At 42.1% G+C, this 1127436-nt stretch overlaps 6 protein-coding genes, 1 long non-coding RNA gene, 1 other non-coding gene and 1 pseudogene across 22 annotated transcripts; 5 read left to right on the top strand and 4 right to left on the bottom strand.

Annotated features, from left to right (window-relative positions):
* Positions 1 to 9644: 9644 nt before the first annotated feature.
* Positions 9645 to 65748, bottom strand: LANCL2 (LanC like glutathione S-transferase 2). Its single transcript, XM_073332810.1, has 9 exons — positions 64729 to 65748; positions 41740 to 41857; positions 38350 to 38557; positions 35915 to 36062; positions 33950 to 34096; positions 21970 to 22152; positions 19833 to 20009; positions 15220 to 15292; positions 9645 to 11406 (listed from the first exon to the last, which is right to left on the bottom strand). Exons 1-9 carry the CDS (start codon positions 65482 to 65484, stop codon positions 11291 to 11293), a joined length of 1926 nt encoding a protein of 641 aa, XP_073188911.1. The 5' UTR covers positions 65485 to 65748; the 3' UTR covers positions 9645 to 11290.
* A 50106-nt stretch (positions 65749 to 115854) lies between these two features.
* On the bottom strand, positions 115855 to 342017 carry EGFR (epidermal growth factor receptor). 2 transcript variants are annotated; one of them, XM_073332807.1, is made up of 28 exons: positions 341518 to 342017; positions 188004 to 188155; positions 186215 to 186407; positions 185363 to 185497; positions 181144 to 181212; positions 176836 to 176954; positions 175353 to 175494; positions 174171 to 174287; positions 170380 to 170506; positions 170184 to 170257; positions 168931 to 169021; positions 167386 to 167585; positions 165379 to 165511; positions 163603 to 163702; positions 158542 to 158699; positions 152960 to 152995; positions 151737 to 151878; positions 148556 to 148678; positions 147088 to 147186; positions 140827 to 141012; positions 135111 to 135266; positions 134226 to 134301; positions 132533 to 132679; positions 127539 to 127636; positions 126345 to 126512; positions 126181 to 126228; positions 125838 to 125940; positions 115855 to 124761 (listed from the first exon to the last, which is right to left on the bottom strand). In XM_073332807.1, exons 1-28 carry the CDS (start codon positions 341639 to 341641, stop codon positions 124385 to 124387), a joined length of 3693 nt encoding a protein of 1230 aa, XP_073188908.1. In that variant the 5' UTR covers positions 341642 to 342017; the 3' UTR covers positions 115855 to 124384. The 2 variants fall into 2 exon arrangements, with proteins under 2 accessions (XP_073188908.1, XP_073188909.1); XM_073332808.1 differs by lacking the exons at positions 115855 to 124761; positions 125838 to 125940; positions 126181 to 126228; ... (8 more) ...; positions 151737 to 151878; positions 152960 to 152995 and adding an exon at positions 157991 to 158233.
* LOC140907983 (U6 spliceosomal RNA) lies at positions 192382 to 192485 on the top strand. The gene has a single exon (XR_012157694.1). It is a non-coding gene; the product is annotated as a U6 spliceosomal RNA (small nuclear RNA).
* Positions 341048 to 354106, top strand: LOC140907269 (uncharacterized). 2 transcript variants are annotated; one of them, XR_012157432.1, is made up of 5 exons: positions 341048 to 341130; positions 342531 to 342598; positions 345954 to 346138; positions 352703 to 353737; positions 353855 to 354106. It is a non-coding gene; the product is annotated as an uncharacterized lncRNA (long non-coding RNA). The 2 variants fall into 2 exon arrangements; XR_012157431.1 differs by having other exon boundaries at positions 352703 to 354106.
* A 195638-nt stretch (positions 354107 to 549744) lies between these two features.
* Positions 549745 to 554025, bottom strand: LOC140905996 (uncharacterized). Its single transcript, XM_073329483.1, has 2 exons — positions 550465 to 554025; positions 549745 to 550431 (listed from the first exon to the last, which is right to left on the bottom strand). The coding sequence occupies exons 1-2, from the start codon at positions 554023 to 554025 to the stop codon at positions 549745 to 549747; spliced, it is 4248 nt and encodes a 1415-aa protein (XP_073185584.1).
* A 24427-nt stretch (positions 554026 to 578452) lies between these two features.
* SEC61G (SEC61 translocon subunit gamma) lies at positions 578453 to 582197 on the top strand. Its single transcript, XM_073332806.1, has 4 exons — positions 578453 to 578571; positions 579470 to 579569; positions 580370 to 580472; positions 582047 to 582197. The coding sequence occupies exons 2-4, from the start codon at positions 579476 to 579478 to the stop codon at positions 582054 to 582056; spliced, it is 207 nt and encodes a 68-aa protein (XP_073188907.1). The 5' UTR covers positions 578453 to 578571; positions 579470 to 579475; the 3' UTR covers positions 582057 to 582197.
* Positions 581415 to 1062399, bottom strand: TPK1 (thiamin pyrophosphokinase 1). Of its 13 annotated transcripts, none has more exons than XM_073332797.1 (11): positions 1061993 to 1062394; positions 1061191 to 1061247; positions 972771 to 972845; positions 873125 to 873194; positions 818395 to 818467; positions 758795 to 758890; positions 737021 to 737167; positions 722035 to 722136; positions 680429 to 680540; positions 585397 to 585493; positions 583959 to 584045 (listed from the first exon to the last, which is right to left on the bottom strand). In XM_073332797.1, exons 2-11 carry the CDS (start codon positions 1061231 to 1061233, stop codon positions 584042 to 584044), a joined length of 819 nt encoding a protein of 272 aa, XP_073188898.1. In that variant the 5' UTR covers positions 1061234 to 1061247; positions 1061993 to 1062394; the 3' UTR covers positions 583959 to 584041. The 13 variants fall into 13 exon arrangements, 11 of the variants coding, with proteins under 11 accessions (XP_073188897.1, XP_073188902.1, XP_073188906.1 ...); XR_012157429.1 differs by lacking the exon at positions 585397 to 585493 and adding an exon at positions 633338 to 633417 and having other exon boundaries at positions 583964 to 584045; positions 1061993 to 1062392; XR_012157430.1 differs by lacking the exon at positions 585397 to 585493 and adding an exon at positions 672416 to 672500 and having other exon boundaries at positions 583968 to 584045; positions 1061993 to 1062393.
* On the top strand, positions 925356 to 925800 carry LOC140907933 (small ribosomal subunit protein eS17-like; annotated as a pseudogene).
* Positions 1062400 to 1087163: 24764 nt separating the features above from the next.
* MMP24OS (MMP24 opposite strand) lies at positions 1087164 to 1094698 on the top strand. Its single transcript, XM_073332793.1, has 3 exons — positions 1087164 to 1087296; positions 1089670 to 1089732; positions 1092428 to 1094698. The coding sequence occupies exons 1-3, from the start codon at positions 1087164 to 1087166 to the stop codon at positions 1093270 to 1093272; spliced, it is 1041 nt and encodes a 346-aa protein (XP_073188894.1). The 3' UTR covers positions 1093273 to 1094698.
* Positions 1094699 to 1127436: the final 32738 nt, after the last annotated feature.

Here is a 1127436-nt window from a genome sequence, read left to right as displayed (position 1 = left end):
CCTATTTCCAACCTCTCCCCCTCTGCTTAAGACTCTGCATATTGGTTAAATAGAAATAAAGGGCTGTGAGCCTCGTTCTCCTTTGCCTTGGACATTCTGCAGTTGTTTATCCCACATTAAAGGGAGAGAGCGTTTTACTTCCATTTTGCATCAACATAATTGACAGAAGTAGTGAAGAATCAGGGCCTCCAGGGAGTTACATGATAAAAGCCAAAGGGCCTGAGTAGCTGCTCTGCTTCATGAATTCTATGCTTCTGTAATTCCACTGCAGTGAAAGAAGTCTGCCCGTCAGGCCCTACAGCTTTGTGAAAGGATGTAAAGAAGTGACGAAGTTTGCTCCAAGGAGGTATAATAAGGACCGCGGGGATGAAATTAAGGTAAATAATGAGGTAATGCTGAATAGGGAATGCTCCCTGACAGTGAGCAGCTGTAGACTAGTTTCCTAGGTGAAGAGGTGAATACTCCATCTATGCACAAAACCTTGAAAGCACGGGCCAGTGCTGGCCGAGAAATAAACCTACATTTGCCTGGAAGACCTTTTCCATGTCTGGCTCCTGTGATTCACTGAAATGACCACAGTTCAATGCAAGTGTGAAAGCCAAAGCTTACTGCTGACCAATAATAAAGCCAAAATGCTCTGGTTTTAGGCCTCTAGCTGAAAAATGAGCAGGAGCAGGGCTGTGCTTTGATGGTGGGAGCAGCAGCTCCTCCTGCATCACAGGAAAAGAAACGTTATGAGTCGACACTTAGGGCTAGATGCACAAGGGCCATTTGGGCATAGCACTGCTCAGGCGTGAGCCCGGTGTCTGGACTTAGGTATCTTGGTTCATGCCCACAATGAGAAATGGAGGAGCCATAGAATACTTATGGGTTGGGTAAGGCAGCACCGAAACCCCAGTGTGACTGTAACCTGCAGTGGGATTTACAAAAACTGCTTAATGTGGTCACTGAAATCAATGGGAATTAAGCACCTAACTGGATTAGCAGATTGTTTGCATCCTTAGGAGCGTAAGTACCTTTGAAAAATGCATCCCTTACATGTGTAGCTTGGCACGGGGTGGGTGGGACCATACATGTGCTTATAGTCTAACAAACAGCTAAAGAGTGTAAACAGCAATGACAAAGTGGACTTGATCAGGGAATAACTAGAAATAGCAGGCTGAAAATTAAATTTTAGATTGAAAAGCAGAGGGATCTAGCCTTCCCTAAGGAAAGCAAAAGTGATAGAAATGAGGCAAACCTATGGCACTCCTTCCCAGTCAGCTACCCCGCCTAAACACATTTGTCAAACTTGCATTTTTCTACCAAGCAAGGCCTCTGCCTTCAGCCACCCAACCAATGGTGCAGCTACATCAGAGCTCGGAGATGTGCTCCCCAGCTAGGAGTGGCAATTTGGGTGGGCAACGACAGACTGTGCTAGCTCATCACGTGAGTGGGGACAGATGCTAAGGGCTGGAGTTGGCGGGGGCAGGACCAAGGGAAGCGCAGGACCCGGGTGAAGCAACAGAACTGGGGAGCAGAGCCTGAAGCTGGGGTTCAGGGCAGGACTGGGGCCCAGTTGGAGCTGGGACCCTGCGGTGGGGGGGGGCACCAACCCTTACCACTCAGCAGGCACCAGATGACAAGGCTCAATGGGCACACAGGCTGGGGAACCCTGACAGGGCTCGTGAGCTGCCTGGCCTGCCCAACCCTCTCTTGGTGTCCATCTGCCCAGCGGGCTGTGACCCTCTCTGTCCATCCTGCACCGCGTGCTGTTGCCCAGGTCGTGGAGAGGGGGGTCTGGGTGGGGTGAGCCTAGGGCCAGAGTAGGGCCAGGCACCTAGGCATATGACTGGGCAACACTACCCCCCACACCGCCCCCCAAGAGTTGGGTAGGTCTAGGTGCGAGGTGAGTGCTGCCCAGCTTGACATAGTTGAGCTAGCATGTAAATATAGCAGTGTGAGCATGAATGCATGGCTAGCAGCCAGGGCGAGCCACCCAAGAGAGGCAGACGGGTCTGTAGTCCGGCATATAGCCTGTCCTATCACAGCTATACTGCTATTTTTAGGCAGTAGGTACGCAGTCCTATCACCTGTAGGTCTACCCAAGCTGAGCGGCCCACCAGCTGTGCAGTGCCCTGTTACCCCACAATCCAGCTAATGCGCCATGTGAAGCAATAGTGGCTCAGGTCTCAAGAGCCTATCACATTCTGAGGGCGCAAGGCAGATTCCTTCACCACAGCAAGAATGGCAGGACTGGGGTTGACAAGCCCAAACTGGGTTATGGGAGTGGGTGAGCACAGAGCCAACGTGTGGTACCTGCCTCATGAGAAAGCCTTGGCTCTCTGGTTCCTCTTCTCTAGTCCTGGATTTGAAGCATTCAGCTGGGGGAGTCAGTGCCAGGAAGGAGAGGGCTTTGGGAAGGCAGCGATGGGAATCTGAAGTTTGGGTGTGAGGCCAACTTGGGAAGCGGCAGAATTTGACAAGAGGTTGTGAGGGAAATTAGAACTTGGGGGGGGGTGCAGGGGGTTATTCGAGGTGGGTAACAATGGGTGTGACAGAGCCTTTTTTGACAAGCTAAAGCCTGTAGAGGTGGGGAACTGAGCCACCCCCTTTTTGTTGGTCATGCACAGCCCACCCCCCCCCCTTTTTTTAATGCGACAGCCTTACCAGATCTCACAGCTACTGACTAGTCAGGCACAAAGGCATCTTTAAGAATGGCAGCTCAGCGGTATTGACCACATTTGGCTACAGTTCAGGTGATGGAGAGGGGGTGTGTGTGTATTTTATATAGATAGATAGATAGATAGATATAAAAGCATATGTGTGCAAATGAAAGGGGGGGGGGAATGATGACAGGAGCAACGTCGTTGTAGCTCTTCCCTCTCCCCTACTAGCCACTGGTGGAAGCACTGTCAGGGGTTTTTTTAGCCAAAGGACACCTTGGGCATCTCTGTCCAGCCTCTCTGCTCTTTGTAAAACATGCTTATTTAGAAGATTAAAATGTCTTCATAGTTGGGCTCAAGGCAAGTGCTACTCAGACTACAAATCCCCAGGGTCACCCCACTGAGGTGGAAATAGCCCCCTCTGGCTTTAAAGGCTTCACCCAGTCATTTTTTTTAGACCTTTGACTGAGCCACGCTAGGCCTTCATGTTCTAGCTGCAAACCCGGGAGGCAAATGACATATGTAGGAATCGTCAGAAAACCAGTAGGGAACAGCTTGTCAAAGGCACTGTAAGCTTTGAACTGCATAAAAACTCTTGCTCCTGTTTTGGACAGAAAATCCATTTCAACCCCTGAGCCCCGCCATCTCCTACTTCCCCACATTCTATGACTGGAAGGAAAGAAGCTTTGGGCTCACTGAAGCACAAAAGCAATCACCATAAGGCATGTTCATCGTTAATGGTCCTGACTTCTCATTACAAGCAGGAACCATCTGATGCCTTGGCCTCATTTCTTCTCTTTGGGTCTCAGAGTTTGTCAGTTGAATTGTGGGGGGGGGGGGGGGGGGCGGCGGGAGGGGAAAGGGTGACCTAACTGCAGTTCACCAGTATGAATGACCTTGATTCTAGCACCAAGGTAATAAACTTGTGTAACCCTAACATTCCCCACTGTGATCAGAGACAGTAGGTAAAGTTCTACGTGTGTGGCTGAGTGTAAAGTGATATGTAAGTGTGCTATTCTGCTGTAGCCTACAGGCACTGTTTGCCAAACTGGACTGGTATGTCGTCTCGACAACTAGAGAAGAGAAAGTTCTTTAATCACATTTTTCAGAGTAACAGCCCTGTTAGTCTGTATTCGCAAAAGGAAAAGGAGTACCTGTGGCACCTTAGGAGACTAACCAATTTATTTGTAGCTCATGAAAGCTCATGCTCAAATAAATTGGTTAGTCTCTAAGGTGCCACAGGTACTCCTTTTCTTTCTTTAATCACACTATGCATCTGGGATAAACTTTCTTGGGCCTGTGTTGGATTCCTACTCCCCCTTTGTCCTCACCCCTTCACATCCCCAACTGGGCCCTGTGGCTACCACCCCGCGCTTCCCCCACCCCTTCTGTTGCTCTTTGGTCCACACCACACTTTCATAACCTGGAGCAGGGCCACTAACCATCCCGGTGAAGTACACTCCTTATCTTAATGTCCCCAAACACTATGGCCAGGCCTTATGCAGCAGAAGAGGTGAATAGGCTTTGGAGCACATTGTGTGAGCTCATTCCATATGCTGCTTGCACACTAAGCCCATCATCTTCAGGGCACCATAATAGGAGAAATAGTTTTAGTCCTTGTTGCAATAACCTTCCCCTTTCCCTCTCACAGGTAGACTGCAGTTTAGGAGGTCAGCAAGAATGTGTGTGTGCGCACACACATACGAACACCCCCCCACACACACACACACAAAGTTGGAAGGAGGGGGAAATGGGTGCAAGAGCTAAGCACTCTTCCAGCACTAAGCGAAAATAAAAATGGTGCTTCTGTCACACTTTCTATCCGAAGTTCTCAAAGCTCCTTGCATGTTAATTAGGAAAGCTATGGAGAGGGTAGTCAAGTTCATCAGAGATGGGAGCTTTATAATGTTTTGCTTTGTTTTCTGCTTGTGCTGACCAGCATCTTCGCGCTTGAATGCACAGTTAACATACCTTGGCCAAGGAGGAGAAGAGGAAAGCCCTTTCAGGGCCCTGCTGCTAATGGGATTGTGAGTGCCAGCTGGCAGGAATGCCCCTATGACTACCAATGAGACTTGCCTGAGCTCACCCTTCCCTCACTTCCCTCCTCTGAACTATGATCTCCAACTTTTAGGATTGATTTCAATTGAATTATTGCTAATTCACATCAGTGCGAGTGAAAGGAGAATCAGAACAGGTGTTCATCTGGCTCCTGCTTTAGGAAGGGGAGGCAGGAGTTTCTTGCCAAGGTCAAAGGAAAAGAACCCTGTGCTCAATTGCTTTGTATAGTCCGTTTACCACCTACAGGGACATATGTTACATCCCCCCCCTCATATTTTTAATTATATATCTCGTGCACAGTACACTGAGCCCTTGAAGACATCATCTTCTTACCTGGCAGGATGATACTGATCTTACACACACTTGCCTTTTCACTCTCCCATCCGCTCTACCCCAAAGTCTAGAACAGGCATGGCCACATTTAACCGTGGTGTAACTCCACTGACTTCAGTCATCTTTTATCAGGGCTCCATTTGTCCTGTTAAGAAGTAGATCTAACATTACTTACTTATTCTTCTAATTAAAATTCCTATTTAAGTCCATGACAGGGAAAAGACAGTGACAGCCATGCCTGTTCTCGTTGGAATTCCCCCAGTAGCAGGCTCACCAACTCTACCAGTTCATTATCACTTGAGGAACAAACAGTGCAGGGACAGGTGAATTTTCAAGCCCCACTGCTTGTTATGCTAGTGTGGAAAAACTTTGGAGGTGGAACTATATATTGTTCAGAAAGCAAATAAAAAAATATGAAACACAAAAAAAACCTCGTGGTGCTGTTTTAACTAGAACCTCCTTTACAGAGCATGGACTGCTGGGGTGGGGGCTGGCAAAAGAGCTTTAAAAATTGTTTGCTAATCTCGTCCTTGCAAACAAACAGTCTATAAACTAAGGGCTGGTCTTCACTGCAAACTTACACGGGCATAGCAACTGCTCTCAAAGATGTGAAAAATCCACACCCCAAAAGACATAGCTATACTGCTCTACCTGCCGGTGTAGACAGTGCTGCTCTGCCTCCTGCCACTCGGGGAGGTTGATTTCTTACACTGACAGGAGAACCTCTCCGGCTGTAGCATTTCAAGTGTAGACGAGCCCAAATGGGTCCATTTTCAAAACACTATATATGGATTTAACTTTGTGATTCCAGTTATAAACAATGGAATTTGTGCAGCTGAAACTCCACATAATACTATCAGTATTCAGAAAAACTATCAGTAGGCTTAGTAGTTATTTCTAGTCAGGGCTTCAGCTACAGTGGGAAAAAAGACCATGCATAGTCAACCTGTGGATCTTCACACAGCACACAGTCAACTTGTGGAACTCTTTGCCAGAGGATGTTGTGAAGGCCAAGACTATAACAGGGTTCAAAAAAGAACTAGATAAGTTCATGGAGGATAGGTCCATCACTGGCTATTAGCCAGGATGGACAGGGATGGTGTCCCTAGCCTCTGTTTGCCAAAGGCTGGGAGTGGGCCACAGGAAATGGATCACTTGATGATTACCTGTTCTGTTCATTCCCTCTTGGGCACCTGGCATTGTCGTCTGTCAGAAGACAGGATACTGGACGAGATGGACCTTTGGTCTGATTCAGTATGGCCGTTCTTATTTTGTGAGGCTTACGTTGGAGTATTTGTATACTGGCAGGGAACATACGCTGCCCTTGATCCAAGCATGCAACTCTTATTGATTCCAACAAGAGTTTTTCACACCACCTGAAGGTAGTATATGGAATACAATAATACCTGGCTCTTACATAGCTAGCGCTTTTCATCAGTAAGCCTCAAAGCATTTTATAAAGGAACTAAGTATCATCAGGGCCCCTGAGAACAGTTCTTAGGCTATGGCAGTTATTGTTCCACCCACATAAGCATGATTTTATACCCTAGCCTCAAATCAGGCTACGGTGAAAGGCATTTCGGATTAGAGAGTTTTGTTAAAAAAACAACGTGATTTTTACAATTAATCTTTCCCTGAAGAATCTATAGATTTGACATACAGAACGAGGAGATATGGAAAGTAGGTTAAGGCAAAAGTGCTCTGGGATGATTTACAGTCGATAAAGGTTTATACTGCTTAGGACTCTAAACAGACTCAGCAATGCTGAGATCTCCCATGTCATTATAGGGCAGGTTATGAAAGTCAGTCACAGCCTTATCACTCTTGGGGAGTTCCTATTCCATTCAATACAATTACAACCCCCTGGAGCAGTTCAGCAAACTGATTAGCTGGTATGGATAGTAAACCACTCCCATAGACTGAACAGCGTGTGCGTGCAGGAGAGAGGTTTTTACAAGTTAAACACCAGACTAATGGGCTTTTACTACCACCGACGAACAAAACAACTAGCCCTTCCTCCCACCCTGTCTACACAATGACCTTCTCGGATTTTAACATCACTGCTGTTTCTTTGCAACAAATGGATCATTAAATGTGGACAAAGCAAACTAAACAATGTAAAGACATTTTAAAGTTTTAGCTCCACATGGTTTCTGGAAACACAAGTCTAGAATTTGCTGTTTAAAAAAAAAAAGCACCCCTACGCACCATATGCCCCTTCCTATTGGCCCACTGCATTCCCTGGAGCTCGCATGAACGATGACAAGGGTCCATGATAAACGACTTGGGGGGGGCAGAAGAGGCAAGCCCAGCATTCAGTAGTGTGTTTCCTACCTTATCCAGCATGTTGCCAGTTTAGCTAGTGTGCAAGAAGCCAAGGCCGCAAAACATGCTGTTGACTTCACTCAGCAGCATCGGGCCAACCAAGCCACAGGCTGGCTGCTCTCTTGTTCGTTTTTTGACTAGTGAATTGGAGGTTTGGCAATCAGTTGTTATTAAACAGCTCTAAAGTGTATTTTTTAAACTATCCAGTGACTATTTTGTTATACAGTAACTCCTCACTTAACGTTGTAGTTATGTTCCTGAAAAATGCATCTTTAAGCTAAACAATGTTCAACGAATCCAATTTTCCCATAAGGACATCTTTGGGGGGCAGACAAAAGGCATTATATACTGTACAGTACTGTACTGTCCTGTAGTTGGGAAGTGCTCCTGTCTTACCCCTCACAGGCACAGCCCGCTGCAGGCAAGGACGCTAGGAAGCGCCTTCGCAGTGGCAGTGGCAGCTTACCCAGAGAAGAACGGTCGCCGACTTTGCTGGGGGATGCTCCAGGCCCGCCTCTTCCTGTCCCTGCTCCACTCCAGGCCCACCTCTTCCCACCCCTACTCCACCTCCTCTCCGGAGCATGTCACATCGCCGCTCCTTCCTCCCTCTACCCCAGCACCGCCAAACAGCTGTTTGGCAGCGGGGGAAGAGGTGGAGAAGAGGAACTTGTGCAGGGCTCCCTGGTAAAGTCACTGCTCTTCCACAAAATCTCACAAGCAGTGGACAGAGCAGGCAGCCAAATGACGTTTTTCGGGAGCATTCCACAACTTTAAACGAGCCTGTTCCCTAATTGAGCAGCGTCGTTTTAACTTTGAAACAACGTTAAGTGAGGAGTTACTGTAATGCACATTAGGCTCCATCCAGCCAAAGTTATCTCCCAGAACTGCCAAACCGTACATAGTAGCCAATGAGGCTTACAATCAAAGTGAAAATCCCTTGTGGAACACCTCATTATCTGTTCCACGCCACCCTCGTCTGAGGACGACGTTTGCTCCGCCGTCATAATGGGCGTGAGATGAAAGAACTAAGCAGCACGACCCACAAGAGGTGCCGGGCTCATCAGGCAGCTTTGCATCCTGCATCCGCAGACCTGTTTGCTGTGATTATTCTGATGGGCTTCCATTTCCACATTGGACATGGCCTCCAGTGGTACACTTTGCAGACACTATCCCTTCCTCTGCTCTCCGATCTCCTCACTGCCCCCTCTTCCCCTTCTCTCCTCTACGCTCACAGTTCTGCCTCTTCCCTTCCATTCTTTACTCACTCTGCCGCCTGCCTGGATCCCTGTTGTGCCCAAAATCCTTCCTCACGTTCTTCCTCTCTACCCATACAGCCAGCCAGCCAGCCGCATGAGCCTCCTGACACTTACAAAAAAAACTGAATCGGGGGCATAATCCCCCCAATGATTCGGCAACAGATGGCGTAATGGGCCATGCTGGTCACTGTTCTGACATTTGCACAGGATGGAAAGCCAGTGTTTTTCAGTTGTGAAGATAGTCCTAGGATCTTATTGTGGGGTGCACTGATCATTCGTATTTATATCAACATATGCCCGGAAGGCCAGTCGAGTCTTGACAAGATCACAGTTACACCATGCTGATATTAAATGTGAACTAAATTACTGTTAGCAAGAAAAGTGGAGGGTGGAGAGAGGCTGGAGGAGAGAGAGAAAAGATGATGACAAATCTGCAGCACCTTCTCTTTTGAAGGATTTCAATGCTCTCTTTAAACTAGGGGCTGCAAGTTTGTCCTCAGTACTGAATTACCCCTGGGCTCACAAGGCCAGAACTGGGCTCCATGTTAGCCCTAGGGAGGGCTGTGCACATTGCATAGCAACACTGCAGGATAGCTTTGGGAAAGAAGTAGAGAAATAAACCTTGTATCCAAATGAAACTGCGGGAGTGTGGGGAGGTACTGCTTAAAGCAGGCAATCTGGGGTTATGCAAGTTGGGATTTGGCTGATATACTTTAACTGCAGAAATCTTAATAAAACATAAAGGAACCTTCACTTCCAATAAGCCCCTTTTTGCAGATGAAGACACTTATGTAATAAACATTGTAAAACACTAGAGTGTAGAACATCCAGTTTAGTTCTATTCCTCGGGAATCCCGATGCAACACCACTTCCCCCTGAATGAAACAGAAAAATATTATTAGGTAACAGATTCTCAACGGTACATGCAGCGGCACTGTTTTCAGTGGGCCTATGCTGATTCATATCTGCTGAAGAGCTGGTCCCATAAGACTGTTTGTCCTTTTATTGAAACTACTGGAGAGGGAGGTTGCTCAACACAAATCTGCATTTTATTTTATTTTTTGCATAACAAGTTTCAACCACAGGTCACTGTGATAGTTTAACTTTTGTTTATTAATGCTTTTGTACCTCCCCAACTGGCTAACATTTACAGCTCCTATTATACGGGATGGGCTATCAGGCTTGTTGAAATTCAGAAAAATGAGAGGAAATGAGTTGCTCTCCTCTCATTTCAGAAGTGGTGCGCCTTCCTAATTACCAATAACCAGACACTTCTATTCTTCCAGCCCTGCTCTCCCCACGTTTACTTATATGTTGTAAACTGTATGCTCTTCAGATTCCTTCAAAGGATGGGCTTGTTATAACCAAAGAGCACTAGCAGGAAAAGTGTAACTGCTGTCACAGTTTCACACTTTGCTATCGCATGAAACGTTGAGAAATGCTGGTATGAGTAACACACTCATGGTGTCTACTGGTATGTGTTTAAGGAACTAAGAAATACTTTGCTTTTGTTACTGCTGTAGGAAGGGGACTCCAAGCAGCTCTGTAGGGCAGGAAGACCTATAGTCTCAAAAATTATTAATTATTTTGAATGCCTCAATTTTCAGGGCCCAACTGAAAACATCTTAAAGGGGCTTCTCTTTCTGAAAGTGCTGAGTCCCTGTGTCTGACAAATCAGGTCCCTTTAAGCCTTCTCAAACTGAAAACTGAGCCACCACACATCACTTCTGAAAATTTAGGCCAGTTTCTTTAAACATAACTTCTAGATCAGTGGTGGGCAACCTGCGGCCCATCAGGGTAATCTGACTGGGGGCCGTAACACATTTTGCCAACTTTGACCGTCCGCAGGCATGGACCCCCACAGCTCCCAGTGGCCGTGGTTCACCATTCTCGGTCGATGCGAGCTGAGGGAAGCAGCGGGCTGCAGGGATATAGTGACGGGTGCTTCCTGCAGCTCCCATTGGCCGGGAACAGTGAACTGCAGCCACTGGGAGCTCCGGGGGCCTGTGCCTGCAAATGGTCACCATCAGCAAAATGTTTCATGGCCTGCAATCAGATTACCCTAATGCGCTAATGGGCCACAGGTTGCCCACCACTGTTCTAGAGGATGGGGAGAAAAATGTTTCTTATGAAGAAACAGAGAAGTACAGCACAGAAAAGCTTTATGTTTTGTTTGAAAATTATCAGCTCATTTAAGATACAACTATGTATTAACCTGGTCACTATACTACACCGGACTCTCTCATTTGTCAGGTCAAGTGGAACCTTATCCATAGTCACACTGCAGAAATAGCGATGCTCTTGCTGTTTCTCATGCACAAAAGCTACAAGACTGGGACTCACACAAGAAAACAGCTTTTGGCTTACAACAAAATACTCACATCTATGGACAACACCAAGAAACATGCAAACACTTGATGAAAGACCTGAAGAGAACAACTGCAAAAGAAGAGTTCAAAACTTAATCTCTCTTTTCCCACCACCGAAGGCATCACTTAAATAAAACCTGGGCATGGCTTCTGATTCATGCTTTAATGACTTGTGGTCCTTTGGAGAAAGAGGTGTGAAGAGGGATTTCCTTGTCCCTTGTTTAGGCTTTAAAGTTGGTTCGGTATCAGAGGCACTAGACAGTCTTGTCAGTCTTGACATCGAGTTTCCATTGCAACAGACCTCTTAGCTGTCCTGTTCCACTTTGTTTTCTCTCCTCTGAGGTCCAAGTTCAAATGCTGGAAACTGGGAAGTCTCTGGTACCAATATGTCCGACAGGAAATGAATAGCTCCCGCCATGCCTGAAACATACAAACTGATTTCTTATTACAATAGCTTAAGAATTTAAAAAGTCAGTCAGCCAGAGTTCAAATCAGATATATCAGAACCCATTTTAAAACCTCCATCCATCAGTCTGCTCTGAGCGGGGGGAATCCTTATGTCCACATGGAGACCCAAAGCCACTGGGATTTTGCAAGGGTGCAAGTTTTCACCTTTATGGATCCAATTGCAGGACTGAGGCCTTAAATTATGCACACTACAGGGCACTCTGAATCTGCAGAGTCTGGCACATTTTGGACACCACCTCAACCTATAACAATAATCAAAGAGCCTATTCTCCTAATTTAGATTGTGTCTGTGATACTGCACCTCATATTCTTCATGTGCTATTATACGATTGTATCATAATGATGTATTTTATGCAAGATGGGACTTGTAAGGTGTCATTGGAAAAGTTATGATTTGCTGAGTATGATTATCCTATTTGTATGCATGTATCATTTTTGTATCTGAAGTTATAAATATTGACTATGTATCTGTGCTTCAAATATAGTTACATCTGGGTAATGCCCACTAGACAAGATGCTTCCAGTCTAGATAGCTGGTTGGGAGGCATATTCAGGGCAATGAGCCATTAGGGAAAACAACAGGCCCTAGGAAAAGCTTCTCTCTCACCTGGTAAGCCTTCCTGAGAACACAGCCTGTAAGTAATGGCTGCTATGACTCTGCAAGAACATGTGACCAGGCCACATGATTCTGGACTCTATCTTGGGATGTCAGTATTTCTCCACAAACCGGTCCGGGAACCAAGTTTTAAAACAAAGGGTTCCTGCCATATGCAAAAGCTATATAAGGCAGGGAGTGATCTCATCTGTGTTTCTTCCCTCCCCACACAAGAAGTTTCCTGGAAACACCCGAAGAAAAAGACTGAACTCGGGGAAGTGCTGGACCCAGGCGAAAGGGATTTCTAGCCTGTGTATGAAGACCTGAGAATTCCAAGCTGTGAAGCTAATGCAGCTTATGCCTTAAGAATCTACAAGTCTTCCTGTACCATCAGTTAAGGTGAGAATCTGCTATCCATATCCAATCTGTCTAGTATATTCAGCTTAAGTTGCATTTTTATTTGCTAGGTAATCTGCTTTGATCTATTTGCTATCACTTACAATCACTTAAAATCTATCCTTTTGTAGTTAATAATTTTATTTTATGTTTTAATCTAAACAGTGAGTTTGGAGTGAAGTGTGTGGATACCTTAGCACAGAGGGGCTCTTGCATATTCCTCTCCACATTGTGTGTGTGTAGGGTAGGGGGAACACTATGAGCTTGCGCTGTACAGTTCCATGTGCAGCGCGAGATGGTATAATTTTGGGTTTATGCCCCAGAGGGGGTGTGTGCCTGGGGAGTTGAGAGTTACGCTGGCTTTAGCCTTTCTACTGCTGGTACATGCAGTGGCTAGTCAGAAAGCCTGCATGCAACTGCAGCTGGGTGTGTCCCTACCTATGTGTATGCTGGTGAAAGTGTAAGACCGGGAGCGTGTGTGCAGCTTGTCACAGCAGCACAATGTGATAGGCTGGTAGGTCAGAGGGCTCAGCGGTACCCCAGTTCCAGGTGGCACCCCCAGGGGAACCTGTCACAGTGTCTCCAAAGGGGAAATTCTTGATTAAAATTAAAAAAATTAAAAAGTCACTCTTCTTTTCTGAAGCCTTGTTTATCGTAATGTCACCAATTCCGTGCCACTGGATAAGCAAAGTATTAATATATTTATGGTTATCAGGAAGGTAGTGCCCAGAGGCCCTAATCAACCTCACAGCCCAATTGTGCAAGGTGCCACACATATACAGGATATTAATATAAGTAAAATTCGGATTCCATGAATGATAAAAGAATCTCAGCATTTTAGAGTGACTACCACTATTCTACAAAGACATGTGCAATGTTTTCTAAGTGGAGTTCTGCCATTATTGATGTATGGTATGTAATCTTGGTAATGTTACAGCTTAACCACTTCTTAAAACAATTTTTAAATGACCACCGTAAAAACAAAACAAAAAAAATTCTGAATTCAAACCTGTTGCATTTCGATTTTTTTAAACTTGAAACTCTTTCTTTACCTTTTCCAGAAAAGAATGATACGTTAGAGGCTGCTGCAGAGTTCTAACAAGGAAGGAGCTCAAAGGATGTAAGAGGTAAGTCGCTCAAAGTGTGCTACAATGGATCAGAAAGCCTATGGCTGTCAGAGGAGTTTATACATATGGAGTATATGCTTATTTATTGTCATAGCATCAGCCTATATAATCTTCAGTTACTGTACGGTAGTTCTTTATTGAAGTATCTCCTAATGTGGAACATAATCTATGATTCAATCTGAATGCCCAACATGAAACATAATGGGCATGTAGGTATTAGACAATTTTTAAAAAACCACCCCCAAAAATTCTATAGCTTTTCTCCCCGTTCCCCACAAGAAAGAATCAGTCAGCATCTCCACACACGGTTCCAACATCTAACACTAACCACCCAGTTCCAGGCCCCAGCAGAACTTTAGCATATGCTTAAAGACATGCTTAAATGTTCCCCTGAATAGGAAAGTTCTCCTGATTCAGAGTCTCGGATGGTCAATACAAAAATAATATATTAAAAACTCTTCTCTTCCTACTAGGCCCAATTATCACCCTACAATGTGCACATGCAAACTCCTAGTGACTTTAGCAGAAATTGCTCATGTGTGAGAGAGAGAGAGCACGCATGTGCGCACAGGAGGGGCAATTTGACTCAGACTTGAAAAAATTGGGTTAGAGAGAAAAACAAAAAAGAAAAATTGCAAAATTCCTTCAAATTGTAACAATTTTTTTGTAGCTGTGGGTCACATTAACCTCTAGACAGCCCTGAGTGGCTTTCTTTCTGCATCACGTTTTCAGTGAGTTTCTAAGCTTCTATTCTACAAATAACTCCAAGGGTGACTTTGCTTCCACCACATATAGACACAGTCACGATTACTGCAGAAAGCAGCAGTTAATTCAGGGCACCATATCAGAAATACAAACACTATAATCATATTCTTTACCCCAACTGCATTTGGAAGAGGTGCATGCAACTGCTGCTCACACAAAAGCCCTTAGCTTGCATTACTATTCTAAAATACATCCCATTAAATCCTCTGTAATTCCCCATACTTGTGATAGGTGGTGCATTAGGTTCACTTTCAAAGGCAAAGATTTTTAAGGGCGAAGATTATTGTTCTGAGTTTACAGAAGATAAGGGATTTACACGAGAGTGTCAGAAAAATATAATCTCTACTTTTTTGCTTGTTCGTTCTAGATATATTTAAGTGACACCAAGAAGACCTTTCATCAAAACACGGCATTTCTTTTCTTTAGCCGTGTGGATGAATTTGGTTAATATTGGTGCTCAAGAAAGGACTAACAGAACTAAGTCTGGCCCTCGGCAAGCCTAACAGACAAGTTTTCTTACATGCCTCTGTCAAAGAAACAAACTACTAATCTGCAACACTGTTACTGTGGTCTGCTGCTCGCTCAATAATTAAGATTTATAGGGTAGTTCTGTGATGCACAACAACTACCCAACTGCCCAGACTCATGCTTGCTTATGACCCAAGAGGGTTCCAAACACAGGAGAGGTTAATGAATAAACTAGTGCCCCATCAAATACCCAGTGGCGCCAGTTTTATACTAAAAATTTGTAGAATGTAGCTTTTAAAAGGTTTCTCCCCAATAAAGGAAAACGTCTCAGCTTTTCTGACTCCCAGTCACATGCCTTACCACAAGATTGTCCTTCTTCCTAATACAACCCAGCCTGCAACAACAATACTTTACCTTCAAACAGAGAGTAGGGTCGGTCAGGAATCCGACATCCATGTGCACCGTACTCTAAACACCACTCCGCAAACTGGGAGAGAGGGAAAAAGAAAAAAGGAAAACAGAGTGGCTTAAGTGTATATGTGTACAGCTGCAAGCTTGGACAGCAGCACATAAAGACAACTTTTAATATATAGAAAACGCAATGAGGCTCAAGTAGAGAAACAAACTGGAATCATTATCCAAGATTAAATTGTCCTGCCTCATCCAGGATAGGACTTCAGTTAGTTTTCAGGAAACTGAAAATGCAGATTAACTGAAATCCACTACATAGTGATACAGTTTAATTAGTGGGGCAGATTTTACTTACCCTTTTCACTGAACAACTTGGGGGCGGAAGGAGGAAAGAAAAATGCTGCAAGAATATATTTGTATGTCAATTTCAAGGGCAAGCAGAGGATGCACCATAATGGCACCAATTTCTGCCTCTCCCTGCTAATGTATCTTTGTGGTCATGAGTAATGTCAATTAATCACATTTCTGTGTCCTTACACTGCTCACACTTCAATTTAGAATATTTAATATTCAACTGCTATTACATTACGAACCTTATTTTGTCCACCCTGAGCATTATGGTAAATCGTTATAAATACAGTTGGATCATTAAGGTTGTCAATCTTTTGTTTTCAAGAACTTTCCATTTTCTGCCACAACTGGGCAGAGGGTGCCAATGAAAATTGTATCATTTTCCCATATGCTTAACAGTAGTTGGTATACTTCGTATAGAGAATGCTACAAGTACTGGGCTAACATTAATTACTCGCAAATTGCATTTGGAACAATTTTAACAGCAACATCAGTTTAAAAGCTTTTATGGGCCTCTCAGAAGCAATATGTGGATCCCGCCTATTCCCCTGATGTCTCCATGCACTTTGCTTTTCTAAAATGTTTCAGCTCCGAGTCCTCTATTACTGGACCAGTCTTGCAGTGCACCTATCTTTTTAAAAAATTTCCCCTGTAATTTGAACAGGCTTGCAAAGAATAGCTTTTCCTTCACAGCAGAGGTCGCCATTGCTCCACTTGTACGAGAGTCTAGCTATAGGATACTTTTTTTGTCATTTGATTCTACTGCACTCAACGACAACAGTCACGAGACCAGACCAAGAATCAATTAATCAGAAGCAAAAGGAAAGTCTCACCCCTATTCCTCCCACATATTCCTGAAAAATAACTTCTTCATTTAATGAGAGGCGGGTGATGCTTTTAGGAAAGACTAAGTATTAGTACTCATCTCAAATAATTTTTAGACCCATTTCTGCCCTCAGTTATGCAGGTGTGACTCCCACTGAAATCTACAAATTACTCCCCCTGTAATGGAGAGCAGAACTGGACTTTTGTCTGCAAAGTGTTTCTACCCTTAATGACTTCTCATGGCATCCATGAAAGGTAAAGTATCATTATTATTCCGGGAATGGAAGTAGAGGATAAGTGACTTTCTGAAAGCCTCTGAGGGGAATTGGTATCAGAGCTGGATTATAATTCAAAAGTTCCTAGCTCCAAGTCAGGGGTGGGGGGAGAGAAGGAAGAGGGCGTGGAGAGAGAAAGCCAGGCAGGCATGTTAATCAAGAAAGCATCTTAGGCTGCCATCTACCCAGATGGACTGTTCTAAAGAAATTCCTTTCTGACTTCAAAAGTCCTGTTTGTGTTAAAAATGCTTTTACCTTCACTGAGATTCTGTTTCACGCTGCTAATTAGGTGACTGAAGGGGTGGAGGATCTACCTCTGATCACTACTTAGCCTTTCCATTTTATATCGTTACAATGTTATTAACCAGAAAAAAAATTTCAACAATCTCAGATATACAAGGCCCAGAAGATCAGAGGTACCTACAGCCACTAGCAGACAAGTTTATTCAACTAATGGGACAATCTGTTGCAAGCCCAACAAAAAACACATTAAATAACTAACTGTGTTATTGAAAGATTGAAGCATTCAGGCAAGTGATCTCTCTCTGACTCAGTAACCCCCTGCTGTCTTCCAAGTCCCTCTTATTGATGCACGAAATAGCCAACAAGCAACTGTGCAGTTATCAGATTCTTGGGTGGATTCTCTATCTTCAGCCTCATGCTTTCAGTGTGATCAGATACTGTGGTGACAGAAGCCATACAATTATTTAAATAGATGGCTGTAGGTAACCAGTGTGACTGGACATCTTGTTGCACACTGCTGCATACAGGAGAGATTTTACAAACTGCCTTAGCACTTTTGAAAGCCTATCCCTTAAATGTTTAAGACTGCTTCAGATCCTTGGAGACTCCAGGATGCAAAGTGGCTGTAATATATTACCAGACATTACAATCCTTCTGTCCTCCCACAAAGGGCATACGACAAAACGCTGATTAGAAGAGGAGGAGGATGGTCCAGGGGTAAGGGCACTAGCCTGGGAGTGGAAGAACTTGGGTTTGACATCTTGTATGGCCTTTGGCAAGTCAGTCTCCCTGTGCCTCAGTTCCCCATCTGTAACATGGGATTAATAGCACTTCCTAACTCACAGGTGTGTTGTGAGGATAAAGATAAATTAGAATTCAAAACAGTACAGAAAAGGGCAACAAAAATGATTAAGGGTATGGAACAATTTGCATATGAGGAGAGATTAAAAAGACTGGGACTATTCATCTTAAATCTATAAAATTGTGAATGAGGAAGAGCACTGGTTCTCAATCAGGGGTACATGTACCCCTGGGGGCATGCAGTGGTCTTCCTGGGGGTACATCAATTCATCTAGATGTTTGCCTAGCTTTACAACAGGCAACATAAAAAGCACTAAAGAAGTCAGTTACTAACATTTCATACAGACAATGACTTGTTTATACTGCTCTATATACTATACACTGAAATGCAAGTACAATATAGTCAACTGATTTATTTTATAATTATATCGTAAAAACGAGAAAGTAAGCAATTGTTCAGTAATAGCGTGCTGTGACACTTGTGTTTTTATGTCTGATTTTGTAAGAAAGTAGATTTTAAGTGAGGTGAAGCTTGGGGGTACGTAAGACGAATCAGACTACTGAAAGGGGTACAGTAGTAGTAGTCTGGAAAGGTTGAAGGCCACTGGTGTAGAGAAAGTGAATAAGGAAGCGTTATTTACCCCTTTATGTAACACAAGAACCAGAGGTCACCCAGTGAAATCAACAGGCAGCAGGTTTAAAATAAACATAAGGAAGTTCTTTACACAATGCACAATCAACCTGTGGAATTCATTGCCAGGGGATGTTGTGAAGGCTAAAACTATAACTGGGCTCAAAAAAGAATTAGGTAAGTTCATGGAGGATAGGGTCCACCAATGGCTATTAGCCTAGATGGTCAGGGATGCAACGCCACGCTCTGAGTGTCCCTAAGCCAGTGACTGCCAGAAATTGGGTCTGGATGACAGGGGAATGGATCACTCAATAATTGCCCTGTTTTGTTCACTCCCTCGGAAGCATCAGGCTCTGGCCACGGGTGGAAATCAGGATACTGGGCTAGATGGACCATTGATCTGACCCAATATGGTCATTCTTATGTTCTTAAAAACATTGAAGGATTGTGAGGCACTCAGACATTATAGTGATGGAGGCCATATAAAAGTACTTAAAATACATCGCGTTAGACCTGGTCAAGACAGATTGACCTACAGACATTACACATTCTACGTGACTGCTAGTGATTTATAAAATAGTTTAGATCTACATCTCTAATGCCACTGCCCTTCAAACCATGCTGCCTCCTGGGACGAATCCAGAGCCGGAAGACAGGAAATCCTGAGGTCTGATACCAGCCAGGCCTCTGGTTTGCTGGCGTTACAGTAAATATCAGAGGATACAAGCAAACAGAGCACCAATAGTTTTAAAACTTCCAACTGTTCCACAATGAAATTAATTGGAATCTACACACAGCCTCTGTACAGATGGCCACTGCTGATTTGAAGACAGTTGGGAGACTATTTTTCAAGTTTCCTCCTGAAGTATTTTAAACAGATTCAGACTGTCTAATCAACTTCAGTGAGTTAAGGCTCATAACACCCTTGTGAGATAAGAAAACAGAGGCACAGAGCACAGATGACTTTCCCAAGATCACAAAGGGAAACAATATGTCAGAGCAGGGATTAGAACTCAGCAGCTCTCAGAGCAGTATTTACACCATGGGGCTCTCAAACCCAGCAAAAAAATAATCAATTCATTTTATATACATTGAAATCTAATCCACGCAATTCAGAGTTCTAGAACCCCAAGGTAACAATTAGTGTGAAAGTCAATGAACCAAAGTATATTCATTACAGACCACTGAACAGTCACTGCTAGATCAGATGTCTCCTGTAGCGGATATCACAAGGGAATACCTATAGAATATTTTTAATACCACAATAGAACACTGGTTAGCTTTGTTTAGAGCAGGTATCATCTTTTCAGGCCACTCCTGTTTCTGATTCTAAACACTCCATACATTTTGAGAATTAAACAAAAGTTACAGGTAGCATAGAAATATTATTCCTTTTTATTCTATTAGGGTATGTGACGTTTGCAATTAATCACACAGAAATTCATACATGACTGTAGCCAGCAGAGAAGCAGCGATGCAGTAAATCCCACCTTGCAAGCCCGGTAGAGATACTTTTTGTCTTCAGTTAGGTGATAGAGAGATAAGAAGGAGTAGCCATTGCCAGCGGTCCCATGGCAGATTCCATACCCTTTCCTCAGCAAACCTCTCTGCCAGATGACATCACTGCAGTCCATGGCATCCTTCAAATATTTATCCTCTTTAAAGGTCTATGGAATAAGAAAAACACTCAATTTCAACCAACCTACCCACCAACAGAGAAAGGGAGTGGAGAATGGGGCACGTTTCATCCATTCTCTAGCTATTTATAATCCACCCATCACGGCAATAATTTTCCTCTCTCTTACCAGACTGCTTCCCCTCCTGTGCAGGATAAAAGAAAATGAAGAGGACTTTATGAATCTGAAAGCATGACCACCTGAAAATACAAGATTGGGATCTTCAATTCTAGATTCTCTCTATAGATGATGAATGTGGACCATCTCAAGAGTTCTCACTCTCTCTTTTTTACTACTCCCCCCCCCCCTTCAAGTTGTGACTGCATTTGATTTAAACTTGAAATACAAAAGGGTTATTCTAATTAGATTCGTGTAACAGATGGGGGCACAAGGGGTTTCAGCCCCAACCCTTCTGGTTGGTGTCATGGGAACTGCTGGCCAAGGGCAGGTGCTTTACATTTCATATTACCCAGTATGGCATTTGCCTCTTTACCAGAAGCACACCAAAGAGCAATAAATTGCCTTGACTGGAGATTACTGTTTGCATTGTAGTAGCTCTGCGAGGCACTAGCCCCATTGTGCTCGGGACCATACAAGCAGTCCTCCCAGCCTGACCTTCAGTTGTGTTTCAGACACCAAGAACCCTCCCTTGCAGACTTTACTCACACCCAAAACTCCACCTGCTGTTAGGTTATGTAGTCCATCAGGAAAGCAGGGATTGAAACAGATGGTTTTCACTGAGACACCAGAGACCTGTAGTCTTAAGCAGCCAGTTTCTGCTCCTTCTCTATCTGATCTCACTCAGATCAGCAGCAACACAAAAAAGGGATGGTTGACACACTTAGTTTTAAAAAGCCTTGATCTGTCAGTGGCTGTCATAAAGCAAGTGCACAGTACCATCAATATGAGGTGTTTGGTTTTTTGTTGTTGTTTTTTTAAATAGTTTCAGGAGCTTTGTAAAATACGACCAGCAAGGCAGAGAAAACATCTCACTATCTGAACAGCTTTTCTATACCACACAAGGACAGTCCAGATACATGACTTAACTTGAAGGTTGGGTGCTGGTTCTAATTTCCAAGGAGCTACTGTCCATTACCTAAATCCCTCTTACTTTACAGTATGGAGTACGATCTGTTGACTCTCTCTTCAATTACTTTTTATATTGCTCTTTAAGAAAGGAGACTGAGAAGTAAAAAGAAGCTGATTATGTGACCTGAACAAGACAAGGTAGGGCCAAAGAAGTGTCTGCCAACTGAAAACATTCCTGATCCTCTCAACTCCTCAAGATATACAGCATTTTGGGCTGAGAAAGCATCACATCGGGAAGGGAAAAATGGATTTCTGCAGTGTCCAGTCACTGTTCCTCTCACACTCCAGAGCACGTGCTCCTGTGGCTTCTGTTGCATTCAGCAGCACTTTAAGAGGTTTACAGTTCAAATTTCAGGTAGCAGTGCATGTAATTATACAGATAACCATGAACGCTTTTCATCAGCCCTCTCAGAGACCAAGCAGAGAACCTGCCAAGGCGGCTTGTCAAAAACAGGAATCAATTTGCATAAATTTAATTAACCTGTTTGCTTACTAATGTTCTGTGACTCAGAGCTCCGGAACCTGAAAACAACAGCAGAACCAGTGAGGATACATAGGAACAAAGACTACGCTAGTGCTAAATTAATGTGATAGGATACATGTTATATTTGTTAGGCATCTGCGGTCTTTGTAATCTGACATCAGCAATAAGTGCTACATCTTAATAATACTACAATCCTAAAGTAAAAGGTGGTTTAGAGATATTGATTTTTAAAATCAAAGGCACCTTTAACATTCCGAATAAAGACTCAAAGATTACAGACCAAGATTTCAAAACTAGGAGCCTAAAGATCAAGAATCACCTCTGTAGACATACAGATGCGTGAGGATGTGTGCACACATGTATAAGAGAAAGATTTACCTTATAAGCTTGCATTAGCATATGGATGACTCCCGGGGCACCATGGCACCAGTGGACTAGTCTATCAGTTTCATTGCTTAATGATGATGGATAGTTCCCAGATCTGAATTTTTTATGACGTACATAGTCAATGCTCGGTTTCACCAGCTCCGTCAAAGTCTCCTGATCCACATTTGAAACTGGCTAAGAACAAAAAAATCACACATTAAAATGCAGTTCTTTACTCTGTCCATTCGATTTTGCATACACAAACACTCATACGTAGAAACTTCCATGTACAAATCTCAAAGCTTTTTATAAGCATTTCATTAATTTATCCTCACAATACCCTTACAAAAAGCAGTATTATCCCCTTTCTACAGATGGATGAATTGAGGCACGTTGGGTGACTTACATCAAGGGGACCCAGAATGACTGTGGCAGAACTGGAATAGAACACAAGTTTCAAGACTCCTAGACCTCTATCAATGCCTTAACATAAAAAGAGAGCACTTAAGGAGGAAGGCGGTTTGGTTATTTATAACACACACACTTTAAGACAAAAGATATATAAGCCCAGTGTGATTTTAAAACAATAGCCTAACTACGTGCAATACATGCTTCCCCGAGGTGAGGTGTCCCTCATAAGGCAGCTGTCAGAGTACTGTTGTGGTCAATGACCCATCTTTCTAAATGTTTATGAAGGTGAAGTATTTTCATCATAAATAAAGCTTCCTAAACCTATGGACAGCTGAAGAAAGTAAACAAACTGAGTGGCAGGATGTAACACAGTCAGCCCAACAGTCGGTTGGGAAGAATCACATCCACAAAACAGGTTTCAGAGTAACAGCTGTGTTAGTCTGTATTCGCAAAAAGAAAAGGAGTACTTGTGGCACCTTAGAGACTAACCAATTTATTAGAGCATAAGCTTTCGTGAGCTACAGCTCACTTCATCAGATGCATATCGTGGAAACTGCAGCAGACTTTATATATACACAGAGAATATGAAACAATACCTCCTCCCACCCCACTGTCCTGCTGGTAATAGCTTATCTAAAGTGATCATCAGGTGGGTCATTTCCAGCACAAATCCAGGTTTTCTCACCCTCCACCCCCACACACAAATTCACTCTCCTGCTGGTGATAGCCCATCCAAAGTGACAACTCTTTACACAATGTGCATGACAATCAAGTTGGGCTATTTCCTGCACAAATCCAGGTTTTCTCACATCCCCCCCACCCCCATACACACACAAACTCACTCTCCTGCTGGTAATAGCTCATCCAAACTGACCACTCTTCAAGTTTAAATCCAAGTTAAACCAGAACATCTGGGGGGGGGGGGGTAGGAAAAAACAAGAGGAAACAGGCTACCTTGCATAATGACTTAGCCACTCCAAGTCTCTATTTAAGCCTAAATTAATAGTATCCAATTTGCAAATGAATTCCAATTCAGCAGTTTCTCGCTGGAGTCTGGATTTGAAGTTTTTTTGTTTTAAGATAGCGACCTTCATGTCTGTGATTGCGTGACCAGAGAGATTGAAGTGTTCTCCGACTGGTTTATGAATGTTATAATTCTTGACATCTGATTTGTGTCCATTTATTCTTTTACGTAGAGACTGTCCAGTTTGACCAATGTACATGGCAGAGGGGCATTGCTGGCACATGATGGCATAGATCACATTGGTGGATGTGCAGGTGAACGAGCCTCTGATAGTGTGGCTGATGTTATTAGGCCCTGTGATGGTGTCCCCTGAATAGATATGTGGGCACAATTGGCAACGGGCTTTGTTGCAAGGGTAAGTTCCTGGGTTAGTGGTTCTGTTGTGTGGTATGTGGTTGTTGGTGAGTATTTGCTTCAGGTTGCGGGGCTGTCTGTAGGCAAGGACTGGCCTGTCTCCCAAGATTTGTGAGAGTGTTGGGTCATCCTTTAGGATAGGTTGTAGATCCTTAATAATGCGTTGGAGGGGTTTTAGTTGGGGGCTGAAGGTGACGGCTAGTGGCGTTCTGTTATTTTCTTTGTTAGGCCTGTCCTGTAGTAGGTAACTTCTGGGAACTCTTCTGGCTCTATCAATCTGTTTCTTTACTTCTGCAGGTGGGTATTGTAGTTGTAAGAAAGCTTGACAGAGATCTTGTAGGTGTTTGTCTCTGTCTGAGGGGTTGGAGCAAATGCAGTTGTATCGCAGAGCTTGGCTGTAGACGATGGATCGTGTGGTGTGGTCAGGGTGAAAGCTGGAGGCATGCAGGTAGGAATAGCGGTCAGTAGGTTTCCGGTATAGGGTGGTGTTTATGTGACCATTGTTTATTAGCACTGTAGTGTCCAGGAAGTGGATCTCTTGTGTGGACTGGACCAGGCTGAGGTTGGTGGTGGGATGGAAAACAAAACAGACATCAAGGACCAGATTTACAATATTTATTTAGGTGCCCAGCGTTGCAGGTAAGTGCTTTTGAAAATCCTAGTAGGTGCATTTGCAAATCTTTAGGCACCTAAATATCTTTGATAAATCTGGCCCGAAGTATGCTATTCTTCCCCTAGATACTCCCCATGACTTTGCATTAATGTTAATAGGATTTACATTCTTGCCATAGAGGAGAACATACCCACTGAGTTGAATGCCCACTTCAAGGTGAAGTGCTGATACCAGTACCTTTATACTTAATTAGTAAGTACAGTACATTGTGGGGTTTGCAGGTGTTCCTAATTAACGTTCCCCTCCCCTCCCACCTGCTTTATGGGATTTTTCACAATAAGGCTCCACTCTTTTCCAAGCCCACATGATCTCTGAAATTCCTGAAAGCCTTGGGAGTAGCAGGGACCCAGTAATTGAGTCAGTGACAGGGACCTCATCATTCTTTTTAAATTATTGCCCACTGTGCTCAATTTTATTACAGTGCTTCTGCAGATCTGCATTTAATAGGACCCTGCTGCAATTCACATTCCTAGAGCCAAAGGAGAAGACTTTAAACATCTACAGCTTTCAAATATGTTCACCTTGAAACTGCAATATCTATTTACTTTGTTTTTTTCTCATGTCAGACAAGGAATGTTTACTTTGCTGGCCTAGTTAGTTATAAATACCAAAGTCAGCTACTATGCTATCAGTGCGGGGCATTATTGTTTCACCGGTAATCACAGGTACTTACATAAATCCATCAGCTCTCCATACAAGCACAGAAATGTAGGGCTGGAAGGGACCTCGAGAGGTCATCTAGACCAGCCCCCTGCACTGAGGCAGGATTAAATATCTCTAGACCAGTGGATCTCAACTTGTGGCCTAATCAGCACACAGCTGTGGCCCATGCAATATCCTCAGGGCTGTAACTATGGTCGGATGTGAGGGGCACCTGCCCAGGCACTAAGCCGTCGAGTGGGTGCAAACACGGGCCCCACACTTGGACCACAACAGCAGGTGAGCAGGGCGGGCAGCACAGCTGAGCTTCCTGCAGTGGAGGTAAGGTAGTGGGCATGTGGGGGGAGGTCAGGGGCTAGGACCGCAGGAGGGGGCTGCAGCTGATGCATAGGGGACTGGTGGCTGGGGGAAGTCCCTGGATGGGGGGCTAGATAGTAAGGCATAGTCCCTAGGTGGGGAGCTAGGTGCATGGGAGGCAGTCCCTGGGTGCGGGGCTGGGTGCTGGAGAAGACAGTCCCTAGACAAGCTGTTCTGCCCCAATAGGGCACCCGGTCTCTGCAGAGCAGGCATGTGTGCCAGCACGCTGTTGGGGGGGGTCTAGATACTGGGGAGGCACTCCACACCACGCAAGGCTCCCCATCTTTACAGGCAGGTTCCACAGCTGTGCTCTCCGGGTGCTCAGCTCAGCAGCAGCGCAGAAGTGAGGGGGGCAATACACCCAGCCATGCCAACCTTACAATACATTAATTGATTTTTAACAGTTAATGTTTTGACTTCTTTTGCTAATTTAAAATGCTCTTAGTAGACATTTGCCAGTGTTGAAATGAAAGGCACCGTATCAATTTGAATCATAGTGCTGTCAGATAACAAATACTAAACCTAATTTTTTGTAGCTGTAGAGATAGTATATATATATATATATATATATATATATTGTGTTGATGCAACCCACATAACACAGAGACCTGCATATGCAGCCCACAATGGTAAACCAGTTAAGAACCAATGCTCTAGATCATGCCTGACAGGTGTCTCTCTAACCTGTTCTTTAAACTCTTCAAATGACCAGGATTCCATGATGAATTCCTGGAGAGAAAAGAAACTTCTGAGTGAGTGGTGATTCACACCTAGATCTAGATGGTGCTGCAGTGTCACAGAAATGACTCTCCAGTCAAGAATCTTAGGGCTAATCAGTGCCTGTGATAGAAGGCAGGAGTTCTGGTAGCTAGTGTGCCTTCGGCCCAGTCTACACTACACAGTTAGATCCATGCAAGGCAGGTTACATCAACCTAGCTGTGCCTGTGTCTACACTTAAATTAGGTTCCCACAGATGTAAGTGCCCTTGCACGCCAACTTAAGACCACCACCTCCCTGAGTAGAATAGAGCCACAGTCAATGTACTTAGGTCAATACAGTCTGAGTGTAGACACCAAGTTACTTAAGGCAACCCTAACTATCCTCCAGCAGCTTTCCCACAATGCCCCACACTGCCCTCTCTGGTCACCATTGTGAACTCTGCTGTTGGGGTCACTGAGAACGGAAATGCATTCCTTCCCCTTTAAAGCCCTATGAATTTTTGAAATTCCTTTTTTGTGATTGCCCAGCTTGGCAAGCACACCTAGCAGCTCTCCGTTGTTATATGCAACTGCCCAGCTGACCATGCTGGCTACACACACCAGACACACACCTGGCTGGAGTAGACAGGAGATACTGGATCTCCTGGGCCTGTGGGGTGAGGGGGCTGTGCAGGCAGTTCCAAACCAGGTGCAGAAATGTCAGCGTCTACAAGCAGGTTGCATGGGGGAATGCAGGAGAAGGCGTCTAACAGCAGCAGTGCCGCATGAAAGCCAAGGAACTGTGGCAGGCATACCAGAAGGCCAGGGAGGCCAAGTCACAGATCTGCTGCATTTACAAAGAGCTGCATGGTCATACTCAGCAGAGACCCCACCACCCACAACAGCACTGTGGATACCGCCAATGAGCCAGAGTCACAAGCCCCTGCTGTGAACAGCGAGGAGGAGGAGATGGTGGCGGATGAAGAAGAGGAGGAGAGAGTATGTGGGACAGGCAACCTGGGGGGATCCAGCTGTGCAGCAAGCCGGGACCTGTTTTTGACTCCACCTCAGCCCAGCCAGTCGAGCGTGGATGAACCCGAAGCAGAGGAAGGAACCCTGGGAAGCGTGTAGATATTCAGTTACAGGGAGGGCACCCCCAAAGTAGCAGGACACATCTTTGGACCTTTCATTAATTTACTCATGCTGGAAGAGACAGTGGTATAACCGAGAGAGGTGGAGTTGCTATCTGCTTTTCATTCCTTCTAGTTAGGCAGGGGGCAGGCAGAGCAGATTGTTTACGTGCACAGGGATGTCCCATGAATCCCCCAGAGAGATCTCAATGAAACTTTCATGGGGGTATTCTGCAATCCTCTGCCAAAAGTTTCTAGGGAAGGCTGCATTCCTATGCTACTCAGTGAAAACTTCAGCAAGCACCACTGCAGTACACGGGCTAGCAGCATACACAGGCCCAAGCAGCTTCAGGATGCCAGCCGCAGTTGTGCTCTCTCTATCTTTGCTACCCTCAGGAGTGAGGCATAGCTAAAATCATCACGACCCTGTGCAAAACGGTGCCAGTATCCAGTGCCCCTGCCCTATGCTACTAGAATCATTCAACTGAGCAATTCCCTCATTTCCCCAGCCCTCAGTGGGCCACACTCACCATGGCTAGGGCTGTGACTGGTGCCACGCATAAGCAATCCCAAGCAGAACCACAGGCGCTGACTCTGTGGGTGCTCCAGTGCTGGAGCACCGAGAAGGAAAAATTAGTGGGTGCTCTGCATCCACCGGCAGCCAAGCTCCCCTCCCCTCCCCGCCCCACCTCACCTCCACCTCTGTTGCCGCCTCCTCCCGAGCGCGCCGCATCTCTGCTCCTCCACCAACCTCCCAGCGCTTGCCGATGCCACACAGCTGTAGCAAGCTCCGGGAGGGAGGGGGGAGGAGTGGGAACATGGCACGCCCGGGGAGGGGGCGGGGCCAGGCATTTCGGGAAGGAATAGGAATAGGGGCAGGAAGGGGGCGGAGTTGGGTTGGGGACTTTGGAGAAAGGGGCAGGGCTGGGGGCAGCAGGAGGTTGAGCACCCACCGGCGCCAGTACAAGTCGGTGCCTATCAGCAGAAGTGAAAATCTAGTGCTTAAAACTAAAGGGGAGCGGAAGGCGGGGAGGGTGATTTCAGCCTCTTAAGTTTCATTTTCATAGCAAATACACTGACAATAAATACCTCTGTGTGTTTTGTCTGCAGCTACTGCCATTGCAGCCTTCACAGTTTCCCCCTCCACAGAATGCCTGGGCCAGATAAGGTGGAGAAAGGAGAGGACTCAAGGTGACATGTTCAATGAGATCCCACAGGCCAGTGCTACATCAGACAGCAAGCACAGGGCCTGGAGGATGAACACTGCGGACAGCCTTGAGGAGGACAGGGTAGAGAGGAGAAAGGCACAGGAAAAGGAGAGGGAGATGCACCAGGAAATAATGGGATATCTCAAGCAGCAAAATACAGATGCTGTAGACCAGTAGTCACCGACCCATCGATCGCGATTGACTGGTCGATCCTGGAGACTCTCCCAGTTGATCATGATCTCCAGTGGTGCAGCGGAGCTGCTGCTAAGGCAGACTCTCTGCCTACCCCGGCGCCAAGCTGCTCCCAGAAGCGGCCAGTGCGGCCCCCGGAGGGGGAGGAAGGGGTCTCCGTGCACTGTTCCTGCCTGCAAACACTGCCCCCACAGCTCCTATTGGGCGGGAATAGGGAACTGTGGCCAATGGGAGCTGCGGGGCGGTGCCTGCAGAGAGGTGTAGCGCGCAGAGCCACATTGGTCCCTTCCAGGAGTGGCATGGGGCCGGGGCCACCCGAGGTAAGTACCACCCCCTTCAGTGGGCAGGTTCTGAATGGCTCTGCAACATTAAGACCAGGTATAGCATGAGTACAGCAGGCCCAGTTATTCTGGCCCAGCATTTCTCTTCGATCACCCAACCTGCAGCCTCTTGGAGCCAGCACCCCCATACCACCTCCTACACCCAAGCCCCTGCCCCAGCCCTGAGTCCCCTCCCAGAGCCAGCACCCCATACCCCCTCCTGCACCCCAACACTCTGCCCCAGCCTGGAGCCCCCTCCTGCACCCAAACTCCCTCCCAGAGCTTGCACCCCCTGCCCCAGGCTCAGCCCAGAGCCCCCTCCCACACTATGAACCCCTCAGGCCTCAGCCCAGAGCCCACTCCCCGTCCCGAACCCCAACCCCCTGCCCCAGCCCGGTGAAAGTGAGTGAGGGTGAGCAATGGAGATGGGGGGGATGGAGTGAGGGGGGTGGGGCCTTGGGGAAGGGGCAGGGTAGATCCTGGGTTGCCCTTAAATTCAAAAAGTGGCCTTGGGCGTAAAAAGGTTGGAGACCACTGCTGTAAACTCTGGTGGACCTGCATGTTCCACAATCCCGTGCTCGCCTCCTCTGCAGCCCATTGAGAACTCAGTATCGGGACCTCCCTAAAAACCCCCAACATTCTGCGTGGCCTTACAGGTCTCAGCACTACCCTTACCACTCCACCCTGGAGGACATTAGAAGAATCACGGCTTCACATACGCTGACCTGAGAAAGCCATGGTTGGTATATGTGTAGCTGGAATGGATGGGAATGTTATTTCCCCTTCATAAGTTCTGTTCTCTAAATTTATTAAGTTTTACTATGTTTTTAACATATTTGTTTTTAAATTGCCTGGGATGTTTTTGCACTGATTTTGTTACAGAATAATTCTATTATTTAGAACATAATTCATCTTTATTAGGTCACAACATATGCTGGACGGTGCTCATCAGTTCGGAAAGCGACCAGTTACCTGTTGCTGCACAGTGTCACTTACCGCATAAGATCATTCACACACAAAAACTAGTAGGTGCACGGATAATGTTATATCTCTACATGTACAGCTATCACCACCCAACACATACCGTGCCAAAAAAGAGCAGGGCCAGGTACAGCACACTACCACCACACCCACCACTCTGGCTCACTATTAAAATGGTCTTTCAAAGCCTCCCTGAGCCGTATAAGCTCAACATTGAGCTCTTCTAATAGCCCTTGTATCTGGCTGTTCAAATTCAGCAGGGAGCTGCTCCACCTCTGCCCTCCACCCCTGTGGAAACTTTCCCCCTTTCCTTCACAGATCTGATGCAGGACACAGCAGGCAGCTGTAACCATTGGGATATTTTTCTTATTGGAGGTTCCATCTTGTGAGTAAATAATGCCAGTGTCCCTTCAAACAACCAAAGGCACATTCAGCTGTCATTCTGCACCTGCTGAGCCAATAGTGGAAGCTTTTCTTGGTGGTGTCGAGGTGGCCGATGTACAGCTTGATGAGCCAGGGCAGCAAGGGGTAGGCTGGGTTACCCAGGATCACTATAGGCATTTCAACATTGCCAGTGGTAATCCACCAATCGGAGGTGGGGGGGTGCGATAGTTTTCTGAACAGTCCTGTATTCCTAACAATGCGAGCATTGTGCACCTTCCCTGACCAGCCAGAGTCAGAGAAGCATCCCTGGTGACCCACCAGCAATTGCATAACAATAGAAAAGTAGCCCTTTCTGTTGATGTACTCTGTGGCAAGGTGGTCTGGTGTCAAAATAGTGATATGTATTGTTTATCGCTCTATTGCAGTTCGAGAACCCCACCGCTGCAAATCCATCCACTATGTCCTGCACATTGCCAAGAGTCACAGTCCTGCGTAGCAGCAGACAATTAAGAGCCCTGCACACCTGCAGGACCACGGCCTCCATGATGGATTTCCCAACTCCAAATTGATTCCCAACTGACCAATAGCAATCTGGCGTTTTAAGTTTCCACTGTGCAATCACCACCCGTTTCTCCACTCTCAGTGCAGCTCTCATTTTGGTGTTGCTGAGCTGGAGGGCAGGGGCCGGGGGGATGCAAACTCTGTACACACATCCAGGAATATGGCTTTGCCTATCCGAAAGTTCTGTGCCTCTGCTCATCATCCCAAACCTGTATTATGATGCGATTCCACTAGCCAGTGCTTGTTTCTCAGGCCCAGAAGCGGTGTTCCACCGTGAATCCCACTAACAACCTGGAGTTGGTTCTTGCCATTTCCCATAGCAATATGTCCTCCAAAAATCGTCATGTTCCCCACGGCTCTGCAAATACTGTGGGATTGTGCGCCCTGTGCTTTCAATGCTCATGAAAATACTGCAGAGCTGAGCAGGCTCCATGTTTTTGTCAGAGATAATGGACGTCGAGGACAACCATGCCGATTTGTGGGATTTTGAAAAAAAAAACAAACAAATAAAAAAAGTGCGAAAAATATGGCGATACAGATGACGTTATGGGATGGAAACAGCTGCAAACTGGGAAGTTGACCCCATGCTCCCAGTCACCCTGGCACAACTTGTTTCAGCCCCATCATGCATTGCGAAAGCTTCCCAAAAGACAGTGCACTGTATGGTGAAGAGTTACACACTGAGATACTCATGGTGCACTGCACTCTGCATAGATACAAGCTCTCTTGGTGAGTACACAGCACGCTGACATAAGGAGCCAACCATGCACAAGCGATGTGCTTACTGCGGCGGCTGTAAGTTGCTAGTACAGACATGGCCTTAGACACACAGTCTCAAGCTGTGCACAGGAGTGTAGCCACTGGACCACCTTTTGATTGTGCCAGCAGTGTGTAGTCCTTGTGCCACCTGAGTGCAATTGTATTCAGTACTCATGCAGGGATAGACCTGCAGAGTGAGACTTTTTACACCTTTCTTTCCTTGCTTGTGCTCCCATTTAGGTCTGTGCAAAATCAAGTCCTTTAATTTAAGTTGACCTTTGTTTTAAAGTTAAGAGCCAGTGATAGGGACATGTGTTTCTATTGAATGTTGTTTCACTCAGACCACAATAACGGCAGCAAGCTAATAACTGGAAAGAACTACTGTCCTTTAGTACAGATACAGCAGGAACTAAAAAATGTACCAGCAGAGCCCTCTATGGTAGACACAACATATGCTGACAGGAGTTTCCCTGTTGGCATAGTAACACCACCTCACCAAACAACATTTGCTATTCCAACTGAAGCACTCTTCTGTTGGCACAGTTGTGTCTGTACGGGGGGCTTCACTGGCACAGCAATGTTGGCTACAGGGCATTGTCTTTCCAGGCCTCTAAACGACACAGCTATGCTGACAGAACTTTGTAGTTTAGACCCAGCCTGAGATCATAAGCTCTTTGGGAGAGGGATTGTCTTTTTGTTCTGTATTTGGACAGGACCAAGCAAAATGGGTCAATAAAAATAACAAATAGAGTAGTTATTAAAGACACAAACTTACAAATTAGCTAAGAACTGTTAGATGGAGGGAAAGAGGTTTATTTAAATGATTAGAGGAGGAGACTTGGCCTTGAGATTCCTGGCTCAGATGTGCCCTGGCTCACTGTTACTTAACACTGCTGTGCCTTGGTTCATCCAGCTATAAGGAGGTATAATAATACTTACTAACCTCACAGTGGTGTTGCAAGGAACAGTTTGTAAGGGCTAGAGATCTTCAGATCACAGGCAGTATGTACAAAGTAGGATTATAATTAAAGAAATAAAAAACTCCTAAGTTCTTTGCCAAAAAGTTCTTTGCCAAAAAGTTCTCCTTCTCTTCTCAAAAGCCCACATATCTTGTTCCCGCTGCAGGAAATGACTCAACTCTGAGCCAGTCACGACGTTTAGTGGACAATGAAAAGCCATAAACCTAATAATGTATAAGTAAGTTTTGTGGTCACTGTCAAAAGCAGCAATCTTTCAGAGAAAGAAATTATAATTCTGCCTAGATTTATGATCAGAGTGGTTGCCACTTATAACCAGCATTATTTGACAGAATTATTTCTGTTAATTAGCCCCCTGAAACAGCAAAGAAAGAGGAAAGGGTTGGAAAGAGGTAGTGATTTTCCTAAGGGAGGGGATGTTATCAGGAGGGTCAATGGGGGACAGGGGAAGAAAAGGGGAGCAAGAAAAGATGAGGATTCTCAAGGAGGTAAAGTGGGAGGTCAAGGAGAGGGCACAGTAAATTATGGCACTCAGACTGAAAGGCAGCAAATTCCTTGCACCTGGCGGGGAAAAGGGTGCTCTTCATGAGCAGATAAGAAACTTGATATTACCTGAGGCAGAACAAAGACTGCCAGCACCTTTGGAAAGTAGAACGTGGGGGATACATTAGACTTTGCAGCCCAACAGCCACAATGTTGTACAATGACATTTGCTGAAATTATTTCCAGATCTCATCACTAATATGAAGATGAGGCATATGCTGCCTATCTTCAAATGTCAGCTTCGCCTTTGAGAGTCACTGTGGGACCTGGGAGGGATGGCATTTGAGGTGCAGGAAAGCAGTGAAAGTACAGAGGACTGCAAGTTGGTTAAGAACAACAGGCAGGGCAGAGTTGTGGGCAACAACCCAAGGGAGTGGGGAACATCAGAATAAACCAGGCTAGACATCAATAGGATGAAGGTGCTTGAGACAATGTAGTTTTCTGGAGCTGGGAGATGGTGAAAAATACACTCAAAGTGGAGGCTGGTGTAGGCGAGATCAGGGAAAGGGGAACAGAGCCATTTCTGATGGCAAGATCAATGCTGTGAACAGGAAAACAGGTGAGAGAAATGATAACTGAAGATTAAGAGCCAAGAGACAAGTTGGAAGAGCGATGGTCAAGGGGGTCCTTTAACATGCACAATGAAACCCTCAATAAGGTTCAGACTTTACTAAGTTTTAGGGGCCATTATGCTAAGTGAATGAAACTAACCACTTTTTTCATACAACAGAACCTTACCTTGGAACACTAGTTTACCTACCTGCATTAGCATGTAATAGATCCCAGCCACGCCATGAGCTGCTCCAATGTACTGCTTCCTGTGCCATTGGTACAACAGAGGGCAGCGTTCGGTCTTACGTTCCTCCTTTGAAAAGTTTTTACCTGACTCAATAATGGCATCTACCACCTAATGTTGAAATAGAACACACACTTGCCATTAATATCGCTTTCATTTATTCAGAGAGGAGTATTTTACAAAGAATTGTAAGACAACACTAGAGAAATGTATTCAAGAATATGAGGCATTATACAGGTCTACCTCTGCACTACAAAATATCCTATTTCCTTATCCCATCAAGACTTAAGTGTCAGGAAAACTGCAATTTTTCTGTACAATAAAAAGCTCTAACCTTAATTTGCGCTCCCTCCCTTGTGCATGTGTATTATAATACAGTCTTTAATTACACAGTCACATACTATTTTTGCCAAAGGATCCCTGCCTCATTTGGTGCACAGGACAAACCTGCGCTGAGATCAACAGGATTGTGTAATGAAGGAGGCTGTTGTGTGTAGGTCACCTGCCTCATTGGTTGCCGAAGTTGGAAGGTGTGTAGTGAATGAGGCAGGGGATGCAGGATCAGAAAGGATGGGCTCAAGATTAAGACAGTTGAATGCAGTCCTGAAGGATTGTCTTCTAACCCTTAACTAAGACAGACAACCTTAATTCTGGCATTTCCTAACTTTTGAGTGCCTGAATTTGAAACCGCGATGATGTTCTTTTAACATAGCTTTTGTGTGTGTAATTTCCTAGGCTTTTTTTGTTTTTTAAATAAAACTGGGGGTAGGGAGGGGATTCCATCATGTGGCATCATACTGATACCCACGTGGTTCATCAACAGGGTTGGAATCTTTAGAGCCAACACATAGACCTCCGCCACTTGAGCGAAGGGAGTAACTGATAGTAGCAGTAGATGTGAGGGATAAGACTCTTTTGCCAGTGGGTTTCAGACACATTTCCTGACAACAAAGGAATGGGGAGACTCAAGAATACTCAGTTCAATTCCAGACTTTGGAGGGGTATGTTCTGTAGTAGGCACAAACTTTTCTAGTAATTCCCCACCCTGACCCCAGCATGTCCCCTTCTGCTCAGTCCCCTCCAACCAGTCCCACCCTGGCTCCTTATTCAGTCCCAGATTTCTCGCCAGTGAGTCCCAGTTCCCCCCTTCTGTTTCCTTGCCTGATCAGTCTCTCCCCCTCACTGTGGCCTCTAGTCCTCCCGCCCGCTCCCACTGGGCTCTTCACCCAATCTCAGTGTCTCAGCATCTCCACCCAGGTCATCGCCAGCTAGTCCTAGTTCTCCCCCCACACCCCAGTTCCTCAGCACGTCTTCCCTCCACCCACCCTTTCTTTCCCACTGGTTCTCAGTCCCAGCTCCTCCCCAATCTCAGTCTCTCCCCAACATATACTGGGCTCCAAATTTTCACAGGGACTACAAAAGGCACACCCCTGAAACAAAGGCCACTCCACCTGCCAAATTTCAAGTCCCTGCTCCAAAGCATGGAAGCACTAGAGCTTTTCAAAGAATTAACCTTACAATTAAGGTTTCATTTAAAAGTATAAAATTTTAAAAGTTGAGTTGTATATTTAAGTATTGTTTTTGCTGTAGAAGAATTCACATATTCTGTATCCTCTTTCCTTTCATTGCATCTAGTTTTACTACTGTTTACATGGATTACTAAAGAAACAAGTTAGACTGACAAGTGAAGTCCTTCATGGGTAAGAGCTAGGACCTGTTTCTGACCTCATGTTGGTACAAGTTAGGAGTAACTTTACTGAAGTTATAATCAGGTCCCAAGTGTTTCTCCTCACTAAACTACTTTGTGAACTCTATTTTGCAGGTTAGGTGGAAGTTTACTTCATATTTTTTTCCTATATTTGAAGTGAAGACACAGATATGATTCTGCCTCAAAGACACCATAGTACCTGGCAATATGAAGTTTCCTACCTCTTTGATAACAGACTGAGGTACAGTGTCTGGACCAATTTCTGTATTCAAATAGAGCAAAGCATATAGGTAACCTGCTCTGCCATAAAGAAGCTCATCTGGAAGTTCAGAGTCTGTGCTTGTGACCGTTCTCTGGAGCTGCAAAAGCCTGGGTCAAAAAACAAAAAGAAAAGAAAAACTGTACCTTCTCCTTAGGACATACTAGAGTTCTCCTTCTGTGTACAGTATGCTACCCAATCCAATCAAGAGGTAATGAGAGCTTGCTAAAAATACCTCACACATTTTGTTTTTGGCTCAGGGAATGTAATCAGGTTTTTTTAAACTTTTCTCCTGTGGTAGTTTTTGATTACTTAATAATGCTTTGTGCAATTATAGCATTTTTCATCTGCAGGTCCCAAACTGAAGGTGGGGGAAGTATTATATCCCCATTTCAGATGGGGAAACTGAGGCTCAGAACCATTAAACGACTTGCCCAAGGTCACAACACAAGACAGTGGCAGGTTCAGAAACAGAACGCAAAATCTCCAGACTTTCAGCTTTGTGCTCAATCCACTAGCCCTCAGTGGCCCCTAAAATCATCTGCAGTTTACCAAGCTGCTGCACTTTAAAAAGTTTCATACAATACAAAAACATTGCATTTTGACAACCCTTTCAGCAATGGATCTCGAATCTCTTGACAAAGAATAATTCACCTTACAGCACCTTTGGGAGGTAGGCAAGTACTAGATGGCAAACTGCGGCTCTGAGTGCAACTTGCCGGAGGTCACATGGCAAATAAGTGGCAGAGGTCGGAATACAACCCAGGAGATTTTACTGGCTCTGACTTGGGAATAAAATTTGCAGTTACCAGACAACTAGACCATCTTGGGCCTTTGACACTCTAAAATCCCAACTTCAATGTTCCTGATGACTGAAATAATTTACAAAAGGATTGCTTAAAATTTCAAATAGCCACCAACTGAAGGGCCAAACTGTGAAATTCTAATAAAAAATGTCTCTGGGAATTTTGCCTGAATAAGAATCTCAGGATTTGGCTCATCACTTGTAGGTTAAAAAAACGTAGCATCAAATGCTTGACAAGGACTTGCTATTTAATGGAAGTGCTTTGTTTGACTTGAGGGATTTTTTTTATGGGGCCAGATTGACAGCCCCGGGGAGCGAAACCCTCAATCCACACACAAAAAAAGGTACAAGATGGGGAGACAGCAGCAGCACACCATGCCTCAACCCTGAAATGGGAGAGGGACAATCAGTTTCTGTGCCAGCTCAATCCAGTCTTCTCTGTAGAATTGCTCAGTTGAAACTGTGCATGTGTGTGTTTAATTTGAATAGGACCATCTGTCCCCGGATTTAGACCAAAACCTCAATTCGTATAGCCAACAACCACCTTTGATAACTATTAGCCTGTGCTGGATGTGAACCAGTGATTTGATCTTGCTTTGGTCTCACTACGAACACTACAAACTATCCATTTGCAAAAAAGGGCTTTAATTATTAACACTCTTTGATATATCATTGACATATCAGACTTAAGACTCATATTAAACTGTTTTCTTTTTAAAAGAAATATTGCAAATATTAAATTTGAGCATGAAAATGTGTTCAGATCACACCACCGCGTGACCAGCTGCAAGGAAAAAACTGAAGACGAAAGGCAAAACAAAAATCATAGATCGTTGCACTATTCATACGATACCAATCACCTGGATATCTGAGTGTATATAAACACATACCCTTAAAAAAAAGGGAACACCTAAAACTAATTACATTTTCATGTTTCCTCCTGAAGATAATTTTGAAGCAAAGGCTAATTAGAAAAGCTACTGCTCTTAATCTTATTTCACAGAGACTTTATTTTCATGCTTTGTGAAAACAGTGTTACTACAATTGCATCCAGAAGGGTATCTGACAATAAGATTTACTCTAACATAAGAGCTGTGTTTTAAACAAGCAAACGGATATTCATATCAAAGTGGCAGCAGAGATTAATCTCGCTAGGATCCTGGATAAGAGAGAGACGGATTAAACTTCTAAATATAAAACTGTATTGGAAATACCAAAGTGGAGCCAGTCCTCAAGAGTTAATCTGCAAACTCTAGTACAGTAAGGTATACAGGCAGAATGCTAACAGGTGCAGTTGTGTGCAGAATGGAAATTGCACCACACACCGGTTCTTATAATCCCCAATGGGACATCAAGGATTGGAAAGCCTCCAAAAAGGCTTTGGATCAAAATTTCCCAGGACACAGGTATAAAAGTAAGACATCTGTTTGATAAAAAGCAAGAGCACATTTCCCAAGCCAGCCTTTTAAATTTTAAGGCGCTATTGAAATATGAAACCTCTTGCAGTCACTTATTAAAATACTGGTCTTTGATCATATATAAAGGGATCCTTAGTAAATTTACAGCCTTTTCCACTATCACCAGACACTTACTTTGTGATACACTCCTTAGACTCACTGTCAATCTTTAGTTTGTGGTACACTACTGCCCCGACTGCCAAGGGTCCAGCATCACCACAGAGAAAAGTAACCCTTCGTCCATTCAGATTACGAAGTATTCTCTTCGCATAATCCAGGGATCGCTGCAAGAACTTCTGGTCTTTTGTGACGCGGTATAGTTGTAGGTATAAAAGGGCTATGCCTAGAACAACCATCGACAAACAAAAACAGAACAAGAAGATATTTCCTTTTCTTTCCACTTAAATGGCATTTTTCAATTACCTATTTCTCCTTCCCTCTGAATCAGTTCCCCAAAATGCTAGCAGATACCTGTGCTGTTAACAAGATGTAAAATCAAGGCTCTGACCACTAGTATCTGTTACAGATCCCAGGGAGAGAGCAAAAGGTATCCTGATGTTTCAATTTGGACAACTACAATGGCCTAAAATTTATTTATTGTTTGAAAGACTAGAACTCAACTAGTCACCCCATTTCCAGAGCGTGAATGATCAGCACTTTTGAGGAATTTAGGCTCAATATGCCTGTGTATAAACAAATACAGTACACACATTATATGATAAAATGAATCCTTCACTGCATGTGTAATTTGTTTTAAAGAGAGCCCTCTGATGCACTCTTTGGCTGTTATGAAATGTCAAGTGTTCAGCTGTCAACGCTGTATAAGACTTACATATATTCCACAGTCAGACAAATTAAAAGAACTATCATTAAGGTGCTTTAAAGGTAATTACAGATTTTTTCATCCTGCTCCGAAGAAGACTTGTACTGGAATAGCAACATAAAGGCGTTGGGCTGCACTGCTGTTTGAACTTAGAAAAGAAAGCATTTATATGAGCAAAAATATGACCATGGGTGAAATTCAGTGCAAGGCCCACTTAAACCCCATACAGAGGCTGTACTGGGGGGATACCGGTGGAATGGCTGTGCAGGGGTGCCTGCACATCCCCTATCCACCATGGAAAGGTTCTCCGTAACATCCCTGAATAAGCTGGCACAGAAGTACCACAATGAAGGTGGGCTTCAGAGCCACATTTACACTGATTCAGTGGCCCCAGTACCGCCAAGCAATTGGAGCAGAGGGCCTGTGGCTACTATCCCAGTCCATGGGCTAGAATAGTAGCATCAGGAGTAGGGGGGCACTGCACTGCATCCCTGCACTGTGGCCCAGTGTTGTGGGGACTGATTGGATTTCTACAGTCAACCACTCTTCTCTTCATACATAGAGCCCAAATACTTGGGCTTTATGAAGAGGGAGTGGATTTTAAATCACAGGGCCCAGGTCTGCAAACCCTTACTTGTTTATTAGCCCTTACAATGGATTCACTGAGATTACCTGAATAATTAAGTACAACTCACAGGAACAAGGGTGTGCAGGATCTGGCCCTAATAGGTTGCCAACTCTTACATGAGTTTCATGTTACTTGCATGTCTTCGTTATTAGGCACCAACATCACACCCTATTCATCACAAGATTTTAAACAAGCTTTTATGAAGTATATTGCAAGGTGCATTTACTGTTCACCATTTATGCTATTTGTTTACTCTTGGCACTTGTCTCAGCTTGGGCAGAGAAACCAGAATAGTCATTTTCAGTGTTGGTGTCACTTTTTGGTTTTCATACGCTGGCACAATGCTGCAGGAAAATGGTTACATTTGGGAAAAATCGTTTTTGCTGTAGTATTTAAAAACAAAGTAATGGGAAACATTCCTTCTCAGATTAGATTTTGTAAAAGCTTAAAATAAATAAATAACTAAATCTACATTTTGGGTTACCGCAGTTGACAGGCCCTTTCAGAATGGCAAAAAATACCTTCCATTACATCGCAATACCCAACTATCTTGTCGTTCCAGCTCATGAGGAGTTTGTTTCTTTTATTCTAGGACTCATTTTATTACACTTGAGTTGTTTAGTCATAACACCTCTCTCGTCAATCACTGAATGTCAGAACACTGTTCTGCTAGATTTCTTTTAAAATGTCAGTGTGAAAATTGTCTGCTTTCACTCAAGCGACACAAAATTACTCCCATTTTTAGACTTTAAAATAAACTCATACAAGCTGCCAGTTGTCTACAACTTCTCCACACAGGCACCCACAGCACCATCTGTACAAAACATTCAGCTTCCCTCCCAGGACCATTGGGAAGAAAGCGAAGTAAAGTGCTGCACCTCCATGTCCTGAATGTGGGCAAATCCTCTCCCAAATTTACCATGGAGAGGTTTTCCCAATCCAACCTTTCATGTACCCACATGACATGAAGGTAACAGAATGAATCCTCACAGGAAAAACTGCAAACATGCTGTACTAAAAGCATTACTGTCTGCAGATTGATCTGGGCAGGGCACGAAGAGTGATCCCACTGCAGAAAGAACTGGTTGCACTTATGGATATGTCTACACAGCATTTTGGCTTGAGCCTCCCAACTGGGATCGACGGGAGGGCTAGCAGGGCTCGCGCTAGTGCTCTAAAACTAGCTGTGTAGACAGCACTTTGAAGTTGCAGCTCAGGCTGGAGATGGGGCTCTGAAGCCTAGGGCAGGGTGTAAATGCACAGCCTGAGCTCCAGCTTGAGCCGCGACTTCAAAGCTGTCTACATGGCAATTTTTAGAGCAATAGCGTGAGCCCTGCTCCCACTCGCTCCAAAACACCATACAGACATACCCAAAGAGGCCAAGACGGAGAACTCTTCTGGCAACTAAAAGAGCTATATCTGGGTTAACTAGAACAATCAACCCTGATGACTGCGTTCTTTGCCACGAGGATCAGGCTGGCTAATTCACATTTGGTCCTTGCACTTGCATAGCACTTTTCATTTTCAAAGCACTTCACAACATTCATTTATCAATCCCCATGACACTCATTCAGCCATTTGTCCAGCTCCACACAGAAAAGTGTGGAAGACAGAGCAAGAATTCCAGAGTCCGGGTTGCAAAAACACGCCACTCTCTCACCCTCCTGGTTTTAGAGTTGTTTTGCCATCAGCCGAGTCATGAAACACAATTCAACTTAGTGGACGAAGGTGAAAATATTCTGTGTCAGTAAAATATTTTTTAAAACAAAAAAATGTGAACTCATCTTCGAAGATGCACTGCGTTTGCAGTCAGACTCTTCAAGTACAGAAACCAATTTTTTCTCTTAGGGCCAGATCCAACAGCCATTAAATTCAACGGGCACCCTTCCACTAACATTGACAGACACGGGACCCAGACCCTCATAGAATATGCCTTGCACAGACCTACCATAAGATTATGATGCAATTGCCATTTCTGCCAGAACACAAAACCCTCACACCGGAATGGAAACCATCAGGGGCCCCAATAAGTCAATTAATTGGAAGTGTTCTATTCAGATCCCAGACTTCTCACCTGTCCAGCCAGTATATGCAGAGCAGTCATGTGGGTCTGCTGTCTTTAGCCCCTCTTCCATTTGCTGCAGCAGGTCTTTGATTTTACTCTGGATCCGTCTTGTGAACTGAGAACGGATCTGAAACCAGGACAGAGAAATTTAAGGAGAGGGGGGTGAAAAGAATTCAAACTGACTTGGAAAAATCAAGCCTGCTGCTGGCGAAATTTTTCTTATGCTTTAGCCAGTTAGACTGTACATAACACATAAGCAGTGGGAGCTGGTCCTTAGTGTCCTCATGCAGTTTATAGGCCTTAGCCTAAGAGGAAAAACATTTTTATCTAGTCACGCTTGCATCCGAATATTAAAATAAAGTCCTTTCAGATGCCCTTCATGTAAATGTAAAGAATTATATGGATGCCATGGTATTAATAGCATTTGTTTTTAATAATAACCCTATGAACTTATATGCTGCCTTTCATCTGAGGCCAGGTCTACACTATAAACTTACATCGGTAGAACTACATTGCTCCAGGGTGTGAAAAAGCCACACCCTTGAGCAATGCAGTTCTACCAACCTAGCCCCTGGTGTAGACAGCGCTATGTCAACAGGAGGGTTTCTCTCATCGATATAGATACGGTCTCTCGCAGAGGTGGATTAACTATGCCAATAGGAGAAGCTCTGCTGTTGGCATAGTAGCACCTTCACTGAAGAGGTGCGGCTGTGCCGCTACAATGTTTTAAGTGTAGACCTGCCCTGAGGATCTTAAAGCACTAAACAAATCTAACGCTACTCCTGTGAGGTAGGTAAAAAGTATATTCAGTTTAAAAGTGGGTAAATAAAATCAAACAGAGATTAAGAGAATTTGCTCCCAGCACCCAAGAAGCCAGTACTTTGCTCCAGGTCTGTGCCCATCATCAGCTAGCGTAGCAGAGTGAACTCAAATATGAACAGAACCCCTGATTACCAGGTCCCTGCTCTAATCATTAGGTAATACTGCCTTCATGGATTGAACTAGTGTGCCAGAAATGGTTGACTGGGAAGAATAAAGGTGCATAATGGAAGAGATGAGAGTGAAGGCTTCAGTTAAATGTTCTATTTTAATGAGATGCTCAAATAGCTCAGAAATTGTCCCCATTCCCATTCCTGTTAATAACAAACCCCACACACAACAACAATTAAAAAAACCTCCTCTCCTGGTCTAAAATCCTGATTATTCCATGAAAGATAAATCCGTAGGAGATGCAATTCATATTTTTCTTCACTCCTACCTTAACAAAATTTGATTTTATATATATCAATCATGTATGGGGGTGTTGTTAAAGGCAACTTCAATAAAATATGAAAAGGTTGAAACAAATTAATAAAAAAAGCAAAGAAGTTGTGTGAAAGCAGCCATTACAACTCATCTTACACTATCATGGCTAAGTGAAAGGTCAATAGATAGGATTTTCAGTTTCTGAAGTTTATTTTTAGGCAGATTGCAAATCATTAAATGTAATACAACTTCTCGGGTGAGTACAGCTGCTCATGTGTTTGCACGACCAAATCGTGTGTGCTCAAAGCATGTAGAGTGGTAGTTTTCCTGCAAGGGGTATAGTCTTCTGTACGAATCCCTGTGTAGTATGTTCATTACAATTGCTTTATCATAACATTACAGGCACTTAGTGCATGACTGGTTTTATTTTTGATTAGGGAAGCTACGTGCAGATGTGATTCAGTATAATCTGGGATCCTGCATTATCACCACCATTTACTCTGTCACTAACGGCATACAAGAAGATACATTATGGAGTACTGCAATAGTTCACAGTTAATGGAATAATCAATTATCTATAAAGTACTACCCTATTGACTTCCATGGGGACTACTTCTGTAAGTAAAGTTATTCATAGTTTCCACATTCAAAAGGTGAACACTAAGCATCCTATAAAAATGTACTTTTATAATACAAATTCTTTTGGCCATTTTTTTCGTCATCGAAACATTAACCCCCTCCCACAAATGTTACAATGGGTTTGTAATATGTGTCCCACATAGGTTTGGATCTTTAAATAATATAAAGTACAATTGTCCATTTTCGAGGGGGGGGAAAAGAAATTGATAATCCTTCCAATCTTTGATTATGGACAATTTATTTCACCGACAAGTCTTTATTGAGTTCTTACCAGACAATCTGGTAGATCAGTACTTCACTGCAATGATTCAGACAGTATGTCACTCAAAAAAATTTGAGAAGGGGCTTTCATTTTCTTTTCTGATAATCCTTTGATGATAAATATGATGACCCCAATAATTTCTTATTAGACATTCAGATGTACACCTCCAGGGTGAGGGTTCAAATCCACCAGCCCAAGCTGGTAGTCACCCAAAGCTATTCGCAACTGACAGCTGTTCAGTGACCTAGGTTTGGTGGTCACAGCCATTTCCCATTAGACAACAGTAGTGCAGCCCCAACACAAAGGGTGGGCAAAGATTAAAACCAACATTTTCACGATATAAGGAGACTAAACTGTTCTCTCTCTCCTTGAGGTGGCCACTCCAAGGACCAAGGCATACTGGGGGAAGAGCGAGGAAAGGTGGTACTGATGCAATCCTCTATACCTCTTCTGTGGAATAAACAGAGTGAAATGGAGGACTTCAGTCTCAAAGGCTATTAAAATACTGAATGCTAAATGGACAATAAATAAAAATAAGAGAATTTAAATGGTCTTTAAATTACTGAGCACATTCCAAGACAAGGTGGGTGAGGTAATATCATTTATTGGTCCAACTTCTGTTGATGAAAGAGACAAGCCTTCAAGCTACACAGAGCTCCTTGTCTCTCTAATACCCTGGAACACAATGACTTCAACAAAAATGAGAATATTCCAGTCATATATTACTAAATCATGCTGTCTTGCATGGCAGGTCCCTCCAATGGAGGTCAAATTGTTTAGGGGAGGGACTAGGAAGTAAGGACACCTGGGTTCTATTCTGGACCCTCTCACCTGGGTAAATAATTCAACCTCTTTATGCTTAAATTTTCCCTGGCTTTAAAATGGGGATAATACCTACCACACACCTTGATAAAATGCTTTGAGAAGCGAAGATGAAAGGTACTATGGGCTTTACTCTGATTTCACTTAAACTGGGTTTACACCAGTGTAACACCATTGACCCCTGTGGAGCTACTCCAGATTTACACCAGCCTAAGTGAGAACAGAATGAGTACCAATTGCTAGTACTATTCAAAGCCCTGCCCAAATACTTACTACATTTTTCTTTTTTTGGTTGCTCTGAAGGTTTAACAACTGAGCAGGTACATTATTTGTTTGATAATATTTTACCCCAAGTTTTAGGAACACATTCGTTTAAGAATTCCATTCCTTCAATCCCAATCATTTATTTTGGTGCATGTCACTGAACTTAAAAGTGCGTGGATTTTCTGCAGAAAAATTTAAATTTGTTTAGAAACAATCCTGCTTTAAAAAAAAAAAAAATCTATTCTCGGTTTTACTTGCCTGCCTTTAAAGACCTACCCAACATGAAGAAACACTCAGAAGCTCCACTCCTGCAAGCTGAGCCATGCGGTCTAGCCCTGTGGCCGCATTAACCCCATTCACTTTTGCACTGATCCGCTTAATGAAAGATACTGGGATGGGCAAGTGTGGGGAAATATGGATTTTATATACATTTCATTTAGAAAATGTGAAAAAAACCCAAAGATTCTCATGGTAGATTTACAGCTGAGAAGAACGTGTACTATTTTGTACATAGCATAAACAACATATTCATTTTTATGACTATTATTCCAGCTGGTGTTCATCCTTTCATGCTGGCTTCCTACCATGCCTATTTCTGGTAATAGAATGCACAAGTGGGGGGTGGGAAATCTAACTTCTAATAGCAAGGTATTAACTTTATTCCTGGTTTCCCCCGAACTGTGCTGCATAAGGGGATGATAAAGTATCAGAGCAGAAACGGCTCTCTTCAGAAATACAGTTTCTGTTTTACACCTCCTCTGCTGCTGGTGAAATAAACCCATGCTATCTTCCCAACTGCTACTCTGTTCTTTATATATAGAAAAAACAATTCAAATCCACCATGACCTGTGATTTTTACTGTCAGTTATGTGGGAACTGAAAAAGCTCTTTTCAACCTGAAACAATAGAAGGCCAGGAAACATAAATACATAATTCTGCAGATTAAATGCTGCATAATGGATTCATAAACCTGAACAGTTTTCCACTGCTGGTGGTGACCTGTGTGCGCACGTGTGTATGTATCTATAAATAATGTATAGTGTGCATACACACAGGACCTAACCCAAACCCTCTGAAGTCAATGTGAGTCTCAGGTCCGTAGACAGTAAACAACATACAATTTAACTGAATTTTGGCATATATGAGAACCATAGCTTGTATGTCCTTTCATGTCTACATGTTCCACACCTACTTTTGTTAGCCCAAAGACTTCAAAGTCAATCTAAGGTCAAGTTCAACAACAAATCTCATTAAAAAAAGCTAAGGTACGGTCAGTTTAAAAAACAAAGTGAATGGGAGGTTACCAGTCATACAATTATTTGTTCAGTTTTCTTATATTTGTAGAGCTGAAGTCTAAAAATTTCATATGGCTTGGAAGAAAGTCTCCCTCTTGCTTAAATAAAAGAAAGGAAAAAGAAATAAAGAGCTTGATGTTATTTCATGGAATTCAAACTAAACAGCAGGAAACTCTTTGAACGACAGGTAGGACTGGCTCCATCCTGTACTTTATGTACAATATTACTGGCAACTCATTAGTTTACTCCTTGGTACAGGACCAAATCCTGCATATTAATTTCAGCTTTTTTTATGTTTTAAAAAACCCCCAAACCATGGCAAATTATCTAGTATAACAATATAAGAGTAAGAGGGCTAATCCATCACTGCATTCTATGTCCAGCTATGCTATCTGAGGTTACAGTAACATAGATCAATACTTGCTGAATTATCCTCATATTGCAACCGTAGCTGATTTTGCATTTGTGATTTTTATGTCAAGCCAGCCGCCCGACTGGATCACGCAATAGTCAACTTCTCCTTTCCTTGAAATGTCATAGGTCATAAATACAGCCACTGGAAAGTCTGATGGTTTGAAGGAATACTGTCAATTTAAAATCCAGTAAATTTAAAGGAGCAAGTAAGTTAGCTTCAGGTGCCACACTGTCTATTTTAGGTGCTCATTTGGCCCCATCACCACAGCATGTGAACACCTCAATCTTTAGTATATTTATCTTGACAATGCCCCTCTGTGGAAGTGAAGTACTATTTATTTATTTTTATATTTTACAGATGGCAAATGGAGGCAGAAAGAGACTAGGGGCAAGGTATTTAGGTGCTTTTGAAAAACCCATTAGGCATCTATCTGCATTTTTAGGCGCCTAACTCCCACTGAGAAACCAAGTGCCTAGGTGCTTCTGAAAACCCCACTAGGTGTATATCTGCATGTTTAGGCACCTAAATATCTTTGTTAACCTAAAGATATTTGGCCCTAAATGGACTTCCCCAAGGTTACACAGGCAGAGCAGGGAACTCAACCCAGGTCTCCAGATTTGCCAGCTAATTCTCTAACCACTGGACCGCCTTTCCTTTGGATTATCAGCCCCTCAAGCTCTCTGCAAAGTTTTGTGGTTTTACAATCACATTTCATCTTTTACGTTTTTCTCTCCCCTGATGATGTGTGACAAAAGCAAAACCTCACAAACAAAAGGAGAAACTTACTGACGATACAGGGGAAAACAATGAAACTGACTATGCACAAGGTCCTCTACAGCAAACAGGGAAAGATTAAGAATGAGCTCTCAAAAATGGATACTCTCATAAAGAACCAACCTTCCACACAAACTTCCTCGTGGCTGGATTTTACTAAAACTAGACAAGCCATTTACAACGCACACTTTGCTTCTCTACAAAAGAAAAAAGACACTAAACTTTCTAAACTACTACATGCTACAAGGGGCCACAGCAATGGTTCCCTCACCCCACCTAGCAATATTGTTAACCTATCCAACTATACTCTCAGCCCAGCAGAAGCAGCTGTTCTATCTCGGGGCCTCTCCTTCTGCCCCTCCACCCCCACGAACATGATACAGTTCTGTGGTGACCTAGAATCCTATTTTCGACGTCTCCGTCTCAAGGAATATTTCCAAAATACCTCTGAACAACATACTAATCCACAGAGGTCTCCCTGCCAACACTACAGAAAGAGGGATTCTAGATGGACTCCTCCTGAAGGTCGAAACAGCAGACTGGACTTCTACATAGAGTGCTTCCGCCGACGTGCACGGGCTGAAATTGTGGAAAAGCAGCATCACTTGCCCCATAACCTCAGCCATGCGGAACGCAATGCCATCCACAGCCTCAGAAACAACTCTGACATCATAATCAAAAAGGCTGACAAAGGAGGTGCTGTTGTCATCATGAATAGGTCGGAATATGAACAAGAGGCTGCTCGGCAGCTCCCCAACACGAGTTTCTACAAGCCATTACCCTATGATCCCACTGAGAGTTACCAAAAGCAACTACAGCATTTGCTCAAGAAACTTCCTGAAAAAGCACAAGATCAAATCCGCACAGACACACCCCTGGAACCCCGACCTGGGATATTCTATCTACTACCCAAGATCCATAAACCTGGAAATCCTGGGCGCCCCATCATCTCAGGCATTGGCACCCTGACAGCAGGATTGTCTGGCTATGTAGACTCCCTCCTCAGGCCCTACGCTACCAGCACTCCCAGCTACCTTCGAGACACCACTGACTTCCTGAGGAAACTTCAATCCATCGGTGATCTTCCTGATAACACCATCCTGGCTACTATGGATGTAGAAGCCCTCTACACCAACATTCCACACAAAGATGGACTACAAGCCGTCAAGAACACTATCCCCGATAATGTCATGGCTAACCTGGTGGCTGAACTTTGTGACTTTGTCCTTACCCATAACTATTTCACATTTGGGGACAATGTATACCTTCAGATCAGCGGCACTGCTATGGGTACCCGCATGGCCCCACAGTATGCCAACATTTTTATGGCTGATTTAGAACAACGCTTCCTCAGCTCTCGTCCCCTAAAGCCCCTACTCTACTTGCGCTATATTGATGACATCTTCATCATCTGGACCCATGGAAAAGAAGCCCTTGAGGAATTCCACCATGATTTCAACAATTTCCATCCCACCACCAACCTCAGCCTGGTCCAGTCCACACAAGAGATCCACTTCCTGGACACTACAGTGCTAATAAACAATGGCCACATAAACACCACCCTATACCGTAAACCTACTGACCGCTATTCCTACCTGCATGCCTCCAGCTTTCACCCTGACCACACCACACGATCCATCGTCTACAGCCAAGCTCTGCGATACAACCGCATTTGCTCCAACCCCTCAGACAGAGACAAACACCTACAAGATCTCTGTCAAGCTTTCTTACAACTACAATACCCACCTGCAGAAGTAAAGAAACAGATTGATAGAGCCAGAAGAGTTCCCAGAAGTTACCTACTACAGGACAGGCCTAACAAAGAAAATAACAGAACGCCACTAGCCGTCACCTTCAGCCCCCAACTAAAACCCCTCCAACGCATTATTAAGGATCTACAACCTATCCTAAAGGATGACCCAACACTCTCACAAGTCTTGGGAGACAGGCCAGTCCTTGCCTACAGACAGCCCCGCAACCTGAAGCAAATACTCACCAACAACCACATACCACACAACAGAACCACTAACCCAGGAACTTATCCTTGCAACAAAGCCCGTTGCCAATTGTGCCCACATATCTATTCAGGGGACACCATCACAGGGCCTAATTACATCAGCCACACTATCAGAGGCTCGTTCACCTGCACATCCACCAATGTGATCTATGCCATCATGTGCCAGCAATGCCCCTCTGCCATGTACATTGGTCAAACTGGACAGTCTCTACGTAAAAGAATAAATGGACACAAATCAGATGTCAAGAATTATAACATTCATAAACCAGTCGGAGAACACTTCAATCTCTCTGGTCACGCAATCACAGACATGAAGGTCGCTATCTTAAAACAAAAAAACTTCAAATCCAGACTCCAGCGAGAAACTGCTGAATTGGAATTCATTTGCAAATTGGATACTATTAATTTAGGCTTAAATAGAGACTGGGAGTGGCTAAGTCATTATGCAAGGTAGCCTGTTTCCTCTTGCTTTTTCCTACCCCCCCCCCCCCCAGATGTTCTGGTTTAACTTGGATTTAAACCTGGAGAATGGTCAGTTTAGATGAGCTATTACCAGCAGGAGAGTGAGTTTGTGTGTGTATGGGGGTGGGGGGGATGTGAGAAAACCTTGATCTATGCAGGAAATAGCCCGACTTGATTATGTAAAGAGTTGTCACTTTGGATGGGCTATCACCAGCAGGAGAGTGAATTTGTGTGGGGGGGTGGAGGGTGAGAAAACCTGGATTTGTGCTGGAAATGGCCCACCTGTTGATCACTTTAGATAAGCTATTACCAGCAGGACAGTGGGGTGGGAGGAGGTATTGTTTCATGATTTCTGTGTGTATATAAAGTCTGCTGCAGTTTCCACGGTAAACATCTGATGAAGTGAGCTGTAGCTCACGAAAGCTCATGCTCAAATAAATTGGTTAGTCTCTAAGGTGCCACAAGTACTCCTTTTCTTTTTAAGGTCCTGTCAAGTGAACAAACAGAAACATGTATTTCCTTCTCATCTCACTCAGTCATTTTACATCAAAAGATTTCAGTCAGAAGTATGATTTTTAAGTTGATGACTTCTTTTTAAACACACATACTTTCTATGGCTAGGGCCAGGCTATCCTGCAACAGACCACTTTGGAAAAGTGAACTTCCAATAAGCACCTGATTAGAGACAAAAGGCAAGCAAGGGTAGAAAAATAAGAGAGGGGATGGGAGGGGAGCAATGCTAGCAAGGAAGAAGAGAGAACATACACACTCTGGGTGAAATTCTAGCCTCACTGATGTCAATGGGAGTTTTGCCACCAACTTCTATGGGGTCAGGATTTTACACTTTATGCTCAGGACCCCATGGTTATCTGAACAAGTGAGATCCCAGGTCCTCTTTCAGCCCCATACAGCCTTCTTGGAGTCTCCTCTTCTCACCTCCATGGAGCTCCTGCAGGAGCAGAAGTAGGGTCCCAAAGGGTTCTGGAGGACTTAAGGGGGAGCACTGCTCCCCGCAATACCAACACAGCAATCTCAGCAGAGAAGGTGATATCTTTGCCCCAGTGCGCCCTTGTCTCACCTGGGTGGATTAGTTTCAGTTTTGAAATGTCAGCCAAGTTCAGTCTCAATGGACTATGCTGCAACAGTCATGTTATAAGTCACTCATTCACAGAAGTCCTACGCTCACGGCCTCCCCCAGCATCCCTGTTGTACTGTATCCATGCACAGTTAGATAACTGGTATGCTGTCCCTTTAAGACAGGCACCGGAAGTGACCCTGAGACACAGGCTTTGTGTGTGTGTATGTGCACTAAACTGTGCTGCTGATAGAGTGTGTACTGGAAAAAACTCCTCCATAAAAGGTCTGCTTAGTTTACCCTGTCTGGGCGGATCCCCATTCCTGTGAGCAGTCTAAATGAAGACAATATACAGGCGTGGCAGCATTCAAATTCATTGTATTTTTTAAATATAATTTTGACCGAGAATATTGATGCTGATTTTTAAGTATTTTCTCCAATTTTTAATCACTTTACAAGTTCACAGTTGCAGGAAGTTATTGGCATTTAGGGCAATGCTTATTTAATGACAGTAGACATTGAGGTTCAAAAAATTAAAGCTTTATTACTGTTAAACTGTCAACTACATATGTTAAAAATACATAAAGTAAATATCCTTAGCAAACTGTAGTTCTCAAACAGCATTTTTCCTACTTTGTCAATCTGTAAATTTTGATTATTAATGGTGCAAATTTTTTTTAAATCGGTTTGAATGTCTACAGTGAAATTGATGCTTACCCAAAAAAAAAAAATCTAATCTTTCCATGTCTAACACTACACTTGTGGAGCAGAGTGAGCGCTTGTCTACGCACAGTTTGAGCACCTTGAAATTTTTGTGTTTGGATAAGCCCTTGAACTCTGCTTCTGGACATGGAGAAGAGGTGAGCTGTGAATGAGGCAGTGTCTAGGCTAGGAAAGGGAGAGATGTTTGCTAACATGTGCTAATTAGCATAACACCACTTAGCAATGTTGATCGCAATCATAGTTGCCAAGAGGTTTTTAACTGGAGGAAAAGCCTCAGAAGCAGACCTACTTTGCCAAGGCAATCGTTGCCAGTTTTGGGTTAAAATTCTCTTAAACCTTGGATGCAGGCGTAATGAAATGTTATCCTTGTTGTATGATTAAAGGGCAGCAGAATTGTAGTTAATATGCCCTAATCCAGGGCATATTATATGTGAATGTAACTCTCATTCCCTAAGCATGCGACAGCAAGCAAAATTCAAGTGATGGACAGAGGGTGGGGTGGGAGGATAGGTGTTTCTATTTGGGGATGATGACCTTGTTTCAAGGTCCTAACTGCCATTTGACCCTCCTTCTCCAGTGTTTACAGAGAGAGCTAATTAAAACTCAATTGAGAGTCCTTGTTTCTTTGCAGCAATCACTAAGAGCTGAAAACACTAAATGGAACTGCAGCTAAATGCTGTGTGATAAGAGATGCAACAGCAGCGAAGTCACCCCCCTACCTAGCAAATCCTAGAATTGTGATTACTTTGGTCATGGTGCTGTAGGATCAGACTAAGGACACAGCAGAGCAGTGGTGGTGGTGGTGGCAGCATCATTTGTCCCTCACGCAGTGAGTGGAGGTAAGCCACATGAACGAACCTCTGGACACCCAGGATTGACTGACCTCAGACAAGAAATTGTAAGCGGGGTGTGGTGGAGGGACAGGGGGAGTTAAATGGACCTTGGATTTTCATACTGCACGTTGGGAAACTACAGCAAAGAAACTGCTCAAGAGATTGTGGGGTGTTTTACTTATTGTTACCATACTTCTGAGTCACTGTTGCTGTCCTTTTCCCCAAATCAAGCGGAGTTCCCTCTCCCCTCGAAAGTCTCCTTTTGTTATGCACAAACTCAGTGCTTGCGAATGGGGGCATACAGCCTTACTGGAGGTGCCCCATGCTGTATTCAGTTTTCCCAGGTTTCTGGGTGGGGCTGGAGCCATTTTGTTTTGTAATGCTAAAAGTAACCCCCCCAGACACTGAACCTGGCCTTTGTTGCTGCCAACACTACCTAGAAGAAGGGTTACACCAGCTAACACATTTGGTAAACACACCTCGTTTTTCTCCTCTAGACAGGGCTATACATGCCACATCGCTGCCTTGGAAGGCAGGGAGCGCCATCCTCAGAGCACAAATAGGCCTCAGCACCTGCAGAATCCAGCTAGGTGATATATCTCTTCTGAGTTCTGGTACCTCTGTGACTCATCATTTAGCAAAATCCTTTTTTTCTGTTTTTTATTAACTTACTATTCATTTTTGCATCTTTGACTACAGCTGCTTTTCTGAAGAAAAAAGGACAGACTGACATTTGGCATTGTCATCATACAGCAAATGAAGTTTAAGGGAGATCTAACAACCCTGCTGCAGTTCACTCCAATCCCTATGGAAACAAACTCCAGTTCTGCAAAAGCAGTCCTTATTGAACGTTCTGAAACACTGACTACAGAACACCTTATCCTGTTTTCACTGATCTAACATTCATTTTCATGCAAGCCGCATAGTTAGAACTTATGTAAACATCAACAGCTATAAGAAAAACAACTCTATGCTGTTTTTAGAACAAGTTCTTACATTCATAAATCTTATCTTTGGGGAGAAAAAAAGGGCCCCGTCAACACTGGTTCTCCACTTGTGAGGTAACTCCCTTCTCTTCACGTGTCAGTATATTTATGTCTGCATCTGTAATTTTCACTCCATGCATCTGAAGAAGTGGCGGTTTTACCCAAGAAAGCTGCTGCTCAAATAATCTGTTAGTCTTTAAGCTGCCACCGGACTCCTTGTTGTTTTTTTAGTTACTTTGGGTGTCTAACTCAAGATGCCTTAAAAGGACCTGATTTTCAGAGAGTGGGTGCTCAACAATTTCTGTAAATCAGGCCTCTAATGCACCTTAAGTTGGGCACCAAGAAGTCACTATTCACTTAAATTCCCAATATTTTCAGAACTGTATAAAACACCAACAACTTCTAAAGGAAGTACTGGAGTATGAAGAATAAATCTAAGGTACTTGGGTATCCAAAACGGCCACTTGCCTCATAGTATATTTTCGTTAGCATGTATTATTACAATAAAACCGAGATTATCCAAATACAATTACTCAAGCTTACAGATAATGGAGGGAATTATAAATGTAATGACTAGATTCTGGGTGACATAACCCCAAGTTTTTAAAAACAGAGGTGGAGATAACTGGAGGTTACACTCTAATTCTTCTCAAACACTGTGAACATAAACATATATACAGTATGCATACAGCCAAAAAGTTCTCTTACAGCCCAAAATATCTTGCATCTTGGAAGTCCATTTATTTTCACCACCAATAATTCACATAATTGAGTTTGTTTAACCAACCAGTCAGAACAAGATTTTTCTATCAGCTCTAAATTCAAACTGGGATCTGATGAAGAGCAGGTAGAAATCAAGCCATGCTCTGTCTTTAACCATTACTACCAGTAAACATTCTGAAATCAAAATTTAGGGTTTCATCCACGACAGGTACACGGGCCAGTCTTTAAGCACATGTGTAAGTCCCAAAAAGGAGACAAACCATATGCTTAAGTATTTTCCTGAATAAGGATAGACGGAAACACATGCATACATGTTTTCCTGAGTTGGAAGCCTTAACTTGTGATGATGGACAAGGAAGAAAAGAACACAACTGTTGTTTTTCTAAGCCTGAGTGGGCTTTCTAGTCACATTTTTTTGTTTTTAGTTAACATTATCTGGAAGAGCCACAGGGAGCAAATACATGTTCTGCACTGCTTGACTATATTAAGCAGCACTGGGCTTGAATGCAGTATCACAGAAATGTTTAACCAGGCCAGCCCAGGAAATGGCCTTTTGTCCTGATTAAGCAATATTATTACAATCCCATCAAACCACTGGACCATCCCATACATTTAGGAAGACGCACACATGTACACTAGAGGCCTGAGCCTGCCTCCAGTGAAGTCAGTGGTAAGATTCCATTTAAATTCAATGAGAGTAGGATTGAGCCCTAGGAAAAGACAGAGCCTGCTGCCCGAAAAGACACAGCTGTGAGATGCCCAACATAGCTGACACTGAAGGAGTAAACAGCCAGGCAATGATGGTGATGCACTTCACAGACTTTTTGCATGTCAAGGAAGGATTGAAAAACCATTTAAAGGAACAAATAGAACTAGCATTATACAGAGACACAGCCAAGGAACTAAACGCCCCTAAAAATCACATGAAGATGTCCCCATTAAAACGTCGCATCCCCATTAAGCAGCAATCTTTGCAGTTAAGTATCATTAATGTCCTACTTAAAAATCATCCTAATTAAATACAGTGTCTAGTATATGGGTTGTGAGGACACATGCAACATTTTATTACGATATTTTTAAATCTAATGACATAGATCAGCTAAACCAACTCTTAGTTATTGAGTGGATTTTAAAAAGCAGCTACCGCATATGCTCACTGGTCACTTGTCATAACTTTTGTTCAGCACTGTCACAATATTATTTAAACTTCATCATGGAATCATGAGGGGACAGAGACATGGTGATGACCTGAAGTTAAAAAAAAGATTTTATTGCAGGATGAAGCGGAGCACAAGAATTGATACCACTGAGCACTGGAACCCTGTCCATAGGGTAGATCTACAAGTCTGGTGGCATGCAGAGTACAGACAGCGCATGCCCTGCTAGTATGGGTATAAACAGCAGTGGAGAGAGTGAGGCACATCTTAGACACGCAGAATAGAGTGCCCTACACATCTGAATCTCAATGTATGAGCCCTACGTGGCTCCCTACACACCCATGCAGTGCCTTCCTGCCAAGTCTACACTGCTATTTTTTGCTGTGTAGCGTCCCACTACCTCCCCAATGCGGCAGCTGTTCCACACTGCAGTGAAAGGCTTTGAGAGGGAGAGCTGCCAGAGCTTTTCCCTGTCACAGAGAAAGGCTCAGTCAGAAGGGAGATAGCAGGGAAAGGTTCCAGAAGTGGGGAAAGACTCAGGCAGTGGGGAGATGCTTTCCCCACTTCCTCTCTTTGCCAGTCTTTCACTGTGGCATGTAGCTACGTTTACCCTACACACTGCTGCAAATGGAGGCAAGGTCTTAATGTGCTTCTTCTATCACTAACATATAGACAAAACTGTTAATAGGTGAATCTAAATATATATATACATGTATAGCTAAAAAAAAATGTGGAACCTTCAAGTTTAATTTCTAACACTTTTGTTGCTAAAGAGACAGTTAAGTGAAATGAATGAAAATTAAATGAATGGAATATTGCATGTTGGTCCCAGGTTATTAGACATTTCCCAGAACTGAAGAAGAGCCCTGTGTAAGCCTGAAAGCTTTCCTCTCTCACCAAAAGAAGTTGGTCCAATAAAATGTATTACCCTGCCCACCTTGTCTCTGAAATATTGCAGGCTGATTATTCCTGAGGGAATTCTGCACCAAAAAATTAAGAATTCTGAGCACATTTTAAAATTCTGCAAAATTCTGCATATTTTATTTGTCAGAACACCACAATATAGTCACACTCCTCCTGATAGCCCTGGCGGCCAGGGCTCCTGCTGTCAGTGTGAGACCCAGCTGCCCACGGCTGACAGCAGGCAGGAGTGCTGGGGGAAAGTCACAAATTCTGCAAGAAAAAAATAAAATTCTGCAGGGAACATTGATTCTGTGCAAATTGTGCATTGCACAGTGGCACAGAATTCCAGCAGGAGTAGCAGATGCATTTTGCTATGAATTAGAGAAGACCCTTTGTTTGGACTCTGTAGCCCTTTGATTCACTTCCCCTGTGCCCCTTATAACTTCCAACAGGTTTCCACTTCCAATATTTTTGGATCTTTTGATAGTTGAAATAATAGCTGTAAATTCCTTTGAATGTTAAGCCAGTCCTATGCAGGGTGGATGGATTTAAGTCAGCAAATAGGAAATCTTGATTTACAATAATCAGTTTTAATCTAGTTTTGCATATGTACCTTTTAGTTAAAGAAAGGTTGATTCTTATTTGTTGGTAGCCATTCAAGCATGTTGGTTTGCAACCAAATATAGTCATTACAGACTAAATTTGGTACTTTTATTTGCTAACCAGGAGGATATACACTATATCTATCTCTATTTGTTCAAGCAATTACATGGCTTAATCTGCCTTAAAATTCTTAGTACATTTTTATTAGAAAATTGTGAATAATGTATTTCTTATTTACTAGAAGATTAATTTTATTTTTGTTTGGGCCAGGCTCTGTTTGGATGGAAATTCAAATTCAATTAAACAAGCACAAAACCCAGCATTTAATTTTTTTTTGTATTAATTAAATAAAACTACTACAAAAATACATGTGCTGGGTACACAAGAAAAACAATTTATCAAAACAAGTTTTGCATTTAAAACTAACAGGTTTCTAATTAACAATAATTATTTTGTCTCCAATAATTACATGGCAGTGATTTGACGACCTGTTAGTTAAAAACTAACTGGTTTACTAAACAAACGAAGCAGTGCTGTGACTGGGCAGTTAGTCACGCTTCATTGTTGGGGGAGAACTCTCCCGGTGATAAAAAATAACCACCCCGAATGAGGGGTGGTAGCTTTATCACCGGGAGCCGTAAAGCACTGTCTAGACTGGCACTTTTCAGTTTGTTTACATTTACGGGAGATACTGCTGACTGCTTCTTATTTACAACATCACCTGAAAGTGAGAAAAGGCGTTCACATGGCACTTTTGTAGCCAGCATTGCAAGGTATTTACATGCCAGATATGCTAAACATTCATATGCCCCTTCATGCTTCAGCCACATTCCAAAGGACATGCTTCCATGCTGATGATTCTCGTTAAAAAAAATAATGTGTTAATTAAATTTGTGACTGAACTCCTTGGGGGAGAATTGTATGTCTCCTGTTCTGTTTTACCTGCATTCTGCCATATATTTCATATTATGGCAGTCTCGGATGATGACCCAGCACATGCATATTTTAAGAATACTTTCAAAGCAGATTTGACAAAATGCAAAGTAGGTACCGATGTGAGATTTCTAAGGATAGGTACAGCACTCGACCCAAGGTTAAGAATCTGAAGTGCCGTCCAAAATCTGAGAGGGACGAAGTGTGGAGAATGCTTTTAGAAGTCTTAAAAGAGCAACACTCCGATGCAGAAACTACAGAACCCGAACCACCAAAAAAGAAAATCAGCCTTCTGCTGGTGGCATCTGACTCAGATGATGAAAATGAACATGCGCTCTGCTTTGGACTGTTATAGAGCAGAACCCATCATCAGCATGGACGCATGTCTTCTGGAATGGTGGTTAAAGCATGAAGGGACATATGAATCTTTAGCGTATTTGGCATATAAATATCTTGCGATGCCGGCTACAACAGTGCCCTGCAAAAGCCTGTTCTCACTTTCAGGTGACACTGTAAACAAGACACAGGCAGCATTATCTCCTGCAAATTGAAACCAAACTTGTTGGTCTGAGCGATTGGCTGAAGTAGGACTGAGTGGACCTGTAGGTTCTAAAGTTTTACATTGTTTTATTTTTGAATGCAGTTATTTTTTGTATATAAATCTACATTTGTAAGTTCAACTTGCATTATAAAGAGATTGCACTATAGTACTTGTATTAGGTGAATTGAAATATACTATTTCTTTTGTTTTTTACAGTGCAAATATTTGTAATAAAAATAACTATAAAGTGAGCACTGTACACTTTGTATTCTGTGTTGTAACTGAAATCAATATACTTGAAAATGTACACAATATCCAAAACATTTTAATCAAATGGTATTCTATTCGTTTAACAGTGCAATTAATTTTATTAATCGCTCGACAGCCCTACTATATATATCTCACACACACACCCCTACCTTAACTCCCCACCCCACAATCCATACAAGCATAGATTAAGTTTATCATCACTTTTCTAAAACTTTTACATATAGTTTAAATCCAAATCACTTCCAATGTAAAAAGAACACTTCAGCTATGTAAATGACTGACCTATAAATCTATAAAAAGAAAAGGAGTACTTGTGGCACCTTAGAGACTAACAAATTTATTTGAGCATAAGCTTTCGTGAGCTACAGCTCACTTCATCGGATGCATAAATCTATGACATCTGAAAAGGTTAGCTGTTTAAGTGATTAAGTTAACCAGATAATTTGAAATAGCTTTGTTTTCACATCCCAAATTCAGAATTCCAATGTATAGATTTATAAAACAAAGTTTTTATGCAGAAGTTAGCCCTAACTGTCTCACATTTAACATGACCATTTGAAGAGCTGGCCCTTCTCTAAAGTGGATGAGTTTTATATGGCTAACTTGACAATTTATGAAGTCAAATGGATTGCTTGATAATACAGTGCCTTCTATGGCAACTGAAGTACCCCATATATTTGCAGCTGTCATTATGTGAGTCACATAGTTCTTACTCACCATTCCACTTGTGTTGTACAGATGGGGATCATGCAAAACACTGAGGTTTTCTTCATATATTTTGATTTTTACAAGCCTTGTTTTTTTTTATTTTTTTACAAGCTTTTGATATTTACTATAATCCTGCAAGTCACTCTATATAAGCACACCCCTGAACCTCTGTAAAGACCCACAGTCTTCAAAGTGGGGTCTGTCTATGTTACAGGCTAGATTCCTATATCACTACCTCCACGCTCAAAAATAATGACATGAGATCCCAGATATAATGCTGAGGCCAAATGATATTCCAGGAGGGCCCAATAAAGTCAGAGATTGATTTCCTCCATCCCCAAAATCTAAAACACACACACACACACACACAGAATTCCCCAAAATCTCATGAGGAAAAGTATACTCACATAATCTTCTGACAAGACCAATTTACGAATGAAAAACAGAAACAGTCGGGGGGATTGGGGGGGGAGCAAAGTAACTCCATTGACTTTAAAGCAGCTTAAATCCATTTAATGGGACTACAAATCTGACTCCGTCTTTTTCCAAAGGAGGAAAATAAGACAGTTTTTGACTTTTAATTCTTTAAAAATGGAACACCTGCTTTGTAGTAAATAATAAGGTACACAGGTGACTCAAAATACTTACAAATTAAGCTGCGCACTTAGCTACCAACTGCCTCGCTAATTTACAGTGAATGCCATGTGTGACAGATAAAAATACACAGGCACTGCAATTTAGCATGCTCCATTATAGCGAGACTGGCAAAATGAAACAAATTCCTAGTGTAAATCTAGAGCTAGAAATTCCTGAAGCATGAAACTGCAGTGGGAGAATTTCACTGAGTTAAGGATTCATAAAATTCTCAAATGAATCAGAATTTAAAATGTTCTATGATACAGTTAATATTTTCTTCCCACATGCGTTTTATAAATGTAGCTTTCAGAGTAGCAGCCATGTTAGTCTGTATTCGCAAAAAGAAAAGGAGTACTTGTGGCACCTTAGAGACTAACAAATTTAGTGATCTGATGAAGTGAGCTGTAGCTTACGCTTAAATAAATTTGTTAGTCTCTAAGGTGCCAGAAGTACTCCTTTTCTTTTTATAAATGTAATTATTTTAAAACAAAACAGAAGCAAAAATCTTCCTTCATCACATTTTCCAAGTCACGTTCTCACTTTTGTGATGCTCTCAGCTTGTTCAACTGAATAAGCAGGTATGAATGCACATTTTCTCTAAAACCTGGACAGAACGTGTAGAATATAAAGTAGGGCTGGTGTGAAAAGATGGATCTCCTGTCCTGCAGATGATCTACTTAACACAGAAACACTTGGAAAGTTTTCCCTAATGCAATAAAGATATTTAGATAAACCAATTCCTCCTCCCCCATATTGAACACATTTAGTATGTGGTCCTACTTGCAAAATTCATAAATTAGAATTTATAACCTTGGTTTTATGAAGATTTTTGATTTATACTTACAAAAGTCTCTGGGGACATCCAGTTTTAATTCTAATCTCAATAACATTACATCCCCAAGACACATTTTCCTTCTCTTTTCAAAGAAGAAATTATGCCTTTGAATATACACACACAAATTCCACTCACAGTAGAGACTCAGAGAAGGATCAGAATTTGGCCATTAAAGTTAAGGCACTGATCCTGCAAATCACTCTATGCACATAGCCCTACAGTGGTACTGTGGATGCAGTGATATAGGAGCAATTTGCAGAATCGGGACCTAATTGACTTTGGTGCTAGTGACTGAAAAAAAGATGACACACTAAAGAATCGAGAGTTCTATTTATCTACAAATTCTGCATGTGCAGCCACAGTGCAAACTTCCTCTCAGTAGGTCTTCATTGTGTCTTAATCCCGACCTGAAGGCACTATTACTATAGACAAGAGAGTACTCCAATCTGTGAGTCCATTCTCATTGCTGACAAGATGCCCAACACAGATGCCAATTAGCATTTGATTGTTTTGGCAGGTGTTCTGATGCCAAAGGTTTCTTTTTTGGTTAAAGAAGGAATCCTAGCCATAGGAGCACTACCACTATCCTATATTTAAAATAAAGCTACATTAAAGTGTCAAGATGATTATTGAATATCACAGAAATTCAGAGTAAGTCACCATGTTATCCTTTACTCACCCACGCAGGTCTTGCATGATTCTCAAAACGGCAAGCTGTTACTCTTACATCCTACATGAGCTGTTACCAGTTTTAAAATTCAGTAATTCGCAGTAAGAGCAGAGGTAGAACCGTCCAGTGGTATTGAGAAGAAAGTATTCAGTGATTAGAGTGGGTGCCTGGGACTCCCTCAAAAGCTCAATTCTTTGCCCACTACAGACTTCCTGTGTGATCCTGGACAGTCATTCAGCTTTTCTGTTTCTTCTGTAAAAAGGAGACTAGTACTTCCCTATCTCACTGGGGTGCTGGAGGGATTTATACATAGTAGACTGTGAGGTGCTCAGATACTAATGTGACGGTGGCCATATCAGTATCTAGAGATCTTCTCCTGATTAAATATTTTGGCAAATGTGCATCATTTGATGTAATCACAAGGCAAGAGACTCATAGAACCAATTAAAAATTACAAAAAGAAATTGTCCTTCATGTGTACATGGAAATAGCCATAGATTAAAAGGGGGAAGGAATGGCTCAGCAATATCTAAAGAGTGAGTGCGAACTCCATCAAAGACAGAGAAATCCATCTTTTCTAAAAATAGCATAGACTAAAGGCTTGGCTACACTGTCAATGTGCGGCAAACCAGGGACACTGCCACAGCACAGTGAAAGTCCCACTGCACCATAGCAATGCTCATAGAGGACATTACTGCACGGCAAGCGAGCGAGCTGTAGAGTCATACTGTGGCTTGCCGCATAGTAAGTCACTATGTAAACAAGCCCTGAGAATATACTGTGGGGAAAACTGGGCATTTGAAAGGGAAGTGACCCAACAGAGGCTCTCTCTCTCTTCCATTCTCTGCATAACTTTATTAATGAAATTTTGATAATTTCTGAGCTGTAACATATACAGTAAAAGCTGTTTTATCCAGCATGTTGGGGAAATGGGGGTGCTGGTAAGTGAAAAATGCTGGTTAACCAAGAGAAGTAGTTTGAGTGCAGGAAGGGTGCGGGGCTTGGGCTCAGGGAGGGGGCTCAGGGCAGTGGATTGGGGCATGGGAGGGGATGCCGGGTGCTCAATCTGCGGGGTGTTCACCTCGGGCGGCTCCTCGCACTCGGAGACCTGTCCTGGTTACTCCTAGACAGAGTCACGGCAGCCTCCACCCGCACGTGCTGCCCCCACAGCTCCCATTGGCTGCGTTTCCCAGCCAATGGGAGCTGTGGAGCTAGCGCTCGGGGCGGGGACAGCGCACAGAGCTGCCTGCTGCACCTCCACCTCGGAGAAGCCAGGACAGGTCGCTGCTTGCGGGGAGCTGCCCGAGGTGAGCGCTCGCCATATCTTGCACCCTGCATCACCTCCCACACCCCAACCTCTACCCCAAGTCCCCTCCTGCACCCAAACTCGTTCCCAGAGCCCGCGCTCCGCACCCCCTCCTGCGCTCTAACCCCCCAGTGGCCCCACACCAACTGGACTATAAACTGGAATTTCAATGAAGATCATAAATGCCGGTTTATAAAGCTTTCCAGATGGTGAAGTGCTAGATAAAACAGCTTCTACTGTACATACATTGAGCGTTGCAGATAAGGCTAGTGTTTTCAGTCTTACTCTGAGGCCTTGCCTTCACTGCAAATAAAAGTATGTTCCTACCTTAAGAGTACACCTTTTTTTCTTCAGTGAAGACAAGAACTGAGTATTCTTATTTTTGTGGGTTTAAACTAGAATCCAAGGCTTTGTCCACACGAGCGGTGGGATATAGGGTACATGAAATGCCAGTGAAAAGCAGACTGCATCCACACTGTGGTGTGTAGCTACACACGGCATGGAAAGGCTCCGGCATGGTGGAGGAAATGGGGAAAGGCTCTGGCAGTGCGGTGGAGAAAAGAACTGGCAGCTCCCTGTGGCACGGAAAGCATCCAGCAGTGCGGGAGGCAGCAGGATACTACACTGCTGAAAATAGCAGTGTAGATGGGGCAGACACTGCTTGGCTGTGTAGAGGGCAGTGTAGGATATACCCTAAGGCTCTGATGTATCTTTACTCTCCTAAGCAGTGCTTCACTGTCTACACTGCTATGTATAGCTATGCTAGATGGGGTGCAGTGCATGCATACTACATGCCACTATAAGCACTGACATAGCCTGAATGGGCTGGGAGGGCGGGCGAAGCGCTGTGTAAGGCATGTGGTCAGAAACAAGCAGGTCATTCATCCAGTTTGAAACCCGAAAGTCTTCCTTTTGGGTGGTTTGTGCGCCGGCTGGTACTGAGACAAAAGCGAATGTCTTTTCATTTTCATTGGTTTTATCCAGCACTGGACAGGGAGAGGGTACCATTTTGAAAAATGCACCCGCCACCCCCAGTCTGAGCCGCACGCAAGGTCTGTCAGTGGGGGTGGGGGCAGCGGAGCAACGTTCTCTTAAAAATGGCATCCTCTGTGCGGTGTGATCTCACATGCACATATGCGCGGGGTCACACCAGCGGGATGGGCTCACACCATTTCTGGAAATATTGGAACGTCCGGTATTCTGGGGATGTGTGAATGGCGACCCTAGTAGGAAATGGCTAATGCAGGTAAGGTGGGGGTATAAGGGCGAGGGCCTATGGGGGGCTGCGGGCACTGCTGTGAAATACAGCTCAATGCCAGTGGGCAGGGAGCAGACGGGTGCAATGTGCTGCGTGGGGGCGGAGAGAGGAGTCGGTGCCCTGTGAGTGTGGCAGGGCGGGAGGGAGGCATGATGGGGTAGAGGAGGTAAGCGCGGGGCTGGAGGACGGTGGCAGGTGGCTGTGGGGTTGTGCAGGGTACAGAGGGGCACAGGAGTGGCATGCAATGGAGCCAAAGGGAGGGGAGCCCCTAGCGCTGCGGGAGGAGGCCCTGGCAAGGCAGGGGGATGAAAGCCCAGCGCTGTGGCTGGTGGGCGTGGGGGGAGCCACACGAACCTTTGTCAATAACCCCCCCCCCCCTCCTCCCCACGTGGCCACGCGCCTTCCCTCCCGGCCAGCGCGGCCCCCTCCGGGCGCTGCCCCGTCCCACCCTCCCTCAGCCCGGCCACCAGGGGCGACGAGCAGCGCCCCCCGCCGGGCCACCAGGCGCGGGCGGCAGCTGAACGTTCCAGAGCCCGGCGGGGTTCTAGAACACTGGAAGGCAGCCGGGGCGTTCTCGAATGCTGGGAGGGAGGGAAGCAGGCGCCTCCCGGGGCCCAGCGCGCGGGCGCGCTCCCTCGCTCACCTTCCCGTCCGGGCCGAAGGGGAGGGACTCAGGCTCTTCCCCGACTGGGGGGGGCGCGGGGCCCCGCTGGGTCTCCGCGGCCTCGCTCGGGCTCGAGGCGGCGGCGGCGGCGGCTCCGTGGAGCTGGTAGTCCGGGTAGGGGTTGCTGAACGCCCGCTCCTCCATCTCCGCCTCGCCCCCCAGCTGCAGCTTGAGTCGCTTGGACATGCTCTCTCCCATGGCAGCCTGCCCCCGGCCCGCCCCCTGCTGCACGGCGAGCCGCTGGGGACACGCGCCCGCCCCGAGAGCAGCAACGCGCTCCCTGCTGCAGCGCCAGCGCCGCGCCAAGGGCTGGGGCAAAAGCCGGTACTGGCGCCGGGGAAAACGCGCCCTTGCCTTGATAATAACGCGCGGGTGGGGCCGACTTGCCCAGCACTTAACGCGGCTGCTGGCACAGCGGGAAGGTATCAGGCTAGCTGTGCCCCCCACCTCTGAGAGGCAGAAAACACCAACTTTAAAAATAAGGAAGCAGGCTGCCGCTGCTGCCGCCTGCCACAGTACAGGGCTGGGAGAAGAGGCGCGCCCCGCCCCGCGGAACATTAAGACATGATGGGCACAGTTTCCTCCCCTTTCTGCACAAAACGGCACGATCGAGAGGAAGCAAGGGCAGGCACAGTAAAAAAAGCCTCCCGCCCATCGATCGTTGCCAGGAAAGCTCTTCTGCGAGAGAGCCACTTTAAATCCACCGAGCCTTGCTCGCACGTCCAAAAAACCCATCGGAGTTCTTCATCTTCTCCCTCTCTGCTCCCCAACCCTTCCGAAAAATAAATCAGGCTGTTGCTGCGAACACCACCTAAGACTGCAAAACTGAGCTCCTTCCTGCTGCCTCTGTCTCTCTGCAATAGGGAGAAATCCTCTCCCAAATTATTTTACATAATAACCAGAACCACCGAGGGGAAAGAAAATCCAAAGTATAGGCAGTAAATGATCAGTTCCTTCATCAGTGTCATCCGAACCCTCCAGCTTGCTGCAACCATTCGGAGAGAATGAGAAACACCCTATAGAACTAATCCCTGACCCTGATAAACATGTACGTAAATGGTAAAGGCTCTACCCTTCCTTTACTCAATGCATTGATATTCAGCTTTCATTCATAGCCCATCCACCAAACTGATGACAGCAGCAGCCTTTCTCCAATCCATAGTCACAAATCCACACTTATCGAATCAATTTTATAAATATGACAAAGAACTCCTGGACAGAGGGGGATGAGGAAAAGCAGCCTTTAATCTTCTTCCCCTTCAGATTCTAATTTCCTCCTTGCAGTTTATTCTTCCTGTGAAATGTGTGTCCCCCTTGCCTTGGATGAAGGAGGAATACATTTTGCATGACAAGATCAGGGTGGAGGGCTGCCTGCACACTCAACTATTTCTAACGGTCAGTTGAGCTGCCAGCTTTCACCAGGCTGTCACACACCCAAACCAAAAAGGAAAAAAGGACCTACAGCATCTACACATATACACATGTGTGAAACAGTCACACATGTATGAACAGATGGTGGTGCTGGCATTTTCCTAATTCATTGTATGCTTCTTAATTTAATAGTCTTAGCTGAGCATTTTTGCCTACCCCAATCTCCATTTTATGTTCCTCTTGGCTCACTGTTTAGTTTCACATATATGTTTCTTTTTTATAGACAATCAGCAGCAGCCCATAACAGGTTTCAGATAATATATTCTGGTTTGTTTATTTATTATATTCAAACTGTGTTAAAGCTTTGTGTGGAAAAAGAGACTGCCTGCCAAATCCCAGTTGCTTAGTATTGGAAATAGAAAACAGATATCTTGGAGACAGTGTGTCAGCTTAACTGTATAAAATAGTGCAGATCAGCAAGATTCTACTTGTGTGTGAATATATTTATGCACATATAAACATTATGTAACCTCAACAATTTTAAGTAATGACAGGGTTACCTATTATGAAAAACTGATTGAATTTTGCAAATGAGCAATTAATGGCTTGACCCTGCAAGGTGACGAGTGCCCTCAATCCCACAGAAGTGCATGGAAGATTAGTACACTCAGCACTTCTGAAGAGGAGTTCACCACCTCAGAGGTTTGAGCCTAAAGGCCCTGGTATACTTAAGCATGTGACTAAATCAGTATCTATTCAGGCAAGCACTTAAGTACATGCTTAAAATTAAGAGGTGTAAATGAATAAACAATAAAAAAAATTGAGTGTATCACAAAATGTACTCTATATTTATTTTGACATTGTTGATTTTATAACACTTCATAATATACAAATATTATTTATGTTGTGATAGTCCCAAGGGATCCCAGTCATGGATCAGGGGCCCCATTCTGGTTGGCACTGAACAAACACATTACAGAAAGACAGTCTTTGCCCTACGGCGCTTACGCTCTATGTAAAGGTACTGTAGAATATCTTGTAAAAATCTGGACATCTAGATCTCATTACAGCAGTCTCCTGTTAAATATTTACTAATAAGTGGATAAACCAGCAGTTTTGGTAGTAAATATGAAGTATGCAGTTTATCAAGGTTCTAGTCCATGACCCCAGTCCTGCATAGATTTACTGCCTTCAGTGGGAATATTCAGAGTGCATAAAATTAAGAATGAATGTAAGTCTATGCAGGCTAGGGGTGCTAGTTTGTATGTATTTGTACACATGCATGTGTAACACCAATAGACCCTGTTCATCTGCGGGCAGGACTGAATCTAGACCTCTGAAGCTTAGTGTATGCGCCTCTACTGCATGAGCTAAAAAACTAGCTGGCTCTTAGGGTAAGCATAGATGCTGGAACTAGGGGTGATGTCGCACCCCCTGGGCTTGAAGTGGTTTTCATCATATACAGGCTCTCAGTGCCCCCACTATACAAATTGTTCCAGCACCCCTGTAGCTAAGGGTGTAGCAGATTCATTGATCTCTAGCTAAGCTAGGTGCCACTAGAGGGGAACAGAGCACCGCACCAAGAAGGCAGAGGTTACACATGCACATACCTATGTATATATAGGTATGTTTGTGCACATAGCCATTATCTTGTGGTATAATAATAGATTTTAGAAAACATTTTTCCCTTTATTTTTTAAAAGTTGAATTTATGACAAAGTGGAATTCCAAACGTATTGTGTGTGTCATAAGAAAATATCATCTGTTACCGCATATGATCTCTGGAAAATAAATTAGCCATCAAAATCTGTAAGTTATATAATTGAATATGGTTATCTATATTCAGAGAACAAAATCTGGACCAAAGAACTAGTCTTGTTTACAGAAAGGCCTGTTTTCTCATTTATTTTAGAAGTGTTATATAACAAAGGTCTAAAACTATTTCAAATCTTATCATAATATCTTCAGTAAGTTAAAACATCTTTGCACATGCACAGTGCCCTTGGAAATTTATTCAACACCCGCTAGTGTGGAAAACCATTTTTTAAAATACAAATCTTCTTTTCATAGAAAAAGTGATTTTTCTCACACACCTTCTCTTGCCGTTGCTGTTGTACCTATGCATTCTGGGACTTCTGAAGAACTTTTCCCATAATCCTCACCACTCTTGTTGGAAATAGGATTGGGGGTAATTCTTAAATCTGAGGCAGTACATTTGTACAGCTTTCATGCTTGCTACTTCCTGTCCACACTGGGGAGAAATCATTCTACAGTGCACCAGATCAGCCTCAGCTGAGCTAAAGATTTATTTTCTGCTATCAGCTGATATAACCAATGTTTGTAAAACACTTGGGACAACTGTTGAAAAGGTATTATGGACTCAAAAATGTTTCAAGCAGAAGGTTTTCTTTGCATTCCAGTGGTTTCTTGCAGCATTTTTCATGTAATGTTGACAGGGTCTGTGAGGAAATAGCAACTCTCTCCTTCCTCCTTTCTTTTGTACCCAAACAGCTGGATATACTTTGAAGGCTTTTAAAACATTCTTCAGTTGACAATTTTTCTTTTTACACTAACAGGAAAAGTGGACACAACACATACTTGAATATTCTCCCTTTGATGCCAGTGCACACAATTTCTGAAGCATTAATGGAAGTTACGGATAAAGGGGGCAGGGACAATATGTATCCCATTTTTTCCCTCATTGGACAGGGGAAGGGAGTTGTTCCCAAAACAAGCACCCAACTTAAATCACACTCCTGGGCTTTCCATGCATCTTGTCTCTTCTGTGTCTGTCTTTTAGATTGTAAGCTCTTCAGGGCAGGGATGTCTTTATGTTTTATATAATTCAGAACAAATAATAAATAGGGATAATGGGTCGTTTCATGTCATTTAAAAAAAACCAGAACTCCCCACTGTATTTTGCTTAGAAATTAGTTACCTAACATAACTCAATGAATGCATTTCCACTGAATGCATCCGATGAAGTGAGATGTAGCTCACAAAAGATAATGCTCAAATAAATTTGTTCATCTCTAAGGTGCCACAAGTACTCCTTTTCTTTTTGCAAATACAGACTGACACGGCTGCCACTCTGAAATAACTCAATGAGGAGTTCGGCTTAAGAAAAGAAAAATTGATGGGATGATATGGGCTGATCATCTTCTGATAATTTTTGCCAAATGATTAATACATAAAGTCTTCACATTTCCTTCCTCTAGCCTTGCACCTACTACTTTTGTTTTTGTCTTCCTTGCTGCATTGTCTGATCTAGCTTTTTAGGGAAAGTGCCATGTCCTTTCAAAATGTATAATAAAGTGTCTCATTTGTTTTGGATAATGTATAAATAAGAATAGTAAATTAATAAATCAGTAATGACACTACAGTTTCCCATATATTTTGCTTGTTGATCCCATTGTGTTTAACACATGATCATAACTGACAGGGATGGAAAGGGCCTTTTGCATCATACAGTTCACCCCCACGGGCTAGTACACAATTGTGGTCAGTACTAAACCCACGAGTGTTTCATTGTACTGAAATCCGATGTGATTTTTGTTATCAATATGAACAACCATCAAGAGCCTCCCAAAGAACTGGCAGCAATGTTTCTGTTTTTAATGATTCCTTCACTAGTAGTTTTCATTCTTGCTGCTCCATATTTTCTCCCAGTCTTTGTGTGACACCTTCTCACATATACAAGCAACAAACCTCTCTGTGTTTTCTTCAGCAGGGACAGGATGATGAGTATGTGGGCTTCAGCATCTAAAGTAAATTACTTTGCAAATTCTCGGAAACTAAAGATGAGATTAATGTCCGCTCCTGCATAACTCTAAATATAGCTTTGATGAGCTTCATCTGACAGCCGTTGGCAGTGGTCAGTAGGGTGGGGAGGAGTTAGACCCCATCAAACACCCTCCCCCTCAGTTTCAGAGTCACTGACTTTAATTATGTTGACCATCCCCTTCCCGACTCGTGAAGAGAAGTTTGCATTTTTATGATCTTTACCAGCTCAATGCAGTACTTCAAAGCAACGTGGTTGCAGGGACAAATAGCACTGCATGATTCAGGGATTATTCCTTCATGGATTGTATTCATTGAAGGACATGTGATTCATCTGTAGCTGGAATGGATGGGCAGCGGGTATAATAGGCCAGGGGAGGCTAAGCCTCCCCTAACCCAGGCCCTGACCCATCCTCTCCCCCAGGCTGGCAGGAGCTCAGCTCTAGCTGGAGACCAGCAGGCAACCTGGCACTGGGGGTGGCCAGCAATCCAGGGCGGTTTGGCTGGGGCTTCTCCAGCCGCAAGCTGGGGGGGAAGGTTCTAGGGGCTCTGGCGGATGGGAGCAGAGAGGAATTAGTGGGGCATGAGGTGGGGAGGGGGCAGGGAGGAGTGAGCAGCAGACAGGGCCTCAGGGGGAAGAGGCCAAGCAGGTAGAGGGGCCTCAGGGCAGAGTGCAGGTGGAAGGGCGGCGGAGGGGAGGGGCAGGGCCTCAGTCCAGGCACCAGGTCCCCTTCTGAGTGTGGGCTCAGTGTCATTGGTGCCATTGTGAACCTGATACTGTTGAAAAGTTAGAGTGAAATAATACAGGTTCCTTGACCAGCCATTTTTTTAGTACCTGGAAGGCCTTGCTGCAGGCCTCAGTCCACTGGATCTTCCTTAATGAGGCATCCTTTCCTAGATCTGTTAACAGTACAGCTATTGTGGCAAAGTCGGGTATGAACTGCCTGGAGAAACTTGCTAGCCCCAGGAAGCAGCATACTTGTTTCTTCAAAGAGGGGATTGGGCATGCTGACAAGGCCTTTACTTTTCCTACTAATAGGCGTAACTGTCCCCCACCCACAGTGTATCCCAGGTAAGTGAAATCGCGAAGGAACCGCTGAGGCAAATCACTTCCCAGTTGGCTAATTGACATTTAGCCAGGTTAGCTGTCAGCCAGCCTTTTGGACCGCCATTAGGACCACTGCGAGGTGTTTGATGTGTTTGTCCTAGATTCCACTGTAGATGATGATATTGTCAATATAAGTGGCCACATACTGACTTTGTGTGTGGAATACCTTATCCGTTAATCTCTGGAATGTAGCTGCAACCCCATGCAGACCAAATGACATGGTTCTAAACAGGAATAAGCCTAGGTGTATATAGAAGGCTGTCTTCCCCCTGGATTTGAGGGCAAGAGGGATCTGTCAGGACCCCCTAGTTAGGATGAGGGTTGATATATACCTGGCAGCCTCCCAGACTTCCAAGCAATTTGTTGACCTAAGGCTTGGGATAGGTGTCGAATTTGGATACCGTATTCACTTTGTGAAAGTCTGTGCAGAACTGTGTTGAGCTGTCCTGTTTGAACACGGGCATTATTGGACTTTGCCATTCACTGCATGACTCGTTGTCAACCCCCATGGTCAACATGTTCTGTAGTTCTTGTTGCACAGTTGCCCACATTTTTCTGGGTAATGGTTGAACACTTTCTTGCAGTTTCTGGCTATACAATGGAATACTAGGTGTCGCTAGGTACGATGGAACCCGATGGTGCCAAAAACAGGGAGGAAAATGTACTGATGAGCTTGTGTATCTACTGACAGGTTTCAGAGTAGCAGCCATGTTGGTCTGTATTTGCAAAAAGAAAAGGAGTACTTGTGGCACCTTTGAGACTAACCAATTTATTTGAGCATAAGCTTTCATGAGCTACAGCTCACTTCATTGGATACATATCTACTGTTCCTGTTTGGGTTTTAAGTCTTCCCTAACTGATAGGGACCCCAGCTGGGAAATGTCATGGCATGGGGGCTGAGTTTGGGCTCCAGAGGGAACAGAGTGATGAAGAGTCCCTCTTATTCTTTCCACATCTTCAGTAAGTTGACATGATATATTTGGGTGGCCTTCTTCTTTCTAGGCTGGCAAACTTCATAATCTACAGTCCTGACCCATCTCATTATATCAAAGACCACTTGTCACAAGGCCAACAGCTTGGATTCTGACACAAGTAGCACGTCCCCAGTTGGAATTCTTGGATATGAGTTCCCTTGTTAGAGTTCTTCTGGTCATATTGTGTCTTCAACAAGTTCTGCTTTGTGAACTCATCCAGGGATTTTAGCTTCTTTTTTAATTGTAATACATATTGTACTGAGTTGGTTGACCTTGACTTCTGTCCCTCCCTTGCTTCACAAATCAGATATAATAGTCCCCAGAGTTGTCTCCCATACGGTAACTGAAATGCGGAAAATCCTGCAGAATCTTGGGGAATTTCCCATATGGAGAACAGAAGGGAGGGTAGGAGCTGATCCAAGCAATGAAAATTGGAGGCCACAAACTTCTTTAGTATCCCTTTCAAAGTTTTATTAAACTCATCAGTTTGTGGTTGATAAATTGAAGTTCTTGGGACTTTCACTTTGCATAGTTCCTTCGTTAGCTGTGACATAAAATTAGTTCTCTGGCCAGTGATGATCTCTTAAGGAATCCCTACCTGGGCTAATAGTTTCATCAGATCAGTGGCAATGACTGCTGCCTTTGTGGAGAGGAGTAATGCCTCAGGGAGGTTAGCCTGCAGTGATCACAAAAATATTGCTGCCCTGTCATGCTTTCTTCAGCAGGCCTATTAAATCCATCCCCACTCTTTCAAATAGGGTCCCTACCATGGACAGGGGTACTAGAATGGCCTTAGGGGGCCTTCCTCAGGCTTGTCCACTGATATTTGGGCATGAAGCCCAATAGTCCCACACTTCCTTGTGGACATCAGGCCAACAGAATCTCTGGGTCACCCTTTCCAGTGTTTTTTCCCCGCCTGATATGTCCTCCAGAGGGTACTGCATGGGCCAGCTTTAACACTTCCTTTCAAAACTTTTTGAGAACAAGGAGTTGCATCCTGACTTCCCCAGTCTGTGGGTCTTTCACTGCCCAGTATATTTTTTCCCTTTGCAATCTGAAGTGTGGCCACTGTTTCAGTAGTCATGGTTCTTGTACTTCATCGTCGACCTGGGCCGAGCTGTTCATAGGGCCAGCTCAATGTCAAATCAATCCACTGCTCAGAGATGAAGTCTTCTTGGCAGGTCTGCATCAGGAGATGGAGTATGCTGGTCCTTAGCTCAAGCCCCCGTGGGACCTGGATTGGGCCATTAACTGTGGATGTGGAGGTCCCTTCCTGTGGTGGTTCCTTCCTGTGGTTGTTGGGTGGTCCCTTCCTGTGGTCCTGTGATGGGGTTGGGACCATTATCTGGGTATGTTGATGTTCCTTCCCCTGGGTCATTGTCTCCACCAAACCTGACCAACTCATGGGTGTCTTTTTTGTTGTGTTTTCCTCTTTTCCCACTAGGGACCCCCCTCATCCTAATCCTATTAGTTCCTGGAAGAACTTCCATCTCACCCAGTTATCATGAGGTAGGCTAAATTTGGGGCCACCCCATGTGGGAGGAGGTATTGTTTCATGGTCTCTGTGTATATAATGTCTTCTGCAGTTTCCACAGTATGCATCCGATGAAGTGAGCTGTAGCTCATGAAAGCTTATGCTCAAATAAATTGGTTAGTCTCTAATGTGCCACAAGTACTCCTTTTCTTTTTGCGAATACAGACAAACACGGCTGTTACTCTGAAACCTGTCATTATGCAAGGTGCTGCATTTAGCCGTATGGAGTGGAAATCTATCAACTGCATGAAAAAACTTGTACAGATACAGACAGACATCATCTTCCTTTCCAAATGCAAACAGATGGACATCGTACCAAAAGGACTGAAGGTAAAAAATCCATTACAATCTACATACCACACAGACTATGCTGACAGCTTGTGCCACACGCTCTCAAAGAAACTGCGGAATCACCTGATCAACATCCTCTACAGCAAACAGGGAAAGATTAAGAATGAGCTCTCAAAAATGGATACTCTCATAAAAAAACAACCTTCCACACAAACTTCCTCGTGGCTGGAATTTACTAAAACTAGACAAGCCATTTATAACGCACACTTTGCTTCTCTACAAAAGAAAAAGGACACTAAACTTTCTAAACTACTACATGCTACAAGGGGCCACAGCAATGGTTCCCTCAACCCACCCAGCAATATTGTTAACCTATCCAACTATACTCTCAGCCCAGCAGAAGCAGCTGTCCTATCTCGGGGCCTCTCCTTCTGCCCCTCCACCCCCACGAACATGATACAGTTCTGTGATGACCTAGAATCCTATTTTCGACGTCTCCGACTCAAGGAATATTTCCAAAATACCTCTGAACAACATACTAATCCACAGAGGCCTCCCTACCAACATTACAAAAAGAAGGATTCTAGGTGGACTCCTCCTGAAGGTAGAAACAGCAGATTGGACTTCTACATAGAGTGCTTCCGCCGACGTGCACGGGCTGAAATTGTGGAAAAGCAGCATCACTTGCCCCATAACCTCAGCCGTGCAGAACACAATGCCATCCACAGCCTCAGAAACAACTCTGACATCATAATCAAAAAGGCTGACAAAGGAGGTGCTGTTGTCATCATGAATAGGTCGGAATATGAACAAGAGGCTGCTCGGCAGCTCTCCAACACCACTTTCTACAAGCCATTACCCTATGATCCCACTGAGAGTTACCAAAAGCAACTACAGCATTTGCTCAAGAAACTTCCTGAAAAAGCACAAGATCAAATCCGCACAGACACACCCCTGGAATCCCGACCTGGGATATTCTATCTACTACACAAGATCCATAAACCTGGAAATCCTGGGCGCCCCATCATCTCAGGCATTGGCACCCTGACAGCAGGATTGTCTGGCTATGTAGACTCCCTCCTCAGGCCCTACGCTACCAGCACTCCCAGCTACCTTCGAGACACCACTGACTTCCTGAGGAAACTACAATCCATCGGTGATCTTCCTGATAACACCATCCTGACCACTATGGATGTAGAAGCCCTCTACACCAACATTCCACACAAAGATGGACTACAAGCCGTCAAGAACACTATCCCCGATAATGTCACGGCTAACCTGGTGGCTGAACTTTGTGACTTTGTCCTTACCCATAACTATTTTACATTTGGGGACAATGTAGACCTTCAGATCAGCGGCACTGCTATGGGTACCCGCATGGCCCCACAGTATGCCAACATTTTTATGGCTGATTTAGAACAACGCTTCCTCAGCTCTCATCCCCTAACGCCCCTACTCTACTTGCGCTATATTGATGACATCTTCATCATCTGGACCCATGGAAAAGAAGCCCTTGAGGAATTCCACCATGATTTCAACAATTTCCATCCCACCATCAACCTCAGCCTGGTCCAGTCCACACAAGGGATCCACTTCCTGGACACTACAGTGCTAATAAACAATGGTCACATAAACACCACCCTAAACCGGAAACCTACTGACCGCTATTCCTACCTACATGCCTCCAGCTTTCACCCTGACCACACCACACGATCCATCATCTACAGCCAAGCTCTGAGATACAACCGCATTTGCTCCAACCCCTCAGACAGAGACAAACACCTACAAGATCTCCATCAAGCATTCTTACAACTACAATACCCACCTGCGGAAGTGAAGAAACAGATTGATAGAGCCAGAAGAGTTCCCAGAAGTCACCTACTACAGGACAGGCCTAACAAAGAAAATAACAGAACGCCACTAGCCGTCACCTTCAGCCCCCAACTAAAACCCCTCCAACGCATTATTAAGGATCTACAACCTATCCTGAAGGATGACCCAACACTCTCACAAATCTTGGGAGACAGGTCAGTCCTTGCCTACAGATAGCTCCCCAACCTGAAGCAAATACTCACCAACAACCACATACCACACAACAGAACCACTAACCCAGGAACCTATCCTTGCAACAAAGCCCGTTGCCAACATATCTATTCAGGGGACACCATCACAGGGCCTAATAACATCAGCCACACTATCAGAGGCTCGTTCACCTGCACATCCACCAATGTGATATATGCCATCATGTGCCAGCAATGCCCCTCTGCCATGTACATTGGTCAAACTGGACAGTCTCTACGTAAAAGAATAAATGGACACAAATCAGATGTCAAGAATTATAACATTCATAAACCAGTTGGAGAACACTTCAATCTCTCTGGTCACACAATTACAGACATGAAGGTCGCTATCTTAAAACAAAAAAACTTCAAATCCAGACTCCAGCGAGAAACTGCTGAATTGGAATTCATTTGCAAATTGGATACTATTAATTTAGGCTTAAATAGAGACTGGGAGTGGCTAAGTCATTATGCAAGGTAGCCTATTTCCCCTTGTTTTTTCCTACCCCCCCCAGACGTTCTGGTTAAACTTGAATTTATGCTGGAAATGGCCCACCTTGATTATCATACACATTGTAAGGAGAGTGGTCAGTTTGGATGAGCTATCACCAGCAGGAGAGTGAGTTTGTGTGTGTGTGTGGGGGGGGGTGTGTGTGAGAAAACCTGGATTTGTGCTGGAAATGGCCCACCTTGATTTTCATACACATTGTAAGGAGAGTGGTCAGTTTGGATAAGCTATTACCAGCAGGAGAGTGAGTTTGTGTGTGTGGTTTTTGGAACGGGGGGGGTGAGAAAACCTGGATTTGCGCTGGAAATGGCCCACCTTGATTATCATACACATTGTAAAGAGAGTGGTCACTTTGGATGGGCTATTACCAGCAGAAGAGTGAGTTTGTGTTGGGGGGCGGAGCGTGAGAAAACCTGGATTTGTGCTGGAAATGGCCCAACTTGATAATCATACACATTGTAAGGAGAGTGATCACTTTAGATAAGCTATTACCAGCAGGAGAGTGGGGTGGGAGGAGGTATTGTTTCATGGTCTCTGTGTATATAATGTCTTCTGCAGTTTCCACAGTATGCATCCGATGAAGTGAGCTGTAGCTCACGAAAGCTTATGCTCAAATAAATTGGTTAGTCTCTAAGGTGCCACAAGTACTCCTTTTCTTTTTGCGAATACAGACTAACACGGCTATTACTCTGAAACCCCATGTGACTAGTATCTGTGCAGTTCTGGAGTGTTAATCGGACTTGCTTCATGGGACTTGCATCTCTATCGATATGTAAACAGACCTCTCAGAGTAGGGTTATTGTGTTATAATTTGAAATGAATCTGAGGGTCACCCCATGCCAAAACCACTGACCAAGATTTAGCAATGTCCATCACAGTGGTGGTATAATTTACCTGGCAGGTGAGAGCTGGGAGAGTGGGGGTGTTACACCATGATAAAAGATTATCTAATGGTAGCCAAGATAATACAACTGGTTTTAAATATATATAAGATGGGGATTTTATTTAAACTGGAACAAACTGAACTGGATTCCACCTACCTACAATAACATCAAATAGATGAAGGATGTACATAATAAAACAATTTATAACGACTCATATATGTCTATACACACACACATATATATAATACACACACACTAACTTATTACTTACTTATTAAATACACTTAGTAACAAAATATAATGCTCTAAAGAAATATCTATCTCTGTATGCACAGGCTATTACCTTATAAGTTATTTATTAATTATTATTATTATTTTATTACAAAGTTCAAGTTTCCCCATTCCCCAAATATCTCACTGGGTACTGTCTAATGCCCAAGTCCATCTTTGAGCCTTAAGCACCTCTTTACCTTCTTTGAGCGATGCCTCAGTATGTAAAAACTCATACTGGCCATTGGCATTGTAAGATTCAGGAGGTTCCTGATCCTGGCATACACTCACTTGCTTAGCCAACTCTCCAGAAGAACACCACACATATACAAATTTAGGACCTACTTCACAGGCTTTTACAACTCCTTCCCATCATTCACAATTTGGATCCCCCAAAGATTTAGTGGGTGCCATATAGTACCTTGAATAAAAATTGACCGATTGAGATCATTTCTGACCTCCATCACACACTAGTTTGATCTCTAGTTCTGTACAAAAAGCAAACAGACAAAAAAAACAACCTAGGAACTTTTTGAAAGACAGTATTTTCAGTTAGTATTTTAACATTCCGCTACTAGACAAATCAGAGCTGCTGCTGCCTAAATAAGGCATGGAAAAACAACACGGACCAGATCTTCAGTTGGTGCAAGTCAGCACAGTTCTTTAATAGAGAGTTAGGACAATTTACAGCTGGGAATATGAGACCATATATTTTTTCATTATGCAGAAAACATGGTCTGCGAGACAGATCTTCTCTCTCTCAAATGCATTCCTGCTCGGCTAGCACTAATCTCGTCTCCATCCCTTCACACAATCTTGCCATCCTTTGTACAAAAGCCTACTCATCTGACACTACTTCTAGCTAGAATACCGATCTCATATTTCTCCCCCTCAGTGACTCTCCACCTGTACTGATACTTCAATTCATGTGAAAACATCTCTCTTTTCCCTTGTCTGATTTCATCTAATATTGGAAAGAAATGTAGGGATACAGTTTGTCTGAAAGCCATCATGCCAAAAAAGGGCCTGAAGACAATGGGACTACTCATGGTAGTAAGCATCTGTGCTCAATAGTAAGTATTTGCAGAATCAGGTCCTACATTTTCATTATATTGTACTTACAGACTTTGGACCAAATCCAGCCCTTTGTAAGTGGATTCAGCTTCAGCTGGTGTTGAGCCTACTTATGCAAGAGTTAATCTGGCCCATATAATATACTGTGTTGCGTTTTCATAAACAGCACATTCTTTGGCTTCTATGAGTAATTGGTTTTTATTATGGTTCGATCTTGCTACTTGAGAGCGTGTATGTCTCATTGTATGGCTTGTAAATCACTGTGATATTCAATCACTGTATAGATGCTTTTAATAACAATTCCATTTAGCGTGCTGTTGCTTGGGAACCCAGATATATTTTTTTTTGCACATCTTTGAACTTCTAAGACAGAGCAGTGTCATCAAATGCTGGTACTGTATTGCTTTGTTTTGATGAGTGTACACTAATATGAAATGATAAGACTGAGCAGCAGTTGTTGAACTTCAGTCTATTTTTAAAGAATAAATTTGTTATAGTCACCCATTTCATCTCCTTGTCATCTCACCCTTAATATGTCTTGATTTCACATTCAGAGGAATACAATTAATAATGTAGTCACCTGAAGATACCCTTACATATTCTCCTGGTGTCTTGTTAATTATAGCTATGTTGAAAATGAAACAATTATTCAATGGTTTCAGAGTAACAGCCGTGTTAGTCTGTATTCGCAAAAAGAAAAGGAGTACTTGTGACACCTTAGAGACTAACCAATTTATTTGAGCATGAGCCTTCATGAGCTACAGCTCACTTGTCCAATGAAGTGAGCTGTAGCTCATGAAAGCTTATGCTCAAATAAATTGGTTAGTCTCTAAGGTACCACAAGTACTCCTTTTCTTTTTGCAATTATTCAATGTTATTAAAAATGACCACTTGAATATCATTAGTTTAGCAATATATTTTTCAGGAGGGTTATTTCCAGCCACATCAAGTTTTGTAACGAGGTTGAAAGTACAAATCAACTATTAGAAAATAAATATCACATGCTCAATGCCATGTAGCTGGTGGAAAGGGCAGTCTTCTATATATTTATGCACATCTACTTACTGCACAATATCTAAAATAGGGGTTCTCAAACTTCATTGCCCCGTGATCCCTTTCTGACAACAAAAATTACTACCATGACCCCAAGAGGGGGGGACTGAAACCCTAGGCCGCCCGAGCCCCATAGCCCCAGGTGTGGTGGCCAAAGCCCGAGTGCGGGGGGGGCCAAAGCCAAAACCCAAGGCTTCAGGGCTTTCATTTCGTCCCTGGGCAGTGGGGCTTGGGCTTCAGCCCCAGACTCCAGTAAATCATCAGCCCCGGCGACCCCATTAAAATGGCCCACTTTGGGGTCCCGACCCATAGTTTGAGAACCGCTGATCTAAAACAAGCTCAGGATTACAGAGGCTTTACAGAAGTTCTCTTTGCGTCAAGAATCTACCTGTGAGTAGGGCTTTCAAACTTCTGGTGTTACCTCATGGGTTTCATTTTTTTGTTTTCTCTTCCATCTCTTGAATCTTCTTAGCATATGCATAATGCTCCTCAGGTGCCATGTGACCAGGATTCATCACCAAATTTGGTCTGCTGGTTGGATCATCAGCTTCCCCGGGCTGGGTACTGATGGGGAGTGCGACATGAATGCTGACCCACGCCTCCTATCCCGTGAGTGAAATAATATTAATGTGGCTTAAGAACCAACCTCAACCACTGCCTTGAGTTAGGGATAGAAATAAGACCTGGGCCTGACAGTCATCAGAAATAATGGTCTTGATCCTGGGAGGCACAGAACATTCTTAACTCCCATATACTCTGATGGGAGTTGAGTGTCCTCTGCATTTTGGAAGAGGTGCTTACCACTTTACAGAATTGTGCCCAATGTTCAGTCACTTTTTCTCACACAGGAACAGAGTGTGGGATGAGACAGAAGAGTTTTTAATATGATAAACAATCCAAATGTAAGCAGTCTTAAGCAAAGAAATTTAACATGATTTGCAAGTGAAGGAAGCAGTAGGGTGAGAGAGAGAGAGAGAGAGAGAGAACACATTGTGAAGGAAAATGGGGAGAATCTGTACTGGGAACAGTTGAGGTAGGATTAAAAGAGTGGCAGGGGGGGGCAGTACCAGTGGATATCAAAGGACCATCCTGTTCCTATTCAAGATGGTGAGAAAACTCTCACTGATTTCATTGATGCAAGATCAAGAAAGTTATGAAAGAAATGCTTACCTCTCTTGGTGAAGGTGAAAGTGCATAGCAGGGCTCTGCAGATAACAGGTTTGGCACTGAGGATGAAATAGACTGATAGGTCACATATTTAATTAGAAATCTGTATCAGGAAAGGGACAACTTATAGTCTGCAAGTGGCTAAGGTAAACCAAAAGCTAAACCTCCTTGTACATCTGAATTGATTACTGCTAATTGCATTGGGAGCCATGGGAATTGCATGTATTGTGACTGAAAACAATAAATAAATTTTCTAACATATGTTATGGATTTGTCTCTGCAACATGCTGAGTGTCTCTTTCCATGGGAATTGCAGTTTCATGAATCTTGATGAGAAATGAGGTTGCTGCAGACCTTGCTGAGACACTTGGCAGGATTACACACATAATGTTTACGCTGCTTTCCCCATTTTACCTGATATTTGTAAGTCACAATAGAACCTCATTCATTCCCATGAATAGAAATGCATTACACAGTAGCTTATTCTGAGAATTAACACAAGCACATTTCATTCCTCACTAGTGGTCTGATGCTGCAGTCTTTATTCACATGAAAAGAGGCTGCATGATCAGGCATTTAAAGCCAAATCTTCACAGAACCCAGCATGAGAAACTGATCTGCGCCCTGCAGAGAGGCACAGGGGGAAAGTGGTGAGAGGAAAGACATCTTCCCTCCCAATCCTGCCGGGAGCCACTCCACAGAATATTCTTCAGCCTTATGGATAAAGTATTCTTGCTTGTCCCTAACACAGCCCTGGTATAGGAGGACCACAGGATCCATAGACAAGACACCAGTCTCCTGGCCTAATTATGCAAAGCCCCCACCTGCCCTTGCTCTGTGGGAGCCATGCAGTGGGTGCATGCTCTACATCATCACCCCAAATCAGCCCTCTCCCTTCTTCATGGGTTCTGCTGCCTTAGGATGGGAGGATATTTATGACAGCAGAAGTTGGGGCGGGATTTTTCTCTTAATGATTGCAATTTATAGTGACATTCTTAACAGCGTGAAGGATTTTTCTGGATCTTCCCGAATCTTGTTTTTTTGATTGCTTCTTATAATCCTTCTTGTAATTACAAGTATATGTGCCAAGCTATCATTGGTGATAGCTAATGCAGTGTGAAGTAGAAAAAAGATGTATATAAAAACCTTTCATTTCATTTTATAACTTGGAGGGAGATTTTGGTTTGAAGTGAATTCCCTGTTCAGATAGTTTCCCGATTGGTGTTTTATTCCTCTACCTTTTTTCCTGGTATTTGACTTGTACAAATGCTTCAATCATTCTGAATTGAGCTTCCAGGTCTGAACAATGAAGGAGAAAACATACAACAGAAATTTAAAAGCAGTGCTCTGCTGGAAGCCATTTAAATTCTGTCAGTTTGACATAAAATAAAATATTAATAACAGATTTGAAACAGTTTTCCTAAACCATGTATGGTTAGACAATATCATTATGAACAGGGTAGCTATGCATTATACACCTGGTGCTGCTGAAGGCTTAATGCAGGCTCTGAGAACACATAATACAGTTCAAAAGTTTATACACTGGGACACTAACAACAAATATTCCTCATATGTTGAAGAATTTGGGCCAAATCACTGCTGAGGTAACTCCACTGATTTGGATTCCTTTATCTATGAAGTCAAGTTAATAACTCCCACAGTAAAAGGTTATTCATATTTGTGTCATAGTTTCCACTAGGGGAAACCAGGTTCACCCTCTACTATACATTAAAAACTTAAATATACTAATATAAAACTTCTGTCTTTAGCAAATCAAATTGTGTTTTACTTGTACCTGCAGCAGGCAAATAGATCAGAATAACTTCGCTGTGTGAACTGCAATTGAATCTCCTTGTTATATTAGTGCTAGCATCATGTCTGCAAATGTCAGAAATAATGTAAACCTTTATTAATGATAAGGGCCTACTCAATTTCTATGAAATTCTCCCATTGATTTCAATGGAAGTTGGATCAGGCCCTGAACTTGCAACTGAGCACTTCAGCTGTGTTGAAAAGTAAATAAAACTGTATCCAGTGTGACTCAGGTGTTCAACATTCATTCTTAATTTATTAACCAGGATACAGATTATAAAGTTTTCCAAAGCTGCAGTGTACTTAGGGTTGCCAACTTTCTATTTGCAGAAAACCGAATACCCTTTCCCCGCCCCGCCCCTTTCCCTAGGCCATGTCCCTGCTCACTGCATCCCTCTCCCTATGTCGCTCACTCTCCCGCACCCTCACTCACTTGTTCATTTTCACCAGGCTGGGGAAGGGGGTTGGGGTGTGGGGGAAGTGGCAGTGAGGGCTCCAGCTGTGCGTACAGGCTCTGGGGTAGGTCCATAGATGAGGGGCTTGGGGTGCAGGAGAGGACTCCAGGCTGGGGCAGGGCTGCGGGAGGGGTGAGGGACACCTGGCAACCCTAAGTGTACTCAATATTCTAGAATCATGGGGCCTAGAGAGACAGTTCTGGCACTGGATCACTAGTACACTGCTCCACTGACAAAAATAAGATCAGAGTATATTGAATGTACCTTCATTCTAATTCCTTGCACCATTTGTGAATGCTAATATATGAGAATACTCTAGCTCCTCCAGATGAAGGATCCATGTAAAAGCAGCTGTTCCTGTGTTTTAGTCTGTATGTATGCAAATTCCAGTAGGGGCTCCAGAAGAGCAGAGAAGGATTTTGTTGACTAGCCTGGCATCCACAGCAGAGTGTTGAGGGTTGCTCAATGAGCATACATGCAGCTACAGCAAATTTCAGCACCCCACCTGAAAGCTGCCAAGGATGGAGTCCAGTGCTGCCCTCTGCTGCACTGTGCATGGGGAAGCAATAAAGCAGAAATCCTTGCAGAAAGGAAGACTACATCATGAAAGAGGAAAGGAGTTGTATTGTGCTCTCTTTTTTCTGGGAGCCCAAAGATTCCCTTCTGTGTAAACACTATGCACCCGGGGTTCTGCAGATTTTAAGGGAGAGATGTAGGTGCCCAATAGGTGGACGGAGACTAGTGGTAGCTAATCACATGCACCTCTGTGCAATGTTCTGTCCTTAAGAACTAGTGGATTTCCCAGAAGACAGAAGTAATTCCGAGAAGGATTGATTTGACAGAAGGATGTGCTCCTCCAGGCAAGGAAATCTTTCCCCACAGTTCCTCCCATCTTCACCTTAATATTAACATTTGGGGGTATTTGTGAAAACTTGCAAATTTTTTTGTTAATTATAGTGATAATTTTACATATGCCATCACACTTTCCTTCTAGATAAGAACTATAATTGCAATGCAGTTTGTATTATGGGAGGTTACTGGGTAGCACATGCCAAAGAGGGCTAGGTCTTTGAAAAGATTATGGTAATGATATAGTCGTACCGAAGGTAGAAGCTATGGAAAAGGGGACTTCCAGAATGGTGTTCCTTTCACAGCAGCAAATGGCTGTGTTTGTGCACATGTGAATTTGGAAAGCAGCTATGGAGAATTATTTCACCAGGAAGAAATAGCTTTTGTAATGCATTTAATGGAAAGTCCTGTTTTGTTATGTAAGGAAACACAAGATTTAATGATATAGTTCTTCCTTTACATACATACTATGTCCATATTCATTATTTCAGTGGTTCTCATGCTTATAAATTGTAGTTACTATAAAGGTTGATTAATCATTATCATTAGAAGCCCTTGATTATAACTAGTCTTTAAAAAAGTACACTCCTAGCTACAATTTGGCACCATGTAGTCTCACACTACTGGGGAAAATAGCTAGAATTATCTTTTTAAAAATATAAAAATTACAGTCAAGGATAATTTTGGTTTTATTGTGCTCTCATGTACCTCTTAAATGATTTTATTAAAAAGAAACAATTCTGGATGAGAGATTACTGTCGAAAATGCTTTTAGTATTCTGAAAATAAGAAAAAACTGGTGTCTCAGCATGTATTATAAAATTTTCATTAGGATTTTGAATACCTTTAGCACATATCATTAATCCTGTACAAAGGCACATGACAGGCCAGCACAGCTGCAGGTCAAAGCTGTTCCAACTTCTCGCATAGTTCTTCAGATTGTTTTTAACATATTGCCACTGTTTTCAGTCAGTCAGAACATTCTGAAACTTTAGACTGCTAGGCTGAAATTTCCAAGTCTTCATCTTTGACCATTGGCACTTTTCTTTTTTAAAGGAAAGTATGCACAGAAACAGTTCAGCATTTTCTGAGTATGAGAAAGGTGGCAGAGAAAAATATTTCCTATAAAAATTGTTTTTGCAACTTTTTTTTCCCAACAGCTCCATAGCCAGACTGGCAGTGGAAGCTATTTTAAAATGTTTAGTTGGAAATAGCCCTCAATAGCCTTGTTTACAATAGGATTTCCTAAAGCTTTGGGATCAGTCAGACTCATCACTGCTAGCAATGGTGGGAGTGCTTGCACAGATTGGCCATGGGCATTTTTATCTTCATGTTCTTCAAAGCTTAACTCTTCCCAAATGCTTGCCCAAAGACATAGGTTTCACAGTGTGCCTGAAAGATCAACAAATTTGGGTTATTTCAGCCTTTCTGTGGAAGTGAATCCTACAGTTAACAGGCCCTCATGTGGTTTGCCCTACCAATAATCACCTCTCTTTCAAACTAAGGGACTTCTACCTTGAGGGTCTCTGCTAACCACAGCTGCATCACATCGGAAGAAAAGCCAGCCGTTCAAGTTGTGAGGTCCCAAATCATTTCAGGCTTTATAGGTCAGAATCAACACATTAAACCACACCTTCAAATCAACAGGTGTTGGTGTTGTGTACTCACACTGAGATACATTGCTTAACAAACAGGCTTCTGAATTCTGCACAAACTTCAGTTTGTGAGTTGATTTAAGATGTGCAGCCTTAACAGTGTTACAGAGAATTAATCTTAGCAAGGAGAGGAATCAGAAAAGCCTGTAGAAGGGAGAGATTGCTAAGACTGGTGTTAGGGTGCAGAGTGGATCAGAAGCTGAGGTGACCATGTTTATTACTATGGGCATAGGCATATAGAATTCTGAGGGCAATAGCCAGTCAGAGCAGAACTTATACAAATTGGGCCAGATTCTTGGTCCTTTGTGTCCTATATGTCATGTGTATACCACTCCCAGCCCTTAGCACAGTTGGAAGACTTGCGTGGCCTCTACACTGGCACACTCTGGTTATCTCCAACTACTAAACTGTCCCTTGGGCCCATGGGACAATGAGGCTACCCTAAATTGCGTCAAGGGTCAAACCACTGTTTGTTCCTATCTCTGGTCCATTGCTGATAGGGTTGCCAACTTTCTAATCTCACAAAAACAAACACCCTAGCCCCGCCCCTTCCCCGAGGCCCTGACTCCCACTCACCACATTCCCCCCTCCCTCAGTGGCTTGCTCTCCCCCACCCTCGCTCCACTTTCACTGGACTGGGGCAGGGCCACTTCCAGTGTGGGAGGGCATAAGGGCTCTAACTGAGGGTGCAGGCTTTGGGGTGGAGCCAGGGATGAGGGGTTTGGGGTGAAGAAGGGGGCTCTAGGCTGGCAGGTGGGGCCGAGGGATTCGAAGTGCGGGAGGGAGCTGCGGGTTGAGGCAGGCAGTTGGGATGGAGGAAGGGGCTCTGGGTTGGGGTGCAGGCTTTCTTCAGGCAGCTCCCCGTCAGTGGCGCAGTGGGGCTAAGGCAGGCTCTCTCCCTGTCCTGGTGCTGGGCTGCACCCTGGAAGCGGCCAGCAGGTCCGGCTCCAAGATGTGGGGGCCAGGAGGCTCCGTGCACTGCTCCTATCCACAGGCACTGCCCCCCAACTCCCATTGGCCATGGTTCCCAGCCAGTGGGCGTGCAGAGCCGGTGCTTGGGGCAGGGGCAGCACGCGGAGCCCCGTGGCCCTCCCCCCCAGGAGCCAGACCTTCTGGCCACTTCCGGGGCACAGTCTGGGGCCAGGACAGGTAGGGACTAGCCTGCCTTCGACCCACAGCACCGCTGACCGACCAGGCTTTTAACGGCCAGGCATTCCAGTCGAAAATCGGAAGTCTGGCAACTCTAATTGCTGAGCACAGCTCAACCAGAACCATGAACTGGACCCTCAGTGCAGAACTGGATCCTGAGTGAGAGGGCTGAGAAAACAAATACATCTGAGTATAACAACAGCTGCAACTTGTTTCCTGTTAATTCAGTAGTAGCCATTTCCTGGGCTAACAAACTTTTTAACCTTCAGTCTCAGAGTTTACTTGCTATAAATACCTTGCCCTTTTACTTCAGTGTTTATTCAGAACAGGATATAGTTATAACTTCGTTGGATTTGTTGGATAAATATGACTCAGCACGCTCATTTTTCTGAGGAACACTAAAACTTTCAGCTTCCTGTAGGGACTTGTTATTAGTTCCATGCAGAATCTTGATGGTTGATGGCAAAGCCTTATAATGATAAGGTCTCTTGGCTTCAGCAAAACTCTTTCTGTTACTGAATAAAGCTGGGGTTTAACACTTGACAGGGGGAATCTACTCAAACATCTTGAAATTATGTTTTCCATCCAGACACGGTTATTTTAATGACTGTATTTCCTCTTGGATAACTTCAGATAACTACAATAAATTGTAGGAGTTTCTGATCAAATATATTGCATTAAGCTTAGAGGGATTATTATTTCTCAACAGTAGCCAAGAGATACCCATACCAACTAACCAGAGGTGGCTGATTGCTGCAGGTAGTTACAGTAAATGGCACAGTACCTCTCTTTCCTTCAAGCTCAGAGTCCTCTTCATCCTATTTTGATTTTACTAGCAAAAAGGAGCCTGTCAAAGAGGCAACGTTTCTGCATGTGATCTCCCAGTTTGTCAGTGTTGGTTTTTACTCGAGAGAGCATTAAGTTAGCATTGCTAAAATGACTTCGCTTTGTCCTTTGTTCTAGTTGAAAAATAAATGTTTCTCCCTTTTCTGGCAGATCAAGCCTTGGAAATCCATTGCCTCAGGTATTTTGAATCTTTTTTTTAATTCAACCTTGTTTGTCAGGATTTTTGCCAAGAGCCTAAGGGTGCAAAAGGATCTCAAGCACGTCAGCTGGGAATAGATTTTAAGTTCAAAACCAGACTGAACTGATTACGTAGGTATGAGGGAGTTACACAAATTAGTACATTTCACTTCCAGACAGGAGTTGACATCATTATAGGAGCAACCCTGACAGCTTACACTTAACACAATTGCTAGATATATGCTGTTTGCCAGTTTTATACATACAGAATTTGTGTGGATTCTGCCTAATGTTTTCTAATGCCAGCAAATGAATGCCAGTATAGGTTACTCAAGCTAATAGCAGGTACCTGATCAGAAAAACTAGCTTTTAGCGTAGCAGTGTGTCAGATACACACTGATCATTTCTTCTCAGAGAGATGATCATATTTTAGATCAAGTCCCTATTCATGCAGGGCTCAATTGTGTCATTCGGGCACAGCCCATAGTAAGGGGGGGCAAGGAGCCACATTATTCCCAGGGAGCACTGGGAAGCATTCTGCCTCCGGGAGGTTAAATGTCTTCTGTAGTTAATGGACATGCAGATGATGCACACCTGCTACCCTGGCCTTTTGTGAGGTGAAGCTGTACAGTTTTCCTTAACTCCCTTCGACACCCATTTTTCACATGCTCGAAGCTTGCCTGTCTATCTCACCTGTCATTGTGGTATTTGAGCTCGCTAGCCATAGTACCAGAATACCTGATTTTCTTATCATAAATACCACTATGTCACCACCCCTTGCACAACTTAAAAAGGTAAACTGCGTGTGTGTGTGTGTGGGGGAGCATTGAGAGGGGTGGAGGGTGGGAGAAACCAGGGAATTGGAATCTTGGGACAATTGTTAGGGAGAGCTTGTGCCTGAGGCACCAATGGTTTGGGCCATGGGTGAAACATCCTCTGGGGATGTCAGGACTGAAGTGTTGGTAGAGCAGGGGTTAAGGCATATGGTAGGAAAGTTTACAGAGTCAGAGCCACAGGTGGGTGGTATGGGGAGCTGGGGCCTGTCAGAGCATCAGGAAGTAGTTTTTGGGGGACCTGCACAACACATTTGGGATAACCTGATAATGCACTGACAGGCCAATAAAACCTTTATACTGTGGCAACCCACCATGGCTCCTCCCCATGTACCTGGTCTTTCAGAGGGGGGCACAGGGTCTGGGGAGATGAAATGCTCCTGTCACCCTTCCTCCCCTCCCTGGGGCACTCATGCAAGGGTGGTACAATCTAGTCTATAGAAATCCACTAAATAAGGACCCTTACATTCTCCCAGAAGACCATCCTGAATCTACCTTAGGAAGCTTTCCCAATTTAAAATGTTCAATAGCTTCTAATACTACTTTACCAGAAACATGCTGACCCACACTGTCACTTTGTATTTCAGGCAATTCTGAAAGCTGCCATCTGCTCTTGCATCACCTCAGACTTATACCACTTTATGAGTATGTAACTCATTAGGGTTAGGGTACCCAGGCTGCAAAGCACTTAAGCATGCAGTTAAGTGCTTAGCTGAATTGGGGCCTGCCATTCCTATTTCTGCTCTTAGTTACACCAGGGCCACCCCACTTGAAATTCATTCAATGCCTCTAGACTGCAACAAACAAAGTCATTTGTTCTGAGGGAGAAATTCGTCCCTGTGCAGAGAACTCACCTACAGCATCACTGAAGCTTTATTTTGGACTTTGCATTTGCAATGTACACTGGGGCCTTCCCTAAACCCCTGCACACCTTATGAAACACCAGGAGCCCTTCCTCAACTTTTAAGGCGTGGAGTTCTTTCCCCCGCCTGAGTGTCTCTACTGTAAAATATTCAACTAGACTTTGTGCCCCATACTGGTGCAGTGGATTCTTCCTTAGGTGCACAGTTTATTAGCTCAGTAAAAGTATCTACCATAATTGCTCAGTATGCTATTTCCAAAGGCTTAAAATTAAACTCAAAACCAATGTCCTTTGGAACAAAGGAAGACACTGCTCCTCAGAGAGGCCTATGTCCATGCTGAATTACCAACCTTAGTTTCAGGGCTGTTCACAAAAAGGGATGAGATTTTTTTATAACCAGAAGAGCACCATTGCAGCCCCATTTCTCACCAGGAAATCTTTGTGCTCCAAACAGACGAACCATTTTGGCTCAGACTTTCCAACATAATGCATTTTTGGCAGAGACCAAGAATGGAAAATTTAATCCAGAAAGGGGACGGTTCAGAAATGTACGAACAACAACTGGATGCAGAAGGTAATTATCAAGTAACCTTAACTATAAGTGTCACTGCGGCTCTTGCTCTAATTAGTGTTACTCATCGAGAGTTCAATATTTCAGACAAGAGTAACCAGTGCAGAATTAAACTATTCAGGAAGTAGAATAAATCACAGTCTTCAGGCTGCAGATTACCTCATTAAGGAAATAGACTAGCCGATTTCAATAAATGAAGTACAAAACCCTGTAGTGAGAACATAATTGTCAGAGTTACCAACAATTGCTGGAAGCAGGCCTAGGGTTTAGTTATATTACCCTCCCTGTTCACCAAGCCTCACAAGCACAGTGACTGCCTCTTTCCTTGTGAGATACTGCCACAACAGAGATCAGTGGAAATGTTTGAGCTAGAGCCCTGCTGGTATAAAAGGGCCTTCTCCCTTAAGGCTTCTTGCCTTTGAAATTGACTCCCCCTGGGCTTCCATACCATTGGTCTGACATAGACTGTTTGCTGACTTTCAGGGTTCACTGCAAGTCCCATCTTTTCTCCCTGGCCTTTAGGGAAGGGGAGCTTTGTCAGGGTCAGGATTGGGGGAAGATTGAATTTGGTGCTCATGGAAAGGTGTTGGATTGGCAGCTCCGAAGACTGAAATCCTTCATCTATAGTTACAGCTCACGCAGCAGCAGTAAAAGTTTCCCTGTGGTACACCGCCATGGAAAATCTCCTCAACCCTGGTGTAAAGGAACCACTTCCAAAGATGAAAGGATAGATCAGTCTCCATACCCATTAAATCCTTGGTCTCTCTGTTGAAACTTTCTGGGTCATCTCTGTCCATTGGGAACTGGAATGAAATGACTGACTAGTTTCACACAGGTCAAACATCAGTCTTCAGCCTTCAGCAACTACTGATTCAAGGAACACTTATACCAGTGATCTCGAGGTGAAATACTAATACAACATACAATGGAATACATGTAGCCTGTAGTTGCATCTAGAAATACATTTCAAAGATAGCTTGCTTATGAATCAAAGAATATTAGAAAAAAACAAGTCGTGCTAATTCTGAAAAATAAAGATTCACTTGTGGGAGACAAAGGTAGATAAGCCTCTTAAAAGCTTAGTTTTGTAATCCATTAAGGTCAGTTTACCATGGTAACACAGTTACCAACAGCATACAATCACATGGTATTCCTTTTAATTCCCAGCTGTTTACATTCACAAATCAAAATAAGAGAAATATATTGAGAGAGGGACTTTAAAATGCAACTGAAGGAATCTGGGTGACTCATAGGATTGGTAGCAGGATATGAAGCCTTCTGAGAACTAAAACTCATTTTCACAAAAATAAAACACTAAAAGAGGAAAGATTCAAAAATCAAGGAGTGATTTAAAAAAGGGATAAAGCTCAGTCCTGATTGTATGCATGACACAGGCAATGCAGGAAATGTATAATTCTTGTGCCCACATATGGCTGACTTTATAAAATGCTTGGCAATAAAAATCATCTTTTTAGGAAGCTGGACCTGAACTTTGCATAATTGAAATGTGGATCCAAATTTGGCAGTTCGAGTCCATCTCTATGGATGTGTAATGGAAATTAGTAGGCCATAACTTTTACTTACGAACAAGGGGAACATACAGGCAAGAGCTTGTCAAAAAATTTCTATTGAAACTGTTTATTGACAGAAAAGTAAGTTTTCAGGGTATACCACATGATGCTCCCCAGCGGCTCCATCAGTGGGGAGATAGTGGTGCATTATGAGAGATGTAGTCTACTCAGGAAGCTTAACCAATAGAGGCACCTGAACTGCAACTCCCATAAGGTGTATCACAAGAGAAAATTTGGGGTTCGGGTGAACATTTTCAGGTTTGATTTTTTGCTGAAAAATGGAAATTTTCCATGGAAATTTTTCTCCTGACTTGCTCTAATACAAACCTGTCAAGTCAGAAATATCTGTAATAAAAATTGAGGCTCATGTATGTGTCAACTCATACTGTGGAAATGAAAATTAACTTGACAACAATGGGTTGTCTTTCTTTCTTTTATTGTTGTTGCAATCATGCATTCATTATGGCCACTTAATGCAAGTTGGCTATAGACATTCTCCTCATGTTTTAACTTGGCTGGCAAAATGTGAAACCACAAGCAGCGTAAATTTTCAATTCCACCTAATATATCACAGACATATTATAGCAAGTGAAGGGAGGGGGAGTAAACAGGGCAAAGAGAAAGATTTTGGGAATATCATAATTCTAGGCAACATTTGTTGCAGGCACTTTCTGTTTGAGATGGGACAAATGAGATGATCTTAGTACCATACTCTGGGAGCTGTGTTAAATTAGAGTCATGTGTGACGCTGGACTTAAAAAAACATTTCTTTTTATACTTCAGCTGAGAATGTTGGATTTTTAATTGTATATCTTTTGTAGTTTTCTACTCTATTGTATGTAGAAATCTATGTAATCAACTGTGTTATATACACCGACTTTCTGTAATAATAGCCCTACAATTTTGAAAGGTCAATAAAAAAAATAATCTGTTGATCTACCAGTATATGGACTCAATCTTTCAAGACTATTGTGTGAAGTACATTTAGTATAGGAGTTAATATTTAGATAGTCCCAGAACCCCATATGTAAACTGGTGATGCTCCATTGAGGATCTGTCTCACTCTATCTAATTATTAGCTCCTACACTGAACCTTCACATCGTACAAAAGAAAAGGAGGACTTGTGGCACCTTAGAGACTAACCAATTTATTTGAGCATAAGCTTTCGTGAGCTACAGCTCACTTCATCGGATGCATACTGTGGAAACTGCAGAAGACATTATATACACAGAGACCATGAAACACCCCACCCCACTCTCCTGCTGGTAATAGCTTATCTAAAGTGATCACTCTCCTTACAATGGAAAAGAAGCCCTTGAGGAATTCCACCATGATTTCAACAATTTCCATCCCACCATCAACCTCAGCCTGGTCCAGTACACACAAGAGATCCACTTCCTGGACACTACAGTGCTAATAAACAATGGTCACATAAACACCACCCTATACCGGAAACCTACTGACCGCTATTCCTACCTACATGCCTCCAGCTTTCACCCTGACCACACCCTACGATCCATCGTCTACAGCCAAGCTCTGAGATACAACCGCATTTGCTCCAACCCCTCAGACAGAGACAAACACCTACAAGATCTCTATCAAGCATTCTTACAACTACAATACCCACCTGCGGAAGTGAAGAAACAGATTGATAGAGCCAGAAGAGTTCCCAGAAGTCACCTACTACAGGACAGGCCTAACAAAGAAAATAACAGAACGCCACTAGCCGTCACCTTCAGCCCCCAACTAAAACCCCTCCAGTGCATTATTAAGGATCTACAACCTATCCTGAAGGATGACCCAACACTCTCACAAATCTTTGGAGACAGGCCAGTCCTTGCCTACAGACAGCCCCCCAACCTGAAGCAAATACTCACCAACAACCACATACCACACAACAGAACCACTAACCCAGGAACCTATCCTTGCAACAAAGCCCGTTGCCAACATATCTATTCAGGGGACACCATCACAGGGCCTAATAACATCAGCCACACTATCAGAGGCTCGTTCACCTGCACATCCACCAATGTGATATATGCCATCATGTGCCAGCAATGCCCCTCTGCCATGTACATTGGTCAAACTGGACAGTCTCTACGTAAAAGAATAAATGGACACAAATCAGATGTCAAGAATTATAACATTCATAAACCAGTTGGAGAACACTTCAATCTCTCTGGTCACACAATTACAGACATGAAGGTCGCTATCTTACAACAAAAAAACTTCAAATCCAGACTTCAGCGAGAAACTGCTGAATTGGAATTCATTTGCAAATTGGATACTATTAATTTAGGCTTAAATAGAGACTGGGAGTGGCTAAGTCATTATGCAAGGTAGCCTATTTCCCCTTGTTTTTTCCTACCCCCCCTCCCCCTGACGTTCTGGTTAAACTTGGATTTATGCTGGAAATGGCCCACCTTGATTATCATACACATTGTAAGGAGAGTGGTCAGTTTGGATGAGCTATTACCAGCAGGAGAGTGAGTTTGTGTGTGTATGGGGGTGGGGGGGGGTGAGAAAACCTGGATTTGTGCTGGAAATGGCCCACCTTGATTATCTTGCACATTGTAGGGAGAGTGGTCACCTTGGATAAGCTATTACCAGCAGGAGAGTGAGTGTGTGTGTTTGTTTTTTTTGGGGGGATTGGGGGGTGAGACGACCTGGATTTGTGCTGGAAATGGCCCACCTTGATTATCATACACATTGTAAAGAGAGTGGTCACTTTGGATGGGCTATTACCAGCAGGAGAGTGGGATGGGAGGAAGTATTGTTTCATGGTCTCTGTGTATATAATGTCTTCTGCAGTTTCCACAGTATGCATCTGATGAAGTGAGCTGTAGCTCACGAAAGCTTATGCTCAAATAAATTGGTTAGTCTCTAAGGTGCCACAAGTACTCCTTTTCTTTTTGTGAATACAGACTAACACGGCTGTTACTCTGAAATCGTACAAAAGGTTTCCTCATTGTTATGGAAAATCTCTAACACAAGAAGGTTGACACAGAGCATTTTGGATGGTCTAATGGAACTGTGCTGATTTACACCATCTGAGGATCTGGCCCCAAATGGCTGGTTCTTGAACCTGGAAGAAACTGCCACAGTAAGAACGTCAGAAGGTGAGTGGGTGCTCTCATGCTCTGTTTAAATTTTCCCATGTTAAAAGTTTCCCTTAAAGATGAGGAAACCTTTTGTATGATTCAAAAAAGTGATAGTTACACTCACAGAGACAAACCATATGAATGCAGCACTGCTTGAATTTGAGATGGAAGGCTCAGTGGATTCTGCTTGGAGGTCAACGATAATGAGGACTGAGGTCCCTCCACAGGAACTTTCTCCTGTGCCAACACTTTCTTTCTTCTTGCAAGGGAAGGTGAGAGGTGAAAATTCCATTCATGATAACTGTCCTAGCACTTTATTTTCTTATCTTGTCTTGCAACAGGCCTCATCTCGGTTTCTTTTTTGCAGCAAATAAGAAAAGAAAGATCATGGTGCATACTGATAACACTGCTTTGGTTCCAGCAACATCAGCAACCCATTATATTTGAACAGAAGTTGCTACCTATTTAAGGCTGTGTCTATACTACAGACCTTACCGCAGCACAGCTGAACCGCTGCAGCTGTGCCCATGTAAGGTCTCCCATACAGCTGCTCTATGCCGATTGGAGAGAGCTCTCCGGCAGCATAATTAAACCACCTCCAACAAGTGGCAGTAGCTATGTCGGCGGGAGAGCGTCTCCCACACCGGCACTTCTGTCGGTGAAACTTATGTCACTCAGGGGTGTGTTTTTTTCACATTCCTGGCCAACAAAAGTTTTACCTACAAAAGTGCTAGTGTATATATAGCCTAAGTCATCAAACAGGAAAGAAGCATTGATATATATAAAAAGCTGGCTTCCTAACGGAGGTGTTTGATCTGGTCCACGAAGAAGGCCCATTGAAACCAAATGAGCCATTGTGGAACATCAACGAACAAAGGCTTTGTTAATTGCATTCCTCCCCCCTGCAGTGGAGAGGAGATGTGGGCTCATCCCATCAGCTTGAACTCTGATGAGAAGGGAATAAAAATCCCAAACAGGAAGAAACTGTATCTCTGTGCTGCTTGGACTTTGGGAGAACAAGATTTCTGTGCAGAAGCAAGGGATCGCCAGCTGCCTAACCTGGGTTAGCCCTAAAGGACTTGAGAGTTTTTCTTATTGTAGACACTTCTATTACCTTTTGGAACCTAAGACTGTAACTCATTTGTCTGTGTATGTTTATCTGCTTTAACCTTGTATATAATTCTATTATTTCCTTATCCCAGTTAATAAATCTTTAGGTAGTTTATTATAGGACTGGCCACAAGCCTTGTCTTTGGTGTGAAATCTAAGGTGCAATTGACCTGGGGTAAGTGACCAGTTCTTTGGGATTGGGAATAACCTGAATATTGTTGTGATTCTTGTTGTAAATTATTATTGTTGTGATTCTGTTACAAAAGCAAGCTTGCCTAGGTGACAAGATACATCGGTGTACCCAAGGGGACTGCCTGTGCCTCCATGGTTTGGGTGTTATACTGCCTGAGGAGTTTACACTTGATACTTGGTTGATGAAGTCTAAGTATGGAGCTCACAGCCACTTTGGGGTTTGTGTCCTGATTTTAACAGTCTGCCCCAAGGTTGGTACTCATGCTCTTGAGCCACTACAGGGCAGCATGACACCAGGATTACTGAGAACATCCACAATTACATTAAATGAGATAATATGTTTATTTTAAAAAGTCACAAACCAACCATAACTAACATGGGCTAGGAAGAAACTTTCCCTATGGGCAGATTATTCCATGGGGACCACCATGGGGTTCCTTGCATGTCATTTTTGCCAGAGATAGGAAACTAGACTAAATGACCACTGGTCTGATCCAGTTTGACAGGTCCTATAAGATGATGGGTAGGCACTTTCAAAAGTGCCTAAGGGACAGATTTTTAAAGGGATTTAGGAACCTAAAGATGCAGATAGGCACCTTGTGGGAAAACATTGAGACTAGACTTGGGGTGTGGGGAGAGAACTGGTATTTGGATGGGGAGTCCCAACAGTGAGGCTAGGACTGGCTAGGTAGCAAGACCGGGATGAGGAGCCAGGGTTGGTGAAGAGATGGAACTGGGCCCAGGATAGGTTTGAGGGGATGGGGCAGAAGGGATCATCCTTGAGGGGAACAGACAGAAAGACTTGTGCCCACTAAAGAACACTCCCCTCAAGAGCTGGGAATAGAACCCAAAGTTCTTCAGTTTCGACATTCCTCTGCTATCAGCAAATATCTGAGAAACCCACTGCCAAAGTGTGTGCCTCATCTCCCTCCAGTACTGGTTGTTGGGATTCCCTCTGAGACCTTTTCCAGTTGGCCTATCTGGAACACCTCGTCCAGTTCTGGGAGAACACTTCATCCAGTTCTCTGGGATCCAAAACACTCAGTTTGACTCCAGATTTCATCACTCAGGTTCCTTTATTTGGCATACAGCAAAGCTATTCTGAGTTGTTCAGACTCAAGCATGGGGGTGGGTACAGGGGGTGTGAACTGAAGTTCAATTAATGGAATTGTTTTACTATAAGTCTGTAATACTAAATTGTTCTTTGGATTTGTTTTGTTAGAATGTTATGGAAGCTAGATTAGTAATAGTAGGATTATTTTATTTAGCCTCATTTTGCTATAGTAGAGGCCTGCTTTTAATAGTGTTTTGCTGTTCTTTGTGTGAATGAGATATGTGTGGTATGTGAGCAAATAAGAGAAAAGACACCAGCAACAGATGGGCCTAACTGCAAAAAAGGGAGTAAAGAGATGGAGACGCCAGTTTCACCTTGTCCTGATGGCCGAAGAAGTGTAGATTAACAACCGTAATGTGCAAAGTCATCCGCTTTAAATCAAGAACAAAGGAGATGGAGAATGAACTGAAAACAACGAGTTTTGATCATAAATGATTACAGCATAACACAGCAGGATCCATAGACTAACATGAGAATCAACTCCTATAAAAGATGGGCAAGAGCCAGAAGGCTTTGGGTTTGTTCTGCAAAAACAATGGAGCATTGATACGCGTGTCCGACAGAGGCCCAACTCCCATTCATGTTCAGTCTAGCTGGCCACTAGACTGACTCAAGCAATGATTAGGACTGGTAACTATAACACCAGCTGCAGAACCTTTTGTGTGTGTGTGTGTATGCATATCCTTACTGATTTTAATACTTGTTCAGCATTTTAAATAAAGGCGGTGTATTGCCTTGTCCCCTGAAAAAGATTCCATGAGTTTTCATAAGCATAACAGGTGTACCACACTTCCAAAGCTATACAGAAAACCTCTTCCTTTAGGTACATTTACACACTACATTGCATCACGTGTTTTTGGCTTGGCTTGGTTACTTTGTACAAACCAATTCCTGTGTAGCATGCTCTGTCCATGCGTGACCTACTCTGTACCTCACCTCTACAGTTCTAACTTATATTGTTCGTAGTCAATGGTTCCCTGAGTGTTCTCTCTCTTATTTTAGCTGGCTCAGACATTCTGTCTGTTTAGCCTACTGACCTATTTACTTATTTAGCACAAACATTCTGTTTTCAGCCTAGTGGTCTGTTTACTTCCTTAATTCTACCCTCCACGAAATGAGGCATCCCTCCCATGTGTTAATTATGTCATGTCAGGCCAGGCCTCAGCTACACTGAGCCATGTAGTAGATGACAACCTACTACCGATATCAATTAGTCTCTTCGCTCCAGTGACAGAGGTCTGGGCACTAGATATGAAGGTTCCAACTCTGATGATGAAGCATGTGGGTGTCGGAATGAGACAATAGCCTTTTTCTCTAAACAGCCCTGATTCAACCCCAGAGCAGGTACATCTTGCACGCTGGCGTTCTGTGAGCAAAATAAGGTAATCAAGTAATTAAGGACTGTTTCATAAGACATACGCACAAGGGGGCTGAATTAAAGTTGCTCAGGCAGCCTTAATTCTGGCATTTCCTAACATAGGAGTGCTTGACTTTGAAGCCTTCATATTCTTTTAGCGTAGCTGTTCTGTGAGTAATATCTATAAAAGATAGAAGGAAGCTCTTTCAATGGCAAAGCTTGAACTGACCCCCTTGTCCTATCTGGTAAATATCGGATATATTATTCTGATCAGATTCTTAACTGTAAATCAGAAGTTCAGTATGGCCTTGATCCTGCATCATTGAAGTCAATGGGAGTTTTGCCATTGAATACAATGAGTATAAAATCAAGCCCTTTAACAGTGGGCTAGGGCTTAATGGCATATTGAAACACGCTAATAGTTTCTGTGTCAATAGGCCACATTGTGAGCTAGCTCCTTACTCAACTGGTGAGCACTTACTCATATGAGACACCCCCTTTAAATCAAGGGACAATTCATGTAATTGGACTACTTATGTGAGTAAGAGCTCACTAATGTGAGTGAGTGGTTCACAATCTTGCTCAGTGTGTTTTTTGGTGGTGATGTTTGGTTTGGTGGTGCAGTGGACCCAGACTCCTCCTGTACTGCCGTGTACTTGTGTCTGTGCAATTCCACTAGAGGGCACTTAGCCCACAAAACCACTTCACTGCACCACTGCACTGCACAGTGCAAAGAAACTGCCAAAAATTCGACCTTCCTATTACTAAAAATAATAATAATGATACGGGATGGAGCTTTCACCCTCAAAATCCTTTACAGACATTAACTAATTAACCTCTCATGTTTGAACATTCCTGCTATAGTTGGAAGATCCTGGGGGAATTCTGCAGTAAAGATTCTAACTCATCCCATTAAAATGTAGGGCAAACCATAGAATGCAGTCACCTTTATTCACCACTGAGTGTTAAAACATTGCTTTAAATACTTTAGATAGCACTTATTAACAAACAGGAGTGAAATTTACCTCTGTGCAGATGGCCAGCACAAGTCCTTTATATTATTTATGTCCTACTTAAGCCCCCAAAATAGGACTTAAGTGGTACATAGGCCTTTTACATAGGAGAGAATTTCATCATAAGGTCCTGATCCTGCAAAGACTTTTACATATGCTTAACTTTATGCAGTGTGAGTCCAATAGGAGCACTCACTGTGTGTAAAGTTAAGTCCATGCATAAATCTTTGCAGGATCAGCTTCTAAATAGATACATATTAACAAATGCTCAACTTCTATTCACTTCAATGGGAGCAGCGGGAGACCATTGCTGAGCACTTTTCAAAATCTCATCCCTAATTTTTTTTTTTTAAATTTCTTCTTTGGTTATATTTTGATTAGATGTGATTTTTATTTGATTGAATATACCAGCTGTAACTAGCACAGCCATTCCTCTGAAGGATGGGTATAGTGAGTATGAAACAAACATTTTCGTAGTTGAGTTCTACTGATTAAGTTTATCCTCCTCAATTAGCAAAACTGTAACAAATCTATTTTTGTATTTTTTGTATTTTGTATTTTTGTATTTTTGTTATTGTATGTGTGCAATACTGGAAAATCCTAAGTCTCATAGAAAAAAGATTATATCAATACAAATACATTTTGTGTGTATGTATATCTGCATGTGTGTGTATATTTGTATATTTTAGGGGAGCTGCCTCAAGAAGGAAGACATGTCAATCACTGGTCCTGAGTTCTATTCTCATTCTGTCACTGATCTACTGTGCTCCCTGGAGCAAGTCACTTCATTTCTCTGCCTCAGTTTCCCCATCTGTAAAATGTGGATAATGATACTTCCTTGTAAAGCACTTTGAGATCTTAGACTGAAAATTGCTATAAGCAGTAGTATTATTGAAACACTTTGTATTGAGATGAGGCAATTCATCCTGTGCCAGAATAGAGTATTAACAAGCAGGCATTTATGTGATTTCTGAAGTATAGTGAAGTAAGATGACCTTTGCTCCATCTTAGTTATTGTTCTATTAATGTGCTCATTGATCTCGAGACTTTTTTTCCAGAGATTATATTTTAAAAATAATATTGTTTTGCTACAGGTACTGCTTTCCAGTATAGAAATGCTGCCCTAGGTATCCTTGTGTTTTTGCTATACTAGTATCCTGTTTCACAGCATTCACTCCTCCGTGAAAACAGAAAGTACGTGAGTTTGGGCTTTATTTATTCAACTGTTCGCTAGACCCAGGTCCATTTTATGTTGTGCTGCAGTGTTTCATACGCTTGCCTTTGGGGCAAGGTACAAACATCCTTCACAGCAAAGCAAGTTCACAGCTGAGACTCCTTTTTAAATCCAACCAGTGTTTAAATATTCATTGTAGAGTAATATAGGTTTGGAGGAAAAGTGTTTGTACCACATAAATAATTCTCACTGCTTCTTCTGAAGTATATTACAATATAGTACTGTATGTTGATTTCACGCTAGCTTCTCGCAGTCTGCGGGGCTCAACGTTTTTACATATTATTTATTCTTTCAATAGATAGTGTCCCTATCACATATCTCTACGTGAAGTTACACTAACCATTTAAAAACACGCTGTAACCTAGCCCAATTGACACAATGAGCCAGTTTTTCTGCTGCTGTATAAGTCAATGTGGCTCCAAAAGAACTACCCTGACTTATGCCAGCTGAGGATGTGATACACGATCAATACTAATAACTCTCCTGCTTGGTGCAAGGGGGTGAACTATCCTGAGGGTTTAAATGGAGGCCTAGCCCTAGTGCTAGCCCTCTGTACAGGGATGAATTTCATACAGTAAGATTAGTGTTTACAGTTTGCAATAAACCAATCTATTTATCTCCTGATGTCCTGATTTTTGTGGGGGGAAGAAAGTACTAATTTAATCCTGCAATTTAAAATTTGACACTTAGGTCTTAAGTACTGTAAAATACTCTAAATTGATATTAGCTGAACAACCTCCTTTCCAAAACCTCTTTTTGGAACAGGGCATTTTAAATTGTTATAACTCAACCCACACTAATGATAAACTCACCCTATGCAGGAATCCACTATAAAGGGTTGTACAGCAGTTAAGTCTCATTTAAGCATTAAATTAAGGTTTCAAATTGTACTCCTAAATTTCAGTGCAACTATTTAAAAAAGGAAAACAATGCAATCATTTCTAAATATACCTTAAAGTGGAATTAATTTACAACTTACCCTTTAAAGCAGAGACTGAAGTCTGATGTGAGTTACTTCAGAAGGCGACTAGCTGATGCTGGAGCGTATTCATGGAGGGGCCACATCGTGCTTCCCACAAACAGAAGGGCCCTTATATACACAGATCAGGGGTTCATCTGTCTCCATATTACCATCCCCCTTCCAAACGATTCTCCATATTTTAGTGGGAGGTTCATATTGGGGAAGTGGGTGGAGACTGGCCAGTGCGCGGTATAGAAGAGTGAGCTGGATCGGGGGCAGAAGGATGCACATCGTCCTCCTTCTAGCACCACAGAAAGTGAGTATAACATATAATACAGCTCCATCCTTTATTAGCTTTTCTGCTAGCCATCCCACTACCATTGCTGTCCTACCATTGCCCTGACTTCCCATGGATCTGAAGAGATCCACACCAATCCTGCGGGACCTACCCGGTTTAGAGATAGGCCTTTTCTGAGATGGAGCTTCCCTCTCTCACAGCTCCCACAGGTTTTTTTGATGGGTGGGGAAGCTCTGGGCTTACTTTACTGCAACTACTGATATTGTCTGGCTCCATAGCTAGAGTTTTCTAGAATATAAAACACTTGAAGAGTGAGGTAATGCTGTTGCATTGTCTAGTTTACAGTGTTTGCACAACAGGGGTTTTTGGTAGGGGAGATCTAACAATTCCCCTGTGACCATTGGAGATCTCCTGTTTTGGAAGAGGGGAGGTACGCTGTGGGAAAGCCACACTTTGCCATGAGGATAGCAAATTGTTATTATAGGTCCAAACATTCCCTGCTACTGCAAAATCCCACGGTGGTAGTGGGGGAAATAATCCAAAAACTGCATGAAGAGACACTTTCAGAGGCTCTGCCTGATGGTTTTCTTAAAGAGGAAGAGTTCATGGAACCCTATGGTGAGTGCATGTTACAGGTGCAGTTCTGTCCTGATCTACAGAGGATATGAATTGTTACAGCCTCCATCCAGAGAGGCTTCGCTCATAAACTCAAACTGTAGCAGCTCTAGAGTTCCTGGTCCAATTCCTATGTGTTGGCCAAGATCGTGGCTATCACATGGGAGGGGTACAATAAATCCCATGGATCCCAGTAAATCCTAGGTGATGGCCTCCCTCACTTTCTGGAAACTGTTCTTGGTTGCCCTTAGGAGCTATGCTGACACTGGCTACTTCCCTTGTGGTTATTCATTAGGTAGACCTACATTTAGCATCACAAACCATCATATGGGTTTCTGCTTGAAAATTTCCCCACAAGGGGCAACTGATTTCTGGCTTTGCCCCATCAGACTATTCCCAATGTTGCAGAGCCCTGATTGCATAAAGTAATTTAGAGGGGCTTTGGTATACTCCTGGGAAGGGTGGGGGCAGTATGCAGCAAATCTGCTGATCTGCTGCAGTGCTGTGACCCAATCTTCATCACATGTGTGTCTTTTCCTGTTTTCCGCCTTGTTAGAAGAGAGAGTATCCATCCCCCATTTTAACATCCACTGCAGTAATTGTCACAAATAATACTTTGGTAACAATCTCTAGTTCCTTAGGGTGTTTTGTTCCTCCGTGAGAAATTGTGGGTTGGAGTTGCATGTTGTTTTCTTATTGATCGATGTACCTCTAAAGTTCTGGTGTTTTAGTTCAGCTCAAGTTCCAGGTTTTTGGGCTTTTTTTTAAACTAATTGGTGCAGGTCAGAGAACTTTCACTTCCTTTCATCAATCACCAGAGGTCAGAAGTTCATTTTTCTGCCTTCAGGAACCAACTGTAATATATTATCCCCCAAATCAAAGACCCTCACACTTCTTTCTTCATACAGTTCCTAAGACCCAAGCTTTTCTTTCTGTCCCTAAAGATCTTGTTCACATGATATCCTGTTTTGGAAGAGGGGAGATATGCTTTAGGGAATTATGATACAAGATGAATGGATGACCTTGTAAATAGAAATGGGATGAAATTTAATAGTACAGAGTTCAAGGTCATGCATTTAGGGACTAATAACACATTTTTTTGCTATAAGATGGGATGTATCAGCTAGAAGTGACAGAGGAGGAGAAAGACCTGGGTGTATTGTTGATCATAGGATGACTATGAGTCAATGTGGACAATATTGTCCCACCTCACAGAGCTGTGGTTGGGATAAATCCATTCAAGATTATAGGGTGTTCAGATACATTAGTAATGGGGTCCATAGAAGTACCTAAGATATTGAATGTCTCCCCTCCACTTTTGAGTACTTCCCCGTGGTCCTTGTTTCCCCCACTGTAACAAATTGAATTGAAATTCAAGGTGAAAGCCTAGGGCTGAGCACAATCAATTAGCACACTTTAAAGGTCTAATACCCTCTACATTGGGTGCTACAAGGTGTTTTAAAACACATTTGCTAAAACTTTTAAACTCCCATCACCACATTTTTCCTAGTAGATAGGAATTAGGGTTATTGGTCTAATCTAGCCTCCACTGAAGTGAATGGGAATCTTCCCATTGATTCCAGTGGGCAGTAGATCAAACCCTAATATACCAGGAACAGTGGATTCTAATGCAGTTAGCATTCTGACAAAGATGTTATAAAGATGTGATTGGGATAATTGTTGCCTACAATGCCTATTTTATATTCAAGTTTTATTCAATTATGTGTGGATCCTGGTTTCTCTGAGCAAACTGGCTGGTTTCTTCTCCCTTCTCATGCTAATTTCTAATGCTCCTTTGAACTTAACTGGCAAATAACTGTCAAGATGTAAGTTCTCTTTGCTTACATCTTGAAGAAAATAATGTTCCTTTGCACAGTAAAGACCCTCTTCTGTTAGGGGTTTCTCAGCTGTCTTTCCCCTTGCAGTGTTAGAACAAAAATCTCTCTCCTCTTTTCAGTCAGTCTCAAATAAATGATGACCACATTTTCACCATAATTCCAGTATAGCAATATGTCAGTGAAAACACAATCCCAACTATACATATAAAATGATGGAGTCTAAATTAGCTGTTACCACTCAAGAAAGAGATCTTGGAGTCATTGTGGATAGTTCTCGGAAAATATCCACTCAATGTGCAGCAGCAGTCAAAAAAAGCGAACATGATGTTGAGAATCATTAAGAAAAGGACAGAAAATAAGACAGAAAATGTCATATTGCCTCTATATAAATCCATGGTATGCCCACATCTTCACTACTGTGTGCCAGTGTGGTCGCCCCACCTCAAAAAAGATATATTGGAATTGGAAAAGGTTCAGAAAAGGGCAACAAAAATTATTAGGGGTATGGAGCGGCTTCCATATGAGGGGAGATTAATAAGACTGGGATTTTTCATCTTGGAAAAGAGACGATTAAGGGGGGATATGATCAGAGGTCTATAAAATAATGTTGTGTTGAGAAAATAAATAAGGAAGTGTCATTTACTCCTTCTCATAACACAAGAACTAGGGATCACCAAATGAAATTAATAGGCAGCAGGTTTAAAACAAACAAAAGGAAGTATTCTTTCACACAATGCACAGCGGAACTCCTTGCCAGAGGATATTGTGAAGGCCAAGACTTAACAGGATTCAAAAAAAGAACTAGATATCCTCCATGAACCTAAGGCCATCGATGGCTATTAGCCAGGATGGGGAGGGATGGTTTCCCTAGCCTCTGTTTGCCAGAAGCTGGGAATGGGTGACAGGGGATGGGTCACTTGATGATTACCTGTTCTGCTCATTCCCTTTGGGGCACCTGGCATTGGCCACTGTCGGAAGACAGGATACTGGGCTAGATGGACCTTTGGTCTGACCCAGTATGGACGCTCTTATATTCCTATATATAATTTGATTTCTGGAGCGATGGTATTCCTTTATCACCGTGTGTGTGTGTGTTTCCGGGGGGGGTGTGAGAAAGCCTGGATTTGTGCTGGAAATGGCCCACCTTGATTACCATGCACATTTTAGGGAGAGTGGTCACTTTGGATGAGCTATTACCAGCAGGAGAGTGAGTTTGTGTGTGTGGTTTTTGGAGGGGGGAGTGAGAGAACCTGGATTTGTGCAGGAAATGGCCCACCTTGATTATCATACACATTGTGAAGAGAGTGGTCACTTTGGATGGGCTCTTACCAGCAGGAGAGTGAGTTTGTGTGGGGGGGGGCGGAGGGTGAGAAAACCTGGATTTGTGCTGGAAATGGCCCAACTTGATGATCAGTTTAGATAAGTTATTACCAGCAGGACAGTGGGGTGGGAGGAGGTATTGTTTCATGGTCTCTGTGTGTATATAATGTCTTCTGCAGTTTCCACGGTATGCATCCGATGAAGTGAGCTGTAGCTCACAAAAGCTCATGCTCAAATAAATTGGTTAGTCTCTAAGGTGCCACAAGTACTCCTTTTTTTTTTTGCGAAGACAGACTAACACGGCTGTTACTCTGAAACCATTTCAGTGTGTGCACAAATCATGAGTTAGGATTAAATCTATGTTCTAGCTCATACTGCAAAGACCTTGAACCACATTTCAAAAGATATTTCATGCTGTAACCAGGCGTAGTGCAGAGGGCCAGCACAAGACCTGTGTACTGCTTACATTTTCACCTGGTGGAGTGGCAGTCAACGGGCAACTAATCTGTCATCATTTTATGCTGCTATCTGATATTGGAGTACTACAACAGTCCTTCCATATGTCTGAATAAAAAGATGTGTCTTTCTCAAAGAATCTCTGTACATAAAGAGGTAGATGAATAAAAATTTTCAGGCCCCAATTCAACTAAGCATGTGTCTAATTTTAAGCCTGTGTGAGTAGTCCCACTGAAGTCAATAGGAAAAATGTCCAAGGTGCTTAAGTGACTTTCAGTTGAACTTAGGCTCCTCAATCACTTTTTATAGTATTATTATTTATATTATGGTAGTGTCCAGGAGCCCCAACCATGGACCGAGACCCTATTGTGCTAGGTGCTGTACAAACGCAGAACAAAAAGACAGTGTCTACCCCAAAGAATTTACAATCTAAGTACTTAAACATTTTGCAAAATGTGCCCAATGGAACTACTCACATGTGCTTAAAGTTAGGCATGTGCTTAAGTACGTTGCTGCAAAAATGCACCCACCACAAACACCCATCGACTTTTTTGTTGGTAACAAAACATGAAACACTCAAAATCTTAGCATATCTGTATCATAATAATTGCCAAACAGTTTTGAGGGGAAAAAATAATGTTTCATAGGCAAACCGTGGGGGAAACAAACTAACACACATTGTTTGCAATAGGAGACAACATGGGTCTTTTATACAAGCTGTCATTAATGAAAAATAACTTCTGTTTTTAGTGATACCATGATCCTGAGATGGATCTTTCTTCTATGAAAAAAGAAAAGACAGACCTGGTTATTTGCTAAAAAAAACCCCAAAAACCTAGAACATCCAGCAGGTTATGAATATAAAACAAAAATATATGTGTAGGTCAATGCAAACACTTTGAGGCTATTGAACTTTCATGAGATTTGATTGTGTTTGGGAGACAAAGTGGAAATCTACTGAAATTGTTTGGTTAGCTTTAACATTTTGCAACATAATCAGACATAGTACATATTGCTATATTTTAACATTTTTGCTACAACACTCAACTATATTTTAATATTTAATAAAGACACTAATAAGTTTATCCAATCCCCAAAAATTAATTTTATGACATTTTGTGAATATTACCTTTGCATTAATGTTGAGGTTTTCCCCCTCGAGTTTTTTTTCTTTGAACAAAAAGCCTTTTAAAAGAAAACCCCTTTTTTTGCAAGTGCATTATTTGTTGAGGCAGAAATATATGTTCAAATATTTATAACTGAGGCCTTTTTGAGCTTTGCAACATATTAATTGGCATTATGAGGCTATAACCCAACTACTGTAGAACATTAAAATAGTGTGATAGCCTTTATATCAGAAAAGTATTATATAGTTATGAATATCAAATTGGCTTTTGTGACAACAAAATAAAAAATTAGTCACGTGGCACACAACATAGGACAACATACATGACAAACTTACAAGTAAAGACAAATGGTACCAGAATTTGTACCAGTAAGGCCATGCATTTTGGAAAATGAAAAGGTCAAGCACAGGGTTAAACATTTAGTTAAGCAAGATATTACTTTTTTGTTTAAAACTTTTAATAAGGCTTGATTAAAAATTCCTGTTAGGTTATTTGCCCACTTTGTTGTATTAATTTAGTTAAGTTAATGTAGTTTCCATTACTTTATGTTACCTTTACATTTAAGGATATTACTATAAGGGAACAAGGAAAACCCAAGTTTCACATATCAGTGGCTAGGATTAGAAGCAGAGTTAACATTTCCGTTGCTTGGCAACCATATCGTCAAGAAAGTTAAAAGTACCATTAGCTATTGCATCCCTGAAGGGTTAAAATAATTAATCAGATTTATTTAAAGTTACCACCTCAAGCATTTTGATGATTTCTATGTTTTTTTCCTGTTTCTCCATTTCTTCCTGTGACTGGGGTTTCTGGAACAACTGTAACGTCCAAGTTTTAAAACAAAGAGGGCGGAAGTGGGGAGAAAGCAAGGTAGGATGGGAGAGAGATCTGAGCCAAAGGAGATTCATTAACTCTAGGAGTGTTCATTCTAAAGTCCGAGCAGCAGCAGCAGCACGTTTAGCAAGCCGGCAGAGGACGTAAAGGGAAAACTTGGCCTGTGTGGAAAATATTTGTGAAAGAAGATTGTATTATTAGCTCTGAGAAGGAAGTGGGGTTCTGCGGGTTAGAGCAGGGGGTCTGGAAACTCACTCCTCTGGTTTCTATCCTAGATTCGGGAGGAGAGTGAGAGTTACTACCGCTCCCGCAAAACCTGACTTTGTTCCCCCAGTGTCTGCGCGCCCAATGGATTACAGGTGTACCCTTCCCTTCTGCAGTTAACTATTTATGGGCAACTCCACGTATTAATGGATCAAGTCTAGGTGTCAACCTGCTCACTCTCGGTTTAGTATTTCCATACCATCTTTCTTCCAACCCCCACGAACAAATCACAGCCTCTCTCAAGATGCTCTGTTAACCGTACCATTTCCTCATCCATCTTATCTACCAATCTAGTCAAATCATTGGATAATTCTTCTCCCTCTGCGCTTACTTCTCCCATTCTTACAGGCCTCACTCTAAGTTTCTGCTTACAGTTTGCCAGAACCTGGTTCTCATCTCATACGGCGGTGGTTGCCTCGCCCATGGACTGTCTGGTGACTGTTGCTTTGGGTCATTCCATTTTGCCAGAGCCACCTGTTTCCATTTCTGTCCCCATCCTTCAGGCACTATATAAGTATCCAAAGCCTGTTGTTGCCCATCAAGATTTATAGTGGGGACAACACTTCTCTTTTTTTGCAGATTCTCTACAGCTGTTTCCAATTTATATCCTGTTCCTGCTGTCACATATCATGCATCTGGCCTGCTTGCTGTCCTGCTAGCAGAACTTGCATTTTCCAGTGCTCTGTTGCTTCTTCTGATTCTTGTTTTGTTTCTGTTACTTGCCCCACCAATTTTGTGGTGTGTTGTCTTAGCTATACAACAACCATGGCTGTAGTTTGCAATAGTCTACATTTCTGACCCTTATTCTTCTTCAAGACTGCCTCTTCCATGCCCTCACAGATTCCAGTCCATGTTTTCCCACTTTCTTTTTTGACCTCATATGGACCGCGCATGCATCTATACCCTCTCAAATTCTGCAGGGATTTGTAGGGTGGAGGGATTTCCTAGCTCCACGTTTTCTGCCATCTACAGTTGTGACTGAAGAGCGGGCAGCTCGCCACTTACCAAATCAGCAGTCAGGGTCACCAGTGTTGCTAGTGCTGTCAGGGGTGTCTGTTCTTTGGTCCTCTGCTGTTCGTGGAGCTCTGGCGTTAGCTGCACCAGAATAGCTTGCAGCTCATTGATTCAGCAGGCCTCAATGTTAATCATGAAGGAAGACCACAGGTTTGGTTGCGAAGGCGCTTGTCCAGGTTTGTTGTTGACAAGGTACAATATCGGTGCCCCAGCTCAATGGTACACGCACACTATGTCCATGACAAGGTACCAGCTCAGTCAGCATGATGCTGTCCCCTAGGCCAATACAAAGATGCCCCTCTTCTACTCTTCTTTTATACATTGATACAAACAAGTACATTGATACAAACATTATACATTGATACATATAACATTTCAGATGCTTTTCTTTACCATCCTGTACCTTGCACCTTCTAGCTCGAACAAAACATCCTCATCCATTATCCTGTCATTCCATCCTTATTTTACAAAGGGTCGGGGTGTTGTTGTCCCCCCATCTCGGGAATGTGTTTACACAGTTTCTTAAGAGAGCTGTGTGCTTTTGTACCATCCCCTCTGGTCAGGAATGTGCTTACTTGGTTAGCCCACTTGGCTCACAGCCTACTTTGGTTCATACTGTTAGCCATGCCTAGGGCTCCAGCAAGGCCTACACTATGTAAAACCAGCTATCCTGACATTGGAAATGATAGTTGCATTTTTTAAATTTTAAATGCCTCACCACATTATATATAATTTTTTATGCTTTTCTTGAAAGGAATGAAGAAAACTAACAATGTTATTTTACAGTGAAGTATTTTAAAGCAATTTACAATATTTCTTACCAATGCAATCTAAATAGTTCTGAGTAGGCTGGAAATATAATCACCTCTACACACCATCCTTTTCTCCTGTGTACTCTGGGTGAAATCCTGGCCCCATTTAAGTCAATGCAAGTTTTTCCATGGCCTTCAATGGGAGCAGGATTTCCTCCTTTGTATCTATATTAATGTAGTCAAAGGTTCTATTTTGAACATACTAATTATATATGTATTCCTCCAAGAGAGGGCACTATTAGCCTTTCTATTAACGTTCTCCAAAAACTCTCCTACAAAAAATTATCTAAAATTTTTAAAGCTATGTTATCAATAAGTACTGTAATATATGTATTACACACATATTAGACCATATATAGAACTCTATAGGTTGCCCAGCTCTTTGTGATGAATCACTTGGCTGGACCTTACTAATTGCTACTCCCCTTCCATTCAGGTGCTGCCTGCAGGAGATCTGTTTGTCTGAAAGATGTTGTCAATCACACTGGTAAGAACTGTTTCCTAGTTACATCCTCTAGATTCAACTTGCTTGATTCCACTGGGTATTTTTGGTCTCCAAGATCAATGTGGGATGTCACATACCACAGTACTTGCTGTGCTATCGTCCACAGGGACATGAGAGAACTCGGAATTCCACGGCATTTGACAGTTAAATTATTAAGACACATAGGCCTAGATCACCACCTTTGGTGTAGCTCCAAAGAAGTCAATGGGACCAGGCCAGTTTGCAGCTTATTCAGTACGTTAAGTGTAGTTTATGCATTTACATGGTGGTATTTTACTTCGAGCATCATTATTTTTTAAATGTTAGCTGTGAAACAAGAATGAAAGTCACCCATATAATCATCAGCACTCATCTAAGTGTGCCAGAGACAAAGAAGTCCATTCTTACTGTTGTGGAACTTTAATGCACATATCACTGTCAAAATTACTCCAAAATTACAGTATAAAAATAATGTTATATGGTCTGCTTACTATATTAAGCAAACGTAGGAGAACTGCAACTTATGAGACTGATTCATCACTGCATTGATCCAGCTTTACATTGATGTAACTCCATTGAAGTCAATGGCATTACACTTATTATTAGTGTTACCACAGCACCTGGGAGCGCTAGTCATAGACACTTGACTTATATAAGTACACCAGCATTAAACTAGAGTAACACAGTAGGGAATCAGGGCCTAAAGGCTAACAGGAATTACATGTTACTGTGTATATAGAAACAGTTTTTAAAGCCTTTATTTCACCTTTTGTGCAGAACATGAGCAAAGACCCTGCTCTGCATTATGGGCCATCAGTATGCAACGTTTTATATATTTTTTAAAATCATACCATGTTAAGATGTGCTAAAACCCTACAAGTTGCTTTCATTTTTTAAACTAGCTAAACTGCTTTGAGCAATCAATAATACTTTACGCTCCCATTTAAAAATTAGTTTTAAAGCACAGGGCTTTCTGCTTTGAGAGCATGTGTGCTAAGCGTCATGTAAGATGAATCTTTAAAGCTGGATTCTAGCCTCCTGAAGACTGGTCTAAACCAAAACCCAAGAGCCAATCTTCTCCCCTGCCCCAACATTGGGAAAGTTCAGATCCACAACTGGGGTGCAGTCGGTGGAAGGCGGGGTACCTCACTGCCTGGGTCCAGGGAGGGCCAGTCCACCTCATTCAGTCTCTGGACCTTGCTTGCTGTGGAAATCATTGATGAGATGTCAAAGTATGGCTCAAGCCTGCACTCAGGTGGAGCTGTAAATAGCCATTCAGCCTACACTCTGGTACAGAGCGGGGCAGTAAACAAAGTTTCTCAGCTCCAACCTGTATTCAGGTGGGGCTGCAAATAGTTAAGGAGCCCAGGCTCTGGTTCAGAGCTGGACTGGAAACAAAGTCATTCAGCCTGGACCTGCAACCAAAGTCTGTTAACTCAGGCTTTCCTGAGGGAGCAGGAGACTTGGGTGGCAGGGGGGACACAGGCCCTCCCACTCCACTGCATCCAGCCCAGGGCCCTAAGGGTGGCGGAGGGATCTGCCACTGCGTCAGCAGGGATCCAAGCTGCAACACGCTGACTCACCCTCTGCCAGCATTGCAGCCAAACAGGGGTCTACTACCCCTGGGCCACTTCCACCCACCACCCTCCCTGGTCCAGTGAGGTAAGGTGATCGTCTGGAGCCGCAGTTGCCAGCAGAAGCTCTGCTGGGATTGGGCCAGCCAATGGTCCGGGCCAGCCATCTGTCTCCTGCAGGGTTGGATCATCCCCGAGTCCGGGTCAGTCATCTGCTTCCTGCGGGGCTGGGTCTTCCGGGAGTCCGGGTGGTCCAGGCCAGTTGTCTGCTTCCCCTGGGGTCTGGTCAGTCCAGGGTCCAGGCCAGTTGTCTGCACGCTGCGGGCCTGCTGCCACCTCCCAGCGAGAAAGCTCAGGGGAAGCACCTGTCCTCTCTAGTGGCTGGGCCTCCACTGAGCTGCCGGGTCCTGTCTTTATACTTCTGGCCCTGCCCCTTGGCTTCTGGGGGCAGAGCTAGAGGGTAGGGCTCCACCCATGAGGGGGTGGAGCCACCCTCTTCCTCTGGGTTGGGGGTGGGGGGATGCGGGGAAGAGACAGTCCACCTCACTACATGGGTTCTGTGGCATCAGTCCCAAAATTGCATGGAGGGCCGGTTAGGGGAGGCTGTGTCTCCCCAAACAGCCAGGTGTGGCCCGGCCCCTGCCTCCTATCCAACCTCCCGCCACCCACTTCTTGCCCCCTGATGGCTCCCCCGGGACCCCTGCCCCATCCAACCCCCCTGTTCCCTGCCTTCTGACTCCCCCCGACCCCTATCCACACCCCTGACCCATGACCACACCCCTGAACTCCCCTGCCCTCTATCCAACCCCCCCCCCCACCCCCTTACCATGCTGCCTGGAGCACCAGGTCAGGCCGCGGCTCTGCAACTGCGCTGCCCGGCTGCCCAGAGCATGGCATGGCACAATGAGGCTGCGGGGGAGGGGGAACAGCAGGGGAGAGGCTGAGGGTTAGCCTTCTGGGCCAGGAGCTCAGGGGCCGGGCAGGAGGGTCCTGTGGGCTGGATGTGGCCTGCGGGACATAGTTTGCCCACCTCTGCCCTAAATGGTATGTACTTTTGTATATTTTGTGGGAAAGATTTAAGGCCTTAGCACAAGCATGTACCTAACTGGCCACCATTACGTTAATGCGGTTGCTAACAGGGCTAATGTAATTGTACAGTTGGCTAAAAGGAGAGATGGTTCAGACCCAAATGCCTGACGTGAACACCCCCAAATTTTGGTACCATCAAGATCAGAAGAGCCAAATTTGATAGTGTAGTCAGTCAATAACAAAACTATACACGTGTACGATGTTTATAAATAATCATACATATGCTATTTATCAACTCATTGCAGGTTCTTGCCCAAAGTGGGCTACACAGAAGTTTCCCTGATGAATACGTCTCTTTCATTAGGGGGTTGGTGTGATTTGTGAGTGAGACAGATATATTCAATTATCCCCTTACATTAAAATAACCCCAATATAATGCTACGTCCAATAACAGAGCACCAAGATATAAATTCAGCTAGAGCTTTAAGCCAAGAAGGTCTCATCGCATATGTTCAACACTTAGAAGACAAAGCGAGGAATGCAATGTTAGGGGAGTGCCTCAGAAAGCCACAGACCCAGCTGAGACCTGAGAGCACACAAAAACTAGGAAACAGTGATGAGGATTTTATACCCCACTTTTATGTAACTTTTTGGATACCTAGCCATATTTGACCAGGTTCCATGACCAAAACAAGATTGCTACTTGTCTATCATCCATATGTGGCATTCCAGGTCTCCATAATCACACCTATACTTATTCATATTAATAACCTACATCACTTATGTCTTAATGCCTATATTTTATTGCAGTCTAACCGCCTAGTTACCAGCTTGCTAAAGCCATCCCCAGAGAATCCTGCAGTGCACTGTATCCTTTGTGATCCCTCGTTTGTGTCTCAGACTGAAAGTGCAGAATTTATGATCTTGAGTTAGCTTTTGGGGCCTGCAATCCTTTTAGCTAAAACCAGCCTTTAGCAGGACTATCTCCACAAGGCCTCACGCTAATACAATAGGCCTTTAATCATAGCAGAGCCTAATAACCCAATCATAGGAATTGCCTACTTGCCCTTTTGTGTTTCAGCTTAAGCAGCACTACACACCAATCAGTATTATATGCCAGTGGTGTCATTCGACTTATGGCAAGCTTAAAATAATACATAAGGCAAAGTCACAGCTCTACAATAGGTTGGGCCTAAAGTTGGAACAGGCTATTTCGATCATGTAGGGTGACCAAGTGCTGGATCAGCCTCTATACTATCGGCCAGTGTTTTATCAGGTCTGCTTTGAACTTTGTAGTGTGTTCTCTCAGTGGCCTCCCTTGGCAAATTCATATTTTCTAACAGAATAATTAACTTTCAGAAATATTTTCCTATAAGCTAACTTCAATTTTCCCTTGTTTCATTTCAGTCATTACTCTGGGATGCTGGGCACATACTCGGGGCAGCTAGTCCCACCCTCCGCTCACCCTCTCCCCTCCCCCCCATGGTTATGCTCTATTTTTAGCATGCTAGCTTGATTAGAGCTAGCACAGGTATGACTTCTTGAGCTGGGGATTACACACCCCACTCAAAGTGTAGACATATCCTTCTGTGGCCATAAACAAACCCTCTCCTTTTATATTTTTATTCTCAAGTATTTGTAACTCAGTCACATACCCCTTTGCAACCTTTACATATTAACTTCCTTTGCCCTCTCTTCATAAATCAGACCCTCTGATCCCCTTACAATAAAGGGAGTGCTCATATCACTCTTTAGACTGTCATTGATGTTGCTATCACTGAGGTCAGTAGAAACCTATGGATGCTCAGAACATTTGAGTATCAGGCCTTTTACTTAGTTGCACTATTATGGATTGGAGCCTAACTTTAGGCTTCTGTGTTTGAAGATCTTGGCTGTGGGTTGTATTCCCAGCTTTCCTATAGTCTTTCTGTTGGATTTCGGGCAAATTATGAAACTTCTCTGTGCCTGGGTTTTCCCTCTTGGATAATAATGCTATTTTCTGCCTTATAGGGAAGTTGTGAGCCTAAATTAGTGTTTAGAGAGACAAGGTGGGTGAGGTAATATCTTTTGTTGGACCAACTTCTGTTGGTGAAAGAGAGAAGTTTTTGAGCTTACACAGAACACTTTATTGAAGTGAACTGAAGAAGAGCTCTGTGTCTTTCACCAAGAGAAGTTGGTCCAATAAAAGACATGTCCTCACCCACTTTGTCTCTCTGATACCCTAGGACAAACATGGCTATTACAGTACTGCAGATTGTTTGTAAATTGTGTGGTGATCCTTGTATGAAAGGTGCTATAGAAGTGCAAAGCATTATTATAACCTGGGAGGGAAACCTCCCCCAGGCTCGACTTACAAATTTTGTATCCATGCAGGGCTCTAGAGATGAGCATCTGCAGCCAATCCACAAACATGGTTTGCAGATATCTGCAGATTTGCAGGGCTCTACTAATCTCTAGAAAGAACAAAATACTACAAAATAGCAAAGTCATATTTCATTACTTTTATTAAAATAAAAAGATCATGCATTACTATACACTAGACATTTCTGAGAACCAGTTATATGAATTTTAAGACTACATAATTTTCTGCATAAAATAAGTCAAGGTGGTTCAGCATACAGCTTATGTAATGGAAGGGGCTGGGCGAAAGGTGCTGGAATGGCTTTTTCTCTGTGTACAAAGTTCATCTTTAAAGAAAAAAATTACTAATTTACAAATAAGTATAATGGGGACTTATCCAGGCTGATCTTGTGCTTCATGTATCCAGTTCCAACTCCTCTGACCTTTTACCATCTCAGCTACACAATGTATTTTTCTCCTAGAGGAAGCCTAGGCTAACTTTTCTCTCCCTTCTACATACCCCATAGAAATCTCCATTACATTTAGGACTATGTGCTTCCCTTGACCCTTGTATGCAACTCCCTTTTAATTCAACGGGGAGTTCCACCATTTGGGTTAATACCCTACATCGGTATGACCCTCACTGATATGGTTTTCCCTTCTCTGCAACCCTACTCATTCATGCTCCCATGTTGTTCGTCTGAGAAACTCCTTCCTATAATGTATTAAAACTAGATTTCATTGTTTGCTTTTTTCATAGGATTATTTACTCTGTTGCCTTGAGTCGGGGGGTTATAAGTCTGATTTATTTATTTTTCCAGGCATTTTTGTGGTGTTATTTCCCCCCCTTACATACTGAAGTCTTTCGTGGGTTTTAGTTTAGTTTTATGTTATGTATCTATACCTACTTACCATGGATTCTTGCTCTGTTAATGCTGGTGGAGTGAGAAGCTTAAGAAGGGACTTTTTTTTTTAAATAGCATACAGTTTATAAATGGGCAATAGCATGGGCCTCAAAAGCAAAATATCCTGTGGATTTGAGCTTGAGGGTTTGCTTTGATTTTGCTTTAATTGCTATATTTGTGGTAAAAATTAAGGAGAGACATTGCTGTGCATTTCAAAGAGTGCATTCTCCTAGCACCTTGGTAAACAACAGCTGCAATGGCCAAAACTGTTTGTTGTATCATACTGCACTATGAAACTCAAAGAGTGAACACTGGGCATGAGGGTATCATAAATGTGCTAGAGAGAGGAAAGGTGCCTCATTATTAAGATCAGTAAGCTCTGGTTAAATCCCCATAGTGACACCTTTTCAAAATCTCTCAATAAAAGACTTTTAACATTAGCTCTTCCATGACTATTAACCCTACAAACCAGCCAACCTGACTTATTCCCCCCCAAACACGATACAGTATATTACAATAAATGTTCTCCAAAAATTAAAAACAAGAATAATATACACCTTATTTTTATCACTCAATATACAAACAATCTTTGATCAATAGTATAAATCATTAAACTGTATAAAAGACAGCATTTCTTATTTGTACAAATAGTGCTTTCATAGTTGATTAACTTTACAATGCTAAAAGGTACTCTTTATATGGATATATTGCTTGATAGTTTACTATAACCAAGACATTACTCCCAGTTGATTGCATCATTACAAAGCAGCCTAAAATGGGCACCAGATCCGTTGGATCCCTATGCATAATGAGAGGGATTTTCAAAAGCACTCAATATTAGCCTCACTCTGCTCCCACTGAAATCAATGATGAAACTCCCAGTGACCAGAGTAGGAGCAGAATTTGGCCAACAATGGCTTTTCAAAACCCCCAGCCTTCACATAGATTCTAAGATATTAGAAGGATGTTTTGGAAAAAAGCTCCAGGACCACTGGGACGGCTAAGAACATGTACCGTATCACCTACGTATGGACAAATCCCTCATAAAGCTATTGGTTAGGTTCAGGGCTGGGGTTTTTGATTTTTCAGCTTGTTCGTAAGGAGGATGAATTACTCTGAGGTAACAATGAGGTGTGGGCCACATACATATATTTGTATATATACAGCAGAACATAAAGGACCAAAATCCTGGCTTCAGGCATTTTGCCACTGACTTTGTTGGGATCAGGGTTTGGCTCAATGCTTCATGTGGTTTCTGACAGCAATGTTCCAGATTGTTTCATTCACTCTCAAAGAATCCCTTTCTTTGACTTTGACACTACTGAATGTTTGCTATGCATTCACTCTTACCTGAATACCCTAAGAATATTACATCCTTCTCTCAAAGTCACCTTAATTCCCATTAACATTAATTGGAAATTAGAACCGTAATTCCCAGTCCATACGTTTAAGGACATACCGGTGCCCTGGAAATCTGTGCAAGTGTCCAAAGCAGGCAGAATGTATGGCAGGGAGACAAAAGTGTGTCATGAAAATTTCACGCTCTCAGTTCACACCCCATGTTGAAAGAAATAATGTAATCAGAAACGTGCTTGCTACAACCTTCCCCAGATGAAAAGCAGGGATCCAATCACTTCAGTATTTGCCACTCAATTTTTTTTTCCTGACACTGATCCAAAACTTGAAGTCCTTGTTCAGTTTTCAGTCAGTCCCTATTTGGCCCAAAGTCCCCTTAATTTAACGAGTGTTTTGACTGAGCAGACCATGAGTCATAATTGAATAAAGACATCAGATTTGGCCCACATGCTATGCATGGCTCCAGTTGAATCACTGTGCACAGCAGATGCTTGTTCTCAGGAAAAGCCCCATTGACGTCAGTGGGGCTCAGTGCAGATCCTTTTGCAGGATTGGGGGCGGCGATTCCCTCCCCAATAAAAAGCTATGGAAGTGATGATCAATTGGCATTTTGATTAATTACTTTAAAGCAAGAAAATAAGACACATTCTCTTTGGTCCTAATGCAACCCATTTAAAAAGCTACGTAAAGGGGTCTTGTTTTTCTTTTATATAAATACTTTTTTTCCTTTTTCCTTTTTTTTTAAAAAGACTTTTAAAAGGCATATGTTAGAGCAGAGAAGAAACAAAACTCACTGGGAAAGCAAAGCTAAAAAAATGGGATTTCAATATAAAAATCCGGTTTAGTGGTGGTTTAACAACAACATTATCAAAGCACTCTGGTGAAGGGTCCCGCTTGGCAGTATAACTATACAGAGTTTAAAATTTCATTACTATACATTTTCTTCAGGAAGGGGGATACAAACAGATACATTTTCTCACTTTGTCCTGACGAAAGTGTTTTCTCACAGAGAAATGTGTTTAAAAAAAAAAAAAAAAAGAGAGACTAGGGCAATTTTACCAGCGGACAGTGAAGAGGTAGTGGCTTGTGTGCTATAGGTGATGTTAAACTTCTAACCTGAAAAATGAATGCTTGTCAGGAAATGCAAAGTGTCTTTGTCTTATTGACATTCAGTTATTCATTACCAAACAGAGGGAGGACACCTCCCGCACTTCTATGTGAAGTGCTTGAATCATTTGGAGTCTTGTGGTCCTGTTAAATTGGATCCGGAATACACATACTTGATCTTCTATGCATAGGATAAAATTCACATTTGTAGCACAAAGCCTGAGTAAATGGGTTTTGCACCAACACAAAAAAACACAACCCGCTCCCCCTCCCCCGACTTACTTAAGTTGAGGGGATTTTCCTCCCAATCAGCAGGTAGGGCATTGGGCACCTGCTTAGCCACTCAATTGCTGCTATCATCCTGAGCTGAAGTAGTAAGCAATGACTGCTATGGCTTCCCCTGTAAGAAAATTTTGGGCCAGCGGATCTGTATTGTGTGTAGATTCCCTGGCTATGGTCCCTCTATATAATTCTGCCTATAGCCACCCCATCCCATGCAGGCCTGTTTCCTTTTCAGAGGAAATGCAACGCTATCTATCACTTCAGGGCCCTAAAGATCGGCTGAATGGAACAGGAAGGAGCAGCAAATCAACCTTAAAGATTGAAAAAACGTGAGGAGCGCCATGTAGTCCAAAGTACTCTGACCAAAGAAATTCATCAGGTTATTTCACTTCACTTGGAAGTGAGACAAGGGCATGGGACCCTGTAGAAAGTTTACTTCTTACGATATATTGAAACATTTTCAGACTTTCCCAAGCCAACTCCTTCCCAGTACAAAACAATTTACAGCCAAGTTTGCTATAGTACACTGCACTGTACACAGAACACTGAAAAACAGCAAATGAACTTGAAAATTCTGACTTAAACCTTGAATTTCCTGGTATTTTGCAGTTTACCTTTATGATGTTGAAATGTGGTGTTTAAAAATAGCAGTTTAACATTAGTTTCATATTAGTTGCCAAGCTAGTGATTGTGGTATGGTAAGTACACACGATGCTGTTCAGTGTCATTCCTCTTTATGCGAGAAATTAGAGGCAGTATTTTAAAACTCCCTCCCATGTGAGAGTCTATGAGCCTTTAAAAGCTGGTGTGGTCTGGTAGGTCTCTCTCTATCCAGGCATATTTTTTTAAAGAGACATTTTATGCCCACAACTCCTGATAGAGCACCCTTTAAAATGGTTCTGGTCTATCATGTATTAGTATTTAGGGAAACTCTTTTATAATGGACCTGACGACAGACTCTTAATCATAATGGCATAATTGATGCTGCCTTCTTATTAATCAGCTTGCAATTTTAATTTCCTTACAAACTGCTCAAAATTAGAATCTGTGTTTTGCTCAGATATTGCAAGAACATTCTCCTTCAGCTACTCTCCTAGTTTTAAACTGGAGGAGCTCTGATCACTTTATAATGGAGACCACTCTGAATGCCCAGGAAAAATGCAAAAAAAAAAAAAAAAAGATACAGTCTACGTTATAATTAGGTTCTACTCTAATGTTGCAATAATTTATATAACAATACATCTGCAATCACACTTTAAATATAATTAAAAACCTTTTCTTGTTCTACAGACCTTCTCTATAATACAATAATCATGAAATCCCATTCCAACACAGCAACTAATACCCTCATTTGACAAAAACAAGTGAGCAACTTGGGTACCAGGGAAAGATTGCTCAATTATACCTACAGTCTATTTCATATCAGTTGGACTAGATTCATAAGTCTTCTAGCAAACTGGTTATGGACAAATAAAGCTATGTGGGCTTTGTGATACTTCACTGGCCACTTAGGTTTGTTTGATTGTTTTATTGTAGATCACTGAGTGGTGACACACTGCTGTTTGATAATCATATGAAACTGTACAATTTACTCTGAAATCTAGCACACTAGGGGAGCTGATCTGCAGGAGATCTTGAAGTATAGTTTATCATTGCCTTTATGACTGTGTACAAGCGCATATGCTCACTGTTGCCCTCTAGTGACTTTCCCACAGAAAGGATAAGGGACTTTAGACTGCTACCAGCTGAGATGGTTCACCTTCATCTCAGCTATAGAGAGGCCTGACTAAATGGCCTGAGATGCAGAAGAAGGGTTTTAGTCCTGAACTCAGTATAACAGCAGTTTATCGGGATTCCACAAGGTGAACGTGCCGCATAACTCCCATTGATTTGTTTAGATCTCTACAATACAAAGTGGAATCTTTGCTGCTGCACAATTCATGTGCCCCAGAAAAAAAAAAATCAGATAATTTAAACCACATATTTACTTATTTTAAATAGCACTGAAATGGTTTGCTACAATGAAGCTGAGCTGATATGCTAATATGCTCATTGCTCTTTATTTCTGCTGGTCTTTGAATAACTTAGGGCTGCATATTAGGAAATCATGACACATTTATCAGATTTAAAAATATTGTTAGTTCATAAACCTAGAGTCTGTACCACATAAATTAGGATAGGTCATAAATTACAGACAATCTTGCATCAGAAGCTGGCTCCTATATTCTCTCTGCTATGTTTTCCATTAAACAATAAATAAATTAAAAAAAAAGAGAACTCAACCTTAGATTTCTTAAACACTCTTAAAGTATATAGCTGCATGACTCTCATTGGCTTTCATGGTGGTCATGTTACAAAGTCCTCCAGGAACCATTTAAAAAATGTAGAGAGGTTAATCTGTATTAAATAGTTTCCATGCTACATAATGCTGGTAACTTAGCGCTACTGTTTTTTTTTTTTTTTAAAAACCATTTTTAAAGCTAAAAATGTTACTGAATCATTTTGGGAATGGCGTTGGAAAGGCTGTAGGAAAAGATGTAGTATTGTACCATACTGTATTGCTTTGAGTAGTAAACTATCCATGATTTCTGTTAAAAAGTCGTTTGACAAACATACAATCCCCTTGTGAGTTTGTTAATGGGGGAAAAAAATAAAAAAAAGATTGTTAAAACGACAGTGTGTGTCGATGTGAGCGTGTGTGTGTCTGGCGCATTCTGAACATGGCATTGGGACAACATTTTGCTCTCAGGTACACCAGTGTAGATCTGGGGTAAACTGTACTTGAGAGCAGAATTTTTTTCAATGTTTTAACTACAAGGAAATAATACAAGTTGTTACCTATTCTCTGTAAGGCTGCGGCTGGGCTCCAATCATTGTGAGTGAGATGTGCCCAAAGAGGATGACAATAAATGTGTTTTGATCAAATTTGGTCTCCGGCTCTAGACTCTGTACTGTTCGCGACACATTATTATACGTGTCCTGGTTTTCAATGGCAGCCTGCATTGCATTGATCTAACATGAGATATTTTACACTGCCAGTCTTCATTTCCCCTCCTCAAACAAACCTGCCATGACAACATTTTAAGGGCTTTGGTCCTGATCCTGGATACAAATGCAATATTTCAGCTGGAATTTACATTGAGGTATTCCAAACATAGTGGAGGAGAAGTGAAATTTGACCATTCCCTGATGCTATAGGTTGCATTGATGTCTCAAGTATAAATGTTACATATTTTCTGTTACAGTTTTTATGTCATCTCAAGTAATTTTCCAATGATTAACTATTAATTATGGATCTTAGCATGCAAATTGCTTGATTCAAATCTGGCTTCAGATCCAACTATTTGGCTAAAATATTCTTTCCATCAAGGTAGTGGAGGGATGGCTCCATATTACTATTACTCTTTGAATCAATGCTTTAACTATTTTTTTCCTACTCCTTTCAAAGAAGACAGCAAAAATGTTATCAAAAGGTATTAAAAGAACTTCAGGAGTTTTAAAAACTACACACAACTTAAAGAGAACCAATCTCTAACTTTTTGTGCTACAATGGTTTTATATACAATAGATATATTGTATATTTATTATTAAACCAAATATTGATTTGGATTATTCCACAGTGACAATTAGACAACCAGGCTTGGACTTCAAAGAGGCCTGTGGCATTCCCAGCCCCCAATTTCAGAATAGCAAACTAAGCAATTGCATTCAAACACTTCAGACTATTCTTTTTCCTCTTTGATGCATTATTACTGTATTTTCTTTGTACCTAGCATAAAAGAAGACCACCCTAACACAGCAGCTGTAGTCATGTAAGAGACAACAGATTCCTGCACAGTGATACAGCAATTGGCAATATTCTGCCACAAGTTTAACAGAGTATAGTGGTGTATTTCCCCCCCTTTTCTTTGCAATTTTTATACAGGGAAAAATTTTTTTTTACTGAGCCACTTAAACAAACAAAACAAAAACAAACAATCTCATTTCCTTTGGTTGCATTTTTTGCATTTTTGTCTGAGCCAAGTTTAATTTTGTGCAGTTGCATTCGGATCACCAGCTCTCACAAATAACCCAATTAACACCTTTTGCATTTCCTTGCCCTTTAGGGAAAGTTTGTCCCAATGCGATTGAGACAAAGGGAATTGACACTTCATTTTTCAGTCATAGCAACATCTTTAAAAATTTTGTTAAAAATGTAATTTGACAAATCTACAGCTAACCAATGGAATGGAAAAAAGAAAGGCTTGCATTCAACATACAGAAAACAGACTTGTGAGTACTTTATAAACATTTACAAACAACTCTTCTGTATGCTGTGTTCTTCCTGTTGGACTCCAAGAGTAGTGGTCAGTAAAGTAATGTGTGCTGCCATCCAGTCCTTGTGCTAAATACACTGTGGGTTATAAAATTTCACCAATTCACCAATAAAAACCACTTCATCAGCAGAATCTCCACACTTCTCTCTGACTCATTTTTTTCCTGTTTGTACCAGTACAGTAAATGAAGTCAATATTTAAGATCCAATCATTTGGAACAGCTATCCATCTTTCAAGAGTTTGAAAAGGATTTAATAATGTATTGCTTTTTTTTTCCCCTTGTGATCCGAGAGTCACACAACAGTACAACAAGCAAGTGTCTCATCTTGTAAAAGATCCAAAAATTCCATTAGAAATGTTTATAAAAATAGGCATTGTAGAAAGGAATTCTTACAGTTAATTCCAAATTGGTTTTTATAATGCTACCATTTGAAAACAGAAGGAATGCATCTGCAATTTCTTATCTGCAGGAAGTTCTTGCTCTAGTCCAACATGCGTGCATGTGTATGGTATGTGCCTAAGTTATGTATGTGAATGGCCAAGGAAAAGCCCAAAATATATAGTAAAATCAGCTTGGTGAATTCAGTCCACCAGCTTGAAAGGAAAAGCGTGTCTGTCAGTGAATTGTGATTACTCGTCTGTCAGTTCATAGCTTGATCCTGCAGCAGCCAGGTTGTTCATCTGGATTTTAGTTTGTATTACTGCAAGAAGAGAGAATTTTTCTGTGGTCATGCTGAGGCTTCAATGTATTCAGTTTTTGGTGCTGCTACCCTTAAGTATTCAGGATTTTCTGCTGCAGGAACTTTAAAGATGCCATTAGGCTTAGTTTCCTTAGGAAAGTAGTCCTGTTGGTAGTCAGGATTGTCCAGATTTATTTGGTGATTGGCTGTTTGGTCCCAGTAGGGGGAGCTTTCAAAAACCGTTTTGACAAAAGGAGACTGGTTTGTGTTGAGATACTCTGGGTTGTCCACTGCTGTGCTGTGGGAATTCTGATAGCTTGAAGCTGGAGCGGGATTTGGGTTTACTGGGAGGGAGACGTTGTTGTAGATTGGATTCTGTACTACAAATGCTGATGGTTTTTTGGGGATTGACTGATTGACATATTCTGAGATAAAAAAAAAAGAAAGAAAGAAATTAAGATATGTAACTAATGCAGTCCTTTAAATGATCTGATGTGTATTTTTAATATATGTGGAAACAATCTTTTCCCACATCAGCCCACAAGTCATTTGGATCTTTCTCAGGATTCCAAGACTTAACCAAAGGCAGGAAGTTCCATTGAACAAAGGTTCCAGGAGTCAGATTTTCAAAGCAGCCAAGGGAATTAAGCCACACATTTTCCATTGCTTTTAGTGAAGTGTGTTTCCCTAACTCCCCATGGAGTGTTTTGAAATCTTATCCAGGGAGTTTAGCTGAGGGCAACCATATATCTGGAGAAGTACTTAAAGATAATGGAAATGCCTTAAAAAAAAAAAAGACCAACAGTAACTGAGACCCCATGTCCCAATACAATGCTCAATGCTGGCTCTTTCCCTTACTCAGCTGCAGTACTAGTTGAGGACAAAGCATTGCGAGTGTATCATTTTATTAAAACATCCTTGTAACAGTCTTACTGATCTTTTAAGTCAATGAATTCTGGTTCTAGTGAACTACTATACAAGTACATGTCAGACTGTGGTTAGCAACACTGCATATTTCATTGTGCCATCCATTCTGCTTGAGTATATTTCTGTTTGGAAAGCAGTAAAAGACCAACAACAAGAAACAGAGTTTCTACAATAAAAACAATGAAGAGGTCTAAAGAGTTCTTAGAAGAGACTGTCTGATTAGTAGAAAAAAGAAAAAATCCTTGATAAGGCACCTACAACAAAAAGTAGAAATCGGACTGGTGGTGATGGTGGATGACATGTGGTCAAGAAGCTGTCAGAAAAGATCTAGGAAAAAAATGAAAAGAAAAATTCTGCACAATTTCTCCGCCCCCATTTATTGACCAGTGAAGAAAAATTGTGGGGATCTTAAGGGATGTGAAGGACTCCTCCTTTGCTGAGGGAGGGGAAGGAAAATGATTACCCAGAGATCACCAAGAAACCTCAAAGATCTAAGAGAGAAGCAAATGGCATTCCAAGTTGCTGATCAATGAATGAACTTGAGGATCAGATGATACCTAGCAGATGTACTCACCTGGAGCAGGCAGGAAGCCATCATCTATGCTGTCTTCCAAGAAGATGCCAGTTGGATCTGAACTGTAGCGCTGGACAAAGCTGTCGTCCCTCACGGGGTATCCCTGCTAGGTTAAAGGTACAGGTTAAGAAACAGAGTATAGAACAGACTATTTCATAGAAGCTGGTGTGTACAGGTAAATGTGTGTGCAGAAAAAAAGGGGTGGGGAGGAAGAGAAAGCCAACATCTGGTGATGAAATTGAGACACCATCTCTGCTAAATCAAGACTTGATTCTTTAATTCAGTTCACAACATTAACACAGTGATAAGATACTTTTAACGCTAGCTGATCACACTTACTTACCCCATTTCTATCAATGCAGGTTGTGGTTGAATTGTTGCTAGTAGCACTCTTCAAAAGAGAGAAAGAGAGAAAAAAGATATTTTAAAAAGAGAAAAATATTGTCTGACCTGGGAAATGACTAATTCCAAACTGTTAGGTCTGTGAACATGGATGAAATATCATACCAATGAACTCAAGAGGGGAGTCCGGGATGTGGAGGGGCTGTTGAAAAATCCCTGGTGTGGAATGAGGTACTCGTCTGCATCAACAATGTCTTCCATGTCCTCCTCTTCCATCAAGGTCCGATAAAACTTGGAGTCTGTAGGGCTTGGCAAATGCATTCTTTCATCTCCCTGTCAACCAAACCACAGTAAGAGCGGATTGCTGGACACCGTCCTGCCTGCACTACAGCAAAGCAGCTTTCTCTCTCGAGAAAAACAAATGTTCTGGAGATAGGCATACACTGCAAAATTTAGACTTGGATGTAAATTCAGGGGGGAACTGGACCTGGCGTTTGGTTAGGCCTATGTCTAGAGTATCTGCTTTTTAAAGTATTCAGAATCTAACCTCCTTTCTGGATTGAAACAGGAATGATGATAATCCTGAACCAGGACACATGCATGGAAAAATTTACTGGTCCTGAAAGTGTTTGTATGGGCCCAACTATGTGTTTCTAGCCCTGGCAGGTTGCAGTATATCAGACTTTAAATGGGAGCATGATCTAAATTCAATAAAATACATTTTTCAGTCTTGTTATGATGTTATTGAATGTTCCCTTTGTGAAATCTCTCAATAATTCCACAACGCACACTAACAGCTTTCCTGTGCTTTCTTTTTCCACCATAAACTGAGAGGCTATTTGAGATTTCTGCTGTTACTGCTGTTGTACTCCTAAGTAGCTCTTCTTTCCACATTAAATGTTAGCAAATGTTCTGAAGGGCACAATCCTGCCTTGGCAGAGAAATGGACTCAATGGTCTAACAGGTCTTTCCCATGAATTTCTTTGCTTCTATGAAAGACGAAGTAACCTGGCATTCTTAGTTACATTTCTGTTCCTCATATCCACATTTATTATTTGTTCTATTCTTTATTTTAAAGCAAATGGTAATATGCTAAAGTATTTACTGCAACAACGTGGAAATGGACTAGAACAATCAGCATTACAGTTTTCTTTAACTGAAAGTAGCAGCATGAGACTATATTGTCGATGTTCAAGTGGTCCGGTTTCTTTCGACATTTGGTCATGGAATCATTGAACTCCTTAGCTTGCTCATCTGTGAGCATACCGTGTGTATTATTTCGTATTTGCTGTAATTTCCCCCTTTCTAAGTGACCGTTTGAGATCTTGGTTTCCTGGTAAAACAAGCTCTGATCAATACCTGTATAACAAGATAGCGCTGAGGGTCTCGAGCCATTTTGGAGAATTCTGATATCAGCTCACGAAACTTGGGGCGACTGTCTGCATCTATCATCCAGCCTGAAGGGACAGTATGGAAAACAAAAGCACAAATCAAATGATCTTAGCCATTAAACCTGAAGAGAATTTTAAAATAAGATGTAAAGGATAGGAACTTGGTACATGTGAAGCTGTTGCATCAAACCATAACAATGAGAAATCCAGTCACATCAGCTTTTCGTCAGACTTTATTCTTTGTTTCTTTTTGACATTTAAGAACACCACTCTCTGCTCTTCTTGGAAGACCAATAAATAAATAAATAAATAAAAAGATATAGTAGAAAGATTCTTGCTTAGCATCAACATGCAGGGAGTACCCTCCTTTAACTCCTTCTGGCATAGTCCTCCTAAAAGGTCGGGATCCCTGCTCCACACAAGCTCACTACATAGCAGCCCACAGGATGGGGAAGGGAGTGCTGGACCAGGAGATGGGCAGCGGATCCAATGCTATGCAAGCACTGACATACCCCCACTCCACCTGGCAGATCTGTGAAGGCTACTTCAGCTTCAGAGCCACTCCACAACGGTGTAGGGAGGATTTCTCTCCCCCATTTTCTTTATATCTGACCAGTACCTGGCCTGGTGATGGTATCTGGATTTGCCTCTAGTGCGCCAATTTTGTTCTCATTTACATGGGTGCACCTCTCATGGAAATCACCTGGGTAACCGAGACCAGAACAGGGCCCCACGAGTAATTGTTGATTTTTAATCATCTCCTATGCACAGCACCTTACAGATAGGCTAACAGAACTGGGCAGACTTTCTGGGTCAAAAAGTTGATTTGTTGAAAAATGAAGTTTCGGCTGACCTGACACTATCTGTGAATTTGACAAGATTCATTTTGGCCAGGAACCAGCTTTGGAGGTGGGGGGGGGGGGAAGAGTGAGTGAGAGAGAGAGAAAGAGGGAGGGGGAGAAATATGCAAGTCGCCTTATAACCTTTAGCCTATGGGGTGGGTAGGGTACCTGCTTGAAAGGCGAGACACCCAGCTTTGAATCCCCACTCTGGAGTAGTGACAAACTCAGATCTTCCTCTCCCGGTGAGCATCCTAACCACTAGACGATTGACTATTCTAGGGTGGGTTGCGCTCAGTCTCTCCTGTTGAAGCTATTCCACTTTGTATAAATCCTTAAATATTCACTGAAGTAGAGAGTTACATGTACATCTCCCTGTAGTTTATTTAATTCCTTTTGCTGCAATAATGGCTTCCACTTTGTTCAGATACTCCAGCCTATGCAGGAAATTCATGTCACTGTTGGAGCAAATGGGGAATCTGAGATATGGTTGCTGTTGTAAAGTAACGTCAATTCATTTTTAAAACAGGTTGGTTAATTGAGCTGCGGGTTGAATATTGTCACGTACCTTTAAAACCAATAAACTTTGCATTATAACAACTTTGAAAGAAAACCCAATTTACAGTTGGCTCTAGTGGTGAGATGAGTTTCCTGTGCCCTAACTTCTGTACAGAGAGGCAGCATCGTTCTTCATTGCTAATTATTCTAAATGAAGTCAGCAGATCTATAGTGATTTACACTAGGGCAGAAACTGGCCCATTTAGATTGAAAACAGGTTTTAAAAAATAATATTAAGTTAATTTTATACATATTTTAATATTTAATTTTTATTGGTTTAGATTTTTATTTATAATTTGATGTAGTGATTATTTTGCACATTTTATTAGTTTTTTCTTTCTAAGTTGACGTGATGATTTTTTTATATATATATATTTCAGTTAGGGTTTACTTTAAATGTTTCCATAGTCTTCATTTACTAAATACAATATTGGGCCTGATCCCATTAGAGTTGGTAAAACTCCCACTGGCTTCAATGAGAACAGAATCGGGCCCTTTGGTAGAAACTCAGGTTTAGATTTCTTTCCAGATTAGAAGTGTATGGCTTTATTTGGCTGATCGTTTACCAGTAAAATTGTATTTCAGTTCTCATAGAATCATCGGACTGGAAGGGACCTCGAGAGGTCATCTAGTCCAGTCCCCTCTAGTCCAGTCCCCTGCACTGATGGCATGACTAGGTATTATCTGGACCATCCCTGACAGGTGTTTGTCTAACCTGCTCTTTAAAATCTCCAATGATGGAGATTCCACAACCTCCCTAGGCAATTTATTCCAGTGCTTAACTACCCTGACAGTTAGGAAGTTTTTCCTAATGTCCAACATAAACCGCCCTTGCTGCAATTTAAGTCCATTGCTTCTTGTCTTATCCTCAGAGGTTAAGAAGAATAATTTTTCTCTATCCTCCTTGTAACAATCTTTTATGTACTTGAAAACTGTTATTTCCCCTCTCAATCTTCTCTTTTCCAGATTAAACAAACCTAATGTTTTTAATCTTCCCTCATTGGTCATGTTTCTAGACCTTTAATAATTTTTGTTGCTCTTCTCTAGAATTTCTCCAATTTGTCCACACAGAACTGGACACAATATTCCAGTTGAGGCCTAATCACCGAGGAGTAGAGCGAAGAATTACTTCTCATCTCTTGCTTACAATACTCCTGCTAGTACATCCCAGAATGTTGTTCACTTTTTTTGCAACAGCATTACACTGTTGACTCATATTTAGCTTATGGTCTACTATGTCCCCCAGATCCATTTCCACAGTACTCCTTCTTAGGCAGTTATTTCCCATTTTGTATGCGTGCACCTGATTGTTCCTTCCTAAATGGAGTACTTTGCATTTATTCTTATTGAATTTACTTACTTATTGAATCCTATTTACTTTAGTCCATTTCTCCAGTTTGTCCAGATCATTTTGAACTTTAATCCTATCCTCCACAGCATTTGCAACCCCTTCCAGTTTGGTATCATGCACAAACTTTATAGATGTACTCTCTATGCCATTATCTAAATCACTCATGAACATATCTAACTATCTTCTTACTAATCATTATTTGCAGTGTTGTTGTAGCCATGCTGGTCCCAGGTTTTGAAAGAGAGAAGCAGGGTGAGGTAATATCTTTTATTGAACCAACTTCTGTTGGAAGGGACAAGTTTTCAAGTTTACACAGTGCTCTTCTTTTAAATCATTGATGAAGATATTGAACAGAACCGGACCCAGAACTGATTCCTGTGGGACCCCACTTGTTATACCCTTCCAGTATGACTGTGAACCACTGATAACTACTCTCTGGGAATGGTTTTCTAACCAGTTTTGTACCCACCTTATGGTAACTCCATCCCTAGTTTGTTTATGAGAAGCTCATGCAAGATAGTATCAAAAGCTTTATTAAAGTCAAGATATACCACCTCTACCGCTTCCCCCCATCCACAAGGCTTGTTATCCTGTCAAAGAAAGATATCAGGTTGGTTTGACATGATTTGTTCTTGACAAATCCATGCTGACTGTTACTTATCACCTTATTATCTTCTAGATGTTTGCAAATTGATTGCTTAATTATTTGCTCCATTATCTTTCTGGGTACAGAAGTTAAGCAGGCTGATCTGTAATTCCCCAGGTTGTCCTTATTTCCCTTTTTATAGATGGGCAATATATTTGCCCTTTTCCAGTGGTCTGGAATCTCTCCTGTCTTCCATGACTTTTCAAAGATAATCGCTAATGGCTCAGATAGCTCCTTGAGTATTCTAGGATGCATTTCATCAGGTGCTGGTGACTTGAAGACATCTAACTTGTCAAAGTAATTTTTAAACTTATTCTTTTCCTTTTTTAGCCTCTGATCCTACCTCATTTTCACTGACATTCACTATGTTAGACGTTCAATCGCCGTCAACCTTCTTGGTGGAAACCGAAACAAAGAAGTCATTAAGCACTTCTGCTCTTTCCACATTTTCTGTTATTATTGCCTTCCTCTCTCCCCCCCCCATACTGAGTAGAATCTCTGTCAGTATTCAACCACAGACCTGTCTTAACTTGCTGCTTATTATTTCTAGAACTACACTAAATCAGGAAATATTGTGAATTCCAGTGAAGTATCATGGTCAGTGCTTTGTCTGCATGGCAGGTGTATAAATGCTTCATTGCCATACACGAAGGGAGGTTGTGAAATCAGCTAGCTATTTGTGAAATCAGCTGGTTTGTCCATTAGATCTGTCGATATCTCATTTTAGCAGGCGGACCCTTTTTGGATGAGTGATTTATTGTTATTATTAGTAGTACGAAGTATGTATTCAGAGACTCCTAAAACCATAGCATTAGTAGAAGTAAATTCTTTGAGTCAAAGAAAAGTTTAACCTCTTTGAGGACTTAGTACATTTTATCAAAGAAAGTGTTTAAATGCCACCTAGTGGGCTGCTTGTGAATGTCCTCTAATGTACTTACAGTAATAAGGACATGGAACCAATGCCACAGAAACTTGCTTTACCAAATCTGCTAGCTCCTGTTCATTTATTATAATGACTGTGTCTAAGTCAAAAAATTGGGGGTCAGACCAGTTATGAAGCTCAGGATCCTGGCTCAAAGTCTTCATGTGCAGCCACTAATACTGTGATTGCATTCTCAGACATTTTTTCCTATTGTGTATGTTTGTTATTTAATTAAAATGAAATGAAAACACAAGAAGAGAAGTCAGGACTGATGATTCAGTGTGCAAAATTGGAAACCTGGGGCTATATTCTGACCTCAGCAACACTGGAGTAATTCTGGAGTAACTCCATTGTTAGTCTGGATTTACATTGGTGTAATTTAGGTTTTTATACCATACTCACCGCCACAATGATGAGAAATGAGAATTTGGACTCTGAACTGTAGTTAAAGAAAAACCTGCTGTCTTGTCTGAAGCATGAGATGTCTGAACCATACCATAGTGATGTTACTCTTCTCATATAGCACATAGGCATGTTTTCCTGTGAATCTCAGGAATACAGCATAGCATACAAATGTTCCATAACTAGAACCATTTTCCTTCTTACTAATATGAACTACATGGACATGTACAAGAACTGAACTCACATTTGACCATGATCATATAGACATCAATAGTACAGATAGGAGGCTGAGGCAAACGCTCGCCCTTCTCCAAGACAGATGAAATCTCACTGGCTGGGATCCCATCATACGGTTTTGATCCAAATGTCATTAATTCCCAAACTGTGACACCTGAAGAGTAGGACAAAGGGACAATGTTAGAGTCTCATCAGGTCAGCAAGGATTCATGATGTTCCCAAAGCACAGCAAACCTGGTCTGTTTCGCTTAGGAACAGCATGTATAAGAGATAGAGTGGAGGCATTAACCTTTGTTTTAGAGCTGCTAAGGCTCACTAAAGGGGTCATCATTGTTTATTCACTTGCCAACTGTTCACGGAGGAAGAAAATGTTCCATCTTACAGATGTAGCTATTTTAATGAGGTCCGAGTTAACAAAACAAATTGAAATAATCAGGCCTCTTCCTAGGGTTTTACAGAAGGTAAAACCTCAATGTTCAACTCTACTTCATGACTTCACCTCCTCACAACAGAAAGGCATTAGGTTGCTAATTACGGATTCCAACCCACAAAGTGGGTTGTTGTTGTTTTTAATTAAAGTTTTGTTATCGTTTTAAATAATCTCTCTGGAGGTAAAATATTATCTCCTCTCTTTGAAGGCTTTCTAAATTAACTTCAGCACATCACCTATTCCAGGCTGTAGCTGTTAAATCATGCTGTCCATTTGCATGGGCCCTAAAATAGGATTTTGGAGGTGAAGAAAATGTATTTAAGTGGATTAATAGGAACATAGGAATTTTCCATACGTGATCAGACCCACGGTCTTTTTAGTCTATTTCCAGTAACTTCACAGAAAGGTGAAAGAAACAGTGCAAAAGCAATTATGAAATTACCTGCTCCCAAGGAAAATTTCTTCCTAACTCTCCTAAATTAGAGGTTGTCTTACTCTAGGAAGCGTGTATACAATGAATTCTCTGGTATGATCTCAGTAAAACAACAAATTAGTGTATATTCCTACATAAAGGAGATTGGTGTCCTAACAACTTGACTTTATGGAGTTTTAAATGACCATATTACACAATTTCCTTTTGAATCAAATGTTGATTCAAACACCTATGGGCCAATGTAATGGGCATTCAAGCCCAACCTTCAGCCTACCTTAAACTTGCTATTTTCCGGGAAATGAATCTTTTACCTATTCAATTGCAATTGTATATGTTTTAGTTCAAAGGCTATGAGTCTTTCTACCTTTTAAATGTATTCCCTATGGAATACTGTGAACTCTACTTAGGGCTTGTCTGCACTTACATTTTATAGCGCTCTAACTGGCTGGCTAAGGAGGTGAAAAATCACACCCCCTGAGCGCAGCAAGTCTGAGCGCTTTAAAGCGCTAGTGTGGACAGGCTCCCAGCGCTCGGAGCTAATCCCCTGGTGGAGGTGGATTACCAGGAGCGCTGGGAGAGCTCTCTCCCAGCGCTTGCGCGCGACCACACTCCCATTCACCACTCAAGTCTATGGGAATTTTGCTTCATTAAGAAGCTCAAGATTTGGCCCATCATAAATATTTATTCTCCCCATCAGTTTGGTATTAAGAACCTGTTATAAGTATCACAAAAGGATGACTGAATTTCTGGAGAATAATTGGCTGTGTAGTGTCCGTAACAAATCTTACACTTGTTCTCACCCATCTAAAATCATTACGATCATATTTTTAGACTCACCATAACTCCAGACATCACTTTGATGGGTGTAGATTCGGTGTAAAATGGACTCCAAAGCCATCCATTTGATAGGAACCTGGGAAGATTCAGTTAAGCCATAAGACACCTACCTCAAATCTAGAAGCAATACTGTTAGAACAACAGTGTTGTTTATACCAATACTTTGACTGTAGGCAGAAAATCTGAGATGTACAGCAAGCAACTTGAGATTTGCTGGGATCAATTATCATTGTTTTGATTTGTCACTGAGTCTGGGAACTTGGATAATATTTTGTTTTTTAGTACAAATATCTCTGATAATTTGGTTTTACAAAATTCTTAAGAGTTGAACTTTTGAGATTTTTTGTTTAAACATCTCATATCAGACTGATTGGAAATCAGATGGTTTCCATTTATGCTCTCTGCAATATTCACAAGCAGCTTCTCTTGAATTTCTCATTAGAGCATAGTCCCTCAAACAGGAGGAGTGTTGAATGAGATCTGTAAATACATAATATTCCATTTCTTCATATGTAAATATATAGTATTCCCTTTCTGTTCATAAACTATACATTATTTGGTGTTGTCTACATGACAATTCAGACTTGCCTTTTTTTTTTTTTTTTAAAGTTCATCTTGGCTTTTTCCAGACATTATGGGTGGAGATTTTCAAAAGGGCTCATCATCGGCCTACCTCTGTTCTCACTGAAGTTACACAGGGCTAACTCTGCTTGCATTAGAGTCAGTGGACTCCCACTGGCTACAATGGGAACAGAATTAAGCCAATGCCGAGTACTTTTGAAAATTCCACCCTATTTGTCTCATTTTTAAAATGAAGATTCATACGCAAGTGCAAATATCTACATCCAGTGAAACACATAAAGATGGTTCTCTGACACTTCTTACTTTGCCTCCTTCTGCATGGTACTCTTTTTCCTCAGCACCAAGCAGTTTTGCCAGTCCAAAGTCAGTGATCTTCACATGTTGAGGAGTCTTCACAAGGACATTCCGGGCAGCCAGATCACGGTGCACCAAGCGACGTTCTTCTAAGTAGCTCATTCCCTACAATAGATGTATGACATGCAATTGGCATACCTCTCTCTCTACCACCCACACTCACTCTATAAAGGAGAGGGGAAAATAAAGGGTCAGCTCTGCAGCTTGGGTAAATAGGCACAGCTTGACTGGGATCAAGCCCAAGAAATCTACATACAGGATGTTACTTTCTAACAGTGGGGCAAATGCTGCTCTGTGCAACCCGACTGACTTCAGTGTGACTTGGCGTAGAATTTGGCCACCATGTTAATACACATATGTCGATATACCTACAGGTTAACTTCACATACACTATAAATACATCATTAGACTCTTCTTACAATTCAATCAAAAACAAGTTATACCACTAAGCAGTTGATTCTCTGCCTCATTGTGGCAGACACTGTTTTGTAACTGGTAATACTCAGGCATACAGAGATGATGGAAAACAAACTAAACAAAAAAACCCCTATATTTTCATGGCTGAGTTCAATGACAGCTTTTTTTCAGGTTCCCCTTGAAACAGTTTCAGTAACCCCTGTGCTTAGATAACTCTTGACATACTATGTATGCTCTTTTTATATAATTTTGGGAAGAATAGGACATCTTTCTCCATGTTGATTGTACAGCTCTTTCAGGCAGATAAAAGGGTTAATTGGGCTGGTTTACTTTTGTTATGCCATGAACCTAACATCTATTTCTGACCATGGAGTTTCCCACCCCCCCACCCCTTTGTGTGTGAACTGCATTAAAAGAGAGAAACATTCAGGTTGTTAGGCTTCTTTCAAGATCCTTTTTAGGAACTACAATCATTCCCTGTTGTTCTGGTTTTTGTTTGAACAGCTAATACAGACAGCACTTTCAGGCTACACACACAGCATGAAAAGGATCATACTAATATGATGACAAAGCACCTGGGGAGTCATTCACTCCCCAGCTCCCACTCCCATTCTTGCTCTACCATTAAGCTGGACCACCCTCAAATCTTACGTGAAGCTTCTAAGCAAAACTTCCTCAATGTACTAAGGGCGGTTAATGTTGCCAAAATAAACCACCCCAGCAAACTGGCATAATGCCACTATGTAAGTTAATGTAATTGAATAAATTTCAATTTTAATGAACTGAGCATTTGAAACAAAAAGTCTTGAGCTATCAATAAAAAAAAAGCCTACATTGGAAAAATCATTTGATCTAGTCAGGAAGAAGAGAATTATCCTGCTAAATCAGTTTTGGTAAAGAGGTTCAAAACAGCTGAGAGGCAAGGAATCAGTCTTAAATTAATTTACTTAAGACCCTGATCCTTCAAATACTTATGCACAGAAGGCAATGGGCTGCTCATACAAACACATTCTTAACTTTGTGCCGGATCAGGATTTACAGAGTTTATTATAAACCAGGGGACTATAATACACTCTCAGGGCCACTCAACAACTTTTCTTCATACAGAATCATAAAAATGTGGGGCAGGAAGGGACCTTGAGAGGTCATCTAGTCCAGCCCCCTACACTGAGGCAGGGCCAAGTAAACCTAGACCATCCTTGAGAAGCTGTTTGTCTAACCCTGTTCTTAAAAACATCCAATGATGGGGATTCCACAACCTAGTTAGTGCAGTGCTTAACTATTCTTATAGTTAGAAGGTTTTCCTTAATATCTAACCTACATCTCCCTTGCTTCAGATTAAACCCATTACTTCTTGTCCTGCCTTCAGTGCACATGAAGAACAACTGATGATCGAACTCTTTATAACAGTCCTTAATATATCTGAAGACTATCATCAGGTCCCCCCCATCAGTCTTTCTCCTCAAGACTAAACATGCCCAGTTTTTTTTTTTTTTAACCTTTTCTCATAGGTCACGTTTTCCAAACCTTTTATAATTTTTGTTGTTCTCCTCTGGACTCTTTCCAATTTATCCACATCTTTCCTAAAGTGCGGCATCCAGAACTGGACACAGTATTCAAGCTGAGGCCTCACCATGCCAAGTAGAGTCGGACAATTACCTCCTATATGACACTCCTATTAACACATCCCAGGAATGGTATTCATCTTTTTCACAGCTGCATCACATTGCTAACTAATATTCAATTTGTGAACCGCTGTAACCCCCTGATCCTTTTTCAGCATACCACCACCTACCCAGTTATTCCCCATTTTGTGTTTATTGAGTTTAAAAGGTGTCTTCAAAACCCTTTTATCTGAAAGCTAGTCATTCTGTACACTAATGAAATATATTAGCAGTAATGTATATTAAAAAATGATTTTAAAAGCACAGGAAGAGAAACAAAAATAAACCGTGAAAGGGTCCATAAGGGAGCTTGTTTCCTGCTTGTTAGTTAAGAGAGATGAATAGATTTGCTATGATTTACAGAAAAAACAACAGTGTGGGTTTTTAAAGAAGCAGATCATGTCCAAAAATTGGACAAGATTTGTGGATGTAGTAACGAAGAAAATGTTAATAGGAGAAATTAGCAGCATTATTTATGCGGATTTTAAGAAGAGCATTTAGTAAAGAACCACTCAAAAGACAATGGTAGATAGTCAGTTAGTAGCTGTGAAGATGGGAGTTGTTCTGAGTTGGAGGGTGAACTGGCATGAAAATCAAACAGAAGCTAACAATTATGAATGGTAACAGTTCAGATGCGCAGAAGAGTGTAACTAATGAGATGTCACAATTTTAGGACCAATTTTGTCCCCTGAGAAATTAATGATGGGGAAGATGGGAAATGTAGTCAGGAGATAAAATCTCCAAAAATAGCAAAATCAGGAAGGTGCTGTAATCAGTTTAAAATTAGACAGACTAGAAACAGGGGCGCTTTGCATGATACACTGAATAAAGTTTATTTACTGTATTGTGTGCAGTACACTACAAAACTCAGAAAGAAAAGGAGCTACGTAGTTTGTGGATTCATCTCTGAAGTCTTCAGTATGTTTATCAAAAGCAAACCATAGCAGGCGTACAAGGTCTCCAGGGATTAATAATAAGTGTGCCATGTGTGTTCAGGTTAATTTAAAAATAGGTATTACAGAAATGAATATAATGCAACCAGGGGGGTTACAGGGACCTGAGCATCTTAGAGATTGTTAGTCTCATTAAGAAAGATAATAAAAACTACATCTATCGTTCCCTCCCCTTAGCTCCCCCCCCACCAACCTCTTCCTAATGACCCCTGTTGCAATGAGGTTTTTCATCCTCTTGCACCTTAAAATGGCGAAAGGGATTTTGCTCCAGCTTTCCAAAAAAGTCACCTTGGAACTGGCCCGAACATAGAAATAGTCAGTCCACAAGGGGGATGCTTCACATAGTGACTGAAAATGGGATGTTATAATAGGAACTATTCACCACCTTAACAATGGGCATATGTAGTAACTGCTGTAACACAAGGATTTAGAAAAAGAAGATGGAAAGGTTATGTGCTTCCCAAGCTTCCTATCTTTCTGCTCCCCTCTACCCCACTCTAGACATTCAACCACTATTTTCCTCCCAGGACAAATCCTTCTATAAAAAAAGGAAAATGCTAACTTAGATTCCAACAAAATTACTCACAGCTAACTCAAGACAAGACCTGTTTTACCCCTCATTTTCTTCTTTTGCGTGAGCTACAGTAGCTTAGTTTTATTTACTTAGTTATTTAATCAGGTCTGTAAATCTGCATTACAAGAGACAGAATAATTTATGAAGATAACTCTACTTAAAGAACATCCCAGCACTGACTGTAAGATCATGACTTAGCATATGCCATCAATAAATGATAACATTGAGCCAATCACTGTTGTTGGCTAATGATTTTCCTTGTAAACAACATTACTTTAATTGCTAGTGATCCATTGCGTGCTCTGTGCAGTCCCAATTCATGCTTATACCACCCTGAAATATTTGAAACTCAAATATGAGTTGCTCTACTACGTACCGATTTTATATTAACTGTAACTGCAGCTATTTTCTCAACATTCTTTGGAATAACTGGGTTAACAATATACAAATGCACGATAAATGGGTATGTGAATATACAGTCGGTGCTGTAAATGACCCACTATGAAATATTAACACAGCAGATGCAAGCTTCTACTGGCTAGAGAGATATTACTCGTGCTGCTGGTATTCTCCTTTGTAAGCACAGGGAATCTCCAAGTAATTGTTTTTCCTTCTGCTAATTTGGGCAGCCCTTCCTGCTTTTATCCATAGACATCTCTCTTGTCCCTCCCGTGCTAATTACACTTTTCAAGGAGTACACCAAAGCTAGAGAGGCAGCATATTGACATCGTACACTTTAAATGAAAATGTCAGAGCACCAGGCTTTCAATCAAATTACAGAAATGTCAATAAAAGGAGTACTAGTGGCACCTTAGAGACTAACCAATTTATGTGAGCATAAGCTTTCGTGAGCTACAGCTCACTTCATCGGATGCATTCAGTGGAAAATAAATCCCCTCACTGTATTTTCCACTGAATGCATCCGATGAAGCTAGCTGTAGCTCATGAAAGCTTATGCTCAAATAAATTGGTTAGTCTCTAAGGTGCCACAAGTACTCCTTTTCTTTTTGCGAATACAGACTAACACGGCTGCTACTCGGAGAAATGTCAATGTAAACAAAGTTGAACAGGTTGTTCAAATGCGACACCTTGCAAATGGCTATGATCACTGAACATCAAAAAATTTTAAGCAACCTCATGCTTGTGAGAGGTGTAGGAAAGACCACGGACTGTGCAGGAAAAGGACCTCTGTTTATACAAAGAAAAGGGAGAGCATAGGTACGAGCCATGCAATATCTCCTACACTGCTCTGCCATGGTGGCACAGCCCTAATATGGAGGATTACTTCTAAGGACTAGAGAGTATCATTTAGTCTCCATTCTGCCTTTCCTCCTTTGTCTCTGTGCTGAATCTGACAACGTGTCAATTTGTGCCAGATGTGATAGTGATTTTGTTATATGGATATACATCCACTGAAACTGGGCTAAGTAGACCAACTTATTGCACACAAGCTACAGAAGAACCACCTAGTGGCACTGTCTTTCGGTCATAAACAACCAGCATCAGAATGCGCTGTTGTTTTAATAGCAAAAGGCTCTGCATTTGATCACTATTCCTGTGCCGTCAGCAAAATCAGGGCATTAATCCCCAACACAGAAGAGATTTTACCATCACATTTGCCCTTGTGACATAGCATGACAGAAATAGCGTTTTGGAATGGACCGTTTATGGATTATTGGCAGAGTAGCAGGGTATTGCATAGGACTGACAGTCAAAAACTGCCACGTTCTAATCCCTCCTGCTGCCACTGATTCACTGTATACCTTTGGGCAAGTCATTCAATCGCAATCTGTGCAAGTTTCATCTCTTGTCCAGTGGTGATAACCCTGCATTGTGCAGGAATGTTCTGAGGATCAGTTAATATTTGCACAGTGGTTTGAAAATCTAAAGCACTACACAAACAAAAAGTGTGGTTACCTTTAGTATCAAGTATAACAAGTCTTTCTATCCTTGGGTAAAATACAAAGACCTACCAGACAGCTAGATTACATACTTTCAGATCTCTTGGTTCTGGATATAATCAGAGTTTTGGATGGACTGTGCTGCCATTCATTTACCTTTGCAATCTGCACACACCAGTTGAGAAGGTACTGGGAGCCAATGTTGTCCTTGTGCTCTCGGATGTAGTCAAGGAGGCAGCCAAAAGGCATAAGCTGTGTGATAAGCTGGACAGTAGAAGTAAGGCAGATTCCCAGCAAGCGGCACACATGGGGATTGTCAACGCTAGCCATCACGTAAGCTTCCTGATCACAAAAAGAAAAGACATCCTGAAACAGTCCCTCATGTATGACAGAACTATTAGGATGCAAGAGGCAGTAGTAAAAAACAAAACAAAGAAACATCTGGCATTTTTCTGATTACTGAACCTTTTTGTAAAACGTTGGGTCTCTAATGCATATTTCCCATTGCACTGAGAGGTCCTGAATCTGAATGCTGAGACATCATTTAAAATGGCACCAGGGAACTCATTTTCCTGGTTCTTGTATACCAAGCAGTGAGTTCAGTGCAAACTTCCAGAGACAAAAACAGTACTTGATCATTTCAAATTTAATGCGAGCGGCTAGGTGCCTGGCATTTTTGAAGATCAGGAAACATATTTAGCAGCCTAAATGAGGATTTAGGAGCCTAATTTTAAGGCAACCATTTTTGAAAGTCTTGGCCCTGATTGGTAAAGCTTGTGTGTGTGTTATGGCAACATGAGCAATATATGAAGGTGTTTATAATGTATTTTTATACAGTTGGGAACCAGGATGAAATCAGCCTTCCATCAGCACAGCCTTGTAATGAGATTGAACTTTAGGGCCTGATTTTCGAAAATGTGTGAGCGATTGCTCACCTACCAGGTGCATTCATTAACACGACCATGCCAAAAATAAATATCTATCAAGGTTTTATGCATGCAGTAGCCAATTATAGCGTTCAATTATTAACTTCCAGTATAGGTTTCTCCCCCCTCTTCACTCCTGACTTTAGAGCATCTGTGGGCCTGTTTTTTAAACAGTGATTTCCATTTTTTGCAGGCTAGTTTTCACACCCAGTATGAACTGCGAGCATAAAGTTGTGCCCTCAAAAATGGAGGCCCTATGGAAAAATCAGGTTTAATGGTTCCCGATCATCTTTTTTCTTGTTTTCATTCCTGATCGACAGGATATTGCTTTTGGTTATTCTTTTTCTGACGCAAAGTTAATACAGAACTAAGTGGAAAATTTTCCACGCTAGTGAACTTTTAGGTCAGCATTTAAATCAGCATCTGGAATGACAGACACCAGCTAATCATCCCTTGACAGATAGCAGCCCAAAATAAGCAAGCAAGCAAAGTCAAGACACTTCTGTGGTGGAGGTAGAAAGAGTTCTGCTCTTTAGAAAGGTTTAAGAAATGCAGTATGATAGCAGTTTAATCATCATCTAACAGGCTTTTAACAGATGTCACCTAGTTGTGAGGCTGGCAGGGGGCTATTGTTAAAAGCACATTTAAGCAAAGACGTTAAAAAAATCTGAAATCCATGAGCAATATTTTCCTCTGCCACCGCACTGTTATTTCACATTGCCAGCCTAAGGATGATAAGTGTTACTGACACATGATATTTATTACATGATACTGAGGTGACAATGTTGAGAGGTCTGCTTTGAGGGATTTTGTTTGACATATAACCCACCCTCATGCTGCCCTTTACAAAGGGTTCCTGGACAGAAGGATCACAGAAGATTACTACAGAACTGGATAAAGAATGACCACCTTACTACAAAATGCTGAAACTAACCTATAGACTTCTAGATGGCTGCCAATTAAATTCTACCTGGTTTAAAAATTCTAGGAAAAGCATGTCATTCTCTACTAAATTATACAGGTTTTCAGATTAATTTATATAATACCTCTTGGTTCAATGCCTCACGCATTCTATAAGATGTTTCCACATGAATAGAGGCTCAATTATGTTCATCCCAATGGGCTTAAAAACCATGTAAACCCAGCAATAAAGAAAGTCTGTTTCTTGTACTGTTTCCTGTTTAGTCTCAGATCCATACTGAATTCATTTTAACTGAATGAAAAATCTGCAAACTCAGAGCTGTTCTCACTCCCCAGCTGCTTCACAGCCTACAAGGAGCAGACCAAGACTGGGAAATTGGGAATTGAATGTGTGGAGTGGGTGTATGGGCCACACGGAGTATGGCATTCTTCCAGGATTTGACACTGCCTATTAAATCTGATACTGCAAAGTAAAATAGGCCATAGCCTCTTTGAAGAACCATTGAACTTATAATGGAACCATTGTGCAGTCACAGGTCTCTTTAAATATTTTACTAAATTAAAGCAAGTCTTTGTTTCAATTATTTATCTTGGAAATCTCTGAGGTACGCTCTGACCCGCTCCAACTATGCTTGGTATTTCGTAACAAATCTCCTGAACTAGCCCTGCACTAATAAAGCCAATGGGAGTTGTGGCTGGAGAATAAACTGGATCATATGAACAAATGCTTTTTTACATGCTGAATACCTAGCCATTCTTCTTACGGAAAGTGGCTAATTAATTAGCCACCATCTCCAAGGGATCAGTGACCTTGGAGAGCTGTTCAGTAAAATCTTTTTGAAGTTCTGTTTATTTCTCTCTCTCTCTGCTTCCATCGCTTTGTATCTTTTCTTTTCTTGTGAAATGTGGAATGAATTCCATCAACTAAGTCATCTAAGAAGTAAACAGTGCTAAAAATGGCAAGAGCTGCTTGCTAAGAGGTCCTACTTCAATGGGAAAAAGAAAAAAAGATCATGTGGAGATATCTGAACTTTGTTTAAAAAACAGTACTTTGATATTTCAGAAGAGCACACATGCCACAATCTGTTACTGTCCTGTCATGGGAATAGCTTGATCTGCTGAATGCAGAAACTGTAATTTTGGCTTATTAATTAACCCTTCCTTCACTCTACATGAATTTAGTACAATTAGGTCCAAGTCAACTTTTGTCAAGTTTGTGTTATTTTCTCCATAATAGTTTCAATCAGCTTTTTAATGTCCTTTTAATTTCTGTTATTAAATAAGGCTAAAAATATTCCATGAGGGGGAATATCAGTGAGTTTTCCTTTTGCCATAGGTTTTCCTACAGCAGGGGGTGATAGTATGGTTGCATCCTTTGTTTGTGTCTGCCTGTCAGAGTGCAAATACATGGACGGTATTTGTGAATACATAGCCAGCTTTTAGTAAAGCAACTTAAATCAGCGGGCATTTTGTTGGACACATTGGTCCTGAAAGTAACCACCTTTTCTTTTGTATTTCAAAAGTAGATGTATAAAATGATGTGCCATATCTATACACTAAAATATATGTGAAATAGAAAGTTTTTCTAGGATGAAATGAGGATTCAAAAGTGCTTTATTGTAGGCCCATAGCTAAGGTTGCCCAATACCTCCCCATTGTGAGACCATGTTTTCAGTTGCTTATCATTTTGCCAAACTTTAACCATTTAGGCTGAAATTTTCCTGGCCGGGAGTCAGTCTCAGGCTGATTTTTTTTTGTTCTTGTTGTTGAAAGTTTCAGCTAAAATAGTTCAGTCACTTCTGAGACTAAGGGCTTTTACTATGTTATTAATCAATTAAGTTATCAACTTGCACTGAACTTATTTGCTGTGAGATATATAAACTAAATACTTCCCCGGTCTTTTGGGTAAAGTTGATTGCTAATTTGGCTCCTGAACCACTGAGGTTTGAGTATCACTGATGTAATTAAAGACGGTACCATAAGATGGTACCATAAACCAAGATCCAGGGATCCTCGAGCTGTTTGAGCCTAACTTGTGTTTATATATAAACACGTAACTTTTCTTGGATGAAATAAAGTGTGTGTGTATATATAGTTAGGCTCTAACAGCAAAGTTCAGATTTGCCTCCATACCAGATTGTTCCCTAAGCTAGAGGATCCCTGGATCTGGGTTTATGGTTCATCCGTTGTAAATATATGTATATTTTATCACTCACGGATTTTTACAGCATATATATACATATTTTTTTCTAAAATATATATGCCATGATCTCCAAGCAAGGGGCAGTACAGTGTTGTGCGGCCCTCGGAGCAGCCCTGGGAGGCAGACTGTGACTCAGAATCACACTCCATCCCCTGCTCAGTGCGGGAGGTACCCTGTACCAGATCTAAACCTTGTACAATGTACCTTCCCTTCCAGGCTGGCGTAGATAGCTCCTGGGGCTTTGGAGGGGGTCCAGACATAGACCAGCTCTACCTGTGAGTCACTGAGTGTGTCTGACCTGTCCAAGCACATTAGAAGTAGAATTCATATGAGTTTCCCCCCCCCACCCCCTTTCTAATTATGAGCTAGATCCAAGAAAGAAAATAAAATCCAACTGGTTTCTGTGGTACTTGGATTTGTCAAGAGGCCAGAGGATTTTTTACAGTTTCCGTGGCACATGAGCCAGCCAGACAGATTTTTTTAACATTTCATTTAGTCCCATGTAACTATGCATTTAACCCTATGATACTCTGAAATATCAGAGTTCAAAGAGTATTAGTGATAATTATTATTTTTATAGGTTTCAGAGTAACAGCCGTGTTAGTCTGTATTCGCAAAAAGAAAAGGAGTACTTGTGGCACCTTAGAGACTAACCAATTTATTTGAGCATGAGCTTTCGTGAGCTACAGCTCACTTCATCGGATGCATACTGTGGAAACTGCAGCAGACTTTATATATACACAGAGAATATGAAACAATACCTCCTCCCACCCCACTGTCCTGCTGGTAATAGCTTATCTAAAGTGATCATCAGGTGGGCCATTTCCAGCACAAATCCAGGTTTTCTCACCCTCCACCCCCCCCACACAAATTCACTCTCCTGCTGGTGATAGCCCATCCAAAGTGACAACTCTTTACACAATGTGCATGATAATCAAGTTGGGCTATTTCCTGCACAAATCCTGTCACTTTGGATGGGCTATCACCAGCAGGAGAGTGAATTTGTGTGGGGGGAAAACCTGGATTTGTGCTGGAAATGGCCCACCTGATGATCACTTTAGATAAGCTATTACCAGCAGGACAGTGGGGTGGGAGGAGGTATTGTTTCATATTCTCTGTGTATATATAAAGTCTGCTGCAGTTTCCACAGTATGCATCCGATTAAGTGAGCTGTAGCTCACGAAAGCTCATGCTCAAATAAATTGGTTAGTCTCTAAGGTGCCACAAGTACTCCTTTTCTTATTATTTTTATAATTTGTATTACCATAGCACATAGGAGCCCCCGTCACATACCAGGACCCCATTGTGCTAGGTGCTGTACAAATACAGAACAAAGAGATGGTCTCTGCCTTAAGCTCACTGTTTAACATGCCCCTTAGCACCAAATCAAGGTACCTGTACACAGTGCTAGTGAATGACCTATGCACAAAGGGGTCCATGGGAGATAAAGGGAATGCAATGGTACCCACAGACCAACCCCACAGAGTGGCTGCAGGATAGAGGGTTTGGCTGGCCTGTTTAAGCATGCACCAGTTGTCAACAGATGTTGATCTTTTAATGATGACTGCAGTAACTCAAAACCACACTTTTCAGGGGATGCACAGAAGGCACAGAGTGGAATTATTAGCCTAAAATACGATCATCTTCATTCCATTTTAAAATATCATCAACTATTCTGCTGCTAGTAAAATAGCTTAACATTGCTTAGAGCTAGATCCTGTAATTTCTGTAAAGCCTTGAGGTGCTGGGAGAGCAATCGTAGAGATTGTGTCACACTATTATCTTTATCCAGTCTTACTTGAAACATCTCAAGTGATTGGGCTTCTACACTTTCTCTTGGCAGATTGTTCCATTGTCTAATAGATATCACTGTTAGAATGTTTTAATGGATAATCAATCAGTCTTAATTTGACGTTTTAAAATTTCATGCCTTTATTGCTTGTAAGGTAGGATTTTCAAAAAGCGCTCTGCTGTTGGTGTAACTCTGCCCCCATTAAAGTCAACGGTAAACACCCCACTGACTACAATGAGCGTTGATGGGTCTCCTATTGAGTTCAGTGGGAGCAGGGCCAGAGGGCTCTGCAACTTCTCACCATTTACCTACATGTATACACCCTTCAAGTATTTATATATAATTATCTTGGTCTTTTCTCCACCCCAGCTCACTATATCTGTCAATAGGAAACCCTGAATACGAAAAACCAGTCCTTCAAAGGCTAAAGATGCCTTGTGCACTTGATATAAATGCAAAGCAAACGTCATCAATGCTACAGGTATTTACGGGACACTCTCCCCCTCTCATTTTTCCTCCCATTAAGACTACCACCAGCAAAGATTTAATAGTACCAGACAAAGATGAAAACTCACATCAAGTATTTCCTTGTTGGCTTTTGGGGAGGTAGCCTCTCTCAATTCCTTAATAGCAACAGGAATTTTAACCTTCTCTCCTTCTGGAATCCAGAGACCCTATAAAATAAGAAGAAAGGTTACCTAGGTCCTTCGCCAATGATTCACTATCACTGAGGTAATTGCAAATGCATGTTTTTACATTTATGTATATGGTGTTTTCAGACCAGACTGAAACATTCTAAGCAATAATTAGTGGAGGCTAAGCAGGCCGCGAAGGAGGTATATAGCAGTCACTCTCTGGATAGTCTCTTGTTAATGGAGTGGCATCCATCTCAATCTCTTGGGCCTGATTTTCAAAAACATGCATGTGCAATTACCTTGAGTCATATGTGCAAAGAGCCCAGAAGATGCATAAATGGCAATATGTGTGCACCAATATCTAATTAGTACTAACAATCACGGCAGTTGTACATGCAAGTTGGACACAACTGGACATTACTAGTCTCTGCTGAACTCGTTTTTCACTATGTTGATTACTATGTCACTTCTAATTTATAGGCTGCTGAATGATGGGAATCAGGATTTTCTCACATGAAACTAAATTTCAGCCAGCCTGTTCCAAGGGTTATACAATAATCCAATCCTTAATATAATATTATAAGAAGTAAATTCATGTCAGAATGGTTTCTTGTTCACCGCCTATTGCATTAGTTAGTCATGTAGGCAGAGGAGTATATGAGGTCAAAAGGGGAAATCTTCAAAAGCACACAAGGGACTTAGGAGTACAAGTGCTATTGAAAAACAATGGGACTTGCACTCCTAAATTTTTTAGGCACATTTGAAAATCTGCCCCCAAGTATCTAAACTTAATTTGATAAGTAAATCTATATTTTACATTTCAGTATCAAATGGTATAAAACAACCCTGAAGCTTCCTCACTGAGAAATCTTTTAGAAAGAGATACTCTCTAGAGAAGGAAAAATAATGGGTGTGTGGAGGGAAATCATTCTGCACAATGATAGAACAGAAAGGGTCCAGTTGCTTTTCTGTAACCCTGTGTGGTTCTTTTGACCCAATGAAAGTGATCCACAAATAAAAAGAGACGATCAAAAAACAAACGAACGAACAAACAAAAAACCGAACAAAATTCTGCTTAGCACAGTAGACTGAGTTGGCCATACTTTGATTTCTCTTCTTAACATTTTAACATCCTTAAGAAAGTATTTCTGGCAGTGGTACTTTTTAAATAGACACATTGGTTCCATTTTCAGCTGCATGGCTCTCATAAGATCTTATGAAAAACTTCTTGTGTGTTCTCTCTCTCTCTCACACACACGCACAGACTTTACCTGGCCCAAGCTAAAGATGATTTGAATATAACTCAATTAAAAAAGAAAAAAAAAAGACTGTTTTCAGCTTCCAATGCACACACTGTTTAGATGGCTTTGTGTGCATGTGTGTGGTGAGAAAAACATGGTGGTCTTACCTTATAAACCGTACCAAAAGCTCCAGAGCCTAGAACTTTGACCTTTTTAAATTCTGTTTCCTTTAGAATCCTCAGAAGAGCTTGGTTTGGCGCCTCGCCACTGGGTGTTAGAGGTTCAACAAGCTATTGTGTGCAAAGGAATTGGACTTTAGAAAGATATACTGTAGAGGAGGAAATCAAGCAGCACACACTATTGAAACTGAGCAAAAACTGTTGGTAATAATGAAAATTTTGTCCCACATGAAGTATACATGGTGCAAATTCTGTTCTGACTTACAAGCTATGAAAATCTAGAGTATCTCCGGAGTTCATGACTTCAGTGGAGTTACTCCAGATTTACACCTGTGTAAATAAGACAAGAATGAACTCCATGGAATTATTACACCAGCTTTATGTAGCATAAGTGAGAGCAGAATGTGATCTTGGCATGGCAACTAAAATTTTAGAAGGAAGTGGAGAGATGTTATTGTTCATTTTAGGATGTAAAATGTATACCCTTAAAACATGCACATAATGCTGACCAGTTTAATTAAAGATTCATTTCTAAAACTAAGTCAGAAGTTAACGATCTACATTTTAAAAGGTTACACTGTGGTCACCCTGAAACTTTGCAGCTTTGCCTTGCTTAACTAGATGCATTTCTTTTGGTATTAGAGGTAGCTTCTATTCTTAGTATAGGGAATATGCACATGCTAAAGTAAGATTATCTAGTTATCCAGGCAAAAAAGGGGGTTTTAAGTTGACTAATAGATTTTATTTATTTGATCCAAATTTTGTTGCAGTATTTTTTCTAAGGAAACAAATTAGTTCCTTCAAATGACAGAAACTAGGCGTTTTCCTAATATTTAAAGTCCCCTTTTACTACCGTCTTGTGTCCTCCTGAATAGCTTTCCTAACTGGAAGTCCACATTTAGTCTGATACAGATCTGTTTTCTGCATGCCAGCCATTTTCCTGTTTCAGTTAATGATTCTCGTATTAAGGAGTACAAAATATATAATGTGAACCAAACACAATATGTGCTATTACATTACAACTGTCAAATATGAAGGCTCTTAAAAGGTTGCTAGGTAATGTAGCAAAAAGTAGGGCAGCTTCAGGACTTTTATCACTTGACTTTGCAAAGCTAGCGAGGGAAGCAGGGTCCTTCAGCAGAACTGTGAATACAATTTGCTAGTAGCCTATTAAAACTGAATGGGAAGGAGAAAGGGAAGAGTCGGACCTGATTTGTTTTGATCCTGGATATGCATTTTGGTGTTTCACATGTAAAATACCCAGAGGATAATACTATAACCCTTATGAAGTCTATACCATGCAGTGTATAAAGTTTAGTACAAGAAACATGAAAGCCCAGTTCTCATCCAGCATGGTGAACACATTGTCTTGCAACAGCTTTAAGGGAGATTTCTGTGTTCAGGATTCAGAGTAACAGCCGTGTTAGTCTGTATTCGCAAAAAGAAAAGGAGTACTTGTGGCACCTTAGAGACTAACCAATTATTTGAGCATGAGCTTTCGTGAGCTACAGCTCACTTCATCGGATGCATACTGTGGAAAGTACAGAAGATGTTTTTATACACAGACCATGAAAAAATGGGTATTTATCACTACAAAAGGTTTTCTCTCCCCCCACCCCACTCTCCTGCTTGTAATAGCTTATCTAAAGTGATCACTCTCCTTACAATGTGTATGATAATCAAGGTGGGCCATTTCCAGCAGAAATCCAGGGTTTAACAAGAACGTCTGAGGAACAGTTTGGGGGGGCGGGGGAGAGGAGGATAAACAATGGGAAATAGGTTACTTTTTATAATGAATCAACCATTCCCAGTCTCTATTCAAGCCTAAGTTAATTGTATCCAATTTGCAAATTAATTCAATTCAGCAATCTCTCTTTGGAGTCTGTTTCTCAAATTTTTCTGTTGTAATATCGCAACTTTCATGTCTGTAATCGCATGACCAGGGAGATTGAAGTGTTCTCCGACTGGTTTATGAATGTTATAATTCTTGATATTTGATTTGTGTCCATTTATTCTTTTACATAGAGACTGTCCAGTTTGATCAATATACAAGGCAAAGGGGCATTGCTGGCACATGATAGCATATATCACATTGGCAGATGTGCAGGTGAAAGAGCCTCTGATAGTGTGGCTGATGTTATTAGGCCCTGCGATGGTGTCCCCGAATAGATATGTGGACACAGTTGGCAACGGGCTTTGTTGCAAGGATAGGTTCCTGAGTTAGTGGTTCTATTGTGTGGTATGTGGCTGCTGGTGAGTATTCGCTTCAGGTTGGGGGACTGTCTGTAGACAAGGACTGGTCTGTCTCCCAAAATTTGTGAGAGTGTTGGGTCATCCTTCAGGATAGGTTGTAGATCTTTGATAATGCGTTGGAGGGGTTTTAGTTGGGGGCTGAAGGTGACGGCTAGTGGCGTTCTGTTATTTTCTTTGTTAGGCCTGTCCTGTAGTAGGTTGACATTGTTGTCCATATGGAGTGGTTGGTACGAGTAACCTCTCAGGTTATCACTCCCTGCTCTGAACATAGTGTAGCCAATAGTACAATAAAAAAGATATCTGTTTTCACTATTGTTAAACTCAAGTTCAGTGAGCAATAGTATTCCAAAAAAAAAAGACATGAGTGGAACAGGGGCAACTGAAGGCAATGTTGGCTTTGCAACTGAAACTCGGTCCATAAAGTTCTGTAATGATGTGTGCCCCAGAACAGAATCCAGCTTAGTGTCCCAGAGCTGTGTTGGCTCAGCACCACTAACAGGAGTAACGAGTAGTAAAAACAGCCAAAAAAAAAAATCCCTTATTTTTGTCATTAGAATAAACAGATCAGACATAACAGGTGCTTTTGAAAATACTACTGTAAGTGACTCAGCAGCCTAATTCCCAATGACTTTCAGTGAAAATTAGGCACCTAACTAACCTATGAGCTATTGCAATTTTTACCCACAGAGATAAGATCTGAGATTAAGTAATATGGTGTCATATTTACATAGTCCCTTTTACACATAGAACTGCAGATAACATGCTATCCAAACACCTGATAACATTGTACTTTATGTTTGTGCTAGGGTGAAGTCAGGGCCACTGTATTTTGACCTAATAAAACAGCTTTCTCTGAGATGCTCTGGCACACCAATAAAGTTAGTCAATATATTTAGAAATTGTTTACAATACATACCTCCCTTTCCTGAAGCAGCCTGCGCAATGTACGCTTTCTAACAATGTGACGTCTGCGCATATAAAGCCCTATGACCAAGGCTATCACAACCAAACAAAGGATACTTCCAACAACACCAGCTGCAATGGATGGGATTTTGGAGCTAGAAGACAAAAAGGGGAAAGAGGTCTGTTTTGATATAAGAAATAACAAATGGTGTACTTTTAATACAGCATTCCATGTTAGAAATATGACCAATTGAAGGCTTCAGATCAGTTTAATCATTCAAGCAACATGGGTGTCAATATTCTGAAGCTTTTCATTCAGTGTTTGTGGGGTTTTATTCATTCAGGGTTTGTGGTTGGTTGTTTTTTTAGACTTCAAAATGGCTTCAGTTGCAGGTTTGAAATAGAACAGGTTATATTTTCTCCAAACGCTTCCACTAAACCATTATGGAAACCATTTTTGAACATTTTCATTGACTGAAAACAGGGGTTCAAGAACATTTTTAATACAAATTTAGAGTAAATGTGGTGAAAAATGAGAAATTTTGAAAAAAAAAAAAGCCAAACAATTTTGCATTAAATTTTTTATTAAAAAGAAAGGCCATTCTTCAATGAAAAAACTTCATTAGACATTTTTTGACCTTGTCTCCTGGAGGTATATATGTATTTAATCTCTTGATTCCTTTCTTCCAGCCTTTTATTGTTCAGGATTTTATAAGTAATTGAGACCCTAAAGTATGCTTTGATCTTAATCAGCCAAATTCATGTATTTCTCATGTTAATCTCGGATTTGTGAACCATTGTCTCAGTCTCTGTACCTGCTCAAATAGTTTTAAAAGCATTTTGAAGAGACACTGTATGTAAGCACTACATTGGATGGTGATTTACTTACTCTTTCTATTTGTCTTGATGATTTTAAAGCAGTTATTTCAATACAGAATAAGAACAGAATTTTGCTTTCAGATCCTCACAAAGGATCTTACCTCAGAAACTATGCAGTTGAAGTACACAGATCTCTCACTGACAGCAACAAGAGTCCCATACATCTAGGCCCTGAGCTAGCGAAGCAGTAAAGCACTCGAGTAGTGTCATTGGCTTCAACAGGACTATTCACATGCTTAAAGTTAAGGACATGCTTCACTGAATCAGGGCACTACTGTGCAGTGTCCAGCACAGAAATGTAAACATGGATATGTTCTTCCCAACTATATCATTAATTGTGATGAATGCAATAATTACCCCAATGGACAGCCTTCAAGACCTGGTCCTTTGCACCTGTAAAAAATGATAATTACAAATATATATTAGCACTCGCACCTACTCTGGAATAACTGTATTGTCATTCACAATTTACTGTTTTTAAAAGCTGTCTGAATATTAACTTTCTGATTTATAATTATTAAGCTTTTTGGAAGTATTATTTTGAAAGCTTTACTGCAGAATCAGGGTCCACAGGCTAAGGAGTGCTGTATATTCACTTGAAAGGACAATTTATGAATGTCTGCCTATGAACGTGGAAGAATACAGTCAAGGCATATATGCACATTATTTGAATGCACCATGGATCCCCAGCTTCTTTCCCCTCCCCACCCCCCAATACCTCTGCAGTCTCTACAAGTGCTGCCTTATTCAACAGCTTCAAAAGAGCTGACTTGTTCATCCCTACCCTGGGGGTGCACAAAACAACTGATCACAAAGAGTTGTTTGGTGGCCTGTGTGAAAGGAACTAGTGATCTTGCTCTGAGTGGGCAAATGTTCACTGCAACAGGCTGGCCCTTTTAAGGGGGCAGCAAGGACTGAATACGTCTGGAGACAGAACTAACCTCTCACTAGGGGAGGTCCTTCATACAAGGCATGGGGCTATGAGGAAAAGCTTGCATTGCTGCTTACCACACTGTACGGTAGCTGTTTTATGGATCAGTAAAGGATGTCAGTGTCCAGGTCTTCTAGTCGAATGAAAAATATCACTAGCAGACATATACCCTATCATTCGCTGACTAGGAGATTTGGTTGCACTATTCTACCACTGTGTGCACTATTCGTATAAGAATCTATGATATTTTTCATTGAGGGTCTAACATCTGGCTTTACTGACACCGAGTAGATTTGTGCTAGAATGTATATGCCAAGGTACCATATTATGTAGAATCCTCTCAGGAATCAGTTATTTCACCCTCTGTATTAGTTTAAATGCACACCACCTTCCAGATGCCTTAAATTCATTTTGAAAGACAGCATATAATGCACACCCCAGCTACAATTTGAAGATGAAAATACAGTGACTGCATATTCCAACTGCAAGTGCCAAAGTATGAGATAAACAGAACATTCCCAAGTACTGCTGAGCGGTAAGATGTGTGCGCCTCCTGGGAATTGTGGTCTTTGTGGTATCTACCAAGGAGAGGACAGCACTGCTGAAACAATTACCTCATTTCTGAAAAATGGAGCTGAGCAAGGAGAAGAGTCCAGTCTGGGGCTTCTGCCTCCTTTTCTTACCGAAAATACATCACCTCAAAGCAGACACAGAGTAGGTCAAGCAGGGGATAAGGAGTAAGCCAGGGCCAGGAATGCAGTTCTGAATTCCATTAGTAGGAAAAAGGAGTCAGAGCTGTTTTAAAATGGTAGGTGGAGATGGAGAATTTATTCCATAAATTATTCTAGGTCCTTGGGGGGCCTACTGCTCATTTTCTTGGGTCTTTTTTGTTATTCTAATCTTTCCTTATGTTTTCAGTGCCAACACAGTGCAACAGGGCCAAGAGTATGAAAGGTTCAGTGAGTGCATTGAGCTTCCATAGAAGAATTTGCATCTTGGTGTCTGGAACACACTTCAGGTATTTTGCACGTTGGTTCCTGAAGCCTGAGTGTGCAACTCTGCCCCTGTCCTTCATCTGGTTATGGTTTTCTTTGTTTGTTCAGAACATTTGCCTAGGATGCAAGCTCTAGTCCCATCACCCTCTAACACTGCTAAATGAAAGTTTAAGGGAAAAGGTGTACAACACCCTCTTCTGGCATAGCTGTGCAAATAAAACATTTCAGGCCACCAGTATAACCTCTTCAAGGGCATTTCTTTTACAAAATTCCAATTTCCATGCTCCCTTCATTCTGAGCAATTCTCCAAATGGTTTCCATCTCAAATGAAGCTGCATGGTGCAGATATATTATTCTCAACAAAGGAAATGCTCCCTTAATGCCCATAGTCTGAAAGATTAGATTAGAAACTGGAGGCTCAAAGAGGGGCGTAGATTTTCTTCTGTGTCCTTTAGTATGAATCTCCATACAAATCCATCAATGTGAAGGGTTCCAAGATAAAGTTAAGATGTTTGGGGAGAAAAATGATGGATCAGATTGTGCTTTTCAAATCCCATGTGATATTCTGATTCATTTCACAAGCCAAAGGAGAAGCAAAGTACATATCCACCCAAGGCTAAATATAACCATCTTTCTTAATGTGGAATTTTACGAGGACACCTAACATAAGTAAGCTATGTTTTATGGAATCTAAAATATCACTTTTTCATTCTTGAATTATTTTTCCTCTACTTCTTCCAGAAACTAACATGAGAAATGTGACCTTGTATTATAAACTGTCTGGGGATCTTAAGTATACATTAGCCTGAACCTAATGGTGAGTGTAGCCCGAAATCTCTCTCTGCTATTCACTTATTGTAAAATTAGTGCAGCATACAGTCCCTGAAACGATTCTATCCTGGTGCTATCTGGAACTTTTTCATCTGTCTACATAAATATTAATTATCTCGGTGCAGATACAACTAATTATTTCCCAGTTCCATCAAGATTTTAAACACCTTTCTCCTCAACCCACTGTTTCTAATTTGATGTAATATAGCCAGGTTGTTGTGATTTATGGCCTTTCAGAGGAGACTCAGACTGTAACAACACAGGTTACCTCACAGTCATAAATGAAATGGGAAACCATCGGGCTTTTTTTAAAGCCTTAAAAGCCCTTTCCTCTGTCCTTTCTTTTTCATCAACCTTCTAAAAGACAGGCAAATATGTCTCACACATCCAATGGCTGCAAAAATTCTTCCTGGGCATTTAACAATATATAAATCAGTGGTAACTAAGTTTGTAGGAGGCTCTCTCAGTGATAAGGCCCAGCACTATTAATCACACTTCTGCCTCTCTGTAGTTCTTGCTGCACTACCACACCAGTTGGACTGAAATTTACTTGTAGCACCCTGGGAAAATAACGAGGGAAATTCAGATCACTCATGTTTGAGAGATTAATCATGGTAATGTGTTTCATTAGTTGCTGGAAGTATGACCTGGGTAATTCCAGGGCTTTGGAGTAGTTACTCTCTCTTTAAATGGACTATACTTTCTCAGCTGTTCTTGGAGGGAGAGAGAGAGAGAGTTAGTGCAGAAAAATTCAAGCTATTAGAGAGGAAGGGGGAAGAGAAAGAGCCATTTGGACTGAATAAATGATGGATGCATTTTTCTGTTTGCCTTATGAAACGTTGAACAAAGAGGTGAAATCCTCAACAGCAAGTATAAAGAAAGAGAACCTGTAAATACACAAATCCAGAGCAAAATGGGGAACTTATGCCAAAGCCTGGACGAATGGACTGCCTCTTGCTACGTATCTGGGCAGCTATTGCATCCTGATCTCAATTGGGACCTCTAGAGGCTACTGTAATACAAAACAAACAACTGAAAATTTACCCCACCTCACTCAAATCAGAGATTAATTTGAATATTAGTCTTCATTCACTGCCTTAATATGTCATATGGTGGAAAACATTGAATTTTTTTGATATTAGAATAATCTTTCTTTTCTATCTTTCTAGCAGAACCACATAGTTAAAAGCTTTGTTTAGACATGGTTAGCCATTGTTCTGCTAAAGCTATCAGCTAAAGTGGGCTGTAATACTTTTGTCTAACTTTGGTTGTTGGGTTTAGTGTGCGCGTCTGAGTGGTGTTGGTGGCCTGTGACATACAGGAGGTCAGCCTAGCTGATAGAATGGCTCTCTGACTCTATGCTTTCACATGGCCAATCATGTGACAATGACATTGGTTTACTATGGCCAAGTTTCTATCAATGGCAACGAATGGAAATGTTTACCTGGAGTGTCATTTTTCAATGAAGATTATTCATTGTATGATTGAAAAGCACAAACAACCTTTGTCTGCAATCATGATAAAACACAGGGAAATCATCAATCCATATTACTGTCATTGACGTAAGCTGAAAAACACTGCACTGAATTTCATGAAGACTTGAAACACACCAGGTGATTTAGGGCAGTGTTTCTCAGTGACCAATCCATGGACTGGCGGCAGTTCCTGAGATCTCCCGGCCACAGTTTAAGAAGGCAATAAACTGATCCCCGATATCAAAAAGGTTGAGAAACACTGGCTTCAGGCGTGTCTATATGGGGGAAAGCCCACAGTACCTGGCGCACAGTAACTCCCCATGTGGACACTCGTACTGTGCATTAAGAGTGCTTTGTGTGCCTGAACTTATAGCATTTTGAAAGTATATGAAGCTACATGGAGAGCTGGTATGGAATAGCTAGTGCACTTTACTTGCACACCCTAGCTCACTGTGCACTAACTTCTCCTTGTAGACAAGCCCTTAGCTTCCAGTCATCTACGAAGTGATACTGTAGCCTATTTAACCCCTTCCTTTCTTTCTCTCCGTGAATGTATGGGTTCGTGCTTGTCAAAAGCAGGCTCTGTTTTTCAAGGGCTTGGCAGGGAGGTAGTTGAATACATGAGGAGGACATGAGACTTGGGCCAAATGGCAATCTGAGCCTGTGAAGTGCAGTGTATAAATCTTCTCTTAGCTAATTAAGATGAGCATTTGAGGTAAGATTTCCACTACTATTGAGGAGAAGCCCCTTGGGGAAAAACCACCAATGAGAGAGCATTCTTTGAAACCAATGCAGGACAAAAATCAATTTTCAAACCCTGTCCCCTTTCTGTGCCTCTAATGTAGGCACACAAATGCAAATGTATGCGGGGACCCCATTAGAGTTGAGTACTTAACTGTGTCTCTGAACTATGCTAAAGCCTTGGACAGTCCATGACTGTACCACAAAATGGAACTGTGTTTGCAGCCAGGCCCTGTCACATAGTTGTACTGATGGGGCAAACAGGCCCTAAATTCCAACCCAGGTAGAACTGCCCTGTTCTGTACACTCTCCCTGAAGCTCAGGTATGGGCCACTGATGGAGACAGGATACTGGGCCTGATGGACCACACTCTGACTCAGTATAGATAGCAGCTCTGATGTTCTTAGCATATGAAAAGAGAGGAAACCTCTGGGAAGCATTACAATGCAGTGTATGCTTGAGACAATCTGTTGGTGTTTTGCTCCAAAAAAATCAAAGTCACAATGAGATACATGAGCAGCCACTCATACTATTACATTCATCTTAAAGGCATGGGACATACTTACTACTCTTGTGAGAAACACATGTTTATAAATGATCTCACGGTCCACCAGATGTCACTATTGCTCCAGACAAATACAGCTGACAAAGCATTCAACTGGTGGTGAAAAAAGTGAATCATAACATAGGAAACTTGTAAAATTCCAGAAAGTCTAATTTTAAAAATAATCTTGTTTTAAGTCTGCTAAAACCATTTTCTCCACTTTTTTGCCTTTTCTGCTGACTAGAAGCACTACAGAACTTTACCTATTTCAAACTCAGCAGCACTTTGCTTACATTACCTGGAAATTCATAACCTCTTTAGTTTTCTATTTTTTTTCAAATAGATGACTTTACAGTGAGAAAAATCACAAGGAAGATATACTTTACTCCTTCCACTTCTGTGTAAGCAAGTATTTTACCTACCCACGGGTACAATTCGGATGACAGAGCTGACACACTGAGTTTTCATCTGCGTATTTCCAGACTAAGGTATCATTTTCACCCAAAACTCCAGCAGGGCAGGATTTAACACAGTGAGGGCCATCTATATAATGGGCACACTTTATGCAGTTGTCCGGACCCTGGATAAAGAGCAAGAAATTGTCTGTAATAGATTTGCCCAAGTCATATGTTGGCATATGCAAGAAGAGACTCTCCGAAGATAAATAAATGCATGTTTGATCATTTGAAATTCTAAACATGATTCAATGTTTTATCCTAGTTTATCTTATTATTGTACTACATAAAATGCTTGCAAAGTTTTAATCCTCTTGTATAATATGCTGTGTGAGATACAGCACCTGATGTTCAATTAAATAACTCTCTCTCTGGGTATCAATGCTGACGTATGATTCCTATTATTCTGTAATTTTCCTATTTTATGTCCTAATAAAAACTTACATTTTTGGTTTAATACTGTGAATAAAGATGCTTTGATAGCAAATAAGTTTAAAATCAAAGGGCCTGATTCTCATTTAATGTAAACCACCATTGCTCTATTGAAATCAGTGGAGCTCTACCAATTTATACCAGATGAGGATCTAGGTCATAAAGCTTTTTCATTCTTTGTATAATCTAAAGCAGTGGTTCTTAAAGCCAGTCCGCCGCTTGTTCAGGGAAAGCCCCTGGTGGGCTGGACCGGTTTGTTTACCTGCCGCGTCCGCAGGTTCGGCCTATCGTGGCTCCTACTGGCTGCGGTTCGCCGCTCCAGGCCAATGGGGGGTATGGGAAGGGCAGCCAGCATGTCCCTTGGCCCGCACCGCTTCCTGCAGCCCCCATTGGCCTGGAGCGGCGAAACACGGCCAATGGAAGCCCCGATCGGCCGGACCCGCGGATGCGGAAGGTAAACAAACCAGTCCGGCCCGCCAAGGGCTTTCCCTGAACAAGCAGTGGACTGGCTTTGAGAACCACTGATCTAAGGGTATGTCTACACTATGAAATTAGGTCGATTTTATAGAAGTCGATTTTTAGAATTGGATTTTATACAGTCGATTGCGTATGTCCACACTAAGCGCATTAAGTCGGCGGAGTACGTCCTCACTACCATGGCTAGCATTGACTTATGGAGCGGTGCACTGTGGGTAGCTATCCCACAGTTCCCACAGTCTCTGCCACCCATTGGAATTCTGGGTTAAGCTCCCAATGCCTGATGGGGCAAAAATATTGTTGCGGGTGGTTTTGGGTACGTCGTCAGTCGCCCCTCCCTCTGTGAAAGCAACGGCAGACAATCATTTCGCGCCTTTTTTCCTGGGTTACCCATGCAGATGCCATGGCTAGCATGGAGCCCGCTCAGCTCACCATCACCACTGCTGTTGTGGGCAAGTCTACTGTGGGTCCTGCTGTGATCCAGGTAGCCAATGCAATCATTGACGTTCCGTTATCAAGGGTAGTGACTCTGGGAAATGTGTGGGCCTTTTTAGATTTTAGGTGCATCATATTCCTGTCCTTTGTCACTGGTGAAGAAGTCTTGCGGCCTTACATTCAAGTCCGGTTGGCGCTGTAACACCCCATAGCACTTCTGTGGTTGACACATGTAACAGCTCCAGGACTCTTGCTCTTTTGCCTTGGCTGAGGTACCTTGCCCTACCAGGACCTCCAAGCACTCGACACGGAAACACCTGCAGCAGCTCCTGGGTGCCTTCACAGCAGATGGTGCAGTAGGACTGCTAGCCGTCCTCGTACATGGTGTACGGCTCCACCGCTTACGCTGAAACTCTGCTCTCCTGCAACTCTGCAGCAGGCAGTGCAGTAGGACTGGTAGCCATCCTTGTCGGACATGTAGCTTGGCCAGGGGTTCTGGGAATGTCTTTCCTGCCCGGCTCCTACAACCTCCAGGACATGGTGTATGGCTCCACTACTTCTGCTGCAACTCTGCTCTCCTGCGAGCTGGAGGATTCTGCCTCAGGCTGCTCTCCCAGCCGGCAGCACCACGCAGTCGCACCTACCCCAGCCTACCCCTGGCTCCCATGGCTCATGAAGCCTGGACAGTAGTAAGGAGCAGTTCAACTATAGGCTGAGCAAGTGCAGAATGGTGGTAGAATGTGCCTTTGGAGGTTTAAAAGCGTACTGGCGCTGTTGGTCAGACCTCCGTGCAACCAACATTCCCATTGTTATTGCTGCTTGCTGTGTGCTCCATAATATCTGTGAGAGTAGGGGGGAGACGTTTATGGTGCGGTGGGAGATTGAGGCAAATCGCCTGGCATCCGATTTTGAGCAGCCAGACACCAGAGCGATTAGAAGAGCACAGCAAGGCGCGCTGCGCATCAGAGAGGCTTTGAAAACCAGTTTCATGACGGGCCAGGCTATGGTGTGACAGTTGTGTGTGTTTCTCCTTGATGCATACCTGCCTCCTTTATTGATTTTAATTCCCTGTAAGCAAACCACCCTCCCCGCTTCGAAATAAAGCCTTCTGTTGCTGGGGCCATCCTCTGGAGTGGAATGGCTGGGTGCTCGGAGCCTCCCCTTGCTTTCTTGGGCATCTGGGTGAGGAGGCTATGGAACATGGGGAGGAAGGTAGGCGGTTATACAGTGGATGCAGCGGGGGTCTGTGCTCTTGTTGGCTTTCCTGCAGCTCCAACAGACGCTTCATCATGTCTTTTTGCTTCCCCATTAGCCTCAGCATCACGTCCTGCCTCCGCTCTTCACGCTCACTTAATTCTTTCCTGGCCTCTGCCACTGAATGCCTCCATGCATTAAGCTGTGCCCTTTCAGTGCGGGAGGACTGCATGAGCTCAGAAAACATGTCATTGCAAGTGTGGTTTTTTTACCTTCTAATCTGCAATAACCTCAGGGATGGAGATGATAGGGGGAGCATAGAAACATTCTATGCTCTACGATTCAGGGGGGACTGCATGGTCACCTGTGCTGCGGAGTTCACTACGCTGACCAAACAGGAAATGAAATTCAAAAGTTCCCAGGGCTTTTCCTGTGTACCTGGCTAGTGCATCGGCGTTCAAAGTGCTGTCCAGAGCGGTCACAATGGAGCACTCTGGGATAGCTCCCGGAGGCCAATACTGCCAATTTGCGTCCGCACTACCCCAAATTTGACCCAGCAAAGTCGATTTTAGTGCTACTCCCCTCGAGGGGGAGGAGTACAGAAGTCACTGTTAAGAGCCCTTTCGGTCGACAGAACGGGGTTGGTTGTGTGGACGCAGTCATTTTTAAATTGACCAAATGTGGCTAAATTCGATCTACCCCCGTAGTGTAGACCAAGGCTAAGAAAACATTTCTTTCTTCCACTCTGAAGCAGAAAGGGAAACTGGGTTAAAATAGAAAAGCCCATCAAATTTCTTATCTGAAGTGCTTTTAGCTAAAGTTTACATGAATTTTCTGAAATGTTGTTGTTTTTACTGAGATTGTGGCAGGATCCAAAATGATCTGGGTACTCTCTAAACAGAGTAACAAGTAGTCCCAGGTAAAATTGCCTTTTCAGAAAGAAAAGCTGCAAGTGTTGCGTTCATGACAATCAGAAGGAAGGCTGTTGTATGTCAGCAGAATATAGCTTTTTAGTTTTATGATGCCAGTAAGCAATTAATCGCAAACATGAAGAGACTATTCTAACTTTAAAAGAGAAGCTTCCTTGATGGCCTAGTTCATTGCTAGACAGGAGCCCCAGGTATGCTCCAGAAAGTAGTAGACTAGATCCCTAGCACCGACTGCAGTGGAGCAACGTGGATGTATTTATGTATTATTTGTAGTGTCTAGCAGCCCCACTCATTGACCGGGGCTCTACTGTACGACCTGCTGTATGAACAAGCAACAGGATGATGGCCCCTACCCAGCAGCTGTGCATCTGGCCCAAGGTTCTAAGTCAGGGGTTCGGAACCTTTTTCTTTCTGAGGTGCCCCCAACAGGCTACAAAAACTCCATGGCCCAGCTGTGCCACAACAACTGGTTTTCTGCATATAAAAGCCAGGGCTGGCGTTAGGGGGTAGCCAGCTAGCCAATGGCCCCATGCCACAGCTTCGGATTTCTGCCATCAGTTCCAGCAAGTTTAATACTGGCCTTGCTTGGCAGACCGCCTGAAACCTGCTCATGAACCTGGGAGCTGAGGGCACCCGGTTGAGAGCTACAGTTCTAAGCCATAACGGAATGAAGCAAGTGCCCTGCATTATTGAACAGTGACTTTCTGCCAGATGAAGGATGGACAGTCATCCTGTGTCAGGATAGTGGCTGCAACAGAGGGTTCAGGGGGTTTCCAAGAGTGGGGCTGTAAGGTGCAGGGTAGGAAGCCAACTGGATCCTTGACACTTTGTCAGGGAATAGAAAATTCCCGCCCACCCCTTCACTAAAAAAAGATATTATTGAGCTAATGGCTTCACTGGAACTGAAATATCCTGCAAAGTAAAACTAAGGGACTAAATTGAACCGTGAATGTAAAGAAGTACAACTCTCCATTGACTCTTACCCTCAAGGCTGAATTTGGTACAACGTGTAAAAAGAAAGATGGGAGTCTATTTTCCATTCGGGCCAAGCTATAGATTTCATAAAATAACAGAGTATTTTAAAAATCTGAGAAGGATAAAACTGAGGAGGATTTTGCCATTGGATATTGGGAAAGACCAAGGTATTTTAACTTTTATAAAAGGGGCCTTTATATAAACTCAGAAAGTTCCAGTAACTTTGGAAAAGTTGACTATCGTTTTTACAAACATCTAATACTTTGCACTTACATTAACAGAGATGCATTACTTTTAATTGTTTTGGGCTATAGAGTTTGGTTTTAAATAAAAACTGCTTTCTTAATATTTTACAACAAACATCTGCTGTTGATTAAAATCTGATCTTTGGTGTTCAGAGGCAAAAAGTTACTGAATTAATTCACTATTAGCTATAGTTGCCTCAGATCAGCAAAAATTAGCCTCCATTTTGGGAAGTGTCATAATTTATGATGATTTGGTTGTTCAATATCTAAGTATTTTGATATGTTCACCATGTTACAGGGTCTCTACATGTACAAGTTTGTTAGGTCAAATCTGCTCTTACAGGTCCTCTGCAGGTTGCATTGTACGCAGTTGAATTTTGCACCAGGCATTCTGGGTGACACTGAAGACATTCAGATTTTCTTTCAAATTCTCTTGGCTCCCTGAAAAATAAAAAAAGGAATAGAAAGAATACTTGACAAGATGTCAACTTCAAATTTACATTTCAGAGCTTCCACTACTTTTCCAGTTTGCCTATATTAGGATGAGTATAATGAGATGGGAGGAGATGTAGGAAGAAATTCTTGACTAGTCCTAGCATATCAATATAACTTGCTGAGCATAAAACAGGAAAAAGGTAAGAGTGAGGAAAATTTGGCTGACAGTGCCACACAGGGCAATCCAGATTGTAAACTACAAATTAGTCTTTCTATTTTAATGAAGATGAATATTCTCAAAAATCTCCAAAACATTTTTTCTATCACTACTGATCAGCAAAAATATTTCTAGTGATTCTGAGCCACTAAACAACAACTTGGGAAATTAAACAAATTAGCTGATAATTAGATTCTTGCCCTCCCTATAACACACAATGAATCATTAAAATATGAACGCTGAGAACAGATGGTTTTGATAGCAATAAAGCTGTTCCACTTCAAGTAATTGTGTTATTAATTAAACCAAATCTACCCATCATTTGACACAAAATGCCCAGATCTGCCCTGTAGGTCATAATATCTGCTGGAGGGAATTCTCTTGAAAAGACAACAGCTGCTGAATTGGAAATTGCTAGACAAATATAAACATTATGGACTCCAGCATTCTGTAAAATTTGTGTCATAATATTAATTATTTTTTAAAAGTTAAACAGACTTTAAAGAATTAGTAAAAAGGAAATAGGAAAAATATGTCCATTGGTAGTTCTATGGATAAGTAAACATTTTGTGCTCTGTAAACACAGTGTATTCAAAATCCTTCAGTTTTGGGATCAACGTAACTCATGTTAGCTGTTTAACATATATATTACAGGTTTAAACAACTCTGAGAATGCTCCTTTTCAAGACCCAGGGAATCTTATAAATGTTGCTAAACATAAGCCAACCTGATGGGATTATTTTGCCTGAAATTATTGGTCCTGGTGTGCTGTGGCCAGTGTATTTAGGTTCATCATGCCTTCACTGCAGCTCAGCAATAAAAGGGAGTAAAAATTGTAAGGACAAACTATTGAATTGGACCAGGCTCCCAATAATTTAGATGGGAGCCTGGGAATCTGAGGGCAGAGTTTGACCTTAAGATGTTTAGGCCACAAGCCAGCAAAATAACTGCAGCATGTGCATAAATTTAACCCCATTGAGTTGCCCCATTGAAGTAAATTAGGCTAATCAATGGGTGAAATCCTGGTCCCAGTGAAGTCAGTATCAAAATCCCGTTGGTTACAATAGGGTGAAGATTTCACCTAATATGCTTAAAGGCTGAGATTTTCAAAAGAGCCCAAGGGAGGTAGGCCGCTTGATTTTCAATGGTAGTTGGGTGCTTAGTTCCCTTAAGCCCCTTTGAAATTTCAGTCTTCTCCCAGTAGGTCTTAGGGGAGTTATCCATGTACACCCCCCAACTGATGTTGGAGGAACAGACTGCTAAGTATTCCTAGACAGAGAAGGGTATTTCTTCCCCCTTTTCTGTATTTAGGTACCACACAAACCAACATTTTTGCAAAAGTATAAATTTTTGTTACTATTAGAATTCCTGGTTTTTATTTTCCCCTAGTAATGTTAATATTTTTCTTCCTATGCTAATCCTCCCCCAGCTCCAGCCCCCCCCCCCCAAAAAAAACCCTTCTTACCCTTGCATAACATTGCATTTTTTCACACATTCCCTTTGGCGACTGAAATGATGACAGGAAAAGCAATGGAATGGCCCTGGACCCCAGCAGCCTACTTCTGAGCACAAGGGGTCACAAACGTGTTCCTCAGCGGCTGAGAGAAACAGAGACAAAGACAAACAATAGCCGGGAATTTCAGAGAGAGTAATTAGAGCACCACAAATGACTCATTTTTGAGAGCCAGTTTTTCCAAATTAACCCAGAGTAGATCTGAAGGATCCTGACAGCATTACAGAGCAGGAGGAGAAACATACATGCTTTTCTCTAGTTTCCAAAGCTTGAAATTAAATGGGACTTTTAGTTTTGCCATATAAAAACACATGCTCCTCTGTAGCGATTTATTAATCAGATACAGATTATTCTGTTGTAAAGAAATCTACTCCTAATATGGACATTAACATAAAACAAATCAATATGCTGCAGACAGACACAATAAGGGCCTGATACGTCGTCCACGGAAATCAATGGGAAGCTCAAATTGGGCCCTGACTGAATGGGTCAAACGTCTGAATGGAGTTGGAACTTTCACCCTTGTCCTTCAGCTCCAAAACCGGAAGCCTCTACTAGCTGCGCCATAGCAAAGCAGATCTTGCCTAGCTGTCAGTCATTGTTAATCCTTTATCCTCTGTGTAGGCCAGCTGCTAGAGCACATCATCATGCAAATGCAAACACACACACACACCTACAGTGCAAGTGAATGTGTTCAGAGGAGAACACCTGACTCCAGAGTTTTATCTTTTTATATTGCTCCCCATTTGGCATGTATAAATTGAGCCTCTGCCTATGTGTGAGTGGGAAGGGTAGTTTGGACCAAAACTAGGTTCTGCATGGCTAATGCTTCAAAATTTTGGGCTCATGAATCTCAGTGAGGCTTTGAGGGTGCTGAGTTGGGACAGCCTAAGGAAGCAATTTAGTCTACAGTCTCAAGGGTAAACCCCCTCCCTCCCCCCAGGTTGACGTTAGTACAGCATCATCCACAGCCTTTGACAGGCAACAAGTTAAATTTTGGGTCTGACCTTCCTTGCCTCTGCCATGCAAGTGGACAGAAATTGCAACCAACACTCCAGGAGGTCACCATTGAAGCAGACATTCACATCAGCTGCAACACACATGCCTTACTATATTCACAGCATCATACCCATATGCATTCTCAATCACCTCAGGTGAAATCCTGGTCCCATTAGAGTCAGTGGCAAAGCTCTCATTCACTTCAGTGGAGCCAGGATTTCCCCCCTGCCTTCCACAACAAACTCTCTTTCAGTTTCACTATATAACCAAACACAATGAAGACATCCACTTCCTCAGAATCACATTCAAATGCACCACCTCAACTCTTACCTCCCACTTTCTCCTTGAGAAACACCACATTACTGGGGGAGGGATAGCTCAGTGGTTTGAGCATTGGTCTGCTAAACCCATGGTTGTGAGTTCAATCCTTGAGGGGGCCATTTGGAATCTGGGGCAAAAATTGGGGATTGGTCCTGCTTTGAGCAGGGGGTTGGACTAGATGACCTCCTGAGGTCCTTTCCAACCCTGGGATTTTATGATGATTCATTATGAGCTTTGCCACTACACGCAGGTCACTTATCTCAATCTGAGGGTGGAGTTAAGACTGAGTGTTTGAGGAGCATTGTGAGGGACTGGGAGTTGTACTTGGTTATATGTTGGCATTGATGGGAGCTGGCTATGGAGCAGAGGAGTGCTTGGTTATTGTTGTGTTTGGTTGGCAAGACATGTGAATTGAGGTTGAGGGGGATGTGACTATCAGTTTAACTGATGCCTGGAATTTTAGTAATTGTGTTGATAGAAAAGGAGGGTTGAACATCATCAATTGCAGCTTAATAAAGATTTTTGTTTGTGGTAATATACAAGGAGGAAGAAAGGTTTGCTTAAATTACTGGTCACAATCTCTTTTTCTGCACCCCGCAATGGCATTCCAAGAGGGACAAACGGACGGTATTAACTTACTGCATTCATCTTTATTTCTGTTGGATACGATTTTTGTTTTCTGAGTTTCTGTCACAAAGAGTTTATTCCAGTTCATTGTCTCAGCATAGCAGAGGTTCTGGTTTTTCATAATGGCGACATCACCATCACTTATTTCCTTGAGGGAGCGCAATCCCAGAGAGTGTATCTTTAGGTTAACAATGGCAAGAGAATACTGACCACTAAAATGGTGTGGGGCAAAAAGAACAGATGGAAACGGATTACTGAGTACATTTTCTTTTTGAATTTCAAAGGCCCATCTGGGTTACTGTACACTGAATGTTTTACAAGGAAATATACTGCTTGGTCCACCAAACTTAATTTGTGTGACATTACAGATGTTTTTATGACATATCTATTGTTAAGGTACTATATTCACATCTGATTTTCTGTAGGGACTGAAAGTTAAGTCCTCTGACACACTGCATCGTGTATGCACTAATACGATATAGAGGTAAAGCTAAAGTTATTATTTTTCACTTGAGTCTGCCATACTACTCAGCATGTTAGTTTAGCACCAAGTACAATGGGGCTTTGATTCATATTAGGACTTTTGGGCACTGCTGTAATTCATTAGTTATATCACAGTTGTGCCTAAAGGTACCAATTGAGATCAGGGCCCTATTGTGTTAGGCACTGTACATGCATTGAATAAGAGAAAAATCACTGTACCAAAGAGCTAACAATCTACATAAAAGATGGACAAGGAGTGGAAGCAATGAAATATTGGGATTGTCTACATGGTGGGGCAATGTGCTCTCTGGGGCTGTGATTTCTAAAGCCCACTAACGTGTTGAGCATTAATTGGTCCATATAGACCCTGCTGATGCGCACTACTGTTTCAGATAGTACTATGTTAAAGCGTACTAGGAAACCTTTAGCCTGTATCAGCAGGGTCTACCCAGACCAATTAATGTGCAGTTCATTAGTGAGCTTTTGACATCACAGTCCTGTAGAGTGTATTGCCCCAGCGTATAGACAAGCTCTTATCACCATTTTACAGCTATGGAACTGAAGCCCAAAGGCCCAGATTTTTGGAGTATTTAGGCATTGCTCTGCTCAGTGTTACAGGCCTTACTGACAGGAGCCTAAATCTAGTTTTCAAAAAGTGACTTAGGCTCCTAAGTCAGGTAGGTGTTGCAATGTTGAGCAGAGCAACACCCAGATATCTTTAAAAATCTTAGCCAGAGAGATTTTGTGACTTGAGCAAGATCACAGAGGAAGACTGCCTCAGAACCAATAATTGAAGCCATATCTCCCAGGGTCCATTCCGGCACTCTAATCCCAAATCCATCTTTCCTTTCAGATATAAATAGGGACAATGTCTTGACAGTCACTTGGACACATAGGACCAAACTGGTATAAAACGGATATAAAATGGTGCAGTTCCATTGACTTCAATAGGACTACACAAATTTATACCATCAGAGAATTTGGCCCAAGTTTTGCAAAACCTTTTATTATTTAGAGAAACCTGGCTGTAAACACAGTTTCTCACCCCCTCATTCTGGCACATGGGTTACTTACTGTTGCTTTGTTCTGCCTCGTATAATCTCCAGATTTTCAAAAGCATAGAGATCTGTGGCATTTTCAGGCCAGGCTTGAATCAACAAAAATCCTGAAACAGGAAAAAAAACAAAACCCCCAAAACCTCAGCAGCTTGAAAATAGGATTTTTATTGTGAATTCCTGTTGAGCTGGGGAAGGCACTTTTATCTTCTTCACATCTTTATGGGACTTGCAAAATGAAAGAATTACATTTTAGGGAGTCTGCAGATATTTTTAATGCTGCTTTGTAAACAGTTTACTTTCAGGTCACCAAGAGGGCTTAACATTGTACAAGTCTAGTGTGTTATTGAGCTGTACATCCTGCAGCACTTAAGAGCAGAAACTCCTGTGGTCTCTCATCAGGAAATGCTGCAGTAAGTGTCCCTGGATTTCACTGAAACATGAGGACATCACTGGAGCTTTCTAGTAGTGGAAGCATTTAGGAAATGGGAAAAAAAATGAGTGGGGAAAAGCACAGCAGAGTTTAACTGCTAAAGACATCGATTTTCCTGCTTGGACATTCAATGGGGAAAGAATTTGGGGAACAGTATTATATATAAGTTTTCTAAATGTAGTGACAATTACACTAAAGTAACTGGACATGTTTAAAATGAGAGAAAAAAGGGGAGACCATGGGTCTAATTCAGATTTTACACTGCTTTTACAATGGTGTGAAGTCCTTTGACTTCACCAGAAGTACTCTGTTTTTGTTGGTGTGAGATCAAAATCAGGCCCAGGCGACTCAGTGCATGCATGGATCCAAGGAAAAGGCATTCAGATTCGTGACTCTCATTGGTGCGATGGAAGCAATGGAGTACAATTTCCCAAAGAACCTTTGAAAAGTTTTCCACCAATAGAAATACAGCCATTATTTCAGGGTGGGTTAGCAGTGAGCGCCATTTCCTGTGCATCTGCTTCATCATACTTCTTGGGTATCTGAAAGTGTTCTGGTTTTGCTCTTTAATATGTCTGACAATTCAGCAGAAGGAATGGGTTGGTAAAACCATACACCTTACACCAGATTCTGATCTGAGTTACATGGGTGTAAATCCAGAGTGACTCCACTGACTGCAGGTGAAAGGTGTTACTCTGGATTTATAGTGGCACTAACTCAGATGATTTAGTTTGTTGTGTCTTTCTTAACAAAAACTGTTTTTATTCCTTTTCCCATCTTTGTTTGTGTTTTCTGGGACTACAAGATCAGACAAAATTTTAAGCCAAACATATCGCTACCTGATATTTCTTTTACGGTTTTGAAGATATCCAGTTTCTTTGGGTCCAGTGGTTGTGTTTTGGTGAAGAGATCACTAAAAATCAAAACAGATCATGCAATTTGAAAAAGAACACATTAACTTTAATGGCTGCTTCTGGTAAAAGACCAACTGTGACCCCTTCTCCTCAACCACATACGAATCAGCTGATGACTTACCCTAGAAATGCTACTGGCAGAATGCTGACATCCCCGTTGATCTTGGTACAATTTTTGAAAGAGTCAATGTTTGTAGCATTTATGGAGAGAATCCCTTTCAGTTCACCTATTCCAATCCCATTGCAGACTGTTAAAATGAAAGCACAAAAGCTGCAGGTTTCTTAGGTATTTTAGGAATTAATGCATTTAAGGAAATAAATATCAATGTAACATTATTCTGGATAGAGTCTATTGTAGCAGTTTTATCTCTAGATCTGTAGCTATAAAATTAATTACAGAAATACCCAAGGTGTGAAAGCTGGCAAGACCTGGTAATAATTTGAGAAAACAGGAGTACACAGGCATTATGGAACTTACACAACAAGGCCCCTTTACACTGCTCTGGTCTTGTAGGTTTAATAATTCAAAAAATAAAATAAATAAATAAATCAGTATTAAGGCCAAAACCAGAGGGGAGAGAAATTAACAGTTATAAGAAAGGGTGATTGTTTGTTTTCAGGTGAGTTTTTTTAAAACGGGTCAGAAGGCCAGATTCTCATCTCACTTATACTACTTTCCCATCAGGATATTTCCTGTGGTTTTAATGGAGTTTCTCCTCATTTACACTGGTGAGAGAGGAGAATCAGGTCCACAGAGTGAATGAAGGGGAGAGATACACGGCAGTAGCTGCAGATGTAAAAGCCTTTTGCACCAAGTGGCAGGATTGGGGAAGAGACAGAGAAGATGAGCTGGGAGGAGAGAGACACATAAGATCTACGAGATAGATAGTAGCAAGTGTACTAAGAGGAGCGGGAACTGGATGGGGAACCAATAGGGTTGTGTAAAGATGGGGAGAATGTAGATGTGCTGTTTGGTAGGAGAGGGCAGGCAGCGACATTCTGTACATGATGGGCCTCGACAACTAGGATTTGTGGAGGCTATAGAGCTTGGACTCTTAATAGTCAAGGTGAGAAGAGATGCAAGCACACATGCATATCTTCAGCAGAGGGAAAGTCAAGGCTGTGATGTGAATTACTAATATTGCCTTAAAAGCACATAGAAGATCTGGACGTCATCCTAATAAACGCTGCACAAACCACAAAGCAGTCTGAACTAAGGAGTGATGGTGGTGGTGGTGAACAGACATTTATAATGATAAATATGATGTTGCAGTTGCTGGACATGCTCCTTGCAACACTAGGATATGAGTAGGGCTCCAAGTTCTACTCAAGTGCAAGAGGTTTAGGCAATAGACACTGCCATACTGGATCAGACCCACAGTTCATCTAGTCTACCATCCTCTCTCTGACGGAGGCAAGTGCCAGATGCTTCAGAAGAAGGTACAAGAACCTTGCAATAGGCAGATGTGGGATAATCTGCTCCCAAGATAGGTCTCATCTTTGTTTATATATTCAATGTCCTTTCTGTGAAAATAATAATAATAAAAAATTATTGTATGGGGCCTCTTACACTTGACATAGCTTAGGGCTTCCAGAACGTCAGAATCCAGCCCTGCAAGTTTGTTCAGCCCAGGATCTAGTGTAAGCCCATAAAGGTGCACGCACACTTCTCCAAACACACCTGTTTTTGTGTTACTCCCAGGGCCAGATTCTGACATTCTGGAGGCCCTAAGCTATGTCAAGTGTAAGAGGCCCCATATAATAATTTTTTTTTATTATTATTTTCACAGAAAGGACATTGAATATATAAACATGAAAGCTTTATATTTGCATATATACAAAGGCGAAGCTGTAAAAATAGAATAATCTAACTGAATCACATCTTGCATTATGCCCGTTTGCATTACAAAATAGTTTCAAATTAATATATTTTGTCTATGATTTCTTAATTAGTAGATATGAAAACTTTATATCTACAGCAACATAAAAGCAGTTACACTTACACAGACCAGCTTACTTAATCGAAGCAGTATAACCTGCAGTATGTCTGTTTGCACATCACATTAATTTTAACACTGAAATTTAAAACATTTTCTTTCGTGATTTTTGGAGAGCAAACTCATTGATGATGTTCTCAAATGATAAGCTACGGAGTTTGTCACTTCCTATGCACAGACTGCTTAGGGCAGATAGCTTTTCTTGAAACATTTACTAGGCAGACATCTCTCTTTGTGTTAGCTTCTCTATCCTCTGTCTCTCCCAGGACCATTAATTAATCTTGAGTAAACACCTCGGCCACACTGCTATATGTGAGAAAGAGAAAAAGAATTTACCAGAAAAAAGACTGGTAATCTCTAGACAGGCATTGAGAAAGTGAGAAAAGCTAGTCTATATTCAAACAAATATAATGAATATTATAGGCTTTAATAGCCTATAAATCATATGCATATAGTTTGAAATAACTTGCTCACCAAGTACTCAGAATATTTTGATATATATGTATATCTTCCTTCCTTCCTCTCAAAACCCTCTATTTATCCTTTTGTCTGCACGCTGATATTTACTGTGAAGGTTCCTGAAACTGACGGAGGGAAGCCAACACAAATTTATCCTCCTCAAGATCCACTCAACCCAGGTCCACAAGACAATCACTGCAAACTCAATCATGTGAAACATGGATAGCGCATGAAGCAGAAAGCGGCGTGCGCACTAAAATACACAATTGTACGTATGTACAGATCAAAAGAAGAACGAACCCACTAACACTTAAGAAAAACAAGAGCGAAGGCACTATACGACTGAGCGTGCTGGACCGTAAACAAAAGATGGTGGCCTTCCGGCTATTACCAGCCAAGTTGGACGCTGTACATGACGTCACTCCTAGGATGAGACCCATACAAGTATGAGCTTGGTAGGATTGCTTCGTGACACTGCTGTCTCAGACCTCAAATTTTTCCTGATTTTATTACAGTGAGATTTATTTAAATATGAAGGCATGGTCAGAATTTTACCAGTAGCAGCTTGCCAACAAAGCGTTGCCTTAGGACAGGGGTTCTCCACCTTTTTGTCTCTGAGGCACCTCTCAACATGCTCTAAAAACTCCAGGGCCCAGCGGGGGTGGAGAGCCTCAGGGAAGGGGCCTTGGGCATAGGCATAGTTTGACTTCTATTTCGGGGGAGCAGGGGTCAGTGGGGCTCAAACCAGCTCTGCATGGCAGGGTCCAGGGAGGTATCACAACCTCCACTCCGACTCACCTCAGCTGGCCACCTAGCCTGTCTGGTTTGGGGAAGGGAGATGCAACCAAATTTATAACTCAAAGTTAGGGCTTAGCTCATAAAGTTTGAAAACAGCTTAGGGTGCAGGGAGGGGGATAGCTGGGGCTGTGTACACACAGGGGGTGGCTGTGGGTGCAGGAGGGGGTGGCTAGGGGCTGTGTGCGGACAGGGGGTAGCTCAGGGTGCAGGGAGAGAGGTAGTTGGGGCTGTGTGCAGGCAGATGGGTAGCTTGGGGTGCGGGGACAGGGGTGGCTAGGAGCTGAGTGCAGGCAGGGGGGTAGCTCGGGGTGCAGGGAGGGTGTAGCTCAGGATGTAGGGAGAGGGGTATTAGGGACTGTGTGCCGGGAGGACGACCCTGCGGTCCCTGTTCCCGGAAGGGTCTGACAGCGACAGAGCCGGGTCTCCCCACCCCGGGGGCTCTTACGGCTGCCTCTGCGGGAGCAAAGGGGACCAGGAGCTGAGGAGCAGGTTGAAGCTGCTAAACTACTTGCTTAGGCCTCCATATTATTAGATATTTATATTGCAGTAGCACCCTGAGGCTCTAATTAGGATCAGGGTCCCATTTGGTTGGATGCTTTGTCGTCAAGTAAATTCTCCTCACACTAAAAATATTAATATCTTGCCGCACTTTCCGTACCTTTGCTACACACCCCGTCACATTTTTTACATTTCCGAACACCGTTTTCTTCCACTTCATAGGTATCGACATTACACGAGCGAACACAGGAGCCATGGTCTGTCACCACGTAGTTATCTGCAAAGACAGGAAGGGAAATGCAATATGGGCAATGAAACAAAGGAGAGATGCTTTGGGATTTGTATTTATGCTGTAAACAGGCATTTAATTGATCAAAAGTTAAAAGGTATTTCAGCATTTTGTAATAGAGAAGGGGTGAATTAAAACACACATTAGCGTACTTAGAAGTTGCTACGCTCAAAGCACTAACCAACCAAATTACAGACATTAACAAATTATCCCGGAGGAGTGGGGTGGATGACTATTATTATCATCATCATATTATTATTTGAGACAGTAAGTTGGCCTTTCTTAAAGCCAACTAGCGAATCAGTAGCATAATCAGGAATAGAGCTCAACACCTCCTGATTCCCAACCCCATCCTCAGTCTTTATAATATAACACCATCTTTATAATAGGCTATGGTGACCTTCAGATACAGGTCCTAATTCTGTGACTTGGGTCCTTCTCTACCTTTAAATAAATGTTTTTAAAAGACCATGGACAGAGAATAGAGAGAAAAAACAAAACACAACACACATGGCAATGAATACAGGAGCGAAGAAGAACTCGTATGCTTTGTGATGTGATACCCTAGGTGTTAAAAACAGATTTCTGTAAGCCCCACTAAGAACCAGCCCCACTTTATTTATGGGCTTGCCCCCGTGCCATTGAAGTCATTGGGAGTTTTGCCACTGACTTCAGTGGGAACGTGATCAGGTCTTATGAGAGAGTTTGATGGATTTTATAAAGTGTTTCTTTTTGGCATTCACCAGTAAAGACTAAGCTAAAATCTTCAAAATTAAAACAAAAACAGCCCTGAAAAACCAATAAAAATAACTGATAAAATACAAATGGCTTAAAATTTTTGTATCAGCTACATCTCATTTCTGATATTCTGCTGCTGGTTTCCATAGCAAAAGCAGCTGAGGAGAGTGAGGAAATTCCTTGGTCTAAAAGGGGGCCACTAAGTTGAGGGGGCCTGAATTGGGTGGGAGAGAACCAATATCAACCTCTGCCCACCGCGTCCTTCACCCTCTATCTTCCCTGGTCTGACCAGATTGCAAGCTTAAGTGAGCTTACGTGGACATTCTTTCACGCAAGTGGCTCCAAAGCTATATTTTCCATCTGGATTGACATCCATCTGATAGGTGGTCGGGTTGTACAGCACTAATGGTGGACAAGTATCCTTGCACGTTGCTTCATCCCGAAACTTGCGGCATGCCTGCCATTGAAGAATGTGACAAAGTAAACTACAGTCTATTTTTATAGCAAAAGGGAAGATACAATAAACGTATAATTCCTGTTTTATAAGGCTGCGACTGCCAGATCTACCAGGTTCTTAGCACTAACTGAGGCACGGAGCACTTTCCAGGATTGGACTCTTGTGCCATTGAGGTGAGAGAGTCCAAGGGCGAAGGGCAATTGTGTCTGACATTTACAAAAATAGCGTATGAGGGTTCTTAATCTTAACGGACTCATGCAAATAACTTCTACATTACCAAGTCCTTATGAACCCAGGCTCCAACACTAGACCAGACCCCTGAGAGGTAGACCCTTCTACTTTTATGGCGTGCCCATGAGTTCCACCTAGAAACAGGGCTCTGCCTGCATGTATTGGATAGTAAGAACAAAGCTAAGAAATCAGAAACCAGATCAAGATAAATGGCTGTTTTCTTTATTGGCAACTTTTTAATAACATTAATGAAATAAGTCCCTGCAGTCAATTACTGACCTGGACAGTTAAATATTAAAGTAATGCCATTAGGCTTGGCTACAGGTGATGAGCAATTTAATGGGCATTTATGAAGTGCAAGTCATTTCTACAAGGCTAACTCTACATTCAAGTTGACAATCTTTCTTCCTCCCTTGGTTCTTCCCTAGGATTTCTGAGGAGAGAGAACTAATGTTTCCTTCCATGAATCAATAAGAACATAATTAATGTGATTTGTTTACATCTTTAATGGACACACAAATATATCCGAAGAAACAAAGATAAACTGGACCGTTTCCATAGAAGTTGCTTGAATTCCACTTAATTTAGAGTTAAGCCCAAACTAAATGGAATCCCTTGTTTTAAAAGGGGGACAGGTTCACAAAACAGATCAACGGAAACACTGCAACAGTTTAAAAAAAAACCAACCAAACAACTAATGTAAACAGGTTTTTCTGGATTCCATCCCCTTGAGTCCTGTGAACCCTAGCAGAGTTGTTCTAGTAAATGAAAGACAGAAAAAGGAAATTGCATAATCTATTCTCATGGTCTAAACTAAATGAAATGCACAAAGGGTATTAAAAATGATGAAAAGTAAGTTTCATTTTAAAATTCTTTGTTTTAAAATTCTAAGCTGTTGCTAAGTATAAGAAATACATGGGCCAGATCACCAGCTGGTATAGACTGGCTATACTGATTTACATGGGTGGAGAATCTGTCCCATACATATTTTAATAAGACAGCTGGTGCTCAGCGTCACTTTCAAGGCTCCTAAGATAAAAAAGTTACAGTGCATTCAGCCCAAAGCTTGGCTGCTGCTGCTGAACTTTAACCATGTTGCTGTAGTATTACCAGGCAGTCACTCTCACGAGGCCCTGTACACCCAGCAGCACACTGGTTATGACAACAGTCACTGGGCACCCTTCCTCTGCATCGGCCTGAACATTGCTGGGCACAGATGACTTTTGTTACTGAAAGAAAGGGAAAAAAAAATTAAAATGCATATTTGCTAAACCAAGATTGACAAGTAAGGAGAAAACTCCAGATAAAGAACATCTGGGTAAAGCCTGTCATGAGACACCGGTTTCCACTCTCATCATCAAGTGAAATTTGTGGGATGGAGAGGCCAGAAGGGAGTTTGAGCTTTTCCTCACCAGCATATTAGAGCCAAATTCAAATCTCAATCACGCTGCAGTAAGGCATCAATTCTGCAAGGCACTGAGCATTCTGGCCCTGATCCAGAAAAGCACAGTTAAGGATAGGCTTACATGCTTTGTGGGAAAGGGGCCATTGCTCAGCACCTTGCTAAATCAGGAATAACTTCACTGGCATCAGTGGAGTCACTCCCAATTTACAATGGCATAAGACAGCAGAATTTGACCTTTGTATCTAATAGTTTTACTGAGATAAAAAATATCAGTTGGTGCAACCTTTGAGATATCAGCTTGCTGGGAAGACCAGCTTTATATTAACAGGTTAAAGTACATACTCTGTGTGTCATTAAGGTTCCTGTTAAGTCAGGGGTGGGCAATAATTTTCACAGGGGGGGCACCCCATGAATTTTGGTAAGTCGTCATGGGCCACACGTTTCTACTATATTAATGGAGGGATGTGGGATCTGGGAGGGAGTGTGGGTGCAGGAGGGAGCTCTTGGCTGGTCCACAATGTTGGGGTGCAGGACAGGGTGAGGAGTGTGGACTCTGGGAGGGAGTTTGGGTGCAGCAGTTTGGGTTCTGACCAGGGGAAGGCGCTTACCACAGGCGACTCCTGGCCAGTGATGCAGCAGGGCTCAGGCAGGCTGCCTGCATGCTGTGGTCCCACACCGCTCCCGGAAGCAGCTGCGGCTGGCTGCTGCTGGCACATCTCTGTGTGCCCCTTGGTGGGGAGGGGGACAGCAGGTCTCTGTGCACTGCCTGCGCCCACAAGCACTGCCCCCGCAGCTCCCATTGGCCGGTTTCCGTGAGGATGGTGCTTGGGCTGGGGGCAGCAAGTGGAGCACAGAGATTTGCCAGCAGCAGCTAGCCACTTCCAGGAGCAGTGTGGGGCCATGGTAGGCAGGCAGCTTGTCTGAGACCTGCTGTGCCATGGGACTTTTAGTGGCCTGGACTCGGAGAGCGTGAGGGGGCCAGACAGAAATGTTAGACAGGCTGAATCCAGCCTGCGAGCCGTATTTTGCCAACCTCTGTGTTAAGTATACTAAACACATTCCTGACGTTGGCAGAGGAACCCTTCTCCCGCAAATTATTTCATATGCCTTCTACACTATTTTTTTAAACTTCAATACTTGGACTAAGTTTTCCTCTCTGTTGTTATGCAACTCTCACCGGGTTTGAGCCAATATAAGCGAGAGGAAAATTTTGGACAAGAAGCTGTTTCTAATACCAAAGTAAATCACCTGCAACAATTTTTTAGTATCAAAATCATCCTGACTAGAATAATGGGGAAAAAAATATATCAATCATTGACTAATGTGGGTTTGCACCACTGCCCTGGGCAGGACAGAACCAGGAGAGAACCAGAACTGGGCAGGACAGAACCAGAACCACTCAACTATGTATCCTTCATGGCTAATTGATTTTCCTTAGATTCAACAGGGAGGTGCTTTTTAAGCAGGAGGATTTGATTCCTAACCCACTGAGTGGTGGTTACGGTGTACAGCAGGGGTTCTCAATTTTTTTCTTTCTGAGGCCCATCCCAACATGCTTTAAAAACGCCACAGCCCACCTGTGTCATGACAACTGGTATTCTGCATGTAAAAGCCAGGGCTGGAGTTAGGGGATAGCAAGCAGGGCAATCGCCTGGGGCCTCATGCTGCAGGGGCCTCCGCAGAGCTACATTGCTCAGGCTTCAGCTTCGGCCTTGGGTGGCGGGGCTCAGGGTCCAGGCTTCAGCCCCAGGTGGCAGGGCTTTGGCTTTCTGCCATGGGCCCCAGTGAGTCTAATGCTGGCCCTGCTTGGCGGCCCCCCTGAAACCTGCTCGTGCCCCCTGAGGAGGCCTTGGACCCCTGTGGAGAACGACTGGTGTACAGCATGGTGTCAGCCATGAAGTTCCCTAATGGGCACAGAGAAGTTAAAATATTTTAAAAATTCTTGTAACTCAGAAATAGTCACACTGCAGTTCAATCACAGTTAACATTTAAATCATCCGAGAATGGTACTCTGCTACAGGGTAATCAACCAGTATAGGCTTGTTTCTTTCTTCTTCTATTTTTTTGTTTTATTATTATTTACTTTTTCTTTCTGTTAAACTTTTGCACCTAAGCTTTATTATTTTGTGATCTCATATTTGTAACCAAATACTACATTTTCAAGGAAACATTATCTCCAAAATACACATAATTGGTCTAGCAGCAACTCCTCCACACAACCAGAACAGTGAGATAAAAGACACATTGTTTTACAACAGAGTTTTCATATCATTTTCGTAAGCATCAGCAGGGGTGTAAAACGGCTCATCATTCTGAGAACAATTGACAAAAACGTCCCACTGGAAGTATAGCATAGCAAATGTTTATATTTTGTGCAGTACATTCCACATATGTTCAAGGATGGAAAGAAATATAACATAAAGATGTCCCACCTATGGGATGAATTTCTGATAGGCCAGATTCATAAACAGCTTAACAAAATGAGTGTTAATTGCTAACTAAACCCCATCCTGGAAACACATGTGTACATGCTTAACTTTATGCCCATACATAAATGTTTGCAGGATTAGGATCTCAATTTCTTAAGCCTAAAGCTTAGTATTGCCTCTGGACACCATGTTAACAGTGGACACGATCCTGCAAGTACTTTGCACGTAGAACCACTATTTACATCAATGTGTATAGAGTAACTGCAGAATTAGTCCCACAATATCCAGTATAGGGTGTTTTATGAGCAGCTGTGAAGGACTGACTATGGCTGAAAAGTTTTGAAACTGATGAAAAATAGAGGGTGGGGGAGAAAGAGAGGAATATTGGAGTGATTTTTTTCAACCTGCTCTTGAAGCTACGTAGATCTGGCCTGATACCTGAATTGTGAGCAAGATGCTCAGATTTAAATACATTTGTAGGGCTGGATTCTGTCGTCACTTTTAAATCAGAAGTACTGAACTCAGTGGAATTATGCTAGTGTAAAGCTGGTACGAGAAAAGAACAAGAACCCATAGCATTTCCCTGCATGCAGACTACACATTATAAAGCAGTGAAATAATAAACTATCAAAAGAAACAAAAAGTATTCAAAGTACATTCCCCATCAGTCATTATATACTGAAAAGTAAAATCCTCACAAGACCTTTAAGTGTCTCTAAACATCTTGTGTTTCTTGTTCTCTTGATGCCCAGGGTAAGCATCCAAAATGCAAAATTACAGGGTAAAGCGTGTTCAGCCTATGAGTGACTGGAGCGCCTAAGGATTCCAAAGTGCTCTATAAATAATTAGGACACCTCTCCTGTGCTGTGAATCCCCTGGGCCCTGCACCCTTTAAAGGCCATCACTTCATTTTCTGAGTGGTCAGGACTTGCTTTATATGCCTGCAGCATATATCTGGTATTCAGGTTGGAAGGAATTCTACAAAGGGGATTTAAAAAAAACAAAAACAAAAAAACCCCACCACCAGTAGTGGTGAGTTATTCCCATTCTCAGCCTAAAAAATTCTGTAAGAGTTTGTATGTTAATACACAGTCATTCTACTTGAAACAAAAGATGTGGAGAAAATTCACATTACAGCTTCTAAAACTGAAAGTGTCACACAAAGGCTGAGCATTCATGGAGAAATCTTGGTCCATTCCAAATTATTCTGGGGTTTCTGTGCTGTTCACCAGGCCTCCTTTCTCTCCACAAATGTGTCCACTCAGTGAGGAGCTGCAATGGCTTTTGTTTGCTATACAAGAAGAGGGGGGGGGGGCGTTCATATGCAAAAACACAGTGCAAGTTACCACCGCAAGGATCATCATTAACTATCACTCAGAGACCTGACTGATTGCTAGGGGAGCAAGCACCCAGGTCCACAGTGTGCTTATGGGTCCTCAGGGCAGTGGAGGGGAGCACAGTGTTCTCTGTAAAACACTTGTCATCACATCAGGATGTGACAGGGACAGTATTCAGTGAATAATAAACAAACAAATACCTAAGGGCATACAGTCAAGGATATTTTAAATTAATCTGTGGACTTACATGTCTGGCAGTTCTCTATGCCGGCACCCCAACAGTGGTCTTCTGTACAATTTGCATGACACTTAGAACCTAAAATGTAAATGTTAAATTGATAGGAAAACCTTTATGATGTAACAGACAATTGTTAGATAACACACCAAGGCTGTTAGGAGCTGAATCTTAGTCTTTAAGTCACAACTTATCCCCCACGTGCCTGTTACTAGAGCTACAGGAGAGCTTCTGTGCCACACACTGAATGATGAGGATAAAAATAAACATGAAATAGATAGCCATTCAGTAAGCACTGTCCATCCTGTGTACTGAATGAGGCAGGGGTCCTGTGGAAAAAACAGTATATGATCCTGTAATTAATTGCATCTTAATGCATATGCATATATGGGTAGAGGGGCAGCAGGAAGGGTGGAGCACGAGGGAGATGGAGCAACATCTTAAGTCTAGCATTTCCTAATGTTTGATTGCTTGACTTTACCACCGTAACTTTCTTCTAGCGTACTCTTCTTGTATGTGATACCCTACGTTTTTAAAGAAGCAAATTGAAAAACCAGAAATTCTATCATATGGAACCAGATTGACCCCAGCATAGGACATTGGCAGGGCTGGGATATTCAATCCAGAGCAGATACCTCTCTATTGCTTGAGCTAATGGTGTAATGGTACTAGTAGGCAGTTATCCAATTGGATCAGCCACTAGAGAAAGAGGAGACACATACTTTGCCAGTGGATTTCATAACTATTTTGCTGACAGCAGAGAAATGTTGAGACTGGATTCTATTCCAGGCTTTGGAGGGGAGTGTAATTTACTGGTTACAAACCCTTCTTTCCCTGTCCCCAACTGCCTGTCTGTCCTTCTCTGCTCCTCTCCATCCCCAGCTCCTAACTTTGTCCCTTTCTGTTCATATCCACTCTCTCCAACTTCTGTCCCTCTCCACACCACCAGCTCCTGTATCAGTCTCCCTCTATTCTTATTCTCCCTGGTCCTCTGTGCCTGTTCTGCCTGCTTTTGGTTTCAGTGCTAGGCACCATAGTGGCTCACAGCACCGGAGAGAAGCACTTGAAAGGAAACTTCTGCTTAGCCCCTGAAGCTCTAGGATGGAGAATACTCAGGGCTCATCTACACTTACAGTGCTGTAGTACTTAGCGAAGACACTACCTATGCCGACAGGAGAGCTTCTCCCTAGAATACTGACAGACCAGCTCAGGTCAGAGACATAGGCCAATTCACTTGTGTGTGAATATCAAAGGAGTTAAATGTATTAGTATATATTCAGGCCAATTCACTTGTGCTTTAATGGAGATCAAAGGAGATGTTAACTGCATTGCTTTTGCCTATCTATATCCTGTTTACTATTACATTAAGCATGCCCTATAATTAAATAGATCAAAGTGTGTGTTAATGTAAGAGCGTAGTCAGGTGTTAGAACTTCATGAAAACTAATGGAATGTTACTTGTACTGTTTTCACTTATCTATTCCTATTATAATGTAATGGCAGGCATTTACATTGTGTATATCCCTGTAACTAAATAACTCATCAAATGCAAATGAAGAGGAGTGCTAAATTCAAAGCAACCGACCATTGTGTGGGTTCAGATACTTGTCAGATGGTTGTCTGTGAAAAGACGCTATCAGTACTGATTCAAAGGATCTTTCTAGACTGTTTGGATTCTAACAGGGCAGAATAACTGAATGAGTAGACGGAGACCTCCAGAATTATTCTGGGTAGCCCTGGAAAAGGCTTTTGGGAAACTGGCAGATTACTACATCTCTGCTATCATTTTGGACTTACAAACTTGGACTCACCTGTTATTATATTTTACCTGCTTTAACCTCCCAATAACTCTTTTTTCTTAGCTAATAAACCTATAGTTAGTTTACTATAGAATTGGCTGCCAGCAATGTCTTTGGTGTAAGATCCAGCGTACCAACTGATCTGGGAGTAAGTGGCCATTTGGGACTGGGAGAAACCTGATGGGGTGTGATTTTTGGTTTATGTGACCATCATCACTAAGTTCAGTTTGTCTGGGTGACAAGACAGGCTGGAGAGGCTAAGCGGACTGCCTGTGACTCCATGGTAAGACTGGTATAGTGATCCAAGAGTTCACACTTGTTATAACAGAATATACCATCAGTCTGGGGTGTCTGCCCTTGTTTTCTGACAGTCTGCCCTGAGACAGGCACTCACACTTGTGAACCACTCCAGACAGTGTGACACTCCTATCACTGTAGGTACTCCACCTCTCCGAGAGGCGGTAGCTGTGTTGACAGGAGAAGCTCTCCCAGAGCTGTCTACATCTGGAGTTTGGTCGATATAAATGCGTCACTCAGGGGTGTGGATTTTCTGCACCCTGGAGAAACAGTTTTACTCACATAAGTTTGTACTGTAGACCAGGGCTCAGTTATTTTATGGGGATGGCACATGCACAGCCTAGTTGGCACATAGGAGTTGTAAGGAGAGCATGTCCAATACAGAGAATATGGCTGTCATACTATATCAAGCCTCTTCTGAGCATGTGTGAACTGTGATTTTTCAGAGGCTTATAAATAACTTGGCTAAATGTGGACGAAAGTTCAGAGGGATGGCAAAAGGCACATTCCTGACACCAGGGCAACGCCCCACCCCCTGACAAATTTCAAATGCCTGCTCCAAAGCATGGAGTTTCTCAACAAAATGGTTGAAAGAATTATTTTAATACAAGCAAAATTACTTATTTTCTCCTAATCATATTCTCAGAAGTAGCTCAACCTTTTAATCTGAAATTTTTCAGCCACATGTATATGTTATTGGACTATTACTTCAGTTAAGAATGCTGTATATAATTTCTTAATTACTTAATTTCTTTTGTCTCCACAGCTCTGACAAAACTAGTTCTCAGCACTGAACTATGCAGCACACATACAATTAATGAAAATAAGTAAGGGTGAACAAAACTAACTAATCTGTAGAGTTAGTACAGGCCTGCCAGTCCTTTCCCCTCCCCCCTTACTTTTTTATTATTGTTTTTGTTGCTTTGTTTTGCTTTTTATTTTTGTTTGTTTTCTAATGTTTTGTAATGTTTTCTAAAATCCCAGGGACACAATTATCTTGCATGCTCATTATTTAAAAAGAAAAATGGCTGCCTGAACAGATTATCTGAAACTTACTACTATATTTAAGGAGTATTTCTTTCTAGGACAGTTTTGTCCAGCTAATAACACATGGCTCTTTCCAACGCCCTCACTGCCAAAATAGCTGAACAAGTGCCAATATTTGTCTAATAACTGACTGATTTACTGTTGAACCAAAGGGATTCAAGTTTAAAAGTTAAAGGTTAAAATTTCCATAGTACTCACGGCCAAACTCTGCGCCGATTTACACCTCCTGCAATCCCATTGACTGCAATGGGGTTCCAGGGTGTATGTCAACAGAGTGTGTCTGTTAGTACTTAGTCAATTTCTCACGGAAGTAGATCAGAAAATAAACATTGTGCCAATCTGTAGTGCCAAAAATGCTCAAGAATTTAAAAAAAAAAACCAAAAAAAACAAAAACAAAAAACCCCACATCTCTTTTCTCCCCTCTTAAAATTTTCTGAGCTGAATTTAGATCTTACAAAGGATTAACAGTACTGGCTTGGGTCAGATATAAGCATGGATACATGTCATGTAAGCTTTCAAATCTACATGCTACATACTCTATACTGATCTGAAGTATCGCTATTTATCCATTTCTGGTCTTCATTTTTGCAAAGATTTCCTAATACTGTCAAACCATGTGTAGAGTTCATGATATTCACAAATAGGAATTAGGGCCTCAACCCAGCAATGCATTTAAGCACCTTGGGAGTACCCACATGCTTAAAGTTAAGCATATGCTTAAGAGCTTTGCTGAATCAGGGTCTCACGCTGTAAATTTAAAATCATTGGAAAGAAAATATGTATGCATTACATTGGTGTATCATTTTCACTGAAGAAGCACATATTTAAGACCCAACCCAAAGCCCACTGATATCAATGGGAGCCAATCCATTGACTTCAGTGTGCTTTGTATCAGTCTCTTAGGTCCAAATCTTGGTCCTCGTAAATTTGATTACAAAATATAATTGGTTTCTACGTGAACAGGATTTGAAGTCAATGCATTTACATAAAAGTGTTTGCAGAAATGGAGCTCTATAATGCAATAAGTAGGTTGATGGTACTGCTGTCTTTAATGGAGTGACTACTGTTTTGTTAAATATATACTTACAATCAGTCAGATTATTTTGATAATCCAACAGCATTGCAGGTGTTTTGTTCAAATCAATAATGTCGTCCCACAGAACTGTTTGCATGTTGCACAGTTGTGGATTGTTGCTGATTTTAACTCCTCCATTAAGAATTTCTGTAAAAGAAAAACAGGACAAAAATGAAGCAATTGCATGATTGCTCTCTTCCTTCCTTCTTGAAAAGGAGATAAACACGATCAGATGTCATGTTAATGGAAAAGGACAATCTACAATATATTATTACACTTGAAAGAAAGCATAACTAGCTGTCGAATAAGGGTCCAGTGCTGCAGCCTTTCCATATACAACCCTCTGCCCCTTCCCCCCGCAACCCAGTGAAGCCAATAGAAATTATGGATGTGCACAAAATGCAAAACTCGGTGTCAAAACTGAGTGGCTGAAATTTTCAAGAGTGAGTTGTGATTCTGGGTGTCTCCATTTTTGGATGCTCAGATTGAAGCACTTTGAGGTTCTCAACACTTTCTGAAAATCGTGCCCCCTCTAAGGCATCTCAAATTGGCACCAAAAACCTCTCTCAGTTTTGGGCCAACACTCATTACTCTGCAATTCTATAGCGCCTAAGTTGATTAACCCCCGGATGTCCTGGGCTGATGCATTGTAAAACAAGGAACTTTCCATCACTACCAGTAAACTGGATAGTTATAAAGTGGGCAGGTATTTGGATAAACTACATTTAACTTCATTCAGAGTATCTCCTTCGGAATAGGACTCTGCAGGTCAATGCTTCTTAAATGAAGCTTTTCATAAAGATCTGGGAGTTTGCTTCAAATAAAGTAACAGTTCAGAATCACATTGTCTGCCCCACTACTTACCTGATAACCGTTTCATTGGTAGCTCCCTGAGTCCACTGGTTTTATTTATATTTGTCTGATAATTGGATAAAATTGCTAGTGCGTAAAAGTTGTCATAAAGCACGTTTCCTCGGATGATCTGGAGATTGTCCAGTGGAATGCTATCCACATTGTTGAGTGCTATTAACACGTAGCCTGCAACTTCCTGTATGGTCTGAGGAAAATTAGAAGGAACAAAAACATTTAGTGTCATTGTGTCAAGCTGTTTGCTGAGAGGAAAACAAGATTCATTTGAAAAAATCACCACCTCAGAACTCAGATCAGTGACCCACCCATAAATCTCTGGTAACCCACAGCTCTATTTTTTTACACACAGGTGAGCTATATTTGATATAATTAATCCCATAATCTCTCTGCATTCAAAAATATTGTAACCTGATAACCAAGCACGAAATAAACTGAGTATTGAAAACACTATTTCAAAAACACAAATCTGAGGAAGCATGATCTATTGCAGTGTTTCTCAAACTTCATTGCACCGCGACCCCCTTCTAACAACAGAAGTTACTACACGACCCCAGGAGAAGGGACTGAAGTCTTAACCCATCTGAGCCCCGATGCTCTAGGCTGAGGGGCCAAAGCCCGAGCCCCATCATCCTCGGCAGCCCCAAAGCAAAGTCCAAGGGCTTCATCCCCAGGTAGGGGGTCTGTAACCTGAGCCCTGCAGCCCAGGGCTGAAGCTGAAGCCTGAGCCCCGAGCAGTGGGGCTCAGGCTTCGGCCACAGCCAGTCTAACACCAGCCCTGGCAGCCCCATTAAAATGGGGTCCCGACCCACTTTGGGGTCCCGACTTACAGTTTGAGAACTGCTGATCTAATGCGTAAGGTATCAAACTGGCAGTCAGAAGAGCTGAGTTCTACTCCCAGCTGTTCCACAACCTTCCTGTGCTATCTGGTTGTGCCGTGCCAGAAAGCACTTTTTTCAATACATGCAGTAAAATATTTATGTCCCTTTCTTTTCGAATTCCCTCCCAACAATAGTTCATTCACTTGTGCGTGGACATGAGCATGAGACAAATGTAGAAATGGAAAGTAGTTCATGAATTACTGTCTATGATTATCCTTGAAGGTCACTCAAAATTATTGTCTGGACAGAACGCAGCTGGTTTACTTGGTGCAGGAACATATTACACAAGTAATGATGGATGCTGATGTTACACGTCTTGATTTCTAGTTATTAGGGAGATTACATCTTTTGCCAGGTATCATCAAGGCAATAGAATGATCAAGCTAATGATCATTTTCAGTGAAAAGCCATCAACACTGCAGTTTGCTTCACTGGTCTCACAACTCCTCAAATCTGGTTATCTTTAGGGCACAGTGCAGAGCTTTTCCATTTCCCCTGGGAGCATGGGGGGAGGGGGGAGAGAAGGGGAATAGGAGTGCAATACTTCTCATTTAAAATAATTACTTTTGAGCAGTGGGTGATGAGCATGAGAAAAACTGCTTGTTAGGTGCTGTGAAATCATTGATACAAGTACAGTGTATCCTAGATAGACAGGTATTTTAGAATTCCATTCTGTGATGCCTCTAACTGACAATCAGCAACTATGTGTTTGAACAGGGTTTACATTTGCCACTGCATTTTATATATATTTGACCCTTCCCCTTCAAAAAACAATTCAATTCCTTAAACAGGTAACTCAGACTAGAAAAATATCTCGATTAGGAGTTAAACTCTCTTGAGGTTGTGTGGATCTCACCAATGTACATTGAATGCTGGATCAGAGCAATGTGATTAGCTACACTAACCTTCAGGAACGAAAGATCATGATTGCGTGTCACATACGTGATCTCCAGATTGCCAAGCACCACCTCACAATTGTTATACATCCTTTGCAGGCTAGTGAAATGGTCTTCCACGTTCCCCAGCTGGGTCAGCTTGTTACTTGTTCCTTGGCAAACTGTGGGGAGAAAGAAAGCAGCATGAAGCAAGGATGAACACGTACAGAATGGGCAGCTACTGTCCAGCCACCTTTATAAGCATTAAATCAATATAAATGAAGTGTAAGCACAGATTGTCATGAAAAGCGATACCACTTCTATATTGTGTTTCCCGCTATCTAATAACTGTAATTAGTTAGGAATGTGCAACATTCCTCAGGATTAGAGGTAGGTCAGAACGAATATCCCTCCATCATCTACTTTTTGTCATGGAGAGAGCCCAGTGGGTGGCTTCTGATTTTGGGACCCAAAATCTAAGCAGCCCCAGGAGTTTCGTACCTGGAACAAAATTAAAATCCATGGTGAATGGCCATGGATTTAATGTCACACTCTATTAAAATGGAACCTTGCTCCGAAGGTGACTAAAAAGGATGGTGTAGATTTTTATGGCATATTAATTGTCTCAAAATGACGACCGTATTGGAATTTGCTCCAATTGCTAGGGGTGGGGAGTGCCTTTTCCTCTAAACTCCCAATGCTACAAACTTATCAGACTGTGTCCTTCTCATGCATCATCTTCAGAAAAAAAATACTGCAGTTCAAATTAGGCCCTCGTTTATACCTGTGCAACCTCACAAGGCAATCTAATAATGCTTCACAAATGTAATTCGGGGCATAATTTGGCCTAGGCAATGTATTACTGCTGATGAAGAGGCAATATACTGATGATGATGCAAAATAAAGACCCAGCATTACTTTCAGATCCCAGCTTTATGACTGGAAGTTTAAAAACTAAATTTTTTTTCTCTTGTGAATTAAACACATTTGTATTGAATTTACTGAGCCATGGAACCCCCAAATGCTATGCCTATGGTCACTCTTCATATTAGAGCACATGAAGTCACGAATTTAGAGCCATCAAGCTCTTCCATTCCACTGAACAGAAGGGAGTGCTGACTATTAGCTGTTTAGGCTTACTACTGCCAGCCTCACATTCTGCTCAGCTGAGGCTGACAGAAACCCCATAATGCCTAGTGCATTAGATTGGGAGCCCTAGGCATTTCCAAACAACTGTGCCCTGTAAGACCATTAAAGGAAATATAGGGCTTCCTTCAGTTCCAGCTCAATACGGCGGGCATCTGTAGTAGAAGCTGCAGGCTTAGGACTCCATGCCACACCATGGGGGTCAAAGAAGGTCCTGTCCCTCAGAAGAGCCTTTATGGATTGGGGAAAAGGCATATTCTGAATGGCCTGAAGCTCCTTTCTGGGCTGCTTAGGCAAAGCAAGTGACCACCTGACACATGCTCAAAAAGCCAGAGGTGAGAGACGCAAGGGTACACAGTGAGGGCAGTGGAACATATTGAGTTTATTGAACCCAATTCTCCATGCAAGCCGACAGGGGTTGTTTTGCTGCCTGCCCCTGCCAATCAAAGCTGCAGGATTCAGCTTGAGAACCTCAAACAAACTGAGTCCTGCAGGGTTCACACAGCTCTAGCCATGATAAACATTTGGATGCCTGATTGAGGTGAGCGCTGTACTGACATACTTTTGCCTTGGAGCACAAATGTACTTAATGATGCTTAAGTCTACAGTTTCAGTGGGGAGGCAAGTGGCTCCACACAGAGCACTGCTGAGATTATGTAAGTTTAGGATGGGGGGACAGAAAAATTAGTACTCGCTTGGCATTCTATTATCCCCTCTTTAGCAAACTAGCGGAACTGTCAAAAATTTGCCCCAGTGCATTTAACCATAACAAAAGAATGGCACTTCAAGTACTTTTGTGTGAAATGCTTGTTATAACACAGCTCATCAAACTGTTCAATTCAGTATTACATAACAGAAACCTCTCTGATCACCCCCTTCCTCCACCCCCCATTCATCCCATCATTCCCCAGGTTATTTTTCCATAGCTAAAATTAACACCTCTCTCCGTGTCACACCAACAAAAGTGAGAGAAGTGGAACGGTGCATGAAACAATACACATTCAAACACTGAACACTTCGGTGGCAGCCACCTTACAAATGCAGATCCAGGGCCAATTCTGAGCTCACCAATACTGGTGCGAAGCAGGAGCGACTTCATGTACTTCAGCAGGAGCAGAACTGGGCCCTTGTTTTGCAGTCACCATGACTGCAATCAAAAGCGGACGCCAAATCTTTCAGTGCTACACTGGAAGGATGAGCTTTTTTGTGCTTAGGGAAGACACAACACAAGCTAAGGAAACAACCAGGATGTTAGAGCCAGGGATGCAGAAATTACGCCTGTACAAGATTCACTATACAATGGATGTTTTTGTAGTAGAAAGAATAGCCTAATAAAGCAGAGCTAACAATGAACATTTTTATTTCTCAGTACAGTGATCACCATTAAGGAGTTATCCTTCTCCCACAGTCACCACAAAATGGTATCAGATACCACACTACTTTGCCTATACTTAAAATAGGTGATTGGCTCAAGTATCACAGTGATAAGTATAAGATAATATGGTGGTATGTGATATTGTTGTGTGGCAACTGTTAGCAAAGGGGATCTTTTTAATATGGTCCACTGTAATTACATAATGTAAGCCTTGTGTCACTGAACTGCGTTATATGTTTAAGGTTACTTACTGTCTTTGAGCCACACACACAATTCTCTGATGTCTGCACAGCGTGTGAGAGGATCAAGAGTACTATGCAGCCCTTCATATTTGCTTCAGAACTAGATTGTTTCATTGATTGAAACATCCCTTAATCAGACAAGATATTTGAACTCTGATTTCAAACTTCAGCAGCCCCAACTTTTACATATTTAAGAAGTTGCCTTGAGTCCTTTTGACTCAAGCCTGAGAACTGTGAATCATCACAGGAGTCTTATTAGAAAGGCAGAAAGATGGAAACACTATTTAGTACTGAAATACATTGCAGAATGTGTCATTAATAGGAATTCTGCATATGTCAGGGAGAGGAGTGCCGGAGTTGAGATTTGCTATGGAGATGTACAAGCAGAATTTTGTCCTTTTGTTTTCCTCGGCCAACTGAAATGTTATCTCTTCAAACTTCATAATAAAGACCCTGATTCTCAGCTGGCATAAGTGGGTGTAGGTGGAAGATCTGACCCTAAAATGGTGTGCATTTAAAATGATCTCTTTGTACCCAATCCAATACAAATGATCAGTAGCAAACAAAACTTAGGTTAGTCTTGGAGCCAAAGTAGCCTATCAACCTACACTGATCTTCAGAACTGGACACACAATAAGCAGGACTCTCTCCCAGAGGAGCACTCATTCATGGCACCCGGCCTCTGTGCACTGACCAACAAAGTATTAAAGAATTTTAAATCAGCCACTGAAATCACAAGTATTACTGAGTTAGTAGATCACCTTTCAGAGATTTACATTAACAATCTGTGAATAAGTAAATGTATGTCTTTTTCTACCTTAAAGGTAGTTTGGAGCGATATTAGACCTGACAAAATTGGCTCCAAATCCCATTGTACAATTTTACCAAGATACCTGCTGCGTGTCTGCCAACGCATTATTGTCAGGGCTTGACAAATCCTACCTGTGGCAAATAAGGAGACCTAACCCATCAATTTCTGCAGAATCAACTCTTTAATTTAAAAAAGTACATTTCTAGTTCTTATGGTTGCAACGAAAGCCTTGCAAGAGGGAACCAATGGAGTGCGGTTTTCCTGAATCTGCAGCAAAACAGCTCTGTGCATCTGCTGCTGCTGAGTGGGGGTGCAGAATTTAACAAAAACCCGGTTGGTTTCATTGGTGCTGCATAGGCCCCTATGGAGAGGAGTAATGCTGACAAGAACCTTCTGATTTCCCTCTTTTGATGCCTCTTGTGAAAGCTACAGGGAACCTCAGACACTGGAGCTGGTCAATGGGAAGACCCAAAACACAGAGGCTGGAGAGTGGCAGATATCCCTCTAATAGTCTCAGGGGATGGAAAAAGAGGGCGAGAGCGCTCCTTTTTCCCTTCCAGCAGCAGTCCCTGGGCAGTATGGACGTGTATGAGCACAGGTGTGATGCAAACGATGAAGCTTCAAAACAGGGTCCAGAGACAGCATTCCGATAGGCAACCCAGCACCCACTTCCTTCCCAGCATTTTGGAGGTAGGGAGGGGTTTGACAACTTTCAACTCAGATGGTCATAAGCCATGGATCAAAACAAGAACACAGTCAGCCTCGGAGGAGCACAGAACGACACAATACTGCAATAAAGATTTTCCCCCAAGCAAGGGTATGTGACTAGTCACCTGCTGTTTGGCAGCACATATACTAAAAATTGGAATGATACAGAGAAGATTAGAATGGCCCTGCGCAAGGATGACATGCAAATTTGTAAGGTAGGGAACTGTTTGACACTCTTTGGGAGGCCTCAGCCACCAGTGTTCCTAGTGATAGTAAGAAGTTTAGGGCCATCTTATAGCAACTCTTCCTTGACTTCTGTTTGCACAGAAGATACAGGGCAAGATCCTCAGTTGATGTAAGTAGATCTAGTTCTACTGAGTCGTTGAACCTCTTTATGCCAATTTACACCAGCTGAGGATCTGGCTCATCATTTTTGTGCTGAATAAATTAGGTAAGAATAATTTAAAACAAAACAACCCCAACAAAACAACCGCCAAACCCACTAAATTACTAATTTATAAAGAAGCACTTGAAAAATTTCCCAAATACAATGTTTTGAAAGAGAAGGAAATGGTGTAACTTTTTATGAATAGTGCCATTGATCTCCAATACTTTTCTTACAAAAGCTATACTCTCAGAAGACAAACCCTATCATTTTCTGAATGTGATGCTGTCATTTTAACTCTGTTCTAAAACATCAGTTTTGGCCAGAGAGGGGGGGTGGGGTGGGAAAGAGTTTTTATTATAATAAATTTGGGAAGACTAAATACATCTTGATACTCTACATCTGTTGAATTATAATGGAGTCTAGTCCACAAAAGCCTGGATTGGCAAAGGACATATACACAGACAATGCAGGATTCATGTCTCTAAACAGAGATTTCAGCAGGATGCATGTGTGTGTGTGAGAGAGAAATAACCTCTTGAAAGCTGGATGTATTCACTCTCTCTTGCACTCAGAGGGACAAATTTTGATCCCACATACACCCTTTTAAAGAATTAAGGGAACAACACTGATGCTAACATATTTCAAACATCAGTGACAGTACTGATCTCTCTTGGGATACCTTATGTACTGTGCTAGATACACTTCCATACACAGCCCGCATGTGTAAACTTTCACTTATCCTAAATAGTTGCAGCATTCTGTATTTATAAAGGGCTGCAAAGAAAAAAAAAAGCCAAAACAACAACAACAACAGATATTTCCACATCAGACCCCTGAGTCAGAGTGTTCCTCCAAACATTAAGAAAGCTGAGATCCAGATCTGAACTTTGAGGCATGGGTTAATCTTTAAAAGAAAGAGACTTTGCTTTTTTCTGAATGTGAATACAACACAAATATGGCCAGCCTGAATATTTTAGATACACCCGTGTGCAGCTGTGATCTGCTGGACTGAGAACAGGGTTGCAAGTCAGGAGGTCTGGGTTCTGTTCCTAACTGCCACAGACTAGCTGCGTGACTCTGGGCAAGTCACTTAACTTGGCTGAGCCCAGTCACCCCATCTGTAAAACAACGATGAGGCTATCAGTCTTTGTAAGGTGTCTTGAGACCTCCTCAAGGATGAACAATGCCACATAAAATTAAAGTATGAAATTCTTTTATGATTTTTTTTCTCAGAACACTCTGTACTTTATAAGTGCCAAGATTTTGTGGGTATCTTATAAGGCAATTACAAAATTATACACTAAAGTATACAAAAAATATGAATTGTCAATAAAACTTAGTAAGTGGAGGCCAATGTAAACACTGAACAACCCCAGCTCTCGTACGCAGCAGCATAGACATGTACAAATAGGGTTGAAATGATCAGGTAAACAGCTTTTCAAAATGCCAGGTGCAGAATAATGTTTAACCCTTGTGCAGGAGACCCAAGCATGGTGAGCCAAATTAGCATTGCATAGGCTGAAATTAACACTGCCCCAAGCAAGCAAAGATGAAACAGTCACAAGACACCATACAAAGGTGTCTATTTTCTTTAAAATATAAAGCAATTGAATTTTAGTCCTTGTGACAGGTACGGGGCTGACAGTCCTGGAGACTAAATTCCTCTGTTTATCCACAGAAATAAATGTCAGTTTCTCCTCATTTTCCCACCAAGGTGTCGCAACCTTGACCTTAAGAAAAGAGCTCAGTCTTCATGGCCCTCTTAATCCTCTGTAAGACTGTCAGCAAGGGTGCCAATTACTGACACCTGTGGTGATGTTCAAAGAAGTGGAGTGAGACCAAATAATTTCATGAATACATTTTCTGAAGCCTCCATATACAGGGGGCTTTAGTGATGCAAAATCCAACCACTCAATTAAGAGGCTGTCATCTGTAAATTGCTATTTGACTCAAGAGTAATATCCCCATGTGCATTAAAACTCAGAGTTAAAAACTGGTCCCTAGTCCTAATACAAATGGAAACATTTTTTAAAATTTCTCAGAAAGCCTCCAATTACCGCAGTACAAATCCTATTGTACATGCTTTCCTAAGACCTCAAATGACCCTTGGGAATGCTATGAAACCAAATTACCATCATTCTCCATCATCTGTTTCAGTCTACACACTTCCCCCCCCCATCTTTGACACATGCCAAAATAAATAATCTAACAAGATGATTTCAGAGACACTTGGGTCAATTTCCTCACTTCATGTGTTACTTATAATACTACATTACTAGTCCTCTTTAATTCATTTATTTTCTCTACAGCGTTTTCAGCCTTTATTGAAAGTAACTCAAAACTTGGAGGACAACAGAAGCACATTTCTGTATTCTGCCATCTACACCTGCCAATCTATTTACACATTTTCCTCTCTCTACTCCACCTTGCAGAATTTTGCTTCTCACAGATTTTAGGATTCCATGGAAGAATAGTATCTTCCAAGGCTACTGTTCCAGACATAGCTGCCTGTGAAGGACAGTAGAGATAATAGTACTTTATGTCTTAATATCTGTGTTGTTTGCAACGGATTCTACTTCTTTAAGAGGGGTGTGGGGGAAAAAAATTCAATGAAAATAAATAGTTTTTCATTAAATGCTGCTCAATGTGTGTGCACAGTCTCAGACATGTATATAATACTGTGACAGTATTTATGTGCGTGTGTGTGTCTGTATCACCACATGATTACACACAAGCACAAAAACACACTTTCTGCTTTCTCAGCTCCTCACTAGGGTTGCCAACCTTCTAATCGCACAAACCCGAACACCCTAGCCCCACCCCTTCTCCGAGGCCACGCCCCTTCCCTGAAGCCCCTCCCCCTGCTCACTGCATTCCCTTTCCCTTGGTGGCTCACTCTCCCCCACCCTCACTCACTTTCACTGAGCTGAGGCAGAGGTGCAGGAAGGGGTGAAGGCTCTAACTGAGGATGCGGTCACTAGGGTGGGACCAGAAATGAGGGGTTCAGGGTGAAGGAGGGGGCTCCGGGCTGGGGCAAGGAGATAGGGTGCAGGAGGGGGTAAAGACTCTGGGGTGGGGCTGGGGATGAGGGTTTTGGGGTGAAGGATGGGGCTCCAGGCTGGGGCCAAGGGATTCGGAGTGCAGGAGGGGGCTGCAATTCAGGAGGGCGTAGGGGCTTTGGGCTGGGGGTGCAGGCTCTGGGGTGGGGCTGTGGATGAGGGGCTTGGGGTGCAGGAGGCAGCTCAGGTCTGGGGCAGGGGTTGGGGCACGGGTTTATCTCGGGCGGCTCCCAGTCAGTGGCGCAGTGGAGCTAAGGCAGGCTCCCTACCTGTCCTGGCTCTGTACTACATCCCGGAAGTGGCCATCAGGTCTGGCTCCTAGGCGGGGGCAGAAGGCTCTGTGCGCTGCTCTCTCCTGCAGGCACCGCTCCCCCCCCCCACAGCTCCCACTGGCCGCAGTTCCTAGCCAATGGGAGTGCGGAGCCAGTGCTCCGCGCAGGGGCAGCATGCAGAGCCCTATGGCCCTCCTGCTCAGGAGCCAGACCTGCTGGCTGCTTCCATAGCACAGCATGGTGCCAGGACAGGTAGGGACTAGTGTGCCTTAGCCCCACAGGACTGCTGACCAGACTTTTAACAGCTCGCTTGGCGGTGCTGACCAGAGCTGCCAGCCAGGGTCCCCTTTCCACCAAGGCGTTCCAGTCAAAAACCGGACGCCTAGTAACCCTACTCCTCAAAAATGCACAGGAGTAAAGGTGAGTCCAGAAATGGCAAGAAAATCATTTTTTCAAGGATCTGTTAGTATACAACTTGTAGATATTGAATGTAGGGCCCACATCGCATGTAGCTAGCCATGCAAATCACATAATTTGTGGTCACAAATATCTGTGGCTCCAAAACTGTGGGTGTTAAATGGGAAGCCAAACTGAGAGACCCCTTTCAAAATCAGGTCCATAATTAAAAAAATATATATACTGGATGTGTTCTTTTGTTTAAGTCTGAACACATATTGGTCCAAAACCTGGTTCTTATTGGAAATTAAATATTTTGCATACTTTAAATACCATATGTGTAAAACTCCAAACTGGATGTAAGAACCTGGCCCCATTAAAAACAATGACAATATTCCCACTGGTTTTCATGGGACTATGATTTCACCCCAAGGACCTGACCCAAAGCCCACTGGGTCAATGGCATAACTTCAATAGGTTTTTGATCAGGCCCATAAATCAAGTTACAGCAGTGTCTTTAAAACTGTATGGAAAGAATAGTCTTTACCCTTGTATAACTCAAACAGCTGAACAGATTAAATTATAACTGCAAAAAATATCTTTAGTCTAAGACCAAACCTGGAGAATCTCAATAGCAAAAGAGAATTTCTTAAAGTTATGAGCAACTGAAAACAGGGAGTCAAATGGAAACACACTCTCTTGCTTTATCTGAGCAAGTGGACAAAACAAAAACATTTTTGAAGTTCTGTTTCTGATTAAAGCTATACAAGGCCACACAGATGCTTTCAGCCTGCAACCTGACCTCTGCACACAGTGCTTTACTTTTATGATGCAGAAGTTCCCGTAACAGAAATGAGTGTTTTCATTGTTTGCTCTTGGCTGTAAAGAAGTTATGTGAAAGCAGCCACTTCAGCAGGCATTGTGGGGCCTGAGGAGGTTCCCAGGGAAGTAGCCCAGTTGGAGACAGGTATATGTGACAGCTTTCCAAGTTTTCTTTTTTTTTAAAGGCACTGTACTGAAGCTAGGATACAAGCTGTTTATTTTAACAGATCAATGGAGATGTAGTAAAGCAAGATATCCAGGGAGGAGGATACATCCCCAAAAGCAGTAAATGGGTTTAAAAGGAGGGTCCCCTAAATTGTTTTTTTACCTTCATGGCAAAGGCCCTCAACTGTTGTTTAGGAGTTTGTAAGAGAAGGTTATATATCACATTACCTGGATAAAGAATAGCAAAGGCCAATGAATAGTGTCCAGTCATGCTGTTTATCTGGTTAGTAAGCTATAATGTCACAATGTATTTCCATATACTGCATGCTTGTGAAATGCCATTTCAGACAGAAGGTCCACAAGACCATCCCTTCACCCTGTTCATCACATGGACTGGACAGAAGCATTGAAATTTGAAATGAAAAAGATCTTAGGTGATTTGATCTATTTACTGTTATTTGATCAAGCCTCAATTTAAAAATGTCCCACATAACGAGACTTCATCCATTTTCCATTTAACAAAAAATCTTAGTCTAAAAGCAACAGCAACAACAAAAACCCTCCTTTAACATCTGTGGGGTTGTTTTTTCTTATGTAAAAAAAAGGACCATTTTCACTGAAACATACGTCATTCATCCAGTCGGATAAAGGGAAGGTATGTGCTTTCTGGAGCCTTTTAAAGAAGCAAAGCTTCAGTTTTTGTAAGTGGAGGATCTGTTGTCCTTGGGTTACCTAGGGAGGTGGTAGAATCTCCTTCCTTAGGAGTTTTTAAGGTCAGGCTTGACAAAGCCCTGGCTAGGATGATTTAGTTGGGGATGGTCCTGCTTTGACAGGGGGTTGGACTAGATGACCTCCTGAGGTCCCTTCCAACCTTGATACTCTATGATTCTATGTCACAGTGTTTACTTGTGCTGTAGTAACATTTGCATTGCTACACTGCTTGGACAGGCCAGTTCATTGACCAATTCCAAGGTCTAGGCTGGGTTATTTAGGCATGCACTAAGTAGGGCAGGAGTCTGCAACCACACTGCCTCAGGAAGAGTTTGGAGAGGAAATCTGGGATCGCTGGTGTGCACACATGAAAAGCCAGCTCATATTAGCGTGTACCCTCCTGGACTGCCCTGTGTGCACCAGTGCAGAAGAAAGGATGGAGTCCTGACCATGCCTCTGCTCCATACCTTGCAGCCCCACTCACCCCGGCTACCTAGATGACGTATGTGCCCACACTAGTGCTTGGATGTAGCTGTTCCGGTGCTCCTCCAAAAACAGGGACTGCAACTGACTACAACCCACCTGGGCACTCAAAGGCTGAGTGAAGATTCCTTGCAGCCTCATGCCCCAGCCCTGTGCACCTGCATGTGAGCCATGGACAATGAGTCTCTAATATGGGCTTGTAAAGATTCGGACTCACCCAGCGGCATCAGGAATTAGCTCATCCAGACACCAGAGTGCCCTCTGCAGGCCGGTGATCCGCCTTACTGCTGGCCCCCATATCCCTCCCAGGACCTGGTACCCCTTTCTCTGGGATGCTGCCCTCTGGCAACACCCCCACAGTCTCAGGTTCTGGGTCTCCCCACCCAGGGGAACCCCCACCCTCTAACCCCACTTTGCCTTAGTCTGGGCTACTGCCAGGCCCCACTTAGCCCCTTGTATAGGGGGCAGACTGCAGTGTATACGTCACTCATCACCAGCAAGGTGGTTTTGGACCTGCTGCCTCCTCCTACCTTTGGGCTGCCCCTCTGCAACCCTGCACCTATTCAGCCTGCGGCTTTCCAGGCCGGAGCTCCCAGCTCCTCCGGCCCTTCCCCAGCCCTGCTCCAATCTAGCCGTCCTGCTTGGCACCTTGCAGCCAGGCCCTTCTCCCTTTACAAACAGAGAGAGACTAACCAGGCTTCTGGCTCACAGCCTCTTATAGGGGCCAGCTGTGCCTGATTGGGCTGGCCACAGTTGCGGCTGCTCCCTTAATCCGGCTGGGCTTTTCCCCACAGCCCTAGCCCTCTCCCTGGGCTGGCTTCAGCCCTGTTAGGGCTGATGCGGGTAACCACCCCGCTACAGGGCTATTTTTAAAACATCCTGAAAGCTGGTCTTATGTAATATGGGACAGATCCATGTAAAATACAATCCCTCCAGGATTGGCAGTACTTTCTTGTGGATACCGGGAAAGCACAATTTCAAGCTCTTTTCAGTACACTGATCAAAGTAATAGTGTTAATGTTACAAAGAAAGACCCACGGCAGATATGTGGTTTGTCAACATGAATAACATTCTGCCTGACCAGAAAAAGAGCTACCCATGATGCTACAAAGAAGATGGGCATAGAATTTCAGAGGCTTGCAGTAAAAGCGGACTGGGAACACTGAAGTTTTGTTATATATAATTAACCATGTAAGTAAACCTTTGTTAAGTATCTTGTTTTATTTGTACACTGGAGGGAAGGGGGAATGTTGTTTCTGTTTTTTCTGACTTAAATTACAGACTGTATCTCAGTGTAAGATTTCCAAGGAAAAAATAAATAAAAGGCTGCACAATATCAAAAAACAAAAGAAAAAACACATGCAAACCCTAAACCAAAAAATCTGCTATAATTTGTTCTCAAAAGTTTCAGAAAGGAAAAAAGAAGTAGGAAAAAGCCCCCAAAATACATATAATGATCAGAGAATGGGGGATGTTCTCCTCTGAAAAAAAGTGGTTGCAAATACAAACCCCACCTAAAAAACATCAGTTTTCATTTAATAGAACTATAAAGACAACAGCATTTTGGCACTGAAAACACAGCCAGAGCAGCACTTCTAACAATTATCTTTGCATGTATTCAAATCCTATAATTTAGAACATCGCTGTAAACACACACACACAAAGCAAAAAAATACTACATCAAAGCCAAAAAAACCCCTCTGAACATCCTAATATGATTTTTGTGTCTGTATCCAAGGGGTGTGGTTTGGAACACTAAAACTACGCACGTTGATTCACACTCCCAGACACACTAGTAAAAACAATGACATAGCTCTTCATTCCATTCTAGATAGATATTATGTTGCAAAAGAAACCAGCCCCAAAACCAAATGGACCATGTTGGAGACAAAGAACATGCTTTGGGGACAACCCAGCCATTTGTTTTGATGGAAGTAGTTTTTTTTTCCAGATATAGCTAATTTTGTTTCCCTTTGTGGTTTCAAACAAAATCTCTGGGATACAGTTGTGTAGAACCAGGAGGAAATTAATAGGGTTTATTCTATTTTAAAAAATGTCTCTCTCCTAAATGAAGGACTTGCCAAAGCAAGAAAGAACAGTTCTTGTAGTAATGAAGTAAGCCTTACTCTTCTTGTAGTACTGAAGTCAGCCTCTGCCTCAGTGATTCCCCATTTCTTTTCAAATACCATCTAATAAGATTTTTTCTCTTGCTTATACCTCATGTTTTATGTAGTGCTGCTGTTGCTTAACTCTGTGGACTAAGAGCTGGATCTGAAGTTCACTGAAGTCAGTGGCAGCCTGTCCATTGACTTCAGTGCAAATTTGATCAGGGCTTGAATTCTGCTCTTTTACACTTGGGTAAATTTGGAGTAATTCCACTGAAGTCCATAAATTTGGAATTTGGTCATGTAAATGTTGTGGGATAGCTTTGTTATAAACTATACAAATTAGAGTTGTGCTGTTATTTTTAAATACAAGCAGAGTTTCAAACGAATGATGATAATCCACACTCAAGAGTTTTCTACAGTTAACAGATCCCCAAAAGCAATCATATGTGGGGAATCCCGATCCTTTGGGTGGGGTTTCTAGTGGGGTCTCACAGGGATCTGCTCTTGACCCAATGATATTCAATATCTCTATCAGTGATCTGGAAGCAAACATAATCGCTGGTAAAATATGAAGATGACACAAAAATTGATCGAGTGGTAAGTAATGATGGGGGCAGGTCATATACTGACCAATCACTTGGTGAGGTGAGTTCATTCGTTTAAAAATAGCAAAATGCAAGGTAATACCTCTAAGAACATGGAACAGAGGTCACACTTAGAAGATCCTGGAATGAGGGGATACTGTAAAGGACTTAGAGAGATCATAGTAGATAACCAACTATGTGTATATTGAAGAGATAAATTAACTAAATATGACAGGTTTCAGAGTAACAGCCGTGTTAGTCTGCATTTGCAAAAAGAAAAGGAGTACTTGTGGCACCTTAGAGACTAACCAATTTATCTGAGCATAAGCTTTCGTGAGCTACAGCTCACTAACCAATTTATTTGAGCATAAGCTTTCGTGAGCTACAGCTCACTTCATCCGATGAAGTGAGCTGTAGCTCACGAAAGCTTATGCTCAAATAAATTGGTTAGTCTCTAAGGTGCCACAAGTATTCCTTTTCTTTTAACTAAATATGAGCTCCCAGTGCAATCCTATAGCTAAGAGGATGAATAAGATCCTTGGATGTATAAGCAGAGGATTATCAAGTAGGACTTAGGGAGGTAGTATTACCTCTGTATCCAGCATTAGTGAGACCATTACAGAAGTACTGTATCCAGTTCTTGTGTCCACGTTTTTAAAAGGATGTTGAACAACTGGAAAAGCTTCAGAAAAGTTCTAAAAGAATGACTGAAAGTTTTGAAAACATGCCTTATGGTGAGAAAGTAAAGAAGCACAGTCTATTTCGTTTACCCAAGAGACGCTTAGGATGTAACTCGATCATTGACAAAAATACCTATATGGGGAAGAGATTTCTGATAGTAGACAGCTCTTAAATCTAGCACCAAAAGTCATATTGAAATCCAGTGGTTGGAAGCTGAAAATAGACCAATACAGACTAGAAATAAGGTGCATATTTGTAACAATTAAGATAGCGAACCATTGGAATAACTTACCTAGGGATCAGATTTCAGAGGAACAGCCGTGTTAGTCTGTATTCGCAAAAAGAAAAGGAGTACTTGTGGCACCTTAGAGACTAACCAATTTATTTGAGCATGAGCTTTCGTGAGCTACAGCTCACTTCATCAGATGTTTACCGTGGAAACTGCAGCAGACTTTATATACACACAGAAATCATGAAACAATACCTCCTCCCACCCCACTGTCCTGCTGGTAATAGCTTATCTAAAGTGATCAACAGGTGGGCCATTTCCAGCACAAATCCAGGTTTTCTCACCCTCCACCTAGGGATGTGGCACATTCTTAATCAAGACTGGATGTCTTTCTAAAAGATATACCAAAGTTCAAACAGAAGTTATGGACTTGATGCAGAAATTACTGGGTGAGTTTATATGAACTATGCTATGCAGGAGCGCAGACCAGATGATTATAATAGTCCATTTTGGCCCTAAAAACCCAGGAATTTTTGCAATTTTGGAAATGTGTTGCATTTGAGTTTGTGCTCGTGTAACATAAAGGAGAACTTTCATATTTTTAAAATGAATTTTGCAGGCTATTTATCTGTAATATTGACTAGAATATTGACCTTCTCTGAGTCATTATAATCAACACCATGAATTAGGCTCAAGCCCAATGTCCACAATAAAGGAGTAGCTTTCAGAACTGCCATATCCCCATGGCTGTGTTTCATCTGTTGCTATAAATTTAATGGCAATGCTATTTGAATAATCCAGGCTGCCCAAAGTGCGGTCTGAGAGTCAAATGTAACCAACTGGGCTTTACTCTACAGCCCACAATTTCCTTTACTGTGTAACTGTAGGGAGCAGACAACCCTAATCTACTGCAAATTTTATTGCCAGTGAATTCAAACAAGCCATTTCCATTATGGATTCATAGACTTAGAAGGGACCATCATGATCATGTCACCTGACCTCCTGCACATTGCAGGCCACAGTACCTCACCCACCCACTCCTGTAATAAACCCCTAACCTCTGTCTGAGTTACCAAAGTCCTCACATCAGGATTTAGAGACATTACTTATTAGTGAAGATACATATAACCATAATGTTTACCTATGCCTCTATTTGTTTTTAATTTGAAGCATTTATATACACATTAAGACCCCTTGCAGGACAGCACTCTACAAATTCAATGTCCACCGAAGTCCATTGAATGAAGTCACATTAGTGTAAATCTGGTGCAACAATGCGGAGTGTGGCTTTATGAGTGTATTGGGACCCTGATGTGCAAATGATGAGTCAGTAAAAAATTTTAGGTCATGGGTCCAATATGCCCAGAAGAGCAATAACAGGTGTATACGCTAAGGCTCAGCCAGGGGCAGCTCATCTACCCAGGCAAGTGAGAATTCCCTAAAGCTACCCAAGAATTCCCAAACGCTACAAAATACATTATGCAAATTATTTTTTACTGAATTGATGAATACATGCGGGTTTATGGATAAATTGTGATTTTATTTAAAATGAAGGATGGCCACTCCATGCATTCCCAGAATACTGGACATTCCAGTACTTCCAGGAATGGCGTGGCCCTCCCCCACCTGCATGACTTTGCCACAGTGTTGCATGGAAGTTCATGCCGGCTGGGGTGGAGCAGTACACTCTTTCAAATGGCTTCTCCTGTCCAATACTGGACAAAACAATATCAAGTTTTATCTATGTTAGAAAAGTAGATCCATCTGGTTTAAAACCAGATGAATGACCTGCCTATTGAAATGTCACAACTCACTCTCCCCAGGAGTGAAACGCAATACCAGGAAGTTCAAAGAACATAGTGCTGTGCGAGGCCCAAATCCTGATATAGCTCATAGAGCCTCAAGAAGCTGCCTTGTGACCCCGGCAATTTACCATGCCCAGGAGAAGCCACGTTGCTGTGGTAACCACAGCTTGATAAGGCCACGGCAGGATTGTATCTGTTAAGCCTGGACTGCTGGGAGCTTGCAGGGAGCAGGACCTGCACCTCCCCAGCCTTCTCCCACATGGGGCAGGGCCCCCCCCCGTGTGTGTGCAAGGTGCCACCACTGATCTCCTGGCTCATCTCGTGCTCCACGCCCCCCCCCAATCCCCTCCAGCAGCAGCAGTGGTGGCTCTAGGTCCGCCTGCTGCTGCTTCGCTCTAAACAAGATGAGCTTTTAATAACAATTAAATTATATATATTAATCGTATGCTTTGAATGTTGTTTGATTTTAGCCAAAATGTTTTACTTAAATTGTCTCAACTAGTATGATTCACCAACTTTTCTTTTATTTAAATGTGATAATGGGGAGTTATTTATTTTGCTATTCTCAGTTTTGTATTTTTCTTGTAATTTTTTTAAAATTAAATTATATATTGGGTGGGAATGGAAATAATTATTTTGTGATTTGTGCCTCACCTGTCAAAAGAGTCACAAGCTACCACTGCGCTCAGTGCACACTTACTCAAGTTAAAAAACTTCGAGGCAGTACTTTACGCACCTATCAGCATGCTGTTCTAATAAATAATAGCGGTGGAAAGGAGACATAAAAAACCTGCTGTACAGAAAATCAACTAAGCACTGTAGTGGCAGGGGTACCCGGTACTAATGCACCTAGAGAGACAGCTCACTTCCCCTCCCTTCTTATTTAACTGGCACCTCAGAGGAAACTGTACAGTTAGTCTCTGCTACGATCCTGGTCCAACCTTGTCTGTCTATGTGCCCCACTCACCCTTGCAACACTAACAGAGATAGAGCTGTTATTGGCAACAAGCATTTTGTGCACTCCTGCAAGGCCAGTGTTGTGTAAAGTCTTTTCTATGGACCCAAGTGATTGAGAGGTCAAGTACAACTGTCATATGTCAACAAGTCTGTATTTATGGGAGAGATGTATGACTGGGGTTTGATGTTTTAAGATCACCACCTTGTTATTTGGGAAAATAACTGGATAGTAACAGATGCAAGCTTATGCCCTGTGAGCTAAAAAAGTTCATCCTTTATACTGTTTGTTCTGGCACCCAGTCAGCATCAGTAAGATATTACAGCTTAATACAGGGGTGGGCAAACTTTTTTGGCCCGAGGGCCACATTGGGGTTGCAAAACTATATGGAGGACTGGGTAGGGAAGGCTGTGCCTCCCCAAACAGCCTGGTCCCCACCCTCTATCCGCACCCTCCCACTTCCCACCCCCTGACTGCCCCCCTCAGAACTCCCGACCCATCTAACCCCCTTTGCTCCTTGTCCCCTGACTGGCCCTAACCACCCGCCATCCAACCACCCCTTCTCCCTGTCCCCTGACTGTCCCGACCCCTATCCACACCTCCGCCCCGACAGGCCCCCTGGGACTCCCACACCTATCCAACACCCCCGTTCCCTGTCCCCTGACTGTCCTGCCCCCTGTCCACACCCCCACCCCCTAACAGGCCCCCGAAGGACTCCCACTCCTATCCAGCCCCCCCGTTCCCTGACCGACCACCCCCCCAGAACCTCTGCCCCACCCAACTGCCCCCTGCTCCCTGTCCCCTGACTGACCCCCGGGACTCCCACTCCCCGCCCCTTTGCCATGCCGGAGCCAGCCACGCCGCCACGCTGTCCGGCAGGAACACCGGGCCAGAGTGCTGGCAGTGCAGCGCGCTGAGGCTGCGGGGCAAGGGGGACAGCAGGGGAGGGGCAGTGGACTAGCCTCCCCAGCCAGGAGCTCAAGGGCCAGGCAGGATGGTCCCGTGGGCTGGATGTGGCCCATGGGTCTCAGTTTGCCCACCTCTGGCTTAAAAGAAAGAAACTAAAGACATGTACCTAGGAATATATGGGATTATGTTCCAGTAACATCAGCTATGGATTGCTTAGGACAGATTCGTAATAGTTTAAAATTTGCTAAATGAAATTTTGAAACATGAGATTGTATCATACATATATTGTAATCTATGGAATTTTATTAATACACTGCAGCTGTATATATCTGTTTGCTCTTTGCCATGAAGACAGACTGCATGTTTTTCTCTCCTACACTGATTTCTATTATCCAGCACCTACCACTGATCAGATCATTTACATCTGTGAAATTAATATTGAAACAGTGAGCTATTGTGATCTCACATGCTTTTCTAAAAGTTTCGCAAATCCCTGAAAGTGTAAATTCTACTTAAACACTCACATGCAGACCCAGAAAGGGTGAAAGATACAGTCTGTAATTGATTCCGAGTACCAGTCTATATTAGCACACTCTTACAAATGCAATACGTTCTCCTTTTTAATTAAAAAAGAGAGTTAATTTTTAGTGATCAAAGCTACCAGACGGACAACGCTGAAGATTGAAATTTGCCATATATTTGGAAAACACTGCAACAGCACAAGCTCTGACAGTGTCTTGGAATTAGACAGACCACCTCATGATTGTTCATCTCTATGCCTAATCTATTGTTCACGGAAGTCAAAGTAAATACTCCCACTGATTTCAGTGGGTGTTGGATACAATCCTTCACCTCTCTGCAGACACTGCCAGCAATGGCAAGAATACAATTAGCTCATTTCATGAAGATCACCAAACAGCCATTTTATAGTTACTAATGTTATTAATTTAAACAGCATATGGATTCAAACCAGAGATCTGGAGATGAAAGGATCCATTTCACTTGGGAGTCCCCTGAAGCCATATTGTCTCTCAGGAATGGATTAGGACTTTCTGAACTAGGCTGGGCTCAAATGAGCCCTGTGAAAAAAATGTGTAAGTTACACAGTGTTTGCTGCTTGACATAATAAAGATCAGGTTAACCCAACAATATTTTTAATAACCAAAGAGAACAAATAAAAGCTGTTTCTTTTGAAAGATTCTATCTAGCAAATGCACTTTAATGAGAATGAGTGTTGCCATTAACAGTACACAGTTATTAGGGCTTCCAGCAGAAATCTGAATTTATATTTAGATAGTTGCAGATTTTGAAAAGATAACAAGTAAATACATGCCTGCATGGGTTTGACATGCTCGCAAGAGGTTTTTCAAAACTTCAGTAATGTGCAGCTTTAAAAGAAATAGCTGAAAAGTACAGTAAATGTATATGGAAATACTCCCACTGACTTCAATGGGATTTGAATCAAGCATATATTATACTTAAATTAATAGCGTGAAATTCAATGAATGAGACAAAGTGACCGATTCACAATGTTTCATTATTTGTTTTTGGTAGGACAGCTGAAAAGCCACTCGGTGGTTTCACAGTATCTGGATAGCTTTTGAAAATGACACACCAATTTATCTCCAAAAGGCTAGGGAAAAAATATTAGGTTTGACACTTGGTGCTATCAAGTATGTATGTTAAAACAAGTCTCCTGCTCTTATCAATATTCCTGTTCAGCAATATGGAATCTCAGCTATACTTTGAGTTAGATTTCAGGCCTGTGGAGAAACTTGAACAAGTTTGAACATTTTAAAATTTACTGACGCTTAACATATGGTGAGTTATAAAAAGTTCAAAATTTGGAGAAAATTCTCTCCTGCAGCCCACTATCACTGATTCACACTACCAAACTCTGTTGTGTATTCTGCACTTGAATGGTATTTGACTTCAATAGGCTCTCTCAATATCGTACAAACCATTTAATTAAAGGTAATGCCTTGTTACTCATCGTAAGGAATACACAGCCTGAACTTCAGAAATAAATTGTTGCACCAGATAAATATTTGCTCAAATTCACAGAGTTATACTTTCCTAGTGTATATTTATATCGGCAAATGGTATGATGGGTATTAAAAAATATTTTGAATCAGAGGACAGGGCATTGGACTAAGTCTCATCTTAGTTCTCTGTGACCTTGTAGACATAATTTCAGCCCTCTGTGCTTTATTTTTTCCCATCTCTAAACTGGGGACAATTATTGATCTTTATAAGTCACTTAGAGGTCTATGCATGAAAAGGGATACATAAAAGTACGGTAAGTATTATTAATACTGAAGACTCCTTAATGGACTTGTTATTTTGTATATTATCCCTGGGAACACTAATAAAAGAGAGAGGTTAAAGTATTTATTTTCTTTTCTAAGAAGAATAAAAAATACACACATCAAAAGCAGAGATAAATCCTGGGCCGTGGTTTTTAGACCTGTATACAAAATCAAACTTACTCAAATTTGTATCTGTTTAAATTTGGTATGATATAGACTCAAGTTGTCAAATTCGGGTTCTGGAACTTGAATCTCCCGATAGTTTGGGGGATTCTATATTTTGGTGTTACAATTTAGATGAATTCTAATCAAAAGAGATAGTTGAGGGAAGGACAGAGGGAGTTAAAGAAGGGAAATCTCCACTTCCTTTACTCAGAGACAAAAGCTGAAATGTCAAAGATGAAAATTCAAAAGATCAACTGCAAATTAGAAAAATAAAAATAAAATAATAAATCGCATATTCCTCAAACCCACGTAAATATTCCCCATTCCATGGAGAAAAAGTTGCTGGAAATTAACTGTGTCACATCCATTCAATGCATTTTGTACAAAAAGTTGACAAACTATGCAGAAAATAAAGTTAGTGTTGAATGTAAAATGTTATCTGTAAAAGTCAGTCGGTTGCACTGTGCTTGTCTTTGCCAAAAATGTCTTGGAAAAAATGCACTTTTTGCTTGTAACAGCAAAGTTCATGTAGAGACATGAAAGTTTTATTGTTAAACTGATCTAATTCATTTCTGTTCCCATCTGCTATTCTATCCCCCAACGTTTGTTAAAAAATAGACTGTTTTAAAGTATTTGACAGCTACAGTTTTGTGAAATCCATTGGGGTGTTTTTTTCCACTGTCTGGTTGTAATAAATAAGGATATACAAAAATAAATCTTGTACTGGAAGCATAGGGAACTAAAAATCATCTTAAATTTAAGGTTATGTCTACACTACCAAAATAAATCGACCTACGCTACGTAGCTGGTGTCGAAGTACCTTAGGTTGAGTTACCTAAGGGTCTACTGTTGACTTACCTTACTCTTCTTGTCGAGGGTAGAGTACAGGGGTCGACTGGAGAGCAATCTGCAGTCAATTTGGCAGGTCTTTACTGGACCCACTAAACCGACCGCCGGTGGATCGATCTCAGAGCGTCGATCCGGGCTGTAGTGTAGACCTGCCCTAAGTCTGGTAATTCTTCAGTGCCTACGTAGTCATTTGTATGTGTGCAGAATGAATGTAAAGTGGATGTGAAATACTACCATTCTGATCAGGCCGATATTATTCTCACTCTGCTCAGGTGTTAATGAGTCTACAGGATGTATGGCAATGGAGAATTAGGCCAATGGGCGTGAAATTCACTCCATCCCTCCATAAAGCCAAAATAAATATGCTTTACACCAGGAGCCAAACAGTGATTAAGGGGGAGAGACTGAATCCAGTGTATAGGCCAACCATGAGGCCATTGTGCAGCATCTCCAAAACCATTATTTCCTCTGCTTGGCTTGAATGGCACCTGCTTCCTCTTCCAGACCCCTGTGGTAGGATTCTCTGCCACTGTGAACACATACATGCATATTCTATCGGGCCCCCTTCCCTTACCTGCCTACAGAATTTAACTGAAAGACAGACTTACTTGTGTGAGCTGTAAAACATGAAAGCTTCTGGCATATTTATTAATTATTGTAAGAGCATGTAAATGGAAGCAAAGCAGCTATTACCCAGTGAAAAACTGCTAGGTATATAATATTTCAAATATACAGCCAAATCTGTCTTAAGTAACCATCCAATGGTCCAGAGAAAATTGGTCACCTGCGTATTCTGTATAGACTTGAACCAAAGATTGAGACAAAACCATACTGGTAACTGCAGAAGGATGATTCTCCAACTGTGGTTTGCAGACCACTGATGATCCAGAGATTACTCCTATCAGTGAAGCTCCTGTCACTCTTAAAATATTGATGCTTCTTGCTAGTAATAGCCCAATCCAGGACTCTTATGTGCCCAATATTCTTTTGATTTCAAAGGAGTTTTGCCTGATTTACACTGCTGCAAGATCAGAATCAGACCCTTTGTATTCTGAGAGGCCTTTTTTTAAATCAGCAAAAAATACACACATACACTTTTTATACTATGTGCAGCTGCTTCTTTTTTGGGGTGGAAGGGAGATGTGAGTTCAAACCCTGATCCAAAATGTACATGACACCAAAACGAGTAGAGTAGCAAGCTGCACGGTGACCTAGATTAGAGTACCTGATCTCCTATTTGAACACTTCCTGTAACTTTGTATGCTGACAAATGTCGAATCGTAAAAGGGCTTAACGATTTGTGTCTTCCAATGTCCTTTCAATAACGTCAGAAAATAAAGCATACAATTAAATGTTTACTCACACGAGTGGAGGGTATAATTATGAACTGCAGTTTGGAAGTTATATATACTTTCCCTCATGGTGTAATATTAGTGTTTGAAATACTTGGCTTTGTCCACTATATTTTCAGGAAATTTCCAAAATTGCAACACAGTCATTCGTTAACTAGAAGTGTATAATCTACTCTCTGATCCCTCCCATTCCACTGCAATCAGTTCATTTCAACAGAGCCATCTTATCTTGCAGAAATGACATCTAGCAAGTTTTTAAAGACACAGGGCAGTTTGGCTGTCATTGATTCATTTGCCACTCTTCCCTCAACATCTCTTCTTGGAAGCACTGTAGCTGCTATTGTAATTGCCAGTAGAGAATCTTATCACCTGAAATAATGATCTATACAGCCTTGATGAACAAAACAGTTTGTGTTTAAGAGAGGTAACAGGGTTCCCAGTATATTATGTGAGCTGAACAAAGTATTCTTTCTTAATCAATTAACTGATTTAAGAGTGATTGAGTAGGAGAGGGGTAGCATGTTAAGGCCAGTTTCTCCTCCCTGGATCTCTATGGCATGGCGACCACGCCAATTTCATTTGCAGAATTTCTACTGATGGACCAAATGCAATGGGTAATAGATCTGCAGTGGGGACTGAATAGGAGAATTTTAACCTCAACACTCTACTCTTCATCTGTGTAACTATTGGCTTCCATGGAGTTATTTTTGATCTAAATCAGTGTAAGAAAGAAAGAGGAGAATCAACCCTTTTTAGTTCTATTAGCCAAAATTATTAGCATCCCGTGGGATTACTGCCCTGTAATATTTGGCTCTCATTTCTTTCCTCATTGGCTTGTTACAACAGCAAAAGCTAGGGTGAAATCAATGGGAGTTTTGCCACTGACTTAAGTAGGGCCAGGATGTCAACCCTAATCTTTTCAATTTAACTTTCCCTCAATAAATTCATTGTAGAGAAAAATAGAGTTTATCTTCCCTTCCTGGCTCCCTCCCTCCCCACACAAGCACATTGAAACAAATAAAAACCTTGAACTAGTCGAGCCATTTCTTGTATAGGCTGGGAAAGTAGTAAGAGATACAGATTGTTATTCTGGAATGTTAGACCATGATGCTTACAAATGCTGCTCTGCACAGTACTTCGCACACATTCCTGCAAATAACCACTATGTTGCCCAGTAGTAAGGGTTTGTATGATCAAGCATTTAGGGAGAGTTTTTCAAAGGCAAAAATGGGAATTGTGCACCCCAACTTAAACTGAAAGTCAATAGGAGTTGAACATCTTATTGTCCTCTGTGCCTTCAAAATTCTCCCTCTTTTATTTAAGATCAGACACTACTATTGCTATTCAAGCAGAGGTGAGGAGGATGGCAACACCAACAAATAAGATTTCATATCTGCTATGCCACCTAGAAAGGAACATTGTGTATTGAAGTAATAAGAGTGTGAAGTCTCCCTACAGCACGAATGACGCTGGGGCTTTGATTTGATTGCTGTATCTAGGCATTACAAGTTTCTGTATCACATGGGGATTTTGAAATGCTCTCAATCCCATTTGCAAGTAAAATGCAATGGAACCTTAACAAATACAACAGTGCAAAAAGGTAAGAAGACTTGGAGTCAATAGAAAATAATTGCTGGGAGATACTTTACGTTTTTATTCAGCTTACAATGACCCCAAAGGTTCCAGTACAAGAGTTAAGAATACCCAGGGGAAAGTCTAGCTTGTGTTCTGAATATTTTATATAGTGATATGATGTTTCTACTGTCACAAGGGCTTGTTTTCAGAAGGCTGCCTCTGATAAAAGGATTTTGTACTCTGGCTCCTAACTCCTTGTTAAACAGAGTATAGGAAACTTGAGCACTTGAAAGCTTTACCAAATATATTTCTGCAGTAAATCTTAAAATGGTCTAGGGACAGTTTCTGTATAGTCTACTTACCGTACTCCACTGAACTCTTCCAATAAATGGCAATACAGTTTATCCTTGGGTGGTGATGGGGGTTGGAGTGGGGGTATCTGGCATTTTGAGGATACAGCAGATAATTTGCTACCAATACCACACTAAAAATAAAATGCATCTCCAATATGATATATTCAAGTGTTATTTGAGAGATCTCCTTTCTTCCAAACTTCGTAAGCTGATGATCACATATAATAATGGAGCTTTTCAATTTTGTTACACCATTTTACATGATGTGACTTGAGCACCACAATTAGGTGTAATGAGACAGAACAACAGACTTCTAAAAGCTAACGTTTGAAAAGCTATGGTTCCATGGGGAAGTGTCTTTACCCAAAACTATGTGGATAACCAGTGGATTTAATTGCTTACAAACAACAAATATAAAATATTCTTTACTCCTGGGGGAATTCTGCGCTACTGTGTACGTGCATAATTAATGAGCTGCCCATATTTTTAATTTTTTTGCACAGAAAAAAGCTTCTGCTGAAATGTTGCTGCAGTTCCAGAGGGCGGTGTGGCACAAGAACAGCAGCAGCAGCTCCCAGCAGAAAACAACTTCTGCAGTTCTGCCTTTTGCCCACCAGAGTGCACTGTGGCAATAGAACACAGCAGCAGCTCCCGGCCAGCTAGGGAAGAGAAAGAGCTTGCCTTCTTCGCAGTGCCTGTCAGGCCAGGTCAGGAGACAGAGGCTATGGGGAGACAGACAGCATGGGGTGCAGGGGATCATAAGGGCTAGTGCGGGAGGGCAGACTGGGGCAGGGGTTGAATGGGAGTGGAGGCACAGGGCCACAGGAGGGAGGGAGGTGCAGGGCCAAATGGTGATGGGGTGGGGGTGCAGGGCTACATAGGGACAGAGGGTGGCTGAGTGGGGGCACAGAGACACATGGGGACAGGGGGAGGGAGTACAGAGCCACATGGGGATGGGGGGGGAGCTGCAGGGCCACATTGGGGTGGGGGGAGTGGGTGTCGGGAGGGTGGAAGGACATGTGGACAAGGGGTGCAAGCACACATGGGAGTGCCACACATGGGGACAGGGGCAGATGTGCCTGTCTGAATGGGAGAGGCTAAGGGTCCGCCAGGGTCTGCATGGGGGAAGCCCCCTAACAATCCCTTCCCACCTGCCCAAAAAAACCTGTTCCATATTTTTCCCACCCATACCCAACAACCCTCCAAGTTCACACCCAGGCTCCTTCCCAGCAATTTACTTCCATTTCCCTGAGCTCCTCTGTTGCCCCTGACTCTCCCAAGCCTTTGCACTGTTTCTGAGGGGTGTGGGAAATACGGTTCTGTATTGTAGTTTAAATGAATTATTACTCAAGAGTTCTGTATTAATACACCTAGTAAGGAATCTATGTGTCAAAAAACATTTCCTGAATCTTTTCTGTTGTCTGTATTGTTACAGACATTTTCAGACAGGTATTTTGAAATAAATGACCAAAATAATTGAAACTGGTGTGATTATATTGTGTTATTTTGACAAATAAAATATGCAGAATTTTGCAGAATTTTAAAATATTGTGCGCAGAATTTTTTATTTTTTGGTGCAGAATTCCCACAGGAGTAATTCTTGTCCACGATTACTAATATGTACACCTCATTCAAACAGAATTGCTTTCATCTCATTTTCAGTTTATTCACATTTAACTAAGATGTTTTAAATTTCTGGTGGAAATGAAGCATGTTTTATTCTTCTCAAACTCTTAAGGTGAGATTTCAAACTAACTGTGCTCTCAGTAAAGTCAATGGTAAAGATTTTATTGACTTCAGTGGGAGCAGTTAGTTCAATGCAGAGTATTTTTGAAAATCCCATCCTAAATATCCCAGGTCCTGCTTTTTGTGAGCTCCTTTTCAGAACAAAACTTAGCCCTGTTCTACACTGGAAAATTAGCAGAAAAATCCTCACCCCTGAGCGGCATAGTTAAGTCTTACCTAAGTCCCTGTGTAGACAACACTAGGGTCAACAGAAGAATTCTTCTGTAGACCTAGCTACTGCCTCTAGAGGAGGTGGATTATCTACGCCAACAGGAGAATCCCTCCCATTGGCATAGGTAGCGTCTACACTAAAGCGCTATAGTAGTGCAGCTCAACAGTGCCACCGTAATATTTTAAGTGCAGACCAGCCCTAAGACCCCTTCACCACACAGATGAAGGACCAGCAGCTTTAGTGATCATAGTATTTAGCCCTATGCTTCCAGAGGAATTCTAAAGGAGTAAGTCAGTTAAACACACCCCACAGTCTTACATCTCCTCACGTCTTTAATGGAGCTTTGGCACTTTAACTGCTGTTTTTTCTATTTTGCCTGCACTTTAATAATGGAGTGGTTATAACTCCTGTGGTCAATCAAGGGACATGCATTATCCTGTGCACTTTAAAGGCTGTGGGCCATTTAAAGCACTTTTTCACCACTTATCATACACATAATCACACCCTAAATGCACTGTGAGCTTAATTTAAAAACAGCATAGTGTTAATTTTCATGGCAACACCTTTTCCCCACTGCACTAAGTACTGCACTGACAGGTAAACACAGGAGGCTCTGTGAAAACAAGTAGGTTTTCTCATTGGCTGTTCTGCATTAATTTTTTTTTTTTTTAAAGAAATCATTTTGGAGAAAGGTGCCAGACTGACAACCCTAGAGAATGGAATCTATCAAGAAAGCATGGGCTGTGATGGTGCAAGATCCCTGCCTGTGAAGTTTACTTCTGTCCTAGAGGGACCTCTTCTAGGGAATGGGAGGATAGTTCAGTTCCTAAAAACATTTTGTCCCCTTTGCCTGTGTATTGAGACTTGTGCAAGGCTGTCTCTGTGCTATACAATGCAAATGGGTGGTGATCTTGTACTATAGACACCTGTCCACCAACCCCTCGGCTTACTAATTTCATACCCCAGATATGAAGAAGACCTCTGTGTAGCTCGAAAGCATCTCTCTTTCACCAACAGAAGTTGGTCCAATAAAAGATATTATCACACCCACCTTGTCTCTCTTATTTCACACAGGCAAACCGAAGCACTGACAGCAGGTAATCGCTTTCAGTCACTACTGATCTAGGCTAGATTTCAACTGGTAAAATTCAGGTGTTAGGCTCTGCATTCCATTACCAATCCTCTGGACTATCCAGTCGGTTAGCTGGATATATTTTAAAATACATTTTGGTGAATCCTGACTGGTGCATAATTAATTTGAAAATTACACGCACATGTGGCATAGATAGATGCTTTTCCTGAAACTTGGCAAAAATGTGAATTACACAGGTGCTTAAGGCTGGATCAAAGATCAGTGATCATATATACCATAAGCATATGAACATATGGCTAGAGGTCTATAATGTGCCCGGAGAAAAATCATCATCTGTTCACAGCAAAATTCACAGAGGAAGAAATAATTTCTAGATGGAACACTCTTATAGGAATGTCCCAAAGACAGCACTGTCTCACTGATCTTCTTGTCATCCATAAGCCCTCATCTCCTTCACACTTGGAGCCCAGAATGGCAAGAAACCATCCACACATGGAACTCTCTTTGGAATCAGTGGACGTTTAGTGAATGGAGGGCTTGTAGGGATCAGACCCATCATTTGACAGCCTATCACTTATTTGCCAAACGTGCATTGATTGCAGAAAAGTGTTTAGCAAACTTTTTTTTTTACATCATCATAAACAGAATGGTAAAAAATGTTTGCTAAAATCTCTCTGTTCTTGAAACAACTAAACATTACACAGAAAACTATACATTCTCTGAACATAAAGGTTCGTATTTCAAAAGGAGCCACACACAAACATATCTGAGAGGGTGTAGAGGTTGCTCCAGTATAGAAGATATTTTTTTCTTTCATGGAATAAGCAAATAATTCACCATTTCCAATGGCTTGAACATTGTGATTGGCAGTCACTACTCACTGAGTAATTAAAAAAAAAAACAGGAGAAGGAAAACTCAGAGAACAGCGCAATTCATGAAGAGTATGTCAGAACAGTGATTAAATAAGAGTACAGTCCAGAGGTGAAGATCAAGTTAGGAAGAGGGAACAAGAGGAAGAGAGAGAGAGAAAGACAGATGTCAAACTGAGAGAGGAAGGAAGGTGAGGGGCAAGGAGGTGATAAATGACAACTATGTGTATTCCCACACTGCCTTATTCTTCACCTGGAAGTACTACCTCTAGGAGAGAGAAGGTAACGACAACCTAGTGTACAATTAAAAGTTTTGCTGGTGTAGCTATACTGGTAAAACCCTCCCAGGACAGGTGCACTTACAGTGGCAAAAAAGTACTTTTGCTGGTACAATGTGTTCAGCGAGCGAAATGCCCTATACCAGCAAAAGCATTTTTATGCTGGTATAACTGCATCTACATTAGGGCTTTTAATGGAAAAGTTGCAGAAAAATCACATCCCTAACAGACCTATGCTGGCAAAATTCTCTAGTGTAGACCTACTCTAATTCCCCTGCACATTCAGCTGCTGGCACCTATGCTGGGATTGCCAATAAACATACTATTAAAGGTGTTCTAGTGATGTGGATACTGGTCTAATCAGGACTAGAGTGGACACTACCGGCTTATTTTGCAGAATCAACCAAATAGCCAGCAGAGGTTATTGATACTTAGCTCTTTTTAGGAGCTTACTATTGTAGCCTGGCCATTATATTACATACACAGTATATAAATACACACACACACGTCTGCGTTATACACGAAAAGCCAATGTTGAACAAACATTACTAAGATTGCAAAGTCAAGCACTAGGAAATGCCAGAATTAAAATTATCCATGCAAACTTAAGATACTGTCTTTAATTCCATATTCTTTTCACGTGTAATTTCCTAGGTTTTTAAAAGAGTAAACAGAAAACACAGAAAATTCCATCATATGGCATCATATTGACATCCACTTGGCTCATCAGCAGGCCTGGAACCTTTAGATTCACTTCACAGATCTCTGTCACTTGAGCTAATGGAATTACTAATAGCAGTAGTAGGCTCTCATTCACTGTGTGGACTAGTATTATTGGGGAATGTGACACACACACTTTATCAGTGGGTTTTACAGATATTTGCTGACAGCAGAGGAATGGTGAGATTCAGGAATCTTTGGTTCCATTCAAGGCTCTGAAGGGGAGTGTGCTTTAACAGGCATAGGCATCTCTACCCATTTCCCCATATATTTAACCCCTTCTGCCCTCTCCCCTCCAACCTGAGCTAAAATTAACAGGCGAGTCCCTCTCACCCCCAAGATGGAGTATGCCCAGGGGAGATGGATTCTGGGAATTTAATTGCTAAAATCTAACAAGTCTATATTGAGCATATGCACACTATTCTCAGCCTTTTGGGAAAAAAATCACTTAGCCAAATTTGAGCAGAGTTTCAGGGATAGTAAAAAAGCATATCCCTGACACCACGGCCACCAATCTGCCATGTTTCAATTTCAAGTCCCTGCTCCAAAAGCATGGGGATGACAGAGCTTTTCAAAAGGTTGTCAGAATATTTTAACATGGGCAAGACAATATATTTTCCCTCTAGCCTCATTCTCAGAAACGGTTAAACCATTTTGGTCGAAATTTTCCAGGCAGAAATTTTGGCAGAAATTTTGAGGCAGACACCCAGCACAGAAAATATCAGCCTAAATGGTTACATTTTGACAAAGTTATAAGCAACTGAAAACAGGCTCTTATAATGGGAAGGGTCAAGCAATCTTAATAATAAGCAGTGATAACAGCCCTGCGTGTAATATATGCGTGCGCACGCACGCACACGCACACACAAACACACACGGGGGTAAACAGTTTAAATACTTACAGGAGCACAAATGTGCTTCTCAGACTGACAAGAAAATAACTGTAAATTCTCATTTTACAGATAAAGAGAATGCTTGTTCCCAATTAAAAATGAAAGTAGAATACCGCACTTGAGATTTTCTTAAGCAGTAAGCCACACAGTTATTAGAAAGTAGATTCTACTCCATTTAACTGTCAAAAACCTCTGGAACCCCTGGTGACTGATCCCATTAATACTTCACTGAATATGTGCAGGTGGCTACAATTGTCACTGTGACAGACCCACTACAACCCTTGCTGAGTGCTGTTGGGCCCAGAAAATTAATGCTTTATTGTCACCAAGACAGAGTGAGACACTTTCTCTGTGTCAGACTGCTGTGAATGCTCTTTAGAACTTTTTAATACATCACTCATTTGGGCAATACAGATGTGTTGTGGAGACAAGGTGACTCTACAATTTGCTGTGATGAAAATCAGCAATTGGTGAAGAGGCTATTTATACCGTTTTGAGTTAATCTGTCTCAAATACTCTGTGGAAATATGTCTGACAGCTCCCCAATAATGGAGCTTAATTTGTTTTGCAGTGTGTTGCTGAGAATGTGAGAATGCACCACTTTTTTTTCTTGGCTTATCGTTATATATTTTATGTGGTAGCATATTCCATAGGAATGTAACATAAACCAGCACTTTCATGGAAAAGTCATTTTTTACTGCTCATCAAAAGAGTTTGAAACAATTGCCAGTCTGTCATATGTCATACATCTTTTGACTTTCACAAAGCAGAAAGTTGCTTTAGAGTTGAGAGATGCTCAAAGCATAAAAAGCATAAAATAATACGGTAGAGATGGGTGTAGATATCAGTCAAAACCCCCACTGACATTATACAGAGGCAAAGTACGGCCACAGTTATATCGGGGAAACCTCACTGACTTTGTGGGGTTTTGTTTTCTTTAGATTCACCTTTAGGCCCTTAGGCAGAGGGGGGTGGATTCTATGGTATTGATTACCATTTTTACAGGGTCTCAAAAATCTCTTCCTGAAATAAACTGCTCAGAATCAGATTATTATAATGTTCCCTCTTTGATGCGAGATGACTAACAGATGATAAAAAGGGGACTGGTGTTTGCACTTTTTGTATTTATGTCTTTTTATTTTCAAGAGCTGGTAGAAAAGCAGGATTTTTATTGGTGAAAAATGTGTTCATTTTCTTCACTGAAAAACGTTGAAATTTGAAAATGTTCTATCTGCTGTAATCTTTTTTTGAAATCTTCTTACTGTGTTTTTTTAACATTTTGAGTTTCTTTTTTTCTGTGAGGGGGACAAAGCATTCAGAAAGTCCCTATAATTCTGCTTCTTAAAGAAAGAGACTGCTTTTGATGCTAGCACATTCCAATTTAATTATCCAAGTTTTCTGTCACGGCTTCTCCTAAGGGTGACTGCACTACCCAAAGGGTGGGGGGTGTTCAGATCAATAAAATAACCCAGTGCTGCGCATAGCAGGGTCAGGGCTGGCCCACAACATTTTGGCACCTGAAGCAGGGAGCTCAAATGACGCCCTCATGCCCCCTCACCTGGGCCAAAACTTTGAAAGGTCTCAATTCTGCCTTCTTCCTGTTCTACTCCTCTCATGGTACTGCTCTGCTACCTACCCCAATAAAGAACTAACAACTTAAAATGCCTTGTTCAAAAATTTTAACACTTAACTTTCAAACGCCTGAACAGCAAATGTAACTTTCCTTGTCTGCATAGTAAACACTGGCATTTTTATCTGTTTGAATAATCAAAGTGATGCTTTCCATGCCTTCTTGGTTGCAAAGATTTGAACTGCTTCCTGAAGGTCCACAGTCTGGGCCAGCTCATGCTCTATTGAGATGGTTGCAAGGCCGACCAGCCTCTCCTGTGTCATTGTGGAGCGTAGATGTGTTTTTATTAACTTCAACTTGGAGAAGCTGTGTTCTCCACTGGCAACTGTTATAGGAATTGTTAGAAGTATGCGCAGAGCAACAAAAGCATTTGGAAAGAGGGTGGTCATCTTATTTGTGCACATATATTCCAGAACAGCTTTTGGAGTTGATCCTGATGAAATGTATCTTGAAAGGGCTTTCAATTCATCACCTAAATCACTTGCATCAATATCGCGCATGTCATCATGTGTCAACACTGTCTCTAGTGCCCTGCATTGCTGGTGTAGGTCTTCTTCGGGTATAGTGAGGAGTTTTGGAATATCATACAACGTCCTAAATATACTGCTGTGTTCCTTGAGCTGCATGAAACGTTCTTCAGCTGACTGTATTGCACAATCTAGCACCTGGTTAAAGAATTCAATTTTGAATTGTTGTTTGGGGTCTCTCATGGGATTATCCTGTGCCTTGTAATCAAAATGTCTTCTTTTTCGGTGACTCTTGTATTCTTGAATGGGTGGGAAAATAGCTTCAGTGTGAAGTTCCTCTGCCAACTTCTGTGCACTCTTCAGAACGTTTTGAAACCCCTCATCTGACCGGTAAGACTGTAGGTATAACTTTGCTTTGTCCAGTTGTTCCATTGCTCCAGATATATCAAAGTCAACACTTTGGAGTCTCTTGCTTACAACATTTATTTCAAACAGTATGTCATGCCACAACACTAAGCCACACAGAAATTTGAAGTTATGTAAGTTTCTGGTGATTCCATTTCCCTCTGCCACTGTTCTTCCATGAACAGTTCCTGTCATAGCATTATCCTCCATAATGGCAACTATGGCATCATCTATCTTCCCAATCTGGTGTTTGATAGGCTTTATCGCCTCCACTCGACTTTCCCATTGTGTGGCACTCAGTGGTTTCAGTGTCAGAGAGGATGTTCCAAGATGTTGCTTCAAAATTTGCCATTGATGAGTTGATGCAGAAAAAAATACATAGATGCTTTGAATTACATTAAAAAATTCAACAGCCTCACTAGAAACTGATGCTGCATCACTGATCACCAAGTTCAATGAATGAGAACTGCATGGGACAAAAAAAGCTCGAGGGTTTAACTCTTGGATCCGTGTCTGCACTCCTCTATTCTTTCCTCTCATGTTGGCACCATTATTGTAGCCCTGACCTCTCATGTCAGCTATCGCAATTCCCGTATCTTCCAGCTTTTTAAGAAGCACATTTGTCATACCAGCTCCTGAAGTATCATCAATGTCAATAAATTCTAGAAAATGCTCTCTGACAGTCACCATTGTAGGGACATTTTCACTAGGTTCTGTTATTGTTACAAAATGCACCATTAAAGTCATTTGTTCCGTATGGCTGATGTCAGGTGTGCAGTCCAGAATAACAGAGTAATATCTTGCTGACTTCAGATCTGCCACAATCTTCTGTTTGACTTTTGTTGCCCGTAACTGTATGATCTCATTTTGAATTGTTTTTCCAAGGTAGTGGTGTGTGTACATTTCTTTGGTGGTGACTTTTCTTAGATGTTCCTGTAGCACAGCACCAAACTTAGCCATCAGCTCCACAATTTTAAGGAAGTTTCCATTGTTTGGCACATACAGCTCATCTGAAGTGCCACGCGGTGCTAGGTTTTGGGTAGCAAGCATTTTCACAATGGCAATGAGCTTTTCAGAACATTTTGCCAGTAAAGAGACTCTGATGCAATCTTATCTCGATGCTGATCATCTATGGTGGCCTTTAACCTTAGTCTCATCTCAATCTCTTTCCACCTATGGGAATGCTCTCTGGTGATTTGCTGCCTTCTCGTGGCATGGCAGATTTCTAGCCAGATTTTTCCAGTCCTTTGTTCCTGTAGAACCCAATGTGGCTGGAACATTAGAATGGAAGAGTCTGCAACAAAAATAGTATGCAGTGTTCTGGGATTTTGAGTACATAAGCCATGGCCTCTCCACTTTGTCACCATTGGGGATTTCACACCAGTAATGTGCTGGACGGAAACTTCTATTTTCATTGTCTTTGGAGAACATGAAGTTTTTCACTTGCTGTGGCCTGTGCAGTCCCTCAGGCTACTGCTCAAGTGGGTCCACAGTCCTGGATCATCTAGACCAGTGGTTCTTAACCTGGAGTGCACTTTCTGGGGGTGCGAGACATGCCAGATTTTTTTAGAAGGTAAATCATCGAAAACACAAATTAAGCACAGGCACGTAAGTACAACTACTTTGTTTAATCAAACCTATGTATTTATTAACATTATACACTTTTTAATGATTACTGTAATATACAAACAAAAAATATATCTCGGTTTAAAGAACTGACCTACTTCAATTATTTTTGATAAGGGGTGCAAGAACATATTTTGAGAACCAAAGGGGTGCAGGCTGCAGTAAAGGTTAAGAACCACTGATCTAGACTTAAGGAACTAAACTCAGCAGCAGCTGTTTCTTGCGCCTCTACCACACTCTTCTCTGATCTACACTTTTCTTCAGGAATGTGCATGGTTACATCCATTTGAGATGGAGATATGGATGCTGCAGTAGCTGCCAGGTCACCTGCACTCTGACTAACTGGAAGATCAGGCATCTCCTCACCACTCACATCCTCACTGGGGCTGGAAGGCTCACCATGAACATTAGTGTTTATAAAAAAACGAGAAGTACTTGTGGCACCTTAGAGACTAACAAATTTATTTGGGCATAAGCTTTCGTGGGCTAAAACCCTGATGAAGTGGGTTTTAGCCCACGAAAGCTTATGCCAAAATAAATTTGTTAGTCTCTAAGGTGCCACAAGTACTCCTCAGTTTTTTTGCTGATACAGACTAACACGGCTACCACTCTGAAATTTGTTTCTATGTATCTCAGGAGAGCTCCTTCCTGCTTAGATAGAAAAGCTTCCTTTGCTTTCTTTCTTCTTCTGAATGCTGCCCCAGAGGGGCATTTTCTTCTTTCACTCATGACTGCTGTTCTGCACCAGCTATAGTGGGTCTCAACACTCAGTTGAAAGGGACAAATAAGCAGGCTGGTAGCAGGGCCTGAGTGAGGGAAGATATCAGTGTCTTAAAGGCCTAACTGGCTCCTACTACTTCAGTCAACTGCCTGGTTTCCTCAAGTGGGTTCAGGGAAGCAGCAGGAAACAGGAAGCTCCCTGAGAAGCTGCTGTTAATCAGTCCAGGCTCTTGGGGGTGCCAGAGAGGGATATAAGAGGCTTCTCCTCCTCTCTCTCCCTGCAGCTTCTGCTGCTTTCTGTTATTCCCTCTCACCTTTTCTCCTGCCTGTCTGTTATGTCTCTTGTGCCCTCCTTCCTCCGGCACAGCACTCCACCATCTCTGTGCATCTAGAGCAGAGAGAATACATATGCACCAGCAGCAGACACAATTTTCTACACTCTGAGTCCTAGTGGTACCCCCCCCGAGTCTGGCACCTGAGGCGGCCGCCTCAGTTAGCCTCATGGTAAGGCCAGCCCTGGCAAGGGCCATAAACTAATCCTGATTCTTCATCTCTTGCTGTGAAGACTCATTTTGATACTTCACAAAGCAACATCACCACAGAACAGGGAGCCCAATTCAAAACTCACTGAAGTCAGTGGGAGCCTTGCCCTTGGGTACATCCAAAGATCTTTGGATCAGTCCACAGGTTTGTCTGTAAATAGGCTGCATGTTCCCTTTGCACTGTTTTTTGGGCTGCAAGTCACCCATACAGGGGTACTGACTACTTGCTTTCATCTGGAGTCCTTAAGTCTTAATACACAAATCCCTATAACAAGTAATACTCCTTACCACACATGGGTTTGCAAGAGTCTCCCATACTGTCAGTGTCATTTATCCCTCCCTTATTTTCAATTAAAACATTTAATCAACTATAATTTATATAAACAACTTCATTAAAGTTACAGATCAACTGCATGACATTATTCTAATTGCATTAAGAAAATCCTGACTCTGAAAATACAATGTACCAATAATTGGTTTGGAACTATTTCAGAACTGAGAATCCACTAGATATGTCTACAAACAAACACCAACACTGTATCATCATTCACATCAGTATACTATCCCCTAAATCCAACCATGGTAAATGTTTACTTTGTTTGACAGCAAACACTTCTTTCACTGAGTAACGATTAAAAAAAAGAGTTGTATTTTTATATTCCTCTAGCACAGCTGTCTGAATTAGAATTTGCAATAATTATTTATTAGTATTTAAATATAACAGCATATTCATAAATAATTTTCAACACATGGCCTCGTATTCTAAGTAATTTGTAATATGTACTTCATCCATTGCAACACTATAAATCATGATGCTATTTAGATTGTAAATTTTTTCAGAACATGGACTGCATCTTCCCATATGTTTAATGGAGCTTATCACAATGAATCCACCACCCTGATTGGCAGAAATAAAGAGAAATTTTGAGAAAAGCATGAAGTATTTTAAGTCGGGAATTAATGGAGTTATTTACTGTTAAATTGTGCCATATATGTGTACAGCACTTTACAGACTGATAAAAGACAATATCATTGCCCTCAAAGATCTTTCAGTCTCATTTAAGAGATATCTAAAGATTATTACAGACATTAGGTGGGTAGGAAGATAGGGAGACAAGAGTTACAGTAAGAAACTGAAATTGATTTAACTAGTAACATAGGCATCTTAAGCGTCTCAGTATATTTTATTATGAAGAAATATGGTGATTTTTTGTTGCTGCAAACTCTGAACTCTTCTTCTAAATGATTAACGCTCACAGGTTTTTTAAAAATGTGTCCATCAAAATTGAAACATCAACCGACCACATCACATCAGCAGAGGTCTCCTTAATGAGTAGCTCCTTAATCGAAAAATATGAAATCTTAAACTTAATTTTTCATTCGGTATCACATTATTTACATGAATAACTAATAAACAGGACATTCTCTTTTACAAACTATAAATATCAGTATTGGGTGAAGTGTTCAAAGACTGAGGAAGAGATAAACTGCTATTATATAGATCTAATGACAAAAACGTGTTAGGCCAAATTACGTCCTTGTGTACATGCATGTGATTCCACCATCTTGGTCCATTTTATGCAGTAGGGTCTGAGCCAAAGCATACTGACATCAATATAAAAACTGGCATTGACTTCAACACACTTTGGATAAAATGTGTTGAATGGGGCATAAAATAAATAAAAGGAGAATAAAACCTAAAGGACAGTCGTTTATCTAGAGTTGTATGAATTATTTGAATATTAATTTGACATGCTCCATGTACCTTATTCTCCAAGCATTCAGGTTAGGAAAATGTCTTCCCCATCAGACAATGTTGCTTACATTTTGCACATAGCAAAGAAGTTCAGTATCGGAGACAAAATATCAATAATATTTCATTACAAAAATCGGGGTCACACTTTATCTTAAGGTTGTACTTGTAAATTGTTTAGACAGGGTTAACAAATGAATAATAGGTGTTATAAGCAAGATACAGAGGGGTATAATGTGTTATTGATACTTACAAGCTCATCATGATAGAGGTCTATAAAATTATGAATGGCGTGCAGAAAGTAAATATTATTTACCCCTTCACATAACATAAGAACCAGGGTCACGTAAAGAAATTAATAGGCAGTAACATAAGGAAGTACTTCTTCACACAATGCACAGTCCACCTGTAGAACTCATTGCCAGAGGATGTTGTGAAGGTCACAAATATAACTGGATTAAAAAAAGAATTAGATAAATTAATGGAGGATTAGCCAAGATGGTTAGGGATGCAACCCCATGCTCCAGGTGTTCATAAACCTCTGACTGTCAGAAGCTGGAACTGGACAACAGAGGATGGATCCCTCAAAAAACTGTCCAGTTCTGTTCATTCCCTGTGAAGTATCTGGCACCGACGATTGTCAGAAGACAGAATACTGGGTTAGATGGACCATTGGTCTGACGCGTATGGTCACTGCCCTGTTCTTATCAATAGACAATGTTATAGATGGCTATAAGTCATGGTTATAAGCAACATATTGTACTCTCACAATCTACGACAATTGATTAACCATTTAATAAAACCTATATTAATAATTTATTAATCTTTTATAAACTATTTATAAATGAAGTCTCAATATAAAAGTGTGATCCAAAAATTCTGACACTGTAAATCAAAAAATTGTGGTATGTTTTAGTGAGGGATACCCATCAGAAAACCCAGAAATTGTATATGCAGTGGTAAATTTCCAATATAAGCAATTAAACACATGAAATTCCATTAATAATTAGGAATTGTACCCCTACTTCCCTTTAGTTGCTAGCCTGTTTACCAGTAAAATCAAAATTGCTCTGAAATACAAACAGTTCTGACACAACACAGGAAGTTAAATGCAGGGCCAATACAAGAAGGTATAATTGTGTGTTCTTGGGTAACACAATGATGCATGTCTCCAGTGTCACACATGTTCTACATGATTAAAAGTGGTGAAATTAAGACTGACAGACTACAGGGTCCATCTGTGATTCATTTCCTACTTGCTCAGAAATAGGGATCCTTAAACAATCCAATTTCCTGTTGAACCATCACCTGATCACACCCCTTTAGAGAAGAATGGGAGATTAGTCTCTTAAAACTGAGTTAATTTTCAAGTGCAAACATGATAAAAAGCCTAACTGTCATATCTGTATCAGTGAGACATTGTGAGCAATTACCTGTGCTGTTCTTTATGATAGTATTCAACAGTGCCTTCTGCACACCTTGTCTGTAAAGCTCTGCTTACTTACCTGTCACTACTTGGCTGTTAACCACAAATTAACCTGATGGGCTTTTTCGAAACAAACCAAATATTTATCAGAAAAACATAACTTATTTAGTAGGCCAATGCAAATATTGACTCAGGCAAGTAGGTCGGGGGAGCCGGGGAAAGAAGCATGCACTACTGTTTGTACATACAATAATATATAATATACTACTGGAAGAGTTCTTATCTGTTGCCTGCCTTCTCAGAATATCACAATCACTGTAATTTGCCATTCATTCATTATGTACATTCACCTCTGTACAGCACTGAGAAGAGTTTTAAAGGCTCAGACTGTTGACAAACATAGTTAAATTCATGGCACAGCTGCCAAGCCATTTCTGATTTTTTGTTGTACTTTCTGCTCCTTTGTCAGAGTCTATGGGAGTTTTCAGCATGCAAGGAAAGTAGGATCCTGCTCATAAATTTTAGCCTGTCATTGACATTTGTCTAGGCTTGTTTTCATGCTGAACATTATGGTTTCAGTCTTGTATTCCTGGGAGGTACTGAGCACCCCCAACTCTGCGACAGTGGGAGGTTGAGAGCACCTTGTATAACCGAGCTTATGTAAGTCACTGTGTTTCCACACTATATGGTAATAATGTTATTGTGTACAATAAACACCACCACCCTCCTCTACAAAGTCTGCTTTCCAAAGTGGTTGAAACAATGAGGAAGTAAAACTGTCTTTCATACTCAAAGCTTCAGAGTTGGGTCAGCCCGGACTCAGGATAGAACTTTAAAGAGGGACTTTAAAATAAAGTCAGAATTAAATGTAAATCAATTTTACTCTCGTCTTTGCTAGTTTATCAGAGATCCTTGTGCCTGGATTGCAGCTGAGGAATTTGTAATGAAATCATGATTTTTTTTTTTTCTCTCCAAGCCCATATTTTCCTACTTAAAGATGTTTGGACAAGTGTGTGACATCACAGATTTGCAAAGGGAACAAAATAATCCCATCTGCTAAATTTAGTAATCATGCAGAGAAACATGGAAAAATGCAAGCAAAGTGCATTTGGAGTGATTTCTTCCTGTAGATTTTGCAAGGACTTGTGTATGCTAATAAAGTTAAGCACATGCAGGTTAAGCGAGTTTTTGCAGGACTGGGGCCTGCATTTTGTCCTTTCTGAGAGTGCCTCTAAAATTCAGTGCTTGAAAAAAATTCATCAATTTATGAAAGTCCATTTTTCTCAAACTAATTGAATTAGCCCCACCTTATCACTTGGTCAAATATAATTTTAAGGTCTGCATAACAAAGTGGAATGCCTCTAACAAAAGAACCTTTATGATAATATTCTCTGCAATGTAGCTATAGCTGTCAATAGCAGGGCCAGATGCTGCTCTCAATTACATCTATGTCAAATCACGAACAACTCCATTGATTTTGGCGGCATTGCTCCAAATTTACATCTGCAAAAATGAGGTTAGCATATGGCCCTGAGAGGATATAACCCATTTAATTAAACCCATCTTGGTTGTATTTTGTCAATTACAACCAAAAAGAGGGGGGAAATTAATCCTTTTCCCACCTAGCAGTATAAAAAAAGCTAGACTCAACATGTGAATATACTTTATACTTGTGAAATTATGATGAAAAGGAGAATAAACCTCCCTCTTCCAAGTTAAATAATAAAGGTCTGTCTGGAATTTTGACTAAGCTATCCTTCAAGTGAAAAAAAAGTTACTCTGTAAGAGGATACTATTTCTGAATTTTCCGTTCTGCTTCCTTAATGACTTTCACATTAGCTTTGTTCTGCTTTAGTCAAAACAAGTTCTTTGGCAGTTATGTTTCTGTTCTTTCTGTATCTGTCACTGCCATTATCACTACTCGTAGGATTTAGGACCAAATTCTGCTCTGAAATACATGTGCACAACTATCTTTGCTGTCAAAGTGAGCTGCATGTTCTTATCATAGCATGGATTTACAGCATCAACAGCTGTTAAAAGGATAGCACAGTCAGAACTTGCTTTCTAGTCCTTTTTATCCCTCACTGGAGAGGGTGAGAGCAGCAAAAAAGAAAAAAAGCCATATATAGGGAGCCATGGTGGCTCCCCTCCGAACCAGAGGGTAAAGAGCCACCCTTTGAGCCTGAGTGGGAGGGGCCAGGCCAAGCTTCCGCCAATCCCTGGAAGGGGAAGGGTGGGACAGGAAGTACAAAGGGTGGGGCCCTCTGCCCAGTGAAGAGAGCACCAGGGAGGGAGACAGGCACAGGCTGCTCCCTCGTGATCCTGCTGCTGACCCAGGCGAAGCCCTGGGCAAGGAGGAGCCTGACTGGGGGGAAGGCCTGTGGCAACCAGGGCTGCTGGCCGCTGAATACCCAGAGGACCTGGAGGGGCCTGACTGCAGCCCGGGTCAGTGTGAGTCCGATACCGAGGGGGAGCGGGAGTGGCCCGCCGCTGAATACCCGGAGCAGATGGAGGAACCGGAGCGACCCGCCTGAGAGAGACCGAGTAGGAAGTAGCCCAGGGGCCCAACTACACCGTGGGTGGGTGTGTTTGGTCAGCGGGCGCGGACTGCCCCGCTGACCCAGCGGTGGGACCTTCGCCTCCCGCCACTGTCAGAGCCCTGGGCTGGAACGCAGTGGAGTTGGGTGGGCCTGCGTTCCCCTACCCCGGCGCTCCCCTGCCCGAGGGGTGCGCCACTTACTCTGGCCGGCGCTCCCCTGCCCGAGGGGTGCGCCACTTACTCTGGCCGGCGCTCCCCTGCCCGAGGGGTGCGCCACTTACTCTGGCCGGCGCTCCCCTGCCCGAGGGGCGCGCCACTGACTCTGGCCAGCACACCTTCCCGCTAATTCCCCAATGCCCGGGATGTGGGGCCAAGGCCTGCCACGGAGACCATTGCTCTCCATCGCCCCTAGGGGCTCGGAGGACCGACCGACGCCTGTCACACCATATAAATAAAAAGTATAAAAAAGTGTATAAAATAATTAAATATTATTAGTAAATATTTATATTGTGGTAGTGTCAAAATGCCACAACCATGCAGGGCCCTGTTGTGCTAGGCTATAGAGATAAAGACAATGAAGCCAAATGGTGGGAGAGAAAGAGACTTGCTCCAGATCAGACAGCGAGTCAGTCAGTGGCAGTCTGCGGAATGGAACTAATGTCTCCTCCCCTCTGGTTTGCAGGGATAGGCTGCTTTGTACTATACTGTATGCTCATTCTCTCTTTACTCCTCAATATCTCCAGATAGATGTATATTTTCAAAAGAGAGAGTTTCCTAATCTCTTTTTACGATATGAGCTATTCAGAGGAGTCAAGGAAAATGAACATACAATATGTTGCTTGCTGACTACTCATTCCAAATGCAGTCAAAAATAAATAAATAAAAAGATGAACCACAGTCTGATGAACAAATTAAATAAGGACGCTCCTATTGAGAAGACACAAAGGGAAATTCTTGGAAATGTTGGAATCAGCTACCAAGAGGTTTACCACTGAGAAATTGACACTTGATGACAATAACAGTGTATTTGTCTATGCAAACTTGTGGCTCTTCATCTAATGTCAAAATGTGTCCTAGTTTGAGTTTTTTGCATTTGAAACAACACAAGGAAAAGTAAGATTCACAACCCCCGCCCCTGTGCTGTTTGTTCCTTACATACTTTTGAGATCACAGTTGTTCTTCCTAGGAAGAGTTATTGACTGTAGGTTTAAATGACAACTGATTTAGGCCTTGTGCAAATATTCTGTTTCTACACGTTTTCCAATACAGGATACTTCTGTCCACACCCTCTCACTGAGGCGCAGTTTGTAACTGCAGTATATGTAGCATTGCAACATCATCTAGAAGTATGAGAGAGCACATACAGAGACAGCATAGGCTAGCAGCTGGCGACTGAGGAGACCTGGATTCTATTCCCAGGTCTACCATGGACCTGCTATACCACCTTGGAGACTTTGTCTCTCCCTGCCTCTGTTTTCTCTTGCAGCATTTGATATCATTATCTAGAAAACTGAAAAAAATAAGGCTCTTTTTTACACTTCTATTGCCCATTGACTATGAGCCATTTGTGATCTAGAAATTCGGTGTTTAGTATACCAAAGATTTATGGTTGCAAATTAGGCAACTAATGGCAGAGAGAACCTTTCAGTGCACTTTATTACTATGTAGTGCCTTGTGTCCCATTGCTTTTTTACTTTTTCTTCAATTAACTGCTCATTGGAGATACCAAACCTCAGACATGAAACATGGAGCGGTCACATGGGGTCATGTGCCCCCCCCCCATTTTTTCGTTATACCCCCACCCCCAACCCAGACAGGCTGGGTGGCCTGCTAGGGTGAGTCAGGGGGTGGAGGTGGCGTGCCCTCTCCAGCCCTGTTGCACAGGGCCAGCCCAAACTGCCTAGCATCGCCAGCCCAAAACACCTGGTGTTGCCGCACCCTCCCTCCCCCCAAAAAACATTCATCCATGCCCCCCTTAGGGTGGCATCCCACAGATTGAAAACCTCTCTGGAGTCGTCACTGCTCCCCCAGAACCTTTAAATTATGCCCCCTCTCTCTCAAGTGTTATGTGTTGCCTCTGCCTAACCTCCTCAGCAACCAGCATCAGCTCCACAGCCAGCCCCTGCCTAGATTCCATGCTACAAAATATAGGCTAGGTGCTAGTGTTGTGCTAAACAAAAAATTAGTGCATGAACACCAAACAGTTAAACTCAAAATAAACAAAAGTAAAAGCGACTGTTCTATTTCATTTCCCGAGCTGAGTGACAATCAAAAAGTAAAGTATATGGACCGCAAGTATAGGAAAAGGTGAACTTCTGTGTTAATATTTGATGGTTTTATTAGGAACAGCGATAAGGAAACAATGAGCCAGACTCAGTCTTGCGGGCAAAGAGGTGAAAATACTGCCTCTCTGCACCAGTTCCACTGCAGTCCATCAGGAATCCTTCGGGAGAGCAAATAGCAATACTGGTGGAAGAGAGCAGTTTAAGACTCTGACCCTGTAAATGACTCTGTGCAGATGAACCTCTTTGTGCAGACAGAGTCACTTCATTTTCCATGATGGGTTCCATTAGCTAGCAGAGGCCCCCACGCAAAGCAGCACATCTTCCAGACCCCTTAGCAACACCACTATCTCTAAACAAGGCCACACACTTTTCAGGTTGTGCTGTCTGTCAGCAGGGCACTGGACACTAGTAATTGCCCTGGAATGAGTCAGAGTCATTATTGTAGTGCCAACAGTTTACTTATAGTAGGTTTATTTTTAAAAAATAAAGATTAATTATTGCAATTATACACCAATAGATAGGGGGAAACCCTAGAGTTTATACAATTACTATCTGTTGTTCAGTTTGTCTTCATCAGTACAGTCCTCAGCTTGTTAAATTGCTCTCATTTACTTGCAATTGAATCAAATCAAAATTTATAAATGCAGATCAACTCAAGGGACTCTGTTTGAATGAATTTCATTCAGTCTTTACTGAACGAACTACCAGCTTTATGGACATTTTCCCCCAATCACTCCTGTGGTTTTGAGAGATACATTCCTTCTTGTACATTAGTTTGGCAGTCCCCCAATGCATCACATTGGTTAAATTAGATTGCATGACAACCACATGATAGGATGCTTGAAGCCTTACCCTAACTGAAAAGGTGTGAGGTAAGCCAAGACAAGATGAAGCCTGCCTGGGTTTGACAGCTGTCTGAAACCAGAGTTACCATGGATTATAACAAACCATATCCTCCCAGTCTGAGTCCAAAACCACAGAATTACTGAGCAGTGAAGGCAAAATGTTCCATTCCAATATGAATTGCCCTGAGAAGTTAGAAAATTGAAGTTGATAAACTGATATAAAATGGAGTGGTAAGGGGTGCGGGGGAAGCAGTAGTTGGCATGAGTTTCCGTGTGGAGGCCAGTCAGCTGTCCACTAGTGTTCAATAGCTCAAAATCAAATTTGTATGGCTATTGAATCAGTTTCTTGGGTGTAAACAGAAAAATTAAAACTACCAGCAGCAAAACTATTATACGTTTGGAGGACTCCAGCCACCCACTCATTGGATGGACTCTTCATTGTACATTGCATCCCCTCTATAACTCTGATTTTTACATTTTGGTAAATGAGAAAGGTACGATCACATAACTGGCTTAAAATTATAGCAGAGCTCATTTTTCCACCTGTATTTACCATTGCACTCTGGGATCACTGGCCAGTGTCCAAGGCAGTGGTGAGGATTTGGTAGCTGAGGTCCAAAAAGGGGCAAAGGAATAAAGGGAACGAATTGTGCTGAATGAATAAATTATATCTATTTGAATAAATTATATCTATTCGTTAATCAAATGTTAAGAATTAACTGAGCAAGGGACGGGTGATTTACATTCCAGGTATTGCCCAAGATCTCATTGATATTGCTAGAATTAATGTACATATTACAGGAAATCTATGTAAGGTTGAATTGGCATTAGGTACATGAATCAGATTTTCCTTCACTATCAAGCGGCATGTGTGACTTTTTAGTTTACTTGGAGCCAAATTCAGAGCTGAGTCTAAAGGGAGTACAAGTTGGGTATAATTTATACCTTCTTCTGGCCTCTCCAATGCATATGTAATATCAATTTAGATTTCCTCTAGGCTTACATGCATTTCAGTGTGTAACTTACATCTCCATCCTCTTTACATCTCCTTCCACTATACTGCCATCCCTTGATTTACACATCACCTCTGAATCTTAGTGTAAAGGAATCATTCAGTCTAAATGTACAATTGTAGCAACTCACACGCTGAGAGCTCAGAAGAGAGGACTATACAAAGAAAATAATCTAACAGCAGGGTGTAAGAAATTGAATGTTACAGTAGTCCCCATCCAGCTTTAACTTACATCTTCGTCCTTATCTCTCTGTAAATGATAGCAAACTGGACTGCCTTATTCATCAGTTAATGGGTATAAGTCAGCTAAGAAAGTCCTCATGTAAGGAAGCATAGCTTACACTATCCCTTATAAAGGAATTGCTTGTGTAGAACAGAATATAATCTGTAGTATATAGTGGCAAGAACAATGAAGTCATTTCTCTAAGCCCTGAGGCCTCCATTTTAACAGCCTATTGGCATAGTATTTATTCTATGGTTTAATGTAGCATTCTTCTCTGTGGTAAGTTACTAAGACTTACTGTATGATGTTCCCTCAAAATGTCCTCCTGTACATGGAAAGTTGACCCAACTGGCAGGTATTATCTTATGACTTCCAGCCCTGGCTTGTAAACAATCCAGTTGACCCTGGTGAGTAAAAAAAAAAAAAAACTTGCCCAGGTGTGCATGTTTGGGCCGTAAAAAACATCAATTTCTTCAACATTTTAGCTTTCATTGAAACGAAAAGATGAATCGGATGCCTCGGAATCAAAGGATGGAATGAAAGAACCCCTAAGCAAGTACAGAGTCAACATACCACTCTACAGTCCAGAACACGTGTATTTCCCAGTGGGATGCTGCTTGAGTGCTCACGAGGTATTGTCAATGAACATGGTTAGGGGGCCTGAATCCCTTCCTTGGCTGCTGGGAGGTACATTTAATCCTCCGCCTAGCACATGCCAAACATGTTTTTTTAAGTCCCCGTTCCAGGAAGGCATTTTTTTAACTAATTAATTTAAAAAAAAAAGCTGAGTTAGCTTTCACGTTGTAAGCAAACCAGTGTCAGGGAAGATAAGAAAGGCAATATGAAGCAACATTCAAGGTAATAATAGTAGATAATGTGTAGACCTAACAAATAATAATAATAATTAATAGTAGATTAATGTGTAGACCTAACAAATCTGACTGTATCCCTTTAAGTTTTACAGTGGATTTCTGGTTATTTGAATATATGGCAAGAGTATCACTCTAAGACTGAGTCACCTGGGAAAAAGAAACAGCCTTAAATTTGTCTTCTAGTACCTGTCCCTTCTTGCTTTACAGATCATTACTTGCAATGGGGAGAATCATTATTAACCAATAACTAATATGCATGTATTACCCAACCTTTCATTTGAAAGCAATTTGAGATCCCCTGCTTTTTTTTTCTTTCTTTTTTCCTTCCTGAAAAGGACTACACCCTTCTCTGCACAAAGAGGGGGCCATTTTATGTAGTTCTGTGTGAACTAGGGCAAAATTAATCTTCATTCACTGTTAGTATGGGTCTGAACATTGCATACTTTTTGATTTGGTAAAGAGTTCTTTAAGGTTTCCAGGATGGATGGAAAGTTGATGTAAGCCTAAATTCTGAAATTTGTTCTTTTCACGGGAGAAAAAACAAACAAGCAAGCAAAAACCTAAATATTCAATAGTTTCCTTCTACCCATGAAGTGGGCACAAATGTATGAGAGTGTGCATGAGGGTGTATTAAGGAACATAAAAAGGCAAATTGTTCAGGAACTGACCATTTATGTGGTCAGACTCTTTAGGAAATCATGTGAAGAGATTGGTTCAGCTCTTGCTTCACAGCATAAAGGTCTGAACTATATGTCTGTAATGTGAACTACCGCTGCACTGAAGAACACCTTTCAGAAGCTCTGCCATCTCTTACAGAACATAGACTTTTGGTTTAATTCAAATGCGTAGGGCTAAATCCTGCCATCACGTATACAGGTGTGACTCCAATGGCAGTCAAAATCCTAACATAAATGGGAGCTGAACCCATTCTAGCTAAGAGCAGGATTTGGTCCTTAGAGACTGCAATTCAACAGAAGACTAGATGGGCAAGCTATTACCAGTGTCTGTTCTTTATACAGCACAGACAGATGCCTCATGTAGCTTGCTATGGAGTCAGCTGAGAGTTAGCATCTATTTACCGTGGGTCTTCTGCATTTATGTTCTGTTTATTTACATAGTCTTTAAATATTTTTTTTAGCTCGCAAACAGTTCATCCTGTAAGCCTGTCACAATAAGGTTCTATTGGTGGCTTGTTTCAGATCATCTGAGGAGATTTAGTATATTTTTTTTCTTTTTTAAGAAGGTGCGTTTCTCTAGGAAGGTTTTGCTACTACAACTAACAAAAATGCCTATGCTAGATATATGCAAACAAAAATATGAACTCATCGGGAAAGGACAGCATAAAACTAGTATATACCTCTTTTCTCTTCTCCTTTCCTTTGCTTTTTCTACGAGTTGCGGAATTGTACATAAACTAAGCATTACGCAACCACCTGAAATAACAGGATTTTTAGATTGCACAAATCTATCTTAGATCGATATATTTCCAGATTGATATAGTTTCATACTTTAAAAAGTAAAACACGTTTGAATGAAAGACACTCTTCTAACTTGGCTATCAATGCTTGCTGTATATGAAGTGTATATATATTACTGGTGAATGAAGGTGCCAAATCCCACATGAAGAATTAGTATGTCTTCTTCACTTTTTTAATCTTAGATGAGGTCCAATTTGGGGACCAGAAACATTAAACATGCTAACAGGACTGAACTGTGCCAAATGGGAAGGCAACATCATTTGAACTATGAAGAGAATGTGGCTCAAAAGACACACATATTAAACCTGATAAAGCTTTCTATTCCTCAGGAATCAAGTTCAAAGTACAACTGTGGACAAAAGATAGCTCTCTTGAGTAAAATGACAATTACTTTTTTTTTCAGTGGGCTAACAAGGAGGCAAGCCTCCCTGATGGTGGTTTGAGGAAATATTGATTTTTCCAATAGCAAAATACTGGAGATTCATTTATGGTTTGACTGGCAGGTTCTCTTTATTAAAGGAGAAAGGGAGAAATCTGGCTTCAAAGCATTGTAAGGAGCTTGCACCGGTCAGCCAAAGAGACGTATAACTCTGGAAGAAGTAAACAACTAAGCACTATTTTTTTTTTTTAACCTCTGCTCTTGCATAAGTCAACCTTTCAGTTTTTCCACTAACTGGCTAATACATTTCAGTTTACAAACAGAGTCTCTCCAAATTTTGGCTGATTTGCATCCTCTTGCCTCAACTTTTAGTGAAAGAAAATCTCTAAAATATAACGAACAAAAAGTAACCCCTCTCCCCCTGCCTTTTTTTTTTTTTTTAAGCAAAAGAGAGTATTTAGTAACCCAAGAAAATCTAGGTATGTAAACAGCCAAATTCTTCCTCATTATCATGCTCAGCATATTTTTCACCTGATATATGTGAATTCAGAAGTTGGGCTTAAATCCTACAGTCAAATATCTGAGTTTACTATTTTTCAGTAAAAATGAGACCTTCTTTGTTACTATCCTTCTCTCCTGCATACCCCCTGCAACATGAGAATCTAAGACAGTGACCGAACGAATCTCTCATGATCAGATGCAAGAAAAAACACATGGTGTCACACTACAAACTCAGAACCATCTTTGAAGCAATCGGTCCATGCAGTTTTTCTATCCTGTTCCAGTAGGATGGCTTGAGGTTTTCAAGCCATCCCATGCCAGATATATTTATGCTTCAAGACTTTCACATTGGTGCCCTCCGACTAACATAAATAACAAAGTCAGAACCCTAAGACCTATCTATAAACAGAAGAGGTACACTCAGTGGCATACTGTTATGTATGATAAAGGGATAGGCTCTATAACAGCTTATTTTTCTTTAAAATGCAATTGTGTGATAGCACTGGCAACGCTATTGTAAGCTCAGTCACTCCAACCCTGCTAAAAGGTACAGAATCCTATGCCCTGTTTATAATCCGCAACTCATACAGTTATAGTTAGCACCATAAGCCCACTTTTAGGGACAAATTCATACAGCGGGTGCACCAAGACATATTTCTGAATTTGGCCTTGAAGGTGGAGCTGTGCATGAGGCTACACTGCCTCACATCAAAGCCTTGGAAGGGGAAGATGTATACTTATATTACATGTCTATCCATTGAAAAATCCTGGAAATGTGGCTGTTATATCTATTTTCTCATGTGCATTTTTCTTTATGGTCACCAGTTGGTGAATGTCAGCAGTTATAAAATGAACATTATTAGCTGACACGCAGCCAAAACCTCTAAATCTCAATAAGAAAATCAAACTCAGTATCCCCTCTCAGCATCCCAGCCAGCAAAATCCTTTGTGAATAGACAGATTTTTACCCTGAAGGTCAACAAACTCTGGCTCCTGCTAGAGCAGACAGAGAAGCAAATTCCAGAGCTGAGGACCCTCCACTGAACATCCCACTTTTGGCCTCCAAGTGTTTGACTCTTGAGACTATCAGTGAGAGTGTCATAGCTCCCAGCAGATCTCTGCTTTTGGAATGAAGCATATCATCAGAATGAGCAGGCTTGCCTAGTGCACGAACCAAGTGGTCACCATTTCAGCTCAAGCTGTAACTAATCAGAATATCTGTTTGAAGTTTCCGTACTTCAGGCAGAGGAGCAACTTTCCAGAAATAGATCCTCTCAGACACAGTACTTCGAACCGGGTCACAGTGGCACCATACTTTCTTGTGAACCAGAGACATAAACTCTTCTTCCACTAGTCATCTTACTATGCACAGACTGTTTTTTAAACACTATTAAAAATATATACTTGGAAAGAAAATTAAATCCCATCACAACAAAGAAGTTGGCTACCATTAAACTGCAGATTCCCAGATGTTGACAAAATTGAAAGCTTCCACATATCCCAGTGGACCTAGGACTGAGAAGCAGGCAATTATTTATTTTTCCAAAGAATTTCAAAACTGATGTAGGGGCTAGTTCCTCTGAAAGGAAAAACAGAAGTTTGCCTACACTATTATTTTGCTTTCCAATTGATTCTATGGCACCCAGAGGAAGCTCATGGTGTTCTCTTTCTCCTTATATATCAAACATTCAGTTGCAGTCTTTTCCACCTAATCTTAATGAAAAATACAGGAATAGAAGATAAAATCCTCTCTCTCAAGAATAACTTTATGGCAGTCACAAGAATCAACAAGGAACAAACCAGGTTTTCCAGGGATATTCAGCTTCTTAAATTTGATTGGGGGGTTTTATGATTACAGCTTTTCCATTAAACCCTTCTGGATAAAAACTATGGATTAGGGTAGCCAGCACTTATGCTGATAGTGTGAAGGCTCAGTCCCTGTGCTGGCAGAGGGCAGCAAGAGTCAATGGAACTGGGTAGGAGGCACAAAGTGTGTTGGGGCGGGGGGCACAGAAGGCTCCCATGTCAGCTGCTCTGTAAGCATACTGTGGGATTGGGGCTACAAAAGTTGAGAGGGAACAACTGGACCTTATGTTTAATTATTACATACAGCAGATATTCAGCTGGGGTAAGTTCAGGTAGTTCCATTGAAGTCAGCTAAGGATTTGTCCCATAGTGACAAATTAAAACTTGTGTAACACTATTGCCAACAGCAGACCTACATGAGGGATGAATTTGGCCTATATAGCCTAACTTTGTCCTCCAAAATTCTGGTACAAACTCCCAGTTGCTTCAGTGGGAGATGTTCCGCTGTGTCTGAGAACAGAATTGGGCCTTAAAATGTCATTATAATCAGGAAATGTTACAGCCAACAGACTTGATTAAATTAACAACTATTGCTCTTTCAGGATTGATCCAACAGTTTGGATTAAATAAAAAACTACAGAGACACAAACTTTTGCCAGGTTCCAGTCAAAAACAGAGTAAGAAGTGCTACAAGCCCTGCTATCTAACCCAGCTGAGAATTTGGCCTTGCATGTATTGGGAGTTCCTTCTTCACTCAGCACATCTTGTTTCTTGGTCTTTTCTAATTTGATAGCATTACTGAAAAGCAAATCTAATCCACAGGAAAAATATAGTTCTCTTACACACACACTAGCCTTTCTATAGCCTTTTTTCCTTTAATCAGAAGTTCCCCTGAAAAAAACAAATTTCACCATTACTAGACCTTTTGAATTTCATGATTGGAATTTTTAAAAGGCACTGTTCATAAATACTGTAATTTCAGCAAGAACTAATCTTTAAATATTTTAATTTTAAGAAGTTAATAAAAACCCCTCCAAATAATTCCTTTTATTGTTTTTAATGTCCTTTCCTGACATCTGAGTTACACAAGTGAAAATGAAAAGCTATAAAAGCCATTGTGACAATTTGAAACCTACAGTAACGTATATGATAAAGGAAATCAATCTTCTTCTGCCCTGTTAACATTAATTGCAGACCAGATTGATTTGCTATTATATTCTGTATGCTTCTTTGAGTTAATTGTAATCTGGAACCCAGCAAGCAACTGCAAATGGAAGAGTTTCCGAAACATCTCAGGTTTTATGGACAGCAACATTACTTGGAATTCTGCCTTGTGAAGTGGTCTCATGCTAAAATCACAAATGCTAGAACCAACTTCCAGGACTCCTACCACAGGAATATTTAAACATATGCACTAACAGCAAAATTCTGAACTAGGGCTTGATTCTGTACCTATTAAAGTTGATGGTAAAGTTCCCATTCACTTCAGCGGTGCCGGATCAGGCACCTAGTGTAAGCCTGAAGATAAGGGAGTGATGCCAATTTATACTAGCTGAGCATCTAATATTATTAAGCCAGGTTGTCACAATAAATGAATTTTTGTAGTAACTTATAAATTGGCTGTTTGCAACGAGTGTAGTAAATGGTCACTACTGTATTATGAGATAAGGCCTTCAAAAATAGTTATCCTAAACTTCTTTCCCTATAATTGCTTAGCACAGGGCTGTGGATGTAAATAGTTGTTCCTGGGCTGGTTACTCTAAAGTTGAATTAAAAACAGAAAGTAAAAGGTAAGTAATTTTAGGGAGAGGAATATTCATGAAATGTTGTATAAACACATTTGGTAGCATTTTCTGTTTTAAATAATGCTGCTGGTAAGGGATCAGAAACAAATATATTCTACTATTCAGAGAAACTTCATACCTTCAGACGAAAGATCTTTGCACTTTCAGAACACTTTTCATCCAGAGATCTTTTTCAAACATTAATGAACTGAGCCTCACTCCTATCCTGGGAGACAAGTATTCTCATTTAACAGATAAAGACTCTGAAAGAGAGAGGTCCACTGATTTTTCCAAGGTTATACAGTCAAGTAGCAGAGAACCCAAATCTTCTGACTTGTGATTGCATTTTTTAACCCATTATGCTTCTTCTCTGAGACTGGAATAGGGTATGTCTATCCTGCAAGCACAGGGTGTAACTACAGCTCATGTAGACATACCCCACCTAGCTTTAATTCAGTTGGCTTGGGTACTGGTGCAATGAAGCTGTGGCAGACGACAATATGGGCTTCAGTGCAGGCTAGACACCTGAGTAATTACCCAAGGTTCCAGGCAAGCTTGTACAGACTTCACTGCTCCAGGGCCCAAGCTATTTAGGTTAAAGCTAGCTTGCGTATGTCTACCCTTAGCGATTTCATTAAACAACTGAGAACTTAAGATATTTGCAGGCATCTCTGTCTTTTACGTACATGCAGAATTACACATGGTTCTTTGCTGGACCAAAAATAATAGTAATAATTAATAATAATAATAATAAACCTAACCAAAAACTACAACTCTGCTTAGAAGATGTGACTGAGACAACAGTTTGCTGAAAACATCTGTACAATCATACACAGTCACTGTGTGCAAGAAACAGCTGTGATTGGACAGTCTCACGACTATGATCTCATGATTTACAAACAGAAGTTGCCATCTATACAAACTTCTTGAAATGATCAAAATTTGATTTATAGCTGAGGAACTTCTGGCTAGATTGATCTTAGGATTTATTATGCAAGAAGGCTGCTATACTGTCTGGGGTTTGCTGCTTGGGAAAACTTTTATTTAATTGCCTGCACCAAAGATTCAGCAAGCAGGGAATTTACACAATAACCATTTTTAAACTAGTGAGTTTTCTGGTATAAAATTGCCTTGCAAGGGAATTTATGTTTGAAAGGTGGTGGCAGTGACAGCAAAACCAGAAAGTAGTGTCTCATTCAACTCTTCTCTACCATCTAGCAGACAACCCCAATAGGCATCCAAGCAACTGCCCCCTACCCTGCAGGCCTTTTCTCAGTAAAGTGGCCCAACCATAGTTAACTATGTGGTGGTTTGGCATTGGTAGAAATAAGGTAGGCCCACCATGTTCAATCTTTAACAAGTCCCATTTGAAACAGTTAACTAATATTGATGGATAGGATGACGGTGTAGTGAGTTAATGTAAGGTGCCTATCACCTCGGCACCTGATCTAGAAAAGGGCTTAAGCACATGTATAACTTTAGGCACAAAGCCCAGATCTTTACAGGTATTTAGGCGTTAAATTATTGCACTCAGCATTGCAATGCATAACTGATTTAGACGTCTAAAACTAATTTTCAAAAGGAACATAGGCACTTAGGAGTCAAAATTCCATTGAAGTCATCAGGATTTAGGCTTCTTAAATCCATTTTGAAAATGTGATCTGGGCTCCTAAATCACATAGGCATTGCAGTGCTGAGCACAGCAATGCCTCAAATGCCTTTAAAAATGTTGGCCAAAACGAATATTATGTGACATGACTCCTTACCTTCACTGGAAAGACCTACACGCTTAAAGTTACACAAGTGCTTAAGTTCTTTGCTGCACTAGGGTCTGAGCTCCAATGCCAACCCCTTCTTATTCAAACATTACACCAAAGCCTAAAAAATATTTCTACCATATATTGGCTTTTCAAATAAGCCTTACCTTCCAAAAACAAATGGATGGTATTATTTACTAGATCAGCACTAACAATGCGCTCAGTGCCATACAAAGCATGAAAGAGAAGGCCTCATATAGACAATTAAAGGACATCTTCAACATTGGTATAGGAAAGCCCTCTCCCTTCTCCTTGGATATCAAAGAATAGCACAAGTACACTAGAGGCGCTCTGAACTCAGAAGAAAAGCCCAGTTTTATTTTTTTTCTGACAGTTACTATGGGTAACTGTGGAATTTATATTTCAGTTTCTTACGCATTTAACACCTTGACAATGTGCCATAGAGCTGTGGAGAAGCCTGGTGAACATAAGTCTTTCTTCACCAGCCGTTTGATTGTTGACCGACATCAAGCCATATGACTCAATCACATCAGGATGGTTCTAAACCTTTCAAAGTTTCCATTAAATTCCTTCTTCTCTATTACTGTAGTTAAGTAACTCAGTTTGGTGGATATTTGGCACAAAATTTGACATACATCAGCAAACACAGTGATTTTCTTACAGCTGCTCCTAGGTTCCCCCACAAAAATTCAGAGTAAAATGTTGCAGGCTTTCCCTCTGCTGTGGTGCCCATACTCTGGATAGCTTTGAAATAACTGTCACACAGCTGCTGTTCGACCACAACATTAACAGTGTACATACCAACCAAAAGAGGACTGATGAATTCAGTTGGCAGGGGTGAGGTTTTTAAAATTGCAGGGGGGGGGGGAGGCGCGAGGGAAAGAAACCAAAGGAAAAAGTTACACACACAAAACCTTTTCCTCACCCTCTCAGTCCTCCTCTTCCAAATAATGCTGTAGTAAACCAGCTGTTGGTTATTGTCTCTTCGTGGGGGAAATTACGATCACATTACAGGATTCCACTTCTCACAAAACAAACCCAGAGGAAGTGGAGATTTCACATAAGCGTTTCTCTCAACAGTGGAAGAAAGAGATGCTTGAAAACATAAAAGCCAGTTTGTGATGGGCACAAAGAATGTGTCTGATGCCAGGAAAAAGTACATGTATATTTCAAGGAAGGTTATCTTAGGACTGCTTTTATTTCACTCTGTTGCCCCCTAATAGATGGGAGGGATTCACTTTCTTGAAATTACTCTTCCAAGACAAAAAGAGAACAGACTAATGTATGTTATTAAAATAAAACAACTGAGACAATGTAACTGACCAAATATATTCACAGAAAAGCAGTGGAAACAGGGAAGTTGTCTTGCGTGATGGAGTTGCACAGATAATGGAGAGGCTGCACAGGAAGATCCAGAGTAGCTCTCTCCACAAAATGGAAGCAGGGGAGGAGTTCAAGGGCAGGCCAGGGCCCACCTGTACAAAAAGTAACTGGTTCCACTCACCATACTCTGCTTGTAGGGTAAAATTAATTTCAATGCAGCACAAGATCTATGCATCATTTAAGTCCCAATTAAACCCTATTTTGAGGATTTAAGTAGGACTTTAGTGATACATAGACTTTGTTCAGAATCTCTGCACAGCTCAGAATTTTATCCTTAGAGAACTGCAGTGGTGATTGTGAAGTGGCTGCTCAGTTCCTATTCACTGAGGCTTAGAGTTGCGATTCAAATCACCTGGTGATTACCAAGGTTTGTGGGTGGCATAAGAACCTGGCTCTTTGCCTGAAATCAGACCAATAGCACTGCTCCAAGACTTGAAAAGGAAAAGAAAAGAACTTTCCAAAAAAAAAAAAAAAAGTCAGAATGTACTCTAAAACATGTTCATAATGCTGCTATTGTACCCAATGTGTAATCATCTCAGGAGCTTGGGCAATAACCAGATCTAAAAGTTCATTCAAAAAGTTAATCAATGATCCTGAATTTGCTGGATTGAACAATTGCAGCAGCATGTACCCACACTCACCAATGGTTATACTGCTCTGTAAAGTGTTCTTTCTTCTCATCCTTTCTGTCTTTTTGAAGCCACTGCCAAACAAAGACCTAGGGTATCCATTAACCTTTCTGAAAAAGCTTTTACCAAGCGATTAAGTCAGGTGACATTTTACTAGCAATGAGTTTTCAGTAATGTTTCCATACTCATTAGTAACATACTCGGATAAAAGTTCAGTGTTGTTTCTAGGATTTAACACTTGAAGTACAAAAGAACACACTGTAGTTATGAGGGCAGGGAAATGAACAAGTCAGTCCAGAGAACAGCACTAATTCATCCACTACTCCCTATAGACATTTTTAATAAAAAGGACTTAAAATGAGGCAGCTTTGTGTATTTGTAGATTTTTTTAAAATGCTCCTTATTTATTGCTCCCTCTAAATTTTGGGCCAAATCCTCCAAATCATGACAACTTTAATCAGTGTTTACTCAGAACTAGTCTACCCCGGCAACGCTAAAGCGCTGCTGCACCAGCACCGTAAGGTGCCTGGTGTGGTTGTGGCGCAGCGTGTCTACACTAAACAACCCACCTCCACGAGGGGCGCGGCTCCCAGCGCTGGGGCACTGTCAGGGGGGTGTTTTTTCATGCCCCTGAGCCAGAAAGTTGCAGCGCTGTAAAGTGCCAGCGTAGACAAGCCCTGAGTGTTCAAGCATAAAGAGAGAAAGCGAGCCAAGACAGTGCAATATTCAGGCTTTATTCCTTGCGCCACATAGCCTGTCCTCTCACATCAAGCTTTCCCTAAAATCAGAGTTCTCTAAGTTCCTAGACATCAGTGTAGTATCATACTACAACGCCCCCTCTTGGGAAGCTGTCTACCATACCGCTGAGGCAAAAATCCCACGACACCCTTGTGGGAACACCTCTGTAAGAGTGGGATATCAAACCTGTCTTCAGCTGGATAAAAAATCTCATAATAGATCTCAGCAGTCTTGTAGAATTTTCATCAACATTTTCCCGCTCACAAATTTTGAGGTTTGTATTTACCCAGAACATGCAATGATGATACATGGGACAGGGAGACGAAGAGATGGGTAATCTAAATAATCTTTTGGTCCTAGTGAACCATCCATAATTTTTCACACTGCAATTTTCTTCTTTACCAGAGGTAAAGACACAGGGGAAGTTTATATTATGCATGCTTCAATGAGATATTTACAAACGCTCTAATGCAATTGTCCAAATTGTCTGTCATGCTGAACACAGCAAAACTACACTCCAACTACAAGACCATCCTTCTTCACAAAACAAAGATGTATTTAGAAATAGGCTAATAGGGCTAATACACAGAGTGCTTCAGACTAAAGAGTGAGGATTTAGTTTTTCTAAACATGTCCCATAAATATTGTTAGAGAGGAGCAACACCAAACACACACCATCCAGTACACACATTTGGCATATATTTTGTGTATTCTCTCTCTCTCTCTCACATACACACACACACTACCCCATGAGCAGTCTGATTTCAAAACATGGCTCCTTGGAAAGTTACCCTACTTACATTTTCTATAATGAGGCCATTCTAATTTGTATCATCATATTATTCTCTTAATTCACACAACGGAGGAGCTTTATTATAATTAAGCTTTCTGCCTTTTCAGAGCCCTCTTTGGTTAACTATTCTTTCTTTCTTGTAAACAACAGCTCCTCCGCTGGTGTAAATCAGTGCAGCGTCATTGAAAGAAAATTTGTAGTGTAGTGGCAGAGTTTTTAGCAAAAATTGTATGACTTGCCAGCTATAAATAGGGGTTGATGGGAGAAGAAACAGTAAAACTTTACAGAAGGTTTGATTGTGAATCTGTGCCATTTCACACTAGCTGAGGGTCTGGTCAATACCTCCCAAACGTTTATGTTCTTCCTTAGCTCCTGCGTGCATTAAATACGAGATAGATTACAGCAGGATGCTAGCCTCACTAAGTATCTGTATGACTGCATGAGGAATAAGCCCAAACATTAGGATACAGCCTTAAAGTGGGATTTTCAAAAGTACCTAAGTAATTTTGGAGCACATGTCCCATTGAATAGGTAAGTTTATAAATATAGAATTATTTCTGGTGAATTTTCCCTCTCTATTTTTGTAATTTAAAAGTCATTCCATAATTATTAAAAACTCAGCCACTATGCTTAGAACCCTCAGCGTGTTTGTTTAGGGTTCCTGTGCTGATTCCTGTGAAAGTGTAAGAGACAGTGAACTTGTCTCTGTCTTAGACGTCAGCAATGGCCATGACAAGGATGCTCTGACTAAGAATCCCTGAGTCACCCAGTTATTTATCAGTCACACTAGAATAAATATTGACTGTTCTTTGCACTGTCCTCTCCTAATGCAAACACATTAAAAAAGCTAAAGAAAATCAAAGTTCCTGGATAAATATGAAAAAGAGCTGGCTATTTGCTAATGGATTTTCTTGCTACATTTCAGATTTCCAGTATATATCTCAAACCCATGGTATTTGGAGAATAACCTTAAATAAAGAATACTCTGTATTAGCAACTGGTGTATTTATTAGCAAAAGTTTTGTGATCGTTATTGTTATTTTTTAAAAGTTTCTGAATTAAAGAACAAAACCCAAAGGAGGTTTTTGGGTTTTTTAAGCCATCATGAAGTTTACTTTTAGGGAAGACATTAAATACCGACATTCTTTCTGATCCTAATTATTCCACAGCACTTCCCTTAAGATTAGAACAGTGCCCTGGAATTCTTGACCAAAACTTTCCCCATCCCTCTCTCCTCTCTGTTGGACAATGTGATATGCACCACAGCCCAAATTTTCAAAAGCAAATCATTCTTTGGAATATCTTAGTATTTGGATGTCCAAGCTGAGGCACCTTGAGCCTGATTTTCCAAGGATCTGAGCACCCACAATAGAAGTAACTAGGTGGATACTGTGCATATCTGAAAACAGGGTCCTCAGTGTGACTGGTTGGATACTCAAGCACTGAGGCATCCAAAACTAGAGAACATTTGAAAACATGGAGCCATTGTCTATCTGGCTACCTTCCTACAAGTGGCTGCATTGCAATGGAGGGTGAAACAATTCCTGTATATATGTAGACATGCATGCATGTAGGCTCTGATTCTGCAAAGGTAACCACTCACACAGACCTTTACGCTTGTGCAACAGTGACTTGAATGAGATCTCACATAAATGTAAGGACACACTGTAGGTTCAGGGCCATAACCTGAAAACACAATCTTTCAGCATGATGTTGCTACATAAAATAAAGGTAGAGACACTGGGGAAGTTTATAACATGCATGCTTCAATGAGATATTTACAAACTCTCTAACGCAAGTCATCCCAATTGCCTGTCATGCTGAACAGAGCAGAACTACTACTGACTTTTGGTGTATGTATGGGGGCACAATTCTCCTCTCAGTTACACAAGTTCAACTCCTTGGCCCATGGAATTAAAAAAAAAATGTATCTGGAAAGTGTAATAAGATTCAACTCACTAGAAATGCTCCTGTGCTAGCAAACGCCATTAAGAAATGTTTTTATTTATTCTTTTTATTAAGCAAACATAAAAAAGTCAACTTGGGTTTAAATCTGATAACTTATTTTTTTACATTCCAATGTTTTATTTAAAAAAGTAAATAGATTAAAAAAAACTGAACAGATGGGCAATAAGTAAACATTTGTCAATTCTTTTCCTACTTAATCAGCTATGAAGTAAACCCATAGAGCAAATTCTCTGTTAAAGAGCAGGAACATGCAATTTACACATCTACCTTGTAAATGTTATATCTTTGTCAGCTCACCCTAGCACAGGGAACTAAGCTGGTTATATACCAGGCTTTTTACCACACACAAATGATTATGTGTTGTTTGGCCCTGGCTAAATTAAAAACTTTAGCTGATATATATATTCTTTAAACAGTGAGTTCATAATTAATACTCTGAAGACAGCCCCGGTTAGTATCAGTTTAAGTGAAGCAAAATATTACATGAATTTTATATTAGTTTATCACTACATCTGTTTCAGTGAAAATAATCAGAGCCTGCTCTGAATTCTGAAGCCTGTCTTTTACAGAAGGCACCTCAGATACGATACGATACTCTTGTACAGTAGGATGAATGAGTTATGGCCTAAGTAGGTGTTTACTTCGATATTGTACCAATATGTGTTTTTCACTCAGTCAACAGAAATTGTATTTTGTACAGAAACAAGTTCCAAATAAATAAATATTATTACCAGATGTCATCCTGTGGGATATACCCTCAGGAGTTATATTTTCCCCTTGTAATGTGGAAAGTTGTTCAAAGCATGGTGGCTCTGTAAGTATTGTGGGAAGTATGTTCTTTCTTTTTAATGTGAAAGACAAAAAAATTCAATACATGATAGTATTTAGGTGCTTGACTGATAAAATCTCCCTCTCGTGTCCTTCTTACACACACACATGGGGGTTTACCATATGCCTGAGTAAGAAATTTGTTTACGAAAACAAAAGGATACAGTGTAAAGGTCTCATGAAATGCATTTTAAAAAACAGATCAGTTCTAAGAAAAATATGTTGCATTTTTAAAGGTTTTAAATGTATTCATGATTGTATGAACTATATTCTAACTGGTTCAAAAGCACTTTCACACTAAAGAGTTTCAGAAATATTAGTCAACCCTCATAATAACTCTTTACGGGAAAGAGTGAAGCTGAGAAATTAAGTGGTTTGCCCAAAGCACAGCCAGGATTAGACTCAGGCTTTCAGGGCTTGGGACCATGCTGCCTTTTATAGGTGTATGATTTATAAATTTGGTCTGCTTGATGCAAATTCAGGATCATACCGCTTTTGTCATTGTTGCCATGGAAAACCATTTTGAAGGCTAGTCCACCCAGGAAGAGCATGGTGAGTTTAACTGAACATCAAACTGCATGAAAAATGTGGGCCTTGAGTTGAATGTTCCAAGCAATTACTCATGTTCTCACAGTGAATGAGACGATGTCAATCTAGAAATAAATACTGCTTATACAGAAGGCCAATCTCAGCAAATATTTACCAAATGAATGGAACGGTGATGCCAATTCCAAGCTTTCCTTCCCAAAAAACTGTTAAAAGATGTTATCTTCAACTTCTCTAGGCACAATTACACTCTTATTATATGGTAAACGATGCTTTCCACTAAAGGTGTTAGGACTGGTCTACACTACAGACCCTATATTGGTATAACTACATCACTCAAGGCTGTGAAAAATCCATATCTCTGAGTGATGTAGTTATACAGACCTAACCCCCCATGTAGACAGTGCTATGTCGGCAAGAGAGCTTTTCCCATTGACATAGCTACTGCCTGTTGGGGAGGTGGATTGACTACGCCGATGGGAGAGCTGTCTCCCGTCGACTCAGAGCATCTTCATTAAAGTGCTACAGTAGCACAGCTGCACCGATGTAGACTTGCCCTTAATTTCCAGGACCATAAAGTACAAAAGAATTGTTGAATAACCTGGTTACTTGCAGCTGGCAAATAGAAGAGGGCTGTTCCTCAAACCCCCAACCTCACTTAGACTCATCCAACCTTCACAAAACCCAAACAGATTTTCAGCATGAACTGGGCTAATTAACAGCAGGTTTAACAGATTTCTTAATTATGTCTGCAGACCATTTGTCAGAAAAAAGCCCTCACTTGGTAAAATATCTTCAAGAAGGCAGTCTTAACAGTGAACTTCTGTATGAAAGAGCCGGGAACTGAGTAAAGGGGAATTACTCCCAACACCCAGTGATATACTCTGAATGCATATGAATGAAGCATTCATTATTCTTGATCAAAAAATACCAAACTAAAAAGTGTGTAAAATCATAATTCACTTCTTGAGAACTGGTATTATACAACCTTGAGAGCCACAAAGCTTTTCTACGATATTGCAAATTTTGACGAAAGATGAATTAACATCCGTTAGGCATTGGGGCCTTTCAGACATACAAAAGGTGTTAAAAGCCAAGGAAGATGCTCTCTGAATGCTCATTCCAAATGCTCATTCATGAGCTCAGGACACATGAACCAGACTTATGACTGCTGGAGACCCTAGTCTTCCAACTCACAAAATTCCTCTCTTTTACCCACTAGTCTGTTTGGTGTCATAAAATGGAGAACTCCACCCACCCTCTTTTCTAAAAATGCTGCATAGCTTTGCTAGTAAATAATGGTTGCTGTGATTCACCCCAGATGTAGCTATATTTCAGTATGCTAGTGGTGGGTGAGTAATGCATACTTAAATACAGCCAGAGAATACATGACTGCGTGGTAGAAACATTTTATGGGATGAGTTCCAGATCACATGCATTACCTGAGTGGCAAAGTCACAAATGCAGGTCACCCCAAACAAGTCCTGATAAAATCTTCATACCATACCCTATGTCATGTATTTTCAAGAAATACCATTTTAAATATGTTATGGGGACTAGTTTTCATATCCTTCCACATCTAAAGCCTTAGTACAAAATCCAACTGAATCCTTGAAGGGAGAAAATTATTGTAATTTACCAGTATGAGACATCTCTGAAGCAGTTTTTCAGTGAACAATAATATTGCTATTTTAGGTTCTGCTATTTATGCCTTAACTATGGAAAATGGAGAAGGGAGAGGAAAAAGTCTTAATTTTAAAGATTTGGTCCCCATAGTTCAGAAATTGAACATCAAGCCCCTCCACTCCTCTGTTTGCTGTAGATTGTAATGTCTTTATGTTTACTGCTGTACAAATATATAGGAAAAGACAATCACTGCCCCATTGGGAAACAATGGGTCCTGACTGGGGCCCTGGAGTGATACTACAGTACAAATAATACATCATAATAAGTAACAAACAAAAACAGCTGTATGAAAACTGCTCAGAGGTTTGGAATGTTAGACATAGTCCGAGTGAGTGGGATTAGTGGGCAGAGTGCAGGTGTGGCAGTCACATGACAAGTTCAGTTTCTCATGGGGCTCTGCAATTTATAAACATAACTATCTCCACTACGTGCACACAGAGTCTATAAAGAGCTCTAAGTTCCATCAGGAGTTGCCAGTACATAACTGCACATTATTATGCCACTGTATACATTATTGAAACCTTCCTTTTAAACCTTGCTGCTTATTTAGGAAACACATCCGCATACTTTGCTACACATTGGCAATGACTTTGTATTAAAACATATGTAACAGAGGTAGATTCCCCCCCTAAAGGCACAAAAACTTCCTTCGTAATCTCCACACATACATAGGTAGAAATCTGGGGGGGGCTGAAAATGAACTCTGGACAGGTGAGGCAACTTCCACTGGGAGGTGGCATTAAAGAATCTAAACTGTCTGCACACTTAGATATTGTGCTTTCCAACTCTGTCCCCACCAAATATGCACGCTTGACACCCAGGGCCAGATTCTCAGTTGGTGTAAATTGTCAATCAAGTTATAACAATTTACATCGTCTGAGGATCTGGCTACCTATTGTCCTCAGTGGGAATTACATAGGTATATTTGAAGGCACACTTGCATTTTTTTATACACTTACCACTCTATAACTTGATCAGTACCACAGACTGGATATTGCCTTTCAGGAAACTATAAAAAAATATAATTCCATGCATTTTTTTAAAATAGCCTTAGAGGCAGAGTTTCAAATCCAAAATAACCCACCACCTTCCAGAGAGAAAAAGGAAGTTAAAACTTGATAATGTTTGAACTGTCAAGGAGTCCTTTTATGTGACAAAACCAAACAGAACAACATGCCAGTATTTAAGAAGATGAGCTGAAATTTAGCATCACAAAGACCTTCATTTAGAATAAAGGAGTAGACTGGATTCTATCTTTCACATGTGCAGATGTTGTGGAAGATTTATTTTAAGTGCCAATTCATTTGATAATCACAGGGATAACCTTGAGCATAATGTACTCACTTGTTATTACTATAAATGTCACATGCCCATAGGTGTTCCACTGTACTGTAATTTGTACTGAAATGTACCATTACCGTAACAAAATAATACACATAGTTTTTCATTTCAATGTGCAAATGCTTGGCAATTGACTTTGAAATGACATGGAAAGTATCTGCATGTAATGTGAGTGTCCACAAGTTAGTCTGTTCCAGGAACTGTCCGAATGTTGGGCGGGCTACAATTTATTTATTTATTTGTTCATATTTAGCACAGCAAACTGAGAATTAGGCACACAAATCCTGTTACTGGAAATAAGAGATGCACAGTTACTTTCTTGGGCATTATCCTGGAAATGTAGTAGCCCAGTAAGGGAAGCCACAGCAATCTGTGTATCATATCCTGGCAAAGACCCTTCTCTATGCTGGTTGAAGATACACTAGCAGTGACAGATGAAATTTTCAAAGGCACCGAAGTGACGTAGGATCGTAAGTCTCATTGACTTTTAATGAGACTCGAGCTCCAAAGTGCATAAGTCCCTCTTACAAATGGGACTTAGGTGCTTTTGAAAATTCGACCTGATATATCTTCAAGTTGTGGGGCCTGAGCCTACTACTGTGTGGTCTGTGGTTACAGTAGAGTGTGGGAGTCAGGACCACTGCGTTCCATTCTAATAACTACTACTGACTTCCCCTGTGATAAGCTATTTAAATGCACGGCGCTTCAGTTTATCCATCTATTAAATGGGCTTAACCCATACCCAGTGGGGGAGCTGTGAACTCTATTTAAATGTCTATGAAGATGCTTTAAATTTTCAGATGAAAGAAGCTATGTCAGTTCAAAGTGTCAGTGTAGGTGGCATGCATCACTGTGCAGCATGTTCAAAATTCACTATTGTGTGTAAGTGTGTAACGCCAACAGACCCTGGTTAGTGGCGGGCAGGATCGAACCTGGGACCTTTGAAGCTTAGACTCATTAATCTCTAAGTGGTCTTGGTGCCACTAGATGGAACAGAACACCACACCCAGGAAGCATGTGGCTTACAAATGCAGTGGCAGATTTTTTTCTAGTACGCTATTAATTATATAACACCATAAATACTTGCATGATACTTCATAAATATAGACACAAAGTCCACGGCATTAGCATCTTAGACTCTTCAGTGTTATTTCAATATATCATGCTGTAGCCAATACATATCAAAGCATAAGGACGAGAAAGAGATGAGACTTTCCTCAAAGATTAATGAAGTGCTCTTTTCTAGCTTTCTTCTTTGTAAAACTTTATCCTAATAAAATATTCATTTAATATTAGCTGCTTTAAAATAACCCTTCTGATTAGCTCTTTCTGAATCTGCATCATAGAGAATCACCACCATATTCAAACATCTGAATTAACCCATCAGCAAATCTGAATGGATGAGCCCTGGTGGCAGGCACACTTGCGTTTGTAAGAAGGCAGGCAGAAAGGGTCATTATGATGTCTGTGCTTGACTTCCAGATGGGAAAAAATGTGCTACTGCAGTGGAAATCACTTTCAGGGGGACACAACCTTCTTTTTCACTTGGCCGTCAACTCTGAATTGGACTACAGCAGCAACACAGGGAACTATTCTTTCTTTCTTTTTCTTTCTGGGTGTTTCAAGTGGGCAGCAGAAACAGTGAAAGCCTAAGTAAACTCTGACCATTAGATAACAGGGTCATTACTACACTGTAGGACTTCCTGAATGGCCTAGAAAAACAGACACCGCTCTTGTTCTCATCTGAAGGAAAGGAAACACAGAATGAGGGCTAACTAGTATGTAGGCAGCTAGCTCTTTGGCCGTGTGGTGGGTGAGGGTTTGTTGGTTTGTTTGTGGGCGGGCGTAGGAACTCTCTATGCAGCCAAAGCCAGGAAAAAAAAAGTAAGTTTCTATTGTGGGGCATGAAACCCACACATTTCACACATCATTCCTGCTCAGCACACCAGCTGCTTCAACATTCCCCAGCTGCACTGGAATGCATTCCAGCCAGAGTGTTGCCAGCAGAGTGCTCCTAGTGCTGTGAAAGCAAAGAAAGGAAACCAACCACAACTGAGAGGCAGCTTTCATGCATTTGTGTGGAGGGAAGAACATAGTAATAACAACAGCAGCAAGAACAGACAACATTAGCACAGGAACATCTCTGGTTATAAAATTAACTGGGACAGAGGAACAGAGGGGGGAAGGAAAATGGCTCTTGCTTAAGTGAACCTAAGATATTTCACATCAGATATTTAAACAACAAAACAAACAAACAACAACAAAAACTCTTTGATGCAATTTCTTTTGTCCCAAAAGTTTTACAAGGAAACAACTAACTGATCAATACAAATGCTTTTTACATATTTCTGTCTTCCAATTTTTCAGTGGCAAATAGGCTGTCTGCACAATGACATCACATTCATCTGGAACTTATAAAATGAGCCATCCCTGAGAAGTATATACTGTGTTAACAATTTGTGGGCACTTTTGATTGTATATACAAGTTTCTTTATTAGATCTGTTAGGCTCATTGGGGGAAAGCCGAGAGCAGTGGTGCACAATTACAATTGCCAGGGCTTCCGTAGTATGATTCCTGTCATGCTCTCTGAAAGGCTCTCATGAAAACACCAGCTATTCTTTTTTTAAAGGAAAAAGCATTCCTTTCCTCCCAGGGTTAACTCAACTCCACATAAGTGTCTGTGTGTGTGTGTATTTTAGGGTCTGAACCTATCCACGTTTCTCTCCCAAACCTTTCAAACCTGTCCTTTCCTCTCAATTTCCTCCTGGTCCATTTCTCACCCTGTCTGCTGTAATCTCCACCTCTTTGGTCTCTCAGCATCTCATCTCAAGTCCCTCAAGTCGACACAAAAAGCTACTGATGCTGCTAAAATTATCTTATTCTTTACTCTTACATCTTACTCAGACTAAATTATTTGCCTTTCCAAATACCTCCAATGGCTTCCTTGTCAAATTTGAACTTTACTCCCCTCCCCCGCACCACACCTGATTTCTCTCTTATTTTCTCCTACTCACTGTCTTCTTTTCTAAGCCACTCACCTAAGAAACTTTTGATATCCTTCTCCCACTCTTGTATCCTTTGAGCCCTCTTCCTTGATACCTCTTGCATTTGAGCTCCCTCTTCTCTTGCCTACTATGCCAAACAACAACCCCTTCATCACTCATATCCTCTCTTAAACACACCCTTCTCTCCATGGGAGTGTCGTCAATAATCCACCAGTGCAAGAAACATCTTCTCCTCTGTGACATTAGTTTGTTAGTAAGGGGTTATTTGGTGAATTATGCACATGAACTGTATTATTGGTCTAATCATGACTCCTTGAGGCAGGGACCTTGCCACTTCCTCTTTAGTTGTGTCCAGTGCTGAGAGTGACCACCACCATTTTGGCTGTCACCAAGAATTGAACCATGAACCCCCAGAGCTGAAGAGGCTGGCTGTCTAGAGAGAGGCTGTAACAAACTCACATGCTCTCTGGATCACGCTCGAGGGACATACTGGCCACTGCTTCCTGCAGCCCCCATTGGCCTGGAGCGGTGAACCGCGGCCAGTGGGAGCCACGACTGGCCAAACCTGAAGACGCGGCAGGTAAACAAACCAGCCTGGCCCCCCAGGGGCTTTCCCTGAACAAGCGGCGTTCCAAGTTTGGGAAACACTGCCCTAGAAGATTCAAAGGAAGTGAATACAAAAGGATATCAAATACAAGTGAAAGCAAATTCAGTGCTTTTGTTTCAGGAAACATTCAACACAGAATATTCACCTAGTTCTAATTCATCAATAAACTTATATTTCAATGGCAAAACAATCACTGCTAAATAAAACAAAACATTTCTAAACTTGAAAATGTACACTACAGGGTCAGCTGTATATATGGGCTATGTATATATGTACCCTGTACATATTCAATGCTCACTACCTCTTCCTTTGAAAAGAATTCTGCAGCATTTATCACCATCTTAAAATCTACTTAAAGTAAATTAGCATAATTTCTTCCAGAGTCTAAGCTGTTTCCCCAAATTCCAGAATTCCCCCAAGGATTAAAAAGAAGTAAATTCAGGAGCCCTTGTGACCACAGAATTAGTCCCATTAATGACTGTTTAATCTTTTAGAAAGACTGTCATTAAATAAACACGAAAAGTTCATGTATAAAAAGTCAGACACAGTTCATGCTTATGTAAGCAGAGTCAGGATGAGCTCTACCCTGACATCTGGTGGCGAGTCATGGTGGGTTGTGGAAAAGAACTTCAGGGGCTGATCTCATTTGCATAGGCACACCCACCCTGCCTAGACAGTCACTTTGGCTGCTGTGGAGCCCCAGTTTTTCTGTTACTGGGGCAGAAATAAACTGTTATTATCCTGATTATGTGAATCAAGGACAGTGGAACTGTTCTTGGCCTTTTGTTATGATGGAGGGACTCACCATCAACTAAGCAGCACTCGCTAGGCAAGAGTCATGGGTTCCAAAACCCAGTGAATAGAGAGAGGCTGGGGACAGGTATTAATACTTGGTGGCATTGGCCCCCTGGTGAGGGCCTTACATGCTAATTTCATTTCCTCCTCTCTTTACTGTGGAATATCAGAGCTAATTTTGATTCCATTAGGAGTCTAGTTACAGGCTGCTGAGCTGAATTCACTTTTGGCTAATGGTGCACCAGCACTGAAGCTCCCCTACTACAAGCTGAAATCACAAAAGAGCCAAACTTACTAAGAGCTGAAATCACTGAGTGTTGTGTTAAGTAGTGGGGGAGCCTGAAGATATACTGCGGAGCAGTTTGCGGGACGGCTGGTGGAGCACAGCAGTTTGTCGGATGCCTGTAGCAGCTCATGGGGGCGGCTGGCAGAGCAGAGCCCCATTGAGAGGTGGGGCAATCGGCTTTGGACCACGTAAGGTGCCCCTTAACCCCCCCATCTCCACCCAGGTTGGGAGGTAAAACTCTGCAGATAAACTTTTGAACTCTGGGGCTGCCCTGACCAGGAACAGAGACTTTTGGGTTGTTGGACTTTTGGGACTTTGGGTGATTTTGGGTTGCTGGACTCAAGAACCAAAGGGAAAGGGCACACTCCAATTTGCTTGGGGTGGGTTTTTTGCTCATGGGTTGTGTTATGAATCCTGTTGGTGGTGTTTCCCCAACATAATGCCACATTGTTTCTCTCTGTTATTAAAAGGAAAAACAATTCTGAAAGCCTCTATAATGACAGACTGTAAGAAACATCAGGATGGCAATAGAAGTGACTTAAGGCCTGCCGCGATCCTTCCGGGCTTTCTTAGACAATTAAATAAATCATTCCTGCTAGTCAAAACGTTGGGGGCTGGGGACGAATAGAACCTTATCAATGGGAAGCCCTAAGGGACTTTCAATCTCAGTAAATTTTGGATCAGGCCCTTGATATGGATGGATTAAGAATCTGCAGTTTAAGGCTTTGTACAATATCTTCAATGAAACAGACGATAGGGCATGGAATTGGGGAGGAAGAAAACAACAACCCTAGGGTACCGGTGAAAATGCAATCTGAAGAATGCCACACCCCACTGTGCTAAATTACAGAGGGACATTCTTCCCCCAGGCAGTTAAGTACTTGTACCCTGGTCATATGTACCATCTGTTAAACTGCTTCTTTAAAGATACTGCTGTCACAGAGGCAAATCCAAGGCTTATGCAGCACTTCAATCCCTGCTTTGAGTGCACTGTGCTTGCCCTCTGGACAGGAATTTCACCCTAGGAGCTTATTTATCAAGTAAACTTTTCAAAAAGATAATTTTAATTAGCTGGATGTCCTCATTGAACTTATTGCTCTCCTAACTCTAGTGCACGCCTAATGTCCACTGAGCCTAAAGCAATGGTTCTGGCAGGATATTATAAAGGAACATAAGAATGGCCATACTGAGTCAGACCAATGGTCCATCTAGCCCAGTTTCCTGTCTCCATCAGTACCAGAGATTCAGGAGGAGTATACAGAACAGAGCAATTCTGGAGAGATCCACTCTTCCTCTCTTGGCTTTTGGCATTCAGAGAGTTATGTCCCTGACCATCTTGGCCAACAGCCAGAGATGAACCTATCCTCAATGAATGTATCTAGCTCTTTTTTGAACCTAGGATGTTGTGATGGCCAAAAGTATAACTATGGCAATGAGTTCCATCGGTTAACTGTGTGTGTGTGTGTGTGTGTGTGTGTGTGTGAAAAGTAATTCTTCCTGTTTGTAGCAAACAAGCTGCCTATTAATTTCATTGGGTGATTCCTGGTATTTGTATTGTGGAAAATGGTAAATAACACCTCTGTATTCACTTTTTCCACACCATTCATTATTTTATAGACTTCTATAATATGCCCCCTTAATTGTCCCTTTTCTAAGTTTAACAGCTCTTACCTTTTTAGGTTATGTTTGCATTACCACTTAATGTCGGCAAAACTTATGTTGTTCAGGGGTGTAACTATTCCACCTTCCAAGTGACATAAGTTACACCAGCATAAGCGCTAGTGAGTGTGCACAGCGCTATGTTGATGGGAAAGCTTCTCTCACCGACATAGCTACTGTCACTCATTGGGGGTGGATTATGTCAACGGGAGAGCTCTCTCTTGTTGGCACAGAGTGGCTACATGAGAGATCGTACAGCGGCGCAGCTGCATTGGTACAGCTGTGCTGCCGTATGCTCTCTAGTGTAGACATAGCCCTAGTCTCTCTTCATATGGAAGTTGTTCCATTATACCTTTGATCATCTTTGTTGCCCTTCTCTGAATCTTTTCTGGTTTAGGGGCACCCAGAAATGAATACAGTATTCAAGGTGGTATTATGAAATTATGTCTTATTTTCTTTTGTCTAATAGTTCCTAACATTCTGTTAGCCTTTTAGACGACTGCTGTATGTTGAGTGGATATTTTCAGAGAACTATCCATGATAACTTTCTTGAATGGTAATAGCTGGTGTAGAAGCCATCACTATATGCACTTGGGATTATGTTTTCTAGTGTGCACTACTTTGCATGGACTGACTAAAGCCTTAGGTGTTCTGAATTAATATATGGTGTTATCACGGAAAGAAGGCATAACCAAGTACAGAGTAACTTCAGAAAGAGGCCTTGGATCTGATGGATAAAGTTGCCTGTTTAGGACGGTGAGAGGATGAGAGAGAGGATGTCAACAAGTTGGGTGAGACTCTGATTATACCAACCCAATCCAGGTATGCTACCCCCTGATTTCGAAAAACGACTCATAGTCAATGTGGGAGTCTCTTTGATACGATTTTTTTTTTTAAATTAGCTGCTAGTAGGAGTGCAGATAACACTAAACAGTTGGGGTGAAGTAACTTTAGGAAGGAAGCTGTTAAAGGGGAAGCAGATGGAAATTTGCCAGTAATGCAGTTTTCCTGACTATCAAATGAATCTATCTGTACACTTATTTAAATGAACACATTGTGACCCATGGTGACCTGTAATCTGTCTAACTCACTCCAGAGTTTGGAGAAAAAAAACAACATACCCACAACCACACATTCCTGATGTCTTACTGCATCTTCTAGTTGTTTTCAAGCTCAATTTCTGTTAGACACCCTGCCCTCTCCAATGCTCCCTCCTCCCTGTAAGACATCAGCCAGATGTTCTATTTCACAAGATAAACAACACTCCACCTGGAGAATTCTAGAATATGAAGTTGGAACCTTTTTCCCCCCAGCAAGTGGTATTACTTCTCCACTGTGGGTTAGTAACGAAATGTATGAAACATGAGTGGTAGTTATGTAAAACCTGGGGTCCATCAATATACATCTTGTTGCCAAATCTTAAATTACAATTGGAAGGGCTGTGGTTGGTTGCGATGGTTCTTGTCTAATAACCTACACTGGGTTTCTCATCATCATACACTATGAATAGAGGAAAATGCTGATGAACTAGTAAAAGTATGGATTGTAATGTAGCAACAAAGTGCTTCACTCTGTTGTATTCAATTTAAAAGGCAATTATTAATTATCTCTATTAGTGCAGGTCGGAGCTAAAAAGGAGCTTGAAAGCCTGCCTTGTTCATTTATTTAATCAAAATTGCATAACCCATTCTAAAGACGAAAAAAGGCATTTACGGTAAGGGATTATTTATTAAATAATACAGAGCCAAATCCTGAGAAGTACTGAGCACCTGCATACCCTACTGATTTCACTGAGAGCTGTAAGGGCTCAGCATCCCTTAGGATTTGGCTCATACCTTGTAAAGCTGGGTAAAATACACACATATTTGTCTTGAGTTACCAAGGGTAACTAATAAAAATCTATCTGTCTGTGCCAGCCCAAGGCTCTTGTTTAACTTTGCAAGAAAATGAGGAATGAGTGCTATGGGGTCAGGTTATTTCTTTCTGAGTGACAATTCATATTGCAAAATTGCTGCACATTTAATCATATTAGAAATCTCTGATCATAAGCCTCTCAGAAACATAGAAGTTGCAATACTTTCTTCAACCCAACGTCACCGCTCTTGCAGGTGAGTGAAGAAGATGCTGTAGTTTAGCATCATAGTAAGACCTCTAGCCATCTATGTAGAAGTGCAGCAGGTCCAGTATACCATAAAGGCAGCCTGATGGGATTTATGTGCATAAGATGAAACCTAATTCCCTTTTTTGGGGGATAGGGGAGGTAGGGAGAGAAAAATCACCCTTCACACAAACTTCCATGATACGAAATTGTTCACCTTTCCTTTGCAAAGGGAGAGTTCTGTTTTACAGGTCCCATAAAGGAGTATCTCAAACTATGTAACACTACCCAGAATATAATGGCTTGTTGACAATGGACTTTTGTGAAAAGATTGTTTTTATGACTGCTAGTATGCTAGTTTGACAGTATGATATGTTATATACTTGTCCTCGCTCTGATTGTTTTGAATCAAGAGACCAAGTCTGGGCTGGCTTCCCCCCTTTTCCCCCAAGAGAGTCAGAACTCACGGGATGAGATTTGATTGTTTCGAACAGGTAAGTTGGTCTCAGGGACTCAACTCTCAGTCTAACTACAGCCTGTCAGCTTCTCCATCTCTCTTACTTACAAACCCAAGTAAGGACATGGACGTTGAGGGTCAAGACTATATATTATTTATTTTTGAGAGCACATCACAGAGGAGCTGAGATAAGATTCATTAATATTTGTAAAGCACTTCTAGATCTGGTAGGAAGCATTATTAGTATTGGCCTCCAGTACAGCTGCACAAAAACTTTACCATTCCTCCACAGTTACAAAAATCATCTCAGGCCAGGTCTATAGTACAGAGTTAGGTCAGCTTATGTTGACCCAACTCTGAAAGTGTCTACACGACAGGGTTGCTCTCCTCCAGTGTAAGCCGCCCACTATGCTGACCTAATAACTCCACTTCCACAAGAGGCATAGTGCTTAGGTCAATGTAGTTAAGGTGACGCAGTATCTGTGTAGACACTGCATTACTTACATTGCCTATGAGCTCCGCTGCTGTGTGCTCACAGCCTGGGCTCTTGGCTCCATGAGGAGCCGACAGCTCAGGCTGGGGGTGCTGAATGGAGCCAACAGCCAGAGCTGTGGGCACCAGGGAGCGGGGCTCCAGCTGTGAGCCCTGTGCAGGGCTGACAGCTCAGGCTGTCAATGCCCCTTCCATCACCACTGCCCCACTTAAGTCAGTGCAAGCGCTCCTGGTGAGGACGCGCAGTGCCGGCAGAAGGAGGGTAGTGTGGACATGAAATACCACAGTAATTACTGCGGTGGCTCTATGTTGACCTAACATAGGTTGACTTAATTGTGTAGTGTAGAGAAGGCCTCAGTGATGTGCCCAAGTTACTGGCCTGGAAACCATCAACCTGCTGCTGGTGCTTTGACAAAATGGAACTACGACAAAAGCCTAATTCCGTCTTGTTTTTAAGCACACTCAGCCAAAAAAGTTATACGTTGAAGGTGCACCACACAAAAAGCGTAAGCATAGTTTACCAATGAATTATAGCAATAGAAAAATGTAAACTGCAAACAAACTAAAAGACCTGAAAGGGATGGGAACAAATCAAACCATGGATCCTACTTAACAAAGCAGAACTTGTGTGGGTGAGTTTGCATCATTACCCCAGCTTTTCTTAGTTTAAAAAAAAAAAAAAAAAAAAAGAACGCTGCAATAAGGTGGCTGGATCAAATCAAACACATTTGAATTATGTGTTCCAGTTATCAACTGTATTACGACAAAAGCATTATTTGTTTAAAAAATGGTTGTATTTAACTATAGCTCTGCAGTGTTTGAAGTATTAATAGCTATCTGGGTTGCTTGTTCCTACATGCTTACATGCTTTTCAAAATGCATTTGGTAAAGCCATGTTCCATCTGTTTTCCCACACTCCATCAACACATGCAACAAAATTAGCAGGCACTGCCTACCATATGGTTGTATTTTGTTCAGAACTTTCTGTTTGCATACCAGGAATTCAATGCTAATTCAACATGGTTGATGGGCATTAAAGCTACACCGGACAGATCACAGAAGGAAGAAAGGGCATCTACACCAACTGTTACCATGCAGCAGTGGAGGAACAAGTGTACACACACACACACACACAAAAGGATTTCTTTGAAACTTTTCTGACAGAAAACAATTTTAAAAACACATTGGGGCAAAATACATAGTTATCTCACAACTGTGTTTGCTAATGTATTTAACCTAAAATATTTATTACCTTTCCTACATATTAATATAGATGAGCTTCTGAACATGTAACTTTAGAGACAAGCATGTATATTCAAAAGATACTTCAAAATACACCCACATACATAGATATGTTTCTGTCGATCCAACTCAGGCTGATATATACATTCATTATTAAACACATATTCAGTAGGCACCTGTATGATAAGTTCTGTCCCCCATCAAATTATCACCAGCAAACTCTTTAAACTTCTTTGAGGGCAACCAATTCCTCCATTCAATACACAGGAGGAGTTCAAAACTTTAATTCATGAGTAGAAGCTAGATCTAAATAAAACATTTTCCAATCTAAATTTGCACCACAATTAGGGGGAACATCTTTTCAAAATGCAAAAATGGAACACATGCAGGAGCCCTACCCCACTTCCGTGGCCCTGCCCCCTGGCCAAGCCAGAAGCAGAAGCCAGGCAGTGGTAAGAGCCGCCCAACGAGCCTGGGCCGCTGTGGGGAACTCCAGTCTCTCCACCTGCTCTCGGCAGAGGTGCCCAAGAGCAGCCCCAGACCCATGTTCCCACCGCCTGGGCTGCGCCACCTGGGACAGATCGAGGGTCTGGGACTCCGCACAGTGGCCCGGGCTCCCTGGGCAGTTCTTAATACTGCACAGCTCTCGCTTGTGGACTGGCCAGGTGCAGGGCCTCAGTGGGAAGAGGAGAAGCAGAGGGCTGGGCCTCGTGGTGAGGAGGAGCTAAGGCCCACCTGAGCCCCTCTCACCAGGAAGAGTCTGGCGCCACCTCTGAGCCTCGAGCAGGTGCAGAGCAGCACCACAGGGAATCCGGGACAAATGCCGTCCTGGAGTCATTCAGGACCAGAACTTGAAATGCACTTTTCAGGACTGTTCTGCCCATTAGGGACAGGTGGTCACCATAACCACAATATCTGGAAGCTTCTGGGCCATAACATACTAAATTCTAACTTGAACAACTTTTTGTACTTAAGGAGTGGAGGTTATTTTTTAAAACATTGGTCCCAATTCTCTATTATTCTAGTTTTATGCTCATGTTACTACATTGACTTCAAGGGAGCTACACTGATGCAATACTGGAACAGCAGCAACAATCTTGAGATCCTTACTCAGTTTTTATTTGGGCCTTACTAAGGGAAATTTCCATTGATTATTAAAACAGAAAATATGTGCTAAGATTTCAATATCTGGCTCCAAGGGTGAAACCCTGGCCCCACTGAAGTCCATGACAAGTCCCATGGACTTCAGTATTTCACCCAAAGACTTTATGAAGATTAACAACAAACAGAGCTAGCTAGCCATTAGCCAACCAAATGCATCAAACTAAAAATGGTGTTCATTCAATATTTTTATGTATAAATGGCATCTACTCAAGGGGTTTTGTAAGTTATTGTCTCATAAGTGCAACATTTCCTTAAAACTATTTTTAGAAACAAGCAATACTGCATGCAGTTGAAGGTTCAATGTTATGGGGATTTTTGGTTGATCTTGTTCTGGGTTTTGTTTTTTTTTATTTTGTTTTGTTTTTTAGGAGAGCTCTTCCTTACATGACAACGTTTATGGAGCTCTTAATAGCTTCAAATACCACAGGAAGAGCTCTAGAGAGGGGAAGCTGCATGAAAATAAAACTCAGAATTCAAGTAAACACGGACTACTGCAAAAAGTGAAAGCAACCACCAGACCCACTGTAGTGTATGTGCTTAGCAGCACAGAAGTGCCTACTCAACCATCAGCGTTTATATGGTGTCGCTATGATTTTTTAATTAATTTTTATGCATTCTAAGTCATTACCATAAAAAAGTTCTCTGTGTACACTCATAAAAAGTGAGAGTGTGGGAAAGCTACATAAACATGGAAGACTGTTAGAGCTCTTTGTGCAGCTAGTCTACTGCTCCCCATCAGCTCATGGGCTGGAGTGAAGCAAGTACCTTTCAGTACTGTGGTTCACGTTCACAAAGGAAGTTTTAACCATCTCTAAATTTCTGGAATAGAGTAACTTACTGACTAAAATCTGGTCTGTCACCCATCTATGACCACCTTGACAAATAACATTGAACACTAGCCTGGTGTAGCTTGCTTCTTGCTTGCACAGTGTTGCAGTTTCATTTTGCTTTTCAAATTACTGGGGAGTTTAGTTCTCATTTAGAAAAAGCCATGACTTATCCGCAATGTGGAATAGATTTGTGCTCAAGCCCTTTCTCCTTTCAATATATTTTCAGTTGTGAATTAATTTTATTTCAAACACCTCAGCAGAGTGAAACAGATCCTGAAGAAATAGCTTTCTGGACTAGATCCTCAGCTGGTGTAAATTAGCAAAACTCCACTGAACTCAATAGAACTATGCTGATTTACCACAGCTAAGGATCTAGCCACCAATCCTTTAAAGGATTTGGAAGGTGACCTTATACAATTGTATGTTCAAAGATTTTAATCTGAGTTTTGGGGAAACATTTTGCTGTCTGACATTTGCCTCTTCAAGAAAAGAAAGAAAGAAAAAGCCCAGTAGTACTGAAAGGACACTGCACATAAGCAGGTATCAGTAACACACACAATATGGTAAAAGTGCAAGGCAATTGGAAAGAATAAAAATATTGCTCGGCCTAAACAACATTCCTTCATACCAGAGGCATGAATAATGTGAAATAATACAAGCAAGAAAAATATGCACATCATCCTCGTCATTTGTTCATTTTCCTCCTCTAGCCTCTTCCGAGCCACCATGGAAGTCAAACATGAAGCTATTTTGGTGTTTTAAGAAAGAATTTTGGGTCTAAAATGAGGAGCATCCCGCGTAAAAATGACACTTGAGCCATATGAATAAAATATGCCAAAGTGGTCCCATGGAGTCTGGGCTATAGAACAATCTGCCATAAACATGCCATCCTATATATAGCAGACACCTTTTTAAAGTGTGTAATTTGCCTTTAACTAACTTAACGGCTGTGTTCCCTAGCTAGTGTCTATGCTAAATACAGGGATTACTGAAGATACCACAGTAATCATGTTATCAAATGCAAATGAAGTGTTTTCAGGCAACCATGACAAATAGGACTAACAAAAATATCCCAATTATAAAGGATGTTCCTAATAAGAAGACTTTTCCCCAGGCCAGCCATTTAACATCGAAAGCTGCTGCAATGCATGTTTTTTAAAATGTTTTTAATTTGCACAGATGTAGGTGTATCTATCTTTCAGTTTACACTCCCTGATTAAGCTTTTAAAGGGCATCCACAGTCTAATTCCTAGGACATATCTTATGTTTATGCAGGACCATCATGGTGCAGATGCATTTGGTGTACTGTAAATGTAAGCAACTGCTAGTATGCAATTACATTGCAGTGGTCATAATTTCTTATAGCATGCTCTTCTGGGTATAAAAAAAATCTCTTTGTAATTAATTGGAACTTTAAGCTACTCTTTTTCTGTAAGTAGGTCATAGAATACCAGGAAACTCAAATCCCTCCATCCAGCAATAGTGTAAATGTAGCACTTCTGCCAAAGACAGCACTGAGAAAAAAATATAATTTCTCATATCCTGCTCCGCTTGTTTTGTTGGTTTGCTCCACTTTGTAATCTGATGCTCCATGCATGTACAGAGAGAGAAGGAAAAAAAGAGAAAGACAAAGACAAAGAGAAAAAGAAAAAAATGTGTGCATGCATACACACACATGCATGGGGGGAAAGGCAGTGTTTACAAATTGAATTAACAAGTCCAGCTACTTCTAGCAATCCTTTACTGCATACTAGTTTTGCACCCTATCATTAATGGCCTGATCCTGAAAGGTGCCAAATGCTATCAACGCCTGCTGATTTCAGGTGGAATTGACTGTTTTTAACTCCCCACAGAAGTCACTCAGCACACAGAAGGACTGGGCACTCACTCTTTAAAACAGTTATTTTTCTAAATAATGGTTTACAATAAAATATATAGGCTTCTCATTTACTGTTTCTATTTCCTCTTCTATTCACTCTCAGTGTGTCATACACTGTAGTCTGTAAATATTTAAAATAAAGGGCAAGGTACTTCAACTCACTAAACCACCATCCCTTCTCACAGATACTACAAGAAATATTCTCCTCTGAATGAGCATGCAAAGCTCCCACTAAAGCTAATGGACTTATACATAGCTCAGAGGACAGCAGACTCCCTGAATATGCTTTTATAAATTTTTCACTCGGGATATATACGTCCGTCTCCCTGTTTAGGATAGGGAAACTCACTGGCTTAAAGGAGGAAAAACCCCAATACTTAACTTTTGCAATTCATCAGATCTCTGTAATTAAACCAAATGGGAAATCTTCCAACTCCCTAGCAGCTTTTTGTTAGTCCATGAAAGAACAGTTTTCTTGAATGTGCCTTTAGCTTTTCCTAAGAAGATCTCAGTTTTTTAGTATGAACAGCTGCTGCAAGGTTACCTCAGGTCAGCTTGGGTAGGAAGCAAACATTTCCCCCATCATTTAATTAGAAACCGCATAGCCACACTCAGCAAAATGTGAAAGAGAAAAAAGCTGCTATGCTAATCAATATGTTTTCACTTATAAAAGTTACAATTCTACGTCTCAGGTATGTCTTCTCCTTGTGAATGACACGGCAAAGAACATTGAAGAGAGGAGAAAAATCTCCCTGAGAACAGTGTACAAAACTCTTGGTTGCATACCTTTTAAAATATTAGGCAACATCAAGACGATCAAATACATTGCTTTTATGATCCTTATTTACAGTCTGTAAGCAGTTAGCACTGGCACATCCAAAATATTATCTAGTTTAAGAACACTGCATTTCTTTTTAAACCATCCCCTTGATCATAAAAACCTGCCTTTCCCCACGTCTGCCCAACCCATACAGACCCCTCAATCCAAAATGAAGTATGAATTACAGACACAGACTATTCTACTGAGTCATTAACAATTCAAAGCACTGGGTTGCTCTGAGATCCTAGGTACATGTTTACACCTGATAATGTACAGCACTCATGCCCTATATTTCCCTTTTATTCTCTTCCTTGTAAGGAGGCAGTGGAAAAAAATATATAGTGAAACCTGTCCTAAGTGACTCTCCAAGGGAATACCAAACACTAGTCACGTAGTACAGGTGCTCTTTAGAGGTTAAAGTAAATAGTATTATAGCACTGGCAAGTGGTTGACTTAGAAAGGAGTGTCTTTATTAAGTTTCACTCTGTGCAAGAATCCAGCTCTCCAAAGTTTAAAAAAACAATAACACAAGGTTGTTAATGTTTCAACTTCCTTCCTGCTTACAAGAACAAAACAGACAGAGTGGAGGTACTGTGTCAAGTGCACACACACGCCCACAAATGAAAGTAAGGCTGGTAGGTCTAATTTTAGAGCTGTTGATCTGTACAGCATCCATTTCTGTGCCTCAAAACCTTGACTCTAACCGCATAAGAGCTTATTTTCTTGGGTAAAGTTTGCAACACCAATTAATATCACTGGGATAGCTGTACATATAGTATGAAGGTGGGAACAGACTCTGCAAGCAAACAACTTAAAACAATACTTATTCTGACTATTCACCATACTCAGCATGCCAGTTGTGATGGTGGCAATGTCCACTAGAAGTTAGGCTGAAGCCACCAAGCAGCCATCAAATGGTAATAATTTTTGATCACTGTTGAACTGGGCCTGGTTTGAATCAATGGCTAAGAAGTGAAAGGCTTTGGTCTAAATTCTGTCTCAACTCAGTATGAACAGACAAATTCTATTGAAGTCAATAGGATTTGGGCTTGGTATTTGGGGGCAGAATCTGATCCTTTATATCCTATGAGTTCCCACCACTTCTTTTCTCTCAAAGAACCAGTCTATTGCATACATACAAGCAAATCACACACGCCGAAGTAAATATTGTTTTTGCAGACTATTTGAACAAGTCATAGATCTTACTCGCTATATTTTTGTCACATTAATTATGTTTGTTTTCTTTGCATTACCACACTGGGAAAACACACACTGTAAAATTTCATTATTTGCTTCATCCTGACATTAATGGCTTGAAATGATTTTTGAAATCTCTTGCTTCAGACAACACAGATAATGTACAGGAATAGTAGATCCCTGTTGTCAAACCAAAGCAATACTATCTCAATGTGCTTTTCATGCATAATCCAATAGGGACAAGAGAATTATTCAGTTACAGTTCCATTAAGGATGAAAAGGACAACGTAACAAAGGTAACACACGTGGACATTTTGAGTTTCATTGGGATTAGCATGTACTGTGTTGACCAGTCTTTTGAAGAGGATTGTGCAGAGGCATGTTAGAGTATAGCCATTCGAAAGTGACAGTGCCTAATTTAGTGGTCTTTTCAGATCAGCAAGCACTGCTTTAGAAAGTTGCTTTGCATGGATTTTAGCACAATTCTATTTCCTCATGCTCAACCATCTGGAAAAAAATAAGTTTTCCATTCCAAAGTACGTTTGTACCATTCAGAGTTCCAGGGGGGATACAGCTGTAGTGTTTCACATCAACTCCACAAGCACAGCATGTAGTGTTCTCCTTAATACAGTTTTAATTTGGATGGCAGGCATGGTACTTTGTATATAACGGAAAACTAGCCTTTGAGAGGACCACAAAAAGGAAACAAAGATGAATTATCTATCCTAGGTAACATGCTGTATGTAACTGACAAATTCAGATGGAAGGCATCTGTCAGAATGCTAACTGGATAGGAGGTGTAATCTAATCAAACACAATGCAAGTTTGGATCAGTGTTACTGTATTTTAAAAGGAGAGCTCAATTAACATTTTCATTTGCAGAACCAAACGAAAATGTTAATTGATCACTCCTTTAATGCTTATTTAATACTGTGACAACAGCTTTGCAATATAAAATCTCTGACATAGTGTTTACATTACTAAATAGATTTTGTGAAGCAGAAATTCATTACACAACGTTTGCCAAAGGACCCAATAAAAGATAATGGTCATTTTGCATGATTTCTTTTGTTAGTGCAGGGGGCACAAAGGCTGAAAAGGCTGTTAACTAATGGGGATAGAGACTGAAAGCTGTAGGATCAAAGATTAAATTATTCACATTTAATATGACTACAGCTACCTGTGGTGGTATCTTAAACAGCTAGGTCAGAGGTGAGCAAACTATGGCCCACAGGCCACATCTGGGCCATGGTCCTGTCCTGCCCTGCCCCTGAGCTCCTGGCTGGGGAGGTTAGCCCCTGGCCCCTCCCCCACAGCCACACCGCCCCACAGGCAGCGGGGCTGCAAGCTCCTGCCGCTCTGAGCGGCATGGGAAGGAGGCAGCGCGCGCGGAGTGATGGAGGGGGTTGGGTAGCAGGCCCCGGGGGGCAGTCAGGGGACAGAGGGCGGTTAGGGGCGGGGGCTCCCAGGGGGCAGACAGGGGACAGGGAGCGGTTGGAAGGGGGGGAGGTTCTGGGGTGGTCAGGGGTCGGGAAACAGGGGAGGTTGGATAGGGTGTGGGAGTCCCGAGGGGCCTGTCAACGGGCGGGGATGTGGATAGGTCAGGGCAGTCAGGGTACAGGGAGCAGGGGGGGTTGGATAGGGGGTGGGATTCGGGGGGGGGGCAAAGTTTGGGGTGGGAGGTCCCAGTAGAGGGCAGCCAGGGGATGGGAAGTGGGAGGAGGCGAATAGGGGGCGGGAGCCAGGCTTTGCGGGGGGACGACACCGCCTTCCCTACCTGGCCCTCCATACAGTTTGGCACCCCAATGTGGCCCTCGGGCCAAAAAGTTTGTCCACCCCTGAGCTAGGTGCAAATTTTCAAACTATATTGATTGACATTTGATACAAAAAAACCCATATTTAGGCCTATCTGGCTGAGTTGGAAGTGTTTTTCCCTGTGCTCCTGCTATAACTTGCCATATTACCTAGTTCGCTGTGAATTCAATCATAGATCATAGTAAAAAGGCTGACACAGATGAGTAAGAGCATGGCTAATATATTTCAGAGGTCCTTTGTTCTACTCCATTACATGACTAGTGAGCGGTGCAAAGAAGCAGGAATTATGACACAAAGGACTCTAATCCTTTTAGAAGAGGTCTGGAGGGAAAGAACCAAAGCAACATACTTTTCTGATTACTCCCAAGCCACCGGAATCCTTCTGTGACGATTTCAGATTTTGAGGGCTGCATGGGTTTTCAAGAGGTGCCAGCAGGAATAAGGTTTGAAGCTGGGCAGGCTGCTTGCCCAGGGCAGCCCATTGCATGCTCACCTCAGAACCCCACAGAATTTCAGGAGGGAGTTAATGCTACTAAAAGCTATGGCTTTTCCTGCAGTCTCTCTCAGGAGGAGGGCATCCAGTGGCAGCATGCCTTCCTGAGATAGCTGTGCACCATGGGAGAGTGGGAGTCTTTTATGCAGAAAAAAAGAGTTCTTTGTGGGGTTAGCCCAGGGCATGGTTGCCAATCCTCCAGGATTGTCCTGGAGTCTCCAGGAATTAAAAATTAACCTTTAATCAAAGATTATGTCATGTGAAGAAATCTCCGGGAATTCATCCAACCAAAGTTGGCAACCGTAGCCCAGAATCCACTCTCCACCATTAATGTTACACAGATAAAAATACACAGGATCGTTTCAGGGGACAAGACAAGATGTCGTGTTTATTATAATAACACAATTTGATTTAAGACCAATAACTAATATCTAATACCTATGTACACACACACACACATATCAAATGTTCTGCAGCTGCTAGATAGTTACCAGTCCTGAATGCAGCTTGAGTTTGTGGCTTGGTTTCACAGCTTGGGATCGTAGCTCGTGGTGGCTAACTGGCCAGGAAAGCCAGGCACGAGGGAGGGCTGGGTCTCTGTCGGGCGCGCATCGATGCCCCTTGATGCTGGAAGCAGAATGTTACCCAAAGTCTTCACTCTCACCCATCTTTTTTATAGGTTTTTAGTTTGAATCCAAAGTCTATAGGTTTTGCTGTGTCACACTGCCTCTGGGTTCGGTGTGATTGATCATCAATTGCAGACATGACTTTCAGCCTGGAACCTGACTTTGATCTTCCTTCCATTGTACTTTTGTTATTCTTCTCTTTTTAGGGTGGACACTTCTTACTTGGTTAGGGCTGTTGTCTGCATCTTCAGCCATTGGTGTTTTGAACTTTATTTCATCAGGACAGGCTGGGGCTAGAGGTTGATTCCATCATCCATACATACCTCATTCACATGTTTAAACTAAACTAATAAGATTACAGCAGGGTTTTGCAAAAAAGAAGGTTGCAGGAAGCTTTTACAAAATGGAGTGAACATTTCAAAATGGAGTTTGGGACAAGTTAAAATGGAGTTTGGGTTACAATATGGACAAGTGTAAGGAATGGCAAACAGAGAACAGAAGTTACAGGTTCAGCGATTTAAGCAGGAATTGTATTGAAAGTGAAACTCAATTAGCCGGTTATTGGGGTACCTGGTTTTATGAATGAATATAGTTTCATTCATTTTACTTATGAAGTTATATTAATAAAGTGAACAATTAAAAACAATTTCATTGATCAGTTCTACATACATCAGCGTTCTCTGAGCTCCAAGATGTTCAGGATTCATCAAGTTCAACAGCTGCATCCTTGTCCCTGTCCCACATTGCTAAGGGGAGGAGCAGAAGTGAACTTAGTGGATTTCAAAGGACAGTTTCCTGAGCAAGTTCCCCTATTGGGTCAGTTAATCTATAGGAGGATAGCATATAACCCTAAACACACACAGGGTAGGTAAAGGAAGGAGGGTTGGTTGGCTTGTTTTACTGCTATTTTTTTGTTCTTCAATCACTTATATTTGAATAGCTTATAAGAAGCCTAACACTTTGGCATCTAATTTGAATCCAACTTCAAAGAGGAATATGTGATTGTTTTTCCGTACTCTTAATCGATTTTCTTCCTTTGTACTTTTTGTTTCCATTGTGCCCCTGATCACTTAGCAGTGATAGTGGGAATAGGTTGTATGTGTTAATTCTTCAAGTGCAGAGCTTTGTTTGTATGGGGGTGGGCATGGAGGGGAATGCTGTTTTATTACAAATCCACTTTATTTTAAAGATAGCCGCTACTTGTATTTGTGTGAAGAAAGACTCATGAGGTCATCCTTTTAAGTACTAGCTTCTGATTTTATTACACCTCTACCCCGATATAATTCTGTCCTCGGGAGCCAAAAAATCTTAACGTGTTTTAGGTGAAACCGCGTTATATCAAACATGCTTTGATCCACCGGAGCACGCAGCCCCGCCTCCCCGGAGTGCTGCTTTACCATGTTATATCCGAATTCGTGTTATATCGGGTCACGTTATATCGGGGTAGAGGTGTATTTGTCTTTCAGTAGATCTGAGAAACCCCAATTAGGGGCCCATTGTGCTAGGTGCCATACAGTCATGTAATAAAGACAGTCCCTGCTCCAAAGACTTACAATAATTCTCCTTCTGCCAACTAGCTTACTAAATAGATACCCACGAGCCACATTATGTGCTGACCTACAGCTGGTTCAACCTCGCTGATATCAAAGGGATTACAATAGATGTAAATCAGGAGAGAATGTGACCCCTTACCTTTATTTGAAGAAGGTTACAGAAAAGGCTGACAACAGAGTCTGTACAGCAAAAGATAAACAAGATAAAGACAACTTCAAGAGAAGAAGCTTCTGCTTAGATTGAGCACCAGAGGGATTCAGGATGAAACCCCAGAAACCAGACAGTACTTTGCTAACCTGGAAAGTGTTTAGTGGGTTTCCATGCTGAGTGGAATCACATGATGTCTTACCGACTAATGTCACATAAAGGAATTGAGCTGTAAAACAGTGTAATTCACCAATGTCACTGCAGTGGTAAATACAGAGTGGAAAGCAAGAAAAACAACATCAAAGGGGTTTTAGGCTTACTATGTAATTGGCAACACAGTCAGGACCAAAATGTGGCTCACTGGCTAAACACAGCCTTCCAGCACTCCTGAGGTGGTCTGGACACAGAATTCAACACTGTAGCATAATTCTGCACGTGTCCTACATTCCTCCAGAATCCAGGAGTGTTAGCATGCTCTTAGAAAAGGAGTACTTGTAGCACTTTAGAGACTAACCAATTTAGTCTCTAAGGTGCCACAAGTACTCCTTTTCTTTTTGCGAATACAGACTAACACGGCTGCTACTCTGAAACCTGTCAGCAAGCGCTAAGATTCTTCTACCTGTTGTCACAAGATTAACAGTGACAGAAAGAGCAGATGAGCCTAGCACAAAGAGACATAATTGAGAGTTTTTGTTTACGCCAAAATAGAATATAAGATAAGAATAACCATGGGCAAGAGAAAGTCTCATTCTGCAGCCCTTACACTAGATAGCTCTTACTTCACTCCCAAGATGCTCTAAGTCAGTGTTTCTCAACCTTTTAAATACCGACTTGCTGCCTTCATAAACTGTGTCAGGGAGATCGCCAGGACCGCCATCAGTCCATGGACCCGTCATTGAGAAACACTGCTCTAAACCATCCCATGGTTAGAACTGGAAAAATAAATAAATAAATAAATAAATTAAATAAATAATCATGCTAATGTTCTCCTTCCTCTCGTATGTTCAGTTTCTTTTGGGAGTAAAAGAGAACCTGGGCCTATATCTTACATTAATACATTATGCTTTAGTTTTAGAAGGAACAGTCAAAAGGACTCCAGAAGACATCAAGAGAATCTGAATACAGGTGATATTTAAATGAATTATTAGCAATACCACTAATTATTAGTTACACTGAGGCTATCTTTCAGGATCTCCAGTGAGACAATAGAGGAATGCACTAAGCCTATAACAATTCAGCGAACAGATTTAGAGCCTGAATTTGGGGTTCGCCACTTGTCTGCTTGGTACTACCAGCAGGAATGACAAAAATTTTGCCTCCAATGGTGCTCCACAGCACACCCGTCTATTCCTAATCCAGCTATAATTAAATATATTTAACATGGGAAAATTTCAACTCAAGCTAGCTTATTAAAAGAAACTTTCACCTACTGTATGAATTAGAGAAATGTTCTGAAAGCATACATAGACATTATTAACACAGAGCTGGGTGAAAGCTATAGAAAAGTATTGCATTTTTGTTTAAATAAAAACTGCAGGACTGCCAACCCCATATGTTTAAAAACCGGAGGGGGGAGCACCCAGAAATGATGACGTGTATGTATACCAAATATCATGAGCTACCAACACTGAAATTGGCAATGAACTTAAACAGTATTCACAGCCTCTTTTATTCAGCTTTTACAAATATTTGTATGAGAAAATTTTAGCTCACAGGAAAGACGCTGTGGGAAAAATTGTCATGAATACTTGTGCAAATATATATATTTACATGAGTACTTATGCTAAAAGTGTTTGTGCTACCATCTTATGAAAATTCCTGTGGACTGGGAGCCATCCAATTAGGGAACAGAGACATAGCATGTGATTAGCATGGAACTAATCACATTGCATGAAGATAATATACTCCGTGAGAAAAGCATGGAGAATAGCTCTTAATCAATCCATATTACTTTCAATTGTGAAACAACCAGTAAAATTCACTCCAAAAGCACAAACAAAAGAAAAAAATGAGAATAGTGAAAAATCAATCACATTGTTTCTTAAATGTGCTCTAATGATTCCCCCTTTCATGTCACTCATATAGTGAGGTAACATTCCTAGGCCTGAATAATACACCAGCACTGGTGCAAATTCACCTGCTGTTATCTGGCATGGATATGCTCTTTATGATTCCACTAATTGGAAGAACTACTGACAGGACAGGGTTGATAGTATTCTCTGTACATTGCACTAATGTTAGCAATAATCCTTCATTGCCGATTCAGTGGCTAAGTCAGCACCACTGCTCTCACTTTCTTCCCTAATGCTGAGTCACTGTTGAATTCTTGCCTCTCTCCTTTTGATTCCTATGGGTGAAAGATTGGTTTGGCTGGAATTTGATGTGCACAGATGGAACCAGCAGCTGCAAGTGACAGCTTTCTTTTCATGAAGACTAGCTCATGCCTTTTTTTTTTTTTTTAATTCATTGTTAAGACTAAGAGGAAGAAGAAGTAACCATTCCATTTTCTCATGGTAAATAGTATTGCTAATTTTCTCAGTTTGAAATTCAGCTCTGATACCTGCCTGTTACTCAGGAGATGCTGGACAGCTCCCCAGTCACACAGAACATTTCAGAACAACAGTAGCAGAGATGGTAGCACACCTTTCAGGTTTGCTGGATATTACAAAAACCTGTGAAATATTAAATGTAGTGGTTGAGGTCAATACTATCTTTTGAGATTATTCTGGGTATCTATAATGGAAGTCGGCAGAACGTCCAGAGTAACTGGCCTGAACTCAAAAGGATATAGAGACAAAGGGGTTGCTCTAGATTTGCACATGTATAATCAAGAGCAGAACATGGTTATTGGCATAGGTCTTCCAAAACGGTGCACAACATTTTAGATTGGCTACATAGTAATCCTACTGAAAATCTGCAGTACAGTGGGATGATTGTCTCCCAACAACTCTTATTCCAACTGTAAACTTACCTTACTCTCTCCCAGATGGAAATTAGTCTGATGACAAAATAAAACACATCTTTAAAAAGAGGATGCACCTCAGCCATGAAGAATGAGCCCTCACAGGAAAATAGCAGAAAGGGCCTTGCTGAGCCTGAATTGCCCACCGAAGCTGACCCCAAAATATACAAACAGAACATGAAACTTGTGTTAACAAGACAGCCCTTTCACTGACCTTAGAAAAACATCACATTTGACGAGCACGGTTAACGTGGCTTCATTAAGGAGATGAGCAACTGGCCTGTCACAAGAATAAAGAGATAACACCAAAAGTCCAAGTATACTTGACCAAATATCGATTAGACACTCACTCACTTCTGGAACCTGGGGAGGGTGTCCTGACCTAGTCCATTCCCCCCTCTGACCACAGTCTCCATTGCTCTGTTTACTTACATGTGTAAAGCATTCCTTAATAGCTAACCGCTGCCTTGATCTTTCTGTTGTCACAGGTACTAAATGTTATAAGAGTCGCATCTCTCATAGGCTGACCATCTTCAGTACGTTTCTGTGATTGAAGGGCCATACCCTGATCGGGTTAAATTATATTGTACTGAAATAAAAAACAAAGGAACTTGGGCAAATAAAACTACTTTCCACTTTGATTCTGTCGGTTTGCTCTGCAAAATTTATATTCCTCAATTAATTTGCACCATCCAGAAGAAGGGATGGGGCAGGATCGGAAAGCAGAAGTAATTCACAGTGCCAGAATAGCTCCTCTGCTTTCTTTTGGGGCAAACAATTCATTAATTTACTGAGGTTTGTCAAGTTCTTATACTAATTTTAATATTATTCCTGTGGGGACTTTGCAAGAGACAGTTATGCTGGTGACCTGATGAAAGACTTCTGAGTGCAGCTCATGACCATCTGTCTTTCTATTTCCAGGTCTGTCATGGTAAATGATAGAACTACAAATAGAAGTGCAAAAAGGGAAGAGAGTGGAAAAATATCAGGCAGCCCAAAAATACTGTTTTTTTCCTAAGAAGCGTAAACAGAGGTTAAAGTAGGGGAACACAGTTCGCTTCCTATTCTAATAAGAGACCTTTTCCTCGCCTCCCAGTTTGGGTAAGCAGTGCTTCCCTGCCCCCCCATCTGGGCCCACTCTCTGCTTCTTGGCTAGTGTGGGGAGAGCTCCCTCTCCTGGTTTCTAATCTACCATCATCACTGAGCACAAGTACTTTGATGCAGATCCAGGGGGTCATCTCCCTGTTCAAAAACTAAACCCCCACATAGATCACACAGAAGGGCTCCAACTGGTATTTCAGCCATTTAAGACCAAGCCATTGGAATGGAGGGTTTATTTATTTTCCCAAAAACTTTTTAAAGATGCTGAGCAGTGAGTCTGACACAGCATCTGGCCATAAAAGAGGAGCATGCTTCCCTCACCCATCCCAACTGCATGTTAAATCTGAAACATAATGTTGACTATCTGAATGTCCACATTGCTAACATACACTCATTTTTTGTGTCTTGTCATAAAATAGAATGCAAGCTCTTTGGGGTAGAATGTATGTCTGCCTATCTACTTGTAAAGCATCCTTGCATAATGAGTCCCCAATCCTGACTGAGATTTAGGACGCTACTGTAATCCAACCAATAAATAAACAAACACTAGATAGCCACAGTTTCAAATGGCAGATGCCCTCACTTTATTTAAACTGAATTTCACAGGCCAGGTTCTCCTCTCAGTTTTACTAATCTAATATTGGCTTCATGGAAAGGAGAATTTTCCCACTTTTGAGTTCATATGCATTCTTTAGCACCAGGGAGCACAACTGATGTTTTATATTAAGCACTGAAGGAAACTATTTTGAGAAGAGATGTCAGTTCATTTTTTGATTCCCACACTCGACTACAAAACTGAACAAAAAGACAATTTGTCATTAATCTGCCAAGTCAGACAGACCCACTGGGCTAAGATAATAGAACTTACTGAGTATATATGCTGGAGAATTACGCTGAGATGAGAATGAACTGAACTGCCATGAGAAAGTAGTGGTCTCTCAGCATGATCTCGTGCTGTAACTTATATTCAGGGGACAGCCTGTCAATCACAAAGCATTAAAGTTGTTCAAAGACTTCTGGAGCTGCTTGAAATGTCTCTTAGGCTCTGGACCTATGGGAATTCTTCAGTTTGATTACTGGCACAATGGGCATCACCAGTTACTGACTGCAGTTCTAAGCACTATCATAATATAAACAAACAACTTGGAAGAACAGACTACGTGTAGGACAAGTCCAGCAACAAAAGCCCAAATTGCATGAGAAATCTGCTGCACATCTCCTCAACAGCTAGCCAACATACAGTCACCATCTAATAACACACCCATTGAGTACATATGGCAGGTCAAGGGAAGCAACCGAAGCACAGGTGCAATTACTAAGATTTCTAGCACCGGGTTATCACTGAGATGTCGAGAAATATAAGTCTCCATTTCCAAAAAGCATTATATCTTTAATACATTGTTATAAAGCCTTTTAAAGTAAGTGCCAATGGCTGTGCAAATAGCTATATATTAGAGCTCAATATTGCTTTAAAAAAATTAAATGGATTCTCCAAAGCACGATTAATGGAAACCTGTGACCCAGGCCAAAACCCGTTTGTTCCACAGTTACGCCTGCTGCTAACATACAGCAAACAGAGTCACACATATCCGCCGGTTTCATCAAGCTTCCCCATCTCTCTCATTTTTGGCACGGGGATTACCTGCCCAATGTTATTCAAATGGCATGTTTAATCTGTGTACCCAGGTTGCCATGGAATAGAGCAAAACTTTGTAAATCTCCACATTAAAACACATTCTCTCAAGATGTGTCATTTCGGTGCATTTTCTCATTCTCCCTTTATATTCCTTCCCCCTCCTCCCTTCCTCAAGAGCAGTGCAAGGAGCGTGAAGTGGAAATGCAGCAGCTGCTCACTTGTTAAAATATTTACATTTGTCATTTATGCATTACAGATTGAGCCAATTATGCACTCTGAATCAATGTGAAAAAGTAGCTATATGTTTTATTTAATCTTAATAAACCTGCACACAGTGACTGGCATTTGAAAGACAAAAACAGGAGAGGCTGGAAAGAAAAGAGTGTGCTTTTTTTTTTTTTTTAAATAAAATATAATCATGCCTTCCTCTCCTTTCTTGGAAATGTTTATTTTTACATTAGCAACTAAACTTATTTCCATCAAATTGTCCAATATTGCTATGGTTGTAATTTCCCAGCTTAGTTTAAATTTCAGTATTCTAAATATGGAAAAAATATTTTTTTAATCATCACTGAGGTACAAATAATTTTGCTGGGAAGCTGAAATGCTCATAGTTGGCTCTAACCCCTACTTCACTTAGAATTTCAATAGCTCTCAGCTGCAGTTACAGTAATCCCTTTCAAAATAGCACAGACATACTGCACTAACATGTCATTAATGTGTATACATATGGAGGTGCATTTTCTATAGTGGACAGAAAGGGAATTTATGTCTGCTTAGGCTTCAGTCAATTTAATGTTATGTGAGCAAAAAAATTCAATCCAGAAGGAAAATATTAGGTAACACAGGGCCTACTTCTGCAATCTCTGACCAGGCAAAACTCTCACTAACGACCACGAGAGCTTTGCTTTCATTAAGACTGCGGAATCAGGCCTAAAGTTTGCAATACTGTACTGTCATATAAAGATATAGGAGTCCTGACAAATAGCTATTGGGTGTATGCAGTCTGGAGAAAGCTATAAACTAGAGACAATGGCCACGTCCTGCTCATCTTTACTCATGAAAATAGTCTCTTTGGCTATACAAAGACTCCTTATGTGAGTAAAAGCAAGGAGGACTGGGCCCAGTGAATGTAACTGCTAAAGCCAAAAGCAGTTTTATCGCATTTAACCTACAAACAGTGTTACCTTGTGAAAGCTTACTATGGAATACCCTTTTTTTTTTTTTTTTGCTGATTACTGAGAGCTCTTACAACTTCTGAGGAGATTTAAATAAAATACTTAACAGGATTTCAATGTTTTTAAAAAGTCTCTTTGAGTGAACTTACTTTTTGTCCTCTCAGATAGAAAATGTATACAGTCTATTAATCCACTTGGAAAAGAGGGAAGAGTATATTACCCCCATCAGAAATTATTATTTATTGTTTGTATTACAGTGCGTAGAAGCTTGGGACACTCTAGTTATTTTCTTTGACAGAATCCCTGGTATTTCCAGCGGCTTGGCCTTATAGGAATGAGGTAAGTATCAGTTCCTCTGCTGTCCTACAGTCATGTGCGTGTACAGCAACAAATCAATGCTATAAGTCTCCTCCTCATCTCAATCTTTACTTTTTTTTTCCTTTCTTTTAACACATTTATATTTGTCTTTCATGACACCAGACTTACCTGAAAATGGAATATGGTTGGCTACATGTGACTTTGACCTGCATCTACCCTATCATCTTCTTCTCTTTCAGGATTTCCTGTCTCTTCCAAGACATCATTTCTGGTGGCAGATGTGAAAGGAGCACTTCTTTCTCCCTGATCTTTGCCAGATCATAGTAAAACAGGTTTCTCTTTTCTCCATCTTCAGCCTTTTTAAGAGCTTGTCACAATAATTCTCCGACAGAAAACATGGCTGATGCTAATTGCTTACCATGGTCGTCTACCTTCTAGGGGTTACCCAAAGCTGTGTTCCTGCTATAACATCAGTAGACAGAGCCCTGTCAGAAAACTCCAAAAAGATTCATTGACTTCGCTGAACAACAGAAGGGAAAAAAGATGCTCCTAGAGACAGTTTATTTAGAACTGAGCTAAATTAAATACATTTTGATTAATCAATCTTCCAAGACATTTCACCAAGCTTTGGAAAACCATGTGGAAGAGACAGAGGTTTGCAGAGCTACTGCTGACATCAGAATTATTTCTCAAGTAACCCTCTATCTATCCAGCTAGTCCCAAGGGAGAAAGATTCCCTTCTTGGTACAATGGCTATATCTTTGATTAAAGATTCAACAGCAGAATCCACTGGAGGTATCTGAATGTAATAAAATTATCTTTCTGGCATTCATAACATTTAATTACCTGTCTATTCCGGCACCGATCTTTGGAAAACAGTTGGATAATCGTCCCTATTACAGGGATTTATTTGTCGTTATAAATAACTCCATAAAATCCTGAAGGAAAATAATTTTCAGATTTTTTGTCTTTTATTGCTCCCATTAGCTTGTCCTCTAATCTCAATGTTGTAACAACATTTTCTCATTGCTTTGAAGTATTCTGATGAGGGAGGGAGGGAGAAGTCTTTCTAAATAGTCATCATACTTGTATTAAAGCTATTGTTTCAAGCTTTCTGCAGACTCAGGCAGACATCAGTTTACACTTCCTTCATACTTGGAAAGTTAGCTTTACAGCACCACAGGAGATTGAGACAATTTTTCCCCATGAAAGCTTAGATTCTGAAGACCAATTATGTAGTAACTCTTTCAAAAGCCAAAATGACATGATCATTTATGTTGCCATATAATCGTAATAAAAACAGGGATCTAACTACAGGTATAAGGACGTATAAGGAAGTATGCTTTTTCTATGTGGTTTTCCATCTGTCTGACTTTTTTTTCTCACTACTGGTGATAGATTTTCAGGTATAATACTTGTTTATCCTCCTTTGATACAGAGCTGAAAGCATAGTTCAGCACCCAGATTTTGAAAGTACTTTCTCTGAAAGCCCATACTGATTCAGATAAAATGCTACAGACAGGAGTGCAGAGGCCAAACATGTTACAGGCAGAGAAATGGATGTGTCTTTTACCAAGGGCTTGCCTGAAAAGGTAGTTTTACAATCATCCACATCTATACAGAAGATCAGTGGACATGCCTTTAAAAAAAAGAATAGCCATTAAGAGATTTGTAATCTTGGAGTCAGAACAGAGGATCTTTATTTTTGACTAAAGCCAAGTAATGTACACCATAATCAGTATGCTATGTCATGTCCTGACTTGGTATGACTTATTTTTTTAAAAACTTCACCGCCATGATGTCCATACCAATTGTACGTACTATTTTTCACATAACGCCCAAGACACTGTAAAGAACTTCTGAATCTCTTTTATTGTTTGAGGGCTTCACAACCCCCACAAGTATCTGCAAAGTAGTTAGAGCTTCACAAACCACTAGTATTAAAATTATAAGTCAAAGAGAAAAGAATAACCAGACCCAAGTTATTATGTAGTATTAGTGCAAGGTCTTTCACCAAGTTATTCTAGATTACAGTTACTGAAATATTGTCTGGGTTCCCAAATTTTTTTCCCCTCAAAATGCCACTACATATCTATCTTCAATATATGCTTTATTTTATTTATATTTTTAAATAAAGAAAGGAAAATTGCTAAAGACAGCCTCAAAGCAGAGGTCAGTCAAGGTGCTGATGCCATTGAAAAGATGCATTGTTATCCGTTACAACAAACGCACTGTAGCCACACACTATATGATCTGTATTACGGTAGCCCCTAGAAGCCCAGGCCTGGTTAGGGCCCCATTGTGCTAGGCAGTATAAAAACACAAGGTAAAGTACAGTCCCTGTCCAAAGAACTTACTTTTGAGGATTTTGCTGTTGAACTACATTTAATTATTTCCTGTTTGAATTCAGTTCCAAGGCACCAGTCATTTATTGTGTTAGATTTATGTGCCTTATTTTGCTGTTGCTTTTAATTAAGAATAATAAATATGGTAATAATTAAAAGACACAGAGTACAAAATACATACTGAATTTGCCTACCATTAATAACCCCACATCTGACCACCTGTATGCTTCAAAACACATCTCCTCCACAAAAGCCTGAAAGGAAAATTTAGCTTTGCAGCATGCCTGAAATAGTAAGAAATCCAGGCTGGGGGCAGCAGGAAAGTTCCAAGTTGAGCACCCATTATAGAAGTTTCCCTGGTCAGCAGCCCCTATCCTTTTAGTGGAAGGGCCTGCCAACTCAGTGGTTCTCAGACTAGGGCCGCCGCATGTTCAGGGAAAGCCCCTGGCGGGCCGGGCTGGTTTGTTTACCAGCCGCATCCGCAGGTTCGGCTGATTGCAGCTCCCACTGGCTGTGGTTCGCTGCTCCAGGCCAATGGGGGCTGCAGGAAGGGCGGCCAGCACATCCCTCAGCCCACGCCGCTTCCCACAGCCCCCGTTGGCCTGGAGCAGTGAACCGTGGCCAGGGGGAGCCGTGATCAGCCGAACCTGCAGACTCGGCAGGTAAACAAACCGGCCCGGCCCACCAGGGGCTTTCTCTGAACAAGAGGCAGCCCTAGTTTGAGAACCACTGTGCTAACTCAAGCACTTAGTCCAGTGATTGCAACTATGCTAGTACCACACAAGAAGAAAGGCATTCTCTCAGGTGGTATGCACTTCCCGCATTAGAGTTGTATCATAACAGAGCATGTTCCTGCTTTGAGGAATAGGGCTGTGCAGAACCACCATTGCTCCACCAAAATTTTCCATGCTGCTCCTGCATGGACATATTTAGAAGCTTGGCTTCAATAATCCATAACAATTTTCAAGGTATTCAGGAAAATAAACCAATATGCCAAAACATCTTGCTAAAAAGGTGTAACTGTCTTGACCACCTGGCCCAAAAGCTCTTGGGAACTTTCTAAACTAGGTGGTATGATAAAAGCATTCACATTCCCTAAAGCTGTTAAAAGGGTAATCCTCAATTAATATACCAGTCCCCAGTAATTCCGATACTGATATGCCACAAACCCAAGGAACAATATTTAAATAGATCATCTTCATTCTTCCTTTCCACAGTCACCATGACTTTGTCTGGGCTACCTAAAATAAAGGCATCTAACCTTAAGAAAAAATGGAGGTGGACATTTTATATGGGTAGGTGTTTGGAGTTTACTGGGGGTGGGGGGTGGAAGTCTCTTAAATTGTCCTCACTGTACAATAATGCCTGAAGCTGCAAGAGGACAGAATTACAGCCAAAGATTTCAACTCATAGGAAGGTTTGTTTGTATTAGTGATGGACATGAGCTGTAAAGTTTGTATCCTGATCCAGGATTTTGGTCCCAGTCCACCTTTATACTACAAATTGAAATACACAAACAAATATACACCACATTTATAAGCCAATAATATCTGCAAAATATCTTGTCTTCTATGAAAGCATCTTCTGTCTTTACAACAAATGTCCTCCAACTAAGTTATGTAACCTATAAATAAAACATCAGCTGGGACTTGATTCCCCCTTTTCCCTTCTTGAAATTCTGATTCAGATTGTAAAGAGATCTAATGTTTTATCTTCAAGAACTAAACTTTGGGCTAAATTGTATAGACTGTTTAAGAAACCTGGCTGCTCCTCTCATCTGTAAAGTAGTGTTGAAAAAAATATTTTTAAAAAGTATCACTAAAATGATTTTTGGGTTAAAATTCATCCCAGTGCAGATGGCCTGCACAGAAGATCCTGTGCAACACTAAAGGCCCACTTAAAAATCCTGCAGTAAGTGCTTAAATGGTTAATTGGGTTTTGTGCAGATCATCTTCAATGGGATGAGTTGATCCAGTGCTTCTGGATACTCAGCATTCCTCAAGCCCAATCAAAGAATATGTAGGCTGCAGGAGCTCAGCACCCTCAGAAGAAAAAATTAATCAGATTAGATCTTTGCGGAGTAAGTGCTCTAGGAGGGAATACGGTTAAAATAAGGTTAAAAGAGAGCAAGTAATAGTACAGATAACCCAAAGCTGGATTCTCTGGAATAGCTGCATGGTTAGTAGTATATTGGCAGATGTTAACTAGAAGAGAATGCTAGAATAGAGCTTAAAACCATTTCAAGATGTGAACTCTACATGTAGAAAAATCAGGACTTACGAATAAAGAACTTTTTTGAACTTGTTATTTCTTTCCCACTGTTTAAACGGGATATGCTATTTTTTGCTTCCTTTCCACCAATGTGTTATGCAGTGTTGCTGGCTACCATGTCATGCTCCCCAGAGGTGGCAGCATTTCAGCGGTGGATGAATGATCCACATATGAACTGACCAGAAAGTCCTTTGGGATAAGTAAATTTCAAGGGCTATTTTTAAAATAATCTTCCTTCCCTCCCTGCTCCCATCATATTTCCCTCCCTCTTCTTGTATAGCTTGGCCATAACACCTTGCCTACCGTTTTGCTAAGGAAGTTAGCTCTGTTTACACATGGTTCTGTCTATAGCTACTCATATAAAGTTAACGACTTCAACAGAATGAAGACTTTAAAGACAGATCCAGGACTATGGGGGAGGGGAGTAAAGGCAGGGGAAAACGGAAATGAGAATAGCAAGAGCCACTATGAGTTCAGTGGTTATTTCCTGTTGATTTTTTTGTTAATTTTTTATTCATGTGTAAATTGACCCATCTGTTTTTTTTCATTCAGTCCCTGGATGGAGTATATGTTTATATGGAGCACAGTTTAGCAGCTAAATTCCCATAAGATTTGAGTACTGAAAGAAGTTATAATACTTTGTGCAATGTTAGAGGCAGAAGGCACAGCACGAAATTAAAGTACCATTACAACAGTATCACAAGACAAGTTACAGCTGTTTCTGAAGGAACATGGAAGAAAGTTAATTGATGGCAAAAGTGAAGGCAGACCAAAAGAGATAAAAACAAACACTGAAGTAAAAACTTAGTCTGAAGGCTAGTTCTGGCAAACTTTGGAACAGAAAGGCGGCTTTTTCCATTACTATTGTTATCATAAGTTTGATATACATGACAAAGTATAATAGGACAAGCACGGATCATTTACAAGTTTATTAGCCATGCATTAAAAATAATATATTTTTTGAACAAAAGTTTCTGATATAAATCCGGGGGTGGGAGGCGGGGAAGACAAGAAGAAATCCAAGCTAAAAGGTTGTAAAAGATAATCCGAACGTGTTCATTTTATTAATATGTTAAGCAAGGATGTTACACTTCAGTTGCCAATGAGCAAAAATAACAAAATCTCCCAAAACTTGAGCTTAGAGATACTCTAATAGACTTTGGGGTGGTTGCATTCTTTATTTGACTGCCAAAGAGCTGATGAGTATTCAGTTCTTCACAGCCAATCGAGGGAATCCATTTGAAAGTCTCTTTTCATCTTGATAAACTTCAGGCACAGACTATTATGATTACACATATCAGGGGGTAGCCGTGTTAGTCTGTATCCACAAAAACAACAAGGAGTCTGGTGGCACCTTACAGACTAACAGATTTATTTGAGCATAAGGTTTTGTGGGTAAAAATCCCACTTCGAAAGCTTATGCTCAAATAAATCTGTTAGTCTTTAAGGTGCCACCGGACTTCTTATTGGTCTTATGATTACAGGCAGTCTATGGGTCAGAGCTAACAAAGGTTATATATATATATAGAGAGAGAGAGAGATCAAGACCTTCCATATGGTGTATAGCCACTTAGCTCCACTGACTCCTTTGGAATGTGTTTTTCAAATATGGACTTGAAAAATTCTGACTCATTTTGACCATGAGAGGGAATGAATGCTAGTTACTGTGCAGAAGGTGGACTTTTCACTGCTTTCAGCCATAAAATAGCATCTACCAGGAACAGCTAATGCACAGAAACTTCCTCACCAGTCTACCTATGTTCAGTCCAAAAGTTGACATTTCTCATGTCTAGAACGGCATCATTTCTCTTTTTCCTGTATACTCTTTGCAGTTGAGAAAATAAGCTCTGCAAGTTGCTCCCATACCATATTCTGGAACTAGACCCGTAAGATGATGAAGCAATCTATTGACCTGGGATACTATCAGAAGTGTATAGAGAACTGAAAACACAACTGGCAAGTGAGGGTTTCCTCATCTTGTCCATAATAAAAATGTTTGAGGAGTTGGTCAAGAGCACTAAGTGAAAGTAAGATCCTAGTAAACATTAAAGAAGTCACTGAGATTTAGATGACATACAGCATTAGTGCTGCTTATAGAAGTGAAAGCTTGCTGTTGGCTCTTCTAACTTAGACACACACACACACACACACATTATTTCTCCAAGCTCCCTAAAAGTTTGAGAAGAGACTATATCCTGCTTGCTACTTAAAGACCTGATTCTGACTGCGATGGAAATAAGGGTTCAAGACCTCACAGCACCAGGCTTTTAGGAAAGCTGATCTAATATTTTACTTTATCCACCTCCTTGTGAGATATGACCACCTCTCCTGCCCCCTTCTCGATACATGCAGACACAAATACTATTTTCTCCTGACAAGTTTTACAAGAAGAAGTCTAATATTTAGGAAGGAAAATACTGAATTTGTAACAAACAAGTCAGACTGTAAGCTATAATTTTATTAAATTACAAACCCAAAATTCTAGTGTCAGCAAATTGAAAGCAAGTCAATCAGTATCTACTATGCAGACAAGTATCTTCAGAGGACTCTTTTCAATCCTGAGGTTAATGGCAGTGATTCATGAACCTCTTCCCAATATTACCAGGCATTGCTTCCCTGGCCATCTTAACTACCTACATGACATAATTTTTAAGCAAAACTCCCCATTGATTTCAATGTGGAGTTGAAGGCCATGGCAAGTTCTCCTTAAAAACCAAGAGCAGAATATAGCCCTTTTGTTTTTCAGAAAAGAAAATAAAATCCTCAAAAGTCGCAATAATTGCAGAAAATGAAAAAATATGAAACGCCAGTATTTTCTTAGTCTGTGATAGGAATATTCGTGGCATGTAATGGAGACACTAAGAAAACACCAAACACAATGGAAGTTTGAAAGAAATTTCTTGATGCATTGGATTTGTATTGGAAACACGTAGAATAGAATGGCTTACTAAAGTGGGGCAGAGGGGACAATTAGACAATCAAGGAGATAAAAAAAATACAGAACTATAAGGAAAGATATGAAGGTATCCAAATGAGTCACCTAAATTCCTTCCATTCAAAAAAACTTACTATGGATCAAATCCTGCTTTGCCTACTCCCATGAACCATTCCCACTAATGTCTATCAGAACAGTCAAATACAGGAGACAAGAAAGAAGAAAATTTTGTCATTCTATTCACTGACACAGCTAACATTTAAAAATATGTGAAAGTAAGGATATTACTTAAACAAAAAAAAACACAACACTTTCCCAATGCCTGTGTTTTCTCATCATAAATTTATTATTCCAGTAATTAACAAGTTATTTTTAACCTATAGATTCTGCAGGGGCACATACACATTTTCTGTAGCATATGACAGCTAAAAAGATACAACGGGTCTGTAAGCTTCATTTCAAATTCTACAGTAACTGAACTTTTGAACAAAATCACCTTGTATACGTTGGTAACTTGTTTTCCACTTGCAAGTGTTTAAAAAACAAAACAAAACAGAGTAAGATCATTGTCTTAAAAGTGCACAAGAATGTTACATTACACAACTCACCTGAAACAAAAGAGAGGTTGTTTTATATAAAAGGAAGTTTATATGAGGATTAATTTCAAGCCACTATGAGAATAATTTCTTTTGTCACAGTTGGTTGTCATTTTCTTTGCATCCTCACCAGGGTCTCACTGTGGCCCTGAATTGTAACATCTATTACAAGCAACATATGCTGAATGACATGCACAATAATCATCCATGCCAAAGCTTTATATATAGATTTAAGGAAACTGTCAGTGAATGGACTATTAAAAGCGGATATACCTAAATGATTCTCCCTTGAGCAGTTTAGGCAGCATTGTTTGTTCAATATTTTTAAAACAAAAATTGCTGGTATTTATCTTGTTGGCAAGGACAAAACACATCAGTGCATTAGGACTGGGATTTTTGCTTTGTTTAAATAGCACTAACAACTTCTCCATTGTATATATAGCTGAACTTGTTCATGTACTGGTGTACTGATACTTTAAAAGACTAAGATATGGAAATGAAGACAAACACTTTAAAGGAAAACTGAATACAAAATACTGGAGCTTTCTAAAGGGAATAATACACAACACAAGTGCATTTCCATAACCTGCTGTTCTTCAGTATTTTGTATAATTATCCCATATGAATCCCTCCCTCACAATGATAGATCTTTCCTAATAAGCCTCAGTAGCTCACTTCCACAGAAACAGAAAGACAATTAATGGTAAACAATGCATTAATTGTATATGCAAAAGCTCTAATTTATTTACTCCTAGAGGTTTAATAGATTTCATCAAGACAAATCTCTTCATCTAAGGCACTTTATTTCTTGTTTCCACATATTATTAATTCATTGTATATCATATTAATCACAAATTAGTTACTGAACTCGTAGCAAAGAGTATGACACACAGGCTGGAAGGAAACACAGTCCAGCCAGTGAGTATGGGGAGCATCCTATCAATATGGTCATGACCCTGGCTTGACTGACTAAAGGTTAGGCTTTTCAGGAGTGTTACTCAATTCCTAGAGCCCACTAGAGCTCCCCCTGCTCAGGTGTAGCCTCCCACATTGACTGCCTTAGTCCCCTTAGACAAGGCTTATCTTTCCCCAGGCCAGGCACATCCTGGCTGCAGCCTTGAAGGGACAAGTTTAGTATGATGCAAGAAATACAGAATACCCAGAAAGAAGCAGAGGGTCCACTGAGAATTTCCAAAACTGGCACCAAGAGTTTAAGTTGCAAGCTGAAGGGTGCAGATAGTGTATTTGTAGTTATTATATAATAAAAATTAAGGTTGACCATAGCATATACCACTGGGTCTTCCGTACACACTTTGGACCAAAACCTTTCATGATTTCAGTATAGTTCCACATACACAGAATATTGGGCCTCTTGATTTCCTAATGCCATTTTGTAATAATCTAGAAGTCACCTTCTGCCTACATAATCAGACACAGATACAAATATCAGCTACTTTCAGTCACACAATAAGATACAAGACACTATAAATTATTTATATTATTTTTGTGTAACGATAGCACTGAATAGAGCATGCTGATCACTGTATCAACATCCCCAGATGACTGCTAATACAGGTCAGTCCAACTACAGGTTTGGCCATCATGACATTGTGTCACCATGTAATGCCACAGCATCACATCCTGATCCTGACCTGCCTTTCCCCTGCTGATCCAGTTCTAAGCCTAAATCTCTCACTCTCTCAGGTATTTCTATAGCACTCATCACCATAATTATCTAAGCCTCCCTGGAATTTAGGCAGCCAATTGTGTTGCACTATTATAAATTATAAGGTGGCTTTATGAGATGGATACCCTGTCAGTGACTAGGCTGGGAAAATTTTTGAACTTGGGGAACCAAATGCAATAGTGTCCTCTATTAACTCACTGGACTGCCTAGCCATCAATTACTTTGTTCTCATTGTGAAGAACAAATAGCAGCTAAAATGGTCAAATGTCATTAGTAAGTTAAAATTGTTGTCTGTGGAGTTCTCTGGTCAGATATAATATGATTTAACAGCATCTCCTCAACCTGAAACTATTGTACTCCCTTTGATAGTTTATGGGAAGATATTTCTGGAAAGCATACAGCTATGGATGATCATATGAGACTAGGAAAAAATGATGACAACAAGTATTACAGAAACCATGAATTCCAATAATATAATAGCAAACTTCTCTTTCAATATTATTTTGCTGACACTTGCCAGTCTGGGTGAAAGGGCCACGTTGTGGGCAGCCTGTGGGCATGGGGTGAGCTGTTCAATATCTGGGCCAAAGATAGGCCCAGGTCATAACCACAGAGTCCATTACTAAATTGAGAGCATGAGACAAGAATCAGGTTCAGGCTAGGCTGGGTCTTTCACCAGGGTCAGCAATGGTCCTAAGCCAAAAACAGTAAACCAAGATCAGGGTCAAGAGCCAGGAATCCAGGCAAGTCACAGCAAAGAGTGGCATGCAGGGTCTGGGGCAGAAGCATACCGGAGATCTGCATTGCTCAGACAACTCCCAGAAATGGCTGGTTTATATGGAGACTGCCAGCTAATCAGGGAATCACAGAGGGCTGTTGCTCATACCCCTTAGGGTATTCTGCAGGGCTTAGATTCTCAGCACTTCTCAATGACAACCCTACCTAGGCCCTTGGTGCAGATGGAGAAGTGGCACCTGTCTTAGACCCTGTAGTTGCTGGTTCTAGTCCTGGGGCGGGGGAGGGGGGGTTCCTACATTGAGGCTCAATGAGACCTGCATAATTGTCTTCTGCCCATGTACTGGAAAAAGCGAGTTGATCTTTTTGGGGCATTTTTGTCACACTGAAAGATCACATATATCATCCCATATAGTTTGAGGAATGTCGACAAAGTGTAATTGGCATGTACTTGTGTTTGGAATCTGGACATAGTTTAGAACAAGAAAATTCCCGCAGCTGTCTTTTATGCAATAAGTTCAGACTGCTAATTGCTTGAGCAATACCTGTCAGCAATGAAACTTTCCCACTGCAATAATAAAACAGCTATTTTCATTACCAATCACATGCATATATGACTATACCAATCTCTTGAAGACAGGGACTATAGCTTCAGACATGTTTGTACAGCACTTAGCACTCGAGAGACTCCTTACTGTGGCCTCTAGATACTACTGTAATATTAATTAAATAATAATACATCAGCTAATGCACCCAGGAAAGTAAAAGAAAAATGGGACTATCTGCCACTTATATGCTATATTAGGCAAGTCACATTTTTCAGTTACGTTCATTAAGCATGTCTGCAGAAACATACTTTCTTGCTATTACTGTCATCTATTAGTCACGCATATTGCCAAGCCCTGATCCTGCAAACCTCATGCATATGCATAGTCGTGTTGTCTTCAAGGATAAGCTCTATGCAGCAGATGTATTGTCTAATCTTCAATAGGCTTTAAGTACACACAGGATAGGCAAAAGCTGGTCCAGGATTATATTATTTGTAAATAAACAGATAATACTTCCATGATGCATTCTAATTTCTACACTGTCTATAGAATTAAATTTTCCCGTTACAGTTTTGTTTAAATGGATCCATCTCTTACATGATTGCTTAGTTCCCAATGAAGTCAATAGAAATTGCAACAACAGGTGAACACAAGGACATAATTTGGCCCTTATTACTACTATAGTAGAATTTTAACTAATCTTTGCTTCACTATCCCCATATATCTTATAATTCCCAAAATACTGATATCTCCCCATTTCTCAGGTCTGGTCTCTGATTTAAAGCCCAGAGAAGGTCCGATTGACCTCAGGGGGTTTGGACTCAGAACCTAAGTGAAGAGTCACCATAATGAACTTTCATATTAGATTAAGATTCATTATTTTTATAAAATATTCTAAACTACATACATCTGACAAAGTGGGTAGTCACCCACAAAAGCTTATGCTCCAATACATCTGTTAGTCTATAAGGTGCCACCGGACTCTTTGCCGCTCTTACACTACATTTGTGCATTATAAAGTATTATCATAAAAACCCTACAACTGTCATAAGTGAACAGGGTACATTTTTGATGCAGTAATGTTGGTTCTCTGTTGAGTTTACTGAATTTTGCAAATTAGAAAGAGGGCAGTTTGCCACGCTTCTTCCACTGATTGCACAGAGATACAAAGTCAATGGTAAGCAATATGACAGATATTGTAACTGCATGCAGCATCTTTGGGGGAAATTATTGCATTAAGCTTAGGTATCACTGTTGGCCATGGATTGCGTTCTACTCCACAGCTCTTTCAGGTTCTAAAACAGTGGGGTGTGAGAAAGGTGATGGTGAATCACTCACATTGTAAATACTTCCAGAGAGGTACCACCACCTGAGGAGGTTAACATATACTGGTTCAAATTGGTTTTCCAGAGACTAGGAAAATAAAGAAAGGGCATGTGGCTTAAAAAGGCTGCATTTAAACCAGATCAGGGCCTTTGTTCTGATCCAGCAAATGGACAGGATCTATCGTACAGTGGCCTTCAACACTTCCAGATGGGTTGGAAGGACTTTGGCCTACTAGGACCCATAAGACCGATGGGTTACCTCTGGTAAGCTTTTAATATGCATATAGGAACTTACATTGTTTTGTATGTGTTTTCTCTGTAATGCTTTTATCATAAGAATAAATGCAGACTGCTGTACAAAGGTGGTTGTTAACTCATGTACACTGTTGTAGCCCCTGGAGAGAGGTTAACCACAGATGACGGACCCTGGGCAGACTTGCTAGGGAAACTACAGTGAGGCAAAGAGGGACTGCAAGTCTAAAGCCCCAATCTGGAAGGAGAGAGTGATAGAGGTCTCTGCCTAAGAGAGGTGACAGCTGGGACTCAGAAACCTTAAGAAGGTGCCCTCGAGGAAGATGAAGAGGGGAGAATAAAAGGTGCAATTAACCCTGAATGCGACAAGCAAATGAACACTTGAAGGGCAGAGGATCGATATTTTCTTTAAGGAAGAGAAGCTACACTGGCTGAACGTACAGAATGATTACCTTACGGGGGATCAGTTTGGTCATCCCAAGTGAAGGATAAATACAGGTGTATGTCCTCCTTTTAGATACTCAAGATTATTGAAACAGAAGTAGTCAAGCCAGAAGGGAAAAAGCACAAACAATGACAAGAACAAGTTGTTCTTCTGCCTTTCTGAATACGCCTGTCAAGATGAGACAACAACTTGTATAGGCATATTTTTCCCTAAGGAAAGATGGTAACTTAAGTCGAATTGCTCCACAAATCTATTTATGGCAGCTATGAGAACTATCTAAGGGCTAGAACATTGCATTAGGCCATTCCATCAGATCAACATGAATCACATCAATCTAATTGAATGACTGTCAGTTAATAGCCTGTAGCCCAATTCAGCTATGCCCTTGTTAACCATAAAACATCTAAAAACCTGCTAATTGTTTGAAAGGTTTCACCAAGTGGGGGTGGGGGTGGGGTTGGGTGGGAGACAGGGCAGGACAATATTGTGTGTTGATATTTACCAGTCCAGTAAGAGGAAACAGACAGAGATTGAGGTTCTTTTTAAAAAAGAAAACATCCTTGGAATTAAAGAAGTGAGAGTACTACACAGGGCTTTACAGTAGGGAGAACACAGACCAGTTTTTGTCAGGATTGGCTGAATGACCAAACAATAATATCTGCAATTTCTCCAGGAGCGATTACATTTTGGTGTTACATCACCCTCCTTTTGTCAGTCCCCAAAGTTAATGTTCTGATCACCAACTTCCTGCTCTGAGATTTCCCTGTTGTAAACTGACCCCATGTCAGTAACATCAGTGTGTTTTCCACTGAATGCATCCGATGAAGTGAGCTGCAGCTCACGAAAGCTTATGTTCAAATACATTTGTTAGTCTCTAAGGTGCCACAAGTCCTCCTTTTCTTTTTGCGAATACAGACTAACATTGCTGCTACTCTGAAATCTATCACTTATCAGTGCAACACATGTTTGTACTGCACAAAGGGGCATCATTATCGGTTGACTCCCTAGACACAACTGTAATAAAAATGTATAATAAATGTGGTGGGAAATGCAAGCCTGATTTTATTCAATGCTAAGCTCACCTGGCAGGGTACTTCTATTATTCGTTATTGCCAGTGAAACATAAAATATTGAAGCGGCACAGCATTGAAGAGAATCAAAATTTAGCATTTTTCCCCTCCACAAGCAGAACTTATGCCCCAGCTCTGATCCGTAACAAAAGTTGTCACCGGCCCAGCATATGCAGCAATGGACTGATGGGGAAGTTGGTGATTATGAAACTGCAAATTTGGGACCTTCAAAAGGAAGAAACTAAACATACCTTGTAAAATAGATGAAGTAGATTTCGTTCTCAAACCCCTCAGACCTCAGGGAATAGTCTGGAGGCTGGGACCATGCCTAAAGAGGTGATTAAAGCCCCAGTCCTACCAACATTTACACAGGTGCTTAACTTCAATGGGATTCCTCAAATGCTTAAAGCAAAGTATGTGTGTAAATGTTTGCAGGATTGGGGCCTAAGTGTTTAACTTTATACTACTCAGAAAATGTAAAACGCTACATGAGTACAAAGGATTATTATTGCTTTGGCATGACTCTGACAGCTCTGTTAAATTCTGCTTTACTGTGAGACACTTTTTAGTGTCATCTGGATCACACAGCAAAGTAAATGGCATCAAAGAAAAGGTCAAAAAGAACAACTCTGTGAATGAAATACTCCTTGAAGGCTAGAATTCAAACCATTTACTGCCCTGGCTCAGGGCATTGTCACCTGAGCCTAACTGCCTTTGCATAGGACAATAGCTTCCTTTGATAGGCTTGTGTTTTTTGGAGGCACAACTCAGCACATTGAGTAACCACTAGGATTTCTGAGGGGTTTTTTAAGCCTTCTAAAATATGTTGCTTCCAGAACCCTGTATCTGTAACAATTAAAAATAATGTGACTTTAACAGCTCTGAGATAAAAGTATTTCAAAAATCCCTTGAAGACTTGAAAGCAGAAACCTACATCTTCTCAGCCTCATTTACATATCTGGATTTTAGTCCCAGGGTTACATATTCAGTGCACCTCACCAGGATATTTGTGAAGACAGCAGTTAGCAACATCGGTAGTTGTGTGTATGTGAGAACTGTTTAGCTACCTGCAGCACAGTTCTGGGGGGAGGGGTTGGAAACAGTCTCCCAAGTTTCAGAGTAGCAGCCGGGTTAGTCTGTATCTGCAAAAAGGAGGACTTGTGGCACCTTAGAGACTAACAAATTTATTTGAGCATAAGCTTTCATGAACTACAGCTCACTTCATCGAATGCATTAAGTGGAAAATACGGTAGGAAGATTTTATATACACAGAGAACATGAAACAATGGGTGTTACCATACACACTGTAACGAGAGTGATCAGATAAGGTGAGCTATTACCAGCAGGATAGAGAGAGAGAGAGAGAGAGAGAACCACACCTTTTGTAGTGATAATGAAGGTGGGCCATTTCCAGCAGTTGACAAGAACTTCTGAGGAACAGTGGGGGGGGGGGAATAAACATGGGGAAATAGTTGTACTTTGTGTAATGACCCATCCACTCCCAGTCTATTCAAGCCTAATTTAATGGTGTCCAGTTTGCAAATTAATTCCAATTCAGCAGTCTCTCGTTGGAGTCTGTTTTTGAAGTTTTTTTGTTGTAATATTGCGACTTTTAGGTCTGTAATCGAGTGACCAAAGAGACTGAAGTGTCCTCTGACTGGTTTTTGAATGTTATAATCCTTGACGTCTGATTTGTGTCCATTTATTCTTTTACGTAGAGACTGTCCAGTTTGGCCAATGTACATGGCAGAGGGGCATTGCTGGCACATGATGGCATATATCACATTGGCAGACGAGGTGAATGAGCCTCTGATAGTGTGGCTGACATGATTAGGCCCTATGATGGTGTGCCCTGAATAGATATGTGGGCACAGCTGGCAGCGGGCTTTGTTGCAAGGGGAGGTTCCTGGGTGAGTGTCCATGCTGAACAGTACTACAGACACAAAGGCATAAATTACTCCTAGAAGGCTCCTAGAGATTCAGGTGCTGTGGAACAAGTCAAATGAATTATGCAACATGAAAAACAATCTCAATATAAGAGTGTTACTGAGAGAACAATACGGTGTCTAATTTCACTCCATTGCAACTGAGCATGCCGTTGCTTGACATAGTTAAAATCTTCCCTGTCCACAGATTTTTGGAATATTAAGACTTAGGTCTTGTCTTCACAGCAAAGTTAACTCAAGTTATAACTCAAATGTTGTCCTTAACTGGCTAACTCAAGTCTCACCCACACATACATCCCTTAACTCAAATGTGGTGGTGCTTTTAACTTGATATGACTGGTGCGTTGGGGGGACAGGCTAAAGCTTGAATTCGTGTAACCTATCAGCAGCTAAAAAGACCACTCTGCAGTGTGGACACAGGCTAACCCACTCAAATGCCACTCTGATAGCATCACAAACACTCTTGTGTGCCCAGAAAGGACAGACAAGTTCTTCCACTATTCACTGAGAAAGAATTCATAGAACAGCTCAGCTTCCTGTAGTGCAAAGGACCCTGGGACATGTCCCTAGAAGTCTCAGCACCACTTGATGAGTGTAGCACCAGTATGGATAACAGCAGCTGCAGTGTTACCTCACACTGTGGCTGCTCTCAGTTGAGATACGCTAACTGAAGAGGAGTAACTAGAGTGTAGATAACTTGTGTTAACTCTACAGTGAAGACAACCCATAGTGTTCCAGGTAGAGGGTGGAGCATCACCTTAGCTATGAAGTACTTTATTTTGAGTCACAATTTTAATTTTTAGTAAAACCTACAGCAGTTTTTCATGAGCGTTTATGGAGAGTATGTGTGTCCTGTTTCTTTAAATCTGTAACACAAAGCCAGGCAGGAGGTGAGCTGAAGAATGTTCTAAGCAGTTGTTCTTTGGTGAAACAGAAAGAGAAGCAAGCTTTAGGATAATACTGTTTCCCTTAGCTTAATAAGTTTCCTTATGTGGCATTAGAAGATAATGACTCTTTACTATTGTTACATGACAATTGTTAAGAACAATTTTTATTTATATAGCACTTCTTACCCTGAGAAATCCAAAAGGGCTTTACAAAGTATGGGCCAGATTTTCAAATTTAGGGATATGCATGTACACATCTGACATTTGCAAGTGCACATAGCCATTTAGGTGTCCAAAGAAGTAATATGCTTTGGTGCTTACATTGTGCAATGTTTAGAAAAATCTTAGGGCTTGATAAGAAAGATATACTACAAAGGCTTGGCCTAGGCTTGAAAGTTACATCAATTGGGTGACTGAAAAATCCACCCTTTGAATGACATAACTAAGCTGACATAACCCCCAGTGTAGACACAGCAATGTCACTGGAAGAGTCAATATAACTAATGTCATTTGGGAGGTGGTGTTACTACACCTCTTCTGTTGGCTTAGGCTGCATCTACAGTACAGGGTGATGCCCTCATAGCTATGCTGGTATAGTCTTCATAGTGTAGACAAATCCTAAAATTGAAGATTCCAAGTTTTGTTCTATAGCAGATTCCACATGTTGTTTTGTGTCAGAGAGCCTAATACAATGTGGTCCTGGTCCACAACTAGGGGTCCTACAAATTGGTAATACAAATAATAATAATAAATTAATTACACACATTCATATGTATACACTTCACTTAAATGGGACATGCTTAATTATCACTTTTACAAGGACATCTCTCCAGGAACTCACTTCATCCAGTGAGTGGGAATGACTGCTGACTCATCAGGACAATAATTAGCTTAAATTTTGCTTAATGTCAAAGTGCTTCACCCAGTGGCAAGGAGTAAAGTGGGGTTTCACCAGACAGTAAACAGGTGTGAAATTCCAAATCCTGGTCTTTTAATATTCATTTGGTGAATTCTTCCAAATTTAAAGGAAGAAATAAATATCAGATAAAGATAAAATGTAGTGTGGCTCATTCCTAAAACGCTTTCTAAATGAAAATGGTCCTCTTGGCCAATACAGTTCCCCAGTGCCAGCCCAAGGAGTGAACATTCATAAGGGTGGTTGGGAGAGGCAATAGGAAGGAATCCTCCACTCAGACTGCTGAGAAGCTATGGAACTCCTTTAAGTGTAATGGCTGAAGCAGCCTTCTTTGGCCTTAAAGCACCCGATATACAGGAGACTTGGGGAAACTTGTTGCCTCTCGCATACTCTCTGTCACATCATCGTAAGTAAACTGGAAGAAAACTTAGCTTCCAGCAAATCTGACTGACAGCTAGTACAAAGAGAGACAAGGTGGGTGAGGTAATATCTTTTATTGCAGTGGTTCTCAACCAGGGGTATGCATCAAGTCATCTAGATCAGTGCTACTCAAAGTGGTGGTCTGCGGACCGCTGCCAGTCCACGAGCCATCGGCTGCCGGTCTGCGCGCACATCGGGAAAAAAAATTGCCGGTCCCCCACATCAGATAGCTTGAGAAGCACTGATCTAGATATTTGCCCATTTTTACAACAGCCACATAAAATGCAGTAGCGAAGTCAGTACAAACTAATATTTCACACAATGACTTATTTATACTGCTCTATATACTATGCATTGAAATATAAGTACAATATTTATATTCCAATTAATTTATTTCATAATTATATGGTAACCATGAGAAAGTAAGCAATTGTTCAGTAACTGTGTACTGCATTTTGTACTTTTGTATTTTTATGTGGAATTTTATAAGCAAGTAGTTTTTAAGTGAGGTGTAACTTGGGGGTACACAAGACAAATCAGACTCCTGAAAGGGGGACAGTAGTCTGGAAAGGTTGAGAGCCACTGTTTTATTAGAACAGCTTTTGTTGGTGAGAAAGACAAGTTTTCGAGCGACTAATACACAGCATACAGCTAGTACAAACACATCCTGCAATCTCTACTCAGCTGAAATTCCCCGTGAAGTCAATAGGAGCAGGTAAGAATGGCAGGATCTGGCCCTATTAAATCAGGTTTTGGACCCACCTAGGCTACTCTCTCTTGCAGTCTGTGCATAATAGAAAATTTAGAGTGAAATAATTAATAATAAGCCTGCAAGGCCACTACTACTTCATTTATACTACTCTAACCAGTGGTGCTGGAGCAATTTTTAGAGTGGGGGTGCTGAAGGTGGAAACCATATAGTTGGGTTATTATTACTACTTAAAGCCAGCGGTGCAGCAGCAACCCAGAAACCCTAGTTCCAGTACCAATAACTAAACAGGCATATAAACTCAGATACCATACTCAGTAAAATAAAGCCTGAAGGCGCATGCAGAGCTATTTCACATTCTGTATGACACCCTGTTTTTAGTTTAAAAATGAGATCTTTGGATGTATCTTCAATAATTAAGGGAAACCAAAATCAGAACATTTGAACTTGACCAGAATCCAAACAACCCTGCCTCATTCTTTGTGAGCTCTTTTGATCGGTTCCAATTGCCATCTTAGAACCAGCAAGTCAATCAAACTATTGTTTTCAGTGTAGGTTATACTGCTATTGTAAAAGACATGAAAAATAATCAGATAAAGGTGGTAATTCATTCTGACAAATCTAAACCTCCCAGAGTTCACAGTCGTGATTTATTATTGGAGCAGAAACCTTAAGTGAATTGCTCCTATATGTTCTGTTCGACTTGCATTTATCTGATATGCTAAGTATGAGTTACCGTAACAAAGAAGTGGTAAACCTCTGCAAGTGCAGAAGTGTCCAGAAGCCAGGAACAGAAGAATGCAATCTACTCTCATCTAAAATAAATTAGCTAATTTCTACAACTAACTTACATTTTCAAAGTCTCAATATCAGACATTTTCCTCCAGTATCATTCTAGAATTTATTGAGGACATATTGAATCACTGCAACAAAATGATTAACTTTGCCATTTTTTGTTAAAAATTTTAAATATATGGATTTCTTAAGCCCTCCAGGAAAATGAGAAGTTGGGGTCATACAATTACACTGAAATTTATTTTTTACCTATTAACTTTCAAAACCACAAGTTTCCAGCAGACATGCCACCACATACCACATTTAACAGTCATGCAGGACACATGTGTGTATACATTGCTGGTGTATTAGTAATGTGTCTGTGCAATGGTTTCCATTTTGTGTTCCAGAAAAACATTTTGAGGGACAGGTGTGTTCCTAAAGGAGAACAAAGCAATTATATGTTTTAATTTCTGGATATCACTTGTATCTAAACGCCTTGCCCACAGTGAGGACAGAACTAAAAAAAAAAGACATTCTTTTATGCCAGAATAAGTGACCACATGGGGTTGGGTTAAATTCAGTATATTTAGTTTATACCAGTAGAACTTTCCTGTGTAGACAAGTGCTTAATAGCAAGATTCAGCTGTAATTACTGAAGCTCTGTGGGTAGGTAGGTCTACAGCGACTGCATGAACTTGAAGCTCATGACATAGAGCAGTGAGTAGTTTCACAAACCAACAAATTCACAATAAAGGAAAAATAAGCAAAAAATGTGTTTGTTTTAGATCGGGGTTCCCAAACTTGGTTCACAGCTTGTTCAGGCTAAGCCACTGGCGGGCCGCGAGATACTTTGTTTACCTGAGCATCAGCAGGTACAGCCCCTTGCAGCTCCCAATGGCCACGGTTCGTCATTCCTGACCAATGGGAGCTGTGGGAAGCAGTGGCCTGCCCCGCGCCGCTTCCCGTAGCTCCCATTGGCTGGGAAAGATGAACCGCAGCCACTGGGAGCTGGGAGCGGCTGTACCTGCGGACGCTCAGGTAAACAAAGTGTCTTGTGGCCCGCCAGGGACTTACCCTGAACTAGCTGTGAACCAAGTTTGGGAACCCCTGTTATAGATTTTCATGTAAGCATTAGTGGTTCTATTTAGTTAACTTGCATTTTTTGTTTCCTTTGTAAACCTTACAGAGGTGTTCCACACGGCAGAACAGAACAACACTGTTTAGTACTCAAGGCAAACAACAAATGTTTATTAACAAAAAGAAAACAATTCTTGCTCAGATATGGTCTTGCCTGCACAAATATGATGAAAGTCACCACTCTAAACTTCTATATTAATCAGATTGAATTCTTCATTAGAAAGAAAGAGCCCTCTCTCACCAACTCCATCACAGCTTTTTCTTTAATCAATCTGTCATTTATACCTTTAGCCATTTATTAGTTATGCCACAGCCTTCATGAAAAAGGGCCTGTTTTCATTATTAAACATATGGCTTCCTAATCACGTTGTGCACTCAATTTGCATTCCTTCTTCTAGCTGTTTAAACGCCTGAAAATACAATATCCTCCTATCTTAAGGGTATCCTTAAAAGGTGAATTTAAAATGTTTTTCAAAAAACAAATATATTAAACAAAACTGAGAACTATTTAAGATCCCAAAGCTTTAACAAAGCACAGGTGTAAAATTAGCATGTGATTTGGATTTACTCCATATGTGAAACCAGCCTAAATTTCAGGATACAGCACAGCTGCAGAAACAAGTCTTTGAAACTGCAAATAGTATCATTTTTAAAATGAGCTGAAAGACTGTCTGCCAAAGCCCAAGTTTCAGGTTCTAAGTTACCACGCTCCCTGTTTAACAAATTGTAATATAACACGCAGTCTTTTATCTGGGACAAGCAGTTACACATTCCAGAGGGAGATAAATATCTAGGGCCCCAATTCAGCAAGGTACATGAGCACGAACATAACATATTGAACACACACATAATGTACTAAGTATGAGAAGTCATGCTAAAGTCAATGAGACTATGTACGTACTTCAGTACTTGCTGAACTAGGCCCTAACTGCATTACCATACATCACACTCTCGGATGCAAGCAGGTGTTTCTATGAAACTCTCTCTCTGCCCTGTGTGCAAAATAAAAGGGATCTATAATGAGAGAAAAGTAGAGGGAGAAGGCAGTGTCAACTTCTATATTTTAGTTTAAAATTATTAAGACTTCTCCAAAATGCACCTGCTGCCATAGCTCTACCACAACTCTGGATGCTTTAACCACTGGCTAAAGCAGGGGCTATTGTATCATCATCATCCATTAACTGGCAACAAAACAGTCTCTAAAGCAGGGGTTCTCAACCTTTTCCTTTCTGAGCCCCCCGCCCCATGCTATAAAAACTCCACGGCCCAGCTGTGCCACAACTGTTTTTCTGCATATCAAAGCCAGGGCCATTATTAGGGGCTAGCAAGGAGGGCAACTGCCTAGGGACCCAAGCCATAGGGGGCACCACAAAGCTAAGTTGCTCAGGCTTCAGCTTCAGCCTCAGGTGGCGGGACTTGGGTCCCTGGGCTGCAGTCCCACATGGTGGCCCTTTGGCTTTATGCCCTGGTCCCTAGCGAGTCTAATGCCAGCCATACTTGGCAGACCCCCTAAAACCTGCTCGTGGCCCCCCCAAGGATCCACATCTCCATCCAACAAAACCACTGCTTAAGAGGCTCTAAAGTTCAGTTTCCCTCCTACCGTGGATCATGCAGGAGCTCCCTGGGGGTTGCTGTGCTGCTGATCTCAGCTATTGCTGCACCACATCTGCACTCTTCATGGACAGTTGCCTCTTCCCCCAACCATAACAAACCCCCTTCATTTCCAATATATGGTTTTACTAGTATCTCTTTCTGTTGGCTTTAAACTTTTTTTAACAAAACAAGTTTGGGAAAATTATTGTTCCAGTGGGGGCACAGAGCCAAGCTTACTTAAGTGTTCAGATCAGTCCCATACACTCTGAGAGAGAGAGAGAGTTTCTGGGGAGGATAAAAAATAATTAAGTCCTTTTTTGTAGCAGTATCTCTAATTCATATTTTCTCTTGTCCACTCCACCCCACTTTTGTGGCAGAGAAGCAGCAGCCTCAGTTTTAAATGGTGCAAGTACAGATGTGCAATGTCTCTCATAGATAAAGCACAACCAGAGCATTAGGGTGGAGCACAAGTGGCTGTACTGTGCTGGCTGCATCCAGATGTTCACCCTGAGACCTACTACCTGCAGAAACAGCTTAAGCTGCTTCTGGCCCTGACCATAAGCCTGACACAGTTGGACTAGAAGGCCATGAAGACAAAGCCTTGAGTAAGCCAACACATGTGTCTGTGATTTTCCACAACCAGAGTCTATGCCTGTTTGGTAGTACTGACACGGAACTCTGTCAGAGCTTAAATGGATGGGGAGCAGGAGGACGGGCAGGACACTTAATAGAAGATTCAGTGCAGATATAAAGCATTTCACAATTAAACAGAACAAAATTATAGAGAACCCACACCCTCACCAGTTATGCTGACAATCTTTATTACAGGATATTTATTTACCTATCAGAAGTGCAATCCTTGGCACAAAAAGCCAGATCACTCTTTTAATTAACTATATTTGTTCAGGGACAAGAGAGAAAAGCCAGTAACTCTCCCAGAGAAAAGGGATTCCTCCTGACTTCCCCCTCTCCCCTGTTAATTAAGAAAATGATTACAGTATTTCCTTGCACAGTGGACTTTAGAAGGAGTCCATTACTCCAGGGCAGGTATTTTGAAAAACCTAAAGATGACGCTTTCTGCTGATAGAGTAGCTGTGTTATCGTGAGGGATGTTTGGCAGATTCACACATCACAGCAGCAGTCCATAAAGGAACATAAAGAATACTTTTTGGTTTTTACAGATGCTGCTGGCAAGACTGGCAGAACACATGGTTTGGCTCTCACATCCACCATCTTCCAAAAATAGGATTTTTTACCAGTCCACAATGCTGATTATTGGCTGCCAGTCCTACATAGGTAAGTACCAATCTGCAATGTGGAAGAAGGCCCATAAATCTGTCAATTCTCTGTCCAAAGATATATGGATATAAATCAAACATGTTCTCTACAAGAGCTCGGAGACATACCAACAACACGTTAGGACAGCCTTTGATGTATCTGATGTTTGAGCAAGAGCAGCTGCCTCTGGGAAAGACGCATGCCAACTTGCTCAGCTGCAAGCATCCAGACTTCATTATGGAAGTGCAGCAGTATGGAAGTGCAGCAGAAGCTCAAGGACTTGCCAAGACAGTGAGAAACCATTATGGGAAAGGTTAATTTCACCAAAGCCAAGATAATGGAAGACACCTTTCATTTCCCAAGGTCGGTCTGGCAGCCCTCTCTCTTATCCAACAGTGGGAGACGGGAAAGGCACTAGTCAAGAAGACTGTATATGTTTTTAGGTCAGACTACAAGGTTGCTCAGTATCGCTAGAGAGTCAGGGTGCTCAACTTCCCTTCTAAAAGAACTGAAGGGAACTACTTCCTTCCAAGCCCCTTCATGTTTTTAAAGGGCTCTGACAGAAACAGCTACTTGGCCAGCAATTGCTTTTAAGAGGACTTTTCTGTGAAAGGGAGACTAGAGACCCTTTACTGGCAGACCCATCTTGGACATATGAGTCCTCAGCATTGTCAAGTGAAGCTACAGGATTTTACAGATTTTTCCAAAGTGCTCCCCATGGAGGATCACATGAGACAACTTCAGTGGACCCTCCGTAATGTCAGTGGTCACATGCATAACCACCTCTCACAGATGACAAATGATGTCTGACACTGCAGTGGTGGCTGTTCAGGAGCAATCTGAACTTCAGAAGGGACACCCAAATTCCTCCTATCCAAAATACAGGAATCACAGATATATTCTGCCTGAAAAATTGAGCCCACATTAAAGGGACCACACCCAAGATACTGATTTGCTCTGTTTAGGAACAGCACACGTGCATGTACATTTTCTGGAGATGAGAGAGGTCCTAGATGCTCTAAGAGGAGTCAAACGTGGTATTACAAACCGAGGCCCTGATTCAAATGACAGACAATTATGTTTTACATCAGCAAGCAGGAAGGTAACAAGATCATTCATCCTGTGTGGGAAAGCCTGCAGGTGTGGAACTGGGCAGTGCCCCACTAGATGACATCTTTGTTGCCACATAGCTGTCAGGAAAGGATAACACTCTCACAGACAGGCCAAGCAAATTAATAGCATTCCTTGAATCAAGTTATGTTGGCCCTGATCTCTCCAAAGAGTTCCCTCTTTCTGGAGGCAAACATAATTCTCACTGCTGTCCCAGTGCAATCCCATCAGACGAAGCACTTGACTCATGATCCTTGCCAATATGGCTTCTATCTAGAATAGAAGAACAGCCATTCTGGGTCAAACCAACAATCCCTCTACCCCAGTGTCCTGTTTAGGACACTGTCCAGAGTCACTTCAGGGGGAGTGTACAGAACAGGGCAGTTGGAGTGAGCCACCTCTGTCTTCCACACCTGGCTTCTGGCAGTCAGAGGTTTAGAGCTGCCCTAAGCATGGGGCTGCATCCCTGAACATTTGGCTAATAGCCAGTGATTAACTTATCCTCCATGAACTCATCTAGTTCTTTTTGAACCCAGTTATACTTTTGGCCTTCACAACATCCCCTAGCAATGAGTTCCACAGATTAATTATGCATTGCATTAAATCGTACTATTTCTTGTTTGTATTAAACCTACTGCCTATTAATTTCATCGGGTGACCCCTAGATTTTGTATTGTGGAAAAAGGTAAATAACACTCCTCTATTCATTTTTCCCCACACCATTCATGATTTTATGTACCTCTATCACAGCTCCCCTTTGTTGTCTCTTTTCTAAGATGAACAGCCCTATTCTTTTTAATCTCTCCTCATAAGGAAGCCATTCCATACCCTGGATCATCTTTGTTGCCCTTCTCTGAACCTTCTGAAAATCCAAATACACTATATTCACTTGATCACCCTTATTTATATGCTTGTTGACACACCCAGAATTCTAATAGATTGAGGCATGACTTACCTTTACCAAAGCCTTGTTGACTCTTCCTCAACACATGGGGGTTATCTATGTGTTTGATAATTCTGTTCTTTACTATAATTTTTACAAATTTGCCTGGTGCTGAAGTTAGGCTTACTGGCCTTTAATTGCCAGGATTGCCTCTGGAGCTCTTTTTAAAAAATCAGCATTACATTAGCTACCTTCAAGTCATCTGGCATAGAGGCTTGTTTCAGCAATAGGTACATACCACAGTTAATAGTTCTGCAATTTCATATTGGAGCTCCTTCAGAACTCTTGGGTGAATACCATGTGGTCCTGGTGTCTTATTGATGTTTAATCCATCAATTTGTTCTAAAACCTCTCCTCTTCTACTGATGCCTCAGAAGACTGAGGTTGAAAGATTTGGTGTCTTCAGGCAACTACCTGAGGTCCTCACAAATGCTAGGAAGGAGTATACCAGACAGGCACACCAAAAGAAAAAACTTGGATGCCTGGTGTGAAAAGTCCATCATTGACCATTTCAAATGTGCCCCACAAAAATCACTTCAAGGCCTGCTTCAGCTGTCAGAGTCTTGCTTACATATGGCAGATATTTTTCATGAGTTTATCTGCAGCTCCTAGTCAATGGTACAGGAGGTACTTATTGTATTATAATCTCTATTTAAGAAACCCCCTTTGTCAAGGTCTAGTGTGGCCTTCATTGCCTGCAAGTTGAAGTTCTCCCATGGAAGGTAATTTACTAGTAGCAGTGACTTCATCCCAGAGAGTGAGAAAGCTTCAGTCCTTAGTAACTGATCCATCTTACTCTAAATAAAGTTGTGCAATAGATACATCTGCAATTCCTCTGAAAGGTGGTGTCAGAATTCCATTTTAATTCATCAATCATCCTTCCAATATTTTCCTGATACTCATATGTCTACTCTAGTCAGGCTCCTCTCCACTAACCAGTGTGAAAAAGTCCCTAGAATTTTATCCAAGACGGACTAAAGCTTTGTTTCTTTTCACACCTGTACAGTAAAAGAGAACTATGTCTAAATGACTGCTTGTCACATTTGTTACATTTTGGCAGCTTTGTAACTTCAAGGTCATATCAAGGCATAATTGGTCTGAGTGATGTTTCTGTAGCAAACCTCTGTACAATTTCTATCCTGAATATTTATAGGGAAGCCACATGGTCTTTTCTGCACAACTTTCAAGAGCATTACCACGTGCTCTCAGTCTCACAAGAAGAAATACGTTTTGGCTCTCTGGTGTTACAGAATCCATTTTTAGGTTTACAAGGGCCATCTCTTCCAATACTAGAACTCTGAGGACATCTCTAGAATTGTACCATTTATTTACTTGTGTGAGAGAAGGTCTCTCAAGAAAAACACATTATTTCTGCCTATCCCACAAAAACATATTGAAAGCTCATAAGAAAGTTGCATTAAACTCACAAATTCTTCCTGCTTGACCAAATTTTTCGTACTTGGATGCCAAAAGTTAGGCTTCTAAGGCCATATCTAGGATTTTCAGCAGTGCAGAACACCCACAAGTCCCAACGATTTCTATGAAAATCAGGACATATACTCCAGGGCCTAACTTTAAAATCCAAGTTCAGAGAGAAACAGACAAACGAACTATTTCTTTCAGGCCAATCCAAAATGACACCCACTCATGGAACTCCCACTGATTTCAAATAACCTTCCCTGTGTGTAGAGGCTTACAGGGCTGGATCCTTTCCAGTGTATACTTCTTTGTTCTCTTCATTATACTATCAGTCTATGCAGTAACTATCAACACAGTTAAGTCAGCTCGCCCAACAATACCAACTGCTTCAAATTCACTTGGCATACTTACAGTAATTTTAAAGAGTTGTATTCAACATAAATATTAAAAAGCTTTCTGGGATAAAAATGTTTTCCTAGACTTGCTGGGCTTTCTTATTTGATCTCAATTATTCTTGATTTGGAGTCACTTCTGATGCTTGTTTCTTTGTTACATTATTTGGTTTATGAAGCTTAAAAGAAATTCATGTAAAACAAAAAGTGAATGGGAAACACAGGATCTCTAGAACTTTCCCAAAACTCTTCCTCCTTTTCAGCCTATGACTGTGCACATGCAGGTAGATCTCTGTTACCCCCATAAATTCAAGGGGTCTCTACACAGGTGCAGGTTAGCTTGTGTGGAGCCAATTGCAGGATCAGGGCCTAAAGCAGCTATTCTCTAGCACCTGAAAAGTTCAGGTTCCATAAAGCACTTCCACAGGCAGAGAAAAATACATGGATTCATCACCAGAAAAAAGAAGAGAGCATTTTTATGAGCAAGTTGTTACTTTTTCCATAGAACCTTTTAAACATTATTCAGAAGACTTGATGGGTCTTCTCACTGGTATCACCACTACCTCTGGGAGCTGCTTAACTAACCTCCTTACAACAGCTTAAAGTGGCTGGAAGAAATGTTTGCTCTGTCATTGCCTAGATTTTCATTAGTTCACAGGAGACGTTCAGGAGTCAGCTAGGTTGTTTAAAAAACTGGAAGGGGGCAGAGAGTGAGGAAAATTGTTGCTACTTTCCTGGTATTCCACCTGAGAAATGTCTCTCCCTCCTGAACAGTGATCGTCCTGCCTCAGACCCACCTCAGTTTCTGATCATCTTTATTTGCACCCCGGGTAACCAGCCCACTGTAAGCGTTTGTGATATCCTAAATTATGTAGCTCTAGCTACTAGTTTTCTCTTCATCTTGAGATCCTCTGTCCTTTGGGAGGTATGGGCAAGTGTAACTGACGTCAGCATATAAGTCATACGCAACACTGGGGTGATGCTCAGGTCACTTAATTTTCTCTCCTTAGAAGTAGTGAGACGTGCTCCCTCCAACGCAAGTGTATGTAGTTCAAGGTGTGTTTTACCCAGATATGGCATATGGAAAATACCATTTTTTCCCCTCAATGAACAGGTAACCCAACTGGTCACATGACTGTTCCAAAAGAAGTTTTTAAAACAATGAAAGCTCCAGATGTAATGATCATTCAGTTTTTTTAAATCTATGGTCTTGTTCTTTGCTTACGTATAAAGTCCTTGGATTTACTCATTGGACACTTTCTGTTCTTGTTTCTAAGGGCACATCTACCCTGTGCCTCAGTTTGGCTACAGGGATGTGTGAACAGTAGTGCACATCAGAGTACTTCACTGTAACTCTCCGGGATGGATACTGAGAGCAAAAACCATAAGACTTCTAGTTCAGGACTACATTAATGTGAACTAGAAACCTTTTAGTTCTTGCCCACAGAATCCATACAGGCGAGTTACAGCACAGCACTTCGGTGTGCACTGCTATTCACACCCCCTAAGTCCAAACTGCGGGGCACATAGACATAGCCTAAGACAGTAGTTCTCAACCTGTGGGTCGGGACCCCAAAGTGGGTCGCAACCCCGTTTTAATGGGATCACCAGGGCTGGTGTTAGGCTTGCTGGGGCCAAAGCCCAAGCCCCACCTAGGGTGACCAGATGTCCTGATTTTATAGCGACAGTCCTGATTTTGGGGTCTTTTTCTTAAATAGGCTCCTATTACCCTGTCCCAATTTTTCACACTTGCTGTCTGGTCACCCTAGCCCCACCGCCTGGGGCCAAAGCCAAAGCCTGAGGACTTTAGCCCTGGCTGGTGGGGCTCAGGTTACAGGTCCCCTGCCTGGAGCTGAAGCCCCAGGACTTCGGCTTTGCACCTCCTCCTCCCCACAACCAGGCCTGGGGCACAAGGCTCAGGCTTTGGCTTTGTTCCTCCTGCCTGGGCTTGGGCAGGCTCAGGCGTCAGCTCCCCTTCTGGGATTGTGTAATAATTTTTTTTGTCAGGAGGAGGTCGCGGTGCAATGAAGTTTGAGAATCCCAGGCCTAAGATATTGCTGAGGATTACACTTCAACTATTACACTCCTGAAAAGGTGTTTACTTTTTATTCCTCATTATACAATGAATATAAAATGAAAATCAGTTTTAGAAGTCCACCTATAAGGCCATCAGAAATTAGTCTCTTAATAGATGCTGTTATTTATAACACATTTGGAATGGAAACCCTAGACACCACAGATGTTTTTAATGTTTTAAAAAAAAAACCCTTCCTTATTCAGCTAGATCTTTTCCTTCTACCAGAGAAACCACAGAACAAAAATGAAATTAATATTATTTTCTAGTGACACTCAAAGATCGATAAATACAATTCTCTAAACTCCCTCCCCCACCTCATGCTCACCGTCACACACGCATGGATTTAACTTAATCAGATGAGGTACTTGTGCTCCTTTTAAACACACACGGCATAAGAGATCCCCATGAACATACACACAAATGTTTTGCATTTATTCAAAATTATCTATCTTGTGGTGGTTGGCTCTTAATCTTCTGTGCTGAAGAGAAGAAGCAAGGCAGATCCAATTAGCCTCTTTTATTCTCTCATGTAAACCCTTGGGGAAAATGAAGTCTCATCCCTATTCTTCAGATATGCACACACTAAAAGTCACTAACACACTTCATTAGAATGGATGAAGTTTCTTATGCTGCTGATAGCATTGAAGAGGATTTTAATTGACAATATGGCAAAGTAAGAACTGGTGGGTGTAGACAAATAAAGCAAGCAATTAATAAAAACTGAATGCAATAAGTACATTCATTGTAATTCATAAGTAATTAATATATATTAATTAATATGTAACACACACACACACTTCCCCACCACCCTTGCCCAGTGGAAATCCAATTTTTTTTAAACCCGGGAGCTTTTCTAGTCCCCTGGAAATTTAGCAACTCATATGAGAAACAAGCCTAGGATGTAAGCCTCTAGAACTTATTTTCATTTCTCAGTGCAAACTGTTATGCAAGCAAGAGGGAGTAACTCCCTGCAAGTCTTTACTTATTGTTAACGTTTGATAAATTGCTAACATTTGATAAAGAACACTGTATGAAAAAAATGTTGCTTCCCCCTTACTAGACATGGCATAATATTCTATTCTTTTCACAAAGATTCAGGGAGCAGTATATTTAAAGCTTTCCAAGTTTCCTGGAACTGTTGCAGTGCCATGAAATTTAAAAAAAAAAAAAACCACCCTAATGTTTGCCATATGCTAAATTTATGATGTTTCTACAGTGCAAAGGAGCCAGCTTTCTTAGTTAGTTGGACCCCTGAAATTCCTTTATAAACAAAGGTTTGATGGGAAGGTACAATTAAGAATTCATAAAATTTCCCTTGCTTTCACTTGGAAAGCTTTCAGGTTGAATGATCTACTGTAGGTGTGGCCCAAAATGCTGGCAGGTGAAAGAGAGCAAGAGAGAAGCAATCACCTACAGCATTTTTGTACAGAGAAATGTACTTTGCCATATAATACAACTATAAAAAGTTAAAATATGGTCCCAGAAATGACATGCATTATGCAATTATACAGTTGTGATTGACTCAATAGGCATAATATAATGCACACACATTGGCAAAACTTATCAAAACCACAGTGAAGTGCTAAGTATAATAGAAAAATCACGAGATTCTTTCTTTAGGCACACACAAAATAATTCTGTTTCTCACCCTGACACAAAGGGAACTCTTCATGCAGTCATGTTTCCATACTGTACTTTAGATTAAGGCCTGGTATAAATGAGAAATGCTGATTTGTGGATTGTTCAGTTTGTTATAATTTTCCAAGAGTAATAACCTGCAGGGAACAGCCATGTTAATACAACATTTCATCTCAGAAATTGGCCTGAATGCAGCCGATGGGGTATATTTAATGAGAGTCTGCCTGCTGATAAAATGGTTATTGCAGGACACAGAGGCTAAGGAGCCCCTCTTATTTTCCATCCTAAAATGTAACTTTAGACTAATGAAATTTGGGCTAATAGTTCTCTGGAATTGTAATACACTGTATGTTTTACTCTATTTTAAAAAATGTGCTCTATTTAAAAAAAACCTGTCATTCAGTCATTAGGCAACCATATGGATAGCATTTTGTCTAGTTTATTCTCAAAGGTAAAGGCCTGTGATCTGCCAGAAGATGCAAGTCCCTCCAGTTAAGCTTAAACTCACTGTGCAATAAAACTGTATACTGCTCATCTTTATGCAGAATGGAAGCATAATTTATGCCAGCTAATGATTTCAGACAAATGTATTTGTCTATCTTCTTTGCATACTCACAGAATATTCAGTGTAACTACACTTTTCTCCAAAGTTCCCTACTTCAGACCAAGCAAATAAATGATATTGAAATGTGAAAACAATGATAACGAATAAGACAAATATTTGTTGAGCAACTGAACTGAAAAATCTAAAGTGTTAAAGAAACTGCTGCTCTGTTCCAAGAACTACAAGAGAACAGCAGATGTGTGCTCCTGAAGCGATCCTCCCCTCCTCCCTTTCCCAAACCGTTCAGCAAACACCTTTAACACTCAGCAGTCCCTTCTCTTCTATCAGCTCACATAAGGCTGATGTTTATAGAAACTAAGGTGAAGTCTGAGATAAACAGGAATCCACGGTGAAAAATAATGGTCAAAGTCTTGATATCTTTATTCAGACAAAACTCCATCTGAAGTCAATGGCAGTTGTGGCCCACTGTGTTTTATGCTAAATTTAAAATATCCCAATCAAGCAAATACACTGCCAGTAATTTATTATTGCACGGAACTGGTGTTACTTGTGTGGCAACCACCATCTTGGTTGACATTAGGGATTAAACTGGGGACATCAAGAGGTCGAAGTATGAGTGTCCGCAGTTTGAGTTTAAGAACCAGGTTCTTAAACTGAGAGCTGTAAAAGACCCACATACTCTGTGGACTGGGCACAGAGAAGGGCATAATACACGCTAATGAGTAGATTATACTTGCACCTGTAGGCCCTCCGGAATTTACCAATATGCAGATACATGTTACAAGAGTTGTACCTTTACCTGGATATATAAATGTGATACTGCATTCACAACAGAACTATCTGACATCCAATATAACACAGGAGGTTTCAAAACTTATTCACAGTGATAAATCAACACGGACTTTGATTCTGGGATAGTTTTCTGGCTTATTACTAAACTGTGCATTGGAAGACATTTTAAAAAATTACACACATGCATACACACAGTACAGGCAATCCACTAATGCATATTTTGCTGCCTCTTCATAATTTTGCTCTATAAACAATCATTAAACAGCACTTAAAAAAAAAAAACCTAGAAGTTACTCTCTAATTTAGGATTTTTAACAAAACAGTCTAAGCAACCTATTATACAGGAATAGGATTGAGCATTTGATCACAAAGTCATACTGTATATTTCCAAAGAGGACATTTAACAAGGTGAGTGATTTCTTGACAAGAGTTCCACACAAATTGAAAATCAGAGGCTTTGGAAAAGTGAGAATATGATTTCAGAGGCCTAGGTGACAATAATCACAAATATGACTATCCTGTTTCCCCCCATCCTCTTTTTTCTGTAAATACTTGACAAAAAGGCTTTCCATTCCTGCTCCGTCAAATGAATAGATATGAAACTGGTAACTGAATATTAGCTAGGGTAATGGAAAAGAAAGATCTCTCAGGGCCATGTATTGCACTGCTCTTGATCCAAACACACAGCTTCCATCGACATCAATAGAAATGAACAAACAAGAAAAAGAGGGAGATTATGCAGGAGAGGTCCACTGTTTACAAAGGAGCCTGTTTGCCTCTTGATATGCATATGTAACTCCAATTGGTGCATACCAGTTGCTGAAGAAATATAACCACAAATCCGTGGAAAGTAAACTGACTTCTGTTTAAATAATGTCCCTTCAGTTTACTGTGCATATACTCATTTTAAGGGCCTTTTCTAAAATCCTGAATTGATCCCATGAATAAAATTTGGACTCGATTTCCCCATTAGGCAATTCGCTTTTGTTTGGGGGGTGTTTGGTTGGAGGACAGCTATCAAGGCCCTTTCTTTTTTTCCCTTTACTTGTCCCCCCACACTCAAAAAAGATTCTGTGTCGCAACAATCTCGCCTCTGGCAAAGGAGGCTTATTGTGGTTCCTGCAGCTGTTTTGAGCATTGGCCAGAGGAACTTGCTCAAGACCAACAGGAGGAGCTTCCTCCCATGTTCAAGTCTCTTTTGCATGGATCTTAAACTTTGATGAGAAGACTAGTGCCAAGTCTAGTACATTCTGTCTTTACCAGCTGTTCCATTTTATCATTATTAACTTTTCTGCTAGTGAAGTTAGTGCTGGGGAAAGTCACTGGGTTGGGAGCACAAGTAGCAATAGTGAAATCTTCCCCCACCTACCTTGTTGAAATGTCTCAACCATAAACTCAAGGGATCCACTCTAAGACCAGAACTGCTAACAAGGACACCAATTAGTGTTAGTTTGTGATGTGGACACTCGTTTACCAGGAGCAGGACTAATAGCACAACCACCCATCATAAGGAAATGACTTTTGGTAACAACTGACCTGGACTAGATTCACCTGCACTAGATTCAGACTGGTGACCTAGAAGTGAAAGGTTCCATTCCACTGCCAATCCCACAACAAAATTCCACTAACAATCTGTTCCACTACCAAACCTCAAGTCATTTACTATTGTTACTTCTGTTTTATAACTGTTATGTTGATTTTTGATTTTTAATTTTGCCATAGCTATAAAAACCTTGTAAGCTATGGAAACAGATTTCCCCTGGTTTCTGCCCTCTGTCCCCCCCCAGGAAAAAAAAATCCACTCAAATAAAATTTTAACCAGTGAATTCAACACACAGTCCATATTACCAATAATAATTATTATTATGCATTGAATTCCCTACACAGTGTACTAAAAGTGGACCTATTTATGACTTAGCTTACCAAAGAAATATTCAAAACTATGTTGAGAGATTTTCTTTTGCATCATATAAATTTCTGATTTAAGTGGCAGGTTTTCTTCTTGCCGCAATGATCAGGGAAGCAATTACTGAGCACATTAACCCAGCATATGTCACATTTCACTAAAATTGTAGTAAGACTGTATAAAGTTGTTACATTCTGAATGGAACATGACCATGTTTGTAGTCCATCCAAATATATCTAGCGACAATTTGGAAACTGGAGCAGTCTAACAATTACAACAATTTGAGGCATTGGGTTGTAGATCTGTATGGATGAGAGTAAGTTGCACTCCCAACACAATTTTGTCAATATATACTAAAAATAAAGCACTTAAATTTCAAAGGGGCCATTAAGCTGTTAACTGTCCACTTAACACTAAAGCAACTAGCAATGCTGGTCAAATAAATGTTTGTACATGACTACACTTCACATTTGGATGAGAAGCTATTGTCTGTTACATAATCTGTGCAGATGTGTTTTTTAATTAATTTAAATCTCTGATAAGAGAAAGGGTCACTCTCCAAGATTAGGAAGGCAACAAAAAAAGCATAAAGCACAAATAAGTTTCTTCCATCTACTTTCCAGCTGCCATGAACATTAAGCTCTTTTTATGTTTATTTGTGCACCAGAAAAATACAGTTAGAATAATAGAATGTCAATAAAAATCGAAATACTGTTCTTTTCAGGTTCTTACACCACATTTATCACCCTGGTTCTGAGCACCTTCCAGAGGTAAAAATAAACAGTGACTAATATTTGTCAAGGTATGTTCCTCTTCATTCCTCACCCCAAAGGGAAAGATTGCACATGTATAACGTATACCTGTGTGTGAGGGGGAGTTAATCTGATATGTTATGTGCAAGGAAGCAAGTTTGAAAAATAATGTGCTTTGCACTGGGACTGGAAAATTCTAAGATTTGTGGTTGTTCTTTGATTCTATGGATGTTAAGGATGGTCTACAAATTTATCTTAGCACAGCTATGTCTCTAACGGATGTGAAAAATCTTCGTCCCTGCGAGAGGTAACTAGGCAGACCTAACTCCCTGTGTAGACAATGCTAGGCTGACAGAAGACTTCTTTCATCAACCTCGCTACTGCCCCTGGGGGCACTGAATTAAATACAGTGATGGGAGAACCTCTCCCGTCGCTGTAGTGAGAGTCTAAACTGAAGCGAAGCAATGGAGTAGCTGTTCACCATCACTTCACAATGAAAATTCCTTGCAAAGACAAATCTGTGGGCAAGTACAAAGGTGCAGCAATGTGAAGGGTTAAATATAACTTAGCTGAAAAAAGACAAAATAATAATACAACCCATGACTGGCTAAGTTTTTCTTTGTTACTGAATAGTTTCCATCTCCCTTAGGGCTCAATCTTGCAAATTGCTAAGTGCCCTCATAACCCCTTGATTTCAACAGGAGTTTGCTCTGCCCCTTTCAGCTCTCAGAACCTTTCAGGTCAGGTTCCCAGTAAACAAAACTTCAGGTTTTTGCATCAGATCATCATCATTTTCTAAACGTTTACAAGAACCTTAAACAAAACATTACACTGTGATCTTTATATTTCTCAGCTAAAAAGGGGCCAGATCTTCTGCTGGAATAAATAAGCTTAGCTCCATTGCGCATATACAGATTAACCACTTTTTTTTAAAGACATGAAATAAATTTTAATACCTATCAGTTATCCTGATAGAGTGACAACTGAAATCAAAAATAACAATAAAATTAATTGCAGGTGCATCAGGAATACCACATTTGATTTTGGCCTACAGCAAAAAATCCAGTTTGTTTTCAGCAGCAAGGTCAATGTTATGATGCAATATTATGATGGATGTTCATTTTCAATATTAATTGAAACAGAAAAAATCCCGATGTGAACTATTAAAATACATTTTTGTTATTGGATTGGAGAGGGGCAGATTGTAGTTAATCCGTGTGTTGTTCAACAGTTCATTTTTGTACCTTTAATTACTCCATTGCATATACAGGTTGCCAGACTTTATTAAGCTATGGTGTAGGGAGATAAATTAGAATGAATTTAATAAACTACAGATTACATAACCACATACCCATATTTTAACACAGTGAACCATGTCTAATCCAAACAGAACCTTGAAGTTTATCAACAGAGGATTAACTTCACCAGACACAGAACAACTAAGCTTCAACTAGTAAGATTTCTGGGGCTATTAAAATGGAGGATAATTGTGAATCTATGAGATTTCTTATGTAGTGTTAGGGCCTGATTCTGAGAAGTGCTGTGCATCCTTAACTTCAGAGGGAGTGGAGGTTTCTCACAGCCTATCTCTTCGAATCAGGCCTTTAAAAAGAAAGGTAAAAAAAAATCCACATTTTCTGTGAAACAAACAAATGAGGTCTAGATCATGGAGTTAAGTGGATTTAAGCCAGCTGAGGGTCTGGCCCTGAAAAAAATAAAATTATAGACACTAGGAATGTAAATATTGGTTTAAAAAGTTAACCAAATGATTAAAATTATATTGTTTAACCAGTTAACGGTTAACTGAGGTTGCTCTGGCTGGCCCAGCATGGCCGGGGTCCCTCCGGCCTTCACGGGGTCGCCGAGGTTAACGATTAAGGTCGGTTAACAGTAAGCCTAATGCTTACTGGTTAACCAGTTAACCTTTTACATCCCTAATTGACACTGGACATGTAAGGCTAGATGATGGTATAAGAAGTGGCACTGCCCTCAGGAACAGACATGGGAATGAGTTGCAACTTCAAGAGCCACCATTTGCGTTGTTCTTCCCCCATTATGCCAGAATGGAAGTCATCTGGTACTGGTCTGTACCAGCAACACCACCAGAAATAAAATAATGGTCTAGACCAGCAGCAGGAACAAGAAGCAGAGAACAAATTACTTCCCCCTCCAGGATGGCTCAGCTCCATGGAACAGTGCATTAGAGGGCAAAGCCAGGCTTGGCTCATTTCTCACCTCTGTCCGCCCACACCTTGCCCATCTGAAAGGGAAATGGAGGAGTGGCCTTCCTACACTGGGATCTGCAACATAGATAGCCCACACTATGCTGTAAGGTCACACCTTATGCCCTCTTGCCCTTATGAGCCCACTTAGAAGAGTGAGAGACAATATTAGCTTTATTATTGTAAAATTGAAGTTCCCAGAAAAGAGGAATATTACAATAATATTTTCTTTTTACACCACTTAATTAAACCACTTAATTGTGTGTCTACGCACACATGCATGCACACATACAGACACACACCCTTTTTCAAGTCACACGCAAAAAAATAATAATAAAAACCAAAGGTGTTTTCCTTAGTCTTTTATCATACTTACATCTTACCATGAATTTTTTCCTCCTCCTTTCATACAGAAAAGTTAAAAAGAGATTAATCCCTTTAGTCCATGCATTTTGTACTCAGGAATATGATTTCTATTTTATTTACAATTTCTAATGTTTCTTTTAAGGCTTATCGAAAATATGTAATTGTGCAGGTAGTCACAGGAAATACACAGATACTGCCCTTATAATCCTCTTTTGGCAATCTCATGGGAAATCCATTATTCTGATCCCTATATGGTCAAAAATCAGAGCATGTAGTGGATTTCATGCTTGAATTCAAGCCGTCTTTCACAATAGACTCTTCTCAAACCAACTTTTCTTGCTGTATTTTTTTCCATATGCCCACAGCTAACTGGAATATTATTTGACACACTAAACCAAAATTCCCTGCAGTTAAACAAAACAAAAAAATCCAAACAATACATTTCTGATAAAACTAAAATTAATAAAAGTAGCACTTCATATAGTGCAGAAACATTTTCTCCTAATGTTATACTGAACTCAATTAATATGCAACTATTTGGGCTTTACACAGAGTTAAAGGTTATGCTAAAATACTTCACAGACAATCCTAAAGGCTTCACAGCACATCGGCATGACAATTTGAGTCAGAACACGTGTTTCGTTACTCCACTGTCACACTACATCTTTGCAAAAGAGCAAGGAAACAAGGAAGCTGTTAAGCTAACTGCTTTGAGATGAAAGGTGCTACAGAAATAAATTTATGTTACTCTGCACTTTACCAATGAGAATCTAGTTTTTCTTCAATGAGCACGAATGATTGCTGTCTATATAAATGTACTGTTTGAGACCAATGCATATTAATCTGTAAGCATCTCACATAACCAGTTTAGGGCCAGGACTGAAGAAAAGCAGAGCAATACAATTCCTGCTCACTTCAGTGCACAATGGGCATGCAGCATATATTGTTAGGAAACTACAACTGAAGTCTTCCATTTCATAGCAAAGAATATTATCATGTAGGTGAAAGTGCAGTCCTCCTAGCTCAAGTGAACTGATTCACCCCATTAAACAGCCCTAAAGCTTGTTAAATGCTTCTTCCCTGTTTTATTCCTTTCATTTATCCTCTCATCAACTCTATGCCAAAAACAGAAAAGGGACAGGTACTTCCTGGCTTTGAATGTTTCCTTATGGAAAAATATTTTAGAATGTAATAGGATTAAGCAAATAGGGTTCTACAGAAATTATTCAATATAATCTACAGAATTTAAAAGAGATCAAATAGCCTCTCGATAATTTTTGTGAATCATCATACAGAATTTTATAGCAGGATCATAATTCTCTATTCAATTCTACAGTAGTCCAAAAAACAAAAACAGAAGTTATTCTCTATTGAATTCTACAGGATTAATCCACAAGAGCTGGTAGGGTTGAATACAGTTCATAAAGGTAAAAACTGGGGCTTTGTCACAAATTCTATGTATAGGGCAGCACAGTATACAGGAAAGAAGGTAGATTTTTGCCTTTGTTTTTCTGGATATTTTGGCCAAAATTCTATCTTTAATTACACTTATGTAACCTCATTATTTCATTTGGGCTACATCGGTTTAACTGAGGGCAGTACTTGGCCCTTCATTTACATAACATCATGCTACCAATTACGTAAAATCTTGAGTTCCATACCTGTACACACTGTGGTACTGCTATCTAAATCTAACAGCTGCCCATACATCTGGTAACTGCACAAGTAAATGTTTGCTATTCCTCCCTATAAAAGAAACCTCCCTCTATCAAACCAAAATAATCTTTCATTTTTTATTTGTCTTGCAGCAGCCTTTAGTTCATATACATAACTAAGGGTACGTCTACACTGCAAAACAAAACAAAACACGAGGCAGCAAATTTCAGAGCCCAGGTCAACTGACTCAGGCTCACGGGGCTCAGGCTATATTTAGCAGTGTAGACATTCCCAGTTGGGTTGGAGCCATAGAATCATAGAATAGAATCATAGAATATCAGGGTTGGAAGGGACCTCAGGAGATCATCTAGTCCACCCCCCTGCTCAAAAGCAGGACCCATACCCAATTAAATCATCCCAGCCAGGGCTTTATCAAGCCTGACTTTAAAAACTTCTAAGGAAGGAGATTCCACCGCCTCCCTAGGCAACGCATTCCAGTGTTTCACCACCCTCCTAGTGAAAAAGTTTTTCCTAATATCCAACCTAAACCTCCCCCACTGCAACTTGAGACCATTACTCCTTGTCCTGTCCTCTTCCACCACTGAGAATAGTCTAGAACCATCCTCTCTGGAACTACCTCTCAGGTAGTTGAAAGCAGCTATCAAATCCCCCCTCATTCTTCTCTTCTGCAGACTAAACAATCCCAGTTCCCTCAGCCTCTCCTCATAACTCATGTGTTCCAGACCCCTAATCATTTTTGTTGCCCTTCGCTGGACTCTCTCCAATTTATCCACATCCTTCTTGTAGTGTGGGGCCCAAAACTGGACGCAGTACTCCAGATGAGGCCTCACCAATGTCGAATAGAGGGGGACGATCACGTCCCTCGATCTGCTTGCTATGCCCCTACTTATACATCCCAAAATGCCATTGGCCTTCTTGGCAACAAGGGCACACTGCTGGCTCATATCCAGCTTCTCGTCCACTGTCACCCCTAGGTCCTTTTCCACAGAACTGCTGCCTAGCCATTCGGTCCCTAGTCTGTAGCTATGCATTGGGTTCTTCCGTCCTAAGTGCAGGACCCTGCACTTATCCTTATTGAACCTCATCAGATTTCTTTTGGCCCAATCCTCCAATTTGTCTAGGTCCCTCTGTATCCTATCCCTGCCCTCCAGTGTATCTACCACTCCTCCCAGTTTAGTATCATCCGCAAATTTGCTGAGAGTGCAATCCACACCATCCTCCAGATCATTTATGAAGATATTGAACAAAACCGGCCCCAGGACCGACCCCTGGGGCACTCCACTTGACACCGGCTGCCAACTAGACATGGAGCCATTGATCACTACCCGTTGAGCCCGACAATCTAGCCAACTTTCTACCCACCTTATGGTGCATTCATCCAGCCCATACTTCCTTAACTTGCTGACAAGAATACTGTGGGAGACCGTGTCAAAAGCTTTGCTAAAGTCAAGATACAATACATCCACTGCTTTCCCTTCATCCACAGAACCAGTAATCTCATCATAGAAGGCGATTAGATTAGTCAGGCATGACCTTCCCTTGGTGAATCCATGCTGACTGTTCCTGATCACTTTCCTCTCATGTAAGTGCTTCAGGATTGATTCTTTGAAGACCTGCTCCATGATTTTTCCGGGGACTGAAGTGAGGCTTACTGGCCTGTAGTTCCCAGGATCCTCCTTCTTCCCTTTTTTAAAGATTGGCACTACATTAGCCTTTTTCCAGTCATCCGGGACTTCCCCCGTTCGCCACGAGTTTTCAAAGATAATGGCCAATGGCTCTGCAATCACAGCCGCCAGTTCCTTTAGCACTCTCGGATGCAACTCATCCGGCCCCATGGACTTGTGCACATCCAGTTTTTCTAAATAGTCCCTAACCACCTCTTTCTCCACAGAGGGCTGGCCATCTATTCCCCATGTTGTGAGGCCCAGCACAGCAGTCTGGGAGCTGACCTTGTTCGTGAAGACAGAGGCAAAAAAAGCATTGAGTACATTAGCTTTTTCCACATCCTCCGTCACTAGGTTGCCTCCCTCATTCATTAAGGGGCCCACACTTTCCTTGGCTTTCTTCTTGTTGCCAACATACCTGAAGAAACCCTTCTTGTTACTCTTAACATCTCTCGCATGACCCATCCCCCTTGCCAGGCTCCACAGCTGAGGCTCTAGCCCAAATGGGAACATTTATGCTGCTATTTTTAGCCATGTAGCATGAACCAGTTGATCTGTGCCCTGAGACTCACTACCACAGGGCTCTGGGGCGTTATTTTGCAGTGTAGACATAGCCCTTAGTTATGGACATGAACTAAAGGCTAAGAGGCTAACCCCTAAACCAACAAGCTTAATCTGTTTTCGAATGCACCACATGGTATATAATCAGGAAATGCAGCTACAACATACATATGTTTTAACAGGGTGGGCCAGACACTATTGCTGAACTTGGAACAACAAAACACAAAGCCTATCAAACAATCATCTAATCCCTGAGAAATCTCTCTTTAATTCTAACTTCTAACACACTTTTAACTGCTACTTTTACAGCAAGTTCAAAAAACAACAAAAAACTTTCCCTCATTTTTAAAGCCTTGCTATTTATGGCCCCCACTCAGCATGGCAATTAAGCACATGCCTAACTTTAAGTATGACAATAGTCCCATTGTCTTTAATGGGACTACTCATAAATTTAAAGTTAAGCATGTTGCTTAGGTACCTTGCCAAAATGGGGTCCAAGATCATAGGGCACGATAGTGCAAATCTTTACTACTAAGAATAGCTTACTATCTTTGGTAACTGCTTGGAGGATCAGACCAATAGTTAGAACTGCAATGGACCTAGTAGATCATGGGGTTTAACCCCAGCAAATGCAGGACAGAATCCCTCAGATAGAAGATTATTTCATAACCTGGATGGTGTCCATTCCTCTCTTTTCCAGGAAAACATACTCAGGTTTGATGGATTCAAGTTTCATTACACCACATTTGTGTTATTAGAAACTTAAAGAAATCAAAGTGCAGACAACTAAACAGAAATGGACGTCACCTCATCCCTCAACCTATTTGTACACAGAATACCAAATAAATCCTCTCACTGTTTAAACCATGTGGGCCACTAGGAACATCTTTCAGACAAATTAGCATCAAACTTCTGAGCTTTTCTATTTTTGGTATTTCAAACTCCAAAAGCATTTTTTTAAATTTACATATAAAACAGCTTTTAGAGGAAAGTATACCTCATACAATGCCAGTTTCATCACCATGAGTACAGTAACTTAATTGGAAAGGTGGGGAGTTGTGCTTTCAAAAGTATGCGCATTTTCTCAAAATAAATTACAACTGTCAATGGGCTGTAATTTATTCAAATCATTATGTGCAAACACAGAAACATGACTTCTCATTTTCAAATCATGATGCTTGACTATCTCTTCACTTACTATCAAAAATTGCTAGGTTATGGGAAAGAAACAAACAATTCAGACTTCTGGGAGTGTTTTTTGTTTGTTTGTTTTTATAATTGTGTCTTAAGTATATGAACCGGATTTTTTTCACATTCAAGGCAAATTACCACACATGTTTAAATGCCTTCAATTAGATATATGCAACATTCACTGGCTTTTTTACAATTTTTTTTGCATAGACTATTGGGCTTTTTAGTCCCAGGCCCTGATAAGTTATTTAAATAGACTGTCTTAGTGAACTTCGCCCCACCCTACTGCTAGGTACTCTCTTGTCTTTGTAGTAGGTCCTAATTAATTCTGCCACGAACTGTACTGCCAACTGCCCAAGATTCAAGACTGGTACTGTCCTCAACCTCAATGAACTTTGTTAAAGTGCTTTGATATTTGTTCAAACAAACTTTATTGAGGTTCCAGGCAGGTTACCAATGCAAATATGCCACAGCACACCTAACTAACTAGCGACAATGAAGTGTTCTGGCCCTGTCAGTCCTGGGGTATGAAAGAGACAAGGTGGGTGAGGTAATATCTTTTATTGGACCAACTTCTGTTGATGAGAGAGACTTGCTTTTGAGCTTACCTGAAGGTGACCTGAAGAAGAGCTCTCTGTCAGCTCGAAAGCTTGTGTTTCTTACCAACAGAAGTTGGTCCAGTAGAAGATATTATTACCTCAACCACCTTCTCTCTCTAGTGACAATGAAGGCCCATATCAAGAGGGCAACTACTGAAGAGGTAAAATGAAGGACTTAACAGTTTGGGTGGTGTGGAAGAACATCAGCAGGTGCATTACAAGCTATCAGCTCCAGAGAAAAAAGTTTGAAAGGCAGAAAATTGGCTAGAAGTTACCCTGCAGAGCTGTTTGTCTCAGCTCAGCAGGGGAAGAGTAGAAAATGGGGGCTGCCTTTCAACATTGCACAATATCTATATAAAAATATGGTTTTTTACAGGATTCCCTATGATGTGTAATGTGCCCACAAAAAGGAACAAAGGCCTGATCCAAAAATCTAATGAAGTCAATACTTGCATTGACTTTATTGGGCTTTGGATAAAGCCCTAAGGGCCTTATGATAATCTCCCACTGAAAAAAATTGCAGCAGGACAACAGACGGCACAGGACACTCTGACATTCACTGCTCATCATTTCCAGATAATGCTCTTTTCAGAGAAGGAGAGATTTGAGCCCTGATTCTGCAAACACTGAGGCACGTGCTTAACTTTACTGCCAGGAGTAGTGCCTGGCTGCACCAGGGAGAAGACACCAACAGCAGGAAGAGGAGCACCTAGACTACTAGATATACTGTTCCTGCAAGGTGCTGCCCTCCAGTCCCTCACATCACATTTCCCTTAAGGTTTGCTGATTAATATTAGCAGAGGTGGACTGTAAGTTACTGCTGCAAAGAACAGCATTAACATCTGCCAGATATGCATAAGCATTTGCATAGAGCTTTTTTATCTGCTGATTTCAAAGTGTTTCAAAATGGTAGGTAAACATTAGCTCTTTTACAGATTACTATGGATGAAGATAGGGATGCCAAATGAAAATTGTTCCAAAGTCTAGCTTTTTTCCTCCTTTCATTGCAGGTGTCAAAGAAATGCATTTATGTTTTTATATTATATAGCCTGATAAAAACTAGTAGCTGGAAAAAGCAACTGCCCTCTGCACAACAGTAATAGCAGTGAACGTTTGTCTTCTTTTTGCATGAGTACTATTAACAGTGACAAATGATTCCTCCTAATCCCGACATGGTTTGTCTGGACATATGTATTCTATTAATGCAGATACCCTTGGCTTCAGTTCTTTCCTAATAGTCACTGACGATTAAACTAAACATTAAGGATATGAAGAAACCTCATAAATTAAACAATGCACAAGTCTTTGAGCTTTACCAAACTTCCTCTCCTTCTCCAGGGGTTTCACATAAACTTCAAGACAGCATATTAATCCTATAGCTGGGTTATAAGTGATAAAGTATTTTTCTAATTGAGTCTGTATTGGTTCTAAATCTTTACTACCTTATCTATGTTCTCCCTCCCCATCTCTCACCTCCCTCCACTGACAAGATTTTACTGTATTGGAAACCTTTATTGTATTAACTACAACTTTATATTTACTATAATGATGCTTTTCTGTATATACAGACATAGATATCCCTTTTGCTGTGTCAAATGAGAGAGATACAGAAACTTAAAATCTAGATAAGGTTTTATGTGACTTTTGGTGCCTCAATTTGTTTGGGTACTCAGTTTAAAATGCCTTAAAGGAGTCTGATTTTCAGAAAGTGCTAAGCACTTACCCATTGAAAATCAAGCCCCCTTTAAGTTGTCTGGAGTTGGACACCCAAAAACTGAGGCAGTCCAAGGTCACTAACCACTTCTGAAAATGTAGGCCTTTAAACCCCAGTGCAGCAAGATTCTTAAGGCTGTGTTGTAACTTTAAGCATGTGTGTAATCCCACTGAAAACAATGGGGCTACTTACGTGCTTAAAGTTCAAATACACCTTGCTGAATTGGGGCCACAGTGTGTTATTTCCACTAAGAACACTTTTTTACTTTAAATCAACTAACACATGCTACCCTTAAACAGCAGGATTTCCCCTTTGCTCCCATTGCACAAACTCAGTATGTATATTATTAAAGTTGTTGCTCTTACTTTAATTAGATATATTTTTAAAATCTGTCTGATTTTTTTAGGTGCTCTGAAAATGAGCAACAGATCATAATTGGTGGTACCGTCTGGTCTTAAACTTGACTGTGGCAGTTTAAGTACCATGTAGAGTGTTTGTTGTGTTAACACCATTTTCTTCTTAAGTGTTAAGCAGGAGTGCTAAAGGCCTGTATAAATTGACCAGCAAGTAGTTCGTAGGGGCTACACTAAATTACTCATTTCTGTAAAGGAAGTTCCCCTTTTTCATATGAACATATAAATGCCCAGTTACAGGCATTGCACCATATTCAAACCAGTGACACGCAAGTGCAACGCCACTGAATTCAATGGAGTCACACCCGCCATGTCTGAATTTCACCAGTATCTCTTTTTCATTGACATATAGAGTCAGATCTTCAGTTGGTATAAATTGGCAATGGAGCTATGCAATGTACACAAACTGAAGGTCTTACCCATATAAGGCAAAATATGAAGGATCAGTTTCTTAGGGGGAAAAAATGGAATGATGAGCACATCCAGTTATTAGACTGAAATTTTCTACCACATATCCAATCAAAAACATCATATAGGATATAAATTAGTTTCAATGTTGTAATATAGTGTAGTAGCAACATGACTGTAATCTAAGCCAGTGCTAGGCATAAGGAGACTCAGGGCTCCGAGTAGCACAAGGGGGCCCCCATTTGCTTTTTATTAGAAGAACTTGCCTGCTGCAGTATGGGGGGGAAATCCTGCTTAGGGCCCCTAATGGGCTAGGACCAGCTCTGATTATACTTCATGTTTTTACCTTTTGTTTCAGGAGAATTATATTATATTGTAGGCATCATAAAATATAATGTATGTTACATCAGTTCAATGACTAGGGCTTTGCCTTTAAACCCAGTGAGAAAAGTTGCCTGGACAAATAAACTACAACAAGCCCGATCCTGCAAGTTCGTGCATGCAAAAACAAAAACAAAAACAAACAAAAAACACACCCTCCACAGGCATCAAGGGGAGATTCATGCCAAAGGATAGCAAGATCTAACACCAATCACAGAATCATGTCCTGACTGCACAGTGCCACTGTAACTAAGAAATCAGAGTTCCAAGCTAATCTTTTTCCTCCAACTCTGCACAATTTTCTTTCCCATGAACTTCTATGGGTGTAGATGCATCACTGCAGGTTTTTCAGAAGAAGAAATGCATTGCAAAATTACAGGGCCAGATTATCCTCATCTGGAAAGATACTAGGGAGCACCAAAGAGATCCTTGAGTTCTCCATGATGACCCCAACGTCACTCCCCTGCTACCAGATATACCAGGGAGCTGGAGGCAGAGCACAAAGTTGTATTGTGACTAGTGCCTGTAATTTCATCTCTCTGTTAGTAGCACACTGGGGTTGGGGGCAAAGCATTCAGTGGGCTGGGCGGGTGGACAGGCTGTTCCCATCTCACTAAGACGACAGAACTGGAAAGTTCTGGAGTTCATTTTCAGCTCTCTGCTTTGCTTCTCATTATCAGTATTGTCCCTTTGTAGGTGTTAGTATCAGCTATCACCAATGCTCTCTGACTTTGGCTATTTCACTGCTTGTGTGAACTAATTTATACATATTGCCCTCATCACCATAGTATGCAAGTACCTTCCAGTAGTGCCTTAAGCAACCTGACAAAAATCTGTCACGTGTGGTTTGTTCTCACTCTTCCTCTCTCCAGAGGGAAGATTTCCCATTACCTATGAACAGATGTCACATGATTTTTACTTAACCAGTCATGAGGAGGGAGTAGGGGCAGCCAGGAATAGTAACCATGAGAAAAATCTAAAAGGACATTATCAACTTATGATTGACACAAAATATAAAGTTTTTTTTATATATATATATACACACACACACACACACTGTACACACAAGCTAAAATGTTTCTGTAAAATTTTAGAATGCCAATTAAAGCACATTTTAAACACACATTCCACTGCAGGGTCAGTTTCCAATATTGCATCATTAAAAGCCTGAAAATGAAACTGACAATTAAACCAAAGTAAAACTGACAATTGACTTTTTTTGTCCAAATAGAGAAAAATGTTTAAAACAAAAAATATAACTAATGACATAGCAAATTTTAAAATTCTTTCCTTCCTAATAACACAACACAGATAATGAATAGTGGCAACACAGATAATGAATAGTGTTGGTGTAAGCTAGTCAATGGAGCTTTGCCGATTTACACTAGTTGAGCATCTGGCCCATAAATTTTAAGCTGACAGTGTCATTTTTTTTTTCCAATAGAGGTATTACATCCATGGAATGAAAGTGTTATTTTGTGTAATTACAAGAACACAGCTGATGGTGTTAATTTATTAAGGGGACTGAAGAAGCTCATTGGAAACCTCCGAAAGGTGAGAATTCTTACTGACAATTTTACAAACGCCTTTATCAAAGTTTATGAGCCATAAAGTCTAACAATATGATTACCAGTGAGATAGCATCATTTTCAATAACACAATGTTGCTCCAGAACAATCTATTTTATAATCCCATCTATTCTGGCTAGTCTGTTTACTCAGATAGAAGTAACAGGCTTATTCCTTCTAAAATGACTGAGCATTTGAAACATTATTTGATAATAGTTTACAGGCAGGGTCCAATTTCCACTGTATGAAAAGAAGAAACAGTCTCAGAGTCTCTCTTGTAAATGCCAACGACTGTCTTATGTACTCTTTTCACGTAATTTAATAAATACAAAATATAGACAGTACATGAGCAGACAAGTATGGTATTTATGATCTAGAAATGCAGTTGGGGGAGAGAAGGAACAATTTATATCAGAGGGCAACAAATTTTCTCCGAGAACTTTGATAAATTTTTGATACCAGGAGCTTCTTGGATGCCCTGTGCTATCCTTAATTCATTATGTTCATAATTAGTACCAGCCAGACACAAAAGAAACAGACGCTTTGTTAATTAATAGTTAATTTTTACTCTTTTAATCCGGTTGGTAGCTTGCATTAATTGAAGCACAACGGGCTGCTGTTCAAGACTTAAAATACATTCACGTGAAGTACTAACCAACCCTTACTCTGGTGAGGGTCTATTCCCCCTTATTTGTTCACAAACAATATTCCTGGTAGTGTCAAGGGGAATCAGGTATGTGTATTGATAGAAGCAGCATATATATTGATGGAAAAAGAGACTCCAGAGAAGGTGTTGCTGGATTGCTTATTCTGGTACAGATATCTGTGACCAATGATGCTGCCTCAGAGACGGTCTCATTAAAAAGTAAAAAAGAAAGAAAAAGAGAAAGAACAAGTTTTGAAATAATAAAATCATTAAAAAGAGCAGCTTCCAGAGCTTATTAAGAAGGCAACAGACTGAAAATACACTTGTTCAAAAATAACTGAATCCCTTCTTGAAAATGGAAATGAGCATGTGGTAATCCTTTCAAAATCTGAGAAAGTGCTCAAATTGATCCAGTAATAAGATGCATATCTAAAACCTGCATATTAAAGTAACATTTAGGACGTATCAACTAGCTAAAGCAAAGAAACGAAGAGCTAAGAAGCTTTTTTCCAGCCTTAACTCTGCCCATTAGAACTAGTCAGGTTATTCGCTGCAAACAATGGGCTCTCAATTTTTAACTCAATTGATCCCACCGATTTACTCCTGATTTATACTGGTGCAATTCTGTTTTGTTTTTAATTTGCTCCCACTGACATCAACTTTTTGCCCCTGGCTTCACAGAAGCAATATTGTGAATGGTGTCTAGTTATTGCATTTACCTCAGTAAAGTGCATGATGTGATCTTTCATGTTATATATGCACATCACTCACTCTGTTGGACAAAGTGACCGCCTAAATCTAATCTAACTTTCTCCAGTCAGATCATTACATGAAATTTTAAATAAAGGTTATGTTCCTCTTTGGATTTACCCATGTCATAATGAAATTCAAAATATGTAAAGAAAACAGGCCAGAGAAAAGAAAAAAAAATTGGAAGTCCCAACAAAACCTGACCAGTCTGAATAGCCACGAAACAAAACTAACCCTTTTTTAAAAAGCAGGAGGATAAAGTTTCAGCCTTATGGGAAGCTGAGTTATAACACCAAACGAAGTTTAAAAATGGAACTAGCAACTGGCTCATGGCTAAAAGCACCAAATTCTTGTTCAGTCATTCCACGATAGTGCACTTTGCCAAAGGAACAGTCACGACTGCAACTTCATTTCATACACATTTGGGGGACTTTTCTGTTTGTTTGTTTAAAGTTCTGTGTTCACTTGCCATAATAGACCATATTAATCCAGGTGCCTCCAAAATGAAAAATGTATACTCAACTTTGCCAAGTTATATTGTATCTACTTTTTCTTTTTTTTTTACCATGGCCTCATTTTCCATATTACTGTATATGAAAATAATAAGGAGTTTAGCAGATTTATGCTTCAGGCATTCAAGTATGAGAAAGGAATCCAACTGAACTTCTATTTGTGACAGAAATATTAGCCACATATAGAAATAATATATTTTCATATGGCACTGAAAGCTTGTTTTCCTTATTTTCTTACAAGTCTACAATGTTAAACTGGAATCCTCAATGTCTTAACTGTAGATTAGCTGATATCATTTAAGTTATATTAAGGGGAAAGAAGCAGGAAGGGAGAATGAGGAAATAGAAGACATAAATCTCCAGGGATTAGGTACGCAGACAATGCTGACCCCCCACTCCCACCCCAGAGGGTCCCAAGTCCAACCTGTTACACCACAGCAAAACCACAGTATTTCTAGATGTACCCCTTAATCAACAGAACATACAATAGCCTAGTCAGCCATATATAGCATTGGATAACTAGTTACAACACTGTAGCTAGGTGACCCTAGACTGTACATGTGTAGTACTTATTTCACAGTACATCCTCTCTCAGTGCCTAGGAACTTTTACAGCACAATCCATTTACTATAAAAGACAATATTAACAATAACAACATTAGGAAACAAAAAGCAAGCTCGATCTTTATCTCAGAACATCTTGGGAAACTGTTGCTGTCACCAGAAGTCCAATCAGGACAACAGAAGTTGGAGATGAAAGAGACCTGATTGATCATGGAGCACATCCTCTTGGAAGCACTAGAGATAAATTAGTTAGTCTCTAAGGTGCCACAAGTACTCCTTTTCTTTTTGCGAATACAGACTAACACGGCTGTTCCTCTGAAACTAGAGATAATACATACCTCACATACACACATTAGAGAAAGGATGAATCTGATAATAGATTGATATTGCACTGCTTCACTTAGAGCATCATAAACAACCAAGGCAACAGAGTAAGCAGGACACCTAATGGTACAGCACTTGCAGGAAAAAAGGAGAAACTTTCCTGAGAATTGTCAAAAATTATGAAAATGTAGGTAGGAGCGGGAAAGCATTTTCCCAGTCAAAATTTTGTTTACTGAAAAGTAAAAATACAAACATAGACTTAGGATATAATGTAAGTGGCTTTGCTAAGTGGCTTTGATTCAATACGTGACAGTATTCCAGCAGCAACCCACCTAACCACATCTATTCTAAAGGACACAGTAAATAATGTGAGATGTGTAACATGCCACGTTATTTTGTGGAGGTTGTCTCCTTTACTAGCAGCCATTTACTCATCCAAATGCATTGAAATATGTATTTCAATCTGAATCATGGAAAGTAGCCACTGATTTGTGTAAGTAAACTTCTTACTTCTTTGCTGAAGGCATTGTTGAAATAACTGACCCAACTGCTAAAACAAGCTTCTTCCCCCAGCCTTGCCTCATTCCCTTTCAGTTTTACATACCTCCACATAGTGGATCAGTCTCAGGAAACCCAAATGAATTTGCTAAACAAATTCATTTAAAAGATACACTTCTACTCTCAAACATGCAGTTTAAAAAACAGAGACTTACAACTTGTTAAAACTATGTGTGCAATCAAAAAAATGTAGCATTTTCAAGACCAAAGGATCATTTAGACTGGATTTAAACATAGAACCATCAGCAGCAATAAATGGAAATAAGTGCATAGAACTTGGAAAGAAATATTAACTATTCTGCATTCAGGGCAAATTCTACTCTGAAATGTGCACACAATTGAATCTAATCAGCAGTGTGCATGCATATCGAAACTCAGAAATTGACATATCTAGTTGCTATGGTAATACAAATACTAGAGTAATATTTTGTTTAAAGCACCAAATCACGGAAGTCAGAACTACCATTAAAACTATATTGCATTTACCGTGGAAGAGTGATTTAGGAGTAAATTCAAACCTGATGTGAGTAGGCAGCTGCTTACACCAGCCCAGAATTTGGCTCTACAATTACAATTCTCTATTATTTAAGTATCCACAGGGGACTCTCTTATTGGCTCTTAAAGTGTGTTATCATAATCCCCTATCAGCAGTTGCAATGGGGATATGGAGACAGAATTTTTGCATATAATAGGATTTAATGCATTTTGGTTGTGAAGTATCAAACTTGGCATATTCCATGAGAGCTCTCCTTATGAGGTTGATTATTAGTTATACCGCAGTAGTGCTCAAAGGATCCAGTCAGGCAATGGGAACGCCTTGTGATAGAAGCTGTACAAACACGTAGAAGCACACAGGCCTTGCAAGCCCAGCAAATGCTAAAACCGCCTTTACATGTGTACACCAGTGAAAATACAGTGCTGAACGAAATGTATACTATTTCAAAGCTTGACAATAAGCATAACTGGAGAAGTGGGAGGTGGGTTACATTAAAATGACAGGCAGTGTTGATTAGTAGTTAGAGCATAGTTCTGGAGGCCAAAATCCTAAATCTCAGCTGTCCCTCTATGTCGCATCAGGTAACTCCTTAACCTCTCTCTGCCTCAGATTCCAAATCTGCCAGTAGACAAAGTAATACTTAGCTACCTAAGAGAGGAATTGTGAAGATTACATTGCCCCTTTGCCAACCAGTAGCAGATTGCCAGGGCCTTACAGGTCAGTTACCCATTTGGAGCATAAACTGATGTGGAATCAAGTATTATTATCTTCCTGTAATATGTTTACTTGAATGGACTTTGTAATTAGTGTTTCACTGAACATAACACCAGTAATTCTCTTCTTGTAGTAACCTCAAGTAAATCACCATTGCCCTGTCCACTGAGCAGCTGATTTGTGCCCTTCTCTTCCCCTCCCCAGAGCATCACAGCTTCATAGTCTCTTGTTCCTTCCCCAGCGCCCAACATTGACACCTAAAACGTCTCTAGGGGCATGTCTAAACTACAAAATTAAGTCAACCTAAGGTATGTTGATGTACAGCCACCGCGGTAATTAAATCACTTTTGCATGTCCACACTATGCTCCTTGTGTTGGCGTTATGCATCCTCACCAGGAATATTTGCACCGATTTAACTATCAGTGTGGGGCATTGTGGGATGGCTTCTGAAAGGCAGCAACAGTTGACGTAAACAACGCAGTGTCTACTGTGTGTAGACACTGTGTCAAACTAATTACATCAACCTAAGCTCTCGCGGAGGTAGAGTTAAGTCAGTGTAGACAGCGAAATATATCGGTGGGAGCTACATTTTAGTGTAAACCAGTGGTTCTCAACCTACTTACCATTGTGGGCTGCATATGCAGCTCCCTATGCATTATGTGGCCAAATCCACACAATATATATACACTACCCATATGGCCTTGATGATTTCATATGGGATGCAGCTGTGTGCTGATTGGGCCGCAAGTGGGTCACGGGTTGAAAACCACAGGTGTAGACGCTTACAGAGTTAGGTTGACATAAGCTGCCTTATGTTGACCTAACGCTGTAGTGTAGACCAAGGCTAGGCAAAGCTATGTCGGTCAGGGGTGTGATTTGTGTCTGATATCACTGTGCGGGCCAAAGCTTCCAGTGGAGAGACAGCTGTACTGGCAAAACTGTGCTTTGTCCAGTACAGCTTGTTTTGCTTAGAGGTGGGGGGGGGGACGGACGGAATACACCATATCAGCAAAAGTGCGGTTTTACCAATATAAACTGTGTTCACACTAGGAGCACTTTGCCAATATAGTAGACCAGTATAGCTATAGCAGCTGAGTGCTCCTAGGGTAGACCTGGCCTAAAGCTGCTCAAGAGACCACATGGCCTGAAAGAAGTCTGGTGTCTACCCTCCTTGTGTAGCTGCTCTGCAACACAAAGGAACTGCAAAGCCTAAACTATCAGACAAAGATGTCTGCTACAGTTTCCACGGCATGCATCCGATGAAGTGAGCTGTAGCTCACGAAAGCTCATGCTCAAATAAATTGGTTAGTCTCTAAGGTGCCACAAGTACTCCTTTTCTTTAGACAAAGATGAGTGCTTTAACCCACCTTTCTATACCCTTAGAGAGCTTTAACATACCCTTATTGACTCTTGGGATGCAGTTAACGGGTGCTTATATATCAGTGATCGCTAATGTGCAAGCCATTAGCACTTTCCACAGCAATTAATTACTTAAATGTTTGCATTATACTGAGAAGAAAAGGAGTACTTGTGGCACCTTAGAGACTAACCAATTTATTTGAGCATGAGCTTTCCTGAGCTACAGCTCACTTGATGTCACTTAAATATAAAAGCCATCTAAATACCAAGTATTCTATTTTTTTGTTAATTAAAATGGAGAAACAAGCACTTCAGATTTTTTATGCATTTGCACTTATCTTATATATTGGTATATACATATGAACACACAGATTACACATATGAAAATGAGTGACATACATAGTAACACTCCAGAGGAGTTCAGAGTAGCAGTCGTGTTACTCTGTATCCGCAAAAAGAAAAGGAGTACTGGTGGCACCTTACAGACTAACAAATGTATTTGAGCATAAGCTTTTGTGAGCTACAGCTCACTAGAGGAGGCTAGTTAAAATACCAGCTTAATAGGTGGAGGAGCCCTGCATCTGTCAGATATGGAGCTGTCAGCAGGCAAGACACATGTAGTACTAAACCCCTGCTTTAAACACACACACACCAGTTCAATTTACACAAGTTGAGCATTGTACTCTACTATCAATATTTTGTTCCTCAAATACCCTTAGGCTGTAGTGTAGACATAACCTATGTCAGCAAAATATAGTCACTCAGAGTGTAAATATTCCACACATACCCCGAGCAACATAAATTACACCGACAAAAGTGTTTGTGCGCACAGCTTCTCCCACTGACATAGCTTATTCCGCTTGTGACGGTGGTTTTTTTATCCACCTGAAGTGTCTTCATCAGACACACTGCAGCGGCACAGTTGTACTGATACTTGCAGAATGAGATTAGGCCCTAAATAAAGAAGTATTATAGTCTATTTTGACATAGTTGAAAGCCAAGAATTGCTATAACAGTTCTCTGATACTGTAAACCATTTAATATAGGCAGAAACAGTATCGGACTTCATACTGCACACAATAGCCAAATAGCACTATTGTCCTTCCTTGCAGTGAGGTGCGTGTGAAAAACAAACAAAATAAAAATGATATGAGTTAAAGAGTGAGATCATGTGTTCTAATAAGTCTAACAAAGATTGTCAACTCAACATGTCAGAGTCCAAATGAGGTATCAAAAAACAGACTCCCACAACGTGTACCATGGCCTCATGGCCATAAAGTGCAAAGTGAAACTCAACTGAATGTTTTGTGTCTGGACCAACATAAACCTGATAAAACTCTATCACCAGCCCTTAATGTCTTTATGCATTTCACTGAATCATTAAAAGGTGATAAGGATGAATGACAGCATTGCTTAAGAGGGGATGACTTTCCATGATTTGTATCTATCAAGGCTTTTATACCACCCTCATCATCAAGATGTCTAGACTGTGTTTAACCATTCTTACATGACAAGCAAGTTCTGGAGTTAAGGGCCCCCTCGCGTAATATCACATCACTGACCACAGATTATGCTAATTGCAACTATGGCACAACAGCCTGGGAAGAGAAGCAGACTTTCTGGCTGCCAGCTATAGCAGCTCACGCATCACCAGTACAACCGCTATGTGTGAAGCACTACTTAGGAGGCAGACACACTGGATTCCATGCGACCTTTAGTTTCCAAATGGTCTTTAGAAGAAACCTGAAATAGAAAACATTACTGTGGTCTAATTTTGAGGTGAGAAGGGCAGGAATAATTGTAGCAAAATCTTATTCATGGCAATAGCTACGATGTAAGTATCAAGAGGCAACTACAGATCTAACATGACTACCGTATTGCAAATCTGCGAAACAAAAAGCTGGCACACTCTTTCCAGCATGGGAGCAAATAAGATCTTTGCCATCTTTTTTAATAGCTTTCACATTATGCCAACATTCCCAGAGTCTTGGCAGGCTGAAACTCAAAAAGAAGCTGAGACTAAATTTTGATTGTTCTGGCTAGAAGGCCATTTCTACAGGGTAGAAACTTGCCTTCTAAAATGCAATTTGAGGCAAATTCCTGTAATTGTAAAACAGGAATATTCATTATGTGTATGATATAAAGGCAAACAAGATGACATACTGATTATTAATTTTGCATATTTGTGAACTTAGTACATTTCTTAAATTCAATATTCATAAATACAAGGTGATTGTACCTCTGATGCACACATGAATCACCAAGACTTGGAATAACCCAAGCACTACTGGGAATATCAGCAACTTCTATCCCAAATCATTTCATCAAGATACAAGCAATCTGATGAAAGTGAGTTAAGGCAGGCATGTACGTTCACTATGCTTGTTCTTGAAGAGTTACATAACAAAGTAAGGTTTGATCTAAAAGGGAACATGGAAGAACTGTAGCATTATGAACAAACTGGTTGGACCAGTCACTTATACTGCTGCCTAAAACTGATCTGTCACAAAGATTACAGCAAACGCAGATATCCAAATGCAAGAGCCAGCCCTCAGAAACATCATGAGATTGTCTGACACTCCATGAAGGAGTTTGTCTCCGTAAATTAATAGATGGATTACAATGGATTTAGTCTCCAGGGCAGGTACCTTTTTTCTTACATGTATGTAAAGCACTTAATATACTGTTGTTGCAATAAATAATATATTAGCATTTTTTACTCTCAGGTATGTATATACTTTATTCATTTCTATATATTTTCTACAGATAGTCTTAATTTAAGGCCCAATCTTGTTTGAGAGTAATTTTGCTCACATAAGGATTTTAATCTGACCATTTTTGCCAGAAGCATAGATTGAGGATGAAAACCAAGGGCCATATATGATTTGGCCGCACCTTTACTGCTATATGTTTCCCTCCTTACATATGAGAAATTCCCTTGAAGGTAATGAAATTTTTGCACTAAGTCTGGGGGTACAATATGGTCCTTAGTGGATGGATATACATTTTTGTTGTGTGTTTATTTTTAAACAACAGGTAAGATTAAGCCTTTCATACATAAGGCACCAGAATAAGGTCTGATCAACACACAGTTTTTGAACAATTTATATTGTTTTATGAAGATAAACTATACTAATATACACACTTGTATGCTGGCATAACCACATCTACAGCAGTGGTTGCACCAATTTAACAATATCAGTTTCTAAACCAATACAGTTAATTTGTTACAAAAAGTATGTTTGTGTAGACAAACCCATAGATGTTAAAAGTGCATGTTCCACCTTCTTTTCTTATGCAAAACTCCCATTGTAAGTCAACAGGAATTCTGTGCTAGAATGTAGTGTAATATATGGCTCTGATACAAATCTGGGACCATGTAATGTCCTTGACCCATGCATGCAATTCCCATTGGTATTTGGAAGACAGATGACAATATATGACCCAAAAAGTTGTAAAAGAAACTTTTGCCATTGGTTTAGCAGTATAAAGCAGTATTTGAACATGAGTAAAACATTTTGTTCTGTGCAGTCTACAGAATAATCTAAAAGACACCATAAACATGCATACTAATATACATTTAGTGATGTACAAATATTGCAGTGTATTGGACATGTGTTTTTTATTTCATATGAAAATGAATAAATGAAAAACCCTTAAGAAAATTAGAGATCCAAAACACCAGACACTATGGGAAACTGAAGAGAACCTCTGTAGTTAATGAGTTGCCCAATATTTTGCCTTGCACATTCCCAGTATATAACACTGTGCTCACATGAATGGTTGACCCCTGAAAATCAAAACTAAACCGATACAGAGTACGGTGGAAAGCAGGTTATCTGAATTGCAGTGCTGCCACTGGTTTGCCAGTTACGCTTCAGTTAGCTATTGATGAAGTGCACTAGTCAAAAACTTCCAGTAATAGGAGTACCAATTACTACTATTAAAACTATTACTGAGACTGGATTGATGAAAATGCATGTTCGCTTAACTGTTATGTTCATCTGGGTTTACACCAACTTGTGTGAGCCAGATTCTGATCTCAGTCAGTGTGTTTACATTTTCAATCATTCTGTTTTGTTTGGTTTTGGAATGTTCATGATTCCTTTTTTATTATTAAAACACCAACAACATTAACAATAAATTCAGTTGTCTCTAAGCTGTATTGAAATTTGTTTTTAATTCTCAAAGTTTGGAGAAAGATATAATTTTATAAAATATTGACATTAAAGTCATCTCCTTAACCAAAACCAAAACTTAAAAGCTGTACATTTTTGGCACTCTAACAAGCACTGTACGAGCATCTGATCTTTTTTTTTTAAACAAAAAAAGAAGAATCAGCTTTTTGTATGGTAAAGAAGTGACATTCAGTTGAAATTTTTAAAAAGTGAATGCTCAAAAGTACATACAATTTAAAATGTCTTAGATGCATCATTTTAGTTTACTGTAGCACTTCATCAGTTTGTATTGCTGCACAGCTTCATTACAATATGTTTGGATTTACAGTCAGGGGAGGGGTGCTGTATCAATTTTTATAGTGGGGAATCTGAAAGCAGAAACCGTGTATTTGGTTGTTATTACTACTTCAAGCCAGGGGGTGCTCCTGCACCCCCAGCATCCCTAGTTCCAGCACCCCTGAGTCAGGGCCCAGGATATGTGGTATCAAAAGGATGATCCCATGTACTTGAACCATGAGGCAGGTTCTGGACTCATGAAGATGGTCTAATCTATCATCCACCTAGTACTTTGAAAGAAATGTTAAAATTTGGAACTGCTATTTTATGATTCTCAAATGAGGATTCATCCTGTATCATTCACTTCAATGGTAATTTTACCAGTTAAGTCAATGGAAGCAGTAACACGCCACCAAAAAGCACTCTTCTGCTGCTCACCTATAGTGATCATACATTACAGTGAACAATCAGGAAACTGGTATTTTGAAGATGGCATACTGCATTCTATCTTTGCAAACAGGTCTAACTCTCCTGGTGTTAAAAGCTACTGCCAAACAATTATACTGTGGAAAAAAACATATTGGTTATCACTTCTTTACTGCTGACTATTTAATAGATTGGGGTCCTGGTCCATACCTAGGGCTCCTAGACACGACAGTAATACCGGTAAAACAATAATAATTGCTAATCTTAATACTATAACCTTTAGTATTACCCTTGCACCTAAACATTCTGCAGGAACTTTAAAACTCAGTCTGTGTTTCAAAACAATTTTATCTGAGCTACACAATCACAGCAAAGGGAGTCAACTCCCCCCAAAACCCTGCCCTCGTTACATCAACAACAGGTACGAACTTGCTCCTTGGAACCAGAGTGTCTCTTGATTTCAAGATTGTGCAATTAGCTTTTCTAAAAGGCGTGTTTCTCCTTTTCAAAGATGGTTTTATTGTCCAGAGTCACGAAATGCAAACTCACTTATGCTCAGCTCTTCTAACAGACTTTCTAAAACTATCAGGTCTTTCTTTTCTCAAGCGATTTTTTTTAACAAAAATCTGCATTGTGTTGTTGTTGGAGGATTTCCAAGATAAAGACGATTTTGCCTGGAACTGAAGTTGGCTGCCTGCTCTTGAAACTTACAAAAGGAAGAAAAAAGAAAAGAAAAAACTGTTTGACCAGCCAGAAGCTGTTTTTCTCCCAACGCTGAAACCGGTTCCTTAACGTATTAAAAACCTTGCAACAAACTAGTCTACACAATTCTCAATATGCGCAGTTCAGCGCAGGGGATAGGAAGAGAAACAGCAAGCGCAGCAGACGGTAAGAGACATGCAATTCATTCATAAAGCTTGCCAATTTGTTTAGACTGGGCACCACACGTAGAAGTGCCTCCCGTTTTTAAGAAGAGTGGGGGGAATGGACACATAATGAGCTTTTTCCTTGGTGTATTTCTGCCGGACAGATAACCAATGCTCGGGAAAAGATCAGGCGCAGGTGAGAGTGACAAGCGAAGAGACCAACATCGCTGCAGTTGTTACAAAACTTCGGCTTGCGCGGAACACGAGTTATTTGGCTCAGGCATGCACGTGAATCATTCGTTGCTCTCCCCCCACCTCCACCCCAATGCTGTATGAGTTACAGGAAGACGAGAATAAGCCTTGGGTAGTAACCCCTTAGTAGGGCAACCTAAACTCTTGTGAAACACGACACAGCAGCCTGTCACTGCCTCTCCCCTCGTGGGTTATTACCCCACCGATGCTTCCGAAAGGCACTAAAACACTTCCAAGCACGCTGACAAGATGGGCACGCCGGCAGCGATTGGGACTGCTCGACCCGGCTGCCTAGCAAACTCATCGCGGGGAAGGGGGGGGGGCAGGTGCTGCTGGGTCACACCCCGGCAGCCCCCCGGGCGGAACCAGCCCAGGGCAGAACGTGCCCCCCACCCCAGGTTAGTAAAGGGGAGAGTGGGAGCTAACAGAGGTGCCGATAAAATCCGGGACGTTTCGTCTTCAGCCAGCCTAGGAGATCGCGGCGCGGTGTGATTCCTGGGTGATGGGGAAAGGACGTGCCGAGGCTTGGCTTTCCTCCCCCCAGGGAAAGCAAGCCCCAGACTCAGGAAGTGGCACGCCGCGAAGCTGTCACTGGCGCGGCCAAGGAGTTGGGACATTGCCCCCCCCCCCCAGCCCCGGCCTTGACACCGCAGCGCTGGGGGAGCGGCGGCCGGCGCCCGGAACTCCAGCTAGGGAGCCGGGGGGGAAAGTTTAAAGCTTCCCCGCCCCAGTCCCGGGGGCAGCGGGGCTCCTTCCCCCTCCCCGCCACGGGGCGCGATCGGTACCTTTCTTCTCCTCCACCGCGGCGCTGGGGCAGAAGCGGGCCAGGAGCAGCACCAGGACAGCGGCTCTCCCAGCCCGCAGACGCCCGCTGGCTGCTGCCGGGGGCCGGCGGCTCCAGTCCCCCATCCCGGGCTGGGAAATAATCCCCGGGGCTCGGCGCGGCTCTTTCCTCGTCCCTCCGGCGGCGCTCAGCTCCTCTCCCCGGGGCCGCACCCCGCGGCTCTGCCGACCATGCCGAGCTGCTGCCCGGGCACCGGGCGGAGGCGGCGCCGCTGGGGCCAAGGGGCTCCGGGCTCCCCGGCGGCTCCCAGCCCACGTGCGTGGCGGAGGAAGCGCCCGGGGTCTGGCTGGGAGCCGGCGGCGGGTCCCGGGTCTCCTCCTCCGGCGGTGGCTGCGCGCCCGGGGCTGAGGGAGCTGCCGGCTCAGGCAGGAGGCAGCTCCGCTATCTCCCCCTCCTGCCGGCTCCGCCGCTCGCAGCACAACCTTCCCCGCCCGCAGCCAGCGAGCCGCGCACAGGGGCTCCCTCTGGGGAATCCGCCCGCCCAGGAGAGGGCGGGCATGGGGGCGGGGATGAGCGGGGGGAGGAGGCGGCCTTGGTGGCGCCTCGCCCTGCTGGGCTCCAGGTGAGGGGCCGGCCGGGGCGCTCACCTGCCCCGGGGGGGGTGGGGGGCGGGGAGGAAGCTGGGGACATTCCCTGCCCCAGCCAATAGGCCCTGGCTCCAGCAGTCCCACCCCTGCCCAGCCAGGGCATCTCTCCCCTCAGCTGGAGCCTGCCGCCTGCATTAGCATTTGCTAAAGAGAAGATCGCACCTTAGCTCTGGCGGCAGCTTTGCAGCCCTGCCCGCCACCGGTCCCCCTACCTGGGGAGGGCAGGAATAAACCTCTGCCTCAAGTCTCCCTGGTTCATCAATAGGAGGCAGAGTAAGCTAGGCACGACTGGGAAACGCTTAGAAGGGAAGCCAGGAGAGGACTGTAGCCCTGCTCGCTTGCACATTCACTCCCTCTCTTTTTTCAGCGGTTACACGAGATGTGGCCTAACTCTAACTCCGTTGACTTTGTTGGACTCTCCTGCTTTACACCCCTGTAAGTAAACTCAGGATCAGCCCTCCTCTCTGGGTGAGAGAGCGGAGGATGGCTGGCAAATCTGGTCTCCTATGTTCTTGAGGAGGCTAGAATGGAAATCAGTAACTGAGCAACTCTATCAGAAAACAAAAGGCTGATAAGGAGCAATTGTGGGTGATTGAGGTGGGAGGCTAAAACCAGTCGGTCGCTCCTTTGCTTTCAAAAGAGAGATTTGCAGATGAACTTAAAAAATGCCAACAGAGCTTTATAAAGGACCTCATAGGGAAAAGTCAGTTAATCAATAATTACCTTGCAAAGTTAATGATTAAAAAGGTTATGACATAGCACTAGATCTTGGAGTTTTGCTACTGGCTTCTATGGGATTGAAACCTGTTCCCATTGTGTGCATTTTACCCCCAAACACTTTAAGGAGAGAGAGAGAAAACAAGCTACATTATTTCTATGCATCCTTTCTTCCCCCAGTAACTCAGTCCCATTGGTACTAATCCTATATGGGACTAATGGTTTATTTTTGCTATACTGTATTCTTCTGTTCCTATTTTGGCCTGGATCTTCCAAGCTTTATACAACTCAAAAATCAACAGAAATCATTAGAAGTGTTGCTTGACTAAGGAATACTGAATTAAGCAACAACAACAAAAATCTTTGTTTTGTATTACTGTGTTTTTCCTTGTACAAACCATTACACACACACACAGAGTAAATGATGTTTTTATATGGCTAACATTATATACTGAATTTGTGCATCTGGAAATCCTGTTACACTGTCAGATGCATTCTGTGTGGATCTGCTAGCTTTCATTAGCTGAGACCCATAGGATTTTTTAATCACACAAGGCCAATATAAATAATCTTTGCAGCACTATGGGATAACCTCAGCACATATTAAAGGTTGCAAACTGCACTGTAGGGATGGATGCTGGATTAAAGCCACTGGGAGAGAAGCTTGTCACAGGAGGCATAAAAATATATATAATTTAAAGGCTAATGTAGCTACCTCCTTAAAGACAGTGCAAGAATAATTTATTTAATGCATGCTGTTAGCACTCAGAAGGCTAACTTGGTTATATATGGCAATAGGACCAGATGTTAACAGGGTTCACCAAAAACCAAATAAACCACAAATCAATTCTGCAGGTAAATATATATATATTCAGACAATATAAAGATACCATTTACAAAAAATAATTAAGGGTTATTGGCTTTTTAAAAATAAAGAACAAGAAGGAAATTAAAAAAGTGATGACTGAAAAACAGACTGAACGAAAGAAAGAGAAACCATCTCCAAAACATGAACTCAATAAAAGAGCACACAGAAGTCCTACGTGTTTAAAGTGTTTTACATTCTGGTTGTGAAACAATCTGCAATTCTGAGCTGGAGCATTTCGCATCTAGTTTATCTGTGGTCAGTCATCTTTTCTATGTGAATGTGTATGAAACTGACTGATCATGAATGAACTTCCTCCTGACCGAAACTGAAGGCCAATGGAAGCCTAAAGGCATGTCTACACTCTTTATGGTGGCATGTAGAGTACATACACTACACACACCCTTAGCATGTGTATGAATAGCAGTGGAGACAGTGAGGCACTGCTTAGGCAAGTAGAATATAGACATGCCTGAACCCTGTGGGTACGTACCTGACACAGCTCTCTTCTCTACATGCTCAAGCAATGTCTCCCCCACCTATAGTGCTATTTTTAGCAGCGCAGGCTACATCCCCACTGTTGGAATCTTTCCCATCATATGAAAGGCTCTAGCAACAAGGAAAAGGCACGGAGGAGACAGTGAAGGAAGGCTTCAGAAGTTCATCATTGCCAGAGCCTTTCCCCACCACAGCTGCCTCCCCTCTGCTGCAGCCTTTCATTGACATGTATAGCTACACACCACAGAGTGTATGTATGCAGCTTGCTTTTCATTGTAGCATGTAGATACATATACCCTATATGCCACCTGCAGTGGTGTGCAGTGTAGATGTAGCCTCAGAAAATTCTCCCTTAAGTTATCCTTTCTCCTACTGCAAATGTTCAACTCCTTTTCCATGTGGGAAAGGCTCCTTCAGCACTAACACTATGGGAGTTGTGTAGCAAGCTGCTATCACTTTTTTTCTACCCTGTCTCACTGAGTTCAAATGTATTATGTTCATGACACCTGAGCTCTACGAGTCAGGGAAGTAAGATACATAAAGACATACCAAGACCTGAAGAACCTATGCTGCAGCACAACTGGGACACTACCAAACCTGGCAGGTCTGCAGATATCTCCTGTTCACATGACCAAACAATTGCTGAAATTGTTACAGTTTACATAATATATCTGCTTCAAACACAGGGGCCCACATCCTGCGCTGGTGTAAGCTGGTGTAGCTCTACTGAGGCCAATGTGGTTATCTCAATTTTCACCAGCTGATGATCTGGTCCAGGGAATGTAATATTGCAAAACATTTATTGTAGCTGCTGCATGTCACTGCGCGATCAAAGGTCATGGAACAAAGATCAATTCTTTGACCAACATCTTTTAAATTAACATTTCTTAGTGAGATCATACTGAATGTATCAGTTTTCATCTGTATTATTCATTTATTCCCATTAAAGCATGTACCCACAATTCTAGGTGTGAGCCATACACATATGGCCAAATCTGTTACATGGAGCAAAGCCCATTTAAACTGGTTTTGCTCTGGGTAAGGACACTACAGGACTGAGGAACATAATTCTAACTTCCCACTGCTCATGTTGCCTCGGCAGTTGGGCTGTTCTCCCCTACTACAGGGCATGGGGAGAAATCATAGAATATCAGGGTTGGAAGGGACCTCAGGAGGTCATCTAGTCCAACCCCCTGCTCAAAGCAGGACCAATCCCCAATTTCTGCCTCAGATCCCTAAATGGCCCCCCTCAAGGATTGAACTCACAACCTTGGATTTAGCAGGCCAATGCTCAAACCGGGGAGCTATCCCTGCCCTGCACTAAATAACTGACATGGCCACATTCCCATCATTCCCTCAATCCCCATCAGCAGCAGAGGTGGAGTTAACCTCACTCCCCCATGCAGACTGTGTTGCAAAACAAAATGCAACTTCAGAACTCCATTCTCTGGTGGGCAGGGGGGTTGTGGAATCTTGTTGCATGGAGTCCCTGCAGCTCGGTCCTCTACTCCAACAAAGCGTGGGTGTGCCTTGCCCTCCATTGCCTTCTTGCAAGGATGGTGATAGGATTTACCCCACAGTGAGAACTTGCAAGTAACTACTCATTTATCTTAGTGTGGCTCTTTTCTGTGAGTTGGACAAGAAAGTTTATCATGAGAGAGAAAAAAATGAAAGAGTGTTGATTAGAAAATTTAATCTTTGATTTTTCAGATTTCATCTGCATTTCACTGGAGTTTGTAGAGACTGTAATTTGTATGACGTATTCTGCACCTCCCTATTGAAGTTTTAATGCAAGAATTGAGGAAATGATTTGTAACACTTCTATGGCACTTGACATGTTCAAAACAATGCACAAACATTAACTAGTTAATCTTCACAACTCCCCTGTGAAACAGGTTAGTAAATATAATCTCCACTTGTTAGAGAAGTAATTTGGCAGGGCAGAGTGTCAATGACAGAACTGGGGTTAGATCTCAGGAGGTCCTAATCTTAAATTCTGTGTACAAACCCTCAGATCATGCTGCCTCCAGAGCAGATACTCACTAATTATATATAGATCACATATATTATATATATCTACATAGACACAAATATTAGTTTAGGTTTAGAGTAGCAGCCGTGTTAGTCTGTATCCGCAAAAAGAACAGGAGTACTTGTAAAAAGAAAAAGGAGTACTAAGGTGCCACTAGTACTCCTTGCCACTAGTACTCCTTTTCTTTTCGCGAATACAGACTAACACGGCTGCTACTCTGAAAGGAGGACTTGTGGCACCATAGAGACTAACAAATTTATTAGAGCATATAACGGAATGTAGGAAGAGCTGGGCAGGTATACAGATGGGCACTGGAGTTAAGCCTTAGTTACCATAAATCCCTTAGTCAATATTTCTTTACAGAACATGTGACTGTGTCCAAATCAAGAGGTTTTTAATTTCCAAGTTTGTACTGTCACTATCTATGCTGTCCTGTTCTGTGGATAAACAGAGGGCTTCAGTCAGCAGTGTGTCAATAAAGCACCTTCCATGAGTATTCAGTCAATTTTTTTTTTAATTCTGGTATTTGCAGCAGTGGATTATTCCCAGACTTCAGATGGGCACCCATTTAAAGTCTAATGCATGGGTGTGGCATTGAGATTTGGTTTGCCCCAAAATCCTACACCACAAGTGACACAGCTAGAGCTGGTATGAATTTCTTTTCCAAAATGGTTTGATAAAAATTATGATTCTGTTGAAATCAAAATATTGTCTTAAAAAAATGCTGATTTAAACAAAATTTTGTTTAGAATAAAACTCAATGACGCAGAACAGATTCGTTTAATTTTTCATTTCACAGTGACTTTTCAAAACAAAATTCATTTTTTATATTAAAATACTTTTTCAAAGTTAAAAAAAATCAGAACAAAATGTTTTGATTTTATTAAAACAAAACATTGATCCAAAGTGAAGTTTTTTCAGAATTTTCATTTTGTAGGAAAATTCTATTTTTTGTTTGTTTTCATTCTGTTTCAGAATGGAAATTTTTTTGATACCATAGATTCTCCTAGTTCTAACTGTCAGCTATCTATTTATTCTCTGCCAGCATAGCTCCTCCTTTGGGTGTGATGAAAACAAACCCCACTTTTGTCCAATATGTAGCAACAATCCGGGTGTATTTTGGATATCACTTAAGGTGAATACATTAAATGCCAAATGTGAGGATTAAAACTTGGTCAATGTCCAATTTAAAGATTGCTAATTATTGGACTGTAACACATGAACAGAATCACTATCAAAGGCAATACATGATTGTAGCTTCCATATGCTTACTACTTACCCTTCTTCTGAAATCTCTTTAAAGCTGCCAGAGGACTTGGCATTGACACTGCTATCCACTAAAGAGATTCAGAAGAAAAGAGTGAGTAAAAAGAAGTGTTATTCATATGCCTGTGCTACTCCACATCCTTTAACATTGGGACAAATCCTGAAGTCTTTCGCCAGTCCTTACTTGAGCAAAACTTTCAGTGAAGTCACTGGGAGTTTGACTGAAAGGACCTCAGTACTCTCTGTTGGAATGATGACGAACACCCTTTATAAAATCTTTGCTACTAAGTAGTCCAGTAGCTTCCTATATAGAGCATAAGCAGTTTGCTTTACTTCAATATTTTGTTATGTTTGATATCTATATTAGTATGCTACGTAACTTCTTTTCTTGGACAAATGTCATGTATATTTATACTATAGCAATGAGATTGTAATGTGTTGTCAAAGCACCTGACTTCAATATAAATTTTGCTTATGCTATCATTACAGACTGCATAATTATACAAGTCAGCTATTATTAAAATGTCCATATTAATAAATTGCTTATTATATTATTGTCACAATGCAGACTTCTTTGATAAAGGAAGACGCTTTGTTCAATCCCTTATTCTGCCCCCTCTTTACAACTCCTGTTTACTGAGTATGCTGCCGTTTTGAATGATTTCTTAGCAAAGTAGAAAATGACAGGGCCTTGATCTTACTCTCATTGCAGTTAATAGAAGTTTTGTCTTGCATAGTACCCCAGATCAGGGATTGAGCATGTGAATCAGTGGGAGCTGGATTGGAATCACATATTGTATCTAGTCCTTTCCATCTGAAGTCAGCTTCTTCCTCTCTGCGACCACTCCCTACATCCACCCTCAGTTAAATAGCAAACTGTTGCTCCAAGTAGTGTTCCCAGAAAATGAGGTGTATGGCTAGGACAGACATAGGTAAGCTGATGTAAAATATGCCATGTCTATGGTCCTGAAGGGCAAGGCAAGTGAATTATGACCTGTTTGAAGGGATGCGTGTCCTGATGAGTTTATAACACTGAATCAGTGGTCAAAGGAAGGAATAATATGAACAGAATAACTAATGGAATTCTTTTCTTATTCATCCATCTAAGTCTGATATAAGAAAGACATAGGCAGGTACATCAAGGGATTGTGGCATTGTAACACCCCAAAATATCTGCAGCCTCCAGTCCTTATCTGCTGCTAATTAGTAATTGAAAAATTCAGATTTCCATGCATCTGAACAACATCTCATTACTTTGGATGATGGAGACCAACATGTTTGTGGGTTTGAATTGCTCACATTTTAATCTTCTTTTTCAATTTTTCACTCAAACAAAATATATTTCCCAATGTTTTGAGGCAAACAGTTCTATCCTCTCCTTCATTCCAAGACCCAGTGATCCAATAACCAGCAGTAGATGAAAGGATGATACACACAACTTGGAGATGAATATCTCTTTGAAAGCTAACATGGGACTGACAGCCCTATAAACGTAATGCATGTGCTAATGATCATACACACATCATTGCCTTTTGCAGCATTCTCATCCTCATTGATTATATCCACGATTAACTTCTCTTTGGCTATGCTTCTACAGAAAAACATTCAGTGCTCATAAACCATCTTTTTGTTTAAGATTAATATTTATGACAAAATCCTCTAGTGTGAATGCAGTTTTATCTCTATAAATATTCTGATATCTTAAGCTCAGTCCTCTGACTGGCACAAGCTATTCTAGTATAAGTATAGTTATACTGGTATAACTGCATAGCTATGTTGGGGGAAGAAAAAACCCATGCACCCTCTACTGTCGAAGCTCTGTTGGTCAACCTTTTAAAGAGTAGACCAGGCCTCAGTTGCCAGGCAGAGAGGCAGAAGATAGAGACAAGTTTAGGAACATAAATCAATACAGTTCACTACTAGAAGAATTGTGGTTGTCTTTAAATTCTTCTCATCTTTACATATTATCCTTGTTCTCTCCCCCTTTCCATGTTATTCTTTTCTCCCATCTCAATTTATTTCCCACTGAAGTATTCTCTATTCTCTCTCTTTCTTGGACAAAATAACCTTTTTCCTCTTGGGCAATTTCTCCTTGATTCTTGTTCTTTCATCTCTTCTGCCTTTCCACTTGAATTCTCTTTTCTCTCCCCCTTGCTCCTCCTTCTCAGATCTCTCATCTCCTCACTGTTTTCCTTATACTCCACATTTTGTTTCTAGAACAAACCAAAATAAAAAATTTTAGGATATTTGAAATTCTGGTCCTGAATCTTAATTTAACAAGTTTTCCCTGTCTTTATAATGGGTTGAACCAAAACTCAAAATCCAAACAACCTCAATCCTTTACTTCTACCTGGACAGCCACCAGATATGGGAACTAGCAGAACATAAGAGTGGCCATACTGGGTCAGACCAAAGGTCCATTTAGCCCAGAATCCTGTCTTCCGACAGTGGCCAATGCCAGACGCTTCAGAGGGAATGAACAGAACAGGTAATCACCAAGCAATCCATACCCTGTTGCCCATTACAGCTTCAATAGGATGACTGTAGTGATGTTTTGGGGGTCCATCCACATAAGAAGTGTATGAAAGATGCAATCTGAATGCCATGCTCATTGCCCCTCCCTATTGATGAATCCCAATCTCAGAATATCCATCCTTTCTATCTCTCTCCTTCATACCAGCTCTCTCTCTCATGTCCTTCCTGAGCTGCTAGCTCTTCAGCCTTGCCAACAAGGCTTTCCTGTTCAGAGAGGTGGACAATCTGCTTTCTCCTGGTGACCACTAAGGTTTGACCATCTATAGCTTTCTCTCACTCAAACCAAAGTTCAACAAATCAGAAGACAATCCAAAATAAACGTTACTTATTGTCAACCTGAAATTAACATAATACCAACTTCAAATGTATGCTCTTGTCCCTGCTGGCAGGCCTCCCAAGCAGGGAACGTGCATTTTTCTGTATCATTGCTAATAACCTGGTATCCTGAAATGAGCTGAAAATATGCAACAAAATAGCTTGGGGCTGGTCAACATTGTCCTCCCCTTTTATCAGGTTCAGTGGGCTATTTCAGATCCTGTTGTTTCACTATCCCTTCATCATCAACAGACAAATTGCAAAATACTCTTTATTTAATTGTATGCATTAATTTTTTTTTTCTGCGAAACCAGGGTCCCAGGTAACTTTAACCATTGAATGCATCACCAGAGCTCTGAACCCATCCAGTCTTTCTGCAGGCCCCTCCTTTTACTACCCTCCTCCCTCCACTCACACTCAATTTATTTGGTTAGAATTAAAAGAACTAATCCTGATATTTTCAAAGGGGCTATTGGCATTAGGATCCCAACTTCCACTGAAATTCAGTGGGGATGACAACTAACTCCTTTAGTCACCTTTAAAAATCCAAGTTAAGATTTTACAGGAAAGTATTTCCTTTTTCCATGATGTTGATTCTATGAAGGCAAAAAAGACTCAAGCTGCCTTGAAATTGAAGTAATCTCATTTCTCCATTAGTCTGAGCCAGATTGTGCAGCCCTTACTCACCCTAATCATGCAAGTAGATCCGCTGACTTTAATGGTCTTGTTTGTATGAGCAAATTTCCCATTCACACAAGAGTTGCCCAATCTAGCCCTTTGGCAGTGAGGGTCTTGCAGGAATTGCAAATAATCCCACAGATGGATTTAGTTGATTAAGATTTTTCCTCTTTTCTGTAGGGCCACAATTGAAAATTGTAACAACCAGGATACTAGCATCAGACTTAGTGGTCAGAGCAGGAGCTAGGAGTCAGGCCAAGCAAGTACTGGGAGGTCAGAGTGCAGGATAGACCAGAGAGAAAACCAAGAGTCAGGCATCATGCAGGGTTGGAAACCAGAATCTAGGGTCCCCTACAAGCAGGGCCTGGAGTAGAGACAAGCAGTTTATACAGCTGCTGAGACAACTCCCCTTCATGGCTTCCTGGTTTATATACTGGTATCAGCCAATCAGGGAGCTGTCTGAGGCCGCCTCTTTGGTCCTGCTGAGTGGTACTTCTTGCTGAGCCCAGCCTCAAAGGGTCCTCCTGTGGGAGCCCAGTTTAAGCCTGATGTGGTGGTGCCAGAGAACCCAAAGCCTGATAGTCTCAAGTTCTAACCCTGCAGATTCTAACAAAAAGAAGAGCAAGTAGGAAAGATGTTACAATTGCCTGCTTTAAAACACCTAGGGTCATGGGGCAGCAAGTCAGGCATAATGACCTAAATTCAGACCTGGTATAAGAGAGTACAACTCTATTGACTTCAATTGAATTGGAGTTGCTTGCACTAGGTCTGAATTTTTCCTTTTTTCCCCACCTTTTTTTTAAAGTTTAGTTTAAAGAGAATATTTTCCCTCATCAGTGCACTATAAGATTAGCAAGAAGGTTAAGGTTAATGGGAACAGCAATACATCATGCATAGCATGATACTGATGTTTGTCACTCACAGATCCCTTACTGACCTCAATTTGTTATCTCTGAAATCTCACCATAAAATCTCACCACTTGAATGAGTGCGCACAGAGGATGAGAAGCTTTTTCTGAGTTGAACAACCCATGCTAACTTGTCTTGAAAGATAGTAAAATAAAATTTGGAAACCCTGGTTAACTTTTCCAAGATACAGAATATATTAAAAATGTTTTATGCCAAATGTGTTTTAATCTTGATACAGAGATAATAGAAACTAAAGGGATTAAAACAAGAGATTTTCAAAAAGCATCTAAAGGAATTACGAGCACAGGTCATATTGGCTTTCAATGGGCCTTCTGTTTCTTATTCCCTAAGTGCTTTTGAAAAATCTACCTCGAAATAAATAAATTCTCCTAAAAGAAACAAGCACTTACTTAAGAGTCAGGTCACCCTGAGCCCTGATACTGGCTCAGTCCTGACTCAGTGTGTTGCTTTAGGCAAGTGTCTGCCTTTTCTTCTTTCAGTTTCCCCATCTGTTAACTGGGAATAACACTTTCTTACCTATCACAGTGGGGTGTTCTGAGGAATAACTAGTTAGTTTCTATACACTATTTTGGACCTGTAAAACACTATAAAAATGCTATTATTAAAATTCTGTAATTTTATCTGCGTTTTGGTTTGAGGTACCTGAGATCGTGAAAGATACATGTTTGATGTTTTAACAATGAGTCTCACTCTCTTTTCTTAGGTTTCAGAGGAGCAGCCGTGTTAGCCTGTATTCGCAGAAAGAAAAGGAGGACTTGTGGCACCTTAGAGACTAACCAATGTATTTGAGCATCAGCTTTCGTGAGCTACCGTTCCCTTCATCGGATGCATGTCTTTTCTTAATAATTTCAGAAGTGACGGGTCTCCACCTTCAGGAGATTCTCCCTGAAGCTGAAAGTTGGTAAAGCCAATCTCATGTACTGATGCTACTGCTCTGTACTCCTAATTACACATAGAGTGATGAGCACCGTATAAACCCAGCTTGCCTGGTAAACAGCCATTGCCGTGTCGTGGTTAACCACAGCATTAATATTAACATCTGACACTTCAACATCTGACACTTCATCTCTATGAGGGATTATTTTTTTAATTTATTAAAGGCTTAGGGGGGAAAACCATAGGACTGGATTCTCAGCTGGTGTAACTGGATGAAACTCCACAGAAGTCCACGGAGTTGTAACCGTTTACACCTGACGAGGATCTGGACAGGAACACTGCAAATGATTTTGAGGCATTTTGGTGAAAAATGGTCACACATGGATACAAACTATATTCAGGTTGCAAACGGACTAGGTACTTCATTACCATTGGCTGTAACATGGGTTGAAATGTTAAGTTTTAAAAATGCAGGATGAGTATTTTTAATAGCAGCATCTCTCTAGGGATGGTATTTATTTACTTTAGTGCATGTAAAATATGCCAGAATGACAGCCTGGGAAAATGAAAGCCTCTCTTCATTCACAGAACAAGTACAGGAGGAGTGTCAGCCTTCTCTCAGTGCTCCACACATATGCCTCAACTCGCAGTGGAAGAGGACCATTTCTAGAGAATAAGAGGGCTGATCAGTCTTCATGCTCATTTGGCCTTTGTCCTGTTCCCCTCCACGCATCAAAAGTGCCAACAGCATTGCTAACAAATGCAAGTTTTGATGTGGGGTTTTTGTATTGTGGACACGTCCACCTGGAAGTCAACTGGGATCACCAAATTCATTTCACACATCTAAATAGCCAACAGGATGGTAACAATTATATTCTGAATTAGAACTGGAAAGCTAGAGGTGAATGTTTTTAGATCCTGGGGTCAATTTCTTGAGTCATTCACTGATCTCATGTGTATCTTCTCTTTCATTTGTCAGAGAGAATGTGCCCCATCCTCCACAATGAGCGTCATTTCTGTATAGGGAACAGTGAACACATCAAGTGTCAACTCAGAGTTCACCTGGCATTCTTCCATTTGTGGGAGGGGAGTGGACTCGTACGTTTTCCCACTTACAGAAAAGTTTTGACCCACAGACTTCCATGGTATTATCAAGGAGGAAGGCATTATTGAACAGGAGTGAAGGTATCAGAATTTGACATTTAATATGTGATATGAAACATATGTTAGTAATATTGAATATTTAAATCCAAATTTAATATACAATATGCATATTAGTAATCAAAATACTGCATCACAATAAGTGAAATGTGGAAAGATGCCTGTGTATCCTGTTGTATATTTTACTATAAAACAATTATAATAATGAATTTATGTGTTTATTTTCATGAGCAGCATGAAAATAGAGATATGTAAGATTATACAGTTGTTTTTGAAATTCAAAAGGTTTTATTTATCATGAAGCCAAAAATTAATACAAATGAAAGTTTGCATGCTAAAACAGAACTCTGAACTGTGAAACACCTTGCCCTGTTTATATACATTTGTAAATTGTATGCATATATATGAATAAACTAATATTATTAAAATTAATGTATACTGCATTAGTGTCCCTGGGTCAAATCCTCAGCTGGTCCAAGTCAATGGAACTATGTTGATTTACCCTAGTTGAGGATTTAGCCCTACATTTTTATTTCACAATAAATTACAGGAACATGATTTTGATGATAACTAAAAATCTGCTCCCTTTTTTCCAGTAGCTAACTTATCAAATCTGTCCATGTACTAACTGATATGCCCCATACACATGTACATGGCATGAAAATGAATATGAAAAGAGATGAACCTGCATCTACTTCTCTACAGAGAGAGGATCCACATGTAATAGAAATTTTCACAGACAGTGTCACTCAAAACCATAATGTTTGCTGTCTATCGGACATTCACTCCTAGATGTAGAATCCCTGAAATGGTTTGCACTGAAGGAGAAGAAGAAAAAAAGACATAGAACAGTATTTTATCCTTTAGAGACTTTTTTTTACAAATACCACTGTGCTACAGATCTACAAAAAATATAAGGGGGCAGAAACATGATCTCAGCATTGGCTCACACTGGTTTTCAATATACACGGGGAAGTCAATCTAGATTGTACTGTTAATGAAGGGGAAAAAACCTCATCAAATTGCAGCACGGCATAGGGACATTTTTAATTGAATAATTTTTGGATTTTTTAAATTGTTTCAGGGCTTGTTATTCCTCTTTCTTCATAGAAATCAGTTTTTTTTTAAAGTTGTATTCATTTTTCTGTAGAGCAAAATTGCATTTAGCAGCTATTTATCCAAAATAAATCAGAACTGGACACAGTATTCCAGTCGTAGTAGCATCAGTGCCAAATACAGAGGTAAAATAACCTCCACACTTCTACTCAAGATTCCCCTTTTTATGCATCCAAGTATCCCATTAACCTTTCGGACACAATGTTGCACTGACTAGAAACTCATATTCAGCTGATGATTCATGACCCCCAACTCTTTTTCAGAATCACTGTTTCCTCGGGAAGAATCCCTCCTCCTGTCCTAGATGTATACATTCAACCATATTACAATGCACATTGTTCCTTTGATAAACTGGGCACAAACAATCGAGATTGCTCTGTATCAGTAACCTGTCCACTTCGTTACTTACTACTCCCCCAATTTTTATGTTATCTGCAAACGTTTTCAGTGATGATTTTATGTTTTCTTTGATAAAAGTGTTAAATAGCATAGGGTCAAGAACCGAACTTTGTGAAACCCCACTAGAAACACACCTGCTCAATGATGGTTACCCTTTACAATTACATTTTAAGACTTATCAGTTAGCCACCTTTTAATTCATTTCATGTGTGACACGTTAATTTTATATTGTTTTAGGTTTTTAGTCACTATGTCGTGTCGTACCAAGTCAAAGTCTTACAGAAGTCTATGTGTATTACATCAATGCTATTCCCTTTATCAACCAAACTTGTAATCTCATCCAAATCAGTTGGAATAGTTGGCAACGCAGTTGTTGCTTGACAGATTCCACAGATACTTTCACTTGTGCAGCGCTGTTAGTTGTTCTAATAAATTCAAATGGGAAGTTCTGCACCCAGAGGGAAGACAAAAAAAGAACGTAAAATGATTCGGGAGTTATAAAGAACCTGCTTTTTTTGTTTGTTTTTTTAATGCAACCTTCACATTCTACTACGCCATTGTGAAATTAACAATACTGAGCAAATATCAGGGTTCTTGAATGGTTTAAATTTAGTCTACAATAAGATTATTTTCTAGAGGTGAATATAGTTCAAAATTTTCTTCAAAGCATGAAGCCTCACTTACATGCACGTTTTTAGAGAAATAGTATTTACAAGTCTTGTGGCATGGAGAAAAAAGAATGGTTTTTAATAAGGGGAATAGTAATTTAGCTGAGCTTAAGTGGAATTGTACAAGGAAGCTGGAGAGAACTAACACCAGATGGTTCCACGCAATGTAATCCTCATACTTTCAGAGCCCTCCTACAGGAGATCATATTAGTTACGAGAACAAGCTCTCACTCACTGGTCATACCCAGGGAGCAAAACTAGAGCTGGATGGGAAATGGTTTTTCCATCCTGCAAAAAACTGAATTCAAACATTTTCCCATTCTGGGATGAAAGAGGCAGTAAGAGACCCACTCAATAAGATCTCAGAGTGGGCACTAATTTGGGATATGACAGACCCAGTCTGTCATATCCCAAGTCTCTGTTTTGCCCAATTCAGAGCAAACATCTCTCAATATTCACTGGACCAGGGAAAGAAACATACTCTATACCCCGGTGATTAGGGCCTCACCCAGGATGTGGGAGATTCAGGGACTTGAATCCACAACTATGCCCTAATCTCTGGGCTATAGAGTCAGTTTCTCTCTGTCTGGCCCAGGGAATATTTAATTATTTCTTCAAAGTAGAACAGCTCTAACAGGAGAGCTTGCGAGAGAGGCTGACTATAACCTGGTGGTTATTACACCTGATCTGTGGGAAACCCACATTCAAATCCCTGATCTGTCTGTATAGAGTACTTGGATACAGAGGGCTTGAACCTGGGCTTTGTATATCCCAGGTGAGCAGCCTAACCACTGGAATACTGTATTTCTTTTTCTCTCTCTCAACATAACTTTTGTTGGGAAAGGTTCTCAGAAACAGATACATTTGTGCAAAAAGTTTGCTTCAACAAATTGGTATTTTTGAATGAAAAACTGTTTTGTCGAAAAAATCCCAACCAGCTGTGGGCATGACACAGTTGCTAGCCCTTTGTGGAATCAGAAGCTTTATACAAAAGTTAATTCTTTTATGGTTCACTTACACCACCCAACCCGGCTCGTGTGTGCACTCCACAATCTAATCTAACCAACTTTTTCATGCAAATGACTACACAGTTTATATATTAAATAAACAACGTTGGTAAGATTTGCTGCTTTGGTCTGTTCTGCACTCTTTTGTTTATAGTAATGTATCTAACAATAGAAGACTAGAACAGCACTTAGATTTATCTGGTCCAAAATCAAGAGATTTCAGAGTCCCTATTCCTGATAACTCTCCCTAAATTGCAGCTTCTTCAAATCTTCTTTTTCTTCCCAGTTATTCATTCCCTCAATCAATTAGGGAACAGAAACACCACCAGGTGATTTCTAACCAGTCACAGGGAATAAATACTGTATAATTTTCCTATGTCAAGTATACAGCTATTGTGATCAGTTCAGAGTTTTAAAAAATTCCCCAAATAGTGAGATGATTACATACAATAATTAGTAAATTTGAGAATCACAACAGGCTTGCAGACACTCCAGGAACAGAAAGAGGCCAAATCAATCACCCTAAATTTTAGTTGTTACCATGTACTTAACAAGGTTACTAAGAGGTCACTTTGTATGTCACCAGGTTGGTGACAGAGAATGAACTTGTATAAAACCACTTCTTGGATCAGGTTATCCTATCATGAGCAAGCTCACCCACTGGAAAGAAACTTTATTCCTCCAGCTTGCTCCGGCTGACTATATTGCTTGGCTGATAGTACAGACAGAGTTATTCATATGATCTTTCTATTCTCCTTTTTGTACTGTAGTTCCCTTCTCAGCCACTGATTTCCACTTACATCTTCTAGTTCTTTAAGCAACCACAGTGCCAAAAATGTGACTGATCTCGCCCTTCTTTCCTATTGACTTGCCCACCAGTCAATCATGATTTTTACAGATTTGTTTTTCAGAATTGCTCACCAAACATACTTCCATTTTTACAAACAGTGTGAGGCAAACACTCCTCTATGCCTTTGGTCTCTGGAATTCTGTGTGATTGGCTACTGGTTACACATCCTATGGTTTCTATTCCCTGAATTGATGACTTACCCTCTAAATAAATAGGAGCAGTGCCCAAAGAAATCACTAAGACATGTAATTTCCCATGTAAAAAAGTAAGGAGAAATAGGTAAGCAGTAAACAGGCCTAGAAAATGTTACTGTCCCCTGTGGCAGTAGAACATATATTATATATATGTTTATGTATGTGGATCCCTGATTTTAAAATAGCTGGATTCTCAGGCAACTTAAGAAAAATACACCAGATCTATTGACTATCTTTTCTAATACACTGTACTTTCTCTTGTCACATTCCTACCGTGTAACTGCATGTATTGACCAGGTGAGCACTTTGGGCATGAAAACACTCATTTATGCATGGATATCTGGAGTTGGATGAATAAAAGATTTTCCCTCCAACGTTCATGTGAACAAATGTAATGGATATTAGTCAAGGTGCTCAGTGAGCCTCTGGAAGGTGCTCAGCTACCATGGTGATGGGCATGATATAAGGCACCTGAAAATAAAACCCATTCATACAAATGTTTGCTAAATCCAGCTCATTAGATTTCCTGAACACATTTACAATTTCCTCCCCCTGCATCCCTGCACTATTCACCCAGCCAACTCTCCTGAAACCCCCATGCTCCAAGAGAGACCACTAGAGTCTGCACCCTTCTCTTCTTTGTATAGAAACTTCCCTTCACAGGAGGATCTCAGAGGAGAAATCGGCCGAGTTAGCTACACATAGCTCACTCTTAGCGGGCATGCATGCAAGTACCTAAGGATTATTGCATTTCATGAGCACTAAAATTACACCTTAGGCCTTGTCTACACTGGCAAGCTTCTGCGCAGTAAAGCAGCTTTCTGCGGTGTAACTCCCGAGGTGCGCACGCTGCCAAGCCACTCAGGGCGCAGAAACTGCGCAGTTGCAGCACTGTAAAAAAACCACCCCGACGAGAGGCGTACGGCTTTCTGCGCTGGGGGTACAGCACCGCAGTGCCGGTGTAGATACCCTGGTCGATTACAGCGCTGAAAGTGGCCTCCGGCAGGTGTCCCACAATGCCTGTTCTCGCTCTCTGGTCATTGGTTTGAACTCTACTGCCCTGCCTTCAGATGACCAACCAGGAGCCCCACCCCTTAAATTCCCTGGGAATTTTAGAAGTCCTCTTCCTGTTTTCTCAGTGGTCTCAGCACATCTTTCCAGGTGGCCATGCCTGCTCCATGCGCCAGGCGATCCCCTACTTGGAGCAATGCCGAGCTGCTGGACCTCATCAGCATCTGGGGAGAGGAGGCTGTCCAATCCCAGCTGTGCTCCAGCCGTAGGAATTATGATACCTACGGACAGATTTCATGGTGCATGACAGAAAGGGGCCATGACTGGGACACACTGCTGTGCAGGGTCAAAGTGAAGGAGCTGCAGAACGCCTACCACAAGGTGCGGGAGGCAAACGGTCGCTCTTGTGCTGTGCCCATGAGCTGCCGATTCTACAAAACCTGGACACGATAGTCAGTGGCGACCTCATCTCCACTGCGAAAGCCACTGTGCATACTTCGGTGGTTTGCATGCCAGTTGAGAGTGGACTGAGCCAGAAGCAGGAAATCTTGGACTAGTATGTGGAGTGGGGAGGGGGACCCAGAGGCAGAGGATGACTCGGAGATCAGAGATGCATGCAGCCAGGAGCTCTTCTCTACCCTGGAGGAGGTTAGCCAATCACAGCTGTTGGATCTTGGCAAAGTGCAAACAGGAGAGGAGGCCCCTGGTATGTGGCTTTGATTTTGGGAATTACTGAAGTGAGTTATTGGGGACAGGAGGGTTGCAGAAAGCAGGCTTGCATCTGTATGATGCACGTACCACCACATGCCTAGTCTGAGCAGTGGAACAGGGTGTTGATTGACTCCTTCACTTCATGGGAATCTGCCTCAGAGATCTCCAGGAAACTCTCATAGAAATACTGTGCAGTCCGCTGCCCCAGGTTCTTTGGCAGAGCTGCTTTGTTTCTTGCCCCAGTAAGGGTAACTTTCCTGCACCACTCTGCCGTCACTGGGGGGACAGAGAGCCCATTGCTGCAGACAGGCGAACTGTATAATGACCAGGGGAGAAGCTACAGTATTGAAGAAGACCCTCCCTAGCTTCCCTGCTCACCCTCAGCAGCGAGATATCTTCCATAATGAGCACAGCCTGTGGAAAATGTGGGGACAGTAATGATTATAAGGCCCCCCCTACAGTACTGGCTCTCCCTAAGAGCCACATGCCCAGTGTACAGTATGGTCCTGGAACACTGATTTCCCCTGCCCCTGAAGTTACTCACCATTTTGGGGGTCTTGTGGCTCATGTGTGCTTGCCTGGGGTCAGCCAGTTAGTGACAGGTATGTGAATAGTGGCTGTGTTTTAAATCACTGAACCAGTGGTCTCTGTGTTGCAAACAATACTGCTTCTGTAAAATGTTGCATTTTGTCTTCACAGAGATGACCTTGGGAGCCCAACCTCCCTCTTTGTTCTTGGTGGCGGAACGGCTGCACAGAATTAGAAAGCGGCCAAGAAGAATTAAGGAGGACTTTCTGCGTGAGGTCATGATGCACTCCGCAGCCGAAAAACAAGAATTGAAGGAGTGGTGGGACAGTGAGAAGAGGGACCGAAAGGACAATACAGTGCTCCATAATGAAGCCACAGAGCGGCTCTTAGATGTTATGGAGCACCAAGCGGACATGCTCCAGGAGATCCTAGCACTGAAAACTGAGCAGCTCCGCACCCACCCTCCCCAGCAGCCACTGTTGCAAAACTCTTTCCCATGTGCCCCCCAGACACCGCCAACACACTCTTACCAACCTCCTGGCTCCAGTCTGTACCCACAGCATTCCACTCCTCCCCCGTCACAGTCCAGCATGGCGGACTCCCAGTACCCACTGCACTCAACACCCGTCCCTCTGCAGTTTAGCCCTGCTGAAGTACAGTACCCACTGCACTGTACTCCAAAGGACAAGGTTGCATATGATATCTGGACATACACAAATCTTTAACTGTCCCGGGATTCCACCTCCTCCTGGGACCCGACCCTCCCCCATCCCCCTCAGTGCTGATGTATTTTTTTGTTTGTCTCTCTCCTCCTGTTATTGTTTTTTAATAAAAGAATTGTGTTGGTTTGAAAGCAATCTGTATTCCATTAATTGAAAGCAAACAGATCCTTGCAAAGCAGCAGTCAATTTTCTTAAACCTTCACAGTGCATCATCTGCACCAATCACAATCACCTCCTAGCATTACAAGCACTGCACTCCCAAGCACAGCAACAAATATTAGTGGCTTTCTGCTTCAAATTGCTGCCACAAGGCAACCCTGATCCTTAGCTGCATCCCTCTAATAGCCCTGGTCTCTGGCTGTTCAAACTCAGCCTCCAGGAACTGAGCTGTGGTCCAGCCCTGAGTAAAGCTTTCATCCTTCTCTTCACAAATATTATGGAGCGTACAGCACGCGACTATAAGCATAGGAATATTGTCATCGGCTAGGTCCAGCCTCCCATATAGGCAGTGCCAGCGGGCCTTTAAATGGCCAAAAACATGCTCAACAGTCATTCTGCACTTGGTCGGCCTGTTGTTGAACCGCTCCTTGGTGCTGTCAAAGTTCCCAGTCTATGGCTTCATAAGCCACAGCATTAAGGTAGGTAGGGTCTCCCAGAATCACAATGGGCATTTCAACTTCCCCTACGATGATCTTCTGGTCTGGGAAGAAAGTCCCTGCTTGCAGCTTCTTGAAGAGGACAGTGTTCTGAAAGATGCGTGAGTCATGCACCTTTCCGGACCAGCCTGTGTTAATGTCTGTGAAATGCCCACGGTAATCCACAAGCACGTGGAGAACCATGGAGAAATACCCCTTGCGATTAATGTACTCGGTGTCTAGGTGGGCTGGTGCCCGAATTGAAATATGCGTTCCATCTATCGCCCCTCTGCAGTTAGTGAAGCCCATTTGTGCCAAGCCATGCACAACGTCACGCATGTTGCCCAGAGTCACAGTCTTTCAGAGCAGGATGTGATTAATGGCCCTGCAGACTTCCGTCAACATGAGTCCAGCAGTCAACTTTCCCACTCCGAACTGGTTAGTGACCAATCGGTAGCAGTCTGGAGTAGCCAGCTTCCACAGTGTAATCACCACGCGCTTCTCCAATGACAGGGCAGCTCTCATTCTCATGTCCTTGTGCTGCAGGGCTGGGGCGAGCTCATCACACAGTCCCATGAATGTGACTTTCCTCAAGCAAAAGTTCTGAAGCCACTGCTCATCATCCCAGACGTGCATGACGATGTGATCCCGCCACTCAGTGCTTGTTTCCCCAGAACAAAAGCTGAGTTCCACTGTGGTCAGCATCTTCATGAATGCCACAAGCAATCTCGTGTCGTAGCTACTATGTGTGGCAAGATCAATGTTAAACTCCTCTTGCATTTGTAATTTAAGGAATAACTCCACTGCCAGTCATGACGTGTTAGTGAGAGCAAGCAGCATACTGGTCAACAGTGCGGGATCCATTCCTGCAGACCAAAGAGGCAGAGCACACAGTACACAAACCATTGAAAGATGGTGCCAAATGCAGATGGAAGCAGAGGGATTGCTGGGATGTGAAGCAATGCATCATGGGGCATTGGGACAGGACCCAAGACGCCCCATGACTCCCTCCGCCTTCCTACAACTCTTAGCAGCAGAAGAGGAAGAGATGCTCTGTGGGATAGCTGCCCTGAGTGCACTGCTCCGAATACTGCTGCAAGTGCAGCAAGTGTGAACATGCTATTTCACAGGCAGCTGACAGTGTGAACGCACAACAGCCGTTTCCCTTCAGCACTCTCTGAGCGGCGCTGTAACTGCCAGTGATGTAACTTTGCCAGTGTAGACATACCCTCAGAAAACTTTCCAGCAGCTGACTCCAGAGGAGGAGATGATTACAAAAGTGTTGCTTTGAGACCGTAAAAAAGTGTCTGACCAACATCCCGCCTTATTTTACGCTCCAGCAGTAGGGTTTGTAGAAGTTAGAAAATGCAGTGACCATAAAACGACTTAGGCCAATATTTTCAGTACGATGCGGTTACGTTAGAAGTTGTGTGCTTAATTCTCCATGCACTGGCTTGAAAATTATCCCCTTAATATTAGCCTGCGATTTAGGTAAAAAAGACAAACCAAAGAAAAAGGAAAAGATGCCCCCTACAGTCAGAAGCCTGGGCGTTTATACTTACAGGGGCCAGGAACATTCCTATACCACCGCACTTCACTACTCCAGACGTGGTTGTACTGTGATTAGGGCACAGGGTTAGGCACCAGTATATTTGCATTCCAGTTCCACCTCTGTCACTAATTTGTTGTGTTTCAATGAGCAAGTCACTTAACCTTTCTGTTTATCCATCTCACAGGGGTTCTGTGAGCCTTACTTAGATTATTTAAGATCGTCATAGAAAAGGTGCTACTATGTAAGTTTAAAGTATTAATTCATCAAAATGCTGAGTTTTCAAAAACAAAAATAAACCTCGATTACTTGATTAGAAAAAAAATTCTGTCACAAATCCAACCATTGAGGTTTTTCATCGTGCCCCAAACGTTTTCTTATGCATTAGGCATAAGGAATTGTTATGTAAGAAATTCAGTTCTACGTATTCAGTTTCAGTGTTGGTGGTCTTGCCCTAAATTACACAACTTCTGGGAGTACAGTGTTAGTTGCCTACAGTAGTTTGTTCCAGAACTTTGAGCTGGAGCCAGGACAGTAGACAAATGAAGTTCATGGTTGTTTTGGAGCTTGATCCAGTGCCCACAAGCTCTCTGGGCATCTTTCCACTGAATCTAATGCTAGGAGGACTTGGATGTTGGAGAGACTGTCTGCCAACCTTGGTGAAGTCAAGGCGACTATGGGGCAGATCCTCAGCTGATCTAAATTGTCTTAGCTCCAGTCATGTTCATTTATAGCAGCTAAGAATCTACCCCTAAGACTCATAATGATCAGCATGCTGAATCTATGGCATATTAGAGCACAAGAGGGAGTGCCTCCTAAATGGGCTCCCACACATTGACTATGCGGGTTCCCTTTCATAAACTTGGAACTCAGAGTATTCCACTATTGCTTTCTCCTGGGTTATGTATGGTTTGAATACTTCCATTACTTCTATTTGCTTCCTGTTTGCACCTCAGATTCCATTGGCTTCTATGGGGCCTTTCAATGCCTTCTAATAAAATAGAGTCTTAAAAAAATCAATAGGCAAAAAAATTATCAGAACTTTTTTCAGGGGCTAATTCTACCCTGATTTGATTATAGTATATTTATTTAATTAATTTTGATTTATTTATTTTGATTTATACTATACTGTCTAAGATCAGAGTGTATAGTTTACTTGACCTTGATACAAATTATTATATTATCACAGCATTTCAATTAGTCCAGATTTATGGACTGAAACCAGAGCTCAGCTCCTCTACTGCCTTTGTGTCACAGAAGTAGTACAGAGGGATCGGAAAGCAGCTGGATCTCTCCAGCTGCAGATGGATTTCCCCAGCTCCTACCCCTCTTTTAGCTCCTGTTTAGAGGGCATGCCAAGAGTGTTCCCAATGGGAAGGGGTGTTGCTGGATCACTGCTACACTTCTGCAATGCCCAGAGGGGGCTGGGTGTAGTTCAGAGCTATACTAGAGATATGATATGTGGTGAAAGGGAATTATACTTTAAAATAATTGTCCCACAGTATAGTTAAGCTCTTTCTTCAGAAGCAATTGTTCGCACTAATTACCCTCTACAGATACCCTCTACAGGCTTCCATTCTTTCAGTTAAAAGTGTTTCTATGCTCTGCATTAGTGGATGCCACCCAACAGAATAAATATTACTTATAAGAGTGTTGAATTAAGGATGTGGTTGGGAAAATATGCTTTCTCTGTTACTTGCCAACTTTGTGGTAGCCTAAAGCTGAAGACAGACATCAAAACATTAGCTCTGAGAATGTAAAATATAGACTGTATAATATCTTGCTCCTACTGGAGCCTTGTTCCAGTTTGAAGCTGTAAAGATATTCACAGCTGCTTTCAAGTACGTCCAAGATGAACATGGTGATGCACAATGGCTTAGTGCTTTTGATAACTGCTCTTGAATTACAATAAACCAGCCCGATAGAGTTATAATTCAGGGCCAGATTCTGCCCCCTTTACTCATGCTTGACTACCATATTACTGCTTGCCAGAATACTGTACTAGTCAAAATGAATTAAGGTAGCAGATTCTCCTGTTCAGCCATTTAGCTTTAGTGCTTATGATTGCATCAGTGTACGCTTGATATTTAACCTAATTCCTTCACCACAGACGCCTATTTCACTTTGGGGTGCAATTGTCTTCTGCTGAGCAAAGCCCAACAAAATGACCTTTACATGAAGAACAATTATGGGGTGGGGAATGGAATCTTACCCTCCTAATCTCCTCTCCCTAAATAACTCAGAGCACAGGGCAATTGTATAACTACTCTGTGACCACTGCCACAGCACATGGGTTAAAGAAGCAGCCATGGCATCTTGCTTTATGCTGAATCAGGGAGCAGGGCCACACTTGGCCGATAACCAGAGGTGAAAGTAAGCCAGTATGCCCCGGTATGGCGTACTGACAAGAGTCGGTGCGCCGTATGGGAACCGGCTTTCCCAGATGGCAATTTAAAGCTCTGGAGTAGCAGCGGTAGGGCTCCTGTGGGGATTTAAAGGGCCGGGGCGGTAGCGGCTGCCGGAGCCCCAAGCCCTTTAAATCTCTTCCGGAGCCCTGCTGCCGAAGCCCTGGGGTAGCGGCGGGGCTCCGGAGGGGATTTAAAGGGCCAGGGCAGTAGCGGCGGCTGGAGCCCCGGTGCCCTTTAAATTCCCAATGGAGCCCAGCTGCCGCTACCCCAGGGCTTGGGCAGCAGGGCTCAGGCGGGAATTTAAGGGGTTCGGGGCTTTGGCAGCTGCTACCACAGCGGAGCCCCAGGCCCTTTAAAGCTCTGCCCCTGAGCCCCGGGGCTCCCAGCCACCTCTGCAGCTGGTAGCTCGGGGGCAATTTAAAGGGCCCAGGCTCCCAGCCACCACTACCACAGCTGGAGCCCCAGGCCCTTTAAATCAAGATTTAAAGGACCCGGGGATTTAAGGCCCTGCCTCTTCTGGTTGAGGCCACGCCCCCTGCTCAGGACTCGGTAAATCCTTTCACTTACTTTCACGCCTGCCTATAACTTCCCTTGAGATTACAGGTAACATGTCAATTTGTAGATAATTTGTCTAGATGGTTATATATTTTAGAAGTTTAAAAAGCTCTAGTTTCCATTCTAAAAGAAACCATTGTGGGTGAATTTACTGCTCCCCCAGGTCAGGAACTAATAGTGCTGGTTAGGAATGTTTAGATATGGAACTCCCTACAAACTCTAATGAAATGGCTGTACTTTGATGCAAGTAGCATAGAAATTATCCCACTGGCTACAAATATATATATATATACTTTCAAACACATGGGCATCTGTTTGTAGTGGATAGGTCATGTATTTTACTACTGAAACACAGACGTGTGCATTTTTTGTGGCAAAATGTCTGTTTTTCAAGAAGGTCCCATATCTTGCCCTCTATATTTTATTAATAAATGTTGCTCAAATTTCATCAGATATTTTTAGCCATTACTAGGTCTTTACGAACTTTAATTGTTACCACACCCCATCATGAGAAAGGTAAGTATTATCATACCTATTTTTCATACGAGACTAATAATACTTCATACCATTTTTATTAAGGCAGAAAGGTTAAGGACTAGATTTTTCCTATAAACACAGCCCTGAACAAAAGGTGCTGTGTAAGCAGCACTGTCCCAAGAAGTAGTCCCAGGAGGTGCTGTGCTTCACAGACACTCCTCTAAAGTTATAATTCCCTACCTGATTCCCCATTGCTTTGGGACAGCCCATAGTACAGTAATTTGCTGATGATCTATAACAGCTGCGTATTATGACAACTTGCAAGCTGGTCCAGCTGTGCTAATTGCTTACTGAGGGCAGAGCCAGTGCTCTGTCAACTTCCCATCTGCTCCAGGAGAGAGGAAGTAATGGACACAGGTGGCCACTTACTTCTGCACACCCACTGTATGGGTAATCTGTGAAGTCGTTCAATGGGGAGATGGTTACTCCTCCTTACGCCCCGTTTGGACATGTAGTCCATGTCATAGCCAATAGTGACTTGATGAAGGCTACAGAGGGAAATCAGTGTCAGAGCTGCGACCAGGACATTGAAATACTCTGCTGTCCATTCCCTGCTTAGTACACCAAATCCTGATGCCACTTGTGCTCTTGAGTTGCCCCTCCTATGGTCAGAGGCCAGGTTGGCTACTCAGGAGAAGAGCTGGTTCAACTGCAGGCAGCCAGCGGCCAGGAGAGAGCACTCAGGAGCCCTAGCATCGTTGGCAGCAGCCTGAGTGACATGACCCTTCCCCATACTCTCCAATTGGCCCTGAGTTACTCAAAAGTAACTCAAAAGTGTCCCACAAGTGTGGGTTTCCTGGGCCGCAAGGGCAGCCTTGCATTATTGGAGGGAGCCATAAGTAAACCATGACTTTTAAAAATCATCTTGAAAAACTTTCAACCTTAGGTATAATGTATCATTGGTATTATAGTAGCCCCTAAAGGCTCCAGCCAGCATCAGGGCCCTATTGTGGCAGACACTGAGTTCCATTTGCAGGGCTGTCTTCACAATAACAGGGGTTAGATTGTTAAGCCCCAATCTAAGGTTACAACTTCAGCCAGGGCCGCAACACAGAGCTGGATGCTGCACTAAGTTTTCACCTATGGACTTCAAATGAGTTGAAATTAATTCATATTCGATACACAGTCTTAGAGCCTTAAAATCCCACCTGTCCTACTGGAAGGTAGGGCCTTTTTAAAACAAAAATCAGGGCCAGATTCACTAGTACACTTCAGCTGTGCTATGCAGTTCTGGTGACACAAAGCAACCATTATTAACCCACTTTCACTGTCTGGTTAGACTGGATTTATAGCTGCTTTGTATTGCCAGAGCAATGCAAAGGAGACAGAACATAACAGTGAATCTGGCCCTCAGTATTGTTGTGCCTTCTTCTAACACCAGTGCCATGTTCTGAGGCCAATGTTGTCCTTCTGCCAAGTGGTAACAGGTGTCTGGGACCTTGCCAGTTGTTTTCCCAGTGGGGGAGAAGTCAGTGATGTGACGTCTGGGGTATTTTAAGTATGTCTTGCTTAATTTAAACATATAATCCAGTCCTGAAATGAGATGGTCAGACAGTGCACAATCCCTTCCTCCAGGAATCCCAGAACAACACCAGAGCTCGGATCTCAGGGAGCAATTCTGTCTGAAGAACTGACTGTAATCAGAGCCCAAGGCAAACAGTAAACTCTTGTGCTGATTGTGTAACTTCCTCTCTCCCCAAACTGCTTCCACACAAAAGCCTTGCCTAATCTAAGGGTATGTCTACACTATGAAATTAGGTCGAATTTATAGAAGTCGGTTTTTTAGAAATCGGTTTTATATATTCGAGTGTGTGTGTGTCCCCACAGAAAATGCTCTAAGTGCATTAACTCGGCGGAGCGCTTCCACAGTACCGAGGCAAGCGTCGACTTCCGGAGTGTTGCACTGTGGGTAGCTATCCCACAGTTCCCGCAGTCTCCGCTGCCCATTGGAATTCTGGGTTGAGATCCCAATGTCTGATGGGGCTAAAACATTGTCGCGGGTGGTTCTGGGTACATATCGTCAGGCCCCCGTTCCCTCCCTCCCTCCATTGAAGCAAGGGCAGACAATTGTTTCACGCCTTTTTTCCTGAGTTACCTGTGCAGATGCCATACCACAGCAAGCATGGAGCCCGCTCAGCTCACTGTCACCGTATGTCTCCTGGGTGCTGGCAGACATGGTACTGCATTGCTACACAGCAGCAGCAACTCATTGCCTTATGGCAGCAGACGGTACAGTAGGACTGGTAGCCATCATCGTCATGTCCGAAGTGCTCCTCGTCGCCACTGTGAGGTCGATCAGGAGCGCCTGGGCAGACATGGGCGCAGGGACTAAATGTGGAGTGACTTGATCAGGTCATTCTCTTTAGTCCTGCAGTCAGTCCTATTGAACCATCTTATGGTGAGCAGGCAGGTGATACGGATTGCTAGCAGTCCTATTGCATCATCTTCTGCTGGGCAGGCAAGAGATGAGGATGGCTAGCAGTCCTATTGTACCATCTTCTGCCGAGCAGCCATGAGATGTGGATGGCATGCAGTCCTTCTGCACTGTCTGCTGCCAGGCAAAGATGTAAAAGATAGATGGAGTGTATCAAAACAAGAAATAGACCAGATTTGTTTTGTACTCATTTGCAAACCCTCCCCCGCCCCCCATCTAGGGGACTCATTCCTCTAGGTCACACTGCAGTCACTCACAGAGAAGGTGCAGCGAGGTAAATCTAGTCACGTATTAATCAGAGGCCAGACTAACCTCCTTGTTCCAATCAGAACAATAATTTAGGTGCACCATTTCTTATTGGAACCCTCCGTGAAGTCTTGCCTGAAATACTCCTTGATGTAAAGCCACCCCCTTTGTTGATTTTAACTCCCTGTAAGCCAACCCTGTAAGCCGTGTTGTCAGTCACCCCACCCTGCGTCAGAGCAACGGCAAACAATTGTGCATCTGAGTTGAGAGTGCTGTCCAGAGCAGTCACAATGGAGCACTCTGGGATAGCTCCCAGAGGCCAATACCGTTGAATTGTGTCCACAGTACCCCAAATTCGACCTGGCAAGGCCGATTTAAGCGCTAATCCACTTGTCAGGGGTGGAGTAAGGAAATCGATTTTAAGAGCCCTTTAAGTCGAAATAAAGGGCTTCATCGTGTGGACGGGTGCAGGTTTACATCGATTTAACGCTGCTAAATTCGACCTAAAGTCCTAGTGTAGACCAGGGCTAACAGTGTCACAGCATGTCTCCTCAAGAGTCAAATCTTGACTCTTTCTTAGCTTGCACACTAAGAAAAAGAGCTTGCAAGACTACGTGAACAGGCCCACCTTATGACACTTACCATAAGAGTATATTACTCAAAGGTATTCACTCTGTAGGGCAAATGGAATTATAAGGCTTCAAGACTGTAGCTGTTCAATGAGAAGTTTTTTGGTTTCCATTTAGTCCATAATGTTCAGATGGCAACTAACCTGGGGAGAACTACAAGAAATGCTGAAGTCAAATTTGGTTTGTAGAACTCCCAAAGATGTGAATACTTAAGGAAAATTTATCCCAACTATCCCACAGTCTCCTGGACCTACAGCAGTAGAAGAAAATCTTGAAATTTCTGTACTTACACTTTTAGTCCAATCTAGAACCAGGCTGCGCGGAAAAGAATGAAAAATATAAGCAAAAATTGCTCTACAATGAGATCTCTCATCTTTCTCCTAGATGCAAATCCAAAACTGGCTCCCCTTTCACCACACATTTTGCTTTTGTCTAAAAATAAGATTTTCTGGTTAGAGTTGACAGGAATAATATTAATAAAAAGTTACAAAATCTTCAAATTCCCAAGAAACCTGTACTCGGTGTACAGGGTTTATGGTTACTTTGTGGTAGACAAAATACCCTTGAGATTTAGTGGGACACTTGCCCTGCCTGATGTCCACCTACCAAAGGCATAAGGTGAAGGAAGTAGCCATAAGATTCTGGGGAGTGAGACACCCAGACCTGGGGAAAGAGGCCTACAGGTCTTCCATGAAATCATTAATTGTAAGTGGAGAATCCCAGTGATGGCAGCAGAGAGCTTTTGATTATGGTGCAGAGATGTTGGCTGCCTGGCAGTAGAAGTTGATGTAGTTCTATGTTGGCAAATGTTCTTTCCATAAAAATCATAAGATATAGTAAACCTAGACCTCATGCCCAATTGCCACTGGTTCAAGGTTCCTTATGAACTACCTTACTAATAGCTTATGTCTACTGAACATAGCACCTCTTATCCCTGAAGTTCCCAAATTGCCTCTCAAACAATTATACAGACTCTACATAAGGAGCGCCACTGAAATGCAGCCAACTCTGGGATGAAAAACAGCAACTATTTAACAGCAAACAGTTACACTACCCAATAGGACAGGAAGTAAAAAAAAAGAAAAAGACACTTGTATGCAGTTGCAATTATAGGTGGAATTTTGGATTGCAGAACATAAACACCTGAGTTGGAATTTGGCCATGTTCCCCAGAGTTAGTACCCCTACCACTAAAAAATTAGAATGGGATCTTGAAAGACCAAAAGTGATCAGAACCTCATATGTATGTCATATGTAAGAAGACAGAGCCAGAAGAAACATTATACCCCCAGTACAGTATGGAGTTTTGGTTCTGTTTCAGAGTGAAGAATGCCATCTACTGAATTACCTATATCCTATAACACTCAGGTGTTTCTTGAAATCTTCTACCAGTATTGACACCACAGGAATCTGCTTAGCATAAAGAACTCTGAAGCAATCACAGCACAAAGTGATTGTGCTGCACACTTAGAACATTATTATGGGCAAATCAGGAGCATTATGTTTGGTCACTCTAGTTCATGATAGAAAAAGAGTAGACAATACTTTCTGTCATCTTCCCTTTATTTGTCTGTCTGCAGATGGAACTGTGCATATGAATGGGCACTGGTTTTTAGAGGAAATCATACTACCTTCTGTGATGGGGCGCACTTGCCCCACACTGGTACTGCGAGGGTTAATGCCACTTTCTGGGCTGAGGAGGCCATGCCCACGTGACCCTGCTGGGCATGCTCCAGCTGGAGACTAGGTATAAAAGGGAGAAGCTCAGTTCAGACAGGGCTGGCTGCCGGAGGGGAAGAACCTTGGACAGAGGCTCTAGCTGAAGAGCCGTCCCAGCGGAGATCCTGAGAGTCAGACTGGAGGTCTGTGGCCAGCAGAGTCCCAGGGAATCATCCACACTGAGGATCCTGGACACCCCGATACCCAATAGACTGCAGCTTTGGGAAACATGGTAGGAAGTGACCCAGGGAGGGTGAGCGAGTGGTATCTCCCACCCAAGTGAGGTCAGTGTGTTTCGGTAGGATTCCCCGCTGACCCAGTGGTGGACCACTCTGCCACTGTTAGGGCCCTGGGTTGAGGCCCGGTGGAGTCAGGAGGGCCTGGGGCCCCCTACCCAGGCCGCCACCTCCCACCTGGTGGTGGCCCCTTGAGTACTGGCTGCTAGGCTACACTGACCCGTGTCTGGAGGCTGTGATATTGACTCTGGCTTCTAGGCCATGATGACCTGAAAAGAAGGGCCACCGTAACTGACCCTGGCCATTGGGCCATACATCCTTGAGAGGAGAGTGGCTATATTGACTTTTTCAATCACCCCAAGACAAAGTCTGGTTGTAAGGATGTGACTGCAGGGAAGTAATTACTGCACCTCACCCCAAGAGGGGACGGGGCATACTTGCCCCACGACACCTTCCAAGTTGGGGCTTAGGTGCTGTGACAAGCATTACTACAGGAACGTATCTTCAGTTTTGTGGCTGTCAGGCAAAACTTTAGCACAGAAGTAGGGCAGCATGAAGTCCTGTAGAACTACAAAAATGTTTGCAAAAGCGTTAGCTTTTTTTCCTCTTATGAAGTCACACGGTTTTGTAGCATGTGAACTTTGCTTGAAGGCTTATCAACATTTTTATTACTCTTTAGGAATACTTACTGAAACTTTAATTAACGTATCCCTCAGTGAAAGAGCATTGTTGAGAGCAGAAGGCAGTCCCAAGAGATGAACTAAATTCTGAACACTCCCTTCCCTCAAGGTAAAGCATGGAAGAACAAAACAGTTGCTAAACTGGGTGAGCAGAAACAACTGGAAATACATCTCCTGAAGGGTGGTACGTGCTCCCTCCTCAATGTCCCAGTCAAGAGTAGCACCATCAATTCTTTGCCTTCTTCTAATCTTGGGAGGGTTTGGAGACTCACACTTCTGTTTACACGCCTGTATGTCCCCTAACAAACCACATGCACACATTATCAGATACTGCGTATGAGCTCTTGATGAGACAGAATCTCTCTGACAGGAGTATAACAGTATGTACACTGCAAGAAGACAGGATAAACTCAGCTTAGCAGGGATGGCCACTTCGTAAGGGTGTCTCCTAAAAGGAATCAGTTTAACTTAATGACAGTGAATTGTAATGACTGCTACTTAACTTGGACATTATTAACATACATTTGAGGTAATGGGAACGCATGTGCCCAGTGCTGAATGACAAGTAGGTAAGTGGGTGATTAATGACATTAACTGTTGTAATTTTCTGAAGTCTGGCATAAGTCCAGAGAAAATTCTGTGACTTCAGAGGTGCTACAGAAGATTTACAACAGCATAAACAGAGAGCAAAATCAGATCTGACATATCTAGTAACAACATAGCGCAATACAGATCTGTTCCTCATCTGTATGTTCATACAGAAAAATCACTCAAAGTATCTAAGAAGGTTTTCTCCAACAGTAGCTAGTAGGCCAAGTACTGCTTTCTGCTACACTCATGTATCCTCACTGGGTATTGTTTACAGTGCAGCTGGGACTGGGAGCATGCTTCCCAAAACAGGTAGACAGACACAGACTTGCTCTGCTTGAGTTCCCATGCTAAAAACAGCAGCATAGAATGGCAGCGCCAGCATGGATATGATGAGCTCCACCGGCAAAACAAATGTGGTACCTCTAACAACCATTGCAGCTAGTTTCATCAAGCGTTGATTTGGGAATTAAAGTAGCATGGAATAATAATATTGAGAATCCTGGACAGAGGAAAAGTGTGAACCAGTGCATCTTCATGGAAAACAGATGGGGGGAAAGCTGCCCAGCATCCCAGGCACCCTTAAGCCTGACCTCACTCGGAAAGGAAGTAAGTCTGTTTTGGGGGAATGGAGGCCAAAGCCACCTGGAGGTGGAATGAGACGCCTATGGTTTGCAATTAATAGCAATTATTTAATGCCTGGCATGTGTGAGGCTAATAGCAAAGAGCAATGTGTTCCTAAGGAAGACCACAGTACAAGTGGGAGCTGTTTCTCCCTCCACCTGCCTTTTTAAATTTATTTACTCAAGAGAGCTGTGCTCAGATGCTGCATGTGGTTTTTGGAAAGAGTTTCTGCTAAAGGTATATCAACCATCAGTCAAATAACAAGAGCTATACAGAAAGACTGCACTCTACATGTTCTGGACTGTATTAAATACACACACAAATAAGTTGCATTGTTCTTGTGATTCTAATCATAGGACAAACTGGAGTGTAGTAGTGCCCAGGCATCTGAGGGCCAATGTACAACTTCCATTATCTTGACAGGCAGGAGTGGGCCTTCAGTGTGTAGATTCCAGGTTCTCTAAGGTCTGGGGCGCAAACAGGTCAACTTTCAAAAGACAACCTCTAATTGTGGTTGTTTGCATGTTTTGTGCCTCACCCTTGGGTATGTGGTTAATACAGACCATCACCTACACGTGTAGGTAGAAGTGCAGAAATTGCATAAGCACAAGTGGAAACCAGGTAAAGGCCCAGTGAAAAATCAGGCCAAACATAGGCACCTACTCCATCGGTGTTCCAGGGCTGGAGCACCCCCAGGGAAAAAGTGGTGGGTGCTGTATTCGCTCCCACCACCACCACCCCACATCTCCTGCCTGCCGCGATCATCTGTTTTGCAGCATGCAGGAGGCTGGGGGTGATGGGGGAGGAGTGAGGACATGGTGTGCTTGAGGGCAGGAAATGAAGAGAGGGCAGGAAGAGGCAGGGCGGGGGTGGAACTTTGGGGGAAGGAGTGGAGTGGAGGTGGGGTCTGGGCCAGAGCCGGGGGTCGAGCAGCCCCCGGCACTTTGGAAAGTTGATACCTGTGAGGCCAAACCTTTGTGTATGTGCACACGCACACATATAAAGGGAAAGGGAGGACTGAATGCCTGTTATAAATAACTAGAAAGAAATATCAATGTCATTGGACCCTGTCATTGCCTTTGATTTATGCAAAGCACTAAGATGCAGAAAGAAGACAACTGAAGGGTTGCTATTCCCAGTGGAAAGTGGCAGGAGGGGAATGGTGAAGTTTAAAAAGATTTTTATCTTATATGTGGAAGTAGCACTGAATAAAAGAAGTCTGTTTCACCTGTGGCAAAACAAGATTTTTTTTTGTGGCAAGGGTCAGGTTCTTCAATGAATGAGTGGCATTCTTGTTCACTGAAATCTGAAAGCAAGCAAATAATGACACTATACCAACCATTACCTAAATTTCTGTATTTATAATAAATCAACCCCTGTGAAGATAATAGCATGAATTGTTATTTTTGATATCTTTTTTTCAATTTTATTCAAATTTGGATACAGCTTCCTGCCATGGGAGAGGGTCACTGATTTTAATGCATCTGCTTTCAAACTTTAAAGAGCAGAAATTCCATTTATTTTTTAAAGTTCAAAATATGATTAAAGCTGGTTGAAAATATTTCACTGAATATTTTTTAGACTTCACTGGGACCACTCACAACGAGTGAAGTTAAACACATGTGCAAGCCCCTTCTGGATTAGGGCCTAAAACAATAACTGAATTACAAAGGCATCCGGGGAAAAGTTATAATCAAACATACCCCATTTTAATATGCATATACACCTTTCATCTAAAGACCTTCGAGCTATTCAGGCTTCTAATTACAAAACACAAAAATCAGGGGCCACAATAAAATTAATAGGCAGCAGGTTTAAAACATACATAAGGAAGTACTTCTTAACACAGCACACAGTCAATCTATGGAACTCATTGTCAGGGAATGTTGTGAAGGCCAAAACTATAACAGGGTTCAAAAAAGAGGATAGGTCCATCAATGACTATTAGGCAAGATGGTCAGGGATGCAACTGCTTGCTATGAGCGTCCCTAGCCTCTGATTGCCAGAAGCTGGGAGTGGATGACAAGGGATGGAGCACTCAATGATTGCCTGCTCTGTTTATTCCCTCTGAAGCACCTGGATGTGGCCACCATGAGAAGACAGGATACTGGGCTAGATGAACCATTGGTCTAAGCCAGTATGGCGGTTCTTATGTTTTTATGTAACTAAGTGGCCCATTAAAGGCCAGATGCCAAATCGCAAATATAACATTTTAAATACAAATTTAATTGTATTTTTTCGATAAACATAAATGTGATGGATGGAGTCACCATCACTTATATTCTCTCAGTTTGCAATCTCCACCTTTTGGTGCATTAAAGCAATACCAATGCCTGTAGAAAATAAATACATTGTTAACATTTGTTAATGTAAAGGTGTAATATAAGCAAAAGATATGGTAGTACTGAACTTGCAATAAAGTTGCAGTAGAATTACACAAGACTCAAATACTTCAAGAATGAAGGTTTAAAATTCAGGTCAGCAGTGTTAGGTTTGGTATTTCTAGCTCAGATCAAAGGGAATTCTCTTGAAGAGAACTCCATCAGTCCTCTTGTCCCAGTCTGATGCTCCAATGATTATGTTCATTATAGTAACAGGCAAATGAAGAAAACCCATGGACTATAGGTCATTTTGACAAAAATAATAGTACAAAACTACAATTGCTTTCTCCATGATGACTACATAGTGTGACCAGTTCTGCTCGTATTAACATACCTGTGTTTCTCACTGATGTGTTACATGCCCCCTCTGTGCCTGATCCACAGGGAATGCAAGTCTGTTACAGCCCTAGTTAGAGAGCCCAGCTTTTTAGCTCAGACTGTAGAGACTCATGTTTTCCCCTCCAGAAATTCCTGGTTCTATTCCTGGTGCTGGCAGCCACCATCTGTGTATTCACATTGACTTTATGTTACTCTGGTGATGTGGCCAAAGAGTCAGATCTGCCATGTGTATTGGTGAAGATCTGCCAGCGGTGCCAAATGGATTCAGACCAGCTGGGGATATGGCCTTTAATCTGTAGTGTTGTGTGTAAGTACATTTACTTTGTACATGTAACAGATGACTGTCATAGACTCTGGGTCAGATTCTGTGCTGCACCTCCAAAACAAGGGGTGGGAGAGGGAACACAAGGACAGCTTGAAGTAACCTTCCTGCTACTGAGATAATTGTGTCCCCCCCCCAAACCATGCTGGGGATCCATCTAACAATTGAAGTTATAGCACCCTCCCCAGTGTTGCCTATGCCCTGGCAGAAAAAGCCAAAGATCTGTTGTGATTTTTGGACCTAAAATTTTACCCTAAGTAACAGTGAACATATGTGAAAGTTCATAAGATGTTACAATAACTTATGACTTTTTGCCTGCCTGAGAATTAACATGGAATATACGTTATTTTTAATAAATAAATGTTATGAACAGGTATAAGAAACCAGACAGAAAAATGGAATTAGTCCAAACAAAAATGGCCTACTGATATAAGTCAAAGACTATGGTGAGGGTCATACTTGGTAAACAAGAAAACGTGGAAACGAATTTACCCATGCCAAATTTGGCCTTAATGGAAATGGATTTAATTGGTAGACAAAATAATGAGGATAAAATATGCTAAACACTTTTACTCCTTTTTGGGGTTCTTAAAAAGACACTTTGGGAGGAAAAAAAAAGAAGAATCAACCTGTCCGCAGCTCATCCCCTCACCTGCTAGCTTTACAACTCATCTCAGCTTCCTCAACCTCGAGGCAGCAGGAGCAGACGCGGTGAAGGGACTTTCTTCCTGAGAGGAAGGCTGGCTGGTCTTGCTCTTGTTTAAGGAACATCTGTCAGTGCTGAAAGTCATCACATTATCATGCCAACAAATAATCAGTGGGGCTATCTAATTGTCTGCATGGCAGAGACTTATAAGATCCTATATAGTTTTCCCTTCCCTTGTTGCATTGCTTTCTGCCCTTCCTCTTTCCTCCTATCCTATCTCTTATTCCCACAGCTTTTCATTGAATCCTGAAATCAACTATACTGCATTCATCCAAGCCTGCCTTGCCTAAGGAGAAAGGATCCAAACAGAGGTTTCTGACCAGAACACAAACCAGGGTCTAAGCAGGTGTCATGGTGTACTTGTTGGCCAAAGCATCCACTTGTAACTAACCAGCAGTCCTGTGTTCCAAAACATCAGCAAAAGCCGTGTTTCACCTATCTTTTCTATCCTCTCTCTCCTCCACCTTGTGTCCTCAACCTCTCCTCCACCTTTGTTAAAAACAAGATAAGTGAATGCTCTGGGCACATCAGGGCTTAGAGTAAAATTAACTATTTCCTTTTAATCAAAGAAACGTTATTAATGAAAATTAGAGACTCTGATATTTTAATTCCAAAAGAAGAGTGACTTTGATAGCATCTGACTAAATTTGGTTTTCGTGATTATTCAGCTACAGTTTCAATATAAGTACTTATTTTTAATTCCTTGTTCTTTGGGTGTGTTTAATCAATGAACTTTCTGCTTGTATGAATTGGGTGTTTGCCAATTAACTGAGTCATTCCACAGTCTCTCTAGAAAATAACCCCCTACCTATCTATCACTGTTTAGTGTTGAACAGAGTTTATAAACACCTTTAACTCTTAGGCCTTTGATATCAATATTAATACAACAGGCCATAGTGACATATGCTACAGCCCTATCGCCTCCTGACCCTGGTATTCCCCCTACTCCAGGATTTACATAGGGAAGTCTCTGTAGAGCCAGTAGAGGTGACCCAGCACAGCACAAGGAGAATTTTCCCTTTGCCCTGTCAGTGCCTCCAGACCAGCTAAAACGTTGCTTGGCTTGGTTTCTCTGCAACAGAGGATTTCCAACTTTTCCTACAGTGGACATCTTCATAGACACGGATACCTCCCTACCATTCACAACTGCACTGACAATATTCTCTCCCATCCCTCCTCACCCCTGTAATTCATGGTCACATAACATTAATGTGGCAACTATGACAAAAGTTCACATGGAAAATTAACATTAAAATAGATAAAATATTTTCCCAGCATCTGCCATTGTAGTTTAGCTATTAGAAAAAAGAAGGAACCAGTACCATGTGAACTATCAAATCTCTGAACCACAGCTTGGGACTTTCTGCTGTAAAAGTTATACTGTAATTTAGAAGACCCTTCCCATTGATTCCTAGATCAAAATAAAATAAAAATAAAAATCAGTACTAGTTTACACCCTGTTTAGAATCCACTGACTTCAGTGGGTTTACAGGGTGGTAAGTCACTGGAGAATTTGTCCACTAATCTTTAATATACATCCATATTCTGAGATCGCAGCTTGAGTCACTCTCTCATTCAACAGACTGGGTCTACTCAGTGTTTGCAGAAACTCACAAGCACTGAATGCACTTCACATGAACTATATTCATTTTAAAAATTGTAAAGAATTAAACAACAACAAAAGTGGGTATGACAGAGGGCCAGATTCTCATTTATACCAAGGGTTCTTTACACTGACAGAGTGATGTAAAAGGGACCATAGTATAAACAAGCATCTGGCCCAGTGCAACCAGGGCATATTCTTTAATAGCACCCAGGTTAAGTACATTAAGTACTCTCCCTGAGCTTCAGAAGAAAGCCTAGGCTACCTGCTATCCCAGGGATAGCCACATGCTAGTTGCCAACCTTAAAACTCACATACTTATTTTAACTTCCTTTCCATGATTACCAAGAGTCTAAAACAAGGACTCTAATAGTATCCCCGACTGAAACATCTGAACAAAAAAAATCCCATAGTATTTTTCTCATGTGCAGACAGACAGACACACCCCACACTGAGACCATACGGTCTGACTTTGTCACTCCTCCTCCTCCAAACTGCTTAGTCTCTCCAGTGATTCATACACAAATCAGAGAAGCTACAGGCCTGGCAGACATGTGGTTTCCTGTCCAGGAACACTGAAGTTTTAAAGGAATAAGCAATGGCAATAGATACATAAAATTTTAGCAATAGAGTAGAAATGAGAGATTTGGGGCTGCATTTGTAATGTAAATTGAACTGTATTGAGCATCTTTAGAGGATCTGAGGAGAGAATGGGGATCAAAACCTGACCTTAGTTACACTAATGCAACTCCACTGAACTTACTAAGATTGCAACAATAAGAGCAAATTTGGATAATATATTCACTGTTGTAATAAATGGAGCCTAGCAGGCCTACTTTAATTGTTAGCCTAATTGGCAAAAAGTGAGCAATTGTCACAATGATCTGTTATATAACACTGTTTAAGAAAAGCTGCGAGAAGGAGACAGAAAGACTGAATTAGTTTAAACAGAAAGGGTCAGCTGACACCACTCAAGGACTGCGTTAAGATTACGACTGGTGAACAAGAGGAGCAGAGGATCGGAAATCAATAAACCAAAGTTGATGTGGCAGAAATTAAGCCTAATTGGTGGACAAATAATGAGAGGCATTATTCCAACTATTACCTTTTTGAAGTCCTTAAAAAAAAAAAAAAGACTTCGGGGGAGAAAAAGGGGAACTTTCTACCATCACTGCAGCTGCGGCATAAGGATTGTTGCCATGACACCCAGACACCTTGATACTCTGATGGGGTGCTTGACCATCATTGCTGCACCAGAGAGGACCCCAACAGAACATATGTGAGATCCTGCTGTGTCTTGCCTTCCCTCATGGGCTTTTTTTCTGTCCCTCCCCATGCCCATCTTCCTTCTGTCTTCTCTCTCTCGGCTTTCCACCTGCTCCTGCAATCAGTTGTACTGCATGACCAGCATGGTGAGCTGAGATGGCTCATTCAGCTCCGCTTGGCCTGAGAAGGACCAGTGAAGAAGAGGGACCTGACCAGACCAACCAAATGATTTTTCTGACCAGGCAAGTGAGCCAGGGTCCAGAGTGTGACAGTCTGTATCCTCATGTTCACCCCCTTACAGAATTATGATAAATTTTCTGCAAAGTATGCCTTGTGAGGTATGATTTGAAAAGTCATAGTTTGCTGAACATTATTATCCTGTTAAAATATGTGTGGCAACATTATATGTAAAGTTATAAGTTTCTACTACATAGGATTACTGAGACACTTCACAATTCTGGGGAACACCCACAGACCTATTCCTCAGAGATAATAATGCAAACTGATGCCTCAGACAGGTGTCAACAAAATCAAATGGACTATCACCCGGTTAAGCGGCCATTCTTTGGCAGGAAAGAGGGTGCGAGTGAGTTGACAAAGGAACAGCTTGAGGTTCCTGTTCTGTCAGACTTTCTGCCTCCTGAACCCAGCTGGAGATGATTTTTGCACAGGAAAAGAGAACTATAAGAAAGGGGAACAGATGTCCCAAAATACTGCTCCATTTCTCTCTGCTCATGGCGTCAGCACCACCTGAAGAATGGGACGAGGGGTCCTGTCTGAAAGAATTCCAGGCAGCAACACTGCTAAAGCATGTGGTGAGAGAAACCTCTTGCTTTATATTCATTTAACTTGTTAAGTCAGATATTAGTTGTGTTTTGACTTTTTAATTCTTTGTAACCAATTCTGACTTTTATGCCTCATTACTTGTAATCACTTAAAATCTACCTTTCTGTAGTTAATAAACTCATATTATTGTTTCATCTAAACCAATGTGTTTAGATTGAAGTATTTGGGAAACTGCATTTGAGATAACAGGATTTGTGCCTATCATTTTCTAGTAATGAAATGACAGACTTTATATGAGCTTGTATTGTCCTGGAGAGTGCTGGGCAGTATAAGACACATATTTTGGGGGGAAAGTTTGGGACTGGGAATTGCTGGTGTTGTTCTGCAGTGTAATTCAGGAGTGGCTGGCCGTAGTGATCATATAATACAGCTGGGAGCAATTTACATGCTGGAGTTCGTGTGTGAGCAGACCAGGAGTGGTTGCTATCATAGCAAAGCAGTGTAAAAGGCACCCCAGGTTGGAGAATTGAGGGACCACAGCTGTTCAACAGTCCAGATTGTACACTGGGTAATGTCACACAGAGCAACTGCTGTCATGGCTGATCTCCAGCCCAAGGTATCCATCTGTGACTGACCAGCCACCCTTTATCTTGAAAACATCAACAAAATCCTAGCTCTTCCTTCCTTCCGCATCTGTCTGTTTTGTCTAAAGCAGGAAAGTCCCAACTCAGAACTGAACAACAGAACAAACCCCTTTCTTTCCCATTGAGAAAAACTGTTTGACTGAAAAATAAATTTTAACCAATATTCACTGTCTCTAAAGAGGGACTCTAATAGGTTTTGATTAAATTTGTTTTGCATAAATGATCAGTTTCAGTGCTCTTCACCTCATTTAGACTCTTTGCCTTTTGTGTTTTTCTGTCAATATATTTCTAAACTTGGGCATGGATTTTATAGTGTTTGCCAAAACAGGCTAAGATCTCTGAATACCAAACCTTGTTTAAAACCGTTTAATGTTGGACAGTTTCAGGGTCATGGTAACACCTTTGGATCTTTGGACCCTTTACTCCATCTAAATAAATACACCAACACCTCGCTGGAAATATTCAGCATAAATGAAAGCAGAGCTGAGACCTATATTTATTCATGAAACAAGTAGAACATGCATTTTGCATTATCTGCCATGACGTGTGGCACACAAATAGAATAAACATTACATGTTATTGTTATAAAGTAACATTTGTCTTAAGTGACTTCTCAAGGGACCAAAAAATCTGGCTTTCTAACTGAGCTGATCTTCTAATCAACGTGGAGAAAAATTATATTCAATATGCTTGGGTGTATTCTGAAGCAGTCTTACAAAGCACAATGGGATCCTGATGTATGACCGGGCTCCTATGTGTTATTTCAATACAAATAATAAGGATAGTGCTCCACAAGGGTAACCTATTCAACAGGTTTTCACCTGCATTTACTAAATATTAATTACATTAAAAAATATAAAATACTACACATATTTTAGCAGTTTCATTGTTGAGTAACATAAGGGAAAAATTGGAGCCAAAGACACTTCATGTTCCAAATATCTGGTACAGTCTTATTGCAATTTCAATATTCTAGAGCAGTGGTTCTCAAAGCCGGTCCACTGCTTGTTCAGGGAAAGTCCCTGGCGGACTGGACTGGTTTGTTTACCTGCCGTGTCCACAGATTCGGCTGATCGCGGCTCCCACTGGCCGCAGTTTGCCGCTCCAGGCCAATGAGGGCTGTGGGAAGCGGCGCGGGCCGAGGGATGTGCTACCTGCGGTCACGGCAGGTAAATGAACAGGCCCCGCCCGCCATGGGCTTTCCCTGAACAAGTGGCAGACCAGCTTTGAGAACCACTGTTCTAGAGGAACATTAGTTCTAGATTAAACCCCTCCAAAGATCACTACCTTGGTCTATTGCAGCTAAGGCCTATAGGGGAAAGCAAGAGTAAATAATGTATGCTAACATTTTATTTAAATGTGAAATGAATGCAACAAAAATATATATGTTCAAGTGACACATTTAGGTTATAAATACAATGGGCCAGATCAACCCCTCCTCCACCCAAACTGTACAGAAAAAGTTTCAGAGGGGAAGAAAAACTCTGAAAAGTCTTCATAGAATTCCTTTCAAATTGTTCCAGGGAGGGCTCCCTTCCCTCCTTGTATTAACCAGAGAGATCTATCTACAAACATGTAGTATCACAGACATTTACTGCAAATCAATGCCACCTATATAGATGTCCACAATAGCTTCAGCCTCCAGAACCCTGCCGTCTCCTCGCTATCAGCACAGCTCTAAGCATCTTGGGTGTAGATGCCTTGATGACCCAATTTAAATGAGGTCTGGTGTTTGTATGGCACCTAGCACAGCTGGTGTGTGTCTCAGGCTCCCTTGTGTTATCACAATTACAAATAAATAAGTCTCTAGGCAATTTCACTTTCTGGTTCTCATATTCTAGCCTAACACTGCAGTGTTTGAGACTTGCAGAAATTACAAATATTTCAGGGACAGGTTTAAATCTAAGCAAAAAACCGCTCTTGTCAAAATGTAAATAAAAATCATTGAACCATTTCTATTGATAGCAGGGTGAGTGACATATTTTTTGAAAAAGAAACCCAGGCACAGGGACAAAGTCTTTGTGTAGTATTTTACTCCACAAGTAGCTCCATTGGAACCAGTGGTGACTATTCATGGAATAAAATGCTACTCAGTGTGACTAAGGGGGGCTCAACTGCCCTACATTTGGGATCCAAATTACTCATCAGAATCTTTCTCACCTATCCAAATATTAACTATGCAAACGATTTTTTAAAAATGATGCTACGCATTCAAAGGTAGGAAGATTAATGCAGTCATGTTAACCTCTTTCCTATGTTCTGTGACTAGATGAATTGTGTTGCAAAGCATTTTTCATGAGTATCAGATTAATGCATGGAAATAATGGTCAATTAAGGATATGTTGTGTTTTTACACTGAGATGTCTCTCTTGCTACAAAATGCCAGGGGGAAGACACGGCATTGCAGTCTTCACGTTGATGTAGTTAGTCAAGGAGAGCCGCAGGTCAGAGGCATACAACTGACCTAGATTAGCTACATTGCAGTAAAAACCTACCTGTGCCTTGTCTCCACTAAGATTTTACATTGAGATAGCTATATCAACGTAAATACACACCTTTTACCCAATGAAGAGAAAGCCTAAGTATGGTCCTGAACCAAAGCCTATTGAAATCAATGGAAAGACTCCTTTTAGTTTCAAAAGGCTTTGCATGAGGTTCTATGTTCCCAAGTAGTATGAATGGTAGTTTAAAGTAGCACATTTAAGCCATATGTTTCAAGGATACTGCACTACTATTTTGGCTGTATAAGAAGATTAACTAATCCTAGGGGGGGTCTGAAGGGAAGGACACAAGGAAGTACTGGATGGGAAAAGCATCAGCAGGCCAAGTATTTCTGCAGCAGTGCAATTTTGTATTTAAAGATGAGTCTTAGAACACGTTTCAGTTTTACTGCCTCTCGAACTCTTCCTACTAGGGTGCCATTCACTTCAAAGGCCATAGCTGCTGCAACATAGGAAAAGACTGAGACCAGCAGGAATAGGCAAAAGGTGGGTGAACAGTGTCAGTGGTTCAAACTTGCACAGTTGTGAACACATTATTAAACATATGAGAAAAAATGGCAAGATTTAGGACTAGTTTCCTTTTATTACAGGCTGTATGTTTTAATAGTTTCACATGATCACAGGGAAGAAAAGTACACAACTCCGGGTTTTCAATTTGAGAGCTAAACCTTCCCCTCCCCTTCTCTTCTTCCGGAGAAGGCTCTCTGGGCCATTTTCTGATTTCACATCAGCATAAATCACGGGTAACTCAATGTGTGCAAGATCAGAATCAGATACTCACTGAGCACAAGGGGCTCAGTCCTACCCGCATGGTCAGATTTTCAAAAATGCTCTATGCCCAACAGAAAAGGTGGCCAAAAGGTTTTCGACAAAACAGTTTTCCTTTGAAAAATAAAGTTTAATCAGAATCAAAATGTTTTGTGGCTGTGTCAATTTTGACACTTCTCAATGGGTATAGGGTGAAACATTTTGTTTCAACACTCTCTTTTCAATGCATTTAGTTTTGACATATTATATAATTGTAAACATCATATTAAATAAAATAAAAGTAAAAACTAAATTAACTGAAATTAACTACCAAAACAAAACCTTTAGATGATTCTGTTTTTTGGAATTTTCATTACACAGGAAATTTCAAAATTTCAGCTTCTCATTCCAAATGCAAACAATCGGTTTTAAACGTTGGAATTTTCCACAGAACAGAAATTCTAGTTCCCGGCCAGTTCTACCCAACAGCTTCTGTTGTTGCAGGCAGCCAGCAGGGGAGCTGCGGAGGAAGCAGTGGGAGTCAGCTGGTGAGGCAGCAACCAATACCACCGCCTTCCTGTAGTGTTGGGGGTGATTCAGATGCTTCACTCACCTCTACTTAAAGGCACAGGGATCAGCTCAGGAAACACATTTGCAATTCATAATCAGATACATCTTTCTTCTTTAAAACAGTTGCTCCTGAAGGCCACAATTTAGAGCTTCACGTGCCAGAGGTTAGTTGGCACAGCATCACAACAAAGTCTTTAGTTACATAGCCACAAACTTTTTTCCAAATACAATATAAAGTCATACCATATTTTCTACAGTCTTATACACAATCAGAGACCACATAAGTCCTTACTCAGTCCTTTCATGTGTTCCATGGTGACCGGAGAAGGTAAAGCAATGGTTTGTAAAGCTCTCACTTGACCTGACTGAATTTTAAGGAGTTTAGTACCTCCCCTGCACATGCATCCATGGCATCTCTTTTGCACACCTACAAAGGTGTGACAGAGGGAGCCCAGCTCTAGGACACGAGAATATCTCCATACCTGCCCATGGGGGCAGAGCCAAGGTCTTTGCTGTATGCCTTACAGAGTCTACAGGCAGTCTTCATCAATGGTTTCATATCTTACAAGGCCCAAAGGATTCTTTCTTCGGATCCTTTCGCATAGGATATGAAGCACACACTTTTTCCTGATGGATTAACATCTCTCCTTCTTGTACCTTGGTATGCTGCTCAGTTATGTCAGCACTGAGGAGGCACAATGTCATATTTAATAGTGCCCCGAGGGAACCGAACCCCCCCTATGGAACTGAATTCCCAGTAAAGAACCAATGATGGTGGACATGAGACCAGCAGCAGCTTGCTGAGCCTCAATGCAACAGCTACATCAGTAGAACATGACAGAACTTGACTTTTTAGGCCAACACAAGTAAGCAATGTAATTACAGAACTAGCATTCTGTCTACCAGAATTAAAACTAAGTAGAAGGATCAGACAAGTCTCATCTTTGAAATGCAATGACCAACATCAAATTTGAAAGGCATCCCATTTTGTATGTTAATTCCCTTTGTCTATCAGAGAAATATTACTAACATTTATGGGGTCAAATCCTGAACTAAGACACTCCTTTGAAGTCCATGTGGATATGTTTCAGAACTGAGGGAGGATCACAGGAACTAGCCCAGGAAATGGGAATTTTACCTGATGGATCACACAGGTCAATTAAATCCAACTTAATTTTGAAAGGAAGAAGTGTTCCAGCAGGTTGTGTGCATGCTTTCTAACAGTGACTGCAGAGTCCAGGAGAGCTGGCTGTATTTTAAAGAATCTTTATTGAGATTACAGGGACAAACCATGCCGATGAGTAGAAAGAATAGTAAATATGGCAGGCGACCAGCTTGGCTTAACAGTGAAATCCTTGCTGATCTTGAACACAAAAAAGAAGCTTACAAGAAGTGGAAGATCGGACAAATGACCAGGGAAGAGTATAAAAATATTGCTCGGGCTTGCAGGAGTGAAATCAGGAAGGCCAAATCACACCTGGAGTTGCAACTAGCAAGAGATGTTAAGAGTAACAAGAAGGGTTTCTTCAGGTATGTTAGCAACAAGAAGAAAGTCAAGGAAAGTGTGGGCCCCTTACTGAATGAGGGAGGCAACCTAGTGACAGAGGATGTGGAAAAAGCTAATGTACTCAATGCTTTTTTTGCCTCTGTCTTCACGAACAAGGTCAGCTCCCAGACTACTGCACTGGGCAGCATAGCATGGGGAGGAGGTGACCAGCCCTCTGTGGAGAAAGAAGTGGTTCGGGACTATTTAGAAAAGCTGGACAAGCACAAGTCCATGGGGCCGGATGCGCTGCATCCGAGAGTGCTAAAGGAGTTGGCGGATGTGATTGCAGAGCCATTGGCCATTATCTTTGAAAACTCATGGAGATCGGGGGAAGTCCCGGACGACTGGAAAAAGGCTAATGTAGTGCCCATCTTTAAAAAAGGGAAGAAGGAGGATCCTGGGAACTACAGGCCAGTCAGCCTCACCTCAGTCCCTGGAAAAAATCATGGAGCAGGTCCTCAAGGAATCAATTCTGAAGCACTTAGAGGAGACGAAAGGGATCAGGAACAGTCAACATGGATTTACCAAGGGCAAGTCATGACTAATCTAATTGCCTTCTATGATGAGATAACTGGCTCTGTGGATGAGGGGAAAGCGGTGGATGTGTTGTTCCTTGACTTTAGCAAAGCTTTTGACATGGTCTCCCACAGTATTCTTGCCAGCAAGTTAAAGAAGTATGGACTGGATGAATGGACTATAAGGTGGATAGAAAGCTGGCTAGATTGTCGGGCTCAATGGGTAGTGATCAATGGCTCCATGTCGAGTTGGCAGCCGGTATCAAGCGGAGTGCCCCAAGGGTTGATCCTGGGGCCAGTTTTGTTCAAGATCTTCATTAATGATATGGAGAATGGCATGGATTGCACCCTCAGCAAGTTTGTAGATGACACTAAACTGGGAGGAGAAGTAGATACGCTGGAGGGTAGGGCTAGGATACAGAGGGACCTAGACAAATTGGAGGATTGGGCCAAAAGAAATCTGATGAGGTTCAACAAGGACAAGTGCAGAGTCCTGCACTTAGGACAGAAGAACCCCATGCACCGCTAGAGACTAGGGACCGAATGGCTCGGCAGCAGTTCTGCAGAAAAGGACCTAGGGCTTTCAGTGGACGAGAAGCTGGATATGAGTCAACAGTGTGCCCTTGTTGCCAAGAAGGCCAATGGCATTTTGGGATGTATACGTAGGGGCATTGCCAGCAGATCGAAGGACGTGATCGTTCCTCTCTATTCGACATTGGTGAGGCCTCATCTGGAGTACTGCGTCCAGTTTTGGGCCCCACACTACAAGAAGGATGTGGAAAAATTGGAAAACGTCCAGCGGAGGGCAACAAAAATGATTAGAGGACTGGAACACATGACTTATGAGGAGAGGCTGAGGGAACTGGGATTGTTTAGACTGCGGAAGAGAAGAATGAGGGGGGATTTGATAGCTGCTTTCAACTACCTGAAAGGGGGTTCCAAAGAGGATGGATCTAGACTGTTCTCAGTGGTAGCTGATGACAGAACAAGGAGTAATGGTCTCAAGTTGCAGTGGGGAAGGTTTAGGTTGGATATTAGGAAAAACTTTTTCACTAGGAGGGTGGTGAAACACTGGAATGCGTTACCTAGGGAGGTGGTGGAATCTCCTTCCTTAGATATTTTTAAGGTCAGGCTTGACAAAGCCCTGGCTGGGATGATTTAGTTGGGGATTGGTCCTGCTTTGAGCAGGGGGTTGGACTAGATGACCTCCTGAGGTCCCTTCCAACCCTGATATTCTATGATTCTATGATCATTATTAGTTATATTACTGGAATACCAAGGCAAGCTCTTTGGGGCAAGGGCCAACTCTTTGCTCTGTGTTGCAAGTGAATATGTGATTAAATATATATTTTTAAACATGGTGACTTAAATTTTCAAAAAATGACCCGTGCTTTTGAGTGCCCACTTTGAAGGGGTTTGATTTTTAGAGGGTACTCAGGACTTGCTGAAAATCAGACTTCTATAAGGTGTTTTGAGTCAGGCACCCAAAAATCACTCAGCACTTAGTAAATTTAGGCTAATCTATTTCAGTAACCAAAAATTTTAATCATAGTCTGCTGAATTCTATGGCCAAGGCACATTTTGGAGGTCTGCTTTGCATATTAAAAGGCATGTAGCAAATTGTTTATGTAGGGGAAAGAAAAGCCAGGCACAGCTGGGTAATGGCAAATTTACTTCATTTGTAGGTATGACCTGGAAACACCCTTGCAAGAGAAAAATGTGGACAAAAACCTGAGTTTCTATTGTACGTCAAGAACTGAGGAGTGAAGTGAATACTGTTTTTTAACAAAGCGAACCATTCAAAACATTCTGTAGCCGTGTGTGACAGTGCAGCGGAATCCTGCAGTGTGCGGCAAAGTTGGGTTAAGAATTCTCACTGGGGCAGCTAAAGGTACCACCTTAAGCCATCATGCTGCTCAGCAGTCCCCAAACGGAGACTCCTCTTGGTTTATTAAATCTTCAGTATTTGTCAACAGGCCTTGGATCCCCTAAAGGATGAGACTATAAACCCAGAGCTGGGTGGGAGGAGGGGAGGACACTGTACTGAAAGGTTGATGAGTTCCCTTACTACCTCCCATCCTACAACTGATTCTGGGCTGCAAGAAGCATGACTTTTTATTTTAACCCTTGCAGACTGAAGTCTTATATTAATCCTGGCTATAAGAAGTCTTCAGTTTACACCAACACTCAGAATTGCGTTATGGAATTGTTGCCCTTAGTTTAACTAGCTGACACACCAACTGGCCCAAAATATTATATTTTTACCCCTTTTGACCCATGCTGACCTCATTTCCCTTGAGTCATTTAGCATTCTCAGCTGTTGGTCTAATAATAATACTACAATTTGGATTTAAATCTCTTGGGCTAGAAACAGGGCTTTAGTCCAAACAACTAGGTTTTTTCCACATAGCAGTTCCAACCAGAATATTAAATGTCTATAAAGAGAGAAATAGTTTGTGTCAGAGACATGGAACGTGCTAATAGAGGATCATCACCTTTTGTTATTTATTCTGCAGGGCAAGTATTCTGCATTGAGATGCCTTGATCAAAGAGAGTCACAACTTGATGCTAACACAATTATGCACAGGTATCAACCCAATGTGCAGCTGAAAACTTTACCCATTCTTTGAACATATCACAAACAAAATTGTATGCTTCAAAAAAATATTCTGGTTTACATTTTTGGTTTGGATCAGCAGTGGGAATATAGAAACACAGTCAGAAAGGCTAATCTACAATATTTCCAGGACAGCTGGCCCCTCACTAGCTGCAACAATTTTTTCCAAGGTCATCAGATAGTCACAATGTTAGTAAAATTTGTGATTAGTCAATGAAAAAATTCAGCCCCCCACACACTTGCTACTAAAAACACTTTGCAGAATTAGTACAAAGCCCATTCCTTATACCCATCCTACATGCTTCATTTATATCCATCTGTGCATAAATTTATAAGTCTATTTGGGCCTTGATCCAACTCCCAATGACTTTAATGAGAGTTGAAGGCCTTTTCACACACTGCTGTAGCCCCTTTCCTGTTTCAAGAAAAATCAATGAAATCTGTATTAGAAGAAAGAAATGGTTCACAGTATAAAAGAGCATGTACATTGTGCCTGCCAATTAGCCTAATTTTGGGCCTAAATCTGAGAAGCGCTGTGCAGTCTCAATTTTCATTGTAGTCAAAGGGGAGTTAAGGAGATTTAGCACCTCCTGTGAGTCACTCAACACTTTGCAGGATCTGGCTACCAGCTAGAAACTAGATTATGCCCCCAGTCCAAACCTCATGTTCTGTACTTCTTTTTCACCTTCTATTTACATTCTTGTAAATATAATACCCTTAATATTGCCATGCTTTTACCCCCGCAGAGCATTTAAACTCATCAAGAACTAATAAAACCCTGCTTTGAGATTTAACTATTTACCAATTAGCTGTTTTGATTTTTTTGTCATTTTATAGCATTTTTAATAAGCTTCATTTGCCGGATAGCACATTTGAAAACTACATCATCTCACTTTGACTACTAAAAATGATGTTTGACTCGCATCCTGGCAGCAATAAGTATCTGATATGAAACTTTGAAGTGCTCTTATCACCAGTTAGTCTGTGCCGTACACACCTTCATGTGTCTCTGTGGATTAATATTTGTGTGGGACTGAAGTCCCAGGCACATGTAAAGCGGAGTGATATAAACCGATTAAGTGCACCTTCATCGTTTAGTTGAATTCTCTTTGGTTAAGAAGCCCAGTTATTGGCCCCACATGGAAAGAATGAATTTGAGTTACTTACATTCTTTATTTCAATTTGTTTACATTGGGTTGCCTTGCACTGTAAGAATTTTAAGTCACTGTAGTCTGTGTTTATCAGCAGCCAAACACCAATTATTTTTGTACTCTTCTCCAAATAAAACTACTTTCTTTAAATCCAAACCTATTAAAAATATACAGCTGTAAGGTTACACCCATTTCCTTCAAATTACAAATATTAAATCATTCTGTCAGGGCTTCCCCTGTAGAAACATACAATGAGACCAAAAAGCAGGAGGGAAATGCTGATAATGCACTAAATTTCATTTTGGAGCCTATCGCCAGGCCATTGCAAAGAAAACATTTCTTATTTAAAATTGTTGCACTGAGTCAACTGAGACAAAAACCAAGGGCCTGGCCATATGTGGTGCCTAAGGATCTCATGACCATTTTCATAACAGTAAAGGCATTAGGCTCCGTGCTCTGACCAAATTCCAATTTGGGATCTTATAATCTGCTTCCCAAAACATGCCCTTCAGGTTCAGTTCAATGAGGTTTTTATCATTTCCTGTCCTGAGTTATTGTGTAGTGTCCCTGTGTGCGGCTGAACATAAGTTATGTTTCCCTAGGACATCATTCACATACTTAACAGAGATGTTGTAATGCTTAATTTTCAGGCATTACTAATTGGGCCCAGACACTCTGCACCATGCCACACAGAACAAAGAGGAGTCAGTGGCCCTGTACCAAGGAGTTTACATTCTTGTTTGTAACATAGCTGGAGCAGTGATGTGCTGAAGAGGACTCCCAGGAAATACTATGAGCCCCCTGAAATGGAGGGATGGGGCAGTTTCCCAGCCTGTGGGAATTCACCCTCTTTGGATGCTGTTGAATCATCCCCGCCAGAAAGGACTTCTCTCCAAAGCTCATTAAAACAAATTGTTTGATTTTGAAATTCATCAGTGTGCCAAATGTCACATATTTTTAAAAAAATAATAAGGGAGGACAGCCTGGACTTCCTGCACTAGATACCAGCCTCTCACTGCAATGTCACACATGCATACACACAGCTCACGTTTCACGATACAAACTGAGCACTACTATTAATATACTCCATATATTTTTCATGAAGTATAAACATTTCTAGCCAGTGTACTTAATACAAGTTTGTTTGCCAAGATACATTTCATCTTTCCTTGCTTATGACTACAAGCTAGCGTGTTTAAATGGGAGAACAAATGAGTGGATTCTCCGGTCTTTGGAATTTCTTTTTTGAGGGGTTGATCCTGCAGAAGGGTTGCACATTCTAGCCCCAATCCAGCAAAACAGTTAAGTGCATGCTTAACTAGAGACACATCTAATTGAAATGGATTTTCTTTCCTCATTGGAACTGCCATACTGGGTCAGACCAATGGTCCATCTAGACCAGTATCCTGTCTCAGACAGTAGCCAGTACCAGAGCTTCAGAGGGAGTGTACAGAAAAGGGCAATTTTGGAGAAATCTCCCACATCTTCTCTTCCTGGCTCTGGTAGTAAAAGGTTTAGGAGCGTCCCAAGCATGGGGTTGCAACCCTGACCATCCTGGCTAATAGTCATTGATGGACCTTGAATGTATCTCGTTCTTTTCTGAACCCAGTTGTACTTTCAGCCATCACAATGTCCCATAGCAATGAATTCCACAGGCTAATTGTGCATTGTGAGAAAAGATATTTCCTTTTGCTTGTGTCAAACCAGTTGCCTGTTAACTTCATCAGGTTATGCTCATTTTTGTATTGTTGGAAAGGATAAATAACATTTCTCTATCCACTTTTTCCACACCATTCATGATTTTATAGACCTCTATCATATCCTCCCTTAGTCCTCTCTTTTCCAAGCTGAACACTCACAGTCTTTTTAATCTCTCCTCAGATAGAAGCGGTTCCATACCTTTGGTCATCTTTGTTGCTCTTCGCTGAACCTTTTCCAGTTCCACTATCTCCTTTTCGAGATGGTGCAACCAGAACTGGACACAGTATTCAAGGTGTGGGTGCAACATGGATTTATAGATTGCATTATGATCAGGGCTTAAATTCAGCCAGAGCCCACTGGTAAATATTTTCAGTCCCACGGGAGGCTCCGGAGCTTGGGGCTTCAGCCCCAGGGGAGGCTCTGGGCCTCGGGGCTTCTGCCCAGGCCACAGGGCTTTAGCTCCGAGCCCTGCAATACACCCCTGCCCCTAGGCAGGGCTAAAGCCTGGACCCCTGAATGGGGAGAGGGCTCTGGGAAATAATCTTTGAGAACTGAAGACCTGATTATGATACTTTCTGTCTTATTTTCTATCCCTTTCCTAATAGTTCCCAACATGGTTAGCCTTCTTGACTGCTGTTCTTGTTGAATGGATGTTTTCAGAGAACTGTCCACAATGACTCCAAGAGCTCTTTCTTGAGTGGTAACAGCCAATTTAGAACCCATCATTATACATGTGTAGTTAGGATTACTTTTTCCAATGTGCATTACTTTGCACTTACCAATGTTGAATTTCACCTATAGCATATATAGAACATACTAGAGAATGACTATGTGCTCTGAGCACAAAATAAAATATACAAGTTGTGTTCCATTCAACTTCACCCTGTAGAGTCAGCAGGGGTTGCAAAGTTGATCAGGAGGTCAGCAGCTACCTCTAGCTCATATAATGGCAAGGCTTCAACTGAATCATATTCAGTGGATTTAGCTGCCAAATAAGAGGTGCCTTCAAGGAAGATGTGTGGGGTGAAAGAGCAATAAAATAAGGCAGTAAACAGATCATTTCCAGATGGTAAACATGCAGTTTGGAAAAAAGTTTGAACAATTTAAAGAGAAGAGAAAAAGCACTCAGCTGGCTTTCCCTGTTACTAGAGGGAGGCCTGGACAACATGTAACGAGAGCTGTCCAAACAAGGGAATTTCTATTTCATGGGAAATTCTGGATTGGCAATGTTTCATTTCATTCTGGCTTGCATGAGGGAGGGAGGACTGGCAGAAAACCAGGCAGGTTGGTAGGGAGGCTGGCCAGTTGGCCAAGTTTCCATCAAAAATTTGGGCAGAATCAACATGTTTCTGTGGAACTCTTTGATTCTGTAGAATCAGCATTTTCTCACTGAAAACTGTTCCCTTTGAACATTTTCAGACAGCTCTAAAAGACCATATTTTAAAGGCATAAAGAAAAGGGAGCTGCGTTCATGTCAAGACCCCAGCTACTATGTGTCACTTTTTGGACCTAAATTATATAGTTCTATCTTCCAGTTGGTGTTTCAGAGCTCGGGGGTGATTTTCAAAGGCACAAATGGCAGTTCGGCACCTCACTGCTATCTGTACTTTAGAAAATCTCTTCTATGGTGAATTCTCCTGGAAAATGAGAATTACACAGCAATGTTAGTTAATTATGAAATTGTATAACTCTCAGTTTTAGTGAAATAACTGCAAAAATATACCACAAAATGAAAACAGCCAACATGCATATTTTTCATTTGAAAGTACTACAGGAATACCATGGCAACTGGTCAGAAAAGAGTCAATAATCCCCCCGCCTCCCCTCTTTTTTTTTGGAAAACGGTTTTCAGTTTTTAATTTAACAAAACGGACAAGAGAAAAAAATCTAAACTTCTCATTTTAAAAAGAAAGGCTTTTTTTTGTTGAAAATGTAAAATACAATTCCTGTGTGCTTTATAGCTCTGGAGAAAGGGAGCATTACTGGACTCTATGGCTGGCTAGGAAAAGGAGGACCAGGGACATGCAGCAGCTTGAGGGACAAAAGGGGAAAAACCGGCTATTTGTGGGAATCACAGGATGTAGCTGCCATCTAGGATTTATAAACTCTGCTGGGTGGTTACCTCTCCAACTCTGTGCATCTCTGACACCACACGGGACCGAAGCATTGCATTATAGTCAAATTCCCCAAAAGAGAGATCTGATCCTCTGAAATCTCTTTTGGGGGTTTTGGGGGAAGAGTACAAGGGAGAAGGAACACAAAACAGTAGATGCGCAAGGTGAGAATCTGGAAGATGACAGGAAAAGAGACTTGGATGCAGATTTATGGAATGCAAATAGATTTATGCAATATCTTGGCATGAAAGGTAAACTGTATGGTCTTTTATGGAACAACATAATGCATTATACATGAGGCCCAGGTTAAGATTGAGCTTTCATTTTTAAAATCTGCATTCCTGGACTTTTGAATGGTTGATTTGTCAAACCTCAACACTGCTATGTTTTGCATGGAACCCGTAGGGATGTTTGGTGTATTTTGTGTTTCATTTACACCGGCAAAATGGAAAAGAACTGAATTTGCTTTGGGGCATTGCCTCCATTCACAAACTGCATTCGCAGACACATTCTCTGTATTCTGAGTCATAGCAATGAATAATGAACTACATCAGTGAAGACTCTTGAGTGACTATATAAGCAACCTGGTATTCTGTCACTATTCACAGGCTTTCTAATGAATTCTCTTGAAGCAGGTGTGTACTCTGTCTGATCTCCACAATCTTCTATATATGAACATTCTTCCTTAACTTCAGCTTGCACCAAAACACTCCAGCCTACTCACTTTACATCTGGAGCTATCCTCAAACTAGAAGTGATGTGTGTGTGGGGGGGGGGAGAAAGGGGGTGTCATCCCCCCCCCAATTTGCTGCTTGGCTTGGACGGAGCATGCTCATATGGACTGAGCATGCTCAGTAACATCTGCTGAAGCCACTGCCCTCACTCTGCCGCTCCCACTATCGGCAGGTACGGGTTGTCTCTGCCTCATACAAACTTTAAGACAGGGTTAAGATTGGAAATATAAATAGCTTAAGCAAATAGAAACTCATTAAAAGATTGTAGTCTAAAGAAACCAAACAGCTGAATGCTGGAGTTTCAGAGCTAAGCTTTCACAAAACAATGAGCCAGGCAGGACTTAATATTTTTTTCAAGCCCTGTGAAATATTATGCCACCACCCTTCTCATCTTTCTCCCCAATTTCCAATTGCACCTACCCACAAATAATTAGATGCCTAACGTCATGCTCCTCAGATTCTGCTCTCAGTTACACCTATGCAACGTTCATTGCTTTCAGGACTGATGAATAGGAAAACCAGCTCATACTATGAAGACAATGGGGTTACTCAGGTGATCCTGAACTGGAATTCGGATAATTCTGCTGACATAGTAGCACCAAATGATCCAACTTAACCATCCCAGAACTGTGTCACCCCTGAGAGGCTGACAATAGTAAAAAAGGAGGAGAAAAGGGAGACAAAACATCCTTAAAGTAGGCAGCTATGAATCTAGATATACAGGGCAGATTTGTTGATAAAAAGGAATTATAACTCATTTTTCAGCATAGTACCACCCTAAATCTGTCCCATACTCTACCTCTATAATGGAGAAAGAGACAAAACCATAATTTTCTAGTTTTGAAATACGTGTTACTACTTATACAAAATCCCAGCTTTTGAAATAAAGCACTTTATAGTTATCAAGACAATTTCCAGAGGTACATATTGATGAATTCTCATTTCCCACCACTTGGGTGAGGATTCCTGCAAAGAAAATCAATGAGTAGGAAGCTTTGAAATTCCATATGCTACTGTTAGCTGGTCTTCACAAAACAGAACACAGAACTGCAGCTGTGCTGGTATGTACCCTAGGATCTGTAACACCTAGTCTGACCCCATCATGCTTGGCATAGCTAAAATTACTAGCTCTCCTTAGACCAACAGGCAAAAAAATATGGAATTTTGTTACATAGACTTTGGAAGAGGTAATTATATTTTGGTCTATAACCATTTTAATAACATTTATTCTACCCAGCAAAGTAAGAAGTAGCCTCATTCATCTATAAAGACTTTTGATGGGGGTTTTAACAGTTTATCATAGATCAAGATGTACATTGGCTTTAGAGTTCTTTCAATTGAATACCTACATGTCACACAAGTTCAGTAACAATTCTTGCTTGGATTCTTCCAGTGCTGGGGGCTTCTGAACCAGATCCTTGGCTGGTATAAATCAGCATAGCTCTACAAAAATCAGTGGAGCTATATCAACTGACGTTAATGGAACTATGCTAGTTTACATCAGTCAAGGCTCTAGTTCAGATACTATTTTGCGTCAATTAGTGTTGTGCAGAAGTGACCCTCCCTGCTCCAAAATGGAAATTTTATGAAAAAGTATTTGCAATGTAATCTCAGAAAATGTCATGGCCCATAAGTTTCACTTTTCATAAAGTGCCTCTTTTTTGCATTGAAATATGAAAAAAAAAATCTTCACATGCTTCAGGCAAAAAAAACCTCTAATTTTTCCCTAAACAAAATTCAAATGAGGGCAAAATTTAAACTAATAAGGCTTAAGGGTGCATGCTTTGGAGGAAAAAAAAAAAGAGCACTCTCTCTAAGTGAAAGTCTAATTTTCACTCAAATGGTCTTAAGCGCATGAAAACAGAAGTGTTTCAGATTTCCACATATTCAAAAAGGTCATGAACATATTCATGTTCTTCATCAGAGCAGTTTGAAATAAACACACACCAAATCATCACTGATTTCTCTCCCTACCCGAAATATCCAAGCTTTCAGAATTTTCAGAACACATCTGTTCTCCGTGACGATATGCGGTAAAACAACAGATCATCCACAAAATGAACCGTTAACTACAGAAGTATCCAGGACAACTGGGAGAAATCCTGGCCCTATTTAAGTCAATGCCAAAACTCCCATTTAGCTTCAATGGGACCAGAATTTCAGCTTTGGTGTGTAGCTTATCTAAACTTTACTAAAAGTGGCTCAACTATTAAAGCTAGAAAACATGGGAAGAAAAGCAGACACCCTTTTCTTATGCCATATGCCAGTAGGATCTGCTTTATAATATTCTTAAGATGCTCTTAGAATCCTTGCATAGAATTTTTATTCAGTGGATTAAAGTTACTGAGCAATCCCTTTTCTTTCATTTCTGTGGCCCCAATTCCATAAAGTACCGAAGCACACGTGTAACTTGAAACATTCGAGTAGCCCCATTAACTTCAAATGACCATGTATGTGTTTTTTTCTGGAGCCTGCATATACACCCACTCAAGGGACCTGAAACATTTTCTATAGCTATGGCCAAAACTTGCCCCCAACCCCCAATTTCTTAGTAACAGAGAATATTCTCTAAATTACAAATTGTGGCTTTCATTAGCCAAATTATTGCTCTAAGATTATTGATAAAAACATTTCTACTCATGGGATTCAAATTTAAGCAATTCTCTCCTCCTATCCCCTTGAGCGTAATAAACTTTTTAAAGATTCACATAGTTCTCAGCAGTGTCCTGATTTAATACAGAACCATAATGCAGAGACAACTTGAAGGCATTATTAGGTAGTTCCTCTTATTACAAGAAATAGCCATATGATATTTGGAAGTCTACAAATTATTAGATCAACTGGCAGTCCATTGGGATTTGGTGGGATTGAATGTTTTGACTGAATCTACCACAATATTTTCTCTGAGGTAGTTTGTTTTTCACAGCAGGCAGTTTGTTATGGGCTAAACCTTGTTGTTTGGACTTATTCAAAGAAATATATGAAAGCATTATTGTCAGCCTGGGCTCTGGAGCTACATAAATAATGCATTTCATATTGACAGGTTTATGGAGGAGGCCATTTCTTGTTTCTGTTTGGTAGATGGCATATCCACTTTCTTGCTTTCTGACCAACCACACCAAAGATTGCCTTGCTGTTTCATTCCATCGTGTTGAGTCCTAAAATTAAATTTTCCTGTTACAGTTGTGACATGGATGAGTAGTTTATTATGAATCACACTGAAGTTTGCTTGCCTTTGGGCAGGCTGTTAATGGTATTCCTGCTCAATATAATTTATTCTGTTTTTCTAAATCAGAGATTATATTTTTATGCCAATTCCTGTGATGGGATATGTGGAAATCTGATCTCAGATTCTAACTTTGTAGGCATCTTGCTGTTGGTGCTTTTTCTTTTCTAATGTTGAAAAATAACCTTGAATTTTTGTCAAAAACTGTATATAATTTATTGAGGAACTTAAAAAATTAGTATATATATATATAGGGTACTCCTCAGTAGTACTCCTCATCTTTATGATATAAAGATAACATAAAGATGAGGAGTGCTACTGATATTTATTTGCATATAAATATATGCAATCCTTTAGGTGCCTTAGAGCTTGTATTATACTATGGGAGTTGTATATATTGCAGTACATTGAGGAAGTTCCACTCCTACTTTTCTTACTTTGGAATGGGGCTAGTTTTAGAGCTGTCTAAAGAAATACCTAGTGGATAATTAAAATAACTCCCTAAACCTTACAAAATCCTGTGGTAGTAGAAACATGATAATACCTAATTAATTAATCGTGATTAATCACACTGTTAAACAATAATAGAATACAACTTATTTAAATATTTTTGGATGTTTCCCACATTTTCAAATATATTGATTTCAATTACAACACAGAATACAAAGTGTACAGTGCTCACTTTATATTTATTCTTGATTACAAGTATTGGCACGGTAAAAAACCAAAAGAAATAGTATTTTTCAATACACCTAATACAAGTACTGTAGTGCAATCTCTATTACGAAAGTTGAACTTACATATGTAGAATTATGTACAAAAAAACTGCATTCAAAAACAAAACCATGTAAAATTTTAGTGCCTGCAAGCCCACTCAGTCCTACTTCTTGTTCAGCCAATCAAGTTTGTTTACATTTGCAGGAGATAATGCTGCCCACTTCTTGTTCACAATGGCACTTGAAAGTGAGAACAGGCATTCTCATGGCACTGCTGTAGCCGGTGTCACAAGATATTTATGTGCCTGGTGCGCTAAAGATTCATATGTCCCTTCTTACTTCAACCACCATTCCAGGGGACATGCATCCATGATGATGATGGGTTTTGCTTGATAACAATCCAAAGCAGTGCAGACCGATGCATGTTCATTTTCATTATCTGAGTCAGATGCCACCAGAAGAAGGCTAAATTTTTTATTTTGGTGGTTCGGGTTCTGTAGTTTCTGCATCGGAGTGTTGCTCTTTTAAGACTTCTGAAAGCATGCTCCACACCTTGTTCCTCTCAGATTTTGGAAGGCACTTCAGATTCTTAAACCTTCGGTCAAGTGCTATAGCTATCTTTAGAAATCTCACATTGGTACCTTCTTTGCGTTTTGTGAAATCTGCAGTGAAAGTATTCTTAAAATGAACAACATGTGCTGGGTCATCAACCGAGACTGCTATAACATGAAGTATATGGCAGAAAGTGGGTAAAACAGAGCAGGGGACATACAATTCTCCCCCAAGGAGTTCAGTCACAAATTTAACTAACACATTTTTTAATGAGCGTCATCAGCATGGAAGCATGTCCTCTGGAATGGTGGCCAAAGCATGAAGGGGCATATGAATGTATAACATATTTGGCACATAAATACCTTGCAATGCCAGCTACCAAAGTGCCATGCAAATGCCTGTTCTCACTTTCTGGTGACATGGTAAATAAGAAGAGGGCAGCATTATCTCTTGTAAATGTAAACAAACTTGTTTGCCTTAGTGATCAACTGAAAAAGAAGTAGGACTGAGTGGACTTGTAGGCTCTGAAGTTTTACATTGTTTTGTTTTTGAGTGCAGTTTTGTAACAAAAAATATTCTACATTTGTAAGTTGCACTTTCACAACAAAGATTGCACTTCAGTACTTGTCTGAGGTGAACTGAAAAATACTATTTCTTTATCATTTTTACAGTGCAAATATTTTTAATAAAAAATATACACTTTGATTTCAATTGCAACACAGAATAAAATATATAGGAAAATGTATAAAAACATCCAAAATATTTAATACATTTCAATTGGTACTCTATTGTTTACAGTGCAATTAAAACTGTGATTAATCGCGATTAATTTTTGTAATCATGATTAAACTTTTTGAGTTAGTTGCATGAGTTAACTGTGATTAATTGACAGCTCTACTATTTAGGTTAAAAAAGGGGCTGTCATTCACACATCTGGCATGGCGTGATCTTATTTTACCTATATGGGGCCCTTAATAAACCATTAGTACCTGCTTTTTTCTGAGCTATAATTTTTTATTAATTTTTCCAAATACAACAAATATGGCAAAATACCAAATTCATCATAGTACACAAAGTAAATAGGATTAGAATAAATCTATCTTCAGGGTCTACATTATTCATAGACCTGTAAAAAAAAATCAGTACAAATCACTTTGAATTTTTTTGGGCATGCCCCTTCTGTGGAATGCCAGTCATTCATTAGCTGTGAGGTCAGCCATATCACCGAGCCAGGGATCAATGTTTGGCGGGGATCGGCTTTTCCATTTTTTCCAGGATAAATTTTTAGGCGACCAAAGCTGCATGTTAGAACCACTCTGTCTGGTTACCACTGTGTGTGGTACAAGTCTCCCCTTTTTTCTGAAGCATCTACTATATACATGATGTAGCGCAACAGGATTATTTTGTGTTTGAAGCAACTTTGCAGTATGCTCTGTTTTCCTAAGGTGAACAACATGGTTAAGAATGAAACTTAAGGGGCAGACTCCAACTTACCATCGAATTTCAATTTGGGTCCTTGACCCACCTCCTACCAGAAATTCATGATACAAGGACACCCCCAAAATATCTGAGCTAACGTAGCAGCAAGGAAGCTACATTTCCAACAGTGGCCAGCATTTATGAGGCCCATTACCATTAGTTGATGCAGGAACATTACATGTGAAAAAGTGTCATTTGGTGAATAAGCCGGTGGGTCTCAAGTCTATAGCTGCTTTTTTAACATTAGATACAATTGTCTTCCATTGTGTTGGGGATAGTTATGTATCCAAATCTCTATTCCAAGCAACTCTCAAATTATCAATTTTTGGCAGAGTTTTTTGGGCCAGAAAATTGTGAAATGAAACTGATGGCTGAGTAAATTCAGGAAGTTTCCTCAAAAATAATAAAAGTTCTTGAGGTTTTGGAGCTCCCAATGCATGCAGTTAAGAACATAAGAATGGCCATATTGGATCAGACCAAAGGTCCATCTAACCCAATATCCTGTCTTCCATCAGTGGCCAATGCCAGGTGCTCCAGATGGTACCCTTCCTTTGTGAGACTGACTTCCTGATCCAGAGGATCAGGGAAGCCAGTTCTATTCTGTAATAGCTCTATATGCCATCTATATAATAAATAACAAAACCTAGCTCTTATATAAACCTTTTCATCCATAGATCTCGAAGCATTTTACAAATGAGGTGGGTATTATTATCCCCATTTTATAGATGGAGAAACTAAGGCATGGAAAGGTGAGGTGACTTGCCCCAAGTCACCAGCAGGCCAGTAGCAGAGCCCAGGTTTCTTTGATCCTAGTCCTGTGCTTTATCCACTAGGCTACACTAAACAGTTCCATCTTTCCCCTTTTTTTCCTCTCGAGGCCAGCAAATCTGGCCTCAAGATGCTGTACCTGGGATCTGAGAACCATGAGCTACTCATGCTTACTTAAGAGGTAACCCAGTTGTAAAGTCAATGTAAATCCTACAGGAACTCTAACACAGCTGAAAGTACCTATGCAGGTGCATATTCTTAGAACTTAATACTTTCAAAAAACAATATATAGTAATAATGCCTTACATTTACATAGCACCTGTCATCCAGAAGGACTATACAGTCTCAACCCCATGGCGTATTTGTGTGCGTGCATGTGTGTGTATGTTGACATTGCCAAAAACTGTACCATTTCCACATGCTGCCAGTTTATACACCTAGTAAATCTATCTTTCTACCTCCAACTACTGGAGCTCACATTTGCGGTATTCTCCTCAAAGAGGCAGCAAATCTCCTATCCTTTCATACCCTGCTGAAACACAGCCACATGCCAGTGTGTAGATGGCAGGATTGGGATTCAGAGCTCTGCACTAACTCCCTGGACAAGTAACTGAACCTCCCTGTGTCTCCATCTCCCCCTCTGCAAAATGGAGATCCCAGTGCTGAAGAGATTCTAAGTGCCACATGTGTGTTCAGTACCAGCCCATGGTGTTTCATGGCAGCCATTGGCTGCCAACTATAATTAATAACTATCCTTTTAGAAGAGGAAGCTAGTAATGGTTTTAATAAATGAAGCTACAGCCAAATTTTTAGAAAAGCAAGAATGGGTTTGTTGACCTTGCAAGAATGTAGTCTACTGTGAGGTTATCAATATTGCTTGTAGCATATGTACCTACGTAAGTTGTGGTTCTTTTTCTGCATCCTTACATTTTATGGGTCTTAGCCTCATGGTCTTCAGAAGGCAACTGTTATTTGACACAGACTGTCACTGAGGAGACATGCAGGTCCTGGTTCTTCACTGTCCTGCATGCTGGGTCATCATTTACACCTCTTCACAGTTGGCGCAAGTGCTGTTATTTTGAGCTGGTAGTATTTTACACCCATTTTGCACAAGTGTAAATGATGACACAGGGTACAGGGCAGCAGAGAGTTATGAAAGAGCAAACAGTATTGGCCTAACGACCTTGCTTCTGTTCTTTGTCTTGTTGTTCACTGACACTAAAACTGCTACTGGAAGAACATGGTTATTCTTTTATATGGAAAATATAACACTACTTCCTTCCTTCCTTCCAAACAAGGCAGACTAAGAGGTCAGACTAGAAACTAGGTGATCACAATGGTTCCTTCTTGCCTTGGAATCTATGAAAAATATTGGCTCGTATGATTTCAGCATTTCTGCTTCTTGTCCAGTCTGGAACCTTGACTTTCAGAAGGGAATAAAAATAATGGAAAAAGTTAAATGAACATTTCTGTCTTTTTGGATTCAAATTCAAAGATTCAAATTCTGTTCTTTACTTTTTTCCAAACCAGGTCACCCATCTCTCGTACTCAGAGACCCGGTCCCGCAGCTCTTACTCACTTCCACTGGGCTCAAAATTAGACATGGATTGTGTGCATGGGGCAGCTACTGATTTTATAGCAGCTAAATCCCTCTGAAGGCAAAAACATTCTTCTTGTCAGCATGACTTTCATCTACTTTGATGCAGCTGCTAAATGAGCTTTGATGCACTTGGAGCTGGGGGATGAGATTCCCAGGTTGCATATACATACTTGCATGAGTGAGCTAAAAATAACAGTGTAGCTGGGGTAGCATGGGCAGTGGTGAGCAGTAGCACAAGCGAGCTGTACCGAGTACAATCCCACCTGAACCCCCTGTGTACATACTCAGAGAGGCCCACTCTACCCCAGCTACACTACTATTTTTAGTGCCCTGACTAGGGTGACCATATTTCCCAAAGGGAAAATGGGACACCGCATGGGGCTAGCCTGAGCACCCCCCAGCCCCATGTTATGTTGGATCATATTAAAGAAGTTCTGTATTAAAATCACAAATGAGTTTGATTCCCCATAGTTCAAATTCCAGGGTATTACTAATTAAGAGGTCTCTTGGTTTTTGGTGCTGTTTCTCTCCCTCTATGTGTGAAACTTGCAAGCTGCTAACTGTGTTAGTACATTCTAAGACAGAGTCTGTTCTCAAAGCAGTTCACAGAGAGAGAGACTCAAAGCAGTACTCTAACAACAGAAACAGCACCCAGAGACTCCCCACCCTTTTGTTGTATTAACAATTGTCATTAAAATAGAGATAGAGGATGTATGTGGATGGATGCTTGGTGTGGATAATAACTGAATGATCAGGGAGGTGCCAGCCTAAGAATCCAGTGTCCATCGGCTGAAGAAGGCGTCAAGTGGAAATAACCAGAGGACCCCACCCGGAGGGCAGACTGGAATCCACCCAACAGCCTCAAGAATGGGAGAACCAAAGAACAAGATAACATCTTGGAGCCGTCAGGAATGTGCTATCTGCTGATTGATTCAGCAACAGCATGATGAAGCAATTCCCATAGACTGGCATAGGAAGAAATTCCTATAAAAATAGACTCTAAAAAGTGAGAACTTTGGGGTCTGATTCTGCAAACCAACTTCCAGGAGCATCAGATGAGCATCTGACAAGGCCCTGCTCCCTCCTCATGTCCAGGCCACCTGGCCAGTGACTTGGCATGAGCAACTCTAAGGCTGGTAACTATGATAACAACCTTGCAGAACCTGTGTGTGTGTGTGTGTGTGTGTGTTTGTATGAATGAATGTGAGAATAAATATGAGATTGAATGGAATGTTATAGCTATAACTAACTGCTTACTATGATTCTTTCTGTATTCACAGTAAATGTGGTATTTTGCCTTTTTCCCTTTAATAAGATCCTGCTGGTTTTTATTTTATTGGTACAACAATGCAGGGCTGACCCAAGCCATTCGCCGGAGGCCTGCCCCCCACTTCCCACAGGGAGCTGGTGTTGCTGCTCACCCGAACCCTGCCTGGCCCCCAATCGAGTTGTGCCTCCCCCCTGCATGGGCTGGTGTAAGCTTTCATGGGCTAAAACCCACTTCATCAGATGCATGGAGTGAAAAATACAATAAGCAGAATATATATTATAGCACATGAAAAGATGGGAGTTGCCTTACCAAGTGTGTGTGGGGGGGTCAATGTTAATGAGCCAATTCAATTAAGGTGGAAGTGGCCTATTCTCAATAGTTGACAAGAAGGGGTGAATACCAAGGGAGGGAAAATTACTTTTGTAGTGCTAACGAGGCCAATGCAATCAAGGTGGCCCGTTGCCAACTCTGTCTGCATATCTATTCAAGGGACACCATCATAGGACCTAACCACATCAGACATACCATAAGGGGCTCATTCACCTGCACATCTACCAATGTGATATACGCCATCATGTGACAGCAATGCCCCTCTGCAATGTACATTGGCCAAACCAGACAGTCTCTACGCAAAAGAATAAATGGACACAAATCAGACATCAAGAATTGTAACATTCAAACACCAGTAGGAGAACACTTCAATCTCTCTGGACACTCTAAAACAGACTTAAAAGTGGCAATTCTTCAAGAAAAAAAACTTCAAAAACAGACTCCAATGAGAAAGCTTCAGCACTGGAATTAATTTGCAAACTGGACACCGAAAAATTAGGCCTGAATAAAGACTGGAAGTGGATGGGTCACTACAAAAAGTATTTTCCCCCTCTGCTGATACTCACACCTTCTTGTCAACTGTTGGAAATGGGCCACCTTGATTGCATAGGCCTCGTTAGCAATACAAAAGTAATTTTCCCTCCCTTGGTATTCACCCCTTCTTGTCAACTATTGAGAATAGGCCACTTCCACCTTAACTGAATTGGCTCATTGGCACTGACCCCCCCACTTGGTAAGGCAACTCCCATCTTTTCATGTGCTATAATATATATTCTGCTTATTGTATTTTTCACTCCATGCATCTGATGAAGTGGGTTTTAGCCCACAAAAGCTTATGCCCAAATAAATTTGTTAGTCTCTAAGGTGCCACAAGTACGCCTCATTTTTGTGAGCTGGTAATCGCAGCCCTAGCTCCAAGTGTAGGCAGAGCCTTAAACAGAGATTTGATGTAAGAAATCAGTTCAAAAGAAATACACGAGTACCAAATTCATGCTTGATGTAAACTTACTGAATGAACCTGTGTTTGGGAAATCACACTGGTACAATAGGTAGAGACATTAACTGATACCGATAGAGGAAATTAACCAAAAAAGGAAGAGCTCTGGCAGGATATTGGCAAAGCTAACTAGTCATTTCTTGTTGTGCAGAAAGGGATATAGATTATGACAGCTTAAAATAAAAATAATTGATTTGTTTGTGTCTATTCTGCACTAAAGATGCATAACCTTCAAGACTTTGAAACAACATGAATTGCACTGGATTGCATGGAGCTTTAACTGTAATGACCAGGACAAATACTGACAACTTAAAGTTTTGAATCCAAGAGGGCTAGGTTAGAATCTATCCCCCATTGGGCTATCAGAGATCAAGGTTTTGTTCAAAAGATAAAACGCCTGATGCTGCAACCAATACTTCACAAAGGTAGTCCTAGTGAAGTCAATGAGCCTGTTCATGTGAATAAGGATTGCAGGACTGGGCAGAAATGACTTTTCTGAAAGGCCAATCAACAGCTTTACCAGGCATATAAGTTAATCTATTTGCTGTCTGAATGCACGCTTGCATATAACCCTTCAAAAGTGATAACTTAAAAAGTTGAAACTCTTCTGAGATTCCCAAGGGCATAAGAAGGGATTCATTTAGAGCTTGTCTGAATTACGTGCAAATTCAAACAGAGCTTCAGTCCAGGAGCACAGGCTCTAGACTCAGCACCGGTGAAACTGTGGTTAGATATCTGTGGTTCGATCTGGCTAATACGGAAGCCGTGAAACTTGAGTCACAAAGTCTATTATTTGAGTAGTTCATTTTTAATGAAAGATCTCTGTGTTTTACCTAGATTTTCACTCTTGTGGTTTTCTTGATTTTGGACATCATCTGTTCCTCTACTTTGACTGACACTGATTTGAACTGAGGAAGGATCACTGCTTGATATATGAACAAGTTTCTGTGGATGAGAAAATGAAGAAATTCCGACTTTATAGCAGAATGGCTTTGGGGTCAGTTCAGTAAATTGTGTCAGCCAGTGCCTAAGAGAGCAGAAGTCAGCTTTCCATTGTCCTCCCTTGGGGCCTTTCCAGTTATTCTGAAAATTCCTGATTGGATAACGGCCCCAGCATGGTCCTGGTTTCCATTTTGTTCAGCAAAGAGCAAGCAAATCTGGTGATTAAACAGCTTTTCTCTTAAGCAAAAATAGAAGCTGTAATTGATGCACGTGATACCTGGAGTTCAAAGGTGAAAGTAAGTGTCCACGCTGCTTCACAGAGTTTCTCTCTGCATATTACCCATGTGATCAGCAGCATTCCTAGTCAGAACCGACGGGTGAGGAAGGAATGAAAGACATGAGCAAATCCTCTAAAAAGGAATAAAGCCAGAGAAGGAATAGATATCAGGCCAAATTCTGCTCTCAGATGTGACACAGAACTCCTATCGATTTTACTAGAATACACACTTCCCAGGGCAGAATCCGGCCATTGAAATTACCCAAGTGAAAAATGCTTATTTTAAATTGTACCTTTCCATTTTATTATTTTATTAGAAAAATATATCAGAAACTGTCCTATGTCACTAGATAAAACATATTACTTATATTACTGCAGTACCCATGGTGTGCTAGGCCCTGTGTGATCATATACAGACAGATTCGTTCACTGTTACTCATAGTCTGCAGTGCTTTATTCCACATGCAGTCCCACAGAAATAAGAGTGAAACCAGGCATAGGCGCCTACTCTGTGCATGCTCCGGGGCTGGAGCACCCACAGGAGAAAAAAAAATAGTGGGTGCTCAGCTCCACCCCCTCCCCCAGCACCTCCCGCCTGCCGAGGATCAGCTGTTCAGTGGTGTGCAAGAGGTGCTGGAGAGGCAGGGGTGGAGTGAGGAAGGGGTATAGTTGGGGAAAGGGGGTGGAATGGGGGTGGGAAGAGGCAGGGTGGAGGCAGGAAGATGCAGGGCACGGGTGGGGCCTTGGGGGATGGGGTGAAGTGGGGGCAGGGCCTGAGGTGGAACGGAATTCAAGCACCCCCAGCAAATCAGAAACTCGGCGCCTCTGAAACCAGGGATTCAGATACTAAGTAAATGAAAGATGATAAAAGAACCTAAATAGAACTATGCATGGCAGAATCTGGCCTACCAGAAGGCACAGTTGCTGCTGCAAAGAACTTTTTTTTTTTAAAACTCAGTCAGGGGATGTGGTAATGGATTTATTACTAAGTCAGAGGCCATTAATATCATCCTTTCATCCGAAGCATTATAAAGATTTTGTCAACAGCAACCAACCCTTTGGTACTGCTGGATGCTATATTGGTACAATGGTCTTCTCCATTGGACTTTATTCATTATTTTAACCCTTTAAAAAAATTAAAGACAATATTAGAGCGGAAACCTGTAATTTCTTCTTTAACATTTTTTATTCTAAGAAAATCACTTACAAGTCAGAAACAAAATGACCTTTAAGCTCCATAAATCAACATGACAGGCGATTCAATCAGCCACATGCCTTCTCTGATTTAAACAGCTGCTAACTCATAGAGCAAGCCGAGTTCAGGTCCCAGTGGCTCTGCAAATGGGGAAGAAAGCAGCAGGTTTGCACTTTTGAAACCACTGAAGCCTGGCTGAGGAAATCACTGACACAAGTGAAATAAAAGGTACTGAATATTTAATTGACATGAGCTACTGGTACTGCACACCTTCCCATTCCATTTTCTCTCCCCTACATATACTGGCAAAAGTGCCATAGAAAATCTGCTCTCTGAGGATGGAGTTATGTTCCTACTGTGAGATAGAAATCAAGCTTGGTTTGAAATTTCAGTGCATTTTACAGGCATGTACTTAATGAACTTTAAAGCAAGAACTATAACTATTGTAGCAGTCGCATAACTATTAGCACCAATATGGAGGAAGTAGAGTTGAATAGACTCAGAGTGCCAAGTTCTGTTCTGACATACACCTAGTGGTCCTGATTCCCCTTGCACTGGTGTTACACCAGGGCAACTCAACTGGCTTCAGTGGTGTCACTTCTGATGTACACTGGTGTAAGTAAAAGGAGAATCAGGCCCATAGAGTTCAATGGAGTTTCACAAAATTTGTCACAGAATCTACAGGGCATGAACCCCCACAGATTTATTTGGATTCAGTTCACACAGTCCATATTTTTTCCATTCCAACTATGTATTTGTATATGCTATATAAAATACTGCAGATTCAATAGCTTACATCTCTCAACTTTAGGAAGCAAGCCACAGAAAGAATCATAAATAACTGATCAGAGCAAAAGATTCATAGCCTTCTTTATAAAAGTTATAAAAGTCAATCTTTCCGTGTAAATTGCTAATGTATTCTCAGCTTCATGATGAAGTCTGCTTAGGAATATTGTTTAACCTGCCTTCAGGATCAGTGGGCTTGATGTTTAGCAATTACTTAGAATAAGGTGTTCAAGTCTCTGTCCTGTTTTATTAATGAAGGTTAGATTATAGATTAATTCACTGAAAGAAGGGAACAAAAAAGTGAAAAAACAACAGAAGATGGTCTCTGTTGGTCTTTGCTTCATTCAATTAATAGATGCTCACCTCTTGCTCAGAAATACACACGGGGAAAAAGTTAATGCAAAAACTCTGAAAGAACTATGGAGATGGCACAGTCCATCCCTTGTATGCTGTATCAGTGGGGGTGTGAAGTAGGCAGATTCTCAAAAATAAGGACAACAACGTCCCAACTCCATGGAACCCAGCCAGATGCACACACATGTCTCCTTCTTTTACACCCTCCAGCCTCAACATGGACCATGCTACCATTATTTGACTGGCCCATTACCAGGCTCTCTTATTGCCCTAGATTATGGAGTGTGAGTTTAGGTATTCGCTTTTTGCAACTTTAACTACATAAAGTATACAGCTTATTGCAATCTCATATCTTCTTTTTCCAGAAGTTATTTTGGCCACACAGATCTGTTGCAGAGAAGAGGTAAATGGTTCTTCAGAAAATAAGGCTATTCTTTCCCATCTGAACGGCCTTGCCGCCCTTCATACTGTACCATCACTACTTTTCTCCACGGGTCTGCTCCCATCCACATTGCTTAGGTCTTAGATCCTTCAGGCACATATTTCTGCTATGTCTCCAGATTCAAGTTAACCCATCATGCTTTTTTAGTGAACCGGTTGAGAGCAATAAGAAAACAAAGCCTCAAAATTAAGTGAATTAATAAAGCAGATTCTTATTCACAAGCTACATCCAGCCTCACTTCATTGCTGGATTCCATCTCTAATTCCAGCTGTAACAGCTACTATCAAACACATCTTTTAAACTCTGCCTCACAGAATGTTCCAAAACCTTAGTGGTACAGTAACACCACATTTCTTAAAGCTCCTTGTATCACAGGTCATCTCTTGCTCACAGCAACAGGAGATTCAAGAGCAAAACATTGAAGTCAAGAGCAGCCCCATGGTTAGGCAGCAGAATTTTGCCTGAAGTGTGTCATCTAGATGAGAGAAGTATGAAGTTCAGGAGTTCTGGTACCCACAGATCAAACAAAAGGCCATTCCTAGAGGATACTCCACACAAGTTTTAGTCATTTATTATAAGTCACACCAATCTTACCTGAAGCATTCATTGCCCTTTTTGAGAAAAAAAAATGGAAAATATTTAAGAGCACGGACTCTACCCTCCAACTGGAAGATTCACTTCCTCGCCAACCACAATCCACCAACACAAAATGAGTTTAAACCTTGGAGAAACACAGTATTGCCGACTGGATCTTGGTGGACAAATGATTAAGTGCAAATGCAGCATCAGTCTACCCGAAGCCCCACCAATAAATAATTCTTGATCTATTACTCCATTTTAGTAGTTGGAAGAAAGACTAGAGAGCTAAATCCTCAGCTGGAGTACATCTGTGTCATTGTATTGATCTCAGTGAGGCTACCCAGACTTACCAGTCGTGGACATACCCCTATATTTTTCCTAGCTGCTTAATTTATTTTCTTTTTAAACCAAAGAATGAAATATTTTGGGGACCAGTTTATTATAAATGGATTAAAGGAAAGATGTGGGTCGGTAGCATGTTCCAATAGTACATGCTCCTTCGAAGTTCCTCAGGCAGAAGCCACAGTGAAATATTTTCAGCCCATTACTTCATCTGCTCAAGAATTCCTAAATAATAATAATAAAAAAAAAATGCACCGACAGTCCAAAACTCAGTCATTTATCCTGCATTGCTTCATTTCTTGGAATCTGCTTGAAATCTCTCTCTAAATATATATATAGGGAGAGAGGAAATTAATAGCTGAAAAAGTAACTGCTTGGAAACAGCTTTTCGTCATTCATAGTCACTATTAGTGTCCCTGGGACGAGAAAGGGTTTGTTTTTGCCACAAGTTCTGTGAAATATTAAATGCAAAAACCCCACTTAGAATGACATGTCTGATGAAATATCCAGGGCTAGACCGTGCTTTGAGGCACAACCCTGAGTCAGGGGCGATGCATAGATAGACTATCCAGAGGGAGCAACTTGTGTCTCAGAGATTCCTGCTGTCTACAGTATTTATATGGCCCCCACTACCTTAACATCCTAGAACAGAGGTGGGCAAACTATGGTCCGTGGGCCACATCCAGCCTACGGGAAAGTCCTGCCCAGGCCCCGAGCTTCTGGCCTGGGAGGCTTGCCCCCGGCCTCTCCCATGCTGTTCCCCCTCCCATGCTGCCGCACGGCAGCAGCTGTGAACTTCTGCCGCTCTGAGCGGCATGGTAAGGGGGCAGCACAGGTGGAGTGGGGGGGTTGGGTAGCGGGCTCCTGGAGGGCAGACAGGGGAGGTTGGATGGGGTGGAGGTTCTCGGGCAGTCAGGGGTCAGGGAACAGGGGGAGTTGGATAGGACGTGGGAGTCCCAGGGGGCCTCTCAGGGGGTGGGGAGGGTGGGGATAGGTCAGGGCAGTCAGGGAATGAGGGGTTGGACAGGGGGTGGACTCCTGGGGGGTGGTTTGGGGCAGGGGTCCCAGGAGGGGGCAGTCAGGGGACAAGGAGCAGGGTCAAGAGTTCTGAGGGGGACAGTCAGGGGGTGGGAAGTGGGAGGAGGCAAATAGGGGGCGAGGGCAGGCTGTCTGGGGAGGCACAGCCTTCCCTACCCAGCCCTCCATACAGTTTTGCACCCAGATGTGGCCCTCAGGTCAAAAAGTTTGCCCACCCCTGTCCTAGAACCTCAATCTGTAACATATTTATCTTTGCAACTCTCCCTTGAGAGCAGGAACATCCTGTTGCAGATGGGAGCTAATGCACAGGAGACCAAGTAATTTGCCCAAGGTCAGACAGGTTGCACAAGGAACTGAACTCTCAGGGTAGGGCCCTAACCACTGGACCATCTTTCCTCTCAAAACCTCCTGGGAACTCCTATTGCACTGGGAAGGGGAGTTATCTGTGAAACCTTACGTAAAACAGCATACTCCCCTCCTCACAATATGATCAGCTAGCTCTCCTGGTTGCCAATTGCAGGTGGCACAGGTGGGTCCCTTGCTCCATCGCTAAACTGAGAGATTATGCATTCAGTGCATTTTCCATTCTTTAAAAGTTATTCTTCTCTCAATTTACAGAACCTTACAGCCATGTCAGGGCCCAATTGGGCTATGATCATTTTAGTAGTTTGTAAAGCCTTGTCTGTTTTCCAAACTCTCTTAAGATTCTCCAAAATTCAGCTGGGAGATTAAATTTTCCATGCTTAGTCTCTACCCAGAGCTGAATACTCTATTTGTGAAAAGTTTGAGCAAAAGCCCACTAGATTTCAGTGGGGATGAAAAAAAAAAAAGCAGTCAGTCACCTCCCAAATTAAAAATAAATCTTATCTATGATTTTTCTAGTTATTATTTCAGCAAAAACAGCTAATACTTTAAATTTGACATGGGACTGGTCCTCACTGATTCCGCCCCCCACCCCCACAATGTGGCAAGTGCAGTAAAGTATTTAATCAAGTTCTGACCATTTCATTATTACATATAGAACTAAGCTCAGTAGATAATCACTGTCTAGAGTTTCACACTTACAGGCAGCTGTTCTAATCATATATATACACAGCTTGGGAAGTATGTACCTTTATAAAAGTGTTGAGAAGCTTTACCTGACCTTGACTACTAAAACACAAGCATTCCACCCCCTGGCCAATCTGCCGAAGCCCCTATATTAACCCTACATTTTAAGCACTTATTCTGCCTTAACTTCTTAAGTTACTTCACCTTAAGGACTTAAAGAAGCTTAAAAGTGTAAAGACTTACGATAGTTGAAAAATTCATGCAGTTTACATTTTCCCCATTTATTCCCCTCTTCACTCCCCCCCCCCCCACTGTTTTCTTTTAAAGAATTTAGGAAATGAGATGCAAAACAACATTAATGCACTAGTAAGGTGTCATAAATATAAAGGGAAGGGTAAACACCTTTAAAATCCCTCCTGGCCAGAGGAAAACCCCTTTCACCTGTAAAGAGTTAAGATGCTAGGATAACCTCAATGGCACCTGAACAAAATGACCAATGAAGAGACAAGATACTTTCAAAAGCTGGAGGGGGAGAAACAAAGGCTCTCTCTGTCTGGGTAATGCTTTTGCTGGGGACAGAACAGGAATGGAGTCTTAGAACTCAGTAAGTAATCTAGCTAGATATGCGTTAGATTCTGATTTCTTTAAATGGCTGAGAAAATACGCTGTACTGAATGGGATGTAGATTCCTGTTTTTGTGTCTTTTTGTAACTTAAGGTTTTGCCTAGAGGGATTCTCTATGTTTTGCATCTGATTACCCTGTAAGGTATTTACCATCCTGATTTTACAGAGGTGATTCTTTTTACTTCTATTAAAATTCTTCTTTTAAGAATCTGAATGCTTTTTTCATTGTTCTTAAGATCCAAGGGTTTGGGTCTGTGGTCACCTATGCAAATTGGTGAGGACTTTTATCAAACCTTCCCCAGAAAAGGGGGTGTAAGGTTTGGGAGGATTTTGGGGGGGAAAAGACGTTTCCAAACGGGCTCTTTCCCAGTTATATACCTGTTAGACGTTTGGTGGTGGCAGTGATAAAGTCCAAGGGCAAAAGGTAAAATAGTTTGTACCTTGGGGAAGTTTTAACCTAAGCTGGTAAAAGTAAGCTTAGGAGGTTTTCATGCAGGTCCCCACTTCTGTACCCTATAGTTCAGAGTGGGGAAGGAACCTTGACATAAGGTGTCAAGTATCAGAGGGGTAGCCATGTTAGTCTGGATCTGTAAAAGCGGCAAAGAGTCCACAGGACTCTTTGCCGCTAGTATGGTGGTACATTAAAACCAAACAAAAAGTCAGGAATGGAAAGACTTCATGGGTTACATTCAGACTTCTTGTGAGTAAATGCAGCTACTCATTTCAGGATAATATTTCAATAGTAATTGACGTTAGTGATTGCTGCTGAGTGCTCAACACCTTTCAAAGTCACACCACTTATTTGGGTGCCTAAATCAGGATTTAGGAGCCTAAAATTTGGTTGAAAATCTTAGCCTATATGTTCACAAGCTTGTAGGACATTTACTGGCTAATCTTCCTCACATCCATAAGAAGGGGGTGGGTAACTGTAAATTAGCCCCATTTTATAGATAGGAAAACTAAAGATAGACAGACTTCCCTCCCTCCCCGCCCACCATACACTGATTCCCTGGCAGAGCCAGGGTTAGAACTCAGTGTGATGCTGTTTAGAAAGAAAATGACCATATATATTGCTGTTGCTACCACTGCTCTACAATTGTGATCAATCTAATGCAAAGTATGCCTTGTAAGGTATCACTGGAAAAGTTGTGATCTGTTGAACAGTGTTATTCTATTTATATATGTGTATTATCGTTGTGTAGGAAGTTCTGAATCTTTGCTATAGGTTTGTATTGCAAACCTGTTGTGTTCCTGGGTAACACCCACAAGACAGATTTACATCCAGACCGGCCAACCGTGGTTGAAGCGCCATTAAGGAGAATCAACTCTTCCAGTGGGCCCTCCCAAGGACACTCAGGGAACATGTAGACAATGGATGCCTCCTGATTCAGCAAGGCACATAGAACATGTGATCCCTGACACCATGTTTGAAACAGTAACTTTCCATGCACCTGGACTAGGGGGTGTAAATTGGAAACTGAGACATCACCCCCTCGCCTCTTCCATGCTCCGTATCTCTGGATTAGGATTTCTAACAAAGAAGAGCTTTGAACAATGGACCGAGGACCCCAATATTTGGGATGAACTAGAGAGTCTTATTTCAAACTAGCAGATTTAACATCACTGCTATTTTCCTGATCTACAAATTCTGAAATCAACTGTAACGTATAGAATTCATTTTAACCTCTTAATAACACTTCCTTTTTTTATATTAATAAACCTTTAGTTTTTAGTTACTAAAGGATTGGCTACCAGCATGATTTTTGGGTAAAATCTGAAGTATATTTTGACCAGGGGTGTCTGGTCCTTTGGAACAGGAAGAACTTAATATACGGGATTTTTAGTTTTAATAATAATTTATCACAGAAGACTGCTTTGTCTGGGTGGTACATGAAGGGCTAGAGGAACTGTCTCTGGCTTCATAATAGCTAGTATAGTATTTTGGAAGCACACATTTGTTAATGGCTTGGTGAAATCTTATGACCATCAGTTTGGGGCACATGTCCTGTTTCCTGGCAGTCTGACCTGAGACTGACTCTCTTAGATGTGTCCCATAACAGGCAGCATGACACTCATGACCTCCTAACTTCAAACCCTGTGCTTTGTCTTACAGGTCACTCCTGTTTCTCACAGTCCAATAGCTCAAATTATTGTTCACTTTTTAGCACCACCCTGGAACATTCATTCATTCCCTTTTTGACTTTGTCCTTGAACAATTCATCTCAGCTTTTCCTTCTAAAGGGGAAGTTCAAAAGAGGAGCAACGGTTGCATAAAACTTACAAAATTTTAAGGAGGAGAAAAAAAATAATCTTTTTAATGTGCCAATTTACTGAATCATAATTTTCCATGTTGTAAAATAGGTACAGCATTCCTGATGTTGGTACATGTTTGTAATACATTCCTCTTGCAATTATCAAATGACTCTGCTTCCTTTCGATGTACATTCATCCATAAAAGTGTGTACTGCCTGGTCTGTGGAGAACTGGATTGAACTTTCATAACCCCAACAACCCAAGCTCACCCAGTAGTGTAGTGGTAAAAAAAAAAGTAGTGAATAAACTAAACTTAAACTAAACTCCATATTCCCCAAATGAGAAATGAGTAAACTCAGTTTAACTGCATTTATCATTGACTACATTACTGAGTTCACTGTGGTTTATGAACATAGCAAGCAAACCTGGACCAAGTTTTGAGTGATTCTAGGCAGAATTTCTTGAGATCTCACTCCCTTTCCAGGGAGTCAGAAATGGATTTACTGATCATTTTAAATCATGAGAAAAACTCAAGACTAAATAAAATTAGGTTAAAATCTTGGTGGTTTCAGCTGAGGGTTTTTCTAAGTTAGAAAATGGTTATTAATTATGTAAAAATGGTAAATAGCACCTACAATGATGTATAACATTCTAGAAACCTCATTACTAAGTAAGGCCATTATTACATAGTGAACGTTACAGCACTAATCACTGCGGTATTGGGTACTACATTTTGCCAAGATATTAAACAAGGAGAGACCTCCAGAATAGTTCAGCAGGTGGGTGGGATTGCTTACGAGAAAAGAATAAGTCAGCGGTGTCCAACAGAAATTCAATGCTAGCCACACTTGTGGTTTTGAATTTTTCTTATTAGCTACATTGTAAAAAAGCCACATGCATTAGCCACAATTCAATAGCCTATTAGCCACATGTGGCTAGTGGTGAACGTATTGGACATCGCTGCTCTAAGTGATGATGACTAAGAGGAAAATTCATACGGTAAGACAACAAACATCTGGAGGAGGACTTAAGCAAAATAAATAGGATAGAGGTAAGAGCAATGGGATAAAATTTAAAAAGGAAAATTTGGTCTGAAAATTAGATGACAGGAACTACAAGATCTATTAGGGTGTGAACCAGGAAGGCATGGTTACAGGATTAGCAAGGGGAAAGGCCTATCACTTGGTACATATAACAGTACACTAGTAGACTGAAGTGTCAATATTTACTAATAGTTACCAGAGTCACTGCTTTTCTAAGTATATGGATAGTGATCTCTTTAATACTAGAGAGGGAAATACTTTAGAATAGTATTCTGTCATAAGGGGATGCTTTAACTTCCCAGATACAGATTGGAGAATAAATACTACTAGTCCTGGGAGGTCCCAGCTATTCCTGGATGGGATAGATGATAGCTTTCATCATCAAATTGTCACTGCACCAACAAGAGGTGATACTAAAACCAAGCCTAAAATGGCAAGTAATGAGGACATCATAGAAGAGTTGGTCATACAAAATAACCTTGGGGCGAGTGATGACAAGCTGATTTAGTTTAAATTAAAAGGAAGGATACTCAAAACCTGGTCATCAGCTATGGTTTTTGATTTCAAAAGGGCAGGCTTTGGGAAATAAACTAATTCCCTTAATGAAGTAAGCTGGACTGAAGAGCTCACGGGCTTACCTGGGGAGGAGACTTCGAATTTCTTCATATCAAATTTATATATAACTACCTGAAATTTGCATCCCAAGAAAAGGGAAAAAATGTGTAGGGAAAGGCTCCAGACCCAGCTGAATGAATAACTATCTCAAAAAGCTTATTAAGAGTAAGCAGAGGGTCTACAGGGAATGGGGGAAAAGTGGTTGATCAGCAAAGAAAGCTACAACGTGGAGGTTAGAAAATGTAAGAATAAAGTGAGACTTCCTAAAAGTCAAGCTGAATTAACTCTTGCCAAGAAAAACAAAATATTAAGATTTTTTTATTTATATAAATAGAGACTAAGGAAGGATGAGGTTGGACTGCTAAGCAGTGTGGATGGGAAGGATATTGAAGATAATCTAGGTATGGCCCAAACCTGAATAGATACTTTGCCCCAGTTTTCAATAACGACGATAGTATGGAACATGGGCATGAAGGCAGTAGGGCTGATGGAACTGAGTGTCTAGAAATGGAAATGATCACATCTGAGGTGGAAGAAAAAAATTCAAGAACTTAATGTGCTCACATTGGGGAGCCCAGATAACGTCTATCCCAGAATATTGAAAGAACTGCCACATGAGATTGCTAGTCCAGTAGTAAGGATTTTACTACTGCCCCTGTAGCAAGGGGTTGCTTTGTGATGATGATGGGAAGGGCTTCACAACCCTGGGCCTCAATTCCAGTTTATGTTCCTCAAGCTCATGCTTCAAGTTTTCAGCCAGCCACAGGCAGGGGTTGGAAAGGGATTTTTTTCTCTCCCCAGTATATTGTGGGAGATTCTTTCATCTCCTTCCTCTGAAGCATCAGGAATGGCCCTGGCTGGAGATAGGACACTGGGTAGGGTGGACATGGGCTGTGAGGTGGCACTGAGCACTCTCTCTCTCTCTCAGGTGCTTGATTGGCTGATTTTTGCTCCCATACAGAAGGTCTAACTGATCTCCATATATTGGATTGGGAAGGAATTTTCCTCCAGGTCAGATTGGTAGTGACCTTGGGTTTTTTTCCTCCTTCCTCTGCAGTGAGAGAGTGCTGGTCACTTGCCAGGATTATCTGGATCTCTCTCACTTAATCATTTCCCTTTCACTGCAGGGGCCTCAGGCCCTGGTGCACCACAGTCTTTGCTATTCTCTGTCTATGGCACATGATAATCTAGTCTTCTGAGGGTCTCATTTACTTTGCAAAAAGAAAGGAGTACTTGTGGTACCTTAGAGACTAACCAATTTATTTCAGCATAAGCTTATGCTGAAATAAATTGGTTAGTCTTTAAGGTGCCACAAGTACTCCTTTTTCTTTTTGCGAATACAGACTAACACGGCTGTTACTCTGAAACCTGTCATTTACTTTGGTCCTACTTCCGTTGTTGGGTTTGTTGGTGTGCAAGTGCTAGGTGGTGTTGGTGGCCTGTGACATACAGGACGTAAGATGAGGTGTGTAGCAGGGCAGTTACCCTGATCCTGAGAGAAAAGGCTAGGTTGATTGGGGAAGCAGCCACAGCTGGGGCCATGCCCCCATCGGGCCACAGCTGGCCCTATAAAAGGGCTGTGAGCCAGGAGCTGAGTCAGTCTTTCTCTTGTTTTGGAGAGAGATGGACCTAGGTGTCTGGGAGAAAAGGCTACATGAAGCAGGCTGGGGCTCGGGAGTGGGAAGAGTCGCTCCAACCTGGCAATTCCCCAGGCTGCAGGCCTTGTTACAGGCCCAAGAAAGGTACTGGGGCAGCCCAGGGATAGGTAAAGACAGACGGTCCAAAGCCCCCCTTGCCAGCGATGAGTGGTTTACAGACTGCAGTCTGCCCCAGTGAGTGGGGGCTGATGACTGGCAGGAGCCACTGAGGCAAGGTAGGTATAGAGGGTTGGGGGTTCCCCTGGCAGGGGAGACCCAGAGTAGGGGTACTGCAGAGGGCAGAACCCCAGGGTAAGGTGCACCGGGGTCTGGGAGGGACATGGGGGGCCTCAGGCAAGTGAGATATTGGCCAGCAGAGGGTGCTCTGTATGCTGGAAAAGAGCTAATTCCCAGGATAACCAGCAGGAGGTGCTGTGCCAGTGAGTCGTCACTTCACTATAAGGTGATCTAGTGGTCCTTTCTGACCTTAAACCCTATCCTGAGTATAAGGGGAAAAGATGGTAGATAAAGGTAACAATGTTTGGTAAATATGGGCAAATGCTGTAAGTGGACACTAGGGAATAAGGACATAATGGCCCATCTAGCTAGCCCAGTATCCTGTCTTCCAACAGCAGCCAGTGCCAGATGCTTCAGAGGTAGTGAAATAGAACAGAGCCATTTATTGAGTGATCCATCCCCTGTCATCCAGTTCCAGCTTCTAGCAGTCAGAGGTTTACAGACATCCAAAGCATGGGGTTGCATCCCTGACCAACTTGGCTAATAGCCATTGATGGACCTAACTTATCTAATTCTTTTTTTGAATCCAGTTATATTTTTGGCCTTTGCAACATCCCGAAAGTGAGACCATACTGAATTAAGAGCAAGTATCTTTGGGGTCCATTGTAATTAAATGAATCATTTATATATTGTTGGGGGGCAGGACTGTATGTAACCTCTCAAAGGGAGAGATGTGACAGATATGAGACCTGGATATTCAAGGGACTATATTGAACCATGTGCTAGACAAAAATGGACTTTTGGAATGAAAGGAGTCCTCACGAAACCCACTATCTAGGGGGAAGATGATTGCAAATTCCCCACCTCCGGTTACACAAAAACCCAGCTTTTTGAATCAGCACCCTTAAGAGTGAGCCACTGTCTGCTGAACGCTTGTTACCTGAGGCCATAACCTTTTTTTAAAAAAAAGAGAGCTGGAGCTGAAGTGAGCAGAGGTGGGGGAAGAGGGGTGAAGAGTAACCTAGGAAGGTAGCGAGACCTGTACCAAGAGACTTTACCTCTATGAAGTTATCTTAAGGTACAGGCAGCAGCAGCAAGTTTAGCAAACTGAGAGAGGATATAAAGGAAAACTTAATCAGTATGTAAAAATGTTTGAGAAAGGTGGTTATACTTTTAGCCATGAGCAAGGACTGTGGCTCCAGGGGTTAAAGCAGTTGGGAACCCGCACTCCTGGTTTTTATCCTGGCTTTGAAAGGAGAGTGCGGGTCATTACCTGCTCTTGCAAAACCTGAATTTGTTCCCCCAGTATCTGTTGCTTTTGTTTGTATGCCAAATGGATTGCGGGAGTGTTCTTACATGCTTTAGTTAACTGTTTGGGGGCAATTCCATCTGTTAATGAATCAATTCTAGGTGTTAACCTGCTCAATGTTGGTTTTTCACTTTGAAGCTTTTTTTATTCACTCACCTGCAATTGGGTCACAGCTCCTGTCTCCTAAGGTGCTTTCTGAACTGTTCCATTTTTTTGCTTCATTTTGATTTAATTCAGTGAAAGTATTCTACTTTTTTCTTCTATGCACTTACTCGTCCCATTCTGACAGGCACCAGTCTAGGTCCCAGTTTAGGTTTTGCTAGAACCTGGACTTAATTATATGGTGGTGGCCACAATGCAGTGGGCCCCGTTTTATCTTTTAATTTTGCTAGAGCCACCTTTTTCCATTTCTGTTGCCATTCTTCAGGCACAGAATAGCTACCTGAAGCCTGCTGTTGACCACAAGTATTTATAACAGGGGATGGCACATGTCTCTTTTGTAGGATTTTTACAGCTGTTTTTAATGTTTTATTCTAGTTTTGTGCTTGCTGTCTTTGGGGTTTTTCAGGGAGGGAATAAGGGAGTTCCCTAGCGTGTGGTTTTCTGCCCTGGTAGATCATGAGTCCTACAGAGGACAGCTCGCTTACTTACCTGATCAGTGGTCATGGGTCATCAGTGTGGTTAGATGTTTGGATGCATGTGTGTGTTTCCCCCTGTTTGCCACCCCAGCCCTGTGCAGACAGCTGGCACAGCAGGCCTTGAGCAAACCGCCCAATGACAACAAGATTTGTTAAGGGACAAAGGCAACTGGCTAGGTTTATTGTCGACAAAGCACGGTACTATTATCCCACAGACTCTACCGGACCACAAATACATGTATGTCCGTAACAATGGACCAGCTCAGTGAGCAGTGGAACTTTCCGTTCCTACTTAGGCCAGATAAAAATATTCCCTTTTGAGATGCATCTTTATACCCCAATAGAAGCAAGTTAGTACTGCCCCCTGACATAGTTACTGCCCCCTGATGTGGCTAGTTATCACACATTACCTTGTACATGTTTCAATCAAAACATCTCTATTATGTACTATCCTCCTGACCTTATCTTTTAGGAGGGGTCAGTGTGTTCCTGTTATCCTTGGGGAATGTATTTGTACCATCCTTAATATCGGGACGCTCTGGTACCACTTAATATCGGGATGTGTTTGCGTAAGTATTCTGTGACTAGCACTTAGGAATGTATATTTCTGCAATATCAGCCCTGTTCTTGCCAGATTCTGTAAGCAGGTCTTGCCTCATACCAGGCCTCTAATACAAGGGCTTATGTCTCAGGCTCTCTTCCTACTACATTTAGATCGCACTGTGCTTGTGGTCTGGATAAACAAATGGCTGTATTTCTCAGAACTGCCAGTCCACACTTGCCAACCTTTCTGTTTCTGCTGGAAGGCCTCTGTTTTGGAGACATCCCCGTAGCCTGTATACATTGGCAAACTTCCTGGATTTCTTGGAGCCCTTCACTCATTCCAAGTCATAAAACAAGGATGGCACTCCGGGCAGCAAAAAGGGCCATTTAAAAAAAAATCACAATAGCTAGGAAATTAGAGTAGGGACCACATCAAAATACATTCTAAACACTGGAAAGGAGAGCCATCCTCAAAGAATGAAGGGGGAAAATATCTGAAGAGGTGATGCTGGTCATCAGAGAGAATATTGTCCCAGACATTTCCCGATTAGACATATGCTACAGAATATTATATCACAGCTATTGAATTCTATTGGCTGTTACAAACCCATAGAAAATATTTTTCTATTAAATTCTCCAATTTTTTTAAGAGTAATTTCTATAGCACTCTCGTGGTAGCATCCTTTTAAAACTCCACAGGATTTTTCATCAGGGCTGGTCTTTATGCCCACGGGATCAAATTTCTACCTTGGAAAAGTCTCTTTGGTGATTTGGTTACGCAGATGTATTTATGAGAGAGGGCAGGGGGGATTTTTAGATGTTAATGTCACAATATAACATTTTACCAGGCTCAAACTGCTACAGGCTAGAGCATGCTAGGGATTTGTAAAGCATGAAGCCCCAAAGCAACTGCAACAGAGATCCAGTGAAACTTCAGAGAAGCCCTGAAGAATTCCACAATTCTTTTAGGCAAGTCCTGTCCACCTTTGGCATCTGCCTCAATCATCTTGCTTCCCACAATGTTCATTTGGTTTGGATTTTTGTGACCCCCTCCCATAATCTGGTAGGCCTGGCTCTCTGCCTTTCTCCTCGCAGAGCTTACACTTGTGCGAAGCTGTTGTAAAAAGCTACTGAATGAAAATGGTAGCATCTCACACAGGCGTAAGGCACTTGATCAAGGTGAGAGGCAGTAGAAAGTCAGATTCCTTATGGCGTAAGCATTGCATGAAAATTCATCTCAAAGCTACCTTAAAGAGAGCAGCACAGGAGAGGAGTAAGCTTTGAGTGTCCCTATTTAGCTCAAGTATAGAACTCGATAGATGATGTCTGACAAACATAGGCGGTGGGTATAATAGACCAGGGGAGGCTAAGTCTCCCCTAAGCCAGGCCGTGGGACTGCCCACACACCCCGCCCTTGCGCTCTCTCTCTCGCCCGCTGGCCAGTGTGGCCAGGGTAGGCTGGCTGGCAAGCTGGAGGGGGGGCAGTACTTGGGGTGGTTCAGCTGGGGTTCCTCCAGCCATGGTGGGGGGGGGTGGGTGGAAGAGGTCGGGTAGGGGCAGGGCCTTGGGTAGAAGGGGTGGGGCCATAGCCTCCCTGAAGGGGGTGTTCACATGCTGCCCATGCTGAGAAAGAAACTTTATTGCGGAGTCATTTATCAAGCTATTAGTGCACCATGTATTATACTGACAGGTGCTCAGATATCAGGATCCCTTCAGTGGTTCCTGAGTTATTAATGTGGGGGGGGGAAGCAGAATGTGTGTTTGGGAGTGTGATGAAAGTCAGTTCCCCATGCTCCAGTAACTTAAAAAGACTAGCTATTTTTGAGATGATGGATGTAAATAGGCCTCATGTTAAGGTTCATCCACAAACAAGCTTGGGGAGGACCGGGGGCGGGGGAGTTTTAAAATAGGATTAAGATGAGAGCTGTGAGCCAGGTGGCCTCCTCCTGCATTATAACGGGGGTGGGGGCATCTGGTGAAGTTTCTACCTGATTGTTCTTTCAGTGGTGTGTGTGTGTGATCTCTCTCCCACCCCACAGGACCTTCCCCCTAATCCCATTGACCCTTGGGGATCAATGTAATTCCCCATCCTTCTGCACTGGCTTTGTGACTGTAACTTCTCTAGCTCTCCCACTCCCAACAATGCAGGTTTGACTGAACCTTGTTAATAGTGATTCTCCAGGGATTCCTTCATAGTGAATCTCAATTGCATAGCAGGCCTGTATGAAAGGCAGTACAGCCTGAACCGGTATTTCCTTTATCTGTGCTGGGAACACTGGGGAGGAGGAGGGGAAAATAAAGAGTTGGTTCCACCCACACCTCTCCCACTTTACCCTGTGCAGACCCCTGCCTCCATGCGATCTTTAGGAAGGAGGCTTTGGGTGGCAGGTAAGCCTTGTGTTTCACCCATCCTGTGCAAAAGCGGGAGCAGAAGGTCTTCTCTCCTGGATGTGGGTGGAACAATCTCTCCCTCTATCAATAGTACAATGTACATATGCAGAAAAATTTTCCCCAAGTCTGAGAATCTAAACGAATGCACTTCACACATGCAATTTTTCAGGAGTGTCACATTTTAAAGTGTACTTCTATAGGTTAGTCACTAGTCAATTTAATGACTCATTTCAACATAAATGCTTAAGCTGCTTTTAATCTTTAATGGCTTAAAGGAAGCTTTCAGCCTTTCCAATAATAATAATAATAATAATATAATAAAAAAAAAGGAAATCAAATGTGAATTTTTTTGTTAAAAGCAGCAACACAGACAGGAAATACAAAAGTTTAACAGCAACATTAGATCAGTTACATTCCAAACACAAAGCATTCTGTTTCTGTTTCTTGTTAAATGTAAAGCATGAGATATACATAAATGCAATACAGCAAAATTTACATTGCTGTGAGAAACTTACCTTTTTACATTTCCTGATTCTTCATTTTTAACTGTGCAACCTTAACACTTCATATTTTCATTTAAGATACAATGGCAGCAAAGAATATATTAACCAGGTTTTATAAAATGTCAGATTTTTGTTTTGCAAAACCAAAAACTAAAGTTGTTCCAGTCTTGGACCCATTTATCTGAATTTCTACCAAAGTTCAGTGTGTTCAAAGTATGTTTCCAGTTTTACCCCATTTATTTTACAAGATTCCTATTTCATTATGTTTTAGACTTGACTTCTTCTTTTGTAATTTTCTATACATAGAGCTCAACCACACATAGTGTCTACATATTTTTACTATAGATGGAAAAAACAACACAATAAGAAATTAAGAGTGAAATCTTCAGAAAAGCTCATATTGTATTTCTCCTCCCTAGCAGGTTGCATCAACTGAATATTAAATGGTAGATAGAAAATTCTTAGAAACCTAAAGGTGCAGAAAACAGTCTACAGTTCATAGCTACATGCCATATTATTGGTTGGGGCTTTGATTGCAAAGCCAAAACGTCAAGTGGTTCAGAGTCCCATTTATCACAACCTAAAGACTCTGAATATGAGTGGGGTGAATGGATAAATGGACTCCTTATTCTTAATGAAAATGCAAACAAAAATTAAGATGGTAATTTTATTTGTCAACTAAGCAATTCATCCACATTATAACAAACCTAACTAAGTTAGGTTGGTAATTAGCTTGCTTGAAAAATACTTAAAACTTCTCTTGAATGGAAAATGATTCTTTTTAGGTCAAAAGAATTAAATATAAAATGACTAGGACCAAGAGCGCAATCCCATTGACTAAAGTTCCAACTCATGCAATTAATGATAATTATTAAACATTTTACTGCAATGTCTAGGCGCCAACAGCACAACTCAACCATATTATTCAAATAACAAAATTATAAAAGGAGCAACACACTCTAGGGTATACACTTGTGAGATAGCTGTACTTCTGGTTGCTTGAAGGACTTGGCTACTTTCCCTGGACCTCACTACGAACCTGAGGTGCGTGAGTTGCTCTAACAGCTGCACGTTCCATCATGTATCCTCCTCTTTCTGCTAAAACTCCATTTTCTCACGGGTTTTACTCCAGTGTACCACACCAAGTTGTTATTTTAATGTGTATTGTGTTTTGAATATGCCATGAGCCAATGGGTTGCCTTGTCCATCTTTATCTCAAGCAAAGTCTTTTGTGTTGAAGTTTTCACCAGAGTTTGCTGCTTTTCCTCCATCTGTAATTTGGAGATTCTAAAACCTCATAATTATGCTACCAACAAATTTAAAAAATGTCATGATTGAGCTGTGAATAAGTGATGCTATGAAGAGTAACCTTTGAACTGCATGAAGCTGAGAGCTTAACTACTCTGTTTAATTAGAAAACCCCCAAAGGCACTATTAGCAGAATTATTCATCAGCATCACTTTCATCTGGGACTGCGTGTGTTGAAATTATCCTTGGCAGCTTGTGTGAAAGAAGGGGAGCCCTTTTATAAATTGCATTCAAGATGTAGGATACTCAGTAAACACAGATGTGTGTTTTGACAATTTCAGAGTTGCCAGATTTAACTTCAAACACTTAACGGAGAGTTAAGCAGCCAAAGCACTTCATAGAGGCCTTGGTTTATTTTCTTTTATTGTCTCATATAATGTTTATAGCAAAAGTATGTGGGGGGGGGGCGTGTGTGGGACAACAATTATTAAAATTATACAAACCCCCAAACTGACTCAAACTGTCCTGCTCTTCATAAAACCATAGCTTTTCTGAGAAACCAATGAACCAGAACAAAAACCATCACCATGACTACCAGCAACAACAAATACAGAGGAAAATTTCAGTCCAAATCCCGATTGAACAAGAAAACCTTGCAGCCGGATCCAAAGCTCAAACTCAGGGTCTGAGAGCCACGTGAGTTTCAGAGTCTTCAGCTGACAATGTCCTATTGCTCACTGTAGAATGCTGAGTGCTGTCTTCAGATGCCTAAAATGCCCCACTGGACCTCAGTTGTTGTGGTAGGCTACAGAAAGGCAATCTCTCAAATAACTGGGTCCCAAAATCAAACAGGGCTTTAAAGATTCCAAGCTCTTGAATACTACACCTGAAACTGAATTATTGGCAATGCAGCATGAGGAACACAAGTGTGAGCTATAGCTCATTATACTGGGGTGAATAACTGTGGAGTGGCTTTCATCAGAAAGGACAGGCTGCAGTCTCCCGGATAGCCGCAGATAGAAGGAGATGTGATGAACCAGCAGGACAATGAGTATGGGAACTACAGTGGTAAATGGTGGCTATGCACTCAATATAGGTGCAAGCATAGTCTTCCCCCCTCAACCTCTCAATTTAATGTATTTAGATTTAATAAACAGTACCTCTTTAGCACTCGATTTAATTTTTTTTAAACAATCAACAGCCATGAAAAGAATTGCCTGAGAACTACTCAAAAATTAATATAATTCCCATATAGCACCCATCAGTTTCACAGACTCAGAGGATGACATCCCCTTTATTCCCTATGTCATGGATAACGAAAATGTCTTTTTGCTGCCCTTATGTTTCCCCAAAGTCCATTGTCTTTGCCACAAAAACCAGGAAGACTGCCGGGGGGGTCCATCCCTCCTGTGCTCACTAAGTTGTTTTCCACTTGATTGCTCTGTTTACCTTATATGTCAAGATACCTTCTTTGTCCTCTGTATGCAGTCAAGCCACACAGACAGGCAAATCCATATTCCTTTGTCTAGGGCAGGCTGGGTTTATGCACTGGTTCCAATGCACACAGCAAGTGCTGGAGGAACCAACTAGGGGCAGAGCTCTTCTTGACCTGCTGCTCACAAACCGGGAAGAATTAGTAGCGGAAGCTAAAGTGGACGGGAACCTGGAAGGCAGTGAACATGAGATGATCGAGTTCAGGATCCTGACACAAGGAAGAAAGGAAAGCAGCAGAATACGGACCCTGGACTTCAGAGAAGCAGACTTTGACAACCTCAGAGAACTGATAGGCAAGATCCCCTGGGAGAATAACATGAAGGGGAAAGGAGTCCAGGAGAGTTGGCTGTATCTTAAAGAATCTTTATTGAGGTTACAGGGACAAACCATCCCGATGTATAGAAAGAATAGTAAATATGGCAGGCGACCAGCTTAGCTTAACAGTGAAATCCTTGCTGATCTTAAATACAAAAAAGAAGTTAACAAGAAGTGGAAGATTGGACAAATGACCAGGGAAGAGTATAAAAATATTGCTCGGGCATGCAGGAGTGAAATCAGGAAGGCCAAATCACACCTGGAGTTGCAGCTAGCAAGAAATGTTAAGAGTAACAAGAAGAGTTTCTTCTTGTTGCTAACATACTTGAAGAAAGTCAAGGAAAGTGTGGGCCCCTTACTGAATGAGGGAGGCAACCTAGTGACAGAGGATGTGGAAAAAGCTAATGTACTCAAAGCTTTTTTTTGCCCTGTCTTCACAAACAAGGTCAACTCCCAGACTGCTGCACTGGGCAGCAGAGCAGGGGGAGGAGGTGACCAGGCCTCTGTGGAGAAAGAAGTGGTTCGGGACTATTTAGAAAAGCTGGACATGCACAAGTCCATGGGGCCAAATGCGTTGCATCCGAGAGTGCTAAAGGAGTTGGTGGATGTGATTGCAGAGCCATTTGGCCATTATCGCCAAACTCATGGCGATCGAGGGAAGTCCCGGATGACTGGAAAAAGGCTAATGTAGTGTCCATCTTTGAAAAAGGGAAGAAGGAGGATCCTGGGAACTACAGGCCAGTCAGCCTCACCTCAGTCCCTGGAAAAATCATGGAGTAGGTCCTCAAGGAATCAATTCTGAAGCCCTTAGAGGAGAGGAAAGGGATCAGGAACAGTCAGCATGGATTCACCAAGGGCAAGTCATGCCTGACTAATCTAATTGCCTTCTATGATGAGATAACTGGTTCTGTGGATGAGGGGAAAGCAGTGGACGTGTTGTTCCTTGACTTTAGCAAAGCTTTTGACACTGTCTCCCACAGTATTCTTGCCAGCAAGTTAAAGTAGTATGGGCTGGATGAATGGACTATAAGGTGGATAGAAAGCTGGCTAGATTGTCGGGCTCAATGGGTAGTGATCAACGGCTCCATGTCTAGTTGGCAGCCGGTATCAAGCGGAGTGCCCCAAGGTTCGGTCCTGGGACCAGTTTTGTTCAATATCTTCATAAATGATCTGGAGGATGGTGTGGATTGCACCCTCAGCAAGTTTGCAGATGACACTAAACTGGGAGGAGAGGAAGATACGCTGGAGGGTAGGGATAGGATACAGAGGAACCTAGACAAATTGGAGGATTGGGCCAAAAGAAACCTGATGAGGTTCAACAAGGACAAGTGCAGAGTCCTGCACTTAGGACGGAAGAATCCCATGCACCGCTACAGACTAGGGACCGAATGGCTAGACAGCAGTGCTGCAGAAAAGGACCTAGGGGTTACAGTGGACGAGAAGCTGGATTTGAGTCAACAGTGTGCCCTTGTTGCCAAGAAGGCCAATGGCATTTTGGGATGTATAAGTAGGGGCATTGCCAGCAGATCAAGGGACGTGATCGTTCCCCTCTATTCGACACTGGTGAGGCCTCATCTGGAGTACTGCGTCCAGTTTTGGGCCCCACACTACAAGAAGGATGTGGAAAAATTGGAGAGAGTCCAGCGAAGGGCAACAAAAATGATTAGGGGACTGGAGCACATGACTTATGAGGAGAGGCTGAGGGAACTGGGGATGTTTAGTCTACGGAAGAGAAGAATGAGGGGGGATTTGATAGCTGCTTTCAACTACCTGAAAGGGGTTCCAAAGAGGATGGCTCTAGACTGTTCTCAGTGGTAGCAGATGACAGAACAAGGAGTAATGGTCTCAAGTTGCAGTGGGGGACATTTAGGTTGGATATTTGGAAAAACTTTCTCACTAGGAGGGAGATGAAACATTGGAATGCGTTACCTAGGGAGGTGGTGGAATCTCCTTCCTTAAAAGCTTTTTGGGTCAGGCTTGACCAAGCCCTGGCTGGGATGATTTAATTGGGGATCAGTCCTGCTTTGAGCAGGGGGTTGGATTAGATGACCTCCTGAGGTCCCTTCCAACCCTGATATTCTATGATATATAAGAATATATTTCCAGCACGTATGTATAACTCTTTGTAACCAATCCGTACATCCATCATGTTATTCCTGACCAATGCATTACTAGCTTACACACAATACTTTATAAGATACCTATTATGAGAACAGTGTATTGGGAATAGTGTGTCAGGCCTAATAGCCCACTGCACAGAAACTCCTATCTGCCAGTGGTCACTGAGGTCACAGTAAGTTTTTACTTCTCTAACTTTTAAGAGTGTAACTATTCTATTGTCTGAGCCACCTGGAGCCCACAGACCCGAATTGCCCAACTCAACTCCTATTGAAGTCTTTAGGAAGACACTGACTGATTTTAGAGGGAGTTGAACTGATAAATCACTTAGGTTAACTTCATGGTTGAGACTGGCTGGGAGTAACTCCATGCTGGTGAACTAAAAGTAAAGATTTCTGCAACACCCTAATATGTCTCATACTGATCCTGTAAAGCTGTGCACACAGCTTAATCCAGAGTTCCCATGCTCAGCGAGAGATACACAAACATGGAAAGAACTCACCTAAGTCAAAATACCCTGAACTCTAAGACAATCGGTTCTTCACTGCAGTTCAAAATGTAACACTTTATTTTACAGAGTAATTTAAAAAATTGCATTATGGGTGCGTGAGCCCCCATCACCAGTCTATCTGCACACCTCTTTCCTTCCCCAGCTATCAGGATTTGAAAGCTCCACATTTTTTCATTCTGAAGCCTTCCTACGGGTTTCCTGGGCCCCAGGTGAGTTGTTTCAAAGTGTCCTATGGTGAACTGGTCTCAAAGACAGAAAGCAAAAGAATTAGCTCCAGCCATGGATGAATCAAGGCTAAAGTATTGCCCATACTGGCCATTAACACAAAGCCACAAAACCTAGCATGGGAACACAGGGGAAAAAGGGAAGCCCTTCTTCCCACAGCCATTAGCTCTGAGGCCTCTTTAAGTGCAAAATATTGTGTGTGTGCAGGAGCTGGGGGTCGGAGGGGGGCTTAGGACATGATTTCTTTTTGGGGTATAGCGTCTGCTCTGGTTAATCCTATCTTAGCAATGGTGCTTGGCATAAAAGAATGTGCAGACTAAATATGACAGCAATAGAATTATGTTTGTTTAAACACCAGTCGTGTCAGGTCGTCATCTCTTGAGTTGGTTGCCTACCTTTTGAGGGTAACCACTCCTGCTGTCAAGTCTTTCCTCTTCTTTGCGCAACAAAGCGTGAGCCAGACATGCCATGACTACTCTCGAAAAAAGAAATGGCCTACTACAGCACCTGTATCAGAACTACAACCCTAGCTACCATTATATGGCGGGTGAGCTGCCTGCACACAACATAGGCAAATAATAATTAAGTGCAAATCTGCTTGGAAAGGCAGCTACCGTAAGAATGGTACTATTTTACTCCAATTGATCATCTCGGGGTATATTCAGTCACATGATGACTTGAGTGACAAAAATATGTTTTTACTACTTAACTTCTATTTGCCCTGCAGTGTCAACACAGCTATGAGAAAGGGAGCTGGATTCTATTCTGGCTCATGCATCATCTATACCAGTGTAAATGCAGGATAGTTCCAAAAGCCTACGTACTGCCCTCTGTTACAGCTATGCACACCCACTAAGTACAACAGAGTTACCCATTGTATTGTGGCCCACAGTCGATCTACCAGCAGCTTTGGGGAGAGCAAGAGGCTGGCGACCCCTGACCACTGCGTTGATACTGCTAGCACACAGGAGGGAACAGAATGCCTTTCCCCTCACAAGGCATGTGTCATAAATATAAAGGGAAGGGTAAACCCCTTTGAAATCCCTCCTGGCCAGGGGAAAGCTCCTCTCACCTGTAAAGGGTTAAGAAGCTAAAGGTAACCTCGCTGGCACCTGACCAAAATGACCAATGAGGAGACAAGATACTTTCAAAAGCTGGGAGGAGGGAGAGAAACAAAGGGTCTGTGTCTGTCTGTAGTGGTCTTGGCCAGGGACAGAACAGGAATGGAGTCTTAGAACTTTTAGTAAGTAATCTAGCTAGGTATGTGTTAGATTATGATTTCTTTAAATGGCTGAGAAAAGAATTGTGCTGAATAGAATAACTATTTCTGTCTGTGTATCTTTTTTGTAACTTAAGGTTTTGCCTAGAGGGGTTCTCTATGTTTTTGAATCTAACTACCCTGTAAGATATCTACCATCCTGATTTTACAGGGGGGATTTCTTTATTTCTATTTACTTCTATTTTTTATTAAAAGTCTTCTTGTAAAACACTGAATGCTTTTTCATTGTTCTCAGATCCAAGGGTTTGGGTCTGTGGTCACCTATGCAAATTGGTGAGGCTTTTTACCAAACCTTGTCCAGGAAGTGGGGTGCAAGGTTTTGGGAAGTACTTTGGGGGGAAGGACGCGTCCAAACAGCTCTTCCCCAGTAACCAGTATTAGTTTGGTGGTGGTAGCGGCCAGTCCAAGGTGTAAAATTTTGTACCTTGGGGAAGTTTTGACCTAAGCTGGTAAAGATAAGCTTAGGAGGTTTTTCATGCAGGTCCCCACATCTGTACCCTAGAGTTCAGAGTGGGGGAGGAACCTTGACATGGTGGCACAGTGGTGGGATTAACCTGAAATCATTTTGAGATCCAGTTGAGATTTTTTGAACTAGAAATACAGATTTTAAAAAGGAATTTTTAGGAAGTCCAGAAGGCAGCTTTGAAACTGAAAGCAGCTTGGTTTCTCTCTGCTTTGTGGCCAAGCAGAGACAAAAGGGGATTATCTTGTGAATTGCAGGTTTTCTTTGCCTGGAGGCAGGGTACTTAACTCCTGCAGGGAAATTCACAGTCTTCCAACCCAGAGGTTTTTTTTTTTTTCTTTTCTTCCTAAAAGTAAATAGGGGGTGTGTGCTCTACCCATTTGCCTGGAGACAAAAGTGGCAGGGGTTTTTTTTTAGGATTTTGATTTTTTTTGTTTTTGTTTTACAAGGAGCACAGGTTTGAAAAGAAATTTTTTTTTTCTTTGGGCTGGGTAAGCAGGTTTCCAAGTAGTTGGAGGTTTTTTGCTTTAATTTGGGCCCAGAGCAGAGACAAGGGCATTGTCTTTTTCTGTAGGCTGACAATCACTATCAGAGAATAGGTATTCTATTCCAGCACAGCAAAATTTTACAGCCAAGTTTTGTTTGTTTATTTCTAAACCTCGGGTGTAAAGTTAGTTAAAAACAGAGAGGTTAGAATGGCCAAATCCTCGGCTCGACTACAGCTGGAATTAGCCAAATTTCAGGCTGAGGAAAAACAAAGGGAACATGAAAGACAGATAGAACTCATGCGGCTGGAGAAGGAGGTACAGGAGGCTGCCCACAAGAGGGAAATGGAGGCAAGGAAGCATGTGGAGGAGATGGAGAGGATAAAGGCCCAGCAGAATATACCAACAAACCCTAGCAATCCTTCTCCAGGTACCACTTCCCATCCCAGAAAGTTCCCCACCTACAAGGCAGGTGATGATACTGAGGCCTTCTTAGAAAACTTCAAAAGGGCCTGCCTTGGGTACAACATCTCTACTGACCAATACATGGTAGAGCTGAGGCCGCAGCTCAGTGGACCCTTAGCTGAGGTGGCAGCTGAAATGCCTAAAGAACATATGAACAAGTATGAACTGTTTAAATCCAAGGCGAGAGTCAGAATGGGGATAACACCCGAGCAGTCTCGTCGGAGGTTCCGAGCCCTAAGGTGAAAACCAGACATGTCATTTACCCGACATGCCTACCACATTGTGAAACATTGGGATGCCTGGGTATCAGGAGCAAGTGTTGAATCTCCAGTAAATTTGCCCTTCCTAATGCAAATGGAACAATTCTTAGAGGGTGTTCCTGAGGAAATAGAAAGATACATCCTAGATGGGAAACCCAAAACTGTAATCGAGGCAGGAGAGATTGGAGCCAGATGGGTGGAGGTGGCAGAGAAGAAGAAACCTGGTCGCAGTTGGAGCGGAGACCAGAAGGGACCAACCCAGACCACACCCTATTACCGGGGGCCGCCCAAAGCCCCACCTACCTCCCAAAGAACCCTCCAGACCCCTTATCGTCCCACCACCCCGTTCTCCAGCAACCCTCCTCGCCCCAGTGACCCGTCAGCTAGACGATGTTTTAAGTGTAACGAGCTGGGGCATGTAAAGGCCAACTGCCCCAAGAACCCCAACAGATTACAGTTCATTGCACCGGAATCACAACAGAGGTCCACAGGCCCAGATACCTCCCAGATACCCTTGGAGCGGAGGGAAACTGTGAGTGTGGGCGGGAAGAAGGTCACCGCGTGGAGGGACACCGGAGCACAAGTGTCAGCTATCCATGCTTCCTTAGTGGACCCCAATTTAATCAACCCAGAGATCCAAATGACGATTCAACCCTTCAAGTCCAACTCTTTCAATTTGCCTACAGCCAAGTTGCCTGTCCAGTACAAGGGCTGGTCAGGAATGTGGACTTTTGCAGTCTATGATGATTATCCCATCCCCATGCTGTTGGGGGAAGACTTGGCCAATCATGTGAAGCAGGCCAAGAGGGTGGGAACAGTCACCCGCAGCCAGGCTAAACAAGCCGTGAGGCCTAGCTCTGTTCCGGAAACTTCTATCAGAACCTGGTCAGAGGTGATGGACCCGGACCCCAGGCCAATGTCTGCAACAGCAGTAGTGGATCCAGTCCCAGAGACCCAGACGGAACCAGTCCCAGAACCGGAACCAGCCGAACAACCAACACCAGACCCCGTGTCAGCTCTGAATCCAGTACTTGCAACCTCAACACCAGAGGGCCCCACCGAACCTAAACCGGCAGCAGCCGATAACCCTACACAAGAGGCTCAGCCGGAGCCTGAATCCCAACATAGTGCACCAGCGGAGAGCGGTTCACAGTCAACAGAAACAGCTCCATCCCCTATATCGCTTCCAGAGGGACCAAGCCTAGGTCCACAATCCCATGAGGAACTGATGTCTCCAGCATCAAGGGAACAGTTCCAGACCGAACTGGAAGCAGATGAAAGCCTCCAGAGAGCTTGGACGGCGGCACGGAGCAACCCACCGCCTCTCAGCTCTTCTAATCGATCCAGGTTTGTTGTAGAAAGAGGACTTTTATACAAGGAAACTCTTTCTGGGGGACACCAGGAAGACTGGCATCCTCAGAGACAGTTGGTAGTTCCAACTAAATACCGGGCCAAGCTCTTGAGCTTAGCCCATGATCACCCTAGTGGCCATGCTGGGGTGAACGGGACCAAAGACCGTTTGGGGGGGTCATTCCACTGGGAGGGAATGGGCAAGGATGTTTCTACCTATGTCCAGTCTTGTGAGGTGTGCCAAAGAGTGGGAAAACCCCAAGACCAGGTCAAAGCTCCTCTCCAGCCACTCCCCATCATTGAAGTTCCATTTCAGCGAGTAGCTGTGGATATTCTGGATCCTTTTCCGAAAAAGACACCCAGAGGAAAACAGTACATACTGACTTTCATGGATTTTGCCACCCGATGGCCGGAAGCAGTAGCTCTAAGCAACACCAGGGCTAAAAGTGTGTGCCAGGCACTAGCAGACATTTTTGCCAGGGTAGGTTGGCCCTCCGACATCCTCACAGATGCAGGGACTAATTTCCTGGCAGGAACTATGAAAAACCTTTGGGAAGCTCATGGGGTAAATCACTTGGTTGCCACTCCTTACCATCATCAAACAAATGGCATGGTGGAGAAGTTTAATGGAACTTTGGGGGCCATGATACGTAAATTCGTAAATGAGCACTCCAATGATTGGGACCTAGTATTGCAGCAGTTGCTCTTTGCCTACAGAGCTGTACCACATCCCAGTTTAGGGTTTTCCCCATTTGAACTTGTATATGGCCGTGAGGTTAAGGGGCCATTGCAGTTGGTGAAGCAGCAATGGGAGGGATTTACACCTTCTCCAGGAACTAACATTCTGGACTTTGTAACCAACCTACAAAACACCCTCCGAACCTCTTTAGCCCTTGCTAGAGAAAACTTACAGGATGCTCAAAAAGAGCAAAAAGCCTGGTATGATAAACATGCCAGAGAGCGTTCCTTCAAAGTAGGAGACCAGGTCATGGTCTTAAAGGCGCTCCAGGCCCATAAAATGGAAGCATCGTGGGAAGGGCCATTCGTGGTCCAGGAGCGCCTGGGAGCTGTTAATTATCTCATAGCATTCCCCACCTCCAACCGAAAGCCTAAGGTGTATCATATTAATTCTCTAAAGCCCTTTTATTCCAGAGAATTAAAGGTTTGTCAGTTTACAGCCCAGGGAGGAGACGACGCTGAGTGGCCTGAAGGTGTCTATTACGAAGGGAAATGTGCTGGTGGTGTGGAAGAGGTGAACCTCTCCATGACCCTTGGGCGTATGCAGCGACAGCAGATCCAGGAGCTGTGCACTAGCTACGCGCCAACGTTCTCAGCCACCCCAGGACTGACTGAACGGGCATACCACTCCATTGACACAGGTAATGCTCACCCAATTAGGGTCCACCCTTACCGGGTGTCTCCTCAAGCTAAAACTGCTATAGAACGGGAGATCCAGGATATGTTACAGATGGGTGTAATCCGCCCCTCTGAAAGTGCATGGGCATCTCCAGTGGTTCTAGTTCCCAAACCAGATGGGGAAATACGTTTTTGCGTGGACTACCGTAAGCTAAATGCTGTAACTCGCCCAGACAACTATCCAATGCCACGCACTGATGAACTATTAGAGAAACTGGGACGGGCCCAGTTCATCTCTACCTTGGACTTAACCAAGGGGTACTGGCAGGTACCGCTAGATGAATCGGCCAAGGAAAGGTCAGCCTTCATCACACATCTCGGGCTGTATGAATTTAATGTACTCCCTTTCGGGCTGCGAAATGCACCCGCCACTTTCCAAAGACTTGTAGATGGTCTCCTAGCGGGATTAGGAGAATATGCAGTCGCCTACCTTGACGATGTGGCCATATTTTCGGATTCCTGGGCAGACCACCTGGAACATCTACAAAAAGTCCTTGAGCGCATAAGGGAGGCAGGACTAACTGTTAAGGCTAAGAAGTGTCAAATAGGCCTAAACAGAGTGACTTACCTTGGACACCAGGTGGGTCAAGGAACTATCAGCCCCCTACAGGCCAACGTGGATGCTATCCAAAAGTGGCCTGTCCCAAAGTCAAAGAAACAGGTTCAATCCTTCTTAGGCTTGGCCGGTTATTACAGACGATTTGTACCGCACTACAGCCAAATCGCTGCCCCACTGACAGACCTAACCAAAAAGAAACAGCCAAATGCTGTTCAGTGGACCGGAAAGTGTCAGAAGGCCTTTAACTAGCTTAAAGCGACACTCATGTCTGACCCTGTACTGAGGGCCCCAGACTTTGACAAACCATTCCTAGTAACCACAGATGCATCCGAGCGTGGTGTGGGAGCAGTTTTAATGCAGAAAGGACCTGATCAAGAATTCCACCCTGTAGTGTTTCTCAGCAAAAAACTGTCTGAGAGGGAAAGCAACTGGTCAGTCACTGGAAAAGAATGTTATGCCATTGTCTACGCTCTGGAAAAGCTACGCCCATATGTTTGGGGACGGCGTTTCCACCTGCAAACCGACCATGCTGCACTAAAGTGGCTTCACACCGTCAAAGAAACTAACAAAAAACTTCTTCGGTGGAGTTTAGCTCTCCAAGATTTTGATTTCGACATCCAACACATCTCAGGAGCTTCTAACAAAGTGGCTGATGCACTCTCCCGTGAAAGTTTCCCAGAATCAACTGGTTAAAATCGTCCTTGAGATGTGGAAAATATTGTTAGTCTTTATGTACTTGGTAGTATATTTAGAGATGCATGTGTCTTATTAACTCTGTTTTCCTAGAGCTCCAGGAAGAAATCCCAGCCAGTGTTTCACCCTAGCTGAGATTTGGGGGGCGTGTCATAAATATAAAGGGAAGGGTAAACCCCTTTGAAATCCCTCCTGGCCAGGGGAAAGCTCCTCTCACCTGTAAAGGGTTAAGAAGCTAAAGGTAACCTCGCTGGCACTTGACCAAAATGACCAATGAGGAGACAAGATACTTTCAAAAGCTGGGAGGAGGGAGAGAAACAAAGGGTCTGTGTCTGTCTGTAGTCGTCTTGGCCAGGGACAGAACAGGAATGGAGTCTTAGAACTTTTAGTAAGTAATCTAGCTAGGTATGTGTTAGATTATGATTTCTTTAAATGGCTGAGAAAAGAATTGTGCTGAATAGAATAACTATTTCTGTCTGTGTATCTTTTTTGTAACTTAAGGTTTTGCCTAGAGGGGTTCTCTATGTTTTTGAATCTAACTACCCTGTAAGATATCTACCATCCTGATTTTACAGGGGGGATTTCTTTATTTCTATTTACTTCTATTTTTTATTAAGTCTTCTTGTAAAACACTGAATGCTTTTTCATTGTTCTCAGATCCAAGGGTTTGGGTCTGTGGTCACCTATGCAAATTGGTGAGGCTTTTTACCAAACCTTGTCCAGGAAGTGGGGTGCAAGGTTTTGGGAAGTACTTTGGGGGGAAGGACGCGTCCAAACAGCTCTTCCCCAGTAACCAGTATTAGTTTGGTGGTGGTAGCGGCCAGTCCAAGGTGTAAAATTTTGTACCTTGGGGAAGTTTTGACCTAAGCTGGTAAAGATAAGCTTAGGAGGTTTTTCATGCAGGTCCCCACATCTGTACCCTAGAGCATGCAAAACTCCTTAGGGGCAGGATAGGAGCTTTTGAAGCATTCCGCTGGAACAAACCAAACATGCATCAGTGACATTATGCAAGGAATGCATAATTGCCAGGAATTATGGGATAGATGCAACAAGCCACAGGGCCTGAAAGATTGGCAAGGAGAGGTATGGGTGGGTGTGTTGAAACAGTCTGGCTAGCGTGGGTTCACCATACCATCATAACGTGCACTTGGATGATCACACCAATACCCGTAGTGATGGCGTAATTAATGCTCTTCTGCAGATTTTTTGCTCATTTTGCCACTGTTTCTAAACATTTTTTAAAAGGGAATGAGGAAGGCAATTTTGATTCATAGCCTGCTCCTGCAGTCTTTCCCCTGTCAAAACTTCCATGGACTTCAATGAGACATTTGACTGGATTAGGACTGCAAGATTTGGCCCATTGTCTCTCGTTAAAAATGGTACAGATGCAGAGCCATCAGGCTCTTTCTGGTTAGGACTTTTCATCCCTGGATCCTAATGCTGCTCTGCATTGCATAACTGCAAGCAGCTTGTTTTATTTAGCTCAGATCTGGCCCCTGAGAATTGGTACTTCTTGTTGCAGTGAACGGAGATGAAGTAGAGGAAAGTAAGCCCATTGTTACTTGGGAGCATGAGACAAAGGAATTTGGAAGTGTTACATATTTGGCTTACAAAATGAGCATGCTTCCTACCCTCTCCACCCACAGGGACCAATTGAACTACAGACTTTTGCACATTTAATCCAGAAAAAATATTTCTTTCACAACTACAATGGCACTGTCAATTTCCCAACATTCCTAGTGAGCTAGCAGAACTCCTTGGCCTCCTCTTTCAAGGCAACTGCAGTCATTTTCAGATAGTTAATACATTTTGTTTTCTGGATTTTGCCAAGGTGTCTGGTTAAGACACTTGCCTGTCACAAAGACCACAAGAAAGCTGTAGGTTTCCCTCTCTCATTAGCAGTCAGCTTTGTGCTTCCTTTGGGAGAGCTGAAATGCTTGTTATCCTCTTACCCTAGAGGAAAAAGATCGTATACTGCTTGGAGAGTGTATAGCTTTGCTGGGCTGGTCTCTCTTATATTCCCCTTCAGCTCATCACAGAGGTGTTGGGTGGCTTTAATTGTTAGCCTGAATTTCTGGACAACTTGGGCCACAGTGAGGTTAAGGAAGGCTGAACTTCTGCTTCCCTTGCTGTTGTAGTAGCCAGGCAAGGTACTAATAAATTTCAACAGGACTTTATTTTTTAAAGTGGAAACCTCTTTTCCAAGCTGCTGCTGCACCCTCAGTACCTCTCCCTCAGCCTCTTCAACTCCTCCCCCCTCCTTCCTGTTTCCTGTCCTTTCAGACTCCCAACAGCCAGTGCTCCCAATTCTAATAATTACAAGCAACATCTAAACACCACATTCCCTCCTTTCTTAAGAAACTCTCCCAATTACAATAAACATTGTTGTTTAAACCACAGGAACAAATAGGAATCAAGGCACTATACTGCTGACAGAATTATTACACTAAAAACACTGTAGATACTACATAACAGTCTCTAGTCCAGACAGGTAGTCGTCTGGGTCTGACAGGCCGTCTCTCAAGCCCCAGTTCCAGTGCAATGTCTTGTTCTGTTGATACTACAGTGAAGTCATCCAATGCAGACTGGGTGTTGGCATAAACTCCTCTTGGTGCATAGGCAGGTGCAAGATAAGAAGCATTCCTTACCTGCCCATCAGAAAGTCAATAGGTGTAAGGTCCCTTCTTCTCTATGATTTTAAGAGGAGCTGTGAATTTATGGTCCCCTTTGTGTAAAATTCCAGGTTTTCATATTTTAATGAAGGAACCACCCTGAAACTTTGGTTCCTTAGCACCCCGCCGCTTGTCTGTGAAAGTCTTATACTTTGCTTGGTTCTGTTCAACTGTTTTTCTCACATTATCCTCTGTTGGGGCTCAGGTCGTGCCTTTAACAATCCAGCAATGTTCAGTTTCGTATTCATCTGTTTCCCATGCAGTAACTCTGCGGGTGATCTTTGCATTGTGGCATGTCGTGTAGTCCGGTATGCTTGCAAGAAATCAGTAGTGTAGAGTATCCACAATCGCCCTTCCAGTTTAGCCGTTTGCAAACTCTCTTTCAAACTTCTGTTAAACCGTTCCATTTCTCCGTTGGCTTGACAGTAGTATAGGGATGACCTTCTGTGTAAAATGTTCCTCTCTGCTAGAAAAGTTTCAAACTCCAGGGAAGTAAATTGACTACTGTCATAAATATAAAGGGAAGGGTAAACACCTTTAAAATCCCTCCTGGCCAGAGGAAAACCCCTTTCACCTGTAAAGAGTTAAGAATCTAGGATAACCTCACTGGCACCTGAACAAAATGACCAATGAGGAGACAAGATACTTTCAAAAGCTGGGGGGAGGGAGAAATAAAGCCTCTCTCTCTCTGTCTGTGTGATGCTTTTGCCGGGGACAGAACAGGAATGGAGTCTTAGAACTTAGTAAGTAATCTAGCTAGATATGCGTTAGATTCTGATTTCTTTAAATGGCTGAGAAAATAAGCTGTGCTGAATGGGATGTAGATTCCTGTTTGTGTGTCTTTTTGTAACTTGAAAAGGAGGACTTGTGGCACCTTAGAGACTAACCAATTTATTTGAGCATGAGCTTTCGTGAGCTACAGCTCACTTCATCAGATGTTTACCGTGGAAACTGCAGCAGACTTTATATACACACAGAAATCATGAAACAATACCTCCTCCCACCCCACTGTCCTGCTGGTAATAGCTTATCTAAAGTGATCAACAGGTGGGCCATTTCCAGCACAAATCCAGGTTTTCTCACCCTCCACCCCCCCACACAAATTCACTCTCCTGCTGGTGCTAGCCCATCCAAAGTGACAACTCTTTACATAATCAAGTCGGGCTATTTCCTGCATAGATCAAGGTTTTCTCACATCCCCCCCACCCCCATACACACACAAACTCACTCTCCTGCTGGTAATAGCTCATCTAAACTGACCATTCTCCAGGTTTAAATCCAAGTTAAACCAGAACATCTGGGGGGGGGGTAGGAAAAAACAAGAGGAAACAGGCTACCTTGCATAATGACTTAGCCACTCCCAGTCTCTATTTAAGCCTAAATTAATAGTATCCAATTTGCAAATGAATTCCAATTCAGCAGTTTCTCGCTGGAGTCTGGATTTGAAGTTTTTTTGTTTTAAGATAGCGACCTTCATGTCTGTGATTGCGTGACCAGAGAGATTGAAGTGTTCTCCGACTGGTTTATGAATGTTATAATTCTTGACATCTGATTTGTGTCCATTTATTCTTTTACGTAGAGACTGTCCAGTTTGACCAATGTACATGGCAGAGGGGCATTGCTGGCACATGATGGCATAGATCACATTGGTGGATGTGCAGGTGAACGAGCCTCTGATAGTGTGGCTGATGTTATTAGGCCCTGTGATGGTGTCCCCTGAATAGATATGTGGGCACAATTGGCAACGGGCTTTGTTGCAAGGATAAGTTCCTGGGTTAGTGGTTCTGTTGTGTGGTATGTGGTTGTTGGTGAGTATTTGCTTCAGGTTGCGGGGCTGTCTGTAGGCAAGGACTGGCCTGTCTCCCAAGACTTGTGAGAGTGTTGGGTCATCCTTTAGGATAGGTTGTAGATCCTTAATAATGCGTTGGAGGGGTTTTAGTTGGGGGCTGAAGGTGACGGCTAGTGGTGTTCTGTTATTTTCTTTGTTAGGCCTGTCCTGTAGTAGGTAACTTCTGGGAACTCTTCTGGCTCTATCAATCTGTTTCTTTACTTCTGCAGGTGGGTATTGTAGTTGTAAGAAAGCTTGACAGAGATCTTGTAGGTGTTTGTCTCTGTCTGAGGGGTTGGAGCAAATGCGGTTGTATCGCAGAGCTTGGCTGTAGACGATGGATCGTGTGGTGTGGTCAGGGTGAAAGCTGGAGGCATGCAGGTAGGAATAGCGGTCAGTAGGTTTACGGTATAGGGTGGTGTTTATGTGGCCATTGTTTATTAGCACTGTAGTGTCCAGGAAGTGGATCTCTTGTGTGGACTGGACCAGGCTGAGGTTGGTGGTGGGATGGAAATTGTTGAAATCATGGTGGAATTCCTCAAGGGCTTCTTTTCCATGGGTCCAGATGATGAAGATGTCATCAATATAGCGCAAGTAGAGTAGGGGCTTTAGGGGACGAGAGCTGAGGAAGCGTTGTTCTAAATCAGCCATAAAAATGTTGGCAAACTTAAGGTTTTGCCTAGAGGGATTCTCTGTGTTTTGAATCTGATTACCCTGTAAGGTATTTACCATCCTGATTTTACAGAGGTGATTCTTTTTACTTTTTCTTCTATTCTTCTTTTAAGAATTTGAATGCTTTTTCATTGTTCTTAAGATCCAAGGGTTTGGGTCTGTGGTTTGTACCTTGGGGAATTTTTAACCTGAGCTGGTAAAAGTAAGCTTAGGAGGTTTTCATGCAGGTCCCCACATCTGTATCCTAGAGTTCAGAGTGGGGAAGGAACCTTGACATGGTGGCAGAACGGTGGGATTAACTTGAAATCATTTTGAGATCAATTTGAGATTTTTTGAACCAGAAGCACAGATTTGAAAAGGGAAATATTTTTTTTCCTTTGGGCTGCTGGAAAGCAGGTTTTAAGCTGAAAGCAGTTAGAATTTTTTTTCTCTGCTTGGGAGCCAGAGTAGAGACACAAGGGAATTGTCTTTTGTGAGATGGAGTTTTCTCTACCTAAAGGCAGGGTAGTTAACCTCCTGCAGGGAAATTCACAAGTCTTCATAGACCTGAAGTTTTTTTACCTAAGAGCAACTAAAGGGGTTTTCTGTCTATTTGCCTGGAGACAAAGGTGTTAGGGTTTTATTTTTGTTTTGTTTTTAGGATTTTTCTGTAGGCTGACAATCACTATTAGAGAATACAGGTATCATATTACAGCACAGCAAAATTTTACAAGCCAAGTTTTTTCTTTGTTTGTTTGTTTTATTTCTAACTCTCCAACTCTTTCAATTTGCCGATGGCCAAGTTGCCTGTCCAGTACAAGGACTGGTCAGGAACATGGACTTTTGCAGTCTATGATGATTATGCCATCCCCACGCTGTTGGGGGAAGACTTGGCCAATCGTGTGAAGCTAGCCAAGAGGGTGGGAATGGTCACCCACAGCCAGGCTAAACCAGCCGTCATGCCTAGCTCTGTTCCGGAAACTTCTACCAGGACCTGGTCACAGGTGATGGACCCGGACCCCAGGCCAATGTCTGCAATAGCAGTAGTGGATCCAGTCACAGAGACTCAGACAGAGCCAGTCTCAGAACCGGAACTGGCAGAATAACTAGCACCAGACCCATTGCCAGCACTGAACCCAGTACTTGCAACCCCAACACCAGAGGGCCCCACCGAACCTAAACCGGCAGCAGCCAATAACCCTACACAAGAGGCTCAGCCGGAGCCTGAACCCCAACATAGTGCATCAGCGGAGAGCAGTTCACAGTCAATGGAAACAGCCCCATCCCCTACATCGCTTCCAGAGGGACCAAGCCTAGGTCCACAATCCCATGAGGAACTGATGTCTCTAGCATTAAGGGAACAGTTCCAGACCAAACAGGAAGCAGATGAAAGCCTCCAGAGAGCTTGGATGGAGGCATGGAGTAACCCATCACCTCTCAGCTCTTCTAATTGATCCAGGTTTGTTGTAGAAAGAGGACTTTTATACAAGGAAACTCTTTCTGGTGGACACCAGGAAAACTGGCATCCTCAAAGACAGTTGGTAGTTCCAACTGAGTATTGGGCCAAGCTCTTGAGCTTAGCCCACGATCACCCTAGTGGCCATGCTGGGGTGAACAGGACCCTAGTGGCCATGCTGGGGTGAACAGGACCAAAGACCATCCGGGGAGGCCATTCCACTGGGAGGGAATGGGCAAGGATGTTTCTACCTATGTCCGGTCTTGTGAGGTATGCCAAAGAGTGGGAAAACCCCAAGACCATGTCAAAGCCCCTCTCCAGCCACTCCCCATCATTGAAGTTCCATTTCAGCGAGTAGCTGTGGATATTCTGGGTCCTCTTCCAAAAAAGAAACCCAGAGGAAAGCAGTACATACTGACTTCCATAGATTTTGCCACCTGATGGCCGGAAGCAGTAGCTCTAAGCAACACCAAGGCTAAAAGTGTGTGCCAGGCACTAGCAGACATTTTTGCCAGGGTAGGTTGGCCCTCCGACATCCTCACAGATGCAGGAACTAATTTCCTGGCAGGAACTATGGAAAGCCTTTGGGAAGCTCATGGGGTGAATCACTTGGTTGCCACCCCTTACCACCATCAAACAAATGGCCTGGTGGAGAAGTTTAATGGAACTTTGGGGGCCATGATACATAAATTTGTAAAGGAGCACTCCAATGATTGGGACCTAGTGTTGGAGCAGTTGCTCTTTGCCTACAGAGCTGCCTAAACATACCAGTTTAGGGTTTTCCCCATTTGAACTTGTATATGGCCGTGAGGTTAAGGGGCCATTGCAGTTGGTGAAGCAGCAATGGGAGGGATTTACACCTTCTCCAGGAGCTAACATTCTGGACTTTGTAACCAACCTACAAAACACCCTCCGAACCTCTCTAGGCCTTGCTAAAGAAAACCTACAGGATGCTCAAAAAAAGCAAAAAGCCTGGTATGATAAATATGCCAGAGAATGTTCCTTCAAAGGTCATGGTCTTCAAGGCACTCCAGGCCCACAAAATGGAAGCGTCATGGGAAGGCCCATTCATGGTCCAGGAGTGCCTGGGAGCTGTTAATTGTCTCATAGCATTCCCCACCTCCAACTGAAAGCCTAAGGTATACCATATTAATTCTCTAAAGCCCTTTTATTACAGAGAATTAAAGGTTTGCCTGTTTACAGCCCAGGGAGGAGATGACGCTGAGTGGCCTGAAGGATCTACTACAAAGGGAAAAGTGCTGGTGGCATGGAAGAAGTGAACCTTTCTATGACTCTTGGGAGTATGCAGTGACAGCAGATCCAGGAGCTGTGCACTAGCTACGCGCTGATGTTGTCAGCCACCCCCGGACTGACTGAACAGGCATACCACTCCATTGACACAGGTAATGCTCACCCAATTAGGGTCCACCCTTACCGGGTGTCTCCTCAAGCTAAAACTGCTACAGAACGGGAGATCCAGGATATGTTACAGATGGGGATAATCCACCCCGTGCCAGTGCATGGGCATCTCCCAGTGGTTCTAGTTCCCAAACCAGATGGGGAGGTACGTTTTTGCATGGACTACCATAAACTAAATGCTGTAGCTCGCCCAGACAGCTATCCAATGCCACGCACAGGTGAACTATTAGAGAAACTGGGATGGGCCCAGTTCATCTCTACCTTGGACTTAACCAAGGGGTACTGGCAGGTACCGCTAGATGAATCCGCCAAGGAAAGGTCAGCCTTCACCCCTCCATGTCGGGCTGTATGAATTTAATGTACTAGCTTTTGGGCTGCAGAATTCACCCGCCACCTTCCAAAGACTTGTAGATGGTCTCCTAGCGGGATTAGGAGAATATGCAGTTGCCTACCTTGACAATGTGGCCATATTTTCGGATTCCTGGGCAGAACACCTGGAACATCTACAAAAAGTCCTTGAGCGCATAAGGGAGGCAGGACTAACTGTTAAGGCTAAGAAGTGTCAAAAAGGCCTAAACAGAGTTACTTACCTTGGAGACCAGGTGGGTCAAGGAACTATCAACCCCCTACAGGCCAAAGTGGATGCTATCCAAAAGTGGCCTGTCCCCAAGTAAAAGAAACAGGTTCAATCCTTCTTAGGCTTGGCCGGTTATTAGACTATTTGTACCGCAATACAGCCAAATCGCCGCCCCACTGACAGACCTAACCAAAAAGAAACCGCCAAATGCTGTTCAGTGGACTGAAGAGTGTCAGAAGATGTACAGAAGTACAGAGTGTTACTTTTTGTAACTTAAGGTTTTGCCTAGAGGGATTCTCTGTTTTGAATCTGATCACCCTGTAAGGTATTTACCATCCTGATTTTTAAAGAAGGGATTCTTTTTACTTTTTCTTCTATTAAAATTCTTCTTTTAAGAATCGGAATGCTTTTTCATTGTTCTGAATTCCAAGGGTTTGGGTCTGTGTTCACCTTTGGAAATTGGTGAGGAAATGGGGTGTAAGGTTTGGGGGGAAAGACATTTCCAAACGGGCTCTTTCCCAGTTATATACCTGTTAGACGTTTGGTGGTGGCAGTGATAAAGTCCAAGGGCAAAAGGTAAAATAGTTTGTACCTTGGGGAAGTTTTAACCTAAGCTGGTAAAAGTAAGCTTAGGAGGTTTTCATGCAGGTCCCCAAATCTGTACCCTAGAGTTCAGAGTGGGGAAGGAACCTTGACAACTACCATTATCTGAAACCTTCCCTGCTAAAAACTGAAAAGAGGAACTTAATTACTGTAGCAGAAGAGATTTGCGATGTAAACGCTACCTCAGGCCATTTACTGAAATAATCTATTAAGGTGATGGCATAACGACAGTCTATTGGAGCGGTATTAAAGGGTCCTACAATGTCAATCGCCACTTTTTCCCTTGCAGATTCAGGAAGAGGAACAGGCTGTAATGGAGGGGTACATGTCACTGCTGTCTTACCATGCATTTGGCAAGTGACACAGGATTTTATGAGTGCTTCAGTTTGAGACTCCATCTCTGGCCACCGATACAGATCCCATAGTTGTCGTTTGGTTCGGACAATTCCTTGATGAATATCGTATGCCAGGTGAATGAGTTTTGACTTTAATTCTTCTGGCACAAGTAGCCGGTGTGTACCTTGTAGCACACAGCCATTGAGCAAAGAAAGTTCATTCCGAACTCTAAAATAAGGCAGCAAAACTGGATCAAGGTTTTTAGGGTTACTGGGCCATCTCTTTGTCAGAAATTCCCATCGTTTTTGTTGAATTGGACACGCTGAACGAGCAGCTTGAAATTGTTCTCTTGTAACTGCAGTAAGAGTGCTTGTAATAAGTGCAACTACTACATCCTCATCCTCCGGTGGACCATCTGGTGAAGCTAAAAGCAGGCAAGAAAGGCAATCAGCTACCAAATTTTGGTTTCCAGGCTTATATTCCAGTTCACAATTGAAAGAGAGTAGTCTTGCAGACCATCTAGCACTACAATATCCTGCTCTTCCCAGTCCTTTCGTGGTGAGCAACGTTGTCAGAGGGCTGTGCTCTGTGCGCAACTTGAACATGTGGCCCCACAGGTAAGTTCTCCATTTTTCAGTAGCCCAGACACAAGCAAGTGCTTCTTTTTCGACTGTAAAATATTTTTTCTCAGCATTACTTAGTGTCCTTGAAGCAAATGCAACAGTCCTCTCTGTGTTGTCCTCATGAAGTTGTGTGAGGTCAGCCCCAAGTCCATAATCAGAAGAATCAGTAGTTGCACTAGTCAATCCTGCATTGCCCACAATTGTAAGTACTGGACCATGTACAATCAAGTCTTTCACCGTTTCAAAACTAGCTTGTGCATCCATTATCCACACTAAGGTTGAACTTCTCTGTAGTAATTCTCGTAACGGTTCAATGACAGAAGCATAATTGGGAATGAATTTTGCATACCAGGAGGTAAGACCCAAGCAGGAATGTAAGGTTTGCAAATCTGTTGGAGGAGCATTTGAAATTGCCAGGATATGAGCCAGATCAGGTTTTAGTCTAGCCTGTGAAATTGTATGCCCCAGAAAAGAGAGTTCAGTTTGTCTAAATTTGCATTTGGACCTATTGAGCTTGAGGCTTGCTTTGCTGATGCAGTTTAGTACAGACTGCAAGTTATTTTCATGCTCCTCTGAAGTATTTCCAAACACAATAATATCATCCAAATAGCACTGAACTCCACGTTGATTCTTCAAAATCAATTATATCATCTTTTGGAAGGCACATGGGGCTGATTCAAGACTGTATGGAACACATTTAAAACGGAATAGTCCCTCGTGTAATAAATGCTATGAGGTCTCTGCTATCTTCATGCAATGTAACCTGGTAGTATGCGCTATGCAAATCAAGAGTAGAAAACATCTTTGCTCCACGGAGTTCTGCAAATACTTCTTCTATGTGAGGAAGAGGATGGCTGTCAATCACAGTAGCTTTATTTGGCTCCCTTAAGTCCTCACAAAAGCAAATGCCTCCACCCTTCTTCTGCGTCACTACTATAGGTGAAACCCATTCCGAGGAGTTAGTCTCTTCAATAATGTCCTGTTGAACAAGTTTTTTAAGTTCCTCTGAAACCGCTTCCCTGACTGAAAATGGTAAGCACTGTCATACAGGCATCACATTATTCCGCATTTTAACTTTATGCAAAAACCCATAAGCACAGCCGAGTTTCTCCTCAACCTGGAGTTGGGTCCCAGCTGAAACTGGTATGTGAAGCAAGAGTGCTTTGCTGAGAAAGATCAATTAGTCCATTAACTACCCTGAGATTTAAAGTGGCCAATAAATCTCTGCCAAGGATAGGAGTGCCTTTGTGGACAATGTAGAACTCTGCAGTTAGAGCAGTCACCAAAAGTAACTATTGCTGGCAAGCAGCCACGTACTGGAATATGTTTTTTCAAATAGCACACCAAGTGAAGCTTGGGTTCAGTAAGAGGCACATCTTTAAAGTAGTGCAAATAGATGAAATCAGGTAGTATAGATACTGCTGAGCCAGTGTCCAACATTCCCTGAATAGAGTGTGATTTGCCTGAGGGTATGGCGAAAATGTTTACCATGCACTTTATTTGTTCTGGAATATGTGCAGTAGTGACTTTGTCCACGGTCAGCACAGTAACATCTGGTATTGTAATTGCATGCACCTGTTGATTGAACTGGCTGCTGCGACATACTTTAGCAAAATGCCCAATATTTTTGCAATGATTGCACTGAGCTACTTTTGCCAGACATCCTGTGTAGCTTGGTTGTGGGGGTTGTGTAGCAAGGTGTTGTGGGGATCCACAGCAAAAGCATGCTTTTACTGTATTTTGAATTTGCTGATTTGGTGTTTTTTCGTTAGTTTTCCTCTTGTAATTGTTTGTCTGTCTGCAGTGATAGTGAACTTTTCTGAAAAGGAGTCACAGTCTGGAGTGTGCCTCCTGTATCCATGTTCATTATTTTGGCTTCAGCTGTAGCTGACTCAATCTGGGTAGCAATGGTTATTGTTTATCTAGTGTAAGTTATGGTTCTAAAAGTAAATGTTCTCTTCCATGAAGCATGGTGGTTTTCTCAATGAGCTGGTCTCTAATCATCTCATCTGCCATATTCCCAAAGTCACAAGTTACAATCAGACTCCTCAGGGAAGCAATATACTGCATTATAGTCTCCCCTGGTTTCTGCTCACGCTGGTGAAATCTGTAGCGATTAGCTACTACATTCACTTTTGGCACAAAAAAGTTATTTAATGCAGTGAGGGCAGTCTCACATTTATCATATGCAAGGGGAAAAGTGTAAAATATATGCTGCCCTTCTGGTCCAAGGTAGTGGATTAGCAGAGCATGCTTTCTTCAGAAATCTCTGTAGCACTGATTGCAAGCAGATAAGTCTCAAACATATGGATACAGGCAGTAAAAGCAACTGGAGGCTCACCTGGGCTTTGTAGAAAGGATGCAGGTAGGTTCAGAGGCATAAGATCCATCCTCATCGCCAAAATGTTGTTGTAGCCAGGCAAGGTACTAATAAATTTCACCAGGACTTTATTTTTTAAAGTGGAAATGTCTTTTCCAAGCTGCTGCTGCACTCTCAGTAGCTCTCCCTCAGCCTCTTCAACTCCTCCCCCTCCTTCCTGTTTCCTGTCCTTTCAGACTCCCAACAGCCAGTGCTCCCGATTCTAATAATTACAAGCAACATCTAAACACCACACTTCCCTACTGTCTTTTTCCCCAGTGTAGCCTCACGTTATACAGCCATGGCCTGATTAGCCACTGTGCTACTAACTTTCACCAGTCTTTTCCACCACTGCTCCCTAGCTCCTCATCTTAATTTTTCTCTATTTGGTTTCCAACCAGATTTGCCCCTGGCTAGCTGAACCCCTCTCCTAGGACACTGCCCTAAGGTCCCTGAGCTACATATTTATCTTTTCTCCTTGCTTGCTACATTAACTAATCTGCCCACAAGTTGGTGTGATCCCAAAAGGTGCTGAGCAAATGTAATTCCTCCTTCAGCCCAGTGAGAACTGTGGGTGCTCACTAGACTTAACATCTCCCTTCACCACTAAAACTTTATTAAAACAGATGTGGGACCCGCTTTAACCACACAGCTTCAGTCATTTCTCCCAATCCCCATCCATTTGGGAAACTGGCATATCAAGCCTGAGCACAGAGAACTGTAACACAATTAGCACTCTGAGGAAACAAAGTGTTTGCTATTAATTCCTTGGACTATGTTAATGTAGTTATACTTAGACTGAATCAAGCCACAGAATTCAGGTTTGGTTTTAAAGCCACTCAATATCTGATGAAGTTTAATTCCAGGGTTTTGGTAGAACCTGTTATAGAAGGAGAATTTATCTGCAGATCTTGAATCTGGCTTCATGCTTTGAATAATCCCAAGGTTCGGAGGTGTTTGGAGCTCGTACTTAGAGACCCATCTCTATTTCCTATGTTACTCAAAGTACAACGCTTGATTTTAGACTATTATATTGAATTACAATAATAGTAGTGATCCAGCCATTTGGGTCCTGTGCCCCAGAAGGATAGCGTTAGGGTTTCCGCTCCAAGACAAATTTCTAGGTGCTATATTCCAATACTCTGTATATTAGCCAGATGATGATTCTTGAATAAAACATCCTGGGACAGTGAAGCAAAGAGATGTCCATATTGTTGGCTCCAGTAATGGTGAAGATGCAACAAAAGGCCTGTTTCAAGTCAAATGTTGAAATCAGCATCTAAAAAAAGATTCCTGCTCAAGAAAGCCTCATTTTATTAGCTCTGCACTATGGCAAGCAAAGAAAGTGTTAGAAATGCTGCTCAGGAAATATGTGCTGCCATGACAGTTGTAACGCGGGGATTTTGCAAAATATTCTCCTGTGCTTGGTTAATTTTGGATTTCTGACAGCTCATACATCAGGCAATTCATAGTTAAGAGGTCTGCCTTGTAAGACTTGTTTTTGTTGCCTTTTTTGGCTTCTATAACCGAGCTTCTCATATAAGATTTGTGACTTTTAAACAAACTCTTCCTTCCGAATAAGACATTTTTCATGCTGGAATTCCACAGTGCAATAGTTTTGAATGTATTACTCCATTTGACAAACATAGTGTAGCAATTCAAAACTAAGGACTGTCTACTGTCCTTGATACACACGCACAACTCTCATTGTGGTGGTATATTATCCTAACTGCATACTTTACATAGATACCTGGAAAAACAATTGTTTGCTTCTACTGTAAAAGCTTAGGTATCAATATTCTGGCATATATGATGCCAATGTAGTTCTCTAAGTTCCTTGTAGAGCCACATGGATATATGACGACCAGAGCTGGTCAGGAAGCATATCTTATTTCTCACATTTTAAAAAAAAAAATCAAAGAAAAATCAATATTTATTTGTTTTCTGCAAATTTTTAAAACTTTTTTGTGTGCAATTTTTGAAAATGAAACCCCTAAACATTTTTAATGAAAAGGGAAATTTTCATGAGAAAATTTGTATTTAGTCAAAAAGATTTTTTCTTAAAATATTTGGTGAAAAATCTCTGCTCAGCTACAATGCTGACGCAGCATTTGGTGGCTAGCATTTTTATTCAAGGACTTCCATAGGCTGGATAGGGATATAAGTTACAGTGACCAAACTCCAAAAAGAATCCTTCAATATAAATGAGTCTTAGGTTATAATTTAAAAAAATATATTAAAGTGTCTAACTTTAGGCTTTTGAATCCTTATTTAAGTATATGAGTTTGTGGACCAAATTTTAAGAATGCAGAGCACTAAACATACCCTTTGACAGGTGTAATGTCCAGCTCTATGAGACAGACCTGCAATAGCACTGATTGAGCTAGTGCACTAAAAGTAGAAATGTAGCTGCAGTGGTACAAGTGGCTAGCTGCTCAGAGTATGTACCTAGCCTCTTGGTGAGGTTCATAAATGGGGCAGCTAGCCCACCCTGCCACTGCAGGTGCACTTCCATTTTTGATCGAACTGGCAAACTCCTCAAGCTGGAAATTACACCTCCAGTTCAAAGTGAAGACATACCCGATGAGTGGCTGAGCTCTTTTGAAAATCGAGCGACTGTTTCACAATACCTAGCTTTAGGCACCCAATTTTGAAAATCCTGGCCTTAACTTCCAGATAAGTTTGTTAATTTGTATGTTTTATTCATGCAAATCAGCTGCATTTACAGTAATATTTTAACAGACAAAAGGATTTTGTTAAATGTCAGCTGAACATTAGACAAAAAGAGCATCAGTTTGACTCCCCCAGTGTAATTCCAACAAAATCAGTTACTCCCAATTTACACCAGCGTAGCTAAGAGCAGCATTTGGACTATTAGCTCTTCCTGATCTTCAAGTGCTCCTTTGTAGTATCTTCCTCTGGGCATATTCTGAATCCCTGGGACAGCCTTGGTGCTTTAATATTAAGCATATGGTCTAGCCACCCCACTGACCTCTTCTGTATGGAACACTGGTCCTGGCAGCTGTAACCCTGGTAGATGAAGCCCTGGACAGGGCATTATTGGTGACAGCTGTGTGACCAACTAACCCTTGATGATGGGCCATTTGTGATTGACAAAACTGAGGCCATGCTGGTAGCTCCGAAGGACTATGTGATAATTTCTGTACAGTGTGAATAAAACTAATTTTGTTCTCTTCCTTCTTCTTGGTCATTTTACACAGTTATAGCTATGCACTGTTGCCCTTTCTCTGTGCAATCCTTGTCTATATCCTAAGCCCTCCTAGTCCTTTCACAATTCGAATCTGGCAGGTACACAGGTATGGTCTCTGTGTTAAAAGGAAATAAAATGCTAGACTACAGTAAATCTGTAGGCCGCAGACAGACAAGCCAGAAACAACAATTAGAGCCACAATGCTGAAAAGTGACTGCAAAAATGACAATGGGATTTCATACTTATTGGATCACACTTATTTCCAGATCGGATAAGCTCATCTTACAAGCAATAAGATTTCTTCCAAATTCCAGCTCTGCAGAGTGCAAACCCAACTGGTCCAAGGAGCCAGACTGAGTTCTTTCCTTCTCATGCATTGCCACCAGTTATGAAGGGTCTACTGACCAAGTTTTGCCCTCAGTTAAATTTGTTTAAGCCCATTGCTTTCACTGGGTTTGCCCATGTAGAATTGATTGGAACTTGGTAAACAATTCTGTTGAGGCACAAGAAGGAACAGAACCCAGGTCCTTCTCCCATAGCCACATTGGCTCTGCCAACTTCAGTAAAACTTGTTTTTCCTCAATAGAGTCAGCAGATATGACAGAGTGCACATCAGTTGAGTAAGAAGGTGCTAGTTTTACATAGTCACTTTTCAAAAAATCAAACTACAATTTACACTTAGTATAAATGTGATGGAGTAATAAATTGGAGATCTTTTCTCTTTACACACCCTACACAAGATTTCTCTATGTATGGTTTCTGAATCTCCATTCATCTAACATTTGACATCTCTTTGGTTTCAGCTGCCTGCTATAGAGTTGCTTTCAGCCTCTGACCAGAAATGGGGATATAGGGCCCTTTCTAACCAGAACCATGCACCCAAGTTTGAAATTCTGCTCATCACTCTACTCCCACCTGGACCAGGTATCCACAGCTGAAAGGGCCAAAGTGGTACACACAGTAGCCTAACACAACTACACATGCTTCAACATTTTTTCTATCCAAGATCAAGCATGAGGAATCCCCTCTAGCTGCAGGCGTGTCTGGCTGACTTCTCCCACCTGACTTAAAGAAATTTTGGCAGGTGGAACTCAGGACTCAGTAGATTCCAAAAATCACTGAAAGAACTGATTCTTAAAAATGAACACAATTCAAGCCAAAAGGATTGTTTGCAAAAACATTCTGCAGTTTTGCTTCAAAGGGTTATATACATATTTTTTTATTTCATAGAATCATAGGTCTGGAAGGGACCTTGAGAGGCCATCTAGTCCAGTCCCCTGCACTCATGACAGGACTAAGTATTATTTAGACCAATGTTTCTCAAATGCGGCCACGATGGCTGCATGCAGCCACCAGGGCTTTTCGTGAGGCCACGACAGCCTCCTGGGCGGTGATGGGGTGGGGAGCAAAGCATCAGCCCCTTCCCCTCCCTCTGGAGAGAGATGGGGCACAGCGCTGCAGGAACAAGTTGAGTCTTGACCCACATTGCAGGGAGGGGGTTTGAGAGGCAGGCTCCAGCGGTGGGACTTCAGGAACCTGGCCGTGTGGCCCCAGGCTCTCACCATCGAGCAGCGGGTACTGACCGCCAAACCCTGCTCTGGCCATGTGGCCCTGGCCTCCGGCTGTGGGACTTCAGCCTCTGGCCCCTGGTTCCAGCTGCCTGGCAGCAGACGCTGGCTCCCGGCTCCAGGGCCGGGCTCTGGGCGTGCAGTGGCAGGTGCTGGCCACAGGTGCCAACCGCGAGCCCCAGCCACACGATAGGGGGCTCCAACCCCTGGCTCTGGCCATGGGGCAGCAGGTGTAAAATAGAGAGAGAGAGAGATTTTAAATGGCAATAACCAAGGATTACTGGGGTAAAAGGACTTGGACGCAAAGCACAGCCAATCTCAAGCAGTCATTGAATCCAATCTTAACCACATCATTGTAAATCTGGGGCAACTCCACTGATCTCAGTGACCCCAGATCCACCCCAGTGTGAGTCTAGGGATTAGATTTTAAGCCACATATATATAAAGTTTCCTTATCAAGTTATTTCTGGGATTTTTCAGTTCTTACCCAGCATTTCAACATGACTACAAGAATCTTGGCAAAGACATTTTTCTATTTTTACTGAATGAAATTCACCCTTGTGCCCAGGAATTAAAGTGGCTCATGGGGTGAAAAGTTCACCCACCATGAAAATGAAATAGGTGCAAAATGAATGCAGGTTACAAACTATAAATAGTCTCACTTACCCCAATGTGTGACTGACAGCTGATGTCAGGCAAATCTTTGGGACCAGATTTTTGCATACTAAGAATGTGGCACATGGAAATGATATTTACTGCATGTTATTTCAGGACTTTCAAATCTGACATTATTGGTGCCATTAAGATAGAAAAACAAGTCCATAAAGTCTCTGAGATCTGTTAGATGCTTCTCAAAACCAAAGGATGCACATGGAGGTAGTAATTGTGTCATTCCAGGAATAGAGAAAGAACAAACCCAACGAAGTTGCAGATGATGCCTTTCATTTTCCATACAAATACATGAAAAGGAAGCAACCTTCATAAGATGATGGGAAAGCAGAGTAGACAGTAGAAGGTACGGACAAAAGGGTAAGTGTTGGTTCAGACTCTATAGAATAATTAACTGAAGCAATATAAAGCTTGAATAAAAATATTAAAGTTAAGGGCCATTTCATCTCCTCCTGGTGAAAAGAACAAACTCTGCTGAATACTCAGTACATTGCCCTCAAATCATGCCATTGGGTGAGTGACACATGCTCCTGTTTCTGAATATAGTGTTTGAATGGCCTCTCTAGCTGTGATATTTGGTACACTAAATGCCAGTTGGGCTGCACACCCCGGAACCTTTAACAGGAAGTTGGGCATGTGTGTATTTGGAGGATGGAGTATACAAACTGGTAGATTGCTAGCCACATGCCTCAAGGACTATGTTCACACGTAGAAGGAAATAAATCTCATGTGTGCACAATATAACACAGCACCCAGGGGAGGCAACTGGGCAGAAGACTCAACCCCATAGACCGGTACTGTACCAAGACTGGTGCGGACATTTTAACACCCAGGGTTTCCATATAGCTTATTTCTTTTAGAAGCTATGATCTTATGTGGATCCCCTGGGTGGATGCCCTGGAACTATGGAAGGGGTTCCTATGATAGAGGCAGTCATCACAAGATGTGGCCTATTGAGCCAACATTATCTTCCATGGGGAATCCATGTAGAGTTGAGGGAAGAAAAAAGCCACAGCCCTGCTCTGTCTCCTGACAAGTGGAGCCTGAACTTGGAGAGGGTATTCCACCCATCTGGTGCCATGCTGGGAGAAGATATTACGGAGTTAACATTTCCTCCTTCCACATGGATCCAGCCTTTTTCACCAGGTCTGGCTCATATTTACCATCGTAGCAAAGAGTGAAGCATCCCGCCCACGGATACCGTAGAGGTGCGGAGTGGATTGCAATTTGTTCCCTATATAACTGACTTGATTACAGTGACATGAGGCTGTACTGATCATAAAAGGGGTAGGTAAGATTAATGACTGGTATTAAAAATATGTAGGATTTGGTGCCCTCACTCAGGTTGCCACTTTAGAAAATTAGACCCTTCTAGATTCTGGCCTCGTAAGAGTGAAGAAGAATGATAAATTGTTTGACAAAAGATATTTTTTTTAAAAGTTATTTTAATTTGCTCACAAGATCTTTGTAGACATTTCAGGAAACGCCATATCATGGCTCTCCCTTCTCTAATTGGAACAATAAGACTTCCTGGGAGCAAGGAACCCAGAGAGGTGCTATCTGCATATCATATTCCAGTGATGATTAATCAACTAAACTAGGAGCAAGTCAAGATTTCCATTTCACTTACCTCCTTCCAGTCATCGCCCTGTCCTTTCTGTATACTTGCCAAGTTCTCCTGACTCCCCTTTTGGCTGCTCCTGAAGAAGGGAAGAGACTGAGTTAGTCCTAATAACTTAAAAGCCTCCTTTGAATGTTTCATGCAGCACATTATCTTATCAGGAACTCCACATGCAGAAAAGCTCCCTTCAGGGAAGCGGATATAGTCAGTGTAAGGGGAAATACGTAGGCACGCTATTTGCAGTGTGGGGGACAAGGTGAGCTTATCTGTCACGTTCCCCAGCCAAACGTTTCAACTGAATGCCTGAAGGTAGGCATCTGAATAAGTGACCTGATCTTCAGAAGTGCTGAGTACCCACAACTCCCACAGACTTTAGAGGGAGCTTGGGGTGCTGAACACCTCAGAAGATTAGGGCACTTAAAGGGGCCTAACATTAGACACCTAAAGATTTGCAAATTTTAGCCATTATGTTTAAACTGTTTGTCCAGGCAAAGTGTGTTGCTGAGGTTCATTGGAAAAAAACAACAACCCACCACTAAAACCCTTCCAGATGTTTTGTGAGAGCAAGAAGAGTAAATAGCAGGGCTGAAGTCAGAACTGCAGTACTATTCTTGTTTGTCTTTGTTTTCAGAGCTGCTTAATGGACTAGAAAAGCTTCTAACACTACATGAACAGTGAGGTTTACACTGTGTAGATAAAGTAGCAATTTACACACAATTTGCAAGGGCCTGACTTCATCCACAAATGTTTGTAGTTTGCAAACATTATATAAATGTGTAAAGACTAATATTAATTTGTATTAGGTATGTAAGCTATCTGCAATCTGTCAATACTTGTTACCATAAACGTATGTACACACTTGAAATGGATACTAGTTTACACCACCGTCCTTGCTGACTGAACAGTGATTTACATTGCTGTGCAAGAGATGTGTACCCATAAATGGGGATTCGGAAACATGTACACATTAAGATAATTGCTGTGCCCCAATGAGACACCTACCATGCTATGTGTCAAGTTGCATATGCCATTTCTTCCAACCCAACACTTACACACGACTGTGATCTTTCTAGCACACAAATCCCAGTTCTAATACTGCAACTCCAAGTCATACCCTACGTAAGAAAGAATAGAAAAATAGCTTAATCAAGACTTTCCTGCATTAATCCCTGAATCCGCATCCTTCACTGATGTGCGCAGGTTGGGAGTGCGGGTGACCTTTGTAAACCAGATAAAGGAAGAAGACCCTGACCCTGCCTGACTACCCCTTATGATCTCTACTCCAACTCTGCTCATCACTCACCTGGCTACCATTCCCCTAGCCCCAGGAGGAAATGGCAACATGCTTTTGGGAGTGCCCATCAGCCACTCTTGCCCTCCCAGGATCATTCTCTCCTTCTGGCTGCTCATTGCCAAGTCCCTGCAGATTCAGGCTGGAGCACACAATGTGTAAATTAGAGGCTACATGACCTATACTTCACTGTTTACACATGAATAAACTTTATATTACTTTCAGTGAACTGCCCAGGCTAAGACATTGCCTTTCCCCTGCATTTAGAGGAATGCTGTGTTTCAGTAATCAGCCAAGGAGGAGAAAAGAGAGAGAGAGAGAGAGAGGAGACTGTATGCCTTTAAGTCCATACTGAGGCATCTAACTAACTTTCAAAAGCGTGGAGTACTTGACACAGCTCCCTTTGAGGTCTGTGTACACTGTTAGGGGCTCAGGACTTTTAGAGATCAGGTAGGTGCCTCAATAGACACTTAAGAGTCTAAAGTTAGGCTTCTTTTTAAAAAAACAAAATTAGCTCTTGTCTTATGGTCATTAGCACTGCCTAAAGTCAGGCTACAGCGAACTGGACCCTGATAAATTCAATTAAATCAATAGGATCTGCAGTAGCTCATCCCCTTTTGGGATCCGGCCCAGTATAAGCAGATATTTTGGTTTTTGTACATGCACTGTTTTACCAATTCACCTCATCCCTCACCAGCTATACCCCTCTACTGGGTCTTCCCTTAGCCAAAAACTGCCCATAAAATAAAGTAATAATGTACAATTGAACCTCTCTACCCTCTTCCAAGTACTAGTAGAAATACTGTTCTATGAATTAGCCACATGCCAGATTTCATTTATTGTATTTTTGTTAATCAAAGCTGGTTTGGAGTTTTAGAGAAGAATCTGGAAACATTTGTTTAAAATGCTTTTAGTTTGGATTTTGGATGGCAAGTTTCTGGCTGGAGTGAGCTTTAAGAAGAATTTACAAGAGATCTGCTGGCAGATTATTATATATAGTGCAGCTACAATTAGAGCAATATACACAAAATAATCCCAGAGTTATTTTTACTGCCTCTATTTGGAAGTTTATATTCCAGCAGGAAGCTACATCAGACTGAAGGATTTGATCCTGTTCATACTGAAAGTGGTGGAGGCTTTGCCTCTAATTTTCACAATCTTTTCACCATATGAATGCCATTCACAATACTGACACCTTCTTCTGCCCCTAAATAATTCAAGAACAAAAACCTTACCCCCAGTAGAGTTTTGACCCCAAAAAGACAGAAGTGCCACAGACTGCATGAAGTCCACTAAGGACTGTGAGGTATTGCTACCGACATTACCTGAAAGGCACTTAGATACTATAAAACCCCCAAGATAAATTTTGATGGAAGTCAAGTCAGGGCCCAAATCAATCTAATCTGTCTAGATATTTCTAAAGTGGCATCACCTTCATATCTAGATGTCAATGCAATTGTAATGCAGGAACAAAGGATAATCAATTCAGCTTCTGATAATTTTATATATGGTTCTACTGATCAATTCAAATACAGTAAATCCTATCATTTTAAACAGGAAAATAGTTACTAATATTACTACAGGTAAGGTTCAGCCTGACCTCCAATGTAAAATATTGTATCTCTTCAAATTAAAAAGAAACTAATGGAAGTTTTCTTCTCAGGCTGTTCAATTTTATGACTGTTCTGATGAAGACTCTCTCCTAACAATAACCTTCGCTTAAGACTGAAGTTGAAAGGGAACTTTTTTCAAGGATCTAAAGTTCACGATTATCAGGCTGACTGAGTGACTGGGTTTTCCTGCCAATTCTAAGTAACACTCTTTTCCCTCTGTGTATTACCCTGACTCAAGCCAGATGGTAGAGCAACACAGAGACATCCAGAGAACAGATAATACATTCAGAATATACTATCAGCTTCAGCACGCAGCACAAAAGCCAAGCTAAGTTCCTCAGAGTCAAGCCTCTTGCAATATTTTGAGATTTATTTTAAAACTGTTCCTCAAAGGAATGAAGAAAACTACAGGTAGATCTGAGTCTGATTTGTCCGGGGCCTTCAAACTCTCATTCATGTTTTGTTTGCAGTATTGCTGTATCCATGTCGGTCCCAGGACATTAGAGAGACAAGATGGGTGAGGTAATCTCTTTTACTGGACCAACATCTCTCAGTGAAAGAAACAAACCTACAAGCTACACACAGCTCTTCTTCAAGTCATTAATAAGACCTGAATGTAGTTACTCAGCAAGCACTCAGTATCTAGCTCACTTTCTTCTATACAGGAGCATAAATAACAACAGTATGCAAAAATCTGCACTAATAATGATGTAGATATTGCCACGATTTTAGATGTGCACAAAAGTCAGAAAAATTCAAAGCTAATGTTCCCATATCATGTGCAACAGACAAAAAACTGTATACGGTATTTTGTATTATTTAATATTAGAGATAGTTCTGAGGCACAATCTTTGTGAATATCTATGCTGGGGATGGTTCTTCTCATAAGATAGATGGAAGACTACTGCAAACAACAGACCTAGGTTCCGATTTTCCAGAAGTTTTGGACTGTAATGATCTACGATGTTACTTTGGGACCAACTCCATTCTATCTGGCATGTTCATGCCTGTGCCTTATGCATACAGCACTCCTTGTACATTCAATGTGGCAGAGCCTTTCATCCTGATAATTCAGAAATACTGGAATAGACTTTCCTGGAACTTGCCAAATAAATTAATTTCTGGTTGGGATAAGGCTCAGAAATATCAGCTTCAAAAGGTTATTTTAAGGAGAAGTTGTAAGCATCTGAAAATAGGAATTTGGAATGAAAGTGCCGATTTAACACGCATTTGTTGTGAAATCCACAAGTTACCTAGTGATCAGTTTAAAGGGCAGTTTAAAAAGAGTTTAAAGGGCTGCGCACCATGCAAAGCAGACAGTCTAATGGTTTTAACAATGTTTTCTGATTTTCTGAGGGTGTATACCATTGCCAGGGTCCCTGATGACAAAGTCCACCAGGGTTAAGTTAAGCTATTACAAAGCATCCTTGGCCTCCCTTCCATCAGGTACAAAGAGTCCATCACTAACCAGGAAGAGACATGGCCTCGATAACGCCAATTCACAGCATTCCTGCTGTGATGTGAGGTTTATATTTTATGAAGTTCTTATGAAAGATGCTATACCATATAAAGTTGCATTGCGTTAATCTTGGTCCCATTAAAACCAATGAGAATTTTGCCTTTGGGTCCTCAGTTGCTCCCTGGAACTAAAAGTTTGTTCCCAATAACCTCATAAGCTAGCACTTTTAATTTGACAAGCATAAGGAAATCCCGGACTAGACTGGATTCTCTGGTCATCTTAACAATGAATCATAGAATATCAGGGTTGAAAGGGACCTCAGGAGGTCATCTAGTCCAACCCCCTGCTCAAAGCAGGACTGATCCCCAATTAAATCATCCCAGCCAGGGCTTGGTCAAGCCTGACCCAAAAAGCTTCTAAGGAAGGAGATTCCACCACCTCCCTAGGTAACGCATTCCAATGTTTCATCTCCCTCCTAGTGAAAAAGTTTTTCCTAATATCCAACCTAAACCTCCCCATTGCAACTTGAGACCATTACTCCTTGTTCTGTCATCTGCTACCATGGAGAACAGTCTAGATCCATCCTCTTTGGATGCTTTCAGGTAGTTGAAAACAGCTATCAAATTTCACCTCATTCTTCTCTTCCGCAGACAACAATCCCAGTTCCTCAGCCTCTCCTCATAAATCATGTGTTCCAGCCCCCTAATCATTTTTGTTGCCCTCCACTGGACTCTATCTAATTTTTCCACATCTTCTTGTAGTTTGGGGCCCAAAACTGGACACAGTACTCCAGATGAGGCCTCACCAATGTCGAACAGAGGGGAACAATCACGTCCCTTGATCTGCTGGCAATGCCCCTACTTATACATCTCAAAATGCCATTGGCCTTCTTGGCAACAAGGGCACACTGTTGACTCATATCCAGCTTTTCGTCCACTGTAACCCCTAGGTCCTTTTCTGCAGCACTGCTGTCTAGCCATTCGGTCCCTAGTCTGTAGCGGTGCATGGGATTCTTCCGTCCTAAGTGCAGGACTCTGCACTTGTCCTTGTTGAACCTCATCAGATTTCTTTTGGCCCAATCCTCCAATTTGTCTAGGTCCCTCTGTATTCTATCCCTACTCTCCAGCATATCTTCCTCTCCTCCCAGTTTAGTGTCATCTACAAACTTGCTCAGGGTGCAAGCCACACATTCTTCCAGATCATTAATGAAGATATTGAACAAAACTGGCCCCAGGACCGACCCTTGGGGCACTCCACTTGATACTGGCTGCCAACTCGACATGGAGCCATTGATCACTACCCGCTGACCCCGATGATCTAGCCAGCTTTCTATCCACCTTATAGTCCATTCATCCAGCCCATACTTCTTTAACTTGCTGGCAAGAATACTGTGGGAGACAGTGTCAAAAGCTTTGCTAAAGTCAAGGAACAACACGTCCACTGCTTTCCCCTCATCCACAGAGCCATTTATCTCATCATAGAAGGCAATTAGATTAGTCAGGCATGACTTGCCCTTGGTGAATCCATGCTGACTGTTCCTGATCCCTTTCCTCTCCTCTAAGTGCTTCAGAATGATTCCTTGAGGACCTACTCCATGATTTTTCCAGCGACTGAGGTGAGGCTGACTGGCCTGTAGTTCCCAGAAACTTCCTTCTTCCCTCTTTTAAAGATGGGCACTACATTAGCCTTTTTCCAGTCGTCCGGGACCTCCCCCGATCGCCATGAGTTTTCAAAGATAATGGCCAATGGCTCTGCAATCACATCCGCCAACTCCTTTAGCATTCTCGGATGCAGCGCATCCAGCCCCATGGACTTGTGCACGTCCAGCTTTTCTAAATAGTCCCGAACCACTTCTTTCTCCACAGAGACCTGGTCACCTCCTCCCCATGCTGTGCTGCCCAGTGCAGTAGTCTGGGAGCTGACCTTGTTCGTGAAGACAGAGGCAAAAAAGGCACTGAGTACATTAGCTTTTTCCACGTCCTCTGTCACTAGGTTGCCTCCCTCTTTCAGTAAGGGGCCCACACTTTCCTTGACTTTCTTCTTGTTGCTAACATACCTAAAGAAACCCTTCTTGTTACTCTTAACATTTCTTGCTAGCTGCAACTCCAGGTGTGATTTGGCCTTCCTGATTTCACTCCTGCATGCCCGAGCAATATTTTTATACTCTTCCCTGGTCATTTGTCCAATCTTCCACTTCTTGTAAGCTTCTTTTTTGTGTTCAAGATCAGCAAGGATTTCACTTTTAGGCCAAGCTGGTCGCCTGCCATATTTACTATTCTTTCTACACATCGGCATGGTTTGTCCCTGTAACCTCAATAAGGATTCTTTAAAATACAGCCAGCTCTCCTGGACTCCTTTCCCCCTCATGATATTCTCCAAGGGGATCCTGCCCATCAGTTCCCTGAGGTTGTCAAAGTCTGCTTTTCTGAAGTCCAGGGTCCGTATTCTGCTGCTCTCCTTTTTCCCTTGTGTCAGGATCCTGAACTCTACCATCTCATGGTCACTGCCTCCCAGGTTCCCATCCACCTTTGCTTCCCCTACTAATTTTTCCCGGTTTGTGAACTGAAGCAATACCCCCAGTCAGAGACAATCATAAATGCCTTCCTGTGTGCAGAAAGTACTTTTTTTCGCAACTTAGTCAGCTGTTTATCTAGGTTGGCTCTAGATTGTTGTAATTGGAAGGGAAAAAATGCCCAGCATTTGTAAATTTTTACTGAAGAGAGAACAAAAAATGGTGGTGGAAATTTCATCAGCATCATTTAGATGTGTCTCACAGTGACTGAACTGAGGTTCTACACTTGAAGATACACCCACTGATACATACTCGTGTGATACTAGCGCCCTTCAGCACTGTGTGAACAGGTTTCAGAGTAGCAGCCGTGTTAGTCTGTATCCACAAAAGGAACAGGAGTACTTGTGGCACCTTAGAGACTAACAAATTTATTAGAGCATAAGCTTTCGTGGGCTACAGCTCACTTCATCGGATGCATAGAAATGCTCTAATAAATTTGTTAGTCTCTAAGGTCTCACAAGTACTCCTGTTCTTTTTGTGTGAACAGGTGGGGATTGCAATACTGGCTTCGTCTTCCAGTCTGTGCAGTGAGGAGATATGTTGTGCTATCTGAGGAATGTGCTCAACTTGGCTTTTTTCTCCAAAGCAGCAAGCAGACGTGAATTTACACTGTAAAGCTCAGTTCATCTTGTCCAAGATGATCTAATTCCTTTAGAGTGAGCCGCCTGACACTTCTGCTTTACATCTCCCAGAGCATGTCTCCCTTACAAAACACAGATAAGAGCTTCATAGCATCTGAACAGTATTTCCTTCATCTGCTCGGTAAATTTAAACACAACCCTGTCTGGTGCAAAGGAAACCAAATATAGAACTTTTTAGATCTCTCTCTCTCTCTCTCTCTCACACACACACACAGAGTTGATGAATATACACTGCTGTTTCAGACAGTTCAAAAACAGTGCACCTCCCAGATTCTAAAGCCTTGTGTAGATGGAATTCAAGAGAAAACACAGAATTCTAATATCATTCAGTAAAAATTAAACAAATTGAAATGTGTTTCTTGTGCGTGTTCTGTGTAGCCTTTCTTAGAACTGATTGACACCAAAAGGACCTTTCCCCTTACTCTTAAGCATTTGTACTGTGTGTTTTCCACTTATACCTGCACATGTATATCTATTTGATAGCACCATGATGACACTTTGGGTTTCAAGGGCAGGCGGTGACATAACCCCTAACTGGTCTGACCCCCAAAACATCACAAGCAGACCTGACTTGAGCAACTTGGAATATATGAAACAACTGGGGATGGTCTTCATTGCCTAGAATGTTGAAAATATTAGGATGCAAATTGACACAGGGAGTATTTTGGAATAGATGTGTAAAACAAGTCTGGTGTAATTCTTACTAGAAATGGGTCTGAGCCACAAAGTTCAGTTAAATCTCTCAAATCCAACCTCAAGCTCAATGGTGTTAGGATCCATGGTTTTGAGTTAGCCTATAGGTGCCAGCTGCAAAGTTCATATCTTCATCTGAAGCTAGACTAATTCAGACTGGAAATAAGGTGTGAATTTTTAACAGTGAGGGTAATTAGCCATTGGAACAATTTACTCAGGGTCATGGTGGATTCTCCATCAGTGGCAATTTTAAAATCAAGACTGAATTTTTTTTTGTTTTTTAAGATATTCTCTAAGAATTATTTCAGGGAAGTGCTGTGGCTTATGTTATACAGGAGGTCAGACTAGATGACCACAATGGTCGCTTCTGGCCTTGGAATCCGTGATCTGTGTATCTGCATTTGGATCACAAAGAGCTTCCAAATGGCTTTGCAGATCAGCTCAGGAAGGACATTTTATGTGTACAGAATGGTGTAGAAGAAACAGGAGTCAAGGATGGTGATGAGGGAGCTAGCTAACAGAAAACTTCAGTCTTCAAGGCTGTTCATCAAGATCTTTGGTCATCATTAAAGTCACTTAGATGAAAAATAAGAGAAAGAGAATTTAATTCTACTTTTTCCATTCTACGTTCTGTCCGACGGCTTCTTAATTTTAATCTCTCTTAGGCTATGTCTTCAGTAGAAACCCTGCAGCCACACAGCTGCAGCTGAGCCACTGTAGTGCTTCAGTGTAGACACTCACAACAGCAAAGGGAGGAGTTCCCCCATCAGCGTAGTTAATCCACCTCCCTGAGCGGTGGTAGCTAGGTCAATGGAAGACCTAGCACTGTCTATACCAGAGGGTAGGTCATCTTGTGGATTATGCACACCCCTGAGCGACGTAGCTGGATGGACCTAACTTTTTAGTGTAGACCTAGCCTCATTCAGTGTTATATTCTTCAACAATACCCTTCCAGTGTCTTGGACACTTCAAGATGCATGTGCTTCCACTTACAGAGGAGTCCTGCCCATGCTCACAAGGCTAAAATTTGGCCCTTCCTGTAGGTGGTTATCTCTTTATAATCAGGTATATTTCCAGCAACGGATGTAGGAAATATAGCTGTACGCTTTTCATTTACCTTAATGGGAGCCATCTAATTTAATCCTTATGCTGATGCTTTCACAAATAGCTCTTGTTTATGTGTATAGTTCCCACTGAAGTTAAGCTTTGCAGAATGGAATCCTATAATTATACTTTTAAGTGGTTAAATATTTGAGAAGTGAGTCTTTCCAACACTGGTTCCAACTGAACTGAAAGAAATTAAAATTGGTTCATACTTTCTCACTGGTCTTTATAGTACTTTCATACTCTAGTTGTGCAAAATATTTTCACACACAATGAAAAATGGTGAATTTAAAAAACAAAACCAAACCAAAAAGTGTCAAGTACTAAGATCCTCTGTTGGTCTCATTCCTGAATTAACGACTTGCCCATACTTTTCATTTCCTTTAGTAACATTAGAGCTGCAGGCATGTGAATGAATGGCTATGTAAACAGAACTTTCAGATGGTCGATGCAGGGTTGGGTACTGAGCCCAGAGAAGGAGGGGAAGAGAGATCTACAACTAAATGCCACCAACAGAAGCAGGAAGATGCAGATCAAGGGATTATATGCATGAGAAAAAGGACATCATAGTCCTACTTGTCCCTTATAAAAATTACTCACTATTCTAACGGTCCAACACATAACAGCTTACAGTAATATTACTGCAGCTATGACATAGTACAGATGACTACATTTCTATTATAGCATAGGATGATCAAGGGTGAGCAGCATGCCCTAGATATAACCTTTTGTTGTGGTATGTAGAAGATTAAATCCACTACAACACTCAAACAGAATTTCAAACTAGAAAGTATGGTTTTAACTGCTTGACTTCCATTGACTCCAACGGGAATTTGACAGCTAAAACTCAGCATGCTGCTTTGAAAATGTGCCAGTGAAGTTCTCACTAGGGCAAATTCAGCCTGTTTTAAGCAAGCACAGTGCCATTTTGGCCCATTTATTTCAATAGCATTTTTGCTTAACAACTGCAGTGTTTAACACATGGAATATTGGGCATTACATTAGAATGCATTCAGATTTATATTTGAATAAGGACTATTTCTTCCTCTGATGTGTCTAACAGCAAACCTTCAGACCCAGAACTACGCATCTTTTAATATATATTTTGATGATGTCACCAAATACTACACGGCAACTCTAGTGTCTCTGATCTGCTGATAGAAAAAAGTCTTTATCTTTAACATTTTCTTAGAGCTTTTACTTTTCCCAGACACCACATTCATCACAAAAAACTATTTCAAGTGAGGAAGAAAGACCTTTAGCATACTTTTGATGAACAGTTAATATCATATCAAGCCCTGGCAGGCAAGCTCTTTTTCCCTGTTAACTTTTAGATTATTTTTTTCCCCTCCCACTTTGACTTAGTTCCTTTAATAAATATTAACAAATTTTAGGCAAGGCCAAGAGGAAAAAAAAGTGTTTAACATTTCCTAACTATTTTGCTAGAACTGATAACCCCTCAAAGTCCAATTAAGCAAGCTGTAGACATATGATAAATAACTGGGGAGACTGAAAACAAAAGTGTCAAGAACTAAGAGAGACAGAGTGTGAGAGAGAGAGAGAGAGAGAATTTTAAAAATAGAAATATCGCTGCTTCTTTCTGTCATGGAAATTTAATTAAATATTTTCTTAATTCTTCCCTGAAAGAAGGTTAACCATACTGGCAAGAGCCCCAAAACAGACAAGCAGGAAATTAGTCTTATCCATTTTAAATGCCTGTTATGAAAGAGGTGAAAAAAAATGCTATTGATAAAAGTTTTTTTTCTGGGAACCTTCTGGCATCTTCTCTGTGATGTGTCATTTCCACTCATCCATTTGAAAAGAAACACGATGCTCTAACTTGCTTTGCATGTCTGAAATGAAGTGGTCCATGGGGCAGTGATGTAAAATATACATTGATGCCATTTCTCTTTCCTCCTCCCACTCCTCTGGAAGAGGTGGACAGACAGCATTATTTCCTGAGTTAAGGTGCTATTTAACTACTCTTAATACTTAGAGAGAAAATCTGCTCCTAACTTATCATAATACCTGCCACCACTTGATTGTAATATTTCTGCAGAGCCCAATCAGCCATTTCATGCGTTTATTATTATTTGGCCTTACTGTGCTGTGGAATGAAGTCTGGCACACAAAGTATAAAGCAGGAGGCTTTTTTATTATTATTAAATCTGGCTGTCATTTATTGAGCCAATTTTCAGTTCTACAAAAGAAGAACCATCCAACAAGGGAAGTAGTTTTGTTATTACAGGTTGTTTTTGCTGTCCTAGAACCAAATAGTTGCTTCCATTTAAACAGTATGATTCTGTATGCAATGAGCCCTTTTGACATAAAAAGCTTGTAATTGCTAAGATAATGGCCCAGATTCAGAGGCGATCTGTAACATGGTTCAAGTTTCACATCCATGCCTCACTAAAATCAATGACAAAGTTCCCATTGTCTTCGCTGGGACCAGGATTTCACCCCCAGAGTGTGCAACTTTCATGCAGAAAGTCAGGGAGAAGGGATTCAGATGAAAAATAAAGTGGAGGAAGCAAAAACTACTTCAATTTACAATCTCTTACACTTTTCTCTGGTGAAAGACTCCTATAGAATTTAATGAGAGAAACCAAAGGTTTCCAAAGATTTGGGATTCAAAAAATCTACAGAATGTTAGAGAATTATGCTTTTTTCTATAGAATGTTTAAACTAACCTGTAGAATGCAACATAGGATTCTATAGCTTGGCTTAAAATAATTATACATTTATGCCATTTTCTATTAAGTTCTGTAGGACTTTTCCATAATGGCTATTATTTGAGTCTCTGAATTTAGCCCAGTGGTGCTCAGATTCACAACCTTCCATTGAAGTTATCATTACTTTTCCCATTGAGTAAACCCTACAGAAAGGCACTGCTAATACGCATACATAGGATGCCGGTATTGTCCTTTAAATGAGACATTCCCGAAACTATCAGATGGAAATTTAGATAGCTAAGTATTTCTGATCATCGTGACCCACTGCCAAACCAAGGCAGTTACAATGATCACAGTACATAGCCCAGAGCAATGAGACCTGAATGTTATTGGGCCTCTGTGTACAACAGTAATGCAATAATAATAATACATTTTAAGATTGCCTTCCCCATTCTCACATGTGGCCAGAATAGGAGACCAGGTGCCTTATTTTTTTCATATATGAAATATTTCACTAAAAAGAAAAACGGTTGACATTTTCCAGTGATGACAGCAGCTTCACATTATGCTACCCTTCTGAGTTCAGAGGAATCGCCTGGCTACAACTCTGCTGGCTCAGGTCAGAGATCAGGTTCATAGTGAAGGTAATAGAGAAGCGATTGGTCTTTGTTACGCTGCCAGTAATCATGTACAACATGATTCCACACATACTGTTTATCTCAGAAGTACCCTGACAAGTTAAAATGTGAAACCAATCAACTGCGATATGATACAGGTGATCTACACCCTGGACTGGCTCTTTGGACTGGGTGCATGGGAGATAAAAACTACATGATGTTAAACAGCAGAGAATTAGTGTCTAAAAGGTCAGCGAGAGGATCACATGTTGGAAGTTAGGTACTTTCCTGCAATTAAATCATTATGTGGAAAGGCGCAGATTTCTGGAGTTGATCCTGGTTTAAACTGGTACAACTCCAGTGAAGTTACAGCAATTTACATCAGGTGGAAACTTGGCCCACAAACTTTTTAGTTTCCTTATTTTAGTACAAGTGTACAGTGTGGTTGAGGGACCATGACCACATACTTCAGGCCAGATTCTGATGAAAGCTAACCCAGCGTAAAGTTGAAGCAGGATTTTCTTTAAGGGAGAAGGTAAGAGACTCATAAACCACACTTGTGACCTTGCTGTATGTGTCTAGATTACTTGGGAGTGGCTTACATACTGTAGAAAGCCCCCCATGTAGGCAGAATAAAAATCACAGTGAAAATATGCTCAGAGAGGAGGACAGAGGAAAAGGGGGTAAATGACCCATATGGAAAACATATAACTATTCTTCCTGTTTAAAGTGGAATACCAGAGTTTTGGAGAGGAATTTTAACAGAGATCAAAAATGATACAATTCCCCTGAACATTTACACTCAGCATAATATGACCACATTTTCAAAAAATACTCAGCACCCAACAGCTCCTATTGAGAATAGGGAGAGTTGCCGGGTGCCAAGCACTTTTGAAAATCTGTCCAGAGCTAGAGAAGAAGGGAGTAGAGTAGTGCGAGTAACTGATCTTTCAGTTTGCTGGAAGATCTAGAAAAACAAATCATCAAAAAATGTTTGTTTTGGGTCAAGCTATTTTGAATGAAAACTGAAGGAAATTAAAAAACAAAAAGTCATTCTGAATCAAAAACTCAAAATGTTTCCTTTGAAAAATGCTGAAATGAAATGTAACAGCACCATTTTTAAAAGTGCTCCCCTTGCCCAGAACAATTTGATGAAATCAAAACAGATTTGGGAAGTGTTTTGGTCAACCCAAATCTGCACTTTTCACTGAAAAAGTCTGTCCAGCTCTAGAAGGGACCAGGGAGACCTTTCCAAACATAGCTAGCTCATGCTAACAGTTTCGTTGCTGACACTTCTTTGCCTGCTGACTTCATATCCTCTCATGCAGGTGCCATGGGAAAGTCTTGGTAGATGAGGCAGACTTTCTAAATTGGATTCTGATCTCAATTACACTGCCATAAATCCAAACTAACTATTGAAAACAATGAAGCTATTCTCAGTTTACATCAGTGTGCCCAAGGCCAGTGTGATCTGGCCCTGATGCTCCACATGCCATGTGGTAGGAAAGTTATTGGTTCAGCGCCAATCCAGTGCTCAAGAAGTGTCAAAAGTCACTTGTGTTTTAATTTTTGCTTTATGGCACAAGGGAGCTTGAAATGGCATCCAAAAAAAACCTAGAAATGCTTTGGAAAAAAAAATCCTGCTCTCTCTCACTGCCATGTCATGGCCTCCTGTAAGTATGATTGATTTGGCAGAAACAGAGCCAAAACAAGCAGTGTGTGTGATTTCCTGTAAATCGGGGACAATAAAATATATTTGCTATTAAAAGCAAACAATAAAGTTGGAAAGACATGGTGAGACAAGAAAATGGAGGATGATGAAACACATTTGCTCCTTACACACTCTTGAGAAAAGACTGAAATAATTATTCTCCCGCGAAAAATGCTAGGCTAGATTACCTGTTGCTGACAGCAAACATTGTCCCTCATTCACCTAAACTAAACCAAAATATGCCCAGTTTAAACTGAAATGAGAATGTCCATATGGACTTTTACATGATTGAATTAAATCTCTTTTAAAAAAAATAAATTCACTCTTTAGTTAAATTGGTGGAACTCGGTGTTTATAAAAGCCCTGAATGCTATGATTGTTGCATATTGTGCTCATGCCTTCTTGCAGCCTCGTGTCTGAATTTAGCACAGCATCTCAGATCACACCTTATAATGCATGGAAATAATCTTAATTATCTGCAGTACCGTAGCATCCAAAGGCCCCGCTCAGGATCATTTGTACAAACACATTAAAAGACAGAACCTACCTCAAAGAGATTGCAGTTCAAATTAAGACAAGAGGCAACAAATGAGTTTTAACAGACATTGTGAGAATTGGGAGGACAGGAGTAACAGTGATAAGAATGTGTTATTACATGTGATAACCAGAAGGTTTCGAGTCAAATTTTGTTTTAGGTAAATTACCCAGAGAAATTAGTGATGTCAATTACCCCTGCTGCCTACCTCTCTAACCACTGTTTGTTGCATTTTGTTGCATGGGTGTAATAGCATCCAGTGGTTAGCATGCTAGCCTGGGATTTGGGAGACTGGGATTTAATTCTCAGCTCTGTCACAAATTTCATGTTTGACCTTGGACAAGTCACTTTGTGTCCCAGTTCCTCTGGGAAGTGAGAATAAAACACTTTTCTACTTTGCAAGGCTGTTGTAAAGATAAATACACTAAAGACTGTGAGGCACTAGACACTATTGTAATAGGGAGATCGTAGAGAGAAATGGGGTGAGGAGTGATCTGAAGAACAGAATGGTGGCTTTACAAATTAATTTGGGGATGGCTTTCTATGGGAGTAGCATGTAGGAACAAAGGCTTTCACAAAAGATAGTTTTGTGGGTCCCCTCTTAGTTAGGATTTTTATCCGCAGATCAGTAGATCTGTACTTAAATTTGCTTATGATTGGAGGAGTCCCAGTAGGATACTCAGTGCAGGGATCTCCTGGGAAGTTTCCCTGGAATCCTGCAGTCCAATCATGAATACCAAATGTGTAATTTACACTCACAGAGAAGAATCAAATCTGCAGGATTTAAATTTAACATCTGCATCCCATCATTTTGGAGATGTGTGCTTCTGTGACCAACATCTACCTGTTTCAACCTCCCTCCCTTTACCTTTGTTCTTTATTCCAGTATTCCTCCCCTTCTCCGTGCCATATGTTAGATAAAGACCAAACATATTATCCATTTGCCAGAAAAGTTGTTAATGGCTATTTAATCAAAGAAGAGCTTTAACAAAAATTAACATGCATCTGGCCCTTTAATATTATCCTATATCAAAGTCAAGCACAGCATGTTGTAAAAGATTTTGTACACAATTGCCCATAATCTAAAGCTACCGGGCCAGAAATTGATTGAACAAGCCTTTCATTGAGATCAGCTATCCAGTTGCAATTCAGTTCTCAAATGTCCAATCCAAATTCAGTGCAGTAAGCTGAAGCAAGGAAACAGTAAGAGGCACGGAACTGAGGCAACGAATCAGGTGAGGCACTTATGAATTGTAATATTTCAGGTTTCTCTGGGCATAGCATCATTCATATGGATAATCCATAACCCACTGGTCAGAAAAATTGGGGAACAGCATGAGGAGAATATCTGCTTAGTCATGTGGCCTGAGAGCCAGAGCGATATTTTGGATTTGGCTGAAAATCACTCCTATGGGATTTTTGGCATTTGTCACAAAAATGTGTTTAAAATCAAGATGAGTTAAAGCTGAAAAGCACAGATCTAGCCTTCTCCAAAGTTCATTTGACTCCCAGGGTTTAGTTTAAGCACATGTCTAAATTGAAACAGTTGAATGTAACCCATCAAGACTTGCTCTATTTGCTACTTTGGTTCTGCTTTTGTCAGACTCAAGAATATAGGCCAAAAGTTTGAAACTTGGGTGCCCAAAGCTTGATACTTGGGCCTTGTCTACACACACAAATATGCATACCCTTGTGTGGGTTATAGAGGAGCAAAACTAACCAATTTAAGCCTGATAAGAGTGTCAGCACACAATTTGCACTGAACAACAAAAGCAGGGTTTTTTTTAAAAAAAATCACTCAGTTAACTGAGAGCACAGATGTATGTAGACACTATCTCCCCTAAGCTCCAAACCATGCAGCACATACAGCTATGCAAGACCATGAAGTCTTCCCCCACTCTCTGAAACACAAGCCAGGTTTGCCCAATTTTGCCCAAGTTTGTTGAAAGTGTCACAAATCTTGACAGTTTTGCAACAAAGCTTTGCTCCGCCCCATTACATAACCCTTGTTTTCCATGACTACACTTAAAACACTACAGTGGCATAGCTGAACCGAGGTAGCACTTGAGTGTAGACCCTACAGTGATGGAATGGGTTCTCCTGTTGTTGTAATCCACCTCCCCAAGAAGCAATACCTATGTCGACAGAAGAATTCTTCTGTCAACCTAGTGCTGTGTACCCTGGGAGTTAGGTCAGTTTGATTAGATCTCTCAGGGCCGTCAATTTTTCCTGAGAGATGTAGCTACACCAATGTAACTTTTCAGTGCTGGATAGCTGCATTATTTTCCTCCAGATCTGTTGCTTACCAGAACAGTAAGAAGTTTAGACTGTTAAGAAAGGGCTCATTCATTTGAAGTTTTTTGCTATGAGTTGGATGGTTCTCTCTCTTTTTTTGGTGAAAACAAAAATGGAGAAGTGCAGTGGAAAGTCAGCACAAGAGACAGCAGGACAAAGTAACAAGTGATAATTATGGGGACAGCTCTGATACCTTTGCACTGTAAACCTTTAAAAATGCTGCTGCTGAGATCCTGTGTTTTGGGAATCTCCAAGAACTCTTTACATTGTGAGCAAAGCTGAGCTTTCACTTCAATTTCTGAATAATTAATGGCATTGCAGAAAAAAAATCCAAACACTTTTCTTTCAATAAAGTATTATTGTGTTACTTGCCTGACTGTCCTCTTCTTTTTCACACAGATCATGCTTTGGCAAAAGCGTCCGACAAGTAAATTCTGAAAAACTATGGAACATTTAGTCAAACATTTGAAGAGCTACCTATATTTCTAAAGAATTCAGATTGAAAGAACATCTTCAACAGAGGACAAGGTGAAGTGACTGGTATAAATACTGACAAATTCCTACCAAGACGTTGTCTAAACTAAGCTTCATTCTAACACCAGTGCAGCTCCACCGACGGCAGCACTGACGTAGATAAGGCACCAATGGCATTTTTATCATCTTGTGTAAACCGAGCAGGTTTAAATGGCACCATGGTTAGGATTCTGCCTGCAGCAGCGCTCCCTCCTTTGCTATGGACCGTGAAGATGTAGTGGTGTTAGCAATGGTAGGAATTTCTCCCCGCTCTCCCATAAAAATCCCTAGGGTAGAGACAGCCTCAAGTTATCTGTTCCTGGTCTACAAATACCATGCAGAATTCTGTTTTCAACAGGTTGCCTGTCATTGACTGTCTATCACACCAGCTCTTAGAGGACGTATCCTCAGTTGAGCAGAGATTGATTTCTGCTTCAGCCTCAGTGTACATCCTGTACATGTTCCCAAATGGTCTCAGAGGCTCACCTCCCTTGTAACTCATATCAGAAGTATGGCTTGATTTAACTGTCAAGCTCACTCTGTCCCCACTACAGGAGATTATGTCAGTCACCTTTTCATTCTGGAAGTGGGTTTCAGTTATTTGACATGCACGCAAAATTATTTTTACAGCGTCCAAAAGCATGCTGGCAGTACCCTTCTCTTCATTTCCTAGAGCTGTATCCGCTGCCTCCTTCTCTCGAGGACAGAGAAAGCAACACTGACTTTTTTCCCCAGTTGAAAAAGAATTGTTAAAGTGGCATTCCGCCCCTCTCTTTCCTCCCCCACCAACATTTTGGATCATTTAACCTCCTCTCCTCTCCCCCCTTCCCCACCTCCCCCATCAGAAAAAAAGGGGGAAATAATTGAGAGAGATTTTTTTCCTATAAAAACCAAACAAAAAAATTAAGGAGTTAATTTTAAAAGATTTCAGCATCACTATGAAAGCATCCATTATTTAAGTATCACCACTAGCACTATTCCAATATCAACAGGAGTACCACTTTCAATGAAGACTCAGACTTTAAGGCCAGAAGGGACCATCATAACATCTAGTTTGACCTCCTGCTTATTGCAAGCCACAGAACCAAGAGCGAGTAGTGGACATGTTATTCCTTGACTTTAGCAAAGCTTTTGACACGGTCTCCCACAGTATTCTTGCCAGCAAGTTAAAGAAGTATGGGCTGGATGAATGAACTATAAGGTGGATAGAAAGCTGGCTAGATCATCAGGCTCAACGGGTGGTGATCAATGTCTCCATGTCTAGTTGGCAGCCGGCATCAAGCGGCGTGCCCCAAGGGTCGGTTGTGGGGCCAGTTTTGTTCAAGATCTTCATTAATGATATGGCGAATGGCATGAATTGCACCCTGAGCAAGTTTGCAGATGACACTAAACGGGGAGGAGAGGCAGATACGCTGGAGGGTAGGGATAGGATACAGAGGGACCTAGACAAATTGGAGGATTGGGCCAAAAGAAATCTGATGAGGTTCAACAAGGACAAGTGCAGAGTCCTGCACTTAGGACAGAAGAATCCCATGCACTGCTACAGACTACGGACCGAGCGGCTAGGCAGCAGTTCTGCAGAAAAGGACCTAGGGGTTACAGTGGACGAGAAGCTGGATATGAGTCAACAGTGTGCCCTTGTTGCCAAGAAGGCCAATGGCATTTTGAGATGTATAAGTAGGGGCATTGCCAGCAGATCGAGGGACATGATCGTTCCCCTCTATTCGACATTGGTGAGGCCTCATCTGCAGTACTGTGTCCAGTTTTGCGCCCCACACTACAAGAAGGATGTGGAAAAACTGGAAAGAGTCCAGCGGAGGGCAACAAAAATGATTAGGGGGCTGGAGCACATGATTTATGAGGAGACGCTGAGGGAACTGGAATTATTTAGTCTGCAGAAGAGAAGAATGAGGGGGGATTTGATAGTTGCTTTCAACTACCTGAAAGGGGGTTCCAAAGAGGATGGCTCTAGACTGTTCTCAGTGGTAGCAGATGACAGAACAAGGAGTAATGGTCTCAAGTTGCAGTGGGGGAGGTTTAAGTTGGATATTAGGAAAATCTTTTTCACTAGGAGGGTGGTGAAGCACTGGAATGTGTTACCTAGGGAGGCGGTGGAATCTCCTTCCTTAGAGGTTTTTAAGGTCAGGCTTGACAAAGTCCTGGCTGGGAAGATTTAGGTGGGGATTGGTCCTGCTTTGAGCAGGGGGTTGGACTAGATGACCTTCTGGGGTCCCTTCCACCCCTGATATTCTATAATTCTATGAAAAGATCAGAATACATTTGAAATTTACAAGAAAATTAAGAGATATACTCCAGATATTGAAAACAATCTTTCTGGTTTAGAGATTTGATATTTAGAAATGAAACAAGTGATAATTTACCTGCTGCTGCACAACAATAGTTTGGATTCAACATTCAGGTCAGTCTTTGACCACACAGCTCTCTGTTCCATTACCAACTGTTCCAGTTGAGCACTCTCTGATCGACAGCCCTGGACGTGGTATAAAAGCCTTATTAGAATAGACTGTGGAGCACATCCATCAACCTGGTATGTGAGAGCAGTTCCTTTGCACTTCCTGTTATTGCACCCATCACACTTCATCTGGGCGAGGAAACAAATACAACCCAGTTCTTCTTATGTAATTTCAGATTGTTCAGTTGTGTCTTTGTTCACTCCACCAGGGACCATCGTTAATACAACCTATGAATGAGTGGAGAGGAAACCCTCTTATCTGAGCCGTGCTGTCAGTACATTTCAGAAAACACCAACCTTACTGAAAAGGAGAACAACTTACGCTCTCCTTGTTTCTCTGAGATCTTGGGCTTCTCTGGCCTACCCTTCCTCCCTGCTTTCTCCTCTTTCCTCTCTTACCTGTTTCCAGCTGATAAACTGAATCAGCCAGTCAGCTAGTTAAATCACTTATTATTTATTATCTTGTTCATTTACCCCATGTGGGAACACTTCCAAAGTGCACAGGGTGGAAAGTCAGGCTATTCTCACGCAGTCACTGGTAGCATTTCAAACGACAATAAGCAACACAGACTGATGGTCTGGAGGACAGGCAAACTGTGCAGCACCATGTGCTGCCCATTGTTTGTGGTGCTCACTACTGCAGCCAAAACGGGGTGTAAAAGCAATAAAGGAGAAGTTGCAGTGTTTTTATGATGTTTTCACTGATCTTTTTACATCCATAGCACTATCTTAAGGACTCTCTTTTTGCAATAGTTACTTCATGGACAGAATGCAATACACACACACACACTCACACACAATTTTAAAGATTATATATATAGGGCAGAGTGTACGTTCTTATAGTGCTTGGTTTCATTTCTTGTGAATATTCTTGACCATCTGTCAACGCCGTTTTGAACAGCTGGATTCATGGATCAAAAGGCATCACTTTCAGAAGTGCTTATTCTCTGAAGACAGACAGGGGAGAGTCTCAAGCTAAACTTCCATTTGCGGAGGGAGTGACAAAGTTGAATCAGATCAACACCAAGGAGATGCAAGATTGATGTTTCCCTCTCCAGGTTAGATGGGTGGTCGCTCAATTTTCTCTTTCCATTCCAACCCATTACCTAATTCCAATTTAGATAATTACATTCCGCCTACCTAATACTCTCCCCGCAGTTAAAATTGGATATGGTATTCTTCCCTCCTCATTCCTAAGTTATTTTGAAGTGTAAGTGTTGCTGTGTACTGTTAAATAGTTGCCACAGTACATCCTATAATATGGGGGTGGAACATTTTAGTTATGGGTGAAAGGAACACATGAAAGACTAGGATTGGGATCCTCTGGGTGAAAAGAATGACAGTGTCATCAGGTCTCTTGGAGACCAGCCAGAGCCCCTACTTAGGCTTTTCTACAAATGTGGTTCCTCCTTTAGGTTGCAGTTACAGGGCAGCTGAAGTCAAGTGTGTTTCCTGTATGATGGGCATGTCTGGATGTAGCCGTATCCCATTTCGAGAGCAATTGCCCTTTCCCTGGAGCTGCTACTGGGGCAAAGATGTTCTATCATTACTTTTGTATTAATGAAATCTGCAATGCCCTTTCTATTTTGGTTAAGTTCCCACCATAGTTGTAAGTTGCTGGACATCAGATGCCTATTTTACACAACACATGGAGACCCACATGTTTGTTCAGTTCTTCAGCTTGCATAAGCAGCTTTCTAACAGCAGCCTTCAGCATTACACCAGCTGTCTATCACCGCTTGATCAAAAAGACCTGGGCCCGATCAGACACATGTCTGACTGGGATAGCAGAGTTCTCAGATGTAGGCTAAAGGGAGAAGTAGTACGTATTTTTCTTCCCCTCTTGTTGCTGTTTTGCATCCAGAAAGGGATAATTCATTGTGTGTAACCCCTCTGGTGCCCTGGCAGAAAATCACTCCTCTATTGTGACAATCAGGGTCCAGACACCTCAGGAAGAGAAGAAAGAGTCTGAACACCCCAAATAAGCAATTGAATACGGTATTACCATACCATAAAAGTATTGAGGTATGGTATAGAAACTGGTGATACTCAGATCATGAATATCATTGTATTATATATGCACAGAGGGTGTGTAAAGAGTTATGTATGTGTGCTGGAAGTATGTTTTTAAAATATGTTTTTGGAGCACATCTGATAAACATGTTTGTCCAGACAAAGGAAGGTAGCTTTGCTAGTTTGCCAGGGTAAGCCAGAGACAAAGAAAGTACATTTACATATAAGAAACAAAGCAATCAAGCTAACAAGAGACAGCTTGGTGAGCACACCAAAGTCTGTAGCCTCTGGCTCTGGAAGCATAGACAATGGATTCTGAGTAATATAAGGGGAGCAAAAAGTCATTTTAGTAATCCATCACTTAGGGGACATAGGGTACAGCACCTACAGAGCCTGAGAGAGTTTGGATGCTGTATTGAAATGATCTCTCTGTAATGGACCTTGCAGACTCTGTTGTGAAACAATGTGTTGGGTAAATTCTGAAAAGCGTAGGGGAGAACACAGCAGTTGTGACTCACACTCAGTGTGCAGCTGGAACTTGCATTAACCCAGGGTGGGTCTTAATCTAATCACTAGAGGGGCGACTATGTACAGAGGTTTATGAGTCTGCTACTGTCACTTGCCTAAGAGTCCTAGGCTTTTAACCGAAGCATTAGAAACTCAGGATTTTTTTTATCTAGAGTTCCTGGGTTCAGCCTCTGCAGATGACTCCTCCAAAGGTGGTGCAAGCAGTGAGTCACAAGCAATGCCCCATACAGGAATTAGAACTACTATGGATGGTTGAAGCTTGAGGTGTTGCTTGCTAGGATTGGGGGGGTGCCCAATACGTAACCTACATAAATCCAATGTGATCATTTGTCTCCTCTATTGGCTGGAACCTGTGTAGAAGGGGGCCACCGGTGCTGGAACTGTGGCCCTGCCCCCTACTCCTCTTCCCTTGGGGCCCCACTCCATGCTCCTGCTCTTCCCCCTGAGGCCCCACCCCTGGCCAGGCCAGAAACTGGAACTGGGCCATGGTAAGAGCCATGCAGGGAGCCCTGGACCCTCCACTTGCCCTGGGCAGAGGGGGCCCAAGAGAAACTTCCAACCTGTGTCTCGTCCTCCTGGGCAGCTCTTACCACAGCCTGGCTCCAGCTTCCATCCTGGCGGGGCGGGGCCTCCAGGGAAAAAGCAGGAGCAGAGGGGGTGGGACCTTATGCCCGCCCTCCCCCCACCCCCCTCCCACACTTCTACTGAGGTATAGGTCCTGTCCAGAGGTCCCTGGTTCATTCCCTGCATACGATCTGACCAGGGCATTGTTACACCATTATATTAAGATTAGTGTAACCAGAGAGTACACACCTGGCCTTTCCATGTATATGCCTGGGGACCAGAAAAATGGAGGAAGCAAGTGATTGCTGGAAAGGGAAATTAGAGAAAGGAAAAAAAGATAGACACTGGGCCAGATTCTGCTTTTGATCCAAACTTACTGCAGTACAACTGAGCAGTATCTGTTCCACTGTGTCCAGTGCATTCTTGTGGAGACAGATACCTGGAGATCTTCATCTTTGTAAAATTCAGGGGGCTTTTACCTTGGGCAAGAAGTTGTGGGGGTGGGGGTAGGTGTTAATTCATTGGGGTTTCCCTGCACAGGTTCAAATCCTGATGACTACTGCTTTGTGATGTTCTGCTCAGGACACTCAGAACTGTAAGCCCCTGTGCTACCACTCTGCCTCAGCAACAGTGAGCTTTGCTGGAGATTAGACTGTATCTCAGCCCCCTGCCACTGCAGCCTGTCTGCTTCATCTTAAGACTGCTAGTCTTAACCTTGTCTTGCAGGTAACAATCAGTGAACCTGAATTTCCCAGAGACGTCTCCCTGCAGTGTCCAGACCCTCTCATTGGACACTCAAGAAATTGTGTACACTGTCTCTTTGGAGATAGGAAACTTATCATCCTGTTAGGTTGGCTGAAGACTCACACTTACTTCAGTATAACAGCACTAAGATGGTTTATAGTAAAACTAAGAAAAGGTTTATTAACAAGGAGCAGAGATAAGTCACACTAAGCAAGAATAAAAACAGGATGGTGTGACAGGGTCAGGCCCGATGGCTACAGAAGAGTAATCCTATTGGGATCCAGGAAGTGGGCGGGCTTAAGGATCCCCCCCGCCTAAGAGGGGGATCCACAGAACCTGGACACCAAATAAATATGGGGGACAACTAATGAAATAACAGGAATAGGAATGCGGTCAAAGGGTCAAATGAAGGGAACTGGATGGGGGCACCGACCAGAGAACCCTGGACAGCGCCCACTGCTCCTCAAAGGCATCAAGGGAGTCAGTGGACGCCGCCCAGAGGAACTCTGCCCGGATACGTGAATGGACAGAGGATTGGAAATAGGCCCACAGTCACAGGAGACTCCACTGGCCAACCTCCTCACTCTGGTTTTATAGATGACCATTTTAGCTAGGGCCAGGAGGAGGCTGACCAGGAGATCCTGTGACTTTGTGGGGCCGTGGATAGGGAGTGTATAAATAAGAAGGTGAGGGGAAAAGTGCAACCAAAAGCGTAATAAAGTATTGGTGAGGAGCTGGAATAGGGGCTGCAACCTGGCACACTCCAAATATAGTGTGCCAGGGTTTCCCTCACGCCACAAAAGGGGCAGGTGTCTAGGGTAGGGGTGAACCACGCCAAGTACACGCCTGTGCTCACAGCTCCGTGAAGGAGCCGCCAACTGATATCCCCGGCAGGCCTTGGGACCAAGGTGGAATATAGGCTGACCCACCGGGGCTCCTCACCCTCCAAAGGTGGCAAGAGGTCCCGCCATTTTGTATCGGGGCGGGACACAAGGGTGAGGGCATGAAGGGTATGGAGTACGAGTGTGTATAGATGTTTCCTTGTCGCGGTCTGGAAGCAGACCGGCTGCAGCTTGTGCAGCCGGCTCACGGTGAAGAGGTGCGGGGGGGGTCGGTTGGGTCCACAGGGCAGGGACCCGATGAAAAGGTCCGACAGGCCTGAGGTGGAGGGTGGAAGGGGCGTGCCCTCATGCAGGCCTGACCCGGTCGAGGTAAACCCAAGCAGCGGGCATCAAAGTGGCCCTCACCTCCTGAAGTACATGCCGGGGAGTACGAGGTCTGGAGAGCCCCATGCGCTGAGCAAGCGTCAGGGGATCCAGCCAGTCTGCCCGGTCATAGTCCAGGAGGACTCCGACTCTTGTGACTTCCGCCAGGACCAACTTCTGGCGCACCGAGTGGGACTCCGCCACCTGTACGTGGAGCTGGGGGTTGTGTAGCAGGGGCTCCGCGAGGAGATCTGCCCCCTCGGTGGCCGCCACGGACCTGGTCATTGAAAACAGTTTCCAGGTCCGGAAGAGGTCCTGGTTGAAGACCGGCAGCCCGGAGAGGTCTCACGGAAGACCTCTCGGATGGAGATAAAGGAGCTGCCGGTTGTATCAGCGCCCTCAGAAACAGCGCAGGAAGTCATGCACCAGTATGCTCCACGCCGGACTACCTGCATAAAGGAGGAGCCTCTGCAGGGCCTGGAGGCGGAAGACATGGACCTGAGTGTGCAGACATTTCAGGCCCTGCCCTGCCCTCCCTCCTCCAGGGGTAGATGGAGAACCGCTGCAGGGACCCAGTGCAGTCCTGACCAAAAGAACTCCAGAATCAACGTCCGGAGGTTGGTCAGGAAATCCGGGGCCGGGGCCGGGGCCGGGGCCAGGACCAGGGTGTTGAGTCGGTACCAGAGCATGGACAGGACTAGTTGATTAAGCACCAGCGCTCTCCCTCGAAGGGAGAGGCACTGAAGTAGTCCTGTCCATTTCCAGAGCCGCTCTATCACCCCGCCCTCTAAATTTTGCCAGTTCTCCGGCAGAGAGGGATGCGTGGCAGAAAGTTAAACACAGAGATAGAGCAGGGGACCTGCGCTTCACCGGATGGCCTGTAGTGCGGGTGGGAGGGAGCTCGCCTGCCAGCCGTCCCCAACCACCAGGCCAGAGCTCTTGACCCAGTTGACCCGGGCGAAGGAGGCTGCCGAATAGATGGCCTGGCAAGCCTCCACCCGCGCCAAGTTGCCTGGATCCTGGACCACGAGGAGCATGTCATCAGCGTACGCCGACAGGACCAGCCGCAGCTCTGGCTCCCGCCGCACCAACCCTGTCAACCTCCTGCGGAGGAGACAGAGGAAGGGCTCGATCGCCCGAGCGTACAGCTGGCCCGAGAGGGGGCACCCCTGCCGTACTCCTCGCCCGAAGCTGACCAGTTCGGTCAGGGTCCAGTTGAGCCTGACCAGACACTCTGCGGAGGCGTACAGTGCCCAGAGAAAACCCACAAACTGGGGTCCAAAGCCAAACACCTGCAGAGTGTTCAGGAGATACCCATGATCCACCCTGTCAAACACCTTCTCCTGATCCAAGGACAGGAGGGCGAACGACAGACCATCCCTACACCCGAGTTCCAAAAGGTCCCATACCAAAAATAAGTTATCAAAGATACTGCGGTTCAGGACGGTGTAGGTCTGGTCTGGGTGGATCACGTCCGCCAGCAAAGACCCTAGCCACAGCGAGATTGCTTTCACTACGATTTTGTAGTCTGTGCTGAGGAGCAAGACGGGACGCCGATTTCGTAAATCGCGGAGGTCCCCCTTCTTTGGCAATAAGGCGAGCACAGCTCGCCTGCACGAAAGAGAGAGGACCCCACTCTGCAAAGACTCGGCCCAGATGGTGACTAGGTCTGGGCTGACTGTGGAGTTCTACCGCATGTTCTGGGATGTCCTCGGCCCAGACGGTGAGCACCTGGGACCTGTGGAGAGCCATCCTACAACACCGGGTGTTCAACGTTGCAATGGTGAGAGGTGTCATGGGGAGGGCCGGGGGGATCCTCACTGGCAGGGACACTCGCATCCCCCAGCGGGCCGCGTAACAGTCCTTGACCCATCCCGTAGGGGAGTAATTGGTCACGGAAGACGCGGACCCGCCAGTAGGCCATGGCATCCTGCTTCCCTGTCCCTTTACCTTCTCCCATGAGGGCCCTTGTGGCCTGGAGGATTTGAAAAAGAATCCCCCCATCGCTGGAGAGCAAGCTGTACCTTGTTGCGGGAGCCACGGACATCCTCTAAAAACTTCAGCAACTCTCCTCGCAGCTCATGGGAGGGTGGGGTTACGGTTTCCCGTTGTTCCCTGGTGGGGCCCTTGGCACAGCCCCGTGGTCCACTAATACGGACAAGAAGGGTGCGGACCCCCCACAGGGTGCCTGATGGTCTGGAGCTTCTAGGCCTGCCTCAAGCTCTGGGGCAATGGGGGCGGTGGAGGGAAGATAGCAGCTCCTAATGGGTCGGGGCAGGAAAACACAAAGGCCGCTCCCTGGGGTTCATCAGTTGGGAAAGGGAAGGAGACAGCCCCGGTGGTGGCAATGACATTGCAGGAGGTAAATTGGATAGGGGTAGGGGCAGAGGCGAGGTTCTGGGTTTTGGGAGGCAAGCAGCTGGATGGTGGTGCCTCCTGATCAGACTTGAGGGTTAAGGGGGTGGGGAGGGAGCTCTCAGGTGATACCGGGCGCGGGCTCTATGGTGGATTCAGCGGCCACAGCATCAGGAGGTGGATTATCTTCTGTTGGGCCCCCTCCCGGGAAGGAAAACAATTGCTCCGCACCAATGGGGGGGCCCCTGGCAACTCGTGTCCCGGCTACGTGGCGCCGACTGCCCCCTGAGCAGGCTCGGTAGTCGTCAACGGGGTGCCATCAGCGGCCGGGTCGATGGAGGAGTCCAGGGGCTCCTCGGCGGTGGGAGCAGAAGCAGCAGTTAGGGGGAGGGAGCATGGGGAAAAGAGGGGTGGAGTGAGGTCGCCCGAATCAAGGTTTGCTGGCGAAAGGTCATCCTCCCCCGGGCGACCGGGGTCAGATCTAGGGCCTCGATCTCCTCAAACATGGAGGAGAGGACACTTTCCATTGCACCGGTGTTCTCCCCGCTGGCACCTGCCACAACGGTTGCCTCGGGGTTCATGGGGGCTTCAGGTAGTGTCAGGATAGAAGGGGCTTCCGTGAGGGTTTCGGAGGGGAGGGTCTCCCGTGGAGGGGAGACACTACCTTCTGGTGCTACCACATCTTTCCCGGCTGACACCCGTGGATGGGACGCACTCGTGGGCAAAGCGGAAGGTTCGGCATTGGTGCCCCCCTTCCTGGTCTTCCGGGGGGCCTCCGCCTCGGGTAGATGAGGCGGAGCTCGGGCCTTCTGCTTGCCTCGCTTCCTCTGGACTAGGGCCCAGCCCTCCATGGCATCATCTGGCGGCTGGTTAGCAGGGGTCGTGTCAGGAGGTAAAGGCGATGGCGCAGGGACTTGGGGGTAGGGGAGGACGGTGGGGCGGCGTAAAGGAGGGAGGACTCTCCCTGGGGCAGGCTCTCTCCCATGCCTGACGGTATCTCTGCCACACCGTCCTCCATAGGCCCCGCCAGATTGTCAGCAGCGAGGGCGGGGCTCTCCCGCTCGTCTGGGCATTGTAGGGGAGGTGCCCCTTGGGCCTGAGCGGGAGAAGTGGTGGTCCGAAGAGGAGGGGGGGCGGATTCGGGTATCAGGCGGCCAGAGGCGTCAGCAATGATGGGGCCGATGTCCTTCCGGGTCTTGGGGATCCCAGGTGCCCCTCCTTGCCGGGCTAAGGGGCAGTCCCTCCGGACATGCCCTGACACCCGGCAGAGGTAGCACCGGGCTTCCCCCGTGGAGAAATACACCCGGTAACGGGCCTCCTGGTGGGGGACTAGGAAGGACCCCTCGACCACCTCTCCATCACATGCCGCCGACGGCAGTAGAAGCTGCACTTGCCGGCGGAAGGAAAAGATGTGACGGAGGGTGGGGTCCTTGCAGCCCAACGGGAGAGGGCTGATGACAGAGAAGTCTGCTGCTTGCCAGGGGCTAAGATTCGCGATGTGACAGAGAGACTGCCGAGACTCATCAAGCCCTCAGATCGCTACCCCTTCCTGCTTCTCCACGTGGGCACCAATGATACTGCCAGGAATGACCTTGAGCAGATCACTGCAGACTATGTGGCTCTAGGAAGAAGGATAAAGGAGTTGGAGGCGCAAGTGGTGTTCTCGTCCATCCTCCCCGTGGAAGGAAAAGGCCTAGGTAGGGACCGTCGAATCGTGGAAGTCAACGAATGGCTACGCAGGTGGTGTCGGAGAGAAGGCTTTGGATTCTTTGACCATGGGATGGTGTTCAATGAAGGAGGAATGCTGGGCAGAGACGGGCTCCATCTTACGAAGAGAGGGAAGAGCATCTTTGCCAGCAGGCTGGCTAACCTAGTGAGGAGGGCTTTAAACTAGGTTCACCGGGGGAAGCAGACCAAAGCCCTGAGGTAAGTGGGAAAGCGGGATACCGGGAGGAAGCACAGGCAGGAATGTCTGTGAGGGGAGGGCTCCTGCCTCATACTGGGAATGAGGGGCGATCTACAGGTTATCTCAAGTGCTTATATACAAATGCACAAAGCCTTGGAAACAAGCAGGGAGAACTGGAGGTCCTGGTGATGTCAAGGAACTATGACGTGATCGGAATAACAGAGACTTGGTGGGATAACTCACATGACTGGAGTACTGTCATGGATGGTTATAAACTGTTCAGGAAGGACAGGCAGGGCAGAAAAGGTGGGGGAGTAGCACTGTATGTAAGGGAGCAGTATGACTGCTCAGAGGTCCGGTACGAAACTGCAGAAAAACCTGAGTGTCTCTGGATTAAGTTTAGAAGTGTGAGCAACAAGAGTGATGTAGTGGTGGGAGTCTGCTATAGACCACCGGACCAGGGGGATGAGGTAGATGAGGCTTTCTTCCGGCAGCTCACGGAAGCTACTAGATCGCATGCCCTGATTCTCATGGGTGACTTTAATTTTCCTGATATCTGCTGGGAGAGCAATACAGCGGTGCATAGACAATCCAGGAAGTTTTTGGAAAGCGTAGGGGTCAATTTCCTGGCGCAAGTGCTAGAGGAGCCAACTAGGGGGGGCGCTTTTCTTGACCTGCTGCTCACAAACCGGGTAGAATTAGTGGGGGAAGCAAAAGTGGATGGGAATCTGGGAGGCAGTGACCATGAGTTGGTTGAGTTCAGGATCCTGATGCAGGGAAGAAAGGTAAGCAGCAGGATACGGACCCTGGATTTCAGGAAAGCAGACTTCGACTCCCTCAGGGAACGGATGGCCAGGATCCCCTGGGGGACTAACTTGAAGGGGAACGGAGTCCAGGAGAGCTTGCTGTATTTCAAGGAATCCCTGTTGAGGTTACAGGGACAAACCATCCCGATGAGTCGAAAGAATAGTAAATATGGCAGGCGACCAGCTTGGCTTAATGGTGAAATCCTAGCGGATCTTAAACATAAAAAAGAAGCTTACAAGAAGTGGAAGGTTGGACATATGACCAGGGAAGAGTATAAAAATATTGCTCGGGCATGTAGGAATGATATCAGGAGGGCCAAATCGCACCTGGAGCTGCAGCTAGCCAGAGATGTCAAGAGTAACAAGAAGGGTTTCTTCAGGTATGTTGGCAACAAGAAGAAAGCCAAGGAAAGTGTGGGCCCCTTACTGAATGAGGGAGCCAACCTAGTGACAGAGGATGTGGAAAAAGCTAATGTACTCAAAGCTTTTTTTGCCTCTGTTTTCACTAACAAGGTCAGCTCCCAGACTGCTGCGCTGGGCATCACAAAATGGGGAAGAGATGGCCAGCCCTCTGTGGAGATAGAGGTGGTTAGGGACTATTTAGAAAAGCTGGATGTGCACAAGTCCATGGGGCCGGACGAGTTGCATCCGAGAGTGCTGAAGGAAATGGCGGCTGTGATTGCAGAGCCATTGGCCATTATCTTTAAAAACTCGTGGCGAACCGGGGAAGTCCCAGATGACTGGAAAAAGGCTAATGTAGTGCCAATCTTTAAAAAAGGGAAGAAGGAGGATCCTGGGAACTACAGGCCAGTCAGCCTCACCTCAGTCCCTGGAAAAATCATGGAGCAGGTCCTCAAAGAATCAATCCTGAAGCACTTGCATGAGAGGAAAGTGATCAGGAACAGCCAGCATGGATTCACCAAGGGAAGGTCATGCCCGACTAATCTAATCGCCTTTTATGATGAGATTACTGGTTCTGTGGATGAAGGGAAAGCAGTGGATGTATTGTTTCTTGACTTTAGCAAAGCTTTTGACACGGTCTCCCACAGTATTCTTGTCAGCAAGTTAAAGAAGTATGGGCTGGATGAATGCACTATAAGGTGGGGAGAAAGCTGGCTAGATTGTCGGGCTCAACGGGTAGTGATCAATGGCTCCATGTCTAGTTGGCAGCCGGTATCAAGTGGAGTGCCCCAAGGGTCGGTCCTGGGGCCGGTTTTGTTCAATATCTTCATAAATGATCTGGAGGATGGTGTGGGTTGCACTCTCAGCAAATTTGCGGATGATACTAAACTGGGAGGAGTGGTAGATACGCTGGAGGGGAGGGATAGGATACAGAAGGACCTAGACAAATTGGAGGATTGGGCCAAAAGAAATCTGATGAGGTTCAATAAGGATAAGTGCAGGGTCCTGCACTTAGGACGGAAGAACCCAATGCACAGCTACAGACTAGGGACCAAATGGCTAGGCAGCAGTTCTGCGGAAAAGGACCTAGGGGTGACAGTGGACGAGAAGCTGGATATGAGTCAGCAGTGTGCCCTTGTTGCCAAGAAGGCCAATGGCATTTTGGGATGTATAAGTAGGGGCATAGCGAGCAGATCGAGGGACGTGATCGTTCCCCTCTATTCGACATTGGTGAGGCCTCATCTGGAGTACTGTGTCCAGTTTTGGGCCCCACACTTCAAGAAGGATGTGGATAAATTGGAGAGAGTCCAGCGAAGGGCAACAAAAATGATTAGGGGTCTAGAACACATGACTTATGAGGAGAGGCTGAGGGAGCTGGGATTGTTTAGCCTGCAGAAGAGAAGAATGAGGGGGGATTTGATAGCTGCTTTCAACTACCTGAAAGGGGGTTCCAAAGAGGATGGCTCTAGACTGTTCTCAATGGTAGCAGATGACAGAACGAGGAGTAATGGTCTCAAGTTGCAGTGGGGGAGGTTTAGATTGGATATTAGGAAAAACTTTTTCACTAAGAGGGTGGTGAAACACTGGAATGCGTTACCTAGGGAGGTGGTAGAATCTCCTTCCTTAGAGGATTTAAGGTCAGGCTTGACAAAGCCCTGGCTGGGATGATTTAACTGGGAATTGGTCCTGCTTCGAGCAGGGGGTTGGACTAGATGACCTTCTGGGGTCCCTTCCAACCCTGATATTCTATATTCTATTCTATGACAGAAACAGGTTTCCCCAAGGTGGAAATGGCGGGTAAAAGGGCAGCATTGGGGAGAAAAGGAGGGACAGAGGTCAGGACCAGGCGGACGCCCAGGTCCTCTAGCAGCTCTAGGGGGACAAACACCCCCCCCCCCACAGCCAGGCCCCTCTCCACTGCTTCCTGGGCGGCAGCCTCCCATGCTAAGAAGAAAACGACCTTCCCGGTCTTCCCGGTGACGGGTCTGCAGACAAACAGGAAGTGGCTGGGTCTAGGGGTCCTTCCACTCCCCCCCTCCAGGGAATCGGGCTGGCTAGCCCCCTCTCTCTTGGGGGGAGGGGGTTTTCAGCTGGAGTGGCAGCAGCGTCCGAGGATGGGCCCGGGGTGGGGGGGCTAACAGCCGGCAGCCAGCCAGCACTCTAACAACAGCAGAGAAAGAAAAAAAAAAAACAACAAAAAGAAAAGAAAGGGGGGAAAGCATCTGGCCCGGTCGGGGCGGGGGGAGCCGAAAGCAGGGGCAAAAAGCAAGGAAAACCCAGGCCAGAGGGCAGCAGCAGGAGAGCAGGCTAAGTAGGTCCCTTTTCCCTGGGTAAAGGAACAGGGAAGGTTTTTTTGAAAAGAAATTTATTTGTAACACTTACAAGAATTACCAAAGAAAACAAAATAACTATGCAACAAAACAACGCAAACAGAAGGTATAACACAGCAGCTTTCAGGAGGGAGAAGTGTTCAGGCTAGCCTGGGCCCAGAGCGGGGGGGCTTCCTCAACACTCGTGGTCTTGCACCCCCTCGAGTTACCTAGTGCCGTGCACAGTGTCACCGATCCTCCCTCTCCTGAGAGTGCCCGGCAAGATGGGCATGGCTGCGGGGTGGGCGGTTTAGGGGTGGGGGTGGGGTAGACACCCATGTATTACAGGACCCCTCTTAGATGACAGTAATGATGGTATCCACAGCGGCAACGGCTGGGGCTGGCATCTCTCGCTCTTCTCCTCAATCAAAGGGTCAGACGGAGGGAACCGAACGGGGTCACCGAGCAGAGAACCCCGGACAGTGCCCACTGCTCCTCGAAGGCATCAAGGGAGTCGGTGGACACCGCCCAGAGGAACTCCGCCCGGACACGTGAATGTACTGAGGATCGGAAAAAGGCCCTACAATCGCAGGACATTTCATGGGCCAACCTCCTCTCTGGTTTTATAAATGGCTGTTTTAGCCAAGGCTAGGAGGAGGTTGACCAGGAGATCCCGCGATTTTGTGGGGCCACGGATGGGAAGTGTATAGATAAAAAGGTGAGGGGAGAAATGAAGCCAGAAGCGCAATAGAATATTTGTGAGGAGCAGGAAAAGGGGCTGCAATCTGGCACACTCTAAATATACGTGCGCCAGGGTTTCCCTCACATTACAAAAAGGGCAAGTATCCGGGATGGGGGTGAACCGTGTCAGAAACACGCCCGTGCTCACAGCTCCGTGAAGGAGCCGCCAACTGATGTCCCCGACGGGCCTCGGGACCAAGGTGGAATACAGGCTGGCCCATCGAGGTTGCTCACCCTCCAAAGGTGGCAGGAGGTCCCGCCACTTTGTATCGGGGCAGGACACCAGGGTGTGGGCGTGAAGGGTGTGAAGCGTGAGTGTGTATAAATATTTCCATGATGCAATTTGAAAACTGACTGGCTGCAGTTCATGCAGCTGGCTTGCAGTGAAGGGGTGAGGGGTTTGTTGGGATCGGCAGGGTGGGGGCCTAATGGAAAGGTCCGGTGGGCTTGTGGTAGAGGATGGGCGGGGTGCGCCCTCGCACAAGGCTCGGTTGACATAAGCCCAAGCAGCGGGGGTCAAGGCGGCCTTCACCTCCTGAAGTACGCGCCGGGGGGTACGAGGGCGGGAGAGCCCCATGCACCAAGCGAGCGTCAGGGGATCCAGCCAGTCTCTCCGGTCGTAGTCCAGGAGGTCTCCGACCCTCGTGACTTCCGCCAGGACCAACCTCTGGCGCACCGAGCGGGACTCTGCCACCTGCACACGCAGTTGGGGATTGTGCAGCAGGGGTTCCGTGAGGAGATCTGCTCCCACGGTGGCCGCCACGGACCTGGTCGTTAGAAACAGTTTCCAGGTCCGGAGGAGGTCCTGGTAGAAGACCGGCAGCCCGGAGAGGTCTCGCAGAAAACCTCTCGGATGAAGATAAAAGAGCTGCCGGTAGTATCGGAGCCCTTGGAAGCGGCGCAGGAAGGCGTGTGCCAGTATGCTCCATTCCGAACTACTTGCAATATAAGAGAGTCTCTGCAGGGCCTGGAGGTGGAAAACGCGGACCTGAGTGTACAGACACTTCAGGCCCTGCCCTCCTTCCTTCAGAGGTAAATGAAGAACTCCAACAGGGGCCCAGTGCATTCCTGACCAGAAGAACTCTAGAATCAATCTCCGGAGGTGGGTCAGGAAACCCGGGGCCGGGGCCAGGGTGTTGAGCCGGTACCAGAGTGTGGACAGGACTAGTTGGTTAAGGACCAGTGCTCTCCCTCGGAGGGAGAGACATCGGAGTAGCCTCGTCCATTTCCGGATCCGCTCTATCACCCCGCCCTCTAAATTTTGCCAGTTCTCCGGCGGGGAAGGGTGCGTGGCGGAAAGGTAAACGCCGAGATAGAGCAGTGGACCCGCATTCCACCAGATGGTCTGAAGCACGGGTGGGAGGGAGGTCACCTGCCGCCAGTCCCCCACCGCCAAGCCAGAGCTCTTGACCCAGTTGACTCGGGCGGAGGAGGCTGCCGAATAGATGGCCTGGCATGCCTCCACTCGCGCCAAGTCGCCCGGGTCCTGGACCACGAGGAGTACGTCATCAGCGTATTCCGACAGGACCAGCTGCAGCTCCGGCTTCCGCAGCACCAACCCTGTCATCCTCCTGTGGAGGAGACAGAGGAAAGGCTCGATCGCCAGAGCGTACAACTGGCCCGAGAGGGGGCACCCCTGCCGCACTCGTTGCCCGAAACTGACTGGTTCGGTCAGGGTCCAGTTGAGCCTAACCAAACACTCCACGGAGGCATACAGCACCCAGAGAAAACTCACAAACTGAGCTCCGAATCCAAACGCCTGCGGAGTGCTCAGGAGGTACTCATGGTCTACTCTATCGAACGCCTTCTCCTGATCAAGAGACAGGAGGGCGAACGACAGACCATCTCTCCGCCCGAGTTCCGAAAGGTCTCGGACTAGAAAGAGGTTGTCAAAATGCTGCGACCCGGGACAGTATAGGTCTGGTCTGGGTGGATCACGTCCGCCATCACGGACCCTAGCCGCAGCGAGATTGCTTTTGCTACGATTTTGTAATCCGTGCTAAGGAGTGAGATGGGACGCCAGTTTCGTAAATCGCGGAGGTCCCCCTTCTTCGGCAGCAAGGCGAGCACCGCTCACCTGCACGACAGAGGGAGGACCCTGCTCTGCAAGGACTCAGCCCAGACAGTGACTAGGTCTGGGCTGAGGATGTCCCAGAACGCGCGGTAAAACTCCACGTTCAGCCCGTCCATGCCTGGAGATTTATTGGTGGGCATGCGACAGAGGGCTTCCGAGAACTTGGCCAGGGTGAGAGGCAGCTCTAGGTGGTCTTGGTCGCCCACGCTGACCGTGGGGAGTTCCTCCCAGAGCACCTCGCAAGCGCCAGGATCGGTCGGATCTGGGGAGAAAAGGCTTGTGTAGAAGTCACGGGCCCTCCCACACATCTCCTCTGGATCCGTGAGGGGGGTGCCGTCTTCCGCAAGAAGGCAGGTGACGTGTTTCTTGGACCCCTTGTTTTCTCCAGGGCATAGAAGAAGCGGGAGCCGTGGTCCATCTCCCGAAGGAGGCGGATGCGGGACCGAACGAAGGCACCTTGGGCCCGGCGGTCCTCGAGGGCCCGGAGCTCCTCCCGCTTCTCCCGGCACGCTCCGCAGAGGGACGGGTCCTCGGGGTTGGCGGCCAGGCGCCTCTCCATCTCTAAGACCTCCCGTTCCAACTGCTCTATTGCTGTATTTCTCCGTCGGCTGGTGCCCAGAGTGTAGTCACAGCAGAAGAGCTTGGCGCACACCTTCCCGAGATCCCACCATTGCTGCACCAAGGGAAAGGCACGCCACTGCTCTCGCCAGGCCAGCCAAAACTCCCGGAAGGACGTCACGAAGCTCTCGTCCTCCAACAGGCTGTTGTTAAAGTGCCAATAGGCCGGCCCTGGTCTCTCTGCACGGAGGGAGACCGTTATGGTGACTAAATGATGGTCGGAGAATGGGGCCGGCCGAATGGCGGAGGAGTGGGCCTGTGAAAGATGGAAACAGGATAAGTAAATACGGTCCAACCAGGAGTGGTGTGACCGATGGGCCTCCACCCAGACAAAAGTGAACGTGGAAGTGTCATCTGGGTGATGGTCACGCCAGATGTCCACTAGGGAGTGATGCTCAACTATTCCTCAGAGAATATTCGCAGCGGCCGAGCTCGGCTCGGCCCCTGAGCGGTCCCGTTCCTTGAGGGTGGTGTTAAAGTCCCCTCCCAGGACCAGGCACTCGTGCAAATCTAGGGTGCCGAGAAAGTCGGACACCCGCTGATAGAATTGTGGTCGCTTTGAGCTCATTTGCGGGGCACAGATGTTAACAAGATTGACCACAAGCCCTTGCATATGGACTCGAAGGTGCAGCAGGTGGCCCAGCACGGCCTCAGTGACCCCTAGCACCTCGGGCCGTAGGTTGGGGGAGAACAGGGTCGCCACTCCAGCTTGCCAAGTCGTGGAGTGGCTAAAGTACACCCCGTCCCCCCACTCCAGCCGCCACCTGTCCTCGGCGGTCGGGTCCATATGGGTCTCCTGCAGGAAAACTACAGAGTACCCCCCTTCCCAAAGGTAAGAGAGCACCTGGGATCTGCAGAGAGCCATCCTACAGCCCCTGGTATTCAGGGTTGCAATAATAAGAGGCATCATGCGGAGGGCTGGGGGTTTCTTGTTGGTGGGGGTGTTCGTGGCCCCCGGCAGGTTGCGCAGCAACCCGTGACCCATCCCGTGGATGAGTAGATCGTTTTGGAAGCCGCGGGCCCGCTCGTAGGCTGCAGCACCGCGCTTTCCTTGCTCCCTGCCCTCCTGTATAAGGGCCCTTGTGGCCTGGAGGATTTGGTCAAAGTCCCCCCATAGCTGAAGAGCCAGCTGTACCCTATTGCGGGTGCCACGGGTGTGTTCTAGGAACTTCTGTAGTGCATGCTGCAGCTCATGGCCGGGGGGGGTTACGATTTCCGGGGTATGCCCTGGTGGGGCTCTTAATGCAGCCTCGTGGTCCGCTAAGGCGGGTAGACAGGGTGTGGACCACCGATGGGGCGTCTGAGAGGCTGGGGTTATTAAATCCATTTCACACCTTGGGGTGGAGGGGGATGGCAGGGAAAAAATTGCAACTCCTAATGGGTCGCGACTAGAAAGTGCAAAGACTGCTCCCTGGGGGGAATCTGCACAAGGCGAGAAGGAAATAACCCCAGGGGCGGCATTAGCATTGCAGGAGGAGGGGAATTGGGCAGGGACAGGGGTAAGGCTCTGGGGTTCAGGAGGCAAGCAGCTAAAGGAAAGTGCCTCCTGAGCAGAGAGTCAAGGGCTAAGGGATAACGGAGGGGGCTCCCAATAATGCTAGGCGCTGGCTCCATGGTGGTCTTGGTGGTCATGGCATCAGGTGGTGGACCACCTTCTGCAGGGTGCTCATCGGGGAAGGCAATTAGGGGGAGGGAGCATGGGGAAAGGGTGGCTGGGATGAGGTTGCCCAGCTTGCGGCCAGCCGGCAGTAGATCATCCTCTCCCTGGGTGACCGGGGTCAAATCTAGGGCCTCAATCTCCGCATACACGGAGGAGAGGCCAGCTCCTGCTACCCCAGGGGCCTCTCCTCTAGGGCCCGCCTCAACGGTCACCTCAGGGTCCGCGGGGAGTTCGGGTGGTATCCGGGCAGAAGGGGCATCCTCAGGAGTCTCGGAGGGGAGGGTCTCCCGTGGAGTGGGGATTCTGCCCTCCAATGCCAGTCCGTCTTCCCCTCCCGACCCCAGCTGATGGATCTCACTCGTGGCCGTAGCGGGAGGCTCAATATCAGTGCCTCCTTTCCTGGTCTTCCAGAGGGCTTCCGCGTCGTATGGATGCAGCGGAGCTCGAGCCTTCCGCTTGCCTCGCTTCCCCTGGACTAGGGTCCAGCCCTCCATAGCGTCGTCTGGGGGTTGGTTAGCAGGGGTCGTGTCGGGGGGCGGAGGCGATGGTTCAGGGGGGGTAGCGGTGAGGCAGCATGAGGGGCGGGGGGTTCTCCTTGGGGCGGGCCCTCTCCTGTACCCGGTAATATCCTTGCCACACCCTCCTCCATAGGCTCTGCCGGATTGGTAATAGCAAGGGTGGAACTCCCTTGCTTGCCCGGGCGTTGTAGGGAAGGTATCTCTTGGGCCTGGATGGGAGCAGCGATGGGTCGAGTAGGAGGAGGGTTGCTTTCAGGTGCCGGGCAGCCAGGGGCATTGGCAACGATGGGGCCAATGTCCTGCCGGGTCTCGGGTGCCCCTGCCCCCAGGGCCAAAGGGCAGTCTCTGCGGACATGCCCCGCTAAGCGGCAGAGGTAGCACTGGGCCTCTCCGGTAGAGTAAAAGACCCGATAGCGGGCTCCCTGGTAGGGGACTAGGAAAGACCCCTCGAGCGCCTCTCCGTCACACGCCCCCGCCGGCGGTAGAAGCTGCACTTGCCGGCGGAATGAAAGGACGTGATGGAGGGTGGGGTCCTTGCAGCCCAACGGGTGAGGGCTGATGACAGAGACAAGTTTCCCCAGGGTGGAAAGAGCGGGTAACAGGGCAACATTAGGTAAAAAGGGAGGAATGGAGGTGAGGACGAGGCGAATGCCCAGGTCTTCTAGCGGCTCTAGGGGGACAAACACCCCCCCGCCCCACTGCCAGGCCCCTCTCCACCGCCTCCTGGGCGGCAGCCTCCGAAGCTAAGAAAAAAACGACCTTCCCATACATCTTGGAGGCCGCTACAATAGCCGTGGGTCCTACCACCTTCACCAACGCCTGCACGTATGTCTCCACGTAGGGCAAGGCGGGCACCAGGAGCCAACGGACACCATGCCTCCTGGTCAAGGTGGGGAAAGGGCCCTGGCCGCTGGTGATGGTAGTGGAGGCAGTGAGGGGGCGAGATGACGAGGTGGCAGGCAGGGGGGAGCCTGTCACCGCCCGGGCATACGTCCTGGGGGCCGGGGGAGGGACATTCGCAGAGCTGGTGGAGGGAAACGCAGGGAGGGGCGCCACGGTCGATGAAGAGGCCACAGCTGTGGGGGCAGCCCCTGCCATGGAGGGCCTAGTGGTTTTAGCGGGGCCCTTTCCTTTCTTCCCGCCCTGGCCTTTCCGGCCAGCTGGGGGGGGGGTTCCTAGAATCTGGGGGGGCGGTGGGCGCAGCAGCGGCAGTAATCACCCCGGTGCCTCCTGCTGCCGGTGCCCCAGCCGGGGGGGTGGCAAGTATTTTAACAATAGTGGTGGGGGGGACTTTGGGGGTCGGGCGGGGGGGAGGTGGGGGAGGGACAGCTGATTTTGTTAGAGGGGACTCACCCCTCTCATTCCCCGCCATTGTGAGCAGGGAGAGACGGGGAGACACCGGAAGGAGGAGGAGGAGGGAGGGGGAAAGCAAATTAACTGCTCCTCCCTGCTGGGCTGCAGGTGGGGCGGGGGGGAATGCCGAAGGGTTTGGACTGCGGGGGTGGGGGGGGGGGAAGGACAAAATCAGGGTCCGGTAATAGGGGCAAGCTGTGGGATAAGCAATCCGGGGGGGGGGTGCAGACCCACACACGTTTGTCCAAAAAGTCTCGGTTGGTCGGCTGTTATGTCCGGTCCGAAAGGCAAAGTTCAAAGTGAACAACTGGATCCGAAGGTAGATGGCAGGTTGCCAGCAGGGATGGATGGCGGGGGGGCCGTGACAGTTGTAATAATGGTGGGGGGGTGGGCACCGATGGATCGGGGGGGGGCTCCGTGCCACACCCCCTGTGCCGCCACAAACGTAATTAAGCCACAATCAAACTCCCCCCCACGAGAGTATAATTCAGAAAATCACTCAGTCTTACGGCCTTCTTCACGATGATTTGTAGCTTCCCTGGGTTATTTCTCCTGTCCTCTGAAATCTTCTTCTCCAGCTGTGTTGGCTGTGTTCCAAGGCTTCCGGCATGCTGAGAATGTTGTAAAGATAAGAAGTAAAATCCGAGCTGCCAGCAAAACGGCTGGGTCTGGGGGCTTCCACTCCCCCCTCCGGATAGCAAAATCGGCAATCTTCCCCCCCTCCTCCGGGGGTTTCAGCTGAGGCAAATAGCTGCGCCCGGGAACAGGCGTGTGTGGGGGGGTGCTGGCGGTAAGGTGGCAGCTGACCAGCACTCAGCAACGGCAAAGAAATGGCAGAAAGACGAAACGAAACAAAAAAGCGTCTGGCCCGGTCAGAGGGGAGAACTAAGACAGGTTCAAAAAGTAAGAAAAATCCAGGCCAGGGGGCTTTAGGAAAGAATAGAAAGCAGATAGCTAAGGAGCAAGCAACGGACGTTCCGTTTCCCAACAGGGAAGGCTCCAGAACAATCAGGAACCTTCTGGAGACAATTAAGACAGACAGGCTGATTAGAACACCTGCAGCCAATCAAGAAGCTGCTAGAATCAATTAAGGCAGGCTAATCAGGGCACCTGGGTTTAAAAAGGAGCTCACTTCAGTTTGTGGTGTGTGTGTGAAGAGCTGGGAGCAAGAGGTGCTAGGAACGTGTACTGTTGGAGGACTGAGGAGTACAAGCCTTATCAGACACCAGGAGGAATGTCCTATGATGAGGATAAAGAAGGTGTTGGGAGGAAGCCATTGGGAAGTAGCCCAGGGAGTTGTAGCTGTCGCACAGCTGTTCCAGGAGGCACTCCAGACAGCTGCATTCTACAGGGCCTTGGGCTGGAACCCGGAGTAGAGGGTGGACCCAGGTTCCCCTCAAACCTCCCAACTCCTGGTCAGACACAGGAGAAGTTAACCTGGACTGTGGGTTCACAAACGGGAAAACTGAGGGGCTGCCGTGAAGCTCCAAGGCGAGCAAATCTGCCAATAAGTGCAAGACCCACCAAGGTAGAGGAGGAACTTTGTCACAATGGTTAAGAAGAAAACAATTTTAGCAAGATATAACCTTTGACTAAACTGTTTTCTTACATCAAGTTACCAGCATCTAAACTCTCACATGCTCTTAAGGTGCTGTATCCTAGGTCTCCTAAGTGATGGATTACTAATGAGTGCAGATCACTTTAACAGGTGGAAGAGGCTAGGAGCAAAACCTATTGGAAATTGCTGCAGGGAAGGGAAAAGCTGAAGGAAGAAATAAGCAAGAGAAAAAACAGGGAAGGAGAGGTCATAAATACAAAGGGAAGGGTAACCACCTTTGTGTCCCCAGTGCTATAAAATCTCTCCCGGCCAGAGGAAAAACCCTTTCACCTGTGAAGGGTTAAGAAGCTAAGATAACCTCGCTGGTACCTGACCAAAATGACCAATGAGGAGACAAAGATACTTTCAAAGCTGGAGGGGTGGGGAACAAAGAGTCTGTCTGGCTGTGTGATGCTTTTGCCAGGAACAGATCAGAAATGCAATTCAGAACTCCTGTAAAAAGTTAGTAAGTAAATCTAGCTAGAAATGCGTTAGATTTCTTTTGTTTAATGGCTGGTAAAATAGCTGTGCTGAATGGAATGTATATTCCTGTTTTTCAAAAAGAAAAGGAGTACTTGTGGCACCTTAGAGACTAACCAATTTATTTGAGCATGAGCTTTCGTGAGCTACAGCTCACTTCATCGGATGCATACCATGGAAACTGCAGCAGACTTTATATATACACAGAGAATATGAAACAATACCTCCTCCCACCCCACTGTCCTGCTGGTAATAGCTTATCTAAAGTGATCATCAGGTTGGGCCTTCTCACCCTCCACCCCCCCACACAAATTCACTCTCCTGCTGGTGATAGCTGCTATCACCAGCAGGAGAGTGAATTTGTGTGGGGGGGTGGAGGATGAGAACCTGGATTTGTGCTGGAAATGGCCCAACCTGATGATCACTTTAGATAAGCTATCACCAGCAGGACAGTGGGGTGGGAGGAGGTATTGTTTCATATTCTCTGTGTATATATAAAGTCTGCTGCAGTTTCCACGGTATGCATCCGATGAAGTGATCTGTAGCTCACGAAAGCTCATGCTCAAATAAATTGGTTAGTCGCTAAGGTGCCACAAGTACTCCTTTTCTTTTTGCGAATACAGACTAACACGGCTGTTACTCTGAAACCTGTCATTCCTGTTTTTGTGTCTTTTTGTAACTTAAGGTTTTTGCCTAGAGAGATTCTCTATGTTTTGAATCAGATTACCCTGTAAGGTATTTACCATCCTGATTTTACAGAGGTGATTCTTTTACTTTTCCTTTTAATTAAAAGTCTTCTTTTAAGAACCTGATTTTCTTTTAAGATCCAAGAGTTTGGGTCTGTGTTCACCTGTACAAATTGGTCAGGATTTTTATCAAGCCTTCCCCAGGAAAGAGGGTGTAGGGCTTGGGGGGGATATTTTGGGGGGGAAGACATCTCCAAGTGGGCTCTTTCCCTGTTCTTTGTTTAAAGATGCTTGGTGGTGGCAGCAGAGGGTTCAAGGACAAGGCAAAGTTTGTACCTTGAGGAAGTTTTTAACCTAAGCTGGTAAGAATAAGCTTAGGGGAATCTTTCATGCAGGTCCCCACATCTGTACACTAGAGTTTAGAGTGGGGAAGGAACCTTGACATGATGGCAGAGCCATGGGATCATTTTGAGATTTTTTTTAATATCATTTTGAACCAGAAGCACAGCAGGATTTTAAAAGGGCTTTGTAAAAGGGGACAGCAGCAAGCATAACAAAGGGATCTTCCTTTTGTAAGCTGGAGTTTTCTCTACCTAAAAGCAGGGTAGTTAACCTCCTGCAGGGAAATTCACAAGTTTTTCACAGACCTGAAGAGGTTGTGGTTTTTTTTTTTGGTTTTTTTTTGAGCTAAGAGCAGCTAGAGGATTTTTCTGTTGGCTGAGAATAGCTATCACAGAACATAGGTATCAGGTTACAGCACAACTAAATTTTACAAGCCAGTTTTTTTTTAAACTCTTGGGTGTAAAGTTAGTTAAAAACAGAGAGGCTAAGATGACAGAACCCAAGGCAGAAAAAGCCAAAGAGGCTGCCCACAGGAGAGAAATGGAGGCAAAGGAAAAAGAGAGGAAGCATGCTGAGTAGGAAAAGGAAAAAGAGGAAGCATCACTGGCGATGGAGAAGGCAAAGGCTCAGCAGAAGATACCAACAAACCCTAGTAATCCTTCTCCAAGTACCGCCTCACATCCCAGGAAGTTCCCCGCCTACAAGGCGGGCGATGATACCAAGGCCTTCTTAGAAAACTTTGAAAGGGCCTGCCTTGGGTACAGCAGCTCTACAGACCAGTACATGCTAGAACTGAGGCCACAGCTCAGTGGACCCTTAGCAGAGGTGGCAGCTGAAATGCCTAAGGAACACATGAACAAGTCTGAACTGTTTAAAACCAAGGTGAGAGTCAGAATGGGGCTAACAGCCAAGCATTCCCATCAGCAGTTCAGAGCCCTAAGGTGGAAACCAGATGTGTCATTTACCCGACAAGCCTACCACATTGTGAAACATTGGGATGCCTGGATATTGGGAGCAAGTGTTAAATCTCCAGAAGAGTTGCCCTTCCTAATGTAAATGGAGCAGTTCTTAGAGGGTGTTCCTGAGGAAATAGAAAGATACATCCTAGATGGGAAGCCCACAACTGTAATTGAGGTGAGGGAGATTGGAGCCAAAATGGGTGGAGGTAGCAGAAAAGAAAAAATAGTAGCAGTTGGGGCGAATATCAGAAGAGGCAAACCAGAACAAAATGGGTGGAGAGAGGAACAATCCTGATCGCAGTTGGAGCGGAGACCAGAAGGGACAACCTCTAACCTCACCCTAATACCGTGGACAGCCCAAGGCCCCAACTACACACCAAGGAACACGCCAGACACCTTTCAGGGTAGCAACCATGTTAGTCTGCTAAAAGAAAGAAAAGGAGGACTTGTGGCACCTTAGAGACTAACCAATTTATTTGAGCATAAGCTTTCATGAGCTACAGCTCACTTCATCTGATGCATTCAGTGGAAAATACAGTGGGGAAATTTATATATACAGAGAACATGAAACCATGGGTGTTACCATACACACTGTAACGAGAGTGATCAGCTAAGGTGAGCTATTACCAGCAGGAGAGCGAGGGGGGGGGAAAACCGTTTGTAGTGATAATCAAGGTGGGCCATTTCCAGCAGTGAACAAGAACGTATAAGGAACAGTGGGGGGTGGGAGGGAAATAAAACTATTTTCCCCATGTTTACTTTGTGTAATGACCCATCCACTCCCAGTCTCTATTCAAGCCTAAGTTAATTGTATCCAGTTTGCAAATTAATTCCAATTCAGCAAGTCTCTCATTGGAGTCTGTTTTTGAAGTTTTTTTGGTTGAAGAATTGCCACTTTTCGGTCTGTAATTGAGTGACGGAAGAGATTGAAGTGTTCTCCAACTGGTTTTTTAATGTTCTAATTCTTGACGTCTGATTTGTGTCCATTTATTCTTTTATGTAGAGACTGTCCAGTCTGACCAATGTACATGGCAGAGGGGCATTGCTGGCACATATCACATTGGTAGATGTGCAGGTGAACGAGCCTTTGATAGTGTGGCTGATGTGATTAGGCCCTATGATGGTGTCCCCTGAATAGATATGTGGACACAGCTGGCACCAGGCTTTGTTGCAAGGATAGGTTCCTGGGTTAGTGTTTTTGGTATGTGGTTGCTAGTGAGTATTTGCTTCAGGTTGGGGGGCTGTCTGTAAGCAAGGACTGGCCTGTCTCCCAAGATCTGTGAGAGTGATGGGTCGTCCTTCAAGATAGGTTGTAGATCCTTGATGATGAGTTGGGAGAGGTTTTAGTTGGGGGCTGAAGGTGATGGCTAGTGGCGTTATTTTTTTTGTTGGGCCTGTCCTGTAGTAGGTAACTTCTGGGGACTCTTCTGGCTCTGTCAATCCGTTTCTTCAGTTCAGCATGTGGGTATTGTAGTTGTAAGAACGCTTGATAGAGATCTTGTAGGTGTGTGTCTCCGTCTGAGGGGTTGGAGCAAATGTGGTTGTATCGTAGAGCTTGGCTGTAGACAATGCATCATGTGGTGTGGTCTGGAAGAAAGCTGGAGGCATGTAGGTAGGCACAGCGGGCAGTAGGTTTCTGGTATAGGGTGGCGTATGTGACAATCGCTTATTAGCACTGTAGTGGATCTCTTGTGTGGACTGGTCCAGGCTGAGGTTGATGGTGGGATGGAAATTGTTGAAATCCATGGTGGAATTCCTCAAGGGCTTCTTTTCCATGGGTCCAGATGATGAAGATGTCATCAATATAGCGCAAGTAGAGTAGGGGCATTAGGGGACGAGAGCTGAGGAAGCATTGTTCTAAGTCAGCCATAAAAATGTTGGCATACTGTGGGGCCATGCGGGTACCCATAGCAGTGCCACTGATTTGAAGGTGTACATTGTCCCCAGATGTGAAATAGTATGGGTGAGGATAAAGTCAAAGTTCAGCCACCAGGTCTGCCATGACATTATTAGGTATGCTGTTCCTGACAGCTTGTAGTCCATCTTTGTGTGGAATGTTGGGGTAGAGGGCTTCTACATCCATAGTGGCCAGGATGGTGTTTTCAGGAAGATCACCGATGGATTGTAATTTCCTCAGGAAGTCAGTGGTGTCTCAAAGATAGCTGGGAATGCTGGTAGCATAGGGCCTGAGGAGAGAATCTACATAGCCAGACAATCTTGCTGTCAGGGTGCCAATGCCTAAGATGATGGAGCGTCCAGGATTTCCAGGTTTATGGATCTTGGGTAGCAGATAGAATATCCCTAGTCGAGTTTCCAGGGGTGTGTCTGTGCTGATTTGTTCTTGTGCTTTTTCAGGGAGTTTCCTGAGCAAATGCTGTAGTTTCCTTTGGTAACCCTCAGTGGGATCAGAGGGTAATGGCTTGTAGAAAGTGGTGTTGGAGAGCTGCCTAGCAGCCTCTTGTTCATATTCTGACCTATTCATGATGATGACGACAGCACCTCCTTTGTCAGCCTTTTTGATTATGATGTCAGAGTTGTTTCTGAGGCTGTGGATGGCATTGTGTTCTTCACGGCTGAGGTTATGAGGCAAGTGATGCGGCTTTTCCACAATTTCAGCCCGTGCACGTCGGCAGAAGCACTCTATGTAGAAGTCCAGTATGTTTCGACCTTCAGGAGGAGTCCACCCAGAATCCTTCTTTTTGTTGTCTTGGTAGGAAGGTCTCTATGGGTTAGTATGTTGTTCAGAGGTGTGTGGGAAATATTCCTTGAGTCGGAGACATCAAAAATAGGATTCTAGATCACCACAGAACTGTATCATGTTTGTGAGGTTGGAGGGGCAGAAGGAGAGGCCCCAAGGTAGGACAGATTCTTCTGCTTGGCTAAGAGTATAGTTGGATAGATTAACAATATTGCTGGGAGGGTTAAAGGAACCACTGTTGTGGCCCCTTGTGGCATGTAGTAGTTTAGATAGTTTAGTGTCCTTTTTCTTTTATAGAGAAGCAAAGTGTGTGTTTAAATGGCTTGTCTAGTTTTTTGTAAATATTCCCACTCCCTCCCCCCCACCCCCGCTGTTCCTCAGATATTCTTGTCCACTGCTGGAAGTGGCCCACCTTGATTATCCCCTCCCCCTCCCCCCAGCTCTCCTGCCGGTAATAGCTCACCTTACCTGATCACTCTTGTTACAGTGTGTATAGTAACACCCATGGATTCATGTTCTATGTATATAAATCTCCCCACTGTATTTTCCACTGAATGCATCCGATGAAGTAAGTTGTAGCTCATGAAAGCTTATGCTCAAATAAATTGGTTAGTCTCTAAGGTGCCACAAGTCTTCCTTTTTTTTTTCCAGACACCTTATCGTCCTGCCACACTGTTCTCCAGCAGCCGACCTCACCCCAGTGACGCGTCAGCTGGACGATGTTTTAAATGTAATGAGCCGGGGCATGTAAAAGCCGAGAACCCCAACAGATTACAGTTCATTACACCGGAATCACACCAGAGGTCCTCAGGCCCAGATGCCTCCCAGATACCCTCGGAGAGGAGGGAAACTGTGAGTGTGGGCGGGAAGAAGGTCACCGTGTGGAGGGACACCGGAGCACAAGTGTTGGCTATCCATGCTTCCTTAGTGGACCCCAATTTTAATCAACCCAGAGATCCAAGTGACAATTCAACCCTTCAAGTCAAACTCTTTTGACTTGCCTATAGCCAAGTTGCCGGTCCAGTACAAAGGCTGGTCAGGAATGTGGACTTTTGCAGTATATGATGATCATCCCATCCCCATGCTGTTGGGGGAAGACTTGGCCAATCATGTGAAGCTAGCCAAGCGGGTGGGAATGGTCACTCGCAGCCAGGCTAAGCAAGCTATCACACCTAGCTCTATTCCGGAAACTTCTACCAGGACCCGGTCAGAGGTGATGGAACCAGATTCCATGCCAATGTCAGCAACAGCAGTAGTGGATCCAGTCCCAGAGACTCAGTCCCAGAACTGAAACCAGCACTAAATCCAGTGCTAGCAACCCCAACACCAGAGGGCCCCACCGAACCTGAACCGGCAGCAGCCAATAACCCTACACAAGAGGCTCAGCCGGAGCCTGAACCTCAACATAGTGCACCAGCGGAGAGCGGTTCACAGTCAATGGAAACAGCCGCATCACCTGCATTGCTTCCAAGCATAGGTCCAAAATCCAATGAGGAACTGATGTCTCCAGCATCAAAGGAAGAGTTCCAGATTGAACAGGAAGCAGATGAAAGCCTCCAGAGAGCTTGGACCGAGGCACGGAGCAACCCATCACCTTTCAGCTCTTCTAATCGATCCTGGTTTGTTGTAGAAAGGGGATTCTTTCAGGTGGGCACCAGGAAAACTGGCATCCTCAGAGACAGTTGGTAGTTCCAACTAAGTACCAGGCCTAGCTCTTGAGCTTAGCCCATGATCATCCTAGTGGCCATGCTGGGGTGAACAGGACCAAAGACCGTTTGGGGAGGTCATTCCACTGGGAGATATGGGCAAGGATGTTTCTACCTATGTCCGGTCTTGTGAGGTATGCCAAAGAGTGGGGAAAACCCCAAGACCAGGTCAAAGCCTCTCTCCAGCCACTCCCCATCATTGAGGTTCCATTTCAGCGAGTAGCTGTGGATATTCTGGGTCCTTTTCCGAAAAAGAAACCCAGAGGAAAGCAGTACATACTGACTTTCATGGATTTTGCCACCCGATGGCCGGAAGCAGTAGCTCTAAGCAACACCAGGGCTAACAGTGTGTGCCAGGCACTAGCAGACATTTTTGCCAGGGTAGGTTGGCCCTCCGACATCCTCACAGATGCAGGAACTAATTTCCTGGCAGGAACTATGGAAAGCCTTTGGGAAGCTCATGGGGTGAATCACTTGGTTGCCACCTCTTATCACCATCAAACAAATGGCCTGGTGGAGAAATTTAATGAAACTTTGGGGGCCATGATACGTAAATTTGTAAAGGAGCACTCCAATGATTGGGACCTAGTGTTTCAGCAGTTGCTTTGCCTATAGAGCTGTACCACATCCCAGTTTAGGGTTTTCACCATTTGAACTTGTATATGGCCATGAGGTTAAGGAGCCATTACAGTTGGTGAAGCAGTAATGGGAGGGGTTTACACCTTCTCCAGGAGCTAACATTCTGGACTTTGTAACCAACCTACAAAACACCCTCCGAACCTTTCTAGCCCTTGCTAAAGAAAACCTACAGGAAGCTCAAAAAAAGCAAAAAGCCTGGTATGATAAACATGCCAAAGAGCGTTCCTTCAAAGTAGGGGACCAGGTCATGGTCTTAAAGGCGCTCCAGGCCCACAAAATGGAAGAGTCGTGGGAAGGGCCATTCACGGTCCAGGAGCACCTGGGAGCTGTTAATTATCTCCTAGCATTCCCCACCTCCAACCGAAAGCCTAAGGTGTACCATATTAATTCTCTAAAGCCCTTTTATTACAGAGAATTAAAGGTTTGTCAGTTTACAACCCAGGGAGGAGATGACTCTGAGTGGCCTGAAGAGATCTACTACAAAGGGAAAAGTGCTGGTGGCATGGAAGAGGTGAACTTCTCCATGACCGTTGGGCATATGCAGCGACAGCAGATTAAGGAGCTGTGCACTAGCTACATGCCGACGTTCTCAGCCACCCCAGGACTGACTGAACGGGCATACCACTCCATTGACACAGGTAATGCTCACCCATATAAAGTCCAACCTTACCGGGTGTCTCCTCAAGCTAAAACTGCTATAGAACGGGAGATCCAGGGTATGTTACAGATGGGGGTAATCCGCCCCTGTGGCAGTGCATGGGCATCTCCAGTGGTTCTGGTTCCAAAACTAGATGGGGAGATACATATTTTGCGTGGACCACCATAAGCTAAATGCTGTGACTTACCCAGACAGCTATCCAATGCCAGGCACAGATGAACTATTAAAGAAACTGGGACGGGCCCAGTTCATCTCTACCTTGGACTTAACCAAGGGGTACTGGCAGGTACCTCTAGATGAATCCGCCAAGGAAAGGTCAGCCTTCACCACATGTCGGGCTGTATGAATTTAATGTATTCCCTTTCGGGCTGTGGAATGCACCCGCCACCTTCCAAAAGACTTGTAGATGGTCTCCTAGCGGGATTAGGAGAATTATGCAGTCGCGTAACTTAACGATGTGGCCATATTTTCAGATTCCTGGGCAGAACACCTGGAACATCTATAAAAAGTCTTTGAGCGCACAAGGGAGGCAGGACTAACTGTTAAGGCTAAGAAGTGTCAAATAGGCCTAAACAGAGTTACTTACCTTGGAGACCAGGTGGGTCAAGGAACTATCAACCCCCTACAGGCCAAAGTGGATGCCTGTCCCAAAGTCAAAGAAACAGGTTCAATCCTTCTTAGGCTTGGCCAGGTATTACAGGTGATTTGTACCTCAATACAGCCAAATCGCTGCCCCATTGACAGACCTAACCAAAAAGAAACAGCCAAATGCCGTTCAGTGGACTGAAGAGTGTCAGAAAGACTTTAACCAGTTTAAAGCGACACATGTCTGACCCTGTGCTAAGGGCCCCAGACTTTGACAAACCATTCCTAGTAACCACAGATGCGTCCGAGTGTGGTGTGGGAGCAGTCTTAATGCAGGAAGGACCGAAACGAGTTCCATCCTGTCGTGTTTCTCAGCAAGAAACTGTCTGAGGGGGAAAGCAACTGGTCAATCAGCGAAAAGAAATGTTACGCCATTGTCTAAGCTCTGGAAAAGCTACGCCCATACGTTTGGGGACGGTGTTTTCACCTGCAAACCGACCATGTTGCGCTATAGTGGCTTCATACCACCACAGGAAATAACAAAAAACTGATTCGGTGGAGTTTAGCTCTCCAAGATTTTGATTTCGACATCCAACACATCTCAGGAGCTTCTAACAAAGTGGCTGATGCACTCTCCCATGAAAGTTTCCCAGAATCAACTGGTTAAGATCGTCCTTGAGATGTGGAAAATATTGTTAGTCTTCATACACTTGGTAGTATATTTAGAGGTGCATGTGTCTTATTAACTCTTTTTCCTAGAGCTCTAGGAAGAAATCACAGCCAGTGTTTCATCCTGTGATTTGGGGGGGTGGGTGTCATAAATATAAAGAGAAGGGTAACCACCTTTCTGGCCCCAGTGCTATAAAATTCCTCCCTGCCAGAGGCAAAACTCTTTCTTTCACCTGTAAAGGTGAAATAAGATAAGATAACCTTGCTGGTACCTGACCAAAATGACCAATGAGGAGACAAGATACTTTCAAAGCTGGGGGGGGGCGGGCGGGGGCGGGGAACAAAGGGTCTGTCTGTGTGATGCTTTTGCCGGGAACAGATCAGAAATGCAGTTCAGAACTCCTGTAAAAAGTCAGTAAGTAATCTAGCTAGAAATGCATTAGATTTCTTTTGTTTAATGGCTGGTAAAATAGCTGTGCCGAATGGAATGTGTATACTTGTTTGTGTGTCTTTTTGTAACTTAAGGTTTTGCCTAGAGGGATTCTCTATGTTTTGAATCTGATTACCCTGTAAGGTATTTACCATCCTGATTTTTACAGAGATGATTCTTTTACTTTAAAGTCTTCTTTTAAGAACCTGATTGCTTTTTCATTGTTCTTAAGATCCAAGGGTTTGGGTCTGTTCACCTGTACAAATTGGTGAGGATTTTTATCAAGCCTTCCCCAGAAAAGGGGATGTAAGGCTTGGGGGGAAGACATCTCCAAGTGGGCTCTTTCCCTGTTCTTTGTTTAACACGCTTGGTGGTGGCAGCATAGGGTTCAAGAACAAGGCAAAATTTGTATCTTGAGGAAGTTTAACCTAAGCTGGTAAGAATAAGCTTAGGGGGTCTTTCACGCAGGTCCCCACATCTGTACCCTAGAGTTCAGAGTGGGGAAGGAAACTTGACAGAGGGAAAAGAGAATAAGAGGAAAGTGGGAGAAATAAAGGGCAGAAAGAGACATGGTCCTGAGAAACATACGCTTCCAGTGAGGGATGTAGAATTGACTGTTGGGCCCTTAGTGTTAAGTCCCTAAAGGCCATATTCTACGCTTGATCTTTGTGCAAACCTCCCATTGACAGATGTGGGTAGCCTTCTGAGGCCTGAGCAGAGAATGCGTTCCTCATTTTATAACTGGCCCATGGACCACATCCAGCATTCTCTCTAGACTGAGTCTGACATCCCTGCTCTAGCATGCTGGGACAAGACTGCAAGTAAGATACTAAATGCCAAAATTGAGCTGTAGCTCACGAAAGCTTATGCTCTAATAAACTGGTTAGTCTCTAAGGTGCCACAAGTACGCCTTTTCTTTTTGCGAATACAGACTAACACGGCTGTTACTCTGAAAAATTGTGCTGAGATTTTGGCAAATATTGTTTTAAAAGCATTCCAAATCAAAGTCAAGAGTTAATGTATCAAATGGTAAACATATGTATGCTATTTAATTAAGCAGGGCAGCGTGCTTGACAGTGCAGTGTTGGTTGTTCACCGGCTATGGATAACACTTGAGATCATATTACCTTTCTGCTGATTACTAGTGGTTAACTTAATAATTTAAAAAAAAAATTGTTCATTTGACACAACACTATTTAGGTAATCTGGGACTTTGCCAAGCCCAGAGGCTGCACTCATCTTTCTTCAGTTATGCAAACATTTCAAAGTACGTGCATGTACACACACATGCCATTTCTCATGATGAGAGAGAAATTCTGCAGACAAAGGGCCTGATCTTGACATCAGTAAGAATTTTGGCTGATTGAAGGGAGCAGGATCTGGCCCAAACAGAAATTAAATGGAGTTTTTTATGAAAGGAGACTGAGATGAAGTTTTGTCCAGCAGTTATGGATCTAGCCTGTTCTGCCAATGAATCCCTGCTGTGATTGGGCTAGTCAGTCTCCTTATGCCTCAGTTTCCCATCTGCAAAATGGGGATAATAGCACTTCCCCACCTCACACAGGTGAGGAGACACAAAGATTTAAAGACTGAGGTGCTCAGACACTGCAGAAATGGAGGGGGCCATATAAGTACAACCATTTGTGGAGGGAAGAGACTGATAAGCTGGTCAGAGGACCTACTTAAACACTAAAAAACAGGTTCAGAATTTCATAGTAGCACTTAAAAAAAACACTATTAAATGTACCATACAACAACACTTCACTTTTCCTGATGTCAGACATTCTAATTTATTTGTTTTGGAAAGGGGAGGGAGTAATAATACTTAAGAAACCTTTATCCTTCCCACCTAAACAGGCTTTCACAAGTGATTCTTGACCTTACAACTGTGTCATCTCTCTCCCACCTAAAATAAGTAAACAAAAAAAATCAAGCCCCATTCTTAGTTGCTTAAAAAAAAAAATATTTACTGGCACTTACAGTACAGTGTATTTTAAATGGTAGTCTACTAAACACAGATGTCTGCTTACTTTTTCCACTGAAGTCTGCTATAATAGTTACATAGTAATTCATAAGTAGTCATCTGTGAAGAAGATCCACATATTACCTAATATCAAGACCCATAGGATGTTCAGGATTTCTAAGGCTTATGCCTCACTTCTGACTTACAGAAGCTCATTTTGAACTCATGGGCAAAGGTCACATTGAGTTGAACGAGTGCAAGATCAGGTTCTTAAAACAGGCCTGACACCATACATAGAACTTTAACAACCTGCCATATGATATTTTAAAAACACAATATGTAAACAAAACACAATGCTGGGTTTAATTAGCTTTTTGGTCATTTTTACAAGACCCATACATACAGGAGGGGAGATCTTGGGACCTAGCACCACTGCTCTCCATTTTGATCCCTGCACAACTTAATCCTGGTTTGACAATGTTTGGCAGGCATGAAGCATTGAATACTTGTCCTTCGTGATTGGTAGAGAAATGTAGCAGTACAGGTGGAAAGCCCTAAAAGCAAGTAGGAGCAGAAGAAGCCACAGCAGAGACCTGTGGTCCTTTGGCCATTCGGAAACCTTTCTATAGTTTTAACTGAACTTTCTTTACCCTCTGCTGATTGTCTGTTTGCACCAAACCTCCCCTTCCCTCACAATCCCTTCACCTTGGCTTCACGCCACACCTGCCCATTTTACTCTCTTTTCCTCAGCTCCTTTCCCATCACTTTTCTTTTCAGTTTGCTGATCCCCTCCTAAGTAAAACCACCCCCAAAATAATGAAGTTAGTATGAGGTTTGCAGTTATCACATCATTCACCGTGCTTGTACATTCTACCCCTTCCCACACTCTGTCTGCCTTGTCTGTTCAGATTGTCAGCTTTTTGGGGCAGGGACTGTCCGTTACTCAGTGTTTGTACAGGGCCGAGCATAATAAGGCCCCATTTTTGGTTGGCCTTGAGGCACTACTGTAATAAACAAGATGCAGAATAATAAATCAGCAGATACAGAAACCATTGAGAACATTTGGCTAGTGAGACAGAAGTGGCAGAACTTTCCAAAATATCATACAAGTGCTCATGTACTTAAACTGTTATAACATAGCAAACATTGCAACCTTGGAGCAATTTATTCCTCTGATACCTAAAGAGCTCACAATAGGAGTTCTAGCAGGTGTAAAACTCTTTCAAAACTGGGTGCATGTGTGGTGTTTTGCCATCATTGCCCTTCACACGGTGTTATATGCTACAGAAGGGGGAAGGGGGGGGGTGAAGGAGTTTACATATCAGTTAAACTTGCAGGGACTTGAAAGGAACGTTTAAAGCCAGGACCAGCCTTAAGAACCAGCAAAGCCTCTTTAAATATCATAGTTCAATTCACACTCAGTAGCTCACACTGGCCTGATTTCCCACTGGATTACCTGGGCCAGAGCTGAGGCAACAATTTATAACTAGATTCCCTTGGTCTCTGGCAACGGGATTGGATAGGTAAGCAATTTAACTAGGGAGAGAACAAGGCTTCTGGTGTCTCTGCACATACTAAAGCTGTGCATGTCAAAGGTACAGTACAAGATAGCATGTGACTGAGGTGGACAGTCACCCTCAAACATAGTAGCTGATATTTGCTGCTCACAGAGAAAATAAGTAAAGCAAAGCAGTTTGTCAGTAATCTATGAAGGCTGAAGCTTGCTTACACAACACATTCAGACTAGGATGTTCAAAGGAGTCTTAGCGAGTTAGGTCCCCACTCCAATTAAAGATCAATGTGAGCTGGGGGCTTGATTTAGGCTGCTTTGCAAATCCCTGCCTCAGCCAACTTCAACTGATGAACAAGTTCTTAACAGTCTCAAATAAAAATTGAGTAAATCTAGTTTTGACTCTTGCAAATTATTTGTCCAGCTCTAATTATTAATCTCTTTTCATGCTATTATATCTTTCCAAAACATTCACCCTTGGCACTCAGTTTTCATGGCTTTCTACCTTCAGATGAATGACATGACATCTAGATAGTACTGAAATTTCTCCCCTGCTTTCTACTAATCACTACAACATTTCATCTTTTCAGGTCTTCTCCAGAGTGGTGTAGCATATAGATCAGCTACAGTTGTAAGAGAATACGAGTGTGTCTCAATGACAGAAACCCGTCCCCCATATTGTTTAGTTTAATCTTTGTTTCCCCAGTTCATAATGGTAGGAGCTCTTACCTGAATAGGACAGTGGAGAACAGACCTCATTCTCTCTCCCCAACTAGATAGAAAAGGTAAACTAACTACTTCCAGACAAACATTAGGGCCCAACCAGCTGAAGGCAATTTAAAGATTCACAGGTGTCACAATAACCAGTCAGTAGAAAAGGAGGCAGTAAGGATATTCTGCTGAATAAAAGCCTGGAGCAGAAGAGTAGATTGCTTTAGGCAGTTTTTGAGAGATAAGGTTCCATTTTAAAACAAGTCACTGAGTGCATCTCAAGGAGGATATTGTGAGGCTTAATTAACTACTAATACGAGTACAGTCCTTGGAAAGAAGGGCCTGTTTTGGTTCTCTATTTGGACAGTAGCGAGGTCCTGAACCAGTATCTCCGGCTTTTAGGTGCTAGTGCAATCCAAATCAAATAATATATAATTTAAAGTTAAGCACATTTGTAAATGTCCTTAAGCTATTAAATAACTATGTACTGTATAAGTAACTTAGTGTGTGTCTTAGGCTATTATAGGGATATTAAACTAACCTGTGAAATGAAAAGAAAAATCTGTTTGTATAGACTGAATTTTTTTTCCTGCAAGAGACTTCAGTTCCCTGTATTTGATCTTCTCCTCATACTGTAAATCCTTGAATTTTGAGTTTTCATAATTTGCCAGTTACTTGCCTGTTAACACTGACCATGTCACCAAGAGGTTTCTTAGGAAAGGTAAGTATTAATTTAAAGTCTGGAAAAAAATGAGGTGGAAAAGGCTTTGAATTGTGTCACATAAATTCCTGTTACTCAAAATGTCTTATGCCAGTTGCCCCATCCTGCACTGGCTCCTAATTCCATGGATGAAATGCATCTTCCTCTGGTAACATCTGTTGCAGAGTTGCTTGCAGAACCACCCATTGAAGTAAATGCAATTCTTGCAAGCAATACACTTGAAATGCCCATCATAAAAGACTCAATTATTTATCCTGTATGAATGCAAAGGAACAGCAGTGCATTACACTTGCACTATGTCGGATAAAATCACCAAGACGATTATTAAACCCCAGGCTTCCAGGAATAGGTTGATATCCAGCTGCAGAGAGCTCACCGGATTAGGTGCAGCATTATGAAGACTTTAGACTGCTATTGGCAATGGGACAATGGACTAGATGGTGTCCTGGTTCAGGATAGCAAATCTGGTACATCTAATATATTTTGAACTCTGCTACTCACCTGTGGAGGCCTTGTGTTAATGTCACAAAGCAAAAGGAACCAGATGTTTGAAGAAAAAAAAATACACATTTATATAGAAATCAGATAAACTCCTTTCTCATAAGAACATAAGAATGGCCATACTGGGTCAGACCAAAGGTCCATCCAGCCCAGTATCCGGTCTGCTGACAGTGGCCAATGCCAGGTGCCCCAGAGGGAGTGAACCTAACAGGTAATGATCAAGTGATCTCTCTCCTGCCAAACAGAGCCTAGGGACAGCATTCCTTACCCATCCTGGCTAATAGCCATTAATGGACTTAACCTCCATGAATTTATCCAGTTCTCTTTTAAACCCTGTTATAGTCCTAGCCTTCACAACCTCCTCAGACAAGGAGTTCCATAGGTTGACTGTGTACTGTTAGGTATAAAGTAGTAAGAAATGTTGGTACTGTTTAATATGTTCAATTAGTTGTTTTAATAATGACAGGTTTCAGAGTAACAACTGTGTTAGTCTGTATTTGCAAAAAGAAAAGGAGTACTTGTGGCACCTTAGAGACTAACCAATTTATCTGAGCATAAGCTTTCGTGAGCTACAGCTCACTTCATCGGACGCATACTGTGGAAAGTGTAGAAGATATTTTTATATACACAAAGCATGAAAAAATACCTCCCCCACCCCACTCTCCTGCTGGTAATAGCTTATCTAAAGTGATCACTCTCCTTACAATGTGTATGATAATCAAGTTGGGCCATTTCCAGCACAAATCCAGGTTTTCTCCCTCGCCGCCCCCCACACAAACCCACTAGAGGATTTGTGCTGGAAATGGCCCAACTTGATTATCATATACATTGTAAGAAGAGTGATCACTTTAGATAAGCTATTACCAGCAGGAGAGTGGGGTGGGGGGGAGGTATTTTTTCATGCTTTGTGTGTATAAAGAGATCTACTACACTTTCCACAGTATGAGTCCGATGAAGTGAGCTGTAGCTCACGAAAGCTTACGCTCAGATAAATTGGTTAGTCTCTAAGGTGCCACAAGTACTCCTTTTCTTTTTGTTTTAATAATGCCTTTTTGAAGTGATGTTAAGTGAATCACTCGTTTTAATAGAATCTAATATGGAGTATATGAACTATGACCCCTGGACTCCATCTTTGTAAGCGAACCTGTTTACGACTTAGACACTGGAGTCTTCTGGCTCAAACTGGACCGGAGCAGCTTTTCCCGCCAGAGCCAACCCCCAACATTCTATTCCCTCAAAACTTTTCCACCCTTAGAGATTATAGAAGATCTTGCTCAGCGCCTGTGCGGTGCTGTCCATTCCAGGTGCAGCGCGTGCACGGTCGGGTCTTCCTAACACTCCAAAGCTAGAGAGAAGAGTACCATCTATCCCGCAGCGAGGTTGAGGAAGGAGAGACCTGTCATCACTATCCCCATCACAGCGAATCGAATCCATCTTACCTGTGGAGGGTCCTGTTTTCCTGGTGTCCAACATCCCAGAGGGTCTCCCCGCTTGCGATGAAGTCCAACAGTCGTCAGGATTCCCCAGTAGTCCTCCTCAGAGGCTCTCAATCAGCCGGAGAGTAGGTGGTCCTGGGCCTCGCATCTGTGCACTGTGTCCACTGCTCCTAAATCGTAGGAAAGGTTTCTGTATTGGGATTTCATTTATTGTTTTTCTGAAGGCCAAGGGAGGTTTTGTGGGCCTGGGCTTCAAGCTCCTAATGCCAGTCACTGAATCACTGTATGGTTAAGTTTGTGTTTCTTCCCCCCCCCCCTTTTTCCCAGTTTTCTGTACCTTTGCCCTTAATACACTTAACTTTGCACCATACTGCCTTGTCTTTTCTTCATTTTTATTACGTCACACAGGGAGGGAGGGACACCCTTATTGTAAGCTAAATCCACCGGTGAGAGATACAGAAGGGAGTCGAGTCTGTCCTTCTAAGAAAAGGGGATTTCCTTTTATCGCCCCTCTACCATTTCTAAAGTTTTCCTTTCTGAAGCGTTGTCTTATTCCCCTTGAGGTAACAGTGCTGTGTGAAGCAGAGCTTCCTTTTATTTGTTTTAAACCTGCTGCCCATTAATTTCATTTGATGGCCCCTAGTTCTTATATTATGGGAACAGGTAAAGAAACTTTTACTTTCTCTACACCACTCATGATTTTATAGACCTCTCTCATATCCCCCCTTAGTCTCCTCTATTCCAAGCTGAAAAGTCCTAGTCTTTTTAATCTCTCCTCACATGGGACTCGTTCCAAACCCCTAATCATTTTAGTTGCCCTTTTCTGAACGTTTTCTAATGCCAGTGTATCTTTTTTGAGATGAGGAGACCACATCTGTGTGCAGTATTCAAGATGTGGGCATACCATGGATTTATATAAGGGCAATAAGATATTCTGTCTTAATTCTCTATCCCTTTTTAAATGATTCCTAACATCCTGTTTTCTTTTTTGACTGCTGCTGCACACTATGTGGATGTCTTCAGTGAACTATCCACGATGACTCCAAGATCTCTTTCCTGATTAGCTGTAGCTAAATTAGGGCTCCCCCCCCCATCATATTGTTTGTATAGTTGGGGTTATTTTTTCCAATGTGCATTACTTTACATTTATCCACATGAAATTTCATTTGCCATTTTGTTACCCAATCACTTAGTTTTGTGAGATCTTTTTGAAGTTCTTCACAGTCTGCTTTGGTCTTGACTATCTTGAGCAGTTTAGTGTCATCTGCAGATTTTGCCACCTCACTGTTTACCCCTTTCTCCAGATCATTTATGCATAAGTCGAGTAGGACTGGTCCTAGGACTGACCCTAGGGGAACAACACTAGTTACTCCTCTCCATTCTGAAAATTTACCATTTATTCTTACCTTTTATTCCCTGTCTTGTAACCAGTTCTCAATCCATGAAAGGATGGTCCCTGTTATCCCATGACAACTTAATTTACATAAGAGCCTTTGGTGAGGGACCTTGTCAAAGGCTTTCTGGAAATCTAAGTACTCTGTGTCCACTGGATCCCTCTCGTCCAATAGTTTTGAACAACAACAAAAAAAGTCTGCCCCTCTGGATACAATAATGGTCCAAATTTCACTCAGATTAGATTCTATGCAACTCCATTGTCTGAAGGGAAATCTGGGCATACGGGTTGAGGAAATGTTGCTGCTGGTGTCACCCATATACTTAAAATATAAAAATTGGCCATATTTTTAACCTTTTAAATAGAATTTGAGATCCCATCACCTCTAGTTTAAATAGGTATATGTAAATATATATTTTCTTTATAGTATGACAGGCTCTTTGGAAGATGTGCCATGAACACACAATAGTTTGTTGGATGTGAGAAAAGTCTGCACCAGGTGGTGTTCAGATAGATTAGAAGGAACAAGTTCATTCTTGGTGTAACTTCACTGAAGCCCATGAAGTAACACCAGTGATGAATCTGGTCCCAAGACGTTGGTTTAAACCATTTAAAAGGAACAGAGCCCGAGCAGATGGAAAAGAAATAAATTTCCAGCAAATTAAGATTACTGTGAAATATTGATTTGAAATTCAGAGCCTCTGAGAAGCTTATTTAAAAAAGCTTCCTGAAATGGACAGTACATCCTTTCACAGGCAGAACAATCCTCTGTCTGATCTCTGGGCTCACCAACTCTATTCAGGTTTATTATTAATTACTTCTTAGAGATGCAGCAATAGAGGGAAACTTAAATGGGGCGATATATCTAGTAGACTTTTCCTCCATACTAATCTTTTATCTTTGAATTAAGGCCGTAGGCTATGGAAGTTAATTCCACACTGGATGTGATGGAACTGTAGTAACCTGTGAAAACTGCAACCTTGACAAAGAGAGTTAATCACTTCTTGCATGTATAGGCTTGTGAAACTGAGCAAAGATTTACATCAGTAGGAAGTGTGTTTTTCTTACACTGATTGAAGGGCATGAATCTACTTGCTAACTCCTTCTCTCAGTGTCATCCAGTAGGGCTAATAAAAAAAGAAAAAAGCTTTACATTCATTCTAGAGGAACAGTAACTGATGAAGCAATTCAAAACACAGAGCTGAAAGACTTATTTATGCAATGTTAAATAAGAGAAACAAAGTTTAAAAAAGTAAAACCTTCCTGAGATTGTGACGGAAGAAAAGATTGAGAGACTGAGCAAAAAATCATTGCAATCAGTCTGGCTGTCAAAACATACAGGTACAATTTTTGAGCCTGTCATGAGGGAGGACAGCAGGGAAATACTGGAGGGTGAGAAGATATCTTCATCTTCCCCGCTCAGTAAAAAGCAAAACTATTGCACTAGTTCCTCGAGGTCCCAAAACAACACTTGGGGAACCATTGTGCAAGGTGCATTATAAAAACATAGTAAGGACAGGTCTACGCTCTTTGAATTTACTTTCATATTTTTAAATCAAATTCATTTACAGTTTTTAAAAGGCTATAACAACAAATCCTGCATGTCACTACAAATCCTTCATCTTGGCAGGGGGTTAGATTAGGTGACCCTTGCAGTGCCTTCTAACCCTGTGGTTCTAACTAACCCTATGGGTCTACGATTCTACATTTAAAACATTGCATCGGCACAGCTGCACTGCTGCAGTGCTTGAGTGAAGATGCTCCTATGCTGACAAGAGAGCTTCTCCTGTCAGTGTAGTTAATCCACTTCCCCGAAAGGTAGTGGCTATGTCAATGGGAGAAACTCTCCTGCTGACATAGTGCTGTCTGCACCAGGGGTAGGTCAGTAGAACTGTTGCTCAAGGGTGTGGATTTTTCACACCCCTGAATGACGTAGTTATAGTGATGTAAATCTGTAGTGTAGATCTGGCCTTAGAGAGCATTCTTAATCTGAAGATCTAAATAGAAGAGAGACAAAGGAAGCATTAGCCTCCCATTTCACAGATAGAGAATTGAGGTACAGAGAGACTAAGGGTTTGGCTACACTTACATTTTATAGCACTCTAACTTGCTGGCTCAAGGGTGTGAAAAATCACCCCCCTGAGTGCAGCAAGTCAGAGCGCTTTAAAGCACTAGTGTAAACAGGCTCCCAGTGCTGGGAGCATGGCTCCCAGTGCTCGGAGCTAATCCCCTGGTGGAGGTGGATTACCAGGAGCACTGGGAGACCTCTCTCCCAGCGCTCACGCACGACCACACTCACGCTTCAAAGCGCTGCCACAGGAGCGCTCCCGCAACAGCGCTTTGAAGTTTCCGGTGTAGCCATGCCCTAAGGCCTGAATTTTTAAAGGTATTTAAACAGTGCTCCACTTAGCATTGCAACACTTGACTGAAGAGCCCAAGTAATTTTCAAAAATGGTTTAGGGCAAGTCTACACTACAAAATTAAAATGACCTAAATATGTCAACTTACAGCCACTGCAGTAATTAAACTGCTTTTGCATGTCCACACTATGCGCCTTATGTCAGCTGTACACATCCTTACCTGGAGTGCTTGCTCAGATTTAACTGTCGGTGTGGGGCACTGTGGGATAGCTTCTGAAAGGCAGCAACAGTCGATGTAAGGAATACAGTGTCTATACTGACACTGCATTGATCTAACTACATGGACGTAAGTGCTATGCCTCTCAGGTAGTGGGCGAGTTACACTGGCGGGAGCTGCATTTTAGTGTAGAACAACCTAACTTTGTCTTACATTAACTTAACTCTGTGGTGTAGAGCAGAGCTTAGACCGGGGTGGGAAGACTTTTTGGCCTGAGGGCCACATCTGAGTGGGGAAATTGCATGCAGGCCCATGAATGTAGGGCTGGGGCAGGAGGATGGGGTGCGGGAAGGGTTCAGGGTGCAGGCTCCAGCCCGGTGTCACTTACCTTGAGCAGCTCTGGGTTGGCAGCGGCGCACAGCAGAGCTAAGGCAGGCTCCCTGCCTGCCCTGGCCCCACGTCACTCCTGGAAGCAGCTGGCGCCAAGTCCCTGTGGGCGGGAGGGCAGAGCGCTCCGTGCGCTGAACCTTGTCTGCGGGTATCTCCCCCGAAACTCTCATTGGCCACAGTTCCCCATTCCCGACCAATGGGAGCTGCGGGGGAGGGGGGATGGTGCAGGCAAGGGCAGTGCACGGAACCCTCTGCCCCCCCTCTCCCTTAGGGGCTGCAGGGATGTGGTGCCAGCCACTTCCGGGAGCGGCACAGGACCAGGGCAGGCAGGGCACCTACCCTAGCCCTGTGGTGCCACAGGGGTGGCAATCCCACAGGCTGGATCCAAAGCCCTGATGGGCCAGATACAGCCCGCAAGCCGTAGTTTACCCACCCCTGGCTTACACACTTTTGAAAATGAGATTTATGGCTTCTCCACACTGGGTGATCCAGGAAAATTAATCTGAATTAAACTAACTATATGAATTTGAAGTGGATTAATTAAACCACATTAAACCATGTATTAAGACCCTTCTTCAGAATTCAAGCAGCCTTAATCTGGTTTATTTTAAGTTATTTCCAAAGTGAATTAATCTAAACCAAATTAGGGCCACTTGAATTCTGAATAATGGCATCAAAGGGGTTTAATGTACTTTAATTAATCCACTTCAAACATACACCTTTAGTTAATTCAGATTAGCTTTCCTGGATGTCCTTCAGTCTACAAGACCATTGGCTCCTAAATTAGTTACACCTTCCAACACCCAGATACCTTTAAAAAAAATCTCACCAGGTCACATAGATAGAACCCAGAACTGAATACAGAACTTCAGTCCCTGATCAGTGACTTAGCGAGAAGGCCAATATACTTCTCCAAGAAGCGTTCGTTCTAAACTCTAAATAGGATTCATACAATACACCTTCAATTGACTTTAGGTTAGAGAGCCCCATATCATTAAGCTGGGACAAGCTTTTAGCTTTGTGTACCTATGCAAGTTGGTGATATTTTTCATTATTTTCCTCTGATAATAGAAAAGATACTTTGTTTGTTTTCTCTTTATTCCCTATCTCTTCTCATTTGAGGGCTGCCAGCCATTTTCCATACTCAAGGAACAGCCACATACATTTAGTCTAGATTACTTTTATTGTTGACTAACAAAAACAGGAAGAGTGGACAAAACTTAAGTCTCTAGAAGGGACCTAAGTGTGCTTCCTTTCTAACAGGCTGCAGCAACTGCAGGAACAAAATGGCTGCTCTCTCTGCAGCCAGACAGGAGTCATAGGTATTTAAAGGCACTGTATACAGAACAGAGACTTCACAATTTCTTATCTTCATTGTAACAGCATGAAAGTCACTCCAGCACACGCCCTGTGCTCAGGCACGACTTTGCAGATGAGTCTCTGTCTCAGTTTCCCCTCCCCCAGGGTATAAACAAACCCAAGCAGGCTTTCTAGTATTAAAGAACACTCTCTTCAGAGAGTCTCATTTAACAGAAAAGGATAACATGAAAACATAAATAAAAGCTTCAGTCAGATACTTCACTGGACACTATCCACTCCTGGGTTAATCAGTCTTATGTCTCACCCCTCTAGCCCCAAAGCACTCTCAGACTGGATTTCTAGCCTGGAGCTAGGGCCTCTACTAGGCATACAGCCATATGCCAGTCTTCCCCAAACAGGGCATCACTCTTTGTTGAACCAGTCCCTAGTAACCCCACAGACAGTGCCATGCCCAGTTTGCTCTCCTGGGCTGCTCTAGTCACTGGCCCAACTTCACTTACCCTCCAAGTCTGCTCCTCTCTGTCTGGACCTCTACTCCCCAGGTAGATACCACAACAAGTAATTTCTTGCTCACTAACATCTCTCTCTTCTCCAGCAAGTCCTCTGTTCTGGTGGTTTTTGACAGAGCTGTCAGAAGCCTTTATTAGGTCCAGGTGCTCCCTATCTAATTACCTGCCACCCAGTTACTTATGCCGCCTTTTATTCACTTCCTCTTGAAAGCAAATAGCCCCATTCTTGTCATTTTCTCTTTATATGCATGGTTTTCCCTGCCTTTGTTATCATCAGTCTCTGACCACCCTTCCATTTCTCCTATTCTATTCATTAACACATTAAAAAACACCAGTGCGTGCTGAGATTAAACTAATTTAAACGTAATCAAATCGTCATACTCCTTTTGTGCAGCAATCAAAACATACATGTTAAGGCTATATTCAGGCATATCTTAGCTTTCTATATACAGTGAATGATATTACCAGCATTAAGGTGAAGGTCTGTCTAAAATCTGTTGTAATACCTATAAGTCTGGCTCCATTGGGAAGAGTATTCAGATTTCCCTTTATTCTGTAGACTTTATTTACTCTGTTTGAGCCTTGACCTTAAACAGCATTCAGCATAGTGTCTGCCCTATAAAAACAAACTATAGTGTATGCACTGTAGATCAAATACAGAATGTTATTTGAGGGATTACTGAGGAGAGTTCTTATAACAGTCACAAAGTATTTCTCAAGTGGTCACTATTTACTCAGGGATCCTGACTCTCTGGATCTAAATTTCCCTCTATCCTTCCCCACAATGGCATTATTGTTTTAGTAAGAGCTCAACTGTACTACATGAAAAGCAAATACAAAGCTTTACTTGTTATATATTCAAAACAATATTTCAGCAGAGACTTCCATGACCTTTTACTTTATATATTTACTATTATAGCAACCATTTTATTTCATGATGAATTTTATACATTATGGAGTATTTCTTTACACTTCAGGCAGGGGGCATGAAAGAAATGAGTTTGACCTTACACTGATTTAGGAAAGAAGAAGGAGTTCATTGGCTAGGGTGGTAGCCTAAGACACAAACCTCAGTTCAACTGTCTGCCCTGCAACAGACTTCCTGTGTGACCTTGGGTGAGTCACTTAGTCTCTCTGATTACAAACTGTAAAATGTTGATGATAGCAACATTTCCCTATCTCCCAGGGGTGTTGCGAGAATAAATACATTAAATTGTGTGAGGCACTAAGGTACTATGGTAATGAGGAGCTACATAAGTCAATAAGATAGAGTTAGGAGCACAGACTTAATGAGAACTGGTAATTAATATCCCATAGAAACCGTGTCACCCTCAATATCGTTGTGAGATACTTTGTTTATTCATTCTTTCTATTTACAGATGGAATTATGAGGCAAAGCCTGATTCCACTGAAATCTATGGCAAAACTCTGTCTTTATTGGAACCAGGATTTGGACCTCTGTGTTTTAAGGATTTAAGTATGGTTTGTGGTAGATTAGGAAATCTAGCCCCAGGCTTATTAACTAAGATCACTGTCCTAGCACATGTCTGGGCTTTTCCTTTCTCTAGTAGATGGAGTTGATTGCTATCAACCAGCCTGCACGCAAAGGATTAAAATGTTTGTGTTTAATCCAAATGCACAGAAACCATCCTACTTTACCCAAAAGGTTGGATCATGTGTGAGAGGAGTGTGGGAACTGCACAAAGGGGATTTTTCTCGTCCTTGTCAAGTGCAGCATGAGGTTTGATATTATATTCGTGAAGGAGGTCTGCCAGCGATCGGCATACAGGCCTGAGCTTGATCAGCTTCCATGTTTTTAACGTCTCAATAGTCTTATAAATCAAAAAGATTTTTTTAAAAACTGCGGAGACGTAAGCTTAACAGCTCACAAGAAACCCTGGAGCTCCAGTATGAGCATAGAAAAATAACTCTTTCTCCACTCTGAGCACAATACACAACCCCACTTTAAGACATGTTGTCAGAAGGATAAATAGTTATTTAAAAATTGTTTAGGGCTGGGTAGTGTTCAGCAAGTAAGCACCACTCCCCACAAATTTCCCGTTTTAGATCACCTTTGATGCAATCAAGGCACCTTCATCCTTTTGCTTCCTGTTTATTTGTGGATGCTTATTATCCAAAAGCTCCCCTATTAAATTTAGCAGCTCCTCAGAAAATTGCCTCATCACCATCTTTTGCAACCATTACATAGTCTCCCGACCTTCCTCAGACAGGTGATCTATGCTATCATCAAACTTGGGAGCCAAGAAATCCTTTGCTACATGTAGAAGCATTGGCTGCTCAGCTAGGCAATCATATTGCTCGTTCCTTTAAGCAATTGGGAGGGGCAAACATGGAGTGACAGGTGTGGAGCGAGTGGAATAATTTTCTTCTGACAGAAAGGTCAAGGCCAGGAAGACAGGTTAAGGTGATTTGCAAAGTGACTGCTACAAATATTCTGTATTAAGTGAGCATACAGGGCCTCTAATTGCTTAAACTGGCATAACTCTACCCATTTCAAGAGAAGATGGGCCCCTGAGACAGTCACTCTATTAAGATGTGGCATGCCTTAACTAAATGGTCTGAGAAGCCTTGCTCTTTGGAAGACTAAGATGTTGTAGAAAGTGTTTGTGATTCCTCCTCCCTCTGAGGCAGCACTGAACCAATGCCCCAGCTTTTTACAGGTACTCATGGTCCTGAAAGTTCTGACAGTGTTGTCAACTCTTGCTATTTTATGAGGGGTGTTGTGATAATTGGTGTTTTACTAAGAGCCCCAGCTCCTGCATCAAGTAATTCTGTGAGAATCTCAGCTTTTATTAAAAGAAGTAAATTTGTAGCCCTTTTGATTACTTAAGTAAAAAGCTGGGGAAATGTGACTCCTAAAGGCTCAAAACTGAAAATCCCAAATTTAAATTTTTTAAAATCTCATGGTTTTTGGAAGGGAGACTCATGATTTTTTTAATATTTGAGATTGGCACTACTGAAGATATAAAATCAAACTAGAGCACGTGTGGTCAAAGATCACATGCCACCTTTTGCTGGGATAAAGACATAAATCCTGGTGTCCTGGCAATATTCCATCTGGAGTAATTATATGCTGCTCCATTTAATTCCCTTCGGTTTGAAATGAGTTTTATTTTATATGCTCCTACCTCAAAAAGATTATTGTTTAGAGTTCCTGTTACAGAGTATCAGCTACCTTTTCTCCTCAGAAGTGAAGAGACCCCTTTACATATCAGGCCAAATGTTTTTTTCACTTGAAACTCCATTGTGAAGTTACACTCTGGATTCTCACTGGTGAAAGAGTAGAATTTGGCACAGAGTCTCTAAAACACTTTGAGATACTTCAGGATGAAAGGTTCTATTAAATGGAAGGAATTATTATTATTAAGTTATGAACTACAGCAGAAAATCTATGAGAACTTGGAAGGAATCCTAAAAGAAAAGTTTTATTAAGCAAGATCAAACTAGCCAATTGAGAGAAGGGGGGGTGGGGAAAGAAAGAAATGACAGAAATGTAATTCATGTGGCACAAAGCCAATGGCAATCTTGTTGGTGCATGTAAATAAATCCCCGTTTTCTTCACCTTCCAGCTAAAAAAATAAGTTTTTATAAGGCACACATTTCTTCCTTCATGATTCATCAGTTCCTTTGGGGACTGATTCTACAAATTGGGCTCCTGCAAATTATGCTCAGCATCTCACAAGATTGGGCCACTGGGTTTACTTTTTAATTTGGTCCCTAACCTATTGCTTTGCATTTACTGTGGTATGTACATATTGTTCACACTTATCTGATAAAGTGAACCGATTAAAAAAAAAAGTCAATAGGTTGTGCCCTTGAGATTTATTTTATCTTGGGCTGGAAGAGTTGGGTGGGGACAATATGCTAATATCAGAGATGCTTATCTCATACTATCCCTTTGCTGGATTTCACTCCTTCCGGCCCAGAGCTTGGAAACCATGGGTACATGCCCACATGCTGTACTGGCCCCTCTCTGAAACTACTATCTTGTTTTTCAGAATCTCAGTTATTTTTTTAATCAACAGTAGTAGTACTAGAACCCTCAACCAAGATTGGGGGCCCCATTGTGCTAGGCGCTTGTATATACACAGAGTAAGAGACAGTCCCTGCCTTAAAGAATTTACAGGATACCTACAGAGACAAGACAGACAAAGGTGTCTTAGCCAAGGTCAGTGGCGTAGCTAGATAGGCTCAGTCTCCGTTTCTCCTTCCCCTTTTAAGGCCTCCAAACAACCCATGCGTGGGGAAAACCCACAGTGAAAGCAACCGGAAACCTCATTTTCAGAGCACACGCTTCTCCCTGGAAGTGGCTCTAAAGTTTGGTAGAATGAACAAGCCTGAATCTCAAGTGAGCGAGGCTTCCCCTTCCAACAGCAGAGAGGTCTGTCTGTCTCTCAGCATCATAGAGCAGGAATGTCTCCCATAATTATGCTAGCACCAGACACTTTAAGTAGCAGCCCTTGCAGTGCTCCATAATTAATGTTCTTTCCCTCTCGCTGCCTCTGTCTCCTTCAATAATATAAATGCTAAATGCAGTGAGCTGTCCTTTTAGTTGGAGTTTCTTTTTTTAGTCATATCTTCAGCATATGAAACCTTTTGTTTGTTCAGTGAAACATCCAGCCAAATTCTCTTCACCCTTCCCTTCCCGAGAAGCATAAACAACCACTAGTCACTCAGCAGTACGGGGCTAATCCTCAGGACATGCATCTCAGAGCACAGTTAGGAAATTCTGGTATCACTTCTTTTACTCATATCATTGGACTCACGTAATATTTAGAATAAGGCTCCTCTAAGGGAGCTTAGACTCTTACCACGGAAGGTGGGTCTTTGGAGATTGGCAACTGGCCTACAGCAGGAGCTACAAAATGTGAAGTGGAAAAAAACAATTTAAAATGTTCAGCCTTACCAGGAAGGCTTCTTGCGGCAGAATTTTTGACTTGGAACAATACCATGGTTTTGTTTTACAATTCCTATCAGAGATATAAAGTTGAAAAAGTAAAAAATATTCCCCTGGATGAAATCACAATCACAGAAATCTCTTTATCCACCTGGATGATGCTCCATTATAGTACAGGGGCATTTGTTTCAAATAGAAAGGAAAGTTTCCCAAAGCTGGAAGTTTTGCTCTGATTTCTTCAGGACACAAGTCCTAGAATGGCAAAGTAAGCAGAAGAGAAGTAACAAAAGAGACCATTACTGAGAAAAGGGGAAATTGGTTCTGAGAAATGAGAAATCGCATTTAATTACTCTTCATTATATTCAGTTGTTATTCTTCAGATATAAAAAAGATGTGCACCCCTGCTGCTTGAGATGACACACACTCGTTGGCAGCTTCGGGGTGACAATGTATGGGGCACTTTTAACTGAAAGAAGTTATGGTGCTAATATGACTTTTAGGCCCATCTACACTTATGGGGGACAGCGGCATTATGCACCTGTATTGAAAACTGCATAATGCATTCTGACTATGAAAAAGTTACACTTGCTGTGGGGTGAATAGAGAAGCCAATCATGGGATATGGTAGTGAAAGGTTTACACTTCTGGGGAGTAAATAGAAGGTAGTGCATGCACTCTTGGACTGCTAGGTTTACACGTGGGTGTATGACTACATCCAGTTATTAAATGGTTTCAGCTGCAAAGAAGTGAACTGGGAAGTCACTGTGGTTGTGCTCCAGTTATGAAAGGCCCAGAGTCACTGGAGAGTGAATGAGAAGGGGCTGCATGTGCTCTGACATGGACAAGGTTACACTTTCTGGGAAACAAATGGGAAGGCGGCAGGCAGAGAAGGAACATGAATTCAGACAGGCCCTATTCCCCCCCATGGGCCATGGCTGACTGAAGAGAGGCTCATCTCCAATCCCTGGCCTTTCAGTCTCCTTTTTCTCCTCCCCACAAGTCCTCCAATTTCCCTTTCTCTATCTGCAATTTTCTCTGCCTCCTTTCTCTCCTCATTTGGCCTCTATGCTTCCATTAAATCTAATTACCAAGAGCTCTTCTGCTCGGGGACTCTTCCTTAAATGGAGTTGAGCCCAGCTGTCTGAAGTGGGCTCCAGTGAACATATGGCTGAAGGGGACTGGTGTTTGAGGCAATTTTTTGTTTTCTGCTTTTCTTGTCAGCTAATTAAGGTTGTGGAATATATTAAAAATCTTTACTTACATTTTTCGAGAAAGACCCTTTGAAAAGGATAATTTTCTAGGTTCTCTGAAGGAAGAATCTGGTTGGATGCAGAACTGGTGAGTTTTTAAGTGCATGGGGCCTACCCCCTACTTGGTGAGTCACAAATACATTTCTACCTCCAACTACTATTGAGACAGGAAAAGCGCTCTGAGGATTGGTATACCTGAGTATGAGAAAGGAAATGAATAAGTTTGAACAATTACTGTTCATAAAATGAGTTCTAATTCTCATGAAATGTAACAAAAAGACAGCCCCGGAAATTGAAATCTGCTCTCTACAGAACAGGTATAAAGCATCAGTGTAAATTTCACCACTCATCCCACATATATGCCTCAACTGTGTTCCGAAGGGGTGAACACTAACAAGATTGGATTGTCTCCAATACACACCCAATTAGTAGTCTCTCCAGGTAGATGGTCAAAATTGTAAACTGAAGTGATGTTTTTTCTGATGTAGACACCTCTCCACTAGGAACTCTGTGTTTGAACTGCCAAAGTAATTTCACATAGGCCACTGCAGCTACTAAGAAAGGGTAACAATTTTTGGTCACTACTAAGGTGAAATTCAGACTTTTGGCCAGAAGTTAAAAGGTGCCATATCCCATTATAAAGTCTCTGACCAGTCTAGTCACAAGAAAATTTATATTTAAGACATTAAAAAAAGAGAAAATGATTGGGAAACAGTTGGGTCAAGGTCTTTTCCCCCCAGTAAGACTTCATTAGACATCTAGGGCTTTGTTACCTAAATAATTGTAGACTAAGCATCCCAGATCCCCTTCAGTCTTTTGTGTTCCCTTTTATCAGTATCAAAAGACATGCTTAAGTGAGTCATACCCAATAACACACTTGATTAAAGAGTAAAATCCCTTTGGTCCAGCTAATTGACAAAACTTGTACCAGTATTTATTTACATAATTTCAGGAAGATTGAAGGATATTTTTCATCATTATGAATAACTGGGAAAAACATCATTGGAGCTTTCTTTAAAGTATGCAGCTTAATGCTATTGCACTCTACTTAATCCTGATATATAATGAATATATAACAACACAATTTAGTAATGAGATGTCTACACACACACACAGCATTATCATGCATCTTTGATTGTCTCACCTCCATTCTGCTCACTAATGCATCTCAATCAGGATTATTTCTAACATTCCAGACTCTCAGTGGCTTCAAACAGCTGCCATTTAATAAATAAATTAAATTTTAAAAGGCAACGTTTAGAGAGAGAGATTTTCTTCTTTCCCCAAAATCTGGAATTTCTTCCCTCAAAATTATACTGTTCAGGGTAAAGGATATTTAACCCTTGACCGGTGTCAGGAATTTGTTCCAGTATCATGCAAGCCACGAGATCCTGGATACTGGCCATTTGTCACTCTGTGCAGATCAAGGTGAGAGACTGGTCCCAAGGGACAACTTAGACTGGCTCTTCACTGCAAAAAAGATGTGGGTTTTTTTTTTTTACTTCAATATAGCTGTCTCAATGTAAAATCCCAGTGGAGATAGAGCACAGGTAGTTTTTACCTCAATATAGCTCATCAAAGTCAGCTCTGTCCCCCTCAACTGGCATTCATCTTGATGTGACAGAATATACCCCCTGTGTTTGCATATGATTGTAATTATGTTTGTATAAGATATGTCTTCCAAGTTATCGTCTGAAAACTCATAATTTCCTGGTCAGTATTATCCTGATAAAATGTATGTGGCAATACTGTATGCGAAGTTATAAGATTCCCCTGTATAGTGTTATTAACACATGTTCCAAACCCCACAGTCCTGCCCATACCAGAAGTTGGCAAACAGTTCTGTCCTAAATAAAGGAACATGGGTTCTGTTTAATTTGCATTTAAGCAGTAAACAGAGTCATCAGGCAGGAAGGGAAGACAAAGGAAGTTCAAATCGGTGAAAAAAATAGCAGGGAATATTTTTCCACATAGGTTCTCAGCTGGAAATGTTTTTCAATAGAGGGATGACACTAAAAAGGAGGGACAAACACCAGAAACAACCCCTCCTTCTCCCTCTGCCCACCATATTCACTGTACCTGAAGAGAAAAAGGAAACAGGCACTGGACTCTGAGGGTTGGGTCCTGACCTAAACAGTTTGGTCAGTAAGACTGCTGACAGCCTGTAGTGAGAAAACTTTGCTTTGAATCTAATGCAGTTTGTTAAATTAGGCATCAGTAAATATAGTACCTTTATTTTTCTGGCAACCATTTCTAACTTTTGTGTCTCCTTACTTGTACTCACTTAAAATCTATCTTTGTATAGTTAATAAATTTGTTTTACTGTTTTATCTAATCCAGTGTGTTCAAGTCTAAGTGTCTGTGTAACTCCATATGGGGCAACAAGTTGTGTGCGTAGTATTCCCTTAAAGGAATCAATATACATGTAATGTCCAGGAGAGGTCTGGACAGTACAAGACACATATTTTTGTGGGGGAATCTGGGACTGAGTGTGTGTTGGGGTCACCCTGCAGCATAACCAAGGCTGGGTAAAAGCCAAGGTGTGATTTATGAAGTCAGGCTTATTCTCTGTAGTTTCCATTTTAACAGAATGTATATGGTCAATAGAAGAGGAAAAGATACTTAAGACCACACACCCCTCCCCAATCCACTGGCCTTTGTTGTTCTGCAGATGAGACATTTTAAGTTCTAAAAGCAGGGAGGAGTGGGTGGTAGCCTCATGGTAGGGGAGATGGTGGGGCCATGGGAAACATAGTTCTGTTCATTTTTTGTTATTTATTTTTCTGTCACTCTTAATTTCCTGATTTAGTAAGGAGTGAAATGAAAGTACTTGAAATGCTACACAAATGTTATTTTCACAATATATCTGAACTCCATAAAACCCTAAGCAAATACTGTAAAGTTGGTCTGGTCCATAAACAAAATTATATACACCCACAACTATATGTGGGATTGAAAAGATTAAATGACACATACAAATGTTCTAATATATAAAAATGCATTTTAATACAGTAACTGATTATGCTGATACAAAACATTTCAGAGAAGTGATCAAATAGCAAGTAGTGACATGCTGCTTTTGAGTCTGCTGCTGTTGTAGATGCCTTGGGGTATTTTTGTTTAGATAACATTGGTTATATAAAAGGGATAGAGACACACTGCAAAGACTAAAATTAACGATAGGAAATAAACCCTAGGTGTGTTGAAGATTTGACATTTTCTTCTCAGGAGTCTACTAGACAGGATATGGGGTTTTCAGATTCTCACATACCCAAACTCATGAATACTACTACTAAGAGACTGTGTGTGCTAAACACTATGCCAGCCTGCAAGAGGAGCTTCAAAGCCAGTTTCCACATGGCACAGGGGGGCAAAAACCAAACAAAAACACCGGTAAGTAGTGATTGATGAAGACAATTTAGCTCTGACAGCAAATACTTATCCAATGCTTACTATTCTTGCTAGCACGAAAGAGGAGCTGTTATTATAGTATCTATATTGACACAGTCTGTTAGGACGCATTGGGACAGGACAGAGAGTCTTGGAAAGGACTAAGTCAAGCAAAACTGGCAAATGTGTTTCTGTGAGGCTTGGGCATTTAGAGGGACATAGGGTAAATAGTGACTGGCTGGAGACAGGTGGAACAGGTTTTAAAAAATGCAAATTTACTGTTTTGCGGCTTCAGTAAACTTCAAGATTTCTATCTGGTTGTACCAGATATGATCTTGACATATTCTGCTAAATAATGTTCAGACTGCTGGATTCAAGTTGCAGAACTGAATTAGTTTTTAAACTTTCCTTTGAAGGAACACTGCCATCTAGTTGTAGCTTTCCTAGTTAAGCTTGCTATTGCTAATTATTTTTAATTTAGAAGACATTGCTTATAAACCTGAATCAATTAAAACAAAATATTTTATGGACAAAATTATTCCCTCCAATACAGGTGCAAAATGAAAGTGAATGGGAGCTGTACATATATGTCCCCGAGCAAAATCTGGCCTCAAGAGTAAGCTTTTTCAGAGAATACAGTGCATCCTAAATTCCCTGAATCACATGGGTGAAGAGGGAGGGAGACTGAATATGTTTGGATACTTGAGGGTATTTTCACTGTAATTAATAGTCACTGGTGGGAAGGGGGATCCTGTTTCAGATACCAGGAAGTTGTGAGTAAATGATAGGAGAATAGAAGTTGCACTGTACTTTAAATCTTACTGGGGTATTTACATGGCCCTCATTACTATAGTATGAGTGCTTCACAATCTCTAATGTATTTATCTTCACAACACTCCTGTGAGTGTAAGTAAGGTAAGCACTACTATCCCCCGTTTTACAGATGGGGAACTGGGGCACAGACACACTAAAGGACACATACTCAAAGGTACCTAGGCTCCTAACTCCCCTTGAAATCAATGGGTAGCAGGTGCCTAAATACTTTTGAGTATCTGGGGCTCAGTTACTTGGCCACAATCACAAACAAAGCCTATAGCAGAGCACAGAACTGAACTTGTCTCTCTAAAGTAGTAGGTTAGCATCCTAACCCTTGGACCATCTAAATGAGCTCATCACAGGATATAAAGACCCCAGATGGATGAGGAAGGCATCAGAGAAGGCATGTGTTAATGGCTAGACAGGGCTGGATGGGTGGGACTATCATGTTTGGTAGGGAGGAGGCCTTTAAAATGGAAGTAACTGTAGTTAGCTGGGAAGAGAGATCACCCTGAGCAGGGGATGGCTGGAGTGACTCCTGAAACCGCAGGAGATATACTCATCCAGGATATCTCTGACTCTCTGTAAGCCTGACAGAGTGAGCCCAATTCAATAGCTCAGCGAGGACTCCTAGAAAACCGTACACAAACAGCCCCAATGTCAGAAAGTACTGTTGGCCTACTGTTGGCCTCTACCCTTTTAGTTGACTCCAGGAAGAAGTTATTCTTGGGTGCATTGGAATATTTATTTTCCTTTTGATTCCCCCTATCAGAAAAGACACAAGTCTCTCCACAAAGGGTAGGATCCTGTTGCAAGAACTAAGAAACTGGAGCCTTAATATAAGCCACCTAGTGTAAATAACTGGACACGGCCAGTGATTCCCACTGTCTGGGAGATAAAATTAGGGGAACTCTTTTACTGAGCTGTTGAATTTTTTCAGATTCTTAATTTAATGCATCCTGAGGGAATTCATGAATGGATCCAAATTAGAATTCTAAGATTTGTTACAGGTTTTTAAACACCACCACTTTGGTGGACTTGGTGAGCTAGAGGTATTGCCTTACATTGCCATACAGGAGAAAAACCATTCACATTCCAGACAGTCTTTCACTTCCTGGGAGGAGGGAATGAGTGTTTTGCATTTTTCACCCTTGAACCTATGCTTAATTACAGAGCAAATAGGAAAAGAAAACAAACCACTGGGAATGCCTACTTCTAACTCTGATTCCAACTTCCTTAATCTATGCCTCAATTTCCTCATCTGTAAAATGGGAATAACACAGTTTGAATGTGGCCATTCTAACTTGCACTTAATATAGGCAATGTTGGACTAACCCCACATAGAACCCATTAAGTGGGATTCTGCTCTGAGGAGCGTCTATGAAAGTGGTAAACTTTTGACTCTATACACTAGGTCCCTATGTATAAAATCAAAATATAACTGCCTACTTTACTGGTTTTCTGCCTTTTTACTCCTATCAGCACTGAAGAGCCAGTACATCCATGAGAGAGTTAGCTGGATTCTACTCTGCTTCACCCTGTCAACAAAACTGTTAGCTAACTTACAATTGCAGAACTTATATTTAATTTATATTGCTGGTGTGAGCCAGATAGAACCCAAATTGATTTTCAGATCCCAGGCTCACATTGACAGGAAAAAAATCATTCTTCTACCTCAGAGTTACAAACACCAGAGTTACAAACTGACTGGTGAACCTTGTTTGGAACTGAAAGTATGTAATCAGGCAGCAGAGACAAAACAAAAAAAAGCAAATAATGTACAGTACAGTACTGTGTTAAACTACTAGAAAAACAAAGGGAAAGTTTACAAAAAGATTTGACAAGGTAAGGAAACTGTCTGTGCTTGTTTCATTTAAATTAAGATGGTTAAAAGCAGCATTCTTCTTCTGCATAGTAAAATTTCAAAGCTGCATTAAGTCAATGTTCAGTTGTAAACTTTTGAAAAAACAATGTTTTGTTCAAGAGTTACAAACATTTCAGAGTTACAAACAAGCTCCATTCCTGAGGTGTTCATAACTCTAAGGTTCTACTGTATTATCTCATATCTCTTCAGTTTTTACAAAAATAGGAAGGGATGCAGACTTGAGCTCCAAGTGTTATGCTGTATTAAGTATTACAAACAAGCTGTCACTTTAAGCTATAAGTATATTGTTCAAACAAGTGGCAAAGGCAAGTCCCAGCACCGGTGGTGGTCTGGCATTTCTCTCTCCACACTTCCTGGTTCTTTTTGGTGTCAGTGGAACGTTTTGGATCTGCTCCTTGTTTTGGACTGCTGTGGTAGCTTGCTTTCCTCTGAGTTCTCCACAACTTGAATTCATTTGGCCTCAAGCAAGGTTCTATAATCTTCTAGCTCCTTTCCCCATCTGGAGACATCAAGTCAAGTTAAACATAAAAAATGTGCATTCTCTTAGTGGTTTCCAAAATGAGTACTTTTCACACAAAGAGCAAGTGGACATCTCTAGAAATTTAGTAATTTCCTTCCAGTATTTATTTGACCATATTCGGTTATTTTGGGAGAAAGCTTGTTGCCCTGTTTTTCCACTCAGCACCTCATATTGCTGAGATTTGTGATTTCAGTGCAAGTAAGGGTATCAGAATCTGCCCATATGTTTGGCTGCCTTTGGGAAATTAATCAAGAGTCTCCGTCTAATTCCTGGGGGACAAGTGTCCACATCACCTTGATTGCTACTGATTGGTCCTTTTGTTGGGGCAGTCTCAGCGGAGAGAACAAGGATTGAATATGCTACAGAAACTAAAACTGGCCCTTCCAGATCAGAGTTCAGACATGTTGGCAGGGCAGCGTGGACAAGTTTGCATTTCTCCTGCAGTGCCTGTATTTGTTCTGTGGATAAATAAGGGACTTGAGATCTAAATCTAGCACCTTCCACAAACACTGATTGAAGCAAAACATTAAAAGTTTGGGAGAATGTTTACACAGAATGGAATATACTTTATCAGGTTTTTCATGGTTTACAGAGAGAAGATATATTTTCTGTGGCACAGAACAGTTAGAAATGTGGGCCTGATTCTGATCTAACTCAGTATAACAGTGATGTAATTCTACTGAAGTTGGTAAGTTGCTCCTGATTTACACAGATGTAAATGAGATCAGATGCAAGCCCATTGGTGTCTTAACAAGGGATCACTACTATTTATGGATTTAGGTCTGATTTCTGGTCTGCCTGTCCTGGTGGTATGAGGCCTTTACTTATTTTTACCTCAATTTTGTTTTCTATTAGATCCTGCAGCAAGGTTATAATCTTGCATTGATGATCAGTTGCCATGAAAAGGGTAGTAATGTTACAAATTTTGCATTACAGTGTTGGATTTGCATACAGTATTCAACACTGAAATGCATCCTGAGACAAATTTTAGTCCCTATGACCTTGCCAAATAATCAAATAAAAGGAGCAGGCGGACTGTGAGAAAGCAAACCCTTTGGGAATTGACGGATTTCTCTGGGTAAAACCAAATGCTTAATTTAATTTGATTTTTGGTATAACTGTTATTCTCCTTTAAAGTTAATGTGAAATTATTTCTAAATGTCAATCACTTACTTTCATTGCTCTAGGGATTGTATTTCATGCAACTGGTTCTACCACTGAGTCCAATTTGCTAGGATACACTGTTTTAGACACTCCTCTTATTATAGGCTTGTCTACCTTATTTAAAAGATACCGGCTGAAGCAGGCATGTACTAAAGAGTTCTATATTTTCTGAAAGGTTGTGTTCAATTTAACAAGTTAAATATCAGTTTTAACATTTAGATAAAATAAAAGAGTGCGAAGTACCGCTGAAAGGCATTTTGCTTTTGCGATATTCACATTAAAGGGAACACATGAGATTCAATAACAGCTAATAGATAAGAGTTTTGTATAACAGGTTGTCATAAATATAAAGGGAAGGGTAAACACCTTTCTGTATACAGTGCTATAAAATCCCTCCTGGCCAGAGGCAACATCCTGTTACCTGTAAAGGGTTAAGAAGCTCAGCTAACCTGGCTGGCACCTTACCCAAAGAACCAATAATGGAACAAGATACTTTCAAATCTTGGCAGGGGAAAGGCTTTTGTTTGTGCTCTTTGTTTACGTGTTTGTTCTCTCTTGGGACTGAGAGAGGCCAGACAGAAATCCATTTTCTCCAACCCATCCTAATACAAGTCTCCAATATTGCAACCTGTATAGGTAAGCCAGGCAAGGCGGATTAGTTTATCTTTTGTTTTATGTGAATTTTCCCTGTGTTAAGAGGGAGGTTTATTCCTGTTTTCTGTAACTTTAAGGTTTTGCCCAGAAGGGGATCCTCTGTGTTTTGAATCTGAATACCCTGTAAAGTATTTTCCATCCTGGTTTTAAAGAGGTGATTCTTTTACCTTTTCTTTAATTAAAATTCTTCTTTTAAGAACCTGATTGATTTTTCACTGTTCTTAAGATCCAAGGATTTGGGTCAGTGTTCACCTGTACAAATTGGTGAGGATTTTTATCAAACCTTCCCCAGGAAAGGGGGTATAGGGCTTGGGGGGATATTTTGAGGAAAGACGTCTCCAAGTAGTCTCTTTCCCTGTTCTTTATTTAAAACACGTGGTGGTGGCAGCGTACTGTTCAAGGACAAGGCAAAGTTTGTACCTTGGGGAAGTTTTTAACCTAAGCTGGTAAGAATAAGCTTAGGGGGTCTTTCATGCGGGTTCCCACATCTGTACCCTAGAGTTCAGAGTGGGGAAGGAACCCTGACAGAGGTTGTCCTTGTCTCTGACATTTTTGCTGTATGTGAACAGCCAAATCACAGTACATATTGACAAACTGTCATGCAAGATAAGGAAATCAGCTGATGTGGCAAAAGCATTGGTCCATAACAAGAAAAGGAGTACTTGTGGCACCTTAGAGACTAACAAATTTATCTGAGCATAAGCTGCTCAAATAAAATTGTTAGTCTCTAAGGTGCCACAAGTACTCCTTTTCTTTTTTATGAATACAGACTAACACAGCTGCTACTCTGAAAACTGGTCTATAATAGAATCCCAGATAATGGGGCCAGGAAGAAATCAGTTGGGTCATCCTATCAGACTACATTATACTCAATACATCATAAGTTCTACCATCTTATCTAACCTGTTTAATATCTGTAGGGATGGTGCCTTGGCCATCTTGCCTGGTATCAATTCTGCTACTCAATTTCTCTTATCATTAAGCAATTTTGTCCTGATGTCTAGTTGAAAATATCTTGCCTGGATTACTGTAGTGAATAAAAACCCCATTGCATTTATAATTGGAGTCCTAACCCTGGTGTCCTGGCCCAATTCCATTTTGAGGAGTCACGATATTCTGCTTACCTAACACTTCCTATCTAGGTTGCATGGAATATGGTGTTTTTCACTTTCTGTCCTAACTTTTACACAGAGTTCATAGGTGCTGGAACTAAGGGTGCTAAGGGCAATACCCCCTGATTTGAAATGGTTTTCAGCATATACAGGATTTAAAATTTTGTTCAATGGCTTTCAGCCACTCCACTACAAAAATTGTCCCAGCACCTCTGACAGAGTTGCCATGTGCTGTTAAACAAATGCTGTCTTCTATACCAGAGTTGACTGCAAAGTAATCTGTATTAGCATGTAGGGTTTGTGAAGTGTTCTGAGATTAAACTGTTACCATAAATTGGTGTCATGACTATCCAGAGAATCTGTGAGATTACAATACTAAATGGACCTATAAGCCACAGTATGGGTTGTATGCTCTGCCATGACGTAATACAGATGTTTACAAACACCTATATGTGAGCGGGGGAATAGTCCCGCTATTGTGGGGAACTTTCCTGGCTTCTGCACTACCCCGGTGAAGTGGGCTAGCGAAAGGATCTGAGTCCTCGCTCCCACTTCCTTTACCCAGTGGCCTCCCTGCCCTTGCGGACTCCCCTTCCACTCTCCTGTCTGGCAGAATCCTCGTAACCCCAACAAGGCTGGGCCCAGGATTCCTGGGGGGCTTCAAACACAACCCTGATGTGGTCACCTAGGACAGGGGCTAGGGTGTCCCCACTCCGGGGTAGTCTCTCTGCAGTGGGCACTTCTCTGACCCACTGATCATTACATACAATTTGAAGCAAATGCAAGTTATTTAATCAACAATTAATTTAAAAAAAAATAAGGGAAAATGGGAAAGGTTAAAGGAAACACATCAACCTGCTCTGTGGCAGGGAACATCACAAACAGTGTCTCTGGAATGTCAGGGCAGTTCACAGTCTGTTCCTTGTAAGTCCCAGGCCTCCTTCTCAGGCTCTGGCTGTGCTGCAGGGATGCTGTGGGTTGGACACGCTCTGGTGGTAGCCACATGCTCTCAGGCTCTAGGTGGCAGGACCCTTCTTCCCAGTGTTGCCCCCGCCCTGTCAGGGTTACCAATCCCCCTCCGAGTCTGGCCTGCAGAGCCTCCTGGCTGAGGAGTCTCCCTGTGCTGGTCCCCCCTCGCTCTCCCCAGCTGCTCTCGACACCTGGCTCCGGACTGCTCCAGCTCCACTCTGTTTTAGCTCCAGCTTGACTCTGCCTCAGCAGGGCTGTTGCTCTGCCTCCAGCTCCCTGGGCTGCTTCTCTGGCCCCTCTGGCTCTGGTTGCTGCAGATCTCCTCCCAGGACAAGTCTGCTCTGCAGGCTGCTTCTGCGACTCTGCTCCCAACACTGACCTGCTTCCTGGGCTGCTTTTCTGGTCCCTCTGGATCTGGCACAGCTCTGCTCCCCAGCTCAGCTTGGGCCCCTGCTTTCTCCTTAGCTCGGCCCCACTGTGTCTGACCCAGGCAATTCCAGCTCACACCAAGGACGGGACCTCCCTGGCCTCCTGACTCCTGCCTGCCCGCCCTGCCATTCAGGCTGTCCTGGAGCATTGGCCTCTCCCCATTGTTCCTAGGGACTGTCAGTCTCAGGGTCTTGATTCCCCATCGATCCTTCCCCCTTTTTAGTACTGGGAGCTAGCAACTGAAACACCCCCACTGAATGTTAGTAAGGGAGCAACAGTCCCCTTACATATACAATGTTGACAAATTTCTCTGAAATGACAGCCTGAAACGTCTATGGTTCCACTGCTATGGGGAGAGGGGCAGACTAGAGAGAGGACTTCTCACTTCCTCCTGTTGTGGAGCTCTGGTTCACCGTGCTTCTCTGCACAGCTGCTTGGGGAAGAGGAGCAAGGCACAAGGAATGAACGGGGAGCAAGCAACCAGGTTCTCCGCAGTTAAGTGGCACCAAACTACTGGATTAGGGTTTTATGAGGGAGGCATAACTGGTTCGTAACTAGGCACTATGCCCTAGATCCTCAAAGGTATTTAGGCCTATGGTAACAAAAATAAAGAGAGAAGGATTCCTTCCACTCAACCCAAATTCTGTTATTTTGTGCATAGCAAGGGTGTTGTGGGTGAAGGATCCTGTCTTAATTTTTTGGAAAGTTCATGTTAAAAATAATTCCTGGAGCTCTACCTTTTTATCTGTTTTGTAAAACACCCCACAAGCGTTGACTCAAAAAATGCTACTTTGGACCATTTATTGGAGGCCAAGTAAACAAACATGATGGATTCATTCAAGGTTACACTGAAACTGAATATACAGTTGGATTTTGGTAACTGATTATTTTAATCTAACCCTGTTTTTATAGTCTTGTTAGAGAAAGGAAACAGCTGGTTGCAGTATAAAGACTTTCTATGACAGTCTTCTCAACTAATCTATATAATATACTGAATTTCTATTTCCCATTATAGTTCTGAGTTTTCAAGCATCTGAACCTGGTGGATTAAATTACAGCTGGTCTCAACACAGAGTAAAATGCAACCTTAAGAGAGCTTTCAAATTTACGCTTACTCTTAATCAGAAGCAGAAACTCTGAAGTTCAGACAGACAAGCATTTCAGAAGTAAACAATACTACAGATTCATGTTTGCTATTGTAGTAGGCTACAATATATCAGTAAATATACAAAGACTATTTGTATTTGGCAACTTGATGGGTTAGGGGGGTTGGAAATAGTAGAGTCACCAGCAAAACCATCAAGAGAAATTTGGGGGCCTTGTGAATCATGTTTGCTGGGGCCTTGCCCCCTCCCATTTCACTTTACGTACACAGATCTTACAGATGTTTTAGGGGGGTCCTTTAGCTCTTGGCCCCAGTACAACTGACCCCAACCCCCATCAGCCCTGTTCACCAGGTCAAATCCAACCCACCTCAGTAATGCCATAACTACTCAATTTCCTATGCTAGTAGTATTAGACTATATTTCCCACTGGTTAGTTTCCATAGCCACATCAGAAACCATCAGCACTCTTGATATTAACTATCACTGAGCCAAGAAACCAAAAATTGAATTGGTCTTTCTTCCCTCTACAAACAAGGATACCAAGTCATTGGGGGCAGTGATGAATGCATCTGCTATCTTACAAGTATTGAGGGTACACCTAATCCAGGTAGTACTGTGTTAAAATATTTTACAAATTAAGTAATTACAAGTTTCCTTCCACATCTTCTTTTCCCACAGGAAAATACAGTAGAGATGAAGTTATTCATGTTAGCAGTTCTCCTCAAAAACTGGCTCCTCTCAAAAGCTTTTCCTCTCAAAAAACTTTTCGTGACAAATCATTGACATTTATCTAAATTTTCTGCAGTATTTCCCCCCAGAAATCTTTTGTGGAATGAAAACCATGTTTTCTTATTGAAACAGATCAACAGAAGTGATGGTTAGAATGTTGATAAAAATGAAAAGTGGATCCACTTCAAACCCCGCAAAACAGAAATAACTGAAATATTCACAAAATAATTAACCCATTTTCTCCAACTGGCTCTTAAAAATATAATGTGAGGACATAAACACAAGGTTTATGCAATATGAGGGCTTTTTCTATCTCTTTATTCCTCCTCTTCCCCTTCTCCCTTTAATGTCACTCTCTCTCCACCCCACATACCCCCTCCTGTTTGTTCCCTGTCTTTCCTCATTACTTTCTCAGTAACACCCATTTCCCATCTCCCAACCCTTCTCCAACTCACTTTCCCTCCCTCTTGGTCCCACAACTCTCTGGCTCCAACACATTCATGCTCCCTTCCCTGAGTCCTCTCATTTGTACCTCCCTCTTCTCCTTCACACATAATTTGCCTTTTGTCCTTTTTTTTCCACCTGATTGTGCAGCACATGCTTCTGGACAACCTACCCTCTTTCCTACTCCATTTCAGTCTTCCTTTCACAAGGGATACTAAGGACAACAATAATAGTAGCATGGATGTGGTCCTAACTACTCTTTGGTGATTACACTTCACAGGGTGTAATGGACTGTGAAAGAATCAAGTTCACAAAGTGAATGAACTGTTTTCCACAAGGTCAGGTTAACAGCCTAAGGCCAGGTACACGTTGCGGCTGCAATTGTGATTTTGTAAGCAGTTAAGGGCACAGGCAGCTTAAATGGTTAAAAATTAAATAGTGTGGTCTGTCCACACAGCTACTTTTCTGCCATCACAACAATGTTTTTACCTCTACACCTTACACTCTGCCTAACCATGAGTGAATTCCGGGCAGCAGTCTCACAGACCCTTAGGACCAGTTGCCCCTGCCAGGAACTACAGGGAGTTTTACAGAGCCCACCCACTGTTCTGCCTAGGATAATCTCTGCCTCAGGGGTCACTATGGCCGTTTTCCATCATAGACAGTACTGACACTACAGGATGCTTGATCTGCTTAGCTTCTGCATTCTGTTGCTTAGGAGCCTGGACACAGTGAGGGTCAGAAATAGTAACAGCGCCCAGAGCACTCAGGTGTTACCTGAAAAGGAGGCAAAAGCACATGCAGTTTATGTCCAGCTACAAATTCTACCTATTGGTAGGACAATGTTATGCGTATCTAGACAGTCAGTGACTAGCTGAGACATCTGCTTTTAACCAATCCTATTTGACTCTGAGTTCAGAGCCACCAGCTGCCTCACTATGGGAAATCCACCTTTATGGAGAACTGCTGCCCCTGTTGACAAGAGTTACCATAGCCCTGGACAACACTGACTGCAAAAGCACGTCAGAGCTCTTTGATGCAGGGGAGAGGCGAGGAGGGAAAGGGTGAGACCAGAGTATTTTACAGTACTACAATAAAGCAAGTACCTGAGTGATTAATGTTCCCAACATTTGTAAAATAACAGAGGATTTGGAACCTAACTATGCTGGGGGTGACTCCCTTTCCACTTTTTACTCCTCAGTCAGGCCATGGAGTTCTCTTGCTGTATGGTCATGCAGGCTGTGGTGGGCTAACATAGGTCACTTCCTGGAAATAAACACTGACTGCTCTGGCAAGATTCATGATGCATAAACATTAAAGTAATCCTGCTTCTACAGGAAGGGACACCGTCTTCTCCACACAGCAATATCAATTGTGTTTTTGTGATAACTGTGATTCAGTCCCTTCTGATCAGGGGCTGTTATGATCACGTAGAATCATATATCATTCCTATATCTAGTTTGACAGCATCTTGTTGAACAAGGCCATATCTTTTCAAAAGACATCCCCATAGGAAGAGAACATGACCAATGAAGGAAGATTTGATCTAACACAGAAGTAACACCAGGGATGGGAGAAGAGAAATTAAGATTTGCTCAAAACGTTTTCAGAGATCCTTTTGGGGCCAGGAGCGATGAAAGGAGAATACTGTCATGTGACAGCAGTACATAAATCACAGAAAGAGTTGCTTTTTTTCCCTAACGCTGAAGGAAGAACTATATCAGAAAAAGAAAAACAATATTTGTAATAGAGGTGTGACACACAAGGGTGCTTGTAAGAGCCTGATCTTAAATTCCTGGCTCCTGAACATTTACCATATGCTGTCCTTAACTGTCCCTTATTAAGTCAACCATCATGGAGCAAGGCTTCAAAAGGTTAATACCCAAAACATGATTGAGGTCAGTAACCACAAACTAATGGTTCCCGTTACAGTATTATTCCTAAAACTACTCAGTTTCTTTCTCCTTCCTTGTAGAACTTCTACCTAGAGTTTTCTCCAACCCCTTCTGACCTTCGCTATGGACATAAAGACACTGTACATATCCAAGACAGATATTGGATACTAATCAAAGTAATGTGCCAACTGCTTATTAAGGAAGGTTTGGGGCTTACTGACCATTAGGAAGTCTCGTGTAATGAGAGGCAGCCTGTGTCAATATAGTCTGATTAAAAAAGCAGAAGGCCAGAGCCCCAGAATTTTGCTTATGATTATGTAAGAACTAATTTTTTTTCTCCATTTAAAGGTTTTGTAGCCTTTCCTCATTAACGGCTCTTTCCATAGGCCCTGAATAGCTATACCTACCACTTCCCCCTCCCCCTCCAAAAAAGATTACCCAAACTTTGTACACTGAAAAGTTGAGCTAATAAAAACCTGCTTTTTTAATAAGTGTGAAATTTTTAACAGTTATCAATTCGGTCTGAAGCAATTTTATTTCTCCATATCTCAGTGTAACTTTGCTACTATGATAAACAGATGTACTGCAGTGCCACCTAGTGTCAAAATTCGAAGAAAGAAGAAAAGGAGTACTTGTGGCACCTTAGAGACTAACCAATTTATTTGAGCATGAGCTTTTGTGAGCTACAGCTCACTTCATCGGATGCATACCGTGGAAACTGCAGCAGACTTTATATGTACACAGAGAATATGAAACAATACCTCCTCCCACCCCACTGTCCTGCTGTTTCATATTCTCTGTGTATATATAAAGTCTGCTGCAGTTTCCACAGTATGCATCCGATGAAGTGAGCTGTAGCTCACGAAAGCTCATGCTCAAATAAATTGGTTAGTCTCTAAGGTGCCTCAAGTACTCCTTTTCTTTTTGCGAATACAGACTAACACGGCTGTTACTCTGAAAATTCGGAGAGAGTCATTTCACATGCACAGCTCTACATTAAAGGTGGGCAAAAGTGAATAAACAAACATATGCATTTGCTATGGCTGTGCATGCTGAAGTATCCATTTTCACATTCAGCTGTCATAACAGTGCACAGTTTTATATCTGCCAATTTGGAAACAAATGCACAGGTAAGTGAAAAATTATCCCAACAACAACTTAGGAGTAAGTAGTGATGAAAACTTCTCTCTTATATGATATTTAAGAAAAAGAAAAATCAATCTCAGTTCTGACAGGGTCATAACTCACTAGAAAGCATAGTATACCAGATCAAATTTTTTGAAAAAAAATCATAAATACCTTCCTGTGCCTAACCTAAAACAAAATATGTAACAGGTTCTACTGGATACTGAACAGATCACAGGCCACAAATTGCTGGAGATGCAGCTATGCACCTGCCTCATGGTTTGTCAACACACAGAGTTATTCTGGAATAGCTACTGTGGAATACTATTCTGGAACAAGCGTGTCCATATGTAGAGTTATTCTGGATTAGTTTTCTGCTTTAAATTCACAAACTTTCATGTGTAGACAAACCCCCACTATCACAGCCTTTGGTCCATGAGAACCAGACACCTGGATTATTATCTGCACATGTTCCTCAAAAGCACTAAACTATACCAATATCCCTTTCTTTTAAACCGTTCCTCTTTAGCCTCGATGAAGATGGCTCTTGTTTCATACAAGAGTGAGTTTTACTCATATCCTGGACAGAACCACACCCTCCCCCAGTCTCAGAGTGGAAATCAGATTTATCATCTACCATCATAGTGAGAGGGAGGGGGAAACATCTTCCAGTAAGTCTCAATCTGGACTTGTACTTCCCCATCTTGGGAAATGTGCAAAATATTTTCATGCCAGAGAAGGCACTTTATCATAACATGTTGGTACCTTTTTCTCCTTCTGACACTACCTCTCTACTTTCCTTTCTTCTATGCATCTTCCTCAGTTTTCATTTTGCACACATCAGTAATATTAACACATTATTAAAAACTAATAAATAAGGTGTTAGCTGAATGCTGTTAATTGCTGCACTCCTACACAATGCCATACCCTTTTTATTTTGTTGCTATTTTTTTTCTTAATAATGACATATTTAGGACTAAATTGAAACTTTATAATGTTTTTCTTTGAAGTTTGCCCATCCACTGTTGTTTGCTTAGAATGAATGATCGTTTTATTTTTTTAAAGAAACCACCATGACAATAAATATTTATTAGAACTAGCTGGAAAATTAGGTTTCCCCCCCAGGGAAAGTTTTGACTAAAATGAAAGGTGTTATACATACACACACACCCCATCCACACACACACATTTGCAATGGAACAAATCAAAAATGTTTTGGGGGTTTTCTATCATTGAAATTCTATGTGGAAAGCGGATAATTTTCATGAAAAATTTCATTGAGTCAAAACCCCAATTTTCCATTAAAAACAGTTTAAATGTAAAACTGCTGGTCAACTCTAATAATTAGTGGTCACAAGATGCTAGACACTGTCTGTAGCTATATATACAGGATGACACTTTCCCTGCCCCAGAGAATTTACAATATACTTCTTCCAATTCATTTTGTCTGTAATTTTGTATGCTGTGGTCTGTTTATATTAAAATATCTATATCTATGGGGAGAAAAGCTTTCTGAATAAAGGTAGAAAGAGTTTCATAACCAATTTGCTTTTCACTATTTATTCATGATGAATGTTTACTTCTGCACGGACTCAGCCAGAACACTGAAGTTAGATTAGTCAGTTTCATTGTAGCTCATCTACAGTTCCATCCTCACTCTCACTCTCTCCTGCTTTAGCACTGTGCGGATGTGATTATGTTTACTGAACTGCCAGGGCATATTTGTGTCCTAAAACTGTTGTCAATTGTACTTTTAAAAATGTATTGCTATGTACTCTCTGCTAAGCATCTTCCACTGTCATGGACATCAGTGGGAGTGGAGTGCACTCAGCATCTCACAAGATTCACGACAGTTGCAAAGGGTGCGGGAAGGTCAAAAGACAATGCGTTTTCACCCCCTGAGGACTCCACATCTACCACCACTTCCGCAGGACTTTATTGGCAGAGGTAAGCTGCAGAGTAGTTTGTTAAGACAAAAAAAAAAAAAGTAGATGTAGGTACATCTGTAAGCTTAAGACATGTTCAAAATAGATCTTCCATCATCCATAATGGAAAGGGAAAGTATTCAGGTATGAATTCCTCCAGCCAAGTCCCAGAGTAAAATTACCAGGAGTTTCTTTTACCCAGTCACATTGGTCATTTTCTAGAAGACTGTGATGGGGCACTCTACTGTACTCACTGCAGGTGGTGCCCCCTCCTGGTTGTTCTTGAGATTTAGTTCTGCACAGCCAATACCCCTTCCTGCACACTCTGTCACACTCTCTCTCTTTTGCCAAACTCTGTCTTTTGCCATCTGTGGCCCCTCTCTTGCTCCAGGAGCCGCTGCCTCCTTTTCGTGACTCTAGCCAGGTACCTCACCACATATCCCTCTTGCAGGGTACCAAAGTCCTTTCGCATGACTGGTCTCAGGCAGTCTTATTGGGCACTACCTGATCGATGATACCACTTCCCCAGTGGCCGGTAGGGGAACCCAGGCCTGGCCACTATTCCAGGTTCCAGTCTAGGAACCCTATATCTGGCTACTGTGGTTTCACTTAGACCCTATTGCGCCTTCCCTGGACTCCTTCCTACAGCTTTTGGTTCCCCCCACTCTGGGTGTACCAGCTCAAACCTCCTCCTCACAAGGAGTAACTATAGACTACTGAACCCCACAGCCTCAACACACCTCCCTTTTCCCAGGGAGTGACTGCAGCTCGCAGCAACTCTCAGCTTTACACAGGCCATTCCTGTTCCCATGCTCTCTGGCTCCTCCTCCAGGTGCAGCCTAGGGAGTTAATTGGCCCCTTAACCCTTCCAGGGCTTGTGTTGGATGGATGCTCCTTCACAAAGCTTCAGCCCCAATACACTCCAACTTCTTCAGGCAGCAATCAGTTAGCTTCAGAAACTTTGGTCCAGCCTAAGAGCCTCCAATTCTACTTTTCCTCCAAAGCTAGCTTGGGACTACCTCCTCTTTAGTTCCTCTAGCCGTAATGAGCATAATCAGAAGGATTCTCCCTCCACAAGCAATTAGCAGCTGCAGCATTTTTGCCATGGATTCTTTTTTCCCGTTGTAGATTCTAAACCTCTGCTTTATTTGCCTTGGCCTCAGCCATGTATAATTCATGAGAATTTTCAATGTTGCCAATTGTCACAATATTTGGTGTTTTTATTTAAAGTCTCAGCTCCTGGAGTCAAGTAATTATGTTCATTAAAAAAAAGTTTCTAGCATGTAAGGTAGCAGAGAAGAGCTTGAAACCATGAGCCAAGTGGACTCTAAATCTCAGAAATCAGAACACACAGAAAAGAATAAAGGTGTTATTTTAAAAAAAAAACCTCATGATTTTTAAGCCAATCTCATGAGTTTTGAGGCCAGACTCATGATTTTTGCGCTCTTGAAGTTGGAAATACTGGATTTTACACACCCAAATTTAGATTTAATTTTAAAAAATGGTTATGTCTTGATGCTGCAAGCTGCTCCGCATGAGTGGGCCCTTGTGCCTGCAAAGATATCAGCTGACATCAAAGGGGCTCTCCCTGCCCAGAGCAGCTTGCAGAATCATGTCCCCTTTCATGAACTCATGCAACTTAAGAGTTTATCCCGATCATGTGGCCTATACATCACAAGCAATGCACCCTTTAGTCATGCTCCCACCCACAAATTCCCTCTTCCTTTCAAAGCTCCACATCAAGACCCTGGCCTCCCTCTTCAGTAATAATTCCCTCCATCACCCATTTATCTGGAGGCTCCTCACCCAGCTGGTCATGGTCAGCTCTAATTTGCTACTCAAATCCCTCCCACAGATTTTCTGTTGGCTGGATGTTCAATGTCTTCTTTCCCTCATCCCTTTTTACAGGAACAATAATCAGAAGAGGAAGATTCCAAACCCTCCTCCCCTTCATAGACCGGTCTTTGAGAAAGTACCAGGGGGATCAAATAGACGTTGGCAGAGAGACAGATGTGCGAGCTCTATTTGCAGTTTATCTATTAGTGTAGCAATATTTAGGCTGATGAAGGAAGTGTCTTTGGGTTCTCTAACCCACTCTACAGCCCAATGACTGAGTACCTGAGGCACTCATGTTCAACTGGAGACGAGTATTCCAAATAGTTAATGTATACTTGTGCATGTGTCAAAACACTGCATGAGAAGTGCTTTAATCCTTTAAAAACTGTTTAGATGGAGAAATAAAAAATGATGGAAAAATTATGTTCATATTTGTGTTTTAATTTCACTTTAATGAAAACAGCAGTTGTACACGACCTCCAAATTTACACACTGCAGTGAGCGTGCATTGATTCCTGTGTTTGTTAATGTTTGCTGGGTTCCAGGACAAACTCAGACAATGGGTCAGAATTCTGAGTCTAGCCTGATTCAAAATAGTCCCAAATGGATTTTGCGAGAGGTCTTAATGAACTTGTTGCATGCTCTGGACCTTTTTGAGCTTTCAGTTGTTCCTCCATGGCTGTTGCCTGTTCCTCTATGTCTTTCTCCTGATCTATTTCCTGTTCTATACAGACCTTTTTATGAGTTTTCTCCCATTCCTCTAAGTCTTTGTCCTGAGCTCTTTCCAGGTCTTCACAAAACGTTTTATGAGTTATTTCATGTTCTTCTTGGGCCTCTTTCTGAGCTTCCTCCTGTTCCTCTGCAACCTTTTTCTGAGCTCTCTCATGTTCCTCCAGGGCCTCCTTCTGAGCTTTTTCTGGCTCATCCAGGACCCCTTTCTGAACTCTCTCCAGCTCCTCTAGGGAGTTTTTATGAGCTCTCTCCAGTTTCTCCAGAGCTTTCTGAGCCCTCTTCTGTTCCTCCAGGGCTTTCTTCTGAGCTTTCTCTTGTTTCTCCAGGACCCCTTTCTGAACTCTCTCCAGCTCCTCTAGGGAGTTTTTCTGAGCTCTCTCCAGTTTCTCCAGAGCTTTCTGAGCCCTCTTCTGTTCCTCCAGGGCTTTCTTCTGAGCTTTCTCTTGTTTCTCCAGGACCCCTTTCTGAACTCTCTCCAGCTCCTCTAGGGAGTTTTTCTGAGCTCTCTCCAGTTCCTCCAGAGCTTTCTGAGTCTTCTTCTGTTCCTCTAAGGCTTTCTTCTGAACTTTCTCTTGTTCCTCCAGGGCTTTCTTCTGAGCTTTCTCTTGTTCCTCCACTGCCTCTTTCTGAGCTCTCTCCAGTTCCTCCAGTGCCTTTTTCTGAGCTTTCTCTAGTTCCTCCAAGCCTTTTTGAGCCCTCTCCTGTTCCTCCAGGGCTTTCTTTTGAGCTCTCTCTTGTTCCTCCAGGGCCTTTTTCTGAGCTTTCTCCAGTTCCTCCAGGCCTTTTTGAGCCCTCTCCTGTTCCTCCAGGGCTTTCTTTCGAGCTCTCTCTTGTTCCTCCAGGGCCTTTTTCTGAGCTCTCTCCAGTTCCTCCAAGGTCTTTTTCTGAGTCCTCTCCAGTTCCTCCAAGGCCTTTTTAGCCCTTTTCTGTTCCTCTGTAGCCTTCTTCTGAGCTCTCTCTTGTTCATCTAGGGCCTCTTTCTGAGCTCTCACCAGTTCTTCCAGGGTTTTCTTGGCTCTTTCCTGTTCCTCTCTGGTCTTCTTCTGAGCTCTCTCTTTTTCCTCTAGGGTCTGCTGCTGAACTCTTGCCAGTTCCTCCAGGGCTTTCTGGGCTTTTTCCTGCTCCTCTATGGCCTTCTTTTGAGCTCTCTTCTGCTCCTCTATGGCCTTTCTCTGTTCTCTTTCCAGTACCTCTAGGGCCTTCTGAGCTCTCTTCTGCTCCTCTAGGGCAGCCTTCTGCGCTCTCTCTTGCTTCTTATGAGCTTTCTCCAGTTCTTCCATAGCCATATGAGCTTTCTTTTGTTCTGCCAAGGCCTTCTGCTGGGCTCTTTCATGTTCCTCCAGGCCTTTTTTCTGAGCAATCTCCAGCTCCTTCAGGGCCATCTTATGAGCTCTTGCCAGTTCCTCCAGGGCTTTCTCAGCCCTCTCCTTTTCCTCCTGGGATTTCTTCTGAGCTCTCTCCTGTTCTTTCAGGGCTGCCTTCTGAGTTTTTTCCTGTTCCTCTAAGACCTTCTTCTGAGCTCTTTCCAGTTCCTTCAGAGCCAGCTGTTGAGCTCTTTCCAGTTCTTCCAGAGCCTTCATCTGGGTTTTCTCCTGTTTTTCCAGCACCTTCTTCTGGGTCCTCTCCTGTTCTTCCAGCAACTTCTGCAGAGCTCTCTCCTCTTCCTCCAGCTCCATCTGCTGAGTTTTCAACTGTTCTTCCAGCTCAGTCTGCAACGCTATCAACTGTTCCTCCAGATCCATCTGCTTAACTGACTCTTGTTCTTGCAACACCTTCTGCTGAGCTCTCTCTTGTTCCTCCATTCGCTCCTGTTGATTGTCCTCCTGTTCTTTCAGCACTATCTGCTCAGCTGTCTCAGGTTCCTTCATGGTTTTCTCCTGTTCCTCTAGGGCTGCTTTCTCATAGATCTCCAGTTCTTCCAGGGCTTTCTGAGCACTCTCCTGATCCTCCAAGACTTTTTTTATCCTCTCTACCATCTCCTTAAATTCGTCTTCCTTGCACTTTTGCTCATACTTCCTCCAGTGGTGGGTGATTTTCTGGGCCCTTGGCTGCACCTCATTCAGCATTGCATTGGTCTCTTCATCATAATCCAGCTGACAGGCCAAGGACAGGTCCTTGGCAGCCTCCTGCCAGTAACCCAGGAGCCGAAGTGCTTTCCCTCGCCACTTGTAGGGCTGTGCGGAGTCAGGGTTGATATTTATGGCTCTGTCACAGTCTCTAATGGCAGCATTTGGCTTCTGCAACTGCACATAGACACTGGCTCGGTTGGCATATAAAATTGTAAGCCGTGGGTTCAGTTTGATGGCATCTGTGAACAAGTCAACAGCTCTCTGAAGTTCTCCTTTACCCACCGCATCAAAAGCCTCCCTCTTCTTTTCAATGGCCTGCTTCATCATTTCGTCTGTTACCTTCAGATTCTCATCGCCCATCTCTTGGGGCTCATCCTCATCAGGTTCAATCACTCCTTCATTATCGATCTCCAACTCACTCTCGGACTCCTCACTGGACTCTTCCTCACTCTCAGCTCTCCCCTGGGCCTTCAGCTGGAATTTCTCCTTGTCCCCATGGTCCACTGGCAGAGCTCCTTCTTGTTCTCTAGAGTATTTAAGATGTGCACCCCATTGTTCCCAGGAGGCCTGAAGCCTAACTCTTTCATGTTTCTGGGTACCCTGAGGCTTAGCTCTTTCCTCTTCTTGCCAGGCCTCAAGCTCACCTCTTTCCTGTTCCTCAGGTGTTTGAAGTTGAGCTCCCTCCCTCTCCTCGATGGCTTTCTTCATTCTCTCCAGGGCCTCCTTAAATCTCTTTTCTTTTTGCTTTTGCTCATATTTTCTCCAGTGGTGGGTGATTTTCTGGGCCCTTGGCTGCACCTCATTCAGCATGGCATTGGTCTCTTCATCATAATCCAGCTGACAGGCCAAGGACAGGTCCTCGGCAGCCTCCTGCCAGTAACCCAGGAGCCGAAGCGCTTTCCCTCGCCACTTGTAGGGCTGTGCGGAATCAGGGTTGATATTTATGGCTCTGTCACAGTCTCTAATGGCAGCATTTGGCTTCTGCAACTGCACATAGACACTGGCTCGGTTGGCATATAAAATTGTAAGCTGTGGGTTCAGTTTGATGGCATCTGTGAACAAGTCAACAGCTCTCTGAAGTTCTCCTTTACCCATTGCATCAAAAGCCTCCCTCTTCTTTTCAATGGCCTGCTTCATCATTTCGTCTGTTACCTTCAGATTCTCATCGCCCATCTCTTGGGGCTCATCCTTATCGGGTTCAATCACTCCTTCATTATCGATCTCCAACTCACTCTCATCACTATCGGATTCCTCACTGGACTCCTTCTCCCTCTGAGCTTTTTCCTGATCCCATGGGGCTGTCCTATCAGCTCTGCCTTTTGCCAGAGCCTTTTTCACTCTCTCCATTGTCTTCCCGTGCTTACATTTTTGCACATTTTTGTGTTCAGAGTTCTTCTGGGTTCTCACCTGCACTTCCTTTACCACATCACTGGCATCTTCATCATAACCCAGTTTGCAAGCTAAGGCCAGGTCACAGGCTGCTTCTTCCAAGAGCCCCAGGAGCTGGAGTGCTTTTCCTCGCAACTTGTAGGGCTGTGCTAAGTTAGGGTTGAGCTCTATGGCTCTGTTACAGTCGCTAATGGCAGCGTTTGGTTTCTGTAGGTACATGAAGACATTGGCTCTATTAGTATACGAGTTGGCAAGATATGGATTCAGCTTGATGGCATCTGAAAACAAGTCAATTGCTTTCTGAAGTTCACCTTTAGACAGGACACCAAAGGCCTCCCTATTCTTTTCATTAGCCTGCATCATCATCTCATCTGTTACCTGCAAGTTTTGGTCTCCCAACTCTTGGTGATCATCTTGGTCTGGTTCAATCACCTCCTCTGCATCAGTTTCCAAATCATTCACTTTGTTCCCAGCCTCTTTCAGGAGCTTATCTGCCTCTCTGACCATCTCACCTGCAGCTGTATGGCTTGAAGTGGGAGACATGGAATTTTCCAGGCTCACTACTGATTCCCGAAGGAAGCGGCGATCTTCAGAATTTATAAAGCCCTGATTCAATTTCACCAAGTCCTGCATCTCACTGTGAACTGCCCTAGGATTCATGGTGCCCATCCCAGGAGAGAGTATGGGACACAGTTTGGTCTCAATTGAGGAGGAAGGAAGGAAAAGAAGGAAAATGACTCACTATAGACAAGGATTTGGTTAATAAGTTAACATGAGGCCTCATGGCAAACGTCTTTGTTCCTTCTTCTCCCATTGTCCTGAATCCTCATACAAGGCTAAAAGTCATCCTCAGGGTCCTACTGACTTCATAAACTGTGATATTTTTTGTGATGTCATAAATCATGTCATCATTAGAATCCTGAGATGTGTTCTTAAAGTCATGTGCTACCAATGTTTTAAAAAGGAGTTCCCACAAAAATTTATCTCCTCAGACTATAATATATTTTGTCTATCAGGGGTATGTATGCTTCAGACAGAAGTGGGTACAAGACTGGGGAATTTATTCATTTGTCATCTCATTTGAACAAAAATTCTTTTTCACAACCATAGACAGAATCTGGCAAACAATCTTCTGTTATTAAGATGTGCTTTGCTGATATGTTATATTCCATTAATGAAAATATAATAACTATGTTGATATTATATCACAATGTTCAACTTGAGTACTCTGAAGTGGGGAATGGGAATGAAAATCTCAGGGTGAATGCGAGGGATATCCTCTAGGTCATTTTCCAAACATTTGGGAGAACTCGTCTATGCCAAAATTTTAAAAATTGCTCTTCAGAAGCATTTTGAAACAAATATTTCAGGAGGGATGATTGAGCTGCATTCAGACAAGCCAAGAACTCCACCAGAGTCACAGGAAACACCCCAATTTCACTTCAAAGGGCTCCTAAAGTTTTTTCTGCATGTCACTGCGATGTAAGCACCTTTACATAACTTTTTTTCATCAATTCAGGGTTGATGAGTCAGCCTCTGTGGATCTCTATCGCCTGTGACGCTGGCAAGCCAAGTGCCAGCTTATGCCGAAGTCCTCATGCCTCACTTGGATACTGACAAATACATAGCTAGAATTAGTCTGGCTCAGCTATATATTAGTATTGATGAATAGATATTAGAGTTATAAAATGTGCTTAGTATTTAGACTTTATTGAATGTTTCTAAGTTGCTGTATGCATTAATCTCCCTTATAGCACCCATATTGTGAGGTAATATTGGAGCATTTGCATTGTGATTCTCTCTAATTGTGTAAATCACTAGACAGGAAGGAGATATGAATTAGTACGAAACACTAGCTTTTAACAGAAGGTGTTATGTCCTGCCCAACAGAGAAGGCCCATGGACACCAGATGAACTATTGTGGAACATCTAAGGATAAAATATTTTGTTGATTGCTCTTCCCATCCCCCTGCTCCCCCAATGAAGAGGACATGTGGGTTAATTCCTCCCATCAGCTGAGCTGGCTGCTCAAACAAGGGGTGGGGGGATGGGATAAAAACCCCTAACAAGAAGAAATTGTCTGTACTGCATGGACTCTTTAGTGCAAAATTTTCTAGGCATAAGCAAAAGATCTCACGTGTTTAGCCTGGGTTAGCCCTAAGGGACATATAGGGCTTGCTTATTATAGAAGTTTCTATTACCTTTTGGAGCCTAAGACAGTAACTCATTTGTCTGTGTATGTTTACCTGCTTTAACCTTGTCAATAACTCTCATATTTCCTTTTCTTAGTTAAATCTTTAGATAGTTTATTATGAGATTGGCTACAAGGGTTGCTTTGATGCCACTGACCTGGGTTAAGTGACTGGTCCTTTGGGACTGGGAGTAGCCTGAATATTTTTGTGATTTTTGGGGTAAGGGACCATCTGTCACAAAGGCAAGCTTGCCTAGGTGACAAGATACATTGGACTACCCAAGGGGACTGTCTGTGACTCCATGATTACACTGTTATACTGCCTGAGGAGTTTACACTTGATACTTGATTGATGAAATCTAAGTACAGAGCTCACAGCCAATTTGGGGTTTGTGCCCTGCTCTTAACAGTTTGCCCGGAGGTTGGTACTCAAACTTTTGAGCCACTGCAGGACAGCTTCAGTAAGTTGGCCCTCCATGGTACAGTCCATTAGATATCAGACTTTCCTAGGTATTCACTTTGTGTCATTTCTTGAATTGGGTTCTGCTCTTGAAGTTCCAACGGTCTGGACTGGCATGATGGGGTGCTAGAGCAAGGAAATTTCTCAGCTGTAAGATCATTTCTCCAAATCCCTCTATGTCCCATGGCCAGGCCAAGATGAAATCCTGCCACTTCTTCCTCCACAACATATAAGAAATCTGTCCTTTCCTATCGATCTCGATGGCTTAAACTCTTGTCCATGCTCTCAGCATCCCAATTCTCAATTACCAACTCCTTCTCCTCCCCTCTGACCTTCTGGATATCCACCTCACCTCCTTGCCCCAAAGTCTTTGAATAATGAGGTTGCCAGAACCATCCTCACCAATTATTTACCTTTGAACTCCACTCACTGCCCACTGCATCATCTGGGCGTGGGAATATCCTTTATTGGACCAGCTTGTGTTGGTGAGAAAGTGAAGCTTTTGAGCTACACAAAGCTCTTCTTTCCCAGACCTCAAGACAAGCTCTGTGTAGCTCAAAAGTTTCTCTCTCTCACCAACTGAAGCTGGTCCAATGAAATATGTTACCTCATCCGCCTTGCCTCTCTAATATCCTGGGACCGACATGGCTACAACACAGCACACTGCACTATGTATCAAGTTCATACTTCTTGGTCTTGCATTTATAGCATTACATCCACACATCTACAGTGTGTACCTCAGACCTTGTCTTTTTCCAGGTTTCCCCAATACTCCCTTCAGCCAATGATGGCCTTTGTACATGGAGCTTCCACTCAAAACTTCCTCACCAAGCGACCACCCCTCTCTTCACTTAAATTGTTTCTTAGAATTTACTTCTGCCAGATCATCTACGTAGAGTCAATACACTTAAGACAAAAACCAACCAAAAAAGAAATGCGCAGTATAGCCCGGAATCAAGAATTAGCACAGGAACAATAGAAAAATTTACTATTCTAAACTATCAGAGCGGTAGACCCTTAATAAAATAAAATAAAAAATAAAATCAATTATCCTAAATATGCTATGCTAAACATGCTAATTCTGCACAGCTCTGGTACCGAGAAAAAATGTCTAGTGATTTCACCCTCAAAAAGGGGAATGAATAGAAACAAGGGATGAAAAACTAAAACACAAATTAGAATGTAACTATTACTGTAGTAAGTCTATGGTGCCACCTAGTGGAAAAAGGTGATTACTTTAAATGTACCAAACATTTAGATTATCTACGTAAGGGGTTCTCAAACTTCATTGCACCGCGACCCCCTTCTGACAATAAAAATTTCTACATGACCCCAAGAGGGGGGATTGAAGCCTGAACCTGTCCAAACCCCGCTGCCCCAGGCAGGGGGGCCAAAGCCAAAGGGCTTCAGACCCAGGCAGGGGGTCTGTAACTTGAGACCCGACACCCATGGCGGAAGCCCATGGGCTTCGGCCCTGGGTGGTGGGGTTGGGCCTTGGGCTTTGGTCCTGGGCCCCAGAAAGTCTAAGCCAGCCCCGGCGACCCATTAAAATGGGATTGCTACCCACTTTGGGGTCCTGACCCACAGTTTGAGAACCACTGATTTACGTGTACAATACAATCTCTAAATATATTTTTCTTAAAATGGTTGCAAGAAAAATGCAGAAGGAAACACCTCTGAAAATAAAAATTTATTTCATGTTACCACTTAATATTTTAAAGCAATAATAAGTTAAACAGATCTTCGATGGCCACCCTTAAATTTTGATATTTGTTCTTTTTTCTTTACCGTTTTCCTTAATCAAAGATGATAAAAATTGTCTAGGCAGACAGACTGAATATCTATCAGTCTGGCTACTATATGGTTCTTCATTCAGGTGCTGATTTTGAAGTGGCCTTAAGAAACCTGGGGAGATGATGCTGTTTGCAAAATACACATTTAACTCTTTGTGTATATAAAACAAAACAGGTGGGATTCTCCACTATGCTACGGCTCCTTTGCACTGCTCTGGTTGTGCAAGCTTTACTGACTTTCCTAAGAGGCTATGCCAGCCTAACCAACTATGTGGGAATTTCCCATCTATGGCAGCCCCAGATCGTTGAGAGCTGGATAGCAGCACTACACCGCCAGATCTTTCATCCCCCAGACTGCAGTGCATGTCTGGGGGAAAGCAGTTTGGCTGGTGTGTTGCCATGCCTTGGAAATGCCTGGTTGTGAGAATGGCCCATTGTGGTCATAGGCAGCTTAGTATAAATTACAACAGCCCTAAGGCTGCTCCACCTTACATCACAGGCCAAATTGATACTGGGTGGCCCCAAAACCAGGGAGTGGCATTAAAATATTGTAGTCAGCAGTATAGCCACCGACTCTGTGGGTGCTCTGGGGCTGGAGAACCCACAGAAAAAAATAGTGGATGCTTAGCACCCCCAGAATACCAGCCGATCTGGGGCGGAGCAGGGGGCAGAGCAGGGGAGGGAAGAGGTGGAGTGAGGGTGGGGGAAGGGGCAGAGCCTCGGGGAACAGCGGGGGTGGAGCACCCATCTGGAAAAATTAAAGTTGGTGTCTGTGGTGAGCAGGATCTAATCTGTCTAGGGCAGTGGATCTCAAGGGGCACCGCTTGTTCAGGGAAAGCCCCTGGTGGGCCGGACCGGTTTGTTTACCTGCCGTGTCCGCAGATTCGGCCGACCGCAGCTCCCACTGGCTGCCATTTGCCGCTCCAGGCCAATGGGGGCTGCGGGAAGCGGCGTGGGCCGAGGGACGTGTTGGCCGCCCTTCCCGCGGCAGGTGAACAAACTGGCCCGTCCCACCAGGGGCTTTCCCTGAACAAGCGGCATCCTTAGTTGAGAACCACTGGTCTAGGGCATTAGTAATGCACACATTACTGAAGTAGCAGGGCAACCTTGAATGATCCCAAGTGGTCAGAACCTCTGTTTTGTATTTCATCCAAAAGTTAGCACTTCCAACCATATTATTCCTCCTCTAACACTGTGCTGGGCAATGGTTCAGTAAAGACCCAGACAGAAGAATCCCATCTACTGAGTCAGAAACACCAAGTCTTCCAATACCCTTCCTAGAGGTCTCCTATCCTTCCACTGACTCTGCTTGACCCCAGTTTAGTTTATAAGATCTGACAGGATCATAGCCTGAGTTATTATGGCTGCATATTTATTACAATATTATCAACCTGTGGATGCATTGTAATCCATGCAACAAAAAAGTGATCACAGGTGTGATGAAAAATTCCTGAATTATCAAACTTTGCCAGTCACAAAGCTTATTCAATCAGATGCTGCTTTCCACTCAGATGATTAAGGAGCAGCATAAATATGTGTTTACATCAGGATCCATGTATATATAAAATAAAAATCAGGTACATATTGAATTATGGGGCTGTTACTTTATTTTGGACTTTGGAATTTTCAGTTGTTGATCACACACAACTGCAGATGAAATTAACAAAAGCAATGAGTGCTCAGCAATTCTGAAAATCCTGGCAACTAAATAAATGATTCAAGCCTCACTATTTTAGTTTGACAAACTGTAACAAGGACCCCTTGATGGAATTATGGCAGCAAAATTCACAACTGCCTGTTATTTATGCTCTATAAAGTGTCATCAATACCTGTTATTGCAGTAAAATGTGTCTGCTAGTATTGCAATGAGATTGTAAGCTCAGATGTAAATATAATTTTGTTTTTCTCTTGACAATGGCATAAAAGGTTAGAAACAAGAGTATTTTAAAATCAAATGTGATATAAATCCATTGTGTTGTTATAGAATTTGATATCTATATAAACAATAGAACTTTCATTTTCCGATGCATGTTTGAATGTATGCTTGTACTATTAAAGGTTTTCAAGAGATTTCATATATTACATTGCTCAATCTCCTGCATCAGTTTTGCACTAGTACTTCTTGTGTTTAATACTCACCCAAAAGCCAAGCTAGCTGAAGAGAGGACTCTTAACTGCATTAGCACCCAGGTCAGTCTCAGGCTCCTCAAGATTTTGGAAATATTAAATTCACACTCATCATGCCCAGATACTTTACACAGGTACCAGCCTAGTCACTCCCATGCTAACATTATATAGTTACATTATCTCATTTGCTAAGCCACTTCCATATTCATAACTTGATAGCTATTGCTACAATAGCTGGTGTAAAACTGGTAACAGGTTGATTGCTCTAGTGGGGAGTAAAATACATACAGTCTTACAGTGGAGTCACAGATGGTCCCCTTAGGCCCTCCAGACAAATTGGACTTTGTGATAAATGGTCACTTACACCAAAAATCACACTGTACATATTCAGGTTGCTCCCAGGACCAAGAGACCCGTCACTTACCCCAGATCAATTGGTATCCTAAAATGACTTTATAGCAATGACAACACCTGTAGCCAATCCTGTAATAAACCATCTAAAGGTTTATTAACTAGGAAAAAGAAATGAGAATTATTTACAGGCTAAAGCAAGCAAACATATACACATACATATGGGTTATCATCTAAACCCTAAGAGTTGTAGTGATCTGTCAATTCAAAGTGTCCTTCAGGGTGGATCCAGGAGCAGCCCCTTGGGATTTCTGACTTCAGTTTGGTGTCTCAAACCCTGTCAAAGTTCAAACGCTCAAAACGATGGAAAATTTCCCTGTGACTTAGTTTTATTTCCTTCATTTAGCTTCCAAGTCCACAGGATTAGCTTCCGTGCACATAGCATTTCCAAGGTGAGATAGGGCCATTAACCAATCCTTTGGATTGCGATGTTCCAGCTCATTTTGATAGTCTTTCTGGACTATCTCAAGTACTTCTCAAGTATTTTGAGAAAAACTAACATACAGGTGAACTGGTCTGGTCTCCAGCCATGAGTTTGTTAGTTCTTAGCTAATGCCTGCAGTCTTGGCAAGAGCTGACATCTGGTTTGCCAGCATCACATACACTAAAATGGAATCAGATGGATCAAAGAGAAGGTGTGTGACACCTTTAATCCCTGAATCAGTGATGTGAATCCAGCCCAAATCAGTGGTGACCACAAACTATTAGCTGATGCCCATTAGTTGATGTTTGTGGTGGAGTGAGCTGGTGCTGACAGTTCATTTTTCCACTAGACTGGTGCCCATATTACAAAAATGAATCCCACAAGTCACGGCCACTGGCACTCGTCACTCTCAAAAGAGAGGCCAAAGACTGAATGAGCATAGAAGACAAACTACCCTATCACTATGGTGGTGGCCTGTCCAGCTCTTGGTGAAGCACAGTGGAATGGTGTGGGGAAGCGGGAGCTACTTCAGACCTGCTCTGGGAAGACAGGATTTCTGTTTCTGAAGCTGTCAGACTGTCACCAACTCTAATTTCACACTATTAAAATGATATTGTCAAGGTTATCAGCACAATCATTTCCTCTGCCTTGACAGCAATCCCATGTGAGACTTCTTAACTTCCATATTCCTTAAGGCAAGTTTGATTCATAGATTCCAAGGCCAGAAGGGACCACTGTGATTATCTAGTCTGACCTCCTGTATAACACAGGCCTTAGAAGTTCCCTCAAAATAATTCCTGGAGCAGATCTTTTAGAAAAAAACCCCCAATCTTGATTTTAAAATTGCCAGTGATGGATAATCCACCACAACCCCCGATAATTTGTTCCAATGGTTAATTACTCTCACTGTTAAAAATGTATACCTTATTTCCAGACTGAATTTGTCTTGCTTCAATTTCTACCCATTGGATCATGTTACACCTTTCCCTGATAGATTGAAGATAAAGTGCCATTCTTTTCCCTTCCTTTCTTTTTGTTAAGGATTGATAAGCGTTGCAGCTGCATAAGGAATGTGGGGATTTAAAGGATACCTTTGTGTAAAGCAGTTTTATTTGCCCCGTCCCTTCCTTTTCCAGCTATATAAACGAGCTCGGGGTCATGGCCCCTTCCTTCCTTTCCTGCAAACTTCTGATTAAGGAAATTTGTGGCTGCAATTATTGCAAAGAAATGTATTTTCAAAGTAAACATTATTTGTAGAATATGTTAATGCAGTAAACAGTAATCGGGGTAGGAATAATTATATTCAGTGTATAGTTATTAATCGTCATTCTATGGGCATTCATATTACTAAATAAGGGTTTTGGGGATGTTGTAGTGAAAGTAAATATTTACATATTGATTTAAATAAAAGAGCATGATGTGATTAAGTCAGTTCTTACTCGACAATTGGGTCAAGGGGAACAAGTACCGCAATAATGAAGCCCGTCTACTCAATGCGCCTCTGGGTCCTCCTGCTCATTCTTCTAACATCTGGCATCAAGAACAGGATCCCAGCCTGATCGCCATGTCTCACTATGGATTCGATGAGTAAGTTGAACGGGCCCTTTCCTGCAACCTTGGTTAAGGAGTTTATTAATAAACTGATGGGGAAATGGGGGATGCCTTATGCGGCTCATCCCCCCCCCCCCCGGGATTGTCAGGATTGACGAGCCATCCAGGGGTGGATGGAAGCTTCCCTGGCGTCCAAGTGCTCCTTTTTGTTGCAGGCTCTATGTGAGGGTCTGTCAGGTTTATGGGAGGAGGTTACCAGTCTTAAAAGCAAAGTGGAAATTCTGCAGCAAATTGCTGACTAACAGTGCATGGTAAATCATCACAGTGTGCTGGCAGTCTGAATAGCTGAAAATGTATAAACAATTTTAATCGTACCGAATCAAAGAACCTGACCCTGAAGGGTCAAGTAGATGCCTGAAAACAAAATTCTTCTTTCCCATCCCCCATTTTTCTCTGTCTCTCTCCCCCTCCCCACCATCTCCCCTCTCACACTTTTGCTCTTCTGAAGTTTTAATGGACGGTACTTCAAACTCTTAGTAAAAAGTTTGTTTGAACAAAGCAGGACAGAGTTTGCTGCATTCCACTGAAATTTTTTAGAGTAAAAGGTCCACAGGTGACCATGGAAACAAAGGTCCACAGGTGACCATGGAAACAAATACTTTGCAACACAAAAGGTACAAAATGTACCACCTTAAAAAATTTAATGCACAAGTGAATAATTTAAAGTAAGTGAAAAGTTACAAGTAGTGAAATTAATGCTACAAAGTTTTACAAAAGTTTTTTAAAAAGTAAACTATTAAAAGTCGTAAAAATGTTAAAAAAATAACAATTGTGGCATTATAAAAGAAAAGTTTGTGGCTTAAAAATAAAACCTAGTTATGTAAATATAATATATGTGCAACTCGGTACATGGGCCCTTTTCCCACAGAAATGGTTGGTAAAGGACTGCTGCAGGCAGCAAGTAGCCAAATACTCTGATCTATATTATTTAACTATTGGACAAGTTAATCAAAATCACTGAAAAAATGTAAGGGATTTCTATTAAAATTTAATTTGACTGTCTCCAGTTATACAAAATGGGAGTGTAATCGGGGTACAATTTTATAAAAAATAATAAAAGCATTGCAAGGGGTATTGGGCAAAAAGAAATTTGTGTGTAAATCTTTTTGTGTAATTATGTAATGTTTTAAGAACCTAAACCAACACTCATGGTTAGTAAAATCCTGTTTGTAAGTTGAAAATAAATTGGTTTTGTTTTGTTTTTTAAATTAAAAAAAACCAATGCCACTAAACTCTATTTAAATTTCTCATTCAAAGTTGCAACACTGACAGACCCTTGTGCTAAACACCTGCAGCTAGCGTAATGTGGCTTCGGTATTTAACATTTAACCCTTTGGGTACTTCCATGTTTTTTATAAAGTTTAATATCTTTTAAAATAAGGATTACAAAATATGTTCCTAGCTGGGGGAGCCAGAACTGGAAGAATGGGGAGAGATTCTGGATACTTTTTCGGAGGTAATAAATAGCAGCTAAAACTGAAAATGTTAAAAGACAGTGCCCCATGGAGCAACAGCAGGGGTAAAATGCACAACACTGAGCCTTAAGCTAGCTCTAAGTAATCTGTCACAATGTTAAACCTTAAAATAAATGCTAGTAAGTAATCCCATAACAATGTATAGGGTTTTATAATTTTTTTGGGGGGGAGGGGGGATTTTCAAGCATGCTAAAAATGGTAATTAAAAACAAATTTCATGTCAAAGATCTCATGGTAATACTGCCTCTCAGCTATTACCTGTGAATAAACTTAAAACTTGGCACAGCAGAAAAACCATTACAAACCTGGTCTATTGTACAAGAGGGGAAACTGAGGTACACAAGTTCATAAATTTCATAAATGAACAGTGGGATAATTCACCCTTTCCCTTTAAGGGTAAAAACCTAGCCTGCCTATAGAACAAAACAAGAAAAATATAAAGGTAATTTTTTTGTTTTTTCCTGCAGTTAGCAAAAAAAATTGTAAAAGGAAGGGGTATTTTTATGCAATAATCTGTCCCCCCACCCCCGGCCAAGGGGCTGGGAAATGTTTATTTTGTTTTTCAGACACTTTATTGGCAAGCTCGTGCCAGTGAAAGAACAACCCAGAATACCATGGATCTACTGTCGCAACAAAAATTGTGTTGTGTGTTTTGTGTTGTTTGTCTTGTTATTACCATTATTTTGGTAAATATTATACAAGGAGGGCTAACGTATATAGCAGCAAAGGTCAGTGCATGGTATAACCTGCCTGAAGAGCATGGTCTACCCAACGGAGGGAATCAAGTAATGTACCGCATTCCAGGAGAACACCATCCATTCCCAATTCCCAAATGGAGGGTTCCTTACCTAGTCTTTGACGAGTTGGGGCTCAGCCTGCTGCTATTAAAAACAAACAATTGAAGACAAAAATGTATTGCACCCAAATAAAAAGGCACAAAATAAAAATAAAAAATGGAAATAAATAAATTCTGTTGCATGCATCTTACAGGTGAACCCACAAAGGGAAAACAAGGCCTGGCCTGAAATAGAACAATCATTGCTGCTATTCTTGCTACGAAGTGAGCTGTAGCTCACGAAAGCTTATGCTCAAATAAATTTGTTAGTCTCTAAGGTGCCACAAGTCCTTCTTTTCTTCTTGCCCAGGGTTATTTTTAATCTTTATTGACACTCCTAGATGATGCTGAATACATAAATAACATTATATTTAGTGCAAAAGGTCAGCCCACAAACTATTAACTTATATGTGGCTGAAAATAAGGAAATACACTATATTGGAAGTACAGTCTTAGCCTTCAGCAGTACTAGCATCATGCTGAAATAAAACATTGCTAGTATTTTATCAGGGAAAACATTAATGAAACAGTTTCTCTTTAATCAGCTCTCATACATAAATGTGTCCTCTGTCTGACTGATATATCTATTTCAGTTAACTTCATCTTCTATTTGCCCTTTCAAAATTTTATTCTGGATTCTTCACACCCTTTGAGTTTCATTGTCTTTTTTTTTATACGATCCTTGTTTCTATCAAACTCACATTTTTAATGCCAGGCCTATTCAAAATGACCATGTTCCTCAGTTCTTCTGAATGCAACTGAATAAAAATTTTGGATTAAAAGGTCAACTTTAAAAATGCACACAATAAATTCACTGATAAAAATCTATTCAAACAGCATCCTGCACCTTCTCCACTGCCACACATTACATTATTCATGTCATCTTCACTGAATTTTAAGCAATGCAAATCAGAAGATGGGGCTTGTTGACTGCTTGAGACTAGCAAAATTTCTTTCTGTGCCCACAGTGCTGAAGGCTGGTCTAGTGGCACTTCTTAAATTAATGAAGCTGATGCAGAGAAATAGAGCACAGACACTTAATCACTTCCTTCAGAACAAAGAATCTTAGCTATCATTTTTCCTAACATTAATCCCTTAGTATGCCCTTCCTTCAAATGCACACTTCCACAGCCATTGTGGAGGGGAAATCATCATTCTTCTCATTGTAAATCACGTAGAGATGCTCAGCAAATAAACAAAGACTTATAATCACATTAAGATCCCATAGTGGAATGAAAAATAATTTTGAAACCCTCAGAAGCAAAGATATTCCAAAAGTTTCCCAGGACAAAATTAATCACAGATATTTATAATATTATAAAATTAAGAAATAAAGGCCCTATCTATTTTACGATCTTTTATAGTAGTGGTTTTCAAACTTTTTTTCTGGCGACTCAGTTGAAGAAAATTGTTGATGCCCATGACCCAATGGAGCTGGGGATGAGGGGCTTGGGGTGTGGGAGGTGCTCAGGGCTGGGGCAGAGGGTTGGAGTGTGGGGGTGAAGCTATGGGGTGGGGCTGGGAATGAGTGGTTCAGGGTGTGGGAGGGGGCTCTGGGCTGGGGCAGGAGGTTGGGGTGTGGGAGGGGGTCCGGGCTCTGGGCTGGGGGTGCAGGCTCTGGGTGGGGCTGGGAATGAGGGGTTTGGGGTGCAGGAAAGGATTTTGGGTTAGAGGGGGCTCAGGGCTGGGGCAGGGGATTGGGGCGCGGGGTTGGGACATGGGCTTATCTTGGGCGGCTCCCGGACAGTGGCGCAGCAGGGGTGCTAAGGCAGGCTTCCTGCCTGTCCTGGCACCGCGGACTGCACTGTACCCCAGAAGCGGCCCGCTTGGGATGAAGGGTTTGGAGTGCAGGAGGGGGATCCCTGGGTCTGAGGGATTTGGAGTGTGGGAGGGGGCTCCAGGCTGGGGTAGGGGGTTGAGGTATGGGAGGGGGTATGGGCTCTGGGCTGGGGGTGTGGGCACAGGGGTGGGGCCAGAAATGAGGGGTTTGGGTGCAGAGGGGGCTCTGGGCTGGGGCTGAGAGGTTCAGAGTACAGGAGGGGGCTCAGGGCTGGGGTGCGGGATGAGGGCTCCAAGCAGCGCTTACCTCAGGTGGCACCCAGAAGCAGGGACATGTCCTTCTGGCTCCTAGGCAAAGGGGTGGCCAGGGCTAGGGGACTCTGTGCACTGCTCCTGTCCACAGGCACTGCCGTGCAGCTTCCATTGGCCACAGTTCCCGGCCAATGGGAAATGTGGAACTGGCATTGGGGGCGGGCGCAGTGCACAGAACCCCCCTGGCCACACCTGTGCCTAAGAGCCAGAGGGACATGTTGCCGCTTCCGGGAGCCACGCGGAGCTGGCCGCTGCGGCCAACCAGACTCTTAATGGCCAGGTCAGCTGTGCTGACTGGAGCCGCCAGGATCCCTTTTCGACCGGGCATTCTGGCAACCCTATGTCAGCTTCATTCAATTGATTCTCCCTCTGCCCCCCTCAGTTCTTCCACTCAATTTAGCATTTGCCTCAGCTAACTGTCCCTCTATCTTTAGTACCCCCAACTGATTTTTCTGCCCCTCTTGAGTCTGTCCCCACCAAACCATGCAAATTACTGGTCCTCTGCCTCCCCCTTCCTCCCTCAGTCAATTGATCCCGTCTCTCATCCCTCCCAGGCTGCCCAAGCAACAAAACCTGTTTCTCTCTTGGTAAAATCAGCCTGTGTCTTCCCATATACACACACATCCAGCCATTTTAGACCGTGCCTCGGCCCCCACTCCAGCAAATTCACACTTTGCCTTCTATAATTTACCTATTGGCTTCTTTCCAGGCTAAGTGATTCTCAGAAGCATCGTGTGGGCTGCACTGGGTACCTGCAATGGGAAGGGGAGCTATCCTGTAGTAGGGATTCAGGAGGGTGAGTGGAATACCTAACCTGATTCCCCTGTGAGCAACAGGGAAGCAGCAAGAGCTGCTCTTTCTCCTCCCTTCCAGTCCCTGGGATGCAGCAGGCAGCCCTTGACAAGCTGCAGCTGGGGAGACAGAGGATGTTCAAATCTCTCCTGGCTTACAATAGTCTGCTAAGTACCCACGCCATGGGGCAGCAGGAAAAGCAGTCAGGAGGGGATGGGGAGGTGCTCTCTATTGCCTCCCCCTTGCTACCAGCCTGGTGTCTCCTCTGTGACAGTCTGAACTAACTGAATACAAAATATCTACCAGTCTCTGCAGACAGCAGAGGCCTTAGATATTTAAAGGTGCAATGAAAAACAAAAGTGTTAACAATTACACCACTAAGTATCACACGGATCAAAACACTGGTAATTTGATATCTATCTGGTAGCCTATGTTAAATGAGTTTTGTGGTCTTAGTCTAATTCTAGTGGATAAGTGCCCACATCTAAAAACCATCTCAGCTGACAGTGTCATCCTTGCTAGAAGTTTCAGCATAGAACACCAGGCCTGGATGGCAGTGAAAACCAATAACCCTTTGATCCAATCAAGGATGAGGCAAATCATTGGAGCAGCAATGGGAAGTTTGTGCTACAGCTCATATTATGGATAATTTGACTGCTTCACTTTTCAGTTCTGACAATCTGCCCCTTTCGACTGTACTCACCCACTCCTGCCTTCTCAAAAAAAACCCTCAACTCTCTTTTAAAGAAAAGGAGGACTTGTGGCACCTTAGAGACTAACAAATTTATTTGAGCATAAGCTTTCATGAGCTACAGCTCACTTCATCGAATGCTTGATAGAGCATTCTTACAACTACAATACCCACCTGCTGAAGTGAAGAAACAGATTGACAGAGCCAGAAGAGTAGCCAGAAGTCACCTACTACAGAACAGGCCCAACAAAGAAAATAACAGAACGCCACTAGCCATCACCTTCAGCCCCCAACTAAAACCTCTCCAACGCATCATCAAGGATCTACAACCTATCCTGAAGGACGACCCATCACTCTCACAGATCTTGGGAGACAGGCCAGTCCGTGCTTACAGACAGCCCCCCATCCTGAAGCAAATACTAACCAGCAACCACACACCACACAACAGAACCACTAACCCAGGAACCTATCCTTGCAACAAAGCCCGTTGCCAATTGTGTCCACATATCTATTCAGGGGACACCATCATAGGGCCTAATCACATCAGCCACACTATCAGAGGCTTGTTCAGCTGCACATCTACCAATGTGATATATGCCAGCAATGCCCCTCTGCCACGTACATTGGTCAAACTGGACAGTCTCTCCGTAAAAGAATAAATGGACACAAATCAGACGTCAAGAGTTATAACATTCAAAAACCAGTTGGAGAACACTTCAATCTTTCTGGTCACTCAATTACAGACCTAAAAGTGGCAATACTCCAACAAAAAAACTTCAAAAACAGACTCCAAGGAGAGACTGCTGAATTGGAATTAATTTGCAAACTGGATACAATTAACTTAGGCTTGAATAGAGACTGGGAGTGGATGGATCATTACACAAAGTAAAACTATTTCCCCATGTTTATTCCCCCCCCACCCTCCACTGTTCCTCAGACGTTCTTGACAACTGCTGGAAATGGCCCATCTTGATTATCACTACAAAAGGTTCCCCCCCAACCCTCCTGCTGGTAATAGCTCACCTTAAGTGATCACTCTGGTTACAGTGTGTATGGTAACACCCATTGTTTCATGTTCTCTATGTATATAAATCTCCCTACTGTGTTTTCTACTGCATGCATCCAATGAAGTGAGCTGTAGCTCACGAAAGCTTATGCTCAAATAAATTTGTTAGTCTCTAAAGTGCCAAAAGTACTCCTTTTATTATAGTTATTGTGTACATGGGTTTAATGCCCTACAGTTCATAACATCTTTGCAAGACCATTCTAGTCCCATCAAAGCTCTGAATGGAGTCATATATATCAGACATGGTGTTAAGATATTTATACAGCTTGCTTTCCAATGCAGTCTCTTTGGGGCTTAAAAGCATTGCCTAAAATATATAAGATAGAAGAACTGCACCATTCTATTTATTATTAATAATGATAATGTTTATTTCTGTAATACCTAGGGACCCACCAAGAATGGGGTCCTATTGTGCTAGGCACTGCACAAACACAGAATAGCAAACAGTCCCTGCCACAAAGAGCTCACTATTTAAACAGACTAAATGGATAATGGATATGGGAAAGGCGTATAACATACAAGCCTAGAAAACAATGTAATGGTGGCAAATGTTAGTTCCATGATTTGTTTCTGGTGGAGTTTAGTTAGGAGGGGATTAGCTAAACAGAAAGACAAGTGTAGGGAGAGGGGATGCTGAAGAGAAGGGGTTGGAGGGCAGGAGGGCAAGAGGTGTAGATTTATTCTCTTGGGTTTTTTTTTTAACATAATACACATCACCATATAGCAGGGTTCTGCACAAAAGCCTAAAATACCATTAATTAAAATAAGGCAAGGGTTCAAAGACCTAGCAAGAAACAGACACTGCCAAAAGAAAGCTAAAATAAAAATACTCCAGAAAGAATTTTCTCATCCTAAAAATGTATGAAGAGACATAAAATATAAGACAGGGCTGCCGCTTATAAACAATGAATATCCAGAACCAAATCGACATTAGCATATTACACTATAGGATAATAAATGTTTATCTCTGCTGAGAGTTATTATTTATTACCTATCTACTGCCACAAATTCATCCTCGTAAAACTCATGAAAATTTACAAGTACAGGCACAAAACTTACTTGCCCCATCCCCATCATGATGACAAGTAAAATTAAGAGAATTTGGGGTGGAGTAGTAATATTTTAGTCACAAAAAAGTGGTCATCCAGGGCAGGTAGAATTTTTCAAACCTGCTACAATGTTTGTAGCTGGCTCTTCATAAATACACAAACAGATAAGATCCTTGCCCTGAAAACCTTAAAGCCTAATTCATGGAATAACTGGTCAAGGACAAGAAAGGAAGGGACTGTCAATGGAAATATGCATGGAAGTGGATGGAAGGAGGAGAGAGAGAGCACTTGGTGCACACAAAGAGAATCCAGGCCTTCTAACTCCAAATTTAGTGCTCTGTCCACTGGATCGCATTGCCTCCCCTTACCTTGACCTGACTAGATAGCCTGTGCAAGCTGACAGAGATCTACCAAATTCAAAAGGCAGATTGCTGCATTCCACACGAGGGTCCGGAGACAAGAAAGCAGAAGCTTCAGTTAGGTCCTGATTCAGGAAAGCATCCTGATTTCATTTTCATGAAGCATTTTCATGAAGGGCATTCAAGCATGTGCTTAAAGTAATGCACATGCATAAGCCTCATTACTTTAAAGGGGCCTTAAGCAGATGCTTATGTGCCCTTCCTAAATACAGCTGCTTTCCTGAGTTAGCTCCTCAATAGCTCTTGCCCCAAGTAAGGCATAGTATAGAAATTCAGCCTGGAGACTATACAGGTAATTTGAACAAAGAAAAAGAAATACATCAGGTCAATAATACATTTAATTTTATAATATGTTTCAGCCACAGTATTCCAGGCTGTGAAACAACAGCAGAATCAGACCTATAAAAGAGTGAATCAGTGAGCTAAGCAGATAAAATCTCACAAGATAAGCCCACATAAAATAAAACTAAATTATTGTGTCAGGTCAAAAATGTCTTCCAAACCAAAACGGTCTTTGTAATACAAACTTGAGACCACCCACTCTGAGGTGCGGAGAACCCGCAACACTGACTCAATGGGAGTTGAATGCACTTCCAAGAGAAATCCTGGAACTGAGCATGTTCCAGGATCCAGGTCTGAATTTATGGCACTTCTCAACACCAAACAGAAGGTATTCTACAAAGCTGAGAGTGCAGAAACAAAGATAATGAGTATTCAGAATGCTTAACAGCTTTATGTGCTTTCCATCCATACATCACTATCATAGGTTTTATCATTTCCATTTATAGAAATTAAAGAAGTTAAGTGACTTGCAGCAAATCACTATTCATCTATTCTGCTCTGTAAGAACTCAGGACCTTGATTTTAGAAGGTGACATGGTACAACCCATAATTGCACATAATGATTTCAGGTTAGATGTTCAAGGGTAAAATCAAAGACTTCGAAAACAGACTTATTCATGTCATGAACACGAACTGCAAACACTTCACTGCAGACACCATTTTGTTCCTGTGCTACAAGCATGCCATCCACTCCTACTCTGAAACTAAACAGCTCCTTGAATAGTGTGGCTATATGTCCTTGAAAATCAAGAATGACCCACTTCCCAGGGCTTGACTGATTTTTACAAAAACAGTATTTTATCTAAGTTTACAAATGCCACCCCTCCCCAACTCTGGACAGCTTTCTCAGTGCAAATTTCCAGAATAAAGACTGAAGAAATATGCACCTCAAGGACAATTCCTCCCTCGGAGTTCTCTGTGATCTCCCTCATCCAGATGAGACTTTGAGTCACCTCTCTTCACAAACAGGGAGTCAGAGACTAGACCCCATCTGACTCCGGGCAGTGTTTTGAGGGGCAAGCTTATAGACAACTCAGCCACACCATCACCATATGCATCTAGCTACTCACCTGTCTGCTGGCCTCTGTACTTCTTCCATCTCCCCTGCATCAGTGCAGTAGTGAAACAAGACTGTAGGAAAGCACAAGGGGCTAGGAAGAGAGGGGGAGGGAGCATGTTTTTGTGGCATGAAGGGGAAGGAAGGAAAGGATGAAAAGTAGAAGAGTGAGTACAATTCTCTAAAGCTCAAAAACCAGAAGGCAAAAGGAAAAGGTTCCCATACAGTTTTCTTAAAATCTCATGAATTTTTAGCTAGTCTAATGATTTTGGTAGTCCCAATTACTGAATTTTGAATGTTTGCGATTGGCAATACTGATGAATCATAGAAGTGTAGGACTGGAAGGGACCTCGACAGGTCATCTAGTTCAGTCCCCTGCACTTATCACAGGACTAAGTAATAACTAGACCATTTCTGACAGGTGTTTGTCTAACTTGTTCTTAAAAACCTCAAAGGATGGAGACTTCACAACCACCCTAGGAAATTATTCCAGTGGTTAACTACCCTGACAGTTAGGACATTTTTCCTAATGCCCAGCCTAACCTTCCCTTGCTGCAATTTAAGCCAATTGCTTCTTGTCCAGTCCTCCGAGGATAAATGCCTTACTATGTGGTATATCTTACTAAAGTCAAGATATACCTGCTTCCCCTGTATCCACAAGGCCTGTTACCCAGTCAAAGAAAGCTATTAGGATTGTAAGCTGTATTTGTTTGATGTACTATTAGAACTGTTTTTATATGTTATTTTGTGATTTTATTGAAATTACCATCTTGAATTTCGTAAGCTGTAGTTGGAACTCCATATTTGTGTCATTCTTCCCCAATTAGTTTGGCGCCCTTTCTGAGGCGTAATTTCCTGATTGATTGCCTCAGAAGCTTAATCTACCTTGCAACCACAAAGGTGAGAAAGTACTACCTGACCCTAAACTAATCTGTCCAGAGACAGAAGGATATATATAAACCCAGTGAGCCAGTCACTGGTGCTGTCCACCCTGGAGGCAGCCCATGTCAGTTCTATCTGTGCAGTCTTCAAGGGGCAAGATCAACAGAGCCAAGGAGTCAGAGTTTACCTGAGTAACAGCATATCTGATCTGAGTTCCTCCTGTGAGCTTCCAACATCACAACTGAAGTTCTGGATCCTTCCCGCTGAAGCTGAGACAGACTGAGTTGACACGCTGTCTGTTTTGTGTTTCGGTGTCATCCATCTGAAAGTAACATTAATTGTTATTCACATGCCTGTAGTCTGTTATGGTAATCGGTAGGGTCTGGGCTTCAAGCCTGCCTTGGAATATAAACCACCGAGCTGTTATATATTCAGTTTGATCTGTTTTATATATGTTGCTTCCCCCTCTCCCACTACTGTATCTTACCCTTCAATAAATTACTTACCTGCTTTACACCTTTATCATGATCTATTTTATTTTAAGCAATACCAGATGATAGGATCTTTTACCCCTCCAGCATCTGTCTATGGGGTGGGGGTCCTGCTAAACAACTAAGGGCTTGTCTACACTGGCAATTTACAGTGCTGCAACTTTCTCGCTTGGGGTGTGAAAAAACATCCCCCTGAGCACAAATTTTCAGCAATGTTAACACCAGTGTAGACGGTGCACCAGTGCTGGAAGCCACACCCCTCGTGGAGGTGGGTTTTTTTAGAGCGCTGGGAGAGCAACCACACAAGCCATGTTAAAGCTTTGCCAGTGTAGACTAGCCCTGAATTAGAATAGTTATCAGCCCATCTATCTTGTTACTACACAACATCCTATAACAGGTTGGCCTGACATGATCTTGACAAATCCGTGTTGACTGTTACTTCCGGTGGGCCAGCCTGTATTCCACCTTGGTCCCGAGGCCCGTCAGGGACATTAGCTGGCGGCTCCTTCACGGAGCTGTGAGCACAGGCGTGTTTTTGACGCAGTTCACCCCCATCCCGGATACTTCCCGTTTTTGCGACGTGAGGGAAACCCTGGCACACATATATTTAGAGTGTGCCAGGCTGCAGCCCCTTTTCCGGCTCCTCACGAATATTTTATTACACTTTTGGCTGCACTTTTCCCCTCACCTTTTTATTTACACTCTCCCCATCCATGGCCCCACAAAGTCGCAGGATCTCCTGGTTAACCTCCTCCTAGCCCTAGCTAAAACAGCCATCTATAAAACCAGAGAGAGGAGGTTGGTCAATGAAGCCTCCTGCAACTGTAGGGCCGTTTTCCGATCCTCAGTACATTCACGTATCTGGGCGGAGTTCCTCTGGGCAGCGTCCACCGACTCCCTTGACGCCTTCGAGGAGCGGTGGGCGCTGTCCGAGGTTCTCTGCTCGGTGACCCTGTCCGGTTCCCTCCATCTGACCCTTTGATTGAGGGGAAGAGTGAGAGACCCCAGCCCCAGCCATTGCCGCTGTGGATACCATCATCACCATCACCTAGGAAGGGTCCTATCACACGTGGGTGTACATCCTCCCCCTCCCCCAAACTGCCCACCCCGCAGCCGTGCCCATCTTGTGGGACACTCTCAGGAGAGGAATAATTGATGACACTGGGCATGGCACTAGGTAACTCGAGGGGGTGGAAGACCCCGAGTGTCGAGGAAGCCCCCCCCCGCTCTAGACCACCAGGTAACTCAGGAGGGTGGAAGACCATGAGTGTCGAGGAAGCCCCCCTGCTCTGGGCCCAGGCTAGCCTGAACACTTCTCCCTCCTGAAGGCTGCTGTGGTATACCTTGCGTTTGCTTTTGTTTTGTTGCATAGTTTTGTTTTTTCCTTTTTGGTGATTTTTGTAAGTGTTATACAAATAAAATTCTTTTCTGCTTAAAAAAAAAAGACTTTACTTATCACCTTATAATCTTCTAGGTATTTGCAAATTGATGGATTATTTGTTCCATTATCTTTCCGTGCACTGAAATTAAGCTGACTGATCTGTAATTCCCCAGGTTGCCCTTATTCCCATTTTTTTTATAGATGGGCACTATATTTGCCCTCTTCCAGTCCTCTGGAATCTCTCCAGTCTTCCATAAGTTTTCGATGATTATCACTAATGGCTCATATCTCCTCAGACAGCTCCTTGAGTAATCTAGGACGTATTTCATCAGGCGCAGCCAACTTGAAGTCATCCAATTTGTCTAAGTAATTTTTAACTTGTCATAAATATAAAGGGAAGGGTAAACCCCTTTGAAATCCCTCCTGGCCAGGGGAAAGCTCCTCTCACCTGTAAAGGGTTAAGAAGCTAAAGGTAACCTCGCTGGCACCTGACCAAAATGACCAATGAGGAGACAAGATACTTTCAAAAGCTGGGAGGAGGGAGAGAAACAAAGGGTCTGTGTGTCTGTCTATAGTCTGACTTTGTCAGGGATAGACCAGGAATGGAGTCTTAGAACTTTTAGTAAGTAATCTAGCTAGGTATGTGTTAGATTATGATTTCTTTAAATGGCTGAGAAAAGAATTGTGCTGAATAGAATAACTATTTCTGTCTGTGTATCTTTTTTGTAACTTAAGGTTTTGCCTAGAGGGGTTCTCTATGTTTTTGAATCTAATTACCCTGTAAGATATCTACCATCCTGATTTTACAGGGGGGATTTCTTTATTTCTATTTACTTCTATTTTTATTAAAAGTCTTCTTGTAAGAAAACTGAATGCTTTTTCATTGTTCTCAGATCCAAGGGTTTGGGTCTGTGGTCACCTATGCAAATTGGTGAGGCTTTTTATCCAACATTTCCCAGGAAAGGGGGGGTGCAAGTGTTGGGAGGATTGTTCATTGTTCTTAAGATCCAAGGGTCTGGGTCTGTAGTCACCTAGGCAAATTGGTGAGGCTTTTTACCAAACCTTGTCCAGGAAGTGGGGTGCAAGGTTTTGGGAAGTATTTTGGGGGGAAAGACGCGTCCAAACAGCTCTTCCCCAGTAACCAGTATTAGTTTGGTGGTGGTAGAGGCCAATCCAAGGACGACGGGTGGAATATTTTGTACCTTGGGGAAGTTTTGACCTAAGCTGGTAAAGATAAGCTTAGGAGGTTTTTCATGCAGGTCCCCACATCTGTACCCTAGAGTTCAGAGTAGGGGAGGAACCTTGACACTTGTTCTTTCCCTATTTTAGCCTCAGATCCTACACATTTTCACTGTCGTTCCGTGTTAGATGTCCGATAGCTACTAACCTTCTTGGTGAAAACTGAAACAAAAAAGTTTGTTCCATTTCCACATTTTCTGTTATTATCTTTCCCCCATCATTGAGTAATGGGACTTCCTTGTCCTTGGTCTTCCTCCTGCTTCTAATGTATTTGTAGGATGTTTTCCTGGTCCCCTTTATGTCTCTAGCTAGTTTAATTTCATTTTGTGCTTTGGCCCTTTTAATTTTGTCCCTACATGCTTATGTTGTTTATATTCCAGGATGTTTGTATTATTTTTCATAATTTGACCTAGTTTCCACTTTTTGTAGGACTCTTTTGAGTTTCAGATCATTGAAGATCTCCTGGTTACGCCAAGGTCATCTCTTCCTATCTCTCCTATACAATGGGATAGTTTCTTCTTGTGCCTTGTCTCTTTGAAAAACTGCTCTCTTGAACTGTTTTTCCCCTTAGTCTTGCTTCCCATGGGATCATACCTACCAACTCTCTGAGTTTGATAAAATCTGCCTTCTTGAAATCCATTATCTTTATTCTGCTGTTTTCCCTCCTCCATTCCTTAGAATCATGAACTCTGTCATTTCATGCTCACTTTCACCCAAGCTGCCTTCCACTTTTAAACGCTCATCCAGTTCCACCCTATTTGTCAAAATAAGAATAAAACAGCCTCTCCCCTAGTAGCTTTCTCCACCTTCTGAAATAAAAAATCATCTCCAATGCATTCTAAGAACTTGCAGAACATCACCCTTGCTTTTTTACCCCTTGTCTCCTTACCCAAACTTTCAACAAGTGTGTAGCCTACTTCCATCTCAACCTCAGTCCAAGTGTATACATCTTTGATGCTCAAGGCATCAGCTCTTCCCTGTTTTCCCTGCCTCTCCTTCCTCAGCAAGCTGTACTCGTCTATATCAATATTCCAGTCGTGTATTATCCCACCAAGTCTCTGTGATGCCAACTATGTCATAGTTGTGTTTATTCACTAGTATTTCCAGTTCTTCCTGTTTATTCCCCATATTTCTTGCTTTAGTATACACACATGTAAGATACTGATTTCATTTCCCCCATATCCTCTTGGCTCTCCTTTGTCCCTGCTCTAATGGCCTATGCTCCCCCCAGAGTCTAACCCTTCTCCCAGGTCACCATGTGTTTGACTTACCTCTGGGCTTTTGGATCCTAGGTGTCTGAAGTTAGGCTCCTGATACATATTTGGACAGGTGCATAGAAGAGGTCTAATTTTTACCACTGCTGAGCATCCCCCTCACCCCCAGACAATCACACTGAAGCCAGTGGAAGCTGGGGTTCCTCAGCACTTTTGAAAATTCTGTCCATTTTTGTGTGGGTGCCTAATACAGATTTTGAAGCCAAGTTCAGGCAACCAGATGTGAAAATTTGAGCTCTATTAGGGCAGGGGATTTTCCTCTTGCCTAACAAATAAAAAAAATGGTGCCCCTGGGGTTGCATGTTATTTTAAAACAGCAGAAATCCCTTACACGTCAAAACAAGGAAAATAACAGCCACTGCCCCACTGGCTGCCTATAGGACTCCCCTCCACTGTATTGTCTGTTGGGAAGAGCCCACCATGGGAAACTGTAGCCCAGAGGCTCCCCAGATGGGTAATGCTTGCAAGAGGTGCATTGAGTCCCTGTGCAGAGAAGGAAGGAGAGCCCCTCTTTTTGCTCTACGTTTGTACAGCACCTTGCACAGTGCCGGGGGTCCTCATATCTGAATGGGGCTCACAGTCTCTCCTGCAATACAATTAACACAGTGTATTAACACAGTAGCTGCTGCTACTATGGGACGCTCCATTATGGCAATGTAACCAGTCAGTAAAAACGAGAACGGGGGCTGTTACGTCCCCAACAACGACGGGGACCAGCGGGGGGATGGGCCGTATTGAAACCTACACACAGAAGCGAGAGAGACGCGCGCGACCCCGCCCCCGCGCGCACCACACTCCAGCGCTCCACGCCCCCCGTCCCTTCTTCAGCGCCTGACGCTCTCCATCTGCGCAGCCGCAGATTGCAATGCCCATCCTCTCCCCACCCACGAGGGAGTGGGCGTGGCCTGCCACAAAGCGCCTCAGAGCGCATGCCTTCGGGAGGGGAGGGGGCCGGTCTCAGGCTGCCGTGGGCCCAGCGGGGAGCCTGTGACGGCGGCCTGGAGAGGGGGGCGTAAGTTCCGGGGCAAGTTTCTTCTTCCGGTTCCTCGGCCGTGGAGTCTGCAGTTGCTACGTGTCCTTAGCGCGAGCGGTTCGTTCGGTCCCGGAGCCCGAGGTGAGAGCGGGAGCGGCTCCTCCGCCAGGGGCCCGGTGCGGGAGGGGACGGCGCTTCTTGCGCGGGGAGCCAAGGCGGCCGAGCGCCGCCGCTTTCCGTGCGGGGTCCCCGGGGCAGCGCGCTGGGCGCTCGCCGCCGGCTCCCTCTCGGTAGCTCTGGGGGGGGGGGGCCCGCCGTCTCTGCCCCCCCCCCGCCCTCCCCTACGTTGCGGCCGCTCCTGGGGCTGTGACGGGCCGGCGAGCCTCGCAGCGGGCCCGGGGGTCGCTGCGCTCGTGTCTGGGGCTGGCCTGGAGGGCTGGGGCCGGCGCCCTCCGTAAGTGGAGCGGGGGTCAAGGGAAAAGAGATCGGGAGTCTGGCGGAAGCCTCGGTTGTGGGTGGTCCGCAAAATCCCGGCTATAAACCCGCCTAGCCCTGAGCCTGGGCAGCGCCCGTGGTTCCCTCCTCCCGCCCCGTTCCCTCTGCCAGCTCCCTGTCCCCCTCGACACCCCCCGTGGAGAGCTTGACGAGTCATTCCTCTTCTTCAGGGAGCAGTACCTAGTAGTGAATCACAGCAGGGTCCTGCTTCCTGACTGCGGCTCCTAGCCGGTGTGGTAATACAAATAATAAAAGCTAGTGTGAATATATCAAATGTTGGGCGATCTAATTCCACAAGAAAAAGGAAAATACCCTGCAACAAAATACGGATTTTTAACATCTTTGTTAAAAAAAACAACAACATAGAATCCTGACCTTGTGTGTGATTAAAGTGTTAACAGTTTTCACATTCAATGTTTAATGTACATTAAAGAAGACCAGCAGAGGGGCAAAGGGAGGATTTGCCTCTTTATGTAAGATGTGAAATGATTTTTCAAAATGATTCTTGCAACAATCTGTGTATTAAAATGTAACACTCTTGCAGGCAATCATGGATCAAGTAATGCAATTTGTTGAGCCCAGTCGTCAATTTGTAAAAGATTCCATCAGGCTTGTTAAAAGATGCACTAAGCCAGACAGAAAAGGTAAAGTATGCAAAAAAACTAGGGCCATAATGCTCATTTCGCTTCAGTTTTCTATCTTATGATATTGCCTGAAACACAAAGAACAGGAACTTCATGTGTTTATAGGCATACTGATGTCTATTTTTCACGTTGACTGATTCTCTTAGTTCTGCATTTATGTAGCAAGCCAGTTTTGTCTGAAAAATCATGAGATGCACTTAATTCTGCGTATAACCAAACTAATTTGAAAGTTTTTTTTTTTTTCCTGGTATACATTTTGCTGAAGTCAAACTTGTGATAGCAGTATGGTAGTGAGTTTCTGAAGCACTCTACACAGCTGAAGTGTTCTGAAATGTAAATTTCTTAATTTCAGAATCCTTTTGATGGTTTCTATGGACACTTCACATCCTGATGTTTAGTCTGCTCAAATTAATCTTTTCCATTGTCACTAACTTGATTTCGCTTATTTTCTTTTGGAAATTGAATGCTTAAGTACTTTGTTAACAGTATTGTCAGTGACTTAAAAGTTCAAGTTAGCTTATCTGGCTTTAAGTAATGCATGATTCTATATTTTGTAATCCTATAAGTATTAATCCCTGGAAACCTAGCATTAATAAAACTTGGGTTATTTTTAGAAATGAAATAACTGTCTGTCTCTGGGCATTACCATCTAAATGACACTTCTAAAGTGTCTTTTATCTTAACATTGGGAGAAACTTTCAAAGGCACAAATCTCCATGGTCATTGTAATAACCTAATCTGCATTTTAAGTGGTAGGTTTAAATTTACAGGACTAAAACCGATAATTTCTTAAATTGCAGAATTCCAGAAGATTGCCATGGCAACAGCAATAGGTTTTGCGATAATGGGATTTATTGGTTTCTTTGTGAAATTGATCCATATCCCTATCAACAACATCATTGTGTAAGTAAATCTGATAAAAGGCTAATGCTAGTATCCGAACAAGAATAACACAGTGTTCAGAATTGAACTGATAACTAAACTTAGTATTTCAATGAACATAACTTTTGGTATTCATTTATCCAATAACTTATGTACTCCCCATCACTATAGTACATGAGCACTTCAGCAACTTCATATATATCTTGTAAACAGTTAGGAGTTTTCAGTAAATCGATTTTGCTTTCAGATATTAGTGCTTCATCTTTTGTTTACTAAATAATATACTGCAAAATTTTAGTACTATCATTGCACTTGTAGATGAGAGAAGATGGCCGAAGAGGTTTAGAAGCTAAATGTTGAACATTTAAATACTCCGGGGGAATTCTGCACCACTGTGCAATGCAGAATTTGTGCAGAATTACATATTTCCCAGGCAGAATTGGGCTGCAGAGCTGCTGGCCACCACTAGGGGCCACTGGACTCAGCAGAGCACAGCTTACAGTAAGTGGTGTGCCAGGCTGCTCAGCTTGATCCTCATTCTTCTGGGGACAGGAGAGGGCCTGGGAGACCCAGCTCTGGCAGAGGGTGAGGAAGAGCAGGGTTGCACAATCCCATGGTGGGACAGTAAAGAAATTGGGGGTGCGTGCAGCTGGGCTCTGGGAGGAGGGGTGTATATGTTCCTGAGTGGGGTGCGGATGTCTGGGCTTGGAGGGAGGGGAGTGCAGGTGTCTGGGATCTGGGGACCGCACAGCCCCCTCCAATACCTCCCAACAGGAACTGGGTTGTCAGAGGGTTTCTTTAACTCCTGGGGGAATCTTTTTTTGTCATTGTGTGTATTGTTGACAGGTATTTTGAAATAAATTACCAAAATAATTGAAACTTTGAAAATAGAAGCTTTATTTGTCAAAACACAATATAAATATGCAGACTTTTTTAAAATGAGTGCATGTTTAGATAATACAGTGGATAGTTTGTTTGGATTTTGCATTCTTTAACTTTTCACGAAATTTTTAGAAATTTCACCAAGTGACCTGAACACTTGCAGAGAATGTGTATAAATGAGCCATATAGTCTTGAGGTTGTATTGGAAGAAGTCACCCAACAAAGCTAATAAATAGTATTAAAAATAACTTTATTAAAAGTAAAGCAGTGTTTCCAATTTTACATAATCATAACTTTTGTACAATATACCACAATTTGTGTATTAAGCTTTTGCATATGAACATTGAACCTTAAATCAATCTGGTAAGTAGCACTACAAAAATCACTGATATTGAAGGTTTCAAACACTTCAGTTAAGGCTTCTTAATTGGTTAAAATAGCAATTGTTTTGCCAAAAGTTGTTCTCAATCATTTCCCTAGTAGGGACGCATATTACAGCAAAAGTATCGGGACTCCTCTGACATCTGTTTACTACCCCTTTTGGAGCAAGAGTGGTATGATCCTCAAATTAAGAAACCTGTCTCAGAGAAGGAGCTGTGTAATGTCTGTGCTGTTTTTAAGGCATAGTGGGGACTTTGTTCCAGTTAGAATGGGATGATCTAACTTAAGATAGCAGTCTTACTTGACACTGATCAAATTCTCTTGTTCTACAGTGGTGGCTGAACACTCATCAAGATCTGTTACCTGAAGTTTGGAGTGATGGACAATGGGGGTCGGGTGTGGGGGGCTTTTTTGCTTACTAATATTCCATAAGTCTGTATCTTGTTTGTTTACTGCTATAAACCAGGCTAAGATTTAAAACAAGCTTGATATCTGAGTTGGTCTCATTTTGTTTTACTGACTCTTTGAACTTTCTAGGCTCAGTAAATAACTTATCACTGTGTGCTGCTAGTTGTACAAGATGAGGTAAGGTGACTGAACTGCCTTTCTTGGTTTACTGCTTTGAGCAGTAGAATAATTTTTTACATATTACTTTTGGCCCAGCATTAGGTGGTACTAAAAACCAACTCTAAATCTATTCAGGTTAAAAATACTAACCTACTTCCATTTTCCTATATTGTGTCTTGTAACCTGGGGGGTGGAGAGGGAATGTGCCTGTATAAAATACTGTTAGAAGCACAAAACAAGCTGAAAAGATTTTGCTCTAGTCTTTAAATTGATGTGATCTTTGGTTTTACTTACAAAAAGTAGTTTAGTTTTTCAGATCTTGTTCTAAACACTCTCTTTAAGAGGCAGCAACTGAAATACATATATTACAGACGTACTTACAGATCAGCTCAGGGCCCTTATCCTTCCTTACCAAACAGTTTTGGATTCCACTACTGTCTTTATAGCGCTTTTCAAGATGGTGCAACTTGACACCAACATTAGCACTAAATTTGTTATATACCATCGTGTTTAGCATCTATTCAATGATGTATGCGTTCTGTGCCACCTTAAATTAACAAACCCTTTAAAAGAAAATATACCCGTGTGTAAAATTTGAAGAGACTGCTGTGATAACCAAATTAAAATGCAACTTTATCCAGTTGTTTAAAGAACCTGCATGAACTTCTGCCTACAAAGCTCATACAGTTGTTATTAATAATAGAATATCAGGATTGGAAGGGACCTCAGGAGGTCATCTAGTCCAACCCCCTGCTCAAAGCAGGACCAATCCCCAATTTATGGCACAAATCCCTAAATGGCCCCCTCAGGGATTGAACTCACAACCCTGGGTTTAGCAGGCCAATGCTCAAACCACTGAGCTATCCCTAAGTCTGAACGTTTTAATCTATAAAAGCTTGCACACTGATAGTTTACGAGCACTTGATTAGTTGAATGCTGCTTACCTTCTGTTAATTAGAAGTTTGTAAATAGTACCTAATGCTGGAAAGTAGAAGTAAAATGGCAGCACAGACAGCAGCATTAAAAGAAATACTCAGCCTGCTATTCTGAGCTTCACTGTAGTGGTATTTATTGCTGTTTTCCTTTAAAATTTGCAATTAACTCAAGTGAAGTAGACTTAAAATCTATGTTACTAAACAGCAGGGCAGAAGATCAGCCTGTTCTAGTCACATTAAACAGCAAAAGGATTACTTACAATACTGCTGTACTAATTTTGTATAAGTCAAAAATATACATAATACATCAATTAAAATTTGACTCGAGAAGAGATTCTTTAACCACTGATTTAACAGTAGTAATAAAACCTAATCTGGACACACTCCTGCAAGGAGTAAGAGTCGGTCAGTCTATGCCCATTAGTCCCTTTCAGTGCTGCTGGTTTAGGAAGTGCATGTGTCCTATGCACGGAACTAGAATGAGTTATTCAGTCAGTTTTGTCACTACTATCTTCCTAAAGATTTTTCACTTGACTTATTAAACTCCACTATCTTTCCCTTCCCTCTGCTCTTCCGAAAAAAAAAAAAAAAAAAAAGAATTTTATTTTGATTCCTGCCACAATAATTTTCTGTTAATGAGTGAAATTTTCCAACATGTTTAAAGTCTTCAGTCAGCTGAAAAAAAGGCAGTTGTAATCTTAAGAATTTTGCTTATTTTTGATACCCATTGTCCACAGCAACGGTTTATCTGTTTCTATGGTCACAACTCCAGATTCATCGTAGGTATTTGAAGTGCTGACAAGCGTTCCAAACTTTAGCACATGGTTAGCTGTAAATAATAAAAAATAATTTAAATAAACACCAGGAAAAATCTCTTTAGAAAGGCATTTAAGGAACAAACTGCCAAATAAGCAAATGAAGTGACATGTATTTCTTCTCCGGTTAAGGAGATTTCGATTTCCTGTTGATTGCAATGAGGACAATATATTCTAAGAATATATATCCTTTTGTCCCCTAAATTTTTATATCCAAACCATTCTTGAACCAGTATGTGCCATCTTAAAGGTAATTCTGTATAAATTAAAAATAAATCCATCATCTCTACTACAGAATAACAAAGTAAAATGCAACCACTCTTAAAGGACAGGACAGTAACTGACAGTAGCGTGTGTGTTTGAAATTTATTTTTATGCATAAACTAATTGAAAATAAGAATAGGTGAGAGAGGATTCTTCATTTTCCTCTGCAGGTTAAGTTAAGAATTCAGCTGTAATTCAGTCATCAATCCACATTTTAAAAAAGGTGTTTTTGAAAGGCAGTTGAAGGAAACAACTTACATGAAGCAAGTACTTTTTTCGCCCAGAGTGATTCATAAACAAAATATAGGCGTCATCTCCTTTTGGAATGAAGAAAACCCAGGGGTAGAAGAAAGCAGCTGTTTAACAATGCACAGGAATAGTTTAGGAAGGGAACTGAATGTAGTAGCCAAGTGAAATTCCTGCAAGGGGAATTTTAGGTAGGCAGAATTGTAATTACTCAAATTGGAATCTGGCCAAGATAGCAGGGTTGATTCCTTTACACTTGCATGAAGTACCATGGGATCTTTAAAGGTCAGTATGATTAAAAAGAGAACTGTCATACTCTGTTACCACCTCCTTTCCACCAATTTAAAGGTTGGGGTGTACCTGTGCCTTTTGCCACATATTATCTCCCATGCAAGATGATGTACACCACATAATCACACTAGATATCAACATCTCTAGTCATTAAAGCTTGTTCATATTAGAATGATTATTTTTAGTTTTTAATGTAACTACAGTAGGAACTGAGATACATCAGCAAGGCTCCACATACGAAAATTTGGGAACCACTATTCTAAGCAATTTCTCTTATAGCTGAGGTGCTCAGGAAGTGAGCTTGTTCCATACACAGCCTGATAAAGAGGCAAAGGCTATTATTCACTTTTGGGTCACCTTCTACCACCAACCTGGCAATGAGCTGCCAGAAGCTGGGAATGAGCAACAGGGGATGGATCACTTGAATTATCTGTTCTGTTCATTCCCTCTAAGGCACCTGGCACTGTCCACTGTTGGGAAGACAGGAAACTGGGCTAGATGGACCTTTGGTCTGACCCAGTAGGGCCATTCTTATGTTCTTTTTTGGGAAGAACCAGATCTTACCTGCTCACAGTAGAGCTCTGGACTGGAACCCAGAGTAGAGGATGGGCCTGGGTTCCCCTTCCATACGCTGCAGAGTGGCAGTGAACGGGAAGACTGCCTAAGTCAATACAGGAGTGAAATAGTCAGGGCAGTGGGTGTGAGGACTGCCTCACCCCTGAGAGAGACTTTGAGAGCTTGAAGGGAAGGGAAAACACAGAAGAGACCCGGCAGGAGTACAGAATCATGAGAGGCTGTACGATGCCTCTGTTAGTGGAAGGAAGGGTGCAAGGCAGCATTGAACCATGCTGGGCTAATCCCCAGAATTCCCCCCCACCCCCCAGGATGCCCAAGCTGGATGCTGTGGGACAGGCACTGTCATGAGGCATGGCACTGGAGCCCAGCTGCTGCTGCTAAACATGTACCTGCCAGGTATCGGGCCTGCTGCCCCGGGGGACAGGACGGGGCCCAGGCTTGGAGCCCCTGCTGCACCTATGGGTCTGCCCTCCCTGCGGGGACCCAGCCTGAGAGGCTGGGGATGGGCTCCTGTTTCCTACTTCTCCCCTGGCTCATTTTCATCCTTCTGCTCCCCAAGCCGTCAGCCAGGCGGCCTGGCTCCTTGGTACTTCATGCTCTCTCCATCCCCTGCCAGGAGCTGACTGTCTCCCTTTTTTCCTTTTTCCCCCTTCCCCTCTCACTCTCCCTTCTTGCTGCTCCCAGCCCGCAGAGATGACTTTTTACCACTATTTAAAGCACTCCAGGTTCTGTCAGAAATTGCATTTCCTTTTCCTGGATGTGTTTCCTGGCTTCATAGCCCCAATGGTGGGGGGAAGTGGCTGCTGCTGCCGCAAATGGAGACCGGGGACCCGGCTGCACTTTATAAGCCACCCAGCAGGTGCTGGGAAGAGGCAAAGCTCCTCCAAAGTGGTTTGGGACTTGGTTAGGCAAGGCTCAGCTTGGCTCGGCCCTGTGTAAATGAGTCTCTGTCTCCACTCCAGATGCATAGAGCCCTGTGCTGTTGTATCTGCATTCGCTCCACTATCCACAAAAATGCTCCGTGGATTTGCAGGGCTCTCTATATAAAGATTATTATATCCATCCATCCGTGTATTTTAAGATCAGTAAGACCCGTACCAATTTCTGCTTAACAAGAGCATGAACTCCAAGATTATCTGCAATTTTTGCTAAGCAGTGTCACAAGGCTAAGGCCTTTGCAAGCCACATTCGAGGAAAATATTAATGAAAGGTACTTATTTTATCCATCAGTTACATTATTACTAGCTGATGGGTAAAATAAGCATATAGTTCACAAAATTGTAGCACAATCTACATGTCAGGGTACAGGGAGACCTTCAGAAACAGAGCTCAGGAGCGTGTAGAGACCAGCAAGACCCTGTCTGTGGTCTCCACCTTGTTAACTTATGCAGCAAAAATGCATCGGTTCTGCTGGATCTGAAGCTGGACCACTCTGGATTTGCAATAAAGTGGCCCAATATAAATGAAAAAGTCTTTGCTTTCTGGGAGCACAAAGCGTACAAAGTTACATTTTTCAACTAAGTAGTGGGCTGCTTTACCTGCAGCCCAAAGAAAGTAAAATTCCCATTGCAGACATGAATGTGGGTTGGGCAGTTCATGTGTATTGACTAGCTCCTTGCCTCCCACAACTCACTGTGCTGGACTGTCTCCCTCATCTTAAATCACAAACTAGGGGAGTTGCCATAAATCTAGGGCAAAGCAATCCCTCTGCATGGCCTCAAGAAGTAGGATAGACAAGAACTAGGCCTAACTTTTTAATATACTTACTTTCAAGAAATCTTTCCTCAGGTCAAACCTTCAATTGCTGCTCCAATGGGCCCTACCCTCACTTTAGTTCCTGACTTGGGACTGTCAAGGAGAGGCTTCTCTCCTCTGTCAGCATTCATTATGGTAGAGTCCAATTCACACAGTCCCTTCAAAATTCTTCCTTAAGTTGCTAAAAGTCTGGGAAACCTTTCGGATCACAGAGGCATCTGCTTTTTACTCCCCCATCCTGATGACATTCCCCCACAGCATGACTGCCATACGAGAATACAGAAATTCAACAGGAAACAGCTACAGACACCCCCTGACTTACAGAATCGTTCCGTTCCGGAAAGCCTTCCATAACTCAAATTTTGCTTAAGTTGGAAAAACATACCCATACGTTACACAACAATTTCTGCAACTCGAAAATCCTATTTCTGGTTTATGGAACTTTTTCTGTAAATGCGAAGTTGTGTACGTCGGGTCTTGTGTAAACCGGGAAGCGTCTGTACTGTGTTAGGTCAAGACCATACCCTGCCCCAAAACTGGTTACTTACCTTTCCTGTTGGTCTTCAGGATGTGTTGCTCATGTCCATTCCATTCTAGGTGTGCACGTGCCAATGTGCACGGTTGTCGGAGATTTTTGCCTTAGCGGTATCCATAGGGTTGGCAGTGGGGCCCCCTTGAGTGCTGTGCTCATGTGCCGATATATCAGGCACCACCGACCCTACACCCTCGGTTCCTTCTTGCTGGCAACTCCGACAGAGGGGCAGGAGGGCAAGTAATGGAATAGATATAAGCAACACATCTTGAAGAACAGTTATGAAAGCTAGGTAATTAGTTTTTTGTCTTCGAGTGCTTACTCATGTCGATTCCATTCTAGGTGTCTCACAAGCAGTGCCAATAGAGGTGGGCTCAAAGTTCATGGTTTTGCAGCACTGCCCTGCCGAAGCCAGTATCATCCCAAGCCTGCTGGGTCAGTGCATAATGGGATGTAAACGTGTGGACAGACCAGATAGCAGCTCTCTTGGATCGGCACCTAGGCTAAGAAAGCCGCTGATGATGCTTGCGCTCCAGTTGAGTGCGCTTCGACTATCGCCGGTGGAGGCACACTCGCTGGCTCGTAGCAGTATCGGATGCAGGCTGTGATCCAGGATTAAATCCTTTGAGCAACCTTTCATCCTGTCTGCACCACAATAAACAGCTGCGTTGACTTATGGAACGGCCGTATCCTATCGATATAGAAGGCCAGCGCCCTCCGGATGTCCAGAGCGTGTAACCTGCTCTCCTCTTCAGATTTATGGGATTTCGGAAAGAAAAAGTCCTGGCCAGTATGAAACTGGGAAACTACCTGAGGCAGGAATGCTGGGTGCAGCTGCAACTGGACCTTATCTTTGTAGAACACCATATAGGGTGGTTCTGATGTAAGCGCTCTGACCTCAGACACTCTGCGGGAGGACGTAACCACCACCAGGAACACAACCTTCAGGAGAGAAGGAGAAGAGAGAGAGTTCGAAGGGAGGCCCCATAAGCATGAAATTCAAATCCCAGGGGAGAGACAGGATCCCGGACATGACGGTAAAGATGCTCCGACCTTTCAAGAACTAGGCCGTCATGTCATGCGCGAAGACCGATCTTCCTTAGAACAGGAGGGAGAGATGTGTGGAAAGCTGAAATAGCAACCAGGTGGATCCAGATAGACGACAGGAACAAGGCCTGAAGTTTGAGGATAATCCAGAATCACCTGCAGCGAGGCCTGCTCGGCCCGGTCGCACTGATCTATAGCCCAGCATGTGAATCTTTTCCACTTCGCCCAGTAAGTCGCTCTAGTGGAGGGCTTTCTGCTACCCAGCAAGACCTGTTGCACATGGGTCAAGCATTCACACTCTTCCGCATTCAGCCATGAAGCAGCCATGTTGTCAAGTGCAACGCCTCCAGGTTTGGGTGCAGCAGACTGCCGTGGTTCTGGGACAGCAGGTCCGTGTTAGGATATAGATATTCAGGCCTGCCTGTAAAGGCCTATACTCTAAGAATTTAGGTGTATTCTTATCACTTGGCTAGTTATAGAGGTATAAAAGAAAAAATCAAAATCACTGTCTGCTGGTGTAAGGGCCTTCTCTCACTGTGACAGTCTGAGGCCCTGTTCTTAGACTAAGGCCTTTGGCTAAGCAGCAGAGGCTGCCATAAGCTGGGAAGCCAATGGTCACATCCTCACATTCCAAACTAGTCACATTGAAATAAGGTGCTATGGGGCTGTTAGGAATACAATCCTGTCCTGATAGTGCCTATCACCTCCGGAGAAAGGGAAGTGCCTAGAAAATGTAAAAGGAAACTTAGTTTGATAGCATCCTGTCTGGCAAGAACTCACTTATCAATAGCTGGGATGTGAAATTCTCACTTCTGTATTGTTTTGTCATTATAGTTCCCACTTTGCTATTGTTTGTCTGTATAATCTCTGTCTGGTTCTGTGATTGTTTCTATCTGCTGTATAATTAATTTTGCTGGGTGTAAACTAATTAAGGTGGTGGGATATAATTGGTTACATAATCATGTTATAATATGTTAGGATTGGTTAGTTAAATTTCAGGAAAATGATTGGTTAAGGCATAGCTAAGCAGAACTCAAGTTTTACTATATAGTCTGCAGTCAATCAGGAAGTGAGTGGGTGGGTGAGTGTGTGTGGGGGGGATGGGAACAGGGAATGGGGGTGGGGAAATTGGAATCATGTTTGGCTAAGGGCAGGAATGGGAACAGGGACACAGGTATAAGGCTCTGTGGTGTCAGAGCTGGGAAGGAGGATACTAAGGAAGGAAACTGGAATCATGCTTCCTGGAAGTTCACCCCAATAAACATCGAATTGTTTGCACCTTTGGACTTTGGGTATTGTTGCTCTCTGTTCATGCGAGAAGGACCAGGGAAGTAAGTGGGTGAAGGAATAAGCCCCCTAACAGTCCAGACACAGAGGGCTAGTCCAGAGGCGCGGCTACCAAAATGTCCAGCAGCATGCCAAACCAATGCTGGCGAGGCCACTCGGGGGCTATCAGGATTACCCTCACCCTGTTCCATTTGATCTTTATGAGGACTCTGTGGATCAATGGTACCAGCGGGAAGGCGTACATCAGGGCTCCCGACCATGGAAGCAGGAAAGCATCTGACAGGGAACCCCTGTCCATCTGTCAGAGTGAACAGAAGACATGGCATTTCCTGATCTGGCGGGATGCGAACAAGTCCACCTTTGAGAGTTCCCCACTTTTGGAAGATCATACTGGCTGCCTCTGGATGGAGCGACCACTTGTGGCAAGATGAGAAGGTCCTGCTGAGGTGATTTGCTAGTACAGGGGTGGGCAAACTTTTTGGCGGGAGGGCCACATTGGGGTTCCAAGACTGTATGGAAGGCCGGGTGGGGAAAGCTGTGCCTCCCCAAACAGCCTGGCCTCTGCACCCTCCCACTTCCCACCCTCTGATTGCCCCCCCTCAGAATCCCCAACCCATCCAACCCCCCTGCTCCTTGTCCCCGACTGCCCCCTCCTGGGACCCCTGACCCTTAACTGTTCCCCCGGGACCCCAACCCTATCCAACCCCCCCTGCTCAAGGTCCCTTGTCCCCGCCCCCTAGCCACACCCCTGCCCCCGACAGGCCCCCTGGGACTCCCACGCCTATCCAACCCCCCCGCTCCCCATCCCCTGACCGCCCCCACCCCCAGAACCTCTGCCCCATCCAATTGCCCTCTGCTCCCTGTCCCCTGACTGCCCCCCTGGGACTCTCTGTCCCATATCCAACCCCCCTGCTCCCCATCCTGTTACCATGCTGCTCTGAGCGGCATGTCTGGCAGCCGCGCCGTGCAGCTGGAGCCAGCCCCGCCGCTGTGCTGCCCAGCGGGAGCTCGCAGCCCCACTGCCCAGAGTGCTGGCGGCATGGCGAGCTGAGGCTGCAGCGGAGGGGCTGGGTGCTAGCCTCCCAGGCCAGGAGCTCAAAGGCTAGGCAAGACGATCCCACAGGGCTGTCGTTTGCCCACCTCTGTGCTAGCACATTCTTGGTCCCGGGCAGCCATGTGGCCTAGCAATCGCAGGCAGGTGTGAGCCATGATAAGTGGGTGGTTCTTCACATGGGAGATCAGGTCTGACATGGGAACTGGGGACACAATGTGGAGCGCTCCCACGAGGCAGGCGATCGGGACTTGTACTGAGAGGGTGACCGGCATTGGTAGTATGGAGACTGGCGTCTTCCTCTAGGCAATCCATGTCGAGTCAGCGGAGACCAGTGACTGGGGGTGAGCCCCAGAAGGTCTGGGCTGTGACTCTGGCGATCTGCAGTGCGGAGGTGGAGAGCGCTGCTTCGTCTTGGGGGATTGGCGTCACTCCACTGCTGACTGAGTGGTCTTAGGGACTCGTTTGCCCTTGTGGGGAGCCTTTGCCGGTTCCTGAGGCAGGTACTGCTGGCGAAGGCCTGTGCTCAGCGCTGGGGGAGCCTGTGAATGCGTCAGTCAAGGTTTTAGGTCCCATGCCGCTCCTGGAAGTTGGTGGTGGACCCTTCATGGGGCTAAGGGTCCTGACTGGGGAGGTACAAGCGTGCAGCTTCAGAGTGGCTGGGTGGCCCAAAGCAGGTCTGTTGTCCGATGACCCATGGCCCTTTTTGCCTTGTGCTGGGGAGCCATGCTTTTTGGTCTTCTCTTTGGGCCCCAGTGACGGGGGTGCACTGCACACCAAGGCCAATGTACTTGTCGAGTCCTGGCAGGGTGAACTCCATGAGGAGCGCCCGTGGCCGAATATCCCACTCCTTTTGCATGCGGGGCCGTAAGTTTTTACAAATTCAGCACTTATCTCTAATGTGTGGTTCCCCCAAGCACTTGAGGCATAGGCCTGTGGCAGTCTGTGCAAGGTTTATACCCTGGAGCCTGGGGCATGCCCTGCCTGGGGTGAAGTCCCCCCTGGAGCCCTAACTGCTAACTACTAATTACACTTAACACTAACTACTATAAACAAATTATTGACAAGGCCTTAAGGCTCGAAGTCAGTAGACAAAAAACCGCTAGCCCTTGCAATGCAAGGAAGGGTACTCTGACTAACTCCCATGGGCGGTAAGAAGCAACTGAGAGGGTGTTGGGTCAGCAGCGCCTGATACACTGGCACATGAGCACGGCACTCAAAGGGGCGCCACTGCCAACCCTATGGATACCGCTAAGGCAAAAATCTCTGAGGACGGCACACGTGGGCACATACACACCTAGAATGGAATCGACGTGAGCAAGCACTCGAAGAAGAATACAGGTTATAGTTCTGGGGGGGCTGTATCAGACACAAAACAACTCCTGACGGAATTCTGCACACAATACTTTAAAATTCTGCAAATGTTGTCAATGAATAAATGGGGAGGCATGACAGTAGTGGGAAGCACAGGCCACTGGCTGCATGGAGGTGGGAGATCACCTTGCAGCTCCCCCCGGGACATGGACTTGGTGGTGAGACTCCACTTGACCCTGACACAGAGCAAGGGCCAGGCCCGCCCCAGAAACACCCTGGGACCCTGCCCCTGGCACACCAGGTGTGGGCAGGCAGGCTCAGCCCAGCAGGATCCAAGTGTGGAGGGACTTAGTGTGTGGACTGAGAGGATTCTATGTGGGGCAATCTGGGTGTGTGTGTGTGTGGGGGGGGGGGGGGGGGGGGTTGGGATTCACAGGGGCTCACTGAGGGGATTCCGGGTGCAGGGGCAATGGGACTCCGCAGGGGGCTCCAGGTGAAGGTGGTTGGCGCTCAGTGGGGGGTCTGAGTATGGGGGAATGGCATTAGTTGCAGGGGTCTGGGTGTCAGGGGCTCAGCAGTGGGGTCTGAGTGCTAGGGAAGTGGGGCTTGGTGGGGTGGGGGTCTGGGTGCAACTGGTTGAGGCTCAGTGGGTGAGCGTCTGAGTGCTCATTAGGGTGGTCCAGGTACAGGGAGGTGGGGCTTGTCGGGTTGGGGGTTTGAGTGCATGGGGCTCAGCGGGGGGTGGTCTGGCTGTGGAGGTAGGGGGTTGGGGCTCAGCTGAGAGGTCTGAGTGCGGGGGGGTTGGAGCTCGGCTGGGGGATCTGGGTGCAAGGGGACTCTGGATGCAGTGGGTGAAGGTCGGCACAGTGGGGGGTTGAGTGTGGTAGGCTTGGTGAAGGGGTGCAGGGGGACGAGGCTCGGCAGGGGGTTACGGTATGAGAGGTCCAGATGCACAGGAGTTGGGTGGACAGGGGTGCAGCTCCCTGTGTAGTGACCCCTCCCTCTGTGGCTGAGGAGCGATGGGGCGTGGAGCTTCCTGCAGCCAGGGGAGGTTTCTGGGTGTGGGTCTGACCAGCCCCAGCTACTCCTTACAGGGGAATAGAAAGTCCTGTCCTCCCCCAGCCCAGCCAGGACTAGCAGCTGAGCCTGGCAAAGGGTAGGAGCCACCGGTCGTGGCTCACCCTCCCCCCACATGTTGTACGTCTCCGCCAGCTGCTCCAGGCACCCAAAATGACATGCCTGCACTGCTGGGGAGGGGCGTGTGACCGCTCTTACGGCTTCCCTGTCAGATGCCATTTTTTCTGCGGGGAAGCAAAGAAATCTGCAGTGGACATGAATTCTGTGTACATGCAGTGGTGCAGATTTACCCCAGGACTAATAAGACTCATGCTACAGTTGTTCTTAGATAAAGGTCAGAAGAATGGAAGGAGTTCATGTTGGCTGACTACATAATGGCTGGCTCGTGTTAGAGCACTGGACAGACATGTAGGCAAGACTTGGGTTTTATATCCAGCTCTGCCACTGGCCTGTTGGATGAATTTGGGCAAGCAATTCACGTCTCTGTGCCTCAGTTCCTCCATCTGTAAAATGGGGATAATCATACTGACCTTTGTAAACTGCTTTGAGACCCACTGATGAAAAGCTCTGTGTAACAGCTAGGTATTTTCATTAGACTGGAGACAATGGGAGAACTACTCCTTCATAAGAGAGAGCAGCCTCTGCAGCTGTCTAGTCATAGAGGCCTATGGAGAATGCTTTCCTCTGGAGAAGGCCTTAAAATAGTTTGCATGCTTTGTTTTGCAAGCTTTGCAGTTCACCTTATTTCTTTGAAACCAACTCTGCATATCAGAACTTTCATACTAAAAATTGATGATTAAGTTAAACAATTATAACATACAGTCAGCTTGTAGAAGCTGTTTATGATCTGAAATGTCATAAAATTTCTTTACACTGCCTCACAGACATTTGATTTTATCATCTTTGAGTATAGTACACAGATTGTACATTGCAGCTTTAGGGAAAAACACCCCCCTCCCCCAAACAACTTATCTATTGTACAGCCTGGGACATTTCCTCTATAAATCTGATGGTTTACTAGTAATATTTTTGCACCTTGCTTAAGATTATGAAAATTATTTCTATTGTTTCATCTCCAAGTATGAAAATCTCCAAAATTCAGTAACAAAGCAAGCATTAAGAACCTGTCATCTTAATAAAACAATATCAGAAGCAGTATATCTTCATGAATAAAATGTTAAAAATGAAGTGAGTTAAAAGAGGGACAAGTCTCTCTAATATCCCTGGGACCAGCACAGCGACAACAACACTACAAACATAAGTTAAAAGAAAGATTGTCAGTAATAACTCCCTTTCTATCCAATAGGGGGAGCCTTTTATCTTTATCTACATGGGATTTTCTTCTTTGCAAGGATGGAAACAGAGGTGAACATGCAAAAAGATATAAACAACAATTTATTGATTCACACAGTTCAAATGGAAAAGTTCAAATGATTTGCTTTCACACCCAGCCAACATTTCAACTCGTGTAATTAAGAAAGCACATTTTAAGCCAGCAAATGAGCAGTAATGTGTGGCAAAATAGAGTTGAGCTGGCAAAGGTAATAGAACTAATGCAGCTTCTAGGTTTAACTGTTAGTCTTGCAGGGAAAATTTATTACATCCTAATGTTTGTGTCACAACATCATGATTCTAGGTTATAATATTCGCAAAGTATCAGAAACTAGAAACAGTAAAGCTCTATTTGTTAATATCTGATCCCTTCATTCCCTGGCCAATGCAAGATTATTCACCATAGTACATATTGTTATGTTGTAGCCAATCTAGCTTGAGAACTCACAAGCAATTGCTCATCTACTCTTTGCAGGTTACAGAAAGGTTTTATGGTGAAGTGTCTGCCTCCCTTTTTCCTTCCTCCACTTTCCAGTTCTCTGTCTCAGTTACTTCCAGCAATATGTAAGGTCACACCTTGCCAGTTTCCATTATTGAAAATAGGCACCAGGGTATAAGCACAATGTCTCTGGTGGCACAGATATGTGGAATATCAGAAATAACTAATAATTAATTACAAGCCTTATTAAAATGCATGCAATCCTCTCTCTTTCCCCCCAGGCAAATGTTGCATTAAAAGTGATAGAAAAATTAAGATCAATAAGCTGAAACATACGTTAAAGTGAAATATTGAATTACAAATTTGCTATCCTATTACAATTTATCTGGAGAGGATTTCCCTGAAGTCCTGTGTAAAGAGCAAAAAATCTGCATTTAAATGGGGATATGTTAGTAATGCATGAGCTTGTGCTTTGCAGGTCAGTGTGTGCCTGCAGAAGAGCAAGGATTCACTTTACTATTTATTTTTTAAAAATTATAAGGTCCCAGCCTGATTCTTCTCTCACCTCCAATGTTTTTACTCTTGTGTAACTTGACTAACTTCGATTTATACTGGTGTAAATGAAAGGAAATATCAGGCTCTTAGTCTCGATGTGCTGAAAACTGCAAGTCCTAAATAAAATAAACCATGAACTGTGATTTTCTACAGAGCTGTATGGAGAATAGCAACTGTTTCGTGGAGAATTTCAGAATATTGTTTTATTCCTGTTTGGAATGAGTACCACGCATTCTGAAATTCTCTGCAAACTAGAATTTAAAAAATGTTCATCAAAATGGTTCATTTCAATCATTTCAAAATGAAATTCCATCAGGCAGGCTGACAGGAAGCCAGTAAGCACCAGTTCCCAAGCTCTGAGACTCCTGGCACAGCTGGGGCTTCCAGGCTCTTGACTCCCCTCATCCCGCCATGCCCTCCCAATCTCACTGTGTTGGTGATACTTTAATCTCTGTCACCGACATACACAGTTGTGTTTTTTTATTATTAGGATGAACTAAAGGGGAAAATTCAAGTTAAAAGGTGTCAAGTGCGTCTCCCTTCATTAGTGATTCACCTTTAGACAGCAGGTGGTATTTCTGTCACCATGCTCCCCTGTTGCGCAGTTCCAGTGGGGGTGAAGCAGCTTTAGTTTCTCGGGGAACACCTGCTGTTTCGAGTCTGCCCAAGGGCTGCACTGAATTACTACATCCTCCAGTAAACACTACCCAGTCTTCAATCTGTGGAGTGGGGTAGAGGTGTATGCATGGGGTGCTACATTGCCACAACTCCCTCTTCCAAGTGGATTTTCCACCACAGGGGTCCTATGCCTGCAGCCTTCATCACCCAGAGGTGAATCAAACCCAAAGTGGCAGCTTTAACTCTTCATTTCATTGGTTTCTCTGGCTTGAACCCCAGACATTTATAAGCACGGTTTTCTATCTGAATATTGGGACATGATTAGGAGTACTTGTGGCATCTTAGAGACTAACAATTTTAGTCTCTAAGGTGCCACAAGCACTCCTTTTCTTTTTGCGGATACTACTCTGCTGCTACTCTGAAACAGGACATGATTAATTATTTCTGTCCTCCTCTCTACACTACGTTCTCTGGGTTCCTGATAATTTATGTTACACACCGATTCATGCCATATTAACAAGGCCTTCGTTTTTGGTTTTTATTTTGTTTAAAATTTCCCAGGAAATTATCGATGTTTATTACAAAAATTAAAAAAGGGTGAAAATCCGTGCAAAAAGTTAATTTCACAGTTTTCCAGAGCAGGGAGTGAGGTCTGGGGGGTCCCCCAGGTCTGACTAGGTTACCAATTGACCATCTATCCTTCCAGAGCAGGTAGCCAGGTCCAGGGAGTTTCAGCACTTCTTTATTTAGGACTTGAGCACTGATATACATAAACGCATGTTCATGTGTGTATTTTCCAATAGATCGCCTTACTTTAACAGACAGTCTTGCATTTATACGTCACCTAATTTATTATTAATATAAACATCTACCTAATATAGTGTTTTGGATTTTCTTAACTTTATTGCTATTTTCATGTACTTGAGTGGTCCAAAATGTGTGTGAAAAAAAGGAACAAGAGCTTTTGTAAACCTGAGAATTTTTTGGTAAAAATTGGTTAAAACCCCCCAAAGCCTTACATATTAAGAACATAAGAACGGCCATACTGGGTCAGACCAAAGGTCCATCTAGCCATAGGTGCCGACTTCTGCTGGTGCTGGTGGGTGCTTGACTGTCCCCAGCCCTGCCCCTGTCCTGCCCCCTCCTGCCCCTGTCCCACCCCCATTCCAACCCCTTCCCCAAAGTACCCGCCCCAACTCCGCCCCCTCCCTGCCCCTATTCCAACCCCTTCCCCAAATCCCTGCCCTGGCCCTGCCTTTTCCCCGCCTCCTCCCCTGAGTGTGATGCGTTCCTGCTCCTCCCCCCTCCCTCCCAGAACTTGTTACGCTGCAAAACAGCTGTTTCGCGGTGCAAGGACTGGGAGGAGAAGCGGGGACGCTCAGGGGAGGAGGTGGAGGTGAGGTGAGCTGGGGCGAGGCAGGGAGCTTGGGTGCCGGTGGGTGCAGAGCACCCACCAATTTTTCCCCATGCTTTTCCATTCCCAGCTTCTGGCAAACAGAGGTTAGGGACACCATCCCTGTCTATCCCGGCTAATAGCCATTGATGGACCTATTCTCCATGAATTTACCTAGTTCTTTCTTGAATGCTGTTATAGTCTTGGCCTTCACAACATCCTCTGGCAAAGAGTTCCCTAGGTTGTCTGTGTGTTGTGTGAAAAAATACTTCCTTTTGTTTGTTTTAAACATGCTGCCTATTAATTGTATTTGGTAACCCCTAGTCCTTGTGTTATGGGAAGGAGTAAATAACACTTCCTTATTTACTTTCTCCACACCAGTTATGATTTTATAAACCTCTATCATATCCCACATTAGTCATCTCTTTTCCACACTGAAAAGTCCCAGTCTTATTAATCTCTCCTTATTTGGCAGCCATTCTATACCCCTAATAATTTTTGTTGCCCTTTTCTGAACCTTTTCCAATTCCAATATGTCTTTTCTGAGATGGAGCGACCACATCTGCAAGCAGTATTCAAGATGTGGGCATATCATGTATTTGTATAGAGGCAATATGATATTTTCTGTCTTATTATCTATCTCTTTCTTAATGATTCCCAACATTATGTTAGCTTTTTTGATTGCTGCTGCACATTGACTGGATGTTTTCAGAGAACTAGCTACAATGACTCCAAGCATAGGCTGGAGCACCCACAGGGTAAAATTAGTGGGTGTTCTGCACCCCCTGGCAGCCAAGGTCCCCTCACCCTCTGCCCCACCTCCTCCTCCTCTGAGCGTGCCGCGTCCCCGCTCCTCCACCTACTTCCAAGCACTTCCCGCCCAGCTGCTGCCAAACAGCTGTTTGGCAGTATTAGCACGCTCCGGGGGTGGGGTGGGGGTAGGGAGCGGGAATGTGGTGCACTCAGGGGAGGAGGCGGGGCCAAGGTGGGGATTTGGGGAAGGAATTGGCATATTACCAGGGAGGGGGCTGGGACTTTGGGGAAGGGGTTGGAAGAGGGGGGCAGGGCCTCATGGAAGGGGTGGAGTGGGGCTGGGGCTGGGGCTGGTGGACGGGGGTCAAGCACCCACGGGAAAGAGGGGAAGTCGGTGCCTATGACTCCAAGATCTCTTTCTTGAGTGGTAACAGCTAATTTAGACACCATCATTTTATATGTATAGTTGGGATTATGTTTTCCACTGTGGATTACTTTGCATTTATCATCATTGAATTTCATCTGCCACTTTGTTGCCCAGTCACCCAGTTTTGAGAGATCCTTTTGTAGCTCTTTGCAGTCTGCCTGGGACTTAACTATCTATCTTCTTTAAATTTTGCCACCTCACTATTTACCCCTTTTTCCAGGTCATTTATGAATATGTTGAATAAGACGGGACCCAGTACAGACCCCTGGGGGACACCACTATTTACCTCTCTCCAGATTCTGAAAACTGACCATTTATTCCTACCCTTTGTTTCATATCTTTTAACCAGTTACCAATCCATATGAGGACCTTCCATATTATTACTAGACTGTTCTCAGTGGTAGCAGATGACAGAACGAGGAGTAATGGTCTCAAGTTGCAGTGGGGGAGATTTAGGTTGGATATTAGGAAAAACTTTTTCACTAAGAGGGTGGTGAAACACTGGAATGCGTTACCTAGGGAGGTGGTGGAATCTCCTTCCTTAGAAGTTTTTAAGGTTAGGCTTGACAAAACTCTGGCTGGGATGATTTAGTTTGGGGATAGTGTGCAAATATGATTAATGTGTGCATTGAAAAGGCTCAGTTATGTTTCCGAGCCTGTGATGTTTTGGTGAGACAGGAGCACAGCACCCAGTGGCAGTGACTGGAGCCATTAATCGTGGGTAAAGCAAGAGGTGGCTACATGGAATATCTAGCATTACAATTGTAAGGAGTAATGCAAACAAAACCCTGTACTTAAACTGCGGATCACCAACTAAGGTGGCTTAGAAAGAAGCTATCCCTGGGAGCAGGTTATCCCATAATTGTCTACTGATTCTTCTTCAAACATCTGATACTGGCCACTGTGGAGAAAAGGATGCTGGACTAGATAGACCATTGATCTGACGCAAGATGGCAATTCCTATGTTCTTAATGCTGCCCTTGGCACTAGGAAGAGTGTAGTCAGAAGTGGCAGCTGTTGTTCCAAGCGTTAGAGTGCACCGCCCTTCTTCAAGCACTGGCCTTCCCAGCACTAGCCAAGGTGCAAAGGAAATGAACACCAGCCACATTTCCAACCCAGCCAGACATGCCCCTGTTGGGGTTTGCAATGCTGCTGGCAGTGCTAGTCATTGCACTCAAGGACTGTAGCCCATTACATTATGGTTAGTGGGCTGGAGGAGGGGGTGATAAAAGACTCCCTACGTGTTAAATTCCAGAGCAGCCACAATTTGGCTATTAGTGCTCCAATTATACATAGCAGCCTTTGATCAAACTAAACCTTACAATAAACAACTCTACGGTGCAGGTTTTAATAGCAAACTGCCATTTCCTACAAGAATTTTATAGTGTTTATGGAAATATGATATTGCATTTAAGCTTCCAATCTGTAATTATTTTTACTCCTAAAACCACTACGTTATTACTTAGAAGTTTAGATTGCTGCACTTTCTTCTTAAAAACAATTAGACACAGATAATATCACCCCAAGGATGAGGCCAAGTAAATTATTTCTGTTACAAAATATCCCCTTAGATTTGCATGTGAACTTTCAAGGTTTTTTTATTTTTAATTTTAATCAGTTGGTCTTTACATTAAACAAATTCCTTCTACTAGCAACACACTGTGTACACCTAACATCTACACTATTTCATTTATAAAGTCATTACTGAAGCTCTTTGGTTGGTTTTTTCTTTTTTTTAAGGCGGTTTTTCTGTTTTTCGAAAAACTTGCAGATGCAAAATATGGTGAACATGCACAAATTGTTGGCATTCATAGAGTAGCAGCCACTGCCAACTTGTTCTGTAGAAAATCAGCAAAGTGTCTAGGGGCATCCAGAAAATACAGCAAGGAATTTTACAAGACCCCAAAGATTAAAAAAAAAATCCCAAGCCCATGATCCTGCAATTAACTGGTTATTCCCACTGAAGTCAATAGAAATATTTGTATAAGTAAATGTTACAGGACTGGGCAATTACTGGTGTGAGTAAGGGTTGCAGGGCTGGATATCAATAAGTTTTAGCTAAATATATTTGCCTAAATCCTGAGTGGTGCTGAGCACCAGTAACGCCCATTAACTTGAATGGAAGTGATAAGCAGCTATCACCTCTCAGGATGCGCCTCACTGTAATGTACAACTTTTTTCTCGGTAAAAGATTATTCATTGGGAAGCAGGGAAGGAATGTGAGGCTTTTACAAGAGTCACAGAATTGTATGTTCCGCTCTGTTTTCATTTTGATACAGCCAACTTGATATCTTTAAGATCTGCTTTGCAAAGTTAGGGCTTCCAATGTCCAAAGTTACCAATTGTTTTCAGCATTAAACAGAGATGGCTGGTAATGGTTCCAGCATTAAGTCATCCTGTAATATCATATGTGGCAACATTGTGACAGAACATATGTGACCATATTGTGATGTTGCCATCCACCTTGCATATGGTTACACAAAACACCATTAAACTTTGTTTTAAAATAAAATGGAATTCATCTTGCTTCTTACATTTTTATTTTTTACAATGCAAAGTAGGTATGGTTTCAAGGGCCCCCTTTTGCAAGGTGCTGAGTGTCTCCTCCAATGCGTTAACTTCAGTGGAGATGGTGGGTGCTCAATTGCAGGTCAGGGCCTCAAAGCAGAAATTGGACTCAGCTGGGGAAGAGGTGTGTCCTAATGAAAAATCAAGCCAGCATGTATACAGGGAGTTGAATCTATATAAATCCATGGTGTATCCACAACTTGAATACTGCCTTGTTCTGGTCATCTCATCTAAAAAAAGAGATAGTGGAACTGGAAAAGGTTTAGATAAGTGCAACAAAAATGATCAAGAGTATGGAATAACTTCCATATGAGGAAAGACTAAAAAGATTAGGGCTGATCATCTTAGAAAAGATGACTAAGGGGGGATTTGATAGAGCACTTGTTCTCAACCAGGGGTATGCATACCCCTGGGGATATGCAGAGATCTTCCAGGGGGTACATCAACTCAGATATTTGCCTAGTTTTAGAACAGCCGACATAAAAAGCATTAGCAAAGTCAGTACAAACTAAAATTTCATACAATGACTTGTTTATGCTACTCTATATACTTTACTATACTTTGAAATGTAAGTACAATATTTATATTCCAATGGATTTATTTTATAATTATATAGTAAAAATGAGAAAATATGCAATTTTTCAGTAATAGTGTGTGTGACACTTGTATTTTTATGTCTGATGTTGTAAGCAAGTAGTTTTTAAGTGAGGTGAAACTTGGGGGTACACAAGACAAATCAGATTCCTGAAGGGTGTACAGTAGTCTGGAAAGGTTGAGAGCCACTGTGATAGAAGTCTATACAATCATGAATAGTGGAAAAAGTCACCAGAAATGTCTTATTTACCTTTCCCCACAATATAAAAACCAGGGGTCACCCAAAGAAATGAATGGGCAAAAGGTTTAAGACAAACAAGAGGAAGTACTTTTTCCACACAATGTATAATTAACCTGTGGAATTCATTGCCCTGGGATGTTGTGAAGGCCAAAAGTATAACTGGTTCAAAATAGAACTAGATAACTTCATGGAGGATAGGTCCACCAATGGCTTTTAGTCAAGATGGTCAGGGATGAAAACGTATGCTCATGATCACCACAAGTCTCTGACAGCCAGACGCCAGGAGGGAAAGCCCAGGGTGGATCTCTCCAAAATTGTCCTGTTCTGTACATTCCCTCTGAAGCTCTGGTACTGCCTATTGCCGGAGACAGGATACTGGGCTATATAGACCATTGGTCTGACCTAGTAACGTTCTTTTGTTCTTATCTCTGCAGTTGTCTCATATACATTTTTTTCAGTGTGTGCATAAGCTGTCCTGTGTGTCAATGAAGACAGCATTTTAGAGGTCTACTCAGCAATGGACGGTCCCTTGGATTCCATATCACCCTTGATAAAACTCTAGAAAAGATTCCACAAGGAACAATCCTGTATCAAATCCTGTATCAATCCTGTATCCTGGGATAGACTCTTTCTTCTCTCTTTCTAAAGTCTGTGGATTCCAATTTTTATTTATCTAACTGTACAATAGCTATTTCCAAGGCTCATACCAGGCTAATGGATTCCCTTCTCCCCCGCCCCCCAGCAAAATGTGCATGGCTTTTGATAGTTTGGGAATGTTTGCATTTGGATGTGGCAGTAAACAGTTGAACCAGTTCCACTGAGAATACTGAGAGCTGCCATGTAAGAACCTGGGCAGCAAGGGATACTAAGAAAGCAGAAATTCCCATAAATTGGGCTGGTGGTTTTTCACACAGTCATGAGATTCATGGTTCATTTTTATTGTCACTGATTCTGGAGGAGGAGAAGGCCATTATTATAGTAGAATGCCAATCTCAAGAATCAGAAGTCAGGTCCCCAAAACTATAAGAGTGGCTTAAAAATCATGTTTTGTTTTTTTTTTTAAAATATTGGGTTCTTTTTCTTTGCCTTTTGGTTTCTAAGCTTTTAGGTTACACTCACTTCAGCGTTCAAGATTTTCATGTCAACCATCGTGAGAACTAGAAACGTACAATTTTTTTCATGAATCAGCTGAGAATCTCCTGATTTCAGCAGCTGGGCATTTAAGAAAAACATAAATAACCCAAAACTTGCCTTTAAAATCACAAGAGCTAGCAACACTTGCTATTGTACAGATGAATCGGCAGTTACCAGGACAAAGGAATTTAATGAACTAAACTATTAGTTAAGTATTACTGAATTGGTTTTATTGGTTTTAAAAATAAAGGGTATTATTATCATTATGACTTTACTGAAATTATGCAACCCACCATTTTCTTTCTGTTCTCTCTCTATTTTAAACCTATAGTCAGAACTTCTGACATTATTTTCTATAAAAATATTAATAATAAAACAGCATAAGTTAGCTAGTGAGCTCTAGGTATCTTCTGCGTGACCCATTACTGTAGCAGCTGACTGCCTTACAAATTCTAGAAAGGACATAAATGAATTGTATTGGTAATGAATTTGTACTTCAGATTGCTAATGGCTCAGATATATTGGGAGATTTTTCTTAGTCTTGTTTGTGTTCATTCTTTGGCTTATTTTATCAACATACCAAGGGTTTCTATTTGATGTAAATAAGATAGGGGATTTATCAGCTTTAAGACAGAACCAAGTCCCAAGGATCTTACTCTTACACTGAGCTCAATGCAAAGTTCTTTATTCTAGCACTGAGCTCAATGTTGAGGTCTTTAACTCAGTTTTGTACTCTGGCGAATTTGCGTTGATTTCAATAGTGAGTAGAGCCCACAGTGAATGCAATTTTCAGTTAAAAAACAGTTCTCATTCTCTGTAATGTTCTTTGAAGTTCCCCCCATCGCACCCTTTTTTTTTTTTGGGGGGGAGAGGGATTCCCTTTTACAAATTGGCCTAGTAATATCTCTGAATTCAGAAATGTGTCACATACTCATGGGCCTGTTATCGTTAAGGATTCAGTGGTTCTGGATATATTTTCCTCCAGAGACTACTACCTTACCAGAGATAGAATAAGATTTCTGCCTAGGCTGAGTGAAATTAAAAGCCTCGGCATTAATCATGCAGTTTTGTATTAGATACCGACCTAGCCATGTGATGTAATCTCTTGACCCTTAAAAGCAGAGACTTAATGCACCACTAAATTAATGTACCGGTATATTCTGCAAAGACATTAACGTTTTAATAGTGCAACTGATTACATGTAGTCCAGCCTTCAAATATGTTGTTCAAGATGAATTACAACTGTCACACTGCAGTACGATGATGTATGTCAGTGGTCTCCACAATTTTAGGATATGGAGGACCTGGTGTTGGCTTTCAACTTAACCATAAACCTGAAGTAAAAAAGAAACTTCACTCTCCACCTTAAGAACTCTGGAAGAAACCAGAAGGCATAAAAATTACAAGGGCAATGCCACCAATTGGAATAAAGTGTTAAAATAAGAGACTAAATCAACTACATTATAGCTTGTCTGGATTCCCCTCAACACCAACTAATTTCCAGCACTTGGGGTTAAAAGACGATGACAATTGCAATTGAAGAGTAAGGAAATACACTCTCAAAGCGTATTTTTTCAGGACTGTTCTGAATTCTTGTCAAGTGAATCTGATTTATAGCCTGGGACGTTCCTCATCTTGCCTGAAATCTCTTTCCTTTTTCAGGCAGATATTACACAACACCAAACACTAACATTTGAGAAGCAGATAGAAAGACACATATTTGTAATTACAGAAATCACCTTTCAATGTTTTATTTTAAATTTAAAAAACATTTATAGGTGTTTGGTATTTCATTTCCACTCATTGGACATGGTGTCTCCTATTTTGGCCACTGAGTATAAACACTCCCTGATTTCAGTATCATTTAATAAAATATTTGATATTTAGATAGCACTCCCTGTTCCTTTACAGAAAACCTGACAAAACCACCAAGTAGTAATTATTAATCCATTTTACAAATAGGAAAATGGAGCCTCAGAGAGGTTAAGAATATACCTAAATCTACATAGAAATGGTGTCATAGCTGGGATTATAAATCCTCATGGGGCAGGGACTGTCTCCTATATGTTTGTACATTGCCTAGCACAGCGGTTCTCAAACTTTGGATTGGGACCCGCAAAGTAGGTCGGGACCCCATTTTAATGAGGTCATCATGGCTGGCTTAAACATGCTGGGGCCTGGGGCTGAAGCCGAAGCCAAAGCCTTCAGCCCTGGATGACAGGGCTCAGGTTACAGGCCCCAAGCCTGGGGCTGAAGCCTTGGGCTTTGGCCCCCTTGCCCGGGGCAGCGGGGCTCAGGCGGACTCATGCTTCTGTCCCCCTTCCTGTGATCGTGTAGTAATTCGTGTTGTCAGAAGGGGGTCACGGTGCAATGAAGTTTGAGAACCCCTGCCCTAGCACAATGGGCCCTCAAACCCAGTGGAGGCTGCTAGGAACTCTCATAATATAAACAACTAGAGCTGATGGAAAAATAGCTATTTTCTGTGAGAAATTTCAATTTTTTTTGTTTTCAGCAAAGTTTCCCATGAAAATATTTTGTTTGTTTTTTCAATGAAAAAACAAAACCTGAACATTTTCAGTTTTTTAAACAGTTTTTGGTAAAACTTCTTAAGATTTCATCAGTTTTCAATTTCCAGTTTTTCATTAAAAATCTCAAAAACATATTGTTGAAAATACATTTCTGTGAACATTTCTCTCAGATGTAAAGCCATTTTTTGTCAAAACTACTTTTCAATAACAAATTTCAATCAGTTCTATTGACAAATAACAATGGAGACTCCTGCACTCATTCTGCACTCAGGTCATGCCTTCCTCAAAGCATCAGAGGGATGAAAATATTACACTGTAAAAAAGCTTCTAAATCAAAGATGCCATCATGGACAGCAGACAAAGGCAGTTCCCAAAGATATGGCAGGAATATAAGAGAAGGAAACAAACCACAGACAAAAGAGATGATGTTGATGCAAAGTTGGGCAAGTATTAATACCATCTGCCACTGAAATTTCCAGGTGATGGGGAAGATAGCTAGTGTAGGTGATTAGTTCTAACTTTATTTTTGTTTGTTTGTTTCCACACATCTTTTAAGTGTACCCTTTTGCTTAAAATTAAACCTGTCCCCAAGGCACAATTGTGTATTTTCTGTCAAGTTAAACTAATGATAAGAACATTCCAACCTATTGTATCTTGAGGTTTAAAAAACACTCAGCACTAGACTGGTACTACATGGTTTCATAAGAGTAGTTTTAATGTACTTCCTACACCTCACCTGCTGTGTTTAGCAATGGTTTTATAGATATAATGTCACCCACATTTCCCCCCTATGTTCTAATCTACAACGGGAACATTCAATGAGAACACTGCAAGAATTCAGAGCCATCCTAACAGAGTAATCTGGAAAATAGCATAGGGGTGTAATCTTACTCTCCAATATCCCCATCACCACAATTTGAGTAAAATTAGTTATTGCACAAGCAGAAGTGTTTTACAAGGCATGTAGTGACGTACATATCTAAAGACTGAACCTGGCACAATGTACAGTGATTGTTGGGCATTTTCATGACAAGTCAAACCCAGCTGTTTTAAACTGAGCCAGACCTGAACATGTATTCACAATAGAGATTCGACTTTTTTGGATGCTGTAGAAATATGCATACATTCTTCCGAAGCATTTACTTGGCTAGTGGTTTGGAAAATGCCAGCATTTTATGGGTCACCTGTCATATCCTAGAGATTTCTCATGCTCAAACCTGGGACAGAATGATATATGTACAATATTCTGTGTCTACTGAAAAATAGAATCTGCTTTTGGATTAAAGGCAGGGTTTGTTCTCAACATCACATTGTTATTAAATATGCAGCACTGCTCCTCCACTGATAGTAAGCCTAGCTTCCAGATCCCACAATGTCAGTGATCAAAGAAGTTTTTACATTTTTATATATCTGTGTGTGTGTGTGTGTGTGTGTGTATACATGCACATGTATAAGTATATACAATAATAGTGCAGACTACATGGGCAGTCAAGTAGCAGTTCTTTTCCCCATGCTTGTATCACCATATTTTGGTCCCACGAAAGACAAAATCCCAGTGGGATTAAGATTTTCCTGGTGCCTTTGGTGTTTCCCCAATGCTAGCATAAAGTTTGGCTTTTGTTGTCAAGTGTAGTTTCAGCGAATCAGAGACAATTTTCATGATACCTCTAGAAAACTCCCCCATCATTCTAGACTCAGTGGTCTCGTTTCTTACACAAACAAACCATCTTTCTCTGTGTCTTTAACTGGATCATGCTTATGGATATTTCTTGAAGCTAGTCAGGAGTAAATAACCCCAATAAGAAATTCTTTTTAACAGAGTTCTTGATACTCACTTTGCAGGCATTTATTATTTGTTATTATTGTTAAAGATATCACAGATCCAGATTCAGACTTGGGCTCTGTCTGAAGAGAATTTCCTCAGGGGTTAGCTATATTGGTTATATCATGGCCAGATACAGAAGACCTGAAACTCCAGGTGTCCATGGCTATTAATATTACTATGGTATCTGATCTTATTTTCTTGATTCTCTCCTGGATTGACAGAACTGCTGGAAAAAATCATACAATACATCTGAGACAGGGCATTTGGCCTTCGAGGCCCTTTGCATGGAATATTTTGAAGTTCTGCACTGAGGAAAATATTTTGGCTATTGGGATTCTAAAGACACGTGTGAAAACTTCTGAATGAAGACTTGATTCTCTTTGATCTACCTTCTCAGCTAATTGGCTTGGTAGCTCTCCCCCACTCCCCCCCTTTATGTGCATGGCTGACTGACGATTTCTTCCTATCCAACTCTGAACCCTGATGCCTTCCTTAAACATATTGTTCCCACTTGTTGATTTACGTATTACACTGCCACAATGTGGTGAGTCATGAGCAAGATGTGCCTCTTCTTTAGGTGGTCTTCGACTTTCATTTGAGCATCACTGAGCCTGAGTTATTCTGGAAGCAATACAAGCTCCCTCGTATTGCAGATGATCACACACTTGTCTTGTTCCATCAGATTCCTCCCTTGATAGAAAATTCTTTCCTATTTCTCCTAGTAGTCCCCTTCACTACCTGTGGTCCTATTTTGTTTTCTCTAATCTTTTGCAGGGTGTCCTTGAGCAATAAGTTTGTAGCACTCTCATATAGTCTTGCCAAGGGCAAGATTTCTATACAAGAGATGTCCATCTCAAGCAGCTCAGCAGAAGTCATAGATTGGAGTAGTTGTTGACTAGGACATTTGTCATGGTGCATTGTAACTATCTGTTGTTGTCTTTCCTGAGGCTATTTCTTCTGTTTATCCATCACGTCAAAGATTAGACTTTCTGTGCTGGGCTCTTCTGATTATTATGAATCTGTTCTTTAAGTCTGGATTTGGATTCTGGTGTTTCCCATGCCTTTTGTTTTGAATTTGCCTGGATCATCCAACAAAAATATATATATGTTTTCTTGTCTTTCACATGGAGATGATTGCACACTTGATAAATTTCTTGGGGATCTTGTTATGCCAGATGGAATAGATTTATACTAATAAGTAGAGCTAGTTGAAAATTTTCTCTGGAAAACCTTTTTAATCCAAAGTGAAATTTCCATAAAACACATCTGGTTTTGTTTTGGGGGATTGGAGGTCATCAGAAAGATAAAAACTCCAAAACACGTTTTTGTAGTTTTCAAAAAAATAAATAAATCTTTTGATGAACCTCCCCACAAAATTTGAGAAAGTCTTCATTTCTGTAGACATTTTTCATGGGAAAAAAAACTCGTAATCTTTCCCCCATCATCTCTATTGCTAACAAAGCTCATATCTGTGATTGGTGGAGCTTATTTGCTTATGAAGATAGGATTTCTTTAGATCCAGAACTCTCCTGATGCAATAGCTACTAAGCTCGTCTAATGTTTCCATCCAGAAACACATTTTTTGTTGTTTTAGGCCTAGCACTGCTCAGGTACCTCTATAACCTTTGGGGACCATAAAGAAGAATAAGTGCCTGCCAAAGAACTTCTTTTTTGTTGACGCTTCACAGCCCTTGTCCCCAAGTGATGGTAAATGTGCTTCATCCTTTAACTGAGTCTCCCTGGGAATTGTTGATGCTGTTGATTGCATAAATCTTGTGGAATTCCGTGCAAATTCAGAAATTTCCTCTTTCTATATCTTTTATGTTTTCTGATTTTTTTTTCCTTTGTGGGCCTATGATTTTCACTAGATTTCTTGGAAGAGCTAGAATTGTTGGGAGATGTTCTGTATTTTCTTTCGGTTTCAGTACAAAATCCTGCCCCACCTTCATGTCCTCTTTGTTCCGATGGAAGTATAAGATCAGAGATATTTCAGATTGTGATTTAGAAATCCTTGATTAAATGCATCCCTTGTCTGATTTCCTTGATGGTTACTATGGCTTTTGGATGGTGTGTCTTATTTCCACAAGTTGGAGTCTTTAGTTTTGACTGACATGTTCAGGAGCTTGGACTTTTGCTTAGGTTTTGTCTAATTTATCGGCTGAATCTTGCCTTTGTGTCCTCATGAATTCAGTGTGATGCTCCCTTCCTTGTTTCCGAGAAAAGGGAGAGCCTTAACCAAGAGATTCTGATTCCTCTTCTAAGGGGAAAGAATGATCCTGCATAATCTTGAATTTCAGACTCATTGAGAGGAACAGCCACTTCAGCACATCAAGGTACCGAGGAACTTTGAAGAGTATTTGGGGGCATTCCCCTGAAGGTGGCTTCAGGCATTTTAGACCTAAATGGGAAATTCTAAAAAAATTATCTAGTTGGGGCTCCCTTGATATGAAGTAAGCTGAGGAAATCCCCTTGTAACAGGGCACTGCTCCTGAGACATGTGTATGACCCAGAGCACTATTTCAAGGCCTCAGCTGAAAGCCAGGGTCACGCAACAGATGGTCAGAGAAGGAAACACAGGGTCAAAGAAAGGACTTGGCAGGGGCTCTCCACACCAGCCACATGGAAGGTGTGGTAGACATACTTGTGGGGAGCATGATAAAAGCCTTAAAGGTGAGAGGCTTTAGGAGAGGTTATGCAGCAGGTCTTGAGGTTCTAGAAAGAATCACAGAGTCTAATAAAAAAATTTGTTTTGAGCTGAGAGAGAGATGTGAGCCCATGCGTGGCTAGTGATATCACTACACTGCATGAGAATGTGACCTTATATGCAAGAATGAAATCAGGTTATACATAAGCTTTATTCTAAGGAGTTCATTCAGGGCATGTAAGAGGAGAGCAATAAAGTGTAAAATTTGAAAGGGATGTGCAAAAACGTAGCAACATGACAGTTTTAATGTCAGTGGCAGCCAGGTGGATAAAACTCTGCATGCTACTTCAAATGTGTATCCATAAATAGTCAGATGATTCTTGAGCAAAGGGCAAGAACCTTTAAAGAAGGCGGGAACTCTACGTAAATTTGTTACGCAGATAACAAGTCTAGAGTCAATCAGCTTCAAAGAATGATTTACAGAAATTCAAAGTACATAATGTTGGAAATGGACCTAGGAGCTTAATGCTAATGCTGTACACGAGGACAGTCTCCTGTTTAGACAGGGAGTTGGACTGCTAGCAAAGTATTGTTAAAACCCACCATTTTGGGGAAGGAGGCAAAAGGCAGCTGTAGATTTGACAGTCAGAGGGGAAAATAACATTTGGGGAGTCTGCTCACTTGATGCAATTCACTGGCTGACCTCTTTTGCCTGAGATAACCATAGGTAAACTCCCATCAGGATTTTCATTCCCTCTCCTGAATCCCAGATATCAAGTCAGCAGAGGCTGAACACAACACGGAGATGACCTGCTTAATTTGTAGTACAGAGAATGGACAATATCATTGACATAGTGTAATGAGCCATTTCTCTTCTCCCCATTGTGATTAATGGTGTGGAGAGGAGGCCTGCTCTCAGAGCTGACAGACAGGATTCTGGCCCTAGGGGCATGCCCTATATATTGCTCTGTGTGAGCACATGCATGACAGACTGGCAGCTCAGAGCTGCATCAAGGACCTCTGCTATTGTCCAACTTACTCTTTCCCAAATGCCTCACACAATCTGTCTAGCTTCCAGGGAGGCATCTTTAGAACAGTCTTACTTGATGGAAGGAACTGCTCTTCTTAATGCACACAGTGCAAAGTAATGTGACAGTGACTGACAGCAAAAGGGGTGGGGGGAATGAGTTAAAACAGTAAGAGGTGGTCTGGGAAGAACTGAAAAAGAAAAGATTCCTCATTACAACAGCATGTGTACATTGGAAGACATAAGAGTGAGTTGCTGTTTATTCTAGACACTAAAATCAGTTAAGCTGACATAAGTGTGATAAAAATGGTTTTCGGGTGAATACTGTGGGGCTTTTTTAAACCTGATTTTCCCCAAATGGAAATTTTTAATAAGTTTAGGAATCTATCAGTGTGCTCCCCTCCCCTCAGTATTAATGGGCAATGAGAACAGAAACCTCAGTGCCTAATCCTAGCTTAACTTAGACTGGTATGGTACACTCCCAGACACCTCAGGCCCTGACTCTCCTCTCACACCAGAAATCCAATTATGATTTTTTATTACATAAAACAATTAGGCTGATAAAATACACTAGACTGAGGTGTACTGTATGGCACTGGTGTTTTTGCAGTCATGTTATGGGTTTTAAGGTCCAAGAGCAGAAATTTCTTCCACCAATCATTTTTGTATCAATAATGAAAAATACACCCTTTGTACAAAATCTGTTACTGTAAAATATGGTGCATTCAAAGCTTTGGGTTTTTGTTGTTGATTTTATTTTGCCTTTAGAAAAAAACTTGGGGAGTTGGAAAATGAGAATGAAAACAGAAAACATTACAGTAAAACTTCAGTAAATTGCAATAATCGGAACCGAGAGTGCAGCATCTTGTAGTATTTGTTTTCAAAAAGGGGGGTGGGGTGGGAGAGAAGAATGCTATTACAAAATATTGCTAATGAAAAGACCAGAGACAGTAAAAAGATGTTAATGGGAAACGGGCTTATTTGAATGTCTACTACAGCTGGATCTGATGTTCAGGGATTTCTTTTTACATAAAACACCAACTTTTAAAGTGGCAGTAGTCATATCTGAAACCTCCACCTCTGCTGCTATTTGGACTCATGAGTTCTACAAGCTTTACATCGGAACCTGCCAAGCCTGCAGTCAGCCTCGAGGAATTGCCTCGCTATTAAGGTGATAGCACTGTATGTTTCCTTCCATTGTATGTATATGTACATCTGTGTCTATTTCAACCACACAAGTTAGTGTTGGGCCCAGTCTACACTTAAAACTTATACAGTCATAGTTATGTCGGTCAGAGGTGTGGAAAAACCACACCGCCTAGCTGACCGCTATGCTGACAAACCTCCCACTGTAGATGCCGCGATGCCAACAGGAGAGGGCTTCTGTTGATGTAGCTAATGTAATTCAGGGAGGTGGTGTTTCTATACAGCAGGGGTTCTCAAACTGGGCGTTGGGACCCCTCGGGGTCATGAGGTTATTACATGGGGGTCATGAGCTGTCAGCCTCCAACCCAAACCCCACTTTGCCTCCAGCATTTATAATGGTGTTAAATATATAAAAAAAGTGATTTTAATGTATAAGGGGGGGAGTCGCACTCAGAGGCTTGCTATGTGAAAGGGGTCACCAGTACAAAAGTTTGAGAACCACTGCTATACAGGCAGGCAATCTCCTTCTGTCCGTATATGCTGCATCTACAATAGGGCCTATGCCAGCACACTGACGCATAGGCTCTGTAGTGTAAATATAGCTTTAGAAAAGGTCTTCTATGGTAACTGTCTCAATGCCAGTGCAGAAATCATTTGATCAAGAAACAAGGATTGAATTCTGGACCCTCAGATTAAAATTTTGATGCACTACCAACTCAGGTATCCAGGTGCATATAAATAAAACATTGGACAATATGCTATAGTACACTGTTTGATACATTAATACACTCTATGTTAGGAGTGCTCTCGGAGTCATCATGAGGAAATGTAGCCAGAGCACTGAACTAGGACTCAGGACATTTAGGTTTTATTCTGACCTCTGCTACTGGCCTGCTGGGTTACCTTTGACAAGTTAGGTCATATCTTTGTGCATCAATTCCCCCATCTGTAAAATGGGGATAATGATACTGACATCCTCGGTAAAGACCTTTGAGATCTATGGCAGAAAAGCACTGTATAAGAGCTAGGTATTATTATTATTATTATAAATAAAATCTCCTCCACTAACAGATTAATTTGAGATGCTCCCAAACCAAAATGCTGGATGTAACTGCCCCTAAAACTTTATAAAAGTTTGGATGCAGGTGCAAACTTTGCAAGTGGCCCCATTTCAATATCAGGGTAAAACTTTCTACAGGTTTGAAAGTTCCTGCCATTTCTATTAGTATTCCCCATGATATGTATGAGAAATCTCTTTCAACCCATAAAAACTTTAAAGCCGGTAAAATGTGACCACTGCAATGGGATGTAGCAAAACACTGAAGCGAGACAGCTCTTTGGAGTTCAGTTGCAACTCTGAAGCGCACGGGCATATCTTTAGGATCAACTCACACTCAGTTTGGACCTAGCCTAGTTGGGTCAGCTAACTGCTTTTTCCTTGAGCCCATGATTTCGCCAAGCACTTAAGTATGTGTTTAAAGCTAAGTACACGTAGAAATCCTGTTAACATTGCCAGGATAGTACATGCCCGAGTGTTTTGGTGAATTGAGGCCCCAACCAGTATAAGATCCAGGATTTGAAAAGGGATTCTGTGGTGGAGTGAAAAAAGACTGAGTTAAAAATGTTAAAAATGTGGCGCTTATGACGATTTAAGTGAAAGGTGCCAGGGGAGTGAAGACAACCTTACAGCTATAGGACTTCAGAATATCTGGAGCCACCAGTGCTGCTAATCCTTAATTATTTAAAAACCTATTTTGACTTAAGCTCTTTATTTATGCTCTAAATAATGAGGAAACAAATCAATAATGGTGGGGTATGAAAACTAGTCTCTTTTCTCCAACACCTGTTTTCCTTACAGTGATTATGGTAATTCCCCCAGCCTCCCATCTCTTGAATAAATGAAGGACACTTAGTTCACTTAGATATGCCTTGTTTGAGCCCAAAGGCTATACATTTTGACACACACAGTTAAGAAGCACATGGCTCTGAAACTGAAGGGCACTTGCTAAGAAAGGATTGGGGTTCAGAAACCCGTGAATCTGGAAACCAAGTTGTCTCTCCCATTTTGGCACAACTTTGTTCCAGAGGGCAGCAGTTGTTTTCTTTCACACATAAAATAAAATGGAGTTAATTTGACCCTAGTTATGCTATGCCAATTTGAAGGACACTATGAAGGCCTGGTATTACTTTCTGAGGAAGTTAAGGAGAGGAGGAGGGGGAAAAAAGCCCGAACCCACCAGCCTTTAACACATGAACTAGAAATGTGAACTTGGAAATACATTCCATGAAGTGATCTAGACATTCCGACAGCTGCAATTTATCAACATAAATTACTGTGCTTAGCTGCAAAGCTTCTGTCATACAAAGACAGTGCACTTCCTAAATTGCCTACTGCCCTCTTCAATAATAATCTTAGTTTTTAAGATCTAGATATCCACTGATAAGAGACACCTCAGTGCACACAGAGACAGAAAAATTCAAGTCTCATGTACATCATTGGACACATTCACACACTGCTCTATTAATCTTTAGATTAGGGCCATTTTTCTGCCTAGATGTGGCAACAGATTACTTTTAGAGAAGAAAATGGGGGAGGGACAGGGTGCTGCTGAGCAGTAAACAAGCGTGCCTGCCTCCCTTTAATTTTAATCAAAGAAAGAACCTTCTGACAAAAGTTGCTGTTAAACCCCTACTGACATCCACAGATAGACTTTGAAGAACACAATGGCATGAAAACATCAGGAGCTACGGTAGCTTTAATAAATATAACTGTAGTTTTACTAACAAAAACACCATATACTGTAGATCCGGGCACCTTATACATCTATTTTACACACTGCATCACTGAATTTTGCTTTCTCTGATCTCAGTTCATTGGGATCAAGTTACCTGGCAGTTCTAGAGGTGTTTTTCTTTTTTTAAAAAACAGTCTTGTGTCTCCTGTTTGACCCAAGCCACTCACACTCCTCCTTCACATTTTCTCCATCTCTTTTTCAGTTGTCTTCCTGGGGCCCAAACTTCACTCACACAAAACAGGTACTGAAGTCTATAGGAATTTTACAGGAGTGATGTGAGCAGGATTTGACACTAACTTTTACATCTTTGGCTACTTGTTACCACTACTGGTGGATGTTCCCTCTTCCCTCATTGTGCAATGTTTTTGAATCATATTAGTTTGCTCCTTAATTTTCATTGCTGATACTGATGCTTGTCTGTTGTACTCTAATGCTCTTTTGCTTGAGACTTTTAAAGCTAAACTAGATAACGCACCTGAAAATACACTGCAAGGAATAATCCTACATACTTAATGGGTCTTTGTTCTGCGTTGTTTAATAGATCTTCTATGCCACCTCTTCTCAGTTATACTTTTTGAAAACCATGTCCACCAGCAACTCAGTTTCAGGGCAAATGCCCAAATTTGTATTCAGGACACTTAATTCCCTGCTTACATCAGTGTAAATCAGGAGTGACTTTACTGAAGTCAATGGAGCAACACCAGTGTAAAACAGACGCAAGCGAGAGGAGAATCAGGACCAGGGGAAAAAAAAGCTACCCCTAATTCAGTTGTCATATTGCGTCCACTCTTCTTTACGGACTTCCTGCTTGTTGTTCGGCTTGACTCCTCAGAACATGCTTTCTAGAACCCACAGTGTGTCCCCACTTTCTTTATTGCCAGTCCCTTCTGATGGCATGTCAGGGTGCAGCGAGTGCATGATGCATTCTGGGAATCTCAGACCAATGGAACAGCCCATATAGAGCCTATAGCTGTAAGTTAGACCAGCACCGAGGATGCTCTAATTTATGCCAGGGGCCAAACTGGCCCCCCAGATGGTCCCAGAATTAGTATAGGAGAAGAGGGTGGAAAGATGCTCCCCCAGCCCGCAGGTGTTGTGACTTCAGCTCAGGAGTACCTGAAAACTGAGATCTTTGGATGTATTTATACAGGACCCATATATAAAGCACGGTCTTAGCAGCCCTGCTTATATATAGTATATGCACACACTTTCCAGCGTGTACCTCTAATAGTTGAGGGCTGTTTGTATTTTTATTTTATATATATCATTTTTAAGAGGTATCACCTCAAGCTGTTTTATACTACTGGCTATAAAAAGTTGTCAGCGAGCACCCCATTTTCAATTAATATGATAACCTTTTGGTTTTGTATGTTCAAAATCTGAAACAACTTCATTGCCAGTTAGAAAAGTTCACAAACAGGTGGAGTCTTATGTGGCTGCTGTCTTTTGGTATTGCGGCAGCCAAACACAGACTGGAATGCTTTGAGACAGAAGGAAGATATTGAAATCCGAGGAATAGATTGTACTATTATCAGGTAGCTGCATGCATTAACCCTGGTGTTTTGCTAATTGTTCTCTTGAAGGTTTATCATTTACTAGGCAGCCTTCAAACCCTAACTGCCATTTGTCCTGCACAAAAGAATCCTCTTCATTACAGACGCTCACTGATATTAATGACATTTGTCCTACAGCACAGGAAATCCCAAGCAAGACAGGAGAACTTTTAAGGCTTTGGAACTTAAGATGTTAACACTATTTCTGCTATATCACATCTTAGTGTAATGTGAAATGATACATCCATGCACTAGAGAAAGATCTCTCCATTTTTAGAAGGGTTTCTTGCAGAGTATGCTGGTTCTTGATGTTTCAGATGCTAAGGCTGATATTGCTGAATTCTCCTGGCTTTTCAAGCATTCAACTCCCAGGGCCAATTCATGGTTGCACTGTGGAGGTGAGGAAGGAAATTTATTCTGCCACTCGGCAGGAGACTGACTAAATGAAATACAAAGGGCAGGCTGGAAGTAGCATGCTAAAACACATGGACAAATTGCGTCCAGGGGATACGCATGTTGGTTCCATCTGGGCACTAAACCAAGGACAAAAGAGCTGGCTCGGTCCAACTGTTGGCTGCCAATAATGGCTGGGCCCTGCCACTTCATAACAGGGTGAATAGCTGTATGTCACATTGAGACTGCAAACGCTGAACCTTATTATGTTAACTAATTCAGTTTTTGCTCCCATGTCAGTGGAATGGAAGCAAAACATTAACCAATACACTTAAATGCACATGGGAGAAATGGAGGAAATATGGATAATGTTTACTTTACACAGGGATGGATTAGGGTTTTGGGGGGCCCCTCGGCTGGAGCAAATGGGAGACCCTCCCCACGCCTTGCGCTTGCAGTCCCCAACCTTCCCCAGCACTCCGGCCAGGGAAATGGAGTCAGGGTGTGGGGGCTTTCCCTTCTCCACCCACCTGGCGCTCTGGTTGGGGGGGTGGGTGGGCAGAGCGGGGCAAGCCCCCGCGTCCCATCCCCACTGCCCAGCTGGAGTGCTGGGCAGGCAGAGCGGGTCATGATGCGGGGGTGCCCATTTTCCAGGGCCCCCCAATTGGCCAGGGCCCCAGGCATGGGCCCTGTTGGCCCAGTGGCTAATCCACCACTGGCTTTACCAATGAAAAGTATTTGCTACTTTGCAGATACTTGGACATGAGTAGCTCTTAACTGAAAGGGACATCATTAATTCTGATAACAGTTTCACTAGTGTAAATCCAGAGTAACTACACTGATTTCAATGGGGTTATTCAAAATTTACACTGGTGCAACTAACAGCAGGATCTGGTCCAGACTCTGACCTTAGGGCTTGTTTACATGAATAGTTAGGCAAGTTAGGGTGTGAATCTACCCCACACTAGCCTGACATGCACTAGCTGTCCGTGTGGAGCCTGCTGATGTGCTTTAATAGTCCATTAATGAACTTTGATCTACTCCCATCCCAAAGAGGACTAGATCAAAGTGCATTAACATCAGCAGGTCCACACAGACAGTTAATGCACGTCAGGCTAGTGCAGGGCAGATTCGCAACCCCTCTTGCTGCAAATTGGGGGCACTTCTACACTTAAAATACACAATAGTACTGCACGGCTGTAGTACTTTAATGTAGATGCTCTATCCCAATGGGAGAGCTCTCTTCCACCCACATAGTTAATTCACCTCTGTCATAAATATAAAGGGAAGGGTAAACAACTTTAAAATCCCTCCTGGCCAGAGGAAAAACCCTTGCACCTGTAAAGGGTTAAGAAGCTAAAGGTAACCTCGCTGGCACCTGAACACAAAGACCAATGAGGAGACAAGATATTTTCAAAGCTGGAGGGGGGGGGGGAGGGGAGAAACAAAGGCTCTCTCTGTCTGTGTGATGCTTTTGCCGGAAACAGGAAGGAATGGAGTCTTAGAACTTAGTAAGTAATCTAGCTAGATATGTGTTAGATTCTGATTTGTTTAAATGGCTGATAAAATAAGCTGTGCTGAGTGGAATGTAGATTCCTGTTTTTGTGTCTTTTTGTAACTTAAGGTTTTGCCTAGAGGGATTCTCTATGTTTTGAATCTGATTACCCTGTAAGGTATTTACCATCCTGATTTTACAGAGGTGATTCTTTTACTTTTTCTTCTATTAAAATTCTTGTTTTAAGAACCTGATTGCTTTTTTCATTATTCTTCAGATTGAAGGATTTGGGTCTGTGTTCACCTATGCAAATTGGTGAGGATTTTTATAAAGCCTTCCCTAGAAAAGGGGGTATAGGGTTTGGGGAGTATTTTGGGGGGAAAGACGTTTCCAAGCGGGCTCTTTCCCTCTTATATATTTGTTAGACACTTGGTGGTGGCAGCAATAAAGTCCAAGGGCAAAAGGTAAAATAGTTTGTACCTTGGGGAAGTTTTAACCTAAGCTGATAAAAATAAGCTTAGGGGGTTTTCATTCAGGTCCCCACATCTGTACCCTAGAGTTCAGAGTGGGGAAGGAACCTTGACAACCTCCCTGAAAGGTGATAGCTATATTGGCGGGAAAAGCTCTCCAGCTGATGTATCACTGTCTACACAGGGGGTTAGCTCAGTATAACTACATCACTCAAAGGTATGGATTTTTCATACTCCTGAGCAAAGTAGCTATAGCAGGGGTGGGTAAACTTTTTGGCTGGAGGGCTACATCAGGGTTCCAGGACTGTATGGAGGGCCAGGTAGGGAAGGCTGTGCCTTCCCAAACAGCCTTACCCCCGCATCCTCCCACTTCCCGCCCTCTGACTGCCCCCCTCAGAACCGCTGACCCATCCAACCCCCCCTTCTCCTTGTCCCCTGACTGTCCCCTCCCGGGACCTCCCACCCCTAACTGCCCCTCCAGGGCCCCATCCCACTCCCCTGCTCACTGTCCCCTATCCACACCCCTGCCCCCTGACAGGCCCCCCCGGGATTCTCACACCTATCCAACCCCCCTGTTCCCCATCTCCTGACTGCACCCCCCCCCCGAACCTCCGCCCAATCCAACCCCCCTCCCCGCACCCTGTCTGTCCCCTGGGACTCCCTGCCTCTTATCCAACCCCCCCGCTCCCCGTCCCCTTACCATGCTGCTCAGAGCAGTGTGTCTGGCAGCTGCACCACACAGCCAGAGCCAGCCCCGCTGCTGCGCTTCCCAGCAGGAGTTTGCAGCCCCACCACCCAGAGCGCTGGCAGCACGATGAGCTGAGGCTGCGGCGGAGAGGGGAGAGCAGGGGAGAGGCCGGGGGCTAGCCTCCCCAGCTGGGAGCTCAAAGGCTGAGCAGGACAGTCACCCGCGGGCTGTAGTTTGCCCACCTCTGAGGTATACAGATATAGGTCTGTAGCATAGACCAGACCTAAATGTTTATATATACATGCTCTCAGGAACACCATGTAAATCTAGGATAATTTTACTGAAGTTAACAGAGTTACTCCAGATTTACTGAGATCAGAACATGGCCTTCTGTGAATACCCTGTACCTGAAAAGGCTCCAAATGAAGTTAATGATCTGGAAACAAAACATTCTTGAACACGGTCCTGACAGAGGCACTTGCATTGACCTAATCAGCTATAATGACTCTAAAACAACACTACAGGTTATTTAGGTCAGTTTCCTGTTAACTGAAAGTATTGGACACAGGAGACCACGGAGGTTTGTGCCAGAAATCTGCATTTTAATAATTATGCAATTGCATGTTTTTTGCAATCTGGTGACTATTACTTATTTTAAGAACATCCAAAGAGTAAAACAACCATCACTAGATATTCTGATACTGTACATTTCATAATACAGTTTGCAACAACTCAGTAATTATTGTGAATAATTCATAATAAGGGTTATAATAATGTGACATGTTTCAGTGAATCCCTTTGATTTAAGATGTTTAAGTGATTAAAATAAAACATTAAATTCAAATATAAATATTAGAAGAAATATAATTAAATTATTTTTTAAAAAATATAACAAATCCAGTCTGAGTGGAGGAATTGGTATCCAGATCATATGATTTCATTAGCCATGTTTGTTTTAAACATAAAAAATGTTAAACATCTGTTACATTAATAAAAAAGATCTGGATGCCACAAAAGCTAATGCATATGAATAACTTCATACACATACGGGGTTTTGTTGTTCAATGGGACAACTTGTGTTTAAATGTTTGCGAGACCCGCTAGACTTCACTAGACCCGCTAAACCAATCCCCGGTAAGTGTAGACATGGCCTTAGAATGGAAGTGTTAAAATAAAAGTCATCAGTCTGATTGGCTTCAGTGTAATGCCATTGATTTCATACCACTCCCCATCATCACATATGCTGATACAATTCCATTGATATCAAAGGAGTTACTGTACCATGCACACTGGAGTAATGCAGTGAGGAATTGGGCACATATTTCTTAACAGTGTTACTACCCAATGTATTAGATTATGAACATGGAATGGATTTCAGATATTCCATGGCCAAATCTTGCTCATCTTACTGAAGTAAATAGGAGGTTGGTATAACTAACGCAAACATGTTTTGGCCCCCAAATAGGCTACTCATAGTTTAACACAAGTCCCTATGATAAAGAAAATAGTTACATTATATATTTCAGGTAGCAGCACAAACTGTTTCAAATGTTCATATTTTAAAAAATAGTTTTTTAAAATAGTTATATTTTGGGACTAAAATTGTTTGACCATTGAGAATGTTACCACAAGACACCAGAGAGCCAGGAAAAAAAGATTAACATCAGTTATTTAAAAAAAAATAATTTTGTCTTTTAGTCAAGGAGTTAAACTACAAAAGGATGTGTGTCCAAATTTCACAAAGAAACACAAAGGGCCCAATTCTATCACCCTTACTTACATTGAGTAGTCCCACTGAAATAAAAATCAAGCCTTTTAACTTTCAATACCTGCACCTAGGGGATCATTTCGTTACACAATAGCCACTTATTTTCCTTTGACTACAAGAAAAATGCTTATCACAAAAGACTACACTGGGAGACTATACCAACTCCGGCTCCTTTCATTTTCCGTCTTGAAAGCCAAAGATCAGAATTTTAAGAGGATAATGAATTTTCCAGCTTCTCATTCTGTTCTAGTATGCTGGTAGGGATGGAGCAAGGCCCCCTATGATTGGACCTACGATGGTCCCGCTAGACATGGAATTGGCACACAGGTGATTTTGCATTGCTGAAAGTGGGTTTTGTGCTAGGGCTAGAATAATGCCCTTGGAAGGACTGCAGAGCTGCCCTTAACCCAAGAGGTGGATGGATTTTGCTACCAGCCATCTTGTAATTCTCTATACAAAGGAAGAGGTCATTCACTCAGACTGTGCGGGAGAGAATTTTCACCTGTAATGAACTATGCCCTAATTTCCATTGTGCTTTACAGAATGCAATGGAATATTTGTTAACCTAATTATGAAGGTTACATCAAAAATCCAAGGCAGATGAGTTTTTATCTGATGTTTTAATAATGACCTTTTAGAGAGCTCGTGGTGATATTTTTCTAATACCTATTTAGCTTCTTAATCACTCTCTTTAATAGACACAATATGTACCATAGCTTTCCTGTTTGACAATTCAATACTCAAACCACTTTGACCACATTGAGGTGCCTCAAATGTGCCCATTTTTACAAACACTAGATGGGATAATGAAGTATGCTGAACTATCAAGCTAAAATACTTAAATACTACACACTGTCCACTATTGTAGACACCCCTCTTCCCTGCCTGTGATAAGTAGGCAGCAGAGCCTATGGTGATGGGGGCTGCGATAGATAAGATAGATGCATTAGAAAAATAGAATGCCAGTGTTTCTCTGTATATATTTCTGAACCTTTCCGATGACTATGGGAGACTAAGACACCATATCTACACTATAGATGCTATGCTGGCATAGCAATGTCAGCATAGCCCCCTAAAGCAGAGGCGACACATGCTGACAAAAATGTAGCGGGAACACCACCTCCCTGAACGATGCTAGCTATGCCAACAGAAGCTCTTTTCTGTTGGCAAACCTGCAACTATACCGGGGTGGAGGGTGGGGAGGGTTTCTATCAGCATAGTTGCTAGAGGGTGTGGTTTTTACCTCCACATTCCTTATCGAGAGAGCTGCGCTGGTATAAGTTTTAAGTGTAGACTAGGCCTGACGCTTTCCCCACTTCTTTGTCAGATGGAGGAAGCAAAGTAAAGAGCTTTATTTATTAACCTTAAATATAAAATGATAGAAGGTTGAAAAACTAGTTCTTGATTGGTTGCCTATCATTCATTCTTGAGATGCTCAGTGCTACGGTGGCAGCAGCATATTCAACCTCCTGATTCTCGTGGCTGCCCAAAGGTTCCAGTGTTTTCACGGGAGGAAAATAACGTTTAATTTGACTTCTTTACTTGAGAAAAACAATTTAACAAATGGCCCCTGAAATGAGGCATTTCTTGGAGAATTGACCAGTTGAGGTTAATGGCCCTTGGCCATGCTGTGGGCTATAAAATTTCCCAGCCAGCCATTAATTTCCAGGAAATACTGTGTGCCTCAGTCATTACTGTTTAAATAAAAACACATATTGTATATGTGGCTGACTCAAATTATTACTGGAATTTTGTTAAGCACAGATAAGGGTGTAAATGTACTGTGCTTTAAAAAAAAAGGCTTTTTGGGGTGGGGGGGGGCAGACAACGATGCATTTGGCAGTTGAAGGAGCATTTAGAAGTCAAATACGTGCCCTGGGAAAGGCTCTCGTTTTGTCCTTACGTGGAATGGTCAAGTGATTAGAAACTGGAATTATTGAAGATACATCTTCATTAAATAAAAGCAGTCAATTATTTATTCTTTATTCTTCTTGCACATTCATGAAGAAATGCAGTGGTGGGTTGTTGGGTTAAACCTTGTTTAAACTGAGGCTACATGTCTATGCTGAAAACGCCAGAGCAGCGCAGCTGCTGCTGTAGCCCTTCAGGGTAGACGCCACCTATGCCAATGGGAGGGGCTCTCTATCGCTGTCGGTAATCCACCTCCCGGAGAGGCAGTAGCCAGGGCGATTGAAGGAAGAATTCTTCCATCAACCTAGCATTGTCTATGCCATGGGTTAGGTTGGCATAGCAATGTCTCTATAACGATGGGGCTTTTTCACCCTCCCCCTGCCGAGAAACAGAGCTATGCTGCTGTAAATTTCCAGTGTAGACCAGCCCGTGCTATAGCGACTAGGGGGGTTTTCAGTGCCTCAAGTCTTCTGTCGACATAATGCCATCTACACCAGGCGTTAAGTCAGCTGAACTGCATCGCCCAGGGGTGTGGGTTTTTCACTCTCCTGAGAGACGTAGTTATGGCGATGTAACTTTTCCAGTGTAGACCAGCCCTGAGTGTAACAACCACCCTTCATTCAGGTCAAAGATAAGGCCTGGTCTACACTAGGAAATTAGGTCAGTATAAGTACATCGCTCAGGGGTGTGAAAAATCTATATCTGCAGCAGCATAAGCCAACCTACCCCTTGGTGTCAACCTAGCTACCGCCTATCAGGGAGATGGAGTACCTACGCTGACAGGCGAAACCCTCCCATTGGTATAGGTAGTGTCTTCACTGAAGCAGCGTTTTAAGTGTAGACAAGCCCTATGAAATTACAGCAGTCTCCAAGACAAAGTCACACCCAAGGTCACTCAGGTGTTGTAATGGCTTGGGCAGAGGGGTTCTAGCTGGGCATTGTTTTGTGTAAGGGTGTGAGAAAGAGGGGGAAGAGTAGAAGACAGTACAGAGAGAGAGACAGAGGCCTGGTCTACATTTAAGTGTTAGGTCCACATAGCTATGGTGCTCAGGATGTGAAAAATTCATGCCCCTGAGTGCTGTACCTCTGCTGACCTAAACCCTCAGTGAAAACATAGCTAGGTTAATGGAAGAATGCTTCCATCAACATAGCTACGGTCACTCGGGGAGGTGATGTTCCTACAGCGACAGGAAAAACTCCTTCCGTTGCTGTAGGAAGCATCTACTTTATGGTGCTACAGCAGCCTAGCTATGGCACCGGAGCTGTGCCACTGCACGGCCTGTAACGCAGAGCTGGCCAGAGACACACACAGCCTGGACAAGAATGGGAGAAACCCTTCTGGGTCTGGACAAGCTAGCTTAAGAGGGTTGGGGCTGCAAGCAAAGAAGCTATCTCCTGTTGTTTGATTCCTCCATGTTCGGGGCGGGGGGAAAGGGCTTTGTATCAGGATACTGAACTTTGACTAGCTATACAAACAAGACTGGATCAAAGGTACCAGACTCCATCTTAAATTTCTCCTCCCAGCTGCAACAATCCTCATGGCTCTGATCAGCTGCTAGTGTCAAAAAGGGTAACAATACATACACCCCACCCTAAAAACCATATACTGAACGGTATATAACACCTCCTACACAAGTATATATAAAGAGGTGTGGTGTAAGATTTATTGGCATGAGTTTGGGATGCTTGTATTATATACCTGTGGCAAAGTCATCAGTGTACTTTGCAGACATCCCAAATGAGCGTCAATAAAACCTATATCTCACAACTCACGTATTCTGTATATGCCCCATGCTACAGAAACACCAATTTACAAGTGAGAGTTTAACAAAATTTTATTGAGGCTGTATTTTGCATCCCCAGACCTATAAAACCAGGTGCTTTAGTTGCCATCAGTCAGATGACACAGGGATTGGAGGAACTGAAAGATTATAACTAGTAAAATTTTAGGAGCCTCTATAAATGATCAAAAATAAATTTTCTATACAGAGTCATGACTTTAAAGTCCAACAATTCAGGTCTGGGCGTATGACAGGTTTAAGGTCCAGTATCTTGTGATTATGAAAGGCACTAATGGGAGCTTTATACCAACAGAACAAGGGGATATACCAGCTTTCCAGTGGGACACACAGTATGTGTGTCTAGCCATGGACGATCCAGAGATACCAGACTTTAAAGTCTTGAGAACTTTATCTATGGGAAATTGGTCCTACCGCATTTTTAGAGGTGCGTTACATTCATGAGCTATATTTTTTTCTCCTGCTGAAACAGAAGGAATCATGGGGTGGACTGTGCCTTTAGACTCAGATTTATTTAAAAGGTAGGACATAGCTGTATCATCCCAGGAGTAGTCTGGGAAAAGAATTGTAACTCACAGTCCTTACCAGCAGCAGACTACTTTCCATTGTGATATTGGAGGGGCAGAGCAAAAACTCTGTCCACTCCTCACCTATCTGTAAGGAGAAGAAGTGTAGTGTGTGCAACTCCTACTCTGCCCCTTGCACCTCAAGGTGACATGCGAGGAGTCTATGAGAAAGAGAGAGCGGATTTTTCAGCACTCATTTGGGAGGATCTGCGTTACTCACTCATAGCTTTGCCACTCCTCAGTAACTAGGACATCCTAAATTATAAATAAAACCTACCTACCACAACACACCACTGTGTATATCTTATTTATGCTGTATACACATATGCACATACTGTCTCTAACCTCATCTTCAACTCCTCTATCTCTTATCTCGTTCCATCTCTTTCACCCCAGAATAATCGTGCCTCCCCACACTCACTCGTCTAGTGCCACTCTGCCTTTTCAATTACTCTCTCATCTTCCCCGACAAATATGCCCTCCTTTCCTTTTCCTCTGCTCCCCAACCCTCTTTCATTCCGATCTCGTATGAATTCTCACAATTAATAAATCAAAAAGTGAATTCTCCCCTAACAAAGGAATGACCTCATTTTCAGAGTTGCCGCAAAACTTACCGTCCCCACTGACGTAAATCAGAGGCAGGGTTACACACAACCACTGAAAAATAGTCCATAATGGAAGACTTTCAGCTTTCTGAATTTATCATTTATAGCAAACAACCTTCCAAATTATTTCATCTCAAACCTGTCTTGTTTTGTAGATATCACCAAGACTTACTAAAGGTAGGTCTGAAATGTGGTGGTGCACTTAAGATTGTGAAAGAAGGTCCAGTCAGTCTCCTTAAACTGTAAAAGACTCAGCACATACAGTGTGTCTTGCTATATTTTTGGACAGGGCCTAACATATTATTGGCACTACCATAATATACCGTAATCAAAGCTATGTTTTAGTCACGGGTATTTTTAGTAAAAGTTACGGACAGGTCACAGGCAGTAAACAAAAATTCATGGCCTGTGAGCTGCCCATGACTTGTACTATTTACCTGTAGCTAAAACTTGAGCCGGGGCCCGTAGGTGCTCGGGGGGGAGGAGGAGGGAGGAGGGGCGCGGTGGTCTCAGGGCACCGTGGGTCCTGGGGTGTGGCCCAGGTCCCCGGATGGTGCTGGGGAGGCTTGCGGCGGTGTGCGGCCCAGGTTTCCCGGCTGGCGCTGCGGGAGGTGTGCAGCGACGTGCGGCCTGGGAGCCTGGCTGGCGCTTGTGGAGGGGGGTGAGGAGCAGGCGGCTGGTGGTGGCAAGGCTGGTAGGCTCCCTACGCAGCTCCGTGTATCCTTGCAGCTCCTGGGGGAGGGAAGGCCGGGGGGCTCTGCATGCTGCCCCCGTCGAGCTCTGGTACCACAGCCAATGGGAACCACAGCCAATGGGAGCTGCGGGGGCAGTGCCTGCAAGCAGGGACAGAGCACAGAGCCCTCTGGCCCCTCCACAGAGCCTAGGTCAGGAGTTGCAGTGTCATGCCAGCCGCTTCCGGGGAGCACCCCCTCCCCCAGGTAAGCGCCGCCCTGCACCCTAATCCCCTGCCCCAGCCCTGAGCTCCCTCCCACACCCAAACGGCTGCTGCTGCAAAAGTCACAGAGGTCATGGAAAGACACGGAAGCCATGACTTCCGTGACCTCCTGACAGGCATCCAGCCATAACCATAATTAAGGCTAAGATTTTGTTATGGATATTTTTAGTAAAAGTCACAGACAGGTCACGGGCAAAAGGAAAAATTGACAGAAGCCGTGACCTGTCCCTAACTTTTACTAAAAATATCCCTGACAAAATGGGGATTTACAGATCCCCACATTACTTCAAGTGGGGCGGCTGTAGGGACTAGGAGCTGCCAGTAGCAGCTGGGGGCTGTGAGGTACACCTGCCACCTGCAGCTCCAGGTGTCCCCCACGGATTCCGTGACTTCCGCAACCTCCGTGACTAAATCACAGCCTTAACCATACATCATCATCGTCGTCAATTGACAAATAACCTCTAGTAAAAGGGAGATCATATCTCAAGACAGACCAAAGGGAGCAAAGTTAAGGTTGCGTTTTCAAACTTAATTCTGCATTTCCTTGACCATATTCTCCACTGAATTGCACTTAACATAATCATTGACATCTGTGCAAACTGAATGTAAATGACACCATTCTGACTTGGGAGCATTTTACACCCACTTTGCACAGGTACTAGTGACTACAACTAATGCACAGCAGTGGGGAATTAGGCCCCCCTGATTTCAAAACCTTGATTTTTCAACCTCAACATTGTATTTCCTGACAATTACCCAGTTTACACGAGCAAACACTTGTTTGCAAATATGCAAGTTTTGCGCACATGCAGTATGGAAGCCCTTTGAAGCTTTGTCCCAAAGTGCTAGCCATTAGTCTGTTCCATGAACCCACTGAGACAATGCAACATGATTAGGAAAGTCAGCAAGTGATTCAACAGAAAATACTCTGGCTCTCTTCCATTCTACAGAAACTCAACTTATTTATGCACATATGTGAAGTCATGAAAGAATCAGGATGCAAATATTAACTTTGTGACATAAAGCTGATGAGCAGTATTGCAAATATTTGACATCTTTAACTGGTACTGCAAAAGTCACTGAGAAATGTACATCCACTTATGACAGCATGAACCCCTCACACCAGTGAATTTTAGATATTATTATTATATTTCATGCACCAAGCAAATGGTGCATAACAGATTATCATAAAATGTGAAGTTGAAGAGATGGTGAAGCAGTCTTTCTGCCTTGGCAGAATGAATCAGAATGAAATCCTACTCTGTGCCATGCCTCTAATCAGAGAATCAGCAGTGGTACTATTAATACATAACTAAGGCTTCTTATTTTAGGTTTTAAGCAATAAACACCAAAAAAAACCAAAAACACCCAACCCAATACAAAAAAAGAAATTACCGGTATGTTTATCCAATAAACACCAGAAAAACACTAGAAAATGGTTACTTGTATATAAGGACTTTTGTACACAGAACAGCAATGTAGACTATGGGGGTGGGATTTCTAATGCGCACTAATGTGTTGTACGTTAACTGGTCCATGTAGACCTCGATGGTGCGCACTCAGGGTTCCTTAATGGAGTGCTACGTGAAACAGTACTCCATTAAAGCACCTTAGTGAACAATTACAAAGAGATTACTCATTACAGTATATACTACTGTATTTACAAAGGAAACCCCAACTCACCCAATTTTGTGGGATCACTAAAAACTCAAAAATTGATAAAAATAAAACCCAAAATATGAAATAAATAAACCCAGAAAAACAGAAGCCCTATGTGTGAAAGGGAGAGAGAAAGGGTATATATAGACACATTTACATAACCATATATTTAGATTTATAGCTAATTGCATTTTGTCCTTTTCTAACATTTGAATTTCTCATTCACCTTTCATGCACATTATTAAGTGATATGCCTCTCAGAAACACTATGGTTCCAAGAGAACAAGGGCGCTTACTGTGACGACTAAGATCTGTGACAACTGATTTACGCAAATCCACCTGTCTCCACTGTTACCATGTCCTCCCCACTTTTATTGTCGGTTTATTCACAAGTTACGTATCTAAATCCTAGATGAGAGCTTCCTTGGGGAGGGACTGTATTTGTAAAGTGCCTCATAAAAGATTTGTTTACGCCTTATTGTGGTTCCCATACACTACTGCCATAGAAATAGTCAAATAATAAATAGTAAATTATAACAGCTTAAATCTGAGCCACATTTTTCCAATAGTGCAAATATCTGGAAAAAAATCCTTTCTGTATCAGGATACCCCACAGACCTTTTGAAATTTTTTGGCAAAAAATGAGATTGTGAGACCGCCCTACCACAAGACAGCCAATAGCTCAGTGATTAGGGCAGAAGTGGGCAAACTAAGGCCCGCGGGACCGTCATGCTCAGCCTCTGAGCTCCCGGCAGGGGAGGCTGTCCCCCAGCCCCTTCCCCACTGCCCCCTCCCCCGCAGCCTTGGCACGCCATGCCGCCAGCGCTCTGGCCCGCCGCTCTTGCTGGGCAGCGCGGCGGCCTGGCTGGCTCCGGCATGGTAAAGGGGCAGGGAGCGGTGGGTCCCGGGGGGCAGTCAGGGGACAGGGAGCTGGGGGCGGTTGTATAGGTCAGGGGTTCTGGAGGGGTCCAGTCAGGGAGCAGGGAGGGCGTTGGATGGGTTGGTAGTTTTTGGGGGGGGCAGTCAGGGGACAGGGCGGGTTGAATGGGCGTGGGAGTCCCTCTCTCTCTGAACAGAAAGTTGATCCTGGACCTCAAAAAACTTCCCCCACAAAAATTTAGTCCAAACTATTATGTTCGCACAAAACATTTTGGTTTTGATAAATTTGCATTTTCTGACAAAAAAGTAACGTTTTGTCGGAAATTTTCTCACTAGCTCTAGTTGGGGATGCTCAGCTCCTCTGGAAATCTGGATTTAGGTGCCTAACTTTAGACAAAACTTTGAACATTTTGGCCCTGGGTAACTGAAAAGTGAAAACTTCTGACTGTTTTCAAAATTTAGTTGGCATTGACAATAAAATAGAAAGTTGTGGGAGGATGGTTAAAATGACTGATTAGTTCTTCTCTATCATTAATTTTGATGACATCATTCACATGCTGGAGATGATTAAATGAATCATTAGTACACTGTTCTCTGGCATTTTCCACAAACAAGTTCAAATAAATATTTTCCTTCTGAACTAAATAACTACATATTTTACACTACATATTTTCCTTCTGAGCTAAATAATTACATATTTTACACCCCCCTCTCACACACACTGAAAATCTATGTTAAAAGAATGTTATTCAGATTGCAAAGTCAAGCACTCAAAAGTTAAGAAATGTCAGAATTTTTGGCAACCTTGTGCATATGCATTATTATCCATTTTTTAATTACTGGATCACACTGTTTTTTTCCACAGCTCCCTGCCTCACTGACTTCAGTGGGTTTTGGATCAGGCCCTTAACCAATAAATTTTGCAAATTATTTTGCCACTTTAATACTCTGGAGCAAAATGACCACTGCATTTATGTCTTGGGACTGAAAATATGCTGTGGAGGGTGAGGCTCAAATTATGATGGCGCTGAATGTGGCCCAGATGGCTGACTGGCACTGAAATAACATGAGATGAGTAGTAGAGTATGCCTGCCTGATCTTGATATGATTGAACATACATTGCTGGTAAGGTCTTTTGTTTGTATAAAGAATTTTGGGCCAAGACCCCACAGTGAAAAAGGGTCTCCTGAAAGGTTAACACATTCTTCAGCATACTAAAGAGAGATTGCTGCTAACAGCAGTGTGATCCACTTAGCTTATGCATACTAAAGGAATTTTCCTGCTTCATATTTTTGAATTAGTCCATCACTCTTTGTGAAGGATTGTAAGTAATGGACCATAGCCAGCACCTGGCCAGTCGCTGCCTTGTTTTTATTCTGATTTATGAACAAACAATTTCTTCCCAGTGTGATCAGGATACAAGTTACCAGATGATGGCCTTTTCAGCTGTGAGGTTTCCATAAACATTTTACCTTGTGGAAATCAATCCTTTAATGTGCTCATGGAGATGTGGGATTGAGAACAAAGAGTACCAAAGATTCTTCAGGGTTCGTGTATGGTTTACATATCTTGTAATTCCATAGAGTGTTCTCATGCACTAGTGATAAGCACATTATAAATAACCAATTAAAACTGAAAGAGAAAACATCTCTACAAGTTGGAGACAAAAACTGATATAAGCATTTCACATTATTAAGGGCTCGTCTACACCAGCATACTGTAAGGTGTGAATTTAAACCTATGTAGTTTTACTGCTATAACCCTTATCTAGATACTTATTCCACTGCAAGAGTACCATTTTTCAGTTTACCTATGCTGTTTTGGAAGGGATTTAAGCTAAACCAAAAAATGCCACTCTTATACTGGAATAAGTGTGTCCAAACGGGGAGTTATACTGATATAATTACACCAGTATAACCGATAAAGCCCTTGTAGACAAGCCCTTATGCTTGCTAAATCTCTACTCAACCTCAAATCCTTCTCTCATGAGAAACTAGCACAGAAATCAATTTCCCACAGGGCTAGCACCAGAGACATGACAAACTCCATGTATAAGATCAGGGATGGCTTCTTGGTTTCCAGTTTCTTGCTCCCCAGGCCATGGAGAATTGGGTGAATGCTGAGGAAGGTGACATAACTGGTCATCGGGGACAGGATGCATTTCACATCACTGCACAATAGCCCCACCCTGGGCCAATTAAGGAAGGATACAGGAATTTCATCCCAAATCATCCTGCAGTAGCAGAGTGGAGGCAGAAACGTGGAGCTTCAAAGCAGTGGAAAAGACCAGATCCCTTATGGCTCCTACCAGGGCCAACCAAAAAACATACATTGTCTTTAAAGTTGTGATAAGCTGTGCTACATTCCATTAGCTCTGTCACATTCTATGCTACATGCCGTCACTCTGGAAGCAAACATGATCTAATCCAGTGCATTGGAATAACAACATTTAATCTTGTCGCAGTAGAAGCTGCTCTACCCTGCACTGTCCAATTTACACTTCTGGAAGAGACAAGACCTTGTCTGATTCACTGCCCAAGTGCTGCTGACAGAACCTGGGCCACGAGCCTGTGGGAGTGGAACGTCTCCCAGGAATGGGAGCACAGCGCTGCAAGCCGCCTACAGCTCTCTCCTGAGGAGCCTGGTTGGACTGAAGGAGCACTGATTCAGCACATCTCTTGGGCAGTCACCACTGACAGAGCTTCTGGGGGTTGTTAAAGCTGGTCCCCAGGGAGAGGGGTGGGGAAATCCCCACTCTGCAAGAGAAGCCCAAGAAAGAAACCAACAGAACTCCACTGGCCATCACATACAGTGCTCAGCTAAAACCTCTCCAATGCATCATCAGTGATCTATAACCCATCCTGGACAACAATCTCTCACTTTCGGAGGCCTTGGGAGGCCACTTTCACAGGCCAGTCCTCATCCACAGACAACCCGCCAACCTGAAGCATATTCTCACCAGCAACTACACACCACACCATAGTAACTCTAAATCAGGAACCAATCTATGCAACAAACCTCGATGCCAACTCTGCCTACATATCTACACCAGCGACACCATCACAGGACCTAACCAGATCAGCCACACCATCACCGGTTCATTCACCTGCACGTCCACCAATGTAAATACGCCATCATGTGTCAGCAGTGCCCCCTGCTATGTTCATCAGCCAAACTGGACAGTCCCTACGTAAAAGGATAAAAGGACACAGATCAGATATTAGGAATGGCAATATACAAAAACCTGTAGGAATACACTTCAATCTCCCTGGACACACAATAGCAGATTTAAAGGTAGCCATCCTGCAGCAAAAAACTTCAGGACCAGACTTCAAAGAGAAACTGCGGAGCTTCACAAAAAGAAAAGGAGTACTTGTGGCACCTTAGAGACTAACCAATTTATTTGAGCATGAGCTTTCGTGAGCTACAGCTCACTTCATCGTGAAGTGAGCTGTAGCTCACGAAAGCTCATGCTCAAATAAATTGGTTAATCTCTAAGGTGCCACAAGTACTCCTTTTCTTTTTGCGAATACAGACTAACACGGCTGTTACTCTGAAACCTGGGGAGCTTCAGTTCATTTGCAAATTTGACACCATCAGCTCAGGATTAAACAAAGACTGAATGGCTAGCCAACTACAAAAGCAGTTTCTCCTCCCTTCGTGTTCACTCCTCAGCTGCTAGAAGAGGGCCTCATCCTCCCTGATTGAACTAACCTCATTATCCCTAGCCTGATTCTTCCCTGCATATTTACCTGCCTCTGGAAATTTCCACTACATGCATTCGACGAAGTGGGTATTCACCCACGAAAGCTTATGCTCCAATACATCTGTTAGTCTATGAGGTGCCACAGGACTCTTTGCCGCTTTTACAGATCCAGGCTACCCCTCTGATACTTTATGTTTCTAGTGAAAGTAGAATATTCAATCCATGTGGGGAAGCAACTGAAACTGGTGATTATCCATTCTAGCAGCCTCACACATACCTGCTGGGGAGCTAAAAATCAAGATAGTCACAGCTAGCAGAAGTTTAGAAGAGGCTTAGTGAGCTTCAACACCATGATAACAATAATATGTGCTGCTAACGCAAGTCTTTTGCTGAAAGCCTGACAGGATCAGGACCCCAGGGTCGTTTATACAATGTTCTAGCATCTACTTGACCATACAGTCCTGGGTAAACAATAGGCAATCAGGGTGACTTTGAAGTAAGTCTACTCCCTAAATTATTCACACAGATTAATGTAAGGCAGTTGCCTGTTTTTCCACCATTCGCAGATGATTTGCTATACATTTCAAAGAGAGATTAATACAGCACATCCTATGTTTACAGGTTTCAGAGTAGCAGCCCTGTTAGTCTGTATCCGCAAAAAGAAAAGGAGTACTTGTTTACAGTTCATTTAAATGTTAAGATATTCTTTTGATCTCTGAATTAATACAGCATAGACAGGGACTGTTTGATTACATTGTTGACCACTATCAATATATATGTAAATACACAAAAACACAAACATTATCTCCCCCTATGTCTTTAAGGATGCTTAACCCTTTCTGGTCATGCGTCACAAATGCTTAATTGCTTTACTGAGATAGGGCCTAAGTTAATCAGAAATATGGGTGCTCAGAACCTCTGAAAGTTAGTAGTTATTTAGGCCTTCAGCTTTTTTGCCTTGGTTTCTGAGTTGGTAAAAAGGGTAGAATACTACCTATATAACAGAGGTCTTCTAAGGCTTTTCAAATTCACATCTGACCATTTTGGGTTCTCTTTCTTTCACCTGTTTCCCCGCCTTCCCCGCCCTCCCCGCCATGTTGGCTTCTCTCTTGGCCTCCAAAATTATTTTAACAACCTTAAGTTCTGTACCCAGATACATATTGATGAGCACTGTATGAATAAAAATTAATTGATCCAAAGCTGTACAACTGTGTCACACATTCTTAAAAGGTGCTGTATACCTTGCTAGATACCACTGCAACAGACACTCTATCAAAAACCTAAGATAGATAAATGTAAAATGTCATTATCATAGTAAACATGTATACCACTACTTATGGAATCCAAGCTTCTGAGTTTACCAAGGATCTGACTGAGGAAAAAACAACAAAGAAGCTTACCATGGTTGAGAGTGATATATAAGTCCTGTACAGAGATACACAAGCCAATATTACACAGACATGCGTAACTGCTAAGGCAGGTTTTGTGCCCCAGTAAATGGTAAATAACCTGCATGAGAACCTGAAGCAAAACCTGCACCCACTCAATAGGCAATAATTAGTTGTTGACTGGGCTCAGATCCCTGTAACTTGGTGACTGGTTAAGAAATGGCTAGAGAGTAGGCAAGGAAATATTTCTCCCAAGAAATCAATTCAGCTGCCTCAGGAAAATATGATTAATGTTTTCTTGGGAGGCTGCTGCACTGGAGGGACAGCTATGTCTTTGGACATTATTAATATAGAGTGCACTCCTGCTATAAAACGCTCTCAAGTAAGGCTACCTAGGATTGAATTACTGACCTGTCAAGTCTCAAAGACTTGCCCTGTAATACCAAGTTTCTGTCCAAATCTTGTGTCCGCACAACAAATCTGTTATTTCTCTGTGTTTCCGCAATCTGATGCCATGTTTCTGCAAGTGTATGTGTAGGCTGTTTGATATGTCCCTTCCTCCCTCTTTCCCTCCCCCCTGCAACCATTTCACCATGAGATGAAAAATACGCCGTCCTTAGCTTTACAGTATAGGAAATAGTTTCTTTACAGTGTTGTCTAACTTGCTTTGGAAGTTATTGTAGGACTCAGACCTCTACTGAAAACCCATCTGAACACAGCATAATAGCATACAGTAATATTTCCTTAGCTACCAAGACACACACACACACGTGTGTGTATTATATATGTATATACACACACTCACACCTGTCTATACACATGTACATATTTAGCAGCTAGACAGACCAAAAGAAGGACACTGTGTTCGAGTTTTTTGTTTTAAATGACATGCTTACAATTTTTAATTCTCTTCTCAAGAAAAAGGACACTGCAGAGGCTTATTGGAAGGTTTCTTGTTACTGCAGAATAAGACAATTTAGTCTCATGACATCAATGTCATGATAAAGCATAAGTTACCATGAAGTAACAGGAAACTTTTCTACACTTCACTCTTTATCTGGGATATTTTTATGCATGTGCAAATGAGCTCATATATCATCTAACTTGTCATTAGCTTATCCAGAACTCGACACAGAGTATAATTGTTCATGATGTGCAAGTAATATTGCAAGTACTAAGAGCTGTCAGAAGTATTTAGCAGGGCCAAAAGTCACCAAGACAGAGTAAATGTAAAACTTTACAATGTAAATATCTTCCTCCTACAACCTTTAAGCTCATTGAATTTGACCACACCTGGTTTGAGGTGTTGGCTTCTTTCCTCTTTTCAGAGAAAAACGTGTTTATCAACGACCCGACATGTCAGGCTTAAATACCTTTTAGTCACAGACTTTAAATCATAATATCAGTGAGTACCCATGATTCTGTGCACATCACTATCACATACATTTCACATTGATTGTTGACCAGTGTGTTATTAGTTTTCAAACAATGCCGTACAAGGCATATTCTGTACAAATAACATTGCAGTGTTGTGTAGGATGAGAACACAAGAGTGCCTGCAGGCACGGGGGTAGCTGATATTAATTGCCCACCCTGTAGCTACTCTGGAAATAGACACACATGTTCAGTCTCCAGGGCTGTCAATCTGGTGCATTTTGCCAGCATTGAAGTTCAACTTAAAAAAAAAATAAAAAAATAAAGTAGCCACCTGGACTAATTTTCTGTGTCCCAAATTACTTCATTTACATAATGATCACTTGGGGAGTGTAGCTCCAGATCTCCCTAGGCAAGTGAAGCGGGACATCATGCAAATTGTGTTCATTACTCTCCTGCAATGCTGAAAATGATGAAGGAACAAACAATCATGTGGCTAAACTACAACGATCTAGTCATCTTAAATTTTCTGTTTTCGATCCTCACATCCCCTTTATATTCTGGATGGGGAAAAATGTAAACAGGCATACAACAGATGGAAGACAAGAATTAATGTGAGAACAGGAGAAACAGAAAAGAAAGACAAAGAGAATGGGGACTAAAGAGAAGTGAAGAACAGAGGGGAAATCCCAATTTTACATATAAATTATGTAACAATCCTTCAGTTTTACCCTCAGATTTCAGACCATATTATTCCTTTTAACCCAGAAATGGCTTTAACAAAAAGTTGGCAGCCTGATCAGTCATTCAACCAATACACAACACTGATTTCTGAACAGAGGGGATTCCAAACAGGCCTGCTATTAAGCATGGGCAATTAATTGGCCTTCTGTTCTAACAAATCAAAGTAGCAGAGAAAGTCCACATTATCTTGGCTTTTGCAGAAGTGACCTCCTAAATTTATAATAAACACTCAGTTGAATGTGCTGATTTACAGCCAATAAAAAAATCTAGATGTAAATGTTTTATCGTTGGTAGCATGGAAATGCCACTAGAGTGCTCATTTTTCAGTCTCAAAGTTGCACTAATTCTTAATAAAATATTTTGAAAAACTCTGATTAATTATAGTAAGAAAATGCTAGTCAACAAACACAGCACTTGTTGCCATTAGAGATTATGCAAAGGTGCCAGATGACACACTTCCTGTGCTACTGATTTCAAATGTCACATCAGATTTAATCCCTCCAAACTGCAGAGTTTAGACCATATGTCTTCAGTATGACAATATCAAAAGGTGCATGTAGGGGAGTGCGAAGGGGAGTTTGTTTTGAAAGACTGCAGAAATGGAGATGATGTAAAGTGCTAACATAATCCTTCTGACAGTTGACGAGTCGACTGGCTACATTCCACGGGCTCACAGGGAAACCAACATAGAGGCAACTCTAGAGAGTTTGCAGCTGGAGTAATGCAGCGCCACCGCTGTAAGATCTGTAACTTAACTGCTCTAAGCTGATGGGAGAAAGCTCTCCCCTCATCTTAACTACTCCAGCCCACGAGCGGCCTTAGCTATGACGGTGGGAGATGCTCTCCTGCCGACATAGTGCTGCTTACACTGGCGCTTAGGTCGGTATAACTTACATTGTTCAAGGGGGTGTTTTTTCCACAACACTGAACAACATAAGTGCTACCGCAGACCTAGCCGTGGGAGCAGACAAACAACAGTGCCTGCTGTGGAGCTCAGAGTACATACGTCTAGCAACGAAGGCCAGCCAGTCTACACCAGTTTAGCTCTCACTTGCATTAATGACAAAGGGGAGCCAAAATTGTTCTGTTATGCTACGAGGTACTGGTGACTGCATCAATCTCAAATTCTTTGAGACTGAGTGTGAACAGGCCTGTCAATGAATGGAACTGTCCCCCTCCCCTACCTAAGACAAAAGGAGTTATGAACCTGCTCAGGAGTTTTGGATTGACTAGGAGGAAGGGTTTTGCTGTTTGGGGAAGGGGAACATAGGGCAGGGCTGGAGGCAGAACACACAGAGTAAAAGATTCCGGGCCAGAGCAAGAAGGCCAAGTTGAAGCCTGTAAGCACTGGTATGGCCGTGGGAGAAGCCTACAGAGGTCAGCACTATATCCCCCATCTGGGGTTGACCTTGCCTATTTTAGAATGAGAATCTCAGCCAGTCTTCAGGCAAGTCCCTGGACATGCAACTTTCTCCCTCGTTACTACAAATATAAATGCAAAAATAAGTGTTATGCCACCAAAACATACACATCTAAACCTGTACATAGAAGAAGAATAGATTGGGCTGTGGAGATAAGGCGAAGTGTTGTAGATGGTTATAAGCATATCAGGAGATTCATAGATTCCAAGGCCAGAAGGGACCATTGTGATCATCTAGTCTGACCTCCTGTATAACAGAGGCCAAAGAACTTCCACAACATAATTCCTACAATATATCTTTTAGAAAAAATATCCAATCTGACTTAAAAATTGCCAGTGATGGAGAATCCACCAGGGTCTTTGGTAAATTTTTCCAAAGGTTAATTACCCTCACTATTAAAAACATGCCTTATTTTTAGTCTGAATTTGTCTAGCTTTAACTTTCATCCATTGGATTGTGTTATGCTTTTGTTTGCGAGAAGGAAGAGACCATTATCAAATATTTGCTCCCCATATAGGTACTTATGGACTGTAATCATGTCATCTGTAACCTTCTTTTTGTTAAGATAAATACAGTGATAGATTCACGGAGCTCAATCTCAAGCATGTTTTCTAATCCTTTAATCATTCTCATAGCTCTTTTCTGAGCCCTCTTCAGTTATTCAACATCCTTCTTGAATTTGTTGCCACCAGAACTGGACGGAGTATTCCAGCAACTCTTAATGTGTGCCATGTTAACTTTATATCTTTCTAGTCTTTTAATCAAAAGTCAAATGCCTTACAAAAGAATAAATCTATTACATCAACACTATTACCTTTATCAACCAAACTTTTAACCTCATTAAAAAAAGATATTAAGTTAGTTTGAGAGGATTTATGTTCCATTAATTCATGTTGATTAGCATTAATTATATTACACTCCTTTAATTTTTTGTTAATCAAGTTGATTATCTTGCCCAGGATCATTGTCAGACTGACAGGCCTATAATTACCATAATTACCAGGAGAATGTGTAATAAATCGTAGCAAGCAACTCACTGACCTCCTGGACTCTAACAATCTTTAATCATTGTGACCCTAAGAGTACTCCAATGCCAGAGAGAAAGGGCCTCCTGGTATCTTGCAGTGAGCCTCAGCTGGCCTGATCAGCTCAGTGTACCCCATTTCACTGTTATCACGTAAGGTATCTTATGCTAACTGTAACAAGCTGGTCATTTACATGGTGTATTTATGAGTGATATATGAGAAATTATAAATATGCACTAGAAGTATGCCCTTGAAATGTGTTTGGCAGGCAGGGCTTGAATCACCCCACCCTAGACAAATGGGGTCTCCAGTGTAAATTGAGACAATGGAAGCACATTTATATAAGAGGTAAACAAAGCCCTCGAACTTGTGAGTGGAGGAGATAGACACTCAACTATCATGATAGGGGGAGGAGACTGCAAAATTAACATGACATCAGCTCCCTGATGGACACAGAAAGCTGAGCCCTCAGGAGATTTTCCTGACTTTGAAAACAAAGAAATGTGGAGAATACAGGCAGAGAAAGCCATTTTGGCATCCTTAACCTGAAGGGACAAAGAAACCAAGTGCTAGGAGCTGCGTATTAGATCCTGGCTAAGGACTGGCCAACCATGCTGGGAGAATAACTGTGGTGAAAAAACTATTTTGAACAAAAGGCCCTAATTTGTTAAGTTTGGTTTTAGCCTTAGAAACCTATTTTTACTTTTGCATGTTTGTAACCATTTCTATCCCAATTCCTTCTGCTTGGTATCACTTAAATCTCAGTTCTTTGGTAATAAACATAATCTTGTTTTATTACACATCCATCTCAGTGCAGAGTAAACCGAAGAGTAAAATCCTGCGCCCTGACTCTTGAAAGGAGCAGTGAACTTTTGTGAGTGTTACAGTGCGAGGGGCTGCGCACTAGAGAGGAGACTTTTAGTGAGACTTAGGACTGGAGGGGCTGCTGGTGTCACCTGGCATGGAGTAACCAAGCTGGTGGAAGCCAGGGTGAGGGTGAGGAGCAAGCTGCTGGTGTCAGGGCTCTGAGCCAAAGCTGCATGGCACAAAGCACCCAGGATTACATGGCAGATGTTGATGCAATCCCTTACTGGTCTGGATAAACCCCCAAAGCATCACCACCATTTATTTAATAGATTATTAACTCTTTATGAACTATATATAAATGGAATCCTAATATAAAGGGTGACTAAGTTTCTATAGAGTCCTATTGGTTTAATCCCTGTAAGCACTGACTAGCAGTGTCTTTTCCACTTATTTCCAACTCTGCTAACACCTCCTTGCCAATACTTCCTTGTTTATCTAGAGCAATTCAAGGGCTTGTGGGAATCAGTAACAGGGAAAGGAAGGTGTAAATGCACAAACAAGCAAATTTGGTGTAGCATTAGCAGGCTCCTTGAAGTGCAACCACCATGAGTCGCAAGGCAGGTTAACAGCATAGAAATGAAAGCAGAGTTATTAAATTAAGTAGGAAGGCTGGGAAATCATGCACTAAACAAACAGAGAAGGAAGCAGAAGGCAATCCAAGCTGTTGTGCTCACTCTCACATCCACATATCTTTAACTTTCAGCAAAACAGTTTTATCATAATTCTGCAGTCACTGGCAGGAACATCTGAAAAAAAGCCCTCCCTCCACACGCACAAGTTCTTCCACAGCTGGCCAGCTGCTTTATTAGCAACACTTTGTGTTGTCTTGGAGGAGCAATGTCTATGCAGGATACATTAAAAAAATTCTGCAGCATGAACCTGAGAAGAACAGTGTGTTCTATTTACTACCGTCACTGGGGGAGGGTGAAGGGCAGATTCAGCTTCTTTTGATGAAGCACTTATCTACAAAGCAATATTTATAGAAATGTAAATATTGACTGGGAAGGCAATTCTAAGTGCTGGAAATAATTAAAATACTGAAGGGAGAAATGGGAGAACATAATGACCATTGGCTTGTTGCCATACTGCAGGTTGGAGTTATCCCAGAGATAAGGAGATATTTTTGGATTTGGATTCCCTTCCCCCAAAGAGCTGTAGCTTAACAAATTCACAGAAAGCTAGCATTTAGCGAATAGGAAACGATGCACCAGTTTTGTTAAAACATAGGTCAATTGCAATTGTTAGGGCCATTTATATTGCATGGACCCCAACTCTTGCTGCAGAACTGTAAAGAATCTCACTCTCTCAAAATAATTTTTTCTAGCTCTGATCATAAATGTAAGCCAAAGCAGTGTTACCTGTGCAGCCTGAAAAACCAACAGCTATGAGAGATTCAAAATGCTGTATTCATCACAGCACCTTGTTAACTATCAAACCTGAAGGTGACAATTTAAATATCAGTGCAACTATTTCACTGCTGATCGTTTAAGCACAAATATTGTGCTTTTGCCACAATCTCAAACTGCCTTCCAAGCAGCCTCAGGTGGAGAATTTCATATCAAAAGCCATAACAAAGAGAACCACTGTTCCAATTCCACCCTTTTAATTCTAGCATTTATTTAATTAAACACTTTTTTCTTTAAAGGACTTGTCTACCTCGGAAAGGCATACTGGTATAACTTCCCCCCTTATTTCAGTGTAAGAGGTGCCTTTTTCAGTTTGGTTTATGTCACTTGGGAAGGGGGTTAAGCTAAATCCAAAACCACACTCATACCAGAACAGAGTGTCCACATGGGGAGTTAATTGTTATAACAACAGCAGTTAACCATACTAGTATAACTGGGAGAAAACAGGACGTTGGGGCTTATTTACACTACTGATGCTACAGTGGAACACCTATGGTGCTGCAGCTTTAGCACTGTAGTGCAGACGTTTTTTTCATCACTTTAGTTAATCCACCCCTCAGATATATTCTTCAACCTAGCCGCATCTACACTGGGGATTAGGTTGACCTAGCTACAGTGTTTTGGGGTGTATGTTTTTCACAGCCCTGAGTGACACAGTTAGGTCAAGCTTATTTTTCAGTGTAGACCAGACCTTGGATATCATTAAATTGCAAGCAATGCCCAGTAGAAACTCACTAATGGGTCCCATGGAAATCACAGAGATCTCTGAATATGTATGGGACTGAGCAATGCAGTCATACCCACAGCCATACGCACATTACCCAGGGTGCATACCATTGGAAGGGCTGGATTAAGGTGCAGGCAACCTAGGCACATGTCTAGGGCCCGATTCTTTGGGGGGGGGAGAGCATCTGAGCTCTGACTGATCTGGTTCAGGTATTGATGCAGGAGCTGGCCTAACAGCAGTGGTGAGGAGGAGCAGTGCTGGCTGCCCCACTGACCACTCAGGTTTGGTCCCATGACCCTCCGTCATGATGAGGTGGGAATGGGGCCAAAATGGAGGGAGTGATGTTGAGACCTGCTGCACAGGGGATGGAATGGAGAGGCACAAGTGTAAGTGCATGGAGAACAAGTTGGAGGTATGGAACGAGCTAAGGTGAAAACAAATGAAGAGAGTGAATGGGGAGAAGAGGAATGGGAGGATAGTTTCAGTCTGGAGTTTGTTTCCCTGAAATGCAGTGGTTGGTATCAAAAAATGCCCAACTTAGGATGGTGGTGTGGTTACATCTAGATACAGTTTTCTCTGACAGGAAAGATTCTGTTTGTCAGGGGAACCATTTTAAAAATTGCTGTTACGTCACAGCTTGCTGCTTCAGAGAAAAGAGCCAACAGAAGCTGGCTGTGGTTACAAGTACAAGTGAATTTTGAGTTAAAATAGCAACAGTAGCTTTGAATCATTAAATAGGTACTTAGGAGTAGTGTGTACAATATCTGTATTATTGACAGTCCTATAATTTTTGATTAGTTCATAAAACTTGATTGGCAAATTGAGAAGAACTTATTCTGTTCTGTTAAATGATGAAAAACTTTCCAAAATAGAGCGTTTATTCCTTCCTCATTTAATGATATAGGTTGACAACTGAGTGCATCTATTACTGGATGTAGATGTGTGTATGATTAGCCCCTCCCTCTGACACACTTAAGGCCTTTTTCACACTTCCAAAAAGTGTGGTATGATTGGCACAGCAAAGGATTCTCAAAGTTCCTATACATACATTAAATGTAGCCACCCCCTGTGATTCTCTCCATGAGACAAACTCCCCTTGGCTTTAGGAGTTACATGTCTTTCAGTGTAGTCAATCTGAGTAAGATTTTCCTGTCTCCTTTCTGCTTATACAGATTATAAGTAATTTGCCTAGTTGAAAAGACAAAGCAAACACAGAATTAATGTAGTGCAAGGACACCTGTGTGTATCTTTTTTTCTAGAACACAGAAGCGTCATACAGTAATTACATAATTACTAGTTTTTCTTACGCTCCAAACTAGACGAAAGAAAGTGTCATGTAAGTCGATTAAGTTAAAAAATTAGAAACAAATAGGCTTGTGTGGGGGACAGGCGCCAAAAGCAGCAAAAGATTTACTGTTTTATGGCAACTTTATATAACTGAATATTACGAAAGAATATTTAAGACTCTTTCACATAAAAAAAAAAATTAGTACTTACAGAGCTTGCAATGTTGTCAGATCCCCAAGATTGGGATCTATACTTCTCTCCTCCCTAGCTTGAGAGTCCATCAAGAGGTAACAAAGCAAAGCAGCAAACATTTCCACCTCTCCCTCACTGAAAATATAAATGTCTTAAGTACTTTCCTCGGCCAGTGTAGATACAGTACTAGATATACTGATTACCCGAACGAAGTATTTGACATAAGGGGGAACATTACTGTTTCCCTCACGTCAATGCATAGAAACAGGGATTTGTGTGTATCTATGTGGTATCCATATATTTGTGTGTATCTATGTGGTATCCATCCAAAGCCAAGTTCTTAACCCTGAACTTCCCTGCTTCCCTTTTGTGCTTGCTTTACTTTTTATGTTATTTTTCCTAAGCATCTTTTGACTTTCAAATTTCAGAAAAGTTCAGAGTTGTCTTTGAAAGATTGTGTTCCAGCTGCTGTGTCTCACTGAATTCAAACAGGCTGGGTAGAAGCAGCTAGAAAGAATTCCTTTTTATAATGCCCTTCTACAACCCACTGATTGTGCCATCTGTCCAACACACAATGAAGAATCTCTAAACAGAGACTAGCTGTGGGGGACACAGTACACTATTTGTAGATCTATGTTTGATAAGAGATAAGAGCTTGTATTAAAATAGCAAGCTTGGCTGCTTTGAACATGTTAGATATGCAGTATGTTTCTGGCACAAAGAGGGAGGGAAAATGATGGAGCTGTCCAGATGGAAAGGGAAGCAAAGCCACAGGCTGGACAAGAAAAAGGTGCTCCTGCCTGTGTGAAAACCATGTCAGTCAATTCTGCCTAGCATGAATGCAAAGGAAGATCGCAAAATGAGCGATGTTGGAGTTTTAACAGATGACTCTCTGCAATGCAGGAAGACATGTGAGGGGGGAAAAAAATACAGCTTTAAATACCATGCAAAGGAAGTGCAAAATTGCACTAATAAAAATGGTAATGCTAAGGATTTGACAAGTATTTTATGTAATTATAATGGCAGTTCCAATAAATCTTCCACACCAAATAATTATGTAGGACTATCTCTTGTTGTGATAATAATTGCTATAAAAAGGCTCCTAACTGGATCTTCTGTCATTATTTTTTATTAGAATGGCTAGGAAACACTTATGCTTTTGACTGGCATGCCATATGATTGCAAAAGAGCTACATATGAGGCAGTACTTAGGATGCTAGTCTATACCTTGGGAGAACAGGGTTCAGTGCCCTGCTTTATCTAAGAATTCTTGAGACATCCTTGGACAAGTCACTTAGATTCTCTGTGCTTCAGTTCCTCCTCTGTGAAATGGGGATAACAGCACTGTCCTACCTCATAGTGGTGTTGTGAGGATAACCACATTGAAGATTGTGAAGTGCTTTGAGATCTACTGATGAAAAGTGCTAGATAAGAGATCAGAGGAGGTTATTTACCTGTAACTGGAGGTTCTTTGAGATGTGTGGTCCCTATTTGGATTCCAGACATGGGTGCACATGCGTGCCATATGCCAGAACGATTTGTATCAGTGTCCTTAGACCTGCATGTCTGTCATGTGTCACCCTCGTGTCTGCAGCCGAGATTATAAGAGATTGTGCGGGTTGATGCCACCCCATTATCCTTCTTACCATTCAGCAGTATAGTCCACAGCAGAGGCGACGGAGGGCGGGTATTCGAATCAAAACAGGGACCACACATCTTGAAGTACCTCCAGTTACAGGTAAGTAACGTCCTCTTCTTCTTCAAGTGATGGTCCCTATATGGATTCCAAATGTGGGTGAGCAGCAAGCAATGATCAGCATGAAGGTGGGTGTGAGGACTCATAAGAAGTCATAGTCTGTAGTATGGTGTGGCCTATACCCACATCCACTGCCGCTGCCAGGTCAATGGCATAGTGAGAAGTGAAGGTTTGGACAGAGCTCCATGTAGCTGCCTGGCAAATGTCCTGCTATGGTACGCTGGCAAGGCAGGCCAAAATGGCCACATGCGCCTACACGGAGTGAGTCGTGACTCCAGGAGGTGGGGGTACATTAGAGAGAGCGTAGCATTCATGAATGCAATGGGAGATTCATTTGGAGATGTGCTGCAAGGAGAGGGCCTGTCCCTTACAATGTTCGGCAATGGCAATGAAGATCTTGGGCAAAGCGTGGAAAGGACGGGTGCAGGGGACCATGTGTGGCAGACTAGAGGGGCTAGGCAGTGATGATGGTGCAGGCAGCGGTACTGGAGCAGTGACCAGGGCTGGTGATGGCACCGGTGGATCATGCCTGTGCTTCTCCTTGCCCTCCGTCTAGGATTTTTGGGAGCTGGAGCAGCTGGCTTAACATATGACTTCTCACCTGACCTGGCTCAGCTCAGGGAAGCAATGCTGCGTTTATGGGCAGTCTCGGATAGGGACCTACCCTTGTGCCCATGGTCATGCTTCTTATGTTCATGGTGGGGCTCGTTGGACCTCGGCGGTAGCAATTGAACCAGTGCCCAGGAGGTAGTTACAGGGGCCCTGATGGGTGTTGATGGACACCGCTCCAGCAGTTCCACCAGTCCTGAATCCAATTGCGCACGCAGGCGCATAGCCTCTCACATGAGGGACTTGCGTAGATGAAGTTCCCTAGCTTCCTGTGTGTGGGTGGGAATGAGAGGCAGATGGTGCAGCAAGTGATGACGTGGGCTTCGCTGAGGCAGTGCAAACACCAGTGGTGCTCGCTGCTCACAGAGGAGCATTTGCACATCTTTTGAAGCCAAGTTGGTGTGGCATAATCCCGGGGACAGGGGACAAACTCCGGAAGAGAGTGAACCTAATGAATTACTCTACAAAAACAAAAAGAAAAAATAATACTATCGAGAACCGTGTACAAGGAGAAAAGAACGGACAAATCACTCTCTTAGCGAGACTAAGAGCATGAAGGAACAGAAGTTCTGCCTCAGGTCATGCAGCAGTAACAGGGAACTGGAGCGGAGTTGACCCAGACAGCCCCCTATAGCCTTGAGTATGGACATGGGGACAATGCACGATGCATGTGCGGGTCAAGGGACATCGATATGAATCATTCTGGCTCTGGCGCATGGCGTGCATGCACACCCACATTCGGAATCAATATAGGAACCATCCCATGAAGAAGTAGTATTATTTGTGTAACAGCCTGGGCAGAGAGAATTTTAAGAGTTTAGAGCACCTAGGTACAATGGTAAAAAGTGCTACAGACCAGAAAAGGGCCAACCTCAAATGATTCAGAAGTTCAGTTTGGATACTTATTTGATCCCTTTGAGGTATCCCTTCTGCAATCCTGTGCACTCTTACACCACCCCTTTGATGATCTCGTTCTCCTGTAAATGAATGGGGACCCATTTTCTGCTTGGTTGCATGTGCTCTAGAGAGGAAGGCTGGGCAACCTGCTCCTTTTCATGCCCTGTTGTGACCGGTCGGTCTGTTGAATGGGTTCTTCATCTAGGTGGTGGAAGCCAGCAGCCTGTCTACCGAGTCTTACCTCTTCAGTTTTAGCTGTATTCTTGAGCTTCCTTGGTAGTCATGCCACAGAAGGGATTGCTGACATCTGAAACCCCAGAGCGGGTGAGAGTCTAATGAGTTTGGTGCTACTAATACTGAAGAGAATTGACTCCAAATTTCAAACTTGTCATGTAAACAGCTGCTAATGAGCAATATGCTCTGTGCTAAGCTTCAAACAACAGTGATGAGAATGCAGTCACTGGACCAGAGACTGGGACCCAGCTGTCCCTCCTAGGTGAGTACCCTAAACACCAGGCTATGGAGTCAGTCTCATTCTCTCCCAATGACCAGTCAAATAAATAGAACAGATTCAACAGGAGAAATTGAGAGACCTCCCCCAAACTAGCTAACAGTCTGGTGGTCTGAATGCTCAGGGGGCACGGGGAAGACCTTGGTTCAAGGTCCTGCTCCAAAGCATACATTGAAACCAGGTTCTCCCGAACCCCAGCTGAGTGCCTGATCCACTGGGCTATTGAGTATCAGGGGGAAACCGTCTGCTGTTTTATGACTCCAGCCATGTCTTTCCTTTCCTTTTAAGTTAAAAAGGCCTCAAATCAAAACGATGTTTTCAATTTGCTGAAAATTCCAAAAAATATTCAGTTTCGGTTCTAGCTGAGCCAAAGTTCTTTCCCGCCCCACCCCCTCAATTTTTCAGAACTGCCAGTGAACCAAACATCAGTTATCCATATAAGTCTAGTAAAAAATCAGGAAATTCAACTCGTTAAAGTTTCTCCTATTATACACAGCAGGACTGCTTCTATGATTGTTTACAGGACTGGGACCTTAGCAGATTTATACATTTATTACCCATCAATTTAAGTTATTATTTATTAGTGGCACAGTTCTCAGGTTAACTGCATCTCTGCTCCCTCCAGTGTTTCCTCAGTATTGCCCTGTTAGGTTGCAGGCCTCCAGCCATCATCTCCCTACAGGGCAGAGTTTTAGGGTTGCAGCCCCCTTGCAATTTACTGCGCTTAACACAGCAGGTCTGACTTGAATCCAGTTCTGCTTGCTCCCAGGGGCTCTGACTAGGGTCGCCAATTTTGGTTGGATGTATTCCTAGAGGTTTTGTCACATGACAATCTAATTCCTGGAGAGTCCAGGACAATCCTGGAAGGCTGGCAACTCTGACAGTGCTTATCAGTGAGCGTCCAACTTTCACAAAGCACAATACATTTATTTTGGACAAAGTATTACCAAGAAAAAACATTTCATAAAACAATAAACAGTCTACCCACACGCTAAGTTTTGCCAGGTGTAACCCATCTTCCATATGGAGGTTTCAAAGTCCTTCAAACCCTTCTAGCAAGGTTTTGCTCTCTTGGTCAAAGTCTCATGTCAGTTTGTCGATCAGGTGAGGGTCCATGAGTCAGTTCAGGCTGGCCCTTTATAGCAAAGCCCTGTTCTTTGTCTGCTGGGCCTCTTGAACCTGGTCAAACTCAGTATATACTTTCCCCCATCCCCCAGGGTGGCATGTCTCCAGAGTTGTTTACTTGTCTAGGAATTTGCAGTAATTACCTCTCACTGATTTTAGTTCCAGTAGGAAGCTCTGTACCCCTCCCCTATGGAATCAGAGTACAATCCCTAGCTCACAAAGGTGCATCTAACATTTATAGATATAACAGTCTCAAAGATATTGCATGTGCCCATAATATCTGTCACATCTCAATAGAATAGTCTGTGAAGTCTCCCCACTCCTAAGGTCTCGCGTCTGTCAGAATTAGTATTACAGTAGTGCCTCAAGGCCCCCATTGTGCAAGGTACTTTACAAACACATGGTAAACAACCATCCGTGTCCTGAAGGGCTTAGGATCAAAACAGAAAAGTACGTTAAAAGAAGGGAAGGGAAACAAAGACACAAAGAGATACACTGACTTGTTCAAGGTCACACACAGCAGGTTAGTGGCACAGCCAGGAATAATAATATCTAGCTCTTACAAAGCTCTTTTTTCATCAGTAGATTTACCGAGGAGGTCAGTATCATTATCCCCATTTCACAGATGGGGAAACTAAGGCACAGGGAGGGACGTGACTTGCTTAAGGTCACCCAGAGGCAGAGCTGGGTCTCAATCCAGTACCCTATCCACTGGATCACATTGCCTCTTACCTAAAGTACAGCTGAAGATTAACAAGAACATAACACACATTATGTTTCTATTATGGTGTTAAACCTCAGTGAGAGCATTCAACCACTAAGAACAGAGCACATTGGTATTCATTGTAACATGCAATTATTAATAGCAGCACTCATGAGGTGCTTTTTATATTCAAAGCACTTTGCAAACAATAGGGCCTACGCTCTCTCCCATCTGTGCAAGTCACTCCATTTGCTGCTACTGGGAGATTTCCCTGTGTGAGGGGAACTCAAGTCCAGTGTTGCAAATGGTGCTTTTTACAAATGTCATAGTTCTAAAGTTCCCGCCACCCCTTATTAATTTTCTGTGCTTGGCTTGATGAAAGTTAAGTTTACAAACAATATGAAGAACTGTCATGTCCCTTTCTGTACATGACTAAGAGCTCCTCACCTTCCAAACACCCTTGTTCATGTGTGGAACTTGCTGATCAAGCCAATGACTCATTCCTCAACTGTCAAACAGGGAGTTTTCATTTTGACAATGTTTAGCTTCTGAGGAAGAAGAAAATGCTGACCCATAAATTCTCTCTTGATCCAAAATAAAAATATATATTGAAGTCAAACATGGGTTTATATGCAAAGAGATAATATGTATGATCCACAAAAAGGACCAACTTCCCTTTCAGGCATAATTCTGCTGCTTTTTTAAAATTAATCTTATGACATGTGTGATGGATTACTCCAGCCTGTCTGATTAGGGAGTAGTTTATTTGTTTCCTCTGAAACAAAACATCTTTATGAAAGGATCAGATACTGTGTAGCTCTCGGATGTAAATAATGTGTAAAATACAAGAAACTGCAGCATCCACTGTGATCTGGGACTCAGAGCCTGGGAACCTGCTCCTTCCCCAGCAGAATCTCTGCTGGGGAAAGACCTTCACTGAAGTTCCCTCTGTGCCCACCCAAGGTGGGGACTTTCTCCAGGTGGAACTAGTCCCCAGCGGCAGCCCTGGGCTCTGCTGAGGTTAACTCCTGAGCCAGAGAGTATGCACAAACCCTTTAACAACAACTAACAGTTATCTTTCATATGCTTAACAACCTAACTTTGATACAATCTCTCCTGCTGCATATACCCAATTTTCATTTCTGTTGATCACAGACGTGTAACTTCTTAAAAAACAAACAAACAAAAAAGAAAACCAACCCAAAACCAATAAAAACTTTCTTTCCAAGTTATTGACGAACTTGTCTTCTGTTACAAAATATAAATCGTTGCTAGGCCCCAAGGCCCTGTGCCACAAAAGCTCTTAAAATCTTCTCACCAGCTGAGAAGTTGTCCTGAATACTGTACTGCATAAAGCTTATTGCATGTTGATATTGTCATACAAGTGATTGAGATTGCTCAGAGTACATGAAGACATGTAAACAATTTTACAAACACTTCTGGTTTCTCCATGAGGATCGCTAAGGAGGATTTTAAAAATGAGATTTAAACAATTTTATTTAATTCACATTAAAAGTTGTTCTAAGTCAAATGTTTTGGTTTCAAAACTTAAATATTATAAGGGAAATAATGACTACTGTTAAGAATCCAATTTATAAAAGGAGAAAATCATGGGAAAATGAGGCAAACTTTATGTGAAAATAAAATTATGGCAGAACTGCTGAAGAGCATTCCAGAGCTCAGGATATACCATGTTTTACTCAAAATTATTTAATAAAACAGGAACACCACTTTGTGCTTATAAAGTTCTTTTGCATCCTACAATCTCAACCTCCTTTATAACATTAATTATTTAAGCTTCCAAATGCTCCTGTGAGATTCAGCAGGTAAGCATTATTATACCTATTAAACACATATAAACAAAAATTACGATGCTAAATTATATGCAGAGTTGTTTCTTTTTAAATTGATTTCTCACTATAAAAGAAGATGCTGAGTATACTATTACTTTTAGAACAGGATTTTATGGGTCAAATTTTTAGTAGGCAGTTTCACTGCACATTTGCACATACAATTACCCAATTAGCAAGCAAAACCTGGGTAATAGTGCACACAAATGGATAGCAGGGCAAGCACAATCCAAACCAGAGTTGGTGATGGAATGGAGAAACTGACATGCTGATCAGTGGTTTCTGACAGTGGCCAGTTCCAGTCAGTTCAGAGTCAAGCGCAAGAAACTCTGTATTAGGCAGTTATGGGATAACTTACCTCCAAGGAAAGTTTCCTCCTAAATCCCTACAGGGTGTTTACATGCTGTGAAACATAAGTGTTTATATCCCAAAGTCTTTTTAAAATATTTACTATTTTAACTCTGGATGGTCTCATTACCCATATGAATATACAGTAATCTTGGATTCCTGCTAAGCCCTTGGCCACAATAACATCTTTCAGCAATGAATTCCAAAGGCAAATCACATATTGTATAAAATTGTTTTCTCTTATCAGTTTTCAATTTTCTACCTTTCAATTTCACTGAATGTCCCCTGCTGACTACGTAGTCTGCATTTTGTTTAAGTTCCAGAAAAAATGGTTATTTACAGCAGTAATCATTGATAAGTAGTGCCATTTTAACTAAGGTTTCAGAGGCATACACTGAATTATGAATTGATAAAATGCAGCGCATCTGTTCTTGAATGTTAGGTATATAGGGTAGGATAATTTTACTTATTGTTTTGTTACAAAAGCTAATCTTACTGTATGAGACTGCTCAAGCCAGCTATCAATACAGGAATGTCTAGGGTAATATGATTTCCTTCCTTCTGCATTCAGAAAAGCAACTGGTCCATGAAAAGAACACTTTCTTTGGTGCTGGCAGTTCTGAAGTTCACCTGTAATGATTACTGTGGTTCTTACTCCCGACCAGATTAGTGACAGTGGAGACTGAACTATTGTGTCTAGGCTGTAGCAGGAGCTATATATTTGAATCAAACTGTACCAGCACTAGCAAATCTTAATCTGACAAGGCCTAAGAACTAAAATATTAAATAATTTCATGTATTTTTTGCTTTCCCAAACAAGAAACAATGGCACATTTTTTCTTTTGCTGAAGGGAATAAGCAGTTTAGAAACCTAGACCCTCATTGCCAATAACCTACATTAACTCGTAAACCGTTAGGGATGTTGGCTTCAATGTCATCTGTTCCCACCAGGCTTTCAATTTATTACAGAGGAAAAAACCTGGATCAAATCACAGAGCCAGTTAATTGATGATTCTACACTCCTATACTCTACCAAGGGGACCTGGTTTCAGCACTTAAAGATAATGTCTTTGAACACCCTGCCAGAGTGAGGTCAATACAATGAACACCCATGGAGGTTTTGGACTGGATAAGATACTACTGTGAGAGGGCCTGTCCTGTTCATAGCTTCTCAGATGTCTGCTGTCAGTAAATGCCTTCAAAAGGCTGACTTTTGCATTCTGCTTCTTTCAGCCTGCAAAAAAGGTTATAATCATTTTATTCTGAGAGGGCGTGAACAAGCCGAAGTTAGCAGGTGCAAGTCTCAGGTACTAGAAGGTATGCAATGTCAAATTTTTAAAATAATGCAATTTTATCCCCTGATTTATAAAGATTATTTTGATTATTTTTGGATGCTTTGGTTTATCTGAATTGAATGAAGAAATTCTTCATCACCTGGATTTGTACACACTGGTTTTTGTCCACTCTCAGCTGTACCCACACTGCTCCACTGACTGGCTCTGTACTGCAGGTAGTAGAGCAGAACTGTGTACAATTTGTCCAACTACATCCAGGTATATACACAAAACTGTCAAAAATGATTCTGCTACCCTTATAAACATTCCTCGACTCTGAATACAGACACAAGGCTGCACAGGTCCCAGAGCAGAAGCCAAAACAAGATAAAGTATTGACTACTCAGATGTTTTCTCTATAATATAGTATATGAACAAGTTCCCCAGGTACTCAAGTTGTATCTGTTACAAGTTATGTGTTAGGTTTCAGAGTAGCAGCCGTGTTAGTCTGTATCCACAAAAAGAAAAGGAGGACTTGTGGCACTTAGAGACTAACAAATGTATTTGAGCATAAGCTTTCATGAGCTACAGCTCACTTCATCAGATGCATTCAGTGGAAAATACAGTGGGGAGATTTATATACATACAGAACATGAAACAATGGGGGTTACCATACACACTGTAACGAGAGTGATCAGGTAAGGTGAGCTATTACCAGCAGGAGAGCGAGGGGGGGGGGGACCTTTTGTAGTGATAATCAAGGTGGGCCATTTCCAGCAGTTGACAAGAACGTCTGAGGAACAGCGGGGGCAGGGGAGGAAATAAACATAGGGAAATAGTTTTACTTTGTGTAATGACCCATCCACTCCCAGTCTCTATTCAAGCCTAAGTTAATTGTATCCAGTTTGCAAATTAATTCCAATTCAGCAGTCTCTTGCTGGAGTCTGTTTTTGAAGTTTTTTTGTTGAAGAATTGCCACTTTTAGGTCTGTAATCGAGTGACCAAAGAGATTGAAGTGTTCTCCGACTGGTTTTTGAATGTTATAATTCTTGACATCTGATTTGTGTCCATTTATTCTTTTACATAGAGACTGTCCAGTTTGGCCAATGTACATGGCAAAGGGGCATTGCTGGCACATGATGGCATATATCACATTGGTAGATGTGCAGGTGAACGAGCCTCTGATAGTGTGGCTGATGTGATTAGGCCCTATGATGGTGTCCCCTGAATAGATATGAGGGATGTGTTATTTATTCATATTGCTTGAACTATTCCCTGCATTGAGTCAGTTATATTGCAAGATGTCCGATTGAAGAGTCAGTTAAGAGGGAAAGGGCAGACCCATTTATAGGGACGTTTGACATCCTTGGGGGGCTTCATCCAGTTGATGTCATGTAATTCTTTTGCCCTCTCCTTCCTTCATTATTTTTCATGTATCTCCATTCCCCTATAAGTAAATCAAATGATCTGTTCGAAAATCAAAAGTGAAGTGTTTTAGCTCATGGCAGAACAATTCAAGGAGTAAAAACAGATCTTGACCTTCTAATTATCCTACAATGAGCCAACTGAACACAAAAAGAATAAATCAAGTAAGAAAATACTATAGCGGCAGTCAGCAGACATATTTCTCTCCGATTATTATGTACTCTGTCAATGTCAAACTCTGTCATTAGCATGTGCAAACCCCTTTTCCTGCCATCCCTCTCCCCCATTACCCTAGTGAAAATGTTTGGTAATGGCAGAAAAGTCACAGAGAGAAAATGGCTGCAGTCAGAATTCTGACTCCTTAGGGTACTCCCAGCTGCCAGTGTGTTTCCAGGACACCAAAGAGTTTATAGAGTAACTACAATATTGAAAACAGTTTAATCTAATGAGCGAACACTACACTAGAGTTTTGCCTTTTCACTATCCGTGGTGCTATGAGCTCCTAAAGCGGGCTCATAAAAAAAAAAAAAAATCCCTAAATGCAGTATGCATTAGACCTGGGTCTTCATATATCCTGCTACTCTCACACTTCCCATACAGCCATTCTCAGAGGCCAGCAAAGAGACAATACATCAGAGGGGCTACATTCAGAGATGAGTCTAACCTGACTTAACTTATTGTAATACCTCTCTTAGGGTCCATTATTTTAGACTCCCTTATGTTTGTTTATTCCCCCATACACATCAGTTCCTAAGTAGCCCTCAATCTGTGGAAGGGAATCAGTGATCATACTGGCCCAATTTAAAAATGGGTAAATTTAGATAGAATAATCAGGCAATTCTTCCTATTAGGTTAGGCTCTGGAATAGTCTCCTAAGCACAGATGCAAATGTCTGATTGGAACATTTAAATCCAGGCTGACCAAAACACAACGGCACAGACCCTCAAGGTGGTGTGAACTCTCAATGGATTATGACAATTTACACCAGCGAAGAATGTGCCCCAGACAATATTTTGTAGAATACAATCCTTCATTGGCAGGAGAAGAGTCCAGAGATGTTAAGATTTTCTAGATGTCTTATGTCTGACTCTGTACATTCACACCCCGCATGGAAACACTGAGGATCCGTTACTGTCAGCCACAAGAGATCAAAAGTCACCAGCTGGGAAAAAAAAGTATATTGTGTCATTTTGATCTGTATTTTGATTTTTTAAACACCCGCATCCCACCCGCATTGTGTATGAAAATAAGTACTCCCCACTCCCCCAAAATTTATTGGGTAAGATCAGTTCAGCTCACTCCCCCACTCCTCCTGTGGTTCTTTACTCCCACTCCCAGGCCTGAGAGGGCTGCTGCAAGGTCTCCCTTCCCCTTCTTAGGCTGGGAGGGGCAACTCCAGGGGCTCTACACCCCTCCTCCCCCAACTGTCCTGTCCCAGGAAGCAGGGCCGTCCCTACCAATTATGGTGCCCTACATAGCCTGAGCGCCTGCTCACTCCCCCCAGTAGAGTGTCTGGGCTGCACTCAAGGTCTGCGGGGTCATAGTGAGAGGAGCTGTGGGGGCCTCTTTGGGGGGCCCCACAGGCCCAGAGTGGCCCAGACGATTAGCGGGGGGCCTGGCGCCAGCAGCAGAAAGCGGAACAACCTGGGCCCAGCCCACTCCGCTCCCCCGACAGCTGTCCCCCCCCACTCACTGGCAGCGGGAAGGGGAGTGCAGTGGGCTGGGTTGCTCTGCTTCCCACCACTGCCGGTGAGTGCGGGGGTAGGCCTGACCCCTGCTGCCATCGCCAGGCCCCTGCCCCCGCGAATCCCCTAGGCCGCATCTGTCGCTGGGGGTGGGGGCTTGGGAGAAAGGGTGGAAAGTGGGGGCAGGGGCGGACGGAGTTGTCCCAGGCCTAGGGTGACCAGATAGCAAGTGTAAAAAATCAGGACGGGGTGGGGGGCAATAGGTGCCTATATAAGAAAAATCGGGACATTTGGTCACCCTACCCAGGCCCCACACCCCTCTAGGAATGCACAGGGGGGCCAGCTGGGGGAGTGGGCTGGCCACTGGTGCTGCTGCATATGAAGCACGGAGCTGCATAGGGCACCACGAAATTTGGAGCAATTTGGTGCCCCAAATTTTGTGGTGCCCTACTCAGCTGCGTATTCTGCGTATGCCTAAGGACGGCCCTGCCAGGAGGGGTGCTGCAGTAGGCAGGAGCAGATACACTGTCCTGTGTGTCTCTCTCATGAGGGGCGAAGGGGTAGAAGAGGGAGCAGAGCTGCACTAAGCTACTGGGCTCTTTGTTCCCTCCTCCCGCCTTGTGAGAGCAGGGAGCATGGAGGGAAAGAGTGCAAGATGCACCCTCTGAAATCCTGTTGCTTTAAAAAAAATAAATCGTGAGTTGGCAATATTACAGATATTCACTTTCCAAGGCAGCTACCTCATATCCTAGTTAACTTTACTAAAAATAGCAGTTATGCTGGCAATTAAATATCAACAGGATGTTGACCCTGGGACTAATTTTATGAGACTTCGAGTTAAATTTCTACTCATGGTTACATCTATGTCACATCTAAGTGTAATGGGGAATCATAAGTGTATCAGAGCAGAATTTGACCATCTATTATAAATAAAGCGATAGTGGTAATAAAAACGCAGACATTTTCAAAATAATAAGCTGGGAAACAATCAATTTCCTTGTTCTATTTTCTTTCTTTCCACAAAAAAAAAAAAAAGATTCCTAGTTTGTCCACAAACTTCCCATGTGACTTTTAGCAAGCTAAGCCCCCTGTGCCTCAATTTCCTATTCTGTAGAATGGGAATTGTGACACAGAGCACATTTGTGGTTCACTACTCTGTCAGCAGCTCTTGTCACGCCTGACATACTCACTACACCTAACACACTTGTAATCTGTATCTAAAAGGTGGCATGTAAGATATCTTTGGAAAAGTAATAACTCACTGATCATGAATATTCTTGCACTGTGTATGCATAAGAATGTACAAAAAGTTATGAATATGCACTAGAACTATACTCTTAAAACGTCTTTGGCAAGCAATGTACAAGCACAATCTCCTGTACCTTAGATAAAGAAATGTGTATTTGATTCTCTGATCCACTATGTTGTCAGGCAGAGACAATGCAGGTCCATTTTTACATACGAGGTAAACAAAGCTATCAAGCCAACAAGCATGGGAGATGACAGCAGGGTGTCTAAACCCAGTATGAGAGAGAAGCTTAGTATAGGTTTTACTTTTCAAAGAATATATTTAAAAGGTTTACTGGTCTATAAACATGGGGGGGGGACTGTGGGGGTGCTGAACCTCAAGTGATAAGCAATTCAATCAACTGATCGTATACAATATTACTGTATTAACTGCTATTGAGCTGGGTCTTTTATAAAAGCCTCTGCTTCACCACTGATTAATATCATTGTGAACTGTATGTATTAACACTACATAAGGAATGAGGAATACTCTTTAATATTATGCTTTACAGTCTGTGACCCAAACAAAGGGAGAGAAAGGTCTCTCTCAGCCAGGAGGGAACATCACAGCTATCTACCTGTCTCCAAAGAAATTAAGCAAGGTGTGACCAAAACAAAAATGAAAGCTCATTTACATAGAAATCATACAGGGGGTTCGGAAGCCCACAGGAAGGGAAGAACAGTATGAAGTCATCCTGTCTCTTGAAGCAAGGTCATTGACCTATAAGCAAAAGACAGAAGCCATCTTTGGCATCCATCACTAGACCGACAAGGGAAGAACACTCTTGCAAACTGAGAAAGATGGGTCATTCAACCAAAGGAGGCTGAAGTCTGTGAGAGGTGAATGTCGATGAGGGGGGAGAAAAAAAGCCCATTTTGAACAAAGGGTATCTTGCTATGTTAAGTTTTACACTTTTAGATGCACATTTTCACCTTTAGTTTCTCGTAACATTTTCTAACCTTATTCCTTTTGCTTGGCATCCCTTAACCTATGTTTTTGTTAATAAATTTGGTTTTTTACTATAAACCAACCCGGTGCTTTATTTAAGGGGAAGGATATATTTACCCCAGTTAAATAAATAAGCTGTGATGTGCTTTTATGTCAGCAGAAGTACAAACTTTATTATTTCTCTGAACTGTCCAGGAGAGGGCTGGTCACTGCAGAGCACATGGTTTTCCCAAAGTTCAGGACTGGGAGTGTGTTGGGGTCACGGTCACTTTGTTGGTTGTAACCAAAGTTGGTGGAAGTCAGAGTGGGGCTGTAGCTAGGTTGCTGGGGTCAGAATAGCTAAACCAGGGCTGGCTGCATAGCATGCTGACACTCGGGGAGTAACCTGCATGCTTTCAGAATGGCTGTAAGCAATGCTCCCTCTAATTTTTGACAGGCCGTGTGCACAAAAAATTTCTTCTGTGCAAATTGTTATGCTTCTGTGCAAATTTTTGTGCACATGGTGTTTCACCGTGTGCGCGGCGTTTAGGATCTGTGTGTGTGCGCACACACGCGCAGCTTAGAGGGAACAGTGGCTGTAAGTGTCCCACACTGGGAGCTACAGCAGCAAAGCACTGTAATAGCACCCAAGGCTGCAGGGCAAGTGGCAACCTTACTGGTCTGGATTGTATCCTAAACCCTACCACACAGATGTTGTCAGGTTAACAAATATATTAACATTTGTAAAGTGGTTATAGATCATTAGATGGCAGGTGCTATTTAAGTGCAATAAATCATTTCTTTATGCATCTCCACTTCCTCCTCTGCAGAGACGCAGTAAGGAGGAAACTTGTCATTCTTCCTTTTATTAGTGAATGCAGCTGGGAGCTAAATACACTGGTGATTCCGACTAACTGATTTGCTAGTGTTTATGCACGTTGTAAGCATGGAACACTAAATCAGAGCATAAACAAATCTTGGGTTAAATGTGCAGTGAAACCCTAGCACGTAATAAAACCTATATTCTTTCAATGAACAGTTCCCAATTTTATTTTCCCCATTTAATTTTCAAATAATTCCCATACTAAAACATAACAGCAGATTGCACAGAGAGAAAATACTGAAATGGTTATTTTCCCCAAATTTAGAAACCATCTGTTTTAAAGTTTTATTTGGCTAAGCAAATCACAGGCCATCTAACTCTTAAATACATACAAAATACCTTTTTCCTAGTTTCTAAGAAGAATGTATTTAGATGAGTTATTTTGCATAATACGTCCAATTGATCCCTTTTCTATTCACTCTGCATCAGTCCATTTGGCGGCAAGCGGGATGCGTTTGGGGAAAAGGGGATGGGAAGAGGCAGAGCGAGGACAAGGTGCGCTCAGGGAGGGGGCAGAGTGAGGGCAGGAAGAGGTGGAGCGAGGGTGGGGCCTTGGAGGAAGGGGCGGAGTGGGAGCCAGGCTTCGGGGCAGAGCTGGAATAGAGAACCCACTCAGAAAAATGTAACAACCGCTTCAAGAGTGCTCACAAAGGTTAATGCAGACTATAGACTGGCAGTACTTTGAAGTGTAAGCAAACAGGGCTACCATTTCACTTGCATCTTAAAGGTCAACAAAATATAACCTAATTCACTTCTCTTATACAGACACAAGAACAGGCACATAAGATATGCACAGCAAGTTTATGTTCAGTACTGCAATGACACAGTGAAAGTAAGTTAGATTTCAGCACTGTAGATAAACTGATGTCAAGAAACAGAGCATATAGAGCAAATATGTATAGAGCTGTAACAATTCTATGGTTGTCTTTGGTAATAGTCTGTTTATTAAAGTTTCCAGTGAATAGCTTTTGTACAAAGAAAAGTTACCTTGTAATTAATAACCGAGTTATTTATCATACAATGCCAATGTTGAATCCAATCTGCTGTAATACAATCTCTTTCAATTAATCTAGTTACCAAAATATTGTTGTAGTGATTGTCAAGTAATTGGCAAGTGGCAAATCAAATGAAATTATAGTATAACCCTGATTACATGAACATCCATCATCCAAGCCTCCTTTTCTAAGGAACTGCTTGCTCATCTTGTTCCATCAGCTTCCAATTATCAAAACACACTTGGTAGCGCTCAAGTGCCTCGTATATGGGAACTCTACTGCATGCTCTCGTACGGCCCTAAGTGTTGCATTTTAAATTTCTTACAGGTCGCACCACTCTTACTGTCTGAAGTAAGTAATATACTCCAAGAAAGCAACACAAAACATTGGAAAGTAAGGAAAGAAATATAAAATATGAGAGATCACTGAAGAGTGATAAGAGATGGTTGGGTTCCCCTCTTTCTTTCCCCCTTGAATAATGGATGGGCTGGCTCCCCCAGTACACACAATTTACTGAAGTTCAGCTGGGCTTAAAGTCTCCTCATGCTATGTCAAACTTGTAATTGTTTGCTTCTGCTGAACCTACTTCCCAGCTCCTCTTGTGTCCATTGTCTGAGACTTATCTTGGTACCAGGCATGTTGACAGCAATGGCAAAGTTAATCAATCAATCATGCAACATCCCTGTGCATACCCCATATGCTGTTTAAAAATTGTGGTTTGAATTCAAATTGGTACATCAGCTCATAAGCTCTGACTCTCTGGGTACTCCAGGGTTCAAGCACCCACAGGAAAAAAAGAGTGGGTGCTCAGCAGCCACTAGTCACCCGCCAATCAGCTGTTCAGTGGCTCCCGCTGATCAGCCCATTTGGTAGCAAGCGGGATGCGCTTGGGGGAAAGGAGATGGGAAGAGGCAGAGCGAGGGCAGGGTGCGCTCAGGGAGGGGGCAGAGTGAGGGCAGGAAGAGGTGAAGGGAGGGTGGGGCCTTGGAGGAAGGGGCGGAGTGGGAGCCGGGCTTCGGGGCAGAGCCGGAATGGAGAAGCCACTCAGAAAAATGAAAGTCGATGCCGGTGCATCAGCTTGTTGCTTACAGGTTCCATCCTTGCTGTGGAGGAAACTAGTTACAAGGTTATATAATGGCAAACATATAAAGCCATCATCAATCACTCATCAGTTACAATTACCATTTGCATCCATTTATCTAATCACAGTCTGCCATAACTGCCATTCTTCAGAAGTTCAAAACCAATTTATTTAAAGATGGAAATGTTGAGCATAACGGCAACATAATTATTTTAACATTCTGTAGAGCTCTGCTAACTCATATTTCTGTCCCTTTTCAGGTTTAATATACGTTAAAGAAAATAGCATTAATTTACAGATACATATCCCCACTCTCTCACAAGCAGTGATATCCATGTGATAAACTGCACTTAGCATGAAATTTCGACCATCTCCCAGGCACTAAGCCCCCTGATCCATATCTGCGAGTACTACTACTACTATTTCAAACCTCTGTGCTACGTCTAACAGGCATCATTTAAAAAAACAAAACAACCCACCATGAAAATATTTCTCACTTTCCCTCAAATGTAGCATGCTTCCCATCCTCCTTTCCCAACTACACTGACCTGATGTGTAATACTGACTCTTGGACTAGTGACAGCTTAAGTCTGCTGCCTTGCAATCCTGGAAGGCTAGAAATAGAAGCATTTTATCTGTCCATGACTGGGACATGGGGGCAGTCACACCCATGTTAAGAGCAGGAGTCAGGCCTTGTGGTTATAGCAAGAGCCGGTAGTCAGGAAATGGAGCCCAGTGTCAGAGCTGAAATCAGAAGTCGGGACTCAGAGCCAGGAGTCAGCACTGGGCTACCTGGAGCAAGACAAGGTAGGAGCAAAGCTGGCAACAAGAAAGCACAGAAGCTATCATAGCTATGGGTGAATGCTTTAAGCAGCTGCTGAACTATGGCTGCTGCTGGGCTTAAGAACTGGTCTGCTGACTCATCCAACCAATGAAGCAACCTACTGCGCTTGTTAGATTGCTCAGAGACTGGCTGTGCTACAGGCCCTGATTCCTGACATTATCACTGGAAAGGGCGGAGTCCTACTTTTCCAACAACCATGACTCTCTTTGCTAGCTTGCAATAGGATTTTTGCTATACCAAGAAACAGTGAAACCTTGAAAGTTAAGTGGTTACTAATCTATGTATTTTTCCAGAATAAGTGGACTATGGGTGTAATTCAGCCTTCTGCCCCAGGATTTTTGTGAACAACTTCATGGGGATTTGTAGGAACCAAAATCCAACTCCCCAATCAACAGAGAGGCCTACAAGGCAGCATTGCAATTGTAGGTTGCTACACCAGCCTAGATAAGTGCCTGTATAATGCTGACAGACCCTGGTTGTTGGTGGGTGGGACTGAACCGAGGACCTTTTGAGCTAAATGCATGAGCCTCTACTGCATGAGCTAACCACCACATGGCTCTTAGCCAAGGCTGTAACTGATTCATCAATCTCTAGATGGCTAGGTGCCACTAGAGAGGGACAGAGCACCACACCAAACAGGCATGACTTACACCTGCTAATTCCTTTGTACCCCGTGCAAGGTATTTGGATAACTAGATCCATGTCTTACACTGGAAGGTGTTAACGGCTGACATCAACTGGGTCTTTGATCTTTATACAACAGACCTCATTAAAGCCAATGAGTTTCCTAAGTACTCTTCATTCAGGGCTAAATAAGAGGAGCAATTAAGCCCCTTTTACAGAATCACAGCGGGAAACAATGGAAGCCATGGCCAAGGCTTGGCAGGCCTGAGCAAGGTCAGGGAGAATAAGGGTATGTCTACACAGCAAAGAAATACCCACGGCTGGCCTGTGCCACCCAACTCAAGCTCGCGGGGCTTGGGCTCGGGGGCTGTTTCATTGCTGTGTAGACTTTCAGGACTGGGCCTGAGCTCTGGGACCCCTCCCACCTCACAGGGTTCTACAGCCTGGGACACAACCGGGCAAGGCCCTGAATATAAGCAAACTGTTCGAGCCAAAGGGGAACACACATAGGTGAAGATTTAGGGTACGTCTACACTTAAAACACTAGAGCAACTCAGCTTAGCATGGGTCTGCCTTTACAAAGGGGAAAATTTCACCCTGTAAGCAGGTACCATAGTGCATTAAAACAATGAGTGGACTTTCTTTCTGTTTCACTGCAGTATAAAAGGAGTTTCCTCAATATATTTCTGTGCACTACTTATATTCTAATTTAGCATTTATCTGCCATAGTTACGATTATGATCCATTTTCTGACTGTGCACATTCATGACATATTGTGACCACAGGTGTAATCTGTACTGTGACAAAAAAATCCAGAGAATATAAAGTACTTTCGGACTGCCTGGCCTATTCTGTAGATGGCACTGTATGTTAAACAATGATCCTTTCCCCGCCTACCCTACAGATACTGTGAAGCATTAACTAAACACAGTATCTAACATAGCACGAAAAACATGCTTACTTACATCCAAGGGATCATTCCACAATATTAACCTTTAAGCATAACCCTGGAAGGGATCTCCAATTTATAATTTAAATTACCGGATTCCCCTTGGTAGGTCACTTACATGCAGTACTGCCCTAGTGAACCTGTAGGAGGTACTGTGTAGACCGATTCCTAACTTCAAATTTTAGATATTTTTTAAAAAAAGATTATTTCCAATTATAGCAAATGTGAAATATGTACTGAACAATGGCTCACATCCGTCCTTTTGAGAATCAAATGGCTGTGCATCACACATTTAACAACAAGAGCCAGAAAGAAGTGGTGTGAAAACAAGACTGATTGGTGCAGCCGGGAATCAGAGCCATGGAAGTCGAAGACTGAGAGAGACAGGAGCAAAGGAAAAGCTGATTTTTGCAACGGGACACAATTTTTCAAGGTGAATTTAGCTGGGGAGCTGAAGTAATACTGAAGCCACTAAACCACATCCTGCACTCCTTACTCAGATCGAACACTCATTGACGTCAGTGTCAATTTTGCGTGAGTAAGAGATACAGGACTGGGACTTTGACTTACAGAACTGAGGAGGAAAGTCTTAGAACCATGGAGGAAAAGAAGTCCAAACTGTTTCAGAAGTACTCTATATAGCTCAATAGCTCTTCCACTGGCCTGCTAAGCTGGGTGACCTCAGGCAAGTCATGGCCCATCTGTGCCTCAGTTTCCCCATGGGTAAAATGGGGATAATGATACTAACCTCCATTGTAAAGTGCTTTGAGATCTACAGATGAAAAGTGCCACATAAGACCTAGGTATTATTACTATTTTATATGAAAACAGTTAACAGATAAGGTATGAGTAGGTGGCACCAAAGAATATGTAGCACACTTCTTAACTTTGGCAGAACCAAAAAACTTCTTCCTGTGCACTGTAGGTAGCTTTTTCCAGCAGTTGTTTAAATCAATTCTTAAGAAGGAAGAAAGCTCTATTTAAAAGACTTGCTCCAGATTTTTGGTATTTTATATGGTTCTATTATGAAAACTTGATATTTCATTTTAACTACCATTACAAAAATGCATTTTTGTTTTGGCTAGTTTGTCTGCAGATTAATATTTCATAGACTCCAGCATATAACATTATGTTAAAAAACTTCTTTTCCATTCCCTCTACTAGGAGTAGTTTTTACTATGTACGGTATTTGTATTAGTGGCATAAAAAGTTTCAACCTCAGTGAACAATTTTATTAGCAAATATGAAAATAATCAGTTTGGCCTGAAGGCACAACATATGGGTGTTGGAAAAAGCAATTTCAAATTTATTTTGGGTAATTCTTTAACTCAGAAGTGTTATGTTCTCTTACTTACAAATTTGCAGATTGATACTATACCCTATACTTTTGACTATTTGAGACAAAATATAATTGATTAGAAACATCTCCATATGTACCAGAGTACGTTGTCAACCAAATTGTCATAAGAGAGTTTACTTGATGCACCTGAACGGCAGCTGTATTGATAGGATCTTAAGTTGAGCTATAGGTCAACAAACTAGAGAGTTGGGATACGAACAAGCTATGAACAAAGTGTTTGACAAGCACTTGTTCACACAACCCTAGTCATGGTTTCATACTTCGCTCTGACAATCCATAGCAAAATTAGGAAGAGCTCATGTAAATTATGATTGCCATTCCAGAACACATAAGTTTTTGATTTGACAATACCACAGTGCTAATAAGTGCACAATACAGATTTCTGAGAAAAAAGCAGTTTTCTACAATTAATGAGTTTATAACATTTTTCTATAATACATCATTTTATAAAATGAACATGATTGACATTTTTCTTTAAAAAAACCCCAAAACCCATACCACCGTCACTGATGTAGCACCTCCAACTGATTTGCTTCAAAATTAAGAGCCTTATTTTTGATAAGTACTCAGATAGCTGATTAGAAAACTGTCTTACAAACACAGCCATTAAACAAGCCAATCAGAAGAGCTTCAGTGGTGCTGGAGACCAGGGTGTAAATTATAATAAAGTAATGTGTCACATTGGGGGGACCTGGTGGTGCAATTATAAGACATTTTTAATTGATCATTAGATTATAACTGCTATGTTCTGGCTTGTACCAGCAATTTATTATATACTGTGTGTATATATATATATTTTCTATACTGTATGTGCAGGATATAGAGAGGAATATGCATTTGCTATCTATTTGCTGTATGTCATTTATGTCATCAGTCTACAATTGTTATAGACGAGGATGTTTTGACTGGTTTGAAAATTTTTACTGTTTTTATCAGTATTTCCTTATAATAAGTAAATTAAATCTCTTTCCAAACAAAATATTAAGTTTGGTCATTATATACAGATATATACACACAGACACACACTCACACATTATGTGTATGTGTAGACCCTCCCCCCCACTAAATGGAAAACACCTTAAAAGAGCATTAAGGTTGCAAAAACAAGAACTCCAAAGTTGTCTCTGCAACTTTAATATTGCTCCTTTGTGTGTATGCATTATAACACAGTCTTTAATTAGATGATCTCATACTATTTTTTTCACAGGACTCCTGATTCACTCAGTGCATAGGATGGATCTGCTCTGGGGATGAATCTGAGTTATGTAGTGAATGAAGCTTTTATGTGTATGTCCCCAGCCGAATTCCATCATGTGGAGTCATAATGACCTCTACACGTGTCAGCAGCAGGGTTGGAACCTTCAGATCCACAGCACAGTACTAAAGGAATAACTGACAACAGGAGAAGACTGTCATCCTCTGTTTGGACCAGCCACAAACTGGACCAGCCACTAACAGGACTATGTTAACATGAAATAGTTACCTTTTAAAGCGTACTAACGAAGCCTACCTGGGCAATTAGAGAGCAGCACATTAGACAAGCCCATTGTTTGGGAAAAAAATGGATTTGCCACAATGCTCTATAGCCAGAATCTAGGCAGAAAACAGATAATTCCAAATCATACCCATTTTAGTCAAGATTTTTACAGGCTACAATTAAGTGTCACACTGAATCACGTATGAGCACGGACCATATCTTTTTCTGTGCCTAGTACAAAGCCAAAAGCATGCATGGTGTTTAACAGAACATCACCACCAACACCACTGTACCATCGCATGGTGATGAGGGAAAAAGCCTTTAATCTTCTATAGAAACAATTATGGGCTGATGGCATAAACCAGAAGAGACCAGAGATCCATAGGCACTAGATCTAGGTAAAATTTCACTGAAAAATGTAATCTGGGGGCACCCAAAATTAGTCACAAATTTGTGTTCAATTTAGCAAATAGTTTTGGGCCAAATAAAAAAATTAGATTTTTTTTTTGTATTTTGAAAAAGTCGGAACGGTTCATTTTGAATTGTCATTTCATTTGACCTGAAGGAAAGTTTTTTGGTATTTCATTTTAGCAAGGGGAAAAAGATCAGTTTTGGTTTGAAATTCCCCTCCTTCGGTTTCAGCCACCACACTGAAAAATCAATTATTTGCTCAGCTCTATTAGGAATCCTTTTGAGGCGAACTGTTTAATCCCACACTGAAGTTCCAGAACTCTGAAGTTTCTTTTACTGCTTGACAAAACACATATTTATCCCACTACACTGGTGGCTGGAAATTCTAACAAATGACAGAACATGGGGAATAGCTACACCAAGACACAAAATGGAAAGTGAAGGTTGGGAGTGAAAAAAGGAAAGGGCAAAAGAAGAATAAACCAACATAACCAGCACCACTTGGCACCTTTATTATGGCAACTTAGGTGAGGACAAGGGCAGAGAGAAGGTAATGTTTCTCAGCAGCACTGGGGTGAAGAGAACAATGAATTACACTGATTTCTGCAGTATACAGAATTAAAACATACATTTGCAAATATGCTAATTGGAAACAAATCAATTTTTAAGTGTACGGTCTAATATCTATCTCTATGCACAGGCAGTTTAAAAACAAATACAATAGGATAAACTACTGTATATATTTCTTTACCTTAGCTCATGAGCTAGCACAGCCCACTTTTAAGTTACAGGAACTTGAATCAGACATGATTGATTTGTCCTTCTTTCAGTCCTTGCCCTTTTGTGATTCTGCAGAGAACACTAGGAACCAGCAATAACTCACCACATGCCTCAGATCTTTTTTGTTTTTGGAAATCTCTCAGCAACATGACATCTCACATTTGTTATGGTTGACTCTGGGCATTTAAATATGCAAACAATTAAAGTATATTTGCAAGGGATATGACAAATGAGCATTTGCACATTGGCCAATTTTTCATTGACTTCCATTCAAGAACATGATTATATTTCAGCTCTGCCTCCACAGTTGTCTAAATACGTTGATTTCCTAATATTCATGTGGTCAGGTTGACTGATGAGAATGACGTTAGTATAAACTCAAGAGTCTCTCTCTGAAAAATTCCACTTCCATTATACTGTTATAAATTCAGAGTAACTGTTGAAGTCAGTGGAGTTCACTCTGGATTTAAAATGGTGTAATGAAAGCAGAATCTGACCCTTTTTCTCTTCCAACATCCCTTCCCCTGCCACACAACAAAAAGCCTGCTAAATTTTTTACACTTCCTACTTGGCCTATTTCTGTTGATTTTTAAGTGATTTTAGTATGTTAAATTAAGTCATTGATCTATATAAATGAGTCAAAGTACCAGTGCTGGGACTGGAGCTAAACTGGTCTTTGCTCCATGTCTTAAGCTCAGACTCCTAGATCACACTTCTCTCTAGAAAAAGACAGGGATTGAAAGGACATAGAGGAGATGCAAGGGGAAGAAAGAGATTTCATTCTCCTGAAATCTCTCCTACACCAAATGTCTGAAGGAATGCACCACTGTACTTAACAGTGGAACACAGCAGGATTCAAACATCTGCCAGGCTAATTCAGTCTGGTTTTACTTACAGCTACCCAAAACATATAAGGGGGGAAATTTCTCTGTTGGAAAAGAGCTGGAACCTTCCCCCAGATTTCAGTGGATGTCTGGATTTGGGGAGGAGGTCCAGACTTGAGGTTTACGCATAGACTCTGCTTTTACCAGGAAGGACCAAAAACCCAGATCCAATGCCTCCATCACACACTTGGGATCCAAATTTTGCAGCTCAGTCACAATTGTAAACCTTACTTTTAGGTTTTAAAACTTGCAGCTACCATACACTGAGCTGAGCACTGCTTTAGCGAGGAACACTTCCTAGTTTTAAAATATTTTATTCATTAGGCAGTGCCCCTGTCATTGCTTTGTTAATTGTTGCTCAGCTTTGACATCAGCCTGCCCCCACCAGGACATCAGCCTTACTGAAAGTATATTTCAGCAGGCCTTGTCTTATAATAACTCATCAGCCTCCTTGAAGGCAGACAACAAAATGCTTACAGCTGAACAGCTAATTTGCTGGGAACAGGCTAACGCTGCCCAAAGTAACTGCAGAAACAGCACTGATTCTGATGCCCAGTGCTAAACAGAATTTTAAAAATAAGGAAACTGGAAGGAAGCAAGGTACTGCCCACAGGAGCTCTGAAAATGCTTCCCAGTTACCGAACTAGAAAGATATTTATTTACTAATGGAACAGAAGGGGATTGGATGCTTCAAACTGCTGGTTGTGAAGCCTTTAACCGCTGGTCACTGGTTAAAATCCAGCCCACATTGGAAGTTGCTGCCCTCTGACAGCTGTTTGGCAGCCTGTAGAGATGAGTTTAATTTAGTTGTCTCTATCCAATTCCTAGTGTACAAGTCTCAGTATCATAAAAGCTATCATCAGAACCAGGACCAATCATTTAACACTCTGAGAAGAGGCACCAAGGATTAAAGGAGTGTGTTGATTATTTGCCCTCCCTAATTGAAAGAAGGCCCATTGGCATGGCAGCATGGGGGAAGCTTGGATTGCTGTGGACCATACTATATCCAATTTGGTGGACAAACAGCTCTTCACAGTCTCCACTGCTGTTAATTCAGAACTTTTCCTGAACAATAAACCCATAAAATAAAAGAAACTCAATTGGTTTAAGATTCCAAATCAGGCGCTCAAATGCCATCTAAAATACACTTAAAACAACAAGCCTGAAAATCAGTTTCTTCTTCTCTTTGGAGTTCCAAGTTCCATGTTTCCTCTGCAACACTTAGCCCTAAACATTTAAAACAGTGCAGTGCCTTTAAAATAAATTTGCAGCCCTAACAGTAATGGCAGCATCCCTTTTTCTTTTTTTTTTTTTGGGGGGGGGGATTCTTCAATTTCATGAGCACAACAATTAAGCAGTTTAGAAACAAACAAGGAACATAAAAATAATAAGTAATACAGCAAAAGTTTGATTTTTACTATCAATGGCAACATTTAAAAAAGTTTTGGTTGATATTAGCAAAACTATTGACTACAACAGAAGTAAGAGCTTTCTATTATTATTATTATTATTGCCTCCTTGTAGTCAAACAGTAGGGACGCTCTGTTGCATAGAAGTAGTTAACAGAGGCATAATTCCCACCCTACAAAAGCCAGTTTGCACAAAAATTACATGGAAAAAACGTATACACACTGTGCTCATTCACTTGCAGAGGTTAATAATACAGGTATCATAAGCTACAGCACATGAAAGGAAATATGCATTGAGTCATAACTTACTATTTGCTAATGAGATCACTCCGTATTAAAGAAAATTCTTAGTATGCCACTATCCTCCAGCCAGGTTCACTTATCAATTGCAGCACTGCAGCTTCTTTCTTCATTCTCAGTTAACCTCCATGAAGGGACCTCAGAGGATATATACCGGATAACACTAGCACTTGAGAATTTCTTTTCTTTCTAAATGCTATGAAGCTGTTATCAGCAAGCAGCCAGATAAGTCAAATCAGAGCTAGTATTCTCTAAATTCTCTGTTGTAAATCAGATTTTAATGGAGAAAAGATTTATATCCCTTTGAGACCAGGTAAGGAATATGTTATTAGTGTGATCCAGAATGTGTGCTTTACAATAGTAAATACAGCTAGGAGTTGTTCCCCTAAGCAATTTTCCAACTTCTCCAAATTTCTTTGCTCATAAGGTGGAAACTAAAACAAATGAATCTCCCATTTGTATCCAATATTAGTAAATGACAGTTTGTAAGGAAGCATTGATACAAAAATATGCACGTGTGTACATACACACACACATGCTCTGTAATATTCCATGTGAAATCAAGATGTAAGCTGTATTTGATTGACCATTGGAAGGAGAGGGTATGGATTTCAGTTTTATTTATTACATCATAGATGTGAGAGGTTTGGTAGCATCCCTCAGCACAGTCTCTGGCATAGGTATTTAAGCCCTTTCTATTCCTATCCAGAACCTACGAAGTCTCACAGTATTTGTGAATTGAACGTAGATCACATTTGACTAGCATTTGAGAGCTTTTTATACATTTTCATCACATTGGAATTTATATGTTCCCAGAAAGAAAACTGTGTTAAACTCATAAGTAAGGTTGATAAGTGAACAAACACTTAAATATATTGTAGTGCTAGAAAGTTAGAGAAGAAATAACAAAAGAAATTAAAAATGCTGGAAAAATGCTATTTGTATTGCAATAATGCCTGCATGCCCTAATAATGATCCAAGGCCCTATTAACACCTAAATCATCAGTTGATTTGTCCAGCTATTACAGCACAGATTCCAGATTAATTTATAGTTGAGACACTTAAAAGAATGTGAAGGTCCAGAAATCAAGTTTTTCAAACAAGCCTTTCAGGTCTTTTTCTATTAACTGATGACAAAATGAGGAAAAGCCTTTTACTTTTTGTCACGTTTAGCATGAAAAATATTGAATTTCTAATATTTATAAGCATTCTGTTCATTAAGATTTACCAGGGAGGGGTGTGTCTCAGACTTCCATGCACAAACGAACAGGAAAAGGTCTGCCATACCCAAGCCATCAGCAAAAATGACGACACTTAAGTCATACTTCATAGCGATGTGTGCCCTTCCCTTTGCTTCTTTATATTATCCTTTGTGGGTAAGCCGCCATTTTCAATTTAAGCGTAAAATCATAGGCAGAACAGAAGTCAGGAGGATCATTAGTGATAGCTAGTACCAGAGCTAAGGCATTTTCCCAGCAATTTTAATCTAGGGCTTGTCATGAGAAAGAAAGCTTGTTGCCATGGAAATTAACATGCATTCTGGATTTGGGGTATTTGTTTTTACTTTGTTTCACTGCTTTTTGTTTTACCATCATCTGAATAATAATCATATTCAGAATTTGAGTTATTAATGGTTAGGTTCAGCCACTTACTTGGGCACAGGATCAGTTTCAGGCTTTAGAGTCTCAAGTTGCTTTTGGAATACCTAGAGAATCCCAGCATGTCTTGGGTTCTATACTTTAATGATGAAGAGATTGAGGTATAAATAATAGAACTATTCAGATTCTGTGATTAAAACGTTAATAATGAGACCAACCAAGTCAGTTGGTGCAACTGATATGCAACATGAGCATTACCCAGAATGCTGTACCTCCCAGAATTCAGCAGCTAATCACAGTATTGTTGGTATCATAAGCATTGAGGACAACTGGATTCTCAGTCCAATGCCATCTATGAATTGTGTCTGACACCATTACAATCCTCCAAATCCACTCCCCTCAAACCAACCATGGAGTGATGTGTAACCCATGTCTCCATAAAAAAATAAACAACTCTTTGGCCAATAAAATAAGATTTAAACTCAGACTTCTCCATGCAGAACACGTCTAAATGGATCAACCCAATTACGTGTGTGACAGATTTTTAGTATCATTTTAGTATACATTTTTAGTACACAGTCCCAGCCTAACATATTCCAAATTGCCTGTTCCCACTTTTCCCTGAAGTAAAACATCTATTAACAAAAACTAGACTGTAAACAAAAGGTACGTGATAAGATGGAGAAGAGGTGAGAGCACCTACTAGAAGACAATTATGCACCAATTACCTGGATGTCCATTTAGCAAATTCTCTGGTCAGATGCTGCTGCTTATACTATTTATACTTTTGAAAATTATTCTGCACCGTCCTGCCCCAATGAAAAAAACAAGCAAAAGTGGCTCAGTATTTACATACACAAAAAAGCAGACAGCTACTCCATCTCCACTTTGTGAGTTTAGGCTCCTTTTTCAAATCCTAGCCGACACGAGTTTGGTGCCCCAAATCCATGGAACTTGGACTCCCAACTCTCTTAGTCGCCTTTTAAAACTCCAGACTTACGTTTTCAAACCACCACATTTTGAGGTTATATAGTGTAATAATGAAAGCACACAGTGCTCTCTTTAACAATAATGATCCACATTAGCCTTTTGTGGTGCTTATGTCATAGAAAGTTCTGTATCTCATTCACTTCAGGACGTCTGCAGTCATGAGTCATGCATGGCCCTATGCTAGGGGATTCTCCATACTTCTGCATTTTCTTGTGATTCAAGAATGCCCAACATGGAATATGCCCTACTGTTATATATGTAGTTACTCTAGCAAATGCTTAGAATAACTCTGGCCCATTGCCAAACAATATTTCTTTTTATCTGGTGAGGGTATATTTAGTTCAAGCAGGTCAAACTAGCACATTCTGGACATTCTCTTTTCTCTTTGATCAAGGGCAATAAACCTTCAATCTACCCTTTCCTTTCCCTGTTCAAATGTCACTATGGTAATAGTCTCATTGACAGACATGGCAGGCTCTTCCCATGAAAAAGAACTCTTTCGGGTTCGACATTCCCACTAGATTCTCTGACTATCTGATTCCATAGAAAGCTGGGGGTGGTAAGACAAGTTTAGAACTGACTATCTCCTAGCAATGATCTCAGGGGAAAGACCTATCGCAACATTGTCCAGACTTGAATTACAATTAGGATCTACAAATGCTGAGTTACTATGAGCTATGGAGCTTTTACCAAATTGCTATTGTGACGGGGCAAGGCCAGATGGCTATAGTAAAGTAGTGAGGAACAGGTATGTTAGTCCCAGGCTAAACAAATCCCTGGTACCATGGTAACTAAATGGCAGTTGCTCCAGGTTAATCAAGTCACCTGGGGCCAATTACGATCCTTCTAGAAAGCAGTGGAGATAGTTAGGTTGATTGGGACACCTGAAGCCAACCAAGGGCTGGCTGGAACTAGTTAAAAGCCTTGCAGTTAGTCAGTGAGGTGTGTATCAGAAGCTATGCTGTTGGAGGAACTAAGCAGTATAAATCCATATCAGGTGCAAGGAAGGAGGCCCTGAGGTAACGCTGAAGGAGATATTGAGAGGGGGCTGCTGTGGAGAAGTGGCCCAGGGTACACTTCCTATTTCCAAAAAGTCAGCTACCATAGCTGCTTCTATTAGGGTCCCTGAGCTGGAGCCTGGAGTAGAGGGTGGGCCTGGATTCCCCCATCCCTTCCCCAATTAATCACTGAGACTGGGAGACAACAGAGACTGTGTGAGTGAGGGTTGCTTCTCCTCACCTCCCTTGCTGGCTTATGATGAAAATGGTCAGTAAGCTGTGACCCTTGTCCCTAGAGAGAGAAGGGCTATGTGGTGGGTCACAGTGAGCCTCTGAGGCTAGCAAAATCCACCAGGAAACACGGGACCCATGGAGACAAGGACAGAGCTTTGTCACACATTCATTGTTCTTTGCAGATTTTCTTTCATGAAAGAGACCACAGCTTTAGAAGTAACAGAAAATTCCATGGGATATATTATATGGGGTAGCAGGCAGACTCTCCCCAAAATTACCCTGACAATCCTCTTTTTTCCTAGACAGGGACCTTGTTAAGGTGACAAAGGTTATGTCATTAAACGTGGGAAATTCTGATGCATTTGAAAAATAACTAGCATTTGAAACAAACAAAAAGTTTCCTCACAAAGTTCATCACATTTTGATACAGTGCAGTGTGTAACTTCAGTTGGCTATTTTACAAAATTATGTGAACTCCTTAGACTCTGCTTCATTAACTTAATGGTGGTTTAAGCTTCCTTCTCCTACTCTCTGTAAGTCTGGGAAATTTATTGAGACATTATGTTACTCATTTTTTATACAGCAGACACAAAATTCATTTTACAGCCTAAAGCAGATGAGTGAGGAGGATTTAGAAGAGTCTCATCCTTTCCCTATCATGGAGTACACATATCTTCAATAGTCTTTCAAATTAGAAGACATGAGTGCTTCTTTTATATGGGTACAGCCAACCCTTACAGACCAGCTGAACTGAGTTAGATCATAACTGTGCCAGCCAGACCACTCTTCACCTAGATCTCCTGTATCTGGAAACTTCCTTCCATTCTTAATTGAATGCCAAATTCAGAACCCAACTACTAGCGAGCTGTTGCTAACTAGGGATTTCAACTGTGCACACTCAAATCCGCAGTGGAATTTAAGGCTTTCCAGATCCTGAAGTGTAAGAGACCATGTAAAACTATGTTTTGCCAAAGATTAAACCCATAGTAAAAGTAGACAGCTAGATGTGAGGCAGGCAGCAATGGCACAGTAGGCCCTAGCAGAGTGGCTGGACCTCCGATTCATCATTAAGATACAGAAGGTACTCCTGTGGGGGCCATCTGTGTGGGTGGGCACAAGGGTCTACCTCTGTAGATCAGACTGCAGGATTAGGTGCCAGGTTAGAATCATGGGACTGGAAGGGACCTCGAGAGGCCATCCAGTCCCCTGCATTCATGGCAGGACTAAGTATTATCTAGACCATACCTGACAGGTGTTTGTCTAACCTGCTCTTAAAAATCTCCAATGAGGGAGATTCCACAACCTCCTTGGAAAATTTATTCCAGTGCTTAACCACCCTGACAGCTAGGAAGTTTTTCCTAATGTCCAACCTAAACTGCCCTTGCTGCAATTTAACCCATTGCTTCCTGTTCTATCCTCAGAGGTGAAGGAGAATAATTTTTCTCCCTCCTCCTTATAACAATCTTTTATGTACTTGAACACTGTTATATCTCATAGACTCAGATGTTAAGGTCAGAAGGGATCATTATGATCATCTAGTCTGACCTCCTGCACAGGCCACAGAATCTCACCCACCCACTCCTGCAATAAACCTCTCACCTACATCTGAGCTATTGAAGTCCTCAAATCATGGTTTAAAGACTTCAAGGTGCAGAGAATCCTCCAGCAAGTGACCCGTGCCCCATGCTACAGAGGAAGGCGAAAAACCCCCAGGGCCTCTTCCAATCTGCCCTGGAGGAAAATTCCTTCCCAACCCCAAATATGGTGATCAGCTGAACCCTGAGCATGTGGGCAAGAGTCACCAGCCAGATACCCAGGAAAGAATTTTCTGCAGTAACTCAGATCCCACCCCATCACAGGCCATTGGGCCTATTTACCATGAATAGTTAAAGATCAATTAATTGCCAAAATCATGTTATCCCATCATACCACCTCCTCCATAAATTTATCGAGTTTAATCTTGAAGCCAGATAGGTCTTTTGCCCCCACTGCTTCTCTTGGAAGGCTGTTCCAGAACTTCACTCCTCTGATGGTTAGAAACCTTTGTCTAATTTCAAGTCTAAACTTCCTGATGGCCAATTTATATCCGTTTGTTCTTGTGTCCACATTGGTACTGAGCTTAAATAATTCCTCTCACTCCCTGGTATTTATCCCTCTGATATATTTATAGAGAGCAATCATATCTCCCATCAACCTTCTTTTGGTTGGGCTAAACAAGCCAAGCTCCTTGAGTCTCCATTCATAAGACAGGCTTTCCATTCCTCGGATCATCCTAGTAGTCCTTCTCTGTACCTGTTCCAGTTTGAATTCATCCTCCTTAAACATGGGAGACCAGAACTGTACACAGTATTCCAGATGAGGTCTCACCAGTGCCCTGTATAATGGTACTAAAACCTCCTTATCTCTACTGGAAATACCTCGCCTGATGCATCCCAAGACCGTATTTTTTTCACAGCCATATCACATTGGCGGCCCATAGTCATCTTGTGGTCAACCAATACTCCAAGGTCCTTCTCCTCCTCCGTTACTTCTAATTGATGCGTCCCCAGCTTGTAACTAAAATTCTTATTAATCCCTAAATGCATGACCTTGCACTTTTTGCTATTAAATTTCATCCTATTACTATTACTCCAGTTTACAAGGTCATCCAGATCCTCCTGTATGATATCCCGGTCCTTCTCTGTATTGGCAATACCTCCCAGCTTTGTCTCATCCACAAACTTTATTAGCACATTCCCATTTTTTGTGTCGAGGTCAGTAATAAAAAGATTGGTCCCAAAACTGATCCCTGAGGAACTCCACTGGTAACCTCCCTCCAGTCTGACAGTTCACCTTTCAGTATGACCCACTGTAGTCTCCTTTTTAACCAATTCCTTATCCACCTTTCAATTTTCATATTCATCCCCATCTTTTCCAGTTTAACTAATAATTCCCCAGGTGGCATGGTATCAAACGACTTACTGGAATTTGGGTAAATTAGATCCACTGCTTTTCCTTTGTCTAAAAAATCTGTTACTTTTTCAAAGAAGGAGATCAGGTTGGTTTGGCACGATCTACCTTTTGTAAAACCATGCTGTATTTTGTCCCATTTACCATTGATCTCAATGTCCTAAATTACTTTCTCCTTCAAAATTTTTTCCAAGACCTTGCATGCTACAGATGTCAAACTAACAGGCCTGTAGTTACCCGGATCACATTTTTCCCCTTTCTTAAAAATAGGAACTATGTTAGCAATTCTCCAGTCATACGGTACAACCCCTGAATTTACAGATTCATTAAAAATTCTTGCTAATGGGCTTGCAATTTCATGTGCCAATTCCTTTAATATTCTTGGATGAAGATTATCTGGGCCCCCGATTTAGTCCCATTAAGCTGTTCAACTTTTGCTTCTACCTCAGATATGGTAATATATACCTCCATATCCTCATTCCCATTTGTCATGCTACCATTATCCCTCAGATCCTCATTAGTCTTATTAAAGACTGAGGCAAAGTATTTGTTTCGATATTGTGCCATGCCTAGATTATCCTTAACCTTCACTCCACCCTCAGTGTTTCGTGGTCACACGTCTTCTTTCTTTGTTTTCTTCTTATTTAAATGGCTATAGAACCTTTTACTCTTGGTTTTAATTCCCTTTGCAAGGTCCAACTCTACCTGACTTTTAGCCTTTCTCGCCTTATCCCTTTCAGTGTGCTATGCCATTATCTAAATCATTGATGAAGATATAAAACAGAACTGGACCCAGAACTGATCCCTGGAGGACCCCACTTGATATGTCCTTCCAGCTTGATTGTGAACCGCTGATAATTACTCTCTGGGAACGGTTTTCCAGCTTGTTATACACCCACCTTATCATAGCTCAATCTAGATTATATTTCCCTCATTTGATTATGAGAAGGTCATGCGAGACAGTATCAAAAGCCTTACTAAAGTCAAGATATACCACCTCTACCACTCTCTCCCTCACCCCCCAGGCTTGTTATCCTGTCAAAGAAAGCCATTAGGCTGGTTTGACAGAATTTGTCCTTGACAAATCTATGATAACTGTTACTTATCACCTGATTATCTTCTAGGTGTTTTCAAATTGATTTGCTTAATTATTTGCTCCATTATCTTTCCAGGTACTGAAGTTAAGCTGGCTGGGCTGTAATTCCCCAGGTTGTCCTTATTTCCCTTTTTATAGATGGGCACTGTATTTGCCCTCTTCCAGTCCTCCGAAATCTCTCCCATCTTCCATGACTTTTTGAAGATAATCACTAATGGCTCAGATAGCTCCTCAGTCAGCTCCTTGAGTATTCTAGGATGGACTTCATCAGGCCCTGGTGACTTGGAGACATCTAACTTATCTAAGTAATTTTTTACTTGTTCTTTCCCTATTTTAGCCTCTGATCCTACCTCATTTTCACTGACATTCACTATGTCAGATGTCCAATCACTACTAACCTTTTTGGTGAAAACTGAAATAAAAAAGTCATTTAGGACTTCTGCCATTTCCACATTTTCTATTATTCTCCCCCCCCCCCCCCCCGCAACAAGTAACAGGCCTACCTTGTCCTTGGTTTTCCTTTTGCTTCTAATGTATTTGTAGAATGTTTTCTTGTTACCCTTTTTATTGTTGTTTGTTTACATTCATCCTTTGTAATTTGGCCTATTTTCCACTTTTTGTAGGACTCTGAGTTTCAGATCATTGACAATCTCCTGGTTGAGCCCCAGTGGTCTCTAGTCATTCTTCCTATCTTTGTGGCATTGTATGCTCTTGTGCCCTTAATATCTTTTTGAAAAACTGCCAACTCTCTTGAACTGTTTTCCCCTTTAGACTTGCTTCCCATGGGATATTACCTACCAACTCCCTAAGTTTGCTAAAGTCTGCCTTCTTGAAATCCATTCTCTTTATTCTGCTGTTTTCCCTCCTACCATTCCTGTTTTCCCTCCTACCGTTCCTCTACCATTTCATGATCACTTTCTCCTAAGCTGACCTCCACTTTCAAATTCTAATCTAGTTCCTCCCTATTTGTCAAAATCAAATCTAGAACAGCCTCTCCTCTACTGGATTTCTCCACCTTCTGAAATAAAAAATGGTCTCTGGGTTAGTAGAAGATGGACTTTACGGAACATTTCAGTGCTTGTGAACCACTTCTTTGGTTCTTTCTTTTTCAATTTTAATGCATCTCTACAGACACAGACACAGACACACACACACACAAAAGTTGACTTCATCTTCTTGGGTGAAAATACCCTACACAACTCAAAGGAAAAATGTCCCCTTTCTATTTTTCTGTCAAAAGAATTTTTGTCATCTTTTCATCTTCTAACAAATACTCCTGTTTAGAGCAAAAGCACTTTACCCATTTTAAATAATAATAAAGAAAAGATATATTCATCCAGAGTTGACAAATGGACAGTATATGTCAACCAGTTCCCAGAAAGTGAGGTGGCTTTAATAATCTGTATCGCATTATTATTTCTCTCTCATAACTTTATGGCTTATAGGCAGGAGTTTAGGCACTTGCAGCCTTACCTCCCTGAAGAGTAATGTATTAGGATGGTAATGCATCATGACCACAACAAATGTTCTATTTAAACAGTATTATGATTCCCAAAAGCAAAACATATTACAGCCTGTGATGTCTTAGGTTTTAATATCATTCATGCATTTCCTTTTCTGACTTTTTTTATTGCTGTAAAAACTTGCTCCACTAAAGTTTACTATTCCTTCCTCCTCCTGCACCCCCAAAAACATATAGGACAAGATTTAAATGTGTGCTACACAGGTGTAAATCTGAAATAATGCCAATGAACCTACCCCTAATTTGAAAGCGTGTCAGCAATGAGACATCTTACTTACTGAGGTTCCATTTTAGGCCCGTCGTAGTCACGTTGTCACAAGGGTTCCCAACTGGAATGAGGCCACACCAGTTACTTTCAAGTCCTGTGTTTACATGCAGTTTGTGCTTTCCCTGCAATATAGAAAGAAGTCTTCTTTAGACAGTAGCAACCAAGGACCAGGAAGCCATTTATACAACACATTTTAAAAATACAATAGAATACATCTGAATTAGACAGGACTGATCTTAATTCTCCCAAAGTTGAGAAGTATTTGGATCTGGGATTTTAGTGTTGCTTATCATACAGAGAGGGACCAGTCAAAGATCCAGATCTGAAAGTATGGGATTTTGAATCTGCGCTTTTGGTTTGGTCCCATCTATAATCTGAATCCAATACTGTGCAATATTCCTCTGCACTAGCATTCACATCCGAAGTTAGGTTGTTTTTTCCTCCATTTTGGACGAATCCTGATCTAGTCATTAATTTTTTTAAACTGTTGACTTTCCATGTGAGCTGTGTAACTCTTTAGAAACAAAACTAGGCAAAACTTACCTAGTTTGGGGGTTCATCACAAAGCCAAAATTTTGGCCACAATTGTATGTTTCATGTACTTTCCCTCCTGGAAAAAGTTCTAAACCAGTAATAAAACAATGGGGTTCTACAAAGTTTAAAAGGGTTCTAGAGAAATAAATCTAAAACCTATGTAATTTAAGAAAATGACATTCCCATAGTTAGGTTTTTAAACACCATTCAAAATAATGAACTAAAGAAGAGTGAACAGTGCAAAGTTCAGAGGGAAAGGAAACACAGCATTTCACAGTACAGGGACAATAATTATCTGTTCTCAGATATGTAGGAAATGGTTTCCTGCAACAGGGCTAGGAGGAAACATCAAAGAAGGAAATTGTGCTAATATCTGTGGGAAAAATATCAGATTCTTCCTACATAATTTATTCTACATAACAAAAGAGATAAGATGCTTCAGAAGTACATGACTTTGGCTTTTATTCTCTTGGATGCATGGGAGCACTTAACTCCTGTAAGTGATAATCGGAGTCACAGACATAATTCTCTCTCACAGCAGTGAAAAATTTAATTTTTTTTATGGTTTATTAATTTCTCTACCAAAATGGGTATTTAAAAAAATACATTTTGGGTTTCTTGGTTTTGTATCACTTACTGAGTGTATTACAAAGACTAAGATCCTTAAAACAAGAGAAAGCTAGATGTGTAACTCAAGCAATATCTTAAGTGGCAAGTAAATAACTTTTTGCTGAAAGAAAATATTGTAAGCGTCAGCCTTGTATTTCATGTTTCCTCTCCCCCAGCAGCCTCCCGCACTGTGAAGTGACAAGTTAGACGAAAATGAAGGAGAAATACCTTACTGCCAAGATGAATTATCTGAGGTGGTTGACAAGTTCTTCTGCTTATGCCAAATATCTTATAAAAATCCTCAATATGAACCATGCTCTCAGTTAGCAAATGAACTTTAAAGCTGTCAATTAAAAACTATCAGAATTTATAGCTTTAACCTGTTTGATAGTTTGCAGAGCAAGATGGAGAACAGTTCAACATGGTCTATCTTCTCAAATCACACAACTTCATAAGGTGCTGAGCCACAAGTTTCCATGGGTATTGTGGGTGCTCCACAAATGCAGGTATTTACAAATTCATGCCTAATGCCCTTTTAGCCATGCAACATGCTTAGCTATTTCTCTACTGTGATGTTTCTCATACCCTGTGAGCATTCCCTTCCTGGGAAATTGCTCTGGGCCCTGGTCTACACTACAAACTTATGCTGGTATAACATCCCTAAGCAATGCAGTTACACCAACCTAACTGCTGGTGTAGACACTGCTATGTTGATGGGAGGGTTTCTCCCATTGACATAGGTACCGCCTCTCGGGCAGGTGGAATACCTAAAACGAAGGGAGAAGCTCTCCTATTGGCACAGATAGTCTTCACTGAGCACTGCAGTGGCATAGCTTCGCTGCTGCAGTGCTTGAAGTGTACACAAGCCCTGAGTTACTCTGCAAGAGGTGCAAGCTACACTGAAGTGTATCTCTATCCTGACATCTATCGGTAAAAGAATATGAAAAGCAGTGAAGTAAAGATGCCTCGCCAAAGAGGGACCTTGATTAATTCCTGGCTTCTCAAACTCAGTTTCTTTGGATTGGTAACCTTGAGATCATTCTTTTAGACTTTGTGGCCCTGATTCAACAATGGAGCTACTCACATGCTTGAAGTTAAGCACCTGCTTGTGGAACAGATGTCTCTAAAAGTATGTTACTGATATAAAGAACATGCAAAAAGAAAAGGAGTACTTGTGGCACCTTAGAGACTAACCAATTTATTAGAGCATAAGCTTTCGTGAGCTACAGCTCACTTCCTCAGATGCATATCATGGGAAGTGAGCTGTAGCTCACGAAAGCTTATGCTCTAATAAATTGGTTAGTCTCTAAGGTGCCACAAGTACTCCTTTTCTTTTTGCGAATACAGACTAACACGGCTGTTACTCTGAAACCTGTCATAAAGAACATGAGATCTTTAAAACAGAAATACCTCAGGTAATTATCAAAGTGTTGCCAATTCTCAGGGTTTAACCACAAGAGTTGTAATATTTCATATTTTTCTTAAAGCCCAAGCTTACACAGCCAAGTGAGTACAGAAGAATCTCATCTTTCATTTAAGAAAGAAAAGTTTCTAGCCTTCACGCTTGTGCAGAAAAGTTTGAAGACAAGCACTAAACACTTAAAACCCAAATGGCAAATAAAAAGCATTTACAAGTTACATACAAATGTATTCTCTTAAATTAAAATCTCATGATTTAAGCCACTCATGATTTTAGGGGTCTGATTCATGATTTTTGAATGCTCAGAGTTAGCAATATTTATATGCCCTTTGTTTTCAGTTTTTACCAATTTTTACTGAAATTCTGGAAGTGCTGGATTCTCCAGATATACCTCTCTCCTTCTGGAGGGGCGAGGCAGCTCTGGGGGATCCCTCTGGCACCTGAGAGATGGTTCAGAGTCCAGATCTAGCTCTGGCTCCATAAAGACAAATGGCAACCTGGTAAGCTGGATGTCCTGTCCCCCAACACTAAACCTAATATTTTCCCAGAAAACTGTGAAGTTAATGTTGGCATTGATTTTCATCTGTTGTTAAATGTTTGTAGTAAACACTGACACATTGCTAGGAAATTTTAAACAAGTAAAGCCAGAAACAAAGTGCCTTAGCAATACTGTACAAGGAATAAATTGACTTATTTAAAAAAAAATCCTACTTTCTTAGGGAGTTTATTTTCTTTTGGGAAACACGTATCTTAAAAAGTTAACAAATGAGTTCATTTGTTTGGCAAAAAGATTAAAAACAACACCACATTTGTACAAAAAGGGCTAGACAGTCGAAGTACTGTAAGCCACCCATGGGGAAAATTAGGTGCAGAATGATACTTTCAAGTTCCCATCTAGAAATCTTCCATAGACGCAACAAAAGGCTACCCACGTAAGGGAGAGTTCACAAAATCAAAAATTTGTTCTTATTTTTAAACTTTAAATAAACAAATACTACACTGGTGCTAAAAAATGAAACTGATACTGTGTTTGTAGAAACCTCTCTAGAAACCAAAGTTACAAAGTTTAAGAGTAAAAAGAAACCCAAAGATGGATTAAAATTACTTCCTTTTAAGTTTTTACCTCTGAAGTAGACAGCTGAACTGCTTTAGCATTTTAACTTACAAATCAAATATCATCATTTTCTAATGTTACTGGTGATGATAATAATGGCAAATAATATAGCTGTATTGATTTTTATCTTATAAAGTAGTTTTGAAAAAAAAACATTGATCAGTTCTGAGGATTGATTCAATTTATTTTTTCCCACTTTGTGTCTGGTGCTGGGAAATGAGATCAACTTCTAAGTTTAGCACTATGACGAAAATGTCAGAAGGCTGGTTTTTTTAGTGTGTTTCATCCGAACAGGCTTAACTTTTACTCTTGTTTCTGATGTGTTACTCATTTTAGGTGCCATTTTAATAAGAAAGCACGAACAGAATAGGGGCCAAACACAAAAAATAAAGAAAAATCTGTGAAACAATTTTCCCTCTGTTAAGTCTCCTAAATCAAATGGAACGAATGAAATAATCAGCTGAAAATTGGGAGCACCTATACTTAACTACACATCAAAGATAACAGGAATGTATAACCTTTGCTCAAAAATATGAAAGTTAAATGTGGGTAACAAGTAAAGAGTATCAAGTTGCAAGCAGTTGGGCTTCTATTTATAGTGCCTAAGTGTCGCTTCACAAAAACACAAAGGCAAGGACCCTGTCCCAAGGCACTTACAGAGTAACTAAAACAAATCCAATATAACTTGCAAACAATATAATATATAATTAAGGTGGTTCAAACACAAAAAGGTGTGCAGACATGATAGGTGCAGAGCTCAACAAAGGCTGACAGACCAATTTGAGACAGATCTAAAGGAGGAAAGGGATAGGAGTTGGCACATGGCAGTTGAAAGATTGTTCTAAATATAAAGTGGAATATGGAAAAAAGGCACAAGGTCACAAGGAGGAGGAGACAAAAGTTTAAAACAGTTAACAGAGAGGATGCTGGGAAGCATAAGAATGAGAAGGGGGTATCAGCAGAGAAATAGGAAGTGGATATTATGGAAAGTGTTGAAGGATAAGGAGTGTGAACTTTAACATGGAAGGAAAAGGAAATCAATGAAGAGACCTAAGGACAGAAGTCGTGGTCTGAGCAGGAAGGAAGATAGACCTTAGCAACAACATTTGGGGTAGATTGGAAAGAAAAAAAAGGAAGATGCGGATGGTCAGGGAGGGTTCTGAAGTAGAGGAAACAAATAATTAATGAACAGACTAGTGTTTCATTAGTGGGGATTCAGAGGGAAAGACAGATTTTAAGGTATTGGGGAGAAAAATGCCTCAGAATTTGGTGATAACCTATATATAGCGAGAGGAAGAGAGGAGCCAGACATGACAATGAAGTTTTAAGCTTGGGGTGTCTTTTTTCAGCAGTAAAGGGAAGGAGATGAGAGAGTTTATGTGGAAAGATACATTTGGTTTGGAACAATATGGAGCTTCAGGAGGTGAAGGGATATCCAGGAAGACACGCTGTGGACATATGGGAAATGTGTGACAGGACAGATGATGAAAGGTCATAGAGAGCAAGATGTGGGAGTCATCAGCATAGAGAGGAATGAGATGGGCGGCTATTCTTCTGCTTCACCAGGACTCTACTGTGGAGCCCACAAGGTTCAATATTACCCAATATTCAACACGCAACAAGTTAAGCCTCAGGGTTAACTGCAAGAAGCCACAGACGTCAGTGCCAGCAATATGCAGTTGACACGCTGTTCTATACAATATCAATACTTAGTCCTGCCATGAGTGCAGGAGACTGGACTAGATGACCTCTCGAGGTCCCTTCCAGTCCTACAGTTCTATGATTCTCTATTTTAAACACATGCAAAGCCATCATCCATCTTGCCCAGTGTTTGGGTGTGGTAGCTCTTTGATGAAGAGTGGATGGCTGAAACTAAATCGGGGTAAGATGGACACAATGGTGACAAGAGAAGGAAATCATTCTGAAGAACTGGCTGAAACCATATCATCATCCTCAAATGAAGGAATCTGTCCTCCAGTCAAAGCTTTGTATTGTGTCAGGGTTCTTCTAGTCTTCCAGCCTTCTTCTAGACTCTTTACTGCTCCTGGACACCCATATGGCATTAGTAGTCACAAATGACTTATCAACCTCTGGCTGGCCAAAACATTGCCCCCCTTGCTATTGCATGATGCCCTGGCCCCAGTAATGTACTCTCAGGCTTGAGTACTACAGCACTGTGTACCTTATATGTTAGAAGAGAATCTCCAGAAGAAGTTCCAAATGGTGCAGCCACAGGGTAGCAAGTGTTCTGAGTAAAAGAGGGTGACCAGAATACATCACCCTGGTGCTCTGCCCACTGCCCTGTCACCCTGTCCAATCCAAATTAATAAATTTGTCTCAGGAATCACCACTTTCCATGGCAGCTTGTCCTTCATCTGTGCCTACTGTGACATTAAAGTGCAGGGAATCAGGAGTTCCTGGGACCTTGCCAACTGCTGTGGAATACCCTGCCACTAGACTATGATTCTTACAATATTCTGAACAAAATTTAAGACTTAACTCATTATATTAGCTTTCCTTCAGTGACTACCCTATAGATGGCAGCACAAGAAAGTCTGAGCACAGCTGTCATTGTTTCAGAGTAACAACCGTGTTAGTCTGTATTCGCAAAAAGAAAAGGAGTACTTGTGGCACCTTAGAGACTAACCAATTTATTTGAGCATAAGCTTTCGTGAGCTACAGCTCACTTCATCGGATGCATACTGTGGAAATTTAGAAGATCTTATTATATACACACAAAGCATGAAAAAATACCTCCTCCCACCCCACTCTGCTGCTGGTAATAGCTTATCTAAAGTGATCACTCTCCTTACAACGTGTATGATAATCAAGCTGGGCCATTTCCAACAAAAATCCAGGTTTTCTCACACACACACACCCCCGACTCACTCTCCTGCTGGTAATAGCTTATCCAAAGTGACCACTCTCCTTACATTGTGTATGATAATCAAGGTGGGCCATTTCCAGCATGGGCAGAGAATACAATCTGTCTTACTGTTTTCTTTCCATACATGTTTGCACTTAGACACAATAATGCTGAGTACAAAAAGATTACCTAAATGACAAGCAGATAGTATTTGAATCCATGGGAACAAATTAAATCTCCAAAATTACAGTGTAAATGGAAAAGACGAAGGGAACAACAATTAAACCAAATAAGAATATGTTTATTTGTTTAAAACCAAATGTTTTGATAGGAATATTTTAAACAAATTCTGGATCCATTTCTATTGGTGTGAGATTTTATAAAAACTTTTTTTTTTCAACCTTGAAATGTGAGGCCAAATTTGTTGCCAGAATCTTTCTGAATATGGTAAAGCTTTCTTAAATGACTATCCTTTAAAAATGTAATATTGTAGTATTGATATAAAGAGGTGTCACAAAGCAAGCAGTTGTGTGATTTGTCAAAGGTGTCTATGATGCAGAGTACCAATTGTATCAACATTAATTACACAATGGGATTAGAGCTGGTCAAAAGTGGGAAATTTTTGTGAAAACTTTTTTTTGTTGGGGGAAAATTTTTTTTGAAAAATTCTGACCCACTCTAGATGGGATCTTATTAAATCAAAAAAGTGAAGATCACTTACATTTGCTGTAGCATCTATTTTAAATTTAATTGATTGATAGTTCTGTGTTACCCTACAATGGATGCAGCTCCTGTTGCTACTGTTTCCCTTTATGTTTCTCTCAGAATGGGAGACTCTTAAGAGCACATGCAGAACAAATACAGTGACCACCACCACAGTTACAAGTAAAGTCTTGTTTGCATTATAAGTTTTAAATGATAAAATGAACTAACTGGCTACCATTATTTGTGTTGTAGTTAACTCACATATTATATGCAACCAATGTGTGATGAATAGATAAGTAGGACAGGATTATACGTGTAGAAGATTGACAAGTATTTAGGAGTGATAGATTTGTATCAGAGAGATAAGTCAGGTAAGGCAGTAATGCACGGCCTACACTATGTTGGGAAGGCACTCATCTAAAGTGCTTGATGAAAAGTGTCATCACCAATATTACATGGTGCTGTAATCTCAGGAGAATCAATTATTTGCTCTTTGGAGAAAATTTATATTTTATATGTACAGCGGTGACCACTTAAATGTTTAACCTTGGGGGATAGTAAATCTCATTTTACTGGCATTCGCCCTAGAGGGATTCCATCCCATAGACTTGTCATAAATTGTTTGAAGCAGATGTGTTCATTGATTGGGGTCTAATAATCATTATAATTCACTCTCTCTAGTACCTGGGATTTAATTCACCGTGGAATAGTTTCTTTATTAGGTGTGCCTCTTCTAGGGTAGCACTAGAAGTGAAAAGCCCTATCCTGCAGATAATTCAAGTGACTGGCACATGCAATCCCATTAATTTCAATGCAATAGAACCATTTACAGCTGATAGGAAGAATTTGCAGGACTGGGTCCAAAGGTTGGACAGTGTTTTGAAGTGCAATAAATTTACTATTTTTCAAGTACAGTGTAGCCAATTAGTTCATCTGACCATTTAATTGTGTTGTTGTAGTAAACTCACATGTATTATGTAATCCATGTGTGATGAATAGATAAATAGGACAGGATTATAGGAGTAGTAATTGACTCTCCTGAGATTACAGAATCATGTAACATTAATGCTGACACTTTTCACCAAGCACATTAGGTGAGTCCCTTCCAAACATAGGGAATAGAGGGCAAAGTACCTTTCTACCTTTGAAACAGTAATTTTATCCTCTATGTCAAGCCCATATGATTGGGTAAGTGGTCAGCAATGGTAAGAGGGGGAAAAATGATGCATGCGTCAGGGGGAAAATATGCTTCCGACAGTTAAACTGCCAGTGGTGAAGACATTACAAATATACACACAAACTGAAATTACGACACAGTCTGAAGTGAGCAGCATGCTAGACGGGCGTATGAAATAGTTACTATCAGAGGGAGCTTGGGAAGTTCAGTTCTTGCACACAAGAGCATCTTCAGCATTCACAGGTGCCTCATAATTTAATTGTCAACGTGCTGTATGAATGTCCCCTCTGAGCACTCATTTTATTAACCCTTATCTGCCAACTAAACATGCACCTACACAAATCTTTTCAGATGATCAGAAAGGTACAGAGAGAAGATGCAAATGGGAAGTACAATAACCAAGAATAGTGTGTTTCTTCTCAAAATTTCCAACTAGTTTTTTATTGATCCATTCTGACATTTTATCCCCTTAAACCTATGAGCTTGATGTCCTATACTCAGCAGGCCTATCATTATGGGCTAAGTACAAGTATTAGCATTTTTAGTGATTTCATGCTTAAAAATCAAAACCATTCTAAAGGCCCTTATATTCTGTAATCCCAAAGTGATGAGTATTACAACGTAATTTTCCTCACAATCCATTACTTTAGGACATTTAATATTATCATTCAATCCTTTTTAGTACAATTCTATGAGGAAGAGTCCAGATAGTCTCTCATCTACATTCACTCTGTCCTTTTCCTATGATACTAGAGATCTTTGTGAGTTAATTCACATGGCAAGGATATTGTTCACATATCTGTGGCACAAATAATTTGCTATGAGAGCTGAGAGGCTCAATTGCCTCTTCACTGCACTATTAAACCGCTACCTATTGCTGCCCTATATCCAGTCAAGATCAGCTAAGCTTCAAAGCGAGTAGATGGTTTCAGTGCTTTTTTTGTAAGAACAGTGCTCTATCCCATATTAGAAGAAAGAATGCTATAGTGGTTTCAAAAACAAGTTAGCAAATCTGTCCTATTCTTCTAAGGAACTATGTCAGAGTTTGGCTACATGTGGTAAACAGTATTCAATAGCTGATCTTAAGCATGATTTAAATAGTTGTGACAGAACTGTCTTGTTTATCCAACTCATTATTAAGCACGGGTTAAACAGAGATGTGATCAAACTTATTATTATGCAGCATGGCCCGCTAGCGTAAATGCACCCAAACCATGTTATGGTGAGTTAAAAATCAGTCTTCTCTTCTCCAGACTAAACAAACCCAATTTTTTCACCCCATCTTCCCTCATAGGTCATGTTTTCTAGACCTTTAATAATTTTTGTTGCTCTTCTCTGGACTTTCTCCATTTTGTCCAGATCATTTTGAATTTTAATCCTATCCTCCAAAACACTTGCAACCCCTCCCAGCTTGGTATTGTCTGCAAACTTTATAAGTGTATTCTCTATGCCATTATCTAAATCATTGATGAAGATATTGAACAGAACCAGACCCAGAACCGATCCCTGTGGGCCCCCACTCTTTATATGTCCTTCCAGCATTGACTGTGAACCACTGATAACTACACTCTGGGAGTGATTTTCAAACTAGTTATGCGCCCACCTTATAGTAGCTCTATCTAGGTTCTATTTCTCTAGTTTGTTTATGAGAAGGTCATGCAAGACAGTATGAAAAGCCTTACTAAAGTCAAGATATACCACATCTACCACTTCCCCCCTATCCACAAGGCTTTTTACCCTGTCAAAGAAAGCTATCAGGTTGGTTTGACACTATTTGTTCTTGACAAATCCATGCGGACTATTATTTATCACCTTATCTTCTAGGTGTTTGCAAATTGATTGCTTAATATGCTCCATTATCTTTCCGGGTACAGACGTTAAGCTGCCTGGTCTTTAATTCCCCAGGTTGTCCTTATTTCCCTTTGGTCCCTTGGTCTCTTTGGTCATAATTACCTGCAGCCATAAGCCACAGGCTGTTTGCAGCATCCCAGGAAACTTCTCAGTGGGTGATTAGCATTCTAAGACCTATTGTTCTTCCTAATGGCTCTTCCTAACTGGCCATCCAGACTGATTGCATTCTGTCTAGTGGACATTCCACAGGTGTAAAAACATTTGTAATAGATGCATAGACAATATTGCTAACTTCAGATACAAAAATGATACATGCATACAAATAGGATAGTCATATTCAGTAAATCATTAACCTCTCAAATGATATCTTACATGACCCATCTTGCATAAAACATCTTAGTTATGCCATAATCATATAATAACCATATCTCTATGAGGAATATGGGGTGTAGTGTCACAACTACATGTACACCTTTCTGGTTTTACTTCTGGTTCTAGGAAGGAGTAATCTGATGCCCTTGTAGCAGTGCTCTCATTGACAGACCTTGCTTCAAAAAAACTGGGGTCTTTCCTCTCCCAGCTGAATCTGAAGAAAAGTTACATCTCAGATGACTGTGCTGAGGATGACTGATTATCCCCAAGTTCCAATCCTGCTTGTATTAAAGACCGAGATCCCCAGTTCCCTAAATCAGGATATGTTAAAGACTAGGGTGTCCTGCAGAAGCAGTTTCTTCCCTACCACCATCCCTTTCTCATGTAGCAATGGAGTCAATTGAACTTTACAGTGCATAAAACATATTCCTTTTGGCAACAAAATGTATAGTGAATGTGGAATTTCTATTAAAATATTTGTAGAGCATACGTTGGTACAACTCCCATTCATTTCAACAGGAATTGTACCCCCTAATATCAGGGGTGAATTTGATCTTTAGAATCCAGAAGAGAATCCCTATCACATTAAAATAATTTTAAATAGGGCACATTTAGTCCTAAACTATTTCACAGTGCTGTAAGTGTTACGGTCAAACTTGGACCCTTTCTCAAAGGTCTCTGAAGGTCTGAAAGCAATATTTGCATTTTCCTGGCATCCCATTTATCATCACAGCCATAATTCTGAGAGATTATCTCTACAGAATTAAATTGATACATTAGAGTACCACCAAAAGGTAAAAGAAATTGTATTGGTTTGCAGCAAGGACAACAAAAAGCCCTGACAATATTTAATTGCTTACTGCTTTCTGGACAAGGTGCTGACCTCCTGCACCTGGAAAAATTAGTATTTAAAAACCTGAATCTACGGACTGACAGCACATCTAAGTCTTAACACTGACTTACACCTCATTTACCTTTTATACACCAAACAGCATTTGCACTCTCAAAATATGTGACCAATAAAAGCAACTAGAAATAAATAATGCTGTACAAATTGCAGAGCAACATGAGGCAAAAAGAAGAACCATTACACAGAAAATATAAAACTAATGATCATTGTAACAAAAACCATGTAAGTGTTGAGAGGTTGTAACAAGTAATGTTGTTTATTCTATGCTTTTCATATGATTCTATAGTGATATATGATCAGCATATAGAAACTTTTAGCCAGTTTCAAACAGCATCAGGTTGAACAGAGAGGGTACCTTCCTGGAAAGAAACTAGACTCCAGCTCTCTTGTGTCCAAAAGCAATAAGGACTTTTGATAGGAGACAGGGGCTCTAAACACACAACCCAAAACAAAGGAACAGAGACTGATAAACAGAGACGGGTCAGATTATTCACAGCCTGTGTTTCCAAGGTAGGAAAGATAATTTTGACAAGAGCTGTCCAAGTCTAAAAATGAACAAAGCAGTTTCTTCCCGAGAGAGGTAGCCATAAAGAGAAATTCTGAATAAAACAGGATGGATGGTAGGAGCACATATGGCTGAAATGTTGAAAGCCTGAAAAGCCAAGCAATAAACTCCACATAACCTGAAGTACCAGTAACTTCTGGGAAAAACTACGTGGATGTGCCCAGCATTAAATAGCATGTAATCAAGGATCATTTATTAAATAGGATGTAACAGGGAGGGGGCACCCCTGAATTCTGTATTCCTTTGTTCTGAATCTAGTTTGGCTATAGAGGTGGCTTCCCTGTTGGAAAATAAGAGTGCTCTTTAACTCATTCTTTCAGCCCATGAAATAAGAAGCCCACTTACACTACTAGTAGAAGAGATATTAAGCAAAACATTTTGAACTGAAATGAAGATTCTATTTTCTGAGATCCCAGCCAAACACAAATTGTCAGCAGAGTAGGAGTATTCATGCAGCACTAAAGAATTCACATCTAATGTTGGCTTTAATTTGTTAAGTTCCAAAGACATTATATATTTACTTATTATTCTCCAGGTGATGGACTAATTATTTTAAACTAATAAAAAATGGCTCAGATTATCATCATAATCATTTTTAAAGAAGTAACTAACAATTTTTGGGACCTCAGTTTTTTGGAGACCAATCTGATACACCTTAGAGAGGCCTGATTTTCAGAGAAGAGATACTTAGCACTTTTTGAAAATTAAGTCACTTTATGATGTCTCAAGTTGAGTAGCCAAAATTTGAGGCACCAAAATTACTGGTCAATAGTGAAAATCTTAGCAAAAGAGCTATAGAAAGCATATAATGGTTAATTACTACATTCACTTAATTGTATATTTATTTATATTTGAACAACAACTAGTTTTATATTGGATGTGTAGGGATTGAGAATGACTACTCAGCATTCTGACACCTTGAAATTTATTACATGAAATACAGGTAAAGGGGGGTATTGTTATACCAGATGAACACGGCCCATTACTGTTTATACAAGAAACTATTTCCTACATGCAGAGTAAAAAAGATAAGAAAGCATGTCTAAAGCAATTTATAACTCAAAGAGTTAAGTACTTAAAATGACCTCCTAACATCTGAAACAGTAAGAAACTGAAAGAAAGAAATCAATTACTTGACTTATTTAAGGATTAGGCTCCTGAAGAATTTACCTTTGTTTTTAGCTATGGTTAAACCAGGAAAAAAAAGTTAATTACTTTTAAGTCATACCCGATTAGTGAATTTCAGATGAAAGGAGAAAAAACAGTTTAAAAACTACTCTATATGAGTATTTGAGGTTTGTAATAGATCTTATCTACAGATGTGGAAAAAATTAATTATGGTTTGTTATTACTACTGCTGGAGAAATAATTTGTTTTAAACCAACACTTGAAAAACAATAATTGTTTAAATAAATTCAACTTCTAACTTTAGAATAGATTTGTTTAACTGACAGCAATAAATACTAATGGGCATAACTCAGATTATCCAGAATAGGGTCTGTATTCGGGTACTGTGTGAACAAAAATGCCTTTCTAGAATTAGTTGAAGATGGATTAATAATGAGTAATATTTGGATTTCTCTGTGTTACTCTGCCACAGTTGCAATCAGTGGGCCTCTCTGAGCTGGAGCTATACTTTAAGGCAGTCTCTCCCCAACCATTCCTGATTACTGTACCCCTTAGAAATTAATAACACTAGGTACTGTTTGCATCTGCTTCTCATTCCTCTGTGCAGCTATGCAGTGGGGGTCCTGCAGAAAAGTTTGTTAATGCACACTAGGATCTCCCAGGAATCCTTCACAGAGACCTCTAGAAAACTTTCCTAAAGGTACTGTGCAATCCTCTGCCAAAGTTTCCTTGGCAGAACTGCTTTGTTTCTTCCCCTGATGTAAGAAACTTTGCCGTGCCAATCAGTAATTACTTCTGCAAGAACCAAAGCAGCACACAGGCAAGCAGTAGATGTACCCTTGCCCGCCCCCATGATGTACTGCGATCCATTCTCAGAACGCTTAGCGACAGAAGGTGGTGATTTGCCCAGTGGGATAGTTACCCAGGTTTCTCTCTGTCGGTGCTAGAGCACCAACGGTGGACGTACTCCACCGACACAAGGAACATTGTGTGAACATTCACAAGCGATGTAATTCCAGAGGTTTATGATCACTGACATAATTTAAGTTGACTTAACTCTGTAGTATAGACATGGCCTAAGAAATCCAACCTTTTCCTGATTTGTCACATCAAGCATAAGACAAAGAACTACAGCTGGCTACAGGCTGATTGACTGGGAGCATAAGGAATGCCTGAGTGCTGCTTTGGTTCCTGCAGAAGGAATTACTGATTGGCAAGGCAAAGTTTCTTACATCAGGGGAAGAAACAAAGCAGTTCTGCCAAGGAAACTTTGGCAGAGGATTGCACAGTACATTTAGATATCATGTAAAGACATCTTTTTTACTTTTATTCAAATCTAAAATCATAAATCAAATATATATCCCACAACAACCACGCTGCACTTTAGGAAGAACGCTTATATAATGAGCCATATCTATGCTGGTGGCAGAGCAGGATGGGGTGCAATTGGCTGAATGGAACCAGAGAAGGCCTTTAGAAATTAACTGACTGGGTTGGGCAAGTCATCCATTTCTTCTGCTTTTTGAAGGCTTTAGAAAGACACTATGCAGAAGGCCAATGTGCATTTCTAACCTTAGGTCAGACATACTTGTCAGTGAAATCATCCAGGATTTTTTATACATATGTTAGATCAAAACACTGTCTTCCCTCTACGAAAGGGACATACTTCATTTAAAAAAATAAAATAAAACTTGTTTTTTGGAAAAAAAACATAGGATAATCATATTTTTGTTATTAGAAAGCCAGTTCAGAAATCCAGGTTTTCTTTGGAAGAGTTTTCCAAAAAGGATTTCCTATACTGATATCTCCCTAATGAACCATGACATCATAATACATTGATTCAATTTATAGACTTAATTTCTATTCAAATGCATTAGCAGTGTTATGAAGGGTATGCTTGTGTTCATTTTAAACAAAATGTGATTTAGAAGGTACTTATGCAAAAAGAAGCATGCTGTGGCTCACTACCCTAGAAACATTCTAGAAAAGGCCAAGGGAAGGAGGGCGAGTTCAACATGTGGAGTGGAGAAGTATAAGCATGTGATGAACAAATCCATAAATAGAAAGGTTAAATATGATTGGTTTGAGGTTTGTGTTATGTAACTTGTTATGCAACTGCCATGTGCTATAAAATTGCAATGGGAAGGGCTCCTTGCTGGAGGGACTCTGGCTGATTTTTGTACCAGAGGCTCTCCCTTTGTGCACACTGAATAAAGTCTTATTGAATTGAATCGAATCGAAGACCCTTGATTCTGCCCGGCATCTGACTTGGTTACTATTGGGAACCACAAAATCCCAACAGTTTTAAACACTTTCCAATTTATAATTCCTATGTAATAAAAGCATAACTAGAGTGGTTGTAAGCTAATAAATTGTACGTGGTCACTTAACAGATTTTATTATTCTTAAGCAATAAGCAGGTGTGACACAGAGACCCCCTTCGAAGAGGGTTCCCTGTTCTTTGCAACAGCTCTCACCTCAGACCTGGCAAACTCACTACACCAAACACGTCTCACAGGATATTTATCCATGAAGACCAATATGTAAGGTATCTACAGAAAGCTCATAACTTGTCAAGACTCATAACCATTAGGAGATGCATGTACAGGTAATATTTAAGAAATAATGTATTTATATTCATGTATGCTTTATGGACTTGGAGTAGAAATTAATCACCAGGAGGTAATGTGTCTTGATGATGGCCTATTCTGGCAAGGGGGAGTTGTCACCCTGCCCTGTTTGGTGGGTGAGAAGATGCAAGGCTCACTTGTTCAGCGTCACACAATACTTAGGGCTTGGCTACACTTGCGACTTAGAGCACATTAAAGCAGCCCCAGGTGCCCTACCTCATGACATGTCTACACTGGCAAAGAACATACAGCGCACTGACTCCACGGCTAGAGCGCTCCTGGTACTCCACCTCGGCGAGTGGAATAATGTTTTGTGTGCCCCCACTGAAGTGCCGCAGCGCCAGTGTGGACGCCCTGGTCTGTTAGTGCGCTCTGATTGGCCTCCAGAAGTGTCCCACAATGCCTGTTCTAGCCACTCTGGTCATGACTTTGAACTCTACTGCCCTGCCCTCAGGTGACCAACCATCAGACCCATCCTTTAAATTCTCTGTGAATTTTGAAAATCCCCTTCCTGTTTGCTCAGCCAGGTGTGGAGTGCTCTCAGCGAATCTTTCCAGGTGACCATGCCTCCACGCACCAGGCGATCCCCAGTATGGAGCAATGGCGAGGTGTTGGACCTCATCAGCATTTGGGGGGAGAAAGCTGTCCAGTCCCAGCTGCGCTCCAGCTGTAGGAATTACAGTACCTACGGGCAGATATTAAGGGACATGATGGAAAGGGGCCATGACCAGGATGCACTGCAGTGCAGGATTAAAGTGAAGGACCTGTGGAGGAGAGAGACATCCCGGCATCCCTAGATGCATGCAGCCAGGAGCTGTTCTCAAGCCAGGAGGAAGGTAGCCAGTCACAGCGGCCGGTGTTTGGGAAAGGACAAACACCAGAGGAGGTTCCTCTTAAGCAGCTTTTATTTTGGGAATGAAGTTATTCGGTGCGGGCTCTTGGGGCGAGGATGGTTGCAGGGTTAGGGCTGCATGCATGCCTAGATGTGGAATAGGGCACTGATGTGCTCTCTCACATCGTGTTAATTGGCCTCAGTGATCTCTTCAAAGGTCTCTTCCAGAAGTTGGGCAATGCACTTGCACAGGTTTCTTGGGAGAGCCGCTGTGGTCCTTGTCCCAGTCAGGCTAACTTGTCCATGCCACTGTGCCATGAGGGGCAGGGGAACCATTGCTGCACACAGACAAGCTGCATATGAGCCAGGGTGGAAGCTGCATTGTACTAGAAGACCCTCCCTTGCTTCCCAGATCACCCTCAGCAGCAAGATATCTTCCAGGACGAACGCCTGTGGAAAATGTGGGGAGAGTGTTCAGTATAGGGGGCTCCTGCAGCTGCTGACTCTCCTCAAGGCACAGAAACCTAGAGAATAGTATGGCCATGAAACAGTCAGTCCCCCTTGACCCAGTGCTTACTCACTATTTTGGGGCTCCCGTGGGTTACGTACGCTCCCTTTGGGATGGGCAAATGATGCTATTGTGTTGACTGTGCTTGCCCTTAAGGACGGGGGAATGATTGCTCTGTCTGGTGTGAACAACGCTGCCTCTGTTAAGTGTTGCATTTTGCCTTTACAGGTGCAACCTTGAGATCTCAGCCGTCCGTGTTACCACTGGCTGAAAAACTTCAATGAATTAGGAAGAGGCCATGGAAAAGCAAAGAAGCCAGACAGCAGTCCCTTAACGAGAATAAAAAATTGCAGGAGTGGAGAGAGAGAGACAGGAGGACCCGCCAGCAGAATGAGGAGCGCCAGCACAAAAGCGCGGCATTCCGGTAGCAAAGCCCGGAACGGCTGATAAGTATCATGGAGCGCCAAGCGGACTCGATCCAGGCGCTCGCAGCCAAGCAGGCGGAGCACTACCCCGCCCGCCCCCCTGCAGCCGTTGGCCCAAAACTCTTTCCCTTGTGCCCCCATGTCACCTCCAACCCACCGTCCCCCACGCTGTTCCCTCTAAGCTGTGCGCACGCACGCAGATCCTAAACCCCACGCACACGGCGAAACCACGAGCACAAAAATTTGCACAGAAGCAATGTTTTTGCGCACACGGCCTGTCAAAAATTAGAGGGAACGTTGATCCCCAACATCCGGGTTCTTATCGCCACCAGCTGCCTCCAACACCTGTAGCTTCACCACCCAGCCCTGAAAACTACGACCCTTACCCGCTGCACTCAACCCCCATCACCATGCAGTACAGCCGTCCTGAAGTGCAGCACTCACTGCACAGCACTCCAGACAGGAAGGCTGAGTATAACAACAGGACATATGCAAATTTGTGATTGTATCGTTGCCCAGCTCACCCCCGTGTCCTTTCTGTTTCCCAGGCAGTTGTGTTTCTTTTCAATAAATGGATTTTTTGGCTTTGAAAACATTCTTTATTATTTATTGTATAAAGTAAAAGATACCTCAGCCCAGGAAAGCAACAGGCACTGCAAGTCAGCGTAGCAAACACAGATTCCTACTAAGACTGGAACCGCTGCACTTCACTCCAGGGCACCAGACATTACTGGTGGCTTTTAGCCTCAAATTGCTCCCTCAAGGCATCCCTAATCCTTGCAGCCCCATGCGGGGCCCCTCTAGTAGCCCTTCTCTCTGGCTGTTCAAGTTCAGCCTCCAGGTGTTGAACCTCCGAGTTCCATTCCTGAATGATCTTTCACCCTTCCCTTCACAAATGTTATGGAGGGTACAGCACGCGGATATAACCACGGGGATGCTGTCATAGGCCAGGTCCAGCTTCGCATACAGAGAGTGCCAGCAGCCCTTTAAATGGCCAAAAGCACTCTCCGCAGTCATTCTGCACTGACTCAGACTGTTGCTGAACTGCTCCTTGCTGCTGTCAAGGATCCCTGTGTAGGGTTTCATGAGCCATGGCATTAAAGGGTAAGCGGGGTCTCCAAGGATCACAATGGGCATTTCGACTTCCCCTACGATGATCTTCTGGTCTGGGAAAAAAGTCCCGGCTTGCAGCTTCTTGAACAGGCCAGTGTTTTGAAAGATGCGTGTGTCATGCACCTTTCTGGGCCAGCCTGTGTTAATGTCAATGAAACACCCACGGTGAGCCACAAGCGCCTGGAGAACCATGGAGAAATACCCCTTTCAATTAATGTACTCTGAGGCTAGGTGGCCTGGTGCAAGAATTGGAATATGCGTCCCATCTATTGCCCCTCTGCAGTTAAGGAAACGCAGTTGTGCAAAGCCAGCCACAATGTCATGCACGTTACCTAGAGTCACGGTTCTTCTGAGCAGGATGCGATTAATAGCCCTGCAAACTTGCATCAAGACGATTCCAACGGTTGATTTTCCCACTCCAAACCAGTTAGCAATCGATCGGTAGCTGTCTGGAGTTGTCAGCTTCCAATATGCAATAGTCACCCAATTCTCCACTGTCAGGGCAGCTCTCAATCTCATGTCCTTGCGCCGGAGGGTGGGGGCGAGCTCATCACACAGTCCCATGAGAGTGGCTTTTCTCATCCGAAAGTTCTGCAGCCACTGCTCGTCATCCCAGACTTGCATGACTATGTGATACCACCACTTGGTGCTTGTTTCCCGAGCCCAAAAGCGGCGTTCCACGGTGGTGAGCATGTCCATGAATGCCACAAGCAATCTTGTGTCGTATGCGTTACTCGAGTTGATATCATCGTTGGAGTCCTCACTGTCAGTTTGGATCTTAAGGAGTAACTCGACTGCCAAACGTGATGTGCTGGCGAGACTCGTCAGCATATTCCTCAGCAGTTTGGGCTCCATTCCCACAGACCGAAAGGGAAGACAGAGCGCACAGTACAAAAAATATTGAAAGATGGTGCCAAGTGTGGACAGAAGCACAGAGATTGCTGGGATGCGAACTGATGTATCATGGGGCATTGGGACAGGACCCAGAATGGGAAGAGGTGCTCTGTGGGATAGCTGCCCTTAATGCACCGCTCCCAATGCCGCTGCAAGTGCTGCAAATGTGGCCATGCCAGTGCACTTGTTGCTGTCAGTGTGGACAGACTGCAGCGCTTTCCCTACTGAGCTCTCCGAGGGCCGGTTTAACTCAAAGCGCTCTACATCTGCAAGTGTAGCCACACCCTTAGACTTTGAACGGGAAACCACCGAAAGCAAGGACAAATAATCAAATCCACTTACAGGTAAAAAGGAAACTTTACAACAAGCCAGGATTTCGCACCTTGTGTGAACAAAACAAAAGATTGTTTTCAGTATAATACAGGGAGGGAGAAGCACTCTGTAGCCATTCATTGAGGAAACCCCTTGAGGAAGGGAGTGCTTTCATGAAGGTTTGACTCCTAGTTCTTGAGAAATGGATGGAACTTTGGGGAAGAAATCTACTGGATTAGATAGGAAAGTTAACTATTGGTACCATTTGCTTTCACCACACCCTCGTTTCTAGTTAAATCCTCATTCTCTCTTAAATAAACCTTCTTTTGTTTTATTATAAGTGCTCCCAAGTGTTGTGTGGTTTACAAGAGCAGCGCTTTAAGGTAAAACTGGAGTACACTGCACCTCTGGGTGCGGAGGATCTGGAATTTATGAGAGTAGCCAGTTTCAGGGACTGGGATGGTACAGGGGAAGGATTCAAAGGGATTTGAGAATTGGGCTGCACCTATTGTTAACCTGCAACGTGAAGTCAGGGTTGGTAGAGCCCAGCGGAGATGCTTAAGTGGCTGACAGGCTGGTAGGGTGACTGAGCTGACACCCAGACACCATGGGTAAGATTCCTTCTTGCTGGAGGCAGGGAGTAATAAGGTGCCTCACAGTCCTAGGTACCCCAAGAACTGTCACTGCAGGATGTTACATATGTTTGTTAGACATAGCTACTTGGCTAACAAGTTACTTCAAACAACCACTGCTATAGGGTTCTGCTGGTTAGTATGAATTTACTAACTAGTTTCATTTTGATATTTGAAATTAATTAAAAATAGAACTTCCAATTAAAACAATTCTGAATTAAGTCAATCCAACCAATTAGCAGGAGACACTGTCTCTCTTTCTTTAAAATATAGAACTGCATCAAGAATTAAATTTAAAATGACAATTAGTAAGATGAAATATCTGAATGGTTATCAATTCCCTTATAAACACAACAAAGTTGCTACATTTTGGTCTTTTAAAATGTCTAAATCCAAACTCGAATTAAGATTTGGAAAGGGATCATGTATACAATGAAAGTGTATAAAATGTAACCAATTTATATTACAATTTACTCTCTTACTCCTTATTTTAGATCAAAGTTTTGGATGCTGTCAGTTGGGACACAAGATAGCAAATGTTTGCTTTCTGAATTGGTACAGTTATTTTCCCCTCCTTTCTTCTTCTAAGCCATTAAAATTTTCTGTTGATAGTTTTAGGACAGCATTTTATCAGCCTCAAGGAGCAAAAACTCCTTTGGAGTATTTCAGCTGGTTTTAAGGAAACCCTACTTCTGATAAGACAGAGATGCCACAGTCTTGTCACTATCTGTTGTTATCCTCCTGCCCAGAATTCCCCATAAAAGTTCTAAGAAGAATGAGAAGAGAGTGTTAACCTACCATACTTTCATTTTTTATCATCATGGATTCCATTTTCAGATGGTTAGAAGCTTGGACTTGTGAACTACTCTTTTGGTGTTATTACTGTGCTCATACCTCAGTGCAATGGGCAATAACATAAGAACATAGGAATTACCTTGCTCAATCTTAATTCTCTTTAAAAGACTGAAGAGGCTAGGTCTCCACTGGAGTGTTCTCTAACATACCGCTGGTTCCAAATGCACACACAGCTAGACAAGGAGAACTTGATGCATGGACAAGAATATAGTATAAAGACCCTTACTATTAAGCACTAGGGAACTTTTTGAGGAAGAGACCTGAGCGTTCCTCCACACCTATCAGCTGTCCCCCCAGCTCCTGCTTTCAATAATGCTCAAAAGCCTTTTTGGCTTAAACTACCAGTCTTCCTGATCAAGAAAAGGTTATTGAGTTTCCTGTAGTGAAGGAGATCCAATTAAATATAATACAAAGGTGTTAATAACTGATTTCAGCTACTTGCATATAAACTAGTCAGGTACCACAATGGGGTAAGATTGAGGGAAGGAATTTCTTGAAACCTTAAAATCAGTGCTGTTGCAGATAAGCTGTTCTATAATGGCCTCTGGATACTGAATGTTGACCTTCTTACTGGAAAGTTTATGATATATCAGTTTAGTTTAATAGTGGGCTGTAAGGAAAACCTGCAGGAAGGAACCAGTGGCTCCAGATAAGCCACTCACTAGTAAACACTTAAGGCTTAAGAGTCAATGCTCTATTAGCTGGGGTGGGGGTGGCAGCGAAAAACCTGGGAACTGACAAGAAAAAGGGACTCCAGCTGAGTTAAAAGGACTCTCTCTCTCTCCAGAGCAGGGGCTGTGGCTGGGGAGCTGTTGGGAAAACAGACTGTCAGACAGGCATCCATTGGAGTATCTGAAGAAGCTAGGACTGCCTTGGCCACCACTATAGGATGCAAGGGCTTTAGGTAAGAGACATACCTGTAGACTGTTGCTTTAAAATCCTCTCTCTAAATGTTTTATTATAAAATGAAAGGGCACATTATTTACTATTGTTTAAGAATCCCCAAACTCACTTTGCAATCACAATTGTAATAACCAAGTGAAATAGACAGGAGATCAAATGGGAAGAAAGAAAAACAAACTACAAACACACATTCAAGCAAACAAACCCAGAATTGTCCATGCTTCTATTCTTCCAACATGGTTTATATTGGCTACCAGAATAGAGATGCCCCTGAGCTGCATAGTTAGATAACAGAAATTAATATCTGCATTTTAAGTTTGAGGGTGTTTCAAAGCCATGGTTAAAGTTTGGCCAGTTATAGATATGAAGCAACCAGAAAGTTCACATCCCTTTCTGGATCCAAAATTTCCCCAAACTTTGTTGGCAGTAAGACTTGGGGTTATGGTAAGTCTCTCTCTATACCAGACGTTCATAAACCTGGAAAACATGTCACAGCACAGAAGCCAGGGGACAGGCTAGCAAAGGTGAAATATTGTTGGAAGAGCTATAAAGATATTTTATGAAAAACAAGGAGTTATCTTGAGAGAAAAGTTTGGGATTTTTTTAAGTGAGAAAATTTCAGAGTTTACCAAACTGTGAATTCCACATCTTTACATTAATAGTTTTGTCTCTTTTAGATATGTATTGGGTGGATAAATATTTTATGGAGACATTTTCTCCTACCTGCAATTTCTAAAGTTTGCAGCTGCTGCCACCCAAACAGGAATTATATTATATAGCCCAGTGATAGTCAGACAGAGGCTTGCAAGCGGCAAGTGGCTCATTAATGTGTCCATCTAAGTTATTAACCAATCACAATGCTTTTACTATGTTATTAACCAATTAGAGTTGATAAAAACAACAGCACTTGGTCAGTCATTTTGCTGTGAGAATGATATATAAACTAACTATTTCCCCCATCATAGTGTTTAAATACAAATATATAGTGCTATCGTAAATGAAACAATGAATTCTCACTATTGTGGCTCTTCTGGATAATGCTGATCACTAATTTGGCTCTTGAATCACTAAAGTCTGAGTATCACTGATAAAGCCAGTCCTACAATCTCCTGAGATGTTAATTTGTCTTCAGTCTAGAAAGATATCATTCATTACAGAAATTTCTCTCTCAAAGTACACTTGGGAATATTTGCTATAAGTCTACCGGTAGTTCTGTTTTGAAAAGGGCTTCATTGTGTGTGCATGGTTCTTTTGTTTTTTTAACATCAAAATTAATAGTTGCTTCAGAACAGACATCTTTTTTCCTCTTGCTGTCTTTGCAGTTTTCTTATCAATCACATAATGCTTAGCCTTTGTATTATTAGTGCTATATATTCCTTAGGCAATTTTCATCAAAGCAGCTGGCAATTCTGTCCAAAAATTTCAAACACTCAGAAAAGGTTTTTCAACTTCTAGCTAGAAAACAAGGGAAGAGAAAGACCTAACACAACATAACAAATCATAAGCTATTATCCTGACCTAGAGTTACTGAACGCATACATCAAAGGAAATTGACTGATTTCTTGAATGTCACAGTTAAAGTGCTATGTTTCCTTTCAGCATGTTAAATGTCGGCAGCTTAAGATTCTAAGTTTAAAATGCCATTTTCTTTCTTAAGACTTGTACTCTCTTAACATCCTATGGGCTGAGTCTGCCTTTTGATCCAACCTGCAGTTCTGTAGTTCTTTTGTTTTTGTTTTTAAACCCCCAAACTCTTTGGGCCAGATTTCTAAAGCCTGCCCTCTCTTTTAGTATCTGCCATTTGTAGGCAGAAATAATTGCGGACACAGTTCAGTTAATTTAGACATTTAAATACATTATTGCACTAGATCAATAATTTAAACATATAAATAGCCTAAATTGTTCCCAAAACTGCACAAACAGGGAGGCTTAGATAGAGCTGGGTGGAAAACCAGCCCTTTATACAGCTCTCTTTAGGGCCTGAGCCAAAGCCAATTGAAAGCAATGGGAGTCTTTGTGCTGACTTCAATGGATTTTGGATTAGGCCCTTGAGGAGGTGACTGCAACTTGCTCACAAAATATTTGGCCAACTAGCAGCCTCTCATCTGCTTCAAGGCCTTAGAGATATGCATTTCTTTTACACCGAGGAGAGGTTTTAACAAGATCATATTTCCATATTCCACCATCAGGAGCAGGTGCAATTTATTAGGTAATACCTCTAAACCCAGGGTGGCCTTTTCATATATACCTTCTGTATAGTGTAAGAAGTTGGCTTTTGGCAAGTTACCACACAATGAAATCAGATATTGCAGTTTTCCTCTATATTCAGAATAGGAGCTGTGAGATAAATGGAGAAGTAACTGCTGGAAAATGTTGGCTTTTTAATGGTAAATACTGTAAAAAATGCAAAACTGGCCACTTAGGAACCCTACAAAGGACATGAGATTATGCATGAAGGAAGTTTGATCCATAAACTGTTGACTGCATTACACTAATCCATGAGTACCTATATATATCCATACATCTAACATATTTCTTTAAAAACTGACCACTGTAACACGAATAATAGTCTTCATTTAAAAAAGACTGAATATAATGCAGCACAAGTAAATTAAATTACTGTGCAGTATGTAAAAATGAGAAACACGATAGATGCTGAACTGGCTGATTTATACATAATGACCCGTACCACACATGGAGCTTAAACACAGGTTATATTTGCTAGAAGCATGGATATTTACCCCCTGTGCATAACCAGATAGATTCTAAAGCACAAGAGAATCACACATGGTGTATATCACACACCCCTTAAGGAATGCAGCCATTTTTGTCTTATGTGCCTTTTGCATCTAAAAGAGCAGAAATGTACCTTCTTTTCTTTCCTTTCACAGCATAAGTCTTCTGTCTTTCACATAAAGAATAGGTCAAAGGCAGACCTCACCATAGGGACTTTTGATTTTAACAAAATAAATTTCTTGGTTAAGAGACACAAGGTGGGTGAGGCAATATCTTTTATTGGAACAACTTCTGTTGGATCAGATCCAATAAAAGTGTGTGTGTGTGTGTGTGTGTGTGGGGGGAATAAGTCAATCTTTGGCTTTGATTTGGTAGTGAAAGTTCACATCTTCCAGTCATTACCACTGTATGAAGTGCATGGCCATTACCCAGTTACCTGTTAATGTTTAAGTTCAACAATCTTCCCTGTAAACCATTTTAATGACTTCTGCAATTACTGGCACCCAGGCAGTCACAGTTTGAGTGAAACAGCATTGCACATAATTATGCAACACAACTAAAATCCAATAGGCTGCAGGCCAAATCGTTGTTCCAGTGTAATCAATGGGACTTTCATCACAGTCTTCAACGGGATGAAGATTAGATTTTGTGGCTTTAACTACCTCCCCCCAGAACCTGCAGATTTCAGCTGCTACAACATCCACTGCAGAGGCCTCAGCATGTTGAAGTGGGCTAAGATTAGCGGGTGGGTAAGTGAATGCCCCTGTTACATAAATTATGCACACACACACACTCACTCACACTCTCTCTCTCTATCTCCTTCCCATCCCTCCCAGCCCACAGTAGGGTTGCAAAGGTTTTATCATCCTCTCCAGACTCAGTTTATGGAAAATGCTGCCACTTTCCTTCCTCTCAGACACAAAGAGCTCAACCACATCACCCCCTATCTATAGCTCCAATGATTCCCCATTAATTTAAGGCATTATCCAAAGGCTGTGTACAATGAGTCTTGTTAAATAACTACCTTTAATGTTGTAATAAACTTTTTTTCTTTTTTATTGAAAAACAAGTCAGTGGAACTGGTCCCAGATCAAAATTGCCTTCCTTGTTTTAAAATACTCCATGGAATTACTCTGCTATCCTTCCTGTTCACTGCCCTCACCTAACACTGGACTGCTTTCTTTCCCTACATGTAATCTCAACACTGTTGATGTAAGATACCATCCCTTTGCAGTTTTGATGTCTGTACAGAATGGCCTTCCTGCATATCTCACAGCTCATCTACTCTCCATTTCATTTAAAAACAAAAAAATCCACTGAAAACATACCTCTTCTCCCTTGCCTATAAAATACCTCTTATTTTTTCCTTCTCTACTGCAAAGTGTGTTGGATGCAATTTGTTTGAAAGACAACGTGCAAAATAATGTTGCTCTCCATTACTCCATTACTATAAATTCTACAAGAGAGATGCAGCAATTTTGAAGAGGCAGGCTTTTACTTGACAATACTGTGTCATCACTAGGCCAGTATGACCTCTGATGCAGCTGCAACTGTTCTAATTTCTTTTTTAACTAATAAAAACAATCTTACAGAATTCATTCTATTACTTTGTTAAAATAATTAATTTGTAGTTACATAGCTGGTAAGTCAATGGCTAACCCAGAGAACAGTCCTTGGTTTAACAACTACAGTTTTTTCCGAAATAGAAGATCCTCATATAGAGATCCATGTACAATTATAAAAACAGCTATGTACAAGTGCTGTAGGTGTGAGCCATTCACGATTATCTGGTCTACTCCTCACCTCCCTGCCTTTATATTAGCTACTCATTTTTTACAAAGGCACCAAAAGATCCTCTCCCTATAGTTATCTAAACAACTCCACCGTACATGCCTTAGGGAGAGAAAAAGAACAGAATTTGAATGATTCCACTGACTTTCATATTAAAACTAAAGAAAACTGCTTCTGAATGCGAAGGATGCAAATTAACTGACGTACCTTATACTTCCTTCCAGATTGAGGGTCTACACTACTTCTGCCCTAGTGTAAATAATTTTATGATATAAAGGCCCCATCTCTGAGAAGTACAGCACTTCTGTTACTCCTATTAATTCTTAACCTCTTAAGATCAGACCCTTTGGATGTTGCACTTCAGTTCTTCATCCCATAGGTGGAAGGATGAGAGGTATAAGAATTAAACATCTTAGTTTGGGACACCGGCATCAGTTATAATTAGACTTGGAAAAATTAGCTTTATATAGGCAAATGTCAGTAGATGTCAATTTCACCATTTATAAAAAGTACACGCACACACAACCACAGCCAAAAAAATTATAGATAGGCTTGAGAATGTATTTGAGTTTAAGGATACTTTTTTTTCTCCTCATATTTTTGACATGTGAAGTTGACAATTTGTTTTTTAATGGTTATATGGTGAGATTCAAAAAGTTAAAGCCATTTACTATCATTTAATAATTATTGTCTTGCTCTCTCATCTGACCCTCCCCTCCAAAAAAAATTCCCACCACTGTGAAAATTTAAGGTAGATTAAAAAAAATTAAACAAACATTGAGATTTTTTAATTATAAAAAATAAAAACTGAATTCTGCAAAGTATAGTTCTAATTATGCTTGCAACCGACAGCTGTGTGACTGCTATGATGTGGTAATTCTGGCATCCTATTTACATTTAATTAATAGTCATTTGAGGGGTTACCAAACAAAATATTTTCATTTGAATACAAAGGGACATCTTTCAAAAGACACTTTATTAATTCTTTTCATAGTACAAGTTTCAATTCTGCCTAATATTTAAATATGAGAATGAAGGTCAAAAAGGAATGTCTTGTCAGTCAAAGTTACTGAACCAAGGCCATTACATTAATTATTATGGAATGTATACCACCATTAGGAATTAAGATTGAAATAAAAATTAACAAGGATAGGCAAATGAATGTATGAAGCATTTCTCTGAGACCAAACTCTTTTTGTAGTCTTTGCTCTGACAATCATTAGTTTCTAAGCAAGGTAAGAACTCTTGATTGTTAACTTGACATTTTAGAAAAATAGTCAGCAGCATAAAAGCCCCAGAACCTCTCATGTCAAACCTTATTTCAGTACAGCAGTTAGTGTTACAACCTGATGGATATGGTATCAGCATATACAAAATCATTTCCCTGAACAGTTTGCCTGTTTTTCTCCTATTTTCCTACAATTTCTTTTTGATGTCTAATGATATCATTTTATTAGTGCCAGAATCAATTTGTGCTTTCAAGACGTGTTTCTCAGTCCTTACCCTTCTTTTTCCCACAAAAACATGGGAAAGTGCTTAGTTAAGTAGTTACCTCTGAACTCCCAAACACTACAAGCAACTGAATTTTTAAAAAGACCAAAAAATGAAATCACGTATGTGGGGTCCCATTGGTTTCACTGGGAGCTACAAGTGTACTGAAATGTATAACCTGACCTATACTCTTTTAGGCACACATTTTCTTCTTGACACGTAGTAGGAAAATGGCCTGAAACTTAAGCCTATGTATCAAAGGCCTGGTATGAGGTCTGAGCTAAAGTAGTCAAAACTTTGCTGATATAAAGCAAAGTTAAATTGTGAGCAAGAAGCAGGCCCTGCTCACAGAATTTGGCAAGCATAGGGCTGGTACTGCAAACACACATATTCCTAAAAGGTGCTAGGCACAAAACACTAATGCAAGCACATTCCAGAAGGCTGGTACCAGAACACCCCGATAAACACATTCCCCAAAGATAACAGAAACATGCTGACCCACCTTAAGGATAAGGTCAGGATCACAACATGATGAATAGAGATGTTTTGATTGATCCGATAAGTACAAGGCAATGGGTGGTGCCGCCCTAGTACATCAGAGAGTGGCACCCTGATACGTCAAGTGTGATATGTAACTTGTTTGTATTGGTGTATAAAGATGTATCTCAGAGGGAGAGTCTTTGTCCAGCCGAGGGGGCAGTGGAAAGTCCCGCCACTGACTGAGCTGCATCCATTATGACAGGCATACATGTGCTAGTATAACTGTAGACATTGATCTGGGGAGTTAGGACTGTGCTTTGCTGACAATAAACCTGACCAAGAGCCATTGCACCTTAAGGGATTTTGTATTTATTGGGTGGTTCGCTCGAGATCTGCTGTGCCAGCTATCTGCGCAGAGCTGGGACAGCACACAGGGAGAACACACACACAGCCAAACATCTGATGACACAACATACAGCTCATCTTGAACACATAGAACACAGTTTTGTTTCAGAGCCTGGACAAAAAAATATTTTCATTTTACCAGTACTATACCACAAGTTAATCATGTGAGTGTTTTTTTCCCCTTATAAAAACCTTCTTTCAAGTGCTTATTTCTAGACCATAAAAATTTGCTTCAAGCAGAGATATACAGAAGTTAACGTTCCTAGCTTCTGTCAGAAAAATGAGGTACTTGCCCATTCTTAAGTCACTGGTGTTAGTGGGTTCAGGTTAGTTTAGTAAAATTAGATTTTATTTTAAAGTTTAACACCATTAGTATAGAGATTCATTGGTGCCCTAGGGTTCCTCTTTAAGAAAAGCAGCAAATTAGAAACAATTGCATCTGTTTAATTTATGGAAGGAATTTAATACAACAGAAATACTTGAACTGAAAAAAGAATTGCAGAGAGAATTTTTCCTCCCCATTTTTCCCTTTTCTTTTAGTTAAGTGTCCAATAATCTTTCACTCTGGGTTTTGGTCAGTTACCACAGAACATTGAACACTGTCATAAATCCATGACTCGGAACAACCTTAAAACCTTAAACTATATTGTTTCCAGCGATCAGAGCTTGCATCGGTAAATTATGCAAGATGATGATAATTTTGTAATGACAAATATCGAAGTATAAAACAGTCTCGATTATCCCAATAAGGGTGATCATTTTGGGAGCACAAAACTTATTTAGTTTAATTCAGTGAACCTTCCCATCCAACATTAACATCTTAAAAATCATTTAATGGTTCCAGGCTCAGCATGGTGTGGCTAACCGGAATCATGAACATCTTACTCTCTTAGTTTAAGTGTGCCATTCTTTAAGCACTGTTACCCTTTGATTTTACAGAGCTGTTTGAGCTCAGCATCTTCTTGCATATTAGTACCAAGATACTTGTCCTGATTTGCTTCCTGTGGCGTTGCCATTGCATGAGTACCATAAATCAGTGATTTCTTTGCCTGAATTGAACAAGTTGTCTCAGAGAACAAGCAACCTCTGGAAGACAAGAGGTACCAGTAATTCTTTGCCTCTGTAATTAGAAGGCTCTCTTTCTTAAACAGATCAGGAGACTTTTCTACTCATGAACCCTCACCAACCACAGAGACTACTGACAGGAGAAATTCAGAACAAGAACTGCAGTAGCAAATGACGTGTAGGAGAAATTCCATAGCAGTATTACTGAAAGACAGTGTGGAATTTTCAAAAGCACTCAGTGGTCGAACTCTGCTCCCACTGAAGTCAATGGCAAAATTCTCATTAACTTCAGGTGGAGCAGAGTTAGGCCAATGCTGCACACTTTTGAAACTACTACTCAGTTTTTTATAACACCATTTAAATGTTCAAGTATAATTTCTGTATTGTGAAGACTTCTCACTTTTTTCTTGATGTTACTTAAAATATATTAGCAAACTACATTACTGGGTTTTAGTTTGGTGTGGTCATTGTTTTTGATAGATACATGCACACACTATAATTAAAGCTACGATTTAATCATGCGTATTTTTAGTAAAAGTCATGGACAGGTCATGGGAAAAAATAAAAAAATCATGACCCCTGACCTGTCCATGATCTATACTAAAAATACTCATGATTAAATCCTGGGAGGGGGGAGTGTGATTGGCTGCGGGACTGCACGGAATCTGTGACTTCCACAACAGACACGGAGCCCTAACTATAATACACACACGCACTTGTTTGCACAGAGTGATTGTGTGTGTGTGTGTGTGTATACGTATATGTGTATATATCTATACACTCACACACACACACAACCAACCACTCTGTGCGTACAGATGCGTGTGTGTGTATATATATGTCTGCAAACTTTCTTCCCCCTTCCAAATTCCACCCCCAAGTCAACTTAATTAAAAACATAAAAAAGATCTCTAGCTAAACTGTGGTATGTAACCTATCATTTAAATCAGCTTCTGTACTAGATGACTGGATGATAGCTAATGCAATGCCAATTTTTAAAAAAGGCTCCAGAAGTGATCCCAGCAATTACTGGCCGATAAGCCTAACTTCAATACTTGGGAAACTAGTTGAAACTATAGGAAAGAACAGAATTATCAGACACACAGATGGACACGATTTGTTGGGGAAGAGTCAACATGGCTTTTGGAAAGGGAAATCATGCCTCACTAATCTACTAGAATTCTTTGAGGGGGTCAACAAGAATGTGGACAAGGGTTATTCAATGGATATAATGTACTTAGATTTTCAGAAAGCCTTTGACAAGATCCCTCACCAAAGGCTGTTAAGCAAAGTACGCTGTCATGGGATAAGAGGGAAGATCCTCTCATGGATCAGTAACTGGTTAAAACACAGGAAACAAAGGGTAGGAATAAATGGTCAGTTTTCAGAATGGAGGGAGGTAGATAGTGGTGTCCCCTAGGGGTCTGTACTGCGACCAGTACTGTTCAACATATTCATAAATGATCTGGAAAAAGAAGTAAACTGTGAGGTGGCAAAATTTGCAGATGATACAAAACTACTCATGATAGTGAAGTCCAAAGCAAATTGCGAAGAGTTACAAGGGGACCTCACAAAACTGGTGACTGGGCAATAAAATGACAGATGAAATTCAAAGTAATGCACATTGGAGAACATAATCCCAATTATACATATAAAATGTTGGGGTCTAAATTCGTTGTTACCACTCAAGAAAGAGACCTTGGAGTCATTGTGGACAATTCTCTGAAAACATCCACTCAATGTGCAGCAGCAGCCAAAAAACTAACAGAACTTTGGGAATCATTAGGAAAGGGATAGATAATAAGACAAAACTTATCATATTGCCTCTATATAAATCTATGGTATGCCCATATCTTGAATACTGCATGCAGAGCTGGTTGCCCCATCTCAAAAAAGATATATTGGAATTGAAAGAGAGGTACAGAAAAGGGCAACAAAAATTAGGGGTATGGAACTGATCCATATAAGGAGACATTAATAAGACTGGGACTTTTCAGCTTAGAAAATAGACAAATAAGGGGGGATGTGATAGAGGTTTATAAAATCATGACTGGTGTGGAGAAAGTAAATAGGGAAGTGTTATTTACTCCTTCTCATAACACAAGAACTGGTGGTCACCAAATGAAATTAATAGGCAGCAGGTTTAAAACAAACAAAAGGAAATATTTCTTCACACAATGCACAGTCAACCTGTGGAACTCTTTGCTAGAGGATGTTATGAAGGCCAAGATTATAAAGGGTTAAAAAAAGAACTACATAAGTTCACGAATGATAAGTCCATCAATGGCTATTAACCAGGATGGGCAGGGATGGTGTCCCTAGCCTCTGTTTGCCAGAAGCTGGGAATGGGAAACAAGGGATGGATCACTTGACGATTACCTGTTCTGTTCATTCCTGCTGAAGCACTTGGCATTGGCTACTGTCAGAAGACAGGGTATTGGGCCTTTGGTCTGACCCAGTATGGGAGTTCTTATGTTCTAAAGGCAAGCATGTGGTAATTATTAGGGACTGGACAACATTCCCAAATCCACAACATTTTGGTGCAAGTGGGTGCCTATTCACAGTATAATGCATATATAAAGCATTAAACAACCTCAGAACTACAGGTATTATTGCCAACTCATCCTAAAATATATACTGCTTATATTTTTCATTAGCTTTCTCTCCACCGCCTCCCCCCAGTTTCTCTACAATGATATTTCACTGTGGTCACTCTGCTCTACTGTTCACTATGTTTATCCCCTGGATATTTTTCTCTCTCATTTATATCAAGTTTATTACATGGAATAAAAAACAACCCAGGTTTGAGCTTAGCTATTTGCATCACAATGATCATATGAGTTAAGATTAGCCAAAATAAATGTACTTATCCACAAATAAAAGAATGGTACAGATAGGCTTGAATTGGAACCTCAAATTTGAATTCAAGAACTTGAGGAAAGTATATATGTGAGTTTGGAACTGACCTTTGTTATTCAGGCCCAGGAGTACAGGTAAAAATCCTTCAAATTTTGGTACATGAGGATAAAATGAAAAAGGTATACAATTTTGAAAAATATAGAAGGAATGAAAAAAATGAAAAGCGTAGGTTTTTAACATGGATAAAAATGTCTTGTCAAGCACTGGACTTTTTTCCTTCTTACTCTTGACATATAATGTCAGTAATGCCAATAAGAGTTGCTAAACTAAGACATGTCAAGGCACCATTTCTTAGCTTGACATAACATTTTGACAAGTCTTTTAAGCTCTCAAACTTTAATGAATATGGAACCAATAATATGAATACTCTGAATATATGTTTTGATTGCTTGCTGTCAATCAATTAGCATCTTTCTCTAGCATGATAAGCACTAATAGTACCTCTTCAAGTATGGGGCAGGGCAAGCCAATGAACTTGTGAGTGAAAAGATAATCTTTAAAATACATGTCAATAAAACTTTTACAGCACACAATTGCATATTTTATGTATGTATATACAAATAGACACACGTACCACAAACATGCATGCAATTTAAACAGACATTGGACTAAATTCTGTCCTCTGCTTCACACACAAAATCAACTTTACCAATGTAATTTAGGCCAGAATTTTGCTCATTAAACAGACATTTAGTTTTTAAATAAATATATATACACAAACATGCATGGCCCCAGAAATCCCATTATAAGAAGTTAAATTAAAAGGGTCAGGAACCAAATTTCCCTGCTTGACCCCAGGGTTCAAGAAATCATAATTTAAATGAACTTTTGCCACAACAATCATAAGTTTTCTGCAGGTACTGTATTTTGAGAGCAACACCATGAACTCGAGTTCTTTGAAGAATGTGACTTCCACTTCCACAATGACATAACTTTTTGAATAAAGCTAGAGAACTTCCATCTCTGTTAAGTTAGTAACGCATGCATTGCTTTGGTGATGCTTAAAATATCTTTAATAATTCAAATTAGATCCCGCAAATATTAAATGTCAGTTCTACTTTTACCTTGTATGGCTGGAAGCTGAACCTAAGCAAATTCAGATTAGAAATCAGCCACACATTTTTTAACAATGAGGGTGATTAACCATTGGAACAAATTACCCAGGGAAGTGGTGGATTCTCCATCTCTTGGAGTCTTCAAATGCCTTTCTGGAAGGTATGCTTTAGGCAAACACAAGTTCTTGGGTTCAGTTCAGGAGTAAAAGGGTAAAATTTAACAGCTATGACATACCCGAAGTCAGACTAGATGACCTAACGATTTCTTCTGGCCTCAAACTATAATCTGTGAAAGCAGCCCCAAGGAAGTCAGTGGAGCTACTCACAATCTTAAAATAAGGTATGTGTGTTGTTTGAAGGATGGGGACCTTCATGAGCACTGAATATATAAAATAACGTTATAACTATTACATGGTTTTAAAAGTAATTTAGGCTGGTTTATCTTTTTAAATAGGATTTACCAAGAAATACACCTTCGTTGCACTTATCTCTAGGGCTAGGGCTGTAGTTTACAGTATTGTGATGAGGCTGAGAAACCTCACAACAGCAAAGACAGAGTTCAAAAAGCTTATGGGCTCACCTAGCCCTGCCCATCTATACCTGCAGCCAAGGCCAGGCCTGGAGGGGGCAGAAAAGGTGGGAAACTGGCTCAGTTCAGGGCTGACTGATGAAGGAGCAGGAGCTAGCTGCCTCCCCTCATGAGGGGAGTATCACTAAGAGCCTGACAGTCAGAACAGCCACTGGGGAATAAGCACTGCATCCCGGACTGAGGAGACTGCTGATGAGACCAAAGAGCACCAAGCCGTGAGTGAACTGTGTGACTGAATTAGAATCATAGACTTTAAGGACAGAAGGGACCATTATGATCATCTAGTCTGACCTCCTGCACAACGCAGGCCACAGAATCTCACCCGCCCACTCCTGTAACAAACCCCTAACCTATGTCTGAGCTATTGAAGTCCTCAAATCATGGTTTAAAGACTTCAAGGTGCAGAGAATCCTCCAGCAAGTGACCCGTGCCCCATCCTACAGAGGAAGGCGAAAAACCCCCAGGGCCTCTTCCAATCTGCCCTGGAGGAAAATTCCTTTCCAACCCCAAATATGGTGATCAGCTGAACCCTGAGCATGTGGGCAAGAGTCACCAGCCAGATACCCAGGAAAGAATTTTCTGCAGTAACTCAGATCCCACCCGATCACAGGCCATTGGGCCTATTTACCATGAATAGTTAAAGATCAATTAATTGCCAAAATCATGTTATCCCATCATACCACCTCCTCCATAAATTTATCGAGTTTAATCTTGAAGCCAGATAGGACTTTTGCCCCCACTGCTTCTCTTGGAAGGCTGTTTCAGAACTTCACTCCTCTGATGGTTAGAAACCTTCGTCTGATTTCAAGTCTAAACTTCCTGATGGCCAGTTTATATCCGTTTGTTCTTGTGTCCACATTGGTACTGAGCTTAAATAATAAATAAGTATTTGTTTAGATAGTGTGCCATGCCTAGATTATTCTTAACCTCCAATCCATCCTCAGTGTTTAGTGGTCCCACATCTTCTTTCTTTGTTTTCTTCTTATTTATATGGCATTTGAACCTTTTACTATTGGTTTTCATTCCCTTTGCAAGGTCCAACTCTACATGGCTTTTCGCCTTTCTCACTTTATCCCTACATGTTCTGACCTCAATAAGGTAGCTTTCCTTGCTAATCCCTCCCATCTTCCACTCCTTGTAGGCTTTCTGATTTTTCTTAATCACCTCTCTGAGATGCTTGCTCATCCAGCTTGGTCTACAACCCCTGCCTATGAATTTTTTCTCCTTTCTTGGGATGCAGGCTTCTGATAGTTTCTGCAACTTTGACTTGAAGTAATTCCCGGCCTCCTCCACCTTTAGATTCATAAGTTCTTCAGTCCAATCCATTTTCCTAACCAATTTCCTTATTTTTTTAAAGTTAGCTCATTTGAATATAGGCCCCTCCAATCTTACTCCATCCTCCCACCCAGGGGGACCCAAAGCTCTGGCTGGACACTCCAAAAGATCCACAAGGGGGCGATACTCGAGTCAAGCCACTACAAACTATCTGAGGCTTGTCCCCTATAGGCCAAACTGAAGAAACCAAGGTAAGAAACAAGGAGCCAGAAATCAAGCCATCCCACTAGGGAGACCAGCGCTCTGAGCTCCCTATTACAGGCATATCATGACAAATGACCCAGAAATTAAATATGATAAAATGGAGCAGCCCTTTTAACCAGGGGAAGCATTGATCATCTTGGCAAGAACTATAATTCACAATGGGGTAGTATGCAAATAATTTCCAGTAGATATCATTATGTTGCTTTTCCCCAAAATAGTAATAAAACAGTGGCACAAAACAAGCCTCCCCCATGACTTATAACTACACATAAGTCATCCTTTTTATCCATTCATCTTATTCCTTTATGCACAACAGTTATAACATTATGTTTAATAACTCCCTCTTCAAAAATCATGTTCCTTTCTTGAGAACACATTATGGATGTATAAACACGATGAAATGTTCTTAGATAACACTCTTTTTTGGGGGAGGGGGGAAATTATGTACTCACTATGTATGTAAGAATATAGCTAAGGGGAAAAAGTTGAAGAATGTTGGGGTGGGGGGAAAACCTACAGCCATATTTGTCTGTAGGCTCTTACTTTTTCATAAGGCTAGTTTTAGCTTTGTGATAGATGTGAATTATGGATCTATGTGTATGTGTGTGTAATATACATCACAAACTACATATGTTAATTATGTATTACATTATATAGTCTATTTTTGTGATTCTGGTTTGCAGTCAACGTTTCAGCAACATAGAGAAAAAACTACTTTCCAGAACTATTTTCTATTGCTACTGCTGTATTTGCCCCTCACTTTTTTTGATCAGTGGAGTAATTTGGTTACCAGGATCAGATTGGGAGTAATTCCTTCATTTTCTTTGATGGTTTCTAAGGTAGGAAAGAGTTTCACACCTTTCTGATTGCCACTCAAGAAAATTAATTCAAGTTAACTAAAGGTGTGAATGTAAAGTGGATAACTGCATAAAACCCTGTGTAGAGACTTTCATTCCAAATTAAAGTAGACTTAAAGTATATTAAAGTGTATATTAAAGTAACCTGAATTAAGACAACTTTAATTCTATATGACAGTATCTATCACAGAGTTTTAATGCAATTTAACTACTTCACTTTAAGTTCACACCTTTTAGATAATTATTCAGATAGTTTAGTTAATTTTTCTGAGTGTCCCTGTGTAGAAAAGCCCTCAATTAGAGGACAGAAGGGATCATCTAGTCTGACCTCCTGCACAACGCAGGCCACAGAATCTCACCCACCCACTCCTGTAACAAACCACTAACCTATATCTGAGCTATTGAAGTCCTCAAATCATGGTTTAAAGACTTGAAGGTGCAGAGAATCCTCCAGCATCCGTGCCCCACGCTACAGAGGAAGGCAGACAGACATGCTTTGCATGATTTGTTCTAATCCTTGGAAAAGGAAAGTTTTTCTTTGTTGACTGTGGATGAAGTCGTCATTCAGACAAGATTTTTATACATATATATATATACACATACACACACACACACTTAACCTTTGCTCACATAACTCATAACAGGGAATCCTGTGTGTCTGTACCTACTCCTCCCTGAGTGGTTCCATCAGAACATGTATGATTAGTTTTGAAACTCTTAAGACCTGGCTATTCAGGTCAGGTTAGGTAGCCACAGCTAAATACCCTCACTAGGACTACTGCCATCCCCTCCTCCTTGGGACCTACACTGTGCCCCCTACACTCCAGTCATAATATGGCTAAAATTATGGATGATCTGACCACATCACGTTCATGGATCTGATTGCAGAATCATAGAAAGGTAGGGTTGGAAGGGACTTCAAAATCTGAGGCAGAACCAAGTAAATCTAGATCATCTCTGCAAGATGCTTTTCCCACCTGTTCTTAAAGATCTCCAATGAAGGGGATTCCACAACCTCCCTTGAAAGCCTATTCCAAAGCTTAACTACACTTATAAATTTGTCCTAATACTTAACCTAAATCACCCTTGTTGCAGATTAGGCCCATTACTTCTTGTCCTACTTTCAGGAGACATAGAGAACACTTGATCACAGTCCTCTTTGTAAGAGCCCTTAACATATTTGAAAACTGCTATTAGGTCCCTCTTCAATCTTCTCAGGAGTACTATGCTTGTGCTTCTCCAGTCTTCTGAGACCTCACCCATCCTCCAAGACTTCTCAAAGATAACTGCTAACAGTTACAAGATTGCATAAGCTAACTCCTTAAATTCCCTACGATGAATTTCATCAGGCTCTCCCAACTTAAAGACATCTAACTCATCTAAATATTCTTTAACCTGTTCTTTCCCTATTTTGGCATGCGTTCTTCCCCCTCGTGTCACTCTTGTCTTTGCTATTTTACTAACTAGACTTCTGCAATGCCTCTAGTGGAAATTTTTTTTCCTTGCCTTCAAGGCCATTGCATAACTGCAGCCCTGACTATATAGTTGATCTACATACTTGCCTTTCTCCCCTGGCCCCTTTTATTCTGCCAACATGTGATGCTGTATGACTGAAAAATGACCATGTATATAATTGTTGCTACCACTGTCATACAATTGAAACAAAATTTGTACAAAGTATATCACATAATGTGTCAATGGAAAAGTTATGTTTTGCTAAGTACGTTGATCCTGTGATACAGAGATGATACATGCATAAAGTTATGAATATTGACTGTGTAGCTGTATTTCAAATGTGATTGTTCCTGGAATAATACCAGCAAGATAATTTACATCCAGTATGGCCAGCACATTGTGAATGGACTATTCAAACTGACAGTTCATTAAAGAAAACTTAACTCACAATGGGCCACAGAGGAAACCTGTCCTGCCCAGCAAGTCTCTCTGTGGACATCTTAGCCTCTAAGTGGGCAATGGCTGCTCCTGAGAGTCATCAAAGCCATGTAAGGGCATGTGACTTGCTCATGTGACCCTGGACTGCATCTTGTGCCGGTAATTTTCCATGAACTGAGACAGAGCTTTGTTGACAGTAAAATTCCATCCACATGGGAGAGGGTATAAAAGATCCTGGAAACACCTCCATTTTGTCTTCATTTCTCTGGACTGGACTTCAAACAAGAATTGATGACCCTCAAGGTATCTGGGTAATTTCCAGAGAGACTTTTGCAAACTAAAGCAGTTCATTCCATTACTCCTTCAAACTTGATACAAGAACTTTACAATGATTTTATGTATATAATCTACTGACCATTTTAATTCTCTATTTCTTTTTCTTAAAAATAAACCCTTAGATCTTAGCTATTAAAGGATTTGCAACAGCGTGATTATTGGGGAAGATCTGAGTTATATATTGACCTGTCTATGTGTCTGGTCTCTTGAGATCAGAACCACGCTTTGTTTTATGAAATTAAAACAAATTTCAGGTATTCAGTAACCACTCATCATGAAGTCTAGTGTCTAGGTGGTGAAATAAGAGCTGGAATGCCTAAGGAGACTGCATTTTTGACTTCTTGTTAACCAGTGTGGTGAGACAGAAGTTTATGTTTGTTACTGGCTTGGTATATCTAATGTTAGAATAACCACCAGGGTGGGTTTGCCCTATTTCTTAGGGGTTTGTCCTGAAACTGGTATTCTCAGCTGTAACACACTGAGGCACAGTGACACAACAGTACTAGCTTTGACTCCCAATTCATCTGCTTCTACCACAACTGATTCAGTACCTTTCTTCATGCTTCCTACTATACGTCAAAATATTTTGGCTTGCCAAACCACATCTCATCTGTTTGTTTTTTTTTTATCAACATTTAGGTCAATATTTACTGAGCACACCCCATATACATTCCTTGGTTAGGAATTTATCAAACACACAGAACTGGAGATGAGGTAAATTTAGAGTATGGACATTTCCCCTGTCCTCTCATCCACAAATGTTTTTTTCTGATTAATGTTACTCTTTTAGTAAGTACTGTGCTTCAGTATTTTGTGTGGAAGACAGCTCATTGCATTGGCGACATAATGTATGAATTTTCTGTGAAAATTCTTGGAATGTGAGCAAAACTGAAGTCTAATTGTAAGCACATTTCTATGTTGTTCTATGCTTCTCTTGTTTATCCATCTATGAAAGATGGTCACATATATAATTATTTTTCTCCTTAAAAATATTTTAGGGAGGTGAAAGTTAGAAATGCTTAAAAAAAACTTTCATGAAATAAGCATGCACATAACCATCCTTTAACCTGCCACATGTGTGATCTCTGGTGACAATCGTAAAGGGTTTTGTAATATTTTGATGAGGGGGAAAAATATACTTGGATGCTAAAACATCCACTACTCAAATACAAAGAGACGAGGAGAAGGAGAACTTTGTGACGCAGGTTTTCAAAGGAGTTGAACAGTTTAGCAGAATTTGACTAGTTAGTCCTCTTCCTCCTATCTCTTTGGTGAGGTTGTTCATTGAAAAAAACAATTTATGGAATTAAATTAACAGCTGTTGATGTAAGATCGCTCGTGTTTTTTAGAATTGAGATTATTAATTTTCTATATGCATCTTATTTTCTCCTAAATGTAATGCGGTTGTAGCATCACAGAATATATTTCTGAATGCTATAATGAAGCTGTCACTGTTCAGGGCAACTGCTCCCATATTCCTCCTCTGTGGTCCAGCAAGGGCACCTACTCTTTGCCTTCCAGCTCCCCAGCGCTCTCTCTCCCTCCTGACCAGAATATTTCCAGGCTGCATAGTTCCCTGCCTATACTATGAATCCCCCAGAAAGTCAGACTGCCTTAGCAGGCCTGCTTTGCTTTTGTCCTCCGAGGCTACAAACAGCACAATTGCCCACAATTAAGTTACCGCTCAGCTTTTTCTAAGCAAGCACACTTATTCTTAAAGAGAAAGCATTTAAGAGAAAACATATTAAAATAATAAAAGAAACTACATACATGCTAAGAAGCTTACTAGAGATCAACCTCCAACTCCCAACGGCTCTGGCATGTGAACAGTCTTTCAAGTCTTTATCATTTTGGGGTGTATTAACAGGAGTGCTGTATTTGAGACATGGGAGGTAAGTCTCCCATTCAACTCAGCACTTGTGAGGCCTCAATTGCAGTATTACGTCTAGGTCTGGGTACCACACTTCAGGAAAGATGTGGACAATTTGGAGAGAGTCCACAGGAGAGCAACAAAAATGATAAAATGTTTCATAAACCTAACCTATAACAAAAGGTTAAAAAACTGGGCATTTTTAGTTTTGAGAAAAGAGAACTAAGGAGCATACCTGACAACAGCCTTCAAATATGTTAAGGGCTGTTACAATGAGGACTGTGATCAATTGTTCTCCATGTCCACTGAAGGTAGGACAAGTAGTTATGGGTTTGATCTGCAGCAAGAGAGATTTAGTTTAGATATTAGGAAAAACTTTCAAACAATAATGGTGGTTAATGGTGGAATAGGCTTCCAAGAGAGGCTGTGGAATCACTATCACTGGAAGTTTTTAAGAATAGGTTGGACGAACACCCACCATCCCTGATGATTGCATGGCTTCAGCATATCTGGAGATATATCTGTACATGGGTTGGAATAATAAAACCATGTTGGTAGTAACAGAAGAAAATTCAGATTTCAAAATCACTTTCTGTGGTGAGACTGAATAGATCTCACTAAGTCAGTAAGGACACGTGTTCATTTATCAGAGTGGTATAGCATTCTACGCTGGGCCTCAGATATTACTGAATATAATCCTTCTTTCCAGGTGGATCCTAAACTAACAATAAGACTAAATGTAGTCAATCCATATATAGCTCAATCCGCCACGACGGCAGAAACAGAATTAACACTGATATTAGAAGGCATTTGAAAAGCCTGAGCAATTTTACAATGGGATCAAATTGAAGAGATAACATTTTTCAATATAGTTATGGGACTCGAGTATGGATGAGCTCAGTACCCTGAACATTCAAAAACATTTCCAGTTTTCCTGTAAAGGAAAATATCAGTCATTAAACATTGATCAGACTGAGTATTTTGCATTCTAAATTTTCTGGTTTTCGTAGTAGATAATAATTGAACGTCATTCTCTATCTTGTCAATTTTCCAGGCATTTACATTCAATCTAGGAATACAAGTACCCATTTTTCTCTTCTACAATTTTAATAACATGTAATAAAATACTTTTTGGACATTTATTTTCCTTCCAGAAGCAACTGTTTTATAGATTACAGATCCCATGATACCTGCCAATTTCTCTACAACACTCAGTGAAAATTACATGGAGGACAGAGGTGAAGAATCTCACCTCTTATATACCCCATCTATCATGAGAGTCCTGCTAATATTAGAAGTGGGAAGCAAACCACAATATCAAGTTTCCCCTTACAGAAACTTTTAGGAGAAATTCACCTCAAATAAGGCAGTAAGATAGGGGAAAAGATGCTCTCTGGAGAGGCACTGTCGTCTATTAGGTAGAGCACTGGCAACCTGGGTTCTAGTCTCAGCTCTGCCTGATGTGCTGTGTGACATTGCACAAATCACTTCCCCTGTTTTCTTTTCTTTATTTTGCTGTCTTGTTTATTTATGCTGTAAGCCAGGTCTATTTCTTACTATATGGCTTCTAACTCAGGCTTTCTTGGCAAAATCTGGAACTGATACTGCTTCCTGTATTTGGATAAGCTAAGCAAAATGATGACCTTCCAGTATTTATTATCAATATGAATTCATTGTTACAAGCATGTATATGCATGAAAAGCAAGTGTATTCCAAAGCTGTAGTTGAGAATCTTAGAGTTGACTGAAAAGAAAAACTCTTCTGGCACTTTTGTTATGAATAAAATCTTCTAGATCAATAAAATCTGAACCGCTCACTTCAGTCTGCCTGTCTGCAGATAGCCTAAGGTATGTCTACACTGCAAAAGAAAAAAAAAGTTCTTAACTTGGGTTAACTAACCCACGTTAGTTCATTCAGCGGTGGACACATTGCAACTCTGCTTTTAACTGGGGTTAGCAGTTCACGTAAAAGCATATAGAGGAATCTGGGTTTGAATTTGAGCTGCTAATCCAAGTTAAAATCTGGTCTGCCAAGTCTTCATTGCTATTTAATCTGAGGTAGCATCATACCTTTTTTCCATGTAGACAGACCTCAAGACAAAAGATGAGAGGTATGATCTATTCCCATCCATCTCAATGGGGTGTTAACTCTGAAATCTGAAGACCACAATGTAACAGTCATATTATTTCATTGTTGACCCTTTTAGTAGAAACACCTAATTAATGTGGTTATCCTATTTTAGGTCACCTTCCCCATATCTCCTTGGCTAACAAACCCAGCTGCCAATACTTCCAGCTATTTCCCTCAACCCGTCATAACTCCTGAAGTGCAGTCAGGAACTAATCAATACAAAAGTCGGCGGCACAGTGAATAAAACCTGAAAATGTGCAGACAGTGTCAAAAAAGTCAAAATAAATATCGCAGAGGCTACTGTACTGAGTGTATTATTCTTTTTCAAATATAACTCAATGAAAATTCATTTAAAAATAAATTAAAGGAAGTTGCTGAACAATTTCCAGTCTGACATCATATATGAAGACTTGTTTGTATGGCAAAGGAAAATGTTCGTATTGCATCACACACACAAATGAATGGTATCAGAGTACTGCAAAAAGAAGTTAGTAAAAATCAAGATTACAAAGAAAGCGAAGATCAACAGTGTCAACATGAAAATCCCAGCCCTAAGAAAATTAGTCTTTTAGCAGAAAGCTTCTTTCGGCACAGTATACCCTGTTTTCATGAAACTGGAAGGATCGGTTAAAGTATTAGTAGAGTCCCGTTACAACAGCTAGGGTCAACAGCAATGGTAAGCAATCTTCCAGGAAGAACTTTATTAGATTCAGGATGCTCCAATATGCTCATGTATGAACTGTTGTGGGACCTAATTAGAAGTTTGGACAAAGATTGAACATTTGATAGCAGAACCATAGGAGAATAGTGAAATCTGGGTATTGATTCAAACAATCACACAGTCCAGATTTTAGAAATACAAAAGTATTCTAATTAGCTCATTTCTAGTTACGTCAGTATGCTCTTCGGAAGATACATTATCTCAGAGGTTAATAGGAACAACAGTCTGTGTGATTAATCTAACAGGCCACAGGATATTACCCTTATATCATAGAAAATATGGCTAAGAGGATTTGTTTAGTAATGAAAAATGTACCTCTTGTTTGTTAGTGGCGGTTTGGATATATCAAGCCCTTGTTAAAAGTTAAAGCCTAGCATCCTGCAAGCACTCTCTTCAAGTTTCCCTGCAATTTAATGCCCTATCCTGCAACCCTTACTCATCTGAACTGCTCTTACATATGCAAATTGACCTCTGAATTCAAAGCAGTCACTTGCATGAGTACGGACTATTCGTGTATGCAAGGGTTGTGTATGCAAAGCACATAAAATCTTTCATATTTTACATGTATGTCTGCATTAAATAGAAACATTTTGTAAGTATCTGTTGTCATACAATAAAAACAGTCCCTCCACTTACCGTACAAAGTGCTCTGTCAACACATTTGAATTACACCATCTCACAAAATTCAGGATTATTCTAAAACACTTCTGAAAATTGGTGCAATACTGCACTTCTCTACCGATACTAATTATGCAATTCAAAAGGATGACAGAGTTTACAAGAATATTTTTAACAATGTTTTTATTTAATATTTGTAAATTTATTTCACAGCAATCGTGTCATACTGGAATAAAACAACCAACCAAAGTATTAGTATGAGAAATTTGCCCTTAGATTTTCCTATGGAAACAACAAAAAGTAGGATAGCTCATAAATTCCGCCCACCTCTTAAAATATGAATGGTAAAAAATTAATCACAAATGGATCAACTGAATTCAGTAGATGCAGGAAACAAATGGTGACAGTTACACAGCCTTGACCAAAAGAAATGGGGGCTTTGGTAGGCCGCTTTTATTCAGTGTCATCAAAGCTACAATACTACAGTAGTGAATCCAATGACTAATGAATCTAATCAATCCACCGATATTTTCCTACAACGGTTGGGCAGGAAAGGAATTCTTTCATAATAAAAGCGTTGGAGTGCTGACTCTCATATTTCTTTTAAGGGTAGAAGCTGGGCAAAGCTATCTTCTTGTGCTATCAAATGAAGTTTCTGTTTCAGGAAGGAAACACTTCATTCCTCAGGGTGAGCTTCTTAAGAAGCAAGAGAGCAAGGGTATTGGCACTTTTAAAACTTTAATTAGGACTATATTTATCATATTACTATATATCTATTTACATAAACATCACCCTCACACCCCAGCTGAGAGGAGCGCTGTACAAATGCATATAAAGACTTGGACCCTGCAAGGAAGAACTTTCAGTATATGGAGCATCCTGTGAATAGGCAAGCAAGTACCTGGCATTGATAGGCTTAGCTACATCCAAGGACTTTGGAGGCGGCTAGACATTTGCCCAGTACTGGGATTAGAGCATCATGATTAAATCTGACTGCAGGGAAAGTTTATGTAAAATGACCCATCTTTAGGGGTGTGACGTTATTGACAAACTGTGACCACATAGATCATTGTTGCAGCCAAGGTCATATAGTGGCACCAAATCTTGTACAAAGCAGGTCCAGTAAGGTGTCTATGAAAAGGTTATGATTTGCTGGTTATGATTATGCTATCTCTATATGTGTACCATTTTTGTAGTTGAAGTTATGAATATTGGCTATGTACTTGTATCTCAATGTGTTTTATTCTAAATAGCATTAGTGAAGCATTTGGTCAGCTTCTTGAGAAAGGAATTTGCAGATTAAGTGTCCAATTAAGAAACATTTAACTGACAATGGACCTTGGGAGACTCCAATCCACATATGAGAAGTCTTCCTGGGAAATTCAAGATAGCATGTGAGCAATGCCTGCCGCCTGCAAACTGAGTCATGCATAAACATGTGACTTGCCCAGGTGGCTACAAACACCATCTTGTTGCTGTGATTTTGCACAGGAGAACAAAGGGGTTTCCACCCACAACAGAAAGAATATAAAAGGCCCTGGAAACCCCTCCATTTTGTCTTCAATCCTGCTTCTTACTTCTGAAGGAACCTTGCTGCAAACTGAAGCTCTGAACAAAGGACTGAATGACCCATCCCGGCTGAGGATGTACTCCAGAGACTTGATTTGAACCTGCAGTTTATTCCATCACTGCTACAAGCCTGAACCAAGAACTTTACCATTACTGTATGTAATTGATTCCATTTAACTAATTTTAGCTCTCATTTACATTTCTTTCTTTCTAAAAATAAACCTGTAGATTTTACACTCTAAAGGATTGGCAAAAGCGTGATTTGTGGGTAAGATCTGATTTGTATATTGACCTGAGTCTGGGGCTTGGTCCTTTGGGATCTAGAGAACCTCTCTCTTTTACTGGAGTAACCACTCGTCCCCATAACAAGTGGCCCTGGTGGTTATACTGGGAAACTGGAGAGTCTGAGGAAATTTCTAGTACTGACTTCTGGTTAGTCAGTTGGGTAAAACTGAAGTCCTCTCTGTTTGGCTAGTTTGGTGTGCAAGGAACCCCAGCCTTGGGCTATAACTGCCTTGCTCTAATCAATTTGTCCTGAATTGATACTCTCAGTTGTATCCTGCTAGAGGCTGCATCATTACAAGGGGTAAAACAAAATGGCTAGAGTTTCTGTCATGTCTTATTCTCCTAGATACTTCTGTTCTGGCATTCCTCAAGCAGAGACTCACTCCTCTGGAACCATCTTTGGTAGCCAAAAACTAGGGGAGAACTTTAAGTGATTGAGTATTGCTTCAAGTATAAATCCACCTGCTAAGCAAGCCAAATTAAAGTGTATCATAACGTTTTCTGGAAGACTAGTTGAATGCATTAGTATATCAATCTTATGAAGTCTTAGAAACACAACATATTTCACAACAATCCCAGAACCCTCAGTGAAGATTCAGACTCCAAGAGGAGGAATTCAGTCCATTTTCGCTGTTACTAGTTTTAGACATCAGGCATTCAGCTGGAAAGAAATGCCTTATTTTCTTAAATAGGTAGACACAGAAAGATCCTGCTTTCTCAGGAACAGACCATTTTATCCTTAAGAACTCCATAAAATATAAGGTCCTGAATTACACCAGCTGTACAAAGAGGGGTCTTTGGAAGTCTAAGAACAGAGATTCATTGCTTTGATTAGAGTGGTGATGTCCTCGTGCTAGAAACAGAAACTCTAAATGAGACGCAACCTCAGAGAAGGAGGAGGAAAATAAAATATTTTGATATCTCTAGAGCAGAATCTTAAAGAGCTCTTTCACTCAGGCTACCTTGGCTTAATTGTAAACTAGACTACCCTCACAAGAGTATATTCAAAATAGACATTGATATTCCAAAATTTTGTGGAGGAAGAATGAGAAGAGACTCAATAATTGAGATCTGCTGATTAGAAACTTCAGTAGGAGTGAGATCAGGATCTTAGAGACAGTGTTGTATCAGAAGAAAGGCAGTAGGGAACTAATCTGACAACAGGGCTTACTCCTCAGAGACCACTTCTCTGACTTGGCGGTGGAGGCGAGATTCCCACCTGAAATAGACGTACTTGCTCATTGAGGTAGCACACTAAAAATAGTAGGTTTCAGAGTAACAGCCGTGTTAGTCTGTATTCGCAAAAAGAAAAGGAGGACTTGTGGCACCTTAGAGACTAACCAATTTATTTGAGCATAAGCTTTCGTGAGCTACAGCTCACTTCCTCAGATGCATATCGTGAAAACTGCAGCAGGCTTTATATATACACAGAGAATATGAAACAATACCTATTCCCACCCCACTGTCCTGCTGGTAATAGCTTATCTAAAGTGATTTCCAGCACAAATCCAGGTTTTCTCACCCTCCACCCCCGCACACAAATTCACTCTCCTGCTGGTGATAGCCCATCCAAAGTGACAACTCTTTACACAATGTGCATGACAATCAAGCTGGGCTATTTCCTGCACAAATCCAGGTTCTCACATCCCCCCCACCCCCATACACACACAAACTCACTCTCCTGCTGGTAATAGCTCATCCAAACTGACCACTCTTCAAGTTAAAATCCAAGTTAAACCAGAACATCTGGGGGGGGGGGGGTAGGAAAAAACAAGAGGAAACAGGCTACCTTGCATAATGACTTAGCCACTCCAAGTCTCTATTTAAGCCTAAATTAATAGTATCCAATTTGCAAATGAATTCCAATTCAGCAGTTTCTCGCTGGAGTCTGGATTTGAAGTTTTTTTGTTTTAAGATAGCGACCTTCATGTCTGTGATCGCGTGACCAGAGAGATTGAAGTGTTCTCCGACTGGTTTATGAATGTTATAATTCTTGACATCTGATTTGTGTCCATTTATTCTTTTACGTAGAGACTGTCCAGTTTGACCAATGTACATGGCAGAGGGGCATTGCTGGCACATGATGGCATATATCACATTGGTGGATGTGCAGGTGAACGAGCCTCTGATAGTGTGGCTGATGTTATTAGGCCCTGTGATGGTGTCCCCTGAATAGATATGTGGGCACAGTTGGCAACGGGCTTTGTTGCAAGGATAAGTTCCTGGGTTAGTGGTTCTGTTGTGTGGTATGTGGTTGTTGGTGAGTATTTGCTTCAGGTTGCGGGGCTGTCTGTAGGCAAGGACTGGCCTGTCTCCCAAGATTTGTGAGAGTGTTGGGTCATCCTTTAGGATAGGTTGTAGATCCTTAATAATGCGTTGGAGGGGTTTTAGTTGGGGGCTGAAGGTGACGGCTAGTGGCGTTCTGTTATTTTCTTTGTTAGGCCTGTCCTGTAGTAGGTAACTTCTGGGAACTCTTCTGGCTCTATCAATCTGTTTCTTTACTTCTGCAGGTGGGTATTGTAGTTGTAAGAAAGCTTGACAGAGATCTTGTAGGTGTTTGTCTCTGTCTGAGGGGTTGGAGCAAATGCGGTTGTATCGCAGAGCTTGGCTGTAGACGATGGATCGTGTGGTGTGGTCAGGGTGAAAGCTGGAGGCATGCAGGTAGGAATAGCGGTCAGTAGGTTTCCGGTATAGGGTGGTGTTTATGTGACCATTGTTTATTAGCACTGTAGTGTCCAGGAAGTGGATCTCTTGTGTGGACTGGACCAGGCTGAGGTTGGTGGTGGGATGGAAATTGTTGAAATCATGGTGGAATTCCTCAAGGGCTTCTTTTCCATGGGTCCAGATGATGAAGATGTCATCAATATAGCGCAAGTAGAGTAGGGGCTTTAGGGGACGAGAGCTGAGGAAGCATTGTTCTAAATCAGCCATAAAAATGTTGGCATACTGTGGGGCCATGCGGGCACCCATAGCAGTGCCGCTGATCTGAAGGTATACATTGTCCCCAAATGTGAAGTAGTTATGGGTAAGGACAAAGTCACAAAGTTCAGCCACCAGGTTAGCCGTGACATTATCGGGGATAGTGTTCTTGACGGCTTGTAGTCCATCTTTGTGTGGAATGTTGGTGTAGAGGGCTTCTACATCCATAGTGGCCAGGATGGTGTTATCAGGAAGATCACCGATGGATTGTAGTTTCCTCAGGAAGTCAGTGGTGTCTCGAAGGTAGCTGGGAGTGCTGGTAGCGTAGGGCCTGAGGAGGGAGTCTACATAGCCAGACAATCCTGCTGTCAGGGTGCCAATGCCTGAGATGATGGGGCGCCCAGGATTTCCAGGTTTATGGATCTTGGGTAGTAGATAGAATATCCCAGGTCGGGGTTCCAGGGGTGTGTCTGTGCGGATTTGATCTTGTGCTTTTTCAGGAAGTTTCTTGAGCAAATGCTGTAGTTGCTTTTGGTAATGTCAAGAATTATAACATTCATAAACCAGTCGGAGAACACTTCAATCTCTCTGGTCACGCGATCACAGACATGAAGGTCGCTATCTTAAAACAAAAAAACTTCAAATCCAGACTCCAGCGAGAAACTGCTGAATTGGAATTCATTTGCAAATTGGATACTATTAATTTAGGCTTAAATAGAGACTTGGAGTGGCTAAGTCATTATGCAAGGTAGCCTGTTTCCTCTTGTTTTTTCCTACCCCCCCCCCCCCCCCAGATGTTCTGGTTTAACTTGGATTTTAACTTGAAGAGTGGTCAGTTTGGATGAGCTACTACCAGCAGGAGAGTGAGTTTGTGTGTGTATGGGGGTGGGGGGGATGTGAGAACCTGGATTTGTGCAGGAAATAGCCCAGCTTGATTGTCATGCACATTGTGTAAAGAGTTGTCACTTTGGATGGGCTATCACCAGCAGGAGAGTGAATTTGTGTGCGGGGGTGGAGGGTGAGAAAACCTGGATTTGTGCTGGAAATCACTTTAGATAAGCTATTACCAGCAGGACAGTGGGGTGGGAATAGGTATTGTTTCATATTCTCTGTGTATATATAAAGCCTGCTGCAGTTTCCACGATATGCATCTGAGGAAGTGAGCTGTAGCTCACGAAAGCTTATGCTCTAATAAATTGGTTAGTCTCTAAGGTGCCACAAGTCCTCCTTTTCTTTTTACTAAAAATAGTAGCACTCGCCACCGTAGTACAGGCCGTGGCAGCAGCAGCACCATTAGGGCCACCTCAAGTACAAACCTAGCCCAGGCAGCCACTGCCCGTGCTCCTGCAGCTACAGTAGTTTTAACCTGCCTGCTCAATGAGAGCTAGCACAAGTATGCCCACTCAAGCTGAGAATCACACTCCTACATCAAGTATAGACGTAGCTTAAGACACACCTGTTCTGTGAAATTCATGATACTAGACGCATGAGTGAAACTCAGAGGCTGACCACATATTATCTGGATTTTCCATCATCTTTTACCATACAAGCAGGGACATCCTGGCAACCAAAGCAAATAGATGTTGATACACCAAAATTGCAACAACAAACCACAGGAGAGCAAGTACCTAATCTTATATTTTTTCTTGTTGATGCATGCTGCACTGACTGTGTCTACTCACATAAGGAGCAAAAAAGTGAGGAGTTTTGACCCTCAGTTTTGAAATCAGTTCACAGAACTTGACATGTGTGTATGTGTGAGAGTGAGAGAAAGACAGGCAGACATTTGCCCCTGTTGAGTAGTTTGCCTACTAATTGAGAGGATGGACTTGGGCTCCAGTCCTACAAAATCCTGCACTGTGCAGAGCCCAAATGACTTCAAAGGCATATGAGTCTGCCCATGTGGAGTCACTGGCAGGATCAGAGCCTACATCTTTAGAGATGAAGAATAAATAGTACTTCTTCCCCCCCACCCCACCTTTTTCATAGGTGTAGATCTGGAAACTAATTAAAAGCCTGTTAGTTATTATTACAACTATTACCAACAGCATTATCTTGCATGTCTATAGAGCTTTTCATCTCAGGATCCCATCGTATTTTACAAGTAAGTAAACTCCACATCACCCAGTCTGGTAATTGCATTTCACTCACTTTACAGATGGGAACACTGTGGCACACAGAGGTTAAGTGACTCGTCCTAGACTATACCCTGGGTCAGCAGTAGAGCTGAGAAAACCCTCCAGAAATCCTGACCCAGACACCTTAGATTTAACCACAAGGGTTACACTCCTAATATTATCAGCATTCTGTTTCCTTCCTAATTTCTATGAGCATTATTACATTCCTCGTTATTTCTTATGGGAAGGAAAAACACAAGGAAGTACAACACAGCATGGAAGAAATAGGTCATACAGTATTTCTGGAGAGTTAGATAACTGACAAAAGTAGGCTTGTGCAACATATTTTCAAGTACAAGTAGCAATACTTCTTCCCGCAGCTCAACGGTGGTATCCTGCATGGGGAACACGGAACTCCACTCAGTATAATGAAAAGACAGGCCTCATTAACTCTTGTACATCTTCTCATTTCTTGGTCATAAATCCTATTACCTTGTATTACAAACTGCCATAAAACTCACAGACAAAAGATAATTTATGCTCAGTGTACAGAAGCTAATGTTTCTGTACTCCCGAGAAGCACAGTACCAGAAAATGAGAAAGTATGAATGTGAAACCTTAAGCCATTCGTACTGAGCATGGGTAGCATGATAAACATGACTCTAAGGGCCTAATGTTCTTCAGCCAGGGTATATCCTAATGGTAATTGACATTAGCAAAATTTCAAGCATAAAAAGTATGGACTGTTACATAAAATATCCTCCTCATAAGAAATGATTATTCCTTATTAAGGATTCTTTTTTCACCACAGAGAGAAATATGATCACTATTCAGTGCGGAGATATGTATTCTATTTTTAGTTTTTTGCTTAAATCATCACACTGGAAACTGTTTCAAAGGAAATGTCACCTGCTGGAGCATCTACTCTACCTCCCTATTTATAGGCAGAGGAATGTGACATACCAAAAGAATATAATTTCCACTATTATGCAATCTTTCCTTTGACGAAACCAAAGTGATTTACAAGTGTTCGGCCCAAAACCAAAGCTCTTAAAGGTATTATTTTAGCCGTTTTACAGACAGGTAAATAAAAAGGCACAGAGAAAGGTTAAGTGACTTACTAAGGGCACAACATGAGCCAGTGGCATTGCTGCTTTCCTGACCTAATCACGTTGTCCACTTCTACAAATTCAGCCATACACAGAATTCAATCTGTCAATTCATTCGGTTAAGATTCACAATGAATGAGGCAGCAGATCACTCTTATAAAGTATAAAAAACTGACATTAAATTGATTTGGTTATATACTTTCATATACTTAAAAACACATTGTATGAACAGGGATTATAAGTGCTTTACCAAAAACATCATCTGTCCTCTGATAGATATATTCATTTATAATACAGGTTACTGCAATGAACTCTACCTGGGGCTACATCTTAAAACAATCCAGAAATTTAAACCAATTAAGAATGTGGCAGCCTCCTTAGCAAGTGGCATATCAAAATGGGACATGACACCAGTGCTCTGGGATCAGCAGTGGCTTCCAGATCTGTTGGATTTTAGGGCACAATGAAAGGATCACCCTTTATTCAGGCTTTTGGGGAAATGAGAAAACTGATAAAGACTGGTGGTTTTGGGTGAGGCAAGATACTTTTGGGGTGTGACTATCTCTGCTGATTATTTCTGAGGGGTGGGACTAGGGAAAGCTGCTGGCTTTATGTTTATGTCACTCTGCTTCTATGTCAAAGATGTGTACAGCATGGGGTAGGTGTACTCTCTATTTTGGTTATAAATAAAAAAAACAAACAACATATAGGGAGGATACATAATATATAGAGAACTATACTATACTCTTATGCTAATAGGAAAGAGTCTAATTTTATATTGGAGCTAAAATGCTTTTTTGCTCATACTTTGCTGTCCCAGAAACCCAACAACAAAAATGGATCCTTCCTCCCAAAGAGAGAATGCTTTCCGATCTGCATGCTACACGAACGTGAAAGATTTCCTAGCAAGACGTTGTCACAGTTAAGGGCAACTGCGCTTGTGTTCTCCCTCTGTGGTCCAGCAAGGGCATCTATTTTTAGGCTTTTGGCTCCCAGCGGTCACCTCTCTTGGGCAGAAAACCCTATATTTTCCCTCCCTAACTGGGATTTTTCCAGGCTACACAGTTCCCTGCCTACATTTTATTATTCCCAGGTAGCCAAACTACCTAAACAGGCTAGTGTCAGTGCTTTCCTTTTCCTTCAGTGGCTATCCACATCATAGTTGCCCACAGTTATAAATTACCACAACTCTTTCTAAGCAAGCATATTTATTCTTAAGGTGAAAGCAAATGCCCTCCATCTGTTGTTCAAAACGGAAAACTTCGGAAGCGATGCCCTGAGGAGAGAGCCATTGTTCGCAGTTCACCTGTTCCTGAATGCTGGAGCTTAAAGGCCCAAGATGTATAAAGAAACAGGCTGATATGCACAGTTTGAGTTCTTGCTCCAAGCTGAAGCTGTTAGGAATTTGTAACCATAGGAAAACCTCTTTGTCAGGTTTAAAGGATTGACCTCCGAGCAGAGGCCTTGTTGGCGTGGAGAGCGATCTCTGGTAAGCTTATTAGTATACAAGTAGGTTCTTCTATTGTTTTAATGGTTTCTCTCTGGTGCTTTCACCTCCCCCCAAGTATTTCCAGGGAATTATACTTCACACATTCCCCCTCACCCCACCCCAAATCATTCTTATCTGCCACATTGTTCAGTATAGTCTTTTGATCATCTAGGCCCGCAATAACACGTAATCTTTGCATTTAATACAATGGACTCCAAAGACACTTAAACTTAATTCAATAGGGTTTTTCAAGGATATTGCAGGACATTGCCACATCTGTCACAGGTGTCCTTATTAATTTTAAAATTTGTCTTTGTGTATCGTGATGTCCCACTTCTTTTATTCCACAGACTTGCATTATTTCAAAAAAAGCCAGTTCATTTCTCACTGTGCTCTAATTCTCTCATACCTTGATTTTAAATTACAAAGAAAAAAGAGCTATCATTTTCTGTAGCTATTTACAAGAGAAACTATCATAATGTAAACGGAAATTAAATTGAATAGGAAGAAAGTACTTCCAATATAGGAATATTATTTATTCCTATTTATAAACTACTTATTTGATCTTATCTGGAAAAGAGAGGGTTAAAATTATTTTCCAAAAGGACCATGGCAGTGGATGGAAGATAATAGAGATGACAAGTTTAAACCAGCAATGGAATGGAATTTTGTGTCAGTTAGCTTTAAGATTGCTGTAAGATTCCTGCCCTCTGAATCTGCCCTTTATTCCTGAATACTGGAAACAGCCCGGAGTTATTAAAGTCATCAGCTGGCAATACTGTACATCAGCCAGAAACTGAGTGAAAGAAGTATTAGCCTGTGCCAATGAAAAACAGTATTAATATATTTTGTAAAAGTGTAATAAAGGGGTAAAAAATCATCAGTAAAAGAAAAAACCCCTTAACACACTGCATAGATAAGTAATAATGATACAAAGGACTTTTGGTTCAAGTTGTTAGGGGGTGAATTATTCCATCAAAAATTACATAATCTTAACTCTGACATTTTAGAAGCCGTTTATAAAAAACAAAGAATTAAAATAGCTACACGATAAAAGCATATATTTTAAATGCTAAACTGGGCATTCCTAATCTTATTGAAAAGCGTCAAAATGCTCTAGCTAGCCTTCTCAAAAGCTTCCTAACATTAATTTAGTGTCAGTACAGTATGTGCAAATCATTCACAGGTAAATTACTTCCCACTTTCAGATTTGATCACAATTATCCTTCAGTCCTGGTTTTCCCTCATTTTGTTCCGTATCTAGCCTTTTAGATCTGCAACTAATAATCACAGTCATTCCTTGTCATAGTGGCAAATGAGCTCCTGTGCCTAGCATCCCTCCTGCAGACAGAGTGCCTCATGTTGATAATGTAGAATTCGCCTCTGTGGATTTAAATCTGCAATCTCTTATAGAACCCCATTAATACCTCTCAGATTACAGTGAAGCATGCATGCATAGTGCAGGCTTGGTCATCAACCTTGCCAGTGTATAGCAAGTTTATAAGACAAACTGGATAAAAGTCTATAGCTAATTAAACTTCTAAAAATCCAGCCATCACAAAAAATATTTCCAAACAGAAGCCAGTAAGTAGCTGTTAGAAAAAAGTTTTTTTTACTCAGATTTTGCTTCTAAATTAAATCTTAAAAGTGAAAGCTTCTCAAGATATCATTTGTGTTATTTTCTGAACCAATAACTGGGTAACAACCTACACATCACAAAACCAACACATTTTTAAATAGATTCCCTCATTTCATCTGGATTTCAGTCAATGAATTGCAGCACTCGGACTATATGAGAATTCTGTTTGACATGTTTGTCAAGCCCTTGAATTTCCTCTTGAGTTTCTCATGTGTCAGTCATATATATTTCTGTTTAAAATGAAAAACAAAGGGCAGAGGGAGCTACACTTAATTCCACTGGAATTTAATTTAAAAGTTCAAAGATATTTCCATTAATAATCAAGCACAAAACTGAATAAAGTTTTAGATCTTACTAACTTTTCACTTTTTTAGTTTCCCACCCTCTATTTAAAATCTGTTTTTGGTGAGTTAATCCTAATCTCTACAGACAGAAGGTGCAAAATATACTATTCCTGCAGGGGTGAGACCATAAGTCACCTCCCAACTGCTAGAAATATATTTTAAATCTAGAATCTAATTCTACAAGTAGAAGCAAGTAGAAGCCCTGCTGAGGGAAATGGCAGTTTTGACTGTTGGAATTACACGATCACGTTTATTATGGTCTCACACTTCATTTCACTTACAGGTTGAAGCAGGTAGATGAGGGAGAAGTCGTGAATAACTATAACTGGAGTGGGAATGGTATTATTTGCATGAAAGAGAGTTTCCACTGATGCCATGACATGGTCAAAGCGTCCTCCAAGTCCACCCAAGGTCACAATCATATCAATCTAAATGAAAAAAAAAACACACCAAGATTTAAAAAGGAGAACTTTAAGAACAATTCTCTAAATACAAAACAAAATATCAGAGTTTATATGACAGGAACACAAACAATGCTTTAACTTCAGAGGCTTTTGCCCAAATGAACAGTCTTTGAACCAGGTATGTTACTCCAGGATTTGGCAATCTGTCTGCTGGTGACTTCTAAGTATCTATGGGCTATTACTGTTTGCAACTCCACTGACTTCCATTAATTTGTGCCTATGTGTTTGTGAACTCACTGGCAGCTCAAAAGTCCCAAATCTTCAGAGAGGTCCTTTAGCTCACATTATTTGCCCATGTGCTCATGAATTAAACCCAACAGCCATAGCTGAGGACACTTTTGAAGATCTATCTGTAGAGGTACTTTCTCTGTGTTCCCATAGCAAAAATAGAGTCTGATATTAATGTCGTTCTAGTACCACTGAATATGATTTTATGTGACTCCTCAGTTAATAAAACTTCATGTATTTGCCAGGGCTGTAGACTAATGCTTTATAAATTCATGGTTAGTGATGGTTAATCTAATAACTAAAGAACAGCTATTAACATCATACATGCACGTAGTATTTTTCATCCAGAGATCTCAAACTACTTTAACAAATATAAGTATTATTGCCATTTTACAAATATGGAAACCAAAGCAAATAAATGCTTATGGGCTATGTGCTGTCACTCTCTTATTGCATAGTATCTTTCTCTAGGAGCAGACCCATCAACTGATTTGGTCTACTCAATCAGTTAAGTATTAGTCAGTGTAAGGATGGCAGAATCTTGCCCTGAGTGATCTGCATTTCGCCCCATAGCAAGTTGGGCTTTCCCAACTTTTCACCCTTTCCCCTTCCCTTATGCTTGTTAAGGAGATAGAAGCGTTGCAGCTGCATGAGAAATGTGGTTGTTTGAAGGATACCCTTTGTGTGAAGAAGTGTTATTTCCCCCCTCCCTTCCTCTCCCAGCTACATAAACGAGCTTGGGGTCATGGCTCCTTCCTTCCTCCCTCCCCTGTGAACTGCTGATTAAGGGAACTTGTGGCTATAATTACTGCAAAGAAATGTATCTTTAAGGTAAAAATGTCTGTATAATATGCTTAATGCTGTAAACAACAAACAGAGTAATTATAGTCAGTATATAGCTATTAATATTCATTATATGGGTGTTCATATCATCAAATAAGGGGTTTGGGAGGGGTTGTAGTAAATGTAGGTATTTACATATTAAGTTAGATAAAAGAGCATCATGTGATTAACTCAGTGCTTACTCGACAATTGGGTTGAGGGGAACAAGTACCGCAATAAAGAAGCCCGTTTACTCAATGCGCCTCTGGGTCCTCCTGCTCATTCTTTCCATCTCTAACAAGTAGCAGTGCCAGGAATAAAAATTCAGGTCACCTGTCCAGTTGTCTAGCCAGTAGAAAACACTGCTTGGAATAGGTCACAGAGTCTGGAGACTGGTTTCTAATCCCAACTCTGTCACTCAACAAGCAAGGCACAACCTCCCCATGTTGTATCTTCCCTTCTCAGTAAAATGGGAACATTTGCCAGTCTTTGTAAAGTGTTTTCAGACCCTCAGGCAAAAGGTATCATCTACATGTAAAGTATGATTATTATTAGCACTATAACATAGGTCAGTTATGCTCAGTAATTATTTATTTTTTTAAGATGCTATTTTCATATTAGCCATGACTAGGGCCTTGCCACAACGCAGCTCTAAAACTTTTACAGTCTGCTTTGACAATGGTCATTTGGTGGAACTTCCAGTATTATAGAGTATTAGTCTACAGCCAGGATGACTACATGACATTTTACTCAACCCATGAGCCATATAATGGTACTTTGTGTATCTGGAATGATATATTAATAAACATCAGCTTCCATTTTTATTACAAGGGCTAAGACTTTATGATTGTGGCATACTTGTCTGCATAGAAATTAAGTCCCTTTCCTTTAGTCAAGAATATTGCCACCTCTCCTACCAGGGCCGCCTTAGTGACAATAGTACCCTGGGTGAACTTGTATTTTGGCGCCCCACCCACCTTCCCACCATCACTCCTGGCTCTTAAGGGCTCCTTGGGCTCCACCCCACTCCCCCATCACCTCCAGACCATTACCTATACTTCATATGATATGTCCACAGAAAAGTCCATTCAGTGTAGACGGGCATCTCCCATGGTCCACTGTGAGTTAAGTGTCCCTTGATGAGCCCCTTACTTTGACTAGTCCCTCCAAGATGTGCTAGTTAACTATCTTGTGCACATTACCCCAGGAGCAAACATTTGAAATACAGGTATAGAGCCAATACTCATAACTTCAAATACAAAAATGATACTTGCATACAAATAGCATAAACATATTCAGCAATTCATAACCTTTTCATAGACATCTTACATGCCACATTTTGTACAAGATTTGTTGCAAATATAACAGTGGTTGCAACAATGATCTACATGGTCATGTTTTAATCAGATAACATCACAGTGAGTAACTGCTACAGCTAGCAAATTCCTAGGCGACTGTCAGCAGAAGAAAGGGTGGCATGGTATATGGTGTATTGCCACACTTACTTCTGTGCTGCTGGGGTGGCTTGTGGTGCCTGGCTCTTCGTGCTGTCACATGGGGGCTGCATCTTGCCTGAGCCCACGGCCCTCTTGCAGCCCCTAGCTAATCCTGGCTCACCAAAAGCATTTTGACCGGAAGTACCAAGCAGTAATAACAACAACACAAGTGTGTGTGTATGTATAAATATGTGTGTGTGAGAGTGCGCCAGTGTGTGTGTGAGAGAGACTGTGTGTTGGGGGACTGTGAGACAGTGTGTGTTGAGGAGTGTGAGACTGGGTGTTTGTGATAATCTGTGTTGGGGGACTATGAGAGGCAGAGTCTATGTGGGTGTGAGAGCCAGTCTTGGTGTGAGAGACAATGTGTGTGCGTGACTGTGCGTTGGGGGATTGTGTGAGACACAGAGTATGTGTTAAGAAGTGTGAGACTGTGTGTATGTGTGACAATCTGTGTTGGGGGACTGTGAGAGCCTGTGTGTGTGTTAGGGAAGTTTGAGAGACAGTGAGCGCACTGTCACTTTAAGTCCCCCCTTTCCTGCTGCTCGGCCGGGCTCTCCCACCCCACTGAAGTTTTGCTCCTCCTGGCCCCGGCCCAGCCGCGCCCTGCCAGAGACCGAGCAGCGCAGGGCCACAGGCAGGGAGGGACTTGGCTCCGCTTCAGACAGCAAGTGGTGGGCCGCCCACGCTGCTCCGGAACCCTCAGCCGGCCAGCTGAGGAGCAGCAGGGGGTCGGGGAGAAGCCTGCTGGCCCAGCGGGGGGAGGGGCAGGAGAAGAGAGGAGTCCAGCCACAGCCAGCCAGGGGAAGCCCAAGCCCCTTGTGGTACCTCCCTGGCTACAGAGCCCTGGGCGTGGGCCCCGTTTGCCCGGCCCTGCTACTATCAAAAGAACCATCTCTCCCCCCCCCCCCCCCAAAAAAAAAACTCTACACTGAACTGAAGTAATAATTGGTATTAGCTGAGAAACATCCAGAGAGTCTTCCAATAGAGAAAGCACTATTTTCCTATATTGATAAAGATCACACAAATTTAAAATAGAACCAGCATACCTTGGGTTTTCCTTTACTTCCCCTGCTTGTCTTACTGGTCTTCTGTTTAATAAAGTTATACAGCCTAGATTCTCTGGCTAACTTAAGCTACATTTTTCACTGTATTGATTCTATTGTAGAAACAAACTGCTTTAGTGTGACTGGCAGCAATTCCCATTTAACAAAGCTGAATCTGATGTTATATTGTTACAAAACAAGAAGTCCTTTCAATCACTATCAGTAGAAAGGCCCCAAATCTGCAACTGACAGCATGCGAGTGGACTGTTACACCCATCTGGAGCTCCACTGACTTCAAGGAGGCTCTGCAAAGGCTCAGTGGGTGACCTGCATACAACATACGGTCAGCTATAGAATTGGGGCTCTAATTAGCCACAGTGAGCCAATTTTCAGAGAGCTGAGCAACTGCTCTTTAGTTTTATGATATAGGTTTTCTACCATATGGGAACCCGGAAGGATTGCGTTCTTTCCTTTGACTTTGATATTTTCTGTCTTTTAATAAAATGGAAGGGAACTGATAATATTGAAGTACACGCTATTTAACTTGGGGTGGGGGGGGAATTTGGATGATGAATTTTGCTCTCAGATGTATACACAAATGATACCTCTTGCCATGAACTATAGGGCCTATTGAAAATAATACTGTAAAGTCCTGACTGAATTATTTTGTGATACTGGTAAAAGATTGCTAGTTAAAAAAATATACAGTTTTTCTATTTCTATTAAAAAGTGTACTATAGTACTACCCAAAAATGGTCTAAAATATTATTCCATTTAAAATAATGGCACCAAAGTGTTTTTGGAGATTAGTGTACAATACAGTATTTTTTAAAAAAAGTTTAGTTCTACTTTAGCATTTTAAACATCACAGGAATATCCTGCTGAGCACAAGCTATAAAATATCAGGGTTAGGTGAAAAAGATGATATTCATTTTCACATGATCCTTGTATCTATTATTCAGGAACTATTTGGACTTGGAAGACACATAATAGAACTGAGTAGGCAAGTGAAGACAGCAGCAGCATCACAAAAGCAGAAAGAGAGAACTAAGATTTTTGTTTGTTTTGATTGTCGGCGTCCCTGTCTTACGAAAGAACCTTGGCTTCAGCAGTGACAAACAGGTGCAGACTATATACTGATTTATAAAGGATCTGTTTGAAGCACTAGGTGTCAATGCAAACTTCACTTACACACACGCAAAACAAAACACTCTTTCCTGCCTTGGATATGCCAATGGATATGGCTTGCAGTGTGCCCTAAAAACAGACAGACAGACAAAACAAAACAAAAAATCCCCCAGAAATCCTCCTTATTTCAGACTATGGGGCAAAAGAGGAATGAATTCCAAAGCCCAGAACCTCTCATAGATTCAGAGCAACAAAAATACAAAATATTTTTTGAAGTTTAAAAGCTTAGAAATCATTACCATTTAATAGTTGGGCATAAACAGGGTCATACTCCTCAGACACCTTCTCTAAGACTTATCCATATTGTTTAGCATTTTACAGGACAACTCACTTTAATTCTGAGACAGTTGGAGTCTAATGAACAATGTAGCTGTTTTTAAATGATGTACTTGTGAATTCACGATATGAAGGATTTCAGGAGTTACTACCATACAATAAAATAATACAGCAAGGGAGTCAAAAAACATATTACTTTGTACCCACAGCTCAAAAGAGACTGTTAGATTTCTCTCTTGCACAATAAGACTTGATTCTGAACACACGGTAACCGTGGGGAAGAAAGGCTGCTATCACATCATGATCAAGTTGCCTAGTTTTTGCTAACATTCCTATTGAGACTATTTAAATGGACAACTGGCTTTAAACAATATTCCTCCATATATATTGGTCTTGCTGACGTTCTTCTTTCTTGTGTGGACAGGTTAATTATCAAGAAATTAATTATGTAATTAAATAATGTGTATTTAAGGAACAGGTAAAAGGGAGAAGGGGAGGGAGCTAGGAAGCAGTGTGAAATGGGCGAAAAGGATTTCCTATCTATACATTTCTACTATCACCAACACTGTGGTATCTAGATGCCAAATACAAAGATAAGAATCACACAGAATACCCACTGTCCACTCTTTTGAAGCACCTTCACAGTCAGCTGTATTCTATCTAGACTCTCATATTATGCTCATCTGCACAGTACTGGATATCATTAACATGCAGATAACCAGATGGAAGTAGGCCTCTCTTACTTCTGTTGCCATCTCCATATCTGACAGTAACCTTGAGACTGCGCTGTGGCACACAGAGGGGGAAATGTCCTCCCATAGATGGTAAGGTTAATGCTCTGGGCCCATTCCTCAAAAGGCTTCACTCTTTCTACCTGGTTCAGCTTCAGCCAATTAACTTTCAAACACACGTAGCACTGGAACCTATTCCATCTTATTATCTCCCTTAGAGAAAATCTAAAGGAGATATGATTGAAGACTGATCCTTCCATGACTTCACTTGTAGGCTTTCACGGAAGAACAGCTGTTTGACCAAAAACTCTGAAATCTGTCTCAGAAGACTGGGAAAAACCAGTGTAGTGCTGCACAGTTCAGTCTTATTACAGTTTATATGCAAGTCAGCAACACCTTCTGATCAACAGTGTCAAAAACTCCCAAGAGACTGGTCATATGAGCATGGGTATTTTGTCCACTCTCTGTGACTATGGAGATCCTCCATCTCTAGTGCTATTTCTGTGCCATATCCTGGTTAGAAACTTGATTGGGCTGAAAGGGCTGAATGGTGTTTCCTTTACTCTCTCATTCCTCTACTAGTTCTCATTCAGAAAGAGATTATCCCTTTGTCCTTGACAATTTTTTTTACATTTCCCAATTGCCCATCCCTCACAGATATTGGAAAGCATTGCCCTTCATTTAATTGCTACAACACATAATAAAGGGGGTTATTTGGAGAGTTAGATACCTTAGCAATACCCAGATGCCTGCATTTACCTGCTGAAAAATGACTGTATAAATGGCACTGAGTTATATTTATTATCTCTCAGTAACACTGTAACAAGTTTGATCAGTTTAGATTCTAAACTTTAGATGAAAAAACATTTTTCTCAGTCAGCCCTGCAAACGCAGCCTGCGATCTCCATATACAGCTGTACTTTTTCTGCTTCATACATCAGCAGCAGTACTGAGGATTCTGCCGTTTGGAAAGTAGTTGACAATTCCTTTGATGATGCATGAGCCAGAATAGATTTCAGTTCACCTTCCCGCAGCTGTATTAGCTCTCTAGTGCTAGCTGGAGTGTAAAGTAGTCAATTTATTGTGATTTTACTTTGCAGCTTGTGCTATGTACATTTAGTAATCTATAAATATTTCAACATTTTTAGGCCAAATAGCTGCTAAAATCAATAATTTTTGTTTTACAATATATGTTGGCCCTTCAGTTCCTAGTAAAACAATCATATATTGACATCAGAAGTTTGCTCAGGTACAATCATCTTACCTCTTGCTCATTGCTCCAGCCATCTGACTCTCCAAGGGAAAAAGAACTCTCAGATGATGCCTGTCACTGTACCTGAGATGATAGCCCTCAATCAATTTCACTGTCACCTCACTGATTCCATTAATCTTGACATTATTTCGTTCCAGGTCAGTTGCCAGCTCCTTCACAGAGTCTCTCTCTTCTTATGTTCCTTCCCTTACATTTTTGGTACAGTACTTTTCTATTCATAGCCTTTTTTTTTAATTCTAAGAATGGAGCATTTAATTCACTGTGATAGCAGCCATAATATGCCAATGGATTGTGTTGGTCTGCTTAGACTGAGCAACATATTTGACAGTGAGATACAAAAAGGGAAAAAAATGATCAAATGGCTAGATCACAGAATTGCAAGTTAAGTGATTTTCTGTTCTCAGTTCTCTTACATAACTTTGGGCAGGTCACTTAAATTTCCATACCTCAGTTTCTCTACCCGTAAATAACTAACATATATATTTAGTTAGTTTATATAAATAAATAAACAAACAAACGCTATTTGCTTTACCTGTATAATGCCGTAAAACATAACTCAGTGTTTGACAGCCTTTGATTTAGGTTCTGTAAGTAAGGAAGGGCAGTCTGTGTTAAAGACACTGGGCTTGGAGTTAATTTTCTGACTCAGCCACAGACTGTGTGTGACCTTGGACAAGTCACTGAATCTCCTTCCATCTCAGTCTCCATCCACAGAACTGAATAACAGTATTCCCTTTCTCCCTCTTTTTGCCTGTTAGAGTGAAGCGCTATGGCCTGTGTTATGCAGGCGGCCAGACCAGGTGATCAAAATAGTTCTTTCTGGCCTTAAACTCTATGGATGAAGGGTACAATATTAATTACAGCTACTACTGTGCCTTTCCTCAATGGATAAGTGGACACTAAAACCATTATTACTACCTACTAATGGAGGCTGTGGGGGTAGGGAGGAATGTGCATGGTTGCTGCCCATGCCATACTTACTCTGTAGATAGAGGTTTTCAGAACAGTCAGGCAGGCACTTTTCACAAGTACTATATTCATTTTTTTAAAAAAATAAATCAACCAAAAATGGAGTACCTAAACTTGCAGCAGCAGATAGGCAACCCTAAACATACATATTGAAACATGGATACTAAAGAGCATTAATCACTCATCTCTTATCCAGAGCCAGCCCCTTCCACAACCATTACAACTTGACTTTACAAAGCAGTATACATCCTTGTTGCCCAGATTTACAGCGTGTATTTCCAGGTGGTTGCGTTAACATTCTCCCAGTGACCTCTATGGGGATTATGTAAAAGCTGTATCTAGCACCAGAGATGTGCTTGACATTGTGCACATAAATTAAAAGACAGTCCCTGCCCCATGGACTTTCCATCATCAATTAAGAGCTCATTGAAAAATTATCCTATTTTTTTCCCACGGTAATTTGTTCTTTGTGAGTGGTTTAAATCTCGTGTTTCATTTAAATAAACTCCCTCATTGTCTGATTATTGGTTAAAGGAAGAGAGGACCTGATCCAAATAAAAGGACTCACTTTACCTAATAAGAGTCTTTCCCATGTGTTTGACTTGGTTTGGTTCAGGCCCTACATAATTTTTTAACCAAAGCTCTAAATTTAAATCTAAAGACTTCTGTAAAATACACTGAAGCCTAATCAAGCTTTATGCCTGTTGAGCTTTTGCAGGTTTTAAAAAAATAGGAGTGCAAGAGTTCCAGTGAAATCAACCACAGCAAACCCAGCAAAGAGAATCACTGCTCTAAGGAAAGAATTTAACTGAGATGATTAAACCGCTTCCCTTTTACTTTCAAAGACCAGTCCTTCACTGCACTGAGGCCTGAACTGAATAATGCAATTCTCTGGTCTGGTGGTTTGATGCTCCAATCTGAAAACAGAGGACCCTGTGAAAGACTGGAGAGGAAAAAGCTGGATCAGTATAACTGAAAACAAATTAACTGACAAAGGCAGTAACAGTGAAGTAAGCTTTAATAAGACTACAAAATAAAATCCCAGCCACTGGTCAAAGGTATCATGATCAACAGGAGATTATACCATAGGCCTAAAGTTTTGCATTCAACCATTAATAGGAATAGCTGTAATGAAAGACAAAAAGATGCGAACTCTTCTTGACAGCTTGTGGAAACTATTCTGTCGGGATTCCCAATACCAGCCCATTTTAAAATTTTAATCCACGATCAAATGAGTCATAGCTAAATGAAAGCTGTATTAGCGACTCTGTTTTCTGATGGGAGAGAGAAGAAAAATGGGCTGTTAGAGGCTGACAACCAAGTGGAAGTTTTGGGAAATGCTGCGAACAAACACACATGCCCCTGAATTAGTGTTCTTTAATACCGTCACCTATGTTAAGTATTCATTCACTGAGATGTGATCCAAAAGAAACGGAACACCTATGACCTACCTTTAAAAAACAATACCACAGTAGTTAAAATACATAAATCATCCAAAGCAGCAGGACTTCTCCTTCTCCTATCATCTAATCACTAGTCAGCAGACCAATATGATTCAAACCCGCCACCTGACACCAAACAGAAATCCTTCCCTCCTTTCCTCAGTGCTCCACCAGGGGTTGCTCAAATCACATTTGCTTTGCAGCATATCCAGGAGGTCAACAGATTCAAGAAATGTCAATCAGAGAAGAGAGCATTCGAAAGGAAGGGCACTCTTCACTGAGAAGGCCCTGCCAGCAGCTCCCTGCTGTTTATACTGGGGAGGGGGGGCATCCATCTCAAGCACCTCTGAAGATCTCCACTGCAGCAGTAAGGCACAGACTGAGAAATAGTCTCATGTAGGATGGTCCCAGACCACTCATGGCTGGAAAGGGCAAAAGCACAGCTTTAAATTCCACCAAGTAGCTCAGAGCCAGAAAGCACAAATCCCAGGGCACCGATCAAATGAGAATATACACCTTCTCACACCTCCCTTATCCTCAGACAACTCCCCATTGATTTCATGATAGACGACCTTTTAAAGTTCCTTTCTCAAAAATTTAGCTTCAGCCTCACCTACACATCGCTGCTACAGAGACAGTATTTCATACGTTATTTTTGTCCCCAGATAAAATATTTCCATTCACTTGAAGAGCACTGTAGCAGAGTTTCTTTACAGATTTGTGGGTAGAGTGCCTCCTGTTTCAAGTTCATATGCTTACATTTATTTTTGTGCAGGTAGGGATATTTAGTTGTTTAATGTATTGTAGAAGAGAACTGTAACAGGTTCTTTAAGTGAAGTGGGGCAAAATGCCCATGTCTGCCTGTTTAACTGAGCACAGTCAACTTGAAATATAGTCAGTTTTTTCTTTTAAAGATCAGTTTAGTTTCAGAGACCACTCCTTAGCACTGCCCCATCCCCACCTCTTCTTTCAATTTTTTTCACATTCCTACTTTTAAAAATATTTCTCTCTTCCTTGCTGCTACATGAAACTCTTACAAATGGCAAGAGACATTAACTTCACTATAAACTAACTATTCACAAAATTTTGTCCAATATATATCAAGTAAACAAGCTGAAAAAATATAGTTTTTCCTCTGATCTTGTTCAATTATAACCAACTGAGGTGTTTCTTGACGATGAGTCAAAAGTTTTCTATCAGGCACATATATTTCAAGTTGACTGCATCTCTTTAACGTGAGAGGAAAGGGAAGTAATGGAAAAGGGGTAATTTTTTCTCCCATTTGCTGAGCCAACCTTCAAATATGGGGGAGGGGGGGAATCACTGGGGTATTACTTCCAATAAAGTCCTTGAGACTCCATAGTTCCGCTTAGGGTCAAATTTTTAAAGATAATTAGTTACCTAAACATGCAAATAGGTGCCTAGTGGGATTCTGATAAGCATGTAGCCCTGTTGAAATCAACGAGAATTGGTCACCTACATGCTTTTGAAAATCCCACTTAGGCACCTACCTGCATCTTTAAGTGCCTAATTACCTTTAAAAATCTTACTCTTTAAGAACCAAGAACTATGATGAAAAGCAGTGCTGAATACAAGCTGTTGAATGAATAAAACTTGAGTACTCTGATATGATTTGGCTTGATATTATTTCTCTTGCAGTAGCACCTAAGAGCACCAGTCACAGATCAGGACTCCATTATGAGCAAGTTTGGTAACTTGCTCCATGTTTAGTTTTCCCATAGTACCATCTTTTATTCTTCGGAAAAAAAATCTAGACTTTGGAAAAATTCACATTGTAAAGGTTTTTTTTTTTGTTTTAAAAGGGTAACCATTTTTATTTGTATTTCAACATCACTATATAATTACATTAATCTCCCAAAATTACTTATCATGGGAGAAAAAAAGAATTTTTCATTAGCTAATAAGTATATAAAATGGTAACATTCTAAACACCAACAGTGAGACTTCTAACATCGGTGCCTAAAGTTAGGCTCACCAAGTCTATATTAAGCCCCTCAACAAGTGGCCTGATTTTTCAAAAATGCTGAGCACCCAACAGATCACATTCACTTGGGTTTGGTAAACAAGTCTTCTTTGTGAGAGAGTCTATTCTATTTCTCCTGTGGCAAGGATGGATTAAGTATTGCAGCCCGAGGCCTCTTTTAGAACTACTGCAGTGTATTCAGAGTCATCTATGAGAATCAGGCCCATCTATTTTTCATCTTAAGTTAAATGTCTGCTATTTTCTAAAAAGGAGCAGCAGAAGCTGGGACTCTAAGTGCTTCTTTATCATGATCCTCTAGGGATATGATAAAGAATTTGACAACTTGACTGAATCAACATAACCAGTGTTCCAGCTGTGGGTCATGATGCTACACGGACACATGTATAATCTGGGTCTGATTCTCTGCTTGCATCAGTATCTCTAGTGAGTTCAGTGGAGTCACAGTGGTATAAAACCAGTGTAAGAGGTGAATCAGGTTCACATACAACAGTAGTGGAATGGTTATCAACCTGAAGCACTAAGGAACCTGAAAGCCTATATCTTTGTCCTGCTTGAATATTTAGTCCTGGTGGAAGTGTCTGACACTCTCCAGAGGGAATTCAGCCACTGAATCCCCAACTGTTTTAATCCTTCAGAGTACAAACAGAGACCAGGAACTGCCACTGTCTTATGGCCTCTGGGAGAGCTCTCAGGGTGAAGATCTTCTATCTGGCACCTCTGCCTAAGAACTGTGTCCAGGTGGCCCCCTTCTTAGCCCCGAATGCTGCCTCCTCAGACACTTCCTGTAGCTTAAACACACACTCTCTTCCAAAATCCCACCCAATTGTACAAGCCTCTGGGTTACCTCTTCACTGGGGCTGTCATAAATATAAAGGAAAGAGTAAACACCTTTAAATCCCTCCTGGCCAGAGGAAAAACCCTTTAATCTGTAAAGGGTTAGGGAGCTAAGATAACCTCGCTGACACCTGACCAAAATGACCAATGAAGAGACAAGATACTTTCAAAGCCGGGGGGGGGGGGGAGGGGGGACACAAAGGCTCTCTCTGGCTGTGTGATGCTTTTGCCGGGACCAGAGCAGGAATGCAGGTCAGAACTCCTGTAAAGAGTTAGTAAGCAATATAGTTAGATATGCGTTAGATTCTGTTTTGTTTAAACGGCTGATAAAATAAGTTGTGCTGAATGGAATGTATATTCCTGTTTTTGTGTCTTTTTGTAACTTAAGGTTTTGCCCAGAAGGATTCTCTATGTTTTGAATCTGATTACCCTGTAAGGTATTTACCATCCTGATTTTACAGAGATGATTCTTTTACTTTTTCTTTAATTAAAATTCTTCTTTTAAGAACCCTGATTGCTTTTTCATTGTTCTTAAGATCCAAGAGTTTGGGTCTATGTTCACCTGTGCAAATTGGTGAGGATTTTTATCAAGCCTTCCCCAGGAAAGGGGGTATAGTGCTTGGGGGGATATTTTTGGGGGGAGACGTTTCCAAATGGGCACTTCCCCTGTTCTTTGTGCAACACTTTGGTGGTGGCAGGTTTTAAACTAAGATGGTAAGAATAAGCTTAGGGGGTCTTTCATGCAGGTCCCCACATCTGTACCCTAGAGTTCAGAGTGGGGAAGGAACCTTGACAGGGACACATGGTGGGCATAATTTATAAAACACACAGACACACTGCACAGAAATTTATCACCATTTATCTTGAATCACATGAGATTCACAGATCCTCAGAAAAAAATCTAACACATATATCCCTGTCTCAGTTTCCTCATCACTCCAGAGAAGGGGTTCTCAAACTTCATTGCATCGCGACCCCTTTCTGACAACAAAAATTACTACATGACCTCAGGAGGAGGATTAAAGCGTGAGACCACCCAAGCCCTACCACCCCAGGTGGAAGGTCTTGTAACCTGAGCCCAATCACCCATGGCTGAAGCCCTCAGGCGGTGAGGCTCAGGCTTTGGCTTCAGCCCTGGGCCCCAGGAAGTCTAACGTCAGCCTTGGTGACTCCACTAAATTGGGGTCCCGACCCACATTGGTGTCCCAACCCACACCTAGAGTACCACTGCTCCAGAATATTCTTTGGTATGGGGTCAGGCAGCAGTGCACGACTTGTGTTCTGAAACATGGATTTTTCTCTGCCCAGTTAACCTTTTCTGATTTTGGCTAGTCCATACCTTTCGCTCCTGCCCCATGCTTCTTGCGTGTATCCTGGAGCCTTCCCAGTTAGTCCTCTTTAAACTGCTGCTTTGTCAGCTCTGTGTCTTAGTTTTGAGACTTTTCTACCTTCCCCACTCTCCCTGCCCCTGCAAATAAATTGGGGGAAGTTTTCAGCCAACCCATTGTCATTCAGATGTTTCTACCTGCATAGGCAGTTCTTGAGTTCTTATGACCCAGCACAGCTCCAGGTCTGACAAAAACATGACAGAGCCCTGCCACCTCAGGGTAGATTCCACATTTACTTAGAGGCAATACTACAGAAATATTTATAGTAACAACTTCATTATATCAACCAGAATTCATAAGCTGTAAAGACAGAAGCCCCAAATCATCACACAAAGTCCCTTCTGGAAAGGGCCAAGTGGCATGTTGTGCTAACACCCTCAACTCTCAGTGATCACAATGAGAAATGAGGGCGTTCTGCATTCCTCAGGATCAGGCACTAGGTTGACAACACTTCAGATTCCATCGTCCAATGAAGAAAGATTTACTAAGGACTTGTCTACATAAAAAGTTAAAATGAATTAACCAAAGCTATGAAGTTAAAGTGCATAAGTTAACTTATGTATGCTAACTTCACGACTTTAGGGTGTACCTACGCGGCGCACTCCTTTCCGTAGATACAGACTTACTCCCCCTAGCACGGATATGAACAGCAGCATAGACTATGAGGCACAGCTTAGGAGAGTGAAGTAAAGACAGGCCTGAAGGGCCCAGGTATACAGCCAAGTCCATATCCTACATTGCTCTCTGCTTACCCAAGTCATACCTCCCCCAGATACATGCTATTTTTAGCAACACGGTGTCCTGCTGACTCCCTGCTGCTGGAGCCCTTCCCCACTACAGGAAAGGCTCTGGAAGTGGGGAAAGGCTCTGGCAGTAGGGAGACAGTGAGGAAAGGCTCCCCCTGCTTCAGGAAGACTCCAGCAGCAGGGACAAAGCTTTGGCAGAGGCAAAAGGCTCAGCCTTTCCCTGCTGCTCCCCCGGCCTCTTTCCTCCTTGCAGTGAAAAGCTCCAGCAGCAGAGAGCAGCTCAACCTTCCCCCCCCTGCCTCCCCCAACCACAGCCTTTCATTGGCATGTGTAGCTACACACCGCAGCATGGACACAGCCTGCTTTCCACTGTGAGGTGTAAGTACATGTACACTACACGTCACCACCAGTGGTGTCTAGTGTAGACATAGCCTTGTTACCTTAACTTTCCCTAGTGTCCCTGTGTAGACAAGGCCATAAAAGGACTTAATAACTAATGAAGAGACTTCAAATATAAACAGTCCTCAAAAGCACAGGCTCAAGGAGTCAAATCAGCTTCAGTTTATTCATCCATTATTCAGATTTACAGGGAATTTTTTTATAATCCACTGATAGGTTTATCTTTGTCTGGAAAGTACAGATTGTTCTTTCTTTAACTGTTTAATCTAAAATACCATCTACTTTAAAACTGAGCTTGGAGACTTTTAATATAGCTTTATTATACTCCCTGCCTAAAACAAGGGTATAGCAGATCTTCATTTCCTTATATAGGCCAACAATATAAAAATGAATTTTATTGAAACTCCTATTGCCTTTCAAAGGTTTAATGTCAATGCTTTTAAATTAATAAAACCATCAATGTCAGTGTGGAAAACTTAAAAAAAAAAAGACATTTTTTAAGGTCACTGATAATAGATTTCAGAGTAGCAACCGTGTTAGTCTGTATTTGCAAAAAGAAAAGGAGGACTTGTGGCACCTTAGAGACTAACAAATTTATTTGAGCATAAGTTCCAGTGAAGTGAGCTGTAGCTCACGAAAACTTATGCTCAAATAAATCTGTTAGTCTCTAAGGTGCCACAAGTACTCCTTTTCTTTTTTTGATAATAGATTAGCATTTTCATTTAAAAATCTCATTTTTCAAAGATTCAGCATCTCAACCTCAGCATCAGAACCTAGCTCTTTTAAAAGTACAGTATAAATCTGAATCTGAACTTTTTCTTTTTATCATTCTATAGAAAGCAGAGTTTGCATTAGTTCAGACCCTTTTCTGTTCAAGAGAAACTATCACACACGCAGACACATTTTAGTAAAGTCAAGGGTTTATTTTGCAGTGTGAACTAATGTTGATACTGCTGGGAGACGTAACACCTTGGGAAGTGACCTGTCAAGTCTCACACAGGATGTTAAGCTGGGTCCAGCTTATACATGACACACATGGAAAACCTAGAAGGAAAACCCAGGATGCTGTGTGAAGTGGTACTAGTGATTCAATAGGTGAGGACTCATCTCTTCGAGTCAGTACTGAATCTATGGTTCACTGTGGTAATACAGGTATGAAACGACAGATTTTGACTGAATATGAAACCCAGGCTAGACCAGTAATGGTCATTCAAGAGGACATGGAATTTTTGCCAGAGCAGATGTGTTAGCCCCAGTACTTGAGTCAATTCAAACTTGGAAAATTGTACTTTACCTATTTAAAAATTAAGCAGGTAGTTTCAACGGGAGAAGTTATTCCTCATTTTCCCTCCTGGAAACTGATTTGTAAAAAAGAGGGTGCCCAAAATAACAAGGGGCGTGGGTGGTGGTTAAGTTAGCCAGCAGCAGGTTCTGACAGGGTAGGGAGGGAAACAAGCTGGCAAATACCAAAGATGGGGAGAAAGACAAGCTGGAGGCAGCAAAAGCTATGTGAGGTTTGACTGCACAACTTTTTCTGATCTTGAAATCAGAAGTGGAATCCCAAGTGGAAGTGAGAGATGGGGCAGAGTGTAAACTTAGTTAGCTTTTGTGGTGTGGGGCTCTAAACACTATATTGATGTTGACTTTTTGCATGATCTTATAAACCCATCACTAGAGGAGGAAAGAAAATGCAAGCAACATCTTTTCTAATCAAGATGTATTCTAGATAAAGTTAAGTTGTATGAAGAAAGGTTATGGGCCTAATTCTCCCCTCACCTACCTTGTTGGTAACTTTATAGGCTTCAGTGGAGTTACTGATGATTGTCACTAAGAAGTGGCGTGGCTTAATGGAGACAGCACTAAACTGGGAATCAGGAGACCTGGGTTCTACTTCTGGCTCTGCCATCTGCCTGCTGGGTGACCTTGAGCAAGTCACTTCCCCTCTTTGTGTCTCAGTTTTCCCATCTGTAAACTAGGGATAATGATACTGACCTCCTTAGTAAACCATTGAGACATATAGTGCTTTGCATCAGTAAAAACGCTAGGTATTATTGTTATAATAAGTGTGTTCAACACCTAAGTTTGAAGGATTCCTTGTAGTAATATGCACTACATGAGAGGGGAGGAGGGATGTGCTGTTTATCTAGGAAAGCCAGGTTTCATTAAACAGTAGACACAGTAATATATTACTCCAGAGAAGAATAATCCTAAATAAATTTATTGCAGATATTAAAATGAAATGAAATTGTCCAAACACTGATATGAAAGAGGACTTAATGATTAAAGTCGTAAAACAGGATGTGCACACTGAAACATCAAGTGACTCAAACTGTATAAAAAGGGCACATGCCAGAAGGACGGAGAGCTTTCCTGACATGGAACTGTATCCCATGGACCCTAAGAGAGCCATAAACTAGGAGAAAAATATAAAACAGAGAAACATCTGACAACCTTGGAAACAAGTCTAGTGTCAAATTCTGTGTTGCTTTACTTCATACCTCTAACTTATCCATTCAACCGCAATTAAAGTGAATAGGATGTACGAGGGGTAAAACAAGGCAGAATCTGGCTTTCAGAATTTAACAAGTGTAGTCTTGCTTGTATCCTTCTGCAATGTACTACAATATCTAATTATGCACACACATAATTTGATGATTCAAACATTACAGAATTATATTGTTATTTTATTGCACATTATTTGGTTATGGATACACAATGTGATACCAAATTAGGGCATGTAAAGCAAGCACAAGCACTCCGGAGATGTTAGATGCCATATTGAATCTGTACATGAGAAATTTTTTTTTGGACTGTCTAAGGAACAGTAATCATATATGATTAACAAACGATGCTATGAATCATTTTTGTTAGCGAAGAACTCCCCTTAGAGACCTGCATGTTGGATCTTGACTTACATTTAACTTTCTCTACAGACATAAAGGAAGCAATTTCCATGGTGAGTATAAGCAGCTCTCATGCCAATCTAGGAAAACCTCTGCTCAGATATCCAGGCTTCTAAATGTTGTATTTTGTTCTAAGACAGAATGTTACAGTTGATTGTGAGGATGCAATACATATTGAGTGCATCTAAGGGCTTGGCTACACTTGCACACTATACCGCAATAAAGCCGCCCAGAAAGCTCTACCTTACTCCCCATCCACACTGGCAAGGCATGTAGAGAGCTCTGACGCCCTGGCTAGAGAGCTCCACCTCGGTGAGAGGTATAACGTCTGTTGCGTATTGGGTGAGATGCTGCAGCGTCAGTGTGAACGAGGAGTTACGTTACTGCGCTCTGATTGACCTCTGGAAACGTCCCATAATCCCCTTAAGTCAAGTGGCCACTCTTCTCATTGTTTTGAAATCGGCTGCAGGAATTTCTGCAGTACCCTTTCAAAGTTCTGTTTCAGACAGCGTCTGCTTATCTGCTCCAAGACAAAGCAAACAGTAAATGTTTGCTTTGACTGAGTGAGAGAGAGGCTGGGGGCCTGAACTTACAAGACAGCATGCTGACACACTCTCAGCACCCCAAAAACCCACTCTCTCTCCCCCCATATACACACTCCCTGTCACACTCCACTCCACCCCCTACATTTGAAAAGCACGTTGCAGCCACATGAATGCTGGGATAGCTGCCCATAATGCACCGCTCCCAATGCAGCTGCAAGTGCCGCAAATGTGGCCACGCTTGCAGCTATCATTGTGGACAGACTGTGATGCTTTACCTAGTGTGCTCTCCGAAGGCTGGTTTAACCCAAAGCGCTCTACATCTGCAAGTGTAGCCAAGCCCTAATTTACTCGCTTTTTATCATTGCTTACCTGAAGAGCAAATAAGGAACACAGTGTAAATATTTTGAACAAAATATTTTGAACAAGTACCAACGATATAAAATATTTTGAACAAGTACCAACGATATAATATTTTGAACAAGTACCAACGATATAAAACAAAAAGTAACCTCAACACTGTTGCACGGAAAAAGATGTTGGGGCCTTCTTTATACTTCTACTTGACTAGTGTGATAGGCCAGCTGGGGTCGAGGCAGAGGGCAAAAATGAACCTGCACATATGGGTTTAAGTTCTGGCACCAGGAAAACATCTTTTACCGTGTAACTGTTCACATAAGGAAAAGGACTCTCTGAAGCAAAAATCCCAAAAGTACAATGAAAGGTCTTCCTACATTCCAAAAAGGAGTACAGTACAATAGCTTTCTGTTCTCCTCAAACTTTCAGACACCAGAAGCTCCTTTCACCCTCTGCTGCTTTTACTTTTTGGGGAACCAAGTGATTGTGTGGCCTCAACATTCATTTCTGGAGAGCAAGCCGGCCATCATGATAAGCCTTTGCCACAGAATCAGATGGTTGCTACCTTATCCAACGTCAGCATTGCTTGTATCTGGCTGTACTCAACAGCGTTTTAATCCTCTAGTTTTGGGGTCCATTTGACTCATCCCTTGATACTTTTAAGCCAAAATTTTCCAATTTGGGTGTCGAAGGTTAAACACAAAATCTATTAAAGGGGCCAGATTTTCAGAGGTGCTGAGTACCTGCGCTTCCAATTGAAGTCAACAACAGCTGTGAGCACTCAGCATCTCTAAATCAGGATCAAGGTTTCTCAGGCGAGGCCCCTAAAATTAGTGTCCATGCTACTCCTGACAAATGACAGTTAATGCTTGTAAGCTGAAGGAACTGTCAACAAAAACTTAAACTTCAGATTTGTGATGCAGTCTGGGATTTCATTTGTGTCATTTATGTATATCGAAGCAGCGATTGTTTCTGCCATAAGGTGGATGCAAGAAAGAGAAAGGTCAACAATAGAAAAATAAATGTATGTTTTCCATCCAACTGCATGGCTCACAACTATACAAATACCTTGCAGCTTAGGTATTTTATGCAGTAGACACCCTGAACAAGAAATAGCCAGCATTTAATAAACACAGTAGTTCTGTTTGGAGAAATCATGCCCTTTTCAGTTGATTGTATTCTCAGAAAAGCAAAAGGTTAGTACCGAATTCAAAGTCAACACCTCAGCTGCCATTACATATAGCAGCATAACAATATAGTTGAATTGAAAAGTTAGTTATTGTGCTATAGCAACTATTCCGAACAATTAATGCAATTACACTTAGGTTTGTGCTTCACAAAATATCAAGGATTTGAAGTGTGATATCCTTTATCGGTCTTAACAATATATTACACTAGTAAATGAAAGGGGGATCAAAGCAGTCAAAGATTTAAGGAAGAGGTTACTTGTTGCGGAAATGCCTTTATAGACGTCACACTCCTACTGCACTCGTTTTAACTGTGTGGTTATTATTCTTTTTTAAACTTCTCATGACATCCCTTTAAAACCCATCTGTCCACAGTAAATTAGACTGATAAGAGCATAGGGTACAGAACTCAATCAAGTTTAGGTTTACTGTATTCCCTCCTCACTCTGGGTCCAATTCTACCACCCTCATTCATAATGAGCAGCACCTGACTGGCCCAGTGGTCAAAGCAGATTCTGAAACTCACCAGTGCTGATGGCTGCTGTCACAGATCTTGGTGTTACAAAGTGAGGCAGCCTTACACTATCTTGTGCAACCAGAAGATGAGGTAGGGTACAAAAGAGTAAACATATTTGAAAGGGCTTCCTGACTCATAAGTACCAGATAAGAGCAACTGCAGCGTGTGGAGGGGAATCCCCCACCACAGTTTCTATCAGGATGGAGAATCTGTATTGATGGAAAAAGCACATAAAAAAGGTGCATGGTGGGAGATTCTTCACCAGAATCTTTAAAAATACCCCAGGGAAATGCTTCCCTATTAGAAGGTGAAGACATTTGAAAAGGGATTTTAAGCAAAACAGATGCATTATGTATTTGCACAGAGAACAAGGGAGCAGTGTGGGGGTAACATTAACACTTCCTTCTTCCGCGCTTCCACTGTATTAAGAAAGGGAGCTGGTGAGGCTGGAATCTTTACCCCCCTCTACCACTGCAGTGGAAAGAGTGAGTGAAAGGCTAGAGTCTCCTTCACCTCTCCTCTCTCAGAGAGGGAAGGCAACAGGAGTTGGTATTTCCTTTTTCTCCTTTCAGGATTTGCCTTTCGCCCTGTAGGTCATCGGTGGAAGTGAGAGCTCTTTCTTTAGAGGAGGAGTAAAAGGGGATTCCCTCTTCTTTCCCTATCAGGTGCTGTTGCTGTTCTACTGGAAGAAAAGGATGGGATCCCTAGGAACTCCTCATCATCAGCTCCCCCCAGCCAGAGAAGCGGGAGCTAAATTCCACTTCTCTCACGCTTGGCTTAACCTTTGCTTACTCTGCAAATAGTCCCTTTGATTTCAAAGGGAGTAAGCTGTTGGTCAACCTAAGGTTCTTTGTTTTCTTAACTCCTTTTCGGAGGGCAGCATCAATGTCCAGAGTGCCAAGATTTGAAGAGTTATTTACATACCCAAGTGGGACTCTTGCTTTGAACACCAGTGCCAGCAACCACCCACAAATCACTTTTCAACACGTTAGGCAGTTCATTAAAACACAAATCAATACAAGCTGTCTCAAGAAAGCTGTTTGTTTGTCCGTCTGTCTAGGGCAATTTCACTTAGCAAAAACATAAATATTTACTCTCTGTGCCGTAAATATGGTGAGGGCTCAGACTGACAGGGCTACAGTAAATAACCATTTCATTTCAGTGCAAACTTAATACAGCAGCCTAGGTTCTCTCAGGAGGAAGAGTTATAACACTACCACAGATTGAAAGATTAGGTGGCTTTACCTGGAGACCTTTTTCTTCTATCTTTTTCTGGAGTATCTGAAGGCACTTGGTGAAGTCAGTGAAATCTTGATCCAGTGTCTCTATCAACTCACACCCCTAGCAATAAAAATAGGAAAAGAAAGAACACAAAAGGTCAATTATTTCTCAATTTCAAGAACAAAAAAAAAATGGTTTCTCTCATCGTTTGCTGGTCTTACGATGTACATCAAGACTATGTACATTGGAATATATATTAGTGTATGTTGTTCTTAATTAAATGAACTGCAGCCCACTTGCCCACAAGTCTGTGCATAGAGATGCAGAATCAGAATACAAACTGTAAGGCTGAGAGATGCTGAGGACCTAAGCCCCACACCTAACTAGATACACAAGTCACCCTACTAAATTCAGAGAGAACATTTGAGACTCTGGATACTCGTGTCCTTAAGTGGTTTGTTGGATCGGTGCCTTCCCAAGCAATGAAAGTTGCAAGTACTCAGCACCTTGCAGGATCAGAGACTTTTCCAGTGGTTGCCCTGGTACCGCAATTGTTATATTTCTGCCATATGCTGAAACCCGTGTATAAATGTAAGGCCACGAAAATGTCAGCTTGCTGGAACTGGCAACGTTGTGTAAGTTCATTCTCAAGGATTTAAAAATCAAGCCTCCTTATACTACAGTAAATAATAGAGAGAACACATTAAAAATGGAACAGAGCAGGAGTTCAAATTTTTTAATTCAGAGATAAAATAATTCCTAAGCCTCTGCCAAAGAGCTGAGTAAGGAAAAAGTAATGTCTACCATAGAAAGTCACCATTCAAAGAGGTTTCAAGGATACAAAACACCCGTATGGCATCATAAATTATAATAAGAACCATACTTGCTAGATTTAGAGGTTCCCTTACCTACCACTTCAAGGTCTCCTTAAAAGCTTCCTGGCTCTATGTCTGTCTGATTCATTTTATATTTCTGCCCTACACTGTAGTGACCGATAAGAAAATTAGGTTCTCACCGCTCAAAACGTATTATAAGAGTCTAAAAAAATATTGCATACAATGTTGGTAAGGCAAATAAAACAAATCTTGTCAAGTTTCTCCCCCACCTCCCTAGTTAAAATATAGGGCCAGAAACTCAAAACAGAGGCAGAATTCATTAGTGCAGCATGCAAGCAGCGCTTAGTTATTCGCTTACAGCAAAATGACAAATCCCCAATAGGAAAACGGAGTAACCTCTTACTTTGCTCACTGAAAACGTGTTTTCTGTTTACAGCTGGAGTTCATATACAAACAAACGAAATGGTAGCAAACTGGGAAAGGGAGAAAGAGAAGGGAATCGGTGACAAGGGAATGGCACATATTTTGTTCCCAACACATGTGCGCACTGCGAAAGCCTTTGAGGTCAAACCAGTTTATTTGTGAAGAACAAAGTGGTGGCTTTTCTGGCACCTGACAGTACTCTGAAGTTTAGGAGCATTTTAGGGTTGTTCCAGTACAAGCGCCCAGGGAGTTCCTTCCCCACCCAGAAAGCTGCGCAGAAGGCAGCAATAATGCTACTGCCACCATAGAGAGATAGGGAAAACCTAGCACTGATTGTAAGGCTCCAGGAGGTGTTAAGTAGTTTGGAGTGTGGCTGCGTTCCCACTCCTGTGTCCAACAGCAAAGGCTAAGAGGCAAGCACTGTGGGGAGCTACATAGCTCCTACAGGCATAGAAAGAGCTATAATGAGCATGCTCTTGGAGGTTATAGCCACTACTATCCTACTATCCACTAATACCTGGATGAGGTATCACTCCCCTTCACTCTCCCTCCCAAGACAAATATGGAGCCTTACCTGAGCATTAATGACAGGAAAGAGAGTCCTATACTTAATCAGGTTAAGGTGACTTGTAGAAAAAAGTACAAGCAATGTTTAGAGCTGCTCAGCAGCCAGGAAAAAAACTTATCAAATGTATTTAATGTTCAGGCCCTGTGGGGAGCTGGGAAAACAAACAATGTTGGGGAAAAAAATCCAGCACTGCTCAATGCCTAGAGAAGTGTTCCAACTTAAACAGGATAGAGCTTTGTGCTGATGACCATATTAATTCTGCCTGCCACCATGACAGCACAGAAGTTGGTGGTGAATGAGTCCCTTGAAGCATCCATAATACACACAGTTTATTAACCTAATTAGTCCCAGAGGTCATTGTCATCAACGTATATTTGAAGAGTGGTTTTGGGGTTGGGTTTTTTTTTGGCAACATCTATTAATATTTTGCATAACTACATTACAGGGCAATACAGAGTGCACGAATAAACCCTGACTTTACAAAGCTTCTTCCAAATCCCACACAATTCTTGAGAGCATCTCATTAACCATGTGGGTGCAGTATCGTTTGATAAGTGAGGAAGATTTCTCTAGCAAGCCCCAAAGTTGTGGCTCCCATCTTGGAATTGCTCTCTGAATATTAAGGGAAAAAGCCACACTACTTTTCTACCATTGGGCTGTATGCTTTGCCCCTTAAAGGGGATCAGTTGCCTCCTGCAACAAAAAGCTTCCAGTTGGAAGCTCATTTCTTCAGCTGTTGCCTGCAACAGGTGGCCACACTGGAGGCTGCCCCTCCTGCCTTTGTGTACAGCCTGTAGGGCTGCATCCCAGCTGGTTCCATCCACCTCATCATACATTTCTTCAACTCCACAGAAGAAAAGTCAGATTGTTTTCTGGCGGACTTAGAATCTGTATCCAACTGTTTCTCACATAATCAACAACTTTCCTGAGGCTGATACAGCATCCATTCCTCAAAGCATCTGATCCTTGGACTTTCCTCTCTCTAAAATGAACTGAACAACTGGGAGCTTTTTTAAAAAACTGCTGGGACTTGTATGGTTTCTTTCTTGTTTGCACTCCAAAGCCCTCTCCTCTGGAAAAAACTCACCTCAGGGCTTAAGTAGTGTCATCTCAGCTCACTACCAGACACCCAAAGCAATTAGTGCCTCCGCAGTCACTTCAAAGCATCCGTGCTGATTACAACAGGGATCCAACCTGTTCAAAATACTCTACAGACAGCTTTTACCCCCAAACTCTTGGACAACAGAAAAACTGTCCACAGAGCGTTGAGAAGAGGATGGGCACTCTTTAAGGGGGAGTCCCCTGACCTCAATGAAGTCACTGGAATCCAGCCAAGACTGGTGAGATCCACCTTGGAATGCCTTCCTCTCATCTTGTGACACTTCATGTTGTACGGTCATGAAAAAAGCCCCAGAGAAGTTGTGAAGATTTGTCATATTACCCCAAACCAGAAAGGATTTTCATCCTAACCAGAAAGATGACAGAAATCAAACCCAGGGAGGTTAGAGTGTGGTAGGGTTTCCTCAGTGGAATGTTGCTAATACTGTGAGGCCCCCTTTTTGAAGATATTGAATTGGCACTGAGTTAGACAACAGCAATGCTAAATATGATTCCTTAACTGAAGCCCACTTGAGAAGAAGAGTCTTCTCACTCACTAATAGTGGGGCAGACTCATTGCTTTATGTCTCCAGTGACAGGAGAAACTAGGTTGTGAATGACTGCATGAAAAGACAAGAACCCTCCTCAAACTGTTAAGAGTTCCCTAACCTGGAAATCCCAGACTCCAATGCAAGGCTCAAGTCGTGCTGGAACACTAACTAGACCACCATTCTGGTACGTTCAGTACAATCACTTATGGGTTATAGAAGTGCTGGAACACACTTCCAGTACCCTTTTCTCCATCTTGAGGATAGCCCCCATAGCCAGTCTTATAACAAGAAAGTGAAGATGACAGGTGATGACTAAATCAATGGCAGGAATGGCTACTCCCAAGCCTGGGAAGAAAGGACAGGAGAGTTTAGGACAGTTCCTAGCTCCTAAATTCACAACAGAGAAGGAGGGTCTTATCTTTTGACAGGATCATTCCTTGACTCCAGAGTGCTGGCAGAAGTAAGCAGTTTACAGGTTAATTTAAAACCCCCTCAACACTGAAGCATCCCCTTCTGCAATCACCAGTAGAGAGTCTTATCTCCTCCCTCCAGAGTCAATTTCTGGCAATTGCAGGCAGACTATAGCTCTGCACTAAAACCCAAGAAGGCTGAACTATTCTACACTCCATTTTTCAACTGAGGGTCTATGGCAGCTTTTACCATTTTCTGCTATTAAGAAAGCCATCTTGTAAGATGCTCTTGGAAAATAAAAAATATTGAAAAGCAGCTATAAGACAGTTCTCAGAAGACTCAACTTCAAGATGATGGATGTAAGCTGCTGTAGTGAAATATCACAGTTCTTGGAGGAACCAGAAGTATGCCACACTTCAAGTGCAAGCACCAAAAATATTCTGAACAGTCTCACTAGAACTTTCAGAGCAATATTGACTGTAAAAGACCTGGAAGAAAGATTCCAGGAGTCCTGTTCTCTAAATTCAAAATGGCATTTAAAGTGCTTAATTTAGTAACAAATTAAAAAGGTTGCTGTAACCATGGTATTGCTAACAAGATTAAAAGCAAAAACTGAAGTCACAACTTGAAGAAAAGAACCCCATAAAAAGGAGGAAAAAGAAATATGTTTCTACTCAAACTCCATAGCTGGTGCAGCTTTGACAATTGCCCACATTATCCTGTGGGTCCCACTGTAAGTCATATTGGAAAGTAATGAAAAGAATGTGTAGGAAAAAAACCTGAGTGATCATGGAGGACTTCAATTTGAGTGACATATGCTGGAGGTCTCATACTGCCAGTACTAAAACATCCTTGGAATTTCTAAATATTATAGATGACCATTTCTTAATGCAGAAAGCCTTGCATCCCAACGCAGGGGAATTCTATATTAGACCTTGTCTTGACAGATAAGGAGGAACAGATCACAGATTTAAAAATTTATAGTAGCTTAGGTACAAATGATCATGATTTGACCACTTTTATACTGGGCAAACAGAATTAAAGTCCAGAGCAGAGATATGAACACTTGGTGCTTTAAAAGGGCCAATTTCACAAAGCTGAAAATAATCATCACACAAATCAGCTGGGTAGAATTCAATCAGAAAAAATGTGAATTTTAATTGGGAATTGTTTAAGAACACTTTATTAGATGCCCCCAAAGCCACAATTCTACAATTGAGGAAGAAGGCTGTATTGTTTAAAAAAAAAAAACTGATCTGGTTTAGAGGGGAAGTGAAGACAGTTATTTTTATTTTTTCTGTAGCAAATGTGGAAATTGACATTAATGAATATAAATCATTGTAACTGTAGAACATGAAGAAGGGAAGCAAAGGGATACAAAGAGAAATTTATGGCCAACAGAATTAAAATAAACCTCCTTCTGACTTTAAGTATATTAGTAACAAGAAGAATCTTAATAATGGTATTGATCCACTACTAAGTGGAAATGATAGAATGATCAATAATAAAGCAGAAAAGGTAGAAGCGTTCAATAATTATTTTTGCATTGGGGGGGGAAAGATAATGTAGTCAGATGATGAGGATGATATCACTCTTTCCATTCCACCAGTATTGAGGAGGATGTTAAACAAAAGCTACAGAAGTTGGACATTTTAAAATCACCAGGTCAAGGCAACTTACATCTAAGAGTTTTAAAAGAGCTGGCTGAGCGGCTCTCTGTGCCATTAATGTTGATCTTCAATAAGTCTTGGGAAAATGGGTAAGTTCCAGAAAACTGGAAGAAAGTGAATGTTGTATCAATTTTTAAAAAGGCTTGTTAGTCTGACTGATTCTCAGCAAGATAATGGCGTGGTTGATATGGGACTCAATTCATGAAGTATTAAAGAAGTGTAATGTAATTAATATAAATCAACACAGGATTATAGAAAATAGATCATGTCAAAATAACTTTTTTTAATGAAAATTACAAGTTTGGTTAATAAAAGTAATAATGTTGATATAACAGATTTCTTTAAGATGATACCACATTTTGATTAAAAAATGAGGATGATATAAAATTAACATAGCACACATTAAATAGATTAAAAGATGTCTAACTAATAGGTCTCAAAATGTAATTGTAAATGAGGAAATCATTATTGAATAGATGTGTTCCTAGTGCGGTCCTGCAGGGATCAGTTCGTGGCTCTACTATATTTAATATTTTTATCAATGACCTGGAAGGAAACAAGATCACCACCAATAAGGTTTGCAGATCAATATATTGGGGAGGAGTGGTAAATGATGAATAAGAAGGGTCACTGATACAAAGCGATCTAGATCGCTTGGTAAGATGGGCACAAGCAAACAACAAGCATTTTAATATAGCTATATGTAAATGAATGAATCTAGGAACACAGAATGTAGGCCATACTTATAGGATATGTGGTGGTGGGGGGGGGTGTCTCTATCCTGGGAAGCAGTGACTCTGAAAAAGATTCGGAGGTGGGAATTGACAATCAGAAAAAACATGAGCTTTCAGTGCAACATTGTGGCCAAAAGGGCTAATACAAACCTTGGTTACAAAAACAGGGGATCTATGTATTTGACACTGCTGGAATACTGTGTCCAGTCTGGTACTCACAATTCACCAAGGACATTGATAAATTGGAGAGGGTGCACATAAAAGAGTCACAGGAACAACTAAAGGATTAGAAAATATGCCTGATTGAGCTCCTTGAAGCTATCTATTTAGCGTAACAAGGAGAAGGTTAAGGAGTGTATCTTGATTACAGGCTATAAGTAACTACATTGGGAACAAATATTTGATAATGCGCTCTTTAATCTAGCAGAGAAAGGTAGAACATAATCCAGTGGAGGAGTAGTTGAAAATAAACACATTCAGACCAGAAATAAACAATTTACCAAGGGTTGTGGTGGATTCTCTATCTTTGACAATTTTTAAAATGAAGATTGAATGTTCTTCTAAAAAGATGGGGATGTTCTATGGCCTGTGTTATACAAGAGCTCTAGATAACACTAGATAATCTTAGTGGTCCCTTTCAGCCTTGGAATCTATGAATCCCCACCAAAACCACTCCTGCTACTAACTGCCTCTTCAAATTCAATTCAGATTCTGCATTCTCTTTCACAGCCACAAACAGACCATCTGTTCGGGATATGACCACCTCTTTAGGACTATTCCTGCTGCTGCAATGCTAGAGGAATTGGTGGATACCAAAGCTTGGCCAACACGTGTTGAAGAAGGCATGTCCATAGTAGTCAAATCTTTCTTAGTCTCCTTCATGTCTGAGTGACTAAACTTTCCATAGACTTGCATGTTCCCTGACTGATAGATAAATTTGTTGGTACCAACATACCAAATCTAACATTTTATGTTATGATTTCTCACTTTTCTTGATCAGCACTTCAAATCAGCTCTTGTCAAACTTCATTGCTTTATTCATGAATAATAGAAGTTCTTCCAGACACAGTTTTCCAAGGCAAGCAGAATTTAACCAAAGACACTATAATAATTGCAACGCTAAGCAATAATATCTGTAATGTTATATATACCCTCTTAAACTTAATGGCATTAACCTTTGGGAAGAAAACTAAAAGCAAAGTAAATTTTACATTAAGACAATTCAATATCACAGCAGGAAAGAAAATAGAAAATTGTGTCTGGCAACCACATCACATTACAGAGTGGTAGGATGAGGCACCATGGATTTAGGGCCTTGTTATGACATTTATAAATGGCTCATTACTAAAGAAAAAACAAGACTGAGACAAACAAATAGGATTCTTGAACTCTGAAACGGGCAAAAATGGACAGTAACTGATAATTGGATGCTGGAACATTCGCACACTACTTGACCAAAAGGAAAATCGAGCCCGTAGAAGAACCGCATTAATAGCAAAAAAGCTACACAGATATGAAAGGGATATCACTGTCTTATCTGAGATTAGACTACATGAAAGCAGTGAATTTAGAGAAAAAGAAAACACTTTCTTCTGGTCAGTTACAAGGCAAATTAAAACATCAGCCAACACAGGTTAGGTCTTGCAATAGCAAACTCCATCAATAATCAACTAGCTCAGCAACCTGTGTCAATATCAGAGCACCTAATGACGTTGAGGATACTACAGTCCCACAACAATTTTCTGACAATAATAAGTACCTATGCCCTAACACAACTTTTTCCCAAAGAAAAGAGGACTAGGTTCTACATCAGTTGAGTGACACTTTAAGAAACATACCCAACAATGACAGAATCTTATTACTGGGTGACTTCAATGCTTGCACTGGAAATTATTACATCATTTGGAATAGAGTCATGAGGAAATTCAGAAATGGATCTCTAAATACAAATGGAGAACTACTCCCTAGCAAGGTCAAACTCTGGGCAGAGTGTTATTACGAACACCTTTTTCAAGGTGCCAGAAAAGTGATTCTATTCTTGGCAGTACTCTCGGTTAAAATGATGACACCTTTTAGACTATGTCATTACTCATCATAATGCCGGAGGGATGTTTACATTACCAGGGCTAGGCGAGGCACAGAATGTTTTGTACATCACCAGCTTATCCGCACTAGACAATCTCAGGATTCACAGTCCTAGATTGAAAATTGCCCCCAAAACTAAACAGATGTGTCAAGGTCTCGAAACTTTGCACAGAAGAGGGGAGAACCCAGTTAGCAACTTCCATTAAACTGTGCCAATGCAAAAGTAAGCAGACTGTCGATGAAAGGTGGGGTGCCTTTCAAACTGCAGCACAATCAACAGCTGAAGAAGTCCTTGGTGTCCAAACTTGACAAAATGTGGACTGGTTTAATGCTAATGACAATATTCAAGCACTCTTGGTGGCCCATCAAGCCATGCACAGAGTTAAACTGAACAACCCCTCCTCCTCAAAATCTGAAGTGCAGAAAAAGCTGCAGGAGATGCAAGATGCTTGGTAGAGAAATAAAGGAACAGAACTACAAGCTCTTACTGATACTAATAACACCCGAGGTTTTTTTTCAGGAGTTAAAGTCTATTTGCGGATCATGACGAGCCAATAACTGTCCAATCCTGTCCACTGATGGCACCACCCACCTGCCTGAGCACAACAGAATGTTAGAAAGATGGAAAGAACGTTTTGTGATTCTCCTCAATTGTGAATTGAGCGCATATGATCAAATAGACTCAATCAAGCAAAGACCAGTCTGATTTGAACTCGAAGATCCACCAACTTCGGAGGAGACTAAGAATGCATTTATGGAAATGGCAAACGGAGCTGATGAAATCCCAGTTGAAGTGTTGAAACACAGTGGTCTTACACTTCTAGCTCTACTAGACTTATTTACTTTCTGCTGGGAAAATGAGGTTTTACAAGCGTAATCCATGATTGTGGCAATCATCATGGCATTTCATGCCTCTCCATCGCTGGAAAGACCATTGGTAAGCTGTTGCTGAAAAGGCTGAATTCCAGTGTGGTTTTTGTTCATCACGCAGCACTGCTGACATATTTACCCTATGCCAGTTACAGGAGAAAGCTGCTGAACAACAAATGCCCCTGTATGTTGCCTTTGTCAACCTTAGTAAGGCGTTCAACTCTGTCGGACGTTCTGCTCTTTGGTGCCTTCTTGCAAAGTTTGGCTTCCCAGACAAACTAATCAATCTTATACTCTGCTTCCATGACAAAATACAGACCCATGTATCAGTGGGTGCTAACTCATCTGATCCCTTTCCTGTAGCCCATGGGGTTAAACAGGGCTGTGTGTTTGCCCCTACATTATTTACTTTGCTCTTGGCTAGAGTACTAGAAGTTGCCGCACGTACTACCACTACAGGTGTCACTTTAACAACACGATTTGATGGCAGACTTCTCAACCCCCGCCAATTCAAGGCCAAAAGCAAATCCCAGCAAAATGAAATAAAGGATCTATTGGATGCTGACGACTCAGCATTTGTCGCACTTTCTGAGAATGACCTGCAACATTTTACTGTTGAATTCCTTTGCCCATGCTATCTCTCCTTTTGGCCTTTGTATTAATGTAAAGAAAACAGAAATCCTGTGTCAACCATCTCCTGGCAGAAGCCCATTCCTTCCATCAGCACCAGAAATAAAATTGAATGGCTGCCAATTAAATAACATTAAGTCCTTCTGCTACCTATGTAGCACAGTTACATCAGCAGCATTGATAAAGAACTTTCAGCACACTTCAAGTCAGCGGCCTCAGCTTTTGGTAGTCTACAAAAAAGTCTTTGGACAAGATAGTGGGGGAGGCGGAAGGGGAGGAGAAAAGAAGGGAAGATCAAAGTGTCCACAAAATGCCAAACTTACACAGCTATGCTCCATTGTCTTCTATACTCTTTAGAGATCTACCCCCTTTATTGTTGCCATATCCTACAACTTAATTGCCTGCAAGAATGCCACCTACACAGCATAATGGGAATCAACTGCTCTGACACTCATCAACAATGAAGTACTACAGCTAGCAGCCATGCTAGCACGGAGGCAAATGACTTGGGTCAGCGACATCATACGCATGGATAACAATCGACTAAGAGTTCTAGATGGTGAATTTGAAAAAGGCAGTAGGAAGGCCATCCCAAACTCCACTACAAGGACTGCATGAGGCAGCATATACAGTCTGCCGGGCTCGACTTAATGACCTGGGAGGATACGGCACATGACAAGCGAGCTTAGCACTCTGCTTTGAAGGAAGCAGAACATGCTATAGAACAGAGGCTCTCAACCTTTTTCCTTTCTGAGCCTCTCCCCCGACATGCTATACAAATTCTACGCCCCACCTCTGCCACAAATAATGGTTTTCAGCATATAAAAGCCAGAGCCAATGTCAGGGGAAGCAAAGCAGGGCAATTACCTGGAGTCTCATGCCACAGGGTCCTCTGCAAAGCTGCATTGCTCAGGCTTTGGCTTCAGCTCCGGACGACGGGGCTCAGGGCCCGGGCTTCAAGCCCATGTGGCACGGCTTCAGCTTTCTGCCCTGAGCCCTAACGAGTCTAATGCTGGCCCTTCTTGGCAGCCCCCCTGAAACCTGCTCACAGCCCCCAGCAGGCCTCGGATTCCTGGTTGAGAGCCACTGCAATAGAATATTGTTGCGCCACCTTGGCGGATAGTAGGAGGGAACACAGACACCAACTTGCCTTCAATGTTCCCTCTAATTTTTGACAGGCAGTGTGCGCAAAAAATTTCTTCTGTGCAAATTTTTGACAGGCCATGTGTGCAAAAAATTTCTTCTGTGCGAATTGTGCTTCTGTGCAAATTTTTGTGTGCATGGTGTTTCACCTTGTGCACGGGGTTTAGGATCTGTGTGCGCGCACACACGTGCACAGCTTAGAGGGAATAGTGCTTGCCTTGGCATGTTTCCTGAACCCTACACATGGAAAGTGATTTCCAATCATAGTCATACTTAAAGATGAGTGACAGTCATTATGGAGGCAAAGGAATTACAACTGTGCTTGCCTGCTGCACAATGGGTTACAAGAGTGAAAGTCTGAATCCTCCATCTACGAGCATCTTCGTACACTCACATTTTTCCTCCAGCCACATAACATTTTGAACAAAAAAGTTTTCATAGAAATATACATCTTTGCCACCATTTGTGTCCTCAAGGGCACCTGGCAGCATGGCTATTGAGGAATAAGGTACAAACCCATTTTTACAATCTCAGCATCTGAGTTTCCATACAGCCACTGGCCTCAACTACCAGGTCAGTGTAAAAGGGGGTAGGTTTGTGGCTTGAGAGAAAACAGTTCTCTCTAACACATCTTAGAAATGTTGAGATGCTACTCCTGGCAACATTCCCTCTCAAGTTTTTCTCAGGCTGACAGATCTTTTATCAAGTTGTGGAGTACTGCCTCATTTTATATTGTTCAAGTGCTCAGTGAGCACCCCCAGAGCCTGAAACTGATTTTCGGATGGGGACAGACTGAAATGCATCAAGAGGTTTTCACAATAGCTAGAGAAAGAGGATTTGAAGAAACAAAGTCATATTTGGCTTAAGCAGCTGTGAAGCATGAGTGATTCATACATTTTCCACAGGCCAGGCTAATTTAGGATGGACTGAGATCTAAAAACATGTAACACACTTGAGCTGATTAATTTGTTTTAATTATCAATCAGCAAGAAATTAGTGAATTAAATACTTGTTCAATTTTTGTGAAGGGACAGAGCGGGACTCACAGATTTCTTTCAGGAATCCCAAATGATGCTGAGTAGAAAAACTACTGAATGATTTCCTTTTGGATCAGAGTTATCCTAAAACCAAAAGGAAATTGTTTGACTATTTAAAGAGAACAAATCATTTAATTATTTTAGAGAACAAAACCAATTACTGCAATTGGTGAAAGGGACTTTGGATTTTTAAAGGTACAGAATAATTAAGAGAAATGCATTTCTTTCCAGTTTTTGGACTCGGCCTCTAGCTTATTGTTCAGCAGTACTACAGAGTGAATATTATGCAGACTATTTGCCTTAACTATGGGGTGGCTTCATTTCAGCCTTTAACTTTGGGGTGGGATGATCTGATTTGCTAAAACTTCACACTGCAAGTGACATTGCAACTCCAGATTAACAAAAGCAACTTATTAATCAGGTTTCAGTGCATGCAGTAAAGTCCAAGCAACCAGTACTCCTGGGGGAATTATGCGCCACTGCAAGTATGCATAATTAATGAGCCATGCATATTTTAAATTTTTGTGTGCAGAAAAAAGCTTCTGCTGGAATGTTGCTGCAGTTCCACCTTTGTCTACCAGAGGGTGCTGCGGTGCTAGAACAGAGCAGCCCTCCCAGCTAGGGAAGAGAAAGAGCCTGCCTTCTTCACAAAGCCTGCTAGGCCAGGTCAGGAGACAGGGTATATGGGGAGACAGATAGCATGGGGCTGCTGGGGGGGTCAGACAGGGGTTCATAAGGACTAGTGGGGGAGGAAAGACTGGGTTAGGGGATTAATGGGAGTGAAGGCGCAGGGCCATTGGGGGAAGGGATGCAGGGCCACATGGGAACAGGGGTATGAGTGGGAGTGGAGGGAAGATGTGCCTGACTGAATGGGAGAGGCTAGGGGTCAGCCAGAGTCTGTATGTGGGAAAGCTCCTTAACAGTCCCTTCCCACCCCCACAAAAAAAAAAAACAACTGTTCCAGACTTTTCCTACTCATACCCAACAACCCTCCAAGTTCACACCCAGACTTCTTCCCAGCAATTACTTCCCTCTCCCTCAGCGCCTCTTTTGCCCTGACTCCCCCAAGCCTTTGCACTGCTTCTAAGGGGTGTGGGAAATACGGTTCTGTATTGAAATTTGAATGAATTATTACTCAGAGTTCTGTATTAATATGCCTAATAAGGAATCTATTTGTTAAAAACATTTTTTGAATTTTTTTTGTTGTCTATATTGTTAGAGACATACTTGATGACAGGTATTTTGAAATAAATGACCAAAAATAATCAAAACTGCTGTGATTATATTGTGTTATTTTGACAAATAAAATACGCAGAATTTTGAAGCATTTGAAAATATTGTGTGCAGAATTCTCCCAGGAGTAAACCAGAATTCCTACTCAGGCAAGACTCCCTTTAGCCTTTAAAAAAAAGAAAGAAAGAAAGAAAGAAAGAAAAAACAAAAAGGACATGACTTCTCACTAAGCAAGCATAACAATTTATTAAATGAATACCACCTGCTGGCATGAAACAGAAAATATAAAACATATGTATCCCTCCACAAACCAAAATCTACATGAACTTGTCAAATCTGACAAATGCTGAAAAAAGCTCCACAGCCAAAACTTTGACTTCAACATCTGCAGCCTCCTTCCCTGGTGGTTCCTTTCTCAAAATGTTATTTTTTCTAAGTAAATAAGATGTGGGGTTGTTTTTGTTTGTTCGGTTTGTTTTATTTTAATGAAGCAGAATGTGGCTTCTTGTGGAAGATGGGTTTTTCATAACATATATTTGATGCTAAAACAGCAGCAATAAAAAAATTGTCCACCATTGGAAAAAAAAAAGAACTGCATATTGTTTTAAGAGATTTCAGCGATTTCCTACATGTGCAAAGTATGAGAGATAGTTTCCTTCTTTATCCTCCCACACTCGCAAGTGCTTAGGGCATCCATCAGTTTATGCTATTTATTCCAGTCTTATGCTGGTCTGTTTAGGCTTCTGATTGTCATGCTGATTGTTTTGGCTTCTTTCTCCGTTGTTCTGATTAATGTTTCTCTAGATTGCCCTCTTTCTCTGTTTACAGGTGGTGTCCATATTATTGCCATGAAAGTCATGATGGTGGCATCCTTAAAGCATGACCTAAATATGTCCACAATTGTCTTCTTACAATATTTGATATTTTAGACTGGTTTGCTCTACTTAGAAATTCTGATGTTGCAAGAAACTCTTTGCAATGGACTCTGAAGATCTTTCACAGACATTTAACTTTGGAATGAGCAGATCTTCTCACCAATTTCTGTTGTGGATTTCCTTGACTCTGTCCATAAAAGAGGACAGACATGATCCCTATGTTAAAAATTCATATTTTGTGTCAGTGCCAATCATACTCCTATTCCAAACATTTAAAGTTCATGTAAATTATATGCTGCTTTTGATATTTGTTACTTGACATCTAGCATGGTATCAACTCTCACTGTACATCTCCCTCCCTCAATAGGTAAAATAACTTACTTCTTCTAGTGTTTCTTTTTCCACTCTAATGATTACTTTTGTACAAGATGTACAAAGTATGTACAAGATAAATGTACACATTAATGCACAAAGTATGAAAAAGATAGTTTCATTACAGGCCAGAAACAGAGGAAGTTGGCAAAGAAGGCAATTTACTAACTATTAGAAATGCAAGATCAAAAGTAGAAATCTTTAGAAGGACCCTGGGCCTGGATTTTGCAGTCACTTACAGTAGTGTCCATCAAAGACACTGGGGTTACATGGACAGAAAAACTGTGTAAATGAGAGCTGAATCAGGGCCCATCAATTTATTTGCAGGATACAGTCCCAGAGATTAATCACATCAAAGCAAGAGGCAAGCCAAAGGCATCCAACTGCCAAGTAAAGACATCCAATGATAGTAATAGTTATCATTGTGATGGGTTCGGTCACAGAGATCCCCTTGAGACTGTCACCTGATGTGCTAAAATTACCTCTCAGCCCATTTTCCCTGCCAGCTTGGGAGTCCAGAACCCTGCCTTGTTGAGCCAGACACGCTAGCCTGCTGCAACACAGACTCAGAGTCTGGGCCACATCCCCAAAGCTGCAGACTTTAACTAAAAACAGCTCAGCAGGTTACCTGTCTCCAGCTCCCAATGGGATCCAAACCACAAATAAATCCATTTTACTCTGTATAAAGCTTATACAGGGTAAATTAGTAAATTGTTTGCCCTCTATATCACTGATAGATATGCACAGCTGTTTGCTCCCCTGTGCATTGATCACTTACTCCGGGTTTATTAATAAACAAAAGTATAAAAAGTAGGATTTAAGAGGTTTCAAGTAATAACAGCCAGAACAAAGTCAGTCACAAATCAAAATAAAACAAAAACACACAAGTCTAAGCCTAATACATTAAGAAACTGATTACAGTTAATATCTCACTCTCAGAGATGTTCCAATAAGCTTCTTTCACAGACTAGATTCCTTCCTACTCTGGGCCCAATCCTTTCACTGGTATACTCCTTATTAGTTCCAGCAGACACCTTAGGTGGTAAGCAGGGGTTTTCTCATGACTGGCAGCCACGTTTGTCCTGCTCCATCCCCTTTTGTAGCTTTGGCACAAGGTGGGAATCTTTTGTCTGTGCTTGTCCCCAACCCCGACTCATCAATGGAAAAGTACAAGGATTAAGATGGATTCCAGTATCATGTGTTATGGTCATATATCACTGTAAGACCCCTAGTCTCCAGTCTTCCTGGGTTGGCCCGTCTCCAGTCTTCCTGGGTTGGCCCACACGTACACAGGAAGGCTTGCAGGTAAATAAACCATTTATAACCAATTGTCCTAGTCAATGGGAGTCAGCAAGAATCTAAACCATCATTAATGGAGTTATACTTCTTATTTTTAGCTTCAGATACAAGAATGATAAATGCATACATATAGGAAGAATATATTCAGTAATATATTATAACCTTTGTTAGGATACCTTACAAGAGACCTTCTGCATAAAGCGTATTCCAGTTACATAATATTCACACTCATAAGCATATTTCCATAAAACATATGGAGTGCATCATAATCATAACAGTAACAAGAATAGTAACAATATCTATGAGATCTTCCATCAGTACATTTCAAACACATCATGGAGTTAAGCCTTGCGACATCTGTGAGGCAGGTATCAGTCACATTTTACAGATAGAGAAACTAAGGCTGAGGGAGGTTTACCGATTTGTTCAGAGTCACACAACACAGATTTATAACCCAGATCTCCCAACTCTCACTGCTATGGTTTACACACTGGGTCTTGCTTCACCTGCCTTTCTACTTTTGCATCGGTTCAACCATGTGTTATTTCTGCAGTTTGATGCTTAGAACTGAACACAGCACAATACACAGCTGCCTGCTATTTTTGGATCTCCTAGAAAATTCCCCTTACATGCCCGTCTTCACCTGAAAAGCAAAGAGGTTTAGAAAGAGCGGTTTAGACTCAGGTCTATCAACAATATTGTATAAATAATTTGTCTACCAAGCGGACTGGATCTTCAGATCGCAACATGGCTTGTTATATTCCCTTGTTTTATATTTTTATATAATGTTGTTTAAGCTGAAGTTATTTATAGTTATTGTAATACATGTGTACATAAGAGTATGTTCACACATTTGAACGTACATGTATAAAGAAGTGATTGGAGTAAGGGAAATCATATTTTAGGAACAGAATCATCCCTGACACAAGGAAACTGCATACCATTTTTGATCATTAAAGGCCTGATCCAAAGCCCATTGAAGTCAATGAGAGTCTTTTCATTTACTTTAATGGGCTTTGGACCAGGACCTAGAGCTAGGATTGATAAAACACGTAGATTTGTACAGCACATTAAAAACAGCACTTTATCCAGGATTTTATGCACCACCACATATTAAAAAAATGCAATAATATTAATACATAGTGTGACAAAGCTCTGTCCTTGCCTCCATGGTTCCCGTGTTTCCTGGCGGATTTCGCTAGCCTCAGAGGCTCACTGTGACCCTCCATGTAACCCTTCTTTCTCTAGAGACAAGGGTCACAATCTACTGAGCCATTTTCATCATAAGCCAGCAAGGGAGGTGAGAAGAAATTATCCTTCCTTGCACAGTCTCTGTTGTCTCCCAGTCTCAGTGATTAATCGGGGGCAAAGGTGGTGGGGGGAGCCCGGGCCCACCCTCTACTCCGGGCTCCAGCCCAGGGACCCTAATAGTATCAGCTATGGTAGCTGACCTTTTAGAAACATGACATGTACAATTCCTTGGGCTACTTCCCCCACAGCAGCCCTCACTTCCTCAAGCTCCGCTTCACCCTTACCTCAGGGCCTCCTTCCTTGTGCCTGATATGGTGTGTACTACTCAGCCTCTCCAACAGTGCAACTTCCTCCCACAGCTCCTGACATGCACACCCACCTGACTGACTGGGAGGCTTTTAACTAGTTCCAGCCAGCCCCTGATTGGCTTCAGGTGTCCCAATCAACCTAGCATTCTCCCTGCCTTCTGGAAAGTTCTTAATTGGCCCCAGGTGTCTTAATTGACCTGGAGCAGCTGCCATTTCACTTATCCTGGTACCAGGGATTTGTTTAGCGTGGAGCTAATATATCTATCTCCCACTACTTTTCTATAGCAATCTGGCCTTGCCCCGTCACAATAGGCAAAGCAAGCAACCTCCCCCAAGTAAGGTAGCAAAAAAAAATTAAAGTTACTCCAGTCATAAATCCCAGCCCTCCTCAAAAATAGAAATATATGCAATATGCAGTATCCCTTGAAGGTGAACAGATTTCGCCTACTTTGGATTGGGGGCGGGGGATGAAGGGAGGTTAGCTTGAATTCTAAAGCCTTTCATGGAGAACCACCTGCCAGCCGATTCTTCTTCTTTTTTTTTAAATTAATAGGGGCTCCAGATTGAGTGCCTCAGCTGACTTCATTTGTGGCACTATCACCACTATCACATAGGGAGAAAAGTAGATCCCAAGGCAATTAGAGCTTTAGAAGTCAAAACCAACTATTTGAACTCCATCTAAAGACCACTAAGCAACCACAGCAGATCACAAAGTGCTAGCGTCATGTGCTCACATAAGAGGAACTTAAGTTAACAAGCAGGCATTGGGAAGCGTAGCCCCATCTTGCATGTATTGAGATAGGCTAATCTCAAGGTAACAAAGGCACAGATCACAGTTGCAAATAGGGTTGCCAATTTTTGGTTGGACATATTCCTGGAGGTTTCATCACATGACATAATCTTTAATTAAAGATTAATCTTCAATTCCTGGAGACTTGGCAACCCTAGCTGCAAAGTGTGCATCAGGAAGAAGCATTTGCCCATACAAAAGATAGTCATCCTAGTCACCACAGCTAAATGAGCCTTTTACAGCAACCAGGGATCCAATAACTCCCCCAGATTGTGAATGAAAGTTTGAAATAGCAGGTACAGACCTTTACTTAGAGGTGCAGATGTACAGGCTGTTGTCATTCATTATTAAACTGAGAACTCAGAATATTAAAAAATATGGTCAATATACCACCAGAAAAAAAGCATTTTATCTGTTGCTCAGAGAAGCTTTATACTAGCCATTTTCCCCCTTAGCTAACATATAACAATGGTTATATATATATAACAATAACAGCTCTGGTCTTGGATAATCAGTCCCTTGATTCAGAAAAGGTTTTGGATGGTGTGGAGTGCATCTGCAAGTTACTTATTAGCTGTAATATAGAGGTGTCTAGAGGCACTAACTGACACCATAGCCCCATTACATGAGAACAGCTATATTGGGTCAGACCAAAGTTCCATCTAGCCCAGTATCCTGTCTTCTGACAGTGGCCAATGCCAGGTGCCTCAGAGAGAATGAGCAGGACAGGAATCATCAAGCGATCCATCCTCTGTCACCCATTCCCAGCTTCTGGCAAACAGAGGCTAGGGGGACGGACACACACACACACACTTCTCACCCAAGAGCTTATCTAAATAATCAAGACAAAGTGTGAGGGGATACAGAAAAGTGAACTGATTAATCCAAGGTCACACAGCAAGTCAGTCACAAAGCAGGAAGAGAAACCACCTGACTCATAGTCCAGGGCCTTAACCCCTGCAGCACATTGCCTCTCAGGTGCAAAGTGATTACAATACATAGTTTGAGGATTCTGAAATGTTCTATCTTTGTTTGATACACCTAGGGCATGGACAAGAGTGAGGTGGCAGCTCTCAGATATGGTCACTTCTCAGAGGTTACAAAAGCAGGGTTGCTCACATTTTGGATTTGTTGTAGCTCTTTGAAATGGCTCTGAGAACTTCTTCAGATTTCACTAAATTATAGCCCATACTCAAATACAATTAGCTTATATTAATGTTCCTTTTTTGGGGGGGAAATGGATGCTTTCTTGGTGACCTTCAAGACACTTGAGCAGTGTGTCTTATTTTCACTTTAAAAATAGAAACTAGATATATATTTAATCTCCAGCATGTCATAAATTACTGTAGTATGCTATCACCCTCCCTGCCCCACAGTGCCCCTTAGAGACGTCCCTTCCACGTCCTTCCAGGCTGATGTGTTATTTGCTTTGGCTTTTCTTCATTCTTTTAATTCAATATTGTTACTGAACAAACCAGCAAATTATTCTGCACTGCATATCTTATACCTGTATGCAGATAGGTCAGGGATCTCTTTCTCGTGTTACCTAGAAAATTGTAGGCTGTGACTTTCAAAGGGGGTCTAAGAGGAATACAGGAATCAGTATAAGAATAATTTCCTCCTGCACTTTATTTGGGGTCAGACTGTGCCAGCCTTACTCATATTAAACAGTGCGTTACTACACAAAGTAGTCCCACTGAAAGTAATGCATAGGGAAAAAGTACTCAGCATGAGTCAAAATGTCAATATCTACACCTTTGGTGGGGTTGTAACTGTTGTCACATCCCTGAGGAAACTTTTTGTAAAAGCACTCACCTGTATTCATTAGATTTCTTTAATCTATGGCCCTTGCAAATTTCTCTATTGTGAGACCTTCCAACTGTTGGGAGTCCCTCCAAGACCTCTTTCCACTCAGCTTCCCAAGAACTCAGTTTGACTCCAGACTTGGTCACTCAGCAATCTTTATTTGGCATACAGCAACAATACGCTGAGTTGATCAGATTCAAACACAGGGTGATGGGATGGATGCCGAGTACATCACAGCTCCAAAGTTACACAGAAACCGTCTCCCTTATTATAAATCTCATTGCATTTACTATACATTGTACCACGCATTTTTGGATTTTGCAGGAACCAATCCTCTGTGCAGCAGGCACTGTCCACGTAAGGTCCATGCTTTGACTTCCCCTTTACCTCATATCTACATTCCTATCTTCTTTTGTCCCATTATCTAGTTCATAGTAAATTGTTCCCTTGGACTTCTCCCTCTTATCTTAGTTGGCTCAGAAATTCTGTATTCTTCACCTACTGACCTATTAACTTATCTTATTCAGCACAAACCTTCTGTTTTCAACCTGATAATTCATTTACCTCCCTAATTCTAATCTTCCAAGAAATGAGGCTTCCTCCATGTGTTAATTGCTCATGTCAGGCCAGGCCTCAGCTAGGCTAATAATGGTATTGGTGTGAAAATGTGAAATGTAAAAATGCGTGTGTCAGGGTTCCCTCTCCACTCTGAACTCTAGGGTACAGATGTGGGGACCCACATGAAAGACCTCTAAGCTTATTTTTACCAGTTTAGGTTAAAAACTTCCCCAAGGCACAAATTCCGCCTTGTCCTTAACAGTATGCTGTCACCACCAAGTGATTTAGACAAAGAACAGGGAAAGAGCCCACTTGGAGACGTCTTTCCCAAAAGTATCCCCCCAAGCCCTACACCCCCTTTCCTGGGGAAGGCTTGATAATAATCCTCACCAATTTGTACAGGTGAACACAGACCCAAACCCTTGAATCTCAAGAACAATGAAAAATCAATCAGGTTCTTAAAAGAAGAATTTTATTTAAGGAAAAGGTAAAAGAATCACCTCTGTAAAATCAGGATGGTAAATACCTTACACGGTAATCAGATTCAAAACATAGAGAATCCCTCTAGACAAAACCTTAAGTTACAAAAAGACACAAAAACAGGACTACACATTCCCTCCAGCACAGTGAATTTCACAAGCCAAAAACAAAAGAAAATCTAACTTATTTTCTAGCTAAATTACTGACTAATTCTACAGGAGTTGAATTGCTTGTTTCCTTGGTCGGTCCGCAGGCAGAGGCATCCCACAGACCGACAAAAGCCCTTTCCCCTGCTTCAGATATGAAAGTATCTTGTCCCCTCATTGGTCATTTTGGGTCAGGTGCCAGCCAGGTTACCTGAGCTTCTTAACCCTTTACAGGTAAAAGGACTTTGCCTCTGGCCAGGAGGGATTTTATAGCACTGCATACCTTTATATTTATGACAGCGTGAAATGCAGAATTTAGAATTTCTGAAGAAAAGTGCATCTTAATTCCATCCACATTTATTTCAGCCTTATATGCATTCAGATAACCTCTTTCCTTCTCCTCCCCGAATCTGAAATGCTGTCACTAAAAATCCATGCGTCACACATCAAGTCATCCTTGTGACCATACAAACCTGATCTTTCCCTCCTTAAACAGGCAAAACTCCCGCCGACCTCAATGGCAGTTCTGCCTGCATAAGTTGAACTGAGCAGGTAAGACCTCAGTAGAAAAAAAGTTTAGCTTTCTCCTAGCTTAATAATTTTGCCAGGGTGAGCTAAGGAGCTGACTTCTCTAAAAAATCAGAATCTTTTTTCATATAATGGAGAAATAAATAAATCCAAATCATATTTAAACCTAACGACTCCTTTTTTGTCTAATGCAAGTCAGTAAATATAGCAACTTATACTATGCAAATTGTTTGTGGAGTGTAAACCAGCTCTTATTCTAGAAGCTTTTGCTTCACTTTTTAATATAATGAATCATGATTCCTCTGAGGTAAAGTCATGCCCTAAAGAAGTGAGAGAGAAACCACATCTGTATCTCAGAGACTAACCAATTTATTTGAGCATAAGCTTTCGTGAGCTACAGCTCACTTCATCTGATGAAGAGAGCTGTAGCTCACGAAAGCTTATGCTCAAATGAATTGGTTAGTCTCTAAGGTGCCACAAGTACTCCTTTTCTTTTTGCGAATACAGACTAACACGGCTGTTACTCTGAAACCTGTCACATCTGTATCACTTTCTCAAAATATATGTTGGCCCAAATAGTGCTCTAACCATGCAACTTTCATTTAATATAGACCAATAAATATATATCTTTTCAGAAAAATACTTAGATCTTTTTGGCATGGGATAAAACTCTGAATTAAGAAATGCAAAATTTCCAGCAATAGATATATCCCCCAAAATATATGTAAATTAATATAATATAGACTGTGCTATTACCCCAACAGAAGCATAGACAAGGCATACACACAACTCTATTGAACATTAGATAGCACATATATATGGAATATAAACCCCTGTGCTTCAGAGTGAAAGCTAGCTACTAGTTGATGAAAGTTACAAAGAAACTTCCCCTATGGAAGGTTATTCCATAATTATCCACTGTTTGGAATCTAGCGTTATCTCTGCAGTAACTGGTATTGGCCACTTTCAGACATAGACGGGTCATCAAACCATATGAACCATTGGTCTGATTCAGTATGCCAGTTCCTATGTTCATAATTTTAAACTGGGCACTCAACTCTCCACTAAAGAGTACTTGGCCAGGGGAAACATCATCCTTTGGTTTTGCTGTCTTATCCTTGAGTGGCACTTCTCTTACCTCTTGTGTGAATGAAGGGCTGATTTTCAACCTTTGCCTTCCATGTGTTGGTCATCAGGAATAGGGATTGCACAGCTGAACTTAACTTTTTTAATGTATTTTGTTGCTGAGGAAAGATGTCAGGCTCATAATGCTTGTTCATTTGCAAAACAGGGGAAGCATATGCAGCAGGCTTATTCCCGGCATGATCCTGTCAGAACATCTAAACACTGCTCTAGAAGGAATATTTCGAAGTGTGGGATTCTTGAGTCTGGTAATTCAGAAGAGAGTTGTTACTCCCCTCTGAAAGACTTGATTCTTTGGATTACCTGCTATAGCTACAACCAAAACAAAGCAAAGAAGAAAGGCGAACTGCTTTCCAATAAATAATTTATGTGGAAAGCTCGTATCTCATGCATAAACAGCTGATTATGTCCAAAACACTAGGGCTGTAAATGGCTGTTGAAGAAATATTACTGTTGACCACAGCCACAGTACTGACCATGAACTTTGACAAGGAAAGAATTGTACAGATTTAACAGATTTTTCAGCTTCAGTGTTTTGTTACTCTCTTGGTAGACAGATTTAAACAGGTTTTACCCGTTTAAAAGAAAGTTAAATAAATTGTTCTGTGAATAAGCCAAATACTCTGATGCAAACAACGATAAACACCAACAAAAGGATCCTTTATCAGAAGCTTTATCCTCCTCCTCTGACAAAGATCACTCAACCATCTGGTAGCTCAGTACGTGGTAACTGGAACACCGACATCTGGACAGACCCAAGGGAAACCTCAGACAAAAATTAAACCATTGGCCTGCAGAAAGGTTTTGATACTATTACTGCTGAGTAGGCCCTAGCTACCAATGAATTACAGCTGGAAATGTAAGGTGCTTGCTTGAAGTTAGAATGCCCTCACTGGCTTGATTCCAGTTACCTCAGAGGTCACCTCTCTCCTTTACAACACTGTTGTAGCTGATCAGCAGAGGTGCTCAAGTTCACTCTCTTTAAACAGGGGGATGATGAGAGACCATTTGCTATGAGGGGTCTTCAACTCTGGAAAAGTTTTTTCTTAATTGGTCCCCAAGAGACTGGATTTGTTAATCTGCTGGGCATGGTTTGAAGCCACGCTTTTATCTCAAGTGGACGATGGAGGTTTGGCAGCTTGGCAGATTTTTTCCGCATTTTTTTCCATCCTGTGTAGGAAGTGAAGACCTGTTCAGCTCAGCTGAAGAACTGATTTACTCTGTTGTGACACATTTCTGTGGCTGTGGATTTTAAATAGTTTGAGGTGCCTCATGGTTCGGAAAGATGCCAAATGCATGAAAATGAATAAAACAATGGGTAGCTGGTTAACAGCAGCAGCTCAGCAAGCAGCACAGTGCATTACTATACAGTGTGTTGGGATCCTTGTTAGGTTACCGGCACCTACATCTCATAGCAGGAATATTCCAATTCCCTAGTTTTTCCAACACTCTACAGAATCTACTATTGGCATATCCAGTGCTCCTACGGGCTGTTTCAGACATGGTGTAGGTAAGCTAATACTGTGTGTGATATTACATGCCATATTCTTTATGGAATTATGCTTATATTATGGATATGACATAACGGAGATAAATTTACTGAATGTGATTATCTAATTTTTATGCATGTATCCTTTCTGAATCTAAAGTTAGGAATATGGACTATGTAACAATTACAACTGGATGTGTATTGGGAAGACACCCACCAGACGACAGGCCATCAGATTTTGATAGGCCATAAGGAAGGAACAACAAGACCATGAAGATACTAATCTCTCTCCCTCCTGGGAGATGTCCGGGGGATGTAACTGTGACAATACTAGGTCAGGTGGTCTTGTCACCTGATACTAAACATTTTCTGGGACTTCTTGTAACTTTCCACTAAAAGGGAACGGGGGTCAAATTTGGGAAACAAAGGATTCCCGCCTCACGTAAACCTTATTTAAAGGTGGGGAGGAAGACAAATGGGACTCTTCTCCATGGCCAGTCTGCCCAAGAAGACAGATTGTTAAAAACACCTGAAGGTAAGGCAAGGGGGAAGACAGGTCCAGTCTGAAAATAAATATAACTGGAACTCTAAGCCACAGAAACTTTGCAACCTGCCTAAAATAACATTTAAGGTAAGAAATTACATTTTGTAACCGGTTTCTTAAGTATATTGAGCTTAGCTTGCATATTTTGTTTTATTTGCTCAGTAATCTGCTTTGTTCTGTCCGTTATCTCTTATATTCACTTAAAATTCACCTTTCTTAGTTAATAAATGTATTTCTCGTTTATAATATAACCCAGTTTGTGCAATTCATAATTGGGGGGTGGGGAGAGACTGTGCATACCTTCCTCCACATTGAGGAGGAGGTGGGTTTGCACTCCAAGGGAGGTGGACACCTGGGTGCTGGGGCAAGTCCCTTAAAGCTGAGTCTTCCCAGAGCTGATCTCAGTGTCTGTGTCGTTCTGCAGTTGGGTGTGTCCCTGCCTGTGTGCTGGAGGAGGCTTAATAGCCTGGCTCAGCAAAACAGGTAAAAAGCGTGCCTTGGCTGGCAGAACAGGAGAGCTCAGCGGTATCCCAGTATATCAGGTGGCATCCTAAGGGGGGCAACCCATCACACTGTGCTATACATAAACTATTTTATGCATATATCTCTGTCCCCGGGGGGAACAGTTTTTTTCAAGCATGTTTTGTGGTGGTGATTCTGACAGGGCCTGTTCAAATCTCCCTCTGTTAATTGCTCCTACTACACTAATATACTGTATCCACTGAGGTGTCCACTTTAGGTCAGATTCTGATCTCTACTACACCGGTGTAAATCCAGAATGAATTCCTCTAGCTTTGCACCAGAGTAATAGATCAACATTTCACCATATGCATGCCAGGGTAACTCAGGTCAGATTCTGACCCGACATCCCCCAGTTGATGAGGGGCAATGGACCAGTTAGTGCATCTACACATATATCAAATTGCAAGCTAACATCCTTTGTATAAAGCCTTGTAGTTATGGAAGTTTATCCTACTGTTTTTGGAACAGAATATTATAAAAGCTTTGTAAAGAGTAACAAAGTAAAGGCTATAATCATATATACTACTTACTTTAGAAACAAAAAATTTGTCTCTAAGATACAAATGCACAAATTCTACTGAAGTCAATGAGCGTTGTGTGCAAATATCCAAGGGTAAAACTTGGCCCTACATGAGTCAATGTACTGCTCCGAAAAGGTAAACCTCTGCCTTGGGGAAGTGAGATGTTTTATTTTCTGTGGCAGTGTTCATATGTAAGAATCACCTTTGGAGGTATCATACTGTGCTTTTAATTCCCTAGCAGTTGCTTCTATTTACAGGATAAGTTTATTGGTGTATGAACCTGACCTAACATGCCCTCATTCTAACACTGAAGAGAACCTGGTGCTGAAGTGCAAATTCATGTTAGTGTACTGCTATAGAGACTGACAGTAATATCTCTGGGTGAGTGCATCATAGTAGAAATCATTTACCCTGGGACCAGGAAAAGAGCATATAGAAGCTAAACAAGTCAGAAGGTGAAGTCTTCACATCCATGGTTTTGGCACATAAGACCAACTTTTAGGGATTTCTCTTTGTTCCTTACATCTTTCTAATCATATCTTAACAAAACCACACCTGTTTCTGTTTTTTAAAGAAGTAATAAGTAAAACATCAAAGCCTGCTCCTCTCTGCATTTGGATTAATGATCAAAAAAAGCCTACAACTTCAGAAACCAATCTGACAAAGTTCCTGCTCTACCTTGGTGGGTCTTGCGCTTATTGGCGGATTTGCTCGCCTTGGAGCTTCACGGCATCCCTCAGTTTGGCCATTTTTCTGAACCCACAGTCCAGGTCGACTCCTCCTATGTCTGACCAGGAGTTGGGAGGATTTGGGGGGAACCCGGGCCCGCCCTCTACTCCGGGTTCCAGCCCAGGGCTCTGTGGAACGCAGCTGTAAAGAGTGCCTCCTGGAACAGCCTTGCGACAGCTACAACTCCCTGGGCTACTTCCCCATGGCCTCCTCCCAATACCTTCTTTATCCTCAGCATAGGACCTTTCTCCTGGTGTCTGATAATGCTTGTATACCTCAGTCCTCCAACAGTCCACGTTCTCACTCTCAGCTCCTAGTGTCTCTTGCTCCCAGCTCCTCACACACACACCACAAACTGAAGTGAGCTCCTTTTTAAAACCCAGGTGCCTTAATTGATTCTAGCAGCTTCTTGATTGGCTGCAGGTGTTCTAATCAGCCTGTCTTAATTGTCTCCAGAAGGTTCCTGATTGTTCTGGAACCTTCCCTGTTACCTTACCCAGGGAAAAGGGACCTACTTATCCTGGGGCTAATATATCTGCCTTCCATTACTCTCCTATAGCCATCTAGCTCGACCCTCTCACACCAAGTTATGTGAGGAAAAAATAGGACAGCAACAAATTTGCTTGTGCACAATTTTAAGAGGTAACAATTCCCTTACCACCATGAAAACCATTTCCTGAAGAATATCTGTCAAAATAGTTTCTAAAAAATGTTTCCTTCTCAGGTCAGTGCGCAGCAGACCTGCACACACATCTCATTTGAATATGTATGCTACACACACTCTCAACATCTGCAACATTTGGGATTTTATGCACTCCTTTAGCAAGCACAGAAGGTTAAAAAAAATCAACATCCCACCCCACTCCCACAAGTGTAATGGGATTATCAAGCAGGGAGAAATTTGAGAGCATTATCCTTTAACTACTCTGTTAAATTCTTGTCAGGCATTGCTCACACGAACAGAAAATATGCTTCCACTCTAAATTTTCCAGAGCGGGGTGCCTTGTGTGACGGTGATTAATAGAATCAGATCATAGGAGCTAGAGATTAAATTGACCTATTTGGTCATCTTGTCCATCTTCCTGCCAGTGGGGACTTGTTCCATACAGTGTATTCTTAAATGCTGTGTGCAACTTAATTTTAAAATGTCTCCAGCAATGAAGTTTCGCCACTTCCCTTAGAAGATATTTCACAGCATAACAGGTCCCATCAAAAGCTTTTCCTGATATTCAGCCTAACTGTTTCTTTACTTAACTACATCCCTCTATTTGAGGGCACTATAAATTAATAAATACCCCAAAGCCTGTGTGATTCCAAAAGCTTTAATGAGACTTTGATGACTAAAATACAGCAGAACAATTCTGAAGTAAGCGTTCTGGCAGAGTTCGCTTTTGCAAATATTATCAATACCAGGTCCTCTTCCTCATCAGCGCCTTTTCTTTAAGTCACACTTTGAAATCCCTAGCAACAGGGAAAAAATTAAAAATGTAAAATGCATAAAAGAAGTGCATACAACAGACAAAACAATCTCTGTTGATGGAAGCCAGCAAAGCTCCTCCTTTCAGCTGAGTTCATGCTGCATTGACTTAGACAATGAGACTGAAGTTCCATGACTGAGTTCTGGCACATACAATTAATTTGTGGAGTGGTGTGTTTGTCGGAGAGGTTCTACTTTTAGACTGGCAAGTACTACTCTGAAAACCTCTGTATAAACCAGATGTATAGTTTGAATATACTCTGAAATCCACTGACTGTTTTTAGAAAGTGAGAACTCCATTCATGCATTATGACGAGTTGGATGCACTTGGCATCTGGAAACAATTCCATGTGGACTTTGCCCTGAATGGTTGCTGGGCAGTGAACGGCGTCGGGAATGTTCCCTTGACCGAGACTGGTACCGAGCCGGGGTGACTGCGGAGATGCCAGCTTGCCTCTGGAGCGTGGAGCCGACATCGGCGGTGCTCCTGGTACCAGCATGGATATAACATCCTGGGTCACCTTCAGGGCCTCCGGCGTGAAGGGCATCCAGACATCTGGGGAGACCTGCTCCGAATGGGCCGGGCTACTCCACTCGACTGCAGTCAGACGCCTAGAGGCTGGTGGGGATCAAGGACTGCCCGACATGGGTCTAGCCTCTGTCCCGGGTTCACTTCAGTGCTGCTGCAAAGAAGGCGTCTTTCTGGCCTTCCTGGCATGTCCCATGGACAGGGAGTAGTGCCGACTGGTCGATGGTGCCAGAGGGTCGCCGCACACGGATACCGCAGTGCCCAATGCCGACTCGGAGCGGCGCGCCGGAGTTGGGGTCAGTCCTGACTCCATTGGAATGGCCCGGAGCCTAATGTCCCTTTCTCTCTTGGTCCAAGGCTTAAACAATTTGCAAATCTTGCAACGATCGCTGATATGGGCTTCTCCCAAACAGCGCAGACAGTCCACATGCAGGTCACTCCTTGGCACAGATCACCTACAAGTGTTGCACGACTTAAAACCCGGGGCGCGGGGCATGCCCCAGCCCGGGCACTCTAACTAAGTGATTTAACTAAACAGCTAACTAACTACAGGTACCAACACTCAACGAACAAGCAGTTCTGGGGACGAGCTACAGCAAAGCTGGAGCAGAGTAGTTCCGACACACCTTCGGAGGCAAGGAACTGAGGGTGGAGGGAGCTCACAGCTCCCCTTATACCGTGCCATGGAGGTGCTACTCCAGGGGTCGCTGGGGCGCTCCCCCCTAAGGGTACTGCTAGGGGAAAAACTTCCGGCACCGGTGCACGTGGCGAGCACGCACACCTATTGTGGAATACACATAAGCAACCACTCGAAGAAGAATATACCTGTGTTCACACACTACACGCTATTATAATAATGTTTGTACAAGATATGCCTTGGGAGGTATCATTTAAAAACTCATAATTTATTGATCAATACCATGGCAAAATACACATAGCAGCATTATATTTGAAGTTATAAACATAAGCTGAAATAAGGACTAAAAGTATGTTTTCCAGATAAGTCTGGAGAGTGGCCAAACCAGTACCTCAGAGAAAAAAGGCAAGCTGATGCCTGAGCCAGGCGTAAACAAGACTAATGGACCATTGCCTGCTAAGTGGCTAATCCTTGGCAAGAAAGGTGGCCAGGACAAAAATCTACATCTTAGCAAAGAAACAGCATGGAGTTTCCTTCCACACAGACTACCTGTCACCTTGCTCCCAGCTGGAAATGTTTTCAAGAGGGGGGGACTGGAACTATAAAAAGAAAGGAACAGACACCCCAAGTCTCCCCACTCTCTCCCCCAGCCATTGGACTCTGTAGGCAGGCCTAAACAGTTTGGTCAATAAGACTGCTGAAAGCCTGTGATCAGAAAACTTTGCTTTGAATCTAATAGTGTTTTATCTTTATTTTTCTGGTAACCATTTCTGACCTTTATACCTCATTACTTGCACTCACTTAAAATCTCTTTGTAGTTAATAAACTTGTTTTTATTGTTTTATCTAATACAGTGTGTTCAAGTTGAAGTGTCTGTGTAACTTCATTTGGTGTAACAACTTGTGTGCATATTCCCTTAAAGAAATAACAGACTATTTGTACTGTCCACGAAAGGGCTGAGCAGTACAGACCATATGTTTCCAGGGGAAATCTGGGGCTGGGAACGTGTTGGCATCCCCCTGTGGTAATCTGTAAGGCTGATACGAACCAAGATGTGACTGGCTGGCTGCAGCACACACAGACAGACTTGAGAGTGACTTAAATGTTGAAGGCTGTTTGTGAGCAATCCAGGTTGGAGGCTACAGGAGCAAGGCACTGTAAAGGGCACCCCAGGTTACAGGGCAGGGGTGACACAGATACCAGGCTACAATCCAAACCAATGAGTATGTCACAGAGGGCTGTGGTGCAAAGGTAATCAGATTTGGAGAGCCACATTCGAGTTGTACAATCTTGTGCAACAAAAAGATCTGCAACAGTTTCCTGTGTGATCAGCATGCAGTGGGAATTGCAGATGCTGGAGGATTTGCTGTTATGTGGACCCTCCTGCACTCCTACCAGTTCACAGAAGGGATGCATGAAGGCCTCGGAGCCACAGCAGTAGCCCAATAATAGCTCCACAGTTGGAGGTGCAGAGAGGGATTCCTCTGCACCATTCCCTAGCTTAGCTCCTCTACTCTAAGCCCAGGTATTCAATTTCTTTCTTCGATGTCCAGCCTAGCTATGCTGGACGCTGAGCTAATGATTTGGCCACTGAAGTTGATCTAGCGTGAAATCCGCTCAATAGTAAAACTCCCAGGAGACAGGATTTCACCTCCAATCCTTTTTGCCCACAGGGATGGCTACGAACATAGCAGGGTGCAGTATACGTGTCTAATGCTCCAATAAATCTTTACTGTATATGCTCTGTAGGTATTTGCCCAATACTGTATGCACTGTTTAGTGTTATGGGCTAATTAGTCAATTTGTGTGCCGGTGTAGGGGTGCAATTACCTGCAATTATTGCCTGGAACAATGCTGTCAATTTTGCACGAAGTAGCTATGAATAGTCATCTGTGCTTTGGATAAATAATAAACTCTTAAAACAAAAAAAAATCCCAATCTTTATTGGAGGATAGATTAGAAGGCATACAAATGCATCAATTAAAATCTATTCAACAGCTCTGTTCTTAGCCCTGAGGCAAGTTTCTGCTTCCTTTTCATAGAATGAACTCTCTCAAAGGCCTAGGCTGGAAATTAAGGATTCCATCAAGTAAAAATAACAATTCCACTGCAGAGGATGGGAAATGCTCATTTTGAATACTTCATTGGGAGTTCACAGCAGAAAGGATTTTATAGCAGTCTTAAGGTTGCGCTCGCTAACAAATTATATTACTACTAAGTGAAAGATGATGTTTCTATTTAATATTTTTCCTTCACATAAACATTTAGCATCATTCTCTTACACTCCCGAATATTTTACATGACCAATAATTTTTTCATATACCGGCTTTACCTTTCCTAGCTTTATTGGTCTATGACATGAAAATGGAATACAAACTGGAGTCTTGAATGTGACAGCCAGCTACTGAAATTATGATCTAAATGCAATCTAATGGAATCATATACCATATTTGAATGGTTTTCTTGAAGTGAAAAACACTGTTCACGTATTTCAAATTAATTCAAAGCATGCAAAGGATCTGATTAGATTATTAGATTAATGAAAACAGAACAAATACAAATTTAGCTAACAATGAATGCATTCTACAAAGTACAAGGTAAGAGGTATGTACTCTGTATGTTTCTGAAACACACCATATTAGTGTGTCTTTATAGCAGAAATGTCTTCCTTCAAAGCAAGAACATCCAAAATTTTGCTAATATCATGCCTTAGAGAGCTACAATGTAGGACACTTTCATTAACTATTTATCTGTTCCCTTAAAATTTGGCTCAAGGTGTTGAAAATGAACAGCACTCCTTATAAAACAGCTAGATTATTATACACAGGAAGAAATATAGTTCTTCCTATGACAGGAATTAGAAAGACACTGTAAATAACATCTGCACTCTTACTGTACATCATTTTGGTGACAGACGGTACTGCCATGGAGTCTGATCAACGTTACCACTGAAGCAAAGCCAATTATTTTGATATGTTTGTATGACAAATTGCTATTATTAGTCAACATTAGGATGTTCGATGAAGTTCCACGAGGCAGACATTAACCCCAGACAGACTTGTTTTGTACTCTCAAAAGTATCTATGTAAAAATTTAACAGGAGTGCGGGAGGCGGGAGGAGATTTATTCACTTTCAGTCACAGCATACCATAGTTTCCAGCCACATTTTCCCCCTAACTTCTAGTCCTGCAACTCATCCTGGAATCTGAAAGAGTTAGGCTGTGTTGTTCTTTCAGCCTCTCACATTGTCATCAGTGAGAAAGGTTCTGCAATTTCAACTTAGCTGAATTTTGCTGATGCAAAACAGAATCCAGCTCCCTCTCTCGTAGCTGTACTGGCTTTACAGTAATAAGAGTAAAATCTTGTTTTATCTACATAAAATAAGCTGTTAACTCCAAATCTCTTGAGCCACTGGTGGGGAAAGCGCAGTTTCTGTAGCTACAGCCAGTAGAAAGGCTCTTGGTATTTCTGCTCAACTGCTGTCACTGCAGTTCTGTCAGCTCTGCCTGCAGGAGTATGGGAAGTAGGAAATCTTGAGCCTGCTTGAAAGACCTCTCTTAAATTTGAGGGTGCAAGCAGCCACACCTGGAAGAGAACTGATGGGTCCTGAAACTGGTGTGGGAGACGAGGGATACATGATATAGAATGACTTTTGGAGGCAGATAACCGACAACTGTCCATTAGAAGACACCGCAGAGAAGGGGGATTTTCAAATCCATGGAGGCACGGGAGGCATTGCTGAAGGGACTGCAGGCAATAAAAGGCAGCCCAAATACTTGGAGCAAAATAGCTGATTGATATTTAAGCCACTATTGAAGCTATTCAAAAATTTTTAGTCAGTGTGCACATCCCTACTCCATTTTGTTTGTGAAGTTATCACGCATTTTTGGGATAGGAAGAATTATGCGTTATTGCCCTTACATAGATTTCTTGTCTCACTTCAGCTCAGTGGGGTTGTTGTAAGAGCATGACAATCCTTCTACTGCAAGCAAGCTCTCAAAACAAGGAGAAATGGTACTTTGTGCACCTCTCATTTGAAATTTTCTTCTGCTATTTCAGAGGCCTCAGGCACTGGTGCACCTCAGTCCCTCCTATTCTCTGCCTATGGTGAATAGTCTATTCTGCTGTGGGCTGTAATACTTTGATTTAATTTGGCTGTTGGGTGGTGGTGGTGGCCTGTGAAATGCAGGAGGTCTAAGAAGATGATCTGAGGGTCCCTTTTGGCTTTAAACTTTAAGACTCTTCAAATGCAAGCCACCCGAGAGCTATCAGTCAGTACCTTCCCTTATCACACTGGAAATTTCAGATGACCCAAGCAGAAGTCTACATTGGCACAGATTGTACCTGCACTCTGTCTCACTGTGGTCTGTTCTCTCACTCATTAAACCCTGTATACATTCTAGATTTTAAATTATTTACTTCTCTGACCACAACTCCCTATTTGCTTCTGGAGGCTCCGAGCATGTTGGACATAGTAGACATAATAATAAAGTCAAGTGTAAAGATTTAAATTGAGAAAATGTATCTCCAATTGTCACCTGCATCCAGCTTACTGCTAGAAATATTCAAAGATTGTTACCTCATATTAGCCTCTAGAGGTCCTAAATCAGACTATTTAGTTTGAGGCGCTGTGCAAATGCACAGAAACACACAATGTAATTAACCATTAAGGGCCTGATCCAGCACACTTTACTCAATGTATAAAATTCTTACTGACTGCAATGGGAATTGAATGCACCAAACTACTTCCAGGAAACACTCAGCACCTTGCATGATCAGGGCCTACCAACAGCCCACACAATACAGGAGTTTCTATGCTATGAAACAGGAACACAGAAAAAGCAGGAATTGTCACACTCTGGGTTCAGTTCAGACCAGTGAGAGATTGTGTCACCACTTGTATTGCAACCCTGAGCACCCTGAAATATTTGTGGCTCCCTGCCTGGGACATTTACACAGCCAGCACCCAGCATGCACTTATTATTCTGTATGCTATACAGCTCTGATTCAACCACGCTGAATCCAACAGCCTGCCAGCAGTTGTCAAACACTTGGTTGAAGTTAGCTGGTGACCCCAACACACTCCCTATCCCGAACTTCCCCAGACCAGAATGCTCAGATATGTTCAGTCCCCTCCGGCAACATTCAGATGAATAATAAGATTTGTTTGCTCCCTTAAGACGACAAAACCCACCAGCTTATTAACTTGGGGTAAATATACCGTTCCCTTTAAACACCGCACTGAGATGCTTATGGTGAAAATGAAATAAATTACGAACAAAGTACACACAGGATTTCAAGTGAGTTCAAGCAATACTTTAAAACATAATTTCATTAAGTATCCATATTTCCTCACATAATTTTAATAGACATTTCAGTGATTTTAATCACCAGTGGGTCATTAGCTTTCAGAAACAACCTCACTCTATACACTTTTATGATTTAGTAATACTGTAAACAAGCAGTTGATTCAATTGCTTGTCACCCAAGGTTCAGCCTCTATCTTCATAGACAAGTAAACATTTGCAATGTATTATTTGAAAATTAAAACCCAGACCAAGCTTCTCTCCCAGATAGGTATAGACGCCCTGCTATCTTCTCCCCACCCTTATTAGTGTAAGGCTTGCATCCACCTTTTACTAGTTTGAGGGATCTGTTCTATGCCCAAATTCTCATGGTCTTTCAAAGTATTTTGGAAGTAGCTTCCAGCTGGGGAAAACACATTCCTTTGTTTGGGACAGACCAGATTGCTAACTCCCCTGACATACCAGGGTTGGATTAAATCATATTCCATAACTCTTAATACCAACCACATACATAACACAAGAATATTAATGATCAGTGAGTTATTAGTTTTCAAATGATATCTCAAGGCATATTTTGTACAAAAAATTATAATAGTCTGTAGGGTGTGATACAAGGATGCTAAGTGTCACAAGGCTGTTAAAGAGGAACACAGAAAAGCAGCAATTCTTGACTATGCTTAGAAAAACATTGGAAATGCATCTGGAGCTGCAGAGACAATGGAACATCTATCTAAACAGCTACTGTAAACTCACTGGTTTCATCACTCTCACAGATCTTGGGAGACAGGGCAGCCCTTGCTTACAGACAGCCCCCCAACCTGAAGCAAATACTCACCAGCAACCACACACCACACAACAGAACCACTAACCCAGGAACCTATCCTTGCAACAAAGCCCGTTGCCAACTATGTCCACATATCTTTTCAGGGGACACCATCATAGGGCCTAATCACATCAGCCACACTATCAGAGGCTCGTTCACCTGCACATCTACCAATGTGATCTATGTCATCATGTGCCAGCAATGCCCCTCTGCCATGTACATTGGCCAAACTGGACAGTCTCTACGTAAAAGAATAAATAGACACAAATCAGATGTCAAGAATTATAACATTCAAAAACCAGTCGGAGAACACTTCAATCTCTTTGGTCATTCGATTACAGACCTAAAAGCGGCAATTCTTCAACAAAAAACCTTCAAAAACAAACAGACTCCAACGAGAGACTACTGAACTGGAATTAATTTGCAAACTGGATACAATTCACTTAGGCTTGAATAAAGACTGGGAGTGGATGGGTCATTACACAAAGTAAAACTATTTCCCCATGTTTATGCCCCCCCCCACCTCCCACTGTTCCTCAGACTTTCTTGTCAACTGCTGGAAATGGCCCACCTTGATTATCACTACAAAAGGTTCCCCTCCCCCCGCTCTTCTGCTGGTAATAGCTCATCTTAAGTGATCACTCTCCTTACAGTGTGTATGGTAACACCCATTGTTTCATGTTCTCTATGTATATAAATCTCCCCACTGCATTTTCCACTGAATGCATCCGATGAAGTGAGCTGTAGCTCATGAAAGCTTATGCTCAAATAAATTTGTTAGTCTCTAAGGTGCCACAAGTCCTCCTTTTCTTTTTGTAAGCTCACTGGATTTGTACCTAAGAAAACAGATTCAAAAGAGAAAATGAGGATGTGCGTTTCAATGGAAGAATGGGATGTGATGAAGTGATGTCATAAAGACATGGAGAAATGGAAAGCGTTCAAAAATAAATGAACTTGGACCCAAGAGTTAATATATTGCTATCATGTGAAGACTAAATTATGGAACCAGAGAAGCATTGCATTCAGTAAGAAACCAAAAAAATTGGAAGTGGTCTCTCAAACAAGACCTAAATCATTAGTGATAACCCATATCACTTCATACCATTCAACCCTCTTCCACTAATAACTCACTTCCAGACATGTCATGGACCCATGGATCTACCCCTCAAGTGTATGCGCATGGGAAGCACCAACAGCAGGATCAAATCATGTATCAACTTTTAACAGAACTATCACTAAAACATTTGTCCCCCTCAATGTTTGTTTTCCTATACTTCATTGTACCACAACAGTAAACTTTCTTGCTCAGAGGTATGCTTGCAAAAATGGCTTTTACAGTTGATAAATTAATCACAGCCGACATTTATTGCTTCAGATGTCACAGTGTGATAGGGAACCACTGAAGAAGTGCTCCGTGTAAGTTCGAAAGCTTGTCTCTTTCATCATATGAAGTTGGTTCAACAAAAGATAGTACCTCCCCTACCTTGTCTCTCGAATATCCTGGGACCAATATGCCTACAACAACACTGCAAACAACAAATTACTTAAAAAAAAAAAAGTTAATTGTGAAGGACATGGGGTTGCTTTGTAATAACTTATGAATACTACATGTTTGATTGTCACATGCGGGTAAGCAGAAAAGAGTATAATGGCTTCAGACACCCACCCATCTTCCATCGCTTAAAGGACAACACAAAGAGCCACTGGCTTTGACATTTCCACCTCCAACACCCTGCTGAGGTCTCTGGACTGGTTTTGGACAGCAGAGCCAAAGGCCTGGGAAACTAAGGGCTTATCTATATTTGCAAAGCTGCACTGGTGCAGGTGGGCCACTGTAGCGTCTGGTGAAGATGCAACGTACACACGAACGGGAGAGCTACTCCCGTTGGTGTAGGTACTCCACCTGCCCAACAGGCGGTAGCTATATTGACAGGAGAAGCTCTCCCGTTGACAAAGCACTGTCTACACAGGAAGTTCGGACAGCGTAACTGTGTTATTCATACCCTTGAGTGACATGAGTTTTGCCGATAGGCTGTCGGGCAGACATAGCCTAAGACAAAAAAAATCATGTGATTCCACCCCAAGAGAGACAAGGGCTCAAGGCCCGAATCCTAAGAGAGCACACTCAGAGACCAGAGAGGGACAGAGATGCAGCTAGCCCTGTAACCATGACATTAAAAAATGTTAAAAGTTGTCTCGGTAAAAAATGCAGAGACTGGGAAATGCAAAATCTAAGATTCCAACAACGTTAACACAGGCATATTACACATGTGAGAATGTAACAGGGTAAGGAGACTACCCCTATGTGCCTCCTGTACCTTTAAGATACACCTGTGCACAGGGGAGCTCCAGAAGGCATTATTTCACATGACTTCAGCTGCAATGCCTTTTGCAGTCACACTCTGGCTGGAATACTGCATCTTCACATGCATATGAAGGCAAAGCTGTAAGGAGACTAGATCTGAGGTTTCTGTTTGGGCCTCTATATTTCAAAAAAACATAGGGCCAGAGTTTCAAAGTTAGGCATATGTAAACTATTTGTGCACACGTAGTTTAGGAATACAAATACCAGATGTATAAATGGGCATTTTGTGAGTATGGGGCCTGTGTGTGTGTGTTTACAAATAACTGATTTGTATGTGTGCATCTGGTATTTGTGCCCTTAATTTAGTTATGCATAGATATTTGCAAGGTCAATGTGTTCATCCCATTTAAATTAGGAAAGCATTAAATTCAGATTTATTAGGATGGGTTTCAGTAAGTGGAACCAGGATTTTAAAAGGTGTCCTCAATCCAGGAATGAAGAGGAGAGCCAACAGTGGGAGTGGATTCTCTCTATGCTAAACTACTAATCCAGATGAATAACTGCTACAGTAAAATTAACTTGGTCAAGTGAAAGTGGATTTCAGTCCTATAAAGCATGAAGGCCCTGCTTTTTTTAAAACCAGGAACACTTTACTCCACTAAAGCAAACCAAGCATCAGAAATTTTATACCGAAATCTCTGTACCGCATTATATGTAGTTTGATGAGTTATTAAAATTATATTATACGCCTTACTGTTGTAAATATATAGTATGCATGTTTATTAAGACAGCACTGTACATTTTCTATGTGCAGTGTATATGGTTAATTAAATGTTTAGATGGCATATGTTTGCTCTCTACAAAACTGAAGTTTTATTTAAGTATCTTTGCGTATTACTTGCAAATCATGCCAAGAATCTTGTCAAAACTTCGGAAAAGTGGATTTGTGAAAAATGATTTTAAGAAATTTTGTGCCAATAAATCACTTTAAATTTCCAAATACCAATACAGAAGTTAGCAGTGTTGTAGCAGTGCTGGTCCCCACATATGAGAGAAACTGGGTGGCTGAGGTAGCTTTTTAAAAAAAAAAAAAAAAAAAATTGGACTGAAGTGGGTCCAATAAAAGATATTACCTCACACACTAAATTCCAGAGTTAGAGAGACTAACACCCTACATTATTTGGCAATTTATCAATGTAATTGTTATTAAAATAAAACCTATGTTCTCTATATAGCTAAAGCAAAAACAAAATTAAATCATATTAAACTTACTATTAAACTGTAGTAAACAGGCTAGGTAATTTTAAAAATCCCTTTCTCAGAAGACAGGCAAAATTAGCAGTATATATTAATGTACACAGAAAGGGAATGTTGGCTAGTGGTTAGAGTTTGGGACTGAAAATCATGACTCCTGGGTTCTGTTCTTTGGTTTGACCCTGACTTTACAGGGGATTGTAGAAAAATTATCTTGGCATTTAAGTTGAGGATCCAAAAGTTAGAGGTTATATTTGAAAAGGTGGACTTAGCCTCTAAGTCTCAGCAGACCCATATGAACAATCAAATACTCACAGTGGTATTGCAAAATATTCAATTAATGGTTATGGACTGCTCTGAGATCCTTCCATGAATACATCACATAAGTATACTAGATATTACTACAGTAGGAACCCTCAGAAGTAATTGACGCACAGATTTTAAGAACTGTGTGAACCAGTTACCCAGCAACAGCAAGTATAAAAATACATGCACACAATTTGTGCTTGAAGTTACCATGACTTCATGTCTAATCACAGTAATTGCATATGCAGATGCCAGAGGGAGGTGGCCAGTTAAAAGGCATTTCTGCAAATGGTTAACTGATTACACAATTAGTTGCAATCACTACATGCACAAATGGAGTTCATACAGTGTTATATAGACAGACAATCTCAAAGCCTGGAATTCCCGTTACATTTTAACTGAACTCCTTTGGTCAAATCCTGAGATCTTTACTTGTTGGTTACTCAGGAAGCACTCTCAGGCAGCACTCTCAGGAAGTACGGATTAGACCTCTTCACTTTACATTAGAAATAGAAATCTTTTAAAGAAGTTTCGGATTGTGCTGAAAGAAGCGTCCTATAAAATGGTTACAGTTTGTGCCTCTGTTGTCCCTTAGATTTCCATGTATATGGCTGTAGCGAGGAGACTCCTTTTAGTGTATTGAATTTAATGGGAGTCACACAGCTTAAACATTTTGAACAAGTGATAGGGAGAGACTACACATCTCTTAGGGATATACATTTTTCTATATCTACCAGACAAAAATCACATTTAGCCCAACCTTCTAATGCATCTTGTAATCTTCAGGTGAAAAGCTATACATAACTGTGAAGTATTATTATTACCTAAAGGAATCTTATCTTGATCTACTGCTCCCTCTGATCATTCCACTCATCTGGCACCAGCCTCCTCTCTGTCCCATCATAGAATATCAGGGTTGGAAGGGACCTCAGGAGGTCATCTGGTCCAAAGCCCTGCTCAAAGCAGGACCAATCCCTGATTTTTGCCCTGATCCCTAAATGGCCCCCTCAGGGATTGAACTCACAACCCTGGGTTTAGCAGGCCAATGCTCAAACCACTGAGCTATCCCTCTCTCCAACCATCAACCATCTCGCTTCAGTCAGTGTGGGAATTTACAGCTGCTCTGTAGCTTGCACTATCTGACAATCACCTTCTAGTATCCATCAACCTTAAGGAATCCATCTCTGACTTATTAATTATTCAAGTATTAATTTATGTATTTTACGTTTGAAGTGCAGCTTTAATGGCTCCCACTATTACCACCTCCTTAAGTATTCTAGCATGTGAATTATAATTAGAGTTTAGATATCATTCGAAGAGCAGGTCAAAGCTCAAAGGTCATCAGTTATTTCAATCAAGACCAGGGTGAAAATCCTGGCTCCAATGAGAGTTTTGCCATTGATTTCAGTGATTTCAGTGGGGGCAAGGATTTCATTCATGGACAGTTGAATTGTGTAGCACTGTTCAGGTTTCATTGAGAAGTATGGCACTAAAAGCTATAATTAAAGGCATTATTTACAACTACCGTAACAGTTTATTACTATAAGGTGGGATATTCCTGGTTGAAATACATGCAGAAAAGCTTTCTACTGAAGAAAGAAGCTTCTTGACAGTTTGTAGCACCATTTTGATTCTCAGCCTGTCAGTCAGATTCTGAAGAGGGTTCCAACCTGTTCACAGGAATTCACTGAAGACCTCAGACAATGCTACTGGGATGTTCCGCTGTGATAGAGGAAAGGACTGGAAAGGAACTGGCACAGGTGGAGGAGGTGGTGGTGGTGGTCAGATAGTCGTTATGAGAACAAATTCCCAGTCAGACTAAATGGGCACCAAGAACTTGGAGACAGGGTTGGTATTAGTGTGCTGGATAGGTGTGCTGCCAACAGAGTTTCAGCTCTTGTCAAAAGGGAGCAGCAGACCGATGGGAGCTCTCACACTATGACCATGTCTACACTTACTGGGGATCAACACTGCTGCCATCGATGCAGTGGGGGTCGACTGAGTGGGTCTAGTGAAGACCTGCTAAATCGACAGCAGAGTGCTCTCCAGTCAACTCCGGTACTCCACCAGAACGAGAGAAGTAAGGTAAGTCGACAGGAGAGTGTCTCCCATCGACGCAGCATGATGTAGACACCGCAGTAAGTCGACGTAAGCGACGTCAACTCCAGCTACGTGAATAATGTAGCTGGAGTAGCGTAACTTGGGTCGACTTACCCCTGTGGTGTAGACAAGGCTTATGAGAGCCCAGGACTGCAGAATTCACAACTCAGATTTGCAGATCACAGGTGGACCAGTAAAATAAGGGTAATACCAGAGGATTATACACAATTTTCATAACTCACTTGAATATGACCACCAAAGAAAGTAAAATTGTTCAAATTCATGAACCATTGGGTTGTAGGACAACAGATGGTGACACTTCAGAGTATTCAGTTCCGTAATAAACTGTAAACATGTCTCACCTGCCTCTGCCCACTCATCCTCTACCAACTCCTGGGATTGTTTTAATACCACAAGCCCTTGAACATCTAAAGATGCTTTAAAAAAAAAAAGTCAACTTGCCAAAGAAATCTCCCCTCCTCTGAAATGTAGAATTTCTCCCTGAAATTACACCTGCCTGAAGCCCAGTATGGGCAAGATTCACACCAGCACCAGTAACAGCTTCTCTAGACAGAAGAATGTCACTAAAAAGTTTGTAAGTTTATTTTAACAGCTCCACAGAGACAAAAATAGGAACTTATAATATCGGACCTGGGAGATTCCCAGCTTCCCAGTAGGACACAACACATGCTTCTAGCCCCAGAAGGCCCATGATAATAATCTTTAAAACTGTAGGGTACTGAAAAGCTATTTTAGGCTGGTTAGGGGGGTTAATAGCTCCTCTTAGGCCCAACACAGTTAGATTTATGGCAATGGAGGCACCTATTTTTTTCTTTTTTTAAATAGACAACAGAATCAATAAAAATATTCCCAATAAGGTTTAAGACCTCTCTCCACACACACAGTCGTACAGTCAGCTGTCCATTCCATCGCCATGAAAGTCCAGATCAGAACATAAGAAGAGCCTTCGTGGTTACATTAGGCAGCAAAGAATATTTTTATTTCCTCAGGGAGCTTGAGAGAGCTACTGGGATCTAACCTAGTGTTCTTAGAGGAGAGGAAAATGATCAGCAACAGTCAGCATGGATTCACCAAGGGCAAGTCATGCCTGACTAACCTAATTGCCTTCTATGACGAGATAACTGGCTCTGTGGATGAGGGGAAAGCAGTGGACGTGTTATTCCTTGACTTTAACAAAGCTTTTGATACGGTCTCCCAAAGTATTCTTGCCAGCAAGTTTAAAGAAGTATGGGCTGGATGAATGGACTATAAGGTGGTTAGAAAGCTGGCTAGATCGTCAGGCTCAACGGGTAGTGATCAATGGTTCCATGTCTACTTGGCAGCTGGTATCCAGCGGAGTGCCCCAAGGGTCGGTCCTGGGGCTGGTTTTGTTAAATATCTTCATTAACGATCCGGAGGATAGTGTGGATTGTACCCTCAACAAGTTTGCAGATGACACAAAACTGGGAGGCGAGGTAGATATGCTGGAGGGTAGGGATAGGGTACAGAGGGACATAGACAAATTAGAGGATTGGGCCAAAAGAAATCTGATGAGGTTCAACAAGGACAAGTGCAGCATCCTTCACTTAGGACGGAAGAATCCCATGCACCGCTAACTAGGGACCGAATGGCTCGGCAGCAGTTCTGCAGAAAAGGACCTAGGGGTTGCAGTGGATGAGAAGCTGGATATGAGTCAACAGTGTGCCCCTGTTGCCAAGAAGGTTAACGGCATTTTGGGCTGTATAAGTAGGGGCATTGCCAGGAGATCGAGAGACGTGATCATTCCCCTCTATTCAGCATTGGTGAGGCCTCACCTGGAGTACTGTGTCCAGTTTTGGGCCCCACACTACAAGAAGGATGTGGAAAAATTGGAATGAGTCCAGCGGAGGGCAACAAAAATGACTGGGGGCTGGAGCACATGATTTATGAGGAGAGGCTGAGGGAACTGGGATTATTTAGTCTGCGGAAAGAAGAATGAGGGAGGATTTGATAGCTGCTTTCAATTATCTTAAAGGGGGTTCCAAAGAGGATGGATCTAGACTGTCCTCAGTGGTAGCAGATGACAGAATGAGGATTAATGGTCTCAAGTTGCAGTGGGGTAGGTTTAGGTTGGATATTAGGAAAAACTTTTTCACTAGGAGGGTGGTGAAGCACTGGAATGGGTTACCTAGGGAGGTGATGGAATCTCCTTCCTTAGAGGTTTTTAAGGTCAGGCTTGACAAAGCCCTGGCTGGGATGATTTAGTTGGAGATTAGGTCCTGCTTTGAGCAGGGGGTTGGACTAGACGACTTCCTGAGGTCCCTTCCAACCCTGATATTCTATGATTCTATCACATACAGTCTGTCCTGAAACTGCAGAAGAGACCGCAGAGAAGGACTGGGCAGTTTTTGGAGCTACCACTTTTTGTTCCATCTCAGGTTTTCTACCAGGACTTGATCATAGCTGGGAACTACAGGGGCTGGGCCTTTAGGGGAATGGAATTTCCAGGAACTCTTCCTGATCTTTCCTGGCCTTTAGCAGGTTGACATGGTACACTTTAGTGTCTTTCCACTTGCTGGGTTCACAAATCTCAGTTTAGTGCCTTAACTCATCTGATCACTTCAGAGGGGCCTTGCCATCTGGCCAACAATTTGGATTCCGACCTGGGAACCAGGAGTAACACCCAGGCCCCTGGTTGGAACTCCTGGATATGGTTTCCCTTGTTGTATACCTGTGCTTGCCCCTTTTATGCCTTGACTAGATTATCTCTTGCAAACTTGTCTGAGAACTTTAACTTCTCTCAGCAATAGCACATATTGTACCAAGTTTGCAGCCTTGGAACTTCATTTCTCCCATGTTACCTAAAGGAGGTTTAGTATTCCCCTTGGCTGTCTCCTGTAATTTGAATGAGGAGAACCCTCTTAATGCCTGAGTGACTTCGTGGATGGTGAACAGGAGTGGCAGAAGTATTTGTTGCCAGTAGCTAGGTTCCATGGCTACCAACTTCCATAACATACTTTTCAAGGTCTTTTTACATTTCTCTACCAGGCCATCAGACTGGGGGTGATACAACACCAATCTGATTAAAGCTTTTATCTTCAACAGGCTATGCAGTTTCTTCATGAGTTGTGACTAAGTTGGTGTTGTGATCTGTTATTTTCTGAGTAATTCCCACCCAGGCAAACACTTGCATGAGCTCCAGGGCAAGGGCTGTTGCCTTCGTGGGGTGGAGTAGAATCACCTCAACGTATTATGTGGCATAGTCCAATATATGACTTATTTGGTGGAATCCAGATGCACTCTTCTCCAAGGGGCCCATCATGTCCATGCCAATCCTTCAAATGGGGTCCCTATCAAAGGGAGGGGTATCAGTGGGGCTTGGGGTACCTTCTATTGACTTGCCCACTGCCATTCTGGGTAGGAGGTACAGTACTTTTGGTGGATACCTGGCCAATAAAATAAAAGCATCACTCGGTCTAGTGTTTTCTCCTGACCAAGGTGTCCCCTACAGGGTATGGCATATGTCAGGCCTAGTATTTCCCTGTGGTATTTCTCTGGGATGGAGGTGCTGATTCTCATCCCTCAGTGAGGGTTTAGGGATGGTGGTGTATCAACCACTTTCATCCTCCAGCCAGGAGAATCTGCATGAATTGTTCTAGCAATGTTCTCTTAGGTGTTGGGCCACCGCCCATGACTATGCCCCAGGTGTGAACCTTTCTTACAGAAACTGCTGGTGGTACATCACAGTGGAAATTTCAAAGGCGACTAGGATGGCCACTGTAAATTGTGGATAGTCTTTTGCAGCCATCACATTTGCACTGCCTGGGCCACACTGCCTAATCCATTCCTGTCAAGTAGGGTGCTAGCTCTCTGCGGGCCAGCAAGCCGCCATAGCAACCCTTGCAAAGGGTACTAGGAACACCTCAAGAGTCATCCTGCAACCCCATTTTTGTTAGCTTTAGTGGAGGTCTCAGAACAGGGACTGGGCTGTTTCCACACTCCCCAGTGGACCCTGGTCTGAAACAGCATGGCCACCTGCTGCACCACTTGCTGATCTCTTTGCTGGGAGGCTAATTCCCCGGTAAGCTGTTGCTGCTGCAAGATTTGCTGCTGTTGATGTGTGGTCAGCTGCTGGAGCAACTGAGTCTGTTGCTGCTGCTCTTCGTCCATACCCATTTCAACAGCTTGTCCACATTCCTCTTTAGTTTGCTCTCCTTTTCTAGGTTGCCCATGTTCTCCACTACTTTTTAGCAGGCTTCATTCAGGGGCCAGCAGACCTAGTGGTCAGGCCATGACCAAAGAGTCCCTCTAAGTCTGTGGACCGAGGGGTGGATGGTCAAGCCACAGTTCATCGCCTTCCCTAGAGTCTTCAGGCAGTGAGGGGTGGAGAGAGGGTAGGGAGACCTTGGCCTGCCCTCTCCACCTGGTTCCAGCCCAGGGCCCAAGTAGAGAGAGAGGCAAGGGCTGAGTCAGTCTCTTTTTGGCTTCCACTCCAGATCTGCCTCCCCTGTGCCCCTTCCTACCTTCCCTCTTTTTTCTTTCGTTTAGTGTGTGGCCCCAGCCTTTTCCTTCCAGTGTCTCAGGAATTCAGAGCATCAGCACACCCGCAAAATCAGTTGTTCCCCTTAGAGAGGGAGAACGGGGGGGAGGCCCTTGGCCTCCCACCTGAGTCTTACAGTCCCAGTCCTTCCCCTGAAGATGAGTCTGCTTCAGAAGCTGCTGCCTGTCTGCCTTCTTGCAGCCATTCTTCACTCTTCCTCCACCTGATTGCCAGACCTCCCTATTAAGTAGACCTCCATAGAGACCATGCCCAGTAGCTGCTGAGAGGCAGGGCTTTCTTGACCCACTATTGCTCAGCCACTCTAATGTCTGTAAATCACACCACTTGCCCTTAGTGCCAGTTTCAGATCTCTCATGGCATGGAAGGAAGCAGGGCTCCTAGTATGTTCCCACCACTCCAACAACCCATCCCACTGGAAGCACAGTTTGCACTCCCCCACCCGTACTGTTGAAGTGTGAGCAGGCTACTTCTCAGGCAGATACAAAACATAGAATGACTTGTCCCCAATTGTGTGGAAGAAGCCAAAACCTGGCTGTATGTTTTCTATGACTATATTCCATTCTTTGGTATCAATGGTTCACTTAAATGTCATTGTCACCTAGACAGGCATACTAACTTCTGCCACCTTCACTCAAAACTTGGATCACACTTATACCCCTTTCAAAGAACCTGGCCTGAATTCTGAGTTTGTAGCAAAACCAGGTGAGTTGGGGGGTTTGAGTCCTGCAACATAAGAGCACAGCTCTAATTACTTACAAATAACAGATACCGAATGTAAGTTCTTTGAAACGTTCTGCCCTCAGAGATAAATAGTGAGCACCTAAAAATGAAGACAATTTTCTCTTATATTTGCTCCAAGGTGAAATAGACATATAAGGCCCACCTACATCATCTATTCCAAGAGTCTTCAGCAGCTGGTGCTATATTAGAGCTGTCTTTTGCTTGAATCACAAAATAACTCTGTTCAATTTTCTTCTCTAGATTAAGCAGTCATTGTTTAATACACTCCCCCCAACAACCCTTGTATTTATTTTCTTTCTAATGAATTTCTGCTTTTCAAAGTGTTCCAATATTTTCTCCATCACAGATTGACAGACTGGGGCAATGTCTTTTTAAGAGATCACAGAATTAATTTCTTTGGAACTCTGAGAAAGAAGTATCTGTCTAAAGCAATATGGTCTAGACTATTTATCAAGGGGAGAAAACATTTTCACCTTGAATTGAGAAACAACCCTATATTTAGGGCCCTACCAAATTCTGCCATTCTGGTCAATTTCACGGCCAGAGGGTTTTCAAATTGTTCACTTTCACAATTTCAGATGTTTTCAAAAGCACCTAAGTGGCTTAGGAGCATGTTGCAATTCCTTTCAATGTGGCATTTGCTCCTCAATCACTTAGGTTTTTATGAAAATCCCACCCTGGATTAGGTTTTAGGAGTACAAATTTAAAGTCCTAATTTTGAAGACATTGCCTCAAATGTGCAGAAGTGTACTATATTGTAAGATATGTTTTTATAATATTATGGCATAAGGAAAATAAAAGGTATAATAAGACTGTCATTATAGATCATTCACCATACTTCCTGTGCGGACAGGAAGTTGCAGACTGCAGCAGTGACAGTATTCAATAGAGCACTGTTCAATGTATGCAAATGTTAAAGCCATGAGAAGTAATCTCAAGAAAGATAAATCTAACACTCCTTGTCCTGTAGTTGAAATATTTGAGGCTTGATTGGTTTTAGTTGCCCATGTACACTAAAATATTTTGGCTGTGAAATGGAGCTATCAGCAAGAGAAGTCAAAAAGCCACCCTCATGGCGGCTGATAGAGAGAAGAGCAGACATACAACCATTCACAAGGGAATTTACTCTACAAGTTGTCTCACTGAGGTCAACTGACAGTTTAACGACCTACTCAGCACCAGAAAGGCTATTGCACTCTAGCTCAGTAAGAGGAGGGAGAGGAACCAGGACAAGTATCCACAGAGGATCTTCTGCATCCAAACAGCCTCACATACAGAATAATGTAAAACCTGAAGTATCTATTGGACAGGTACAGAGTTTGCTTATGCTTTGGAGCTTATTCTATTTGTCCTTACAGCCATGTATGCAAACCTCCGGACATGGCTGTTTGTGAAGAATAGCTCATACTACCTACGTTTATTGTCATTCATTCTGGCAGAGAAAACAGAAAGGGTACAGTTCAGATTCATCAGAATCTTAGGGAACTAATAGTATTCTTATTTTAGAGTGAAACAAAGTAATTACACATTTAAAAGACAGATGTCACTTCGTTCTACTCGGGGAGCTTAAAAAAAATCATTTCAGCAAAACTTTAGCAGGCCCCTCTTGGTTTGTTTGGTTAGTCCATCCTTCACAGTCACTTGATTAATAGAGACCAATTAGTGTATGTAGTTAACCCACTTTTACAAAACTGCCTACCCAGCACAATAGCTCTTGATAAATTTATGACATTTCTGGAAGGGTACAATACTACTTCCATTAGGCTTTAGCAGAAGACCAACACAACTTAAGTCATCTTTTACCACTTGTTAGGAAACTTGATACCAGCAGGATCTGAAAAATATTGTTTCAGAATAGAAAAATATATTAGTGGCGTAAATACTACAGTTGTTAACATAGCAAACACTTTGGCTTCTGTTGAATAATTACATGGCATATAATCATCCTAGTCACAGAAATCTAAATTGTGTATACAATTTGCCCAGTGAATAATGGAATTATCTTGTCATGAAACGATTTTTTTTACTTGACAAACTAATATTATATTAATATAGTCAGGCTCCCTTAAATGAATACCTGTTGAGAGAGGGTTTTATAATAAGAATTACTTAAGGCTCGGTTACACAGGACTATGATTTTTGCTATAAAACTGATGTACTGGGTTGGCTGGGCAGCTCTCTGTGGTGAGGAAACTCTGGATACCCCTAAAGTTCAGAGGTATCCAAAGCTTAGACACACTAACCTACTATCACTGCCTAGCTCCAACCTCTGCTGTAGTAGAGCTCTGCCGTATGATCTGGCAGCAGCCATCTGCCAACCATGTCAGGCATCTCTAAAGGGAAGGGTCCACACTTTCCTCACACCCCAGGCAGCCATTTTCAGCAGCCTTCCCATCATTATTTGAGGGGAGGCTCCACAGAGTGCCATCCCCCAAAAGTAGCAGTGGTATCTTTTTGAAAGCGGTACAGAGCAAAAGCATGCCAGAGTGTCCATGAAATCAAAAAGGACATGAAACTTGAGGTTTCCCAGAAAGGCTGAGCTCTCTGGGACATAACTAGCAGGAAAACCAAAAATTAATGGTAGTGAATGGCCAGCACAGTTAGAGATTGGAGGAAGAACCAGGGAGACATTAAGAATGTTCTTCCAAACCTAAATTACATTTCAATTTGAGTCCAGCTTATGAATGGATGAAAGTTTGTAGTGCCGTGGGGTGACAGACTTAGGGCTGGTCTACACTAGAAAATCAGATAAAAAAAAATCAACAGTCCTGAGTGACATAGTTAAGCCAACCAAAGTCCTTGGGTAGACAGCGCTAGGTGATCAGAATTGTTCCGTTGACCTAGTTACCGCCTCTTAAGGGGGAGGATTTACTACAGTGGCTTTTATAGGTACATGCGTGGAAAAACCAAACCAGCTCTGTACTATTAGAGGGTCATACAATTTCTCCCTCTCAACATTCAATGCGAGCTGTACACCTGAGGGAAGAATTATGTCCTCAATGCAAACCATTTTTACTTTTAAAAATATTCTATTAAAAAATTAATTTTAATGACTCTGTTAAATTCCTTAGGATTCAGTTTTATCCTGTGCCCAGTCATATAATTTAAGATTTAGAAAAAGAAATACATGAGAATAGACACTGAGATGTTTATAACCTTTAATGTACATGTTAAAACTGATAACTGATGAAAATTAGTTAACATGGGGGGATAACTGTTCACTTATCCTGACCACAAGCATTTTCAGCCTCTAATAAACACATGTAGCACTTAGCGAGCAAACAGAAACACATTTATAGCTGAGCAAAACACCTCAGTGTAAACATACACATGTACATTACCTTAGTATTACACGTGTTACTGAGCCTAACAAATAAATTGGCAGGGAATGCTCTTTGTCAACACTGTATGAATTTAGCATTAACACAACCTTGATGAACAGTAAAAATCAGAAAATGTAACAGGAATGCCAGATGTTGAAGCAACTGAAGAGTTATTAGAAAGGAAAGTTTTGCAGTGGTAGCCTCTCTGTAAAAATAAGCAGCTCTCAAGGGCTTTTTTAAAAAAAGAAAGAATAGGGAAAACAAGCCTCTAAATTATAAATTAAAAGAGATACTGGACCTATAAATGCATATATTTATAGTGTCTGATCACAGATTTGTACTAGTGCACATAGAAAGCAATGGCAAACCTCTCCCGTTGGCTTCAAGGGGCCCCGGATTGGGCCTTCTGGTTTTAGACATAAGTGTGTATCCTGTATTATTTTAAGAACACCCCCACAACATCTTTACTTTCAAAAACTTTTTAAATTGGGCTTTGTTTGAGGCACAACAGCAGTACAAGTGGTTGTTTCGTCTTTTAAAGTAATGTTTAAAAGATCCTAATAGAAACGCTCAGCTACATTAACAAGGCGACAACACTGGTGACAGCAATATCACCACATGTCCTCTCCATGTATGGTATCTTTTCCCCTAGATATTTCAAACTATGCATGTCAATGGAAAAGATAGCTTAGGCTCTTATTATGGGATCACTCAATATGATCAAGTTAGTGCCATTTCACACAGTTTAATAATCACAGAGGGGCAGGAGTACTGAAGTAGGGTTACCATACGTCCGTATTTTCCAGGAAATGTCCAGCTTTTTAGTTCTTAAATCGCCATCCGGGAGGAATTTTTAAATATCTAAACACACCCAGGAAAACAGGGATGTATAGTAACCCTAGATGGGAGCTGCAGGAGCAGGGCTTGCAGGCGCCAGCAGCATGCAGAGAGCCCCCGCCCCCCCGCCCCTAAGAGCCAGAGGGACCTGCCGAGCGGCGAGGTGTGGAGTCATGGCGGTGTTTAGCTGGGGAGGCTCCTGGGAAGCATCCGGCAGGTGCCTCTGGCTCCTAGGGTCGGGTCGGGTCAGGTCGGGTCAGGGGGCTCTCTGCCTGCTACCAGTGCCTGCAAGCCCCCCTCACCTGACCCTAGGAGCCGTGGAAGGGGGGGAAAGAGGGCTCTCTGTGCGCTGCCGGCGCCTGCAAGCCCCGCTCCATGGCTCTGGCAGGTCCCATTGGCGCTTTTTCCCAGCCAGTGGGAGCCATGGAGCTCGCGCTTATGGCGGGCGCAGCACGTGGAGACCCCTCGGCTGCCCCTGATCCTAGGAGCCAAGGGACCTGCAGCAGAAGGGGTGAGTAGGGGAGCGGGGGGCGGGGAGGGTGAAGAGGCAAGCGGCGAGGGAGCCAGTGGCAGGTGGGGGTTCTCGGGGCGAGCATGGGGGTTTCTGGCAGGGGAGAAGGTGAGGAGGTGAGTGGCAGAAGGCGAGTGGTGGGTGGGGGACTGAGGAGGGACACAGCTAGCCAACAGCGGGCCAGGGAGTGAGGAGGGGTGTGGAGGCAGGGCCGAGCAGGGAGGAGGTGGGACCTGAGGCAGAGTGGGGGTGGAGCTTGGGAGGAATGTGGGTGGGGCCGAAAGCACCCCAATGTGGAGTGTCCTCTTTTTCTGAATGTTCAAATATGGTAACCCTAACTGAAGGATATAGTAAATTCCTGTCCCCCTCTGATATTATATTCAGAAAATCCTAATTAAAAGACAAAAGTGAGATATAGTATTCAAAAAAGAATTATTTGACAGTTGCAGGGTAATGTTGTCCAATTTTAAAGATATTGAATGCTTAAATAAGTGGGAAGGACAGGTCTGAAATCAAATTTAGGCAGCCTTCTCTTCTACTGGGCCTATTATACATGTACTGAACTAGCAAAACCAAGACTGCAGCATAGAAAAATGAAGCTCAACCTGCGCTCTTTATTCAGCAATAAATACGTTTGTTCTGTTCCTTCCCCAAAATAAAGTGCTCCTAACCCATCGTCTCTGCTTCACATTTATAATCATCCAGTACACAATTAATATCCTGTTAAACTGCACAATCCAGTGGCTTTGTTCCCACACCTCTTCATCCACTATTACATGTCACATCTAGAGAAGATAAACCAAGATAAATTGTTTTATGAACTTATTTAAATCAGGGAGCACTGACTTAAATCAAAGTGATTTACATCACTGATTTTAATGATCTAAATCAGTATGCAGGAAGTCTTGATGTAAATAATTGATTTAGTCTTCTTTGGAAAAAAAACTAAAATGTACAAATGTCAACAATTTTCCTTTGTTTGTAAACATTAAAACATGTTGATTTGCAATTACATATCGTCCATACACTAAATGTGATGTTTTTTGCTAACTAGGAAGATATAGTATATCACATTTAAGCAATTTATACAGCTTAACATACATTTATTCAAATTCTTAATTTTTTCCCCTTTTTTATTATATTAGAAAATGGTGGCTCATTTCTTATTTAGTAGATAAAGTTTAATATAAATCACAAGTAAAAAAATAATTTGGACAGAAAATGGAATTCAGTTAAAATGCACAAAATACAGCATTTTAAAATTGTTTTTCATTAGCTATATAAAGCTACCTTATATGTGATGTATACATAAGAAGAAAAGTCTAACAAAACATGTTTGTATTCAGAACTGACTGATTTATTAAACAAAGGAAGTATCATTGGTAATTAGTGAACTGAACTGATTGTTTCCAATCACCATGTCCTTCAACATTTTAAGAACTAGTAGATCTCATCTTCTCAGACCTCATTTTTATTCATAGGTTGGAAGAGGAAAACAAGCATTACTGTTTTTTCAGCTCCCAATCAGTTTCTCAATTTTGAATGAACTAATCATTGAACTGAACTGATTGAACAAACAGAAATAAAGAAAATATTCTCTCTGCACCTGCTTAAGAGGCTACTTCTGTCAAAAGCTGGTTTAGCATTTCAAACTGGTTCTCGGTATGTGGCCAGTGACTTCCACCAGCTCCGTGGTTTGACTTTCTTTAAAAATGTTTACTGCTTAAAATTTAAATTAAACTTAAAAAAAATCAATATATTATAGTAAATTTAGGCCTTCACATAGGTTGTCAAAATTAAATTTGAAGTGAATAGATTACATAAGAAAAATTTAACTGAATTTAAAATCTGTTTTAATAAATAAATTGCAACTTGATTTAAAAACATTGATTTTTTTTCCCACCCTGATTTAAATGACTGCCCTGTAACACTTGTCATAACATTGCTGAACCTGCTAAAGGAGAAAGGAAGGTGTTGCTATATAATCCTCACATAATGTTGCTTAACTAGGAGCATGACAATAAATCAACCTAAGGATTCTGAAGGAGTCTTACCTGTTCCATTTAAAACCTTTTGACTTTCTGAATATACCAAGGGATGCCATATTTCCTGTAATATTAATGTCATAATGAAGAAAATAGACCTGATTCTCTTCTTATTTACATCTGGTAAATAAGGAGTAAACTCACTGAAGTCAATGGAGTTACCTTAGTATGAAAATAGTGTGATGGGAAAATCAGGCCCATTACTGTCTCTTGCTCCTTGACAAAACTGCTTCCAGATCAGTATATTTTATATCACAACTAACTTCATACGTGGGCTTCGATACTTCCTCTTAACCAGCAGGGTGATACACCCTGTGACAACTACTTGCAAATGAGTATATTTTATAACATGATTAATTTCACATTTAAGCTTTAACAACTAACTCCTCTTATTCAGACACTTCAAAAATAATGCATTTATCTCAATCAATCAATGCTGCTTTAAATGTAGGGTTTGACACATTGACATTTTATACATGAGTGAAAATTAAATGAACTATAAAATACATTTATAAAACCAGAGAGAAATGTAGCTTTAGTTTCACAAATATGAACAAAATTACTTACTTGCTGGTGTAAATTAGCAAAATGACATGATTTGTTTTGGCCCAGTACCTTCAAATATTTGAAAACAACTTGCCCTTTATCTAGCAAGTATATCAAGAGTGTATTATATACAATTAAATATCATACAAACTTTTCCGCCATTTAGAGTCTGATGAGCGCATAGGGTGGGATTTTCCAAAGCACTCAGGTGTCGGCCTAGCTCTGCTCCACATGAACCCAAGTGCAGTTTTCCAAGGGCACATCTACCCTCAAAACGAGCACAGTGCTTGTGTAGTGCTTCAGTAAAAACATTACTATGCCAATGGCACAGCTCCCCCAGCCCCCATCAGCATAGTTAATTCACCTCCATGAGAGGCAATAACTATGCTGACACTAGCAACCCTCTTGTTGACATAGTGCTGTCTACACCAGGGGTTTAGGGCTGGTATAACAGCGTTGCTCAAGGGTGCGGATTTTTCATAATTTTATCCATCTATGCAGAGGAACAAAAGTTCCTCTGTTTTCCCATTTGCAATCATTCACTCGGTTTCCTAATAATATAAATGTTTCATTTACAATTTATCTACATGACTTGATATCTTGTTTATCCCAGTCTCCTATTCCATGCAGTAGAAGCCAAGCTCAAAGGAAGGGGAAAGTTAAAGATCAATTATTTTTGTGGCCATGAAAAAAAAAAAACATGTCACAGACTGAAATCTGGTCTCCCACCATGAAATCTGGTCTTTTGTATGCTTCTACCCTATACTATAGGGATTTCACATGAGAGACCAGCGTTTCTCAAACTGGGGGTCCTGACCAAAAGGGAGTTGCAGGGGGGTTTTAAGGTTATTTTAGGGGGACTGTCGTATTCCCACGCTTACTTCCGCGCAGCCTTCAGCGGAGGCAAGAGAGTGGCGGCTGGTGGCTGGAGAGCAGCAACTGTTGCCTGGGCGCCCAGCTCTGAAGGCAGCACCCTGCCAGCAGCAGCACAGAACTATGGTGGCAATAGCATACCACGCCACCCTTACTTCTGTACAGCTGCCTTCAGAGCCGGGCTCCTGGCCAGCAGCCAGCGCTCTCCAGCTCTGAAGGCAGAGCCATCACCAGCACCAGTGCAGAAATAAGGGTAGTACTACCGCAACCCCCCCCCCCCAATAAGTTGTGAGGAGTCGCAAGCTCCTTTTTGGGTCAGGACCCCTACAATTACAACACTGTGAAATTTCAGATTTAAATAGCTGAAATAATGAAATTTACGATTTTCAGACTCCTATATGACTGTGAAATTGACCAAAATGGACTGTGAATTTGGTAGGGCCCTCCATATAGGGAAGTAGAGCCTTAGCTGGTATAATTCAGCCTTGCTTCACTGAAATCAGATCAGTGTATCTCCACTGATTTTAAAAGGAAACTGCCAATTTACACCAGCTGAGGACCTGTCCCAACATATCTGGGTAGGCATCATCTATTTTTATGTGATTCGTAAGTGTACTGCATTTTACAGATTGTAAACAAAATGAGATGACTACAGGAACTGAGTAAACTACTGCTGGTACTTTACTAGCCCAAATGTTGCAGTAGGAGACAACAGTATAGAGTACTAGCCAAATCCTACTTTTTTGCCCCCAACTGAAGAATTTCATACATTTACTTCCATGTTTACATCTGAATTTCAGACCAAATTATTTCAGGTTAAAAAAAAAATTATTTCCTCTAGCCAAGCCACACCCCTATAGGATCTCAAGTCAAGCAGTGTCTTTTCTGGCTCAGGCACCACCACCAAGAGTACAGATTCTCCAGGTTAGATTATGCCCTCAGTTACATTCGTACAATCACATTGAACTACTTGCTATCTTTACATCACAAAGTTATAAGCTTACAGACACTCTTTTCAGAGTTGAAGGATACATAGGACCAAATTCAGAGTGGACGTAAGTCACAGAATCACAGAAATATAGGGCTCGAAGGGACCTTGAGAGGTCATCAGGTCAGCCCCCTCTGTAGTGACACAGGACCTAATACACTTAGACCATGCCTGACAAGTGTTTGTTCAACCTGTTCTTAAAAGTCTCTAATAATGGAGAGTTCACAACCTTCCTTAGAAGCCTATTCCAGAGCTTAACAACCCTTATAGTTAGAAAGTTTTTCCTAATATCTAACCTAAATCTCCCTTGCTGCAGATTAAGCCCATTACTTCTTGTCCTATATTCAGTGAACATGGAAAACAATTGATGAGTCTTCTTGATAACATCCCTGAATACATTTGTAAACTGTTAGGAGATCCTCTCTCTCTTCTTCTGCCCCGGTATTCTTTTCTCATGACTAAATATGCCAAGGTCTTTTTAAACCTTTTGTCATTTTTTGTTGCTCTCCTGTGGACTCTCTCCAATTTAGCCATATCTGTCCCAAAGTATAGCACCCAGAATTGGACACAGAAGTCCAGCTGAGGCCTCATCAGTCCCAAGTAGAACAGGACAGTTACCTCCCACGTCTTACATATGACACTCCTGTGAATACACCCCAGAATGATATTATCCTTTTTTGAAACTGCATCACATTGTTTAGCCCATGTAATTTGTGATCCACTAACCCCCAAATTGTTTTCAGCATGACCACAACCTAACCAGTTATTCCCCATTTTGTAGTTGTACATTTGATTTTTCCTTCCTTAGTGAAGTAATTTACACTTATTATTGGATTTCATCTTGTTGATTTAAGACTATTCTCCAGTTTGTCAAGGGCATTTTGAATTCTAATCCTGTCCTCCCAAGAGCTTGTACCTCCTCCCAGTTTGGTGCCATCCATACATTTTATTCTCCATGCCATTATCCAAGTCATTAATGAAAATATTGATTAGTACCAGACCCAGGACTGGTCTCTGTGGGACCCACTAGATACATCCTCCCAGTTCAACAGTGAACCATTGATATCTATTCTGAGTACAGTATTTCAACCAGATGTGCACCCACCTTACAGAAATGTCATCAAGACCACATTTTCCTAGTTTGCTTAGGAGAATGTCATGTTGGTCTATGTCAAAAACTTTACTCAAATCAAAACAGATCACATCTACTACTTCCCCCATTTTCTAGGCCAGTAACCCTGTCACGCAAGGAAATAGCTTGTCAAGAACAAATCATGCTAAACCAACCTATGTTGGCTATTCCTTATAAACCTTAATATCCTTTAAGTGCTTACAAACTGATCGTTTAATAAATTATTTCAGTATCTTTCCAGGTATTAAAGTTAGGTTCCCTGGTCTGTAATTCCACAGGTTCTCTTCATTCCCCTTTTTAAAGAGAGGTACTATTTTTGCCCTTCTACAGTCTTCTGAGACCTCACCCGTGCTTGCCAAGTTCCTGAAGATAATTACTAAGGGCTTGTATACACCACGCAGCTTTTAACGACAAGGTTGTGTCAACACAGCCTTGTCACTAAAAGTCAGCATGTGTAAACACTCTTTCCCGGTACTTTGCTGGCACTTTTGCCAACAAATACTTCCAGCCCCGCGAGCAGCGTTAGCGCTCTCCTGCCGACAAAGCCACATTCATACTGCCACTTGCGTCACCAAAACTTTTGTCTTTTTGCGAGGGCACTTTTTTAAGTACCCGTGAAAGACAAAAGTTTTGTCGACAACTTCACAGTGTAGACATACCCTAACAGCTCTGAAATTACTTCAGCTAATTCCTTGAGTACCCTGGGATGAATTTAATCAGGCGTTGTGGACTTGAATATATCTAACTTACTTAAATATTCTTTAGCCTGTTCTTTCCCTATTTTGCATTGTATTTCTTCACCCATGTTAGCATTGTGTTGAGTATCTAGTCACCATTTACCTTTTAGTGAAGCTTGAAGCAAAACAGGTCATAAACACCTCAACCTTCTTGGTGTCATTATTAGGTCTCCTTCCCCATTAAGTAGAGGACCTACATTTGCCTTTCATTGTTCCTAGTGTATTTAAAGAATCTCTTCTTTTGCCTTTTATGTCACTTGCTAGGCAAAACTCAAAATGGTGGTGTAAGTTACACATGAACAGGTGGATAAAACATTCCTTTTATCATATAAATTGTAACAGGAAAAGGAACTGGTATAAAAAGGTGCAACACCCCCTGATTTAGCATACACCTTCTAACACCCTCCTACTAGTTCTCCCTCACCAAACCCACCCCTACATTACAGCAGTCCCTTGCTTGAACCCTTTGGCATGTAGGCTACACCCACTTACCAATGTGTAATTTACAGCACCATTTGCATCCAACTATTAAGTCAAATGTTCTCTGTGGTAGCACTCTTCAAGACTGATCTCCCACTACACTTTGAAATTAACGGTTTATTTATGCAAAATGAGTCGGATAAACACTAATAATTAGAACAAAATGACATCTTTTTAAACTTCATTTTGCAAACATTAACCGATTAAGCATGCACTCTTAGGAATGAATTTAGTAGCTGAATCTGGATCAGATTCACAAACTGCTGGAAGATGGGAACTCTAGGTCTTCAGTACACAACACATGAAAACTCATGATCAGATGGGAGCTCTTATATCGGAAGACAATGCACCTTACATCCACTGTTCCTTAAGCAAAAGCTCGGGTTGGGTCTGTAGTGATAGCATATTACAGTTGAACTAGCAGAGGGGAACTGGGCCATAAGCTATTTTCTACTTTAGTCTCAGTAGGACCATCCCTGTGTATGTTCTCCTACACAGCTGAAACCCAAAGAAGAAATATCAAATCTGTGAGTTTCTGAGGCTAAGTTGTCCACCTCATGAGGAACGAGCAGTCATTTAGCATGTTTGTAACTAGTGCCTGCGGTGTTTATAACCAGAGTTCTGCAAATTCACAGATGTTACTCCAAAAGGTCCATTTTCTTGGGCCTAAGGGTAAGACTCAGAGCACCAAGTCCCAGACAGACTGCTAAAGTGTTATGTGCAGTCCAATAAAAGATTTTACCTCACTCACCATGTCTCTCTAATGTAGAGTAGTTTAAGAATAGTGATTCTAAACATGATGTGGTGACTCTAAATATGAAGGGGAGTTTAATCAATAGTCAAGGCAAAGACCTAAGAAAAGAGAAAAAGTGTTAACATTAACTGTGTTGGTGGAAAATGTGCTGGCTGCATTAGCTACAAATTAATGTAAGCAGGGATCTGTCCAGAAGTCCAATTAAAGTCTGTATTAGTCAAGTGTAGAGCTAGTCAGTGCATGACTCACTGTTTCAATATGTGATCAAGAAAGCAGCAGCAAAAAAAGTCTTTACATACTGTTTGTTGCTTGAAGGATAAAATCATATCCCATGAAAATCACATTTCTGAAAGTATCTGTAGAGCTTATGTGGGTGCCCCGCTACATATAAATCATAGGAGTTTGAGTCAGGAAGTAAAGATTAGTTAGGAAAAACAGTCTTTCAAACTCAGACTTTCAGAAAGTTTGCAATAGTTTCTTTCCAGGAAAATCTCTACCATATTGAGATGATGCTGCAAATTCCCAACTAAAAGTCAACTGCATCAAAGTTGCTTTGTTTTTTCTATACATTATTACTTATTAAATTGTATTGAGCCACTCACATATAACACAAGGCCTGGTCCAATTCCTCAGAAGCCAAAAGGAATTGAGAATGCTCAGTAGGTGCTAAGGATTTCTCACTAATGAGTTGGATCCCATGGTGCTTTAACAAAAAAACAATGCATTTTACCTTGACCTTGTAGTATTCCCTGATTTCAGACTTAATGGAATCAAAGTCACCACTGATGTAATCAGGCAAGAAGCTGAAAGAAAAGCAGTGAACAGTAAAATGAAAAATTAAGGCATTTTATTTTCTTAAATTAATAAAAAAAGATGGGGGGAGGAATATTCCTCTCTCAAAGAGAAAAGAAACAAGATTATGAAGCAGTCTACATAACAAAATTAATACTAAGTAAGCCAGCCCCTATTTTAACATGCTGCAGGACTATAATAAACTGGTGTCCTCTCTATTCTAAGGGGCAAATACTACACCTTTACATAGACACATGCAACTCCTAGATGGGAATTCAGCAAGAGCTGTGCACGCATTTTAAGACAGATTGGCTCTAAATATTTTTTTTATTTCAATACATTGCCATCAACAAAACAGCTTAAAAGCCAATTCATTATACTGTACTATCTAGTCTCTTAGGATCTTGTTCCTTTGCTAACAGCAAAAATAGTTTCAGAGTGTCAGACATTTAGCAGATTTTGTTCTTTTATCAAAGTGTTACAAGACATTATAGGCAAGTGAAATCCAACATAACATCTCTGCTCACATTGGCTAGAAAGAATAATGGATTCTTGATGGGAGAGGGGCCACCATGAAACGCCTAAGTGTGAGCTTCTATGCTGGCAAGCAGCACACAGAGAGAAAGTTTTAAAGGGATCTGAATTAGCCCTCTGCACCTTCAGATGTCATGAAGCCTTTGGAACTTTTGTGGGCTGGCAGCCACTAGAGATAATTTGTTGCCCAATTTAGCACTCAGGAATCTGTGCCATACATTGCACCTACACACATATAAAAAAAGAGCTAATCAATTAAAAGTTACGTGAAAATCCATTTAATTTGGTTTTAATTCGCCTAATGATTTAATACACTAAAAATGTGCTGAATAAAGAAAGTTTGTTTAATCTTCTTCCTGCTGTGGTATGCTCAGACCATTGCATGAGATGCTGGGTTTATTTTTTCTCTAAATACCTATGGAGAAGAGGACACACTGTATTAATATTGGCAACTGCTCATTTGTTTTTTCAGGTGGTTTGTTTTTAAGTTATTACTGATGTTCTATTTTATTATGGTTCCCTCTCCCCCTCGCCTTTAAAAAAATAACCAAAAACTTGCCCAGGATAAGTACTCCTAAAAATTATCTGTGCCTGAGGTTTTGGAAACATTATCTCCGTTAAAAAAAAAAAAAGGCTAAGATCTGTAAGAATTTAATTTAAATTCTTAAAAGCATCTCTCCCAAAGTGTCATTGTCTTTGCTGTAAACAAACATAGGAATGGAGATTTTAGGGTATATATTTTACCTTAATTGGGTTGGTTTCTCCCCAGAATAACTTTTAAGTGCATCAGACAGATTTGTAAACTCCATTATTATTTTAAAATGTATAATGAAACTTTAACTGTGCTATACAAAGTATCATTTAAGTGTTTTGAAAAAACAGTTTTCCATGTTGCTAAAATCTTGTAAATTTAGATAAGATAGCGAGAGAAATGAAAAGGAAAGATAGTATTATGAAAGTGCCGGTTACTGTCCCATAAATAAGGCTGAAGTTAGTTTTGAAATTAAGTAGGGATTGGGCCATTTTGTAACTTTCGCTTGAGGTCAGCATGATTTTTCAAAGGATTTACATGTAAATTCACTCACTGGCTTATAACTTAAAATTAATTTTAAAAAGGTTCTTAAAGAAATTTAGCAGCACATCAGGAAAATTTTCTCCCACTTATTCTGTTAAGATCAACATCTTCTTTAAAGTTCCCACATGATTAAAGCTCATAATAATCTTCTGCACTGGTTATATTAGATTTTTTTTTCTTTAAAGACTTAATAGTTATTTGCCATCATTGTTCTTAATAACTGGAAGTTTCTTTTTCAGCAGGAGCTGAAAATAATACTCTTCTACACAGCATAGAACTCCTCTCTTTCAAAACAGCCACATTGTTCCCAACAAAAGCAAAGCCAACCTGTTCTCAGGGAAAATGGCAGTTCCGTGCTGCCTGGTTTTATCCAAGACTCCTGCATACTTGAGCAGGACACTCCAAGTTTTAGGGAATGCTCCTGCGCCCACTGAAGTCAATAACAAAACACACTACACCTGACCCTCTCATTCTCATCAGTGTAGCTCTACTGACTTCAACACAAACGTAAGTGAGAAGAGAATCATTCACTTCAGTGGAAATAGGGTTGGACTCCTGGTTTGTTCTAGTCAGACAAAAAACATCTGTTCAATAAGGCTGCTAGCAATTTAGTTTGCTACTGAGTCTATGTATACTAATGTATACTAATTAGAAGATCTCAGAAGCCTAAGAAATTTCAAAGGTGAACTCCTATCCTTTGTTCTTTTCCCTGCTTTCCTACTTGCACATGCAGGGGAGGCTATTAAAACTAATGATAGGTTTCAGAGTAGCAGCCATGTTAGTTTGTATTTGCAAAAAGAAAATGAGTACTTGGGGTACCTTAGAGACTAACAAATTTATTAGTCTCTAAGGTGCCACAAGTACTCCTTTTCTTTTTACTAAAACTAAGTTTACTCTGGATGTAAAAATGGTGCCCCCACAAGTCAATTCCTGCCCTTCACCCCATCTAAGAAGGAAAAACAATTGTTATGGAAGGCATCATATGATATGTCACATTTACTTCTATGAACTTCCATAGATCATTAGTTGTTTTATAATTAATCTTGCTCAAACACCACACACATAGTCCAGAGGTTTTAATGTGGGCAAAACTGACGTTTATGATCACCTGTTTTCTTATGCTTCAATTCCTTACACTAATTACTAGCTGCAGTGTTTTTCTAACCATTAACATTTCATAACATAGATGTTTCAACAGACATATTGAGGGGCTAGGAGCAGAATTACAAGAGAAATAGAAACAAAACACATCCTCTCCAGGTAGCAATTTACCAGAGATTCTGGCTTAACCCAAATTGATACTAAGAAACTGTTGCTAGTTGAATTTACAAACAGTAAACTCAAGAAACTAGTACAAACCATAACAAGTAGCTTTGCTGTATCCCTAGAACACCCTGCTTTGGCTTCTGATCAATACAACTCCTACATAGGTCTCTCTCCTCTGGGCAAAATACATCCTTTTTAAAATGTTGACTTCAAATGGATTCAGCTTCACCTACTTATCTCAAAGATAGGCATGCCTTCCTGAGAGGCCTGTGAACTCTGGCTGAAAATTAACCCCCGCAAATCCCAGGCCACTGCCTCCCCCTAGAAACACCACTGGGGGCTAGAATAGAGCAAGGCTTCAGAATCCCCCACATGGGGCACCAAACGGCCTGTATGCCCAACCCCAAGGTTACTGTAACTTCTCCTTTCTTCTTCTCTTTCCCCAAAACATACAAAAACAAACAAAGGAGGAAAATCTTTGAAAGGGTACAGCATTCCTGAAGGACATGCTGGGAATTTTTAACTGGGAATTGGTCCTGCTTTGAGCAGGGGGTTGGACTAGATGACCTTCTGGGGTCCCTTCCAACCCTGATATTCTATGATTCTATGATTCTATGACACAAAAGACACACACCATGAGTTAGATTCACAAAGAAACTTAAATGAGCATCACCATGCCTACCTTTTAAGTGTCTGGGAAAGCACTGGGATTCACAAAGCCTGGGCTTCCTACACAATGAATGGGGAGAGAGAGGCACCTTAGAATGGGATTCACAAAAACCAGCACACTAGGTGGCTCCTTGCCTAAGGTAGCCAAGGTGAGCTGCTAAGCCCCGCTACCTCTCTCACAGAGAGGCATCTAAATCTGGCTTGCAGGAGTGAAACTCCCTGTGCCTGGGAGTCTCAGCTGTAAACCCCATGTGACAGTCGGTACCTGAAAGTATCACTCTGGAAGTATCACCCCATATTCACCACTGTCATATAATTATATGTTTTGTACAAAGTATGCCTTGTGAGGTATCATTTTAAATGTCTTGATGTGTTGAACATTAATATCCTGATGGATTGTATGTACTATAGTTATATGTGAAGTTATGAAGTATTGCTATGTGTTACTGCAATATGTTGTGAGTTTGGGAACACCCATGGCCAGCCTTTCAGTTACGACAAAGGAGTAGCCATCACTGGCCAGATGCTCATTAATGGCTTAACACACAATCTACTATCGCAGAGGCTTAGGGTGACCAGATGTCCTGATTTTATAGGGACAGTCCCAATTTTGGGGTCTTTTTCTTATATAGGCTCCTATTACCCTCCCACCCCCTCCCGATTTTTCACATTTGCTGTCTGGTCACCCTACAGAGGCTCCTTAGAGAAGGCACATATGCAATGGAAACTGCTTGACCAATGGAGACTGCCTGGCCCCCACAACACAGCAAGGATCTTTCTAACAGCTGGAAGAAAGTATAAAAGAGGGAGAATGATACCATCATGCGGCGTCTCTCCCCCTCTCCATCTCAACACCTGGAGGACCATCTGGAGGTAAAAGACTTTGAACTGTGAAAGAATGATCCCAGTCTACGTATTGAGGAACTGTAAGCTACATATGCATCTGTTAGGGTAAGACTGCTTGATTCAAATCTTGCTTAGGGCACATCTTCACTGGCAATGTTAAAGCGCTGCCAAGTGGCTTGTGTAGTCATGGCACAGAGCTGGAGAGAGCTCTCCTGGAGTTCTAAAAAAACCACCTCCACAAGGGGCATAGCTACCAGCGCTGGTGCACTGTCTATACTGGCATGTTACAGCGCTAAAACCTGCAGCGCTCAGGGGGTGTTTTTTCACACCCCCGAGCAAGTTGCAGCGCCATAAAGTGCCAGTGTAGACAAGCCCTTAGTCTGTTAAAGATAAAAATAGAAACACAGTCTAAATTCTATTTCTTAAGTAACCAACTTTGATCTCTATGCCTGCTACTTGCAATTACTTAAAATCTCTTTCTGTAGTTAATAAATTGTTTTATATTCAACCAAAACATACTGTTTTAGGGAAAAGCACTTGGGAAATCCAGCTCAAATTAACAAGGGCTCTTGCATGTCCACTACCCTTTTGTCAGAGGGGGCAAACGAGGTAATGAGCGTACACTGGCCAGGCTTCTGACCAGTGCAAGATGGTACAGTTCTGGGAATGCAAGGCTGGGGAGCTGGGGGGAAACTGACTGAAGCCTCCCTGATTAATTGTTCATGAGTGGCTGGGAGATCATTCATGTAACTCAGTTGGGTGTCACTGCCCGTGGATGTCTCTGTAACTGGAGTGCCTGTCAGAGGCTTGTAGCTTGATATCAGCATCACAGCATTAGAGGCAGCCCAGGTTGGTGGGTACAGACAGCTCAGTAGTCCCATAGCCCAGTCTGCACCCCGGGGACCCCATCACACCCTCTCTTGGGATGAGGCACCTAAATTGTTTTAGCAAAGAGCAGGAGCTCTCTCATAACTTTTAGCCCAGTGGCTAGGGTTCTCACCTGGGATGTGGGAGACTGTTGGTTCAAGTCCCCCTCCACAGGAGAAGGTATTTGAACAGGAAGAGGCCACATCTTAGGTATGTACTTTAGTCCACTGTGGGAAAATCTCAGTCTTTCCTGTTGAAGCTGTTCAACTGTGATTAAATAATGAAAGAATCATTGGTCCTGAGAAAGCAAACATGAGAATGTCTCTGTAGCCTGGTGGTTAGTGCACTGCCGTAGAAAGCGGGAAACTTAGGATCCAGTCCCTCTCCTCCACTTGCTCTTTAATAATTTATCCACTATGCACAGCTTTAACAGGAGAGACAGAGGGCTTGTCTACACTTACCCGGGGATTGACGAGCAGCAATCGATGCATTGGCAGTCAATTTAGCAGGTCTAGTGAAGACCCGCTAAATTGACCGCAGATCGCTCTCCTGTCAACCTGTACTCCACCGGATTGAGAAGAGTAGGGGGAGTTGACGGGAGAGTGTCTCCTGTTGACACTGCGTGGTGTGGACCCCGCAGGAAGTAGGTCTAAGCTACATCAATTTGAGTTACATTATTCATGTAACTCAAATTGCATAGCTTAGATCGAATTTCCCCTGTAGTGTAGACAAGGCCAGAGAAAGTCCCACGTCAGAACATCCCATAGCCCAGCCCCCAGGCTAAACATTAGGAGGAAGCTCCTCTTCCTCCCTGACATTTCATGATCAGGCCCTGCGGACAAATTAGACAGAGCAACATCTACGTTCTCCCAGTTTGTGCATTGCTCTGGGGCCCAGGCGTCTGGATGCCAGGTGTGGGGCTGCAGTGCGTATGCTCAGAGGTAGAAACATAGGCACCTAGGAAAATGTACTGGAAAAAAAATAATCAGATCTGAGTGAGTTCAGGTGCTTACAGGGTGTGGGGGCAGCTGAGCAGGGATCTTGTGAATCCCACTGAGGCCTGATTCTTGGATTTAGATGCCTAACGTGGAAGTTAGGCACCTAAGTCCTGTTGTGAAGCTAGCTCCATAAGTTGTTCTCCACTTGCACTGTATGCCTAATGGAGGAGATGAAATGATCCAGTTGAGTATTCAGAAGTTAGCTTGCTTGTAGTTCATTGCTTAGGCAAACCAATAAAGGAAAGCCAATTTTGGGTCAAAATCCTGTTTACCTTACTACAGTAACTAATCACATTGACTGCAGTGGAACTCATCACCTTAGTAAAGTGAACAGGATTTAGCCCAAGCTCTTCCCCCCACCCTTGGAAAAGACTGAATGAGTTACATTCTTTCCTAGGTGTCTGTCTGGTGGGTTCTGCTCACATGCCTAGGGTCCAAATGACTGCCCTATTTGGGGTCAGGAAGGAATTTCCCGCCAAGTGAGACTGGAAATGACCATAGGGGTATTTTGCCTTCTTCTGCAGCACAGGTCCTGGGTCACTTGCTGGTTTGAACGAGAGTAAATGATGGAGTCTCTGTAACTTGAAATCTTTAAATCAAGAGTTGAGAACTTCGGTAACTCAGCAAGACGTTAAGGGTCTATTAAAGGAGTGGGTGCTGAGGTTTTGTGGCCTGTGACATGCAGTAGGTCAGAGCAGATGATCACGATGGTCCCTCCTGACCTTCAAGTTTGATAAAAAGGGGAGCCACTGAGGCACATCCAATAAGAGAAAGGAAAAAAAAAACAAGCAATATTAGGGTAATTTGGGAACACACTGTATTCCTGGAGGAATTCTGCATCCCTGAACATTGCAGAATTTTGCAGAAATTAATGTTTTTGTGCAGAATTTCCTTTCCTCCACAGAAATGGGCTGCAGTCCTGCTGGCCGCCACACAGAGCCACTGGACCCGGCACAGCCCAGCTCACGCACTGCCAGGGGGAGGGAGCTGGAGCATTCCTGGAGCTGGCTGCAGTTCCCCGCCCTCTCTGAAGGAAGGAGGTGGTGGCGGTGGCAGCGTGCAGGAAACTCTGTGCAAGCTTGGGACCCAACATCAGGCTGTTTCTCCCTCTGGATCCCTGGGCTCTGAGGTGTGGGGGTGTGAGTATCTGGGCTGGGGGCCCCCGCGGCTGGGCTCTGGGAGGTATTGTCATTTATAAATCTTTACATCACTCTGGCAATGTGGGTTAAACTTAAAACTTTTACAGGTTTTATGCTCTTAGGGAAATTGACTGAGAATTGGAACAGTTAACTAACAATAGGAACATTAACAATGTTACTATGCAGATAGGCTGCTACATTTCTGCCTCAAGATATGAGATCAATTAACCATCAACAGCAACATTAACAAAATGTGGGTTTTTTTAACAAAAGCTATTTTCTTTAATTTAAAAACAATTTTGCAACATGATGCTAATATTTAAGTGTTTTTTTCGATTCTCAAGAAGTTACAGACATGTTACTAGGCAGGCAGGTTGCTATATTTCTGCCTTAGAGAATGAGCTCAATTAACTAGCAGGCAGGTTGCTACATTTCTGCCTTGGGGACAGAGCCTTTGTCGTGCATAATAAAAAGACCTACCACCCTCCATGCCCGGCGAGCTCCAGTAGAAAGCGACAAGGAGAGAGTCTCTGGCGCTTGTTGGCCTACCCCACCGCCTTACCGTGATCAACGTCTCCCCCACAGGTATGCACACCCAGCCCCTATCTTCCCACAGTGATTTGCGTCTCTGAGGCTGCTCCAGGCCTGCTGGAAGAGATGTGCTGCCTGGGCTGCTGGGGAGGAAACGTGTCCCGCTGCAGATTTCTTTTGCAGGGGCGCAGAATTCTGTCAGTAGTAGTATTTATTCCCACTCGGAGGTCCCACTAAGGTACCCCCATTAGGTTCCCGGCTCCTCAGCCATCACCTCTCTTGGGTGGAGACCCGCACCTCTCTCCCTCCTAACTGTGGTTTTTCCAGGCTGCACAGTTCCCTGCCTACACTGTGATATTCCCAGCAAGCCAGACTGCCTAAACAGGCAAGAGTCTGCACTTTTCTTTCTCTCTGAAAGCTATGAACAGCTGTAATTGCCAGCAGCTGCAAATTATGACAATTCTCTAAAAGCAAGCACATTTATTCTTAAGCTGAAAGTATTACAGAGAGAACATATTTAAACAGAAAACAAACCTACATGCATGATAAAAAGCTTTCCAGAGGTCACCCCAGCCTCAGGGTCTTATAGGCATCAGACCTTCAAACCCACAAGTGGGTTTTCCTGGTAGTTATTTGTAACTATCTCAGATTCAGAACAAGAACACCCAGGAATAGTTCAGTCTGTCCTTTATACAACTTGGGCCTTTGATGTAGGCCTCAGGGAACAGGTGATCCCAAGACAAAGCCCACCCCTCAGGACGTAAAGTCAAAAGCTAGTGAGCATCATGCTGAGCCTGAAGCGTTTGCAGAACTGGGACTGGGCCCCTTATGAACTCAATTTCAAACTTTAACATAAAGAGCAAAATGCCTTTTTATACAATTAAAAAAATCACTTTAGAAGTCATTCTATAATAAAACACAGTGCCATTTTCTTAAATAAATTACTCTGGCATAACTACTCAGTTGTATCATTAATTCAAAGTTACAATTTCCTCCTATGGATTTTTCTTGTGATGTAGCTCCTTTATCATATAATGGTGTGCAATGAACCTTTTTTAACCAAATGTTAACCCGGAGACATGAACATTTGAAGACAGAGTACAGTACAGCTTGCTTTCAATTACAATAGAACAAACACCTCCAGGCAGCCAGCCTGTACAAGTCCATATTTTCACTTAAGCCTAAAGTGGGCTCTTGGGCGGCTCTGTTGTGAGTTTCACCCTAAGGGAGTAAAGGTTGGTTTTTAGAGGGATGGTGTTCTGTGACCTTAGCACTTAGAGAAGAATGCAGTAGGACAGCTGTGGGGACTGATAAGTCCTGTTCATCCTACGAACAGGCACAGCAGATGTTTTTTTCTTTTTACATTCAGTTCCCATGTCTATTCAATCTATCAACTCTCTACTGAGATTATGCACAAGATTATCTGAGACACGGGAACTGGTCACTAGGGGCTGAGACAACTAACTACAGTAACTCCTCACTTAACGTCGTCCCGGTTAATGTTGTTACGTCACTGTATCAACTAGGGAACATGCTCGTTTAAAGTTGCACAATGCTCCCTTATAACGGTGTTTGGCAGCCACCTGCTTTGTCCACTGCTTGCAGAAAGAGCAGCCCCTTGGAGCTAGCTGGTGGGGGCTTGGAACCAGGGTGGACCGGCAGCCCCCCTATCAGCTCCGCTAAGTTCCCTGTGTGGCAGCCGCCCAGCAGGCTACCAATTGCCAAGCAGTTCAGCTGTCCCTCCCGCCACTGCCCTGTGCTGCTCCTGCCCTCTACCTTGGAGCTGCTCCTGGGAGCCTCCTGCTTGCTGTGCAGGGGGAGGAGGAAGAAGGTTGCTAATATCAGGGTGTCCCCCGCTCCTGTACCCCATTTCCTCAGAGTGGGTGGCGGGGGGGAATGGATGGACAGAACAGAGCTCAGGACGGAGGGAGCTTACTGGCAGCAGCTGCTGTCAACTTGCTGATCTACTTTAAAAGGCAATGTACTCAGAGTGGGGTCAGTGTACTTAAAGGGGCAATGCACGTCTCTCTCTCACAGACACAGTGTGTGTGTGTCTCTCTCTCTCTCTCTCTCTCTCTTTCTCTCTCTCTCTCACACACACATACACACGGTGTGTGTGTCTGTCTCCCCCTGCCATGCTGTCTCCCCTCCCTCCATTTGTGCTGCCTTGTAGAGTGTGAGGCTACATTAAGAACAATATATAAACTCTTGAGGGCTCAGCCGAGTGCTACTTCATCATTGAGCAGTAAGGCATTCCCTGGGAATATCTCACCCTCTTCCACCCTCTGACATCACCACCTCAATCAAGTTTCATACTGATCATTGCTGTGTACAGTATTAAATTGTTTGTTTAAAACTTATACTGTGTGTATATATAGATTAGTCTTTTGTCTGGCAAAGAAAAAAAAATTCCCTGGAACCTAACCCCCGCATTTACATAAATACGTATAGGGAAATTGGATTTGCTTAACATCGTTTCACTTAAAGTAGCATTTTTCAGGAACATAACGACAACATTAAGCAAGGAGTTTACTGTAATTTCAAACAAATCACCAAAAAAGCTACTAGATGACAGCAACCTGCAGTCACAGCACCTTCATCTGTATTAGAACTAGTCACCCAAGGTTAACACACTCCATATACCATAAATGTACTGTTATATCCTGCAGAGCAATGGCTCTCAACCTTTCCAGACTACTGTATCCCTTTCCGGAGTCTGATTTTTCTTACGTAACCCCAAGTTTCAACTCACTTAAAAACTACTTGCTTATAAAATCAGACATAAAAATACAAAAGTGTCACAACACACTATTACTGAAAAAGTACTTACTTTCTCATTTTTACAATATAATTATAAAATAAATCAATTGGAATATAAATATTGTACTTACATTTCAGTGTATAGTATACAGAGCAGTATAAACAAGTCATTGTCTGTATGAAATTGTAGTTTGGACTGACTTTGCTAGTGCTTTTTCTGTAGCCTGTTGTAAAACTGGGCAAATATCTAGATGAGTTGATGTACCCCCTGGAAGACCTCTGTGTACCCCCAGCGGTACACGTACAGTGGTTGCGAACCACTGCTGCAGAGAATAGTTTTTTAGCAAATTAAAGCATAAGTTCTCACGATTTTTCCATAGTGTGAACCACATCTTAAAATATAGATTGTGGACACTTTCACTTCTGTTCATGATCTCATAGTCTACCTCCACTTTCACTTGCAATCACAAAACTTCCCTTATTATTATTTGTATTGCAGTAGCACATGGGAGCCCTCATCATGGACCAGGACCCAATTGTGCTAGATACTGTAAAAACAGAACAACAAGATGACCCCTGCCTCCAAGAGTTTAGTAATCCTTAATGACAACGACAGTAACACCTTTACACAGAAAAGCAATATTTGGAAATTATGTAGTATACTTTTAGCTTCTTGTAGTGAGATTTAGAAATGTGGGAGAGAACCAGCACCTTGGCAAAAATTCAAGCGAAGCACTTCAGCACATACATAACTGCTTTGCTGAATCAGGACGCATATGACCAGCCAGCCTGCTGTGGACTACCAGAAAGTGTTGCACAGACCTACAGTGTTAAGCTGTTTCCTAATATTTGGCCATCTTGGAGATGAATTTCTTTCCAACACCTTTGAAAAGCCTTAACATTCAAGAACATTAAGTATTATTTAATTTGGAAATGCTATGATTTAAGAAAAATATAAAATTGTGGGAGGCTATCACTTCAATAATGTATGCTTTTATGCTTACTTCTAATGTAGTGTGCCACCCCACAAATAATAAAAATGTAGTACTTGAAATAAATTGTAGAATAGATTATCATCATCTCTAACTACTACCCAAAGCATACATCAGGGGGAAATTTTCTGCACAGGGACAGCCAAGCAACTTCCATTATCATTAATAAAAATCATGCTGCAAAATTCTCTGTTCTGAAAACCTACCCCTCAGTGACAAGAAGAAATGTTAACGACAAGTAGAACTATTGGGCTTATTTTTGCTAACTTTTGAAATGGTTCTCCCGTCACTAATGAGCTATGCAATATAAACTAAAATGCTACTCCAAGATTTCAGAACTAATAGCCTGACTTTCAAAGGTGCAGAGCACCTGCAGATCCCATTGGCTTCAATGGGAACTGGCGTTGTCCTTCTGAAAAATCAGGTAATAAAATCTTCACAGAGTTGCTGAGCACCCTTAACTCCCTTTTTATTATTTATTGCTACTGACACAGTACTTAAAAGGCAAGTATAACTGCAAGCTCCATTGCAGTCATAAGTTTACTTAATTTGGAAGCAATGTGAGCGAAGGGCATTCAGCACCTTCCAGGAAAAGTCGTAGCGGCTCACAAGCACTATACTTGGTTTTATTTGTTGGAGTCATGGTGGTTTGAAAAAGGAGGACTGGAGGTTAACAGAATCATCCATCCAAAAAAGGCCAGCTTAGCTCAGGGCTGGCCAGAGGAATTTTGTAGTGGGATACACCCTGCTGTGTCTTCAAAAAAGGAGCAGTGTAAATCCTTACCTACCATGACTACACACCACTGCACATGAGTCTGAGGGTTAGGAGGATGACCACTTGTCCACTGCTGGCAGACTATGGTCACAAAAAGCAGCTGATGCAGAGGACAGGCCACGGGTACAGAGTGATCTGGATTGCTTGGTATGCTGAGTGCAAGCAAACAATACGCATTTTAACGTGGCCAAATGTAAACATATACTGTAACCGAATGCACCCTATATTCACACCCTACCCACTATTGTAATAATCTTTGTAAAAAAATATGCCTTGTGAGGCATCATCTAAAAACTAATTACTCACTGGTCAATAATATCCTGGTGAAAAGTATGTAGCAACATTACATGCAAAGTTATGAACATAATCAGAAATTAGGACAGAAATATGTTTACCAGACAAGTCTGGGTAGGGGTAAACCTGTTCCTCAAACACAAAAGAGAAAAGCTGATGCCTCTAGCCAGGTGTCACCAATACTGATTGTCATTCATCTGTCAAGTGGCCATTCTTTGGCAAAGAAGGCGGGCAGGAACAGATTGATCGGTATTTTAGCAAGCTACCACACGTACCCTCTTTCCCCATGAGACTCCATGTCTCCGTCCTCATAGTGGGAAGTAGCTTTACTTCTAGAGGTAACCCTCAGAAAAATGCATTTCAAAGGGTGACTGGGCTATTCAAGTGAGGAGGATAAACACCGCAGGGTTACCTTTTTCCCCCTCTCCCTATCTTTCTGTCTCTCTTTCACCTAAGACGACAAAGGAAACAGCCCTTTCATTTTGGGAGGGACCCTGACAGGTTGGTTAGCAGTGTTGCTGGGAACCTGTGGTAAGGATTTTACCATGAAGCGAGTCTAGTTTGTTGAGTTGTAGTTACTGGAAAGCATTTTATCTTTGTTTCTCTTGTAACCATTTCTGACTTTAATGCCTTATACTTGTACTCACTTAAAATCTCTTGGTAATTAAATTAACTTGTTTTATTTTTTAATAAAAATGAATCCAGTGTTGTGTTTAAATTGAATTGTTTGGTAACTCCTGTTAAAAAGCAAACAGTTGAATACTGACCCCCTAACAAGGGCAATAGACCTCTAATATCTGAACTGTTAAGGAGAGGGCTGGGCAGTACAATGCAGAACACACATTTCTGGGAAAATTCAAGACTGGGAGTGTGTTGGGGTCACCCTGCAAGTGGTAACTGAGGTTGGTAGAAGCCAGAGTGTGACTGGAGTGTGCTTGGCAGGCTGCAGCTACCCACAGATACTCAGGGTGTGACCTGCATGTTGTTTGTGAGGGGCCCAGGTTAGCAAAGCACTTTGAGGCACTAAAGGTTGCAGGGCAGGTGGTGACACACCCCTCTGGATTGCACCCTGGAATCTGACATATATATATCTATGAAAAAAGAATGTAGGCCATACTTACAGGATGGTGGACTCTATCCTCAGAAGCAGCGACTCAAAAAAGATTTGGGGGGTGGGGGGGAAGGTGGACTATCATTTGAGCATCAGCTCCCAGTGCAATGCTGTGGCCAAAAGGGCCATTGTGATACCTGGATACATAAACAGGGGAACCTCAAGTTAGGAATAGAGAGGTGATTTTACCAATGTATTTGGCGCTGCCAGAATATTGTACCTAGTTCTAGTATCCACAATTCAAGAAGTATGTTGATTAATTGGAAAGACCCACAACAATGATTAAAGAGTTAGAAAACATGTCTGATAGTGATAGATTAAAGGAGCTCAATCTATTTAGTCTAACAAAGAGGAGGTTGTGAGTGACCTGATTACAGATGGTAAGGACCTACATGGGGGAGAGAAATCTGGTAACAGAGGGTTCTTCAATCTAGAAGAAAAACATGATCCAATGGCTGGAAGCTGAAGCTAGATGAATTCAGATGGGAAATATGGCATAATTTAACAACAGTGAAGGCATTTGAACAATTTACCAAATATCCTGGTGGAGTCTCCATCAGTGGCAATTGTTAAAATCAAGATCAGATGCTTTACTCAAACATATTTTCTAGTTCAAACAGGAATTAATTCAGTGAATTTCTACAGCCTGTGTTATACAGGATGTCAGGCTACATGATAACAGTTGTCCCTTCTGGCCTTGAAATCTATGAATCAACAAACTACACCTGTAACAGGATAAGGGAAAATGAATAAAGAGTGTCAGGTTTCCGAAGGGACCTAGTTCAGTGTGGCAACAGGGGGCTCAGCAATGCAAATGGAATCCCAATTGTTAGCTCTCAAACTCCAGAGCCTCAGCATATAACAATGGCATCCAGAATGCTTAATATGGATCTCTTTTCTACCACTCTAGTTGTCTGCTGCATCACCTATTGCTAACAAAATCACTGGTCAGCACATCCCTGAAACACTTGATTAAACTTTAAGCACAGGCTTTAGTCCTACTGACCGTAATGGGACTTTAATTCATGCTTAAAGTTAAGCATGTGCTGAGCTACTTTGCCAAATAGAAATGGACTTAAGAAGCTGCTCACGTGCTTTGCTGAACTGGAGTCCTAGTCCCTGATCCTACATTGAACTCCACATGGCAGAATGCCATTGAACTCAGTGGGACTCCACAAAGGTGCAGGCATCCACTCACACAGAGATTAGTGCAGGACTGTGCCCTTATGTCCTTAATGTGGGAGACAGGGCTTGCCTGTTCATTTTTCAGAGTGCTTCTTGCTTGGGAGCATATTCTCTTTATGTCCATACATAAATCACAGCAATGATTCAGTTGCCTAGGTGCACTGAGCAGAGAAGAGATGCCTTAAAATTATGGCAATACAAGAAAGAAAAGAAAAAAGCAAGAAAAACCACCAGGACAAAAACGACTTCAAATATATGTTTAACCTGAAGACAAAAAGGTTTAAAGAAAAAATAAAGTGTGTGTCTACAATGACACCATATTCTTATTGATTTGACAAGATGACTCCCCTATGGTTAGTTAAAGTATCTCCTGCTTTAGGTTCTAATCTAGTAATAAGTCAGCCACTGTGAACAAACTCCCTCCCCTCTATTAATTTAAACTCTCTCACTCCTCGGTGTCATCAAGGATGTATTTGAGCCCTGCAGATTTATTTCTATTCTTCCTTCATTCCTCACTCCAAACATGATGTAACAATGATTACTTCATTTTAAAGGAAAGCAGTGCATTGCGGGTTCTGAAATATTCCTGTTAAAAATATACATTAAAAAGAAATTGCTCCATTTCAGAAATACACGTGAACACATGGGGAGACAAAGAACGGAGGAATGTTAGAAGCTGCATAGTGTAGAACTGTTAACAGCCAAACAATTGTATTTGTCTAACTCCTGCACAGCTGATATTTGATAAATGAGTAGGATATGGAAGTCTTACGAAACCTTTTGCTGCTGTCCTCTGCTGCAGCTTCTGTGCACTGGTGGAACACAGTGATGTTCCACTGGACCACTGGCATTTTAAATACGACCACACCTCGTACACAGTGTAACATGGACGCACATAATTGCAGAGACAGAAGATAAATGTATGTTCAGAATGAGCGCTGGGTTCATGCTGGTGCCTAGTGATGTTTACAATAATTTTTCCTATTTTCAACAGTGTAACTCAGGCAAATAGTCTCCGCTTTCCCTTAATTATAACACATATATATGCCTGGACTACCAAAAATGGCATTTGGGACAAGAAATAAAGGATGGAGCAAAATGTTTAGTAGGGAGTTCCACTCTTCCGAGGTAAATACCTGGGTGAAAATTAGACAGCAAGAGGTCTGCAGAGAACGCAAGGAAATTTGGATGTCTAAGTCAGGACTTGGGCAAGACTTCTGCCTTGTCAGGTAGTAAGATTACATGAGCACGTGAGAGAGCTGGGTTTGTTTTTTCTGTTCCAACACAGGGATCTCCGTGTCAGGACAAGATTTGAAAACCTCTTATGGGAAGATGGCACATACTGCATTGCTACTTAAAACTACCAAGAAGATCAGCATGAGGGTGTGGGGCAGGAGGGGTGGCTCCCAACTTGAGTAGACACACTTGCACTAGTTCTCCTCAAGCTAGCATGCTGAAAATAGAACAGTAATCACAGTAGCACAGGTAGCAACATGCAGGAGCCCATGCTAGCTGCCCCAAGTACAAACCCATCCAGACCCCAAGGGTACATACTCAGGGGTGGCTAACCTCTCATTACACTTGAATTGACCAAATATTCTGAATAAAGGTGGGATCTGTTGTAGTTTCTAGACCCAGTGGTTATATGAATCATCTTGAACGTTAGCTAGAAGATGCTAAAGCATATTACATGTTGCTATGCTACTGTGATTGGATGCAATCTTTGAAAGTTAGAAGTTTCTGGAATGGTATGGTACTTACTGCTCCATTCTAATTTCAATAATTAACTGTAACAGCAATATATGTATAGTCGTTGTCTAATTCACATAGTTATGTATGGAAAACATAAAGTATACAATCTTGTTCTCCAGAAACCATAAACCTCCTATTCCTTAAGCAAGCAAAGATCATCTTTATGTTGTTAGCAGTAGCGGGTGTATGTCCTCTTTTTCAACTGAGCAAGACAAACACCAATCAACACTGTTGCCAGCCAGCTAAGGAGGACCATTATGAGAGTCTGTAAGGAGGCATGGGACGTGGTGCTGTCACTAGGCTGATGACGCCTAACTGTAGGTGTCACTCTCTCATCCAACTCAGATGGTGTAGTACTGCTCTTCAGTCAGTGTCTCGACAAGACTGGGGCATAGATGAGAGCAAGCTGGGTGAAACTTAACCTAGATAAGACCGAGAAGCTGGGAGAAGATGGCAGAGGCAGTATCAGTCCCTGTGATTGAGAAAGTATGCTGACAGTCAGTTACTAGGATTCTCAACTTAAGGGTTATTTTAGACTCCCAGCTGCTGTTCTATTACCATATTACAAGTAAGCCAGTCAGCTTTTCATCTGCATCAGGCTAGGAGGTTGTGACCTTTTCTTTCGGATGCGGACCTCGCTACTGTTACCCAAGCCTTAGTTTCTTCAAAATTAGAAACACTGGAATGTGCTCTACATGGGGCTTTCCCTTAAAACCATTCAGAGACTGAACCTGGTACAGAACACAGCAGTTCACTTCCTGAGTGGGGCATCTTGCTGGGAGCACAGGTCACCAGAGCTCCAGGATCTGCATTGGCTGTCCATTGGTCTCCAGGCGGAGTTTAAGGTGTTGCTTATGACCTACAAGCCCTAACTGTCCTGAGACCAGACTACTGGAGGCATCCCCTCTCTTCCCAGGCCATAGTGCCACATCTATGGTCAGCAGGGTGCCTGAGCTGGATCCCCTTCATTATAAATGAGATGGGATGGCTGGCAAGATGTTCTCTGGGAGGGCTTAGGGACTCTAGAATCTGCTCCCTAAATTTTGAAATAGCCCAAATTTGGTGACCCTTCCAGGACAAGACAACTGTTTGAGATGTGTTTTGGAGATCACTGAGAGTGGTCTTCCCACAACAAGGCAGGCCAGAGAGAAGTTTCTGGAGGTAGTTGGCTGAGTTCTGGTTGAAATGATTAGTGCTGCTGGGATTTTGTATTATTAAAGGCACCTGAGACCTTGGATACCCATCTTTTCAATTATTATTTTAAATCTAAATAAACAAACTGACCATATTAAAGCTGAAATCCCTATTGAAAGACCGATTTTGCTAGTAGGGTACAGCACAATTTTCCTGATCACTGTGGAAACTGATCCTCTCTCCCCCACCCCTCATCAAGACTATTGCTAGAAAATTTTTCTAAAAATTCTCTATATACAGAGCCTATAATAGAGTGTAGACATTGTACCCAATGCTCTGAGAAACTCTTAGCAACAACTACATTTTAATACATAGGAAAGTGTTAAACTAATCTGCACTTGGCCTGTCTCTGTTTGTTAGTTTGTGTCTTTTGGGGCTTGAGCATCGCCTGCAGGGTTAACCAGAGTAAATAGTACCCAAAAATTATTTGGGGCAGTAAAGCCAGCAGATGTGAATTTGAATACACACGAGGAGCTGGGCTCGTGAGGAAGAAGGTAGTATTTTAAATAAGTTTGGTTCTGACTATAACTGCACTTTGACCTCGCTGATCAAACCCTAGTTAAATTTCAGAAAAGAATACAAGAGTTTCTCATTCCTAATTCTCGCATTTAAAAAACAAAACAAAAAACAAAACTAAGCTGTGCTCTGTTCTGCGGAAGTAAAGATCTCTATCCTTAGGCTTTCTCTGGTCTGTTTTATTAAACGTAAGATTATTTGCATATAGAAATATTTCTTTTCTTTTTTTTTTTTCCCTAGTGGGGTCAGGGCAGGGCAGAATGGACAACATAGTGTGCATCTATTGGAACAAAATCTGCCACTGCCATCTGTAGCAGTTTACTCCTGTAAGATGTTGAAGTCACCGAAGCAGACATCCAGGTTCATGCCTACGCTCTACACCTTCATCAACAGAACAGGCCGTTTGGTTGACAGCGACTTGCTGTGGGTTTGATTTGATGTTTTTCCCCTCCTTCTTGATCCTGTTTGTTTGTGAACAAACTGAGATGTAACACATAAAATCTAATAAACACAGCTGGGGCAATTTCACACTGATCACTAATGGGCTGTCTGCTTTCCCAAAGACTGTGACCACTGAATATAAGAAGAAAAGTTAGCCTTGTTAATGTGTTGCTTTTGCTATGTTTGCAGGCACGGATTCCCTCTTGCTTAGCAGTCAGCACAGCTACTAAATGTTCTACGCAGACAAGTAAAATACTTTTAAAAGTCAGCCATCCCCGGTGCCTAAATGCCAAAGCATGCAAAAGGGACAAGGAGGATCCTGGGAACTACAGGCCAGTCAGCCTCACCTCAGTCCCTGGAAAAATCATGGAGCAGGTCCTCAAAGAATCAATCCTGAAGCACTTGCATGAGAGGAAAGTGATCAGGAACAGCCAGCATGGATTCACCAAGGGAAGGTCATGCCTGACTAATCTAATCGCCTTTTATGATGAGATTACTGGTTCTGTGGATGAAGGGAAAGCAGTGGATGTATTGTTTCTTGACTTTAGCAAAGCTTTTGACACGGTCTCCCACAGTATTCTTGTCAGCAAGTTAAGGAAGTATAGGCTGGATGAATGCACTATAAGGTGGGTAGAAAGCTGGCGAGATTGTCGGGCTCAACGGGTAGTGATCAATGGCTCCATGTCTAGTTGGCAGCCGGTGTCAAGTGGAGTGCCCCAGGGGTCGGTCCTGGGGCCGGTTTTGTTCAATATCTTCATAAATGATCTGGAGGATGGTGTAGATTGCACTCTCAGCAAATTTGCGGATGATACTAAACTGGGAGGAGTGGTAGATACGCTGGAGGGGAGGGATAGGATACAGAAGGACCTAGACAAATTGGAAGATTGGGCCAAAAGAAATCTGATGAGGTTCAATAAGGATAAGTGCAGGATCCTGCACTTAGGATGGAAGAATCCAATGCACCGCTACAGACTAGGGGCCGAATGGCTAGGCAGCAGTTCTGCGGAAAAGGACCTAGGGGTGACAGTGGATGAGAAGCTGGATATGAGTCAGCAGTGTGCCCTTGTTGCCAAGAAGGCCAATGGCATTTTGGGATGTATAAGTAGGGGCATAGCGAGCAGATTGAGGGACGTGATCGTTCCCCTCTATTTGACATTGGTGAGGCCTCATCTGGAGTACTGTGTCCAGTTTTGGGCCCCACACTACAAGAAGGATGTGGATAAATTGGAGAGAGTCCAGCGAAGGGCAACAAAAATGATTAGGGGTCTAGAACACATGACTTATGAGGAGAGGCTGAGGGAGCTGGGATTGTTTAGTCTGCAGAAGAGAAGAATGAGGGGGGATTTGATAGCTGCTTTCAACTACCTGAAAGGGGGTTCCAAAGAGGATGGATCTAGACTGTTCTCAATGGTAGCAGATGACAAAACGAGGAGTAATGGTCTCAAGTTGCAGTGGGGGAGGTTTAGATTGGATATTAGAAAAAACTTTTTCACTATGAGGGTGGTGAAACACTGGAATGCGTTACCTAGGGAGGTGGTAGAATCTCCTTCCTTAGAGGTTTTTAAGGTCAGGCTTGACAAAGCCCTGGCTGGGATGATTTAACTGGGAATTGGTCCTGCTTCGAGCAGGGGGTTGGACTAGATGACCTTCTGGGGTCCCTTCCAACCCTAATATTCTATGATTCTAAGGTGGGGGAGTGGGTGAGAAGAATGAGGTAATATCTTTTACTGGACCAACTTCTTGTTTCTCTCACCAACAGAAATTGGTCCAATAAAAGATATTACCTCACCCACCTTGTCTCTCTAATATCCTGGGACCAACACAGCTACAACAACACTGCACACAAAGCAGGGAGAAGAAATCTGTAAACATTATATTTTAGACTGAAGGGGTAACTGAAAATGTATGTAGTAGTTAATCAGCCACAGAGTCTAATGTTATACGGGGGAAGGGCACTAGTTTAGATAGGTAGATAAAAATCACAGGACCAAATCCTGATGTCCCATGGACAGCACACAGCGTTTTGTTTGAGTATGGACTGAGGGGCCTGTCCTCAGCCGGTGTAAATTGTGAAAGCTCCTTCAAAGTTAATGGAGCTATGACAAATCAACAGCTGAGCATCTGCCTTTGACAGGGACTTTAGAATTTGGCTTATAGTAAGAAAAAGTTAAATCAGGCACTGTAGTTAAGAAGAGAGAGGTTGTATAATATTTTACAGAATGTTCATTTGATTTCAGAGCATTTGACAATCTTGGGGTAAAGTTTCTTTCTGCTTATTATATAATCTACCATACAAATGGTGATCATAAACTGAAACTGCAAAGGGTACCATAAAAACATTAGGTGTTTGCCAAAATGTGGTATTTACCTTTACCATGTACCACTTGTAGTAACTTTGCATAGAAAGAGAAATACTATAAATATGAAAATTGAAAGCTGGATAAGGAATTGGTTAAAAGGGAGACTACAGCGGGTCATACTGAAAGGTGAACCGTCAGGCTGGAGGGAGGTTACCAGTGGAGTTCCTCAGGGATCGGTTTTGGGACCAATCTTTTTATTACCTACCTCGGCACAAAAAGTAGGAGTGTGCTAATAAAGTTTGTGGATGAGACAAAGCTGGGAGGTATTGCCGATTTAGAGAAGGACCAGGATATCATACAGGAGGATCTGGATGACCTTGTAAACTGGAGTAATAGTAATGGGATGAAATTTAATAGTGAGAAGTGTAAGGTCATGCATTTAGGAATTAATAACAAGAATTTTAGTTATAAGCTGGGGACGCATCAATTAGAAGTAACAGAGGAGGAGAAGGACCTTGGAGTATTGGTTGATCACAGGATGACTATCAGCCGCCAATGTGATATGGCCGTGAAAAAAGGTAAAGCGGTCTTGCAATGTATAAGGGGATTGCTGCCCCCTTACTAACATTCAGCGGGGGTGTTTTGGTTGCTAGCTCCCACTACTAAAAGGGGGAAGGGTTGATGGGGAATCAGGACTCTGAGACTGACAGCCCCCAGGAACAATGGGGAGAGGCCAATGCTCCAGGTCAGCCTGAATGACAGGGCAGGCAGGCTAATCAGGGAGTCAGGAGGCCAGGGAGGTCCCATCCTCCGTGTGAGCTGGAATTGCCTGGGTCTGACAGGGTGGGGCCGAGCTAAGGAGAAAGCAGGTGCCCAACCAAAGCTGGGGAGCAGAGCTGTGCCAGATCCAGAGGGACCAGAAAAGCAGCCTAGAGAGAGCAGACCCTGTCCTGGGAGCAGAGCTGCAGCCCCAAAGCCAGAGGCACAGCCCAGAGAGAGCAGACTTGCCCTGGGAGGAGAGCTGCAGCAACCAGAGCCAGAGGGGCCAGAAAAGCAGGTCAGTGCTGGGAGCAGAGTCACAGAAGCAGCCTGCAGAGTAGACCAGTCCTGGGAGCAGAACTGCAGCAACCAGAGGCAGAGGGGCCAAAGAAGTAGCCTAGGGAGCTGGAGGCAGAGCAGCAGCAGCAGTGCAGAGACAGAGTGGTGGAGCTGGAGCAGTCCGGAGCTGGGTGCGGTGAGCAGCTGGGGAGAGCGACGGGGACCCTGGGCAGCAGGCCCAGCACAGGGAGACGCCTCAGCCAAGAGGCTCTGCAGGCCAGGCTTGGATCGTAACCCCGACAGGGCAAGGGCGACACTGGGAAGAAGGGTCCTACCACTTAGAGCCTGAGAGCGTGTGGCCACCACCAGAGCAAGTGTCCAATCCACAGCATCCCTGCAGCAAAGCCAGAGCCTGAGAAGAAGGCCTGGGTCTTACAAGGCACAGACTGTGAACTGCCCTGACATCCCAGAGACACTGTTTGTGATGTTCCCTGCCACAGAGTGGGCTGATGTGTTTCCTTTAACCTTTCCCATGTTTCCTTATTCTTTTTAAAATTAATTGTTGATTAAATAACTTGCATTTGCTTTAACTTGTATGTAATGGTCAGTGGGTCAGAGAAGTGCCCAGTGCAGAGAGAGTACCCTGGAGTGGGGACACCCTAGCCTCTGTGCTAGGTGACCACAGAAGGGTTGGGGTTCGAGCCCCCCAGGAATCCTGGGTCCAGCCTCGTTGGGGTTATGAGGACTCTGCCAGACAGGAGAGTGGAAGGGGAGTCCTCAAGGGCAGGGAGGCTACTGGGTAAAGGAAGTGGGAGCGTGGACTCAGATCCTTTCGCTAACCCACTTCACCGGGGTAGTGCAGAAGCCAGGAAAGTTCCCCACAATAGCGGGACTATTCCCCCACTTACAGATGCATCAGGCAAGGTATTTCCAGTAGAGATAAGGTGGGGTTAGTACTGTTGTACAAGGCACTGGTGAGACCTCACCTGGAATACTGTGTGCAGTTCTGGTCTCCCATGTTTAAGAAGGATGAATTCAAACTGGAACAGGTACAGAGAAGGGCTACTAGGATGATCCGAGGAATGGAAAATTTGTCATATGAAAGGAGACTCAAGGAGCTTGGCTTGTTTAGCCTAACCAAAAGAAGGTTGAGGGGAGATATGATTGCTCTCTATAAGTATATCAGAGGGATAAATACCGGAGAAGGAGAGGAGTTATTTAAGTTTAGTACCAATGTGGACACAAGAACAAATGGATATAAACTGGCCATCGGGAAGTTTAGACTTGAAATTAGACTAAGGTTTCTAACCATCAGAGGAGTGAAGTTCTGGAATAGCCTTCCAAGGGAAGCAGTGGGGCAAAAGACCTATCTGGCTTCAAGATTAAACTCGATAAGTTTATGGAGGAGATGGTATGATGAGATAAAGATCAATTAATTGCCAAAATCATGTTAACTGTTCATGGTAAATAGGCCCAATGGCCTGTGATGGGATGTTAGATGGGGTGGGATCTGAGTTACTACAGAGAATTCTTTCCTGGGTATCTGACTGGTGAATCTTGCCCATTTGCTCAGGGTTCAGCTGATCGCCATATTTGGGGTTGGGAAGGAATTTTCCTCCAGGGCAGATTGGAAGAGGCCCTGGGGGTTTTTCGCCTTCCTCTGTAGCATGGGGCATGGGTCACTTGCTGGAGGATTCTCTGCAGCTTGAAGTCTTTAAACTATGATTTGAGGACTTCAATAGCTCAGACATAGGTGAGAGGTTTATCGCAGGAGTGGGTGGGTGAGATTCTGTGGCCTTCATTGTTCAGGTGGTCAGACTAGATGATCATAATGGTCCCTTATGACCTTAATATCTATGAATCTATGAAAATACTGCAGTAAAATGAACTGCTCTGGATGGTAAAGGTTTTTAAATAGAACTTACTGAACTAAAACATGTATTAGCAGCTAGTTGTCAGTACAAGGATTTAGCAACAACACTCATTAAGAGGCATTGTGAATCTAAAATCCCACGTTGAAAATTTGTCTGGTAGGACCAAATCCTACAAACACACACTTGCTTAACTTTACACACATTAAGAGTCCCATTGAGTTCAATGAGGCTACTCTCATGTTTGAAGTTACTTGTATGCATAAGTGCAAGATCAGGTCCTTACTGATCAGTAGATATTTATGTTAAGATGATGGAAATTTCTTCCCTCTTTTCTTACATCTTAAACTACTCCTCATTTTCCAATATTTTTGCTACTTTAAGTACATGTAGAAATGAAAAACAAAATGCATACCAAAGGTCTCCATGTCAAAATTATGTTTTTGTACCTGAGAGTCAAGAAAGGATTACAGTTCAATATGATGCTATTGGTTTAGAAAGAAAAGACATATGACAAGTGCTATGGAGCCCCATATTATGTTAAATTTAATCTCAAAACTTTGACTACCACCAGTCTGCTAAACTCCTTCACCTTTCGTAGATCTAATTATCATCAATGCTTCATTAAAAGCAGTGAAATTCATTTCTGAGGACAACTTTTAAATAAGCCTCAACCAGTCCTTCACGGTATCTGCAGCTTTAGTCTTACGTCAGCTCCTGATGCAGAATTTTGAATGCAAATGCCAGTCTTTAGCTATCTAACCAGCTGATGAACAATCTGGTAGTTAAATGTCTAAATTCTGTCATTTGCACTCAGCAGTTTGCATAGACACACAAGGGACTCTAATTATAGTGGCTGTTTTAAAAAATACTACTGTTAACATTTACTTTTCATAGATGCATTAGTGTATCATATGTTAAAAAAGTATAAGGATGATATTGTTTTGATTTTTAGTTCCCATACTTTGTTTTGATTATAATCTTAGTGTCTTATTGTGTGTATGTATAGTCCTAGCACAAAGTGCCCCCGTCTTTAAAAATTATTATATCAGAACAATCATTAGGGCTAAACATATTTTTCACTTTACAATATTGAATGTTGATGTCAGCCACAGAATATGAGAGTATAACATCCTTCCTCACCAACCTTCATTTGGATTAGGTTGAAAAGGGTTTGCAAAAAATTATTCGTTGCCTTTTAATTAAGTTATGCTATTGTATAAATACTGTATGTAGCAACTACCATTTTTATTTATTTTATTATATTTCAAACACTTATTAATGTTTCTTATGGAATCAAAAATTACATTTTACAGTTTAAGGATATAGATAGAGTTACATAGAAATATAACATAACACAGTATAATAAGTTATGAAAGAAACTGACTTGCTCCTCCAGAGAAGACATTTACAGCCTGATTAAACACAGCCTCACTCCTTATGCAGCCATTTACACTCGTCAAAATTGGGTATAAAATGCCACCATTCCAATTTGGTAGCATTTTACACCCTTGTTTGCTCAAGTGTAAATGACTACACACAACGCAGATGAGTGGCGAATCAGACACTTTGAATTAATTTGTACTGAGCTGCCCTGAGGAGGAGCCCATAGACCACTTCCGATGACAGTTATATTACATTCAATGTCATTAGAGATGGCATTTAGTAGTCGGTAAAATACTATGGATGACAGTGTGGTCCATTCTTTCTGTGAAAAATTCATTGCTAGCTAAATTTTTCACATCATTTTAAGACCAATATTTGCATCAGGCCGTTTATTCATGAGTTTGAAAGATTTTCAGGCGTATGCAAAGTTGTGAGGGATAATCCAATCTGCCCGATAATGAGACAGGTGAAGGATGCATATTTTAACTAGGCTGCTAGAAAACATTTTTCTAGCTGAAGATACTTCCTTAATTGTGTTGGAGAAGATGAAAGTAGTGCTGAAGGACTTGATTTCAGAGGACTTGATTTCATCATGTTACCAAAATACGAGCCAAAGTACAAATATTGCAATTCTAAATTATTACATATATATTGAAAAATGGGAGCAAAATAATCAGTAAGGTTCTAAACTATGTGCCTGCAAATCAGGGTTTGAGCTTGTGTATTGGCGTTCATATGCAGGCTAATAGGCACAATTTAGATAATTTCCTTTTGAAAATTTGTCCCTACAAGATATAAAGGATGAGACCGTCAAGAGGCACCTAGGCAGCTTTAAAAAATAATTTTGGTGAGACTGTGCCACCCTTACTCATGCTGGTTAGGGTTCCACTAAATGAGCCTACTCACTTTCGTAAGTGCTTACCACTGTGAGCAAAGACTGCACAATCTACCAACAGAAGGCGGCAGAATCAGATTAAGGCAATCTGCTACCCCAGGCATAACCCACATGTCCCATTAATGCCATCCTCATGCCATGCCCCATCCCTTCCTCGGGATGGTGGTGGCTGGTGCCACCCACATAATCATTGTTTGGTGAGAGCCCACCATCACTCTTCTTTGAGCAGAATAGTTAACCACCCTTTCCAGAACACTGTCCCCATATCTTCAAGTGCACTCTCTCATCTAGAGAAAGGAGGACACAGCCCCCACCCACTTGAGCAAACAATGGTCAACACTACCCTAGAAGAGCCACGATTATGTGGCATTAGTGAGGGCCACCTACCTACATTGAGTCCTTTCTAGAACTCAGGGTGCTGTCAATGGGAGTGCTCCAAAGCTGCAGGTTTCAGATTTAACGTCGTACTGTGATTAATGGGAGCAATTAACTCTCACAGCTATTGATTCAGGCTGTCTGAAAACTCAGGCAGACAAAGCATTGGTTACACTCAAGTCATATTTGAGGGCTAGAAACATTTAAGGTGAAAGCTGACATTCTAATATCATGTGACTCCGAAAGCCAGGCCCCTCTGTGTATACCCATAGTGTTTCTGCCTTAATCTAGCCCTGAGTAAAAGTAGGGTTTCTGCAATTTCCCGTTTTGTTTTTTTATATCATATGGCTATTGTTTATAAATGCAATTTATTTTGTCACACAAAATAACTAAGGTTTTGACTTCTAAGTACTGAGTAATTAGGAGTTAAAACTGTCAACTGCTGGTAGCTTATGTTTCTGTCTAGATAGTGGAGTACACACGGGATGGAAGATTCATTAGTTCTTCACTGATCTCTGCAATTACGAAGTGCAATATCTGGGCACAAGGCTGTGAACAGAAGTCTGAATCAGCTAATTTAAACCATGTTTTCAAAAAATCCACATCTAGATTAACAACTTGTCTCCAATACTTGTACCAAGTTTCCCCCCCAAATGCACTTTAAAATGTTGAAATGCTACCGAAAGCACAAGGACTTTAAGGAAAATTCTGATGGGACTCTTAAATAGGGTCATGACGATGTTTCTATAACACTAGTGTGAAATTTGAAGGCATGAAAACGTGTGGTAGCCTTTCCAATATGAACACAGTAAAAAGCACATTACACTCTGATTAGAAATGAAATTCTACATAGCTGGAAAGGCACTGCACTTTTGATGAAAGTTCTCTTAAGTATGTCAGGAATGTTATTAAAGTTCTTAGAACTGCTCTTGAGATGTATTATGATTACATATATGCATGGCTGAGCTGACCACTTAATCCCCCTTCTGTCATATCCAAGTTCAGGAATAAAAATTACACTGACACCCAGGGGTATTTTATAATAGAATATGTAATAAAATAATAAATTTGCAGATGATTTCAGCTTTGCCTTGTGGTACTGCATCATACACCAAATACTTCACAGCTCCTCATTCATTACTATTTAATTACAACATAATACCTTTCCTTCAGACTTAATTAACCTTTCAAAAAGAGTTTCTGACCTTGGGGCCCTTCTACATATTTGCAATGTGCTGTTAGAATACTACCCTGCCAGGAAACATTTCCTCTTACGCTGAGATTGAATGAAATACAGAGGTATTCATGGGGAATGTATGAGAGATGAGATAGATCCCTACACATGGCTGCTGAATAAAACACAATACGATTAGCATCCAAAATCAACACTGAGACAGTAAGAGTTTTTGAAAAAGAGAAAAATTTATTTTTAAAACAAACAGTTATTACAGAGAATAAGACCATGGAAGCTGACCCTACCACTTCCACAAACGCCGCTCTCATTTTTACCCATATAATTCTTATTTGCTTAAGACAGCAGAAGATTAAGTAGTCCAGCGAGTCTCACCATCAAGAAACAGGGATGGAGAAGAAAACAGAGGCATGGGTCCAGCTCTCAGAAACTGCTGTCCAATTTGAAATTCTTTGATTCTAAAAGGAAATCAGGGAGTAATAACCTTTTTACAAGATGAGAGCTGGAACCGCAGAGCATGCAGGCACTTACATCTCTTTACGGCAAAGCTTAGAATTATGGATCAATGTTGGCCCCACGGTGCCAATCAGCACAGTTGCATTCAGAGCATGTGTAGGTTCAGTAATTTGCTTGCTAGCACAGCTGTTAATTCCTTAAAAAAAGATTCTTATCACATGAATTCCCATAGAGAGCCAGTATCTCTGGAAATCTATCATGCACTCCTCAACAAATCCCCTCCACACACAAAAAAAGCCTTAAACCATCATCCACCTTGTGCATAATATCTAATCTATCTAAAATGAAAGAAACAAAGATAGTTTCCCTCTTCTTCATCCATTTGGTGATTAAAAGGAGCGTTGTCAAATACAACTCAAAGTTGATTTTTTAAGAGAAAAATGTCACTAAAATTATTATTTAGCCTTTCTCCTTTCCTGAATTATATATTTCGGATAGTCGCTCCCTCCACCACTTGTTATGTACAAATCCAAACAGACCTGCCCCGAACAGTGAACATTACCTGCTGAAACCTAATATGCAGTGTTAGGATATAGATACCCAGGCCTGTCTGTAAAGGCCTATACTCTAAGAATTTAGGTGTATTCTTATCACTTGGCTAGTTATAGAGATACAAAAGAAAGAATCAAAATCACTGTCTGCCGGTGTAAGGGCCTTCTCTTACTGTGACAGTTTGTGGCCCTGTGCTTAGGCTAAGGCCTTTGGCTAAGCAGCAGAGGTAGCCATAAACCGGGAAGCGAACAGTCACATCCTCATATTCCAAACTAGTCACACTGAAATAAGGTGCTATTGGGCTGTTAGGAATACAATCCTGTCCTGATAGTGCCTATCACCTCCAGAAAGAGGGAAGTGCCTAGAAAATGTAAAAGAAAACTTAGTTTGATAGCATCCTGTCTGGCAAGAACTCACTTATCAATAGCTGGGATGTGAAATCCTCACTTCTGTATTGTCTTGTCATTATAGTTCCCACTTTGCTGTTGTTTGTCTGTATAATTTCTGTCTGGTTCTGTGATTGTTCCTGTCTGCTGCATAGTTAATTTTGCTGGATGTAAACTAATTAAGGTGGTGGGATATAATTGGTTACATAATCATGTTACAATATGTTAGGATCGGTTAGTTAAATTTCAGGAAAATGATTGGTTAAGGTATAGCTAAGCAGAACTCAAGTTTTACTATATAATCTGTAGTCAATGAGGAAGTGAGTGGGTGGGTGGGGGAGATGGGAACAGGGAATGGGGGTAAGAAAATTGGAATCATATTTTGCTAAAAGAGGAAATGGGAACAGGGAATGGGGGTGGGGAAATTGGAATCATGTTTGGCTAAGGGCAGGAAAGGGAACAGGGACACAGGTGTAAGGCTCTGTGGTGTCAGAGCTGGGAAGGAGGATACTAAGGAAGGAAACCGGAATCATGCTTGCTGGAAATTCACCCCAATAAACATCGAATTGTTTGCACCTTTGGACTTCGGGTATTGTTGCTCTCTGTTCATGCGAGAAGGACCAGGGAAGTAAGTGGGTGAAGGAATAAGCCCCTAACATGCAGGAAGAGAGCAGCAATCCTATTGCCAGTAGTGCTGATGCTTGGACAGCAAAACACATTTTGTTTTACCTATAAAGAGCCTCACTTGCTTTCTTAAAGCCCAACAGTGGAGCAACCACAGTGATGTTGAGTATTCTTTGCTCCTCTGGCAATTGCATGTGCATGAGTAGTCATGAGCCCAGCGGCTTTGCACCATTTTGACTGTTTTCTTCTTCCTACCAGGAGGTCTTTTGCCTTTCCTGGGCTGAGCTTGAGCAAAATCGCTTGATTGCTAAACACTGGAGGATGCCGATGACGGCAGAAGCTGTGCTGGCAGAGAGACAGACATACAGTTGGGTTTCATCAGCACATGGGTGCCACATGACTTCACAGCATTTCATGATCTCCCTGAGCAGTCTCATGTAAATGTTGAAGAGTGTACAGACTGAAGGCAAAAAATAATGGTCAGTTCTTGAAATCTGGCCCAATATTTTCACGTCTAGCAATCTGAAGACTATAAATGAATGTTAGAGCTCCCAAAATATTAGATTCCAAATAAAGAATAATTGATTCCCAAATCAGATGCTTAAAAAAAAATCGTACTAACACCATGAATTGTTTCATCTCAGCCATACCTGAATATCAAAATCTTGCTGTTTAGCCATTTCTGCACTGCAGAATAAGATGAGGGAATTGTCAAAGATACCATCCTTTATCGACTTTGTCATTACTTCATAGCTCAGGCAGTCTAAAAACACTTATCTACAGCTCTGCTCCTTATCAGTCTTCTTTCTGACATTCTATTAGTCCTCTCCACAATAATGGGATCATCCTCTGTCTCAAGCCATAAAGACCCTAACACAGTCTACAGCCCAATGTTAATGATGGATAATTGAGTGGGGCAGATAAGTAACTTGCTGTTCTTCCATGCCAATCACCTCTTTCACTGAGCTTAAAAGATAAAATTACTTTGTATTTTGGGGGGAACCCTTCCTCCCACACACTGTGACCCAGACTCAGGAAGGCATTTAAGCACATGATTCACTTTAAGTGGATTTCCTGAACTAGGGTCCTGGTGAAGGCTCTTCAGCTTTGGTATTCACTTCCATCTTTAATCTGAAATAGTCTGAATTGGTCATCTACCAGGCCATGCTGCAAGGCCCAATCATTTGTTTGGGCTTTTAGAAAGGGATGAGATGCTTGGGTGGGTGGGTGGGTTTTCAATCAGAACAGGGGTTGGAATATTTCTCCAAGCACTTGCCTATTTAAGAAGTGATTATTATAGAATGATCTGCTGCAGCTACTATTTCTGTGGTAGGTTGAGCCCAGGATAAAGTCTGAAAGCATGTGTAATCCAATGGGCAAACTGATGATAGAAAGGTAAAAGGTGTCATTTGAGTCAAAGATCTATAGTATCAATTTCAATTGTGTCACCCTCTTTGGTGAGGCAGGGGGCACTCGCTGGGCCTCTGTTTGGTGGAAATGTTGATAATACAATGTCATCAGATGTGGGTCAAGTTGGATATCATTCGAAAGCCTTTCTCCCAAGAACACTATAGTACCAAACATCACAAATCTAGAACAATTAGATAGTTATAGATTCCAGAAAATGTTTAAAAATATTATATATACACACATACACACACACACTCACTCTAATACAGCCATGTCAAACATGCAGCCCCAACAAAGTTACTTGTGACGGACAGTACCGTGTTATCAGCTAATGCTCAGAACATGATAGCTGATAAAAAAAATTTAATGTTACAGATTACAATAAACTGAAAGAGTGCTTCAAGTTGATTTTCATCAGTGGTACTGATGATCAGCTTTGTTTATTATGCTAAAGAGTTGTAATAAGGCACAGGTTAAGACATCAGCGTCCAGCCAGAAATTACTGGAATCCAACCGCAAACAATATGCATATATTTGCAGAACTACACAGCACATCACATAATTAATTACAATCCCAAAGTAATTTATCACAAAATCCTTGTTCTTCCTTTGGTCTTGATCATTTTTAGGCATCAACGGGGAGACAAAGGGTACTGACTAGTAACTGAATCTTTGGAGAATACCACCCTGGAGGACCTGGTGAAACAACACTTGATGGCCCCTTACATGCTGTAAGAAGTGCACCCATAAACGGAATCTGGCAAGAATGGAGAGGACGTACATAGAGCATCAGGTAAAAATTGAAAATGTTGGGACAAGTGCCACACTAGGCCCATGACATGCATTTTGAGTCCACCACCACCACCTTGTTTTGCGAGAAGCTGGATGCCTAAAGGCATTCACTAAGCGCAGTTTTAACATTTAAGACAGGTGAGAAACTGTATGAAGCAGTTACTCTTAAAGAGAATGTTGCATGGGAGGTAAAGTGGATGTATTGACCCAAAAGATACCCAGGCATATGACACTGCATATCACATCGAGTGCAACACCAAGAATATATGTAAAGTGTTCCATCAGAAAGGTAAGAGCAATAGAAACCAACACTAACTTTATTACTGAGTGTCAGCTGGAGTTCACAAATTGCCTCACAGAGATTCTACTGGATGGGAAAATAGCAGCAGTGGCTGATGCAGAGGCAAAAGTATAGATAAATATGCTTGAACAGGATTGGAGAGGAACAAATGCTTAGCAGAAAGAGTCTTAGAACACTTATTGAAGATGAACTGTGGGATATGACATAGTTTTTAGCAATCCTATCCAGAGAAATCAATTAGAGCGCATAACCTTAAAAGCTGCAAAAGATTGGGCACTATCAAAAGTGGAAGAAAGCACTTATGTCAAATAGTGATACAAATGTTTGGAGATGCTTTTTATTTAACAGAAAAGATTTTTGCCCTGAAGTACACCGAAGTTTCAGGGATCTATAGCTGATGCCCTACATGAAAACAATTCTTTGAGGCCTGTACTTCAAGTGGTATACTGGTGTTTGCAGTGATTTCAGCACCAGCAAGTGGAGCACAAGGCAGCCATTGTATCACAAAATCTCATGTACAAGTGGCAAGGCAGGCTTTCCACATACACAGGACAACCAGGCAGCATATGGATAATCGATCAGCAGTGGCTGTTAGTTCAACAATTCATTCCAAATCCCACAGTAAATTCCTTGTGCAGCTTCCACGCAACATTGTTGTAGTCAATGGAAGAGCCAAAGTACTCTGCCTGGAGACTGCAGATATAAACATTGTTCACTGCATGGAATTTAATGAAAGATTGTACATTCCTACAGACCTCACCAAGAGTAGGTTAATATTTTGTGCTGCTAATAACAGGCTTCCTTGAAGATATAGCAGATGGCAAAGGTACTCCTTATGCTACTGTTGTGGGTCTGCTACCAGGAGCATATTAATAGGTACCAGTCCCAGCATCAAGTGCTGTCTGGACCAGCAAAGAACCGTTCTTTGAAGGAGCTTCCTGACTCATTCACTTTCCAATCACGGTCCAAAAATTCTGAGGCCAAGAAGTCCAGTTTTCAATGAAGCAACAGCTACATTGACGGTAATAGAGCTTTCTACATTCACCAACCTGGACCTCACTTGGTTATTGTGAAAAAGTGGGATGCATTCCAGAGGCAAAAAAATAATTGCTGAAGATATAGAAGATCTGGATACCCATGACACTACATATCACACCACATTACTTCAGGAGAAAAGGTACATTCCACCATGGTCAGCCTTTAACACGGTGTTAAAGCCTTGAACTACACAAGGTGCCAGAGCGAATGACCCGTCTATGAATCCTACCAATCATACTTGCTAGCCCCACTGATTGCTCACTTCAGTTGGAATGCATGAATACATCTGTGGTACTGAATCAAAATGTGTCACGGCACTAGTGTGACATTCCCCTGGTGTTTTCTGGACCAGTGATCTGCTAGGTCCCTCCAAGCCTCAACTCTGGGAGCCAGCCTTACCCTGCTCTGCTGTGAGTGCCCCCACTCCCAGGCTGTTCAGGCACAGCCTCTAGCACATAAGCTGCTCCCAGCTTTGTGAGTGAGCACTTTTGGCCAGCCACTGCTCGGAATCTGCAACCAAATTACACTAGCCAATATCTCCAGTCCCAGACACAATCCTAGGAACCTCTGTCTTGCAGTGTCCAGTATGCCCACTGCAAGTTTATATGAGTTCATCAATTTAACAAAGAAATTGATATGTACGAGGCTTGTTATCCCCAGGGGAGTCTCTGACATGCTTCAAATCAAATGCACTGCTTCAGGTAGAACAAATTTATTAAACTACAAAAGATTAAGTGATTATAAATCAAAGCACAAGTCAGATTTGGTCAAATGAAATAAGAGCAACATACATTCTAAGCTGATCTTAACACTTTCAGTGCCCTTACAAACTTAGATGCTTCTCACCACAGGTTGGCTGGTTGCCTTTCAGCCAGGCTCTCCCCTTTGATCAGCGCTTCAGTCGCTTGGTGGTGGTGTCTGTAGATGGAGGTGGAAGAGACAGCATGGCAAGCGTCTCTCCCTTTTATGCTTTGCTCCCCCTGCTTCAGAGTCAGGTGAGCATTACCTCATCATATTCCCAAACTGACCAAGGGAAGGGGGGTGACTCACTCAAGAGTCCAACAGATCCTTTGTTGCAACCTAGGCCAGTGTCCTTTTGTTCCTCTGAGGCTGGGCTGGGTTTGTCCCATACATGCCCCTCTGCTCCAGCAGACTTTTGCCTGGGCTTGTTTTAAGCCTCATAACTATATATGAAATTACAACCTATAACATTACTATAACAACGCTCAGTGCACCATGAGCCTTCTGAAGACACCCAACATGACAAACTTTGCACTGGTTACCACACAATCATATTATAAGGATAACATGGGGGTCCAGGGTGTTCCCCCGAGGTACAGAATGTCACACCTAGACATGGGTGGCCCTAGCCAGAGATGTCACCAATGAAGACTTTGATAAATAAATGTTTTCAGTCCTATGTGCCAAGGCTAACTCCCCTAGGACTAGTTGAGATCATTGTCTTTTTTATTTAAGCAATACATCCCTCTGTTTAAAGTATAATTTTAAAAAATGTTGCTTTTTAAAGATTTGCTCAAATATATATATGTACATATTTGTTCTAGGTTTGTCATATTTGGTACCATTGTGTTCATAGGAGAAGGGTGTCATTAGAAAGCCCTAACTTGACCCATGTCCAACGTCATTGTATTATCAACATTTCCAACAGCTGAAAGACCCTGAGCTGGGAGAGAGTGGCAGAGAGCCCACCCGCCATGCCACAGAGGGTAGCACCATCAAAACATTTGATTCTGTAAAAAAAATCTACAGAATCACAAAGACCTCCCTTACATTTCTCCCACTAACTTGCCCATGGAAGGAGATTTTAACTATATTAGACTCCCAGATGCCTTTTAATTTTTGTATACAGATCATAAATATATTTATCTAGACCCCATTTTATACTTGCAATAAAGATCTTTAATTTAGTCACTTAAAACTACAATGAATGAGAACTATCTGTTAGGAATGTAAATAGTGCCTGGAATCTGAAATCAGAATGGCAGTTATCTGCAGTGCAACTGAATGGCTAAAAAAAAATTTGCTCCTGAACACTGTAGTTGAATATATGTGACTGACAATTTTGTGTCAATAGCTACAATGACCAAAAGTCTTTATATCAAGTGATTTTGGTTTCTCTGAATGTTCAAGTCAGCTTCCAATGTTGCACTCTTTTTTCACTCCTATTTACTCTTTTCAATTGGAACTGGTTGAAAAATGGGGGGAAAAGGTCACCATATTTTTGTGAAACTTTTCTTTGAGGTCGATGTTTGGAAAATTTCAGTGAGATAGGTAAGTGGTCAAAAACAGAATGAATTTTTCTCACACCCCTCAAATCTGAAAAATTCATCCTTTTCTTTCAATAGAAATTCAAAGTAGAGAACTGAAAAAACAAAATTTCAACATGCGGTATCTACATTAGAGATTGTAGATATCTTCCACACCTACCCTAAAATAGCTTACTTTATCTATCCATCAATAGTATATCTAATCTAGTACTTGGTTGAGATTATGGGTGAAATCCTCACACGCTCTCTAGCCGCTTATGGCAGGGAACGGGCTAAAGCTAAAAGCCTCCTGTCCAGCTGGGGGAAGATTTCCCAGTGCAGGCATTATGGAGGACAGCCCAAGGACCACCTCACAAGCCTTGACATAAGGGGGAATGCTAACGTAGTGGGTGGTATTTTGTGCTGTGGAGGTTCTGGGAAGTACTGCAGTCTATAAGACAGCCGGGAGAGGGGACTGGAACTCAGACAGGCCTGCAGCGCTGTTGAAGTTATACTAGAGACCTCTCCAGCCCCTAGAGCACCTCCAGTCAGAAGGTAACAAATGTGGCTTAAAGCCACTTGAGCTAACACTCCCCCTGGCCTGAGAGTTGTGTGGGCGTGCCTCTCTTCAAGATGCAGTACAGAATCTTATCCTATGTGTTTCCAACATTTGCATCCAAGACTTAATGTCAGATAGTCCAAAAATAAAGTGTGCATCAGTTGGATCCAAGGCATTTAAGGTTTGATGCACTTCCTAATGAAATCAACAGGAAACTGCATTGATTTCAGTGGGAGTTAGACTGGGCACTTATTTGACAAGTGCTGTCTCTCTGTCTATTCCTGTGTTATGAAGTTAATACAGGAAAAACCACCACCACAATTAAAATGAAATCAATTTCAGCAGAGCTCGAAGCACATTCATATAACTCATTGGAGCCACAGCTTCCCCACACTCACCAGCTGCTTTTTAACACACAAAACAAAAATAAAAATTGAATATAGCACAGAAGCAATTTGAAGTGTAACCACAGGTAATCACTGGTCATGGTTTTCTCCTAAAAAAAATAAGAACTGCGAACATGGAGAGTTTTATTAATTCTCATATTATGTTTGCTTCCAAGCATTACTTATACGACCTTTTCTTTACTCTGCAATCAATTTAGTCCAACATTCATGAGCAACTCAGAGGAATAAACCATGAAAGGAGTGCATATCAAATAGTCTTGTGCTTTCCCATGGAACACGTATCTCTTTCCAATCCAATTTCAAGATGTTCTGTATACAGTGCATTCAACCATACTCCGAGTTAACTAGAATTATTGAGTATGGACCATTATGTAGATGCATAAACTCAAACTGCTTTGTATATTATTCCAGTTGCTTTCAGTATTCTTCTGAGTTCAGCCATGCTTTTATCTCCATTCAGCAAGACTACTGCTATTCTCTTCTCTGGTCACACCAGAGCCCACCTCTCACATGCTGTGAAGCATGAAGGCATCCTTCATATCTGAAGACAACTCCAGTGGGTCCTGATGCATTTCTATTTGTTCAAGAACCTCCAAATTCTTAGATCCAGATTACCACATGGATTTTATAGTCCACCTCTTCCATGCCGGTCTGTCTACTTACTGAAAATCTTGTCAGCGTAGCGTAAGAAAGTTCTTCTGCACAGCTCCTGTCATCTACAACAGCCTTCGTGCATTTCTGCACATCATAGATACATATTCAATTATCCAAAAACATACCTTTTCACCCTTGCCCAAAATTCTCCATCTACTATTAATTTTTACATGCATTATTTAAAACATTTTGGAATACAGTTTCTATGAAAGGCAACTACAGAAAATGCTGTATTCCATTCTATCGTACTATGTGCAGGACTTGGGAAGTAAAAACATTCATGTGGTCCTTCTTGATTTTCTATTTCACCAACAGTCTCTTAGAAAAAGAATCTAGCAGAACATGTCAGAACCCAGCTTGTACATTTGTGTTCATAGTTCAGTGTGTAGAGTAATTTGCTTGCACAAAAGTCTGAATTTATGCATGTGGATGGAATTTGGATGTGTAAATTTGAGGTTTTGTGAATACAGTGAAACTAAGATCAAAGCTCAAGAGATAGTACCGTGTATATTAACACTGATGGGTAAATTGTTTTTGGTGCATAACAACTTGGAGTGGGTGCCATGATCGCTTAAATCTCTAGCTTCTAGCCAAAGACCAGTGGCGGATTAAATGATTTTGCCGCCCTTAGGCCCTAAAATAATTGCCGCCCTCCCCTCCCCCCCCCAGCAGCTCTCCACTCCAGCTCACCTCTGCTCCGACTCTGCCTCCTCCCCTGAGCGTGCCGCCAGATCCTGCTTCTCCCCGCTCCCTGCCAGTGCTTGTGCACAAAACAGGTTCGCGAAGGGGGGGGGAGGGGAACGTGGCGCGCTCAAGAGAGGAGGCGGGGCCAGGGATTTGGGGAAGGGGACCAATAGGGGCAGGGAGGGGGCAAGGGCACGAACCGGTGCCGGGGGAAGCAGCCGCCTCTGACTGCTATTATAAATTTGCCGCCCCTGCAAATTTGTTGGCCTAGGTTTTAATACGCTGCTGTCAAGGACACAATCCATAGTCTTCAGTGACAAAAAAAGCTCAAAATAGCATAGGAATCCACCATACAGATTGCTTAATGGATGACTGGCGGCATTAGCCAATAAAGTAGTCCCTGCCAAGTGACCATCTTAGATGGCAGTCGTTGCCTAGCCAACCAATGAAGGTTGCTTCTTGAACTGTCTTTGCCCGAACTATGCACCAGGCAAGACTGCTGCAGTGCCATTTTTTAGAAGTTCCAGCACTGACAAGGAGATGTATCTAGATCCAAAACAAAAAACAACTACCTTTCCTATGGTTCACCATGAAAGCCTGGATTTTTCACTACACAAATACAAGTGTGTAAGTTCGTGGCCAAACATACAAGATGCTAGGGTTGCTGATTTCCCTAAATGGTTAATTTTCATCTTATTCTTGTTTATTCATTACAATAAATATTCTGTCAGTTATAAGAACAAAGAATTGCATCCTAATAGCATTTCTGTGAAAACAATGGTGATACACAACATTTTAGAATGAAAAAATGCTGAAGGAGGTGATTCATAAAATGGAAAGACTTGCCTGGAATAAAATTAGATTTATAAAAATCATAGAAGAGTAACTAGGAAAAACAGTTTAAAAATAAATGGATTTATATTTGAAAGCTATGTTTCCCCATTACCGTCAAGTATGTACAAAATCCCCTCTTTGTGAGCTACTAACTTCGCTAACACCCCTAAATTTAAACAGATTTGCAGTACACAGTAATCTGTTTTCAAAATGAAGGTGCATATTTGAATGCAAATTGTTTAAGTTAGAACTTCAGGCTTTCACATATTTATAAAAAGTGAGCATGGCCTAGAGGAGAAAGAACGGGAAAAACTAAGAAACATTCAGAATCTATTTACGCTGTAACAATCCCTAATAAGTTTACTGAAAAAGCATTTCAGTGACAGCAGAAAGTAATCTGAATAATTTGTGTTCAGGTACCATGCTTACTCCCTTTACACAACTTCCCATAAAATTTGAAGTTTCGTGGCATTCTCTCTCCTGCCACCTTCAGCTTCTCTCTGGGCTATGAGTATATAAGCTCTGAAAAAAAAGCAAACAGGTACTGCAATATACTGCTAACCCTTGCCTAGTTCTCCATGGTGTAGCAGTGAAGAGTAATTCACTTTAAGGGCTTCCTTTAAATTGGACACGTTGAGTCTGAGTTAATGTTGCTTTTTGAAAATTTACAAATATGAACAAAGTCATATGAGCTTCCTGTTATATCTATCTTATTTATTTATTTTTAATAGGAGAAAACTCTTTCCCACACAATGTTCAAGTTGATTTGTAATTCTTTTTTCTTCTATTTTTTTTTAAATACTGATCTATAAAAGAAACTATCACCCACCTGACCCTTCATTTCTATTGATATTCAAGGTTGTAATAACTCCACTGACACAATTTTCACCTTAATGCTACACAACTAACAAACTTCCCAGACACTGGCAGTTACTCCTAATGGAAAATGAACTGGAACGCTAAACAAGAGTACTTTAGACTAACTCAGATTTCTTTTTGAACTTCTTTTGCACTAGTGACTCAGTGCACAGTATTTCATTGCTAGGAAATCCTAACTCCTGTCACCAAGATGGCTATAAATGACTTACCATGCCATAAAGCTGGAAATCACCCAGAGCGCAGTGACATTGCTCTACTTACAGACTGCTTTTGTGCCTTCAGCATACTATCTGCCTATTGAGCTGGAGCAATAAAAACCATTAGATTGTGGGAACAAAGTTTACATGCATATATCCCTATTTTACCCCAAACCGGTTCTCTGTCTGGCAACTGTCACAGCTCCCCTCACTTCCCAGTCTTATTATCCATTGTGGAGCAATTGTATTTTCATTAATTGCTATAGTGGACAACACACACTCCTCCATTTTCATGGCTGGTAGCTACTGCTTCACTTACCTCCTCCTAGGTCTCTTTTCTAATAGGGAGGCAGAATTATTATATCGAGGGGAGTGAGTATTTGGCACTGGTGAGGCCACATCTGGAGAAATGCGTACAGTTTTAGGCCCACCACTACAGAAATGATGTGGACAAATTTGAGAGAGTCCTGCGGAGGGCAACGAGTAAATGGTCTTATCTTCCTAACAAGGACTTTTAAAAAAGACTCAGCAAAAACAAAAAAACCACACACCCCTTGTTAAAACCATTTTTTTTTTACTCTAGCCATGGGGATAGCATTGAAATTAGTTTCCAAAAATAAGTTTGTTTTTAAAAATGCAGGCCAGATGGCAGATTTACCAAACACTGATCTTGCATGAATCAGAAGGAGCCGGAGATCCTGATATTGGACCTTAACAGCAGTAGCCATTTTAGGGTCAGGCAAAGAATGTTTAATGTAAAAACTCCTTCCCTAAAATTCTTGCCAAATTAAAAGAGAGAAATCAGTTTAACTTTTTAGTGGTTTCTAGAGGTTCTTGAACTCTGGGCCTTGAGTTCAAAGGGCAGTTCCCAACCATCAGCTGACTGATGGTGCAGAGTGTCATTTCAAAGATATTTTTCTTTATATTCTGCGTCACATAATTTTCCTAAATTACAAAAATGTACTTTGGGAAACAGAAAGACATTGCTTGCTTTTTTAAAAAGACAGCTTGCATCCTCCTGAACAAACACTTCATAGCTTTTTAAGGGATCATGATGATCATCTGACCTCCTATGGCCTGTGTGTTACATACAGAACTTTCTGTATCAAGCCCATAACTTCTGTCTGAGCTCTAGACTATCTTTCAGAAAGACACTAAGTCTTTAAAGACTTCAAGTGATGCAAGAGCCACCACATCCCTAGGAAAGACATTCCAATGGTTAATTACCCTCACTGTTAAAAAAATTTACACCTTATTTCTAGTCTAGAATTTACAATACTCTATTGCTTTTAAAACACATGAAACTCTTATTCTCTGCTGCCCTATTAAAGGACACTTCTATTGTACTTGTCCTCTCAATCTATTTGGTTTTCTTTACATGATGCTGCCGGCAGTGACTTATACTTCATTGGACTACTGATGGGGACTGGAGCCTCCTATGATTAGGCAAATTCTAAATTTAAAAAGTCCTATAAATATTAAATCAAAATAAGACAGGCTGGCTGCTGAATTAGCGTCACTAAAAACTGTGCTAACCTCTGGAGAACACAGGCAAGGCTGTCGAGATTTACTGGCTTGTCTCATCACATGTGATCTTTCCACATTTCATTCATGGGAGCATGCCGCTCACCCTCAAGTAGACGACTGATCAGTTCTTCATTTCACAAAAAGAAAAAGGAGTACTGGTGGCACCTTATAGACTAACAAATTTATTTGAGCATAAGCTTTCGTGAGCTACAGCTCACCTCATTACCCATTGTTTCATGTTCTCTGTGTATATAAATCTCCCTACTGTATTTTCCACTGATTGCATCCGATGAAGTGAGCTGTAGCTCACGAAAGCTTATGCTCAAATAAATTTGTTAGTCCATAAAGGTGCCACCAGTACTCCTTTTCTTTTTGCGAATACAGACTAACACGGCTGCTACTCTGAAATTCTTCATTTCAGTAGCAAGTATGCGGCTTACCTTTCAAAATCCTGGGGTGAAATCCTGGCCCACATAAAGTCAATGAGAATTTTCCCATTGGTGTCACTAGCGCCTGGATTTCACTCCTGATCTCGTTCTGCATACATGATCTTCTAGTTATTTCAACTTCAACAGACTCAGGCTCTGACTGACTTGCCCAAGGTCACACAGGAAGTCTGTCACACAGCTGGAAATTGAACACAGGTCTCCTGCACCCTCTGAACCACAACACCATCCTTCCTCTCACACTATCCAGTTCTACTTTACTATGGCCTTAAGGTCTAATTAAGAAAGTTCTTAATGCCTGTAAAACTGAAATAAAGACTACGGAGCATTTACCACCATTCTAGAAAGTAGTATTTCAGACATACATGAGCGAGTATTAACAATTGCTTTTTCCAGGGTCAATATTATAACAGCGTTTAATGCAGCTTCACCTTCGTGTGCCTAAGGACGCTAGTCACATGTAATCAATCAATGCCTTAAGTCTTAATCCAAAAGTGTTTAAAAAAAAAAAAAAAGTTGTTCAGAGATTAACAGTTAAGTAGAAGCCTCCTTGTAGAGTGGATACCATCACTCCATAAGATTTCAGTGAAATGTGCAGCATCACAGGATGATCAGACAATAAAATAGGACTATTTTCTATTTTTTTTGGGAGGAAGCAATCCCTTCTTGCTGTACATTAGAGCTGACAAAAAAAAACCAGGAAATATATTTGCAAAAATGTTCATAAAATATTTGTCTTGTATTCATTGATTCTAAGGCCAAAAGGGATCGTTATGATCTAATCTGGCCACCTGTATAAGGCAGGCCATAGAACTTTCCCAAAATAAATTCCTATATAGGATCTTTTTTCCCCCCCACCCCCCTTTCTGAAAAAGCCATCCAGTCTTGATTTAAAAATTGGTCAGTAATGGAGACTGCACCATGAGCTTTGGTGAATTGTTCCAATTGTTAATTATTCTCAGGGCTTGTCTACACTGGCAAGTTTTCGATGAAACTAATGTCAACGGGGGGAGGGAAGAGAAAGACAAAACTAACATCACCAAAGCGTGTCTACATTTGCTCCCTCTGTCGACAGATCGTGTCCACATTCTGGGCACCTCTGTCAACAGCAAGAGCAATGGACTGTGGGTATGTATCCCACAGTGCCTGGCAATACCACATTCCCATGCTAGGTGTTGTGAGAATGTGGAAATGGAGCGCGGTGCATCCTGGGATGTGCAAAAATGTGCCATCATGCACCACTTTGTGTCCCACCCCTCCAAAGGTCTCTGGCTTCCTTTGCCACGGTTTTTCCAACGGTCATTTTTTTGTAGTGCGCGTCAGCATCTGCAGTGAGAGGATGGATCCCGCACTTGTCTCCTATGCTCTGTTAGCTGTTGTGAGAACATCAGGCATGGCAGCACAGTTACTTGCAGAGTTACTCGCAAAGTTAGCGGAGAATGAATTGCAGGCACCCGAGTGCGACATGGACGGCAGCAACTTATCAGTACTTTGTGCATTCACAGAGCAGCTGCATTCAGTAAACTCTTGCTTTTTGGCTAGGGAAACAAGCACTGATTAGTGAGAATTGCATTGTCATGCAGGTGTGGGATGACGACCAGTGGGTACAGAACTTTAGGACGTGTAAAGCAACCTTCGTGGAGCTATGTGCTGAGCTGTGCCTCAACCTGTGGAGTAAGAACACCAGATTGAGAGCTGCCCTTTTGGTAGAGAAGCGTGTTGTAATCACTGTGTGGAAGCTGGCGAATCCAGACTACCGGTCAGCTGCAAATCAGTTTGGCGTAGGAAAGTCCACTGTTGGGGCTGTATTACTCCAAGCGTGCAAGGCGATAAATTGCATCCTGCTGCATAGGACCATGACTCTGGGAACTGTGCATGAAAAAAAGTGGATGGCTTTGCAGAGATGGGTTTCCCTAACAGTGGTGGGGCGATTGATGGCACACACATTCCAGTTTTAACGCCAGACCACCTTGCCTCTGAATACATCAATAGGAAGGGATACTTCTCCATGGTGTTGCAGGAGCTTGGGGATCATTGGGGGGCATTTCACGGACATCAGTGCAGGCTGGTCTGGAAAGGTGCATGACACACGCATCTTCAGAAACAGTGGCCTGTACACAAAGCTAAAGGCGGGGACCTTCTTTCCAGATCACAAGTTTGGGGGGGGCGGTGGGGGGGGGAGAGGAAGAGGAGGAATGTAGAAATACCCACAGTAATCCTGGGAGATCCAGCTTACTCCTTAGAGCCCTGGCTCATGAAACCTTACGCTGGGCACCTGGACAGCAGCAAAGAGTGTTTTAACAGGTTGAGCAGGTGCTGCATGGTCGTCGAATGTGCCTTTGGCTGTTTGAAAGCTCACTGAAGGTGTCTCAAGGGCAGGCTAGACCTTACCGAGGATAATATTCCCATGGTCATAGCTGCATGCTGCACTTTGCATAATCTGTGTGAATCTAAGGGTGAAATATTTGCTCAGGTGCGGAGCACTGAGGTAGAGCACTTGCCTGCACACTGTTTGAACAGCCCAGATGCGAGGGCTGTCAGAGGAGCCCAGAGGGCTGCTATTAACATCAGAGAGGCTTTGAGGAACCACTTTGACGATGAGGGGCAGTAACACATGTCTGCTTTGGAGTTGCTTCCCTGATGCATCCGTGTACAATTTTAGGGCCCAAGATCCATGCAACACAATGCTTTACAAGCCTGTTCCCGAGACTGAATTGACTGCTATTTGCTTTTGTAGAACAGAATAAAAAAGGCTGTTATTAAATACCTTACCTTTTTTTAACAATAAAGGCTAAAACCTCACAACTGTGTGTAGCTCCAGCTATCATTGTGCAAGCTGTGAGAGCAGGTGGAGTGATGGGGAAATTCAGGAGTGCTGTGAAGTGAAAAGGAAGGTCTGGGCATGGTGGGGGTGGAGCTGGCAAAGAATTGTGCAGCTGCATGTGTTGCAGTGGAGGTCGACCACAGATCTGCTCAGTCTGCAGCTGTATCAAAGACTTAAGCATCCCTGTCTGATCCTCCATCACTTTTATCATCTGCTCTGTTGCTTGCCTAGCAAAAGCAGCACTCTCTCTTTTCTGTCCTGCCTTTTGGCTTCCCAGCACTCTGTGTTCTCCCTGGTCTGTCTCTCATCACACTGCAGCACCTCCTGGAACATGTCTTCTTTGCTGCACCTAGGGTTCTCTCTTATCTGTCAAAGCTAAGTGTCAAAGAAGTGGAAGGTTGGACATATGACCAGGGAAGAGTATAAAAATATTGCTCGGGCATGTAGGAATGTTATCAGGAGGGCCAAATCGCACCTGGAGCTGCAGCTAGCCAGAGATGTCAAGAGTAACAAGAAGGGTTTCTTCAGGTATGTTGGCAACAAGAAGAAAGCCAAGGAATGTGTGGGCCCCTTACTGAATGAGGGAGGCAACCTAGTGACAGAGGATGTGGAAAAAGCTAATGTACTCAATGCTTTTTTTGCCTGTTTTCACTAACAAGGTCAGCTCCCAGACTGCTGCGCTGGGCATCACAAAATGCGGAAGAGATGGCCAGCCCTCTGTGGAGATAGAGGCGGTTAGGGACTATTTAGAAAAGCTGGACGTGCACAAGTCCATGGGGCCGGACGAGTTGCATCCGAGAGTGCTGAAGGAATTGGCGGCTGTGATTGCAGAGCCACTGGCCATTATCTTTGAAAACTCGTGGCGAACCGGGGAAGTCCCGGATGACTGGAAAAAGGCTAATGTAGTGCCAATCTTTAAAAAAGGGAAGAAGGAGGATCCTGGGAACTACAGGCCAGTCAGCCTCACCTCAGTCCCTGGAAAAATCATGGAGCAGGTCCTCAAAGAATCAATCCTGAAGCACTTGCATGAGAGGAAAGTGATCAGGAACAGCCAGCATGGATTCACCAAGGGAAGGTCATGCCTGACTAATCTAATCGCCTTTTATGATGAGATTACTGGTTCTGTGGATGAAGGGAAAGCAGTGGATGTATTGTTTCTTGACTTTAGCAAAGCTTTTGACACGGTCTCCCATAGTATTCTTGTCAGCAAGTTAAGGAAGTATGGGCTGGATGAATGCACTATAAGGTGGGTAGAAAGCTGGCTAGATTGTCGGGCTCAACGGGTAGTGATCAATGGCTCCATGTCTAGTTGGCAGCCGGTATCAAGTGGAGTGCCCCAAGGGTCGGTCCTGGGGCCGGTTTTGTTCAATATCTTCATAAATGATCTGGAGGATGGTGTGGATTGCACTCTCAGCAAATTTGCGGATGATACTAAACTGGGAGGAGTGGTAGATACGCTGGAGGGGAGGGATAGGATACAGAAGGACCTAGACCAATTGGAAGATTGGGCCAAAAGGAATCTGATGAGGTTCAATAAGGATAAGTGCAGGGTCCTGCACTTAGGACGGAAGAACCCAATGCACAGCTACAGACTAGGGACCGAATGGCTAGGCAGCAGTTCTGCGGAAAAGGACCTAGGGGTGACAGTGGACGAGAAGCTGGATATGAGTCAGCAGTGTGCCCTTGTTGCCAAGAAGGCCAATGGCATTTTGGGATGTATAAGTAGGGGCATAGCGAGCAGATCGAGGGACGTGATCGTTCCCCTCTATTCGACATTGGTGAGGCCTCATCTGGAGTACTGTGTCCAGTTTTGGGCCCCACACTTCAAGAAGGATGTGGATAAATTGGAGAGAGTCCAGCGAAGGGCAACAAAAATGATTAGGGGACTGGAACACATGAGTTATGAGCAGAGGCTGAGGGAGCTGGGATTGTTTAGCCTGCAGAAGAGAAGAATGAGGGGGGATTTGATAGCTGCTTTCAACTATCTAAAAGGGGGTTCCAAAGAGGATGGCTCTAGACTGTTCTCAATGGTAGCAGATGACAGAACGAGGAGTAATGGTCTCAAGTTGCAGTGGGGGAGGTTTAGATTGGATATTAGGAAAAACTTTTTCACTAAGAGGGTGGTGAAACACTGGAATGCGTTACCTAGGGAGGTGGTAGAATCTCCTTCCTTAGAGGTTTTTAAGGTCAGGCTTGACAAAGCCCTGGCTGGGAGTATTTAACTGGGAATTGGTCCTGCTTTGAGCAGGGGGTTGGACTAGATGACCTTCTGGGGTCCCTTCCAACCCTGATATTCTATGATTCTATGATTCTATGAAAGCTGGTCCGCGGGGGGGTGTGGTGTGTTCCTCAAGGTCTGTGCTGAAGAGAAGAGGGTTTACTACATTCCAGCAAATGGTTGAAACATTTTAGTAAAAAGGGCCTTTTGCTAGTAGAAATCACTTTCTCTGATACTCTACACAGGCACACAGCTCCGTGAACACCTCAATCATGGGAGGAAGGTGGTTGTGCGTATGGATGAAAAGGTCATGGCTTGCAGGGACCACATTCTAAGTTATCCCACACAGGTGGCCAACCTGTTGGCTGACATCTCACTGCTGTGGGTGATCAGAGAAACCAGGGCACAACTACTGCATGCTTGCAGCTTTCACCTTGGTCTATATGCAGCTCAGTTATGTGCTGCTTTGGTCCAAGCTCCAGTGATTGCTAAATGGCATGATACAGTTTCCTACAATGGGGGAACTAATAAGGCTGCAATCCCTTGGAATCTGTGGCAGAGGATTAACAAGTACCTCTTGGAAACTTTCCAGAGCCTCTCTGGAGGATTCCCTACAGGTCTCGATGTCCATCGACACCCTGCTTGGCCATGCAGATTAGCTACACAGGGCAATGTCCAGCTCACAGAAAACACTACCTGCCTCCTATTTTTGATTCCCTACACAACCCACAGCAATTTACCCAGCATCTCATCTGCTTCCTGCTCCCCGTTGAGCACTTCTGGAGTGGAGAAAAGTTCCGGCTGCCTCACTGGGAGCTCCATATCCTCTTCCAGCTCCACTTCTTCATCCAGAATTTCAGCTGCCTGCAAAGTATCCATGGGGCTATCAGCGATGGAGATGGGGTCACCACTAAGGATAGCACTCAGCTCCTTATAGAAGCGGCAGGTCTTAGGTGCATCACTGGAACAATGATTCACCGCCCATGCCTTATGGTACCCCTGCCTCAGCTCCTTTATCTTCACTCTGCACTGCTGCATGTCCCGATCATAACCCTTTTCGCACAAGCCTTGAGAAATTTGCCCATGTGTCCCGATTCCTACAGGTAACTCTCAGCTGCGACTGAACGGACTCTTCTCCCCATATACTGATTGCATCCAACAACTCAGCGGTGGTCCAAGCGGGAGCACGTTTGGTGCGATAGCCAGTCAAGCTGACTTGGGAAGCCACCTGGGAAGCTCCTCTGGGAAGCCAGCAAGCAGGAAATGAGATTTAAAATCCCTGGGGCTTGCAAAGGGGAGGGGTAGGTTGGCTGCAGGGCAGTGGATTTCAAACCGCTGACAGAGTGGCAGCATGGGAATTGTGGGATACTTTCTGGAGGCCAACAAAAAAACACACAAAAAAACCCCTGGTGTCTACACTGCATGTTTGTCAACAATAAGGGAGGGGAAAAGACAAAAGTCTCTCACAGGGGTGGAAGTTTTGGTTGCCAAAACTAGGCATTAAAACAAAAGTCACATTGCAGTGTGTACACTATCACTGTTTTGTTGCCAAAAGCCAGTTTTTGGTGACAAAACTCGCTAGTGTAGATGAGTCCTCACTGTTAAAAATGTACGCCTTATTTCCAGTCTGAATTTGTCTAACTAAAACTTCCAGCCATTTGATTGGGTTATACTTTTCTCTGCTACACTGAAGCCATTATTAAATATTTATTCCCCATGTAGGCGTTTCCAGACTGTAATCAAGTTACCCCTTAACTTTCTCTGTTAAGCTAAATAGATAGTCTCAGAAAGCTCCATCTTTTAATCATTCTTGTGGCTCTTCTCTGAACCCTCTCCACATCCTTCTTGAACTGTGGGTGCCAGAACTGGACACAGTATTCCAGCAGTGGTTGCACCAGTACAAAATACAGAGGTAAAATAGCCTCTTTTCCTCCTACTCAAGATTTCCCTGCTTAGGCATCCCAGGATTGCATTTGTTTTTTGGCAAGTGTCACCCTTGAAGCTCACATTCAGCTGATCATCCACCACAACCCCCAAATCTTTTTCGGAGTCACTGCTGCCCAGGATAGAGTCCCACATCCTGTATAGCCTAAATTCTTTGTTCTTAGATGTATTCATTTACATTTACTGTATTAAAATACATATTGTTTGCCTGCACCCAGCATACCGAGCAATGCAGATTGTTCTGGATCAGTGACCTGTCCTCTTCATTTACCACTTCCCCAATTTGGGACCTTTATCAGTGGGTTTATGTCTTCTTCCATGTCACTGACAAAAATGTTAAATTGTGCAGGGCCAAGAACCAGCCCCTGCAGGGCCCCCCCTGGAAACAGACCCACTTGATGGTTCCCCGTTTACCGTTATATTTAGAGAGCTATAAGTTAACCTATTTTTAATCCATGTAGTGTGTTCATTTTATATCTTTTATGTTGCTGGAATTTTGAAGTTTACCATCTCCATAATGGGAGGATTTTATTAATTCAGCTGGATTTCACTCCCACCCCAACTCCTCCAATTTAACAAAATCCTAATTTGGAAAAGGTCAGCTCTAATGTACATTAATATGTCAGAAACAAAATAACTTCTTTATAATAATTCCATCTGCAGTTTTTAACATTTTAAGCTAATGATTCTGGCCCATGGTGCAACCTAACTTATGTGCTGCAGCCTATCAAGCAGCTCTTTCCCCTGTAGCCATAAGGTTTAGCCAGATAAAGAGTCCAGCATGTGGGGGAGGGAGGAGCCAGGAAAAAGCATGCTCTGTGGAGCAACTACACCTGGCTACATCACCTGTGAGCAGGAAAGGAGCACTGTGATGGAGGTAGACTAGGACCCAAAGGCCCTCTACTGGAGGCCTGAGAGTCCAGCCACACCCATCCCAGGAAAGGAGCAGTGGAGAGGTCCTCCAAGCAGGGGAAGCAGCCAGAGAAGCTGCAGGGAGCAGTCAATGGGGGCCCAGCGGGCTCATATAAAAAGGAGCTGAAAGAGGCTGGATAGAGTGGTCTGCTTGCAGGGACTGAGCCTGAGGATATGGCCCTACCAGGGCCGGGACTACTTACAGAAAACGCAGACACACCCAACCAGAGTGGGTACTCACAAGAGGTGGGTGTTGACCCCATTACATTTGGTACCAGAAGTGGGATAATTCGGCCCGACCCCTGATTAACAAGGGGCAGGACTATGGAGGAAGTAATCTGCCTGTTGGTGGCAGGTCAACAGCAGCGGGTAACTGAAATGCAGCAGTGCACACAGACCCTGCTGATAGAAAGCCAGAAAAGAAACAGGAAACCCAGTTTGAGACAACAGCAGTGGCATGAGATCTGTTCCAAGCAGCAGATGTGGCTCAAGCATGTCTCTATCACACCTGGTAACATGGGGGTTTAGCAGATGAGAGGCCTGAAGCCCAGCCATGGAGATGCTATGGGTGTGGACAGTTGGGACATTTAAGAAGGGCTTGCCCTGGAAGGAACCAGGGAGGAAGGGCAAGGTTTAACTGCTTTTATAGTGGAGAGACAGGCCACATAAAAAAGATTTTGCCTGTTAAGGAGCTGGGCTCACTTCAAGGCAAAGGCAGGGGCCTGAAGGATAGGTGAGATGAAAAGGGGACTCCAGGCACAAATCCCTATGATTTAGTGGTATGTGCCCCAGAGCTGACAGGAGAGCCAGGCAAGGGTGACTCTGGGCAGCAGAACAGTAGACCTATTGCAAGGGCCCCGAGTGACTCACAGCCCATGACCAAAGCAAGAAAAGAAGCAGTATGGCCTGCCTGCAGGATGGCAAGGCATTTAAAGAGATCTTGCCCTCTCAGAGAAAGGAGGGGCAACAATGGAAAAAAAAGAGACATCCCAGGTTGAGGCAAGACTGGGACAGTCAAAAAAAGAGACTGGGTGGGTTTCCCAGCCCTCGTGCAGGAGAGACCAAGATGGTGGCCTAGGATCAGGAGAGTCTGGGATTAACTACATAAAGAAGCAAAGGGACTGGGAACCAAAGAAAGAATAGCAAAAATGGGTTAGCTGGTGCCCCAAGTACAGAAGGATAGTGTGGGGAGCCATACAGAATCCCAGGAGCTGCAGGATACAGTTGGGACCCAGACAGATTTTCAAGGTCAGCCAGTTATGGTGGGACCCCAAGCTGGACCTCAGTGAACACATTAGCAGAGGGGCTCAGACAGGGTTGCCCCAAAGGAAAAAGTATAGCTGAGTAGTTCTACAAGTCCCTCCTAAGTGTTGATGAGCTCACCAAGCATGTAGAGTCAATGGAGCATGAAGTGCCTCAGAGCAGCTGGTCATGCATCTCCAGCTTGCTAAGGTGGAGTAAAAGCACCTGCTCCACTTGATATATGACCTTGAGATGGAAGCAGAGGCTCAGTGTACAGGGATGGATAAGTTGTGGTGTGCAGAGACCCCCAAGTCCAGGAGCCGAAGGAGAACTGAAAGGACTCTTAAATGCTCTCCAGGAAAGAGACCTGGGAGAGAAGACCCTGACTAAATGGGGCAAAAGGCCAGAGAGATACTCTCCAGACAGAGGTCGGGGAGGGAGAAGACCCTGCTAAAGCGGGGCAAGAGATAGTAAAACTACCACCCCAATCCTCATGGGGAGAGAAGGAATGTGATGGGGTGGACTAGGGCCAAAGGCCCTCTGCTGGAGGCCCCAGGGTCCAACCACACCCATCCCAGAAAAGGAGCAATGGAGAGGTCCTCCAAGTGGGCTAGAGTGGCTGCAGGGGAAGCAGCCAGAGAGACTGCAGAGAGTGGCCAATGAGAGCCCAGCAGGCTCATATAAAAAGGAGATGGAACGGCCTGAATAGAGCAGTCTGCTTCTAGGAACTGAGCCTGGGGATATAGCCCTACTGGGACTAGGACTACTTACTGAAAGAACGCAGACACCCAACCAGAAGAGGCACTCACAAGAGATGGGTGCTGACCCCATTACAGGGGCAAAGTGGGCAAAGCCTAGACTCTGCTTCTCTTTTTCCCCCACCACCCCCCAGTTCCCCACAATGCACCTCCCAGGATGCAGTGGGAATAGGAGGTATCCTGTCAAGGGCTGCAATAACTTACTTCAACTCCAGAGCCAGATGAAGTCCCCTGGGGACATGCGGTTACCACCTGTACTTAACACAAGGTTGCTGTAAAGGATGTGAGTCTTATTTACTCTAAACTGTTGTAATTTACTCTCATTTTCAATGATCTTTCATGCTGCCAAGACAATAGTAAAGTGCCCTTGTGTGAATGAGAATCAGACCCAAAGTCTCAGTCTAGTCCTTTTAGTAGTATCTCTTAACACTATATTTATAATTAACATACTGTGGCTTTTAGCTTTTGATACAATACTATTAACTACCAAAGCAGTGAATAAATAAAATAGAAGATACTGCCTGCATTAAAAAAAAAAAATTACTTAATGTGTCAGTAGTCTCTGAACAGACAGTTCTGTAATGAAGCTGGACAGGGAATTTTGAGAAAAATTTAGAAAAGTAAATGAATACTCCTTCCAGGAAGATATAAAGCCCTGCTGGATTTAATTTTTAAAGGTTGACTTTGATGGTATAATTCCCCCCCCCCCCCCAAAAAAAAAAAACCACAACACTTCAAGAGCCAAGTATGTAGAGAGTATATGAAACTAACAGCTATTTTTCCTGAATTGCTTTTATATTAAATGAATGAAATGTATGCAGGAGAGATGAATGGGCTATGGAATGAGGTACGGTGAGTGCTGTAGAATACTGTTGCTCATATTTCACAGCTCATTGTGTCGATCAACCAAAACTGCTTGCTTTGAGTCAAACAGGCTCTACTTCACATTAAGGGTCACGTTGTCTGCTGCTGCACTGGGGCAGAGGGGAAGGGGAATACAGGAAGTAAAGGAGACTCCCTCATTCTTGCACCACTAGGTAGTGGCCAGCCTCCATCACAGTCATTGTGATCATTGATCTTAGGCATCATGTTCACCATCGATGCCAGGTACAGGTTGTGTTATGATTTTTTCCAGCTTGACAAAAAGACCAAAAAACCCAACACACACTGTATCTTTATTTGGAGCTGATCAGGAAAGGGGGGGAAGGGGAAGGGGAAAGGGAAGGAGGAGGAGAGAAGAGAGAAATCTCATTATGTTTTAAATAACTGAAAACACAAAGTCCATGCTATGGGATTCACTTTGCAAACTGGTAAGCTTGTAATACTGTAATGAAAACCACAACACTCAGGAGTGAATCTCCCTTTCATATCTGCCCTTAAATATAGCTTTACTGGCTTACTTGCTTTTATTGTCCTTAGCCATTCATGAAGCTTTGACCAAATCAATCCAAATGTACTAAAAACAGACTCAGTTGATCCAGAGCAGGCTTCGAAAGAGTGCCTATTTAACATTGACAAGAATCTGAATTTAATTGTCCTGTCTTCCATGATTTTACTTCCAAAATTTTACACCATTTTGATGCAATGCACTGTGACACAACCTTCTTTGCAAACAGATGTGGAAGAGAAGGAAGGAACCGCAGGATTAGGTTCCATCAGTCACATCCTTTTCTTCTCTGGATATTGTGACATTTGTATTTGGGTTTGGTCATGTATAAAGCTGCAGCATTGGCTCAAAAGTGACGAAGTGTCACTTCCTCCTATCTCCAATATCATCTCCTACAAGCACCTAGATTTTCCTTAGTGGCATCATCGAACCTTTCTTGGGACACTGCAGAAGCTCCTTCACTAGAAAGCCACCAGTGGATAGGATTTGCAAGGTTGCTCCACAGGCCCAACTCTGCTGAGCATATGAGGAGTGACAGGACCATAGTACAAAGTAAAGATGTCAAAGGATAACAGGACTAGGCTTACAATAAAAAAAGTTTTAGGCTGTTTCACATTTCTAAATGTTGTAATATAAGGCAGAGCTGGCAAAATTATTAAATACACCAGAAAATATTGCTATCCAGTGCCTCTTCTATACAAATCATTCCTTAACTGTGTACTGAATATTTATGTGTAAATGATATGTGGTGTATTAAGTAAGGGATCCACTAGTCTTATCCAAATACACAGAATACAAGTATCACTAAAAGGTTAGTAAAGAACAAATCAATTGCTTATAAACAGTCCTCTAACTCTCCCCACACTCTACCACACTCTCCTCTTGCATCCTAAGCATGCTGGCTAATGTCTCATCATATAAAGATTTGAGGAGGAAAAGAAAGAGCATGGCAACTTGTTAAGGGTTGTATCAATCACCTCTTGAGACAGGAAAATGCTCAGAACTCTTAAGTAATTACAGAAAAATAAATTATACTGGTCTTTTCTTGATAATGCTGTAAATGTGTCTCCCCTCCCCCCCGCACCCAGGGGGGAGTCAGTTATGTGTTTCATTTACAGGTGTTCAGCTTTTGTTCATTTCAACTGGGTATCACGAGCCTGTTATCAATTTATTGGATGAGGGGTGTCCTTTACTGTACAGATGCTGTATATTTACACTCTACCTCAGTTGAAATGGTGAGTTTAATAAAAATATATTCAGCAGAATAAAGGAGAGGGATTAGAGAAAGAATGTGTAGATGGAAAGCGCAGGCCCATTGATGCACTCACTCAAGACTAAAGGTAAAGTATGAGAATATTATTAATGTACCTCTCACGATTTCCTTCTGTGATATCATACAGGCGATTAGCACCTCCATCAGCACAAGCTCTTAGAACAGCTGAAAAGAAAGAAATGTGTTGTCAAGATACTGTCAGTTTAAGCAAATCTTATTTTTTTGCTTATAGACATAGTTTGATCTGGGAGTAGGTGTGACCCAGCCCTGGATGCTGTGCAGGGGAAGAGGAACTTGCATCCCCCCGTGCCCAGCCAAGGCTAGAAAGCTGAGCCCGGTGCAGGGTAGGGAGATGGCATCCAGAGCTGGGTCAGACCCACTCCCAGGTTTCTCCCCCAGCTGCAGAGAGCTCTGCAAACTTCCCTCCTCCCCCACCCCCCACAATGCTTTCTGCACCCATTGCTCCTCAGCTGCAGGGGGAGGGATCTCTGTACAGGGAGCTGCTCCTCCTTCCACCCAACCCCTGTGCATCCAGAACCTCTCATACCCAGACCTTCCCACCAATTCTCACCACCCCCTCCACATACACACTTGGAACCCCCACCCCCCCGATGAGCCCCACTTCCCCTGCACCTGGACCACCCTGACAAGCCACCCACACCCAGATCCCCACCCTGCTTAGCTCCAACCACCTCCACCCCCCTGCAGAGTCCCATTACCATTGCACCCAGAACCCTCCAACAAGCCGCTATGCATCCAGATCCCCCACAGCTGCATCCCCCACTGAGCTGCCCACACCCAAATTGCCCCACACAGAACCCTCTCAACCCATACCTGGATCCCCCAATACTAAGCCCCTGCACACCTGGATCCTGACTTACTGAGCTTGTCTGTCCGCACCTGGTGCACCTGGCACAGAGGGGCAGGGACCTGGGGTGTTTCTGGTGCAGGCCCAGTGCCTGCTCTGTGTCAGGGTTAGGTGCAGCATCTGCAGTGAGTCCATATCCAGGGTGGGGGGAGCTGCAGAGTCACCTCCCACCTCTGGGCAGCCAGTGGTCTGTGCTCCCTAATGCCATGCTGGAGCCTCCACATTTATTTGGCAAATAAAATTTGCAGAATTTTAAAATATTGTGCGCAGAATATTTAATTTTTGGTGCAGAATTTCCTCAGGAGTAAAATAGGATTAAGAAGTGAATTTAAACCCACCAACTTACCCTATGTGGGTACTATTACTAAGGCCTTGACTGCATGGGCATGTCTACACTGCAATTAAAAAGCCTTCAGCTGGCCCGTGCCTGCTAACTTGGGCTCACAAGGCTTGGGCTGCGGGGCAGTTTAATTGCCGTACAGACTTCTGGGCTTGGGCTGGAGCCCAGGGTGTAGGACCCTGTGAGGTGGAAGGGTCCCAGCACTCAGGCTGCAGCCCAAGCTCTAATGTCTAAACTGCAATTAAACAGCCTTGCAGCCCGAGTTCTATGGCCCCAACTGAGCTGGCAGGGGCCAGCCACAGGTGTCTAACTGCAGTGTAGGCATACCACAGACAATGATTTATGCACAAAATGGAATAGGCTGTTAACAGCACGATGATCGGTCTGCTCCAATCCCCGTTTTTCTTTGTTTGCTTTCTGACATTCTCTGTCCCGCAAGGCGCAAGTCTGGCTCCATGATGGTAACCAAGTAAACAACTAATTACTGTACTGTTCCACAGATGGTTTGACTCAATTGATATTAGCTTTAGGTATTAAATCTTTAGCTAGCCTGGTCCAGAAGAATCAAAATCACAATCAATTTGGCTGCCATCATTAGGTCACCAATTGATTTAAATTGTACTGACAAGCACAGATGGGAGGCTTTATTTTGATCCTGTAGTTTGCCATATTTTACCTTACATTTTATAAGAGGAATATATCCTAACTGTATCATTATGAAATTCAACACCCATATGCCATCCCTGGTAATGAGAACCTACTAGGCATATAGCCTTCTCTCACACAGGGCTTTAAAATATGACACGCTACTAAAAAAGTAAATGACCATCTTACATTACACACACTCAGATGTGCAAGCCTCTTAACAGCAATATCCAGGATAAAAAGCCCTTAGACCTACATAGGGTCAGATCTCACTCTCTCTGCTTCCACGAGCAGAGAGGATGACTGAGCTCATGATCTGGGGTGAGATGTGTGGTGGCTGAAGGGATGGGATGACATTTTCTCCCTCCTCCAAACCCCGAAGAAGCACTGCAAGTGGTGTAGTCTGCAAGATTTTGGAGAAAGCACATTGCATAATAGCAGATCAGCCTGGACTGGCTCCTGCTAACCCCACGGATTTCAATGTGAAAATCCAATGAGGAGTTAAATACCGCTCCTTCCTGCATCCCTTTTGCAGTTCCTGCACAATCAGCCAACACAGCCCATACCAAAGAGGCAGCATGGTCCAGTAGATAAGGCACTGGACTAGGTTCTATTCCTGGCTTAACCAGGGTCTTATATGTCATCTTGAGTAAGACATTTAAGCTTTGTGTGCATCTCCTCTCACTCTGTATCTGTCTTATCTATTTAGATAAGACACTCCCTATCTCAAAGAGCTTACTAGGTGTCTCCATGGTAATTTGACAATTCGACCCCAATCTCAGCTGATGCCTCTAGGTGACAGTGGAATAGAAATAAATAATAAAACCATGGACACTTCTGCCCCTGGACTGGGCATACTAGTGAGCTGCAGGGAAGTGTATATGCAGGATTATGAGGCACCATGCTAGACACTTTAGTGTTTCCCCAAATATTCCAGTGTTTCTTGGAAACTTTTCAGTGCCAACCTAGGCAATATATTTTTTTTTAAACTTGGAATTCAACACAAGCTGAAAACCAGAAATTCCATCATGTGTATTCATACTGACACCCATATTGGCCATCAGTCAGACTGGAACCTTTCAAATCCACCCCACAGGCCTTTGTCACTTGAGCTAACAGAGTACATGATGATAGCAATAGTAGGCTGGCATTCTCTATGTGAGCCAGCTGCAGAGTGGGAAGAGAATTAGACATACTTTGCTAGTGAGATTCAGATAGTTGTTGAGAGGAAGGGCAAGAATCAGGTTCCATTCCAGATTTTGAGCTCTAGTAGTCACAGACCCTTTTGCTACTTTCCCCAAACCCCAATCCCTTCTGCCCATGACTCCTCCAAACTCTTCTGGTGCAAGTCCCATCTCCCCACCACAGCAGCTCATCCCCCAATCACAGGCCAGGTCTACACTATAAACTTACATTGGTATAACTGCATTGCTCAGGAATGGGGGGGGGGTTGGGAAATCTTACACAAAATCTGATGCTCTCTCCCATCAGCTTAGATCATCTTCACCAGAACTGCTGCAGCTGCGCCGCTGTAAATGATGTAGTGTAGAAATACTACAGTCTTCACCTTCACCAAGTCCAGTCTCCACCCCCTGAGGCTCCTCATCCTAGTACTAGTCTGCTCAGCTAGTCCAGTCTCCTTCCCTAGGATCCTTGCCTAGCCTGTTGCATTCCTCCTGCCTATTCAGAGTGTTTCTTTTCCCAGTCTCCCACAACCTGCAGGCTCCTTGTTCAAGCTGTTTCTCTCCCACCAGCTCCTCCTCAGATTGGTGCCCAGTACCAGTAGATGTGAGCCCAGCAAGACAGGGTTCATACTTGTTAGCAGGAGCAATCAGAAGACCAAACAGATTCTGAAACAACCTTTGTCAGCAGTTTGTGGTACATTATCAGGTTCGTAACTGCTTCCGAGTAATCGGATAGCTTGAATGGCAAAGAATACGTCTTCTCACCTGCGTTGGCTGGAAGGTTGTAACCTTTTCTCTCAAATGAAGATATCACTACAGTTACTCTGTGCCCTTGTTACCTTGAGATTGGATTACTGTAATTTACTTTTACACGGGTATATTTGTAAAGATAGCTTCAGCTAGTATACAATTGGAAGCTTCACTAGTATATAACTTGGCAGTCCATTCAAGTAGCAGCGCTTATTGCAGGGAGGGCATATAGCAGCTATGTCACATGATCTATACTAGCCATCAACTTGTTTCAGAGCACATAACAGTCTTTTAATCTAGAAGCCTAGCAATGTTTGGAATCTGGCTACAAGCCAGGTTCTTTACCCGCTTATGATACCGCAGCTGTAGATCAGCGGCAACATTTGTCCTAGCTCTAGCCATAAGAGGACTGCAGGCAGGGCATTCTCAGTGAATGGCCCATTGATTTGCAACCTGTTTCTCTCCTCAGTTCAATAGAACCCTAAGTCTTATCTTTCTAGGCATGTGCCAATGTCCATCTCTTTCTGGGGCTCAAAAAAAAATGGATGGGTTAGAATTTATGGGGATGGTTACACAGATAAGTGAGAGGGAAGAGTCCATTACTAGTCTTTGGTTTATTTTGAAGTGGCTTAGATCCTCAGCTGTTGTAAAGGGGTACAGCTGCATGACTTCATTGGAAATGCAACCATTTATAGCAGCTAGGGATCTGGCCCATTGTTTTTTTAATACGTATGCACCCAAAAAAACCATATCAAAATAAAGAGGAGCTAAAATAAAATAACCCTCATTTGGGATTCTAATCATTGTTCGGATTCTAATGAAGACCCGAAGCTCAGTCTTTTCCCTTTCATGTACCACTCATAAAGGGCAACTATTGGATCTCTCAAATTAAAATAGTTGCCTTATGTAGCTGGAGTTTAAAGAGCACCCACCATCTGCTTCAGTCCTGTAAAGTTATTTAGAAAGCCATTTACAAAGTAATGATCCTTCACCTGCAAGTTAATGACTTACACTGTATGGACCAAAGCCCCAGGTGCTTTAGGCAGCTAGCAGGTAATTAACCGTTGGGCAAAAAGTCAATAACTTTCAATATGTTTCAGAGTAGCAGCCGCGTTAGTCTGTATCTGCAAAAAGACAAGGAATACTTGTGGCACCTTAGAGACTAACAAATTCATTAGAGCATAAGCTTTCATGAGCTACAGCTCACTTCATCGGATGCATGCAGTGGAAAATACAGTGGGGAGATTTTATATACATAGAGAACATGAAACAATGGGTGTTACCATACACACTGTAAACGAGAATGACCACTTAAAGGTGAGCTATTACCAGAAGGACAGCCCCCCCCCCCTGGGGTGGGGGGAGAACATTTTGTAGTGATCATCGAGGTGGGCCATTTCCAGCAGTTGACAAGAACGTCAGAGGAACAGCACCGGAGGGGGGAGGGGGAGCGGAAATAAACTTGGGGAAATAGTTTTACTTTGTGATGAGCGATCCACTCCCAGTTTTTATTCAAGCCTAAGTTAATTGTATCCAGTTTGCAAATTAATTACAATTCAGCAATCTCTCGTTGGAGTCTGTTTTTGAAGAATTACCACTTTTCCGTCTGTAATCGAGTGACTGAAGAGATTGAAGTGTTCTCCAACTGGTTTTTGAATGTTATAATTCTTGACATCTGATTTGTGTCCATTTATTCTTTTATGTAGAGACTGTCCGGTTTGGCTAATCTACATGGCAGAAGGGCATTGCTGGCACAAGTCTCATTGGTAGATGTGCAGGTGAACGAGCCTCTCACAGTGTGGCTGATGTGATTAGGCCCTATAATGGTGTCCCCTGAATAGATGTGGGCACAGCTGGCAATGGGTTTTGTTGCAAGGATAGGTTCCTGGGTTAGTGTTTTTGTTGTGTGGTTGCTGGTGAGTATTTGCTTCAGGTTGGTGCGCTGTCTGTAAGCAAGGACTGGCCTGTCTCCCAAGATCTGTGAGAGTGATGGGTCTTCCTTCAGGATAGGTTGTAGATCATTGATGATGCGCTGGAGAGGTTTTAGTTGGGGGCTGAAGGTGATGGCTAGTGGATTTCTGTTATTTTCTTTGTTGGGCCTGTCCTGTAGTAGAGAACTTCTAGGGACTCTTCTGGCTCTGTCAATCTGTTTCTTCACTTCCGCAGGTGGGTATTGTAGTTTTAAGAATGCTGGATAGAGATCTTGTAGGTGTTTGTCTCTGTCTGAGGGGTTGGAGCAAATGCGGTTGTATCGTAGAGCTTGGCTGTAGACAATAGATCATGTGGTGTGGTCTGGATGAAAGCTGGAGGCATATAGGTAAGTATAGCGGTCAGTAGGTTTCTGGTATAGGGTGGTGTTTATGTGATCATCGCTTATTAGCACTGTAGTGTCCAGGAAGTGGATCTCTTGTGTGGACTGGTCCAGGCTGAGGTTGATGGAAATTGTTGAAATCATGGTGGAATTCTAAAGGGCTTCTTTTCCCTGGGTCCAGATGATGATGTCATCAATGTAGCGCAAGTAGAATAGGGGACAAGAGCTGAGGAAGCGTTGTTCTAAGTCAGCCATAAAAATGTTGGCATACTGTGGGGCCATGCGGGTACCCATAGCAGTGTCGCTGATTTGAAAGTGTACATTGTCCCCAAATGTGAAATAGTTATGGGTGAGGACAAAGTCAAAGTTCAGCCACCAAGTTTGCCGTGACATTATCCCCAAATGTGAAATAGTTATGGGTGAGGACAAAGTCAAAGTTCAGCCACCAAGTTTGCCGTGACATTATCGGGGATAGTGTTCCTGACGGCTTGTAGTCCATCTTTGTGTGGAATGTTGGTGTAGAGGGCCTCTACGTCCACAGTGGCCAGGATGGTGTTTTCAGGAAGATCACCGATGGATTGTAATTTCCTCAGGAAGTCAGTGGTGTCTCGAAGGTAGCTGGGAGTGCTGGTAGCGTACGGCCTGAGGAGGGCGTCTACATAGCCAGATAATCCTGCTGTCAGGATGCCAATGCCTGAGATGATGGGGCGTCCAGGATTTCCAGGTTTATGGATCTTGGGTAGCAGATAGAATACCCCAGGTTGGGGTTCCATGGGTGTGTCTGTGCAGATTTGTTCTTGTGCTTTTTCAGGGAGTTTCTTGAGCAGATGGTGTAGTTTCTTTTGGTAACTACTCAATGGGATCAGAGGGTAATGGCTTGTAGAATGTGGTGTTGGAGAGCTGCCGAGCAGCCTCTTGTTCACATTCACTCCGGGGCTGGAGTCACAGGCGCCAACTTTCCAATGTGCTGAGGGGTGCTCACTGCTCAACCCCTGGCTCTGCCACAGGCCGTGTCCCCATGTCACTCCTTCCCACCCCTGAGCCTGCTGTGCCCTTGCTCCTCCCCCCTCCAGAGCCTCCTGCACACCAAAAAACAGCTGATCAGGAGGTGGGGGAAGGAGGCGCTGACCAGCAGGCGGGAGACACTGGGAGCAGGGTGGGGGAGCTGATACAGGGCTGCTGATGTATTGTGGCTCTTTGGCAATGTACACTGGTAAATTCTGGCTCCTTCTCAGGCTCACGTTGGCCACCCCGGCTCTATGCTGATGGGAGAGAGTTCTCCCATTAGCATACAAAACCACCTCCACGACCCGCAGAAGCTATGTCAGTGAGAGAAGCTTATGTTGCTTGGGGGAAAAGGGGTGTGGAATATTCACACCCTTGAGTGACATAAGTTTTGTCAACAGTCTGTAGTTTAGACATAGCCTTAGTTAATAGTTATCACAATTGCCACTTTCTTTGTGGGTGAAATTCTTCCCTGGTGTAATTTCAATTACTTACATGAATTTAGAGATGAATTTGCACTGAGACCTTTAAAATCCCTCTTTCTTTTACTGTTAATGGGCATGCACATCACTGAGGGCTGGATCCCAGCATCTGCACTGTTTACTGAATTTATTGGAATTGCAGATGCTTATCATCATTCCTCAAGATTAGCAACTGAAAGTTTGAAACACTCATTGCGGTAAGCGTTCCTCAACTCTACCAATGCATGGCCTTCCAGATTTAATGCAAAAGCTCAGTTCTCAACCTGTGGCCCATGGGCTGCATGCGGCCCAACTGGCATACAGCTGCAGCCCAGCTATGTGCTAAAAAAATTTCAAAATTTGTCATGCTGGTGAGGCAGCGGGCAGGGCTGGCTGAGGGGGAGAGAGAATAAGAGCCTGCAGGAGCGCTCCTGCCCGCAAGGGGCTGGAGCATGCCACGGGGGGCAGGGGCCAGGAGAGTGGATCTGTGGATAGGTTTGTGGGGGTGCTCTGGGCAGTGAGGGGGTGGGGGAGCGCTGGGATCTAGAGTTTGCTGGGGTGCTGCAATACCCCCAGGTTTTAGGTGGGGCTCCACTCCAGGGATCAGGTGTGGCTGCGCAGTAACATGCAGGGGTTCAGGGGCTGTCCGTCCAGCCTCACACGGGTGGAGGTCCCAGGGTCCAGCCACGTGGCCCTGTGCAGCAGGGGTCCCAGGGTCCATCTTCCAGCTGCCCAGCCTCACGCAGCACGGGTCCCAGGGTCCTGCCACCCGGCCCCATGCAGTGGGGTTTCAGGGTTGGGGGGCTGACCCATGGTCCAGCCCCCCTGCAGAGTCCAGCTGTCCAGTCCCACATTGACGTCTGGGTCCCAGCTACCCAGCCCAGCACCCAGGGCTCTGCTCCGGGCCCCACTCCAGGTGGGGACACTAGGCATAGGAGATTGTTGAGGGGCTTGGGGACGGCGCTGTGGTTCTCAGCCTGCGGCTTGTGTAAATCGTTATGGCCTGCACATAAACAGATTAAGAACCACTGCTCCGAGACTGACTCATTAGGGGGTCCCAGGGTCCGGCTGCCTGGCCCCGCACTGCAGGGTCCTGCTCCCCACCCCCATGCTGTGAGGTTTCAGGGTCAGGCACCAGCTGCCAGCCCCACATGGTGGGCTGTCCTGGGATCTAGCCCCCCCACACGGAAGTCTGTCCTGCAGTCTGCCCACCCATGCGGGGGACTGGCATTTGTCCCTGCTGCAGGGTCCACACGGGAGTCCAGGTCCCAGCCCAGCACACCTGGCCTTGCTCTGGGTGGCGGTGCTAGGCATAGGGGACTGTTGAGGAGTTTGTGGGGGGGAGGGAGAGGGAGCTCTGGTTCTTAGCCTGCGGCCCACAGTGATAAACAGCTTGAGAACTACTGCTCCAGAGACTGACTCTATACTGCTTTATAATGGAAATCTGGAGGCCAGTTCTACAGTCTTCAGTGAGTTTGCTACAGACACTTCTGGCTACTAAAAAGAACAAAATTGCAAGTCATTAGGAGGCATTACATCCTAAGGTGTAAAATACATAAACATTCTGTGACCATGGCAGGCAATAGAACCATAGGCAAATGAAACCACAAGGAAATGAATCCAGCTGCAACCAAGACAAAGTCATGCACCTTACAGGAGAAAGGCAAGCAACCTACAGACCATAACATTGGGCGTTCAGTAATATTGCACATTCGTGTGGGAAAAGATGCTGTACAGCATGTTCAACTGTGACGCTCTGAACAACAAAAAAATAGATAAGATAAAGGCACATAAGGTAAAGAGAACATGTTTTCCTAACCACAACCAGCTCAGGAAGACAAACTTAACAGCAATCACGTTTTGTAATTGCAATACTATGTATTCAATTCTCTTACAAGAAGGGCCTTTGAGGGATGTTGAAATTAAACAATTAACTTTCCCAATTATGAGAGTTTATCCCACTTCCTCATATTGCCCCACAACTTGCTCTTGCCATCTTTTCCCCAGGCATAGCTGTTCACATCTATCTCCCCCATTCATTTATTGATTTGATAACCTGGTTACCATAATTAACCTACAAGTAAGACAACCCCTACCTAATTAGTGACTTGAAAATGTAACATTTATATTTAAAACTATATGGTAGAAATGCACAAAATTGCTTTGATTGTTTGCTGCAACATATGACTAACAAGTTCTTTGCCTCATCATTAAAGTAACGCTAGTGCTCAGGAGCAATGGAAGTCCATAGAATTGTGAATTTATGTTTTCTGCACATTTTTGCCTAGTTCTACAGAAGTTATGAGACTACAGTCACAGAATCCATGGATTTCTTTTGGTCCAGCTCTCCATGCAAATCCACCCCATACTGTAAATCCATGTAATTTTCTGCTCTGCAGCGAGACACTAATGTAATTATAATGCTTACTTTTGACCATTTAAAGTATGTATATTTTAAGCTAATTCATCTACAAGTAAAAATGTCTCATCTTGTCACTGATATTTAATTGTACAACATTTATCCCTATATTTTCAGTGCTGCACAGGCCTTGAAAGAACCATGATTAAGCATACCATCTGTGCTCAGGTTACACGGTGATATCAACAAAATTAACAAGATTCTTTCCTAACCAGCAGTTACAAGTGTGCATTCACGCTGTTATAAGTCAGTGGGAGATGAGAGCAACATCACAGAGGAGCGCTCAGCATTACACAGGATGGAGCCTATAGTTATAACTGCTATTTCATTTACAACTTCGCATATGCCATTTCAGCCTCTGAACAAGTTTTGTTTTTAAAAAGTGTTCCAAACAAAATGGTTGCTATTTTTAAATTCTACAAGTGCAAAAAGAAAAAAAGTCTTATCAGTTGCAGATGTTTTGTAGGAACATCATTCAGATGAACAATCAAAATCAAATCACGTCTGTCAAGGATATGTCATAAGTACTGTAGTTGAAGGTCCACTTCTATATGCTGTGCTGGTGCTTAGAGAAAAAGACAACAATGTACTTCCGGTGAGCAATTCTGGATTCTCTTGCAAAAATATTGAATTCCTCCTGCAGTTGTGAACTCTTTGGAACTCACAAGCCAAGCACGGGCAGGATTGGTCAAGTAGTTAAATGGGAGACCATGAAAGAAAAGCTAGGATACTGCAGTTTTTTACTGATTTAGTAAATTGCATTTTTCCCTCAGAGTCAATACTGAATCAATGAACTACTAGGGTGTTCCGGGAGGTCAGCCAAAACACCACTTACATCATTACAAATGAGAGCTGGTTCCCCGCAGGAAAATTTGACAAAAATGGAAAAACGTTTTTGTTGATGTTTTTCCATAGACATTTTTGAGTTTTCAGCTGAAAAACTAAAGATATTGGTCAAAAGCTGAAAAATCTCAGCCAAAAAACCCACAACAACAAAAAACAAACAAAAACAAAAACAAAACCCACACCTCTCTCACACACAATTTTAGCTCTAGGAGATGTTTTAAGGCCCTGTCAAAGGCAAAATTCTGCCATCTACTAAAATTTGTGAAGCGGAAGGGACTCCAAAGATGAAAACTGAAAGCGCACATAAAAATAAAATACTTATTCAATTTCATCACATCATCATATTTATTTATATTTTAAAATGTGCCTAGGCACCACTCATTGTGCATAAAGAGTAAAAAATAGTTATGAACAGACCTGGTCAAAAAATTGAAATTTTCTCATTAAAATGTTTACCAAAGAACATTGTCTTCTGCTTCACTACCGACCCCTTCATCTCTATTTATATGAGTCATGAAATCCTCCTTTGCCAATTATCCTTTCAAAGGAAAACATCTTAGTCCTGTTAAGCCTGCTCAGCAACATACTCAAGGACATACCTAACTTTAAGCAGAGATTGTTCCACTGAAGTAAACAGGACTAATCAAGTACCAAATATTAAGCACATTGCCCGGTCAGATCCTAAGTCCCAAACTACTCGGTGCTTTAATAGGATTAAAAAAAAAAAACCCAAAAAACCCCCACTCATCTTGAATTGTGACCAGAAACTAACTGGAAATCAATGCAGATCACAAGTATAACATGCAAAGTGTGACAAAGCTCCGACCTTGTCCCAGTGGGTCCCACACTTCCTGACAGATTACACTAGCCTCAGAGGCTCACTGTGACCCTCCACGTAGCCCTTCTCTCTCTCTCTCTAGAGAGAAGGGTCACAGCCTACTGAGCTATTTTCATCATAAGCCAACAAGGGAGGTGAGGAGAAGCTACTCTCCCTCACACAGTCTCTGTTGTCTCCCAGTCTGTGATCAACCAGGGACGGGGAACCCAGGCCCAGCTGCTACTCTGGGCTCCAGCCCAGGGAACCTAATAGCAGCAGCTATTGGTGGCTGACTTTTTGGAAACAGATTGAGTACAATTCCCTGGGCCACTTCCCACAGCAGCCCCCACTTCCTCAACATTTACTTCAAGGCCTCCTTCCTTATGCCTGAGAGTGTTTGTACTGCTCAGTTTTTCCAGCAGCTTCCACCCACATGCACCCCCATGACTAACTGGGAGGCTTTTCACTAGTTTCAGCCAGCCCCTGATTGGCTTCAGGTGACCCAATCAACCTAGCTGTTTTCCCTGGTTTCCGGAAGGATCTTAATTGGCCCCAGGTGTCTTAAATGACCTGGAGCAACTGCCATTTGCTTACCCTGGTAACAGGGATTGGTTTAGCCTGGAGCTAATATATCTGTCTCCCCCTACTTTCCTACAGCCATCTGGCCTTGCCCCGTCACACTAGTTGAAGTTAGGGGGTATGATTCCTCACTTGGTTAGACAGACTGACGCTAGCTCTCATTGTGCTAGCATGCTAAATATAGTAGTGCAGCCCTGGTCACATGTTCAGCAACAAGCTGGTGTGGGCTAGCCCTGGACAGTACATACCCACAGGGTTTAGGGTGGTTTGTACTCGGCCCAGCTAGCTCATACTGCAGCTACACTACTATTTTTAGCATGCTGGCTCAATGAGAGCTAGCACAAGCATGTCTGTATGATCCCAAGGAACTTGATCTATTAGGGAATTGATTGTCCACATCAAATTCCTTGAGCTGAAGGCAGTACATTTGTTCCTCTGAGCTTTTAGGTCTTGGGCAACAAACCCAAGGTAGCACACATCTGAATAAACAACAGTGCAGTGTTGTATATAAGCCAATAGTTTGACACACGGAGCAACAAGCTAGCTTGGTGGGCTACACAGAATGCTCTGATACTTTTCAATGTTACTGGCCTAGCAGTTCTGTTCAATCATCAGTCAGCCTGCTTGCAGTTATCGTAGGACATTACCAGGAAGAGCTGATTGCATTTCAGACAAGCACACATCCAGGAGAAAGGGGAATTTTGGTGGCATCTTGTAAATTGCCCTTCTGTGAAGGAAGCCCCCAATCTGCAAGTCTTACCATTTTTTTCTCTTCCCCTTCCTCCATCCCTTTCTAATCAGACTTCTCTGTTCTGAATTTGCATTTGAGGAAGGTCTGTCTACTTGCACATTAGTTTTAGAGAGCTTGGAAATCTACCCGGCACTGCACTAGCCTACCAGGCAGTAATTGTTCATGTGGACCCTGCTGACATACACTAACAGTTCTACAGTGCACTTATCTACTCCGCTTTGAAAAGGAACTAAATCAAAGTGCACTAAGGAACTGTTAATACACAACAGCAGGGTCCAAATGGACAGCTAGGCACAACATGCTAGTGTGGAGTAGATTCACACCCCAGGTTGCCACCACTGTGAACAAAATATTCATACAGACAAGCCCAAAGGGATATTTCATGGTATCTGAGAAAGAGAGGTTTCTGTGAGGAGGGATTATACTGGGCTTCAAAAGCTTAGCAACCAGCTAGGGGGAGCTGCTACCTGCAGCAATAACATTTAGCAGCAGCCCTGATGCTAGAGTGCTGTTTGTGCTGTATAAAGGCAATCTACAAGATACAATCAAAATCTCCCTTTTATGGGGTTTTGCAAAGGGACATTGACCTTAAACCAACAGGTGAAAGAACTCTTTAAAGAGTAAAAAAAAAAAAAAAAAAAACAAGACAGTTTAAATTAGGATATCTGAAAATCAAAAGTCAAATGAACATTCATTCAGAGGAAAAGTGTTTTTCTTTTTCTGGTTTCAGGGTTTTCACTGAGTTCTCTGCTAACAAACGTCATTCTTGGGCAAAAAAGGAAGAGATAGTTGAACGTAACATTACTGGCTCGTGTAATTTTTCTTAATATTAATCCCCCTTTTAGGACAGACATCACCCATCCTCCCACCCACCCACAGTGAAAAGGAGAGGATAAACAAGGGCAACAAATTTCTCTGAGGCTTCCTCCACTGGCAGGTGGCAAGCAGGACACGTGGCCACACAGCCATGATCCCTCGTGAAGACTATGGGAGCCACCACAAGGCTCTTGGGCAGTGTTTCCCAAACTTGGGACGCCGCTTGTTCAGGGAAAGCCCCGGCAGGGCTGGGCCAGTTTGTTTACCTGCTGTGTCCGCAGGTTCAGCCGATCGCGGCTCCCACTGGCCATGGTTCACTGCTCCAGGCCAATGGGGGCTGCGGGAACCGGCGGCTGGTACATCCCTCGGCCCGTGCAACTTTCCTCAGCCCCCATTGGCCTGCAGCGGCGAACCGCAGCCAGTGGGAACCGCGATCGGCTGAACCTGCAGACACAGCAGGTAAACAAACCGGCCCGGCCCACCAGGGGCTTTTCCTGCACAAGCAGCGGAACAAGTTTGGGAACGACTGCTCTACGGCAAAGCAGCATCCTGAAAATGCTTGACCCAGAGCAAAGCAGAGCAAATTCTATTTGTGTGGTAGATATTTTTAGATGGCTTTACTGTGATTTAGGAACAGAAAACAAGGAGGAAAGCTAGCATCATCAGTCAGGTGTCTGCAGAACAGCAGCAAGTCCATCATGGGTCACTAGTGATCCACAGGCCACAGGATGGGAATCACTAGTTACTAGAACCTGGTTACCTCTGAAGGGGCATTGCAACTGTTAATGCCAGGATTGACTTTACTCCTGCATTTATAGTGTTTTTCTCTATTAAGCAGCACTTCAAATACCACTCTCCTTCCACTGACTTCTTAAATATATCCTGCTGAAGACTTTATATCCGCTTCACCACAACTTGTCTACAGGGGTCTTGTTTACCTGTCTCTCTTGAACTTGGAAAGAAAACGTACATAAAATCACAACTTAAAGTTAAAACTACTGAAAGTGCGTGTTGCTGGGTTTTCTTCTACATCTATTATCCGATTTTGCAGATGAAATGGAGATGTTTCAGCGATGATGGTATTTGTGAAGTTTTAAAATTAGATTGTTTAATAATTCAGTGTAACATGCACTGACTTTAGGTGTTGACTGACTTTTTATTTCTTCATTTCATGTGGTTTTCCATAGCAGCATCATTGATTTCCGACACAATGAAGACAAACAGCTACAAGTATGATGGAATGCTCCCACTATCTGTGATTTTAATTGCCATTTGGGATTTCCGTCAAGCAAACTTTAAAAGCAAACTAACTTCATCCTTAATGGAAAAAATAAACTCTCAACATTGACAGCATTTATGAAAAAATATTCGTGAAAGGCAAGATTGTCTATGCACCCACTCAGGGGAAGTTCAGCACCTTCTTACTCCCTGCATGAGCTATAGGGCTGCCAACCCTCCAGGATTGGCCTGGAGTCTCCAGGAATTGGCATCAATCCCCCGGTGACTATTGAAAGCAATCCAGAAGATTTTAATAGGATATTTTAAGGAAGTGACATTATGTCATGTTGGGAAAAAAAATCTCCTGGAATAGCTTCAGTCAGAGTTGGCAACCCTAATGAGCTACTTGTGAGGCTGGACTCAGCACAGGTGGCGGAGAGCAGCTATTCCAAGCCCACAATTCCCATCACCATGATGTGTGGGGAGGGGTCAGTCAGACATGGTGAATGGGCAGGCTTTGATTCTACACTTGAATATGTTGACCAGCAGAGCTGAGACAGCATGGAGAGGAAAATAGACTGCTACTATAATAGACTGGTAGCAGAGTACTTTCCCGCTGAAGCGAGCATCACAATTTCTTCCCTAGTGTGCTCCTAGGACAATGCGCCTAGATGCTGTCACAGATCCACCCACCAGACTGCCGTGAGGGAAATCCAAGCCTCTGCATCCCTGGGTGTTTTAAGTCTGCCAGGGCCTGAATGGGGTCCAGACACTGCCCTGGTCTTTGGGGTCCCTAAACACACTTGTGAGGTACAAATCCTTTGTATACAACCCCACCCCAAGAACTGGCACCTGCGGTCCAGTTGCTTAGCCCCTTGGCTCAGTGTTGATATTTCAGACTCCCCCATGCTTAAACAAGCCCTCTCCCCAATGTATGAGTCTCCTGGTTTACAGTTTAATTCCCTCTGGAGGCTTGTGGTAATTGTAAACCATTTACCACACACTTTGCCCAGAGTCTAACACAATCATATAAAGCATAAGAGAGCACAAATAAGTTAGAAAACAAACACCCTAAGGGCAATGCCCCATACTAGCTTACCCTACCCTCAGGACTCCTTGTAGGGGGCAGGAGGGGGAATATGGGCTCAGGAAAGCAGGCAGAGCCCCAGCCTCATGAAGGCCCCTATGTAACCCACACACCTTCTGGGTGTGGTGTTCTGTCCCATCTAGTGGCACCGAGACCACTTAGAGAGAGAGAGATAAAATGAGTCTGCTCTACTGCCTTAGCTAGCAGCCAGTTGGCTTTTCCTTCATGCGGTAGAGGCTCATGCACTGAGGTCCCAGGTTCGATTCCACGTGCCAATGACCAGGTCTGTCGGCGTTACACCTACATGCTGGGTTGCTTCTCTCTCCTCTTCAGCTGGAGATCAAATGGCCAAAGACCCCACATAGATCAGCGCCTCCCTTTTTATAACTTTTAGCCCCTCTGTCAGATGATGTCCTGCTTGGCCTCCCCAGGTGAGCATGAACCCCAGCTAGGTGACTTTGTTGTCAAGGTGACTTCTCCCTGCTAAGCCAGTCTGCCTGGCTGGGAGCCAGTCTATCGTCTATAGCAGTTATATTTCAATGGGCAAGCCCTTAAATTCAATGACCCTCTATTGTGAGGCCTGTGTCCCCTACCATTGTTGGAATTTTCTTCCAACACGGAGTTGAAAGGACAACTAAAGAAGGCAACTAGCCTCCCCTCCCCATTCAAAATGGAGTTTGCAGTCTAACAAAGATACATACAGAGAGGCATTTGGGATACAGCAGTTTTCATAGTAACACTTTATAATCAGTGGCACCCACAGCTATTTGCACAGTGTTTACCACTGCCAAGGGTGCCCAGATTTCAGCCTGTTGGAATTGGGGTGAGGGCTGGGCAGGCCACCCGACTGCCCACTCAGGTTTGGCCCACTTATTCTTTTAATGAAGAATAGGTCCATCAATGGCTATTAGCTAAGATGGGCAGGTATGCAACCCCATGCTCTGGGAGTCCCTAAGCCTCTGACTGCCAGATGCTGGGACTGGATAACAGGGGACGGATCACTTGATAATTGCCCTGTTCTGTTCACTCCCTCTGAAACATCTGGCACTGGCCACTGTCAGAAGACAGGATACTGGGCTAGATGGACCATTGGTCTGACACAGTATGGCCATTCTTACGTTCTTAACGCTGCAGCTCCCTGCATCAAGTTGTAATACCACTCATTCAGTTTTGTCCCCACTGCCATGATGAAGGACTGCTGGGCCAAATTTGAGTCGGCAGTTGGGCAACCAGTGCTGCTCCTCCTTGCCACTGCTGTGGTGTCAGCTCATCCACCAGAGCTCCCTCCCAGACACCTGCCTGGCTTCTCCGCACTTCGAACAGCCCATGTCCCCCCTGCTCTGCCCACAGGACTTGCTCAGTGATGGCCTATAGACCTGCTACAAGCACGGAGAGCTGCAGTGAGTGCCTGCATGGGACAGCGAGTCAGAAGAGGGGCAGTGGGGAGCTCTGAGGAGTGGACATGAGGGGGTTCAGTTGTGTACACTATATGAAATTTTTCTGGTAGGCACCCCCATTCATAATATCAACCAGAATGCATACAGTTTGTATAGACAGATCCTAAATTGTCAGAGATGCTATTCTTCACTATGGGCACAAAATAAACTTACAGTCTAACCCAAAATAAAGAAAATGTAAGATGAGTACTCTGATTTCAGACATAGTTATGATTTGCTTTTAAACATTTTTGGCTGATCAACTGATTTGATTTTGTTTTCTGACATTGGATTAAACATGGCTTGCACTTAGTAAATCTGGTCATTTTTGGTCCCTCATTAACATTTAGCAGCATGAAATATATTAACTATGGTATCCCCAGGACCAGAGTAAAATGTCTGGTTCTCCTTATCACTACATAATATCTTTCCCAACAAGAATCTTATTCTGGAATCTATATGTAACCCTAAATGGCAACTTCCTTTCACTGAAATTTTGAAACAAAAATCAGATATTCCAATTTTCTTAGAAGGAGACTGGAATACCACAGTGCATGAATTCCTGAACAAATCCAACTCAAGTGGCACCTTGTTGAAAAATAATCCAAGACAGCCTGCTTTTCAAATGGAAAGATCTCAGTCTGAAAGTTGCCTGGAAACTTAAACATGTAAAAGAAACACTACTACATCCAACTAGAGATGAAAAGGACATATTAGAGTAAATTCAATCCCTCAGACAATGCATAATTTTTCCCCATAGTATATTTTGAAATGCTTTAATTGGGTACATTAGAATCATTTGTTCACTTCTTGTATAGATTTCCCTCCAACCCCCAGTCTTTACTTAACAAATACATCCTCCATGGATGCCCAAATAAGTAATTACTCCTTTCAGATCACATTCAGCATTCATATTCTCAGTTAGTTTCAGAGTGTGGAATTGCACCCCAGGCACACAATGAGTGCGTGAAGGCTTAGAGAAAAAGAGGGAAACACAGAGGACAAGTAAATAATAAAAGCAAGAGGAATGAAGCACAGAAATAGGAGAACAGAAAATGGGATGGAGATAAAAAAAGAAAATTGTGAATTAAGTTACAGCTTAGTCAAAAGAGCTAACAACAAATAACACAATTTAAAAGATTGTTGGTTTCAGTTAATGGATGGAGTAGGCTACTCTGAGGGTGGAGAGTATACATTTTAAGTTAGCCACAGTTAACAAATACCTAAAACTGTCCAGTCATGCTACTCCATTCCAGGCATGCTCCTGGGGGAATTCTGTGCCACTGAGCAATGCAGAAATTAACGTTGTGCATGCAGAATTTCCTTTCCCCCACAGAAATGGGCGGCAGTGCTGCTGGCCGCCATTAGGGGCCACTGGACTTGGCAGAGCCCAGCTTGCACACAGAAGACACTGGGAGGGAGAGGGAGCTAGAGAGTTCCTGGCAGCTAGAGTTCGCAGCAAGCCCTGAGGGAAAGAGGCAGGGGCGTGCAGGAAATTCTGTGCAAGCCTGGGACCGTGCATCAGGCTGTTTCTCCCTCTGGATCCCTGGGCTCTGGGGGGTGGTGGGGGAGGGGAGCAGGAGTCTGGGCAAGGGGGGGCGCGCAGCTGGGGGGTGGTGGGGGAGGAGGTGCAGGTATCTGGGCTGGGGGAGGGGGGCGCGGTCGCAGTTGGGGTCTGGAGAGGAGGGGGTTCAGTGTATTGGCTGGGGGGCCTGCAGGTGGGCTTGGGGATGGGGGGAGGGGTTATGGGTATCTGCACCCCTAGCTGGGCTCAGAGGGGAAGGGAGGGGAAAGGGGGAAGAGAAACAGGAACGGGGATGTCATAGGGGTTTCTTTAACTCTTTACTCCCGGGGAAAATTTTGTGTGTGTCTGTATTGTTACAGACATACTTGCTGACAGGTATTTTGAAATAAATTACCAAAATAATTGAAACTGGCATGATTATGCAGCATTATTTTGACAAATAAAATTTGCAGAATTTTTAAATTTTTGGCACAGAATGACCCCAGGAGTAGAGTTACTAGTGTCTGTAATACTGGAAGTAACCAGTCGTATTTCCCTTTGCAATGGTTTTGTCCCATCTTATTCAACCATGACCCATTTATCATTTTCACTTTGACTCTGATGTTTTGGCAATGGTGGGACATTGTTCCATTTCAATAAATTTCTGATACTAACACTGTATTACTAAACAATATTGGGTCAAATATTCAAAAGTGCCTAAATCACTTAAGAGCCTAAATTCTATTGACTTCCAGTGGGACAAAGGCTCCTCTGAAAATAGGATGCAGAAGTTTAAGGGCTTGTCCACACCTGAAAGCAAACCCTGCATAAGGTAGGGTAGGAATTTAAAGCAGATTAATTGTTCCTGATGAACTCCATGTGTGAACACACTTTTTATGGAATCAGAGTGCCTTACTCCAAATCAGCTTAATTCATGTAAAATCATTCAGAATAAAACACTCTTCTTCCGGAATAAGAGCATGTATTTAATCGGGAACAGTTCATCAGGAATAACTCCTCTCAAGACCTAAGTGATTTATGCAGTTTTGAAAATTGTACCCATTAATTTGGAGTCAAATTCTATCTTTAAATTCAGAGTGACTCCACAGAAGTCAATGGAGCTATTCTGGATTTACATTGATGTAACCCAGGGCGAAATATGGAACTTTAAAATTAAGAAGAGTTCAAGGATCAAGCTGAGGTCTTGTCTACACTACAATGCCTTGGTTGGTTTACCTGTGCCAGCAGAGCCCCCAAGTATAGATGCAAAGCCAGCAGAAGTTCTTCTGGTGGAATAGCTACACCACCTCCCATAACAACATTAACTAACGTTAGCTAGGCCAACAGAGGTACTCTGTTGCATCTACACTGGGGGTTTGGCCTGCATAGCTATGTTGGATAGACGTGATTTTTTCCACACTCCTAGATGACATAGCTATTCTGGCAAAACTTAATAGCATAGACCAAGCTGAATTACTGATATTAGAGGTCATACTGTCATTGAAGAGAAATGAGTTACACTCACTTAACTCGGGGTGAATTTGGTCCCAAAATCTAAAATCCTGCAATGTAGCACAGGAAAAAATTGGAACTGAGACAATGCTATTGCTGAACATCCTAACTCTCTCGCTCCTAAGTTTCCCAAATGTCAAGACACAGGGCCCGATATTCAGCTGGGGTGTATCAGTGTAGCTCCATAATGGAGCTCAGGTTAACCACATCCACAATATATTGAACCATTTTGCCAAATGTTTATCTCAAAAATAAATGCTAACAGAAAGAAACATCCAAAATGGAAGTGGAACATGCCTCAGAGGAAATATCCCCATCTTTACAATTTTATGAAGACAAGAGGTGACATTTTCATAAGAGACAATCACCACTAGCAATCATATTATGGGAAGCTCTGAAAGTTATCTTGAGAGCAGAATGCAGTAAATTGTCGCAAGAAGATAACAAATCTTACCTGGGCAAAGAGAATAAGTTACTTAAACAAACTGAAACTTTGAAAGAATCACAAACTGTAAGCTGGAGGCACATGACACTTCTCTTCTAAACTCTCTCTTACAAACAGCAAATACAAAAACACTGTTCTCTCTGAACAAATCAATTATTCAACATTTAGATTCAAACAGCTTCAAAACAGATTCAATACTTAAATGGTTTGCTGAATAGGGATGAATTTAAGAATGTGTTAAAATGATGCTTTCCTGATTTAGAGCCTTATGGAAGACTGGTGGCCTTTTAGAACCTGATGTATAGCTGTATTATTTTGCCTTCAACATCAAATGTTCTCAGAATCACAAATCAAAACTATTGTTCAATATGGAAGAAAAATACTGCTCTGCTTTTTTCTGCATAGTGGGATCTCATCCATCCATTAAGTGAAAACCTGTATTTAGCACACCCAGAGCTGTACTACAATATTGCTTAAGAAATTCACTCCAGTTGAAAAAATTCCCCATGCACTTTGTTGTCTGAATTGTAATGCAGTATACAATGTAATATGATGTTCTTTGTTCACTTATTAAAACTGTTCAATAAAAATCCTATTTAATAGATGTGAATTCTATTATTGCGATTCTTCCCATTAAACTTTGCTAGCTAATAAAAGCAGGTGACGTGTGAAGACAAGGGTTCTTAAAATGTGACTTGAGTCACCATTACATCAATCCTGTGTCAACCTACCTACCAGATGTGCTGTATTACCAAATATCTGACACTTTTTATTAAAAGTAGTATGTTCCACCCCCCACCCCATCCTGGTTTAAATACACAGCACTGAGAAGATGGCAAAGGTGTTCAAGGAGCTTTGAATTATTTAACCAGGATTTTATCTTTCACAGACCCTGACAGTATACAATTTATAATATAGTTATTGAACCTTATAGCTTAAAATTATAGTTATTTCCTTATGTACGTTCTTATGTTCCTCTTATGTTTTTTCATCTGCCTCTTGAGTCCTTGTTCTACAGAAATAATATTTCATTCTTTTCCCCCATGCCTATTTTGTCCCTCCACATCCATACTCACTTCCCTCTGTCCCCCTCAAATCACCAACACTTCTGGGCTTTACAGGGAAAACAACTTCATTTTAGGGATAGCAGTCTTATGTGTTGATCTATCTATCTATCTATCTATCTATCCAGTAGAACCTCACAGTTACAAACACCAGAGTTATGAACTGATCAATCAACCACATACCTCATTGGAACCAGAAGTACACAATCAGGCAGTGGCACAGAAAAAAATAAACAAAGTACAGTACCGTATTAAACGTAAACTTCTAAAAAAATAAAGGGGAAGTTATAAAAAAGATCTGACATGGTAAGGAAACTTTCTGTGCTTGTATCATTTAAATTCAGATGCTTAAAAGCTTTTTAAGTTTTTCTTCTGCATAGTAAGAAAGCTATATTAAGTCAATGTTCAGTTGTAAACTTTTGAAAGAACAGCCATAACATTTTGTTCAGAATTACAAACAACCTCCATTCCTGAGGTGCTTGTAATTCAGAGGTTCTACTGTATATAAATGCAACATCGGAAAAACAAAAAGCCACACCTGAAATGGGGCAACTTCTTCTCCTGCACCATATCAGCAAAGATATCTATATACTAGTCATTTTCCCTTTGCCTCCAGGCAGTAGAATGACTCCAACAGCTACTTTTGACTATTTTGTACCTGTAACGCTTCACAATCAAGATCAGTTTATTCACAAACTCCTCTTTGGTATGAGTTTTCTTACTGTAGACCCCTTCTTCTTCCTAGGATTATTGACAAGGGAGGCCAACGTCTTTTATATTTGATTTGATCTCATAAGATCATAAGCCTGTTGGAACAGCCACTTGTATTTTTCTTGTATGTGTGTACAGTGCTTAACACAATGGGGCTCCAATCCCTGACCAGGTATTCTAGAGGTTACCACAAATGCAACTACAACTAGAGCCTGTCTGATCAGTCAAAAATATTTCATAATCTGTCTCCATGTATGATTTCATCACACAGAACTTTAAAAGCATCTTTTTTACCTGTTAGAGGCATAGCAAGCCCAAGCCATCAGCTGCAAATGGATTTCCTAACTTGCCTCCCTGAGCTTGGATATTGTATGTTTTTGTACAATAGAGAGAAGGGTAGTTGCACTGACAAAGTGAAAAAGGACCTTCTGTTGCCATCTTCAACAGCACAAGGCTTTGGCACCAGGTTGAAATTTTAAGTGGAGCAACAGGGGTGGTTGATAAGCCTCAAACAAAAAGATTAAATGATTCCTTTATGAAAGCAGATCAAACTTCCGTCTTTATAAAGTTAAAAAGACACCATGGTGATCTCATTTATTCATCATGTGAACACAGGTAAAACTGAACATTATTAACTCACAGTTCAATCTATCAATATTCCCCTGGCAGAGAAAGAGTTTCACAAATTTGGTTTAACAGCTAGCCTTCCAGTCTAAGAAATATTTGTTGCTGTTGCCCTTTTAGCAAACCAAAATCAATAGGCATGAAAAACAAAAGTAAGTTAAACTTCCCTTTATATTATTTATTCTTCCTTTAGCCTGCTCCAGTCCTAAGCATATTAAAACCAGAGAAACTAGGTAGGTGAGTATGGTGACATACTTGCTTGGGTCCAGATTCTGAAACCCTTACTCGTACTAAGTACGTTCCTCACCTTTTGAGAAGTGCTACATGCAGTACTGGATGCTTTTTCCTGCTCCTGGAGCCTCCTGTAGGTTGTCAGTCTCACTTGTTGAATGTTCAGTGACTCAGCCCTCTGGCCAGGTCACAGATAAAAATGAACCCCTTCTGGGGTAGCAAAGAGTTCAACAAACTGTCTGCCCTCACCAGGGTCTTCAGCCTCAGTTCTGGGCCCTTTAAATTGAGCCCTTCACTTGGGCTTCTAACCGAGTTTTATCCCCCTCTCAGGGCTTAGGCCTCTTTGCCAGTAGCCAGTGGGGGAACCTGGATCTGCCCACTATTCCAGATTCCAACCAGGGACCCTATGAACAGCAGCCACCTACTGCTCTCTTCAATTAGTTGTCTCTGCTTCCCTGGGTCTCTTCCCATCTGGCTCCTTTTGCTTCACCCCTGTCTTAGGGTCCTCTCTCTCAGTTTAAGCAAATGCAGCCACTTGAACTCCTGTGGACAGAGAGGAGCACCCTTCCTCGCTCCACTGATTCTAGTCAGGAATTCACCGGCTAAGGCCTTGCAGCTACTTTGATCTGAGCCTGTGGGGCTCTGATTGGCTGCTTCCATGCAGCCTCCATAGGCAGACCTGGAGAACCCACCTTCGCTGCCCCTTTCCTGAGGCAGGGTGTAGGAGGACTGGAGGGTCTTGTACACCCCATCACAGGCTTCTTGAGGGGTCCGTTCCATACCCCTTATCACTTTTGTTGCCCTTTTCTGTACTTTTTTTCAATTCTAATATATCTTTTTTGAGAGCAGGTGACAGAACTGCACATGGACGTACCATGGATTTATATAGAGGCATTATATTTTCTGTCTTATTATCTATCCCTTTCCTAATGGTTCCTAGCATTCTGTTAGCCTTTTTGACCGCTGCTGCTGCACACTCAGCTGATGCTTTCAGAGAACTATCCACAATGACTCCAAGATCTCTTTCTTGAGAGCTAACAGCTAATTTAGACCCCATCATTTTGCATATATAGTTGGGATTATGTTTTACAATGTGCATTACTTTGTATTTATCAACATTGAATTTCATCTGTCATTTTCTTGTCCAGTTACCCAGTTTTGTGAGATCTCTTTGTAACTCTTCAGTCACCACTGAACTTAACTATCTTGAGTAATTTTATATCATCTGCAAACTTTGCCACCTCACTGTTTATCCCTGTTTCCAGATCAATTATGAACATGATGAACAGCACAGCCCAGTACAGATCCTCCGGGGACGCTGCTATTTCCCGCTCTCCACGGTGAAAACTGATCATTTATTCCACCCCTTTGCTTCCTATCTATTAACCAGTTACTGATCGATGAGAGGACCTTCCCTGTTATCCCATGACTGCTTACTTTGCTTAAAAGTTTTTAGCGAAGGAACTTGTCAAAGGCTTTCTGAAAGTCCAATTACATGCTATCCACTGGATCACCCTTCTTGGCATGTTTGCTGATTTACTCAAAGAACTCTAATACATTGGTGAGACATGATTTCCCTTTACAAATGCCATGTTGACTTCCCCAACAAAATGTGTTCATCTATGTGCCTGATAATTCTGTTCTTTACTATAGTTTCAACCAATTTGCCTGGCTTATTGACATATAATTGCCAGGACTACCTCTGGAGCCTTTTTAAAAAAAAATTGACATCACATTAGCTATCCTCCAGTCATCTGATACAAAGGAAGCTTTAAGTGACAGGTTACATACCACAGTTAGCAGTTCTGCAATTTCATATTTGAGTTCCTTCAAAACTCTTGGGTGAATATCATCTGGTCCTAGTGATTTATTACTGTTTAATTGATCAATTTGCTCCAAAACTTTCTCTATTGACAACTCAATCTGGGACAGATCCTCATACTGTAATCTTAAAAGGATGGCTCAGGGGTGGAAATCTCCCTCACAACCTCTGCAGTGAAGACCAACACTAAGAATTCATTTAGCTTCTCTGCATGATCTTGTTTTCCTTGAGTGCTCTTTCAGCACCTCAATCTCTCTCAGTGACCCCACTGATTTTTTGGCAGGCTTCCTGCTTGAGTAGTGCTTAAAGTTTTTGCTGTTAATTTTGCTGTCTCGGGTCTCGTCTATAACAAGGAATTATTTTACTTCTAATTTGCTGTGAAAACTTAAAAATTGGAGTGACAGTGAACAGAAAATGTACCCATAGGAAAGAGAGCATCTTTTCTCTGAAAAGGGATATATTTTTACACACAAATCTGGAAAAAATGTGTTACGGGGAACTAGTGCAATAGGCAAGAAGCAGCAGCATAATAAAACAAAACTGCCACACCATTTCTATGCAGTGTTGTTGAAGTCATGCTGGTCACAAGATATTAGGGAGACAAGGTGGGGGAGGTAATATCTTTTATTGGACCAACTTCTGTTGGTAAGAGAGACACGCTTTCGAGGTTACACAGAGCCCTGGGAATTGTACTCAGAGTGTCACAGCTAAATACAAGGTGGAACATATTGTTTAGCATAAGTAGCCAACACATATTTCTAGGGATCGTTTCTAGTGACTTTCAGTAACACTGTTTAATGATCCATCATACATAAGCAATAAGATTAGAAGGTGAGTCATTTATGGGCAATCAGCCTCCCTAGTCCACCTAAACGTGGAGAGGCCCCAAGGAAGCGATCATCTGAAAGACTCCTTCATCTGATCTGTTCCTAGGAGCTCCACAGGACAGCAGATCTGGGAGGATGGGGAAACTTGCAGCCTCCTACTCTCTCTGTCTCTCTCTCTTATCCTGCCTTCCTTCCCACAGTCGAAATGGAGCAGGGGAAACCAGCCACTGTTGGCTCACTACTCCATCGCACTCTACTAAAAGAGGAGCCTCCATGTCCATAAGTGCTGACTCTGTGGGTGCTCCATAGCAGGAGCACCCACAGAAAAAAAAATAGCACCGACCAATCAGCTATTCAGTAACAGGTGGGAGGAGGTGGGGAGTTCAGAGCAGGGGAGGGAAGAGGTGGGGTGAGGTGGGAAGAGGTTGAGTGAGGGTGGGCCTTTTCAGAAAGGGAAAGAGCGGGGTGGAGCATCTACCCAGAAAGAAGAAAGTTGGCGCCTGTGACCAGGTCAATTAACTCCCTGTAAACTAGGAGTACGACACAAGCTGAAGAAAGCCTCTCCCAGTAGGACAAAGAGAGGTTCACTTTGGAATGGGTGCTTGTCCACCTTCTTTGCTTTCACTCCCCTCCCCTTTGCAGGATGTAGCAATCTGTGATTCTGCAAGGGAAGGATGGACAGGTAGGAAAGTGAACTATGTTATTGCTTCTGCCCATTCCAGGAGAAGCCAATCATCTCAAAATACATTATTTAAACAACAGGCACTGTTTAAAGAAACCTTTACTGCCCACAACAGCTACATTCACTGTGATATATTTGCAGTATTTCCTAGTCTCTGTGTAAGAAAATACCACACATTCAGCAATTAGGTGAAGTAATGCCAAATGTTTAATACTGCTCACTGTAGTGGAGACAAAAATATTAGAAAAAATTATGGTTGCATAACAAAAGATAACTAAAAGTAACCATAAAAAAATTAAAATAATTAAAGCTAGATCTTAGAAATAATGATTATTATAGTTTGGCTGGAGAACTACTGCAAACTTTAATAATAATGTTTGTAACCACTTCAGTCGCTTTGCTCTTGCAGAAATTCAGTTTTGGTAATGCAGTAATAACATCTCACGAACAACATTAAGTTTCCACTTTATATTAAAGTAAAATGATATTAGCATGGTACACCATGTCTACCCCTGCTGGGATTATTTTCATGCTGGAAAAAACAGTGTTATTTTTCTATTACCAAAATATATTATCTATTTTTACAGTAGAAAATATATTTCACCCACACAAAACCTTTCATCAAAGAGGATATCAATAAAGTTTCTCTCATCATGTACTTAAAATTTGTAGCCAGCAATAACGTAGTTTACTTTTTTTGCATTAATCAATATGATTTACATAACACTAACTCACTTGTGTACTAAAATTAATAAATGAGCATTGAGTACTAACATTCCTACTCAGTTCTTAACCTCACTAGGAACTTTGCCTGAGTAATCTCTAAGTAATATGATCTATAATATATTTATATTAGAGTAGAGCCCAAAGACCTCACTCAGGATCCCATTGTGCTAGGCACTGTACAATAATAGTGGTAGACACAGGGTATGTCTATACGGTAATCATGGGGTACAACTGCAGCTTCAGGTAGACATACTTGAACTAGCTTTAATTTAGCTAGCTCAGTTACAAGAGAAGTAAAGCCATGGCAGTGCATAGTTCCATGCAGGCAAGATGCCTGAATAATTCCTCAGGGTTTCAGTGCTGAAGTGCGTGCAGGGCTTTGCTGTTCCAGCATCCGAGGTAGCTCGGGCATGTCTGCTCAAGCTGCAATCACGGCCTATGATTTACAAGTTTACAATCTGAGAAGATGAGCAACAACTGTAAGCTCCTTGGGGCAGGAACTGTCTTTTTGTTCTGTGTTTGTGCAGCACAAAGGGGTCCTAGTGCATGACTGGGGCTCCTAGTGCATCCTGCAATACAAATAATAATATAAAGGGAGAGATGGACAAAATCAAATAAGCACATTTATTATACACACATAAACAGGTCAGATTTTGAAAAGCACACAGTGTTGGCCTGGCTCTCCTCCCAGTTTAATCAATGGGACCATTGACTTCCACGGAAGTGGAGTTAAGGCAAGTGCTTGTGAAAGTCCATCTAACATTCTGAAAGCCCAAAACATTTACATTTTGTAATAATAAATAAATATCAACTCCCACAACTGTCTCTGCACTATTAAAAAGTGGCTGATTGCTTGTAGGTCCTGTGGTAGAAATGCGTTTGGATAAGAGACTTGAAAAGCAGGTGGTCAGTGGCCTTACATTTCAGTTAGGGGAAGGATTAGTGTAGAATAAAGGGCAAACATATCTATGGCGGGAGCAGAGAAGTAGGTGATGCAAACTGGTAGCATTCAGAGGATGGACGATGTGGGGAGACCAGGCTATAAGTGACACACTTCACATCACTTTTGTTGCTGAACTCTCACTGACCCATCTGAATTAGACCTTGATATTCAGAGTGAAATTAAATGCCCCCCCAAAAGTTGTGTGACAACACTCCAGATTATTATTTTTCTTAAATGTTAGAGTCAATTTAATACAGGTAAACAGTGCCAGCCCTGGAGGCTGAAATCCTCTATATGTAGTAGAGATGACAAGGAAGGCATATGGAGTCTACAAAACTGTACAGGAGTGACAAGGGACATCAAGAGCAAGACTCACTATCCACTAAGTTCATTTTGCACCATTTATACAGTGCAAAGTGAAACTAAACTTCTGCTGGGACCAAGCAGCCAGCCATAGAACAGCTGCAACCAGCTCCCTGCAGCCACCACTATTCACTACGTCCAAGCAAGAAGTGGGACCTGAAAGAATCAAAGACTTGGTATGTAACATAGGTATTTAAGCACAAACCTAACTTTAGCACAAGTAGTCCCTTGAATGCAATGGTACTACTTACAGGTTTTAATCGAGGCACATGCTTAAGTAGCTTGCTGAATTGGAGTCTTATTCCATGGTGCTGGATAATATTAAAGTAGTGGGTGAGCTACATGAATCTACACCTTCTTACACCCTCCCCTTAGCTACTTTTTTGGCTTATCCTTCCCTCTTCCAGACCCTTAATAGGCAAGTTACACTTACACACTTTCTCTTACATCCCTCTACCAATGGGTAATTTACATCACCTTACCATGATTTCTGAAGCTACCATAATGTTCATGTTTGGCCTGATTCTCATTTATGCTGAGGATGTTTTACACCACTCTGGCAATGTAACAGAGCCTAAAAAAGTGGAAGTAAATTATATTTGTACCCATTTCACATGTTCATTAAATGACTAGAGCAGTGTAAAGTGGCCTTAGTATAAATGAGAATCAGGCCCAATGTAAGCACTATGTGGGTCAGAACTACTGGCATGAAGGCCATTCCTTGCCTGCTGATAAACTGGAGACTGGGAAAAGATAGGAAATTGAAATATGTTCAGGATGAGCTGCTGGCAGGTGATACAGGTGCAGAAAATTAGACACCAAAGATAAGAGGCAACATGTTTATTCCAGTCCTGTCTCTGGCAGCAGGTGTCACTATAAGGCAGCTGTAGGAGAACTCTGGGAGTACTGAGATACGGGGCAAGCATAAAAACAAAGGATGAGGACAACTGAAAAATGAGGAGGGAAAAAGGTATTATGGATAGTTGGGCAACAGCATCAAGAATGGTGACATGGAAATTCTCAACAGCTGGTAACTGGGCACAGTTCTCACTTTAAGTGATATTTTGTTTGCAAACAAGATCAGCGGAGAGCAGCTTGCTAGTATCATCTGAGAAATAAATACTTAAGTATGGAAAATCTCGCATTGTTTTGTTCACAAATTAGAAGCAGCTATAAATAGCATATATTATATCTGAGGGGTTTTCCATTCACATGCAGTTTTCACTCCTTTACTGGTGTTCTGTGCATTTAAACCATAACTACAATATTTAGTGAAAATAAAAAGCTATCTACTGTCCAAATAAAGCACCTTTCAGGTGGAATTGTTCATTGACTTGAATGGGAAGCGTTAGGACAATGTGCTTCTGAAAAAGCCATCCTAAAGCTTTTCTAGCAGTGGTTCTTTTGAACCTAAAACTGCACATTTTAAAGTTCCAATCAAGGTTTATAAAATTGTTTTAGTAAGAAACATATGATGGTGGGGTGGGATCATTGAAAAAGTCACATCTTTTTTTTTCAAAGTTCTCTTTGGGCTTCTGAAATCCTGAACTCTGCAAAAAAATAAGTAAAAGCCCTGCCTTGATAAAACTGACCATCTATCCAATATAATCAAATAATTAAATGGGAAATTTATATTAACCTAGCACTGAGTCACTTAATTTAACTCACAAAGGCTCCTAAATTACAGTGCCTATAAAGGACAAGTAATCACAGAGTTAGGATTAGGTGGATTATTTCCAAAAATCTGAACAGATTCCCATTTTCCCTCCCCCCAAAGGCTCCCTCATTGTTTCTGTAATTTAGGGGTGCTACCTTGTGGCTTTGCCCTGCCCAGAATACTAAATTTTAGTACCAGTAGCCAAAATTTGTTGGTCTGGTCTTTTTTTCCTAGTGATACCTGGGATAAGCCACTCTCTACTTCAGACCACACATCATCTTGGAACTAGTCTGTCAAGCATATAATTAAAATGTGAGTGTAGCAAAATTTATTGAGACTCTTGAGAGTGCCGTTTGAAGACACTAAATAAAACTCTTGCAGTGATCATTGAAACCACCAGAGCAAAAGAACCATCCCAGTAGACTCAGCATAAACAGGGTCTAAAATGTTGTATGAAGTTATAAGTAGAACAATGGAACAGAAAAAGGGAGCCAAGTATACTTGTTATACAAGTAGAGGGCAGGACATAGGATGAGGCCCTTTTAGTATCTGTAAAAGCTTTTCTTAATGTATTCAAATAGACTTCAACTTAAACTCAAATGTGAGGACAAAAAGGGATCTTAACTACCACATTATCTAGTCTAGGAATAAAGATGACAGAATATCCCACACAGAGCATAACAGAGTAGGGTCATGAATTTATTTAGGCATCAATTCAGCAGAGCATATGAATAGCCCCCCACCGAGCTCCAGGGGACCACAAGTGCCTAACTTCAAGCCTGTACTTAAAGTAGGTATCTTTTTGAATCAGGGACTTATTACCTAATCTGCTCCTATTTAAACCATTCCCCCCTTTTTCGTTCCTTTATTGGATACTAAGAGCAAGGTGAACACAGCTGAAAAACAAGTCATTGGCCTGAGGAATGGTTTTCTAACCAAACTGCAAATATGTAACTCTGAAAATGAATTTTGTCATCTAATACATAAAAGAGAATCTAATACATCTAATAAGATGAAACAGGAGAGGAGAAAACATCATCGGTGAAAATTATTTTAAAATGTTAAATAGATCAACAAGTGCACAAGGGATAGTTTCCTAAAATTTTGAATTAACATAATTGACAAAAGAAGAAACATGGACCTGGGAGACCATCAGTATTGGGGGTGCATCTAAAATATAATGGACATGTGAACTAGCTAGTCTTAAACTTCTGAGATCCTAGCATCTCTACAAGCTTTTTAGTTCAAAAAGTGAAGGCATTTTATCTGGCAGTAACACCATTATATTCAAACAGGCTGATGCCAGTTCACTTCTGCTTGCCCGAATATGGAAATTAAATATTTACAAAACCCTTGTTCACTTTGATATCTAAGCACTGGGCACAGGTGTAAAATACAGTGGGAGAATGTCCAGAAGACAGTAAGTTTAGTTCTCTACGTGTAGTCCAGACACCTGATTTTAGTGTATTCAGGTCTCCATCCTGCTATGCGTTCAGGCATGGGTTGTTATTAAGGGCTACCCTTTTGGGTTGTCTGCTCCTCCAGTTCCCTGGAGAATCCTTGAAGGGTTTCTTACAGCATGGGTTGAAGATGGCAAGAATTGATTCTTTCCCTGGTCTAATTTGAGAGGGGAGATTGACCTGCTGTCAAGAAGGCTCTGCCCTCTGCTGCTTCAAGTCTTAAACATTAGCTTTCAGTTATCATAGTCACAAGGTCCGTGTTATAAACAGACTGCCAAAAAAGTGGAAGACAACTCATTTTTAAACAGGTGCTGCAAAAGCAATCTCCAGGCTTCCACACGAAACTGCAAATAATTACTGGAATGGAAAAGTGCTGCATCACCAGTCCAGAGATTGCTAGAACATTGCTTCCTTGATTTACTGACGCTGATGGAAACAGGAACGCTCAAACGTAGTATGTTAGAAGCAGCTTGCAATTGGTCTTGCTTTAGTGGTTATAGGTGTGGAATAGGAGTCAGCACTGCTGTTGCTAGAGACTAATATTATACATTCTTGTTTAGTTCAAGAGATAAAACTAACGTTTACAAAGTAGGGTCACATGCCAGAGCTTAAAAAGAGACCGACACCGATCACAATCTTGAAAGTACTGTGCACCTGCAACTCTTATAGAAGCAAATGGAAGTTGCAGGTGGCCAGAATCTCTCAGTATTTGGCTATAATTCCTGCTAGGTGACCCATTAAAGTAGAATCAAGAGTGCTTGTAATCTTCCCATGGATGCCAGTGTGAACTCCCCTTTCAGCTTTAATTGAAGTGAACATTTATTTAGCCACAGTCTTTTTCAAGGGCACTGATTTTATGTTGCTTCCTATGAAGTATTCTTGGAGCTCATGTTTTCCTTGGGGGAAGATATGAGAACTTACACAGCACACAGCTGTTAAACTGAGGTATTCTATGAGACACACAGAAACTACAGAGCATACAAAACTGCTCATTGACATGGCTGTGACCCATGAACCACTCAGTACGAATTGGAAAGGGAGTTACGTGAATATCTTTCTTCTGGTACGTACACTCCAGTTCAAAAAAGAATGTCATGTGAAGTCCAAAAAGCCAAGGTCACACTGGTCATTAATATCACTGTGAAATGTATGAACAGATTCCATGTGTAAGGAATTCTGGATATATACTAAGAATATGTTTTAAAGTCTGGTTCAAGGCATAGTTGACAAACGGGTTTCCTGTCAGACCAAAGATGTTTATTCACCTGTCTCTCCGATTATCACAATGGAAAGTCATTTACATATGAAGGGGCTCAAGGACTGCAGTGCACATATTGTTAACAGACAAGGGAAAAAGAGGAGAGTGCTTGGATGGCTAACAGACTGATGGTGTCAAGGACCTGACAGTAGGTTAAGCACCAGCAAGTCTCTCTCTCACTGGAGGCTGGGGAGTAACAAGGTGACTCAGTCCTGGGTACTCTGAGAACTGCCACAATGCAATAGCAACACCTCAAAAGAAGCACATATGGTTTATTGCAACAATGTACTTGCATAAACCTGTATACAAAATTATCTTCGGTAAAAAAAATTTTAATTTTCTTTCATATCTAGGTCACATCTGCTTTCCCTCTCTGAGTTCACCACTAAAAACTTTTGTCAGCCAATAGGTCTATAGCACCATTCCATTTCCCCTTCTGCAATGGCTTCACTGGAGCAAAAGCATGTACTACCTTGCAAGTAATGGTAGCCAGGTCTCTTCAGATGTGAGCCAGGATGTTTCTGCAGGGAGCAATGTTGCATGTTGTTTCTCTTGATGCTGCTGGCTGGCATAGCTTTATATCTAGTCAAATCTTTGCCTGGATGAACTATGAGCCTCTGCTCTGGAAATGGGGAAAGTATTATGGATTTTCAGGATTTTCAGATTATTGATGTGGTGGACAGTCAGGAGACCATGGCTCTGTTCCTGGCTCTGCCACTCACCAGCTATGAGACCTTGGACAAGTCACTTCATCTTTCTATGCCCGTTTCCACTGTCATTATTTGTCTTGTCTATTTAGACTGTAAGGCATAGAGCGGCTAGCACAATAGGGCTCCAATCCAAGTTGGGAACTTCAGGCACTACTGCAGTACAAATAACATACAAAACACATTCCAAAAATACACACCTTGCAACCGTAACTACAACAGTGATCACCAGCTGGTCAATCGCAATCAACTGGTCGATCCTAGAGGATCTCCCAGTCGATTGCAATCTCCGACGGCGCAGTGGGACTGCCACTAAGACAGGCTTCCTGCATGCCCCATGCCACTCCCGGAAGCGGCCAGGGCAGCCCCGCAGCCCTGGGGGCAGATGTCTCCCTCCGTGCACTGCTCCTGCCTGCAAGCACTGCCCCCGCAGCTCCCGTTATCTGGGAGAGCTGCGGAGGTGGTGCTTGCAGAGAGGGTCAGCGCGCAGAGCCACATGCCCCCTGGGAGCGGTGTGGACCTGGGGTAGGTAGGGAGCCTACCTTGGCCTCGCTGAACGTGCCACCGACCGGGAGCTGCCGGAGGTAAGTACTGCCTGGCAGGAGGCTGCACCCCAACCCCCATCCCTGAGCCCCCTCCTGGAGTCAGCACCCCATAACCCCTCCTGCACCCCAACTCCCAGCCCTGAGCCCCCTCCTGAAGCCAGTACCCCATATCCCCTTCTGTACTCTGAACCCCCTCCGGCACCCCAAGCCCCAACCCTGACACCCCTCCCAGAGCCAGCACCCTGTAACCCTTGCCCCAGCCTGGTGAAAGCGAGTGAGGGTGGTGGAGAGCGAGCAACGGAAAGGGGGTGGGGGGGATGGAGTGAGTGGGGTAGGGCTTTGGAGAAGGGGCAGGGCCTCAGTAAAGGGGCGCAGTAGATCCTGTGTTGCCCTTAGATTCAAAAAGTGATCTTGGCTGTAAACAGGTTGGAGACCACTGATCTACAACATGTAATATCCAATTAGTTCTAATAAAGCAGGGGGTCTTCAAGGTAGGGACTATCTCTTTGTTATATAATTGTACAGTACCTAGCAAAACAAGGCCCAGTAGCAAACGCCTGACCTCTACTTTGCTCCACTCCAACCCCTTTACACAGTGCGAAAGGGCTGGAGCTGCATAACCATGTCTACCTGCTTACTGATGGGGCAGGTTTATGTGATCTGAGATTAAACTGTTACCTGGAGAGTTCTAGGTTGTTATGATGGCCCCGTTAGCATTAACAGTAAAACTCCTATGGACTTCAGTATGATCAGAACTTCATTCCTAATGCTTAAAGATGAGCATGTGTGTAAATGCATACTCATGAATTTGGATCTTTATGACTTCAACATCTTATATATTTTGGATATTGATGGATTAGAACCAATCAGGCTCCATACACAGGATGTCAGGCAGCTAGAATACCCTTAATTATGGGACCGTCGAGGACAGGAATGAACACAGGCTAATCTAGGGAGTAATGGTCCTACTCAGTTGAGAAAAAGAATGATTAAACAGCCAAAAGGGTAAATATGCCAGGATACTATATCTATGCTTAATGCAAAGTGGCCTAAAAACGCTGAAGCCACAGAAAGGAAAAAGGGCCCAGTGACACTAATTAACAAATGGTGGAGCACAATCAGTCCAGAAATAAAGACCCATCAAATGCTAGTTCTGATTTATTTATTGTTTCCCTTCCTTTCTTCTTCCTCATATAGTGTATACATTCCACTCTCTTTCTTATCCTTCGATAAAACTGGCATATTTGTCAATACTAGTGAATCTATTATATCTGTCTATCAAAATTATGGTTTATTCTGTTTATTTGTTTTAATGTTGTTTCAATTCTAGTTCCCTGATATATTCTTTTCTACTGAAAAAAAAAATTAAAATAAATGGCTTTAAAAATCAAATCCTGCAGCTGCTATTCAGGTAAAACTAGGATTGTGTAAAGTTTCACCTTAGACATTATATTAATCACTGATTATAAAACTTTGTTAAACAGGAAACTATTTCAATTACAAACTGGATTTTTACTCTATTTAAGTTCAAAAAGTGCATACAAAAGTGTCTGATGTGTTTAAAGGTGATTTACCATAGATTTAACAACAGGCTACTGTATATCTAAACAGGGAGACACTAGTTGGACTATCCCCTTGATAGAGAGGGCTCAGGGAAAATTTTATTTTGAACACTAGTTCAGTGGTAAAATCGGAGACCACTTTCCAACAAATGTTCTACTTTATTTTAAAGTAATGATTTAAAGGGCTTATTTTGGGAAGTGGGGGAATGTAATTATGATGTAGCAAAAAGATAACAGGATGTGTATAATGAAAAAAATATTGAATTAGTTCCTAAAATATTCAATATATTCAGTACATTCAGAACACTTCTGTTCCACTTCTGTTTTCCTTATTTATTTTCTTCTAACAACATTAAGAGGATTGTACCATTGGCTAGTTTTGCAATTATTTTTTTATTCTTCCCTGTTTTGTGGTTGCAAAGACTTTTTTTAAGCTGTCTATATGCGTGCACACACACACACACCACCTGAAGGCAATACTGAACTTTGTTGTCAAAATGCCAGGGTTGCAAAAGTATGGCTTTTAGGCAAAATGCAGATGTTTGAGTTCTAAAACATGGATTGTGACAACATTGTTGCTTCACTGCTTGTGATGCCACATCTTGACCTGAGCTTAAATCTCCACCTTCACAATAAAATGAGAGCTATCAGGTTGTATTCCATTTTTTATGCAAACCAGCTACAGCAAGTTGCCAATACATCCCACAGTTAGCAGAAGTTGGAGCTTTTCTGTCCTTAAGTGAATCTAGATATGCAATTTATCTATCTTTTTAAATGTTCTACAACAAAACAGCAACCATCCTAAGCTCTGGGCATCCTTAACAATCTCAAACAAAAAAAACAAAAAAAAAAATCCAATACAGACTCTTAGAACAAATAGATTCCCTCAATTATTCCCCACACACAATTCAGAAATTTAGAGCAAATACACCAAAAAATTAAAACTCTCAATAAATAAATCCCCACCAGAGTCCCTCTCCCACGACCCCAAGCTTCATCCATCTTCTCAAAGGTCAGGGAAAAAAGATGGACCTTACACCAAATTCTGGAAGTAAAATTCAAGCCATTATGCTGGGGGTGGGGGTGTGGGGGGGTAGTAAATTCTGATGGTGCCGGGTCCTAACAGAGTACACCCTGGCAGCAACCCCCTCTCTTTTACACCAAAGGCAATCCAGCTCAGGTGACCACAGTTGTGGTAGTTTTTCAGAGGAGGGGTAGGTCTCTTAGGCTCTGAACCACAGCTTACTAAAGTCAATGGGAGTCTTTCTATTGAAGTCAACAGGCATTGGATCAGGCATTTAGATGGAAAGATCCCAGTCCATTTAGCTGACATGCTGGATATCCTGTGCATGAGTTTGCATGGCTGTTGTTTTTTTTTGGAGGGGAGGTATATAAAATCTTAAAAATGAGAACACTTACTTAAATTTAAATTCCCCATCTGCTTAACAATGGATCAGCACCCCAACAATACCTCCAGAGACCACTCTAGCAAACAGTGGCATTACTATATACAATAACAATACAATTTACAACACCACATATACATCCTGGAAATAGAAAGGAAGAGCTTAAATAAAATACAAGAACATATATACTGAACAACATATCTGACTGAATGAACTGTCCTATTAAAAAATGGTTCCGTAGAGTATGGAATGAGAAAACCCAGACCTCAGAACACCTGATGAACTTTCAATCAGGACACTGTAAGCCAGTGGTTCCCAAACTTGTTCCGCCGCTTGTGCAAGGAAAGCCCCCGGCGGGCCAGGCCGGTTTGTTTACCTGCCGTGTCCGCAGGTTCGGCTGATCGCAGCTCCCAGTGGCCGCAGTTCGCTGCTCTAGGCCAATGGGAGCTGCTGGAAGTGGCGCGGGCCGAGGGACATACTGGCCGCCGCTTTCAGCAGCTCCCATTGGCCTGGAGCAGTGAACCTCTACTGTCTGGGGGAGGATATCAAAGATATAAAAAATTCATTATGTTTGTGAATATCTGGAGATCAAAATTTCTCCATTGTAAAATATATCACAGGTGCTTTGAAAGTGAAAAAGCATTTATTAAATTTGTATTTTTGAAGATGTCAGCTAATTCACTGGAACCAACCAGCACACATTCAGCAGCCTCTCTACCCAGCAACTAATCCATCCAGCACATATCTCCCTCCTCCACGTATGACCCAATATAAACCCAATCTGGAAGCTCCCCTCAAGCGGATAGTGAGATCTGGGGGCACAACAAGATTCTGTGGCAGGATTTTGGGGCCAAGAATGGAAAATGTTTGAGACTCACTGCACACTAAAGTGAGCACTTCTGAGATGCCACAAAACTGAAAGCAGCATTTTTACACTCTAATACTCGAATACTGCTTGTCGCCTTCAGGAGACATGAGATTCATGTGCAAAACACTACTAATGGTGAAGATAATTTACCATTGAAGATGGTTGGAACTACAGAAAACTGAAATTTTGACAAAAAAATGTAAACAATTTTTGTGGATTCGTTTTAACATTTTAAATCGAATAGTAAAGAAATTCTCATCTCAAAATTAAAAAAAGACTCCAGAGAAGGTGTTATCTTAACTTGGAAAATAATGAAACTTTTATTACTCCAGTTTTACGTTTGAAACATCCATGCCATAAAGAGACACCTGAGAATGCACAGTAGGGTCTGATTTTACAGTGAAAGGTGGGGGAACTCATTTCTAGACCTGCACTGCTCATTTAGGGCTTGACTGTGCAATGTGCTACACGCCACCTGTTTCCACTGCAGGCAGCCACAGTTAGGCCTTGATAGAGTAAACAACTTACACACATGTTTAAGTTCCATTGAAATTAGTGGGGCTACACATGTGCTTGAAATTAAGCATGTGATTAGGTCTTTGCTGACTAGGGATTAATTCATGTGCCTAAAGCTAAGCATTGCTTTGGTGACCTGGGGCTATAAATCAGTGGGCTTTGAGAGAAGTCAGAATGTAACAGGAGTGCTCACAACATGTTGCAGGTCTAACTCCCTCCACTTCATTTTATTCCTACATGTTTAGTAGCTTGTTTATACAGCATCTTACTTTCCGTAATACAGAATAGCAGACAAACTGACCTGGCATTCTCCTGCAACAGCCACAGATCCAACTAGCAAGTCAAGACGTTAGGTCAATGTAGCCCATTTTGATAACCTTCCAGGCATGCTGCAAAGCTCATCCTTTTCTCTTGGTCTTTTGAGATAAGGCAGGCTGAGATCTGGAGACATTTAAGTTTCTTTCTTTCATCATATTTGCTAATAGAATCTTATTTACTTCTCAAGATGGGCTGAATAAACTTTTATGGTATTGTACAACTATACTGTGTATTTTAAATATCAATTTAAGTAAATAAAAATGAGGAGAAAGCAACCTGAATTTGGCCCTACAAATGTGATAACATCCCTAGATAAACTGAGGCACAATGTTTGGTGACTTCCCCAAAATTTACACAGCACGAGAGTGGCACAATCAGGAATACAACCCAGGATACCCCCACCACTCTCCACCCCCTCCCATCCCACATATACCTTTTCCTCTCCACCTGACACACTCAAGCACAAGCTTCTTGTCATCATGACAATAATCAAAAGTAACCGTTGTTATATTCTGGCTAATTCTTAGGGGGGACGTATTAAAGTATTTTATTGAATGTGTGCTTCCCCACTTCTACCCTCTTGGAGGGAGGGAAGGAACATGCAGGCACTCACGAGACATGAAGACAACCTGCACTGTGGGCCCTCCTCTATCAAACATCTGCTTGTCTAGGGTGGGGCTCCAAATTAACCCCGCCGCGCTCCAAATGATACAAACTCCAGAGGCAGTGGTGGGGACTGGGAGAGCAATAGTTGAAACTACTTCATGGCCCCTGATTTCCTGCTCTCTTCCACTGAGGCAGACAAGGCCACCCCAGATTCTCTATTCCATGCAAGAAGGATTTAGCTTACAGGGTTAGTGCAACTTCTCAATAAATAGCCTCTGTGCTACTTCCTGCACATCAGCGATTTGTGACTCCTTTACACACACTGGTGAGTAGTTACTCCCAAGAGTAGTCCTACTGACTCCAGTGGAGCCATTCAAGTGTGTAACTGCTCTCCAGAGTGCATAAGGCGGTTGCTATCTGGACCTTTGAGCATTCCCTCTACGGTGACAATCTTGCTTTTATGAGAGTTGTGCCATGGCTTCTGGGCCCAGGTTAGCTCATTTACAATCACTCTTGCCAAAGTACTCTCAGCAATGAAAGGGAAATACATACATATATTTCAATCCCTATCCTATTAATAAAATCTGAATCATAAGACATTATATAATCATTATTCTAAACCGAAAGTAACATTAATATAAGCATAAAAACTGAGGAAGTCTGAGTACACAATTTTACTTTTTTTTTTTTTTTTTTTAAAAGGATGACCATTAAACTCCACTTTCCACTGCCATTTGTGAGTTATGTGGTAATCCCAAGCACATGAAAATAAATTGTTTACTCTACTTCCTCCTCCTCCTCTATGTTCTCTGTATTTATGGTGGTTGTAACTATGCTATTCATAAACAGTGATGGCAAACACAGTGCAAATGCAGCAAAGTCAGCATTAACTAATAAAAGAAAATCTCATCAGGGAAGGGCAAAGTTATCAGCAAATTTAAAAACCATTTGAAGTTAGCACACAAATCCAGTTCACAGTAGCTTTGGAATAAATTCAAAACAAATTCCCCTCACTGAGCGCTGACCTTAGAAAAAAGGGGTGCCGTGGGAGGAGAGGGGGAGAGAAATATGTGAACAAGTAGAGCCAATATGTATACATTCTCCTTATTAGCATAGTTATTGGGCAATGCTATTTCCTCTGCTTTTAAATATACAGCTTTAATTTATTATTTCCTGTGCTTTTTAAATATACAACCTCAACCAGGGCTTCCAAGTCATTATATTTAATGCAAACATCTGAGGGAAAGGAAATTTTATTTTTTTTTAATATATATAAAAAATGAGCAATTTTAGAATGAAGATAGACCAAGCAGAATTCCAACTAAGACCTTTTTTCAGAAGCAATGGAATAATCCAAACAAATTTATCACTGATCAATGATTCCTTCTGCTCATGTCCTTCTACGAACCTATTCTGATTGATTACTATCTATCTGGGACCATATCCTTTCTTTCTGATATTACTTTCTCTGGCATGATGTATCTGTAAAATCTCCTGGAACCTCAAGAGACCTCCTTGATACTACATATTAAATATATCTATATGCTAGATATACTTTAATACCTTACAACAAAAGACACAAAGAATTTTTAAACATTGCAGAACAAAGCTGGTTTGTATCTTTTGGGAGCAGAGAAACAATATCCATTGTCACTACCATCTCTCTTCAACCGTAAATGCAGTTTCAGAAATACTTTGATTCATATTTTAGGTAAACAGAGTTTTATGTTAACTTTAGTGATATTCCAACTAACATGATATGCTAATATATTTGAAAAATGGTATTAATATGCAGAAAAATACATATTTCTGGTACAGTTACATAATAAAAAATGGATTCAGAGAGGTAGGCATCAGAAGAAACAACGGGAGTCCTTGCGGCACCTTAGAGACTAACACATTTATTTGGGCATTAGCTTTCGTGGGCTAAAACCCACTTCATCCGAAAATATAGCCTCTTAAAGGATTGCCCTGGACTGCCAATTTAGAGAGACACCTGGAGGGTGAGAGTGCATATCCCACATGATCTCTATTTACCCCTGTCTACACAGCTATTTTTAGCCATGTAGCATTCCTCTGCATCCCTGCTGCAGGAGCCTTTCCCCTTCTCAGGAAAAAAGACTCTGGCAACAGCGAAAGGGTTTGGCAAGGAAAGGCAAAGGGGAAAGGCTCAGCTTTTTCACACTGCGAGACCCTTTCCTCGCCACAATGAAAGACTCAGGCAGCAGGGAGCTGCTAAAGCCTTTTCCTACTGCTTCCCCTCTGCCAGAGCCATTCACTGACGTGTTGCCACACACCGTAGCGTGGATGCAGACTACTTTTCACTGTGGTGTGCAGCTACACATACCCAACGTGCCACCGCCAGTGTAGTGTAGACATAGCCTTCGTTTGATCCCACAAATGTCTCCATACTGTGAATTCCTGCACCCACGTGCCGCCCCACTGAAATCATTAATGTCAATTTAAGAGGAATTTCCAAATGTTGCATATTCTAAAAATCTAACAGTCAAAAATATTAAAAACTTTGTCATCAGACAGGCCATCCTTGTTGGGGGTAGAAAGAAAGAAAGCAATAAAAATATAATTTTCTAATTGCCATTTATCCTTTTCCAGTCCTATGTTACAACCAAAACAACCAGAGTTTTGCTATTGCGTATACTGTAATACTGACTTTATATTTACATTCCCCCATCCTTTCCCCCAGTTCAGCTTTGTGCTGCATTTATTTTATTTGTTTATGTTAGCACACTTCATGTGAACTAAGCCCATATCGCAAATTAAACTGAAGTCAATTTGGAGAGCAGTTCGTAAGGTTAATTAAGTGGTAATGATTTGGCATTTGTTTAGGTTAGTCTCTTACTTAATTTACTGATGTGACAGTATATAAATGTGACATGGTTTATAAAAGACACTTGAAAAGCAAAAGGGTTGGTCTTGGAACATTTAGTATTACACACCAAGAAAATCAACAGGTGTAATAAAAATTATTGTAAAGAGAAACTGTTAAGTTAAAAACCAGTCTTACAAACCAATTGTTTTTACTTATGTTACCGTAACACTTCAGAGCAGAATTATTAGATTCATTGACTGCAATGGGAACAGCAAGGTTTTCCCTTTTTCCTACAGCCCCTGTTGTGTACTATAGCTGGGTGAAAAATTTCCAACAGAAAATGCAGTTTCATCAACATGTTTCACAGGAACATGTCAATTTCAATTAAATTATAGATAGAATAAGTTAAAATGAATCATTTTGATTACACATTATGTTTCTACCTTATCAAAATGAAATGTTTCAATGGTTATGAATCTAAATTTGTTCAGAAGTTCCATTTCATGGGAAATGTTGATATTTCAGCTTTTTATTCTGAGGCAGAATGAAAACAAGTTTTGAAATATCAGAATTTCCAGTCAGCTAACCACCTCCAGTAACAGGTCATGCACCTTCTACCAAGAGGTGCTGTATTTCAGTTGAGACGATTGTATTTGGGACAACATTTTCATTGGGAGCTGTGGGTGCTCAGCATCTCTAAAAATCAAGGCATTTACCTAGCTACCTAAATATGTGGTTGGATGCCTAACTTCAGGTGCCCACATTTGAAAATTCTGAAGATAATTTTGGGAGCCTCTGAGATACAGACATTATACAGTAAAAAGAAAAGGGGTATTTGTGGCACCTTCGAGACTAACCAGTTTATTTGAGCATAAGCTTTCGTGAGCTACAGCTCGTGAGCTGTAGCTCACGAAAGCTTATGCTCAAATAAACTGGTTAGTCTCGAAGGTGCCACAAGTACTCCTTTTCTTTTTGCGAATACAGACTAACATGGCTGCTACTCTGAAACCTGACATATACAGTGAAATTCATCCCTGTACAGAGGACTCAAGACAATGCCTGTGCACCACTTAAGTCACACATAAGCTCTATTTTGAGGCTTTAAGTGGAACTTACTACAGCATGCACAAGATTTCTCAGCATGCACAAGAGTGCATTTCATTCCAACACCCCCACCTCCCCAACCACCCACTGTAAATTATATTATTGTGCTTTGAGCAGAGAAAGGGAAAAAAAGGTCTGATGAAAACCTAAACCCTACAGTATCTGGACTGTATATTAAAAAGATCTTGACAATGTTTTTTAGTAAACATCCTAATCCATGAAGACAGGACACATGGTGAAAGGGACGCAATAAAAATGAAGTGTTTATCTAGCAATCCAGAATATCTGCATAAAAGATAATGAAGAGATGGTGAACTTTGACATTAATCAGCTATATCTAATAACAATGGATTATAGCTAAGGCAGAGGTAAAGGGAAAAAATTACAGTCTTTCTGGAAAGCATTTTAAAAATGGCTTTATAAATACACAATACAGAACACACAGACTTATACAGTACTTGAATTTCAAGATAGATGTGTATTAACAAGTGTGGCTGCTTGACCAACAAGCTTGTATCAAAAGATACAATAAATAAAGATTAATTACATTTATTGTTAGGAGAAAAGAGCAGGAACAAAAGAGGATTTGCCTTATGTATAGGGTGACCAGATAGCAACTGTGAAAAAACGGGACAGGTGGGGGATAATAGGCGCCAAAATAAGAAAAAGTCCCAACAAACGGGACTGTCCCTATAAAAACGGGACATCTGGTCACCTTACTTATGTAGAACAATAAAGTGACAAAGGAGCTATTTGATCAAACAATCTCCAATAGACTTATACAAAACTAAACATTTGCACACACTCAACCATAAGCAATAAAATAGCAAGAAAGAAAAATCAAGCTGCATCGAACCAAAACAGCAACTCTCAGCCTCACTGCTCCAACAGGACATGAGTAACAAAGGAAATCACATGCATCGCAAGTGAGACAGTTGCCAGTATAGGCTCTGCTCCAGTTTCTTTGTTTGCACAGCACCTGTCTCAATAGGGTATCACTCTAGTTAGTCTCTAGAGGTTTCCACAGTAAGTATGTTAAATAATAAGATTTTGAGAGGAAGAATGGTCTTACGGCAGTGGACTGGAACTCAAGACATCAAAATTCAATTCTCAGCTCTGTTAGAACACCCTCTGTGACTTTCAGTAAGCTACTTGGTTGCTCCATGCCACCGTTTCCCCATTTGTAAAATGGGCATAATACTACTTCCTTTCTCGCACCTTTGGACTGTCTTGACTTTTTATTTTTAACTTTATATTTATTGTTTTAGATAAAATATAAACACTATAAAACAAAACATATATAAACTACATGGACAGGACGGAAATACCATATGAATAACAAAATTCAGTGTTGATTGTTTGTAAAACCTCGGGGAAAAAACAACCAAAACCAACCAACCAACCAAATAAACAAAATAAAAACACCTGAACCCACAGAGGTTATGCAGGGCATCAACTGTTGAAGTGACTAAATAGATAAATAAGTGAGAACATAACCTATGAGTATTGGGGTCTAATATCTACTAAACTGCAAAAGTTTCATGTGTGACCAGACGTCTTCATATTTTTTCCAAGCATTTCTATTAGACAGTCATTTTGTTCCATTAAGACAGTAGTAGAGAGTTCACTAAACCAGTCTGTGTATGAAAGAGGAATTGCAGATTTCCATTTTCTCAAAATAACTCTTTTGGTCACTAAAATAGTTACTGCAATCCATTTCTTAATGCTAACTGGTAATACCAACTCATCCAGCACTAATAAAACACACAAGCCTAAGCTTTAAGGTGGCTGTTTCTTTAATTTGCCTGGTTTCAATGGCAGTCTTTTATAGCTCTTTTTCCAAGTGAGCCATTTGGGAGTTTATATCACATACATCTAAATTTTTGAGACTGAATCCGGACAGTCTGTGAGGAATTCTTTCAGTGCCATGGTATCCTGGCATAGGTTCTGTGGTGGTCTTGCGGTCTCCCTCTTCAGCTGCTTAAGTGATTCAGGCTTAGCTCTTTTGTTGCCTCTCATTTGTCCACTGGAATCCATATTCAACGGTTTGAAGTTTATCCAGGGGATTAATTTAAACTTTTATGACAGAAACGTATTGCCAATTTGCTAGAAAAGTAATTATTAAAGATGAACTCATATGTGGGAAGTGAGGTGGTCTGTGATTAGGCAACCATCTTCTTCACGGGTACCATGTGACCCCCATCTTGTCCTTTTACATTGTCAGCTATTAGAGGTAGGGACTGTCATTGTATGTTTGCACAGTGCCTAACATAATGGAGCCCTGATTTTGGTTGAGGCCTCTAAGCACTACTGTAATACAAATACTAAACATCATAAAATAACGATAACTTATCAGCAAGAAAGAAACTTGTTTCCCGTCCACTTTTTGTCATATTAAATCCATGCAGCCACAAAAGAACACCAGTGCGACTCACTCAAAGAATCAGATCCCTGAGGGTGCTGCAGGTGCTGGCGGTTCAGCCGGGGGCACTTATTACAGAAGTGATGACCCTTCTGAGTGGTGTCGAAAGCATTGTGCTGCTGGAGATGACATATCTGAGATGAGATGCAAACCAAGGTCCAAACCATTTGTGGTCATTGAAGGTATCTTGATCTTTTCCAAAGGATGAGGTATTGTCTTTAGGGGCCAAAATCTGCTCTCAGCTATGTCTGTGTAAATCCAACACTCCATTAGCTTCAACTAAGTTAGCCTGGATTTACACTGGTGTAACAGAGAGCTGAACGTGACCCATCATCTCCTGGCCCAACTCTAATTTAGGTAATAACATCCTGTCAACCTGAATATCCTGTACAGTATCAAAGGGATACCAAAGACTTCTTCCCTAGTTACTGTAAATTGTTGTAAAGTATGGTTATGGCTGAAATAACCTCTACCTGATCAAGGACCAAAATTATTACAATTCTACATTCTAATCCTACTGGCCAGGAGCCAGCAAAAGTGTAATATTGCTCATATAGCTCTCAGAAAACAACAAAACATTTAAAGGGGCTGCTGCACATGTTTCAGTTGTTTTCATCCCTCCCTACCCCACCTTCAGACAGCTACCAACTGCTGTTCCATTTACATATGTATCTATGAAAGGAAAGAGTACAGCTGCCACCTTTGCACTCTGGCTTTCCACATAGCTCTTCGCTACTCAGCGCATAACGGTTCAATGGGAATTTTGCCTGCGTAAGGACCCTCCTTCCTATGCAACAGCAAGCACGATGGGAACTCCAGGAGGCATTCCACATCATCCTTACATATTGGCTAGATGGCACAATTGAGTTCTTAGGTATCTCCTACCTCTATGCCCCGTGTCCCATGAACTAACACAATCATAAAAATGCAGGGCAAGAACAGATCTCAAGAAGTCATCTAGTCCAGTGTCCTGCACTGAGGCAGGTCCAGGTATACCTAGACCACCCCAACAGGTGTTTGTCTAACCTGTTCTTAAACACTCCAATGGCAGGGATTTCACAACCTCTCATGGACCCCTATTCCAGTGCTTAACTACTCTGATAGTTGGAAAATTTTTCCTAATATCTAACCTAGCTCTCCCTTACTCCAGATTAAGACAATTATTTCTTCTCTACCTTCAGTGAATATGGAGAAAAATTGACCACTGCAGTATCTCACCAGATACATTCCATTCCCCCCAGTTTGACAGCGAACCACTGATAATTATTCTATGGTCTTTCAACTAGTTTTGCACACACCTTATAGTCATTTCATCTAGGTCACATTTCCCTAGTTTACTTAAGAGAATGTCATCTGTCAAAAGCCTAACTAAAATCAAGATATATATCAAGTCTACAGCTTCCCCTCTATCCACTTGGCCAGTAACCCTGTCAAAGAAACAAATTAGTTTGGCAGGCCATGGTTTGGCATGATTTGTTCTTGAAAAATCCATGCTGGCTATTCCTTATAGCCCTATCATCATCTAGGTGCTTACAAACTGATTGTTTAATAATTGGTTCCCGTATCTTTTCATGTATCAAAATTAGGCTGACCAGTCTATAGTTCCCTGGGTCCAGTTTGTTCCCCTTTTTAAATACAGGTACTATGTTTGCCCCTTCTCCAGTCCGCTGGGATCTCATCTGTCCTCCATGAGTTCTCAGAGATAATCACTAACAATTCTGAGATTGCTTCAGCTAGTTCCTTAAATACCTGATGGTAAATTTGATCAGACCTTGCTGACTTGAATACATCTAACTTATCTAAATATTCTTTAACCTGTCCTTTTCCTAATTTGTCCTCCATTCCTTCCCCCTTGTTAATATTGATTGTGTTAATTATCTGGTCAAAATTAACCATTTTAGTGAAGACTGAAGCAAAACAGGCATTAAATACCTCGGACTTTTTGATATCATCAGTTATTAGTTCTCTTTTACCACTAAGTAGAGGACTTAACACTTTTCTTCATCTTTCTCTTGCTCCTAGTGTATTTACAGAACCTTACTGTCTTCTATGTCGCTTCCTAGGTACCTCATTTTGTGCCTTAGCCTTTCTGATTTTGTCCTTACATGCTTGTGCTATTTTTTTTGTACTCATCCTTAGCCATTTGTCCATATTTCCACTTTTTGTAGGTCTCCTTTTGTTTTTCAGCTCATTCAAGAGCTCCTGATGTGGCCATTTTGGCCTCTTACTGTTCTTCCTATCTTTCCTTTGCACCAAGACAGTTTGCTGTTAAGTCTTTAATACTGCCTCTTTGAGAAACTGTCAGCTCTCCTCAAATCCTTTTCAGGAGACTCCTTAGGTCTTCTTCCCATGAGACCTTACCTACCAGTTCTCTGAGTTTGTTAAATTCTGCTTTTTTGAAGTCCATTCTCCTTATTTTGCTGCTCTCATTCCACTCCTTCCCTTTCCTTAGAATCAGGACATCTATAGTTTCATAATCACTTTCACCCCAACTGTCTTTTATCCTCAGATTTGCAACCAATTGCTCTCTATCAGTCAGAATCAAGTTTAAAATGGATATCCTTCCGGTTACTTCCTTATGAAAGAAATGTTGTCCCAATACATTCAAAGAACTTATTGGACATTTTCTGTTTTGTTGTATTATTTTCCTGACAGATGTCTGGGTAGTTAAAGTCCTCCATTACTACCAGGTCTTGTGTTTTGGGTATTTCTGTTATTTGTTTTAGAAATGCTTCATCATAAGTGGCGCGTGCCTCCAGCATTTGGGGAGGCTGGGCAGAGCCCAAACAGTGGCCCCACCCACTGCTCCGACCCAGCCTGGCCACCTCTCCCCCAGACCCAAACCCATGCTCTTCCGCTCTGCCCCAGGCCCCCCTCGGCCCCCTCCCCATGGACCCCTTGCCCACTGCTCGCGCCTCTCCTCCACCCCCTCCCCCAAGCCTCCCTGCCCACTGCCCCCTCCTTCCTTAAGGATGTGTGACAGGGTGAGGGGGCGGAGAGGAGCAAGTGGCGGGGCCCTGCCTAACAGCTGACCGGTGGGGACGGTGCTGGGGGCCTCAAGTTGTAGTGGCAGCGGCATTCCAAAGGCAGCAGGTCAGCCTGTTCGGGGAGGCTTAGCCTCTTCTGGCCTATGATAGCTGCTGCCCAAGTGCTTCATCCACCTCATCCTCTTGATTTGGTGGTCTATAGTAGACCTCTGCCATGACATTGTACCTGTTTCTTCCCCTTTTATCTTCACTCAGAGATTTTCAGCCAGTTGCTAGCTTCTGGATGTCAGAACAAATGTATATGTCAGGGGTGGCCAACCTGTGGCTCCGGAGCCACATGCGGCTCTTCAGAAGTTGATATGAGGCTCCTTGTATAGGCACCGACTCTAGGGCTGGAGCTACAGGCGCCAACTTTCCAATGTGCCGGGGGGCGCTCACTGCTCAACCCCTGCCCCCACTCCGCTCAGTGCCCTTGCCCCTCCCACCCCCAGAGCCTCCTGCACGCCACAAAACAGCTGATCAGGAGGTGTGGGGAAGGAGGGGGGAGGTGCTGATCAGTGGGGCTGCTAGTGGATGGGAGAGCTGATGGGGGGCTGCTGACATATTACTGTGGCTCTTTGGCAATGTACATTGATAAATTCTGGCTCCTTCTGAGGCTCAGGTTGACCACCCCTGGTATATATTCTTGATGTTCTATGCAACACCTACTTCCTTTTTTCCCTGCTTGTCCTCCTGAACAAGCTATACCTCTCTCTACCAATATTCCAGTCATGAGATTTATCCCACCAAGTCTCTGTGATGCCAATTAAGTCATAATTTAGCTTACACGCTAATACTTTCAGTTCTTTCTGTTTGTTCCCCATACGCCTTGGATTTGTGTATAGACATCTAAGATTTGAGCAGATCCTCTCACTGTTACTCCTGTTGTTACTCCCATAACCCTATTGTAATTGTCCATCTCCTCCATAAAATTTAGCCCTCTGTTAAGGTCACCTTGTTTTATACCTACCTGTTGACTATTGTCATCTGCTCCTTTTGGACCTGGTATAGAGCCTCTCTCACTGGGCAGACAAGTCAGTGTGCAAAGACGCTCTCCTCCTCTTGGTCAAATGGACCCCATCTCTTCCAGTGTGCAATAACAGGGCACAACTTTGTTAAAAAGAAATAATGATGTAGGAAATGAATGTTTTCAAGTGCTTCACTAAGGCTTTTAGACACTAAGGGATGTGCTTTATTGATTCATTTATGTATGACTGATGCACTGTGAGGTGACCGCATGCATTTAACTACTCCAGGCTTGTATGAATGGACAAAGAAACACACTGGAATCTCTTAATGTTATTCTGAAAATCCTCCAGTTCACCACCTCTTTTGTTTTGCTGCTAACTTACTTTGAATCCTCCACAGTATTTTCTCTCTACCTTTTTGTTCCCACTATCACTTTTCTCCCTTTCTCCTCTTTCTACCTATTCATCCCACCTCTTCCCTTTGATTCTTCCACAGCAGTAGCACTTTAGATCACTGTTTGCACAGAAGCACAGGCCTGGCTGGCTGTACTCCTCCTATGTGCTGTGCCAGCAGCCAGGCTGCTTTCTGCTTTCTAGCTTACTTCCTTTTTTTTTTTTAAAAAAAACCTAAGGAGATAAGAAGATAAATCACATTCTCTAGTTTAAGTAAAAGTTCAAAGCAGCCTAGTTGCTTGCAAAGTGCTGAGGAGTGCAGTGGCAAGGCTAGGGGACAAACATGGCATTTCCTTTTGAAGTTCAGACGTCTGAGAAGAGCTGGCAGCCAAACCTCAAAGGAAATTGCTACGGCTCTCCTCCACTTGCCAGCCAGGCCTCAGTACATTTTGACTTTCACTTAGCAACTTAAATCTGCAACACTTAAGAAAAGGCTCACTTTACCCTTAGGTAAAGGCAAACCTTCAAATATGCCCAGCTAGCTCCAGAGTGCTTCTGAGAAGATGGATGGAAGCCGCGTGGAGGAAACAGATGCTAAAGGCTGCCTTTGCAACTAACGGTTATTGGTGCATTTTAAAGCAATGAAAAGATCACAAAAGGTTTTCTACTGTGGTTTTCCTCTCACCCATTTTATTTGTGTAATAGGTGTCTTGAAAGCAATTATGCAAATAAGAAGATCAAATCCTGCTTCTTTTGTGTTAACAGGTCCTTGGGGACTATGGTCCTCCAGGGCTCTAGAGCTGCAAAAGAGAAATCCTCAACATCAGCCAAGCACAGGAATGGAGCCAGGACTGTAGCCACCAGCATCAGTCAACTCCTCAGTATCAACCAGGCTTGGCCCAAGAAGAGTTGGTGTTAAGGGCTGATGTCATACTCACTTGCTCCACTGCGATTTAAACAACTACAATCTGCCCCACCCCACACCACACATGCAAACACATGCACATACACACAAAGGCCCAATCAGTCAATCAGAACTCAGCTTTGCCAACAAATGTCAAAAGCTATATTATGATGTGTGACAAAGTTCCTCCTCTACCTTAGTGGGTCTTGTGCTTATTGGCGGATTTGCTTGCCTTGGAACTTCACAGCAGCCCTCACCTTGGCCATTTTCATGAACCCACAGTCCAGGACAACTCCTCTTGTGTCTGACCAGGAGTTGGGAGGTTTGGGGGGAACCCGGGCCTGCCCTCTACTCCGGATTCCAGCCCAGGGCCCTGTGGTATGCAGCTGTTTAGAGTGCCTCCTGGAACAGCTGTGCAACAGCTACAATTCCCTGGGCTACTTCCCCATGGCCTCCTCCCAACACCTTCTTTATCCTCACCATAGGACCTTCCTCCTGGTGTCTGATGATGCTTGTACTCCTCAGTCCTCCAACAGTATGCTTTCTTACTCTCAGCTCCTCGTGCCTCTTGCTCCCAGCTCCTCACACGCACACCACAAACTGAAGTGAGCTCCTTTTTAAAACCCAGGTGCCCTGATTAGCCTACCTTAATTGATTCGAGCAGCTTCTTGATTGGCTGCAGGTGTTCTAATCAGCTTGTCTTAATTGTCTCCAGAAGGTTCCTGATTGTTCTATAACCCTCCCTGTTACCTTACCTAGGGAAAAGGGACCTACTTAGCGTGGGGCTAATGTGTGCGAACAAAGACCGTGAAAAAGGCGGCCCGGGTCATCATTGAAAAATACTACACCCGGCTAGGGAATGATTTCCACACGAACAAACGGATGTGTGAAGAGATTGCCATCATCCCTAGCAAGAAACTGCGCAACAAGATAGCTGGGTATGTCACCCATCTGATGAAGCGTATTCAGAGGGGGCCTGTCAGAGGTATCTCCATCAAACTGAAGGAAGAGGAGAGAGAGAGGAGGGATAACTATGTCCCTGAGGTCTCTGACCTTGACCAGGAGATCATTGAAGTTGACCCAGATACTAAGGAAATGCTGAAGCTGCTGGACTTTGGCAGTCTGTCCAACCTGTAGGTCATGCAGCCTACTGTGGGAATGAACTTCAAAACACCAAGAGGAGCTATCTGAATCCATTGCTGTTCTGTCACTTTTCCAATAAACATGGGAACCCCCCCCCAAAAAAAAATTACTCTCCTATAGCCATCTGGCCTGACCCTGTCACAGATGCTAGAGTTCTAGTAGCCAACATATTAAACTTCAGATTTGACAAGGAGGACACTGAATTTTTTAAAAGGGCACATTCATTTTGTAATATATAATATGTGGAACTAAGGAAAGGGGATCAGGTTTCGGGAGAGACCTGGACTGGAGAGGGACTAAAAGCTCAGAAATGCAAAGTTGGGGCAGGTGGCTGGGAATGAAACAGCAGAACCTGACTAAGTAATGCTGGCCTCTGCTCACATTTTATAAAGCTGTTTTTTACAACTTTGCTTGCTTGCTTCCCACATCACTTATTGATACTCAAACACTAGGAAGAATATTTTCATAAACAGCGCTCTGGCCAAAGTTCAGTGTTGAGCATTAATCACGTGGTCAGTGCTGCACAGAACATAGCAGAGGTAAGAGCCTACATTTTCAGAACTGACTAGTGATAGTAGAGGCCAAATTTGACACACCAGACGGGCCTTCTTTTCAGCAAGCACTGAGCACCAACTCTTCTGCCCCAAGGAACATATGGCTGAACTACCAATAGACAGGTTTCAGAGTAACAGCCGTGTTAGTCTGTCTTTGCAAAAAGAAAAGGAGTACTTGTGGCACCTTAGAGACTAACCAATTTATTTGAGCATGAGCTTTCGTGAGCTACAGCTCACTTCATCGGATGCATACCGTGGAAACTGCAGTAGACATTTGGATTTGTGCTGGAAATGGCCCAACTTAATGATCACTTTAGATAAGCTATTACCAGCAGGAGAGTGAGTTTGTGTGTGTATGGGGGTGAGAAAACCTGGATTTGTGCTGGAAATGGCCCACCTTGATTATCATGCACATTGTAGGGAGAGTGGTCACTTTGGATAAGCTATTACCAGCAGGAGAGTGAGTTTGTGTGTGGGGTTTTTGGAGGGGGGTGAGGGAGTGAGAGAACCTGGATTTGTGCTGGAAATGACCCACCTTGATTATCATACACATTGTGAAGAGAGTGGTCACTTTGGATGGGCTATTACCAGCAGGAGAGTGAGTTTGTGTGGGGGGGGGCGGAGGGTGAGAAAAACTGGATTTGTGCTGGAAATGGCCCAACTTGATGATCACTTTAGATAAGCTATTACCAGCAGGACAGTGGGGTGGGAGGGGGTATTGTTTCATGGTCTCTGTGTGTATATAATGTCTACTGCAGTCTCCACGATATGCATCCGACGAAGTGAGCTGTAGCTCACGAAAGCTCATGCTCAAATAAATTGGTTTGTCTCTAAGGTGCCACAAGTACTCCTTTTCTTTTTACCAATAGACAGTAATTCAGACATGCAAAATGCCATAAGACCAGAAGGTGAAGCCAATCCATAACAGTGCAGCAGGTTTTTTGCTTCCTTTTTGTGAATAAAATGATGATGGATTAACAGAGATAGGCTTCATGGATGATGTGTTTTGAGGAAGGATCAAAAGGAAGAGGGAGTGAAGATTTGGCACCCCAAGATGGAGAAGTAATTCGAGGGACTAGGGGTAGATAATTTTAAGATGTTCTTCAAAACTGAAGCACATGATACTACACAACCAAACTTCTGTCCTGGCCCAGTATGAATAGAGTGATTCATATAGTAATGGCTACTAAGTAACAAACCTGGAAAATATTTCTGAGATTTACAGTCAAACCCTCCCATAACCCCTTTCTGCTTTGCTTTACTCATCTCCACCCCAAGAATTCCAAACCCAGAAGAGAAACAGGGATATAGTTGACATTCCAGCTGCAGAGCAGGTATAGTGGTTTAATGGTGTTCACTAATGGAAAAAAAGCAACCTGAAAACTTCCAACATGCCATGCACATTGTTACATCCAAAACCAGCAGCAGCATTTGAAGTGTCTCCTTACCTATTGTGACAAGTCAGCAGTTTATACCGTGAACACGTTTTTCTTTCAGTCAAACAAACTACATGACACCTAAAAAAGACTTATGCTGGATCAAATGATGTAAGACAACTAAGAGAGAGCCAGATAAACAAGGCAAAACATTGACTAACAGTTCAGCTGCTACTGTTCACTAATGATTACAATGATTAATACTACATTTTAATTTATATATAACCATAAACTAATAATGAGCTAATGTAACTAATATATTTTAATGTAGATGGCACCTCATGGCACGAAGTCTATGGGTGCCTAACAACCACAGCTAATGTTGTTCCTGCCGCTCGTTCTCTTCAACCCAGCATAACATGACATCACCCTAAGAGGAGGAACACAGAATCCAGGTTCTTCCTTTCTGCAGCCAGCCTGCTGCTCCTGCCATTTAAAGTATGTTCTCCAACATGCAACTCTGCTAGGATCACCACGGACAGAGAGCCTTTAATACCCAATCTTTCCCTTGTTCTAGATGGTCTCCTGCTCTACCTGTGGCCCTGATCTCATCACTCAGCCTGGACCTGGACTGGAGATTTTTTTTGTTAAGACCAGGTTCTAGAGAATGTGAATTCTGACTCTCTCTTAGTGCTGCAAGGAATGAAGCTGACACCTCAAGAACACGTTTATTTGTGCCTTAGGACTGCCTTAGAGACAGATGCCAGCTTGAGCATCAGTTTCCCTTGTAGTGCTGTCTACCGGGTTTTTTCTACTTGTTTCCTTGACAGATTTATACATCTGTTCTGATAGCTTCTCAAAAACATCCAAAGAAGAAAGCAAGATCCCTAATGCATTTTTGGCCCCTTCAGTAACAGTCTGTATGGGATAGAAAAATATTAGGAGAAGTACTCCACATCAGCAGTCACCCCACATAGACAAGCGTCTACAAGGACCCCTGCCTCATTCAGAGCTAGATTTTCTAAAGGGCTACAATTTGCAAATGGCCTGGCCTCTCTACTAGACAGGGCTAATTGTTCAGGCAAAAACTGCACTACAAAATAAATTACAGGCCAAAATCCGAGGACTGGTGCCTCTGGCTACCTGATCTGTGCTCACAGTTAGGCAAATAGAAGTGAAGTTACTCCAAGATACCTTGAGTCCTAGAGACAAGTTTGTCTGCACATTGCTTATGAAATAGGGAGTTAAAGCCTCTTATGTCGTCCACCCCTTCATACTCTATGCATGAGGTCTCTTTTACCTTCATCCTCAACTCTCCCTGAGCACAGCAGCTCCTCCCTCCTGCACGACTCAGAAATCCCATACCACAGTAGATAAACTCCTATGTTGTTCCTGAGCTCTGCAAGAGTGGTTGATACTCATAGTTGCTTTCCTGAACACTATCTGTGGCTCCTTTAGCATCTATGCTTTCTGAGCACTTTAGCATCCACAGAGTCCCATCTCTCACACACTGAACACCTACGTTAACCACGCTTCCATGTGCAACTCACTTTTCATTTAGAACACTGGTAAAACTAACAATTTATAGCACGTGAACTGCGTATGTACAAAGTGCTCTTTATAAACAAAACCAGGTTTTTTGTGGAACACTCAAAGACCTTTTTCCTCACCACTGAATTTAAACTTCTTATCCTCAACCATTTAAATGCCAGAGCTTTTTAGTGGGGAGAGGGATAGAGGAATCAATGCTATATTATCATGAGAAAAATGTATTTTTTCACTCTCCTTGTATTCCAACAGAGCTGAACCTTTTGGTTCAGTTATTTTTTAATTTTAAAATCATCATTATACAATTACCAAACCTTGAAAATTTCATCTCAAAAGATGAAAGTTTTAGCAGGTTATAAGCCATCAACAAGAGGCTGCAATGGAAACTTTCACACAACCTTGACTACAGACGTCGTTAGTGCTTTGGCCATAATAAAGAGAAAAGAGCTGTGTTAGGCCTGGATATAAGTACTTGGTCTTAGTTTTGCTGTGCTTTTTTTCTTTTTACGCTGTACAACTGTGTGCATGTTTATACACTGTTATAATTAAAATTTAGTATTTGGCCCAAATTAGGAGGATTAAGCATATTTGATTATCCCTTATATTACCATATTTATTACTATTTTATTGCATGGTTGGAATGATTTATTTAGCCATATACTGCATTGCTGAGACTCACCAGGGCCAGCCATAGAAGAGCAATGCTTTTTTTGTTTTTAGTTAATTAATAGACAACATGCTGCATAGTTTTATTGTGGAAGGCAACAAAGACAGTGAAGTTGGAGCTTCTCCCACTGTACCTGCAAGGTGTAGGGGGTCACAATTCCTTGGCACACATTACCAAAGTGATCTGCATGATCCCCCTTAGCCATGTTGGAAGCATCAACCCTTTAATTTCCCCCATTCACTCTAAGTTGTATTTGCCGCAGGTCTGCAGAACTGGCTGAGTTAATACTACATCTGGGAGCTAGTTATTTTATCCCACATCCATTAAACTTGCTTCCTACACAGATTAGCCTTACTGAGTCACTAGATAGGTTTCTATTAAGTTTACAGACTCATTTGTTCATCATTACCTCTTTTTAACTAGCTTGATTCAGCCTTTAAAAAAAAAAAGCCCATTAAGATGTTTCTAGGAAGAGTATTATGCTCTCCAAAGGAGAGCAACAAAAATGATAAAAGGTTTAGAAAACCTGACCTATGAAGAAAGGTTAAAAAAAACTGGGCACCTTTTAGTCCTGAGAAAAGAAGACTTCAAGGGGAATCTGATAATGGTCTTCAAATATGTTAAGAGCTATTGTCAGGAGGACAGTGATCAATTGTTCACCATGAAGGTACAACAAGAGTAATGGGCTTAATCTGCAGCAACGGAGATTCAGGTGAGATATTAGGAAAAATTCTGTAACTATAAAAAAAAGTTCCCTACCTTTTGTAACCATTGTCCTTCGAGATGTGTTGTTCATGTCCATTCCATTCTAGGCGTGTGTGCACCCACGTGCATGGTTGTTGGAGATTTTTGCCTTAGCAGTATCTGTAGGGCCGGCTTTGGTGCCCTCTTGAGTGCAGCGCTCATGCGTCGGCGTATCAGGCACCGCCAGCCCTATGCCCTTTCAGTTCCTTCTTGACGGCTGCTCTGACAAAGGAGCAGGAGGGCAGGTAATGGAATGGACATGAGCAACACATCTGGAAGAACAGTTACGAAAGGTAGGTAACCATTTTTCTTCTTTGAGTGCTTGCTCATGTCGATTCTGTGACGGGTTGGACTCCTGCTGTCCGTGGTGGCACCTGATGTCCTGGTGTCCCACTGAGCCTGCCCATTACACCAGCCTTGGCTTCCTCACCCTGTCCTTATTGTGCCAGGCCCTCAAGCCTTCTCTGGCACACACACAGGTAAGGACACACCCAGCTGCAGACACAGACTGAAATCAGCTCTGTGTGGGAGGATTCCACTCGGGGATTTACCCAGCACTCACATGCACACCTCCTTTGGGGTGTAAACCCATAATAATGTTGTCTTGTGCTGTATAGAGAGATCTGTACCGCCCAAGCTCATAAAAATCGCCTTCTCTTTCAATGTGGGAGGGAGATATGCACAGCTTTCCCCTCACCCCCACCCCCACCCCGATCTAAAATGCACAAACTGGGTTTTGGAATAAACAAAAACAAGTAATACATCACGGCGGTATTGTCCATCAGGATCTGCACCATATTGCCCTTCAGGTGGGGCAAGAAAGCCTGGCAGGCCAGGGAAACTGTTCTGAGCTCTCTGACATTGATGTGGAGGGCTAGATCTTTCCATAACCAGCAGCCCTGGGTGCTTAGCTTACCCAGGTGGGCTCCCCAGCCAAGGTCTGAAGCACTGGAGACCAGGGTCAGCAACAGAGACGGGATCACGAAGGGGACTCCCTCCAACACCAACCCGGAATCCAACCACCAATCGAGGGATGACCTGATGTGGTCCGGACCCTCACTACCCAGTCTAGGTCGTGCCTGTTGGGGATTTAGACCAATGCCAGCCACACTTGCAGAAGCCAGAGATAGAGCCATGCACGGCTGATCATATATGTACACATGGCCATTTGGCCCAACAACCGAAGGAAGGTGTGAGCCATGGTAAGTGGGTGGTTCTTTATCTGGGAGATCAGGTCCAACATGGCCTGAAAACGCACTTCCGGAAGAAAGGCTCTGGCTCGCATGGAGTTGAGACTCGCCCCAGTGAATTCTATTCACTGGACAGGCGTTAAGGTGGATTTTTTCTTATTTATTAACAGGCCCAAGTCGTGACAGGTGGAACACACCAGATCGAGACTCCTCTGCACTTGCTCCTGAGATCTGCCCTTGTTAAGTCAGTTGTCGAGATATGGGAAGACCTGGATGTCTCAGGTAAGCAGCCACTGGCGCCATACATTTTGTGAATACCCTCGAGGCCGATGAGAGGCCAAAGGGCAGTGCTGTGAATTGAAAATGACGTCCACCCACTATGAAACGGAGGAAACGTCTGTGACCTTGGAATATGGAAGTAAGCATCCTTCAAGTCAAGGATGGTATACCAGTCTCCCAGATCCAGGGAGGGGATGTTGGAGACCAGGTAGACCATGTGAAACTTCAACTTTCTGAGAGACTTGTTGAGGCACCGCAGATCCAGAATGGATCTGAGGTCCCCTTTTGCTTTCGGGATTAGGAAGTAGTGTGAATAGAACCTTTTTCCATTCATGTCCCGAGGGATCTTCACCACCCCGCCAAGGTGAAGAAGGTTCTCAACCTCTTGGATGAGGATTTGCTCATGAGAAGGACCCTGAAGAGGGATGGGAGGGTGAGGCGGCCGAAAATTGCAGGGTATAGCCCTGAGATACTATGTCCAACACCCAGCGGTCCAAGGTGACCTGTGACCAGGCCGAACAGTAGGAATGAAGATGGTCGAGGAAAGAACAAGGTGGATCCAGGGAATTGACTTGGGTGTCACTCGTGAGTACACCTTCAAAATGAGTGCTTCTGGCCCCCAGGATGCTTTGTCGGGCCGGGCTGTGTGGGCGAGCAGGAGGAGGAAAGGCGGCAACAACTAAAACTCGTGTCTCTAACCCTTCTCCTTGCAGACCCCTGATGAGGCTGCCAAGGCCTTGGCGGCGGGACAGCCAAAACTGCTTCCATGCAGATTGCGGCATATGCATGCCCAGCGAGCAAAGGGTAGCCCAAGTGTCCTTTAACCCACAGGGCAGACGACCGACTGCTGCAAGAGGACGACCGGTGGGAGGGCGAATGGTGCTGGTATAACGAAGACCAGCACCTCCCACTAGGCAATCCGCGTCGAGATGGCGTGGACCAGGTGCTGGTGACCAAGGGCGAGCCTCAGAGGATCTGGGCTGCAACACCAGAGATCTGCGGCGTGGAGATGGAGAGCGCTGCCTTGTCTCAGGGGATCGGCAGTGCTCCACTGCCCCCTGAGGGGTCTTAGTGGCTGACTTAGTGGCTGACCTCATAGGGAGCCTTTGCTGCTTCCTGCAGCACATGTAGTGCTGGCGGCACGGGCAGAGGCCTCTGCTCTCTCAGCGCCAGGGGAGCTTGGGAAGGTGTTGATATCTCCAGAAGTTTGTGTCCCCTACCGCTCCCGGGAGTCGGTGGTGGATCCTTTAAGGGGATAAGGGCCCCGATCGGGGAGACATGTCTACGTGGCTCCGGAGTGGCAGGGCAGCCCAAACAGGGTCCTTTGCCCCATGGCCTCTCTTGGCCAGTACTGGGGAGCCATACTTCTTTGGTTTTGCACTGAGGCCGAGGTATTAGGTGAGTCTTGACGGGTCGGGTCGGAAGCTGGATGAAGGGCAGCCTCCTTGAGGGGAGCCTGCAAACAAATATCCCACTCTTTCTGAGTCCTGGCTTGAAAATTTTTACAAATACGACATTTGTGTTTCACATGCGATTCCCCCAAGCACTTGAGGCCGCTGCTATGGAGGTCGCCTACAGGCATAGACCTGTTACAGTCCACACAGTGCTTAAATCCCTAAGGCTTGAAGTCAGAAGAGACAAAACCTCTAGCCCTTGCTATGCAAGGAAAGGTGATTTGACTAACCACCACAGGTGGTAAGAAGGAAATGAGAGGGCGTAGGGCCGGCGGCACCTGATATAACGATGCATGAGCGGAGCACTCAAGGGGGCACCACAGCCGGCCCTATGGATACCGCTAAGGCAAAAGTCTTTGATGACCGCGCACATGGGCGTGTGCACACCTAGAATGGAATCGACATGAGCAAGCACTTGAAAAAGAAATACTGGATCTAGGTATACCTGTTCCAGCCTCAGTGCAAGGGGCTTGATTAGATGACCTTTTAAGGTCCTTTCCAGCCATGCATTTCTATGATTCTTTGATAATCAGAAGATATAAGAATTCAGTTTGATCAATCAATTGATACACTGGAGATTAATCTAGATAATTCCCATGAGCTTTAATAGGTGTTATACACAAATCCTAAATGCACTGCTGATATATTCAGCTTCTTTGAGTACACACCTCTGAAAACCACCTAAAGTATACAGGATACAGTATTATTGTAATTAGTGGAATCTGTATTTCCTAGTCAGGTTTATACTGATGCCCCAAAGAAATCGCTGCTGGATGGTTGTGGGAGGAAGGGAGAGATGTGTTTATGGCTTTTCGGTAGATAGCCAGTTGTCTGCAATCCAATCTCTGTATGTCCTGGACATGCAGACTGTGATTTATTAATTCCTGAATGGACATTCCAGTATTTTGCATACTATCCATTCAGTTCTGTGCCATGTATTCCTTTTAGTTTATGATGTAAATTCCTGGGAGGGAACAGAACCCTTACAATACAAAAACATCATGGGGAACCACTAAAAATACTATAATGTTGTATGGTCATTTAAATCAATATAGTTGGGAATGTATCTGTTACAGAAAAATTATACGTGAAATATAATCAACAGCACAGCAACCATGTTATGCTAGATATACACAAGGGGTTGAACATTCAGGAGTTGGGACGAACAGCAACAAAACAATTACTAAGGTGAGATCCTCACCTGGTATAGATCGGTATAGCTCCATGGATTTCCACCGCGTAATAGTAAATCACAATATGTAGGATGTTTATTTTCTTCTAAACTATATGGCTTTCTTCTGTTAAAAAACAGTCAATACAGTGGGAAATATGACAAATATGTATAGAATAAAACATTAATGTAATCTATAATACGCAGTAACAAGGCAATCCTGGGTGTTCAAAAACAATTTTTTTCTTCGTTATTGCGCACATTTATATTATTTTATACAAGCTTCCTTTATGATCCTCAGCCATGGATTTTATTTATTGTCAATAAGCACTAATGAGATCAGCGAACCAGAACAAAAATCAGTGTACACACATCAAAAAGACTGATTAAGTATTATGCATAAGATGTGCAAGTGTTCTTTTAGATTAGAGAGGTTTTACAAAGGAAGTTTCTCATAATAATGCTGAATTACAAGTCTTTTCTTTCTCTCTTTTAAAAAAAGAACATGGTTGTTCAGTGCTTTCTTCTGCTAGTAGTCAAGACAATTTGAAAGTTCACTTTTAAAACAAAGGTTTTATTTTCTACCTTCGCACAATTGGTATTGACTTTTTTAGTAGTTTGAAAATATAGTTTCTTTCACCTACCACAAGCTTGTCCTTTTGCACTTAACACACATTGATTTTTCTCCCATCTTTTTAAAGGAGCACCAGCCTTCATGGCTCTACTTTGTTTACTTCATCAATGAAATCAGTGGAAACGTGCACCAGACATTTGAGAACAGAGTTTGGTAGTTAATTGATGTAGCAGAGAAAGTAGGGAGAAAACAATACAGTGCTCTTCCGTAGGTCTTACTAAAAACAACAGCTTTTTAAATACTTTATTGCAAGGTCTTTCTCTGGACCAGGAGAAATGAAGCATTCCTGTGACAACAAACTTCTTGAAGCCACGAGTAAATCCAATCAAGCATCTGTCAATAAATCATGCAAGTTCCTGGGTGTATGTTAAGTGTGAATTCACACAAATAAAATCAAACACAACTTACCTACGATAACAACAGTAGAAATAAGACAGTGTACTATAGTTTGTTTTCTTCATCTTAAGAAGTGTATTCAGTAACATTGAAGGTTGGAGACAGTGAGGCCAGGTTGAGGATTTAGTGAGGCAACTCTTAAAATAATGAAAGCAATTTCAAATGCTTAATACCAGTTCCAACAAATGCTCAGATTCTTAAAATAATGCCAAATGAATGCTTAAATTCCAATTCCAACAAATAATTTTTTAATAAAGAACTGCTAAGGGTAAAACCTGCTCACATATGTTATTAGAAGCCAAGTTACAAAACACCTCTTATGCACACACGTGAAGCACCACATTACACATGACATTAAACACTGGCAGTCTCTGCCCTGCACAGTGCATTCCCTTCCACCTCCTACACAAAGAAACACACTGCACACAACACAATAATTTAGTCTGCACGATAATGCAGTCTTGACTAGAACCTCAGTAACATAAAAATGTAGTCTGCATGGCCACACGCACACTGGTTATGTGTGATCAGTCATGTGGTAGAGGGGAAAATATGAGGTCATAGTTAAGGTTTTACATTGCAATGTTGGAAAAAGGACCAACACATTTTATGTCTTGGCTGTACATACGTACTTTCCTACCCCAGCAGATCTATTTTTGGAAAACATTTATTTTTTAAAACATAATTTAAATTTCTAAATAGTTTTGTGTCTATTTGGGGATGGATTTCTCTTGACTGGGAAAAGGCATTTGATCGAATGGATTATAATCATCTATTTAAAATGATTTGTGCTTTTGGGGTTGGGCCCAGTTTTGTTTCCTGTATAAATTTACATACAGCAATGTATATAGAGTAATTAAAGCGAAAGGTGGTTTGAATTCCCTTTTTTAATATACACAAAGATTGGGAAGGTTGTCCTCTCTTGGGGAAGTATTAGCCTCTCTCTCTCTCTCTCTCTCTCTATGGAGCCTCTCTTAAAAAAACAGATCATTTGCTTTAATAGCACTTCCCTTTCAATTCCAGACTGTGAACCAGTTTGTCAGTCTATGGTGAGAACCAAAATGCTCGTTGCTCATGAACACAATGTACAGGACTTACTAGACAGTCAATGTTTCTGAGAAAGTCTTATCTGCTCAGATTAACTAGGGTAGGAGGGTAGAGGGCTTGAGCTACCAAATCACGTAAGAACGTGTTTAATTTTAAGTAGGTGAGGAATGCAGTTGAATTCAATGAAATATCCGTAGAAACGTTTCCTCACCAGGTTTGCTGGGGAGTTCGTGTTTAAGTCAAAATCGTTCTAAAATACTGAGTGTTATCTGTGGGGAAATGATTAAGATAATCAAAACTGAGACTCAGCAGAAAGAAAGAAGGATTACCTCTGCCTACGAGGAGCCAAGAAGAGTTTGTGATGAGGAGTGGGGGAGAGGGATCAGCTAACACTATGTTCACAGGAGGAGGGAGGGAAGGAGCAGAGACCCCAGCAGGTCTCGATGGCACTTTTCTCTCCGCACCCCTCCATTAATAATCGGGTCAGCACCTCCCCACTCTTCCTGGGAAGGGGAATAAAGAGCAGCACTGGAGCTGCTCTCCTGAGACCTAAGAAGGGGCAGAGGAGGGTGAAAATCCTCTGGAGCTGCCCCTCTCCATACCTGTGGAGAAGAAGAGGAAGACCCTGCTGCAGCTTCCCCTGCCCCACAGGCCTGGGAGTAGAGTTGTGGGGTGGGGCCAGAAATAAGGGGTTCAGGGTGTGGGAGGGGACTCCAGGCTGGGGCAGAGGGTTGGGATGTGGGGGAGGTGAGGGCTCCAGCTGGGGGTTCGGGCTCTGGTGTGGGGTTGGGGATGAGGGATTTGCAGTGCAGGAGAGGGATCTGGACCGGGGCTGAGGAGTGCAGGAGTGGGGTCTGGGCTAGGCAGAAGGTTGAGATGTGGGGGGGTGTGAGGGCTCCAGCTGCAGATGCAGGCTCTGGGGTTGGGCTGCGGATGAGGACTTTGGGGTGTAGGAGGGTGCTCCGGGCTGGGACCGAGGGGTTCGGAGGGCGGGAGGGGGATCAGGGCTGGGGCAGGGGGTTGGGGAGCCTGGCTTAGCCCCATTGCTCTGCTGACTGGACTTTTAAGGAGCCACCAGGGTCCCTTTTCAACCGGGCATTCCAGTTGAAAACTGGACACCTAGCAACCCTACCTGGGAGAGAGGGGTGAAGAATGCTTGGTGCTGCAGAAGTGCTTTGGGGAGCAAGGGGCTGATGGGCGGGTGCATAACAAATTGCTAGGTTGACGGATGGGCAGATGTAGAGCTGGGTGAGCATGACCGAATATGGAGGAATACAGAATTAATTAGAATGCTGGGGCTTGAGGAGAAGCTGGAAGCTCTACACGCCTTCAGCCAGCCAGAAAGAGCTCCTGCCAGGCGGGAGACAAAAATCACTGTACTCAATAAATTGGGAAAGTTGGCAACGCTAACTGCCACACTCAAGCTGAAGGTGGGCAGGGGGAGTTCAAAAACCAACAAACGAAAATCCACAACATAATCTTTAACAAAAAGTCAAGATTTTGGGGGGCCTGACTTACGGTTTTTGAACTTTTGAGGGCCTGCAGTCATGGGACTGATAGTCGTGCATTCCTGGCTTTCTATAACTGTTTTAAATGTTTTGAGATTTTTGAACAAGGTTATTGGAAAGTGCTTCTGCAAGACTCCATGGTAACTGCAAAAGCCTGAGCTACTTTCTAACCTTCAAAAAAGTCTCAGAACATTCAAAACGCTTATAGAAAGCTAGTAATGCTTGTTTTCTGTTAACTTTATGGATTTATTGGTACAATAAGTCATAAGAAAACTGTACAAAGTTGTAAAACTGTGCCATGTTCAGAGGTTCAATAATGTTGCTAGTGCTGTCTGGGAGGGAACAGTGATGGCACATCACATATGCAGGCCTGCATGTAAACTTATTACTCAAAAGGAATCACGTGCTCTTCACCAGAGGACTCTTACTGCCATAAATGTGTTTCGGAACCACCTGATTCATGAGGGGTCTACGTCCTACCCACTGTGTACAGAAGAAGACTCTATTTTTCAGGTGTTTTTTAAACGTGTCCTAGATTGCAACCCCTCTGTGATCTGATTAATCATAGTCATAGATTCCAAGGTCAGAAGGGACCATTGTGATCATCTAGTCTGGCTGCCTATATAACGCAAGCCATAGAACTTCTCTCAAATAATTCCTAGAGCATATCTTTAATAAAAACATCCAAACTTAATTTAAAATTGTCAGTGATGGAGACCCTTGGTAGATTGTTCCTGGTTAATTACTCTCACCATTAAAAATGTACGTCTTATTTCCAGTCTGATTTTGTCTAGCTTCAACTTCCAGCCATTGGATGGTACTTCTAGACTGTACCCAAGTCTCCCCTTAACCATTTCTTTGTTAAACTAAATAGACTGTGTATATCACTTTAAAGGCATGCTTTCTAATCCTTTAATCATTCTTGCAATTCTTCTCTGAACCATCTCCAATTTATCAACATCCTTCCTGAACTGTGGACAACAGAACCAGACATAGTATTCCACCAGCAATTGCACCAGTGCCAAATACAGAGGTAAAATAACCTCTCTGACTCCTATTCAAGATTCCTCGGTTCATGCATCCAAGGACTGCATTAGCTCTTTCAGCTTCAGTGTCACACTGGAAGCTCACGTTCACCTGATTATGCACCACGACCCCCGCATCTTTTTCAGTCATTGCTTCCCAGTTCAGAGTCCCCCGACCTGTAAGCATAGCCTACATTCTTTGCTCCTAGGTTTATTCATCTACATTTCACTGTATTAAAACAATTTAAAATTGTTTGCTTGTGCCCAAGAGATCCAGATGGCTCTGCATTAATGACCTTCCCTCTTCGTTATTTGCCACCCCGCAATTTTTGTGTCACCTGCAAATTTTATCAGTGATTATTTCATGTTTTCTTCCAGGTCATTGACAAAAATGTTAAATTGTCCAGGGCCAAGAACTAAGCCCTTCAGGACCCCACTAGAAACAGCTGTTTGATGATCATTCCCAATTTACAATTACATTTTGACACCAATCAGTTAGCCTGTTGTTAATCCACTTACTGTGTGCCATGTTAATTTGATATCTGTCTCTTTTTTTAATCAAAACGTCATGCAGTATCAAGTCAAATGCCCTCCAGAAGTCTATAATATCAACACTAATACCTTTATCAACCAAACTTGTAATCTCATCACAAAAGATATCAAGTTAATATGACAAGATTTATTTTCCATAAACCCATGTAGATTGGTATAACAGGGTTGCTGGCCCATGAAATGAAATTGGGCTCAGCTCTCCTGTTCCAGGAGAGGGGCTCCCAGTTGGGCCAACTAAAAGGGGGCAGGGCAGAATCTGGGGGCTATGACACCAGGGTGTTAGAGCAGACTGAGTAAGTCAGGAGTCAGACACAAGAGGGGAAGGAGATGATAGATGCCAAAGAGCGGTTCCTGGGAACGGGCAATGGCAGGAGAGCAGGAAGAGGAATTTGCTGGTTGGCATCCACAACCTAGAGAGCCACATCTGGAGAGGGCTGAAGGCAGGAGCAGCAGCAGAACGAGGTGCTTGCTGGCTCTAAGCTGGAGAGCCGGAAGCAAGGGCCAGAGAGGGCTGAAGGAAGGGAAAGCAGGAGAGGGACTTTATGCCCTGATATCTCCTCTCCAGAGACCTGGGCCCTGGAGGAACCAGGTGAGGTTCCCATCCAAAAGGCTGTGGCAGCTCCCGCTGGAAAAAGTGGGGTTGCACCTAGAAGGAAGAGCTGGGTTGGCTGTCTTGGCAGAGGGACAGAGGAGAACTGACAGAGTCCAGGTGAGGCAGAAGACACCAGGATGGTGAGAATGAAGCCAGGTTTTAAGACCACTTGCAAGGGGGTGATGTGAACTCTGTTTGGGACTTTAGGTTATGGACTTTTACATTACGGTTTTGTGAATAAATTATGTTAATAGCCTTGAATATCAGCTCATATGGAGTTACTGGGGACCCTGGATGGAAAATAAGGTGAAAGGACAACCTGCAGGGCTACCACAGGGGAATGCCTCACAGAAGGCCACACGCCTACAATTAGCATTAATTATATTACCCTCCTTTAGTTCTTTATTAATAAGTCCTATATCAGACTAATGTTTTCAATGTATTGGCTTTTCACCAGGTGTATTATCTTTGGCATTAAGTAGCAGTTTAGCAAAAGATAAATAATATGTATAGATTACTATTTGTAACGTGTCAAGGAAAGCTGGCAAATGTAACAGAAGGTAGCAAAGAATTCTAGCTTCAAGTGTGAATGATGTTCAATATTTACCCACTTTCTTGTGGTTTTAATAAATAATGTTGAAATTACATATTTAAAGAAAATTTTCTAACTTGACAAGTTTAGAATGAATGCAGAATGAATGTTATGAATTGAGAATTGTTTGCATTTTTACTGTTCTATGTATGTTATTTACTGATTTGGGCTGGATTTTAAAAATAATCCTCTGGGAATTAGGTGGCTAACTTCCGAAGGCTCCTCAGGTAATTCAAGTATCTTTAATTCACTAGAAGGAGCACTTCAGAGGGCCAACCAGCAGGGTATATAAACATACTGACATGCATCTCAGATGAAACGCTAGTGAAGAGCTTATGTTCGGCATTTGTTTTTCAGGGTTTACTAATTTCATTTTTCTGGGTTTATTTTTAGCAATGTTTGAGTTTTCAGTAGATGTCCAAAAAGCAGGCGCCTTGGGAGCTCTCTCTTTATATACACTGTAATGACAAATGTATATCTTATACTTTACTCAGTATAGAAGTATATACTGTAACACACAGTCTCTTTGTAATGTTCACTTTGGGGGGGGGGGAAAGGAGGTTACATAATCATGGAGAGTGGAGCCAGTGGGGAAAGGGCAATTAAGTACCTGTAGGTTCGTGGGCCAATATACTAGCCAGTCCATTAAAAGCTACATTCAACAGCATTTCAGACCATTTTCTTCAGGGTTGAGTTCTATTTCTCCATATAACACTGTCATAAATATAAAGGGAAGGGTAAACACCTTTAAAATCCCTCCTGGCCAGAAGAAAAACCCTTTCACCTGTAAAGGGTTAAGAAGCTAGGATATTACAGGCGATTTGTACTGCAATACAGCCAAATCGCCGCCCCACTGACAGACCTAACCAAAAAGAAACAGCCAAATGCCGTTCAGTGGACCAAAGAGTGTCTGAAGGCCTTTAACCAGCTTAAAGCGACACTCATGTCTGACCCTGTGCTAAGGGCCCCAGACTTTGACAAACCGTTCCTAGTAACCACAGATGCATCCGAGCATGGTGTGGGAGCAATTTTAATGCAGAATGGAACCTTGACAAACACAGATAAACATTTAAATTGGGGCCTTTCCCCTGACTCAAGGTCTCCAGCAGGAGCCCTACCCAGCCTCTTGTCAGTCTCACTCCCCAGGCTTTCCGCTTGGGAGTAAAGGTGAGTCTTTCTTCTTCCTCTGCTAAATCAAGCTGGCTTCATGCCTTTCTAAACTGCTCCTTTCAGAATTGTACTCCCTAGGCCACCTGCCTAGGAATTAAGAAGAACCTTTCCGTACCCTTCTCTGCTCCCAAACGCAGGCAGCCTGTTTCTGAGTCACAGCTTTGACCCACAGACTTATTCCCTTCACCTTGGGAGGTGGGCTGAGCCAAACAACCCCTCTCAAAAAGGGCCAGCTCATCTTGTGACATGACCCAATTCCCATTGATTTTCCATGTCAAAAACAACTCGTGTCACCTCTGCTCCAAAGCCCAGATCCTCAGAAGTATTCTGACTCCTAACTTCCACTGATTTCAATGAAAGTTAGGAACCTGAACACCTTTGAAGATATAGGCCCAAACGGCTACATACTGCTACAGATAAAAGGAGGAAACAAGAATGACCCTTTGGTTGGAAAAATCAGGATCCAGGTGGTTCATAAAGGACTTCCCACAAATGTCTATTTAAAAAAAGATCTTACTTGTGTGTCAGAAAACCACCATCTCAACACCTTTTCTCCCTTCCACCTCTGAACCAAGTCCACAGTTGTCAACCACTTGCTCACTATTGGTTAAAATTCAAAATTGATAACACCAATTTATTAAAAAAATAACCAAACAAAAACCCTTTTCTTCTTTCTCTCTCTCAGGGTCACGAGGCCCCTCAGGACTAGTTCTGCACTGTTTTCTGTAAATTATTCTAGAAGCCTGTTTATCCAAGCACCCGTCTCCCTTTCAAACAAGCTGCCAACCTATTTCTCTGTTCTATTGATTTCCATTATCTGAACTCCCAATTACGCAAACATATTTAGCCTCACCCAAGCAGCAGTTTGGATGACCAGGATTCTCCTGTAATTTAAATTACTGTCATTGTTAGTACTCATTTATCATTTAGACTCTCAGTCCCACTGAAATACCAGCCAGCTTCTCTGCAGCTACTGTTTCTGGTTGTTTGCTTGCTCTTTTGTTTCACATCTGAGCAATGCTTTTTTGGTTTTAGTTTTACAGATACAATCAGGAACATTTGCTCTCCCTACTCTTCCCCCCACCCCAAAAAACAAAAACAAAAAACAAAAACTAAGTAATTTTTAGAGAAATAAGAAACAGGTACTTTGGTGACTCAGGGAATTGGCCACACAGTCTTTCCTCTCTATGTCACTCGTGTAAATCCAGCTCATGTAAGTAGCAAAAGTATGCATAGCTGTTGACTATTTTGTTTTTAAATGATATTAAACAGTTTGGTGTTTTCAGGGTGTTTCTAAATGGATAAGTGTCCAAATTATAAAAACTTACCACAACTGGTAATTGGGGACCATCTCAACAGAGTTTCCACCACAGACAGTTACCTTTTTTTGTAACTGTTGTTTTTCGAGATGTGTTGCTCATGTTCATTCAACTTAGGTGTGCGTGCACACCACATGCATGGGTGCCAGACATTTTTCCCTCAGCAGTATCTGCAGAGGTCTGGCTCTGGTGCCCCCTGGAGTGGTGCGCGTATGCTGCGGCATATTGGGTGGCACCGGCCGCCCACCCCCTCAGTTCCTTCTTGCCGGAAACTCCAACAGTGGGGAAGGAGGGCGGGTCGTGGAATGGACATGAGCAACACAACTGGAAGAGAAGTACATAGATACATAGATATTAAGGTCAGAAGGGATCACTATGATCATCTAGTCTGACCTCCTGCACAACGCAGGCCACAGAATCTCACCCACCCACTCCTGCGAAAAACCTGTTACCTATGTCTGAGCTATTGAAGTCCTCAAATCGTGGTTTAAAGACTTCAAGGAGCAGAGAATCCTCCACCAAGTGACCTGTGCCCCATGCTACAGAGGAAGGTGAAAAACCTCCAGGGCCTCTTCCAAATCTGCCCTGGAGGAATATTCCTTCCCAACCCCAAATATGGCGATCAGCTGAACCCCAAGCATATGGGCAAGATTCACCAGCCAGATACCCAGAAAAGAATTGTCTGTAGTAACTCAGATCCCACCCCATCACAGGCCATTGGGCCTATTTACCATGAATAGTTAAAGATCAATTAATTGCCAAAATCATGTTATCCCATCATACCAGCTCCTCCATAAACTTATCGAGTTTAATCTTAAAGCCAGATAGGTCATTTTCCCCCAATGCTTCCCTTGGAAGGCTATTCCAAAACTTCACTCCTCTGATGGTTAGAAAACTTCATCTAATTTCTAGTCTAAACTTCCCGATGACCAGTTTATATCCATTTGTTCTTGTGTCCACATTGGTACTAAACTTAAATAATTCCTCTCCTTCTCTGGTATTTATCCCTCTGATATACTTATAGAGAGCAATCATATCTCCCCTCAACCTTCTTTTGGTTAGGCTAAACAAGCCAAGCCCCTTGAGTCTCCTTTCATATGACAAATTTTCCATTCCTCGGATCATCCTAGTAGCCCTTCTCTGTACCTGTTCCAGTTTGACTTCATCCTTCTTAAACATGGGAGACCAGAACCGTACACAGTATTCAAGGTGAGGTCTCACTAGTGCCTTGTATAACGGTACTAAAACCTCCTTATCTCTACTGGAAATACCTTGCCTGATGCATCGCAAGACCGCATTAGCTTTTTTCACAGCCACATCACATTGGCGGCTCGTAGTCATCCTGTGATCAACCAATACTCCAAGGTTCTTCTCCTCCTCCGTTACTTCTAATTGATGCGTCCCCAGCTTATAATTAAAATTCTTGTTATTAATCCCTAAATGCATGACCTTACACTTCTCACAATTAAATTTCATCCTATTACTATTACTCCAGTTTACAAGCTCATCCAGATCTTCCTGTATGATATCCCAGTCTCTCTCTAAATTGACAAGTACTTGTGGCACCTTAGAGACTAACAAATTTATTTGTGCATAAGCTTTCATGAGCTACAGCTCACTTCATCGGATGCATGCAGTGGAAAACACAGTGGGGAGATTTTATATACACAGAGAACATGAAACAATGGGTGTTACCATACACACTGTAATGAGAGTGATCAGGGAAGGTGAGCTATTACCAGCAGGAGAGAGAGAGTAAAAAAAAAAAACCTTTTGCAGTGATAATCAAGGTGGGCCATTTCCAGCAGTTGACAAGAACCTGTGAGGAACAGTATGGGGAGAAAATAAACATGGGGAAATAGTTTTATTTTGTGTAATGACCCATCCACTCCCAGTCTTTATTCAAGCCTAATGTAATGGTGTCCAGTTTGCAAATTAATTCCAAATTCAGCAGTCTCTCCTTGGAGTCTGTTTTTGAAGATTTCTGGCGAAGAATTGCAACTTTTAGGTCTGTAATCGAGTGACCTGAGAGATTGAAGTGTTCTCCGACTGGTTTTTGAATGTTATAGTTCCTGACGTCTGATTTGTGTCCATTTATTCTTTTACGTAGAGACTGTCCGGTTTGGCCAATGTACATGGCAGAGTGGCATTGCTGGCACATGATGGCATATATCACATTGGTAGATGTGCAGGTGAACAAGCCTCTGATAGTGCGGCTGATGTGATTAGGCCCTATGATGGTATCCCCTGAATAGATATGTGGACACAGTTGGCAACGGGCTTTGTTGCAAGGATAGGTTCCTGGGTTAGTGTTTTTGTTGTATGGTGTGCGGTTGCTGGTGAGTATTTGCTTCAAGTTGGGGGGCTGTTTGTAAGCAAGGACTGGCCTGTCTCCCAAGATCTGTGAGAGTAATGGGTCTTACTTTAGGATAGGTTGTAGATTCTTGTTGATGCGCTGGAGAGGTTTTAGTTGGGGGCTGAAGGTGACGGCTAGTGGCGTTCTGTTATTTTCTTTGTTGAGCCTGTCCTCTAGTAGAGAACTTCTGGGGACTCTTCTGGCTCTGTCAATCTGTTTCTTCACTTCAGCAGGTGGGTATTGTAGTTGTAAGAATGCTTGATAGAGATCTTGTAGGTGTTTCTCTCTGTCTGAGGGATTGGAGCAAATACAGTTGTATCGTAGAGCTTGGCTGTAGACAACGGACTGTGTGGTGTGGTCTGGATAAAAGTTGGAGGCATGTAGGTAAGTACAGCGGTCAGTAGGTTTCTGGTATAGGGTTGTGTTTAGATGACCATTGATTATTAGCACTGTAGTGTCCAGGAAGTGGATCTCTTGTGTGGACTGGTCCAGGCTGAGGTTGATGGTGGGATGGAAATTGTTGAAATCATGGTGGAATTCCTCAAGGGCTTCTTTTCCATGGGTCCAATGATGAAGATGTATTTTCCACTGCATGCATCAGATGAAGTGAGCTGTAGCTCACGAAAGCTTATCCTCAAATAAATTTGTTAGTCTCTAAGGTGCCAAAAGTACTCCTTTTCTTTTTGCGGATACAGACTAACACAGCTGTACTCTGAAACATCTCGAAGATCACCAGTTACGGAAAAAGGTAACTGTCTTTTCTTTTTCAAGTGATTGCTCATGTCCATTCAACTTAGGTGACTCCCAGCAGTAGCCTTGGAGGCGGGTAAGGAGTTCACGGACATGCAGATTGCAATACAGCTCTGCCGAACTCAGCATCATCCCTGGCTGCTGAGTGATGGTATAGTGGGCTGTGAACGTGGGCTCTGACTATCAGCGGCAGAGGGACTCTCGCTAACTCATAGCAGGCCCGAATGCAAGAGGTGATCCAGTTAGAAAATCCTTTGCGTGGACACTGGGAGGCCCTTTATCCTATCAGCTGTAGAGATGAAAAGCTGAGTTGATTTACAGAAAGGTTTTGTCCGATCTTGGAAGAAAGCCAAAGTCCCTCTTCCATCCAAAGTGTGGAGGCGCCTCTCTTCATGAGTCTCATGGGGCTTAGGACAGAAGACTGGAAGGAAGATATCCTGTGTAATGTAACCGAACCAGTGCTGGTGAGGCTACGCTGGGGAGATCATGATAACCTGCGTCTTGTCCCTTTTGATTTTCGCTAGGACCTTGCAGATGAATGGAATCAGAGGGAACGCATACATTAAGCTTCCTGCACATGGCAGGAGGAAGGCGTCGGAGAGGGAGTCCTTGCCCAGACCCTGTCTGGAGCAAAACCTGTGGCACCTCCTGTTCTGCCTGGTACCAAACAAATCCACTTGGGGAGTTCCCCAGCTCTGGAAGATCATGCTGGCTACCTCCAGGTAGAGCATCCACTTGTGGTGAGAGGAGAAGTCCCCTACTTAGGTTATCTGATAGCATTTCCCTGGCACCTGGAAGGTCACTCGCTTCTAGATGGATTCCTTGGTGGATGCAGAAGTCCCAGAGATGGAGTGCCTCTTGGCAAAGGGCCGAGGATCATGCTCTGCCTTGCCTGTTGATGTAGGGGCCTGGCTGCGCTGCTGCCGACGTAGTCTGCACCGTAGGTGCCGGAGCCTGTCCCACCACTAGGGAACCTTGCTCTGAACCTGAGCCAGAACCCGACCAGTCGCTCCCCTGTGACCAAGATGGGGCTGATTAGTGGCTCTGTCCTGATGGGTATCTGTCACCCCTACCAGAGTTGGATCTGGCTGACCTCGATGAGCGTCTGGATCAGGGCCTCAGCAACTGGCAGCGCTCAGCGGATCCGCGATGGCACCAGGCCGGCGATCTATGTCTCACGCTTAGTAACCAGTACAAAGATGTGGAGTGGGAATGGGAACTAGAGAGGGTTTGGCGTCGTGAAGACATAGCCGCACACGGTGACACCGCCCTGGGGGATCAGCGACAGCCAGGGAATGGTACCATCAGTCCTTTGACCTGTCCCTAGAGCGGTACCAGTAGGGTGACCAGATGTCCCGAATTTATAGGGACAGTCCTGATATTCAGGGCTTTTTCTTATGTAGGTGCCTATTATCCCCCACCCCCATCCCAATTTTTCACATTTGCTATCTGGTCACGCTAGGTACCGGTGCCGTGGAGATTCCAGGCGCCGACTCCAAAACTCCTGCCAGGAGGCGCATGCCTCCAGAGGTCTGCGCCCAGCTACTGGCGAGCCGCGCCTTGAGCCTCTCTGTCCCTGCCTGAGGTCCAGAGTCCAGATGGTGCTGCGAGGCTTCTGCTATCACGGTCAGAAGCATGTCGGTGGGACCGATGGCAGCACATTCACCACAACGGAGAGCACTGCCGGAAAGGTGGAGACTGTGGTGGTCCCAATGTGGGTTTATCCTGGGACAGAGACCCCGCAGGGGCCGGAGTGGGTGAAGGGAGGGCACAGGGAGGGACATAATGTCTTGTGCCACTTGCAGGGCCTCAGGCATGAACGGCACCTGAGGCTGACGAGAACCTCCATCGCTATCCAGGGTAGTCGGCAGGGAGCGTACTGGGCTACACCACTCGACCTGAGCTGGGGCCCAGGATTCCGAGGGGGGTGAAGAAGCAGGCACTTGGTCCACCCCAAACTTGTCCTTTCCATTGCAGGAAGCTGGAGACCTTAATCGCCGTCTTCCTGGGCTTCTTGGCTGGAGCCACGGATGGAGACCAGTGCCAGCTCATAGACGGTACCGGCAGGGCTCCGCGCACCGAGGTCACGATGATCGGTGCCAAATTGGAGCGCTGCGCTGGCATTGGTGGAAGGGAAGACTCCCTCAGGAGCACCTTCAAACAAATGTCACATTCTTTCTTTGTCCTGGGCTTGAAGGACTTGCAGATTTTGCACTTTTCACTAATGTGACCTTTGCCCAAGCACCGTAAACAACTATTATGTGGATTGCTAATGGGCATGGGCCTTTTACAGCGATCGCAGAGTTTAAAGCCTGGGGACCAGCGCATGCCCCATCCTGAGGCAAAGTCCCTTTAGGGACCTATAAAGTCTCTAACTTAACAAATAGGTTGAACTAACTAGAGGGAAACTATATACAATAATATTTGCGAGAGGCAAATGAGTTCGATCGAACAAGAAGCAACAGCTGTAGCTCAAGCAGCACCAGTTCCATGCACGTCAATAGCGACAAGAAGGAACTGAGGGTGGAAGGGGCCAGTGGCACCGTATATGCCATGGCGTACACACACCACTCTAGGGGGCACCAGAGCCAGGCCCCTACATATACTGCTGAAGGAAAAACTTCCGGCACCGGTGCAAGTGTTGAGCACACACACCTAAGTTGAATGGACATGAGCAATCACTCGAAGAAAAACTAATATTTCTCCCACCATGACACAAAGTGTCACACTAGATTTCTGTTACCATTTGCACTGTGAGAGAATGTCCAATAGTTGATATTAAGCTTGTGCTTATTTTTTCCCCCCAGAGTTTGTCAGCCCTTATACACATGGAATCAGGTGTCAAAACAGACAAAAAAAAAAACATTCGTAGTACTCGCCCAAATTCTTTGCCAAACCCAATCACACCCTCTTGAGGTGAAATAAGGCATCTGAACAAGATGCCAGTTACACAGATTGCGAAGATCTTCATAATATATGTCTTGCTTCTTTCTTAAGTATTTTGATCAGCAGAGAAATAATTCACAACATTAATATTTAAATTGCCATTAAGCTTCAAAATCAACATTCCTCTGACATCAATAGGAGCAGTTTTTGCAGACTGTCTGCAGATTAAGGCAGTTTTCACTCTGCTCTCAATCTCAGTGATATCATCAATAATAAAGTCTACAATTTTTTTTAAAAGTTTAGATTCTGGAGCGCAGCAGAACAGAAGCGTCCAGAAATCATACCAGCTTGTCAAGTTGCCATGATCTGGCCCAATTTGTCCTCTGACAGGAATATTATGTACGGAGTTATGTCTTCTTTTAAGGCAGTTGCTACCGAAGCTTTATGTGGTGTAAGAGAAGAAAGGGAAGTTTTTGGTGGTTTGGTGTGTTTAAAATGTTTTATCACTGATCTCGACTCTCTTGAGGTAGAGGTCATGCATTTTTATAAAGAGATCTGTGTTGAGCTTTATATTAAGGGTACATGTATAAATTATTTATTAACCCTTTATAAACTATTAATAGATGTTATATGCATGTTACAGACATGAGACGTATGTGTTATAAATGTTAAACACCTTCATAAACGGTAATAAGCAACCTAATGACCTGCTGCACTCTAGAACTGAATAACCATTTATTAAAACATCCTATTAATTATTTACTAACCCTTTATAAACTATTTATAACTGTACAGAGTGTGACCAAGATCTGAAGGAGTTCTCCAGATCAGCTCTTACTTATGGAAGAGTTTCTTTTCAGGGAAAGTTCAGGCCTCATTACTACTGAAGCACAGACTAAACTATGACAGTAACTTTACAAAAGATCAGAAGGCTGTCTACTCGACTCAAAATGACATAGAGAAGCAAGAGGAAATGTCACACCTGGTGGGTCAGAGTCGGCTCCGATAAATGTGGAGCCAAAAAACACACACACAGATTGTGGGAATCTATTAAATGCTATAGGGCACACAGAGTTAAACTGAAAAAGAGTGAGCATAAAATAGAGTAAAACTTCTACATCTTAGGTGAAATCCTAGCCGTACTGAAATCAGTGGCAAAACTCCTATATACTTCAGCAAGGTCAGGAGTTCACCCACTGTCTTGCTAATCCTGAGGGTTTAAGGACATGCCTACACTGCAGTGTAAGCTCATGCTTGAACCCAGGCTCCAGGCTAACCCCCTTTCAACTAGGCACCAGTAGAGTTTTATCTTTATTTTTCTTGTAACCATCTCTGATCTTTATGCCTCATTACTTGTACTCACTTAAAATCTCTCTCTTTGTCATTAACAAAGTTGCTTCATTGTTTTATCTAATCCAGTGTGTTTAAATGGAAGTGTTTGGGAAACTCCATTTGGGATGGCAAGTTGTGTGCATATTATTTCTATTAAAGAAATAAAACAGGCTTAATATAACTTGTATTGTCCAGGAGCGGGCTGGGCAGTGCAAGATATACATTTCTGGAGGAAAATCTAAGACTTGGGGTGTGTTGGGGTCACCCTGCAGTATAACCCAGCCTGGTCAGAGCCAGAGTGTGACCCAATGTGGCTGGCAGGCTGCAGTTACACACAGATGCTCAGGATGTGGCTTGCATGCTGGAAGGCTGTTTAAGAGTGGCTCAGGTGGGAGCTTCTTCAGCAAGGCATTGTATGGCACCAAAAGTTGCAAGGAAGGGGTGACACACCCGCTCATTAGTCTGGATTATACCCTGGTATGGCACAGGCACATTTCACAAGAACTAAATTTAAATTTAAAAAATTGGACAGCAATGACACAACCCTTAATTGGTATTTAGTACGGATTTCCAAGAATTAATGTATTATATTAACTACTTGTTTACTCTAGGCTTTTCTTTTCGTTTCATTAAAACCTGTGAATCTGCCATTTTGTAAGAGCATTTGATGTCCTCGTGTACAAACCCGTATCTAAATCCTGTTCCAGCTCACACACATTTCATGGTAATCTGCGTAAAAGGACCTGATCTAAAGCCTACTGAAATCAGTGGAAAGACTCCTATTAATTTCAGCATGGTTTGGAGCAGAGCCAAAGAGGTTTAGAAGTGCTTGTGTGTATGTGTCAAGTTCTTTAGAGTGTTTTGCCAACAAGAGCTGTGGGAAGCTATTTCCATTGTTACTCTCTATGCACTAATAAATTACCTTCTAAACTAAGGTAATAACATGATGAAGGCTGTGTGGCCATGCAGATATGTACAAGTTTCACAGGTGCTGAAAGCATTTGGCCTCTTGCCTTATTACACCCGAAGTGTCCATATAAGTCTCGCAGCCGTAACCTATGTTGAATGTTATTCTTTATACAGTTCTCAATCGCCAGCACAAAATCTATGGGTTGCTCTTCAGGGATACCCATATTTTAGCATGATGGTAGCTTTGTGCCATCTCCTGCCTATTAATCAATACTAAATGTCAAAGATTCTCACTTACATCAAAGTGTATATTTACATATTTGGCTGAAATTTTCCAATTGAAATTCCTTGGGATGTGGATGTCAAAGTCCCTTAGTATCCTTTGAAAATCTCATCCTGTATTTATTTATGTTCAGTTAGGTTATTAATCTACCAACTTCTCTGAAAATGTCTGTATTGTTTCTCTATAAGGACATTAGGTGTCAGTGTTCTAACCATTTAACTATTGTTGCCATGGATACAGGATGAAGCTTGCAATCTGCATACACCTATAATATTAGGCCATTTTGATTTCTCAAAATCAGAAGAAATAACATTCTGAAAAAAGCAACTATTACCTTAATCAAAATATGTGGCTATTTATACAATACTAGTTGATGATAAATGCCAGGACCAACTCATGACCCTCAGGTTTTATGGTCAAAGAATCGCATGAACGAGGGGATATCACAAAAACGGTTTAACATTAATTACTTTGTTACATTGGTCACTCAGAACACTTGTGTGAGAAGCTCAGCTGTTACTTCTGTTTCTCTCTCTCCCTCTGATCGTATCCTGTGTCTGGAGCCCCATTAGCACCTCAAAGCTTCAAAAGAGAGACCTGCCTCAGAGTCATAGTTAGTGGGTGCCATTAAAGTACATTCAGATTTTAGACATATTACTGATTCCAGATATGTTCCCTATACTTAAAATGGGGAATGGTGCTAGAACTGGTGATGTCTCTAAAACCAGAAGGAACTGTTTAAGTGTACTCACTTAACCCATCTAAGAACTGTGGAATTAGCAGCTGGACCATGTTAGGGGCAGTGCAGAAATGCAGTAACCTAGGGGGGAATTTGGAAAAGGATTGTCCCCAGCACACAGAGGACAATATACTACTTTTAGGACAGTGCCAGAACAAGCCACCCAACAGGACAGTGTGAAGGGGAACCGTGGCCCCACCTTCTCCCTGCTCTTTTGGGGCTACTGGCATGCCTCACAGTGCTAAGGGAAAAAATCCTTCAGTCCCATGGGTTCAGGGACTGAAGTCCAGGAGTCTGCATGGGGAGGGGGAACTATGGAGGAAATGGCTTTTTTCGCCTTCTTCCACTCCCCACACCAAGGGCAGGAACATTCTAGCCCTTAGTATAGTACAAGTATTGTTTCCAATCGTGGTACCGTTTTTCAATGCAGCTTTTAGGCCTTCTGTCAGGCTTAAAGCCACTATCAGCTGGTATCTGCTATTGCTCAGCTTGCAGTGCTGCCTCCCACAGAAGTGGGAGTTAGTTCCAGGTTAGTTAGCTAGCTCCAGGTAATCTCAATGAATGATATCCTTTCTTTCAATAATTTAATGATTATATAAGTCAGACTGAACATTTTCCAGCAATCATGCAGTAGCATATCTTCTGAGCTGATGTTGTTTCAAGTATCCAGAATAACTAATGGGAAATATCTGTGTTCTTCCATTATAACACAATGTTAGATGCTGTAAGACAAATAAAATATGAATGCTGCTGGGATTAGGAGTAAAACAAAAGGCCTACCTATTCTTTCCTTAAAAGAGCACTCTAACTGATGGAAAGCACTAACTTTGTGGGCTTCCAACAGATCTTCTGGAGCTTGGTAGGGATTACTAAAATGGATGCCTCCTTATTAAATCCAAACAGACACACAAAATCTAAGTCAAATCTGTTGCTCACAAAGGGGCTTCAAGACTCATTTTCCCCTGCTTTATGGTTTGTGAGATGAGTCATCAACTAAAGGATGCTACACTGTCATGATAAATAAATGCTTAGACTATGCAATGCTACCGTAAAAGCTGGAACCCAGGTTTAATATGTAGTTACTCATGTTACTTTAAGAAGTCCCAGAAGAACTCACTGAGATGGCAAGCTTGTATAATAAATGGCTAAGACTTGCAGCAAACTTGAACAAATTCTGCACATCTCTAAATTTAATATCTAAATATGAAACTGAAGAGCAGCATGCACCAAGCTTTTGCAGTGCATACGACAAGCCTATTTTAGCAAAGATTCATTGCACTAATAACTTTGGAACCTACCTATTGTCCTGCATGTTTCAGAAAGGACACTGTACTGTAAGTGTCTATTTAAATTATCAGACACAGAAGCTGGGTTGCAAACAAACTGAAAAATGTTCAACTGCGTCAGCCAAATTGATGGTGCGTTTATTATTTCTATCCTTTCTCCCACTTTCTGTATAGCAAGCTCTGTTGCCAAAGCATTTTCAGAAGGTGACTACAAAGGGTATCTTAGCATTGTAAGTACTGAACGAAAGCTGACTGATGCATTAATGCTCATTCAAATCTCTAGATCTAAAAAAAAGCAATCAAGTTAAATGCATGATTTTGAAGTGATCTTAAAAAACTAACTTGCTCCTAAACTTATTGCAGAAAGCAAGCTCCAAAAGTCCCTGGCAAGAGCATTACCTCTCCCTCTCCCAGCCAAAAGGTGAACCACAGAAGCATCATTACATTTTAGAAAGCTGCAATGAGGATTTCACTCCATGACAAAGATGCATAGGCTTCCAAAGGGATGGTCAAGAAAAAAGGCAGCCCAGGCAATGTAAATTCAGATTTAGACTACTGGTTTTCAACCTGGGGGTCATGACTACCCTGCCTTTCCCAGATTACAAAATGGGATGGGGCGGAGGGCAGGGGGTCTCAACTAGACAGAAAGAGGGCGCAGGGTGGGGATGGTGTCCTGGTATGGAAAAGGTTGAGAACCACTGAAGTAGACTAAATGTAGACAGCAGCTCCCACATGGCTTTTGCTCTTCCTAGCAAACTGACCAAAGAAGCAGGCTAGAAAAACATCCTTGCTGCTAAAGTGCATCTCTCTTTCTTTAATGAAAAGTAAGCAAGGGATTAGATTTGGCCTGCATGACTTTCCTTGGCCATTTAGGTCTTCCCACTTTCTCCTCCTCTTCAGCAACTGGAGGGAAGTCTGCTCCCACACATTCCTACTGAGGAGACATGGGCAGTGAAATAATTATTATAAATAGTTATTTATATTACTGTAGCGCCTAGGTGCCTCTTGAAGGATCAGGCCCCACTGGGCTTGGCACTGAACAGACATGTATACAAAACAGTCCAAGACCAGAGATTTTATAATCTAGATAATCCTAGTTGCTCATAACCCCTCCTTGTCCCAATCCACAGAGTTTAGTTCTATTATTGTTATTTGTATTGTGGTTGTGCATAGGATCCCAGTCACAGACCAGAACCCCATTGTGCTAGGCATCGTACATACAGAACAAAAAGATGATCCCTTCTGTAAAGAATGTACAGGTTAGGACGGGGACACCGTTCTCCTTTAGATTATTGCCCCTGTCAAACTTGTGGGGAAGAGGCAAGAGTTACTGCAGACAGTCTGCAATCTTTTAGGCAATTTGAGCATGCCTTTTGGTTATCAAACAAAAAAAGGGGCGGGGGGGGCACATATCATCCTCGTATACATTTACCCAAACAATGGGATAGCTCAGGTGACTGGCAATGAGACACAGAGTTTCACAGCTGTCATCTGGTAACTGTTTACTGGGAATTTGACTGAGATCAGCAGACAAGTGACCATATCACAAACAATCCCCAAATGTTGGCACTTCTTGACATCCTTTATAGTAGTCAAGACACGAAAGCTTGAATGAACATGGCAAATGCTTCTTTTACTTAGGGAAGTGCATCTAGGTGAAGATTGAGGCACACTGACATAGATGTTTGCATTACCATCATTTGTGTTGTACCAATAATGGAGAACATTAATTTCCCACAGCATTAAGTTTGTCAATCAATTTTATTATCACACCAAAGAACTGTTCTTCTGACATGTGGTCAGTAGATCTTGAAGTTCAATCAGGAGGTTTTCAGTGGAAACTGTCTCTGACAACTAGAAAAAGATCATTTCAGTGCCACAACTGTGATCTGAGTCTGCATCTTAATTTAAATAAGGTTTATAAATCTGGAAAAGGATTAAGAGTATTTTGCAAACTGAGGGAGAAAGTAGAACTGAGATGATTTAGATCATATTATGTAATTCCATCTACAGTCTAGTTTACTTTTGTGTTTGCTATCAGAAAAGTAACTGGACTGGGCAGACACTAAATATGTAAATAAAATGGTGAAACAGTGCTAAAGGATGATGAAACATAGGCCAAGATTTTGAAAGCCTCAATTTCTTGGTGCCTACCCTGAGACACCTTCATGGGGCCTGATTTTCAAAGGGTTCGCAGGTAACACTTTTTGAAAATTGAACCCTTTTAAGATGTCAATTTGGGTACTCTAAGTCACTTGCCCTTTTCGAAACTCTTGGGCAAAGTTCCCACTTTCTTATAGTGAGTGCCCCCCTACCCCATACTTGAGTGTTGGTGTAAGCACATACAACTCAATTGACTTCAGTACACTTATACCTGCTTAACCCAATATTGAATTTGGCCCCTGATGTTTTCTTTAACTTTACTTTAAAACATTTTTAATGGATTAAAATAACTTAATTAAAATCCTTAGTAAAGACCCAAGTTAATTATGTAAGTACAGATTTGGCACAGACTCCAGATAATTTTAAATCACGTTCAAAGCATCTTCTAGACTTACAAATGTATTTTATTTCTGAAGCTGCTCATGCAGCCAAAATTGTCAAGTCCAGGTGAATTCTGAGCTTATCAAATTCCCTAACTTCAAAATATTTGGGCTTCCTTCCAAGATCAGGAGGAAAGTCAAATTCACTCTGTCTCTGGACACGCCAAGATGTAATCTTCCAGGTTCCTCTGCCTTGTCCAGAGTGGAAACACTTCATTCATAGCTTATCATTCCACACAAATGCAATGCCCCGCTAACATTGAGGGCTAATGTGAGTTAAGGACTAACCCAGAGTGCTCAGTGTATCTGACCCTAAAGTAGTGAAGGGATAAAGATAGGTTCAAAGATGAAGCCAATATTTTGTTCATTCATGCAGTCACTCCTCTTGCGAGAGTGTAAAGGGCCAGCTGTCAGCCTTTGCCTTGACTTTTGTGGATCATAACATGTATCTCCCAGTCAGCTTCTGCAGCAGCTTCTCTGTCAAGTTTCACAAAGTTGAAATTTTTTAAAAGTTTCAATTGTTTGAGTGTACCAGTGATAATATAGCCCCAAACTGATCATTTATTTTTCCTGTTTGGTGAAAAATACACATTATCCATCTCTCTCATTCACTACTGAGCTGTCAATGCTCACCTCAGATTCCATTATGCCACTCTCCTATTGCCAACTTGTTAAATTTTCAAACAAACACATTCATGCTTTTTCCCATGCTGCCTCACACCTTTGCCCCATGCTTCTTGTAAACATCTGCAAAGCTACCTCATTATCCATCTTCAAATCCCTCTTCAAAACTCTCTTTTGCTCTAATGGCTACAAAAAACTTGATATCCGTCAGGATGGTGGTGTCCTGACACCACTGCCTCTCAAGCTGGCCAATACTGTCTCATTGTTCACTCGTAGTCTCCCATCTGCCTGTATCCATCTGTTGTCCCTTGTCTTAGACCAGTGGATTTTCAACCTGTGGTGACTGGACCCCTGGGGGTCTGCAGAAAACATCTAAGCCGGGGTCCACAAAAGGCTGTAATTACCATAGAATAGTGGTTTTCAACCTGTAGTCCCCAGACACCTGGGGGTCCGCAGACTATGTCTAAGATTTCCAAAGGGGTCCAAACCCCCATTTGAATTTTTTTTAGTGTTCCACAAATGAAAAAAAGGTTGGAAACCGCTGTCTTAGACTGTAAGCTCCAGGGGGCAGGGACTGTCTTTTTGTCCTGTGTTTATACAACACCTAACACAATGGAGTGCATGACTAGGGTTCCTAGGTGATACAGTAATACAGAAATACAGATTACAAATCATCACCATCTCCTGGACACCCTGGCCTTGATCTTGCTCCCACCCCAAAACCTGACTTCAACAGAAGCATGAGCAAGCCCCTTGTATGCCAAGCTTCCCACTAAGGGCCTGATCCAAAGTCCATTAGCTTGAATAAAACTATTCTCATTGACTTCAGGAGGCTGTTGATCACGCTCTAAATCATCAACTCCTGACAACAGGGGTTTAAAATAAAAAATGCTGCAAGAAACCCATGGAGTGATCCGACTCCCACTATAATCAGTGGACGTTTTTGCTATTGTCTTGGATGGAAGCAGGGTCATACCGATAACTAGGGCTACGACTTTTTCAGGGAGCTCATGGAAGTCCTGGAATCCATGACTTCCAGAGACCTCCATGACTTGAGCCCCCAGCGGCTAGGAGCTGTAGGGTCCCTGCCACCCCTGCGGCTCGGAACTGTGGGCCCAAGCTCCCAGCTGCTGCGGCCGGTGTGGGTGCCGCACAGCTCCCGGACCTGCGGCCAGCAGGGGTGCCCCAGAGCATGGAGCCTCTGCAGCTGGCAGGGATTCACGGGAGCACAGAGTGCTGCAGCCAGCAGGGATGCCCCAGAGCTCCGAGCCAGAGCCACCACAAGTGGTGGGGGTGTCCCAAGCTTAGAGCCACCGGTGATGTGGGGACCCTGCAGCTCCAAACCAGGTACCCCTGGGTGGTGCGGGGAACCTGCAGCTCCCCATTTTGTGGTGCATATTTTTAGTAAAAGTCACAGATAGGTCACGGGCTTCCGTGAATTTTTTTTTTTATTGCCCATGACCTGTCCTTGACTTTTACTAAAAATAGGAGTGACAAAATCTTAACCTTACCCATAACTACTGCAAAGTGAGTAGGGTGTGAAAAAAAGCTTCTCTCCCCTCAGTAAGAGCCACTTTCCCTTTCCCTCTCTCTCCATCTCTGAAGTCAGCCTGCTGTGTAGGGTCTTCCATCTACAGTATATTAAGTCTATGATACTATAATTCTGGCTGATTTGGGATTGTGGTGGTCCTATTTTTATAAACATACCTGTTTGAAAAAAACATGTTATTCTTTATGGGCCAAATTCTGTGCTGTGTAAATCTATGAAACACCACTGAAGTCAACAGATCTCCATCTATTTACATAAGCAGTTAATATGGCCCTTACGGTGTGTGTGTGTGGTTTTTATTCCGTTTTATTTTCTCCAATTCTAATACATCTTTTCTGAGATGGGGCAACCAGAACTGCACTCAGTATTCAAGGTGTGTGCGCACCCATGGAGTTATATGGTGGCATTATGATATTTTCTGTCTGATTACCTAACCCTTTCTAATAATTCCTAACACCGTTAGCTTTTTTGATTGCCACTGCATATTGAGCAGATATTTTCAGAGAACTATCCACAATCTCTTTCTTGAGTGGTAACAGCTAATTTAGACCCATCATTTTGTTTGTATAGTTGGGATTATATTTTCCAGTGTGCATCACTATGCATTATCAACACTGAATTTTATCTGCCGTTTTCTTACCCAGGTCACCCAGTTTTGTGATTTCCCTTTATAACTCTTGATACTTTGCTTTGGACTTAACTGTCTTGATTAATTTTCAATTGTCTGCAAATTTTGCCACCTCACTCTTTACCAGATCATTTATGAATATCATAAACAGATCCTTGTGGGACCCTGCTATTTACCACTCTCCACTCTAAAAACTGACCATTTATTCCTACCCTTCATTTCCTGCCTTTTTAACAGTTACTGATCCATGAGAGGACCTTCCCTCTTATCCCATGACTACTTACTTTGCTTAAAAGCCTTCGGTGAGGACTTTCTGGAAGTCCAAGTACATCATATACACTGGGTCACCCTTGTTCACATGCTTGTGGATATTCTCAAAGAACTGTAATAGACTGATGAAGCATGACTTCCCTTTACAAAAGCCATGATGTTGACTCTTCCCCAACATATCGTGTTCATCTATGTCTGATAATTCTGTTCTTTCTATAGTTTCAAGCAATTTCCTTGGCATGGAATTTAAGTTTACCAGCCTGTAATTGCTAGGATTACCTCTGAAGCTTTTTTTAAAATCATCACCTCATTATCTATCCTCCAGTCATCTGAAACAAAGGCAGCTTTAAGTGACAGGTTACAATCACAGTTAGTAGATCTGCAATTTCATATCTGACTTTGTTCAGAACTCTCAGGTGAATAACATCTGTTCCTGGTGACTTATTACTCTAATTTATCAATTTGTTCCAAAGCCTCCTCTACTGACACCTTAATCTGGGACAGTTTCTCAGATTTGTCACCTTAGAAGAATGGTCCAGGTGCGGGAATCTCCCTCACATCCTCTGCAGTGAAGACCTATGCAAAGAATGCATTTAAACTTCTCTGCAACTGCCTTGTCTTCCCTGAATGCTTCTTTAGCACCTCGATCATCCAATGGTCCCACTGATTGTTTGGCAGGCTTCCTGCTTCGGATGTACTTAAAAACATTTTTGCTGTTAGTCTCTGTGTCTTTTGCTAGTTGCTCTTCAAATTCTTTTCTGTCCTACCTCATTATACTTTTATACTTCATTTGCCGTTTACATTCCTTTCTATTTTCCTCAGTAGGATTTGACTTCCAATTTTTAAAAGATGCCATTTTGTTTCTAACTGCCTCTTTTACTTTTGTTGTTTAGCCATGTTGGGGTTTTTCGTCCTCTGGTTGTTTTGATTTTTTTTAATGTGGGGTATACATATAGTTTGAGCCAGTATTATAGTGTTTTTAAAAGGTTTCCAGGCAGCTTGCAGGCATTTAACTCTTGTAACTGTTCCTTTTAATTGCCGTTTAACTAGCCTCCTCATTTTTGTGTAGTTCCCCTTCTTGAAGTTAAATACTTTGGTATTTCCCTTCCCTCCCTCCCTCCCTCCCCCACAAAGAGATTAAATATAATAACATTATGGTTGCTTATACAGAGAAGTTCAGCTATATTCACTTCTTGATCCAGATGCGGTATGCCACTTATCCTAAATCAAGAATTGCCTCTCACAGTGTGGGTTCCAGGACTAGCTGTTTCAAGAAGCAGCCATTAATGGTGTCTAGAAATTTTATTTTGGCATCCAGTCCTAAGATGACATGGTCCCAGTCACTATAGGGATAGCTGAAATCCCCCATTATTACTGAGTTTTCTGTTTTTGCAGCCTCTCTAATCTCCTTCAGCATTTCACAATCACATTCTCCATCCTGGTCAGGTGGTTGATAGTATATTCCTACTGCTATACTCTTACTATTCAAGTATGGAATTTCTATCCATAGAGATTCTGTTGCACAACTGGATTCACATAAGATCTTTACTATATTTGAATATGCTTTCTGTCACATATAGTGCCATTCCTACACCAGTACCCTGGTATTACTGTGTCCCATTGAGTATCATTGTTCCTCCACATTTCTGTGATGCCTATTATATCAATATCCTCATTTAAGACCAGGCACTTAATTTCACTCATGTTAGTATTTAGACTTCTTGCATTTGTATACAAGCACTTTTCAAATATGTCAGTGTTTAGTTCTCTGCCTTCAGATGATGTAACTGAATGGGACTCTCTTTTGTCTGACTGTTTCTCTTCAGTTCCTACCTGTATTTCATAGAATCATAGAACATTAGCGTTGGAAGAGCCCTCCGGAGGTCATCTAGTCCAATCCCCTGCTCAAAGCAGGACCAACACCAACTAAATCATCCCAGCCAGGGCTTTGTCAAGCCGGGCCTTAAAAACCTCAAAGGATGGAGATTCCACCACCTCCCTAAGTAACCCATTCCAGTGCTTCACCACCCTCCTCGTGAAGTTCATCAACTTCTATCCTCTCCTCTTTATGATGACATAGAGTATCCCTTTTAATAAATGTCTGTCTGAACCATATGCTACTCCACACCTGTTGGCTTCCCCCAGCCCTTAGTTTAAAAACTCCTCTACAACTTTTTTACTTTTACATACCAGCTATCTGGTTTCATTTTGGTTTAGGTAGAGCCCATCCTTCCTTGATAGGCTCCTCCTTTCCCAAAAGATAACCCTGTTCCTAATAAATCCCTGCTCCCAACATCGTCTCATCCATGCACTGACACCCTGAAGATCTGCCTATCTAACTAGTCCAGTATGTGAAACTGAAAGCATTTCAGAGAATTCTGCCATGGACGTCCTGGAATTTAAATCTCCAACCTTCCAGCCTAAATTTGGCCTCAAGGACCTCTCTCCTACCTTTCCCTATGTCACTGGTACCTACATGTACCACAAACTCCAGCTCCACCCCAGTACTGCACATAAATCTGTCTAGATGTCTTGAGAGGTCCACATACTTCACATCCAGTAGGCATTTCACCAGGCAGTTCTCCTGGTCATCACAAACCCAGCTATCTATATTTCTAATAATCAAATCCACCATTACTATTACCTGTCTCTTCCTAATAACTTGGGTTCCCTCCCCAGGAGGGGTATCCTCAATATGAGAGGACACTATGACCAGGGGCGGCAGATTTGCATAATTTTTGGTGGTGCCCAGAACCCACCCTTGCCCAAACTCCGCCTCCCACCTGCCCAAGGCTCTGGGACGGAGTTTGGGTGGAGGAGGAGGTCTGGGGTGCAGGCCCTAGGCTGGAGCAGGGGACTGGGGTACAGGGTGCAGGCTCTGGGAGGGAGTTTGGGGATGGGAGGGGGTGCAGAGGGAGGGGGTGCAGGGGTGAGGGCTGTGGAGTGTGGCTGCAGATGAGGGGTTTGGGTGCGGGAGGGGCTCAGGGCGAGAGTAGGGGTATAGGGGGTGAGGGCTTTGTCTGGGGCTGGGAATGGGGGTTTGGGGTGTGGGAGGGGCTCAGGGTGAGAGTAGGAGTGTGGGGTTGAGGGCTCTGTCTGGGGCTAGGAGGTTTGGGGTGCTAGAGAGGCTCAGGGTTGGAGTGCAGGGGGATGAGGGCTCTGACTGGGACTGGGGATAAGGTGTTTGGGGTGCTGGAGAGGTGCAGGACTCGGGCAGAGGGTTAGGGTGTGGGGGATGAGGGCTCTGGCTGGGACTGGAGATGAGGGGTTTGTGGTGTTGGAGAGGCTCAGGGCTAAGGCAGGGGGTTGGAGTGTAGGGGGTTGAGGGCTCTAGCGGGGACTGGGGATAAGGTGTTTGGGGTGCTGGAGGAGCTCAGGGCTAAGGCAGGGGGTTGAGGGTGTGGGGGGTGAAAGCTCTGGCTGGGGGTGTGGGCTCTGGGGTGGGGTAGGGCTGGGGATGAGTTTGGGGTGCAGGAAGGCTGCTCCGGGACAGGGCCCAGAGAGGAGGACTCCCCCCAGCCCTTTCCCTGCTGACAGCAGCGAGCTCTGGGGGAGGAGCCCCCCTTTTCTGGCCCCCCAGCAGCACACTCACCCCCACCACTGTCACTGCATGTGCTCCTAGGGCCTCTCTCAGGTCCAGGAATCTCCCTCGCTTCCCCCGTGGTGGTGCCGGGGGGTGCTGCGTGCGCCTCCTCCCCTGCTGTTGCCCCTGACTGTAGCCTCAATGGGGGTGAGGGATGGGGCTGCCTCCTTGCCCAGCATGGTGACTGCGGGCAGGGGGGCCCCCTGTGCTGGTGGAGGGTCCCGCCGGAAAAGGGAAGGGTCTGAGGTAGAAGGGCAGGCTCAGAGTCAGTCTGCCCTGGTAATGGAGAGGGGGGCACTAGGACCCTGCGGAAGCAGTTGCTGCAGAGAGGCAGCATAGAGCTGCAGGGAAGAGGCAGGGACACTCTTCTCCCCTGGATGGGGAGGCAGGTGAGGCCGGGGGAGGGGGACACACCGAGCCCCAAATATTGGTGGAGCTGGGCACCTGAGCTCTGAATATTGCTGGTGCCAAGGCACCGCGTGGAGATATAACTCACTGCCTCTGACTATGACATCATCAGGAAGGAGGGTCCCAACTATGGGATCCTTTCCATCTGCTCCAGCTTGATGTTCTCCTTCCCCAAGACTTTCATCCTCCTCAACAGCAAAGATGCTGTGAGACGGGGGATGGGACTGCCCTACTCTGTCCCAAAAGGTGTCATCTATGTACTACTCTGTCTTCCTTTACTCCTCCAGTTCAGCCACTCTGGTCTCAAGAGCCCAAACTTTTTCAATGCTTTTTTCAAAACTTTTTCAAACTTTTTCAATAAAGTGACCTCTCCTTATGTGAACACTCATGCACTCCCCAGTAAGCTCCTCTCATCCACTCTCCCTCCTTCTTTCTTCCCCGGTCTCCTGATCTTTACTTTACTGTATTCTCTCCTCTCCCTCCACTCGCTGAATTCCCCCTATGTAGGATGATCATCTGCATTTTAAAGAAGTAAAGGACAAGGGCATGAAAATTGCATGACAAAGCTATTTTTTAAAAGGATGGCTCCTCACAACGTTTTGTCAATAAACATTAAGAAGAACATAAGAACGGCCACACTGAGTCAGACCAATGGTCCACCTACCCCAGTAACCTGTCTTCTGACAGTGGCCAATGCCAGGTGCTTCAGAGGGAATGAACAGAACTGGACAATTATCGAGTGATCCATCCTCTGTTATCCAGTCCCAACCTCTGGCAGTTAGAAGTTAGGGACACCCAGAGCATGGGGTTGTGTCATGATTCATACATGTGTCAGTCAAAAATTTAAGATTCACAAGTTCAACAAAAACTTGACAAAATTTTGAATTTCAGTGAAAAAATAGCATGCAATGTTTGTGAAGATTTTCACAAATTATGCCCCTGTTTTCAACCAGGTCTAATTCTAGCATCTGATCCTTTGCATCATTATTGCTTGAAATCATAGGTTTTATCTGCTCATTTGTTTCTTTGTAGTTTAGTACCAGAGGGGTAGCCATGTTAGTCTGGATCTGTAAAAGCGCCAAAGAGTCCTGTGGCACCTTATTGTCTAACAGATGTATTGGAGCATAAGCTTTCATGGGTGAATACTCACTTAGTCGGATGCATGTCGTGGAAATTTCCACTTTGTAGTTTGTTACTGATCTAATTCATGGACATTAGTCATTGAATGAGGAGCATCCCTTAAAAGAGCAATCCCACTGCCATCAGCCAGTGGACTGTCTCCCTCTGCTTCACTGTCCACAACCCCATAACTCCCCACCCTAATTGTTCTTCAGTCTGGCAGCAGAGTTCTCCCTGCCAGGCCTATATCAATTCAAGCTTGTCCCTCACCCCACTGGTCCTCTCCCTCCCTTTATTCTGAGGTTGTTTTGCCTTGATGAACATAATTTCCCTCTAGATGGCTATGGCTACAGCAGGCAGGTCAGTTCTAAGTGTAATGCCAGTGAAAATCCAATGGATATTTTAAGTGAAGAACTTTCTCCTTTCTCTCAGCTCACGCATCTGTGCTAATTATGTAAACTTACTCCTGGCCCTTGGCTTCCCATGCCACAGCTCTGCAGCCAAAGCACTTGCTGGTTATATTCTTTTTTCAGCGGCTCATCCCTTCCTTCTTTGTACTGGGTGCTCTGAAGTTTCCTCTTGATAATACTTTCTGAAGCTTCACATTTTAAATATCCTCTGCAAAATGTGATGGCAACAGGATATACAATAGGATGCTATCAAAGGCTTCCATACAGCAAAACTTTTGACAACAGAAGTTCCCTAATGGGATTTGCATCCCAGCTCAGTAGTAAAAAGCATTGTAATGGCCTCCCTCCCCTATTTTTTTCCCTTCTGCTCTAATCATGTGTTAGGTTTTCCCTAGCACTTCAAAGTAATTCTCTATTGTTCTGTTACTCTGAACTAAAGCTCAGCAGGGTTTAGCTTTTCAAAGCACCACAAAGGGAGTTCTTAATGATTCATCATTCTGCCATTTAAAAAAAAAACCACAAAACAAAACAAATCTGCAATTCTTCAAACAAACAAAATCTCCTCTTTGATCTCAGCATTTCCAGTTGCTGAAATTGCGCAGAACTAAAAACAACACAAAGCTTACAGTCTCATGGCCATCTACCACAGGTACAAGCTAAGGACTTTATTCTATCCCACATATTAAGGGAAACAAGATCAAACGGTGGTTTCAGCGCGAAACAAAGTCAACGGACTTGCATTCTGTGCTTAGCTCTACCAATGACTTACCAAGTAACCTTGGGCAAACCAAATTAGACCTTCATTTTCAAGTGTCCACTAGTTTTGGATAGTTCAATTGTAGAATGTGAAACCTGAGTCACCTGAGCTATGATTTTCAAAGTGCTGAGTATCTGCACTTCTGAGCAGGAGGCATTTGCTGTGACTCTAACCTTTGAAGCCTCTCATGTTTATGAAAAGAAATGTAAATCTCTGAGTTCACCACTGGGAAGGTGGTAGAATTAATTTTCTTCCTTTGGCCATTTGGGAATGGAAACTCTTGGGACAGAGTCTCAGCTGATGTAAAATACTGTATTACCAAGGATTTGACCATTTTTATTGTTTTGTTTTCAAGATTGATCTGCAGTAATAGCCCATGCTCTCCTTGACCACCTTTTCTTGCTTATAGCAGTACATTCTCAAGCTCATACACTTAAGAAAGCTGATAACAACTCTGCTTAGACTCCTGTAGTTAAAGAAAATTAACTCACTGCATGAAGTCCAACATCAAGCCTTCTACACTTGGAAAATATTAAAGTTTTAAATCTACAGCAAGTGTACAGAATGGTGAACTTAAATTACTAAGCATGAAAAAGAAATTATATTCTTGATTTGACTTAAATTTTTGAGATGGAAAAATATACTCCATTGCTGACTTATCAGGTGCCTAGCATCACCTCAGAAAGGACGAAGAAGTTTTGCTGAGGCCAGCAGTAAGAGTTACTGCTAGTCTGGATGCCTGCCTGAAATTGCAATAAAGTACACAAGTCCATGTGACATTCCAATCACCATTTTTATGAACATTTTCCTATTTATTAATAGTAGCTGCTCTAAATTCTCTTAAGTTTTATGCCAGCTGCCAATTCTGGGTCTGGTACAAATTTGAAACGTATTAGAAGTACGTGCAGATGGAAATGATGAAAATAAAAGGTGAGGAGAGAGTACAGCATATGCCGACACAGCAAGTTCATAGCAGACTAGTAACAGAGCAATTGAATGTATGTATATATTTAATCATTTCAAAGGCTTAGGTGAATTGCTCCAACTCTTTTCATCATGATACATTGAGGCAATGAAGGAAAAGATAGCTGTCACAGGGGAAAATAACCTAGATTTTCCGCCTCAACCTCAGAGATTTTAAAAAATAAATCATTGAGTATATTGCGGACAAAAGCATATGGAACATGAAATGTAACATAGTATATGGTATTTGCAGACAAGCTGCATGGTGATACTTAATATATGCTTCTATCTTTTTTCCTTGCAAGAGTTTTTGTAAGAGGTAAATAACAATATGTGTCACCAGTAACACAAATTACTCAAAAAAAGAAGTAATGCGTAGTTATTAAACAACTTTCGGTGATAACTTACTCCATTCAATAGCTGCCCTATCCTAGTTCAATACTGAATAAGACCGATCAGGAGTTGCACTGGCGCAATTTTTATAATGGGGGTTGCTAAAAGCCATTGAACAAAACTGTAAACCCTGCATCTGATGGAAACCACTTCAAACCACCGCACCCTATCTGACCAGGGTGGATAAGCTGGCCCACAGTTAGCTCTATATCGAATAGCGATTTTGACAGTGGAAAGGCCTTTGTAAGATTTCTCCTGTCTTGGCTGTAGAGCAGAGTCTAGTTTCTAACCTCCGGTCTGCTCCTCAAGCTGTTCATCTTTTTCTTGCTCTTAACTTCTTATCCGTGATCAGAACTCTCATAATATACCTATGGATATGTTTTGGGGGGTAAGAAGGAAATTACTGGCAGGAAGCATAACAAAAAACTCAGCTAGATCTCCAATTCCTGCAGAGGAAGGAATCCCACATGGAAGACAGGAGGAAGAGGGAACCCAGAAGTGCCCCCAGAAGCCAAGGAATTCTGCTGGCCAGTTTTAGGAGGAAGTTGAGATTAGACCCACCCCCACTTTCATAGATTCTAAGCCAGAAGGAATCATTATGGTCATCTAGTCTGAACTCCTCCATAACACAGACTACAGAATTACACCCAAGGATTCCCCGCTCAGGAAGTCCTGACCCATTCACAGCTGCTTACTCAGCACATGCCCAGTACCACTAGTGCCTAATCACTACTGAATATGCAGTTCACAGTCAAGGTTTAGCCAGCCCCAGTGCTCTGAGAGTGTGCTGGTAATAAATTTCAATAGAGGGGCTGAAGGATATTTTCTAGCAAGAGTGCCTAATATTTAAAAGAAAATAAGAACCTGAGCTGTTCTGCCTGATTTATAACTTTCTGTGACAGCCTTTATTTTCTGATGAAGTCAAAACCTGCTTCAGGAATGGACAGCAGCTAATGCTATGGAGTATCAACGGATCAGCAAGATAACCACAACATCTGTCAACAGCCTAGAAACAGGACTCGATTAACCAATGCTCCAATCCTGCAACCAGATTTTACTAGTAAACCCTTGGATACAAGCCCACCCAGTTGGGAGCAGGAGGGAATCTAAGGAAGAACACTTCTGTAATACATAAAAAGAAAAGGAGTACTTGTGGAACCTTAGAGACTAACCAATTTATTTGAGCATAAGCTTTCGTGAGCTACAGCTCAAAGTGAGCTGTAGCTCACGAAAGCTTATGCTCAAATAAATTGGTTAGTCTCTAAGGTGCCACAAGTACTCCTTTTCTTTTTGCGAATACAGACTAACACGGCTGTTACTCTGAAACCTGTCATTCTGTAATACATATTTCCTTACTCACAAACTTGAAGAGACTATTTAACAGCACAGCCTAACATTTCTAGAAATACTATACTGTATGGGAATTTTATCAAATCCCTGTAGAATGCTAACATATTATTCTAACTCTTTAAGTAATAACGCTTTTTTTCAGTGCATAACTGCTGCTCTTCATAGCTTTCATCATTAATCTTTCAGCCACGGAGAGGATTCTGAATGCACAATTATTTAGCATTCTGCCACCAAGTGAGGGCACACGGACAATGCCAGAGCATTAGGATACTAGAGATTATAAGGGCAGCATTTTCAAAAGTGAGAAGCAACTCTGGGTGCCTCAAATTCAGGTGCTCAACTTGAGATACTTTTCAGAAGTCAGATGTTCTGCATGTTCTGAAAAATCAGATCCCTTTCAAGTTGTCTCAGAAGTTGGGCATGTAAAAATGAAGGCATTCAAAATTGCTAGTCACTTTTGAAAAATCCAGCATAAGTGACCTACATTACTGAGAAAAATTGTACTTTTAGAAACTTTTATTTATTGTACCTTCCAGAAGGCCTTTGTGGTTTTGGTGTCCAAAATCTGGGCTTCCTTGGGTTCTGAATTAACGTGGAGACTGCTTCAGTCTTTAAATCCAAAACCCATCCTTTTGTAGACATATTATATTTCAAGAGTTACCATTTTTTCACACCATCTGAAGATCAGCAGTAGTAAAGTACAGACTGATATGGTATAGATTTTTTTATAAAAGTATTTTTTTGAGTAAGAAGAGATATTGATAGTGGAAGCTGAACTTGAAATTTGAGCAGAGGTTGGTGAAGTTTCTCATGAAGGCAAAGATCCACGTACAGCATGACTGAAAAACTATCAACGGAAGACAGAAGGAAGTGGAACTGTTCTCTGGTCCACAGTATCCTATTGCCAGAAACTGGAAGTCCTCACATGAGTACAGTGGTGAATGCTGATACATTTATTCCTCGAAAAGGGCTAATTAAGAGCAGAAATCACATTACAGTGGACTTCACAAAGCACAGACTGGAAATAACTTTATTCAAACCTATGCAGTTTGAAGTAGTTCTTTACAAATTATGTCAGTAAAAATATCTGCCATGAAAGTCAGAAATAAAACAGAGGCTAATTAGCTGAAATCACTGATTCTTAAGGTCAAGTGAAGTTACACCAGGGATGGATTTAGCGCAGAGCGTCCACATTTATCCACATGACTCGATAAACTCAGGACAGAGCAAAATGTGTAGATCACCTCACACCTTTGTTTTCACCTATTGCTGAGGTGATAGGACTAATGAAACAAGTTATCTTGTTAAAGGGACACCATCCACTTGAAAATAACATTTCTGTCTGAACACTTTGTACCTGCTGTTAAACCAAAGACTGCTGTAATTGAAAGAAGTTAGCCAAAAAAATGTTTTTTCACTTTGTGGATTTGATAGCGCATTGGGTACAGTCGGTTCTCTTTTTCTCCTCTAGTCACAAAGAGTGGAATTTTGAATAGATTCTAAGTGACTTATGAAAGCAAGTCCTACTGGCTTTCAATGGGATTGTGCTCCTAACTCGCTTAGACACTTTTGAAAATTTCATCCTTCCTAGTAGGAGTAATTGTTATTTTCATTGCAGCAGCCCTCAGAGGACTGGGTCCCACTGTGCTATGCTCTGTCCAGACACAGTATTGTATTAAATTGGATTCAAGTTCTTATTTCACTCCCATCATTGTAGTGTAGCAAAGGAAGTATTTCTTCACACAGCGCACAGCCAACCCGTGGAACTCTTTGCCAGAGGATGTTGTAAAGGCCCAAGCTATAACAGGGTTAAAAAAAGAACTAGATACATTCATGGAGGATAGGTCCATCAATGGCTATTAGCCAGGATGGGCAGGGAGGTTGTCTCTCGCCTCTGTTTGCCAGAAGCTGGGAATGGGCGACAGGGGATGATGAATCCCTTGATGATTACCTCTTCTGTCCATTCCCTCTGATGCAACTGGCATTGACCACTGTCGGAAGACAGGCTACTGGGCTAGATGGACCTTTGGTCTGACCCAGTATGACCGTTCTTACGGTAAAACGCATTCCTGTCCCTAGAGCTAACAGTCTAATACCCCCATCCTGCAGTGGACCTGTGCAGGTCTAAGAGTCACCACACACAGATCTGATTGAAGGAGCTGGGCTTAAATATCAAAGAACAGACCAAAGGAAAGGTATAGCAGAACACAACATACAAGCAGTAGGGTCACGGTATTGCAATACCATCAGAAGGCGATTGATGGTATGTCTGGCATATAGTTTATGGGAGAAAGAGACAATTGCATGGTCAAAAGCAACACAAGAAGACATAGACGTGGACAAGATGGGAGGGGCACAGCTGGTAAAGGACTTTAGGATACCAACAAAGAAGCTTGTGCTTTGTTGTGGAAAAGGGGGAGCCACTGGAAGGATAAAGAAAAGTGATGCGGGTGAGTAGAAAAGAAGATCTAAGCAGTGGCATTCTGACTAGACTGAAATGCGGCAATCCAGGCTACAGGAAGGCAGAGAGGAAAAAGATGCAGTAATTAGAATAGCAAGTGACCTGGGCCCCAACAAGAGCTTTAGCTACTGAGATGATCAGCTATTCTTAGTACTTTTTAAATGATGGCAGAGCCCAGAGGACCTGTTTATGATAAAGGCCCCATTGTGCTTGGTGCTATGCAGCTATAAAGTCAGAAATATTCCATGCCCCAGAAATTTTATAACCAAAGTTTCTTCCCAGACTGTATCATTATCCTTTCTACAGAGCACCACCCTTCTTCGGGGCCCCTGTACATTGTAGTTGTCCTTCCAAGGAGGTGAGGAACTGCTTGGGGCCAAAACTGCTGCAGGGGTACAAGGCCTCTGCAGAGATGACCCTGGCCTTCTGTGAAACCCCTGGGAGCAATCACTTTCGGGGACAGACCCCATCGAGGTTCAGTGAGGGAATTTCTGCAAGGGGATATTTCCACTTAAAAAGCTCCCTGTAAGGGAGTTCACCAGAGGAGGCAATCTGGCTCACAGGTTTCAGTTCAAAATTAATCCGCTTCCTGGGGTTTGGCTTTAATAATAACTCAAATAATAGCAACACATAAACCTCTCCCTCAGCATGGCTATTCCTATGGTTTCTCTGCAGAGACTTCTCTGTCTCCTACCCTAGTTTCCTACAACCATGGAGCCACTCTCACCCTCCCTCATGTCCAAGGTAGAATTAACAATTCACACCAGTCACAATGAGTCAGCAGGACTCTCTGCAGGATTCCAAACTTGTTAACAGGTTACAAACTGCCCCAGTGCTTTATCAGAAGCTAGATTCTTTTTTTAAACCGGTCAATTTAAAATATTCAAATGGACAGCATCTCTTTAAGTCAAGCTCCGCTTGTAGCAAGTAAGAGTAACTCTATGAATGAATATTGGAAATTAGGGTTTCTGTCTCTGTGCTGCAGCATTTTAAGAATATTTTAGGCAAGAATTCCTAGCAACCTGCTGAAAGATTGAGCTTCTCCACTGAAAGAATGAACCGCTTAAAGCATATAAACATTTGTAAAAAAAAACTCTACAAAATATTAAGCTTTACAATGATCATGCCAGAGATGATTAGCTCCACGCTTACTAAACAAAGCAAACATGCCCAATGATTTGCACATTTCCAACAGAAAGAAATCCCAATATTTTTATAAATCTTTGTACATGGTTCATTTGATTTTGACTAAAACTAACACATTTTGCTGATGACCTATCATGGACGTTCACTTCCTAAGTTTTGAATGCAGCGCTGATCTATTGCACTCTGTCAGCAAAACCACCATCATTCCTGAGGATGCCTCTGAAAAGCTGCAGGCTTATTTGACGCAAGCGCACATACATGTATCCCTTCCCAGTCCATGAAGTTCCCACTGAAATGCATAAGAGATGCGAAATTTGACTAATCCACTCATTTGCTGCACTCAACAACAAGGAATGCATTCTGCTGATTCACAGTCTCACCCGGTGATTGCTCTAGTTAGTGGAAATTGCCACATTGAGATTCAATGGACATACGGTAGATTAGCTGGGCAGCAGCTAAGTAAATAAGCAAATGAAGATATATGTAAGTTATTATTACCTTTTTTCCACAGAAGATGAAAGTAACCTTTGTCCAAAGGCTGATTAAGAATCAAAAGGCAAAACGTCAGGTTTCCTATAAAAAAAGAGATGATCGTGCTCATTAACAAGTAAATTGATTTCTCCCCTCATTTTCTTTGTTTTGTTTGCACCTAACATCCCTCCCTATTTAATGTTAGGCAGAAACTTTGGAGCACACTTCACTAATTACCCTTCTTCTTAGGTTTCACCATTTCAGATACATAGAGGCAGTCAGAGATTCATGAGAAACATTTTATTTTAGCAAGTCCTTTTCATTTATAACAGGTGCTCTCTGCTAATAGGCCCCCTCAATAGGACCCCATGTCCGTGCAACTCTCTTGTTCAAACCTCTGTCTTACTGTTGCCGCCTGTGCATGACATTTAATGGTATTAGCATTTTGGGGGAGGTGCACGTGTTCTATTAACAACAGAGGCTATCGCTGTCTGAAGGTAAAGTTCTCCTCTCAGATCTACTCAGAAGATCTAGGCTCTGAAAGTCTGCTCTCCCTTCAGGTGCAGTATTCCTGTTGACATCAACAGCATCTGCAACTGTGTGGAGAGTGGATAATGGCAGTCAAGATTTGCTGGGCAGAGCTGGAAGACCTTTGCCAGTAAACGGTTTGTTGACACACTTAGGGAGCACTATGAAAAAAGTTATACAAGCTAAAAGTTCTGAAAGACAGAAAAGATTGCAGCTTTACTGTTAATTATTTATTTGTATTACAGTCATGGACCAGGGCCCCAGTGTGCACAAACACAGAACAAAGAGATGATCCCTGCCCCAAAGAGCATACAATCGAAGAAAACAACACAGGGATCATACTTGACAAGATATAATTATTTTACCAAAACATATTCTTTTTAGAGTACGTCTGTTATCATGGTGATTCCACAGCCTAAATCTCACTCCTGGAAACAGGCTATCACCAACACGCAGCCCTGCAAGCCTGCAACTAACCAGTCCACATTCCCACAGCCTGAACAGGCTTGTAAGCCCCACCATCCTTAGACTTTGTCCAACTCAAGGGACAAAAATGAACACACAAAATGCAAAAGTTTTAAAATAAATGGATACTTGCTATTCCAGACTGTGGCTCCAGGGAGCAAATGTAACCACCATGCCTTATTAGGATTGCATATGCTGGGAATAGCATTTATTTAATTTCCTAATTATCTATCTTGGAATAGAAGTTTCCCCTGGAGCTTCATTTCCTTAAGCTATCAGGTTAATGAAGTCTATTTGAGCATGTGAAGCCAATGTAATTGCAAGGAGAAATGATCTATCTCTAGAAGGTCTTCTGTGCCTCTGAACACATTTAGTAGAGCAGAAGGTGGAGTGAGGAAAGAGTCATGTGGAAGTATGAGGAGACATAAAGGTGAAGAAAATCTCTGCAATGTGCATGAAAATTTGGCAAAAGAAGAAGAAGTTGCACACATTGAGCCACAAATGAATGTGCATGACAGGTAGCTACCTGCAATCAACTAAAAACTATACCAGGCCTTACTGTAGGGCAAGTCAGACCACGAATGTACAAACATAAAACAACTTTTCACATGAGTATCATTATATGCTAGGATGTGGCATTGGCATGATATGCTGGAAGAATCACATGCTCACCACCAATGGCGAAGCCATTATTGAGGTAAGAACACCATAGCTCTGCTATAAATGAAAACCTGTCGCCTAGCTCCTGCTAGACTCAACGAAGACGACAACTCAGAAGAGAGGTCAGCAAAGTACAAGATTCAATACTCACTTATCTTTTATTGCAAGTAAATTCATCTGAGCTGGATGTTCATAGGCATCTATTTACTTACGTATACCATGGGTGTCATTACAGTCTTGGCCTTTACTGCATCACAGTATTTTCGGATGGGTGGTGTTATGTAGAACCTAAACTGCTGAGCATGATGGGGACTGCTCCCCATTTCAGCACTTCACTGACGTTGCTCTACTCTTCTGCCCATTCCCTCTACAATCTGCAGTAGGGTAGAAGCTAACACCAAATATATATGGTCAAGAAGAGAAGAGTTGAGGAGACCACAGTAAATAAATGAGAGGTGGGTGTGGAACTTTCTTCCATCCTGAGTTTGAACGTGTCTTTACCTTGTACTTGCACTGACAGAGACAGACAGGAACAAACAGCCGGGAACAGCGAACCGCGGCCGCTGGGAGCTGTGGGGGGCCAGGCCTGCAGATGGTCAACATCAGCAAAATGTCCCAATCAGATTGCCCTGATGGGCCGCAGGTTGCCCACCACTGCTTTAAACCACAGCAAGTGAAAAATGACTAAATGTTAATATCTGTGCCACCAAAGCAAACACCAAAGCAAGCACCAACATTTTAACAGTGCTCACTGTACTAATATACAACTAATCAAAAAGGGCCAGATCCTCAGCAGGCATAAACTGAGACTGAAGTGTAAACCAGAGATACAACAATTTATACTCACTGAGAATCTTGACTAAAAAGCAGCTATTAATCAAATGGAGATTTCAGATAAATGTGAAGACCACAGAGAAATTTCAGCTAGTACAATCTATAGCAGCCCTCCTGCTAATCGAGAAAGACTGTTAAAAGTAAACTACAGCATTGCTCCATGCACTCTACTGGCTTCTCATTTGAAAAAAATCCACTTCCAGGTCTTCATCTTTAAAATCTCTTAATAAGTTAAGAAGAATCTCTCTCATGGACTGTCCATCCATCCATTACTCAAGAAGGCAATTAGCACATGAGCTGAAGGTTAACCAAACTGGGGTGTGCTGGACTAACAGGGGAAGAAAATTCCATAGTCAAGGGTCCAGCAGTGAAAATAACTTGCCAGCAATCCCCTGATATGGAGATCTCTCCTGAGAGGACACATACTGACCTCAATTGCTGCTGAGATGCACAGGGAGAGAGTTGGTCCCTCACATAGCTTCTTACAGTTTTAGTGCAATTCTCTCTTTTATTATGTACTTTTCTTGTGGCCTTTATTATTGCAGACTGTACAACTCAAGCCATCTGTAGCATGAGGATTAAAAAAAATAAATACTTGCATACAACATAAAGCTTAAAATATAAGATGCTCAGTTTATTTTGGTCCTTATGGCATAAACAAAAAAGAAAAGGACCAAAATCCAACAATGCCAGTCTCTTCATAATCTCAGGAAACTGATCCTGGAGGATTTCACACTTGATTCCTAATTTTGGTTTTACCTTCTGATTTAAAAAAACCCTCCATCTATTTAAACAACTATATGTTTGTTTGTTAATTTCCAGTCATATCCATGTTTTCCTATTTGCTGCTTATAGATCCTTACTCACTTTTTTGTGACAGTACATACCATTTTCAAACACTTTCCTCCATATTTATGGGCTTAGTTTATGGGCACAAATTATTATAGGTGCACAAATGTGTCAGCAGTCAGTTATACCCATAAAAGTACAGGTATAAATATGGGGAGACAGTTCAAGCAGAACTGATCATGTGGCTCACACTGTTTTGTTCGGTCTTCCTAAAGGAACTTGCAATCCTTAGTCTTGAATAACCAGATAATTGTTATGTCAACAACAAAGTATGACTTCTATTCACTCTCTTTTCTAGATTGCAAATAAGTATATTAAACAACAATTCTCGTATTTACCCCGGCATACTGCCACTTAACTATTAACCTCTTTCAATTCTGAAAATTGGTCACATATCTGTCCTCTTTGCTTTCTAACACTTACCCATATTACTCTTCCTCTGAGTTTTCTTAGTAGCTGCTTCTAAAGGACTTAATCAACTTTTGAATCTTGTGACAGGGTCAGGCCAGATGGCTACAGGAGAGTAATAGAAGGCAAATACATTAGCCCCAGGCTAAGTAGGTCCCTTTTCCCTGGGTAAGGTAACAGGGAAGGTTCCAGAACAATCAGGAACCTTCTGGAGACAATTAAGACAGGCTGATTAGAACACCTGCAGCCAATCAAGAAGCTGCTCGAATCAATTAAGGCAGGCTAATCAGGGCACCTGGGTTTTAAAAAGGAGCTCACTTCAGTTTGTGGTGTGCGTGTGAGGAGCTGGGAGCAAGAGGCACTAGGAGCTGAGAGTGAGAACGCGGACTGTTGGAGGACTGAGGTGTACAAGCATTATCAGACACCAGGAGGAAGGTCCTATGGTGAGGATAAAGAAGGTGTTGGGAGGAGGCCATGGGGAAGTAGCCCAGGGAGTTGTAGCTGTCGCAAGGCTGTTCCAGGAGGCACTCTAGACAGCTGCATTCCACAGGGCCCTGGGCTGGAACCCGGAGTAGAGGACGGGCCCGGGTTCCCCCCAAATCCTCCCAACTCCGGGTCAGACACAGGAGTCGTCGACCTGGACTGTGGATCCAGAAAAACGGCCAAGCTGAGGGCTGCCGTGAAGCTCCAAGGCGAGCAAATCCACCAATAAGCGCAAGACCCACCAAGGTAGAGCAGGAACTTTGTCACAATCTCTATATAAATTATATCTAATATTGTGCCTTTATGCATTATTTAATTCTTTCAAAAGAATTCCAGTGTGTTTGAGAGACACAAATTTACTATTATAAAAGCCTTTCTGGCCTGTCCCTATTATCTTACACTCACCTAGGTGCACTATAAATATTTATAATATCATTATACATTTTTTATAGATTGTCCCTTACCATACACCAGTCTGCAGGCTATATGGCTCTCACAAAAGCAGCATATATATATCTGTAAATATCAGCTTTGTCTGAGATCTAACATAACAACATATACCCCTTGCTTATTTCCCTTGGGTGTCAGAAAAATATCTTAAGTTACCATACATACTATGAGTTTCTTTTCTATGTGTTTTGAGGCTAGAAATTTTTTTTATTACATCAAATAAAAAGGCCTTTGGGGAAGACAAGTACTACGCTTGTTCTAGCGGAATGATGTAAGCAATAAGACACAATAGGGCATATGTTGTGCTAAGATATTGCCATGCCTCTGGGTGCTACTGAAGCATGAATCCAAAGGCTGAACAACTTCAACCATACAAAGAGTCTCCTGTCAACCAATAATATTTACATTTTATTGCTTGCCTGAAGAACAACCATTTCTTTACCATTCCCAGTGATCTGATGAGTGGTATTCTAAAGGGGGGAGAAGTGGAGGAAAAAGGAAAAGAGACTCATTTCCATAGAAAGAGGAAATTTTACCTTCTAGCAAAATACTTCGAGTCTAAACAGAAAGTTGCAAAGTAAAAGGAAATAAGATATACAAAAATCAAAATATTTCCTCCTACCCTGAAAGGATATTTCAGGGACCTGGGCCATGTAAATACCAAGGTAGATAGATGGAAGTCCAAATCTAGGCTGATCTCTGTGTCCCTCACCAAAGGCTCTTAAAGAAAGTATGCTGTCATGGAATAAGAGGGAAGGTGCTCTCATGGATCAATAACTCTGATGGTTAAGAGACAGGAAACACAGGGTAAGTATAAATGGTCAGTTTTCAGATTGAGAAGAGGTAAATAGCGGTGTCCCCCAGGGCTTCGTACTGGGACAGTAATGTTTAACATATTCATAAATGATCTGGAAAAAGGGTAAACAATGAGGTGGCAAAATTTGCAGATGATACAAAACTACTCAAGATAGTTAAGTCCAAAACAGACTGTGAAAACTTATATAAGGATCTCAGAAACCTGGGTGACTGGGTAACAAAATGGCAGATGAAATTCAATGTTGATAAATACAAAGTAATTCACATTGGAAAATATAATCCCAACTATACATACAAAATGATGGCAGTCTAAATTAGCCATTACCACTCAAGAAAGAGATCTTGTAGTGACTGAGGATAGTTCTCTGAAAACATCCGCTCAATGTGCAGTGGCAGTCAAAGGAGCTAACAGAATATTGGGAATCATTAAGAAAGGGATAGATAAGACGACAGAAAATATCATATTGCTTCTATATAAATCTATGATACGCCCACATCTTGAATACGGCGTGCAGATGTGGTCACCCTATCTCAAAAAAGATACAGAATAAAATAAACAGAAGCAGTACTGTCAACTACACACCGAGCACTGAAACAGCAACACTGTTGGTCACATACCTATCACTTTCTCAGTGACCATAGGCAAGCACACATGAGGCAGAAGACGTCAAGAATGGTGAGTGAACCCAGGGGCAGGGGTCTTGTGTATTGCAGAAAAGCAATCTGAAAAGGTCACGGGGCACTTATGGGGGCAACACTCTAAACTTTCCCACTGTTTTCCACAGACAGCGATCACTATGGAAGATATCTAACTCCTGAAGGGAAGCAAGGGTGCATCTGCTACATGCTTGCGGCTTCCGCCCCAGTCCCTATGTTGCTCGCCTGTGTGCACCTTTGGTCCCTACCCAAGTAATTGCAGAGTGGCGCGGGAAAGTGTCTCTCAATGGGGGAAGGAACAAAGCAGCTCTGCCGAAGACCCTCCAGCAGAGGATTGCTGAGTACCTGCAGGAAAGTTTCCTAGAGATCTCTCTGGAGGATTCCCATGAAATCTCGGAGTGCATCAACTCCCCGTTCCATCAAACTGCCTAGCTGTACAGGGAAATGCCCAGCACGCAGAAACAAAGCCAGCCTTCTACATTTCTCTGCCCTCAACCCACTTCAGAACTTCACAAAGCAAAACCACTTACTGGGGGTCTCCTCTCCTGCTTCTGGCTCGCCAGAGTGTGACTGCAGAGACTGGCTAGACACCTCTGGAATGGAGAACAGCTCCTGACTGAACACATCATAGGACTCCACTTCTTCTTCAGCCTCCACCTGTTCATCAATTACTTCCTCCTCTGGGTTAGGTTCACTTTCCACTGGCTCCAGACCCGCCGAAACATTCACAGTGCTATTTGCGGTGAAGGGGGGGCCACCCCCTAGAATAGCGTCCAACTCCTTATAAAAACGGTAGGTCTGGGGCGCAGCACTGGAGCGACAGTTTGCCTCCCTTGCCTTCTGGTACGCATTCCTCCGCTCCTTCACCTTTGCTCTACACTGCAGCATGTCCCGGTCACATCCCTTTTCGGGCAAGCTGAGCGCAATCTGGCCATAGGTATTGAAATTCCAACAGCTGGAGCACAGCTGGGATGGACAGCTTCCTCTCTCCAAACACTTATCAGATCCAGTAACTCCGCAGTGGTCCATGCGGGAGATTGTTTGCTGCGTGGAGCCATCGTGGTCTGCTGGGAAAATGTGATGTGAGCTTTGCACGCCACGCAAACAGTAAGGGGAATTTCAAAATTCCTGGGGCTTTAAAGAGGGAGGGGCAGAAGGTTGTTTACCTGTTGTCAGGGCAGCAGAGTTGAAACTGCTGACCAGTGTGGTCAGGATGGCCATTGTAAGACACCATCCGGAGGCCAATAACAGCGCTAAAATCAATCACAGCGTCTACACTGGCACTACGGCGCTAAAGCCTCAGCACAAAAAGCCTGCTGACTCTCGTCAAGCTGGTTTTATTACAGTGCTGCAACTGAGGAGTATCGGCACAAAAAGTGGCTTTGCAGTGTGTACACCTCTGCTGTTTCATCGCCAAAAGCTGCCTTTTGGCAAAAAAAAAATTGGTAGTGTAGACCAGGCCTAAAACAAAGACAGTTGAATGACTTCCTGGAATGTGTTTTTCCGGTAATGGGTGATGTCTTCACTACTGTATCAGAATTTCCACTATAGCCTGTGATTCTACTGCAAAGAATTCATTCGCAGTGGGAATCTGTCACAACAACAACACTGGGATGGCTAAGAACACAGTGCTTTATAGAGCGAGCAGATAATGACAAAACAATGCTTATGCAAACTTGTATCCTGGATGTGGAAAGAGTATTACTAGAGCTGGTCAACAATTTTCACTTTGAAATTTTTATTTGTTAAAAGTCAAAAGGAATGAAACATTTCAGTGTTATTCAAACAGAATTTTCCAATCAACTTGAAACATTTTTTTTTTCAAAAATTCCATTTTGCAGAAAATTTCAAATATTTTCCCGGAATAGAAATCCTGGTTCCTGCACACCTCTAGGTATTACTAAATTAAAAAAAGTTCGAACATGGATTTTTTTTCTATTCAGGAATGAGAATTCCACTAACATAGAATGACTGAAAAACATCTACTCAACATGAGTGACTTAGTGAAAGCGTGGGATACAACATCAAATAAAACCTGGTTTTTCAATTCCAGGAATTCTAACAAGGTGTTTTAATGAAGGCTTAGAAAAAAAGATTTATATGTCATCATTCCTGAGATTAAAAATATGGTTGGTGGCAGAATAATGTTCTAACATTTTATCAGAGCCCAGATTATTGGGTAATGGTCTCTGTTCTGTTCTGATTCACACTAGTGCAAAGTTAGAATTACTTCATAGGTTTCACCTCAGTTATTCAGGCTTCAATAAGTGCAAATGAGAAAAATTTGGCCCACGACCTTATGCACTCCCCAGCACCAGGATACGAATGCCTTTAACTTGCAGAAAGAAAGATCATTCAGACCGCTAAGTATGATCTCATTACTTCCTAAGTCAATTTCCTAAGTCAATTTCTCAAACTTCCTAAGTCAATTTCCTAAGTCAATTTCTTACTACGCTTTGTTAGGTACCCTTAGCTAATTCAGGCTCTTTCTTGACACCCCTCAGCCTTTTGATTTCAGACATAACTGGTCTTCTTTTAGATAGCCCCAGACTTTCGTCTAAAAACAATGCATTTTACATTAATCAAACGAAGCTGCACAGTATGCTCATTTTGCCTTGTAAGAATGAAGGAAAGAGAACAGACACTTCACACTTCTCATATGTGAAGGGCATTTAGGAGATTATCTCACAGCACAAGGGTGTGGATTCGAAGCTGGTGTAAATCAATACAGTTCCATCAGAGCTATGCCCATTTGCACCAATTGAGCAACTGGACCAAGATTTTTAAAAGTCAGAAACATAATTTCTTTTCCTGTAGGTGCCGTGGAAAGAAATAGTTGCTACTTTCTAAAAGTGCGATTGCCAGTTCTTTGAAGCCATGCGTTTATCTCACAGATGTTTTTAATAGCAGTACCCTGGAGTTCCCAAACATGATCAAATGGAACCACCTCCATATCAAAAGCTGAGAGAGCAGAGGCATCGTTAGAAAAAAAAATTAGTCAGCACAAGTTATCTGACAAAGAGTTCAGCAGGCTTCTGACCGGCATGTATTTGGTGCTGTAAATGTTTTGTTTTTTAAAACTTGCAACTTCAGAGTCAGTAGTTTCTTGCACGAATTGCAGATACTGTCCCCTAATCTACTCTCTGGTGTGAAGATGATTTTGCCAGTAAAATTTTGACTCAGAGGGTCCAATTCTGATTTTCTTAACACTGTTGTAGATCAGGTTAGCTCACTGACATCAGACCAAACAGATCAAAACCTGGCCCAGAGAATTGATAAGTTTCTTTTCTATGACTCTGTACTCCACTCTAACAGTTCCTTTTCCCTCTCCACTATACATATATATATATATATTCATCACCACATCATCCGAATTGTCAGTCCAGGACCAAATTCTGCTTTCTTATGCTCAGGAGACTACAGAGGGATAGATGAGGACAAAATCTCTGATTCCAGATCAGTTACTACTGGTGAATTTGGACCCAAGAACCCAGCTTGACCCTCAGATCTGTAGTTGCAGGGCTGGCAGCTGGGGGGGGGGGCAGGGAGTTTTACCTGAAAAATGAGCACTGTAAGTTATTGCGATGAAGTGAGCTGTAGCTCACGAAAGCGTATGCTCAAATAAATTTGTTAGTCTCTAAGGTGCCACAAGTCCTCCTTTTTTTGTTGTGATACAGCAGACATGGAACCTCACAATGCCATTTTGAGAGTCACTTTTCAGGTAGAGACACATTTTATATGAAAGCCAACAGTGAGACACTTCTAACATACAAAATAACACAACTGATGCTCAGTCTCTTGCTCTATAATTTGAAGCTACTTACGTGTATTAGTCTGTACCTTATCTGTGTTTAGAACTGGCACTCTGGCGTGTTATAAGGAGTGATAAAAAGAATATGGGACATATAAATACAAAATTAGCCAATAGTCTACCATTTAATATTTAAACAAATTCAATAGTAAAATGATTTCCCATGTAACTGGTATTTCTAAGTCTGAAAATCTTCCTTAGCATCAGTTTCAGTAAAGTCTGTGCCCTGTGTCTGTGCACTTGCTAACAAAGCAGTTGTCAGCCCTAATTCGGAGATGCAGTTAAATTAATTTTACCCACTATTTATAAATTACTTCTGTAGTTGCATTTTACTAGCCTGAATCCCAAGTCACCAAACGAGATGTTTACTCTTCCTCTTAAGAGTAACAACTCCGCTAATAAACCGGCAAAAATTATGCCAATGGATCACAGCCCTTACAAATATGTTCTCAGAATTTTTTAAATGAATAATTCAAATCTGCACAGCCATCTGCTTTTCCTGTGAATGCAGTGTTATCCCTTTCAATGTATTTTTGCTGTTAATTTTTTAATGTACATTCTATTGACTTTTTAAAGTATTTTACAGCCATCAATTCTCAAAGTAACTTCCAAGAGGGATAGGAAGAAACAGGGATTTGTGCAGACACACATATATCAATCTTAATGAAAAGAAAGGAAGTGGCATTCTCTCGAGAGTTTAGCAGTAGAATATATGTGGAAGAATTCAAAACAAATAAAAAACTAATTCCTCATAAGAATCCGCTAACAGAGCCATGCTCGTTTACATTTTGGGCTCATTGCTGCTCCCATTCGAGTCAACAGTAAAACACCCAAAAAGAAACACCTGTCAACCATGTTTGGGTGCCCAATTTGAGACATCTAGGGCTGGATTCTTCCAGAGCGTTTAATATGTCATAGCACTTTGTGTGTCCAGAGCAGAGCTTCTATTGACTAGTTACGAGTGCTTAGCACTTCTGCATGTCAGACCCTCGGTGTCTCAATTTGGGTACTGAGAAAATGAAGGACACACGGTGGCCACCTCGAAAAGTGTGATTTCAGCAACTTGCCCAGTATCACACAGGAACTCTGTGGTACAGGCAAGGCTAGAATCCAGTTCTCCAGGGAGCATGCTCCTTTTAACCACAAGACCACCCTTTCTCTTCCTAGCTACCTAGATATTTTAGGTATTTATATGGCTCCCATTACTATAATATCTGAGCACCTCGCAATCTTTAATATATAAATAGTCCTGTGAGATAGAGGAGTATTATCTCCATTTTACAGATGGGGAACTGAGGCACAGAGAAGCTACATGGTTAAAGTGACTTGTCCAAGGTAACAGAGGAAGGCTGTGTTGGAACAGGGACTTGAATCTAGGATTCCCATGTCTTAGGCTAGCACCCTAACTACTGAACCATTCTTCCTCACTCTCATTCCTGCATTCCCCTGCCCATTCACTATATGCCTTCCAACTTCTGCAACAAATGAGGTAGGGGTCCTGCAGACAACAGTCTCCTTCACAACCCTGATTCATCCGCAGAGCAGGTCTATCTAATGTACTGAATGAGGCAGACATTCAATGGAAAAATAGTAAGTGATCATGTAATTCAAAACTATATCATACTACATATGTCCAGGCTCCTACACAACCCCCCCTACCCTCAGCTCCTGCTCCAACTCCCCAACCCAAGGCTACCATCCCCCTTCATGCATCTATTCCTCCATGTCCTACCTTCTCACCCCTCTGAATTTCAGTCAGGTGACTTCCTAGTTCACACCACCTGGGCAAGAGCAATTAGGGCAAAGGAGTGACAGCCTTCCTACTCTCATACTCTCACTTCCAGTGCTTGGCGCCAGAGTTGACCCCAACAGCAGGGAGGAGCAACTGAAGGGAAATTCCTGCTCAGCCCCTGTTGTTCTGGTATGGAGCATGGTCAGTGGCTCTCTGCCGAGGGTGCATGCAAATCAGCACCCAGAAGCTGTGCAGAGATGGAGCATGCTCAATGCAGACAGAACCTTCTGAGAATTCAGCTACCAAATGCTAACATATCTCTCTCTACTGAGCATATGTGAATTGAGATTTTTCCAGAGGTTTATAATTTGACCAAATTTTGATGAATTTTCACAGGGATGACACAAGACACATCCCTGATACCTGGGTGACTTCCTTGTCAAATTTAATGTCACTCACGCATGTGCGGGACCATTGCACATCATGTCCCAAGTGCTGGTGGACAGGTCAGAAAAAGATCCCAAAGGCCCCTCTGGCACCACTGCCCACCATAGGGATGCCCTTTGAAAGGACAGACATGGCCCTGGTCACGCCGTTAGAAAAGTCCATAGCCAGGTAAAAATACAGATCAATGATATCGGACTATGCAATTGTGAGAGCTGTGTGTCCTTAATGGTCCATCGACACATAGGTACCTAGCCCTGATGTAAATCCATCTGGGGCAGGGGGTGTTATGTTTGAGATAGAGATACATAGCCACTATTCGTAACTTCAGATACAGTAATGAAACATGGATTTAACCAGGATAATCATTCTTGACAGACTGTAACTTTTCCATTGAAACCTTACATGATATACTTTGTACAAGATTTATTGCAACTTTGTAACAATGGTGACTGTATTAATGTAACTCGTCATTTTTATATGGTATCACAGCCCACTTTAGGATTTCTATATGCGCCACCACTTCCACACACCCTCTCCTTTCAGTTCCTGAGTTGTGGTGTCAGGGGGCTGATCCCAATCCCCTTCTTCCTGTGAAAAGAATTTGGCATTTTTATTTTCTGTGCCTGTGTGGCGGGAAACATAAAAGCTATACAGCTGCAGCAAGAGGTACCATTGCATGACATGTGGTTGATCTTTCATTAGAGTTTAGCCATTGGAGTTGCACACGGCACGTTACTAGGTAGAAGGGCTGCCTCCATAAGTACTATCACAGGTCATCGACAGCCTATTTCACTGCTAGAGCCTCCTTCTCGATGACCGAGCGTGCAGCCTCCCATGAGAACATCTTTCTGCTAAAAAAGAGGATGGGGTGCTCTACTCCTCTGATTTTTGAGACAGCACTGCTCCAAGCCAGACATCAGCTGCATCAATTTGTATAATAAATAGCTTCAAGAAATCTGGGGGGGAACAGCACTTGTTCCTTGCTCAACTGGTCTTTCAGTATTCTACATGCCTCACCACAGCCTTTTGTCCAGTGGATTTTTGGTGTGGAATTTTTTTCCTAGGTCTGTTAAAGGGGTGGCAATGATGACGAAATTTGAGATGAAATGCCGATAGTACCCTGCTAATCCCAAGAAACAGCAAACTTGCTTCTTGGTGGAGGGGACAGAGCAGTCTGCTAGGGCTTGGACTTTGTCCACTGGGGAGGGGGAGGGTCATAACTGTGCCCCCCACACTGTATACCTCAGGCAGGTGACTTCCTGGGTTGCCAGTTAACACTTGGTTGGGTTGGTCATCACTTGTGCTTCCTCAAGGGCTTGTAGTACTGCAGCGACATGTCTCGTGTGGACAGTCCATCCTTCATTGTAGGTGATGAGATCATCAATGTAGGCGGCTGCGTATGAATCATGTGGCCACAGCACTCTTTCCATCAACTGCTGAAATTTGGCAGCTGCCACATGGAGCCTGAATTGACATAACCCAAATGGAATGGAGGACGTGGGCTTCTCTTTAAACTCGGCTGCCAGAGGGATCTGCCAATACCCCTTTGCTGGGTGGAGGGTAGACATAGATGTGGCAACCCACAGTCTTCCTAGCAGTTTGTGAACCTTTGGCAAGGGGCAGCTGTACCTTAACTGTGCCCCTTGTCATTCTCCATATCAATGTTTTGCCCAGAATGCCTTTCCTGTGGATGCCTCAGACAGCGAGGAGCCAATGGCCTCCCCTGTGATTCAGTAAAACATGTAGGGGCATGTGATGTGCTCATGTGACCTTGGACTCCATCTTCGGTCAGTAACTTTCCATACTTTCCATACAGTGGGCTTTGTTTAGGAAAGTAAATTTTGATGCACATTGCAGAGGATATAAGAGATACCCAAGGAATCTCCCATTTTGCCTCCTTCCTGCTCCAGTTCTCTGGACTGTGGATTTACAACTAAAAGGAGTATTTTGAACTATGGATTAAGGCTCTTCTAATCTTTTGGAAGTTACCAGAGAGACTTTTGCAAGCCAGCAGTTTATTCCATCACTGCTACAAACCTGATATGAGGACTTTGCAATCATTTGTATGTATATGATCTATTAACCATATTAACTCTTTTTGTTTCTTAACAAATCTTTAGTTAGTTTACTAAGGATTGGCTGACAGCATGATATCTGGGTAAGATCTGAGATATGTATTGATCTGGGGTAAGTATCTGATCCTTTGGGATTAGTAAGAACCTCACATATGGCAAACTGGGTTTTCAGTAACCTCTCACTATATTAGACCTGTTTGTCTGGATAGGAGCCAAGGGTTGGAATGCCTAAAGGGGACTGCAGTTGGTTTCTGGTTAACCAGTGTGGGTACTGCAGAAGCTCTTTAGTTAGTGGCTTGGTGAATCTAATTATAGAATAAACTACCAGTTGGGAGGGATTGTCTGCCCTAATTCTCGCAGTCTGTCCTGAGTGTGGCATTCTCAGTGTGGTCCATCCCAGGCACCCAGTCACATGGGCCCAAAGGTGTTAAAAGATAATACTGAGCCCAGGTACCCCTTCCCCTCCAGACCTGCTGAGCATGGCAGAGTGGGTTAAAAGGAGCTCAGAAGCCCATGGAAAGGGATGTGGACAAGGAGCAGGAGAGACTAATCCTTCCTGGGAGGGACCACAGATTAGGTAAGGTCCCCACGCAGTGCCTTCTCCAACCACCACCTCATCTGAGAACCAGCAGGTCCTAGAGGACCCTGCTCATTTGGACTTTTTAGTAAGCTACTGACCACTTGGACTATGCCCCAAACTGAAAGAGCACACATGTAAGAAGTAGCCCAGAGTGGCAGACTTGGATTCTCTGTAGTGAGGACCCTGCCAATGTTACTTGCTACAAGGTCCTGGGTGGGGACCCAGTGGAGAGGGAGGTCCCAGGTCTCCCTACCACGCCCCACTTAAAAGGGAAAGGCCCAGATGTGGGTGGAGTCCCATACACTCCTGACCTAGGATCAAGAACCAGGAAACTCTACCATCCCCACAGAGAGAGACAAGGAGCTGGTGGTCAGGTGTGATAACCACTAAGCCACCTGGTTCTCCCTGTGCCCTATCATTTTTTTAAATCTAGTAAAATGCTTTAATGGGCAATCCAGGCGAACACTGAAAGTAAATCTCTGAGCAGAACACTGATGCAATGGTTTTTAAGCTGCTGCATCTCCCAATCTCTCAGTCAAAACATTTGTTTAAGTAAGTGAAGATACCACAGAACTAACAAAGTTTGATTATCTAGGTTGTTACATGATCCTGATCACCATGTAACACAATCATTTCTGGATTTTACCTTCATAAAACCTCATGAGGTCTCAGTTATCACCATTACATTACAGATGGGAAAGTGAAGCACAGAGTAGATGACTGCCCAAAGTCACACAGGAATTGAATCCCAGTCCAGTCCCTATAAGCTAAGACCATCCTTCTTTCCTAATACAGCATAGGAACAATCACCAAGCAAATATGGAGCCATTTGTCAGAGATACAGCATCTTCCTAATTTGCCACCTTATTTCTCAAATGCCCAGGAGATCTTTATACATGTAGATCGTTAGTAGTGGCCAAGTCACTTAATGTTAATGGACACATGTATTCTAAAGCACTTTGAGATCCTTTGATGATGGGAGGGCGGTGGGGAGAGACACCTTAGAAGCAACACATTGATATGGAGAACTACAAGGGGCACAGTTAAGGTAGAGATTGAAACCTTGTTGGAATATTTCCTAACTTGCTAGTGAAACTGTTTTGCTAAAGTGAATTAATTTTCAGTCTTCACTGTGCATTAAGAATCATTTTTGCTGTGGAACAGGATGTTAGGTTACATAAACATGGGAATAAATTACAAAGCAAGGGAGAAAATTATTCCACTAGATAAAGCTCATGCAAGGCCACATTAAAGAAACTGTACAGAGTTTTTGGTAATGACTTTAAATTAGGATATTCTTTGTCTGAAAAAGAAAAAACTGAAGTGGCAAGAAAGCCATCAAAATAGTAGCATTATTGAACTAAACAAGTTCAGGCTAAAAAAATAATAGGCCACTATTTTCAGACAAATGTGCCTTGCACTACGTCCCTATATCCATATTTAGGCATGTAAATGAAAGTGGCTTAGTGCCTGTGTCCTCTCTTGGAGTCACCATCACCATCACACCTGGCCATGGACAACAATCATGGTAAGCAAAATATTGCATATAGAACTGTATTCTCCACCCCTCTCGTTTTATGCCATTTGTGATCACAGGGTCTTTGGTTTGGTTTTTGGATTACTTAACTTCCTTGTCTTCAGGAATGAGTTACTGGGCCATTCTTCAGACACCGTATATTTTGGGAATCCTGTGCATTCCATTTCAATTTGAGGGTGTTGATTATCAGCCTTATCTAAAAGGGAGTTCTATAATTGAAGCAGTACCATGTTGCCAAGAAAATACTCTCATGAACAAGGGCCAGATTTATCTGGGCTCATTCCACCGTCGAATCCTGTTGGGTTGAAAGGAGAGGAAACATCTGATGTAGCCAAGGACCAGCCTATTGAGGGCTCAGGAGATACAGGTCTTGAAACAGATATACAGGGTAGTACACAATGCAACAGACTAATTGTTAGTTTGTCTCGCTTAATAGCCAGGCCATGCTACATTGAGCTGGCTGGAGCTTCTGTGAGGGTTTTAACTGTTATCCTCACCTAAAGCACATTGAAGGAATCAAGCTTTGAGGTAATAACATGTTACCAGCACCATGGCTGGGTCTACAGCCCATAGACGGAGATGCAGCCTCCTGGCGAGCCCACGGGTGGGGAAGAGCACAATGGACTCAAGAAGGGCAGGCACAGTTGCTAGAGAACAATACCCAGATGGTTTATGGTCTCTAACCTGCACCCTTGAGTGGGACTGAGGAGAGAATTCAGGAGCCACAACTGACCGGCCCCCAAACCAATGCTGCTTAAGCCTGACATGGCAGAGAAGCTGACCATAGGATTGCAAACCATCTTGATGATTTGAGAGATGGACGGGCAAGTCAAAATTTTCACCATTTCTTGGGAATACTACTCTCTTTACACAATGCCTGGGGTGAGTTTTATCCAACTGCTTTTGACCAAATCTCTCTCTCTCTCTCAGTCACCAGGATGGCTGGGTAATGACACTCTCTGCATTTGACAAGAAAGAAGGCTGTTGACTTGGGTATCTACACTATACTGAAGGCACAGAATCACACTGTAAATTTGCTTTCATAGTACAATGATAAATAATCAGTATGATTATCTTTGAGGTAACAATGGTGAGCTCTCTGCACTCTTAACGAAGTTAATCATTTAACAGCTTATTGGCAAAGGGATCTAAGAAAATTAAATCTAGAAATTAAATTTAAATTAAAATTAAATCTATACAGCTGACAAAGATTAAACAGGGGCTGGTAACTGAACAAAGCAAATGCACATATTAGCCTTAAAGTGATACTCTACAACTGTCGTATCAGGTAAGCTAGACCATTTAGAAGTTCTATTTTTGTAGTGTACTGTATTATTTTTTAACTTTGTAAATGCAAAGCCAGGGATAAATGCTTAATCAAAATAAAAATATACAGAAACAGACAGAATGGGAGAAAAATTAAATTTTCTCTTTTATTTTGAAGCTTCAAAATAAACATTCTTTCCTATAAAGCCTCAACTGTTAATTACTTCTTTCTTCTGAACAAGATATTGAACGATCTTCACTTTAACGAAATTAGTGACAGGAGCCCACTAGACATGTTACTCTAGATATCCCTGCAATTTTAATATTAAAAAGAAAAGAAAAGAAAAGTTGTGAACTTTCTAATTGGTCACTAACTGTCTGCCAAGGTCATACTGCAGGGTGTTAGGCCTAATGTCCTAGCCAAATTCCAGTTTGGATTACAATTACAATACTTCCCTAATGTTTACCTAGCTCCTTCTGCAGTTTCAGTGAGATATAATAGTCTTTTACTGCACTAGACCTTGATATAATATTGCTGTGGGGCCAGGATTTCACTTTATTCTTTCTGACAAGCACTGATTTGGCTAGCCCTGTGTTGTGATGTACTCTTAGGATCATGCTCAAACTAAGGCTTATGTTAGGACCACAGAGAATACTGATACTGTAATAGTAATTATAGCGCTGCTCACAGGCTTGGAGAGAGGGCTCTTTCCCCTGAGCCCCATGGCGATCCCCTGTAAGTATGCAGGCTGGGAGCTGGACTAGGGCTATAGTGCACAAATAGCCATGCTTCTCAATGTTGTCACATGCAATTTATCCCATATGTATCTACAAGGGAAAGCTGTGATTAATTTTAAAAATGAACAGATTTAACAATAGTTCTCCAAGTGCCCGTTGAAGCTTTTGAAGTTCAAAAAAAAAAAAAAAAGTTATAAATACCCTAAAAACGAAAATAGACTCCAAGCCCTCAAAGTGAGATTCTGTTAAAAATATAAATAAAGGAAATATTTACATTTTTATCCTACAGTTCTTATCCTAACAGATGAAGGACATAAAAGGAATGACTGCATTTTGGCAACAACATTTAAAAACATTTGACTTCTAAAACAATGTCTTTTGTCTTCATTTGCTTCTCTTAGGAGTTAATACTTGGAGGCTGAATTTACTACCTAATGAAGGTATAACGCAGATCTGTTGCTGGTCTGAGACAGTCTACAATTCTAAATCTATTACAGGCTCCTTTTGACAAATGGCTTTTAAGATCAACTTTTGTTTACTGCATGATTAGATAAATCAGCATCTACATAAAATAAGCTAAAATATTTAAAAAAAAAAAAAAGCCAGAAAAATCACATTACAATATCAGAGCCACATAAGGAATTTTTATGTACTCTGGAGAAGGGATTGACTTCTCATTTTATTGTACTATGTGTCATTCATGTTGCCTTATGGTAGAAAAATACGATCAAAAATTAGGGTTGTAAGCACACTGATACTCCATTAAATGGGTCAACTAAAATCAGAAACTGGCTAACATTTATATCCAGTAGCTATATTCCAAAATGTTAAAGAAACTGTGACTAAAATGTAGACTTAGCTATAACAACTGCTTTTATTGTAAGCTGCTTGTGCTTGTTTATGGTTACGTGCTTTGACATGTTGCCGACCACAACGATAATTAAAGATAACAATTATTTTCTTTCTTCCTCCAAAATACAGTAAAGCCTGTAAATAAAGGCAAGCTTTGGGGCCAGTAAGAAAGGTCCTTATTCGCAACCTGTCTTTTCAACTAGATCCGTCAACTTTAACACTACAACTGTCAGACTTAATTAAGGCTTATGGGGCATAAACCTTTCAACGCCATAAATCCATATTGCAGGAAAGTAACATGACTGTCTCAGAGAACATCTCTTTTCAAATAAGCAATGTCTCTCTCTGAGACCTAATTTATGTTCTGTATATGGAACTTCATACTGTAAATAGCTTTGTTTCTCCTGCCATGAATATACTGCTGTGAGGAAAAAATTTCATTCTGATGTTTTCTGGTTTATGTGACTATTTAAAATGGACTTCAATGCATATTCCAATGCTTATGCTTCTATTCTACCCAAACCAACTGTAACTTTCTGAGATTATTCAAAATTCTTCAGAGCATGTGTCTCCTATGCCCTTTAATCTATGCCTTTTAAGGTTAGACTTACAGACTTTAAAGTACATACAGCTGTCCACATGCTCTCAGAGCCTTAAGCAGAATTATTGTTAAAAGAGGTTATATCAGCAAAAAGATCCTAAATTAAGCTTGATTCTCAAAAACACTTCTAAAGTCCAGCTCTGGGGGCTCAGTCCTGCAAGGTGATAAGCACTCTAGCCCGGTCCAGGAAAAAGACTTCTATACATGTTTAGCTTTAAGCATGAGAATAGTCTCATTCATTTCAGTGGGATTACTCATGCGTTTAACTTTCAGTGGATCAGGCCAAAATGCTCAGCACTTCTCAGGATCATGGCTCTCCTGGACAAGTAACCAAATCATAAAATCCACTGCAATTAGCACCATTGTTGTCATTTTCAACAGAGAGCTCAAGAACTTGACAGGCATGTAGACTGAACTACTTACAGTGTATCCAAGTCTGGAGTCTCACGCTTGTGACAGGTTGGATCACAGACACCTCTTTGGGAACTGCCAACTGATGTGCTGAGACTACCTCTACGCCCATTTTCCCTGGCAACTTGGGGCTTCAGAACCCTGCCTGGTTGTGCCAGACAAGCTAGCCAGCTACAAACACAGACCCAGGTCTGAACCACATCCCCCACAAACTGCAGGCTTAACTGAAAACAGCTTTAGAAGTGTTCCTGTCTCCAACACTCAGGTACCCAGCTCCCAATGGGGTCGAAACACCAAATAAATCTGTTTTACCCTGTATAAAGCTTATACAGGGTAAACTCATAAATTGTTCGCCCTCTATAACACTGACAGAGAGGTATGCACAGTTGTTTGCCCCTTCCCCCCAGGTATTAATACATACTCTGGGTTAATAAATAAGTAAAAAGTGATTTTATTAAACACAAAAAGTAGAATTTAAGTGATTCCAAGTACTAACAGACAGAACAAAGTGAATTACCAAGCAAAATAAAATAAAACACGCAAGTCTAAGCTTAGTACAGTAAGAAAATGATTACAGATGAAATCTCACCCTCAGAGATGTTCCAGTAAACTTCATTTACAGACTAGGCTCCTTCTAGTCTGGCTCCAACAATCACTCACATCCCTGTGGTTACTGTCCTTTGTTCGAGTCTCTTTCAGGTATCCTTTGGGGTAGAGACGATACCTCTTGAGCCAGCTGAAGACAAAATGGAGGGGTCTCCCAGGACTTTATATAGTTCCTCTCTTGTGGGTGGACACCTCTTCCTCTCTCCTATGCAGAATCCAGCTGCAACCTGAAGTTTTGGAGTCACATGGACAAGTCACATGTCCATGCATGATTCAGAACTTTACAGGTGGCACCCACTGTTCACATGCTACCTTGAATGTCCCCAGGTACGCTTCTTATGTGGATTGGAGTATTCCACTTCTTATGTGGATTGGAGTATTCCAAGATTCCATGTCTGTTAAGTGTTTCTTGATTGGGCACTTAACTTGCAAATTCCTTTCTTCAGAAGCTGACCAAATGCCTTACTATGTCTACTTAAAATCAAACAAGTACACAGCCAATATTCATAACTTCAAATACAAAAATGATACATGCATACAAATAGGATGAATATATTAAGTAGATCATAACCTTTACAGAGATATGTTACATGGCATATGTAGCATAAAACATATTCTAGTTATGTCATATATACATTCATAAGCATATTTCCATAAAGCACTATGGGGTGCAACATCACAACGCTATTTGGTGTTTTTCTTAGTCTATAAAATTTTGCAAGTTTTGGTTGATTTTGTTTGTTTGTTTTAAAGCCCTAGCTCCTGGAGTTATGTGATTGTGTGAGAATCTTAGGTTTCATTTTTTAAAAATAAACATTTCTAGACATTGTGGCTGCAGAGATAAGCTTGAAAAGGTAAACCTTAAGGGTTCAAAAACCAAAAGACAAATGAAAGGAACTTCAAATTTGTTCTTTTTAAATCTCAAAATTTTAAAGCCAGGTTCGGGATCATTTTGGTGTGGCAAAACCCTGTCATGCTATAGTCCATACTCAACCTCGTCTGTAGATAAACAGAAGCCTTCAGTCTACAGGCCTGCAAATCCATCACACTCAATTTATTTAAACACAATAATACAATTTTAAAAAAAACTCTCCTCTTTTGAAATAAATATTTCTCTCTCTAATTTTTAAGTGGGTTCTGGAAGTCCCTTCTATGCAGTGGCCACCATCTTGTCCTGAGGATCAAACCAAAGACCTCCAGAGCTAACACCATAAACTGCTACAGCTTGAGTTTATGAACTCTCCAACGAAGAGCTCACACAGACCCATGCTGTGTGTAGATCAGTCCCAGCGGGCGGCACATAACATACACTGACCCAGGGGCTGCAGGCATCCGGGAGATTATTTTAAGAAAAACAGCCAAGTCACTGAACCTTTCTGTGCCTTATTACACCATCTGAAAAATGTGTTTAATAATGCTGCTTTGCACTTATATAGTATTTCCATCTGTAGATCTCAAATCACTTTACAAAGGTGCACATACATTATCCTCCTCATTTCACAGTTGGTCTCACTAAGTACACAGATTTGAAGTAATTTGTATGAGAGGCACTGTGTTTAATGAATATGCTTTGAGGCTGAAATTATCAGTCAGTGGTTCTGTTCCCAGCTCTGCTACCCACTTTGATCCCAACCTACACTGAGATCCACTGGGATGGACCCAGATAAAATCCAACTGAAGTCAGAGGTACTCTGCATGGGAACAGGAATCTGTACTAGCAAATTCCAATGCTAATTCAAGGCCTTTCTATGCAATGTTGAGCAAGTCAATTAAACTGCATTACTTCTCCCATCTGGAAAATGGGGCTTTGCACATTCCCCCAGGTCATTGTCACAGCCAGGCAGGAAGAATGACAATACACAAAGGATGTGGTTTTTTTGGGCTGCAACACTGTTAATGCCTCAGTAGTTATCCTGCAACAACACATACAGTGCAGGTCATGATTCCTTAATAGTTTCCCCTGGTGGAGGACTGTTGCCACCTCCCTCCCCTCCACAGAGGGTCCCAGCCTGTTACTGGGATCCCACCACCCACACAGGGCTGGGAAAAAGGGGGTTAGCTCCTCATTGTACCAGACATGAAGAGCCCCAACCCCATTCCCTAGCTTCTTTAGGGGATGCCTTCCCCCAAGTCCATTTCCAATTCTGGAATATGAGGAAACCAGGCCCTCTGTGAAACAAGACCCTGCACTGGACACCTGTCACCAGGCATCAGGACCCCAACAAGGCAGGGCCAAGGGTCAGAGCAGGGGAAAACCTGAGACTGAGAGTAGCCAAGGAGTTCATAGTCAGGTCCAGGCTAGGACTGATACCTAGGGTGAGAGTCCAAGTCAGGTTTCAGGGTCTGAATCAGGACACGAAATCCAAATCAAACCAAAGTCAAGCCAGAAATACAAGAGCAAGGAGCAGGAACAGTCATGGCAGCTACAGAATCATAGAATAATAAAACTGGAAGGGACCTGAAGAGGTCATCTAGGCCAGTCCCCTGCAAGCATGGCAGGACTAAGTATTATCTAGTCAGACAGGCGTTTGTCTAACCTGCTCTCAAAAATCTCCAATGTTCGAAATTCCACAATCTCCCTAGGCAATTTATTCCAGTGCTTAACCACCCTGACAGTTAGGAAGTTTTTCCTAATGTCCAACCTAAACCGCCTTGCTGCAATTTAAGCTATTGCCTCTTGTCCTGTCCTCAGAGGTTGTCTGGACACTTTCTAGGATGCTCTTTGGGTTTCTATAGGGCAAGGAGCCAATCAGGAGTCATGGTGCTGCTGAATGTCAAACCCTTGAGGCAGAACTTACCCTGGTCTGTGTCCTCAGCAGGTCAAGGGAAGTGGAGCACTGGTTGCTCTACAAGCCTAGGTTTTAGACCCGTTGGGCCTCACATCAGCCAAGAGCTTGTCTGATTCCCCACACCTCCAGCTGGGTTCCCAAATAGTTAACAATTCCCTCCCTAACAATTGGCCAAAAATACAGCCAGCTCCCTGGTCAGAGAGGTGAACCCCATCATTCCCTGAATAACTCAGGTACCAAACATATTACTGTTACTGGGTAATCACCAATTCCTACATAGTATTGTGAGGTAGTTTTCAGACTAATTTTCCAAGCCAAAGTTAAGGGGGTGAGGAAATGCTAAAACAGGACTTTATTATGAAATTTTAAATATGAAGAGGCTAACATCTCTGTATAACGTAGTTTGTAGATTTTAAAGGGGATCATTAGATCATCTAGTCTGACTTGCTGCATAAAACAGGCCAAAGAATTTCACCCAGTTAGTCCTGTACTGAGCCCAATAACTTGTGTTTAACTGAAGCCTATCTTCCAGAAAGGCATCCCATCTTGATTTGAATACATCAAGATAAGGAGAATACACCACTTCCATTGGTAGTTTCTTCCAATGGTTAATCATCTGCACAGTTAATATAGTGCAGTAGAGTCAAGATCTATGTCTGTGGGCCAAATCTTGCCCACTCGAAGTAGTTATATGTGCATCTTCTGTAGAAGATACACATGCAGCTTTTACACTGTGGCACTCACTATTTCTAGCATTCATAGGTGCAAATAGAGCAAGTCAAAATTCACCATATTTCCAGTTTTTGAGAAAAAAAGGCTGATTTTTTCACATTTTTGAGAAAAATTCATCCATTCTGACCTGCTTTTGAGCCAGCTGAAAATTTATAAAATTTGAAATAATGAAAAGTATGAATTTTTCACAAACAGTTTCATGACAAATACACCCATTTTTCAACAAGCCCCAGTTTCAAGTACTGTACATAAACCACTGCTGTGCTGAGTCTGCTGCAGAGAGCCCGATACAATGGCTCATTGGGTTATTAATGCAAGAACGTAATGATGGCAGTTTAAATGTCAATGTTAGCTTGTCATTGCTATTATTTTAGTAGACTGGATGGCGAAAGGTGTGGGAATGAAACCCATATGGTAGAAATTGGGAGTTGCGGCAGAATGGGAAATGAAGAGAGACAGAAAGGAGAAGAGAAAACAAGGCAGAACGGGAAAGGAGCAGAACTGAGGGTGGAAACAGCAATGGTCATAAAGATGAGCATATTTTGCCACTGAGTGTGGCTGAATGTGACAAGAGGGTCCTTAACAGTAATAACTAAAACCTTCATTACTAAATAAAGGACATATTCTTGCCTTAATCTTTGTGTAAACCTCCCACTGGTTACCAGACGTTATGCGGTAGGCTAGGGACAATATGTAGTCCTGAACTTATACTCAGCCCACGAACCATAACTAAAAATGCAGAGTCTTTATTTCTTTTAGAAATGGACTAATCATTCTCTTTCTTTGTCTAGCATTAAACATTTTTATTTTACACACCTACATGGACTATCAGGGATACACCCTTAAGTGGTGTTTTTCTAACATCTGTCTCTTTGCCTTTTTTATATTAATTATTATTCCTCTAATCCTCTTCCTGAAGTCGCTATAGAGGATCCTTCTCCTCTACCTGACACTCTCTTCCTCTCCTCTATCCCTTTTCTCTTTATATTCATCTTCATTCCCACAACAAAGAGACACATCAATGATTTTGACTCAAGAGAGTCACTGAGGGTAAAATTTTCAAAAGTCTCCAAGTCCCATTGAGAATCAAAGGAGCCTAGGGCCTTGTGAACATTTTACCCTTAAGGTTTCTCTGTTTCTCTTGTTTCAATTTTCTACCTAGCTATGTTTCTCTGTTCAAACTCATTAAAAAGAATTGAGACTTAATTTTTCTTTAAAAAAGGAATTTGGTCTTCTCCATGGAATGAGTTTAGCACCCATGGTGCAGATGAAAGAGGGCAAAAATTGAGAATGCAGTTCTCTATAATGAAACCATTATTTTCCAACATAAGAACTTTGCTACGGGATCTGTTCACTTCCCAGATGGCGTGGACCTGATCCAAAGGCCAATTAAGTCCGAAGGAATCTTTCCAATTACTGCAATAAGGCTTGGATAAGGCCCCATGTAGGTGAAATGCAGGGGCTTTACAGAAGTGAAATATATTTCCACAACTCAGGCCCAGAGCTGCAGTGTGGTACGGAAGACTATGAGACTTAAATATCAGCTGCAGCCCCCCCAGTGACTTCTTCTGTATGTTGTGGCCATTGGATCTATAAAGAAGCAGATCCTTTTCCCAATTAATACCCTCCATGCAGGCCCACATAGGAGTGGCCTGGGGCCTCTTCCTATGGCACCCAAGGGGAGTAGAGGTCTCTTTCTGGAATTACGCTGCCTGCAGACTTCCCCAAGCAGCCCCAATGTGGGACTTAACTTGATTCAGAGAGTCTTTTGTTGAGGTTTTACACTATGGCTGAATTTCACCAGAGAAGTGGAGGTCTTGCAATCTGTGGGCAAGTCTACACTTAAAATGCTGCAATGGCACAAGCTGCACCGATGCAGCTGCGCTGCTGTAGTGTTTTAATGAAGATGACTAAACCAACAGGAGAGAGCGTCTCCCATCGGCCTAGTTAATCCACTTCTGGCAAAGGTAGTATCTATGCTGGCGAGAGAAGCTCTCCCACCAACATAGTGCTGCCTACACTGGCACTTAGGTCAGTATAACTACATCTCTCAGGGGTGTGGATTATTTACACCCTTGAGTGATCTAGTTATACTGAAGTAATTCTGCAGTGTAGACCACGGCTGTGTATTTTAGTGCATTGAAACAATGAAGAACATTCATTATATATACTATAACTACATGTTAACTATATCCAACTTCACTTTAAGAGATCTCCTCTGGAAACACATTGTTATTTTTTGTTTAACAGCTTTTAGGCTTTTCATACGACTATTACACTGCTGCCGTACCACCCCCACCCCAAAAATAACCAAACCAAAATTGAGATTCTCATTGACGGATGTGATAACCATTACCACGGTCAGAGCTGATAAACTGCGAATTTGATCCAATCTACAAGCTTCATGTGCCTCCAGCAGATATAGATTTTTAATAGGAGGCTGATATTTTATCTGAATGTAGTTAAAATAAATAAAACATATGAAGTACAAGTGACTTATTCATATAGTGTGTTCAAACGTGAGTGTGGAGTAATGTGAACAGCATCACTAATGATGAAGAGGAGAAATAAAAAGCTGTCCCTGCCAGTCAGTTTTGTACATGTCAGTTTTGTACTTGGAATATAAAATATAATTTTAATAAAAGTTCATAATTTTCTTAACAGTTTAGGACAAACTTATTTTGACTCCCATTGGCTTCTATTTAAAAGCCAATGAGGAGAAAAAACAACTAGCTAAACATATCTTGCCTTATGAAATGATAATGCTGTATTCAGTTGGCAGACCAATTCAATAAGGTTTTTGCTTTGTTTTTTAAATCAAAAAGCCAAATAAAATTTTTTAATATGAATAAGCCAAGGATTTAAAAAAGAAAAGCCTTTTTAATGAAAAACAAATGGCATTTAAAACATAATAGCCTTTAGGCCTAATAGCAAATGTCAAGTTATTTATTTTAAAACATATTTTTTTAATATTCACAGTCACCATTATGGGTAAAGGGAACCATTTTTAATGAAATGGGTGCTACTTATACCAGCCTGACTCTCTGAAGACTACTGGCTTTCTAATGGAAAATGAAAATACATATGCCTGGAAGCAATATAATAAACATAATAAAAATCAATGAAGGAAAGAGAAACTCTAGAACTTAAAACTGTCAGTATCTTTGCTGTTCTTCATGCTTCATTGCAAAAAGTTCCATTGGTTATAAATTCACAGCTTGCACTTCAGCCCACAGACATTCACTACTTTTGCTTGCTCTCCTAACAGCCTTCATATTACCTTTCTCAATAGAACCAGCTAGAATGCAGGCAGCAGTTAATGTTTCTTTAGAGTACACAAGATATGCATACTAATGACAACCATAAATTAAATGATTACATCAAAATGGAGGTAGTATTGACCTCAGTGGCCAGTAACTGTTTCTTTTAAGATCAGTTTTATCATTGACAAATCTTTGTTATCTTTATCAGCCACAAGGATAAATGTATTTGGTGACCCTTACTTAATAGTTATGTGAGGCTGCATGTGAATGATTATATAATATGAGGAAATTTTCAAAATTAAGTATGTGCAGTTGTGCAGATCACTCATTTGCACAAATGCAGTCTTCTCTGCTTGGGTTTCCACTGGTGTTACTTGCTGAGACTCTGAAGGTGCTGGCAATGTGAGCTGTGCACCAAATCAAACACTGGCCAAGTACAAGTGCAAATACTTAATTTACACACATCTTGTATTTGCAAATATCTTAGGCACGCATGATTATGGCCCTGATCCAGCAAAGCACATGAGAAAGTGCATAAGTGCTTTGCTGGATCAAAGTCCATGGGTAAGATCCTGTCAGGAGCCACTGATTTCAGTGGGGAAAGGATTTCACCCTATCCAACTGTGAAAATTTGGTCATATAAATATCATATACCTTCATGCTGCTCTGCCTGACGTGGTTAAAAGAACAGGTTGGGTCTTTTAAAACAGGCTGTTTCATGGGTAAAAAAGAAATTAGTACATCAGAGATTCCATCTAGTATACATATTGTGAATAAAACATACAAGTCCTGTTCACCTTGAACAAGGACAGCAAACAGCAGCACCAAAGCTCCACAGAGATAATTCAGCCTTCAATTAAGCCCCTGTGTTCCCGGCCCTTCAGCTGTTTCTCCTCTTTTTAACTCGTTGCCCTCTAGCATTTCACCTTAGCCAGACAACGACCTGAGCCCAAAACCTCCGTTCCTGATAATACACAGCCTATTTTTTCTCTTCACTGAGTATCTTTGGCCCTATTGGAGTCCTCTAGTCTGAGATAACCCACGCAAGAGTGCACACTCAATCCATGCACCTTTAACAGCTGCATTAGACATGCCTACATGAGCTACTCTTGGGGGAATCCCATGACAAAAATATTAAAAATTCTGCGCCAAAAATTAAAAATTCTGCACATAATATTTTAAAATTCTGCATCTTTTATTTGTCAAAATAACACAATATAATCATGCTAGTTTCAATTATTTTGGTAATTTATTAGGGCTGTTGATTAATCACAATTAATTCATGCGATTAACAAAAAAATTAATCACAATTTTAAAAATTAATCGCGATTCATCACAGTTTTAATTGCACTGTTAAACAATAGAATAACAAATGAAATTTATTAAATGTGTGTGGATATTCTTCTACATTTTCATATATATTGTATTCTGTAGTGTAATTGAAATCAAAGTGTATATTATTTTTGATTACAAACATTTGCACTGTAAAAATGATAAGAAATAGTATTTTTCAATTCATCTCATACAAGTACTGTAGTGCAATCTCTTTGTCGTGAAAATGCAACTTAAAAGTGCAGATTTTTTTTTGTTACGGAACTGCACTCAAAAACAAAACAATCTAAAACTTCAGAGCCGATAAGTCCACTCAGTCCTACCTCTTGTTCAACCAATCGCTAAGACAAACAAGTTTGTTTACATTTACAGGAGATAATGCTGCCCTCTTCTTATTTACAATGTCACCAGAAAGTGAGAACAGGCATTTGCATGGCACTTTTGAAACCAGCACTGCAAGGTATTTAAGTACCAGATATGTTAAACATTCGTATGCCTCTTCATGCTTTGGCCATCATTCCAGAGGACATGCTTCCATGCTGATGACGCTCATTAAAAAAAATAATATGTTAATTAAATTTGTGACTGAACTCCTTGGGGGACAATTGTATGTCCCCTGATCTGTTTTAGCTGCATTCTGCCAAAAATTTCATGTTATAGGAGTCTCGGATGATGACCCAGCACATGTTGTTCATTTTAAGAACACTTTCACTGCAGATTACACAAAATGCAAAGAAGGTACCATTGTGAAATTTCTAAAGATAGCTACAGCACTTGACCCAAGGTTTAAGAATCTGAAGTGCCTTCCAAAATCTGAGAGGGAAGAGGTGTAGTGCTTTCAGAAGTCTTAAAAGAGCAACACTCCAGTGTGGAAACTACAGAACCCGCCACCAAAAAAGAAAATCAACCTTGTGCTGGTGGCATCTGACTCAGATCATGAAAATGAACATGTGTCAGTCCACACTGCTTTGGATTCTTATAGAGCAGAACCCATCATCAGCATGGACGCATGTCTCCTGGAATGGTGGTTGAAGCATGAAGGGACATATGAATCTTTAGCGCACCTGGCACGTAAATATCTTGCGACCCTGGCTACAACAGTGCCATGAGAACTCCTGTTCTCACTGTCAGGTGACACTGTAAACAAGGACCGGGCAGTATTATCGCCTGCAAATATAAACAAACTTGTTTGTCTGAGCAATTGGCTTAACAAGAAGTAGGACTGAGTGGACTTGCAGGCTCTAAAATTTTATACTGTTTTATTTTTGTATGCAGTTTTTTTGTACCTAATTCTACATTTATAAGTTTAGCTTTCATGATAAAGAGATTGCACTACAGTACTTGTATTAGGTGAATTGAAAAATATTATTTCTGGTTTGTTTGTTTTTTACAGTGCAAATACTTGTAATCAAAAAGAAATATAAAGTGAGCACTGTACACTTTGCATTCTGTGTTGTAACTGAAATCAAAATATTTGAAAATGTAGAAAACATCCAAAAATATTTAAATAAACAGTATTCTATCATTGTTTAACAGTGTGATTAATCACAATTAATTTTTTCAATCATGTGATTAATCGTGATTGATTTTTTTAACCGCTTGACAGCCCTGTAATTCATTTAAACTACAACACAATGGATGGAGAATGGGAGTGAGAAGCATTGGAGGAAATCCCCAAACCCTCTTTGTCTAATAGTAATGTAGCTAGGTTAGATCCTTTATATGCAGCCATATGCTCAGTAGAACATCATAGGCAACTGAAGAGCAAGTGAGAGCTGGGGAATCAAACTCACAATTTATATTGACTACTGAACGTCTCAGGAAGGTCAGTAGTAAACAGTTCATGAGCACATTTTTGATTTCAGTCCAAAAATTTAGAACAGTTCTAATCACTGAAGCACCATAAGCATTTAGAAGGCCATACCGTCACTTACAATAAGGCTCCTACACCACTCCAGCAATATAAAGGAGACTTAAATCTTTTACACCTGTTTAATACTCCTGGGGGGAATTCACTAAGAACAATGGGAACAACTGACTAAGCAGGCAGGCTGCTACATTCTGCTCTGCCTAAGGGGACACAGCCTGCCTGAGGGGACAGAGCCTGCTCCATGCCTACCTCCAAGGATTCAGAGTAACAGCCGTGTTAGTCTGTCTTTGCAAAAAGAAAAGGAGTACTTGTGGCACCTTAGAGACTAACCAATTTATTTGAGCATGAGCTTTCGTGAGCTACAGCTCATCCGATGAAGTGAGCATCCGATGAAGTGAGCTGTAGCTCATGAAAGCTCATGCTCAAATAAATTGGTTAGTCTCTAAGGTGCCACAAGTACTCCTTTTCTTTTTACCCCCAAGGAAACACCCCAAAGCCCTGCCCCTGCATGTCAGGCATGTCACAATAGCGAGGGAGAGACACAAAGTCGTCTTTGCTCGCACACTCAGCCCCACTCCCCCCAGCAATGATTTACATCTCCCCATGTACACTGACCCTGCCCCCCCCACACACCCCAGCGGTGATGTGATTTACGTCTTCACAGGCTGCTCTGGGTGCCCGAACTGATGCACCTGTGCTGCAGGGGAGGGGTGCATGACTGCTTTTGCGGATTCTCTTTGCTTCCCCGATAAAAGTAATTCTTTCTGTGGGGAAGCAAAGAAATCTGCAGGGGATATAAATTCTGTGTATGCACAGCAATGCAGAATTCCAACAAGAGTAATGAGCCAACTATTATCAAATACTGTGAAGTAACTTTTGCCAGGTAACCCTAAGCGTAATCATTTTTATGAAAAGTCAAGTTCTTGTATCTCAATAATTCAACAACATGCATTTCTTTACTACCTTTGCCAGAACCATACCGTTATATATTAACATGATTTTGTTATTTTACTAAAGAAAGACACTATTTGGATGGGTTTGCCCAATCAATTGTGGTAAGCAACTGAATTAAAAAAGTTGAGCACCTGTTGTGTAAATCAATGGAGTTTAGGTGGTGTCAAACTGGAGTAAGAGAGTGGAGACTTTAAATTCCTGGTTCCTCAGAAAGCCAATCTCACTGCCAATATAATTATAAATGATACTCACCTCTGCAAAACTTTTCTTGCTGAGTCACTTTTTAAAATAAGCATAAACCTGTACTTCAAGTATTTCTGAAATTCAAATGACAATCCACTAGGCTGCTTAGTGCATTTTTACAGACAAGCGAATGAATCTTTTCTTCTAATTACCTCAGTTCTGTAATGTGGAATGCTAAAAATCAAGCAATTTCAGCATTAAAAAAGTGATTAAAATACCCCATTTGGCACCAAAAGCTACCATCATAAAAACAAACAAAGGAACCTAAAATGCATTTCCACTTTCTGAATATTCCCATGAAATCTAAAAGCCATGAATTTCAGATCCATGTGGATTCAGGAGTCTGGTCACTTTTTTCAACATTTACAGTATTCCAGAATGACAGCTTCAAAATTGTTCGTAACATTATCAGGCCTTCAATAGCTAGAAGATACTAAAATACTAGTTGGCCCATAAGGGGCCAGATTTTCAAAAGGGTGTATGCAAAATTGGTGTATGTATGCATACATGTCAGTGTTTGCAAATACAGCAGACAGGTATGTGAAGAGTGTATTACCCCTTTTGAAAATCTGGGCCAAACTAGCCATCTAGTAGAGGGATCCTTTGTAAACTCAGTAGTAAACTAAATGGCAGGCTTGTTCTTGGAACATCCATGTACAGCACTAGACTGGTGTGAATATAAAAGGAGATAGAATGTCACTATCTCAGTTATTTTGGTGACTGTGACATTCTCCTTGCAAAACAGTTCCGTTCACTAAGTGATGTGCTTCCTGATAAAAAAGCAATTAAAACAATAAATTAAATGCAACACTAACATATTGGGTTGCAACATTGCAATGGGTCTATTTGAATAAGTCTAATCATATGAGGAATGACTTCGAGAATTGGGTCCTTTTTTCCTAATAGCCCAATTTCACTCCCATTGAAAACAAATGGTAGCCCCTTGGCTATTAATGTAGAAAATTATAATTATCCAAATATACATGTTTTGTTTCTGTGATAAAAAACAAATTTTCCATTTAAAGTCAACTTATCACCCACTTTAAGACACCAGTTTGTAAATATAATTTATGTGTGTTCATGATTTTGACTATAGTTTGCAGTTAGGAAACCTTTGTAAAGTGTTTACAATACGTCAGCAATTATACACTTATAATAAATAAGATTTTTCTGAGATAGAGTCGGTTAGACGACAGACTCATTTTGGAGGGATCAAAGACGGTTGCTAGATTTGGACATTAGTTCAATTTGTACATCGTGTTTATTAACACATTTTATATTTTTCCCCAGCACTCTGGATGGCAGGGGTTTTGGAAACTAAATCAAAATAAATAATTAGTAATAAAATTGGCAGCAAATGTTCTTTAATTAGAGGGCTGTCTTATGAAAGAGTTGCCTAGCTTTGATGCAGCCACTACTTCTTGTGGAGACCTGGCCAATCTAATTTCAGAAAGAGAAGAACATGAGGTTTTTGGTGCCCAAAAGAGGGGAAAAAATGAAGAATGTTCCATCTCTTACTCTAGTTCACTTAGTGGACTTAGTGGACTAAGACATAGGCATCTCAAAGCCGGAAAGTGTGCAGTTCTATATGAACTGTAACATGAAAGATACAAGCTTGTTCTTTGCTGTTAGTGGTCATGGGAGATTCTTCTGTTTAGAGAAGCAACAAAGTGCACCCACAATACACCATTCCAGCCTGGCCAGTCAGATCCTATCCTGGCAGGATTCCTGGGACAGAAGATATACTAGACCATGCATGTGTTCTGCCTCCTTAAGATAAGATTTGCCCACCTGACTGCCTCTACAGTGGAGTCGCATCTTACGTGGGGGTTAGGTTCTAAAGTCAACGCTTAAGGCGAAAATAGTGTATAGTCAAAATGAGAGAGATGGAAGAATGAAATAATTAAAAAGGGAGAAAGATGACTTCAGCTTCGTTATGCGCAAACCGGAGTGCCTCAGGATGGCCAGGAGCGTCGTCTACTATCAGCAACACTTTAAAGTCAAGTCCTTTCTCTTTGAGGTACCGCTTGACCTCCGGAATGGAACACTTGTGGAACCAATCCAGAAATAATGATGCCCAAGCCTTTTTATTTGATTGCCAGAACACAGACAGGTTTCAGAGTAACAGCCGTGTTAGTCTGTATTCGCAAAAAGAAAAGGAGTACTTGTGGAGTAAGGTGCCACAAGTACTCCTTTTCTTTTTGAGAACACAGACAGGAAATTTTTGTTCTTGCCTTTTAGGGCACGGGGATTTGCAGCCCTGTAGAGAAAGCCTGGCTTTATTAAATGCCCAGCCGCATTGCCACAAAACAACAACACAGTCACACGGTCTTTAGCTGATTTGAAGCCAGGGGTTTCTCTTTCTGATTTCAAAGTGTAAGTGTGGTTGGGCATTTTTTTCCAGAAGAGCCCAGTCTTGTCAGTGTTAAAAACTTGTTCCGGAAGACAGACCTTTTCTTCTATGATTTTCTTTAATTGTTCAGGGAAGGCTTTTGCTCCCTCTTCATTGGCAGATGCAGCTTCACCAGTAGTCTGCACATTTTTGACGTTGAAGCTGTTCCTAAAACTGTTAAGCCAACCTTGGCTGGCTCTGAATTCCTTCTCATCAGAAGGCTGTCTCTCTTCGGCAGGAGGTTTGAACAGTGCATAGAGGCTAAGAGGCTTTTCTCGCAATGTGTTGCCATCAATAGGCACACGTTTATGGTTCATGTCTTCCAGCCATAAGTTTAATGCCTTTTTCAGTCTTCACTGAAGTCTTATCACACACCTGGCTTGTCACCTTAGCAGTTATTGGAGCACTTGATGCTACGGCTTGAAGAACTCCTCTCTCTCGAATCTTGATGGCACGGATGCTAGATTTGTTGCGGCCATATTTACACGCCACATTGGAGACCAACATAGCGTCTCTCATTAAGTTCAACACAGGCAGTTTTTCCTCCAGCGTTAGAACAGATCGCTGTTTCTTCAGTTGAGCACCAGATGAAATAGTTGGCTTGTGTTTAGGGGCCATGTTTTATGAAAAATACGTATCTTTAAACACTAGAATCACACTCCGCGCGGCGAGATGCTCACCGGATTGGCGGGCAGTGATTGATCCAGTGGTGGTCGATTTATCGCATCCAGTCTAGACGCAATAAATTGACCCCCGAGCGCTGTCCCGTCAACTCCTGTACAGTACTCCACCATCGCAAGTTATTGTTATTTTTCTTTTTTTTTGCCAAGCACGTATAGTTGAATTCACGTAAGTTAAATGCACATAAGATGCAACTCCACTGTAGATCTAAGTACATCAACTTCAGCTCCGTTATTCACGTAGCTGAAGTTGCATAACTTAGATCGATTCCGCGCCCCCCCCCCCCCCCCGAGCGCATATAGTTGAATTCGCGTAAATTAAATGCAAGTACGATGCAACTCACCTGTACATCCCATTTATAAAATATATTCCAAATGAGCGTGTGTAGCTCTTTGAGTAGTTTGGTCTAGAGCAGTGGTTCCCAAACTTGTTCCGCCACTTGTGCAAGGAAAGCCCCTGGTGGGCTGGGCTGGTTTGTTTACGTGCTGCGTCCGCAGGTTCGGCCGATCACAGCTCCCAGTGGCCGCAGTTCGCTGCTCAAGGCCAATGGGAGCTGCTGGAAGTGGCACAGGCCGAGGGACGTACTGGCTGCCGCTTCCAGCAGCTCCCATTGGCCTGGAGCCGCTATCGGCCGAACCTGCGGACGCGGCAGGTAAACAAACCAGCCCAGCCCGCCAGGGGCTTTCCCTGCACAAGTGGTGGAACAAGTTTGGGAACCACTGGTCTAGAGGACGCAAAGCTTCTTGTTGAGAAAACTGGGTTGTAATTCTGTTTCCAGGTAGGTCAGTTCATCATTGGGCATAAGAAATATCCAGCCATGGAAAGAAGAAAAGAGACACTGTCAAGTCAAGAAAGTGAGAGAACAAGGAGCTGTGTTTGCAGTCCCCACAATGTAACACAGGCATTTACACTGTTTTTGCCAATCTATTATGGACATACTGCATGTGGCTCAAAACATAAATGCCTCTTTACAACACTAGACTTTTTTTTTTTTTTTGGTGTGTGTGTGTGGGTGTGCTCTTGCCTCTTCCCATTGCACATGATCCAGGCTGCTAAACAAGACAAGACGGATGGTAAAACATGCTTAACCCCTAAAAGTCCTGCAAAGATGGAAAGAATATTATGAGCCTACACTTAACCATTCTGAAGTGACTCCATGTCCACATCTGGATCCATTAGCAGCAGATGCAATGCCTGACCCCAAAACTTGTGTAAATGTACCTCTCTTGGACAAGGTTTGCTCTGCCATAAAGAAACCTGTGAAAGGGTTGTGCTACCAGACCCGATGGCATAATGTCTGAACTTCTCAGGTAAGCCACAGAGCCCCTAAGGGTAGCATTATACCAATTTTTTGCCATAGCCTGGACTTCTGGGAAGGTACCTGCAGTGTAGAAGGAAGGGATCATAATCCTGCTCTATAAGGGAACACACACAGTGTGCAGTAGCTATAGGCCAATAATTCTGCTCTCTAGTCTCTGGAGCAACCTTCACACATGTCCTACTCACCCAGCTCCAGCCGTTCTTTATGAAATACCATCACCCAGGGCAATCAGGCTTTACTGCTAGGTGATCTACAATGGGTACTATATGTGCTCCATCTTTTATCTGAGATCCACTGTGAATTTAACTGGCCTTTGACAGCAGCATATGTAGTCCCAAAGGCAGCCTTCAGTTCTGTCAGTACAGCTGCCTTGTGGAAGGCCTTATGAGGCATCAGTGTTCCAGACATCCTCTTGAGGCTAATTCAAGATCTACATAATGACTATGGGGCAGGGGTGCATTAGGGGACTCACAAGTCTGACAGGTTTCATAGTAGATCAAGGCTGAAACAGCGATGTGTCCTGGCCCCAGCCCTGTTCTGCAGCGCAATGAATTGCCTCCTTGAACATAGGTCCACAAATATCGGTATAATTGTCAGTGCAACCTCTTTTACAGAGCTGGATTACGTGGATTAGGTTGTCCTCTTTGGTCCAGACACAAATGATCTCAAAGATGCGAGAGCTTCCAGCATAAGGCAGCTGCTCTTGGGTTAAGGGTTTCTTGGGCAAAAACAAAAATCCAGAGTGTTGGCACAAAAGTTGTGATTCAAGACATCTATGCTTCAGGTCACACGGTGAAAACAGTGGATGACTTCAGCTGTCTAGGCAGATAGTCATTGAACAGGCACAATTAGCCAGACATCCTAAGGAGAAATGGTTTAGCCACCTCAGCCATGAAGGACCTACATAGGGTCTGGAGCCAAAAGAAGGTGAAACAAATTTATGAAACCTGAATACTTCTGATCCTCTTATATGATCTAAAACATGGATGTTGCTTAAACAAGGCATCAGAAGGATGGAGGCATTTCATATGCACTGCCAGTGGTAACCACTGAGTATAAGATTGTTTGACTTTATCAGTAATAGGGATGTATCACTGAGAACTGGTCTCAAGCGGACTGAAGTCATCATCACTGGCCAGGTGGCCCTTGTTTGGTCCTGTTGCCTGCCTCGGAGACAAAAGTCCCCACCCATTGAGCTCTGAAAATTGGACTGGAGGTAAGGAGGGGGCACTACACACCTCTGCCATCTAAGCATATTGTTGTTGTCTTCCCTTAAACATGACGCTAAGAAATTTATGCATGTACTTTAGGTCAATATGGAGCAAGAGCTGTGAGATGTGAAGATAAGCATTAGTTGTAGAGATTTTCAGTGAATACAGCAGCATTGCTATCTACGAAGCCAGCTCCCCCTCCACAGGTATTTCATAACTCTAGTATTCCAGTGGAAAGTAATTTGATGTCTTTTGAAAGCAGCACTTTAAATTATTCCCCATGGAGGACCATTTTCCTCCAACATACTTTGTTTACTGTCTCTGCTGCTTCTAGCAAGCTGCTTGATAGATGCCAATATAGACAATAAGCTCTACAATGCACATTTTTCGATGGCTGAAGACAAAATTCTCTGCTTGGCATAGTTTCCCGACGGATCATGATTCCTAAAGAATTCATTACTGTGTAGTGAGGTGATCTATATTTCTGTCAAATCATGTTATTTCCAACTTATGGAGAATAAAGAGAGATATTTCAATGTACAAATCACATACCACACTATAGGAATGTTTTCTGCGCTCATTTTTTCCCCGTGATCTCGGTGTCCTTACACCTAAATGATGACAAGGGGTCATTAACTACTACCAGACTTGAAACAGGATTGGCAAGAGTATAATAAAGCACTCATGCCACAGTGAATGCATTCAGAGATCATGGTGATAGCCTTTTAAAAACACAGAGACAGACAGACAGGGTTAGAGTACTTTAGACTTTGAAATCTACTAACGAAAAGCATTATATAAGACTAACTATTATTATACTGTTATAATTTTTCCTCTTACTGGACATTTTTGCTGTATTGTTATTATTTGTATTAGAGTAGCAGCTGGAGTCCCAGTCAAATGATTCATGAATGAATCCTCTGGCCCATGCTACATCTGCACACTCAGTCAACAACAAAAAAGGAAATAACCTGCATTTTAAAAATGCTCTGAATTCTGTAAGACAAATTCATATCATAACTCTGAAGTACCTAAGTAGAAATACGTTTTTAAAATGTCAAATATAACGGCTTAGTAATGACTTTAAGGTCACTACAGTCACTATGGTGGCAGAGCTACAGTGCTGCAGCTATGCTGCCATAGTACGTGGATACTTCCTACATTACTGGAAGGGGCTTTTCTGTCAATGTAGGCAATCAGCCTCTCGGCGAAGTGATAACTAGGTCGACTGACAAATCCCCCCATTGACCTAGCCATTTGTCTACACCGGGGTTTAGCTTGACCTAAACAGTGATGAGCTGCCAAAATCTTAATGACGGGTTCCCTCCTCATCCCATGAGGGGGTCGTTGCCCACCCCCGCCCCCCGGGACTCCTGCCCCATCCAACCCCGCCGCATTCCTTGATGCACCCCCCAGGACCCCTGCCCCATCCACCCCCTGCCTCTGTCCCCTGACTGCCCCCAGAACCGGGCAGGAGGGTCTCGTGGGCCACCATAGGGGGTGCCTGCCCCGCCCCTAACAGCCAGAGGCACCTGCCAGGGGGCAAGGTGGGGAGTCCCGGAGGTGCTTACCTGGGGCAGAGCACCCACCGGCAGCTTCCCACCCCGCGCCTGGCCCCAGCTCACCTCCACTCCACCTCCGCCTCCTCCCCTGAACCCACCGCCCCGCTCCGCTTCTCCGCGCCCACCCCCCCGCCAGCTTCCTGCAAATCAGCTGTTCGGCGGGAAGCCTGGGAGGGCTGAGAAGCAGGCCACTGCTTCCCGTTCAGGCCGAGGGTGGCGGAGGTGAGCTGGGGTGGGGAGCGGTTCCCCTGCGTGCCCCACCCCCCCCCGGGTTACCTGCTGCAGCACAGGCAGCCCTTCTCGCACCCCCCCAGAGCTCATCTCTGCTCTGCGTTTGTTTCTCAGCCCTCCCCGGCTTCCCACACGAACAGCTGATTCGCAGGAAGCCTGGGGTGGGGCGGAGGAGTAGAGCAGGGCAGCGCGTTCAGGGGAGGAGGCGGAGGTGGAGCGGAGGTGAGGTGAGCTGGGGCCGGGTGGGGAGCTGCCGGTGGGTGCTCTGCACCACCAAATTTTCCCCTTGGGTGCTCCAGGGCTGGAGCACCCATGGAGTCGATGCCTAAGGTGTCACTTTTGGCCGGTTAAATTTAGAAGCCCTTTTAGAACCGCTTGTCCCTCGCAGAACAACCGGTTCTAAAAGGGCTTCTAAATTTAACAACCGGTTCTAGCGAACCAGTGCAAACCGACTCCTGCTCACCACTGGACCAAACTATGCTGCTCGGGGCATGACATTTTTCACGGCTCTTAGCAACGTAGCTGGCTCAACCTGAGTTTTAGGTGTAGACTAGCCCTAATACTTTAGCACTTGTATGTTGACCCTGTTGATTCCAGAGGCATCGAAATTTCATGTCCCAGGATTGTTGCATAGCTATAGTCATAATTAATGCCCATTATTTCCAAACAATATCTTCTGTTTGTGCTGTGGAGCCAAAAATTCCTTTGGTTATACAGTATATTTTTCTGTGGAAAGATTCCCTGCTTTTATAGTGAAAAATTAACTACTGTATGTGTTTTTATAATTTGTTCATGACTGATTCACTCAAAATATACTCATGCAGATAAAGCAGAGCAATTTCCTACGATTTATTTAACTAGTGAGAGTTCTATTTAAAAATAAAACAAATAATTATTTTTCAAAATGATTTTCACAAACCCCATTTCTGCAGTTTCTTTAAAAAAAAAAGAAAGATTGTGACTATTCCTCCCTAACATAGACCTCCTAATTGCCATCCACAACTTTTGTCATCTCCTGAGTGAGTTAGCTGCTTACTAACTTAACTGGTGTGAACCTTTCTGAGCACATAGTTACAGAGTTCAAGACTAATTACTTCCTATTCAGTTTCAGGTGCCATTCAAGCTTCTGAGGACAATCTTAAAGGCCGCAATGTGGAAAGGGGTTTAAGCACTTATCTCACTTTAAACATGTGAGTAGCCTCCTTGCAGTCAATGAAACTACTTACTTGCCTAAACAGAGGCAAGTCAATTGTTTAAAGTATCTTGCTGAACTGGGGCCTAAAAGCCCAGGTAACAGATATATCCATTTGTGATTGTAATCAATGTAGTATGTACTTAAAAATGTGACTATGTTTAGCTGATGGAGAGCTTTCAGGCACATGTATTTCATAACTTTGACATGTTTTGTCACAACAAAATTCACGCTTTTTCTCCATATTTCTCCTGATGTACACATAAACCATAATTATAAGCACAGAATTTCCTTTCTCAACTGCATTTTCTCCATCTGATCTACGTTAAAAATACAATTGATGTGGCAAATCAAAACGATTGCATCTGCCACTAAAGACAGCCTTACTCGATATTCCCAATCCCTTCCGGTCCTGATTTTTAAGATTAGGATTATGTTTGTTTCCCTACAGTTCTCAGATACTTCTCTTCTGTGTCCCAGGAACAATTACAAATCTGTCATTGGCTCAGTAATCTCTTTACAGCCTGAGTTCTTTCATGATTCAAGGCTGGCCCCAAAACTCTATCCTCAGCAATTTTAACTTCTATAAAATTTGCTGTAAAATGAGATGGAATTGTTGGGTTGAAAAACATATAAAATGTAAAGGTTTGTATCAGAAACTCTGCACCTGTGAATGTTTTGCAAGAAAAAGGCTTTTCTTAGTTAGCATTTACTTAAATTACCCATGTTTCAGGTGTCATTTAACCGTGTCATTGAGTGACTGTAGAAACAATTGTTGGCAGGATTTTTTTTTAAATGGTTTTTGTTATAGGTACAGCTCACAAGGCAGTAAAGGCTGAGCAACCTACATAACATCCTGCCCATTTTAAGGAAGGGAGAGGTCATTTCAGTATTTCCACCTTTCACCCTCTTCTTCCTCAAATGTTCCACTTCGCAGCAATTCTCCCTGGAGCACAGGAGACTTGGACGTGACTAACTCCAGAGCCCATGACAACATGCAGTCAGGGGTTTCGGAATGCGGGGACCAGGAGGCCATGGCCCCATTACTTTTATGCCCTTCCACTTTTTACCTGCCTTAAGGGCGAGTGATGGCAGGGGAGAGTGAGGGGGAGAGAGAGGCAAGCAGGGGGCAGGGCCTTGGGGTGAAGAGGCAGTGCACAGGCAAGGCCTTGGGGGAAGAGTCAGAGCAGGGGCAGTTCCTCAGAGGAAGAGGCAGAGTGGGGGGCGGGACCATGGTTCAGGCACCAGTGGCTCACCCACTTTTAGGGAGCTTCTGGGACTCCCGTATGCGGTGAATTATCTTATAATTTTGTCAGAACACATGAGGCCAGCAGAGCTTTATAAAGGGACAGAAGAAAAATAGTTAATGTTTTAAAAGGGGAAAAAATTAGGAACTCTCCGTCTTTAATAAGGACAATAGACATGTACTGAGCTTTTCAAATGTGTTTGTGAGATCATGTAATCCTCAAATAGAAGATAAAGGGTGAGCTTTTCAAAATGGACTTGTGCTCTGAAGGTACTTAGGTGTTTTTGAAAATCTCCCCCCCCATAATACTGAAGAGTCAGATTTTGTATGATCCTTTCAGTGGGTGCACAGATGGGTGGGTGTCACCTCCAGTGAGCACAGCCAACATAAGAACCAGGCAGATTTTCAGTCCCTGAATTCAGGAGAGCAAAGTGACTGTCTTCCAACTCCCCTAAGGCCACACGTGGGGAGCAGCTTTCTACCCCTGCTTTGGCTGGCTCAAAATAGCCATGGTTCCGCCACCCCATATACCAACTAACAGAACTGATACCAAGCAGGGACAGTAAACTGCGCTCAGTAAAGGGTTATTGCAACAATTGCTGTACATGCCTGAGGACTCCCCATCCATTGTCTGAGGTAGAACGTCTCCCAGTGAAGGCTTCACACCTTCCACAACACAGGGTTGCGAAGGGGGAGGGAGATGAGATGGGAAGAAGATAAAGGAAGTGGAGCTGAGGGTACTCAGCACTCTGCAAAAAATGCTCAAGGTTCTCACAGGACAATCAATACTGTTGTTACACAGTGGGCCTGAATCTGATCACCTGGTAAATTTGGAGATGCTTCAAGGTAAACTGATTTATAGCAGTGTTTAGTGGGAGGAAAAAATCAGACCCTTGATGCACAGGAAGGACAGATGGTTTGATTCCAAAGAAGTCTAATTTTTTTATAGCCAATTAATGCCGACATTCACGGAAAAACTGTGTTTGAAAGGAAGAATTTGAGGTAAGAGAGAATGGATGCATGAGCAAGGCAGTTCCAGGTTAAAGAGGTAGCAGGAAATCAGGCATGCAGACAGGAGTGGGAAGAGGATACAAAAGGGAACAATGAGGTGACAGGTTTGGAAGAGCAGAGGGAGCATGGACTGAGATAAAGAAAATGATAGAGTTGTGCAGAGCCTTTACCACATGGGCAAAAAAACTGTGCTTGACGCAAAATGACGAAAAAAACGTTATTGAAGCGTTTCAGCGTAAGGAGAGGCACTATCCAAGCAGTGGGCAAGGAACATTTTCTATCAGGTGTCCCAAGGGTCCAATGTGTTTGATAAGGAAAAACACTGAGAATTTTGCTTACAATTTTGCTGTTGGGTAAGTGGGTCTAACAACTTTCCATAGGCAAGCATTGAGAAAAACTGCCTGTCCTCACTGTAACTTTATTCTATCCCACTTTTATTTTCCACTTAGTCACCACTAGGCAGCAAACTTTGGTAGGAAGCTTTCTGACAATACACAACAGGGTGATTAAAACATAACAGGTTTCAATACCAAACCTCCTCGTTACACATCTCTGGATTGCTACATTTCACCCCACAAAACTGTTTTCATATATGACACCAACTGGGAAGGCATAGATCAACAAACAAATATTATACACGATTTGAGTTCTTTCACATGCTGGCTTGATTAAATATTTCAGACAATTCTCAAGTTTATGGTCTATTTGTTACAAATTAAGACATTTTATATGGATGCAAATAGAGGGAGATGGGACACCAGGCGTGCATGGATATTGAGCACACTTGTCAGACACATCAGTTGGCACATGCCCAGCTCACCAACAACCACAACATACAGCCAAATCACATTGAAAAAAAATACTCACAGGAGGCATAAACTGGCACCCAAAGCAGAGATCACTACTGAGCACTTATGGCTACGAAGATGCAATCATTTAATATCTGCTTTACACAAATTTTTAACAAGTGAATCTGTAACCTACTGGTCAGCGTGTGTTACCTGTCCTGCTCTGCACTCAATCCAGAGAGGACGTGGGTTTGTTACTACATCCCCTGGCTAGAGAATCTGGCTCTTTAACTCTAGCCATTAGACACTCATGCTCTCAAGCTCTGGATGCCTCATGTTCAATATCTGGTATTGCAGAGGTGGTGGTCATCGTAAAGACAAACACCAGGATGTCGATACTCTCTCCTAAGAATGAAACCATCGACCCTTAAAAAAGCTACAACTGGTTCACAGCACGGAGCCTGTCTGCTCAGTAATATGGGCTGGTGAAAGAATCTCACACCCATGCTCTGCTCTTTTCATTGCCTCCTCACTGAATACGAGCTCAGATGTAAGGTTTTGGTCTTCATCTTCAAAGACCATCCCCTGAAATTAACCCAAATTGTCAAGGGGAAATGCCTCAAGTCTATACGACCACGAACCTCCCAGCATTAGTTCTATCCACCTTAACTATTGACCTCAAGAGAGAGAAAGAGAGCACTTCTTCAGCAATTGGACACAAATCTAGAACTTGTTCCGAAAAGATATCTAAGCAACCACAAACCTCGAAACCTCCCACTTCTTTGACTCAACTTAAGTTAAGTTTAAAACAGAAGAAATTAGCTCTCAAGAACAAAAATGAAAATAAAAGTATCCTATATGACTCAAAAGCATGAAGTCTAACTCAGGACCGTTCTACACTACAAATGCAATTAACTATATCAAGAGACCAGGTTACACATTGTTGTCCTCCAACTGAGTCAAAACATGGCTCCATTTTGCCATATAGATATGACCTGCACATTTTAAGAATCATGTGAAAGCTTTACGAAAGTCCTCTGAGCTGTATCATAAATGAGTCAAAATATGGTTCAAATCCTATCTATACAACAAAACCACGTTTGAGCCATGTTGATATTGTTATCTGGTCTTGCATAGTAGCATTCTGTACTACAGATGGGTCCTTTGCTAAGCTCCATTGTGTTTAACACTACCATAGGTATTTCAGTTCCTTACAGGATTCATCCATACCAGATCTAGTTATAGAATTTTCTTTGCAAAGAAATGGAAAAAATATAATGCCAATGGTTTCTATTGCTATTAAAACTTGCTATCTCCATATGTAAAAAGAAATCAACATACAAACTTGAACTGTTAACTCTGGAACTGTTAAAAGCAGTTCTTTCTGTGGCAAAGAAACTTCATATTCACAAGAGCAGCTTTTTGGGCCAGATTTATAGCTGGTGTAAATTAGCACAGCTGCATTGAAGTCAGTGAAGCTATGCTGATTACCACTTGCCAAGGTTCTGGCCATATTTTATGTTATTTTATTTTGCTTCATCTCTATGCAGTATGTAGAGGGAATAGAGCTAAATGAGTTGTTTTAAAAAAACAATAAGAACAGAGCCAGAGTCAGCATAGGAGGAAATATTACAATAATACATTCAAACAGCATTCCCAACAGACCACAAGCAAGATATAGTTTTTATCTCAAGGTTTGTGGTCATTTTCGATAGCATAAAACCTCTTAGCATGGTGCTGCATACCACCAGCTTGGTAATATTTTGAAATCATCCACAAAACAATACAACTTAATTGAATCTGCCTTGCTAAGTAGAGAATTTCATCTATTGGTTGCAAAGAAATTATGGCTGCAGAATGGGTATCAATTCAAAAATTAATGAAAGGATATTGTAAGGGAAACTAAAGGGATTCTTTTGGCTTATTTCAAAAGGTTGGCAAACTTTCTTTAGTTTTTAGTTTTAAGCAAACATTAGCAGGCTGAACAGGTCATAGAAGGGTGGATGGAGTAATTGAGTACAGTTTAAGAACATGAGCAGTTTGTTCTTGCTGATAAATTAGACAGCTGCTCTGAATTACATGTCATGCTGTTTTCACACAACAGCTAATTTCCTGCTGCTAGCTCTAAATCTACTTGGAACTGTACACAATTAACTCCATCACCTTTCCTTTATCCTTCAAGAGAAGCATCAATTTTATTTACTTATAGTTAGCTCTCAACATATTTTCATTCCCCCCCCCCAAAAAATATCATAGGAAAAATACACACTTGTAATAGAAGAAATGCGTTAGTGTCTCAATGCACATTCTAAAATGGGTAGGTATAATACAATTTTTTTAAAGGCAAAAATATCACCACTCATATTATGGTATATCCATTTCATTGCAAGCTTTATTAAACTAATGAATTATTTTTCACTATCTGCATATTTTACAGTTCATAAAATATTTTTTCTGTGTACAGAAAAATTACAGTCTTTAGTATCAACCTTTTTGATTGCTGAATCCAATTTACATTTTTACTTCAAACCACTTCCAATCAACATTATGCAAATTATACCATAATTGAATGCAAGATAAAACTGCAATCCTTTCTAATGAAGATTTAGGAAAAAGGGAAGGAAAATACCCACAGTTATAAAGAGCATTTATCAAGAATAAGATCACTTTGCTATAATTCAATATAAAGATATGTACAAAACATATTTTTGAGAGAGAGACCTCCTTCAATGGTTTATTTGCCATTAACCTCAGTGTATCGATGGTGCAGGAAGAATGGTGGTTCTCTGGTGTAAGGATATTAAGATCCAGATTTGAAGCACAGCACTTAATTAGTTCTTAATTTTAATCAGAGGCTTAAATCTCACTGCCTTGAGTGGGACTTAAACATGTGCTTAACTGCTCTCCTGAACAGAAATGGATTTAAGCATTCATATAAGTGCTTATCTAAGTAGAGGCCCAAAGTCCTGATTCAAAGTCCACAGGAGTCTTTCCACTGACTTCAGTGAGCTTTGGAATCGATCCCAACAGACACTACAGTATCATATACATTCCTATAAATAAACACATTAATTCAAAATAAATTATAATACTTCTTTCACACAGGAGTTGAAACCAACGTCAGCTCCAAGCTTTATTTCACACACACACACACACACACACTGAAGTTGGTTATTGTCTTTGTCATCATTAATAAAAACTTCAACATAGCAGCTTGACTTTTTTATGGGACTTTTTATAACAAAAAAATTCTGATTGTAAATGCAAAACAGTAGATTTTTTTGCAGTAGATCACTTGAGTTATGTCATATTAGAATAATATATCTTGCAATTTAAATTTCATTCTGATGTTTCTTAGCTACGAACGTAGAGAAATTTTAATTCAGTTCCAAACATCAGATTACACAATAGAGGTTCAAAACAAAAATATTCCTATAACAATGGCATAAATTGCTTTCCTCCCCACTCTCTCTCTCTTTCTCTATATGGTTCTATTTAAGTCAGTTTTTCTATTTGCCACCAGAAATTGTTTGATACTAAAATAAAAGAACTTCATTTCAAATTCTGCCAAGCTATTAAAAAAACTGGAGTATGTGCAAGTTGAAATTATTTGTACTAATTCATAAAACATATCCACACATTACAGCTAACTTCTCTGGGAACAAGCAATGTCTGCTCACAACATTATAATTCAAAATTACTGATCCACATTTAATATAGTTTTGACTGTTATTTTCTTGTTACTTGTTTGAATGCTGAGAGTGCAATCATAAGGTATGTTTTCAGCTGTAACAGCCATAACAGTTCAGCCATAACAGAAGCAAACACTATTCCCAGTGAAATCAATGAGAGCTGTGCCATCAAGGCTAGATCTGGCCCAGAATTTAACCACATTCTCCTAATAAAAGTCATTTATAAATACAAAGTAGGGCTGTCTATTAATTGTAGTTAACTCATGTGATTAACTCAAAAAATTAATTGTAATTAAAAAATTAATTGCGATTAAGTGCAGTTCTAATGGCACTGTTAATAGAATACCAATTGAAAAATTACATAGATGTTTTTCTACATTTTCAAATATATTGATTTAAAATACAATACAAAGTACAAAGTGTACAGTGCTCACTTTATATTATTTTAATTACAAATATTTGCACTGTAAAAATTATAAACAAAAGAAATAGTATTTTTCAATTCACCTCATACAAGTATTGTGCAATCTCTTTATCATGAAAGTGCAACTTAGAAAAGTAAGGGTTTTTTTGTTACCTGTACTAAAAAAAAAACAAAAGAATGTAAAACTTTAGAGCCAACAGGTCCTCTTAGTCCTACTTCTTGTTCAGCCAATTGCTAAGAGAAACAAGTTTGTGTTCATTTATGGGAGATAATGCTGCCCACTTCTTATTTACGTCACCTGAAAGCGAGAACAGGCTTTCACATGGCACTTTTATAGCTGGCATTGCAAGGTATTTATATGCCAGATATGCTAAACATTCGTACGTCCCTTCATGCTTTGGCCACCATTACAGAAAACCTGCTTCCATGCTGATAATGCTTGTTAAAATATGAATACGTTAATTAAATTTGCAGCTGAACTCCTTAGGGGAGAACTGTATGTCTCCTGATCTGTTTTACCCACATTCTGCCATATATTTCATGTTAGAGCAGTCTTCGATGATGACCCAGCACATTGTTCATTTTAAGAACACTTTAACTGCAGATCTGGCAACATGCAAGAAGGTAAACCAGGGTGAAATTTCTAAATTTAGCTACAGCACTTGACCCAAGGTTTACAAACATGAAGCGCCTTCCAAAATCTGAAAGCGATGAGGTGTGGACCATGCTTTCAGAAGTCTTAAAAGAGCAATACACTGACATGGAACCTACAGAACCCAAACCACCCAGAAAGAAAATCAACCTGCTGGTGGCATCTGACTCAGATGATGAAAACGAACATGCATCGATTCGCACTGCTTTGGATCGTTATCAAGCAGAACCCTTCATCATCATGGATACATGTCCCCTAGAATGGTGGTTGAAGCATGAAGGAACATATGAATCTTTAGGGTCTCTGGCACATAAATATCTTGTGACACCGGTTACAACAGTGCCATGAGAACACCTGTTCTCACTTTCATTGTAAATAAGAAGCAGGCAACATTATCCCTTGCAAATGTAAACAAACTTGTTTGTGTGAGCGATTGCTGAACTGCACTTGTAGGCTCTAAAGTTTTACATTGTTTTATTTTTGGATGCAGTTTTTTTTTTTTTTTACATAATTCTACATTTGTATATTCAACTTTCATGATAAAGATATTGCACTACAGTACTTGGATGAATTGAAAAATACTGTTTCTTTCATTTTTTACAGTGCAAATATTTGCAAAAAAAATATAAAGTGAAAACTGTACACTTTGTATTCTGTGTTGTAATTGAAATCAATATATTTGAAAATGTAAAAAACATCCAAAAATATTTAAACAAATGGTATTCTATTTTGTTTAACAGCAAGATTAATCGCACAATTAATATTTTTAACCTCACGATTAATCACAATTAATTTTTTTAATCGCTTGACAGCCCTAGTACCACGTAATAAATTAAGGCCCTGATTCTGGGGTGAGCTCAGTGTTGCCAACCCTCTTGAATGTATAATGAGTCTTCTGATATTTGGATCTATTGGGATATTTGAGAGACACAAAATTTTGTACAGATTTAACTATTTTGGTTAGAGCTGTGATATTATTACGGCCCTGTGTTTTCATATTTTATTTTATTTTCCCCAGGAATTTATCAGTGTTTATTACCACAACAACAAAAACAGGTGGAAATCAGTGCAAATAACTTAATAATTTTACTAGGTAAATACCGGGGTTTATTTTGATAGACGGAAAAACAGGGGGAAAAAGTTTTCAGTAGATTAATGCTCTGAATTCCGTTTATCAGTGTGGTTTGTTGCAGAACTAAAACAGAACGCAAAACACAATGCCACCTCTGAGTTTAAGAAAACAATACATCTCTAATCCCCAAATAAAACTTTTCATTCGAATAAACAGTTTACTGTTATAGACTTAGAACTATTAGCTTATAAATATTTACATTTTATAATTGGGCAATACCATACGCTCAACTTCATCCTTTTCTCCTGTTTTTGTTTTTTTAAAATTTTCAAATACTTCCTTGTGTTCTGAAACATATTCTGGACACAGATTTTCATTTTCTTCCCATTTTAATGCGTCAAATCTTTAAACCATTATCTGCTAGCAGCTTGAACTGTGGACATGGTGGACGTGAGATTGATCAGTACGTTCAGATGCGCACGCTCTTCAGAGCTTGCATGCATGACTGTTTCTTTATTCTGTGTATCTTCTAGACTAATACATAGCTGTACTTCAACAGGCAACTTTGTATATACACATAGTCGAATGTATTAACGTTTATATATATCATGCAGCATATTGTATTTTCCTAATGAAAAGTTATTTGAATGATACAAAAGTAGGATGAAAATCAGAAAAAAAAAAGAATACTGGGAATTTTTCTGTAAAAATTGGTTTAAACTGAAAACAAAGGGGCACAGATATTATACAGAAATCATTGAATCAGTACAAGCCCTATTTCAAGTTATAATGGTATAAACGGTGCTTTGTAGCAGTGTAACTGGGCCCACACTATTAGTTTCAAACTGATATAGATAATGTGGTGTAACTGTGTAGCAAGCCCTTGCCATTTTCCTTAAAGCTCCAGCTCCCTGGATTCATGGGATTATGAGAGTATCTCAGCTTTTATTTACCCAAAACACAAAACAGAATAAAAATTATACACCACCTTTCCAAAACACCTAAGTTTCTAGCTCTCATCGTTGCAGAGGAAAACTTGTAAACCTAACCGCTCAAAAAACAGAAGACAATTAACAAAGAATTCAAATGCATTATTCTTCTCTAAAAATCCCATAATGTTTTGGGCCTTAACTCATCATTTTTTTACATGCTAAGTGGGATTGGCCATACTATGAGCTTGAAGTGTGTGGACCCCTGTACCCACACACAGGACTCCATGAAGGTCCAGGAGTTCATCCACATGGAGCTCACTGCAGCATCAGGGCTGAAATTAGCATATTTATAAAGCACAGGAAAAGTCTCTAAAACTATCCCTCAGCCTATCTGCTGCCAAAGAAAGCAATAAATAGCTTGTGGTTCTTTGGGTATATGATGTGGCCTATTTTTGCCTGGCTGCTGCATCTCACAGGAAGAGGAACTCACCACGTATCAATCTGGTTCCTTTTCCATTTCAGTCCTGCTGATCATTTTTTACCTTGTGGGTTCACATACCACACCTGAATTGTACATCATCAAACCCTTGGACAAGCTAGAATTATTCAAATGGATCCTGTCCGATCTATATAACAATAAGAATTTTAAAAACGATATAGAAAATGTTCACACACACCAACAAAAGATTCCCACACGAGGCTTTAGCAGCAGTGATGACCTGCCAAAAATCTTAACAACGGGTTCCCTCCTCACCCCACGAGGGGGTCGTTGCCCACCCCTGCCCCCCGGGACTCCTGCCCCATCCAACCCCCCACCCCTGTCTCCTGACTGCCCCCAGAACCGGGCAGGAGGGTCTCGTGGGCCACCGTACTGGGTGCCCACCTCACCCCGAAGAGCCAGGGGGCAAGGTGGGGAGTCCCGGAGATGCTTACCTGGGGCAGCTCCCAGGAAGCATCTGGCAGGTCCCTCTAGGCTCCCAGGGGCGGGGGAGCGTAGCTGGGGGGGAGTAGGGGGAGCGGCCACTCCCCCACTGATCACATCAAAAGTGGCACCTCAGACACCCCAGGGCTGGAGCACCCACGGGGAAAATTTGGTGGGTGCAGAGCACCCACCGACAGCTCCCCACCCCGCCCCCGGCCCCAGATCACCTCACTTCCGCTGAACATGCTGCTTCTGCGCCCCCTCCCCCCAGGTTCCCGCGAATCAGCTGTTTGGTGGGAAGCCGGGGAGGGCTGACAAGCAGGCAGCGGCTTCCCACTCAGGCTGAGGGTGGCAGAGGTGAGCTGGGGCAGGGAGCGGTTCCCCTGCACCCCCCCGGTTACCTGCTGCAGCGTGGGTGGCCCTCCTCGCGCCCCCCGCCCAAGCTCACCTCTGCTCTGCCTCCCTGGGCCTGAGCGGGAAGCCGCCGCTTGCTTCTCAGCCTGCCCCAGCTTCCCGTGTGAACAGCTGATTCGCAGGAAGCCTGGGGGTGGGGGCGGAGAAGTAGAGCAGGGCGGCGCGTTCAGGGGAGGAGGCGGAAGTGGAGCAGAGGTGAGGTGAGCTGGGGCCGGGGGTGAGGCGGGGAGCTGCTGGTGGGTGCTCTGCACCCACCAAATTTTCCCCTTGGGTGCTCCATGACTGGAGCACCCATGGAGTCGGCGCCTAAGGCACCACTTTTGGCCGGTTAAATTTAGAAGCCCTTTTAGAACCGCTTATCCGTCACGGAACAACCGGTTCTAAAAGGGCTTCTCAATTTAACAACCGGTTCTAGCGAACCGGTGCGAACCGGCTCCAGCTCACCACTGGTTAGCAGACTTCACATGCTGTAACAGCCCCTGCTGTTTGACTGATTGTATGAGCAACATGGAGGTTACCCCTGTACGACTTAGGCATTAAATGGACACATCATTATAATATGGCAAAAGAAGGGTTTAAAATGGATGTAAGTATAATTTGCATCTACTTCATGGTCCTTTTATGCTGAGGAAGCATGTAAAGTGGCCTTAGGGTAAATAAGAATCAGGCTCAATGAGTTAAATTCATCTCCAGTGCAACCCCATGGGCTTACAACAAGGAATGAATTGTGAAGCTCATTTTTTTCCTTTCCTTTTTGTTGTGATCCATTCTTGTTTGTGTGTACTAACAAACAGCCAGCTACACTTTATTTATTCTTTTTCCCTATATAAAATGATGGATCTTGTGATTATCCCAGAAGAAAAAAAGCCTATTAAAAGTCGCCTTTTTTTTCAAACTGTGTTTATTTATAATGAACATACAATGTTAGGTTTTTATTCCACTAGAGAGAGACTTTTTGCTGCTGCTAGTTTTCACAATTATTTATCTAGCAACCTAGCTATATAACAAAACCAACAGCCTAATTCCAAGCACAAACAGTTTGCAATATAAGCATATGTACAAATAAAAAGTAGAGCACACAGGTCATATGCTATGCAATAGCTAGTAGGCTTTGTAAAGGAGATGGCAGTTCAGCAATCACATGACAGAGGAAGGAGCTTAGTGTACGGTGGTCCGGAAGGTGTTCCGAAGCTGCAAGGAAGAGGGTATGAAACTGGAAGAGAAAAAAAGTAGCAGTGAAGAGAGATGTTTGGGTAGAATAAAGGGAGCAAATGGGGGAAGAAGAAAAAATGAGGGTACAGATATGTTGTTTCACACAGTGATTAACGTGGCACACATCAAATGAATTAAAAACTGGCTAACTGATAGGTCTCAGAATGTAATTGTAAACAGGGAATCATCAGCAAGAGGATGCGTTTCCAATGGAGTCCTGCAGGGATAAGTTCTTGGCCCTATACTATTTAATATTTTTATAAGTGATGTGGAAGAAAACATAAAATTATCAATGATAAAGTTTGCAGATGACACAAAAATTGGGGGAAATGTGCAAATACAGAAAAAGACAGGTCACTGATTCAGAGTGATCTGAATCATTTTGTAAACTGGGCACAAACAAACAATATGTGTTTTCACATGGCGAAATGTAAATGTGTACATCTAGAAACAAAGAATGGAGGCCAAATTGCTGGATAGGGGACTCTATCCTGGGGCTCAGTGAAAAAGATTTGGGAGTGGAGGTGGATAATCAGCTGAACACGAACTCCCAGTGTGACACTGTGGCCAAAGGGCTAATGCGATCTGTAAATGCATAAACAGGAGAATCTTGAATAGGAACAGAGAGGTTATTTTACATCTGTATTTGGCACTGGTGCAACCGCTGCCACAATACTGTGTCCAGTTCTGGTGTCCACAGTTCAAGAAGGACATTGATAAATTGGAGAGGGTTCAGAGAAGAGCTACAAGAATGGTTAAAGGATTAGAAAACATATCTTATAGTGATACGCTATACAGATTGAGTCTAACAAAGAAAAGGTTTATAAGTACAGTATATCAGTACAATCCAATGGCTGGAAGCTGAAACTAGACAAATTCAGCTGGGAAATAAAGCATTAATTTTTAACAGTGAGAGTAATTAACATCTGGAACAATTTACCAAGGGTCGTGGTGGATTCTACATCACTGATAGTTTTTTTAAAAAGATATGCTCTAGGAACTATTTTGGGGAAGTTCTATGTCCTGTGTTATACAGGATGTCAGACTAGATGATCACAGGATGTCATCACTAGATGATCACAGATGATGCTTTCTGGCTTTGGAATCTATGAATCTAAATAATTCATAGCTAAACATACTTCAGAAATCAGTTTAGGAAGGTACAAGATGGCTCTCCCAAAAATTCTCAGATAATTTGCCTTTAAAATTTTCTACTGTCAGAACTGCAACATCTCCCTTGACCTACATGCAACTTTGAGGATGGAAATGGAGAAGAAAAGGCACACCTCTCAACATCACAGAGTTAGGTCTTCATTAGCCATCCTCCTGTTGGACAGCACATGGACCAAATTGTTTCTGTTGGCACCATCTAAGACTGTGTGTGACTACATTACAAACAAACACTGCTTTACAAAACACGGTTGAGGTTTAGGGCAATAAGTACAAAGTGGGGTCATGTTCATAACTTGTATAGAGGACAACTATATCCTGATCAGGTTTCCTGGCATAGCTGGATGTGTAGTGTTGGCAAAACCAATAATGGGAAAGTGAAAAGACAGTTATGGCTTGTGATTGGGGTTTGTGGATCTATATTACAGCCCACACTCCAAGTGCATTTCCACTTGATCATAAGTGGAAACGTAAATCTATCTTCCCATGTGGATGACTTGGTGGGAGGTATTTGGAAACGTAACAAAGCTGTAATCAGGTACATTTAAGAAAGAAACTTTTGTCTGCTTGTTAATACATAGGATTGGGAGTCTGGAGACACAGGTTCTATTCCCATCTCTACAACTGACTTGCTGTGTTACACTGGCAAGTGAATTGGCCTCTCTGTGATTTTTGTTTCCCCTTCTTTAAAACACAGGTAACACCTAATTCACCACAGTGTACTGAAGCTCAATATACTTATATTTGTAAATCATTTTGATATCCTCATATGAACAGCTCTGTAAAAGTGCAAAGCATTATAGTTAGAGAATTGCAACTTGTTGTATTTCTACAATATTAAGTTCTCATAGCTGACTAGAAAATTACTTTGTGTGAAAAGCTGAATGCTACATTCAAAAATCTCCTCTCATTTGCACCAGTTTTACACAGATTAATGCCAATAATTTCATTTGAGTCAATGCCAATTTGAATCACTGTGACAGGAATTAAGCCATCTGTCTGTGTGGTGCTAACCAGTATCATACCCTGTGAAGGGCCACTGACCCAGTCCTACTGAACAACTGACAGTGTGTCTTCTGTAAGAAGATGCAATTCTTGGGGTTTTTTTACACCATCAATTATGCCTGCAATCATTCTTTGGGAATTTAACATTCTGAAATATGGAGGAATACTTTTACATTTTCTTTTTCCCTTGAAGTAAGCTGATAAGCTAAGAAGTAAGAGGCAGAAACGGGTAACTCAATAAGTAAATTACGAAAAAGAAGTGTCTCAATACATTTACAAGACTGTTTTTTCTCTCTCCCCCAGTACACAGATTTCCACGGCTGTCCACGCAGCAGAGGGGGGCAAAAGGGGTAGTTTTCCCCAAGGCACCTCCCCCCCAACTGAGTGCCATTGCAACCTGCAGCACTGGGCTGCAGTACCACTCAGGTTTACCAGAAAGTGGCCGCCAGACCAAATTTGAGTGAGTGGCAGGACCTGGCACACTGGGTCACAGCACCACCCAGCCTCCCCTCCGCAAAACCTGAGCAGCGTTGCAACCCCATGCATCAGGTCACAACACCCAGAGCAAGGAGCCAGGCCCAGCTCTACGGTATAGGAGTCACCCACCTGGTGAGTGCAGGGTTGGCTTACTCGCCAATCTCTCCACCACCACCTGCAGCCTCCCTTCATTGTTTTTGCACCCTTCGTTTTTTTTGGAAGGGTGGGTAGAGGCTTCTTTTTCAGATTTTGCCCCAAGCCCCCAAAACCTCTGTGTGGCCCTTAAAATTTCAGTCTTTCCTTTGTAAAGTAAAAGACTACATTTCTGATATTTAGATACAAGATTACATAATGTGGTACTGAGAAATTAAAAACAATTTTTTTTTCAACTAATTGTTTTTAACCGATTAAAAACAGTTTAGGGAGAAATAAATCACTGTCAACCCTCAGGAAGCAGCTAGGATCTAAAGTGAACAGTAAATGTTGTAACAATACAACATTCTAACTCATTAGATTTTGTTCCATATGATACTATACTTTTAAAACTCACCTCCTCCTCAGTACACAGATTCATGAGGCTTTTAAAGAGAGAAAGTAAAAACATAACCATGTGATAAAGCACTCCTAAACACATCTCCATGGCTTCACATCTGCGGGCTTCTGTAAATTTCAGAGAAAGTCTACTAGACAGCAATATAAGGTGGGCGCTAGATAGAAATCAGTTTTCTAGCTTGCCTAAAGTCTAATATTGCAGTCCACGTTTCAAGTGAACTCTTCATTAGATGTCACTTCAATAAGTTCCGAACAGTAATTAAACCAAAGAGGACACGTTGCTCCGTGTTCAATCCTCCAGAGTCATCGAATAGAATTTTTTCTGTAGTCAGCCCATCATGTTGACACACTGCTATGAATATATTTACATTTTAATTTCAATGGTGGTTAGCAAACAAATTTCATTGGTTTGCTCTGATGGGAAATTCCTTTTACAAATTGTAATGCTTTGTGGCTCACAACACGCTCATAACATCTTCATTGGCTACGTTTAATTACAGCTCTCTTTAAAAAAAAATCTATAATATTGTATAATGGATGCAGGTATTTTTCCTAGCCTTTTGATATAGGATTATTTTATTTTTTCCAACCTCAGATACTAAACTACATGGAAGGTGGAATGAAAATATGAAGATTAAACATTTCCTCTAACTTCCCATTTCCAGTCAGATTTACTTTGCTTCCATGCTGCTTTTTATCTCTTTTGAATGATTAAAAAGTATAAAGCTGCTCACACACGTATGGGGGTTTGTTTGGGGGCTTTTTTTTCCAGTGGGGAGAAAGGTCTAATCATTTTCCTAGCCACTTTGCCATAATAATAATAATAATAATTTTCCATTTATATAGTCTTTCATGCAAGGTACCCAAAGTGCTTTACAAACCATTAAAAAAGGAAGAGCAAGATTTTGCCCTCTGTACTTGTGTCAAATGATGCTTTACTCCAGGAGTAGTCACACTAATTTCAGTGAGGGCTATTCACAGAGCAAGATTGTATTCAAAGTGAATAAAGGGTAAAAGAACCTGGCCTTAAAACATATGTCCACTCTGTTTTTATTTTATTTTATATTTTACGAAATCAGCAACGAATGTAAAGTTTCTGTACCACTGGAAGTGAATACATTTGATGTACTCAGGGGAAAGGGCTGGAGATATAGGGTTCTATGACCACATTCTGCTCTGGGAAACATAACAAACCTTTGTGCTGGAAAGCACTCAAGTGTTCAACTCCTTCAAGGAAATTTTTCAACAAAAATATTTTTTCCCCACTGGAAAATGCCAATTTATCAAAGCTGAAACTGTTCACAGGGAAAATAATCAACTGCAATGAATTTCCCGATTGGAAAAAATTTTGGAAGAAAAATTCAAAATTGTCAAGATGTTCCATTCTGACATTTTTTGAACAAAAGATTCCAGTTTTTCAGTTCAATATGACAACTTGTTTAGAAATTTAAGCTAGTTATAGTAAAAAATAAAATAAAAATAAAAGATGTTGAAATCAAACCGAAACCCTGTGAAATTATCTAAATGAAATATTTCAACTGACGAGTCCTTCAGTGCATGGCTTATGGGCTACAATATGGACCCTTCTTCCCCCTTGGTCAGCTTGTTTCCTTTGTCCTTGATCAGTCTTATCCCTTCCGTAGGGAATCCCTGGGGGAATCTGGGATCCAGAAAGCAAGCAGAGGCCCCTGACAGATTCAAGCCTCTGCTAAAACATTTTCCTGTTTGGATGCCAATCTAGTGTCTAGAGCAATTACATTTCAATAGTCAAAGCACTTTAGATCAATGACCCTCTTCTGATATTCTTTTGGAATCTCAACCCAACGTGGAGGCAAACAGACAACAGAGAAACCAAAAAGGCTGCTCATTCAAATGAAGTTTGCAGCTTGGATACAGAGTTCATAATCTCACATAGCATTCATCTATTATACAGATTCCCAAATCACCACAGATGCCTATTCTGCTGCCTTCCTGAGGTCCAAAGAAGCAGGGACCCTGTTTCTATAGACCGTTCACCTGGCTAGGTACCATCATTTTTCTTTCAAAAGAAGCAATGTCTTACATTTAAATCACGACAGCGATTTGATCATTATTTGATTATCTTTTATCCATCTGTTCCCATGACACAGACACAAGAACGACTAACAATGCTAATAACTTTGTTCTTGTAATTTGTTTTTTTTTTTTCAAATCTAACTTATGCACAAAATTTTATTTAGTTCTGCATCCATCAGAAGTTGCAAACTGATTTGTTTTTAACAATTGTATGACAGTGGAATCTAGAAAAAAATGGAGACACCAGTTCCAGATTTTTGAGGAAAGGGGTGAGTTTTCAGTTTTAAGCCTATAAACTATTGCAAGGATTGACTTGTAAGTTTCCAGAAAATTAAATATTTACAAAGAGAAAAATTTTACTATAAATATTTACTAAGAGAAAATAGGGAAAATTTTGTTATGATTTTCATTTGTTTTAATGTCTAACAAAGTGATTTAAAATCCAGTCCAGTAGAAAAATGAAACACAAACTTTAACTATGGATGTTAATGTGGCTTCCGTAACGTAACATCTTCATGACTGAAACATTCCCAACATGCTTTGAACAAACTAAGGCCCCAATTCTGCAAACTCTCACGTGCGTGCTTAACTTTAATCCCAGGAACAGTCCTGCTGAAGCCAGGATCAGGGCATAATATACAGACCTGGATCACTTACTTAATCCACAAATGAAACGTAGTCAACTTCCAGAGTGGAAAATGGCAGGCTATTACCAGTGCACAGAAACACTATGAGTATTTCAGAGTAGCAGCTGTGTTAGTCTGTATTCGCAAAAAGAAAAGGAGTACTTGAGCTCTAGGTCACGAAAGCTTATGCTCAAATACATTTGTTAGTCTCTAAGGTACTATGAGTATTGTTAACCCCAACCATTCAAAAATCATGAGTGAGAACTAAGAATGTAATAACCATAGCTGAAATTTGGCCGGGACACCAGAATAAATATCCCTACTCTTGCAAAAAGTGTCATATGACCTTTAATACCCCAAACTGACACTGATTGTACACCATTTCAAAAAGATTACTGGAACATCAAAACTGAAAATTGTATCAAGATCTAAGCCAAAATTAAGACACTTTCTACCTGAGTGGAAATCCAACATTCCCAGCTAAAGATATAAAAGAAAGATGTCTGTGGTGGTGATGAGAGTGGTGGAGCACCATTAGTTAACTATCATTATGTACCATGTAGAACTAAGGAGGGAAAACAATATGTTTGTTACAGACAAAGAATATTCTCAGAGATAAACCCTATTTGTTTGCAGCATCTGTTTGCTATCTCCCAAGACTAATTCTTTCTGACGAATTTAACAAAAAAAAAAAAAAGGAATAAAATGCTTACTATGGGCAACTTAATGCTTATATAGTCTTCATATTCCTGTAAAACCACTAAATACATCAGGCATTATTGTATGAAAAAATAAAAAAAGATTTTAATTTAGTGCTATGAAATAACAGTCTATGTATTTTAACATTTCAAATATTCCTTTCCCAATTTTTAAGATCAGTTTCCTCTTAATTTTGGAATTGTTCCATCAAAAGGAATCCCCAGGTTTCCAGTGATGTTTAGAAAAGATCATCAACTGCTAATACTTATTTTGTAAACTCTCTTCAGAAGCTTAATTCTTAAAGAAAAAATCCAGTACAACTATAAAAATGCTAATTAGGGAAGTTTTGGGGGAAATGCTGCAGACAATATATGCACAGGAAATTAATTCTGTAGATGATGTGGAAAAGATGGCTTATAAAGTTAACGAGATATTACTTAAGGCAAAAGAAACAATTAGGCTATTAACAGTGAAGATAAACCAAACATTGTGCCATCAAATATAATGAAACTAATTAAAAGTGAAATGAAAATTAAGACATGAATATGAACACAAAATCAAATGAGATAAAAGGCAAGAGTTAACAGACTACAAAACCCCAACTGTGCTGTACCGGATAGCATCTAAAAAAGCATAAGCAGTAGTAGTAGTTGGGTTTTGGTTTTCTGTTGTGAGTTGTTTTTCTTTATTTCTTTGTTTGCAGATGCCTAAATAGAGAGATCTGTTTTCCTTCAGTGCTTTTTGGAAGGATAAAAGACATTTTTATGGACATCAAAAATAAATGATCGTCTCTCCTCAAAGACAGGATAGAATTACAATAATGAATTCTGAAAAAGCAATAAGCTGTGTCATACAATTAGCTAATCATTATGAACAACATACAATGTGTAGGGATAGATTTCAGATATGCAGGTATATAACTCATATGCTTAGGTGACTTTACATAATAAACTAGTACGCTCAGGTGACTTTACAAAATACCATCCTGTCACTGTAGAAGTGCAACAGATGCCAAAACTAGTGCCCTGCAAATCTGTGGATATACGTGGCTCATTTTTACGGATCAGATGCAGATACAAATTTTGTATCCATGCAGGGCTCTCTACACATTAAGCCTGATTTTGATTTCACTTACACTACTTTTTAAGCTGGTAAAACTCAAGTAACTTCATTCACTGGAGTAAGTGAGATCCGTATTGAAATCTTTGGCCCAGCAAACTAAGTTTTCTACATGCAAAGCAGCCACCAACTTGGATTCCACATGACCCCTTTTAGCAACATAATGAGCATACTTTCAAAGGGAGGTTTGTACAGAGAAAAAAAGCTTTAAATACCCATGAGAATTCAACCCTCCTGACTGCCTCCAACTCTCTTTAAAATTTACACAGTCCTCTTTGACATCTCTTCTTAAAACCCACCTATGTCATGATGCCTCCAAAATACAGAATAATGCTTAGGCAGCTGATATGCTGTAACCATTGCATGTCACACCAATCTTAACTGTCTCACTCTTATCTTGTGCTCCTCTCTGCCAATCTTACTCACCTGTTGTCCCTCATCTTAAAACTTGGACTGTAAGCTCTCTGTAACAAGGATCATCTTTTTATTATGTTTGTACAGCGCCTAGCACAATAAGGCCCTAGCCTTTAAGCACTACTATAAATATAATTATTATTTACATTTGTATTTACAATAACCACAAAACCACTCAAAAGGGTACTTGCCCCAGACACTCAGAGCAAGACAGGTCCTGATAACAAAGACTGTCATCAGGCTATTTTCCAGAAATAAGGGGGGGGGGAGGGAAAACATTCCCTGACTAGCTGCAGGATATGCAAGGATGTAATGATCCCTCCTTCTGTTTAGAACTACCCCTTACTAAAGTTAGGCTGTAAGCAACATCGGGAAATGTCTTGTAATTTACTTGTGTGAAAACTATTCAGTTTATTAAAGAGAGGTGACTTGATCACAGTATATAGTTACTTATACGTGGCAAAGATATGATAATAGGGAGCTTTTCAATCTAATGGATAAATGGCTAAAAGCTGAAGTTAGGCCTAGTTTACGCTTAAAACTTATACCATCGTAACGATCTCTGTCAAGGTGGGGGGGGGGAGGGCGGGGGCGGAGAGAACACCACACATGCCCTCAGTGACATAGCTGTGCCAGCAAAACCCCCAGTGTAGACTCAGCTATGAGTCTGCTGACAGAAAAGGCCTTTTGTTGGCATAGCTATCATCATTCAGGGTATGTCTACATCTAAAACGCTAGAGCAACACAGCTCCAGCTGCACTGCTGTAGCGCTTCAGCACCGGCGCGCCCACTACAGCGATGGGAGGGGTTCTCCCGCCACTCTTGCGAGTGCCTACGGTGAAGCCATACAGCCGCATAGCTATAGCTGTACGCTGTAACATCTTAAGCGTAAACATACGCTTTAAAAAATCCACCTCCCCAAGAGGCAGTAGCTAGCTTGACGGAAGAATTCTTCCATTGACCTAGTGCTGTCTAGCCCAGGGATTAGGTTGGCATAGCTACATCTCTTAGAGGTGTGGATTTCTCACAGTTATGCCAACAAAAGTTTTTGGTGTAGACCAGCCCTCAGGGAGGTGGTGGTCCTGCACTGACAGAAAAACTCCTTCTGTCAGCTTACACTGTGTCAACACTAGGAGCTGGCATAGGCTCTGTATTGTAGACAAGGCTTTAGATGTATTTAGGGTTGCCAACTTTCTAATAACAGAAAAGCAAACATCCTTGCCTCGCCCACTGCCCCGAGGCACGGCCCCATTCCACCCCTTGAGGCCCCGTCCCCCACTCACTCAATCCCCACTCCCTCCATCGCTCACTCTCCCCCACCCTCACTCACTCGCTCATTTTCACCAGGCTCAGGCAGGGGGTTGGGTGTGGGAGGGAAAGAGGGAGGGCTCCAGCTGGGGTTGCAGGCTCTGGGGTAGGGCTGGAGATGAGGGGTTTGGGGTGGAGGAGGGGACTCCGGGCTGGAGCCAAGGGGTTTGGAATGTGGGAGGGGGCTCTGGGCTGCGGAAGGGGTTTGGGGCATGAGCTCCAGGAGGGAGTTTGGGTGCAGGAAGGGGCTCAGGGCTAGGGCAAAGGGTTGGGGTGCGGGCTCCAGGAGGCACTGACCTCAGGTGGCTCCTGGAAAGCGGCAACATGTCCCTCCAGCTCCTTGACGGAAGGGCAGCTCTGGGCCTTCACACACCGCCTGGTCCACAGGCGCCACCCTTGCAGCTCCCATTGGCCATGGTTTCCAGCCAATGGGAGCTGCGGAGCCTGCACTCGGGGAGGGGCAGTGTGCAGAGTTCCCATGGCTGCCCCTCCACCTAGGAGCCAGAGGGACATGCTGACTGCTTCCCAGGAGCTGCACGGAGCCTGCCAGCCCCACTGCACCGCCAACCGGACTTTTAACCGCCCGGTCAGCAATGCTGACTGGAGTCACCAAGGTCCCTTTTCAACTGTGTGTTCTGGTCAAAAACCGGACACCTGCCAACCCTAGACGTATTCAACCTTGAAATAAGATGCAATTTCCTACCAGTCAGGGTAATCAAACATTGGAACAGCTTATCAGAGGATGTGGTCAACTCGCCCCTGCTCGGAGTCTTCAAATTGAGATTCCAGATCTTTCTAAAAGACAAATTTTAATACAGCTTCTGGGAAAAATTCTACAGCCTATGCGTATGTATGTGGGGGTCAGGCTGGAAGGTTGTGGTCAGTGCCTTCTGACCTTGAAGTCTACAAACCCCCCTGTTCCATTCTTTCCCTTCCTTGGCCATGGAAAGAATTGAAAGCTGTACCTTGTCTTCAGCTTACTCACAATCCTTGCAGCTCTGCATTAAGACAAAACCTGTAATTGCAGGGGTCCAAAAGGATTTTGCTCCCCGATGTACAGTTGGCTAGATGTATTCTGGGTTTTTTGGTTTTCGTTTCCATCTTCCTCTGAAGCATCAGGAATTGGCCACAGCTGGAAAGGGGATGGGGATGAGGGGTGGACCACTGCCCTGAGGTGGTGAAGAGAATCCTGGCTGGAGCATCTTGCTCACACGCTTATGGTCCAATTCCGTGCCAAATTTTGGTTTGTGAAGAAATTTCCGCCCAGGTCAGACTGGCAGGGACCTTGGCAGTTTTTAACCTTTGTCTGCATCACAGAGCGCAGGATCATCTGGGCATATCCCACTTAATCAACTCCCTGTCATTGCAGGGGCCTTGAATTTTGGTGGCACCTTAGTTTCTCCTGTTCTCCGCCTGTTCCACACAACAACAATTTAGTCTCCTGAGGACTGAAAAAAACGCTTTAGTCTAACCCATGTTATTGAGCTCAACCCAGGAGTAACTGGGTAAAATTCTAATCTGAAACATGATTTAAAATAAGGATTTAATAATAATACCTACAGCTTGTATAGTAGTTTTCATTCATGGATCTCAAAGCACTTTACCAAGCATGTCAGTATCTCTATCCCCATTTTACAGGTGGTGAAACTGAGACAGAGGTGAAGTGACTTACCAAGGTCACCCAGCAGGCCAGTGGCAGAGCTGCAAATACAACCCAGGTCTTCTGAGTCCCAGTAGGGTGCTGTATCTACCAGGTCACAATGAGGTTTGGGGTTGCTCAATGATCTCCATATTAAATACGCCAAGATTACAAAGTGAAAGGTTTTTTTTCAACACACAAGGTCTTGTCTACATGAGAAAGTTTAACTGATTTAAGTGAAGTAGTGATTTTTAAAAGAGGGTAGTAAAACAAGTACAAAAAGCTGCACGGAGACTCAGATTTCAGTTTAAACCAGACTCATTTCAGATTAGCTTAACTTTATTAGGAAGCTAAAGCAAAATAAGCCACTCTCAAACAGAAATCAGAGTATCCACACAGGGGTTTACACCAGTTTTAATTACATTAATTCAAAATCACACCTTTAGTTAAGACAGTGCAATTTTCTCATATAAATGAGGCCAAATTGTGCAAACTACCCCTTGGGATCTGAAAGTCAAACTGGTTTCTTTCCTTCCCAAGCACCATCAAAGATGTTATTGGCCAAATGATGCTACACCTACATAACCCCATTTCTTCAAATTATGCCCTAAATAACTCCCGTGTAAACTAATTGGTACAGCCCTGTGAAAATCTTTTTTTTTTTGTAATTTTTCATTTTATTTTTCAGAAATTTCATTTTAACCCGCTCCCCACCCCCACGTGATAAACTAAACTAAATGAAATGAGATTCTTGAAAAATTCCTGGTGAGTAGAGAATGGAGGGTATGCAGAGAGAGCCTGGAGCAGTGAGGAGGGGAGGTCCTGGGGTGGAAAGGGCTGACAAGTGAGCCCACCCCACACTGGCGGCTCCTGTCCTGTACAGCTGGCCCCGACTCCCTTCTCCAAGTATTATTATCCAGCGCACAGGGTCATGTCGCCACTTAGATTTGGCCTGCCCCACCTCATGATCGGGGGCAGGCAGGTCAAACCTGAGCAGTGCTGCAAACCTTGCTCTGGGTCACAAAGTGTTTGGCCCACCCATCCCCTGTCATGACAAGGGGAGCAAGCCAAACCTTAACAGTGCTGCAACTCAGTGCACTAGATCACAGCGCCACTCATTGAAGTTTGGCCACCCACTCCTGCCATAGCAGCATTTTGTTTTATCCTCTGGTTTTCATTTTATTTTGTATTTCGCCTTGACAAAAAACAAAGGGCTCTACTCACTGGGTTCTGTGGCTGTACACAGAAGTACAATGTTTGAAATTTGGCAAACAGTTCTACTGAGGACACCAAGAGGGAACACAATTTAAGATAAGAGTGTTTTCTAAGCTGGCCCTAAAGGGTTAGCTAGTAGGCTATTTTTGTTTCTCATAGAAAGCAAGTATGACCCTGAATACTCACAAAGGGACCAGGTATATTCAGTAAGAAGGTGGTTCTGTTTTCAAATAACCACTTTTTAGAATAGAAATGGACTTTATAATCCCCATACCATCTGATGAAGAAATCACAGTTTTGGAATCAGAAATTAAATCAGGCAAGATTGTGGAAGCCATCAAGTTCCTGGCAAACAAAAAAGCCAAAGGACCTAACGTGTGCCTGTTGAAATTTTATAAAGATACTGGCTGATAACATTATTCCTATTTTACATGTCTGAATTAGCCCAGTCACATCTGCTCTCTTGAACATGTTAATAACACATACTTAGGAGTGAGAACTCCAACTTTCCGGCTCTTTGGTTTTGTTTTTAAGGAAATTAAATGCCAGATTTAACAGAGGACACAATGGAAGGAAGTGGGATAAGAGGGGAAAAACAAGGGGTGAAACTCCATCCCCAATCCCAACTCCACTCTGTCTTAAAAGTAGTTGGATGTTTCTGCCAAAAAACAATTAGCATTTATAACAGGGTCATGTAAATGTTTGTTGTTAGCCTTCAAAATCAACACCCATTTTACACAGAAGTTTGTACCTTGTTAGGTGTGCTGTATTAGGCTAAGCTATCACTGCATTGGTTTACATTCAACTAGGCACAAAAAGCTTAAGGTTATTAAAGATCCTGATTATTCCCAGAGTTGGCACTTGATCCTTAGAGGTACTATGCACCCATATCTCCCACTGACTTCAATAGGAGCTGCTAGTGCTTGGCTTCTCCCAGGCTTTAAGTGTGTGACTATCTTCATATGTTTAAAACTCATGCTCTTCACTACCACAGACTGCAATTTCAGTGTCTTCAATTTTGAAAAAAAAGTCTTTTTTTTTGATCCATGAACTGATGTAGAATTTTTTATCAGTGACTTTGAATTAGCAGTGTTCTAATACAGGAGTGGGCAAACTACAGCCCGCCAGATGTTTTAATCTCCCACTGGGTAGCAGGGTCTTGCCCCGCTCTGGCGCTCCAGCCAGGGAACAGGGTTAGGGGCCGCTTTGCGCAGCTCCCAGAAGCAGCGGCCTGGCCCCCTTCTGGCTCCTATGCGTAGCGGCAGCCAGCTCTGCATGCTACCCCTTCCTTAAGTGCCGCCCCCACAGCTCCCATTAGCCAGGAACCACGGCCAATGGGAGCTGCAGGGGCGGTGCCTGCAGACTGGGCAGCATGTAGAGCTGCCTGGCCGTGCCTCCACATAGGAGCCGGAGAAGGGACATGCCGCTGCTTCAAGCGCCGCCTGGTGCCCGCACCCCCAAGCCTCTCCCCGCGCCACAACCCCCTGCCCAAGCCCTGACCCCCTCCCGCCCTCCAAACCCCTCAATCCCAGCCCAAATCACCCTCCTACACCCCAAACTCCTCATCCCCAGCCCCGCCCCCCCAGCCCGGAGTCCCCTCCTGAACCCTGAACTACTTATTTCTGGCCCCACCCCAGAGCCCGCATCCCCAACCAGAGCCCTCTCCCCCTCCCACCCCCAATTTTGTGAGTATTCATGGCCAGCCATACATTTTCTATTCCCAGATGTGGCCTGTGGGCCAAAACGTTTGACCACCCCGTTCTAATACTACAGGGATGTTTTAAATGCCACAGAATAACACTCATGTTCATAATTATACTATTAGTTTAATACTACTACTACTACTACTACTATCTAGCTTTTCATCCAAACATCTCCAATACATTTACAAAAGTGGGTAAAATACACTTTGCCTGTGGGGCAACTGATGCACAGAAAACGTGTGATTATAGTACAGGGACAGACCCATGCCAGCTTTAATCCAGCTAGTGCAGGTAACAATAGCAGTGAAGACATGGCAGCACAAACTTCAGCACAGGCCCGAAACTGAAATACATACCCAGGGTCCTCAGTGGGCTGTACTGAGGCAGGGAGCTCGTGCTGAGTAGGTGCCACTATGCCTTCACTACTATTCTTACCTGTGCTATAATTATACTTTCATTTACAATGTATATGTAGCCTAAATGAGTTGCTTAAGTTCACACAGCAATACAGTGGTAGAGTATGGAAAGTACACTTGACACTCAGTATCATCCATCAGACCACGCTGCATCAGTATATAAACAAAATGGTTATTACGATTCTACTGTACAAAAATGAAATTTTAATTCGATACGCGTTTCCAAACATTTATCTTTCTCTGTGCTATACTGACAACAATTTTCTATCACTTTTACTACACCTGGATCAATCCAGACGTGGTCAGTTGCATTCTATTCCATGCTGGGCACCATCAACACAACTGTCAATTAAATTCTGACAGGTCACAGCAAAGAAATTGAACCTTTCACCATAATACTATGCAATTCCCTAAACTAGTTCTTGTGATTTTTGTCCAACAATTCTGCTGCATCATGACCAAACAGCAGCAGACAAAACAAAATGCACAACGGATTGGCTTGAAATAAAAAAAGAACTTTGGTAGAATTGCTGTTTTTCCGCATCACACTTGTTCAACTTTAATACAAAAAGAATAACTGGCCTTGCTCCTCATGGTGACATTCAAAGGGGCGGAAGGAGATGTTATAATCTACAATAGAATTATGTCATCACTATCACAGGATAAGGGATTGCTTCAAGAGCTGATGAGCCAAACAGATACATTTAGTGGAAAATTTAAAATTCACCTGAATATTGAAAAAGAAACGTAAATGGAAAAACCCCTGTGTTCAAATGGAACCCTAGGTGAAGTCAGTGGAGTTCTATGAAGACCTGGAGGTCTATGTGCTGCTTATTTCAATACTGGAGCCTAAACAGAGCAAACAAAAGCATATAGGCTTCATATAAATCAAAGTCTTATATATATTCGATGGAACACTGGTTAAACGTGCTGAAACACTAACTAACAGGTTACAAAATGATCCAGATTCATGCTCTTGAGCTTCCCTCTTGCTGCTTTACCCACTTATCTGTCATGATATTTGTCAGTATTTGATGGTACATATTACTTGTCAGAAGCCCCTGACCACCGTTCTGCTGGCTTTTTGCAAGTTCGTTTTCCTCAGCTACCCATAGCTAGAGATGTAATCCTTCATGACCACAAACGTCCATTATTTTTCCTCCAAAACTTCACATTGAAAAATCTGCATGTATCAATTCAGTGGAACTACTCTATCTGCGCCCTACCTTACACTGTATAACTCCTATTGCTCCCAACTGTCTTATTTTGGAAACATGACAGCATTATTTTAGGATCTGGTGCCTATGCTAGCACATTTCAGACCTTAAACACATACAGTTCATGCTGTGCTCTCAGAGGAGACTGGCTATTTACTTCTATCCTCTGAGGAAGCTCATAGCACGAATGACAAAATGTCAAAAATAATTAGGAAGCTAGTTCTATATACCTCCCAGAGAACAAAATGTCTTTTTGTCCTTTTAGCTGTTTGGGGTTTTTTTAAGAAAAAAAATTTGGCCTTTGCCATCCAGCAAATTAATACCATTCCTCATATCACTTAACTGTTGCCTGTATTCATTCCTACAACCTTTCATTTTTGTTCAAATTCTGTTCTCTGACATTATCCCTTGTCCTCTACATTCATGTACATCCGTCCGTAAAGGTGCCAGGAGAGAGGCTTTGATTCCCATCCCCAGTGAAATCACCTATAATTCTGGCTACTCCAAAAATGTGTGATAGCTTCATGGTATACAGCCGTTCTGAAAGCGTTCTCTCTCTTTCCAGATGTGTTTTAGGTTATGTATGCACTACAGTTTAAGTCAATACAAATTACGTCACTCAGGCTGCCACTCGCAGGGGCTGGTGTAATTAAGTTGATGGCAGAGCGCTCTCCCATCATATTAACACGTCCACACGTAAGCTCTGGAGTGTAACCATAGCCCCATTTTTGTGGGCTGCCAACCATTAACATTTGCCACACCTACTTAGGAGTTGCACTTACAGACAGAAGGTGAGATACAGTTGATGGTGTAAGCAGAAATGCCTCGATGCCCAATATTAGGGAAACCGTTCTTGGGGCATAAGCCATTTCTAATAATAATAGTCTTTTTGTTACATTTAGTAGGTAAGGTGGGGTAGGGGTTGTTTGTTTTTTATTTTAAAAAAGGACAGAAAAGAAAAGCAAAAGCAATAAAAAGCCCAAATATGAATACTCTGAGATAAGGTTGACTCACCTGTTTTAAAACCACACCTAATTCATGAGAATTTTCCATGGGACAGAAGTCCATCATGTATCTCCCTTTAAGTATTGCTTTGTGATGCCACCAATTATGACCTTAAGCTAAGTAGAGTCCAATCATTCACTTTACTCACCCTCCCTTGTACCAGTTTAGTTTATGGATAACATGATCACAACGACAGATCTTACAGATAACTGTTATGTCCCAGCTCACTGGGAGCCCCTTAAATCAAGACACTGTGACTTCTTAGAGCGGTACATTATTATATAAGCAGCATTGACTATGTCTGTGCTGTGGGAATATTCATTCACACTGTAAACTCTCAGGGTAACATCCTAGCTCTACTGAAGTCAATGAGCGTTTTCCCAGTTTTCACCCTCCGAGTCCCATCCTAGAATGCACTAGGATCACTGTAAACTTTGGGAAGGATTTTGTAAAGGATGTTTTTTTCTCTGTTTGCTCAATGTCCCATTTAGGAATCTAGAGAGGATGTCCCAGAAAAGTGCAGTCAGACTCTTTACAAGCAACTTTGCTGACACTCTAGTTATAATACAAAGATTATTTATAACAATATATGCATAACAGAACCCATGAACCAGCAGTCCATTATCTAACACTCTCCTTCAAAGCATTTATTACTCTAGATCAGTGGTTCTCAACCAGAGGTACATGTCAGAGGTCTTCCAGGGGGTACATCAAGTCATCTAGATATTTGCCTAGTTTTAAAACAGGCTACATAAAAAGCCCTAGTGAAGTCAGTAGAAACTAAAATTTTTCCGTAACAGTGTGCTGTGACATCTTTGTATTTTTTATTTTTTTGTCTGAAACTTGGAGGAACACAAGTCAAATCAGACTCTTGAATGGGGTACACTAGTCTGGAAAGCTTGAGCCACTGCTCTAGATACTCTATCTAATGTATGCAAATCTGCGACGTAAATGCTGACTACCAGTAGCAGTGGTGCTAAAGTGAATTTACCTCAGGAGATTTTGCCATCTGGTGCACCTCACCATACCTCTCCATCCTCTCCCATATTTCACACTTTACTTTGATCACATGGAGCCTCGGACACAGTCTCAGTAATTGATATATTTACATATTTATCTCTCTGATTAATTTTATCTCTCTGATTAATTCAATTAGAAATCATGTCTGGACAAAGCAAGTCAAAATGTATTGCCTTAGTCTCTAAGTCTTAAAAATGGAAATTCAGACAGCAGAACAATCTAATGTAAAGCTTGATCCTGCAAACCTTTTTCATGCATGAGTGTTCCTCCCACTTCTTTGCTTTCTACAGCTTTCCCCACTGGACAAACAATTGGACTCCTAGATTTTACATTTTTTCTAACCAATGCTTTGTGCACAACATACATACTCTCCTGCAAAAAGATTAACCATGCGGATAGGAATGGAAAGGGAGTGACAGAGTACTATTAGTGGCACCCTGATCACTGAACTTACTGCAACACAGAAAAGGCTACAGAAGCAATTCAGTACTTTTTGTCGGAGGATTATGAGCACCTGGGTGATTATCACTGGGCTAATGACATAAGTAGGACAGGAAGCAAGGAGAGCTCAGAGGAGAAGCTTAGAAGGTGACCAGTGCTGAGGAGAGAGGCTGCATGGAAAGCTCCTGCTACAAGATGCCTGTGGCATGTCAGTGTGTAAAAGTCCACAGGCATAAAAGATACATATGGTGAAAGGAAAAGAGCCTGGGCAAGTTTATGACCATTAGGTGATAGAAATAGGCTAGACAGTATGGCACAATGGAGTAGCTGAGGGAATGCCCTGGGACAGGGTGAAAAACTAATGCAAAGAGACCCAAGGGCAACTGTGATGGTGCCCCCCATAAGGCTTTATGGAAATATGCTTATGAATATATATGACATAACTGGAATATGTTCTAGGCCACATAGGCCATGTAACATATCTATGTAAAGGTTATGATCTACTGAATCTATTAAAACTATTTGTATGCATGTGTCATTTTTGTATTGGAAGTTATGAATATTGGCCGTATACTGGCTTGATTTCTAAATAACCTTAGTAGAGCATAAGCTTTCGTGAGCTACAGCTCACTTCATCAGATGCATTTGGTCAGTTCCTGGAGAAAGGAATTTGCAAAGTTAAGTACCCAATCAAGAAGCACTTAAGGAACAATGCATCTTGGAATGCTCCAATCCACATAAGAAGTCTTTTCTGGAGACATTCAAGATACCATGTGGGCAATGACTTCTGCCTGTAAAAACTGAGAGTCATGCATGGACATGTGACTTGCTCAGGTGACTTCAGAACTCCATCTTGGAGCTGGATTTTGCATAGGAGAGAGGAGGGGGCTCCACCCACAAGAGAAAGTCTATTTAAGCCCATGGGAGACCCCTCCATTTTGTCTTCAGCTGGCTAAGGAGATAGTCTCTCCACCCCCAAGGATATCTGAAAGAAACTGGAACAAAGGACAGTAACCACAGGAGTGTGAGTGCTTGCTGGACCCAGATTAGAAGGAGGCTAGTCTGTAAAAGAGAGCTTATTGGAACTGGTGAGGTTTTTATCTGTATTCAGTTTGATTAGACATAGACTTGAGTGTTTTATTTTATTTTGCTTGTAATTCACTTTGTTCTGTCTGTTACCTCTTGGAACCACTTAAATCCTACTTTCTGTATTTAATAAAATCACTTTTTACTTATTAATTAACCCAGAGTATGTATTAATACTTGGGGCGGGGGGGGGGAACAGCTGTGCGTATCTCTCTATCAGTATTATAGAAGGCAAACAATTTATGAGTTTACCCTGTATAAGCTTTATACAGGGTAAAACGGATTTATTTGGGGTTTGGACCCCACTGAGAGTTGGGCATCTGAATGTTAAAGACAGGCACACTTCTGTAAGCTGCTTTCAGTTAAGGCTAGAGCAGTTAGGGGAAATGGTTCAGACCTGGGTCTGGGTTTGCAGTAGGCTAGCAGGTCTGGCTCAAACCAGGCAGGGCACTGAAGTCCTAAGCTGACAGGGCAGGAAAGCAGGAGCAGAAATAATCTTGGCACATGAGGTGGCAATCCCAAGGGGGTTTCTGTGATCCAACCCTTCAGATTACAAATCTGAAAACATTTGTACATTCATACAAAACAATCAGAGAAAAGCTGAAGGGAGCAGCTAATCAGGGCCAAGCAGGCCCACATAAAAAGGGAGCTGCAGGACAAAAGCTGGCTCTCCCGGGAGCCCAGGGAGGGAGCACTGTGTCTCTGGACAGGAGAAAGAACTGCCAACACCCTGGACAGAGCAATGCTGCAAGCAGGAACTAGGCTGTCTGCTGGGGTTGGCAGTCTGAGGCCCTGAGGCAAGGGCAAAGAGGATGCTGAGGCCTCAAGGAAATGGCCAGATAATTTGCTGCAGTAGCCACTAAGGGAAGTGGCTGAACAGCAGACTGCAGGTCCCCCAGTGGGGGGGGCACAGTGTGTGGCACAGCCAGAGGGCTGTGTAGCTGAAGAGGACGCAGTGGTTCAGGGAGAGATGTAGGTCCTAGAGCAGGAGTGACACCAGCCAAGCACAACCCAAAGAGGGTGCACTAACATGCAGAGCTAATTCCCAAGACAGCCAGCAGGAGGTGCCAGAGTGATGAGCAAACCCCATTACGCTTGCCTATTTACACAGCAAGCTTTTCAGGGTACAGATTTCTCTCACTATGTGTTTGTACAGCACCTAAGTACTTCTGTCCTTGATCTAAGCACTAATATATTATAAATAATTATATACAGTACCCACACAGCGTATATACAATTGACCAGATTCTCACAAGCTGTCATCTTCAGCATAAACACCCTCATGACATGAACATACTGATCCTGGAAGCCTTTCATTTAGTGCATCGAGCAAATTTAAGGGATCTGATGAGTCAGCTCAGCTGCCCATGGCCTTGAGCTGAACACCCATTCTGCTTTGAGATCTCAAATACGTGAGTGACATTGTCTTGTTGGTTCAGTTTGATGAATCGCTGGAGCTGAAGGCCAATCTGGTCCGGCAAGAAGCAATGCACACTGACATGGCTATGAATCCAGATAAAACTAAGTCTTTGGCCATTACCATCAAGCAACCTCCAGTCCCAGATTACAACCAGCTCAGTATTACCCTATCCAGATGGGACATCGAGCAGATGGCAACTGTCAAATACTTCAGCAGCGCCATAGACCATACTAGAGGATGCATGAAAGTGGATGCATGTAGAGGATGCATGAAAGGGCACTTGTGTAGCAGCAGTTTCTGCCTTGTTTTGGTCCTTCAGCAGCCTCTGGGGGGATATTGTGATATCAGGCTTGTTAGGAAACTGCAGCTCTATAGAACCAGTTACACCAACTTCACTTGGATTTGGATTAGTCCCCATAAATTTAAGAATTGAAACTGTGACCTTGTAACAGGGTAGCAGACTAAGAACGTGAAGAAAAGAAGGTCCTTCTTTTCAGTGACCCACAGGCTCAAGTGATAAAACACTGAATTAAGAGTCACGCTGGTAGGTGGGCACAACCGTCTTGTATCAGGACATAAAGAGAACCACTGAAGAGCTAGGAAGAGCAGATTCTAGGGGAAACCCTAAAAACAAGCAAGTTCAAGCAGGAAGCTTAGGCAAAAGCTTACATTGTACTATTGTTTTTGAGTTACTATCAGCACAAAACCCCATGAATGAGGTGAGTCTGGTCATTAAGGGTTTGATCCTAGACCTATTGAAATCAATGGTAGAGCTCCCCTTGACTTCAGGATCAGGCCCTAACTCAAGGTCTGTGTGCTTTGTTGAAGAGGGAGTCAGCCTGTTTACAGCCCTGCTCTTGAGGTCCTGAAAGTGGAGAGGGAAACATCACACTCTGGCCCTGAGAATTTAAAGGAAGTGTCAATTTAGAAATAATGTTTATTAATAACAATTACTAAATATTATTAACCCTGATGACATTTTTCAAATTCTAGTTCACTCTTCCCTGTTTATGCTTTTCATTTACTTTGTATTTCTCTCCGCTTGGACAATGAAAACAATGAACAAAGTCAATTTTGCTTTTGTTCACGGTCTGTTTCATTTTCGGATTCTCATTGCTACAAAATTTCAGTTTCAAAGACTTCAAGCAAAAGCCCACATGATAATCAACAATTTTTCCTTTACAATTTAAAGGAAAACATTCACAGAATTATTACTATTGGTTTTGTAAAAGCTTGTTTTTTTCAGAACAGATTTTGGGTCAAGGATGAGATGACAGAGATGGGCCTCATTATTCCAGTTTTAAACCACTTAAATCAGTTACACCAGCTTAAAACTAGACTAATGAGGTGGTAAGTCAGGCCCGTTAATTTTAACGGCAAAAATGTCAGGAAATTCAAACGTTACGGTTCTCTCAACAAAACTAATGAAGCCATATTAAATATATTGTTGCCTCTTTAGTGAGTGGTGGCTGATTTGGGGGGCTTGCTGGTTTCCCATCAGACGAAAAATCAGAGATACAGGATCAAGGTTTTTTTACCTAATGTAATTTGTTCAGTTACAAAGTGTACTCAAATTCTATTGAAAAGGAACAGAGATGGTCACAAACTACACAAAGGCAGAAACCTCAACTAAAGTACCAGGTTTCAAGTCTCTGCCAAGAAGCAGCTCCCTTGGGCCCTGTCTCCCTAGTTCTCCTATTTAACACAGTTTGTTTTCCTGAGGCTATGTCTACACTATGTACACCAGTAAAGCGCCCCTAGTGTGGATACAGTGTATACCGGCAAAAGCCCAGTTTGGCCAGCATAACTGTATCTAAACTAAGGGCTTTTTCCTGGCACAGCTATGTCGGTCCGGGATGACTCCTCGACACCCCTCATTGACACAGCTATGCCAGCAGAAGCTGGTATTGTAGCCTTGGGGGTTTTTTCACCAAAGAACCCCGAGGCAAAACCACTTGCCAAGAAGCACCAGGTCTCAAAAAGGTGAGCCTGAAGAATAACTCTCCTGTTGTGTGGCCATCCGGCAACATAAAGAAACCTCAGGAAAGGTTGCAGTGCCCATCCAAAGGAGAGGTTTCAGAGTAGCAGCCGTGTTAGTCTGTATTCGCAAAAAGAAAAGGAGGACTTGTGGCACCTTAGAGACTAACCAATTTATTTGAGCATAAGCTTTCATGGGCTACAGCTCACTTCATCGGACTGTGGTTACAGCATGTGGTGCCTTTAACTCTTTCTATAGGAAGTTTCCTACTGTGCTTATACATCAGCAACTCCTAACAGTAACATCTTTTGCTAAAACAATATTTACCCGTTTTTTAAAAAGAAATGCGTCCAACTCTTATCAAAGAAGCAACTAAGTATTTCTGACACAAATTACAATCATACTTTTTTCAACTATTCTACTCCCATTGTGGCTGCCAAAAAGAATAATTTCTTGGGGGACAAGACAAGAAAAATAAGAGTAAAAAACCCCAGGAAAATCCTAAAAAAAACAAAGAGGAGTCAGCAAAAAAAATTAAACGTAAGAGACCAAAATCCTGCTCCCATTGAAGTTACTGACTCTATTCCCATGGATTTCAATCAGAGGGTGGATGTGGTCTGACAAACATGCCTTACATCATACCTCGAAGCCTTCCAGATATAGATTCTGGCAGACAATCCATGAAGACAAGTTACAAAGGCAGGACACTCTACTGAGAAAATGCTGCTGGTGTTTAAAAAAAAAAAAAAATCAATCCCAGGAAACGACAGCAAGAGCCTCTTACTAGCAATTCGGTATAGGGCAAGAAACAAATATAACAGCATTCCAAAAATGTTGTATATAGCTATCTATATATAGCATAGTTGAGTGAATATTGCTGAAGAAAATTTAACTTTTCAATTTGTTAACTTTTTAACGATGCAAACTTAATAATGCATTAACATAGTTGTTTGCATTCATCAAATATAGAGGTCACTTGTCTGGGTAGAATCATCTATTCACATACACATGCTGGAATAAATATGCATGTAAAAGATGGCATTTAAACATCACTCTCAATTTACAGAAAGACATAGGCCAAAATAATCAGACTTGGATGTTTAAAGGTGGACAGCAGGGCTAGGTGGTTGTATGCAGAATAAATATATTTGTTTTCTTGCGGTATTTTGTGGTGGGTGAGATCTGCCACTACTTTTCTTTTTTTATATTTTTTTTTGTTTTAACTGGTTTTTATCCTTAATAATTGCCAAAGAAGCCTTTAAGATAGGCTTCTTTTAGTGTGTTAAATAGAGATAAATTTTCACTAGCAATTGAAAAATGTTTTCTGGATTAAGCTGTCAATCAACAATGCTGTTAGCAAAAGGCTGGCTCTTAGATCCATGCCTAATAAGCTTATTAAATCTGGAAGCCTGTAGAAGGAGGATTACCAACCATACTTGGCAGCTGGATACTGTGTTTTTCAGTGAATGGGTGAGGAATTATATTTGTATTAGGTTTTGGTCTAAAACTTGGACATCAACAAACATAATGTGATCAAGTGCAACATTTTACCTTAGGGGTTCCCAACTGGGGTTGCAAGGTTATTACACGGGGGGGGTCGGGTCGCAAGCTCTTAGCCTCCACCCTAAACCCCGCTTTGCCTCCAGCATTTATAATGGTGTTAAATATATTTTAAAAGTGTTTTTAATTTATAAGGGGGGGTCGCACTCTGAAGCTTGCTATGTGAAAGGGGTCACCAGTACAAAACTTTGAGAACCACTGTTTTACCTATTCAAAAACTTGCACTGAACCTGTCTTCACATGTACAAGCTGAAAACAGATCACAAATACAAGTATAGGGTTTTGGGGGGAGTGGGAGAAATAGAGGGTTTTGTAATTTTTGGAACCCAAGACTTCCAAGCCTGGACCAGTCACCTAGTATAGTTTTTCCTGTGCAACAATTTACCACGTGTTCCTACTTCATATTAGCTTCTGCTTTATTCAGACTGGGTTCGTATTTGCAAACAGGCAATTTCTTCTATTGTTTTCCATATTCGGAGATCAAGCCTAAACGTGGACTTGTATCTGAAACCTGTAGGCAGTTTGTATATGATTTGACAATAAGGCTGCTGTAAAACCACAAAATATATATCTTTAAAAACTCATTGTGAAGGGTACCACCAGGACTAAGGAAGGAAGACAATACTCTTCTGAAAGCACATTTGCTTCAAAGACTCCTGGTCCTTTCAGCAGAACCATTATACTGTTATGAGCTGGGTAAAAACATTTTTATGGGTTAAGTTAAAACCTTGTTAAAAATTGTGTGTGAACATGACCTCCATTTAAGATAGTGGTAAGAGATATTTAAAGGGTCACATCTAAAACAGGGCACAATGAAGTCTGCCCAGAAACTAGCAACGTGTGAGAAAAGGGTTTCCCTTGGCGTTTTTCTGATCAGGAGGGTGAGTGCAGAAAAAGTATAGCTTGTGGAGATGGGGGGGCAGACAAGAAACTGAGAAAGACTCAGAGGCAGGAAGAAAGTCAGCACAAGGCCCAAGCAATAGCCTGTAAGAAGGGGGAGGCCCTGGAGAAGCCTAGTGGACAGTTTTGGGTCTAGTGCTGGCTAAAGAGGCTTAGGGCTATAAGAAGCGGTCACATTTTGTGGTTCCACCTGTGTTTAGAGAAGCAGGACTTTGTATATTCGTTGTAAATAAATAAGATTACATCATAGACAATACCAGACTCTATTACCAATTTCTACTCCCAACTGGACCATCCCTGAACTTTGACTAGCCACTTAGAACATAAGAATGGCCATCCTGGGTCAGACTAAAAGGTCCATCTAGCCAAGTATCCTGTCTTCTGTGGCCAGTGCTTCAGAGGGAATGAACAGAACAGGCGATCATCAAGCTATCCATCCCCTGTCACCCATTCCCAGCTTCTAGCAACTCACTTTTACCCATTTGAGCTATAGGATGATGAAAAAAATGTTCTTGCCCACCTAACCCCATTTTTTGAAAAAGATTAACATAAAGAAACAGTTTCTATTCACTTGTTTGAATGGTAAAATTCTCATATAATTCAACTGTCAATTAAAAACATTGTTATTCACAGGTTATATCACTTCCATGTATAGCAGGGGTTCTCAACCTATTCATCATTGTGGGCAGCATCCAATATTACCTGTATGGCCCTGAAGAGGTCATATGGGCCGCATCTGTGTGCTGACTGGGCCGCAGGTTGAGAACCACTGATGCAATATTAGCAATATTGCTGAGTAAGTGGACCTAGCAAATCCTACTACCCAAAGATTCCAAGTACTAATCAGGTGCAGGCCTGCCTGTCTTTTCTCTGTCAGAAAATAGTTTACCCCAGATTATACACAACATTAAGCTATGGGTTGAGGGGTGTTCTCTCCTGTGGCTTGCTTCTGATATACAGGTGACCTTGCTTTAACAGAACAAAGCTCTAGTTTCAAATGGAGAGGGCGGGAAAGGGGCGGGAAAGGATGCAAAGGGTTACCTGCAATAAATGGAAATTTCAGCTTTACAGGCAGTTACCTGGCGATATTCTTTTAAAGCTGAAACAGCTTTGGCTCATTTAACTGGAGACAATGTGATTCCAGACACCAGTGAAATAACTATATCATCAACTATAACCATATAAACTTAAGTTTTAAGAGGTACTTAAAATAATCATCTTGATAAAACCTCAAAGCCCATTCAAGTTGATGAAAAGGGTAAAGAGAGTTACACTTACAGACAGACGGTGAGATACAGTTGACCGTGTAAGCAGAAACGCCTCTTGATGCTCAATATTAGGGAAACCATTCTAGGGGCATAAGCCATTTCTAATAATAATCGTCTTTTTGTTACTTCCTCTTCTGAAGGAATCAAATCCGAGCCCCAACTACCACCCCAGGAACTGGTGTGGTTCTGATGCACAATAGGTATGGGGAATAGGATATAACGGAGACAGCCGCCACAAATGGCTCACACTCCCCACATGATGTGAGAAATAGTTTCACGGAGCTCTCTGTGGGCCAGGATACAGAGAGCAAGGTAAGAGGATTTTCTGCTATGCAGAGCCTTCCCCTCTGCAGGAGAGCGATAAGGAAGTGTCCACCAGGGAGCTACCTTGCTGGTGGACTTGGGCAATGGAGGATGTGTCTCTCTCTTTCATCCACCTCGTCTGGCAGAAGTTATAAAATGACAAAAGCTGTATCGGGGCCCCCTTAAAACTAAATAAAGTCATCGTTTATGCTGTAGATGAAAGGGCTTTTGTACATCAAAAAAGTTAAGTTTGAATTACATGTGGGAACAAACAGAAATCCAGTGTAGACTATGGCATACAGTGCTCCACGTTAGCAATATTGCTGAGTAAGTGGACCTAGCAAACTCTACTACCCAAAGATTCCAAGTACTAATCAGGTGCAGGCCTGTTTAAAGCATACAGCAGCACACCAATGTTAAGGAGACCAAGGCATGGTACGGAGCTCTCAAAGTCCACTGTAGTTAAAGTTTAGCTAAACTAGTCTCACTGCAGAACCCACAAAGGGCAACCTAGGCACAACACCAAGGTCACCAACCCACACGCAAAGGTTATAAACAAACCATAGGAGGGAAACAAAGGGTGGTACGCTGTAGAAGGCATTAGATCTTTTAAACAAAGAAAACAGAGTTGCTTTTAAAATGAATTCACAAACTGTAATGTAACAAACTGTTATGAGCCTTGTGAATTTGCTGTATCACACCTGAACGACTATGTACACAATCTACCCCACGCCACACAGCTGTGCTGCAGAATCTAAGTTTTCATTTTTAAAAAAGTATCTAGGCCCCCTAGTTGCAAAAATAACTTTCCAAGTGTGAAACAAATGTAAGTCAATGAAATATTGTCTGCAGAAACAGAATGCCGCAGAAAAAAGCTAGAGAGCCACTGAGTACTTTCCCCCTCCCATTCATTGCAATGGAGCATTAACCAATGCCTGCTGCTGACATTTTAAATATCACCATTTGCTATGCCTTCACTGCCAAAATAAATGTGTTTTCCACGACAGGATGACTAACGCACCTTAGCTATCCTGCTGCAAAATCCTAGTGGAGACAAAGCACTGTAGTTTTACACTGAGATGAACTAGGTAAGGCCCACTGTATGAGTAAGAGGGCAGATGTGGGGGAAGGAGAGATGGTACAAAAATATCGGAAGGACAGAACAGGTCATGCTGGTGGGGGAGTGGCACTACATGCGAAAGGAAGCGTAGAATCAAATGAAGTAAAAATCTTAAATGAACCAAACTGTACCACTGAGTCTCTATGGATAGTAATGCCATGCTCTAATAAGAAGAATATAGCAGTAGGGATGTATTACCCACCACCAGACCAGGATGATGATAGTGACTGTGAAATGCTCAGGAAGATTAGAGAGGCCATTAAAATAAAAAACTTAATAATAATGGGAGATTTCAACTATCCCTATATCGACTGGATACATGTCACCTCAGGACAGGATGCAAAGATAAAGTTTCTTGACACCTTAAATGACTGCTTCTTGGAGCAGCTAATCCTGGAACCCAAAGAGGAGAGACAATTCTTGATTTAGTCCTTAGTGGAACACAGGATCTGGTCCAAGAGGTGAATATAGCTGGACCGCTTGGTAATAGTGACCATAATATAATTAAATTTAACATCCCTGTGGTGGGGAAAACACCACAGCAGCCCAAAAACTATAGCATTTAACTTCAGAAAGGGGAACTACACAAAAATGAGGAGGTTAGTTAAACACAAATTAAAAAGGTACAGAGCAAAAAGTGAAATCCCTGGAAGCTGCATGGAAACTTTTTAAAGAAACCATAACAGAGGCTCAACTTAAATGTATACCCCCAAATTAAAAAATATTGCAAGAGAACCAAAAAAGTGCCACCATGGCTAAAAAACAAAGTAAAAGAAGCAGTGAGAGGCAAAAAGGCATCCTTTAAAAAGTGGAAGTTAAATCTTAGTGAGGAAAATAGAAAGGAGCATAAACACTGGCAAGTGAAGTATAAATATATAATTAGGAAGGCCCAAAAAAGAATCTGAAGAACAACTAGCCAAAGACTCAAAAAGTAATAGCAAAAAAAAAAATTGTAAGTACATCAGAAGCAGGAAGCCTGCTAAACAACCAGTGGGGCCGCTGGACAATAGAGGTGCTAAAGGAGCACTGAAGGACGATAAGGCCATTGCAGAGAAACTAAATTAATTCTTTGCATCCATCTTCACAGCTGAGAATATGAGGGAGATTCCCAAGCATGAGCCATTCTTTTTAGGTGACAGATCTGAGGAACTGTCCCAGACTGAGGTATCATTAGATGAGGTTTTGAAATAAACTGATAAACTAAACAGTAATAAGTCACCAGAACCAGATGGTATTCACCGAGAGTTCTGAAGGAACTCAGATGTGAAACTGCAGAACTACTAACTGTAGTCTATAACCTATCATTTAAATCAGCTTCTGTACCAAATGAGTGGAGGATAGCTAATGTGAAGCCAAGTTTTAAAAAGGGCTCCTGCGGTGATCCCAACAATTACAGGACGGTAAGCCTGACTTCAGTACTGGGCAAACTGGTTGAAACTATAGTAGAGAACAAAATGGTCAGACCCATAGATTAACATAATTTGGTGGGGAAGAGTCATCATGGCTATTGTAAAGGGAAAATCATGCCTCGCCAATCTGCTAGAATTCTTTGAGGGGGTCAACAAGCATGTGAACAAAGGGCATCCAGTGGATATAGTGTACTTAGATTTTCAGAAAGCCTTTGACAAAGTCCCTCACCAAAGACTCTTAAACATGGGATGAGAGGGAAGGTCCTCTCACAGACTGGTAACTGGTTAAAAGATAGGAAACAAAGGGTAGGAATAAATGGTCAGTTTGAAGAATGGAGAGAGGTAAATAGTGATGTCCCGCAGGGGACTGTACTGGGCCTAGTCCTATTAACATATTAATAAATGATCCGGAAAAAGGGGTAAACAGTGAGGTGGCAAAATCTGTAGATGATACTAAACTATTCAAGATAGCTAAATCCCAGGCAGACTGTGAAGAGCGAGAGAAGGATCTCACAAATCTGGGTGACTGGGCAACAAAATGGCAGATGAAATTCCATGTTGATAAATACAAACATTGGAAAACATAATCCCAACTATACATATAAAATTATCTAAATTAGCTGTTACCACTCAGAAGAGATCTTGGAGTCATCGTGGATAGTTCTCTGAAAACATCCATTCAATGTGCAGCGCAGTAAAAAATGCGGACAGAATGTTGGGAATCATTAAGAAAGGGACAGATAATAAGACAGAAAATATCATATTGCCTCTTTCTAAATCCATTGTACACCCACATCTTGAATAGTGTGTGCAGATATGGTCGCCCCATCTCAAAAAAGATATATCTGAATTGGAAAAGGTTCAGAAAAAGGCAACAAAAATTATTAGGAGTATCCAACGGCTTCCATATGAGAAAAGACTGGGACTTTTCAGCTTGGAAAAGAGACTACTAATGGGGGATATAACTGAGGTCTATAAAATCATGACTGGTGTGAAGAAAGTAAATAAGGAAGTGTTATTTACTCCTTCTCATAAACACAAGAACTAGGGGTCACCAAATGAAATTAATAGGCAGCAGATTTAAAAACAAACAAAAGGGAATATTTCTTGACACAACACACAGTCAACTTGTGGAACTCTTTGTCAGAGGATGTTGTGAAGGCCAAGACTATAACAGGATTCAAAAAAGAACTAGATAAATATATGGAGGATAGGTCCATCAATGGCTATTAGCCAGGATGGCCAGGGATGGTGTCCCTATCATCTGTTTGCTAGAAGCTGGAAATTGGTGACAGGGAATGGATCACTTGATGATTACCTGTTCCATTCATTCCCTCTGGGGCACCTGGCATTGGTCATGTCGGAAGACAGGATACTGGGCTAGATGGACCTTTGGTTTGACCCAGTATGGCCTTTCTTATGTAGCTAGGTCAGGTCAGTGCTTTGTGACAGAAACCACAGAGATCTTATCTCTATTAGGATTTTACAGTGGGAAAACCATCATATGTTAGTTATCTCACTGTAAAAACAACACCACCTTTTTGGCAGTGAAAATACAGCCATGGTTAACAATTTCATTGCAGATCACTTTATCACAAACATCCAGTTAATGAGCTTATCCATTGCTGCTAGGTGGTTATTTAGATATCATGAAAGAAGGAATTTACTCTACGAGTGGCGAGGTAAGACTTCAAGCCCTACCAGGAAACTCGAATGCCAACTTTACTTCTGCTCACCAGAAGTGCAGAAGGGGACATGCATCCTCTTTCCATTGCCAAAAAGTTCAACGATCCTCTTGGGTCCCAAAAATCAAACGCCTCCATCACTTTTCCAGTTATCAAAAGTTGTCAACTACCTCACAGCCACATGTCATATCCTCCATTCCTTTCCTGTACTGCTCTTACAATGAATACAACTACACTGCAATAAAAATTAAAATTTGGATGAAACACAAAAATCTGAATTTACTATGAAAATAACTAATCCAAGGCGCACCGTACTGATTGTTTCAGAGTAACAGCCGTGTTAGTCTGTATTCGCAAAAAGAAAAGGAGTACTTGTGGCACCTTAGAGACTAACCAATTTATTAGAGCATAAGCTTTCGTGAGCTACAGCTCACTTCATCAGATGCAAGTGATCTGATGAAGTGAGCTGTAGCTCACGAAAGCTTATGCTCTAATAAATTGGTTAGTCTCTAAGGTGCCACAAGTACTCCTTTTCTTTTTGCGTACTGATTGTGTTACTCACTTCAATAATTAAATGAATAACAACTTCCCTTTTTAACTTACCTATAGCTGTCCTAGAATTTAGCACTAGGGTGCCACATAGAGCAGGAATCTTGGTTGTAGACCACAGGCCCAAAAAGAACATGGGGCTTTGGCATGGACCTATCACTCACTGAAATTCATAATCTACAAGTCATATACAGTAATGAATCCCATTGCAGTTTCATTTTACAGAGAAAAAATATTTTTCCCAGGCTTTGTATACTTCAATCCTGCTCTTAAGCTCTACTTCACTATCCATTTTAAACGGCATTAAGCAAATTAATACTGTTTTGGAGCACATAGCACAGTTTCTGTCCACCCCTCTGCAATTTTAAATTGTGCTCCAGCTTTTTTACTGAATTGTCTTCAGAGCTCGTGAAGTTTGACTACAATGGTTTTGAAGAGCAGTTCTCAAACCTTTGGTACTTGGGCCACAATCAGGTGCTATGTGTGTTGATTTAAAATTACTGCCAAAATAAGAACCCACTATAACTACACTGATTAAAATTATGAAGTTGGCACAGCAAATGTTTTTGGGCCAATGAATTCAAAATGGGGTACCTGAAGTCTGGCTCCTAAGCCCATATGTATTTTATTCTGTTCAATACAGGATCTTCTATAGTCATCATCATGGTAGTATCTCAGCACCTTCTAGAAGTGCATTAAACCACATAACTAACATCAGCCACATGTAGTTCCTTCTTTCTCTCATCCTCTCCCCAGGGTTATGCTACTGTGAATACAGTAAAAAGAACAGGGGTACTTGTGGCACCTTAGAGACTAACAAATTTATTTGAGCATAAGCTTTTGTGAGTTTTTCCACTGAATGCATCCGATTAAGTGAGCTGTAGCTCACGAAAGCTTATGCTCAAATTAATGTGTTCGTCTCTAAGGTGCCACAAGTACTCCTTTTCTTTTTGCGGATACAGACTAACACGGCTGCTACTCTGAAACCTGTGAATATAGTGTAGTGTTTTGTTTTGGCTGGGTGGTATTATTATACATATATGCTGCTGTGTGTTTATATGTTAGTGAAGACAAGGTTGAAGGAGTAAGCCTTGCACTTGGCACAGAAGATGGAGAGGTTTGCTATGCTTCAAAGTTCCTACAAAAGTTCATTCTACATTCTTGACCAGATCTCAAGAAAGTGCAATCTCTTGCACAGACAGGGTTTACCAAAACCAAAGCAACTTTTGCTAGTGAGGACAAGACTTTATCTGTGGTATCTAGGTGTATCTTACCCTACACTACCATGTAAAATTGACTACTGCATACAGATACCTACACACAGCAACTGTTTTACAAAATAAATGGTGACAAATACCCACTCTTCTACTGTATAGATAGATAGCATTAAATCCGATAGGATTTTTTTGATGCACCAAATAACATTTTTACTGTGTAGCTATGTTTTAGAAATCAGATTATGGTGCAACTAGAAAAAGATAATCAATGAACTCTCCAAACACCACTCACCTTTCTAACCAAGACCAACAGTGCCCAAAAGAAATGCAGCTTATGCTGTCCAGTATCTGTTTTTATTAAGAATAGTTCATGTAAATCTTTCCTTTTTAGTAACTTTAAACCGTCCTTGAATTGGATCAAGAAGGAAAAACTTGTAAAGTTATAAAGCCAAACATAACACAAAAAAATTCTGGGGAAAAGTTTAAATATATTGACAGAGAAAATGCTTTGTTTTAAAATTTTGAAACAGATTAACAGATTTATTAAACTCAAAAAGATGACAATTTTTTAGAATTCTTATTTTCCAAATATATCTGCTTGTTGGTATTATATATATATACACACACACACAAAGATTATATACACTCACCCCTCCCATCCATCTACCCCATGGTGGCTTAAATGAATCTGCCTTGTCATAACCACTCTCAGCAAAGCCAGAGCATCATAATAAAGAATTCAGTCCCCTTTACCAAAGCAACTCTTTTCAGCAATATCATTTAATATTTATATTACAATAGCACTCCCAAGGATCCAGTTATGATGAGAGATAGTCTCAGGCACTGCACACAATGGGGTCCTGGTCCATGACTAGGGCTCTTATGTGCTATGATAATACCAATGATAATTAATAAGAATACCGTACAAGCATATATGAAGACACAGTCCCTGCCACAAAGAGCATAGAGGTTACTTTTGTACTTTCACTTTTTATATATTATACACACACAGGGTAAGGAGATATTTAATAATGAATTTTCAGAATTGCAAAACATGCCACAACAACATAAGAGTGGAAAATCAAACCAAAAACGGAGATTCAGCTTACAGAATTGGTGAGGACACATTTGTGGCTTCAGAGCACGTACCAGGCAAGATATTCACCTAGCATATCCCAAGGATCCACTAAGATATTATAATATGTATCCAAAGATCCACAGCCAGAGGCCAGTCTTCTCATCAGCTTTAGGCCTTGTCTACATGAGAAAATTTCACCAACTAAACTAAAGGTAGTATTTTAAACTGATTTAGTTAAACCAGTGAAAATTCCTGTGTAAACACTCCTATTACAGTTTAAATCATTTATCTTATTTCCATTTAGGGTATGTCTACACCAGGGGTGGGCAAACAACGGCCCGCGGGCTGGATTTGGCCCCTCAGGGCTTTGAATCCGGCCCGCGGGACTGCCCCCATGGCATCGTGGGCCCTGCCCTGCTCTGCTCTCAGAAGCGGCTGGCACCATGTCCCTGGGGCCCCGGGGGAGGAGGGGGCGAGCAGAAGGCTTCATATGTTGCCCTTGTCTCCAGGCACCGCCACCCGCAGCTCCCATTGTCCGGGAACGGGGAACCGCGGCCAATGGGAGCTTCGGGGAAGGTACCCGGAGGCGTGGCAAGGGCAGCGCACAGAGCCCTGTGCCCCCCTGCTCCCTCAGGGGCCGCGCAGGGATGTCGGGCCAGCCGATTCCTGGAGCGGCACAGCGTGGGGCCAGGGCAGGGAGGCAGGGAGACTACCCTGGCCCCGGTGCGTGCTGCTGCCACCCCAGAGCCGCTTTAGGTAAGCAGCACCAGGCTGGAGCCTGAACCCCACCCCCCAACTCCCTGCCCTAATCCCCCTGCCACATCCCGCACCCCTACTGCACCCCAACCCTCTGCCCTAAGCTCCCTGCTGCACCCTGCACCCCCATTCACCCATCTCCCTGCCCTGAGCCACCTGTCGCACCCACACCCCTCCTGCACCCCAACCCCCTACCCTGAGCTCCCTCCCGCAGTCCGCACCCCTCCTGCACCCCTGCCCTGAACCCCCTCCTCATACTCCCTGGCACGTACTTCAGGAGGTGAAGGCCGCTTTGCCGCCCGCCCCCTTCCCTGAGCCCCCTCATACATCCCGCACCCCTCCTCTGCCCCAATCCCTTGCCCTGAGCCTGTTCCTGCACACCGTACGCCCTCCCACACTCTGCACTCCCTCCCGCACCCCGACCCCCTGCCCTGCATACAATTTCCCCACCCAGATGTGGCCCTCGGCCCAAAAAGTTTGCCCACCCCTAGTCTACACTCACATTTTACAGCGCTCTAACTTGCTGGCTCAGGGGTGTGAAAGATCACCCACCTCAGCGCAGCAAGTCTGAGCGCCTTAAAGCGCTAGTGTGGACAGGCTCTGAGTGATGGGGAGCCAATCCCCTCGTGGAGGTGGAGTACCAGAAGCGCTGGGAGAGCTGTCGCCCAGTGCTTGCAGTCGACCACACTCGCACGTCAAAGCGGTGCCGCGGGGGCATTCAGTTTAAATTAAACTGAAATAGGCCAATCTTAAACCAAAATAAGAGTGCATACATAGGCATTAGCACCAATTTAACTCTATCTGTTTAAAACATTTTTAAATTAAACCTTGTTCCCCAGTTCCACCACATGTGCCTCCTCTCTTTACCTCCTCAAGGGATGATTCCCATCACAATAACATCAAACTTGCTCTACTGGCAACAAATGAAGGGGAATGTTAGGCCTTATGTTATTAACCTTTCGAAATAATAGATGATAATCGAGCTGTCCTTCAAACCAAGAACGTAATTCTTATTGTTGTGCACACAAAATATACTTATTTGCAGGGTAAAGACTCTTGAAAGAGATTTAAACAGTAAGAAGAGGTACAATACCAGTGGGAAGGAGACATTCCAGCGGAGTAAACACACGTTCCATAGCTTATTAACTTTCTGCTTTTAAAAAACAAAAACACAGAAAATGGTGGGTTAAAAAGATTCCAAGCTCTTGCAAACCTCAGCTGTCAATTAAACCTCGCTTATTTTACTGGCGTATTCTTGAAAAAGCACAGTTCAAGTTTACTCTAAGCGGAGGAAATTTACAGACCCATATTTGTTTTCCAAAGAAATAAACAAAGCTTTAAAAGCGTTTTTGGCTGAGCTGCGGGTAACTTGCAGCACGCAGGGCGAGCCCGTTTCAATGGGGGAGGGGGAATTAAGCCACCGGCACGTTTGGCTCTTGCCAAAACCGGATACATTTCGCCACACGGCGCCAGAGCTTAAAGCCAGCGCACAGCGAGCAGTAGCTGGGAAGGAGGAACCACGAGCATCCTCTGTTTACTGAGCTGAAACAGCTGCTTTTAGCTGCAAACTAGGCTAGTAAACTGGGAGGAGGGCTCCACGTTTAGAGCTGAAAGGCAGGAGAAGAGAAGGCAGAGGTCTGGCGGGGGGGCGTGGTGTTCTCGCCTAGGAGCCTGTACCCCACTGGGGGGGAGGAGAGGGATGAGTAGGTCTCCCCCCCCCCAACGAAGCAAAGGGTAACAAGAGGCGCCTGGGAGGCAGCAGTAATAGCGGGGGCTGCGGAGCACGTGGGTTTCAGCCTAGGAAGCAGCAGCAGCAGCTGCTGACCGTGCAGCGCCCCCTGCACCAGGCGCGCGCAGGAGGGCGGGCTGGGAGCGGGGCGCTCGCGCCGGGGTACCTGAGACTCCGTTGCCTGCGGCTGCTGCGGGGGCCTGGCGCTGGGGCGGGCGCGTGCAGGTGCCCGGGCGGGGGAGAAGCGAGGAGAAGAGAAGGGAAGGGAAGGGGAGGAACGGCGATGGCATCGATTCCGGCACGGATCCGTTGCTCCGCGATCGATTTAGAACGGCGGCGGCAGCGGCCGGAAGAGCGAGCGGGAGAGTGGCCAGCCCAGCCCAGCCCAGCCCGGGCAGCGAGCGGGAGGATGCGTGCAGGGGGCAGGGAGTGCGACTGCAGCTGTCCTCGCAGGCTGAGCACCTTTCTCTGCTGCTGCGGACTCCAGTGGGAGCGGCAGGTGCCCAGCCCCTGCGAGATAATCCCTGGGCTGTGCATTTTAGATGCCTGACTGCAGGCGTTCACCCACCTCTGAGACTTTTGCCCCCCCCCCCCCCCCGGCTAAGCTGTAAAGAGAGAGGTGGCAGCTCTTTTTATTTATGCTCTGTCCTCTTGCATGAACGCGTTACTAACCCCGCACGCACGCACGCATAATGATGGTTTTAGCACAGTGTTATGTTACGTTTCTCGTTGATTGGGCGTTTTGTGCGCACACTGTGCCTGGGGCTGGCTAGACCATGTGGAGTGATTTCTTGGCCATTTGGGGGCACTAGGAATTTGCACTGGCTTGTAAATGTTATATTTTTGTTTTTGCGGGGAGGGGAGAATGGGAGACTTAGCTTTCAAGGGAAAATACTAAGCTCCACATTCAAGCTGTAAAGAAAGACAGCAAAAGGACAACAGCTGCAAAAAGAACAGGGGTGCTTTAATAGCAAAGGCAACTCAGATTTTCTTGCATCATCTATAATAGTGTAGGATAAAACCCCTGAGAACAGCATGCTGAAGAGTGAGGCAGTGATCTAGTTCGGCTCTCTGTAAAATCAAGTCAGAGCAGCTTTCCACCGCAACCCCTGCCAACAAACAAAAAGTCATAGAAGAAATAGCTGCAGAAAAAGGGTTGCAAATCATACAGAAAAGCTGTTGCTGATGTTTGAATATTTTATATTTTTTCAGTTAGTGTCATTACTGGATGTGTGTAACAAAAAACAACTTGGTAAGAGAAAATTGTGGGAGAGCCCATTAGGTTTTTATTTCTCTTGAACTAGATTTGGGCAGAGTGATATTTTGAGGGGGGGGACGTTTATTAAATAAAGCTGGGGGACTGCAAAGAACAGTTTTAAAAGCATTGCATTAAGATGTGAGGAAGTACACTTCTGGGATAACAGATTGCAAGATCTCTGGGACAAAAACTGTCTGTGTTTGATTCTGCAAACACTATAAGCTATATAATATAAGGCATGGTCCATTGACTTCAATCTAAGTACTTATATTGCTCTCATCACTGTAGTATTTGAATGTTACAGTCATTAATGGACTTATTTCTTCAGAATATCCCTGTGAGACAGGGAAGTACTAACTCCATTTTAGAGATTGAGATCAGAGGCACTGGGTAGATTAAGTGACCTGCCCAAGGTCACACAGGAGGGCTGTGGCTGAGCTGAGAATTTATCTCAGATCTAAAGTCCCAGTTGAGTGCTTTATCCCACTAGGGAGGCCATCCTAACCTATTAGGACTGTTTAGGGTGGTATACTCTTTGGGCCTGATCTAAAGTGCATGGAAGTGTATGAAGGGCTTTCACTGATTTTGATGGGCTTTGGCTTAGGGCTTATAGCCAGTAGTAAGTCTGTGTTTAATAAAGAGCCTGACTGTGCACAGGCTTACAGGTCATCAGTGCTTAAATTAATAACAATATTGTAGGTCTGTGTTGCTCTGAGTTGTAAAGCTGAATATATTAAGATAACTTCAGATGTGTACGGGTTGATATAACAAGTGATTATATAATGGCTAATGCTAATAAAAATCAATTTAAAATCTAAAGGTGGTTTTAAAAAAAAAACCACTTTCCTTTGTATTAACTTTCCCAAACAAATGGAGGTGTTGCATGAAACAAATGAGAGAAACCATCATGCTTAATTACAAAAAAAACTACCAATACCTGTTAAAAACATTCTGGTTTAGCAAAAAGAAAAGGAGGACTTGTGGCACCTTAGAGACTAACCAATTTATTTGAGCATAAGCTTTCGTGAGCTACAGCTCACTTCATCGGATGCATACTGTGAAAAGTGTAGAAGATCTTTTTATATACACACAAAGCATGAAAAAATACCTCCTCCCACCCCAGTCTCCTGCTGGTAATTGCTTATCTAAAGTGATCACTCTCCTTACAATGTGTATGATAATCAAGTTGGGCCATTTCCAGCACAAATCCAGGTTTTCTCACCCCCCCCCCCCCCACAAACCCACTCTCCTGCTGGTAATTGCTTATCTAAAGTGATCACTCTCCTTACAGTGTGTATGATAATCAAGGTGGGCCATTTCCAGCACAAATCCAGGGTTTAACAAGAATGTCTGGGGGGGAGGGGGGGAGGAAAAAACAAGGGGAAATAGGTTACCTTACATAATGACTTAGCCACTCCCAGTCTCTGTTCAAGCCTAAGATAATTGTATCAAATTTGCAAATGAATTCCAATTCAACAGTTTCTCGCTGGAGTCTGGATTTGAAGTTTTTTTGTTGTAATATCACAGCTTTCATGTCTGTAATTCCGTGACCAGAGAGATTGAAGTGTTCTCCGACTGGTTTATGAATGTTATAATTCTTGACATCTGATTTGTGTCCATTTATTCTTTTACGTAGAGACTGTCCAGTTTGACCAATGTACATGGCAAATGGGCATTGCTGGCCCATGATGGTATATATCACATTGGTGGATGTGCAGGTGAATGAGCCTCTGAAAGTGTGGCTGATGTTGTTAGGCCCTGTGATGGTGTCCCCTGAATAGATCTGTGGGCACAGTTGGCAACGGGCTTTGTTGCAAGGATAGGCTTCTGGGTTAGTGGTTCTGTTGTGTGGTATGTGGTTGCTGGTGAGTATTTGCTTCAGGTTGGGGGGCTGTCTGTGCGCAAGGACTGGCCTGTCTCCCAAGATTTGTGAGAGTGTTGGGTCATCCTTCAGGATAGGTTGTAGATCCTTAATAATGCGTTGGAGGGGTTTTAGTTGGGGACTGAAGGTGACGGCTAGTGGTATTCTGTTATTTTCTTTGTTAGGCCTGTCCTGTAGTAGGAGACTTCTGGGAACTCTTCTGACTCTATCAATCTGTTTCTTCACTTCCGCAGGGGGGTATTGTAGTTGTAAGAATGCTTGAGAGAGATCTTGTAGGTGTTTGTCTCTGTCTGAGGGGTTGGAGCAAATGCGGTTGTATCGCAGAGCATGGCTGTAGACGATGGATCGTGTGGTGTGGTCAGGGTGAAAGCTGGAGGCATGTAGGTAGGAATAGCGGTCAGTGGGTTTCCGGTATAGGGTGGTGTTTATATGACCATCGTTTATTAGCACTGTAGTGTCCAGGAAGTGGATCTCTTGTGTGGACTGGACCAGGCTGAGGTTGATGGTGGGATGGAAATTGTTGAAATCATGGTGGAATTCCTCAAGAGCTTCTTTTCCATGGGTCCAGATGATGAAGATGTCATCAGTATAGCACAAGAAGAGTAGGGGCATTAGGGGACGAGAGCTGAGGAAGCGTTGTTCTAAGTCAGCCATAAAAATGTTGGCATACTGTGGGGCCATGCGGGTACCCATAGCAGTGCCGCTGATCTGAAGGTATACATTGTCCCCAAATGTAAAATAGTTATGGGTAAGGACAAAGTCACAAAGTTCAGCCACCAGGTTAGCCGTGACATTATCGGGGATAGTGATCCTGACGGCTTGTAGTCCATCTTTGTGTGGAATGTTGGTGTAGAGGGCTTCTACATCCATAGTGGCCAGGATGGTGTTATCAGGAAGATCACCGATGGATTGAAGTTTCCTTAGGAAGTCAGTGGTGTCTCGAAGGTAGCTGGGAGTGCTGGTAGCGTAGGGCCTGAGGAGGGAGTCTACATAGCCAGACAATCCTGCTGTCAGGGTGCCAATGCCTGAGATGATGGGGCGCCCAGGATTTCCAGGTTTATGGATCTTGGGTAGTAGATAGAATATCCCAGGTCGGGGTTCCAGGGGTTTCTGGTTTAGGATTCTTTGTATGATTGTGCAGTCAACCTACAAATAATAACTATCATCCTAAACTATTAAAACTAAAATAATCTGGGGCCTAAGGTTGCAATTCTATAACTGGACTCCTGCATCTGCGTGGAAGTCTGTTGTCTTCAGGGGGATTCTGTGCAGGCATAAAGGAGCACCAATTGCAGGATCAGGACCTGGATTACTGTATCCTTTCTGAGATTTACTTTTTTCAATGCTTTTGGCTTGGATCATGAAACGACTTCACATGAAAGGTTTTGGTCCTAGTCAGTTTCATTTTCTAGTTTCCCTGCACTCACAATACAGAAGGATGATCTTTAAATCTAAATAAGCATATTTTCATTTATATTTAAGAAAGTCATGGAAACTGTTTTCATTTAAGATTGGGTTTTGTAAATATATGCAAAATATATAATAACAGAAAAACAAACAGCATGAGGCCTCAAGTATCTGACAATGTCTCTTTAAATTTAACTTTTAAAAGGTTCTGGATGGTTTTGTCATTGCTCTTTGAGGCCCTGAAAATATGGCTTTTAGTTGCCATCTTTTAGATCGGTGTCTGATTTTGCTGATATTTTAGAGCTGGTTGTCCTGTAACAAATGCCCTTTCTTATTCTATGTTACTTCTTAATATCACCTACCATCTCTTTCTTTTTTGAGTTCTCAGTGTGTTTTCCTGGGGTTCAAGTCCTGCTTTGGCTGGCAGCTTCTCAGAGGAAATATAAGATTGCTCTTTTTTGGACAATTTAGAGGAATTATACTGAGCCCTGCAGTAGAGGGCAGCAAAGGAACATGGCTCAAGGAGTGAGCTGGCAGTTGCTATTTTCAAGTTTGTTAGTTGCATTTATTTCCTAGAAGAACAGAGACTGTTGAAGCAATCTGGGGCTCCTGCAAACCCATTCAATGGGAATACCTTACTCCAGGATTTAACACGCCACCTTCTCTTCCATTCAAACTCTATATTATGTTGGTTCAGGGGCCGTGTCAGAGAAGAGAAATAGGTAATAGATGCACTGGGGAAATTAAGAAAGGCAAATTAAGTGAACAGAGGTTTCCAGTTAAACTGGAGGATAATGGAGCTATTATGCCCAATATAAAGGAAACAGCATCCCAGTCCCCTAGAGATATTGAGCTCTCAGTTATGACGCAGCCAGTGCTGCGTAACACATGGACCTGAAGCATGGTCAAAAACTCACTGCCCCTAGCGGTGGACCCCATTAACAGACTCCAGTGGCTTTAGGTTTGGTAACATAGGTATGTCTACACAGCAAAGAAAAACCCGCGGTTAGCCCATGGCAGCCAGTTCAGGCTCACAGGGCTCGGCCTGTTTCATTGCTGTGCAGACTTCCGGCTCAGGCTGGAACCTGAGCTCTGGGACCCTCCCACCTACCAGGGTCCTAGAGTCTGGGCCTCAGCCCAAGCCCAGAAGTCTACACAGCACTGAAACAGCCCCGCAGCCTGAGACTCCGCAAGCCCGAATCAGTTGGTACAGGCCCACTGTGAGTTTCTCTTTGCTGTGTAGACGTACCCATTGTCTTTGGAAAAGGATGTAGCCTTTAGGTATTTTTGATCTTTCAGGTGTGTTCTCCAGCAGTTTGCAAAGACGTTAAGAATAAAGATTAAAATCTTCACACAAATTTTACTCCTCAAAGTTAGCAAGAAACTCAGGGCAGTGGTAGATGGAGTGCTCATCTTGAAGAAGTGGGGGTGGGGTGGGAAACAGATGCAGTCTGGAAGCATTTTAATGAAAGATATTAAAAAATGGTGACGGACTTACTTTACACTACACATACCAGCAAGGTCATCCCCATGACAGCCCTTAGGAACAAATCCCCTCCCTATTTCAAAATTGTCTTCCCACTCTTGAGATTCTATATTTCAAACAAAGGATCGGAACTGGACAGGATTTTGGAGCATATCAACATCATTCTTTAAACAGGTTAAAGAGCAAATTTTACAGAGGCTGAGTATGCTGCTTCCCACAACATACCTGGCTCGGAGCAATAGAATGAATGGTAATTCATACCTTGCTACCGCAGCCTCTGTGGTGCCTCTGCTCTCATCCTCTTATTTAACATTCTCATTGTCTTTTTTCTTTCAGTTTTGATGATAGTTTTCTCAACCATAGATCAAGTGATTCATTCTCTCCTGATGTTGCTTCTGTTTCACAAACATCTGAATCAACCTTTCTGAGAACAGTTTTCTGTCTGTCCTCAGCGGCTAATCTGTCCAGCTGATGTGAAGTGCTGGTTTGGAACAGCATGCCTTTTTGTCTCCCTCTTGTTTGTCTTTTCTGCCCCCCTTTCACCAGTTTTCTGCTGCTGTTTCTGTCCTATATTTGTCCCCCTCAAGTTCTGCTCCTCTCCATTTGTCTTCCTTTACCTCTTCTACTTTCATTCCTTCTCTACTTTCCCTAGGGTGACCAGACAGCAAGTGTGAAAAATTGGGAAGGGGGTGGAAGGTAACAGGAGCCTATATAAGAAAGAAAAATCATGACTGTCCCTATAAAATTGGGACATCTAGTCACCCCAACTTTCCCTCCTTCACTGAGTTCTTTTTCTGTTCCTGGGAGTATGTCTACACTGCATCTAGAAATGAACCTCCCTACCTGGCCCCACAGAATTGTGGTGGTGGGGCTCGCACTAGCGTGCTCAAAAAGTAGCTATAACATATACACAGCTATTTTTAGCGCAATAGGAAGAGCTGCGCTACATCAAGTCTGGGAGGCTCCATCCCAGATGCAATGTAGACATATCCTGAAAGATCCAAGTGTAATGGTCAACTGCCTGCCAGCCATTGTTGTAACAAAAAGAAATGGAGGACTTGTGGCACCTTAGAGACTAACAAATTTATTTGAGCATAAGCTTTCGTGAGCTACAGCTCACTTCATCGGATGCATTCAGTGGAAAATACAGTGGGGAGATTTATATATATAGAGAACATGAAACAATGGGTGTTACCATACACACTGTAACGAGAGTGATCACTTAAGGGGAGCTATTACCAGCAGGAGAGTGGGGGCGGAGAAAAACCTTTTGTAGTGAAAATCAAGGTGGGCCATTGCCAGCAGTTGACAAGAACATCTGAGGAACAGTTGCCGGGGGGGGGGGGGGGGGCAGGGGGAATAAACATGGGGAAATAGTTTTACTTTGTGTAATGAAACATACACTCCCATTCTCTATTCAAGCCTAAGTTAATTGTATCCAGTTTGCAAATTCATTCCAATTCAGCAGTCTCTCGTTGGAGTCTGTTTTTGAATTTTTGTTGTTGTAATATTGTGACTTTTAAGTCTGTAATCAAGTGACCAGGAAAATTGAAGTGTTCTCCGACTGGTTTTTGAACGTTATAATTCTTGATGTCTGATTTGTGTCCATTTATTCTTTTACATAGAGACAGTCCAGTTTGACCAATGTCCATGGCAGAGGGGCATTGCTGGCACATGATGGCATATATCACATTGGTAGATGTGCAGGTGAACGAGCCTTTGATATTGTGGCTGATGTGATTAGGCCCTATGATGGTGTCCCCTGAATAGATATGTGGACACGGTTGGCAACGGGCTTTGTTGCAAGGATAGGTTCCTGGGTTAGTGGTTCTGTTGTGTGATGTGTGGTTGCTGGTGAGTATTTGCTTCAGGTTGGGGGGCTGTCTGTAAGCAAGGACTGGCCTGTCTCCCAAGATCTGTGAGAGTGATGGGTCGTCCTTCAAGATAGGTTGTAGATCCTTGATGATGCGTTGGAGACGTTTTAGTTGGGGGTTGAAGGTGATGGCTAGTGGCGTTCTGTTATTTTCTTTGTTGGCCTGTCCTGTAGTAGGTGACTTCTGGGTACTCTTCTGGCTCTGTCAATCTGTTTCTTCACTTCCGCAGGGGGGTATTGTAGTTGTAAGAATGCTTGATAGAGATCTTGTAGGTGTTTCTCTCAGTCTGAGGGGTTGGAGCAAATGCAGTTGTATCGTAGAGCTTGCTGTAGACAATGGATCATGTGGTGTTGTCTGGATGAAAGCTGGAGGCATGTAGGTAGGAATAGCGGTCAGTACGTTTCCTTAAGTGATCATTTTCATTACAGTGTGTATGGTAACACCCATTGTTTCATGTTCTCTATGTATATAAAATCTCCACACTGTATTTTCCACTGAATGCATCCGATGAAGTGAGCTGTAGCTTACGAAAGCTTATGCTCAAATAAATTTGTTAGTCTCTAAGGTGCCACAAGTACTCCTTTTCTTTTTGCAAATACAGACTAACACAGCTGCTACTCTGAAACCTGTCATTATGCAAGGCACTGAATTTAGCCATATGGAGTGGAAATCTATCAACTTCATGAAAAAACTCATACAGATACAGACAGACATCATCTTCCTTTCTGAATGCAAACAGATGGACATCATACCAAAAGGACTGAAGGTAAAAAATCCATTACAATTTACATACCACACAGACTATGCTGACAGCTTGTGCCACACGCTCTCATAGAAACTGCGGAACCACCTGATCAACATCCTCTACAGCAAACAGGGAAAGATTAAGAATGAGCTCTCAAAACTGGATACTCTCATAAAAAAACAACCTTCCACACAAACTTCCTCGTAGCTGGACTTTACAAAAACTAGACAAGCCATTTACAACACACACTTTGCTTCTCTACAAAAGAAAAAGGACACTAAACTATCTAAACTACTACATGCCACAAGGGGCCACAACAGTGGTTTCCTTAACCCACCCAGCAATACTGTAAATCTATCCAACTATACTCTTAGCCCAGCAGAAGAATCTGTCCTATCTCGGGGCCTCTCCTTCTGCCCCTCCACCCCCACGAACATGTTACAGTTCTGTGGTGACCTAGAATCCTATTTTCGATGTCTCCGACTCAAGGAATATTTCCAACACGCCTCTGAACAACATACTAACCCACAGAGACCTTCCTACCAAAACTACAAAAAGAAGGATTCTGGGTGGACTCCTCCTGAAGGTCGAAACAACAGACTGGACTTCTACATAGAGTGCTTCCGCTGATATGCATGGGCTGAAATTGTGGAAAAGCAGCATCACTTGCCCCATAACCTCAGCTGTACAGAACACAATGCCATCCACAGCCTCAGAAACAATTCTGACATCATAATCAAAAAGGCTGACAAAGGAGGTGCTGTCGTCATCATGAATAGGTCGGAATATGAATGAGAGGCTGCTAGGCCCCTCTCCAACACCACTTTCTACAAGCCATTACCCTCTGATCCCACTGAGGGTTACCAAAAGAAACTACAGCACTTGCTCAAGAAATTCCCTGAAAAAGCACAAGAACAAATCCGCACAGACACACCCCTGGAACTCCAACCTGGGGTATTCTATCTGCTACCCAAGATCCATAAACCTGGAAATCCTGGACGCCCTATCATCTCAGGCATTGGCATCCTGACAGCAGGATTGTCTGGCTATGTAGACGCCCTCCTCAGGCCCTACACTACCAGCACTCCCAGCTACCTTCAAGACACCACTGACTTCCTGAGGAAACTACAATCCATCGGTGATCTTCCTGAAAACACCATCCTGGCCACTATGGATGTAGAAGCCCTCTACGGCAACATTCCACACAAAGATGGACTACAAGCCATCAGGAACAGTATCCCCGATAATGTCACGGCAAACCTGGTGGCTGAACTTTGTGACTTTGTCCTCACCCATACTGTTTCACATTTGTGAACAATGTATACCTTCAAATCAGCGGTACTGCTATGGGTACCCACATGGCCCCACAGTATGCCAACATTTTTATGGCTGATTTAGAACAATGCTTCCTCAGCTCTCATCCCCTAATGCCCCTACTCTACTTGCACTACACTGATGACATCTTCATCATCTGGACCCATGGAAAAGAAGTCTTGAGGAATTCCACCATGATTTCAACAATTTCCATCCCACCTTCAACCTCAGCCTGGACCAGTCCACACAAGAGATCCATTTCCTGGATACTACGGTGCTAATAAGTGATGGTCACATAAACACCACCCTATACCGGAAATCTACTGACCGCTATTCCTACCTACATGCCTCCAGCTTTCATCCAGACCACACCACACGATCCATTGTCCCCCCTCGCTCTCCTGCTGGTTATAGCTCACCTTAAGTGATCACTCTCATTACAGTGTGTATGGTAACACCCATTGTTTCATGTTCTCTGTGTATATAAAATCTCCCCACTGTATTTTCCACTGAATGCATCCGATGAAGTGAGCTGTAGCTCATGAAAGCTTATGCTCAAATAAATTTGTTGGTCTGTAAGGTGCCACAAGTACTCCTTTTCTTTTTGCGAATACAGACTAACACGGCTGCTACTCTGAAACCTGTTGTAACAAAGAAACTGTATCTCTTTCTAACTGCTCGTATTGTAATGTAAGATTTATCACAAGGGAAGTGTTACAGGGGAAATCAGTCATGAGTAAGTGGGCTGAGAAAGGGACCTTTCAATCCCTTCAGCATGTGCAAGAATTTGTAAGGAAACATACTTTATCTGCATGCTCTGCTGCAAGGAAGGGGAGGACTCATGCTATCCAATCTTCCTTCTTGCTGATTGATGGGCTTTTTGAAAAAACGATCATCTTACTTGGGTGCACCTCTTTTATCCAACAGAATCTCAAGCTCTTTAGGAGTTAACGCAGCAGCAGCAGTCCCTTGATTCGAGGATGATCTCAACCACAGATTTACATTCAGAGTTAACTTTACAGGAATCAGTTCACTCAACAGTGAAATGCCATCACCTCTAGGGTGAAACTTGACAGTTATCTAACAGAGAACAGCAACAGTATCACGCAGTTCAGGACAGAAAGAAAGAGAAATACAGTGTCCCACTGAACACTGCAAAGGACATTTTATGTAGACAAAATGTGCAGAAAGTACCATGTGTCCTTTAATGACAACAAGCATACAGGCCACTGATTTTGCAGTAGCTCTGAAAAACCAAGCTTCTCCAGCAGCATCCTGCACCTTATCACTATACTTGGACATCAGTTTAATATTCCAAAGTAAGAGCATCACCTAATGACCACCAGCACCACTTCCCACTGCACAGAGGAGGTCCTTCATTAAGTACAGACTCTGGTTAGCGTAGAAGATTAACATCCCTGGTTATCATAGAAGATTTGGCAAGATTTCCTCCTCCTTTTCAACTGGACTATCAAAGCTAAAAGGTGGGTTTTTTTCTACTGTTTGTGTCCTTCCGCGGCCCCCAATACTTTGGAAGAGCATTGAGAGGTTGCTGCTGTGAGGCTGCTCAAGGGTGCAGTTGGTGGAGGGGTGCCTAAAAAGTAGAGGTTTGGGGGTTTTCTTTCCTTTGGTTTAGTTAGAAGGGAAGAATCTTGGGAAGGGTGTAAAGCTCTACCCTACATAAGAAAATACCTTAAACAGACAATAGAATTAATATCTGATAGAGGAAGTTGATTGTGAGAAAACGTTATGGGGAGAATTCATGGACCCTTTAAAATTTTCCTGATAACTAGTCAGTTCAGGCCACGGACTCAAAACATTTCCCCTTCTCTTAGTTTTGCACAGCTTTAGTGAGCTGGCATTTATAAGAAGACACTGGTTTTTTGTTTTTTGGTTTTTGTTTAAATCAGAACTATGTTTAATTTTGGATACATAAGACTTCGGGTGGACCAATTTTGTTTATGAAAACTATCAGGTGGGCAGTTGCCACAGAATGCAGTTGCTGCATCATTAACACTGCTCTTTAGTGTTACTAAAACCATTCAAACAGGAAGAGCTGCAGGTCGATTAGTAAGGAGGTTCTATTTACATAGAAATGTACAGCAGCCCCAGAGGTCCTTCAAGCTTGAGGCTTGCTGGTTGGCTAGTATGAAGAAATTTGCACTGATGCTGCCTGTGCTATTCCTATTTAGCTGAACAGAGAAATTCAGTCTTCATGGCTGTCAGTCTGACACCCCCAGCCCACTTTGAAAGTAAAAGTGAAGAATATTTTCCCCTTCTTTTCCTTTAAAATAATCCCACAGTTAAAATGGAGCTGCCTGGGAAGAGTTCATTCCAGCGTCTTTATGTAGAATAATCTGGTTAGGAATGATTAGCCCGATCAGCTGTCTGATTATCTGAACATCCCTAAATGCTTTATAATTCAAAAAGTGCAAACATCAGAAGATAAATAGGATGCTTTATTATAGATATTATATCTGTGCAACTCTCCTGTGTCAACCATTTAAATCTCCACAATTTCCTGAAACAGCATTTTGAGAGGTACGATAATTCAGAGAAGAAACACCCACAAATAGACAGTCAATCCCTGCCAGCCAAAAACTGGGTAACACAAACAGCTTTCAAGTCCATCTCCTAGATCAGCACTGGAGCCAACTTCCAAGTCATTCTGAGTCTCCTTAGCAGATAGAACCTTTCATGCAGATTAAAAAACGTTAAGTGCAATCAGTTGCTGCAGTGGTGGATTGCTCACCAAAGGTAAATCTTGTGGATTATTTTAGGTCACACAATTGAGTAGGAAAGAGCAGTGGAACATAATCCTGTGACCACTGGGTAGGTCCCTGAGCCAGAAGACCTGGGTTCTGTTCTGTGTTCTGCCACTGACTCATGCTGTGACCTTAGCAAGTCAATTAACCATTCTGTAAAATGGAGTTAATAAAGCATACCCCACTCTTTAAAAGCAGACAAAAGCACTATATAAATGCTTATTAATGAACGAATAAAGGGAAGTCTTAGTCTATTAGTTGATTGTATAAGAATCAGGGGGGAAAGCCATTTACTAAGGGCTAATCTACACTAGAAACATTACAGCAGCGCCGCTGCACCAATGCAGTTGCACTACTGTAGCATGTAGGGTGAAGACACTGTATGCCAACGGGGAAAGAACTCTCCCATCAGCATAATAAAACCACCTCCATGAGAGGCAGCACCTATCTTGGCGGGAGCAGCTCTCCTGCCAACATAGCGCTATCCACACCAGCGCTTAGGTCAGTGTAACTCATGTCGCTCTAGCGGGTGGCTTATTTACACCCCTGAGTGACATACGTTATATTGACAAAACCCTAAGACAACCAGTAATAATGTTCTGTGGTAAAGATCTGTCAAGGCAACTTTCCGAAAGAAGAGGATGATATTCTTATGGATAAGTAGTATAGCTTTTAACACTATAATGCTTTTTTCACAAAACCAACTCCGGTCTACAGACGACTGGGGCCATTGTCCGCAGATGGCATCTTACACTTTTCGGACATGTCGTGAGAAGGCCAGAGGATGTTCCTGCAAACGCCGTTCTTCGGGGGGGCTTGTAACATCCGGGATAAAATTCCACTTGCCAAGGGGTGGAGGCGGCCCAGCAGCTGAGCCCCTATCACACAGGTTCATCAAGTCTGTTCCAGTGTTGGACTCTCAGGCTGTCAAGCCCTTGAGCAGCGAACAATTGCTACAGCCAACTGTTCAGCTAAGTGTTGAAGAAGACGACCTATGAGAAGTGTGGAAAGTGATATATGGTGATCTCTGAGGCAGAAGATCTGGATTCGATTCCTGATGCTGCTCAGTAGATTTGCTGTGGTTTTAGGCAAACTAGTTATGTAATCTAGCTAGGAATTGATGAGATGCCCCTTCACTGTGATGTCTAAGCACAAGAATTAAGACATAAGAATATTCCAGAGAAATGCTGTAAAAGACTCTTTTCTGCCTATTGCTGTTACTTAAAAGGAGGGTATTCTTTTGGTTTTTTGGGTGTATAAATTTTGTCTGAGAAATTTTTGCCTCAGTGCAGAAAGGCCAATGTAATGAACTGTTTTGCATTTTCCTCTTAACACCTGTCTCTGACTCAATCTAATTTCTTGTGGCAATATATTCCATAGTCTAGGACAGTGATACTCAGACCTCAGTGGTTCAGGAGCCAACTTAGCAATCAACATTACCCAAAAGAGCCACAGTAGTGTGAATTCATTGGTTCATTTACTATATATTACATATTATTCTCACAGCAAAATGACTGACCAAGTAGTGTTATTTTATCAACTATAATTGGTTAATAACCTAGTAAAAGCATCCTGATTGGTTAATAATTAAATCTCACTGTGTTTTAATATCATGTGCTGCAAAGAGCCACATTAAAAAACCACTTGCCGTGCAGGAGCCTCAGTCTAAGTATCACTGGTCTAGGACCTTTCACCAAAAATGCCTTGCCTCTGGTTCTTGACAGCTTCACCTCAAGCCTTGATAGTGGCTCTATCCCTGGCAAGTATAGTTCTCTCACTGGCCAGTAGATTCATAGATATTTAGGTCAGAAGGGACCATTATGATCATCTAGTCTGACCTCCTGCACAACGCAGGTCATAGAATTTCACCCACCACTCCTGCAAAAAAACCTCACACCTATATCTGTGCTATTTAAGTCCCCAAATCATAGTTTAAAGACTTCAAGGAGCAGAGAATCCTCCAGCAAGGGACCCGTGCCCCATGCTACAGAGGAAGGCGAAAAACCTCCAGGGCCTCTTCCAATCTGCCCTGGAGGAAAGTTCCTTCCGGGCCCCAAATATGGTGATCAGCTAAACCCTGAGCATATGGGCAAGATTCATCAGCCAGATACCCAGGAAAGAATTTTCTGTAGTAACTCGGATCCCACCCCACCTAATATCCCATCACAGGCCATTGGGCCTATTTACCATGAATATTTAATTACCAAAACCATGTTATCCCATCATACCATCTCCTCCATAAACTTATCGAGTTTAATCTTAAAGCCAGATAGGTCTTTTGCCCCCACTGCTTCCCTTGGAAGGCTATTCCAAAACTTCACTCCTCTGATGGTCTGATGGTTAATTTCTAGTCTAAATTTCCTGGTGGCCAGTTTATATCCATTTGTTCTTGTGTCCACATTGGTACTGAGCTTAAATAATTGCTCTCCCTCTCCGGTATTTATCCCTCTGATATATTTATAGAGAGCAATCATATCTCCCCTCAACCTTGTTTTAGTGAGGCTAAACAAGCCAAGTTCCTTGAGTCTCCTTTCATAAGACAAGTTTCCTATTCCTCGGATCATCCTAGTAACCCTTCTCTGTACCTGTTCCAGTTTGAATTCATCCTTCTTAAACATGGGAGACCAGAACTGCACACAGTATTCCAGGTGAGGTCTCACCAGTGCCTTGTATAACGGTACTAAAATCTCCTTATCCCTACTGGAAATACCTCTCCTGATGCATCCCAAGATCGCAGTAGCTTTTTTCACAGCCATATCACATTGGCGCCTCATAGTCATCCTATGATCAACCAATACTCCAAGGTCCTTTTCCTCCTCCGTTACTTCTAATTGATGCGTCCCTAGCTTATAACTAAAATTCTTGTTATTAATCCCTAAATGCATGACCTTACAATTCTCACTATTAAATTTCATCCTATTACTATTACTCCAGTTTACAAGGTCATCCAGATCCTCCTGTAGGATATCCCTGTCCTTCTCTAAATTGGCAATACCTCCCAGCTTTGTATCATCCACAAACTTTATTAGCACATTCCCACTTTTTGTGCCGAGGTCAGTAATAAAAAGATTAAATAAGATTGGTCCCAAAACCGATCCTTGAGGAACTCCACTGGTAACCTCTCTCCAGCCTGACAGTTCACCTTTCAGTAGGACCCGTTGTAGTCTCCCCTTTAACCAATTCCTTATCCACCTTTCAGTTTTCCTATTGATCCCCATCTTATCCAATTTAACTAATAATTCCCCATGTGGCACAGTATCAAACGCCTTACTGAAATCTAGGTAAATTAGATCCACTGCGTGTCCTTTGTCTAAAAAATCTGTTACTTTCTCAAAGGAGGAGATCAGGTTGGTTTGGCACGATCTACCTTTTGTAAAACCATGTTGTATTTTGTCCCATTTACCATTGACTTCAATGTCCTTAACTACCTTCTCCTTCAAAATTTTTTCCAAGACCTTGCATGCTACAGCTGTCAAACTAACGGCCTGTAGTTACCCAGATCACTTTTTTTCCCCCTTTCTTAAAAATAGGAACTATGTTAACAATTCTCCAATCATACGGTACAACCCCTGAGTTTACAGATTCATTAAAAATTCTTGCTAATGGACTTGCAATTTCGTGTGCCAATTCCTTTAATATTCTTGGATGAAGATTATCTGGGCCCCCCCGATTTAGTCCCATTAAGCTGTTTGAGTTTCGCTTCTACCTCAAATATGGTAATGTCTACCTTCATATCCTCAGGAAGCAGACTTTGGTAAATCAATACCAGGCACTTGAATTAGGCCTGGAAACAATGTGGAAGGTGCATGAAGCCCTAGTGTGATACAGGTCTGTCCCACCCAGAACAAGTGCTGCTGCATTCTGAATGAGACGTAGTGGATGCGGCCAACTGGTAAAAAAGGTTGCAGTAGCTAAACGTAGCAATGAGGAAGGCATGTGTCACAGTTACCAGGCCCTCAACCCATAAAAGACAATTATTGCTAACATCATGTCAGCATTCAGGAGTCAAGATACCACAGTTCCAAACCCATGAACTCTTCTTGTTGATGAGAGGAGGGTGAATGCTGTCTATGGCAATGTTAGTGAACTACGTGAGCTCCTGTAAGTGTTTGCGTCTTACAATTAGGACAATTTCTCTTGTGTGTGGGTTTAGCTTGAGCAACTTGTGCTTCTGAGCTTTGTAATACGTGCATGATCGTATTTGACATGTCGGTCGAAAAGAAGACAAAGCTGGGTATCACCAATGGCTGACATTTACACCTGTACTGTGGTCTGAGCTTTGCAAGAGGCTTTATGTATGTAGTGACAAGTAGAGGAAATGTAAGTCCTTGTGATGAACAATCCTAAGTGATCATTTTTGTGACGGAGGAACCACTCTAGGGGATCTGTTTGACAAAAGTGATTGGAGTCCTCTGCTTGCTTCCTTGTCTGTTCTTGCTAGATTTAGTAAAAGTGATACTGCAGATCAGAGGTTCAGCAGCATGAGCAATTAGGCTTGGCCCTTCTCCATTGCCACTGAGAGGTCATCAATTAGTGCAACCAGAGCCATTTCTGTACCCTCTTCGAACTTGCTGGTTTTGAGTTTGGGTCCCAAGCTGACAAGAGCTGCACATGCTACAGGGGACATGCTGTCAGAGCCCAAACCCTCAAGTATATCTACTGGGGACTTGAGTTGAGGAAAGTATCTCTCTATCTCACTATAGTACTCTTTTCATCTAGAGCAAGGAGCAGCACTGACTAGCTGCAGAGGATTTCCATTGGCATTTATGGATTTGAGGAAAAGGAGAAATTACTGATGTACAATATTTAACAAAAAAAAAACCCACAATGCATTCTGGTTGTCACACCACTTCCTGGTTTAAATTTATAGGTTTTGCCACAGTTAACACCTACAGGCAGAATATGCACATACAAATATGCTTATATAGATGAATATATTGCTTCTACTTTTAGTTTAGTTGCTTAAGTTAGCTTCAGGCTAACCTATGAAAGCCTTCACATTTAAATCTTCAGAGTAAAGCACTTTGAGAGAAAACCTATTAAGGTTAATAGAATGAACTTACAATGTCCATGGCTAGGGAAGGGGGAGTGAGGCACTCAGTAAATTGTTCACCAAATAGCCTGTCACCTCTGGATTTGCAGCTCAAGTCCTACCAATGGATCACTCCATTATCTTTAATGAGCTTAATTTTAAAGTGCTATGCGCTTCAAATTTCAAATATCAGTGTCAGCTTTGTTATCTGCCACCTCACTCTCTTAAATACTATAATAGAGAATGTGTATGGGATGTAAAATGCAAGGATACTCTAGATAAATACCAAATGTTTTGCCTATGTCTAAAGTTTAAAAAAAAAAAAAAAAAAAAAGCATTTCTGTTAAGGCCCACTGATCCAGTCTAACTAGAATTAAACATTCCTGGAAAGAAATCTTAAATTGAATGAACCCACAAAGTTAACTGTTTCAAGGGGTGGGTCATAGGGGGAAAACAAACACTTTGTAACAAGTAACTTTCTAGTTAACATTTCTTTGCTCTTAAGTGTCAGAGATTTGCTATTTACTAAAGAACCACGGCTAGATTTTCAAAGGTATTTGAAGCCGAAAATACAGATAGGTCCCTAGTGGGATTTTCAAATGTGCCTAATTCCTAATGGACTTTTGAAAATCCTACTACGTAGCTATCTGCATCGGGGAGCCTAAATACCTTTGAAAATTTGGCCCCTATTGTGTGACCACTGCACTTAGTTGTTAGGTTGACCAGATAGCAAGTGTCAAAAATCGGGACAGGAGGTGGTGGGGGGGGGGGGAAATAGGTGCCTATGTGAGAAAAATACTCAAAAATCGGGACTGTCCCTATAAAATTGGGACATCTGATCACCCTATTAGTTGTGCTATACCTCTATTTGGTGAGCCATACAGTGGAGGTTCTCTCTCTCTTTGGAAACTGTGGTCTGCACATCATTGTACTAACCATATTGGTTCATTAAACTTCCCATGCCACATTTGAAGAATAGGTGCGTTAATCCCTGTATCCTGGTCAAATTGCAGTGCATTTCCCAATGTACCCTCTGCTGCATGACTACTATTAATAAATTAATAGATTCCAAGACCTGAAGGGACTATTGTGATCATCTAACCTGACCTCTCGTATAACACAGGGCATACAATTTCCACAAAATAATGCCCTTTGAGGTAGAACATATCTTTTTTTTAAAAAAAGAATTTGATTTGAAAATTGGCAGTGATGGAGAATCCATCATGACCCTTAGTAAGTTGTTCCAATGGTTAATTACTTTCACCATTAAAAATGTATGCGTTATTTCCAGTCTGAATTTATCTAGCTTCAGCTTCCAGCCATTGGATTGTATTATACCTTTCTCTGCTACACTGAAGAGCCCATTTTCAAATTTCTGTTCTGCATGTAGGTACTTGTAGACTGTACTCAAGTCATCCCTTAACCTCCTCTTTGTTAAACTAAATGGATTGACTTTCTTGAATCTATCACTGTAAGGCATGTTTTCTAATCCTTTTATCGTTCTCATAGCTTTCTCTGAACACTCTCCAATTTATCCACAATTGTCTTGATTTGTGGACACCAGAACTGGGCACAGTATTCCAGCAGTGGTCACACCAGTGCCAAATACAGAGATAAAAACAATCTCTCTAATCCTACTCAAGATTCCCCTCTTTATACAGCCAAGGATTGCATTAGCCCGTGTGGCCCCAGCGTCACACTGGGAGTGCATGTTCAGCTGATTATTCACCATGATCTCCAAATCTTTTTCAGAGTCACTGCTTCCCAGGATAGAGTCCTCCATCCTGTAAAGTCTGGCCTACATTTTTTTTCCTAGATGTACTCATTTACATTTAGCCTTATTAAAATGCTTTGCTTGCCTCTAGTTTACCAAGTGATCCAGATTGCTCTGTATCAATGACCTATCCTCTGATTTATCACTTCTCTAAGCTTTCTGTCGTCTGCAGACTTTATCAGTGATGATTTTGTGTTTTCTTCCAGATCATTGAAAAAAATATTAAATAGCGTAGGGCCAAGAACTGATTGTTGCAGGACCCTGCTAGAAACACACCAACTCGTTGATGATTCCCTATTTACTATTACATTTTGAGACCAAGTCAGTTAGCCAATTTTAAATCCATTTAATGTGTGCAATGTTGATTTTGTATTGTTTGTTTCTTTTTTAATCAAAATGTGAGTACAAAGTCAGTCTATTATACCAACACTTACATTTATCAAGAAAACTCATCAAAAAAAGATATCAAGTTAGTTTTACAGGATCTGTTTTCCATAAACCCACATTCTTAGTTATACTACCCTCTTTAATTCTTTATTAATGAAGTCCCGTATCAGCCACTCTATTACCTTGCCAGAGATCGATGTCAGACTGACAGGCCTATAATCAACCAGGTCATCCCATTTACCCTTTTAAAATATTGGCACAGTAGCTTTCTCCCAGTCTTCTGGAACTTGTCCAGTATTCCAAGAATTATTGAGAATTAGCATTAATGATCCAATGAGCTCCCCAGTCAGCTCTTTTAAAACTCTTAGATGCAAGTTATTGGGCCCTGCTGATTTAAAATTGCCTAACTTTATTAGCTGCTGTTTAACGTCCTCCTGAATTACTATTGAAATAGAAAGCGTTTCATCGTCATCATATGGTACAAATATATCATCTTGTTTTTCTCCCAGATATAGAACAGAAAAATGTGTCAAACACGTTAGCCATTTCTGTATTGTTACTGATAATTCTACCATTTCCATCTAGTAATGGGCCAATTGTTAGGATTCTTGTTTTTTCTAGCACACTTTAAAAACTTATTTTCCCTTTACTCTGCTGGCCACAGATTTCTCCGAGTGTACCTATGCTTCCCTTATAAATTTTCTACAGCTCTTAGCTTCTGATTTTTATTCATTTGTCAACTTCCCTTTTCTTCCATTTGTTATATATACAGGTTTGTTTGTTTGTTTTACAGCTCCCTTCACTTTCCTTTTAAGCCAGTTGTATTTTTAAGCAGCATGTCCTTCCTGATTATGAGATTGTAGCTTTTGGGGCATCTAGTAAAGTATTCTTAAATAATTCACAATTACCATTCACCTTGCTCTGTTTAAATTCTTCCTCCCAGCTGATTTGGCTCATAAAAAGACTAAGTAGAAGAAGGTGTGAAAATCCTTCTGCCAAACAATTTGAGGATGCTCAAATCATTCCCAGTCCCATTAGCGTGAGTGGTGTCTGTGCGTGTCACTGTTTCCCAAAGTAGATATTAAATGCCTAAAAGCTCGTTGTCTAACTAGAAAGAGCTCTCCAGGCTAAAGGAGTGTGTAATTGGAGTGACAGCCTCCTTTGCATAGGGTTACACTATAGCAGCCTACCTGTTTCTTCTCTTGAACTGTTCAAAAAACACTTCTGCCCGTTCCCAGCCCTTCTCAAGTTGTGCTTCATTAAATTAACAAAAAAGAAAGGAGTACTTGTGGCACCTTAGAGACTAACCAATTTATTTGAGCACAAGCTTTCGTGAGCTACAGCTCACTTCATCAGATGCAAGTGTGAGCTGTAGCTCACGAAAGCTTGTGCTCAAATAAATTGGTTAGTCTCTAAGGTGCCACAAGTACTTCTTTCCTTTTTTTTTTTGCAAATACAGACTAACACAGTTGTTACTCTGAAACCTGTCATTAAATTAACAAACATTCAAAATAAAGTTTTCAAGTCCATCCAAAAATCTACAGAAACAAAGATTTCTCTTCCTCTGCCCAGGCCTTCCTGCCTGGGTCCTTTCCTGCTCTGATAGGCCATCCCAGATGGCTGGAATCTCAGAACCTTCTGCTAGAGCTTGCTCACTCCTAGTAATCTCTAATCCCTGAGCATTCCCCAGTTCATTGCAGCCTCCTGCTGCTCTTTATAAGGTAGTCACCCTAATTGCTCCCAGCTGCAGCTCACTCTGTAATCAGGGTTGGTTAGCCCCAGCCTTCCAACTGTTAAGGGGCAAGCCACCCTGTTACAAATGTCATTCTAAAGGTGCTGGATGTGTGGGATTCTAAAAATCATTTCATTTCTGTGCAAGATTGCCAGAAGGACTTATTGATTGTATTTCAATGATAAGCTTGATTTGACTATTGCATGGTATTATTGTAAATTAAGATTGGAAACTATACATTAAATGAGCTAGTAACATTTCACTTAAACCCATACTCGATTTTTAAGTGCTTGCTTATTCTTTTAATAAATTTATAAAAAGGAGACACTGGACTGGTTTATCTTTAAAAACTTCCATGCAAACAAAGTAACCTACCTGGAGGAAAAAGGTAAAATCATGAAAAATTATTCCTGAGCCCTGGATAATATTTCAATTACTTAAAAGAACACATTATTATCCCCATGAGCCACTCTTGGAATGTTCACCTAGTTAGCATGATAAGCAAAAGGAAGCTTGGGTTAAAGTTGAAAATTGCCTTAAAAATGCATGTGAAGGAGTTGTTCAAAAGTTGTTCAAAATGTTGCATTTTTTAAATTATGTTTTTGTGTATGTATCATTAGTGAAACGGATTTAATAATGTGATAGGTTTGCATGCCCTCAGTACAGGAATTGGATACAACAGAATATTTAAAAAGATAATTCTGAGGGAGAGGAGAGGCAGTTTAGGGCAATTTTAATTGAATGTGGATTTTACATGAACAGTCATGCTCTAAGATTTAAGAGCAAAACAAAAGAATCCCAGATCAATAGAAATTAGAGATGAAAGAGAGCTAGTATTAGGTCATCTATTCCATTCTACTCCCCGACTGTGAGGTGTATGCTTCTGAGCCCTTCAAAACCAATCTAATCCAGAAATACACTGCTGTCTTGTACCTAAAAGGATTCTCTCTGTGCCTCACTGAGTAACCATGACAGTTCTCAACTTTGGCAAAAAGATGAGTAGAAATATTAAATGTTTGTTCTTAAATACCCATTCAGAAAGCATAATGTAACAATCTATTGGTGATGAATGGACACAATGTTCAGCCTTTTTCCAATTGGTTCGTCACCTGGCTAAAGCACAGGTCTAGCCTCCTACGTCACTTGATTCATTTAAAACTGGTCTGGACAAAGCACTTGTGAGCAGAGTGTAGTAAACAACCTAACCGTGACATGGAGTGAATAAGAGTTGTGATAGGTCTTCCTCTCTCTCTAGAGTCTATGATTCTCTAAGGGGAGTCTATATTTTAAAATGCATGCTTGATATGAAAGTTTAGCATTTTGACTCAGCATCTAATCAAAAGTCTGGCATACAACATTTCAGAAAATGTCTCTTGTTACTCAAAAGTGAACATACTGTTCCTTTGCAAAAAATATATAAACAGAGACATGTAGTATATGATGATTTCTTGATATCACTGGTAAGTTGTTTTTTTAAATATTTGTAAGCAGCATGGTATAGTGGATAGGGCAATAGATCAGATCAGACCTGAAGAAGAGCTCTGCATGTCTGGAACTCTTCTCTGCCAACAACAGCAGTTGGTCCAATAAAAGATCGGATCTCACCCACCTTCTCTCTCTCTAAGGCACTAGATTGTGAGTCAGGAGTCACCGGTCTATTCCCAGCTCTGCCACTGACATGCTGCATGACCTTGGGGAAGTCACTTCACCTATCTCTGACTCCATTTCCCATCCCACCCTGTCTCTTCATTTGAGATCAGGTCTGCATTATCCTGGATGTTGTAGAAACATAGCAACAATACAGTACGTTATTAAAAAAATACAAGTGATACATGAAGGGTGGAGAAGAAGATACAATCACATACACACATTTTTGATATTCATTTGCATGGATTTAAAATTATTATAAATAGTCAAATATCATCTAAGCCCATCTGCCCTTCAAGCCAGTGTTAACTGGTTCATTTCTTACAAGCATAAAACTAGAGGTGAGTCATTTCCTTACAGATCAGTTCAGGCAGCATGTTCCACATATAAGGGGCATCACAGAAAAAGGCACAGCAGACTATTAGTTGAGAAATGTGATAAGAGGCAGACACCTAGGGATGGGCAGAATTGTGAATGACCGTGAAGCTGGGAACAAAAAACTTGAACTTGGTGCAGGGAAGGGATTCAAAATGTGGTTAGAGCAACAGGCAAGGATGATGAACTTGGCAGCTGCATTTTATTTGACTGGCTGGCTGAAGAGAAAAAGATGGATCTTAAAAATGTTATGAGGAAGTAGGAGGAAGACTGGGACACAAAATGGATGCATGGTCAAAGAGGGAGAGGTTGAATATTTAGGTTACAGACTTCAAAGATGGAAAGGATGGTGGAGTTGTCAGTGATGCAAAGGGGGGGAGGTGAAAATGAGAAGCTTTGGTCACATTAAGGGGAAGAGGAGGGTAAGACCCCAAGAAGCAGATGTAAAAGGGACAAGCTAAGATGCAGGATGTAACATAAAGAAACAGATCAGAAGTGTAAAGATAGATCTGCAAGTCAGTGGCATAGGCAATGTTCAAAGACATACTTACCTTTTATTCTACAGTAATTGCCCAGAGCATTGCAATAGCACTTTGTAAAATGCACTGTTTAGTACCATTACTGTAAAATGCTGTAGTTGTTTCTTTGTAAAGGTCAAAGATGAGGAAGCTTGACCTGGGAGAAGTTAATAAAGGAGATAACAATTCCTGCAGCAAGACCACATAGCAAACCCAGAGGTACAAAGAAGCCCCAATAATCAGCACCAACAAGCACAAGATGTTGAGAAAAAAAGCACCCTTTTAAGTGATGTTCCGCCTCAGGCAGCCCAAATGGTTGTCCAGTTTGATATAAAGTGATCGCCTCAACCTGCCTCTCTTCCAGTTGCTCAAATGTTTAACTGAGTCAATTTATGCAGCTCTATGTAAGGCAAGTATTAGCTCTATGAAAATGGCATTCTTCAGGAAAGACCAGAGCCAAAAAGAAATTCAAAACTATGTAGCTAAATAATCACCCAGAGCTCCGTGCTTGAGAAGGATCATCCCCTCTCCATGTGAGAAGGGGACTTAATCACTTTTGCATCACGGCTCCTCGGCTCCAGAGAAGATTGCCTTCCATATGCAGAGCAGCTCCTTGACTTGATGAACAGGACAGGAGAGCTCGGCATCCCAGCCTCAGGCTGAATCACTTTCACTCTGAGCCCTGCCTGGGACAGCAGCACATCGAGGGAGCTACACAAGAGCCCTGTTGATGGTGGGGAAGTCATGGAGGGCAATGTGGGATATAGCCTCTGTGCAAATGGCTCTGGCCTCTTACAGCGTTCTGAAGTCCCATGTATCTTAGGGCAGATTCAAGGTGCTGAAACTCCTTTGCACATTAGGATGTGGGCACAGAATGACTTCCTGCCCCCTTCCCCAATAAAGACATATGGAGTAGAACTAGCTTGCCCAATATAAAAACAGTGGGTTTTTTAATATATATACACATATATAACATATTATATATAATTTAAATGATAAAAAAATCTCATATGCCCATATAAGCCCTAGTGGAATCTAGTGCAACTATTCTGATACCAGTGGGTCTGTATCTCCCTTCATAGGGCTGGAATTTGACACAATTACTTTCATCAATCCAGCGGAACCTGAAAGCATTTGAAAGATGATGCTTTTCAATTTGCGTGCAAATGTGGGAAGAAAAGGCTACCACCCTGTCAACAGGCACTTGTGCTGTAGAATCAAAGGTTTCTTGCCTATCCAGCTGCAGTACCAGTATGGCTACCAATGGAGAGGATGTAAGTTAGAATTGAGTCAGGAGAAAAATGACCAAAATAGGGCATGGATTAAATCATTTAATATTCTCCTTTACAGATTAAATAATTCTCCGTGCTGTAACCATTGCCTAGGCAAAGTGATAAGAGCAGATCACCTGAGGCAGACACCTTTACCAGAGTCAGTGAGGGAATAAATAGAGGCTTCAGACTGCTCAAATGGAAAAAAGGCTGGAGTTCCACTTGTATATTTGAAAATAAAATATAGAGACACCAATTTATTACTGCTTATGATTTAAAGATACATATAGTCTTAAAGCTGCTCTTGCAGTATTTTGTCTTCTCAAATGATGGTATTATGCACATCTTCTCACTCCCTTCCCTGCACATCAGCCTCTCTCTCTTACAGAAGCAACATAAGTATTTAAATCCATAAACACCATGTGTTGCTCTTTTCTTTGCTCTGGCTCAGGTCCAATATCCTGATTATTATTTTGGACAGAGCCATTCATACCACCTTTGTTTCCGACAGAATAAATGATAATCACCACTCATTTGTCTCCCACTACTGAAGCTGTCTAAGTTGGACCATGGCGCCATTCGAGTGAAGACAAATTTTGGCAGTTCCTGCTTATTATTCATTTCCACAGTGCTTTCTCATCAGCCAGTGGTATCCACACAGGGATGAAAAGTGAGGCTAAATTTGGAATTTTATTAGTGTTTACTTGACTGCCGAAGACTATCAGCAGGATACTAATTCTTCTCCTAAAGTATTTTCATTCAACTTTCCACAGCACAGAGATCTTGGGCCATATGCTGATCTCAGTTCGGTGTTTAAAGCAAGCACAACTCAGTTGAGTTTGAATTTATAACAGTAACTGGGATCAGAATTTGACCCAACTGCAGACCGTAGTCATTCTTGGAATAATACAAGTTAGAGGCCAAAAAAGACCCCTTTGAGGCTATGTCTACACTTGGAGCTGAGGATGCGATTCCCAGCTCCAGAAGACATAACTTGCACCTGTTCTCAATGAACTAGCACACTAAAAATAGTGCAGCCGTGGTACCACAGGCAGCAGCGGCACAGGCTAGCCACCCTGACCAGGTCCCCACGGGTCTGGGCAGGTTTGTACTTGGGAGGGCCACTCATAGACTTTAAGGTCAGAAGGGACCATCATGACGATCTTGTCTGACCCCCTGCACGTGGCAGGCCACATTGCACCCACCCACTCCTGACTCACCGCTGCCCGTGCCACCATGGCGATACTGTTATTTTTAGTACACTAGTTTGATGAGAGCTAGCGCAAGCATGTCTACTCAAGCTGGGAATGACACCCCCAGGTCCCAGTGTAGACGTAGCCTTAAAACCACCGAGTCCATCCCCTACTTTGTTACCTTTGATTTTCTCTTCTTTTGTTCAATTTAGTTTTAAGTATAAACATGGAAAAAAAGAGGAAGAAAAAGAAAACTAATTTCCTCCATTACCATGAATGTGAATAAACTACCTTTGTAATTTAAGGTGCACTTTATTTGCTAGGCTACGCAGTCTTCCGTTTAAAACAAGTAGTGAAGTGTAGTAGCAGCAGCAACAAGCTCCCACTATGGGACCTACAGAAGGCAATCTTAACCTGCGGCTGCATTCTGCTACTCAGAATACTTGCTGGAACATCTGTATTTGCTATTCTGCATCAGACCCAGACATAATATCAAATATCAGGTATTCACACTCTGCACAGGTTTAAACGAACACATTGAGGGCCAAAGTTTCAACAGAACTCAGCTCCCACCAAAACACACTTTCAGCGGAACTCTTTTTTCAACCAAGTGTTTTCATATGGAAACACGGGTAGCTTCAAAGTCAGAGAGAGTTCTACTGTCATTTAGGCACTTACAAGAAGCATGCTTAATGGGAGTGACTGGTTGCTGAGTATTTTTGCAAATTCATAGATTCCACGGCCAGAAGGGACCACTGTGATCACCTAGTTTGACTTCCTGTATAACACATGCCATAGAAACTTCCCATAATAATTCCTAGAATACATCTTTTAGAAAAACATCTAATTTGATTTAAAAATTCTCAGTGATGGAGAATCCACAGCTATCCTTGGCAAATTGTTCCAATGGTTAATTACTTTCACTGTTAAAAAGGTACACCTTATTTCCAGTCTAAATTTGTCTAGCTTCAATTTCCAGCCATTGGATCATGTTATATCTTTCTCTGCTACACTGAAGAGGCCATTATTAAATATTTGTTCCTCCTGTAGGTGCTTATAGAGTGTAATGAAGTGTAATCTCTTTGTTAAAATAAATAGATTGAGCTCCTTGAGTCTATTTCGAGAAGGCATGTTTTCTAATCCTTTAATCATTCTCATGGCTCTTCTCTGAATCCCTCCCCAGATTATCGACACCAGAACTGGTCACAGTATTCCAGCAGTGGTCACACCTGGGCCAAATACAGAGGTAAAATAATCTCTCAATACCTGCTCAAGATTCCCCTAGTTATGCATCCAAGAATCACATTAGCCCTTGTCGCCACAGCTTTGCACTGGAAGCTCACGTTCATCTGATTATGCACCATGACCCCCAAATATTTTTCAGAATCACTGCTTCCCTGGATAGAGTCCTCCATCCTGTAAGTACATTCTTTGTTCCTAGATGTATACATTTACATTTTGCAATGTTAAAATGCATATAATTGTTTGCTTGTGCCCATCTCCTGAAAAATCTGACTCAATAAGTTTTCCCAGATAACTATTTTTTAAACTATACTTTGTTAACACTGAAAGTGTGTTCCACAAGAGTCCAGTGATCACTCAAAAGAAATGCTAACATTTCTTTACAAAATTCAACAAACTGGAAATGAACAATTATGGAGTTCAGTTTACCAGTATTATATGATCCTTTTTCACTTATTTTCACCGTCTCTGACTTACAATGCCTCCCCAATTTTAATACTATCCTTTGATTTATTCTGGAATACATATGTGCTGCTTGATATGTACTATTGACTTTATATATTCATTATTAAGTGTGTAGTATAGATTTCAAAAGAAATACAGTGTGTTGGAGTCCTGGTCCATGACAAAGGCTCCTAAGTACTATAGTAATAGAAATAGTAAATAATAAAAAGGGTGTGTTAAGTCAATCTAAATTCTCACAGTGTGATGTGATGATGGAGTAGAATACTTTTATGAATAGAATTGGAATCACTGATCTGTTTTGTATGATGAAACACATTGCATGTAAGCATGTTAACACTGTAAGTGGGAACTTTTAGCTGTTGTGTACCTAAAGTGTCATATTTTGGGAGTGAATGATATATAGTATATATCAGTGTTATATAGGAAATTATAATCTCCTACTCAGATGTTATTTTGCTATTTACATAAAACTTGCAAATTTTTTAAGTTCATTTAATTTATTTAAAAAATCTACATTTTTTAAAGGTAAGTAATATTTTACATATTAGCAGGATTCCACAGAAACATACTTTTAACCGTAACTCTCTTAACCAAATGCTTTGTTTGGGAATTTCCCTGCTGGTTTTTTTTGTTTGTTTTTTTTAAACAAAGCATCAAAAGTTGAAATTTGAGTGGTGGAGAAAGTCCACAGGAAGGAAGCTATGCTCTGTTTCTTCTCCTGCAAGACTATAAGAGGGGACTGATTAGGTAGAAACAGGTAGTAAGGGCATGAATTTATCCACTGACTATTTTAATCATTTAATAATGTATTTAGAAGTTTAAAGATGGATAAGTGACTAGCTTTCTCTGTCATTCTCTATGCGTCCCTTAATCTCCTGTACCTCCCCTCTTCACCTTCTCTACTCCATTATATCACTCCTTTCAGTAATTGAGGACTTGTCTACACTTACTGGGGGGATCAACGAGCAGTGATCAATGCATCGGCAGTTGATTTAGATGGTCTAGTGAAGACCCACTAAATCGACCACCGATTGCTCTCCCTTTGACTCCTGTACTGCACCGGATCAAGAAGAGTAGGGGGAGTCGACAGGAGAGTGTCTCCTGTCAACATCACATAGTGTGGAGCTCACAGTGAGTAGATCTAAGCTACATCAATTTGAGTTACACTATTCATGTAACTCAAATTGCGTAGCTTAGATCAAATCTCCCTTGTAGTGTAGACAAGTCCTGAGCTCCCTACCCCCACTTCCTGTCCCCAAGAAGAGGAACAAACAAACATTTGGTGTTGATAGGCCAAGCCATTTTCTGAACTATGAGGAGGATTAAATACATAATGCATAATAAGTGAACAAGAGGAGGATTAAAAACAAAATAAGCCCCACCCCTCAAAAAATGCTTTACAACTACTTTTCTGGTGCTTTCAAAACTTCTCCCCAAAAGTCTATTCTTTGATGAGATATGGCATGTGAAATCTCAGGAGAATTTAATTATTTTTGGGAGGATGTTAGGGAGAATTGTTTTGAAAAAATATGTGGCAACCACTGCATCATAACACTTTTATGTATAGGTTATCTCCGCTAGATTATGGGAAGACACCCTTAGCGTTGGGTCAGGTTTTACTTTTCACCTTCCCATGTCATGGAAAGTAGTATGATGCTCATCTAAACAGCTGCAGAAAAGACGCCCTCACTTTTTGCACACCTCCCATGTATAAACAATTTATTTTACAATTCTACCCCTGTCATAAATATAAAGGGAAGGGTAAACACCTTTAAAATCCCTCCTGGCCAGAGGAAAAACCCTTTCACCTGTAAAGGGTTAAGAAGCTAGGATAACCTCGCTGGCACCTGACCAAAACGACCAATGAGGAGACAAGATACTTTCAAAGCTGGAGGGGGTGGGGAGAAACAAAGGTTCTCTCTGTCTGTGTGATGCTTTTGCTGGGAACAGAACAGGAATGGAGTCTTAGAACTTAGTAAGTAATCTAGCTAGATATGCATTAGATTCTGTTTTGTTTAAATGGCTGATAAAATAGCTGTGCTGAATGGAATGTAGATTCCTGTTTCTGTGTCTTTTTGTAACTTAAGGTTTTGCCTGGAGGGATTCTCTATGTTTTGAATCTGATTACCCTGTAAGGTATTTACCATCCTGATTTTACAGAGGTGATTCTTTTACTTTTTCTTCTATTAAAATTCTTCTTCTAAGAACCTGATTGCTTTTTCATTGTTCTTAAGATCCAAGGGTCATCCCCATGCTGTTGGGGGAAGACTTGGCCAGTCATGTGAAGCTAGCCAAGAGGGTGGGAATGGTCAACTGCAGCCAGGCTAAGCAAACCGTCCTGCCTAGCTCGGTTCTGGAAACTTCTACCAGGACCCGGTCAGAGGTGATGGACCCAGACCCCAGGCCAATGTCTGCAACAGCAGTAGTGGATCCAGTCCCAGAGACCCAGATAGAGCCAGTTCCAGAACCAGTGGAACAACAAGCACCCGACCCATTGCCAGCACTAAATCCAGTACTTGCAACCCCAACACCAGAGGGCCCCAGGAAACCTGAACCAGCAGCAGCCAATAACCCTACACCAGAGGCTCAGCCAGAGCCTGAACCCCAACATAGTGCACCAGCGGAGAGCGGTTCACAGTCAACGGAAACAGCCCCATCCCCTACATCGCTTCCAGAGGGAATAAGCCTAGATCCACAATCCAATGAGGAACTGATGTCTCCAACATCAAAGGAACAGTTCCAGACTGAACAGAAAGCAGATGAAAGCCTCCAGAGAGCTTTGACGGCGGCCCGGAGCAACCCCCCGCCTTTCAGCTCTTCTAGTCGATCCAGGTTTGTTGTAGAAAGAGGACTTTTATACAAGGAAACTCTTTCTGGTGGACACCAGGAAGACTGGCATCATCAGAGACAGTTGGTAGTTCCAACTAAGTACTGGGTAAATCTCTTGAACTTAGCCCATGATCATCCTAGTGGCCATACTGGGGTGAACAGGACCAAAGACCATTTGGGGAGGTCATTCCACTGGGAGGGAATGGACAAGGATGTCTCTACCTATGTCCGGTCTTGTGAGGTATGCTAAAGAGTGGGAAAACCCCAAGACCAGGTCAAAGCCCCTCTCCAGCCACTCCCCATCATTGAAGTTCCATTTCCTGGGCAGAACACCTGGAACATCTACAAAAGTCTTTGAGCGCATAAGGGAGGCAGGACTGTTAAGGCTAAGAAGTGTCACATAGGCCTAAACCAAGTGACTTGGACACCAGGTGGGTCATGGAACTATCAACCCCCTACAGGCCAAAGTGGATGCTATCCAAAAGTGGCCTCTCCCAAAGTCAAAGAAACAGGTCCAATCCTTCTTTGGCTTGGCTGGATATTACAGGCGATTTGTACTGCGATACAGCCAAATCACCGCCCCACTGACAGACCTAACCAAAAAGAAACAGCCAAATGCCATTCAGTGGACTGAAGAGTGTCAGAAGGCCTTTTACCAGCTTAAAGTGACACTCATGTCTGACCCTGTACTAAGGGCCCCAGACTTTGACAAACTGTTCCTAGTAACCACAGATGCGCCGAGCATGGTGTGGGAGCAGTTTTAATGCAGGAAGGACCGGATCAAGAATTCCACCCTGTCGTGTTTCTCAGCAAGAAGCTGTCTGAGAGGGAAAGCAACTGGTCAGTCAGTGAAAAAGAATGTTATGCCATTGTCTACGCTCTGAAAAAGCTATGCCCATATGTTTGGGTACGGCGTTTCCACCTGCAAACCGACCATGCTGCGCTACAGTGGCTTCATATCATCACGGGAAATAATAAAAAACTGATTCGGTGGGAGTTTAGCTCTCCAAGATTTTGATTTCGACATCCAACACATCTCAGGAGCTTCTAACAAAGTGGCTGATGCACTCTCCCATGAAAGTTTCCCAGAATCAACTGGTTAAAATCGTCCTTGAGATGTGGAAAATATTGTTAGTCTTTATATGCTTGGTAGTATATTTAGAGGAGCATATGTCTTATTAACTCTGTTTTGTCCTAGAGCTCCAGGAAGAAATCACAGCCAGCGTTTCACCCTATCTGTGATTTGGGGAGGGGGCGTGTCATAAATATAAAGGGAAGGGTAAACATCTTTGAAATCCCTCCTGGGCAGAGGAAAAACCCTTTCACCTGTAAAGGGTTAAGAAGCTAGGATAACCTCGCTGGCACCTGACCAAAATGACCAATGAGGAGACAAGATACTTTCAAAAGCTGGAGGGGGGGAGAAACAAAGGTTCTCTCTGTATGTGTGATGGTTTTGCCGGGAACAGAACAGGAATGGAGTCTTAGAACTTAGTAAGTAATCTAGCAAGATATGCATTAGATTCTGATTTGTTTAAATGGCTGATAAAATAAGCTGTGGTGAATGGAATGTAGATTCCTGTTTTTGTGTCTTTTTGTAACTTAAGGTTTTGCCTGGAGGGATTCTCTATGTTTTGAATCTGATTATCCTGTAAGGTATTTACCATCCTGATTTTACAGAGGTGATTCTTTTACTTTTTTCTTCAATTAAAATTCTTCTTTTAAGAACCTGATTGCTTTTTCATTGTTCTTCAGATCCAAGGGTTTGGGTCTGTGTTCACCTATGCAAATTGGTAAGGATTTTTATCAAGCCTTCCCCAGGAAAGGGGGTGTAGGGTTTGGGGAGGATTTCGGGGCGAAAGACATTTCCCAGCGGGCTCTTTCCCGGTTATATATCTGTTAGACGCTTGGTGGTGGCAGCAATAAAGTCCAAGGGAAAAAGGAAAATAGTTTGTACCTTGGGGAAGTTTTAACATAAGCTAGTAAAAATAAGCTTAGGGGGTTTTCATGAAGGTCCCCACATCTGTACCCTAGAGTTCAGAGTGGGGAAGGAACCTTGACAACCCCCTTAAAAAGGGGGCAATGTGGACCAGTTTTAGTGGGGTACTAGGAGTCAGAATCGCCTTGGTTCTAGCCACAGCTCTCACATTATGTCTCACATCACTGTATGATCTTCAGCTAGTCTGTTAAGCTCTCAGTATCTGCATTTGCCCATCTGTAAGACCAGTACCTGCCACAGGTTTTATGGCGCTTAATTAATGTTAAGCACTTTGAGAATCTTGTTGAAAGGCACTTCACTCCATAAAGGTAGGCTATTATGATAGCCTCTGACAGGTAAAACCTGCAATTATATGGCACTGTTTTAACACTCATAATATACAGCGCTGTCTTACCCCTCCTTGTGTGTGATGCTAATTTCCTTCAACTGTATTGTTTGAACCAGTCCACCTCATTTGGGAATCTAAACAGGGGAATCTAATGGCTCTTTGTTATAATGCTTTATTGAGAGAAATATACACCCTTACGCACTTTCTATGCATTTTTCTTCTAAAAACTGTGCTCAGTAATGGTTTATTTTCCTAATAAAGGACTGTGCAGTACTTATTTCTCTCCTTTTCTTCCTCGCGCCATCTATTTTCTAGTCAAAATGGGTCCATCTCCCCAGACTTTGATTTAAATATCATGTACCTTCAAAGTGCTCAGAATCCAAATCTGGTGACTGGCCTGTATCTATAGAAATCCATTATTTGCCAAATGGAAAAGGATATGGGGGAATATAGATTCTAGGGGGGAAAGTTTTTTTTCTTATTTTTGAGGCTATTATGCACCAATGTACAGTTAAAAGAAAACAGCTGAACAGAGTTACCAGAGAGCAAGACCTTTAAACTGGGTAAGAGCTAAACATGCTTGGATTGTCCTATTGCTTTTTGAAATTTGTTCTTTGTTCTTCAGAGCATATAGAGGGTGCTCCTGAAGCACTAGCTACAAAAGCTTGCCAAATTAAAGCCCACACGGTAATAGTATAAAAAAGGAACAGTTATAATCACAGATGTACTATACATAAAGTAGCAATTTCCTTCTTCAAGGATAATTGCAAAAGTTGTTTGAAAATAATCAGACCCTTATTCAGCAGATCTGGAGGATAGAAGGCAGCTGTACAAATACCAGCAACTATGACAGAGTGTCGCCCAAAAAAACAAAGCTGAGATTGAAATGTGTTGGTAAAAAAAATCATGTTTTAAATGATGTATAGCTACTACTGTGCTTTTTGTACGCGCATACACACGCACACATCATATGGTGACAATATTCATACATTAAAAGCAATTTAAAATGCACCCTTTTATCATCTTACCTGTCCTCTGCCCGCTAGCACCTCCTCCATGACTACTAACATTCAAAATCTCTGAGCAGTTTCTAATAGCCACCTTTCTTGTCTTTATCAGCAACATTTCTCTCCCCTCCCCCAAATGCTACCCCTCCCCACACACTTTCTACAATGGGGGATTTGAGTCCTGCACTAGGAACAGATTTAAGGGCTGATCATTTGTGACCCCAAAGGACTAGAAATAGGGACCTTATGCTCCTGGAAAAGGGGTGATGCCCTTTCGGTGATTCCCAAAAGGATACACAGTACTTGCTACTGGCCTGACATATTTTAGCTGTAGCACAACTTTAAAGTCTAATTTTTAATGTCTAGCAAAATTATTTTGACTATTTTAGATGTTATTTCTAGCCTTTTGGACCCTACATGACTGAGTTTATGGTAACTAAGGTCTTCAGTGGAGGGATACAAAAATAGTTCCAATCATTTAAAAAAAATCTAAAATAGTCCTCTGTAAAATATGACACAGAGAATTCACGATGATTTAGTGTGGCATAAAGTGCTTATTGGCACTCAGTTGAGGCGAACTCTTTAATTCACTCAAGGCTTGACAACGTCAACTCTCTACAACCTTTGTACAACACTATCAGATACTTAGAACAGAAGCTGTCTCATGTAGACACACAAACACACATGATTCCTAAGGCTGACCAACAATGGAAACAGATTGAGAATATTTTTGAGATCAAAACACCTTGTCACCAACCCCCTAATCATAGGAGCTTTTTGGCTCAAGAGCCTCGGAACATCTCAACTACTGCAGTGTAGTTGCAGGATTGAGGTGTTCTCCAATTTAACCAGGACCTAACCAGTGTGAGGTTAAAATCCAACACCTTAAATTGCACCTACAAATGAACTGGGAGCCAGTGTAGACTGAAGAACACAGTGGGGTGTATTGCAGATGTATTGTTCTTCCTGAAGGAAATACTTATAGCATCTCCAGCACCCCAGTGAGGAAATAGGGACGATCCTGTGTTTTGCACCTCTGTCCCTCTGACAACTCGGAGATCACTCTGAATCCAATCAATCCAGCAAAATATAATGAAAAATCTTTATAAGAAATCCTTATATCATCTTTGGAGGCAGCAAACACTTATAAAACCACCTACAGCCGGGAGCAGGTCTGCTGACTGGGACTTTGTGGAAATTACAACAGAGGCAAGAAACCCCTTGGCATAGAGGGCACATTTTTATTCCTATACAGATGGTAATGATCCTGCAAGGCTTGACCTCAGACTAGGAATACTACTACTGGTAGACAGGGGGCAGCTGGGAGTTGTAGAAAAGGGAGGCCTAGAGCGATGATAAATGTATTAAGCTTTTTTTCAGTGAAGAACAAGCAGTTAATGGAATGGGAGCATTTGATAGCCCAATAAACAGATAAATAAGAGACCGACAGCAATAGATTACCAGGGTTCTGGCGACATAATAAATCACAGGAGCACAGGTCATCTGGATAAGGACATTACCGAGCCCCTTCATGTACTTCCTTGTAATTTATAGTGTACATATTATAAAACAAGCCTGTGAACAACACAAACTAATAGAATTTCTTTTTTATTTTTTAACCAAGGAGCTCTAACCAGCTAAAGATTGCAAGTGTCAATTATTTTTTCTCTACAAGAAATCATTCAGAGTGAGTCTTCTCTATAAAACCCAATAGTTTACTTTTTCTGATACAAAATCCACATATACTTATAATTCATCATTGGGATGTCATGCCTGTGAATGACATTTTTCACAGCTTTTTGATAAATAATACTTTGTAGTCTTTTTTCACATCTATTAAGAGAGGAACTCAAAGCACCTTACAGTGATGGATAATTTCCATTTTAAATCTGGAGAAATAGCTGTGACTATCCTGAGATTTTCTTAACACTTTCTATGCTTTGAGTAGTATTTCACGATTTTATGATAGTTTGATGAAAATTGAGTTATACAAAGAGAATAATGAGTTGTTAATTTTAGACGTTTGGAAACATTGGACTGTCTCGCCTTTTATCACCTTTTGCAATAAATCTAAAACACGGTTTGTTCCATATGTTGCTCCTTATGTGCTTATTAATATATTATTACTTATATATAGGAAGTATTTTGTCTGTCTCATGATTTGTCATTTTTTCCTCTAGAAACTGAAACGTTCCAAGAAAAGCTTGCTGTATTTGGCAGCAATGATATAACACGTCCACTGGGAGACACCGACTCTGGAAAAGTAAGAAGAAAGAGACTCTCACCAAATATCCCTGCAGAAAGTTCCATGAATTGTCAGCCAGGACCCTGAGTTAATATCTCACTGCTCCTGATTGCTTTTCATATTTTCATGCACTTCCTCACCTTAATTATTAACCAAGGCCATAAACACCAGCCCTATAATGCTAGTATAATAGGGCCTATTTTACAAATAAGCTAACACAGGCTACTGCAGGCACAGTTGGGAGTAGCATCCAGAACTGAGAGCCCCTTTATACTAGGTAAAAGAAGTGGCAAAGCCCCAGTTCCAACAGGGGAGGATTCCACCAGGACAGGCACTGTGGAAGGCAGCTATAAGGCTTCCCTCCAAGGCCTCCCACGCAAGCCATGTGTAAGAGTGCTGGGAGCAAGCTTGTCCGGGGGGGCTCTGCCACACAAAGCACTGAGGAGATTCCAGCACTGCAGCCTACAGAACAGCTTGAAGAGGCTACTGTGATGTACACAGGCCCCCAGGGTGATATAAATTACATAAGAAGGCACTACAGTCCCTGGAGCAGCCCAGGATTGGGAGGACCCAAAAGGGTTTTATAAATTTCCTTTAAATCCCTGCTGTCTTTGGATTGTGAGTTCTGTGCTGAATTAGAGACCTGAGCTGCTCCTCTAATATGGTAAACCTAAACCATAAACACACTGCTTTTCATTCTTGATTGGGAAAGGAGTGCATGGTTTAGTTCTTTGAGACAGAATAATTGAAGCACAGAGCCAGGAATGGAAGCTAGGATTCCTGATCTCCAATATGTTACTGATGTCTAGCAATCATGTATCCCACTAGGAGGCGGTATTATTTAGTGCTTAGAGAACCAGATGGGGGCTCAGGAGAGGAGAGTTCTATTCCCAGCTCTTTCACTGGTCTGCAGCATGATCTTGGGTAACTCACCTTCCCTGTCTGTGCCTCAATTTCCCCATCTGTAACATGATACTGAGTTCCCTTTGTAAAGTGCTTTGAGATATGATAAAAAGAGCTATATCACTTCCGAGATTGGATCAGTGAGCTACTGTCAATGTGCAGGAAGATGAGATTGTGCCAGGAGCAGGGCCATTGCCACCTGTGCTCGTTATCATATCTGTATACTATTTTAAGTACACTCTTTGCCCCCTCTACAACACGGCTGTACTTCTGGTTTCCATATGGCAAGATATTTACAAGGCTGCTCCTGTTATCTTTGATGCTGGGAAATGAATCAATGAAATGAATTGCACAGGTAACTTCGGTCTGGGTCGGGCAGCCCTTTTACACAATGGCAAGTACTTACATGAACAGTCCCACTGTGCTCCACTGGGAGTAAGGCTTATGTGCCATGAATGTTAGTGTTGCGCTTCCCAGTGATATCGTTTTACCATTCATTAACATTCATTACACGGTTGTGCCTAAGTGCTGAACTGCACCACTGCTCACTCGGGCCACGTAGTTCAGACAACTGCTTATGCATATCAGATAAAAATTTCAAATGTGTCTTAGGAGCCTACGTTCCTTTTGAAAGTGGGATGTAGGTTACCAAGTCACTTAAGCACTTTTAAAAATGTTACCCATCCTCAACTTTAAGCATGTGATTAGTTCAAAAAACTTAAGCATCTTCCTGAATGGGCCTTCATCATGTGTGCAAATTACTCTATACACTTAGTTACACTAAATTTTCCAGTTTTTTAATATTAATATATTACTACAACTTGAATTTTCCAAAATAATCCATTAATACATGCAGGATATTTTGGAAGGCTTTTTATTACTAATAAGCATGAGGTGTCATCAAGAGATATTTTATATACAATTGCATTTTTTCTCTTCTACCACTTTATAGACATGATTTTGTTTCTCACTTGTCTGATTCATTTATTTTACAGCAATGGTTCCCTCATTAATAAATACTAGAAAGTGTTTTTTGTAATTGCTCTGTGGGGTTTCTTTGAGGAACGAAATAGGTACCTGGCCTAAATTTGTATTGATTTCTACACCCATGGATGTGCCAGGCAGAATACGGATTACAGGCTAGAGGAGCAAAGGAAACTGCATGTTGTTCTTTTTCAGTCATAGAAAATCACTTTACATTTTTAAATGACATTAAAAAAAAAATCTTATAGCAGCACATGTCCTTTGGGGGATGATTGAAAGTCCAATGGCATTTAGGTTATGCTCCCGGGAATGCTATGTTTGTTTCAACATTATATTTTCTTTAACACACACACACAAAAAAAATTAAGTTAAAAGAACATCCATGTTGCAAAGTCAAATGTTCAAAAGTTAGGAAATGCCAGAATTAAGGTTGTCTAGGCAACCTTAATTTGGCCTTCTTCTGCATATGCATCATGATACAGTCTTTAATTACATGATCACAGACTATTTTTTCCTTAGGACACCTGCCTCATTCAGTGCTCAAGATGGAGCTACTCTAGAGATTAATTAGGGTTATGTAGTAAACGAAGTTGTCTGTCTGGCCCCTGCCTAATTTGTTGCAGAAACTCCCACTCTAGACTCCTAAATCAAGTTTCCCCCAACCTGCTGTAGTATCTTTGCCTAACCAGTCCCAGTTCCTCCCATCTTCTAGCTCTGCATCCAGTTCGTCTTTCTCATCTTCTTCCCTGCACTGCACTTGGCCCCTCCCACCGGCATTTCCTGTCTCCCTCCCTGGCCTTCTTGCCACATCTCAGGTGGAACACCCAGTGCCTTTTCCTAATCTGTTTGCCCAGCTGGTTCCAGTTTTCTCCCTTCTCCCTGAATCCTGTCTCCTTGTCAGATGTGCCTCCCATTCTCCCAATCTCATTCCCACCACTCCAGTGGTCCACAGTCTCTTTAAACAGCCAGTCCCAATCTCCATTCATCTCCCAGTCACAATTTTCTATTCCCCCTTATCTTTGGAAGCTCTTTTCTGTGGCTATGTCTTCACTGAAAAATGTATGTTTTTTTCCCCTTGATGTAACTAGTCAAGATCAACCCCATGTTCCTGTTAAAGCCTGAGCTGAGTTCGTCCTTGTAGCTGATTTCTGAGCTACTATAATCTATCCAACCTTTGGAATCTGCATGCACCCACACTTACTGGGTCTGAACAGCATCCAGATACTCTCTAAGTCTGGCCTCTCAGGAACATTCCTGGGGTGTAGACTGTCTGGCTCCCTCCTTGAAAAATGGGACCTCCCCAGTCCAGGTGCCCTAGTCCCTGGGACCCATGCTGAATACCCCAACAGCTTATGTACAGTGTAATCAGAACTTCACACTCAAGTTGTGGGCACTCTGATTTACTCTCTAACTCTTCTGGAACCCCAAACCTGAAGAAGAATGGAGCTCGAAAGCTTGCCTCTTAAACCAACAAAACTTGGTCCAATACAAGATTTTACCTCACCTACCTCGTCTCTCTCATATCCTGGGACCAACACGGCTACCACATGGTCCTTCAGGGTCAGACTCCAGATTGGCCCCATAACACAAGAATGATGAGGCAACCCAACATGGTGGTACAGCATATAATGAAAGACAATCAAGGTTATAGAGGCCAAAATACAAGATTTTTTTCAGAAAGTCAGAATGGGGACACACATAAGCCCAAAATGTCATAACCACCCACCTCAACTAGCTAAATATGAGGAAAAGATGATCTAGGCCTGGTCTCCAGTAGGATTTAACACCAAGATAGCTATCTTGCTATTACCACACTATTTTTTTGCAGAGAGTCAAAGCTTTAGTTTAATACAAGTATTTCATGAAACCAGGAATCTCTGAGACTATTACTTCGCACCTCCCCTTGATTTTTTTCTGTTATATATAAAAGCTAATACAGGGTGACAAATATTTGGACAGTCAAAAATGGGATATGAGATGTAAAAGTCTGAAGCCCAGTTACTTAATGGTTAGAAAAGGGAGCTCTGAGTGCTTTGATTTCCAGCTCAGCTGCTGACTCATATGACCCTGAGAAGACCACTCAGTCCCTCAGTTTACCCACCTACAAGAAAAAAATAATACAGACACTGAACTGCCACGTGGAGAAACTTACTTATTATCCTACACAGCATTTTAAAATCCTCAAATGAGAAGTGCTATATAAACAAATATTTCCTGAACCTTCACCAGATAGCCATTCCTCAATAGTGGGGTTTTTTAGGTGCTTGTACTGCTAAGCCAGTATCAAAAGTCTTGCAGAATCAGACCCCCACAAAATAATGAACATTCTCTTTTGCAAGCCAGTACCCACAGGGCTCTCTGTCAAACTCCAAGCCCAATTTTTCAATGGAATGTGTAGAAAATTGTTTAAAATGGAACTTGAGTAACCTGAACATTTGATGTCTTTTACTCTGTTTTCTTTATCAAGGTTTCAAAAAAGACCATACCAGAGTTAGTTTAGATTCAGGTCACCTAAAATGTGGGGGTTTGGGGGATATAAACTGTTCAGGTTTTGATACTCCTTAGCACTCAAGGCCAAATATGTTCTGGACTTCAGTCGTTCCATCAGAGATAGTTTGGCTAATATGTATTCTAGCTCTGCTAAAAGCATACCAGTAGCTTTGTTATGCTATTGCACACGCAAGCCAAAAATAATTTGTTTTTCCAGGGTTCTTGATCTAGCTTTATAACACATATAGTTGGTGAATGTAAATTAATGGTTATTACAGCATCTGCTCTGCCTTTTACTTGTTTTTGTAGTGAAAAGCTGACTTGATTTTTTTTGTTTTAATATCACAATAGTCACACACCTGCTGGAGCCCTGTTATATTGCTACTCCAGGGAAAGCTGGTTAATTGCATTTCCTGCCTATTAGAAGTAGGGTTTGCTAGATTTAGTATCCTATTTGGTGAGGTTCTTTAAGCATCTTATCAAAGCTTTTTAACGCTGTGTTAAACCTACTCCTCCTCAGCTTGCTATATTTTCTTAAAAGGCCACTGTCAAGATAAAAATAGTGGTGCCTGATTCTGATTTCAGTTATAAGGTGTGAGTCTGGAAAAAGAAATTCCATTGTTTTTTTATGATTTCTTTTAAAAAACACCACAACACAGTAGGTGGCCTGAGCGCTATATCTGGACCAGGGAGTAAAAGAATGCAGCTGCAAGGTGACAAAGGAGCAGGGTTGTGATTATTGACAAATTTGAAGAGGGGAAAAATCAGTTTCCATTCAGTTAGGAAGTAAAAGAAAACATTTAGTATCTTGTATTATATCTAAACGCACCTGCAGTTTAAGGTAGGTAGGTAAAACACGATAGCCAAAAACACCCCTTAATGTTAATAGGAGAAGCAGACCCTAAGTATGGAGTGAGCTACCGAGACTTTTGGTATAAGGAGCTATCTATGGCTGGAGGTATGGAGGCCAGTGTTGAATAACTAGTCACAGCCCCCAACTTGTCTGAAAGGGTCCATGGATTTTGCAAGTCTACTGCCACTACGAAGAAGGTAGAGTGCCTGGGGCCATGCTATTTTGGTTGATCTGGGCAATGTTCATTCTTATTCTGTCCCTGACACAGAGGGATCTGGTCATGTGCTCCTCAGTCACTGCTCTAAAGAATAAGGAGCAGGTGTTGGAGACATGAAAATCCTGGAGGGACTATGGCAAATTAGAATTAGCAGTGATCAGGCACCCACATTAAGAACAGCTGCTTGATTATGCCAATTAAAAAAGAGAGAGAGAAAGAAAGAAATTGGACTGGGGTAGCAAATAAGAAGAACAGGAGCACAATAAAGTCAAAATCTGGAAATTACAAAGTAAAGCCAAAGCCAACTTTTGTCATTCAATATTATGATCATCAATGGAACCATTAGCAAAAACACAATGCTAACCATGAAAATTTTCCATCATTTTGTCAGTTCCTGGGGACTCCCCACTTTTCCAAAGACAGCACACTGCTGCACAGACTGGTATGGGTCCCTGTTATGGGATGCATTGTAACACTGAATATAAATTAAGAACCTCATTTAACTGACTCCATCTACATGAGAGGGAGGATGTTTATGTTGTGTATGTAGGAGACTGGTTTAGAAATCCAACTTCAGTTGCATGAAATTAACTTCCTTATGGTTTCAGGCAAGCATTTCCCTGTACTGGAATAAATACACTTCTAAAATCCCTTTTACAGTAACAGACCTACCAAAAACAGCAAGGAGTCCGGTGGCACCTTGTTGTTTTTGTGGATACAGACTAACATGGCTACCCCCGATACTTGAGACCTACCAAGTATCACACATACATTGGGCCAAATTACATCTAAGTCTAGAGGGAATCAAAAGTGGTATACTTTAGGATCAACTTTTGGCCTGCGAAACATGAATGTTGCATCAGTATACTTATACTACAGATTAAGTAATATAAGTATGCTTGAACCCTAAGGCCACGTCTATGCAAGTCACATTAGAGTATAGCCACCAAAGTCTGTATATTGCTCAAGGGCATGCATTCTTGGCCGCTTGCATCAGCACTGCATGTACTCACTAGGGGTGAGTGTGTCAATGCAAAGTGCAGTGCACCATGGGTAGATAACCCAGTATGCCAGATACTTCCAGCCAGTGCAATGCCTTTGTGGAAATTTTTGCAATATATTGTTGGATAAAAATGACTTGCCCAGAGATCTCTGGGAGGTAGGGCTCAACCTTCCATCATGCAACTTTCTCCATCCATATCCATAATTTTCATGCTTTTTTAATTAAAAAAACCCCTCACAAACCCACTATTCTCGTAAATGTTGCAAATACAGGCTACACAATTCTCTTGTATTTGCAGACCCCAAGGAAGTATCACAAAAATGGGGCCATGACGATTTCTTCGAGTTTGTGGCATTATTGTAGCCATATTGGTGCCGGGATATGAAAGACAAAGTAGGTGAGGTTATAATCTTTTATTCATGGAAAGAACAAGCTTTTGAGATACACAGAGCTCTTCTTTAGATCTGGGGAAGATAGCAGAGTGCCCCAGCTGAATACAAGTTGGTATAGATTGTTAAGCATATGGGGTAATGCATGTTGTAGTAGAAGGTCACTTGAAATGGAGTGGGCAATAAGGGTTAGGTTAGATTGTTATACTTAAAGGGTTTGAAGTGTGTTATTAAGGGTTAGCAGACAGGTGTGTGCACTACAAATTATTGTAATGAGCCATAAAATCAGTGTCCCTGTTAAATCCATGGTTTTGGGTGTCTAGCAGACTTATCAATTTTAGTTCACAGGCTTGCATTTTGAAAGTGTCATGTTTCCTTTGAGGACAAGTATTGAAAGATCAGATATAGTGACCGCCTTGTCACAAGTGTTCCCCCATGGGTGACAGGGTGTTCTTTTCTTTTATCATTTTTATGTACAAGTTCATTCGAGTGTGTAGTGATTGTTGCATTTCACACACTCAGTTGTTATCAGGGCATTTAATACACTGGATGAGATACACCATATGTTGTGATAAGCATTTGTAGGACCCATGAATCATGAAAGGTGTGTTGATCATCAGAGGAATAGCAATATGTCTGCAGGTTTTGCATCTGGTGTTCTGGCAGGGTCTGGTGCTGCTTTGAGTTGATGTCTCTTGGTCTGTGGAGAGCTTGCTTCTGATGACTAGCTTTGTGAGGCTGGGGGGTTGTTTGAAGTCCAGAAGAGGGGGTTTAGAAAAGATTTCTTTCAGGATGTGGTCCTCATTAGGTATGGGTTGCAATTGTTTGAGGATACCCCACATGCGCTCTGGTCTGGCAGACCAGGCTCATTATCCTGGGCAATTGGACAACTGGTCTAGAAGAAGGTCACTCTGAAAACAAACTCCTTCAGTTTTCTCGGTTTACCTTGCCACTAGAAGTGTCAAGGGAGTGTCCGAGTTGTTGCGCAACTGCTCGTTAAACAAATTCTCATGGAGCCTTTGACAATCCAGCAAGCCCTTCTGCTATGGGGGAATTGTGAAAGTAACAGGTAAAGGACATTGCTGGGAGTCATAGTTGTGAACTGCACAGGTCAAGACTTTGGTCACTCTGTGTTGATACCCTAGTTTAGCAGCATCTTGATTGACTCGGCTGTCCTATTTAGGGACAGCACAGCTGACCTCAATATGAAGAGGGCTAAAAAAGGTCCCTAAAACTGCTCATCCTGAACAGCTCTGATTAGCTTACCATAGCTGGAGGGTGTCCCATCATGTGGTCAAAATTCAAACAAGCCTCAAAAAGTTTCCTTTTGTCTCTATGTTGTGACGTGGACTGTTCATACACTCCTTGATTGTCCAAACCAAATTAATTGTCCTGCCAGGTGGATTGCTCTCATGGGTCAAGAACTTTAAAGATATTGTGCTGCTGAGCAAGATGTGACTTGCTGAAGAGGGTCATTTGACTGAGGAGAGTGCTGGGTATACTTTCTTCTGGAAGGAATGCCCATAAAATGAGCCATGGATGCAAGAGTCAGCTTTGCAATCAGAAAGAAGCTTGTTTCTAGTTTGGAGTGCCTACCTATCAGTACAAACGACATACTGGAGAAGCTCCAACTTCCCCTGAGAGGTGGACATTATGCTTCACTGATCAGTGCTTATTCAGCAAAAAATGGCTAACTCTGAGGTTAAGGAGCATTTTTATTTTCAACTAAATGATCTGATTGACTCCCCATGAACACAAGTTGATTTTACATTACTTCAATGCTCATGTTGGCTGTGATGATTCTGCGTGGCATGGTGTTCTTGGTGAACATGGCATCGGCAAGATGAACAGCAAAGGTCTACTTCTGCTGACACGCGTCAAGCACCATCTAGTTATCAGAAACACTGTCCTCCAATTCCATGCCATATACAAAATGACCTGGATGCACCCTCATTCACATAACTGCTATCTGATTGACTGCGTTGGTCCAACAGCATGACCTATGAGATGTGCACATAACCTCAGATAGTATGAGGAGATGATTGTTGGACTGACCACCATCATGTTTAACTGAAAGCTTTCCCTCTCTATTTGGCTGAAAATGGGTTAAAAACCAGTCAGTTAAGCATGTAAATATTGCCTGGCTGAAAGATCTGTCAATCACCAAACAATTTTCAGCATAACTAACTCCTGTTTTAGAAATTCTTCCAATGACCAGTGATGACATATCTGTTGAATGGGTATCCCTGCATGGCAAAATGTGTAGTACCATTGTGGATTGTTTTGGATATAGAAAACACCATCATAGGGATTGGTTCTAGGATAATGACCCGGAAATGTTGAATCTCCTTGATGTCAAGTGACAAGTGCATGCCACACTCTTAGCTGAACCATGCTCTGAGTTGAAAAAGTCCAGATATAGGACAGCTTGCATCATGCTCCAGTGCAAACTCTGCCAAATGCAAAATATATCGTTTGACTGTAAAGTGGATAAACGACAGGCCCTTGCTGATAAACATGACTCCAAAGATTTCTATTATGCAGTTAAATTTGTGGAGAGGCCTATCCAATCTGCCTTCACATCACTAACAAGTGCTGATGGTGAATCTGTCAACATGGATTGCACTACCATGCACCAAAGTGGCATGAATATTTTAGTAAACTACTTAATCATTTTTCTACTGTTTCTGATGATTTACTGGATAATGCCCATAAATTGCCGACATCTGATGAGGTTTTATTTCCACCCAGGCAAGCCAAGGTATTGAAAGCGATTCAAGTAATGCAAAACAACAAATCTGGTCCTGTTGCCGTTACAGTTGAAATTTTCAAATATAGAGGAAATCTCATTGACAGGCTTTCTGAATTTTCCTTATGTTTGGCTTCAAGAAATCATACTGCAACAGTTGAAAGATGCCAACATCATCACTATCTATAAGCATAAAGTCTCAAAGAGCAACTGTGGTAATTACTGTAGGATCTCTTTCTTCTCCAGGGCCGGCAAGAGTCTTGCACGGATCCTCTTGAACCAACCCTGACCCACATGATTGATAAGGTTGTACCTGAGTGTCAGAGTGACTTTGTGCTCAGCCAAGAACTGTTGACATGATTTTCATCATTTGACAATTACAGGAAAAGTGTTGTGAGCAGCATCAACCTTTGAATATTGTATTTCTCATTCTAACCAAGGCATTCAACATGGTCAACCATACCACCCTCTGGAAATGACTAAATTTGGATGTCCAGAAAAAATAATTAACATAATTCAGCAATTCCATGAAGGCCTGGCTGGAAGAGTTAGTGTTGATGGTCACAAACAGGGTGAAGCAAGGATGTATTCTTGCTCCTAACTTTTTCATTATTCTTTGCTGTGATGCTAGAGGAACCCCTTCATGGCTCTTCAAATGGTGCCTTTTGACACTTCTGCACTGGTAAGCTTTTTGATCTTTCCAATCTATGTGAAAACACAAAAGTGATGGAAATGTTGATTCAGGAACTGCTCTATGCCTACAATTGTGTCTTGATGGCACACTCTGAAGAAGCACCATGGTATCTTACAAACTGCTTTGCTGCTGAGGCTTGTAACTGTGGCCTCACCATCAGTTGAGCAACCCAGGTTATGTACCAGCCAGCTTCTGAACAACTTGATCAAAGTCCATCAATAATCTTGGATGGTACCATGCTCTAAGCTATCAAACAGTTGACTTATCTTGGCAGCATGTTGAACAATGAAGCGACCAGTGACCACAAAGTGGATGTGCAAATTAAGAAAGCCAGAGCCACATATGATTGTCTCCATTACTGAATCAGGAATTAACATGGAATCTGTTTACAGACGAAAATTGAAGTCTATAATGCTGTTCTCATGGCATTGCTTTACTTGTGTGAAATATGGACCTGTTATCAATGGCAAATTAAAAAGCTTGACAGTTTCCACTGGTGACAGCTATATTTATTACTGGGAATCAAATGGCAAGACTGGGTTTCTATCCCTGAAATCATGGCAAAAGCTGTTTCATTCAGCATTGAGACCTACTTGATCAGCACCCAATTGAGATGGACTGGATATTTAATTCATATGCCTAAGATCTATCAAAACAAGTCTTATATTCCAAATTAAACCCTGGAAATCTAAAATTAGACATCAGATGAAATGCTTCAAAAATACCCTGAAACAAAATCTGCACAAAACAAATATTTCTGACTCCATCTTTGAGCAACCGGTGATTGATTATATTCCATGGCACCACACCTAAGGGCATGACTTTGTGAAGAATCACGTTGATCAGCTGAAAGTACATGCCAGGCATGAAAACAATGTGCAGCTCAATCAGCACTACTAGGCAAATGCTTCTGTGGCCAATGCAGTAAGTGTTGTTCTTCCCGAATTGGTTTATGGAGTCACACAAAGACCCATTAGTTCAAACTATGATTGTTGATGTTGCCCTTGAAATCAAGGTGACTAGTATCATCACCCCATATGGGTTCCAGTGTGGGATTGTAGGTGACAACTAGGGGTGGTGAGTTTTATTTTTTTTTCCTGTATGGAAGCAGGTTTTCCTGGTGTATTTGGGTGGCCCCTTCCATGATCTGAGTCTAAACGAAACTAAGTTGCTGTAACTTACATGCTAAGGGGCAAAAAACAAAGAGTGTAGCTAATAAGGCTCTTCAGGGACAGGAATGGTGTCATACTATGTGCATGGAACAGCTTTATGTAATACCTAGTGCAATGGAAGGCCTCATTCAGGGCCTTTAGGTGCCTCTGTAATACAAATAATAAGAATAACTGACTTCATTACCTGCTCTAACCATTAGTTATATTCTCTCCATTCTGAAGAAACCTCTTAACAATGGAAGCGATGTTAAAAATCTACATAAACAATTACAACAGTAGTTGTCCTTTAAAAAGGTACAACAAAGACAATGACTTTTCAAATACGTAAATGGAATTAAAGCACATAATACATGAACAGGAGGAAAAAAAACCCTTTGGATTCTCCTTAAGGTGGCACACTGCCTTTAAAAATATCTGAGCCATGACCAAAATAAGACAACAGAAATGCCCAGAACAAAACACTTTGGATAATGTAACAAAGATAATGTAACAGTTACTAGCCACTAGTAATAGTTTTCATAGGTCTGCTCTTCACCAGTCCAGAATAGATGACTTATTTCATTAGAGCACTAATGCTAAACATTCAGCAATCTTACTGAGTTTGAGCCTTCCATACAATGTCACCAGCATGCTCCTGAGATACTTGCCCAAAGGAGAAAAAACAGCAATTTAAGAGAGACATTCGCCAAAGACAGAGAGGCTAAAATGATCTTTGCCTTTTAGCTGGTTAAGATGAATGAAAATGTCTGCTTTGATGTTTTATCTTGAAGAAAGTTGCTCTAATAGGGAGTAATTATGAAAATGGCTGTTGGGAATACGATGAATTATGTTATGGAAAGGAGTAAAGTATAGAGGATTTGTCATCAGGCTCCTTGGCTCTAAGTGACTGCAGGCTACTGTTTCCCTGTGTCTCAAATGAATTCAGACATCTATAAAATGGTATAACTGTTCTCACCTACTTCATGGTGGTGTTGTGTGGCTTAATTATTAGACTGAAAAGTTAAAGATCATCAGGTGCTATAGAAATGCATCACACTGTATTAATTGAAAAATTTGGCTATGATTCTGGAGATCCTTTCTATTCAACCTCCTCTGCTAATGTAAGGAGGTATGTTTTAACAAAGTGATTGGAAAATGGTCCCTGTCCCACATGAAAAGCAAAAAATTGAAAACTGAAAACTTTTGTCTGAAACCAAAAATTTCTATTCAGAAATGATGCTATGGCACCTCAGGGGAGTTTAGTTCAGATGCTTCAGGTCCCTATTCCCACCTATGAGCCAGGCCTCCCAGCTGGACTGCCTCTCCCATGATGCACAATGGTGACTCAGAAAGAGCGGAGACCATAGCTTATCATGGGACATGTAGAGGAGAAGGGGGTGACCTGAGGTAACTGAACTATATTTCTCATGAAGCACCACTGTGGCATGTCCAAACAGAAATTATTCACTTTTTGGGTGTTCAACATTTTAATGAAAATTTGAAGTTTCCCGACAAAATCAGATGCTTTTCATTAAAAAATTTGATTAACCAAGACCCAATTGTGTTAAAAAACACTTTTTGATGGAAAATTTTCAACCAGCCTGTAAAGACGTGGCACACCTCTCGGAAGCACCCCTTGTTGGAGTGTGTATGCTTGCCCATTCTTCCCCTGTAGCTCTCCTTGATCAGGTTCTTAATTAGTCCTACAGACTTCAAATGGTCTCGGCCCGAGTATCGCGCCATACTACAGGGCTTGCCTCCCTGGAGGCAATGTTCTCACCCTCTCTGGGCCTTTCTGGCCCCAGCTCTCCTACTGGGCTACTAAAACAGTTCGGTTCCTCTTCTGGGGTACATCAAAGTCCAGGCCACTTCCCCATTGGCTAATGAAGAGAACCTGGGTCTCCCCTGTACTCTGAGACCCAGGCCAGGAATCCTATACATAGCAGCCGTCCACAGTGTCCCTTTATCTAAGCTTTGTTGATGCTATGATACCCTGCACCACTTCCTCGCAGTCCCAGAAAATCTTTCACCCTTACCTCAGGACCTTGTCCTGGTTGAGTCTCAGCAGCCAGCCAGGGGCTCCTTCTTGCTCCCCACGGTCTCTGCCAGTACTGCTCTGTCCAAGGTCCTATAGCTCATTCAGCCAGCACTCCACCATCCACGCTCCTCCAGCAAGGAAGTGCCCTCGCTCTGGCCCTGCAGCTCTTTTATACTAGGCTGCTGGGCCCCGATAGGCTGCAGCCTCTCTAGGCTGCTGGAGGACTCTGCCTTTTTCTGGGGCAGGCTGTGGTAGGACCTCAGGGCCTTCTGGAGGGCCTCAAAGGCTCTGCTGCGCCCTCTCATGCAGCCCTATTTATCATTTTAGGCAGAGTAATGAGCAAGAGGGAATTTGTTTCTATATTAGACAGCAGCACTAGGAATCTGATGCTAAACTCCAGAATGTTTTCTGGATGTTTGACAATGCTTGCCAGTCAACCGCCTTCATAACCCAGGAGGCAGCCACCTTTTGGGGGAAATGCTCTTTTGCTAAAGTAGTTAAGAACTCACTTATAAATTATGTAGGACAAATTGCATCAACCCAGATACGGAAGAATTCAAAGCCGTTGCCCTAGTCTTCTATTCCTAGGAATACAATACCAGTATGAATCTTCACTGAAGTCACATTTTAACCAACTTGGGTGTCTGATACCAATACCAGAATGGTGTCCCGGAGCAGATACATCCACAACCACCATCTAAAATTAAGAATGCAAATATTTTGGAGAAATAGATGAAAGCTCTTTCATTTATACCTATTACGCAGTGAAGTAACCTAACCACCCAAAGCATGAATAGATAGGAAATGCACAGTTAGTAAAGGCATCTATCCATGCAATCCTGTAATAATGCAGAAGGATTGCATGTGTGACCCAAGAAATCATTTTGAACCTAAATATTTATGAATCTATAAGTGTTTACGAATACCCAGAATTAGGAGTTAACAGTGTTGTCAGGACATTTTTAGGGAATGATATATTTTAGATGCAGTCAAGCAGAAATTGCAAAAAAATAAATCAACACTTTACAACATCTCTCATAGGAAAGAAAGTTAGAAGTTGCAAGAGGCACTTTTCCAACCCCCCCATATTCCCCAGCTGGAAGTAGGATTCATTTTTAAAAGATTTTCCTGGCCTTTGCCCTATGCCTTATATCTTATTGTCATCATGTGTCAACAGTTACCAAAGAACACTGAATTCACCACAGGTAAATAGAGCACAGCGCTGTGGGCACACAGGGTTAAAACCAGAGCTTGTTGAAAATATTTCAGTAGAACAGTTTTCCATTGGAAAATGCAGTTTTGTTGAAATAAAAATGTTTCTCAGGAATGGGAAAACAAAAATCAATTATTTTGACTTCATTGTTTCAATTCAATTTGTTTAGATTTTTATATTAATGTGTTTTTATTAATATATCTATTCTGTTTATATATTAATTACTATGTTTCAACATTATTGAAATGAAACCAATTTGACGATCCACATCATTTTTAGAAGTTTTATTCTATGGGAAATTTCAAAATTCTGATGTTTTGTTCAGATTCAGAACAGTTCCCATTCCTCCCGCCCCCGAAATGTCAGAATTGCCCACAGAATGGAAATTCTAGTTTCTGATCAGCTCTAGTTAAAACTTAAACTCCTTTCCCGTGTGAGAGTTGCATTTTTTTGTACCCACTCTATAGAATGTAAGCCAAATTCTGCTCTGCTATACTTGTGTAAATCTGGAATAACTATGGGATTCTTTGGAGCCCTTCCTCTAATGTAATAGAGGCTATGTCTACACCTAAACTGCTACAGCTGCAAAGTTGTAGCTGTACTGCTTCAATATAGACACTCACTGCAGTGACAGGAGGGGTTCTCCCATTGCGGTCTTAATTCACCTCTCCAAGTAGTAGTACGTAGGTGCTGTCTACACCAGGGTTTAGGCTGGTTTACCTGCGTTGCTCAAGGGTGTGGATTTGAGCCCAGTAGAGAATATGTTGGTCCTGGTAGGGGCCAAGCAAAGTTAGTTTACTGGAAACCATCCAGACCTTCTGCGTGCGGTTCCTTCCTCCTGAACTCATTGGCTGTTGGAGAGTCCCAGAGTCTCTCCAGTCAGTGCCCTTTGTCAGCATCTTTACTGTAATAATAAATGCATTAAAAATGTGTTCCCCTCCTCTGTTAAATACAGGTGAAAAGACTAAGCCACATAACACTAAGCAAACAGTGAGTTACAACAGCTGAAGATGTGAAAACTGCTAAAATTGCTTTATGAGGGCGCCTTCGAAGGAGTTCTATTTCTCAATTACTCTTTAGCTCTTTTGGGTTGTTTTTGTGTTTCTCTTTTATCTTTAGAGTGAAGAGATTAAGGAATTCATTCATGTGGAACTTTTCAGGCACTTGCTCAAAGTGAGGGGTAAGAGGTAAACTGGATAAAAGCAGTGTTGATGGACTGCAAGCAGGACAGTTCTTGAAGTGTACACAGATGAAAACCAGGTGTTATTTGCCACACCACTGAGGGATCTGACCCACGACTCACTTTTTGTCAGACACAGTTTACAGAAAGTGGAGATCTAAATTGGATTGCCTGATTCTTAAAGTATTTACGCTATTCGATTTAAAACATAGGGGAATGGAGTTATTCAATATAAACCAATTTTTGAAATACAGATCTGCATGCAGAAATGTTCAGTGAGAGACAGAGTGCATAGATTTAACTCTGCATCCTGTTTTGTGTAAACACAGCCCATTAAATGGTGTCTTCATTAAGCATCCTTCAGCTCAGACATTCAAAGTTCTGCTGTCGATTGCACTGGTGCAAATCCAGACACCACTCATGTAACACTGTATTTATAGTGGTGAGAACAGAATTTGGCCCATTCTGTTTAGATCCAGCAAGGAGTATGGACTGTTACGGGGATAAACTGTATTATCGTTTTAACAGTAGCTTTACATTATTGGCTCTTTGGGGGGTCTTTATATTTCATATCTGTACAGTCTGTAGTACATGGGCTCAGTCCCTGATTGGGGCCCTTAGATGCTACTGTGATACAACTATATTCAGCACAATAGATAAAAAAATATAAAAAAAGACTGCTGCTTTCAAATTCTGGGGTATTCTCTATTCTTATTAAAAACTCTATGGTCGTCAGACCTATTGAACATTTTGCGATAGTATTACTGCAGTAATTTGGGATATTGCTGTAGAATATTGCAATATTTTAAGTAAGGGTGCATTTTGTTTATGTAGGCAAAAGGCAGCAGTCTCCATTTTGTAGTGAAGGCCCATTAGATTGCAAGGAGAATGGACATCAGGAAGATAACATGAACAAAGTAAGACCACTCCAGAAAGTGGATAGAAATAGACTCAAATCAAAGTCGTCAAAACTGCAGCATTAGTGTGAATGCTTTGAAAGCTTGGTTGCAAGGTGCACCTCTCTTGTCATCACTAGGTGGTGTTGTAGAGCAGTTTCCCTTTGGATTAATGAAACTGATCTTCAGAACAAATAGGTACAAACTGGCCATGAATAAAGATGGGCTGGAAATTAGATATCTAACCATCTGAGGAGTGAGGTTCTGGAACAGCCTCTTACTAGCAGGGGTGAACAACCTAACTAGTTTTAAGATTGATCTTGATACATTTATTAAAGGAATTACATGACAAGGTTGCTTGTGCTAGCTGAAGACTGGATTCAGTGACCCAAGAGGTTCCTTTCAATCCTGTTTCTATGGTAACAGTTATTATATTTGTGATATAACAGTTTAATTTGGTTACATTAACTTAATAGGGTTTGGGAATCCAGAGAGAGGACTAGAATGAGAAGCTGAAAGGACTGCTTAATAGCCAAAAGAAATAATCAGTTAAGGTTCCTTTTTTGCATACAAAGTGTATGGCGCATGTAGGGTTTGGAGCTGAGGAATAATTGGAGGTAGCTGGACAGACTGTAAAAAGAACTGAAGAAGCAGAAGAAATTGGGAAATGAGACTATGAAATGAAAACGGGGTTGTATTGTGTACTGATTTGGTTTCAGCAATGTAAAGACTGATTCTTTTTATAAAATCCAGAGATAGGAGTTTGGTGTAGAGGTGGATGACATTTTTTGGTGAAGAGACTATTCACCAAAAATTGAATGGTTTGGCTCAATTGAAATTGCACATCAACTGTCCCTGAATAGTTTTGACAAAACAAAACAAAAAACCCACCAAAATGGTTGGGTAATATGAAAATGAAGTGATTCCAGTTTCAACCCAACTTGAAGTGCCTATTCCAAATACTATTTAATCATTTAGATTTAGAAATGGATCAGCTTCAACCAGAGACATTGAGACACAGACTCACACCAGAAAAGTGCAGAGCCCAGTGGCTAGGGCATTCTCCAGCACTTGTAGGAGACCAGAGTTCACTTGCTTTTCCATATCAAGCAGAGCAGGTGTGATATTTCCCAGGGGGTACTCAGGGAAGATTGTGAGGCACCTCACTACCACTTGCCCTTAGACTGAGGAAACCTTGCCTGTGCCTCTGTTGGTCATCTCCCTGACTTCACCCACCACAGGCAATACAATCAGCCTATGCAAGCATGGCTGTCCCTCTGCAGGCTAGGAATAGGCATACTTCAACCTCAGAGTATCTCCCTGGAGCTTCCAACCGTGTTCCACAGGACACTCAGTGTTCACAGACTTGCTGTCCCAAAGAAGCAGTGTACCTCAGTTTATCAGTTCCACCTAAATCACTGCCCTATTTAACACACAGCACCTAGATATGTTTATGGTGAAAACAGGAAAAAGTTTATAAACAAAGGTTCAAATGATAGCAAATTGAAGCATTGGAAACAAATGATTACATATATTAAAATTATAACATGCACTGTAGAATTTAGATTTATTGAACTAGATATATTCATGCTTATAGAGCCAAGCTCACTCCAAAGTCCTTCCAGCATTTTTCATCCAAGCCTGGCTGTGATCCTTTTGTCATGAGACAAAACATGCTGCCAGCTTGTCCCGTAGGTAAAGGATACTGTGCGTCTCTTTGCAAACCCAGATGTATTAAAACAGTCCTTTGATCTTTATTCATAGATGGGACACCCTTCTGCTTTATGTTCCTTCCTGTGAATTTTGTGATATCTTGTTGATTTCATGGTCTTGATTAACTAGTGTCTTAGTATGCAAATAGATTTACATTGTGAAAGACACAATACACAATGACCAGACAGAGATAAGCATCTGCCATCCCCTGCCTGAACAGAATATGTCCACAGCATGTCACCTTTTGGTGATCTGTCTTTAACTTCAAGGTTTTAAGAAGATGTTTTCCAGTATAGATACATAACTTCCTAAATATTATCCATTTTGCAAGGATTATAATGACCAATGTACTACTGGCTCTCAGTAGAGATCTTATATGCATGATAATTCACTAAAGGTTAGCATGTACTTGACCCAGGCGATCACTGTAAAACTCTTGCCCTTCTGTGTCCTCTGCCAGTTGGCACAAATTGGGTCCTGGGTCTCCTACATCCCAGGGGAGTGCCCTAACCCCTGGGCTAAAAGTTATAAGGAGACCACCTCCCTTTCATCCTCCTCTGTGAATCTAGTTCTCCTTTGCTTTTGTTAAAATGCCCCAAATCAGAGGAAAAAAACACTGAGTTGTAAATTTTGAAAGACACGGTTTTTGGTTCAATCCAAAATGAAATTTGATTTTTCACAATTGTTGGTGAACTGAGGAATCCGTCATTCGCCCAGCTCTAGTTAGGAGTGTGTGTGTGTCAGGAGGAAAAAAAGTCAGCTTCTGCCATCTTCTAACTAAGGAAGAACACACAGAAAGAGGTTTTCCCTTCGATTACACCAACAAATAAGAATCGGGAGCTCTGTAAATGCAAAATGATGTATTTAGCAGTTCACGTTTGAGATGCTTTGTTCTTTGTGAACATTTGTTGTTGCTAACAAAGAATACATGTGCAGTGGCAGAAATAAATTCAGAATCTAGTAGAGGGCCTCATTTCCCCAGAAATGCTTTCAACTCTGTAGAGCTAGAACCCTTGCCAAACCCTCATGGAGGGGCCTCTGCATGATTAGTGGGAAAGAACATGCTGGACAGAGGGGTTACAGCCACCATAATCAAACTTAAATACCTCATGTTAGGCATTTACCCCCATATGTAGACAAATTAAGAAGTGACCCAATTTTCAGAGCACACTGTCCCCCATTGAAAAAGTTCACATGGCTATTCTTTACCAAAGCCATACAGCCAATCAGCAACAGAGCCAAGATGAAAACTCAGGAATAGGTTCAGAGTCCTGCATTTTAACTGTACTGCCTCATTATAATCTTTAGGAGATTAATTCAAAACCAGAGTGTAAAAAATTCAAAACCCTTTTAAACAAAATTCCAGAGGGATTTATACATTTTACTAGTTTCCTCTCTAGGGCTGTAGTTTACAAATCCAATTTGTGAAAGATCCTTACAAGAAAGTATTATACATATTTATTTTTAAAAGTGTTTGCCCCCTCTGCCTCAAATTAAATTAAACATGAATTGACTGTAAATTAAATAGGAGAAAGAATTATTTCAATTTATGTGGCCAACCTGTTTCTCATAATAATAATAATAATAAATGGAAATTTATTATTTGCTTCTCATTCACTTGTGTTCAGTGTCCATACAACAGGCGAAAGCATACAAAAAAAGTTTAACATAAACCTGCAGCATCTGATTTAATGTCTGGGGGAAGAGGATTTAATACATAGAGAGCTGACATTGAGAGCTTGGGGAATAATTTATCTAAGAGATTTGGAACTGTTTGATCAGATGAAGATTCAAAGCCCCCCAAAACTCTGCTGTACTTATGGAATTACTACACTACAGGATTTATTACTGTTAGAGGAGCAGATCAATAACAGTCTGTGAAAAGCTTGAGTTAGAAACAACTTGAACTAAGACAAGCATTCAATATAGAGTTTAGAGTTCACGGACTTCAAATTGTCCAGTAAAAAAAAAAAAACCCAACAAAAGACTGATACTTGACCTTCACCTGGCATCCGATGCTAGAGGGAAAGAACATTTATTTGCAGCAAAGAAGAAAAAAACTGGAATCTATGTGGGAGGACATGTAAACTTGTTACAGACACTTGGTAGCCATTTCAAAGCAGAGACTGGCACAGCAGCATAAAAGCTGATACTCATTTTAAAACAAATTTGTATATGTTGAGCTAGCCTTGCCTTTCTCCAAGCTCTGAGGTCCATCAGCCAATTATCATAGGTATTGTGGCAAAATACCTTGTTCGCCTCAGTAGGCTCAGTCCTTTTTAGCCTTGGAGACTCAGGTTTGGGGCAAGGCAAATCCTTATAGATGGCACAGGGTCCTGCTACTCCTCTCCTCAGTCAGTCCCTTGTGCTTGTTTTTCTTCCCTTCTGGGGAGCAAGTACAGCCTCCCTGCTGGGAAGGTCTGGTGTCTTGCTGCATACAGCCTACTGGCAGCTTGCCTGCTCCTCTCACTCCCTCACTCTCCCTCTCCTACCACCCAGGAGAGGGTTTAAAAAGGACCCAAGTAGTTGAGTCAGCTGAACCTAATTGGTTCCCTAGTAACCCCTTTTCCAGCTGAACCTTATTGCCCCCTGGTTCTCTCTCCTCAGTGGATAGGGAGGGGCCTTTTAATCCCCTGGAACTAGTTATTACCCCCCTTTTGTAGCTGTTTGTCCGGGGTTTAACATAGTATGTGACAAACACTAGGCAATAACTTAGATTACTGAATTACTAGTAGATAGATATTTTGAATGGAATTACAGATTTACTGCTTTGTCTTTCTGAGATCCTGGCCTCATTGATTTCAATGGGACCAGGATTTCATCCAGAGGCTTTGGTGAAGCTCCATTTGGTGAAGCGCCACAGTCTGCCTGAGCACAATAAATTGCATGATTCAAAAAAGTCCTTTTATTATATTTAATTCCTCCCTGCCCCAAATCCAGTAAGTTAAAAATAAAAATACAAAAATTCTAGGATGTGAAAATGTAGATGCTGATCCTGCAGCTGAACCTGCATTGGCCGAGAGATCTGCCCTCATAGATCTGGTTCCAGAGCCTGGAGCTAACACTTTACACCAAGGGCCCTATCAGTGGAAGGTTCTGCCATTGACTCCAGTGGGAGCATTATTACTGAACATAGAAAGACATGATAGATAGACACACAAAGTGGAGGAGATGTAATATTTTCTACTAGAACCACTTCTGTTGGTAGAAGATGAAAGCATTTGAGCTACAAAGAACTCTTCTTCAGGTCTAGAGAAGGAAATATAAGTGTATGAGCTAAATTCAAGTTGGGACAGATTGTTAAGCAGAAAGGGTAATGCGTATTGAAATGGAGTGAGCAATAAGGTTAGATTGTTATGCTTAAAGAATTTGAAGTGGGCCATTAAGGGTTAGCAGGCAGGTGTGCGCTACAAATTATCATAATGAGCCATGACACCAGTGTCCCTGTTGAGTCCACAGTTTGTGGTGTCTAGCAGAGTTAAGAATTTAAGTTCCCAGGCTCACCTTTTGAAGGTACTGTTGTGCCGGTTTCCTTTGAGGACGAGTATAGAAAGAGCAGATATGGAGTGATCACTTTTTGAAACACATTCTCCCATGGAGTGATAGGATGTTTTTGTCTTTTATCATTTTTCTGTGTGAGTTCATTTGAGAGCATAATGGTTGCCTAGTTTCACCCATATAGAAGTTGTTGGGGGATTTGATTCTCTGGATGAGGTACATTGTGTTGTAATAGACATGCATGGGATCCATGGATCTTGAAAGGTGTATTGATCATTATAGCAGTGGAGATATGTCTGCACATTTTGCATCTGTTGATGCAAAACCAACCACAGATGCACTATAGGTAGGGAGCCAAAGGGAGGCAGATGTCATAATGGGGAACTCTGACTGCATTGCATAAGACGGGAACTTTTATCCCTACTCAAGCAACACTTCTCTCTACCATAGATTACTCTTGTGCACTTCTGACCCTTTCACTGGCTCCCAACATCCCTCTTTTGAAGTCTATCAGGAGGATTGGTGGATGGGCCAGACCCCTGGATCAAAGAGCCTGTGTAGCCATTTAGGCTCAACAACTTAAAAAGAAGAGTGTATTATGCACAGAGGTGAGTGACAGGGAAGATAATCAAGGCCAGCAAATAAATGTACAGAGCTATCCTGAATGGCCTGCACTTCTTGGTTTTTGAATTTGAAGTAACTTCGAAAACTGCATGGAAATAGATGTAGCTTGAGACTTTTGCCAAGTTAGCATAATTTTGGGTTAAATCAGACCCCTGTACAAACAAACTCTACCTGGAGAGTGGGTTTTCAAACCTTTGCTTTTGGTGAACTCTCTCCTATTGTTCTGCCTCTGACCCTGTTACCAGAACTAATTCGGTATGGCTCATACAGCCTCTACACAGAGGAAAGAAGAAGATGTATAGGTGCTTTATAAGCACCAGAGTAAACAAAGATTTTATACTCTAAAGGACCTATTTAATTTGTCCTACTGCCAGTGAAAGAGGTTCCCTATTCCTATGGCTTTGTGCAGACTAGTTTTAGGTGCCTCTATGTGACAAGGATTCTGCTAGCTTGCTCAAAAGTTTAATCCAATCTAAAGTGTTATCATTCTGTCCCCAGGTACACCTCTGTATTGACTTTCAAGAGTGCAGATTGTGGCTCACTGTTTATTTTTATTGCAGTGCCACCTAGAGGCCCCAACTGAGATCAGGACTCTACTTCCTAGGTGCTATCCAAACACATTGCAAGAGACAGTCTCTACCCTAGTCTACACAGTCAAGACAAAGTGTGGGAAAAACAAGTATTATCCCTATTTTACAGGTCAGGAATTGAGGCATAGAGAAATTAAGTGACTTGTACAGTCACACAGCAAGTCTGCTGCACAGAGTTGGGACTTGAACCCAGATCACCTGTGTCCCAAACACAAGACCATTCTTCCTTGCTGAAACCACATTTAAAAACAGAGAAGAATAAGAGCAGATACTTCCATATATGTTTGGAAGAAAAACCCATTCCAACCATCCTCAAACACTTCAGATGCTAGAGAGATTTAGGACAATACCAGAGAATGAAGCAACAACAGGATGATTAAAGGAATGGAAAGTAAAACTATTAATGTTATGGAAGAGGCTTAAACATAATATGAATAATAAGGCCTAGTTAAAATATGTAAAACAAAGAAATTTTTGGTCTAAGGCTAAAAATAATTCTGCATATTTTAATATTTAGAATTTACAGGACTCCAGATAGATAGTAAGATGACAGATCTTATTAATAACCCCAAAACTGCAGAAAAGAATAAATAAGACCTCACTGATATGATGTAGAATTGCCTGTACATGCATATACCTTATATGTGTTGCCTGTTTAGATAAGCTTTTTGGGGCAGAGACTGTTTGTATACACTTATACAAAAGCTAGCATAATGGGGCCTGTAAGCCATTGGGTCAACGTGAGACAACATCAAATAAAGCTCACAAATGTCAACAAAATTTCAGTCCGATTTTTCAGGGATTGGTTCGTTTCTCAGAAGCCATCCAACTAACAGCCACAACTGACCAAAACAGTCCACAATAAATAAAACAAAACAAACAAACCAGGTCATGCTGCCTGGCACCTTTCCCCTGACCTGGGATCTTCTGCAGGTCTCCCTGTTGGCCTTATATGTAAGCCTGCATATTATCTGATCCTGTCACCTGACCCCTGGCCTCACATATGTCACTTGGGAAGCAGATAATTGGTCAGAGATGAGGCCAAGCGCAGCGCTCTGACCTGGTTGGCTTCTAGGTGTTACTGCAGTAAAAATGTCAAATAAATTAAAATTAATGATGTGCACTCATTCTAGGAAGAAATATTTTGCAGATGAATTCATTACACTGGAAAAAATATTCCTATAGACAAGGGCATCCCAAACTTTTTCCCACTGAGGCCATGTGTGCCGCTGTAATAGGCACTGTGGCCTGCTATTGCCACTTCTTGAGGGAAAGTATTAATTTTAATTACATACATATAAATTATATGTACCAGCAGGGGGATCTCTTTCCACTTCCCTCCTGACTCTGGCCCTTCAGTGCTCTGGCTTGAGGGCAGGTGCCACCCCTCCTCCCCAAAGGCAGTGCACCCCACTGATGCCCAGCACCCCTTCCCCTGCAGAGCCAGGGGCAAAAGCCTGGACCTCATCCCTGAAATCAGGCCATAGCTCTATGTCCCTATCTTACGATAAGCAAGGTACCCCTGGTGTCTGCCCCCGAGGGGTGCTGGTGGAGGGGTGGCTGAAGTCCCTTGGTGTTGCCTGTCACTGGTGGCAGGTGCAGCACGTTACCCTTGGCTCTGGGACTGCCACATAGAATCTCAGGGTTGGAAGGGACCTCAGGAGGTCATCTAGTCCAACCCCCTGCTCAATGCGCCACCTCAGCCTGCAGAGCCCAGTTTTTCTCCAGCTGGGGAGAAATGGGTGGAGTGGTGGGGCAGAGAAAACCTGTTACCTCAGTCAGAGCAGGGGTTCAGCCCCAGAGAACTCCAGCCTGGCCCTGGGGCAGAGGGGGTGATACTGAGACCAGTTTAGTCCAAGATGCAGGGCTCTGACAGATAGCTCACAGGGATATGGAGGGGTGGGGTGGGCTGGCCTGTGGTGTATGAAGAATTAAGGATGTTTCAACAGGGGTGGGGCAGCAACATTTTGGTATGTGTGTGGGAAACCCCAAGTTTGGGGGAATGGGGCAGGGGAATCCCCAGTCAGCAAAACAACTGAACCTGGCTGCCGGGGATATGCTGAGGATGCTCCCACTGGCTGCTTCCTACTCCAGCCTGGAGAGGAATGAATGGCTGGTGACCCTGCGCAGCCTGCAATGGAGGGCAGGGGTGTCTCCTAACATGGACAGCAGAGATGGGAGGGGGAAGGGGACAGGTCACTGCCCTGGGGAGGGGGAAGGACTCAACCCCCCCACTGCAAAACAGCAAACCCACACCCCACTGCCGCAACTGAGATGGAGGGGACAGTTCAGTGTACAGGGTGTGTGTGTGTCCATGATATTCCCACTACAAAATAGCAACACCTTCTGCCTGTAAGCCAGACACTGAGGAAGGGAGGAGGAAACCTTCCAGCTGTGCCTGTGCTGTTCTCCTGACCCCAGCTTCCCCCTCTCCCCTGAAAAATTCCTCTCTTCCAGACCTTCCCGCCTAGATATGCTTTCCACGCAGGCTCCGTCAGGCAGGGCAAGTGGGCGGGGCTGTGTGCCTTGGAGCTGCTCTGATGTTCCAGGGTTGGAAGGGGAGTGGAAAGATGCAGTTGGGGGTGAGGGAGCAACACCCCTACATGCCCTCCAAATCTCTATCCCTGCCAGTGGGCCACTGGGGACTGTGTCATGGCATACCTTTGGGCTGCGACCCACGGTCTGGAAAATACTACATGTTCTGTCTCACATGGAATAATCGAGACTCAAGCAAACATGTTGGATAAATAATGGACATGAAAGTAGCATTCGTATCTAGGTGGAATGGACCAGTCTTGTGGAATTCTTTTGCCTTATACAAGTACATCTCTCCGTACATTTTGGGCATTTGCAAAACTAGTAGAAGTTGATAATCTTTTTTAAAGACAAGCCTATGTAATTTATCATGGACAATACTATTAGACAGCCAAAAGACAACCATCGCCACTGCATCATCTTAGAGCTGCAGTGTATCCATTTTACCTGATAAGCCCAGACACTCCACAGGAAATCATAAGCAGCCCGAGGACATTCCAGATACGGTAGCCCATTTTATTAGAAAAGGGAGTGTGTGACATCACAGCCAGGAACAACTTTAGAAATCTTAATTTAGAAGTTGTTAGGGCCTATGAATGCTGGGGAGAGAGGAGAAAGACAGCACTAGAATAAAAGTAAAGCTCCCTTGTGAATCTAACCAACTACATTTTCCATATTCATTAGAAAACATTCAAGTTCTTATGCATATCCAAGAGATTATAGCTGCTGGACATTTTAAAAGCTCCTGTTCCTGGAAGTCTATCAGCAAGTCTTTTCTGCTCAATCACCTTGGGACTAACAGCACTCTTAACTTTGCCCTGAAATCTTCTGGATGATTTCATTCAGTGAATTACTCATTGTCTTAAATATAAAAAGCCTTGGTCCATAAATAGCTCTTATGGATACACAGCCTTCATTGCCAAGATTATTAAACACCGCTAAAAGTGGGTCAAAAAACTTTTACCAGTGCACCCGGGAGGCCATAATTAACAAATTGCATACAGTTCTGCACATAGAACAGCTTCCACCCATTGAACATGCTGGCCTTTGCTTTGTTCTTCACTCCGAGGGTACATCTCCACTGCAGTCATGGAGAGTGATTGTAATTTGTGTGCACACCCCCAAACTAGCTTTAATCTAGCTAGCTCAGATACTGGAGCAGTGACGTTGCAGCAGCGCATCCTTCAGTGCAGGCGGTACATGGCTGCCTGGAATCCTGGGTAACCACAGCTAACCTGTGCTGAAGCCTGTGCTGCCATGGTTTCACGTCTCCAGTACGTAATCTAGCTAGGGTATATCCGCATGTGCTATGCTTCAGGGTACGTCTACACGCCAATCCTAAATTGATTCTCTTGATTCGGATTCATCCAAAAGAAGAACAGGCATCCATGCTATGTTTTGTAACTTGAACCAATAAAAGGAGTTCTTCTTTTTTTTTTTTTTTTTTTTTAAAGTATATGCTTTAGCTTTTCAGTAAAGCGAGCAATGAACTGGGGCAAACCATGTACTCTATCCCTATTCACCTGAATATTTCCCTCCAAGAATAAAGGAGCCTTAGAAATATAGAATGCATTTTTCTCAAGAAAAGAATACATGTTGCGTGTCCAGGATATGAAAAGGTTTGAATCTCACCTCTCCCACATAACAGAACACAGCATTCATTATTTATTCACTGAGCACCATGAAGTGCGCTAGGTGCCATCCAGGCACGTGAAGAAAGACATGGTTCCTGTCTCAAAGAACTCACCATCTAAGTCCCTGATTCTGCATCTGGATCCATTAGCACAGAGCCTGAAATCATGCAGAGTGCAGTCAACTTCAGTGTGATGCTGCATAGCTATTGCTGTCCATGCAAAGATTGGGCCTAATATCTGGACAACGACAAAAAAAATGTTGCCAACAAACAAACAATGGGGCAGGGCTAAGGGAGAGGAGGACAAGTCTTACAAATACACAATAATGGGGCTATTTTATAAACCCAAGGGGGTTTCTGTTCCAGGTTATTTGGGGTCTGGTTGCCCCAGGTGGCCCATCCTAACATGTTTCAGAGTAGCAGCCGTGTTAGTCTGTATTCGCAAAAAGGAGTACTTGTGGCACCTTGGAGACTAACAAATTTATTAGAGCACAAGCTTTCGTGAGCTACAGCTCATTTCATCGGATGCATATGTACTTACATATAGTAAGATATATACATATACATACAGATATGTATGTATACATACATACAGACGTGGCTAATGTGATTAGGTCCGATGATGATGTCACTTAAATAAATATGTGGACAGAGTTGGCATCGGGCTTTGTTTCAAGGATAGGTTCCTGGGTTAGTGTTTTTGTTGTGTGGTTGCTGGTGAGTATTTGCTTCAGGTTGGGGGGCTGTCTGTAAGCGAGGACTTGTCTGTCTCCTAAGATCTGTAAGAGTGAGGGATCATTTTTCAGGATAGGTTGTAAATCTTTGATGATGTGCTGGAGAGGTTTTAGTTGGGGGCTGAAGGTGATGGCTAGTGGCGTTCTGTTATTTTCTTTGTTGGGCCTGTCCTGTAGTAGGTGACTTCTGGGGACTCTTCTGGCTCTGTCAATCTGTTTCTTCACTTCAGCAGCTTGGTATTGCAGTTTTAAGAATGCTGGATAGAGATCTTGTAGGTGTTTGTCTCTGTCTGAGGGATTGGAGCAAATGCGGTTGTATCGTAGAGCTTGGCTGTAGGGTATTCTCTCTGCTTCCCAAGATCCATAAACCTGGACGCCCCATCATCTCAGGCATTGGCACCCTGACAGCAGGATTGTCTGGCTATGTGGACTCTCTCCTCAGGCCTTTTGCTTCCAGCACTCCCAGCTATCTTCGAGACACCACTGACTTCCTGAGGAAACTACAGTCCATCAGTGATCTTCCTGAAAACACCATGGCCACTGTGGATGTAGAAGCCCTCTACGCCAACATTCCACACAAAGATGGACTACAAGCTATCAGGAACACTATCCCCGATAATGTCACAGCAAACCTGGTGGCTGAACTTTGTGACTTTGTCCTCACACATAACGATTTCACATTTGGGGACAATATATACCTTCAAGTCAGCGACACTGCTATGGGTACCCGCATGGCCCCACAGTATGCCAA

This window comes from Lepidochelys kempii, chromosome 2, assembly GCF_965140265.1.
Source record: "Lepidochelys kempii isolate rLepKem1 chromosome 2, rLepKem1.hap2, whole genome shotgun sequence".
NCBI classification, from domain to species: domain Eukaryota; kingdom Metazoa; phylum Chordata; order Testudines; family Cheloniidae; genus Lepidochelys; species Lepidochelys kempii.
The sequence above is the reverse complement of the archived record's forward strand: the minus strand, read 5'-3'. Positions and strand labels throughout refer to the sequence as shown.

Bases quoted from the DNA above. Each gene is read 5' to 3' on its own strand.
- LANCL2 (XM_073332810.1), bottom strand. From the start codon at position 65,484: ATGGGTTTTTTGGACGTGCGAGCAAGGCTCGGTGGATTTAAAGTGGCT. The intron at 36,063-38,349 runs GTAAGTGTCTGG...TTTTTGACCCAG, and splicing joins TCTAAGGAGTGTATCACAAA to GCTTTTGCAGCTCCAGAGAA. The intron at 34,097-35,914 runs GTAGGAAACTTC...TTTCAACATTAG, and splicing joins CTCAGTCTGTTATCAAAGAG to GTGGTAGATGCCATTATTGA.
- EGFR (XM_073332807.1), bottom strand. From the start codon at position 341,641: ATGGGGGACTGGAGCCGCCGGCCCCCGGCAGCAGCCAGCGGGCGTCTG. The intron at 158,700-163,602 runs GTAAGAGCAGAT...CTCTTTATCCAG, and splicing joins ATGCAACCTGCAGAGGACCT to GGTCCGGACAACTGCATAAA. The intron at 132,680-134,225 runs GTGAGTCTAAAA...CCTACTCTTCAG, and splicing joins AAGTGATGTCTGGAGTTATG to GTGTCACAGTTTGGGAATTA.
- LOC140905996 (XM_073329483.1), bottom strand. From the start codon at position 554,025: ATGGGCACCATGAATCCTAGGGCAGTTCACAGTGAGATGCAGGACTTG. The intron at 550,432-550,464 runs GTTCAGAAGAAA...GAACAGAAGAAG, and splicing joins CCCTGGAGGAACAAGAGAAA to ACTCAGAAAGCTCTGGAGGA.
- SEC61G (XM_073332806.1), top strand. From the start codon at position 579,476: ATGGATCAAGTAATGCAATTTGTTGAGCCCAGTCGTCAATTTGTAAAA. The intron at 579,570-580,369 runs GTAAAGTATGCA...CTTAAATTGCAG, and splicing joins CACTAAGCCAGACAGAAAAG to AATTCCAGAAGATTGCCATG.
- TPK1 (XM_073332795.1), bottom strand. From the start codon at position 1,061,233: ATGGAACGTGTGTTTACTCCGCTGGAATGTCTCCTTCCCACTG. The intron at 873,195-972,770 runs GTAATAATAACT...CTTTCTTTTCAG, and splicing joins TCATCTTCTGTGGAAAAAAG to CTGTTCTAAGAGCTTGTGCT. The intron at 601,787-680,428 runs GTAAGTAAGATG...CTCTTTTTTTAG, and splicing joins GGGCCTAAAATGGAACCTCA to ATGAGATGACCAGAACAAGG.
- MMP24OS (XM_073332793.1), top strand. From the start codon at position 1,087,164: ATGATGCTTTTCAATTTGCGTGCAAATGTGGGAAGAAAAGGCTACCAC. The intron at 1,087,297-1,089,669 runs GTAAGTTAGAAT...ATCCCTCCCCAG, and splicing joins TGGCTACCAATGGAGAGGAT to ATTATCGACACCAGAACTGG. The intron at 1,089,733-1,092,427 runs GTAAAATAATCT...ATTGTTCTTAAG, and splicing joins CACCTGGGCCAAATACAGAG to ATCCAAGGGTCATCCCCATG.